This window comes from Homo sapiens, chromosome 13 (genome assembly GCF_000001405.40).
Source record: "Homo sapiens chromosome 13, GRCh38.p14 Primary Assembly".
Classification (NCBI taxonomy): Eukaryota; Metazoa; Chordata; class Mammalia; order Primates; family Hominidae; genus Homo; species Homo sapiens.
This window is the reverse complement of record NC_000013.11, coordinates 41,103,956-42,028,270: the sequence shown is the minus strand read 5'-3', so window position 1 is coordinate 42,028,270 and position 924,315 is coordinate 41,103,956. Positions and strand designations below refer to the sequence as shown.

General features: G+C 39.4%; 6 protein-coding genes, 6 long non-coding RNA genes, 2 other non-coding genes and 13 pseudogenes across 60 annotated transcripts, besides 45 other annotated features; 15 read left to right on the top strand and 12 right to left on the bottom strand.

The window, feature by feature from the left end:
* Nucleotides 1-14,392: 14,392 nt before the first annotated feature.
* LOC105370176 (uncharacterized) lies at nt 14,393-53,432 on the top strand. The gene is made up of 3 exons (XR_941905.3): nt 14,393-14,481; nt 26,537-26,689; nt 53,356-53,432. It is a non-coding gene; the product is annotated as an uncharacterized LOC105370176 (long non-coding RNA).
* Nucleotides 24,635-24,839, bottom strand: RPS28P8 (ribosomal protein S28 pseudogene 8; annotated as a pseudogene).
* Nucleotides 25,958-26,458: an enhancer, noted in NCBI's record as "H3K4me1 hESC enhancer chr13:42575949-42576449 (GRCh37/hg19 assembly coordinates)". NCBI's record gives its function as "activates a minimal SCP1, AML or CMV promoter by ChIP-STARR-seq in naive H9 embryonic stem cells {active_cell/tissue: H9 hESC(naive)}" and the evidence as "EXISTENCE:reporter gene assay evidence [ECO:0000049][PMID:30033119]".
* Nucleotides 26,459-26,959: an enhancer, noted in NCBI's record as "H3K4me1 hESC enhancer chr13:42575448-42575948 (GRCh37/hg19 assembly coordinates)". NCBI's record gives its function as "activates a minimal SCP1, AML or CMV promoter by ChIP-STARR-seq in naive H9 embryonic stem cells {active_cell/tissue: H9 hESC(naive)}" and the evidence as "EXISTENCE:reporter gene assay evidence [ECO:0000049][PMID:30033119]".
* Nucleotides 46,706-67,102, bottom strand: VWA8-AS1 (VWA8 antisense RNA 1). Its single transcript, NR_039974.1, has 4 exons — nt 66,037-67,102; nt 59,799-59,870; nt 51,655-51,822; nt 46,706-47,478 (listed from the first exon to the last, which is right to left on the bottom strand). It is a non-coding gene; the product is annotated as a VWA8 antisense RNA 1 (long non-coding RNA).
* Nucleotides 67,083-67,492: a silencer, noted in NCBI's record as "silent region_5293". NCBI's record gives its function as "represses an Ori minimal core promoter by ATAC-STARR-seq in GM12878 lymphoblastoid cells {active_cell/tissue: GM12878}" and the evidence as "EXISTENCE:reporter gene assay evidence [ECO:0000049][PMID:35858748]".
* On the top strand, nt 67,162-461,436 carry VWA8 (von Willebrand factor A domain containing 8). Of its 2 annotated transcripts, NM_015058.2 has the most exons (45): nt 67,162-67,418; nt 78,258-78,335; nt 116,103-116,233; nt 120,575-120,685; nt 136,684-136,851; nt 140,910-141,074; nt 141,441-141,490; nt 142,243-142,351; nt 144,780-144,884; nt 159,794-159,925; nt 162,235-162,369; nt 162,458-162,535; nt 194,740-194,900; nt 197,629-197,742; nt 208,885-209,053; nt 211,496-211,573; nt 216,931-217,046; nt 240,728-240,834; nt 244,370-244,476; nt 250,215-250,286; nt 267,067-267,143; nt 296,116-296,191; nt 298,594-298,729; nt 300,958-301,077; nt 306,696-306,901; nt 308,529-308,680; nt 324,860-324,968; nt 326,741-326,879; nt 329,001-329,200; nt 335,299-335,409; nt 336,333-336,397; nt 336,826-336,951; nt 337,996-338,105; nt 338,763-338,917; nt 343,029-343,224; nt 352,975-353,056; nt 357,124-357,325; nt 413,187-413,295; nt 416,539-416,695; nt 422,995-423,103; nt 437,506-437,631; nt 440,601-440,759; nt 452,433-452,531; nt 457,565-457,803; nt 459,966-461,436. In NM_015058.2, exons 1-45 carry the CDS (start codon nt 67,256-67,258, stop codon nt 460,072-460,074), a joined length of 5,718 nt encoding a protein of 1,905 aa, NP_055873.1. In that variant the 5' UTR covers nt 67,162-67,255; the 3' UTR covers nt 460,075-461,436. The 2 variants fall into 2 exon arrangements, with proteins under 2 accessions (NP_055873.1, NP_001009814.1); NM_001009814.2 differs by lacking the exons at nt 324,860-324,968; nt 326,741-326,879; nt 329,001-329,200; ... (14 more) ...; nt 457,565-457,803; nt 459,966-461,436 and having other exon boundaries at nt 308,529-308,934.
* Nucleotides 67,693-67,832: an enhancer, noted in NCBI's record as "active region_7636". NCBI's record gives its function as "activates an Ori minimal core promoter by ATAC-STARR-seq in GM12878 lymphoblastoid cells {active_cell/tissue: GM12878}" and the evidence as "EXISTENCE:reporter gene assay evidence [ECO:0000049][PMID:35858748]".
* Nucleotides 67,928-68,428: an enhancer, noted in NCBI's record as "H3K27ac hESC enhancer chr13:42533979-42534479 (GRCh37/hg19 assembly coordinates)". NCBI's record gives its function as "activates a minimal SCP1, AML or CMV promoter by ChIP-STARR-seq in naive H9 embryonic stem cells {active_cell/tissue: H9 hESC(naive)}" and the evidence as "EXISTENCE:reporter gene assay evidence [ECO:0000049][PMID:30033119]".
* Nucleotides 68,429-68,929: an enhancer, noted in NCBI's record as "H3K27ac hESC enhancer chr13:42533478-42533978 (GRCh37/hg19 assembly coordinates)". NCBI's record gives its function as "activates a minimal SCP1, AML or CMV promoter by ChIP-STARR-seq in naive H9 embryonic stem cells {active_cell/tissue: H9 hESC(naive)}" and the evidence as "EXISTENCE:reporter gene assay evidence [ECO:0000049][PMID:30033119]".
* Nucleotides 82,596-83,096: an enhancer, noted in NCBI's record as "H3K4me1 hESC enhancer chr13:42519311-42519811 (GRCh37/hg19 assembly coordinates)". NCBI's record gives its function as "activates a minimal SCP1, AML or CMV promoter by ChIP-STARR-seq in naive H9 embryonic stem cells {active_cell/tissue: H9 hESC(naive)}" and the evidence as "EXISTENCE:reporter gene assay evidence [ECO:0000049][PMID:30033119]".
* Nucleotides 83,097-83,597: an enhancer, noted in NCBI's record as "H3K4me1 hESC enhancer chr13:42518810-42519310 (GRCh37/hg19 assembly coordinates)". NCBI's record gives its function as "activates a minimal SCP1, AML or CMV promoter by ChIP-STARR-seq in naive H9 embryonic stem cells {active_cell/tissue: H9 hESC(naive)}" and the evidence as "EXISTENCE:reporter gene assay evidence [ECO:0000049][PMID:30033119]".
* Nucleotides 100,747-102,699, bottom strand: KARS1P1 (lysyl-tRNA synthetase 1 pseudogene 1; annotated as a pseudogene).
* Nucleotides 110,267-110,386: an enhancer, noted in NCBI's record as "active region_7635". NCBI's record gives its function as "activates an Ori minimal core promoter by ATAC-STARR-seq in GM12878 lymphoblastoid cells {active_cell/tissue: GM12878}" and the evidence as "EXISTENCE:reporter gene assay evidence [ECO:0000049][PMID:35858748]".
* Nucleotides 111,496-111,575: an enhancer, noted in NCBI's record as "active region_7634". NCBI's record gives its function as "activates an Ori minimal core promoter by ATAC-STARR-seq in GM12878 lymphoblastoid cells {active_cell/tissue: GM12878}" and the evidence as "EXISTENCE:reporter gene assay evidence [ECO:0000049][PMID:35858748]".
* Nucleotides 123,048-123,153, bottom strand: RNU6-74P (RNA, U6 small nuclear 74, pseudogene; annotated as a pseudogene).
* Nucleotides 215,310-215,359: an enhancer, noted in NCBI's record as "active region_7633". NCBI's record gives its function as "activates an Ori minimal core promoter by ATAC-STARR-seq in GM12878 lymphoblastoid cells {active_cell/tissue: GM12878}" and the evidence as "EXISTENCE:reporter gene assay evidence [ECO:0000049][PMID:35858748]".
* RN7SL515P (RNA, 7SL, cytoplasmic 515, pseudogene) lies at nt 220,329-220,594 on the bottom strand (annotated as a pseudogene).
* Nucleotides 224,742-225,941: an enhancer, noted in NCBI's record as "MED14-independent group 3 enhancer chr13:42376466-42377665 (GRCh37/hg19 assembly coordinates)". NCBI's record gives its function as "activates an origin of replication core promoter dependent on BRD2, BRD4, P300/CBP and CDK7 cofactors, and independent of MED14, by STARR-seq in HCT116 cells {active_cell/tissue: HCT116}" and the evidence as "EXISTENCE:reporter gene assay evidence [ECO:0000049][PMID:35650434]".
* Nucleotides 331,619-331,698: a silencer, noted in NCBI's record as "silent region_5292". NCBI's record gives its function as "represses an Ori minimal core promoter by ATAC-STARR-seq in GM12878 lymphoblastoid cells {active_cell/tissue: GM12878}" and the evidence as "EXISTENCE:reporter gene assay evidence [ECO:0000049][PMID:35858748]".
* Nucleotides 379,653-379,797: an enhancer, noted in NCBI's record as "145 bp enhancer 169 fragment used in the MPRA reporter construct; PK_construct_1260". NCBI's record gives its function as "activates an SV40 promoter by MPRA in HepG2 cells {active_cell/tissue: HepG2}" and the evidence as "EXISTENCE:reporter gene assay evidence [ECO:0000049][PMID:23512712]".
* Nucleotides 379,720-379,731: a transcriptional cis regulatory region, noted in NCBI's record as "FOXA motif; enhancer activity is reduced when this motif is scrambled". NCBI's record gives its function as "necessary for full MPRA enhancer 169 activity {active_cell/tissue: HepG2}" and the evidence as "EXISTENCE:site-directed mutagenesis evidence [ECO:0005528][PMID:23512712]".
* Nucleotides 412,865-413,857: an enhancer, noted in NCBI's record as "H3K27ac-H3K4me1 hESC enhancer chr13:42188550-42189542 (GRCh37/hg19 assembly coordinates)". NCBI's record gives its function as "activates a minimal SCP1, AML or CMV promoter by ChIP-STARR-seq in primed H9 embryonic stem cells {active_cell/tissue: H9 hESC(primed)}" and the evidence as "EXISTENCE:reporter gene assay evidence [ECO:0000049][PMID:30033119]".
* Nucleotides 424,044-424,338: a silencer, noted in NCBI's record as "tiled region #5362; HepG2 Repressive non-DNase unmatched - State 9:DNaseU". NCBI's record gives its function as "represses a minimal TATA promoter and a strong SV40 promoter by Sharpr-MPRA in HepG2 cells {active_cell/tissue: HepG2}" and the evidence as "EXISTENCE:reporter gene assay evidence [ECO:0000049][PMID:27701403]".
* MIR5006 (microRNA 5006) lies at nt 459,876-459,985 on the top strand. Its single transcript, NR_049803.1, has one exon. It is a non-coding gene; the product is annotated as a microRNA 5006 (primary transcript).
* Nucleotides 461,437-464,179: 2,743 nt separating the features above from the next.
* On the bottom strand, nt 464,180-511,103 carry LOC105370174 (uncharacterized). 3 transcript variants are annotated; one of them, XR_941901.2, is made up of 3 exons: nt 510,980-511,103; nt 469,432-469,579; nt 464,180-464,924 (listed from the first exon to the last, which is right to left on the bottom strand). It is a non-coding gene; the product is annotated as an uncharacterized LOC105370174 (long non-coding RNA). The 3 variants fall into 3 exon arrangements; XR_941902.2 differs by lacking the exon at nt 510,980-511,103 and adding an exon at nt 480,024-480,656; XR_941903.3 differs by lacking the exon at nt 510,980-511,103 and adding an exon at nt 474,001-474,093.
* Nucleotides 474,219-474,410: a silencer, noted in NCBI's record as "fragment chr13:42127997-42128188 (GRCh37/hg19 assembly coordinates)". NCBI's record gives its function as "represses an EF-1alpha promoter that drives an FKBP-Casp9 reporter gene in an ReSE screen in K562 erythroleukemia cells {active_cell/tissue: K562}" and the evidence as "EXISTENCE:reporter gene assay evidence [ECO:0000049][PMID:32094911]".
* LOC105370175 (uncharacterized) lies at nt 476,069-481,385 on the top strand. Its single transcript, XR_941904.3, has 3 exons — nt 476,069-476,158; nt 479,029-479,256; nt 481,111-481,385. It is a non-coding gene; the product is annotated as an uncharacterized LOC105370175 (long non-coding RNA).
* Nucleotides 487,764-488,284: an enhancer, noted in NCBI's record as "NANOG-H3K4me1 hESC enhancer chr13:42114123-42114643 (GRCh37/hg19 assembly coordinates)". NCBI's record gives its function as "activates a minimal SCP1, AML or CMV promoter by ChIP-STARR-seq in naive H9 embryonic stem cells {active_cell/tissue: H9 hESC(naive)}" and the evidence as "EXISTENCE:reporter gene assay evidence [ECO:0000049][PMID:30033119]".
* Nucleotides 507,098-507,267: an enhancer, noted in NCBI's record as "experimental_32874 CRE fragment used in MPRA reporter constructs". NCBI's record gives its function as "activates a minimal promoter by MPRAs in K562 erythroleukemia cells, with activity observed for both the introgressed and non-introgressed 13:42095225 variant alleles {active_cell/tissue: K562}" and the evidence as "EXISTENCE:reporter gene assay evidence [ECO:0000049][PMID:34662402]".
* A 46,296-nt stretch (nt 511,104-557,399) lies between the features above and the next one.
* RGCC (regulator of cell cycle) lies at nt 557,400-570,721 on the bottom strand. 4 transcript variants are annotated; one of them, NM_014059.3, is made up of 5 exons: nt 570,515-570,721; nt 569,801-569,986; nt 561,341-561,448; nt 559,433-559,495; nt 557,400-557,793 (listed from the first exon to the last, which is right to left on the bottom strand). In NM_014059.3, the coding sequence occupies exons 1-5, from the start codon at nt 570,561-570,563 to the stop codon at nt 557,786-557,788; spliced, it is 414 nt and encodes a 137-aa protein (NP_054778.2). In that variant the 5' UTR covers nt 570,564-570,721; the 3' UTR covers nt 557,400-557,785. The 4 variants fall into 4 exon arrangements, 2 of the variants coding, with proteins under 2 accessions (NP_054778.2, XP_047286238.1); XR_941565.2 differs by lacking the exons at nt 557,400-557,793; nt 559,433-559,495 and adding an exon at nt 569,032-569,299 and having other exon boundaries at nt 561,361-561,448; XR_007063677.1 differs by lacking the exons at nt 557,400-557,793; nt 559,433-559,495; nt 561,341-561,448 and adding exons at nt 566,799-567,389; nt 569,032-569,299.
* Nucleotides 562,800-563,059: an enhancer, noted in NCBI's record as "active region_7632". NCBI's record gives its function as "activates an Ori minimal core promoter by ATAC-STARR-seq in GM12878 lymphoblastoid cells {active_cell/tissue: GM12878}" and the evidence as "EXISTENCE:reporter gene assay evidence [ECO:0000049][PMID:35858748]".
* Nucleotides 563,553-563,767: a silencer, noted in NCBI's record as "fragment chr13:42038640-42038854 (GRCh37/hg19 assembly coordinates)". NCBI's record gives its function as "represses an EF-1alpha promoter that drives an FKBP-Casp9 reporter gene in an ReSE screen in HepG2 liver carcinoma cells {active_cell/tissue: HepG2}" and the evidence as "EXISTENCE:reporter gene assay evidence [ECO:0000049][PMID:32094911]".
* Nucleotides 564,839-564,898: an enhancer, noted in NCBI's record as "active region_7631". NCBI's record gives its function as "activates an Ori minimal core promoter by ATAC-STARR-seq in GM12878 lymphoblastoid cells {active_cell/tissue: GM12878}" and the evidence as "EXISTENCE:reporter gene assay evidence [ECO:0000049][PMID:35858748]".
* Nucleotides 566,332-566,431: an enhancer, noted in NCBI's record as "active region_7630". NCBI's record gives its function as "activates an Ori minimal core promoter by ATAC-STARR-seq in GM12878 lymphoblastoid cells {active_cell/tissue: GM12878}" and the evidence as "EXISTENCE:reporter gene assay evidence [ECO:0000049][PMID:35858748]".
* Nucleotides 569,679-569,808: an enhancer, noted in NCBI's record as "active region_7629". NCBI's record gives its function as "activates an Ori minimal core promoter by ATAC-STARR-seq in GM12878 lymphoblastoid cells {active_cell/tissue: GM12878}" and the evidence as "EXISTENCE:reporter gene assay evidence [ECO:0000049][PMID:35858748]".
* Nucleotides 569,858-570,535: an enhancer, noted in NCBI's record as "H3K27ac-H3K4me1 hESC enhancer chr13:42031872-42032549 (GRCh37/hg19 assembly coordinates)". NCBI's record gives its function as "activates a minimal SCP1, AML or CMV promoter by ChIP-STARR-seq in naive H9 embryonic stem cells {active_cell/tissue: H9 hESC(naive)}" and the evidence as "EXISTENCE:reporter gene assay evidence [ECO:0000049][PMID:30033119]".
* Nucleotides 569,858-570,948: a biological region, named in NCBI's record as "H3K27ac-H3K4me1 hESC enhancer GRCh37_chr13:42031872-42032549".
* Nucleotides 570,109-570,948: a silencer, noted in NCBI's record as "silent region_5291". NCBI's record gives its function as "represses an Ori minimal core promoter by ATAC-STARR-seq in GM12878 lymphoblastoid cells {active_cell/tissue: GM12878}" and the evidence as "EXISTENCE:reporter gene assay evidence [ECO:0000049][PMID:35858748]".
* On the bottom strand, nt 584,505-585,707 carry OR7E37P (olfactory receptor family 7 subfamily E member 37 pseudogene; annotated as a pseudogene). The gene has a single exon (NR_002163.3). The product of NR_002163.3 is annotated as an olfactory receptor family 7 subfamily E member 37 pseudogene (transcript).
* OR7E155P (olfactory receptor family 7 subfamily E member 155 pseudogene) lies at nt 587,409-588,434 on the top strand (annotated as a pseudogene).
* Nucleotides 592,870-593,370: an enhancer, noted in NCBI's record as "H3K27ac hESC enhancer chr13:42009037-42009537 (GRCh37/hg19 assembly coordinates)". NCBI's record gives its function as "activates a minimal SCP1, AML or CMV promoter by ChIP-STARR-seq in primed H9 embryonic stem cells {active_cell/tissue: H9 hESC(primed)}" and the evidence as "EXISTENCE:reporter gene assay evidence [ECO:0000049][PMID:30033119]".
* OR7E36P (olfactory receptor family 7 subfamily E member 36 pseudogene) lies at nt 596,013-597,007 on the top strand (annotated as a pseudogene).
* Nucleotides 605,886-606,418: an enhancer, noted in NCBI's record as "H3K27ac hESC enhancer chr13:41995989-41996521 (GRCh37/hg19 assembly coordinates)". NCBI's record gives its function as "activates a minimal SCP1, AML or CMV promoter by ChIP-STARR-seq in naive H9 embryonic stem cells {active_cell/tissue: H9 hESC(naive)}" and the evidence as "EXISTENCE:reporter gene assay evidence [ECO:0000049][PMID:30033119]".
* Nucleotides 606,419-606,953: an enhancer, noted in NCBI's record as "H3K27ac hESC enhancer chr13:41995454-41995988 (GRCh37/hg19 assembly coordinates)". NCBI's record gives its function as "activates a minimal SCP1, AML or CMV promoter by ChIP-STARR-seq in naive H9 embryonic stem cells {active_cell/tissue: H9 hESC(naive)}" and the evidence as "EXISTENCE:reporter gene assay evidence [ECO:0000049][PMID:30033119]".
* Nucleotides 625,364-625,658: an enhancer, noted in NCBI's record as "tiled region #5068; HepG2 Activating non-DNase unmatched - State 4:PromP". NCBI's record gives its function as "activates a minimal TATA promoter and a strong SV40 promoter by Sharpr-MPRA in HepG2 cells {active_cell/tissue: HepG2}" and the evidence as "EXISTENCE:reporter gene assay evidence [ECO:0000049][PMID:27701403]".
* Nucleotides 625,364-625,988: a biological region, named in NCBI's record as "Sharpr-MPRA regulatory region 5068".
* Nucleotides 625,453-625,988: an enhancer, noted in NCBI's record as "H3K27ac-H3K4me1 hESC enhancer chr13:41976419-41976954 (GRCh37/hg19 assembly coordinates)". NCBI's record gives its function as "activates a minimal SCP1, AML or CMV promoter by ChIP-STARR-seq in primed H9 embryonic stem cells {active_cell/tissue: H9 hESC(primed)}" and the evidence as "EXISTENCE:reporter gene assay evidence [ECO:0000049][PMID:30033119]".
* TUBBP2 (tubulin beta pseudogene 2) lies at nt 643,195-644,589 on the top strand (annotated as a pseudogene).
* NAA16 (N-alpha-acetyltransferase 16, NatA auxiliary subunit) lies at nt 651,241-717,004 on the bottom strand. 10 transcript variants are annotated; one of them, NM_024561.5, is made up of 20 exons: nt 716,689-717,004; nt 711,341-711,425; nt 709,361-709,465; nt 707,447-707,604; nt 705,081-705,215; nt 702,420-702,573; nt 699,428-699,547; nt 696,902-696,997; nt 691,515-691,621; nt 673,055-673,127; nt 669,798-669,967; nt 669,309-669,461; nt 666,112-666,240; nt 660,619-660,832; nt 658,988-659,181; nt 655,960-656,068; nt 655,441-655,539; nt 654,491-654,634; nt 653,432-653,529; nt 651,241-652,866 (listed from the first exon to the last, which is right to left on the bottom strand). In NM_024561.5, the coding sequence occupies exons 1-20, from the start codon at nt 716,740-716,742 to the stop codon at nt 652,669-652,671; spliced, it is 2,595 nt and encodes an 864-aa protein (NP_078837.3). In that variant the 5' UTR covers nt 716,743-717,004; the 3' UTR covers nt 651,241-652,668. The 10 variants fall into 10 exon arrangements, with proteins under 10 accessions (NP_078837.3, XP_006719929.1, XP_047286566.1 ...); XM_006719866.4 differs by lacking the exons at nt 673,055-673,127; nt 691,515-691,621; XM_047430610.1 differs by lacking the exons at nt 709,361-709,465; nt 711,341-711,425; nt 716,689-717,004 and adding an exon at nt 708,190-708,418.
* On the top strand, nt 673,612-673,714 carry RNU6-57P (RNA, U6 small nuclear 57, pseudogene; annotated as a pseudogene).
* Nucleotides 685,562-686,062: an enhancer, noted in NCBI's record as "H3K4me1 hESC enhancer chr13:41916345-41916845 (GRCh37/hg19 assembly coordinates)". NCBI's record gives its function as "activates a minimal SCP1, AML or CMV promoter by ChIP-STARR-seq in primed H9 embryonic stem cells {active_cell/tissue: H9 hESC(primed)}" and the evidence as "EXISTENCE:reporter gene assay evidence [ECO:0000049][PMID:30033119]".
* MTRF1 (mitochondrial translation release factor 1) lies at nt 716,233-811,902 on the top strand. 30 transcript variants are annotated; one of them, NM_001354073.1, is made up of 15 exons: nt 716,233-716,563; nt 763,783-763,860; nt 764,590-764,704; nt 764,787-764,998; nt 765,940-766,056; nt 766,446-766,580; nt 767,356-767,778; nt 773,651-773,742; nt 775,241-775,322; nt 775,519-775,626; nt 787,838-788,010; nt 794,264-794,381; nt 801,703-801,839; nt 804,917-805,015; nt 811,043-811,902. In NM_001354073.1, exons 7-15 carry the CDS (start codon nt 767,364-767,366, stop codon nt 811,154-811,156), a joined length of 1,338 nt encoding a protein of 445 aa, NP_001341002.1. In that variant the 5' UTR covers nt 716,233-716,563; nt 763,783-763,860; nt 764,590-764,704; nt 764,787-764,998; nt 765,940-766,056; nt 766,446-766,580; nt 767,356-767,363; the 3' UTR covers nt 811,157-811,902. The 30 variants fall into 30 exon arrangements, with proteins under 30 accessions (NP_001341002.1, XP_047286741.1, NP_001341005.1 ...); XM_047430785.1 differs by lacking the exon at nt 766,446-766,580 and adding an exon at nt 764,301-764,378 and having other exon boundaries at nt 764,590-764,996; NM_001354076.1 differs by lacking the exons at nt 763,783-763,860; nt 764,787-764,998 and having other exon boundaries at nt 764,590-764,786; nt 766,446-766,688.
* On the bottom strand, nt 724,220-732,088 carry LOC105370173 (uncharacterized). 2 transcript variants are annotated; one of them, XR_001749846.2, is made up of 3 exons: nt 732,048-732,088; nt 729,899-730,043; nt 724,220-724,758 (listed from the first exon to the last, which is right to left on the bottom strand). It is a non-coding gene; the product is annotated as an uncharacterized LOC105370173 (long non-coding RNA). The 2 variants fall into 2 exon arrangements; XR_941899.3 differs by lacking the exons at nt 729,899-730,043; nt 732,048-732,088 and adding exons at nt 728,672-728,768; nt 729,368-729,837.
* RAC1P3 (Rac family small GTPase 1 pseudogene 3) lies at nt 739,811-740,765 on the top strand (annotated as a pseudogene).
* Nucleotides 764,400-764,489: a silencer, noted in NCBI's record as "silent region_5290". NCBI's record gives its function as "represses an Ori minimal core promoter by ATAC-STARR-seq in GM12878 lymphoblastoid cells {active_cell/tissue: GM12878}" and the evidence as "EXISTENCE:reporter gene assay evidence [ECO:0000049][PMID:35858748]".
* Nucleotides 764,777-765,277: an enhancer, noted in NCBI's record as "H3K27ac hESC enhancer chr13:41837130-41837630 (GRCh37/hg19 assembly coordinates)". NCBI's record gives its function as "activates a minimal SCP1, AML or CMV promoter by ChIP-STARR-seq in primed H9 embryonic stem cells {active_cell/tissue: H9 hESC(primed)}" and the evidence as "EXISTENCE:reporter gene assay evidence [ECO:0000049][PMID:30033119]".
* KBTBD6-DT (KBTBD6 divergent transcript) lies at nt 791,585-895,343 on the bottom strand. Its single transcript, NR_120423.1, has 4 exons — nt 895,216-895,343; nt 881,764-881,844; nt 865,868-866,008; nt 791,585-793,155 (listed from the first exon to the last, which is right to left on the bottom strand). It is a non-coding gene; the product is annotated as a KBTBD6 divergent transcript (long non-coding RNA).
* Nucleotides 805,872-805,921: a silencer, noted in NCBI's record as "silent region_5289". NCBI's record gives its function as "represses an Ori minimal core promoter by ATAC-STARR-seq in GM12878 lymphoblastoid cells {active_cell/tissue: GM12878}" and the evidence as "EXISTENCE:reporter gene assay evidence [ECO:0000049][PMID:35858748]".
* MORF4L1P4 (mortality factor 4 like 1 pseudogene 4) lies at nt 827,595-828,463 on the top strand (annotated as a pseudogene).
* Nucleotides 833,532-833,621: an enhancer, noted in NCBI's record as "active region_7628". NCBI's record gives its function as "activates an Ori minimal core promoter by ATAC-STARR-seq in GM12878 lymphoblastoid cells {active_cell/tissue: GM12878}" and the evidence as "EXISTENCE:reporter gene assay evidence [ECO:0000049][PMID:35858748]".
* Nucleotides 833,532-834,252: a biological region, named in NCBI's record as "H3K27ac-H3K4me1 hESC enhancer GRCh37_chr13:41768155-41768861".
* Nucleotides 833,546-834,252: an enhancer, noted in NCBI's record as "H3K27ac-H3K4me1 hESC enhancer chr13:41768155-41768861 (GRCh37/hg19 assembly coordinates)". NCBI's record gives its function as "activates a minimal SCP1, AML or CMV promoter by ChIP-STARR-seq in primed H9 embryonic stem cells {active_cell/tissue: H9 hESC(primed)}" and the evidence as "EXISTENCE:reporter gene assay evidence [ECO:0000049][PMID:30033119]".
* On the top strand, nt 833,702-838,437 carry KBTBD7 (kelch repeat and BTB domain containing 7). Its single transcript, NM_032138.7, has one exon. The coding sequence runs from the start codon at nt 834,014-834,016 to the stop codon at nt 836,066-836,068; it is 2,055 nt and encodes a 684-aa protein (NP_115514.2). The 5' UTR covers nt 833,702-834,013; the 3' UTR covers nt 836,069-838,437.
* Nucleotides 833,932-834,201: an enhancer, noted in NCBI's record as "active region_7627". NCBI's record gives its function as "activates an Ori minimal core promoter by ATAC-STARR-seq in GM12878 lymphoblastoid cells {active_cell/tissue: GM12878}" and the evidence as "EXISTENCE:reporter gene assay evidence [ECO:0000049][PMID:35858748]".
* Nucleotides 834,253-834,960: an enhancer, noted in NCBI's record as "H3K27ac-H3K4me1 hESC enhancer chr13:41767447-41768154 (GRCh37/hg19 assembly coordinates)". NCBI's record gives its function as "activates a minimal SCP1, AML or CMV promoter by ChIP-STARR-seq in primed H9 embryonic stem cells {active_cell/tissue: H9 hESC(primed)}" and the evidence as "EXISTENCE:reporter gene assay evidence [ECO:0000049][PMID:30033119]".
* Nucleotides 848,184-848,290, top strand: LOC124903260 (small nucleolar RNA U13). The gene has a single exon (XR_007063959.1). It is a non-coding gene; the product is annotated as a small nucleolar RNA U13 (small nucleolar RNA).
* On the top strand, nt 857,047-857,683 carry CALM2P3 (calmodulin 2 pseudogene 3; annotated as a pseudogene).
* Nucleotides 895,167-895,406: an enhancer, noted in NCBI's record as "active region_7626". NCBI's record gives its function as "activates an Ori minimal core promoter by ATAC-STARR-seq in GM12878 lymphoblastoid cells {active_cell/tissue: GM12878}" and the evidence as "EXISTENCE:reporter gene assay evidence [ECO:0000049][PMID:35858748]".
* Nucleotides 895,469-900,702, top strand: KBTBD6 (kelch repeat and BTB domain containing 6). The gene has a single exon (NM_152903.5). It carries the CDS (start codon nt 895,760-895,762, stop codon nt 897,782-897,784), a length of 2,025 nt encoding a protein of 674 aa, NP_690867.3. The 5' UTR covers nt 895,469-895,759; the 3' UTR covers nt 897,785-900,702.
* Nucleotides 895,767-895,816: an enhancer, noted in NCBI's record as "active region_7625". NCBI's record gives its function as "activates an Ori minimal core promoter by ATAC-STARR-seq in GM12878 lymphoblastoid cells {active_cell/tissue: GM12878}" and the evidence as "EXISTENCE:reporter gene assay evidence [ECO:0000049][PMID:35858748]".
* Nucleotides 906,100-906,386, bottom strand: RN7SL597P (RNA, 7SL, cytoplasmic 597, pseudogene; annotated as a pseudogene).

Here is a 924,315-nt window from a genome sequence, read left to right as displayed (position 1 = left end):
CCAGGTGTACCTGAGCCCAGAATAAACTGCATGCCATTCTGTCTGCCCAGTCCTGCCTGTCCCCTTATGCAGCCCCCAACCTGTGGGTACTCACACAGATCATGCACCCAGTGAGGCTGATGGCAGACTGGGGGGTCCCATTAGTGGCTGCTGGAGAGGGCAGTGAAGAATGTGAGGGCTAGAGGGGTGGGGTTGTTTGGGTTTCATCTTCATGGTAGAAAGTGCACTGCATGTCACAGAGGACACTATAGTGCTGCTAACTTGGATGTGAAAAACCATTTCAGTATACGTATGCTTTTTGTCATCAAGAAAGTACCTCAACATCTTAAAGTTTAATTTCTTTACCAATAAAAAGAATACCTACTCTGTGTAAATCATTAACTTTGACTTGTGCAGAAATCTTATTAAATAGTCCTCATAAGCTTGGTGTCTCTGGTCACAAGACATGGAACTTTTAGAACTTTACAAACTGTCAAACTAAAGTTAAATTTGTTTATTTAATATTTTATTTAATATTCATAAAGTTAATCTAATGTTTTACTTCTTACTGTAATTTGTAAAAATGTGTTAAAGGGAAGTGTGTTTTTAATTTATTATTTACAAAATCATATTATTCAATGTATTCATTCAATAAATATGTATTGAGTAACTACTATACCTGAGGTTTGGTACCAGGGAGACATGTGCACCAGCAGCTGTACTTTTACAACAGGGTGTTATAAGTGCTGTGATGCAGGGAGTACCAGGGCATGGAAGAGGGATGTCTAATCCAACCTTGGATAGTTAGGAAGGTTTCCTGGAGGAAGTGACATCTAAAGTGAGACCTAACTCTCATTCATTAACTAGAACAAGATGCCTAGAGAAAGGAATGGAGGAAGAAAAGTATTCCTAGGGGGGAAAAAAACTAATTCATTATTAAGGCCAAGAAACAAAAGAGAGCTCTCCTGGTTCTTTCAGGTTTTGAAAAGAATTGTGATATAATTGTTAATTACAGTATGACCTGGGGAATAAGAGATGAGACTGAAGAAATGAACAAAGAATGGATCATGAAGGGCTTGATACAGCAGCAAAGACTTTCTGTGTTCACATATTTTAACATAATAATAATAGCAAGCAGTGAGCTCATCATTTGATTGATTAATTAATTAATCCTTCTAACCCCTAGAAGGCAAGAGAGGTTCGATTATAACAACTTATTATCTTCCATCGTTAATACCCTGATATTATGCCTTCAAAACTAGAGAGCACAGGTGCCATTTTAAAAGATCGACTTTTCTCCTCTTTTTTTTTTTTTTTTTCGAAGTGGAGTGGGTAAGCATAAGAGTGATGACTGAATAGAAGGATGAATTTTGAATGAGCTTAGAAATCCTCTGACTAACCAGTTTGGCATCTTAAAAGATCTAGAAATGAACAGTTTCCTCTAGGGTGGAGCAAACAATACAAGCTGGAGCAGGCTTTAGCCTTCAGGACAGGGTGGGGGTGTGGGTTGGAAACCTATTTCAAACACAAGGTTCTTAACCATTTAGTGTTTAAAGCACTGCTTTGGATAGAGAAATCAAAGTGGGCCGGGAGCGGTGGCTCACACCTGCAATCCCAGCACTCTGGGAGGCCGAGGTGGGCAAATCGCTGGAACTCAGGAGTTCAAGACCAGCCTGGGCAACATGGCAAAACTCTGTCTCCACTAAAAATACAAAAATGAGTTGGGCATGGTAGAGTGCACCTGTGGTCCCAGCTACTCAGGAGGCTGAGGTGGGAGGATTGCTTGAGCCCGGGAGGTGGAGACTGCAGTGACCCAAGATCACACCACTGCACTCCAGCCTGGGCAACGAAGCAAGAGCCTGTCTCTCTCTCTCTCTCTCTCTCTCTCTCTCTCTCTCTCTCTCTCTCACACACACACACACACACACAAGAAATCAAAGTGAATAAACAATTTTACAGGTTCAACTGGCCTATTATTAGAATATTATATTCTTGCCTCACAGTCTGAAACACACGCTATCTATGACTAGACATCAGATGAATGTACCTGCAGAGTGAACTTTCCTAAAGAGAAATTTCCTGTTGGAATCAGCCAGCGACTAGATCACAGACTTAGTCATGTTGTTTAATTTGTTTAAGCATATGATTAACAAGATTAAAAGCTTTCCAAAAACTAAGATTGAAGGTAAAGGGTCATTAGCATTAAACACCTATACCAAAAAAAGAAATGAAGTGATTTATGAAATTAATAGTCTAATAGTTTCTTGTCAGTGTTAAAGATAACTATAACTTGATTTTCTTAGTGAATAGAGAGAAAAACAGATTGTGACAAAAAACTTGGATGGTACCCTGCCATGGCCAGCCCTGCCCGAAGGTTCTTCAGAGATAAAGAAAGTGCAAGCAGAAAGAGGCAATGTGAAGGACTCGGAGGAAGCAATAGAAAAAAAAAATACTAAAAAAATGGGTGTTTTGAAACTGCAAACTTCAAGTATGATTCTTATGCAAATATTATTTAAACAAGAACGCTTTTGCTCCTCCCTGCATAAGATTATATGGAAATTAGAATTGTTGATTTATTTCTAGCAATATGATAAAGAATGAATTCACTTAGATTTGATGATCAATCAGTCTTCAAGGAGTGGATTAGCAAATTTTCTGAATAAACCTAAATGTTTAAACTCAAAAAAAAAAAAAGAAGAAGAAGCAGTGTGCCTCTGATGCAGTCCCTTGCTGAGCTGAGCTAGGCTAGAGGCAGGCCTTTCTTACCCATTTTCCCTTGAAAAACAAACTGGCCTTTCCTTGCCTTCTTTCCTTACTACTTACTCTAATGGTGAGGAAAGAGCAGTCCAAAAAATACAGTCACTGACTCCACTTCCCCACTCCCCACCCTCTGCAGGAGTCACTTATAATCCAGCTTCTGTTCCTCCCCCATCATAGAAACCTCTCTGGCCAAGGTCACCAGCATCCTCCATGTTGCCAAATCCAATGGACAATTTTCAGTCCTCATCTAACTTAACCTTTCTACAATAGTTGACCTTTCAACACAGTTGACCATTCCCTACTTTTTGAAATTCTTCCTTCTCTTGGCTTCTGTGTTTACAAAGAGCCATGCTATTACACTCCTTGAGTTTTCTTCCCACCTCATTGACCATGCCTCAGACTCCTTTGCTAGCCTCTCCTCTTCTGCCCAACCTCTGACTGTTGATGTGTCCCAGAGCTCAATTTCAGGGCCTTTTTTCTTCTCCATCTATACTTTCCTCCCAGGTACTCTCAGTCAATTTCATGGATTTCTCTTCCAACTAGATGCTGATGATGAGGTAGGAGGCAGGACCTGACTCCAGAGGCAGGGCTCAGACACTGGATCAGATTGAGAACTAGCCAAAACTGGACAAGGGCAAAAGGAGTTTTCAATCAGACATGCCCATCAGTGTGCTGTGTCAATTTACCATTGCCATGGCAACACCTGAGTGTTACTGCCCCTTTCCATGGCAATGACCCAAAAGTTACTACCCCTTCCCTAGAAATTTCTGCATAAACCACCCCTTAATGTACATGCAATTAAAAGTGAGTATATATATATGACTGCAAAACTTCCCCGAGCTGCTACTTTCTGTCTAGGGGGTATCCCTGTTCTCCAGGAGCAGTCATAGAGCTGTAACATGTCTGAGGTGTAACACTGCTGCTTCAGTAAAGCTGTTTTCTTCTACCTCTGGCTTGCCCTTGAATTCTTTCCTGGGCAAAGCCAAGAATCTTCATGGGCTAAGTTCCATTTTGGGGCTTTCCTGCCCTGCACAATGACATCTGTATTTATATTTCCAAACCTGAATGTTCCTTTACACTCCATTCTCATATATCCACCTGCATACTTGACATCTCCATGTGCCCTCTTAAACTTATCTTAAGCTTAATATATTCTAAATAGATTTTCCCTACAACCTGCTTCTCTCCCTGTTTCCCTATACCAATAAAAATATCAATATTTACACAGAAGCTCAAGTCAAAGACCTAGAATGAGTTCCCTTTTATCCTAAACCCCCATATCCCATCCATTAGCAAAATCAAATCCATACACTTTACATCCAAAGTGTATCTATCCACCTGTAGCTCTCTCTACTTCCACCTTAGTGCAAGTCACCGTGATCTCTTACCTGGACTATTGCATCAATCTCCTAACTGGTCTTCCTGCTTCCACTATTGCCCCTCCTGTACAATCCATGTTCACCATGGCAGACGAAGTGATTTTTGCAAAGCATAAATCAGACCATGTCAGTCGTCTGCTTAACATTTACTAATGGCTTCATATACCACTCAGAGGATATCTGAAATTCTTGCAGACATTCTAAAATTCTTAAGGTCCTTTATGATCTGTCCTCTGCCTACTTCCTTGATCTCATGTCATACCACTCTCCATTCTCTATACTCCAGCCACATTGTCCTTTATGTTCCCAAATATATCGAGTGTCTTCCAGCCTTGGAGACTTTGCACAAGCTGTTCTCTTTGCCTGTGATGCTCTTTCACTGATCTCTGCATGGCTGGCTCCTTTTCACTCAGTGTCATCTCCCCAAAGAGGCTGTCTCTGCACTCAAACTACAGTAGCCCCCCAGTAATTCTCCATCACTTCAACCTGTTTTATACTCTTCATAGCACTTATCACTGTCTCTTATCTTCTCTCTTTACTTGTTCGTTGGTTTACTAATGGCCTTCATGATAGAAGGTAAGCATCATATATGTAGGGACCTGATCTTATTCACTGCTTTATTACCAGGACTTAAGTGCCTGAAACATAGTAGATGCTCAATAAATTATTGTGGCATAAGTACTTTGGCCCAGTGTCTAAAAGCTAACATTTATGTAACATCTACCATAAACCAAAGACTGTTATAAGAACTTTACACATTTTCCTTTATTTAAATCTCAAAGGAACCCTGGAGCTTGGTATTATTGTTTGTGTATTTTACAGATGAGGAAAATGCAGCACTGAGAGGTTACACACCCAGTAAATGGCAGGGTTGGAATTTCAACCCAGGCAGCCTAGCCCTAAAGTCCATGCTTTTCAATACTATACTACACTGCTTAGTTTGAGCTGCCCATCTTTGTCCTTCTTGGGTCAGGAAAGGATCTTCAGGCCTGTCAACCTGAATATCAACGAGAGAAAGAGAATCCCAAGGGGGAGCAGAAAGAGCCTAAGACTGTGTTAAAAAACAACCCATCTGGATTTGGTTAGTTAGACCTATGGCTTTTGCTTGTCTTGGCAGAATGCTCCAACCACTCTAATTGTGCTTTAATAACACATCCTGAGTGTGTGTGAGTGTGTGTGTGTTCATCCCCACCACACCACACCCCCAGGGAGCAGAGGAAGAAAGGAGAACAAAGGCCAGCATTCCTCTGGTTTTTGATTAGCCACCACAATGGTCAATCGGAAGGGAGGAGATCAGTGCAACATAAGAAGACCCCTGCCTATGCTTTCAAGAGGCTGGGGCCTAGCAGTACCTTCAACCCTTGAGGGTCCTTTCAGGACCAATGGCATGGGGGTGCCTTAGTCCATTTGGGTTGCTGTAACAAAATACCATAAACTTGGTGGCTTCTAAACAACAGAAATTTATTTCTCACAGCTGTGGAGGCTGGGAAGTCCAAGACCAAAGTACCAGAAAATTCGGTGTTGGTGAGAGCCCACTTCTTCATACAGCAAAGGAGCAACAGAGCTCCCTCGGGCCTCTTTTATAAGGGCACTAATCTCACTCATGAGAGCTCCACCTTCATGACCTAATCACCTCCCAACAGCCCCATCTCCTTATACTGTCACATTGGTGAATAAATTTAAGCATATGAATTTCAGAGGAACACAAACATTCAGACCATAGCAGGGAGGCTCAATGCTTTGAGGTCCCCACATGATTTTGTTATGTCCCTCTAGCCACAGTGTTCCGGGAATCCTTTTCATCCTTCCCAAGACCGAGGATATGTTGTCAACAGATATTACAGTTTATTATCGGGGCTCTTCCCTCTGCCTCTGTTAACCACGTTGAGTCCAGGCCCTAGCCCTGACTATGGAGCATTAAACCCTCCTGCTATTTCCAGTCCTCATTGTGAAAAGCAATTAGATGTGGATGCACATGGCTCTTTCCTGACCTCTAAGATCTCAAGCCACCATCTCTCTCACTTTCAGCTTCTGTGGTCCAGTCTAAAGCTAAGACTGTTTCCTGGGCAACTGCTGTCTGCATTTGTAATGCCCTGTGTTGCTCTGCTGGCCAACCAGATAACCCCTGTTTCTGTACCAACCTGATAAGCCAAGGCCTTTCTGGTACAGAGTTTTTCTTTAGCAATGTTGTTGATGTTTGGATTTTGGATGATCTAATTTAGTCTTACCTCTGCCCAAGGAGAAATTATGGCAGATCCACCTGTGCCTTTGTATCTGTTCACTGATGGACTTCACTACTCTGGGACTCTGGCATCCCTAGCCACAATCTAGGCTTCTCTAGCATCCATGGGGACCTCTATGAGGCCTGCTGTCAAACCTCACAGACCACTGTGACTAGCCTTTTTGCTTACCTTTCTATCTTCCCTGCTGGCTTATAGACAGCAGAGGTCTGTAACTGGAACCAACCTGGGAGCCCGTGGCAGAGTCCAGAGGGACTGTGAACAAGCCACAGGCATTCTCACAGTGGAATACTACCTTGGATCCATTTTTAATTGTAGATTGGCTCTAAGATGTTGGCAAAGACAGGAAAACAGAAGTATTTTTAAAAATACTTCTGATCGGCTGGGCGCGATGGCTCATGCCTGTAATCCCAGCACTTTGGGAGGCTGAGGTGGGCAGATCACGAGGTCAGGAGATCGAGACCATCCTGGCTAACACGGTGAAACCCCGTCTCTACTAAAAAATACAAAAAAATTAGCCGAGCGTGGTGGCAGGCGCCTGTAGTCCCAGCTACTTGGGAGGCTAAGGCAGGAGAATGGCGTGAACCTGGGAGGCGGAGGTGGCAGTGAGCCGAGACTGCACCACTGCACTCCAGCCTGGGCAATAGAATGAGACTCCATCTCAAAAAAAAAAAGAAAAAAAAAAGTGTGATCTGGGGCAACAAATCTAGAAGAATATGGCACTAAGAATGAAAAAAACAGAATTCACACATGATGATGCTGTTTATCTCAGGATAGCCTACAGTAACTATGTTGTCTTCACCACTGTTTTGTTGTTGTTATTTTTTTATTCACAGTGCTCTTTCCAGCATGATCTTCACCACCATCGCAGATGACCAGCAGTAGGTAAAGTGAAAGTAAGACAGATAAACCTAGATAGAGAAGGAAAAACAATGACTAGAGGATAGAGTTTTAATTTTGTCTATGGAAATACATAGCATTACTTCCCATTCCATCTTCACAGCAGAACGGGTCTAGGTATAAATGTGTACTTCTATGATAGTCTCCTGTTCCTTCAAGAACACACCTCTGCCTACAGAATCAAGTTCAAACTCTTCAACATGGATATCCAAGGTCCTCAATAATTTAACTTCCCTTTTTTATTTTATTTTTTGAGCTGGAGTCTTTCTCTGTGGCCCAGGCTGGAGTGCAGTGGCATGATCTCGGCTTACTGCAACCTCCGCCTCCCGGATTCACGCCATTGTCCTGCCTTAGCCTCCTGAGTAGCTGGGACTACAGGCACCTGCCACCATGCTCGGCTAATTTTTTTGTATTTTTAGTAGAGACGGGATTTCACCATGTTAGCCAGGGTGGTCTCAATCTTCTGACCTCGTGATCCGACTGCCTCAGCCTCCCAAAGTGCTGGGATTACAGGCATGAGCCACCGTGCCTGGCCCATGCTCACTTTTTAGATTATTATTTGAATAAATAATGTGGTTCCCAGACTCAGAGAAACCTATATCAGATGGATGCTGTGGGTGAGGGTTGAAATGGCTTTAGTCTATGAAGAGGAATTTGAGATCACCTCATCCAGTTCTCCTAACTATTCTCTACACGTGCCATCCCTCCTTTTGTCCCATCCTCCTGGGGGTTACAGTTAGGAGCTTGAACTTTATTTATATCTAGTTTAGAGTCTTAAAGGTTTTGTCAACCATAGTGCATAAATCTTTGTCAACCGTGCATAATATGGCATTTTCCAATAAAATTTCAAAGTTTAATTGAGGTATTTACAATTTACTTTGGAAGAGGCTCTGTAAAGATAATAAAACTGTTCTTAATTTGTATGTGAATGCATAAGTGGCTTTACCAGTTGTTGGAAGAAACACAGAAACAATCTGTCTTAACTCCATTTTACTATGTTTTCTATTCTCTGTTTGACTTCTGTATGTCAATTCAATAAATTAACTCAATAGGTACAGTTTGCCAACAGGTGTTATTGATACATAAGTAACTCTAATTTTAAGATTTATTGAAGTGACTTTAAAGGCCATCTTCAACAAATATAACAATTTTATACAACTGATAATTTCATCCCACTAATCCAGGTATGAAGATCCAGAAGATGATTGAATCTGGTTTTGGAATTCCTTCAGAAGAATATTCCAAGAATCAGCTCAATAGATACCCTCAAAAAGCATGTAATAAAGTTCAACACTTATTCTCAATAAAAGCTATGCATAAGCTAGGAAAAGAGAGACAATTTCCCAAGTTGAAAAGGAGTATTAATCAGAACCAGCAGCAAATATCGTCCTTAACATTTGTCCACTAAAACTGAGGAGACAACACAAAGGCCTTCTATTACTGCTACAGATTTTTATAAGAAGCAATAGCAACAAGTTTTACTTTTTAAAAATGCTATTCATAATAGCAACAAAAATATAAAATGCCTTTGTTAAATAGAAATATAAGACCTACATGAAGAAAACTGTAAAACTTTGCTAAAGGACATTCAAAATATATATCTTATTCCTAGATAGAAAGATTTAATATTATACATACATAAAATTTCCCCAAATTAAGCTATCAAATCAATGCAATTCCTAAAACTGCAATGATTACATCCATCCACAGATGTCTCTAATATCTTTAAAAACAAGTTATAGGATAATATGTGCAGTAGGATGCCATATTAAAAACAAACAGTGTGTGTTCATATATATATGCATATAAAAAGGTTTGGAAGGTTACACAGTAAACTATTTGCAAGGTTTGATTAATTGAAGAAAATAATTATAACATCTACATCAATATAATCAATGTAACCACATCTATAAATCTATACATAATCTGTGTAATTATTTATATGATACACTTATATAATTGTCAATATAACCAAATATTGATTCAAAATATCATGTATTCAAATTTATCCAATCATCACTTCATAATATATAGAAAAGTGGAAGCTGCTTAAGAATTTCTTTTATTTTAAAGTTTGTACTTTTCGAATATTTTGAGGATTATTTAGCTAATCTAATACATCATAGGCAAACAAGTAAGTTTTAGGCTACTAATTGGAGAAAAGACCATCACTGTCATGATGATAAAAACAATCAGAACATCATCTTCTTTGTCATCTCCTTTATTATTTTTGTTTTGTTTTGACGTGAAGACAACGAAGAAATGGGACTGAACATAAGTTAGGTCATTTTCTCTGACATAACTGAACATTTATTTTTAAAAATTTTTTCCAGTTTTATTGCAGAATAATTTACAAATAAATATTAAATATATTCAGGGTTTACAAGGGCATAATCTCATGTACATATACATTGTACATGATTAATACAATTAAATTAACACATCCATCACTACACTATTACCATTTTGTTTTTGTTTTCTTTGAGACAGGATTTCTCTCCTGTTGCCCAGGCTGGTGTGCAGTGGTGCCATCTCTGCTCACTACAACCTCCACTTCCTGGGCTCAAGCAATCCTCCTGCTACGGCCTCCCAAGTAGCTAGGACTACAGATGCATGCCACCAACCCCGGCTAATTTTCATATTTTTAGTAGAGACAGGGTTTTACCATGTTGGCCAGGCTGGTCTTGAGTTCCTAACCGCGAGTGATCCACCCACCTCAGCCTCCCAAAGTGCTGGGATTACAGGCGTGAGCCACTGCGCCCAGCCCACAGTTACCGTTTTGTGTGTGTAGTGGGGATGAGGGGTGAAGACACTTAGGATCTACTCTTTTAGCAAATTTCAAGTAAACAATATGATGTTAGCATTATTATTGTTTTTTGAGATGGACTCACTATGTTGCCCAACCTGGTCTGAAATTCCTGAGCTCAAGTGATTCTCCTGCCTCAGTTTCCTGAGTAGCTGGAATTACAGGCATGTGTTGCCATGCCAGGCTTAGTGTTATTAACTATAGTCACCATACTATACATTAGCTCTTCAGAAATTATTCATCTTATAACTGAACATTTATGTCCTTTGACCATCTCCCCATTTCTCCCACCTCCCCAGCCCCTGGCAACAACTTCTCTCTACTCTCTACTTCTGTAAGTTTGACTATTTTAGGTTCCACATATAAGTAATATCATACAGCATTTGTCTTTCTGTGTCTGGCTTATTCATTTATCATATTTTCCTCCTAGTTCATTTATGTTGTCAAAGATGGCAGGATTTATTTGTTTTTTTATGGTTGAACAATATTTTGTGGTCGAATAAGAAATACATTCTTTGAACTAGTGACTAAAGTGACCAATATATGGTGGTGTTTCTCCTACAGCCAGAATACTACCTTCTATTTTAATTTGCTTGTTTGTTTGTTCTATGAGAAAGAAGTTAGGAAAAAGCTGTATATAACATTGAGGTGTGAAAGCAGAAGTCACTCCTCTCACTACTACATGTAAGAACTCACTCACAAATATTTGCTTCTCATCCTACAACTTTAGGCTCCGCTGGTTTAACGACATAGTTCTCAAGGCAGTAATAATTCCTCTGAAGTCTATAACAATGCTTCTTTTATTGACATAAAAGTTGAGACTGTCACCTGGCCATTTGAGCTCCACTGAATTAGCTTTTAAAGAAGAAATAAACAATGTGAGGTGCCTCTTCTATCTTAAGCCCACTGAGAGAGTTGCAAGTATCTTTAAAAGTTCAACAACCATAGAAAATTAAATCCAAGAAAGATGGTTTAAAATTGAAAGGATTTTTCTTTTAAAAATACTCGTATAGACCTAAAATAACAGATCTAATTCTATCTGTGAATTGTGTTGCCAGAGAAAAAGAGAAGAAAAATATACTAGAAAGCACACTGATAGAAATCATTGAAAACAATTTATCTTCAGTTAAGAACAACAAATCTTTCTTGAATACCTAGAGGACTATTCTGAATACCTACTTGTCGAATTCTTGAACTATAAAGACATGGGATATTTAATGGAAATAGATGAAGAGAAGAGAGAGAGTTATCATTCAGAGATTCAATGACTATAAGTTTTTGTTTTTGTTTGTTTGTTTGTTGGTGAGACTGAGTCTCACTCTGTCACCAGACTGGAGTGCAGAGGGCAATCTCTGCTCACTGCAACCTCCATGTCCTGGATTCAAGCAATTCTCCTGCCTCAGCCTCCCAAGTAGCTGGGACTACAGGCGCATGCCACCACGCCCAGCTAATTTTTGTATTTTCAGTAGAGACGAAGTTTCACCATGTTGGCCAGGAGGGTCTCAATCTCTTGACCTCGTGATCTGCCCGCTTCAGCCTCCCAAAGTGCTGGGATTACAGGCGTGAGCCACCGTGCTCGGCCGACTATAAGATTTTTAAATTCATTCAAGAGGGAACAAGGATAAAATTATAATAGAACTTTTAAAAATACTTGATTCTCACTACAAACTCATCATAATGCCACTTCACTGGTTTTTTGTGTAGTACTTGTTTTGTTTTGGTTGTTGTTTGTGTTTAAGGCAGAAGGGTCTTTTGCAAATATAGAACCTAAAAGAATATTTCAACACACTCTACATCTACAAAAAGAACTACAAAAGACTGGGGCTGTAGAGGGAGACAATAAGTTTAAGTGATTTAAACTTATTGATTTAAACTAAGTGATTTAAACTCCACTGAGCTGAGGCTGTGCTGATGGCAATACTCTTGCTCTTCCAAGGTGCAGATCTTCTTGAAGCTCAGGGCATCATGACAAATTGGCATACATAAGTGAGTGGCTCTGTTCCACCTGAGTAATGGTCTGTTAGAGGAATCCCACAGCAAGATTATCTGGTTGGAGAGGTGTTCCAGAGCTTATTAAGGTTCTTCTTTCAGTTCACACAGAGCTTTTTCCCCTCAGTGCACAAACTATCTGTCGTGGTTGCAACTGGTTCATACGGGGGCCACCACATTGTGGCCACAGGCTATTTTTTTTAACTCATCATTGTATCTGACTCCTTTTATGGAGGTCTCTCTGTCAGAGGGTCCATATTCTTCTAGTAATTTATCACGTCTCATCACAACTCCTAGTCTTAAAACGCACCCATACGTCAGTTCTCCATATGTGCATATCTGTGTCTACAACTCGGGAAGTAAGATTTTTTTCCCCCAGGAGGCTCCTGGCTGTCATATATATCAGTGATGTAGGTAGGGGTGGGCAGGGACAGTACCACCTAGCTCCATCTACCCAACAAATTTAAATTTCCTCCATGATCTAGCTGATAGGCCCTGTGTGTTAGTTAGAGTCCAATCCGGAACACAGAAACAACTCTCGTAATTCAGCAGACATAATACAAGATAATATGCATGTGAGACTGCTTGATATCTTCTAAAACACCACACACAATAGAAACCAAAGTCATTAAAATTTCAAATAAACTCCTAAATGCCAACTGCACTGGACACACCTAATTTCTTTGTGATATTTAAAGCCACTGGACATTTGCTTCCTCCTGAAACTGTCCCGGATAAGCTTCTCTGACACTTTTTTATTTCCCTACCTGTCCAAACATACCCTCGTGGGCTCTTTGCAAGCTTTCCTACCTAACTTATCACATGATAAATATTTACTGAATAAACTACATTAGCATTGATTATCAGAAAAATTTGCAATTTGACATAAACTATCATTTTTCTTATTTTTCCCTGATCTGTCACCAAAAAAATTTAGATTATCAACATTTAAGCACTTTATCCCAGAGAGTTCATTCAATATTGTTATTCTATTTTCCTGAAGAGGAAACCCAAGACTGGAAGTGAAGTCATGCATTTAAGCTACCCAGTGAGTTAAAATCAAAGATCCAGTGGCATTTATATAAGCCCAACTCTGAGTCCTGGTTCTGAGAGCTGGTCTGAGACAATAGTGCCTCTTCGAATAACAGGCAAATAAAAATTCCCGAGGAAGTGACAAAATATCAGTAGGCATTGTTTCTTGTCATTTCCTTGTTTCTGTTTTAATTTGCCTGTTTGTTTGTTTGTTCTGTGAGAAAGAAGTTAGGAAAAAGCCATATATAACATGCATATTTCTATTTTGTCCATTTCCGTCCTCCACCCCAATAACATGTTTAGAATTTGAAAAGCAGTTTTCATTTAACTAGAATTAACTTAATGAATTTATAATATGACAAAATTATTAATTGGAATTCTATTGTATTGAATTCTATTTATATAAATTCACTTGAATTATGTTTATAACAAACATATTCATGTGACTTTAGCTTACTAAGTTTATAACTGTTATATGTTATATAATGTATATATAACTATATGTTTTATTACCATATAACATTGAATTATTTTGCTACAAATATATAGCCTATTCTGTATTGGAAAACATTAACTGCCAATTTGATTGACTGCGTAAGTTGCTTAAATGAGTTATTTTGGTGCTATTTGGATTAACTTTTAATATTTAGCCATTTGCAGTACAAAGAAAAAAGGCAATGAAAATGAAGTATGATTTTACTAATTTGCAAGTAGGCCCTGGAGGTCCCACCCCACTCACTTCTCTGGCCTTTTACCCTCTTCTTCCTTTCACTCATGCAGAGATTCTCGCTGGACCTTTACCGTGCCAGGCACGCCCCACCTTGGGACCTTCACACAGGCTGAGGCAGGAGGATCCCTTGAGCCCAGGAGTTCAAGACTGTAGTGCATCATGATCCCATCTGTGAACTGCCACTGCACTCCAGCCTGGACAACATAGCGAGACCCTGTCTGTAAAACAAAACAAAGAACTAATTAAAAATAAAAAACAGAGAATGTCAGCAAAAGAGGAAGGAATACACATTAGGCTCAGGACTCCAATCTTCATTTTCTGCATTTTCAGAGCAGGCATGGTGGCTATGACTTGCTCAGGGTTGTGCACAAGTCACCTTCCAAGAGAACAGCCTGCTGAGTCACTGCTAACACCTAGACTTACTTTCAGCAAGGAGTCCAACACTACTAGCAGAAATCCTCTGCCTCTAACAAGCTCTGCCTCTAACAAGTGTGCTTCGGCTTCCCTCCGCGGAGTGTGCTTCGGCTTCCCTCCGCGGAGTGTGCTTCGGCATCTCTCCGCAATAGCTCCCGTATCTCTCCGCAATAGCTCCCGTCCTTTGGAAGGAAGAAGAGCCAACTGGGGTCATTTGCCTTGGTCTCCTCTCTTCATTAGATCCATATAAAGGTAAAAATATGCCTCACTGGCCTACTTTAAGGAAGAAGTGACTGGGGAAAGAGGAGTGAGAAAAGCCCCTGTCCTGGATAATCCCCAAATTGTTAAGATTATATCGTAGAGCTACATGTAATACTTTTGCCTTAAAAGTACTCCATAGAAAGAATATTCAATAAAAGGTATTTGAAATATTTGGAAAAATATAACATTATATCCCCACCTTATACTTTACACCTGAATAAATTTCAATAAGGTGTGAAATAGAAAAACAAAAAAGCATGATAATAAAATATAAATTAATATTAATTTATTATTTAAATGAGGTAAGTTTTTCCTGGGTGTCTTAGCAAAGGCAGAAAAGAATAGATTTCACATATTTTACTCCATACAACATTTAAACTTTTACACAGAAAAAAGGCATTCATGAAGTTAAAAATAAAGCAAATTAAGAAAAGTAGTCAAAGGTAGAATTTCCTTCACATATGAAGGCCTTTTATAAATCAATAAGAAACACAAATGTTTAGTAGAAAAAAACTGGTCTGAGAAAATGAGTGATCAATTTACATGAAAAAAAACCCCCCAGGCCAGGCGTGGTGGCACACACGTGTAGTCCCAGCTACTTGGGAGGTTGAGGTAGGAAGATGGCTTTGAGCCCAGGAGTTTGAGGCTGCAGTGAACTGAGACTGCATCACTGCACTCCAGCCTGAATGACAGAGCAAGACCCTGTTTCAAAAATAAAATAAAAAATAAGAACCCCAAAAGAACCAAGTACAATTTCTAGCTTGACAAATGTCTAGTGTTGGTAAATGCTGTAGGAAATTGATGTTCTTATATCCTTTTGCTGGGAGTGTAAACTGGTACACATTTTTAGAAATGGTGTGCCAATGTGAACCAAAATGTAAAGTGGATATACTGTGTGATCTGGCAATTCCATTTCTAGCAAACTATACTATGGATATCCCATTATAAATAAGCCAGTATGTGTTTATAAGGATGCACATTGTTGCTTTGTTTGGAAAGCCAAACCTGAAACTACTTAAATTTCCATCAACAGTGGACTGGTTAATAAAAATAGTATATCAAGACAAAGATATATTATGAAAATGTGAAAAGGAATGAGCTAGATATATAAGTAATGATTTGTAAAGATAGCCCGTATATTTTATTAAGTTAAAAAAGCAAACTAGAATAGTAGGTACAGAAGGATTACACTTTTGGGCCAAAAAAAAAAAATCTGTAAATGTGGTGGGAGAATCCTTTGTTTACTGAGTCCTCCTCCCCACCGCCATCACCATCATTGCCATTACCTCTGTACCCCAACACCCACTGCAGGAAGCAATGAGGGCCTTCTGGGCCTCAGGGAAGCAGGGCCACAACTGAACAGAGAATAAAAGAATTAATTCTCAGCTTTTTAATTTCAAAATAGACTTTTGAAACTACTGGCAGAGACAATGGGTTAAACAAATAGCGTTGGAAAGAATGACTGTTGATCCAAGAGCCAGTTTTCCTGCTTTAGAGGAGATAAAAATACTCCAGGAGAGAAGGGAGCAGGGGACAGAGGAGAGCTGGTGGGAGTAACATCGTGCAGAGGACCAGAGCCCCGCCCACCTTGGGCTGGCCGCAGAGAAGGTAGGGGAGCAAGAGAACAAGGACGTTCTCTTTGCTGTCGTGACACAGGAGCATAGAGAGAGAGGTAGAAGGTGTGCCAGGCCGATGGGCCTGGGGCACCTTCACTGGCTGGGGTCCAGGAAGCAGACTCCGGTTTCATGGAAAGAATCCACAGCCAGCTGGAAGCTCTGGGTCGGCATTAGGCAACCCCATTAGCAGATGCAGCTTCAGCCACCTGGTCTATACCTGATGCCACGGTGGAGGGCGAATGGACAGCAGTAGCCCAGAGCCAGATGTGGGCAGTGGGCACCAAAGTAGATGCTAGTGTGTTTAGATCTGACCGATAGCTGGCCACCTCCACAACGCCCCACCCCCAGAATCTAGAACAACAGCAAGAATGACAATAATCCAGGGCGGAAGAACAGAGAGGAAGCTCCTCCAGCGACTGCAAACTCCTGAAATGCCTGAGTTTCCTCTGAGTTGACAAACATAACGTGTTCTGCTTCTTGACAGAACTGGTGCTCAAAATAGAGATTAAAATGTTATTTTTAAAAAGTTACATTTTCCACTCCTGAATGTGAGGTCCTGAAAATAATCACGCCTGCTATGTATAGACACATGCTTGTTTATACATAGGGAAATTCAGGAAGGTATTTCAGAGATTTAACAGGGGACCTTTCTGGAAGTAGAAGTGAAGGATTAGGGGCATGCGGAACTTTCTGCTTGTGAACTGTTTGGATTTTTCAGCATGATTACTAAAGATCCTGTCCTTAAAGAGCTCAGAGGATATGAATTCAGGCAGACAGCTAAAGAAATACTTGCAGTGGAGTGTGATGCATACTGCAATTAAATGTCCAAAGAAGTGCAAATGAGGCAAGACACATGTTCCTCAGAGGCAACTGTGCAAAGCATTCAGGTGAGCCTTTGCGGATCTCAAGACATTTAGCAGGTGCAGCGGCGGCTGACAGCACCCTCCATTAGGATTATTTCAGATGTCCCCTGAGGACTTGATCGGTGAGGAGAGGTTGATTCTGGAATACAAATGACCATTTTTTAGGAAGAAACCACAAAGCTAGGAATTAAATTTTCGACCTAGATGCAGGAAGAAAAGAAATGGACATCAAGCAATACAATTGTATTAATTCACTCACTACTTTATATTAATCTTGCAAATATAAGTTTTTAAAAAAATCTAATTAAAGCTAGCTTTGCAAATGAGTACCACAATATTGGTCAGTATCCTTGACATTACTTTTTAGCATGTGAGTTCCCAGGGTGGTACCTGTGAGACAGTAGAGAACATCTACATCCTCATCTTTGGCACTTACGCTGTTTAAATTGTGCCTCTTCCCAGAGAACTGAGTGGAGAGACCCTTGACAAAAACTGTAAACAAAGGTAGAAAAGACCATGTTTTTATTGCTATTACTACTGTTATTGTCATCAATATTTTTATTATTCGTGGGATTGGGAGAGGCTGAAAAAAGGAAGAATGTCATTTGAGCAAGGTTCTGACAGATAGCTGATGGAAAAGAATTCCAAGCTGAAGGAATAACAGGAGAAAAGGCCACAGTGAGGAAGTCAGCAATGTTTGATGACAGCAGAGCCCAAGTCAGTGGTAGGTGTCAGAGACATCACAGGGAGCCCAGGCATGAAACCCTAACAGGCCATCGTGAGGACTCAGGTTTTACCCTGAGTGAGATGGAAAGCCAAGGGAGTGGGTTGGCGGGGTGGGGGGGGGGGGCCTGTGTGGATATGATTTAGAATTTAAAATCATCCTTGGGCTACTCGGATTTCAGTGGATTGTAGTGGTACAAGGACAGAAACATGGACCCTTGTTAGGAAGCTGGTGCAACACACAGTATATACAAGGCAAAGAGTTTGTGTTCCTCATATGGAGCATCTCTACTGCCTCTGGGTGTCTTTTTCCTTCTTTTAAAAGGCATGCTTTGTTGTTCAGTGTAGTTCAATCTCATCAAATAAAAATAGGATGGTGAAAAGTGGGTGATCAGCCACAGCATGTTCTACCCCTCCAGTGTTCATAAGACTATCTCTTTTTAGTAGGAACTACCGAAAGTTAGAGGCAGAAAAACCAGCAAGATGACAGTTAAGACCACATTGACTAAGAGAATAGGAAGGGAACAGCAAGTCTTGAATCTTGTGATGGAGGCAGAAGAATCTGGGTTTAGCAATTAAGTGTATGTGGACAGTGCAACAGAGTTCGGAGGCACTGCCTGGACATTCAGTCATTTAGGGACATTTGTAATCAACTTATTGATTTTATTTTAAAAACCCTGGGCTTCTTTTTTTTTTTTTTTTTTTTTTTGTAGTGAAGTCTCGATCTGTCACCCAGGTTGGAGCACAGTGGTGCGATCTCAACTCACTGCAACCTCTGCCTCTTGGGTTCAGGAGATTCTCCTGCCTCAGCCTCCTGAATAGCTGGGATTACAGGTGCGTGCCACTGTGCCTGGCTAATTTTTTTTTTTTTTTCAAGTAGAGATGGGGTTTTCGCCATGTTGGCCAGGCTGGTCTCCAACTCCTGACCTCAAGTGATCCACCCACCTCGGCCTCCCAGAATGCTGGGATTACAGGTGTGAGCCACCGTGCCTGGCCAATTTTGAAAGCACTGGGTTTCTATAAAAATCAAAGGACATCTCTGTATGTATTGTGATGTCATTTCAGGCAGTGGAATTACTGTGGGAAATCCTAGTAACTCAGAACAGAAGGAAATGCTTGTGCAAAGGACTGCCCTAAGTGAAATAGTGGGGAGTGGCCCCACTAACTATTCAAGTGAAGGCTGAAACGACTCCGTGGATGGGATGCAGCAGAGAGAATCTAGTTGTATTAGTCTGCTAGGGCTGCCATAATAGAATACTGTAGACTGGGTGGCTTAAACGACAGAAACTGATTTTCTCACAGTTCTGGGGGTTAAGGTGCTAACAGGAGTGGTCTCTGTGGCTGGCAGATGGCCGCCTACTTCCTGTGCCCTCACATGTGCACATGCATCCTTAGTATGTCTCTGTATGTCCAAATATGCTCTTCTTATAAGGACACCAATGATATTGGATTTGGGCCCACCCTAACAGGCTCATTTTAACTTGATCACCTTTTTCAAGGCTCTGTCTCCAAATACAGTAGCATTCTCAGGTACTAGAGGTTAGTGCTTCAACATATGAATTTTGGGACACATAATTCACCCCACAACACAATGATTCTATATGTTTTTAATAACCACAAACACATATAACCAAAAATGTAGTCGTGTGTTAAGGGATAAGTGTAGAGGAAGAATAGAGATGAAATTTAAATGTATTAAAATGCACTAAAAAGGAAAAAAAAATGGAAAAAGCATTTCCCAAAAGAGTTAAACCATTGCCAAATCATTTCAAGCCAGTAGTAAGCTGGGTTAATTGTCAAATGCTTCAGCAAGCTCTAGTGGGGGAGTTAACAGCGGTTGTTATCTTAAAAAGAACACATTTCTTTTAATACTATTATGTTTTAGAAGTGCATAAAAGGTTTCCAAGGAGAGTCCCTTTTGTGTAATGATGCAAATTGTACTGAGTGGTATGCATCATTTCTGGGGTGACATCTGGGGGTCAGAAAAATCTAAAGCCTTAGCAATATGTTAAGGTAAATTTTCTTGAACTGGAAGAATGGAGGTAGCTTCTGAAGATGGAATACACAGAGCTTTGTAAAATAGAGATAATAAGAGGGAAATAACAGGTTTTAGAATCTTGCAGGTTTCCTACTGTTTATAGTTCACAGATCCAAATATAGCTGTGTTTTAAGTTTTTAAAACATCCATTTTGTGTGAAAATCCATCTCTATAGATAGTCTCGGCCTTAGTGAAATAGACTAGGAAAGGAATATCAGTAACTGCACAAGTCTCTTTGAAAGAAAATGATTTGCACCAAGGATTCCTGGCTATCTGGATTTTCTGAATATAAACAAAAGAACTTCTGGGGAAAAACAGCAGAATAAAAAACATTAAAATGGAAGAAAAAAGAAATAAATCAAAAGAGAGATATGAGTCTACTATGACTAATTTTTACTTCTCCTAAGTTACTCTTTTATTTCCTGGCACTAATCTCCTTCTGAGGCCAAGAAGTTTTATCTCACTTACTTATGCTCCATTACAAGTATTTCTCCTGAGGTTGGTATTTGGGTAGTGTGGAACAATCAAACATTTGCAAATGCCTTGGGAATGAATCGTTGTTTCTGTTTTCTTTCTCTCTCTCTCTCTCCTTTCCACCATAAATCCATTAGACATTTACCTTTATTACATTTATGAATGCACCCTGAGTCCAAGAAAGCTCTGGGTGAATCTAGACCATACATCAAATATCTCTAAAGTGTTTAGGTGCTACTGGGATGAGAACTTCATAAATAATTATGTCCTAGATTTTGTTATTATTCACTAGTGAGGCATATTCCTGTCTAAAGTTGTTTCAAAGAACTCACCTGTGAAATTCCAGTAAAAGATGTATCACTTTTTTAATATCCCCCAAGCCCCCATCACTGATACCCAATCTTGCTTCCAAACTTCTTGAGGAAGTTGAAAGTTCAGTGGCGGTGCTTCTGTTGACTCAGTCTTTATTATTGTCTCCATCACAGGTATTTTGTTCTAATGGCATCTCCCAAAGAACCATTGTTCCATTAAATTATCAACCAAATGTTCACACAGAATCTGCGACTATGCATACAATTAAGATGTGATGTAATTTACAAAGTGATGTAACAATGGGATGCGGCTCAGTCTCATAGTCCCCTTATCATGAATGGACAAGCAAAAACCCACCCTGTGCCTGTGTTTTACTTTGAGACGATTTTCCAGTAATATTCTTTATTTGCATGGCATTATTTAAATTTTATACTTTCACAAAGTGAAAAGTACAGCAGTAGGAATAGCCAGCACTAAGCACAAGTGATATTGGCCAAAAGTCTCCTTGTCGGCCAGGTGTGGTGGCTCAGGCCTGTAATCCCAGCACTTTGGGAGGCCAAGGCGGGCAGATCACTTGAGCCCAGGAGTTTGAGACCATCCTGGGCAACATGGCAAAACCCTGTCTCTACTAAAAATACAAAATAAACTAGCTAGGTAGGGTGACACATGTCTGTAGTCCCAGCTACTTGGGAGGCTGAGGTGGGAGGATCACTTGAGCCCTGGAGGCTGAGGCTGCAGTGAGCTCTGATTGTGCCACTGCCTACTCCAGCCTGGGTGACAGAGTGAGACCCCGTCTCAAGAAAAAAAAAAAAAAAAGTCTTTTTCTCTCTCTCTTTCTACCTGCTTTTACATATTTTACGTAATGTCTATTTTAATCCAGGCTCTATATCAAAGCACTGGGTATTAAATATTCAAAGATGAATAAAGTAAAGTAGCAATGATAATTCAATATAATAAATTCTATGCTCATGGTATAAACTAGAGGCTATTAGAGCATATCTTAGTTTGGGTACCCCCACCCATCTAAATTGTAGCCTAAGAAAAATATGATGTATGAGTGTTTACTTAGGTGATCATTCCAAGAATCAGAGGTGAGAGTGTGGAGGGTGAGACAGGGGATAAAAAAAGCTGATAAAGGGTGTCAGTGAGCAACTGTGGGCATCAGGGGCACAACCCCACTGGAGTCCCTCTGAAGAACTGGGTAGAACGAGCCTCAGAATCATCTCCCTGGAGGATCCACTGATTCCAGCCCCTTACTAATTGGCGGTTGCCTCTGGGGTGTATTAGCGTCCCCCACCCTTCTATGTTGCTTCTGTAACCAAGCTGAGCAGCTTCCTATGGATTCAGAGAAAGCCCAGAGGCAGCAAAGCAGAGGGAAGCTTCAGAGAGGACTGGAAGTGGGGAGTGGGCAAAGCACATGAGCCCCTTCCCAGGCAGGCCAAGAAGCTGTGGCACACAGCATCACAAGCATTGGCTACAAAGAGTATTAAGGGGCTCCTAATTTTATTTTGGAGAAGGGAGAGGAGGTTCCCCAGAGTAAACAAGCCCGAAGCTAAACCTCAAAGAGGAGTGGGCAAAGGAGAAAAGGCCTTCTAACATACAGAGGAGCTTGAGCAAAAGAGGGAGCACACTTGGAGAAGTGCGAATATTTAGGTAGGGATAATGTGCAAGAATAGAGAGAAAGAGATGAATCCAAAAGAAATTTAGGAAGTTGACTGACAAGACTTGTGTAAGGCAAATGGTGTTTTAATGGGAGAAAAGGGGAGAAAGAAGTTTCTGGTTATGGCAGTAGAGTAGGTGGATACAGAGGGAAGGATAGAAAACTTGTTTATGGGATGAGGAATATGGCAAGTTCAGCTTTGCTCATTAGATGTCTATGGTGCCTATAGAATGTACAGGTGGTAACGTCTTATAATTAGATGTCTGAAACATGAATCCATTCGATACCTGCCTTTATTCGATTTATAAAAGCACTCTGAACCTATTTAAGCACTGGGTGCATCTGGCCATGCATTAACTGTCTGTGAACTGAGGGGAGAGGTGAGGTCTAGAAACACAGATGTATCTAAACCCATTCCAAGGGGTTATCAAGGATGTAGGTGTAAGTGAGATTATGCAGAATATGTACAATGAGGAAAGAAGAGAGTTGATGACAGAGCCTTGATGTTTAAATGGCAAGTAAAGAAAGAGAACTCCAAGATGGATATTGAGAACCTGTGGTTGAAGGAGTAGAAGGAAAATCATGAGAAAGTAATAAAACGAGAACCAAGGGCAGTAAGAATGCCAGGGAGAGAGGACAACAATGCCAGCCACCATACAGAGGTCAAGGAAATTAAAAGTGAAAAGTATCTTTTGGGTTTAGGGATGGAGAATTGGTTGGGGATCACAGCATAGTGAGAGTTGCTGCTGCGATGCCACACCAGGCCGTGGGCTAGGTGCTTTGTGTCCACTCTTTCATGGAATCCTCAAGCCAGCCCTCTGAGTTGTTGCCACTGTTCTATGCAGAGTGCAACACATGAGGGGTGCAAGACACAGAAAGATTATGTCACTAGTTTAGGAAATGGTAGCGCCAGGGTTGACAGCCAGGCCATCCGATTTCTACATCCAACATTACATTATTGTCTTAGTCCATTTGGGCTACTATAATGAAATACCATAAACTGGGTAGCTTATAAACTACAGGAATTTATTTCTCACAATTCTGGAGTTTGGGAAGTCCAACATCAAGGTGTCAGCAGATTTGGTGTCTGATAAGAGCCTGCTCTCTGGTGGCCAGGCGCAGTGGCTTATGCCTGTAATCCCAGCACTTTGGGAGGCCGAGGCGGGCGGATCACAAGGTCAGGAGATCGAGACCATCCTGGCTAACACGGTGAAACCCCCGTCTCTACTAAAAATAAATACAAAAAAATTAGCCGGGCCTGGTGGCAGGCGCCTGTAGTCCCAGCTACTCAGGAGGCTGAGGCAGGAGAATGGCGTGAACTCGGGAGGCGGAGCTTGCAGTGAGCCGAGATCGTCCCACTGCACTCCAGCCTGGGTGACAGAGCAAGACTCCATCTCAAAAAAAAAAAAATAATAATAAGAGCCTGCTCTCTGGTTTATGTATGGCCACTTTCCACTGTGTCCTCACATGGTGGAAGGGGTGAGAGAAGTCACTAGATCTCTTTAATAAGGACACAGAACCATTTTGTGAGGGCTTCACCGTCATGACCTAATAATCTCCCAAAGGCCCCACCTTCAAAAACCCTCACATTAGGGATTACGTTTCAACACATGAATTCTGGGTACAGTGTTGGAGGGGACTTAAACATTCAGTCTATAGCAACTATAATACCTCATAGATACCACACCAGGAAGAAGAATATCTTTTCCATGGAGACAGGAGGGAAGAAGGTAAGGGACATGTGAAGGCAGATATTGGCTGTGTGGGAGTGGAGGAAATTTGTGCAACTCATGCCAGCCTCTATTTTCTCTGTTAAGACTTTGAGTTCCTTTTCTGTTTGTTTGTTTGTGTTTGTTGGTTTGTTTGTTTGTTTGAGACAAGTGTCACTCACTCTGTTGCCCAGGCTGGAGTGCAGTGGTGCAATTTCAGCTCACTGCAACCTCCACCTCCCAAGTTGAAGTGATTCTCCTCCGTCAGCTTCCTGAGTAGCTGAGATTACAGGCATTTGTTACCACGCCCAGCTAATTTTTGTATTTTTAGTAGAGATGGGATGTCACCATGTTGGCCAGGCTGGTCTCGAACTCCCTGCCTCAAGTGATATGCCCACCTCAGCCTCCCAAAGTGCTGGGATTACAGGCATGAGCCACTGTGCCTGGACTTTGAGTTCCTTTTCTGAGGCAAAGTAGGGCAACGTGAAGTTATGATAGGGAAACTGAGGGCAGAGGTGAAATTTCAGAATAATTGCTGGGGGAAGAAGTGGACATCTCTAAATCTGGGGCCTCAAAGCTTGTCTGCTTTTAAGAACTGTCTCTCCTCCCATGCCATCTACCCAGATGCAGTTGGATCACCCATGTTCCAATTTTCTCCTCATACAATATAAACACTTCATTTAAGAGCAACAGATATTCCATGCAGGCCAAGTGGTCGACCTATCTAAGACCAAGTAGCAGGTTCCATGTAGCCTGCAAGCCTCTAGCTCTGACCCCCAATAGGGTGAGCACATCTCCCTCCCAGCTGTGGCCTTTTATGTTCTTGATTATGGAGTAGCTCAGGAAGTCCATGAATTCCACATGCACCTGTGTGTACTGTCCCTGCTAGTCAGTCCTGCCCAGAACCTTGGTATCACTGGCCAGCTTAATGGGCTGTACATGGCTTGTGTTCATGGTAGTAGCACAGCTGTGGTTGGGCAGAGATGCTGTGTTAGAAATTGACTTACCCTTCTGATCATAGATGTTTGGTTCATCAGTGGGCATCTGATCCAAACTTAGCCAGTCCTATTTTCTTGCCTCCCAAGTCAGGGTTTATTCTGCACTAACTAGAGTCCCTCCCCAGGAAATTTGGAAGTAGAAGTGAAAAGAAAATCATCTCTCTTCTTGTGTAAAAATTGTAAATATAAAGATGGAGGATGTTGGTGACTGGAAGGTCTTAGGAGGATCAATATATAAAACCCCTGCTATATTTATTGATGTATACTAATATATTTCACATTAATATGTATTATAATAACACATTAATATGCATCCAAGCTCAGAACCAACTGAGAGATAGATGCAGGACTCAGACCATTGGAGATCAAAATGTCATATTTAATAAATGTCAAACAAGCCTGGAGATGGTAGGAGAGAATATGATATATTGACCTACTTATGTTCCACCCTTGAATTAAAGAGAATTACTCACCCAGTCATAGGCACAGCTGCACTAGTGCTGGCTCTCCCAGTAGGGGTCTGACTCTTTAAAACTCATTGCATGGGCCGGGCGTGGTGGTTCACGTCTGTAATCCCAGCACTTTGGGAGGCCGAGGCAGGTGGATCACCTGAGGTCAGGAGTTCGAGACCAGCCTGGCTAACATGGTGAAACCTCGTCTCTACTAAAAATACAAAAATTAGCCAGGCATGGTGGTGAGTGCCTGTAATCCCAGCTACTCGGGAGGCTTAGGCAGGAGAATCGCTTGAACCCGAGAGTTGAAGGGTGCAGTGAGCCGAGATCGCACCATTGCACTCCAGCCTGGGCAACAAGAGCAAAACCCTGTCTCAAAAAAAAAAAACAAACAAACAAAAAAAAAAAACCCAGAAAAACAAATACTCATTTCGCAAACAGAGAGAAGAAAGGATGCATCTCAGCCACATATATTCTGTCTCTTTCTCCAAACTCACAAATCAGCTAAATCACTCCTTCCCTGGGGAGAGGTTGAGGTGTAGGGCTGCAGAGAAAGCAGAGGATGTGCCTTGACAGAGGTGCCTGCACTTGGAAATAGGGGGAAAAGGGGGAAGAGTCCCCTCTGCCCAACGCTGATACTTTTTTACCATGTGAACCAGAGAAGCAGATGCAACTGCAGAGACAGGGAAACAGAAAAACAGAAAGACAGAGAGATAAACAAAGCAAATGAGAATTGTAGAGACAGTCCTGATAGCATTTGAGTCTCTGGTTCCAGTTCTTCCTCCTGTCTGTGGATTTTTTCCATTTTACTATGTTTCATGAATATTATAACAAAATCATCAGGCTCAGGTCTTGGCCATGTAACATACGGTGATCATATTTTCAGTGCATTTTTCTCCCAGCCATCACCAAATTGGACCATCATCAGAGCCATAGTATTGTATATTGGGGACTGTCATAGCCTGGGTTCCCCTTAAAGCAGAGCCTGAAACAAATACTGTACTTAACTTGAAGTACTTTACTGAGGAGTGTGATTCAGGAAGGAGGAATGACGGGGGAGAGCTAATACAAAGATGCACTCCTGTTTGCTCACTCCCTCTCACAGGACCGCTGGACTGCCTTGTGAAACTCAAGGCTGCCCAACCAGGGGGAAAGTGGAAAAAGCATTTATCTCATCAAGGGTTTGGCCCTGCCTTTGCAGATTGTTGCAGCCCTCAGTGTCGACAGAGAAGCCCGGGCTGGAGAGCCGGAGACGGCCATGTGCAGAGAGGCCAGGCAATGCCTGATTGTGATTGCAGGAAACTGTTGCCCACACAGAACTGGTTGCTGCAGTAGGAGCTGGAATAAGAGACAGGTGAGGCTGGGAGGATTTCAACGGGTGCCCAAGAAACATCACACACAGAGACCTTCATGATGAAATTGGTTCAACTGACTCGTAAAGAAGTAATACACTTGTCTCCTTTAAAAATATAGTACACATTTCTGTTTGGAAAGTTAATCTAAAAAATCCCAACACTTTCCTCACTCAGTTTTTAAACAAGCTCTTTTCAGAGAGGCTAAAATAAAATCATTTGTAGATTATTGTTGTAAATATCTTGGCTTTAGTTGTCTTTGATAATATACGAGGCTTCCTCTCCATTCTCCCCACCACCTCTGCCCTAACGAGTTAAGCAAAGCCTTAAGTCATTCCACATTTACAAAACAGAAGGAGTGTATCTAATAACAAACAAAAAGCCAAAAGGATTAATATAAGATCCCTGCCCTTGACACAATTGATTAATTCTATAAAATGACTAATAATATAACCAGTAGAATGCCATTTAAGACCTTCCCTCAGCCTAATGGGGGCCCAAAAGAAAGCACATAAACGGGATGTCATGGTTGGAATGTGGAGTATTTAGGATTGATCCTAGACATTCCTCCAGCAGCTTTAGCACCACAGCAATTGTGGATTCTTGCTTAAATAATGTTCCCTTTTGCTCCACTAGATGTTATTGGTTTCCTAACGTTGTTCACCTTTGGGTAGACTTCCCTTCCCTTCCCCCTTTGGATCAGCAACAATTTTTAACCAATTCTTGTATTAAATTCTCTCTGTTTGAAATACTTAGAATGGTTTTTGTTTCCTGGAATGGACACTGATAATACATATACACAGGGGTTTGTGTGTGTGTGAGCACGGGTGTATGTGTTTACAGAAGTGTATCTTGTCCAGGTACTGTGTATCCTTTCCTTTTTGCATTGGTGATATCACACTGTTCATATGATCCTGTCTCTCAATTTTTTTCAATTAATAGTACATTTTGGAAATTTTCCATATCAGTTCATATGAGCTAGCTTCCTCATTGATTCTAAGAGATGCAAAGTATTTCCCTGTTTGGATATCCCATCATTTATGTAACCAGGACTCCACAGGTGAGCATTCAATTGTTTCTAAATGTTTTGCTATTACCAACAACGCTGCAGTGAACAGCTTTGCACGTATATGTTTGCATACTTGTTCAAGTAGATTTCTAGAATGACATGGAGTTTCTGGCTTGCTCCAGTTTTAAAAACTGTTTCCAAGAAGAAGCCCCTGGTTTGTGGCCTCCTTCTAGTAAGTGGGTCACAGATTTGACTTTCCATGTGGGAGTCCTTGCCTTTTGTTTATCAGGACTCCAATCCCCCAAAGAACTGAGACTCGGCTTTGCTCTTGTTAGTTTCTTACCAGAGACTAAAATCCTGTATCTGAACCTCCTTCCAAGTACCCTGCTTCCTACCTTGCCATCTCCTAGCAGACTTCCCTGATGTCTGCTTCCATATTGAAATATTTCTGTACCTAAATTCCAATTTCCATGCTTTGCATATTGGATACCTGTTAATAAATACTGAATCTCATTGATACCATCTATATCAACTTCAATTTGTTGCCTGAATTTCTGGATAGCGCTTTATCTGCTGAATTGGATTGCTTCTATCTGTAGATGAAATTCTTGAAAACAGACAGAATTGCATATTATTCTTCTTTGTAGCCTTAGGGGCTCTGTCTTATGATAGGGGCTTGCTCCTTGCCATGATGTACTTGTGCATCTGGGAATTATCAAAGATTAGGGGAGGTAGTCCTTGTGCATGCAGAATATACTTTAATTAGAAAATGGAATTAAGGATTAGGATAGAAAAAGGAAGTAAAGAGGAGTGCAGAGATAGAGTTTCTGCAATTCTCAAGATCAAGTAGATGAAATTCGTGGTGTTTGCATCCTGCTTTCTAGTACTAGAGCCAGAGGAAAGGGAGAGCTCGAATGATTGGAGGATGGAGTATAGGAGGGTCTGAGGTTTGGTATGAAGTTACCAGGAAGGTTATTATAGCCTCTTGGTACTCTGAGATACTGAGGTTGGCTCCTGTTCCCCAAGCCAATAACTCCAGTTACACAGTCACATGCCTCTGGAACAAAACAGGAGACATTCACAAGCATCTCACTGAAACTTCAGAGGAAGAAAATCCTTAAAAGTATCTATTTAGCAAAAAGTGGTAAATGCAAAAAGCAGACCGCCAATGTTGCCAATGTGATATATAGAACATCATTGTTCCTATCATTACATAGTAAACTGCTTGTATTATTTAAAGGAATATAAAAATATCTATGAGGACTTTCATACATTCATTCCCAATTTCAGTCCTCAACATTTTAGTTTTTCCATAAAATCGTAAAGTTGCTAACTGAAAATTCTCCTGCCTGTAGTTTTTCAGGGCTCTCTAATTCCTATAGGCAGAAGGGACTAATAAACACAGGAAGTCTGCCCAGGGAAGGCAGTGGCGTTTTCTGGTGGCAGTAATGCCTGAGATGTGTCTTGAACATCAAGAGTTGAGAGTTTGTCCATCTGACGTCTGATCAGATAAAAGGGAATACTCCAGGCAAGGAAATGTCGAGAACAAAGCTATGTAAGACCAAGAGAGCAACTAAGTTCAGAAACTGCACATAGATAAGTATTGTTGAAGTATAAAATAGAAGGGGCAGTATATTCATTATCTATATTTGTATAACAAATTACCACATATTTAGTGGCTTAAAACATCACAGTTTCTGTGACTCGGGAGCCTGGCACGTTTTAACTGGGTCCTCCACTGAGGGTCTCATAAGGCTTAAAATCAAGATATTGGCATCCTCTCTTGGAGCCTCAGCTAGGGAGAAATCTTGTTTCCAAGTACCATTGGTTGTTGGCAGTTGTAGGACTTGTGGTTGTAGGACTGAGGTCTGGTTTTCTTGTTGGCTTTCAGCAGGGAACTACTCCCAGCTCAGAGAGGTCGCTCTTGGGTCCTTGCCATGTGGCTCCCTCCGGTTCAGCAATGGAGAAGAGTCCTTTCAGTGGATCCCTCTCTCGATTTGAATCTCTTTGACTTCTGCAACCAGCAGGAGAAAACTCTCTGGTTTTAAGAGGCCCGTGTGACTAGGTTAGGCTAACCTGGGTAATCTTCCTTTCTTACTGTCAACTGATGAGCAAACTTAATTCCACCTGCCATCTTAGAATTCTACCTACCACAGGCAGACTTTTGGGTAATGATGCTGAACAAGGAGCAGTTTTGGATGCCTCGTTTTGAATAGATGTTGACACTTAATGGATATCTACAAGAAAGAAAACTATATGTTAAAGGACTAAAAACTACATAAAATGAAGTCTGTTACTTAAGCAAAACTGAAGTGTTTTCCCTCAAGCAAAGGAGACAAATTCAAATTTTGAAAGTGACAAAGAGGATGGATTTGATTTATCTGTGTAGCAGCTGATGGTGAGCAGAAGTCACAAATGGAGCCAGTACAGTGCTATACAGAGAAGAATTTGAATTTTCCACATTCTTTGTGTTTTTTTTTAAATATTAATTCTTGAACCTCACCCAGATCTGTGGATCCAGAATCTCTGGGAGTAGAGCAGGTGGTCTTTAACATAGAGTCAAAACTGCCTCTTGTCTTCATGCCTCCTCCTGTTTATTATGTAGTCAACCTACCACCACCACTGCCATCACCTCCATTACCACTGCTTTGTTATTATGGGTTTCTCTTAAAGGGGACTCAAATCACAACTCAGGCAAACTTTGTAGAGTCCCTTTGAAGTAAGTTGATATAAAATATTATATGGATATAAAAAGATTAAGTGACTAGGGCTGCTTTTTTGTTTACCCACTGAAACAGGAGATTGTAGACTCATGCTACAACAGGAATGAACCTTGAAGACATTATGCTAAGTGAAATAAGCCCATCAAAAAAGGGCAAATATTGTATGATTCTATTCATATGAAGTACCTAGAGTAGTCAAATTCACAGACACAGAAAGCAGAAATGATGGCTGCCAGGGCCTGGAAGAAGGGAGAAGTGGAGTTGTTGTTTAATGGGTGAAGAGTTACAGTTTTGCAAGATGAAAAGTTCTGGAGGTGGATGTTGGTGATGGTTACACAGTAATATGGATGTACTTAATGGCTTTGACACAATACACTTAAACATGGTTAAGATGGTCAATTTTATGTTAAGTGAATCTTACCACAATTAAAACGATTTTTAAAAGGGAGATTGTATCAATGTAAAGGTATGAGAGTTCCCTAGTAAGTTTCTTTCCTTGGAGAGTCCTACTGTGTCCTCATAGAATTAAAGCACTTTCACAGAAAAAAAATTTCTCAACTCAACGATTTTAAGAACTCAGAGCTTCAGTGATAGGCCACATGCTGGAAATGAGCCTAGCTTTTAGAATACAACATATTTTAATAAATGTGTTTAGTTTATTTTATTTGTTTGGTACAGATTATTAACCACTTGACTAGATTGTGATACAGAAAGAAAACACAATCACCAGGACTTGTTTTCAACAGGCAAGTCTTCACAGAGTGATAATAGGTTATCTATAATAGAACCCTTTCATCCCCTAAAATAAATGTCCAAATAAATTAATATTAATATCAGAATGTCAAATTCCACCTACCTCCATGTTCATGTCTAGGCCCTGGGTTTGCCTTGTTCTACATATAGAATGTGGCAAGAGCTGAATGTCAAACATATTCGGAATCCAAATACTGTTGCACCTACAATGCTGTGATTTTTTCACTTCTAGAAGAGCCTCTATTTTATAGTCTATTTGTAAACTGTAGATTAATCTCTTCTTTTTCTAAACCCTTAATGCTCAAATTCTCATATGTAATATTAGTTTTGAAGATTTTTATCTCCAAAGCAACTTTTAAAATTCATGTGAGCATAGTATTTGAGGTTTCATTCTTCCAGAAGCCATCAAATTACACATATAGAGAGATTCCCTTTACTGTGCTTCCCACATTCATCTTTACAACACTCTGAAAGGTTTTTCAGTCAAGAATCTCATTTCATTGGGTTACATGTGCTCTACAATAACCTCTGTGTTTTTTTATATAACAGTAACAAAATAGCACCAGTATTTTTTTTTCAAATCATGAGCAGATCCGAGAAAGACACAAGTAAAATTTTGCACTCTTCCTTTGGGAATCCAGATCTAAAATATCTACTAAAAGTAAATTAAAAGTTTACATAAGATCCAATACGTATATAAATGATGACACTTGTTTGTTTCTGAGGCAGGCATTTAGAGACATATATTTTCTGATAATTATGTAGGCTCATGTCTAATCCTGCTGTAGCTGTAGAAGCTACTGATTATCCACCCTTAAGTCAGAAAGACTGCCGTCTATGAGTGAAGTATGATATCGTGGTTAATTGCAAAATGCTAACAGCACTACCAGAGGCCCAATTTGTCACCGCCCACGGGTCTACCTTGTGGGTTTCCAGGCCACAGTCTGCACTGCTTCTCCAACATTATCGTGAGGCTGGCCATATTTGGCTGTTATCTCTGCTGGGTGTTTGATCACCATGACTCTGCATGTGTTTGTGTGGACATGATAGAAAATTAGTCCAGGCATGAGGCACTTGAGAATGTTCTGTTCACTGACCACAAATTTTAATGAAGCATATAACCTGAACTTGGGTTCTGTTCAATTATTTGGCTCCTCAGAATTGCTTACCTTTGTGGAAGGTTGTTAGCAGTTACAATTCAGTAGTTTCTTTTTTCTTATTTTTTTCCTCCTTGGTACATGTCTAAGATACTGATTTCATTTTGGTTCTTATTGGTAACCATAATATTATAGTCTAGTTATTTCCTGCCTGATTGTGGAATGCTTTTTTTTTTTTAACAAAATTCTTCTCTTTAATATTTTCTATTTGCTACTAAGTTTAACTTTTTAAATAATATTATTTTTCCTTAGATATGTTTCTAAGAAGCCAAACTGTTACTTATTTCAAAAAACTCTGCCATATATTAAACTAAAACATTATTTTTCTTAATCTATGTGAATAAGAAATTACATTATGATCTTATTAAAGGGAAAGTGTTTCTACTAATAAATTTCAAAGGTAAAAGGAACCATTTGGAAGCATGTTAAACTGCTAGCACGACATCATATGTATTATATTATCAACAGTTCATGCTTGACAACTCAACCTGATAAGCTTGGTTGGATAACACAGCTAGTTTAACGTAAGAAATAGAGTAGGTCAGCCACATGCGGTGGCTCGTGCCTGTAATCCCAGCACTTTGGGAGGCCAAGGTGGGTGGATCATGAGGTCAAGAGTTCAAGACCAGCCTCACCAACATGGTGAAACCCCATATCTACTAAAAATACAAAAATTAGCCTGGCATGGTGGTGCGTGCCTGTAGCCCCAGCTACTCGGAAGGCTGAGGCAGAAGAATTGCTTGAACCCGGGAGGCGGAGGTTGCAGTGAGCCAAGATCTGCACTCCAGCCTGGGCAACAGAGCAAGACTCCATCTCAAAAAAAAAAAAAAAAAGAAAGAAAAACAAATAGAGTAGGTCAACCTTTCCCAAAATATATATGCCATAGAACCCCAGTTCTATAAGATATTCACAGGCATTATGCCTCAAAATGTTCTTGTATTCAAAAAATTTTGGAAGCAGTGAGTTAAAGTAAACAAGCTTATTTACAGTATGACTTTTAAGAATCTTTCAAATGCCAGTGTGCACTGTGGAGCTCTAAGAGTCAGATAATAGCATGCAACATCTCCAACGTCTGTGTGTGTGTTTCAGAAAATCTGATAGGACTGGTATTCTTTAAAACACACTTGGAGAAATACTGAAATACCAGAGGAACTCTTGACCTAGAGAATAGTCTGACATGGTATACATTTGTTGATACAATTTCCTAAAATTTTGTAGTGGCTTTCTAGGGGTCATGCTGAAAAACTCTGTAAAAAGTCTTGAGGTCCTAAACTGTCCATTTAATTAGTTAGCTTCATGTCATTATTTATTTATTTATTAGAGACAGGTCTTGCTCTATTGCCCTGGAGTGCAACAGGCTGGAGTGGAGTGGCATGATCATAGCTCACTGCAACCTCAAACTCCTGGCCTCAAGCAATCCTCCCACCTTGGCCTCCCAAAGCACTAGGATTACAGGTATGAGCCACCATGCCTGGCCTTCATGCCATTATTTAGATAAAGACAGGGTCTGACTCCATTGCCCTGGAGTGCAACAGACTGGAGTGGAGTGACATGATCATAGCTCACTACAACCTCAAACTCCTGGCCTCAAGCAATCCTCCCACCTCGGCCTCCCAAAGCACTAGGATTACAGGTATGAGCCACCACGCCTGGCCTTCATGCCATTATTTAGATAAAGGCAGGTGAGACATGAAGATGTGTAGCCCATTTTGGGGTGGGGACACCCTAAAAGTCTATTAGTCAGACTTCATGTTATTTGCAGCTGGGACGCCTTCCTGACTGTATCAACATTCTGTCTTGCTTGGGAAAGGGCCACTGTGGAAATAATACACCTATGTAGCAGGTAGACTGAAATCAGATGTGTCTAAACATTTTTTTGGCAAAACAGTGGGATGAACTTTCCAGAGGCACATTTTCCTAAGCCCTGAAAAGCCTCTTGGAGAAAACTCATCCTGGAGAAAGCGGATGCTAGACGTTATAAGAGTTGGACTCAGTAAGAAAATGTTGGTAGTTGGAGGAGGAGGGAATCTTATGGAAACAACATTGATATCAATATTAAATGTCAAGTCCTAATATTCAAATTTGTTTCCTGACCCAGACAGAACCCACTGGACTTATATTAGGTAATTGGGAAGAGGGGGTCTGTAAAGGAAATATTAAAGGAGATACTTAACTTTGTATAACTCACAGGACTAGATCGGCTTTCCACCTCCTCTAAGAGTGTTACACATAAGAAGCCCCTGCTTTGTAACAGAACAGTATAAACTTTTGGCACCTCAAAAACTCTGTGCATCAGCTGTCTTGGGAGGTGCTGAAGCCCCAGGAAGCTGGTGGATGCCAAGTGTGAGGTGGTGGTACCCAGTGGAGAAAGGTTTGCAAGGGCATAAAAGACATTCTATGAGGACTCACAGAAGTATCTGAAGGAACCTTTGCAGGGGGACTCATAGGTAGGCTGGTTGGGGCAGAAGTTCATTTATCCAAAGGAGTTGGGTAACTGCCATTAACGTAACCCCATTGATACCTACAGGTCTATGGTAATTTATGATACAGAATGTGCAGAAGTGTTAGCCACACACTCAGCTTTTGCCCTTTCATACTAGCGTCCACTGGGCAGGGATCTTCAGGGCCAAGAGCTAAAACACTTAGCTGGACTTGTGACAGAACTTCAGAAGCATCTTCTACTCTCATGTGCATTCTCTATACTTTCTGTCTTGCAGCATAAGGCACAGGCTGTATGTGCCATCTTAGGCGACATCTTTGATTCTAGAATTTCAAGAGGAAATAGAGTAAGGCCAAAGAGAGTGGGATTTAGATGTTTGCTGTTTAGAGCTGGTCACAGGCTTAGGAAGACATACACTGCTTCTGAAGGTATCTGTGTTCTCCAGTCCAGTGCAACAGGATAGGAAAGCAGATAAAGATGCAAGAAGGAAACTCTAGCAAAGTGTGTGTTTGGCTAGAATAACTCTGTGCATTTTATTTCTTGTAAACCATAGTACAGCAATAAGCAATAGACAGGATTTGGATTTACCTAATCTAAATTATTGGGGAAACAATAATATAAACTCAGAATCTAAAGGGAGAAAAACTGCAATTGATTTCTCCCTCCTTCTGATCCCTCCTCCTACCTGCCCCCAGCCCACACACAGAAGCCATTCCTGAGCATTCATCTGCCCAACTCAGGAGTTGAGCCTCTTTAAAAGGAGGGAGGGGGACAGACTTTGTGGGGAAGATCAAGAGCTATAAAGAGAAGCCCAGGGCCTTGAGACTCTTGGTCCTGCATTTGCTAGCTGCCTAAATGTGGGTAAGTCATCCTGTCTTTAATTCTTAGTTCCCTCATTTGTCAAATGCTGCACTATCTACCTCAGAAGGATATTGTGAGGAACAAATAAGATATATGCACAATAGAGCACTTTGTAAACAGTAAAGTGCTGCATGGATGTTTTGCCTGTATTATACGTGCAGAGTATGGTAGCATCTGAACAGAGTATGTAGAAGAGACCAGAATTTAGAGTACTGCTAGGTGATTCTGGCAGGGATCATGATCAGAAAGACCATGGATGAGGCCAGAGAAATGCTCAGGATTGGAAGGATGAGCTGGATATTGAGACTCAGGAAGGCTACACATTGAGTGAAGGGCAGGGATGTCTTAAGCAGGGTGGAATCAATCATATTTTTATCCTGCAAAGAACGTATTGGTTCAAGAAGAGAACAAATATTGTATGATTTCACATATATGAGCTACCTAGACTAGGCAAATTAATTGAGACAGAAAGTGGCATAGAGGTGACCAGGGGCTGGGGTGAAGGGGAAATGGAAAGTTAATGTTTAATGGATACAGAGTTTCTGCCTGGGACAATGAAAACTCTGGAAATGGATAGTGGTGATGATCATGCAACATTGTGAATGCACTTATGACACTGAATTATACACTTAACAATGGTTAAAATGGTAAATTTTATGTTATGCCTTTTTTTTTTTTTTTTTTTTTTTTTTGGCAGAGTCTCACTCTGTCACCCAGGCTGGAGCGCAGTGGCGCAATCTCTGCTCACTGCAACCTCTGCCTCCCGGGTTCAAGCAATTCTCCTGCCTCAGCCTCTCGAGTAACTGGGACTACAGGCACATACCGCCACACCTGGCTAAGTTTTTTGTATTTTAGTAGAGATGGGGTTTCACCGTGTTGCCCAGGCTGATGGCGAACTCCTGAGCTCAGGCAGTCTGCCTGCCTCAGCCTCCCAAAGTGCTGGGATTACAGGCATGAGCCACTTCACCAAGCCCATATTTTAAGACCCCTCAGAAATACTGGTTCAGAACTCAACATTTCAAAATTTCTAACATGTAAAAGCAATAATAGTATGATAGCTATGAGCCAGGGCTGTAGAAATACACAGAATTGGGTCCAGGGTCTTCCATCATCTAGCTATGTGAAGAACCTTATCAAAGCTACATAGGCTGGGTGTGGTGGCTCACACCTGTAATCCCAGCACTTTGGGAAGCTGAGGTGGGTGGATTGCTTGAGCCCAGGAGTTCAAGAGCAGCCTGGGCAACATGGCAAGACCCTGTCTCTACAAAAAAATACAAAAAATAGCTGGGCATGGTGGCATGAACCTGTAGTCCTAGCTACTTGAGAGGCTGAGCTGGAAGGATCGCTTGAGCCAGGGAAGTTGAAGCTACAGTGAGCTGTGATCACACCACTGCACTCCAGCCTGGATGACAGAGTGAGACACTGTATAAAAATAAAAATTAAAATTAAAAAATCTTAAAAAGCTGCATGTTAGTGTCTGTAAAATGGATATACAAACAGATCCTGGCTCCCAAGTAATTTGAGGGTTAACATAATGTAGCAGAATCCCTACAACATAGTAGGTGCTCAATAAAAATTCACTGGTAGCAACAATGGTAGTGAATAGAAGACCCTGTTCATATTTATGTGCTGTGTGTAGGCAGACAGGGCTCACAAGTCTGAGCTTGCCCCAGATGAAAAGGTAGAGTTGAAAATTTGCAATTGCTCCTGACTAAAGTGAGAGCAGAGGGCATAAGCTCCCCAGGATGCTCTTGGAGAAGGGAATAAATAGAGAAGATGGTTGAGGCCTGCAGCTGGGAGTCAAGGATAATAGAGAGTGGTTTGCTCCTAAGTAGGGGATTCAGGTGGCTAAAAGAAGATAAGGAGGACCTCTTTGTCCTGTTGCTTCCAATATTTCACTTTGGGTGCTTTTAAATGTTTTATGGAAATAAAGAGGAGGGAGGAGGAGAGGGATAGAGGGAAGCTTCCCGTCTTAGTCTATTTGCTGACACACACACAGGACCTTCTTATACATCTGATGACGTTTACCAACTCTACTGGGACGGCAGCTCTGACAGGAGGGTGGGCTTCTCTCTATTTGAATGGAGCTCCCCAGAGAGCACACATAGGACACAAAACCCTTTATTCTGCTTCAGGAGGGTAACTGGAGCTGATGAGGAGAAGTTAGATTGGAAAATGGAAATGAATTTAGTTAAGTATTTAAAAAATGTTTCTGCCCAGAAATAAAATGAAATCTGTGTTTTTCAGTCCACTAAATAATAGCTTTCCTTTTTCCTTTAGCAGATTTCTATGTCTAGAATTCACATATGATCACTGATTTTAAAAGACACATTTTACTTGCCAAATAGAAGTGAGAAGAAGCACCCTTCTCCCAATGCTTTCCTCGGAGCTGCAGCCACTATGTCTTCGCCAGTCAATGGGGTGGCTGTGTTGGACCTTTTGATGAATGGCCAACCTATTTTTCCAAAGTAGTTGTACCATTTTGCATTCTACCAGTGATGTAAGAAAGTTCTAATTTCTCCACATTCTAGCCAAGACTTGTTACTGTCTTTTTTTTTTTTTTTTTTTGATGGAGTTTCACTCTTGTTGCCCAGGCTGGAGTACAGTGGCACGATCTCGGCTCACTGCAACCTCCACCTCCCGGGTCAAGCAATTCTCCTGCCTCAGCCTCCTGAGTAGCTGGGATTAGAGGCGCCTGCCACCACACCCAGCTAATTTTTTGTATTTTTAGTAGGGATGGGGTTTCGCCACGTTGGGCAGGCTGATCTCAAACTCCTGACCTCAGGTGATCCTCCCACCTTGTCCTCCCAAAGTGCTGGGATTACAGGCAGGAGCCACCGCGCCCGGCCTGTCATCTTTTTTATTATAGCCATTCTACTAATATAAAGTGGTATCTCAATATGGCTTTGATTTACATTTCCCTAATGACTAATGATGTTGAGTGTCTTTTCATGTTTATTGACCTTAGGTCTTTTTTTTGTTTCGGAGAAATGTCAATTCAAGTTCTTTGTCCATTTTTAAATTGGATTTTTTTTTAACCTTAAGTTGTAAGAACTCTTCCTATATTCTGGATGCAAGTATCTTAGTGGACATGGGATTTACAAATATATTCTCCCATCATGTTGGTTGTCTTTTCACTTTCTTACACGTATATTTTAAAGCAAGAATTGAGTATAACTTTACACATCACATTTAAGAGTATCATCATTCATGAATTAGGTGAGGTGGAGAAAAAGTTGAAAGCCATAAAAAATGGCTGATGAGAGTGTCAGTGTTTAACCTGGAAAGGAGAAAAATAAGGAGATATGTACCTCAATATTTAAATATAAAGCACTGCCATGCAGAACAGAGAAGGCATGATATGAGTGACTCCAAAAGGGAAAACTGGTACCAAATGGAAGTTCTAGAGCAGATTTGGATTCAAATTAAGTGATTTTCTTAATCTTAGAGTTTTTTTTTTTTTTAATGAAAGTGAGCTTTCATAAGAGCTCTCTACAATAGAAGCATTCAAGCAAAAACTAAATGCAAAAACCAAATTATATATCTCAACAATGTGGCTGGAGAGAATCTGCACTCTATAGGAAGTTAAACTAGACAATCTCCTGATTTTCCTTCTGTCTAAATTCTTTTTTTTTTTTTTCTTGAGATGAGGTCTCCCTCTGTTGCCCAGGCTAGAGTGCAGTGGTATGATCTCTTCTCACTACAACCTCCACCTCCCAGGTTCAAGCAATTCTCCTGCTTCAGCCTCCCGAGTAGCTGGGATTACAGGCACCCGCCACCATGCCTGGCTAATTGTTGTATTTTTAGAGACGGGGTTTTACCCTGTTGGCCAGGCTGGTCTCAAACTCCTGACCTCAAATGATCCACCCGCCTCGCCGCCCAAAGAGCTGGGATTACAGGCATGAGCCACTACGCCTGGCCCTTCTGTCTAAATTCTATGCTTCTATTACATTACACATTTTCAAAAAAGATAGCGTTGGTCAATATACAAAGTTTTTTTTCACTTAATCAAGCTGTTAGAATTTTGAATAGTCATGTTAAGTTATATTAAAAAGTAACTATTTCAAGGGAAAAAATTGGTAGAAACCATTCTAGAAATACTGCTCTAAACTAACAAAGTATAAAGGTTTTAGTATCCCAGTAAAAACAATGTTACATAACTAATAATGAAGCATTTCATAGTACAACTGTTCCTATCATGTGTTAATAAATAACTCAAACAAAAATAAACATGAATCTTGCCCATTTAACTTCAATTTTTCTCTTTCAGCTATAGAGGTTAGATCCAAATATCTTCATAGAGCAATATTACTCCATTCTCCTTCTGTGGTTATGGCAGGTAGAAGGAAATTGCTAAATTGTTCACACAGCATAATAGCCAGAGAATACAATTTCTAGAAAACATTGGTTAAACTATTTCCTGGCCCATGGTACAGAGAATAAAAGAAAAATTCCTTCAGACACAGAGCTTAATGTAAAGAGCTTGAAGCACAAAAAAAGGCCAGTAAAATCATTGTTCATTTCCCTTAGAAAATATACAAAGCCTAGAAATAAAGTCCAAGAGAAAATTGAACATGAAAAAGAAATCCAAGGATAATTATTCTTACTACTATAAAGCTGGCTTAGCAATAACCACTCAGTCACTTGCTCAGGGCAGCTGAGAATTTACACCAGATGAAGGAATAATAAGGAATTTTGGCTGGGCATGGCAGCTCATGTGTGTAATCCCAGCACTTTGGGAGGCCGAGGCAGGTGGATCACCTGAGGTCAGGTGTTTGAGACCAGCCTGGCCAACATGTTGAAACCCCATCTCTACTAAAAATAAAAAAAATTAGCCGGGCTTAGTGGCAGGCACCTGTAATCCCAGCTACTTGGGAGGCTGAGGCAGGAGAATTGCTTGAACTTGGGAGGCAGAGGTTGCGGTGAGCCAAGATCGCACCATTGCACTCCAGCCTGGGTGACAGAGTGAGAGTCTGTCTCAAAAAAAAAATAAATAAAATACAAAGTAAGGATTTCTGACTATTTTATTCTTATGGGAAGCATTGACTGGTTGAAACAAAAGCAAAAATTAGTAAGTGTTTTAAATTTATTTTCATTTTTGCATAAGAAATATCTGGGGACAGGAAAAAATAAAAATTAAGGGACTCAATAAGAAAGAAAAGAAGATCCAAAAACAGAGTGTGAGCTACTACAGATCATTTCCATGGCTTAGAAGGAGATTCACCATGTATGTTAAAATGCACAACAAAAATAGAAATAGTAAGATGAAGTCAGAAAGAAAAGTTGTCATAATCATGCAAAGTAATTAAAAATAACAGACAAATGCAGCAGTACTCATTACAAATTGATCAGAGGGGAAAAAAAAATTTTAAAAAAATACTTACATGTAAGAAAATATTTGTTGTAGGAAATATTGATTTGGAGGAGAAAGCCCAGATAGTAGAAGAAGAGTTACATGAATCAGAAAAGAGCGCAGGCCGGGCGCGGTGGCTCACACCTGTAATCCCAGCACTTTGGGAGGCCAAGGTGGGCGGATCCTCTGGGAGTGACCACTCCTAACCTCTCTCCTTGCCTGCCTCCTTTTGGCAGGGTGTGTCATCAGTTGGGTCCTCAGGGAAGCAGACGTAGGAAGTTGAGAGTGCAAAAGATTTACTGGAGAATAAGACCTCTTATTCCCACCTCTTATCCCACCTCCAGTGGGAATAAAAGGGAAGAGCTGGGATTGGCTAGGAGAGCCATCTTACTGAGATGCAGACCTAACAAAGTCTCTTCTGCCCAGCAGGAACTCCAGATCAAAGCTTGTCTTGAGAGGAGCCCACCTTTGGGCAGAAAGGGCTAGACCCTTGGACCACAGTCTTTCTTAGTCATGGGCTAAGGCTACCTAGAGAAGAGAAGGAAGTGCATGACCTTGACTCAAAAGCTGAGGTGGACCTGCAGAACTGAATAGTTGGAGGTTGTCAGCTAACCATATTCCTCGTAGCTGGGCATGAGTCTTCCTTAGCTGGAGTTCTGAATGCTACACATTCCCATGTCTGCCACACAGTTCAATGCCTCTAGGTATTCACTCCAAATCATCAGACATGCCTCAGCATCACTTTGCCCCACCATTTCAGCCAAACTGACCCCCGACCCAAAAGAAGAAAGTCTGAGGCCTGATTTTTGTATCCTCAAGTCTTCCTCCAATACTGACCTCTCCCTCTCCCCACGATGACTCACCATGAGAATGTCCATGCCATTCAGAGGAAACCCTAATGCCACCCACAGAGGGTGCATGGCCTACAGCCCTCATAAAACAATTACACAAAATTCTAATACTGATATATTCCTCAAACATGAGTTGTTCTGTTTTGAGAAGTACCACATGTGGCATATCAACAGCTAATCCAAAGGGCAGTCTGCCAAACTCAGTAAAGATGCTTATCAGTCTCTTCTTTTCAAAGGGGTCATAACCTAGTTGCATCCAGTGATGCCTTATTAGATGTAAATGGGCTTTGAGAGTCCCTTTCTATGTCAATGCAAGAAATTATCCATATAGTGCCAAATATTTATGGGTGTATGAAAACATTCTTGACTGAATTTCTCACTTTTCTTTTAAATAGAACTATCATGTACTTTCAAATAGTGAGTAATCAGCAGGAACAAGCCAAAGTTTAAAGAAGAGAGCATTTAAAGCACTTCCTGATTTTCTTCTTCATAGTGTATATATTTAATATGGTTAGTACTGGGCTCAAAGACAGATTTTTTTCCCGAAAAGTTAATTGTAAGACATTTGTTTGGAACTCAGTCCATATTCCCATTGAAATAATGACACTTTACTTTTCTGGGTGAAGGTAAAGTTCAAGTACCTGGAACTGTAAGAAGTTACCTTTTCTTCTACTATAAAATATACTTAGAGATATAATGCATAGCAACACATTTTTAAGTAAACGGATTATTCACCTCCCTTCACAATACTATTCAACATGGTTACTTAAAATATAAAAAAGACCCAACAATGGAAACAGAAGCTGTCATAAAGGAGGAGGGGACCAAGGGCTTGGAGGATGGATATGAAAAATAAGGCTGAATAAGTTTCCCCACTTCTCATTTTCAATTTTGATTTTTCTGTTTTTCACCATTTCTTAGTTTCCCCAGTCCCTCTCAATTGCCTTACAAGCACACAACCAGGCTGGCGGACATGGTGGAAAGAGCAGTAATGAAAATTTCCCTGCTTTTTTCTCTTCCTCTTTCCTCGTTTCTTCCAGTTCCATCTCTCCTCTCCATTTTTTCCTCTGTTATTTCCCTCTATCCTCTCTCCCTCTTTTCTCTCAAATGCCTTTTCTATTCTTCCCTGAGCCATATGCCCCATCATTCCTTATGTGATATTGTTTTGGTCTTTAAATTCCTCCCTAGTTTCTTAAATTCCCCCCATCCCATGGCCATTGCCTGGATTCAGGCTCTCACAATCTCTCACCTGCAGCCCAAATGTTTCTCTCTGCCTGTACCCTTATGCCTCCCATCCATTCTCCATGCTATAAGTAAGATAAATCTAATCATGTTACTCTCCTAATTGAGGAACCCAATATTTGGGGGGATTAAATTTAAATTCCCTTTATTTGGCTCCTATCTCCTTTCGAGCCTCATCTCTTTGCCAGCCCTCCATCCATTCCATCTGACTGATTCCTTCCTAGATCTTCAGCCTGGGTTGAGGTCTCCTTCAGCGTTCCCTCAGCATATAGCTTTAACTTAGCATTTTTAGTAACTTTCTTCCATTTCTCTAGACTCTGAGCACCTTGAAAGCAGACATTAAATCTTTTTTCTGTAGCACAATTCTGCAGAATTAGGAAGTCCACTCCCTTACCAGTTTTGGGCACAGTGACAAGTAGAGAGAGTCCCTGCTAGAACGAGGCAGGAACTGACCAGGAGTGATGAGGGGTAAGAAACAAGAGCACATGTGAAAGAGATGTGCCGTTCTGGGTAGCAGAGGCTCTGCATTAGCACAAGGGAGAGGGATCCCAAGTCAGGAGGAAAATTCTTAGCCGATGCAAAAAAGGGACACTTTTACAGCAGCATCATTAGAGCTCAGGCAAGAGAAATGAGCTAAGCTGGGCACAACTAAACCAGGAACTTTCTATACGCTTGTTTAATATATCACAACATAAACAAAAACAAATACTAAAAATCAGTGTCATGGTTCTAATGCTTTAGTTTTGTGAGTGCCATTAGAAATGACTGCTAAATATATAATTTGCTCTAAAAAATCTTGGCAATTCAATTTTTGTGAAGGAAACTTCATCTAATACTTGGCTAATTTAAATATATTTTATATATAATATATACATATGTATATATCATATATGTAATGATATACATATACTATGTATATATTATATATATATGATGTACATTCTGAAACAAATCCTGCCGAATAATGGTTAACAAGCAGTATAAATTAAGAATCCCTTTTACATTGGGAGGGCTGCCTTCAATCTACAAAGCCTTTCCTCCCAGCTAACCCAGCTAACCCAGAAGAACAGGGGTAGAGAAGAGGGAGACCATGCTGTTTTGAACATACCATGTTTGAAAGACCTGTAGAAGAACCAGATAGAGCTGCTAATTCAAGAGTTGGAAATACAAGACTAAGAGCAAAGAACTTGAACTTGGAGGTCTTCCTCTTAGAGATGGCAACTAAAGCTGCAAGAGCAAGAGAAATGAAGTGGTAGGAGAGAAAAGACCAAATCTTGTCCTTAAAAATAACGCTTTTGACAAGAGCAACAAAATTAACCTCAGATCCTTGGTAACACGAATGCTTGCCTAAACATTTTTCTTCATTAGGAGTTGAAGGTGACCATGCATACACTATGTCAGGCCACAGGGAGACACTACTTTACCAATCCTGAAGTGGATATTCTTCTTCTTCTTCTTTTTTTTTTCTATCCCACTGGGGGAAAAAACAGTAACAACAAAATCAATCAAGGCCTACGAAAATATGTAACTTAATATAGGCTTTAAAAAGAGAAAGTGTTCCATTTCATGCTTTAGTACAATAAATATTTAATAAATTCAGCAAACAAAAAAAAAGTTTGTTCTTTCTTTTGGTGACAAGGAAAGCAGAAGATAAGGAAGAATGAGGAAGGATATAGAAAGGGGAATAAAATGAGAAAAAAAGCTCCAGAGATAGATAGCCACAAGGAACTCAATATACAAATGGAAAAACAGAGGAAGACAAAAGCAGAGTCCAGGAAGGTAGAAGGATGAAGCCTTGGCAGTTGGCAGTGAGTTGTGAGAAGAGACAGATGAGAAGAAAAATGCAGATGTTTTGAATCACAGTAAAAGGTGGCGCCACTAACCCGGATAAGGAACACTAACCAAGGAGAACAGGGGTAGAGAAGAGGGAGACCATGCTGTTTTGAACATACCATGTTTGAAAGACCTGTAGAAGAACCAGATAGAGCTGCTAATTCAAGAGTTGGAAATACAAGACTAAGAGCAAAGAACTTGAACTTGGAGGTCTTTAGAGATGGCAACTAAAGCTGCAAGAGCTAGAGAAATGAAGTGGGAGGAGAGAAAAGAAAGAAGAAACTAAAAATGAATATCAAAGAATGACTACATTAAACCACTGCAGTAACTTTTTTAGTGAAAGCAATGAGATCAAATGTGCTGCATTATTTTACGATACTTTGGCTTGACATTTTGTGATACATTGATCTAAGTGTCTATTTCTAATTTGATTTATGACTACACTTTGTTTTAATGGTAAAGTACAAAGACATGCAGAATTAAATGGAAGTGCATCATTGGTGGCACTAAATAACAGTACTCAGGTTTCTATCACATACATTGATTATGCAGAAGTTTTTGTTGAAACCCAGATGGTCAATTTCTGCTTTCCCTGATGTCAATGAGAGGTCCTCGCAAATTAATTGGAAGGCATTGTATTTTACAATTTTTAACAAATGGATCAAAATCCACAGAAACTCTTCATTTGGAAGATTTTAAAATTAGTTAGAAAAAAAGTCTTTTTCCCAAGTTCTTTAGTTATGGAGATATGACGGTTTTAGTATGTGTCATGTTTACATTGATTAGGCAACAAAATCACTTAACAATGGGAGCACTGCCAAATCTCTGTTTTTAAAATGTTCTCTTCATAACTCAGTTTCTTTTGAAGAGTAATTAATCAATTGCTCACTCATTAGCTGACTTCTGTTCAGATCTAATTGGATTATTATTGTTTCTCCTCATAATGTGGCTGATCGCAGAGCTCTTACTAGAAAGTCAGTTCTTACCATTTCATATTCCCTTGGCTTGCATTATTGGTATCGTCTTCAATCAGGAGCTGCTTTGCAGAGATATTTAAAAATCATTTGTTTTTGGTTTGAGGATTAGTTTATTTAAAACTAGACATTATAAGTCATAAATCCCTGTAAACTGCAGTATGTGGCATTATGCTACAAGCAAGTGAATGAATGAGATCACAGAGGTCAACAAGGTCATTATGCAATGCTCAGTCTTCCCCCAGGACATCTTGTGTACCTGACATGACACAGATGGGATGGGGGCAACAATGTCATTCTATATATAAATATGAGTCAAGCCTTCCAAGTGGATTTCCAAATGTTAGGAAAATGTCATTTCTTTCTCATGTTAACATTTTTAAAAATATAAATAGGATTTCAATTATATTCTTCCTGTACCCCAGCGGCTTGTCTTCCAGAACCCTGGAGAAGTGAGTCCTCATTTTGGAGACCACGACTTAAAAGCAGTAGTTCTTAAGCTTTAGGGTTTCTAAGAATCTCTTGGAGGTTATTTATTTATGTGTTTATTTATAGCCAGGTTTACTGAGAAATAACTTCTATGTAGTAAAATTTACCTTTTGGGTTATATAGTTCCATGAGATTGGCCATTGTATGTGTAACCACCATCACAATCAATATTTAAAACATTTTCCTCAAGCCCCCCAAATTACCTTGTGATCTTTTGCATTCCATTCCCTCCTCCTAGCTGCAGCCTCTGGCGATGTAATTTCTGTCCCTCTAGTTTTATTTTTTTAATTGAGATAAATTCAAAAAACATAAAATTGACCATTTTAACTGAAATCATTTCAGTGGTTTTTAATATATTCACAATGTTGTGAAGCCATCACCTCTATCCAATTCCAGAAGATTTTCATCATCTGCAAAAGAAACCCTTTACCAACTAAAGCAGTTGAAAACTTTTACTTTAAAAGCTGGCTAAACATGCAAGCTTTGAAAAACTTGTTAAATAAACATGCAGATTCCCAGAGATTCTGGTTCAGTAAGCATGAGATGGGGCTCTAGAATCTGCAACTTTAACAAATTCTCAGGTGTTCCTGATGCAGGTGGTCCCCAAATCACATTTTGAGAAACTCTCTTCTAAAGATAAAGCTATTTTAATAGAGCACAATAAAGTCTAATTTTAGAAAAGACGGACATGTAGTAATTGGAGTGATCCCTTGTAAATATAACCTAGATCTCCTTGAGACCTCACCATCATCTTGTAGCAAAGGATGTCTCATTAACATTAATAACTACACATTTTTCTCTTAACCCTGCTGCCCATTCAGGACCCTATCTCTTTGGCAAAAACTCTTTAGATATTTCTGACCATCTGTGAGGGATGTATGACACCTCTTTGTTCCTGTCTTCTCATTTCAAAGTCACTTGGAGACTCCTCCTAGTGTCACAACTCATAATGCCAATACCAAGAATGAATATCAAGAACATCAAAGTCCATGGAACGGTTGTGACTTCCAACTATCCCTGTCTTGAATTGGATTCCCTGAAAACAGACTTTGAGTTGGAGAACTGTGTGTAGAAGGTTCTTTGGGGAGTGCTCCCAGGAGACAAACCTGTAAGAAAGGAAGGAAAGAAGACAGACTGAGCACAGAGAGAGAGAGGCCAAGGGCCCAAGTAGTCCTGTGGCCAAATCTTGAGGATGGCCTTCCAGCATTGTCCCCTATTGAGGCAAGCTGGCTGGGCCTTTGTATCCTTGCAGGAGCCAGTCATTGCTGCAGGGTGTTCTCCAGAAGAGGGACAGTTCCCTGTGGTGAAGGGCATTTTCCCATGAGGGACACAGCTCTGAGCCATCAGCAGTTGATATTCCCTGCATCTGAGGTATGGGTGTTTAGGACCTGAAGAGGCTACCTGAGCAGAATACTACAGAATCTACCACAGTCAGCTCTGCACCTGTCATATCCACATGCCTTTTCATAGTAAGTTTACTTCATCTGCAGTATTCTGGTTGGTCTTGTTTCCTGTGGAACTTGTTTTTTTTTTTTTCTTTTTGAGGTGGAGTCTTGCTCTGTCACCCAGGCTGGAGTGCAGTGGCATGATCTCGGCTTGCTGCAACCTCCACCTACCGGGTTCAAGCGATTCTCCTGCCTCAGCCTCTCGAGTAGATGGGATTACAGGCCCCCATCACCACGCATGGCTAATTTTTGTATTTTTAGTAGACAGAGGGTTTCACCTTGTTGCCCAGGCTAGTGTTGAACTCCTGACCTCAGGTGATTCACCCGCCTTGGCCTCCCACAGTGATAGGATCACAGGTGTGAGCCACTGTGCCCAGCCTCCTGTGGAACTTATAAGAGAAGGTAACTGGGAAGAACTCAATTTAGCCCGTACTGCTGCAGTTGATTAGAGGCTGTAACTGATACTCAATATCCACCTCTTCCTTTACCCATTTTTTTCGATTCCCTTTAACCTCAGCTAGGACCTATGCTTGTCTAGTACAATGACCCAGAAGCTCTTTCCTGTAGGGTTGGAGCCCTTGGCTACCATGATCCTGCAGCTTCTGTAGTTGTTGATTTACCATTAAAACTGAGCAACTGAGAAACAAGAGATGCTCCCATGGATTATCCCTGCGCCAAACATATTCTACGCGGCCCCCAACGTGTAGCAGAAACTCTGACTCCTCCTGATGATTAGGGTCAATTACTCATCCACCTAAGGGGAGGATTTTGACAGAAACTCTCATAACATTCCTCAAGCCAATGGAACTTTAAGAGACTGTGCATTGCCTTTAAGGTGTTATAATGTGTAATTTATTACAAAAAAAAATTAATGTAAAAAGGAAATAATTTGGTGAGATATTTCTGAGCTGCCCTGTCATGACACCCCAAGCCTTTTCCATCAAAAGCAAAACGCTTCATTGACCTGAATCCTTGTCTAGCTACTCCCTGCCTCTTTTATTCCACAGCCAAAATCCTCAAAACGTAGTCTCTACCTGCATTTTCCAAAGCATCTGAGGAATAATAGTTCCATGGTATAAAAAAGCAATTTTAAGGTAATTGAATTTGCAAATTTTCGTTATAAATAATAGTTAAGATTTGCTAATGGCTTACTGCAAATCAGTATTATCTTATTTATTTTATTCAGGCATTCACTCATTCAACAAATATTTACTGAGTTCTTACTATGCACCAGTCACTGTGGTCAGTCCTGGGAATGTAGTGTAATACAACTACAAGAATGTAGTCCCTACCCTCATGGAGTTCATACTTTAGACTTTAGTGGAAAGACAGACATTAATCAAATAATCACAAAAACAAATGTGAAATTGATGTGGTGCTTAATGCTATAAAGGAGAAATAGATGCTCCTATAAAATAACTGGGAAATTGACTTAGAAAAGTCATGAACAACTTCCCTAAGGAAAAGAATATTGGGCTGGAATTAGAATAATGAATAGGAGACATGTATATGTATGTATATATTTATATTCACATACCAAAAATTTTCCACATTTGATTTTTTAATAAAACAATCCACAGATCAGGAATTTCAGCAAACTCTAAGCAGAACAAATACAAAGAAAAACATACCTACTAACATTATGGCCAAACTTCTGAAAACCAAAGATAAAGAGAACAATCTTAAAAGCAGCTAAAAGAAAAAAGACATTATCTCTCTTACACACACATACACACACAATTATAAGAATAAATGGATTCCAGAATATAGTAGGATGACACCCTTTAAAGGGCTAAAAGAAAAAAAATTCAACTAGAATTCTCCATTCACTGAAAATGTCCTTCAGAAAGGAAGAAGAGATTAAAACATTTCAGCTATATAAGAATTGAGAGTCATTGCCAGCAGACTTGCACTATCAGAAATGCTAAATGAAGTTCTTCATGCTGAAGGAAAATATTGCCAGATGGAAATTCAGATCTATAGGATGGAATGGTACACACTGAGAATGGTAAACATGTGGGTAAATATAAACAAGTATTTTCATTTCTTAAAAATTTTAAGCAAGGGGATGTATGCTGAATTGTGTCTGGTCAATTTGGGACCCCCACTCCTTTTGGAGGCTACATTTTCTGGAATCCTTTTCCCCTTGGTTCTAAGTTAGAGTTGACCAAAAGAAAACCTTGCCTGAGATCTGGAAAGCAGAAATAAAGCAGAAGCCATTACTCTTGAAAGGCTGTGGTCACACATGCTGTAGTAACTAGCAAGTTTCACTTTGTTCTCATTCTCCTGTTCTGTGTCCAGCTAATCTTCCCGACTGCTGGTCCTACTGACAAGTAATGACCCCAAATCCAGCACCAAGTACTTGACTAGAGGCCCACAGAACATTAAAATGACTCTATTCAAGGCTGCAACCAGCTACCATGTTTTCTGATATGTTGTACTATTTTTAGTTTTCATCTTAGCTGACTTCTGTTTGAGGTGTTTGATGGCTCTGTTTTCCTGAAGATGATCTACTTGACTCTCAGCTTTGTTGACACTGTGATCTCCTGGGTTCTGCATCTCTCACTGCTTTCTAGTCTCCTGAGTTCATCTGCCTATCCTAACATGTGCTCTTCAGGATTCTGTCCTAGGTTCTCTGTTCTCACTCCTACACACTGCAGAGTGATCACACACTGAGGAGGTCAGAGTGTCTCCTTCATTAGTTCAACAAAACGAATTTGGAATTTTGCTAGCTGCTGGGGTAGATGGGGAGGGGGTGTGGTCCAGAGATAAAAGACACTGATCCTGCCCTCAGGGTGCCCATAGTCTACTGAGGGAGACAGAACTTCAAGAGAAGATTGTTGATAGTATAGCAGCGAGTGGTGGGAGAAGGCCGGATCATAAGGGGCTTAGATTAGTAAAGAGTTTTGAATTAATCTTGAGAGTAAAGGAAAATCAGTCAAAGATTTTATATAATGAAGTGACATAGTTAGATTTGCATTTTAGAAAGATCTTCCTGGAAATGATGGGGAGGAGATTAGACGGTGACAATATTGGAGAAAGAAAATTATTAGGAAGTTCCTGCAGCAAACCAACAAGTTATGATTTAGGCCTGAAACAGGGCAATGGCAGAAAGAGCTTGAGATGAGGGAAGGGATTAGATGGATAAGCGGTGGCTCACTCTTGTAATTCCAGTGATGCAGGAGAATCTCTTAAACCCAAGAGTTTGAGGGAGCAGTGAGACTGGGTGGCAGAGTGAGACCCTGTCTCTCCCTCTTTAAAAAAAAAAAAAAAAGAGAGAGAGTGAGACAGAGGTCAATTTATTGGGATTTGGTTCTCATTTGGATATGAGAGAAGTAAAGCTATGAGAAAGTTTAAGGAGGACCTGTGGTTTCTAATTTGGTTAACATTAAAAAGACTTACTATGACTGGGGTAGGGACATAAGAGGAGAAACAAATTTTAAAGGAAAAAAGGATGAGTTCAGTTTTGAGTTTAAGTTATCTGTGAATCATTTAGAGTAGGACTATGCGATTTAGGCACTATTGACATTTTGCGCCAGATCATTCTTTGTTGCAAGGGGTTGTCTTGTGCATTGCAGAATGTTTAGCAGCAGCCCTGGCCTCAGCCCAGTACATGCAGGTAGTACCCTACCCCCAGTTATAAAAATATAAAATGTCTCCCTTCAGACATTGCCAGCTGCTCCCTGGGGGACAAAATCACTTCCAGTTGAGAATCAGTGATTTAGATAGAGGTTGCTCCCATGGTTTCAGCTGCCATGCATATGCTAATGATACTCGTATTTGCATCTCAGCCCACACCTTCTCCTGAGCTCTAGACTCGTGTAATAAACAGCTTACCAGACATTTCCAGATTGGCTGGACAGGATGAGGGCCAATTCAGTTCAGGGTGATATTTACATTCCATCTGTACGAATTCTATTCAGAATCCCATTCAAGGTGCCAGTTCTTTAAATCCATAAGTGGCACAAACTGTTGTCAAATTCCTGTATGTATAGAGAAGTTTCTCTTAAAAAAAAAAAGTGAGAAAAAAAAAGATTTTATTTTTATTTTGGGGATTTCTTTTTTCCTGGGAGTAATGGCTCCATAGTAGCTAAATAGGTACATATTTCAGGACCACAGGGAAATCTATGAATTCAGAAATGGACCGTTCAATTACGTGACATTAGTCAGAAATAGGTTGTTCTAAATTTATGGATTTAAATGTGTCAAGGAGAATTAATTCTCTCTGTGGAGGACTAAGCTAATGTTTTTTCCCTTCATTTTACTTCTCCCAATACTAAGATGAACATATGTTTATAATAGAAATTTTTGAAACATAGAAAGGATAAACGAAAATTTATAATTATTTTTGAATCATTCAAATGTACTCTATAGTTTTGTATATTTACTATATAATTGTTACAAATTAGAATCATGTTGGATATATAGTTTTGTTTCCTAGCCTTTTAAATATTATGTTACAAAGATTTTACAACTGCATAAATTATAATTATAATTTAGTTAGCCATTCTTATTGAATAGTTTTCAATATTTCAGTATTATTAATAATACTGCACAAAACATACTCATACCAAATCTTTGATAACATCTCTGTTTATTTCCTCAAGCTAGAGTCCTAGAGGGGTATAAAATGTTTCTAGTTCCCTGACATGTTGTCATATTGCATCCCAGAATAACTGTACCACTTTACACACCCACAGGAATATATAAGAGGATTCTCCTACTCCATTCTTATTTCTGATTTCTTACTCTCTTACTCCATTCTTATCTTCATTATCAAGGGGTTTTTTTGGTTGTTGTTTTTAAAAAAAACATTGCCTATCTGATATGCATAATTTTTTTTCCACCTTAAGTTGAGCAATAAGGTTTGTGCTATTAGGCATTTTTTTTTTCTTTTTTCCTTTTTTTTTCTTGTTTTTGAGACTGAGCCTCACTCTGTCGCCAGGCTGGAGTGCAGTGGCCTGATCTCGGCTCACTGCAACCTCCGCCTCCTGGGTTCAAGTGATTCTCCTGTCTCAGCCTCCCGAGTAGCTGGGATTGCAGGCACGCGCCACCACACCCAGTTAATTTTTGTATTTTAGTAGAGACAGGGTTTCACCATGTTGGCCAGGATGGTCTCTATCTCCTGACCTCATGATCTGCCTGCCTCGGCCTCCCAAAGTGCTGGGATTACAGGAGTGAGCCACCACGCCCGGCAGCTATTACGCATTTTTAAGGGGTGCACCGTGCATTGTTACAGAGGGAAGGAAAACACTCGGGCCGAATTGCTACTCAGGGAAGCCCAGGCCTGGTCACCTTGGGGAAGGCTATGAAGGGGGCTCCCAGCACCCCCTCCCTTATGCCTGGTTGCCTCCCATAACCACCCTGCCTTGGGGGCCCCAGCTCTTTTATGCTTTTTACTCTCAATCTTATTTTGCTCTCATGAAAGGATTGAATAGATATGGGTAAGGCTAAATTCCTTAACCATCGATGCACATTTAAATTATGTTTTGTTTGTTTTACTTACAAATACAATGATATGTTTCTTCTACCATACAGGGTCCTGCAGATCTTTGAGCGTTAAGACAAAACCTTTGTCCTGAAAGACTTCGTGAGCTGGTCCTGAGAGACTGTGGCCAATGCCAGTGTGTTATCTATTTCTGAAATCCGAACTTCAGAATGAACGGAAGGGAGTCAAAAACCCTGCCTCAGCATGTCAGGCAAACCTGTATATGAGAGCTGCGAGTTTGTTTTGTTGATTAGTTGATTGGGGCTGTGGTTGTGGGCATGGTGGCGTAACACATTCTTTGTTCTCGTCTACCTTTGCTCCCTTCCCTTCCTAAGTTACAGAAATAATACATGCTTGTTTGAACGCGCATTTGTTACAAGCATGTGATTTTTTTGTATCTTAAAGTAATACCAAAGGAAATAAAAGTTTTTCCCTTACCCCATCATTATCCCTCCAAGGTAACCATGTTAACAGACTGGTATGTGACCCTCCACACCTTTCTTCACACTTACACAACACATACCAACAAAAGTACATAGCTGGGGCTGGGTGCGGTGGGTCACGCCTATAATCCCAGCACTTTGGGAGGCCAAGATGGGCAGATCACTAGGTCAGGAGATCTAGACCATGCTGGCTAACATGGTGAAACCCCATCTCTACTAAAACTACAAAAAATTTGTATTTTTTGTATTTTGTATTTGTGGTGGCACACACCTGTAGTCTCAGCTACTTGGGAGGCTAAGGAAGGAGAATCACTTTAACCTGGGAGGCGGAGGTTGCAGTGAGCCGAGATCGCTCTGCACTCCAGCCTGGGCGACAGGGCAAGACTCCGTCTCAAAAAAAAAAAAAAAGTATGTAGCTGGAACTGCGCATTCATTTTCCTTTTACTATTATGCCTATTGTGATTGCTATGATTACTATTATGTTCATTACTCTCCAGCTTGTTTTGCTAACTTAACAATACTTCATGTACATCATTTTAAGTCAATGCACACAAACTAACTTATTCCTCCTCCCTTTTAAAAATAGACAACTCTTAATTGAATAAAGTAATAAATGCACATGATACAAAGTCAAACACTACAAGAGAATACAGTGAAAATATTTGTTTGCCTCCCAACCCAGACTCTCAGTACCCTCCCCAAGGGAACTGACTATGTAGAGTAACAAGACATGAAGAAGGAGTTTTTCCTTTCTCCCTGGAAGTGGAAAATAGGACCCAGTGCTAAGGACAGAGAGGCACAATGACTTTGCATTCTAAAGAGTCCTGCCAATATTCGGGACTGGGCACCTTCCCCAGAGTTTAGTAAATCAGGCAGAATTGCCTTCCTACCACTAGCAGGCACCCCATCTAAAACTCCGTAGTGTATAAGGAAAGGTGCTGGGGAGGCGAGAGAGGAAACGTGCCATTACTTTGATTGTAGGTCTCAAGAGGAGAGAAAAGACATTTTTCTCATGCATGCTGTCCCTCTCATCCCCAAAGCCAAGTCAAGGGGGACGGTCCCAAGGGAAGCACAGGGGTTGGGTCTAGCAGTGGCACAGCCATTTCCCCAAGCTCGGCAAGGTGCTGGAGTTCCCTGTTAGTCAGGGGCATGTTGTGTTGCCTGCAGGCAAACTAGAGTCCTGCAGCTGTTCCCCCCGGAGGGCAACCCCAGCAGCAAAGGCTGTGGGATGTGCCACAGGAGGCAGGAGCAGGGCAGCAAAAAGAGGGCCAGCAAGAACTGGGTGGTCCACTCAGGAAACTGCGCAGAGAAGGGTCTCTGACAAACTTGGGCCTACAGCCCTTGTGGAGCTCACATTTGCACAGTGGCCACACAGAGAGTAGTGAGGACTATAATGTAGCTGTTAGGTTGGTGCAAAAGTAATTGCAGTTTTGTCATTACTTTCAATAAATAGCAAAAACCTCAATTACATTTGTACCAATCTAATAGAAATTGTGACAAGTAACTGGGAAGGGAAAGAATCATATTGTGCCCAGATAAATAAGGAGACTTTTGTTCTTTGCCCCAAACATCCTCTCTGTACCCAGCAAGGAGGCTCTGGGGCAAAAGCTCTCAGGTGGAATAGTACCAGGGGCTAGGGTGAAGTTGGGAAATCTGGTGGTGGGGGGTCTCACAATGACAGGGTGCCATTCCTAGCATTTAATGGTCAGGCACCAGGGATAATAGACAACCTTCAGTGCCTAAGTGAACCCTCATTATAAAACTTGACCAACGCAGTTATTCAGTGTTCTTGTGCACAGTCATGTGAGGGAGAAACCTGCACCTATGTTTTAAATAGAAATATATTTTTATTTTATTTATTTTATAATTTCATTTTAATGTCTATCTGTGTATAAATATTAAATATACATACAAAAATTGTTTGCAATGTTCTAATATGCACTGAATTTTATTCTGCAGTGGTTATGGGTTGTGATTTTCCAGCAACCCTCAACTTTTAGCTAGGGAGTATGAAACACATCATGGCATTTCTGCTGTATTTTTGGGATTTCACTGGATTTGTGAAAGGGTCTTAATAAGTCGTGTAGATTTTGAACAGGCAGGTATAGTTGAGTCTCTATTTTGGGTCACAGATCATATTTTCTTCCTGCTCTAACAGTGCATACTAAGGAGAAGGAAAGGGAGTCGTTGTTTGTGAGGAACGTGAAATATGTTGAAGATGATGCCGGGCAGCTAGCTTGGAATCCTTATGATTGCTAGTTGTCTGAGCTACATGTCGTTATCCACATTTTATTGGCATTAAAACAATAAAACTAAGGAAACAAAGGCTTTCACTAACATCAAGCTAACCTTGCTGGATTATACTTCTTTTCTTACTCCTGCTTTTCCACTCACATTTTAAACTTCAAATGTTTTTGTTTTCTTTTTACGTAAAGTCACCACTTTTTCTCAAAATGGCATCCCTTGTCTTTTGTGGTTACCGATATCTCTAAAATCTGGTTTCCTTTGTCACAATCTTACGTTAGCTTTGGATGTCTTTCTCTTTTGATTTTCACGTGTAATTAGCCACTTGATAATTATTCCAAAATGGCTCTTGAATTTAACCTTCTCTTCACAACAATCAAGTCCCTAGTTACTTTACATGTAAATATGGGGAAGTTATTTATGTCCTGTAAGCCTAGGTGTTCCCATTTGTAAAACAGAAATAACTGCTCTGATACTTAGTAATCACTCAACAAAGGGTACCCAGGAGGCCATTATGGAGAACAGAATTTACAACTAGTATGAAACTTTTTTCCCAATCCCCTCCTTTGCAGCCACTGAAGAAGGGGTTCTATTCTGACATCAGCTGGTATAGTGCATTCCAATTCTGGCACTAACAATCTGGAGTTAGTACAGACCCCACCAGTTAAAGGGCATTGGTCCAAAGCAAAACAGCCCTCACTTCAGACTGTTTACAAATCCAGAGGGGGATGGGTCTCACAATAATTCACTAAAATGTCTCACATAACTCAGGAAAGTGCTATATTTACAATAACAGCTTTATTATAAAGGGTACTAGGCAGGAACAGCCAAATGTAGAGACGCATAGGGTGACATCTTGGAGGGTTCCAAATGTAGAGATTCTACACTCTCTGCCACTCTGCATTCTGGTGTGTTGAGGTGTTCATCAACCAGGAAGTTCCACTGAGCTTTGGCATCCAGAGTTTTTTGGGGTTTTGGCCACATGAGTGAGATCCATTTCCAATCCCCCTCCACTTCCTGACGGTCAGGAGGCTGGGCTGCTATCATATGGTTCAAAGCCTCAACTCTTTAATCACATAGTTGATCTTTCTGGAATGATCAGCATCCATCCTGAAGCTATCTAGGTTCCACCATGAATCACCTCATTAGCACAAACTGAAGAGTGTTCGCAAAGGCTCATGAATAATAAAGAGACTCCTATTTGTGCCAGGAACCCAGGACAAAGACCAGACAAATTATTGATTATATGACAGGCTTCAAACAGAGTTTGAAAACCACTGACCAATAGGGCAAACTCAAACTTCTAAATATAAAACAGACTAAATAGGTCCCAAGTTCCATAGGAAACTGTCTTATTTACTATGGTTTCCCAGTGAATAGTGCAGTACAGGGCATATAGCAGGCACTCAATAATATCGTATGGAACAATTTCCTTAAATTCAATCATATGTTGTCTAGGACCCTTTTCCTAGTTACTGTGAGCACCAATACATGTTTTCCCTTCCCTATATCTAATCTAGGCTCCTGGAGGCCTCTGTATATTCTGACTAAAGATTTGGTAAATGCTCGTAAACAAAGTAATCCTTCTTTATGAATAATCACAATGCATGATGCCCAAAGAATGATTTACTTAACATGTTTCAGTAGTTTGAAAGAAAACAGATATCACACACAATTTGGTCATAACACAAATAGTTCACAATGACGAATTTAGAAAATCATTTACCATTAAATTTTAGGGTCCCTTGTGTAATAGAGAAAAGGCTATAAAGGTTGAGTGTGTGTAGAATCAGTAGTTTAGAAAAAGAGTTAAGGGTCATCTGTGTTCTCAGAGGTAGATTTACATTTTAATACTAGATACATTTGCTAACATTTCTATTTCTCCAGTGATGGTCACTGTGTTTGGCATGAAGTCATATTAGATAATGAGGAACTACACTCTTTGTTTTCCTCCCTCTTGCTTCCCACTCTCAACTAAAAATATAAATGACTTTATTATAACCATTTGGTTCTAAGAAAAAGATCTCTTTGTAGCATACTGCCCACAACCATGACTATTTCCTCTTTGCCACCTATTTTGGCCTGTTTTCCCCAGGCCTACCACTTCCTATTTCTTCTCTAATCTCTATTTACCATATTGTGTTTTGAAAATTACCACTAATTAGTACTAACTAGTTACCTACTGTATCAAGCATCATCCCTAACACCTGGATCTATAGTCATAAAGTAAGTGACAAGCCTAGTACATGACAAAAATGGACAGAAAGTGACAGAAAATGACTAACATTTAAGTGCAAGAGAAACTAATAACCACCTCACATGCATTAGGAAAGTCTGCGATTAAAAAAAAAAACAGAAAATAACAAATGTTGGTGAGGATGTGGAGAAATTAGAACCCTCACACGCTGATGGTAGGAAAGTAAAATGGTGCAGCTGCTATGAAAAACAGTATGGTGTGTTCCTAAAACAATTAAACATAGTATTACCATATGATACAGCAATTCTACTTCTGGGTATGTACCCAAAAGAATTAAAAGCAGAAACTAAAAGAGATACTTGTACACCCATGTTCATAGCAGCATTATTCACAATAGCCAAAATGTTTGTAACCCAAGTGTCCATCAACATATGAATGGATAAACAAATTGCAGTATACACATAAATGAAATATTATTCAGCCTTAAAAAGGAAGGAAATTCTGACATGTGCTACAACATGGAAGAATCTTGAGGACACTATGTTAAGTGAAATAAGCCAGTCACAAAAGGACAAATACTGTATGATTTAATTTATATGATGTTATGGTCAATTTTATGTGTCAAGTTGACTGGGCTACGGGGCACCCAGATATTTGGTCAAATGTTATTCTAGGTATGCCTGTGCGGATGTTTTTGGATGCGATTAACATGTGAATCCGTAGACTGAGTAAAGCAGATGGCCCTTCCTAATGTGGGTGGGCCTCATCCACTCAGCTGAAGGCCTGAATAGAACAGAAAGGCTGACTCTCCCTCCAGTAAGAGGAAGCTTCTCCTGCCTGGCTGCTTCAGCTGGGGCAGCACATTATTCCTGCCTTCAGATTTGAAGGGGTCTGGAACCTGCTGGCTTTCAGACTGGAACTTATACCATTGGCTTTCTTGGGTCTCCAGTTTGTCAAGTGCAGATCTCAGAACTTGTCAGTCTCCATAACTGTGTGAGCCAATACTTTCTAAGTCTCTCTCTCTCTCTGAAATCACATTCTGTTGATTCTGTTTCTCTGGAGAGCCCTGACTCTGGAGAAACCCTGTTTCTCTGGAGAGCCCTAATATATTTGAGTAATCAGAGTAATCAAATTTGTAGAGACAAAGTGTAGAATGGTGGTGGGCAGGGGCTGGGAGTGGGGTGAATGAGGAATTATTATTTAATAGGCACAGAGTTTCTGTTTTGCAAGATGAAAAGAGTTCTCTGGTTGGAGGGTAGTGATGGTAGCACAACAATGTGTCAGCACTTAATGCCACTAAACTGTACATTTGAAAATGGTTAAGGTAGTAATTTTTATATTGTATATATTGTACCATAATTTTTTAAAAATATAAAAACAATTATCTTATATATTAAACATACCAAAGTTAGCTGTGATGACAATAACCAAATGTAACAGCATAACTGTCTTTGTATTATCCATCAACCTCATTATCTATGATTTGTGTTACGAAAGATGGTATTGGTGGGAGTAATGGCGGTCATCACCCCCCTTTGCTATTTCTCAAGATTTTTTAAGAATGTACAAAAAAAGAAATTCATTTAAGAAATACTTAATGAGTACTTACTCTGCCAGGCAGTGTGTGAGGCACTTTGGATATAGTGCTCAGCCAGACCATCCTTCTGAAGCTTAGGCTCCACTGAATGGGAGAGACAATAAAAGATAAACCTGAAGTACTTATAGATTGTGACAAGCGAAATGCTGAGGCATGACACTGAGAAAGAACCAGTTATGGAAGTATTAGGAAAAGCCATTTCAAGCAGAGGGAACAGCAAGGATAATAGTACAATAATCCCTGAACTACTTAAGAAAGTGATACTTACATGAAGTTGTGGACTTTGAAGGGTGCCGAGTGAAGGGAATTTCCTCAAGCTTACAGAGTAATAAAATAGGAGACGCCATGTTTCCATCTATAAAATAAGAGGCTAATATTCTACGATAACCAGATCCTTTTTAACAATTATTTTGAGGATAAATACATGGATCAAGGAAAGTAATTCCTAAAATAAATAGACTGCTTATTGAAAACTTGAACATGAGTTTTTATCAATTAACTATATATACTATGGCTTGACAATTTTAATGGAATCTTATAGATCATTCTTTTTTAACAAAGGAATTTCTAGGCCAGGTGTGGTGGCTCACTCCTGTAATCCCAGCACTTTGGGAGGCCAAGGCAGGCAGATCACCTGAGGTCAGGAGTTTGAGATCAGCCTGGCCAACATAGTGAAGCCCCGTCTCTACTAAGAATACAAAAACTAGCTGGGTGTGGTAGCAGACACCTGTAGTCCCAGCTACTCGGGAGGCTGAGGCAGGAGAATTGCTTGAACCTGGGAGGCAGAGGTTGTAGTGAGCCAAGATTGTGCCACTGCATTCCAGCCTGGGTGACAGAGTAAGACTCCATCTAAAAATAATAATAATAATAAATAAATAAATAAAATAAAATAAAATAATTTCTAAAAAGCCTCTAAATTATCTTCTTGAAAACTCATATGTGGTGAGATAGATCTGTTGTGTCCTCAGACCAAACTCAGTATTAGAACAATTGACATAACAGGCATTATATCAGAATTAAAAGGTGGCTCTGGGAAAATGGGTCCCAGAATGGTGGAGAGCATGAACTAGAGACACTCAGGCCAACTCTGTTCTCCTTTGTTGGCCTTTGCTGATGCAGGAGTGAAGCCAAAGATCCAAAGAGCCTGATATTGTAAATATTTCTTCCTAAATAATAACACAGGCCTTGAAAATTATGTAATTCAAATTATAATGCTATAAGAACTGAGCTTTCCTTGCTAGGTAAGACAGTGCCTTGAGTGGACAGTAGTGCTGGAAGCATGTGTTCCCATTAAGGACTTGGTGAGGAGGCAAGGGAAATATACATATGTGGCCACCTTGCTTCCACCAATATTTTTTCTTGTTTGTTAATAAGTTGGGAACTTGATGTAACTTACAGCTATAATCTACAGCCCACCTTACTTTTACATATATGGAGAGGCATTATGAAGTGATCAATACCAAGGATACCCATATCTCCCAGTAAAGCAACTCCTACCAAGGTTTCAGGGGTAAGAGATGGCATCAGCCAGAATTCTTGGAATTATGAGCAACAGAAAGCTATGACAAACTTACTTGTATACATTAAGTCAGGATTTATTTACTCATGATGTCCAAAGCAATGTTTCAGATTGGGGTGATTCACAGTTCAAAGTATATCACCAGGACATTTTGTTTCCCTTGGTTGCAATCATTTGTTTCACCTTTCTCTTGTCTCAGTCAAGCTCTTCTCGAATTAAAGCCAAGATGGCCCTGACAGTTCTGGAGTTATGTGAGGCTATAAGCATCCATAATCTTAGAAAGAGTCCCTGCACCTATATCCATCTCTGACAAAGCTCTCTGATTGGTGCCGGGTCAAGCACTATGAGGCCAAATCACATGCCGAACCTGTGTGCCTGGTGAGGTGGAGTTAGGTGATGGACAGCCTCACTTGGTATGCAAGATGCAGGTGTAACTTGCATCAGAGAAGCAGAAGGAGTGGTCTGGCAGGCAGATATGACAGAATATCTAGTAAAGAGCGAAACATAGACATTGCTCCTTTGGAGGTAAAGGGATGGAATACCAATGTACCCTTTTATACACTTCTTCATATGTAATGAAAAATACTTATCATAGTAATCAAGGCTTCTAGACACGCCTCAAACACTGAATTTACATTTAATGCCCATTCAAAATATTTTAAATTATGGAGTTGCCTAACTTCTAAAGATTGGTTACTCGAATTGTTAACATTTCCTGAATACCTACTGTGTGCCAGGTGTTTTGCTAGACACTTTACATCTGTTATTGAAGCCTCACAACACTCTATTAAGTACTATCATATCTTTTTTTTTTTTTTTTTTTTTTGAGACAGGGTCTTGGCTCTGTTGCCAGGCTGGAGTGTGGTGGAGCGATCTTGGCTCACTGCAACCTCGACTCCTTGGTTCAAGTGATTATCCTGCCTCAGCCTCCTGAGTAGCTGGGATTACAGGCACGTGCCATCACGCCCAGCTAATTTTTGTATTTTTGGTAAAGACGGGGTTTCACCATGTTGGCCAGGATGGTCTCGATCTCCTGACCTCATGACCACCCGCCTCAGCCTCCCAAAGTGCTGAATTACAGGCGTGAGCCACCAAGTCCAGCCATATCTGTTTTACAGATGAAAATATTGAGGTGCAGAAAAGATAGCAATTTGGCTAATGTCATACAACTAGAAGTGATGAAGTATGATTGAAGCCCAGATTTGCCTGGTTCAAAAGCCCATAGTCTTCTTCGTATTTCTTCCTTACTTAAATCTATTTGCTCACATGGATTTGAGCTGCCTAAGTGTGGTGGAGGGAAAAAGTAATGTAAGTTGGCAACCTACTAGAAAGTGTCAATATTCTTAGTATGCAGAAAGCTCTTAAAATTAGTTAGAAAAATATTTTAAAAATACACAAAGGAGAATTAGATAAATAATAACTAAAAACACAAATTACTTATGAAAAAATGTTTATCCTTACTGGTAATCAAAGGGATAAAAATAAAAATACCCATCTATCTGGTCAGCCCTTTCTCTCTCTCCAAACCAGTCCCCCTAGCCCCTGTCTCCCACCTGTCTTCTCCAGCTCTGCAGCAGGCATACATCAAATGAAAGAGGCTGGGAATGGTGGCTCATGCCTGTAATCCCAGTAGTTTGGGAGGCAGAGGCAGGGAGATCACTTGAGCCCAGGAGTTTAAGACCAGCCTGGGAAACATAGTGAAACCTTGTCACTACAAAAAAACAAATTAGCTAGGCATGGTGGTACATGCCTGTAGTCCCAGCTACTAGGGAGGCTGAGGTGGGAGAATTGCTTGAGCCCAGGAGGTAGTGGCTGCAATGAGCTGTAATCATGCCACTGCACTCCAGCCTGGGTGACAGAGCCAGATCCTGTCTCAAAAAAATGGAAAAAAGAGCAATAAGAGGTCAGTCTTGGAGTACCAAAGAACCAGTGACTTTTGTGTTTTTTTTGTTTTTTTGTTTGTTTTTTGTTTTGAAACAGAGTTTTACTCTTGTTGCCCAAGTTGGAGTGCAATGGCACGATCTCAGGTCACTGCAATCTCTGCCTCCTGAGTTCAAGCGATTCTCCTGCCTCAGCCTCCCGAGTAGCTGGGATTACAGGTGCACATCACCGCACCCAGCTAATTTTTTGTATTTTTAGTAGAAATGGGGTTTCTCCATGTTAGCTAGGCTGGTCTCGAACTCCTGACCTCAGGTGATCCGCCCGCCTCGGCCTCCCAAAGTGTTGGGATTACAGGCGTGAGCCACTGCACCTGGCTGTGATTTTCCTTTTTCCCTCCCTCTCTATAAAGAACAGTTGTACAGCTTCATGACTGAAATGTGTGGCACATGGGTGATCTCCTATAGGTATTACTAAAGATGAATATTCTTGGGCCCTTTCAGACCTATTGACTCAGAATCTCTGGGTGCAGGGAGGAACGAAACCCTATAATCTGCATTTTAATAAGTTCTCCAGGTAATTAGGATGCACACAAAAGTCTGGGAACCAGTGGTATGAACCTTTGATTTCTTAGCTGGGGTAGACAGTAGGGAGGAGTGGAGCACCCACCTTTTTTCAGTCAGACATAGCATGGAAGGATTATTAGTTGCATTTTTCATCAAGTTACATTAATGTGGTATGTAAAAAATATTCCTCCCAAACTCTGGAAAGAGCTTGACAGTCAATACTAGCTTTTGGTAGTGTGATTTTCTTTTTTCTTTTTTTTTTTTTTTTTGAGACAGAGTCTCACTCTGTTGCCCGGGCTGGAATGCACTGGTGCGATCTCAGCTCACTGCAACCTCTGCTTCCCGGGTTCAAGCGATTCTCCTGCCCCTGCCTCCCGAGTAGCTGGGATTACAGGCACCCACCATCACGCCTGGCTAATTTTTGTATTTTTAGTAGAGATGGGGTATTGCCATGTTGGCCAGGCTGGTCTCAACTCCTGACCTCAGGTGATCCACCCATCTCAGCCTCCCAAAGTGCTGGGATTATAGGTTTGAGCCACTGTGCCCGGCTGGTAGCTTGTTTTTTAATAAGCATGTGATCAGATATTTTAGTGAGAGTTTGAGAGACTTTACACAGATTGTGATGAACATCTTTTAAAACAAAACACCTTTGGTTCTTCTTTAAAAACATTGTGAAGGTCCATTCTTTCCCATTCAGTCTCATTGCCATCAGCACTGTTCATCATTTCAAGTAGAGACTATTTTTACTGCCACGTAGCTAGCACTTGATGCTTCCTGTCTTCCTAATTCAATTCATAGTATGTCACCACCTAAAACACGATCAAAAAGTCCAGTAGCTGCCCAGTTTGCTCATCGGATGAAGTCCAACTTCATCCAGCTACTCAAGATTCTTCACTCTGTAACCTTCTCCTCCTGCTCTGCCAACACCTTCTACTACTTTCGAAAGATTAACCTCCTCATCTGGCTGGTCTCATGGCCCCTGTAACTGAACTCTGTCAGGACTCCAAGCCTCTACTTAGGCTCTATACCCCGCTTCTCTGTGTATCCAGTCCTAAATGGCATTCAAAGTTAAGCTCAGGTGCTGCCTTTTCTCAGGCTCAAAGTTTTCCTCCCCATTGTAGCTTTGTCACTCTAAAAAACCTTCACCATTTTTCCATTTCCTGGAGGTTAATGTGCAAACTCCTTCTCTTGGCATACAACATGGCCCCAGATTCTCTTTCTGGTCTTATTCTTACAAACTGTTGTATATACTTGACCTCTAGACACACTGAATCACTCTCTGGTTCTCAATCATGCCCTGCACTTTCAGCTGTTTCTTTCTCTCTCTCTCTGTACATGATCTGTCTGCCAGATTTGACTTGTCTCAGCCTGACAAACTCTTGTATAATATATCCTACATGAATCATTTCAAACACTACCTTCTCTGTGAAGACTCCAGGTGCAGCAATCCACTCCACAGTATGTTGAACCTAAATCTCTTGACACGTGTCTCACTGTATTGCAATTCTTTATTTGCATATTTATCATCAATACCTAATGTGAGCCCATTGATTCACAGTATCTAGCAGGGTACTGTTTATACAGCAGTTACTCAATAAATGTTGTCGTTGGGAGGCTGAGGCAGGAGGATCACTTGAGGCCAGGAGCTTGAGACCAGCCTGGGCAACATAACAAGACTCCACTGCTACGAAAACAAAAACACAAAAATTAGCCAGGCACAGTGGTGCACGCCTGTAGTCTCAGCTACTAGGGAGGCTGAAGCAGGAGGATCACTCGAGCCCAGGAGTTCGAGGTTGCAATGAGCTATAATACTGCCGCTGCACCCCAGCCTGGGCAACAGAGTGAGACTTTGTCTCTAAAAAAAATAAAACTAGGCAAAAAATGTTGTTGAATGCTCTAACTTGTGTTGATCTCTCCATTGTCTTAACTCCAAGAGCTCTTAGTGCTTATATCAACCACTTTGCAAAATTGCCTTAGGTTGTTCTCCCATTCTTTCAGGTGTCTACTGAGTTCCAGCGAGATTAAATGGAGATATCTTGACCAAGGTATTCAATTCTTCTAGCCTCAGTTTCTTCATCTGTAAAACGGAGGATAATAATAGTACCTCAAAGCATTTTTATGTGAAATGGGATAATTCATTAAAATCTTGATACATACAATGTGCTCAAAGTAGGAAAAGCATTTTATAAGCTTACATCCTAAATTTATGTCTTAGGGTTGCTATGAGGATTAAATGAGAAGATACACATGAAACGAAGTCATAATATATTGTGTAACTACTTATTACCTTTATTTTCACTGTCTCCTCATCTAGGTTAGAAGCCTGGTTCAGCCTTCATTCCTCAAGTTCTTCCGCTGGATGCCCAAAGCCTTCCTTACCTAGCCTTGTTTGACTTTTACAGTCTCCACTCTAACACTCTCTTCTCAGCACTCATCACAGGGTCAGGCGCAGGGTAGGTGCTATGTATTTAGACAGTGGCAGCTCTAGAATTAGCAAGGTCTTTAGCTGAAAGTGAGGTCTTCTGCCTTCTTTTTGATGTTTGCTTGTATAACTTGTCTCAAATATTTTGCCTTAGTCAATTCACTGTGACATTTTGGGGATGCAGTCTAATTACATTAGGCTTAGTTTGCTTTGTGGTAGGACCATTTCCGATGTTGGAATGTACAAGAGGGAGGCAGCCTTAGCCAGTGTCCTACTTTTTCCTTTACTAAAGACATAAATCATCTTTATATAACTTTTGTATTACAGCATGACTAGAAAAGTGCTTGATCTGGATCCTTTCTGATATTTAAGCAATTTCCATCTATCACTAAGATGTGAATTTTTTCCTTAGAATTTAGGAAGCGGTAATAAAACACAGAAACAAACAACCACCACCAAAAGGACAAAGGGTAAAGCTTTCACGTACGGTTTGGAAACACTAGTGTGGTTACAATGAATCAAGACAGTTGTGAAAGTTCCCATCATCTTGTGCATGTTTTCTCCATTTCCGAAATCTGAAGCCGAATACAGGGAAAGCTCCCTATACTTACTGGGCCTTTAACTAAGAAACGAAGACTTGGGGCAAGCATCTGAAGAGTCACACCGACAAATGCTCCTAAAACCCTTGGCATTTACTGAACTCCTGAGATTCTGTGGGATCGCAGGGAAACGGCGGGTGAAGGCCTGGTGCATCCAGGTGAACAGACAGTCTCACGGACTGCGAGGCGCTTGCCAGAGCCCAGCGCCGCAGCTCGGAGCACCCCCGCGGTGCGGGCAGTCCCGGGACGGTGCCGGCTCTTTGGGCTGGAGCTCCGCAGGCTCTTTCCGCCCGTCTGGGCCATGCAGGGCCGGGTAGGGCCGGGCTGAGTCTACTGAGCCGGCCGCGCCGCGGGGGAAGGAGTTTCCGGCGGACTCGGCTAGGTGCCGCTTCCTGTCCCCTTCTCCGCGCTGCCTCACGGTGCCTGCACGGGACGCCGCTCGATCCCCGAGCCCCCTCGCCGTCCCCGACAGCCCCCCCGGCGCCATGCAATCCCGGCTTCTACTCCTCGGGGCACCCGGAGGCCACGGCGGCCCGGCCTCGCGGCGCATGCGGCTGCTCCTGCGGCAGGTGGTGCAGCGCAGGCCGGGTGGCGACAGGCAGCGGCCGGAGGTCAGACTGTTGCACGCCGGCTCGGGGGCCGACACAGGTAACTCGGGGTGCGCCCCTGTCCTCCCTGGTGCCCCTGCGCTCCGTGCCGGGTCCCCGCGCGCCCCCGCCCCTCCTCTCTGTTGCTTCGCTGCGCTTGGAAGGACCGTTTGCCGAGCGGGGAGCTGAAAGATTGAGGTTCTAGTCCCGACCTCGGCGCTAACTGCTGTGTAACGTGGGGGCAAGGCGCTCGCCCTCTCTGTGCCTGATTCTGCAACCCGAGGGGTCTGGACTAAGGTTTCTGATGACCTAGAAGAGTGATTTCTCCTTCCCCTGCCGCTGCCTTTACCCCCAGAATTCTGACTTAGGTTATAATACTCGTAGAGGTTAATGCCTCAGCCCTATGGAATTATTGAAAGCTGGATTTGACCTTGCTCTCTGAGCCTCAAGGGCCTGGAAGCCGGTCTGTGTCATGTTCTAGCCAGGGCTTGTGGCGGCTTAGAAGGGAACATTCTTGCCAAAGAACCCATAGTTCACGGTGTTTTAAATGCATCCCCGAGCCTTTCCAAGTTTTACAGGAGTTTTCCTTAAAGTTTCACGTAATTCTTAGAGCTGACAGTTACACCTTAATTTAGTTAAAACACTTGCCTCTACAAATGAGGTAATTGAAACCCAGAAGGGAAAAGTGATTCGCTGGAGAACACACAACTAATTACTATGCTAGAATCACATGCTTTGATTTCTAAGCTCAGTATTTTTTGGCTCTACTTGAGCTGGTTTTAGGAATTCTTTTTCTTGTGTGTTGGTGGAGTTAGAGTTACTGTGATGGTTAAGGAAAGGATATCTGTTGTTGCTACCCTTGAATGGTGAAGTGATTCCAGACAAGATTTTGTCAATGTCAGTGCTGCTTGGAATAACAGGTTTTCACTATGAAATTGTAGGTTTCGTTGTCCTCTTGCATTTTCCCCGCAACCCCCAGTTTTCCTTGCTAAGAAATGAGCATATGGGCCGGGCGCGGTGGCTCACGCCTGTAATCCCAGCACTTTGGGAGGCTGAGGCGGGCGGATCACGGGGTCAGGAGATCGAGACCATCCTGGCTAACACGGTGAAACCCCCGTGTCTACTAAAAAGAAAATACAGAAAAATTAGCCGGGCGTGGTGGCGGGCGCCAGTAATCCCAGCTACTCCGGAGGCTGAGGCAGAAGAATGGCGTGAACCCGGGAGGCGGAGCTTGGAGTGACCGGAGCCACTGCACTCCGGCCTGGGCGACAGAGCAAGACTCCATCTCAAAAAAAAAAAAAAAAAAAGCATATTTAGGTCCCACGTATTTCGTTTTATTCATTGAAGACATACACCACCCCCGTCCCCCACCATAGTGTTGCAATTTCAAATTTTACTTTTTGTTTTTTTTTTTTTTTTTGCTTTTTCTCAATTACTCTCACTTCTGGGCTGTTTATTCATTTGTTTTTTACATTTTTTGTGTGTTCTTTATTTGTTTTTTGCTCCTTTGCCCTAGAAGGCAGAGGTCAAAGGTGGAAGTATAGCATAAACTATAGGTTGGGTTTTGGAGTTAAACAATTTGGGTTGGAATCCACTTATCCACTATCTAACCATGGGTCGTTGAGGGTAGGTTACTTAACTTTGTGTCCTAGTTTTCTTAACTGTAAAAGGATAAGAAGAATATATCTATTATGGTTGTTGTGAGGATTTATTAATTAATATAATCTGTGGCACATATTAATGCTCAATAAAAGTTAGCTTTTTTATTCTTAGTATGTACAGTTTTAGCTATTTGAGAATTATTCTGTTTCCTTGCCTTTAGAAGACATGAAACCAAGTTTGTTTAGATTCAGGACTGTTCAGACTATCTGGGTAGGCAGATTTAGCCGAGTGAATTGACTTGAACTTTTTAAAAAACAATTGTTCTTTGTACATGGATAATACATGTTGATTGTAAAAACACATGTGGGTGTGAGTTTTTAAAGTCTGTATTATATACGTATTGGTAGATAAGTTGTAAATGTCCTCAAATTTTGTTATAGCCAGTAAATCAAAGTATAGGCTTTGCTTCAAATGTGAGAGTCATGGACATATTACAGAGAACATACTATCTTCTTTAAATCAGTCATTTACTCTGGCAGGATCAGACCAAAAAGAGGTATTTTTTGAGGGTGTGAGAACTGTAACTGAATGCAGCTGGGAACCCACCAGAGATCTGGACTTGAGTAAGAGCAGTTGTGAGCCAGGTAAATGGACAGCACACTTTTGGCTACTCTGAGGCCTGAGAGTAAGGCTATCAAGATGGAAGTGTCCCATTTTGAATCAGAGATCATACATGGACAAGTGTAAAACTACAAATAGCAATAGGCCATAATGGATTACATCTTATGTTGGGATGATGCTCTCAGCTGCATTCATACATGTGACCAGTAACTGATTATCTCCTCTCTCTGTAATTGACATTGCTTCCTAATAGTTTGAAAAAAGAACAACAAAGTTCATAAATAATATATTTAAGTTATATACTGCTGTTATTTCTCCTGGAGTATTTGTTTTGTTTATCTATATATTCGTTTGGTGCCTGCCAACACTTTGTACCTAGTAAGCATTCAGTGGCTTATTTTGTGAAAGTTCATACAGAGAAGGAGCAGGAGAGGCTGGAATTGTCGTTTGCTCTCAAGAGAGGACCTTTGTTAAGCCTGATAAGCAGAAGGAAAATAGGTCATTTATGTTAAAAACAAAACAAGCAGATAAACTCAACCCAAACCCACTGCTTTTTATCCTGTGCTGTCAGATAGTATAAGTATCTATAATTGTAAATTCTTTATATCTCTTTATACTTCCATTAAAATTACTGTCTCTTGGTTTTAAGAGCAAAGAGGTTAACAAGGATATCTACTGCAGAGAGTTTTCAATAAAGATTATTGTAGTGTTTTTACAGATGGAGCCAAGCAAGTTGTTTCAGTGGGACTCTGATGTTAAATGGATTCAAATATACTATAGATCAAATGATAAACCTAGAAACATAACTGTATAAATATATCATGACATTTTGGTGCTTTCCTTTAACGCCATTATTATTAAAGGGATTCACAGTTTTTTCTTTATGACTCTTGTATATGAAGTAAATTTGTTTATAGAAATACCCTAAAATACTTTTACACAGCAATCTATGTTTATTATAGAAGAGTGATAAGTACAGATTCCCTAAAACATGATCCTCCCACCCAAATTTATAATTATCAACTTTTTAGCATTAATCCTATCAGATTACATATATATGTATAATTATTTATTTATTTATTTTTGAGATGGAGTCTTGCTGTGGCACCCAGGCTGGAGTGCAGTGGAGCAGTCTTGGCTTACTGCAACCTCCACCTCCTGGGTTCAAGCGATTCTCCTGCTTCAGCCTCCCAAGTAGCTGGGACTACAGGTGTGCACCACTGTATTAATCTGTTCTCACACTGCTATAAGGACATGCCAGAGACTGGGTAATTTATGAAGAAAAAGAGGTTTCATGGACTCAATAGTTTCGCATGGCTGGGTAGGCCTCACAATCATTGTGGAAGGCGAAGGAGGAGAAAAGTCACGTCTTACATAGCGGCAAGTAAGAGAGCTTGTGTACAGAAACTCCCCTTTATAGAACCATCAGACCTCGTGAGACTTTTTCACTACCACGAGAACAGCACAGGAAAAACCTGCCCCCATGATTCAATTACCTCCCACTGGGTCCCTCCCATGACACATGGGGATTATGGGAGCTAGAATTCAAGACAAGATTTGGGTCGGACACAGGCAAACCATATGAGCCACCCCAGCTAATTTTTGTATTTTTGGTAGAGATGGGGTTTCACCATGTTGGCCAGGCTGGTCTCGAACTCCTGACTTAAAGTGATCTGCCCATCTTTGCCTCCCAAAGTGCTGGGATTACAGATTTGAGCCACTGTGCCTGGATGATATGTATATTTATACAGATACATTTTTTTAAAGAAATGGGATCATGTATGTTTTATAATTATTACATCCATTATTGTGAACATATTAACATGGTAATAAATATCATTGTACATGATTGTTTAAAGTAGTTATTAAGTTTATATGTTTGTCCATATAATTTATTTTACTGTCTCATTCTTGCACATTCATGTTGTCTAAAATATATAAACAATGCAATAAACATCCATCTACATGAATTTTTGTTATTTTAAGATTATATCCTTGGGCTACAATAGGATTAGATAGAAATAACTTTGAGGAGGGGAAATATAGAACTGTGGCTTCAACTGAGAAATACAGTGTAAAGAGGAAAGAACTATACTGTGGTTTTGGTCTAAGTTTTGTATTTATCAGGTATTGAACCTTGGGGAAATTATTAACTACTTTAAACCTGCAGCAGGTTATTTTGACCCTGAGGATATTCTGACCCCATTGTGTATTCAAGAATTTAACAGAAAGGCTCAGAACAATGGTAAGCTTATAAATCATTAGGCAGATCTGCATTAGGGGCACATAGACTAGTGTGGGAATTGCTGATATATTTAGTTTTCTCTTGGGTCTAAGTTTAGTATATATAAAAATGATGACACTAACCCAGTAGTTCTCAACCCAAGGTGATTTCTCCCCCTCAGGGGACATTTAGCAATGTCTGGAGATGTTTCTTTTTGGTTATCAGAACCAGGAGGGAGGGGTGCTACTGGCATCTAGCGGGTAGAGGCCAGTGATGCTGCTAAACAGTCCATGACACACAGGACAGCCCCTCACAACAAAAAATTATCTGGCCCAAAATGTTCATAGGGCCGCTGTTGAAAAACCCTCATGAAACCAACTTCTTTGTCAAAGCTACTGTTAGAAACTTTAGACTCACTAAACTTAACAGAATTTAAGCACAGAACAATTTGTGAATTGGGCAGTCCTCAGAACCAGAATAAGCTCAGAGAGCTCCATTCTGAAACGTGAGCAGGCAGCATTTATGGACAGAAAATGGAAGTCAGGTACGGAAACAGCTTACTTGGCTATAACTCAGTGTTTGCCTTACTTGAACACGGTCTCATCAGTTGGCAGCCTGTGGTTGACCCAAGCTCAGCTGCTCAGATTGGCTAAGACTCATCTATTTGTTACCAAAGTATACTCCTAAGTTCCGGTTTCAGTTAATTTACATACAAAGTTATGTTGCAATTCATTACATAAGGACTCCAAGTACGGAGGCATCCTTAGACCAAATTTGGTTGAATTTAACAATTTGCCCCTTTGGTTAGCTTCTCAATTTTGACAGATTCACTGAAACTTTGGGCATTGTTGCCACTCTCTGTCACCAACTTAATGGACTTACTTGGTCTCATTATGGAATTTAAAAGCCATGATGTCATATCAGTTGAATAATTCTTTATGTTCTTGCTGTTCTGGTCAAAGTGAGACCATTGAATGCTCAATGAATGGCTGCATACAAACATTTAAGACTTGAGAGGATATGGTGCACCAGAAGGGCTATCATGAAGAATCTCAGGATAATAATAAAGACTGTAGTGTACTTCTTAACAGGAGCCCCTGTGAACTGAACCAATCAGAAATCCAGCAAGGTTCAGGCACTTTAGACACTTCAATAGTATTTGAGTCTAGTTCAAGTAAACCCACAGTTTACATGAAGAAAGGCATACATTTGCTTCTTTTGCCTAAATTATGTTACCTGTTGTCTTATAAGTATTCTTATTCCCCTTTAGAGAGTAAACTACCTCACTTAAATCATTATAGATGGCTTGACTTATAAGCACATTAGTAGGTGGGATGTTTTCAAAGGAGAAAACATTACAGCTTAAAAACAATACTTAAGAAAAAATTTAAAATTATAATTATTCATTTGTCAAACATTTATTGAATATCTGGTAGGTTTCAGGTATTGGGGATAAAATGATGATTAAAACTTAGGCCTTGCACCAAGAAAAAAAGAGTCCTGTAGACTAAACAGTAGTCTTCAAAAATTTTTCTTATTTATCTGCTAGGAGGATTTTAAAAATATGTATCCCTTTGAACATTTTTAGGTTAATAGCTAAAGTTTTCCTGGTAAGTTTAAATAGTTGCAAACGATGACATTTCCAGTATGTTGTAAATATTGGCATTTAAAAGAAAAAATATTACAAATTCTGAGTGTATCTTTTAAGTGGAAACAGAATATTCTAGTAATTTAGTACAAATTCTGAGTGTATCTTTTAAGTGGAAATAGAATATCCTATCTCTATTTTGGAAGTAGATAAAAAGCTCTTCTTTAATTGTTAGAAAATGTCTCTTATCTCCTTGAATTTGTATTTCCATTACAGAAGCATAAATCAGATCCTGTGCTAGCAGAAAGACTAATGGAGTGATCAATTTGTGCTAGAGGAAAAGTTAGGGAAGGTTCAATGGGGAGATGAAGATATTTCAGTAGTAGTTGTGTAGAGGGCAAGTGGTGTGAGAGAGATGTGGAAGGTCTTCTAGGCTGAGGAGATAAAGTGTTAGTCACTGAGATAGGAATACAAGAGGTGGAGCTGGTTAGAGGTGGTTAGGCGCACACAATGGACAATATAGAATTCTGTTTCTGTGTGTTTGTTGAGTTGTCTCTGGAATATCTAGGTAAAGTCTCCAGTAGGCTACTGGCAGGTATGAAACTCAGGAGAGAGATCTGAGCCAAAATAGACATTTAAAGAATTAGTTGTATATGGTGTTTGAAGAGTACCCTTAACTGAAAAAAAAAAAAAGGTTGTATAGAGGTCAGAGTTGGGACATTGGTATGGATTAAATGACTGAGGAAAGTGTAGTGTAGTAACAGAAGATGGCCAAGAACATCAATGTTTGAGGCAGAGATGGCAGATGCCTGGTCCATATGAATGTCATAACTTTTCCCTTTTGTCTATTGCAGATGTGGCTCATTGATCACCACCCTGTTTCCCAATGAGTCCAATTTCCGTTGTGATTTATTTTTTGGATTTTTTAAGAAGCCTGTTGCTTGATTTCCAAATGTTTGGGGATTTTCCAGTTACCTTTTTGTTACTGATTTCCAGTTTAATTCCACTGTGGTAAGAAAACATAATCTTTATGACTTCCATCCTTTAATTTTCTTTTTTAATTTTTTTTGACACAGAGTTTCACTCTTGTTGCCCAGGCTGGAGTGCAATGGCGCTATCTCGGCTCACTGCAACCTCCGCCTCCCTGGTTCAAGCAATTCTCCTGCTTCAGTCTCCCAAGTAGCTAGGATTACAGGCATGTGCCAGCCACCACGCTCAGCTAATTTTGTATTTTTAGTAGAGATGGGGTTTCACTATGTTGGTCTGGCTGGTCTCAAACTCCTGGCCTCAGGTGATCCACCCACCTCGGCCTCCCAAAGTGCTGGGATTATAGGCACCAGCCATTGTGCCTGGTCTCATCTTTAAATTCCTTGAGACTTGCTTTATGGTCCAGCCTATAATTTATTTTGGTGAATGTTCCATGTGCATTTAAAAAGGATATGCATTCTGATCATGAGGAACCAATTACAATACTAAAAAGTGCTTTATAAAATACAATATTCAGTTGATAGGTTGAGAAAATAAAAACATACTTGCAGTAATACTTAAATAAATAATAAATAGAATATGCATTCTGTTGTTGGGTGTAGTGTTCCATAAATGTCATTTAGGCCAAGTGATTAATAATGTTTTCCAATCTTCTCTTTCTTTACGTCTATACTTGGTCTTTGCCAGAAGGCTGAGAAAAAATTATCCTTATCCTGTATCCTTCTTTATTTTTTCCTACTTCTTCCATTATTTACCAAGAGAGCTACTTAAAGCTATTAATATCTAGATGTGATTGTGCATTTTTCTATTTCCACTTTTAGTTCTGTCCGTTTTTGCTTCATGTTTATTTCCCAGCTCCCTCCCTGCCAGGTCACCATTATGGGTTTGCTGTGTTACCCAGAAGGAGGCTTCCTAACACAGTGACCCTCTCTGCTTGCTCTCTCCCCTTGCCCCTTCAGGCCTAGGGGCGGTAATGACTTTCTGTTATTGCTAGTCCTAGGATACTGCACCATCTTTTTTGGTTTCCGTAAACTCTGCTATACCTTTGTAAATAGTTCCCTTTTTGTACTCTCCTCAGTTACTCAGTTTGAATGTACTGTCTTTCAGAAATGTGAGGTATGAATTTTACTTTTTTTAAAAAAAAAATGGACAGCCAATTGTCAAGTTACCATGAATTTGTATAGTCTGCCCTTTTTCTAGATTATTTATTAGAAGGATGATGTCGGTCAGCTCTAACACTCAGGGAATGTTTGTAATGAGAACCTGTGCCTGAAAACGTTTTTCTTATGTTCAGATTAATTACTCAGTATCATTTTGTCAGGAGGCCAAATAATTACAGTCTTTTCAGGAAGTGAAATAACATTTGTAAAGACATCCTATTTGAAAATACTGTAACTATAATTCTTGAAACTACTCTGTAATAAAAGCCAGTAGATAATATCACTTATATTTGTAAGCAAGCTTATCTTTTAAAAGAAAAGCTACTGTAGAAAGTAGCTAATTTATAGGTTCTTTCCTGCATTAAGGAAAATAGGGCGAGATGACCAGTCAACCAATACCTGGCAGTAACTAAGATTGTACTATATGAGGCACTGCTGACCACCTGTTTTTTGAGGGTGTTAGAACTTAAACGACCAAATGATCTCAAACATGCATTAGAGATCATCTGGAGGGCTCATTGTAACACCGATTGCTGGACCTTAGGGTTTCTAATTCAGTAGGTCTGAGGTGGGGCCTGAAGATTTATATGACTTACAAGTTCCCAGGTGACGTTGATGCTTTGAGAATCTCTGTGATAGATTGCGTGAAGACAAAGAGTTAATTGGACAGGGGAGGAAAAGGGAGCGGTGCACGGGTTATGGAGGAGCTTTGCAGGCTTTTGAATTTTGGTCCTCATCATCTTTTGCCTTGCTTTTTTCTGGCTGCCAGTTTTGGACCTAGCAGGGATTTAGCTTTGTGTGTAGTCCTTATCTTCCTCTCTCAATTTACCACATACCTGTAATAAATTTCTTTATCTGTTAAAAACTCTGTTATGGATTTACAAATTTTCTCATTTGTAAAATTTCTGTCTCATAGGATTATTTTGAGAATGCAAAAAATACTTAGAAGGTAGTAAGCATTCAACAAATGTTGGCTATTGTTATTAGTACCATGATTTAAGGCCTTAGTGTTCAAGGTATCTTGCTAGCTTTAAACTGGCAGTGCTGAAAGATGAGTTTTGCACGACTACTTTTTTGGAGTGTCTCTGAGCCCTTTCCAAATGAAATTCTAGATGCAAATGGTATCACCATGCCTATTTTGCTGTTAGAGAGAGCACAGCGGGGAGAGATTATTCAGTTTAGTCCTCGGCTTTAGAAGATCACTCGGAAATTAAGGTTACATTAAAAAATAGAACTGTATAGAACTTACTGAAAACTTTTGCCTGCTTTTGCTTATTTCATGTAGGAATTCTTGGCTTTTATTTTTTATTTATTTGAGACGGAGTGTCGCACCGTTGCCCAGGCTGGAGTGCAGTGGCGTAATCTTGGCTTGCTGCAACCTCCGCCTCCTGGCTTTAAGCGATTCTCCTGCCTCAGCCTCCCAAGTAGCTGGGATTACAGGTACGTACCACCACGCCCAGCTAATTTTTGTATTTTTAGTAGAGACGGGGTTTTACCATGTTGGTCAGGCTGGTCTCTAACTCCTGACCTCAAGTGATCCGCCTGCCTTGGCCTCCCAAAGTGCTAGGATTACAGGCGTGAGCCACTGCACCTGGCCAGTTCTTGGCATTTATGCCACTGGGGCTTTATTCCTTTTATGCACCTAGAAATGTTGAAGTTTGAGGATATGTTGCTGGATAATTTGAAACTGTATGCAGTAAAAATACGGGTGTACAAAGATATGTAAAAAGGTTGAGGATCTGTGTTAAAGGTAACACTCTATGGGCTGGGTGTGGAGGCTCACACCTGTAATCCCAGCACTTTGGGAGGCCGAGGTGGGCGGATCACTTGAGGTCAGGAGTTCAAGACCAGCCTGGCCAACATGGTGAAACCTCATCTCTACTAAAAATACAAAAATTAGCCAGATGTGGTGGCACATACCTGTAATCCCAGCTACTCAGGAGGCTGAGGCAGGAGAATCACTTGAACCCAGGAGGCGGAAGTTGCGGTGAGCCAAGATCACATCACTGCACTCCAGCCTGGGTGGCAGAATAAGAGTCCGTCTTAAAAAAAAAAAAAAAAAAAGGCTGAGTGTGGTGACTCATGCCTGTAATCCCAGCACTTTGGGAGGCCAAGGCGGGCAGATCACGAGGTCAGGAGATCGAGATCATCCTGGCTAACATGGTGAAACCCCGTCTCTACTAAAAATACAAAAAGCTAGCTGGGCATGGTGGCAGGCGCCTGTAATCCCAGCTACTCTGGAGGCTGAGGCAGGAGAATGGTGTGAACCCGGGAGGCGGAGCTTGCAGTGAGCTGAGCTTGCACCACTGCACTCCAGCCCAGGTGACAGAGTGAGACTCCATCTCAAAAACAAAAAAAAAAAAAGATTTTACTCTATGGATACTTTGAATGATCTTAAACAAAATGCATTCTTCTGTATTGCTTTTGCCTATATTAATGTTGCTATTCATGAAATAAAGCTTGTTGATGTATTTTATCATGTTTTTGTTTGTTTGTTTGCTAACACATTTAAAATGTGAATTGCACTGATGCCTCACTTCTCCTTTATACATATATACTTTGGATAGAAGTTTTAGAGCATAGTGCTTGACTTATAGACAGCTGCGTAGTACATTTCTGTAACATCCCTCTCTGTAGGTCAGGACAAGCATTGTTGCATAGTCTATGGTTTTCTCGTTTGTCTCTTATAATTATTCTGTTTTTAAAATCTCTTTTTAGGTGATACAGTTAATATTGGAGATGTATCCTACAAGTTGAAAATTCCTAAGAATCCAGAACTTGTGCCACAGAACTACAGTAAGAAATATTTATTAATATATGAATGAATAACTTTTAACTTTTCATTATAGGAATTTTCAAAGTTATTTAAAGCTAGAGAGAATAGTATAAACCTAATGATTTTATCATCCAGCTTCAACATTTATCAATATTATGCCAATCTTCTTTTAACTGATTTTTGTTCTGGAGTATTTAAAACCTATCCCAGACATCCTATTACTTCACCCATCAATATTTCAGTAGAAACATTTATTTTTCTCACATCCTACTGTTTCTTTTTTACCTGGAATAAGATTTACATATAATGCACAGAACTTTTTTTTTTTTTAATTATACTTTAAGCCCTGGGACACATGTGCAGTACACGCAGGTTTGTTACATAGGTATACACGTGCCATGGTGGTTTGCTGCACCCATCAACCGGTCATCTACATTAGATACTTCTCCTAATGCTATTCCTCCCCTAGCCCCCTACCCCCTGACAGGCCCCAGTGTGTGTTGTTCCCCTCCCTGTGTCCATGTGTTCTCATTGTTCAACTCCCACTTATGAGTGAGAACATACAGTGTTTGGTTTTCTGTACCTGTGTTAGTTTTCTGAGAATGATGGTTTCCAGTTTCATCCATGTCCCTGCAAAGGACATGAACTCATCATTTTTTATGGCTACATAGTATTCCATGGTGTATAGGTGCCACATTTTCTTTATCCAGTCTATCATTGATGGGCATTTGGGTTGGTTCCAAGTCTTTGCTATCGTGAACAGATGCACAGATCTTAAGTATTTATTTTGGTTGGTTTTGACAATTTTATAAACCTGTATAACCACCAAGATTACATTAATCATCCCAAATGTTCTCTTGTGTTCCTACCCCTTTACCCTGCCCTGGAAATCACTGTTCTTTTTTTTTTTTTTTTTTTTTTTTTATGATGGTAGATTAGTTTTGCTTGTTCTTTAGCTATATATAAATAGAGTCACATGGTATGGTTGTATGTGTGTATGTATTTTTTTTCTCATGAAGAGCATTAATTTGAGATTCATCTATGTTGCTGTACCTATCAGTTTGTTTTTAATTCCTGAATAATGTTCCATTGTATAAACATACCACAGTTTGTTTATCCATTCTCCTATTGATAGACATTTGGATGGCTTTCATTTGAAGCCTGCTGTGAACATTCCTGTACAATTCTTGTAGTTATCAGTTTTTACTTCTGTTGAGTAAAAATCTAGGAGTTGAGTTGATATGTCATACTATAGATGCCTGTTTAACTTTTTAACTCACTGCCAAACAATTCTCCAAAGCAGTTGTACCATTTTACCTTTGACCGACAGTGATGTTCTACATCCTTGTCAGCATAGTCTTTTTAATCTTAGTCTACCAGGTGTGAAAAAGTAACTCATCATGGTTTTTGGTTTATAACAGTTTTATTGAGATATAATTCATATACCATAAAGTTCACCTTTCCATATTGTACAATTCAGTAATTTTAGTTTATTCAGAGTTGTACAACCATACTGTTATCTAACGTTTTCATCACTCCATGAAGAAACTTTATACTCATTAATAGTTATTTCCCATTTTCTTTCTTCTCTCTCCCCCACCACCCTCCCAGCATTTAGCAACTACTAATATACTTTCTGTTTCTATAGATTTGTCTATTTTGGACATTTTATATACATGGGATATGTAGCCATTGTATCTTGCTTATCTTAGCATAATGTTTTCAAGGTTTATTGATGCTGTAGTTCATTGCTTTTTATGGCTAAATTATATTCCATTGTGTGGATATTCCACATTTTGCTTATCCTTTCATCAGTTGATGGACATTTGGATTGTTTCCACTTTCGGACTATTGTGAATATTGCCACTCCAAGCATCCATATGCAAGTTTTTATATGGACATATTTTCAACTTTCTTGGGTTTTACCTAGAAGATAAATTGCTAGGTCACATGGTAACTCTATGTTTAACATTTCAAGGAATTACCAAAATGTTTTGTTTTGTTTTTTTTTTTTTTTTTTTTTTGAGACAGGGTCTCACTTTGTGGCCCAGGCTGGGGTGCAGTGGTGCAATGTCGGCTCACTGCAACCTCCCCCTCCCAGGTTCAACCTCCAGGTCCTCAGCCTCTCCAGCAGCTGGGACTATAGGTGCAGGTTACCATCCCCAGCAATTTTTGTATTTTTTGGTAGAGATGGGGTTTCACCACATTGATCAGGCTGGTCTCAAACTCCTGTCCTCATGTGATCCGCCCACCTCAGCCTCCCAAAGTGCTGGGTTTACTGGCATGAGCCACTGCGCCCGACCACCAATATGGTTTTCAAATCACCTACACCATGTTACATTCTAACTAGCAATGTGTGAGGATTCTAGTTTTTCCACATCCTCACTAACACTTGTTATTGTTTGTCTTTTTTATTACAGCCATAGTCAGACATGTGAAGTGACATCTCATTGTGGTCCTGATTTGTATTTCCCTAATGACTTGCAATCATTATTTGCCCAAAATCATGTCACTTCTTTTCTCAAAATTCTTTAAATGAGTTTTTAGTATTTTGGGAACAAAGGTCCATCCTTAGCTATTAATTTCTTGATCTAATCTTAGTCTCATCTCATGCCACTCTCCTCTCCTATTCTTTGTTCCAGTCATTGGTCATGATATAGAATAGCTTTTTGTTCACTCTTCAGATTCTTCCACTAGACTATGTGCTCTGTTAAAGAAAAAATAAATCAATGATATGTGTTAAAGCCGGGTAAGGAAGACTTTATTCAGGACTGTCACTATGAGTCTTGCAGTGGGGGAGAAAGACTGGGCTCAACCCCCAATGCAGCATGGGCAAGTGGTAGTTTATAGCCAAGGAACAGTGTGGGAGTTGGTGGATAGAAAATTGTTAAGAGGAAATGTCAGGGTTAAGGGAGATTCTGGCTAAGCCAACCTAACAAAATTCTTGCTGACGACAGGCTGGGGTGATCAGACATCACCTGGGGGATTGTAGAAGATGAGGACTCTGATCAGCTATCAAGGGTGATTAGATTATGAGGATGGGCGGGTTCTGGATAAATTGTTTTAATGGCGTTCTTTTGCTACAACTGGATTTTACAAGGAAGTACACAGGTGTGTCTAGGAAAAGGTTTAGAAACCTGACTAAAGTTTGGGCAAGAAGAGAATCTTTGTCAGCTTCTTGAGGGAGAATATGTCACTTTCATCTAACCCAAGGTTCCATTGACTCTACCCCCTAAATGCCTCTGCAATCTGTCCTTTCCACTCTGGCCCACTTTTTCTTTTACTACTCTTTTTTTTTTTTTAATTATTTTGTTAGTGGTCATCCTAGGGATTCTAATTAACACTTTAACCTAAAACAATCTTGTTTAGATTAATGGTAACTTAGTTTCAATAGTATATAAACTACTCCAATGTAGCTCTGTTCCCTTCCAGCTCCTCAGTGCTATTATTGTCATACAAACTATATCTTTATACATTAAAAGTTTATCAGCACAGTTTTATAATTATTGCTTTATGAAGTTTTTAAAATCAGGTAGAAGAAAAGAGTTACAAACAAAAATAGGCTTACGTTGTCATTATTATTTATCTATGTAGTTCCCTTTACTGATAATCTTTATTTCTTCATGTGGATTTGAGTTACTGTCTAGTGTGCTTTCATTTCAGCTTAAAGGAAGGATGCCCTTTAGTAAGTATCTTCTAGATGGCAGGTTTGCTAGTGGTGAATTATCACTTTTTTTTTTTTAAATTTGGAAATGTCTTCATTTCTCCTTTGTATTTTGAAGGATAATTTTACTGGAAATAGAATTCTTGGTTGACAGGTTTTTTTTTTTCAGCACTTTGAATATGTCTTCTTACTGTTTGTGGACTTCCTAGATTTTGAAAAGAAGTCAGTTATCAATCTTAACAAGGATCCTTTTTATATGATAAGTCAGTTTTTCTCTGCTATCAAGATTCTCTCTTCAGCTTTTTGATAGTTTGACTGTGGATGTGTCTAAGTGCAGATTTCTTTGAATTTACCTTGTTTTGAGTTTGTTGAGCTTCTTGGATGGGATGTGGAAATTAATGTTTTTCATCGAAGTTGGCAAAATTTTGGCTATTATTTTTCATTATTATTTATTTATTCTCTTTTTTCTCTCTCCTTCGAGGACTCCCATTATATTTGATAGATTTGATGGTGCCCCACAAGTCTGTGAGACTCAGTTCATTTTTCTTTATAATTTCTTCTTTCTGTTCCTTAGATTGGATCATCTCAACTGACTAATCTTCAAGTTTGCTGATTCTTTCCTCTGCCTGCTCACATCTGTTGTTGAGCCCCTCTGGTTAATTTAATCAGAGTTTTCAAGTTCAGAATTTTTATTTGGATCTTGTTTTATAATTTCTCTTTATTGGTACTCTGTTTCATGAGACGTTGTTGTCATACTTCTTTAGACATGATTTCTTTTAATTCTTTGAATGTATTTGTGGTAGCTGATTTAAAGTGTTTTTCTACTTAGTCAAATGTCTGGTTTACTCAGAGATAGTTTTTATTGACTCCTTTTTTCTGTATGTATGAGCCATACTCTCCTATTTCTTAATTTCTTATAATTTTGTTGTTACTGAAAGTAGACATTTTAAATAGTATAATCTCTCCTTCCCAGGCTTTGTGGTTGCTCCTTGTGTTGCTGTTTTTTTTTTTAGTGATGTTCCTAGTCTATTTCTTTAAAGTCTGTGTTCTTTGTCATGCCTTGTTAGCTTAGTGGTCAGCTAATGTTTGAACGGAGATTTCTTTAATGCCTTGAATCAATAAGTCTCTTGGCTTTTGCTGAGAGTCTGTGTGTGCAAGTTGGACATGACTTCAGTGCTCCATAGGTAGCTTACAGTTGTGTCTCAACCTTTTCTTTCTGCTTGTGTGGACCCTCAAGATTAGCGGAAGGTGAGAGAGAGATTAGGCCCTTCTCAGGATTTTCCTGAATATATGCATGGCCTTCCAGATTCTTAGGCATACACTGAAGCTTTTCAAAGCCTTCTGCAAACATCTCATTTTCAGTTTTTGTTTCTGTCTTTAAAGTTTTTTGGTTGTCCTCTTGTTAGCTCCAACTGGTTTTGCTGCCTCAGGCAGCTGTGATGTTAAACAATTGTTGATTTTTTTTGACAAATGCCCCGAGTTAGTGCTGTTTGCATACAGTAGCTCTGAGTACATCAAATAAAGACAAATTCTAAAAATGGAGCATTTCAGGGAGCTGCCAGACAGGTCAAGTAGGGATAATTTTTTGGGATTGAGGCTTTTGAGGAGCTTCTGTATAGTTCTGTTCACTTCAGTGACTTCCAGGCTGCTGGTTTTCACCATGATTATGGACAGTTTGTTGTAAAACAATTGGGCTCACGCCTGTAATCCTAGCACTTTGGGAGGCTAAGGTGGGATGATCGCTTGAGGCCAGGAGTTTGAGACCAGCTTGGGCAACATAGTGAGACACTAAAACCCTGTTTCTGTAAAAAATAAAATATTGTTTTTTATTGTGGTTGAGGCTGCAGTGAGCCATGATTGTGCAACTGCATGCCTCCTGCTTGAACAACAGAGTGAGACCCTGTCTCAATAAAAGAAAAAAGAAAAGAAAAACAATCACAGAGCTAGGGACATGGGGATGGGGTTAGGGCGAATTAACCCCTTTTCTTACATAAATGCTCATGAGATTGTTGAAAACTTTTTGATTTCCAGAGTTCTAAAGAAGTTGAGTTTGACAATTTATGCCATTATTATTGTTTTTTTAAGAAGGAATGAATTTTCAGAGGTCCTTACTCTATTCCAGTAATGCCTGTCCTCTCACTGTGGTTTATTTATTTATTATTATTATTATTATTATTATTATTTTTTGAGACAGAGTCTTGCTCTGTCGCCCAGGCTGGAGTGCAGTGGCTCAATCTTGGCTCACTGCAGCCTCTGCCTCCCAGGTTCAAGCGATTCTCCTACCTCAGCCTCCCGAGTAGCTGGGATTACAGGCTCACGCCACATTGCCTAGCTAATTTTTGTATTTTTTTAGTAGAGACAGGGTTTTACCCTGTTGGCCCAGGCTGGTCTTGAACTCCTGACCTCAGGTGATCCACCCACCTTGGCCTCCAAAGTGCTGGTATTACGGGCATGAGCCACTGCACCCAGCCTCACTGTGGTGTAAGTTTGCATTTCTCTGATGAACAGTGATGTTCAAGATATTTTTCTGTGCTTATTGGCCCTTTGTATTTCTACTTTTGTGAAGTATATATTAAAGTCAGTTGCCCACTAAAAAAATTGAGTTGTCTGCCTTTTTATTATTGAGTTGCAAAAGTTTTTTATGTATTATGGATCCAAGTACTTTGTCATGTATAAGTATTATGAATACTTTTTCTCAATCTATTTGCTTAGTCATTTTCTCATTGATATCTTTTGGTTGGCAGAAAGTTTGATTACACATAATTTATTGATTATTTATTTTTTAAAGTTAGTGCTCATTGTGTCAGAAATCTTGGCCTACACCAAGACTGTAAAGACATTCTGTGTTTTTTTCCTAAGAATTTTATAATTCTGCTTTGTTTTAAAAGGATAGGTCTATTACATCTCTGCTTCTAAATTCATCAGCACCATTTTTTCATAATATAGCCTTTATTAGTTAAATATCTGAGAATCTGTAGTGATTAGTGATATCTGTAGAATCTATAGTGATAATTCTCTATTTTGTTCTTGATACTGGAAATTTGTATTTGTGTTTTTTCCTTTTCTTTTTAATTAGTCTTACTATGGGTTTATCAGTGCTAATAACTTTTCAAGGAAACAGCTTTTGACTATTGATTTTTTTCTCTTGCTTGTCCATTTGTTATTTCATTGATTTCCAAGCATTAATTTTTATTTATTTTTATTTTAGTTCCTCTTCTAACACCAGCTTCACAAACTGTGGCAAACCTGGGGCCAAAGAGGTCTGTGAAAATCTCTTTGCTGTATAGCTGCCAGATTTTTGGAATGCTGGGGAATTCTCTTTGCTATTCAGTCTTATATTCTGCTTGCTGCAACTCAGCTGTCTCTTGTCTTGTTGTACTGCCCTCAGCCTCCAGAGGCCACTTCAGTGAAGGTGGAGAGTGCTTCTGAGGGATTTATCTCAGCTATCTGGCCCCAGTACCATCCTTAAGGAACTGCTGTCTTGCACTGGATAAAGACCTGGAGTGCCTAGGAGGAATCTCTGTCACCTCTTCTCTCCTACCACTGGCCTTTTAGTGGGATGTTGCCTTGCACTAGGGAAAGGTCCAGCATGCTTCAGGAGGAATATGTCTCAGCTCCTGCCCTGTATTTGGTCTGTAGTGTACATCCCTGTGTACTTGTAAGGACTGTTGGGAAGGAGTAGGTGGGTGGATGCAGGTTTTCTATGTGGCTAGGACTTCTCGGTACATTATGTCTGCCCATGCGTGGCCATCATAAGTTTGCTGAAAGTTCAGTTTGTTTCTCCTGACACATCTATGCAGATTGTTTCTCCTCCTGCCATTCTACCAGGGGTGAAAGTTAGCTGCGGGTCTATTCTTTCCTTGAAAAGGCTCAGTCTTTTCTAGAATTTAGTTCATGTAGGCTTCTTTGTTTTGTTAGCTGTGTGATGAGTTTTAGAAAACTGTGATTTTTATAGATTAGCTGGTTTATTCTGGTTGTTAGTTTGGAAATAAAATTCTCTTGCAACTCATTTCATCCTAACTGGAAGTGGGAGTTGGGAATATTTATTTTTAATATTCATTATTTAATGGTTATGCCTAAGTGTGTTATTTTAATAGGTTTTCTTTTCCAGAGGTAAGACTAATGACATAAATTCTTCACCAAGTTGTTACACTTGTCTGGAGAAAAATTAACAAAATAGATGTATAATAACTTACATGCCATGGGCACATGATAATTGGGGGGAAAAGGGCACTTTTCCTGCTTTCTGGGTCTTCTCTTATTATGAGTGTAGCTAATGTTTTACATTAAACTTGAGAGGCAAGGGATAATATCCAATCTTGACAGACAATAGGAAAACTTTTATGTAATTTGAGTTCTGTAGGAAAATGATTGCTGGGGTGGAAATTAATGTTTAAAATTTTGGCTGTACTACTTTCTAGCAGTGCCAGTTTCTGCAGGTTATTTCACTGCTCTGAGCCTCCTTGACTGTATAGGGGTGATTGTTTCAACTTCACAGATATATTATAATGATTAAATCAAATAGCATATATGAAATGTGTAGGATACTGCCTGGTGCTTAGTGCTCAATAAATGTGGTTTGGTTCTTGTTCCTTTTCGTTTTCCATTATTCTGTGCCTGTGACACTGTTGAGTATGGGGATTACTAGGGGCTGCTATGATTATGCTGAAGAGATATGCTAAAAATATTTTAGTCTTCATTTAGTCTTGTTCTTAATAAATAAATTCTGTATGCATTTCATCTAAATTTGATTTTTAATTTAGGTTGTTTGCAGGATTACAAATGGCCGTAGGCTTTTCAAATAAGCTTCAGTTTCCTTCAGAGATCAAATATACTGTGTTTGCAGTGTAGCAAGAATGTTGGCATTTTCAGTCTCACTTAGACGTGAAGCATTGTCATTGCCTGATAGCGTTCAACAGAGGATAGCATTAGTCATTCCTTCTTTTAGCTTCTAAGGTGCCGTATTATATCTGGGGTCAGCTGAAGTACTTGTCATAGTCACAAATGCTTAATTATATTGGGAATCTTCTTAAGTGAGAGAATTCACTGTATTATCTATATTAGCTTTAAGGATTTAATAGATCGTAGCAATAATACACACTTTAAAAGCATAGGCTTTGAGTGAATGTATTTTAGTATTTTGCAAATGACTGAGGAGCAATACAGTGACTGGCTGAGAGCAAGTCATCAAAAAACCTCCAAAAATCACCACATTTTCTTGTTTACATACTTTTATTATAGTTTTCATTCACCCTCTAGGTAATCAAAACTTTTTGTTTGTTTTTTGTTATTAGTAGCTTGCTCTTTGAAATTTACCTGAAGAGTTAATATTGAAAGCATTTGGATAGCCTGTAGACCCAATTTGCATTTTCTTTTCTTGCTATTCATTCATCATTATTCCTACCATAATCACAATATAAGTATTCCTCATCTATTAACCTTTGTACATCAAGATGATGATGGTACCATATATTTTATCCAGTAGTAAATTGTTGCATTGTTTCTACTAATCTTATGAGCAACTGTGTCCATTTGTAAGAAAAATTCGGCTAAGGAGTTGATGAACTTGAAATAAGAGAAGTGACTGAGCTACATCAACTAAAATCTTTAGCCACATATGCATTATGCAGTTGCTACATATTGATTAGACAGATAAATTGTCTTGCATAATACATGTTTTTGTGCATTCATTTACTGTATTGTTTTCAAATATTGTATTTGTTGAACTTTTTCTTCCTCTCTCAGGGACTGTTTCCAAAATGAGTGAATTATAGTTCTTTGGCTTCACTGTGGCTGTTGCTTGATTGATTAGAGATTATGGCTTTGGATTATGAGAGAATTTTGATGGACTTTTTTTTTTTCTGTTTTGAAGTTTAAAAAGTATTTTAAAGTACTTTGGCAATGGTGTTTTGTTGAAGTTTGATACCCTCTTACTTTTCTTCCTGTATTTATGCTTTGATTTACCTAATTCTAAAAAGATTATTGCTTTTTAGATATTTAATATTTTCAAGTGAAACATAAAATGATAGACTTTCACTTTTCAAGTGAAACATAAAATGATAGACATTGAAGAAAGGGACTTCAGCAATTATTATCCTCTCTGAAACTTTCAGTTCATAGCCAGGAAAGTAGGACCAGAGAAGGAGGTCAGAAGACTGATTAATTAGTAGCAAAGCCCAGATTTCCTGACTTCAGTTTGGTTTTCCTTTTACAGTCTGCTACGATGTCTCTAGCTATTTACTAGCTACTCTTGATTTTCCTGAGAATAAGTCCTGGAATGAGAAGAACAGTGTGTTAGAAAATTCTTTTGGAATTTAAAAGTGTGAAAGATTATTGAAAAATACTGAATTACTTGAGGCATGACAGTGCTATTTTATTTCTATCTTTATCAAATTTATTGTTTAGAGCACGGAGAATCACTATTATCTTACAGTAATGAAGAAATAATAAAAATCACAATGTTGAAATATGAACTGATATTCATATTTAAAATTTAATAGAATGGTAGAAATCCTGCTAAGTGGCTGATGCTTAAGACTAGAAATATTCTTAGCTGGAAATCTAAACTTCAATGCAAAACTACACAAAAGCAGTATTATCTCATCAAAGTAAAATTTCTTAATTCATTGACCACCTGAAATAATAAATATGTATAGTCTACAGGCAGCTGTCAACTTCTCTTTTGAATTGCTTCTGTCTTCACAGCATTGGGCACAGCATTGGGCACAGCAGGACATCTTCCCCAGTGCAGCATCTAGCATCTGGCACATCATAGACATGAGAGTTGGATTACTCTTCAGTTTTTTTTTTTATGATCTAGGTCTTGTTACCTCCTGCCTTGATCATTATAACTTCCATTTATCATCTTAGTCCCAAGTCTCTCACCTGTAAGTGTTGAAGTGGATAAATGCTTTTTTACTTTTCTATGTGAAAACGGAATCTTAAGGCTTAGATGAATTTGGCAGTTTTCAAAAAGGGATTCTTTCATGCTTTTGTGCTTGAAGTTAAACTATAGTGTATCAAAAATGGTATTTCTTCCAGGGTTTGCCTCACGAGGTTGTGCTCCAGCATAGCAAGTTTTCAATAGATAACTTTCAACCTGACCTCAGAGTTATATTTCTGCTTGCTTACATAATCTTGTTGCAGTTGGTAGACCAATTATACATGAGGCCATTTAAGGTTTACTGGACACACTGAACTCTTATCCAAGCAATTAGGGCCCACAAAGATTTCTGTAAGAATTACAACATTGTGCTTTTAAATGGTGAGTTTTGACATAAAATCCACAGGAGGAGAGAATTTTTTCCTTTAGTTTGTAAATAATTTTGAGGTTTGAGAAATTCATCAGTGTCATAAATGATAGCATGGAAAAACTGATTTTTGTGTAAATATAGATAATATAGAACATCATTGCAGCTATTTGTCAATTTTAGTGAATTAGTGACAAAAATTACACAAAACTTCACTGGGAAAGTGTTACCTAAGAGTCCCTTACTTAATAGAGTTAGAGCTTGGGAAAAAATCAAAGATGCAGGGCTGCCACTACTGAAGATCTGCCTTATTTTCAATAGTTGGATTAATTGCCTCTCATTATGAAAGAATTTTCTTTGAGATTTCTTTAGATGTATTTTTTTTTTTTTTGAGACGCAGTCTCACTCTGTCACTCAGGCTGGAGTGCAGTGGCGCAATCTTGGCTCACTGCAACCTCTGCTTCCTGGGTTCAAGCGATCCTCCTGCCTCAGCCTCCTGAGTAGCTGGGACTACAGGCACGTGCCACTACGCCTGGCTAATTTTTGTATTTTTAGTAGAGACGGGGTTTTACCATGTTGGCCAGGCTGGTCTCAAACTCCTGACCTCATGATCTGCCTGCCTTGGCCTCCCAAAGTGTTGGGATTGCAGGCGTGAGCCACTGCACCTGGCCTAGATGTATTTTTAAGAATAGAGTCCTTAAAAGGAAGAGGCTCATCAACGTTTAAAGCCCTTGAACGTGTTCTGAAGTATCCTGTAGAGTCTCTATAGCAATCTTTATCCAGTGTGCCTACTTTTTCTTTTATCTTCTTTTTCCCAGGCACCATATTCAAGAAGGATTCAATATTTTTGATGCATTTTATTACCTTTTTTTTTTTTTTGAAAGAGACCAAGTCTCACCCTGTCACCCAGGCTGGAGTGCAGTGGCGATCTCGGCTCACTGCAACCTCTGCCTCCCAGGTTCAAGTGATTCTCCTGCCTCAGCCTCCCCAGTAGCTGGGATTACAGACGTGTGCCACCATGTCTGGCTAATTTTTGTATTTTTAGTATAGTCAGGGTTTCACCGTGTTGGCCAGGCTGATCTCAAACTCATGACCTCAGGTGATCTGCCCACCTCGTTGTCCCAAAGTGCTGGGATTACAGGTGTGAGCTACCATGGCTGGCTGCATTTTATTACTTTTTATTTTCTGCTTAATTCCTCTTGTTGCTTTCTGCAACTTTCATTGCAGATGTATAATTTTAAAAATTAATTTATTTTTTAATTGACAAAAACTGTATATACAGTTATGTGTTGTTTAATGACAGGGTTGTCTTCTGAGAAATGCATCATTAAGTGATTTCATTGATCCTTGTAACATCACAGTGTGTACTTACACAAACCTACATGGTATAACTGATGGGTCCAGTACTGGTCTGTGGCCTATTAGAAACAAGGCTGCACAACAGGACGTGAGCAGCAGGCAAGCGAGCAAAGCTTCATCTGTATTTACAGCTGCCCCACCTTGCTGGCATTACCACCTGAGATCCGCCTCCTGTCAGATCAGTGGTGACATTAGATTCTTATAGGAGGACAAACCCTACTGGTAACTGTGCATACAATGGATCTAGGTTGTGCGCTCCTTATGAGAACCTAATGCCTGACGATCTCTCACTGTCTCCCATCACCCCCAGATGGGACTGTCTAGTTGCAAGAAAACAAGCTCAGAGCTCCCACTGATTCTACATTATGGTGAGTTGTATAATTATTTAATTATATATTGCAATGTAATAATAAGAGAAATAAAGTGCACAATAAATGTAATGCATTTGAATCATCCTGAAACCATTTCCCTCCCCCCAGTCTGTGGAAAAATTATCTTCCCTGGTATCAAAAAGGTTGGTGACTGCTGGTATAGCCTACTAAACACCTAGGCTATATGGTACAGCCTATTGTTCCTAGGGTACAAACCTATACAGCATGTTACTGTACTGAATACTGTAGACAGTTGTAACACAATTGTTACACAATGGTAAGTGTTTGTGTATTGAAACATTGAAAAGGTAATGCATTAACTACAGTGTTATGACACTATGACATCACTAGGTGATAGGAATGCTTCAATTCCAGTATAATCTTATGGGACCATCATCTAATATGCAATCCATCATTGCCTGGAACGTCATTATGTGGTGCATGACTGTATTTATGGTGTACAAAATGTTTTGATATATGTATATATTATGGAAGGGCTAAATCAAGCTAATTAACATGTCTGTTACCTCACATAGTTATCTTTTTTGTGGTGAGAACATTTAAAATCTATTCTCTTAGCCATTTTCAAGTATGCAATACATTGTTAATAACTATAGTCACTATATTGTACAATAGATCTTCTGAAGTTATTTCTCCTAGCTGAAATTTTGTATCCTTCAACCAACATCTCCCCAATGCCCTCTACTCCCAGATGTACAATTTTCGAGCTATGTAATGTGCTAAATAGGCTTCTGTGGATCCATGTGGCAATTTAGTCACCATTAAAGACATTGTTTAAATGAGAAAATGAATTCAAATAGTAAACCCTTAACTTAAAAATCACATTTTTAATGCCTATATAACACAAATGATAGAGAAATAACTCACTTAATATACAAGTATCTCATGTAAATTGATGAGAAAAACCATGTGATCCAATAGAAAATAAATGAAGGATTTAAACAGGCACAACATAAAAGAGGAAATTCAAATGAACAATAAACATGTGAACGTGTGTTCTAACCCTGCTTAATAGCTAGAGAGATGGAAATTATATAGCAAGATAGCAAACTTTCATACATCACTTGGGCCAAAATTAAAAAATATCGTAATGTCCAATACCTATATAGTTTCAGGGAAATGGCATTTTCATACATTGCTGGGAGAAATATGAGTTCATATGACTTCTTTAGAAAGTAATATTGGAGTAGTGATTAAAATAAAAAGTACATCTTCTGACATTTCTTTTTTATGCTTTATCCATTATGAAAAAATCAGTACCTAAAAAAGGATAAATGTACATATTATGTATTACAGCATTTTGGTGTTTGTGGTAGAGATAGAAAGTAGAAGCAACCTGAGTCTATCAGTGGAGGAGCCGTTGAATAAATTATTGTATACCCACATTATGGAATCTTCTGTGGCTATTAAAAAAGAATAAATTAGACTTACATCTTTGTACCTAGAGAGTGTTATAGTTAAGCAAAATAGTACAGATTTCAGAGTGTCATATAAGATATGATACCACTATTGTTAAAAAAAAAAAAACCTCGAACAATTTGAAGCACCTTTATAGGTCTATTACATGTCTGTCTGTGTTTAGAGAGAAGTGTGGGAGGAGCACTGCAGGCTCTTAACTTTGACTTCCTTGTAGGGCATTGGGTTAGGAGTGGTGCTTGAAAAAGACCATTTATATATTTTTCTTTTTACATTTTTGAATTTTTAAAATTATAGTAAGTATGTACTACATTTGTAATTTTTAAAATAGCTAATAAAAACCTCATGTTTAAATGCAACTTTTATTAACATATACATCTATTATAAGTTCTAACCGCTTTTTCTATGACCTGACCCACAAAAATAAGTTCATGCTTTATGTTTAAGAAATTTGGACTCATTTTATAGGACCTGAAAATTCTTGGTTCTTTTGAGATGTGCTCATAACAAAAGTTCATTCCTTGGTTTTATTTTATGTTTGTGGTTGTCATTGTCATAAATATGACTAGCTATACTAAGCCTAACAAAGGTGCCTTCAGCAAATTATAATTTAGCAATGCCTAATACATAAGCACTTTAGGAAGCTGAGCTGCAAGTTGAACTTTGGATATTAAATTGTGATCTCTTGACCAGCCACACTACCCTGAGGTATGTCACCAATCATATTGCTCCTTTCGTGCATGTCAGTTCTTTGCTTCCAGTATGGCTGTTATTACTTTGCAGTATGGTTTTTCAAAACATAAGAAGTATAAATTTTTGTTCCTATTACAAATATAAAACATAATCAACATAAAAACTTGGAAAACATTGAAAAACACAAAAGATAAAACCAAAATTGTCCATAAGCCTAAATAGACACTATTAATAATATATGTAATTCTAATTTTTAAAAACAGTATTATTAGGTATAACTGACATGCAATACACTGCACATATTTAGAATGTATAATTTGATGTTTTTACATATGTATATAACCAGGAAACATTACTATAATCAAAATACTGATCAAATAAATTTATCTCCCCAAAAAGCTTACTTGTGCCTCTTTGTAATGTTTCCTGGTTCCTCCATTGCCTAGGAATCATTAATCTGCTTTGTAGATTTATTCGGATTTTCTAGAATTTTATATAAATGGAGTCATACAACATATATACTTTTCTGTCTAGCTTTTATCACTCAGCATAATGATTTTGAGTTTTTTTCTTTCTAAGTGGTATTCCATTGTATGGATATATTACAATTTGTTTCTATATCCACATGTTGGTAGACATTTGGGTTGTTATAGGCTCTTAGAAATAAAGCTGCTCTCAACATTGATGTACAAGTCTTTGTATGGACATAGGCTTTCTTTTTTCTTGTGTAAATACCTGCATCATGCGGTAGATGTTTAACTTTTTAAGAAATGCCATTCTGTTTTCCACAGTGGTTGTATCATTTTACATTTCCACCAGCAGTGTATCAGAGTTCCAGTTCCTCCATATTCTTGCCAGCTCTTGGTGTGGTCAGACTTTTGAATTTTAACCATTAAAATAGTTATGTAGTAGTATCTCACAGTGATTTTAAATTGCATTTCCTAGTGACTAAAGATGTTAGGCATCTATTTCTGTGTTTATTTATCATCTTTATATCTTTTGTAAAGTGTCTGGTCAAATCTTTGCCTACATTTTGGGTGGGCTGTTTGTGGTTTTTTTTTTTTTGAGTTGCTTTTTCTTTATATAGTCTGGATATAAGGACTTTATCAGATATAAGATTTGCAAATATGTTATTCTAGTCTATGACTTATCTTTTTATTCTCCTAATAGTGTTCTCTGAAGAGCAGGAGTTTTAAATTTTAATGAAGTCCAACTTACTAAGTTTTTACTTTTATGGATTGTGCTTTTGGTGTCACCTAAGAAATCCTAAAAAATCTTTGTTAACCGAGGGTCACAAAGACTTCTTTTCTCATTTTTTTCTAGATGTAGTTGTACTTGTGCATTTTACATTTGTGTCTGTCATCCTTTTTTGAGTTAATTCTTGTATGTGGCATAGGGTATGGGTCAAAGTTTATTTTTTGCATATGGATATCCAGTTATTTCAGCTCCATTTCCTGACAAGACTATCCTTTCTTCACTGAATTGCCTTTGTAGTTATGTCAGAAGTCTGATGCCTGTGTGTATTGTGAGTCTGTTTTTAGACTCTGTTCTGTTCCATTGATCTATTTTTCTGTCTTGACATCAGTGCCTCACTGTTTTGACTACTGTAGCTTTACAATTAGTCTGGAAATCAGATAATGTTAGTTCTCCATCTTTGTTCTTTTAAAAAGTTGTTTTGGTTATTCTAAGTTCTTTGCATCTATATGTGATTTGTAATCAACTTGTCAATTTATAAAACAACAAAAAAGCCTGCTGGGATTTTTAATGGGGATTGCATTAAATCTGTAGATCATTTTGGAGATAATTGCTATCTTAATATTATTGAAACTTCCAACTCATGAACAAGATATATTTCTCTATTTAGATCTTTAATTTCTCTCAGCAATGTTGTATTGTTTTCAGTGTACAGGTCTTGCATATGTTTTGTCAGCTTTATGCTTTGAGTATTTCATACTTTTTGATGTTATTGTAAATGATATTGTCTTTTTAACTTAAACATAGAAGTACAGTTGATTTTTGTATACTAATCTTGAATCTTGAGGCCGTGCAAAACTCGCTTATTAGTTCTAGAGCTTGTTTTTGTAGATTGCATCACATTTTCTATATAAACAATCATGTCCATAAATAAAGACAGCTCTACTTTTTCCTTTCCAATCTGGATGTTTCTGATTTCTTTTATGTGTTTACCTTATTGTACTTGCTAAAATCTCTTTAATATGTAATTTATTATATAAAACATTAAAATATGTTGAATAGAAGTTATGAGAGAGAACGTCTTATTCCGGATGTTGGGGGAAAGGGTTTTTAGTCTTTCATTTTTAAGTAGGTTAGGTAAAGGTTTAGGATGTTCTTTATCAAGTTAAGGACGTTTTTTTCTATTCATAGTTTGCTTAGAGTTTTTAATCTGGAAGAGATGTTGGATGTCATCAAGTGCTTTTTCCGTGTCTTTTGATATGATCTTGTGTTTTTTTTTCTTTTTCTTTTTTGTTTATTAATGTGGTGAATTACATTGATTGATTTTCAGATGTTAAGCTAACTTTTCAACTTCTCATTCCTGGGATAAGACCCTCTTGGTAACAATGTGTGAGTCTTTTTATATATTATTGGACTCAGTGTGTGAACATTTTGTTTAGGATTTGTACATCTCTATGAAGGATATTGATCTGCAGCTTTCCTTACTTGTCATGTCTTTGTCAGATTTCGATATGAGGGTAATACTGACCTCATAGAATGAATTGGGAATAATTTCCTCCTCTTCAATTTTCTGAATGAATTTGTATAAAATTGATATTTTTTCTTAAATGTTTGGTAGAATTCATCAGTGAAGCCATCTTGGCCCAGGGTTTTCTTTTCGGGAGGTTATTAACTGTAAATTCAGTTTCTTTCATAGATATAGTCATTCAAGTTATCCCTAATTGTGTCAACTAAAAAAGGAGCTGACTCTTTTAAGGACTTTGTTCATTTCTTCTAAGTTGTGGAATACATTAGCATAAGTGTTTTTTTTTTAACAATATCCACTTATTATCCTTTTAATATCTGAAGTATCTGTATTTTCTGTCTGTCTGTCTCTCTGTCATTCATGATGTTGGTGAATTGTGTCTTCTCTCTCTTAATAGTCTGACCAGAGGTTTGTCAATTTTATTGTTAGTCTCAGAGAACAAGCTTTTGGTTTCATTCATTTTTCTTTGTGTTTTTGTTTTCTATTGCATTGATTTTTAAGCTATGATGAATATTATTTTCTTTCTTTGGATCTCATTTTCTCTTCTTTTTCTAGTCTTTTAAGGCAGAAGCTGAAGCCATTAATTGGAAACACTTCAGTTTTCTCAGGATAGGCAATTAGTGCTGTAAAATTTTCCCCAAGTACAGCTTTAGTGGAATGCTAAAATTTTTGATACATTGTTTTCACTTTCATTCAGTTCAAAAAGCTTTGTAATTTCCCTTTTAATTTCTTCTTTGCCCATGTGTTAGTTTTTTTTTTAATTTTTTATATGTAACATATAACATGATGTTATGAGATATATATAGATAGTAAAATGGTTACTATAGTGAAGCAAATTAACATATCCATCATCTCACATAGTTACTCATGTTTTTTTTGGTTTGGCAAAAGCAGCTAAAAACTACTCATTTAGGAGGAATTTCAATACAATTTCACAGTACAGTTTTATTACTTATAGTCCTCATATTGTACATTAGATCTCTAGACTTGGTCATCTTACATATCTGCTATTTAAATACTCTGACCTGTATCTCCCCATTTCCTACCCACCCCTACCCCTGGTAACCAATGTTTTTTTTCTGTATCTCTGTGTTTTTTACTCCCCCTGCACCCCACCGCCCCAACCAGATTCCACATATAAGTGAGCTCATGTAGGGGTTTTTTTTTTTTTTTTTTTTTTTTTAACCCTGGGTCTGGTTTATTTCTCTTAGCATAATGTCCTCCAACTTCATTCATGTTGTGGCAAGTGGTAAGATTTCCTTCTTTTTAAAGGCTGAATAATAAATATTCTTTTTTTTTTTTTTTTTTTCCCCTGAGACGGAGTCTCACTCTGTTGCCCAGGCTGGAGTGCAGTGGCGCAATCTCGGCTCACTGCAACCTTCGTCTCCCGGGTTCAAGCGATTCTCCTGCCTCAGTCTCCTGAGTAGCTGGGACTACAGGCGTGCGCCACCATGCCCATCTAATTTTTGTATTTTTAGTAGAGACGGGGTTTCACCATGTTGGCCAGGATGGTCTCAATCTCTTGACCTCGTGATCCGCCCGCCTCGGCCTCTCAAAGTGCTGGGATTACAGGCGTGAGCCACCGTGCCTGGCCTAAATATTGTGTAGATATACAAGCTGACCATCCCTTATCTGAAATGCTTGGGACCAGAGTTATTTTGCATTTCAGATTTTTAAAAATTTTTGAATATTTGCGACATTGCGGGGATGGGACCCAACTCTAAACATGAAGTCCAGTTGTGTTTAATGTATATCTTATACACGTAGCCTGAAGGTAGTTCTGTTTTTCCCTTGGGGATGCTTAGTAAATTGGGTGTTGAATGCCTGCTTTTTGACTGCGACCTATCACATGCAGTCAAATGTGTGGAATTTTTCACCTGTGGTGTCATGTCGACACTCAGAACATTTCAGATTTTAGAGTATTTTGAATTAATGATTTTGGGATTAGAGCTGCTCAACCTGTATCATGGTTTCTTTATTCATTTATCCATTGACATTTTGGTTGTTTCCGTATCTTTGCTATTGTGAATAGTGCTTCAACGAACATGGAGTACAGATATCTTTATGAGGTGATTTTATTTCCTTTGGGTATATATCCAGAAGAATTGCTGAGTCATATAGTATTTCTAGTTTTAATTTCTTTAGAAATGGCCACATTGTTTTCCATTATGGCTGTACCAATTTACATGTCTACCAACAGTGCGCACTCTTTTCTCCACACCCTTGCCGACATTTATCTTTTGATTTTTTGATAATAGCCGTGCTAACACATGTGAGGTGGTATCTCATTGTGGTTTTGATTTGTATTTCCCTGACTCCTGATTTAATGATGTTGAGCACCTTTTCATATACCTGTTGGCCATTTTTACACCTTCTTTGGAGAATTCAAATCCTTTGCCCATTTTTAAATTGGGTTGTTTTTCTACTATTGAATTATATGAATTCTTTATAAATTTGGATATTAGCCCCTCACCAGATATATGGATTGCAAATGTTTTTTTCCTAATTGATAAGTTACCTTTTCATTTTGTTGATTGTTTTCTATGCTGTGCAAAAGATTTTTAGTTTTATGTAGTCTCACTTATTTGTTTTTGCTTTTGTAGTTTGAGCTTTTGGTTGAGATAATAAAAAAGAAATCATTGCCAAGGCCAATGTCCAGGAGCTTTTTTCCTAGGAATTTTATATTTCAGGTCTTACATTTAGAGTTGATTTTTGTATATGGTATAGGTTAAAGGTCTGATTTCATTCTTTTGCCTGTGGAAATCCAGTTTTCTCAGCACCATTTATTGAAGAGACTATCCTTTCCCCATTGGGTCCTTGATGCCCTTGTCAAAAATTGGTTGACTGTATATGTTTGAATTTATTTCTAGGCTCTTTATGCTGTTATACTGGTCTATGTGTCTGTCTTTTTTTTGCCAGTATCATACCTTTTTAAAAACTGATACATACTAGTTGCACATATTTCTGGGGTAAGTGTGATATTTTGATACACACATAATTTGTAACACAGGGCTGAGTGCTGTGGATCATGCCTGTAATCCCAGTACCTTGGGAGGCCAAGGCAGGAGGATTGCTCTAGCCCAGGAGTTCAAGATCAGCCATGGCAACATAGTGAGGCCCTGTCTCTATAAAAAAATTAATTAGCTGGATGTGGTGGCACACACCTGTAGCCCCAGCTACTTGGGAGACTGAGGTGGGAGGATTGCTTAAGCCTGGGAGGTTGAGACTGCAGTGAGCTATGATTGTGCCACTGCACTCCAGCCTGAGTGACAGAGTGAGACCCTATCTCAAAAAAAAAAAAAAAAAAAAAATTAAAGTCAAGAAGTGTGATGTTTCCAAGTTTGTTTTTCTTTCTCAGAAATGTTGGCTATTTGAGATCTTTTGTATTTTTACACATATATTTTAGGATTGTTTTTTCTATCTGTGAAGAATGCCATTGGGATTTTGAAAGGTATTGCATGGAATCTGTATACTGCTTTGGATAGTATATACATCTTCACAATATTAATGGACATGGGATATTTTCCATTTATTTGTGTCCCTTATGTTCCTTTTTATTCCTGAGGCATCTGTTGTAATGTCTTTACTTTCACTTTTTATTTATTTGAGTCTTCTCTTTTTTTTTTCCCTTAAACAAGCTGAAGGTTTATCAGTTTTATTTTTTCAAAAAACCTCTTAGTTTTGTTGATTCTGTCTATGGTTTTTCTGTTTTCTATTTGATTTATTTCTGTTATGATGTTTATTTCCTTTCTTCTGCTAACTTTGGGTTTATTTCTTTTTTTCGAGTTCTTGAGGCATAACGTTCAACTGTTCAGAATCTTTTTAATGTAGGCATCTATTGCTGTAAACTTTGCTCTTAGAACTGCTTTTGCTACATCCCACAGGTTTTGGCATGCTGTGTTTCCATTGTCATTTGTCTCAAGATATTTTAAAATTTCCCTTTTGGTTTCTTCTTGGCCCACTGGTTGTTCAAGAGCATGTTGTTTCATTTTCACATATTTGTAAATTTTCCAGGATTCTTCCTGTTACTGTTTTCTAGTTTCATATCATTATGATCTGAAATGATACTAGATATGATTTTGGTTTTCTAAATTTGTTAAGGCTTGTTTTCTGGCCTAACATGGACAATTTTGGAGACCATTTCATGTATGCTAGAGATAAATGTGTATACTGCTGATGTTGGATGAAAAATTTCAAATATGTCTGTTAGGCTTATTTGGTCTAAGGTGCAATTCAAACTCAGTATTTCCTTATCAATTTTCTGTCTGGTTGATATATCCTTTGTTGAAAATTGAGAATTGAAGTCCTCTATGATTATTGTATTGCTCTTTATCTCTTCATGTCCATTAATATTTGCTTTAATGTATTTAGGTGCTACAGTGTTGGGTGAATATATATTTATAATTGTTATGTTCCCTTGAAGAATTTACTCCTTTATTATTAAATAATGACCTTCTTTGTCTCTTGTGACAGAATTTGACGTGAAGTCTATTTTATTAGATATTAGTATAGCCATTCATGCTTTCTTTTGGTTACCATTTCCATAGAATATCTTATCTTCTTCCATCCCTTTACATTTGTCCTGTCTGTCCTTAAAGCTAAAGTGGGTCTCTTGTAGGCAGCATATAATTGAATTCCCCCCTTTTTTTAAATCCATGCAGCCACTCTTAGATAATTTATTTACATTCAAGATAATTATTTATAGGTAAGGACTCACTGTTTCCATTGTGTTATTTGTTTTCTGGCTGTTTTGTAGATCCTTTGTTCCTTTCTTTCTCTGTTGTTACCCTCTGTGATTTGATGATTTTCTATAACACTATGCTTTGATTTCTTTCTCTGTATTGTTTTTGTATCTGCTATACTTTTTTGTTTTGCAGGTATGATGAGGCTTACATAAAACATCTTATAGTTTTTTTTTTTTGAGAGGAGACAAATGGTTTATTTGGTAACAAGGAATAAAAAGAAATTCTTAATTCCTTGTCTCTCTTCTGATGGCTGAATGGAACTGTGGTAGTCAAATGGAAAGCAACACACAAGAATTCCCTTGCAGACCTTGATCTTTTGCAGATGTGCAAAGATGCTTGACTTATACAACTTGCAATTATTATTTTCTAGACAGAAGTGCCAGCTGTTGTGCTTTCCAGCATATCAGTGGTTGCTACATTCTCCTTGTCTTTGGGTTTTATAGCAGGAAATAGAAGTACTTCCTTGATGTTGTTGGAATCTTTTGAGAAAAATGGTGACTTGGTCAATGCCCATGCCTGTACGTATTCCAGGGCAGTACAGAAGTTTTCATCTGTGAAATGGCCTCATCATCACCTGTGGCCTTGGCTTTGGCCTGTTGTTCAAAAACCCGCTGCTGCGGCACAGGATTATTCAGCTTAGTTTAGGCATCGCTTATCTCTTTCTTCATGACAAGCAGCTCAAAGTGCTTGGACAGATTCTCTTTAGAGCGGTGCCATTTGCCATAGCGCTCATTATCTGTGGATGATCACAGATTAATGTAGGATTGATGCAAATCATTTCCAGGAACTCCCCTACAAGCTTGTCAAGGAGCCTGGCTGTGGTCCAAGGTAGAGGGCATTCAACAGCTTTTGCCACACAGATATCATTAAGAAGTTTGCAAGTTTCATCAGTTTCAAAGAGGTTAGTTTCTGGCAGCTTTACCCCCCAGGGCTTTCTCAAGTTCTTCTACCATGCTGATTCTCTGGAAGGGTGGGGTGAAGTCAGTATCATAGGCCTGGCCCTATGGGCCATCTGGGTGGTAGCTGACCTTGTAACTGCCTGTAATATGCTTTACCATCCCTGAAACCATCTTCTCTGTGATTTCCAAGAGATTGTGGTAGTCTGCATAGGCCATATAGAACTCGCAGGTGGTGAACTCAGGATTGTGCCTCAAATCAATCCCTTCATTCTGGAACTGGCATCCAGTTTCATAAATCTGCTTGGTGCCACCAACCACTAGCATCTTATGATAGAGTTCCGGAGCAATTCTCATGTCCAGCGCATTGTCATAAGTGATGAAAAGCTTGGCCACAGCTCCCCCGGGATGATGTTCACCATGGGAGTTTCAATCTTTAGGAATCCCAGTTCATCCAAGAAACTTCTTATACATGTGATGATCTTAGAGCAGATGATAAATTTCTGCCTCACAAAATCATTTAGTATCAAGTCCAAGTATTTCTGATGATACCTTGTTTCCTGGTCTTTGAGGCCACAGTGAAGATGAGGTAACATATGCATGTGGGGAGACAGCAGTGTGATCTCATAAGGAATGATGCTCAGCTCACCCTTCTTGGTTTTCCCAGGGTTCCCCTGAACTCCAATTATGTCTCCTTGATGCAGTTTCTTACTAATATGAATAAATTCTTCTGATTTATAATTTCTGGGATTCACCATGACTTGCAACTTGACCCCCTCTCCTTGAAGGTCATAGAAGATGAACTTTCCCTCAGAAGCTCTTTTAGCATGGATCCTACCTGCCACCTTTAAGGTGACATCATTCAGGTGACCCCCAGGCTGCTGGTGACTATATTCTTGGATGAAGTCATTGAATGAGATGTCTGCATGGAACTTGTGTGGGTATGGGTGTTCCCCATTGACATTCAGTTGATAAACTGCCTGACTATGGATCTTGTAGTGTTGATTTGGGTCCAGGCTCTTCTCCTCAGTACCCACACCACTGTCAGTGGTATGGTTGGTGACAGCAGCTGTGGCCTGGTTTAACTTTCTCACTGAGTTCTTCCTGCTTGGCCTCCTTCTCTGCCACTTTCTTCTTGGCTTTCAGGGATCTCTTCAGCTCATTCTTGCTCAGTTTTGGCTTGCTGCCATCCACTTTCACCTCAGCCCCCTGTACCACTGCCACCTTTCCAGAAGGCTCCACCCAAAAGTCCATCTTATAATTGACTATTTTAAGCTGATAACAACTTAACTTCTGCCACATACAAAAACTCTAGACTTTTACGCACTCCTCAGATTTACATCTTTTTATATTATATGTTCCTTAACAACTTATTTTAGCTTTAGTTATTTTTGACTGAATTGACTTTTAACCTTCGTACTAGAGATATGTATGATTTACACACTGTTTACAGTATCGGAGTATTCTGGATTTGATTATGTATTTACCAGTGAGTTTTATACTTCAATATGTACTCATAATATTAATGACCATTCTTTTATTTCCACTTGAAGAACTCCCTGAAGCATTTCTTGTAAGGCAGGTCCAGTGGTGATGAATTCTCTCAGTCTTTGCTTATCTGGGAAATACTTTATTTCTCCTTAATTTCTGAAGGGCAGTTTTTTCTGGGTGTAGTATTTTTGACTGGCAGTTTTTTTCTTTCAGTACTTTGAATATATTATTCCATTCTCTCCTGGCCTGCATGGTTTCTACAGAGAAATCTAATAGTCTAATGGGGATTCCCTTATATGTGACTTGATGCTTTTCTTTTGCTGCTTTTAAAACTCTCTGTCTTTGACTGACAGACTAATTATAATGTACATTGGAGAATAGCTTATTGGATTAAATCTGTTTGGAGACTTTTAAGCTTCATGAATCTGATGTCCATATATCTTCCAATACTTGGGAAATGATGAGTTAATGGGTGCAGCACACCAACATGGCACATGTATACATATGTAACTGACTTGCACGTTGTGCACATGTACCCTAGAACTTAAAGTATAATTAAAAAAAAAAAAAAGAAAGTGCTTCAGAGAAACAGACCTCAGCTTTGTGGGAGAACTGTATCCACTTTTGCCTTGGAAAGTGAACCAACAGCTCAAGTCATAGTGTTTCAGTAATTTTGTAAGACCCCGGGCCTAGGAATTCTGGACCTCAGCATTTATTTCATTAAATAAGCTTTCTGTCCCTGTCTTTGTCTCCTCTCCATCTGAATATCCCATAATGTATTTGTTCACTTAGTAGTGTCCCATAAGTCCCATGGGCTGTCTTCACTCTTTTTCACTCTGTTTTCTTTTTCTTTCTTTTTTCTTTTCCTTTCTTCCTTCCTCCCTTCCCCCCGCTTTTCCTTCCTTCATCTCCTCTCCTCCCCTCCCCTCCCTTCCCCTCCTCTCTTCTCTCCTGTTTCTGTTTCTGTTTCTTTTGACTGGGTAATTTCAGAAGAGCTATCTTCAAGTTCAGATATTTTTGGTTTTGCTTGATCTCATCTATTTTTGAAGCTCTGTCTTGTATTTTTTATTTCATTGACTGCATTCTCCAGTTCCAAGATTTCTATTTGGTTCTTTTTTATGATATCTATCTGCTTGTTGAATCTCTGAGGTTATAAATTGTTTTCCTGTTTTCATTGAATTTTCTATCTGTATTCTCTTATATCTTGCTGAATTTCCTTAAGACTGTTTTTTTGAGTTCCTTTTTAGGCCATTTGTAAATATCCATTTCTTTGGGGTCAGTTACTGGGGAATTATTATGTTCCTTTGGTGGTGTCATGTTTCTTTGCTTTTTCATTTGTGTGTGTTTGTGTGTGTGTTTGTGTTCTGATGCTGATTTCTGTGCATTTGATAGAGCAGTCACCTCTTCCAAACTTTACAGAGTGGCTTTTTTAGGGGAAGACTTTCCCCTGCAGATGGGCCTGAAGATATTGGTTGGGCACGTTGGAGCAGTGGTGTAGTCTCTGTGTAGCTACAGCTTCTTTAGTTATGATCAATTTCAGCAATGACTACAGGTGTCTTGGTGGTCTAGGCTGCAGGAGTTTGTGTCAGTGATGGTGGCAGCATAGGTTATTAGGATCCTCAGTGGCCAAAGCTTCAGGGATCCTCCTGTTCTTGTCTTTCCCACAATGGAGAGTCTTAGATGAGGGTATCTCTCTTGATGTCTAGTCTGACACAGCCCACAGGCAGATGCAGCAGCACGGGGATCTGGGGCACAGGTCCAGAATTCCTAGGCCCGGGGTCTTACAAAATTACTGAAACACTATGACTTGAGGTGTTGGTTCACTTTCCAAGGCAAAAGTGGATACATTTCTCCCACAAAGCTGAGGTCTGTTTCTCTGAAGCACTTTTTTTTTAAATTATACTTTAAGTTCTAGGGTACATGTGCACAACGTGCAGGTTAGTTACATATGTATACATGTGCCATGTTGGTGTGCTGCACTCATTAACTCATCATTTACATTAGATATATCTCCAAATGCTATCCCTCCCCGCTCCCCCCACCCCACGGCAAGCCCCGGTGTGTGATGTTCCCCACCCTGTGTCCAAGTGTTCTCATTGTTAATTTCCCACCTATGAGTGAGAACATGCGGTGTTTGTTTTTCTGTCCTTGTGGTAGTTTGCTCAGAATGATGGTTTCCAGCTTCATCCATGTCCCTACAAAGGACATGAACTCATCCTTTTTTATGGCTGCATAGTATTCCATGGTGTATATGTACCACATTTTCTTAATCCAGTCTATCATTGATGGACATTTGGGTTGGTTCCAAGTCTTTGCTATTGTGAATAATGCCGCAGTAAACATACATGTGCATGTGTCTTTATAGCAGCATGATTTGTAATCCTTTGGGTATATACCCAGTAATGGGATGGCTGGGTCAAATCATATTTCTAGTTCTAGATCCTTGAGGAATCACCACACTGTCTTCCACAATGGTTGAACTAGTTTACAATCCCACTAACAGTGTAAAAGTATTCCTATTTCTCCACATCCTCTCTAGAACCTGTTGTTTCCTAACTTTTTAATGATTGCCATTCTAACTGGTGTGAGATGGTATCTCATTGTGGTTTTGCTTTGCATTTCTCTGATGGCCAGTGATGATGAGCATTTTTTCATGTGTCTTTTGGCTGCATAAATGTCTTCTTTTGAGAAGTGTCTGTTCATATCCTTTGCCCACTTGTTGATCGGGTTGTTTGTTTTTTTCTTGTAATTTTGTTTAAGTTCTTTGTAAATTCTGGATATTAGCCCTTTGTCAGATGGGTAGATTGTAAAAATTTTCTCCCATTCTGTAGGTTGCCTGTTCACTCTGATGGTAGTTTCTTTTGCTGTGCAGAAGGTATTTAGTTTAATTAGATCCCATTTGTCAATTTTGGCTTCCGTTGCCATTGCTTTTGGTGTTTTAGACATGAAGTCCTTGCCCATGCCTATGTCCTGAATGGTATTGCCTAGGTTTTCTTCTAGGGTTTTTATGGTTTTAGGTCTAACATTTAAGCCTTTAATCCATCTTGAATTAATTTTTGTATAGGGTGTAAGGATGGGATCCAGTTTCAGCTTTCTACCTGTGGCTAGCCAGTTTTCCTAGCACCATTTATTAAATAGGGAATCGTTTCCCCATTTCTTGTTTTTGTCAGGTTTGTCAAAGATCAGATGGTTGTAGATGTGTGGTATTATTTCTGAGGGCTCTGTTCTGTTCCATTGATCTATATCTCTGTTTTGGTACCATACCATGCTGTTTTGGTTCCTGTAGCCTTGTAGTATAGTTTGAAGTCAGGTAGTGTGATGCCTCCAGCTTTGTTCTATTGGCTTAGGATTGACTTGGCAATGCAGGCTCTTTTTTGGTTCCGTATGAACTTTAAAGTAGTCTTTTCCAATTCTGTGAAGAAAGTCATTGGTAGCTTGATGGAGATGACATTGAGTCTATAAATTACCTTGGGCAGTGTGGCCATTTTCACGATACTGATTCTTCCTATCCATGAGCATGGAATGTTCTTCCATTTGTTTGTGTCCTCTTTTATTTAGTTGAGGAGTGGTTTGTAGTTCTCCTTGAAGAGGTCCTTCACATCCCTTGTAAGTTGGATTCCTAGGTATTTTATTCTCTTTGAAGCAATTGTGAATGGGAGTTCACTCATGATTTGGTTCTCTGTCTGTTATTGGTGTATCGGAATGCTTGTGATGTTTGCACATTGATTTTGTATCCTGAGACTTTGCTGAAGTTGCTTATCAGCTTAAGGAAATTTTGGGCTGAGACAATGGGGCTTTCTAAATATACAGTCATGTCATCTGCAAACAGGGACAATTTGACTTCCTGTTTTCCTAATCGAATACCCTTAATTTCTTTCTCCTGCCTGATTGCCCTGGCCAGAACTTCCAACACTGTGTTGAATAGGAGTGGTGAGAGAGGGCATCCCTGTCTTGTGCCAGTTTTCAAAGGGAATGCTTCCAGTTTTTGCCCATTCAGTATGATGTTGGCTGTGGGTTTGTCATAAAAAGCTCTTATTATTTTGAGATACATCCCATCAATACCTAATTTATTGAGAGTTTTTAGCATGAAGGGCTGTTGAATTTTGTTGAAGGCCTTTTCTGCATCTATTGAGATAATCATGTGGTTTTTTGTCTTTGGTTGTGTTTATGTGCTGGATTACGTTTATTGATTTGCATATGTTGAACCAGCCTTGCATCCCAGGGATGAAACCAACTTGATCATGGCGGATAAGCTTTTTGATGTGCTGCTGTTTTTGGTTTGCCAGTATTTTATTGAGGATTTTTGCATCGATGTTCATCAGGGATATTGGTCTAAAATTCTCTTTTTTTCTTGTGTTCTCTGCCAGGCTTTGGTATCAGGATGATGCTGGCCTCAAAAAATGAGTTATGGAGGATTCCCTCTTTTTCTATTGTTTGGAATAGTTTCAGAAGGAATGGTATCAACTCCTCTTTGTACTTCTGGTAGAATTTGGCTGTGAATCCATCTGGTCCTGGACTTTTTTTGGTTGGTAGCCTATTATTGCCTCAATTTCAGAGCTTGTTATTGGTCTTTTCAGGGATTCACCTTCTTCCTGGTTTAGTCTTGGGAGGGTGTATGTGTCGAGGAATTTATCCATTTCTTCTAGATTTTCTAGTTTATTTGTGCAGAAGTGTTTATAGTATTCTCTCATGGTAGTTTGTATTTCTGTGGGATCGGTGGTAATATCCCCTTTATCATTTTTTATTTCATCTATTTGATTCTTCTCTCTTTTCTTCTTTATTAGTCTTGCTAGCGGTCTATCAATTTTATTGATCTTTTCAAAAAACCAGCTTCTGGATTCATTGATTTTTTTGAAGGTTTTTTTTGTGTCTCTATCTTCTTCAGTTCTGCTCTGATCTTAGTTATTTCTTCCCTTCTGCTAGCTTTTGAATGTGTTTGCTCTTGCCTCTGAAGCACTTTCTAACAGCTTACACCCAGGGGGCAGGAATATAGCTGTGGCTCTGACCATGGAGGGCAGTGTGCAGAACTGGCATGGCTCCAGGGAAGAAGGGGAGCCTCAAAGGTTCAGGCCCCAGGGAATAGGGCACAGCTGCAATTTGGGACCTAGAATCAACAGGGCACAGTGGCAACTTGAGCCCTGGGAGATGAGATGTCACACACTAATTACTCTTGATGCTGGGATGGTGACACTCAGCAATAGCCCAGGTTCTGTGCAGCCAGGTGCAGCACTGTCAAGAACCCAGAAATGGCAAGGCACAGATACGGCCCAGGGGACAGGGAGCAGTACAGCCTCAGTCTACTGCCTCGGGAGGTGGGGCTCCTCAGCAGCTCAGATTCTGAGTTCCTAGTCCTGTTCTAGGGAGGAAAGGCCCTTTGGCCATTTGACCTGTAGGGCAGAGGCACAGCTCATCCAAGGCTGTGATTCCCTGGAAGTAAGATGCCGTATCAGCTTGGCCCTAAAATATACAGCTACGTGGGTTGGAGGAGGTGCTAGGTCCCTGAGAGGCAGGGTACAGTGTCGGCTATGGCACTGGGTAGGACATCTTCTCTGGTGTGCTGGAGGGTTGGGGCATCCAGGAGGATAGGATGTTGCATGGGTGTGGTGTCTGGGGGTAGTTTGATGCTGTGGGTCCCCAGTGAGAGCATCACTTCAGCTCAGGCCTTGAAGGGCAGGGTACACCAATGTCTGGGATGCAGGGGATGGAGCAGCTTCAGGGTAACTTGGAGCATAGCAGTAGCTAAATTCAGGGATTGGGGGCTACCAGGTAGCTGTGCTGCAGTGATGGCAAAGCCTCCAGGATGGAGGGGTGCAATGACTACCCATCCCTGGAACAGGATGCACTGGAGCAGTGGCTCTGGTTACAACACAGTAGCAGCTCAGGCAGGGGACTGGGGTAAGGCACAGTGTCGGTTTGTTCTCTGGGAGTAGCACAGAATGTGTACTCTGGGGAGCTCCCTCAGCTGGGCTCAGAGCCTGTGAGGACTGCAGGAATCTCTGGTAGCAAAGACTGCAGGTATCCATAGTAGTGATGCGAGCTGGTAGTGTCCTTCTGCTTACCTTTTTCCTGCAGAGAGAAATACCTCCTGGGTCCAAGCTGATCCCCAAATAGGGGCTGAGATCATCCTTGGCAGAGGCAAAGTTTCCTTTCCTTCTCTATGTGGCCATCCTGGGTTTCTGTGCTCTACAGGATTTCTCCTACTCCTTTGCAGTTCTCCAGGGCTCTCCTTTATTTATTTTGGTGGAAATGTCGTTTTTTCATTTGTTTGGCTTGGTTTTTTTATGGGGGAGGAGTGCTAGGAACTTCAAGTCAGCCATCTTACTGATACCACTTAGCAATGATCCCATGTGCTATGTAGAATTATGCTGTTTAGTCTCTAAATATTTGGAGATTTTCCAAAGATCTTTTTATTACTAATTTCTAATTTAATTTAATTTTGGTCGGAGAACACACTTTGTATGGCTTGAATCTTTGTGAAACGTATCTAGTGTTTTAAAAAATGACTATGTATATGTGTATCATTTAAGAAAATAATAGTATGTACTGTATATACTATTTTGTATATACAGAATGTTTTCTTACCTTTTTTTATTTGCAGACCATACTTTTGTATGTACAGACCATTTTCATAAAGCAACATATTGTGGACATTTCCTTATGTAAAATATTTTCTAAAGCATGACTTTAAAAAAATAACTTTTTTGCAGAACTAATATATTTTTGTCATTCAGAAATCAAAACAATATAAAAAGATATACATTGAGAAATTATATATTCACCCCTATTTTCATTCATGTTAATTCTCACAGTATTAGTTTCAGGGGAATCTGTCTTGCATTTTTCTATACAAACACAAGCAAATATACATGTATACTCTTATTTTTGTACCCTTACACAAAAAGTGAACAACATGACACTTAGTCATTGAATATGGATATGTATAATTATTTCATACATATTGATGAATTTTTCCAATTTTAAGAAAAGCTGAATATCTTCTCTGTGCTGAGCACTGTGCTGGCCAGTGCTGTAGATTTAGTTTTGATAACAGCTATATTGGATCATAGAAACATCAGCCCACTTTATAAATGATTGGCTTTATATAAGCTACGTAAGCTGATGTTTTATATATGTATTTTTCTTTTGATGTCTTCAAAGAACCTTATTTTATTCATCTTTGTATTCTTGGTGCTGAGCATATAGTAGGTCCTTAATAAATATAGCTGTGTGAATAAATTAATTTTTTAGTTCAGTTAGTTCGTGTTGTAAATAATGAGGACTTTGGTGCTAAATATTTTCACCCTTCATGTCCATTATATCTAACTACAGAATGTTACATGGTAAATAGGGGAAAGTTTAGCAGATGAGCACGTAGTTGCAGTGAGGAGGTTAGTCATGCTTCCTTTGAAATCTTGTGTTGTGATGTGGTAGAAAAATCAAATTCAGGGGCATGTTATGGGCCTAGATGTAGATTCTTTCTGAGCTATTTTGTGGGGTGATGAAATGGTAATGAAATGTCAAGTGAAAGTACTCTAACATAGGCTTTACCAGTGAGGATGTAGTAAGTACTGGGTTCCTTTCTCCCTTATTCTTCAGATTTGCCTCTAGGCCCAGCAGGTAATTTGAGTGTAAACTCAGGAGCCTATTCATATCCACCAAATCCACACTATACAGCCTGGTGTCCAGGGTACACAGCAGAGATAGGAGTTTGCAGGTGAGGATGAGACTTGAATAATTCTCCCGTACCTGGTTCTCATTGGCTGAGGGACTGGGCATGGTGCTTTACCTATAATCCTCACAAACCATACTCAATAAGTATTATTATCTTTATTTTGAAAATAAGGAAACTACAAATCTGCGTGTTCTGCACATGTATCTCAGAACTTAAAGTATAATTTAAAAAATTTAAAAAAGAAAATAAGGAAACAGACCTGAAAGAGTCAAAATGCTTGTCTAAGGACATGGATAAAAGACAGGATGAAAAATCACAGTAGGTCTGTCTGGCTTCAAAGACTTTTTTTTTTCCTCCATTATATTATGCTGCTTTTTGGGATACTAAGAAAACATCAACAGTTTTGAAGGATTTATTATAATAGAATCTGACCTATGCTTAATTTTCTAGAATTTTAATTTTAACTTTTATATGTATGAAAATTTGAGTTCATGAAGGGAGAAAATTATAATTTAGATAACTATGATAAAATTACTTTAAAGCCTTTGAATATGGCTGGGCAAAAAATAGTACATATTTTTTGAAAACAAATATTGGTTAGGAATTGAATCAGGGATTTAGGCCAGTATGAACTACATGTTTTTATCTTTACATAGAAAAGGAATCTTAGAATATAGGATCAAGCTCTTTGGGATTATTTTGACATCGGTTTATTATTATGTGGACTCCTGGAAGGTAGCATTTTGTGCCTGAAAACATTGAAGTTGGGGATTTCTCTCGTGTACTGTGCTATGTTTATATTAGGTTATGCATGGCAGTTTGGCACTTTGTTTTGCAGATGTTCGTAATGTACAGTCTTGAATCTTGTTTCTATTTCTGGCGTGCTTTTAAGTATGACTCATGTTTTCTTGAGGCCATTCTAAAAATACAGCTAGTTTCAAGCATTAATGTAAAATATACCACAGATACCACATAGCACTGCATGATGCTTTCTTTCAGTAGTTTAGTGCAATTTCCTGACAAATTAAATATAGACATGCTTTTTGGTAAAATACGCTATACTAAAACATGAATAAGTGAAAGTTGGATTTTCTTTGAGAAGTAGATCCTCTGATAACATAATATTCATTACAAAATAACTTTGAAATTTTAATAAAAGGAATAAAACATACCATTGATACCACCAAAAAGAAGTAGAACTAATGGCTGGAACAGCAAGTCTGCTAAATTTGATGTAGCCCTGAGAGGTCCACACTTGTAGGGAAAGTCTTGCACCTGAAGCTGGACACCTGTTGAAAAGCTTTTGGAGGGACTGTAGAACATAATGACTGAAATACAAGTTTTGGACTTAAACAACTTAGGTATAAATCTTGGTTTATGGACTTAGCAGCTATAGACAAATGATACTACATTTCCAATTTTGATTTTCTTATTGTAAAATGGGAGTAATGAGTATTTAACAAACACAGCATTTACTGTTATTAGACACTGTTCTAAGTGCTTAATATAATCCTCATAACAACTTTATAAGTAAGTACAATTGTATCTATTATACAGATGAGGAAACTGAGCAGAGAGGTTAAATAACTTGATTAAGGTTACATAGCTAGTAAATAGTAGAGTTGGAATTTGAACCCAGCCAATCTGTCTTGAATCTGTGTCTTTATACAATAGGTCTGCTGCTTTCTAGAATTGTTATGAGATCCTATGTGAAAAATCGTTTGTATGTTTACCTGGTACCTGATAGGAATGCAATAAATTATAGCCATTATTAGTATTGTTATTGAGGGAGAATAAAAGCAGGGAAAATGTATTTTCTTTGTGAAGGTATGCCATAGACTACAAGGCCAGCCATGGGATTCAGAAGTAGCTTATATGTATTAAGAAACTTATGTAAAATTGGAATGTGATGATGAGAGCCTTAGATATCCTGACAACTCCTACAGACTTACTCTAAAGGTAGAACTTATTCTCTACTGATTTCCTCGCTAAAAGTTTTATCTTTCAGAAGGTAAAGGAAATAGAGAGAAACTCTTTCTCTGGGCTTAATTGTGACAAACTCATTAGTGGTGTGCAGGCAACAGAGGCCTTGAGAAAAAATAATGACTACACAATATTTCTCAACTATGGTGCCATTGACATACTGGGCAGGATGAGACCATCTTGGTCATTGCATTTACCATCACAAAATATCAGTGGTGTACCAAATTATTTCTCATTTCCCAAAGCTTTACAACAACCCAAAGTACTCCCAGACATTTTCCAAATGCCTCCTGGCAGGCCTAGAATGGTAGCAGTATGGTCACCAGTTGAGAACCACTGCTGAGTGCTAAGAATAAAGGAAGGACTGAGACTAGTCAGATGTGCCTTAAGGCAGTGTTTCTCAGTACATGTGCATCATGCTGAAGTGGAAGACACTCCCAGGAGCATAAACATGATTATACATAATTCCCAGGGCTCTAGCTTTAAATAACTCCATGCTTTTCTCTTCTACTTAAGAAAGTACACTGCTGTACAAATGTCTCTATTATGGCTATAACCTCAATTCTGCTCCAGTTTGCTTCAAAAAATGAAAAGATAAGTTATTCCTAAACATCAGCACTTTATTATACAGACAATTTATGAGGGGCAGGCCTCACATTTGATTAGGAACTGCTACCTTAGATTTTAAAAAATCTTGAAAATGATTATGGTTCCAAGGTCAAAACATTCAAAACAAACTGGAAGTATAGAACTAAATTGAGACTCCATAATTATAAACAGTTACCAATAGTCATAAATAATAAAAGGTGGGAGGAAGTTAAAGAAACCAACTTGGCTTGAACTTCTAGAACTTTACAAATTTTGGATTTTAAATTATCAAGTCCAGATAATGGAAGGTCAGGCACATTGCCAAAGTTGAATACAAAGTGACACAAAACTGTGAGAGTACTATAGAGAATGCCTGTGGCCAAATTAAGCTGAGATTTATGAAAATGTAAAGAAAAAACCCAAAGTGTTTTTAAGTTTTTAATTATATGTTTGATATCAGAGTAGGAAGAGGTAATAGATTTACAGCATAGAGAACATTGTGTAGTTTTACTAATAAAGAAGTTAAGGTGTCTTAACTCTTATTTTGTTTCATCCTTAAACAGCAAGGAGGCTGACTTGTCTTGAAGCAAGAAAGAATAGACTGTATATTATAAAGATTGATTTAAGCTTCAAGTAGAAAAGAAAATAGGTAAAAGGGCATGTGATAGTTATAAATAAGATTAACTCTCTAGACTCAGGCCAGTTGCATGCTAGCATCATGAAACTACCTAATAGATTGCTAAAAAGTATAGGTTCTTAGAGCAGTATTTTTCAATCTACTTTTCTTTATTACTCTCCTGCGGATATTTTCTCCCTGTTATTATTCCTTCCTAACCCCAAGAAACTTGAATACCATAGATATGTTATATATCTGCTTATGTACTGTGTCCTTTTAGAGATGGAGTCTCACTTTGTCGCCCAGGCTGGAGTGCAGTGGCGTGATCTTAGCTCACTGCAACCTCTGCCTCCCCTGTTCAAGTGATTCTTCAGCCTCAGCCTCCTGAGTAGCTGGGACTACAGGCTTCGCCATGTGGGCCAGGCTGGTCTTGAACTTCTGACCTCAGGTGATCCACCTGCCTCGGCCTCCCAAAGTGCTGGGATTACAGGCGTGAGCCACCATGCCTGGCCGAGGACCACAAACTATTGTAACATCTAAACATTTTTTTCAAGTCCCCCTTCCAGGAACCAACTTTTATCCCGCTAGGGATGCATGTCTTAGGGATTTTATCCTGCTAGGGATGAATGTCTTAGAGGATTTGTAAAAACAAGAGAGAAACCAAACAGTTCTACTTGAAGTAATGAGTCTCAGACATATGGGCATTTGTTTTGGGGAGATTATAATATGCTTTAGTGTGACTCCAGTGACATGATAAACCAAACAATTTACCCAAAACCTTGTCCTTGATCTTCCTATCAGAATAATGAAAATCAGAAAATTATCTTTTCCAAAGATTAAATGTTTGCTTTCTTTGGGGCAGGGGAGTACAGGAGAGACTATCCTAACAATATTGTGCTGTCAGAGGAGGAGAAGCACTAGAAGCACTAGATATTTAGTCCTAGGCTTTCTTAGTTGGATCTTTGAACTAATCCGTGACCTCAGTGGGGTGATTAAACAAAGTTTAGCACGTGTGGAATATTTGCTACATACAAAAGACATTATGTAATACAGATGTCTGTGTCTGTCTGTATAAAATGCAACATAATAAACACTGTAACCCACATCTAATGTAAAAACTAGAATATTACCAATATCCTTGAAGCTATACATAAGAATCTCTTTGATTCCATGGCCACTCCTTACCCCCAGGTATCCAGTTATCATCAACTTACAATTCCCTTGCTGTTTTGCTTTTTCAAGTACTGTTTTATCACATATATATCTATTTCTAAAGAATTCATTTGCTAGTTTACTGAGATTTATTAAAATGGTATTATACATGATTTATTCTTATTTTTTTTCACTCAATATTATACCTTTAAGGGTTAAGCATATCATTGGAAGTGGGGGTCTTTTATTCTGTTTTTGTTGCTGTATAATATTTCATTCTGTGTATTTATTCATTGTTCTGTCTCCAGTTTTATTTTGGACAGTTCTGCTCTGAGTATTATACATGTCTCTTGATGTACAAGGTTATGAGTTTTTCTTTTATACCCAGGAATGGACTCACTGGGTGATTTACATATGAGCAAAACCAAACTAATTGTATTAATTTAAACATTTTAGAAAATGCTGAGTTAGAAGATGAGCACATTGATGGGGTGATTTAATAGTAGACCTGGAAGGGCGTTGCATGGGGTGGTCTTCTATTCACAAAAGAATTTGGTATAGAAGAATAGACTTAAATAGTTAATTCTAAAGAAGTAGTTTTAAGTCTACATCAAATTTTCTAACCATGATCTTACAACCCATTACCAACTTAAGTTGTAGTATGCTTTTCTCAGATTTTTTAAGACTATGATAATCATTAACTATCTGGGATGATTTGATCATATCTCTCTTTTAGAACAAAAAGATTGGACTATAAAATTGTGATTAATCAAATCAGTTCCTCAAATCATCCTTGAAGATCGCTTTTATTTCGTTAGGAACAGTTATAGGTTATTATTCAAATGTTATGGAAAGCTTTCAAGTAAGGAATATGTAATTCTTTGTGATATTATAAACTTAATCTTGTTTTAGCATCGACAATAATGGTTTTATTGTAAAACTATGTGAAAATTCAGCAGGTGTCTACATGTTTGTCCAGATAAACATATGCATATGTTTATATATATTTATATACATATGTTTATAAATACACAGATAAACACATATTTTATATACGTTATATATATATATAAATATGTCCACATTACTTGGAGATTTATATTATAAGTAATACTTAAATTTGCACTTCATTTTCTCTTTTTTCTTTATAGTTTCAGACTCTCTGGCTCAATCTGTAGTTCAGCATCTAAGATGGATAATGCAGAAGGATCTTTTGGGGCAAGATGTTTTTCTAATAGGACCTCCTGGGCCTCTTCGACGCTCTATTGCTATGCAGTACTTGGTGAGCAGTTAATTCTTGTCAATTTCTAAGGGTCTTAACTTTGTAAGCTATGAAATAAAATAAGATTAAGAATTTATAAAAAATATCAGAATTAGTCATTATTTGAAACAAATGCTGACATCAAAGGGTGATTTGTTTATAAAGTGTTTGGCATAAGTTATTTGGGAGTCAAATGTATAGCTTTAGCAAATTTTCATAGCTGTAGCAAATTTTTACTGTAACTAGAAAGTCCCCCACTTCCAGTAGAAAAGAGATATAAATTCAGGCAATGAGTAGCAGATAGAATCAGCAAGTCTGAAATTACAAAGCAAAACTTGGTATTATACTGCTTAGTGAACATTCCCTTATCTCAGGCTCACATTTTAAAAAGCCAAACAATTCCCTTGACTTTTGGAAGTTATGCAGTCTTTAAAGGAAGCCTAAGGTCTGTAGAGTATCTCTTCTGTGTTATATATCTCCTTGTTTTTTCTTTAAATAGATGAGAAAACAAGTTCACAGAGGTTAAATAACTCACTCAAGCTTTATCCAGCTGGTAAATAATAGAGCTAGAGTTGAAATCCCATGTTTCCCCTTTCTGACATGTTGTCCTCTTAAACATTTGCAGTTCTTTGAGAACTGTTGTTAAGTGAACTGAAGCTCAAATCTCAACCCAAATAAGAAAATTTACAAGTCTTGACCAGGCACAGTGGCTCACACCTGTAATCCCAGCCCTTTGGGAGGCTGAGGTGGGTGGATCACCTGAGGTCAGGAGTTCGAGACCAGCCTGGCCAACATGGTGAAACCTCGGCTCTACTAAAAATACAAAAATTAGCAGGGTATGGTGCTAGGCGCCTGTGATCCCAGCTACTCGGGAGGCTGAGGCAGGAGAATTGCTTGAAGTTGGGAGGTGGAAGTTGCAGTGAGCCAAGATCGTGCCATTGCACTCCAGCCTGGGTGGCAAAGTGAGACTCCGTCTCAAAAAAAAAAAAAAAAAAAGAAAGAAAATGTACAAATGTTTTCCGCTATTTTGTCAGTATTGGTAGGCATTACCCTAATGATTAATGAAAGAATGCCACCAGATGAAGCTGTGTTCTGAAGACATTTTTTAGGATGAAGAGAAAAACCTTATTTAAAGATTCCTTGTATTATTTGCTATGAAATGATTGATTTCAATGCTATTGAAATCTACCTTGTACACTCTTTTATTTCAGTGGCGAATCTTCTTTGGTACTTCAAAAATCATGTGGGGCAGAAATAATAAATACATGAATAAATCAGAGCCTAACTCGCACTAGCTCATTTATCTTTTATTTATCCCTAGAACTAGTTTGTGAGGTAAAACGTGCCACTGTAGAGCCATCCTCACTTTATTAATATGTAAGGTAAAAGTGTCTTATCTAAGAATGCGAAGTCAGCTACTGAGAATTACAGATCTAGAGCCATTTTTGTTGTTGTTTTTTTTTTTTGTTTTTTTTGAGATGGAGTCCCACTTTGTCGCCCAGGCTGGAGTGCAGTGGCTTGATCTTGGCTCACTGCAACCTTTGCCTCCTGGGTTCAAGTGATTCTCCTGCCTCAGCTTCTCATTAGCTGGGACTACTGACGCATGCCACCACACCCGGCTAATTTTTCATGTTTTTAGTAGAAATGGGTTTCACCATATTGGGCAGGCTGGTCTCCAACTCCTGACCTTGTGATCCATCTGCCTCGGCCTCCCAGAGTGCTGGGATTACAGCCACCGTGCCCGGCCAAGCCTTTTTAATTTTAAGATGTGCACTTGCTACCTTGCTTATTTCAAAGACCACAATATCTCACTGAGATTTTGTTTTTGGCAAGGCTTTGAAGCTTATTGAGAATGTGAAATGAGAAGGGCTAAGAGATTATGAGAAGCCTCGTTGGTTCAAAAATGCAACATAGATTTGTAAGTGTGAAACCTGTATCTTTAAAAAAGAAACCAACAACACCCCCAACTTTAAATTGTGGAATGGAGCTGAGGCAACCATAGGCTGTGGATATACATAAGAAAACTTAATACTAGCTTAAGCCTCCTTGCAGTGAGTACTATTGCCCCTAAGAATAACAGCCTATGTATAGTGATAGCCAGAGTGGATGAGATCTTTAAAGGCAGAAAATCTGGGGCAAGCATGGTAAACCATGAGAAAATAAATAGGAATAATTTCATAGTTGTGTTTATTTTATACTTATATAAAAGGACTTTTGTAGTTTGTTCAAAAAAATCATACCACTGCTGCCTCCTCCATCTGCTGCTCCTGGGGCTGTTTGTGAATGTACTCATGCCTCTTTCGTGAATCAGCACCTGGGGAGACTTTGGTGCTTGTCACGGCCAATGAAGAACAAAGGAAGCTGAGGATAATGATCATGTAGCAGTTCAGGGTGTAACTCTGTGCAGTTTAACAATAAGAGGCATATATAACTTTGTCAACTAATGGAAGCCTATTGTAATGACAGGGTTTTTCATTGAGGGAGATCACTTCCAGCCAGTCAATGAAGCAGACATGAAGATACTAGTGATGTGTTCCAGAAGCAAGAAGTAATACCTGCCAACAAGAGAAATTGCCACTTTACTCCAAAATTGTGCTCTCTCAGCCAATTCATTTGTTTTTAGGGAAACATCCTTAGGTATCACCACATCTTTGCCACTAGTCGGTGTTTTCTCTATTTAAAAATTTTTCCTCCTTTTAGACTGGGTGCGGTGGCTCATGCCTATGATCCCAACACTTTGGGAGGCCCAGGTGGGCAGATCACTTGAAGTCAAGAGTTCGAGATCAGTCTGGCCGACATGGTGAAATCCCGTCTGTACTAAAAAATACAAACATTAGCCAGGCATGGTGGCATATGCCTATAGTCCCAGCCACAGCCACTCTGGAGGCTGAGGCACAAGAATTGCTTGAACCTGGGAAGCAGAGGTTGCAGTGAGCTGAGATCGCACCACTGTACAACAGCCTGGGTGACAGAGTGAGACTATCTCAAAAAAAAAAAAAAAAAATTTTTTTCCTCCTTTACGTACATAAAGTTATGTAACATGGGGACAGGCACATTAAAGGAGACCTAAATTACAACAATAATATGTTTTTATCAGTAGCATATGGAGATAGGATGGAGAAAAAATCCCCTTGTATGGCAGTATCCCTTTTTGCCATTAATGGCATGTTCATTCCCATTTTCCATTATACTTAAGTAACTCAGTTTGTTCCTCATGTTTAGTAAAAACTTATTGTGTGCCTTATTTGATTGGAGAATGTCATTGTTTTTACTTCAACATTGTAAAACCAAAGATAATGTTAAAAACTTTTTGTACATGATTATAGGGCAAAAGACTTTTAAGGATGGATAAATTATCTTGAAACAGGTGAATTCTGCATCGTTTCCTCTTCAAATCTCATGATTTTTTTGATTATTTTTTTGTCCTCTTTCTGTTCCTTCTACTCCTCCTCCTTCCTTTTCCTCCTCCTTTTTCATCACCTCCTTCCTCTCCTTTTTAAAATCCTCCTTCTACTTCTCCTACAACTATGCATGTGTATTTATCTTCTGTTTACCTGATTATTGGGTTTGTTTGTTTTTTTTCCCTTGAGATGGAGTCTTGCTTTGTTGCCCAGGCTGGAGTGCAATGGTGTGATCTCGGCTTACTGCAACCTCAACCTCCACCTCCTGGGTTCAAGCAATTCTCCTGCCTCAGCCTCCCGAGTAGCAGGGACTACAGGCATGCGCCACCATACCTGGCTAATTTTTGTATTTTTAATAGAGACAGGGTTTCACCACATTGGCCAGGCTGGTCTCGAACTTCTGACCTCAAGTGATCTGCCCACTTCGGCCTCCCAAAGTGCTGGGATTACAGGTGTGAGCCACAGCGCCCAGCTGATTATTGGGATTTTTACCTTGTTTTCACATTTGGTAAAGTACCTAACATACTGTATACACTTGGCAAACATTGATCCATGGAATAAATTAATCTAAATCACCCCTTTATAAAAGATGAACATTACTTACAGAAATGGCTATAGTTTGTGGGCAAACCAAATAGTAATACTGTCAAATTATTGCTCATTATATTTGGAAATAATTCTACAGGAAAAATTAAGGTTTGTAAAATTGGATTTTGATTATTATTGCTTAAGTAGTAGGATTGAGTGCCATAGAAGAAGAGCTCTGAGGAGATATATAGATATTTTGATTAAAGTTCAATTTATTTCTTTTTTCTCAAACTTAGATTCAACAAGTTTCAACCCAAAATTAGGTTTAACAATGCACTTCTCATGGGCAATGGCATTGTCAGATAACTAGTTCCAAATCATATGCTGGAAATTTGATTTTATTTTTGGAATAATTTCATTCTCTTCTCTACAGGAGCTGACCAAACGGGAGGTCGAATACATTGCCCTGTCAAGGGACACCACTGAAACTGATCTCAAACAGCGACGAGAGATCCGTGCAGGCACAGCCTTTTACATTGATCAGGCAAGTTCTGTCACACTCTAGCCCATGACTGTGTACTCCAGGTCTATACAAGATTGATTTTTAAAGTAGAAAGAGAGTAGCTCATATAACAGTAAAAGGTAGTTGTATTGTGCTCTCTCTAGACAGATTTAATTTAGATTTTTAGTTTCACTGTTCTTGGAAATGTCTTCTTGGTTTTGTACTAAATGAGAAATCCTAGATGAAATTAATGGTTCTAAAACGTTAAAGATCAATGTGCTGATTTCATAATTTTAAATTGTTTCCTACTACTTGCCTATAGAAATTTGATTTATTAAAAAATGAATTAAGGAGATTTGATATAGGAGATTCTCTAGCATATTTATTAAAGTATTTTCAATCTATAGGTCACTTGGGTAAAGGGGTATTAAAGGTAGTGAGAGTATACACTTCCAGAAACTATAGCTTTTTCTCTGGTGGGAGAGTATCTTAGGTACAGATTACCAACTAACATAATGTTTTATGAACATTATAATGAAACTTGTTTTACACTTCTTCAAATACATTGTTTAAAATATTGTTCTTAGGAGTATTTAATAGAAAAAGGATAGAGCCTATAAATAAGCAATTCATAGAGAAAATATTTCAAATATTCAATAATTTCATGAAAAGATGCTTGACTTTCTTATTTACAAAAATAAAAATTAAAAGACTGTCAGCTGCTATTTTTCTTTTACCTCTCAGATTGGCAAAGATTAAAGAATTTGCTAATGTCCAGTATTAATGAGGAAGAAGAGATGAGAAAACAGCATTGCTGTTGATGGCAGCAGAAATTAATGCAATTTAAAAAGAAAGTTTGGCAATATTTATCAAAAGAAAAGAAATTACACATGCATTTGGACTCAACAGTTATGTTTCTAGAAATTTTAGTCAAGTATATTCACATAAAACATGAAAAGTTATATGTACAAGGATGTTTAATGTAACATTGTTTGAAATTGTATAAAACTGTGAATGAACAGAGTGATGTATACTTAAAGAGACTAATGAAATAATGGTAAGTAGAATACTCTTTAGTTATTAAAAAGAATGAGATGAATGTGTACGTACTGATAGGAAAGATGTGCAGGATAAATTAAGTGAAAAAAATAAATTTATAAGACAGTATGTATACTGTGATCCCATTTGTGGTAAAAAGAAGACAAGAAATGCATATATGTTTGTTTATACATTGAAAACTTCCAGAAGGATGCACAAGGAGCAGTTAACAGAGTGTACATAAAGTATGTTACAGAAGTGTGAGTTGGAGTCTGGAGTAGGATAAGGAAGAGACTTTCGTAGTTCTTTACATTTGAAACTTTAGCATGGGCACACTGTTACGTTATAATTAAAAGACTGTAATTGTAAAAAATCACTGAGTGGAAAGTTTTTGAGGAATAGGATATTCACATGGCCTCATGTGTTACTTATTAATTACAAAAGAAAAAAATGCACTTAAAATGGAGAGATTTGGCAGACACTACCTTAAATGATGGCTTTCAAAAAAATTTAGCATCATCTAGTGGGAATGTCTGAGAAGTTCAGATTTCCCATAATCAAAAAGTAATCCTTCACAGACAGAGCACATAAACAAATTTTAAAGGAACCCATTTTGTTTACATAATGCCAAAAGTTCACTTCATAGATTACTTCTGATTACAAATGGGAAAAAATAATGTACCTTTACAATGATGAGATCTGGCATTGGCTCCATTAACCAACTCATACAACAGAATTATCATGATGTGAATGCTGATGTGATTCAATGAGGGTTTACCTCTACAGGGTAAGAGCACTCCAACAGGTTTACTAAGAGTACTACAGCATTACCAATGTAGTACTCTTACTAAAAACGTTTAACATTAACAATCAGACTGATCTAGAATGTGTGATAGTCTGTAAGACAACAACTTGGACTCCTAAAAAATGTTCAATGTCCTAAAAGTCAAAACAGGTAAGGAATGGTTCCAGATTAAAAGGTTGGGGAGGGAAGATGATTTAGTTTCTTTATTGCACTGTAGTATAGATAGCCATTTTTATGTTTGTCTTTTAGATTCAAAGTTCTTACATTAAAATGCAAATTAAAAATTTTAAATAATTTATAGTCAAATTTTAAAACAAAGAATAGAATTATCAGATATAATTTTATAGTATAATTTTACCAGGGAATTTTTAAAGAGCTCTTTGTGCTCATGTACATTACCTATAAATGGTAATAGGTAACAACCATTACTAATAATTTTATATCTAACTGTCCAGTTTTGTAATGAAAAATTCTCTCTTGTAGCCAAGAGGTTCTTGTATTCATCATTTTAAACATTTTTAAGACCCCTGCTGTGTTTTCTTTGTGAAGAAGTCCCTTAAAAAAAAATGGAATGCTTTATGAATTTGCATGTCATCCTTGAGGAGGGGTCATGCTAATCTTCTTTGTATCATTCCAATTTTAGTATATGTGCTGCCGAAGCAAGCACTAAGTGCCTTTTGAAATATGAATTTGAATTTATATTTCTATCTTGTTGACTTCGACTCTCAATTTAATGGTATTTATTCCAAACCTAGTGATTCACATAATATCCACATTATAAAAATATATTTTTATTCAAAAGCTTATATTTATTTTTAGAATGAACAACCTGCATTTTTCACGTGGTAAGAAAGGTAACAGGAAAGTCCTAATTTCTTTTTCCAGTTGGTTATCTTTTAGAAAGGGTAGATATTAATTCACAGGATCATTTCCACTGAACTTCTTTGCAAGCTGTTTGGAATAGTGGATAGAGTTATTTGATTAAGGGTGTTTAATTTTTTAAATTTCATATTGGGTTAATTTTCTAAAATATATGGTCTGGTAATCCCTAAAATTTTAATACATTTAAAACTTATGTGAAGATTTAGGCTACTAAACAGTAAATCTGGAATATTGCAGTTAATACAAATAATAAAATTTAAAATTCAGGATATTTTTTAAGCATACAGCTTTTGATTGCTTACATTTCTGTTCCCATGATAGTTACACATAAAGGTGCTGTAAACCCCACACCACCCCCAATTGACAAGGTTTTAAAAAAATTTGCCTCTTTTCTATACTCAGAGAAGATAAGAGTGAGGGATGGGATTTGAGCTGGAATAGTGAGGAGCTGGGTAAAGGGATTAGAAGCTGGAACAATGACCTAAGTAGAGGTGAGGAGTCAGGAATATATTTAAATAATGGTGAAAGAACTGGCTTTGTTTGGTAGAGTATGGATTTAAAAATATATTTTTAAAATGAATTTTATAATTTGCAAATAGTAAGGAAGAGAAAATGGATTTTTAAATGTGTTTATTATTTTAAGGAGAGCTTAACACTTTAGCTTTTTAGAAATTGTTTTAGGAAACTAAATTTATCGATTATCTAAAGATTTATTTGTTGGACCATTATAGTAAATTATTTAGATGAAACTTTCTGAAGTTATACAGTCCTTTGGTCCTTCTAAAAAGAATATTTTTAGATGATATATATTTTAGTTTATAAAGTTTATAAATATTTTAAGTGTCTTACCTTGGCAGCATTTTACACTCTTATGTTTTGTTGGTGAATCCTGCTCATTCTGATGAGCATCTGTTATTTACTGTGCTCTAATCCCACTGATACCTTCGGAGCCCGTGACTGAGGTGCAGGAATGTTAGTCCTTTCTTTATTGCTTCAGATGACGTTTTGAGGTCTTATCTGATTTTCATATTTTTATTTTATCTTATTTCCTTGCAGTTAGTATTCCTTACTGTGCTGTTCATAATCAGATCCTACCAGTTCCTTGCTGCTTAAAGCCATGCAGTAATGTCCCATTACATCCACCGTCAGATCCAAACCCTGTAATATGGCCTACATCACTCTATAGGATCGAATGTTTGTCTACCACCTTTCCTTTTACTCCTTGCCTTGCAGGCTGCAGCTGCAGTTGCCTTCCTTTGTACTTGGTGTTTCCTCTGCTTGGTGTGAGTTTCTCTTTGTACTTTATATTCTTGCCTCCTTGTAATTCAGGTTATAAATTTCTTAGCTAAAGTAGCCACTGGCCATGCCTACCCCCTTTCCAAATATACCATGCCGCACCAGGCTGTCATCGTACATGATATTATCTCCAGAGCACTTAGCACTCTCTGAACTTACCTATTTCCCTGCTCCCATGTTTGTTGGCTCTCCTCCCCCGCTAGAATATAACTGTCTATCTTGCTCATCTCAGGCACCTAAAAACTGTCTGGAACATAAGTGACACATATATTGATGGTAGATTTCTTCTTTGGGTAATCAACTTTATTACAATTTTAACTAAATTAAGAATAAGTGGGTTCTGGCCTTAATTTATTCATGAAAACACCAGGTGGGGTTTTCTATGGATGTTTGCCTTTTTGACATCTATTTTGAGTCATCACAATGGATAATTTCCATTTGAATTCTAGATAGATGAATTTGCCAGTTGACTACCAGCTAGACGTATATTTGTTACACCGAAAGGCCTTTGCATTTATTTTATTTAAAAATTCCTTTTTATTTATTCAGTGTTCTTAACCATTGAATTTGATGTTTGGGCTGAAGGGACGGGCAGTATTTTTATTCACTGTTAGGTGATCCCTGTAACTTGATGGCCCAATATAGGTGAAAAAGTACCTGTGGCTCTCTGGTGGGTATTGGGAGAAAGTTTGGGATTTTCAGTATCATTCCCATTGTACGCACCTATGACTGGTATCCAGGTTATTACGAATTGACATATCAGCTGGAAACACCCAAATCCTGAGTTGTTGGTCATGGCCATTAAGCTCTTCACTAATTCTCACCTAAAACTAAGGATGATTGATGATAAAGCAAGAGGTTTAAACTCAACTGCTACCTTTGAAGGCGAGAATTAGGTTAATAATAATATGTAATAGGGAATTTATATTGTTTTCAAAGTAAAGTTTATTTTTTCTGATTATGCAAGTCATAAATGCTCATTTGATATAAATGCATATAATATTTGTATTTATTAACAAATATATATTGAATGATTGATATGTGCAAGGCATTATCCAGATGCAGTGAACAAATAAACCAAAAATCTCTGTTGTTATAGAGCTTATGTTTTAGTTGGGGAAACCAAACAGTAAAGAAGGGTAGCATAATTGAGTAAATACTAAAAAGCATACGAAAGAACTGAAAAATTACTTGCTGTATTCTTCTTCAAGACGAGCAGCATGAATATTTTCTGTATTTCTTTCTATGTGCATATGTTTATAATGTATAATGTATAATTTTTACAAAAATGGTATGCCATGTATATAAAGTTTATAGTGTTTTTTAAAAACCTGGCATTTTATCAGGAGCATCTCCTTTTGACATTAGATGTTACTCAAAGATATGATTTTTAGTATCCGTACAATATTTCATCAGATAGGTATGCTGTTATTTATTTAACATTCCTATTTTTTCTACCTTTTTATATTATTGGTTATTCAGGTTCTTTCTCACTTTTCACTAGTACAAATAACCACATCATTATTTAAAAATACATCCTAATTTGCACTTGGACAGTCGGGGAAGATCTCTCTCTGTTTACTGTGGCCTCTGTGTTAGAACTCAAGTGTTTGCTCGTTGTTATGTTGCTATCATACTCAGAAGAACTCCTTTCTATTTGCATATATATGTATGCAAATATATATGTGTGTGTATATATATATATATATATATATATTTTTTTTTTTTTTTTTTTTTTTTTGAGATGGAGTCTTGTTCTGTCACCCAGGCTGGAGTGCAGTGGCATGATCTCGGCTCACTGCAACCTCTGCCTCCTGGGTACAAGCAATTCTCGTGCCTCAGCCTCCCGAGTAACTGGGACTACAGGTGCGCACCATCACATTTGGGTAATTTTTGTATTTTTTCATGGAGACATGGTTTTGCCATGTTGGCCAGGCTGGTTTCGAACTGACCTCAGGTGATCCGCATACCTCGGCCTCCCACCGTGCTGGTATAACAGGCGTGAGCCACTGCGACTGGCCTACTTGTATAATGTTAACTGTTTGACAGATGCATATAATTTGTTTTGAAAGAAAAGAGAGAGATGAAAAGGAAACTTTTATTGGGAGACCTACGTTGTGCTAGGTGCTTCGTATTATTGCATTTAATTCTCAGAACATCCTTAGGAGGAAGATGACTTTTCCATCTTACAGATTAAGTAACAGGGGCTTAGAAGGTGATGGTTGTACAACTGATAAATAGCAGAGGTAAAATTTGAACCAGGCTCTGTCCAATTACAAAGCTCAAGTTCTTTTACCATATTATGCTACTTCTCTAAAAAAGTGATGATGAGCTGAGTGCAGTGGCTCATGCCTGTAATTCCAACCCTTGAGGAGGCCAGGTGGGTGGATCACTTGAGGCCAGGAGTTCAAGGTTACAGTGAGCTATGATTGAGTCATTGCAATCCAGCCTGGGTAACAAAGTGAGACTCTGCTTGTAAAAAAAAAAAAAAAAAAAAATGATGATCATGATGACAGTGACAATGATGATTGTATTCATAACAGTAACAGCAACTAATTGTTTTTTAAGGTTTACTGTGTGCCCAAAGTTATCTGATTTAATCTGCAACACAGTCTATGAGATAAGCACCAAAATGAGCCTAGTTTTAGAGAGAAATGGAGGCTCAGTGAGTAATCTAAGTCACCTATAATAAGTAAATGGTAGAGCAACCAAAAATCAATCCGATTCTATTCTGATGTGTTAAAATGAAGAACTTGAAATGTAATTTAAAAAATTTTTCTTTAGCTTCCTCAGTACTTTTACACCGTAGCTATTTTGAGTAAATTTGAAGCTTTATGGACTCTATTTTTATTAAATAATGACTACATTAATAATAGTTTATATTTTAGTAGGTTCAGTTACTTTAAATTTTTTTTTGCAGTACTGCTTTGACTCTTAAACTGTTACACTGTATAATACCCCTTGAGGATATTCTAATTTTGTAAATGAGGACAAAGACATCCAGATTAATTGTTTGCCTAAGGTCTTATATCAAATCAGAAGCAAATCTAGAACAGGGACTTAGATACTTTTTGATTTTAGGTCACACACCTACTTTTATCTTGAAATCTTTCATGTCCATGTGTTGAGTGGTTAAAGCTGTGATAGGAGATGGCTGGGCCAGAAGGATCCTGCTGCATTTTTTTCTGAATTCTATTTGAGAAAATTAGGTCTCTGGAAGTTCTGTAGCTTGAAGGACAAGAAGAGCTCCTTATAGATGGTCTAATTTCTACTTTGAGGAATGATTACAACTAGTCATTCCACATTAAAAAAATACATATATTGCTCCTTTTTAAGAAAGATTTCAAAAAAATTATACTACAATTATTTTATGTTACAACCTGTATAGAAAAATCTTCCAACTATCTAGCCTAAATCTCTCATGCTGATAAACTTGTTCTATTCTGTTTTCATAACAAGTGTAGGCATAGATAACTATCATCCTTCCTACAAAAATTCTTCCTAACCTTACATAACAGCATCTTTTAACTGAGTGGTTGCATGTTTATTCCATAAATGCTAATAGCCTGCTGTGAGCCAGTTTTGTACCAGTATGCCATAAAAGACAGGGTTCTCATCCTTCGTAGAGCTAAGAATCCACTGGGGAGATGAAACGTAGGTATGAAAGAACAAGAATACTTCGAGATTGTACCCCCACACTTACATGCTATGCAAATGAGGCAAAGTGGGTATTGATGTAAGGAGGTTAAGATGCTTGGGCCTCTATTGGGCAGAAAACTTGTAACATTTACTTTTTTCTCTCCAGTTGAGTCTGAGATATATGGTATGGCACAGTACGTTGTTGCTATATTACTTAATGGACTTGCCATTTGTTCTATTCAGTTGCTTATTTTTAAAATTTATTCTTTACAAATGTAGTCATATTTATAAAGTTTGATAGTACTTTTTGATAGTACTGATTAAGTATTTTAATGATTTTATAGGCTATTTTAAGGAAGAACCAGGAAGCAAAGTGATCCTGAAATAGTAACTAACTAGTATTAGTTCTGAAAATTGAGCGTTTCAGATTTTGTTTCCAAAGAGCATCTTCTCAAGATTTTCTCCTTTTGGCTAGTATTCTTATTTATATTTTTAAAGTTTAGTTTTCATATGTTCTGGGTCTACAACTGTGTAACCAAAGGGCAAATAGGGAGAAAATTTTAAAATCTTGGGCGATTCATTTTTGTCTTTTGTTTTCTAAAAATTATACCAGCCTTACACATTTGCAATCCCCTTATAATATTCTTGCCTCTGGATTCAGTTGCACTATAAAACATCCATTCTTGTTGCCATTTAGATAGTGTGTAAAATTAATAAATAATTTATATTGAATTAATCAGAAAAAAGGTTGGGAAGATTTTTCATTTATTAATTTTCCTTTTTAGTTGACAATAGTCCATTTTCACAGGATATAGAGTGATACTGAGAGGTGACAGGGTGCTGGCAGTCCTCAGAGCCCTCGCTTGCTCTCGGCACCTCCTCTGCCTGGGCTCCCACTTTGGCGGCACTTGAGGAGTCCTTCAGCCCACCGCTGCACTGTGGGAGCCCCTTTCTGGGCTGGCCAAGGCCAGAGCCGGCTCCCTCAGCTTGCAGGGAGGTGTGGAGGAAGAGGCGCGAGCGGGAATCGGGGCTGCGCGCGGCGCTTGCGGGCCAGCTTGGAGTTCCGGGTGGGCGTGGGCTTGGCGGGCCCACACTCGGAGCAGCCGGCCGGCCCTGCAGGCCCCGGGCAATGAGGGACTTAGCACCCGGGCCAGCGGCGTGTGGAGGGTGTACTGGGTCCCCCAGCAGTGCCAGCCCACCGGCGCTGCGCTCGATTTCTCGCCGGGCCTTAGCTGCCTTCCCGCGGGGCAGGCCTCGGGACTGCAGCCCGCCATGCCTGAGCCTTCCCCCGCCTCCGTGGGTTCCTGTGCAGCCCGAGCCTCCCGGACGAATGCCGCCCCCTGCTCCACGGCGCCCAGTCCCATCGACCACCCAAGGGCTGAGGAGTGCCAGCGCATGGCGCAGGACTGGCAGGCAGCTCCACCTGCAGCCCTGGTGCGGGATCCACTGGGTGAAGCCAGCTGGGCTCCTGAGTCTGGTGGGGATGTGGAGAGTCTTTATGTCTAGCTCAGGGATTGTAAACACACCAATCAGCACCGGGTGTCTAGCTCAGGGTTTGTGAGTGCACCAATCGACACTCTGTATCTAGCTGCTCTGGTGGGGCCTTGGAGCACCCTGTGTCTAGCTCAGGGATTGTAAATACACCAATTGGCACTCTGTATCTAGCTCAAGGTTTGTAAACACACCAATCAGCACCCTGTGTCTAGCTCAGGGTTTGTGAGTGCACCAATCGACACTCTGTATCTACCTGCTCTGGTGGGGCCTTGGAGAACCTTTATGTCTAGCTCAGGGATTGTAAATACACCAATCGGCACTCAGTATCTACCTCAAGGTTTGTAAACACACCAATCAGCACCCTGTGTCTAGCTCAGGGTTTGTGAATGCACCAATCGACACTCTGTATCTAGCTATTCTGGTGGGGCCTTGGAGAACCTTTGTGTCAACACTGTATCTAGCTAATCTGGTGGGGATGTGGAGAACCTTTGTGTCTAGCTCAGGGATTGTAAACGCACCAGTCAGCGCCCTGTCAAAACAGACCACTCGGCTCTACCAATCAGCAGGATGTGGGTGGGGGCCAGCTAGCAGAATAAAAGCAGGCTGCCGGAGCCAGCAGTGGCAACCCGCTCGGGTCCCCTTCCACAGTGTGGAAGCTTTGTTTTTTCGCTCTTTGCAATAAATCTTGCTACTGCCCACTATTTGGGTCCACACTGCTTTTATGAGCTGTAACACTCACAGCGAAGGTCTGCAGCTTCACTCCTGAAGCCAGCGAGACCACGAGCCCACCGGGAGGAACAAACAACTCCAGACGCGCAGCCTTAAGAGCTGTAACACACACCGCGAGGGTCTGCGGCTTCATTCTTGAAGTCAGTGAGACCAAGAACCTACCAATTTCGGACACAATACTTTAATACATCTATTCAGTCCATATATTGCTGGATCAGATGATAGCTCCTCTTTTAAACTTTTGAAGAACCTCCATATTGTTTTTTATAATGGCTGTACTAATTTACATTTCCATCAACAGTGTGTAAAACTTCTCTTTTCTCCACATCCTCATCAACATCCATTACTTTTTTCTCTTTTTCACAGTGGCCATTCTAACTGGAGTGAGAGGTCTCATTGTGGTTTTCATTGCATTTCTCTGGTGATTAGTGATGTTGGGCATTTCCTTACTGGCCATCTGTACGTCTTCTTTTGAGAAATGTCTGTTCAGATCCTTTACCCATTTTTAAATCTTATCTTTTTTTTTTGCAATTGATTTGAGTTCCTTGTATGTTCTCAATATTTGTCCTCTTATTCTCTTTCCTTATTCGCTTAGTCCTGGAAAGGGAGTTATAGCTTTTTGAGTAAACAACATATTGTGGGCCTTTTCACAGGTAAAGATGGAGCTATATCATTATTTTTAATATCTGTGTAGAAGTCCATCATATTGAATTACCACAATTTTTTGCCAATCCTTCACAGATTGGCATTTACGGTTTTTGGGTTCATTTGTAATTATAAAACAGTGTTTTGATGACTGGATAATACACATCATTGTACACTTATCATTTCCTTTAGATAAATTTATTGAAGTAGAATTTCTGGGTTAATAACATAGCCATTTACATTTTTATATATCTTTCTAAGTTACTCTCCATAAGCTTATCATTTTGCACTCTGACCAACCATGAATGAGAGTTTTGGTTTCATCTTAATCTTACTGACACTGGATATTATCATTCTTTTTTAATCCTTGCCAATTTGAAAGTCTAAAAATATCATGTTTTACCTTTAGCTCTCTAATAACCAGTGAAGTTGAATATATATTTTTGTGGTGCTAATTTGCATTTTATAGGGGTATTGTTAATTTTCTTAATAATCTATAAAAATTCAATTTATACTAAAGATATTTATGTGGTCTTTATTGTATATGTTACAAACATCTTCCAAGTTTTCAGTCTTTTAGTTTGAGATATTTTTTGCTGTATAGACCAATTTGAATGTAGTCATATCTATTAATCTTTTTCTTAATGGTATCTGCCTTTGAGTTATTGGATTTTTCCCAATTCAAGATTATTTTCAAAAAGTCACATATGATTATCCAGTAATTACATGATTTTACTTGTATCATTAAATTTTTAAATTCATTTGGATTTCTTTTCCAAATTCCTAATTTCTACTAATTTGAAGTGTACTTTTCTTATATTTTAAAATGTTTAATCATTTTTATTAACTAGTTTCCTTACATAGGAAAGGTAATACATGTAATAATAGCAAAAAAAATTTTTTTCCAACAGTGCGAGAGAGTTATATCAAATCTCTCTAACCTCTTTCATTTACAAGAGTTTCTTGTTCATACATTACATTTCTAGAGAGACTAGCATACCTTCTTAAATTCTGTTTTATTGATTTGCCTATCTAGTCATGGTTCTTTGTATTCCTAAATTAAACTCACTCCTAATTGCTCTTCTTTTACAGAATTTTCCTGGCAATTTGTCTAATGGATTATTAAAGGAAAGTTAGAGACATTTAGAAGCCACTGTCAGAAACTGGATCTTTGCCTAATTGGTTTTTTTTACATTAAGATTTTTTGGGAGAAAGAAAGAGCTTTGGTAAATGTTTTTGTAAGAAAAACTAAAAAAAAAAAAAAAAAAGAAAATTTGCAAGTAAAACAAATGAAAAGAGGCTTAAACTGAAGTTTGTTATATCTTGAAAACAATTTAGCAAACAGGACGTATCACAGTTCTTAATTAAGTCACATGAGGATAATAGCACAATTAGTGGGTTAGGTTGATTTAAAAGACTAATGAGCCTTTTCTGTTAACTACCTCTCTTTTCAGATATTTTTAGGCAGGTGGTTAGTTTCATTGCTGAGTTGATGATGATTTGAAAAACAATGTTGATTTGGGGAAATGTAATTGTAGTTATCTGTAGAAGACTTTGAGGCAGATTGCACTGCTGTATGACCATGTATGCTCTATGTTGAACTGAGTATTTTGTGTGTGTAGAGATGTTTTGTGTGTGTTTGGTTTCGTTTCTCTGCATAGGTAACACAGCAAATTCCTATGCCTAGTAAAACCAGACTCTCTGAGATTACTAGTAACCTCTAGATGTGATTATTTAATGACTTTTTTTAGTTCTTACTCTACTCGTTTTCTTTCAATTTAAGGACAGGCTAAAATTTTAGCCATGCAATTTTCAAATTATATAACCTCTCTTCCAGTAAATTGGGTAAAATATTGTGTACCTCAGAGGACTGTCATAGGGTTAAATTAAATAGTATACTTGGAAGCGCCTGATATGTATCAGTTATAAACTTGTAGGCCCTACCATGTTCCCACTCAGTAAACAGACCAAACTATCTCCAACATCTAGTAGCAACTCTTTTAGTTTTATTTCAATAATTATACGTTCTCTTTTCTGTATTCCTCTACTAGCTCCTCTTCATCATTTAAACATGCTCAAGTTTTTGAATCATTAAAAAAAAAGACTGTTATCTCCCACACGGTCCCCAACCAAGTCCCTGCAGCAGCCATCTCCTTTTTCCTCCTCATGGCCAATTATTTTGCAAAATGTTGCTCAATTTAGATTTGTCTGATGTTTCCTTATGATTTGATTGAAATGATGCATTTTTAGCAAGAATAATATAAAAGTGATGTTGTGCCCATCTCAGGGTATCATATTAGAAGTCTGGTATGTGAGATTGATATAGCTCATTACTGGTCACATTGACTTTGATCACTTGGTTAATTAAGGTGGTATCTGCTAGGTTTCTCCAGTGTTGTATTATTTTTCACTTTGTCATTTTAAAATATTTTGTGAGGAGATATTTGAGTATATACAAATACCTGTTTCTCATAATATACTTAGCCACTAATTTTACCATCCATTTTGGATTCTTGACTGCAGCAGTTACTACTGTGGTGTTTGCGAAATTGATCATTTTCTATTTCTATCATTCGTTAGTAGTAGAGATTCTTAAATTGAGGTCTCTGCTCTATACATATACCTGCATGCATTTGACTGTGGAGAAAAGTTGCAGCATTGACCAGATTTTCAAGAGATCATTAAATTGTGTTATCCTTTTTCCATCTATCCCTACTTTTTCAACTTTGTGGTCACAGTACTGCCATTAGAGTAGATGGAAAAAAAACCTTGTGTATTTAGCTTCTGTTTTTGATCTCTCTGCATAGCTTGTTCTGAATTCCTTTGAAGAGATTCAATGCATAGCAGACCACAGTACACCTGAGGTGAATGAAAGTGGAGCTGCAGTGTTTGTTGTTGTCCTATGTTGTCAAGACTTTGCTTTTTGTGGCCCATAGATGGTGAACCATTACATTTTGATCTGTATATTTCTAGTTTTATCTCAAAGAATGTGGGTTTTCATCCCTATGGAGTTTTTAAAAAGTCAAATGCAATATTTAGTCTGTCGTATAAGAAAGATTGCTAAAAGTTTTAGATTTCTTAAAATAATATTACCCTAGATTATGATAACAATTAATTTCTTTTTTGTTCTGAGCTGTGCTTTCTTGAAGTAAATATATTTTTGCGAGCAAAAGCTTAATTGAAACCTTAACTGAAATGTGAATTTTTATAAGAAGTAGTTTGTATTCTTGCTCTGTCGCCCAGGCTGGAGTGTAGGGGTGCGATCTTGGCTCATTGCAACCTCTGCCTCCTGGGTTCAAGTCATTCTCCTGCCTCAGCCTCCCACGTAGCTAGGATTACAGGCGCCCGCCACCACACTTGGCTAATTTTTGTATTTCTAGTAGAGACGGGGTTTCACAATATTGGCCAGGCTGGTCTTGAACTTCTGACCTTGTGATCCACCCTCCTCAGCCTCCCAAAATGCTGAGATTATAGGCATGAGCCACTGAGCCCGGCCAATATTTTGACTTTTAATATCCCAGAATCTATTTCTACGACTTTGTCCTTTATACAGCTAGCAAAAATGAGATTCTTTTTTTTGTTGTTGTTCTTTAGAAACTACTAAGTCACTTCTACCCATGCTTTTTTTTTTTTTTTTAAATAAAGCTTCTAGAACAAGATGGCTACTCTGGTAGAAGAGAATTAAAATATTGCAGTAATGATATATTTGAGGGATTATTCATGAAATGATCTTAAAATGGATGATTCTCTTGAGTCTAATATGGCTTTCATAAAGTTTATCATTTTACAACATTATGTAGACACTTGAAATAAACTAAGCTCTACTATACAGTGCAAAATTCAACAGTGTATTAAAAGAGGATAGTATGCAAGCTTGATTAAGCAATGCCTCTTTTCTACACTTGGAAAATCAGTACATTGCTACTCCAGAAATTTATTTGGATATTAAGTCTTAAAAAAATAGAGATATGTTTTCCCCTCATCAAACATTTAGATCCTTTTTTTGGACAATTACTATAGGGAAAATTAAATTTTAAGTGAGGGGTCAGTATAAGTAAAGACATTTTTCTGGTAAAGCAGTATGGTATGTACATGTGTAGAAGGAGATAACCAGTTTATTGTCACAGAAATACCACATGTGAGGCAACTAATATCAGGAGATGGTGTTGGAGAGGTAGGTAGATGCTGCATTGTGATAGGCTAATATGCCAAATTAAGGAGCTTGGACTATTGGGAGGTGATCTGAGAGGTAAGGAGAGCTTGAACTAGGGAAGGGGTAGAAAGGGATGAGTTCAAGAAACATCAAGGGCTCTGACCTGGGTCAATGGTGCTCACACCCCAGATAGAAAATAAAGAAGAGAAGCAGGTTTGGAGAAAATAGGATATTTTCAGTTTTGTACAAGGGACCTGAGGTGCTCATGGGGTCTGAGGGACCCCATATGAGGTACTAATGAGGGGGAGTTTCAGAACCCCAAGATTCTGGGGGGTCATTAGCATAAAGGTGGTAGTTGGAACTATGTGATTGAATAAGATTTTCAGGGAGGTCCTAGTAGGGTAAGAAGAGCTGTGTGTTAAGGATGTAATTCTGGCCATCATCTACATTTAATGGACAGGCACAGAAGACAAAACAATTTTCCTAGGACAATGCAGTGCCATGGAGACTAATGAAGGCGAGTTTTAAGGGAGGGAATAACAGTATAAATTTAGCACCATTAATCCTCTGTCTGTGGTTGAATGTGCAGAAGAAACATGACAGGTTTTCCTTTTTTAGCAGAACATGAAGGATTTTGACAAAAAGTAGTTTTCTATGTTATTAAGGACCTATAGTTAAAGGAAAATATTTTTTTCATATCTATAGTAATTTTTTTGTATTACAGTTTACTTTATTTCCTAATTTTCTCCATTACTAATTTTCTTAAAATTTATTGGAAGACTTGTAGTACTGGTTAAGTCAGTCTGCTATTGGCCAATGTAAAATCTGATTCTTTTTCTGTTTCTAAGTGTGTAATGTTGTCAGCATCATCACACAAAACCTCAATTTATTTGGATGATGACTTATGTTTACAAATGTTACAGTCTCCAAGCCTTCTCACCTAGCTTTTTTGATCCTTACAAGAAGCTTGTGGGATAGGTAGGGCAGATAACTGTCTTCATTTTTCTTTTCCAGTTGTGGAATCTGTGCCCTTGTTTAATTATGTTCCTTGTTCATAGATAGCTGTTAGTTTTTTATTTCATTGGGTATATAATCTAAAATATCAAGGCTGAAAGGAACTTCAGCGATCCTCTTTTTTCAATCCCTTTATTTTACAAACGAATAAACAGGCCCAAAGAGGTAAAATCACTTTCCTAAGATCATATAGGCAGAAAAAGCAAAACAAGATCTGGAACTCAGCTTTATTGATTTCTGGTCCCTATAACAAGAACTGCAACTTAAATTTGAATTACAAGTAATGTTAGGCCAAGCTCTGCAACTTCAGTATTCTCATTTTGCTTTTACGTTTCTTGGAAATAGTGTGCAGTTCGTGCAGCCACAGAAGGCAGAACTCTCATTTTGGAAGGTTTGGAAAAGGCAGAGAGGAATGTTTTGCCTGTTTTGAACAACTTGCTGGAAAACAGAGAGATGCAGCTTGAAGATGGACGCTTCCTGATGTCTGCTGAGCGTTACGACAAACTTCTCCGAGTAAGAAAAGAAAATCCTGTTGCTTTGTCTTTGCTGTCAAGCTATGGGCAGTGCCATTTTATTGTGTAAGACATGGCTCTGTTGGAATCAGGACAGATGTTCAGATGGCCCTTATCTTGGGTAAATTGCTAGAGTCATGAATTTACAGCTTTACAACACTCTTCTGTTTTAGACTTTGTCAAAACACCTCCCAGATTTTTACTGTCTTTTTTTTTTTTGGTCAGTCTAATAACTATTCTCTTTTCCATTTTTTTTCCTATTTTTTCTTCTTCTCTTTCTTCCTCTTTTCCCATCTCCTTTTTTCCCCCCTTTCTTTCTCTTAACAACTATTTAATAAAAGGCTAATGACTTCTAGATAGTGCTGGTCACCAGGGATACAAAGCTGAAGAAAGTCCAGTTTTTAGCTTCAGGAAGCTAAAGGTCCAGTAGGTATTGACAGAAATGAATAAAATATTTAAAGGATATCCTGTTCTGATGACCCAAGCCACCAGCATCACATGCCGAGGTTGCTGTAGGAACCTCCTAACTGCACTCCCTGCTTCCATCCTTCCTTCCTGACACTGGTCTCAACACAGCAGTCAGTGATCGCCTTAACAGTGCATCCATTTGGGGGCATTCCTATGCTCTAACCCTGATAGCTTCTTGTTCCACTCAGAGTAAAATTCAAAAGTTTTTACAATGCAATACAGTGCCCTTTGTTGTCTGCTTCCCTCTACTAGAATATAAGTTTCACAAGGGCAGGGATTTTTGTAACTGGTATTATCTCAAGTTCCTAGATCAATGGCTGGCACATGGTAGGTGCTTAAAAACTATTTGTTGAATGAATGAATAAGTACCGTGGAATGATTAAATGCTGTGAGAAACATGCATATAAAGAGGGCAACAACTAGGGAATGTGGGGACTCTTCAGAGGCTTGGGAGATGGGTTCATGTAATGTCACAAATGACAAGAAGACATTTAGCCCTTGTTCATCCAGCTCAAGCTGTACCATGCTGGATCTCTCTGTGGCTAACCCAGCCTTCTGTGACTGACTGCTCTGCCTGTACATTCTAGGACCTAGAGTCTCATACCTGTTCTGTAGAGATACATATGTGCTAATCTTACTACCCCAGGTTGGTTGCAAATTGATCACGAGCAAGATCTGTGTCTCATACTTCTTGATCTTGCTCCCAGGGTGCTAATATGAGCCCAGAACACACTAGGCCCTAAATAATGAATGCCAGAGGGTCTGATTGAACTGATGCTGCATGGCCGGCAGGGCCAGAAGCAGTCTGTTTCTTTACTGTTTGTGGGAGTTTCTAGATGATGCTTTACTGTGAAGTACAGTCATTTTCCTCTAGATCTATTCATGGAACATCTTGTTCTGATATAATCAGAAGGAGATAATCAAGGATTTAATCAAGTAGAAAAAGTTAAATTCATTGATTCATGTTGTTAATTTATCAAAATGAAAGCTTTTAACTTTATTTTTTAAAAGGCTATTATGCAGAACGTTTTCTCTTTAGATGCTTTCTAATTACAAAATAACTACTTGCCACTAGAGATTACATTAGTGTTAACCATTTTTAGTAAATAATTTGGAAAAAAAATACTCAGAATATGGAATCATTTTTTTTAAGTATAGGAGTTACTTCACAACAAAAAGTTTGATATATTCTTTATAGTAGAATTCTGTGCAAAGTTATTGAACATATTACTTTGGATAGGAATTCAGGATATGCGAGTCAAAAGAGGTTTAGTGGCTGGGTGCAGTGGCTCACACCTGTAACCCTAGCACTTTGGGAGGCTAAGGCAGGCAGATCACCTGAGGTCAGGAGTTCAAGATCAGCCTGGCCAACATGGTAAAACCTCGTTTCTACTAAAAATACAAAAATTAGCTGGGCGTGGTGGCATGCGCCTGTAATCCCAGCTACTCGGGAGGCTGAGGCAGGAGAATCGCTTGAACCCAGGAGGCTGAGATTGTGGTGAGCCAGGATTGCACCACTGCACTCCAGCCTGGGTGAGGGAGCGAGACTCTGTCGGAAAAAAAAAAAAAATAGGCTTAGTACGCAAAGAATGCTTATTATTAAGTGAGAAGGGTCTACTACATTTTTCTCCCAAAGTAAATATCAGTATAAACACATAAGTTTTTATCGGTAAATGTTATTTCTGTGTTCATAGAATCTGTCTCATGAGAACCTCACAGCATATAGATAAGATCCCTTCACAAAGCACTATCATCTTAAGACAACTTTTATGGTAAAAAGATTCTAACACCATAACTTAAGCCCCATTTATTTCTAGGTAGCTTTGATATTCTAAATTTAATATCTCAAAAATGTTATTGGTTTCATAAAGGTGATTATAGTAGAATTCTGTTACTATGGAAAGAGATACAAAGTTCAGTTTGTATGAACTTTATATTTTATTTAACATTTTTGAGTAAATGAAAAAGAGAAATATTTAGTCAGCTCTCTGAAGATTCTACTTTTGGTTTCTCAGACAGGGCTAGATCCAGATTTTCACTTTCTAGTGTATATGACATAGTTTCAGTGTGTTAATTAGGTGTATGATTTCTGATTTTGATTCATACCAAAATATGATTGAAATAATTATTATTTTTAAAATTAGTTCATGCAATCAGTCAACAGACATTTGTCCTGTTATACACTAGAGGTAATAAGTCCTTTCAAGAGTGTGGAGCTAGCATGAGACAGTCATGTATAGAAGCAAATGCACAAATAAATAATGATAGAAGCTTGCATAAGATAAAGTAAAAGGGTACAAAAATGGTTCTGATGAGGGAAGGGGATCTGAGTTTTATGAAGATATGAAGATGTTTTTTGTGCTGAGCTTTGACTGACCCTTGTGTTTACGGTGTGCGAGTGAAAAGGGTGTTGTTCCAAGAAGATGGAGTAGTGTTGGTGAAGCAGCATCATGTGTTTGGAGAGCTGCAGTTGGGAGATGGATTGGAGCACAGGGTCACGGAAGGAGGGTCAAGGGGACGGGCGTGTACTGGTTGCTGAGACTGAGAGAATCAGGGCTTCTGCCAGGAAAGGCCTTAAGTGCCATCTTAAGAGTTTCTATATTGTCATTTGGGCTGTGAAGAATTGCTGAAAGCCGTGGACGTTTCTCTCAGAGTGTACAAATGTGCATTCACACAAATTTAGTCAATACTGTAGATCCTGCTGCTGAAGAATGTGAAGAGCCATTGATAAGAGTTAGGCAGAGAAGGAAGGAAATGAGATTTAACAGGTGCCTCCTTTGGGCCACTTGTTTGCACATACATTTACACATTTAGTTTTCCTAGCAGTCACAATAATGTAGGTGATATTTTTCCTACTAAGAAGGCTAAGGTTCCAAAGGTATAATACCATGCATACGCTAACATTTAGTAAAAGTGTACATCAAGCAGTTGAGCCAGGATTTGTGACTCTAAAACCCATACTGTTTCCATTCTCTAAGCTCCACTGTATGCTAGTTGCAGGACGATGGGCAAGTTATATAACTCCTTTGAACTTTGATTCATTCATTCATATAAAAAGGAGATAGTCTATATTGGATTCTGGTGAAAGTTAAATGAGAAAAATCCATGGAATGTGCTTACCACATAGTAAGTTTCCAAAACATGTTAGTTATTGCTAGTAATATGCTTTGCTAGGAATAACCATAAACATAATTATCTATTTAAGGTCCACTGGTAATCAATCACAGCTTTGCTGGTGATCTGCCCGTCGGGGACTACCTTTGTTACAACCTCTAGTCATGTATTTTCCTTACCCCCTGACTGTTTTCCTCTGTGTTACTGACTAAGGCTTGGAGATCTGACCCAAGTCTCCTTTATTCCTTGGTGTGTTAACTGCTTTTCCTTTCAAACACCCCAGTCTTCATGTTGTGAGCCTGCCCTGGCATCCTGAACCTGATTTCACTTTGCTGCCTTCCTTGACAGTATGGATTTGAGAGTGTTCTCCAATACAGTTTTCTCAACAGTCAAGTCCTAAGTCCCTGGACTTGGCAGCTCTTACAGTTGTGATTTGTATCATTTATGCTATAGCTTCCGGATCTCTTACTTTTATAGGATCATACCAAAAAAGAGTTGGATTCTTGGAAAATTGTCCGAGTTAGTGAAAATTTCCGAGTGATTGCCTTGGGCTTGCCAGTGCCAAGGTATTCTGGGAATCCATTAGACCCCCCTCTTCGTTCTCGATTTCAAGCCAGGGATATTTATTATTTACCCTTCAAGGTAAGTAAGACCAAGGATAATTTATTTGTTAAACAGTTTTTCTATTTATAACAAGAACTTCAATGCTATAAAAATGTTACTGCAGTTTTGAATGTCTTCCTGAGTAGGTCATGGAAAGATATGAGAATAAAGAGTAAAGAAAAGCTCTGGAAACTAGGAAGAAAAATTATTATGGCATTATTTGAAGGATTTTTTTTAAAAGGCTGGCTTTTCTTTTAGAAAATGAAATGTATCAATAAATGATTTTTTGCTGTTAAATATTTAGTGTCTGCTTAATTAAAAGGTTGGATTGTATCTACAAAACATTTGCATTTAATCTGTTACATTTCTTGTTAATTAATTTAATATGTTTCTGTATTACTTTAGGACCAACTTAAGTTGTTATATTCAATTGGAGCCAATGTTTCTGCTGAGAAGTAAGTATATTTTTATAAATGTCTGGACACTGAATATTGAATTTGTTTTGCCTGTTCATTGATTGATTGATTAATTAATTCAGTCATTCAACAACTAGAATTCTTATAAGAATTTTTCAGTATTAGGATGTTTGGTGATAAAATTAATAAGATATCTTTGGCAGGAAACTCAAGATCTAATAGAGTTGAAAGATATGTGAATAGCTTTGGTTAACATGGTATAGTAAGTGCCATAATTTGAAAATATTTGGGGGCATTAGTTGAGACTTTATAAGGGCTTCATAAAAGCATTGGTGTTTGAAATGGGTCCTAAATAATGAGCAAGTTTTTGCCAGATAGAGAGTGGAATCAAGAAATTCGAACACAACAAGTGTTTTTTTTTTGTTTTGTTTGTTTGTTTGTTTTAAAAGCATGGAATGTGAGAGTTTATGCCTTGTTTTTAGGGCCATAAAAAACTCTTGGAGGCTAGAGTTTAGGTTTGGGATTACGAAATGTGAGAGATGAGGCTGGCAGGGTAGATTTGGACCAGGTGGTGAAAAACCTCAAATATTGTGATGAATTTAGGAATATATTTGCATCTAATCAGCTTCTGAGTTTTAAGTAGGATATTATGATGCGGAACCATTGTTCCTTAAGAATTAATATTAGGGATCTTTTTTAGATTAATTAAATTGGCCCCTGTATTTTATATTTAACAACTTACACATTTTATATTTTAAAACTATTAAAATTTAATATCATTTTTCCCTTAGAGTTTCTCAGCTCTTGTCCTTTGCCACAACTCTGTGTTCCCAAGAATCTTCTACTCTTGGACTTCCAGACTTTCCTTTAGATAGTTTAGCAGCTGCGGTTCAAATCTTGGTAAGTAAAATAAATTAATGACTGGCATACCCAAATATGTTAAAAATTTTGAAAGTTAATCATTAGGGATTAATGACTTCAGTTTGCTTTTGTCATACTCTTCTATAAATATTGTAAGGCCTGAGATTAATTTGTTGTGCAGTGCAGTAAACTGTACAGAGACCAAGGACATGTTCTGAGCCCCTAAAGAGCTTTCAGCTTTGGAGTAGGAGCTAGACATGCAATCTCAGTAAAGTTCTACAGAGGGAAGGAAGGCTTTAGCCTGATCAAGTAAGAGGTGTGCTGCAGTGTGAGTTAGGCCTCAGAGCTGTCCTTACCTGAGTTAGGGGAGCTAGGGCTTTCACACTGTTCTAGCTTCCATCAGTCTCTGTGTCATGGTTGTCTCAGGGGACACAAATTCCCAGACACTAACTGCTCTCCCAGCATGTGTGCAAGGGTGGCTTCAAGAGCCCAAGGATCGTCTTCTTAGAAAGACCTACAGCAATTGCTGTTGGAAGAGAAAGCTAGGAGGCACAAGAGAGAATGCAAACAGATCTGAGGGGATCTGATAGAGTACAGACATTGTCCACTACAGTTTCACAAAGGGCATGGCGGTCATGTCTGGAGTGATAAAAGGCCCAGGAAGTCAAAGCACAGGCAAATGTGTTTAATCACAAAAGGGCCTAGTATCTTTGGAGAATGAGAATAAGTTGTATCCCTAAAGCAAGTGTGTGTGGTAGAGGGAGAAGTCAGACCGCTATTGTGAAATGTTTTGCATGATGAATGAAGTTTCCTGGATTTTATGATATGGAAAAAGTGGCTTATCAGACAATATTAAGTTGGTGGGCTATGAATGTGACCAGACTTATGTTGGAGGAAGACACCTTTGTTGGAAGTGAGGGAATGACTAGGAAGCTTTTGTAACACTCAGTGAGACCCTGTGGAGGAGGGCACCATCCAAGATAGTGGGAATACTATCTTAGGCAAGAGACTTATTTTTAAACTTGTATGTATGTATGTATGTATGTATGTATGTATGTATGTATGTATATATGTATGTTTCATGTGAGTCAGGGAGCCTAGGTATTGTTGACATTGTTCTATACATCCAGAACAGAATTTCTCCTCCTGTTTATCAAATCTTATACTTTTATCAAATCTTTTTGTTTTTGCTTAGAACATTTTATTTTGAAAATTCTTATGAAATCTTTTGTTTTTGCTTAGAACATTTTACTTTGAAAATTCTCAAATGTAAAAAAAAGTTGAAAAACAGTAAAACATTCATAATCCCCTCACCTACAATCACCCATTATTAATATATTGCCACATTTGTTTGCATGTGCTTTTTTCTTTTTTTTTTTCCTGAACCATTTGGAAGTAAATTGCAGTCAGTACTCTTAAATACTTCAGTGTGTGTATCAGTTCGTTCTCCCGCTGCTATGAAGAAATACCTGAGACTGGGTAATTTATAAAGAAAAGAGGTTTAATTGACTCACAGTTCTGCAAGGCTATGGAGGCCTCAGGAAACTTACAATCGTGGTGGAAGAGGAAGCAAACACGTCCTTCACATGGTGGCAGGAGAGAAAAGTGCAGAGTGAAGGAGGGGAAAAGCCCTTTATAAAGCCATCAGATCTCATGAGAACTCACTATCATGAGAACAGCATGGAGGTTAACTGCCTCCATGATTCAGTTGTCTCCCACTGGGTCCCTCCCATGACACGTGGGGATTGTGGGAGCTACAATTCAAGATGAGATTTGGGTGGGGACACAGCCAAACCATATCAGTATGCAACTTCTAAGAATTAGGACATTCTTCTACATAACCAGAACAACATTATCACACTTCATATCATGTTAACAGTAATCCATAGTATCATCTAATAGATAGTTCATATTGAAATTTCACTAATCTTTCTTGTCAACAGACTTTTAAAGTGGGGTGAACAGAATTGACAGTGCAGATAATGTGAGGAAGGATTTGAGGATAATGAATACTTTCTAATTTTGTAGTTATAACTGTGAAGCTAAGTGAATGTGGATGAGATTAACTTAGGAATAAAAAGGGATCAGGTACTTTGGGATGAATAAGGTAGAGACATGTATTCTGTTTCAAATGGGGGTCTATGGGATATTCATATAGTCACATGTAATGAACAATTGAGGGTTCAGGTTTAGAGCTCAAGAAAGAAGTCAAGACCAGACATAGAAGTGTGGGAGCCATCAATACATAGAAGATAAATGAAAGATGGGAATGGGTAAGCTTACCCAGAGAAAGGGCAAGGAATGAGAAGAGAAAATAATGAATATTTGCTTTTGTAGACTTACAGAAAATACCAGACACCTATTGGTTACTTTTATAAGTCAATTTTAATGTCATATGTACATTTCAGATGTTTTCTGTGATTATTTTGAATTTTGCTCATTCCTATGTATTTTTGCTCCTACATAGGATTCCTTTCCTATGATGCCAATCAAACATGCAATCCAGTGGCTTTATCCATATAGTATTTTACTAGGTCATGAAGGGAAGATGGCTGTGGAAGGTGTTTTAAAGGTGAGTGTCTGCTTCCCTTTCTTTCCTTTCTTTTCCCATTTTCCCTTCCCTTGCCTTTTCCCATCTTCCCCTCACTCCTTTCCCCACCTTTCCTATTTTTCTCTCCCCATCCTTATTTCTTTCCTTTCCCTTCCCCTCCATTCTTTACCAGGCATGGAGGTATCAGCATTCCAACAAGAAGACAGCTGTGATAAATAGGGCAGCAAACACACAGGGGCTGGTGTGATTGGGAGATTGGTTATGTTGAGCAAATAAGTAAATAGATTGAGCAAATGAATGAATATATTAAGGATAATAAGAGTTATGCTTCTCACTGTTGGATGAGGGATTTATAACCATGGAAAGGGGGAAGGCAAGAAAAAACTCTAAGGTATTGGATTGGAATTGGTGTTATTATGAATCATGACTTTTTTTAAACAATATATATGAACAAATAGATAGAGATAGTATGTGTATATGTATACATACACATATTTTCTAGCTGTCTCCTAAGGCAGCCTAAAAACTATGATGTTCTCATATTTAGTTAAAAAAATAGGATTGCTCTCCCTCTCCCTCTCCCTCTCCCCACGGTCTCCCTCTCCCTCTCTTTCCACGGTCTCCCTCTGATGCCCAGCCGAAGCTGGACTGTACTGCTGCCATCTCGGCTCACTGCAACCTCCCTGCCTGATTCTCCTGCCTCAGCCTGCCGAGTGCCTGCGATTGCAGGCGCGCGACGCCACGCCTGACTGGTTTTCGTATTTTTTTGGTGGAGACGGGGTTTCGCTGTGTTGGCCGGGCTGGTCTCCAGCTCCTAACCGCGAGTGATCCGCCAGCCTTGGCCTCCCGGGGTGCTGGGATTGCAGACGGAGTCTGGTTCACTCAGTGCTCAATGGTGCCCAGGCTGGAGTGCAGTGGTGTGATCTCGGCTCGCTACAACCTCCACCTCCCAGCTGCCTGCCTTGGCCTCCCAAAGTGCCGAGATTGCAGCCTCTGCCTGGCCGCCACCCCGTCTGGGAAGTGAGGAGCGTCTCTGCCTGGCCGCCCGTCGTCTGGGACGTGAGGAGCCCCTCTGCCTGGCTGCCCAGTCTGGAAAGTGAGGAGCGTCTCTGCCCGGCCGCCATCCCATCTAGGAAGTGACGAGCGCCTCTTCCCGGTCGCCATCCCATCTAGGAAGTGAGGAGCGTCTCTGCCCGGCCGCCCATCGTCTGAGATGTGGGGAGAGCCTCTGCCCTGCCGCCCCGTCTGGGATGTGAGGAGCACCTCCACCCGGCCGCGACCCCGTCTGGGAGGTGAGGAGCGTCTCTGCCCGGCCGCCCCGTCTGAGAAGTGAGGAGACCCTCCGCCTGGCAACCGCCCGTCTGAGAAGTGAGGAGCCCCTCCGCCCGGAAGCCGCCCCATCTGAGAAGTGAGGAGCCCCTCCGTCCCGGCAGTCACCCTGTCTGGGAAGTGAGGAGCGTCTCCGCCCAGCAGCCACCCCGTCCGGGAGGGAGGTGGGGGTCAGCCCCCGCCAGGCCAGCCGCCCCGTCCGGGAGGGAGGTGGGGGGGTCAGCCCCCCGCCCGGCCAGCCGCCCCGTCCGGGAGGTGAGGGGCACCTCTGCCCGGCCGCCCCTACTGGGAAGTGAGGAGCTCCTCTGCCCAGCCAGTCGCCCCGTCCAGGAGGGAGGTGGGGGGGTCAGCCCCCAGCCCGGCCAGCCGCCCCGTCCGGGAGGTGAGGGGCGCCTCTGCCCGGCCGCCCCTACTGGGAAGTGAGGAGCCCTCTGCCCAGCCGCCCCTACTGGGAAGTGAGGAGCCCCTCTGCCTGGCCACCACCCCGTCTGGGAGGTGTACCCAACAGCTCATTGAGAACGGGCCATGATGACAATGGCGGTTTTGTGGAACAGAAGGGGGGAAAGGTGGGGAAAAGATTGAGAAATCGGATGGTTGCCGTGTCTGTGTAGAAAGAGGTAGACATGGGAGACTTTTCATTTTGTTCTGTACTAAGAAAAATTCTTATCCTGTTGATCTGTGACCTTACCCCCCCCCCCCCCCCCCCGGCAAAAAAAAACTATGATGTTCTAGTAGCAGTGATCATACCAAGTACCTGGACATTGGTTTCTAAATACCATGCTCTCTAAAAGGATTAGGTCAGGGAATGCAGAAGATGAGCCTGGACCATCTTTTTGTGCCAGAGAGTAAGGAAATATTCAACAAATGATGTCGATATGTCAAAATGATGGAGTTCCCAGGTTGAAGTGGCTGAAATCTGGGACAATTTGAGCATAAAAATAAATGATGATGGTAATTGGTTTTAACCTGTTACATAAAATAGGAATCCATGAGTCCATACTGATAGAAATGAACAAAAAATATGGAGATGGGAGTTCTCTTTTAAAGTGTAAAATGCCTACTTGTGAATCTAGAAGGAATTACATAAATAGAAAAAACACCATTTGGCAACCATCAGAGTGGCAGTTAATTTAGACAGGAGTCATCAAAGGATGTTAAAGCTGGCAGGTGGAGCCTCTATGAGACACAGGGTATTGACATAATCTCTGAATATCTCCCTCCAAAAGACTCAGTTGACTACAAAACAAGAAAGTGGTATTTTTACAGTAAACTTCAACTTGACCAGGTGGGACAAATTGACATTGTATGCCTCCCAAATTCCCCATTTCTGGGGAATTTTTGCTGAGAGTTCATGATGTATGTTTGGCCATGAGGAAATATTGTAGATTTCTAGGTTGAGGGTCATTGTATAGAACATAGGCCTCTATTCTTTAAAACTGTTCAGACATGAAAGACAGGGAAAAACATAGAAATGTTCCAGGCTAAAGGAGACTGAAGAGATTGGATAGCTAAATGCATCATATGTTCCTGAATTAAATCCTGGACCATTAGAAGCAAGTGACAATATTGGCACTGTTGGTAAAACTTGAGTAGGGTCTGTGGATTGGATAATAGTGTTATATTAAGTGGATTTCCTCATTTGGAGGCTTATGTGGTGATTATACTGGCCACAGTTCTTGTTTTCAGGAAATACCAACTGGAGTGTTTAGGGGTATAGGGGCATCATATCTGCAGCTTACTCTCAAATTGTTCAGATAAAGATAACTGATAAAATAGGCAGGGGGAGTAGGAGGGAGGGGGAAATGTGCTAAAAAAATGTTAACCATTGAGGAAACTGGGTGAAGGTTATTAACTTGAAAAGCAAGTATTTTATATAAAACTATGGAAATTGCTATAGAGCTTTCATTTAAACTAATGAAGGTCTCATTTTTTGTCATAAGTGGTTTATAATACGTGGGGCATGGTTTTCTTTTAAAATATGTGTGGCATAATTTCCTCATTGTATAGTTAACAGTGGTGTTTTCCAAAAGGCCAGTCACACTCTAAAATGTCTTATAACTATATGTTTAAAGTGTTGACCCTTGGCAGAGACTTATTGGCTCACCAAAATTAATTCCTCCATATGAAAGATGGTTTTTGTTTTTCTTACATGGTTTGGCTCAAGGTGTGGATTTCTAAGAAATAGAATGTGACCACTAAGCTGTATGGCTTTCTGTATAGAACCTTCAGTTTCTGGAGGCCAGGATTTGACAACGTTAAGCATATGGAATGGTATTTCTCTCTCCCTTATCTTCAAATCTACCCAGGGTCTTTGGGATACACAACACCCTCTGTGTATCTATTAATAATGAGAAGACCTTAGAAGAGTGGAACATTGGATTCTAATTACTTAAGTGGTATTTTTTTTTTTTCAGAGCAGTTAGCCAAAGAACCCAAAGAAACAGTATTTTCATTGACTGGTTATGTCAATAATAATAATAAGATAAAATTAATATACAGCTGTTCCTAATAGATAATGAGAAGAGAGGTGTAGTTAGAGACGGAATCTATAAGAGAAGCAAAAAGAAGCAAGGGGAAAATAATGGTCAATAAAGAGACAAAGGAGGGAAGAGACAGCAGAGGATGGAAGCAGTGAAATAACCAATGATGAAAGAGAAGAAAGGTGTGTGTGTGTGTGTGTGTGTGTGTGTGTGTGTATGTGTGTATGTATGAGAGAGAGAGGAAGAGTAGGAGGAGAAGGAGGAGGAGGAACAGCAGCAGAAAGAGGAGGAGGGTGGATATTAAGAACCATGTGGAAATGGGGAGATTAATTCATAGGCTCAAGGAGTCAGGAAATTACCATCTTCTGACAATATAGTTCACTTCAAGGTTTATTCCAGGTGCTGGGGAAAAAGAGAACCGGAACTTATCTTTGATTTAATCAACACCTAAGCTAAATTGGCCATTGGTCATCGAAGTAGAGTACCTAGTGTTTAAGATCAAAGGTCGTGACTCCAGATGAACTTTAATGCCCCTCAGCCCAATGTGCAGTGCCTTGGGAACAAGGGCACATCCTCAGGGAGGAAGAAACTCATGAGAAGTTCTGATAAAATGAAGCAATGTAATGTTTTTTGTGAAAAAAACTGAGAGAAGATATTCAGTGTCTAATAAAGTCAGTTATGAACAAAGGTCTTTATCTTTACCAAGAAACCACTTTGATGTATTTTTTGGTCTGTAATTTCAAAACTAGTCATACAAATTTATTATAAAGTTATAGAATATCTTTAAAGAGTTGAATTTTCTTAATAAAGTAGCTAGTGTTGCTTCATTTTTTGGTCTTTATTTTAACCATAATTAAGGGGAACGTAGAAAAATGATTGCGTTTATATTGGAACAGAAATGATTTCAAATTTGAATGTAGAGTGTTTTAAAAAGGAAAAAGGGATTGGTATTAGATAAGAGGAGAAAGTATGGCTGTCTTCTCACCTTAATTATGTGAAGAGCTAGTTAATGGACAGTTGTAACTCAGTAAACTGTCAAGTGGGAGGGCTTAAGTTCATTTGTCTGATCTTAATGAAGTACTTTCTTTTTGTAAGATCATTACACAATGATGTATACAACCAGATTAGCATCTTAAATAGCTTTTCTTAAGAGTGGAAGAGTCAAAAAAAAAAAAGAGTGGAAGAGTATTTATTGATATAATTCTTTATCATCTGTTCTGGGAAGTCTATGTGGTCTGTTTGTTATTGTAAGTTTCTACATTTACCTCAAAGCATTATTTTAAGCTAATATTTATAGGTGGGTGAAATATATGTGCTCAAATAGTTTTGAATTAGAAGAGGTAAAAATTAATAAAATATTGTTGAATTTGGAAAAAAATGTTTACTTAAGAAATAGAAGTATGTATTATAATGGTAAATTAAGAAGGTATGTATATATACACATTAACTTTTCCTTGATAAATGATAATTATTTTTTCTCCTAGATTATCATAGAAATTAATGTATAGTTGCATTCAAATTAGAAATCCATTTAAATTTTAGTGTAATTACTTAATTAGACTATTTTTAAGGAAAAATTATTAGTCACTGAAAATTCAATCAGATAGAATTCACAATACCTTTCTTTTTTCTGAACAAGCTATAAAAGTGGCTGGAATGACTTTCATTCCCCAGATGGTGCTCATCATGTGATGTTCATACTCTAAAAACATGTTTCTGTAGTCATGAAATACTTTCTAGCTTTTAGTTAAGGATGTCTTAAAGAAAACCCTCTCATTCTGAATCTGCTATACTTTGAGAATAGTATGCTTTCTTACAGTTTAGTAACAAATACATCCAGGCTTCTAGTAACGTGTCTTGGCTCTTGGTCTCAGTTAAGACTGCATCATAACAGTGGTTAAATTGGTAAGTTCTCTTGGTGATTTAGAAAGGATATACTGCCACTTATCCATTGATAATGTAATCTGAGCCATAGTTTTTTTCTAAGAAACTTGGATCTTACATTTAGTATTTTTATTTAGTTCAACAAACACTAATTGAGCATTCATTTTTTGGCAAATTATATGCATATAGAAAGGTAGTGATACAGAAATGGATACAATCTGATTTCAGCTCCTGAGGAAGTTACAATATTAATGTCTGAGGAGCATCAGATATTTCAATAAATAACTATTTTAATATGTGTTTTGTTTTTTTTTTAAGCAGTGTAGCATGATGACTAGCTCTGGTCAAAGCAGTAATGACCTGAAGTAGGCCAGTGAAATAAGAATTAAACAAATATGAGAAATGTTTCAGAAGAAGGATGATACATGTTACTAACTGATGAAATATGAGGTGGGTTAAGGGAGATATGAGAGAAAGTGAGAAATCAAAAATGTCCATAAATCCTACCTTGGACACGTGAGTATAGTTGCTGTTAATTAATATGATAAAGTGGGAGAAGGATCACATTTGTGGTGGGGGCTAAATAATTCCATATACTAGAACCCTTTTGAATTTGAGGTTTTTCTGGTGGTTTTATCTAGCAGACTTGAAAATATGGACCTGGTTCTAGAGGTATTTTGATATTAAAGATAAATACTTGGAACCCGTTAATGTGTGGGTGTTAGTTGAATTCATGGGGATGGATGTAACAACTTAAGGAATGCAAGTATAAAGAGAGGAAAAATCTGTCTGCAGATTGAACATTTCAGGATTGGATAAGTAGGGAAAGAACCTTCATATTAGGCAGAGGAAGAGTGGTTAGAGATAGAAGCAGAACTGCGGAGAGTATTCTTAGAGAGCATTGGGAACAACTGTTTGAAGAAGAAAGTAATAGCAACTGTTTCAAATGCTGCAAAGATGCCTTGTTAAATGAAGAGTTATAATATTCACTCAAAAAAGATTATTCATTCCATCCATCCTTCCATCCAATCAATTAGCCAGGCACTATTGTGCTGGAGATGTATGCAAAACAGAAGTTTCTACCTTCGTGGAGCTTATTTTTCAATGAAGGGCGACTGTCAGTCAAGTAAGTAAATAAGTATATAATATATCAATTGAGGAATGGATGCTGTCACTGAGAAGATGACATTTGAATAAATTTCTGAAGGAGAGAAGTCCTGTGGGTAGAAAGTATTTCAGACAGAAGGGATAACCAGTATAAAAACGCTGAGGCAGGAGCACACCTGGGAACTGTAGGAAAAGCAAAGGACAATGTATTGGGGCAGAGTGAGTGAAGGAGAGGTGATTAGGAGAGAAATCAGAAGGTAAAGAAAGATCATGTAGGGCTCTGTAATCCATGGAAAGGACTTCTGCTTTCAGTCTGTGTGAGGTGGAACACCATTAGAGGGTTTTGAGGAATGTGTTGTATGAGTGATCATTTTAACAGGCTCATTCTGGTTGCTGAGTAGTGAATAGACTGTGGAGGGTATGAATGAAAACAGGGAAAAAATAGTTGGTAGACTGTTGTAGTAATCCAGTTGAGACACTATTGTAGCTTTGACCAGCTGTGATGTTGATAAGAAGTAGTTGGATTTGGGTTATGTTTTGAAGGTAGAATCATTTTGATTTGCTGAAGGGTTAGATGTAGGGTTGATACAGAGTTAAGGATGATTTCAAGCTTTTGGACTGAGAAACGTGAATGATGAAGTTGGAGATAGAGAATATGGAGGTGGAGGGAATATCAGACCTGAGTATTGGACATATTTGATTTAAGATGCCTATTAGCCAACTGAAAATGTCAAAGAGGCAGTTGCATATACAAGTCAAGATTTCAGGAGAGAGATCTGTACTGGAGAGAGAAAATCGGGGTCATGATGGTTTGTAAAGTCATGCAAGTGATGAGCTTATTTAAAAAGTGAATGTAGATAGAAAATAAAAAGTTCCACTCCTGAAGTACCTTACTGTGTACTGGTCAAGAAGATGAAGAAGAAACTGCAAAAAAGACTGAGAAGGAAACAGCAAAATAGGAAGAAAACTAATTTATTTAATTTGGTAAATAGGATATTATTGATGGACCTACCAAGATCAGTGTTAGTAGAGTGGTGGGAATGTAAGCCAAAAATCAAGGGGCTTACATTTTAAATTGGAGATGAAGCTGAACCCCCAGTGATTATAATTCATATGTATCAATGAAGTTTGATGGTGAACAAAAGCCAAAAGATGATAGATCACTTAAGGATGAGGTATAATGAAGAAATGACTGTTTCTGGAATGGGGAGACAAACATTTTTATAGGCAGAAGGGACAAAAAATGTGGAGTGCATGGAAAATGTGCCCTAGCTGAGGTGGAAAAGGACATTTTCAGAGCACCCTTGTGTCTTGTTTTGAAATGATGGAAGAACATGCTTTCCACTCAGGAACTGGAATGATGAAGCTGCCATAATATGACATAGTAAGTCTTCTAGGGGTTTCTGTCTACTCATAGTTAAAGCAGAAGTCCTTTCTACTGAAACAGTGGGAACAATAACAAGAATTGATTAAAACATCAATGATTTTGAGGATGAAGGAAAAATAATTTTGTTTGTTCATTTAACAAACCATTGTTGACCATTGACCGTCCCATGTGTGATTCTAGGTTCTGGAAATTTGGAGTGAGCCAAATAGATACATTTAATATTGCCCTAATGGGGCTTACATTCTAGTAAAGTATGGAGGAGTATGTGTCTGAAAGCTCTGTTCTGAGTGGAGGAGGCAGCTAGATTGCCTCTTGAAAGGGTGGTAAATGGGCTCAGATTTACTTCTGAGGAGAGCAGTAATGGTTTGTATTTGTTGCTGAGGGGCTATGAGAAAAGAGCCCAGGAGAGATTGTGGCAACATATTTGTTCAGGCAACATGGTATGCAGAATTTCACTTTCAGTACTTAACAATCTAGAAAAAGGTATGAAGAAAGTAGATGGCCTGATGGGACAGGATTGGGAATTGTAAGGATGAATAGGGAAGCCTGACAGACCAATATCCAATGTGATTTATATTTCATTTTATTTAATTATAATTCACAGTTTAAATAACCTAATTCTAAAGAAAGTGTATTAGAAAATGGGAGTTCACTCATGATTTGGCTCTCTGTTTGTCTGTTATTGGTGTATAAGAATGCTTGTGATTTTTGCACATTGATTTTGTATCCTGAGACTTTGCTGAAGTTGCTTATCAGCTTAAGGAGATTTTGGGCTGAGACAATGGGGTTTTCTAGATATACAGTCATGTCATCTGCAAACAGAGACAATTTGACTTCCTTTTTTCCTAATTGAATACCCTTTATTTCCTTCTCCTGCCTAATTGCCCTGGCCAGAACTTCCAACACTATGTTGAATAGGAGTGGTGAGAGAGGGCATCCCTGTCTTGTGCCAGTTTTCAAAGGGAATGCTTCCAGTTTTTGCCCATTCAGTATGATATTGGCTGTGGGTTTGTCATAGATAGCTCTTATTATTTTGAGATACGTCCCATCAATACCTAATTTATTGAGAGTTTTTAGCATGAAGCGTTGTTGAATTTTGTCAAAGGCCTTTTCTGCATCTATTGAGATAATCATGTGGTTTTTGTCTTTGGCTCTGTTTATATGCTGGATTACATTTATTGATTTGCATATATTGAACCAGCCTTGCATCCCAGGGATGAAGCCCACTTGATCATGGTGAATAAGCTTTTTGATATGCTGCTGGATTTGGTTTGCCAGTATTTTATTGAGGATTTTTGCATCAATGTTCATCAAGGATATTGGTCTAAAATTCTCTTTTTTGGTTGTGTCTCTGCCCGGCTTTGGTATCAGGATGGTGCTGGCCTCATAAAATGAGTTAGGGAGGATTCCCTCTTTTTCTATTGATTGGAATAGTTTCAGAAGGAATGATACCAGTTCCTCCTTGTACCTCTGGTAGAATTTGGCTGTGAATCCATCTGGTCCTGGACTCTTTTTGGTTGGTGAGCTATTGGTTATTGCCACAATTTCAGCTCCTGTTATTGGTCTATTCAGAGATTCAACTTCTTCCTGGTTTAGTCTTGGGAGAGTGTATGTGTCGAGGAATTTATCCATTTCTTCTAGATTTTCTAGTTTATTTGCGTAGAGGTGTTTGTAGCATTCTCTGATGGTAGTTTGTATTTCTGTGGGATTGGTGGTGATATCCCCTTTATCATTTTTTATTGTGTCTATTTGATTCTTCTCTCTTTTTTTCTTTATTAGTCTTGCTAGCGGTCTGTCAATTTTGTTGATCCTTTCAAAAAACCAGCTCCTGGATTCATTAATTTTTTGAAGGATTTTTTTGTGTCTCAATTTCCTTCAGTTCTGCTCTGATTTTAGTTATTTCTTGCCTTCTGCTAGCTTTTGAATATATTTGCTCTTGCTTTTCTAGTTCTTTTAATTGTGATGTTAGGGTGTCAATTTTGGATCTTTCCTGCTTTCTCTTGTGGGCATTTAGTGCTATAAATTTCCCTCTACACACTGCTTTGAATGTGTCCCAGAGATTCTGGTATGTTATGTCTTTGTTCTCGTTGGTTTCAAAGAACATCTTTATTTCTGCCTTCATTTCGTTATGTACCCAGTAGTCATTCACAATTGCTTCAAAGAGAATAAAATACCTAGGAATCCACCTTATAAGGGATGTGAAGGACCTCTTCAAGGAGAACAACAAACCACTGCTCAATGAAATAAAAGAGGATACAAACAAATGGAAGAACATTCCATGCTCATGGGTAGGAAGAATCAATATTGTGAAAATGGCCATACTGCCCAAGGTAATTTATAGATTCAATGCCATCCCCATCAAGCTACCAATGACTTTCTTCACAGAATTGGAAAAAACTACTTTAAAGTTCATATGGAACCAAAAAAGGGCCCACATTGCCAAGTCAATCCTAAGCCAAAAGAACAAAGCTGGAGGCATCACACTACCTGACTTCAAACTATACTACAAGGCTACAGTAACCAAAACAGCATGGTACTGGTACCAAAACAGAGATATAGATCAATGGAACAGAACAGAGCCCTCAGAAATAACGCCATATATCTACAACTGTCTGATCTTTGACAAACCTGAGAAAAACAAGCAATGGGGAAAGGATTCCCTATTTAATAAATGGTGCTGGGAAAACTGGCTAGCCATATGTAGAAAGCTGAAACTGGATCCCTTCCTTACACCTTATACAAAAATCAATTCAAGATGAATTAAAGACTTAAACGTTAGACCTAAAACCATAAAAACCCTAGAAGAAAACGTAGGCATTACCATTCAGGGCATAGGCATGGGCAAGGACTTCATGTCTAAAACACCAAAAGCAATGGCAAGAAAAGCCAAAATTGACAAATGGGATCTAATTAAACTAAAGAGCTTCTGCACAGCAAAAGAAACTACCATCAGAGTGAACAGGCAACCCACAAAATGGGAGAAAATCTTCACAACCTATTCATCTGACAAAGGGCTAATATCCAGAATCTACAAAGAACTCAAACAAATTTACAAGAAAAAAACAAACAACCCCATCAAAAAGTGGGTGAAGGACATGAACAGACACTTCTCAAAAGAAGACATTTATGCAGCCAAAAGACACATGAAAAAATGCTCATCATCACTGGCCATCAGAGAAATGCAGATCAAAACCACAATGAGATACCATCTCACACCAGTTAGAATGGCAATCATTAAAAAGTCAGGAAACAACAGGTGCTGCAGAGGATGTGGAGAAATAGGAACACTTCTACACTGTTGGTGGGACTGTAAACTAGTTCAACCATTGTGGAAGTCAGTGTGGCGATTTCTCAGGGATCTAGAGCTAGAAATACCATTTGACCCAGCCATCCCATTACTGGGTATATACCCAAAGGACTATAAATCATGCTGCTATAAAGACACATGCACATGTATGTTTATTGCGGCACTATTCACAATAGCAAAGACTTGGAACCAACCCAAATGTCCAACAACGATAGACTGGATTAAGAAAATGTGGCACATATACACCATGGAATACTATGCAGCCATAAAAAATGATGAGTTCATGTCCTTTGTAGGGACATGGATGAAATTGGAAATCATCATTCTCAGTAAACTATTGCAAGAACAAAAAACCAAACACCGCATATTCTCACTCATAGGTGGGAATGGAACAATGAGAACACATGGACACAGGAAGGGGAACATCACACTCTGGGGACTGTTGTGGGGTGGAGGGAGTGGGGAGGGATAGCATTGGGAGATATACCTAATGCTAGATGACGAGTTAGTGGGTGCAGCACACCAGCATGGCACATGTATACATATGTAACTAACCTGCACATTGTGCACATGTACCCTAAAACTTAAAGTATAATAATAAATTTAAAAAAATAAAAAAGAAAATGTTAATACTGTTTAATTGAAATTCAAGAATTCATAGGAAATACTCAGAAAGTGGTAAGTTAACAAACTCTTATTTTCTACTTCTTGCTAGGAAGTAACCTGAAATAATTATATGTCTATTGTTCTTCTGACCAGCTGTGATGTTGATAAGAAGTAGTTGCATTTGGGTTATAGTTTGAAGGTAGAATCATTATGATTTGCTGAAGGGTTGGATGCAGGGTTGAGACAGAGGTAAGGGTGATTTCAAGCTTTTGGACTGAGAAACTTAAATGATGGAGTTGGAGATAGAGAATATGGGGGTACCTTTCTGATTAATACCTTTCTGAGTAACAATCCTCTAAATTTTCCATGCCAGAAAATGATAATTCACCTTGCAATTTGAGGTTTTTACTATCTTAGTGTATTCTGGCCTACTATTTTTATTTTACTAAAATATTTTAGCTTTAATTATTTGTGTGGACATAACCAGTGTAGCAAGTGGCTCAGGACATAGTGTTTATTTCTGGAATATGTGTCCTCTGACGTCACTCCTGTATCAAGTTAGATTGACACTACTCTAGCTGTGGGAAAACATACATTTAAGCTCATTTATTTGTTTTCCTAGAATTTAATGAATCTTCGTTCTAAATTTTTTTTCTTTTTTTTTTTTTTTTTGAGACGGAGTCTTGCTCTGTCACCAAGCAGAGTGCAGTGTCACGTCTTGGCTCACTGCAACCTCCTCTTCCTGGGTTCAAGCGATTCTCCTGACCCAGCCTCCCGAGTAGCTGGGATTACAGGCACATGCCACCACGCCCAGCTAATTTTTGTATTTTTAGTAGAGACGGGGTTTCACCATGTTGGCCAGGCTGGTCTTGAACTCCTGACCTCAAGTGATCCACCCATCTCTGCCTCCCAAAGTGCTGGGATTATAGGCATTAGCCTTTGCGCCCAGCCATTTGTTCTACATTCTAATGAATTTAATTACTTGGGTAGGTCTTGCTCCTTTCCTGTTGAGTTCTCCTTAAAATACAGTGGAACTTTTTTTTTTTCATGAAATTAAGGTGTCAATAGTTGTTATTTGTCTACAACATGGAAGCAATTCTTGTCAAATTATGTGATACTGTGGGGATTTGCATATATAAATTGTATGAAATATAGAACTTTTTAATGGCAGTATAAATTCACAGGTTTTTTTTTAGGTTTGGGGAAAGGAGTTAGTGATTGTCTTGAGTACTTATGACATCAAAATGAAGACTTGAACTGGGATGTTAAGTTTAGAATGTTGAGGTTAAACATGATTTTCTTCCTCCCAAATCTATTTTCTGGAGTTCTTTCATTCTGCTGAATACATGATGATCTGTTCTTTCATTGAGTTTCAACTCTTTCACTATAGTAATAATGTTCCAAAACTAGTGTAGGATTTTGGGGGTTAATTTCTGCCTATTTAATAGTAAAAATAAATTCAGTTTTTTATATTGAGCATGCTGTTATAAATAAGGCATAGAACTTAATTTTCAATTTATTTTCATCTTTCACATACTTACCTGTATTCTTTCTGTGTAGTTTTGATATAGCTAGCTGGAATGAAGTGGTGTAGTCAATGTTAGAACGTTGATAATTGGGCCACATCAAGAATCAATGGTTCTAGCCTTTTTTTTTTTTTTTTTTTTTTTTTTTTTGAGACAAAGTTTTCGCTCTGTTGCCCAGGCTGGAGTGCAGTGGCACAATCTCAGTTCACTGCAACCTCTGTCTCTGGGTTCAAGGGATTCTCGTGCCTCAGCCTCCCAAGTAGCTGGGACTACAGGTGCGTGCCACCATGCCCAGCTAATTTTTGTATTTTTAGTAGACAGGGTTTCACCATGTTGGCCAGGCTCGTGTCGAACTCCTGACCTCAGGTGATCCGCTTGCCTTGGCGTCCCAAAGTGCTGGGATTACAGGCATGAGCTACTGTGCCTGGTGGTTCTAGCCTTTTAAATCCAGTTCAACAAATATTGAGACCCCTATAGTGTAGAAAGCACTGTACCATATGCTGTGGAAAATTGTTATAATAATTTTAGTTAAGCTATTCACATAGCTGACAGCAGAATGATGGCCAAGAAGTTCTGTTTTCATGAATTTCAGGTAACACATTAACTTCGATTGATTTAAAGAATAAACCAATATGGGCCTATTTCAGCATATTTTGAAGGGTCTCATCATCTCCTTCTAGGAAGTTGATTGTCAAGAAATGTAAACTATGAACTTCTACCAGGTCAGGAATTCAGTGATTCCATTTCTTGTCATTTAGTAAATTTTAGGGACTATTTTAATATGATCTTTAATAATTATTGTAAGTAGAATGGTATTAGTAGGAATAGAAAAAAATTTTCGTTAACTTTTTTTAACCTCTACTTTTTTTTTTTCCTTTTTTTTTTTTTTTTTTTGAGACGGAGTCTTGCCGTTTTGCCCATGCTGGAGTGCAGTGGCGCGATCTCGGCTCACTGCAAGCTCCACCTCCCGGGTTCACGCCATTCTCTTGCCTCAGCCTCCCGAGTAGCTGGTACTACAGGTGCCCGCCACCACGCCCAGCTAATTTTTTTTCTATTTTTTAGTAGAGACGGGGTTTCACCGTGTTAGCCAGGATGGTCTCGATCTCCTGACCCTCTGATCCGCCCGCCTTGGCCTCCCAAAGTTCTGGGATTAACAGGCCTGAGCCACCGCCCTTGGCCTAACCTCTACTTTTATATAATAATATAAAATGGATTTCACTTGTAATTAAGGTGTAATCTGTCAGATAGCCAATGTTAATGCTAAAATGAAAAGTAAATTGCATGATTTTCTTGTAATTTTACAGCGCTTTGAACTTCAAGATTCAGGAAGCTCTCTACTTCCTAAAGAGATTGTAAAAGTAGAGAAGATGATGGAAAACCATGTGTCCCAAGCTTCTGTGACCATCCGGATTGCAGATAAAGAGGTGACCATTAAGGTAATTAATCACAGGTTTATTCTTTCTATGATATACCTTATTCTGCCTGTTTTTATGACCTAAATTGGGTTTATGATCTCCTTGTAAGTCTTCTCTCTTGATAGTACTGCTTCTGTCGGTATCTATATGTCTATGTCTCCAGAGTCATGTGTGCTTATAAACTGGAAAAGTTCAGGAGAAACATAGGGAAAGCCTTTCATCAAAAATTCAAAGTTGACCTGTGGGAAAATCAAGTCACAGGCTGATTACTGACAGCATTTTGTGCTATGAGTCCTTGGTAAGAAATAGTGTTTTCAAACATTTGAGCTGCTACAGAGACCTATTTTCAAGTAAAATCTTTCTTAGCTATGTGAAACGGTTTAAAAAGGATCTGCTCTGGTTGAATTGTTTTTAGAGAGGGAAATAATATTTGGTCATAGAGCTCCATCTGCATGTATATATGTTATATATATATCAGCTCCTTCTATATATATCTATATGTGTATATATACACACATTTTATGGAGTCTTACTATATTGCCCAGGCTTGTTTTGAATTCCTGAGCTCAAACAATACTCCTGCCTTAGCCTCCTGAGTAGCTGGGACTACAGGCACATGCCACTGTGCCCAGCTCATGATAAACTTTTTTGTTTTAATATTTGATATTATTAATATTAATTCATGTTACTGTACTTATTCATTGAACTGAATATTGATTATATCCACCATGAGCTAGGTTCCATATTATGAGTTTACTGTGTACTATTTACTGTATTTGTCTCTGCATATATTACACGATTTAAATCCCGCAAGATCCATTAAGGTAAGTTTTATTATCTCCATTTTGTAGATTAGAAAACTGAGATGTAAAGAGGTTAATGATTCACCCAGAGACAGCAGCTAGGAGATGGCACAGCTGGGATTTCTAGACAGGGACAGTTCCCCACTATACTCTCTGTTTTGTTCAGATGAATGGTTCATCTAGCTGATAGTTTAGGATAGAGGCAGACGAGTTAAGACTGCATTGGAATGACTGGGGATATGGAGAAGAAAGTAATACTGGGATTCAGGAGACGGAATAGGGAAAGCTTCAGAGAGAAGATGAAGCTTGAGCTAAGCCTGCAAGAATAATATAGGATTTTTCAAGTGGCTCAGGAGTGGATAGAACATTTTTGGCAGTTTAAACAATATGTTCAGAAGCATGAGGTATGAACAAGACTTCATTATTTGCTTCCCTTTGGTAATGGCTTTTTAACCTCATTGCCTCTAGTCTCTTCCAGTTAGCTTTCCATGTTGATACCAGGTTAAATTCTTAAATGCAAATCTGATCCTGTCACTTCCAAACTTAGAATTCTTTGGTTCGTGTGGTATATAACATGATCCAGCCCAGAGTCCTCATCAGAACATGGCTCCTTGGGAACTAATAGTGGAGGATAAATAATAAAAGGGGAAGACAAAAAATAAAATGAGAAGTAGATGTAAAAGATGGGAAGAGAGAATATGTGAACAGATGCCTCTCAGTGGTAAACTAAGATAAACCTGAAAAGGATTTGTGGACTTGACTTTTAGAAATCAGGAGGTCATTGGTGACTTTAGAGATTCCAGTGGACTAACATTAAATTCTGTGCTTACAACTAGAATTTTGGGAAAAAAATTTATTCTCCAGTAGTAATATCTTTACTATAAGTTATAAATAGCATTAAGATGACATGATTTTTATGAATACATCTGATAATGTGGGACTTTAATTTTAGGGAAATAATTGATTTGGAAGATTTGTAATAATGATCATCAGATCTATTAAATGAAAAAATAGTTGCTGCTCTATTGAAATATCAAAAACAGTAAAGAATTAAATTGAGCAAGCTATTAGTTGGAGGCTTTTAAGTGGCAGTTATATACTTTAAGTTACTGATATTTTGAGAAAAACATGCATGTTTTACACACACACACACACATATACACACACACACGCGCACACACACACACATATATATATATATATATTTTTTTTTTTGGGACAGAGTCTCGCTCTGTTGCCCAGGCTGCAGTGCAGTGGCGCAATCTTGGCTCACTGCAACCTCCGCCTCCTGGGTTCAAGCGATTCTCCTACCTCAGCCCCCTGAGTAGTTGGGATCACAGTTGCGCACCACCATGCCCAGCTAATTTTTTTGTATTTTTGTAGAGATGGGGTTTCACCATATTGGCCAGGCTGGTCTCGAACTACTAACCTCAAGTGATCTGCCTGCCTTGGCCTCCCAAAGTGTTGGGATTATAGGCGTGAGCCACCACATCTGGCCATGTTATATTGACCTCTCTTTAATTATAGGTGCCAGCCGGGACCAGGCTATTAAGTCAACCTTGTGCGTCAGACCGTTTCATACAGACTTTGAGCCATAAGCAGCTACAGGCTGAAATGATGCAGTCTCACATGGTTAAAGATATATGTTTAATTGGAGGAAAGGTAAGAATGACAGTCTCACTGCAGACTTTTAGTTTCCTGGCTTTTGGTTATTTTGACTTACCTCTTGAATAATTTTTTCCATTTGTAGGGTTGTGGAAAAACAGTGATCGCTAAGAACTTTGCCGATACCTTAGGATACAACATAGAACCTATTATGCTCTATCAGGTACAGTGTTCATTTTTAGCTGCACTTGGACTATAAGCATATATGCTTAGGCCATCAGCAGAATTTATGGATATCTTCTTGTTATGACCTGTGTTTTTTTATATAGGTAAAGAACCAAAATAGTAATAAAATTATTCAAATTAAAGTGCAATTATAATTCTTTGGAGCTTTTGAAAGTACATTCTAGGATATCTGATGTGCACAACATACCAGGGGCTGTTTTTCAAAGATATTTATTTTCCAGAGGCCTGGAAGGGTAGGGGGAAAGGAGGAGTGAAGAGAGGTTGATTAATAGTTATAAAAATACAGGTAGGTGGGAGAAATAAGACCTACTGTTTGATAAATAAGTAGAATGACTATAGTAGACAATAATCTATTGTATATTTTAAAATAGCTAGTAGTTAATAATTCAAATGTTCCAGCATAAAGAAAAGATAAATGTATAAGGTAATTGACACCTTAATTACCCTAATTTTTAAATTTCACATTATATGAATGTATCAAAATATCACATGTGCTGTGAAAATATGTACATATATTATGTGTCAATTACAAAGTGAGATTCATTTTATGTGCATGTCCCCACACAGAATACATTTACTAGTAATTTGGAAATCTAAACAAAATAGGTTTCAGCTACAGTGGGAGCTAATTATATATTCACTGAATAGATTATTTTTTAAATGGTGACAAAATATATATAACATAAAGTTTACCACATTAGCCTTTTTTTTTTTTTTTTTTTTGAGATGGAGTTTCACTCTTTTGCCCAGGCTGCAATGCAATGGCACAATCTCGGCTCACTGCAACCTCTGCCCACCCCGGGTTCAAGCAATTCTTCTGCCTCAGCCTCCTGAGTAGCTGGGATTACAGGCGCCTGTCACCATGACTAGCTAATTTTTTTGTATTTTAGTAGAGACAGGGTTTCGCCATGTACAATTCACTGGCAATAAGTACATTCACAATGTTGTGTAACCATTACCACTTCCTTTTTCCAGAGCTTTTTCATCATCCTAAACAAAAACTCTGTACTCATTAAACAGTAGCTCTCAGTTTTTCTTTCCCTCTCAGACCCTGGTAAACTCTACTTTCTGTCCCTATAAATTTGCCTATTCTAGGTACCTCATATAAATGGAATCATATAATTTTTGTCCTTCTTGTCTAGTTTATTTTACTTACCATAATGTTTTCAAGATTTATCCATGTTGTTGCATATATCAGAATTTCATTCCTTTTTAGGGCAAAGTCATATTCTGTTGTATGTCTATACCACTCTTTGTTTCTCCATTGGTCTGTTGATGGACCTTGGGGTTGTTTCCTTTAGACTATTGTAACCTTTTGGCTATAGTAAGTAATTCTGCTGTGAACAGTGGTATACAAGTATGTATTTGAGTCCCTGCTTTCAGTTTTTAAGGTATATACCTAGGAATGGAATTATTGGATCATATGGTAATTCTGCGTTTAATTTTTTAAGGAGCCAATAAACTGTTTTCCATAGCAGCTGCACCATTTTCATTCCCACCAACAATGCACAATGGTTCCAATTATTCTACATCCTCCCTAACACTTTTCTTTCTTTTTTTTTTTTTTTTTTATAATCATCATCCTAATGGCTGCGAAGTGGTAATTCACTGTGGTTTTGATTTGCAGTTCCCTAATGACTACTGATGCTAAGCATCTTTTTCATGTACTTACTGGCTATTTGTATATCTTCTTTGGAGAAATACCTATTCGAGACCCTTACCCATGTCTGTCTTATTTATTTTTTCTCTTGATTTTTATTTTAGATTTGTGGGTACATGTGCAGGTCACAATTTACATGGGTAAATTGTATGTCACTGAAGTTTGCTGTATAAATGATTCCGTCACCCAGGCAGTTAAACATAGTATCTGATAGTTTTTCAACCCACAGCCCCCTCTCAAGTAGTCCCTATTGTTTGTTTTTCCCATCTTTATGTCCATGTGTACTCAATGTTTAGCTCCCACTTATGAGAACATGCAGTTTTGACTTTTTGTTCCTGTTAGTTCACATAGGATAATGTCCTCTAGCTACATCCATGTTGCTGCAAAGGACATGATTTTCTTCCTTTTTATGGCTGCATGGTTTTCCATAGTGTATCTATGCCACATTTTCTTCATCTAGTCCACTGTTGGTGGGCACCTAGGTTGATTCCATGTCTTTGCTGTTGTGTGTAGTGTTTGTATTAGTCAGGGTTCCCTAGAGGGACTGAACTAATATATATAGACAGAACTAATATATATAGTGTGTGTGTGTGTGTGAATATATATATATATATATATACACACACACACACACACACACACACACACACACACACAAATAGGAGATACACACACACACATATATATATATAAAGAGGAGTTTATTAAGTACTAACTTACACCATCACAAGGTCCCACAATAGGCTGTCTGCAAGCTTGAGGAGCAAGGAGAGCCACTCCAAGTCTCAAAACTGGAGAATGTGGACTCTGATGTTTGAGGGCAGGAAGCATCCAGCACGCGAGAAAGATGTAGGCTGGGAGGCTAGACCCGTCTTGCCTTTTCATGTTTTTCTGCCTGCTTTATATTGGCTGGCAGCTGATTAGATGATGCCCACCAGATTAAGGGTGGGTCTGCCTTCCCCAGCCCACTGACTCAAGTGTTTATCTCCTTTGGCAACACCCCCACAGACACACCCAGGATCAATACTTTGCATCCTTCAATCTAATCAAGTTGACACTCAGTATTAACCATCACAGTGCTGCAATGAACATATGTGTAGAACAGTTTATTTTCATTTGAGTATATACTTAGTAAGGGGATTGCTAGGTCAAATGGTAGTTCTGTTTTAAGTTGTTTGAGGAGTCTCCAAACTGCTTTCCACAGTGGCTGAACTAATTTACATAGCTGCCAGCATTGTGTAAGTGTTCCCTTTTCTCCACAACCTCATCAATATCTGTTATTTTTTGACTTTTTAATAATAGCCATTCTGACTGGTGTGAGATGGTATTCATTGTGGTTTTGATTTGCATTTCTCTGATGATAGTGTTGATGAGCCTTTTTAAAATATATTCATTGGCTGCATGTATGTCTTTTGAGAAATGTCTATTCATGCCCTTTGCCAATTTTTTAAGTGGGGTTGTTTTTTCTCTGTTGAATTGTTCTTTATGTTATTAGACCCTTGTCATATGCATAGTTTGTGAATATTTTCTCCCATTCTGGAGGTTGTCTGCTTACTTTGCTGATAGCTCCTTTTGCTGTACAGAAGCTTTTTGGTTTAATTAGGTCTCACTTGTCAATTTTTGGTTTTGTTGCAAGTTCTTTTGTGGTCTTAGTCATAAATTCTTTGCCAAGGCCCATATTCAGAACAGTATGTCCTAGGTTTTCTTCTAGGTTTTTATGTTTTAGGTCTTAGATTTAAGTCTCTAACCTATTTTGAAGCAATTTTTGTATATGGTGAAAGGATTGGTTCCAGTTTCAATCCTGTGCCTATGGCTAGCCAGTTATCCCAGCACCACTTATTGAATAGGGAGTCCTTGCCCTGTTGTGTGTTATTGTTGACTCTGTCAAAGATCTGGTGGTTGTAGGTATGTGGCTTTATTTCTGGGTTCCACTTCCCATTCCATTGGTCTAGGTATCTGTTTTTGTACCAGTATCATGCTGCTTTGGTTACTGTGGCTTTGTAGTCTAGTTTGAAGTCAGGTAGCATGATGCCTCAGGTTTTGTTGTTTTTGTTAAGGATTACATTGGCGATTCAGGCTGTTTTTTGAGTCTATATGAATTTTAGGATAGTTTTTTCTAATTCTGTGAAAAATGATGTTGGTAATTTGATAGGAATAGCATTTAATCTGTAAATTGCTTTGGGCAGTATGGCCATTTTAACAATTGTAATTCTTAGGAGCACAGCATGTTTTTTTCACTTGTTTGTCTAATCTCTGATTTCTTTCAGCAGTGTTTTGTAATTCTTGTTGCAGAGAAAAGATCTTTTACTTTCTTGGGTAGCTGCATTCCTAGGTATTTTATTCTTTCTGTGGCTGTTGTAAATGGGATTGTGTTCTTGATTTGGCTTTCAGTTTGGATGTTATTGGTGTATACAAATGCTACTTATTTTTGTACCTTGACTTTGTATCCTGAAACTTTACTGTAGTCACTTGGCACTTTTAGGAGCCTTTTGGTGGAGTCTATAGGGTTTTTTAGGTGTAGAATCATATAATCTGTGAAGAAAGATAGCTTGACTTCCCCTTTTCCTATTTTTATTTTTTGGTCTTGCCTGATTACTCTGGCTAGGACTTCTAGTACTATGTTGAATAGGAATGGTGAGAGTGGACATCCTTGTCTTATTCCAGTTGTTAAAAAGAATGCTTCTAGCATTTTCCTGTTCAGTATGATGTTGGCTATGGTCCTTACCCATGTTTTAATTGAGCTTTTATTTTTTTAATTGACTTTTTGTTGTTGAGTTATAGGAGTCTTTTAATGTATTCTGGGTATAGAATTCATTCTCCACATATATGATTTTCTTTTTTTGAGATGGAGTCTCGCACTGTCACCCGGGCTGTAGTGCAGTGGTGCAGTCTCGGCTCACGGCAACCTCCGCCTCCCAGGTTCACGCGATTCTCCTGCCTCAGCCTCCTGAGTAGTAATATTTCATGTGCCATTGCTTTGAAATCATATGGAGAAGGTCTTGAAGAAAAAAATATTAATTTCCTTTTTGATTCCATCTTCATTTGCTATTATATTATTTATATAATTATATATAACATGAATATTTTCTTCACATTAAAATAAAAACTCTCATTCTAATGAAAACTGGAAATAATTTGTCATCAATTTTTCCAAACAGTACTGTTTCTGTGTCAGGTTTTCATAGTTAGTTTTATACTGTATGTTTGAGCTATGAAATTTATGTTCACTTCATGCTGCTGTTTTTTAAAAGACTAACCAAACAAAAGAGTATGTGTATATCTAATAATTCAGATCTCATAGCTACACTGGAAGGCCTCCCAAAGTATCCTGCCTTTGAGTATGCTATCTTGTTATGTAAAAGAATTAGTTTAAGAGTCTGAGAACAGATTTTCTCCTATATTTCTAGAGAGTGACAATAAACTCACCAAAACATTATTTTATTTTAATGTTTTTCAGTTTCCTGTTCAGTTTATTAATGCATGGATGAATAAGGGTGGGAAGATACTACAGTTAAAGTTAATGGCAGGACTTTCTATTTCCTGATACACTTTTGAGTTACAAACTCAGTGTCTTCTAGTTTCTGTCACAGAATAAGGTCATTTAGTCATGTCTTATCAGTCCTCTCTCTGAAAAATACAGATGATGATAATTGAAAGGCACATAAGTTTCCCGTAAAAACATTTACCCATCCTTTGTACATATCCTGTCAACCTTTTAGATGTCCTGCAAAGATTGGGAAACAGTAGAGATAAGCAAACTAAGCACATTTTCTGAAAACTCCTTTTCTTTTTTCCCATTTTGCTTCTCTGCTCATTAATTTTTAGAGAAAATTTTTAGAGAAAAGAGTTTCCTAGAAGTATAGACTTTGGAAAGGGATAGAGAAATATAATAACTGTAATATGTTTTGGAGGTGAATTTGTTTCTTTTGCTATATAGCTTCTTTCCATGTAAATAATCAGTTGCTTTTTATTATAGAAACCAAGCCCCTGAGATCAAATATAAGACTCCTCTGTGGGACACAGGAATTAATAAACTTAAAGAATGAATTTGGTTTGTATAATAATATAGTGCACATTGATGAAAAAGTTCCAGAGGTTTGATGCAACATAGAGAATTTAGTGGGAAAAAGTAGATACACCATCTGTTTTCCTAGAAGATGTGGAGACTTCCCTGTTATTTGTACATGTATAAAGCTACACTTAATCTGTGGTTTTTGCCTTATTTTTAGACTTGATTATTTTTAGGACTGCATTTCATATGAAGTAAAAGGAAAACAGAGCTTTAACACAGATTTGAGGCAGTACGTAAAGTAAGTTTTATAATAGGCTATAAAAGTCATAAATCATTTGGCTCAAGTGTTAGGTCAGATTCTTTTAACTGATTATTCTTTTTTTAGGGTTGAAACCAGTGATTTCATAGTGTTGAAGAAATACAAGTTATTCTTTTCCTTCACAACCAGATAAGGGCATATTTCCAGATTTCTTTCTACATCATCATAAATACACTAGATCTGAGATCTTTTCCTTCTGATCAATTACTAGTTAGATTAAACACCAAGTCAAATTTAATCTAAAATTCAAGTGCACGTAAGTTTATGGGACTTTTAGTGAAAATAATTGTGGTCTAAAATATGTTGAAATCTTAGTATCATCACTGACCTCTTAGCTAAGTTTTTCTTTCTATAGCTAAACTCAGACCAAATCCTTTCCCCTCTCTTCCATCTAATCTGCAGTCCTCACTTCTTGTTTATGCAAATATAGTGGAAATATTTTTATTCTTTTATTCTCTCTCCTTTGTTTTTATTGGTCTGTGTCTTGGATTCATTGCTGTGCCTCTTATTTTTGCCTTGACTTCGTGCTTTTCTCTTATGAAGATTTCAAGACATTTGTATTCATTTAAGTGTTCTTTATGCAACGTTGGACCTTGGAGGCTTTTTTTTTTTTTGACGCTGACTTTTTAAATTTTTTTTTTTTAAGAGACAGGTTTTTGCTCTGTCCACCAGACTGGAGTGCAGTGGCGCAGGCACAGCTCACTGCAGCTTCAAACGTATGTTCTTGAGTCATCCTCCCACCTCAGCCTCCTAAAGCTCTGAGATTACAAGTGTGAAGCACCCTGCCCAGGCGGGGCTGATTTTTTATATGAGTCTGTAGCTCATCTTGTTTTCTTGCTTTTTTATTTTACTACAGTCTGTCACCCTTCCTGTCTTCTTAGTATTTTTTTTTCCACAAAGAATAGCTCTTACAATGCTATCTAAGAATTTACTTACTTCAGCTCCTACAGATTTCTTTAATTATAAAGTTTATTTTTCAAGAACCATGTATATACTGTTGATCACATCAGAACTTTAAAATGGTTGACTCTAGCAATCCTTTTCAAATCTCAGGCTTACCAAGGCTTCTGTCTCATATCTTCTTTAGTTTCTCTCTCTCTTTTTTTTTTTGAGATGAAGTCTCACTCTCACTCTGTTGCCCAGGCTGAAGTGCAGTGGCATGATATTGGTTAACTGCAACCTCCGCCTCCCGGGTTCAAGTGATTCTCCTGCCTCAGCCTCCCGAGTAGCTGGGATTATAGGCCCACACCACCACACCCGGCTAATTTTTGTATTTTTAGTAGAGACAGGGTTTTGCCATGTTGGCCAGGCTGGTCTCAAACTCCTGACCTCAGGTGATCCCCCCACCTTGGCCTCCTAAAGTGGTGGGATTACAGGCCTGAGCCACTGCTCCTGGCCCAGTTTCTCTTTAATAATGATATTGCTTTGTCGCCTGCCTCTTTTATGTAGAATATTTTAAATTTAAAATACATTCCAACCTATCAGACTATAAACTTTAGTGTCTGTATTAGTTAGGATTTCATAGAGAAACAGAACCTATAGAGATTTATTGTAAGAAATTGATGTGTGAGATTATGGAGGCTGAGAACTCCCATGATCTGCCATCTGCAAGCTGGAGAGCCAGGAAAGAGGTGGTGTGGTGGTGTAGTTCTAAGAGAAGCCTTGAAGGGCTGAGAACCAATAGAGCCAATAGTATAAGTTCCAGTCTGAGTAAGGAAGACTAATATCCCAGCTCAATAACACATAGAGAAAGCAAATACTGCCTTTCTCCTTTTTGTTCTACTCAGGCCTCCAACTGATTAGATGAAGCCCACCCATATTGAGGAAGGCCATCTGCTTTACTCAATCTACCAGTTCAACTGCTAATCTCATCCAGAAATACCTTCACAAACACCCCTAGAATACTATTTAACCAAATATCTGAGCATCCCACAGCCCAGTCAAGTTGACACATAAAATTAACCATCACAGTGCCTAAAGAGTTAGCAGAATGAAATTTCTAATTTGAAGTGACATTTTCATTAAATGTCATTTCAAATTCCTTGCCTATATAGTGGGAGAATGCTATAAGAGGATCATAAGTATTTGTAATATTATTTGCCATAATTTAATAAATTAATGAAATTACAATGAATTTTAGTGTTACTCATACTTGTAAAATTATAAATATTATACATTGTATAGAATAGTTACTTTAGTAAGTTTCATCAGGGTACTAATAAGCAGGTGGCAATTGCTTACACAGGGAATTTTATAAATTAAATTGTAAAATTACAACCCTTATCTTAGTAAGTTACTTCACAAGTGTACTTTATTGGAAAAAATATGATATGGATGCTTCTCTGTAATACATCGCCATTTCTGGAAAATGTAACTCAAATTTATACCTAGCTAATTGTAAGTCATCATTGTAACTGTTGCAGATGCATATGTATATTAACGCTTAACAATTCTTCATTTTTAAAAATAAATAATGAAATAAGTAAAACTAGTATATAATGAAGAAATCTTATCTAGGCAATTAGCTTAATTTCTTCCCTTATCACATTTAAAAAATCTTTTAGCACTTATACTTTATTTTTATGTCAAAGTGCCAGAAACTTTGTTATCCGTATTTTCCAGCTTCAAAAGAGAATTGAAAGCCTCTTGATAATGTCTAGTTGATAATGTCTACCTAATATATACTTCAAGTCTCAAATACACAGTAGTATATAAAGAAGCAGTTTTGCAGATTGTAGCTAATCACTTAAGTAAAACACCTGTCTATTATTCTAACAAAAAAAGATATCCAACAAATATATGATTTAGACAATAGATTGAATTGGGAGATGCTATTATAATGGGAAGGTTTTGTGGAAGTTTCTTTCTTTTTTTTTTTTTTTTAATTTTCATTTTTTTGAGACAAGGCCTGGCTATGTCACCCAGGCTGGAGTGCAACGGCACAATCTTAGCTTGCTGCAACCTCCGCCTTCCAGGCTCAAACCATCCTCCCACCTCAGCCTCCCAAGTAGCTGGGACTACAGGTGCACACCAGCAGGCTTGGCTAATTTTTTTTGTATTTTTGGTAGAGATGGGGTTTTGCCATGTTGCTCAGGCTGATCTCGAACTCCTGGGCTCAAGCAGTCCTCCCGCCTTGGTCTCCCAAAGTGTTCGGATTACAGGCGTTAGCCACTATGCCTAGCCTTGTGAAAGTTTCTAAGAAAAACCATCTATGGCTGTTATTGAGAACTGAATACTCTTTCCATTTGGAAACTTAATTCAGGACATATTTGGAAAACAACTCATTCTGTACCCCAAATAGTTTGAATAGAGAGTTTGTGCACATTCAGTTATTGCCTTTCTAGTCTTCTTGTGAATATTTTGTTTTGTTTTGTTTTGTTTTGTTTTGATCAAAGTCTCGCTCTATCACCCAGACTAGAGTGCGGTGGTGCGATCTCAGCTCACTGTAGTGTCTGCCTCCCGGATTCAAATGATTTTCATATCTTAGCCATCCGAGTAGCTGGGATTACAGATGTGTGCTACCCCCGCTGGCCAATTTTTGTATTTTTAGTAGCGATGGGGTTTTACCATATTGGCCAGGCTGGTCTTAAACTCCTGGCCTCAAGTGATCTGCCCACCTTGGCCTCCCAAAGTGCTGAGACTATAGGCTTGAGCCACTATGCCTGGCCAACAAGTAAGATTTTTGAATGAGAACAGAACAAATTGGTAATATTACCATATATCAGGGTTGACAAACCTTTTCTGTAAAGTGCCAGATAGAAAATATTTTTAAGCTTTGTGGATCATGCAGTCTTTGTTAAAACTTCTCAACTCTGCTATTATAGTAGAAAAGCAGACAAAGGCAGTACATCAATGTATGAGTGTGGCTGTGTTCCATCTTATCACATTTTTGGTGGGGTTTTTAAAGTCACGTTTACTGAGGTATAATTCATACATAGTAAAATTCAGTCCATTTTGACAAACACATTTGGTAGTAGGGCCAGTACCACAATTGAGATATAGGGCATTTCCATCACCTTGAACAATTCCCTTGTTCCCTTGTGTAGTCCACCCAAACCCAGCCCCTGGCAACCACTGCTTTCTATCCCCATTAGTCTTGCCTTTCCAGAATGTCATATTAATGGGATTATACATTATGTGCCTTTTACATCTGGTTTCTTTCACTTATATAATACATTTGAGAGTCATCTATGTTGTTGCATGTATCAGTAGTTTGTTCCTTTTAATTGCTGACTACCTTATCACATTTTAATTTATGTTTATATCAGTATTTCTCTTTCTTCTACAGTAGCTTTATTTCTTTTTTCTTCTACTTCATATATATATTTATATATAAATATATTTTATATAATATTAATATATATTAATATATATTTATATATTATATATTATATATATATAAATAAATATATATATATTTAAACCCGTGGTGGGCCATTGGGTGGGTACCTTGCTGCCGCCAACAGCCAAGCCATGGGCTACAGTAGCTTTATTTCTGGTGCTCAGCCCTTCTCAATGAATTTGTCAACACTAGCTTTCTAAGCTTTCCACTCATTTCCAGCTTGGGATCTGCCCAATCCATCCTTACAATACTGATTTTTGTTCTTTCTAATTTTCCCCCTATTTCACATTTTTTAATCACGACTCACAGTTTGCAAGATAATATTGAAATTATGCTGTTTAGCACACAGTGCTCTTTTTTATCTGGCCCCTGTAAGACCTCAACTGTGCAACTAACATTTACCTTATAACTCCAGCCTTAAGGGATGACTTGCAGTTTCCCCAACATGACTTGCTGCCTACCACTCCATGCTTTCTTGCACTCTTCATGCTGCCTGAACCACCCCTCAGAGCCTGTAGGCCAATTTGCTAACCTTTAAAACTTAGCTCCACTGCCTGCTCTGAATTTCTGTAAATCTTGAATTTAATTTATATGTACTCCCTCTTTGTTTCAGCATCACTTAATGGCCTTTTTCATGGCACTTATCATTCTGTACTGTAATAACTACTGTATTTCATTAGCTCCAAGAGGCACTCAATTGTAAGATGCACCACTAAGAAAGAAAAAGTACTTCAAATTAAATTACGATATAAGACTTTATCACTTAGAATTTTCATATTTGTCTTAAAGAACTCTTCCAGACTTAATTTAGATTATATTCCTCCTGTGCATGCAGAAAAAGGAAAATATGAATATAATAAATAGGAAAATATATATAAAATAAAAATAAATATAATAAATTTATAAATAAATATAACAATAAAAAATATTTTGAAATATTTTTAAAACTTATGCACCATCATAGTCTGACTCTTCTAAAGCACTTTATGATTCAGTTGCAGATGTTCATGTTGTTTCACGTATATTCTCTGTGTGTTCCTTTGGTTGGTCAGGAACAGAATGCTCTTCTATTGTTTCCCCAATTGTCTTCCAAGCTACTGACAGCCATTCTGCTGGTTTTGATACTGATATTTTTAAAATTTTAACCAAAGGTACTGACAGAAATGTTTTTAGGCAACAACTAGAACTCATATTCTTTTCCCAAATGGAAAAGAGTAATTTGTTGACTAAAACATGGATGGATTACAGTTGTTTCTTTAAGCCACAAGCTAACAAACATACTAACAAACAAGCAGAAACAAGTGCACATATATGTACACAATGGTAACTGACTCTTCAGCAACTGTTGTTAAGATTCTATCAATTGAAGCTGCACCCTGATTTCAGAGATATTAAAATATAAAACATGTATATCTTGGAATTGATGAAACAGCAATTTGTCTCTCCTATCGTTTGTAAGCTCCTTGAAGGCATGGACAACACGCTTTTCAACTCTGTTTCCTTCATGGACAATAGATGTCTAGTTGAAAAAATGAAATAGAATAGAAAACAGAAAAACCACAGAAAAGATCCGTGTAACTAAGAGTTGATTTTTTTGAAAAGATAAAATTTACAGACTTGTAGCTAGATGAATAAGTGAAGAGACAAGATTATAAACAAAAGAACAAACATCACAACTGATAGCACAGAAATACAAAGGCTCATGAGACTACTATACATCAACAAACTGAATAACTTAAAAGAAATTGGTAAATTCCTAGAAATATGTAACCTACCAAGACTGAATCATGAAGAAATGAAAAAATGAGAACAAATCAATAATGAGTTAGGAGATTGAATCGGTAATCAAAAACCTGCCACCAGAGAAAATCCTATTATGTGATGGCTTAACCTGTGAATTGTACCAAACATTTAAAGAAGAACTAAAACCAAACCTTTTCAAACTTTTTAAAAAAATAGAAAAAGAGGGAATACTTTCAGACTCGTTTTGTGAAACCATTATTACCCTGATACCAAAGCCAGACAAGCACACTACAAGAAAAGAAAATTACAGACCAATATCCCTGGTGACCACAGATACAAAACATAATAAAGGCCATATATGACAAGGCCACAGCTAACATTATGCTCAATGGTAAAAAGCTGAAAGCTTTTCCTCTAAGATCTGGAACAAGTCAAGGATGCCCACTGTCACCACTCTATTCAATGTACTATTGAAAGTCCTAGCTAAAGCAATTAGGCAAGAAAAAGAAATAAATGTACCCAAATCACAAAAGATGGAGTAAAACTTTTTTCTGTTTCCAAATGACATGATCTTATATATAGAAAACACTAACGATACCACCCAAAGCAATACAGATTCAATGCAATCAATCTCTACCAAAATTCCAATGACATTTTTCACAGAAATGGAAAAAAAATACTAAAATTCATATGGAACCACAGAATACCTCAAATAGCCAAAGCAATCTTGAGAAACAACATTTGAGGCACCACACTACCTGGTTTCAAAATATTCCACAAAGGAATAGTAATAAAAATAGCATGGCATTAAAAACAAACATATGGATGGATGGAACCAGAATAGAGAGCCCAGAAATAATATACTATTAATGGCTAGTTAGTTTTCAACAAAGGAGCCTAGAACACATATTGGGGAAAGGATAGTCTTTTCAATAAATAGTACTGGGAAAATTGTATATCCACATGCAGAACAATGATATTAGACCTTTATCTCATACCGTATACAAAAATCAACTAAGAATGGATTAAATACATAAATGTAAGACTGAAACTATAAAACTACTAGAAGAAAAGAAGGGGGAAAAGCTTGCAGATATTGGTCTGGGTAACAGTATTTTGGAGATGATACCAAAAGCATAGGCAGCCAAAGCAAAAATAGATAAATGAGATAAATGCAGATAAATGAGATAAATGCATCAAACTTAAAAAGCTTCTGCACAGCAAAGCCAACAATCAACAGAGAAGAGTCAGTCTACAAAATGGGAGAAAATATTTGCAAATGACAGCTGACAAAGAGTTAATTTCTAAACTGTAAAAGGAACTCAACTTAGTAGCAATAAAACAACCCAGTTTTAAAATGGGCAAAGAACCTGAATAGACATTTCTCAGGCATTTTAAAATATACTTGTTGGACATACAAATGGCCAACAGGTACATATAAAAAGTGGTCAACATCACTCATCATCAGATAAATGCAAATTAAAACCACAATTAAATATTGCTTTACACCTGTTAGAGTGGCTAATATCGAAAAGATAAAAGGTAACAAATGTTGGTAAGCATGTGGAGAAGAAATGCTTGTACGTTGTTGGTAGAAAGGTAAATTAGTACATACATTATAGAAAATAGTATGGAGGGTCCTCAAAAATTAAAAACAGAACTACCACATGATCCAGCAATCCCACTTCTGGGTGTATATACAAAGGAAATAAAGTCAGTATCTTGAAGGAATATCTGTGCTCCCATGTTTATTGTGGCATATTCATAATAGCCAAGATAGGTAATTAACATGTTTTCATTGACAAATGAATAAAGAAAATATGCAGTATATACAGAATGAATTATTATTCAGCCTTTAAAAAGCAGAAAATCCCGTCTGTATTAATCCATTTTCACACTGCTGATAAAGACACACCCGAGACTGGGAAGAAAAAGGTTTAATTGAACTTATAGTTCCACATGACTAGGGAGGTCTCAGAATCATGGTGGGAGGCAAAAGTCACTTCTTACATCACTGGAGCAAGAGAAAATGAGGAAGAAGTGAAAGTGGAAACCCCTGATAAATCCATCAGATCTTATGAGACTTATTCACTACCACGAGAACAGCACGAGAAAGACCAGGCTCCATGATTCAATTACTTCCCCCTGGGTCCCTCCCACTACATGTGGGAATTCTGGGAGATACAATTCAAGTTGAGATTTGAAGGGCACATAGCCAAACCATATCACTGTCATTTGCAATAATGTAAATAAACCTGGAGGACATTATGCTAAGTGAAATAAGCCAGCCACTGAAAAGCAAATACTACATTATCTCACTTAAATGTGAAATCTAAAAAATCAAACTCATAGAATCTGGTGGGGTCTTTCATTTGGCTTGCTGCTGGAGTCCTTAGGTGGACTGGCCTGGTGCCTGACTCTGCAGAGAATAGGGTGCTGGTTGTCAGGAACTGGGGAATGGGAAAAAGGGGAAAGTGTTAGTCAAAGGGTACAAAGTTTCAGTTAAGCAGAATGAATAAGTTCTCAAGATCTAATGTACATTATAATGATTATAGGTGATAATACCATATTGTATACTTAAAAATTGCGAAGACAGTAGACCTGAAATGTTCTTACCACAAAAAATATGTAACTATGGTTTCTATCTCTTTGTTGAGCTTTTCACTTTGTTTGTATATTGTTTTCCTGATATCATTTAGTAGCCTGTGTTCTCTTTAGCTCACTGTTCCTTTAAGACCATCATTTTGAATACTTTGTCAGGTAGTTCGTAGGTCTCCATTTATTTAGTGTCAGTTCCTGGTGCTTTATTTTGTTCTTCTGGTGGTTTTGGTTCCCTGATTGTTAGTGATCCTCATGGGCTTGCATTGGTGTCTGTGCATTTGAAGAAGTGGACATCCAGTCTTTATAGACTGGCCTTGATAGGGAAAGCTTTTTACCAGCCAACCCAGCCAGACATTCTGGGCAGACCATCTGGTGGGGTCTTTCATTTGGCTTGCTAATGGAGTCCTTAGGTGGACTGGCCTGGTGCCTGACTCTGCAGGTGAGTGGGCCTATCAACTAAGTCTCTGAGGGTGGCTCTGAAGCCTGAGTTCATGGAGAACAGCCTGAACTTGGGTTGATGGGACCTAACATAGTGCTATGGCAGACCTTGAGGCTGAGTCTTCAGAGTCCAGTGTGGCACTATGGTGGTCCTGGAACCAGGGTACATGGGTATGAGCTGGGTCCTGGTCCCTGAGTCTAGGGGGCTGCCTGATACCAGGGCCTGCTGGGCTGGGCCTGGTGACTGGGTCCACAGGGAACTACATTATAGTATGTACTTGGCTCCTTATTTAATTAAAGTGTACTTTTTTAGTAATGGATAACATCTTTTGTGTTAATAAACTTAATTATCATGAGGTATTTATTAGATTTATAAAGACACACTAGGAGGCCTTTGGGCATGTGTATAAAAATAAACATTACAGTAAAGCCAAATCCATTAGTCCAAGAAAGAAAACAAAGGTAAAATGACCAAGGAATCCCACCAAATAAGGAACTCCTGTCTGAAAGGTATTTCTTTTACTATTCTTGATGATCGGTGAAGTTGAAGAGGGAAGAAACTTCAAATTTGGGAACTCTGCATGGAGTAACTCCAGACATAAGGACATTATGTAATGAAGTCATAGTCCTGCTGGTAGCAACACATTGCTGTGTTTGATCATCTCCATTAGGCAGCACTTCTGTTTTCTTTTTCTTTTCTTTTTTTTTTTTGAGACAGAGTCTCACTCTGTCACCCAGGCTGTAGTACAGTGGCGCGATCTTGGCTCACTGCAACCTCTGCCACCCAGGTTCAAGTGATTCTCCTGCCTCAGCCTCCCAAGTAGCTGGGATTACAGGCACCTGCCATCGTGCCCGGCCACTTTTTGTATTTTTAGTAGAGACAGGGTTTCACCATATCGGTCAGGCTGGTCTTGAACTCCTGACCTCATGATCCACCGGCCTCGGCCTCCCAAAGTGCTGGGATTACAGGCACGAGCCACCGTGCCTGACCTATGCACTTCTGTTTTCAATGTACTTTACAGTAATTTTGATTAGGAGTCTTAGGGAAATCTTTTGAGAGTCCTCAGGATTTTATAGTCATTGAAGACCACTGCAAATGTGAGGAGTTTGCCAGAGGTTAGTGACGTTAGTGATGAAGTTACATATCTTATAGATATATCTATATATCCTTATGATCCATCCTTGTGGGAAATATATTGAAAAAGAAAATAATGAAGGGTATAACTTTGATTTGATTTTAAAATTTACAAATATTTGCAAGTAGAATATATTTTGTGAACATATTTTTTCCCCTGGAAATGAAAAGTAAATATATGCTTTTCAGTTTTATGACCTAGATGCCTTTTATGATTCCTAAATGCTTAGTTTTGTATTCTTCCCCTATTAAAGAAAACCCCAGTTTTTCAGGATCCACATCACTTTCTGAATACGTAGAACTTTATTGCTGATTTTAAAGCCAGTCTCATAGTTAGAAACAAGGCTGTTTGAAGTGGAAGCCATTTGGCAGAACCATAGAGATAGAGCCAAAAATAACAGAGAAGGAAAAGGCAATCTTTTACAGAGCTCAACTCATGCCTCCAGGAATGTGGAGTTGAAGTATCTTGGGATTTGAGTTGGTAGAAGCTGCTAAAATCCTGATTTTACACTCTATTGACTGCTGTTAAAAGGTTAACAATTTAAAGAGGAGCCTTAGCCAGCCTAGCACCTCTGATGCTTCATGTTTATTTCTAGTAGCTCCCTTAAGCTCTCCCAGATTTAGGTAGCTGCAGACAGGGAGCCCCTGCAGGAGAGGAATGATAGTCACTATGCTATCACATAGGTGGGAAGGCTGCCCTGTGTATTAGTCTGTTCTGTCAGTGCTATGAAGAAATACCCAAGACTAGTTAATTTTAAAGGAAAGAGGTTTAATTGACTCACAGATCTACATTGCTGGGGAAGCCTCAGAAAACTTACAATCATGGCAGAAGGCAAAGGAGAAGCAGGCACCTTCACTAGGTGGCAGGAGGGAGTTGAGTGCAAGCAGGGGAAATGCCAGATGCTTATAAAACCATCATATCTCATGAGAACTCACTCACTATCACAAGAACAGCATAGGGGAAACCACCCCCATGATCCAGTCATCTCCACCTGGTTCCGCCCATGACACATGGGGATTATGGGGATTATAATTCGAGGTGAGATTTGGGTGGGGACACAGCCAAGCCATATTACCCTGAGAGTTCAACCAGCACATTTCTTTAATCTTAGCAAGCCTTTTTCTATGTTGCTTCAAGTGAGAGGCTCCTCATTTGTTTTTAGTAACTCTCCCTGAATCCATTGGATTCTTTTCTGTTTCCCAGCTAGTGAACAAATGTTTGGCTTCCTGCTGCACAGTGTCTTCCATGGAGTAGCAATTCAGAAAAGGCAGCTTTAGTTTTGTGAGGAAGGTGCCAAAAGGGATGCATTGTCAATCAAAAGAGTTGTCAAGTACTGGAACATGGCACATTTCTTAGCCTTCTCCCCATCACCCTCACCCCTCATAGCCAGTTGTCAATATTCCATCATTTGTTTTTTGCAGGATCTACTGTAACCATGAACATTTCCAAAAATTCTAACCCACTATCCTTGGGCCCATTATTGAGCCTTTGGTGGAAAATGCATTTGGCATATGGAGTTTTACTTTATAGAGTTTTTAAGAACTCATCAGTTTTGTCATTTGAACATTTGTAGATATGTAGTTAGAGTATGTTGCATTCCATATTCTATTCACTAAAGTTGTAGAGTGATCTCTTAAGAATGTAAATCAGATCTTTTCATTTCCCTGATTAGAATCTGTCAATGGCCTCCCATCATACTTAGAATAAAATAAAGACACTTTACCCTGGCATATGAGTCTTCCATTAACGAGGTTACCCATTAGAACCACTCAAGGATCTTTGAAAAACTTCCAGTGTCCAGGCTCTACCACCAGAGAGTCTAAAGTAATTGGTGGGAGGTGGGACCAGTATTTTTCAATTATAACCAGCAGCCAGGGTTGAGAACCACTGCGCTATGTGACCCAATCCATGCCTACCTCTTCAGCCTTCTCCCTTCCTGCTGGACCCTCTACTGATATGTTTCAGTCTCACTGGGTACTTTTAATCCCTTAAATCTGTCTGGCTTCTTTCTGCTATGGGGCATTTTCACAGGCTGTGTCATCAGACTGGAATATTCTTGCCTGATCTTCACGTGGCCTCTTGACTTTGAAATCTCAACTTAAATATCTGTAGAGAAAGCGTTTTTGATGCACTGAGTCATTTGCCATCATACTATCTGATATTTTCTGTGTAGTACCAACTACTATGTGGTATTTTCTTATTTGTGTCCTTCTATTCCTTTCTTCTCCTCCTGTCTCCTTTCCTTTATCTATTTTTGTTCATTCCCACTGGAGTGTAAGATCCATGTTTATTTTTTTCACTACTGAATTCTCAGCACCTGAAACAGTGATTTGCAAGCAGTAGGCTGGTTCTCTCTCTTTCTCTCTTCATATATATATTCAATATATATTTGAATGAATAAATTGTGGAAATTTTAGATTATTTAATTAATTTTTTGAGACATAATCTTGCTGTGTCATCCAGGCTGGAGTGCAGTGGCATGATCTCGGCTCACTGCAACCTCTGCCTGCAGAGTTCAAGCAATTCTGCTTCAGCCTCCCGAGTAGCTGGGATTACAGGTGTGCACCACCACACCTGGCTAATTTTTAGTAGAGATGGGGTTTCACCATGTTGGCCGGGCTGGTCTTGAACTCCTGGCCTCAGGTGATCCGCCTACCTTGGCCTCCCAAAGTGCTGGGATTACAGGCGTGAGCCACCGTGCCTAGCCTGAAAATTTTAGATTATTTTTAAATGACCTCTGTTGTCAGCTTTTCTTTACTATTTTTACCTGCTTTAATATTAACTTTATTTTAAATTCTAAGATAGGAATTTTCTGTCATTTAATTGTGTGCAGCATTGTCATATCACTTCTATTACTGTCCTGAATTGTGAACTGAGACTTATTGTTATATTAAAATTTGAACATATTTATAGTTTGTTTCTTCACTTGATTCAGATTCAGCTGTCATTTATTAAATAACCATTAGGTGCCAGGCATTATCTCATTTAATTCTAAAGATATTTTACTCATTTCACTCATTTATCACATAATAAGGAAGTTGCAGAAGTGGAATTGAATCCCAGCCTTCCTCACTTTGTAGCCATCCTTTCACATGTGTTACCCCTCATGTGGCTGACTAACAGGGATTTGAGTGGTGTTGAGGGTGGTCAAATGCAGTATCTGCTCCAGGTGTCTTTATTGAATACCAAACGGGTAATTCATAATTACACCAATCTTGATTTCATATTTTGTTACTTGCTTTTAGAAACTAATTTATTATAAGCTGAGCACAGTGGCACACACCTGTATTCCCACCTACTTGGGCGGATGGATCACTAGAGCTCAGGAATTCAACACTGTGGTACACTATTAGTGCTTATGAATAGTTAGCCAGGACAATGTAGGGAGACCTGTCTCTTAAAAAAAAAAAAAAGAACTAAAAAGCTTATTATGAGGCAAATATTATTGCAGATATTTAATTTATTTTTAATTCCAACTTTTATTTTAGATTCAGGAAGTACGTGTGCAGGTTTGTTACATGAGTATATTGTGTTATGCTGTTGGTTTGGGGTATGAATGGTCGTATCACCCAGGTAGCATAGTACCCAACAGTTATTTTTCAGCCCTCACCCTTCACTTCTTCCCTCCCACTCAGTAGTCCCCATTGTCTATTGTTCCCATCTCTATGTCAGTGTGTACTCAATGTTTAGATCCCACTTGAGTGGGTGAGAACATGAGTGAGTGAGAACAAGTGGTATCTGGTTTTCTGTTTCTACGTTAGTTTGCTTATAATGTCTTCCAGCTCCATCCATGTTGCTGCAGAGGATGTGATTTCATTCTATTTTATGGCTGCATATTATTTAATGGTGTATATGTATTACATTTTCTTTATCCAATTCACCATTGATGTGCATCTAGTTTGCTTCCATGTCTTTGCTGTTGTGAATAGTACTGCAGTAAACATACATGTGCATGTGTCTTTTTGGTGGAACTATTTATTTTCCTTTGGGCATATACCCAGTAATAGGATTGCTGGGTCGAATGAAGATAGTTCTAAGTTCTTTGAGAAATCTTCAAACTGCTTTCCACAGTGGCTGAACTAACATTCCCACAAACAGTGTGTAAGTGTTCCCTTTTTTCCACAATCTCGCCAGCATTTGTTATTTTTTGACTTTTTCATAATAGCCATTCTAACTGATGTGAGAGGTAATAGGCATTCTAACTGATGTGAGAGGGTATCTCATTGTTTTGATTGGCATTTCTCTAATGATTAGTGATGTTGAGCATTTTTTCGTATGTTTTTTGGCCACTTGTATGTCTTCTGAGAAGTATCTTTTCATGAAGTCATGTAATGTGATGCCTCTGGCTTTGTTCTTTTTGCTTAGGATTGCTGTGGCTATTTGGGCCTTTTTTGGTTCCATATGAATTTTAAAATAATTTTTTCTATTTGTGTGGCAAATGACATTGAGAGTTTGATAGGAATAGCATTGAATCTGTAAATTGCTTTGGGCAGTATGGTCATTTTAACAATATTTATTCTTCTAATCCATGAGCATGCAATGTTTTTCCGTTAGTTTTTGTCATCCGTGATTTTTTTCAGCAGTGTTTTATAGTTCTCCTTGTAGAGATCTTTCACCTCCTTTTTTACATGTATTCCTAGGTATTTTATTTAACTTTTTTTTTTTGGCAGCTATTGTAAATAGGAATGTGTTCCTGACACATTCAGCTTGAATGTATTGGTGTATACATTAGATGTTGAATGTTATCGGTGTATCCATTCAATGTTGAATGTTACTGGTATGTAGGAATGCTACTGATTTTTGTTCATTGGTTTTGTATACTGAAATTTTACTGACATCTGTTCTAGCAGCATTTTGAGGGAGTCTGTGGGGTTTTCTAGGTATAGAATCATATCATGTGGGAAGAGAAATAGTTTGATTTCCTATCTTCCTATTTGGATGCCTTTTATTTCTTTGTCTTGCCTGATTGCTCTGGCTAGGACTTCTAGTACTATGTTGCATAGGAGTTATGAGAGTGGGCATCCTTGTCTTGTTCAGTTGTTAAGGGGAATGCTTCCAGCTTTTGCCCATTCAGTGTGATGTTGCCTGTGGGTTTGTCATAGCTGGCTCTTATTATATTATTTTGATGTATGTTCCTTCAGTGCCTAGGTTGTTGAGGGTTTTTATCTTAAATGGATGTTGGATTTTATCGGAAGCTTTTTCTGTGTCTACTGAGATGATCAAAATGGCTTTTGCTTTTAATTCTGTTTATGTGGTGATCATATTTATTGATTTGCATATGTTGAATCAACTCTGTGTCCCAGGAATAAAGCCTGCCTGACCATGGTGAATTAACTTTTATTTGCTACTGGATATGTTTTGCTAGTATTTTGTTGAGGATTTTTGTGTCCATGTTCCTCAAGGGTATTGGCCTATATTTAACTTTCTTTGTTATGTCTTTGCCAGATTTTGGTATCAGAATGATGCTAGCTTTGTAGAACGAGTTAGAGAGGAGTCCTTATTCCTCAGTTGTGTTGAATAGTTTCAGTAGAATTGGTACCAGCTCTTTTTTGATGTCTGGTAGAATTCAGCTGTGAATCCATCTCGTCCAGGGTTGTGTTTTTTTGGTAAGTTTTTTATTACTGATTCAATTTCAGAACTTGATATTGGTCTGTTTCGGGTTTCAGTTTCTTCCCAATTCAGTCTTGGGAGGTTGTGTGTTTCCAGGAATTTATCCATTTCCTCTAGATTTTCTAGTTGTGTGCAGAGAGGTGTTCATAGTAGGCATTGATTGATGATCTGTATTTCTGTAGGATCGGTTGTAATGTTACCTTTGTCATTTCTGATTGTGCTGATTTGGATCTTCTCCCTTTTTTTATTAATTTCGCTAGTGGTCTATCTTGTTTATCCTTTCAGATAACCAAATTTTGGGTTAGTTGATCCTTTGTATGGATTTTTCAGTCTCAGTTTTATTCAGTTGTGCTCTGATTTTAGTTATTTCTTTTCTTCTGCTAGCTTTGGAGTTAGGTTATTCTTGTTTTTCTAGTTCCTCTAGCCGTGATGTTAGATTAGATTGTTGATTTGAAGTTTTTCTAACTTCTTGATTTAAGTGTTTAGCTTATTGCAGATACTTAAACTAGAATTTATTGCTACTTTCACACCTGTTTTTCTAAGGGAGTCTAACATTTGTGATAAAATGCAACAAAGTTTGTAGTACTATTTGAATAAAATATGATTCTTTAGTTTGTATATGCTGGGGTTTTAGTCTATTGCATCTCTGCTTCTTGCCTTGTGAAACTCTTCTTGTCCTTCTTAATGTACTTAGTTGTCAACATTTTCTTTACAATCTTTAACAAGTTGATTTACTTTTTAAATATCATCATCCTTAAGTTCTGGCTTTCTGGTAAACAATAGTACTCAGTCTCTAAAATGAAAAGATATTATTTACAGAGTGTTAGCTAATTTACAAAATTTCTGGGAGAAACAGGGAATGCAATTTACATTTTACCCAGTAAGGAATGGTAGTACCAGGAGGAATTTAGCCATTGATGCCCTAGAAGAGCAGTTTTCTTTGTGCTGGCTGCTCCCTTACTCCCATTGTTGACTGCCATTTTCCCAGTCTCTTGTACATGAGAATGCTTGGTGGAACCTGGTTCATGAATAGAACTCTAGCTGCACAGACTTTAAGAAATGATGTTTCTAGTTTTCTAGCCTTTGTAGTATAGGAAGGATAAAATGAGGGTATTTGGTTGTGTATCTTGATGGAGTACATAACTGTATTATCTGCACCTATACTGACCTTACATTTATATTTAATTTTGCATCTTTATTAAGATGTCCTTTAGTTGAATCAGTTGTTAGCAACATAGTGGGTTTGACTTCTGGTTATCTTCAATGAGAGAAATTTATTCTGTGTTCATAGTATAAATCTTTAACTAAAGCAGATCATCTTGAAATAGATTCCAGTGCTTACCACACATACAACTGCAAAATCAACTTTTCCCCATTGACAGCAGAGTAACTGAAATCAACATAGTAGGCTTGTAATGTCAACATCGCATCCTGTACATAAAAGGGAGTTAATTTTATGTGCTACAGGTTAAAAATAGTTCTTTAAAAGAGGAACTTGAGGGAGAAGGATGGAAGAGTTTACAAATAATTTTACAATATATGTAAAATGAGAGGCCTTTTTGAGATCAAACATAAATGACACTGAGGAATGTTGGCAGCATGCCTGCGTTCTGTTCACTGAGCATGCTTAGATTCCAGAAATAATGGCTTCATTTCTATTTCAGGACCTAAAAATTATTAACATTGTATGTTTATACAATATTTATGTAGCATTCTGCTGCCACTAATAGGTGTGGGCATAGTTAATACTGTATTACAAAGTCAATGGCTTATTCTTGGTATATTCTTTTATTCACATAATCCCAGATTTTCTTCTTGTTTATACTACTGGTATGGTATTTTCCTGGTATAATAAGTATTGCTTAATAAGTAAAACTCATTTGAGGTAGACCTGGAAAGCCTACAGAAATTCAGCTAGTTTCCTTTGGAAAACAAAATCATTATTAGTGCTTATTTACCCCAATTGAAAAAATATTAAATGTCTACTGTTTTTATATATATATATATATATATATATATATATATATATATTTTTTTTTTTTTTTTTTTTTTTTTTTTTTTTTTTTTGAGACAGAGTCTCGCTCTGTCGCCCAGGGTGGAGTGCAGTGGCGCGATCTCGGCTCACTGCAAGCTCCGCCTCCTTGGTTCACGCCATTCTCCTGCCTCCCCTCCCGAGTAGCTGGGACTACAGGCGCCCGCCACCACACCCGGCTAATTTTTTGTATTTTTAGTAGAGACGGGGTTTCACCGTGTTAGCCAGGATGGTCTCGATCTCCTGACCTCGTGATCCACCTGCCTCGGCCTCCCAAAGTGCTGGGATTACAGGCGTGAGCCACCGCACCCGGCCTACTGTTTATATTTTTAATTCAGAAATGAGAATGAAGAATCATATCTACTTAGAGATGTACTTACTTTTAACTAAAGCATTTTTATTTCAATCTTTTTTATATGTTTTGAAATAAATTTTAAAACAACAATAAAGACTAGCTGTATTTGGGGTCTGTTTGGGGAGTGGTTAGCATCATAGTCACACTTTTTAACTCTTCTCAAAGAAGATGATTGAGACTTATTAGAAGTTAATTTGTGAAGCTAGCCTGAGAGGTGTGTTATTGGTATATTCCTATATTAACTGCAATCTATTCATGGGTTCATTAATCCAATCCAGCTCTTTCCTTATGGGAATTTCTTTTAGTGAAATTTATTGCTGTGTTCATTGTCATAATATACTTGAGGACAATCTGGCTCCTCTGCCTGCTAGCTGTGTGTCCTTGATTGGGTAAACTGTTTGACCTTCTCATACCTCAGTTTTCTTCTCTGTAAAATGAAGAACATAATTGTACATGGCTCTTCAGGTTATAAGGATTACATGAGTTAACATATGCAAAGTACCTGGCACTTGTTAGGCTTTCCATAAGGATTAGCTGTAATAATTATTATTACTTCTATTTTTAACTCTTTAACATGTTGTTCTCTATAGGATGACCTGACCCATGAAACAAATTTTTCTCAATTTTATTATCAAGAATTGTGGTGCTGCTTCTGATTTGGTGTTGATGTTGTGATCATCATGACTTATGTACCTTTTTTTTTTTTTTGAGACGGTCTCACTTTGTCACCCAGGCTAGAGTGCGGTGGTGCAATCTTGGCTCACTGCAGCCTCCACCTCCTGGCCTCAAGTGATCCTTGTGCCTCAGCTCCCCAAGTAGCTGGGACTACAGGTGTGCACCACCATATCTGGCAAATTTTTTGTAGTTTTTGTAGCGATGGGGTTTTGCCTTGTTGCCCAGGCTGGTCTTGAACTCCTGAGCTCAAGCAATCAGCCCACCTTAGCTTCCCAAAGTGCTAGAATTACAAGCATGAGCTACCACCTGTAACTTTTTTTTTTTTAATACTTTAAGTTCTGGGATACATGTGCAGAACGTGCAGGTTTGTTACATAGGTATACATGTACCATGGTGGTTTGCTGCACCCATCAACCAACCCGTCACCTACGTTAGGTATTTTTCCTAATGCTATCCCTCCTCTAGCCCCGCCATCCCCAGACAGGCCCCAGTGTGTGATGTTCTCCTCCCTGTGTCCATGTGGTCTCATTCAACTCCCCCTTGTGACTGAGAACATGCAGTATTTGGGATACAAAGTCAATGTGCAAAAATCACAAGCATTCCAACACACCAATAATAGACAAACAGCCAAAACATGAGTGAACTCCCATTCACAATTGCTACAAAGATAATAAAATACTTAGGAATACAACTTACAAAGGATGTGAAGGACCTCTTCAAGGAGAGCTACAAACCACTGCTCAAGGAAATCAGAGAGGACATAAGCAAATGGGAAAACATTCCATGCTCATGGATAGGAAAAATCAATATCATGAAAATGGCCATACTGCCCAAAGTAATTTATACATTCAATGCTATCCCCATCAAGCTACCATTGTCTTTCTTCACAGAATTAGAAAAAACTACTTTAAATTTCATGTGGAACCAAAAAAGAGCCCGTATAGCCAAGACAATTCTAAGGAAAAAGAACAAAGCTGGAGGCATCATGCTACCTGACTTCAAACTGTACTACAAGTCTACAGTAACCAAAACAGAGATATAGACCAATGGAACAGAACAGATGCCTCAGATGTAACACCACACATGTACAACCATCTGATCTTTGACAAACCTGACAAAAACAAACAATAGGGAAAGGATTCCCTATTTAATAAATGGTGCTAGGAAAACTAGAAACTAAAACCCTAGAAGAAAACCTCAGTAATACCATTCAGGACATAGGCATGGGCAAAGACTTCATGACTAAAACACCAAAAGGAATGGCAACAAAAGCCAAAATTGACAAATGGGATCTAATTAAACTAAAGAGCTTCTGCACAGCAAAAGAAACTATCATCAGAGTGAGCAGCCAACCTACAAAATGGGAGAAAATTTTTGCAATCTATCCATCTGACAAAGATCTAATATCCAGAATCTACAAGGAACTTAAACAAATTTACAAGAAAAAACCCCATCAAACAGTGGGCGAAGGATATGAACAGTCACTTTTCAAAAGAAGACATTTATGCAGCCAACAGACATATGAAAAAAAGCTCATCATCACCGGTCATTACAGAAATGCAAATCAAAACCACAATGAGATACTATCTCATGCCAGTTAGAATGGTGATCATTAAAAAGTCAGGAAACAACAGATGCTGGAGAGGATGTGGAGAAATGGGAATGCTTTAACACTGTTGGTGGGAGTGTAAATTAGTTCAACCATTGTGGAAGACAGTGTGGCAATTCCTCAAGGATCTAGTACCAGAAATACCATTTGACCCAGCAATCCCATTACTCAGTATATAACCAAAGGATTATAAATCATTCTACTATAAAGACACATGCGCACATATATTTATTGCAGCACTATTCACAATAGCAAAGACTTGGAAGCAACCCAAATGCCCATCAATGATAGACTGGATAAAGAAAATTTGTCACAAAAACACCATGGAATACTCTGCAGCCATAAGAAAGGATGAGTTCATGTCCTTTGCAGGGACATGGATGAAGCTGGAAACCATCATTCTCAGCAAACTAATACAGGAACACCTGTAACTTTTTTTTAGTGTCACTCTTTATGTTGGATATTAGATTAGATTCAAATTTTAGACTGTTCAGATATATTTTGCATATTATTTTTTCCTTAGTTTCATCTTTCCTTGTTTAGTTTTCCTTGTCCACTTATGTTTAATTTTATAATACATTATATTAAGCATATTTTTGCAACTCAACTTAAATACTTTCTGAAACTGTTGGGTTTATATATGTGGTAGAAATGCGTATTTTTTAAACCTGGTTGAAGTCATACTCTATATGTACTTTGATATTCTACTTTTGCTACAAGCAATTTAATTTCCTATAAGACAGTTATATGTGCATTATAATGTAAAATTTTACTTTAGTATCAGTAAGAGAGGTAGCTCAAATTTCTTTACACACTAACAATGTACTATAATATTTTCAGATTTTTTTCTGAATGACATTATGCCTTGGAAAAATAATTCTAATGATATTCTAGATACTGTACACACAACCACTTTGTACAGTTATTTTATTGAGTATTGACTGTATCTGGATTTCTCAAGGGAATTCTCAAAAAAATTAGCTTAGATCATTTAAAGGTACTAAAAACATTTAAAGCATATCATTGCTTTAAGGCTCAAATTTATGTTCTCTGATCCATTTCTTGAGTTGTGCTTCTCATTTTAACAGGATGTTTTTATTTTCAGTAGAGTTTCTCAGTTACAAATCAAAAGAACATAATTCCAATTGACATGGAATCGTAAGAGATACATGGATGTTTTCCAGGGATCTGAATGAAAGTGAGGTGTTCAAGGTTAGACAGTGGTAGACCTAAAGGAATTAAATTTCATGTCCTGTTATTTTAAAAATGTTAAGGAAATGCAGAAAGAGGAAGTGGATCAGGCTCTATGATATCATTAGTGCTATTTTTATTCTCTTAAGTTCAAGAGTTTCAGGATAAGAAAAATATATGCAAAAATAAGGATGTTGATTTTTCTTGATTTTTATTAGGGTGTTTCCCAAATGCCCGTATGGAATAAGCACACTTTTAAAAAGAAATTTGCATTTCTGCTTACTAATAGCAATGTGCATGTAGATGGGAAGAATGAGGAAATGATATATATTTTTCACAACTCCATGATGCAGTGTCTGTTAAAGATATTAAAACAATAATTTCATGGTACTACAAACCAAATATTCTATAGACAGAAACCATTGAAAGTGATGTTACTTTGGTTTAAACATTAGCTTATTACCTGAAATTAGTTCATATCACTTCCCCATTCAGCCTATGCTGAAAAGTTTTATTAATTAGATTTGATTAGATTCAGTTGTTCTGTGAAAGTTTAGTTTTGCTTTGGTGTCCTTGCACTTTCACACAATTGAAAATACCTTCTGATAATAACTAATATTGGGGAAAGTAGGGCCAACTATCTCTTTAAGGAAAAGCTGAAATGTTTGTCTTTCAATAGAAGTTGTTAATTATGAAAACCAATAGCTTATATTAAAGGGAGTGCTTTTCTTTCTCTTAGGAAGGTTTTTATTTTGATGCAAAGGTTTATTAGAAATTGGCAGTGGCTCATACCTGTAATCTTGCCACTTTGGGAGGCTGAAGTGTGAGGATTGCTGGAGGCCAGGAGTTCAAGACCAGACTGGACAACAGAGTGAGAACTTGTCTCTACAAAATATTTTTTAAAAATCTCTATCTATCTATCTATCTATCTATCTATCTATCTATCTATCTATCATCTATCTGCACGTGTGTGTTTATTAAAAATGAAGAATGGCTCTTTCTAATATGATGGTATACAGAGTTTAGGTGATAAAATTTAACTGAGCTAGTCTTCTAAGAAATATCAAGTATTTCCCATGTTCTATCCCTCCGAAGATTGAAAAGAGGAAGAACATTTCTGGTCTATAGCTTTGGTTGGCATTTATAGCGGTGAGCTATATTGATCTGCTGCTGCATATTGTGTAGCAAAAAATAATCATTCATTTTACTTTAGCAAATGTAAGCGAGTCTCCAACTACTAGATTGTAAAAGAAGAGCCCTATGTACTAGTTGTCTTTTTCATCATCTCTGTTAGTATAAATGTTTACTTACTTGAATAAGGTAAGTACTGTACACATCCTGTGAATTAATAAGATAAAAAATACTTTGGAATCATAACCAAATGAAATAGTGCTTTTTTATATCATGCACAGAATGGTGATTCAGATATGTTGGTATAAGAATGAGGAATTCTTTCTATTGAAATTAAAAAAAAAATGTTACCAGTTTTTAGCTTCAGCTTTTTAGGAGTCTGAGCCTCTTATGTCTGCTGAAGTCACGACATTCCTCATCTTTTCCTGGGCCCAAGCAAAAGACTCCTAACCTTAATTGGGCCAGGATATCAGCTGTTTTCAGTCTGAAGCTGTGATTTTCAAAATTAACATCCATCAGTTTCTTTGAAAGTATGATATTAGTTGAATGCCTTCATCCTGCCATCTCCTCTCTGAATTCCAATAGGAATGCTTAAAATAGACAAAGCCTACTCTTTTTTTCTCTTATTTTTAACTTTACTTTTAATTTATGTTATTTTGTTGTGCATTTTGTATATCTTTTGCAATCTCACATCATATTAGAACAAGGAAGGGTATAGATAAGTGAATTTTAATTTAATATCTTTTTAAGCAGTGTTTCCCACGTGGGAGGCATATCAGAATCATCTATGTAATGTTTAATAAAAAACAGATGGTAGGCCCCATGTTGGCCCTGATGAATCAGAATCTTCAGGATAGTGGAGCTTAAGTTTATATATGTTTCAAAAGTTCCCCACCTGTTTCTGATAATGTATCTTTAATTTTGAACCACTGCGCTAAACTGTGTTTTCTGTTTCTTTTTTTACTTTTCCAAGGTAATGTGTGATGTAACTCTATGGCAAATATTTTTCTGGAATGATTCATACCAGGAGTTTTCTTTAAATTTATCTGTTTTTATATTTACTTTAAAAAATTCTGTGTGTTTGTATGTATTTGTATACATACATATATATACAGACACATATATATTTATATGCACATGTATATGCATATGTAATATTTGATTTTTTTTCATAGTTTGACTATAAAAATGACCCACAGACACTTATTTTGATTTTGTCCTGTTCTAGAGAGCGATCCCTTTGGTGTTCTGTAGCATAAGCATGAGTGGGAATGAATCTTTTGCTTGGGCCCAGGAAAAATGAGGAATGTCGTGACTGTCTCAGTAAACACGGATGATGGTGATCAATTTAGTCTTGGTTGTTATAACTGTCATTGGCATCAAGAGAGTGATATTGCTCATATAATTTGCATATAATTTAGAATTCATAGTTGAAGAATTAAATAAAGTTATTTAAAAAGAACAAATTTTGACAATGTGTCAAAACCAGCCTTTTAAGTTTATGGGAAGTTGCTGAGTTTGAATGTTACTGTTTTTCAAAGGTCTTTATGATTCAAAATGAGCCTATTCATACTTCCTAAGTCAGTACTTTCTCTTTTTAAAATTTCCAACTTTTATTTTGAGTTCAGAGGTACATGTGCAGGATGTGCAGGTTTGTTACATGGGTAAACGTGTGCCATGGTGGTTTGCTGCATAGATCATCCCATCACCCAGGTATTAAGCCCATCATCCATTAGCTGTTCTTCCTGATGCTATCCCTCCTCCCTCCTCTCACCCTCTGACAGGCCCCAGTGTGTGTTGTTCCCCACCATGTGTGCATGTGTTCTCATCATTCAACTTCCACTTATAAGTGAGAACACGTGGTATTTGGTTTTCTGTTCCTGGGTTAGTTTGCTAAGAATAATGGCCTCTAGCTGCATCCATGTCCCTGCAAAGGACATGATCTAGTTCCTTTTTATGGCTGCATAGTATTCCACGGTGTGTATGTACCACATTTTCTTTATCCAGTCTATCATTGATGGGCATTTAGGTTGATTCCATGTCTTTGCTCTTGTGAACAGTGCTGCAGTGAACATACGCATGTATGTATCTTTATAATAGAATGATTTATATCCCTTGGGGTATATACTCAGTAATGGGATTGCTGGCTTGAATGGTATTTCTGCCTCTAGGTCTTTGAGGAATTGCCACACTGTCTTCCACAATGGTTGAACTAATTTACACTCCCAACAGTGTAAAAATGTTCCTGTTTCTACAGAACCTTGCCAGCATCTGTTATTTTTTTGAATTTTTAGTAATAGCCATTTAGTCAGTACTTTCTTGATAGTGAGAAGATTGAAACAATTAAGACTTAAATTTTAATCTTGGTTTCAATACAGATTCATTGCCATTATGAATATAAAGCAAATTCATTAGTTTTCTATCTGCTGAAAGTTGGGAGTGTGTAGCCAAGAATTTACAGAAGACTTTAAATATTTGGATAAAAATGACTGTAAATGTGTTTAACTTTTCTTTGCTATAAGTCGCACAAAATGTATCTGAAGGTGATAGAAAAGAAACTATCCACATTAGCACATGTAAGAAAAAATTGTTCATATTATATAGCTCCAGTTTTTTACAGTAGATAAACTTTTATATGCCACAACTATTAATAGTTTGCTTAAGTCTGTTACACTATTTTATTGTTAGCACATTGTGTGTGTGCTTTTAAAAATTGCTTTTAAGTGCTATGCTATTGTTTCCCAATTCCTGTACCTCATCTGATGACTGTCCTCTTCAATTTCCTCCATTATCAAGCCTCTTTAAATAAAATGAGTCATTGTGATGGTCCTAGCATAGCTTTTCAGGAAAACTCATCAACTGCTAGAAAATGCACATTATTGATAAACATCTCTGCATGTTGAGTTTGCATGATCTCTCATTTTAAAATTGAGTCAACACATGGATGGTTAGGTCACCATAAAAGTTGGCATATGAAAACACAGGAATAGAGCTGATTGAGTTAAATTCTGTTATTCAGGTGGAAATTACTGCCATTATGTAAACGAACATTTTAAAAGCGGAAGAAAATGCTAAATATAAAGTAGGGAAAAAAACCTCTCACTCTTACTATATTATGTAATGAGTAATGGAAAAAAATCCTAAAATGACCAAAAAAAAGCTTTCTGAAGAGCTTTCGTTTTAGGAATTGGAGAAGATGACTTCTCTGTTACTATATGGAATGTTAAGTTCAGACGGAGGTGACTCTATAAAGCCATGTAAGCTACCTTGCATGTCTTAAAAATTAATTCGTCATGTTCTTTGTTGGGTGGTGGGGATTTGTTTTAGGATATGACAGCGCGTGATCTGCTACAGCAGAGATACACCCTTCCAAATGGAGACACTGCCTGGCGGTCCTCACCCCTTGTGAATGCTGCTCTGGAAGGCAAGCTGGTCCTGCTGGATGGCATTCACCGGGTGAATGCGGGCACGCTTGCTGTATTGCAAAGGTGGGTATGAGTCACAAAAATCACACACAGACACACACCCCACTCTGACTTAAGCAGTAAAGATGGAACTATCTCATTCTTTTTCTTTTTTTTAAACTGGGTTGTGTAGATCCTGAAAAATCATGATTCTATACCAAGTAGAATGGCACTTTTTTATTGTTATAAACACAATGCAGTAAAACTCCAAATAATGAACATTTTGGGAAAAGCCACTCCTGTAGCAGAATTCCGTGTGTAGGCACTGCAAAAAGAAAGTGCTTCAGTAGTAAGTTTGAAAAACTTTATATATACAGGTCTATATATGCAGCATGTCACATTGCTGAAGTTTCTATAATTTGTCAGAGTCACAGCTTCAGTATTTACACACTCCTTATCAATCATAGATCTTAATTATTGGTTGGTCTTGTTGGAATCTTTTTTTTTTGAGAGAGAGAAAAGTAGTTTTGTTTGTAAAATATATAATAGCTTTAAATTATATTTTATATAGACTAAAAAAGCTCACTTTGTTAATTATAAACTTGAACATTTCTATAACTATTGTTTTCTTATTTTGGTTTAGTTGGGAAAAATTTCCACACATTCCTAAAACTTCTCTAGAATTTAATGTTAAGAGAAGGCTCTTCGTGTGTAACTTTTGTAGAAAATATTCCCATCTTGTATCATTTTAGGAGATTAATGATACTGATATTTTCTGTTTATTTTGGTTCTCTAACTTGTAGACATTTGATTTTTAACTGTGACTCATTAGGAAAGGTTAAATAAGTAGAATAAGCCATTATCCAACTAACCACTTAGAGTTTTTTTTTTCTTGATGTGATGCAGATACTGAATGTAATTAAAAATTCTAAATACGTTATGTTAATCCTGATTAGATTTTAGAACATTTAAAAATAGTCACAAACTTTCAGTGATTTACCATAAACGTTCCATAGATTTACAATATTTTTTTCTCCCAGACCACTGCAGACACGGTAATAGTCCCATTTTATTAGCTATCTCTTGCATGTTTGCAAGTAGTAATAATAGAAGCAGCTACTACCATTAATTGAGTACCTACTCTGTGCATTGTGCTAAGCCAGTGCTTCTCAGGTTCTCAACCTTGGAATCACCTTGCAGGGTGGCAATTAAAAAATACTGATGCCGGCCAGGTGTAGTGGCTCACGCCTATCATCCCAGTGCTTTGGGAGGCCGAGGTGGGCAGATCACGAGGTCAAGAGATTGAGATCATCCTGGCTAAGATGGTGAAACCTTTTCTCTACTAAAAATACAAAAATGGACTGGGAGTGGTGGCATGTGCCTGTAGTCCCAGCTACTCAGGAGGCTGAGGCAGGAGAATTGCTTGAACCCGGGAGGTGGAGGTTGCAGTGAGCCGAGATGGCGCCACTGCACTCCAGCCTGGTGACAGAGCGAGACTCTGTCTCAAAAAAAAAGAAAAAAAAAATGCTGATGCGGGCCAGGTGCAGTAGCTCACACCTGTAGTCCCAGCATTTTGGGAGACCGAGGTGGGCGGATCACCTGAGGTCAGAAGTTTGAGACCAGCCTCGTCAACATGGTGAAACCCCGTCTCTATTAAAAGTACAAAAATTATCTGGGCATGGAGGCATGCACCTGTAATCCCAGCTACTCAGGAGGCTAAGGCAGGAGAATAGCTTGAACCCAGGAGGCGGAGGTTGCAGTGAGCCTAGATCGCGCCACTGCACTGCAGCCTGGGTGACGAGAGGGAGACTCTGTCTCAAAAAAAAAAAAAAAAAAAAAAACTCATGCCTGGGCTTCACCATCAGAATTTTCTGATATAATTGGTCTAGGCCAAGGTCTGAACATTGGCATTTTTAAACACTTCCCAGAAGATTCTAACGTACAGTCAAGATTGAGAACAGCTATAAGCATCCATTTTACATTAGCTGTTTAGTTTTCACATTAATATTGTGAAGTTGTGACTGTTGCCTTAACGTTATGGAAGACGAGAGTTTAGAGAGATAGAGTCGTTCTCCCTCTCCCCACTCATTCAGCTAGTAAGGTGCACAGCTGGAGTTGAACCCAGGTCTGATTGGTTCCACCGGCCATGCTCCTATCCCCTGCATTACACAGCATCCCCTCCCTTCAGTGCTTATAGAATGGAGGCTATGTAGGCTAACTCTATTGTGGGCATTAGGAGACTTAGGGGTTGGTGTGAGATATAGAACAGTGCTTTTCAGCCATTGCAACATCTGGAAGACTATGCTATGTGTGATGTGGATGGTTAGGTCACCTTCAGAGTTGCCATATGTAGAGCAATGTAGTTATTTCATTATAAGATTTTTGTATTTTTAAATCTTGTAATTCCAAAGATAGAAATATTTTTATGCCAACCCTTACAGAGTTACTTTAGACCGAAGAGAGTAAGTGCCACCTGCCTTGTTTATTAATATGTACCTTGTGGTTATCTTGAGATACTCATTCAGCTGTTTCTTTTGCTCTCCTTCCTCCTCCTCTTTTCTTTTTTCCTCCTCCTCCCCCTCTTTCATATCCCTATCAAATATTTATGACTACTGCCCTCCAGTACAGAAACCAACAGTTTTGCGAAGTGTAACAGCAGTAGCCAATTTGAAATTTTGAAAGGTCCATCTAACAAAATTATTAGACTCAATTGCCAGCAATAATAGACTGTTGGCTGACTGATTCTGCCTCTGAAAACTTCAGTGTTCAAAACACATTAATTTATTTTCGGGCTTTTTTCTTATCTTGTTAGGTTAATCCATGATCGAGAGCTAAGCCTCTATGATGGTTCTAGGCTGCTGAGAGAAGACAGGTATATGCGTTTAAAGGAGGAGCTGCAACTGTCTGATGAACAGCTACAGAAGAGGTAATTTGGGGTCCATTACTCCCATTGCTAATTTATTGTTAAGTTAAAAATAATACTTTTTATGATTTTTCTAAACCTAGAATAATGCCAAGATAACTTTGAACAATTTAATAATTTGGTGTCCTGGATATGCCACTACTTTGGCATTTCTTAAAACTTGAGGTTGCTCTCCAAGGTGTAATCTGTACTCTCAGCCTTACTTTTTTTTTTTAAAAAAAAAAACCTAATCAACTGTTTTATTTGCTTTTTTGTTGTTAATATGACAGTGATTTTTTTTTTTTTTTTTGAGACAGAGTCTCGCTCTGTCACCCAGGCTGGAGTGCGGTGGCGCAATCTCGGCTCATTGCAAGCTCCGCCTCCCAGGTCCATGCCATTCTCCTGCCTCAGCCTCCCAAGTAGCCAGGAACACAGGCGCCCGCCACTACACCCAGCTAATTTTTTGTATTTTTTAGTAGAGACAGGGTTTCACCTTGTTAGCCAGGATGGTCTCGATCTCCTGACCTCGTGATCCGCCCGCCTTGGCCTCCCAAAGTGCTGGGATTACAGGCGTGAGCCACTGTGCCCGGCCGACAGTGATTTTTTTAAAAAAATTTTTTATTTCAATAGTTTTTGGGGCACAGATGGTTTGTGGTTACAGGGATAAGTTCTTTAGTGGCGATTTCTGAGATTTTGGTATACCTGTCACCTGAGCAGTGTACCTGATATGTAGTCTTTTATCCCTCACCGCCCCCCACAAGCTTCCCTGCCCCTGAGTTCCAAAAGTCCATTATATCATTCTTATGCTTTGTGTCCTCATAGCTTAGCTCCCACTTGTAAGTGATGACATGCAATATTTGGTTTTCCATTCCTGAGTTACTTCACTTAGAATAATGGCCTCCAGCTCCATCCAAGTTGCTGCAAAAGATATTATTTCATTCCTTTTTATGGCTGAGTAGTATTCCATGGTGTGTGTGTGTGTGCATGTGTGTGTGTGTGTGTGTGTGTGTGTGTGTGTGTGTATCACATTTCCTTTATCCACTCGTTGGTTATAGGCACTTAGGTTGGTTCCATATCTTTGCAATTGTGAATTCTGTTGCTATAAACATGAATGTGCATGTATCTTTTTCATATAATGACATCTTTTTTTGGGGGTAGATACCCAGTAGTGGGATTGCTGGATCAAACAGTAGTTCTACTTTTAGTTCTTTAAGGACTCTCCATACTGTTTTCCATAGTGGTTATACTAATTTACATTGCCACCAGCAGTGTAAAAGTGTTACTTTTTCACCACATGCATGCCAACATGTATTATTTTTTGACTTTTTAATTATGGCCATTCTTGCAGGAGTAAGGTGGTATCTCATTGTGGTTTTTCTTTTCAGCCTTACTTTTAAATAAGCATTTAAATGTTTTATAAGAACATTGGTTTTAAGAAGGTAATCTTTCCTCTGTTGCCCTGTCAATTCAGTTTTGATCTCATATTTTGTATTCTCTCAACAAAACTAAAGCTGGGCCCACAATTAACTGGGCTCATCCTCCAAGGAGGTCATCAGTATTGTTGGAGTATGCCATCTGATATCGGATTACCCATTGTAGCTTATTTAAACATTTCTTGTGGAGATGTAACAACCAAATGCAATGGTGAGACTTGACTGAATCCTGGAGGAGGAAACAAAATAAAAACGGCTATAAAAAAATTAGAAAAGTTTAAATATGGACTATGTTATATGATATTATTGAATTACTAATTTCCTTAAGTATGATAATGATATTGTGGTTATGAAGGAGAATATTCCTATTCTTATGAGATGCATGTTGAGATACTTAAGGGATAAAGTAAAAAAAAGTCTACAACTTCCAAATATTTCAGAAAAAAAGACATGTATGTGTGTGTGTATAAACAGACATTTTCTCTCTCTTTCTCAGAGTGAGAACACAAATGTGGTAAAATCTTAACAGTTAGCAATATCTAGGTGAATGATATATGGATATTTGTAGTCTATTTTTGACATTTTCTGTGAGTTAAAAAAATTTCAAAACAAAAAGTTTGAAGGAAAATACTTCTTTCAGCTGCATACTATATAGAATGAAGTTTGACAAATATGTTATTTTCTATCTTGCTACATTTCCATGGATATTTTAACAGAATTAGAGATTGGCATACAGAGGAACTCCTCATCACTTAATCTCTCTGTTTAATTGAAGCTGTATCACCACTCAAAGGGTTTACTGCCCTATTTAAAACATTTAAATCCCGTAAAAGATAATTAAGTGTATTTATTATTGTTTATATTTTAAGAAGAAATTTGTTAAAAAATTTCTTGGAATTTTTTCCAAGAGGGGAAATGTTAAATTCCTTCCTGTCTCTTTACAAGTCACTAAAAAGTCACTTGATTACACAGCTGCTTTTACTTCCGAGGTATACATTATCAAATTCTTTTAGACTGGTAAATGGTTGGTTGAGTGTTTAGGGAGGCAAGTTAGAGATCCTTCGCATATCATAACTTTGGTTAATAGCAGTCGGCTTTGGCACATTATTTGCATGTGAATCACGGGTCATGGAACAGTTTATATTTTCAGAAGGATGAATCAAAGCAATTTTGCAATAGTTCACAGCATGCCTGCCTGGCAGTTTCTCTTAGGACATCAGAAGCATTCTACTTGTCTCCAAATGTCAAGGAAATGACAACCCTTTTCTATGAAAAGTACCCAAGTTCTCTAATGGTCACAGGCAGTTTTACAAATGAAAATACTTTCAGGAATTTGGCTCAGAGTGGTTAATAGTACTTTCTTCTCAAAGTTTTCCACCTTCATCACTATGGATTTATGTCACTCTCATAAATACAAACTAGGCTTAGCTCTATTTCCAGAGGTCACTGGGAGAAAGTGGAGAGAGATCATAGCAATGCTTTCTTTCCTTCACTTACTTTTTAAAAATTTTCATTTGAAATTTTACCACTGTTAAACATGCACGAAACTAGAGCCAGATAGTTTTTCAAAGTATTTTATGAAAAATACCATCCCCTGTCATAGATTGATCAGTTGACAGTCTCCCATTTCCCACATCTTACTCCCCAGAGGCTACTACTTTCAAACTTCAGGTTTTTCTTTTGGTATTTACTTCTATGTCACTAAACAGTATACTTTCATTGATATTTGATTTATTTTTAGTGTTAGGAATAATCTGTTGATTTCTACATGGAAAATTAATGTTTAGCTCTTTCACCACCTCTTGTCTCATTACACATGCACACTTCTATCCCTTATTCTTCCTAAAGAGTTATATAATAATTTTGTTTAGAACTTTATTCAATGCTTACATTATTATGATAACCTAAGAGCTGTACCCACTTAAGCAGTTTACTATACAACACTCATTTTCCTTTCTTGCATATATCTTGTTTTTTCCTCAAGTTAATAATTACTTACATATGAAGAGAGACAGATATGTAAATAAGTAATTACAATGTAATTTTAAATGTTAGACTAAAGGTCTGTATAATACTGTATGGGAGCATTGAGGAGAAAGTGACTGTTTCTATGTATATATTGCCTTATTTTTAATCCCAAACACTTCCCTTACTGTCTAAATCTCCCCTCAGTACATTCAGGCACACATGATATTTATCAATTCCATCTTCTATCAATTTCTTTTTTTCTTTTTTTATCTTTTTTTGAGATAGGGTCTTGTTCTAGCAACCAGACTGGAGTGCAGTGGCACAATCTCGGCTCACTGCAGCCTTGAACTCCTGAGCTCAAACCATCCTCCCGCCTTAGCCTCCCGAGTAGCTGAGACTACAGTTGCGCATCGCCACACCCGTTTTGTTTTGTTTTTCCCATTTTTTTTTGGAGCAGTCTCACTGTGTTGCTGAGGCATGTCTTAAACTGCTGGCCTCAAGGGATCCTCCTGCCTTGGCCTCCCAAAGTGCTGGCAATATAGGTGTGAGCCACCACTCCTGGCCCTTCTGTCAGTTTCATGTTTCTCCCATGGTATATTCTGATGAACTCTAATCTGGGCTTGTGGCTCTTTATTCTTGTAGCTCCTACATCATCTTAGATCTCTCCACTCCCACTTACTCAGTTTCCTCTGGTCTTTTTTCTTGTACCTTTTATTATTTAGATGTATGTTGAGCCTCCTGGGCTGAACTTCTAATTTTATTTTATTTTCTCTATTATGTTCTGTCAGGATCTTGGTCTGTCCTTAACTTTTCAGAGGTGAGATGTCCTAACAATGATTCTTCTTTGTTGTCTGAATATTTCTAACAGTTGAAAGCCTAATCCCTTTCCTTATCTGTAATTTTTCTTTTTACCTGAGAACCACACCATTTTCTTAATTTTGTTGTTAAACACAGTCATGTTACAGAATCTGCTTCACTCTGATAGTATGGATTGTTGGTAAATTTTTTTACCTTTACTTAGCCTTAATTTAATGTTGTAACTTATTTTTGTCTTTCTGAAAATAAATATGTTCTTTTTTAGGGTTATAATAGGTTAGATTCTTCTCTTAAGCTGCTTGGCAGTACTTCTTTCAGGACTGTGTTTATTGAGTAGAAGACTGACAGCTTGACTAAAAAGACACAGCACAGTGTAAAAGCAGCAAATTTGTACTGAATGAGGAAATTACTTTATTTCATGAGTTGTTCTTATAAGTAATATGACCCATTATCTAGCATGTGTTGATCCTATATGCTGGTCATAGCTAATACATCACTTTTGGCAGTAGCATTTGAACTCCACATTAGAAACTTATGACCCACATTGTCTGTCCTTTCATTTCTGTACTTAATCACAGAACTGAATTTTAGCAAAGTGATTATTTCTAATAGTCTTTAAAGAAACTCAGCTTTTATTTTATTTACTTATATTAAGCTTTTTTGTGGAAGATTTTGAGAGAGAGAAAAAGGTCAAAGGTAGAAAGACAGGGAAGGTTTTTGTTTTGCTTTTTTAAGAGGAAGAGTTCTGGAGGCTGGGGATGGTCGATGCTCGGGGGGTATCACTTGCAGCTGCCTAACAGAAAGAACAGCTTCTACAGTCTTGTACAAATAAATAAATCTACCTCCAGGGAATCAGTACTCCTAGGACAACTTCTACTAATTTGTAGAATAATGCCTCCTGAGAGTTGGCTTTAAAGCTCTTGTTCCAACTGTAGCAATTGGATGGTGTTTTTGAACATGAATGTTATAACGGTAATCCATGGAGTCATTCACTCTCTAGGCTCCCAGAATAGTACCCAGATGATCCTATCTATAGACTGATGATTGGAGATAACTGATTTGGCGAGTATAAGTATTTGTTATTGAGTGTTAGCATTACTTCATTCTTTCCTTCAGGTTAAATGTTTATTGAGGGCCAGCTCTAAGATGACACACTTGTTGCCATCTGTGGTGTACCACACATGAAGACAGATATGTAAATAAATAAACACAATGCAGTTTTTTAGTGTTAGACTGCAGGTCTGTATAAAATGCTGTGGGAACACAGAAGATGAATTGACTAGTAACTGTGCCTTGAGAGGTTGGAAAAGGTTTCAGATATTGTTTAAATTGGTAGCTCCCAGGGTTTTCTCCTTGGCCTTTTCTTTTCCTTGGGCAATGTCAGTCACTCTTATATCCTTATCTGTCATTGATATACTGAGCATTCTCAGTATATCCCCTCCCCTCCCCTCCGGTCCCCTTCCCTCCTCTCCCCTTCCCTTCTTTTCTTTTTTTTTTCTTTTTCTGTTTCTTTTTCTTTTCGATAGGGTCTCATCTTTCACCCAGGCTGAGGTGCAGTAGTGCTATCATAGTTCACTGCAACCTCAAACTCCTGGGCTCAAGCTTTCCTTTTGAATAGCTGGAACTACAGGTGCACACCACCACACTAGACTAATTAAAAATTTATTTTTGTAGAGATGGTGGTCTCTCTATGTTGCCCAGGCTGCTCTTGAACTCCTAGCCTCAAGCAGTCCTCCCTCCTCACCCTCCTAAAATGCTGGGATTACAGGCATGAGACACTGCACCCATCCAATATACTGAGCATTCTTTAAAACCACTTTCCAATCTAGTTTTGTCTCCTAAGTGCCATCTGACTACTAGATATCTCTCCTTAGGTGTCTTAGAGAAACTTTGAACTCATTTCTACAAACCTGCTATTCCTCTTAAGTTACCTTAAGTTAGTGAATGAAACCCCTTCCTCTCCGCACACATAGGCTAGAAGTTTAAAGTGTCTAATCTGTAAATTTGATCACATCACTGTTTAAGTCCTTCAGTGGTTTCCATCGCCTACAGTGTTTAGGGCCAGTATCTACACATGCCTGCCTTGCCAGCCTCATCTTTCACCTCTCAGGACCAGCACAGCAAACTTCTGCTATTCCTTCAAAAGTGATGTCCTCTGTGAAACCTTCTCTGACATTCCTCTAGCCCTTTCCAAGACCAAGACAGATTTAAGAGCTTCTTTGCTTCTAGACCCAGTTGGTAAATTTAGATACCTGTCCTGCTTTCAGAGAGGAAACTCAGGTAAGGGTAACTCTATTAATCCAGTTTTAGTTGACCTTCTGAGCTAGCAGTGTTTCCTTATGTGAACCTAGTAATTAGGAATACTTTGATGCCTTTTAATGACAAAGTCTATTAACTGAGGGTCTCATAATTAACAGCTTCTAGCAGTGGGCTACCAACCCTTTCAACTTTATAGTGTGAAACCCGGTTTCTAAACAATTATATTTGGCTTCTTTGCCAACCTTCATTGTATAGTAATTCTTCACCAAGACTATACATCTCGATGATCTCCGGAGTGCTCTACAGGCTTTTATATTCTCTGCAGGTAATCACATGCCTAACATACCCTTAGAAGGGTTGGAGTCTTCTTTTCTCATATTACAAGACACCAGGAATGCTGTGGACGTGGTGGTTAGAAATAGTGTGATGGCCACATACACCAGATACTATGCCTGTATTTCCCTCAGGAAATAGAGACCAAAATAGAACTCCTTCCTTTGATGAGAAAAACTTCTTTAGGGAAAGGGGGAGTATAAATACTATAGGATGCTAAATATGTCTTTTCCTGCTGTTGGCCAGACCATAAATGAGGGAGTTGAGAGTTTCTGTTATTAACAGTTTATATTGCCAAGAAAGGGCTTCTGGTTATCTTGGGGAAACAATAAAGATTAGTGGCCTAGTCTTAGATGTACTTATATATGCTCCAGTGTTTTTGCATTTTTTATTAAATATTTTATTTATATTTGTTGCTATTGAACACTGAAAACAGTTTATAATCTCTCAATCTTAGCGGTGAACATAACTGGACATTTGAGCACAATCCTTGATCGGTTATATTATCTCAACCCTTTAACTCTTACCCGTATTTGAAGACAGGATCCAAGCACTATCTCCTAGCTTCCTAGAAATCTTGGTATTTCTTTGCAAGCAAATCAGACCATATAAATTTTTTAAAAAAATTCTAGATAGATCCAGGATTTTATGCCCAAGTCTTTGTGTTTGATTTTCAAAACAAAAAGCCTTAAGGAAATTCTGATTTTGAAAATAATTTTTTCTGAACATTTTTATGGTCAAGGAACCATTTGAAACCCTTTGCCTTGTCATCCCCGACTCCTGCCCCTTTTACCCTCCTCTCTCATCCCCAGGGTTCTGCTTCTGGTCATTATATAGAGCTCATATTTTCTAGAGTTTTATATAAATGGAATCACATAGTGTGTGCTCTTTTTTGTCTGGTTTCTTTCACATAGCTTAAGTGTTTTGAGATCATCCATGTTGTTATGTACATTGATAGTTTGTTCCCTTTTACTGGTGAGAAGCATCAGAAAGTACTTTATAAGTGATGTAATCATTTATTATTGTATGTTTTGAGTTTGTCTTTTTGATTCAGAGAGTGTACCTCTTCTTACATATTTATTCAGGACCAAGTTTGACTAGCTTTTGGCTGGGACACCATAAGTTCAGTTCTTATTACTTACCTTTGTTTGTCCTTCCCACCAAAGATCTTCAAAAAGTTAATAGCAATGATGGTCATTAACAATAGCCGTATACACTTACTTATTTAGCGTCTGCTTTCTTCCCCAAGTATTACACTAGACCCTGGGTGATAAAAAGATGCATAAGGAATGTGTTCATGCAGTTTGCTACACTGCATAGGAAAAAGGGGAAATATGGTCTGTGTACAGAACTGTATAACTCTGGGTTCTAAATTGGAACATTAGTATTGTAGTATGGAAAACTAATGATGAAATCTGTTCTAGCTCATGATTGATGTATTTATAGAATCCTTCCATATTATTCTTTCAAGTTCCCCAATGTACAAATTCAATGAAAATGTACCATAGGATTCCCTTTAAAAACTGGAGATTTTTGAAGTCTTTTTTTGTTTTATTAAAAGCTCTGTTGAGGTATGATTGACATATAATAAACTATGCATATTTAAAATGCACAGTTTGATAATTTTTAATATTTATAAATACCCATGAAACCATCACCAATATCAAGATAATGAATCTATCTATAATCCTCAAAGTATCCTCAGACCCGTTGACATCCCCAACTCCTGCACCTTTTACCCTCCTCTCTCATCCCCAGGGCTCTGCTTCTGGTCATTATATAGAGCTCATATTTTCTAGAGTTTTATATAAACGGAATCACACAGTGTGTGCTCTTTTTTGTCTGGCTTCTTTCACATAGCTTAAGTGTTTTGAGATCATCCATGTTGTTACGTACATTGATAGTTTGTTCCTTTTTACTGGTGAGAAGCATCAGAAAGTACTTTATAAAAACTCACACTTATGCCCACAGACAAACATAGTGACTTCAATATTTTTATTTTAAAAATTGTTTTAAATGATCTTTTTGCTCTCTAAATCTGTAATCTTTAGGAAATAATATCTTTTTGTCTGAAATTAAGCCGTATCTGTAGTTTCATTTATTTTTTTCTTGTTGCTAAAATTTTAGTAAAATTAAACCTAACCTTAATTTTAAATTTTAATGGCACTTATCTCATAATTTTTTCATTATCTATCACTTCTTTGGTCTTTGTATTACCCACCAGTTTATCAGATCACCTTAAGTACACAGCAGATCCTCTGCTCTCTAACTTTCTGGCTTGTGGAACCTAGCTAGCATCATCAGGAAATGACTTCCCATGTAACCTATTTGTATGTAAGGAAGCCTTTAGGGAGAACCTAGCAAACAAAAAGGCCCTTCTCATCCTGTTATTCAGTAGTTCGGTGACTGTTTTTATAATCATTATACATTTCTCTGCCTAACATATCAGCTGTCTTAGAAACTGCCTTCTTCAAATTTGGCCAGCTTACTTAAGAACGCTGCTGGAGTCAATACTAAAAAGCAAACTATTGACAATATATGGGCCAGTAAATTATCATCACCTTTAAATGTAAACCATTTAGCATGCTCTCATTTTAGTTGTTCTTTTAGTTCTAATTTTACAGCTCCACTGTGGTACCTGGCTTCCTGATCTACTGGTTTAAGGATATAAATTAGACTTCCCCTTTTGGCTTGCCTGTTGTATTTTGACTTTGTTTATTCCCTGATTTGGTATCCTTCACTATCTTAAGTGAGAAACTACATCTGCAGCTTTAATTTTGGGTAGCCAAACCAGGCTCTTTCTCTCCTACCTTTTTTTGTCCTAACTAGGAGAGAAGAGGATCAAGGATACATCCAACATCTGTTGCTGGGCTTTATGGCAGTTTTCTGGATTATAGCAAACCACTTAGCAGAAGTGGAAAATGGAATAACCTCCCTCTTTGGCTTTCCCTCACAGGATTTTCTGTGTCCAGTTTCTGTCACGTGGCTATCTAATTACTAGCAATCTTAAGTAATTGTGCTATCCTCTGGACTTTCAGGCACTGTCCATGTTGTTATCCTTCCCTCTTTTTCCAGAACAACTCTTGGACAGATCACTCCCCCAGGCCCTGCTAAAACACCTGCAAATAAGTCTTTTTCTTTCTACCTAGAGAAATGAAATGACATCTGGTAGTATTTGTGAATTCATTTCATCTAGGCCTTTCATGTGACCAGTTTCTAAAAATTGGTTTCCCCTTGTTTTCAAATGATGATGTGGCCTTTAAAATTACAGATCATGCCGTCAGGGACTTGGTAGACCTGCCTGTTGTATTGATGGCACTTGGTCTTAACTCTTCAGAGTACTCATCTGATTCTTTCCACTTGTGTCCTACCTCCTGGTATTCTAGTTGCTTAGTCACTTAACTTTTGGGTTGTAATATAATGTTATAGTTAATGGTGAAATGGCAGTTATGTACCTATATTTTTGTTTTTCTGAAGCTCTTGGCAAGTGTTTATGTTTTATCTCTCCTTTCTCTTAGCAAGAACTATATTACCCTCAAAAAGCATATTTCTGCTGGGTTTTTTAGTAGAATTGATAAAAATGGACAATATTATCCACATGATTAAGATTCTGATACAGGGTTTCTAGGTTTTCCAAAAATAATTCAAGTCATTTCACAAACCAAAGGAAGTCTTATCTTACTCCTCTGTGTGTACTAGAAAATTTACATGCTTCCTCAGTTTCCCTACCAGAGAGTTTTAAGAGAGATCACTTTAAAATCATAACATTTCCTATAAGAATGACCAAAGAATGCATTCTATAAAGGTTTTATTTTCTCTGCCTTTTTAAGACTTAAGTGTTCTTATTCCCAATCTAAATTTTAAATTCAATCTAACCCTTTATGTTTCTTACATTTTCTGTACTGTAAAGTCTCCTTATCCTGAATTGTGCCTCTTGGTCTTTTTGATTGACATAGAGTGGGTTCCTTGTGAGACAGGAGATTCTGAGGGGTTTTAAATGAATAAAGATGGTCTATATAATGAATGTGAACTGGATGGGATTTTATTTCAAGACATTATGGAGAAAATATGTTGTAGGCATAACAGTATATCAAAAGCAGTGGTTCGTGTCAGGGCTGGAGTTTCATGAGTGGTTATTGTACAGCATTTACTAGCAGTGGTAGTAGGTGATTGTTTGTTTTGATCTTAGGTTCTTAGAATGTCCTGACTTTGTTTTTTTCAAAGCTAATCCTTTGGATGATAACATTGACATTATTAACAGTATGATAGCCCTAACGTTGCCTAGACTTTAGTTACCATGATCTGATTTCTTACATGAAAGATATGTTATTTTTTTTCATTTTTTTTCCTATTTTAGATCCATTTTTCCTATCCATCCCTCCTTCAGAATCATTGCCTTGGCAGAACCCCCTGTTATTGGAAGCACAGCACACCAGTGGCTGGGACCAGAATTCTTAACCATGTTCTTTTTCCATTACATGAAACCACTTGTGAAAAGTGAAGAAATCCAAGTGATTAAGGAAAAGGTAAGAAGAAAGCCAATCTTAGTCTATTTTCTTAAAAAGCTGATCTCTTTTTAAGGCACTCTGATACATGCCAAAGTAGAGTTAGACATTTTTAGTTTTTTCTTCCCATTTACTCCCAAATTTCTTCATACAGTGGTGAAGGTCAGTGGATCTTAAACTTTCACATTTTTCAGCATCATCTGGAGGACTTGGTAAAACAGGTTTCTGGGCTCCATCTCCATAGTTTTTGAGCTAGTAGATCTGGGATGCTATATTAAAATTTGTATTTCTAACAAGTTCTCAGGTGATACTGATGCTGCTGGTCTGGGAACCACACTCTAAGAACCATGAATGTGGCCTGTCTCTCCTCTTTCCTCAGGTGGAGGCCATTTTCGAATCCTTTTTATTTTTCTGTTTAGTGAAAAGTGACTATTTTAAGTTCCTACTATAAAAGGAGGCCAGACACGTAAATAGTAAGTAGTCCTGGTCTCTCAAGACTGTAACATATCCTGTACTTGCCTGATTAGTCCTTTGATGACAACTAGTGTGTGTGATCCATTGTTTTAATGTGTGCCTTAAGCATTGTGGTTAGCACTTTTGGAGTTTTAGAACTGCACGCTTCAATGCAGTAGCACTAGCCATGTTAAATTATTACTATTATTATTATTATTTGTTTGAAACTAAGTCTTGCTCTATTGCCCACGCTGGAGTGGTGTGATCTCGGCTCACTGAAACTTCTGCTTCCTGGGTTCAAGACTCCTGCCTCAGCCTCTCAAGTAGCTGAGACTACAGGTGCGCACCACCACACCTGGCTAATTTTTCTATTTTTAGTAGAGACGGGGTTTCACCATGTTGGCCAGGCTGGTCTTGAACTCCTGGCCTCAATTGATCCACCCCCCCTTGGCCTCCCAAAGTGCTGGGATTACAGGCATGAGCCACCACACCTGACCATGTTAAATTAATTTTTTAAAAATTCGGCCAGGTGCGGTGGCTCATGCCTGTAATCCCAGCACTTTGGGAGGCCAAGGCGGGCAGATCACCTGAGGTCAGGAGTTCGAGACCAGGCTGGCCAACATGGTGAAACCTCGTCTCTATTAAAATACAAAAAACTAGCTGGGCTTATTGGTGCACACCTGTATTCCCAGCTACTCAGGAGGGTGACACAGGAGAACTGCTTGAACCTGGGAGATGGAGGTTGCAGTGAGCCGAGATCACACCACTGCACTCCAGCCTGAGTGACAGAGTGAGACTCCGTCTCGAAAAAAAAAAAAATTCCGCTTCTCAGTCACTTTTCAAGTACTCAGTATCCACATGGGAGCTTTTGGCTACCACATTAAACAGCATATATACAATGCTCATCATCATAGAAGGTTCTATTGGACAGTACTGTTCTAGATCACTAATTATTAACTTTCTATTTAAATACATTTATTCCCTTTGAAACATCTGAATGAACTTATTAATTGTAGGTCTTGTAAGCATGGTTGTAAATAAAGGCATAGGTTTTAGAGTTTAATGACTTGGCTCTCAATGTGAAATCCACTACTTATTAGCTTCCAGATCTTGAGTAAATTACTCAGTCATAGTTTCCTCATCTAAAAATGGGGATAATACTATTTATTACATCATAGGATTGATTTAAAGAATAAATGAAACAAAGTATATGTGGACTAGGACTTAGCATTTAAAAAAATTCTAATTACTTAAATGACCAATGAAACCCTAAGCAGTATTCTTCTAAAATTGTGACACTGTCCTAGTCATTGTTTTAGTATCTTTTTTTGATCTTTTAAAATTAAAACCTTAAATTTGTTATTGCTTAAACAAAAATTGCTTATAGCTTAATTAAGTACTTAATTGAAGTTTGTTATAGTTAAAAGCAATCGATATGTGTTATTTGGGCAATTGCTCTTCCGAGTTCATTGATATGTTGATCATACCCCTCAAATATGTGTTTTACATGTTTTTGGAAAAATGGACACCTTAAGTATCCATTCTGTAAATAAATGTACCTTATGTCACTTAGATATGTATGTAAGATTGCTGCTAAATAAGGGAACTTGGTTTCAGTAAGACAACACCTAATTAGTACTTAAAATGTCATGCTGAAGCTAACAAAATAGGAAATGATGATACATGAAAAGTTCTTTATGGGTACACTATGGGCCAGTTTTAAATTGAGTTAAAGGCTCCCTTCAGTTTTATCGTGGTGATAGAATTGTATATGGAGAAGAGTGTCTTGGTTTAAGTTACCTGATTCTTAAAGAGAAAGCAGGGGTTTCAGTGTTTCCTAAGAGGTTGAATAAGCAACTTTATCCATAAGTTAAACATTTAGCCAACAATGAATGACTTTTCTAAAAATGTAATTCTAATATTATTTGCTAAGTAGTCATAATTTCTGATTGATTGATCAGATATCCCGATTTATTCCTTCTGTTTGTCCTCAACTCTTTCAAAAAATAGGTCCCAAATGTACCTCAGGAAGCTCTGGATAAGTTATTATCATTTACACACAAACTCAGAGAAACACAGGATCCAACGGTAAGTCTAGGCTTTTTCCACAGGATTTTCTATTGTTGACATGCTGCTGGTTTTCTTTTCTTAGAATTCAGTACTTAAAATCTATTTTTTAAGCTGGTATTTTATTTTTTGGAATCCCTTATGCTATGCCTTTGTTCTATGCATATGGTTTACTCCGATTTCAGTGATTTTAACATCTCTTCCAGCTCCTCCTCGCTGATGTTATAGAAAGAAACTTGTAGCTCCAGAGTACTTCATGTTCATGGGGGTTCTGCTCTGTCCCCTCTGTCTCCTATGCTGAGCAGTGTTATCTATTCTTATGGCTTCAAGTACCTATCACAAGTTAATGCCTACATCTTTATGTTCAGCTTCTAACTTCTCATTTCTGATTGACTTGTATTTCCATTCCCAGATGGCATGTTAGAAAGATAGAGGGCTGTCACTGTTTAACTCTGTAAGTCTCAGTGTTCTCATCTGTAAAATGGGAACGGGAACAGTACCATCTACCGCATAAAATGGTCTCAATGATTAAACATAAAAATGTGTGTAAAGAATCTCCTTCTTAGTAACTGCTTACTAAATGTTAATTTCTTTCACTTTCCCCCTGGATACACCGAGATCATTGTAAATTCACATATCTTGTACAACTAAACTGTCTTTCCATTTTAAATCTGTTCCTATTCTTGATTTAATTTCTTGACTTTGTTGATAATCTAGCTGCCAAATTACCTAAATTAGAAACCTAGACATCATTGTTGATTCCTTGCTTTCCTGCTGTCTTTACTTAATCTGAAAACAAATCTCACCAGTTAAGCATCTTGATGTCTCATCTGTTCTCTTATCTATTGTCAGTAACTGTCCTAGTAGTGGATTTCATAATCTTTCTCCTGGAATATTATATCCTCTTGACTGCCTTCTTTACCAATAATTCATTCATCATATGACTCTCTAGTAATTTCCTGTTGCTATTGTAACAAGTTACCATAAATTGATGGCTTAAGATAATAGAAATTTATTTTTTCTTTGTCTGGACAACAAAAGTCTGAAATCAGTATGACTGAGCCAGAATCAAAGTGTCAGCAAGGCTGCACTCCATCGGAGGCTCCAGGGGAGAATCTATTCCTTGCCCCTTCTGGGTTTTGGTGGCTGCCAGCATTCCTTGACTAGTGGACTCACCATATCAATCCTGCCTTCATCTTTACATTACCTTCTCCCCTGTGTTTGTGTCAAATCTCCCTCTTTCTCCCTCCTACAAGGAGGATTACATTTAGGGTCCACACACATAGTGCAACATAATCTCCACATCTCAAAATCCTTATCTTAATCTTATTTGCAAAGTCAATTTTGCCATAGAAAGTAACATTGACAGTTTCCAGAGATTAGGATGTGGATTTTTGGGAGGATAAGGGTGGTCACTTTCTGGCTGTCACAGGTCCCCTCTGGGGCCTCATTCCAAATACTTAATCCCCCTCTGGGGCCTCATTCCAAATACTTTCTCCTTTACCCATTGTTTTTAGCTACAGTGGTGTCTTTGTTTTTCCTTGAACTTACTAGTGCCTGCCTCAGGGCCTTTGCCACTTGGTGTTTTCCTCTACCTAGATTATTCTTCCCTGGATAGCTGCATGTTTACTCACTTTCCTTTTTGGGATTTGCTCAGGTGGTCACCTTTTCTGTGAGGCCTTCCTGAAGCTCTCTAGAGTCAAATTTCTATTCCATTTTATTTCTATCCCTCTTTCTGCTTTAAGATTCTTTATAGGGCTTCTTACTCTTTGACATAATGTATGTTTTACTCACTAATTTTTTGTTGTCTATCTTCCTTCTCTCGGATTTCAGTTCCAGGATTGCAGGGGTTTTTTCTTTGTTCCCTGTAGTCTCCCCAGCATCTGGAACTTTGCACAGTAGCTATTCCTGATTTGCACAGTGTTCCTACTGTGCAAAGTTGCAAATGTTGGCAATACTACAGAGAACAAAGTTAGAGATTAGTAATGTATTCCACAAGTATCTGTTAAATAAATGGATGGATGAATCTTCCATATTGTCCCTGGAATGATCTTTCCCAAATCCATTTCCTAAGTTCTTCCCCTTGTTTAAAACCGTTAAGGGATTGACTCTCTTTGCCTGTAGACTGAAGACAGCCTGCTAAACATGCCTGCTGAGTTCCCTCTGACCCTAAGCTGCTCATCAGGCCTCAGTTTCTACAAACTCTCTTGAAGCATCCTCAGCTCTTCCCACACTTAGCTTCTTGCTATTTTCTAATACCGCTTATACTCAAATGTCTCTGCCTTAGATAATGCCTAGAATGTGCTTTCCCTACATCCAGTTGTCCCTTAGTTTCTCTCTTCTCTTAAGTCTCTCTCAGCCCCCTTAGGCAGCAGTAACTAATATCTCCAATCTGCTTTCATGACACTTGACATATATTTGCAAGTTGTATTATATATTGTTGACCTATTGCAGTTGTATTATAATTTACTTTTATTTCCCCAGTTGCTATTTGAGCTCCTTGAGACTAAGTCCCATTTCCCAGCCTGCGGCCTGGCACATAATAGACACTTAAATCTTTGGTGAATTAATGAATAAATTGATTAATTAAAATTTTATTAACAGATTGTCCCTAGAGTTTTCTCTCCTTTAGAACATGCTACATTTTCATTCTTTTATAAAAATGAAGAATAGAAAAATAATGTTTAATAATTTCTGATGAGAACCTTTATGTTTTTAAGCTGAAGTATTACTAATCATGTTAATATGAACAACCCCTTCGAGGTGTACTCTTAAACTGTATAACCATGGTAACTAGGGGAATGTGCTTCATATCTTCACCGCCCCCCTTTTTTTTTGCAAGATAAAACTGCAGTTAGAAATTTGATATAAATGTTAAATACATTAGGAATTTTTAAAGTATACTCTCAATTTTTAATTGATAATAATGTGAGAGCAGAGATTACCAAACCCTTTATTCAACACTTAAATGGCTCAACACAAAGCTTATCTCTCATTTTCTCAACCCTGGTTATTACTGCAAAGCATTTTGGTGCTTTCAACTAGAAGAACTGGAGAATTGGTGTTCAAATATATGAGCATTCCTTATTGATGACTGGAATGAAATGTGAAGCCTGAATTCAGTGTCATGCTTAGAATGAGATTAGAATGTTATACCCTATGGTTTAACAGGACTCTTATAAGAATCCTCTGGTTAGAGTCATTTGTCAAATATTTTTTATGATTAAAATATGAATTTTTCATGGTCCTAGGTATTAAAAATGGGAATTTCTGAGTTATATTTGACTTTTGATATCAGTCACATTGCCTGAATTTTATCCTCAATACATGTTTCTTTCTCATAGCAAGTCAGTTGCCAAGTTTGTTGTATCCTACCTCTCCATTCTTGTTGCCATAACCTTACTGTAGGACTTTTTCCTTTTATAGGCAGATTATTGAAGTAGCTTTCTGTTTCCTGTCTCAGTTCTCTCTGTCCTTCATCCACTTTCTATGCTGCTGCTGATTTAAATTAGGAAGTAGGCTAGTAATAACCTGATTTGAAAATCATGTTACGACTTTACACATAGCAGAATCCTAGTGCCTTTAAGAATAAAGCCAAACCCGTCAGAGTGTCATTCATAGGTCTTTGTTGTTTGAGAGCAAGCCTTCCAGCAGGACCTTCTAGTAAAGCTGGTCTCATTTCCTCATGTTCTACTTGTGGTTCCATTACTTTTGCTTTCATGCCTTTGATGAGAGGATTTCTCATGCCCATTTGAATATTTTAACTGCCTATAACAGCTGTCTACTGTTCCACTTATTTTAGCATTGAAGTATATACTATTTTGAATTGTAATTTATGATTTATTATATTTGAATATTGTCTCCATATCTGGAATGCAAATTAATTGAAAACAAGAATGGACCAATGTCTGCTTGTAATTGAGTTCTTTGAAACTTAGAATGTGTTTTTTAATAGAAGAAAGGATATGTGGTGGTCATGCTTCCAACCTAATTCCCAAAGGAAATATAATACTAATGTTGTAGCTGAGATAGAATACTAACAGCAAACCAATATCTTATGGAGATGTGAAATACACAAGGAAGGATAAATAAATTATTTTTTTCTTCTTTGGGACATACGGAGATGACCTTAGGTGGAACATTAAAACAAGCAAATGTGCAGTGTGTCTTTGACATTCTCCCCTCATCCATTCTGAACCCTTTGTTAATTTCATAGAGTCCTCTTTTCTAGGCCCTTGAGTTCTCAGGGCCACTTTACTGCCCTTATCACCCTCTGTGACATTTCATACTGACCTGCCTTGCCCTCCCAAAGGTCCAGTTGCTTCAAAAGTGCTTCTGTCCTGTGGTTTTCAGTGATAATCACTGTCTTCTAATGCTGCTGATCTAAGTTAGGAATTAGGCCAGTAATAATCTCATTTACTAAATATATGCTAATATGTAGGTCCCATCACCTTTCTCTGCTGGGTTTTTTGTTTTCATTTTGAAGAGGCTGATTTTTAAATAACAGTTGTTGCCATTCGTTGAGCACCCATATGTGTGTGACATGTGCTAAGCACTTTAGAATCATTTTCTAATTTAACCTTCATAACAACCTTAAAGGTGAGGGCATTACTATTGCCATTTTAAAGTTGAGGGAACTGAGCCTTGGAAAGGTTAAGTAATTTGCCAAGGTAACACAGCTAATAAATAGGATACCGACTTATCTGATTCAAAAGCCTATAAACTTTACCATTATGTTATGCTGCCTGCCAAAAGAATTTCAACAAATATTTATTGAGTACTGACCATGTCCTGAGTTCTGTACTAGCAACTCTATTCGTGGAATTTTGGGAAATGTAATATAGCAAAGTGAAAGTATTCTGACAGCATAGGGGAAGGATTCAAAACAGCAAGCTGCAGCACAAGTGACAAATTGGTTGACACCTCTGTGGCCAACAGCCTAAATTGTTTACAACTCTTTTTGGCTATTTTAGAAACCACCGATTTGCTTAAAGCTTTAAACATTTCCGTGGTATCTTAACACCTTGGCTTTGTGTAAGGAGAAAAAGTGAACAGTCAATCATACAGCCTAAGTCCAGTGTGACCTTTGTTATGTAACATCCTTCCCCCATTGCCCCTCCCATCTCCAACTTAGCACAATTAAAATACATTAATTAAATTTAATTGATAAATACTTTAGATTTTTTAAAAACTATCTTCAAGGATGTTTTAAGTGTAAATTGGTTTCTGTTTATTTTGATTTGTAATTAATTAACAGCACATACTTTAAGTTTGGCCTTACCCCTTCAGTAATAATGAATTCTGCTGTGATATCCATCTAAAGGGACTTTAGCAAGTTGAAACAAGACTCTTAACACAATGTATTTGTCTTTTGATAGGCACAATCATTAGCGGCATCACTTTCTACCAGACAACTGTTGCGAATTTCTCGTCGGCTGTCACAGTATCCTAATGAAAATCTTCACAGTGCTGTTACTAAAGCCTGCCTTTCCAGGTAAACATATTCTTTCTCACTGCGTGTAAGTTTCTGGATCTTCACTAAAACTATAAGATAAGTTTAACTGATGGTGCATATTCCCAATTCTTCAAAATATATTGGTCTGAATGTAGAGCTATTTCAGCCTTGCCTTCACTGATTAGAACTTATTTAATACAACATATTATCTTTTAAAATTAATTTTTGGTCCCAGCATCACCAGAAGCAGATGTTGGTACTATGCTTCCTGTACAGCCTGCAGAACCATGAGCCAAAATAAAACCTCTTTTATTTATTAAAAATAAAATAAAATAAAATAAATTTTTATCCTTAATTTGTATGGGTACATGGTCAGTATATATTTATGGGGTACATGAGATACTTTGATACAGGCATAGAATATGTAATAATCACAACAGGGTGAATGCCATATCTATCACCCTAAGCATTTATCATTTCTTTGCATTATGAACGTTCCAATTATACTTTTAGTTACTTAAAAATGAACAATAAATTGTTGACTATAGTCACCTTGTTATGCTATCAAATACTAGATCTTCATTCTATCTATGTTTTTGTACCCATTAACCATTCCCTTCCCCAATTCTCACTACCCTTCCCACCTCTGGTAACCATCCTTCTAGTCTCTCTTTGTGAATTCTATTGTTTTAATTTTTAGCTTTTAGAAATGAGTGAAAACATGTGAAGTTTGTCTTTCTATGCATGGCTTATTTCAGTTTAAATAATGTGCTGTAGTTCCATCCATGTTGTTGCAAATGACAGAACTTCATTCATTCTTTTTTATGGCTGAACAGTACTCTATTGTGTGTGTGTACAACATTATCCATTTGTCTGTTGATGAACACTTAGGTTGCCTCCGAATCTTAGCTATTGTGAATAGTGCTTCAATAAACATGGTAGCACAGACCTCTCTTCAATATATGGATTTTCTTTCTGTTGGGCATATACCGGGCATATACCTAGCCTATACCTAGGATTGGTGTGTCATATGGTTGTTCTAGTTATTTTTTTTTCTTCTTTTTTTGAGGAACTCCATATAGTTCTCTATAGTGGTTATACTAATTTACATTTCCACCCACAGTGTACAAGGGTTCCCTTTTCTTCACTTACTTGCTGGTATTTGTTATTGCCTATCTTTTGGATAAAAGCCATTTTAATTGGGGTGAGGTGATACCTCATTATAGTTTTGATTTGCATTTCTCTAGTCATCAGTGATGTTGAGTACCTTTTCATATACCTGTGTGCCATTTGTATCTCTTCTTTTGAGAAATTTCTATTCAGATCTTTCATGCATTGTATAATCAGATTATTAGGCTTTTTCCTACTGAGTTGTTTAAATTCATATATTTTATCAATCCCTTGTCAGATGGATGATTTGCAAATATTTTTTCCCATTCTGTGGGTTGTCTCTTCACTTCATTGACAATTTCCTTTGCTGCCCAAGAAGCTTTTTAACTCAATGTGATCCTATTTGTCCCATTTTTGCTTTGGTTGCCTATGCTTGTGGGGAATTACTTAAGAAATATTTGTCCTGACCAATGTCTTGGAGAGTTTTTCCAATGCTTTCTTTTAGTAGTTTCATAGTTTGAGGTCTTAGATTTAATTCTTAATCCATTTTGATTTGATTTTTGTATATGGCAAGAGATAGGGTCTACTTTCATTCTTCTGCTTATGGATATCCAGTTTTCCCAGCACCATTTATTGAAGAAACTCTCCTTTCCCCAATGTATGGTCTTGACACATTTGTCAAGAATGAGTTCACTGTAGGTGTATGGATTTGTTTCTGGGTTCTCTATTCTGTTCCATTGGTCTATGTATCTGTTATGCTAGTACTATGCTGTTTTGGTTACATAGCTCTATAGTATAATTTGAAGTCAGGTAATATGATTGGTTCAGTTTTGTTCTTTTTGCTCAAGATGGCTTTGGCTATTCTGGGTCTTTGTGGTTTCATATAAATTTTAGGATTATTTTTCTATTTCTGTAAAGAATGTCATTAATATTTTGATAGGGATTGCATTTAATCTGTAGATTGTTTGTGGTAGTATGGACATTTTAACAGCATTGATTGTTCCAATCCATAAATATGGAATATCTTTCCATTTTTTAGCATCCTCTTCAATTTCCTCCATCAGTGTTTTATAGTTTTCATTGTAGGGGTCTTTCCCTTCTTTGGTTAAGTTTATTCTTATATATATTATTTTATTTGTAGCTGTTGTAAATTGGATTACTTTTTTTATTTCTTTTTCACATTGTTCACTTTTGACATACAGAAGCGCTACTGATTTTTGTATGTTGATTTTGTGTCCTGCAACTTTAATGAATTTGTTGATCAATTCTAATAGGTTTCTGTTGGAGTCTTTAGGTTTTTTTTTCAAGTATAAGCTCATATCATCTGCAAACAAGGATAATGTAATTTTTTCCTTTCCAGTTTGAGTACTTTTCATTTCTCTCTTGTATCCAGTTGCTCTAGGTAGGTTTTCCACTACTGTGTTGGATAACAGAGGTGAAAGTGTGTATCCTTGCCTTGTTTCAGATCTTAGAGGAAAGGCTTCCAGTTTTTCCGATTCAGTATTGATATGGGTTGGATCTGTGTCCCTGCCCAAATCTTGTGTCTAATTCTAATCCCCAGTGTTGGAGGTGGGGCCTGGTGGGAGATGACTGGATCATGGGGGTGGATTTCCCCTTGGTGATGGTCTCATGACAGTGAGTGAGTTCTCATGAGATCTGGTTGTTTAAAAGTTTGTGGTACCTCCCTGCCTCTCTCTCTTTCTCCTGCTCTGACAATGTGAAGTGCTTGTTCCCCCGTTGCCTTCTGCCATGATTTTAAGTTTCCTAAAGCCTCCCCATAAGACAAGAAAATGCCAGCGTCATGTGTCCTGTACAGCACCATGAGCCAATTAAAGTTCTTTTCTTTATGAATTACTCAGTCTCAGATATTTCTTTATAGTCGTACAAAAACGGACTAACACAAGTATGATACTAGCTGTAGGTCTGTCATATATGGCTTTCATTGTGTTGAGGTATGTTCCTTCTATACTCAGTGTTTTTTTAAAAAAGTTTATTTTTATTTTGTTAGTGATTTTAAATATGGAGTCTCACTTTGTTGCCAGGCTGTATAGTTTTTGTCTTGAAGTCTATTTTGTCTGATATAAGTATAGTGACTCCTGTTTTTTGTTTGTTGGTTTGTTTCATTTGACATGGAATATTTTTTTCTGTCCCTTTATTTTCAGTCTATGTATCATCATATGTGAAGTGTGCTTGTTGTAGACAACGGATCGTAGTGCAGTGGCTATTCACAGGCGCGATCTCCCTGCTGATCGACACAGGAGTTTTGACTGGCTCTTTTTCTGACCTGAGCCAGTTCACTCTTCCTTAGGCAACCTGGTGGTTCCCCGCTCCTGGGAGATTACCATATTGATGCTGAACTTAGTGCAGATACCCAGTCAGTATAGTGCATTACAACCCAGAACGCCTGGGCTCGAGCCATTCTCTTGCCTCAGTGTCCTGAGTAGCTGGGACTACAGGCATGCACCACTGTGCCCAGCTATCCTCATCATTTGGAGGGTTTTCATCATGAAGGGATGTTGAATTTTATAAAATTCTTTTTCAGCATCAATTGAAGTGATCACATGGTTTTTGTTTTACCTTCTGTTGATATGATGCATCACATTGACTGATATGCATGTGTTTAACCATGCTGGCATCCCTGGCATAAATCCCGCTTGGTCATGATGAATGATCTTTATAATGTGTTGTTGAGTTTGGCTTGCTACTATTTTATTGAGGATTTTTGCATCAACATTTGTCAAGGATATTGGCCTGTAGTTTTCTTTTTTTTTGATGTGTCTTCTCTGGTTTTGGTATCAGGGTAATAGTGGCCTTGTAGAACAAGTTTGGAAATATTCCCTCCTCCTCTATTTTTCAGAATGGTTTCAGTAGGATTGGTATTAGTTCTTCTATAAATGTTTGGTCAAATTCAGCAGGCAAGCGATCAGGGCCCAGGCTTTTCTTTGCTGAAGACTTTTTGTTATGGTGTCAATCTCGTTACTTGTTATTGGTTTGTTCACATTTTCTATTTCTTCGTAGTTCAATCTTGAGAGGTTGTGTGTGTTTAAGAATTTCTCCGTTTCTTCTTGGTGTTCCGATGTGTTGGCATATAGTTTCTCATGGTAGCTTCTAATGATCCTTTGTATTTCTGTGGTAACAGTTCTAACGTCTCCTTTTTCATCTCTGATTTTATTTATTTGAATCTTCCTTTTTCTTAGTTGGAGTAAAGGTTTGTCAATTTTATCTTTGCAAAAAACTAACTTTTCATTTCATTAATCTTTTCCTTTTTTTTTTTTTTGAGATGGAGTCTCACTCTGTTGCCAGACTGGAGTGCAGTGGCACGACCTCAGCTCACTGCAATCTCCCCTTCCAGGGATCAAGCAATTCTCCTGCCTCTGCCTCCTGAGTAGCTGGGATTTCAGGCATGTGCCACCACACTCAGCTAATTTTTGTAGTTTTTTTTCTTTTTTTTGAGACAGAGGCTTGCTCTGTTGCCCAGGCTGGAGTGCAGTGGCATGATCTTGGCTCACTGCAACCTCTGCCTCCCAGATTTAAGCTGTTCTTCTGCCTCAGCCTCCCAAGCAGCTGGGACTACAGGCACGTGCCACCATGCCCAGCTAATTTTTTGCATTTTTAGTAGAGATGGGGTTTCACCATATTGGCCAGGATGGTCTCGATCTCCTGACCTTGTGATCCGCTGGCCTCAGCCTCCCAAAGTGCTGGGATTACAGGCGTGAGCCACTGCGCCCAGCCTATCCTTTGCATGTTTAATTTAAATTTTATTTGTTTCTGCTCTGATGTTTATTATCTCTTTTCTTGTACTAATTTTGGGTTTGGTTTGCTCCTGCATTTCTAGTTTTCCAAGATACATTGTTAGGTTATTTGAAGTTTTTCTACTTTTTTGATGTAGGCTTTTATGGCTATAGACTTTTCTTTTATTATACTGTTTTCGCTATATCCTATAGGATTGGTGTGTTTCCATTTTCATTTGTTTCAATAAATTTTTCAGTTTTCTTCTTAATTTCTTCATTGACTCACTGGTCATTCAGGAGCCTATTGTTTAGTTTCCATGTATTTGTGTAGTTTCCAAAATTCCTCCAGTTACTGATTTCTAGTTTTATTCCATTGTGGTCACAGAAGATACTTGACATCATTTCTTTTTTTTTTTTTTTTATTTTTGAATTTTTTAAGACTTGTTTTGTGGCCTAATATATGGTCTCTCCTTGAGAATGATCCATGTGCTGAGAAGAATGTGTATTCTGCAGCCGTTGGATCACATGTTCTGTAAATACCGGCAGGTCAGTTTGGTCTGTAGTGCAGATTAAGTCCAACATTTCTTTTTTTCTTTTTCTTTTTTTTTGAGATGAAGTTTTGCTCTTATTACCTAGGCTGGAGTGCAATGGCGCAATCTTGGCTCACTGCAACCTCCGCCTCCCAGGTTCAAGCGATTCTCCTGCCTCAGCCTCCCAAGTAGTTGGGATTACAGGCGTGCACCACCATGACCAGCTAATTTTTGTATTTTTAGTAGAGATGGGGTTTCTCCATGTTGGTCAGACTAGTTTCAAACTCCCAACCTCAGGTGATCTGCCCATCTCAGCCTCCCAAAGTGCTGGGATTACAGGCATGAGCCACCGCACCCAGCCATGTCCAATATTTCTTCGTTGATTTTCTGTCTGGGTGATCTGTCCAATGTTGAAGTCTCCAGCTATTATTGTATTGGGGTTTATCTCTCTCTTTTGCTCAAAAATATTTGCTTTTATATATTTGGGTGCTCTAGTATTGGGTGCATATATATTTAAAATTGTTATATGCTCTTGCTGAATTGACCCTTTTATCATTGTATAGCAGTCTTCTTAGTCTCTTCTTATAGTTTTTGTCTTGAAGTCTATTTTGTCTGATATAATTATAGTGACTCCTGGTTTTTCTTTTGTTTGTTTGTTTCATTTGGCATGGAATATTTTTTTCTGTCCCTTTATTTTCAGTCTGTGTATCTTCATATGTGAAGTGTGTTTCTTGAAGACAACAGATCATTGAGTCTCATTTTTAAAAATCCATTTTGCTACTCTGTCTTTTGACTGGAAAGTTTAGTCCATTTACATTCCATGTTATTGATGAGTAAGGAATTATTCTTGCCATTTTGTTGTTTGTTTTTAGGTTGCTTTATGGTCTTCTCTTTCTTCTTGCCTTACTTTCTGTCTTCCTTTAGTGAAAGTGATTTTCTCAGGTGGTGTGTTTTAATTTCTTGCTTTTCATTTGCTGTATATTTGGATTTTTTGGTTCGAGGTTACCATGAGGCTTGCATATAATGCCTTATAACTCGTTATTTTAAACTGATGACAACTTAATACTGATTGTGTAAATAAAGAGAAAACTAATAAAAACTCTACACTCTAACTTTGTCCACCCACTTTTTCACTTTTTGTTGTTACTGCTTATATCTTATTGTACTATCTATGTCTTGAGAAGCTGTTGTAGTTATTATTTTTGTTCAGTCATCTTTAATCTTTATACTCAAGTTATAAGTAGTTTACATACTACAAATAAATGTTATGACATTCTGTCTTTTTCTGTATACTTACTATTACCAGTGAATTTTGAGGCTTCAGATATTTCTTACTGCTCATTAATTTTTTTTTAATTTTTAAATTAATTTTTTAATTCCTTTTTTTTTCCCTTGTAGGACAAGTGTGACATTTATTAAATCCGTCCACTTTTGTTTGTCTGGGAAAGTCTATATTTCTCCTTCATGTTTGAAGGATATTTTTGCTGGTTATTCTATTTTAGGATAAAAGCTTTTTCCTTCAGCACTTTAAATGTATCATGCTACTCTCTACTGGCCTGTAAAGTTTCCACTCAGAAGTCAGCTGCCAAACCTAGTGAAGCTCCATTATATGTTGTTTGTTTCTTTTCTCTTCCTGCTTTTAGGTACCTCAGATATCTTGAGGTTGTCTTTTTTGAGTTAAATTTGCCTGGTGTTCTATAACCTTGTTGTACTGGAATATTGATGTCTTTCTCTAGGTTTGGGAAGTTCTCTGTTATTATGCCTTTGAATAAGTCTTCTACCCTGATCTCTCTCTACCTCCTCTTTAAGGCCATTTACTATTAGATTTGCCCTTTTTAGGCCATTTTCTAGATCTTGTAGTCATGTTTTATTCTTTTTGATTGTTTTATTCTTTTGTCTCCTCTGACTGTGTGTTTTCAAATAGCCTGTCTTCAAGCTTACTAATTGTTTCTTTTGCTTGATCAATTTTGCTGTTGACAGACTGATGTATTCTTCAGTATTTCAATTGAATTTTTCAGCTCCAGAATTTTTACTTGATTTTTAAAAATTATTTCAATTTCTTTGTTACATTTATCTGATAGAATTCTGAATTCCTTCTCTGTGTTATCTTGAATTTCATTGAGCTTCCTCAAAATAGCTATTTTCCATTCTTTCTTTAAGGTCACTGATGTGGTTTGGCTGTGTCCCCACCCAAATCTCATCTTGAATTGTAGCTCCCATAATTCCCACAAATTGTGGGAGAGACCTGGTAGGAGATAATTAATCACGGGGGCGGATCTTTCCCATGCAATTCTTGTAATAGTGAATAAGTCTCATGAGAACTGGTGGTTTTATAAAGGGGAGTTTCCCTGCACAAGTTCTCTTCTTTTGTCTGCTGCCATGTGAGACGTGCTTTCACTTTCTGCCATGATTGTGAGGCCTCCCCACCCACATGGAACTGTGAGTCCATTAAACCTCTTTCTTTTGTAAATTTCCCAGTCTCAGGTATGTCTTTATCAACAGTGTGAAAATGGACTAATACAGTCATATATCTCTGTCTCTCTGAGATTGGTCACCGGTGCCTTATTTGATTGTTTGGTAAGGTCATGTTTTCCTGGATGGTCTTGATGCCTGTGGATGTTCATTGTTGTCTGGGCATTGAAGAGTTGAGTATTTATTGTAGTCTTCCTTGCCTGGGCTTGTTTGTACATGTCCTTCTTGGGAAAGATTTCCAAGTATTCAAAGAGAATTGAGTGTGTGATCTAATTCTGGTCACTGCAGCCATACCTGCATTAGGGAACACTCCATGCCCTGTAATGCTGTGATTCTTGCAGACTCATAGAGATACCACATTGGTGGTCTTGGGTAACCAGGAGAATTCCTTGGACTGCTAGACAGAGACTCTTGCTCTCTTCACTTACTTTCCCTCAAACAAATGGAATCTCTCTCTCCATGCTCAGCTGTCTGGAGTTGGGAGAGGGATGGCCATCACCACTGGGATTGTGCTGGGTCAGACTTGAAACCAGCACAATACAGGGTCTTGCCCAAGGCTTGTGGTGAGTATTGTCTGGCTACCACTTATGTTTATTCATGGCCCAACTATTCTTTAGTCAGGTTGTGATTCATCCTGCTAGGCCTGGGAATCTCCCTTCAGGGCAGTGGGTTCCCTTCTGGCCCAGGGTGGGTGTCAAAATGTCATCCAGGAGCTAAGTCCTGGAATTGGGGACTTTAGCAATTTGTTTAGTGCTTTATTTTACTTTGGCTGAGCTGGTACCCAAATTGTAAGACAAAGTCCTCTTTGCTCTCCCCTCTCCTTTCCTTCAGTGGAAGGAATCTCTGCCAGAGCTGCAAGCTGTGCTGCCTGGAGTTGAGGAAGGGACAGTGCAAGCACTGCCTTGGCTGTCCGCACTGGTGTCTGACTGGGTCACATGCACTCCAACTCTACCGACTCAGCATAGCACCAGGACTTGCCCAGGAATTGTATTCCTGTGGCCTAGACAGCCTTTCAAGTTTATTTAGAACACAGAGCACTTTAGCCTGTGGTGGTGGGGCTAGTTAGAATTCAGGTTCTGACCCCTGGGATGAATGATTATTCCCCTCTAGCTAGGGCTGATCAAAATGCTACCCTGTTGCTCTCCACTGTGACAGGGTAGCACTGAATTCCAATGCAAAATACCACAATCAATATGCTCTTTCTCTCCCAAGCACACAGATTCTTTCTCCAAGCTATGTAGCACCACTAGGGGATGGGGAAGAGGTGGTGTAGGCAATTCAAGACTGTCTTTCCTACTCCCTTCAGTGCCTCCTTCCTTCATATGATGTTGAAACCAGGTACTGTGATTGCTCACCTGGTTTTTGGTTCTTATGAAGGTGCTTTCTTATGTGGATAGTTGTTAATTTGGTGTTCCTGTGGAGGGGAGGACAATTACTGGAGGGTTCTATTCAGCCATCTTGGTCTACTTTCATTCCATTAATATATTATCTTATTTAGACATTCAATAATTTTCAGAGGTATTTTATAAATGAGAAAATTGTTTAAGTCACTCAAGTCACATAATTATAAAAAGTGGGTTTGGGATTTGAATACTGGTTCATATGTCTTCTGAGCTAGGGCTCTTTAGCACTATTACACTTATTGCCTCTAAAATTTGCATTGGAACTTTTCATTTTTGACAGCACTGCTCAATATCTAAATTCGACAAAACTAACATTTTTTCAGTCTGTACTAATTGTTTTCATACCAGTTGGTTAGTGATTATAAAACATTGGCTTGTAGAATTTTCTTACAGAATTAAATTTACATGAAGCTATTTTAAAGAATAGTAAGAAAAGATTAAGAACAATTTCCAGTAAGCCCAAAGATTTCGTCTCTTTTCATATGATCTAGTAATTATTTTTATGGTGACTATGCTTGTTGTCCATTCATTTCTTGATAAAAGGAATTAAAGGAGAATCTATTTTCAGTTTAGCAGAATCTTTATTACCCTCTATAACCTCTCAGTTTAGTGGACAGTTTTTCTTGTAGTTAAATTAAGCTCCTTGTGTTGCAACTTGAATTTGTTCTTGTGTGTATCCAGCTAAAATGAAATTCCTCTTTAGTGTCTTCAGAGTAATTATTTGAAGAATGAATAAGTATAGGAAATAAGAATATTGATTCTTTTATTAAATATAAAAATTTTGGACTTTCAAAGCATTCTGCAGACTGTTAGATATGCCCTGGTAGTTGAATCAACTTTTAATTTCCTTTATTAAAAAAATAAATAAAAATAAATTGAAAAACTAAAAATAAATAATAAGAGTTGATCTAAGAAATTAAAAATACCAAAGTTTGGAGAAATATAAAGCATATGAGAATATTGAAAGCTAGCAGTGTTTATTACCAATTCAGTTACAATTTATTACTAATTCAGTCTACAAAGAAAACATGAGAACATTTTTAATAAAGGTCAGAAAAATTAAGGGACGCATTTCTGTCATATATTTTATTATCTCCCTAGGATAGATTTTTAAGACAATATTGACAAGAAATAATTTTTGTGTGATTTTATATTTCCTCTGCTATTTGGAGTGGGAAATTTAATGGATCTCTTCTAAAACACGGTGTTTTTTTTTTTTTTTTTGGAGATGGAGTCTCGCTCTGTCACCCAGACTGGAGTGCAGTGGCGCCATCTCAGCTCACTACAAGCTCTGCCTCCCAGGTTCATGCCATTCTCCTGCCTCAGCCTCCCGAGTAGCTGGGACTACAGGCACCCATCACCACACCCGGCTGATTTTTTTTTTTGTATTTTTAGTAGAGACGGTGTTTCACTGTGTTAGCCAGGATGGTTTCAATCTCCTGACTTCATGATCCTCCTGCCTCAGCCTCCCAAAGTGCTAGAATTACAGGTGTGAGCCAGCATGCCTGGCCACAAATATTTTTTAAATGTGTGAAAATAAAGGCCATAGAAAAGCTAGTGATATACATGAACAAAATAGAATGAGCTAGATGTCCTCCCCATACACTACTCAACCTGGAAATTCTGAATAAAATATAATAAGTAATTGTTAACTCTTATCCAAACTCAAAAGGAAGAGCATATCAGAGGTATCAGAAATGAAACAGGACTAGGGTTACAGTTCCACTCCTAGGAATCTATCCAAGAGAAACAAAAACAGGTCCACACAAAAACTTCTACATGAATGTTCATAGCAATAATATTCATAATAGTGAAAAACTGGAAACAAATGACTATCAACTGCTCAACAGATAAAGTGTGTTTTATCCATACAATGAAATGTTAGCAACAAAAAGAAATGAAGTATTGATACATGTTATAACGTGGATGAACCCTGAAAATATGTTAAGTGAAAGAAGCCAGATACATAGGACCACATATTGTTTGGCTCTATTTACATGAAATATCCAGAATAGAGCAAATCCATAGAGACAGAAAGTAGATTGGTAGTAGCCTGAAGCCAGGTAGACTTGGGGGTAGAAAGGGAGGGTGACTGCTAGTGGGTACGGGGGATCTTTTTTAGGTAAGAAAAATGTTCTAAAATTGCTTGTGGTGATGGTTGCACAGCTCTGTGAATATACTAGAAACCATTGAATTGTATACTTTAAATAGGTGAATTGTGTGATATCTGAATTATATCTCAATAGAGCTAATACTTAAAAAGAAGAAGAAATGAAGTAAAAAGCAATACCAGAATAAGGAGAATAATAATGATATCATGGCTGCCAAAGAGGCTTTCAAATAGGAATAGGGCTAAGTGGTCTAATGCTGGATTTTAATATCTGTTTGGGGACAACGGACGTGGCTGCAGGCATATGTGAGGTGGAGAGGTTTTAATTAAGATTCCTGCATGAAGAATAGAGTCTGGAAGTGCTCCCTGTTCCCATAGACTAAAAAATGTTTGCCCACAAGCCCAGAGAAATGATGAGAAAGCTTACTGTCTCCCTGGAGCTTGGGGTGGGAAAGAAACTGTCACCATGAGGAATCAAATGCCCCACATTGCTCAGGTGCAGGTGTGAGGGTCCATGTTGATGCCGTCTGTAAAGGTAGTAACCAAAAAGTACTAAGTTAACATGAAAAACTTATCCGGGATCATTTAGTTACTTGGAGGCTTAGTAGAAAACACCAACCTTGAAAACCAATCTGTGGCAAATACTTTTACAAGATCAGTACACTAAATATCCTATCTGAATATTTGGTCATTGTAAAAAGTAATAAACCATATCTAGGGGGAAAAAACCATAAGAGATTTGGCAGATACAACATTTAGAAGAAATAGAACTTCAAGAACTAAAAATAATAGAACAATTTGAGACTATCAAATAAGTATGTTTAAGGTTATTAAAACTTACGAGGAATTAAAAACTGGATGACTGTGATAGAGGAGAAAATGAACTGATAGATCTGAAAGAAAAATCAAACAAACAGAACTTTTTCAATTGAAGAATATAGTCATTGAAAGAAAACAAACAAATGGGCAAACCATCAAACAAAATTCAATAAGCACTTAATTAGTAAATTAGACTATTGAAAAGAGAATGAAGTGGAGGGAAAATAGCCTGGGATGCAGCACAGCAAAGTGAAGAGATAGGAAACCTGAAAGGGTTGTTAATAGACATGTAGAATAAGATAAGAAAATCCAACATATGTCTAATAGGAATTTAAGAGGAGAGAATAAAGAGACTGAGGGAGAATAATTGTTCAAAGAGGCAATGGTTAGGAGAATTCCAGAACAGAAAGCAGAAAGACATGAGTCTACAGATTGAAGAAATATATCAGTTCCCAAGTAGGACAAATAAAAACAAATCAACACCTACATACATTGTGATGATACTGCACAGCATTAAAGACAAAGAGAAAAACTTATAACGGAAAAAGATACAAGAGAAAAAATATCAAGCCGACAACTTTACATCAGCAATAGTAGATTCCAGGATTGGATAGTATCCTGAAAGTGTTGAGAGAAAATAACTATCAATGCCAGAAGTCTTTGCCTAGCGGAATACATTTTCAGCTAAAGACTGAGCTTACTACGTTTAGTAGTTTTTTCAGCACTACTTAAAGAACTACTAAAGGATATATTTCAGTAAGCAGGAGACTGAATGCAGAGAAAAAGACTGGCATGCAGGAAACTACGGTGAGAAAGGAAATAGGCAAATATATTGTTAAATTTAAATGTATTGTGAAAAACAAAGCAATAAAAATGAATACCAATATAGGGAAGTATTTAACAACAGGGTGAAGCTAAAAACTTATAGAAACTGGAAAAAGAGATTAATGCATTCTTAGGTTCTGTTGTTTAAGAAGAGAATAGAAGTATTGAATAATTTTAGACTTCATTAGTTCAAGTATGTGTGTGTAAATTTTGAGTAACCACAAATAAAAAAGGAAATAAATCAATAAATCCAGTGGTGGTAGAGATAAGCAAATAGGAATGTTATACCTGTCAGCACAACATAGGTGGAAATGAAAGAAAAAATAAAGAGTAAACATGAAATAATGTTAGAAGTGAGCACAAATATTACACAAGATTAAACTTTCCAGATAACAGTTAGAGATTCTGATTAAGATTTTAAAAGACAAAAACCAATTATATGTTGCTACAAGAGTCACATTTAAAAGATAATATAGAAAGATCAGAGGTGAAGGTGTAAAAAGAAGAACAGGCAAATACTAACCAAAAGGGAAGAAATATATTACTATTAATATACTTCAAGGCCAAAAGCATGATTGGGGATGAAGAAGATGAACAAAAAATTCATTTAGTAGATTTAATACTCCTTAGCCATTTATACCTAAGAAGGAACACTGTATGACAGAAACAATCAGAATTGAAGACAGGAGAAATTGACAAATCAACAGTTATAATGAGAGTTTTCAAAACTCACTTTTTTCAGAAACTGACAGATCATATATTCTAAGAGTTAGTAAAGATAGAGATTTACCAAAACCATTAACAAACTTGATATAATGGACTTTATACCCAGTGGACAATGAATATGCATTCTTTTCAAGCACACATGAGACATTTGTACCATGTATCAAAAACTGACCATAAACTAGATAAAAAATCAGTTTTGTCCAGGTGTGGTGGCTTATGCCTGTAATCCCAGCACTTTGGGAGGCCGAGGTGGGTGGATCATGAGGTCAGAAGTTCAAGACCAGCTTGGCCAAGACGGTGAAACCCTGTGTCTACTAAAAATACCAAAAAAAAAAAAAAAATACTTGGGTGTGGTGGCACGTGCCTGTAATCCCAGCTGCCTGGGAGGCTGATGCAGGAGAATCACTTGAACCCGGGCAGTGGAGGTTGCAGTGAGCCAAGATCACACCATTACACTCTAGCCTGGATGACAGAGCAAGACTCTGTCTCAAAAAAGAAAAAAAGAAAAAAATCGGTTTTTCAGTAAATAGCAAAGAATATTTGTCATGAAGATCACATTCTCCAACCAAGAAGCAACAGAATTCATAGCAATAACAAAAAATACACTTAAAAGCCTATTTAGTTGGAAAATTTAAATCAGACATCAAAAGAAGAAATTAGAATGAAAATTGTGAAATATTAACAACTCTATGACCAAAACTGAATTTCAGTACTTTAATGATACACCTAAGGTAACTTTTTTTTTTTTTTAAGTTTTAAACTCACACACTTGAAAATAATAGAGAAAGAAAATTTGTGAGCCAGGCATTCAACTTAAGTTAGTAAAAAGTTACAGACTAAACCCAAAGAAAGTAGATGGAATGGAATAATGAAGTTAACGGCATAAATTCATGAACTAACAAACAAAATAATCATAGAAAAGATTAGTCCAACCAAAAGGTAGTTCTTTGAAAATATTAATAGATAAAGCCTTGGTAAATTTAATTAGTGTAAAAGAGAGGAAGAACAAATAAGTAATTTAATTTTGGAAAGGAAAAAGCATAACTGAAAATAAAGTCAATATTTATGAAAACTGTACTAAAAAAGACAATTTTCTGGAATCATGTGTATTACCTAAATTGGTCAAGAATGAATAGAAAATTCAAATCGACCCATAACCATTAAAGGAATAAAGTTGGTAGTTAAAAAATTTCATTAAAAAAGACCATTCCTGAGTGGTTTTATTGTCAAATTGTACCAAATTGTCAAGAAATTTAGAATCCCTGCCTTAAATAAACTTCCAAAGAATAGAGAAATGGTGAAAACATAGAAATTCACTTTGAGTCTAGTATAACCTAGACACCTAAAGCAGATAAGAATAATTTATGAAAGGAAAATTATAAATTATGCAATTACAAATGCTCATGGAGTGGATGCAAACATTCTGAGTAAAATATTAACAAATCATGAGCAATTATGAGTAATTTCAAATTATGAACAATTTTATAGTAATCATACCTTTTACTATCAAGGTAACATTATTGTGATCCTAGAATGAATCATTTTTAGATGCATTTTATTTATTTTTTTCTTTATTTTTCTTTCCATCAACTTCTGAGTTCTGAGGTACATGTGCAGGAGGTGCAGGTTTGTTACATAGGTGTGCCATGGTGGTTTGCTGCACAGATCAACCCATCACCTAGGTATTAAGCCCAGGATCTATATTAGCTATTCTTCCTGATGCTCTCCCCCTACCCGCCCACCTCAAGAGGCTCCAGTGTGTGTTATTCCCCATTATGTGTCCATGTGTTCTCAACATTCAGCTCCCATTTATAAGTGAGAACATGTGGTGTTTGGATCTCTGTTCCTGTGTTATTTTGTGGAGGATAACGGCTTCCAGTTCCATCCATGTCCCTGCAAAGGACATTATCTCATTCCTTTATGGCTACATAGTATTCTATGGTGTATATGTACCACATTTTGTTTGTCCAGTTTATCATTGATGGGCATTTGGGTTGATTCCATGTCTTTGCTATTGTGAATAGTGCTGCAATGAACATAAGCATGCATATAACTTTATAACAGAATGATTTATATTCCTTTGGGCATGTACCCAATAATGGGATTGCTGGGTAAAATAGCATTTCTGCCTCTAGATCTTTGAGGAATCATCACATTGTCTTCCACAATGGTTGAACTAATTTACACTCTGACCAACAGTGTAAAAGCATTCCTATTTCTCCACAGCCTAGCCAACATATATTGTTTATTGACTTTTTACTAATTGCTATTTTTCTGGCATGAGATGGTACCTCATTGTGGTTTTGATTTGCATTTCTCTAATGATCAGTGATGTTGAGCTTTTTTTCATGTTCGTTGGCTGCCTAAATGTATTCTTTTGAAAAGTGTCTGTTCATGTCCTTTGCTCACTTTTTAATGGGGTGGGTTTTTTTCTTGTAAGTTTGTTTAAGTTTCTTGTGGATTCTGGATATTAGACTTTTGTCAGATGGATAGATTGCAAAATTTTTTTCCCATTCTGGATGTTATCTGTTCACTCCGATGATAGTTTCTTTTGCTGTGCAGAAGCTCTTTAGTTTAATTAGATCTCTTTTGTTAATTTTTTTCTTTTGATGCAATTGCTTTTGGGTTTTCCTCATGAAATCTTTGCCTGTGCCTATGTCCTGAATGGTATTGCCTAGATTCTCTTCCAGGGTTTCTATGGTTTTGGGTTTTACATTTAAGTTGTTAATCCATCTTTAGTTAATTTTTGTATAAGGCATAAGGATGGGGTCCACAGCCAATATCATACTGAATGGGCAAAATCTGGAAGCATTCCCCTTGAAAACTGGCACAAGACAAGGATGTCCTCTTTCACCACTTTTATTCAACACAGTATTGGAAGTTCTGGCCAGGGCAATCAGGCAAGAGAAAGAAATAAAGCACATCCAAATAGGAAGAGAGGAGGTCAAATTATCTTTGTTTACAGATGACATGATCCTATTTCTAGAAAATCCCATTGTCTCAGCCCAAAAGTTTCTTAAGCTGATAAGCAACTTCAGCAAAGTCTCAGGATACAAAATCAATGTGTAAAATCACTAGCATTTCTATACACCAACAACAGGCATGCAGTGAGCCAAATCATGAATGAACTCCCATTCACAATTGCTGCAAAGAGAACAAAACACCTAGGAATACAGCTAACAAGGGAATTGAAGGACCTCTTCAAGGAGAACTACAAACCACTGCTCATGGAAATTAGAGAGGACACAAACAAATGGAAAAACATTCCATACTCATGGATAAGAAGAATTAGTATGAAAATGACCATACTTCCCAAAGTAATTTATAGATTCAATGTTATTCCCATTAAACTACCATTGACTTTCTTCACAGAATTAGGAAAAACTATGTTAAAATTCATAAAAAACTAAAAAAGAGCCTGTATAGCCAAGACAATCTTAAGAAAAAAAAAAGCTGGAGACAACACACTACCTGACTTCAAACTATATTACAAGGCTACAGTAACCAAAACAACACAGTGCTAGTACAAGAACAGACACGTAGACCAATGGAACAGAATAGAGAACTCAGAAATTCTAAGATCACACATCTACAACCACCTGATCTTTGACAAACCTGACGAAAACAATGGGGAAAGGATTCCCTATTTAATAAATGCTGCTGGGAGAACTGGCTAGCCACATGCAGCAAATATTCTTTTCAATTTATTTATTTATTTTTTTTGAGATGGAGTCTTGCTCTGTCGCCAGGCTGCAGTGCAGTGGCACGATCTCGGCTCACTGCAACCTCCACCTCTCAGGTTCAAGCAAGTCTCCTGCCTCAGCCTTCTGAGTAGCTGGAGCTACAGGCGTGCACCACCAGGCCCAGCTAATTGTTTTTTGTATTTTCGGTACAGATGGGGTTTCACCATGTTGGCCAGGATGGTCTCGATCTCTTGACCTCGTGATCCACCCGCCTTGTCCTCCCAAAGTGCTGGGATTACAAGTGTGAGCCACCGTGCCCGACCTAAATTTGTATTTTTAATTGACAATTTTACTATGGGCAAAAGGATTTCAACCTATGAATCTTAGGGAGGACACATTCAATCAGTCAGAAAAAGGTAATGTTTATTTCTGAGATTTCCTCTTTTCACTTCCATCTATTAAAACATATCTTTCTTATTTATCTCAAATGTAGGTATATTATATTTAAAGGTTCATGAGCAATTTGGAATTACCTCAAGAATGTCAAGGTTTGATATTCTGTTTTTTAATTCATCTTCTTATTAGTTGAGGAAAAATTATTCTACTAAATGGAGAAAAAGTGTTTGATAAAATTCAATAGCCAGCCCTAAAAACAAACCAAAGCAAAAACAAATATAACTTAGTAAATCTGGAATATTCTTAGTAAACTACAAGCAGAAAGGAAATTCTTTAATCTCATAAAGAATATCTACCAGAAATTTACAGCAAATATTCTTAAGGCAAAATACTTGTCACATTTTCTTTAGAGTTAGGACCAAAACAAGAATATCTTTCAGCACTTTTAGCAAGTACATTTGCCCTAGGTTATATGATTAGCTACATTAAAAATACAAGAGAAAATACAAATAAATTATTTAGAACAAATAGAGTTTAGTGAGGTTATTTATACTCCCAAATCAATGACATTTCCTATACTCCAGTAACAATCAATAAGGAAATATAATTTTTAAAAATTTCATTCAAAATAATAGTAGAAAGCTTTGCACAACTAAGAATAATCTAATAAATATCATGTAATGCTTTAATGGAGAAAAGTATACATCTTTATTCAAAGTTATAAAAGAAGACAAATAAATGGAAGATTTAGTATTGTAAAACTGTTTCCCTCCAAGTTGATATTTAGATATAATTAGTCAAAATCCCACAAGATTATAGTGAATTTGACAAGCTGGTCTCAAAATTGGCATGGAAGTATAATAGGCTACTAATAGCCAAGAAATTTTGATAAGATTAATGAGGGTATACTTAACCTATTAGATATCAATATTAATTCTAAATCTGTATTCATTATAATAGTATGTGTTGGTACAGGGAAAAACAAATAGACTATTAGAATAGATACAGAGCACAGAAACAAACCTACATATTTGTGAGAACTTAGTATATAAGATGTAGCATTGTAAATCAATGTTGGCTTGTCAATACATGGTTATAAATAAAGATTTTCCAATTTATCCCACACAAAAGGTAAAATCCAGTTATATGACACTATAAACTACTTTATAAGTTATAACCCACAAACTAGGAAAGATGTTTTGGATGATTTTTGATTAAGAAAGCACTGGCATTCAGGGACTATAAAGTAACTACAAATTAATAAGGAAAAAGAATTAACTCCAAATGGGCAAAGAATGAATAGATATTTATGCAAAGTTTAAATAATTCAAATGACCAATAAACATTTGAAAACATGCTCAGCCTCATTAATAATCAGTGAAATGAAATTTAAAATAATAATCAGCTATCATTTTATACTTTAAATTTTTTACTTGTAGTAACATTTTTTATGAATGGAGAGGAATGTAATTTCATCACTGCTGTTGGGATGGAAGTTTCAACAGTTTTTTTTTGCCTAAATATATTATTACTCTATGATTTGACAATTCCACTTCTCGATATCTGCTTTAAAGATAGACTTACATGTGTATATAAGGAGGTATATACAGGAATGTTCACTGTATCATTGTAATAATGAAGAATTGGAAACAGCCCATCTGTCCATCAGTAGGAAATGAATATATAAATTGATATATTTGTATGATAAAATAATTTACAACAGTCAAAATGAAGTAAGTTGCATGCATTTACAGTTATCTATCATAACACCTTAATATTGAGTAAAAAAGTTGCAAAAGGAGATTCAGTATATGATGTGATTTGTACAAAATGTTAAATGTGATAAACAGTACAATATATTTTTTATTCATACACACTTACGTAGCAAAATATAAAAATATGGACAACAAATACACACCAGTTTCAAGGTTAGAGTTCTCTCTAGAGATGGAGAGAGATGAATAGAATGTTTAATAGTCTTCATAATTTTCTATAATCTCTTTAATTTTCTGAAATACTGAAATATTTCATAATTAAAAAAACTGAAAAACAAAAATTGGTTACTTTTCATTCTCATACATATTCACTGAATCAAATAGTTGACTAATTTTTCCAGTGTTATCAACTGACCACAAAAAATTCTTATTTTGTAATCACTCCATGACCCTTTCAACTAGAAATGAATAGAAAACAGCTATTTTGTTTATGCATCATCTGTTGAGTTTAGCAAGGCTGCAGACTCAAAAGCCTTCTTACTAACCTTCTCTTTAGAATAACACAGTGGCAGGAAGGAACCCAAAATTATTGATTCATAAAGTATTTTATTGTTTTTTTAAAAAAAAAACTCATTTTATATTGAATCAGTGAAAAGGAATTGGATTTTGTGGAAAATTTTAAAACAAACATTGATATAACTTATTTTCACAAAGAACTTTATGAAGCAGACAAAAATCAAGATAAATTATCTAACCTAAATTTATTAAACATTGAGTTTATAAATATTAGTTGGGCTTTTTTTTGTTAATGTAATTTTTAAAATATCACTCATATATTTATGCCAATGGCATTAAGATTGCAACAATTTTTATCTGATGAATTCCCTAAGTACCTCATCCTCATACCCTATAAAGTGAACATCAATTCAGAGCTTGATGCATAATTCATTTTCTAGACATTTGTAAACCTGAGGAACTACAGGGAAGAATTTAGAAGATTAGGAAATTCTCAAGTAATTTGCATTCCAAAAATACTTTTATTGTAGAAAAATTAATTAGAGGTCTCTGTAATAAGAGTTCTACTTCACTCAAGTGTTTGGTATTTCATTAATTTATTTACTTCTGGAAAATTTTGAGGTGATCCTCAAAATTCAATTCTATGCTGATCCTTTAGCACAGAAATTTTAGACACAGTTGTAAGAGTTTAATCAGAAATGAAGATTAACTGTTTCTGATATTGAAGTAATGAGGAAATTATTCTATTTGTCAAAAACTCAATTTGCATGCAGTTGTCAGAAATTCCCTTTGGATATAAAATATTTGGGATCAACACCTATGGATAAATAAATAAATAAGCAAAGTGAGTAACATCTATATAAAATTTTCACTGTTTAAGCTGTTAGTAATTAATTTTAAAAATCACAAGTCTGATCGAACTAATCATACACAGTGTTAAAACTAGAAGATTATTGTTGGTGTGAATTTTTTGTTGTCTGGAAGAATCGTTTTGCTTGCAGGAAAGACTATTTGGGGATTTATTTTTGGTTTTAGAAGCTGGCATTCAGTTTTATGGTGTTATAATTTAAAAAATTGAGACCTTCTTTAGGCTTTTCTGTTCATTCATTCAGTTAACTATGTAAGTCTAGCAGATATTAACCATCACTTTGAAAAGCCTTTGAAAAATGTCTGGTTCCATTTATAAAACTCGGCTAAATAAAATACCTTCAAACATTTGAAATGGTTAATAAATTTTATATATTGTTTCCTTTTACATACTTTGGATGTCTCAATGAACAAACAAAACCTTCCTGAGTAATTAAGGCACAAATATAGTCAATTAAATTTATAAATAGGCTGTACCATAAATTATCTTAAATATTCCAATACTATTTGGAAATTTAAGATTTAAAATCACAAGTACAAATTAATTAATCAATTACATTCTGAATAGAAGTCAAAGACTGCCTAGTATCCACAGAACCCCTCAGTCTTTTTCTTTCACTCTTGCAAGTAACACCCCTCCTTCCTAGCGCTGGTGATGTGAGAATACCCCGACCCTTAACAGACTTCTTTGCTACCATCCTGAGAAGTCCTATCTTATTCCTTAATCTAAAGATCCTATCCCACTCCTGTGACAAAGACAGTTATTTGCGTTAGCTTAGTGTAACTACTATACTTCTCTTTTTGACTTTCCCAGAGTGTAGCTGAATCTTTCTTTAGTTTTTCTTATAACCAAAACCTAATGAGACTAGAGCTTTTCCAATTTTTTTTTGTTGGTAAAATGAATAAATATGATAAATGTAATAATTACTTTTAAAAGACACCAGGCTGTTCATAATAGTTATAAGTACACTTGGAAAATTTGCAACAGGGTATGTGCTTGCTTTGGTTTTGGGAAGCTAGGATAGTAAAGAGTAATATTTCATTCATTCATTTATTTGCTTATTTTACCAAGGCCAAGGGAGGAGAGGGAAAAAATAAGTAAAAAATATCAGTGAGCAATGGGAAAGGAAACAGTTAACAAATCCCTTAAAATCCAGGAAAAAAATTAGGATTGGCCTTACACCGCCTGATATGTTCCATTTTCCTCATTTGTTGGATGGGCCAGTATCTTAGAATGTTCTAGATGTAAATATATTTCAACTTCCTTGGTACCTTGATTGATATTGCTGTCTGGGTGCTAGATTGAGAATAATGGTGAAGTGTGTTCAGTCTCAGAAGGAAAGAATGCCCTATTAGCAAGCAATGCCTGCCAATATTGGTGAAGGGAAGGCATCCGTGCCATATTTGCTATTCTCTGCAGGCTTTGGAGTGTAATCTAGAAATGTTTCCACACAGGGCCAACATTAAGATGTGTTGACACGCAGACTATATACGTGTTGGGGAAGCCTGGGAATAGCCAACAAGTCTAAGCCTGAAAATAGTCAATGCCAGTCAGGGTGTTCTGACAGGAAGTAATAGGGATGCAGCTGCAGGGCCTAATGTTACCAAGCCAGCCTCTGGTTTGTGGGATAGTGGTAAGAGGAAGGTTAAGCAGGGTGCCAAGACAAGGGCTCAGGAAACAGGACAAAAGCCAGCTATTGGACTGGGAGATAAGGTGAGGGCTTGGTTTTTGAACGAGGCAGTGATCTAAGAACTATGACGAAAGTTCAGAGATGAGCAGCAAAGTCTGACTTCATGCTGAACTGAGGAGTTACTAGCATAGAGCTATGTAATTTCCTCTATCATAGCCTAGGCCCAAAATGAGGCAGGAGGTAAGAGATAATAATGTCAGATATATGGACTGGAATTTTACAGGGACAGGAAATCTGACAGTTCTTTACATGCTTGTCTATTTGCTGCCTCATGCTCTCCAATCTTTCCACTATTAGAGATTATACTCAAGACTGTAGGAATCACCACCAAAGATTTAGAGCTGTGAAAAACCCAAATTGTTTAAAAGTGGTATGTTCTTAGTATGTTTATTTGGAACGTTATATCACATAGTGGTTAATTTAAAGTGGTATAGTTAAACCATGGGTACCATGGATTAAAAGTCATATCCGTTGGCTCACTTGGGACCATAAATTCTAGCTATAGCTTTATTTGTGTAGGTGGGAAACTATGTTTCATGCCTCAGGCACATGATGCTCATAATCCGTTTGTTTGAAGAATAACTGTCACTCACTAGATGGTTGTTTTGACAACATACACATAGAATAGATAAGCAGATATATTTTTTAATAGGAAGAACGAAGCTAGATAATGTTAAATTCATTCAGAAGCTTATGTTAGAAACTAAAGAAAATCTCATTAATCCATCTCCACTGGTTTGAATTTATGATTGCCAACCTAGAACAGCCAAGTGTTGTTGTTTAATCTACTTAAGAAAATTTGATAAGCCAGTATACTAATTGTACTTAAGAAAGCAAATTTTAAATTTTATTTTGCAAAGTGTTGTACATAAATCAGTACTGCTAATTACAAATAAGTTTTACTTATTAAAGGAGATTCCACAAACATATAATTCACACGTACATTAAGTTTATATTTATTCTAAAATTTTGTTTGATTTAGATTTTACAGATCCAGACTGATCTTCCTTAATTAGTTGTAATTAGTAAGGAGTGTGTGTGTGTGTGTGTGTGTGTGTGTGTATTTAAGAATCGCAGAAAGCTTTGACTTAAGCCATTTCCCCCTTCCTCCCTCTTCATCCTCCAGGTTTTTACCCAGTCTTGCTAGGTCAGCATTAGAAAAAAATCTGGCAGATGCTACAATAGAAATAAATACTGATGACAATTTGGAGCCAGAACTGAAGGATTACAAATGTAAGTATTTGATTTGGCTCTTTTTTTTAAGTGAAATAATAATTAACAAACATTTGATGCTGTTTATTTTAATTCCAGTTAAAATAAACAGTTAAACAGTTTTTGGTTTTCATCTACTTTGTTTTATATATTAGTTTGAAGAAATGAATCTGATTTTTTTAAGTTTGAAAAACACAAGTAAAATCTTAGAATATTTACTTCATTTCAGTACATACTAGATACAATTCCCCTCACCCTTAAGACTCACAATTGATACTAATTGATACTCTGAGAATTCCTGCTGTAAATCAACTTGTCTAATTTTGAGAAATGTACTTTTTCCAAATGTATTTCACCAGTGAATCTAGAATGCTGTTTTCTTTGCATGTTTACATTTTGAGGGTCAGCGATGTCCTATAAGATATGTTGGAGAAACTTTCCTAGGTTGATACAAACTAAAATAATAATCAGAATATGCATGCCCTCTTATTCATTCCATTTCCACCTGTATTGTCTTTTGTGGTACTTTTCTTCTGGATAGCCATAAATATAATTTTCAGTTTCGGGGAGATTTAGTTCTTCATTTAAAAGCTTTCTATTCTTCAATTAGAACACAATGAAAGATTTTCAATTTTTTAAAAATGTAAATACCTATTTTATTGAAGCAGCCAATGTGTGACTACTCTTTAAAAGGGACTGTTGTGGCTTTCTTTGTAGCAGATGCTTTTAATCATTAGGGCTGCACTGAGACAAGAATTTGGTATTGAGGAAATAAGATTTTTTTTAGAGTCAAATTATAAACTCAGCATACTGAGGGATCTGAATACAGATACGCAGAGTCAACTCAAAGAGAAGGAATAATATTGTATTCTCAATATTATTTGAGTGAGTCTATTAAATATCCAAAGAACGACTGTCATTCAGACTGCCGATTGTTTGGTCTTGGTTACTGGCTAGTGTTAGCAGTGCCCATCTAAGCCTCATGTAGGGGATAAGGAGCCTAAGTGAAGAGACTTTTTACTTGTCTGGTTCCATTCATCTTTAAGGCCATCTCTCTTATGAAGAATTCATTTAATTAACTCTCCGTGTTCACACAACAATCTTCTGATGAGGTACTGGCTTTCCATGCAGGTTCCCTTCAATTAATATGCTGGTTATGGCAACCAGTATATCATAGTCCATGTGAAAGTTACAGTTGTCATATAATATTTTGCAATTCTGATTTTACATCATTATATATATAGAGAAACCAGAATATGTATCTTTAATATTCTCCTGAAAGTTAGATTTGCCCTTAGTTGTGATGACAAAATCAGGTTTACAGCCTACTAGGCTGAGAAACTTGACAAATGTACCAAAATAATGCCATTCTGTGGGTTTCTTAGAAGATAGCTAGCCAACTTTCTCCCACAGAAGTGCTAGCATCACCATTCTCTGAGTGCATTTCCCTTTTTGAGGTTGACATTTTAACAATAAACATTGGATGAGTGAATAAACTTGTCCTTAAGCCGTAAATCTGCTGAGTGGATGTATTCCGTAAACTAAACCATAGATAGCATCAGATGCTGTTTGAATCTGAAATTATGTGTGTCATCTCAACATGCAACTAGATAGTAGATTCACTGCCATATCCCTGCTCTTTCTTTCCCTTTACAGTTTTATACTGGGTCTATTTCAGAGACCTAATGGTGGTAAATAAATAGTAAACTCTCAGTGTTACAGCTCATGGTTTTCCTTCCCTGTAGAACTTGTAAACAAAAGGAAAATGGCAAGGATCTATTGAAGGGCGAAGTTACTGTTAAGATCTACTGTGCTGTGTCAAATGTGTAGCACTCCACAGTGATTAAACAGGATGACAATTATTTTTAGCTCAGATTTGTTCACAGCACTCCATAGAAGCAAAAGTTGCTTTTCTCCATTGTCTTCCAAAACGCTTAGCACAAAAGTCGCATTCTAGTGGAGAAACAAACTGTAATTTTCTTACTTGAAGTAGAAAAAAAAAAAGATGGGTGAATTGTTTAAGGCGTTGTATATTTGCTTGCTAAGGTATTTCCACAGGTTGCAATGTTATTTGGAGTCAAAATATTAAATATATCCCATATGGTAGAAAGAATGTCAGACTAGACTAAATTGTTTTAAGCTCTACTCATATTAGCTGGGTGATTTTGAGCAAATTACATAGTGTATGTTCTTAGTATTCTCATTATTCTTTCCTCTTTGAATTGCATGAAGTCATATGAGAAAAAAATGAGGTGAAGCTTTAGCTTGGGATCTGGCACATAGAAGGTCCTTAATAAATGATAGCTTCTATCATTGTAATCATTAGTATTACTAAAATACCTACTACTATTAATGTTATTAATATTATTGAACTTGGAACATGTCAGTGAACATGTCATGCATATCTGGTTACTGTAGGGAATACATAGCAGATATGTTCCCTGATTTCAAGAGCTTTATTACTTAGTTTTCTGGCTTCCAGGAACTAATAATGTATTCTAGGTCAACCTATTTAAAGCAAATAAGGAACAATATAATAATTATTATTACAAAATAATTGCATAAGACAGTTTCCCAATCTGGCTGGGTATGAAAATCACCTGGGTGATTATTTGAAAATATAGGCCTCCTGGACCAACCTCGAAAATAGTAATTTTAAAATATTTATTTTGTTATGTTTTAGTGTGTGTGTGTGTATATATATATATATATATATATATGTGTGTGTATATATATATATATATATATATATATATATATGTATATGTATATGTATAAAGAGAGAGAGAGAGAGAGAGACAAGGTTGCACTCTGTTACCCAGGCTGGAGTACAGTGGTGCAATCATGGCTCACTGTAGCCTCAACCTCCAGGCTCAAGCAATCCTCCTGCCTCAGCCTCCTGAATAGCTGGGACTACAGGCGTATGCCATCAGGCCTGGATAATTTTTAAAATTTTTTGTAGAGACAGGGTCTCTCTGTGTTACCCAGGCTGGTCTTGAACCCCTAGGCTCAAGTGATCCTTCTGCCTTGGCCTCCTGAAATGCTGGTGACAGGCATGTGCCACTGCACTTGGCTGAAAATAGTAATTTAAGAGTTCTGTGGTAGGTTAGTTCATCTGTATTTTTGACTAGAGCTATAGGAGATTATCTTAAGGGGTTTCTAAATTGGTGCACACTAAAAGATAATATTCAAGGTACTTTGGAGCTTTTGAATTTAGGTGTATTTAACTTATGTATGTGTTATAGTTTCTGACCAAACAAGCTTGTGAAGGTGGCTTGACTGTATTCTGGTTTTTTGTTTTGTTTTTTTTTTTAGTTTCTCACAATTATATATATACTGTTTTCTATCTACATTGTTTTAAAGAAAATTTGTTACCTTTTGAAGCATTTTGTATCTAGAGCTGTGGTGTTTTATTACTACTCTCCAGCTTATTTCTTTAGATGTTAAATTAAAATCCACAGATATTACTGAAGCTGTATTGCATTCTGTGTTGGGTGGCTTGGCATCTCTGAGGACAGTGCTATGAATAATTATCCGTCCTGTGTGAAATGTTTAGGTGAAGTAACATCTGGAACTCTGAGGATTGGTGCTGTTAGTGCACCGATCTATAATGCACATGAGAAAATGAAAGTGCCTGATGTTCTTTTCTATGACAACATTCAGGTAAGAGTATTGCTTTGTGTTCTTGGATAAATCACTTAAATTGTGGTAGTACACTCCAATTCAAGTGAAATTGACATGTAATTATTTTTGTGATTTCCTAAATTTAATTTAGATGATGCAAAATGAAGTGTTGAACATCTTTTTTTTTTTTTTTTCTGTGATGCAGTCTCACTTTGTCACTCAGGCTGGAGTGCAGTAGCACGATCTCGGCTCACTGCAACCTCCACCTCCCAGGTTCAAGCGATTCTTCTACCTCAGCCTCCCGAGTAGCTGAGACTAGAGGCATGTGCCACCATGCCTGGCTAATTTTTGTATTTTCAGTAGAGACAGGGTTTCACCATATTGGCCAGGCTGGCCTCAAACTCCTGACCTCGTGATCCACCTGCTTCAGCCTCCCAAAGTGCTAGTATTACAGGCGTGAGCCACCATGTCTGGCCGAACAACTTTTATTAAGACATAAGACAGAAAACAGAAAATTTTTTCCAAAGGTACTTAAAAATTGGAGGAATGGTTGCTATGATTAGGGTAATAAATTTTATATATATTAAGTATATATATAAGTACATATATTAAGTATATTAAGTATATATATAAGTACATATATATAAAATATATACACATACACACATATAATTATATATGTAATTTTATATGCAATTTTTAAATTAAACATTTTAAAAACAAAGCAGAGCTATCATCCTCTTTTACTTGCTTGTTAAAGATTTCAGTAGTTCAGAGGGATATGTCCTATGCATCCTTTTTCTCATACTCTTCTTTTTCCTGCAAGTTTCTAGTATTTTTCTTTTCTTTCCTTTTCCTTTCTTTTTTAAAGGAGGAGGGTAGAGAATTCTCTCCTTGTAAACTAGCCAATAATTATGGACCTTCCACTAAGACATATAAGTTTGTATCTAGAAAGCTTTATTGTAGATGTTTACTTTAATAAGAATTTTTTTAGAGAAAATTACCTATAATATAAAAATGTTTTCTCTTCCAACTTTTCTGTCAAGTGGCTGTGTATTACTTTTATAGTAAAACAACTACTTAAAATTTTCTATAATATATTTTAAGTTATATTAACTTTATAGGTATCTAGACATATTATTCTTAATAAAAATCTTGGTTAAAAATTCTGAAATCTGTCAAAACTATATTTTTTATGTCGTAGAAAAGAGCATAACCTTGATTTGATTTTTATTCATTTTATAGCCAATTAACTAATGTTTTATTTTTCTTCTGGAGCATTAATGCTCTTGCACAATCAGTAAACAAATGAACAGAAAATAAAGCTACTTATAAGACACAAAAGTAGAAAGAAAACTTGCCTGTCAAAGGCAAAAACATGATTATGAGGAAAACATACTATTTCCAAGCACTGATAGTATTACACTCTATTCATATAGTGGAAAGGAACAAAGAGACAAAGAACAAAGAGACAAAGAGACAAAGAACAAAAGACAATTTGAAAAACTCCATGGTGGCAAAGATTGAAAAGACTTCACAGGATATAAGAATGTAGGAAATACAGTAGCAGCAAAGACCATTGTGCCCTTGAACACAATGTCTGTTGCCATGGTGTTTGTGACATGGACATTTAGGACTCAGGGCTGCCATGAACTTTACACAGTGGCCCTGAGGGACTTTTCTTAAGCTGTCTCCAAACGTACCTTCTCTTCTTAAAGCATTATGAATTAGCCATTAATGAAAACTTTTTAGCTGTACCAATTGTACGGACAGTAGCTTGATTAAATTTGCTTCCATTGTGTATATTATTACTTCCTTTTATGCTGTACTTCATCTTTGAAGCCGTAGTCAGTGCCTCTTGCAGATTTAGGTGCTTCTGTATCATCTTGTTGTCCTATGCCCTGTTGTGTCCTTACCACATTGTGTTGAAATGGACTTTTAAAACGTGTTTTCCATATCACTAAGGCACAGCCCTATGTTTTCTTTATTTAATATTTCCAGCAAATAGTAAAGTGCCTGGCACATAGTAACTGCCAAGTAAATATGTGTTTAGTGGATTAATAAAAGAATGAGTAAGATTTTGAATGTTCTTGATAAAGAGTATTACTTCATTAAGCCTTCCATTAAGGAATATTACATTTGCAGCAGTAAGGAGGAGAAGTTGGAGGAAAGAGAAATAATAGCCTCTTAATAAGCCTAAGGAGTTTTAGATGGGTAAGAATTTAAAAATACCCATTATGAGTCTGGCCTTGTCCTAAGGTATTGGGATACAGAGATTAAAATACACACACAAGTATACGCAGCTCTAGGGCTCAAGTTGTTCTTAATCTGCAAGTAAGTACACATAGTTACTACACAGTGTGGTGGAAGTATGTGCAGTTTACTTATGGTGGCATTGATGAGGTCGATTGACCCAGATTGGAATGATCATAGAAAATTGGTCAACCAGACCCAATTAGAAGAGTCTCTCAGGCAACGAGACTAGCATTAGCAGAGACTTAGTTATATGAGACAATAGCTCATTTAGGGAGCTATATATAAATTGTTGTCACTGGTATGAAGCTGAGGTTGCAAGTGGAAGAGTGCCAAGAGAAGAGGCTGGTGAATTAGGAAAGAGTGAGATCTTTTCAGTCTTGGTAGTTAAGGAATTTGGATTCTGTTCAGAAGAATGAGGAAGTTATTGAAAGATTTTAAGCACATTTGTACTTTGGCTAACTTAGCTTTTACTCTTTAGTATTGTCTAGGAGTTAGAACTAAGGCAAAGAGAAACTAGTTAGGTGGTTATTGCGGTAGTCCAGATGAAATTTATGAAGGATCTGAACTAAAGAGGTGACAGTGGGGACAGAGTGGAGAGGACACATTCCAGGGCTATTAAGGAGATCAAGTCAGTGGAACTTTGTGTTAGATGAACAGCAGAGATTCTTTCTCAGGGAGCACAATGTCTGGTGAAAAAGTAAACAGAAGAGTAAACAGAACATTATTCTAAATCGTGCCCATGGTTGGAAACACAGTATAAAAGGAGAGTGGTAGGAGATGAGGCTGAGACTAGATCAAGAATGTAAGCAATGACCTTTGTTCCTAAAGTATTAGGAGTCATTTAAGGAATTTTGAGAAATGAGGTGACAAGATTTTGAACAAAGAAGTGTCAGTACTGTAAGAACACATTGGCTCAAGGAGAGACTGAAGTTAGAGAAGCTAATTAGCTGATACAAATCTAGGCTAGAGATGATAAAAACCTTGAAACTGTGGGGATGGAAAAGAAAGGGTAGATGCAGTTGATTTTTGGTGGCTTAACAATTCAGGTGCTGTTTAGTTGGATGTTGATAAGAGAGGAATAAGGAGGGCAGGGTGATGATAATAGGAGTTTGGTCAGCTGGTAGAAAATGGTGCCATTAACTGGAGAAAAAGATACAGGATAAAGAATGAAGTTCAGGAGAAAGTAATAAGTTGAGTTTTAGATGTGTTGAATTTAGGTGACTGGGGAATAACAAAGTGGTTTGATCACTCAGAAATAGAGGGCTGTAGTTGAGGAGGAGTTTTGCTGTTGAAGATTGGTGTAGAGCTGGTCATTGAAGCCATGAGATAGATGAGAGGATTTAAGGAGAGCAGGGTCAGAAGTGGGTCTTTGAATGCTGACATGTGGGTATCCAACTCTGCACACAGCCCTCCCTCAACCCTCAGGTGGGTGCCTGGGTACAGATAGTCACAACCTGCCCCATACCATGAATACAAGGGGAAGCATGTAAGAAGGTAGAAGGAAGGAATTGCTACAGGAAGATCCAGCTCAGAAAACTATGGGAGAAATTGTTAGGGAGGTAGGAAGGAATCAGGGGAAATGGGTAACTGGGAGAGGAGACTTTTAAGAAATTGTCTGCAGTACTAAGTGGTCAAGAGGCTAAGAAGAGAATTGTATTGGCGGTGACTTTAGCCTTAGCTAAGGTTTGTTGACTTGAATAATCTAGTTAGATATAATGAGGGCATGAAGTAGAAGGACATGAGAATTGTAAAGAAGAACACAGATATAGTTTGGATTATTTTTCGATATTTACATTGCTTTTTTCTTTGGCTATTCAGGTACTTACTCCAACTTTTCAACGTAGATTAGCCCATTTATTACTGGAAGAGCTTAGTGTTTTCTGGAATTGGCACTGACTTTTCATCTTAGTGAAAAGGAAGAGGTCTCCATGCTATATTCCCACCAGAACTCAGCTTAAAATGATGTATATCTTGGTTTGCTTAACATAGTTTCTGCTTATACTTGTTGTCCCAGCATAATTATTAATAGTGTCTCTTTTTATTCTTAAAAGCATACACCTTATATCCATTTAAAAGTATTCAAGAATAGACAATTATATACTCACCTCACTTCAAGCCTTATTAAAACTCTAGCTCCATGGCATATCTGAAAGCATTTTTGAAAATAAAAACGACCAAGATAAACATAGGGAATACTCATTTGTTCCTGAAGGAGATAAAACACTTTCTCAGTTTTTCTTCTAAGGAAGAAACTGAAAGAAAATACTATTAAATTTGACAAGTAAAAAGAAAAATTTCTGTGAGTATGTATATGTATATTTTAATATTTATATCATATATATTTATATATTTTTATATCTATATATTATATATAATTTATATGTATATTATACAATATAGATATAAAGCACCATAAACGAAATTGAAAAAAGAAAGCAGCCAGGTGCGGTGGCTCACGCCTGTAATCCCAGCACTTTGGGAGGCCGAGGCAGGCAGATCACGAGGTCAGGAGATCAAGACCATCCTGGCTAACACGGTGAAACCCTGTCTCTACCAAAAATGCAAAAAATTAGCCGGGCGTGGTGGCAGGCACCTGTAGTCCCAGCTACTCGGGAGGCTGAGGCAAGAGAATGGCGTTAACCCAGGAGGCGGAGCTTGCAGTGAGCCGAGATCGCGCCACTGCACTCCAGCCTGGGCGATAGAGTAAGACTCCGCCTCAAAAAAAAAAAAAAAAAAAAAAAAAAAGTGACGTACTGGAAAAATATCTGCAGCATGTGTTGGATGCAAAAGGTTAATTTGCCTTTTTACAAATAGGGAACGTCAATAACTTTAGTACTTATTTAGCTGCTATTTGATACAGAAAACCAAGAGAAAGTAATAGGAATATTAATTGTGCTGGAGTGTAGATCTCTTCCCAGCCCTAAAGAACCCGCATGACCTACTTACAGGTGTCTTATTTTTCAAGATACAAAAGAGCAATGTAATTTCCTCTGTGGCTATTGTGAACAACCTTAATCTTGTTCTGTTATTATATTGTGTCATAATTCAAATTAAAAAGTGTGGAAGGTAAATAATATATTTTTAATTCTGAAGCTATCCATAGCTTTAAAGGTAATGGTTAAGAACAAGTCAATGTAAAATGTTCCCTAGAAGTGTACAGTTATTTTAGGAAGCCTTTGTATATTTACATTAGCAAGTATCAATTTAAATATTAAATTATAAGCCAACTCTACATAGTATAATAGGTAAAAAAATATTTGAGTTGAATTATTAAAAACTCTGAAATGTTGGTCAGTTGCTTAGTTTTGCTCAGGTGGACTATTTCAAGTTTTCAGTATCAGTGACCTAAATGGTTATATAATTTACTTATAACCACAGATTTAATTTTGGGTTATATCAAATCGATTGATAATTGTTTATTATAATAGATATTTATATTCTATAAAGATATCTTTATAGTTAACTTTCTTATTTAACCTTGATTGTACAAAACAGTTAACCCCTAGTTCCTTTTTCTCTAGCATGTGATAGTGATGGAAGATATGCTGAAAGACTTTCTCCTTGGAGAACACTTATTATTGGTTGGCAACCAGGTGAGTTATGGCTAAAATCTAGGTACCAATGAAAAAATGATAGTAACAATTTAAAAGCAGTAAGTTTCTTCTTGTTGGAATCAGTTATTTTTTCCCCTATTAAATGACTGGTTTAATTAAAGGATGAGACTCTGCTACCTTCTAAACTTCAAAATTACCTCAAGGTTTAAATCATGCTCCATTCTGTCCCTCATCAAGTTATGTACATTCTGTCTTATAAGTATCTACTCTTCTTGTCCACATCTGTCACTCTAGCCCCAGTGATCTTCACCTGTCACCTGGATTGCAGCAGTAGTTTCCTATGATAGCTCCATCCCCACCTTATGCCCATTCTTATCTACTCTCCATTCTGTAGTATCTGTTGTCAGATTGATACTTGTAAAACTAAAATCTGATTGAGCCTCTCTTTTTTGCTGAAATTGGCTCCCCATTTCTGTTAGGTATAGTCTGAGTCTTCAGTACAGTGTACAGGATTCACTCTCTGCCCACCCCTCTATTCCTAAGCCATGGCCCCTTCTTTCTCTCACTGTGTTGGCTTGAGGCACTCTGCAGTTCCTTATCTATTCAGTTACTTATCTCTGCTCTGGTCCTCAGTACATGCTCTTCCTTCTGCAGGGAGAACTTCCTGTCCCCTTCCCATATACCCTCCCTTTAACTCATGGAAGAGAGACCTTCCCTTGTCCCTGGCTGAATAGGTTTTTCCTGCTTCTACTCCCTTTTATCTCCCTTTTGTCATACTAGTCATACCATATGACTGTCTTTGCAACTTGTCTATATGTCCCTTGAGAGCAGGGACTGTGTTTTTCTTATTTATCTCTGTTCTCAGCTCCTAGCATGGTACCTGTTACATAGTAGACACTCAATGTATGTTTATGGAGGAACGTATGAAAATTTTAGGTTTACAGGGTCCTGATAATTTTCCTCTATTGAATTTTCAGGCTCACAGTGAACAGCACTTTTGGTTTTTTAAATTGGTCTTAAATTAAGGGTAACAAAGCTTCTAAAGTTTGGTTTCTATTTTTTCTTCTTTTTTGTATTTATAAAAATAATACATATTCTTTATATATTTAGCCTCTCAAACTTATCATTTTGAAGTACTGATTTAAAAATAAAAGTAAAAATGGGCCAGTTGTGTGCTTTATTGATTTGAGTGCATAGGCTTAGAAATTAGATAACTAGAGGCTCAACAGCAACTCTTCCACATATGGTTGTGTGACTTTGGGCAAATTGCTTATCTTACTAAGGCTCAGTTTCTTGATGTCTAACCTGGGAATAAAAATAGTATGGTCCCTTTGGGCTAACGTAAGGATGTCATGAGATAATGCGTGGGAAGTGCTTCACACAGTGCTCAGTTCTGTCAGCTAAATACCTCTGTATCACTGTATAGTTTAAAAGTAATATTCTCTTGTTTCATTTTTTAAAACAAGAATTAAAACTAGAACAATAAATTATTTATGACCCTTTAATTCCCACTATTTGAAAAGTCCTACCTATTTTTCTTCACTGAACAGTAAAAGATGAACCTATATACCAGAGTGGGAAGATGAAGATCAGTTAACAGTCAGAATTTGGCTCTTGATATTGAAACCCAGGAAGTCACATTCTCATCACACTTTGAAAAACAATGGCTCTGTGGACATTCAGGTTGTATATAGCCCAAAGTACTTTGTAAATTTTTTATAAGAGTTTCACAAACTCTTTATAAGTTAAACCTTGGTGCACTCAGTGTGTCCTTTTCAGAACTTCTGCCATCACCTGAATGGCCAGAGACACAGAGGCTTTTGGCATCCCAGCAGCGGCAGACCAGCATGGAGAAGAGAATAGACCAAGACTATACAGAACTGGGGCTTGAGGAATAATTTTTCTAAGGTGCAGGTTTTTAAAAGGAAGATCCCTAGAGGTCAAGGTATGGAGTCCAAGTGGTTTTGAAATCTCTGTCATGGTATTGCTATCCTGAGGGTTTGGTGGGTTAGATGCAGTTGGTTTCTTGGCAAAGGTAGCACTTGCAATTGAGCAGGTAATAGATTAGAGTTTCAGGAGGGTCTTCTAGTTTAAAAGGTTGAAGTTAATGCCTAGCCAGTAACCAGAGAGACAGGAAGAATGTTTTAACCTCTGGAGGATTGGGGAGAGCTATTCAGAGTGAAGGGTGAAGTAGAACAGAGGTTTGCCTCTGCTTTATGATGAATGAAGCAGAGACTGTGAAAGTGTTTTGGAATTGTCCTAGGGTGCTATACAAACCTTGGCATAAAATCTAATATGCTATCTCTCTTTTGTTTCCAGTCCTAAAGAAAGGAACAAGGCATTAGAGCAAAGAGCTAGGCAGCGGGGTGGAGGGAAGGGCAGCTACAGCTCCATAGGTAGATGGTTGGACTCCAGCATCTGATAAGGATGGTCAAGCCCACTGATTTTCAAGCCTGTCTAGGACTGGTTCAGGATTCAGCTAGATAGAGCCTTCAAGTTGAAGATCCCCACGAAGAGCAAGGCAGGAGCCACGGGTTGGCACAAACTTTCATTTATCAGTTATTTTGCAAAAGCCATCTGTGGTCAGCAGATCACACTGTCTTGCCATCTTGTACTCTTATCCTGCCACTCTCCACTTTGGAGAAAGAAGAAATTACAAAGGGAGATTGTATTCAGTATAATTTGCTATGTTTAGCTGACCCTTTTCATATCAAAAGAGTTTTCTGTTCTTTGATTATAAACCTCTAAGACCATCAGTGTTATATTATAATACCAATGTTGAAGGAATGTTTTTTTGGAAGTAAATTCTGCTACCTATGTTCATTATATTATATAGTGAAAAAGTCTAACTCTCTTAGACTGTCATTTGATGTCCTCCATGATCTAATCCTGCTCTGCTTTCAGCCTGGTGTCTGGTTTCTCCCTGTAAATGCTTTTTTTCCTCAGACAAATTAAATACTCTGTTTCCCAAACATACCTTCTTATCAGTGTTATATTTCAACCTCTAATCTTTGCCAGCATGCTCTCTTCTTTCTCTTACCTTTGCCCATTCACATTCTCTTAACCTCAGAGTGGCAATGTGGCATCATGGAAAAGTAATAAGCTGGGTACCCAAAGACCTTCCTTCCTTTTCAGATTTTTTAACTCTCTGTGATAGTTGAGTAAATTGTTAGTGAGTAAATTGATATGTGTGATATCAACTGATATGTGATACTGAGTAAATAGTTATTCCTTCTAATTAGGGCCTTTTCTTTTTTCTTATCTATAAAATTATAGGCTTGGCATGGATATTTTCTAGGGTCTTTCTGGCTGTAATATTCTAGAATATGCTTCTTTAATAAAGTGCTTGTGAATGCTATGGCTTGAAGGCTTGACTGCACTCTCTGAAGTGTGATAGGTCACTTACAGATTTCTTTTGGGATTTAGTTAGATTTATGTATTTACCCACCATCTCTATGAAAAAGAGATAAAGAGTCTTCATTATTTTTGTGTCTCCCTGATGCCTTGCATACCGTAGACATTCAACAAATACTTGCTGAGTTAATTAGTAGATTTTAAAGGACTATCTGAAATAAATTCCTGGCTGGGTGCAGTGGCTCATGCCTGTAATCCCAGCACTTTGGGAGGCCAAGGTGAGTGGATCAGTTGAGGCCAGGAGTTTGAGACCAGCCTGGCCAACATGGCAAAACCCTGTCTCTACTTTAAAAAATACAAAAATTAGCCAGGTGAAGTGGCATGCGCTTGCAGTCCCATCTACTTCGGAGGCTGAGACAGGAGAATCGCTTGAACCTGGGAGACGGAGGCTGCAGTGAGCTGAGATCGTGCCACTGCACTCCAGCCTGGGAGATAGAGCGAGACTCCATATCAAAAAAATAATAATAAATAAATAAATAAATAAATTCCTAATGAGTAGCCAAAATGATTTAGAAGTAATATGAATTTAAAATTTAGGCTTAGTTGGATTGTTTTCAGGGGGCTATAAGACAAATTGAAATGTCTTTTTCTCTGAGCTTGCAGCTGTTTAAGTGAAGGAGACTAATGAATTAGATAAAATCTAGGGACTACCTACTCAAGAGAGTAAATAGTTAAGTAGCCCATTCAACTGGATATAGTTCTATAATGACAGGATCAGAGACTGGCAGCATTATCACTAAGACAGAATAATGAAATGCTAATTATTTTTAAATTTCTAATAATAAAGTGCTGATTAGTATTTAGCTAATTAAATCATACATAACTTTGCCTGTGCTTGCATTTACCAGGTCAAGGGGTGGAAATTGGACCAAGGCAGCTGGTTAAAATCTAAATAGAACTGTTTGAATCCTTTAGCCAACTTCAATTCCTTTCTAATGTGTTTTCATAAGGTAACATCTGTGCTAAGATCTGGGCAAGATTCTATGGTTAGACTCTTAGCTGCTTCTGTTTGGTGGGTACGAGGGAGTACAGAGCCACCTGTAGTATTCCTTGACTAATGCAGTACCCCACAGAACTGTGCTTTGCTAAGGACTGGCATAGAGTTTGTGTTCTCTTTCTCTGTGCTGTTCTGAGTGCTGATCATCTAGGAGAGTTATATATTTGGGAATGTATATTTTTGCAGTGATAGTAACTCAGGTCCTTCTTCAGTAGTTTTAAAAAATGCCTTGTTTCATTGGTCAATGGTATTTCATGCTTTTCTTCATATTTGATGCACCTGCTCACCTTCACCCTTATTTCCATCTTCTGAAACAAGACAATCAAAGAAGATCAAGACAGGCAAATAAAGGTGCAGATAATAGGTGGAGGACAATTGACTCTCAGCTCTCCTGGGGTAGTGTCACTGGTGTTTTCAGTCAAATGCAAAGTGACAGTCCCCTGTGAAAATGCCTATTTTAATCACATAACTTATTTTTAAAGTAAATGAATCATGTGTAGCAATTGTTCAGTCTCCTTTCTTTCTCCTTCTAAAGCATTGTCTACAGATATATGCAGTCTACACAGCCTTCTGTTTGCAAACCAGAAACTGGCTGAACTCTATGAAAGAAATGTTTCAACACTTGAAATTATATCTAGAGATGTTTTACAAGACTGCTCTGTTACCAGTGGCAACTTTTACAATGAGGAAATTAAAGAAAATGGGTGCTGATTTTGAGGTATCTGAAGGTTTAACATCTTTACTAAACCCAATTTCACCTTTTTCTTGCAGATACTATCTTTTCTAAGAATCTATGATACTAGAAAAGATTTTACATCTGTTGGGAAGCTAAATACAAGCACCACTTGTCATAGTAAAATAAAGTAGCCTGCCCCTTATTTATAATAAAATTGATTTTTAAAAATCCTATTTTCTGTGTGAGATTTTATGACACAGCACATAGTCTTTCCAGTAAGTGCAGCAGAACTGCTGCCTTTCTGCCAAGTGGGATAGAGTACCATGAAAATACACATGTTTGAGGGTCACTTAGGGTATAATGCTGAATATTATAGAACCACTTTAGCATGCATTACTTTCTACCTACTGTAATTATAACATTATATGTACCTTTCATTACTATTAGGAGCTTCATGCTGATTTTTTTTTTGTTTGTTTGTTTTGTTTTGTTTTTTTGTCACAGTATGACTTTCCAATTAACAAAAAGAGAGATGGCTATTTATTTTCTAACCAGTGATATTTTTTCTATGCCAGCTGTAGCTCAAGAATAAGTTTCCTGCCTTCCCCACCTTCCCAGACCTGGTTTTCTTTTGATGTATAGTGTCATATTCAATTTGATATACAAAATATTTATTGTGAAAATTGGGGGCTATAGAATCAGCCATAAGTGCCATATTTCTTTTTGTTTAAAAAAGTCCCTGCCGGAGGCCGGGCGCAGTGGCTCACGCCTGTAATCCCAGCACTTTGGGAGGCCGAGGCGGGCGGATCACCTGAGGTAGGGAGTCCGAGACCAGCCTGACCAACATGGAGAAACCCTGTCTCTACCAAAAATACAAAATTAGCCAGGCGTGGTGGTTCATGCCTGTAATCCCAGCTACTCAGGAGGCTGAGGCGGGAGAATCGCTTGAGCCCAGGAGGCAGAGGTTGCGGTGAGCTGAGATTGCGCCATTGCACTCCACCCTGGGCCAGGAAAGTGAAACTCCATCTCAAAAAAAAAAAAAAAAAAAAAGTCCCTGCTGGGTGCAGTGGCTCATGCCTATAATCCCAGCATTTTGGGAGGCCAAGGTGGGCGGATTGCTTGAGTCCAAGAGTTTGAGACCAGCACGGGCAATATGGCAAAACCCCATCTCCACAAAAAATACAAAAAAAATTAGCCAGGCATGGTGGCATGCACCTGTAGTCCCAGCTACTCAGGGTGCTTAGGCAGAAGGATTGCTTGAGTATGGGAGGCAGAAGTTGCAGTGAACTGAGATTGTTCCATTTCACTCCAGCCTGGGTGACAGAGCAAGACCCTGTCTCAAAAATAAAAATAATAATAAAAAAAAGTCCCTAAGAGTGAGTCTCTGTTTTTGTGTAAGAATACATGTGTTTTGAGAGACAGTTGCTCTTTATCAGATATTTGAAGGCAAAACATATTTTAGGAATGTTGTGTTCTGAAATGTTCAAGTATCCTTACATAAGAATTATTTTTTAGGCTGGGCGAGGTGGCTCACGCCTGTAATCCCAGCCCTTTGGGAGGCCAAGGTGGGCGGATCACCTGAGGTCAGGAGTTTGAGACCAGCCTGGCCAACATGGTGAAACTCTGTCTCTACTAAAAATACAAAAATTAGCTGGATGTGGTGGTACTTGTCTGTAATCCCAGCTACTTAGGAAGCTGAGACAGGAGGAATGTTTGAACCTGGGAGGGGGAGGTTGCAGTGAGCCGAGATCACAGCACTGCACTCTAGCCTGGGCGATAGAGTGAGACTCCATCTCAAAAAAAGAAAGGAATTATTTTTTAAATATTCAGTGTTTTGTTTTTAGAAATAAAAATTTGATCTACATATCATAACATCACTTGGTTTCTGATATTAGACAAAATTTCAAAGTAAGTCATCAAAAGTTAATTTATATTTAATGAGGCATAATTAATAATTCACAATCATTTCTACATGACTATTGTCTAATAAAATCACTTCCCAGGGTTTGTCAGCTTTTTTTTTTTTTTTTTTTTTGTCATTTTAAGCCAGCTTTTTATATCACTTTACAAAATAACAGTCTGGTAAAATTTTTATACTGAAACTTTTCTTGTATTCCCATCCATATTTTTTGCCCTTACTAAAACTCCAATATATTATATATTTCTTATAAAATAAAAAGCCAATTCTGGCTGATTTTCATACAGGATGCCTTCTCTATCCCTGATTTTCATTTTCTTCATGTTTTTACATTACTGAGTCTGTAGGTACTCATTTCAATTCTATGACACCTTCTGATCTATCAGCAGTGAGGGATATCCTAGAAAGAATCTCTTAATGTTATTTATTCTAAAAGGTGAAAGTGGCTCTATCTTGTCTACCAGATAAAATCCCCTTCATAGAGAGACACTCAGAACCACCCACAATCTGGCTCCAAACTCCTTTTATAGTTCTAGTTCTTTCAAACTACAGTTTCTTTTCTTTTTTTTTTTTTTTTTGAAACGGAGTCTCGCTCTGTCGCCCAGGCTGTAGTGCAGTGGCGCGATCTCGGCTCACTGCAAGCTCTGCCTCCCGGGTTCACGCCATTCTCCTGCCTAAGCCTCCCGAGTAGCTGGGACTACAGGCGCCCGCCACCGCGCCTGGCTAATTTTTTTGTATTTTTAGTAATCTGGGGTTTCATCGTGTTAGCCAGGATGGTCTCCTGACCTCATGATCCACACGTCTCGGCCTCCCAAAGTACTGGGATTACAGGCGTGAGCCACCGCGCCCGGCCTCAAACTACAATTTCTTACACTTCCTGAGTGCAATATCCCCTTCCCCATTTTTCATGTTGTTTGCCTCATATGGTGCCTCTTACTCTCATCTTCGCCTGTGAAAATTCTGCCGACTTTCAAGAGTTCAGATGTTTTTCTTCTATGAGGCTTTCTTTGTCTCTCCCAAAAAAGAAGTAATCTTATTTTCTTCTGAACTTTATAGTATTTTCTCACTATGTTGATTCAATCGTCTTTTAAAATTGTTGTGATCCGTGTTTGATTTCATCCATAATTGGTTAAAAGTTTCTTATGAACTAAGATTAAAAATAGTAATATTTGTATGTCTTAGAATTTTCAATGTACTTTTATATAATTTCATTTAGTTCTACATCAACCTTTTGAGGTAAAAATTTTTATTTTCCACCTTTCACGAATAAGCAGACCAGTTCAAAAAGGTAAAAATATTTGCTCAAAATTACATAGCTAGTTAATGTCAGAGTTAGGTATTAGATCTCCAAAGCTCATGCTTTTTTGCATCATAGCACACGAATTCCTGTACTAGGCAGAACAACAACAACAACAATAATATAATAACTAACTTTTGTTAAGTGCTTATAATAGGCCAGAGACTATACTTTACATACTAAGTAAAGGACATTTAAAATGTTTCTGTTATGGGAAATTTTTTATATATTCCACACAACGTAGAGTACGTAATGAACCCCCTTGTATTCATCACCCAGCCTCAATGATTAATAAGCATTTTGTCTATCTTGCTTTATCTATTCTCCCAACACTTTTTTGTATGTCATCTTTTAATATATTGTTCTTTTGCATATCATTTTTCTTATAGATATTTCACCATTTAGCTCTAATGTGACCACAATTTTATTATTACACCTAACAAATTAACAATAATCCCTTCATATGATCTGATGCTGTTTTCAGCTTTCCCCAGTTATCTCCAAAGTGTTACTTTGACTGAGTACAATGGCTCACACCTGTAATCCCAGCACTTCGGGAGTCCGAGGTAGGCGGATGCCTTGATCCCAGAAGCTGCAGACCAGCCTGGGCAATATAGTAAAATACTGTCTCTACGGAAAATACCAAAATTAATTATCTGGGCATGGTGGCATGCACCTGTAGTCCCAGCTACTCAGGAGGCTGAGGTTGGAGGATCACCTGACCGCAGGAGGTGCAGGTTGCGGTGAGCCAAGATTAGGTCACTAACTCCAGCGTGGGCAGTAGAGCAAGATTCTGTCTCAAAAAAAAAAAAAAAAAAGGCATTGTTTTATAGTTGATTTATTCTAGTCAGCATCAAAACAAAGCCTGGTCATTGAATTTAGTTGATGTGCCTCCTAAGTCTCTTTGAAAGAGGAAAGATGTACCCTCCTGTCATCTTTATCCTAAGAAGTATAGACCCATATTTTTGAATATAAACCTTTTATTCAGAATTATACCAATATTGATGAACTTCCATTGAGGAAATATTATAAAAGTAACTTTCACTGGGCCAATTTAATTTCTTGATTAATTTATACAATGAAATTATGCCATTTCAATTTTTTCCAGGCTAGAAATGATTCATTCTTCTCTGCGTTTCATAGCATTTGATTTTTTAACTCTTTTATACAGTCTGAAAATCAATAAACATATGTTTAATGCCAACTAAGCAAGACTCTATGAACATTTTAACTAATTCTTTGTATCTCATTCTATTAATTACAAACTTAATGTGATTAGAGATTCTATTTTTCTCCTGATAGAGGTTTAGTAAATGTTGAATTATTTAATATTGAGACACCATGAATATTTTATTGCTAAAATTAAAGAATGTATGAATTTTGCTAATTAATAATTTGAACTAAGCCCTGGCAGATTGCTACTGTGCACCCTCAGAAATATACCATGTTGCTATGACAGCATAATTGTTTAATATCTGTAGAAGCACTGAACAGTTTGTCCAGAAATTGTCTTGCCTGTGTCCCCCAGCTGGTAGTGGCAGCAGGGAATTTGATAACTTAGTGTCTAATAGCTCCAGCAGCCTGGGGATCCCAAGGCTATGAAATACTTGTTTCATCAAATACAGTGGCACTCATTTTTATTTTAAATTATTTTTTGTTCCTTCTCAAACCCCTTAGTTAATGAAGTTGCCTGAGTTTACAATGTGGAAATTCTTTGGCATTCTGCCACATTCTTTCTGCCAATTTAGTTTGTCTATCCATTGTTTCTTAGTGAATATTTTTTCTTGAATTTATTTTGAATCTGTATTTTGTTCCTGCAGACACATTGATTTTTGCCCCCTGCAATATTTGTCGTGACTGCTTTGGTTATACCTAATAGCTGACCACACTACCCAAAAGTGGATTTTTGCCATTTATAGCAACACAGTATTTCAAAGGGAAAATGCAGGGAGGTAGATATTATTATTTTCATGTGAAAAGGAGGTTATGATTTTGATAGGGAGGTTTATAAGGGTTGTGTTTTAGAGTCATGCAAACTAGTAATGTAATTGAAATGTGTGTTTTCTAATCTGACTTCTGACTACTGTTTGTTGACCGTTACAACGAACCCATTTGTATGACTGTTTAGGATTATTTACTATTCAGTTTTAATAATTTTTTTTCTGATTACAAAAGTAATGTATATGTATTGAGAGAATTTGGAAAATAAGAAATTTCCAGTGATCATTAGCAGTGATCTCTTATTTTGTTATAAGACCAAAGAATATCATTGTAAAATAGTATTTAGAGATTAGCTTGTCTAAGGCCTCTCTATTCAAATGAGCAAATCTAAGCTCAGATGGTGGTAAAAATTCCCACCTGAGAGGGATAGTATAGTGTATTTTTAGGCATTTAAGCAAAGAATTAGAAGGTTCAGCATTAGATGGGATTTTTTTAAAGCAATTGGAATTTATTTCTCTGGATTTACCATAATATTGGTTTATTTTGTTATTTTTTATTGTAATTGGTATTTGTTAATGACATTAATGTGGGGAGTTTTCTAACAAAGAAATTAGCGGCCTATGGAAAGAACATCTCTATTATACAAACTGAACTAACTTTATGAAAATTATTAAAGAATTGGAGGCAACTAAAGGCAGGCCCACAGTAAACAAGTTTCAGAGAACATGCAAGAAAGCTGAATGCTGGCAGTGGCAAATACTCACCTAGAGTCCATTTTTTAAAATTGCTGAAGAAAAGATCTGGATTTGCTTCCTCACTGTTCTCCCTTCTGAACCTTAGATAACATGCAGGGAGCTCCCAGACGTGTTTTATGTGATTTTACAACCTTAAACTGACTGATCTTTGACTCCATGACATTAAGAGACCCGAATAGGGCATGATCCTGGCCTCAAGGAGCAAGCCTGTCTACCTGCCAAGGACCTGGCACATTGCTAGAGTATACTGGTGAGAGAGAGTGGTTTAGGAACCCAAAGGAGGAAATCATTCTGGTGCTGAGAGTTAAAGGAGAGAAAACAACGGGACAGATAGGCAAAGCTTCAGAGAAGTTGGAACATTTTATCAGAAGGCTAGGTGGGGGAGTGGAAGATGACAGACAGATGGGCAAGGATGAGCTATTGTAGTCAAAAGAAACCACATAAGCAAAGATATGGATATGGAAAGGTAATTTTTAGGAGACAGTGGCTGAAAGGAACTTGTTTGAGTGAGAGTCACAGAGGGCTGATGAGCATGCTTGCAAATTTATCTGCTGTTGCAGGGATCCCTCAAGGTCTGTTACAAATCCTTCAGCATTCAAGTCCCAACATTTAGTCCAAATCCCATTCCTAGACTAATTTTCTCTTTGCCTGTTTTCCATTCCCTTTTAGCTTTTTTCTCCTACTCTATTTCTTTCTTTCTCTCCTCCTTTGATGGAACATGGATAGAGTTTTGTACGTTCTGTATTTTTTTCTTGTCCAGGAAGAAAAGCCCCAAAGTCCTTTTGCTGTAAAGAATTTTACTGCTAATCTCTCTGAGGAAACAGGGTAACTAAAATAATAAACCTGAGGAAGTTATAAGAGTCCCAGAAATCCCTCAGAATTCTTAAAGTCATGGTCCCTGAGCTTTTCTCTCAGAAATTAGAAGCATGTTTACTTCCTCTCCTTGGTTTGACTCCTGTCTGTGGGGCTTCACATAATTCCTGCTTCTCCTAACCCGGTAGTGAAAGGGCCGCCCTACTCCTGCTTCTGCGAAAATCCTTCTGGCCAGTACGTCATCATGAAGAGCACAGTCCAGCAGAACAGTAATGATAAATGTTAGCGTCATTCTCATGAGATTATTTTTATTTTTTAGGAGCTCTCATTCCACAAGTTTCTTCTCCTATATCAAATTTCCACTTACTAAATATTATTCTCAATAAGAGTTAATGATATAAAAATTTATCAATTTCATGTTGATTTTTACTAAAGGATACAAATTACATATAAATGGAATTTTTAGTAAGTAAAGATAAATATGTATAGGAACAAAATTAAAATGTTAGCAGATTTTTTAAGCAACTGGACATTGGGTGATTATTGTTTTCTAAGTTTCCCAGTGGGAAAAATAAGCATGTGTAACTTTATAATGGAAAAATAAGACACTATTTATATATTTATTCAATTAAAATAATCCTGAGGATTCTCTATTCTAGGCAAAAACTGTGATTAGAAGGAACAAGTCATTATAACTGTTTCATTTTGCTCAGGATATTTACAGAAATTCTTTCCTAGATGAAGCTTTCAGCATTTCCTCAAAGGAATTATCAGAGCTTCTTAAAATGAAGTAGTAAGCAACTTGATGAGATCTCTATTTTAGAAAAATAACTAAACAAATTGAGGATAGTCTTGTAAATCTGGAGGTGGGAAACCAAACCAAATTAGGCCCTTTCCAGTAGTCTGGGGAGGGGATGAGCTACCCTTGAGTTGAGACAGTGAATTGGAGAGGAAGGAGCAGATATGGGAAGCAGACACTTCAAAGTAAACATATCCAAAATTAAACTGCCTTTTATAACTAGACTTCCCTCCCCCACCCAGCTAATTCAGTTCTCCTCCCCTGTTTCTTCTGTGACCTGCCACTCGATTGCCCAAGACAGAAACTTTGACTTCTTCATCTCCTCATCCTTAACTCCAGGCCCTCATTAAGTCCTGTTGGTTCCTTTTCCTAAATATCTCTTAAATATATTCATTTCTCTCTATCCCGTAGTTTAGACCACCATCATCTCCTGCTTGAATTTTAAAGGAATTTCAAACTGCTTTCCTTTGCTTTCTCTTCTGCTCTCTACCAGACTCCACCGTACCATTCCATCAGAGCAATTTTCTAAAACTGAAAATCTGATCGTATTATTCCTTTACTTCAGTGGCTTCTTGGTGCTTTGAGGAAACAGTTCTAACTCTTTTAAGTGGTTTCCAGGGCTTAGCCAGACTTAAACCCCACCTACCTTTCTAGCCTGGTTTCTTACCACTCCCTTTCTCACTTTTCTCTAGCTTCTGACTTCTTGCATACCTGTCCAGCTCTCCAACTGACTGTTACCCAAGAGTCTTGACACATACTGTTCTACCTGTATCACTCCCCTTTCTCATCTTTCCCTATACCTCTTTAGTTCCTTGATATCTCGATCTAAACATAACTGTGCAGTCGGCCTTCCTGAGCCCTTAGGTTAAATCTTCAAGCATCTTGGATTGTCATATGAGGACACTATCTATTATATGTGTTGTCTGTGTTCCCTACTAGACTATAAGCTGTGAATATGGTGAGAGGCTGTAGCTGTTTCCTTTACCATTATATCCAGCTCAACTAGTACAGTGCTGTAATATTAGGTGCTCAAATAATTGATGAGTTAGGCAAGGAAGTGAGAGAGGGAGAAACGAAGGGAGGGAGGGAGAAAATGTTGGAAGGGAAAGAGGAATGAAGGAGACAAGGAATGGAAGGAAAGAATAAAACTAAAAGTTTTGCAGGTAGGGACTGCAAAGATCCTAATGACGTTTTGCAGAAGGGAAAAAATGAAGCCATCAAAAATCTTCTAGCATTCTTTTATTGAGCAGCTGAGTACTTGGCTGTGCTGTTATATGGGGGTTGAAAAGAGAAAAAAGTAGGTTTGGGTGGAAGGATGATAAGCATCTGTTTCAGAAGTTCAGTTGACGGTTAAGAATAGGGGATATCGAATGAAGCTTAGAAAAGAAGTGTGAGCTGTCTGTGATGACTGAGGTCATGGGAGAGAGAGCATATGGAACAAGACAGCCAAGGTTGGGGTTCTGGAGACTCCAGCATTTAAAGAGACACAGCAAAAGAGCTCCTTAGTGGCAGCTGGGACTCCACATCTCAAACTACATTTATGGGACTTGTGACTCCTAAATCGTGCCTTGCTCAGGAGGAATTTAAATAGGCATGGCTATTTAATAACTTTAGAGGTGGGAAGGGAGGAGGAACTCCCTGATAGCACATTTTCATGACATTTCTTCCAGGAAATCCTTTGTATTTCTGACATTGTAATGCATTTGTGATGTCTGCTTTTCCTAGGATTGCTGAATTTAACAGAACTAATATATTAACACAGACATTTTACTCATCTGAATTTGTCTATTTAAAAATTTATATTTATGGTCACATGCCATTTAAAGTTTACATACCAGTTGTAATTTACATACAGATGTGCAAATGTTATTTTCCTCCTCTGTGCTTCTGTGCTAGGCTTGAAACTATTTTGGGTGAAATCCAATTAGGTACTGAAAAGATTCCTAGAAGATGAAATGATCCATTGTTCTAACTTAAGTGAATTTGTCAATTTGACATTCAGCTCCGATAACCTTAAATCTTTTGTAGGCGAAATAAATCACTTTTAAAATTTATCCCACTTTATCTATCTATCTATCTATCTATCTATCTATCTATCTATCTATTTATTTATTTATTTATTTTTACAGGTGGAGTCTTGCTCCATCACCAGGCTGTAATGTAGTGGTGTGATCATAGCTCACTGCAGCCTCAAATTCCTAGGTTCAAGAGATCCTTCCACCTCAGCCTCCCAAGTAGCTAGGACTACAGGCATGTGCCACCATGCCTGGCTAATTTTTTGTTTGTTTGTTTGTTTGTTTTTTGTTTTTATAGAGATGAGGCCTCACTGTGTTGCCCAGGCTGATCTGGAACTCCTGGGCTCAAGTGATCCTCCCACTTAAGCCACCCAAATCTCTGGGATTACTGGTGTGAGTCATGCGCCTGGCCCGTTCTTCTTTTATAAGTCCATAATTTCAGCATCCTTATTAACATGGTCATCATTTATATTTTACCAGAATCCTCACTCCTTTTCCAGTACTTTCCAAACGCCCTATATTCGTTTATTCACTTGACAAATATTTATTGAACGCACTCTCAGGCACTGTGCTGAGCTCTGGGGATATAGTGATAAGCAAAACAGATGTGGTTTCTACCCCCTGTGGCGCTCAATAAATACCATTTCAATTGATTTGAATTTCTATCCTTGATGCTTGTAGAATGCTTTTCTTCACAAGATGTTTGCGTATGTAGTAAAAATACCAGTAAAAATACCTGCTTCCCTATTGGGCTTCTGCTATTGTTGCTGTATACCATGCATTGCCCCAGTCTACCTAATTATTTCTTTAGGATGGACCTAGAAGTGAGAAAGGAGATAACTTAAGGCCCAGATTACCAAAATCAATTTCAAACTGAAAGAAAGATATTCCATAATGCAGGGACTATAATTATGAGCATCAGAATCATATAGACCTGGATGTGAGTCCTGGTTTCACTAGAATTACCTGGATGTGAGTCCTCGTTTCACTAGAATTACCTGTATGTGACTGTGTGCACAATGCTTACCTCTGAGCCTTGGTTTCTTGATTTGTGAGGTTGAAATAATTTTAATGCCTACCTCATGGGACTGTTGTGATGATGAAATGAAATAACCCATGAAAATACTTACCCTACAGCCTGGCACAGTATGGGTTAAGTGTCCCTTATCTGAAATGCTTGGGACCAGAAGCATTTCACATTTTAGAATATTTGTGTATACATACCAGTTGAGCATCCCTAATCTAAAAATCCAAAATCTGAAGTGCTCCAATGAGCATTTCTGTTGAGCATGACCTTTGCACATCTTGTTGGTGCTCAAAAAGTTTCAGAATTTGCAGCATTTTGGGTTTCAGATTTTTGGATTAGGGATGCTCAACCCATATAAGAATCAGTAAGAGTTATTTTTGCTAGCATGTATGATATGAAGTCAGCTTTTAAACTATAACTCTTTCCACACAACCTGCTTGTTAAAAGATTTACACCCCATTAATTATATTTCACTTCTAAGTGAAAACTTTGAAATAGGGAAATAGCTTGGGGGTGGATTCCATTTTTAACAATCTGTCTTCTACAAAAGGATAGCAACTCTCAGCAGCAGTAAGTGGTAAGGAAATGAGGGCATTTCTAGGAAGAGCACATATAGTTGAGTTTTATTAATACACCTTGGTTTTAAGTTTAGGTTTCCAAGGTTTTAAAGGACTGGAAAATGGGATAAAAGGAGAAGAAATGAGTGTTTGATTCAAATAGAAAAAATACAGTATTATATTTACCTTTCTGTAACTGAAAATCATAATTCTGAAGAACTGATTAGAAAAACCATTGTTTTATACTTACTTGATCACCTTTGATGACATTCTTCAAATCTGAAATAGTTAATACTATAGGCATCTGCTGTGATGCCTAGACTTCAGTGTAAATTTACAGAACAGAAAAGTCAATATGTAGGAGGCTAATTTATGGATTTCCTTTCAAATAAGAATGGCTTAGAACTAGTACGTTTAGAAATAAATTTTTTAAACCCTTATGTCATAGGAGATATTCCATATATGTTTGCCAGTTTGGTTTTCATGAACAATAAACTAAAACAGTAACAAGGTGAGAAAGCAGGTTTTGGTAAAAGATTCTTCTGATTTGGCATAAGCTTATCTCCAGAAAATAGCCTCTTTTTGTTTAATGTTTTCTGTGTAATTACAGGGTGTAGGAAAAAACAAGATTGTTGACAGATTCCTTCACCTGCTCAACAGACCCCGAGAATATATTCAGCTACACAGGTAAGACTATTAGACCCACAACCTCTTAAAAATCTCATTTAATCATTTGTTTCCCTCCTGGTACAATTTAAAAATACTTTCTTAGAGGCCCATTTTATAAACCAGTTTTATTTCTGTTCTTCTTGCTCTTATCTCTTCTCTCCTTTAAAGGTAATAAAACCATGCAAAATTTATTTTTAAAGTGGCTAATGCTTTATAAACATGAATTAATAGATATTCTGTGGACAGAGAGTGATGAACATTACATTCTAGGAACAGATCTCATCAACATAAAGGCTCTTAAGTTAGAAGAAAAACATGTAGGATCTAAGCCTATTCTCTCACAAGCAGCTAAAATAGCTCACAAGGAGAAATAATAAACTATATGAATCTCAGGTATGAGATAAGGAACCCAGAAATCTGGTAGAAGCATGTTATTATTTGTCTCCTTGCCTTCCTTAAAGTTACTTTTTAGATAATTTTGTATGGTTAGAATGCTGGTTCAGCTTTTAATCAAATAGTTTTTCTCAATATGGGTCATTTTTAGCTTTATGAGTGAACCCGTTCTAATTTTTAGAAAATAAAATATAAATGATAGATCCACCAAAAACAAAATAGATAAGTCAAGAAATATATCAAGTAATGAACAACTTAAAGCTAACTTAGATTGTTATTGTTTTAATCCTAGGAAGTAAAAAATATATAGTATAATAGAGCATTGAATTGAGTTATAAGAGTTAGTTTCTGGTCTGGGTCTTTTCACTAAGTGATCAGTTCTTGAGAGAGAATTATAAGAGAATAAAGGGCAGAGTTAGTGGGTCAAAGGAGAAAGAGGAAAGGACTCAGGGAAAGCTGAGATATGGTGAAAAACTGCCTTTTGGGATTTATACCTCTGCCCATGACAGGGTAGTGGTACCAGATTAGCCCTACCACAATAAAAACTATAAAACTGAACAAAATTCACAAACACTAGGAAAAGAAAAACTACTAGGGATCTTTGAGCTGAACAACTACCAGAGTTCCTTCATTAAATAACCCTGGTATTCAGAAGGGTATTTATCTTATAAAGTCTATGTTTAGAAGTAGGACTAATCTATCCCTAAAGTAAGAGTTACTCCATACCTATCTTTACAAATTTTAAAACTAAGCCCTGATAAAGAAGGATGCTTGCTATTTAATATTATTTTGGAAGTTTTGTCTCATACAAAATGGCTTTAAAAATAAAAATAATGGGTATTTGGGGAGGGAGGGAGGAATACCTTGAAAAAATCAGGTGATTCAACAGTAAATTGACTTCATACCTGAACAAAACTTAACACTCAACCAAGAAGACCGCAAAATCCAAACACTCAGCAACATAGCATTCATTGAGTCAAGCATTCAATAGGAAATGACTAGACATACAAAAAAAGCAGGAAAATTGGTCAATAGAAATAGACTAAAAATGACAGGATAATGGAATTAGCAGACAAGGACTATAAAACAGTTGCCATAAATAGATTCAAACATTTAAAGGGAGAAAAATGAACATAATGACGGAATAATTGGAAATTCTTAGTGTAAAAATGACAACCCTAAAAAAGCAGCTTCACATACACACAATTGTAGTCTCAAAAGAGAGGAGAAAAAAATGGGACAGAAAAATATTTTGAAGAGATAATGGTAGGAAAATTCTCAAATTTGATAAAAAAGATAACATCACCAATTCAGGAAGCTCAATGAACTTCAAGCAGAATAAACAAAAAAAACACTACATAGCATATAATCAAATTGCTAAAAACCAAGAGAAAAATCTTTAAAATTACCAGAGGAAAAAAGACGTATTACCTATAGGGGAACAATGATAAAAGTGACTGCTGACTTCTCCTGAGAAATAAATATGAACCACAATTCAATTGAAGTGCTGAAAGAAAAAAAATATCAGTATAGATTAGTATATTTGGCAAAAATATTCTTCAGAAGGCAAAATAATGACATTTTCAGACAAAAACTGAGTTTTTTTATCAGCAGACCTGTGTAATGCAAAAAAATAAAATTACAATTCAGAATTTCCTATGAACATAGATGCAAAAATTTTTAACAAATGTTAACAAATCAAATTCAACAATATATAAAAAGAATAATATGTCATAACCAAGGAGGTTTTATCTCAGGAATGCAAGGCTAGCTTAACATTTAAAAATCAAATTATATAACACATTTACAGAATAAATAAAAAACCATATGATCCTCTAATTGCCACCAGAAAAATCATTTGAGAAAATTCAATATCCATTCCTGATAAAATATCACATAAATTACAAATATCAGGAAACTTCCTCAATCAAGAGGCATCTATAAAAAGCCTATAGCTAAACTTCATATTTAAAAATGAAAGACTAAACATTTTTCTCATGATTAGGAGAAAAGACAAGAATATTAACTACTCATATTATGCTGGAGGTGCCAGCTAGCACAATAAAGCAAGAAAACTTAATAAATGGCATGCATGTTATAGATGACACAATTGCATGAATGTGTATATAAAAAACCTTAAGAAACATATAAAAAAAGCATTAGAACTAATAAGTTAAACAAGGTCATAAGATACAAGGAAAATGTACAAAAATCAATTGTATTCCATATATATATATTCCATATATTCCATATATATGGAATATATATACTGGCATATATATATTCCATATATTCCATATATATGGAATATATATACTAGCGTATATATATATATATATATATATATATATATACTAGCGTATATATATATATATATATATATGCTAGTATCTATAGCAATGGGAAAAAATTTAAAAATACTATTTACAGTAGTATAAAGAATATATTTAGGAATAAATTAATTTAACAGAATATATGCAAATTTTAAATTTGCTATTGTTAATAGTGTGTAACAAGGTCAATAGACACCATTATTTCTTCAAATACTTCTAACTTGCTGATGGCTGTTTGAAATGGAACTGAAGGTTATCTGTTTCATACTTGTGAGATGATGAGCTTCCGTCGTAGTAAATTCTTCCCCTTATCTTCATCTACCTCAACATCCCCCTCAGTATCCTCAGTATCTCTGCTATATAGTGTTCATTCTACATTATCTGGAAATAGAAGGTATTCTTTGTTGTTTACAATACATTTTTAATCCTGATTTTCTGCTACCGTCATTTCTGCCAATATTAGAGAATTGTAATTACAAAGCTAGATCCATGAATTGGCGAAGCTAAATATAATTCTTCTCAATATGTTAGGCATTAAATGTTAAGAATTTGTTCCGTAGAAAGCCCTCTTCTCATTGTCATATTACTTGTCCCCCACATTCCCACTCCCAACTTTCCATGTTTCTTTCTTCTATCACCCATCATTTCATTTCCTAAATTTTATATAGGTCAACCACATATTTCAGAAAATTTCTAGCCTTTTCTAGTGCTTTAAGAACATAGGATCTTACATGTTCTCTCTTATAAGTGGGAGCTAAACATTGAGTATCCATGGACATAAAGATGGCAACAATAGATAGTGGGGACTGCTAAAGGGCAGAGAGAAGGAGGGGAGCAAGGATTGAAAACTAACAATTGGTTACTATGTTTACTGTGTAGATGGCAGGATCAGTCATACCCTAAATCTCAGGATCACACAATATAGCCATGTAACAAACCTGCACATGTACCCCCTAAATCTAAAATAAAGGTTGTAATTATTTTTTGAAAAGAAGACTAATACTGGTTCTTTTACTCCAGCTTCATCCAAATTTTTACCACACTATTTTTATATCTTCTCATGGTTCTTTGTATGAACGATGTATTATATAAACCTAGGACTTTCAACTCAAAAAATTTTTAAGTATTTGTCATATTAAAACTACGAGGCTGTGTATTATAGGAGATATAGGAAGAAATAAGAAACATAATCCTACAGGAGCTGTAATACTGTTCTTACTTGTAATTATTTCAATCTTCTATGTTCCCCTGAATCTGAAACACTCTCTTTTTTTTTCCTCTCCTTTAAGCTATTCAATTAGTTTTTCCTCTCACATGGATAAAGTTGGAAATATAATGAAAGAATCAGAATTTTCAACTAGTTTGCTAGTTCTCACTTGAATAATTTATATTTGTAACATATCATAATTCCAACTTTTGAGTTACAGGGCACATAGCAAGACCAATATTTTATATTTAAGGATGATAAGTGAGAATTGCAGTTCATTCTTAGCAGAGTTTGTGCTGTTTTGATTGCATAGTGTTTACCTCCTGCTGTAGAGTGAGGGTTCCTTTAAAAATATTTTATTACTTGACAGTTTTAATGTATATACAGATGCTGCTTAAGTGTATAGTATCAATTTAGAGCAAAACAAATGAATTTAAATTTAATATTTTAAAATAAGGAAAAAACTTTTTTTCTTAAAGATGGCTTCAAAAGTTGAAAATGTCATTGAAATTTATACTCCAGAAAAGAGGAAGTCACTTTTTATGAGAATCACTTCACCATGGAGATGTATATACAGATGCCATATAAGTATATACTATCAACTTAAAGTGAAAACAAGTGAATTTAAATTTAATATTTAAAAATAAGCCAAAAACCAATTTTTTCCTTAAGGATGGCTTTGGAAATTAAAATCAGCTCTCAAGATAATACCCTAGGAAAAAGAAAGTCATTTTACATGAGAGTTTCTTCATATCATGAGGGCAGTTTCTCCATTCCTTTATTTTGAACAACAAAATATATTTTTAGAAAGATATATTAGGCTGAACTGCCTCAGTCAATTCTAATTTTAGATTATGGTCATAACCAGCGAAAAAGGAGACAATGAAATATAACAAGTATTAGTAATTATTTCTAGGTGTATGTTACCACCATTATCTTTATAAGCAGGCTTTTTAGTCATGGATTCATTATGTTTATTAGCCATGAGAAGCTTTGATAAATGTTGTTTTAGGATCTGTTCCCTCTAATTATTGGCGTAAAGTTATTTAGAATATCATCTTATGATATTTTAATGTCCTTAGTAATGATATTCCCATTTTTATGCCTGGTATTTGCTGTTTGCCTTCTCAATCAGTTTTGTCAGGGGTTTATTAATATTATTGGTCAAAGAACCAACTTTTGGCATTGTTGAAACTCTCTTTTGTATGTTTTGTTTCTATTTCAATAATTTCTGATTTTAATCTTTATTATACCCTTCCTTTTGTTTTCGTTCGATTTCACGTGTTGTTCTTTTAAAAAACTTTTTGATGTGAATGCCTAAATTATTGATTTTCAATCTTTATAGTATGCTCATTTGAAGCTATATATTTTTGAGTCTTTCTTTGGGTCTCAGTTCTTTCATCTCTAAGAGGAGCAGTTGGGGTCATTTATATAATAATATCTTTCTTAGCTCTGTATTTGAATATCTTTCATTGGGCAAAAAGAAGATGGTATTCATGATGCTTTTAAAAGTTTAAAGGATTAGAGATACCATGCCTTACTTTCTGCCTAGGATGTCTTTAATACTAACCATTTGTTACAAAATAACAAATGATCCATAAATTGTAAAGAGTTGCATGCTGCTGATTTATATTCTATAGTAATTCTGAAAGTGGCTAGATAAAAGTATAGATATGTTATCTATGAAAAAAATTACTAAACTGAAAATATAATAAAAATTTCAAAGCTAAATATTTATATTTTATAGTACCCATTACTATATTATTGATTGATAATAGTATTACAAATAAAATATCTATTCATTTTAACAAGGGCCCTAAGTATCTCCAACAATATTGGTTATTTACTATGTAAAGTTGGAAGTGAAAAGTCTCGATTTCTGTTTAAAATATATATATTACCCAGTTAAAATGGCTTGTATCCAAAAGTCAGTCAATAGCAAATGCTGATGAAGATGTGGAGAAAAGGGAACCCTTGTATGCTGTTAGTGGGAATGTAAATTAGTACAACCACTATGGAGAACAGTTTGGAGGTTCCTCAAAAAACTGAAAATTGAGCTACCATAGGATCCAGCAATCCCACTGCTGGGTATATACCCACAAGAAAGAAAATCGGTATATTGAAGGGACATCTGCACTCTTATGTTTATTGCAGCATTATTTACAATAGCCAAGATTTGGAAGAAGCAACCTAAGGGTCCATCAACAGATGAATGGAAAAAGAAAATGTGATATATATACACAATAGAGTACTATTCGGCCATAAAAAAAAGAATGAGATCCTGTCATTTGCAAAAACATGGGTGCAACTGGAGGTCATTATGTTAAGCGACATAAGCCAGGCACAGAAAGACAAACTTGACATGTTTTCACTTATTTGTAAGAGCTAAAAATTAAAACAATTGAACTCGTGGAGATAAGAGAGCAGAAGCGTGGTCACCAGAGGCTAGGAAGAATAGTGGGGTGTTGCGGAAGTAAGTATGGTTAATGAGTACAAAAATATAGTTATATAGAATACATATGATGTAGTATTTGCCCACACAACAGGGTGATTATAGCCAAAAATAATTTAATTGTACATTTAAAAATAACTAGAAGAGTATAATTGGATAGTTTGTAACACAAAGGATAAATGCTTGAGGTAATGGATACCCCATCTACCCTGATGTGATTATTATGCATTGCATGCTTGTATCAAAATATCTCGTGTACACCATAAATATACACACCTACTAATGTACCTGTATTAGTCTGTTTTCATGCTGCTGATAAAGACATACCCAAGACTGGGCAATTTACAGGTTTATTGGACTTACAGTTCCATGTGGCTGGAGAGGCCTCACAATCATGGCAGAAGGCAAACAGCATGTCTCACATGGTGGCAGACAAGAGAAGAGAGCTTGTGCAGGGAAACTCCCCTTTTTAAAACCATCAGATCTCTTGAGACTTACTATCACGAGAATAGCACAGGAAAGACCTGCCACCATGATTCAATTAGCTCCCACTGGGTCCCTCCCGCAACATGTGGGAGTTCAAGATGAGATTTGGATGGGTTCACAGCCAAACAGTATCGGTACCTACAAAAATTCAAAATAAAAAAAAATACATACACTGAAGATTTTTTACTGACTAGACTGACACTCCTACTAATTTCAGTGTGGGGAATTTTTTATTTATTATATACAGTTTTAGGGCTACATTTGCCATAACATTTTACATACAGCTTTAGGGCTACATTTGCTATAACATTTTAGCTCATAAAATTGCCTTAAGAGAAACATATGTCTAAAAGACCTAAAAAAGGCAGTCTATAAAGAATGTTTAAGACTTCTCTAATCTATGGATAATCCACTTAAGATCTTTACTTTGTTTATTTTAGATTCCTTTCAATGGATTTGTGATGTTACCATCTAAATAATCAGTCACACTTAGTTTATGAATGTCATTTGAACAAATTAGTTATAAGGGCCATTCAAAACATAGTATTGATAAGTAAAACTGTCAGCAAACATACACAAAACACAACCAGTGTACTTTTAAATATGGCCATGTTATGTTTTGATGATCAGATTTCATAATGCCAGCAAGCTGGGCAATTCATGGATTTAGTTAAAATCAAGATGTCTGGAGAGAATGATATATGTAATTTAAAAGATTAATGAAAGTAATTACTTTTGAAAGTATACATTTAAAACAGAAGAGAATATATGGCTCCCATTTGTGAAGTGAATCTATTTACTTGTTTTTCTATGATGTTATGTTAATTTGACATTAAGAGGACACTTGAATATGTTAACTTCTGTAGCTGTATTTCCTCCTTGGTTAAAAATACATGTCTAAAATTAAAATTTTAGACAAGATTAAAGTCAGACTTATTTTAGGGCTCTGAAATACTTATACTGCCAGAGTTTTTTTTCATTTGCTATCCTTCATAATTGAAGAGGACAGCACAGGTCCAATCATTAACATGACCTATGCTCTTGGTTATTTTTCTAATAGTGGTGTTTAGATTGGGAGTTCCCAGGTCTCCCAGGGTAGCCCCAACTTTCTCTTTCAGTGAGATTTTCTGCAGATATTCTCAATTTACTCCAGACTATTCAGTGTCCTACTCACAAGTTTTGAATTTGTATGCATGCCTTCTTTATTCCTCCATCTAAAATGTAGCTCCTTTCTCCCCCAACCCTTCAAGGTTTGGTCCACTGTTACTTCTACATAAAACCTTTTGTGATTTTTCTTCATTCTGGGTGTAACTGTTCCCTCCTCTGACACTCCACAGAATTGAATTTGTACCATTGTGATAGAAAGGGCGTGGGTTTTAGAGATCAAATCCAGTCTTCACTAACCTTTCTGAGCCCTGAACTCCTTGAGTCTTAATTTCCCTGCCTATCAAATTGAAATAATAATAGCTTGCAGGGTTGTTGTGAGGAATAAATGAGAGAATGTGTGCAATGGGCCAACCACAGTGTCTGGCACCTTTAGATACCTAAACATTTAGGCAACATAATAAGTGTTAGCTTCTTGCCGTATACCCTACTTTCTTATCAAACATTGGTTTGCACTGTAGTAGTTTCTATGTCTTATTTCCATCCCCTCCTCTTTGCCCAGTCATGCCTCTCCAACTAAATAGGGAACTTTTTGAGGGCAAGAACCTGGTTTATTCACTGTATGTTAATTCATTCGCCTAATATCTATTCATTTTGTTTGGCAGTGTCTGTTTTAGGCACTGGATGACGTATAGATGATGATATCCATCTTGACCTAGTACAGCTTGCTTGTCAGTGGTGAAAATGCATCAACATTTATGGTACAGTTATTGTATATAAGCTATGATAGAGCATGTGCAGGTGTCGTGGGAGCCTTGAGGAGGGACACTGAACTCTCAGAATACATGTCTGTGATATGGTAGAAGGTGATGTGGAGAAGGTAGCACTCAAACTGAGTCTTAAGGGGTAAGTAGGAGTTTTCTAAGTGGAGCACAGAGAAAGCAGCATTATGGTTATTGAAAACAGGCAGGACTTGAATCACAGAAAACACTAGGAGGTGATCCAGATCATACTGTTGGTGCTGAGCAAACATATTGACAATGAGAGTGGAAAGAAGGAACATATTGAAATAGGTTTACAGGGCTAATTTTAGCCTTTATAACTATGTGGAGGGTGGGGGGAAAAGAGAAGTTAACAGTAACTCCTGTGTGTGATCTACCAATCATGAGGCAGGTACTTGGTGTGGTTCTTAATTCACAGTGGATGTCCAGTAAGTATTTGTTTAAATGACTTGATATGTGCTAATTTCATCTGAAACTTCCAGGTCAAGCTCCCCTGTGGTCAGTCATGCTTACCGAGGAGCACTGACGCTTGTTTTAGAATTAAGGTTAATTCTATGTATATAATAGATCTTTAACTGTTATGTAAGTGTTCTAACCAACTGAGGTCATTAAAATATTGCATTTTGGATGGTTATTGTTAAAACACTTACTTTTCCTCTGTCATAGTTTCTTTATGAAACCAAATGAAGTAAACCGTTTAGCAAATTCTGCCCTCTTAAATCAAATATCCTGGAGTGAATGATGACATGCTTTACAAAGCACAACATAATTCAATATATGAGGCTCTCCTCAAGCTGAAGAAAACTGAATGTGACAGTATAAATTTTGAAATTCACAGAGTCCCAGAGAGCACATAGAAATACTGGCAGAAAATAGAAAACGTAAAAGCTTTTCTGAAGTCTCCTGGAAAAAATTATTATTGAGTCATCACAGCATTCTTAGCACTGATAAGAGCACTAGAGAACTGGAGCCCTGTCCAATGTCAGCCGCTGCACAGAACAGCCAGGCTGCTCCCTCTTTCTCATCTTCCCCATTATAAATTTGAAAAGGCTGTTTTGGAAACATTTTTATTAGCAATTGGGCAGTAGTTTCCATATTAATAATGCCTTCTACTGCCCCCCCTTTTTAATTTTTTAAAAAATGAATTATGGCAGTTCCTCTACTTTTCCATGTAGATCTTTAGGTTTGTAATAATTTTTGACTCCTCTAGATGATCTCCAAATTGATTTAAATTTTTGTATTTTTTTTTTATTTAACATTTGCATAGCAGCTACTGTGTGCCAGGCACTGTTCTAAGCTGTTTTCAAACTGTAACTTCTTACTGCTCACTACAGCTCTATGAGATCAATACCATTACTGTCTCTGTCTTGCAATTGAGGCTGCTGAGACACAGAGAGGTTAAACAATTTGGCCAAGGTCACACAGCTAGCTTCATACATTCTGGCTTCAGCCCTGTGTTCTAACCACTGTACTGTACTGTGCTTGAGTTTTTTTTTTTTTTTATCAAATATGTTTATGTAACATTCTACATACTTTGTTGTCATTTCAACAGTGTTCATAAGATTTTCACCTAGAGTGGATTCCATCTCAAGAAACCACTTTCTTTGTTTATTCACAATAAGCAATTCCTCATCTGATGAAGTCTTAGCAATAAGCAGTTCCTCATCTGATGAAGTCTTAGCACAAGGTTGCAGCAATTCACCTGCATCTTCAGGCTTGGTTTCTAATTCTAGTTCTCTTGCTATTTCCAGCATATCTGCAGTGAGCTCTTATACTAAAGTCTTGAACATTTGAAAATATTTTGTGAGAGTTGATTTCAATTTCTCTTAACCGTCTGTTAATGTTGATAATTTGGCCTCCTGTGAATCAAATGTTTTCCTTCCTTCCTTCCTTCCTTTCTTTTTTTCCTTTTTTTTTTGTTTTTGTTTTGTTGTTGTTGTTGTTGTTGTTGTTGTTTTAGATGGAGTCTCGCTCTGTCACCAGGATGGAGTCCAGTGGCATGATCTCGGCTCACTGCATCTTCCACCTCCCGGGTTCAAGCAATTCTTCTGCCTCAGCCTCCCGAGTAGCTGGAACTACAGGCACGCACCACTGTGCCCAGCTAATTTTTGTATTTTTAGTAGAGACAGGGTTTCACCATGTTGGCCAGGATGGTCTCGATCTCTTGACCTTGTGATCTGCCCGCCTCAGCCTCCCAAAGTGCTGGGATTATAGGTGTGAGCCACCATGCCAAGCCAAATGTTCTTAATGGGATCTGGAATGGTGAACCTTTTCCAGAAGATTTTCAATAGACTTTGCCCAGATCCGTAAGAGGAATCAGTATCTATGGCAACCATGGCCTTATAAAATATATTTCTTTTTTTTTAATATACTTTAAGTTTTAGGGTACATGTGCACAACGCGCAGGTTTGTTACATATGTATACATGTGCCATGTTGGTGTGCTGCACCCACTAACTCATCATTTACATTAGGTATATCTCCTAATGCTATCCCTCCTCCCTCCCCCGACCCCACAACAGGCCCCGGAGTGTGATGTTCCCCTTCCTGTGTCCAAGTGTTCTCATTACTCAATTCCCACCACATTGTTCATTTCCCACCTATGAGTGAGAACATGGGGTGTTTGGTTTTTTGTCCTTGCGATAGTTTGCTGAGAATGATGGTTTCGAGCTTCATCCATGTCCCTACGAAGGACATGAACTCATCATTTTTTATGGCTGCATAGTATTCCATGGTGTATATGTGCCACATTTTCTTAATCTAGTCTATCATTGTTGGACATTTGGGTTGGTTCCAAGTCTTTGCTATTGTGAGTGGTGCCGCAGTAAACATACGTGTGCATGTGTCTTTATAACAGCATGATTTATACTACTTTGGGTATATACCCAGTAATGGGATGGCTGGGTCAAAAGGTATTTCTAGTTCTAGATCCCTGAGGAATTGCCACACCGACTTCCACAATGGTTGAACTAGTTTACAGTCCCACCAACAGTGTAAAGTGTTCCTATTTCTCCACATCCTCTCCAGCCCCTATTGTTTCCTGACTTTTTAATGATCACCATTCTAACTGCTGTGAGATGGTATCTCATTGTGGTTTTTGCTTTGCATTTCTCTGATGGCCAGTGATGATGAGCACTTTTTCATGTGTCTTTTGGCTGCATAAATGTCTTCTTTTGAGAAGTGTCTGTTCATATCCTTTGCCCATTTTTTGATGGGGTTGTTTGTTTTTTTCTTGTAAATTTGAGTTCTTTGTAGATTCTGGATATTAGCCCTTTGTCAGATGAGTAGATTGCAAAAATTTTCTTCTATTCTGTAGGTTGCCTGTTCACTCTGATGGTAGTTTCTTTTGCTGTGCAGAAGCTCTTTAGTTTAATTAGATCCCATTTATCAATTCTGGCTTTTGTTGCAGTTGCTTTTGGTGTTTAGACATGAAGTCCTTCCCCATGCCTATGTCCTGAATGATACTGCCTAGATTTTCTTCTAGGGTTTTTATGGTTTTAGGTCTAACATTTAAGTCTTTAATCCATCTTGAATTAATTTTTGTATATGGTGTAAGGAAGGGATCCAGTTTCAGCTTTCTACATATGGCTAGCCAGTTTTCCCAGCACGATTTATTAAATAGGGAATCCTTTCCCCATTTCTTGTTTCTGTCAGGTTTGTCAAAGATCAGATAGTTGTAGATGTGTGGCATTATTTCTGAGGGCTCTGTTCTGTTCCATTGGTCTATATCTCTGTTTTGGTACCAGTACCATCAGAAGGCAAGAAATAACTAAGATCAGAGCAGAACTGAAGGAGATAGAGACACAAAAAAACCCTTCAAAAAATCAGTGGATCTAGGAGCTAGTTTTTTGAAAAGATCAACAAAATTGATAGACCGCTAGCAAGACTAATAAAGAAGAAAAGAGAGAAGAATCAAATAGACGCAATAAAAAATGATAAAGGGGATATCGCCACCAATCCCACAGAAATGCAAACTACCATCAGAGAATACTATAAACACCTCTACGCAAATAAACTAGAAAATCTAGAAGAAATGGATAAATTCCTCGACACATACACCCTCCCAAGACTAAGCCAGGAAAAAGTTGAATCTCTGAATAGACCAATAACAGGATCTGAAATTGAGGCAATAATTAATAGCTTACCAACCAAAAAAAGTTCAGGACCAGATGGATTCACAGCCAAATTCTACCAGAGGTACAAGGAGGAGCTGGTACCATTCCTTCTGAAATGATTCCAATCAATAGAAAAAGAGGGAATCCTCCCTAATTCATTTTATGAGGCCAGCATCATCCTGATACCAAAGCCTGGCAGAGACACAACAAAAACAGAGAATTTTAGACCAATATCCCTGATGAACATTGATGCAAAAATCCTCAATAAAATACTGGCAAACCGAATCCAGCAGCACATCAAAAAGCTTATCCACCATGATCAAGTGGGCTTCACCCCTGGAATGCAAGGCTGGTTCAACATACACAAATCAATAAACGTAATCCAGCATATAAACAGAACCAAAAACAAAAATCACATGATTATCTCAATAGATGCAGAAAAGGCCTTTGACAAAATTCAACAACCCTTCATGCTAAAAACTCTCAATAAATTAGGTATTGATGGGACGTATCTCAAAATAATGAGAGCTATTTATGACAAACCCGCAGCCAATATCATACTGAATGGGTGAAAACTGGAAGCATTCCCTTTGAAAATGGCACAAGACAGGGATGCCCTCTCTCACCACTCCTATTCAACATAGTGTTGGAAGTTCTGGCCAGGGCAATCAGGCAGGAGAAGGAAATAAAGGGTATTCGATTAGGAAAAGAAGAAGTCAAATTGTCCCTGTTTGCAGGTGACATGATTGTATATCTAGAAAACCCCATTGTCTCAGCCCAAAATCTCCTTAAGCTGATGGACAACTTCAGCAAAGTCTCAGGATACAAAATCAATGTGCAAAAATCACAAGCATTCTTATGCACCAATAACAGATAAACACAGAGCCAAATCATGAGAGAACTCCCATTCACAGTTGCTTCAAAGAGAATAAAATACCTAGGAATCCAACTTACAAGGGATGTGAAGGACCTCTTCAAGGAGAACGACAAACCACTGCTCAATGAAATAAAAGAGGATACAAACAAATGGAAGAACATTCCATGCTCATGGATAGGAAGAATCAATATTGTGAAAATGGCCATACTGCCCAAGGTAATTTATAGATCCAATGTCATCCCCATCAAGCTACCAATGACTTTCTTCACAGAACTGGAAAAAACTGCTTTAAAGTTCATATGGAACCAAAAAAGAGCCCGCATTGCCAAGTCAATCCTAAGCCAAAAGAACAAAGCTGGAGGCATCATGCTACCTGACTTCAAACTATATTACAAGGCTACAGTAACCAAAACTGCTGCTTGAGTTTATTGTGCTGAATCCATGGTATTTTAGTGAGGGTAGTACTGCAGTAAGTATGTCACTAAAGTATTATCCATATGATAGGACTATGGGTCAAACCAATTGTTACAATCTACACTTCAGCCTATATATACTATAATACTTGATTTTTAAAATTCTAGCATCATATTCCTAATCCTTGCTCAGCTTGATCCCAAAGTATTTTTCCACATTTTTCAGCCAGTTATTCCATATTAATTCCATTTTTGTCAATAGTGATATCCTTATTAAATTTCACTTCGCTGGAATATTACACTTACTTTGATGCTCAATCACACCTCCTTTGAGGAGTGTCATCAGTAAATTTAATAGCCTTGTTTTCTGTTCCGTCACCTGGACAGTTCATAAAAACGTTTACCAAATTAATTCCTGTGGTCCTTTAGATGATGTTCCTCCCCAGCTGGGTACCTCAGTAATATCCTTTCTTTCAGTGTACCCACCAAGTGGTTACATTATCCTGTCATCTAATTTGTGGGTTATGGATTTGATGAGTCAGAGCTACAGACTCCTGAAACTGGAGATGCCAGCAAGTGGTGTGGTCAGGGCTGTTTTGGAAAAGAATACTGGAGACAAGAGTCTATGGGTTTCTTCATCTTTATTTTCTAGATCACAAGCTTAAGGAGCTTGAGAACCACTGAGATGCAGTGTGTATTTTCTACTTAGTTTTGTTATGTCCCTTGCCACTAGAGAACAGCTACATTCCTTTCAAGTGTTATTTACTTTTTTAGTTTGAGAAAAACGTTAAAAATCCAAAAAATGTAAATACAAATATATAACACATATCCAAATTTATCACCCAGATTTAACAACTGTTCATATTTTTCCAAATTTGATTCTACTCTTCCTTTTGCAGAAATAAAACACTATAATTATAGCTGAGGTCTCCTTTAACCACCACTTCCAATCTGGTCTCCTCTTCCTCAAGTCGATCACTATTATAAATTTAGGTTATAACTTTTTAATCCTTTTTTTTTCACTTGTAAAGCAAAATTTTATTAAGAAAATCATTATTTCTATGATGAAATCAGTGATATTCTGATGGAAGAGGGATTTTTTAAAAATTTAGTCCTTATTTGTAATACAAATAAAAACAACTCTGGGTCAAATGGTATTTCTAGTTCTAGATCCTTGAGGGATTGACACACAGTCTTCCACAATGGTTGAACTAGTTTACACTCCCACCAACAGTGTAAAAGTGTTCCTATTTCTCCACATGCTCTCCAGCACCTGTTGTTTACTGACTTTTTAGTGATCGTCATTCTAACTGGTGAGAGATGGCATCTCATTGTGGTTTTGCTTTGCATTTCTCTGATGATCAGTGATGATAAGCATTTTTTCATGTGTCTGTTGGCCGCATAAATGTCGTCTTTTGAGAAGTGTCTGTTCATATCCTTTGCCCACTTTTTGATAGGGTTGTTTGATTTTTTCTTGTAAATTTGTTTAAGTTCTTTGTAGATTCTGGATATTAGCCCTTTGTCAGATGGGTAAATTGCAAAAATTTTCTCCCATTCTGTACGTGAGCAATGTATCACAAGGACAGAAAACCAAACACCACATGTTCTCACTCATAGGTGGGAATTGAACAATGAAAACGCTTGGACACAGAGCCGGGAACATCACACACTGGGGCCTGTCATGGGGTGGGGGGATGCGGGAGGGATAGCATTAGGAGAAATACCTAATGTAAATGACAAGTTAATGGGTGCAGCACACCAACATGGCACATGTGTACATATGTAACAAACCTGCACATTGTGCACATGTACCCTAGAACTTAAAGTATAATTAAAAAAAAAAATAGGCCAGGTGCAGTGGCTCATGCCTGTAATCCCAGTACTTTGGGAAGCCAAGGCGGGTGGATAATGAGGTCAGGAGATGAGACCATCCTGGCTAACATGGTGAAACCCGTCTCTACTAAAAAAATACCAAAGAAATTAGCCGGTCGTGGTGGTGGGTACCTGTACTCCCAGCTACTCGGGAGGCTGAGGCAGGAGAATGGCGTGAACCCAGGAGGTGGAGCTTGCAGTATGCCGAGATTGCGCCACTGCACTCCAGCCTGGGTGACAGAGCAAGACTCCATCTCAAAAAATAAATAAATAAATAAATAAAAATAAATAAATTAAACAAGTCAGTATTAGAACTGTTTCAATCATATATTATCTTAACATGTTTAACATCATGTCCTAACCACTTAAACCTGCTCTCCTCTCTTTGGACCTTTCTAGTCAGCACCAGCTGCAGGTTTCTTACAGAGTTGTTAGGTAAGCAGACAGAGTGACGAAGATACCTCCCAACTTTCTCCTTATTCAATTAGATTTAAAATGGTGTTTTGTTTTGTTTTGTTTTGTTTTAGTTTTATAAAATGCCATTCCTTATTGCTTTAGCCAGAATCTTCAGATGATGGCAACAGTGACAAATGAGCAGAAAGGGATGGGATGAGGGGCTTAAATTAGTAGTAAGTAGATTTATTTATTTATGGGTTGTTCAGTTCACAACTTCCTTAGCTAATTTCCGTTAACTGAGGTGTATCTATAATGTTTTATGCAGGAAGAATTAAAAGTATTGCTAGAAGATCTAAGAATTATTTATACATTTATCTTCATTCATTCGAACAGTCAACAGATATCTTAGGTTGGGTTCCCTAGCAGCAGAACCAGAGATGGAAATGTTTGTGGAAATGATTTAGAGGGACAGCTTTTAGGTGAAATCTGTAAGGAAGTGAAGGACTCAGGATAAGGCCAGTGAAAAGAGGTGGTTTAGCTGAAGGCTGGCCTCAGCCTCTTCACAGGGAGTTCTGGAGCGTGAATGTTACTACTCAGTTACCCCACCTGGAAGCAAGAGTGCCAGCCTTTTTCACCCTCATATCTCTAAGTCATTGATTAAGGGCTGCCCTGAGGGAGAAAGGGAAGCAGGCACCTGTGACCTCCCAAGCATTTCTGGGTGAGGTAACTCCCATTAGTGGAAGAAAATTCTCTAGAGAAAGGTTTAACTTTGAGCTTTCAGAAGTCACTGCTGCAGTAGCTGGGGTATAGTTGCATTTGGTGGTAAAGGAGATCTATTGCAACAAACTTTTATTGAGTTCCTCTTATGTCCATAGTACTGTTCTTGAGAATACAACAATGAACAGAATGACAGACAAGGTCACTGCTATCATGAAGCTTTCTTTCTAGTGGTGAGAAGATAGGCAATGAACAAATAATTTAATAAACAGGAAAATATTGATGCTATTAATAAAGTGAAAATGATATAAATATTTTTAAAGGGTAATGTGATAAGGAATAAATGGGAGACTACTTGAGGAGAACTCAAACGCTGATATGTTTGGCAGCAATTATTAATTTCATAATTGTAGTTTATTTGTGGTGAGACATTCTGGCATTTCAGCAACTTTGTCTATTCTGGAGAGTTGGTGGATGAATTGACCCAATGCAGATTTGATCTGTAAGCGAAGTAATAGCCAACCTTTCACATTACAGCAATTAGAGGGTTGTAAGAATTTGGTCAAGTGACAGTTTGGAATAGGACTACAGCCAACAGCTAATGGGACCAAGCCAAGTTAAGGTCTCTCACTAGGGGAATAGAATCATTCGTGACAGCATGCTTGTAGCAGTGAGAACCAGTCCATTGCTCATCTTTTCTTGCCTGAACTATTGCAGTAGCCTCCTGGTTAAGAACTCAGCCTCTGATCTCTCCTTTCCATGCCTTACATGTTTCTACTAATAAAGTTGATTACTTGCTCTTCTGCTCAGAACCCTGCAATGACTCCCGTTGCCACTATCTGTTTCACTTGTCTTCCACCAACCTTTCTCTCCCACGTATGCTTAAGCCATATGAGCTGCCTGTGGTTCCCAGGTATCACATACCATATCTATTACTCCCCAACTTGTTCTGTGCAGCTCTTGCTGCCTGGAATTCCCTGTCAAGTCTACCTGGAAAACTCATACTTTATCTTCAAAATGAAAATCAAAGTGTTTTCCTCTAAGAAAATATCTTAGATCCTTTCCTCTTCTTCTCCACAAGCAGATGTTGATTCCTTTCTTTGTGCCACCATAAGCATAAAGTGGGGTGCAAAAGAGCCTTTCTATGTTTGATAAATGAGATTGAAAAATGCATGTTGAACTACAGGGAATGCAGTCAGTATTGCACTTCTTCCATTTGGATCTCATGTGTTTGTGAGTTCTTTTTCAGAGATGCTAGGCATTGAAATAAAGTAGCAAAGTAAACTGAATTTAGGAGGAGACCTTTAAATCACACAAATAATAAAGTGTATCGATTACATTGCTCTTCCCAAAATATCCTTCTTTAATTTTTAATGAGAACAAAAAGGGTTTTGCATTATTAACCAATAAAATCCAAGAGTGTTTTTAAGGTACTGTTTTTCACCTTTAGCTCATTGTTTTTTGTTTCTATTTTTGTATGTTTTAGAATGTGTCTTCTTAAAAACTTTTGTTGATGGTTAAGTTTAGAGCCACTGACCTAGAACAGGCTCTGGTATTGTACCTGTCATTTTTTATCACAATTACATATTCCCATCTCTGTCTCCTTTGCTAAACAGAGAGATCTTCAGGGCAGGGATATATCTTTGAACTTCCTACTTCCAGCATGATGCCTGGAGTATGGTGGATGTTTGATAAACATTTGTTAAACAAATGAATGAATGTGATGTCTCTTCCCTTCCATCCATCTTTGGAACATCCATTTAGAGAATCTTCTCCAATCCTGTCTCTGAAATGGATAGATGATTGGTTCTCCGATGGTTTCATATTTTCCATGAAATGAAAGTCAGACTCCAAAATGGCAACGAGGACTGTACACTCTGGACTTAGCCTGCCTATCTAGCTCTACATCCTTCCATGTGACTATATCCTAGACATGCTGGATAACTAAGTGTAGCCTTAAACTTCTCTTGCATCCCCCAACTTCTATGTGCTTATTCCTCTGCCTAGACATACTTTCTACTCATTCCTGCCAGTTAAAATCAAATTCCATAATCAGGACTCTGTTCTTTTCCATCAGGATTAATTGCCTTCTCTTCTGTGTCCCCACTGCACTTTGTTTTGATTTCTGTTACAGCCCTTGTCATCTTTTGACATGAATTTAATTTAATTGCCTTATATCTATCTCCCTGTGTGTCATGTGAGCTTCCCAGGATTAGGGTCTGTGAACTATTCATTTTATAAACCTTCATGCCTAATAATCTGCTTTGCACATTGGAAATGTATAAATATAATTCGTTTTATAATTAGTATTTAATACATTCATGTGTTTATTCTTTGGCTAACCATTTTTTGCATGCCTACAATGTTGAAGGCATAATGATAGACACTAGGTGTACATAAAAAAATGTTATACCCTTGTCTATAGACAGTATGCCTTGTCAAGGAGATACTCATGTGAACAACTGAAAAGTTTCTTAACTGTAAAGTGCTTTCTATAGAACAATAGTTCAGCTGGGAGGATAACAGTGAGAAATAAGGAATGCTTCTAAGAGGAGGTGAGATTTGAGCTGAGTGTTTAAGGAATGGGCCATAACCATTTATCATAAAAAGTGGCGGAAAGGGAAGAGAAAACTTTGCAGAAAGGAGAAAAGGTGCACACAAATAAACCCGGTGTGTAAGGAATTTATAATAGCTCAGTATGGCCTCATCGTATGTGATTGAAGTATCTGAAATGCGTCCATCTCAGCAAGCATTGAGAACTCCTACTACGTGCTGGTTACTTTTCTAAGTGTGAGTGATAACATCAGTGAACAAGTGCTAAAAAGGCCAGTCTTCATGTTTATCTATAGTTGCTGGTGAGAGGGAGAATGAGATCGTTAAAATACGTAATAAGTATTTTACATAGTGTTAAGTACGTAAAATAGTGATAAGTGTTATGTGGGAAAATAAAGCAGGGAAGGGGGCCAGAGCAGAGATTACAGTTTTAATAGGTTGATCAGGCAGAGCCTCGCTGAGAAGGTTGACATTTGAGTAGCACTGGACAGTAGCCTATTTCCAGTGTTTTGCCTCTGTAAACATGCCTGTTTTTTTCTAATTTGACCCATATATTAAGTATTTTGTTTTGGTGTAGTTTTGAAGATGTTTTGGGTAATCTTAAATAAATTGCAGTGATACCTAAACTCAGATGAGAAAACGGGACAAATGAACCACATCCTCGTGTTCATCCTGAAGTGGTAGATTTCCCAGGAGATGAGAGAACTTTTTGGTCCCACATGACCTAAGCTGTGTGATATCTCTAAAAGGTGCCATTGCTGAAATGCCTACCAGCAGGAGTCAGAAAATGCTGCACATACCTCCTTCTTGGCATCATTCTGGAGGCTCTGGATGGTGATCACTCTGGCACAGTTCATAAAGTAAAAAAACCGATTGCATTTATACCAAGATATAATGAGGTCCAAGATTATAATGTGATTGATACTAGAACAGAAAAATGCATGCGGATGCTGAACTTGCTCTGCAGCGATAGCCGTCTTCAGTTCAACCCAGTTTCCTGAAAGTGTTGGCTCAGGACAACAGCTCCTTGCTGCTATTTTCCTAATGACGGATTAAATATTTTTGTATTGAAAGAAACTAGGTATATTATGGAATAGCTTTCAAAATCTATATCACTATGACATAGGGCTAGAGAGTAAAAGAAGTTTTAAATTTTAAAAAAATCTACATCAAATTTTAAGATAAAACATAAGATGACAAGAAAATATGTTTAGAGAGCTGCTTCAGTCTTCTGTCCTCTGATTCCTCAGAGGTATCTGTTCCTTTTCCTCTGCCATTAAAATGACACTGGGGACTGGGTGTGGTGGCTCACTCCTGTAATCCCAGCATTTTGGGAGGCCGAGGTGGGCAGATCACGAGGTCAGGAGATTGACACCATCCTGGCTAACACAGTGAAACCCCGTCTCTACTAAAAAACACAAAAAATTAGCCGGGCATGGTGGCAGGTGCCTGTAGTCCCAGCAACTCGGGAGGCTGAGGCAGGAGAATGACATGAACCTGGGAGGCGGAGCTTGCAGTGAGCTGAGATTGTGCCACTGCACTCCAGCCTGGGCGACAGAGCAAGACTCTGTCTCAAAAAAAAAAAAAAACAAAAAAAACAAAAAAAACAAAAAAAAAAACAAAAAAACAATGATACTGGAAGATAGGCTGGGGTTGAAATGAATTGTTTAACTCCTGTTGCTAAAAATGCAGAATATATTGTTTTTCCTATGATGCAATTGTGTCTTCCTTTACGAATATCTATCATAAAGACTCAATAAAATAGGTAAATGGTAGAAAACTTAAACACTGATTTTCTTTAAGGTAAGAGTTTTCCAAACATAGTGCTTATTTGTATACTATTTTTTGTTTGACCTGGGTGGTTAAAGTCTGATAAACATAAAGCTAGAGCATTGGGAATTTTTTCTGTTTGATGAACAACCAAAATGAGAATAAAATAATTCATGGATTAGAGTATATCAAATAATATTATGCTATATACAAAATGCAACTTATATAGTAAGTTTTAGATAACATGTATTATGTGAAGATGTATTTTGGGTTATTAACCAAAAGAGACATACCTAACCAACTTCCTAGAGAGCGTGACTCCCCTGGTAGGTTTAAACTGCACCAGACTAGTTTGTTATTTCTCTTGATGATGAAAAATATTCATTTTAACTTTATTTCTTTGAATTGCCTGTGACAAAATGTCTTTTGATATTTAATCTCATGCAAAATTGAGTACTGTACTAAAGATGGTACATTATTAGTATGGTAAGATAAGTTCCCTTAAGTATAGTATGAATTTGAAGTCTTCAAGAAAAGGAATTTTTACCTGTTTTGTTCACAGATACTCCTCCAATCTCTAAAGCAGTACCATTGGTATTCAATAAATATTTGTTGAATAAAAGACCATAGAAAGTCCTAACATGAAAAAGTGGTCACTCACTAATTTTGTCTCTTTATCACACTTTTGTGTTGTTACTCAATTGATAAAGTCTTTTTAAAAAGGTCATATATACCATATTTACTGCTAAAGATTTATGCAGTGGATACAGTGTTCATCAGCCACACATGCTGGTTGCATCTGTGTGTGCATCTTTGTATACTCATTCAACTTTGTATTTTTATCCTTATTTCATTCTTCCATTTTTTTTCAAAAAAATGATTAGAAAATGTGTTTTTCTGTTCAAATAAGGGACCTGCACACTGTCTTTCTTTTTATTCAGGAAAAAGGAAAATGATGTTACTGCAAAGAAATTAGGTCATGTTGAATGCCTAAAATTTACCAAGCTGGAAAGCTAGTTTTCAGAGTGCAGATAAAAGATCCAATTTTCTATATACTATTTTAGTAGATTTGTTTTTATTTATAAACAGTGGACAACTTAGAAAATTTTTAGGTAGTTAAAAGACTTGATTATCAGCATGGCTTTGACTTTTGAAGAATTTCTTTTTAAATAGTATTAACATAGTAGTAGGAGACGTGGTAGAGGTAAGTAGATTTTGTAAACTAAACACATTTTGAAATGTTTAGTTTCCATCAGGTGACTGTTTTGCTGTGGCTTTTTGCTACCAGCAGTTCCCAGCAAGACCCTACCTCTGAAGAGCAAAGTGTTTCATCACAGATGATATTCTATGAATATTATCCCCCTAATGTTTTCCTTCCTTTTATAGTTAGGATTTTTTGCATCTGAGCATGTTAGTGATGAGTGATTGACTACTAAATAAACAGTCCAACAAAATAACTATTTTAAGATATAGAGTCTTTTCAGCAGCTTTGGCAGAAATATTTTACTTATCATACTAAAAGGACTTTTCCCTCAAAGCGTTCAAAATATTCAAAACACTGTATAATAATATTCCTTCTGTCTCTCATTCTTGCTCTTTTGTCTTCCTTACTTTTTACACTATCGTATTTCTTCAGTGTTCTATGTTAATTCCTTCTGTAGAGATGAGTAATGTTGGGCTTCAGGAGGTTAGGAGATTGACCAAACTGGGAAAAGGCCTCAGATTTAGTCTGGTGCTGCTTTTCAACACTGCAGTAGTCATAGCTCATTTTGTCTTCTTTTTTCTTTTTTTTAATTTTACATTGACAGTTTATAACTGTATAAATTTATGGGTTCTGTGAAGAGGGAGTTGTGTGGGGAAAAAAAATGTATAGTCCAAAATGATGTTATACCTTACGAATACAATGCAAAATAATTAAATCAAGCTAATTAACATACCCATCATGTCAAATAGTTAGCATTACTTGTGATGAGAACATTTGAAATTTACTTAGCAATTTTGAAATAGGCAACACTATTATTAACTAGAAATATTCAACATGTTGTACAATAGAAATCAAAAAGAAGAAGAAAACATGTTCTTCCTGTTCAAAATTCTATACCCTCCTATTGTTGTATCGGATAGCAACACTGCTTTTAACAGTGACTGTTTTTGTTTGAGGGGCTAAGGAAGTTTCTTGCCTAATATGGCAAAGTGAATTTGTCTTTTATAGATAGGGCTAGGGTATGGGATGCCACTATTCTGCAGACAGCTCAGACTGTAAACATCAAGTGATTCTTAAACTTGTTTACATCACCTTTTTCTAAGTACCACTCTATTTTATTAGTGATAATTCTTTTTAGTCCTCTTTATCTTTATTTCATTACTCATTTTAAAATAGGTCTTGTGAAAGTTATGTTCTTGATACCAAGAACTCATCTTCACTTGAAAAATATCTTTTGACAGCATTTACTTCTCTCAGTCAATGATGTTAGGCTTATGTCTTACTGGTAAAAATTGCCATTTAATTCTCTTTTCATAATTAAACTTCTGTTTGAAATGTTGAGCAGCTGGGCATGGTGGCTCACGCCTTTAATCCCAGCATTTTGGGAGGCTGAGGTGGGTGGATCACCTGAGGTCGGGAGTTCAAGACCAGCCTGGCCTGGTAGAGATGGTGAATACAAAAATCAGCCAAGTGTGGTGGTGCATGCCTCTAATCCCACCTCTTCTGGAGGCTGAGGCAGGAGAATCACTTGAACCTGGGAAGCGGAGGTTGCAGCGAGCCAAGATCATGCCATTGCGCTCCAGCATAGGTGACAAAGCGAGACTCTGTCAAAAAAAAAAAAAAAAAAAGAAAAGAAAAAATATCGAGCAAACATTTTTTCAGTGCTGTCTTTGTTCCATATTCTGTCTTTCCTTTCTCATGTTTGGCTCGTATTATTGCGTGGACCATTCCTATAGGCATTTCTGTTTTAATGAACTATAAAGACAGAGAAGATTTTCATCAGCTCTTATGAAACTCTTATGTGTCTTCTTTCTTCCTTTACTCTTATGTTTAACTATTATTGTTTTTCTTAAAAAATCTAACTATAAATCAGTTAAGATACAACTTATTAAAATATCATCCTTAAAGTAAACATCGCTATTTTGAGATCTTCTGCTCCTCAATAAATTAGAAGATACTAACTTAATGTACCTTTATAAGCAATATTTCAGAACAGATTGTGCTTGCTCTCTAGAGGCCAGTTTTCTTTCCTTATTTTGATAAAAACTTGGTCTTTACACAATTTAATTGCTTTTATTACATGTGGAATAATTTTAAATTACTATTGAAATATAACTCTAATTTTTAAAAAGACTTTAAAGTGCCAAAGTTAAGAATAGAGTTTAGTACAATATTTCTTTGAGCAGCGCCTTTATTGACACAGGCTTTAGTTGATAGATGCTGTAGTCTGTAAGATAGTAAAAAGTGAGAACAGTGATAACATAAATGTCAACACTTAGCTGAACATTCTAATTAATTCATCAAGTATTACTGATAAATGTCTTGTACTGGAAAGACATCTCTTTTTTAAGCTTTAGGCTAAGAACATGTAACTAAAATGTGTTTTAAGTTTTCTTCTCCCTAGTATTGCTGTGACACTAAATTTTCATTAGCTTACATTTCAAAGGTGTTTTTGAGAGGAACAATTCACAAGAGGATTGAAGTTGCAAGAAATAAAATATTCTCTTAGGGTCATTGTTTATTTGTGTGGAGAATTAATCTTCTTATCCAAGTTGCTCATAAATGCAGAGCAATTATTTTAATCAAGCACCCTCTGAAAAAGAAATACTATATTGTCTTTAAGAGTCAGTTTATGCTACCTGTAACAACAGTAGTCACCTTATTACTTAATAATTTAAAGTTTGTAATTTTATAGTATATCTTGGAAATCAAGCGTTTTTTCTTATTGTATTAAGTCTTATGCAGACAATAGTGGATTATTTCCCACTTACATAATGAGGGTAACTTACTGAAACATAAACCTACTAATTTCTTAAGTTAAATATTATTTTACATATTTTACTAGCCTTTGCTTTTTTTATGTACTAGATGAAGGGGCTAATTATAAGAGCAGAACAAAACCACATTTATCCTATGAATTTCTCTTTCTCACATACTACTCCACTAAAAGCCACGTTTCCCATTTGCATTTATTCTCATTTTAGTCTCCTTTGGAAATCATCTGATTTGTGCTTGTTTTCTCAAACCTGTGATTTTTATTTCTGGCACAGAAGTCTTTTGAGAAATCTAATTTGACAAGTTGTATGCTATCAGAATTCGAGTGTTACAGAGCAACTTCATTTTCTTTTTAAAATTAGAATTCAGGTTTAATTTACTTTTCTTAATCTGCTATGAAGCACAATAATTATTAAGGTAACAACTGAATTTCCTTTCTACTAATAATGATGGAAGAGTTCCTTTTTCTTTTTGGTGCTGGAAGATGACATGTTATTGCCCATTAAATATGTGAAAGCTGAGATGAGAAATTCATTATATTACTATAACAATCTGTGTGAACACATCTATTTCCCTTCCTCATCCACCCCCTTCTCTATTGCTAGAATATTAACAATTAATATAAGTAAGTTTAATTAAACTTTGTTCTTGATTTGTTTAAAACTTTAACAATTAATTTGTTAGCAAAAAAATAACATATGCCCTGCAGTAAGTTTATAAAACCCGTAAATACAGAAAATAGATATATGACAATCCATGTGTTATATAGGGATCGTTTTATTCATACTAAAAGTTTATAATCACCAATAACTTGCCACAATGTATTTTTCACTTTCCCTATCATCCCACAGGGCTTTATCTTTAGACACAATTTAATTTGTTTTTTAGAGAAGATAAACAAAATTAGATTCTTTGTAAAGTGTAGTGCTAGGGCCATAAGAAGCAGTAGATTATGGGGGCAGGTGCCCGGCCCAGGAGAGCCAGGATTATGGTGATGGGAGTTGGTTAGGAATCAGGAACAGCAATAGGTCAGAATCCCAGAGAATTAACTGAAGAAACTGTTTGCTCAAGTTAGAAGGAGAAGCTTTCCAAGTTGGAGGCAAATAAGGCAAATAGTCTACAAATTGTAAATGTCAATAATTGTATTGCCAGCGTACCTGTTCAAGCTCCGTAAATGAGGACTCTGATGGGGAAGGTACGTACTGCAACCATAAGTTCCAATTCAACTCCATCTTGGACATAAACCATCAACTCCTCAGTCCCTTGACTAGTCAACCCCATGCATACCTTCTCAACATGACTGTACTTTCTAATACAGACCTACAGATGCATTCCTTAGAATGCACCATTTGTTTTTTTTTAGACGGAGTCTCGCTCTGTCACCCAGGCTGGACTGCCGTGGTGCTATCTCAGCTCACTGCAACCCCCGCCTCCCAGGTTCAAGTGATTCTCCTGTCTCAGCCTCCTGAGTAGCTGGGATTACAGGCACGTGCCACCACTCCTGGCTAATTTTTGTATTTTTAGTAGAGCTGGAGTTTCACCACGTTGGTCAAGCTGGTCTCGAACTTCTGACCTCGTGATCTGCCTGCCTCAGCCTCACAAAGTGCCGGGATTACAGGCTTCAGCCACTGCACCCGGCCATAATGTACCATTTCTTACCCGTAAGAGAATTAGACTTACTCTGACCCAACATTTACTAGAGTAGGTTCCAGATTCTCTGTTTAAAAACAAAATCCAATGATCTGATAAATTTGAAAGTCCATGTGTTTTATCCTGCACTATAAACTACATCGTTGACTTTTACTTTTTCATATATTTTGTTTATTTCATTCATTCAACAAATATTTATAGAATTCCTCCAGTGAGCCAGACATGTTCTAGGTGGGGGACAGAATGAGGGACAGTGTGGACATGTTCTGTACTCTTAGATCTTACAGTCTGTGTGGGAAGATAGTAAAATAAGTACTTGCAGTATAGTGTGTTAAGGGCCGAATTGGGGGATATATGGGTCACAAGGGGAACACATAGCAGGGGCACCTAAGCTGCTCTACAAAAGGTCAGGGAAGGGATCTTTCAAGAAGCACCATCTCTGCTAAAAAACTGAAGATCAAGTGAAAGGTAGGCAGGCAAGGAACTTTCAGTCACAGCAACAACAATAGTGACAACAAATATCTAAAGCTGGTATGTAATTACACCCCTGCTATCTGCCAGATACGGCGTTATACACTTTCCAAGTGTTCTATCAGCAATCCTTTTGGGTGGGTTTTATTACTTACCCACAATCACATGGCCAATAAGGGGCAAAAACAAGAATTTGAATCCTGATTGATATGACTCCAAGGTCTTCTTTGCACTACTCCACAGCTGCCTCTCAAAGCAATTAGCTGATTTTTATTATATTTCTTCTACTAAAAGCAAAACAGTTATTTGATGACGTTAAGTTTATCTTGTATTTTATTGTCAAGTGCTATTTATTCCTTTTTAAAAAACAGATACACATTTTACAATTTTAATAGATTGTAGTAAAGTTTGGCATTTGGTGTACATTTCACAAGTATAACGTCCAGGTCTGAATATCACTGTCCAGTAGTGTCTTATACATAGTAGATAGTCAAAACAACACAATTGCAACTTTGTGCTTTACTTTGAGTAAGAAGTAGGGTAGTTTGAAAAAATAGCTGAACTCTTCAAAGACGCTACTTATATTTTTAAAGTAGTTCTAATTCTCTATGGGAAATAATCTTAGATAGAAGGCAAAGATACAAAATTGATCCCCTTAAAAATATCTGACCCTACATATCACCTGCAACTTTCTTACACACATTTTGGCAAGAATATCCACACTTGATGTGAATGTTACATCTCATCATGTAAGGAGGTTCTTAACATCAGGATAGCCAACTGTTAATATTTTTGAAGATCCTGATCTAAAGGAGGGTCAAGTAAATAGTAAAAAGTAGATTTAAGAAATATAATGGATTGCCTTAATGCCAGCAGAAATGTTCAAAATCCCATAAAGTAATTCTTGAGTATTCTTGGCAAGCGGTGTGATAGTCTGGCTTTGGCACCTAGTGATGGCAGTTTGGGCCTGAATGTGTAATTACTAGATTTGCTTTAATTGTCCATGTCAGCATGCCAATCATTACCAAACTTGCCATCAAAATTATATTTAAACAACATAAATATTATATAATACATATATATATATATATTTTTTAGTTTCTCGTCTTCACCCTCAGGTGGTAATTTTGAGGTGTGAAGTGGTTACAAGACATATTACCAGAAAGAAAAACAGAAGTAAAGAATCTGGATAATCTATAAGTCTGGATTAATTCTCAAATTCTTTGTAATTTATACTGTATTAAGTCTACAAAGTATTGTTACTCAAATAAATTTCACTTGCTGTTTTTTTTTGGTGGGGGAAGGGGAAGCAGGATGATGAACAAAAATCTTTTAAAAAATGCACCTGTGCTGTATTTTTATCATGATCAATCATCAGCTTATTTCCTTCCTAACTATAAAATGTGTTGGTTTTACTTTAGGGATACCACAGTACAAACTCTTACGCTTCAGCCTTCGGTTAAAGACGGACTTATTGTATATGAAGACTCACCTTTGGTTAGTAACCTAATCATAGAAATATTTTCAAGTGTATTTTTGTATCATAGTTGTATTTCAGTTTTTGGAGGATGGAACTCTCATGGATTACGTATTAGTCTGTTTTCATGCTGCTTATAAAGACATACCTGAGACGGGGTAATTTATAAAGAAAAAGGTTTAATGGACTCACAGTTCTACGTGGCTCTGGAGGCCTCACCATCACGGTGGAAGGTGAGAGGCATGTCTCACATGGCAGCAGGCAAGAGAGAATGAGAACCAAGCAATGGGGTTTCCCCTCGTAAAACCATCAGATCTTGTGAGACTTATTCATTACCACAAGAACAGTATGGGGGAAACTGCCCCCATGATTCAGTTATCTCCCACCGGGTCCCTCCCACTGGGTCCCTCTTTTGAATTATGGGAGCTACAATTCAAGATGAGATTTGGGTGGGGACACAGCCAAACCGTATCAGATTCTAATACGTTTCAGCCTAACTGGAAAGCATTCATTCATGTTCATTTTAGGAGAGGATATATGCAAATTATTGGGAGGATAACATGTTTTCCTATTTTGTTCTTCTCTCTTCAGAGTGAGAGATTTAGAGAATGACAGCAATCCTCTATTGATTTCTATTCCAGATTTTTTTTTAAAGTTTACTATCATTTTCAAATGTATAGAGTTTGAAAATAGGTAAGGTTTCTAGAAAAGTTTTTTTAAATGGTTCTAATTAATAAAATATTAGCCAAGTGTTTTAGACAGCTGGGAAGATCCAGTCCTCAACTTCCTACACAAGACCTAAAGAAATCTCAGCCTGCCAGGCATGTCCCTCTGCGCACATGACACCTTTGCAGTAATGGCACAAATAAGTCATCATGTGAACCTCTGTGGTCCAGACCCCAGGGAGTGGAGTCTTTAGGATCTCCTGCTTGAGTTCTCCCAGGTTGGGCCTGTCTTTCCCTGAACAAAGACAGGGTTGAGGATAGAAGCTACATGTTTTCTTTTTTTAAATTCAGTTTTTTTAATCCTAAAATTTATTTATTTTATTTTATTTTTTTATTTTTTATTTTTTTATGTTTTTATTATTATTATACTTTAAGTTTTAGGGTATATGTGCACAATGTGCAGGTTAGTTTACATATGTATACATGTGCCATGCTGGTGTGCTGTACCCATTAACTCATCATTTAGCATTAGGTATATCTTAAAAAAGAAATTTCTTATAAGTTTTTTAAAAATATGGTTTAAAATAATTGTGGTAGAAGGAATGCCCATTTCTTAATCTGTGTTTTCTTAAAATATACCATCCTATGAGAAAAATTAGGATATGGTCCACTTTACATTATATTTCTTACTATTTTTTTAAAAATCTTGAGATTTTCACTTAAATTCATTGGATATCTTCTTTTATCCACCCCTCAAAAATGTTTTTAAGAGTTTTCTCTAGCTTTCATCTTTCTTTTCATGATGTCACCATCAACCCAGTCACCTTAAACCTAAGACTTATTTTTCCTTTTTCCTCTTCCCACCTAAGCAGTTGCCAAGACTATAGATTCTGTCCCTACAAAACCTTCAAATCAATCTAATGCCTTTTATTTCCATTTTTTCATACCTCCCTCAAATCAGATTCCCAAACCACTTTTTGGCCAAACTATTCCGCATATTGTCACCAGATTAAATGTCCTGAAGTGTAGCTCCAAGCTCCACTTCTGTCATGTGTGAACTCATAACCATTAAATTGCATCCCATTACTTAATGAGGCAGTACCTATTTCTTGGTCTGACAGTTAAACCCTTAGTGGTAGACACCCAGTCTACCCTTCCAGTCACTTTTCTCACATTTAACTTCTAATTCAGCCAGCATAGACTGTTCATAGTCACTCATTTCTAGATATGCCCCAGGATTTCTTGAGTTTGACCATTGATTCTCTTTGTCTTGAGTAACTACCTTTTCTCCACTATCCATTTGGGTCTATTAAAATTGTATACTCTTTTAAGAGCTTTAACAAATTCAGTGTTCTAATATCCACAGTGATTGTGATGTCTCACTCCTCATAACTCCCATGGCACTTTCTCTATTTGTTATGCTTGTTTTACATCTCTCCTACTCTTGGGTGTGAGATGTTGTTGGGTATCACTACCATGGGAATAATTTTAATACTAAAATGAAATAAAAAGATAACTGTAGAGTTGGCAGTTTAGCTACATGAAGCTTTTGGTAGAAATCCCAAAATTTTGTTTCCAGCTCTGCTATAGATGTGTGTGTGTGTGTGTGTGTGTGTGTGTGTGTGTGTGTGTGTGTCTACGTGTATACTTGTAACTTAAATAAAGCCAGCTGTTATAAGTCCAAAGCAGTAAGTAATGAAGTTTTAATAATGGCTGTCTTCATTTAATTGTTTATGATAAATTTTCTGTCGTCAAAGGTTAAAGCAGTAAAGTTGGGTCATATTCTGGTAGTAGATGAGGCTGACAAAGCTCCAACAAATGTCACGTGTATTTTAAAAACTCTAGTAGAAAATGGAGAAATGATTCTAGCAGATGGAAGACGCATTGTTGCAAGTGAGTATTTTAGAAAGCAATGTTTCCTTTAATAAATACAATGTTTATATCTCTGTATCAAATCACAAACTTAGCTGCCTACTTATTTACAATAATAAGCATAAGTTCAATATGACTTAAGTTGCCTGTATTGACAATCATTTATAAAAATTAATACATCTGAATCTAGCTTTGTCAGTTTTACTTTTACCCACCAAGCATCTTTGAAATTTTTAGTAGTAGTATTAGGACAAATCAACTTTGTATTTTTCTACTCTGACATACCAACGTATAACCCTTGTACTCATCTCCCAATTATTTGTGTATGATTTTTTTTTCAATTTGCTCATTATAATAAAAAAAGCTGGACTTTTTATTTTATATGTACACATATATGTGGTGAATACGTGTGTATATATAAAGACATGTATATTACACACACACTCCTACCTTAGGAAGAAGTTATCCTCTGTTTTTTATTGTCTCCTGCCCCCCTCCCACACACACCCTTTTTGTTGTTATTGTTAGGAAAAAAATGAAGATAGATTAATCTTGTCAGTGTATTTAAACTACAAGGAACAATTAAGTTTGATGCAATGTAAGAACATTTTCTAATTTCACATTTAAAATGTTTGTGTCCTGAAAGGACTTGAAAATCTATAACTAGCCATTGAAAATATATAGCCAACCAGAGTAACCAAACAAGTTGAGACTAATAACTAAAATCTTCAATATTCAAAGAGAGTATGTAAGGAGAACCCCATTAAAAAGGTACAAGTGCATCACCACAGAGATGTTCTGCAACAGCATCATTGCAAGATTGCCATTTCTGAGTATGAGCTTAGCACTAATAAAAGCATTCTAATATTTCAGTTTCACAATGAATTTATGTGAAAAATTAGAATTTGAGTTACCCTGAATACTTTCTCTTAAAAAAAAAAAAAGATCATTCAGACCCTCAGAATTCTGCCTGCCCTTATGAGGCATTATGAGGACAGTGAAATGGAAAAGAAGAAAGAATTGCTGAAACACAGTTGTAGTTAAGAAATAATTATCTCCTGGCAACCCTCTACATTCTCTGATATGTTTTTGAGGAATAGTCATTATAATTTTACACTCAAATATGATTGTAGCTGACATTTTGAACAAGAGCACTTGCAGCTCTTTTGAATGTAGTTTCATGAACCATCACTTGTAGGGTTATATTTTTCATTTTCTTTACTTTTTAAATTTTTCATTTTTTATTGTCATTTTTGTTTTGATTAATTGATTAAATTTTGCCTGTAGCCACATACCCTTGTTATTTTCCACTACTAAGATTAATGGGGATCACAGTTAAAACTATTGGTTGTATTGGTGTACATGAATATGTACATGCTGAAAGATTACTTTTTGGTATCATAAAAAAATGAGAGTAGGCTCTTCCAAACTCATCTCAAATAAAGCTGTAGGTACTTCACAACTATCATTTTTTAAAGATGGGCAACTTAAGGGTGGGGTTTAAATAAATTCAGATAGCAAGTGGTTCTTCCTGAAATAACCATAATAAAACTTGTACTATCTTAAATTATTTTCTGGACTTGCAATTCTATCTGAAATGTACACTAGCCAGTAGAAATACCTTTCACATTTACACAAAGAAGCCCCAGTCAACTTAAGATCACTTATTTTAAGAACTATGGTACAATCCCATGACTGGAAATAAATCAACATTGTACTAATGAGTTGACTAGGTTTTTAAGACCTTTATTCTATTAATATGTATTTAGTTTTCAGGGTGCGTGATCTAAACAGGAATAACTCCTTAGCTGCATAATGGCAGGCTCTATGCAAAAGGATGAGGTTACTGATTTGATAAAAACTAAAGAACTTATCCTTTAGCTATTCCTTGGATTCTCCCTTATTATGGATTTCTATTTTTAATTTTTTTAAGGACTAAAAACATCTCAAGCCAGGCTTAAGTACTGTAAGTCTACATTTGGACAAGGTTGCTTTTTTTTAGATGTACTCTGAAGGTATATAAGAGTGCAAGTCCCTGTACAATTTAGTATATGCTTTATCAGTGTTTGGTTCTTGAGCAAATTTTTTCAAGAAAGTTTTTGTTTCTGCAACCAAGTTATCACAGCCAAATATCTTAGAGCTTTTTACAATTGAACAGTATAACTATTTATGTTATCTAAAAGATTGTTGCTTGATATTTTTAAGAATTATTAAATATTGATAAAGAATAAACAAATTTTGTTTTTCAGATTCTGCTAATGTGAATGGAAGAGAAAATGTTGTAGTGATTCATCCTGATTTTAGGATGATTGTTCTGGCAAATAGACCTGGATTTCCTTTCCTAGGCAATGATTTCTTCGGTACCTTAGGTAAAAACAGTAATGATAATAACAATACCAATAGCAGTAATAATAATATTAGTAACACTGCTGTAATGGCTGTCATTGAATGCTTATCATGTGCTGTGCCACCATCATAATCACCTTGTGAGAATATTTATTATCCCCCTTTTAGTGAAGAAAAATATCTGATATTCAGAGAGGTTTTTGTTTTGTTTTGTTTTTTTCCGAGATGGAGTCTCGCTCTGTCACCCAGACTGGAGTGCAGTGGCATGATCTCGGCCCACTACAACTTCCGCCACCCGGGTTCAAGCGATTCTTCTGCTTCAGCCTCCCCAGTAGTAGGGATTACAGGCATGTACCACTGAGCCTGGTTAATTTTTGTATTTTTAGTAGAGATGGGGTTTCACCATGTTGGCCAGGCTGGTCTCGAACTCCTGACCTCATGTGATCCACCTGCCTCGGCTTCCCAAAGTGCTGAGATTGCAGATGTGAGCCACCATGCCCGGCCCAGAGAGATTATTTTTTGATAGTGTCTGGGATAATGAGTGGTGGACTTGGGCTTCATATCTAAGTCTATCTGATCCCAGAGTCTTTTTTCTTAAACCATTACACTATACTTTGTTGTTTAGGACCTCTTGGAATAAAACACAGAATAAAAAATGGTTTTACTTTTGTCACATCCCCCTAACCATGAAAAAGATTGAGGTCAGCTCTGAGGAGACTGATTCACATTGATTGGAGAGGCCCTGGGATAAACTTACTCATCAAAAGTCTTTAAGAAGGACTTCTCTTCTCTATAGCAAGTATATAATTCTGGACTCTCACACTCAATGTGAAGCAGACCCAGTCTCTCAGTGGGATCTTTGATCTAGCAATTACCCAAAAAGGAATTTATCCAAGGAATTTACCTATACAATGTTTAAGTACAAGGATAGGCACTATAGCATTGTTTATAGTAGAAAGAATGGAAACAACCCTAATATCCATCTAAATGGGACTGGATAAAGAAATTTTTTTGTATCCACACAATAGAATGCTATGCAGTTGTTTAAAAAAAGAGAATAAGTTTACTGATGCTGATAGAAAAAAAAAATCAATACTCAAAATAGTAATTGAAACAATAAGTAAGTAAAGTGGGTATAGTAGTTTACCCGTTCATATGTTTTGGAAAAGGCAGGAGGGATGTGTACATGCATATGCTTGTATATGCATAGAATTTCTTCAGAAAGGTCCACAAGAATCTGATAAGGCATTGTTTGCAATGGAAGTTAGGGATGGGAATATAAAATACTCAGTTATACTATTTTTGTAGTTTTTATTATGTGCAGATAATACCTTAAAAGTTACTAACAATTCATAGATTACTGATGCACTTAGAGATGTAATAATGTAAACACACCAAAGAAAAGTTGTTTCTAATTGTAAAGAGGTTTGAGTTCTTTTTATGTTTGTAGGTCACCCCTTATACCCCAAGCCACTCCTTATCACATTTATTTTAATGCCTGTAAGAATACTCACTCCCTGTTCTGTCTCCATCTTCCATCCACCTCCAAATCCTAAAACATATGTGCCATCTGCTCTTGTTTTGTCATCTACCCCTATTCATCCTTGTCACTTCTTATTGATCTTTAGCCCTTTACTCGCTTTCATTCTCTCCAACCCTACTCTTCTTTTGGAGTGATTGCAGTATACACATATGTGACCCTTCCCACTCTCTGGCCTCTTGGCTCCTTGGATATTTTTATTCCAGCAGTCTTATCTTATACCATATCTTAGACATTCATGGCTAGTTTCTACGACTGACACTTCTGTAATTTCCGTTTCATATTCTGTCCTCAATTGTCCTTGGGATTTTTATCTCATCTATGCATTCACCACCTCCAGTCTTTCCAGTTACTCCCTCTACTACACCAAATCCAATAACTCTTCAAATGTATGAGAAGCTTCAATCCATTGATCCTACCACCTTTTCACCTACCCACCTTGATATATTTTCTTCTCCTTTACCCAGCCTTTTTTTTTCTTACCCAGCTTCAATTCCATGATCTTTCACATTTATGACTCCCTTACATATATTATTCTTCAGCTTCCCTTTTCCTCTCTTAGCTTGTCCTATGCACTTGGAACCCCTCTGCCCTTGAGAGGGAGAGAGTTGGTTACTGCCAACTCTCTAACAACATTGAACCTACACATGTGCAGCTGAATGTGGTTAGAAAAAGCCCAAAACTGACCAATCTCATTTCAGATTCTTAACAATGGGCCTCAAGTGTCCCTAAATGCAGTCACACCGTGCTTCGGTAGACCTTTCACTTTCCTGTTCTCCTAGGGTAATTCATATCTTCTCTCTCCTCGCAGCTCCAACACTGCTGCATGAATTTCTTTTTGTTTTAAAATTATACAATACTTGAACATTCACTTACTGCAAGAGATTGAAATATAGAAGGGCTTATGGAGGGGAAAGGGAAATTCTCTTTCATTTTCCCACCAGTCTCATTCCTTCCCCATTGCTAACCAGGATTCAGTTTACTGACTTTCTTTTAGATTTCTGTTATTTTCTCCTGTCTTCCTACTGCACTGAGAAAAACGAAAGCAATTAAAAACAAATGTCCACAGACTCCTACAACCAAGTCTTCCACCTATGATGCCCTGCTTTCCCACTTGTTGCAGGTAAACTGTTCACATTCCCATCTAGAGGGAGTCCCTCCAGATGAGCACCAGATCCCGCCTTTTGAAGGTTGCTGCTCTAGCTGTTCTGCCCTCCCTCTCCTGTATCAGCAGCTTCCCTCTCCTTACATTATTCCCATCTGCAATCAGGCTATTTCCTTCATCTTCAAAACACACACACACACAAACCTCTTAATCTTACTCTTTTTGCGATCTATTGCTACTTTTTTCTTCTCCTTTGTAACAAAATTCCTCACAGTCATTTGTACTCAAAAGAGTTGTCTACACTTGCTATCTCCGTTTCTTCTGTACCATCCTCACTTAATTCCATTCTAATCAGATTTTTGCTCCCATTACTCCACAGAAACTGTTCTTATCTAGGTCATTAGTGACTTTTCTATTGCTAAATCCAGTGGTTGATTCTTAGTCCTCATCGTACTGAATCTACCAGCAGTATTTAATATAGTATATAGTTGATACAGTTAGTCACTCTCTTCTCCTTGATGCATTTTCCTTCACTTGACTTACAATACTTCTTCAAGTATGTTCTTGGTTTCTTACCTTAATAACTATTCCTGCTCAGCCTTATTTGTTGGAGCTTGTTAGAATGTCCCAAGGCTCAGGCCCTGGTTCTCTTACCTATCTATACTCATTCCTTTAATAAAATCAGAATGTGTCATGTTTTAGACTACCAATTATATGCCTGTTATTGCCAAATATTCATCTCCAACCCAGACCTTCCTCCTGAACTTCACACTCATATCCAGCTTCCAGTTCAATAGCTCCTGTATCTCGAATTTAACATGTCCATGATGAACTTTTTTTTCTTAAACCTGATTAATTTATAGTCTTTTGTAAATCTCTGTTAATGACAACTCCAAATTCATTTTTTGTTTCTCTCTTTCTCTTATGCTCTTTTCCAAATATCCTGCAATCTTATTGGCTATACCCTCGAAATATATTCAGAATTATCTTACTTTCCCCATCACTTCCATTTGCCACCATTATGATCTGAGCCACCATCGTCTCTTACCTGGATTACTTCAAATAGTCCCCTAATGGGTCGCCCTGCTTCCAGCCTTATTCTTTGTTATGAACTGTGAAAGATCTAAGAGTTTACTCTACTTTTAAGCTAACAAGTTAGCCTGCCACAGAAGGCTTTCATGGCAGAAGACACTAGACTCCTGAGTCACAGACAAAAGAGGAATGATTATTCAGCAAAAGCAGTAGTCAAAGTACCAGCATTTGTGTTGGTTCCTCAAGCCCCACTTCCCACAGGGCAACAGAAAGAGGGCCAAATGATACCTGCACTTATAGTGAGATGCCTTATAGAAGAGGAACCCAGAGCTTAGGTAACCCAAATTACCTTCTTACAAAGAAAGAAAGAGAGAGAGACAGAGAGAGAGAATATGTTTTCCAAGGCTGCACTGTTTGCTCTTCAGATATTCTTGGAAATACAGTCAATGTGGTCAGTGCCTCTGCTCACAAGATATTTATCTTCCTACACCCTTTTGTGGTGTGTTCACAGCACAGTAGTCCACGCCTCTGCTAAAATCCTCCATGGCTTCCCATTGTATTCTGAGTAGAGGTACAAGTATTTACAACAGTTTGCAGTGTCCTACACAGTATGTCTCCCACATCCTCCTATGTCTGTAACCTCGTGTCCTGTACTGCTTGGTGCTGCTCTATCCACTTCCTCTATTCCATCCACTCTGCTCTCCTGCCTCTTCCTTCCATATGCCAGGTATGCCTGCCTTAAGTTCTTTGGATTAGCTGTACCAGCTGCCTGGAATGCTCTTCCCCCAGGTATCAACATTTGCTCAGATATTACCTTCTCATGAGGTTTACCTGACTGACCTCCCCCAGCATCACCATTTCTACTGTCCTAATTAATCATTATTTGATGAGTAAATGAATGAGGGGTCAATTGTCTTTTTATGTTAGTGATAGGTTTTATTTTCAGCAAAAAAGGCAAAAGCCATTCTTCACCTTTGTATTTGAAAAGCTTTAGTATATGAGATAAAATTTTGAAGATATCATGGCTTTCATTTTATTCAATTGCTTTTAAATACACACATACAAAATAACTGTTCAAATGGTTCCTAAATCAAAGTAAGATCTTATTGCTACCTTACTAGATATCCTCATTTTCTAAAATGAACATATTAAATAATGTAAGTCTATTTACTTTTACTTCATTTGATCCCTGGTCTCTTAGATTATGAATCAATAGAATTATTTTTCTAGTACATTCTCATTTCCCTAAATTACAGATGAAATATTATTATGTTTCTACATTCCTTTTCTTGATTTTAATTCAGACAATGTCTCTACAGGTTTACTCTACCAAAACTAACCTCTAAAGTATATTCTATCAATCTGCACAAGATACAAATTTTTTAGAGAGTGATGCTACTAATTCTCCCTTTTTTAGTACATAAAGAAGCATTTATATGAGATAGATGTATATAATTTTTGAAGATACTCAACATTTGTTGAAGTTAAAAAGGCCGTCTCAGAACCATTTGAAATATATATTCCCATTAATAGAAAAGGAATAAATTATCTAAACTCTGTTTGCATGTATGCATTTTTTTAAAAAAAGTGCTAATACAGGTCTGGAAAAATAAATGCGCTAAACATTAAGACTCAGTGCTTTTTGGGGAGGGAGTGGCATTGGCATAGACTTAAAGGAGAATTTTTTTTCCTCTTTGTATTGGAATATCTCCCGGTGAGCATGTATTCAAGTATTATGTAAGTTTTTTAACAAAAATAAATTCGTGGAGATAAACCATCCATCACCCAGTTTTCTTTTCTTTTGCTTCAGTCTTTTGCTTTCTTCTCTGTACCATCCTATTGTTGGATGGGCTTTCTATGCTTTGATGAGCAACCAGTGGCTCTTTAAACAACCATTCCATTTTTTCCTGTGACATCGTAATGGATTTGTTGCATACTGAATGTGAATCTTTTCTCTCCTTTAGGTGATATTTTTAGCTGCCATGCAGTTGATAACCCCAAACCCCACTCGGAGCTCGAGATGCTCAGACAGTATGGACCAAATGTGCCTGAGCCCATCCTTCAGAAGCTTGTGGCTGCCTTTGGAGAGCTGAGGAGTTTGGCTGACCAAGGGATTATTAACTATCCTTATTCTACCAGAGAAGTTGTCAACATAGTCAAACATTTACAGGTAGGTATGGCACACACCTGTACCTAAGAGCCATCACTCTCTTTTTTATTTTTTCAGACTGTACAGTTTGTACCAGAGTTTTTAATTTCCATAAATACAATAATGAGTCAGATTACATGATTTGAAATGTGTATAATCTAAGTTATAAATATGGTAGGCCAATGAACATTATTATCTGTTCAGCTTTTGAATTAACTTTGGCAAAGTCTGTAATCATTACCAAGGAGTTAGGAAATTTGGTGGGAGGCTGTTAGAGGGCAGGTGAAGCAAGAGAGTGAGTCAGTGGGGAAACCTTCCTGTTCTGTTCTTTGGCTTTTTACAACAAGCATGTGGTATGCAGGTAAAAAATATTTTCATTTTGAAGCAAATCACATGGAGACAACAGTAAACAGAGTAGGAACTAACCGTACTGATTAAATACCTGTAAATACCGCAAGGAAGTTTCACAAGATAGAGTAGGCAGGAGAATGAAATTTCCTGCGACCATGTACAATGTGTACTCCACCTTAGTAAAGAAAACAAACAAATAAAAAATAATATAAATCTTACTTACAGAACAAATAAGGGTCTCCAAGCTAACAGTCACAACCCAACAACTCTTGACCTCTGCCTTATCCCCAACCCTCCAAGAAAACCCTAGAAAGAAAAGTAGAAAGGTGGGGCAGGGAGAATACACACAGGGGAAGATGTTGATCCAAGGATACAAAGTTCCAGTTAGACAGGAGAAATAAGTTTTTGAGATCTATTGCACAGCCTGGTAACTATAGTTAATATCAATGTAATGTATATTTTGAAATTGCTGAGAAAGTAGATTTTAAGTAATGGTTGTACCATAAATAAAGGTGTGTTAAATGATAGATATATTAATTAGTGTGATTTAACCATTCTGTAAGGCATACATACATTGGAATATCACATTGTACCCCATAAATATATACAGTTATTATTTGTCAATTAAAAATATATGGAAAGAAATCAAGATTAAAAATAACAGCTTTGTTCTGCCTATAAAACCGTAAGTCCAATTCAGCCAGCTCAGAACCCATCACCTAAAGAAAATCAAAGCAGACCCAGGAAAGGACTCAGAGGACATGAGCAGTGTAAATTCAGTTGTAGTCATACTTGTTTTCTTGCCCTCTACTGCTCCCTGTTTCTCTGTTGTTTGCACTTTTTATGTTCTTTCCTTCTTTTCTTGTTGCTTTATCTTTTCTTCTTCATTTATTCATAGACTGACTTTTCTGAAAACTTCAGTATAGATATTTAACACGCTCCTTTACATAACTAGCATTTTTAAACTGTTCGATCTGGTACTCATATTAAAGGCAGGAGATTTCAGAAAGCAGTGGCAATCACTGACACCAGGATCTAGGCACTGCTCTAACATTTGAGAGGAGGAACTCTTTCCCCTCAAATTCTGGCATTTATTTAAAAAGGAAAATATTGTTAAGTCATCTGAGCAAACACTGAAAGGGAAAAATGTCTACATTCCTACTACCTGCTTATTTGACAAGGCCAGTAAATTTCTGCTGTAGTTCATTTGATCATTATTGTCCTATCCATTTCATAAATCTTTATAATGTTGTATATTTTATCACATGCATAATAAGGGAATTTTTTTTTAATACAGAAATTTCCGACTGAAGGTCTCTCCAGTGTAGTTCGAAATGTGTTTGACTTTGATTCCTACAACAATGACATGAGGGAGATATTGATTAACACTTTACACAAATACGGGATACCTATCGGAGCAAAGCCTACCAGTGTGCAGCTGGCAAAGGAGTAAGGCAAATTCAGTACTCTTCTGATTCTTAAATGCTGATAGTTCTTGATTTATCATTCCATTCTACAAAACTGAGTTGCTATGGAAATTACTTTCCATGAGTAAGCTTTTCAAATACATGTATATGTTGCTGTTTGCTGGCTGCTTTTCAGTTAAATAGCATTATTTATAGGCCTGTAAATTGAAAATTTTGATTATTATGTATGTCCCATGAGTAGATGTAATAAATAAAGGGAAATATTTGTTTCTTTAACAGTCTCAGTCCTTTTGTTGAATTACTATGCGTATTACTATTTCGTATAATCCAGTGCACATCATTGTACGAGCATGAAAATCACATAGAGATAATGTACATTTAGTTGATATGTTCTTATTTCTGTTACTATATAGTTTTCTTTATGATAATTTTCTAAATTTATGATCATGTTAACTAGAGAGATTTTTGGTTACTTATGTCAGCTTCATAGATGAAAGAGGTAGTAAGAACTAGTGGGTTTATTTCATGTGAGCTAGTTGCCTACCCTTTATTTTATAATCATAGGCTACTACTTAATGTTAGTTAAGAATCTTGCACATATGGTGTTGATCAGAAAAGTAATTGACAGAGTTTTTTAGTAGAGTAATTAAGTCAGCACAAATTCACTAGAAAATAGTTTTCAATATGCCTAACTTATTGATAATGCATCTAATACCATCTTTGTCTATAAAAATAGTTAATTATAAATTCATAGGGGATAATAATCACTTTTAAATTACTGTTCAATTTTAGCCCCAAAAGGAGACACTATCTTTCTGTAGAAAAAAATGTGTTAAATATAAATATAAATCACTGATTATATATTAAATATAAATCAGTGATTAGCAAAAAAAGTTGCATATATATATATATATAATCTCCAAAGTGTATACTCATCCATATTTATTGATTCTTTGAAGTCATTATAAAAACTTGTCAGGATATATGCCAATAGAAATAAATTATTAAAGTATCAGGAATTTCTAAAAGAGAAACAAATATTTCCCTTCTGTGTTAAAAGAATAAGATGGACTTATCTTAGAAATTATATTATCCGTGCATTGGTTTATATTATTAATGAATAAGTAAATTATTTTCCAGAAGAATGACTGGGTGGCAGTTGCAAATGCACACTTTTTTTTGGCACAATGCTATTTTACTGATGGATTAGCAGTCCTTATGGGCATTTGAAACTAGGTCAGTAATTTAATGGGTATAACAAATTGTCTGTATAAGAGAGTTCAAGAGATCCTCTTTAATATGCAAACTTTCTATTATAAATTTTCTTTAATATGCAAACTTAAGTTATTTACTTCGTTTTTGTAAACTCCCTTTATTTTTAGCTGGAAATAAGATGGCTTTTATTACCATTAACAAATTTATATAATTAGAGTACTGGCTTTATGGAAACTAAGCTCATGATTTTAAAACAATTTCTTTTTCTACTCTTGCATGACTATAAATAAAAATTAAAATACATATTAATTGGTAAGGTTAATCATGATAAAATTTTTACTTATAAAGCAATTTTAGTTTCTAAGGAAGAAACTAAAAATGGTTTAACTTATTCATTGTCATCCTCAGTTCTAAACAGAAAAATTATTGCTATGGCAAGTTAATTCTAACTCTAGTACTTTTGAGTAGAAGCAGAAGTACTTTGAGCCTGGAAACAAGTTGGTCACACTCTTGCATTACAAGGGGATAGAAACAACTAGTTGTCCCCCAACCGCATATAGCTAGAAATAGACTTAAGCAGATGTGAAGGAAGAGTGAATTTTCCTTTTAGAAGGAGATCAGAGTAGGCTATAATTTCCACAGTCATTCAGAGCAATTTTTTCCTCATCTGTTAATTGCAATAACTTAGGCTGCTCAAAAGTAGTGTTGTTTTATTGCCCTTCTTGAAATTCACAGGTTCCGTAGCAATTTCTATCAAATTATCAGCCTTGTACTTAGAGAGAGTAGGATGACAAAGTGTAGCAATTTCTATCAAATTATCAGCCTTGTACTTAGAGAGAGTAGGATGACAAAGTGAACAAAGTAATGGCCTGGGAATTTAGCAGTTAGTCATATGTTCACCTGTCTACCTGGATCAGCCATGGAGAAACAGATGACAAGACAGAATCCTGCCCTCAAAGAGCTCACCATTCCATTTTGGTCATTTGAATTTAGAGAAGTTACTTAACTAATTCTCTATTGGTACAGAGGGCCTTTTCTTATACATAGCATATCTATTTGATTTTTAAAAATATTTTAAAATATTTGAATATTTAAATATTCAAATATTTAAAAATATTAAGGAAGTACACTGGGAGAAATTATTTTTAAAAATATTTGATTTACCATCTAAATCAGGACATTTTTGAGAAAGGCAGGGGGAGCTATTGACAATAATTCTGTAAAAAGAGTGTAAAATAAGACTGCCCTGGCCAGGCCAGAATATGCAATTATCTTCATTGTGGATCATCAGTAAGGTTCCTTTCTATTCTAACATCCTTTGAATTTTAATATAATCTTAATGTTTATCTCATCTGCAAAAACAAACATAAAAATATGTGATACTAACACTTTTCATTCCCCCTTTCCACCCCTGCCCCCCAAGTAGTGTACTGTTGATGGTAATCACATAGACCGCCAAAAAGTTAGTCTTCCCCATGCAGTCTTTGATTTCACTTTGACTTTTCTAGACCTTTTGCTAAACCAGTTCTTGTAGGCTGCTTCTACCCAGCTCTGCAGCTACTGTTAGTGGGGAAGATACACATTGGATTTCAGTTCCTAAGGAAGAAGGATAAAATGGTTTAATACTATTAGTATCTTTTTGCCCTGAATGAACAGTTCTTGCTACAACTTAATTTTCATGTTCTCTAATCCAACCGCAGTGCTTATTGATGGGAGTAAAGTTACACTGAAACTAGAACAAGATGATCATACCCACACTCAGGATGGGGATGGAAAGATAATTGGCCACCCACTACATATAGCTAAAAAGAGATATAAGTCAGATGTTTTAGAAGGGGGAATTTTTTTACAAGGGCCAAGATAATGCTAAACCACTATTTGTGTAGCTATCTACAGCACCTTCTTCCTCAACTGAAATCAGAATATACTTGTCTGTTCAGTAGCGGTGATGTTATTTTTGTGTTCTTTGGCAAAATTCCCAAAAGAGAGATGCTGTCACTTTCCCTTTTGTTCTCCTAAAGAGTGCAGTGATGTTATCTATCTCACAGGTTTCTGCACATTTTTTAAAGGCCCAATGTGATGAGGTGAATTTAACTTGTCTTCTTTAATAAACTTTTGCTAAACCTGGTATTTTTAGACTGAGTCTTATTGGGTGGTTATTTTATTTTACTTGATCCTGCCATAATGGAGCTCTTCTTCCTTATCTGCAAATATATTCCCAGACCTTAGTACCAGGATCAGAATTGGCTACCTAGACCCCACCCACCCACTGCATTTGCCCCTTTCCACTAGTACTTCCTGAGATTTGTTATTGCTCCTCTTTTAAGTTTCTAATACATGGGACAGGACATGCCAAGAGAAGGCAAACATAACCAAATAAGGAAGTATACGGGAGAAAGTATTTTTAAAAATATGAATACTATGCTTTATATGGGGGTTGAATTTAATTCTGTGACATTTGTCCTATAGAGAAACAACTGTATGTCATCTATGAATCAAGAAAAGATGATCATCCCCACACTCAAGATGGGGATTTGGCCTATAGAGAAACAAGACAATTGATGCTATATGTGTGTGTTGCATGTACTAATGTCATTTTGTCAGTATTGTAGGGAGAGATAGGAGGATTTATGTTAAAATTGAAACTCTTGAATTTTAAATGTTGTTATTGGAAATATCTTTGTAACATATATATTTTAAGAGAATTAGGTCCAAACATCCAACCAAAGGCATAGATTATCTGCTATACTTCAGTATAGACAACTATAAATATAAACTTTAAAGCAAAGTTTGCCTGTTTTTTCCTCAAGTGAACTTTTATGTCTGAACTTTCTTTTATTTGGGAATAAACATACTGCTAGCACATTAGCACTTCCAAATTAAAAAGTGTGTTTCAGAATAATTTATGAAATCTGCTATACTGGGAAAACATTTGTTTTAAAGAAAGAAAAAAATGCTATCTTTTTCATGAGATTTCCATTTTAAGAAACTTATACACTATTTTATCTTAAATTTATATGTCGCTCTAACTTTCCAGTTCTTAAGATGAGAAAATTGTCATTTCATAGATCAACAATGAAATGTAAATACTTCTAAATATAATTATAACAACAACAATGTTATGATTATATTTCATAATAATGGTAATAATGATGGTAGTACAATAATATTGATGATGGTAATAGAAACATTTATAGATAACTACGTACCAGACATATTTCCAAGCACTTTCTTTACATAAATGTATATAATTCTCCCAACGGACCTATGGCATATATATAATATTATTGCATCTTGTAGATGAGGAATTTGAGGCACAGAGAAGTTATGTAACTTGCTGGAGGTTAGAAAGCAGGGGTACAGCTGGGCTATATGTAATATTAATTCCAATTCTAAGGATGATATAAACAGATTGATATGTAGATTGCAGGGAATTTCTAGATCAGAGTAGTTATTTAGATACTGAAAATTATCAATAGTTTTGGCTTAAAAGGACCTTGGGATTTTAAGTAACCAACTTGGAACTCATCATTGACCGTGATGTCATGTACATACAATATACAAATTCTTATTCTTCAAGGAATTATAACAGATTCAGATGCTTGGATTTTAGCCATAGTTCAAAGTGAAGAGTAACCACGAAGCAGATAAATAGAGACTTTTGGCACAACAGAGATCATTTTGGAGACCTCTTCATTCTCATTTAAGTTTCCTTTTCTTGTGACATATGGAGGATCAAAAAATAAAACACAAGGTGATTCACTTAGAAAAATAAAAACCTTAGAAAACTTTGTATGACTACCTTATATAAGAAGTATACTAGCCATCATTTCTTCTTGATTTGGAACACAAAAGAAATTTATAGACTTCTCAAAGATTGTGGTAATTTTTTAAATAAGCATACAGAGAAATTGTCTCTATCCTCTGAAGTTACCTTCATGTGTTTTTCTCTCCCTGCCTTCTCTAGGAGACACACATTCTATAAAATACTTAAATGTTCATTCTCTCTGCTCCAAGTTCTTTGCCCTTAATTCTGTTGATTTCTTTTTTAATGCTACTTACTTGATGTTAAACTACTTACTTCATATTAAGCTACTTTTCCTCCCAGAGCATTCAATGCCTATTTGTCACTAGCAAACTAGCTATTATTTAACAAACATCCATTTCTATCAGTCAAATAGAAAAAAAAACTAAGGAAATTAAAAAGTTTTTTAGATGTTGGCTTTCTTTATGATGATATTTACTAAATGAAGAATGGCATCCCATTTATTTTTAAAATTAATCAGCAAAAAGAAAATAAAAACTCCTGTAATGTTACCATCCAGAAATAGCCATTGATGATCCTTCTAGACTTTTTCCTGTGACTGTATGTGTTATTTCATGCACTGAAAAATATTTCTTTCTAATTATTTTTATTTTCTTGAGTCTTTCTTTTTGACATAATAGAAGAGATATTCCAGGAGTTCTTCTTAAGACACTTCATTCACAAGCTAATTTGTTGGAAAGAAAGTTATCAAAAATAAATTTATTTAATTATGTCTAACACTTCTTTCCCATCTCTACTTTTTCTCCATTTCCCTCATTCCTTGAAATTGTAAACTTATTTTTTCTAAACATAATGAACAAGATTCATAAAGTATATGAGATGTTCTCATCAGGATTAAAAACATTAGTATCAGTGCTTTGTGTCTTTATGCATAGGTTTAAATGTCATCATCCTTTTCAGACATATAAAAATGCTCTTGCCAGATAAACTGCACATCTAAAAATAACTGTGATATGAGACTGTACTTTAAAAGTGTCCTGTAGCTGGAAAGGATGCCCTAATGAAGTCTTGTAGTTACTCCTCAGATTTCCTGTTGTTATGCATTTTCTTCCTGCCTTCTAATGCTTTAATTAAAATTTTTTACATTTTGTGTTTCAGGCAAAATAAGGTAACTTTGAATTAACACGTTCTAAGACCATAATAGCCAATATTTTTATTAAATATAATAGGTTCACTTTTTAAACTATTTCAGAACACAGGGATAGCTGTTTGTAGTGGTTGTTTTTGAGAGAGGCCCTAGAAAGAGAAAAGGATGCATCACATTTAGTAATATTTTAATTTTCTAACACATGTATTATTTTCTACATTTTATTTGTAAAATGTCTATTGACTCTCCGGACACTGGAATTTTTCATTTTGTCCTCTTATTTAAATGAAAATTTTAAAGGCCTGTGCTGAAATTGCTGTTTCTTAGAACCTTTGCCTCCAGTACAGCAAAGCTTATACCACACAGCAGTGCCTACTCTAATGGCAGAACATTGGCACTTTTGCCAACGGCAAGTGAAAAATCAAGTTAACTAGGCATTTCTATGGCATTTTAACCAGAAGTTAAACCTACCAATGCATAAGTAAGTTTATGCATTGGTAGGTGTCAACATAAACATATCAAGTGAGGGTAGACAACACATTTTTAAAGCAGCAAAAATAAAAATAGTTGACATTTATCAAGTCTTTATTAAGTGCTCTAAGCACTTTACAAATGTTAGCTCATCTAATCTACATTACAATATTGTTTTTTCTATTAAGTAATTTTTTTCTATTATCTATTAGGTTTTGGGGTATGTACATTTGTGTGTTTGAATCTGTTTTACAGATTAAAAAACGGAAATTCAAGAGACCTTAAATAAATTCTACAACCAATAAGTGATAGAACGGGGCATTCAACCACAGATCTCTCTGATTCCAAACATCATCTTTATGTTTAGTCAACTGTTTTCATGGGAAAAGCCATGCAATACAACATTAGATATGGAGATTTCAAAGATAATGGAAGCTTTAGAGTTGTCTTTCAAATTCTATTTTCTACCATTTGGAAACATGGATCAGATATTTGCATTGAGGACTAGGCCTATTCTTTTAATTACAGTTTTCCTCATATTAATGTTATTTGTCATTGATTCCAGGAATTAATAAACACATCCCTTCTATAAAATCTGAGCAGATTATCTTAAATCTTTTTTTATTGATACATAATATTTTACATATTTATGGAGCACATGTGAGTATTTGTTACATGCATGAAATGTATAATGATCAAGTCAGGGTATTTGGGGTATCCATGTCCTTGAATATTTCTCATTTCTATGTGTTGGTGTCATTTCAAGTACTGTTTTCTAGTTACTTTGAAATATACAAAATGTTATTGCTAAGTATAGTCACTCTAGTCTGCTATCAATCATTAGAACATATCTCTTCTACCTAACTGTATTTTAGTACCCATCAACCAACCTCTCTTCATAAGCCCCTCCCACCCACTCAACCTTCCCAACCTCTGGTATCTATCATTCCATTCTCTATGTCCATGAGGTAAGTTTTTTAGCTCCCACATATGAGTGAGAACATGTAGTATTTGTATCCTAAATCTTTTCTCCTGCAATAAGGATTTGCTTTTGCTTTAAAAAAAAAAAAAGTGTTTGCATTAACAAATTCTTCAAAATGAATAGAACAATTCTTTTTAAAATTTCTTTTTTTTTTGTTTGAGACAGAGTCTCGCTCTGTCGCCCAGGCTGGAGTGCAGTGGCATGATCTCGGCTCACTGTAAGCTCCGCCTCCCAGGTTCACACCATTCTCCTGCCTCAGCCTCCCAAGTAGCTGGGACTATAGGCACCCGCCACCACGCCCCGCTAATTTTTTGTATTTTTAGTAGAGACGGGGTTTCACCGTGTTAGCTAGGATGGTCTCGATCTCCTGACCTCGTGATCTGCCCGCCTTGGCCTCCCAAAGTGCTGGGATTACAGGCATGAGCCACCATGCCCGGCCTGAAATTTCTTTTATAAAAATCCTTTACTTAGTACTATGATCTTCAAAATTACGATCATTAATATAATCACTTTAACAGATTAATCATAAATCCCTGTGCATTACCTGTGTACCTGTAAGTTGCTATTAAGTCATTACAACTTAGAGTAGGCTTCCTTTGGGGGGCTAATAGCTCCTATATTCATTCAAAGAAGGAATAGACTACTGAGGACAAAGAGAAGGTGTACTTTCTGTAGATTGGGTTCAAACAGATCTGGACAAACCTTTTTGGGGAGGCACTTGAGAGGATTCAGACTTAGAACAATGAATTAAATAGTCCTTAACGTCCTTCCAACTCATAGCTTCTGTCATCTACTGTCCCTAATTGAATAGGGAAGCCAAATAAGTAGTAACTTCCTTCCCTTATATCAGAGATGTAACCCTTACTTTTGATGCATCAACATATTTTAGTATTACCCCTGATGAAAGTAGCTGAGATTGTGTTTTCATTTGTGTGTACTGCAGTGTGTGTTACAGGATTGTACTTAGTATTTATCTTTTCAGAGCAGTGCCAGATGTGCATATTTGCAGACAGAAAGCTTCATCTCTTTTGAATTTGCCCTTGAAAGGACATCTGCCTAGAATCGGTTTTCTGCTTTAAAAATTTACATAGTTGTGCCATCAATAGCAGCTGCTACTTCTCTAACAAAGAACAACTATGGAGTCTTCAAAGTATCAGAGGCATCAAAAAGAACATCCCCCTGCCAGGGCCTCTCTTTGGAATACGTTTATTAGATTCTCTTTGAAAGTCAGAATGATTATCAGTTTACTGTTTATCCAACTAACATAAAATATTCTTTGTTTAAAGTTTTGTGCCTTTCTTTCATTTTCCCGAATTATTATATGTCATAATTTTCTTTTTGTAGTCATAGTTTTTTCAAATAAGTTCATGGTGTTGATCGTGGAGTTCTAAGGTGTACAATTCCACTCTGAATGACTATTTAATTTCATTTCAGAAAAGAGCTGTTTGTTTCAAAAATGATAAAGTCTACTTAATGACATCTCAAAAGTGCCATAAGCAGAAGAGTGGTGATGAGTTTTATATTGTCATAGTCTTTGCCTTATATTCTCTTGGCATATTATGAAGTAGCTTCACAGCCATTCCATTTGCTTTTAGCTCATTTATGGGGATACAAAACGAATCTACATAGAAATTTTCAAGATCTATGAATCTTCTCTCATGCATGCAGTAGCACAGAATGATTCTGGATCCCTTAAGCATTTAAAAGTGATGTTTTATGAAAGCCTGTCTCCCAGCTGAATAGAAATCACCAATCCCCACCTGTAGCTATCGTTTCTAAATATACCTGCAAAGTAGAGTGCATCATTTGTTGAGTCTTGTAAGTGAAGGAAATGGTTGACATGTAATCAGAATGCAAAGGGAAAATTTACCATAGTAGTTTGCAAATTGCCGTTGAGATGAGAAACAAGTAGGTCAAAATGTTGGCAGTTATAATATAACCAAGCATTCTTTCATTTACCAGACGCTTACTTAGTGGTAAACAACATATAGGGAGTATGAATTATAAAGGTGACGAAGACTCATTATCTGCCTTTGAAGCGATCACAATTAATTGGGAAAGCTGTCAAGTGAAAGACTGACTTGTAGCCAGGAGTGGTGGTGCATGTTTGTAGTCCCAGCTACTCAGGAGGCTGAGGCAGGAGGATTCCTTGAGCCCATAAGTTCAAGGCTGTGGAGCACAATGATTGCACCTGTGAATAGCCATTGCACTCCAGCTGGGCAACATAGCTAGACCCTGTTTCTTAAAAAAAAAAAAAAAAGAGAGAGAGACAGAGAGACAGAGTGACTCATGTGAAGTTAGAGCCACACAAGAGGGAACCAAGACTCAGGATTGCAGCCATCTGCCCTGGGGAAGAGTCAGTGAAGATAGAGAGGCTGAATCATTAAATTATTCTCCAGGCAAATAAAGAAGGGAAGAACACTGGAGACATTTTAAGAAAATATGGTGCATTTTGGAAATTAGAGGCCCTTTGGCAACTAACTCAGGGTTAAATGAGAGCATGCTGAGTGGTGAGGCTGAAAGGAAGAGATCAGAGTTTCAATCAGAGAACAACATGGTTACCTTTCTAATTTAAAAAGACTCCTTTTTGGTTTTCTAAAGGTAATAAACTGAAAGGCGGTGAACCTAAAGGCAGGAAGACCTGTTGCAAAGCAGTTGCAGTAACCCAGGTGATGAAGAATGAGGCCCACATTGTGGCCGTGGCAATGAAAAAGAGGTACAACAGCGAGAGAGGATTAGGTGGCAGAACTGATGGATTCTGAATACTAGAGATCCAAATGAGTAATATGTAAGGCTTACTCTCGATGCATTAACACTCTAGTAAGGAAAACATGTAAAACTACCAACCTTATTATGCAATGTTATATTCAAAGTGCTATATTCATAGTAGAGTTTTCATTCCGTGAGTCCTTGTGAGAAATACAGGAAATTTTTCTCTGGGAAAGTTTTCAACAACTGGGAGAGTTTCAGTCCCAGTTATTCTTGTCGTGGACGATTAGAAAAGGAAAGAACATAAGATTAGAAAATACTAAGATGCAACTGATAAAGCAGATGGCAGAAAGAGAGAAGACTTTTTTTCAGTGAAATGTGAAGAAAGATGAAGGAAAGGAAACCCTGGCCCCAGAACTAGTCTGGCAACTTCTGTGAGGAGGAAGAGAGCCAGAGATGTGTGGAGCAAGCTGACAACATCTGCTTTGGCTCTGAGTGACGCTGGGCAACAGCACTAAACTACAGTGTCATTCTGGGTATCGGGGAGTATATTTGAGAAGTGCCTGCCAAGAATAGCAAATTTCCCAAAATCTTCCATCTCATACATCTAGATTACTCTGCATTTCTGTGATCTCTGCAGGACCTAGGTGGGAGAGGTATACAAGTCTAAGTTATGAAGTGGAAGCCATAATAGCTAAATGCAGAACCAAGCACAGAAAGAGAAAATATGTACAAATACTCAGGTATACATCATTTGCAGCAAAGCCAAATTAATTTACCAACATCCTGTGAGATGGTAGGGAAGCGACATTCTGAAGTTTCTAGCAAATAAAGGAAGATATTACTGGGAATTAATAATGGTATCCATTGTTACTAATTTCAAGTATGTAAAGGGGCATTTGTATTATCTCTCTTTAATGTGCTGGCTTTTTCTTTTAGTACATACAAATTTTTTTTTTTTAAGACCAAATTTCGCTCTTGTTTCCCAGGCTGGAGTGCAGTGGCGCGATCTTGGCTCACTGCAACCTCTGCCTCCCGGGTTCAAGCAATTCTCCTGCCTCAGCCTCCCAAGTAGCTGAGATTACAGGCATGCGCCACCACGCCTGGCTAATTTTTTTTGCATTTGTGGTAGAGACGGGGTTTTTCCATGTTGGTCAGGCTGGTCTCGAACTCCCGACCTCAGGTGATCCGCCCGCCTCGGCCTCCCAAAGTGCTGGGATTACAGACGTGAGCCACTGCACCCGGCCCCATGTAAAAATATTTTAAGGGATTTCTTGGTTTACTTCTGACCTGCTCTCTCTAAAATTTTTTCTCTCTCAGGTCTTTAATGTGAAAATTACAGATTCTATAGAAATTTATTCTAAGAGTTTCTAGGAGTTTTGTATGTATAAATTTATGTGGAAACCCAGAAGTGTAAGGAATTCATTTTTCCCAGAAAGGAATATAGGGGAGTGGGGAGTAATGCAAGGGGGAGTGACATTTGAATTGGCACTTGGGAATAAGAAGGATTTCACCAAGGAGGCCAGAGCAGAAAGGAATTCTAGGCAGAGGTAATGGCCTCCTGGAAGCATGAAAATGCATAGCATATTCAGGAATAGCAACTAATAGTTTGAGGTGGCTGAGACTGAAAGGAAGGGATAAGCACAAAGCCAGAATTATTAGTCAGGGCTATTCCATGAAAGGCTCCAGTGAACTTTGTTGGACAACTCAACTTAATTTTTGCCAGAAATTAGATTTAAAACATCAGGAATGAGTGAGGCCTGCTAAAATTGGAGTTGTTATTTTTCTTCTCAAAGATGGTAGTAATTGTTGAATTTTTGAGAGTTGTTGGAACAGCCCTGAAGGGTTCCATTATTCCCATGAAAATTAGTAGTTCTTGTGGTAAGGAAATGTTTTCGGAATTGTTGATAATAGGTATGTCAACAACTTCCAATTGCATAATGCCCCTAGAAAGATCCAAATCTTTTGCATGTGTTTTCTTTCATATTCCAAAAATAGTATTGGCAAATGTTCAGAGAAGGCAGAAATTTGCCAGAACATACTCTTTAAAACCCAGCTCACCTCTTTATGGAAGCAATCTTAGACAAATCTGTTGCATGTCATTCAGACTATATAGTACTTGGCTTTGGTGTCCATATGCATCATGTTATGAATTGTATGTGTGTTTTTTAAAAAAAGAAAACCTTTTTTGTTCTTTCTGTAACTTGCTCAAATACTATAATTTGACCTGAGTCATAATTATGATACTCACCTTTCTTTTAGTCCAAACTTTTACTTCCAGATCCTTATTATCATTTCCACAAGGGATTAAGAAATGACAAACATAGGAACTGAAATATTTCACTGTTTTAAAAAAACATAAATTCATGAATGACATTGCAGATAAAAAGTAGTGCTATTTATGGGCCTTAAGTTCCTTCTCCTTCCCCATGAAATCAAATCCACACATCTTTCCAGCTAGGACTTTAACAAAGTTAAACAATACAAGTGACAAAGTCTTAAAGCCATGGAAAATGCCATTATTGTTTTAATCAAATCAGATATTAAAACTTAAGTCTGGTCAGAGTTGGATGACATAGTTCACTAAGGGAATAGAGGGCCTTTTGCTAGCTGGTTATTTAGAGTTTCCCCTAAATTAATGTTGATTATGTTTCAAATTCCAAAGCTTGCTCATTTACCGAAATATAATACAATGCTTCCCCTTTCCCCTGACTACTAACTTACCAAGGGAGAGAAAGTTAGTAATGGTCAAATTTTCCCACAGCTTATTCAGAGGTCTTAGTAGTGGAAAATAAATGAGGGTCTTGGGTTTACCTCAGTTTGGCCAGCCTAGAGCCTACAGTAAAAGTCCGGAAACAATAATACCCCATGTTACCAAGGGACAGGATGGAGTCAGTTTGATTGTGTAACTCCAGGACACCCTGTGTTATGTGTCTTTCAGTTTAGTTATTACTGCCAAATAGCATCATGTTATGTGGTTCTGAAATAGATTCTGTATAGGGTACCTGGAGGTCCTTCCCATACCCTGCCAACCAAACAGCCAGTGCTATTTTTATATAGAGCCAGACAACATATAATTTCCATGACTTACTTAGAATGAGTTGGCAAGTTCAAACCAGATTTTATGAACATGCCTGGCATTGTCAGTAAAATCTGAAAGTTGAGCAAAGTTACTTTTTCTCAAATGGATGAAGGTTTTTTATTTTTTTAAAGCATTTATATGATTGTTTGGTACGGTTTATGAAAGAATATATTAGATCAATTTTTTAGGCTAGGTATCAACCAAAGATTGTTTTAATTAATGATCTCCCCTGAATTAAATTAAATTTCAAGATGTGAAACTGTTTCTGTTGTCTTCAAAGAACCAATTTGGGATGTATTCAGAGCTTGTTTTTATATGCTTTAATAAAGCATGTGTATCTATCAGGGGATCTGTTCTGTTGGTAACTATAGATATTTTCATTCTGATTATTTATTTTCACTTCAGAGTATCAAGACAATGCAAGACTATAAAACTTACCAGTGACACTTCTCTCTACTCTCTTCCTTGATCCTCACAGACTCCCCAAGCTGTAAGGAACTTTACAGATCATTCCCTTCATTTCACAAATGAAGAAATTAATATCAAGCAAAGTCAAAAAGACAAAAAAAGAAAAAAAATTAATACTTAGAGAAAACAATGGACTTTCCCCTTCCCGAGTTTATATAGCAGGTTAATAAAAGAACTAGAACTAAAACCCAAATCTCTTGCAGTCTGTTACATTATGTCTTCTATGCTGGCAGAATATTAAGTGTATCTCCTTCTGTTATTTTTCTGTTTCTACATTTGGAGCCCCAATTCTCCTTTGGTGAACTGCTGAAAGCAAATGTAAAATATAGTTTATTCCCTAAACCAAGAGAGAGATCCCAGTCTATGTTTTCAAGATCTGGCCTATTAACACAGAAATGTATTTTTATTACATTCAAAAGAGAGAACACAGTAATTGTAAAACCCTTTATTCCCCTAATTCAGTACCCTCCCCCGACCCCCTGCACACACACATTCTTTCCTGGTAAAAAGATGGAAGTAAGTGGGTCCCCGATTGAGATAATTGTACAGATACTTAAAATATATTTTAGATGATAGATTCAAAAGTGTGTGTGTGCTTTTGAGAGGTTTATGTCATATGACTTAGAAGAATTTCAATGTAAATTTCTTTTTAATTTCGTTCCTCTTGTGATAAACATTAGCATTCAAAAGGGACGAAAAGCATATTCTACTAGAATGTTTGCTTCCATTATTTTATGCAAAAAATATCTTAGCCTTACATGATCTTATTAAGCATATGGAAATATTATGTCAGACTACTTTTTACTTTAAATAAAATAATTTCTAAATATAAACGTGTTCTTTTAATGATCATCAAACTCATTCCAAGGATACATTTCAATTTGTAGCCATGTGCATATTATTTTTAAAGAGCTTTTAACTCTGAATCACTAATTTTCTAATGCATTAAATGACAAATCAATGGTTCCTATTTTAAAGACTCAAATAAAAGATAGTATGATTAAAAAGTGAAGACTTGGCTTACACTTGTAATCCCAGCACTTTCGGAGGCTGAAGCAGGAGGATCACTTCAGTCCAGGAGTTTGAGACCAGCCTGGGCAACACAGCAAGACCCTGCTTCTACTAAAAATAAAAAATAAAAAAATTAGCCAGGCATAGTTTTGCATGCCTGTAGTCCCTGCTACTTAGGAGGATGAGGTGGGAGGATCATGAGTCCAGGAGTTCAAGGATGCAGTGAGCTGTGATTGCCCTACTGCCCTCCAGCCTGGGTGACAGAGTGAGACCCTGTCTCAAAGAAAAAAAAAAAAAAGTGAAGACTTAAAAAAAATTATCTGCTGTTTTATACTTTAGTATTGCCATGTTGGTTTTGGCAAATCACCTTATTTGAAAGTCATTTTAAATAAAAGGGAATCTAAATACAGAATGATTCCATCAGAAATCAGCATTTAGCTCCCTTGGTGGATTAGTGCTGAAAGTGGCCCCACAGGTGCTTCTGGATGCCAGTAATGCTCTACCTCTTTGGGTACTTGTTACACATGTGTGCAGAGCTGACATTTATGTGGACATTTTAGTATGTATTTTATATTTTAATTCAAAGTGAAAAAAATTAAGATGCCAAAATAAAGTCTATGAAACTTGCCCTATACAACATACAAATGTGGGACTAGTAGTATGGTGTACTCTTCATTATTTGATTCCAAATTTAAAAGAATTGTCTGGGCACGGTGGCTCATGCCTGTAATCCCAGCACTTTGGGAGGCCAAGGCGGGCAGATCACCTGAGGTCGAGACCAACCTGAGAAACCCCGTCTCTACTAAAAATACAAAATTAGCCGGGTGTGGTGGCGCATGCCTGTAATCCCAGCTACTCAGGAAGGCTAAAACAAAAGAATTGCTTGAACCCAGGAGGCAGAGGTTGTGGTGAGCCGATATCACACAACTGCACTCCAGTCTGGGCAACAAGAGTGAAACTTCGTCTCAAAAAAAAAAAAAAAAATAGACTGAAAAAATTGATAGATTGCTCCAATTTTAAAGAAAAGTTTTCCTATACTCTACCAGAAATTTAGATGTTCAATTACTGCAATTCAAAGGAGTATGTATGTAAATCAATTGTATTTGTCATTAAGGTAAAAACAGGACCTTGCCTTACCTTCTTAGTTTCTGAAATGCGAGATCTTTTTTGTCTTAAAGTATATTTTAAACATGATTTTATACACTGTCGTTTAATAAAATGATGTATAACTCACTTCTAAGTAAAGCACTCTTCAAATTTATTTGTGTGGTTGATAATAGATGCCGTGTTATTTTTTTCTATGACTTGGGTACAATAAGAAATATTTACTTTGCAAATCATCCTTAACAGGTTGACTCTGCCAGAACAAACGTTCATGGGCTACTGGACAATTGGTCAGGCAAGAAGTGGGATGCAAAAACTCTTGTGTCCAGTGGAAACTCATCATATAGACATAAAGGTTGATATCATCATTATTCTCTCTTAAAATATTGAACCTTATAAATTTTGCTGTATCTTCCCTGGAGATAATTCAAACAATCTCAGAAATGATTTGTTCGGATGTTATTTTAGCTTCTGCTCTAACTTTCAAATCAGGCTGGCCTCTCAGTTGATAATTCCTAAAGGCTAAATAGAATTTCTAAAGAGCTAATTGGATGATGAGAGTCAGGTATGTTACATATTTTCCTAGGAAAGTTGCTCTGTGGTATTTGTCTTGTGCTGATAGGATTAAAACTTTGTGCATTTTGATTTTTGGCCTCTTTTTAGCCACACATTGTTGCCAGGTTCAGTCTTCATGTGAAAGTAAAGTAAAGAACTGTCCGTTACTAGTTGTAATAGAAGTCCCTCTAGGTATTTCAAGCAGAAAGGAATTTACTGTGAGAAAGTAGATGCTTGTAAAATCATTAGAAAGGGCAGCAGGAACAGAAGTTGAGGGGCAACACTGGACTTGTAATTTCAAGATCAGTATTTCTGCTTCTGCTGTCATCCCTGCTGCTGAGGGCAGCACAGTAGAGCAGTGTCAGCAAACATTTTCTCTAAAGGACCACAGAGTCAATATTTTAGGCTTTGTGGCCCTACAGATTCTGTTGCAACCACTCAACTCTGCCGTATAGTGCAAAATCAGCCATGGCAGTACGTAAACAAATGGAAGTGGCTGTGTTTCACCAAAATTTTATTTACAAAAAAAACAGGCTGTGGATCAGACCTGGCCTGGAGGCCATAGTTTGTCAACCCTTACAGTAGGACAAAGTGAAACACACCCAGACATGTGGTAATCCAACTGTTCATTTTTGTCAGAGCCTCCTTGTCTGCTATCACTGCAGGAAGATGGCCACTACCTCTTTTCTGCCTTCCAAATCTCATTCAAGTGCATTTAATTGGCAAAACCTAAATCATTTCCAGAACCCTTTTTAAAGAGAGTATGAGAAATGCAGTTTCTTACTCCCTAGCCCTCAAGATATAGACTAGATAGAAGAGGGGTGGTGGGCGGGGGACATGGATGCCAATATCTAGTCCAAACATTTTTGATTAATTAAGGACTGTAGGGCATGCAAATCACTGGTTTTTGCTTACATTTATAGCATTCTTTCAAGAAGTCATATCTAAGTACCCAGAACTAATATTCTTAACATTATTAAATTAGCTCCTCTGCTTATATTTATATTGAATAATTATCACCATGTGTGAAATACTCTATCCTTCATAAGTCACCACTAGTGGTTATCAGTAAGTTTGGTTTTTTAAAAAATTTCAAATGCCACATGTTTTGCATTTAATTTAAAATACCCAGGTTTAACCATTACATTTCTGTGTAATGACATAAAAATCCTTCTTCACAATGGAAATGCATCAGGCTCTGGCTCATTCATTTGCGAATTATTCTCCTGGTTTGGACAGCTCTGCGTCCTGATACTTGGAGTTCAAAACTGGCTCTCGCCTTAGGAAGGAATGAAGAAATGAGAAATGCTATAGGATTTTACATCTGGTATATTTTGTGAGTAAAAAGAAAAAATGAGAAATTAAATAAGATAGCACATGTGAAAGCATTTATAAGTGCAAGTGTGTGATACTATTACTGTTATGAGTACTAAGCCTGTCAATAAATTGAAAAAAGGTATAGCAGGATATTAAATACTTGAATGTTAAAGTTTATATTTTGGAAGAACTTTAGCTTTTCTACATTTTGGTGACAACCAAAATATCTTAACTGAGATAACTGCTTTATTATAGGGTCCAGCACTTATAAATATACAGGAGTATCCAATAGAAAGACATGAAGAAAGATCCCTAAACTTTACTGAAGAATGTGCCTCATGGAGAATACCATTGGATGAAATTAATATAATCTGTGACATTGCTACATCACATGGTATGTCTGCTTATTCTTTTGATCTTTCCTTCCTGCACATGTTTTTTTAAAAGATGGATTAAAATAATCTCTAGACATCAAAAAGTTTATGATAGACTTGGTGTCTGTCATTCTTGGATTGGATAGCAATTATATGTAATTTAGAACTAATTTCCTCTAACAACCTAAAAAAATGCTATTGTGGAATCCACATAAGCACTCCTGAGTTTGTATGCATATGTCTGTTTCTCATTACAATTGTAGCACAAAGTTAAACACACCCAGGCATGTGCTAAAAATAGAAGGGAAAAATAAAAAGGAGAAACATTGGGTTTTTTGGCTGGGATTCCAGTTTGGTGATTACATGAACCATGAAAGTAGGGCTGGAGTGATTTGCAGTCATTAAACTTCTAATTGTAAAGGATGGCAAATAAAGAATGTGAATTTTTGGCATCCACACTTCTGGACTGTTGCCATTACCTACTGATTCATGCAGTGGACCCTGGGTACATTTTGGCAGAAGTTCCTCAACTGCTGTCAGTTACTAAGGTGATAAAAACAGAAGTGGTGGCTGGGGGAAGGGAGAGAGTCTCTAACTTGATAAGATGAGAATTGTTGAGACAAAAATTGGTATCTTGTCTTTATGCCTATAAGTTCTATTGATGTAGTTTATTCCACAAATCTGCTATTTTAAATAAAAATATGTGCTTTTAAAAATTTACAGTTTTTCTTAAATTGGTAAAAGATAAATATAAATCTTGTATCTGTATGTTTAAGACAAAGACTGAACTGCATTTAATGCCTGCAAAAAGAGAAAACAGTTAAAGAGTTTATTAAGTACATTTCTGTTAACACTTTTACTGTATTCCCAGTGCCCTATATTATGCCATAAATGTTGAATAGAACTTATTTGTGTTGATAATGGAAGCATTATGAAAGATCCATAAATTATAAATTCTGTGGTTCTATCTGATAATTGAAACTAACATCTACAGTTTGCATTGTCTCCTAAAAAAATAGGTCTTTTTCAGTCCTTCTGTTGACTTGTGTTTCTTATCAGTTCACTTATTTATTTAAATTTACTGTATCTTTATATATAATATGTGTGATATGTATAATATATCATTATATATAATAAATAGATATGATGCATACACACACAGACACACATAGTGTTCCAGATTTTCCAGGGTAGTCCCAAATTTAAATGACGTATCTTATTGTCATATCTCATGTCTTAATTTGGGGTTTGGAAAATATGACTGTTGTAAAATAGATACCTGGGTGATAGGTGATGCTGATACCATTCATTATGCAAAAGTAGCTTAATCCCTTGCTTCAGCGGTGCCCACATAAGAGATTATGAGAAACTTAGTCCAGAGCCTGGCTACTCAAAAGGGAGGATCTCAAACCAGCAGCATTAGCCTCTCCTGGGAGTTTGCTGGAAAGGCAGAATCTGAAACCCCACCCCAAACCTCCTGAAGCAGAGTCTGCAGTTTTATTAGATCCCCAGGTGATTCATAGGCACTTGAAATTTGAAGAAGCACTGACTTCTTCAAATGGAAGGAAATGGACTTAGGTACCCAGATTGAAAAGACAGAGATTTTATAGTAAGAAATACTCAAATATGAACAAAAATTTGGAAAATAAGATCCATAGAGCTAAGATTTTTTAAATGGAATTACTTATTTACAGCAAGAAGATCTTAAAGAGCTAGTAACTATCTGGAAAATGCAAGATTAGCAGATAGAAGACATTGACCAACTGGTGTCCATCTGAACCAACAAGAGAACAGACCTTCACTGTAGCACTAAGCACGTTACTGTCATACAAGGAAGAATTTCCTGACATTGAGGATTGTTTAATATTTAATGGTTTTATCACAAGATATTATGACATTCTTTGGGGAACAAATAGATAACCAATTTTTTCAAGTAGGTAGGTGTGACCTTATCTACATTTAGGGTCAAAACTAAGTTGTTTCTCATGGTCTTTTCAGCCTAATCAAGCCATGATACAAATCATCTGCTGAGTTCCAACTCTGTTCCAGCTGTGTATTCATGATTCAGTTTTCACTAGACCTCTTGGCCAATTAGAGAATTGGTTGCCAGCCACAAAATTAACACCTTTTTGTCATTTCAGAAAATGAGCAAAATACTCTCTATGTAGTTACATGCAATCCCGCTTCCCTGTACTTTATGAATATGACTGGGAAAAGTGGCTTCTTTGTGGACTTTTTTGATATCTTCCCAAGAACAGCCAATGGCGTTTGGCACCCTTTTGTGACAGTGGCACCGCTGGGAAGTCCTCTCAAAGGTCAAGTGGTTCTCCATGAGCAGCAGGTAATGCACACCAGGCTACAATTATGTGAGGAATGACTTACATGAAAGGCAAGAGTGATTAGAAACCTATAACTGAAAAGATGTGCTTTCATGATGATCAAGGAGAGGAGCTGGAGGGATGGGTCAGGAGTTGCATTTTATCAGTACTACAAAGGCAGGCTAATATCTTCTTTTCTCTAGAGACTTCAACATGACCTATACCTCTAGAAACAGGTAAGTCAGGGTTTTTCAACCTCGACACTATTGACATCTGAGGTCAGATGATTCTTTGTTATGAAGCTTACACTCATTTTGGGGAGATAGACAAGTAAACCAACAAATGAACATGCCAGTTTCAGGTAATGATAATTGTTACATATAGAAACAGAGTAATGTCCAAGGGAGTGATGTAGATGGGGTAGGAGGAATTGAGGTGAATGGTATTAAAAAGAGTGCTGAGATATTTCCTTTTAGGAGACGACATTTTATCTGAGACCCGAATGACGTTTTTTGGTAGAGACAGTCATGTAAATACACCAAAGGGAATACAGTGAGATCCATCAGTATCTAATGATGCTCAAGTTCTATCCGTCATTTACTATGGATTAGTACACTAAGATTGTACTAGTGACAAGCACAGATGCCCGGAGTCAGGCTAAAAATAATTCCAAACAAAACACATATATCAGAAGACAGATTGTGCTTCAATTAGTGATCATTCTAAAGGTCTAAGTTAATCTATACAATACCAATAGAAAGGAGCCTAATGTTTTTGTATACCTATTATCTATCTAGTATATACCAAGTACTACACTAAGCATATTATTCATTCAACAAATATATATCATGTGCCTCCTATTGGGGATACTGCAGTGACCAAAAATACCCACAAATTCTTGTTCTCAAAAGCTTACATTCTGATCCAGGAAGATAGACAATAAGCAAAATAAATAATTATATCTTAAATTAGAAGGTGAGAAACAAGAGGGAATAAGACTGCAATTTAAAATAAGGCAGGCAGGGATTGTCTAATTGAAAGGGGGATATTTAAACAAAGATTTTAGAGAGGTGAAGAGGAGAACAGGTACCTGGAAGAAGAGAGTTCTAGACAAAAGGAATAGTAGGTTTAAAGGCCCAGAGTCTAGAAACATGCCTCTTCATCTTTAAAGAAGCGTAGTGGGGAAGATTGAATAAGAGGGAAGTAGGAGGAGGTGAGATAAAGAGGTTACACTGTGGGTTGGAGTAGGGGCAAAGTGAAGGGGGTGGTGAGAAGCAGGTTGTGCAGAGCAGGGGTCCCCAACTCCCAGGCCGCAGACCAGTATTGGCTCCTGGCCTGTTAGGAACTGGGCCGCACGGCAGGAGGTAAGTGGTGGGCAAGTAAGCATTGCTGCCTGAGCTCCACCTCCTGTCAGATCAGCCACAGCATTACATTTTCATAGGAGTGTGAACCCTATTGTGAACTGCGCATGCAAGGGATCTAGGTTGTGCGCTCCTTGTAAGAATCTAATGCCTGATGATCTTAGATAGAATAATTTCATCCTGAAACCATCTCACACCCCCACACAGCCCCCACCCCACCTCCCCAGTCAGTGGGAAAATTGTCTTCCACAAAACTGGTCCCTGGTGCCAAAAAGGTTGGGGGCCACTGGTGTAGAGTCTTGTAGGCCGTTGAAGTTTCTGGGTCCTGACTATGAGTAAAAGGGGAAGACATTAGGAGGTTTTGAGCAGGGAGCTAGCATGATTAAAGGATTTCTCTGGGTGCTCTGTGTGAATAGTCTGTAGGTGCTAAGGCACAATGAGGGAAACTAGTTAAGAAATAATGGTGGTTTGGAGGAGGATGGGGCTCATAAGCAATGACAGATTCTAGATATATTTTGAAGGTAGAACCAACAGGATTTCCAAACAATTCCAATATTTGGGGTGAGAGAGAAAGTAAAGGACAACCGTAAAATTTAGGGACTGAGCAACTTGAAGTTGCCAGTGACTAAGATGGGGAAGCAATCAGTTTGGGAGGGAAGCTCAGATGATATTAGATTCAGTTTGAGATGTCTATTAAATATCCACGTAGATGATAAGACTGGAGTTCAATGGAGAGCTCCTACCAGGAAATACAAGCTTGGGATTCATTAACAAATGTTCTTTAAAGCCATGAGACTGAAAGAACTCACCAAGGGAGTGAATGTAAATAGAGAACAGAAGTTCAAACACTAAGCCTTGGGGCAGTAAAATATTAAGAAATCAGGGAGATGAGGAAGAATCAATGATTTGAAAATGAGTTTGAAAGTGAGTGACCAATAGAGTAGATAGATAAGCTGAGGAGTGTGTTATCCAGGAATGCAAGTGATGAATGTCTCAAAGATAAGGATCAATTGTTAAATGCTGATGACATAACATGTAAGAGATTGCTTACATTACTCATGTTATTCTTCCAGCTGCCCAGTGAGGGTAGCTCTCAGCCACATTTACATATGAGAGGACTGAGGCTCAGACTTCAAGTAACTTGTCTGGCAAGTACATAGCAGAACTGAGATTCATAGCATATTGGATTGACCCTACCAGAATTAAACATCACCTACTCTCTCACTCACTACAGATTTGGGGAAAAAGATTAGTTTGAAAATTAAAAAGTACTCATAATAGGAAAATATTTTTTAAATGCAGTGTTGTTACTTATGAATATTTAAAGAGCAAAGTGCTACCAAGAAATAATACTTTCACTAATCAAGAGAAAAGTATTGCATAATATATCAGTAGTTCATTGAGGAAATAAGTCAACTTTAACTTTAGTCCTTGCCACCAGAAATTATCACAAATTCTGAGTTATAAGTATTTTTCTGATTTTGTTTTCACTTTTTTATTTTTACTTTTACTTTCTCCTAGGAGCAGAATTTATAAACATCCAGATATTGTTTATAAAACTTTATCTCCTGAAAATTGGAATGAGGGTTTTACTTTAAAGATTTTCAACAAAGTATTGATGCCATTGAATTTAACTCTATAACCAAAACAATGTGTCATAAAAGGTACATGATATCTTGGTGGTTTGTAATTTAGTAAATCAGTCAAAATTGGATGAGACTACATTTGGAATATTTATTTTAACAGTCCTGCCACATTTTCAGCTGTCAAATTAACTGTCAAATTTACATACACAAATTCTTTAATAAAAGTGCCAGATTTGTAGGTTCTCAGCAAGAGTTTTATTTCCTCAAAAGATCCAATTATTTGGTAACATTGCTGATTAATACCTTATTTAATTTCAATTACTTTCATGAAAGAAAATCTGATTTTCATTGTGAAGCTGTGCTTGACTTCCATAGCCAGCATCTTGCCTCCTCATATACTGCCTTACTTACCCCTTTGGCCACAGTTTCAAGTTTTCCAGGAAACTGCTTCGGAACCCTGAGCAGACCTGCACACCTTATCTGTATACTTCCTCTCTACCTGTCCTCTAAACTGCCTTCTCTTTTCCCGGAGAGAGTATCTTATTTTACAATATACCTCTGTCAAGATGTCAGACCTGTAAAATTCCATGTGAACAGCACACAGCTGTGAAATTTAACAACTGATAAATAATTCTAGTGGAATGAAAAATAAGTAGACTGCCATCAATTCCTTCTTCTTCATTCTACCCTAACTGAAAATGAAGCAAAATATTATAGAGAAGTACTTCCATGAATTCGGCTATTCCTTGCCTTTTTAACATAAAGCTTTGCTCAGATGCATGTCCCTGGTTAGTTTAAGAAGTTGTTCAAAAATTCCTTGCTAAAATAAAATCTTAAGTAAGGAAAGGGAAACTTTGCCATGCCTAAAAATAAAGACCCTCCCCTTCCCCCACTCCCCATGAGATTATTTATTACATCTGTACAAAGTTTAGAATTTCAGATTTAGGGACATTGAGGTCATCCAGAGGTTACTTTTCTCCCAGTTAAATACAAACATAATAAAATTGCTCACTCGCGTCTCCTCCCTGCCCCCCTTAAAGGAGTGCCAAAGCCACAGTTACATGTACTCATGTGTGACGCAAAATTCTATTTTTAAACCCAGACAGAATCTATCATTAGTCATTTACAGAAGGAAACCATTAACATCTAAAAGGATGGAGCAACAGAACTCCTTCATGTTGCCAATTGCTTATAAACTAATTCTAAATACAGCAGTGGCTGGAAATACATGTTTTCTGTCACTTAGAAAGATACAGTTTTTCAGTTCACTTATGCCATGTTATGAATATGTAAGTATTAGACCCTAAAAAGGTAGGAAAATGGAAGACGATACTAACTTCTTTTTCTGCTTGATCATATTTGTTTAATCAACTGCTTATTCTTATGCTTACTCATTTTTGGGCATGAAACATTTTTAGGACTTCCTTTGCTTACAAAGGCTAATATTATCCCAAATTGCTTAAGTGCTAAGAATTCATTTTAACGTTGTACATATTTATTATACAAGAAATATTTTTTCCATCAAAAAGTACTCATTCAAAAAATATTTAATCTAGAATAGAGATTATAAATTTTTAACTTAATTTTATTTTTTTCTTAAGGAAAACTCTAAGATATCATTACCATTTTCAAAACTGTCAAGTAGTGGTGAATGACACTTCTTATATGTTAATTTTTAAAAGAATATTTCTAACACACATTCTTAATGGAGAATTATATCTTATACAGAATGATACATTCTAAGGGTGATGTTTATGAAAGAAATTTAAGCTTGGTTAACATGCTTAGTAAAATTTTTTAATACAAATAAAATTCAGAGTATATGGTGTGAAGTGAGTTATATGGTGCAAATACTATTTTAATTCTTGAACACTTCCACAAAATTAGCTTGTAAAATAAAATTAAACCCACACTGAGATGCTAGATTTGCAGATGAATCATTCATTTTTTTACATTTCTTTTTATTTCTCTAACTAAATTATATGACAGAAGGCAAGGGTCATGATTAATTCATTGTTGTATTCTTTATATATTAAATATAAGCTCCTCAATAAATATTATGGAAAAAATGAACAAACACTTCACATTTTATTGTTTTCTATATTTTTCAAGGTTTTTATTAATTCTTCATGTGCTTTGTGACTTTATTTTCTCCAAAAGAAATTCTTCTTGAAATGAAAAGTTCACAAGAGTTAGGATAACTGGAGGAGCCCCACATTTAAAATAAAATAAAACAAAGAAAGAAAAGACACCCGCATAACAATGAGGTCTGACAAATAACTTGCAGGTACCTTTCTGCAAACCTGTTAGTCTAATCTTCAAAATTCTTTATATTTTAACTAAAAAGCCAACTTCTTTGCATCCCTTTAAAATATTTAATTTTTTCTGGCTTTCTCAATGTTAAGTTTTTATTTCATGTATTTCAGTTCATTTATTTCAACACATAAGGTTTATTTATTTTCTTAAAAAAACGTATCCTAATTACTGAAAGATTACATCATTGCATAGCTGTGATTAATAATGCTGCAGAAATCTGTTGTTTGTACTTTATTACAGCACCAGTTATGAAGGTTCTTCAAGCTTGGTGAATTTCTAAATGAAGGAACATTCATTACTAGCTAGTTTCTTGGAGTCCTTCATATTTCTTGCTTAGTCCTCTTTATATCTATTTTATACCTATTTTCTAAATTGAACCTGGATTTGTGAAAAAGATAAATGAGATTTAATTATGCACAATATAAGAGAGCTTTCAACTGAGCATTCTCTAAGTATAATTTTGTTACAGGTAGATGAATTTCTTAAAATCATCAATCCTTGTAATTTCCTTATAACTAGATAATAAAACAGAATCATGGTTCAACTAGCTTATATTTAAAAGGGAATGGTTTTTACATAAAAATATTTAAAGAGAATACCTTCTGCATCACATATTTAGAAACGTCTTCATAAAACCACCAAAAATTTTAAATTCTTAAATTAAGAAGCACTTAATTCTTTGTGATTCTTAAGAAAAATCACTTAATGTCTTTGTGATATTTCTTAAGTATTACAATATTGTCTTTGTTTTGATTTATCACTATAACCTTCACTGTCAGGTTGCCAAGAGGTTGCTGCTTTAAAAAAAAAAAAAAAAAGAACAAATCTTGAGCTTTTCACTGTTTTTATCATTTGCAGAGTAATGTTATCCTGTTGTTAGATACTACTGGCCGGGCCCTTCATCGTCTCATCCTCCCTTCCGAGAAGTTTACATCTAAGAAACCTTTCTGGTGGAACAAAGAAGAAGCTGTAAGAAACACCACATTTGTCCCACAAATTGCCAAGGATTTCTATAGCTTTCTAACCAGAAAGATGCATGCATGCCCATCCCTTTAAGTGCCTTTTTTGTTGTAATGCACAAGAGAATTTCCTGTTATGCACGTATAGATTTTAACATGATATATATAACCATAGATATGTGTATAATTAAATATCAATAAATTCTTTTTATGACATTATACTTGCATGAAGATTTGCCAGGACTGGACTAACAATAAGAGAAAATTAAAAACTATTTGAATATCGTATTTTTAACAAATTTCTGATCATGGAGTCAATTTAACCTGTTTTCCAGTTATGTAGTTATGTTTTGGATTTATATGATGAAACTGTGAGTATGATACCTAATTTCCTCCATTAGACAAATAAGTGTTTTAGTTTATTAACTAAATTAAACTAGTAAGTAAATAGTTTAGGCCAACACAAGAGAATTTATTCTGCCATTCAGAAAAAAATAATGGATTTAAAATAAGGTTTACCCTCTGCCCTGCAAGTCAACATACTTAGGTCTTAAAAGACTATGAAAAGAGTGATTTTTTTTAATGTCATAAATGTATCCTAATATAAGAAACAAAGTGTTTCCCATGTGTTTATTTTATGGTGTAAATTCCATGGTTAATCATCAGATAGCCTGTTATTTCTTAACAATGTTTGGTGTTGTTTTTAAAAATTTATTCTGAAGAGGCTTTAGTACAAAGTTCACAGTAAATTTTGATATATAGTTTAATCCATTTTACCATAAGAGTCTTAGAGCAGATAAATAGATAGCTTGTTTGAGAATTACATGTTTTACTAGTTGAAGAACTTTATTTTATTTAAGGGGAAGTAGCTAAAGAGGGACATGACTGTATCTGACACATTTAATATGAATATCTTGTTTTGTTTGTCTTTAGGAAACTTATAAAATGTGTAAAGAATTTTCACACAAAAACTGGCTGGTGTTCTACAAAGAAAAAGGGTGAGCTCTTTATTATAGAGGATTTAAACTGGAGTTCTTATTTGGCCCATTCTATTTCCTATTTTGATTATACTTGTTTACTATAAAGTGAATGTAACCAAATTATGAATGTTTTAATATAAAGTAACTTGCCCACATTGCAGAATATTGAGAAACAGATATAAGAAAAGCTAGTGCTCACAATTCCATGACATAGCCACTACTAACATGGCAATGGTTACTACTTTCCATTATTTTTACTTATACACACCCTGACATAGTTTAGAATTTTGCATATCTGTTTTTTTAATTAACATTTTTCTATATTATTACTTAATCTTAAAACATTCTTTTTATGGGTTGCATAATGTATCATGAAATGATTATGCCAGATTACTCAACCATTATCCTCACCATTTCCTTTCAGATACAGTTTTCTTCTTTTCCAGGAACAGCCTGACTGTGCTGGATGTTCTAGAAGGGCGAACTCACACCATCTCACTTCCCATCAACCTCAAGACAGTTTTCCTTGTAGCAGAGGACAAATGGCTTCTGGTGGAGAGCAAAACAAATCAGTGAGTGGCTTTATATAGTGTATCATGGAGTATGTTGTAGCTCAATCTTATTTATGAATTATCCAACATCTTTACTGTTCTGTCTTTCCTGTGTCTGTCCTTTAACAATTTCTGTGTTTGGCAGCATCTCTATATATGAGACTTATAAGAATTGAGGAGGGGAGAAAAAATAAATGTCACTTCTCAGAAAATGACATTGAAATTAACAGTTAAAAAATCATGACTTTTTCATATGATCCATATTTATTTGGGCTTTTTCCTATTTGTACATTGAGAATTCACTGTATTCTTGCTAAACTGGAGACACTTCAAAGTAGATTTTCCCTTCAAAGAGCCACAGTCTCTATCCTAGAGCTGTTGCCTCTTTGTAAATTCACAGAGTTCACACCTTAGAAGTGTCTTTCTCTTTTTATCTTGTGTATTCTGGTTTGGATGTGGTTATGTTTATGTTTATGTTATCTGACCCATTGGACTGTGCAGTTCTTGATGAAAGGCGGTGTCGACTTTGAGCACCTTCCCTCATGCACAACTCCACTAGCTAAGTGCAGACTCTTTCTGCCCCTCTGCTGACAAGCAGAAGTATCTCATTGCAGAGGATTTCTGCCTATATATACATCCATATTTTAGAAATGTTAAAAATAAGTAGATCAAGGAGACTACAGTTGTGAGGGCATCTATCTCCTAGCTGATCACAAATCAGAAGTCATACTCCCCCTTCCTGGCTGATCAAAGAGTTTTATCAAGAGAGGGTTACATGATAATAAGAGTGCACCCCATTAGAGTTGCTTCCCCTCCCCACAACCCTTTCTCTTATAGGAAGCATTGGATTTTTGCCTCACATTCATTACTGTATTGCTGTTGTGCACTGCTCTTTAACACAGTGTTGAGAAGTTATTTGTTAATTCATGATGAAACTCTAAAACTGCAAATTATACTGGAACTATAAAAAAGAGACTGAGGAGAATCTAATTTTTCTTAGTCTGGCCTTATTACTATTAGAAAAAGAAAAATTTCACTTAAGCTAGATGTTTTGTTTGTTTGCAGGAAATATCTTTTAACTAAGCCTGCACACATCGAATCTGAGGGTAGTGGGGTTTGCCAGTTGTATGTGCTGAAAGAGGAGCCGCCCAGCACAGGGTTTGGAGTTACACAAGGTAAATACTATGTCATCTGTGTTTATGGCTGTGTGAGTGCATGCTTGTACATATACTGTCTTCTAGAATCATTTAAGAACAAAACACCAGCCTATGTTAAGTTTACACCAAAAGAAAAAACTTAGTCACTACACCAGAAATAGTAAATAAGAATCTAGTATCTCAAATTGTCATAAGGAAGTTCACTGTTGTAAGCTCTGTCCTTGAATTTTTTTAACTGACAGATCAGTATTTTTATATACATTTAGGTTGCAAGTCTAATTTAGGATAACATCTTTTTTCTGCAGACTATTGGGATTTCTATTTAATTTATCACAGTTTTGGGGGATGAATAGTACTTACGAAAAAAATCTAAAACATACCATTGCCAACCCTTGGTTGGGTCAGTTTTTACATCTTTTCTACAGGGAGCTATTAATTATAATATTTATTCCTAATAAAATTTTGAATTCTGTAAATACTTGAAATCACTTTGGGAAGATGCCTTGATTATAAAAACAGCATTTTTTCAAACAAAAGCCCATGAATGTAATTTAAAATGTTTTCTCTTTTTTAACTTGTTCTTTTCCATTTGACTTGTTGAGAATAAAATCTTGCAAAAAATTAATTCCTGGAGCATTTCAGGAGCATATGGTGTCTAATGTTTGTACTTTTCAGAAACAGAGTTCAGCATACCTCATAAAATTTCCAGTGATCAACTATCATCTGAACATCTAAGTTCAGCTGTGGAACAAAAGATTGCCTCTCCCAACAGAATTCTCTCAGATGAGAAAAATTATGCTACAATAGTTGTTGGTTTTCCAGATCTCATGGTAAGCACCCATTTTTTAAATTATCGGATAAATGTTTCTTTCCCTTAGTTTGACCTATAATCTGTAAGCCTGTTTGAGGGGTAATTAAAAACATAATTTCCTGGTAAACATGTTGGATCAAGTCTTCCTTCCAAATCAGTCAGTAGAAAATATGTTATACCTAAATAGTTTCATTACACTTCAAAAATTAACATTGAAAGCGTAATGCAATGATAGAATTTAGTAGGGGGAAATGAGTATTCTCCATATGTGGGGGTTCATGTAATACAGTTTAAATGCTTAACCTTCTGATGGTAATTTTCTGTCATGTCTTCTATAATTTTTTAAAGTTAATTATTTTTCCATCTACACATTCTATATATTTATTTATTAACTTTTATTTTAGGTTCAAGTGTACGTGTGCAGGTTTGTTATATAGGTAAATTGCATGTCACAGGAGTTTGTTGTACAGATGGTTTGGTCATCCAGATAATAAGCATAGTACCTGATAGGTAGTTTTTTGATCCTCACCCTCCTCCCACTCTCCACCCTCAAGTAGGTGTCAGTATCTGTTGTTCCCTTCTTTGTGTCCGTATGTCCTCGATGTTTCGCTCCCACTTGTGAGAACATGTGATATTTGGTTTTTTGTTCCTGTGTAAAGTTAAATTTGTTGGATTGTCATTATTGTAGATTAAAATTTTCAACAGTCATGAAGATAGATTTATTTTCCATTGAGTTTTGCTCTGATTTATCATATCTTTGCAGCATCCAGGTTATAGTATAATGGCTAATTGTCTCAATTGATTTTCCTCTTAGATGGGCCCTTCTGTTATCTCCTATTACCTATAAAGGAGAAGCTATTTGAATTGACTGTAGGTGAAACTGGGCGACATCTTCCTCTGATGGAAATGTGGGGAAATTAATTATAAAAGTTATTTCAGTCCAAGTTGCCATCTAACAACCTTAGATGTAGCTCCATGTGTTCTGACTAAACATTTAATTTTTATAATTTCCTTTGTAGCTTTTAGATGGGATGATAGAATTATTTAAAGATAAAAATATGGGCTCTGCTTGACGGTACTCCAATTTTGTATGCCTCAACATTTTAATATAGTTAATGAATGCTGGGTACTTCAGGATATAAGATTTGAAATCTAAAACTCAATGGATAATGTGGCTTAGGACTCTGATGTATGTTTTCCTAATTATCAAGTTAAAAGCATCTGCTATCATGTAATTCAAAATGAAACGTTATTGAAATACAGTGTTTATAGCAGCCTTGATATGAAAGAGATGTGTTTTATATGCTTTCTACAATGTTTGCTGCTGTAAAAAAAAAATTGGGACTTTTTCTGGAGATAAAACTATTTTAAAAATTGATCTTCTAATTACCTTCTTCTGATTGAAGAAATCAATATAGAAGTATAATGTTATTATAAAAAGTTAGAAAATAAAAGCTAAGTTAAGGCACTGTTTCTATTAACCTTGTAGAAATTCTTATAGCCTGTAACACTAGTGACCTTGTTAAATTAAAAGCTATATCCCTGCTACTTAGTGTGGTACCTACCACATAGGAGGTATTTAATGAGTATTTGTTAAATAGAAGATTAGAGTCAGCTAGGCAGCCTTTAAGATGACAGTAATACTTTTAGGCCACAACAGAATAGGCAGTGTGCTGCTCTAAGCCCTTTCATACATGATAGTTAATTTTTACAACAATTCTATGAGGTTTTACAAATGAAAAAAATAGAAACAGACAGAGCTTATATCCCCTAGGCCACAAAGATTATAAGCAATGGAATTTGAGCTCAAGTGTGACTAGCCAGCCCTCTAACACACATCCTTTTACCACACCACACTGCCTTCTTGCTTTATGTGAACTTCTTTGGATTATGTATGAAACTATTGACAAATGAGTATGCTACCTCTTATTAACTTTTTCATAGAGTTATCAGTGGCATCTAAATTATTACTTGTATAACTTTTAAAATCTAATACCAAATAGCTATAAGAATCTGTAGCAAATATCATCCTCAATGGTGAAACATCAAAAGTATTTCTTTTCTTTTCTCATTAGAAATAAAACAAGGTTGCCCACTGTTACCATTCTATTAAACATGGTAATAGTGTCTTAGACATGATATATAAAGAGAAAATTGATAAATTGTGCTGCATCAAAATTTAAAATTTGAGCTCTGTTAAAAGACACTGTTAAGAGAATGAAAAGACAATCTACAGGCTGGGAAAAAATATTTGCAAACCACATTTCCAACAAAAACTGGTATCTAGAGTCTATAAAGATTCTTAAAACTTAACAGTCAGAAGGCAAATAGCCTAATTTTACAAATGAGCAAATAGTAGGCCAGTGTGAGTTATCAAAGATCAGAGCCCAAGCAAGGTAAGGACATCTATGGTGGGGAGAGGTAACCACTAGTGATGGACGTTAAGCCCAAACAGGATGAAGATGGCATTCCTGTGAAGGGGCAGCCTGGAATGGGATGTAGGAGCCCAAGTAAGGTGAAGTATGTGTCCCTGTGTGAGTGCAGCCCCTATGGGCTGTCAGAACCCAAGCAGGTAGAGTGGAGCATCTGCCCAGGGAGTAAGGTTAGTGGTGGAGATGGGAGATGGGTCACATACAGTGGACTTGAGCAAGAAAGTAAATATATGAAGGGTAACAAAATACATTAAGGATAATGAAAACAAATTTTTAACTGTTGGAGAGGGGAATTACAGATACTGAAAGGAAGAAAACTAGAATGAACCATGTAGTTATTAGATTGGAATTGGATATATTTTTGTGAACTCATAGATTTCAATGTATTTAGGTAGATATAGAAGTAAAATTAAAGGTAAATGTGAAAAAAAAAATGAGCAAAAGACTTGAACAAACACTTAACCAAAGAGGATAGAGGGATGGCAAATAAGTACATGAAAAGTTATTGGACATCATTAGTCATTAGAGAAATGCAAATTAAAACCATGATGAGATACTAGTACCTACCCGTTAGAATGGCTAAAATAAAAAAAACACTGACAATACCAAGTACTGATAAGGACGCAGAGAGCTAATGCAACTCATTATTGCAAGGGCAAACAATAACCAGAACATCTCTGAAGAAGGACCAGACAGAAGTACTCTTCCTATTAAATTTCAAGGATAATTATAAAACTTCAGTAACTAAGACCATGTATTGGCCTGGGAATAGAAAAATGCACCATAGAACAAAATGCAGTGCCCAGAAACAGATACCTGCATATAAACTGTGTTTTATGATACTGTTGCTATGGGCAAAAGTTAGTGGTATTTGGACAATAAACTATACATGTGAGAAAAGGATGAATGCAGATCCCCACTTCATACCATTCACAAAAATTAATTCCTGATAGGCTAAGGACTTCACTATGAAAGATAAAGCCTTAAAACTTTTAGAAAAAGCATAAGAAATTATCTTTATGATCTTAGGAAGGATAAATACATACGTGGTAAAAATTTAAAGTAAAGCAAGGGAAAAATAACACAAAATTCCAGAAGAGTTAAATCTAGGGGAGAGAGAGAATGACTGGGAAGGGGCCCAATCACTTTTGAAGCCCTCCCAGGGCTTTAAAAATGCTAGTTATGTTCTATTATGTATAGATGTTTACTTTATTTTTTAACTAATTCCTATATTTCTTCTGTTTAGTTGTAATTGATTTCAAGGTAAAAAATTTAACTTGTATATTTTACACTTGTCTGAAAATTATGATTATTGACAAAGCAGCTACCTCCTTCCTGTACCACATCCAAATGACTTTATTTATTTTTTGTTTGTTTAAGACAAGATCTCCTCAGTAGCTGGGAATACAGACATGTGCCACGATGTCTGGCTGATTTTTGTATTTTTTATAGGGACGGGGTTTCACTATGTTGCCCAGGCCAGTCTCAAACTCCTGAACTCAAGTGATCCACCAACCTTGGCCTCCCAAAGTACTGGGATTACAGGCATGAGCCACTGTACCCAGCCAATAATTTGATTTTCTTATACCTGTGAAACATTAGTTTCCCACTAGTATCTGCTTAAAGGGCTGCGTTGTTAAGGTTGTGGTGAATGTAGTATATGGTACTTCAGTACTTTAATCTCTTTCTTTTTTTCAGTCACCCAGTGAAGTTTATTCTTGGAAGAGACCATCATCTTTGCATAAACGAAGTGGCACTGATACATCATTCTATAGAGGAAAGAAGAAAAGGGGGACTCCAAAACAAAGCAATTGTGTGACTCTTTTAGATACGAATCAGGTAGTGAGGATTTTACCCCCAGGAGAAGTCCCTCTAAAAGATATCTACCCAAAAGGTAAGAAGGAACTCACCAATTCCTAATTTACAAAGGTGGTTTAAAGTAGCTTCCTTTTGGTAGAGGATATTTAATTTATCTTTATCATTTCATACTTATAAAAATTGATCATTCCGACAAGTTTAGAAGTAACTAAAAAGACCTCTCCGTATTCAGAAAGTTCTTACTCATTTTCACAGTGTGTGGTTGTGGCCACTGCTGTTAGAGCTCATCTTCATTTATATTATAATATATGCAGTAACTTTACCTAAAAGATGTTTTCACAGAGCCTTTTAAAAAGTCTTAGTATATTAGGCATAGAAACTGAGGCCTGCCTTTTGTCTTAAACTCCTAAGACTGAAAGTCAGGGGCTTATCGTGCAGACTGATTCACTTAACAGCACTCTGAAAGTCAACTTATATTTATTACTGCATAAAATATCCAATTCCTGGGATGATCTCCTTTCCTTGTATAAATTCACTTACTCCTTAAAACCCCATCCTATTGTTAGCATGCTCTCTAATTTATACATGAAGATATTCTGACACAGAACTAAAATAACTGGCCCAGGATCACCCCACCAGTGGACAACAGTGCCCAGATTTGCACCACAATCTTCTAATCCCAAGTTTAGATCTATTCTTATTGAACCACACTGGCATTCATCATAACAGATAACTATGAAAAAGTTTGATCATTGATTAATTGACTTTTTTTTTTTATGTCACAGTGGTAGTGATATATTATCTTGTGTCTATATGCATTGTATTAGTGTGGACTTCACAAATATAATGCTAAATGTATTATAATAATCTGTAACAGGGTTTGAAAAGTTCTGATTATATGATAACATTTGGAATTAGTTTCTTCCCAGCTGAAACTCATGGAAAATAAATCACCATTTCCTTAAAATTTTTTTTGTGGTAGAAGAGGCAGATGAATAAACTGACAATTCTAGTACAGTATAATAAGATAGGAATATTCACAAGGTGATATATAAACACAAAGTAGAAGTTTACAATCCATTCTGGAGACTATGAGTTGACTCTTGAAAGATGAGAGTTAATCAGTTGAAGGATTTGGTCCAGGAAAGGGGTACTCCATGTGAAAGATGCAAGGACTTGGCAGAGCATTCCAGGAATTACAAGAAGTTATGTACCAGAGTTTAGTGCACCTGCATTCACCCAGAAATCTGGGACTCACCTTGATACCTCTTCTCCCTCATCCTCCACATTTCATCCATCATCAATCACCATGTCCTGATATACAGCCTTGCAAATATATCTTGTATCCACCCACTAGTCTCCAATTCTGTTACCAATATCCCATCCAAAGCACCACCATCGTACACTGAAATGTTGCCATAGCCTTCTGATATTGTTACCTCTTCCACTCTTTTCCCCTCCTACTCTTTTACACACATCAGACAGGGTGATGTTTTTAAAGTACAGCATACATTGGTTCTTAAGCTCGGTTTATATACAGTAAAATTCACCATTTCTAGCATATAGTTCTGTGAGTTTGGCAGACACAAACAGTTGGGTAACCACTACCACACTTGATATAGAAGAGTTTCATCACCCCAAAAACTTCCCCCATTCCATTTTGTGTCAGTGCCTGCACTTACCTACAACTTATCACTGACCTGATTTCTTTTCTTATAGATTTGCCTTTACCAGAATATTATATAAATGGAATCATACAGTATGTGGTCTTTTAAGCCTGGCATCTTTCAATTAATACAGTGCATTTGAGAATCATTTATTTATTTATTTTTTATGTTATGTGTGTATCATTAGTTTTTTTTTTTTAATTGCCAAGTGGTTGCCTATTATATAGATGTACCACAGTTTGTTTATCCATTCACAAGGTGACATATTTATTGGTTTTTTCCAGTTTTGGGCAATAAAGAGTAAGGCCACTATGAACATTTGTGGGCAGGTTTTTAAGTGAACATAAGGTTTTGCTTCTTTTGAGTAAATGCCTAGGAATGGCATTTTTGCATCATATGATGAAACTGCCAAACTATTTCCCAAAGTGGAAATACCATTTTGCATTTCTATCAGCAATGAATGGAGGTTTCAGTTGCACTGCATCCCTGTCAGCACTTGGTATTGTCAGTTTCTCACCATTCTAGTGAGTGTAGTGATTTCTCATTATGATTTTAATTTGCGTTTTCCCTAGCACCTAATGATGTTGAGTATTTTGTTTTATGTGTATCTTCTTTAATAAAATATGTTTCAGATCTTTTGCCCATTTTTAAATCGGGTTATTTATTTTCTTATTAATGAGTTTCGAGCATTCCTTTTGTTTGTTTGTTTTGAGACAAGGTCTTGCTCTGTTGCCCAAGCTGGAGTGTGGTGATGCGATTTCAGCTCACTGTAGCCTCTGCCTCCCAGGCTCAAGCAGCACCCAACTCAGGCTACTGAGTAGCTGAGACTACAGGCACATGCCACCACATCTGGCTAATTTTTGTATTTTTTTGTAGAGACAGGGTTTTGCCATGTTGCCCAGGCTGGTCTCAAACTCCTGAACTCTTGAGTGTTCTTTAGTGTAGATACAAGTTCAGTGTCAGAGATGTACTTTGCAAACATTTTCTCTTATTTTGATGAAGGGCAAATCTTCTATGTTTTCTTCTAGAAGTTTTATAGTTCTATATTTTACATTAGATTTATGATCCATTTTGAGTTAATTTTTTACATGGTGTAAGGTATGGACTGAGGCTCTTTATTTTAATTGCATGGGGATATTCAATTGTTCCAGCACCAGCACCATTTGCTGAAAAGACTGTCCTGTCGTTTCTCTTTTGCACTGCCTTTAGACCTCTGCTGAAAATCAGCTGCCCACATGAGTGGGTCTATTTCTGGATTCTCTATTGTGTTCCATTGGTCTATGTGTCTATCCCTTTACTAATACCGTACTCTCTTGATTGCTTTATAGCTTTATATTTTATAGTGAGTCTTGGTTGACCCAGGTAGTATAGATTCTTCCACTTTGTTCTTCATTTTCAAAACTGTTTTAGTCAGAAAGTAATATTTTAAAACACAACTCAGGTCACATTGTCCTTAGGATAAAGTTTAGAAATTTTAACTTGGCTTAAAAGATGCAGCGTGGTTTGTCCATTACATAACTCTCCGACTTCTTTCAGTTAATTTGAATTTACAAAATTCTTCCCAACTTTCTGCTGCACCCCTTCCCCCCAACCCCCAAACTCATTCTCATCTGTCAGTTCTCAGTTTAAATGTCACTTCCTCAGAAGGTCTTGTTCAAATCTATATTAGGTGCCCTTGTCATACTCTCTCATAACACTTCCTATTTGGGGACGGGAAGAGTGTGTTTATGTTTCCATGTGTATTTTAATTTTTCACAAAATATCTCAGGCCTACAAAAGTTTAAAGAAAAATACAAAGAACATCTTTGCACCCACCACCCATATTGGTAAGTCATTACCAGTATGGTCAGAGACCCCTGTGTTCTCATCTCCTTCACTTTTTGACAAACTAGAGGTAATCTCTATTCTGAATGTGAGTTCAGTACTTATCATTCACAAAATAACATATAGCTTTTTTTATGTTTTTAAACTTTGTGTAAATAGTATCATATTGTATTTATTCTTCTGCAACTTGGTCTGTTTTTTTCACCATCATGTTTGTGAGATTTGTTGCTAAAGAAAAAAATCATTCATGACATTTGTTAGAAAATGGGAAGGTAGGCTTTATGCAGGGCCATCTTGATAGGTCTAGGGATGACTGCAAAGAAGTTTTGTAGTAAGGGAAAGAGATGGGGCTCAACTCTGAATATAACAAGGAAAAGTGGAAATAAGTGAAGGAGTAGGGTGGGGGTCAGTGGATGGAAAATTACTGAGAGAAAACATCTAGGATAAGAGGGAATTCTGGCTGAACAAACCTAACAGGATCCCTGCTGAGAGCAGCCGAGAGTGATCTGACATCACCTGGGGGATGGTGGAGAATGGGGAACCCAATCAGATATCAAGGGTTAGGGATTCTGTTTAAACTGACTTAGCAGGATTCTTGTTAGCATTGAACAATGCAGAGATGAACACAGAGGCCCCGGAGTTGGGAACTAGTTGGGAAGAAGATTCAGAAGAGCCTGACTACAGTTCAGTCAAAGAGAGACCTTTGTCATCATCCATACTGATAGTTCTACTTTTATTTTCACTGCTTCACATACAACAATTTATTCATCTGTTATTTGTCAGTGCAAATTTAGGTTCTTTCCAGGTTTTTGCTATTACAAATAATGGTGCTATGAATAGCCTTGCACCAGTCTGCTTGTGTATATGTTGAGTCTGTAGGGAACATATTTAGGAGCAGAATTACCAAAGGTGTTCCAGTAGCATAAAGGGGATCCTGGTCCATCCCATCCTAATCTACTCTTGTAAGGGTCAAACCTTTTATTGTGGTTTCACATTACCTTTTTCTGACTTTTAGTACATTTGAGCATCCTTTCATATGTTGCCATTTGCTCTTCCAAGAACTGCCTATTTAGCCATTTTTCTCTTAGGTTCTAGGAGTTTTATTTCCCTTCTTTTGTTTAAGTAGTGTTACTAAAATATTCCAAACATATATAAAGTGCTTAGGACAATGTCTGGCATGGGGGAAGAATTTTATAAATGTGGGCTGTAAAAAAAGAGAGAAAGAATGAAAATCCCTATGAGCATGGTGAAGGAAGATCCCAGGGTAACAGCCATGCACAGGCCTAAGATTAGAACAGATGACATTTCAGGAGAGATGTCTCTTAGAAATTGAAATTGATAAACCCAATATATATGAACATATTTAGAGATTTTAACAATTAGGGAACCTTGGGAATAAATTTGTACTAAATAAAACTAAACAAACAAAACATGATGCTTATTAGCTCCAATGAAAGCAAAAAGTTATACAGGAAAAAGTAATGATAATATAAGACATAGCAAAGCTGTGATTAGCATTTAGATAATTATAATAATATAAGCACTGGATGTTAATCCAAGCAAAATTATATGAATGTTTGGGGGGATGGGAAAATCGGGAGTGGGGGATTGGGGAATGAAAAAGAGTTAAACTCTCTTCTTGCTTGGGAGGAAGGCAAGAGATAATACCTGAAGCTGAAACATCAAGAGGGCACCATAATGATGAAGGTGAATACCACAGAAATAGCTTAAAAAGTTGAAAGTGTCTCTAGGGGGCAGGAAATGGTGGGGCGGCCGGGGGCGGGTAGGGGGTAAAGCAGGGCTGTTTGTTCTTTAAGCCTTTTTGATACTTAATTCTATGTGCATGTAGATCTCTGATGAAAATTCAAGCTAGAATAATTTTGTAAAGTAAACCAAATCCAACCATCTAATTAGTCTGGAACTAATGTATATCAGCCTTTTATAAAGAAATCAACTGTAAAGACTACTCTCCTGGTGGCTTTCACAATAATGAGGTAGCTTTTATTTAATGCAGATGGGGAGAAATTTATTGCTTTCTTCCAACTGTTTTTCTTCTAGCTAAATGCTAGCTTCTTTTAAACCACAGGTCTGAGCTCTTTAAACACAAAATAATGATTCTTGATTGAAAGCAGTACAATGTTTTTTTGAACTTTGGGTAAAATCAAAAATTTGGTATCAGCACAGTTTGGGGGCACACATCACTCTTTTTATCTGTGAACACAGAAGTGTGTTAAACCCAGTGATTAATAGGTGTACATCAAATTACAGTTCTAGAAGGAGTGACTTTTTAAATAGCATTTCACCTTCCCTCTGAAAATTGTCTTGGTTGTTTTGCCTGACAGTTTTTAATACCTCCTTCTAACCTTGGCACTGTGCATGTAAACTGTCCCCACTATTCATGGGAGCTATGTGATAAACACTGCTGCAATGACTTCCCTTTAATGGTTAGTGAACTAATCCCTAAATACAACTTATACCTATCTTTGAAATCCACCTGGATTATAAATGTAATGGAAATTTACTGAGCCTCCATCCTCACTCCAGTGTTAAAACGTTTAAAATGGATGGATGAGGACTTGGCTAAGTTTGGAGGGAAACCTGGCCACAGTTTTCACTTCCTTAATTCAGTCAAGTATTCTGTTCAAGAATCTTTTTGTAAATATTCTTTTCTTCTGAGCTGACTTATTTTCAAATCAGTAAACATCAATTTTTATTATTTTTAAAGTGCTTACTGCTACTACCACCACTACCACCACCTTTACTATATTTCCCTGAAGTGATCTGTAGCCACAATTACCCTTCTCTGATATATGAAAATAGTTCTTAATACCAGGAGTAAAATTCTTGCTTTCTACTTCTTGAAATAGTAGACACTGTCATTATTGCATTTTCTCACCAAGGAATTAATTAGCAAAGTAAAAGAAAAGAAAGATATGGGAAAAAAAAGATATTTTAAAATAAGTTGGCTTACTTTGCTTTCACAGGCAATCTAAAAGTGCTGATGGCAGTAGCTCAACTTAATACTATTCCTTATTTGTAAAAGTGCCTCTAAGTGGCAAGCCAAAATATGAGTAAGTTAGTTAGCGAGGCAGCTCCACTCATCTCTATAGCTTCAGTAACTGGTCACTCTTGGCAGAGAACCCTGAGCTATAAATAATTCAACCTACTTCAGCTAGGTTCGAGCAGCAGGAATTGTTAAAAATGATATATGATACAAAACTTTATCCAAGATTGACCTTATATCACAGGCAGAATTTCCAATGCAGACTGTGTGTGGCTTACGATAAGCATATTCATTTTGTGCAAATGGCCACTTGAAGACAGCTAATCCAGCTGGGTGGTCAAATTACTATAGTAACTCTATTTTCTTACCCATTCCTCTCCTTGGACATTACCTTTTCTTCCTGCTGAGCTATTTGTCTCTTGGGACAACCCATGCCTAGCTCTGCAGCTCATACCTGGCCTCAGGACTGTGATTCCAACTCTAGAATCCTTTCCAAGTCCCCAGAGGCCCACAATGGTTTAATAAAAAGGAACTTTCCTCATTTTACTGTGAATGCCTCAAAGTCAGAGACCACATCTCTTTTCTGTATCCTCGCTGTTTCATATGATGTCTGGCGCAAAATATGCTCAAACACATTTGTTAAATAAATAGGAGATATGTCGAGTTTTTCAGCTGGCCTATTTAAAAACCTTCAACTACATGCATGAAATAAAAATGTCAAGTTTCTTGTTTTTTGTAAACTACATTTGATAAATTCAAATTTGAATTTATCCAGGACATCCTGGATACTTCATTCCAACCAGAAATTGTAATAAAAGATGGATGGATGGATGGATGGATGGATGGATGAATAGATAAATATATAATTCTAATCAGAAATTGTCATCAAAGATTAGATAGAGAAACAGACAAAAATCTTAAAAAGCTTGGGTTTTGTGTTGGGGAGTTTTTTTTAAGAGAACTTGGTGGCCAAGATTTTATAAAATGGGATATTTTACAAATAGCTATTTCACTAGGGCCAACTCACATAGAAGTTGTGTGGAGTGGTGGCCAGAGCATAGATTTTAGTGCTAAAGAGGCCTGGGTTTGAAGCCATCTCCATCACTCTCCAGCTGTATCACCCCAAATAAGTCATATTGTTACATTACCTCTATAAGCCTCAGTTTCTTCATCTCTCAGACAAGAATTATTAGTCTTTGTTGTTGTCAGTATCAGAAGCACTCTCTGTGAAGACTAAGCAGTGTTTCTGACACACCATGGTGGCAGCTAATGATTTTGAGGATGATGGTTACTCAGGGCTGTGGAATAGAAATCAGTGTAGCACAGGAATTTGCTGGAAAACCAACACTGAGGTATACTAATGACATCACATGAGTATAACAATTATAGAATTAGTTGAGGGCTCTGGACCCCTTATCTCTTTATCTTCCCCCAACTTTTCATATTCTTTACTATCCAGGATCCTGAGAGCTGATCATAATCCCAAAAAACACAATCCCCATGCCATAACCCCAAATGTTGAAATCCCAAAAGAAAGATAAATATTCCTAAAGTCTAAAATTCTGGCACAATCCCAAAAGATGAAAATCTTGAAAATATAATTCTGGAAAAAATAATTTTAAAATTATTTAAAAGATATTTATGTACATTTTTGAAAGAAGATTTTTTTTTGAGAAACATAAAAACAGCAGAACAGGCTGGGGGTGGTGGCTCACACCTGTAATCCCTGCACTTTGGGAGACCGAGGCAGGCAGATCACTTGGGGTCAGGAGTTCAAGACCAGCCTGGCCAACATGGTGAAACCCCGTCTCTACTAAAAATACAAAAATTAGCTGGGTTTGGTGGCGGGTGCCTATAATCCCAGCTACTTGGGAGGCTGAGGCACGAGAACCACTTGAACAGAGGAGGCGGAGGTTGCAGTGAGCCAAGATCGCACCACTGCACTCCAGCCTGGGCAACAAGAGTGAGACTCTGTCTCCAAAAAACAAACAAACAAACAAAAACAGCAGAACACTTCACAAACCACCTTGCACAATAAAATAGGCAATAATAACATACACTTTTTGCAAGCATAAACACTCAGGTACACTAATGACATCACATGAGTATAACAGTTATGAACACATGAGCCATATTCATAAAGCAATTGGTCAAAAGGGAAATGTCATACATGCATATCAGTATGTTTGGCGGTTGAAGAAAAGACTGTTCCAGCTCTCAGAGACCAATTCACCTTCTGTATTTGTCCCCTCTAGGCTCTTGGCTGGTGGGATGATGTCCACCAATATTGAGGGCAGGTCTTCACCACCTGGTTCCCTCAGACTCACATACTAATCTCTTTTCCAGATTACAGATACAACCAAAATAATGCTTTACCAGGTTTCTAGGTATTCCATAATCGGTCCAACTGACACCTAAAATTAAGTCCACAAATACACCCTTTGTCAGCTTGGCACCTATATGCATCTCCTTAAACCATACTTAAATTTCCAAACAAAGACAGTAACAAAGTAATAGCTCCGTATAACATGATGCAATTATACTGTGATTGTGATTTTCAGGATTTTAAACTTTAGGGACTTTTATCTATCTTTTGGGATTTCAACAATCAGAATAATGGCATTCAGGATTGTCTTTTGGGATTATGATCCAAACTCCAGAGTCCTCACCCCACTGCCCCATCCTCACCTCACCTTCCCCTGTCTTGCAGGGCCCTAATAATGACAGATACTGTGTGATGAGCAACCCCTGTCGGTGCTTTGCATTTACTAATTTCATCTAATCCTCAGGATAATGCTTATGATGCTCAGATGCTGTGGTCATCTGAGGTTGTTATCCCCATTTTACAGTGGGGTTGTTATCCCCATTTTACAAATGAAGAAAGCAGGCCTCAGAGAGGTCAATAACTTGACCAACCTAACACAGCTCGGACAGGAGCAGGACTTCCTACCAGGTCAGTCTAATTAGAGAGTGTGCCGATTCCACCACATTTTACTGCATTGTTGTTGCTTCCTAAGAAGGAAAAACAGTTCAGATGATGAAATATTTTTTAAAAAAACTGTAAATGCAAAAACATTGACTCATCTTGGGAAGCTATCAAAGACAATGAAAATAACTTAGGTTGTTTTCTGACAGTAAAGAATCACAGCCCAATATGCTTCCCTGAGGGAAGCATATTTCTCAGAGTCTAGCCATGAGGGTTGACCCAGTACCTTGTCAAGTAGATCCCAGCGTTCTACCCTAGGCTACAGATAACTTGATTCCACTTTTAGCACCATTTTGGTATCTTGCAGTAATTTAATACTTGGCTCATGTCATGACTTGTTTGTAGATGTTACTCCTCCACAAACATCTGGTTATATAGAAGTCACTGATCTTCAATCAAAGAAACTCCGATATATCCCTATTCCCAGGTAATCCATTTCACCTTTGTTCTTAGCTTAGTATGTCATAAAAAATGAGTAAATTCTTGCTAAGTACTCTGAATAAATGAGTACTTTTTTGCTTCTTTAAATAGCAAGCTCTTTTTTTTTCCAGTTACAGTTGGTTTCTATCTTGCTGTTCTTCTGAATGTTTTCCTGGCATTTTTATTTTCATTTTGTAAAAATATTCCAGTGTTACATAGGTATAAGTCAAACAGCCTGCAAGTCTTTGTTCTCTTTTGTTTGATCTGTTCTAATAAGTTTTTCTGTATCTGAATAGCATTTTTAGTATTACAAAAATTATAATACTTATTAACTTTGTGTATGTATTTTCTGAAGTAAATGTGTTCAAAATATCAAAACAATTTAAATAGATTTCTTTAATATTGTTTTGATATATGTTATTATGCATCTGCAGTCAGGGAGGTTGTACAATAGCCAAAGGATCCCAAAGCTTTAGAATAGGACTTATTACTGTTCACCTCCTTCATTATTGTCCCACTATGGAAGCAAAGCATTTAAACTAGGTAAACTGAGGATTTAAAAACAGAAACAATAAAGCTTGATCTGTCCCTTGAAGAACACAGGCATCATCACCTGGAGCCCGTCCCTTTCTGGGTGCATCCATGCCTTATTTCCCTCTTCCAACCTAAGCTTGCACCTGCTTTGGCCTACTTATCCTAGGTTCCTCTTTTTCCCTTTCTTTGCCCTCCATGCCAAAGCCTTCTTCCTCTAATCTTTCTACTCTATTTTGACCTATATTGCAATCACATCTGCTCCTCTCATGTACTCCCTCACATTGCCACTGAGCCCTCACAACACAGCGGTTGAAGTCTTGGCTAGAAGCTCTAGCAGAGTAGCCTGGAGGGCCTGCAGAGGAAGACCAGGGACAACAGAATCTGTCAGTCACCCAAAATGTCACCAGGCTTCCTTTCTTCCCCCTTCTCCAACCCCTAGAAGAAGATAGCTCGGCATGATAGCACAAATAACTCAGAAACACAGCTTCATTTCTTAGGACCCTTTAATCAGATTAAAAAAATATGAAAACAAAATCATTCAAAGAAATAAATATACTTCTTCCAACATATATAAGTATGACTTCTTGGAACATCCTAATGTGTTGGTTTAATGGAAAATGGCTTTTAATCATTTGAGGAAATTGCATATTCCATCTTAATTATATGCTCATTAAAATATACTAATTCAAGTAACAAAAGCAAATAACATCTTTTTTAACATATCTAAAACATTGATAATTTTTTCCAGTATTTATAGTCATTTCTCTCACTAGTTTTTTATTTCAGCGTTTTTCTCTTTTAACTTTCCGTATGAATCACATGTTATACCTGCCATGGAAAGAACATCTGGAAGAGCAGCTGTGTGCACAGCCCAGAGCCAGCTGGCCACCATAATTCATTCAGTTAGGGCTGCACTGTCCAATGGAAATATAATGAAAGCCATATATGTAATTATATATTTCTTGGTAGACACACTAAAATATTGTTTTAAGGTGAAATTAATTTTAATATATTTTATTTAACCCAATGTATCAAAAATATTATTATTTTGACATGTAGTCAATATGAAATTTTTAATGAAATATTTTACATTCCTTTTTTTCCCTAAGTCTCTGAAATTCAGTATGTATTTTACACTTAAAGCACATCTCCATTTGGACTTGCCACATTTCAAGTGTCAAGAGTCTGTTTCATTGTCAGTATGAATTTAGAGTCTGTTTCATTGTCAGTATGTCCTGAGTTTCTCTTAACTACTGCTTTTTTTGACATATGTATAAAATCCAAGGGAACAACCCATCTGGACTTCAGTTTTTTGCTAGTAGCTTAGATTTAGCATTCTGCTAGATATCAGGAATTTTCCATTTGATAGCTAATTTCAAATAATAGAAAATACAATAAAACTGTATGTAGCTTCAGGGCCAAAATGAATACATCACTTTTGCTCTCACATAATTTTCTTCAAAGTTTTATATTATCTGCATTTGTAAAGTAGTACTGCCAAGCTTTCATATGTGGCTGTGTATAAATTTAGGCTTCACTCTACTATAATTCTATGTGTTCATTTAAAACTTTGTTATTATTTATAAGGAAAACATTCTTTAAGTGAAGAAAAGATTTTAGACCTAGTGTGCAAATTGTAGTAAATATGTAATTTCTTCAGTAATTTTTTTTAAATAAATTAAAGAAATTGCCTGTAAATGTAAAGTTTTGCTATGAAGAGTTAAGTAGTGACAATTAGTAGGTACAGTGGTCAATAGAATCATACAGCTTGGGTGTTCTTGGCAGAATTTCAAACAACATAGTTACAAATGGATAAATTTCATTATTCTTGAATAGCCCCTTACTCCATCATCTGTAACTACTAAGTTTTTTCCTGCAGCAAATATTTATTGATAGAGTACCATGTATTGTATCAAATGTTACCTTCTTTGAGCCCTTCTGGGAGTCCTGTAAAGTAGCTCAGAACATATGGTCCCATCCCACTGTTGTTCTCATATGAACATTTTCTAAGTCTTCTGTGTCCAAGAGTGGCCGCCCTTGTCACTCTGTGTTTAGTATCAACTAAGGCAGACTGAAAAAAGGTCAAATTAGTCTTGATTTATCTTTTAGAATATTATAAGAATTTACCTAATATATAATGGTTTTGTGTTTTTCCAAAATCTACAATGATAGCTTGTTATGTTTTTCTTATCAGACCATCTCTTTAGACTATTTATTTCATATAGAAAATATCAGATGCATTTTGCAAGCCAACACTGACAATAGGAATTTATAATCTGTATCACTTTTGTATAATAAGAGCTATACTCAGATAAAGGAGATATGCAGTTGACTCTTACAGACAAATTTGCTTTCCTAGAAATTACTATACATACATATATATATACACACATATACAGATGTCAGAAATATATAATGAAATATGTGTGAAATATGTAAGAAATCTATACATTCCTTGTTATAGAGTCACGTAACTTTCTAAGTCAGAAAAGGCAAAATATCACATACAAATGCAGTCGAAATGCATAAACAAGAAATTGGTTTCAGCACTGACATTAGGCCTCTAAGGAGTGAGTCCAGTACTCACTCATTAGCGTGTGAGGTATGAACTGGTATAGGGTTCCTTTCTTCCTGACAGTGGAAGCTAGTGTCGTCCACTGTCAGGAAATACAGGAAAATGCAGAGAACCAGTAAATTACAGTGTATTTTTGCTTCTTACAGATGGTTCTGTTGATATCTTGTCTTTTAATGTGCTCATTATTAGAGTTCTGTCTTAGATCAGGCTGTTACAGCAGAATACTATAGAGTGGGTAGCTTAAGTGACAAATATTTATTTTCAGTCTGGAGGCTGGGAAAGCCAAAATAAAGGGGCCAGCCAATTCAGTTCCTAGTGAAGGCTGTCTTACAGAGGGCTAACTTCTTGCTGTATCCTAACATGAATGGGGGGGAAGGGAAACAGGCAGAGACCACATGCAAGTGCAAGCTTTCTGGTCTCTTCTCATAAGGGCCCTAATCCCATTCTATAAAAGAGGCTCTACCCTCACAACTTCATCTAAGCCTAACTACCTCCAAAAGTACCCACCTCCTAATACTATCATATTGGGGGTTAGGGCTTCAACATATGAATTTGGCGGGCGGGGGGATGCGGATACAAGCATTTAGTCCATAGCAAATTCTTTATAGCAAGTTTAGAGAACCTAATCAGTTTAAACCAGCTTTGTTTCCTGGCCTACCAATTAGTTATATACTGTGATCACTTATAAAAACATCTTTCTTAAAATAGTCTTTCTGGTTTTTTTTTATATTCATGATTGTCCTGCCTCATGTTTGCTTACGAACCCTGGGCATGTTTGTTTAAGAACTTTTGCTCATAGCGTATCCTCATAACCTGCCTATGTGGTGACAGAGGTAAGAGCAGGTATAAAATAATGAGTAGTGTGAGCATACTTTTTCAACAGTAAAGAACATTACAATGTGCAGTGTCATCCCTCCTGCTTTATTTTTGTGGTCTCTTAGCTTCACTTGGATTCCTTTTTCCAGATCAGAATCTCTCTCGCCGTATACCACATGGCTGTCGACCATTTCAGACACAGATGCACTGCTGGCTGAGTGGGACAAAAGCGGTGTTGTTACTGTTGATATGGGAGGTCACATCAGGCTTTGGGAAACTGGACTTGAACGTCTGCAGCGATCACTCATGGAATGGAGAAACATGATTGGACAAGATGACAGAAATATGCAGGTACCATTTGAATTCACCTTATCTCTTAGAGGTGCACATTCAAGTATAAATTTAGTTCCAGATGCCACAGTCATGAAAATTTCTGGGCCAGTGACTCAAAAATAGTTGCTTAAAGAACTAAAAGAATTTTTAGATACAAAATAAAAAGACAAAAACAAATTCTCCATCTAAATGATGAAAAAGTAAAAATGTGCCTTTTTTTCTGTCAGTGCTTAAATGTGCAGGTTACTGACATCACACCATATGAATACAATCAGCAGCTTTTAGTTTTTTAACCTTAAGCTCTAACCAGTTTCCAGTAGCACCTTTGCATCTGTTCTCACTTTTACCATCTTCAGTGTCAGCATCTCTACATGCTACCTAGGAAACAGAAACATTTAGGAACTAGAATACAGCAGATTATTACAAGGCCAGGACCTCTAAACTAGAGAAGGTGAGCAAAAATATGCATCCAATAGAACGTTTTTTATCAACTTCCTTATTTCCAAGTAATGCAAATTTAGTAGTCAACAATAAGTAGACCCAACCCTGCACTGGAGAAAAATATGGGAACAGGCCACCAAAGTGAAAAGAAACCTGATAACTCCAGAAATGACTCAGTCATCATCTAATCAATCTAGTTGCTGTCTGGAACTAATTTGAAGAATGAGGAAGGCTATATGCCCATATATACTAAAGCATATAATAAAGGGATTTATTTGCTATTCATTTATTTTAATCTTTGGAACAAAACTTCTCCTGTTCACGTTACTTTCTTATCCAACAAAAAGAAAAGTAGGTTCCTCCCAGCCAGGTTGTTCTGCAAAGAGCCGATTAGCAAAATAAGAAATTTCTACAAACTATTTCGTCAATACCTGATTAATAATTCCTATTTTATGTGATTATTTTTGTGATTTTCTTTAAACAGAAATAGATATATTCATGAATGAATAATAATTCTCTTAGATCCTTAAAAGCTTGTAGGAACATTTTGAAAACCTCAAACTCAAATCTTTTTGAAGGGGTATAAATATATTAATTTAATTAAGCTAAAACAAATGTGTGACTCTAAAATAAACATGTGATTAAGTAAGTGCCATGGACTGATTACAGCAACAGACTGAATGTTGGTTACTACTCATAACAATATTTAGAAAGCCAATTAATTATGGTCTGTTTCATTTATTATTCTAAACATTAGTTTCTTCTCTTTTTGAATTAAGCTCTTGTTCTCATTACAGTCATTGGTGCCTAATAGTAAATACTATTGTGTTTGAATTTCTATATTTTATATGTGGTAGAGATCAAAGGTCATGTTTTCCATCTGGTCAAGATTAAATTTATTTTTCACGATAGAACTTTACAAAGGACTTTTACTAATCATTTAATAATTGTGCTTGACTGCTACAAAAATGAATTTGTATTTGTTTTTTAATCATGTAGGCCTTCTCTTCCAGTTACTTCTCTGGCTATATATACATCTTTGTACTCCTAGCTTGTAGCACAATGATTGGTGCAATAAGCAATTAATATGTTTGTTTGTGCTCACACTCCTATATACTAAAATGTACTGGTAATTGAAACTATTTGATAACAAATGGAATTTTTCTTTTAAACTGTCACAAATTATTTGTTTAGATGTAACTGAATAAATATTTATTGAATGAGGATATATAGTTATTAAGTTAGAAATGAACAGAATTATGGATCTAACATCTCAAGAATAATCAAAATATTCAGCTACATTACACAGTGAAATATCTGAACTTTCCCTAAACCAAACATTTTCCAGGACATGTGTAACTTTATGTCTCCAGTTTAAAGTTCAGCTATAAGCTGGGCATGGTGGCACATGCCTGTAATCCCAGCTACTTGGGAGGCTGAGGCACAAGAATTGCTTGAACCTGGGAGGTGGAGGTTGCAGGAGCTGAGATCGAGCCACTGCCCCCCAGCCTGGGCAACAAAACAAGACCCTGTCTCTAAAAAAAAATAAAATAAAGCTCAGCTATTACAGAAATGAGACATATTTAGTAATAAAGTTGTATAATTCAGAATTGAATGATAGTTTCATTTGGAAAATTAGAATAGATGTTATCTGACATTCTCCTTTGATCCCTAAGTTCCCTTGATCCATTTTGGTTGATATTAAAAATGCATACTTATATACATACTCAAACATGAGTCTGTATTCTTATGTTCAAACAGACAAGACTAATTGTCTTAATAATCTATCATTGTTTTAATTTTTTGTCATATCTCTCTTCTTCCCTGCTTGGTAAATAATGAGACAGCTTATTTAATTGTTCTTATTTAGACCAGCTCATCTTATTAATTACAAGTGGTTTATACAACCAAACCTAAATAGAAGTCATTCCAGGGGCAACAGTAATAACAAGCAAATGTTTGTCTTTTACAGTTCCCTTTCTGTTTGATCTTTCAAGCTATTCTTCATTTATATACTCTTTATTCAGCACAGATCTGCTCCTAACTTCAGAGCTTGGAAAATGCCTTTCATAGAAGTATTGAAAAAAGAGAATAGGTTCTCCATACCCTGCTTACTTAACACTTGCTGGCTGCAAGCAGCTTCCCCATCACTGACAGAGTAACCTGATCTCCATCTAGTGGCCAGATGGACTTACTTTTTACATCATGGAAATTAACAGGCCTGCTGGCAATGAAAGGCTTATACACTCTTGTCTTGTATGGTTCCTGTTGAGCAAGATAGGCGCCTTTAGGTCAGCAGTGAGGGCTGGGCAAATAACCTGCCATGCCATCCACCACAAAAGATCCCCATGCCTCCTGATTCCTCTGCATCATAGCAAAGGAACTGTCCATATTGAGATAAACAGTATATTAATAATTAAATGTTTTATCACTACTCTGTTTGTCTTTGCTACATTTCAGCCTTCTGGAGTTATTAGCTTTGCCATTGTTGATTTGAGTTTTTGTTTTTGTTTAATGAATTTGTTGGTATTTTTATTTAATGAGTACAGCTTACAAGAGAGTATTTTTTGAGCTCTACATATAAAATGTGTTCATTAATTTTACATGCTTTGATAGAAACATGTGTTTTTCCTATAATAAATAACCATAACAACAAACTGAAAGGATTAATATAAATGTAGTTTTAAGAGACCATTATTAAGAATGCATATTTATTACTTGTAGATTTCATATTTTCAGAAACATGGGTTAATTATAAGTCAAAATTCTTCTGGCTATATTTAAAGTATATTATTCATACTTAGTTACATTTGTCTTCCTTCCAAGAAAGCTGTTAAAGCTATACCACAGATTTCCTCAGAAATCAGATCATCTTCTCTTGGTGATTATTTTTGTGGGAGCAAAAAGGCTTAAAAGGTTATAGCTTTCAAATGTTATTTTCTAATTAAAAGAAATCACAAAGTAAATCTTCTGTATATTGCTGGTAGGATCTCTCTGCAGCCTTTGAATAGTACTTAAGGAAGTAGTATATTCTTTAACAATGGTTGCAATCTTCTGAAATACAGTGTGAGACTGGAACTTTTTCATCATTATAGTGAAGACAGTGTCTGGTACACAATAAGCACACAACCAGCATTTGAAAATAAAAAGGAGTGAGGCATAGAAAGAAATACATGGAAAAGATAACTAATTTATGTTTAGCACTATTAGTCTATTCCCCCTTTTAAAGAGAATTTTCTAGGACTATGAATAAATGCAGTTTGATGTACTTAGGTAAGTAAGCTTGGCCTTTTCTATAATCTCTAGTCTAGCAGTTTTGATTTTTGAAGATCTCAGTTGGATATTAAGTTCTATTTTCAGTTTTAGAAACCACTGGGTTATTTAACTGGCTGACTATTAGTAAATTTACATGCTAGGTAATCTTCAGATCCTCTATGGGATTATGAAATTCTTTGTTCTTTTTAAGGAGCATAGTTTACTCTTATACATCATTCTTTACTTTGATCAATAACTCTGAAAAAATAGTCTGATTCAGTGGATCATTGTTACAGAACAATCCATATTTTGTAGGATTGTTATATGTACATGTGTCTTTGGGAATCTTTCTTGGCCCAGAAAGGCAATGCTTTTCTGAACTTTTATAATTTCTCACCATCCATGTCTCCTCGCCACGTGTCAGTAGAGCTGGGTTTCAGCAAGATGATCCAGCTGTTTCCCTATATGGTAACACTTGGGCATTGCCTGTAATTATTTTTTTATTGTTTATTCCTATTAGAGAAGTCCCAGCCATGAAAATTCATTTTGAATCTTTAAGATTTTCAGGAGTACTGAGTGAAAATGCAAGATCCCGGTGGCGTGCTAGTAAACTAGTTCTCATGGAGACTGGGGGGTTGTTAAGTTTGCCAGTTTCCATTTTGCAAACACCCCCACCATGATTTCAAGCTACCAAAGGTTAACAATCAGCTTGAAAAATTCCTAAGTATTTAGCAGTTATCTCTCATAGGCTGATATAGTTTAGCTCTATCATGCCACTTGCTTATTTATGGCTTTATCATCTAACTCCCCAAAGAGAATTATGGCAGTTACCTAACAGCAAGGCTTTCAGAAATGAGGCAGTAAGATGGTGATAGGGACAGAAGCAATGAGAGAAAAGGGAGAAAGGTACAGAGAACACAGATAAGATAGTATCATGTTAGCTCAGGAAATGTGGAAGCCTGCAGTTATCCCAGTAACCAATTGGCCATACTCTTCTTGAACCAGAAATTTGGTTTGAGTAAAGAATTGAAGAAAAATCTGCCCTGAAGTAAGATAGCACTCCTGGGTTCATGCATATGGGCCTCCTTTCTTATATAGATTGTGTTTCAGAGAGAAATTGCAAGTTGATTTTTACATTCCTCTAAAAGAAAAGCTTCCATTGGATCACAACATTATCAGTAATTGCTAAATACAATTAAAATTAAATCAGCAGTCACCTCCCTAAGGCAAGCAAATAAACAAGTTTATGATTTTAGGGAGGCTGTGAGGTTTCATTAACTTTTTATGCATATCCAATAAGAATGATACCCCTATAAATTATGAAAATTATAGAATGTTAAACTAATATTTAAAATAGAAATATTATCTTACTTTCACTCTTTAGAAAAGGTCTAACCTCAAAAAATTCCTTTTCAAATCATCAGCAGGACTATTTCAATCTCCTCTCAAGACAGGCCGTAGGATAATTGTGTTACCATATCACTAGTGCATATTGTTCAACAATATGATCAGCAAGTAAAGAGGTAATTTTAACAATATTAAAGTATAAAGAAAACAAATTAATTCTGCAATATACTGGCTATAAACCTGAATGTGAAATGCAATTAATAGGTTGACAGTCAATGACTCTAGAACTGTTACGGTTCTGAGCTCGTTAGGTATACACTTACATTTAAGTACTTACATTAAGTACTTACTTAATGTACTTAATTACTTACATTAAGTACTTACTTAAATGTAAATGTATACCTTACAATCACAATGGCTATAGAAATAAAAGCTTCTTGCTATTATATTTATGATTTTATTCATAAGCAGTACAACTTATTATTTAAGAGCATGAAATTTATAGTGTTCAAACCTAGATTAAAATCCTGGTTCAACTTTGTAGGTGATCTCTGGCAAATTACTTATTCTTTCAAAGCCTCACTTTCTAATCATAATATAAAAATAATTGAACCTTAACAAAGTTGTAAGAATGAAATACAGTAATGCCTGGTACAGAGTAAGTACTCAGTAAACAATAAAAAATAGAAACTTAGAATTTAAGTTAATATTGGGCTACGGAATTCTTCAATGCTTTATGGAGACAAAGCCAAATTTAAATGAAACAGTATTACTCAAATACCTAATATTAACTTATGATCCAATGAGTTACATAATTCATCATCTATACTAGTGTTAAAATGTAAGCTTTGTTTATAATCCTGTTTGGAAAAAATTTTGTCAGATCCAAAAAAGGAATTGTAAAAATGGTCTTTGCCTAAACCTGTCAGCTTGAAGAAAAGCAGGAAATCAATGATAGGACAATTGTCAGCAGAGGATTATAGTGTTTAGCCTTATTTAAAAGACAAATTAGAACAAGACCAAAAAACATGCAGCAAAGTATACATCATTTACTCTGAGTCCTGAGAACAGTAGAAAACAGGAAAACAACAACAACAGCAACAAAAACACAGGGCAAATTGGAATCCTGTCTTTCTAAGCTTTTCATAGCTTTTTCCTCCTCCTATTTTAAGCTTTTGTTAGCAACAGGACTTGAAGATACTGTGTAGTTCTGAAGGTTGTAATGTGGGGTGGCACTGAAATTTGGAAGATTAGTCGAAAGTCTGTCCAGGCCGTTGAGACATCCAGATTTTCTCCTCTATCCTATGCTTCTAGGCAGCTGGCTCTCCTCTGCCCTTACAAAAGGCACCAATTAGGACAGGAGGGAAACCATACAACAAGAAGATAAAGTGAAAGTCTGCTTTTTTTACTTAGACTCAAGGAAGGTAGTAGCATCTATATTTAAGAATTTCACTGAACTAAAGAACCAGATATACAGTATAACAAATGGAACACACACACACACACACACACACACACACACACACACACATCAAAGCATGTCCACTTGAAATTTTAGAACCCCATGGATAAAGAAATAAAGCCGATAACTTCTAATTTTGAGAGAAGTAGGGAACAGGTCATATAAAAGTGGTAGAAATCCTAATGGCACTGGGTTTCTCCAAAGCAGCATTGGAAACTAAAGAGAAAATCAAAGAGGGAAAAGGATTTCCGGCTAGAATTTATATCCAGCCAAGCTATTAATCAAGTAGACTAAAACCATTATTAAATGTGCAAATCTCAAAAACATTACATTATTTCTCAAGAAGCTACTGCATGATGTGCTGTCGCTAAAAAAAGGGAGTAAACCAAGAAAGAGGAAGACATAGGTGGAAAGAGTGGCAAAGGTAATTCCCAGTTGGGCAAAATTATCTAACATAAAAGCCTATTTGATAATAAAGTGCTGAATACCTCATGTAACTTACTGAATACATTATGTCTAGACTGTGACATAATATATTCAGTAAGTTACATGAGCTATTCAGCACTTTATTATCATTACTATACAGACAGTCCCCGACTTAACGACGGTTCAATTTAACAATTTTTCTACATCGTAAAGTAGAAAAATTGTTAAATTGAACCACGATGTAGAAAAATTGTTAAATTGAATCATCGTAAGTCGGGGACTGTATAGTAATGATAAGGTAAACAATATTGATTTGTTTATGATAGCACTTTATTAGGGGGAATGAGGGGAGAAAAAAATGAGTGATGTGTGTTTGAGGTGGGAGAGGAAAAATAATCCTTACCTTTCATAATAGGAAGTCAATAGACAATGTCTGAAATTGAAAAATAAGGAGACATAAGAATATTACTTAGAAATATGGAGGTAAATAGTAAAAGATGTAGTAAGCAGAGTTGAAGTAGTTACCTTTAACCTCTTAATTGCTTGAGGGGGAGACTGTGTCACAAGGGTGCTATTTTAAATTGTTATACATCTTGTAGTACTATTTGACTTATTAAACCGTGTATGCTTATTACTTTGATAAGAATTAAAAATTACTTCAAAATAATAACAAGTCAAAATAATAACAAGTAGGAATTTACCAGATGGAAAAGAGGAATGAGGGTGGGCATGAAACAATTCCTCAGAAGTAGAGATTAAATTTAACTCATCTTTGGATCCTTGAAACTTAAAACAGTACTTTTTTTTTATGTAACTGAATAAGCTGGTTAATTTTCTTTCTTTGACTTTAAAATGACTCAAGGATTCCAGTTCTGAATACAGTGGAACAAGCACTCACCTTGTCTCTCCCACTGAATGCAGCTATAAAACCTGGACAGAATGCATGAGCTACTATTCAAAGTCCCTGAAAAATAAATGATAGCATATGGATTGAGGAAGAAGACCAGAATTTGAACTACCTAAATGGTAATCAGCTATGAGTTTCTCATTTTTCCTCCAGAGTCTTCTGGTTTTGATTCAAGGCAGCTTGGAAATTGAAGTGGTACTCTCAGGAAACTAGGAATAGAAGGAAATTTTCTCAACCCGATAAAGGGCATCTGTAAAATCACCACAGCTGGCACCATATTTTAATGATAAGAGACTGAACGCTTTCCCTGTAATGCTGGGAATAAGGCAATGACCATGCTCACCATTCCTATTCAACATCACATGTATACCTATGTAACAAACCTGCACGTTGTGCACATGTACCCTAAAACTTAAAGTATAATCATAATAAAATAAAAAAATTTAAAAAAGAAAAGGAGCAATAAGAAAAGAAAAATAAATAAAAGATATCCAGATTAGGAAGGAAGAAATAAAACTGTCCCTATTTGCAAACAACATAATTGCCTACCTAGAAAATCCCACAGAATCTATTAAAAAAAAAAAAGACAAAACAAACAAGCAAAAGAAACTACTCTTAGAACTAATAAATGAGTTTATCGAAGCCAAAAATCAATTATATTTCTATATACTAACAATTGATAACTAACAATTAAAATTTAAAAATACATCTACCATTTACAAACAACTTTCTCTAAAAATGAAATTTTTTATTTAGGTATAAATCAATAAGACTTGTGCAGGATGTGTATGCTGAATACTGTAAAACATTAATGAAAGAAATCAAAGACCTAAATAAATGGAGAGATATACTGAGTTCATGGATTAGAAAACTCAACCTAATAATGATGTCAGTTCTCTCCAAATTGGCCTACAGATTTAACACAATTCCAATTCAATCTCTGCAGGATTTTGTTTATAGCTATAAACAAGCCAACTCTAAAATTTATATGGGAAGATAAATGAACTAAATGAACCAAAATAATTTTTAAAAGAAGAATAAAGTTGGAGAAATCATGCTACCTAATTTTAAGATTTACTATAAAACTACAATAATCAAGACAGTGCAATGTTCGCAAAAAAATTAAATCAATGAAACAGAATAGACTGTCCAAAATTAGACCCACAGACATATTGCCAACAGTTTTCAACAAAGATGCCACAACAGTTTAATGGAGAAAGGATAGTCAACAAATGGTGCTTTGACAATTGGACATCCATATGCAAAACAAGCACATGTTTAAAACCTTGTTGATTTTTCAATATGCAAATAAAATTACACAATAGTTACAAGCCCAGGAATAATAATAGGATACAATAGTAATAATAGTATACAATGCCATGTATACAATAATAATAGTATCCAATCCCATGTCATCATTCATTGTTGTAATTACATAGAGACTGTGAAGCTAATTCTTAAAAATAATTTTAAATGAATACTTTAAAACTTCTAAGGTCAAGAAAGCTAATTTGGTCAGAGTGTTAAAGAAAAAAAAAGTCTCAATCTATGGTATCATTTTTGGAGTAAGAAAATGTTCCAGGTATGTTATTTGCAGATGGAGAAACTAAGGCCCAGAGAGGTTACATAACTTGCCCAAGATCACACATCTGGTAAGTGGCAGAGTTAGTAGTTCTACAATGTGTGCTCTTTATCCACCATGCCCTACAGCCCAGGCAGCATTACCAACTTTCACTACCTAGTCAGATATCCAGAGTTTCCAGAATGCCTCCCCCTGCCAAAATCTGAAAATGCCAGTGGAGTTAAAAGCTTGGCATTTGTCTCTATATAACTCCATCAAATTATGTTGGTTCCCATAGAAGTCAGTGTTTCTGAGCAGCCAAATAATTTTCAGCTTCGTGGCAAGCAGTAAGAAAGATCCTTTTAGATGCTCTTTAATTGATAACAGAAAACTGAATTCTTGGCCAGGTGCAGTGGCTCACACTTGTAATCCCAGCACTTTGGGAAGCTGAGGTGGGCGGATCACAAGATCAAGAGATTGAGACCATCCTGGCCAACATGGTGAAACCCCGTCTCTACTAAAAATTCAAAAATTAGCTGGGTGTGGTGGCATGCGCCTGTAGTCCCAGCTACTTGGGAGGCTGAAGCAGGAGAATCGCTTGAACCCGGGATGCAGAGGTTTCAGTGAGCCGAAATCGTGCCAACCTGGCAATAGAGCGAGACTCCGTCTCAAAAAAAAAAAAAAAGAAACCCAATTCTCAGAGATTCTCATGCCATTTCTTAATCCCTAATACTCTTTCCTTTGATGAATAGATAAAATAAGTTAAAGTGTTGCAAAATTTCTATGTTGTTCAAGTGAGCAAGGCAGCAGGATCTGAAGTTGGTTTCCAGAAGAGTGAGTCTGCTGTCAGGAAAGGGGTAAAAACAAGCACAGTTGCAGCAGCGTGATTCAGTGCACAGAAGTGAGTTGATTAGGTATCCCATCACCACCCCTAAACAACGTTAAGGCTGTGTAGTAATAAGCTCATCAGTCTTTCCTTCCCCAGGATGAATGGGACTCTTGGGAGTCCTCAATCTCTCTTTAAGAAATGAGGCATTGAAAGACAGGACCCACACAGGGATACTGCTTCTCCTCAAGAATGTAGTGAAATCACTGTGGAGTGTTTAGAGGAAAGCCAATGCCTCTGGGATTTAAGAAGGGTGATCATCTGGCCAGGCACGGTGGCTCATGCCTGTAATCCCAACACTTTGGGAGGGTGAGGCAGGTGGATCACTTGAGGTCAACAGTTCAAGACCATCCTGGGCAACATGGAGAAACCCCATCTCTACTAAAAATACAAAAACTAGCCAGGCATGGTGGCATGCACCTGTAATTCCAGCTACTCAGGAGGCTGAGGCACAAAGTTCACTTGAACCTGGGAGGCAGAGATTGCAGTGAACCAAGATCATGCCACTGTACTCCAGCCTGGGTGATAGAGTGAGACTCTGTCTCAGAAAAAAAGAAAAAAAAAAGAGTGATCATCAGTTCCATTCACCAGTGGAAATGTAGCAGTGTGATGATTATGGGAAGGCTAGAGCCCAAACTTTTTCCTATATCAATATCATTTTTTAAAGTATTTATGATAAAGCAAAAGAACATGAAAACAGACATCAAGGTGGCATGGAGAAAAGTAGAGAAACCTCATTATTCCTTTTTGACAAATAGCATATGTTAAATCTGTGGTCATTTCATATGCTTGCTTAACCAAAACTAGTCATCAGTTTTCTGAACTGCCTTGGTTCAGTAGGTTGTCCCTTATCTCTATAGGACACGTAACAGTTTCTGATGTATTCTCTTATGAAAGTGTTTCCAGAAGTCACCAATTTGAACATATTTTTGAATTCTAATAAAAAGCTTTGTTGTTGTTGTCTACTTAAGTATTTCTGTATTTATGTTGAGATCAGAATTATGTAACAGCTGGATAGAGACATCAGTAAGATACTCTATTTGAATAGACCTAGGAGCACAGGTCCTGGGAGTAGATAAACAAGAAAGACTAACACCCTGGGAGTTACTCCAGTTGTGAACACTGTTTTCACTAATACTATTCTAATAGCAGTTTTAAAAGAAGGAAGAATAATCCCTAAAATGGTAGTAATAGTAGTAATAGCCAATACTTACATGTGCTAATCATATACCAATGCTGTTCTCAGTGTACAGAGACAAATGGCAGGCTTTTAATTCATTTAATTATTATAAAAACACTATATGAAAGGTACTGTTATTACTGCAATTTACAGATGAGGAAACCGAAGCACAGAGCTGTTAAGACACCAATGCACAGGGAGGTTAAATAACTTTCTTTGTACTGAAGCAATCTGCTTTTAAATGTATCATAACTTACCCATAGCCACGTTCTTACATACTTCTGACTGGAGAGGTAGGAAAAGAACTGCATTTCTGAGCTCCACTGATACAAGGTCATGATGGGTGATGTTGTTACTGATCAGCTTTCTCAGAAATTGTTTCAAACCTTGCTCCTGTCCAGTGATCTTTACCCTCAGTTTAAGGAATATGGATTTTAAAAATAATATAAAAGTTTTCCTTCTTGTTCATCCATTGACATAATTAAACTTTAATTGAACTTTCATACAAATACTTAAGGAGACACAGGCCTAACAGGGTTAAAATGATTTTCTGGAATGAGTTTCATTTAAAGCTCTGCAGGATTTGCTGGTAGGAAGATACAGGTATAAGAATAGGCCTTCTCCCATGTAATATTACTGCTCACTTTCCAGGCAGAGCATAGCCCATGTATTTCCTCCACGACCTATAGCCCAAGAACTGAACCACCAATGCTCTCTGCTTCCACTCAAAAACTGCTAAAAGCATTGGCTGTGTTTAGAAGGGTGGACATGGGAGTGATGTGGTCTGGGAAGGAAGTCCGAGTGAAGCTGGGCAACTGTGAGGCTGAGGTAATGACCAGGTGTGAGTTGTTGGAGACTGGCTGACTATGGGACGTGGAGGCAGACATTACGGATGTTTCTAGTTTGGATGTCTGGCAAAAAGGCAGATCACTGAAGGAACCAGGAAAGTTGGAGAGAAGATAGGGTTCAGGCATTGTAAATATGCTGTGTGAGGTAATCGTGACTGTGTTCAGTCAGAAATTGAAACGGGACAAGAGCTTCAAGCTAGTGAGAGAGATATTTATATAATGATCCTGAGCATGAAGGTTTTAGATGAAACCATAAAAATGGCAAGCTGCCAAGGAAAATGGAGCAATCAAGGAAAATGCTCAGGACAAATAAACTATGTTTTTAGAAACATGCATAGTCAAATGTTTCCTTTTTTTCAGACTGGAATCTCACCATTTTGCCTAGGCTGGCCTCAAACTCCTGAGCGCCATCTATCCTCTCACGTCAGCCTTCCAAGTAGATGGAACTACAGGTGCAAGTGACTGTGCCCAGCTAAACGTTTCTGAAAGTTTGTTCTCTGAACCCTTTTTTCATGAAAATACCATGTTCTAGCTGTTAGGAAACACTGTATAGCTTAGTAGCCTCTTAGAGATGAAATTACAATTGGTAAATATCTGGCTTTGAGAAGTCTCTCTGTAAAGAAACCTCTTTAACTTTGTTTAACCCAATAGACCCCAAATCTATTTTAACCTTTAAAAGATGCGTTAGCAAGTTACCAGTGTCTGTGTTCCTGGTTTTCTTTACTCCAGTAGACGTCTTAGGACAAGACCTTTATGCTCATTCTAATCCTGACTCATGACATTGCCAGGTTGCATGTCATTTATGACCTCAGAAAATAAATCTGCTGTGCTAGGGTTAAGCTGCCACTTAAAAGAATAACTTGGCCGGGCGCGGTGGCTCACGCCTGTAATCCCAGCACTTTGGGAGGCCGAGGCGGGTAGATCATGAGGTCAGGAGATCGAGACCATCCTGGCTAACAAGGTGAAACCCCGTCTCTACTAAAAATACAAAAAATTAGCCGGGCGCGGTGGCGGGCGCCTGTAGTCCCAGCTACTCGGGAGGCTGAGGCGGGAGAATGGCGTGAACCCGGGAAGCGGAGCTTGCAGTGAGCCGAGATTGTGCCACTGCAGTCCGCAGTCCGGCCTGGGCGACAGAGTGAGACTCCGTTTCAAAAAAAAAAAAAAAAAAGAATAACTTTTCTCTGTACCTTTAAAGAGAGGACTTATTATTTATGTGATTCCAGATTTATTATGGAATCAAAAAGTATGTAAAATGATGTTTATTAGGAACATAGAATATGACAAAAATTCAGCTCACAGTAACTTAAACTACAAAAGGAAATTTATTGGCTCAGAAACCTAGAAGTCTCAGGGCCTGGCGCTCAACACATGGCACAGGACCCAGCCTCTCTCCTCTTGGCTCTGCTTTTCTCGGGGGTGGCTTCATTCTCACACAGTCGTTCTCCATCAGGTGGCAAAGATGGTCCTGGTAGCACTGGGTAATACATATGGTTCTTCCAGCTGGCAACCTCAGCCAAAGGGGCATGTCTCTCCGTGTAATTTCAGCAGAAGTCCTCAGGAGTGCTTAAATAGGCTGGTGAGGTCACATGCCCTGAACCCATCACTGTGGCCAAAGGGATGGCATACTTTGATTGGTCAGACCTGGGCCATGTCTCCACCCCTAGAGTTTGGAATGAGAAGGGACTGAATCAGTCACACCTGAAACATGAAGTTAGGAAATAAGGATGGGAGGGGAGCACCCCAGAAGAAATGCTGGATGAACAACACGCATGACCATGTGATTTTTATTTTTATTTTTATTTTTTAGTGGTTTTGACAGCAAGAGCCAGCTCCTTCCAAGTGATAGCTAATGATCTTTCCTCTAAGTTAGGACTTCTTGGAGTCCGGGACTTCAGATTTACTTGAATTGTCAGATTTATTGTTTTGCACTCAACAAGACAATCATGAAGCATGATCCTTACCTAATATATGGTAATTAGGCCAATGGTGATATAGTATCCATTAATTTTATCTTCCATTTAATTCCTTGGATGAATAGCTCAGAAATATATACTTGGTTTTCTAATTATACAGAGAGCAGAAATAAATACTCTCTAGTCCAGTCTAATTCATATGAGACTTTCCAGTTGCTGGGGTTCTGAATGAAATTCGTCAAGTCTTCCTTGACAGTGTTCTGGTAGCATAACAGTGGGAATCCCCTTACCCCCCAAGAAAAAGAGCTCACTCATATTGGATAATTTTTATTATTTTTTTCTTCGGGATGTTTGTTTTAAGAGGGGAATACAAAGCTGTTGAAGGGCCTACATTTCACGTTGCTGGTGAGGGCTGAATAATCCTTTCCATAAAGAACATCTGTAGAACCCTCGTAGGAAAATCTGAAACTTAAATAGGTTTTGCACAAGCCAAAGAGGAAAGTGCTGCATTTGATTGTAAGTCATCATTCCCTCAACTGCTCTGCCTTCATATTTACATATAAGTCATTACTCAGAAAGAGAAAAATCTGACACAATATCGGAAACAAGTTCATGTGTTCCAGTCTGCTTCGGGTTACTCTCAACAATCTGTAAGGACTATTTCACAGCAGTAAATAGTCGCCATTATTGTAATTATGACTCCCTTAGTCTTAAAATAACAATGTTTCTTCTTTTGTAGCCCATAATTATTTCGAAGTTTAAAAATCAGATGTACATCTCTTTTGTGCCTCTGGTTTGATGGTAGGGAAGGCCTCTGACTGCTTTCAAGATAAAACAGGAACATACTTTAAGATTCTGAATATAGCTCCTTCTCACCTAAGCCCAGCTCAAGAAATATTTAGATAGATAGATAGACTATACAAATGTATTTTCAATACTTATTTATATAATATGGCTTCTCTAAAATTGCAATAGCATTTCCTTTACAGGACAGGTCTTGATTCTTCAACCTCTGAGGAAGATATCACTAATATCTTCTAATCTTTGGCGAGTTTAAAAGGAGCATATGTTCACCAAGGGCACTTGCTGATAAAAATAATAGGAAAAAAAACTCATTCCATCACCAGAGTCTTAAATCCAAACTCTATAATTTCTGTCCCCAGATATAATGTAACCATTTTTTCATAAAATATAATTACATTGTTAAAACCTTTTACTTTCTCTCTCTCTCTCTCTCTCTCTCTCTCTGTCTCTCTGTATGTGTGGATATATATTATATATCTACATTATTTTTCGTGAACCACTTAAATGTGAGTTGTAGACATGATGCCCCATTACCTCTAAATACTGGCTGGGCGTGGTGGCTCACGCCTGTAATTCCAGCACTTTGGGAGGCTGAAGTGGGCGGATCAACTGACGTCAGGAGTTTGAGACCAGCCTGGCCAACATGGCGAAACCCCATCTCTCCTAAAATATAAAAATTAGCTGAGCATGGTAGCACATGCCTGTAATCCCAGCTACTAGAGAGGCTGAGGCAGGAGAATTGCTTGAACCCAGGGGGCGGAGGTTGCAGTGAGCCAAGAGCATGCCGCTGCACTCCATCTTGGGCCACGAGCGAGACTCTGTCTCAAAAAAAAAAAAAAAAAATTTCAGTTTTTCCTCACAAGAGCATTCTCCTAACGTAACCAACAACACAGACCTCAAAATCAGGAAGTTAACATTGATATAGCATTAATGTGTAACCCACAGACCTTATTCAAATTTCAGATGTCTCAATAACATCCTTTATAGAAAAAGGAAGCAATTGCAGATCATGTATTACATTTACTTTACATGTCTCTTTGGTGTCTTTCAATCTGAACAGTTCCTCATCTTTCCTTGACTTTCATGACCTTGACATTTTTGAAGACTTATAGGCCAGTGATTTTGTAGAACATCCCTCAGTCTGGGTTCATCTGATGTTTTCTGTTTTTAGATCCAGCTTACGCATCATTGGCAGGAACATCACAATAATGCTGTGTTCTCAATGTGTCCTGTTAGATCAGGAGTCCCCAGTGCCCCAGGCCCACACAGCAAGAAGTGAGGAGCTGGCAGGTGATCATCATCACCAGAGTGCTGTCTCCTGTCAGACCAGCAGCTCGCCAGCAGCAGTAGATTCTCACAGGAGCGTGAACCCTCTTGTGTGAACTGTGCATGCGAGGAATGTAAATTGTGTCCTCCTTATGAGAATCTAATGCCTGATGATCTGACGTGGAACAGTTTTATCCTGAAACCATTCCCTCTACCCTGTCCCTGGAAAAATTGTTCCACGAAACCAGGTCCTGGGGCCAAAAATGTTGGGGACTGCTCTACTAGGTGACACATGATGTCAATTTGTCCCATTGCTGGTGATGTTAACTTTGAACATTTGGTTAGGGTGATGTCTCCACTGTGACATTACTATTTTTTCCTTTATAATGTGTTTTGTGGGCATATATTTGAAGATGATGTGAATCTTGTTTCATCAAACTTTCATCCATTAATTTTATCATCTGTTCATGATTCTTGCTTGAATCAGTTATTATCACTATAGTTGCAAAGTGGTGATTTTTCTGATTCCAGTATTCCTTTGACATTTATTAGTTGGCATTCTAAGGTAACAGAGTGTGTTCTCTTCTCCCTTTGTGTGTGTGTTTGTTTTTATGAGTCAATTTTTGTTTTTGTTGCAATTGCTTTTGGGGACCTAGTCATAAATTCTTTGCCAAGGCTGATGTCCAGAATGGTATTTCCTAGTTTTCTTCTAGGTTGTTATAGTTTTAGGTCTTAGATTTAAGTCTTTAATCCATTTTGAGTTTATTTCTGTATGTAGTAAAAGGAAGAGGTCCAGTTTCAATCTTCTGCATACGGCCAGCTACTTATCCCAGCACCACTTATTGAGTAGAGTTCTTTCCCCATTGCTTGTTTTTGTTGACTTTGTCGAGAATCATATGGCTATAGGTGGGCAACTTTGTTTCTGGGTTCTCTATTCTGTTCCATTGGTCTATGTGTCTGTTTTTGTACCAGTATGGTGCTGTTTTGGTTACTGTAGCCTTGTAGTATAGTTTGAAGTTGGATAATTTGATGCCTCCAGCTTTGTTCTTTTTACTTAGGATTGCTTTGGCTATTCAGGCTCTTTTTTTGGTTCCATATGAATTGTAAAATAGTTTTTTCTAATTCTATGAAGAATGCCAATGGTAGTTTGATAGGAATAGTATTGAATCTATAAATTGCTTTGGGCAGTGTGGCCATTTTAACAATACTGATTCTTCCTATCCATGAGCATAGAATGTTTTTCTATTTGTCTGCGTTATCTCTGATTTCTTTCAGCAGTATTTTGTAGTTCTGTAATTTGTAGAAATCTTTTATCTCGCTGATTAGCTGTATTCTTAGGTATTTTATTCTGTTTGTGGCTATTGTGAATGGGATTGTGTTCTTGATTTGGCCTTCAGCTTGGACGTTACTGGTATATAGAAATACTACTGATTTTTTTACATTAATTTATAACAGGCAGTTTTATTGTGAACAAGCCCTAAGGAAAACATCCATTATAATCTATCAATCTCATTAAAGATTTGGTCAGAGATAGACAAGTAATCTTTGCTCTGTGCAATGGCTAGGACCTAAAATAATGTAATTATAGTGAATTTGTATTATGTTATTTGACATCTATCTATCTTGTTACATTTAACCATTAACTTTAAATAGCTCCAGATTTTTCTTGTTTGTTTGACTGGAATTATTATTTCCACTGACCACAGGAGGGTGTCGGTGAGCTTAGAACAGGAGTATTTCAAATAAATACTGGAACTTCAACAACTAATGACAAATTCTTGTCATTTCACTATATTTGGAAGTTGTAATATAAAAGCATCGTCACTAGGCTAGCCAGAAATCTTGAGTCAATGTCCTTTCTATCAGAAGATCTTTTGGCTATCAAATGAAAGGCTTTTATGAAAGAATTCAGAAATTTTAGTGAGGTATTGTAGCACAGAGAAATTTCCTCTGACTAAAAATTAAGAAACCCAAATCCTCTTTCTGGTTCCATCACTAGTTGGTTTTAAGTAGTCATTTCACCTCTCTGGGCCTTAATTTCTTTTTTTTTATAAAATAAGGTAGATTGTAAGCTCATCCTTCAGGTCCTTCCACAAAAGGCAACAATGAATACAGGGTCTAAAACTAAAAGATACACATCAAAGAACTTCTCCATTGTAGTGATTCTTCTTTTAATTAACTGCTGAGTATGTGCTAGCTGCTTCTGATACATTCTCTCACATGATCATTACAACCACCATTTCAGGTGTATATATTATTGCTCCCATTCTGAGGTTGGGAGTAAGTAATTTGTCCAGGCTCACTCTGCTAACAAAGAACAAAGCTGAGATTTCAGCCTAGGTTTATCTAACTCAGAAGCCCGTGTTTGTATGCCTCTTCCCCATGTGGCTTCCCTAGGACCAAAAGATTAGTTTTAATGGAAGTTGTGCCCTTAGAGAAGAAAACAGATGTCTCTGCTTAGTAGAATTTAGACTAAATGCTTATAGGTGCCAGACAGGCAATGTGGATGGGGACACAGGCCAGGAGGGTCTCAGGTGAACAGGAAGTTGTGCCCCATATAGGAAGGCAGTCACTACCTAGCTGTTGCCATGTGAGAATCTGGCCCCAATTTGGCCTTATCCTCCCATTTTCAAGAGAAGACCAAAATCTAGATTTTTAAGTGAAATCTCATTAATTTGAAATTTTAGCAGCAAATTCAGAATGTTTCACACTGGGAGTAATGACAGTACACACATTTGTGGGATGGCAGGACCTGCTGATATCTCTTTTCTCACACCAGGGTGGAGCAGGATTGAGAAATGAAGCCCCATTCTCTTCCAGGCTTTCCTGTGTTGCTAAATTTGCTTACAAGCTCTAGAAGAGTCCCTTAGGTTCCCTAAGCAATTAAAACAGGGACTGGCAAATTGCACCACCTTTTTCTGTAGGCCCACAAACTAAGATTTTTTTGGAAAAAAAACTTTAACAGTTGGAAAAAATCAGTTGATAAAAATAATTATATTTCATGGCATATGAAAATTTTATGAAATTCAAATTTTGGTGTCCATAAAGTTTTATTGAAACACAGCTACACTCATTCATTTATGTATTGTCTGTGTCTGCTTTTGCACTACAAAGGCACAGTTGAGTAGTTGCAACAAAGACCATATGGCCTGTAAAGCCTAAAATATTTACTACGTGGCTTTTTATAGAAAAGTTTGCCAACTCCTGGTTTGGAATACAAAAGCCAAAAAGATGGGCAGTCTACCTCTGCTTTCTACACTATTATATTCTCACTCTAAGATAATTTTTTTAAATGGAATCTCCTGAAATCAGAGGGAAGGAAAGGGGGAAAATAAAGGAGATACTGTCCAAAGCAATTTACAGATACAATGCTATTCCTGTCAAACTACCAATGTCATTTTTCACAAAATTAGGAAAAGCTATTTTACAATTTGTATGGAACCAAAAGAGAGCCTCAATAGTCAAAGCAATCCTCAATCCTTTCCCCATTGCTTTTTTTTTTGTTGGCTTTGTCAAAGATCAGATGGCTGTAGGTGTGTGGCTTTGTTTCTGGCTTCTCTCACATGTTCCATTGGTCTATGTATCTGTTTTTGTACCAGTACCATGTTGTTTTGGTTTCTGTTTATATTTATTACGCATTTTATGAGTGACAAAGCAAAATCCTCTGGTTGTAAGAATGAGAAGAATGAAGCTAAAGCAGTGTCCACACACCCCTTAAATATGCCTTATCAGACCCCACACCTTCACTCACATTGGCCCCTGCCTGGAATGCCCATACACACTCCTGTGTCTCTTCCTTTAAGGCTGCATGCCAATGTCTCCCTAAGCCCTCCTTGGATGCAGCCTGTCTACCCTCAGCAAAACACATCCCTCCCTCCTCGGCATCCCTATGCCTTGATCATGCTGTGATCTCTGACTTTGACATGTGTCAGAAGGGCAAGTTCCCCCAGAGCAGAGTGTATGTCCCACTTAGGCTGGCACCCCCAGCACCCACCTAGGAGCCTGACACCTGGTCAGATTTCAATAAATTCTTGATGAATCAGTAAATCAGTAAATGGATGTACAATTAATTTGGCTATTTAAAGCTTTTACGAGGTCCCTCAGAGGGATGATAAAACTGGAGAATCCTTTGGAGTTTTCCAGGCTGAGCCTTTTGTATCTGTAAATGAGCTCACTCTTCACTAGTGACTATTGCCTAGGTTGGCAAAGAATCAAATAGGGATCAATCCCACCCTGGTTCATGTTTCTACGCTTGTTAGTTTGTGGCTATGGAATAAACACCTCTGAGCCAGGTAGCCAAAACCAAGTTTGATTCCAAGTTCTATCCAGTGATCTTAGGCTATCATTTAACCTCTCTGAAGCTCCATTTCCCCATCTGTAAAATAGAACTGACTATAGCAGCTACCTCACAGGATTGTTGTAAAACCCAAATGAGATAACATGTTCAAGCATTTTGTGAACTGTAAAGTAGTATATAAGTATACAATATTATTATTTATGATAATAAATCTGTACAATAATAGAAAGATTATAGATTTCTCCTATTATCTATTATAGATTAAAGATTATATGGTGAACTAATTTTAAAATTTATAAAGAGCTACCGAATTAACTTTAAAATTTAGAAAACTTGTTGAGTATGTATAATGACCCTTTGAAGGGGAGGGGCTAATACTAGGTTCATAACTTAACGTAAATTACAATGAACAATCCAAGGAATTAGATTATTTCCCGTCCCAGCCAGCTTTGTAAAGGCACAACACGTGTTGCAGTGATCACTTAAATTTGTACCTAACTTGTGCAAGCTACCCCTGGTGGTGGAATGCTGCCCTTCTCAGAGTGAGGCTGAATGTGGGCCTAAAGTATCCAGCATATTTTCTTCCAACTCTGAAATTCTGTGGCTTAGGTCTTGTTACTAGAAGTGAATTCTGTTTCACCATTACCAGATATTATAAAGTTAGAGGTGCATTTCAGTAGAAAAAAATAACATTCTCCCCTCACCCCCCAGCAATAAACCTTTGGAAATGAAAAAACAATCAACTTGTGATGAATACTAACAGTACTAAACAAAAATGATCAATACTCAAAATACTAATGGAAAAATCTACTCTAATCAAAATGATTCACAAAGAAACACGAAGTAAAACTACCTCACCAGAAATACAGATAATATTATTATCTGCCTGACTATAATTCATATATTATTCATCTAATACAGCAAATAAACCTATTTATTCCTTTGCATTTTACTATAGGACATATTCTTGTCATTAAATAATTACTAGTGTTCATTTTACAATTATTAAAACTAGGAGGTTTGTAAAGAGTAAAACTTTAAAGTAGGAAAAGTTAAATATTTATTTTAGCTAACTGATATCTCATAATTCCTTTTGGTTTAAAATATTAATATTCCTTTTTTGTAATCATAATGAAATCTGTTTAAAGAAATCTACTGCCCTATGTTTTTGTTGTTGTTATTGTTGTTGAGACAGAGTGTCCCCCATCACCCAGGCTGGACTGCAGTGGCGCAATCTCAGCTCACTGCAACTCCGCCTCCCGGGTTCAAGTGATTCTCGTGCCTCAGCCTCCCAAGTAGCTGGGATTACAGGCACCCCCCCACCACGCCCAGCTACTTTTTGGATTTTTAGTAGAGACGAGGTTTCACCATGTTGGCCAAGCTGGTATCGAACTCCTGGCCTCATGTGATCCACCCGCCTTGGCCTCCCAAAATGCTGGGATTACAGGCATGAGCCACCGTACTCAGCCCCTATAAGTTTTAAATTCTTAGGCTAAATGGAAACCATTAGCCTAATATTTTAAACTATCTCTTAAAGCATTTCTTTATTCCTGAAGACTCTAAGCATAAATGATGCTGCTTATAATTTATGACATTAATTGCCTTTAGCAGTACCGTGCTTCTATGTGTTATTGTTGCTATTATGAAGGTAATTATAATTGTATGTCTCCTGAGAAGATGAAAAAGTTTTTGTAGGTCTGTATGTAAAGTATTTGAAGAAAAGATTATTTTACGGCCCCGTCAAAAGTAGCTTCAAGCAAGAGCTATTGTTCAGGACCTTTTATAGACATAGATGAAATTCCTTTTGCCATTTGAACAGTGTTTACATTCGGGAAAGTTCACAGTTAAGTCTTTGACATACTGTGAAAGGATCTTTTGTTCTCTACAAAAACATACTTCCTCATCCTTTGAGTCACCTTGTTTTTATTCCCTTGTTTACTTTTCTGGGGAAATAATGCCCACCTCCCAAGTAATGTCAAGGGAAGAACTATTTCAGAAATCTAAGTTGTTCTGTATGAGGAAAGAGGGCTTGGATTTTGGCAGAAAAAAATCAGAAATATTTTTAAAACCTGAACCAGATAAATAATGTAATCTCAAGCTTCCAAAAATTATTTGGGTAGGGTTTTTTCCAATGCTAAAAAAAGGAAATCTTTTTTTATCATCATTATTACCAGTGATCAGATTCAGGAAGTGTGAGACACTTTACTGAGGGGACTACCGACACCGTCCAAAGGCATTTTTCTATTGTGTTAGGAAAGCTCTCCTCTGCTAACTACGTTGATTCTCCAAGACATGCATCATTTAATATTTTCTCCTAGGTGGTGGGTTTTATGATGAGCTTAGGCTTTAGTCAGTCAGACTTGAATTCTTTTTTTTTTTCCTGAGACAAAGTCTCGCTCCTTCGCCCAGGCTAGAGTGCAGTGGTGCGATCTTGGCTCACTGCAACCTCTGCCTCCCGGGTTTAGGCGATTCTCCTGCTTCAGCCTCCTGAGTAGCTGGGATTACAGGCATGCGTCATGATACCAGCTAATTTTTGTATTTTTAGTAGAGAAAGGGTTTCACCATATTGGCCAATCTGGTCTCAAACTCCTGACCTCAAGTGATCCACCCACCTCGGCCTCCCAAAGTGCTAGGATTACAGGCATGAGCCACTGCACCTGGCCCAGACTTGAATTCTTTTAGCGATGTATATTTATCAGTAAATAATGTGACTGATTCTACTCATGGTTTCAAAGCTGATTTTGAAGGGAAAAAACCATTGCTGTTTTGTGTATCAGCATATGCCCAATGCTAGCACAGTGCCCTGAACTTACTGGACACTCAGTAAGCATTTGTCAAATGAATGAAATAAATATATATGCATTCAGAGTGACAATGTCAAATAACAACCTTTTAAAATTCTTTTTATTTTTTTCAAATAAGTCTTTTAAATGAACACATTCTAATGTATTTAAGAAAATCTTATTTGTTTGTAGATATGCTCTGTGTGTTAATGTAACTGTTCATTTATCCTTACCTAATATGCATAAGTGGAAGATTACTTGTAGTTTAGGGATTATATTCAAACCCTTCTTTAGTCACGCTAAACCTGACACATCCAGAAAATGTCTCCCAAAAGCTTCTGATCCTCATTTATATCCTAAGTTTTACCACAGGCAGGCCATCAAAGTCAGTGATCTTCATGTTCTGGGGCATTTCCATTGGAGCTCTTTTTTTCTGTGTAAATGATAAACAGAGATGTACTTTACTGCTACTGTTAGTAAAGCTGTGTGTGTAATATGTGAGGAAAAGGTAAGGTACTGAAGCCTGCCCATCACTGTTAAGTATTCTACATGTATCTCTCCATTTTCTCTTTGTAGCTTCCTATGTGATAGAATGATGATAGTCCCATTTTATAGATGAAGAAACAGATTTTCAAACAGATTACATAGTACACCCAATGTCCTGTGGCCAGTAAGTGACATTTTCAGACGTGAGCCACTAGGGCAAGCATTGAGTCTGCAGATCATGTTCAGGATTGTCTGGTATGATGCAGTTCAGACCATACATAAATACAGTATTTTACTAACCTTCTGAAAGATATGCTAGCCCTTTAATCTAATGTCTTATTTACTGATGTATACAGTGCTTTCTATAAATCTGATATATATTAAAAAGGAAAAATGCTTGCCTTTCAGGCATATTTCTTGCTTTCCTAAACCATGATATGCTTTATAAAACATTGAATTTTGTACTATCAAGAATACATTCATTGTTTATAGCCAGTGTAATGTAGTAAAAAAAAAATCTGATAAACCTGGGTTTTAGAAGGAGATGGACTGAGATTTCAATCCTGGCTCCTCCAATTAATAACTATGTGATAATGAGTATGTTGCTATACATCTCTAAGCCTTAGTTTCCTGTCCTGCAAAGTAGAAATAATACCTAATATGGAGAATTATGAATATCAGAAGTAGTATATTTAAAATGCCTAGACTGTAAACATCAGGGCACCGGCACGTGGTCGTCACTCATCATCATTACTCACTGAATGAATCCATGAATGAATTAATGATTCAGATTAGGTTCCATTGTTCAACCCTACACATAAAAATCAGGAAAATTTGGCCGGGCGTGGTGGCTCACACCTGTAATCCCAGCACTTTGGTAGGCAGAAGTGGGCAGTTCACTTGAGGTCAGGAGTTCTAGACCAGCCTGACCAACATGGGGAAACCCCTTCTCTACTAAAAATACAAAATTAGCTGGGCGTGGTGGCACATGCCTGCAATCCCAGCTACTCGGGAGGCCGAGGCAGAAGAATCGCTTGAACCCAGGAGGTGGAGGTTGTGGTAAGCCTAGATTGTGCCATTGCACTCCAGCCTGGGCAACAAGAGCAAAACTCCGTCTCAAAAAAAAAAAAAAAAAATCAGGAAAATTTGATAAGAATCTTAAGTGAGAAGAAAAATCATATACATTCTCTTCTTTGCCCTCCTGGAAATACCTTTCTTCTTTCAGATGCACTTAGAAAAATAAAAGTAAGTGAAGAAGTCACATCTGATATTATGTGATTTAAAAAAAAAGATTTTTAATTTCACAAGTGAGCAAGTATAGATTGAAGTGCAAATCCTAAATTGGAGCTAGTAGAGAGAGAACTGCCTTTTCCTTGGCACTTCAGCACATTTATTCTCGTTTTTTTAAGGTATCCATTTCTCTCAAGTCTTTCATGGAACAGTCATGATACTGGAAATGTTTTGAGTCGCTCTCATGCCACCTCTTTTGCAACTGACAGCAAACATGTTTTCAGGAGTTCAGAAGTAATCAAGTCCTAATATCAGCTGCCAGAGCCATAAAAAGGGGCCTGCCGCAATCTGGGCAGAACACTGAGTGAGTTAGGAAACATCAGTTTGGTATTTGTAATATTTGTAGCAAAACTGAACTTCCTGAGTGAGGTCATGAATGAACAGCAGATCATGAGTGTTATTATAAGAATTGGACAGAGTGTAGAATTCTCATACAACCCAAACTTCAGAAAATATCCTTGATGAAAATCCGGAGTTATTTTTTCCCAATGCTAATATTAACATGATACATACCTGGCATATCTCTACTGAAAAATGAATGTTTTGTACTAAGCAGTACCTTTTTCACTCTCCTAAAATAATAGTAATGATAGATAATGCATATTGCATTTAGTATGGCCAGGCACTATCTTAAGTAATAATGTGAATTTAACATTTTTAACCCCCACAATGACCCTATGAGGTAGGTGCCATTACTATCCTTGTTTTACAGATGAAGTGCCTTACACGGTTAATAAGTGTCAAAGACAGAGTTTGAATTCAAGGAAACTGGTTCCAATGTCTGTGCTTTTAACCATGTTTAGAGGAAATTTTTGAGTAGCAGTAATACAGTGAGTCCTCACTTAACATAGTCAACAGGTTCTTGGAAACTATACTATTCTTGGAAACTTTAAATGAAACAATAAATAATGAAACCAGTTTTACCATAGGCTAATTGGGATAAACAAGAGTTAAGTTCCTACAGCATATTTCTGGTTACAAAAACATCACCTAACTTCTAAATAGAGACCCAAAACACTCCTTATAGTAAACACTGAAATCAGTGTAAGCTATATATACATTTAAGAAAGATTAATGAAAACAAGTAAGATAACTGTTTACCAAATTACTCCAGTTCAGGGCTGCAGTTAGCCAGAGCCTATCCTGGTGGCTCAGGGGAACCCACCTTGCACAGGAGGCCATCCCCCGCCTCGTGGGGCACACTAACACACCTGCACTCACTCACACTGGGACCATGTAGACACACCAGTTAACCTAAAGTGCACAGCTTTGGGATGTGGGAGGAAACCAGAGTAGCTAGAGAAAACACACACAGGCATGGGGAAAACGTGCAGACCCCACACAGACAGTGGCCCTGGCCGGGAATCTGTGTTTTTTCTCATTGACTTTATAATGAAATGTCCTTGAACAAAATGTTATTCAAGGACCTGCTCTACATGTATCTGCTAAGACTAGACAAAATATATATTTAATTATCCTAGAGAAGTGCATATGGGCAAGGCAAACTACCTCTCTACACTCTGGTTTTTTTTTTTGGCGGGGGTGGTACAAGATGCCTAGGTCTCACAGGTAGATTAGAGGCTCGTAAGAGGAAAGCCTCTGAAAGAGCCAAGGGTTCTTCCAAGCTAAGAGGGTTCACCTTGCTTCCCTGGGAAAAATTGCTTTAATATAATGGCACAATTAAAAAAAAATCTGGGTAGTCAGCTACCATGCTAAAATTGTTGCCCTTAAATTTCAATGAAGTCTGTCTGTATGAACTTAACAGGAGAAAGATACTGGGTTTTACCTATAATAAGAAAAAAGGAGATAATAGATTCACTCCTTCACAGATGCTTGCTCCTTAAGAGATACACTTGCCAAAAACTCACTTACTATGTTTCCTTGTGGTAATGTTAGCCCTGCTAGGGCCTCTTCCAACACAAATGAGCTACTGTATGAAATTAGAAAAAGGCTCTCCCACCGAGAGGATGGATTGCAAAGTGGGACCTCTCTGGGCAAACCGGTTAGAAAACAGAAAGAGCTGCTTTCTTTTGGCTACCTTCTTTAGAGCCTGGTGTTGGTGATGTGAGCATTGTGTGACTTTCAGCTCCACTCACACTGCCTCAGCTGAGACCTACCCTGTACAGCCCTAGGCAGCTGCCCCATAAGGGACATACCAAGCAACTACACTGGCGTTCATTAAGCTCTGTGGCTGTATTAACTCACCCAAGACTAACATATGCAAACAACGTTAGCTCCCTAAGCCCTGTTAATAGTGGAAAGTGGCAGGGTAGAAGTGGCACTTGGAAGCAAACCAGCTCCAGTCAATGAGAAGGAAGCTTCAGTTCTCATTCATTATTGATTCCTTTGACAACTATTTATTGAGGATCTACTATGCACTAGGCATTGTACTAAGTGACAGCTATTCAGAGATGAAAAGTCCTTGATAGCAAAATGGAGAGTGAGGAGTGTGATGACTGGCAATGGCTGGGAGTCCAGATCGGAAAAGTTCAGGATCACACAAACAGGCCCCTAAATAGAGAAAGGAAAAAGCAAGGAACCAAAATATAGGTTCATGCAGTAGGGAACCAAATTGGGACCCAGTTACTAGAAGGGAAATGCAAGGTGGAGGGCTTATTCCCAAGAGAAAATGCAGTTTAGACAATAAGTGTATGAGAAGACAGTGGACCAACAGCAGAATTAACTTGAGGCTGAGCAGCATTTGGGGCTAAGTGGTCCTAGCTGTCAGGATCACCTTTGCCTAGAGTCTATAGAAGGACCTTAAAAAGCTGAAAATTGTGTGTCATGTGCTAACTTTTAATAAAGAATCACTGTGAAAGCAGATCCAGAAAATTTATCTGTTACTTTTCAAGACAAAATTCAAAAGTTTGGACTTTTTTTTTTGAGTCAGAGTGTTGCTCCATTGCCCAGGCTGGAGTGCAGTGGTGTGATCTCAGCTCACTGCAACCTCCGCCTCCTGGGTTCAAGCATTTCTCCTATCTCAGCCTCCCGAGTAGCTGGGACCACAGGTGCCTGTCACCACGCCTGGCTAATCTTCTTATTTTTAGTAGAGATGGGGTTTCACCTTGTTGGTCAGGCTGGTCTCAAACTCTTGACCTCAGGTGATCCACCCACCTCAGCCTCCCAAAGTGCTGGGATTACGGGTGTGAGCCACCACGCCTGGTCAAAAGTTTGGACTTTTTGTTTCAAAATTCAAAAGATTCTGCATTTTCTTTTTAATTTTTCTTTTTTTCTTTTTTTTTTTTTTTTGTTTGAGACGGAATCCCGCACTGTCACCCAGGCTGGAGTGCAATGGCGCCATCTCGGCTCACTGTAGTCTCCGCCTCCCAGGTTCAAGCGATTCTCTTGCCTCAGCCTCCCGAGTAGCTGGGATTATAGGGGCCTGCCACCATGCCTGGCTAATTTTTTGTGTTTTTAGTAGAGACAGGGTTTCACTATGATGGCCAGGCTGGTCTCGAACTCCTGACCTCGTGATCTGCCTGCCTCAGCATTCCAAAGTGCTGGGACTACAGGCATGAGCCACCGCACCTGGCCTGCATTTTCAAAAGTGCTGTTACCATGGTCTTAAACATTTTATAGGCAAGCATGTATGCTTCTTTCTATCAAATGGTGAGATGTGTGTAACCCACTGTTGCCCTTGGTGATTGCTGCCAAGAAACAGTTTAATTCAATACCTAAATGGTATAATTAACTCCTCCAAGAGGCTGGGTTATGTCTACATGTCCAGTTATTATAGGGTGATCATATAATTCTGCTGATGAGACTGAAAAGAATCATTTTAATAATTATGCTGAGACAACAGGCATTAACCAGAACTATTGTAGGCACAGCAAGACATATGACCGACTGGTTATTCATTTGATTTCCGTTTGTCTTATTTTATTTAGAAGATAGATTTGTAGAATCTCTCTGGTGTTTTAGAAATATAAATGCAGAATATTTTGTCATATAAAACACGTGCATACCAAGGAAAGGTTTTCCACTTCTCCCACATACTGTTTTTTTTTTCCCATAAAAATCTTCTTTGCATTATAAACTTATAATGCATTCAAGAACACCATGCAGTATGAATACAAATGAGCACAGCTGCCTCCCTACCTAAGATCCTCTGGTTGTCAGGGGAGACATCATTCCCATGGTGTCTCTTAATAGATAAGAGCAGAACAGCCGTCTTAAAACTAATAATGAGCACCTCAGCAGTACTGGCCCCTCACCAGTAGTAGACATTATAATAACTCTTTGCCAAAAAGCTGAGCCAGTACACATATGGAGAGTCAGAATTCCAAAGAACTCCAGACATACTATGTATGACCCTAGGCAAGTTACCCATGCATTAAATTTCTGAAGAGATTTCAAAGTGAAATAATCTACCTGACTGGGACTAGCATTGCAATTTTCTGAAAAACCATCAACTCTCTAAATATTTTGGAAACTAATTAGTTGTCATAAAATTAATATTTTAGTTTTAATTGCTTTTGTTTTATTTTTAAGATTTCCTTTTTGCTCTAAGCACCGCAATTCTCGCTCTAGTTGTTTACCCCAGGACATCCTTTCTCCCAGAAAACACTCCCAGCCATGCTATCCATATCTAACACTCCAGCCCTGCTAGCCATATCTTGCCCACAGACAACATAACTATCCTGCCAGTCCTCCTCATTCTTTGTCTTCATTCAGGGTGCGTGCTTGAAGATTTTAAAAGGAGAAGCAAAACAAGGGTAATTTAGAATAGAATGTGTGCTTCACAGTCTTAGCAAGTTCTCATAAGCCCAGTGGTTATCGGAAATCAGGACAGAATAGGAGGACTTCTCAGACTGATTCCACAATCTTCTACCAGTTTTTTTTTTATCTCATCCTCTTCGTTTTTGTGTTATTCTTTTAAAATCAAACAAAACAATGGTCTGGGTACTTTGCTTTAATAAATTGGAAATACCACTTTCCAAAAAAGCCTCTAAGATTTTATTACGATCAGGATGAACAACTGGATTGACTTATTATCTGATAAAGTGCTTTTTTTGTTGTTAATTGCCATCAAACAACAGATGAATCTGTAAAAAATTTCAGACTTTGAAATGTATTGTATGTTCTGTTTTGAACATAAACAAGTCAGAGATTGGATAGAAGCCCCAGTTTTAGCATTAAGCAACTAAATCACTAGGTAAAACTTTTTAGTGTGTTTTAAAATGGGTAAAAAGCTAGAAATGGGCATTTTAACTAGCAAGTACATGATTTTTAAATCACTGAATTTGATCTCTTGTATGTTTCAGCTAATCTACCAACACTCTGAATGATTGCTTTTTCTTGCTAGACTGATTTATTTCCTCTCTTAGTCTTAGTCTAGCCATCTTTGAGGCTTAAAACATTCAGGTTTATTAAGCAAGGAGAATATCCTTAAAAATTTCATTGCATCTTGGTTTATGTAAGTCTACCAGCAGGAGAATTTTATCACTCCCAGGAGGTGCCTATGAGCTATTTGGGTCTGGCTGCCTGTTAAACTGTTTCTTTTTATTTATGGTCTATGTAATGTGAGGGAGAGCAGAAGTTGGCTCCTGTGGGCATTCCCTAAGCCTGGACATTGCTTTGCTCCTGCTAAAAACACTGACGTGAATAGACTGTCACAGACTCAAAGGTCACTTTTCCATTTTGTTCATATTGAGAAATACTCTAGATAATTATCTGTCTTTTGTATCTAAGAAGAATAGGAGCGGGGGAGGGAGTTGTTTCATTTCCTTGAATATACTTGGCTACATAGGGCTCTCTTGAAATCGTAGAGTAGTGATGTGACCCACATAAAGAGCACTTTGCTTCCAAGCGTGGCCCACCCATTTGCTATGCTGATGTTTCTGGAAACACTTTGTTCTTTTTTTTCCCCCTCCAACTTTTATTTTAGGTTCCAGGAGTACATGTGCAGGTGAGTTACATGGGTAAATTGCATGTCACTGGGGTTTGGTGTACATATTATTTTCTCATTATTTTCTCACCCAGGCAGTGAGCATAGTACCCAATAGGTAGTTTTTTGATCCTCACCCTCCTCCCACCGCCGACTCTCAAGTAGGCTCCATCGTCTATCGTTCCCTTCTTTGTGTCCATGGGTACTCAATGAAACCCTTTGTTCTTACAAACATGCCTCACTTTATGCCGTGAGAGTCTTCCTCAGTGTGTATAAAGCCAATTTGTATAAATCAGATAACATTTCTTCTTTGACATAAGATTTATGTAACCATTTCAAAGGTAGCATTTCTTGAAAGACACACTATGTAATTCAGCTATGGACTGTGGCCTTTAGCCTTTAAGGTGCCTACAGGTTAGCAGGTGGAGAAAGCATATGTGGATTGTTAGGACTGATGCAGCACAAAGGACAATATGGAAAGGACGGAGAGCTCTGAGCACCCAGACAAATGAACGCATCTTTTGTTTGGGAAATTCAGGAACAACTTCTGGGAGGTGGTATGTGCAGAATGGCTTTCCTTGTGTTCAAATATTTGCAGTTTGTCCAAAATGTGGCTTTAGGTTTCACTGATTTAGCCTCCTTACTTTTTTTTCACATCTATCTAGCACTTAATAATTTCCAAATAGATGGTTATGCTCCTCAAAACTTTCATTTAAAGGAATGTGTTTAGAAATTTAAAAATTCTTCTGAGCCAAAAAAAAAAAAGTCTTTTAAGCCCAATCTCCATAATGACTTTTTTTGTGCAGTCTTCATTTTCTTCAAACCTCAAACTACTGTCACCTACATTCTCAGACAATATTCCAGTCTTGTGCTTCTCAAAGAAAATGGAAGATACCAGAAGCGAGCTCCTTTGACTTCCCAAGCTCAGTTCTGCAAGCCCATCTGCAGCTGTACCAGCCTCTCCTGTCTCTTGTCAAAGGCCTGTCTTTCCTCCCTCCTGCTCAGGCACTGGCTCCATCCTTTGACACCTTTTTCTCTGGGATCACATTCTCTCTCTCTCACTTATGGATTCCTCCCATCAGCATTTAAACATGCTCTAATATTTTTCTGAACCCCACAGATCTCACCTCCTATCATTCTAATTCATGTAATTCTAATCTTTTATAATAAAGCCTCATAAAGGGATTATCTACATGCACTGACTACTTTCGGACCTCCATTCACTCACCTCTTATTCCAACAGGGCCCTGCCTCCTCCATCTGCAAAATTGTTCCTGCTGAAGTCACAAGTAACTTCCATGTTCTAAATTCAGAGGGCCCTTTCACTCATCATCTTATTTAGCCCTGAGTTGCATTAACTCAGCATGTTCCCTCTTCATTGAAACCCAGTCTTCTCATGGCTTCCATGATAATCCCGATCTCCTCCCAGCTTCCCTCTTGTCTGCTTCTTCTCAGTCTCCTTCACTGATTCATTTCTCCCCTGAGCCCTCTTCACTTTAAATTCTCATTTCAGGCAACTTCATTCACTTCCGTGGTTTCAGGTGGTTGGTAGTTGTAAAGTACATTAACAAATAAAACAGTCATAGATATGGTAGGAGTTTACAAAAATTTATAGTAGAAAAATAGAATGAGTTCTCCATTTCTTCTGTTTTATTTAAAGTAATTCTTTAATGCATCATATGTTTGAATGCTAGTTTACATTTTTTCAAACCGTCTTTACGTAGATATAAACAGGTTTCAAGCTGGAAATGTCATAAGGGGTTATGTCTGCATGCAACTCCCTTCATTCTGTAGATGCAGAAACTGAAATCCAAAGAGATTAAGGATTTTTTTAGAGTCACACACTGGTTTGTTTCTTCTTTGAACCTCACCACTCCATGGGGGCGAATGTACCTATTACCATTTAAGAGAATAGAACACCAAGATTTTGAGTGTTTGAATCTTGTGTGAGGTTTCATAGATCATAAGTGGTAGAACTAGAACTAAAACTCAAGTCACCTGGTTTCCAGCCTGCTGCCATGCATGATACTGCTTCTTTGCAATTTTAGGATTGTTGCAGTTAAATTATTTTTAAAACTGAGATTGTCTTTAAAAAGAGAGAGACAAACACAACAATAACAACAGCTGCATCATGTACTGTTACAACATGGCATGATTGTGGGGGAAGAAGACAGGGAGGAAGAGTTTTACATAATAAAAATTCTAGTCATACTTAAAGATTGAGTTGGATTGTTAATTTGTTTTTTATAAATGTACATACCAATTACTGGTGAATCGGTAACACAATGCTAAACACATTTTAAACACATTTCTTCCTGATGTTCTTTTTTTATTATTTATTTTTTTTTATTTCTTTTTTTTATTATACTTTAAGTTCTAGGGTACATGTGCACAACGTGCAGGTTTGTTACGTATGTATACATGTGCCACGTTGGTGTGCTGCACCCATTAACTCGTCATTTAGCATTAGGTATATCTCCTAATGCTATCCCTCCCCCCTCCCCCCACCCCACAACAGGCCCCAGAGTGTGATGTTCCCCTTCCTGTGTCCACGTGTTCTCATTGTTCAGTTCCCACCTATGAGTGAGAACATGCGGTGTTTGGTTTTTTGTCCTTGCGATGGTTTGCTGAGAATGATGGTTTCCAGCTTCATCCATGTCCCTACAAAGGACATGAACTCATCATTTTTTATGGCTGCATAGTATTCCATGGTATATATGTGCCACATTTTCTTAATCCAGTCTATCGTTGTTGGACATTTGGGTTGGTTCCAAGTCTGCTATTGTGAATAGTGCCGCAATAAACATACCTGTGCATGTGTCTTTATAGCAGCATGATTTATAGTCCTTTGGGTATATACCCAGTAATGGGATGGCTGGGTCAAATGGTATTTCTAGTTCTAGATCCCTGAGGAATCACCACACTGACTTCCACAATGGTTGAACTAGTTTACAGTCCCACCAACAGTGTAAAAGTGTTCCTATTTCTCCACATCCTCTCCAGCACCTGTTGTTTCCTGACTTTTTAATGATTGCCATTCTAACTGGTGTGAGATGGTATCTCATTGTGGTTTTGATTTGCATTTCTCTGATGGCCAGTGATGATGAACATTTTTTCATGTGTCTTTTGGCTGCATAAATGTCTTCTTCTGAAAAGTGTCTGTTCATATCCTTCACCCACTTGTTGATGGGGTTGTTTTTTTCTTGTAAATTTGTTTGAGTTCATTGTAGATTCTGGATATTAGCCCTTTGTCAGATGAGTAGATTGCAAAAATTTTCTCCCATTCTATAGGTTGCCTATAGGTAGTTTCTTTTGCTGTACAGAAGCTTTTTAGTTTAGTTAGATCCCATATGTCAATTTTGGCTTTTGTTGCCATTGCTTTTGGTGTTTTAGACATGAAGTCCTTGCGCATGCCTATGTCCTGAATGGTATTGCCTAGGTTTTCTTCTAGGGTTTTTATGGTTTTAGGTCTAACATTTAAGTCTTTAATCCATCTTGAATTAATTTTTGTACAAGGTGTAAGGAAGGGATCCAGTTTCAGCTTTCTACATATGGCTAGCCAGTTTTCCCACCACCATTTATTAAATAGGGAATCCTTTCCCCATTTCTTGTTTTTGTCAGGTTTGTCAAAGATCAGATAGTTGTAGATATGCAGCATTATTTCTGAGGCCTCTGTTCTGTTCCATTGGTCTATATCTCTGTTTTGGTAGCAGTTTTTGGTTACTGTAGCCTTGTAGTGTAGTTTGAAGTCAGGTAGCATGATGCCTCCAGCTTTGTTCTCCCTGATGTTCTTAATAAGGAAGAATACATTTAGCAGTGATAAGTTCTAACTTCTCTGGTTATTGGAATTTTTCACATAAATCTTTGTGTGCTCTGATTGGTTTATTCGGCTTTGATTTAAGATGAGGTATTTTATGATCATAAACCTCAATGAATATGTATCAGGCACGAAGGTTATTCTGGGTGCTGTAACAAGAACTGTAAGATCACAGACAAGGGGCTCTTTGTGGATTAATAAGCTATCACTTAATCACTTCTAACTCAGCACCCCCCTGCTGTTCCTTCTGCCTGAAATCTCCACCCTCCTGCGCTGTCTAATTCTTACTCGTTCTTCAAGATTCCTCTTGAACATTACTTCTTCCAGGAAAATTTCTCTGACTCTTCTCCTGACCCCTAGCCTCTGGGGTAGGAGCTCTTCTGGTTTGCTCCACTACCATATTGTGCTGACCCCTGGCTGAGGATCCCACCTGCTCTCTGCACTAATTATTGAGTACAGATCCCCTCCCAGTTCTGGCTGAAAACTCCATGAAGTGCAGAACCAGGTCTCATTGGGCTTTGTATCCTCAGCATCTAGCAGAGTGCCTGATTCATAGCCAGGGCTTGTTAAATAAACTACAGGCAGGTGTGCAGACTAACCGGCAAGGAAGAAAGGGAGTCACTTAATGCTTTATCTTAATTACGTATGGACATAGTTTTTAAAATTAAATGTATAAGACTTCTTATGAAAAATAGCTCAGATGCAAACACTTTCAACTCTTTTTGCTGATTTATTTTTTGCCCCCATATCTCTAAATAGCATACTCATGTTTCTTCTATCCATTTTAGGCATTATTTTTTACTTCAACCATAGACATTCAGGATTGAGCACTCTTTCACTTTCCCATCCCTACATATGATACACACTTAATATCTCCCTATTCCTATTCCCTATCCCAATGTCAGATATGCACTTACCCCAGTAAATTCATAGTAGAATTTTAGTTAGAATAGTGTTCAGATTTCACATTATAATAACTAAATAAAATATTATCAATCAGCAGAACCACACAGTGTACTTGAATTGCATTTCTGCCAACTGTCCCCCTCATTTTTTTAGGTGAAGAAAACTAAGAGAAGATAAGTCATTTTGGCCAAAACTACTTCACCAGTTAGTGCCAGAATGAGGATCAAAAGTCAGTCTTCTAATTCCTGATAAAATGTTTCTTCCATGACATCAAGCTGCCTTTCAAAAAAATTTTCTTAACTTCAAAATCTTAGTGAACCAATTTGAAGAAAAGCTAAACTTTAATAAAATCGTATAAAAATATTATTTAAACCTAACTTTCCATTTTATTCAAATTGATCCCTGGCAACTTGTAAACTAAAACTGAAGTAAATTATATAAGAGCCAAAGGAAAAAAATTAGAGCTAGAAATAATTTAGTCTGTTTTTTTTTTCACTTTGAAGATGAAGAAACGAATGTGCAGAAAGCTGAAATGACTTGTCTGGCATCACACAGAGAGTTATAGGCCATGCTAGGCTGAAAAGCAGGCTTCAACTTTCATCCCAGTGCTGTCTCTGCTGTAAACTCCCACACACTCAAACACTGCTGATTCCTCTCAGGCTCTTTCCTTCATTTAAAACGTTTCTCTTACAGATTCCTAACCTCAAACTCTATCTATATTAAACTTCTTCATCCCAAAAAATAATGCTAAGACATGTCAGAATACGTCAAAAATTGGGTATAAAGTGTGTTTCTGAAAACCAGGGTTCTGTTAAGCTACCTCACATGACTACACAACTAGAACATTGCACTGTGTTAGGTCTTGGGGTGCAATCATAAAGTAGAGGGAGACAGACATGAAAAAATTCCTAAGTGTCATGAAGAATTATAATAATGCAATAGAGGATAGTACAGGCTCTGGAGGACACCAAGGAAAGTCTGGTGCCACCCTACTCACCCTAGCTCAGCCCAAGACCCTGGGTTAATCTACAGTCTCTTCACGTAGTGTTCTCTCCTCTCCCCTCTGTATGATTCTCAGCATTGCCTGCTGACCAAGCCACGGCACCCATGGCCAAACATACACAACTTCATGTCTCAAAGTTTGTGCTGCCTAAAGCCCTCAACCTCCCAAGACAGGCACTGCTAAGGGAATTCTCAGATGGGGCACAAAGGGAGATAAGTGGGAGGGGTATAGGGAGAAAGAGGGAGCCACAGGAAGCAGAGGCAGGGGAACTTGTTGGAATGGCATCCAGGACTCTAGTCTTTTTAGGAGTAAGAATTTCAAGGTATAAGTGGGAAACAAACAGATTTACATGGTTAAAGAAAATGGAGAACTAACACAAAGGAGGAAATGACCAACCCGCCTATGTTCGATTGTAGAAACCCCTGATTAATTACAGTCATTATGTGAATTGTTTGTGTGTTTCTGATTACCATGCAGCTCAGTATCAGTGATATATAATGTAAATATATATCAGATCAGCTGTGCCCTAAATTTAATTAGAAAGCTTTACCAACCGATATTTAGTATTCTTAATTTGTCGCTCACATCGTAAGAGCCTTCACAACCTAAAATTAAAAGAATGTTTCAAAAAGTGAATTCCAATGGTATTCTTTTCTCCTACCCCAAAGTTCCTGCTTTCTTTCTAACTTGCCCCCATAAGTTCCAGGAGAGCAGTTATCAGGCTTCCCTATGTTATTGGTGGCTTATATACCACTGCGGTCATTCTGTGGCTTTGACACAGCCGCAGTGGCAATGGCCATGCAGTCATTCATTTAGTCACTAGATATTTCCTGAGCTTCTGTGATGTACCAAGACTGTGCCTGGTGCTGAAGATGTTAGGAAGAATAAGATTCAGTCCCTTCCCTCCAGATGTTTACACCTAGAATCCATACCAGCTTATATATCTAGCCACATCTTCCTACATACCCCATACCACTGATTCATTGCAATGCTATTTATCCCTGAAATATTTCTTCAAAAAATGTATATGTGTGGATGTATATATACATATGCACATACATAAATGTACTATCATAAAAGAGTACATTACGATTACTTCATGTGTCAAGTTTTCCCATGCTCCAAGTGCTGTTTCATACTCTGTATCGGAGCCAGCGCAGCAACCTGGAAGGTTCCCTCACACAGTAAGCCTCAAAGCCCAAAACCACAAATGCCCTTAGCTACGGAGTGATGTGTTACCCGCTCCTGAGTTGTGTGTGTGCAGTGCAGATTGCTTATTTCTCTGTGGCCTTTCCTTATGTTATTATTTTGTATTCTTACAAATAGTTTTGAACCATAGTGACTGTCAAAAAGTATGTAAGTGATAGTGCCCGGCCTGCTGGAAGCAAAGGAAGATTGTTATTATTGGGTGTTCCAACATATGTTTCACAGGAACTCCAGGTGCCTTGAGGAAATGGTTGGAAAAACTCAGGGTAAACATCAGTAGGCAGTGGATTCATAAGCATTATTGTGGCCTAAGATGGTAAACCAACAGTTGTAGGAAGCATCCTGGAAGAAATGATAGGTAACAGTATAATGTGACTTGTAGTAACAAAGAAAATGGAAAAAGCAGCAGCCAAGATTTGATGCTAGAAATACCTCTCCAGAGGGACTATAGCATTGTAACCTGTCCATCACTAATTCAGCTAGCATCCCTGTCTTCAGAAAAGAATTCCTCATGCTAAATTCTTTTGCATGTAGGTGCTTCCAAGAATCTTTAGGATCTGGGTCATATTAAATCCCCCTTTTGCTTCTACCTACAGTCATGGTAATAATGGCTTGTCTACCTACCCTCCCTTTTCCCGGTACCCTTAACACCTCAGAGAATTCTGTTGGGATGGAAAACAGAATAGCTTTTAAAAATGCCAAACAGATTTGATATTTTGAGAAAAGCACAGTGCTTCAGTATGAGATTGAAGTCACCAGGCCAAGAAATGCCATGAGAGATCATTGAGCTTTAATAATGAAGTACGTGGCATTAAATGTCTTTTGCCAGGACCACCTTTTATATACCAAAACCAAAGCATCTGCATACTATTTGCTGTAGTCAAGGTTGTTATGCTTTGCTAACTTCTTCCTTGGCTATGGAGGTCTGATGGCTGGGCTTTAATTTACCATAGTATTGAATGTTAACCTTTTGAAGGCTCTTAAAAGAGGCAAAAATAGAAAGGGTAGACTCTGTGAAGACCTGACAGCTTGCCCTACCCATGCTGTCTCTCAATCTAATTAGCGGTTGTTCTTGTGTGAGTGTTAATACTGAGTGTGAGTCTGTGAGGAGGCAGCAGGAAGGGTGCATTTCCATGCAGTAAACCAGTGCTGTGCCAATTGTTTGCAATTTTTCAACATTTGTTTTTGACACTCACCTACACACAATGATAACATTTGGTTTCCCTTAAAGGTTTGTTTATAAGTATAGCATCTTAATCCGTGAATCATCCTCTTGACTTCATCATTCTGCATTCCATATTCCCAGATTTTCCAAAAATCTTCTTCATCTTTCATTCCTACTTGAATTTAAATAGAAGAGAATGAATAAATAAGGTACTCTAAGTAAAATGAGCAGTTGCTTTGGATGAGTTCTACGAGCCTATAATTTTATTTTGGACAGCCTTTCAAACAACTCTGTTTGGACCAGGAAGTAAGAAGAGAGGTCATCACCTATAGACTCAGAGGCTATGACAGGGAGTCCATGTAAGGCCCAGTGAGGAGCTCGGCCTGAAACTAACTGAGCTGAGACCTTGGTAGGGGTCAAAGTCAAGCTGAGGGTGAAGCAGGATCAGGATTTAAGAATAACCCGGAGCTAACAGGGTTTCCTGCCCCTGTTAGAAGATGGCTCTCTAAGCCAGGCACAGTGACTCATGCCTGTAAGCACAGCACTCTGGGAGGCTTAGGTGGGAGGATCGCTTGAGCCCAAAGGTTCAAGACCAGCCTGGCCAACACGGTGAAACCCCAGCTCTACAAAAAATACAAAAATTAGCTAGGTGTGGTAGCGTGTGCCTGTAATCCCAGCTACTTGGGAAACTGAGGTGGGAGGATCACCTGAGCCTGGGAAGTTGACGCTGCAGTGAGCCATGATCGCACCACTGCACTCCAGCCTGAGTGACAGAGTGAGACTCTGTCTCAAAAAATAAAGAAGAAGATGGCTCTCTGCTGACCAGTGGCCCCACTGTGTGCCAATTATGGGCTGGCAGGCAGAGCTGGAAAGAGTCCCATCAGGCACTCAGATGACACTTTACTGTGGAAAAGATTGTATGCAGATTAAATTCTTAGTTTCCTGTTACTGAGCAGACTCCCATGCTTGCATTCAATACATATTTATTTAGCACCTCTTATGTACAAGGCTATATGTATATGCCACTGTTAACAACTACTACATCAGTTAATAAAAGGTAAAGTAAAATATTAATAAACTTTTTTTTCTCCTTTTATCCCAAGTCTGTAAAATATATAAAGTTTTGCTCATTTTCACTAGACTGGGTGTTTTTGTTGCACGATAATAGCACTTACGGAAGAAGGTCATTCCAGTGAGAAAGTTCTTTGTCAGAGATTTTGTAAACTCAGAAAAATAATAAAGATGCCTATAGGGATGTGTTTCAGAACATCTAGATAGAAGGGGAGGGGGAGTGGCTTTGGTTATAGTTTCAAATGTTTTTAAATGTTTATCAAGCATATCACTTGTGCTAGAAATCAAAATATTCTTAAGCCTCTACGAGTGTTCAAGCAGAAAGAAGAAGGAGGGTGAGACTGATTTGGGTTGGTATAGAGAGATGGAGGGTGAGACTGAGTTGGGTTGGTGTGGAGAGGTGGAGGGTGAGACTGAGTTGGGTTGGTATAGGGAGGTTGGCAAAAGGGTCCAGCTCACAGTCAACAAGGAGGGGCTGATGGTTGATTTGAAAAGGAAAGAAACCCTTTCTATGCCAGAAGACAGGACTTCTGCAAGACAAACCATGGACCATTCATTCTCCTTCTCACCTGTATTATCACAAGTCGCCCTAATAGGCATTTGTCTTTAGGACCAGGGAATAGGCCTCATATGCTCCCAACCCACTACCTCTGCCTCCTTACTGATTCTCAAACTTTCTAACAAAGAAAACAAGGCTTTATTTTTCAGTTACTTATAAAGGCACTTAAAATAGAAATGCCCACTGAGGTTAATTATTTAGTATGAATGAATATCAGCTACAGTATAATTTGTAGCTATGAGTGACCAAAAGTCAGATGCTTTTCTGCTTTTTAAGGGTGTTGAGGGATTAAAGAGGGCAGAGGGTCATTGAGTATTTGAAGGCAAATATTACCACCAAGCCAAGGAAGAACTGAAGATAAATTGCATACTTAATGGCTTTGCCAGAGGTTGAAGTTGAAACACATAGAAGCTACCTGTGCAATAAAGGTATTTTTGTCATGTGTTATCATTGTAGAACATACTGGTTATTAATGAAAACTGGGTGGTGGTCAGCCCTTTTTGTTGTTGTTATTTAGCCAGCTGACTTCATGTGAAAAAACATCATTCCTAGGGAAATATTATGTGACTTTCATTGTATATATCTATGAAAGAAATTTCTTTTTTCAGGCTGCTGTACACTTTTATTACAGTATTGAGAACATAATTATGATTTATTAATGTTAGCATACCAGGTTAGGGCAGTTGTTTTCTTGGCATGTTTAGAACTAGAAAATCAGGAAATAATTTTTATTGATCTCATAACAAGCATAAGAATATAAAGCTGAAAAACTGGCCACTTGTAATTAAGCTGCTCTGTTCCCTCTAATTTTTAGAGCACAATACAATGTTATAGCTCTTTACTTTTTTTTCCTTCCATATTTTATTTTAGGTTCAGAGGGTACATGTGCAGGTTTGTTACATGGGTAAGTTGTATGTCACTGGGATTTGGTGTACAAATGATTTTGTCACCAAGGTAGTGAGCATAGTAGAGATCTTTCACCTCCCTGGTTAATGATATTCCTAGGTATTTTACTCTTTTTGTGGCTATTGTGAATGGGATTGCATAGTAGGTAGTTTTTCAGTCTTCATCTCCTAACCTCCACCCTCAGTTGGCCCTGGTGTTTGTTGTCCCCCCGTTTTTTTGTTTGTTTGTTTGCTTGTTTTTGTTTTTTGTTTTGAGATGGAGTCTCGCTCTGTCGCCAGACTGGAGTGCAGTGGTGCGATCATGGCTCATTGCAACCTCCACCTCCTGGGTTCAAGTGATTCTCCTCCCTCAGCCTCCCGAGTAGCTGGGACTACAGGCGCACACCACCACACCCAGCTAATTTTTGTATTTTTAGTAGAAATGGGATTTCACCATGTTGGCGAGGATGGTCTCGATCTCTTGACCTCATGATCTGCCCACCTTGGCCTCCCAAAGTGCTGGGATTACAGGCGTGAGCCACTGTGCCCGGCCTGTTGTCCCCTTTTTTATGCCCATGTGTATTTAATGTTTAGATCCCACTTATAAGTGAGAACATGCACTATTTGACTTTCTGTTCCTGCATTAATTTGCTTAGGATAATGGCCTCTAGCTGCATTCATGTTGCTGCAAAAAACATGATTTTATTTTTTTTATGGCTGCATAGTATTCCAGGGTGTACAGGTACCACATTTTCTTTATCCAGTCCACTGTTGATGGGAGCCTAGGTTAATTTAATGTCTTTGCCATTGTGGGAAGTGCTACAATAAGCATACATGCACATTTTAAATGTGTATGAATTTATGTGCATAATTTATATGCACTTTATAAATGTGAATATATATACATTGTTCACATAAATGAACAATTTATATTCTTTTGGGTATATACCCAATAATGGGGTTGCTGGATTGAATGGTAGGTAGTTCTGTCTTAAGATCTTTGAGAAATCTCCAAACTGCTTTCCATGGTGGCTGAACTAATTTACCTTCCCATCAGCAGTGTATTAGTGTTCCCTTTTCTCTGCTACCTCTCTGGCATCTGTTATTTTTTTACTTTTTTTGTTTTGTTTTGTTTTTTGGAGGGAATGAAGGGTTTTATTGAAAATGAAAGGACACTCCACAGCATGGGCCTGAGCATAGGAGCTCAAAGGCCCTGTTACAGAGATTTTGTGAGTTTAAATACCTCTACTTGGGGTACACCCTATGTAAATCAAGTGGATGAAGAAAAGTTACAAAGTCATTTACTCGGTGTATGCCCTATGGAGAGGATATTTCCTGTTATAGCTAAAGTGTGAATCGGCCTATGTTCCCTGCTTCCAGACTCTATTTTCCTGCATCATCTCCCCACTTAGAGATGTGATCCTCATAAATCTTTATGGGAAGGAGAGGGACCGATGGTCTTTTTTTCTGTAACTGCTTCATGCTGACCTGGGGCGTAGTCTTTACCTATTGGGGATCACGGAACTCTCACTCTGCTCTATCTAGTGGAGGCAGGGTAGTTTCTTGATGGCCAGTGGTGGTGTCTTCACCTGGAACTGACTGGAGCCTTTGTTGCATGATCATCTGAAGCTTGATGGTCTCTCATGGTTCCAGTGGGTGCACTGTTCCAGTGTGGAGGGGCCCTTCTCAGTTGCAACACCATGAACCCAAAGTTCAAGCTCCCGAAGTTTTGTTGTAGTGTGGATGGCAAGGACAGTCTTTCTCTGATGTTTCCAGAAGATTCAAACCATAAAAAGCTTTTTTTACCCTTTTGCCAGCATGCCAGGCTTCTAGGTTCTCTCTCCCTGAGCGGCCCTAGCGAACCTGCTTGACTCTTCCTCCTGGCTGGTTCACCAAAATATGTTAACGGTGGAGGGTGTCCAAGTTATTGGTGTCTTGAACAAAGAATTGGACAAAACACACAAACAAAGCAAGGAAAGAATTGGGGTTTTATTGAAAATGAAAGTACACATTACAGTCTGGGAGCGGGCCTGAGCATAGGGTCTCAAAGGCCACTTTTTGACTTTTTAATAATGGCCATTCTGACTGGTGTGAGATGTTATCTCATTGTGGTTGTGATTTGCATTTCTCTAATAATTAGTGACATAGAACATTTTTTCATATGCTTTTTGGCCACGTGTACATCTTCTTTTGAGAAGTGTCTCTTTGCCCATTTTTTAATGGGTTGTTTGTTTTTTTTGCTTGTTGATTCATTTAAGTTCCTTATAGATTCTGAATATTAGATCTTTGTTGGATGCATAGTTTGCAAATATTTTCTCCCACTCCATAGGTTGTCTCTTTACCCTGTTGATAGTTTCTTTTGCTGTGCAGAAACTCTTTAGTTTAAGTAGGTTCCACTTACCAATTTTTGTTTTTGCTGCAATTGCTTTTGGAGTCCTTGTCATGAAATCTTTGCCAAGGCCTATGTCCAGAGTGGTATTTCCTAGGTTTTTGTCTAGGGTTTTTTTAGTTTTAGGTTTTATGTTTAAGCCTTTAATCTATCTTGAATTGATTTTTGTATGTGGTGAAAGGTAGGGATCCAGTTTCAATCTTCCACATATGGCTAGCCAGTTATTCCAGCACCATTTATTCAATAGGGAATCCTTTCCCCATTTCTTGTTATAGTTGGCTTTGTCAAATATCAGATGGTTGTAGGTGTGCAGCTTTACTTTGGGGTTCGTTAACCTGCTCCATTAATGTATGTGTCTGTTTTTATACCAACACCATGCTGTTTTGGTTACTATAACCTTGTACTATAGTTTGGAGTCAGGTAGTGTGATGCCTATGGGTTTGTTCTTTTTGCTTAGGATTGTTTTGGCTGTTTGGCTCTTTTTTGGTTCCTTATGAATTTTAAAAGAGCCTTTTCTAATTCTGTGAAAAAATGATATTGGTAGTTTGATAGGAATAGCATTGAATCTGCAAATTACTTTGGGCAGCATAGCCATTTTAACAATGTTGAGTCTTCCTATCCATTAGCATGGAATGTTTTTCCATTTGTTTGTGTCATCTCTGATTTATGAGTGTTTTCTTTTTAATTTTATTATTATACTTTAAGTTTTAGGGTACATGCGCACAATGTGCAGGTTTGTTACATATGTATACATGTGCCATGTTGGTGTGCTGCACCCATTAACTCGTCATTTAGCATTAGGTATATCTCCTAATGCTATCCCTCCCCCCTCCCCCCACCCCACAACAGTCCCCAGAGTGTGATGTTCCCCTTCCTGTGTCCATGTGTTCTCATTGTTCAATTCCCACCTATGAGTGAGAACATGCGGTGTTTGGTTTTTTGTCCTTGCGATAGTTTGCTGAGAATGATGGTTTCCAGCTTCATCCACGTCCCTACAAAGGACATGAAATCATCATTTTTTATGGCTGCATAGTATTCCATGGTGTATATGTGCCACATTTTCTTAATCCAGTCTATCATTGTTGGACATTTGGGTTGGTTCCAAATCTTTGCTATTGTGAATAGTGCCGCAATAAACATACGTGTTCATGTGTCTTTATAGCAGCATGATTTATAATCCTTTGGGCATATACCCAGTAATGGGATGGCTGGGTCAAATGGTATTTCTAGTTCTAGATCCCTGAGGAATCGCCACACTGTCTTCCACAATGGTTGAACTAGTTTACAGTCCCACCAACAGTGTAAAAGTGTTCCTATTTCTCCACATCCTCTCCCGCACCTGTTGTTTCCTGACTTTTTAATGATTGCCATTCTAACTGGTGTGAGATGGTATCTCATTGTGGTTTTGATTTGCGTTTCTCTGACGGCCAGTGATGATGAGCATTTTTTCATATGTTTTTTCGCTGCATAAATGTCTTCTTCTGAGAAGTGTCTGTTCATATCCTTTGCCCACTTTTTGATGGGGTTGTTTGTTTTTTTCTTGTAAATTTGTTTGAGTTCATTGTAGATTCTGGATATTAGCCCTTTGTCAGATGAGTAGGTTGCGAAAATTTTCTCCCATTTTGTAGGTTGCCTGTTCACTCTGATGGTAGTTTCTCTTGCTGTGCAGAAGCTCTTTAGTTTAGTTAGATCCCATATGTCAATTTTGGCTTTTGTTGCCATTACTTTAATTTATGAGTGTTTGATTTGTGTGTGTTTGTGTCATCTTTCAGCAGTGTTTGTAATTCTCATTGTAGAGATCTTTCACCTCCCTGGTTAATGATATTCCTAGGTATTTTACTCTTTTTGTGGCTATTGTGAATGGGATTGCATTCTTGATTTGGCCGTCAGCTTGGACGTTATTGATGTATAGAAATGTTACTGATGTTTGTACATCGATTTTGTATCCTGAAACTTTACTGAAGTTGTTTATCAGTTCTAGGAGCCTTTGGGCAGAGACTACAGGGTTTTATAGGTATAGAATCATATCATTGGAGAAGAGAGATGTTTGCTTTCTGTCTTTCTATTTGGATGCCTTTTACTTCTTCATCTTGTCTGATTGCTCTGGCTAGGACTTCCAGTGCCGCGTGGAATGGGAGTAATGAGAGGGCATCCTTGTCTTGTTTCGATTCTCAAAGAGAATGCTTTCAGCCTTTGCCCATTCAGTATGATGTTGGCTGTGGGTTTGTCATAGATGGCTCTTATTATTTTGAAGTGTGTTTCTTTAATGCCTAGTTTGTTAAGGGTTTTAACATAAAGGGATGTTGAATTTTATTGAAGGCCTTTCCTGCATCTATTGAGATGATCATGTGGTTTTCGTTTTTAGTTCTGTTTATGTGATTAATCATCTTTATTGATTTGTATATGTTGAACCAGCCTTGCATCCCAATATTAAAGCCTACTTGATTGTGATAGATTTGCTTTTTGATGTGCTGCTTGATTTGATTTGCTAGTATTTTGTTGAGGATTTTTGCAGCTATGTTCATCAGGGATATTGGCCTGGAGTTTTCTTTTTTCATTGTGTCTCTACCAGGTTTTGATATCAGAATGATGCTAGCTGCATAGATTGAGTTAGGGAGAAGTTCCTCCTCCTAGATTTTTTGAGAATCATTTCAGTAGGATTAGTTCCAGCTCTTCTTTACACATTTGGCAGAATTCAGCTGTGAATCCATCTGGTCCAGGAATTTTTCTGGTTGGTAGGTTTTTTTATTACTGATTCAATTTCTGAACATGTTATTGGTCTGTTCAGGTATTCAATTTCTTCCTGGTTCAATCTTGTGAGGTTGTATGTTTCTAAGAATTTATCCATTTCTTCTAGATTTTCTAGTTTGTGTGCAGAGAGGTGTTCATAATAGTCTCTGAGGGGTTTTTTTGTATTTCTCTGGAGTTGGTGGTAATGTCACCTTTGTCATTTCTAATTGTGTTTATTTGGATCTTCTCTCTTATTTCTTTATTAATCTAGCTAGCCATCTATCAATCTTATTTTATGCCTATGAAAGAAATTTCTAACCTATGGGTACAATAACCTCAGACAATATTTTGTTTTAGGCAGGTATATTCAGAACCTTATCATAGCCTGTATCATCTTGTGCTGTGACTTTGTTCCCTTTTACACAATATCCTCCTAGAAGTAAAGATCCTGTGTGAGAAATCTCTGTATCCCACGTGAGTACTAGATGCACCACACACATACATAGGAATGTTTGCACAAGAGTATGAGTGAATGAATACATTCAGTTGCCTGTTAATCAATCAAGAAGATAGTGGGCAACTGTAATAATTAGGATTTCTGTGCTGATGCTGTTATGGTAATTTTTAATGTCAGAAAATTCAAAGCATGTCTCGTTAGAAGTAGGACATCCTCAGGAAGATCAAGACAGTAGCTTCTGCCCTGCTGCCTCTCATTCATCCCTTAATACATGAATCAGTTAGTTTGCATGCAGTTGACTCCAAGTAGCAGAAAACCCAAATAACAATGGCTTAACTATAAGGACATGTATTATTTACTTACATAGGAGATTAGAGACAAGTGACTTCAGGGCTGGTTCAGCAGCTCAACAATGTCATTGGGGCATAGACTCTTCCAGCCTTCTAATCTGCCATCCTCTTGTTAACACATGGTCACCATGTGGATGCTACAGCTCTATGCATCATATTCTCACTCAACTGTGTCCCAAGGCAGGAAGTGGGTGTATGTGTATGTGTGTGTGTTGGAGGGGACAAGAGAGCAGTGCATCCAGGACAGTGAGAAGCTCTTCTCACAACCATCTCTTCTTTTACCTGGGAAGGCTTCCTAGAAGCATCCTGACAGACTTTCCCTCACGTCTCAGACCACGTGGCTTCCCCTAGACCAGTCACTGACAAAGGAGAATGGGATTATTGTGCTTAATTCCAGCCAAGCATGATATATCCGACTTCTGTTTAAAAGGAAAAAAGAGGAAATGAACGTGAGGTAGGCTCACATGAGAAATGTCTGCTTTGCCACACTAGTCTCCAGCTGTGTTGTCCAGTCATACCTCCAAAAGCTCACTTTTCTTCCAGGATTATAATCTGGCTATTTATATCATTTTATTGATGGCTTTTAAAAGTCATGAACTCAAGGAGGAGCCTAAAATATATGGGCCTTGCCCAGAATTACAGGGCTTCAGTGAGTCATGTCCCTTCCCTGTGCTGGCTTTACTCTGGAACATTTTTATGAGTTGTAATTTACAAGATCCATGTTTTTTCCATTTTAATTCACATGTAAGGGGATAATGATTCTTACGATTATAGCACACTTACCTAAAAGAAAGCAGATTGTGTCAGCTGTGAGAAATACATCAAGGGGCTCAGCATCGGGTTGCATCAAAAGTTATAAGGGGCCATAATATTTTCTTTTTTGGGGAAATTTTTGATCCCTTTAAGTGAATTCAGTAGTGTTTATGTCAGTAATTGGAATTACTTACTTGAGCTTTTTCTAGATGAAACCAGCTCTCAAAGGAAGTACATTCCAAATGCTTTTCAACACGCACATGAAAGCAAACAGCAGCTTATCAACTTTCTGAATGGCTACTGGCTGTCTACCACATGGCTGTCCCAGGAAACAAAATTCCTCAAATGATAAGCCTCCCTGAGTATGTTCCAGTTTCTTTCTGTCCTGGGTTGGACTGTCCTAGAATTCCTGACTTGCATCTTTTATGAATCATTGTCAATTGATGTAAGAGGTGTCCTAAAATGGCTTTGAAAACTTCTTGACATATGTACTCCTCCCATCCACCTAAAGAACTATATTCCTGTGAGTGAGTGAGTGGCATTCATAAAATGACACAAAATTAGATAAGCTAAGTGCCTTCCTTCTAATTAAACATCCCTGGAATTGTCCCTGGAACATAACAGGTTTTGGCTGATGTTTTTGTCAAGAATTTGTCGATTTTGAAACATCTCTGGGCTCCTATTTGGGGTTGGTGTGAAACTGCCTTGTGTTGGCAATGTGAACAGCCCGATTTCCCAGCAGACGGCCTGGCAAGACACACAGGTGGCAAAGAACATGCCAATTCCTTTCTGCCCAGAAATTTTGTCACCTGTCTTCTGCCTCCCTCATGGCCATTATAGGTTTCTTTGCAACTTCAACAGCGTAATTTTGAAGGTAACTGAGGGAGGCTATTTGAGGGGCCTTTTCTTTTACTTTGTGCCTTCATTTGTAGTACTTATTCTTAAAAGACTGTTCTCTTACAGCAGAATAACTGGATTGTGTGAAATGTCTTAGGGAGATAATATTTGATGAAAGTAAAGTTAGTAGACACATAGGAATTTGCCTTTCATACCTCTTCTGGTTTTTTAAAATTTATTTTTAAATAGTGTACCAGAATACACACACATGCCCCACAAAGTGAGGAATGGTGTTCAGAATGGTTCTTCCAATTGTTTAGACTATTTTTGGAACTTCTCTTTTAGAATTGGCCTACAGAAGAGTCTTAACGCATATAAGCAAACTACAAATGCTCCTTGACTTACAACGGGCTTACATCCCAATAAACCCATCGTAAGTTAGAAATATGGTAAGCTGAAAATGTGTTTAATACACCAGATCTACCAAACTTCATTGCTTAGCCTAGCCTATCTTAAACATGCTCAGAGCACTTACATTAGCCCACAGTTGAACAAAATCATATAACATGAAGCCTATTTTATAATAAAGTGTTGAATATCTCATATAACTTATTAAATATTATACTAAAAGTGAAAAGCAAAATAGTTGTATGGGTAATTGAAGTATGATTTCTATTGAATGTGTGTATTGCTTTCATCCCATTGTAAAGTTGAAAAGTTATGTCAAACCATTGTAAATGAGAAGCTGTCAGTTGTCTCATTATTATATAATTGTACCTGGTTTTAATGAAAACCCTACTTTGATCACCTTATTTACCAGATTTGAAATCATTGAATCAGTCACAGCACATCAAAGCTGGGTGTAATGGTAGAAATAATTCAGTTTAACCTCCTTAGTTTCTGATGTGAAAATGAAGGTCCGGAGAACTTACTTGACTTGCCAAAGTTTACCAGCAAGTTAGCAAATAGCTTCCACCAGAATTCAACTCTAAGTGTCATTTGACTATTTATTAAAAATCAAATCTGTTTTTAAAGAATACATAAATGTCACCATGAAAGATATTAAAAACCAGCCATAGATTCTGAAGATGCTTCTGAAAGCAGCCCAGAAGTCCTTGGGGCTGTGGCAGGACTATTGTAAAAATTGTGTCTTTCATTTAAAGCAGTGTGTAGAGGGAAATTTATAGCACTAAATGCCCACAAGAGAAAGCAGGAAAGATCTAAAATCAACACCCTAAAAACACAATTAAAAGAACTAGAGAAGCAAGAGCAAACAAATTCAAAAGCTAGCAGAAGGCAACAAATAACTAAGATTAGAGGAGAACTGAAGGAGATAGAGACACAAAAAATCCTTCAAAAAATCAATGAATCCAGGAGCTGGTTTTTTGAAAAGATCAACAGAATAGATAGACCGCTGGCAAGACTGATAAAGAAGAAAAGAGAGAAGAATCAAATAAATGCAATAAAAAATGATAAAGGGGATATCACCACCGATCCCACAGAAATACAAACTACCATCAGAGCATACTGTAAACACCTCTGTGCAAATAAACTAGAAAATCTAAAAGAAATGGATAAATTCCTAGATATATACACCCTCCCAAGACTAAACCAGGAAGACGTTGAATCCCTGAATAGACCAATAACAGGCCCTGAAATTGAGGAAATAATTAATAGCCTACCAACCAAAAAAAGTCCAGGACCAGACGGATTCACAGCAAATTCTACTAGAGGTACAAAGAGGACCTGGTACCATTCCTTCTGAAATTATTCCAATCAATAGAAAAAGAGGGAATCCTCCCTAACTCATTTTATGAGGCCAGCATCATCCTGATACCAAAGCCTGGCAGAGACACAACAAAAACAGAGAATTTTAGACCAATATCCCTGATGAACATCGATGCAAAAATCCTCAATAAAATACTGGCAAACTGAATCCAGCAGCATGTCAAAAAGCTTATCCACCAAGATCAAGTTGGCTTCATCCCTGGGATGCAAGGCTGGTTCAACATACGCAAATCAATAAACATAATCCATCACATAAACAGAACCAAAGACAAAAATCACATGATTATCTCAATAGATGCAGAAAAGGCCTTCGACAAAATTCAACACTCCTTCATGCTAAAAACTCTCAATAAACTAGATATTGATGGAACGTATCTCAAAATAATAAGAGCTATGTATGACAAACCCACAGCCAATATCATACTGAATGGGCAAAAACTGGAAGCATTCCCTTTGAAAACTGGCACAAGACAGGGATGCCCTCTCTCACCACTCCTATTCAACATAGTGTTGGAAGTTCTGGCCAGTGCAGTCAGACAAGAGAAGGAAATAAAGGGTATTCAATCAGGAAAAGAGGAAGTCAAATTGTCCCTGTTTGCAGATGACATGATTGTACATTTAGAAAACCCCATTGTCTCAGCCCAAAATCTCCTTAAGCTGATAAACAACTTCAGCAAAGTCTCAGGTTACAAAATCAATGTGCAAAAATCACAAGCATTCCTATACACCAATAGCAGACAAACAGAGAGCCAAATCACGAGTGAACTCCCATTCACAATTACTACAAAGAGAATAAAATACCTGGGAATCCAGCTTACAAGGGATGTGAAGGACCTCTTCAAGGAGAACTACAAACCACTGTTCAATGAAATAGGACACAAACAAATGGAAGAACATTCCATGCTCATGGATAGGAAGAATCAATATTGTGAAAATGGCCATACTGCCCAAGGCAATTTACAGATTCAATGCCATCCCCATCAAGCGACCAATGACTTTCTTCACAGAATTGGAAAAAACTACTTTAAAGTTCATATGGAAACAAAAAAGAGCCCACATTGCCAAGACAATGCTAAGCAAAAAGAACAAAGCTGGAGGCATCACGCTACCTTACTTCAAACTATACTACAAGGCTACAGTAATCAAAACAGCATGGTACTGGTACCAAAACAGAGATATAGACCAATGGAACAGAACAGAGGCCTCAGAAATAACACCACACATCTACAACCATCTGATCTTTGACAAACCTGACAAAAACAAGAAATGGGGAAAGGATTCCCTATTTAATAATGGTGCTGGGAAAACTGGCTAGCCATATGTAGAAAGCTGAAACTGGATCCCTTTCTTACACCTTATACAAAAATTAATTCAAGATGGATTAAAGACTTAAATGTTAGACCTAAAACCATAAAAACCCTAGAAGAAAACCTAGGCAATACCATTCAGGACATAGGCATGAGCAAGGACTCCATGACGAAAACACCGAAAGCAATGGCAACAAAAGCCAAAATAGACAAATGGGATCTAAATAAACTAAAGAGCTTCTGCACAGCAAAAGAAACTACCATCAGAGTGAACAGGCAACCTACAGAATGGGAGAAAATTTTTACAATCTACCCATCTGACAAAGGGCTAATATCCAGAATCTACAATGAACTTAAATTTACAAGAAAAAGTCAAACAACCCCATCAAAAAGTGGGCAAAGGATATGAACAGACGCTTTTCAAAAGAAGACATTTATGCAGCCAAAAGACACATGAAAAAATGCTTATCATCACTGATCATCAGAGAAATGCAAATCAAAACCACAATGGTATACCATCTCACACCAGTTAGAATGGCAATCATTAAAAAGTCAGGAAACAACAGGTGCTGGAGAGGATGTGGAGAAATAGGAACGCTTTTACACTGTTGGTGGGACTGTAAACTAGTTCAACCATTGTGGAAGACAGTGTGGCAGTTCCTCAAGGATCTAGAACTAGAAATACCATTTGACCCAGCCATCCCATTACTGGGTATATACCCAAAGGATTATAAATCATGCTACTATAAAGACACATGCACACGTATGTTTATTGCGGCACTATTCACAATAGCAAAGACTTGGAACCAACCCATAATAGACGGGATAAAGAAAATGTGGCACATATACACCATGGAATACTATGCAGCCATAAAAAATGATGAGTTCATGTCCTTTGTAGGGACATGGATGAAGCTGGAAACCATCATTCTGAGCAAACTGTCATAAAGACAGAAAACCAAACACTGCATGTTCTCACTCATAGGTAGGAATTGAACAATGAGAACACTTGGACACAGGGCGAGGAACATCACACACCAGGGCCTGTCACAGGGCGGGGGGCTGGGGGAGGGATAGTATTAGGAGAAATACCTAATGTAAATGACGAATTAATGACTGCAGCAAACCAACATGGCATGTGTATACTATATGTAACAAACCTGCACGTTGTGCACATGTACCCTAAAACTTAAAGTATAATTAAAAATAAAATAAAAAGTAAAAATAAATTGTGTCTTTATGATTAAAAAATAAAGTATCTTCTTATTATTTAAAAAAAAATGTATCTTGGCACAGTGGCTCATGCCTGTAATCCCAGCACTTTGGGAGGCCAAGGCGGGTGGATCACTTGAGGTCAGGAGTTCAAGACCAGCCTGGCCAACATGGTGAAACCCTGTTTCTACTAAAAATAAAAAAATTAGCTGGGCGTGGTGGCAGGTGCCTGTAATCCCAGCTACTTGGGAGGCTGAGGCCGGAGAATTGTTTGAACCTGGAAGGTGGAGGTTGCGGTGAGCCAAGATTGCACCACTGCACTCCAGCCTGTGTGACAGAGCAAGACTTCATCTCAAAAAGAAAAAAAAAAAATAGTATCTCCATATGTAAGTTCCATTCTGTTTGTTTTAAAAAAATTTAGACTGTAATCATACCTTTCATATAGTTTTTTTGTTTTGTTTTGTTTTTCGCAGTGCTGGGATTGCAGGTGTGAGCCACTGCGCCCAGACTCATATAGATTTATTAAATTAGCAACAGAATAAAACTGTACCAGTTTTGAAATGTTCTTTGTCCTTCTCATTTCTCATGGAGTACATCTAGAGGGTGCTGCAAAGATCTCTAAACAGGATCTCCAGGTCTGAGGCAAGCTTGTGCCTGAGCTGCGCTGTCTGATGAGATGGCCAGTGGCACACATGGCTATTTAAATTTAAATTTTAGTTAGCTAAATAAAATTTAAAATTCAGGTCCTCAGTCGCACAAGCCATATTTCACATGCTCACAGCCATATTGAGCTAATGGCTAGTGACTACCATATTGGTCACCTCAAATATAAACATTTTCATCAACACAGAAAATTTTATTGATTAGTGCTCTTCTGGAATTCTTGTAGCCAGTATATGTATTTTAATTTACTGCTTATCTCTTACATTATTTATAAACGAGTTGAAAAATGGTGGCAAGTTTTTGGGAAAGTATTTTAAATGTTTTTTTTTTCTCTAAATGTTCCTAGCTATCTTGCTTGTTTAAGAAAACAGGAGGAAAAATTATTTTCACCCATTTTTAGAGCATGATTATGTGTGTGGAATTTATATCAATTGTCATGTCTGGCTGCTAAATTTTCTTGGAGTATGCTGAAGTTTTGGCAAAAACTTTGTTGATCCTGCCGAAGCTATTTGCAGAAAAGTCCAGCTAATTAAAATCCCTACGATGTCATAACACTTGAAATGAACCAACTTGGACGTAAGACAGTAGAAGTTGTCTTGATTTTATTCTGAATGGCCATTTTATTTGCAAAGACCTCAAATTACCTACCTAACTGCATTAATCCCAACATCAAGAATGAAAATCCCATATACCAACATGGAATGGTTAACTCTAAAGACTGACTTCAGGCCCATTTATTTGTAAGCTCTCTTGTTCCACTGTAAGCAGTTTGAGGGCAGGAACCAATCGTCAATGGCTTTGTAGGCCCCATGGTACCTCACAGAATGTTCCATCAGTACATTTTCTTTAAGTCTTATTTGAACAAATGAATGAGAATTTGATCTTGTCTTCTGGGAAATCATTGCATCTGAGAGCAGGCTCATGGTGTGCATAAAATGTGAATGCTTTGATTTATTGTGGAGTAGTATCTACTGAACTGACTACTAGGATTGAAATTTCTGTGTGGTTGTCACTCCTTTTGGTGACACTGTACTGAATGAAATAGGAAGCAATGAACTTCAGGCTCTCACAGAGGAAGGCTAAAGTACTTCTTATTCTATTTGAATTGCAGGAATCATAAATCTAGTTTTACAATAAAGATGAATTAGGAAAGCTACAAAATACCATAATAAAAATTGAAGTGGGTCAAAAAAATAAATAAGCAGTTTTTAGTATATAACATAAATCTATCACTAAGGCATACATACATAACTTTTTGTTTTTCTTTTCCATATATTATATGTAAAATGGCATCTCTCAGAGTAATGGGATTTCTTTGAAAACAGAATGGGTAAGTGTGTATATAATGACTCAGCTGGATCAGCTAGGTGGTGATCCTTTTAAACCACTGGCAAAATACCCCTCTCCAGTGAGATCCATTTTCCCTGCATCTGGTAAGTCTCATGCCATGTGTAAATGCTCACAGCTTGGTTTGCACCAGAAAAATTCTGTAGCTATAATGCAGTCCAGCTCCTTTACTTTTCTTTAAGAGTTTTTTAAAAAATTAGTTCTTCTTCCCAACTAGATGGATGTTGGAATCCATCTGATGGAATTTTTGCCAAATACTCACAGCATTTATCAAGTCCAGTGGCCTGAGGTTATGTGATACCTTAAGGACTTAGGAGAAAATAATTTTTTTTTCTGTCATGCAGTCCCTGGTGTTTGTCACAGGATAGTAAAAATGTCTCAATTGTTCATTTTTAGATAACAATCAACAGAGACAGTGGTGAAGATGTAAGCTCCCCCAAACACGGGAAGGAGGACCCAGACAACATGCCTCACGTGGGCGGCAACACTTGGGCTGGCGGAACAGGTTGGTAGCACAGGCATTCTCCTGAGTCAGCCTTCCCCAGGTTTCCCAAGCCCATTAGGCCAGCACATCGCCCCTGAGAAGACTCAGAGACGGGCTTTCCTTCTCAGCCTCCCTCATTACTCAGTTGGATTGTTGTCTTGCCCTCTGCCCCAGCGTGACATCAAGGCATGTGAAGAGCCTGGCATTTGGAGTCCCACAGGCTCTGCCACCCTGTGACCTAAGAACATGCTGACCCTCCTGGAGTTGCTTCATCAGTCAAAGGGGGATAGTGTGAACTACCTTAAATTGTGGTGAGGATTAAATGAGATTACGATTGTTAAGCACTGAGCACAGTGCCTGGCATGAAGAATATTTTCACTAAAGTGTTAATCCCTTCTTTTAAATTCCATGACCTTGGGATCATGCCAGAAATCCACAGTAAATTCTTTCTTCAGCAACTGACTGAAAAGAAATGGTCCTTGTCTTCCACATCTTCGAAGTACGTTGAGGATGCAAGATTTCGAGATAAGGCTGGTTGCAGTCTAAACCGATGGCCGACTCCTTCCTCTTGGCTGCCCAACTAGGGCATTGTTCCCAGGACTGCCGTCTTCCTTTTTCCTCTGCGGCAGCTGGAGCAGACACATCTGCGAGTCCACAGGAATAGGGCCAGACTGTGTGCGCACTGTCTGAGCTTATCTCACCATGAGGAGTGCTGGCAGGAGCTCTGTACTTCACCTTCCTTAGGATGGTCTGTGCCTCTTGGCCTTGACAGCCTCGGGAGGAAATGGGTTTCTCTGCTTAGACAATGTGCTATCAAATAGGCCTGTGGACTTCTTGCCTACTCTGTTTATTCATCAAGCATCAGCTTTAAAGTAAGGCTATTTTTAGAAATGTCCTTTGATCTGGAAGTTAGCGTCAAGCCAACAAGATTTAATCCATATGGAATGCATTGTGGGACGAGCTGGCCAGATGTGGTTTCCCAGCAGTGGACTACTCTGGGGGAGAAATTCCTATTTGTTACCAAACTTGAATTTACTAGCTCACGTATCTGTCCAGATTGAGGCTACATTTGTTTCACCTGGCTTTTAGTTTTCAATTGATCAAGGCTCCTTGGCTTCAATTTCTCTTTTTCTCTCTGCCATTCTTTTCCCTCAGAATTCTTTACTTTGAACTGAGCTCTGGCCCAACAAGTCATTTGATTCCCCTTTCTTCATCAATGCTCCTCCCTTGCCCACCCTCCCCATTATCTTCTGAAGTGGTTTGGAATGTCCAGGCTTATGCCCTGCAGTCTTAGAACCTCTGGTAAGCACTTTCATTTAAATAGTACAAATTAAAGGCTCTGGGAAGTGGAGATCATGAAGAGCACCTCCTGCTCCACCCCAGTGTGACTTTGCCTGGGGCCCTGCGACTCAGGTGGCCAGTCACTCACACCAGCTTCTGATGGTTCCACCACTTTCTCCCTTTCACCAGAATGATAACATCTCAGCACCTAGGAAGCTTTCAGCTCAAATTCATGATCCACCCATACTCAGGATACCCTCCTGTAGGAAAGGAGTTAGATCCCAGAAACACCTTTTCCTCCTATAGCTCATTGTCACTGTCCAGTTACTGTACCCCTCTGCCTATTGGCTGGCCATGAGTAAGAAATGGGAGTCACACACATCCCAGAAGGAATTTTCCACCACCCATTTCTAAATAAAAGTGAAATATGTTCCAATCAAAAGATTAAAGTAGTGTAATTAATAGGCAGTTCTCATGGTATTTCCCAAAAGGAAATGACCTACCTGGACTTTCATAAGGAAAGCAGTTCATATTGAGTTCTTGGTTTTAGTTTTGTTAGACCAGTTAAAGCTCAGTGGTAAGGTGGAGGTGGGGGTGGTGATGGTGAAAGAAAAATGTAACATAATTTACCCAAAGTCTAAAAGCCTTCAAATTTTCCACTTTATAAAACTAGAAATTGCCTAATTCTGTGTAACTAGGCTTTGTTTAATAATAATAGTAAAAGCAGTCCATTATATGGCTTTTATTATGTGCCAGATACTGCTCTAAGCATTTTAGCTTCATGACAATCCCATGAAGTAAATAATATTAGTATCCCCACTTTATAAAGAGGAGCCTGAGACACAGAGAAGTTAAGTAGTTCCCCAAAGATAAATGGCTGGTGGGTTGGAGCCAGGATTCAAACCCAGGCAGTCTGGTTTAACTATATCATAATATACTCTACAATAGCAGTGTATTATACTATACTGCCCCTCCAATATTGGATTCCCTTCTAAGTTCTCAAGTTATACGTGAATGAACAAAAGAAACAGGTTACTAGTATTCTAATCTACCCCTAAATAGGGGTAACAATCTTATAGCCCAAAGGCCAAATCTAGCCAACAGATGTGTTTTTTTCTCTGGTCCATGTAGTGTTTTAAAATAATTTCAATTTTCATGTATTTAGACAAGGTAAATCCTAAGTTAGCCAATGTCCCCACCACTTTTTATCATATGACCTACCTGGCCTTACAGGCATTTACAATATGAACAGTTCATACAATGTTATGTTATAAAACGTAATATGTATATGTAATATGTATTATGTAAACTTGAGTTTCTATTGAAAGACTGTTCTAAAGCTGATGGTGTTTATGTTATATATTGTTCAAACCAGAAGTCAAAGTTGGTGTAATAATTGGCTTCTAATCTTGGCTAAGCCAGTGATACGAGGTCCTGAATATGTCATTTAGCCTCTCTGTGCATTATTTTTATAATTTGCAGAACAGAAAAAAACAGTATTTATAGCTTAACTGTCTAGGTTTTTTAAGGAAAACTAAGGTAATATGTGAGGGAGGGAAACAGTTGTTCATTTAATTAGCAAATATATACTAAGTATCTATGATATTCAAACCACTCTTATAGGTGCGGTAGTGCAAAAGTAAATAAAATATCTCATCCATCATATAGTTGGTGAGAAAAATAAATATGAAAGGATAACAAATAGTACACAAGAGTATGGATCCTTATGAGGTAGCAGCATTAGCTAAGGTGTCATAGAAGCTGGAGTAAGCCTTGATATATAGGTAGTATTTTAATGGATGGGAAAAAGGAAAAGCATCCTAAACAAGAGAATACATCTTTTTCCAGAAGGTAATTTGACTGTTTAATTACTAGTTAAGTACAATTAATATCCTCCACAAGGCTGTCCTAAAACCATGACCCAACTTTTGTTCTGTGGTCAAGTTCAGATTTATCATCTGAATTTCCACGTTTTCCTTCCAGGGGGAAGAGACACGGCAGGCCTGGGTGGCAAAGGAGGCCCTTACCGGCTGGATGCAGGCCATACGGTGTACCAGGTCTCTCAGGCTGAGAAAGATGCAGTTCCCGAAGAGGTCAAGAGAGCTGCTAGAGAGATGGGCCAGAGAGCATTCCAGCAGAGGTCAGTGCTCCCATCACATTTAGACCAGCACTACTGCTATGGTGAAATGTCATGATGGACTGTGGGGAAACCTAGATTTGTGTGTGTTTCCACCTCCACCTCATGCAGCAACTCGGACCTCAAACTGAAATCCACAGCCATCCCCGTCCCTAACGGAAACAGCCAAATAAACAAAATCACCTGTTCTTTCTACTCAGGCTCCTTAAAATCTAAAGCTCAAATCGCCCCATCCATGTCTATCTGTTCCTAGGCAACATAGGGAATTCAGGTAAGTCTACACAATGGTCCCTTCCTGCCCTCAGAAATCTTGCAGATTAGTGCGGAGACAGGACAAGGGAACATACATACACACATGCACAGAGTTAAGTGCTAAAGTCATAGGGTGCGGAGGCTGTCCCCTCCAGCAGTGCAGAGAAAGGCAAGTTTAGTGGGCTGATGTGAGGTGGGGCCAGAGCTCAGCTAGGATTTAGAGATGGGAAGAGAAGAGCTAGGATATTTCAGAAAGGGAAAACTAAATGAGCAGAGGCACCAGGGCAGGATGAGCATAGTGTCTATGGAAGAGAGAGGCAGCTAGCCCACTCAGGATAATGGGTACCAGCTCGGGAGGAGGGACAGTGAGTTTGGATAGGGAGGCCTCATCAGTGAGTAGAGGCCTTAATCTAGGCCAGTGAGCCTGTGGCCCTCGGACATTCCCCAGCTGTTCTGGGCCACTACAATAGGAGCCATTTAAAAAATAAGAAGAATCCACATGATGTTACCCTAGACATCCACATGTGTGCTTCAACTAAAAGTGAAAAATACCAAAGAACCACCAGTATTTCCTTTTAGATTCCAGGACCTGGTAGTAGTTTGGGAAACAGATTTACATTTTTGTGCTGCATGAAAGGAGATGGGCGCAGTTAGAAAAAAGCATGCTAAAATGTATGAGTTATGAAATTCCTCCCACGTAGAACATCTGGTATTACATTACATGCTGTGCTTCCACATCCTGCAAGTAAACAGTACAGGACAATAGAGACAAGAATGCAGGCCCTGCCGCCACACCCTCAGGAAAGCCTGCCAGCTCAGACCCTCGAGGGTTCAGCAGGTAAATAACACACTTGATGCTAGAGGCAAGAGTGTTGCTCTCAGCCCTTCTGCTGGCTTCCCTGGTGACTGTTGACAGTTTATCTGTCCTCTTTGTGCCTGAATTTGCTCTTCTGGAAATAAAATTCACTCTCCCTTTCTCCCAGGGAGGTTATGAGAACAGGTAACTATGTTAGGAATGAAAGTGTTTATGCCTCTCAAAAAAGGGTAGAGAATAGTGTAGTGAACAGTCTTGTTAGAATGAAAGTTCTCTGCATTTCTTATGAATTATAAAGTACCCATTTAGAAAAAGAACTAAACAATTGGAAATGTGTCATTCTCCCCTCCGCAATTAATGAGTTCTGTTGTTGCCACCCTTAAAACCTGCCAAGTAATTGTTCAGTCTAATTTTTTGCCCAAGTGGACAGGTAGATAAGAGTGTTCTGGCACACACATAGTTCACAGGGAGGCAGAAAGGTAACAGTGCCTGGCCACAAGTATGTACGCCCTTCTCCTGTTGCCATAATAGGAGTAAGGAGTGTGGTTCTCTTCAGGACAATTGCCCTACAGGGGAAGAAGTAAGGGGCATCTGTGCCCTTAACGCAAATGAATTTAGCGGATGTAAGAGAGGAAAGAGAGGACATGGGGAAGGGATGAGGAAAATGTACACCTCTAGTAAATGCTGCAGAGAAGAGTCTCAGTTGAAGTAAAAGAGAATACCGTAAGGTGGTTGAAAGACAGAGGAGTTGGCCAAGCGTGTGAGAAAGGAGAGAAAGAAATAGAAACACATGGAGATCCTGAGAAAGATGGGGCACAGCAAAACACCAAGAGAAAGATGTTGCTTTCTACTTTCATGTAGAAATGGGACTTTCATCCCATTTGGTGAATATTTCATTTAATGCTGCTGAAAATTTTTCAACCTTTTACTAGGAACTTTTCAAACATAAAAGTTGAGAGGAACATATAATGAATGCGATGGACCCGACCCCCCAACTTCAAGAGGAAAACTCTGGCTCTACTCCTAGTCTTCTCTGCTGGCTTGTTTTGAAGCTAATCCAAGACTTCTATCATTTCATTGTCAATATTTCCAAGTGTATCTGCATAATATAAAAACAAAAAAATACAAACTCACAATACTATTATTAAGTCTTTAAAAAGTAATAATTCCTCGCTATCATCAAATAATAGGTTTTAAAACGGTTTTGCCACTTAGGCATATGCAGAATGAGGTCGGTTCCCACCATTGATGCTTTTATGGCATCCTGTACCTTTTCTCCACAACTCTTATCACTCTTTCCCGTTATGTGATTTGTGTGAATAATTGGTTGTCTCTCCTCTGACTGTAAGTTCCTGGGGGGCAGGCATCCATCTGTTTTGTGCTCTAGTATAACCCCAGGACCTACACCAAGAACCTGGTATGTAGCAAACCTTCATATGTATTTGTGGAATGAATGACACACACGTGCATACAAGTAATGGAATCATCCTTTAGTACTTAATTCAGAGACTGGCTGAAACTAGGCAGTCCTAGCTGTGAGCCAGAAAGTTTGTGTAGTGCCTTGGAGAGCCTAATGCTGCTAAGTGGGTTCCTGACATCATCAACACAGCATTTTGATAGCATCTGTTTATATCTGGTTTTAAGCTAGATACCAGCCCTTACATATCAAGAATGTATTAACTCAGGCAGACTAACAGAGAGAGACAAGCATAAAACATGAATAAAATAGAACAGAAACATTATACCAGTGAAAAGCAAATGAAATAGACAATGAGGTACATGTACACACTTAGAAAAGCGTCTAGGGTAGGCACCAGCTGTGGAGATTGCATCCACTACCATTTGCAAAACTAATCAGCCTCACACAGTGGATCTAAGCTTATGTTTGTTTTCCTTATAATTGATTCAAAATTATAGTATTTAAGTGTGACCTATAAGAAAAAGTAAAATGAGAACTAAAATTCCCAGACTCTTACGTAACAATAAATATAACCTTTAAAAATATACTGTGCCAACAAAATGCAGTTAGTCCACAAAGATTACTAGGATGTGAAGCAGCTGTGCCCTGCAGTTTTGATCAGGGTTAAAGAAGCAGAAAGATATGTTTCCAGCTAGTTTTGTGGGCCTGAGAGTATTAGCAATGGGTACCTCATTTGATCCAGAGGCTAAAATTTCTTTTCTTTCTACATCCCTTGCTTCAGTCATCATCTTTCAAAATTTATCAGCTTTGATTGCCTTGTAGGTGATCTTTCTGAAAACCGACACAATCTGGAATATGGTTTCCAGATTTCTTCATAATTAAAACAGCATGTGGTGTGTTTTGGGTGCAACATGATCGCACCAGTGGTAGGCCTATAACTGAAGCTAATTCTGATCACTCTGCAAAGATCAGTCTGCTCGAGGTGGCTTACCAAATGGCTAGCTCCTTCCTTGATATGTTTGTGTGTATGTATGTACATATGTGTTTTTATGTGTGTATATAGGTTTGTATTTGTGTATACACCTACAACCCATACCTCCAACATTGCATGTGTGTGTGCGTGCACACACACACACACACAGTAGTTTAGAAGATTGTGTTGTGGTTAGGCTTTTGAGACGTATGTTCATTATTCCCTGTCCTAATATCAGTACCTTTTATATTTATAGAAGTATATGGCATATTACCTAACATATAATGGATGCTGAAAATGAATTGAATGGCTGAAATAAAAATACAACTCAGGATTATTTAAAATGCAGCATCTTAAACTAACTGTAAGTAGAAAGTTCATTTGCTGGGTGACCTCTCTTGGGTTTTACAGAGTCGTATCCATAATGCGCTAATTTAATCACATATTTCTATATATTCTCTCCTCCATCCCCTCCCCACCCCACAGACAGCTGTGTCTACATTTGTTTCTAATCAGTGCTAATCTCACTTATTTGAGAAGAAGCATATTGACATATAAACACACACCGGTTTAGGTATGAAGGGGTAGGTGGCATGTCCTGCATTGTTCATTGTGCCCAGCTTCTGTCAGCCTTGATACTTGAGACATAACTTAATCTAATAAAAAGTCATAGAGAGATTTCAGAGACTGCCAGAAACTAAATACAAGAGGTATTGTCAGGAGGTCAAGTTCTATACACATATTTCTTTTTATTCTTCAGGACTGAGAGTTAATTAGATTTAGAAAGGCACCTTGGCATGTCACCTCAAGATACAACCATTCAGATATTATAGTGGCCTTGTCTGTATTTACCTTTTAATAGTCACTGTTTTCAAAGTGCCATCCAGCAGCACTTATTGAGTGCCACTGTGTGCCAGGCAGGTATTGTGGTAGGTACTGGAAGTTCAGTGGAAAAATAGAACATGGTCCTTCTCCCTGAGGAATAGAATAGAAAACATCAGAGTACATCCCATGTAATAAAAGTATTTTTCATTAAATTTTTGGTTCAGTTATCCTATATACATACATGCATTTGTGTATACAAGATCTCAATGTAAAACATTTCCTACTATGGAAAGAAAAATTTGAAAACACCATAACAGAGGGCAACAGGCCTATCTATTAAAGCAATAAAGTATGCGAGTTTCATGGTAGATGTCTGTATAGGGCACATGAAAAGGGAATGGCCAGCTTTATGCAAGGGCTCAAGCAAGACTTCAAAGGATGTGGACTTTGAGCTAGATCTTGAAACCTAAGTGGGTATTATCCAGTGGGGTGATAGGGCAGGAATGTCAGTCTGCCCCATGGTAGTCTAGGCCTAGCATTACATAATTGTAATAAGCCTCTGGCGCTCTCCCCCATGGTGAATGGATTTTTCCCAGTGCTCAACCTGACAGGGAGGAATACAGAACATTTATTCTCATTCAGTATTTGAGGTTTCTGTTTTAGCTCAAGGTGATAAAAAATACACATTAGATAAGAGTTTCAGCAATACACCTAGGATTCATATCTCCAACATTGCATGCATATACATAACACACTAGTTTAGAAGATTATGCTATGCTTGGGCTTTTGAGATATGCACTTATTATTCCTTGTCCTAATATCAGTACCTTTTATATTTATAGTAATTTATAGAAATGTATTATTAAGTTAATGTATTATGGATACAACACTGTAAAACCCAAGGGAGTTCACTCTGAACTTTCTACTGACGGTTTAAGATGCTGCATTTTAAGTAATGCTGAGTTGTATTTTTATTTCAGTCATTCATTTCTACTTATTTTGAGCACCCATTATATGTTAGGTTCCATGCTAGGCACTGTAAAGATAAAGATGAGAAAGACTCAGCCCTTACCTAAAGGAGTATAGAGCCTAGTTGGGGAGACAGGAGGCAGATAGTTACAGCATGGAGAGCAAATTCTCTGAGGGAGGAATGAAGTGAGATAAGAGCACAGAAGAAAGACCCGGGGATCAGAGCAGACTTCCTGGAGGAGGCAATCATTGACTTGAGTCTTGAAGAGTAAGTGGGAGTTATTAGGCAAAGTCAGGGGAGGGACACTCCAAGTGGGAGAGAAGCACTTGCAGGGCATGTGATGTGTACGGGGAGCTTCTAGTGTGCTGGTGGGGCTTCAGTGAAGCAAATGATAAAAACTGATAAAAAGGAGCAGCATACTGGGAAGATAGAATTTCAAAGCCACAATAATATTAAAATACAATTGTCCTGTTTAAATTACACTGTCAGCAATTTTAGAAAACTCTCACATAGGGATACATAGCAGCACATTAACTTACATTCTTTAGGCTTGAACTGTTATCTTGGTCAACCAAATACATGATCTCGATCTTAAAAAGCAACCCATGGGAACCCTCTTAGGAATCTGCCACATGAACTGATCGGCTGCAAACATCACAATATGGCTTTGGGATATAGCAATGGTGTGTACCACAAAGCCAATTCATACTGGCTCATGAGAGTCAATTGTGCACATTTTTTTCCAACTCACTGTTCATAGCTTGTAACTGATCATGGTGGCAATGTTTACATCATGGAAATCAGCAAACACTACAAATCTAGGACTTTTTTCTTGTCCTAGTTTGTTAACCATTTACTAGCACACTACTGGATGTTACCTCCTTTGAATCTGGAAGCACAGCTGGAGACATCACTTCTTGCCTTTTCTCCTCAACATGAATCTGAGTTTCCAAGGAGTTTGCTAAAGTTCCAGCAGGAGGCGAATGGAAGTAAAAACCCACATATACGTGATTTAAGCTGTTAACTTTTTATACTCTTCTGATTTCAGGCTAAAGGAGATCCAAATGAGTGAATACGATGCTGCAACCTATGAAAGGTTTTCAGGTGCTGTTCGGCGACAGGTGCACTCCCTCCGAATCATCCTGGATAATTTACAGGTAATCTTCTACTTATGGACCAAGAAAATAACCTGGGCCCAAACCTGGACACATTCCTAAAGTCTTGGAGAAAATTATCTGAACCCTAATTAGCCAGTCCGAAAAAATGTCTCAGTGTGAAAATGTCTGCATAAAACTGGACTATCCCATGGCTTTCTTTTTGATCATCCAGTGTATGTATTCTGTATGTCCCCTGTCTCCTCCTCTTTCTGCCCTCCCCTTGCTTTCACATTGCCTGCCCTTTTGCAGTTTCACAAAGCTCTCAATGCTGAGGAACAAGTTGGTACTGCTACTCCTCCTGAAAATATTAAGACACTTCAGTATTTCCTAAGCATGACTATTGTTTGGAGATTTCAAATTAGAAATTGTGCTCTGTGGTCAGTTTGCACAAATAATTTAGGAGGGGCTGAGTGTTCCTTAAAATCAGAAACAAAATCAGATTTTTTGTCTAAAGAGAAAGCAAAGCCTCATTTCAGGACAAAGGAAGAAGGTTGGGAGCCAAGCTGTGCCCTGTTTCTCCATTCTACTCTGGAATCTTGTGTTTCTTTTCCATGAAGTATTTCAAGGTGATTGCCTTTCCCTTTTTGGTTCTTATTTGTAATTGTCCTTCTGGGGGAAGTTTTATTATTTTTGCTAAGTATTGGGGATTAGAACTTCTGTGATGCCGTTTTTAATCCACCATTTTAACCCAAAACTCTGGAAAAGCCTTATTTTTTCAAAAGATCTAATCCGTATCCAGAGATTAATAAAAGTTCTGTCATTTCCAGGAGGAAAGATCTTTATAATAATTAAACAGATGTCTAATTTCAAAATCCAAGAAATGTAAAAATTAAACCATGTACTTTAAAAAAAATCTATATGCAGTTATTTAGGATAAAACAGCATAAGATTTTATATAAACTATATGTGAACAACATGATATTGAATGATTGGATCTTCTTACATAGTCACTCATTTGACAAGTGTTCCTTTCCCTGGACATTGAGAGCACCAGGACACTGCCAGGTTGGCTCTGAGCTTCAGGGTAAGGCAATAGTTGGCTAAGGGCCAAAATGGATGATTCAGAGGAGGTGAGAGTAATGGGAGATGGTGCCTATCCTAAGACTTGAGAATGAGTATGGTTCAGTGATTCACTCACTTCTTAAGTTCTCGATGCACACCAGGCATTAGAGATAGAAAACTAAGATACATCTTCTGCCTTCAAAGAAGGGACTCAAAGTCAACTAAATTTCCTGAGTTCTGTAGAGAATTTTGCACACAATGCTATGAGACGAAATGAGGAAAGGCTTCATGGAGAATGTAATGTTTGAATTTACTCTTGAAAGATGCTAAGGAATTTCCCATGTGCTTAAGGAGTCAGGGCATGTCCAACAGAGGAAGCAGTATGCACAAGTGCACAGAGGTATAGGAGAGCACAGTGAGTTCAGAGAAGGACAGAGTATTTGGTATGGCTGAGAAAAGCACACCCTGGTGGGAGACAGTGGCAAGAGAAGAGGCTGCCAGAGTCGTAGGCACCAGATCCTGAATAGCCCTGGATGCCACAAGAACAGGTAGACAACATTGAGTCCTACCCTGTGGGCAGAAAGAGACCCTTAGAGGATTCACAGTGCTACAAAGGGATATAAGAATACATTTTTAATTGAAGGTATCAGATTCCTCATCTGGTATTAGTTGATGTCTTAATTGGTATTTGTTGAGGACTATGCTATAGTTGCTTTTACAAGCACTATCACATTTAATCCTCAGATCAGTGCTTTAGATAAATGGTATCATGTTTATACAATCAGCCAAAAGATGAAAAGTCAGGTCCACTGCTCTGACTTCTCACAATCACACACAAATGAAGCCTTGGTTAGAATTAGAGTTAGCATCAAGGAATGGCTCTTCCACTAATCACCACAACAGTGAGACCAGTATCGGAAAACAGTGTCCAGTTTTGCTTTCAGCTTTCAAAGAGGAATGAATGAAAACTCTGAAGGTCTCAGGTAAAAGCAACAAGTAAGATTAAATGCATGGAAAACAAAGTAGCACCCATTTTTTAAAAATCCTTAAGGGGGTTGGAGTCAATAACTTACTAAATATCCTCAATGAGAGTAATTATTTCAGGGGAGTTTTTATTATCTTCCTCTGTGGAGATCTAAAAAGAGAAAATAGGCTTAACTAATACCAAGAAAGAGTTTTAAGATATAGGAAAGAAGATAAAAGCAATTTAATCCTTGAATAAGTAGCTAAAATAGATGTAGAACTTCCGTCTTTAGAAATCTTTACAAACAATACCAGCATTATAATAATAGCAAGCATTTACTGAGAATTTACCATGCACCAGGCATTCTACTAGGTGCTTTACATCGTCATTGTCACCAAGATCACCTCCATCATTATTGTCATTCTCTGCAGCCAGACAGCCTGGGTTCTGTAAAATGGGAATGACAGATACCAGTATGTTAGTGAAGAACTCAGATGATATGCTTAAACAATGCCTAGCATGCAGCATTCTCTATAGAAGGATTCACTTCATTGTTACCTTCATTGTACTTGCTAAGATTTATCAGCCTGGATTACAGGCCAGGTACCCAGTCAGGTACTTTACATTCATTGTGCTATTTAACCTCTACAGAAACCAGTATGTATAATTTTCTACATTTGATAGATGAGGAAACATACATTGTGTCAATTCTCATAATCCTGTGAAATATTGGTTCCATTTTTGCCATCTTTTGCCCCCGCTTTATAAATGAGAGACCAGAAGATTAGAAAGATGGTGTAACCTGTCCTGGGCTGTATGGCTAGCGAGGCAGGTGCGGCCCAAAGCTCAGTTCATTATTGTTTGTTAGGGTCTCTTTTCTCTTTTTCCAACTCAACAATTCCATAAAAAGCATATGCTTACATATACTCATAAAACATTTTGCATCATTATCCAAATGCCAACACAGCATTTTTCAAGTGTTTTCCTTATTGAATCTATTTTTAATCCATAGGGGAGTTATTCTCAGGTGGGCCTTCTAGTCCTCCATTTAGGAAGATAGGGCTAGTTTAAAACCTAGCTACTCACCAAGCATGGACACGGCCTTGTGTAGAATATGGAACTTTAGATTGAAAACAAAGCAAGGAACCTTTGATTTGGTCCCATTTTGCCATCTTCTGCCAGTCCTGTGTGGCTCCAGTTGACTAATATCTTCCAGCTGTTTTGAGGTTGCTATGTAATCCAAGTAACCATGGGTGTTTCCTTGGTGAACGGCACAAAGTTTGGCCAGGAACTAGCAAATCATCACTTGAGATGACTTTCCAAAGCACAGCCTCAGGCCCACTCATTGATTCCAGGTGGGATTTGAGGAGCAGGAAATGCTGTTGCCACCCATGTTAATGTCTGCTTTAACATGTGCCTATGTTGCAGTACATGTCTTTCCTCTCGATTAAGATAGCTATCACCGGTGACTTTCCTTGGCTTCTTTGAGTTATTGAACCTTTTCCCTTTTGTGAATCGATTGCATGAATCTTCTCATCAGTCCATAAATACTTCAATTATACTTGGTTCAGAATCTCAATCTCTTATTGCACCATGCATGCTCTAACAAAAGAAAACATCCATTCTTACAAAAAACCACTTGATTTTAATCATATCTTCTCTCCAATGTTTTTCTGATCTATAATCATAATTTCATTCTCAGGCTAAACTAAATTAACCTTTCTCTGATTGCTTTGGCTAGCATGGTATCTCCATGAACAAACAATTATGTTCCTTTTTTCCCCTGTGGTGTTTCAAAATAAGCTTTTGTTCAGATAAATAGTGCTTTGAACACTGATTGTGTAGCACACACTGTGTTTGGCACTGAGGGCACAGAGATTGATAAGATAGTGTCCCTGTACTAAGAAAATTCTGGGCTTGAGGGGCAGAGAAGGCAGACACCTAAAGATCTCATTCCATTTAATATGGTAAGTACCTAGGTAGAGGGAAGCTTAGAATGTGGTGGAGCTCAGAAGAAAAGGATTCAAGGATAGATTTTGAAGGTAAGGGTACATGAGCTGAGTCTTGAGGGACACACAAGTATTAACCAGACAGAGAAGGGTGGAAACAACGCCCCAGAAGAGGGCACAGCACAGACAGATGCATGACACTGTGTGGTCTCAGGCATGAGCTGAGAGCTGGTTCTATCTTCTTTAGGAAGTTTTGTAGCCATGGAGGAGAAAGTTTCAGAGACAAGAGAGGTGGAAGCCAGGAGATTAAATCATGAAACAGTATCAGTTATTCGGGTGAGAAGTGATAGGCACCTGAGCCAGCGTAATTGAAATGAAAATGGAAAGAATGAGACAAATTCAAGAAGCAATTTGGAGGTAGGACAAAAAGACAAGTGACACTGAATGCGAGGGAAGGGAAATGGGAGGTTTTCAAGCCCTGGAGGACAGAAAGAGACACAGGAAGAGGACAGACTTGTGAAGAAAGCAGATGTTTGCTTTGGATGTTATAGTATGTTTTCTCACTATTGGGACACCTATGTAAAAATATCAAGCACGATGTTTAAAGTTTTCAAAACCTGAATTTGGAGTTCAGGAGCAAGGTGAGGACTAGATAGGGTTTCATGTTTATATGGCTATCTGTATATGTATTTTTGTGGTCATCTGAATAGAGGGACAGCCCAAGCCAAAGGAAGATGTGTCAACTAAGGCAAGAGTGCAGAGCAAAGAGAGGGGAAGGGTGAGAACAGCCGAGTCAAGGAACGTCTACATGTCACAGGAGAGCAGCAAAGTGCCAGTTACTCTTTCTTAGCACATCATGAATGGCTCATCACTCAAGACATGGTGTCAGTGTCCAAGAGAGGACAACTTCATCCAGGTGCAGCCTAGAAATATAGTCCTGACTTCTGGGCTGCATGACTATGGGCATCTCTAACTCAGTCTTTGCCAGGTGACCATTAAAATTATTTAAGTAGTCAAAACCTTTACATATTGAAAACCCCACGTCAGGAGAAATTAATGAAGAGCGCTAGTGACACGCAAACAGCTTTGAAGAATTTTTGCTAAATATACTTTGTTGGGACGCCTCTCAAAGACAACTTGAAAACCTTCCTGAGAAATAGCATTATTCATGAGTAACTGCATGAGAGCTAACAGAATGTCACTAACATCCCTTGATTAGAAAGGCAGGAAAAGAAGAAAGAGCCCTAGAACTGGTGAGAAGCAGATCACTTGACCTCCATTTTGTTACTGCCATGCAAAAGCGTTTGAAAGCAGCAGCGCTAGGGAGGCATGGTTGTGGGGGAGGTCTAGGTTTCATGCAGTGGCTACAAGCAGGAAGCTGAAAGGGGAATAGCCCTGGAAAAAGGCCAGACCAGCCCCAACTTATACTTGGCTTGAAGACTAAATCACAAAGGAGCCAAATGCCCAAAGTTGGCCCCATTGCAATGGCTTTTCCAAACAAAATAAGAAATGATGTGGTGATGAAGTTCTCATGCTGGGACTGTCCGCAGTTTCAATTCCTTCCCTGCTGGCATTGTAGATTTAGTTCAACCAGTTTAAAACCTCTCAAGAAGAATTCTAGTAGAAACTAAGTGGAAAGTGAATGCAACCAAGGAGCATCTGTCCAATCTGTTCCTCAACAGTTTTGTATCTCATCATTCGAGAATAAGGACACAGAAAACATAAAATAACATGGGATATATGAAAAGGTTGTGTACTGAGGTGGAATAACAAGCATTTAAGATATAGAAGATGCTGCTGGGATAGAATATTCTTCAGAAAACAAAATTTTTAGAAAACATCTGCTTTGTGTTCTCACAATTCAAAGAAATTTGAAGTATGTGAAATAAGACATAAATTGAAAAGTATCTGGCTAAGAAGCAAGCAGAAATAATAAGGGAATTGAATGCAATAAGGAAAGATAAGAAAACTAAAACTGCACTACCAAAACTCAAATCTACATGAAAAGTAGAAAGAACAGACTCCATCCAGTCTTAAGTCTAAGTAGTAATGTGAACAAAAAAGTTGAAGTTATTCCAGAGGAAATAAAGGGGTAAAAACCATAAGAAAGCTAATTAGTAAAAACAAAGTAGAGAGCTGACATACAGAGCCCTGAGTCGTCCCAACAAATAGAACAGTACATGAAACATGGTAAGTGCTTAGTAAACATATGCTGAATGAACAAATCATATCCCTGTAGAGGAGGCCACTGAAAAATATTCATAAACAATAACCAAAGTAGTAACAAAACCGTACCCAGCTGAAGAAAGGCCTAAGTCTATGGATCAAAAGGACTTTACTAAGTACCATGCAAAATTAACAAAGAGAGAAGCACTCAACACAGCTTCATGGAATTTTAACATTTCAAAAATTAAAAAAAAAAAAATCCTAAAAGCAGAGAAGCAGTTGAAAAACAAGCTATTGTCAGAGAAAGAAAAATTAATTTTACATTAGTTGTCCCTGAAACCTTGAATGCCACAGGATAGTGGAACAAGGTCTGCAGGATTTTGAAGAGACAATTCTTGTGACCCAAGAATTCTGTGCACAGCCAAAGTACAAAGGTGACAGATATTTGCAGATATTCAGAGGCTTAAAATGTCTCTTAAGCACCCTTTTAAAAGATAACTTTGAAATAAATATATATATTTGTATAAATACTCTAGTCAATTAAGAGAGGAATCAAAATTCCTTAAGAATGGGAACCTTGTGATATAAAAGGACCAGCAATGAGCATTAGAAGCAGTTCAACACAAAATCAGGTCTAAATAATTGTGGTAAATATATTTTTTAAAAACTCAAATATCAAGAATCATTCTTTTTAAAGGTATACAATATTAAAAATTATGAATTTAATAAACAGGGCCTAAATTCTCATATTAGTTTTAAAATTAAACAAAAATCAAGATTTTTGATTCTGTTGGTTTTTGGTTAGTTAAATTGGTATAGAGAAGGAATAGAAGAAAGTAAAAGTGTAACAATTTATGTTACATATGGGAGAGGCAAATAGCCTCATTCCTGAAAATCATAAGGGAAATATAAGTTCAATCATGCTTTTTAAAGACTTAAAGTTAACCGTGCTCGTTCTTTCTAATATAGTTCTTACAAATGACAATATATTTTATAAAAATTCCTCTGATTGCTATGTGAAGAAGGAACTGTACAGGAAAAACCTCTTTGGAAAACTGTTTAAAACTGAAGGAAGGAGACCATTTAGGAGGCTGCTGCAGTGCTCTAGGGGAGAGAAAATGAGGACAGGACTAAGGCTAGGCATGGAGATGGTAAGAGATGGTCAAATACTGCTGGGAGTTGAGAGGATTTGCCCTTGGATTGGGTGTGGATGTAAGGGAGTCAAAGATGACTCCTCAGTGTGGGGCCTGAACAACTGGAAGAGTGGGGTTGCCTCTTGCCCTTCACTGAGATGGGGGAGGACTTAGAGAGAACAGGTTTTCTAGGGTGGAATCCAGGGTTGAGTTTTAAACTTGTGAAGTATAAGATGCCTGTTATGTTTGCACACCGAGATGTTCCCAGCTCCTTTTAATTACAAAATATTTAATTCTTGAAGGAAAGACCTGAAATAATTTTAGTTCATAAAAAGTGACTATAGATAGTATAGTGTTACTCAACATAATGATTTAGTTCCACATCACCATCCAAGAATATAAACTCTTCTAATGAGAATCACCATAGATGATTCACCGTTTTCCTTTGCAATGAGATATTACTTCAAGAAACATGAATCCCTTAGAATAAGGTACATATCTCCTCTTTTCTTTCACTATTGAGAGCACCTAGGAACCTAAGCAGATATTTAGTAAAATATTTTTAATGGCTGTACCAATATGTTGAGAACCACAAAATAAAATTTTGTGTTTCCACTGATTAATAGTTTATCTTATAAATTCAATATGAAAGTTTTCCTTAATCCAATAATTATTTGTTTGAGTCATACACATTTGTAGCATAAAAATATATGTTGGTTGAGCATGAAGAGATGTTAAAATAATGGGAGCTAATGTTTAATAAGAGAATCGCTGTTCACAGGTACCCTCTAACATCATTTACAGTTATTCATTCACCCAACAAATATTTCTTGATGATCCTGTAGGCTTTATTCTGTAGAATGTATAAACTCTCTATAACAATTGCTACTTAAGTCTTTTTATTCTCTTCATTAAACAAATTCTGAAGGACTAATATAAAATTGGCTTGATTATAGAGTTTGTAGGTAAAAAAAAAGTCTTGATTAATCATAACCCAAATAAGCAAAGATATAAGATTAATCAGAATGATTTCAGTGCTGAAATCATAAGACAAAGTGTCACAAACCACAAGATGATTGGTTTTTGTCAAGTTTATTTATTCTGTCTTTAGTGCTACAGATGTGTGTGTGTGTGTGTGTGTGTGTGTGTGTGTGTGTGTGTGTGTACTTTCTGGTTAAGCAAGTATTTCCTGGAAAATGAATTAACCAGAATACATCATTCTCTGAGTATTTCAGTGAGTCTAAGTATTCTTTGTGTGAAAGTAATAAAATTATATTTCTTTTTCAGAAAGTCTGTAACATAGACTTTTTACTAATGCAACCTCACTTTATATATAATGAACTCTCATTAGTGTGAATTTATGTATAATACAAAACAGATGGACATATTTACAGGGATACTTTACTTCATGCAATAGGAATATATAACAAAGAACATGTTTGGCCTTTTATTATAAACAAAAGCATATATTTAAATGCAGTAGGAGCTGTTTCAAGAAGTATTTCACTAAGTCTCATAAAATACAGAAGGCTTTATATACACAGTCCAAAACAGTAAATATTTTTATTCAGCCTTCAGTAACTTTCTAAAGAGCTCCCCCTCCAGCCCATTGCCCCCAAGAGCATTCATTCTGACACCTCTTCCTGTTTTAAGTTTCCAAGTATTTGTGGGCTGGCTAGAGGATAGAAAATCAGATTTCTACCCATATTTATCTGCAAGTTACATACTTGAAAACTAATGAACAGTGCTACTATTATAAAAATGTCTTTGTGCCTAATAGTTTTGACTCAAAAGGCTGATACATATGTTTAGTTCTCAAGAACAAAAACTACTGGTTCATGTTCCTAAAAATATCAATGACAAGCAGTACCAAAAGTAATTAATTTATCTGCAAATAAAAATAAAAATGAAGGAGTATACTGTACACCAAAAGAATGGCTAAAAAAATTATTTTAAGCTGTCAATATCAAGTGTTGGTGAGGACAGAAACAAATGAAACCCTTATACTCCGCTCACAGGAATGTAAATTGGGAAAACCACTTTGGAAAACTGTTCATCAGTATACGCTAAAGCTGAACATATCCATACTCTGTGACCCAGCATTTCCACACAACGAAATATGCACATACCTGCTCCAAAAGACATGTTCAGTTATGGTGGCATTATTTTTAATAGCCCCAAACTGAAATCAGCAGAATTGTAGAATGGGTAAATTGTGACAAAGTCATACAATGGAATACCGTTGCAGCACAAAAGAGAATAAAGTTCTGCCACACACAACATGGGTAACTCACAGAGATAATGTTGAGCCACACAAGCCAGAAACAAAAGAGTATATATTGTATGATTTCATATTTATAAAGTTCAGAAACAGGCAAACTTAATTTATAGTAACAGAGGTCAGTATAGGAGTTACCTTTGGCAGGGAGAAGGTAATGTCCAGAACAGGGCACTGGGAGGCTTAGGCGGTGTGGATGATTAAGATTGTGTGTTTACTTTGTAAAAGTACATTCTTAAGATTTGTATACTTTATTACAAGTACTTAAACTTGAAAAGTTAACCCCCAAAAAGAAAGAAAAAGGCAGCAGATTTATTGGAAAAAGTGTTTCCCTCTCCCTTACTCTCACTGCAAATTTTACCAAGTCCTTTTCTTTTATTGGCATATGTAATGGAAACAGTCTTCAAGCTAGAGAGTACCTTAAGGGCAGATAATCATTATGGGAAAAGAAGCAATATCAGCACAAGAAAATTAAGACCTAAAATCCCTGGATTCTTGCATGATGGTGAACAAAACTGAGAGTTACATGTTTTGCTTAATTGCATTACATATCACAGAAAATGTAACAGCTTTCCTTGAATTTTTTGACAGGGCCTAATAGTCCTTCATGGTACTTGAATCAGTCTTCTCAACTTCGTCTAGTTTTAAGCATTCTGTGATCTATTTCATGAAATGTAGCGGTTTCTCCCTCTTTAATTGCATGGCCTGGGACATGCAGTCCTCTAGGAATTTGTCTTCCCAACAAATTTAAACCCAAATTCTTCCCCTTGGGGGAATCTTGCCTTTGTAAATCTTATTGGAAGTGTAGTCATTTCTGCAGCAAAGAATCTTGCTTCGCTTATAGTGTATTTGCATCCTAATGCTCCATTTCTTTGCTCATTATTCTAATTTTCTATATAGTGTAATGTTTTTGAATTGTTTAAGATAATAGTTAGGAATTTTAACCAAAGTTAAAAACAAACCTCAGTTATCAATGGAAATAATTCCGTGAGCTGATGCCTGCTATGCTCCGCCAACATCAGCTGTGTGTCCTCCAGCTACAGCAACCAGGTCACAATTAGTCCCTCTACCCGTCATCTTGACAACTTTTTTTTGCCATCAACTATAAGATATATTCTGGTTTTAGAAACACCAAAATAAAGAGGACAGTAGAATTATTAGTTAGAATTTTAACATTTTTTATTTTCTCTGTGGTAAGATGGTGGGGTTTAAATTTATTTTTACTACAGTTGTGACCTGCATTAGAAATCACAAAAATTAGCTCACACCCATAGTCCCAGCACTTTGGGAGGCTGAGGTGGGAGGATCACCTGAGGCCAGGAGTTTGAGACCAACCTGGGCAATATAGCAAGATCCCCAACTCCACAAAAATTTAAAAATAAAAAATTAACCAGGTGTAGTGGTACATGCCTGTAGTCTCAGCTACTTAGGAGGCTGAGGTGGTAAGATCACTAGAGCCCAGGAGTTCAAAGTTCAAGGGTGCAGTGAGCTATGATCGTACCACTGCACTCCAGCCTGGGTGTCAGAGACCTTGTGTCAAAAAAAAAAAAACAAAAATTACAAAAATGACAATCTATAGCCATTACAGTGGCTCTTTACATGGTAAAAGCATCACTGGTTAATAAAACCATGTAGCAGCTAATGGGATTGGGTAGGGAGTCCTTGGGGTCATTGCCTTCTCAATGTATTTATGAAAACTTGGAAAATCAATGCTTCATGATGACAGTGCCATGGCCAATAAGTAACATGTTATATACAATTTCATTCCAGTTCTAATCCCACATTTCTCTTAAACCCGGCCCAAGAATCCAAGTTCCATGCCACTTTAATGGCTGCTAACCACTGCCACCCTGTTCTCTTTTACTTTCTTCAGTGCTGGTTTTCCCAGTCTAGACTAGTCTGTGAGAGTCTGTCCTCATCTATGAAAGCCATTAGAATCCAGTGCTCTGCAGCTTGGTACCTCCAAGAGTTGTACAATGTGAAGACTGAAGGTACATAAATGGTCATCCACAATAGCATTTCCCAGGATAAATTATCCAGGAAGCCTGAGGATTATCCACACTAGAGAACAGAAATGTTAGGAAAGAAGAGATAAGAGCTAAGTCCCAATCACTGGTGCAGGGAGGGGGCCTGAAAAGGACTGTGCTGTGTGGTCAAGGTTGTCTGTCTGATTCACAGATAGATCAGTAGGAAGAGATTCTAGTAGACTGTGCACATTCCTTCCTCTTGCCACCCGTAGCTGGGTATCTGATCAAGTTTTACATGATAGCTATGCTCCAGAGTGACCCATTTTCCTGAGAGATCATGGGATTCTTGCCAAGAACATAATCTGGAAAGAACATTCTCCCAAGGGTCACATACATGGTAGTTCTTAGAATTAACTGCCCACCAAAATTAATAATCTATATGCTGGTGATGTTTGCATTAATCTATTGGTATTCCAAAATGGTAATTTTGCCCCTGTTTCCAGCAAGGGTATCAGGAACAAGAAAACAATACATACTGTAATACCCAGAATTATATTGTGTGGTGCTTCTTTGTGTAATGGCTGACCTGGCCCTAAAACAGACACCAGCTGCCTGAGGCTTAGTGGCTTTGTATTTCCAACGACAGTGCTATCACATAGCCACCTCCCATGAAACACTGATGGAAGCATGCTTAACTTAAAGTGGACTAAGTTGTCCATATGTGTTTTATCCACTGCAATAAATAATAGTACCAGCTAACACGGCTCACCAGGCTCTTTCTTAGCTGATGCCAAGTAAGATTTTATTAATTTTACAATAGCTTACTAAAGTAGAGACTAGTGTTATCTTCATTTTAGAGATGAAGAAACAAAGATGCCGACAGGTTAAGTAATTTGCTTCAGATCAGATATTGAACAGTGGTGAAAGAACAGTTAGAACCAGGCTGATGCTGGAACACATAATCTTTTTTTTTTTTTTTTTGGAATTAACAGAGAAGGGCTTTTAATAACACTATTATAAATATTTTCAAGGATTTTAGGGAAAATATGAACATAATGAAAAGAGAAATGGAAACTATTGAAAAGAAAAACAAATAGAACTTCCAGAGCTGAAAGCTATAACGTCTTTTTTTTTTTTTCAAAACAAATAAGAGTAAAGATCTTTACTAAATTTATTCATTCCTTGGTGTCAATGCTTCCTGAATTTTTCTTTTTATTTTATTTTATTTTATTTTTTTTATTATTATACTTTAAGTTTTAGGGTACATGTGCACATTGTGCAGGTTAGTTACATATGTATACATGTGCCATGCTGGTGCGCTGCACCCACTAACTCGTCATCTAGCATTAGGTATATCTCCCAAAGCTATCCCCTCCCCCCTCCCCCCACCCCACAACAGTCCCCAGAGTGTGATGTTCCCCTTCCTGTGTCCATGTGATCTCATTGTTCAATTCCCACCTATGAGTGAGAATATGCGGTGTTTGGTTTTTTGTTCTTGCGATAGTTTACTGAGAATGATGATTTCCAATTTCATCCATGTCCCTACAAAGGACATGAACTCATCATTTTTTATGGCTGCATAGTATTCCATGGTGTATATGTGCCACATTTTCTTAATCCAGTCTATCGTTGCTGGACATTTGGGTTGGTTCCAAGACTTTGCTATTGTGAATAGTGCCGCAATAAACATACGTGTGCATGTGTCTTTATAGCAGCATGATTTATAATCCTTTGGGTATATACCCAGTAATGGGATGGCTGGGTCAAATGGTATTTCTAGTTCTAGATCCCTGAGGAATCGCCACACTGACTTCCACAATGGTTGAACTAGTTTACAGTCCCACCAACAGTGTAAAAGTGTTCCTATTTCTCCGCATCCTCTCCAGCACCTGTTGTTTCCTGACTTTTTAATGATTGCCATTCTAACTGGTGTGAGATGGTATCTCATTGTGGTTTTGATTTGCATTTCTCTGATGGCCAGTGATGATGAGCATTTTTTCATGTGTTTTTTGGCTGCATAAATGTCTTCTTTTGAGAAGTGTCTGTTCATGTCCTTTGCCCACTTTTTGATGGGGTTGTTTGTTTTTTTCTTGTAAATTTGTTTAAGTTCATTGTAGATTCTGGATATTAGCCCTTTGTCAGATGAGTAGGTTGCGAAAATTTTCTCCCATTTTGTAGGTTGCCTGGAACACATAATCTTAACTACTACTTTAGTTTGCATGCATAAAAACATCTTAGCTATTCTTCCCACTCATTAATGTAAATATAGTAGTTGGCTGTAATAAGCATATGCCTTGATTGGGATACTATAATTCTTTATCATTTTACTGCCGTAAAATTAGTCTATCTGGCATAATTGTAAGTTATTGTAGCAAAGTATTATGTGAAAAAACTTTTAGAAAAGTAATCCAGAAGATTTCTGAAAATAGATAACCAGAAAGACTTGTGGGGTACAAAATGTTCACATACTATTGTTTTCAGCTATTTCCATTTGCACTCTAAGTCCCAGAGAACTTGAGTAACAAACTCTTTACCAAAAGGTAGAATTCTAAAGGTCACATTTTCTCTGGGCTTACAGACAATGTTAACAAATTCAAGCTGATTATTTTAACTAATAAACTTTTGAGAAGCACCGTGACAGAAAATCTGTAAGAAATGCGCCCCCATTATTATATTTCCAGATACTGGACATCTCTCCAGGGACTCATTTGCATACCATCTTTCATTCATTTTATTGTTCCATATGTTGAAAGAATTAAAACGGACAAAGGGCATTTATTTGTCAGCAGAGCAGAAACCACTTCATTTATATGACTGTGTTCATGCAGAACCATCACTTACTGAAAAGATCCCAGGTGTGTTTCCTGTTATTCATGCACAAAGTATGTCAGAGACTCTGCATAACTAATTAAGGCTTTGTGTGTGTATGTGTGTCTTTTGTAGGCTAAAGGTAAAGAAAGACAATGGCTAAGACATCAAGCTACTGGAGAATTAGATGATGCCAAGATCATTGATGGGCTGACTGGAGAAAAAGCCATCTACAAACGTCGGGGTGAGCTGGAGCCACAAGTAAGTCATGGTGAACTGCTAGCCTCAGCTCTGCATAGTCTAGCCCTCTTTACAGAAACTTGCTTTCGTGAGTTGTGTCAAAATATCACAAATCCTGAATATGGTAACCAAGGAAAGCATTATGTTAAAAAAAAAAAAAAAGAAGAAGAAGAAGAAAAACTCCATAAATATTATACTATTTATTATTCAACTCAAGGTCCCAGCAAGAAACATAAGGCATGCTCAAATTAGGTAATTTAAGAAACAGTCAGTACAAAGACTATTTACAAAAATAAGGGTGGGGTTTAGGAAAATCAAAAATAAACAGTGCAGTAACCCAGGGATAGCAACAGCAGGGATCTAACTCACTCTGAGGCCTAAAAGGGCAGAATGAGACAGCAGTTCCTGGAACCTGGAGAAGGTGGTTGATGGAGTGGTGGCCTTCAGCAGAAGGGGAGCCAACCCATGGGCAACAGCAGAGAGGGGGCCAAGGGAATAAATACTCCACCCTCACCCCCTGACCTCCACCAGTGCCTCCCATGAGCAGAACCCACTGGGAGCCAGCAGCCAAGAGGCCAGCTGATGTGATTGTAGGGGCCAAGGGAAAACTTCCCCTTCGCCCTCTGAAGGTTCTCTGAAAATCACCTCACAAAAGGCACATTAATAGGAGAAGAGGCATACAAATGTATTAATGTGCACCGGGGTGAAACCAAGGGTGAGTCCCCCTCCACACAGTGAAGTACAGATGCTTATGTACCCTTCTTCTTAAGGGAAAAGGAGATGGAGAAGTGTAGATGATTTTACGGGGGTAGTAAATGGTTTTAGGGCAATTCAGTGGACTTGAAGAGCACACAGTGGCCTGGGACAGAGTCTGTTGGGCCCACAAAGCAATGGTTTGTGACCGAAGTCTGTCCAGGTGTGTTGACAGACTTCAGCCTTTCTTCCTGTGATATGAGTTCAGTTGATGAAAACTCAGGGAAGGGCCCAGAGTAATGGTTTTCTTCTTTGGAGCTCTGAACTTTAGACAGTTGAAGAAACTTCAGAGAACAAATTATCCAGTGCTTTGTGGGGAGAGGGAGGAAGGTCAGTGAGACCTTGATGCTGCTTCTTCAGTTCAGCATGTCCAAGCACCATATTTAGAGGGTATCGATTTCTGAGCTCCAACACGGATTGTCCACACAGATCAACTCCCAGGACACAGAGCAGGTGCCCTGGAGGGGAAACTGAAGACACCTGGTGTGTCTATTAAGCCTAGAGAAACCTTCAAGTGAAAACAATAAAACAACCTTAGTGATTTTCTACTGTTCTCTTACTTTAAAGATCAGTGTCCATCATATAACTGAAAAAAAATATAGAAAATAAGAACGTCTCCCTTAAGTAACTATAATTGTAGTATGTAAAGTTTTAGACAGCCATAAATTTAAAATATTTGCAATGTAATAGCAAAACAAAATGATGACAGGATGAAATATTGAGTCTCTTGGTGAGCTCTGTGATCTCCTGTATTCCTGGGTAACCAGAATTGCTGAGTCGCCACTGAGAGCTGGGGGTGCAGTGACTGGTAGGGGGAAGGGAGAGTCACTCCTTTTAAATATTTATTTAGAGAGGATCTGGTGATTTGGGGAGTTCTTATTTCTGTGTCATTGGTATGAGTCAACAACTGCTTTCTTTACTGAATCATTGTGGTCAACAAATGTGTTTGGATACATCTGAAATTGTGAGTAGTCATGGAAGCATATGTATAAGTGTTCTTAATTTGGGCAGACTCAACAAGTTTTTAAGAAATATGTTGAATTTGCCTCAAACCATTACACTCTCAATACCCACCGTGTTTTCTTGAAATTACTAACTCTGCTCATTATTTTTTATATTTAATAACAGCAAATATTTAATAACAGAATAATCTGGAATTTTTCTTCTTCCTTTTTTTTTTTTTTTCTAGAGACAGGGTCTTGCTTGTTGCCCAGGCTTTAGTGCAGTGGCACAATCATAGCTCACTACAGCCTCAAACTATTGGGCTCAAGTGACCCTTTCAGCTTACCCAGCTGAGTAGCTGGGAATATAGGCACATAGCACCACCCTAGCTGATTTGTGTATTTTTTTGTAGAGATGAGTTCTTGCTGTGTTGCCCAGGCTGGTATTGAACCCTTGGCCTCAAGCAGTTCTCCCACCTTGGCCTCCCAAAGCACTGGGATTACAGGCATGAGCCCCTGCACGCAGCCTTCTTCTTTTTTATCGTCAGCAAAACTAACAAACTTTTTCTTAAAATCTGCAAATTGGCAGTCGTGGGTCTAAAATCAAACTTAATCTTGTAATCTTAATTGACAGTTGTTTCTAGAACAATTTGATGTCACTTTTATGCTTTCAAACTGCCAAGAAAAGAAAAGCACTAATTCAGTAATGTGGAAGGAAGAGAAGATGTGCAGCTTAGTAAACACAAAAGTCGTTTTTAAAATCTTTTCTTTAATTTCTTTGCCAGACCCCCATCACATAACTTTGTTTTAGGAATCTGACATTACCTGTGGCCTGTGTGGAGAATAATTTTCAGGTCACTACCCAATACGTACAAGTAAAATTGACATGGGCTTCCCTCCAAAATAACACAAACTCTTGCTAGAGTTACTGACTCTGAGGCATGAAGTGAAAATGACATGTCATTCCAGATTATTATTTTTAAGTCATCATATTATTTTTAAGGCATCAACCTCGGTAAGTCAACTTTACTAGAGTGAGCTTTAAAAGGACTATATTCCAAAGGAAAATATTTTCCATGTGGCCCCAACCATTAGCACAAGTCTGAAATTCTGTTTACTGCAGTACAACCCATAGATGCCTTGCTACCTGCTAGGACAGCCTTGTGCAGGGCTGAGCCTATGGCTGGTCTGCCCATCTCGGGGCTGGCACGCTGGAGCTTCTGTGAGATCCCCAAGACAGCCACCAGGGGAAGTTTGCCAGTTCACAAACGGCTTTTCTGTTATTCCTTCCCTCAGCTTGGCAGCCCACAACAGAAACCCAAGCGTCTGCGCCTGGTGGTAGATGTGTCTGGTAGCATGTACCGTTTCAACAGGATGGATGGCCGGCTTGAGCGCACAATGGAGGCTGTGTGTATGGTCATGGAAGCCTTCGAGAACTATGAGGAGAAGTTCCAGGTAATGACATGAACTAAGAATAATGAGAGGCATCATTGACCATGATGATGGATAGGTGGATTCAAACTCCATCCAGAGTGAATGAAAATCTTCATCCTCTCACCAGCTCATTCATCAGTGCAGAGAAAGTGAAGCTTTTGTTTTATCTGAAGTAGTAATTGTAAAATAACTCCATAATTTAAAAGTCTGATTACTACAGAAGAAATGCTGCAGCCATGATGTTAGAAAAAAATGAGCTGCTTAGAAGCAAAAGTCTGTTCCCAGACTCCTCAGAGCCTCCTGGCCTTATCCCAGTTCCCCATACCCACCCACTCTTGCCCCATCACTAGCCAAGCAGCCTTCCAAAGTTTGAGTCCACCCTGAAAGCTTCAGTATCACGTTCCATTTCCACATGGGCAGGGGTTATACAGTCATTGGTGTCTCCCCAGCTAACAATGATGATGATTATCCCAGGAGAAAAGCAGGTTTCCATTTCAACTGTTTCCATTTTGGTATTCTTAGTTTGCTGCACACCCTCCATTTTAGAAGTCTAGCATGGTGAAGGGACCCCCAATGCTGCTGTGTTACTGCTTGATATGAGCCTATTAATCCTCTCTTAATCAGCCACAGAGAGCACCTGCACTTCTGGCCCTTACCAGAGCAAACAACCTTGAATTCAGTCACATGCCATGTAATTATTATCAAAAGTTCAATCATGAGAAATGCTGTATGCACGTGCAGATATGCATGAAGGACACACAGTCCATAGACAGACTAGATTTTATTACGGATCAAACATGTCCTACAGAAATCAGTGATCTTAGATTGCTATTAGGCTTGACATCCCACATGCACCCCAGGATTGCTTCCCTGAGTTGTGTCTCTGTGTTATGAGGTAGGCAACAAGAAACAGATTGATGAAACCCATCACTTCAGGTACTTTAGGCCTATTATTAAGGATACTGCCCCCCCTGAATTTCCCAGAGCCCCTTGTGTGAAGCTCTACGTGAGGAATTCCTTTTAGAATTAAGTGGAAGAAGAAGGGCAGCTTCAGCTAATGAATGCTATGGGTTGCCGGGCTCTGTCCAAGTACAGGATACAAATACAAATAAGACATGGACTTTCACCGTGGGGAGTAGCTTTGTTTCCCTTGAAGAACTGAAATGTGTTTCCCCTTGTGATTAGTGAAAGCCATGGAGCTGCTTAAGATTCCCTCTTGGTTTTAGTTGCCAGGAAGCTCAGAGCTAAAATCAAAGACCAGCTATGACAACTTTGTTATGTCTCATGGCTTGCAGACCAGTGTTCGACTTTTTCCTTTTCTTCACCCTTGCTCCCTTCAGGTATAAGTTTTCCTTGATTTTTTTTTTTTTATGCTTTATGGGTTTATAGAAAATGTTTATTTTAAAATATTTTAGGTCCTTTCTAGTATGAGATAGATTATAGTTCTTAAATCACTTGGACCATTGATGACTAAAGAATTTTTAGACATCTATTGTATCAGCATAAATACCCATATCCTACCTAATGTATTAAAACCTTTGAGAGTTGCCAATATTTGGATCAGTCCCTTCTCCTGTTTTATGGATCTTGAATTTCAGTGTTCCTCGGCTCTCTTTGAGCTATATGGAGGTTTTTTTTTTCTTTTTCTTTTTCTTTTTTTTTTTTTTTTAAGACGGTGTCTCACTCTGTCGCCCAGGCTGGAGTGCAGTGGTGTGATCTCGGCTCACTGCAACCTCTGCCTCCTGGGTTCAAGCGATTCTCCTGCTTCAGCCTCCTGAGTAGCTGGGATTACAGGTGCCCGCCACCACGCCTGGCTAATTTTTGTATTTTTAGTAGAGATGGGGTTTCACCATGTTGGTCAGGCTGGTCTCGAACTCCTGACCTCGTGATCTGCCCATCTCAGCCTCCCAAAGTGCTGGGATTACAGGCGCAAGCCACCGCACCTGGCCCTATAGGGAGATTTTAACCCAATGTAGACCATAGCAAATGTACTACCATTAAAATTGGCAGATTCATAGTTAGCTTGAATAAAATCTCCTGTTAGAAATAGGATTTCTACGTTTTTGAGGGCAGAGCTGCTCTGACATGTGAAATACTCCCAAGTTTTTAGAAAGAAAATTCATTAGGAATTAACCAACAAATTGGTTGACACAGCTCCCTCCCCAGGACTGGGTAAAGGATGAGACAGGGAAGAAGGTGGCAAAGTTACTAGTGTTCAGGGTGCCATTCCGATGCCTCCAGGGAGGTGGTATGATTGTCACGCAGCAGGCTGAGTATTTCATTGCATCTCACGCAGCCGAGTGTATAGAAAGATCTCCATTTATTCAGTTCTCACTTATAAAAGTCTATAATATGGAAGAACTATTAATGAAACTAGACCTGTCACACACAAAAAAGGAACAATATCAAGGAAATGAGCATTTCACAAGATGTTTCATTTTTTTTTTTTTATTGACAGTTACAAACCAAACTGTTACCATATGACCTGCTTGCTGGATGTCAGTTAAATTCCGCGAAATTACAAACATTACCTGAGCACTTCCTAAGAGTAGAGCACTCTGCTGGGTAGCCCAGTGAGGGAGATGATGAAAACTACTCATTCTGATAGAAGGTTCGGTGAGCAATGTGTGAGCAGAGCTGCTTCTTCACACGTGCCTCTGTGGGTATCATCCCTAAAACAGTATTTTGCTAATACTCTCTTCAGTTGCCACAGTAGTATAAAGAATTTCCTCAGTCTTTATCAGCACAACCACAGATATATTGAGAAGACAACCATAGTTAACATCTGACTGAAAAATCCAAGTGAAATTGTAGCAAGACACCAAGATAAAATAAATTTTTCAGGCCTTGAAGACATTTTTTATGCCATTAAATTCTTAACAAGAAGCACGTTAATGGTTTTAGTCCCATCATATTCACTACAGTTACATTAGAGCTTTATTTAAGACCATAGAAAGTCTTAAGACCCCAGTGTATTAAAATCTTTCCAACCAAAGGAAGAGACCTTAAAACATCACAAAACAAGCTCTTTGAGCCTCTTTCAGAAAAATTGATACCTGGGTGAGTGTCTGGAGGGACAAGGTGGACCCAGCAAGGCATATGAGTCCTGTTCCTGCAAACTCCTCATCGTGTCCACAGACTTTAGAACTGGGGTCACCTCGGAGGCCATTTACTCCACCATCCTCATTCCACAGACAGAAAGCCCAGGCCCAGACACAGGTGGATTTTCCCCAAAGTTGGAAGACTAGTAGGAGATAGTAGCATAGAGCCCAGGACTCTTATTTGTTTTCCCTTTTTTTTGTTTGGTTTCATTTTTAAACTTTCTCCTTTATTTCCCAACTTTTTAATTTGAAAAATTTTAAACCTACAAAAAAAGTTGAAAGAAAAGTAAAACCCATGTGCCCTCACTTAGGTTCACTAATTGTTACCGTTTTGCCTCACTTGCTTTGTTTCTCTCCAAATATTTACAGTACTCTCTCTACCCCCGCCCCCAAATCATTTGAAAGTAAATTATAAGCAGCATAATGCTTTACCTCTAAATACTTCATTATATGTCTCCTAAGAGTAAGGACATTCTCTAAAAAACTTCAATACCATTATCATGCCTAAGAAAATTATCAGTAATCCCATACTGTCTTATAATATCCAACTCAAATTCAATTTTATCAGTTGTCCCAAAAATATCTTTTATAATTGTCCCCTCTCCCTGCTGTCCACCTAGGATCCAAAGTTCACACCTTACTTTGCCTCTTTTAGTCTGGAACAGCCACCTCCCCTACCACTGCATTTTTTTGCTTTTCATGACAGTCACTCTTATGACCCTCTCATGAGGGTCCAGGCCAGTTGTCTTATAGATTCTTTTTTTGTTTGTTTTTTTTTTTTTTTTTTTTGAGATGGAGTCTTGCTCGGTCACCCAGGCTGGAGTGCAGTGGCGTGATCTCGGCTCACTGCAGCCTCCGCCTCCCAGGTTCAAGCGATTCTTCTGTCTCAGCCTCCCGAGTACCTAGGACTACAGGCATGTGCCACCACGCCCGGCTAATTTTTGTATTTTTAGTAGAGACAGTGGTTTCACCATATTGGCCAGGCTGGTCTCAAACTCCTGACCTCATGTTCTGCCCGCTTTGGCCCCCCAAAGTGCTGGGATTACAGGCGTGAGCCACCGCACCTGGCCCTAGGCTGTTTGTTATACTGGATTTTCTGGTTGCTTTCTCATGGTGCCATTTAACTTGTCCCAATATCCCCTGTATTTCCAAAACTCCTAACAGGCCTTCTCTCCATATGGGACTTTGTATCATCTTCCTACCGCCCCTGGCAATGTGTCTGAGATTTAAGTACCCACAAGCCACCCAGTCTCTGCTAGGGCTCCCCAGGCCAATGCGCAGGGCAGGAAGGAGGTAAGATGGAGCTCCTTACATTCTGTAAGAGTTATTTCTACTTATAATTACAGTTGTCCCTTGGTATCTATGAGGGATTGGATCCAGGATCCCTCTCAGATACTAAAACCTGTGGATGCTGAAATCTTCCAGCTGGCCTTCCTCTCCATGGGTTCCACATCTGCATATGCAAAGGGCTGACTATAAATGTTTGGGGGTATATAGGTGATTGGTGCACGCAGCAGAAAGTGTAACAGGTATAAAAGGAGGAAGAGTGAAGAGTAAGCCACTGCCCGCCCCCTCTCAGCTCCCAGCTCCTCTCTCCAGTACAACCACTATTAGTGGAATTATCAGTCTCTTCTCAGAGATATTTGATGCACATACATTCAGTGGCTGTGTACCATGCATTCTGTTCTGTATCATTATGTTATATGATCATATTCAACTGAATACTTTCATTTTCTCATTTGTGAAAGGCATAAAGGGAATAGGAATAACTAACAAAAGGATTTAATTTACTCAGAAAAAAAAATTATGCATGAACAGAAGACAGTTTGAGGAGCTCCTAGAGAAAAATATATATTCCATAGCCCAGAATGGCATCACACATGGGGTCATTAGGAATTCAACAGTGTGATCTGAGACTCCCCAGCCCCAGTTCCAGACAGTTCTTAATGTTGTCTTCCTGCAGTTATCCCTCAGTTGTAAAGGTGTCTGGTCTGTATTTGCTTTGAAACCTTCAGAAGCCGCTGGCCTGGTCTGTGCTCTGGACTCTCCCCATCTCTCTTGGCGTCTGCTTTGTGTTTTGCTTGGCTTGAGTGCAGCTCCTGAGCCGTGGGTCATTACAGTCTAGGTCCCGGAGGCTCATTTGGAGTCAGCCTCTATTTTTTATTCCACATTATCATGACCTGTGCTAAACCACAGGGACCCTAGAGCAAGAATTACTGAGAAGGAAAGGTAATTCAGTGGCAAGACACATCTCTAAGCCATTTGGAGTGTTTAAAGTTTCTCATAATTGCTCCACCAACTGAATTCAGCTATTCCCGGGAATAGCATTCACAGTAGGTCACTGAAGACTAGCGCAACATCATTTGCTTATAATCAGCATAAGCTCCTCTACTCTTGTAGTCAGCATCATTCTTAGTGTTCATGTAGTGCTTCAAATTAAAGTGAAAAGTAGAATAGTACTGTTTTTGTGAACCGTTGTCTTTTCATCAAGAAGCATTTTTTTCCTTAACCTTCATTCCAATTTGTTCCTCATGCTTTCTCCAAGCTCCTGGGAATGTTTTCACTGTAATCTTGAAATACACCTCCTTTTCAAAGGCTCTTAATGGCTTAATTTTTTTTCAAAGTACTCAATAATACCAAAGTTAGGTAACTATTTCTCCACTAAGCACTCAAATAGTGGGACCAGAAAAGAGATTTATTTCATTATTCAGAAGTTGCACTTGGAAAAAAAAAAAGAAACTTAAACGTATTGTTTCTGTGAAGGCATATAAACCATATCCTAGGGCAGTGGTTTTCTAACAGTGTAACAAGAACCTTTGAAGGATGTTTGGCAGTGGAGGGGGGCAGTGAGTAGGCAGCACTTTGTGCCCCATTGCCCTCCATCCCCAATTCAACTACAACAATTTCACATGTATAGATAATGCAGGATGTTTCATAAGCTGGGCTTTTGTGCAGTATTTCATTTGAAGGAAGGGTTCCACTGCTAACAAATTTTTAAAGGAAAGGAAGAATTAGAAAGCCATTGTGTTAGGGATTATGTAATGTACTGGATTATTATTTCTCACAGGCTCTGAGGGCTTTCTTTCTGGAAAAGGTGCCATTGACCCTCTGATTTAGATGACTCACTCTCGGCCGGGCGCGGTGGCTCACGCCTGTAATCCCAGCACTTTGGGAGGCCGAGGCGGGCGGATCACGAGGTCAGGAGATCGAGACCATCCTGGGTAACACGGTGAAACCCCGTCTCTACTAAAAAAATACAAAAAATTAGCCGGGCGAGGTGGCGGGCGCCTGTAGTCCCAGCTACTCCGGAGGCTGAGGCAGGAGAATGGCGTGAACTCCAGGGGGCGGAGCCTGCAGTGAGCCGAGATTGCGCCACTGCACTCCAGCCTGGACGACAGCGAGACTCCGTCTCAAAAAAAAATAAAATAAAATAAAATAAAATAAAATAAAATAGATGACTCACTCTCCCTTGACAGAAGAAAACAAGGCATTAGGTGTTCCTAAAACTAAGAGAAGCAGGCTTTCTCATTACAATTCTTAAACATACCATTAAGTTTATATAGAATTTGGGGGGTAGGAATGGCCTTGGAAATTATTTTCACCAACCTTTTTGTTTTACAGAAGAGAAAACAAAGATTCAAAGAGGTTCAATGCTTTGCCCAAGGTCACACCGTTACAGTGCAAAGCCAGCACTTCTGACTTCCACTTCAGGGCTCTTAGTTGATGTTTCATCCCTGTTTCTTATAGCTGTTTTATCTCTGTTCAATTTGATTTTTTTAAACTGTAATTCAGGAGCAAGTGTATCATTTATGTAAGGTACTCTGTCTTCTCCTACCCTTGGCACCTCACCATCCAAGGGAGGTATAATAGACAAACTTTTCTCAAAGATACCTTGATCAGAAAGGCTGAGTTAACTCCCAGGAGAAAGTGGAAACATATGACTCACAAATCAGCACCTGCCAGGGAAATTTCTTCTATCAAGAAGTTAATTCAGTATCTGCAATTAATCTCTTTCCAGTACCTCAAGAATGTTTCACAGGTTTAGAAATGGAGATCAGTCATCCTATCAGTTTAGGCTGTGAATAAATTCTTATTGCTACATGGAGATTGGACCAAAGGAGGTCGTACATACTTTTCTGAGTCCCTTCAAACAAGAATTCAGAATTGATTCAATTGTGGATGTAGAAATATTGGCCAACCCAACCATTCAAAAACAAGTAGAGATGGGAGGGGAGCGTAGCTGGGGAAGTAGTTATTTCTCTGTAGTAAAAACACTGGGCCGGGCACAGTGGTTCATGCCTATAATTCCAGCACTTTGGGAGGCCAGGGCGGGTTTATTGCTTGAGCCCAGGAGTTCAAAACCAGCATGTGCAATGTAGCAAGACCCTGTCTCTACAAAAAAAAAAAAAATACAAAAATTAGCCAGGTGTGGCGGCGCATGCCTGTGGTCCCAGCTACTCAGGAGGCTGAAATGAGAGGATTACTTGAGCCCAGGAGGTTGAGGCTGCAGTGAGCTGTGATCGTACCAGTGCATTCCAGTCTGGCCAATGAGCAAGACCCTGTCTCAAAAGAAAATCAAAAAATAAAAACAACCAAAATGGATTTAGTGTCAGAAAACCTGGGGTTTAACCAACACCCTTAAGGAAGTCTGTTAGTCTCTCTAAGAATCAATTTCTGCATTTGTGACATAAGGATAACACCCCAAAACTTGTAGAGAAAATCAAAATGAGATGAGATATATGGAAGCCCTTTGTAAACTGTAACAAACTATAAAGTCAGTAAGTGTATTGTCCTATCCTTTCAATGACCCTGGGAGGTGGTAAGACAGATATTACCCCATGTTGTCAGAGAGGTTAAGTGATTAACAAGCATACAGTGTTAGAGACTTTCTAAGCCATCATTGTTTACAAGGTAGAAACAAGGTTTAGAGAGGTTAAGTGATTTTTCTCTAAGTCAAAAAGCTTGTTAACGTCAGAGCCTAGAATCCTTGACCTTTCAGTACATTATTCTTTTCACGTTGACTTACATGATCTGAAGAAAGGTTAGCCAGCTAATGCTATAGGTTATTACGTAACTAACACTAGGGTTCCGCTGGCATTTCTCTTGACTTTTTAAATCACATATTTATCTTCTGATCCTGTGTAGCCCGTAGTTAGTGGCACACAGGAGAATGAGAATGGTGTATTTATATTTCTAGAAGGACATGAGAATTTTACACCTAGTAGTTTTAATAAATAGCCTTAGATGATTGTCTCGTACCTACTTACAATGTGGCCGCATAATAAAGCATAGCATCTCCTAAAGCCAGCAAATGGTTGTCCGTCCTAATAGAAATTTACACATAAATCTTATTCATAAAATTGCTAATAGCACTTTGTCCTATGCATTCTAAACATTATAAATCATTCTTATTTGATGATAAACCACATCTTTGACCAAAATTTCAGCATTTGTTTTTGTTTGTTATACTTTTCTCTAAATGAACAACACTTCCAAAAGAAAATATAGCAAAAGGGCATTTAAACAGATTTCTAAAGCAAAAAAGTATTTAAATTGGTCCTCTGCAGTTGAGGCTTTTCTTTACTACTGTGGCTTAATATTTATGTTAAATGCTAAATGTGAGACTGCACAGGGTTTTCAGGAATGCTCTGAAAAGTGCAGAAATCATGATCATAAAAATTTTGAGCTCAGAAAAAATTCTGATCTAAATGTTAGGCGGTTTGATAATGACAGTGAGGATCTTGTTTATTGACTCCTGTAGCTCCTCCATGGAAGCATGCTCGAGGCCCTGTCAAGTTGGATTTCACGATCATCGTAGAAACCAGATCAGGTGAATGGCAGATTTAGGAGTTAGCAAATGGAAATGAATGAGAGTATGCATCTTTTCCATTAACCCACACAATTTTCAGGATTAGCAAATCACTGTTGGTAAACCATGTTGGAATCCTTGGATAGCAGATACTAGATAATTTTGATGGAGGAGTATTGCTGGTAATGGAAGCTTAATATAATCTGCAGTAACGCCAGGGAATGGTCCACATTTGGATGTACTTTAGATTCCTCCCAAGCGTTTTATTGGCTTTGGTCACAGAATAATCCTCAAACCCATCTGGAAGATGAGAAACCAGGGCCTGCAAACTATTTTATAAGCTCCATCCTGTCACTTAGGTGTCTTTGCAAGCCTTTGCAGTACTCACCAGGCACAGACAAAGGCTGGTCTTTCCTTACCCAAATAAGAGATGAGAAAGAAAAAGGAAGGGAAAAAAAGAAGAAAGAAAGGGAAGAGGGAAGAAGGAAGAAAAAGAAGCATACAGTCCACCTTTCTTTGTCTCATTTGCCTAGAAAAGTATAGTATGTTTTTTTTCTCCTAGGCATATATTTAAATGGTAGATAGATATATCAGTCACACAATCAAATGATAGATGGATGGTTGCTAAAGTATTTCTGAAGGTTTTAATCAGCCAGTATCTTGTTTTACTAAAGACCAGCTAAAAACTGTATTTGTTGACTGCTCTTTGACCAGTTACATTGACCCTGTGACAGACCATATGATCAAAGATTTCTATAGTTTCATTCACTATCATCTAATTAGAAAGAACTCTAGCCATCAGTTAAAAGGGAGGGAAAAGTCAAACACATTCATAGCCCTCTTACCTCAGCCCAATATAAGAAACCTAGTTCCGTGTCAGGGAACTGATCTTATTCCCTCATGTGTAAGATCCTGTTTAGCAGATTACTTCACCAGCCCATAATGAAAGCAACCTGCCTGGCACTTTCTCAGGAGAACTTTCCCCTCTTGACTACAAACAGTTCCTGCCATGACCGTTGTCAAATCAGTCGGGGCCTCCCTGGAGTGTGCTTCCATGGAAGGATTATGCAAGCTCTCTCCACATCTGTGCCAATCCTACCACTGAACCCATGGATGACTTTAGTCAAGCCTATGCCGAAGCCAGAAATTTCCTATCCTGAGCAATTTCTAACAGCTGAGCTCAGCTGCTTTTAGTTTCAGTTTTTATTTGGTACCTTTTCACTCTATTGATAGCAAACTATACTAAGAATAATTTTTTTTTCTTATATGGAATGTGTTACATCATTGGAAATCATTTACTGTCAACCTTTTTAATGCATTGATAAATTTCCTTCGCTATTCTTTTATATTTAAACCAGGCACAGAATAATCTCCCACCATCTCACCCCCACCCATGGCCCCACTCTGGCCCTCCTCTGACCATGACCCTCCCATGAGGTGAGGTGTCTATGGGGCCAAAGGGCCTTTAAAGCCTGTTTTTAGATCATGCTCCTGGTACCTGGGATCCCCAACTATTCTCATCAAATGACCCCAAGCCTGCTTCCAAATCCTGCGTGGGCCTCTTTCCTAAGTCCATCTTCCTAGGACAGACTGGCCAATTGTGTGAGCACCCCAAGGTGCTCAGAGGGTGGGCAGAGGGTAACTGTTGTTTATGATGGAGCGATGGAGTGTGGATGTCAGCACTGGGTGTCCACACACATGCATTTGAGGTACCTCATGGGGTGGGCCAGAGCCAACTATGAAAAGAGAAGGGTATGGGCTATGGGCCAGGGGCCATTACTGTCCATGTGACCATGTTCTAGCACAGAACTTCCAGGAACCCAAGTATTTGAAATTTGGCCCTGGCTTTCCAGGTTATTATAACGTATATTTTATCAAAGTGGGAGGACAGAACATGTTTTATTTAACAGTTGGTAGCCTGATGTATATCTTTTACATATTTAGACATAATATATGGGCCTCCATTTATTCCCTCCTGGGGATAACTGTTAGGTCTTCACCCCTAGCCACATCTCTCCCCCAGGACACAAGTTCAGCATATCTATAATGGGACTCATCTTCCCTAGGAAACCCTTCTTCTCACTTCCTATTTTTGCATAACAATTTCAACCAAATTTTTTCTGTTTCTTTCCATTTAAAACACAGCAGTTTCAGTTATGTTATGGATTGTTGTTTGTCAGCTAGCATGGACTAACCACCATTTATCCCATGATTGTTGAGGGGGAAAAATGCATTCCAGCTTCAAACAGCTTATTTGTAGGAGAATGTAGCCCACATGCAAGGGAAAAGCTTCTTATTGCCCCAACTTGATTGCAAACTCTCTTACAGCATTTGTGCAATAAACATGCTAGGCACTCTCTTAGATTCTAGAAATTCAAAGAGAAATAAGCTGTGGCCTCACCTTCAAATAACTCACCATTTTAAAAGGAACATACATGAAAAGAAATAACTGCATTGCTCTACAACACAAGAGTATGTGTAACTCAAAGTTGGAGGGAACTACCTCACCCCAATTATAGTTTACCTCAGACCCCAGACTTTTTTTCCAGACTCTGTGAAAAGGTTGCACTTGACTCCCAGCTCTAGCCTTTCTCAGTAGACAAGAGTTTCTCATGTACATAGTGAGATTAGAGAATTAAACACACTTCTGTCTCACTGCATTTCTTTATGGCCATATGTTGAGCAACTTTGGACAATAATGGTCCAAAGAGTTGAACATTAAAGATCTAATGACTGTTCTTTTGTGGAGAAAAGTTTATAACTTTCTGGTTCTCTTGCATGTAGTATGACATCGTTGGACACTCTGGAGATGGCTACAACATTGGTCTGGTTCCAATGAACAAAATCCCCAAGGACAATAAGCAAAGACTAGAAATTCTGAAGGTAAATATATTTTATTACCTCTGTATTATGAAAGCTTCTATCAGGTTAGGTAAAGACTAAAAGGATTCATTGAAGCAGCAGCAGATACACAGGAAAGAAAAAGACTGTTTCACACACATTCAAGTATTGAACTGAGAAAACACCCATCATGCCTAAAATCCTTTTCTCCACCATATAAAATTTAAAATTTGTCCCCTACATATTTTTAGGACACTTGGATTTAGATTGGGATTCTACAACCTGGGCCCCCTTGTATGTCCTATATGGCTCTTCTCAGCCCCTACATGTGCAATAGAAGGAAAAGAATGACCCCTTTTAAAATTTTTTTATTTCAATAGTTTTTGGGGTACGAGTGGTTTTTGGTTATATGGATGAGTTCTTTAGTGGTGAATTTTGAGATAGTGTACCCATCACCCGAGCAGTATACGCTGTACCCAGTATGTAGTCTTTTATCCCTCACCCCCCTGAGAACCTTCCCCACCTTAGTCCCCAAAGTCCATTATATCACTCTTATGTCTTTGTGTCCTCATAGCTTAGCTCCCACCTATAAGTGAGAACATACAGTATTTGGTTTTCGATTCCTGAGTTTCTTCCCTTAGAATAATGGCCTCCAGCTCCATCCAAGTTGCAGCAAATGCCATTATTTTATTCAGTTTTATGGCTGAGTAGTATTCCATGGTGTATATATACATTTTCTTTATCACTCATTGGTTGATGATGGACACTTAGGTTGGTTCCATATCATTGCAATTGCTAATTGTGCTTCTATAAACGTGTGTGCATGTTGTCTTTTTCATATTAATATAATGACTTCTTTTCCTTTGGGTAGATACCTATTAATGGGATTACTGGACTGAATGGTAGACCTACTTTAGTTCTTTAAGGACTTTCCATACTGTTTTCCATAGTGGTTGTACTAATTTACATTCCCACCAGCAGTGTAAATGTTCCCTTTTCACCACATCCACATATTTGGCTTTATTTCTGGGTTCTCTATTCTGTCTCATTGGTCTACGTGCCTATTTTTATACCAGTACCATGCTGTTTTGGTAACTATAGCCTTAGTATAATTTAAAGCCCTGTAATGTGATGCCTTCAGATTTGCTGCTTTTGCTTAGTATTGCTTTGGCTATCTGGGCTCTTTTTTGGTTCCACGTGAATTTTAGGATTGTTTTTTCTAGTTCTTTGAAAAATAATGATGGTATTTTGATGGGAATTACACTGAACCTGTTGATTGCTTTGGGCAGTATGGTCATTTTCACAATATTGATTCTCCTCATCTATGAGCATTGGATGTGTTTCCATTTGTTTGTGTCATCTATGATTTCTTTCATCAGTGTTTTGTAGTTTTCCTTGTAGAGCTCTTTCACCTCCTTGGTTAAGTATATTCCTAGGGTTTTGTGTGTGTGCAGCTATTGTAAAAGAGATTGAGTTCTTGATTTGATTCTCAGCTTGGTCATTGTTGGCATATAGCAGTGTTACTGATTTGAGTATATTGATTTTGTAACCTGAGACTTTACTGAATTCATTTATCAGACTTTAGGGTTTTCTTTTTTTTTTTTTTTACAGAAAACTTTTCTTTAATGTTGATTTTTGTTTTGTTTTTATGTTTTCAAGTTTATTTTTAATTTTTGCAGGTGCATAGTAAGTTTATATGCTTGTGGGGCACATAAGATGTTTGATACGGGCATGCAATGCATAATATTCACAGCAGGGTTAAAGGGAAATCCATCACCTCAAGCATTTATCTTTTGTGTTACAAACAATCCAGTTGAACTCTTTTAGTTATTTTAAATGTACAATTAAATTATTTTTTACGGCCAGGCACGGTGGCGCACGCCTGCAATCCCAGCACCCCGGGAGGCCGAGGCGGGCAGACCACCTGAGGCCAGGAGCTCGATACCAGCCCGGCCAACCTGGCGAAATCCCATCTCTACCAAAAATACAAAAAAAAATTAGCTGGGCATGGTGGCGGGCACCCGCAATCCCAGCCACCCGGGAGGCTGAGGCAGGAGAACCGCCCGAACCCGGGAGGCAGAGGCTGCAGCGAACCAAGATCACGCCACTGAGGTCTCCAGCCTGGGCGACAGAGCAACACTCTGTCTCACACACACACACACCATATATATGCGTATATATAGAGGTGTATATATATTTTATATATATACATATATATACGTGTATATATTTTATATATACGTATATATATATACACGTATATATAGAGAGAGGTATATATATATATATATATATTTTTTTTTTTTTAAACTATAGCCACCCTGTTGTGCTAGCTAACACTAGGTCTTATTCTTTGTTTGTTTTGAGATGGAGTCTTGCTCCGTTGCTCAGGCTAGAGTGCAGTGGCACAATCTCGGCCCGCTACGACCTCCTCCTCCCGGGTTCAAGCCAGTCTCCTGCCTCAGCCTCCCAAGTAGCTGGTACCACAGGCACGCACCACCATGCCCGGCCAATTTTTGTTTTGTTTTGTATCTTTAGTAGAGATGGGGCTTCATTATGTTGGCCAGGCTGGTCTTGAGCTCCCAATCTCAGGTGATCTGCCCACCTCAAAGTGCTGGGTCTACAGGCGTCAGCCACCGTGCCTGGCTTGTTTCTTTTTTTTTTTTTTTTTTTGAAACGGTGTCTTGCTCTGTCGCCCAGGCTGGAGTGCAGTGGTACATTCTCAGCTCACTACAACCTGCGCCTCCCACACCCAAGCGACTCTCCTGTCCCAGCCCTCCGAGCAGCTGAGATCACAGGCGCATGTCACCATACCCAGCTAATTTTTTGTATTTTTAGTAGAGACAGGGTTCCACCATGCCGGCCAGGCCGGTCTCGAACTCCCGACCTTGTGATCTGCCAGCCTCGGCCTCCCAAAGTGCTGGGACCACAGACGTGAGCCACCGCGCCCGGCCTGTTTCTTTTTTTTTTTTTTTTTTTTTTTTAGTATTTATTGATCATTCTTGGGTGTTTCTCGGAGAGGGGGATTTGGCAGGGTCATAGGACAATAGTGGAGGGAAGGTCAGCAGATAAACATGTGAACAAGGGTCTCTGGTTTTCCTAGACAGAGGACCCTGCGGCCTTCCTCAGTGTTTGTGTCCCTGGGTACTTGAGATTAGGGAGTGGTGATGACTCTTAAGGAGCATGCTGCCTTCAAGCATCTGTTTAACAAAGCACATCTTGCACCGCCCTTAATCCATTTAACCCTGGGTGGACACAGCACATGTTTCAGAGATCATGGGGTTGGGGGTAAGGTTATAGATTAACAGCATCCCAAGGCAGAAGAATTTTTCTTAATACAGAACAAAATGGAGTCTCCCATGTCTACTTCTTTCTACACCAACACAGTAACAATCTGATCTCTTTTCCCCACATTTCCCCCTTTTCTATTCGACAAAGCCGCCATCGTCATCATGGCCCATTCTCAATGAGCTGTTGGGTACACCTCCCAGACGGGGTGGCAGCCTGGCAGAGGGGCTCCTCACTTCCCAGACGGGGCAGCCGGGCAGAGGCGCCCCCCACCTCCCTCCCAGACGGGGCGGCTGGCGGGGCGGGGGCTGACCCCCCACCTCCCTCCCGGACGGGGCGGCTGCCAGGCGGAGGGGCTCCTCACTTCGCAGACGGGCAGCTGCCGGGCGGAGGGGCTCCTCACTGCTCAGACGGGGCAGCCGATCAGAGACACTCCTCACCTCCCAGATGGGGTGGTGGTCGGGCAGAGACACTCCTCAATTCCCAGACGGGGTCGCCACCGGGCAGAGGCATTCCTCACATCCCAGACTGGGCGGCCGGTCAGAGGGGCTCCTCACATCTCAGACGATGGGCGGCCGGGCAGAGACACTCCTCACTTCCTAGACAGGATGGCGGCCGGGAAGAGGCGCCCCTCACTTCCCAGACTGGGCGGCCAGTCGGAGGGGCTCCTCACATCCCAGACGATGGGCGGCCAGGCAGAGACGCTCCTCACTTCCCAGACGGGGTGGCGGCCGGGTAGAGGCTGCAATCTCGGCACTTTGGGAGGCCAAGGCAGGCGGCTGGGAGGTGGAGGTTGCAGCGAGCCGAGATCACGCCACTGCACTCCAGCCTGGGCAATGTTGAGCACTGAGTGAGCGAGACTCCGTCTGCAATCCCGGCACCTCGGGAGGCGGAGGCAGGTAGATCACTCGCAGTCAGGAGCTGGAGACCAGCCCGGCCAACACGGCGAAACCCCGTCTCCACCAAAAAATGCAAAAACCAGTCAGGTGTGGCGGCGGGCACCTGCAATCCCAGGCACTCTGCAGGCTGAGGCAGGAGAATCAGGCAGGGAGGTTGCAGTGAGCCGAGATGGCGGCAGTACAGTCCAGCCTCGGCTTTGACAACTTTGGTGGCATCAGAGGGAGACCGGGGAGAGGGAGAGGGAGACGGGAGAGGGAGAGGGAGACGGGAGAGGGAGAGGGAGGAGGGAGAGGGAGACGGGAGAGGGAGACGGGAGAGGGACAGGGTTTTCTAGATATACAATCATATCATTGGTAAGCAGAATGACCGCTTTTAGAGTGCTCCCTGTCCCCAATTTTATGTGTAATTCATTTCACACACTTAAGCCTGCAACAGAAAAATGCACATCACAATTTTAAGTCACTTTCCTCCATCGTTATTGACGTGAGTACAATGTTTTTAGTATTATACCTTTGTTTATTGGAAACTCAACTCATTCCTTATTTTCCTCCTGTGTCATCTGCATCCTCCAATGTGATACCAAGTTTTATATTTTCTTATATTTTCTCACTTTAAGTGGAAGTGCAAGCTTCCACTTAAAACTAAGTGCCCACTGTGATAATTTTGGAATGATATCCTATATCTAATGAAATTCTATGCCAGATAACAAATATCACTGTATACTGTTGTCACTCAAATATGCAAATTAAATAGAACTAACTTAGAATGTACTACTCATGGGTAATAATTGGTATGTATGCATGCTCATGGTCAATAGAAAAATAATCGTATTTGTTAAAAAAGAAGTTTCTCAGCCATGGCTTTTGTGCAACTTCTTTTACCTCCAGACAATGCATGCCCACTCTCAGTTCTGCATGAGTGGGGACCACACGTTAGAAGGGACAGAACATGCCATCAAGGAAATTGTCAAAGAAGAAGCTGATGAGTACTTTGTCATAGTCTTGAGTGATGCAAATCTGTCACGATATGGAATACATCCTGCTAAGTTTGCTCAAATCCTCACAAGAGACCCTCAAGTAAATGCTTTTGCCATTTTTATTGGCTCTTTAGGTGATCAAGCAACCAGGTAAGTGTCATCTGAGCATACAGAAAAGGGCAGGTACAGAGATACTGAGTAGCTAACACATGCTGTTTTATAGGCTTAGCACCATGAGGGACAGTGAGGCAGATGGAGGAAAAACAGAAACTAAAGTTACTAGCCTCAAGGGGTTTATAATCTAGTTGAGGGGATATGTTCTAGCTTTTGTTTAGATGAACAATAATAATTTTAAATTAATTATTTTTTAGTTTATATTTAAGCCACTAATAAATCATTGACAAATTGATTTGTCACTAATAAACCGGGTAGTATTTTATACATTTGGCACTTTATGTCAAGCTCCTAAGCTCAGGCTAATCATTTTGTGTTCAAATCATATTAAAAATCGTGAACATCTACTATTTTCCTAGCATAGGAGATAGTGTGTGTGTATGAATGTCTGTACATATTAGACATATATATACACACATATGTATTATATCCCCATAGAGACATCACCTACATATATGCATGCCTGTATATATATATAGACACACTCACATGTATCCCTTCTTATTGCTGGAGAGACAAGGCAGGTGAAACACTTGGCGACAACATAAGATAATATACATATAGTTAGATACTACACTGAATATACTAAATATTCAATAGAGAATCTTATGATCAGACAATAAATACCAGTGGGTATGATCTGAAAGGAGAGATCTGGAAACACTTTCATAACTTGAACACAATAACATTTATCTTTTTGAATTACAAACAGAAAGAGCTCATGGTTTTTCTGTGTTTAAAATACCTGTAAGAAACATAAAACACCAGTGAAAGTAATCTTAAAAAAAAAAAAAAAAATCCCTGCCTAAAGCACAAAGGGCCTACGTTTTTGTTATTCCACCCCTTTTACTTTTCATACTCTGTGACTGGAAATGTTTTAATATCCAAAATGCTAGCAGCTTTTTCTCTTTCTATTCCCTTTGCCTTGCTGTAAGGTTGCAGAGCGAGGTTGAGAACAGACTTAATATCATGTAGTTACAGTCATTTTATGACATGACTTTTCATTCTTCTTAGTTTTTACAAGTTAGCACTTTGCATCTTTTAGAACCTCCACATCCTCAAACACAAACTATGCCTTTTCCACCCAGGTTTTCCTCAGCATCAGCCCAGTATTAGGCAGACAACAAGCTCAACAAATACTAGTTGAGATGAAATGGCTATTTTGTCTTTCTAGTGAACAGATCCTGTTTGAATACTTAAGAAAGCACAATAATACCCTTGTGGTTTCCTAGGGAAATGGTCCAACATCCACTGGCAAAAGATATGTTGCAGAATTAGCTGGCTTACCAGGCATGCCAAATATACGATACTACACAGGATGGTTGAATTTTATTAAATGTCATTCCAAAGCCAGACTTCACTGGCACAGTGAAAGGAGGCGTTCTTTTGAAGAGAACTGTGTCTTACAGTTTTGTTGCCTTCAAAATGGCCTTTTGTTCCAAATTATAAATTAGTATTTAAAAAAGTATCGTAACTTCAATGACATGTTATTTTTAAGGATAATTCAAATCAAAACCCATTATAAGTTTTTTAAAATTCACTTAAAAATGAGTTGGAAAAAATTTCATAAGCCTGTATAACCTCAGTGTCATTGAAGCAGTAATTGGACAATCCAGATCGCATTTCACATTGTGTGATGTGGACCAAAAAAAAGAGAGAGAGGCAAAGAAAGAGAGAAAGAACCACTCAGGGTTTGGCTGCGCAGCGTTTTTAGAGGCCTGTTTTCTAAGGAAGGAAAAGCACTTCGAAATACAGTGTAAGGTCAACATATTTGCTAGACCCGGGAGGTGAGCTGATTCCATATGAATCCCTATGGCTCTGTTATACCAAAAGAATATGAAATACCAAGAAATGGCAGTAAAGAAAGGAAGAAAATTTTTTCTTTTCAAATTCACTGACTTTCTCACTGAAAAGACCTTTCTTTCAGTTCCCTGCTTTTGCTGTGTCTTTCCTTGTTGCTCTTCCAAGCCTTTCATTGTTTAATGACGACTAATTCAATGGTAGGCAGAGAGCAAGGTATTAGAAAGTAAAAACTTCCTTTCCTAAGAAACCATTAGGGGGCTGTGGTTTGCCAGGGCAGGAGGTGGAAGGGAGCCCCATTTACAGTGGTAACTTCCTTTCCCTTTCCATCCTGGCAGGCTTCAGAGAACTTTACCAGCTGGTCGGTCTTTCGTTGCCATGGATACCAAGGATATCCCTCAGATTTTACAACAGATCTTCACCTCCACCATGTTGTCGAGTGTCTAAGAAGTGCCCTTCATCACCCTGATGACACCAGGATTTGAAATAAGACAGGAATAAAGAGTATTCTGAAAAAAAGAAGATATGGATGAAGTGAACCCATGCAGTGACTGGATGATTCCGGCATTCCTGGGTCTTCCTACACTTGCTCCGTAATGAGAATTCAGAGAAGCAGCCAGAAGGAGACTTAAACATGGAAAGATACTCCACTGATGAGTTTAGAAGTGATTAGGGCAAGCTAGTTGACCTGCACTTTATCAAAGGTTGGGGTTAAAGGAAGGTGGTTTTGAGAACTATGTGTTTGGTCTATTTCCAAAAACCTGAGGGGGAGAAAATACTTTGCTTTTGCCTTAACACATCATCTGGTCACGTTAGAAAAGTGACCCCATCAAACTGAGCCTTTGATGTCACATTCTGACACAAGATGCAAGTCTGTGCAAAACCCACCAAAATGCTCCTATCCAACAATTATTTTTATTTTCTCCCTGCTCTGTATTGACCAGAAAACAATGATTTTATAATATTTAACCCACCAAAAAGTCCCTCCAACAGCAATATCTTATGAAAGTCTGGCTGTTCTCAATAATTTCATTTTCTTGGCCAAAGCCAAAAGGAATCAAAAAATCCTTGGAGTGCTTGCCTTTCCACGTGACTTTTAAAAGGCTCTTAAAGAGCAAATGTCCTCTTCTCCTTGCTGCTAGAGTGGGAGGAGAAAGATGTCTTGCCTTAAAAGTTTACTGTTTCTTCTGTTCTTCTAGCATCTCTCAAAAAATTCACAGTACTCCATTTTGGGGTCCAAACTGTAATGCTCAAAATAATAAATGCTTACACGAAAATTATTTATTGAGAATATTCATATAAAAATTACCTAAAGCAAAGTAAAAAAAGTAAAATCAAGGTGGTATATTTGAAGTGAATGGTGATTGGAAATTTTTAGCTGTAACAAAAAGAAAGAAAACAACTTTTTTTAAAGCCTCATTCTCTTTTCTTTCAAAATGTACCTTATTCCCACACACTCTTGGGCTGACCTTTATTTTATCAATAAGCTCAATATTACTTTGTTTAAAATAAGATGCTTCAGCAAAAGTCATTCTCTCTTTAACCATATAATTTAAAAACTCCTCTTCACGATTGATAGCAAAATCAGAAACGTTAGGGCACCAGTGAGTTGAAAAAACTGGTCTTAAGTTGGAAAAACTATTATTAATAATATTATCCTATCCATCCATATCTATTGAAATTGTACAGGTCCATAATTTCATTTTAATTAATTATAGGAAAGAAGAAAAGATAATACCCATTTGTTCTATCACCCCTCTCCCTATCATTAACTATCAAATAAATAAATAAAAGCAATCTGATTTCCAACGTGGTACTACCTGGTGAGTTTGCATGGCTTTCTTGTTCCTCTAGTGAGACACCTGCTCCATGTATTGAACCATTCAATGATGCAAACAATTTCAATCCAACATGTATCTTTAAAAATGTAATTGCATTCCAACGGTCGCCACAACAGCAGCTAGCATTTACTGATGATTTACTGTGAACCAGGTATATGCTAAGTGATTGCATACATTATTTCATTCATCCTTACAACAATGCATGTAACAGGGGTATTTTTTACCTTATTTTGCAGATGATAAAGAAAGTGAGGCTCAGAGAATTTAAGTCACTTTCCCAAGATTCCTGTTACTAGACCTTTCACTAACTATTCATGGTACCATTAACATCCTCATTTTACAAGTAAAGAAACTGAGGCTTAGAGAAGTTCAAGAAAATAGGCCACACTCACAGCCAGGCAGGGGCAAAGCTGGGCCTCCAGCCTCCAGGCCCCTTAATGCCTTTGCGTCCCTCGCAGTCCCACGCCCCTTGCTGCATCTCACAAATGTACATGTCACACTCCTGCTGCCTTTTTCTCTTCCTTCCAGTGTGACTTCTCTTCTTGTACCCTGTCCACATTCACAGGGCTCTCTTCCTCTCCCTTTCCTCAGAAAGTCTATCTATCTGCCCATATTCGAGCACTCAGAGGTGTGGGGACCGAGGACATGGGACACTGTCGGGGGAACACTTCTAACTGCTGCTTCCTTGCTAGGCACAGCAGCAATCTGAGGAAGTGCCCTTCCAAGTGGCAGCTTAACCCCAAGGGATGCCCCTTAGCTAGCGGGTCACTGCCCCTGAAAGCCTTTGGAAGTGGAATCCAAGGGAGATTAAAGGAACAGCCAACCTTTAGCAAATCCTCCCCATGCGTAACTACCTGAGGAGGCAGAAGCCATTTTTTTTGACATGGAAAGAATGTTCTCAAGTAATTTAATTTACCTTTCTCGACCAGCCAGACATCCTCTGCAATTGCTATTTTTAAAAAAGCACAGTACTCCTGGCTTTTCTGATTTGTGAAGGGGAAGGATGATGGGGAAAGGGAATTGAGACTGAGAAGACGAAGAGCTTATTTTCACTTCTTGCAATACCTAAGAAGTATGTGCATTTATTATTAAATGTACTTAATTATAGACCACTCCAAGCTGTTCCCAGGCCCTTCTTAGGGCCAAGACATTATAATAAATGCATTGTGTGCCTCGGGGGGTTCCACTGAAAGGCATCTAACCCCTGTCTCCTTAGTAAGCACATGTAATGCTGAGAAGGTTCATTGTTACCCATGAGCAGCCAGGAGGAATGAATGCCGTGAATAGCTGCAGTATATGATGCATATTCCCCCTAGAATCCTCTGTGTGCCCGACAAAATGACCTCATCACAGATGGGGAGGCTCAGCACAGCCATAAGAAGTGGATCAGAGGGGGAGTACTTGAAGGGAACCCATCAGATGTTTGGAATGAATCACTTAATTCTTTATACTACACTCTTTCCTGTGAACTGTCAGAGGAGAAGAAATCCATCAATGCCAGCAAGATTTTCTCTAAACAAACTCCTGGGCTTTGAAAGCCGTTTGGAAGTGGTTTTCAGTAGACAGCATTGTCATTGTTCCTGAAAGACCAACCTTGGAGGCTTCCAGCCTCCCTCCACCTGGCTCCTTCTTGTGCCTGTCAGATCAGGCAAAATTAAGTTTCTAAGTGAATAAAGCTGGGAGAAACAGACAAGGGGAACAACAGGAATAGTGGCTTATTTGCTGCATTTCGATTTGTTTCCAATGACCACAATTGTAAGATACTCCACAAATTCTAAGCCAGCCTCTCCTGCCTGGACAACTTGTTTCTGGAATTGCATCTAAGGAATAATCAAATGTCGACTTATATTTAATACATCGTACATAGCTTTTTAATCTTATTAAGAAACAAAATGTCCACTTTTATCATTTTTTTCCAACCAGTAACATAAATGGCTTTGAAAAATACTTAAGTCCAATTTCTGGTCAGGATTATATCATAAGGTTCTTTTTCCTTTTTCTTTTTTTTTTTTTTTTTTTGAGATAGGGCCTTGCTCTGTCACTCAGGCTGGAATGCAGTGGCACAATCATAGCTCACTGAAGCCTCAACCTCGTGGGGTCAAGAGATCTTCCTGCCTTAACCTCCTGAGTAGGTGGAACTACTGGTTCATGCCACCATGCCCAGCTAATTTTTTTTTTTTTTTTTTTTGGTAGGGACGGGGTTTCACCATGTTGCTGAGGCTGGTCTCAAACTCCTAGCCTCAAGCAATCCTCCTACCTTGACCTCCCAAAGTGCTGGGATTACAAGTATGAGCCCCTGCACCCAGCCATGAAAACCTATTGCCTTTTCTTTACTCTTGTTCTAAGACTTACTATGGCAAAAGTACTACAGGTAATGGAAAGGAATTCCAATTCTCCAGCTTATCATGGGGAGTAATTGCAAACTTTAGGTAGAATTTGTCTGTGACCCTGCTCAGCTATTAAGTGCCTGTGTAAACTTGGGCTAATCACTTCTGGGTCTCAACTGAATTAAACCTACGATTTAAAGGGATTGGATGTGAAAATCCACTGCTCCATTATCTCAAACAGGAAATTGAGATAATTTACAAGAGCCACACACTTCAGTGCAACTTTTGTCTCCAAAACCCCACACATGCAAAAGATAACCTATCTCCTCAGTACACAGAGGATTTTGGCACCTATATCAACTGCCTTAAAATAATGTTACTGACTGAATATGCATACTAAAATTTATATAAACATCATTAAAATGGAACAAAGGAGGCTTTCCCTCGTCAGCTGAAAGGATTATTTCTGTTTGATAGTTATTTACAAGATTTCTGCCTATTGTCTCATGCTTTGCACTTGGCTGTCTTAAGATAAAATTACATGTCTGCTGATGGGCACATTGAAAATCAAAAAGGATCAGGAATTGGAAAACTACTGCGTGCCAAGAGCTGACCTTTGTTCTGCAGCTGAACAATGAGTAATTGTGTGTGTGTGTGTGTGTGTGTGTGTGTGTGTTTGTGTGTGTAACTGTTAAATCCTGTAAACAAAATTTCCTCCAGAGAGTAAAAAATGCTTGCCAAGCAAACATCTCAAGTTGAGGATGACATGACAACTCTTTTTTGAGACTTAAGCACTGCCTGGGGCTTTTGCCTTCAGAGACCGCATCTGTTCTTGCATGGTGGTGCACGTTGGCTTTGGAATACCAAGACTACATAATTTTAAAATCAAGTGGTGTTTGTGGTATTTGGCCACGCAGAGCAAAGTATAACATTCTTTTAAAGTGGTTTGCATCCTGGGGGTGGGAAGAACGTCATGTTCTGCTGTAAGAAATCTCACCAAGGGGACATGTAAACTCGGAGCGTCAGCTACTTCTCAAGATTCCCCTCTTCTGCAGGTGCCAGAGACTTGGAGTCTTCCCTCTTTTCCAAAGGCTTCAGTGGAAGTACTTTGGGGCTGCTAGCTCCTTCCCTGAAGGAACAACCAGAGTGTGTGAATAAATTCAGACTCCAAAGATGGTGAGTGTGACCACAGAGGAGTTTCAGAATATAAGAATGTATTAATATGAAATGCAGCTCTGAAGCATTAAGTCATGGTAGCTGGGGTTTGACCTGGAAATGGAAGAGAACAGTGTCTCTCTGAACATCCTAAAGCAAGTTTGCTCCTTACGCAGGCCAGAATACGGCAAGAAAATCATGAGCCTGTCAAGAGTACTCTGTGTAATTGGTCTCATGACATCATGGCTGTACATGAAGCCTTACTGATTGAAACTTGAAGAAAAATAAGTATATTTACTCAGAGGGGACATTAAAGTTGGATTTTTCAAGTGCAATGTGTTTATATTAATAAATACTGCTGCTAATTTAACGAGACTGACCGTTTGTTTACTCCAGCACTAATTAAGTCTTTCATCATCAGGACTCCAGAAATAGAGTGAGTCTCGACAAAGCTAGCTGATCCATTTCCTTTTACAAAAGATTTTATGGCCCATATGAAATTCAGGCCTAAAAATGGCCTAGAAAGGAACACTTGCAGCCCCAACAGAAATCAAATAGCAAAGCTGGGGAAGCAGCCTGATTGACTTGCCTCCTAGGGGTGGCTCCTACAGAGCCTGAGGCTGCTGGGGAATCCAAGGGCCTCTGCAACAAGCGGATGCTCAGATCAAGGGTGTTACACACAAAAGAAGAGCAGATGACAGGGGCTACTGGGGAAGGCCAGGGTTGAGTTAATGGATCCATGGGTTGAATAATAAAATTGTCTATTTGGCAGTTGGCAAAGAGAGAATATTTAACTGAAAAGTTTCCTTCAGGGCTCCAGTGTTGGAACAGCTATTTTCAAGGCTGATAGAATATGCATGTCCATCCATTGCAGGCTCAAGTACAAAGATTTGATATTAAATATGTAGTGCCAGAACTGAAGAATCTCTTTTTGCATGACCTTTCGTGGTGACTGGAAGAAACGGGTATACTCTGCAGAGGTGGAAGATTGTAGCAGCTCCACAAAACCGCATGAAAGCAGATATTCAGTCACTTGGCTGGAATGCAGCTCCACACAGCTGGCCTGGCGCCGTGCCCCGCAGCATCTGAAGTCTATCTGTACAGTGGTGTTTCCCTGCAAAAGGGGCTTCTCTTTTCAACTACAAGTTGCCCTGACGGGCTACCATCATGCACCCCTTGGTCCAAATTCTTTCATTCCCATGCTTTCCTCCTAACCCCCACTGGTAGGAAGGTCCTTAGACAGAGGGCCTGTGATGGGTTGAGGAGATAGAATTGGCTGGGGGCATTTGCAGCTTGGAGCATTACTCAAGCAGAGAACCCAGACCTGGGACACAACGTGAGGGCAGGAGATATGGGAACCTTGGGTGACATTCTTGCCTTGGGCATATATTCTGCTGTCAGGCCTCCTGAGAGCACTCACTGAAGGCGGTGTTGGGTTTGGATGGCAGTGCCTTGGTTCTCCTTAGTCTTGTTTTTGCAGAGACACCCAGTTTTCCATTTGTATTTTTGCCTCCATCTTATAGAAGTGCTCTGCCTTTCTGACCTCTGGGTTATGGAGGCAGGCGCAGCATGCATGTTAGGGAGGTAATTTCCTAGCTGTGATGAAAGGCCTCTGGCCCAGAGGAAGGGCAAGGCCTTTGAAATTGGACATCTACTCCACAGCCTCTGGGCCATTATTTGATGATGTGAACAAATCAGCTTTTTTTTTTTTTTATTTCTAATTTGGGTTGCCAAGAAAACTCTTGCCCTGTACTGTGGGCCTTTAGGAAAACAATTTATACCAAGAGGCCACTACAGTTCTTGGGAGCCACTTCTCTTTCCTTGCAGAAACAGGGCCTGGGTCATGCCCCACTGTTCGGCACGACAAGACATGAGGAAGTTCTTGTGGAAAGCGCACTGGAATTCCTGAGCTCCAGCTGGGTAAGGACTTAAATGAGATCAGTGTGTGCCTGTCAAACTCAAAATCGAAATATATCCCTCCTGTTGAGTGTAAGTATTGAGTACATATCAGTGGAGCCTCCTCCACTAAGAAGTTTTCTAAAGTGCCTGTGATTCAGCCTTTAAGAAGAAGCTGTTGTGTAACAGTTTTTAAAAATCCTTGAGTATTATTTCCTTAGCACTAAAAAGACCAAGTGCCTCTGAAAAAATGAACGTGGCCTTCTAAAAACAAAAAATAAAAACAGCTCTTTTTTCTCTTTAAGATGGTTCTCTTCGGGTACAGTGGCTCATGCCTGTAATCCCAACAATTTGGGAGGCCGAGGCGTGAGGAACACTTGAGCCCAGGAGTTCAAGGCCAGCCTGAGCAACACTGGGAGATCCCATCTCAACGAAAAATTTTTAAAAATTAGCTGGGCATGCTGGCCTGTTCCCTCTCCCCAAACCCAGGGAGAACCCTGACTCAGTTAGGCACTCAGCTCCCAAAAGAACTGGTCCCTTTAGTCAGTTCCTTCTCGGGGGAGTCTTAGAGGCTAAGCCTAGGCAGCCATGTTTTGGCATATGCAAGGAGAATAATTAAAAATATTACTATTATTACATAAAATAATAGCAATAGCTAACTCTTACCTAGCACTTCCCATGCGCCAGGCACTTCCTGAACACTTTACATGGATAAACTCATTATATCCTCACAGCTCCTTCAGACAGGGACTGTTCTTATTCCCATTGTATTTGAAAAGCAAAGAAAACCAGTCTACCCAAAAAGAAAAAAGAAAAAGTCAACTTGCTGACTGAAGGAGAGAGAAGTAAATACGGCACCCTGGAACTCTAAGAATGTGACTATGGGTCCTAACTTTCCAACGTCTGGTTGCGGTTCCTTTGGGGGCTTGGATGGACCCCCTTCCTAGATAGAGACCCATAAGATGCCTTGGTGTCCTCCCAGCCACCCCCTTTTCACTTAAGCTAGCTTGGGAACTATGGCAGAGTCATTTACTGCTCACACATCTCCCATATTTCTCTGGGCCCTTGCAGTTAGGTCAGGACGGTGAGACTGGTTCTGGCCACTGGGCTGTGAGCAGAAGTGATGTGTCAATAGTGGGCTAAAGCCTTTAAGAGCTAGTAGGCAACCCTCCAGCTCTCTTTCACAGAATCGGGGTGACGGAGAAAACTATGTGTTTTAGATGGTGTAGCTCTACCTAAGATAGCAAAGCTTCAATGAACCTGGGATCCTGGGTGTTATGGACTGAATATTTATGTTCCCCCAAAATTCCCGTGTTAAATCCTAAATGCTGCTGTGATGGTATCAGGAGGTGGGGACTTTGGTAGGTGATTAAATCATGAGGTGAAGGCCTCATTAATGGGATTGGTGCATTTAAAAGAAGAGACACAAGAGCTCTGTCCCACTCTCCACCATGTGAGGATATAATGGGAAGATTGCTGTCTGTAAAGCAGGAAGCCAGCTCCTACCAGACACTGGACCTGCTGGCACCTTGATCTTGGACTTCCCAGTCTCCAGAACTGTGAGAAATAAATGCTTGTGGTTTAATCCACCCAGTCACCCACAGTAATATGTTATAGCAGCCCAAGCTGACTAAGACACTGGGTGATGGTATGGATCAGAGACCCCCACCAATTTGCACAGCAGCCTAACAAATATAGGAGGTTAGTTAGGTTTGTTGTTTTTCTCATAACCTAATGCTCCCAGATTGAAATAAAGACCAAGAAATCCAGTAAAATTTGGATTGAAGGAAACAGTTCCTTGCTGCTGGACAGCTATTTCATTACTTGGGTCACCACCATGCAAGGCACTCAGAAAATGAGAGAAGACATTTAAGACCCTTCCCTCTAGGTGTTTTCAATCAACTGGGAAAACAGGATGCATCACCAAAAGAGTGTGGAGAAATAACTCAACAGCATTTGACACCAGCTTCTGTGGTCCTGAGGCAGTAAGAATGGCCCTAGGTGCTCACCACACTCTCTCATCATTCTTTCCATATCGGCCTTCCCTATTGTGGGAGGAACAAGAGCAGGGATCAAGTCTTGTTTATCTTTGGCCTGGCCCTGAAAAGTGGTTAATAAATTTTTGCTGAACAAATAGCTGTGGGATGGGGAGGCACCATGGGCCTGGGAGGCAGAACAAGTTCTGGCTCTGAAAAGCAGGCAAGACCCACATGAGCCAAGAAGAGTCAAGGAGCCCCAAAAGAAAGGGAGGGTAAGTGTAGTTCAAGCAAAAGCCTGGATTTGGAATGTCCCAGGGTAGCTGAGCTGGCAGGCCTCAGAGGACTCTTCTCCTCCTCCTCAGCTACCACCATCCAGCCAAGCAGCTCTAGGCAAGGCCAGACCCTGAAAAGCAGCCTTATCCTCACAGCCACTGTGGTGGCCTCTGGGCTGCCCAGCTGTTGACCCCAACCTTGACTGGCCAGGGATAAGGTGGGAGGTTGGCCGGGCAGCCCAGGCCTGCCTGGAGCCCAGGGTAATGATAGGTCAACAGAGCAGGCCTCATTATGTGGAGCAACTTCGTGATGTGGCTGTTTTGTTTTACTTACATTTTTTTTTTCTTCTTGAAAATGAGCTGAGAACCTTCTTTACCCAAGATTACAAGTTGGGTTGGTGATGAAAGGTCTGTCCTGTGCAGAAGGAGCCCTAAGGCAGGAATTTGCAAGTCCTTTTGTTGAAAATGGCTTGTTCTATGGCCTAAACAAAAACAAGAAAAAAGGGAAATCAACAGGGAGCATCAGAATCATCTCAGCCTTTGTGAGGCTGCCTGGGATTCTCCGGCAGATCATCATGGCTGCCAAACATTCCTACCTGCACACAACCCAATAAGACACCTAGATTAATAAATCCCTAGAAGACTTTAGAGAAAATCACTTGGCCCATGTTCCCCAACCCAGGCAAAACTGTGCTTCAGTCAGTCACTTTGCAAAGAGCCCTGAACAACATGGATTAGTCAAATGGAATGAATGCACAATGGACAGACAGAGGGACGGACGGATGGATGAATGCATGGTTGGATGGATGGATGGATGGATGGACAGATAAATGAGTGGGTGGGTGGTGGGTGTATGGATAGGTCAAAGATGAGAAAGTCTACCCTATTTAAAATATCTTAGGGAAAAGAAATTCCCAGGGCTCCTGTTAGTACCCATGATAATAGGGCAGCAGAGGAGGCATCTCAGCTTTAGCCCAAGCAGGAATTTTGCCATATCTGCTAGAGTGGTAGCTTGGCCACCCCTAATCCATCCACATGAGAGATGAGAAAACAACTGGAAACAATTCCAACTCAACGGAAGAGCAAATCAGACACACAAGCTTGACCCTGTAACAAAATCTTAGTAGTGGCAGGGACAAGGATGGCTGTGTGACATTGAACATGAATTTGTGTCTAGATCAGTCCCTGGTGACAAGCAGATACCCAGGAAGCTGTGCCCAGATAGTGGCACATAGTGACACCCAACAGAAACCATTTTTCTCTGGGTACCTGAGACAGTTCCAAGTGACCACATGCTGCCTAGCAAGCCCCAGAGGTATTGGCGCAGATGACCTTAAGTGCATGGACATTGGATTCAAATCATGACCCCATACTAACTAGTTTTCTGTCCTAAAAAATAAAACATTTTTTTATATTTTGTACTGAAAAATACACATAATAAAACTCACCCTTTTAAAGTGTACAATTCAGCGTTTTGGAGTAGATTCACGAAGTTGTGCAAACATCAGCAGTCCCTAATTCTACACCCCATACTTGCTAGTAGTTACTTTGCATCACTCCTCCTGTCTCCTGGCACCACTAGTTTACTTTCTGTCTCTATGCATTTGCCTGTTCTGAACATTTCACACAAATGGATTTATACATTGTGGGACTTTTTTTTGCTTCCTTCACTTACCATAATGTTTTCAAGGGTCATCCATGTTATATCATGAATCACTATTTCATTTTTTTTTACAACCAAATAATATTCAATTACATCAATATACTCTACGTTTTGTTTATCCATTCATCAGCCAATGGATCTTTTGGTGAATATGAATAATGCTGCTATGAACATTCGTGTTCAAGTTTTCGTGCAGACGTCTGTTTTCAGTTCTCTTGAGTATTTAACTAGGAGTGGAATTCCTGGGTTGTAAGATAACTCTACGTTTAATTTTTTGAGGAATTGCCTGATTGTTTTCCAAAGTAGCTATACCATTTTACATTCCCACCAGCAATAAAAGGGTTCCAATTTTTCCACATCCTTGCCAACACTTATTCTCTGTCTTTTTGACCATCGCTGTCCTAGTGGATGGGAAGTAGTAACTTGTGATTTGAATTTGCATTTTTCTAACGACTAATGATATTGAGCAACTTTTTTTTTTTTTAATGGAATCTTGCTCTGTCACCCAGGCTGGAGTGCAGTGGTATGATCTCGGCTCACTGCAACCTCCCCCTCCCAGGCTCAAGCAATTCTCCTGCCTTATCCTCCTGAGTAGCTGGGATTACAGGCGTGTGCCACCACACCCAGCTAATTTTTGTATTTTTTGTAGAGATGGGGTTTTGCCATGTTGCCCAGGCTGGTCTCAAACTCCTGGACTCAAGCAATCTGCCCACCTCAGCATCCCAAAGTGTAGGGATTACAGGGGTGAGCCACCATGCCCAGCCCAATATTGGGCACTTCTGTATGTGTTTATTGGTCATTTGTATATCTTCTTTGGAGAAATGTCTATTCAAATCCTTTGCCCATTTTTAATTGGTTATTGGTCTATTTATTGTTCAGTTGTAAGAATCCTTTATGTATTCCAAATACTAGACCATTATAAGATATATGATTTGCAAATACTTCCCCCATTTTGTGGGTTGTCTTTTCACTTTCTTGATAGTGTCCTTTGAAGCATAAAAGTTTTTAATTTTGATGAAGTTCAATTTATCTATTTGTTTTTGTTTGCTTGCATTTTTGGTGTCATAGCTAAGAAACCATGGCCTAATCCAAGGTCATGAAGGTTTACATGTATGTTTTTTCTTTTAATAATTTTACAGTTTAGCCATTTAGGTCTTTGATCCATTTTGAGTTAATTTTAGTTTATAGTGTGAAGTAGGGGTCCAACTTCATTCTTTTATATGTGAATATCCAATTTTCCCAGCACTACTTGTTGAAAAGACAATTATTTCCCAATTGAATTGTTTTAGTATCCTTGTCCAAACATAATTGACCCACAAATAAATGTATGGGCTTATTTCTGGACTCTCAATTCTATTCCAGTGATTTATGTGTCTATCCTTATGCCACTACTATACAGTCCTGGTTATTGTAGCTTTGTAGTAAGTTTTGAAATTGGAAAGTATAAGTCCTCAAACTTCGTTCTTCTTCTCCAAGGTTATTTTGGCTGTCATGGGTCCCTAGAACTTCCATATAAACTTTAGGATTTGTTTGTCATTTCTGCAAAAAAGCCAGCTGGGATTTTGGTAAAGATTCCGTTGATCTGTAGATCGATTTGGGGAGTCTTGCCATCTAACAATATTAAGTAACTCAATCCATGAACACAGGATGTCTTTCCATTTATTTAGCTCTTCTTTAATTTCTTTCACCAATGTTTTGGAGTTTTCAGTGTATAAGACTTACACTTCTTTTCAAAATTTATTCCTAAGTATTGTATTCTTTTTAATGCTATTGTATATGAAATTATTTTCTTAATTTCATTTTCAGGTTATTCCTTGCTCATGTAAAAAAATACAATTGACTTTTATGTATCGATCTTATGCCCGGAACTTGTTTATTATTTCTAATGGAGCAAGTTAGAACATCACAATGCTTACTGCTCTTACTAAGATTCAGCCATTTTTCTTAAGTAAATGCTACCCAGATTGCTGTAAGTGTTTACTAAATTTCCAGAGTTTCGGAAAAGTTGAATTCTGACCATTTTTGCCAGGATTCATATTGCCTTTATGGAGAAGAGTGTTTTTTGAGGTCCTTATTCCACCATTTTCACTGACATCACCCAGCTTAAGGAAGTTTTCTATGCCTCCATTTCCCCAACTGCACAATGAATTTCTTATCTTTCCATAATTTTTTGGAGATGATTAACCAGGTAATGTGGTAAAGTACCTGACATTACCTGGCACTAATAGGTACACAGGCAACTTGTTGTCACCAGACACAGGAAGGAGCTGGTGATGGATGTTCAGTAGCTGCCTGGCCGTGTTTGTGAGCACACAGCCGTGCAATCCTCGCAAGACTGAGTTTGTACCCAAACAGCCTCCTGGCTGGGCCCCAGCCTGGGTTATAGTCAGTTCCTCAGACTCAAAACCTACCTTTCCCTCCCTGTCTCCCACAGTGCACCACCTCAGTGTCCGCTCCCTACCCCGAACGTGTTACCACTCCTGGAGGGGCTGAATGCAATTATGCTCACAAGGCCAAGTGAGGTCCACAAAGCCCAAAGGCAACAAAAGCCATCTCAGGCCTCAGCCAGGTTGGGGGAGGCAGAAAAATCCATCCCTTTAAACCACACCAGCTCCACTCACCTCCAGAGGTCAGCCCTGGTTAGTAGGACCTTCATGAGTGGTTCTGAGAAACTAAACCTGGAGGCTATGTGGTCTGTGGTATCAAACTGAGAGAGCAATTGAGTCATGCAGTTAACCTGGACGCCCATGCAGTGCCTTCTCCTGGCTGCACAGGGCTCCCAAGCACATCAGCTCAGCCTCAGTAGCTCTGAGGGGGGTTCATGAGCTGGGCGCGCACAGCTCCATCCAGATGCTCCACTCACACCCACACTCCCACCGCTGGCCTGAGCTCCTGACCAACTTGACAGCTGTTTATCCCCTTTTCTGGAAAAGCCTCTCGCTCCACCCCTACATGCTCACCCTCAGTCTTTTAAGGTCTGGTTCACATGACCTCCCAAAAGACCCACCCTGGAATCTTCTTTGCAACTGCTTTTCCTCATACATGTACTCATGCATTCAGCAAATATTTGCTGAGCACTTGCTGTGTTTCAGACACTATCCTGGGTGCTGGAGGCACCACAGTGAACTTGCTCTTAGGGAACACACATTCTAGGGGAAAGAGCCTGCAAGTAAACAAGTAAATGTATAATATGTGGGTGGTGACAGATTCTGAGAATGAAAGGAAAAAGGTGGCTCATACCTGTAATCTCAGCACTTTGGGAGGCTGAGTTGAGAGGATCACTTGAGCCCAGGAGATTGAGACCAGCCCAGGTAAGACAGTGAGACCCCGACTCTACAAAAAAATACAAAAATTAGGCAAGTGTGGTGGTGCATGCCTGTAGTCCCAGCTACTTGGGAGGCTGAGGTGGAAGGATTGCTTGAGCCCAGGAGGTCAGGGCTGCAGTGAGCTGTGATCAGGCTACTGCACTCCAGCCTGGGCAACAGAGTGAGACCTTGCCTCCAAAAAAAATTAAAAAAAAAAAAAAAGCGTTAGAATTCGGTTAGGGGACACTATTTTAAGTAAGGTACACAGGGAGGCCTCTCTGATAAGATAATAACTGAAGACAAACCTGAAGGAAGGAAGGCAGTGAGCTGTGCAAATATCAAGAAGGGTGTTCTACTCAGAGGGAACAGCAAGTGCAAAGGCCTTGCAGTGGGACCGTGGGAATCTTAGAGAACAGCAAGGAGGCTGGGGTGGCCAGATTGGCATAAATGAGGAGGAGAGCAGCAGAAAATGAGCCCAGGAGACAGCAGGCACCAGACCTGGCCAGTCTTAGAGATTACAGTAAAAATTTGGGATGTCCCACGATGTAAGTTTAGAATCCAGTGAAGGTTCTGAACAGAAGGGTGACATACTCCGAATTGCATTTTGAAAGGACTGCTCTGGGTGCCACGATGAGAATAGACTGTGACGGGCCAGGGATGGACTCAGAGGGACCAGTTAGGAGGTGGTTGCGGTAATTCAGACCTGACAAGATGCTAGCAGAGGTGGTGAGCAGCCGTCAGAGTCCGGATATATTTGGAATGTGGAGCCAACAAGATTTGCTGATGGATTAGATGTGAAATGTGAGAGAAAGAGGAATCAAAGATGACCATAAGTCCACTGGCTTGCAATACTGAAAACATGAAGCTGCCATTTATGGAGATGGGGAAGCCAAGCACATGGAGTAGAATGGGTGAGCCTTGACCTTGACCTTCTGCCTCCAAGGTCATGCTCCTCCCTCACAGATGCAGTCCCAGTTATGGCATGACATGACTTTAGCGGTGTCTTCCCGAGCCATTGGCAGCCATCTGCAAGTTTTATCTTTTGATTTGAGGCACCTTGGACTCTCCAACTGAGATCCTCTTTCCTCCGGTCCCGTTGTCCGAATGTACTGGGAAGCAGCAGGGCTTGTCCAGGTCATGGTGGTGACAAGAGGCAGCTGGCTGGACACCCCTGTGAGCACACCCGAGCTGAGGCAAAGTCAGGCTCAATCCAGCAGGGCTGGTAGGAGCGGAGGAGCAGGCATCGGGGCAGGAGGCCTCACCTCGCCTGCACAGTAGAATCACAGGGGAGTTTCTGTCGGGTCCTACTCCAGGCCAATTGCCAGAATGTGGGGGTGGGAGCCAGGCATCCATGATTTTTAAAGTTTCCTAGTATTCGGCCAAGGTCGAGAGCAATTACCTTCGATCAGCAAGTGCATCTTCAGTGCTTCTTGATGTTTGCTGATTCCAACTGTGCTTAGCAAAGGTCTAGGCACTGTGGGGGGGAAGAAACACCCCTGTCCTTACAAATTAAGGTGAAACAGAGAGGGGCTGCAGGACATTCTCCTCCTACTCAGCACTGAAATCAAATCAGACTCTCCAAGAAAACATTGAATCCTCCTGGTCACGCTTTATGCCTCTCCATCTCTAGCCTGGCTTTGAAGGTGAAGCATATTTGAAAGATTATTTTTAAATGCAATCTGGTAAAGCCTTGCCCAGAAAGTCTCCCAAAAGGGCCCACGGTGTGTAGAATGTGGCAGAGAGGTGACAGAGTGTGGGCTGAGCCAGCGATGTCCTGGGTGTTCCTTTCCCAGCCATGGGCACTGGGACAGGCTGGAGTGGTAGCCAGGACCCAGAGGAGAGTGAGAGAATGGCAGTTCCCCCAGGGCACACTGACCTGCAAACAGGTCCAATTTCAATTCCAGATGCAGGAAGCTGAGAGGCAGGCTCCCGCTCCCCACATTCATGCCCATCAGCAAGCCACGCCACATCCAGCAGCCAGCCAGCCATTCACTGCACAGAGGCCCCCACCAGGCCAGCAGCAGCTGTCACCCTTCTTCAGTCATCTGTTCCTCAGACACTTTTGTGGATAGGGCCCAAGTAACTTGATTAAGGTAAGATGAAATGAGAAATGTTTGCTCCTTGAAAATTGCTAACATCTGTCCTGGCTAGCAGAGCCAGCACTCTTTGTAACTGAGGAAAGAGAATCCCTGAGGAGTCTGGGTGTGGGGACGATGGCACTCCCTGTGCACCCATCTCCCACCTGCCTGCCCCTGGGAGCCTGCAGGGAAGACAAGGCATTGCTGTATGAGGACCTGGACTCGAGTCTTGACTCCACCAGGACTCTGTGTGCCCTTGAGGCAGGTTTGCTGGGAGGAGGAGCTAGAGGATGTGAGCAGGTGCAGCAGACATGAGGTGGTGCTCCATTTGCCCCTGCAAAGACCTCCTTCCTTCCTGTGAGCCCAGAAGGGAGTGAAATGACCCAGCACATGGCCACAACCTGACCTTACGGAGGTGGCCTCAGTGGGTGGGGACGGGTCTGGCTTCAGCGTCTGGTCAGGTGAATGAATGACTTCCAAGAACTGTGCACAGGGAGGTGGTTGGCAGGTGGACCCAGGGCTGGCCCCAGAGAGATATCACTGTGATGCCACTTTATAGCTGATGACATGAAGCCAAGAGGCATCTGAAGATGTTACAATGACCCATTGCTTGTTCAAGTCAGCGAGGACACAGAGAAGGAGCCAGGGATAGCGGTTCTGGCATCTCCCGCGTCTACAAGACGGCATCACCTAACACGGCCGCAGCTTCCCCACTTCTGTGCAGGCTCCAGACTGGGTCCCTATGGTGGATTAATGATGGCCACAATTCCTTGTCATTCTCCCATCAAGAATTTACTTCCCTACCCTGGACCTGAGCTGGCCACAACAGCTCAACCAAAGGAAGGAGGAAGAAGTGACACTGGGCCAGCTTCTGGCTAAGTGTTAAGAAGGCTTCTGGTTCTGCACTTTGAGGAGCCCCGAGCCTCCATGTGAGAAGCCCCCAGCTCCCTTCACCAGAAAGTCTGCATGGAGACACTGCATAGAAAGGCCATATAGGGAGCGAAGGCCTTGAGACCACGTAGACAGGCAGCTGTTCTGGGACCCTGGGAGAGCGACCAGAGGACTCCAGCCCAGGCGCATTCTGCCTGCAACCTCCCAAGAGACCCCAAGTGAGACCAGCCAAGAACTGCCCAGCTGAGCCTAGTCAACCTGCGGAAACATGGCAGGGAATATATGCTTGCTGTTACAAGCCATTAAGTTCGGGGTGGTTTATTACACAGCAGTGGATCACTAAAGACCTCTCCATTGCTGTCTTTAGGTAACTTTCTGCTGCCTTCATCTAAAAGCCAGGCCCCAGAAATCGGAAATGCCCCCCACATCAGAGTCCCTGTAGGGCGTCTCCACAGCATCCCTTGTGGTGCACGTGTCTTCAGGTCACTTCCGACTTTCATATGTCACACAATGTGCAAGTGCAGAGGATGCAGGAGGCACCAGACGGACCTCGAATTGTGAAATCCCAGGAGCCCATCTCCTGGTTCTTGTGGACAGGCTTAAAGCACAAACAAGCCCTCCTGATTCCTTTCATCCTCTTCCCTCTCCTGGGACTGACTCTGATTCAGCCCCTCAGAAGTGCCGTCAGCTCTGGCCGCTCAGTGCCCTTCAGGCCTGGCTTGTGCTCAGGCTTTCAGCCTGGGGCCCATCCCCGGCATCAGGGCAGCTTGGTTCTTGCAACCTCTTGAGTGCAGACTCGGCCTCCTCAAACCCCTGCAAGGCCTCCTGCTTCAGGGCAGCTCTGAGGGGATGGCCCGAGCCGCGTCCTCACCAGCACATCCTGATGGACCCAGCCAGCCTCCAGCCTCCCCTAACCACTGGCACTGGGTCCCCTACCCACCCGTGACAGGAGCCCCACTCTTCCAGATCAACAGGGAGATATTAAAAACTCTCATTCCAAACCAAGTAATTCTCTCCAAAAGAGAACCGGGGCCTCTTCACTCACCTTGGCCCCTATACCATGCCTTGGCCTTGGAGGGACAAGTATGGTTTAACAGATATTTTTATGAACAATTTCAAATGCATGCGAAAGCAGAGACAGATGTAGATCAGACCCCCATGGGCCATCCCCAAGGCTCATGGCCATTCTCGTTTCCCATCGCCTAGCCTCTGTCTCTGCACTCCAGGTTACTCTGAAGTAAATCCCGGCTATCACATCATTTCATTGTAAATATTCAGGCGTGGAGCTCTAGAAGCGAGGACTCCCCTCTTCAACTACAGTGCCATCGTCCACACATTCTGAGAATCTCGTCTGTGCTGGGCCCTGCCCCGAATGCCTCCCAAGTAAGGCCCACTGTGGTATACGCCAGAAATGAGAGTGCAGGGCTGGCCCTGAGGTGTCAGCTCCCCAGTTTTGGATGCTCCATAGAACATGGTAGGTCCAGAAGCCAGAGGAGAGTGAGAGAATCACAAACAGACACGCAGGACAAGATTCCAAAACCCGACTGGACTTGGACGCAGCCACGGTGCCGCTCTGTGCACCGACGCCCCCCCTCTCATCACCTTCCCCACTAGAGCTTCCTGGCCTGGTTTTGGTGTCCTTGGGTGGCCTCAGAGCTGCAGACCCCCTGAAGGTAAAATGGCTTAGTCATTCACTGTCACCCCAAGAATAGTGCACATTCCAGTGAACAGCTGAGCCCAGCAAGGGCCATCTGCCCGTGGCCCATGCACCAATGTCCCTGTACTGCCCTTCTTGGCGCTACCCAGAATGCCTCACTCAGAAGCATCGCGGGACTCCTGGCTTTCCCATACATCTCAAACAGGGACCAGAGCAAGGGAAATAAATACGAGAAATTAAAGTCTGTTTTCATTATGTAGCATTTTGAAAACAAGTTAGCTTGCAAATTCCTAAAACGCAGTAATTATGCCTTTATGCCGTTTTGTGTCTCTCATAGTTTCTATACCAGCATTTCTAACCTTGACACTATGGAATTTCAAGCCAGACAATTCTTTGTTGTGGGAGGCCATTCTGAGCATTGTAGACTTCCTAGTCTGTACCGCCGAATGCTAGCGGCAGCCTTTCTTCTCCAAGCTGCGACAATCAAAAATGTCTGCAGACATTGCCAAATGGCCCCTGGGAGGCAAAGCTACCCTTTGGTTGACAGCTGCTGATCTATACAACAGTAAGTATTGAATTCATTTGTATCTTGATTTATTTCTAATTGTCTTCAGTTCCCTCTGAAAGACATGTTTACTGACTGTGCTAGATAAATTAGAAATGAGGGGGCGACTGAGGATTTTCTCTTTAAGAGCCTCACGTTTGCCTGTCTTAAGGGTTTTGATAAAACTTGCCAGCAGTTTTGTGATCACAATGGCTATTAAGACTTCAAATATATATATTATATTTAAACCAGAAGCAGCTCAACAAAATGAAAACTAAGCAAGTAATTGTGGTATACTGAATAATAAGACTAACTCTTCTTGTTTTACAAAATTTTTTTTTTTTACACGAGATGGTCTCTAGGGTTGGAGACAGAAATAAGTCGACCCACTGTGATGTGTTTCCCATAGACTCTGAGAACTAAGATCATAGTTTTACAGGACTTGACCAAAGATTTTTATCCATTTTTTGGATTTTTTTCTCATTCCATTATTTTTCCTTTTTTATTGCACCCCTAAAAGAGGCAAAACACCCTTCACAATGTCCACATTGCAGCAAAAGCTGTGCGATGATTTACATCTAGCTAAAAAGTTAGAAGTTTCTGGAGCGACCAGTCCTGCATTCCCCTCACTTTTGCTGATGATTTCAGTAGATGGTTTGGCCCTGCCCTGCTATCAAGAAGTTCAGATGTCTTCCTTGAGCTCACAGATGCTGGTGCTGGGGGAAAGGTCCCAGGTTATTGATCACCAGGCCAAGGCAGGCTGGCTGAGTAGCTACAGAGATACTCACCATGGGCCTCAGGGCCGAGGCTCCAGGAACTCAGATCTCAGGCCAGTGCTGTGTGGCCACAGTGCCTGCTGAGGGTGCAGCCTCGCGAATCCTCAGCTACAGTGCAAGGGCTTCCTTATAGACGAATTGTCACTTTAGTAAGCAGAGAGCAGGGCCATGAGGTAATGGACTGAGAACAGGTAGGGCTGGTGAAGAAATAGAGCAAGGAACGGGTATCTGCGGCCCCTTGGAAGAGGCAGCAGAGAGCTCCATGGGAGTGGGAGGCCGGAACAGGGAGGCTGATCTGCCTCCCAAAACTGTGCCTGAGACTGAACCTCTCTCCAGCCCGAAAATAGGCCAGGAGGGCTGGGCTGCCTGTCCCCGCAGCCTCTTTAGGGTGGGGGTGGCAAGAATGTTTCTCTCCAGCGACACATCCAAGCCTCTCCCACGCCACGTTGTCAGCTACTCTGCTTTGAGGCTTAGTTCCAACCCCTCCCAGGAAGGAGGAAGAAAAGACTCATGCCTGAGACCAAGTCCCAGCAGGCATCTCCTTAGGACGGAAGATGGAAATGTTAACCTTTTCTGCTTGCTGAGCAGGCAGTGAAAGGAAGGCTGTTGTGAAGAATAGGACCCTGAGCACACTCTGTGCTTGGGGACATGATGTGCCCTTGACCACAGTGCACAGGGCAGAGGGTTGGAAAGCACTGACCCTTCTGCACAGGGGAGGCATTCAGGGCCCTGGGTTCCCACAGGGCTGGCTGGTCAGTGCCTCACGGGTGCCTAGCTGGGCTGGGAGCGGCCCCCTCTCCCACGGTCGTAAACAAGGCTGGCCTCGGGAGGGGCTGCCCAGGCAGCCGGTACACCCAGCAGGCCGGGCCCAGCTCATTCCACTGCAGCCGTGGGGGCCCTGGGGACTTAAACAGAAGCCCGTGTCTGCTAACAGAGGGAACATTGTTTTCTGGAGTGGGCTGCACTTTTTTCTCCTCTCCCTTCAGAGAGGACAGGGCCATGGAGGCGTGTTTATGTTACTGTTATTTTCAGCTTGGCAAAAATGTAAATGTGAGAGTTCACACTGACAGAAAATCGACAACATTTTCCCTGTGGACAGGTGCGGCTGTCACCCACTGCTCAGGTCCAGGAGGGCAGCTCTCCCAGGGAGGCCAAGGGTCTGGGAAGGTGAGTACACACAGAAGTCGGAAGTAAAGAGCCACCAGCAAAGGTGACCCACCTGGACACCTTCACCACAGCAGCACTGGGCTCTCCCGCGCTGTGCTGTGATGCTGCAACCCAGGCCTCATGTGTCTCCCTGGGCCTGCCTCAATGCGGGCTGCCTGTGGCCTGTCCCCTTGCCTTCTCCAGATAAAAAGTCATTCTGTTCCTGGAGCTTTTGTGGCGTCTCATTTAATCTCCATAACAATAAATTCATTCATTCATTCATTCATTTATTCAACCATCTATCCAGCCATATGTATTGACACTGGGTTCTGGGGTCAGAGAAGCGGACGGCACAGATATGGAGAGAGGAGCTTCTGGGGAAGACAGAAAGTAAACTAACAATTGCAAGAGGGATGGATGAATGGCAGCAACAACAGTACTAACCACTAATTCCCAAGACCTTGTGATGCGCTGGGCATATAGAAGCTCACTGGATCTTCCCCATGCTGATTCAAAGGACTCATTCCATCCCTGCTTTACAGAGAGAGCTGAGTCACTCAACCACAGCCACACGGTTGTTAAGTGGCAGAGCGGAGGGACAGCCCCAGGAATGCCCAAAGCCTGCTCCCCCAGAGGCAGCCCTCGGTTTTCTGAGGCCTGTGGGAGTTTGGGGGCAGATACACACTGAACATCCATCTTGGGGTCGGGGCTGTTTGCAGAACCCCAGCCTGCTGTGCAGGGTCAAAGGCTGGTCCTCTCCAAGTGTAAGCCAGGCCTTAGGGAGAGGCAAACACCACTAACTTGTTCCTGCCCTCCCAATGCTTCGGTCACGCTGGGCCCTCTAACCCCATCCTGCTGGGGAAGAGTCCTAAGGTCCAGGTAGACAGGAAGGACCAGTCTAACCCAGTGCTTCAAGAAGTGACTTAGGCAGCATCACCCATGTGTGGCCAGCTAGTGCCCCAGATCTTTGCCTAAGAGGAGAGGAGGAAAGAGCTTGGCCTGGGAGTTAAACAGCCTTCCCCTGGATCCTCCACCAATAAAGCTGATGAAGCTACTTGCTGCCACTGGCTCAATGGTGCAGGGAGCCGAGGGGGAAGCCAAGGCCTCCAGCCTGGAGTGTGGAGCCTGGCGAACAGAGGCAGGGAACACTGGCAGTCAGGGAGCGTGTGGTCAGAGGAAGTGGGGTCAGTGATTCGGGCTGGAGCTCCCCACGTGGGAGGGAAACTGCATGTCAGAGGGGCAGAGTGTGCATTGAATAGACGTCCCATTTGAACCCAGAAGGAGAAGGTCTTTGTTTGGATCTTCTTGTTAGACAAGTGAGATTAAGAGACTGACCCCACATCTCAAAAAACCAACCATCCAGGGGCACAACCAAAAAAACATAGTCCAACACATCAATCATGGTCAACAGCTGAAAAAAGATGGACGTGTGAAGGGACCAGAAAGGGAGCATGGGGGTTGCTGCTGCGGCCACTGATCCCCAGCCCTCCTGACACTCACCTGGGAAGAGCACGAGGCACTGCTTGGTCCCCATGGCTTGCAGGGCCACCCCCTCCTCCATGTGAAGATGAGATGCAGAGAGGGGCCTTGGCCCAGTGTCCTTTGGAGACTTTGGTGAGAACTTTTTCCTGTGTGTCACTATCTCCACCTTTACCTGACAGACAAAACTAAACCATAAACCACGGCTTTCTCCATTATTAGGCGCCACATGAATCATTCCCACAAACCACATTGGAATCCAAGTGCTGGGAGGATGGGCCCCTGGGCAGGAAAGTACTCAATAATGAGAGAGTCTAGTGGGAAAATATCCTCAGAATCAGGGCTCCTGTTGAACAACTGCTCTAAGAAAGTCATGTGGCGAGGCAGGCAGGGGCACACTGCCCTGTATCCCTGGCATACCAGTACATGTGGCCCAGGGGAGGTTGCAGATGTAGGTATGAGCCTTCAGCCCTCCTCACCTTGCCAGCCTGCTGCTTCTCTCGCATGTTCCTCTCCCATCCCCTTCTGCCGCAGCAGCTGCCCTTGGCCCCACTGGATCTAGGGTGCACACACCAACAATGAGGAGTTCCCTTCAGGACAAGCCCAGGAGAGAAGCCCATGCAAGCTCTGGAAGCAGGCTCAGGGCCCCCCCGAGCACAGTGTTTCAGGACCCCAATGCCCAGAATGTGGCCTAGCAGGGCAAGCATGGTTTCCTATGAGTGCATCTCCTTGGCCCTTCAGCTTCCTCATAATGTGGTTTAGGGCACAGTCAAAGGAGAGACGGAGCACCTTTCTCAAAAAGGGAACCCAGGCAAGGGTCCTATTGCCTGACTTTAATGGTGATGCCATCTGTGTGGACAGGTGTGTGTGTGTGTGTGTGTGTGTGTGTGTGTGTGTGTGTGTGTCTAGTTCTCTCCGTCTCTCATGCATACATGCATAGTCTGAGACCCAGTTAAGAACCAAGAAGCAAACAAGTCTTCATTCAACAGAACTTTGCTTAAGCAAAAACTATACCATGGCAGGATAGGTTATTCCATCCTCACTCAAGTTTTGCTTTTTATATCTCACCTCTGGTGGGAAAGGGGACTTTTTATCATTATTATTATTATGTGACATCAAAGTTATGCCAAGAATGATTCACATTTGTGAGAATCTGTTTGCTGCCACATCTCCACTATGGTGACATAACCACCATCACCTTCCCAGGAAGCGGGAGGATCAAGTTGCCCAGCACAGGACACAAATCATGAATGGGTCACTCATCAACCTGGGGCTGGAGAAAGAGAAAAGGACACCCAAGGGGAACAGGTATGAGCCCGAGGCAAACAGCGAAGATGTTTTCAGCCTCCCTGCTCTGTCCTTTCAAGCAATGGTCAGGTCAGGTACAGCCACAAGAGGAGATGCAAGAGAGGCGCAGGACAATGAAGTCCATTACACTCACAGGCTCCAGAAAGGGGGTCACCACATACCAAGCAGGACCACAGGGGAAGCACCAGTGTTGGTCAGGAGGCAGAACGCAGGGGTGCAGGATGAGCTTGGACCACGGCCTTTGTTGGAGTCTCCTTGGGATAGCCAGGGTGGGGTGAGCAGCTTAAGATGGGCTAGAGTAGATAATTTTGAAGGGTTTTGGGCTGTCAGGGCGGTCTCCAGCTGCCTGGCACCTGGCCCTGGGGTGATTAGGCAGAGGAACATAGCCTCCTGGGGTATGCGGGCCAGATGGATGAGGTATGCCCTGGGTTGGGTAGTTTGCATATCAAAGGCATGCCCTCTTGCTGTCTCTAAGGATTGACTAGCTCCAAAGAGCCAGTGTCTCCCCAGCCAGAAAGGGTTTTTTAAGATGTCAAAATATAATAAACTGTGTGCGATGGTGCGTGCCTGGAATCCCAGGTATTCAGAAGGATAAGGCAAGAGGATTGTTTGAGCCTAGGAGTTCCAGGTTGTAGTGCACTATGTTTGTGCCTGCAAATAACCACTGCACTCCAGTCTGACCAATAAAGCAAGATCCCATCTCTAAATAACAAAATCAGTTCCCTTGACTCCAAGCATCTTTGCGATCAGCTCCAAAAAAGCAGTCTCTTTCTGGAACTGGACAGCTCCTGAGGCTCCTCCCGGTGGCATGGAACTGTGGCAGGGTTAACAACCTCAGGCCGACCCTCCTGAAATTGTGTCCAGAGTTGGTTCCTTCTGGTGGGTTCGTGGTCTCGCTGACTTCAGGAATGAAGCCGCGGACCCTTGCAGTGAGTGTTACAGCTCTTAAAGGTGGCTTGTCCAGAGTTTGTACTTTCTGGTGGGTTCATGATTCTTGCTGACTTCAGGAATGAAGCTGCAGACCCTCATGATGAGTGTTACAGCTCATAAAGGTAGTGCAGACCCAAAGAGTGAGCAGCTGCAAGATTTATTATGACGTGTGAAAGAACAAAGCTTCCACACCATGAAAGAGGACCCCAGTGGGTTGCTGCTGCTGGCTCAGGTGGCCAGCTTTTATTCCCTTATTTGGCCCCTCCCATGTCCTGCTGATTGGTCCATTTTACAGAGTGCTGATTGGTCCATTCTACAGAGTGCTGATTGGTCCATTTTTACAGAATGCTGATTGGTGCATTTACAATCCTCTAGCTAGACACAGAGCACTGATTGGTGCGTTTTTACAGAGTGCTGATTGGTGCATTTACAATCCTTTAGCTAGACACAGAGCGCTGATTGGTGTGTTTTTACAGAGTGCTGATTGGTGCATTTACAATCCTCTAACTAGACGGAAAAGTTCTCCAAGTCCCCACTGGACCCAAGAAGTCCAGCTGGCTTCACCTCTCAAAATCACTGGCAGAACTCAGAACTGAACCAACACTAAACACAGGCACCTGATGCCCTCCTTCCCACTTGCTCTTCAAGTTGAGGTGCTTACGCCAAGTGAGCCTGACGTTATGACTCCAGACAGTGTCAAAACCATGTCAGCAGTTTTGTGGGACAGAAAAAGATGGTTGCTCTCTCTTTGCCTGTGGCCCAGCGAGTCCTCAGAGACTGTAACAAAGACAACAACACCACGAGGCTCAAGGGGCACCGCATCTCCTGCATCTGCCAGGCCGAGAGCAGCTGGAGGAAGCCTTTTCCCAGCCTGTCACCGGCCACCATGGAGAGAGACCACAGTGACGCATCTCGCTGGTGGACCAGGGGAGGGGAGCCAGCCCCACCTGCCTACCAGCAGCAGGAAAGAACACATCCGACAAGGAGGGGCAGCAGGGCTGCTTGCAGAAGACACTCTTGTGTATTCAGTGGGTTGTCCCCCAAGGCCAAGTAGGCACCGTCAACACGGATCTGGAGGCATTGCTCAGGACAACCCCAGGAGAGTTGACCTGCATTGAATGGAAGTCGAATGATGAGAAACCAGCCAGTCCTGCTGGCCATCCCTTCTTCACAACCATACCTGCCACCTGCTCTTCCAGCTTGCATGTGACAAGGCCCTGTGGTGAAGACTGGGAAACACACCTGCTGTGGCACAACTGTTGTATTAGTTTCAAGCAGATTACCTTCAACATCCCCACATACAATGAAATCATCTTCGGTCATAATGAAATGAAATGAATACTAATGGCCAGAGAAATTAGTAGCAGGATTGAACTTTGTATATATAATTTTGCCTGTAAAAACTTTTTAATAAAAGCAAAATAAATATTACAATACAAAAATTAAAAAGTCATGGATTAATCATTACCCTAATGTGTTTTTTTTTAAGTGGGGGCATGCACGAAGAAACACTTCCAAAAGAGTGAACTCCAAAGCTTTAGAGACTGGCTCGCACCCAGACAGACAGAACTGAAGTGAATCCAGTTCACCGAGCTAGCCTCATTCATTTCCACCCTACTCATTCAACACAGGAATACGGCGTAGATCCGGAGTACAAGGAACCAACTGCCCCAGAAGTGAGCGCCAACAATTCTGAATTGTCACCCTTGCAAACTGACTCTTGGAACCAGCCTGCAACTGACTCTGCTTATATCCTGTGTAATTGGAGGTGTTCCAAATTAACTTCCATGTAGAAGGCAATTAAACATACTTATTAAAACATAAGTAATAAAATGTGCACTCTTTAAGCCTGGACATATATCACTAAAAGACAACACTAATAGCAGCAACTGTTTAGGACTTAGACTAATAAATGGTTTGGGGGGAAGGAGTAAGTACTTCATCACGGACATTGCTTAGAATAACCAGCATATAGTGATAATAAAAAGCTGACCAACGTGTAGTCAGTTTTATTACTGTTTTTAATGATGCTACACACAAGGCACTCCTTTATTGCCTGCATGCAGGGTAGGCTGTTCCCACCACCTACCCTTGGTATGCCACTGTGTCCTTGCCCCCAAATTTCATCAAATCAGATGAAGTGCATTGACACTTACTGTTAGGAACTATATCATTATTGTTGCCTGACTTGCAGAGAAGTCAGTCATTTTCAGAAAGAGTCTACTGCAAGAAGCTCTTTCCTCTGGAATGGCCCTACAAAAGGAATAGGGGAAATATGTTTAAAAGGAAATAGCAACAGGTTTCATGATCACTTAAGAACTGGAGGTTTCTGCAAGACAAAATACAGCAACAACCAAATTTTAACTCAGGCAAGTTAGGAAAATTATTTTCCATATATATGACAGGCCAAGTGTACTTGTATTGAATGCACTCATGCCAAGTGACCAACAACAGCAAAATCCATTGATGTCCCAATAGGTGTATGACAAAGGACATGGACAGAAAATTCACAGATGAGAACATGTGTGCAAGATGGCCGAATAGGAACAGCTCGAGTCTACGGCTCCCAGCGTGAGCGATGCAGAAGACGGGTGATTTCTGCATTTCCAACTGAGGTACCAGGCCATCTTACTGGGGTGTGCCAGACAGTGGGTGCAGCGCACCGTGCGTGAGCCAAAGCAGGGTGAGGCATCGCCTCACCCTGGAAGTGAAAGGGGTCAGGGAATTCCCTCTCCTAGTCAAAGAAAGGGGTGACAGATGGCACCTAGAAAATCGGGTCACTCCCACCCTAATACTGCGCTTTCCCAATGGGCTTAAAAAACGGCACACGAGGAGATTATATCCCGCACATGGCTCAGAGGGTCCTACGCCCACGGAGCCTCGCTCATTGCTAGCACGGCAGTCTGAGATCAAACTGCAAGGTGGCAGCAAGGCTGGGGGAGGGGCGCCCGCCGTTGCCCAGACTTGATTAGGTAAACAAAGCAGCTGGGAAGCTCGAACAGGGTGGAGTGCACCACAGCTCAAGGAGGCCTGCCTGCCTCTGTAGGCTCCACCTCTGGGGGCAGGGCACAGACAAACAAAAAGACAGCAGTAACCTCTGCAGACTTAAATGTCCCTGTCTGACAGCTTTGAAGAGAGCAGTGGTTCTCCCAGCATGCAGCTTCAGATCTGAGAACGGGCAGACTGCCTCCTCAAGTGGGTCCCTGACCCCCGAGTAGCCTAACTGGGAGGCACCCCCTAGTAGGAGCAGACTGACACCTCACATGGCCGGGTACTCCTCTGAGACAAAACTTCCAGAGGAACAATCAGGCAGCAGCATTTGCAGTTCACCAATATCCGTTGTTCTGCAGCCACTGCTCCGGATACCCAGGCAAACAGGGTCTGGAGTGGACCTCTAGCAAACTCCAACAGACCTGCAGCTGAGGGTCCTGTCTGTTAGAAGGAAAACTAACAAACAGGAAGGACATCCACGCCAAAAACCCATCTGTACGTCACCATCATCAAAGACCAAAGGTAGATAAAACCACAAAGATGGGGAAAAAACAGAGCAGAAAAACTGGAAACTCTAAAAATCAGAGCACCTCTCCTCCTCCAAAGGAATGCAGCTCCTCACCAGCAACGGATCAGAGCTGGACAGAGAATAGCTTTGACGAGTTGAGAGAAGAAGGCTTCAGATGATCAAACTACTCCGAGCTACAGGAGGAGATTCGAACCAATGGCAAAGAAGTTAAAAACTTTGAAAAAAAATTAGACAAATGGATAACTAGAATAACCAATGCAGAGAAGTCCTTAAAGGACCTGATGGAACTGAAAACCAAGGCACGAGAACTATGTGATGAATGCAGAAGCCTCAGTAGCCGATGCGATCAACTGGAAGAAAGGGTATCAGTGATGGAAGATGAAATGCATGAAATGAAGCAAGAAGAGAAGTTTAGAGAAAAAAGAATAAAAAGAAACGAACAAAGCCTCCAAGAAATATGGGACTATGTGAAAAGACCAAATCTACGTCTGATTGGTGTACCTGAAAGTGACGGGGAGAATGGAACCAAATTAGAAAATACTCTGCAGGATATCATCCAGGAGAACTTCCCCAATCTAGCAAGGCAGGCCAACATTCAAATTCAGGAAATACAGAGAATGCCACAAAGGTACTCCTCGAGAAGAGCAACTCCAAGACACATAATTGTCAGATTCACCAAAGTTGAAATGAAGGAAAAAATGTTAAGGGCAGCCAGAGAGAAAGGTCGGGTTACCCACAAAGGGAAGCCCATCAGACTAACAGTGGATCTTTCAGCAGAAACTCTACAAGCCAGAGGAGAGTGGGGGCCAATATTCAACATTCTTAAAGAAAAGAATTTTCAACCCAGAATTTCATATCCAGCCAGGCTAAGCTTAGTAAGTGAAGGAGAAATAAAATACTTTACAGACAAGCAAATGCTGAGAGATTTTGTCGCCACCAGGCCTGCCCTAAAAGAGCTCCTGAAGGAAGCACTAAACATGGAAAGGAACAATGGGTACCAGCCACTGCAAAAACATGCCAAATTGTAAAGACCTTTAAGGCTAGGAAGAAACTGCATCAACTAACGAGCAAAATAGCCAGCTGACATCATAATGACAGGATCAAATTCACACATAACGATATTAACTTTGAATGTAAATGGGCTAAATGCTCCAATTAAAAGACACAGACTGGCAAATTGGATAAAGAGTCAAGACCTATCAGTGTGCTGTATTCAGGAAACCCATCTCATGTGCAGAGACACACATAGGCTCAAAATAAAGGGATGGAGGAAGATCTACCAAGCAAATGGAAAACAGAAAAAGGCAGGGGTTGCAATCCTAGTCTCTGATAAAACAGACTTTAAACCAACAATGATCAAAAGAGACAAAGAAGGCCATTACATAATGGTAAAGGGATCAATTCAACAAGAGCTAACTATCCTAAATATATATGCACCCAATACAGGAGCACCCAGATTCATAAAACAAGTCCTTAGAGACCTACAAAGAGACTTAGACTCCCACACAATAATAATGGGAGACTTTAACACCCCACTCTCAACATTAGACAGATCAACGAGACAGAAAGTTAACAAGGATACCCAGGAATTGAACTCAGCTCTGCACCAAGCAGACCTAATAGACATCTACAGAACTCTCCACCCCAAATCAACAGAATATACATTCTTTTCAGCACCACGCCTCACCTATTCCCAAATTGACCACATAGTTGGAAGTAAAGCACTCCTCAGCAAATGTAAAAGAACAGAAATTATAACAAACTGTCTCTCAGACCACAGTGCAATCAAACTAGAACTCAGGATTAACAAACTCACTCAAAACCACCCAACTACATGGAAACTGAACAACCTGCTTCTGAATGATTACTGGGTACATAAAGAAATGAAGGCAGAAATAAAGATGTTCTTTGAAACCAATGAGAACAAAGACACAACATACCAGAATCTCTGGGACACATTCAAAGCAGTGTGTAGAGGGAAATTTATAGCACTAAATGCTCACAAGAGAAAGCAGGAAAGATCTAAAATTGACACCCTAACATCACAATTAAAAGAACTAGAAAACCAAGAGCAAACACATTCAAAAGCTAGCAGAAGGTAAGAAATAACTAAGATCAGAGCAGAACTGAAGGAAATAGAGACACAAAAAACCTTTCAAAAAATTAATGAATCCAGGAGCTGGTTTTTTGAAAAGATCAACAAAATTGATAGACCTCTAGCAAGACTAATGAAGAAAAGAGAGAAGAATCAAATAAATGCAATAAAAAAATGATAAAGGGGATACACCACCGATCCCACAGAAATACAAACTACCATCAGAGAATACTATAAACACCTCTACGCAAATAAACTAGAAAATCTAGAAGAAATGGATAAATTCCTTGACACATACATCCTCCCAAGACTAAACCAGGAAGAAGTTGAATCTCTGAATAGACCAATAACAGGCTCTGAAATTGAGGCAATAATCAATAGCTTACCCACCAAAAAAAGTCCAGGACCAGATGGATTCACAGCCGAATTCTACCAGAGGTACAAGGAGGAGCTGGTACCATTCCTTCTGAAACTATTCCAATCAATAGAAAAAGAGGGAATCCTCCCTAACTCATTTTATGAGGCCAGCATCATCCTGATACCAAAGCCTGGCAGAGACACAACAAAAACAGAGAATTTTAGACCAATATCCTTGAGGAACATCAATGCAAAAATCCTCAATAAAATACTGGCAAACTGAATCCAGCAGCACATCAAAAAGCTTATCCACCATGATCAAGTGAGCTTCATCCCTGGGATGCAAGGCTGGTTCAACATACGCAAATCAATAAATGTAATCCAGCATATAAACAGAACCAAAGACAAAAGCCACATGATTATCTCAATAGATGCAGAAAAGGCCTTTGACAAAATTCAACAACCCTTCATGCTAAAAACTCTCAATAAATTAGGTATTGATGGGACGTATCTCAAAATAATAAGAGCTATCTATGACAAACCTACAGCCAATATCATACTGAATGGGCAAAAACTGGAAGCATTCCCTTTGAAAACTGGCACAAAACAGGGATGCCCTCTCTCACCACTCCTATTCAACATAGTGTTGGAAGTTCCGGCCAGAGCAATTAGGCAGGAGAAGGAAATAAAGGGTATTCAATTAGGAAAAGAGGAAGTCAAATTGTCCCTGTTTGCAGACGACATGATTGTATATCTAGAAAACCCCATTGTCTCAGCCCAAAATCTCCTTAAGCTGATAAGCAACTTCAGCAAAGTCTCAGGATACAAAATCAATGTACAAAAATCACAAGCATTCTTATACACCAACAACAGACAGAGAGCCAAATCATGAGTGAACTCCCATTCACAATTGCTTCAAAGAGAATAAAATACCTAGGAATCCACCTTACAAGGGATGTGAAGGACCTCTTCAAGGAGAACTACAAACCACTGCTCAATGAAATAAAAAAGGATACAAACAAATGGAAGAACATTCCATGCTCATGGGTAGGAAGAATCAATATCGTGAAAATGGCCATACTACCCAAGGTAATTTATAGATTCAATGCCATCCCCATCAAGCTACCAATGACTTTCTTCACGGAATTGGAAAAAACTACTTCAAAGTCCCTATGGAACCAAAAAAGAGCCTGCATCGCCAAGTCAATCCTAAGCCGAAAGAACAAAGCTGGAGGCATCACGCTACCTGACTTCAAACTATACTACAAGGCTACAGTAACCAAAACAGCATAGTACTGGTACCAAAACAGAGATATAGACCAATGGAACAGAACAGAGCCCTCAGAAATAATGCCGCATATCTACAACTATCTGATCTTTGACAAACCTGACAAAAACAAGAAATGGGGAAAGGATTCCCTATTTAATAAATGGTGGTGGGAAAACTGGCTAGCCATAGATGTAGAAAGCTGAAACTGGATCCCTTCCTTACACCTTATACAAAAATTAATTCAAGATGGATTAAAGACTTAAATGTTAGACCTAAAACCATAAAAACCTTAGAATAAAACCTAGGCAATACCATTCAGGACATAGGCATGGGCAAGGACTTCATGTCTAAAACACCAAAAGCAATGGCAACAAAAGCCAAAATTGACAAATGGGATCTAACTAAACTAAAGAGCTTCTGCACAGCAAAAGAAACTACCATCAGAGTGAACAGGCAACCTACAGAATGGGAGAAAATTTTTGCAGTCTACTCATCTGACAAAGGGCTAATATCCAGAATCTACGATGAACTCAAACAAATTTACAAGAAAAAAACAAACAACCCCATCAAAAAGTGGGCAAAGGATATGAACAGACACTTCTCAGAAGAAGACATTTATGCAGCCAAAAAACACATGAAAAAATGCTCATCATCACTGATCATCAGAGAAATGCAAATCAAAACCGCAATGAGATATCATCTCACACCAGTTAGAAGGGCGATCATTAAAAAGTCAGGAAACAACAGGTGCTAGAGAGGATGTGGAGAAATAGGAACGCTTTTACACTGTTGGTGGGACTGTAAACTAGTTCAACCATTGTGGAAGTCAGTGTGGCGATTCCTCAGGGATCTAGAACTAGAAATACCATTTGACCCAGCCATCCCATTACTGGGTATATATCCAAAGGATTATAAATCATGCTGCTATAAAGACACATGCACACGTATGTTTATTGCAGCACTATTCACAATAGCAAAGACTTGGAACCAACCCAAATGTCCAACAACGATACACTGGATTAAGAAAATGTGGCACATATACACCATGGAATACTATGCAGCCATAAAAAATGATGAGTTCATGTCCTTTGTAGGGACATGGATGAAACTGGAAACCATCATTCTCAGCAAACTATCGCAAGGACAAAAAACCAAACACTGCATGTTCTCACTCATAGGTGGGAACTGAACAATGAGAACACATGGACACAGGAAGGGTAACATCACACACCGGGGCCTGTTGTGGGGTGGGGGGAGGGGGGAGGGATAGCATTAGGAGATATACCTAATGTAAATGACGAGTTAATGGGTGCAGCACACCAACATGGCACATGTATACATATGTAACAAACCTGCACGTTGTGCACATGTACCCTAAAACTTAAACTATAATAATAATAAAATTAAAAAAAAGAAAAGAAAATTCACAGATGACAGAAAATTCATGATTTATAAAGGAACAATCATTTCCTCATAGCCAGACTGTGAAACAAACACAAAACAAAAAGGAACAATCATAAGGAAAAAATGTTTTCTTCTCAGGCACTCAACCAATGGCACTTAAAAGTAGGATATCAGTCAGGCACGGTGGCTCACACCTGTAATCCCAGCACATGAGGAGACCGAAACAGGCAGATCATGAGGTCAGGAGTTAGAGACCAGCCGGGCCAACATGGTGAAACCCGTCTCTCCTAAGAATACAAAAATTAGCCTAGTGTGGTGATGGGCACCTGTAATCCCAGCTACTCGGGAGGCTGAGGCAGGAGAATTGCTTGAACCCAGGAGGCGGAGGTTGCAGTGAGCCGAGATCACGCCACTGCACTGCAGCCTGGGTGATAGAGCAAGACTTTGTGTCGAAAAAAAGCGGAATGTCATTTTTTATGTCTTGTAGTTCCAGTAATACGAGAGTGTAGTGAGATGAGCCCCTCACACTCCGTTGCCAGAAGAATAAATATCGGAATAATATTCATCCTCCATCAGTTATATCTAGTTTGCTCTTTCACGTTTGATGTTGTTTATAGCATTGGGCCACTGCATTCTGAGGATTTAGACATCTTCTCCAAAGGAAATTGAGCCCCCTCCCTGAAGCTGCAACAAGAGCATCCTGAGCTCCAGCCTGAGCAGGGCTGAGAGTGTTTGTATGGGTTTGAGATAGAAGGATCTTCCAGAACAAGCCTTTCCTGTGTTCCGCCAACCATTGGCAAGAGAGCTCTGTCCCGTGGGGTGTGGATAACGTGCATATCAGAAGCATCCTCGCCTGATTCCAAGTCTTCTGGTAGCTCCGTTTTGCCAGACAGGCAGGGCGTTTTCTTGGAAACTTGTAAGTGTCACATTTTGTGTAAACAGGGAGTTCCACTAGAGTCTTTCATCATCACAACACATAAAAGATACATTAAGAAATTCCTGAAATTGCAGCCTTAAGACAGAGGACCCAGCTCTATGCCACAGGCTCACACATTCTTCGGGTGGTCGATTGCATCTTACATTTTAAAATCTCTCAGCAGTGATGATAGAGTAGGTAAAGAAAGTACCTTGGAAAATCCTACAAAACCATCAGGTGTTTTGGTCTACAAGAAGGAGTAGGGAAGTAAGAAACACTATTGTGAGGGTTCAGGGCCCCACGATGGGCAGCACAGCTCACTTCTGTTCAAAGTAGTTTCATTTTACCTGCTCCCGGATACACAGAAACCTCACTACAAGATTCCAAAGGAGCAGACTGGGGAGGATTATCACCTTCCAAACCCAGAGCTGACCTCCCTCTCACTGCGGCTTCAGCAATTCTTTCTGCAGGTGGGACATCGGCTAAAGGGCCTCTATTCCCACAGAACCCAGCCAAACGTAGGTGGGCAAGAGGAACACGGTAGGACCAGAGGCTCCTGAAAATTGCCGGTGGCTGCATCTTTTGGGAGAAACCATTTGCAATATGAATTGAAAGTCTCTGCTCTCTCAGAGCTTTTAAGATTTTTTCTACATGTCATTGTCATTATAAAATTGTAAGAGGATATATTTAGATTTGAATCTTTTTTTTTTCATTGTTCATGCTCAACACTCAACAGACTCTTTTATTCTAAAGATGTATTGGCTTTCTTCAGTTTGGGAATATTTTTTCTATTATTTTTTAGGTAAGAGACTGGGAGTGGTGGCTCATGCCTGTCATCCCAGCACTTTGGGAGGCTGAAGTGGGAGGATCAGTTGAGGGCAACAGTTCCAGACCAGCTTGGTCAACACAGTGAGACCCCATCTCTATAAAAAAAATTTTTAAAGATTAGTGTCAAATTATGACAATAATTAACAGTAAAAATAAATTCCTTTACATTAGGTAAATGACGAGTTAATGGGTGCAGCACACCAACATGGCACATGCATACATATGTAACAAACCTACACATTGTGCACACATACCCTAGAACTTAAAGTATAATAAAAAAATAAATTCCTTAAATAATAATTTTTAAAGCCCTTTACATGTAAAGCTAAAGCCCACCATTCCCAATCCCTCTCCATGCCCAACCTTACCTAAAGGAACCACTATTATGAGTTTGAAATATAAATGCACAGTGTACGCACGCACACACACACAAACACATTTAAGAGATATATATATTACTTTGAAGAGTTTTCATCCTTTCTTTTCTTTCGTCCTTCTTTCCTTCTTCTTTTTTTTAGGAATGGGTTCTTGCCATGTTGTCCAGGATGGACTCAAACTCCTGGGTTCAAGAGATCCTCCTGCCTCAGCCTCAGAATAGCTAGGACTTCAGGTGCCACCTCACCCAGCTTTTTGTGGGGTGGGAAGGGAGGGCTTTTTCTGTCTTTTAAGGACTTCCCTACCCCAAAGTCAAAACGACATATTTCTTCTATGTTTCTTTAAAATATTTTGTGGTTTTGTTTTGGACATTTAGGCCTTTAAACAAGTGGGAATTTACATTCGTGCATAATGCAAGGTGGGGATTCAACACCTTTTTCTTCTCTATGAATAACCAATTAGACCAACTGTGCTTACTGACCCATCTATCCCCACATACTGGAGTGCCATTTTGTCACACACCAAATGCCCATGTGTATATTGGTCTGTTCCATGGTCTGAGTGTTGATGTCCCCCAGAATTCATACATTGAAACATAATCCCCAATGTCATGGTATTAGAAGGCACGGTGCTTGGGAGGTGACTAGGCCGTGAGAGTGGAGCCCTTAAGAATGGAATAAGTGCCCTTATAAAAGGGACTCCAGAGAGCTCCCTTTTCTCTTCTGCCATGTGAGGACACAGTGAGAAGGCACCATCTATGAATCAGGGAATGTGAGCCCTCAGCCAGCACTGAACCTGCTGACGCCTCAGTCTTGGACTTCCTGGCCTCTAGAACTGTGAGAAACAATTCTTATAAACAGTTCTTCTAAACTGTTATTTATATGCCACCCAGGCTATGGTATTTTGTTATAGCAGCCCAAACAGACTAACACAGTCTAGTTCTTGAGTTTATTCTGTCCTACTAATCTACTTGCCTATTCTATAGCAATGTCACAATTTCCATTTCTATAACTTTAAAATATATCCTATTAGGTTGAGAAAAAAGCCCCTCTTCTGATTCTTTTGGCTATTTCTTTTTTAAAAGATGGGTAATACATGCCTAGAGTACAAAATTCACAAAGCATGGTATAAAGTCACCCTCTTTCTTTCACTGCTGTTCCCCAGCTATACAGTTTTCCTCCCCAGAGGAAATCTCTTCCATTTTTTTCCAGGAATATCCTAGGCATATATCAGCATACAATTATGGAAGTATTCAGTATGTATTTTGTAAATCCTTCCTATCAGTATATATAAAACTGTCTCATTCTTCTACATTCCACTGTATGAAAACCATGTTATTTATCCAGCCTCCCATTGCAGACAGTAAGCTTGCTTCTGAGATTTTACTTTTCAAAATAATGTTTCAGGAAGTATGCATGCATATACATTCTACACATGTGAACATATCTGTCCAATAAATCCTTAGACGTGTGACTATAGTCAAAGAGCACTGACACGTGTTTTTAATTCTGATAACAATGCTAGAGGTTCCATCTGTTTATATTCTTATCTTAGATATGTTGACATACTTCCCTGCACATCCCCGCCAACACAACATGCTATCAAACTTTTGGGTTTGATACCAGATAGATGAAAAATGGCATCTCATTGTCCATATTTGCATTTACTTTATTATGAGTGGGTCAGTCATCTTCTCATATGTTTAAGAACCATTCGTACTTCCTTTTCTTGTTCTTTGCTCTTTTTCTTTGATGGTGGTTCTTTTTCTTATTGACTTGAGAGAGCACATTGTTATATTAAATAACTTAATTTCTGTGGCAAATATTGTCCCCATCGTTTCCCCATCAAAACATCATTTCTCTTTTGACTCTGTTTATAGTGGGATTTTTGTCTGATTGCCATGCAGAATTATTTTATTTGTATTATTAAATTTGTTAATCTTTTCTATGGCTTCTGAGTTTTGTGCAACACTTAAAAAGACCTCTCTTAGTTATTTTTAAATTGTCTTAAATTTTATGCTTTCCTAATTTCATTTTATAAAGTTAAATCTTGGATCCAATTGCCATTTGTTCATATAAGAAGTGAAGCAGGGGTCCAGTTTTCTGTCTTGATCAGCTTGGGCTGCTGTAACAGAATACCATAGAGTGAGTGGCTTAAACAATAACCATTTATTTCTCACGGGGCTGGAGTCTGGGCAGGCCAAGACCAAGGTGCCCGCAGATTCTATGTCTGGAAAAGGTCCTCTTTCTGGCTTGCAGATTACCATCTTCTTACTGTATTCTCACAGGGAGAAAAGAGCAAAGGGAGAGAGGGGGAGGAAGCAGACTCTCTCCTGTCTCTTCTTATAAGGACACTAACTCCATCTGTGAGGGCCCTACCCTCATGACCTAATCACCTCCCAAGGGTCTCACCTCTAATTGCACATTGGGGGATTAAGATTTCAACATGTGAATTTGGGGAGGACAGACGCAAACATTCAGTCCATAGCACTTTCCCAGATGGCTCTCTGGAGTATAAACATTATTTTTAACAGCCTACCTTCCTTCATTAATATGCAATGCTATCTTATCATATATTTGTATATGTGTTTGTGTCTATTTCTGGAGTCTCCATTCTGATCCATTGATTTGTAGGTTTCTTCATACCCAGTACAATATTGCTTCAATTGCTGTGGCTTTAAAGATGGGTTTCAGTTCTGGTAGAGCTATTCCCTAAGGCCCCACCCCACTCCCCAGCCCCATCAGGTGGCTCCATCTTTTTCAGAAAACTCCTGGCTGTGTTTGCATGTCTACTTTTCTGTAGACTTTTAGTCACAAACATTTCTTATTGATATATTTTATTAGGGTTTTATTAGATTTATGGATTCACTTATGGAGAATTGCCATCTTCATGATATTTAATCATCCCTAGACAGAAATAGACTATGTATTTACATGTTTTCCAAGCCTTTTTTTTGGTTTACCTCAGCATTTTAAAGTCCTCTTCATTTAGATCTTGTGTGTCTTGTCATTTACTCTTGAGTATTTTGTCACTGTGTCATAAACAGGATATTTTCTTCCATTATAACTGGTTACTATTCGTATATAGAAAGGCAAGTTATTTTGCATATTGATTTTGTATTCACCAACTTTATGAATTTCCTTTGTCATTAGAAATTACTCTTCAGCTTATTTTCTTGGGTTTTCCAGATATAAAATCATATAACAATAATTATAAATGTCTCTCTCTCTTTACAGTTTATTCTTTTGTCTACATGCATGATTTGATACTTCCAGAATAACATAAAACAATAGAAACTTCCTCCTATTTCTGACTGTAAGAAAATTTCTCATTTTCTCCTACTTTGAGCATAATGGCAACTTTGAAATACGTATATTTCTTTTATTTACCATGTTTAAAATTATTTACCTATTCCTAGTTTATAAAACATTTTTGGTCAAATATGTATATTAGATTTTGCCAAATGCCTTATCAGCAACTATGAAGGTAATCGTGAAAATCTATGCTCATCATTTTCTAATATTGAAATATCCTTCCATTGTTGGCATAAAGTCCTCCTGACCATAGTGATTTATTTTTCCAACATATTGTTGGACCCCATTAGCTAATAATTGAAACTTTGCACCAATATTAATAAGTAAAATTACAATTTTATCTCTTTTTTTGCTCCTTTTATGATATTTTAGCATCAGTGTTTTTGTTGAATTGGATGTGTTTTCTTCTTTTTCTATGGACACTGCATATATCTTCCTTCAAAGTTTTGATAGAATTCTGCTGTGAAGCCATCTTTGGTCAGGTGTCTTGTTGGGGTGGAGGGGGTATGGTGGGAAGGTGAGAGGTTGGGAGTAGAAAGGACAGAAACAAGAAATATGTTGTTTTCTCCCCACTCAAAAGAGGTTGGCAACTACAGGGGTTCTTATCATTCAGTCCCTGTCTTCCATCTGCCTCATCCTCAGAATGTCTCCTGCAGAGATAGTTTACCTAAGATTCTGTCTTTCAGCACAGCCTCTCCTAGAGGAAATAGGTCTAGGGAAGTTATTGCCCTTGGTCCTGGTACCCTGTTCTCATGGTTTCAATGCAGGGTAGGTTCTTGGCTTCACCCAGGGAGGAATTCAAGAGCTACCCGGTGGTATAGGGCAGTTTTATCAAGGCAAGCAGGGTTACAGCTCCATGAGTGCTCCTTCAGAGCAGGGAGGCAGTGTGCTGAGAGTAGCAGCCAGGGCAGCAGTTAGACCCACTTTCATAATATGCTAATTAAGGGGCAGGCTATTCAGAATTAGCTAGAAAATGGGTGGTAAGTTCCAAGTGTTGACAGTGGCAAGGGGTGGTAATTTCTGGGTGTCGCCATGGCGATGGTAAACTGGCATGGCACTGGTGGGTGTGTCTTAAAGACCCATGCTTTTGGCACCTTTTCCCAGCTTTGTCCAGTCTTCAACCTGGGTCGGGGTCCTGCCTCCCTCCTACCTCAGTTTCAGGTAAGTTCTTGCTGGTTTGGGACCCAGTGAACCTCTCACTTTGCAGAAGCACTCTCTGCTGAATGGAGCAGATTGCTGCAGCCACAGCATCTTCAGCATCCTCACTCCACATTGTTGACCTTCTCTTCACTGGGCAGCCCTTCCTCAAATGTGGTGCTGGGCCTCAGATGTTTCCTAGTTTAATCAAAGATTGAGTTTACATTTCTGTTTCTTATTCTCCTTGTTGTCTGGGGGCTCATACTGAGAAGAAAGTTTCAACAGAACCTCTACTCTGACATCTGAGAACTGGAAACTAGCCTCCCTTTGACTTCAAATATTCTTATACACTCTCTTTTCCTTAGGAAGTCAAGGGTCTGTTTTACAAATAGCATGAAAAAATTCTGTTGGTGTCAGGATATATATTGGATCTCCTATGGGTATAGAAAGTTCTAAATCTGTCAAACAGATCCCTCAACTATATATTTTATTTTTCCTTTTGCCTCTCCTTCTGGGAAACCTCTTTTACTCAAACTTGAGAGAGCTTTAAAAACTGATGTTGTCTGGACCCACCCCCAGAAAGTCTGATTAATTTATATAGTATGCAACCTAGACACTGGGAGCTTTAAAATCTCCCCAGGTGATTCCAATATGCAACAAAATTTGAAAAGCACTCCTCCAGCCCACTAATTCAATCTTCAGCTCTGTCCATTTAGCTCATTAACGTTTTTAACAAAATTGAATTCCAGAAGAGAACTTGCTTACAAATTAGTTGAGGGTCTGAGGGAAAGGGAGGACTCAGGGATGACACCCAGGTCTCTGGCTTGAGCCACTGGGTGGATGATGATGACTTCCCAGGATGGGAAAGACTAAGGTCAGGAGGGAGATTAGTTTGGGGTGGGAAATCAAGAGTTCTGCTCTGGACAGGTTAGGTTTGAATTGTCCGTGAGACAGCCAAGAGAAGACGAAAATGCAATCTCAGCACCTAATAAGTACAGTACAAAGTTACTAACCATTAAAGGAGAAAGTCATGAGCCCATACTGATAATCAATAGATGAGAAAGTACATGGGTAGGGAAAAGGAAGGTCTTACTTCCAGCACAATCCAGAGGGTTGACAGGTCAGTGTTGGGGGAGTGATGGTTGGAGTCGGAAAAGCACCATGTTCCAACCATCCTAGTAAAGGTTGGGTCAGGGACAAATCATCAGTAGATGCTAAATTTAGAGGTAAATTTTGATGAGGAACAGGATATTTGTCTGGTCTTAAAGTGTCTCCCCACAGACCATATGTTATTTACAAGGAAGAGAGAGGGAAGAACCAGTGATTATACAGGGGAGAAATCAAACAGCACTTTGACAAGGTGATCAAAATTACCATCGCCAATGAGGCATGGGCGGATGCTGTGTGCCTCCAGCTGTGATGGCCTGAGAAGCACACACCTAACCAAGTCCTATTCCAGCAGGGCACAAACAACCTGAACCTAATCTTGAGAAAACATCAGGCAAAACCAAAATGAAGTCCTATTTTAAATTTTTTTTAAATGAGAGGGAACTGTATTTTTCAAAAATGTTAATGTACAGTGTAATATACAGTAAAAACATTAGTAAGGGTATTTTTGTGTTATGAAGGTACTGAAAGTAAGCAGCTCTAAGATAGTCAAGTTGATGGGTATAGATTCCAACAGCACAGGTTTGAATCCTAGCTCTGAACTTTACTAATTGTGATGTCAGGCAAGTTTCTTACTCTCTGTATGTTTCAGTTTCCCTGCATGTACAATGAGAATAATAATAGTTCTGACCTCATGGGGTGGGGGCAGGGACTATAAGGATTCAATAAAATTGTGCTCAGTTTTTTAAAAGATGTCAATGTCATAAATGACAAAGAAAGGCTGTGGAAGTGCTCCAGATTAGAGGCCAAAGAGACATCACAATTAAATGCAATATCTGACTCTAGTCTAGATCCTGTACTATAGTTTTTTAAATAAGCCATAAAGGATATTTTTGGGTTAACTGACAAAAATTGCAATGTGAATGGTAGACAAGATAAAGCATGGCTCAGAAACCACCGCTGAAGAATGCATCCATGTAACCAAACACCACCTGTTCCCCGAACACCTACGGAAATAAAAAATTAAAATTATAAAAATTTAAAATTAAAAAAATTAAAAGTTCAACCAAAAAAAGATAAAGCATGGTAGCAATGTTAAATTTTCGGAAGTTGATAACTGCACTGTGGTTAGGTAAGAGAAAACCTTTTATCCCTAAGAAAACTGAAGTGTTTAGAAGTAAAGGGCTATGCCTTCAAATGGTTCCAGGAAAAAAAATACACACATACACACACACACATATGCATAACATTACATATTATATATGTGTGTGTTATAGATATACATACACATAGAGGAACACACAGTAAGAAAAAAATAAGGCAAATGGAGTGAATGTTAATTTTGGGTAAATCTGGGTAAAGCGTATGCAGGTGTTTTTTGTGCTATTTTTATTTTTGTAAGCTTTGTATAAGTTTGAAAAAAAAAATATTTTAAAAAAGGTTGTTGTTGTTTTTGTTTTTGTTTTCTGAGACAGTGTTTTACTATGTTGCCCAGGCTGGTCTTGAACTCCTGGGCTTAATCAGTCCTCCTGCCTTGGCCTCCTGAGTAGCTGGGACCACAGACATGGGCCACTACATCCAGCTCAAAAGTTTTGTTGTTGTTTTGCTTTTAATGCAGTTGAGTATACAAGTCTAGAGCTCCAAGGAGAGAACTAGACTAGAGACAGAACTGCAGGAGCCATCGAGACATAGTGTTGAAAGCTGTGAGAATGGAGGAGCTCATCAAGAATATTGAAGATGATGAAAAAGGGGCCAGGACCAGGGAACAGGGATGTTCAGAGATCAGCCAGAGAGAGCAAAGCCAGCCAAGAAGACAGCAGGAGCCACCACTGAGGTGGAAGGAAACCAGAGGGCTGAGGTGTCATGGAAATGAAGAAAAGACAAGGTTTCGAGAAGTGGAAAACTATCACAAATATTGCTAACAGGTTGCCTAAGATACTGACAGTGATATGACCTCCGGATGCTGGACTTAGCAAGGGGGAGGTCATGAGACACTTTCATAAGAACGGTTTCAATGGAATCATGGTAGAAAAAGCCAGATTGTAGTGGTTCCCAGAGTCAACACAGGGCGAAGAAGTACAAATCTGAATAACCCACAAGAAATATGGCGATGAAAGGAAATGAGAAACAGAGTCCACTTTCTATACCACTCCAGTACCATCCTCAATCCATCCTTCAGTAACTTCCTCAATTCTGGGGTCTGATGTTCTTCCAGCAGTTATGACTTTTTTTTTTTTTTTTTTTTTTTAATAAAACAAGGTCTTGCTCTGTTGACCAGGTTTGTCTCAAATTTCTAGGCTGAAGTACTCCTCACACCTTAGCTTCCTGAGTGGCTGGGACCACAGAAATGTGCCACCATGCCTGGTAAATTATGGATTTATTGTTGTTATTATTTAATTTATAAAGAAAAGAGGTTTAATTGACTCAGTTCCGCATGGCTGGGCAGACCTCAGGAAACCTACAATCATGGCAGAAGGCATCTCTTCACAGGGCAGCAGGAGAGAGAATGAGTGCCTTATTATTTTTTTAACAGCTTGTCTGTAATTTCTGTGGCATCCTGGGCGGAAGGAGAAGTAAACAAGTGTCTTCAGTCTACATCTTGAACCACAAATCTACATGACTTTATGTCCACTATTGTCATTTAATCCTCACCACAATCTTTTGTTTTCAGTTAAATCAAAAAGTGACATTCTTTTTGTATCAAGCCTTCTTAAACATTGAAATGCATTCATTTTTATGCTCATGTTCTTTGGAATATTATTTCTTCCATTTTGCCCCTCATTTCCTAAATTGTTTTAATGGGTTCATCTCTAACATGAAGATTGTTTTATTTTCTTAATGCTACCTACCTTTTATCATCCCAATATTAAGGCCAACCTAGATTTTTTTTTTTGTCTTTTACGTGTGAAATGGATGTCAAAAATGGAGAATTCACCAGCGCATTTTAAGATAACATGAAAGCAAGCATTTCAAAGCAATAACATGCCATTACATTTTTGAAAAATAAGTATCATTGGTACTTAAAAGCAGTACTGAATTCCAGAAGCATATTCTTATATTGGATATTATTCATAATGGCAAATAAAGTTCATTTCCACAGTAATGATTTCCAATAAGCAGTTTTCTTTTTTTTTTTTTTTGAGGGTTCATTTTGACTGTTTCAGACTTAAATCTTGAATATCAGTGACTCAATCTTTAACATAACAATCAACAGTAGACTTGAAAATTGAATTGTTTCAAAAGGCAATGATAGCAAGAAAAAGCTCTTGGCATTTGAAGAGAAGTACATATACATAGAAAGAAAGTCAATCAAAATACTTAACTTTATACATGTTAGAAATATCCAGTATGCCACCAACACAATCGCCCTGAAAGAAAAAAAAAAAAAAAAAGCCCTCACCACAATCTTCTGGTGAAAACGTTATCATCCGTGTCTGAAAGCTGAGAAGCCTGAGGTCGGGAAGGGTCCAGTGGCCAACACACAGCTAATCACTGATAGCTTTAGGTTTCACACTCACATTTGTTTGCTTTCAATGCTCACACCCTTTCATCCCACCATCCTAGACAGATTATGGAACACAATGTGCTAAATGGGATGGGTAAGCAATAGAAATGTAAGGTTAAAAAAAAACTATGCCTCATACTCTTGAGTAATTTTATTATCTCCTATTTTTTCGATTTCTCTTACTTTGGTAAAGTTTCTCTTGAATACTTCAGCTTTGTTCAGCTATACTCAGAAAACAAGAAACTGGATTTATCTTGGAAAGATTATGGAGTCAAACAAACCTGGGTTTGAGTCCCAGCTCTAGTGGGGCCCTGAGAAAGACCCTGGTATTTCCACCTGTAAAGTGGAGTTAAGGTTACTCTGGGCATTAGTGCTAATATGTGGAAAGCCCTTGGCATTTGGGAGATACTCTTCAAATCAAGACCTTCCCCACAAAACATCTTCCTGATTAACATCCCCATTGCAGGATGCCACTTGGTTTTTAATATCCAAATTTCAGGGAACATACGTATCTCTCTCAATGCCATTTTTTGGCCAGAATTTATCTAAGGTAAATGTAAATTTATATCCCTAAAACATAACACCCTACATTTTAAACAAATATATCTATAAAGTCTTGAGAAACATTACAATTACACTTAACAGAATGCCAGAACTGCATGTAGAAGGTTGTATAAAGCATGGTGAACCTCAGCAAAGGGGATGAGGTTTTCCCAAGTTGTTGGCACTGACAGGCATCACGGTGTCACTTCTTACAAAGTAGGCCTTAACAACTATAGTGTTTTAAGCTATGTTTTAAGTATTTTACATCCCCTTTTTTTTTTTTTTTTTGACAGAGTCTCACTCTATCGCCCAGGCTGGAGTGCAGTGGCTCAATCTTGGCTCACTGCAACCTCTGTCTCCTGGGTTCAAGCGATTCTCCTGCCTCAGCCTCCCAAGTAGCTGGGAGACAGGCGTGCACCACCACGCCTGGCTAATTTTTGTATTTTTGGTAGTGATGGGATTTCACCATGTTGGCCAGGCTGGTCTCGAACTCCTGACCTCAAGTGACCTGCCTGCCTCAACCTCCCAAAGTGCTGGAATTATAGGCATGAGCTAAGCTGCCCAGCCTAGTATTTTACATCCTAATGTGGTAGTTTATTACCTATATAGATGTTTCAACACATCTAATCACATTTGGGAAGTTGATTGGTGGATGTGTGCCTTATAACCTTTTCCATTTATAATAACAGGAAACTATACTAACAGGAACATCAGATCCCAATGCACAGCAAGTATTATTAACTATAGAGTTAATAATACAAAACACCAGTATTATTAACTCTATAGTTAATAATACTGTAATTCTTTACTTGAAATTTGCTGAGTAGACCTTAAATGTTTTCACCACACACACACACACACACACACACACACACACACACAGAGTAACTAAGGTGATGAATGAGTTAACTGATTTGATTGTGGCTATCATTTCACAATGTATATGTACATCAAATCATCACATTGTACACCCTGAATTTTATTGTATAGATTCAATTTTTTATATTGAATCTATAATCTAAACAATTATACTTCGATAAAGCTGAAAAAATAAAACTTAAATGCAGGAATTGTTTACTGGTTGGCATTTTTACACAGAACATCTGATATTCAGGAACAGATGACTGAGCTTAAGTGTCCACCACCCTCAGCAGAGGTGAGGCTGGTACACTAGCATCAAAAGAAGGCCATTTCCAAGGAGGAGCAGAGTCAGATGCCCTGTAGTCAGTTCCTATAACCTAATGCCTTGTAGGGGACAACTGTCATCTGTTTAGTCACCAAAAACCTGTATTGCCTTCTATGTTTGTGCCCCCACAGTGAGACCCACCCATCACTATAGAAATCAAAAGTGCCAGACACTGGCTTCTCCAGCCCCTGTGGCAGGTAGACAAGGTAAGTGGCGTGGCTCTGTCCCTTACAAGAAGCAGCAGGTCTCCCTGCACAACTTGTGTTCTGGTGATGGGCAGTGATGATCTTGGTGGCAGAACATCCAGTTTCTAGGTACAGGGGCTCTGTTCCAGCCAGCACCCAGGGTTGGGGCGTTGACAGTGGGCCCTGTAGCAAAGCAAATATGTCTTTCCCAGATGGGTTCAGTGGCAGAAGTTAGGGTGCTCTACCTGGCTGTGCGACTTCCAATCCACGTGCCCCAGGGCTCAAGGGACACTATGAGCTGCCCACTGTTGTTAATAAAATGTCTCTGCTTCACCAGCCAGGGGCAGTTGCTTTTGCTTGCAGCTATAAACCCTGACTGATAAAAGGATCTTGCATTTTCTTGGCTAACGAGGGGATTCCTTTATGCCATCTTACCCCCAATGTCTGCTTCTCTTGGCTATATCAAGTACCCAGTAGCCCTGGCCAATGGCCAGTGTGGGCAGAATGGCCTCCCAGTAGTCACACTCTGAACCCTGATACCTTTCAGATCTCAAGAAATTGGCCACCTTTCTAGCTAGTAACTGGAACATCCCCATGAGGATGTGCGTGCCTGCTCCCCACTGTATCCTGGCTCCGTAGAAAACCATCTCTGCCTCACCACCACCCCGCTTCCCCAGGGACTGCTTGGAGCCTGTGGGCTGCCTTGCTGCTGAGTATGGGAAAGGAGACAAAGAGCTTAGGAGGAGCACATGCTGAGAAGTTCCCCAAAGCCATCTAGGAGAGGCTTGTCTCTCGTTAACACTGGTTTGCAATTCTCTGCCCCAAATCGGACCAATCTGTCATCGCCCTGGGCTGACACAGGATGAATCAGACCCCGCAGATCTGGGGACTCCTCGATGGGCCCCCCAGCCACCCTTGGCACAGACACCCAAAACCGCTGAGCAGACAAGCCCAGGAGGGATTTCTAACCACGACCCTGACAAATGCCCAAACCCAATGCCAAGAGCCTCCTCCTCCATCCCCTGGGCCTCCAGATTGTGGGTCTTTTCCTTCACGTATGGCTATGTCTGAGAAGCCTGGTGCCTTCCCAGAAGCCTCCCTATGCTAATTACACATGTGGTCTGCTGAGGAGACTCATGCTGACTTTGGAGGTCAGAGGCAGCAAGAGCTACACAGCAATAGACTGCTTCACCTACTCCTGTGAGCACTGGGTTCTCAGATCCGCCATCTTTTCCAAGGAGCCCTCTAGTCCGGCGTCTTATCCCATGGATGTAACACAACTTCCTTCAGGTAAGTACATAGGTTTTGTAATCTCCCTAGGAAAAGTGAGGCCAAGCGAGGGCAAGAGGGACTCCCAATGTGGCAGAAGAATTCACATGAAGCCAGATTGTGCCAACTCAGGGCTGCTGGTGCCAGTGCTGGTGACACGTCCACATTGGCCGTTGATGTCATCATCCACACTGCTTACTCTTTAGAGGACAAAGGCCCCCATTTCCTCCTTTCAGTTCTTCCTCTTTCAACCCATTAAACAAAGCATTCTTTGGAAGTTTACAGTTCTCTAAGGACTCATCAAGGGGAAGAGTGAGAAGTTATCATCCCTAGAATCTAGACAACAAAAGGATGTCTTAGCTCTGCTTTCTAAGGAGTGGCTTACTCTCCAAACAAGATTTGTGTTGCTCTGTTTATCATCTCTTGCATCACGGATTGGCTTCTCCTGATGGGGCTGGCCTGCTCCAAAGCTAGGACGTCTTCCCACCCATGGGAACAGATGGCAGGGGTGATGGGGTGGGAGCAAGTTGGAGCCATCATGAGGTGCTCTGATGCCTCAGAGGCCAGAACAACACATCCTAGGCCAGGCTGTGGGAGATGGTCACCCAAAGCCAACTCAGTCCACTATCTCCACCACAACCCTTTCTGGAGTTGGGGATGATGATGAAAGCCCCAAGAATGCTCTGTCCTCATTGTTTTTGACACCAAAAATTTCTCTTCAATGTCCCATACACAAGCTGTAATGTTGGAGAGCTGCAGGGCTTTAGAGCCTGGCCCCAACCCCTCCTTCTACAGTCAAGGTGACCCTACTTCACATCCAATGCAAAGGCAGAACGCGGAAGGTCACACAGAGATGCGGTCTGTGGTGTGCAGAATGCATCCAGGTTCCATATATGGGCCTCTTTGGCCCAGCCTGAAGCCCAGCATGTGGCATAAAGGAGAAAAGTGGCTGGAAAGCTCCCAAAAGCTGACCCTGCAACTCTGAATTCTACCCACACAAATCTAGCCAATGTCCAGAATGGAGGAGAGACAGATCAGTGGCCTATTGGTTTTCAAGTCCAACTCTGATCCTCATATGCCCTGATAGATGCACCCAGATCTAGTCAGAGTTGCAGGGACTCTGATGTTGAGGAGGATCCCCAAAGCAGTGAGTACATAAGGACACACTGAACTTCACTGAAACCATCTGGTAGACCTCTGACATCTTTTTCAGCTTCGCTGCTATTGAGAAAACACAAGGCCACTATTTCTCTCCACTTTGAAGTAGCTACAGTTCATTCTGTATCCACAGTCTCTCTCTCTCTCTCTCTCCCCCCCTTTCCCCAGGCTCTCCTCTCCCACGAGGAATAGACACTAGGCCCAAGCAGAGCCTCCATAGTTGATTGGTGGGAAACACTAGGTGGGCTGTCAGGCTGGGGTCCATGCAAGTGGTGCCATGGAGAGGAAGCCACAGGAACCACCAGCCTCCAAAGAACCAGGAGAGGGACACATGGATCACTTTGGGTGAGGGAGGCTGTTAGGCTGAATAATTCCCTCCCTCAGATATCCATACCCTAATCCCTAGAACCTGTGAATATGCTGCCTTACACGGTAAAGGGGACTTTGCAGATGGGATTGTGTTACGGATCTTGAGATAAGAAGATGATCCTAGATGATCTAGGTGAGCCCAGTGGAATCACAAGGGTCCTTACAAGAGGGGAAAAGAATGGTGGGGGGCTCTAGAAGCTGGAATAGACAAGAAACAGGATTCTCCAGAAGACTTCAGAAGGAACGTGGCCTTGCCAACACCTTGATTTTAAACTTCTGACCTCCAGAATGGTAAAAGAATAAATTTGCATTGGTTTAAACCACTAAATTATTGGCAGATTAACAGGGAACTAATCCAGAGATCTCAGGCATGAATTCACAGGACCAAGAGGGAGAACTGGGACAGCCTCATGGGGTGCAGTCCCTCAGGTCACAGATCTGGTAGTGGGTGATTCCATGATCTCAAGTTACAAGAAAAGCCTACATCAACTGGCTTACACACAACAAGAAGTCCAAAGGCAGCAGGCTCCAAGCTTGGTTTTTTTGGGTGACTCAGTGACATGGAGAGGACCTTGGTTCTTCCCATCATTCCCTTCTGCTCATCTCACTGCTCTCTCAGTCACAAGATGGCTACCAACGTTCCAGGTGTCACATCTGGGCATACCATTGCCAAGACTCAGGAAAAGGAGCCATTTCATCTTTGTGTCGCTTGTTGAGAGTGAGGAAACCTTTCTCAGAACACCTATCCCTCTCTCCTGCCCCCTACACACTAGGGGACTTCCCCTCACATCTGGCTTGTTGGCCAGAATTATACACATGTCCATGCTTAAAGCAACTACTGGCAGGCAGTATCAGAGCTCTTTGATGAGTTTGCACACCAACTGGCACTTGCCCCTCAAAGCCAGCCTTCCTGAAGCATTTGGCTGTTGGGCAAAGGGTAGAGACCAGAACTAAATCAGGGCTGTGCTGGCAAAGAAGGGGATAAATCCATGGTGGGTAGGTGCGAAATTGTCTGCTCCACTGGTGCATGGAGTGGGCTTCAGAGAGACCCAGGAGTGTCTCTTCCTGGTACTGCAGATAGTCCCGGAGCTTACACAGCCTGCCCTTCATGTAGGGAGAGCTAGGATTGACTGGCTTGTTTCCATCACCATGGGGCACCTCTGAGCAGCAGTCTTGCCAAGCCACCCTGGTGCCTGAGTGCCCCCTCACCTGGCCCATTGCCTTGACCCACATTGTGACGCCTGATGGAACCATCTGGGTCTCAGGTAGCAGGGCTGGGTTCTGCTAACATGCTAAGGTACTGACACTAACAAACCCCACCTGCACCTGTGATTGAGATGGCGAACAATTGGGGCTACTTTCCTCAGAAAGCAGCTGTAGACATGGCAGGCCCCTCAAGCTTCATGGATTTCTCCACCAGCCCATTTAGTTACCCACCAGATGCAGAGTCTGCTCTCTCAGCCAGTTGGCCTGTAGCCTCCTCAGCCTGCTCATGACTGGTGATGGTGTCCCGAACTCCCTCTCCATCTGGCCACAATGCGGGCTTCTCCCTGCAGCCACCACTCACCTCATAGAAGGCATCACGGTGTCTGTCCTGGTGCAGAGGATTCCTGTGCTCACCTCACCGTCCCCCTCACCTTGCTCTCCAGGCCTCAGACACGAAGTACGAGAGGAGGAAGCTAAAACAACAACAACCAAACAGACTGAGGGTAAAAGGAATACGGAAGGAAAAAGAAAAGCAAGCTAACTGCAATGTGATATCCTGGATTTGTTCCTGGAACAGAAAAAGGACAGAGTGGAAAAACTGAATAAAGCACACTCTGAATAAAGTCTGTGGAGAGTTAACCATACTGGGCCAGTGTTAATTTCTTAGCTTTGACAAATGCGCTCTGGTTGTGTGAGACGTTAACATTAGGGGGAGCTGGATGAAGGTACAGAGAACTCTCTGGGCTATCTCCACAACTTCCCCATAAATTAATGACTATTCCAAAATCAAAAGTTTATTCTCTTAAAAAAGAAAAATAAAATAGCATGAGGCCCGGCCAGGTTCCTATGCTATGTTCCTTCATCAATCCCTGTGGCTGGGGAGAATCCTCTGCCACAGCCCCCACCCTAAGACCAATCCCAAAGAGAGAAAGAAGGACTTCTGAGAGATTTGAAACCCAAACGTTTCTAGCGTATATAGTTCCCAGGTATTTGGAAAAGGGGGAAAGGTCGGTATGAGAATCACTGGGATTAAAGAGGTGTCTTAACAGCAGGAGTTCTCAAAACTACTAATACGGTCGATGCTTTCTAACTCTCCAAGAAGGGGCTATGTCATGAGGCATTTCTCAACATTCATTTTGCTTCTCACTTAAGCACCTTGCAGAACCATCTCCACCCACCCCTGGGGGACCCCTGCGCCAGCCTGACTCTCAGGTCCTCTGCGACAGCTTCTGCTGCCTTTTCAGCCCCACCTTGAGGCCTAGTTCTGACCTTAGAACTTTCCAGATGCAAGCCACGCCCAGCATCTTAGTCTGAGAACTGGGTCTTCATCATATTATATTGAGTTGGCAACCTGCCTGGAGCCCAGGCCCTTGAGATTCTCATCACCTCATCCACATCATAAGCCCAAGCATGTGGGGAAGGACAGGGCCATCCTTTTTGACAGACAAGGAAACTGAGGCCCAAGGAGATTAAGTCCTTTGCCCAAGGTCACCCAGCAGACTGCTGCCTAGGCTGTGCCTTAGCCACCTAGCCCACTTTCCCCACTACTGGCCAGCCCCTCACCTGCTCCCAGAGGAAGTCCCCATGGGTGTCCCTGCCTGGGCATTTGTACACATTACCTGACCCACCGTGGCATTCCTGCCAGCCCCCGCCCCATCCACCTGGCCAGGACTTGCTGCCACTTCGTGGTTTGGCTGACTACTGCTGCTCCCTGCCTTTGTCCTTTCTGTTCCCACACCAGACCTGTTCTACCCTAGCGTCCCCAGCTCCTCCTGGCTGGGTACCCTGGCTGCAGTTATCCTGCCCTCCCCGCACTGTTGGCCATCGCCAGAGTTACGGCAAAAGGAAGGAGGGGAGGCTCGGAAAGAACACACCTGCGACAGGCCCAGGGGAGAGTGAAAGCATGACTAGGAACCCGTGTCCACCTGGCATCCCAGGGTGCAGTGCACTGACCCCTCCACCCCGTCACTGGGGCCTGGCACAGGCAGGTGGTCACCGCACTTGGCCACTGAAACTTCCTTACTTCCTGCTCCCCTTCAAGGGACCCAGCTGCTAACCGTGAGTTATGTCAGAACCAACCTTGTCCCGTAGACTTTTAAGCTCTTAGGGCTTGTGGGTGGGGTCCAGGGGTGACACTCCACAATCGAATAGGTCAGTCTAGGAGCCAGCGGCACTGGTCTCATAAAACTCCTGAAGTGCTGGCTGGGCACGGTGGCTCACGCCTGTAATCCCAGCACTGTGGGAGGCCTAAGTGGGCGGATCACCAGAGGTCAGGAGTTGAACTCAAGCTCCAATTTATAGCCCATTTGTCAAAAGGTCACCACCTGGGACTAGTAATTGGCATCTGAAGTGGGGGCAGTCCGTGGGACTGAGTCTTCAAGCTGCAGGATCTGACACCATCTCCAGAATTGAATTATAGGACACCCCCCAGCTGTGTCCACTGGAGAATCAGGTGCCGATCACCTGAGGTCCGGCCTGGCCAATCTGGTAAAACCCAGTCTCTACTGAAAATACAAAAAACAGCTGGGCTTGGTGGTGGGCACCTGTAGTCTCAGTTGCTTGGGAGGCTGAGTCAGGAGAATCGCTTGAACCTGGGAAGTGGAGGTTGCAGTGAGCCGTGATTGCGCCACTGCACTCTAGCCTGGGCAACAGAGCCAGACTCTGTCTCAAACAAAAAAAAAGAAAAGAAACCTCCCAAAGTGCTTTTATGCTCCACTTGTTTACTTTGAAAAGAGAGGTCTCATGCGAAGGCACTGACCTTTCTCTGATGTTACTTTGAATTGCATTCAAATTGTGACATTTTCCCTTTCCATTCACAGTCCATTCCAGAAAGATGTTTATCCTCAGTCAAAATCAGCACAGGGAAGTTTGTAATGCAAACGCTGTGAGTCTTTGTTCCTAAGGGATCTCTTTTCAGGTGTAAGTAGTAACACGTTTAATATTAAATGCAAAATGAAGAGCCAAACTAAAAACCTGGTATCACTGGACAAATAGGGAAAATTTTTAAAATAATGCTCCTTTATTTATTAAACATTAAACTCTAGGACTGCCTTAATTTTGGGGTGGCTGCTCCATCTCTAAGAAATAAAAACTGGGTGGATGATGACTTCTGGCGTGCTGACCTCACAGCATCTACCGAGACAAGGAAACAGTCCTTGAGATGCAATCTTTCTGCATGGCCCACGCTTAGGTCCTGTCAATTCATTCTCTTCCTGCGACCTCCAAGCCACTTAAATTCATTCCAATTCTCCTTGTTACTCTCTGTCACATTTCTGTTTTAATTTTTCCATACCACTTGTTGCTCTCTGAAATTATTTTTTAACTATCTTTTTTTTTTTTAACCTGTCTCTCCACTAGAACATAAGCCCATGAAAGCAGGGCCTTTGCTGGTCTTGTTCACTGGTGAATCTCAGGAACCCAGAACAATACCTGGCCTGAGTAGGACCTGGAGCACAATCAATGCTGCACAGGTTAATGCCATCATCAGCTTCCACCCTCATGGAGAGGTAGAATAGTATCAGACAACTTACTTTCAAATCCCAGCTCTACTGCTACGTAGCTTTGTGCTAGGTAAGTTACTTGACCTTTCTGGGCCTCAGTTTTTCCCATGAGTTAATATATGTGAAGCTGTTAGGATTGATTGTAGCGCAATCAATAAGCACTCGTTATTATTATCTAGTCAGAGCCAGCCCCAGGCAAACCCTTGCTCAGCTTCATGGTCGCTGGCCTGGTCTCTTTCCAGGGCCATGCACCCAGAGCTTCCGGTTCCAACGCCCTCTCATTGTCCGTCCACGTAAACGTCTCCATCCCATTGCCCGGTGGCTAACAAATCTGATCAGACAAATTGCACCAAAGTATGTGAACAAACCTGCTGTCTCCCTGGACTAAATCTGGATCGCCAGGGTCAGCAGTGGAGTGAGAAGCTCACCATGCGTGGTTGGCTGAAGGCCCAGCCCCATGTGCTTAAGAACTTTTCCCTCTGGGCATCTCCCCATAATGACCGCAGCCTCACTCATGACCTCAAACAGGTTGGCTGAAGTGCAGGCACAGGAGTGCTCCTCACTGCCCCCACAAGACAGCTGAGGACAGGTTGGAACAGTTACCAACTTTCCTGAGGCTCAGAGATGACAAGCGTCTTGGTTACCAGGTGCCGTCCTCATGCTGTGTCCTCAGCTGGAATACTCTCCCCTCTGCCTTCTCCTGGCTACATGTGCTCATCCATTAAATCTCTGTGGACATGCCACTTCCTCCAGGAAGCCCTTCCTGACCCTACCAGTCTGGGTGAGTTCCCTCTCTGTGCCTCTGAGCAGGCCCCTATTCACATAGAGTCACTTGAGTCCCAGAGAGCAGGGCCACTTCAGTCTTACCTAAGTCACTATCCCCAACACCTAGCACAGGGCCTGGCACGGAGTGGGCCTCCAGTCACTGTTTATGACCCCCAGAATTTATATGTTGAAGTCCTTGCCATCAATAGGATAGTAGTAGGAAATGGGGACTCTGAGGGGTGATTAGGTCATGAGGGTGGAGCCCTCATGAATGGGATTAGTGCCTTATAAAAGGGACCTCAGACAGGATTCCAGTCTGCAACCTGCAAAGGGGCCTTCCCCAGGAGCCGATCCTGCAGGCACCTTGATCTCAGACTTTCGGCCCCCAGAACGGTGAGAAGTACATTTCTATTGTTGTAAGCCACCCAGCACTGTGTTATGTCTAGGGTAGTGGGTTACAGCAGCTCAAAAGGACTAGGAGAGATACTATTTGTTGAACTGCTAACCTAAAATTTATTTTAATTTCAACTTTCAGATGATGGGTTTCCTTGCTTCTGGTTGGAAATTCAGCTACTGCTATATTATTGGAAAACAGATTTCTGTAAAAGATGATAAAGTGAAGCGCTTACGGGAAAAACAAGATTTCCCCCTGTCATGCCACCAGGGGCTCCCAGGCAGCGCCCCCACCTCTCCTCCACAGCCAGTAGCTGCCCTGAGAAACTTCTAGGAGGTGAAACTAACACGCAGCGGGAGGGGCTGACCTGTTCCGGATGGGGTAGGCTGGAACCACCTCGTGCTGTGGAAGGCTGAGGTTTGGTGGCCATTTCCTAGCCTTAGGTTAAATCCTGTCTTAGATTAGGGTATGGTGAAGACTCCCCTCAGAGGAATTCCTCTCACTCTCATGCCAACACACCCAGCATATGGTGATACCAACCGGACCGTGAGCAGTGTGGGGTTCCGTGCGCTGCGCTCCGTGCTCAGCAGATTCTTGCTCTTGCCTGGTCCTCTCCCTCCTTTCCCACTGGGAAAGCCATCGAAATTCACCCAAGGGAGCCCAAGAAAGGGCAAAAGAGCCTCTTAAGCTGCAGCCGTGAGGACACTGAGGAATCAGAACATGTCTGGATTAAAGGTGCTCTTTCTGAGAACAGACAAAAGAAAGGTTATGTATCTTTTCAATGGAAATGAATTTATTTTTATGCACACTATAAAAAAATTAAACAGTACAACAGGAATCTAGGGAGAACAAGTCCTTTCCCAGCTGGGATCCTGTAAGACTCCAGTCCTCTCCTGTTCCAAACTTTTTCAAATATGGAATCTTAGCTAATTTTAAATTTTATTTTTAATGGACTGTTTAATTACATTTTAATTTTAATTAAATGTTAATTAAACAAATAAAATAGTCATTCTTATTTAGTGTTAAAAATATTCTTAATATTCTTGAAAAATATTAAAACACGATAAAGATGTTTAAAATAAAACTGACAAAGACTGAAATAAAATGGAAAAGCAACAAAATGTTAACAGTCAGTGATGGGGCTATCTGTGATTTTTTATCTCTATATACCTTTCTATTTAAAAACATTTATATCATAAATATGTATTATTGTTACATTATTAAGAAATCACTCTTTAAAGCTGATATATTGAGATATAGTTGACATACAATAAACTGCACTTAGGTGTATAATTTGCTAAGTTTTAGTATGTATGTACACCAGTGTATCACCATAATCAAGACAAAGAACATATCTCCACAACTTCACACCATATACAAAAATTAACTTAAAATAGAGCTGGAACTATAAAACTCACAGAGAAAACACAGATGCAAATCTTCATGACTTTGGATTAGGTAATGATTTCTTAGATGTGACACCAAAGGTGCAAAAAAACAAAAGAAAAAAGGTAAACTGGGCTTCATCAAAATTTAAAACTTTTGCACTTCAAAGGACATCATCAAGAAAATGAAAAGACGACAGACAGAATGGGAGAAAATATTTGCAAATCATATATCTTATAAGGAGTTTGTATCCAGAATATATGAAGAACATTTACATCTCAACAATAGGACAAGCCAGTTGAAAAATGGGCAAAGGATTTGAGAAGACATTTCTCCAAAGAAGATTTACAAATGGCCAATAAGCACATGAAAATATGTTCCACACAATTAGCGATCAGGGAAATGATACTACTTTATACACACTAGGATGGCTAAAACAAAAAGACAGACAATAACGCTTGTTGACAAGGATGAGGGAAAGAAGACATTGACTTGCAGCCAGGTTTTTACCATTGCAAATAAAGCTATGAGTATTTTTGTGTACAAATCTCTCCTAGCTATCTCTTTCAAATGCAGAAGTTTTTAATTTTGATGAAGGCCAATTTATCCATTTTTTCTTTTAAAGATCTTGCTTGCAGTGTTTTATCTGAGAAATCTTTGCCTGACTGAAGATCATAAAGATCCTGTGTTTTCTTCTAGATGTTTTGCAGTTTTACATTCAGGTCTATCTTTGTACCCATGGATACCAATTGTTCCAGCACCATTTGTTGGAAAGACTCTCCCTCTAGTCCTTCAGGTGGGTCTTTCCCCATCCTTGGCTTAGTTTCCTCACATATATTCTTCAGTGCTCACCATAATGCTCACGAGACCCCTCTGCAGACTTCCAGAGTTCTTTCTCTGGGCAACTTTGTCTCCTCTTGGGCTCCCCTAGATAGCTCCAGGGTGGAGGATGGTCACCAGAAAGGCCAAGCAGGATTAGAGGGTTGGAGCTTTCATCCCCACCCCCTCCCCCAACCTCCAGGGAGAAGAGAGGGGCTGAAGGTCAAGTTGATCACCAAGGGCCAATGATATCATCAATCATGTATATGTAATAAGGCCTCCATAAAAACACAAAATGCCAAGGGTGCAGATGAGCTTCCAGATGGCCGAACACCTGGAGGTTCCCAGAGGGTGGCGCATCCAGAGAGGGTATGGAAGCTCCGTGCCCCTTCCCATACCTAGCCCTGTGCATCTCCTCCCTCTGGCTGTCCATCTGTATCCTTGGTAATGTCCTTTATAATAAATGGCTAAACAGAAGTAAAGTGTTTTCCTGAGTTCTGAGGGCCACTCTGGCAAACTAATCAAACCCAAGGAGGCGGTCATGGGAACTCCAATTTATAGCCCATTGGTCAAAAGTTCAGGTCACCACCTGGGACTTGGCATCTGAAGTGGGGGTGGTCCGGTGGGACTGAGTCTTCAACCTGCAGGATCTGACAGCATCTCCAGAATTGAATTATAGGACACCTCCCAGCTGTGTCCACTGGAGAATCTGGTGTCAGGGGAGTCATGTTGAGTGTGTGTCAGAGCAGGCAAAACCGTTTGGTTTTTCTTACCCTGTAAGACAGGCCCACAGGAGGGTAATTCCTGCCTCTCTTAGTCTACTTTGGCAAGAAGTGGAAGTTCAAATGAGTTGTTTAATTGACTAGTGGATTTTGAGAACAAATAAAAGGCGGCCAAATTCTTCTGAAAGCTCAATTTCCTAATTAAGTTCCAAGTCTTTAATTTTGGAGGGGAATAGTCACCCCAGCCATTGAAGGCCATGTCATCTCTACTGTCCAGAAACACAAAGCAGAGATGTTTCACACTGTATGTCTAATGAATGTTGTAAAATTGCCTTCTTGGCGGTCCTAAAACCTTCCAGTGATCGCTTTTCTTTTCAAAATCCTCTCAAAGTCCAAGGAAAGGGGCCTTTCTTAAACTTGTAGATGTCAAGCGGACTAACCATCACCTACCCAAACCTTAGCCTAACACCTGCCATGTTTCCCACGGAAATAATGCACACACATAGAATAAAACTCATTAAGATGTTCATTTTAAGTGGTGTGCCCTAAGCCAATAGTCATGGCATTTTGTCTAATTTCACATCAGAGACAACTTTTGTGTCTGGTTTCTCAGCTCTTGTTCTGTTTCCTCATTTGTCTCTCCCTTGCTTTCTTCTTGGTTCTTCCTTCTCTCCTGCCTGGTCCTCAGAGGACCCTGAGTTCATTCATAGGAATTATTTTACCCCAGCTAGGGGTTGCTAGACAGCTTTTGACTCCACCTTAGAAGCCAAAATAAAAAGCAAAGAACATTAAAACTCACCTTTATCTGGATTCCTGATGTTTTTACTTTTAATACAGTAGTACATTTGGCTGCTTATTTTGGATCAGATGGAAAATCAACCCTTAGCAGAGACAAAGGTAAACGGCCTTTGTGGATGGATTATTATGTGCTGATCTTTTACAAATAATAGATACGTAGAATGAGCAATCCTCGTGGAGCAAAATCATAAACGAACCTCCCCTTATAACCGTCCTGTTGGGCTAGTTCTTCAACCTGAGGTCAGGTTGACCTCAGGATTTTCCTGTCCACTGGCTTGACCTCAGATCATGGTCTAGAATACCAAGTAGCCTCGACATATGGCCCAAGCTGGTCTCGAACTCCTGCCTCAGCCTCCCAAAGTGGTGGGATTACAGGCGTGAGCCTCCACACTCAGCCAAAATGAATATTCTTAAGACTCAGGGTATAATTTCTGAAGCAAATTGTGCCAATTTATACTCTTACCAGCTATGTGTGAGGGTTTCTGTTTTAGTTCTCCTTGGTATTCTTTGAGGATACTTTAAAAATCTTTGCTGTAAGTCCAATTAAACCTTTTTCTTTTGTAAATTGTCCAGTCTTGGGTATGTCTTTATCAGCAGCGTGAAAACGAACTAATACAGTAAATTGGTACCAGCAGAGTGGGGCGTTGTTGAAAAGACACCCAAAAATGTGGAAGCGACTTTGGAATTGGGTAATAGGCAGAAGTTGGAGCCATTTGGAGGGCTCAGAAGAGGACAAAAAAATGTGGGAAACTCCAACTTTCTAGAGACTTGAATGGCTTTGACAAAAGTGCTGCTAGTGATACGGACAATAAGGTCCAGGCTGAGGTGGTCTCAGATGGAGATGAGGAACTTGTTGGGAACTGGGGAAAAGATGACTCTTGCTATGTTTTAGCAAAGAGAGTGGCGGCATTTTGCCCTGCCCTAGAGATTTGTGGAACTTTGAACTTGAGAGAGATGATTTAGGGTATCTGGCAGAAATTTCTAAGCAGCAAAGCATTCAAGAGGTGCTATTAAAGGTGCTGTTAAAGGCATTCAGTTTCCTGGGCCAGGCTCAGGGCTCCCGTGCTCTGTGCAGCCTAGAAACTTGGTGCCCTGGGTCCCAGCCACTCCAGCTGTGGCTGAAAGGGGCCAATGTAGAACTCAGGCCGTGGCTTCAGAGGGTGCAAGGCCCAAGCCTTGGCAGCTTCCATGTGGTGTTGAGCCTGCGAGTGCACAAAAGTCAAGAACTGGGGTTTGGGAACCTCCACCTAGATTTCAGAAGATGTATGGAAACACCTGGATATCCAGGCAGAGCTTTGCTTCAGGGGTGGGTGCTCATGGAGAACCTCTGCTAGGGCAGTGCAGAAGGGAAATGTGGGGTCAGAGCCCCCACACAGAGTCCCTATGGGGGCACTGCCTAGTGGAGTTGTGAGAAGAGGGCCACTGTCTTCCAGACCCCAGAGTGGTAGATCCACCAACAGCTTGCACCATGCACCTGGAAAAGACGCAGACACTCAATTCCAGCCTGTGAAGGCAGCCAGGATGGGGGCTGTACCCTGCAAAGCCACAGGGGTGGAGCTGCCCAAGACCATGGGAATCCACCTCTTGCATCAGCATGACCTGGATGTGAGACATGGAGTCAAAGGAGATCATTTTGGAGCTTTATTTGACTGCCCTGCTGGATTTCAGACTTGCATGGGGCCTGTGGCCTTTTCGTTTTGGCCAATTTCCCCCATTTGGAATGGCTGTATTTATCCAATGCCTGTACTCCTATTGTACCCATGGAGGAAACTAACTTACATTCGATTTGACATGCTTATAGGTAGAAGGGACTTGCCTTGTCTCAGATGACACTTTGGACTGTGGACTTTTGAGTTAATGCTGAAATGAGTTGAGACTTTGGGGGACTGTTGGGAAGGCATGATTGGTTTTGAAATGTGAAGATATGAGACTTGGGAGGAGCCAGGGGCAGAATGATATGGTTTGGCTCTGTGTCCCCACCCAAATCTCATCCTGTGGCTCCCATAATTCCCATGTGTTGTGAGAGGGACCTGGTGGGATATGATTGAACCATGGGGGCGGGTCTTTCCCATGCTGTTCTCATGAGAGTGAATGGGTCTCATGAGATCTGATGGTTTTAAAAATGGGAATTTCTCTGCACAAGCTCTCTCTTTGCTTGCTGCCATCCACATAATATGTGACTTGCTCCTCCTTGCCTTCTGCCATGATTGTGAGGCCTCCCCAGCCATGTGAAACTGTAAGTCCAATAAACCTCTTTCTTTTGTAAATTGCCCAGTCTCCCAGTCTTGGGTATGTTTTTATCAGAAGCATGAAAACAGACTAACACACACATATATATGTGTGTGTGTGTGTGTGTGTGTGTGTGTGTGTGTTCCTTTTATACATTTAGTAATCTGTTCTAAGATAACAATAAAAACTAACAGGCCAGGGCCAGGTGCAGTGGCTCAAACCTCGAATCCCAGCACATTGGGAGCTAAGATGGGAGGAGCTTGAGCTCGGGAGTTTGAGACCAGCTTGGGCAACATAGTGAGACCTCATCTTTACTAAAAATAGATATAAAAAATTAGCCAAGCTTGGTGGTGCAGACTTGTAGTCCCAGCTACTAGGAAGGCTGAGGTGGAAGGATCACTTGAGCCTGGGAGGTCAAGGATACAGTGAGCTGTGATTGCACCACTGCACTCCAGCCTGGGTGACAGAACAAGAACTTGTCTTAAAAATAAATAAGTAACAAAAATGTGTGTAAAAATGCTTATTTAAGCATTATTTACCCTTGTGAAAAATTGAAAATAACTAAATTCCTAACATTAGGGAATTGGTAACACAAATAACAGGAAAACCATCTCCGAAATAGTATCATTCCTTGAAACTAATGTTTACAAAGAGTCTTTAACAACATGAAAGAATTCTTCAGATATAATGCTATGCATTTTTTAAAAGGCAGGATAAAAGGCATTTTTTTGTAAACTCAGAAAATTTCAAATGCCAATCGTAATCATCTTTGGGTAGTAGAATTGTAGATTGTTTTCATTTTCTTTATTATTTTCTGTACTTTCCAAAATGTGTATGTATTTTTGTCATAGTCAGAACAAAAATACTATGTGTAAAAATACAGTCCTTCCTGGAAGCAGGAGAATGGGCATCATTCTTTCTAGTCTCGTGGTTCACATAGAGCCTCCATGGTCTTCATTTCAGATTGCACAAATTCCAGGCAGATCCAAAAATTCTCTCCCAAGCAGCCTCAGTTTATCTCATCAGAGCTGAACATTCTACAGTTTTGACCTAAAGATAAAATGGAAGCATTCATTTTACAACAAACTTTTCAAAGCGTAAGAACAGATTCTTATTCCAGGTTGATTAGCATTTCCTAAATCCTCTTTCTTTCTTTCTAGACTTGCTGCAGCCCTCCCCAGGATTTGGAGATGGCCTCCTGGACTTAGGAGCATCTAGATTCCAGCAGATACCCTAACCAAAGTTTGGGAAATACTTTTACTTATAAATTCAGCAAAGAGAACATTGGAGTGCGTCAAAAGGAACTTTAACTAATTTATCAGTCAGCCATAGCAACATAACATACAACCACAAAATCTCAGTGACACATCCTAACAAGCATGCATTTTGCTCATGCATCTGTTTATTGGCTGGAGGGCCATCTGATACAGGCTGAGCTTGGCTGAATAGCTCTAAGCTGCAAATTGAGATCAGATCTTATCCACACATCCCTTATTCTCCTTGGACCAGTGGGCAAGCTTGGCATGTTTTTCTCATGATGGTGGCAAAGGCCTGAAAAAATAAGCCTAACCATGCAAACACATATTAAGTCCTGCTCACATATCTGTTAACAGCCCATTGACCAAGCCAGTCACAGGGTGAGCCCAAAGCTGAGGAACAAGTAAGATCTGCCTCTAGTGGGTGGAACTGCCAAGTCACATGGGTAGAGGTGTGAACACGGGAAAGAGTGAAGAATCAGGGCCAATAAATCAATCTATCACAACCAATAAGGAAGGAAAAACAAATCAAAATGCAAACATGGAAGGTGAAAGTTAATTTACCAAGAGCAGATTCCTCAGCCAAAATCTTTTTTTTTTTTTTTAATTTCCATAGGTTATTGGGGAACAGGTAGTTTTTGGTTACACGAGTGAGTTCTTTAGTGGTGATTTGTGAGATTTTATGCATCCATCTCCCAATGCAGTATACACTGCACCTTATTTGTAGTCTTTTATCCCTCATTCCCCTTCCCATCCTTTTCCCCTGAGTCCCCAAAGTCCCATGTGTCATTCTTATGCCTTTGTATTCTCATAGCTTATCTCACACTTATGAGTGAGAACATTTTTCCATTCCTGAGTGGCTTCACTTAGAATAATAGTCTCCAATCCCATCCAGGTCACTGCAAATGCCATTAACTCATTCCTTTTTATGGCTGAGTAGTATTCCATTGTATATATATACCACAGGTTCTTTATCCACTTGTTGATTGATGGGCATTTGGGTTGGTTCCATGTTTTTGCAATTATGAATTGTGCTGCTATAAACATGTGTGCAAGTATCTTTTTCATATAATGACTTCTTTTCTTCTGGGTAGATACCCAGTAGTAAGATTGTTGGATCAAATTGTAGTTCTACTTTTAGTTCTTTAAGAAATGTCCACACTGTTTTCCATAGTGGTTCAACCAAAATCTAATGGACAGCTCCTGTTCCTAGTTACCTTCTCAACAGCTCTGTTGCAACCCAGCCCCCAGATCCCCAGAACTTCAAGCATTTCTTCTACCCATCTCCTCCAGAGGAGAGACTGCAGCCGGAGATCACCTTGATAGGTTATCAGATAATGGACATCATCCTAGGGAGAAGATGGAATCCTTGGCTTTACTCTACAGAGGAACACCAGAGGCTGGCACCTCTCCCAGCCTTCTAACCCAGTCCAGAAAGGGCCTTGATATGATTTGGCTGTGTCCCCACCCAAATCTCATCTTGAATTGTAGCTCCCATAATCCCCACGTGTCATGGGAGGGATCTGGTGGGAAGTAATTGAATCATGGGGGAGGGTTTTTCCCATGCTGTTCTCATGATAGTGAATAAGTCTCACGAGAGCTGATGGTTTTTTAAAAGGCAATTTCCCTACACATGCTCTCTTGCCTGCCACTATGTAAGGTGTGCCTTTGCTCCTCCTTTGCCTTCCGCCATGATTGTGAGGCCTCCTTAGCCATGTGAAACTGTGAGCCCATTAAACCTCTTTTTCTTTATAAATTACCTAGTCTCAGGTATTTCTTCACAGCAGTATGAAAATGGACTAATACAGGCCTCAAGGCCATCGGTCTGCCTGCACCCCTAAGCCCATTTGTAGTGATAAGGAAACAGGTCTGGAGGGTCATCTCTCCAATCTTTCCTGGAGGCAGAAGCCTCAACTACATGTTGTTAGGTTCCTTCTAAATGGGAGACTGGTGGATTCTATCATCACTGAAGGGGCCACCATTCATCTGAAACACAAAAAAGAGCATTCACTAATTGCCTTAGAATATGCTAAATACAGCCTAAAAGCAACTTACTTCTCCTCCTCTTCCTCCCCTTCCTCTTCATCCTCCTTTTCAAGCCATCTGCGAAGCAGACCTGAACCTTCAACAAAGGCCCTGAACCAAACCAGCCATACTGCTGGGGGCCCAGGGATGCACCAGAGTAATGATTTGCATTCCAACTTTATACTTGTGTCACTCATAAAAGTCAGGTGTTCCACCTGCTGAGAAACACGGGGGTTCAGAGTGCAGATCTTTGGAGTCTGATAGACCTGGAAGCCTGTCTTCCAATTTTTACTTACCAAGTGACCTTAGACAAATGGATTAACTCCTCAGGTTCCTCCTTGGTAAAATAGGGACAACAATAGTAGCTACCTCCTAGGACAGTTGCGTGGATATTGTGAGATAAAATCTCAAAGTGCTTAGGACAGTGCCTGCCACATCGTAATGCTCAATAAAGTTTGGCTATAATGATGAGGGGCCGTGGCAGGAGGATTGCTTGAGTCCAAGAGTTCGAGGCTGCAATGAGTTATGATTGCACCACTGCAATCCAGCCTGGGTGACACAGCGAGACCCTGTCTCTAAAAAAAAATGATAAAAGAATAATAATAGTAACGACAACTTGATGGGAAAACTATTATCTCCAAGCTGGAAGATACCCAATCCTTGTGAACTCTAAGGAGCAGGCACCCTGCATCACACGTCTCATGTCTACAGAATTTAAAACGCTTAAAAGACTGGACTCACCTTGAAGATGGAAGGACGGTGTTTGGGTCAGTTTGGAGTTATCCACTCCAGGGTACTCAAACGTTATAATAAAGATTTTTGTGGTCTGAGCAGGAATATGCAAAATCGCAGGTGTTGGTGGCCCGTGAACTTAAATGCGAAACCACAATCACCTAGCGATAAGCCAGGAACACCTGTTGGTATCTGTTAGATGCCACCACGTGGTGCAAAGCAGCTCTTTCCTTCTGCATCCTTGGTTGAATCAACTTAAAATCTTTCATGCAACTGAATAAGATGCTAGTTGCCATCACAACTCCACCTTAAATTGTGCCTTCTTTTGGTACATTCAATGTGTTTCCAATATATTTCCAAAGCCCCTTGGTTGCATTTGATAAGGATGTGTTGACTGTTTATACTGTGGCAGATGTTTTGGGCATGTAAAAGACAGAAAGAAAGAATGAAAATAGGCATTTTTTGAGTTCCTGCTAGGATAAACAACCTTATGGTTATTTATAACGCCCTTGCTCTACTTTGTTTAAGGGTGGATTCAGAGAAAGTTAATTTGTGTAACTAGGATTAAGGGGGTAAAATGGAAATACTGATGCTTTGTATATGAAAAAAGGAGGGAGAGACCCAAAAGAGGGGGTCCCACACTGGGCAGAGGCAACTTCCTGAAGAGGCATGAGGCCGAGATGAACAGGTGGGACCAGGGAAGGGGAGGGGAGGAGGGAATAAAGAGGAGGCAAAGAGGCTGTGAGGAGAGAATTTGAGCAGAGCAGAGCCAATTAAGGTGAGAGTGGGGACGCTGTGCTCTCGAGTGAGATGTAACCCCCTCCCGTGTCTCCACCTGGGATCTTCTTTTCCTGCTCAGCAAGTTGAACATGCGCAATGTGCAGAGATGAGCTTCAAGGAGAGAACAGCAGGCCTGGGGCACAGGCCATGTTTTCATTTACCTAGAGCTCTGCTATCACAGGGTTTGAGAGCTCATTTCCAAAACTCTGGTGTAGAAAATATGTCTCGGCCTGCAGACAGTTACATGAGTAAATTGTATATGTTTAGGTGAGGAGACTTGGGAACTGGTGGGAGGGGGTCATTACTATAAAAGGCAGAAACCCCATTTCTCTCCCCTTCCCAAAAATCCATGCTTCCTCTCGTTTGACTGGATCTGCTGAGGGTACCTTGAGAATTTTTTTTTTGAGACAGGGTGTCACTGTGTTGCCCAGGCTGGAGTACAGTGATGCCATCATGGCTCACTGCAGCCTCGACCTCCTGAGTTCAAGGAATTCTCTCATCTCAGCCTTCCCAGTAGCTGGGCTACAGATGTGCACTACCACATCTGGCTAATGTTTGTATTTTTGTATTTTCTGGTAGAGACAGGGTTTTGCCATGTTGCTCAGGCCAGTCTTGAACTCCTGAGCTCAAGCAATCTGCCAGCCTCGACCTCCCAAAGTGCTGGGATTAGAGACGTGAGCCACCGCACCGGGCTTGGGAATATTTTTGACAGGTGGAAAATTTTTCAGGGTTGACTTAGCAGACCCTCACACAAAAGGCACCAAAGCAGGAAGCAAGTAAAAGTTCACATCCTCTTTTCTGCTCCAGAAAAGATGAACTATGTCTGACTACCTGATGGAAAAATCCTTTCATTTTTAATTGTATGAGGGAAACACTAACTGCCTTCAGAAAGGAACTCAACACTTCAGTGGCCCAAGACAATAGGAGTTGGATCCTCATCCTCCATCAGCCTGATGTGGTGCTCCTGGTGAGCATATGGGTGGCTTCCATGTGGTGATTCAGGCACTCAGGCTCCTGCCATCCTGCAGACCTGCCATTCCTAGTGCCTCAAAGTCCCCTGCACCCAAACTGCAGAATAGAAGAGAGAGTATGGCAAAAACCCACCCACTTCTTAAAAGCCCAATCCCAGAAGTGACACACATCTCTCTACTTCCATCCCACTAACAAGAATTCATGACGTGGTCACATCCAGATAGAAAGAAGGCTGGAAAATAGAAACCTTATTCCTGTTGGGATAGCAACAATTCCACACTGTGGAAAGGGAAGCTTAAATTTTTGGTAAACAGTTGGGTGCATAACATGTATGCCTGTTAATACATACTTTTATTTCTTTTTACCTATTTCACTTCTCTCCAACAAGAGTTCCACAAGAGCAGGGATTTTGTTTTGTTCACTGGAGAATTCCCTGTTAGTGGTGATGCCTGAACTGAGCTTTGAAGGAGTTATCCAGGTGCAGAGGCTGGAGAGAGGCAGGCCATGCAGAGGGGGTGGATGGCAGGAAGTGTCGGGTGTGGTATGTTCTGAGTGTTGCAGTCATCTGCTCTGGCAAGACAGGAGTGGAGTCTGGGCCAGGGCGTGGCAGGCTCTGAATGGGCAGGGCCCTGGCCTCACAGTAAGGCGTTGAAATGGATCCTTAAACACCATAAGATACCCAGAAACTCCACTCCTAGTTAGTTACACAAAACAAACGAAAACGTAGGCCCCCACAAAAACCTGTACACAAGTGTTCATGGCAGAACTATTCATAATCACCAAAAAGCAGAAACAACCAAAATGTTCATCAGCTGATGAATGGATAAACAAAATGTGGCATAGCAACACCATCAAATGCCAATTAGCCATGAAAAGGAATAAAATACGGATACATGTTATAGCCCAGACCAGCCTTGAAAACATTGTGCTAAATGAAAGAAACCAGACACAAAAGACTGCATATTGTGTGATTCCACTAATATAAAATATGCAGAATAAGCAAACCCGTAGAGGGAGAAGTAGATTCGTGGTTGTCTGGGGCTGGGGGGAAGGCAGATTGGGGAGTGAGTGCTAATGGATGAAGGGTTTCTTTTTTGACGTGGTGAAAACGTGGAGTTAGCTAGTGATGACGATTATACAACCAAGTGACTACACTAAAGACAACAGAATTGTATACTTTTCTTTTTGAGACAGGGTCTCTCTCTCTCTGTCACCCAGGCTGGAGTACAGTGGTGTGATCTCAGCTTACAATGGCCTAGACTCCCAAGTTCATGCCATCCTCCCACCTCAGCCACCTGAGTAGCTGGGACTACATGCGTGCATGACCACGCCCGGCTAACTTTTGTATTTTTTGTAGAGACGGGGTTTCCCCATGTTGCCAAGGCTGGTCTCGAATTCCTGGACTCACGCAATCCACCCACCTAGGCTTCCCAAAGTGCTGGGATTACAGGCGTGAGCCACCATACCCGGCCTGAATTGTACTTTTCAAGAGTGGACTCTGTGATATTTGAATTATATATTAATGAAGATATTCAGTGAAGCTGTTGTTTTAAAATCTATCTTTAAGCCCATGGGAAAGCATGGAATGGTTTTAAGCAGGTGATGGTGAGGCCATCAGGTGTCACACTGGTGGTGATGTCATCAGCGGATTCAGCAGTGAGAAGAACAGAGACTGGTGACCCAGGTGAGACTTAACCCGGAGCTGAGCTAAGGCAGGGGTGGCTGGGATGGAGAGAACACGTGGACTTGAGACAGGACAGGAAGGTGGAAGCAAGGGGAGATGGTGATGGACTTGGTGACAGCTCCACATTTTTACCAATGGGGCTGAGCTGGGCTAGTGAGTAGCTGGGGGAGGGGAAATCTCCTAGAGTTAATGCTGGGTCAAAGGTGGAAAAAACAGAGAAGGCACAGAACCAGCTTGGCCGCTCTCCCTGTAAAACCCCATCTACCAAGCTGGCCAAGCAAAACCTGCATAGGACATAAGAAGTGCCAGGCCTGCTTCCTGTCCAATTGTGTGCAGCTGAGGAGTCGCTGGGTCAGTCATGCTGCTGGCTCAGGGATCCACCTCCTGGGTGTTTGTCTTTTCAGCAACAGAACATGAAGACAGTTTTCAAGGTTCTTGCCTCAACTGTCCCAGCAGCAGTGCCACTCCTAGCAACCTGGGTTGTGCAATGTTGGCTGCTGGCTTTGGGGCTCCTTGACATTTTGTCATTTAAAAAAATTAATAAATAATTGCACACATTTAAAAGCTATTTTTGTATCCTTGGGATGTCTCCCACTGAAGGAGAGGGTGATATTTTGCAAGTTAGTTTCCCCAGTTGCAAGAACCTTGGAAACTTTCTCCATGTTTTGGTGCTGAAAAGGCAAACTCCCTAGAGGTTAATTCTTTTTTATTTCATTTCTTTATAGAAATGGAGTGTTGTTATGTTGCCCAGGCTAGTCGTGAACTCCTGGCCTCAAGTGTTGCTCCCACCTCAGTCTCCCAAATTATTGGGATTACAGGCACGAGCCACTGAGCTCAGCTAAGAAGGTGAATTCGTTACCTGATTAGTGATTTGGGTAATGAATTTGGTACCTGCCAAATTTGATATCCTGTCCTATACCAAACTCTACAACTCAGGTGGGTTACGCAAACACCTGCTCTGCGGCAGGGATCAAGGAATGTAGAATGGATAGAACATGATCCATGTCCTCAGGAAGCTCACAGGCTGGTGGGAGAGAATGACTCTGAGGCAGATGGGTGTGAAGTTATGGAAATGTGGTAACAGAGGCCTGTGAGGTACATCCAGCCTGAGAGGCGGGGAGTGGCTTCCAGCCTTGGGCTCCTCCACGGTCTGTGGGCCCTGAGGCTGGCCTCGTGGCCATCATCTCACGGTGTAACCTCTCTTGAGTGGGAGAACCCAGGGGGCATTGCAGAACTGGAAGGCAGGGGAGGAGGAGCTGGGATGTTGGGGAAACCCCAAACAAAGAGGTTTCAGGTAAAATCCCAAATGCAAGAACAGGAAAGTCAAATCTAGGGTTACTTTTGGGGGATATTGACTATGAAGGGCCCCAAAATGAGCCTCTGATGGTACTAATATTCTATATTTTGATTTAGGTAGTTACAGGTGTGTGTGTGTGTGTGTGTGTGTGTGTGTGTGTGTGTGTGTGTGTGTCTTGAGGGCTATGTCATAAAATGAGACAAAACAAAACTCTAGAACTGCTAAGACAACTGGATTATTCATTATATTTTTTCCACAACACAAAAAATTATTCACCTTGTATTTCCCGTTTACAAGTGTTTTCATCTTTGTGATCTCATTCATTTCTCTTAAAACTCAGATTAACTAGGACTCATATTTGATGCCAGAAACTCAAGTTGAAATAGGTTAGATAACTTGCCCAAATCTTAGAAAGTAGCAAACCCAGGATTTGAGGGAGTTGTGCTAGGTCCTACTCCAGCTTTATTCTCATTATTCCAAGCTAGTTTAAAAACCTGGAGTCATTAATTTCATATTCTAACCACAGGAATTTAAGATCAAAGTTTGTGCAAAGAGGGAAGAAGCACCTCTTACCTGCTTCTAACACAAACTCCTTTCAACTCAGTTCATCCAAGCCTCTATCTACCACGTGTTCCTGGCAACATGGTGTGGGCACACCAGCCACACCTTTCAACACCTCATGGTCTAACGGAGGAGACAGGTTGTGTGCTAGTCTGGGCGTGGTGGAAGCAGGGTATGACACAGGTGCTATGTAGGAGATACGAGGGGCGATGTGAAGACAAATGAGGCAGCCATGGCTTCAGCTGGCATTAATCTTATTCCCAGGATACTCAACTATCTAGAGGACCAAGCTGGGTGGCTGCCACACCAGCTATCCCTGTGGCTCAGCTCCTGAGGAAACTGGTTCTATGCATTTCCCGTGGCCCAGCCTGGGAAACTGAGGGAGCCCTGGTGCTTTACCCAGCTCCTTTTTTGGAAGGCATGTGTTAACTGTGGTGACGTTGACCCTGGTTCCTTCTGAGGTTGTCGGGCATTGGCTAGAAGATGAAGGAAAACACTGGATTTCATTGACAAAGTACAAGGCTCTGAGACTTCTGCCTGATCATAGTCCCAAAGAGGCCAACCTTTGAGCCTGAATGGCAGGAGATCAGCTGACCCAGATCTTTCCATGGGGGCTGCTAGTATGAAAGAAAGAGCATGTGCATAACTGCAGTGAAACTAGGTGCAGGCTGGCTCTGCCATTCACCACCACTGTGACCCAAGTCTTCCTCTCCTCATCTGTTGCCTGGGGATAATAATGCCTGCCTCACAGGGCTCCTCTGAGAATGAAATGAGAGCTCCCACGTGAAATACCTCGTGCATGGTGCTGTTACCCATTGGTATTGCATTCCCACCATGAGGAGATGGTCAGAGCTTCTCTAAAAGCTGGAGTGGATTCCTTTGGCATCACATTCACATAAACATCCCTCTTTAGGCCGCCCTCTTTGAAAATGACCTCATGCTCCTTAAATGCTAGACTTGTCTATTTAAATCCCAGGACAGGATGTCTTTGCCCTCAGAAACTTGTGTGAGCTCTGAGGTGATCTTGCTGCCCAGAAAAGGGTACATTTCACTGACAGTCACCTTGTTCCACTGCATTGATGAGATGGAGCTGAAACGGCAACGTTAGGTGATCCCAGGCCACATTCTCTTTTTAGCCTGCCCTGCAGCCTCTGGGCATAGAGGCGCCAGCTCACGCAGTTCCACCGTGGAAGTGGCATTTGGTTCCTTAAAGTAGAAGAGCTCAAGAGGGGGGCAGTGAAGAACAGAGACCTGGAGGGAGCAGCCACGGGACAGGAAAAGCTTACAGGCTCCAGGCCCACCCTCTGCCTTCAGAAAGGGACTTCCCTACACCCATTAGAGCAAATGATAATCTATCCTTTTGAAATGAAAAAGCCACAGGAGAAAGCAAACCCCAACACTCCCACACACTCCCCACCAGATAAGTGTGTCCAACTTAAATGTCCTGTGCTGTCCCTTAACCCTGGGGTCCCTTGCTTGGTATGAAAAGCAGGTGACCTTATTTTTTTTATTGAGATGGGGAGCCCGTTGCCCAGGTTGGAGTGCAGTGACACCACCATGGCTCATTGTAGCCTCGAACTCCTGGGCTGAAGCAATCCTCCTGCCTCAGCCTCCTGAGTAGCTGGGGCTACAGGTGCACACCACCACACCTAGCTAATTTTTTAATTTTTTTTGTAGGGACGGGTTCTCACTTTGTTTCCCAGACTACCCTCAAACTCCTGGTCTCAAGCAATCCTGTCACCTCAGCCCCCTCAAAGTGCCAGGATTACAGACATGAGCCACTGCACCCTGCCAGGTGACCTTTTTTGAGTAGCATTAAATTGCCATTCAGTCTTTTGTTCTCCAGCCTGCAAAACCCCAGTCCTCTTTGAAATAAGAGGTCTTATTACCCAACCCCTCTATCTCCACATTTTCCATGTCTCTCTTGGATTGTGCAGCCAGTAAGAGACTCAGAAAACAAGTGTCTAATCTCCGAGGGAAGAAACATAAGCCAGGTGTCTATCATCTTAGGAGAAATAAGGTAGTGATTGTCTAGTGCGGAATCTTAATTATCAGGAGAAAATGCTAATCTGGCCTTTCAGATCATGTTAATGCATCTATCTCTTTTTTTTTTCCAGGAGAAAAAAACAGTTTGCCTTTAAAAACAGGATTTAATACAGCAGGAGCTGAATTCTGGACCTAAAGATGAGGTGGGATTAAAAAAGGAAAATTCACATGCAGGAAAATTAACTAATTTGGTATCTCAGGATCACAAATTACTAACAATTGTGTGCAGTCTGGCTCAGCTTGAAAAACCTCCAGTGAGCAGCCTGCCAGAGAGGAGCAATCTCTTCACTTTCTCAATCCAGATTTTAAAGTGTTTAAAGGTTCCAGATTTTGTTTTCCCGTGTGCCTTAGGGCCCACAGGGCCGTGACCCTGATTTGTTTTGTAACCTCTGTGAGGGCCAGCTCTAATCTTAGCACAATGGGCTTCCTCGGATCAAGGTGACCTCCCTGCACTAATGTTTTTCTTGTCTGCATGCTCCTGGCTCCCTGGCCTCCCATCTTATATAACCTCTCTTATCTGTGCACACGTGCTTGGTAAGGGAACAGCCTTCTGGACACAACTAATCTCTCAATCGGTCCTAGGTCCCCTTGAGATTATGGTGGCAGATTATATTTTGGGTTTGTGGAGCTATTTTCCCCATGGCACATTCACATCTCTGATTTCACCTTCCTGAAACGTTTTTGTTTGAGAGATGCAATGTTTCATCACTTAATCCTTTGGCCCCAGCCTCAGTTTTCTTGTCTCTGAAATGAGGCAGCTTAACTAGAGTGAGCTTTTTTGGATCAGCCCATTGGAGGCAGCATTGGTATCAGACACCAACAGCTCTCATCTTTGGAAGATGTGCTGCCAACTTACCTTCCAGGATCCTGAACTCCATTCTGCTTTAAGTTTGCTTTCCTTCAAGTCTACTTACCTCCCAGAAAACTCCCAAAAAACCCATCCTGTTTCCCAAATTCCTCTCTACTGCCCAAGTTATCCCAGGAACTTACTCTACACTCGTGCTTTCCTAAGAAGCAGGAGGCCCTCCCTCAGAATCCCCTCTGACAGTGGGTAATTCTGCTGCGCCCTTCCCCACCTAGGGCTCTCAGGGCCTCCTTCCTGTAGCTCCAGGCCTCACCTTCAAGATACCCTCAAGGGAAGGGTCACATTCTGGTCCTGCCCCTCCCAGACCTGATCTTGGCTGGGTGGGGGCTTCCTTTGGCTCCGAAGCCACAGCCAAGCCCTGACTCTTCTGGTTCCAGAACAGGCTTTGGCTCTGGGCCTAAGACAGCAGGTCACACACCTCCCAGGAGCCCAAGGGAATGGGCCCTTCCCATGTGCTGCATGAAACCCCAGTTAGGAACATAATCCTGTTCTGTAATGTCGACAAGCAAGGGCGAGCTTCCAGAGGCCGTCGTGCTGTTGCCAGCAGGACAGTCTGGTGAGTTGTTCAACACGAGATCATCTGGGGGCCCTGCCTTCTCCTATAGGTCTGCCAATCAAGACCAATGTCTTTGTCTTCTGTTCCCTCTAATTCATCACACACACACACACACAGGCACACGTGTGCACACACAGACACACACACACATGCATGTGCCCACAGTGTGCTAGCACAATGCCCTCAATGCGGCTTGGAAGACGGGGCTGACTTAGAGTCTTTGAGTTCCAAGAAAAGGTATTGATACAGTGTTAAGATCAGGGTTAGCCTTTTCCTCTACTGCCATTTGGGGTACCTGAAGTTCCACCATTAGATACTCATTCCTTTTGGCCTCAAAGTTCTCGCAGTCTTCAGAGGCCCCTGCTCCCCAAGTTAGTTATAAGTAGCTGCGGAAGGGGCTGTCATGGGCCTCCGGCACCAGTGTTGGCTCTGGATTAATTTATCAGATGCTTTGGTAGAGTGGAAACAAAGTCCTGGAGAATGGAAAGCAAAAAAGGCCTGCATGACGAGGCTGACCAGGCGAGGGGACAAGGCCAAGATGTATCCCACAGACACTGTGTCGTGGCCAGCCTACCTGGGCTGTGGAAGGGGTGGGAGTTTTCTCATTCATTCAATGGACATGGACTGAGTGCTTACTATGTACCAGGCACCATGCTCGCTGCCAGAGATGTGGTGGCAAGCCACAAGGCTCCTGTCTTTGTGGGGCTTATGGTCCAGTTACAGGAGGGTAGGGAGACATTAACCAAAACATCACACTACTGAACATGCCATTGCAAACCAAGATGAGTGCACTGAAGGAAGGTTCTACAAGAACACAGCACCAACAAACAATCTAGACGGATCTGGAAGACTCTGAGAAAGTGATGCTTGAGCTGATCCTAAAGAAGTAGAATTAACTAGAAAAACCGAGCAGAGTGGACATTCCAGGCAGAGGGAACTGAGTGTGCAAAGGCCCTGCAATGGAGCCACCTAACGCTGCCATTGTGGATAGTCATACTCCTTAACCTTCAGTAGACCCTGAACTTGAAGGAAAATGTTCCCTTCTAAAAATGTGTTTCCCTTTCCCTTTCCCTTCCATTCACCCCAGCACTTGATACCAAGCCATGAAGAGAAGGTGAGTTGTGCAGGAGAAAGCCTTAAAAAAAAACAAAACTTGCAGACAGCAGCTATGACAGCCGTTTCCTGTTTGGTGTCTGTCACTGCAAACCTTCTTAGTCAAATAAATTAACACAGGAAGGCATTTTGGAGAAGTACGTGCTTCTTGCACATACTGAAAATTCAAGAAAAATTCCATCTATTTTTCAGAGAAGAGCTGGCAGTCTGAGGATAAGGCCAGAGCCCACCAACTGTATGAACTGAACAGACCCCAGGCCATTTAGTCCGATTAACTTGGAGGAATCTGAGGCCCAGAGAGGGGAAGGGATCCAGTTCACAGCAGGACTGGGGCTTTCACCCTCTCTCCTGCCCCTTTGCCCAGTGTTTTTTCTCTGCCTTCCTCGCTGTGATTGCATTAGGCCAGATTTGCCACTTTCTTCTATCAGACAAGGAATAATGGGGCTAGAACTGCCCTCTGCAGCCACTGTAGGCAAAGCTTAATTTTACCTTGGGTACAGGAGCCCAATGTCCTTGTGGTATGAAAAGGAGGAGGAGGAGTGCCAGACACTTTTTCTTTTCTATATTTGATCATTGCAATGACCCTAGGAGACAGTGACTCACACCTACACTTTACAAATGAGGAAACAGAGCCTCTGAGAGGTTAAAGAGCTTGCTCAAGGTCACCCAGCTACTACAAGGCAGAGCTGGGATTTGAACCCTGTCTAGCCTGAAAGCTCATACTTTCTCCTCCTTTCCTCAGCCCAGACCCAGGGGGATGTTCCCATGGAGAAGCCTCCTCAGGATTCCCAACCTTGACTAATTGCCAATGGCCGCCCTTCTACTGCTCCTCATTTCAGACATGCCTCTCACATGTGGAACATGCAATGTAGCCTACCTCTGTCATGATCCCCCAGGGAAAAGGTATTCATTGGTTCTTCTGTCCCATTCTGGAGGCTGGCTGGTGTATAAATATTTGGGCTGGCACTAGAGCCTCTTACTCTTGGGTGTGTGCAGTATTTGTCATTTTGTTTTGCTCTAACTGTTCCTCCCTGAAATTAGAACAGAGAATTTCCAAACTCAAAAACATACCAGCTTTGCATGCACAATATTCTACCAGCTTCCCATATACAATATCCAGTCTCGTTCTGTTCCAGAAAAGCCCACTAGCTGACACTCTCCAAATAATAATCAGGCAGTTTGCAAGGCCATGGTCTCAGCACTCAGATCTTGGAGGAAGGGGAGTGCAATAGACCCCGCTGACTTGAGGTTACCTATAAAAGCATTTCCCAAGGCATGTTCCAAGGAACACTAATGACTCTGGATTATTGGTAGCTTTTTCATCAACAAACAAAACAAAAACCAAAAACAGACCAAATCTCTTAGCTGCAGGATTTCTCAAAGCCTTCAATATGCTGTGGCAGAGATAACTAGTTGTTCTCCAATAGTCATTCTCTTCCTCTTTCTTTAATAATAAAACTCTTAAATTTTAGCTGAACACATATATGCCAGCTAGATGCTTTTTCCTGGCCTCCCTTTCAGCTGGGAATGAGGATGTAAGATCTGAATAAGGGGATGTGAGCAGAAGTGAGGTGTCTCTTCTAGTCATGTTGTTTAAAGAAATAAGCCTATGTTTGACTTGCCATTTCTCCTTTCTGCTGGCTGGGATGTAAATGTGATGACAAGAGCAGGAGCAGCCACTTTGGACCAGAAAGCCACCTACTCAGCCTTGTACTAATCATCTCTGGATTGTTAGAAAGAAACTTCCATCTTGTTTGAGCCACTGTATCTTGGGGTCTTTGATCCAGAACTTAGACTGGCCCCTAAGTAATATAAGCACTAATATGCATAATGAATCTCCAAGTGGAGCCTATAGCATGCAGCATTTCTCAAGCACATATGACCTTAACAGCAATTTTTGCAAAACGAGTTAGGACTGTTCTCCTTGAAACATATCTTGGGAAACTCTGAAAATACTTTTTTCAACATTCCCAGAACTCCAAACTGTGACTGAGTCCACAGCCCATTTGCCCTTAAGTCATTATCCAAAAGAAGCTTATGGAGTACAAACTACCCGCGCCCCCTCCCCCACTCCACACACACACACACACACACACACACACACACACACACACACTCTCTCTCTCTCTCTCTCTCTCTCACACACACACACTTATGTAAAGAGATCCATTTCTTTTCCCAAAACCACTGACTTTCTCTTCACAACAAGCCACAAAGCTTCACACCTTACACTTCTGACTTGGGGAGTCCAGATCCCAGGAGCTCGTGAAGAAACAGCAGCCAAACACAGTTAGATCTTCCATTCCAGAAGAGACTAATAATAAAAGTTACAGTGAAAATGAACAGCTGCTGGTGCCATGATGAAAAAAAAATTGCCCAAAGCAGATACAGGTTCCCAAGCATGAATAAGAACCAGATCCAGGTAATGGAAAAATTAAGTTTTGAAAACAAGTCAAGAGCTTATTTGGCTAACAAAGAAAATATTCCCACAACTAACATATTTGATGGTGAAAGTCTGAAAGTTTTTCCTCTAAGATCAGGAACAGAATGAGGATGTGTCACCTCACCACTTCTTTTTAATACTGTACTGGAAGTTCTAACTAGGTTAAGAAGGGAAGAGGAAGAAATAAAAGGCATTCAGACTGTAAAAGAAGAAGTAAAATTATTCCTATTCACAAATAATATGATGTGTATAGAATCCACACATCCACCCTCGCAAAAAAAAAACTTATTAGAATTAATATCGAATTAATAAATATGTACAGCAAGGGTACAGAATACAACATCAGTATACAAAAATAAATGGTATTTCTATGCTAGCAATGAAAAATCTGAAAATAAAGTTAAGAAAACTCTTCCATTTAAAATAGCATCAAAAAAGGAATGAATTTAACCAAAAGTATGCAAAAATTATACTGTGAAAACTACAAAACATAGTTGAAAAAAATTAAAGACCAAAATTAATTTAAAGACCTAAATAAATTTCTTGCTCATGAATTGCAAGGAAGACTTAATATTGTTAAGATGGCAATACTCACAAAACTGATCTATAAATTCAATGCAATCTCTGTGAAAAATCCTATCTACCTTTTTTGCATAAATTAATAAACTGATACTGAAATTAATATGGAGGCCAGGTGTGGCAGCTCATGCCTTTAATCCCAACACTTCGGGAGGCCAAGGTGGGAGGCTCGCTCAAGGCCAGGAGTTTGAGACCAGCCTGGGCAACAAAGCAAGACCCCCATCTCTACGAAAATCAAATAAAATAAATAAGTTAAGTAAAATGTATATGGAAATGCAGGGACCCAGAACAGTCAAAATAATCTGGCAAAAGAAGAATAAAGTTGAAAGACTCACACTTCCAATTTCAACCTTGCTATAAAACTATGGAAATCAAGACTGTGGTATTGGAATAAGGATAGACATGTGGATCAATAGAATAGAATTAAGAATCCATAAATAAACCTATGAATAGTCTATTGATTTTCAACAAAGGTACCAATACAGTTCAGTGGGGAAAATTGTCTTTTTAACAAATAGTTCTATGATAACTGGATATTCACACGCAAAAGAACCAAGTTAGACCTCATCTCACACCATATATAAAAATTAACACAAAGTGCATCAATGACCTAATATAAAAGCTAAAACTATAAAACTCATAAAATATAGGAGTGGCCAGGCGCGGTGGCTCACGCCTGTAATCCCAGCACTTTGGGAGGCCGAGGCGGGTGGATCACAAGGTCAGGAGATCGAGACCATCCTGGCTAACGTGGTGAAACCCCATCTCTACTAAAAATACAAAAATTAGCTGGGCGTTGTGGCAGGCGCCTGTAGTACCAGCTACTTGGGAGGCTGAGACCGGAGACTGGCGTGAACCCGGGAGGCGGAGCTTGCAGTGAGCCGAGTTTGTGCCACTGCACTCCAGCCTGGGCGACAGAGGGAGACTCTGTCTCAAAAAAAAAAAAAAACATAGAAGTAACTCTTTGTGACCTTGGATCAGGTAATGGTTTCTTAGGTATGATACCAAAAGCACAAGCAACAAAATAAAAAATAAATTAGTCTTCATCAAAATTTAAAACTTTTATCTTTCAAAGAACAAAAAAGTGATGAAAACCAACAAAATACAAGAAAATATTTGCAAATTCTATATCTGGTAAGGAACTTGTATCCAGAATACATTGTAAACTCCTACGACTTAGCCAGGAACAGTGGCTCATGCCTGTAATACTAGCACTTTGGGAGGCTGAGGCAAGTGGATTGCTTGCATCCAGGAGTTAGAGACCAGCCTGGGCAACACGGCAAAATTTCATCTCTACAAAAAAATACAAAAATTAGGCGGGTGTGGTGGCATGCACCTGTAATTCCAGCTACTCATTAGGCTGAGGTGGGAGGATCACTTGAGCCTAGGAGTTTGAGGCTGCAGTGAGCCGTGATGGCACTACTGCACTCCAACCTGGGTGACAGAGTGACACCATCTCAAAAGAAAAAAAGAAAAGAAAGCTCCTACAACTAAACAGAAAGAAGACAACCTAGGGAGAGGTGGAGCAAGATGGAATAGAAAGCTCCACAGATCATCACCTCCCACAAGGACACCAATTTAACAACAATTAAACAATTTAAAAGCACCTTTCCTTTGCTTTAAAAGCAACTATTAACAATTTAAAAGCACCTTTGTAAGACCCAAAAATCAAGTGAATTCTCACAGTACCTGGTTTTAACTTCATATCTCTGAGAGAGGCACTGAAACCAGCAATTGTGAGGCATTGAATTCAGTGCTACCCTTGTTATAAGAGAAAGCAAAACCAGACCAAACTAAGCTGACACATGCCCACAGAGGAAACATTTAAACCCTAGACAGAGGGGAATCTCTGATCCCAGCAGTACGAACTTCAGTTCCCGCAAGCCTCATCACCTTGGACTAAAGTACTCTGGAGCCCCAGATACACTTGAAAGGCAGTCTAGGCCACAAGGATTGTAACACCTAGGCAATTCCTGGGATGAACTGGGCCCAGAAACAGTGGACTAGGGGAAGCACGTGACCTACTGAGACACCAGTTGGGGTGTCTAAGGGAGTGCTGGCATCACCCCCCACCCACCCCGGGTTGCATAGCTCATGGCTCCAAAAGTGACCCCTTCCTTTTGCTTCAGGAGAGGAGATGGAAGAGTTAGGAGGACTTTGTCTTTCATCTTGGATACCAGCTCAGCCACAGCAGGATAGGGCACTGGTGAGAGTCATGGGGCCCCCATTCCAGGCCCTAGCCCCTGGACATTTCTAGCCACACCTTGGCCCAGAAGAGAATCTGCAGCCTTGAAGGAAAAGACCCAGTCCTAGCAAGATTCATCACCTGCTAACTAAAGAGCCCTTAGGTCCTGAATACCAGCAGCAATACCCAGGTACTAGGTTGAGGGTCTTGGGTGAGACACTGAGTCTTGCTGGATTCAGGTGAGACTCAGCACTTTCCCAGCTCTGGTGGCTATGGGGCAAGACTCCTGCTTGAGACAGTGGAGCAAAAAGTAAAGGGAACTTTGTCTTGCAACTTAGATATCAGCTCAGCCACAGTGGGGTAGAGAACCAAGTATTCTCTTGGGGTTCCCTATTCCAGGACTTGGCTGTTGGATGGCATTTCTAGACCTGTGTAGAGGGTCCACTCCTCTGAAAGGTGAGTCCCAGGCCAGGCAGCATTCACCACGAGCTGACTCAGGTGGCCTTGAACCTTAAGGGAACATCAGTGGTAGTCTGGCAGTACTCCATGTGGGCCTGAGGTGACAGTGGTCATGGAGTGAGGCTCCTCTACCTCTGGAATGGAGAGGGAAGAGTGGGAAGGACTGTGTCTTATGGTGTGAGCGCCAGCTGAGTGACAGGAAAATAGAACACCAGGCAGACTTCTAAGGTTTTTGCCTCTAGTCTCTGACTCCAAGAAGGTACCTCTGGACCCACCCAATGCCTGGGGGAATTTGCTGCCCTGAAGGGAAGGACACAGGCCTGGCTGGCTTTGCCACCTGCTGATTGTAAAACCCCCAGGCTTTGAACTAACATAGGCAGTAGAAAGGGAGTGGTTACAGCAGGCCTCAGACAAGACCCAGTGCTGTGCTAGCTTCAGGTCTGACCCAGAGCAGTCCTAGGGTTGGTGGCCACAAGGGTGCTTGTGTCACTCCACTCCTAGCTCCAGGTGGCTCAGAACAAAGAGAGAGAGAGAGAGAGAGAGCACCCATTTGTTTGGGAAACAATAAGAGAAGAGAACAAGAGTCTCTGCCTGGAAACCCAGATAATTCTTCCAGATCTTGTCCGAGACTATCAAGGTGGTACTTCTATGAGTCTGGAAGAACCACCACATTACTGGGCTTGGGGTCTTCCCTAAAGCAGATACAGCTTAGATTATAACACTCAAGTCCTTTTGAATATCTGGAAAACCTTGCCAAAAAGGATAGGTACAAACAGGCCCAGACCATAAAGACTACAATAAATACCTACCTCTTCAATGCCCAGAAACAGACGAACTTCTACAACTATTAATACAATCTAGGAAAACATGACCTCACCAAATGAACCAAATAAGGCACTGGGGACCAATCCTGGAGAAACAGAGATATGTGACCTTTCAGACAGAGAATTCATAATAGCTGTTTTGAGCAAACTCAAAGAAATTCAAGATGACACAGAGAAGGAATTCAGAACTCTATCAGATAAATTTAACAAGAGATTGAAATAATTAAAAAGAATCAAGCAGAAATTCTGGAGTTGAAAAATGCAACTGGCATACTGAATAATGCATCAGAGTCTTTTAGTAGCAGAACTGATCAAGCAGAAAAAAGAGCTAGTGAACTTGAAGACAGGCTATTTGAAAATGTACAGTCAGAGGAGACAGAATAAAAAAGAATGAAACAAGCTATTTGAAAATGCAGTCAGAGGAGACAAAATAAAAAAGAATGAAAAAGAATGAAGCATGCCTACAGGATCTAGAAAATAGCCTCTAAAGAGCAAATCTAAGAGGTATTGGCCTTAAAGAGGAGATAGAAAGAGGAGAAGAAAGTCTATTCAAAATGATAATAACAGAGAATTTCCAACACCTAGAGAAAGATATCAATATCCAAGTACAAGAAGGTTATAGAGCACCAAACAGATATAACCCAAAGAAGACTATCTCAAGGCATTTAACAATCAAACTCCCAAAGGTCAAGGATAAAGAAAGGATGCCAAAAGCAGCAAAAGAAAAGAAAAAAATAACACACAATGGAGTTCCAACATGTCTGGCAGCAGATTTTTCAGTGGAAACTTTATAGACCAGGAGAGAGTGCAATGATGTATTTAAAATGCTGAAGGAAAAAACTTTTACCCTAGAATAGTATATCCAGCAAAATTATCCTTCAAACCTGAAAGGGAAATAAAAGACTTTCCCAGACAAACAAAAGCTGAGGGATTTCATCAACCCCAGAAATGTCCTACAAGAAATGCTAAAGGGAGGACTTCAATCAGAAATAAAAGGACATTAATGAGCAATAAGGAATCATCCGAAGGTACAAAACTCACTGGTAATAGTAAGTACACAGAAAAACACAGATTATTATAACACTGTAACTATGATGTGTAAGCTACTCTTAAGTAGAAAGACTAAACAATGAACCAATCAAAAATAATAATTACGACAACTTTTCAAGACATAGATAATACAATAAGATATAAACAGCAACAACGAAGTTTAAAAGTGGAGGGACAAATTTAAGGCATAGCATCTTTGTTAGTTTTCTTTTTGCTTGCTTGTTTGCTTATGCAAACAGTTTTAAGTTGTTATCCACTTAAAATAATGGGTTATAAGATAGTGTTTGCAAGCCTCAAGGTAACCTCAAACTAAAATCCATACAACATAAGCACAAAATATAAAAAGCAAGAAACTAAATCACATCACCAGAGAAAATTACCTTCACTAAAATGAAGACAGGTAGGAAAGAAAGGACAGAGAGGAAGGCCACAGAACAATCAGAAAACAACTGACAAAATGGCAGAAGTCCTCACTTATCAGTAGTAACACTGATTGTTGGCCAGGTGTGGTGGCTCACACCTGTAATCCCAGCATTTTGGGAGGCCAAGGCGGGTGGATCACCTGAGATCAGGAGTTCGAGACCAGCCTGGCTAACATGGTGAAAACCCATCTCTACTAAAAATAGAAAAAAAAGTAGCCAGCTGTGGTAGTGGGTGCCTGTAATCCCAGCTACTTAGGAGGCTGAGGCTGGAGAATCACTTGAACACAGGAGGTGGAGGTTGCAGTGAGCCAAGATCACACCATTGCATTCCAGCCTGGGTGACAAGAGCAAAACTCTGCCTCAAAAAAAAAACAAAATAGTAACCTTGATTGTAAATGAACTAAACTCTCCAATCAAAAGACATAGACTGGTTGAATGGATGAAAAACCAAGAGCCATTTATCTGTTGCCTGCAAGAAACACACTTCACATATAAAGACACACATAGACTGAAAATAAAGGGATGGAAAAAGATATTCCATGCCCATGGAAACCAAAACAAAAAAAAACCAGAAGGAGTAGCTATACTAATATCAGTCAAATTGATTTCAAGACAAAAACTATAAAAAGAGACAAAGAATGCCACAATATAATGATAAAGGGGTCAATTCAGCAAGAAGATATACCAATTTTAAATATATATGCACCCAACACTGGAGCACCCAGATATATAAGGCAAAAATTATTAAAGCTGAAGAGAGAGATAGACTTCAATACAATAATAGCTGGAGACTTCAACACCCCCACTTTCAGCATTGGACAGATCTTGCAGATAGAAAATTAATAAAGAAACATTGGACTTAATCTGCACTATACAAGAAATGGATCTAATAGATAGTTACAGAACATTTCATCCAATGGCTACAGAATACACATTCTTTTCCTCAGCACATGGATCATTCTCAAGGACAGGCCATATGTTAGGTCACAAAACAAGTCTTAAAACATTTAAAAAATTGAAATAACATCAACCATCTTCTCTGACCACAATAGAATAAAACTAGAAATCAATAACAAGAGAATTTTGAAAACTACACAAATACATGGAAATTAAACAATATGTCCTGAATGACCAGTGGGTTAATGAAGAAATTAAGAAGGAAATTGAAAATTTTCTTGAAACAAATGATAATGGAAACATAACATACCAAAACCTATGGGATACAGCAAAAGCAGTACTAAGAAGGAATTTTATAGCTGTAAGTGCCTACATCGAAAAAGAGGAAAAACCAAAAAAGTAATCTAACAATGCATCTTTTTTTCTTTTTTTTTTTTTTTGAGACGGAGTTTTGCTCTTGTTGCCCAGGCTGGAGTGCAATGGCACGATCTCAGCTCACTGCAACCTCCGCCTCCCGGGTTCAAGCGTTTCTCCTGCCTCAGCCTCCCAAGTAGCTGGGATTACAGGCACCCTCCACCACACCCTGCTAATTTTTTGTATTTTTAGTAGAGATAGAGTGTCGCCATGTTGGACAGGCTGGTCTCCAACTCCTGACTTCAGGTGATCCACCCACCTCGGCCTCCCAAAGTGCTGGGATTACAGGTGTGAGCCACCGCACCCATCCACAGTGCATCTTAAAGAACAAAAAAAGCAAGAACAACCCAAACCCAAAATTAGTAGAAGAAAAGAAATAATAAAGACCAGAGGAGAAATAAATAAAATTGAAATGAAGAAAGCAATACAAAAGATCAATGAAATGAAAAGTTGGTTTTTTGAAAAGTTAAACAAAATACACCTTCAGCTAGAGTAACTAATTAAAAAAGAGAGAAGATCCAAATAAATAAAATCAGAGAATGAAAAAGGAGACATTACAACTGATATTGCAGAAATTCAAAGGATCATTAGTGGCTACTATGAGCAAATACATACCAATAAATTGGAAAATATAGAAGAAATGGACAAATTCCTAGACATATACAGCCTACAAAGATTGAACCATGAAGAAATCCAAAATGCAAACAGACCAATAACAAGTAACCATATCAAAGCTATAATAAAAAAGTCTCTCAGTAAAGAAAAGACCAGGACCCAATGGCTTCACTGCTGAACTCTACCAACCATTTTAAGAAGATCTAATACCAATCCTACTCAAACTATTCTGAAAAATAGAGGAGGAGGGAACTCTTCCAAACTCATTCTATGAGGCCAGTATGACCCTGATGCCAAAACCAGACAAAGACACATAAACAAAAAAGAAAACTACCAATATCTCTGATGAAAATTGATGCAAAAACCCTCAACAAAATACTAGCAAACTGAATTCAACAATACATTAGAAAGATCATTTATCACATCTCTTGTAAGTTGTATTCCTAGGTATTTTATTCTCTTTGTAGCAATTGTGAATGGGAGTTCATTCCTGATTTGGCTCTCTGTTTGTCTATTATTGGTGGATAGGATGGCTTGTGATTTTTGCACATTGATTTTGTATCCTGAGACTTTGCTGAAGTTGCTTATCAGCTTAAGGAGATTTTGGGCTGAGATGATGGGGTTTTCTAAATATATAATCATGTCATCTGCAAACAGAGACAATTTGACTTCCTCTCTTCCTATTTGAATACGCTTTATTTCTTTCCCTTGCCTGATTGCCCCGGCCAGAACTTCCAATACTATGTTCAATAGGAGTGGTGAGAGACGGCGTCCTTGTCTTGTGCTGGTTTTCAAAGGGAATGTTTCCAGCTTTTGCCCATTCAGTATGATATTGACTGTGGGTTTGTCATAAATAGCTCTTATTATTTTGAGATACATTTCATCAATACCTAGTTTATTGAGAGTTTTTAGCATGAAGGGGTGATGAATTTTATCGAAGGCCTTTTCTGCAACTATTGAGATAATCATGTGGTTTTTGACATTGGTTCTGTTTATGTAATGGATTACATTTATTGATTTGCATATGTTGAACCAGCCTTGCATTCCAGGTATGAAGCCAACTTGACCATGGTGGATAAGCTTATTGATGTGCTGCTGGATTCAGTTTGATTATAAATCATTCTACTATAAAGACACAAGCACACGTATATTTACTGCAGCACTGTTCACAATAGCAAAGACTTGGTACCAACCCAAATGTCCATCAATAATAGACTGGATAAAGAAAACGTGGCACATATACTCTCTGGAATACTATGCAGCCATAAAAAAGGATGAGTTCATGTCCTTTGCAGGGACATGGATGAAGCTGGAAACCATCATTCTCAGCAACCTAACACAAGAACAGAAAATCAAACACTGCATGTTCTCACTCATAAGTGGGAGTTGAAAAATGAGAAGATATGGACACAGGGAGGGGGACGTCACACACTGGGGCCTGTTGGGGTTGGGGGTTAGAGGAGGGATAACATTAGGAGAAATACCTAATGTAGATGAGGGTTGATGGGCGCAGCAAACCACCATGGCATGCATATATCTATGTAACAAATCTGCACATTCTGCACATGTACCCCAGAACTTGAAGTATAATAATAATTTAAAAAAGAAAGATCATTCATCATAACCAAATGGATTTATCCCAGGGATGCAAGAATGGTTCAATATACATAAATCAATCAATGTAGTACATTATATCACAGATCAAAGGACAAAAACCATAAGATCATTTCATTTGATGTTGAAAAGTCATTTGATAAAATCAACAGCCCTTCATGATAAAAACCCTCAAAAACCTGGGTATAAAAGGTACATACCTCAACATAATAAAAGCCATATATGACAGACCCACAGCTAATATCATACTAACTGAGGAAAAACTGAAAGCCTTTCCCCTAAGATCTGGAACATGACAAAAATGCCCACTTTCACCAGTGTTATTCATCATAGTACTGGAAGTTCTAGCTAGAGCAACAAGAGAAAGACAGAAACAGCATCCAATTGGAAAGGAAGAAGTCAAGTTATCCTTGTTTGCAGATGATATCTTATATTTGAAAAACCTAAAGACTCCACCAAAAAACTATTATAACTGATAAACAAATTCAGTAAAGTTGCAGGATACAAAATCAACATATAAAAATCAGTAGCATTTCTATATGCCAATAGGGAACAATCTGAAAAAGAAATAAAAAAGTAATCCTGTTTGTAATAGCCACAAATAAAATTAAATACCCAGGGATTAACCAAAGTGAAAGAACTGTATAACAAAAACTATAATCACCAATGAAAGAAATTGAAGAGGACACCAAAAAAATGGAAAAATATTCCATGTTCATAGATTGAAAGAATCAATATTGTTAAAATGTCTGTACTACCCAAAGCAATCTACAGATTCAATGCAATCGCTATCAAAATACCAATGATACTCTTTACAGAAATAGAAAAATAATCTTAAAATTTCTTTGGAACCACCAAAGACCCAGAACAGTCAAAGCTATCCTGAGCAAAATGAACAAAACTGGGAATAGCGCTGGCAAGATGACCGAATAGGAACAGCTCCGGTCTGCAGCTCCCAGCGAGATCGATGCAGGCGGGTGAATTCTGCATTTCCAACTGAGGTACCCGGTTCATCTCATTGGTACTGGTTGGACAGTGGGTGCAGCCCACAGAGAGCGAGCTGAAGCAGGGTGGGGCGTCATCACACCCAGGAAGTGCAAGGGGTTGGGGAATTTTCTCCCCCACCCAAGGGAAGCCGTGAGGGACTGAGTCTGCTCCTGCTTGTCCCACGGTTTTCACAACCCACAGACCAGGAGATTCCCTCCGGTGCCTACCCCACCAGGACCCTGGGTTTCAAGCACAAAACTGGGCAGCCATTTGGTCAGACACCAAACTAGCTGCAGGAGTTCTTGTTTTCCATACCCCAATGGTGCCTGGAATGCCAGCGAGACAGAACCGTTCACTCCCCTGGAAAGGGGTGCTGAAGCCAGGGAGCCAAGGGGTCTGGCTCGGTGGGTCCCACCCCCATAGAGCCCAGCAAACTAAGATCCACTGGCTTGAAATTCTCACTGCCAGCACAGCAGCAGTCTGAGATGGACCCAGGATGCTCGAGCTTGGAGTGGGGAGGGACATCCACCATTGCTGAGGCTTGAGTAGGTGGTTTTACACTCACAGTGTAAACAAAGCCACTGGGAAATTCGAACTGGGCAGAGCCCACTGCAGCTCAGCAAGGCTGCTGAGGCCAGACTGCCAGATTTCCCTTCTCTGGGCAGGACATCACTGAAAAAAAGGCAGCAGCCCCAGTCAGGCACTTATAAATAAAACCCCCATCTTCCTAGGACAGAGCACCTGGGGAAAGGGGCAGCTTTGGGCACAGCTTCAGCAGACTTAAATGTCCCTGCCTGATGTCTCTGAAGAGAGCAGTGGACCACCCAGCACAGTGATCGGGCTCTGCTAAGGGTCAGACTGCCTCCTCAAGCAGATCCCTGACCCCATGTATCCTGACTGAGAGACACCTCCCAGTAGGGGCCAACAGACACCTCATACAGGAGAGCTCTGGCTGGCATCTGGCAGGTGCCCCTCTGGGATGAAGCTTCCAGAGGAAATATCAGAAAGCAATCTTTGCTGTTCTGCAACCTCTGCTGGTGATACCCAGACAAATAGGGTCGCAAGTGGACCTCCAGCAAACTCCAGCAGACCAGCAGCAGAGGGGCCTGACTGTCAGAAGGAAAACTAACAGAAAGGAATAGCACATCCACTCAAAGACCCCATCCGAAGGTCACCAGCATCAAAGACCAAAGGTAGATAAATCCACAAAGATGGGGAGAAACCAGTGCAAAAAGGCTGAAAATTCCAAAAACCAGAATGCCTCTTCTCTTCCAAAGGATCACAACTCCTCACCAGCAAGGGAACAAAACTGGACAGAGAATGAGTTTGACTAATTGACAGAAGTAAGCTTCAGAAGGTGGGTAATAATAAACTCCTCTGACCTAAAGGAGCATGTTCTAACCCAATGCAAGGAAGCTAAGAACCTTGAAAACAGGTTAGATGAATTGCTAACTAGAATAACTAGTGTAGAGAAGAATATAAATGACCTGATGGAGCTGAACAATACAGCACGAAAACTTCGTGAAGGATACACAAGTATCCATAGCCAAATCGATCAAGCAGAAGAAAGGGTATCAGTGATTGAAGATCAGCTTAAGGAAATAAAGAGAGAAAACAAGATTAGAGAAAAAAGAGTGAAAAGGAATGAACAAATCCTTCAAGAAATATGGGACTATGTGAAAAGACCAAATCTATGTTTGATTGGTGTACCTGAAAGTGCCGAGGAGAACGGAACCAAGTTAGAAAACACTCTTCAGGATATTATCCAGGAGAACTTCCCCCACCTAGGAAGACAGGCCAACATTCAAATTCAGGAAACACAAAGAACATCACAAAGATACTCCTCGAGAAGAGCAACCCCAAGACACATAATCATCAGCTTCACCAAGGTTGAAATGAAGGAAAAAATGTTAAGGGCAGCCACAAAGAAAGGTCGGGTTACCCACAAAGGGAAGCCCATCAGACTAACAGTAGATCTCTCTGCAGAAACCCTACAAGCCAGAAGAGAATGGGGCCAATATTCAACATTCTTAAAGAAAAGAATTTTCAACCCAGAATTTCATATCCAGCCAAACTAAGCTTCATAAGTGAAGGAGAAATAAAATCCTATACAGTTAAGCAAATGCTAAGAGATTTTGTCACCACCAGGCCTGCCTTACAAAAGCTCCTGAAGGAAGCACTAAACATGGAAAGGAACAACTGGTACCAACCACTGCAAAAACATACCAAATTGTAAAGAACATCAACACTATGAAGAAACTGCACCAACTAATGGGCAAAACAACCAGCCAGCATCATAATGACAGGATCAAATTCACACATAACAATAGTAACCTTAAATGTAAATGGGCTAAATGCCCAATTAAAAGACCCAGACTGGCAAATTGGGTGTGCTGTATTCAGGAGACCCATCTCACATGCAAAGACACACATAGGCTCAAAATAAAGGATGGAAGAATATTTACCAAGCAAATGGAAGGCAAAAAAAAGCAGGAGTTGCAATCCTAATCTCGGATAAAACAAACTGTAAACCAACAAATATCAAAAGAGACAACAAAGGGTATTACATAATGGTAAGGGGATCAATGCAGCAAGAAGAGCTAACTATCCTAAATATATATGCACCCAATACAAGAGCACTCAGATTCATAAAGCAAGTTCTTAGAGACCTACAAAGAGACTTAAGACTCCCAGACTTTGACTCCCACACATAATAGTGGGAGACTTTAACATCCCACTGTCAATATTAGGCAGATCAACGAGACAGAAAATTAACAAGAATATTCCAGGCTTTAACTCAGCTCTGGAATAAGCAGACCTAACAGACATCTACAGAACTCTTCACCCCAAATCAACAGAATATACATTCTTCTCAGCAGCTCATCGCACTTATTCTAAAATTGACCACATAATTGGAAGTAAAACACTCCTCAGCAAATGCAAAAGAATGGAAATCATAACAAACAGTCTCTCGGACCACAGTACAATCAAACTAGAACTCAGGTTTAAGAAACTCACTCAAAACTGCACAACTACATGGAAACTGAATGACCTACTCCTAAATGACTACTGGGCAAATAACAAAATGAAAGCAGAAATAAAGATGTTCTTTGAAACCAATAAGAACGAAGACACAATGTATGAGAATCTCTGGGACACATTTAAAGCAGTGTGTAGAGGGAAATTTCTAGCACTAAATGCCCACACGAGAAAGCAGGAAAGATCTAAAATTGACACCCTAACATCAAAATTAAAAGAACTAGAGAGGCAACAGCAAACAAATTCAAAATCTAGCAGAAGACTAAGATCAGAGCAGAACTGAAGGGGGTAGAGACACAAAAAGCCCTTCAAAAAAATCAATGAATCCAGGAGCTGTTTTTTTAAAAAAGATCAGCAAAATGGACCACTAGCCAGACTAATAAAGAAGCAAAGAGAGAAGAATCAAATAGACGCAATAAAAAATTATACAGGGGATATCGCCACCGATCCCACAGAAATACAAACTACCATGAGAGAATACTATAAACACCTCTATACAAATAAACTAGAAAATCTAGAAGAAATGGATAAATTCCTGGACACATACACCCTTCCCAAGTCTAAATCAGGAAGAAGTCTAATGTCTGAATAAACTAATAACAAGTTCTGAAATTGAGGCAGTAATTAATAGCCTATCAACCAAAAAAAGTCCAGGACCAGATGGATTCACATCCTAACTCTACCAAAGGTACAAAGAGGAGCTGGTACCATTCCTTCTGAAACTATTTCAAACAATAGAAAAAGAGGGAATCCTCCCTAACTCATTTTATGAGGCCAGCATCATCCTGATACCAAAACCTGGCAGAGACACGACAAAAAAATAAAATTTCAGGCCAATATCCCTGATGAACATCGATATGAAAATCCTCAAAAAGATACTGGCAAATCAAATCCAGCAGCACATCAAAAAGCATATCCGCCACGATCAAGTCAGCTTCATACCTGGGATGCAAGGCTGGTTCAACATATGCAAAACGATAAACAGAATCCATCACATAAACAGAACCAATGACAAAAACCACATGATTATCTCAATAGATGCAGAAAAGACCTTCGACAAAATTCAACACCCCTTCATGCTAAAAACTCTCAATAAACTGGGTATCGATGGAACATATCTCAAAATAGTCAGAGCTATTTACGGCAAACCCACAGTCAATATCATACTGAATGGGCAAAAGCTGGAAACATTCCCTTTGAAAACCAGCACAAGACAAGGACGCCCTCTCGCACCACTCTTATTCAACATAGTATTGGAAGTTCTGGCTGGGGCAATCAGCCAAGAGAAAGAAATAAAGCGTATTCAAATAGGAAGAGAGGAAGTCAAATTGTCTCTGTTTGCAGATGACATGATTGTCTATTTAGAAAACCCCATCATCTCAGCCCAAAATCTCCTTAAGCTGATAAGCAACTTCAGCAAAGTCTCAGGATACAAAATCAATGTGCAAAAATCACAAGCCATCCTATCCACCAATAATAGACAAACAGAGCCAAATCATGAGTGAACTCCCATTCACAATTGCTACAAAGAGAATAAAATACTTAGGAATACAACTTACAAGGGATGTGAAGGACCTCTTCAAGGAGAACTACAAACCACTGCTCAAGGAAATAAGAGAGGACACAAACAAATGGAAAAACGTTCCATGCTCATGGATAGGAAGAATCAATATCATGAAAATGGCCATACTGCCCAAAGTAATTTATAGATTTAATGCTATCCCCATCAAGCTACCACTGACTTTCTTCACAGAATTGGAAAAAACTACTTTAAACTTCGTATGGAACCAAAAAAGGGCCTGCATAGACAAGACAATCCTTGGCAAGAAGAACAAAGCTGGAGGCATCATGCTACCTGGCTTCAAACTATACTACAAGGCTACAGTAACCAAAGCAGCATGGTACTGGTACCAAAACAGATATATAGACCAATGGAACAGAACAGAGTCCTCAGAAATAACACCACACATCTACAACCATCTGATCTTTGACAAACTTGACACAAAAAAGCAATTTGGAAAATGTTCCTATTTAATAAATGTTGTTGGGAAAACTGGCTAGCCATATTCTGAAAACTGGAACTGGACTCTTTCCTTACCCCTTATACAAAAATCAAGATGGATCAAAGACTTAAACATAAGACCTAGGACTATAAAAATCCTAGAAGAAAACCTAGACAATACCATTCAGGACACAAGCATGGGCAAAGACTTCATGTCTAAAACACCAAAAGCAATGGCAACAAAAGCCAAAATAGACAAATGGGATCTAATTAAACTAAAGGGCTTCTGCACAGCAAAAGAAACTATCATCAGAGTGAACAGGCAACCTATAGAATGGGAAAAAAGTTTTGCAATCTATCCATCTGACAAAGGGCTAATATCCAGAATCTACAAAGAACTTAAACAAATTTACAAGAAAAAAACAACCCCATCAAAAATTGGGCAAAGGATATAAACAGACACTTCTCAAAAGAAGACATTTATGTAGCCAACAGACATGAAAAAATGCTCATCATCACTGGTCATGATAGAAATGCAATCAAAACCACAATGAGATACCATCTCTCACCAGTTAGAATGGCAATCATTAAAAAGTCAGTAAACAACAGGTGCTGGAGAGCATGTGGAGAAATAGGAACACTTTTACACTGTTGGTGGGTGTGTAAATTAGTTCAACCATTGTGGAAGACAGTGTGGCAATTCCTCAAGGATCTAGAACTAGAAATATCATTTGACCCAGCAATCCCATTACTGGGTATATACCCAAAGGATTATAAATCATTCTACTATAAAGACACAAGCACACGTATGTTTATTGCAGCTTTATTCACAATAGCAAAGACTTGGAACCAACCCAAATGTCCATCAATAATAGACTGGATAAAGAAAATGTGGCACATATACACCATGGAATACTATGCAGCCATAAAAAAGGATGAGTTCATGTCCTTTGCAGGGACATGGATGAAGCTGGAAACCATCATTCTCAGCAAACTATCACAAGAACAGAAAACCGAGCACCGCGTGTTCTCACTCATAAATGGGAGTTGAACAATGAGAACACATGGACATAGGGAGGGGAACATCACACACCGGGGCCTATTGGGGGTTGGGGGAGGGTAGGGGAAGGATAACATTAGGAGAAATACATAATGTAGGTGACGAGTTGATGGGTGCAGCAAACCACCGTGGCACATGTATACCTATGTAACAAAACTTCGTGTTCTGCACATGTACCCCAGAATTTAAAGTATAATAAAAAAAAATTTTAAAAAGGACAAAACTGGAGGAATCACATTACCTGACTTCAAATTATACTACAGAGCTATAATAACCAAAACAGCATGGTCCTGGCATAACAACAGACACATAGACCAATGGAACAGAACAGAGAACCTAGAAACAAATCCACATGCCTACAGTAAACTCATTTTTAACAAAGGTGGCAAGAACATACACTGGGGAAAGGACAGTCTCTTCAATAAATGATGCTGGGAAAACTGGATATCCATATGCAAAGAAAGAAACTAGACCTCCTTCTCTCACTATATACAAAAATCAAATCAAAATGGATTTAACACTTAAATCTAAGACCTCAAACTATGAAACTACAAAAAGAAAACATTGGAGAAGCTCTCCAAGACATCAGTCTGGGCAAAGATTTCTTGAGTAATACCCCACAAGCACAGGAAACTAAAGCAAAAATGGACTAGATGGGGTAACATCAAGTTAAAAAGCTTCTGCACAGCAAATGAAACAATCAATAAAGTGAAGAGACAACCCACAGAATGGGAGAAAATATTTGCAAATTACCCATCTGACAATGGATTAATAGTCAGAATATATAAAGAGCTAAAACAACTCTATAGGAAAAAAAATCTAATAATCTGATTTAAAAATGGGCAAAAGATTGGAATAGACATTTCTCAAAAGAACACAAACAGATGGCAGACATATGAAAAGGTGCTCTACGTTATTGATTAGAGAAATGCAAATCAAAACTACAATGAGATATCATCCCACCCCAGTTAAAATGGCTTTTATCCAAAAGACAGGCAATGACAGATGTTGGCAAGGATGTAGAGAAAAGGGAATCCTTGTACACTGTTGGTGGGAATGTAAATTACTACAGCCACTATGAAGAGCAGTTTGGAGATTCCACAGAAAACTAAAAATAGAGCCTACCATATGATCCAGCAATCCCACTGCTGGGTATATGTCCCCCAAAAAAGGAAATCAGTATATCAAAGAGATATCTGCACTCCCATATTTGTTGCAGCTCTATTCACAATAGCCAAGATTTGGAAGCAACCTAAGTGTCCATCAACAGATGCATGGATGAAGAAAACATGGTACTTACGCAAACTGGAGTACTATTTAGTCGTAAGAATGAGATTTAGTCATTTGCAACAACATGGATTGAACTGGAGGTCATTATGTTAAGTGAAATAAGCCTGGCACAGAAAGACAAACATCGCATGTTCTCACTTATTTGTGGGATCCAAAAGTCAACAGTTAAACCCATGGAATTATAGAGTAGAAGGTTGGTTACCAGAGGCTGGGAAGGGTAGGCATGGTTAATGGGCACAAAGTATAGTTGGAATGAATGAATAAGGCCTAGTATTTGATAGCATGACAGGGTGACTATAGTCAATAATAATTTAACTGTACATTCAAAAATAACTAAAATGGTATAATTGGATTGTGACACAGGATAAATGCTTGAGGGAGTGGACACCCCATTTTCCATGATGTGATTATCACACATTACATGCCCATATCAAAACAATTTATGTGCCCCATAAATACATACACCTACTATGTACCCACAAAAACTAAAATTAAAAAAAGTTAAAAAGACAACCTAATTTTAAAATGGGCCAAGGATTTGAATAGACATTTCTCCAAAGAAGATATACAAATGGCCAGTAAGCACATGAAAAGACATCATTAGTCACAGAGAAATGCAAAATAGGCCGGGCGTGGTGGCTCACACCTGTAATCTCAGCATTTTGGGAGGCCGAGGAGGGCCGCTCACGAGGCCAGGAGATTGAGACCATCCTGGCTAACATGGTGAAACTCTGTCTCTACTAAAAATACAAAAAATTAGCCGGGCGTGGTGGCGGGCGCCTGTAGTCCAGCTACTCGGGAGGCTGAAGCAGGAGAATGGCGTGAACCCGGGAGGCAGAGCTTGCAGTGAGCCGAGATCCCGCCACTAGCACCCATCCTGGGCGACAGAGCAAGATTCCATCTCAAAAAAAAAAAAAAAAAAGAAATGTAAAATAAAACCACAATGTGATACCACTTCCCACCTGCTAGAATGACAAGGCAGACAATAACAAGTTGGCAAGGATTTAGAGAAACTGGAATCCTCATACATTGCTAGTGGGAATGTAAAATGGTTTTTCCAAACTGCTTTGGAAAAGTTTGACAGTTTCTCAAAAAGTTAAACAGAATTAACATACGACCCAGGAATTCCACTCCTAGTTATACACCCAAGAGAAATGAAAACATATGTCCACACAAAAACTAATACATGGGTATTCATAACAATATTATTTGTTAGCTAAAAAGTGGAAACAACCCAAATCTTCACCAACCAATGAACAGATAAACAACTGTGGCATATCCACACAGTGGATTATGATTTGGCCGTGAAAAGAAATGAAGTACTGATTCATGCTACTCATGGATGAACTTTGAAAATACTATGCTAAGTGAAAGAAGCCAGACACAAAAGATTACATATTCGTTATATGAAAGATCCAGAATAGACACGTTCGTGGAGACAGAGAAGTAGATAGACAGTGGTGATGGCTGCAGTACCTGTGGATATGCTAAAAACCGCTGAACTGGGTGCTGTAGTATGTGAATTAGATCTCAATTTTTAAAAAAGAAATAAAGAAAATATTTGAGTTCAACCCAAAAGTTTTCCTGGAAGCTGAGGAAAAGAAAAAAGTTAAAGAAAAGCAATTTAGTTTCCCGATTCCCTAAAAAACACATCAAATATAGTAGTTAGCTTTTGAAGATACAAGTAAAATTATAAGTAGTTATGTTTTGGATTTATGTCCTTTAGGAATATAGGGATTCAAGTTTTAAAATAACTTTATTCTGATTATGAAAGTAATGCCTGGTTATTTTAGAGGAGGTTTTAAAGACAGAAAAGCATAGATACGAAAATTATGAGCTTTCTTATTTTTATGCCTCTCTCCAGCCCCCACAAAGGCAAGTGGGAGAAGTGGTCAGTGGCTTCTATGTGCAAAGCCCACCCGTCAAACTCTTCACACCAGAGGTTTGCTGGACATTCCATGAAAACCAGCACCATCAATCTTCCTCCACACAGATCTTAGAAAAGCACCATCATTTTCAAGTCTTCCAGCTATCTCAACTTTCCCTCGTATTTAAGTCCTGGATTGTAAGAACTGGTACTTCCCTTAATTCAAAGAAAGAGTCCATGCCACCTGCAATGGTGCCAAGATATGAGAAGGAGGGCAGAGACAGAATAGAAACCTAACTTCCAATGAAATCACAATCCTGAAATTAAAATTTCCCAGCAGCCGTCTGCCAGCATTTCCTTCCAGAGCACTGAATGAGCTAAAGGAACACTTTAAGTTTACTGTCCTCTTGTCTAGTGCAATCAGACAGCACCCAGGGGCCTTGCTAAGGAAACAAGAGGCATGTTACTCCCACTAGAATATTATTTGAATGGAAATATATTTTAAAAAATAAAGAAAAAGAAAAGGAAGCAGACTTCAGTTCAAATTTTATTTGTATACAAAAATATATTATAATGGGAAAGCTTACTGCTATTTCCAACTATATATAATTAATTACAAATATTTTCATAAAAGCACTTTAAATTACAGGAAAGCTATGTTTTAAGAGAAAATACAATATTAGCATGGATCGTCTGTTCTAATATGCTGCAAGCAGGTAAACAAAGTCAGTTTCACTGTCTAAATTGCCCAGAAATGGGATCAAGGGCTGATTTTAAGGTGAGCCTGAGAGTGGCCTGGTAGAAGGTTGAGTGCACGTCTTTGTCCCCTCTGGCAGCAGATTCTAGTAGCTGATTTTAGCAGGTCCTCGGAACTTTCTGAAGCTTCTCCCTTATGATGAAAGGACCCAGAACTTCTTGTTTCACATACCTGTAAATGAGAGATAGGTAAGGTTATCCACTCAGAGGCTCACAATTCCTATGCTTAACCACATCACACTGTCTCAGACGTGCATCAAAGCACCAAACTCAATGCTGGGCTTCCCACACGATGAGTGTCTGATTAACTGGAATGACTGGGCAACCCACTGCAATTTCCATGAAGTAGACAGGCTTGTTACATGGGTCTAATACAAATTATGCTGCAATTATAATAATCCCTGTCAAAACAAGCCCTGGTCTTCTGATGTAAGATGGTGCAGTACATAAGAAAAGAGGCAATAAAATCTTCAATTTTCAAATAGAAATGATACAAGGACTTTCTATCTGATATTTAGGTTTGTCTGCAAGAGTGTTAAGAACATAGTTATTTTTAAATAACCAGCTTTGGATTTAATTTTTCAGAGTTTACCCGGCTCTTTAGCAAAGAATAGCATTAAATACTTCTCACAGAAAATCAACCCTTACCCTGGAAAATTAAGGGGCTGGGACAAAATTTTCCTAGCCCACTCTGTGACTAAACAGGACCCCCCGTAGTAGAGTTGCTGAACCTTCCATCCCAGAAGCTGGAGTTGGTCCTCCTGGCTCTTGCAATCTTATCCTTTGGAAATAGAGTGTGTAGATAGATTGTGAGGGTCCCTTCTTCTGGGCCCCTATACTGCAGTTATAATTTGATGTCTTCAGTTCTCAACATTTTTGGTCACACAAAACAGGTAACCATTAGTGTAATTCCCAAATAAGAGGCTTGCAAGTATGCATACCTAATCCAGGTCATTCAGTCACTGGCATGGGTCTCTGGTGAAAGGCCCCACAAGCCAATTCTCTCTTTTGGCACCCACATCTTAAAGTTAAATTTCACCCAAACCCTGGATCTAACCTGGGAAAATTACCCTGGCCCATGGGATGGAAGACTTTTGGCTTGTTGGAATAATGCACTTGTGGTTAATCAGTTCATTTCTTCTCTGAAAAGCCTGACAGGCCATCATGATGGTAATGCTCCAGTCTTGCTCGCTCTCCATTTCTCAAACAAAATGCCATTGTTTGCTAGTGACCTGTTCTCACTGTTTGGAAACGCACATGGTCTACTTTAACACAAGCTTATCCCAGAATTTCATTCCTAGCCACTAGAGTCCTGTTTCTTCTTCTTCTTCTTCTTCTTCTTCTTCTTCTTCTTATTATTATTATTATTATTATTATTATTATTACTATTTTGACGGAGTCTTGCTCTGTCACCAGGCTGGAGTACAGTGGCGCAATCTCGGCTCACTGCAACCTCTGCCTCCCGGGTTCAAGTGATTCTCCTACCTCAGCCTCCCAAGAAGCTGGGACTACAGGTGTGCGCCACCATGCCCAGCTAATTTTTGTATTTTTTAGTAGAGATTGGGTTTCACCATGTTGGCCAGGCTGGACTTGAATTCCTGACCTCAGGTAATCCACCCACCTCAGCCTTCCAAAGTGCTGGGATTACAGGCGTGAGCCACTGCCCCGGCCTAGGGTCCTGTTTCTAAACCTATAGAAGGCTTAGGATGAAACTTTCTGCCCCAGGGCAAGCTGGTTAACATTACAACACTTTATCAGAAGTGTCTGTTAGTTTTTTGTTTTTTTGTTTTTAATATCAGACATGTACTTACTTGCTAAAGTTTTGTCAAGATCAGCAATGAAGGCTTCTAGCTCTTTTGTGTCTCCTAATTTAGCTGTGAAACAGGAGAGGGAGAGAGAGAGAGAGAGAGAGTTCAGTTTCCATAACAAAGACAGCTGATGACTCCATATTGAGTTTTCCAGGAAGTTGGAACTTCCAGAGTTATAGAATGGATTATTTCTATTTTACATCTACCTCCTTATCTTCAGAGACTTTTATTGAAGAGTGTCCTGGGCCAACCCTAAGTGTGTGCTCCAGTGTTTTGATACAGTAAACTCAGAAACTGATTCTGAAGACTAGCCTAAGTGTTTCTTTATTTTTTAGTTCATCACCACCCTCTCCAAACATCCCACCCCACTTCTCCCTCACCTAGAAGAGGAATCTTCCTTCACTGTCTTAAATGTTTGCAGGAGAGTGAGGAGCAGGAAGGGAAGATAAAAGGAGTCTGGTTTTTGTATTGTGTAGAATATGAGTTATTAGTCAAAAAATTCAGTAAGCATAGCACTGTGCAGAGCAGACACCTAGATTGTGTCATTCCTGCGGCACTAGCCTTCTGATGCATTCTTGCTTGTGCTGTCCCCCCAGGGCAACGCTGCAGCCCTCAGAGTTCCTCCAATATGAAATGAATGAAGAGTTCACTGTTTCTTATCAAAATGGTACAGGGAAGGTGCCATGAGTCTTCTGGGCCCAGGACAGCCTCATCCCCTCCAGGTGCCCACACAAGGAAACGAGTCCTCATTCTGATTTGGTTCTCTCTAGAGCCTGAGATGTAGAGATTTTTTTCATATAGCTGACTTTATTTTTGTAGAGTTCATCACATCATTCATGCCTTCCCTGAAATGCAGTACTGGACAGTTTTATTAATTAACACCTGCTGGCTACAAATGGCTAATTGTTCTTAGCCTTTTAAGTCAATTTGCCACTAGGGGCTTTTTTTCCCTCTTTAATTCCTACCTCTTGAGGATCAGGTAACAAATCTGAGCACGTTTTAAGCCACTTTTTAGACTGCTCTGTCTCTGAATTCAACTGATTCATTACAGACTGAGGGCTGGATAGTGGCAGAATTCCCAGTGGGTGCTAACGTTGCTATGTTGAGAAGGGAACTTTCAAATGCCTCTTCTGAAAAAAGAGTGAAGTCCTGTCTTATTGCCAAAGTGAAAAGAGTGATGGAATTGTCATTTCTTTTTAACTATGTTCCATTTTTATTGCATTCTGCAACTATTTTCAGCAAGTATAACTTTTCTTAAGAAAAAAAGCTCCTTTTGTTTTCAAAAAGGCACTTGTCCAATGTAACAGAACATTCAACTCTCTAGCTGGAGACATTTTACCAGTTCCAAAAAATAAGAAACTGCTCATGCATCTTTAAAGACATTTTAGGTCTATTAATACCACAGTAGAGACAGGCTGGAGCTGCTATTTTAAATCATGTTAGATCATAGCTTATCTAATAATGACAACCCCATTTAATTGCTAAATTGGTCATCTGAAAGCATTGGTTAAATAATTAATGCAATAAAAAGAATCCCACTATCTGCAAAGGCAAACTGCTGAGTTTTAAATTCTAGAACCAACAAGTCTGGGAGGAGACTCCTAAGAAACACTGTCATTTGCACAGTCTTGATTACATCACATGAGAGAGAACAGTCTAGTCTCCAAATTTTCTTTCTCCCTGTGACTTCAGGTTTTCTGCCCCAAATTATCTGATTTCATGTTCACACTGATTAAAATCCTGAGAAATAAAAAATTCCACTGTATACTCTACAGTATTAAGACATTAGTCTTACCTATTTGTTTTGTACATTTGAGAAAGATTGTTTAGGGATAAAAGGGACAGAGAAGGGATTGAGAAGGAGAGAGGAATAAAAAAGCAAAAAACTCAAATTCCAACTAATGACCTTACCTTTCTGAGGAGTGACAGTGGCAGAGAGAAGAGCTGGGGTAGAGTCTGTTGGAGAATTCAGTTTTTCATCACTGAAGCTGAAGCTGTTCCTATAAAGTGAATCTGCACCTTTCAGGAAGGAAAATATACTCATTAGAAATAGTACTCATGAGATTATAGACTTAGCACTTTATAGTCTATTGATAACCAACAATTTGTCTTCAAAATAAGCCAAAGCTGCAACTCTATAGTAAAGAAAACAGCCAGGCATGGGGTGGCTCACGGCTGTAATCTCAGCACTTTGGGAAGCTGAAGCAGGTGGATCACCAGAGATGAGGAGTTCAAGACCAGCCTGGCCAACATGGTGAAACCCCATCTCTACTAAAAATACAAAAATTAGCCAGGCATAGTGGTGTGTGTCTGTAGCCCCAGCTACTTGGGAGGCTGAGGCAGGAGACTCGCTTGAATCTGGGAGGTGGAGTTTGCAGTGAGCCAAGATCACACCACTGCACTCCAGCCTGGGTGACAGAGTGAGACTCTGTCTCAAAAAAAAAGATTAGAAAACAGGTTGATTTCCAGGTTTTATGTTTATGCCCCCAAAATGATTCGAGACAGGGGAGAGAGGGAGTGTGTGTGTGTGAGAGAGAAAGTGTGTGTGTGTGTTTGTGTGAAAGTGTGTGTGTGTGCATGAGTGTGTGAGTGTGGGTGTGTGTGAGAATATGTGTGTGTGAGAAAGTGTGTGAGTGTATGAGTGTGTGTGAGTGTGTGTGTGAGAAAGTGTGTGAGAGTGTGTGCGTGTGTGAGTGTGGAGTGTGTGTGAGAAAATGAGAGTGTGTGTGTGAGAGCATGTGAGTGTGAGAGTGTGAGTGAGAAGTGAGAGAGTGTGTGTGTGTCAAATCAAGTATACCAAAGGCCCTTGCTTCCCCAATACAGGAAGGGGGTGATAGGATCATCATGACCAGTGCTTGGTTGATGGTGGGAGTGTGGGGGTAAGGATTTTAGGCAAAAGGAATCATCTCAAGTGAAATATGTCCCTTCTGCCCTCTGAGCCTCCTAAAATACAAACATCCAGTATCCCATGACTTAAGCCTCTTTCCCTGCTCAAGAGAGATCTTTGCTCTCTTGCTGTCCTATAATTTAATAATCCTCTCTTTTACTTAAGAGAGGTTTTCCTAAGAGTCTGTACTCTTCAGATAAGCCAGAAGGTCAAAGATAAAGACATCTTCTCCTGGAAGTTCATCTATTAGACACTTGGAGTGACATCATGGCTCCCTCTATTCTCATACCTCCAAAGACTTGAACCACAGCAAGATGAGGCCCCAGAAGTTCAAGGCTGAACTGGGAGTCAAGGGGACCATCCAGTCAACTACTAAGTACTAGGGTGCCTTTGAGCTAGTACATCTCTGGGCCTAGCTTACTTATCAATAGAATGGGAAGGCGGACTAAATAATCCTTAAAGGCACTTCTAGCTCTAAAGTTCTGAGATTCTCTAAGTCCTGCTAAGGGGAAGGAAACCAACGCACGGTTGGCCCAGCTGTGTGGCTGTGACTCAGAAAGGGGCTGCTGGCTGAGCAGCACTGACTCAAAGGGTGCAAAGGCAAGGCAGGCAGCAGAAGCAGGATGTGGCCCCTGAGGTCACGGGGAACAGCCTTCCTGGTTAAAACAAAACACAAAGCCAGCCACAGTTGGAGCAGAGAAGTGGCTCTTCAGGTGTGAGAGGGCAGCTGAATGATGGGGGCCTTACCAGGTCCCCGCCTCCTCGGGATTCTTCCACTTTAAGCCAACTACCTCCAGCTTAGGGGGAGGCAAAAACATCTCTCTTTGGTCCCATTAACTGAAAAGGAATTTGCCTAAGTGACAAGAGATAGGCCCAGTACAAAAAGTATCAGAGTTTTCGGAAGAAGAGGTTTCTAGTCTCAGGGAAATTCAGCTTTGTCCCTAAGAGGCTGCCACAACTTCTCAGGTGCCTCACCTGGCTCCCTTTCCCCCCACCCTCTCCTGCCCAGGGGCCCACCTGCCCCCTGCTCTTTTTCGCTGACACCGCCATCTTGTCCACTTTTCCAAACATGCCCAGAAGACCCTTGAGAGCAACCCTCACAATCTTTGCTTCCTTCAGAGGTCCAGCCCAGCTCACCTGAAATGACCACCATCACTGGGCTTTGAGGATGAACATGGACTGAGATCCAAAATCCTGGACCTGATACCTACACTTCCCCAAAAATACATTCCTCAGAGTGCTGGTCCTCCGAGGGCTGTGTGATCAGGTACACCTGAGAAACACCAAACAGCCTTGCTCATTCCCATGGGTATGCCCACTTCCAACATCCTGAAAAGACTTGCGGTTAAACAAAACCAGCCCCATTTCCCCAGTGTACCTGACCACGGGACACTTCTTTGTGGTGCTCCTGCTACTACTTCTCAGGACCCTTGGACTCCGTGGAACCTTACTTGGGAAGCCCTCCTGCTGGCTCCCTCAACCGAGCCCACCTCCAAAGGTGGGCTCTCCAATTCTCCCAAGGGAAGCCCTTTCCCCTACACACAGGAAGCTGGCCACACCCACTGCAGACCTGCAAGGAAGCCTTACTGTTGTCACCATGCAGTCACCAGGAGAATCGCCACAAATACAGCCTGAGAAACTCATGGGGAGAAGATAAGGCAAAATTTAGGGGCAAGAAAACCACAGAGGGTCCTGAGGAGGCAGGCCTCATGCCTAGACTCTGAGCCAGAAAATACCAGGCCCTTGGCACATTATCCGTGGCTATGAAGGATACCTGAGAGCTTCGCCCCCATCCCTGGGCCCAGAGGCTGGCTGGCCCAGATCGCAGGGACCACACCTCCGCTCTCTATCTCCCACAAGCAGCTGGCCTGGGAGAGCAACTTTCCACACCACTGCTCACTCCACCCACCCGGCATGCACCACAGGCCCTACCCTGACTTTGAACTTCAGCTCTCTTCTGCCCCTACTCTCCAGCAAGTTTCCATCCACGTACACTCCTCTGCAGGGGAGAAAGACACCACAATTTGTTCACCTCACAGGCAAGGAGGCCAAACGCTATTGAATGTTGGAAGAAGGAACAATCTAGATATGGAAAGGCCATTACAAAAGAGGATGTTAGCAGGGGAAAAAAGGAATCCAGCAAAGATTCAGGAAAGACTCAGCATAACTCATGGGGCCTGGAGAGAATCTGTAGAGAATGAGCCGTAGATCCAGAATATTGCCAGGACTGTCCTCTGATCCTTTAGGTTCACAGGCTAAATGCCTTCTTGATGTGAGAATTTTTCCCAAACTGAGAAAATATACAGACAAACTGACAGCCACTCCCACAGTGAGGGAGGAAGAGGAGGAAAAATACTAGTTACAATATCTATTTATATAGAAACACACGCAAACAGAGGCATGGCAGCACAGCTACACTCACTTCCTCCTGCCCGCCCCCGCCCTGCCCACCACACACACACACACACACACACACACACACACAGATACACATTAGCTCACGCCCCAGCTCGTTGCCACACCATGACTTCACTCCCTTTCCGTGAGGTGTACAATCTGGGACAGACCCAACTCCAAGTTTTGAACTGTTCAACCTTCGACCACCAAGAAGAAGCCGACCGCCAGCATCCTTGAGCCAAACCTGCTGCAGCTGAGGCGCACCCTGTGATGATATCTACACATCGTGTATGGCACAGATGAAAAGAGAGCCCTCAAGGCCCCAAAGCTACACCACTGGCGAGTGGGCATCTAGCATCTATGCCACTGTCGAGTGGGTGTCTAGAGGCCACGTGAAAACTGCATGACCCTGTAGAGTCACTCTGTTTCTTCCTTGTTAGAAGAAGAACAATAACCTAGGTGCTCTGTGTATAATGCCTGTGGTTTTAATGATTTAACTCTAAAGTTCCTAGCAAAGTGCAGAATAGCACTCCTGAGAGAGAAAAGGTAATCACAGAGAATAAACAGAATCAAGATCCTCCCTCTTCTTGAGAGAGAGCAGCAACATTCTTAAGAGAACTTTCTCTTCAGTGGCATCCTAGAACAAACCTCCCAAGAACAAACTCTCAACATAGAGGTACCCCAAGCTCTAGACCTCTCTTTACCCTTAACCAATAAAATTTCTTTCCATAGAGTTTTATTAAGAACATACAATGGGCAAAATCTCACGCAAGACAGATTTCAAGGTAGGCAAAGCCGGACATCCTGTTCTTTTCCCTCCCCTGGAACTCTATTCCTTGCAAAAGTAATAGCCAGTTAGTCTGATTAAATGACAGCAATGTGTTGCTGGCTGATCACATATTCATGTATTATTGCCCCGCGTGGGTATCAGGTGCTGCTATTAATAGGGGCTCGAAGGACCTAGAACAGTGATAATTTGGGGAACCCTGGCAGGTGGTAAGGCTGGATATTTGAGGGCCTTACAATATCGGCTTCAATCAGCTCTAAAGCACCATCTCACATGTATCTCAAATTCCCATTAGAAACATCCCTGGCAAGTCTAGTTAGTGTACTGAAGTCAGGAACCTCAAATTCTGGGACCGTGTTTTCTAAGGCACCATCAAAAGAAAGAAAAGCATATGAAATATACAACTAACAGAGTCTGAGAAACACTGCTGCAAAATAGAGGCTTGTTTAAAAGGTAGGTGTGTTTTTTTAGCTAGGGGGGTTGGGAGAAAGGTAATTTAGGGTTAGCGCATGTCAACGTGCTGCTCCAGGGGGAAGTAAAACCACAGACAGTAAACCTTACCCAAGGCTCCTGTAAATATAGAACGATCCCACACGTTTAAAGCAAGCAAACTATAGTAATTAACCAAGAAAAAGAAAGCTTTGGACCTACCTCCCTTTTGCCACAGGGAATGGCTGGGGGTGTGGGTTGACTTCTCCTCCTGAAAATCTAAATTCTGATAGCCTCGCCAAAGGGGGGCAAAATAAGAAAGAGCATCTTTCCTCAACTTCTCCACTGTTGTCCCAGCTCCCTTTCTGGGATCGCACTGTCCCTCTATATGCCTTGCCAAGCATCACAAGATCCATTACCCATGCAGAATTGCTAACACAGTACCAGGGAACCCTGAAGGCTCCTCATTGGCCTTATTCTCTCATGGCTTGAACAAGTTCAGGTTCTACCTCAGTGGCTTCTAAGCCACATAAGCCATCTGTCATGCTGGTTCTCCAGGGCCCACAAGGTCCCCTCTCCCAGGGCCAGGCCAGAATAGCCTAAGCAAAGATATGCAGGTGTTCTAAGTCTTGCTGATGCTAAAGAAGCCAGTTCCTCATTTCCTAAATGGTCCTACAATATCATAATAACCCTAGCATACACAGTAGACTTCAGACCTTTTCTGTTGAGCAGCAAAACACTCCCCCGTCAAAGGAAAAATTATGTGAAACCCCAATACCTTAAAGGTATAAGTGCATACCACCTTTTAAAGTTTAAGTTAATATTATAAACTTCTTATAAAGTCAACACACTGGTTAAAACTTGAAACATAATGAGTTAAAATTCCATTTAACACATTTGAGAAAACATGGTTTACCTTTTACAGTTTTAAAAATACTGAAAAGAAGATATATTTCTAAAAATAAATTCAAACCAAAGGTAGTCAATTTCTAAAGCACCTCTGAGGATGAAGTTTGAGAAACACTACCCTAACTCTTAATTGCATTGCCCTTTCACTACTGAAGTTAAAATCACTCCCACTAAAGTGCCTGATTTTTTTACATGTTGGAATCAAGTCTAAACGAAAGTAACAACACTATTTTGATCAACCACATTTGAACTCCACACCCCCCACCCCACCATGTGAAGTTATACTGCAATTGTTATTTTGGTCCTCTTCATGTCTTAAGAGGCCTCCCTGAAAGTGGGAACAGGAAGGAATATTTCCTTATTAAATATCTGTTCTTCTTTCCTATCTGAGTAACTTGTTTCTTTCAGTACGAGGAATGGCTATTTTTTGCCTTTGGGTGCAAGCAACCTAAATTTTTTTTAATGATAATAAAGAAGTATTCTTCAAAGAACAGGCTTGCTGTTTGATCTTCCTTGTAAGGTTGGTGCACCTTCAGACAGAGCTGTAAAAACTAGAGCAAAAAACAAAGGTAACATTGGTTTACATATTCATCCAAAATATTTTCATGCGAGACACTGGCTCCAATGTATCTATATGGTATAGCACAGCATGTACATTGTAATGATATTTTGAAAGTATTCAACAGAGCAAATATTTTCTCCCTAATAGCACTATTAAATAGCATCCTTTCAATTTCACAGCTAGAGAAACTAAATCCCACTCATCACCCAGGGCCTTGACAAGGCTCAATCTAAGCTCTACTGACCCTGCCAGATGACCACCACCTCAAAGAGACACCTTCATAAACAGCCATCATTGACAAACAGGCATGTGATCTGGGCTCAAAAGGACTTCAGTCTATTCGTGAAGACATGGTTCCCATTCCAGCTAATAAATCATCATCATCATCATAACAAGCGTTTGCTAAAAGTGAGCTGCTGTTATTATCCTTATCCTGGTGTGTCTCCCTCTTGATGAGCTAAATTTCAGTAGTATCTACCTCTCTTAAGCATTCTCTCCCATAGAAAAGCATTAAACAGACAAACGAGGATAACAAATGTCTGTACTCAATTCTTGGCAGCAATTAAGATATACATATTATGCTTCCTTAAGAAATTACTATTTAGATACACACAGCTTCTGCCAACAATATTTCTGACTAGCCTTGTGAGAGAAAAACTACACATTTAAAGCAAAGACAAATGTCATCTGAGCTTTCTTTATGTTCTTCCCATCACTTCTCTAACCACCAAACTAAGGGTTAGTCCGTTAACAACAAAAGCAGAAAACAGACACATATAACCTAAGCAAAACTACAAACTATCCCAACTATCTCCCCTGAAACTGTTAAGAATGTGTTTCTATGTCTTCTCTTTAAGGCATCTGAAAACAGATTCTAGATCTGAAATCCCACCCAGTGGAAGTTGCAATCAGCCATGAATGGGCGCGCTCAGACCTATTCTAGTAGAGTGAGGCTGTTGCTTAGAAAGGAGCTGTTCTTTGCCACAGAGCAGCAGCGACACACTATCCTAGCTTTCTTTTCCATGCGAGAATCTGTATTTGATGAATAACTTGCTCCATGCCCCAGTAGGAGGAGACATATTTAAGTTTGGCCTTTAGAATTGAGACAAATTTCAAAAATGTTAACACTTTGCTTTGAAATTGAAAATGAACCTATTCATTAAGAACAAAGTCCAAAAATTCTAAGTGGAAAAGTAACAGTACTTTCTTCCATCCCCTTTCACCTCAAAAGCTGCAGCTTGGTCTAACTCTTTGGCAGTGCTGCCAAGGAAACAAGCTGGAACTCAGCTTCCTGAGTCAAACCCTGACCAGGGTGGTGAGCGCATTTATCCCTTTGCAGAAGGGCAGCTCATGTTCATGTCTAGCCCCGAATCTTAGCCCAGGAACAAGGAAGAGCTCCAGGTTTCAAAATAAGAGAATCACACGGAAAGGCCATTACTTTCACGTCCTGAGTCAAGGGCAGCAAAAGGAGTGACATTCATGCCTGTAACCCATCTAAGGATTAAAGGCTGAAGAATAACACAGAAGAGTTTAAAATTGACTTTGCCCTTTGAAAAACAATAAGCAATTCTGGATTTGAAACCAACAATCATGTAATATTAAAAAGGCACCTAATTTGCTGTTTGAGGTACCTGTAATCCTCCCAGGACATGTGAGTTCCTGGAAAAAGCTGTCTCTTTTGTTGTTTTTGTTGTTGTTGCTGTTGTTGACAAAGTTGTTCAGGACAAAGAGACCCTGGGGTAGTCTCCATTGTGAGAAAGATCACCAGGAACCACCTTCATGCCCATGTGCTCTCTGGCTCCCCCTCCAGCCTGGTGGAGGACCTGGCTGAAAAATACTTGAACTCAGCAGTGCCAAAGATTTTCATAACTGCATGCAATGGAGCAACAAGTCTGAGAGCTAAGGGCCAGAAGACAATGCAAGCAGTTATTTCATAAATCCCAAGAACAGCAGTTTGGGCTTATGAAACCTTTCCTGGTTTCATGAATATTTCCGTTCTGCGCCCTCCCATGTCCCCACTGTGCCCCCTCATTCCACTGGCACTTGTTCCACATCTGCAAAGTTACAGCTGAGAGGGGAGAGGCACGGAAAGGAGAAGAGGAGGGAAACTGCGGAAAGGCCTGGTGCAGGTCCAGGGAGTCCTGTCTGGCTGAGTCGGGACAAGCTGCTTAAACTCGCCTGCCTGGTGACACACCCGTGGGCGGCAAGTGAACCAACCTGCCCTCCAGCGACCTTTCCCGTGATTATCGTCAGGGGCCCCGCCACCACTCGGCCTACTGCGTTGAGCTTCAGGAAACCATTCCTCAGTTTACTGATAAGAAAACTGAGGCCGCAGCCTTCGCGGGGCAGGTCCTGGGAGCTGGGAGATCCCGGCGCCATCCTAGCGGGGGCCGCACTTACTCTCCGAGTCGCTGAAGCCGCTGCTGTCGCTGACACTGGCGCTGCTGCGCCGCTTCATGCGCTCCAGGTGCTCCTCGTAGTGGAAGTGGCGCTCGTGGAAGGGCGACGCGAAGTCGGCCAGCACCGCGTCAAACTCGCACAGCGCGTCCGACAGGTCCTCCGCGGCCGCCGAGTCCAGGGCCGGGGCTGCGGGCAGGGCCAGGGGCTCAGTGCACGGAAGTCAGGGGGGCAGCGGGACCACCTCCCAGGGCCAGGAGGGGCCGCCACGGTTCCCGAAGATAACTGACACTTGGCGCCTCTGCCAAGTGACAGCCACGCAGTCGCTGTTACCTTGTAATCTTCTCCACCACCCCCGAAGTGCGTTCTATTACCAAGTCCGTTTTACAGACAAGAAAACTGAGCCTTCGCCAGGCCCAGGGTCACCCAGCGACTTGGCGCGGCCAGATTCCTCCCCAGGCGCTGCCGGTTACCTGTCCCCGCCGCTCCCCCCAACCCCGGGCGCGCGCGGAGCTGGTGGTGGAGGGAAGGTGGGACATGGGGGCCAGCCCGGGCCGGAAAGGAGGCTGCAGCCGCCCGCGCGGGAAGACCGGGGACAGGTTCCCGCCGGGGAGGATGGAAGGGTGGGGGGTGTGAAGGGACGACACGGGGCCCCTCCTTTCTCACCCGCCATCTGCAGAGCCGAGACTTTAAGGGGACCCCGGACCCCGCACTCACCTGCGGCCGCGGCGGCCGCGGGGCTGCCCTGCGCCGCGGGCGGCTTCATGAGGCGGCTCAGCTGGGCCCGGCGCGCGTGGCCTTGGGTCCTGCGAGGTGGCAGCCGGGGCTATTCGGGGGCTTGCTGTCCCGCACACTTCAGCCCTGCCAGTCCCTTCGGCGCTGCGCTCCAGCCGCGCCGCTCCCAGCACGGTCCGCGCCCGCCCTACCACCGGCTCGGGTTCCTAGATCTTATAGCCTTCGGCGGCCGGAGCGGAGGCGGGGCCGGGGCGGGGCTGCGGAGCCGGGGCGACGGGTCTGTCCCCGCCGCCCTCCGAGGAGGCCCCTGCCCCCAGGCACCGCCCTCGCCACGCGCCCGCCCTGGAACCGCGGTGACGAGGAGTCGCCGAAGCCCCGGTTACAGCCCCAAATATTTACCCGCCTCTCGCCCCCGCGCCCTGACAACCCGGCCCACGCGGTGTCCTCGGCGTCACCAGAGCTGACTGCTGGGCGCGAGCTCTGCTGCTTCCCGCCGCGTGCCAGGCACCTCCGCGAGCCGCAGCTTCCTCGGCTGTGAAGTGGACGTGGGCATGCAGAGCCTCCCTGGCTGGCGGTGAGGGACGAAGGAGCCCGCGGCCGTGTCCCAGTCGGGTGTCGGGGACGCGGAGGTCCCCTACGCATTGTCCCAAGGGGACTTCCGAGATGGTGGGCGGGCGGAGTGGAGAGGGTCGGGGCGAGAGGGGCAGGAGTTGGGGGAGTCCTGAACTGTTCCCACCGCGGAGCGCGGGGGCCTGAACTACGGTCCAGGGCGCTCCCGCCAGCCTGACTTTATCTAGAAGGGGTTTATTATGGGAAGAAACTACTGCGTCGACGCAGCGCGAACAGGGCGCCTTGCAGTGTCCACGGAGTAACGAGCCACCCTGCCCCGCGGCCTGCGGGGGCGAACGCCCTGGACTGTGCGCTGAGCTAGGCGCTAGCCTCTCGCCTCTCACCACAGACGGCTAATTAAATGTAGAGCAATTAACATGTAACGGAGTGAAACATTCAGCCTCCACTCCCAGCTAGTTTTTGTATTTTTAGCAGAGACGGGGTTTGTCCATGTTGGCCAGGCTGGTCTCGAACTCCCGACCTCAGGTGATCTGCCCACCTCAGCCTCCCAAAGTGCTGGGATTACAGGCGTGAGCCACCGCACCCAGCCAGGATTTGTTTTCAGAATATAGAAAGACCCATCTACAAAGTAATCACAAATAGACAACCTGGTAAAAATTAAAAATGAGCAAAACATTGAAACATACACCTCACAAAGGAGTATATGTTAATGACCACTAATCATATGAATAGTCCTCCTCTCTTGTCTACTCTGGGTGGCCTAGGGATATGCTTGTCTTGTGGAGGCACAAGCACTGTGGGCTCAAGAGTGGGGAGCCTCTTTCCCTGTTAAGGGGAGGACACCACTGGGATCTCTGGTGCCATCTCCTGCAATGGATCCTCTGATGTGGGGTCGAACAGAACTTCAGGAGTTGATTTCCCTGGGTGAGTGGAGCGGGATCCTTCCTTAGCTATCTGTCCCTTTGCTACTAGTATTGCTGCTGCATGCCCTCAGCCACTGTGGGGGTTCTAGCACCAGCTGTCACCAAGTGTCTATGTATGGGAACTGGTCTAGGTATCTTTACCAGTTACCTTGTGCCACGCCTTAGAAACAAGGGACCTGTCCAGGCTTCCTTCTGATGGCCAACCCACTTCTAATGGTGCGCAATCTATTTCCCACAAGGTTCTAAGTTCCCCTGGTGGTCTAGTGCTTAGGATTCGGTGCTCTCACCGCTGCTGCCTGCGTTCGATTCCCGGTCAGGGAACAAAGAAATGGAGCATGGATGAGCAGCGGACAAAACCCCTCAGACAGCGGATTAAAGAAGGAAGAGTTTTTTTTATTCCGCTGGGAGCTTCGGCAGACTCGCGTCTTAAGAGCCGAGCTCCCGGAAGGAAGACAGAGTTCCTGGCCCGTTTAAGGGCTTACAGCTTTAAGGGGTTCCACGTGAAAGGGTCTTGATGGATTGAGAGCACATGTACTTAGAGTCACGGGGGTTGATTGTTTCACCTCAGGCCGGCTCCTCATTGCCACCGGCTGGTCTTGACACTGACTTCATTCCTGTTGTTTTCCAACTTTTACTTCCTCCTCCTCTTCAGAGACAGGAGACAGTAGCGAAATGGCTTCTCTCCTCAGGGCGACAGGATGATATTACTCCCAATATCACAGGGGGTGTACACACCCCTATGAAACTCTTCCTACTATCCAGAGGGAGAGAGGATGATATTACTCCCAATAGCGCAGGGGGTGTACACAGCCCTGTAATACTCTTCCTAAAATCCACAGGGAGAGAGAATGATATTACTCCCAATATCGCAGGGGGAGTACACAACCCTGTGATATTGTTCCTAATATCCAGAGCGAAAGAGGATGATATGACTCTCAGTATTGCAGGGGGTGTACACCCTCCTGTAATATTTTTCTTAATACCCTGGGAGGGAGAGGATAAGATTACATTGAATATCACAGGGAATGTACACTCTCCCCCCTCTGATACCCTTCCTAATATCCAGGGGAAGAGAGGATAATTTTCCTCCCAATATCGCCGAGGCAGTACACCCCCTCCCCATGATATTGTTCCTAATATCTAAGGGAGGAGAGGATGATGCTTCTCCCAATAAAGCAGTGGGTGTACATTACCCCTGTGTTATTGTCTGTAATATCCGGGGCGCGGGGGGTGCAGGGGAGAGGATAAGATTCCCTCAAATTTGGCAGGTGGTTTGACACCCCATGTGGTATTGTTTTTAATATCCAGTGGGGAAGACAATAATACTACTCTCAATATCACAAGAAATGTACATCCCCCTGTGATATTGCTACTAATATCCAGGGATAGAGAGAATGATGTTACTCCCAATATCGTCAAAGTGTCCACCCCCCCCTTTGATATTGTTCTTAATATATGGAAGGCAAGTATGATATGACTCCCAATAAGAAAGGGGGAATACACGCCCCTGTGATATTGTTCCCAGTATGCTGTGGAGGAGAGAATGATATTACCCCCAATATCGCAGGATGTGTACACCCCCCTGTGATCTTGTTCATAAGGTTCAATAGAAAAGATAATCTTACTGGAAATATCGTAAATACACTGTGTGTCCACAGTGGCTGCTAACATGCAGGGAGGGACGGAGGTTGATATTACTCTGCGCATCAGCGGGGGCTGTCCACACGCCTTCGATGTGGCTCCTAATATCCATGGGGAAGGGGGGGTAGATATTACTCCCCGCATCACTGGGGGTGTCCATCCCCTGCCATGTGGCTTGTAATGTCAGGAGGGGCTGATATTTCTCCCCGCGTCGCGAGCGTCGCCCGCCCCCCTGCGATGTGTATCGTAATAGCCAGGGAAGGAGAGGGGCGTGATATTACTCCCCGCATCGTGGCGGAGTCTATCACCGGTCGGGATACTATACACCCCCTGGGATATTGGGAGTACACCCCCTATGATATTGGGAGTAATATCATACTCTTACCCCCGAGTATTAGGAACAATATCATGGAGGGAGTGTTCACCCCCTGCCATACTGTGAGTTATGTCATTTTCTCTACCCGTGGACATTAGAAACAATATCACAGGGGTGGTGTCCAACCCCTGCGAAATTGGGTGATATATCTTCCTCTCCACCTTTGGATATTAGGGACAATATCACAGGGGAGGTCTACACCTTCTGGATTATTGGGATTAATACCATCCTCTCCCAGCCTGGATATTAGCAACAAGATCACAGAAGGAATGTACACCCAGTGCGATATTTGGAGTAATGCCATCGTCTACCCCTGACTATTCGGAACAACATCACAGAGGGGTGTACATTTTCTGCGATATTGTGAGGAATGTCGCAATATTACTTATCGCAATTAATAACATCAATTATTGATTGATATTAATAACATCAATTATTGATTGATATTAAAACATCAATTATTGATTGATATTAATAATATCAATATTAATAACTGATATTTTTAAATCAATACCGATAATCATAATTTCTATTACATAGTTCTACCAATGATAAAAATAAATTATTAATATTAATTATTAATAACACCTGATATTAATAACTGATACTGATCTTATTCATTAGAAAACAGTAATATTAGCTCCTAATAATATTAATATTAATAATCTGAAAACTTTTTATTAGCAATTATTTCTTAATATTAATATTGGTAATTCATATTCATGTTAATAATCAAGGTGTAATAATTCATACTAATATTACTCCTAATACCGCAGTGGGTGTACACCCACCTGTGATACTGTTCCTAATGTCCACGGAAAGGAGAGAGCATGATATTACTTTCAATATCACAGTAGGTGTACACCCACCCGGTTATATTGATCCGAATATAACATCCAGGGGGTGGAGTATGACGTTACTCCCAATATAGCAGTGGGTGTACATCCACCCGGTGATATTGCTCCTAATATTCACGGAAGAAGAGAATGCTATTACTCGCAGTATCGCAGGAAATATACAACCCTTCTGTGATATTGTTCCTAATATCCGGAGGGGGAGAGGGTGATATGAGTCCCAATATCGCAGGCTGTGGACACCCACCCTGTGATATTGTTCCTAATTGCCAGGATGGGGGAGGACGATATGACTCCCCATACAGCAGGAGGTGTACACCCACCCTGGGATATTATTCCCAATATCCATGGAGATGAGAGGCTGATATGACTCCCAATATCTGAGTGGGTGTACATCCATTCTGTGATATTGTTCTTCATAGTCAAAGGCGGAGATGTTGATATTACTCCCAATATCACAGAAAGTGTACAAACCCATGTGATACTGTTCCTACTATCCAGAAGATGAAAAGATGATATTACCTCCCATATCGCAGGAGTTGTACACCTACTCTGTGACATTTTTCCTAATATGCAGGGCAGGACAGGATAATATTCTTCTTAATAGCACAGGGTGTGTACAGCCACCCTGTGATATTGCCCTTAAGACTGCAAGTCAGAGAGGATGATATTACTCACAAAACCGCAGAAAGTGTACACCACCCCAGTAATATTTTTTCCATGATCCAGGACAGAAGAGGATGACATTACTTTCAATATCACATGGGGTGGACAAGCCCCCAGTGATGTTGTTCCTAATTTCAAAGTGGGAGAGGATGATACTACACCCAATGGCGCTGGGGGTAGAAACACTCCTGTGATTTTGTTCTTCCTATCCAGGGGGAAGAGGATGTTATTACTACCAATAGTGCAGAAGATGTACACCCTTCTGAGATATGGTTGGTAATTTCCAGAGGCGGAGGAGATATTACTCACAATAAAGTAAAGAGGCTGTGTGACCACCGTAGCTCGTAATATCCAGGGGGGGAGAGGGGGGTGATATTACTCCCCGCATCGCGGGGGGCGCCCGCCCCCCTGCGATGTGGCTCCTAATATCCGGGGGGGAGAGGGGGGTGATATTACTGCCTGCATGTGCACACCTCCTGTGTCATTAAAAGTAGAATTGCCCTAAGATATTACGAAATATAACACAGGGAGTACACCCCGTGTGACATTATAAGATATTAGTTACTCCTAGGATATTTTCTCTCCTGGCACACTTGGTTATCACCGTGGGACATTATTTTTGATATTCTAGGATCATGCCACTACTAAAGTCACATGGGGGGTGTGCACCCAGCGATATAATTCGTAATATTGTAGGGGAATGTTAATGCTGATGTCACAGGACTCTACACACTGTGATATTATTCACTATAATATAGCGGGACATTAATAATAATGTCACAATATTTGTACACCTTCTTAATCTCCTAAGGGGAGGTTACTTTTGTGGTCACACGGGGTGTATTCCCTTTGATATTATTTGTAACATCCTAGAGGGATGTCACTCCTTATGTCACAGGGTTTGTACGCCTTATCAAATTACTCGTATTATCCTCATAAGATGTCAGTCCTCATATCAAGAGGGTGTACGCTCTGTGATATTATCGTCATATTATAGGGAAATGTTACTTTTAATGTCACAGAGGGTGTACACCTTGTGAAATTATTCATTATAGGTTTGTGGGATGTTACTCCTAATGTCACCCGGGGTGTACACACCGTGATATTACGTGTAATATTCTATAGAAATGTTACTCGTGAATCACAGGTCCTGTACACCCTTTAATATTCTCCGTAATATTCTAGGAAAACGTTACTACTAATGTCACCGGTCCTGTAGACCGGTGTCATAAAATTCGTAATATCCTAGCGGGAGTTCACTACTCATTTCATAATACGTGTACACCCTTTGACATTATTCGTATTATCCTGAAGAGATGTTACTGCTGATGTCCCAATGCGGGTACATTCTCTGATATTCTTCGTTATATCCTTGGGGGATGTTACTTCTGATGTCACACGGGGTGTACTTCCTGTGTTCTATTTCGTAGTGTCCTAGGGCAATTTTACTTTTAATGACACGGGGTGTACACATTGTGATATTATTCGCGATATTTTAGAAAGACGTTACTCCTAATGTCACAAGGGTGTACACCCTGTGATAGTATTCATAATTTCCCAGGGGTCTATACTCCTGATGTCACAGAAGATAACACCCAGTGACATTATTCATAATATTCTAGCAAGATGATGCTCCTAATGTCACAGGAGGTGTACACCCTGTGATATTATTCTTCCTATTCTAGGGGGATGTGACTCTTAATGTCACAGGTGTGTTCCTTCTGTGATATTATTGAAAATATGCTAGCAGGATATTACTGCTAATGTCACAATGCGTGTACACCTTGTGATATTATTAGTAATATTCTGGGGGGATGTTACTCCTAACGTTACAGGGGTCTACACCGTGTGATATTGTTCTCAATATTGTAGGGGGATGTTACTCCTAATGTCACAGGGGGTGTACACCCTTCGATATTATTTGTAATCTTATAGAGAGATATTACTTTAAATACCACAGTGGGTGTACACACATGGGGTACACCCACTGGGATATTATTGGTAATATCTTAGAGAGATATAACTCCTAATATCATAGTGGGTGTACCCCATGTGTGTACACCCTGTGATATTATTTGTAATATCCATGGTAAACATTACTTCTAGTATCCCACAGTGGGTACACCCTGTGGTATTTTTCATAATATTATAGAGAGATATTGCTTCTAATAACACAGTGGGTGTACACCATGTGTGTACACTCTGTGATATGATAGCTTATATCCTAGGGAGATATTCCTTCTAATATCACAGTGAGTGTACACCCTGTGATATCATTCGTAATATCCTAGAAAGATGTTGCTGCTAATATCACAGAGGGTGTGCCCCCAGTGACATTATTCATAATATCCTAGGGAGACGTTACTCCTAATGTTACAGGGGGTGTACACCCTGTTATATTATTCGTAATATTCTAGGGGGGTGTTACTTTTAAAATCACAGGGGTGTACACTCTGTGATGTTATTTGTAATATCCTAGGAAGAGGTTACTCCTAATATCACACTCCTAATATCACACCCTGTGATAGCATTCGGAATATCCAAAAGGGACATTACTTTTAATGTCACATGGGGTGCACACCCTTTGATATTATTCATAAGATCCCAGGGACATATGACTTCAGATATCACATTGGGTGTACACACACGGTGTACACATTATGTGTGAACACCTACTGTGATATTATTCATAATATCCTAGGAAAATGGGACTCCTAATATCACAGTGAGTGCACACACTGTGATATTATTTGTAATATCCTAGGGCAATATGACTCCTAAACCAAAGGCGTGAGTACCCCTATGATATTATTCGTAATACTCTAGGGAGATGTTACTCCTAATGTAATATCACAGGCGTGTACACCCTGTGATATTATTCACAGTATATGCGAGGGATATTAGCACTGAAGTCACAATGTGTGTACACCTTGTGATATTATTTATAATATCCTACGGGGATGTTACTCCTATTGTCACAAGGGGTGTGTTCACTGTGATAGTATTCGCAGTCTCCTAGACGAAGGTTACACCTAATATCACAGTGTGTGTACATCTTGTTATATTATTCGTGATATCCTAAAAAGACATTACTCCTCATGTCACAGGGTCTGTATACCCTGTGATATTATTCGTAATATCCTAGCGAGATGTTACTTTTAATGTCACAGAGGGTGTACACCTTTTGAAATTATTCGTCACAGTTTCGTGGGATGTTACTCCTAATGTCACACGGGGTGCACACCGAATATTACTTGTAATATTCTATAGAAATGTTACTCATAAATCACAGGTGTTCTATACCATGTCATGTTATTGGTCATATTCTAGGGGAATGTTACAGAAATTAATGTCACCCGGGGTGTACCCCTTCTGGTATTGTTCATAATATCCTAGGGAGATGTTACTACTTATGTCACAATACGTGTACACCCTCTGATATTATTCATTATATCCTCACGGGTTATTACTCCTATGTCACACGGGGTGTACTCCCTGTGATATTATTCGGAATATCTTAGGGGGATTTTACTTTTAATGTCACAGGGGGTGTACACATTGTGATATTACTTGTGATGTTCTAGAAAGATGTTACTCCTAATGTCACAGGGGCTGTACACCCTGTGATATTACACAGGCTAACCCCCTGTGACATTATTCGTAATATTTTAGCGGGATGATACTCCTAAAGTCACAGGAGGTGTACACTCTGTGATATTATGTGGAATATTCCAGGGGGATGTTACTCCTAATGTCACAGGTGTGTATACCCTGTGATATTATTCACAATATACTAGTGGGATATTACTACTAATGTCAACATGTGTGTACACCTTCTGATATTATTCGTAATATCCTGGAAGGATGTTACTCCTAATGTCGCAGGGGTGTACACCCTGTGTTATTATTAGTAATATTCTAGAGGGATTTTACTTTTAAAATCACAGGGGATGTCAACCCTGGGATCTTATTCGTAATATCCTCGGAAGATGTTACTTGTAATGTCACATGGGGTGTACACCCTGGGATATTATTTCGAATATCCTAAAGGGGTGTTATCTTAATGTCATAGGGTGTGTACACCCCTTGATATTATTCGTAATATCCTAAGGAGATATTACTTTAAAAATCACAATAGGTGTGCACACGTGGTGTACACCCTGTGATATTATTCACAATATCTGAGGGAGGTATAACTTTTCATATCACAGTGGGTGTACACACTGTGATATTATTCATCATATCCTAGAAGTATATTATTCCTATTGTCACAGGGGTTTAACATCCTGTGAAATTATTTGTAGTTATCCACGGGGATGATTATCCTAAAGTCGCAGGATGTGTACACCCTGTGATATTATTCGTAATATTCTAGGGAGATGTTACTCCTAATATCGCAAATGTGTACACGCTGTGATATTATTCACAATATACTATCTGGATATTGTTACTAATGTCACAATGCTTGTACAGCTTGTGATATTATTCATAATATCCTAAGGGGATGTGACTCCTATTGTCACGGGGGTGTGCTTTCTGTGCTATGATTCGTAGTATCCCAGGGGGATGTTACTCCCACCATACACATTGTGTCCACTTTGTTATATTATTCATAATATCCTAGAGTGATGTTACTCCTCATGTCACGGGGGTGTACATCCTGTGATGTTATTCTTCACATTCTAGGAAGATGTTGACTCCTAATATCACAGAGGGTGTACAATCTGTGAAGTTATTCATAATAGTTTGGGGGGATGTTACTCCTAATGTCACACGTGGTGTACAAACAGTGATATTATTTGTACAGTTTTTTGGATATGTTACTCCTAATATCACAGGGGCTGTACACCCTGTCATATTATTCGTAATATCCTAAAGAAATGTTACCACTAATGTCACAGGCGGTGTACATCGTGTGGTATTATTCCCAATATTATAGGGTGATGTTACTCCTAATGTCACAGAAGGTGTTCACGCTCTGAAAATATTCGTAAAAATCAGTAGTAAGGGATGTTACTACTGATGTCACAATGCAGGTACACAGTCTGATATTATTTCTTATAGCCTAGGGTGATGTTACTTCTAATGTCACAGGGGGTGTACATTTTGCGATTTGATTCGTAATATTTTAGAAAGATGTTACTCCTAATGTCACAGAGGGTGTACACCCTGTGAAGTTATTCATAATAGTTTTGGGGGCTGTTACTCCTAATGTCACCCGTGGTGTGCAAACAGTGATATTATTCGTAATATTTTATGGAAATGTTACTCCTATTATCCCAGGGGCTGTACACCTTGTAATATTATTCATAATATCCTAACAAAATGTTACATCTAATGTCACAGGGGGTGTACACCGTATGATATGGTTCCCAATATTGTAGGGGAATGTTACTCCTAATATCACAGGGGGTGTTCACACTGTGATAATATTCGTAATATCCTAAATGGATGTTACTGCTAATGTCACGACACGTGTACATCCTCTGTATTTGTTCGTTATATCCTCGGGGGAGGTTACTCCTACTGTCACACGGGGTGTACTCCCTGTGATATTATTCCTAATATCCTAGGTGGATGTTACTCCTCGTGTCACAGGGGCTGTGCGTTTTGTGATATTATTCACAATATCCTAGAAAGATGTTACTCCTCAGGTCACAGGGGATGTACACCCTGTGATATTATTCGTACTATCCTAGGGGACTTTACTCCAAATGTCACAGAAGGTGCACTCTCTCTGATATTACTCGTAATGTGTCAGGGAAATGTACTCCTAATGTCACAGGGCTTGTGCACCATGTGTGCACAACCCCTGTGATGTTATTTGTAATATTCTCGAGGGATGTTAATCCTAATATTCCATATGCTGTTAACCATGTGTGAACACCTTTGTGATATTATTCCTAACATACTAGAAAGATGTAACTCCTAACATCACATGGGGTATCCGCCATGTGTGTACACATTCTGTGATATTATTCATAACATCGTAGGGAGATGCTACTCCTAATTTTACAAGGTGCGTACATTATGTGTGTACACCCCCTCTGAGGTTATTCGTAATATTCTAGGGGAATGTTGCTGCTAATGTCACAGGGAGAGTACACCATGTGTATGCAACCCTGGTAATATTATTTCTAATATCTTGGGGGGATGTTGCTCCTAATGTCACCTGGAGTGTACACCATGTGTGTACACCTTCTGTGATATTATTCGTAAATCACAGAAAAAGATTATGCCTAATGTAACAGGATGTGTATACCATGTGCGTCAACTGCCTTTGATATTATTCATAATATACTAGGGGGATGTGACTTTTAATGTCACAAAGTGTGTACAAAATGTCACAAGGTGTGTATGCCTTATGGTATTATTCCTGATATCCAGAAGGGTGTTACTCCTAAGGTTACAGGGGGTGTACACCCTTTGATAATATTTGTAGTCTTATAGGGAGATATTGCTGTAAATCTCACAGTGGGTGTACACACATAGTGTACACCCACTGTGATATTATTTGTAATATCTTAGAGATATTACAGAGTCATAGCTCTCTGTGTAATATTAGAGAGTTATATCTCTCTAAGACAGTACAAATAATACCACAGTGGGCGTACCTCATGTGTGTACACCCTGTGATATTATTTGTAATATCCATGGTAAACATTACATCTAATATCACAGAGAGTGTACTCCGTTTGATATTTCTCATACTATCATAGGGAGATATTGCTTCTAATATCACAGTGGGTGTACACCATGTGTGTATATTCTGTGATATGATACCTTATATCCCATTGAGTTATCTCTCCGAATATCACAGTGTGTGTACACCTTGTGATATTATTCATAATACCCTAGAAAGATGTTACTCCTAATATGACAGAGGGTGTACACCCAGTGATATTCTTCATAATATCCTAGGGAAATGTTACTCCTAATGTCACATGGGGTGTACACCCATGATGTTATTCATAATATTCTAGGGGGATGATACTTTTAAAGTCACAGGGGTCGTACACCCTGTGATGTTGTTCATAATATCCTAAGAAGATGTTACTCTTAATGTCACACAGGGTGTACACCCTGTGATATTACTCAGTATATCTTATGGGGATGCTACTCCTAATGTCACAGGCTGTGTACACCCTGTGATATTATTCGGAATATCCACAGAGATGTTACTTTTGATGTCACAGACGGGGTCCACCCTTTGATATTTTTTCTCATATCTTAGGGAGATATTACTTCAAATATCACAGTGGGTGTACCCTCACTGTGATGTTATTCACAATACCCTAGGGAGATATAACTTTTAATATCACAGTAGGTGTACAAACTATTTGTGTACACCTACTGTGATATTACTCCTAATATCGTAAAAATAAATAGGACTCCTAATATCACAGTTGGTGTACACACTGTGATATTATTCATAATATTCCAGCGGAATGTTACTCCTCAGGTCCCAGGGGATTAATAACCTGGGACAGTATTCCTCATATTCCAGGGCGGTGATAATCCTGAAGTCACAGGGTGTGTACCCCCTGTGATATTATTTGTTATATTCTAGGGGGATGTTACTCCTAGTGTCACAGGGATGTACACCCTGTGATATTATTCATAGTATACGAGAGGGATATTAGTATTAATGTCACAATGCATGTACACTTTGTGATATTATTCATAATATCCTAATGACACAGGGGGTGTGTTCCGTGTGATATTATTCCTAATATCCTGGACGGATTTTGCTCCTAACATCACAGGGTGTGTATACCTTGTCATACCATTCATAATATCCTAAAACTAGGTTATTCCTCATGTCGCAGGGGGAGTTCACCCTGTGATATTATTTGTAATAGTTTTGTGGGATGTTACTCCTAATGTCCCATGGGATGTACACAGAGTCACACAGTGATATGAGTTGTAATATTCTATAGACATGTTACTCGTAAATCACAGGGGCTGTACCTCCTGTGATATGATTCGTAATATTCTAGGGGAATGTTGCTACTATTGTCACAGGGGTGTACACCCTGTGATATGACTCGTCATAACCCAGCGGGATGTTACTCCTAATGTCACAATGCGTGTACACCCTGTGATATTATTTGTAATATCCTAAAGAGATGTTACTACTAAGGTCACAATGCATGTACACCCTCTGATATTATCCGTTATATCCTCAGGGGATGTTACTCCTAATGTCACAGAGGGTGTACTCCCTGTCATATTATTCATAATATCCTAGGGGGATGTTACTTTTAATATCACCGGGGGTGTATATCATGCATATTCAACACCTGTGATACTATTCCTAATATCCTAGGGGCATGTTCCTCCTAATGTCACATGGGGTGTACACCATGTGTGTACACCTGCTGTGATATTATTCATAATATCCTAGGGGAATGGTACTCCTGATGGCACAGGCAGTGTACACCATGTGTGTAAGCCGCCTGTGTCATTATTCGTAATATCCTAAGGGGATGTTTCTTTTAATGTCACAAACGGTGTACAAAATGTCACAGAAGATGTATACCTTGTGACGTCATCTGTAATACCCTAGAAGGACGTTACTCCTAATATGTCACTGGGGTGTATACCCTTTGATAATCTTTGTAATCTCATAAAGAGATATTACTTCAAATATCACAGTGGATGTACACACATAGTGTATACCCTGTGATATTATTTGTAATATCCTAGGGAGATACAACTCCTGATATCACAGTGTGTGTACCCCGTGTGTGTACACCCTTGATATTAGTCATAATATCCAGGGTAAATATTACTCCTCATATCACACAGTATGCACACCCTGTGATATTTTTCCTCATACTTTAGGGAGATATTGCTTCTACTATCACAGTGGGTGTACCCCATGTGTGTATACTCCGTCACGGTATTTTTTATATCCCAGGGAGGTATTACTCCTAATATCACAGTGGGTGTTCACCTGTGATATCATTCTTATTTGACCTTTCTGCCTTTTTTAACCCACACTACAAAAGGAATGGAACAGATAAGAAGATATTGAGATTAGACTGTGCTGCCGTGCGGCCGCCGCAGGACACTTTTAATATCCCTGTTTCTCAGGCTGTAGATGAAGGGGTTCGGCATGGGGGTGACCACCGTGTACATCACTGAGGCCACTGCACCATTTCTGGGGGAAGATGACACATCATCTGAACTGAGGTAACCTCCAACGCCTGTTCCATAAACTCAGCAAACAACTGACAGGTGAGACCCACAGGTGGAGAAGGCTTTATACTTCCCACCTGATGATGAAACCCTCAGAATGGAGGAAACAATTTTAGAGTAAGAGAAAAGGGTCCCTGAGATGGGAAGAAAACCAAATATGGCAGCAGGGAAATACATGATTATCTTATTGGTGAAGGTGTCACAACATGCAAGATGGGGGAGTTGAGAAGGGTCACAGAAGAAATTAGGAATTTCCACATCCTTGAAGCAGGTCACTTGTAAGGCAATCAAGTTGTGCAGCTGGGAGTCTAAAAGACTGAGGACAGAAAAAAAAAGACAACAAAACTAGGAAGCCACAGAAACACGGGTTCATGATGGCTGAATGATATAGAGGGTGACAGATGGCTACAAACCGGTCATAGGCCATCACACTCAGGAGCATGTCTCTCTTCCATGCCTCCAAAAATGGCAAAGAGAGACATCTGAGTCAGGCAGCCTGCATAGGAGATGACTCTGCTGTGAGACTGGATGTCCACAATCATCTTGGGGACCGTGGTGGAGGTGAAACCGATGTCAGGCAAGGACAGGTTGGAGAGGAAGAAGTACATGGGGATGTGGAGGTGGGAGTCAGGGCTGATGGCCAGGATGATGAGCAGGTTCCCCAGCACCATGACCAGGCACATGGACAGGAACAGCCCAGTGAGGACCGGCTGCCGTTCTGGATCCTCTGTAGTTCTAGGAGGAGGAATACAGAGACATCTGTTAGATTCTGTGGGTCTGTAGAGATTGGACACCTTTTGCCTAGAAAAGAGGTTGAGAAATCGGAAACAAGTAAACCAACACCCAGCATTGTGTCTGCATTTTGGATATAAGCAATTCACAAGGCATGTTTTCAGATTTCAGAGCAATCCACACTCAGCAATAATTTGCAGTTCTGACAATACAATATTGTAACTGATGTTATTGGTAATATCCCAGGGAGATATTACCCTTAATGTCACCGTGGGTGTACACCATGTGTGTATGAACTGAGATGTTACTCGTGACATCCTAGGGAGAAATTACATGGGTGATGTTATTGGTAATATCCCAGTGTACACCCACTGTGATACTGGGAGCAATATCTCTCTAGGATAGTACAAGTAATATCACAGAGTGTACACACACTGTGATATCAGGAGAAATATCTCTCTGGGATATCACGAATGATATCACAGAGTGTACACACGTGGTGTACATCCACTTTGATATTAGGAGTAATATCTTCCCAGGACATTACAAATAACCTCACAGAGTGTACACCCACCGTAATAGTAGGAATCGTATCACCCTAGGGGATCACCAATAATATCACAGGGTGTACACCCACTGTGATATTAGGAGTAATATCTTCCTAGGGTATTATGAATAATTTCACAGTCTGTACACACATGGTGTACACTCACTGTGATATTAGGATTAATATCTACCTAGTAGATAACAAATAACATCACAGGGTGTACACCCACTTTGATATTAGCTGTAATATTTTTCTAAGTTGTTACAAATAAGATCACAGGGTGTGCAAACATGGTGTACACTCACTGTGATATCAGGAGTCATATCTCCGTAATATATTATGAATAATACCATAGGGTGTACACCCACTGTATTATTAGGAGTAATATCTCTGTAGGATATTACAATTAATATCACAGGACAGGGTGTACAGCCACTGTGATATTAGGAGCAATATCTTTCTAGGATATTACAAATAATATCACAGGGTGTACGCCCACTCTGCTGTCAGGAGCAATATCTCCCTAGGATATCAAAAATCCTATCACAGGGTGTCCAATGTCTGCCTTCCAGGTTCTAAGGGATTCTCCTGCTTCAGCCTCCCGAGTAGCTAGGGTTACCCGCCACCATGCCCGGCTAATTTCTTTTTATTTTCACTGGAGAAGCGGTTTCACCACGTTGGCCAAGCTGGTCTGGAACTCCTGACCTCAGGTGATCCATCAGCCTCGGCCGCCCAAAGTGCTGGGATTACAGGTGTGTGCCATGGCGCTCGGCCAGGAGTTATATATTCAATTCATTTGGAAACACAGCTCCCATATTTGAGTGTGCATGTACTTTTATGAAGAAATGATGTCAGGAAACCTAAGGATGATAATAAATATGAAAAGTAACTGGCATGTGAAAAGGTCTTCCAATGAAGAACTCTTAAGTTTCGAGTTCATTTTTAGATAATGCGGTCCTAGCTCTTGTATCATCCTTCTACATATTCCACATCAAAGGAATTTGTAGCACGGTGTCAGAATAAAATAGAGTGTATTTCACGGCTTCTTAATTTCTTCCAATTAGACTGAGATCTTTTTCTTCAAGAGAAGAACATTTTCATTGCATTCTATTTTTTCTGAAAAGAGTGGGCCGTATTTTACTGAGATCACGGATTTGTTATATATGATGTTTTGGTCTTCTAACCTTCTTCAGTGGATTTTCTCTAAAGTAGTATGTACAGAAAGAGTTGAATAGCAAAAAAGTAAAACATGTAACAATTCTGAGATTTTTGGATTTGTCACAACTGAGAAACATTGCTGGCGGTGTATGGTCTGCAAGTGTGAAAATGTTCCTTGTGAATTGCTTGCATTCAGCATGAAGGGCTGCTTTTTGTCTTTTATTTTTCCAATCTTCTTTCCTTCTCAAGGTGTCCAAGTCACACAGAGCCACGGAGTCTCACAGGTGTCTGAGAATTCCTCCTCCTGGGACTCTCAGGGGATCCAGAACTGCAGCCGGTCCTTGCTTTGCTGTCCCTGTCCCTGTCCATGTATCTGGTCACGGTGCTGAGGAACCTGCTCATCATCCTGGCTGTCAACCCTGACTCCCACCTCCACACCCCCATGTACTTCTTCCTCTCCAACCTGTGCTGGGCTAACCTCAGTTTCACCTCGGCCACGGTTCCCAAGATGACTGTGGACATGCAGTTGCATAGCAGAGTCATCTCTCATGCGGGCTGCCTGACACAGATGTCTTTCTTGGTCCTTTTTGCATGTATAGAAGACATGCTCCTGACCATGATGGCCTATGACTGCTTTGTAGCCATCTGTCGCCCTCTGCACTACCCAGTCATTGTGAATCCTCACCCTCTGTGTCTTCTTCATTTGGTGTCCTTTTTCCTTAGCCTGTTGGATTCCCAGCTGCACAGTTGGATTGTGTTACAATTCACCATCTTCAAGAATGTGGAAATCTCTACTTTTGTCTGTGAGCCATCTCAACTTCTCAACCTTGCCTGTTCTGACAGTGTCATCAATAGAATATTCATGTATTTCGATAGTACTATGTTTGGTTTTCTTCCCATTTCAGGGTTCCTTTTGTCTTTCTATAAAATTGTCCCCTCCATTCTAAGGATGTCATCATCAGATGGGAAGTATAAAGCCCTTGCCACCTGTGGCTCTCACCTGGCAGTTGTTTGCTTATTTTATGGAACAGGCATTGGCGTGCACCTGACTTCAGCTGTGGCACCACCCCCCAGGAATGGTGTGGTGGCGTCAGTGATGTACGCTGTGGTCACCCCCATGCTGAACCCTTTCATCTACAGCCTGAGAAACAGGGACATTCAAAGTGCCCTGCAGAGGCTGCGCAGCACAACAGTCGAATCTCATGATCTGTTCCATCCTTTTTCTTGTGTGGGTGAGAAAGGGCAACCACATTAAATCTCTAAGTCTGCAAATCCTACCCCTTAGTCACATTCTTTTTGTGACTTGATGGCTTTTATTCCTTTCTGCATTTCCTTTGTGAACATTGCTTTCTTCGTTATGCCTTTAACTGGAATGGGTGAGTATTCTGGGATCCTTTGTTTAGCAGAAACCTCATGACAGAATCCTCTGTGCCTAGGCAGCCTCCTTTAGTTTCTGAGCAATGACCTTGTCATCCAGGTGGAATCACAACCATCTTTTTATAAACACGAAGTCCTCACTTCATTTTGGAATTCCCTGAAAATTGACTTTATGGAAACAATGTACAGCAGGTCCTCCAACACCATTGGTGTGTTCAAAGTTGTGTAGTTATACTGTGGATTAGGAATAAGTGGTTTCACTGTACATCATTTTGCTTCGAGGTGAAGTTTCCAAGAGACTTTCAAAGATGTTAAGTGAGGACATACTGTACATCAAATTCATATCCTCTTCCGGAATTCATGTGGAATTTCTTTATGAACTGCTTCTAGAGAATCTATTTAGGCAGGTTATGTGTAGAGATCCATGTCACCGTTCCTCAGTCTTGGCTTTGAGTCCCATCCCCTGGGGAGCTTACAAATGATGAGGCCTGGGTCTCAATACCTGAGATTCTGATTTACTTGCACCTGTGTGAGTATGCGGATTTTTTTTTTTTCTTTTACAGCACCAGAGGTGGTTCCAATGACGAAGTTTTTTGTTTTTTTTTTTTTTTTTGAGGCAGAGTCTCGCTCTGCCGACCAGGCTGGAGTGCAGTGGCGCCATCTTGGCTCACTGCAAGCTCCGCCTCCCAGGTTCACGCCATTCTCCTGCCTCAGCCTCCCGAGTAGCTGGGACTACAGGCGCCCGCCACCACGCCCGGCTAATTTTTTTGTATTTTTTAGTAGAGGCGGGGTTTCACCGTGTTAGCCAGGATGGTCTCAATCTCCTGACCTTGTGATCCGCCCGCCTCGGCCTCCCAAAGTGCTGGGATTACAGGCGTGAGCCACCGCGCCCGGCCTCCAATGACGAAGTTTTTAGAGGCATCAAGCTCCAATGAGTAAGAAGAGAAATTAATCGTAATATGATTTCTTCAAATATTATCTTCAAATGCATTGTCCATCAACACCATAAAAATGTCTATTAGGCTGTTTTTTCTTACCATTTCACATTTTCTATTTCTTTCTTTTCCTTTTTTTTTTTTTTTTTTTTTGAGGCAGAGTTTCACTCTTGTTGCCCAGGCTGGAGTTCAATGGCACGATCTCGGCTCACTGCAACCTCTGCCTCCCGTATTCAAGCGATTCTCCTGTCTCAGCCTTCCAAGTAGTTGGGATTACAGGCATGCGCTACCATGCCCGGCTAATTTTTTTTTTTTTTTTTTTTTTGTATTTTTATTAGAGACAGTGTTTCTCCATTTTGGTCAGGCTGGTCTTGAGCTCCCGACCTCAGGTGATCTGCCCGATTCCGCCTCCCAAAGTGCTGGGATTACAGGCCTGAGCGACCCCGCCCAGCCACCACTTAGCATTTACATGTTACGTTTGTTGAAGTTATAGATTTATGCACACGTTGATTGCTGCTTTGTTATACACTTGCATATACATAAGATGGGAAATAGAAAAGAATAAAATGGGCACAGTATCCCTGAAGTTTCACATTCCGAGACATTTTAAAAATATTTGCTCTTTAGAAATTTGTTTCAATTAAGAAACTGTGGTATACACACCCAATGAAGTATTATTCAGCCTAACAAGGAAGAAAATCCTCTCCGCTGCAGACAAAATGGATGAGATTGCAGGTCTGTATATTAAATGAAATAAGCCAGGCACAGAATGACAAATATTTCATGTCCTCACTTCTATGTAGGAAAAACGGAAACCTTGGCCAGGTGTGGTGGCTCAGGCCTGTGATCCCAGCACTTTGGGAGGCCGAGTCACACGGATCACTTGAGTCCAGGAGTTGGAGACCCGCCTGGCCAACATGCTTTTTCTTTTGTTTTGTTTTTCAGATGGAGTCTCGCTCTGTTGCCCAGGCTGGAGTGCAGTGGTGCGATCTCGGCTCACTGCAAGCTCTGCCTCCTGGGTTCATGCCATTCTCCTGCCTCAGCCTCCCAAGTAGCTGGGACTACAGGCACCCACCACCACACCTGGCTAATTTTTTGTATTTTAGGTAGAGACGGGGTTTCATCGTCTTAGCCAGGATGGTCTCGATCTCCTGACCTCGTGATCCACCCGCCTCGGCCTCTCAAAGTGCTGGGATTACAGGAGTGAGCCACCGCACCCGGCCCATGCTGTATCCTTATCTGTTGTCTCTTGTTGTTTGTTTGTTTTTGAGCCCAGAAATAACTTCTCACCTATATGTTCAAATGATTTTTCACATGAGTGCTAAGAAAGCTCATTGGTGGAAAAGCAGCCTTTTCAAGAAATGGTGTCAGAGGAACTTGATTTCCACATGCAGAAGAATGAAGGTGGACCCTATGTCACACCAGGTGCAAAAATTAACACAAACTGGATCAAAGACCTAACCCCAAGTGCTAAAAGTATCATAGGCCTAAAAGAAAACATTGGCCACACTTTCATGACATTGGATTGGGCAATGCTTTCTGGGATACGACCCCAAAAGCATAGGCAACGAAAGAAAATTAGATTCCTTGGATTACATCTAAATGACAGACACTTCTGTGCAGCAAAAAACACTGTGACCTGAGTGAAAAGATAACCCATGGATTAGGAAAAATATTTGCAAATCATCTATCTGAAAAGAGGCTAATATCCATCATACATCAAGAACAGCTAGAACTAAACAACAAGAAACCCAAAGCATCCCATTAACAATGGTCAGGAGACTCGAGTAGACGTGTCCCTAAACAAGATATAGCAATGGCCAATAAGCATCTAAGATGATGTTCAAAATCACTCATCATAGGGAAGCGCAAATCACCCAAGAATGTGATACCACACGTTAGGATGGATATGATAAACAAACAAGCATTGGTGAGACTAGAGGGAAGTAGGAATGCTCGAATATGATTGGAGGGAATGTAAAACCGTGAAGGAACAGGGAAAATACTATGGCATGTACTGAAAAAATTAGAAACAGAATGATCAGATGTTCCCGCAGTTGCATTTGTGGGTACCTACCAAAAAGAATTAGAAGGCAGGAGTGGAAGAGAGATTTGTGCACCCATATTCATAGCAGCATTATTCACAACAGCCAAAATGTGGAAGCAACCCGAGGGTTCGTGGACAGATGAACGAAAAAGCACACTGCAGTGCATTCATACAATGGAAGACTATTCAGCCTTCAAAAGGCAGGCACTTCTGGCCGGTGCGGTGGCTCATGCCTGTAATCCCAGCATCTTGGAAGATCGAGGTGGGCGGATCACCTGAGGTCAGGAGTTCAAGACCAGCCTGGACATCTTGGTGAAACCCTGTCTCTACTGAAAATGCAAAAAATTAGCCGAGCGTGGTGGCGCTTGCCTATAGTCCCGGCTACTCGGGAGGCTGAGGCACAAGAATCGCTTGAACCCGGGAGGCGGAGGTTGCAGTGAACCCAGATTGCGCCACTGCACTCCAGCCTGTGTGACAGAGTGAGACTCCATGTAAACACAAAACAAAACAAAATGAAACAAAAACAAACAAAACAAAAAACCAGACAGGCACTTCTGACACAGGCTGCAACATGGATGAAACTTGAAGACATTATCGTCAGTGAAATAAATAAATCCCAAAAGGATAAACACGACCAGGCTCAGTGGCTCGCACCTGTAACCCCAGCACTTTGGGAGGCTGAGGCAGGCAGATCACTTAAGGTTAGGAGTTCAAGAGCAGCCTGGCCAATATGGTGAAAGCTCTTCTCTATTAAAAATACAAAAACTAGCTGGGCGTGGTGGCGCACGCCTGTAACCCCAGCTACTCGGGAGACTGAGACAAAAGAATCGCTTGAACCCACGAGGTGGAGGTCGCAGTGAGCCGAGATCACGCCACTGCACTCCAGCCTGGGCGACAGAGAACAACTCTGTCTCAAAAAAAAAAAAAAAAAAAAAAAAAAAAATTCACCACGGTATGATTCCACTTCTATCAAGTGTCTAGAGTAGTTAAACTCATAGAGTTGCAAATTAGAATGGTGGCCCCCGGGGTGGGCGAGAGAGAGGAATGGAGAGTTTGGTGAATGGGTGCAATTTCCATTTTGAAAGATAAAACTGCTCTGGAGATGATGGCGGTGATGGTTGCTAAACAATGTGAATGTACTTAATGTCATTCAACTGTCAACTGAAAAATAGTGGAAATTGTCAATGTTTATACTGGCCATTCTAGATGAAATCATATAGATTTATAACTTTTAGTATTGATACGTGGTCTATTTTCCCATAGTAAAAGATGAAAATGAAAGCAGTTGGATCTTTAAAAAGAAAAGAAAGAGGGGAATAATACACACAAGCTTCCTCCTGATGACAGGAAGAGCCCCAAAGCTTCTATGGACACTCCCTTTTCTCTTCTTCTTCCTGCATTCTTATGAGGAAATCTGTAGAGATTGGGGAACTTGGGTGACTTTGGCTAATGAGGAGCTCTGTGCCTTGAGCACCCCAGGCCATAGAATAGTCAATACTCAGTCTGTGCCTCCAGCCCTGCAGTGTGAGGTTCCAGTCCTGTGGGCTCCACACCCGTCACCTGTATCAGGAGGCTCATGTCTCACCCTGTCTTCTTGCCAGCCTTGAGGGCAGAGTCTGAGCCTCCGTCATGCAACACGCAGAGAGGAGGGAGGACAGTGGACCTGTTCTCCGTGGTCATGGCCCAGCAGAGGGGAAGGGCAGTTCAGTGAGTCCTGAGGGACAGACAGAGGCTTGCTTTGTTTCCTCATCCTCAGGACAAACAGGACAGTACGGTGGGGAGATGGGAGGAGACCAAGGTGCAAACTGTCAGCTCAGCAGACTGTGGAGATTCTGTTCTTGCTTGTGGTGGGGGGTCTCAGAAATCTTATTCAAAATTTTGCCTTCCTCTCCCACTGGTTGTCCTTTTCATAGACACCTCACCCATCATAGCAGGGAATGAGTCCCTCTAAACTATTCCCTGAGAACAACAAAAAGATGGTGAAGGTGATGATGAGGATAAAGAGGATGATGACAGACACCAGGGCATCATGAACCCTTACTGAGGTCTTCCTAAAGGCCAGGCTCTGAGCTCTGTGGTCTATGCTGCTTGCTTCATTTCATCTGCGTAGTCACCCAGTTATTAGTGCACATTTCATGATGATTTTACAGACTAGAAAAGGAGCAACGCATTTTCATATAACTTGTACCAGATCATGAAGTCAAAAAGGGTGAAGCCCAATTTGAACCAGGCAGTCTAAGTCCGGACACATGGCATTTGGCCAGTCCCCTCCCTGCATCCAACCTGCCCTCTCCAATCCTTGTCCCTCAGGCCGATGCCCCTGCTCACTGTGCCCTTCCCTTTGGGGGTTCCTTGTAGACCACAGCTAGACCAGTGGGTGCCACAATCACTGTGTCAAGTATGGAAATGGCATCTGAGATCACATCAAAGATTCCAGAAAGAATTGGCACAGGATCATTTGGGATGCATCTCTCCCTTGCCCCTGTTCCTGGCTTTCCTTACAGCTCTCGACTTCCTCCAAGGAGTCATCAGTTCGGGGTTTGGCTTCCATTCCTATTGAGGAAGCTGGAAACCATTTCAAAAATGCTCCTCAGATGTGCCTGTGGTTAAGACCTCTGAGCTCTGTTGAAAACTTTTGGAAGCTGGGCGCGGTGGCTCACGCCTGTAATCCCAGCACTTTGGGAGGCTGAGGCAGGCAAATCACAAGGTCAGGTGTTCGAGACCAGCCTGGCCAACATGGTGAAACCCCGTCTCTCCTAAAAAGAGAAAAAAAAAATGAGCCGGGCATAGTGGCGGGCGCCTGTAATCTCAGCTACTCAGCAGGCTGAGGCAAGAGAATAGCTTGAACCTGGGATGCGGAGGTTGCAGTGAGCCGAGATCACTCCAGTGCACTCCAGCCTGGGCAACAGAATGAGACTCCATCTCAAAACAAAAACAAAAAAGAACCCACAACATTTTGAGGGTTGGGAGACCATCAGGTATAGTGCCCGGGACTTAGAGTCTGGCCATTAATTTTCAATACCACCCTTTCTACTTATCTGTATGGCAAGGGGTGAGACGTCCATCCTCTGACACTCAGCACTCTCATCTGAGTTGATTTCTAGTTGACCCAATGGAAGTGAGCAATGATGAAACCGATCGTGGGTGCCCGCTGCGGGATCTCTATGTGATGGATGCGTAAAGTCAAGGCAAAGTGAATTTTAGATACATTTGTTAATATTATAAGCTTAAACTCCATACGGTTCAACGGAAATATCCCTGACCTGAAGTTCTGGTTTCCTTGCATTCCAGACAGGACATTTTCTTTTGTCCTTATCTCTGTAAGTACTGAGTATTGTGAGAGGAACAAGTGAGTCTCTGTTGTTTCTGATTCCCCAGAGCCTATATCTTGCTTGGCACATAGGAGAAAGCAAAAGTAAACATCTATGTGAATTATTGAATTGACACTTCCTTGGTTCACAAAAATTGGCTGTCATCAGTGTGACGTCAGTGTGACAGAGCGTGTGTTTTTGGTTTTTTGTTTTTTGAGACGGAGTTTTGCTCTTGTTGCCCAGGCTGGAGTGCAGTGGTGTGATCTCGGCTCACTGTAGCCTCTGCCTCCCAGATTCAAGCCATTCTCCTGCCTCAGCCTCCCGAGTAGCTGGGACTACAGGAGCGCGCCGCCATACTGGGCGAAGTTTTTGTATTTTCAGTAGAGGCGGGGTTTCACCATGTTGGCCGGGATGGTCTTGATCTCCTGACCTCATGATACGCCCTCCTCGGCCTCCCAAAGTGCTGGGATCACAGGCGTGAGCCACCGCATCCGGCCAAATGTTTTGATGAAAAGTCTAAGTCCACCGAAGCTAAGGACGGGAGTTATAGCTTACATGAATTTTAAAACAAGACCCACCGATTTGAGTAAGTAATTGCTCTCTTGAGAAGGAGAAAAGTCAGAAAACATAATGATGAAATCACTAGGACCCAACTGGCCTGTGGAACTATTTTCTGCTTATGAACTATCAACTTTAATTTCATTTCCAGATGGCATGGTCTCAGCAGTTATACAGTGTTTACAGATGTTCTAAATCAAGGGAATTTGTATCAATCTATTGGAATAAAATAAAATATTTGAGTTCTTAATTTCCTTTAATTAGGATAACCTTTTTCTTAAAGTGAAGAGAATGGTTTTATTACATAGTTTCCTTCAGTAAAGATAGGCTGTATTTTCTAGCAATTACGAATTTGTTATATATGATGATCTGGTTCTTGGAACATTCTTGAATCTAGTTTCTCTGAGACAGGTGTGTACAACAAGAAGTGAATAACACAGAAATCAATGATGAAAGCATTAGAAGACAATTGAGTTTGTCAGAACTGCAAAATATTGCTGAGTGTGGATTGCTCTGAAACCTGAAAACATTACTTGTGAATTGCTTCTATCCAAAATGCAGACACGATGCTGGGTGTTGGTTTACTTGTTTCCGATTTCTCAACCTCTTTTCTAGGCAAAAGGTGTTCAATCTCTACAGACCCACAGAATCTAACAGATGTCTCTGTATTCCTCCTCCTAGAACTACAGAGGATCCAGAACGGCAGCCGGTCCTCACTGGGCTGTTCCTGTCCATGTGCCTGGTCACGGTGCTGGGGAACCTGCTCATCATCCTGGCCATCAGCCCTGACTCCCACCTCCACATCCCCATGTACTTCTTCCTCTCCAACCTGTCCTTGCCTGACATCGGTTTCACCTCCACCACGGTCCCCAAGATGATTGTGGACATCCAGTCTCACAGCAGAGTCATCTCCTATGCAGGCTGCCTGACTCAGATGTCTCTCTTTGCCATTTTTGGAGGCATGGAAGAGAGACATGCTCCTGAGTGTGATGGCCTATGACCGGTTTGTAGCCATCTGTCACCCTCTATATCATTCAGCCATCATGAACCCGTGTTTCTGTGGCTTCCTAGTTTTGTTGTCTTTTTTTTTTCTGTCCTCAGTCTTTTAGACTCCCAGCTGCACAACTTGATTGCCTTACAAGTGACCTGCTTCAAGGATGTGGAAATTCCTAATTTCTTCTGTGACCCTTCTCAACTCCCCCATCTTGCATGTTGTGACACCTTCACCAATAAGATAATCATGTATTTCCCTGCTGCCATATTTGGTTTTCTTCCCATCTCAGGGACCCTTTTCTCTTACTCTAAAATTGTTTCCTCCATTCTGAGGGTTTCATCATCAGGTGGGAAGTATAAAGCCTTCTCCACCTGTGGGTCTCACCTGTCAGTTGTTTGCTGAGTTTATGGAACAGGCGTTGGAGGTTACCTCAGTTCAGATGATGTGTCATCTTCCCCCAGAAAGGGTGCAGTGGCCTCAGTGATGTACACGGTGGTCACCCCCATGCTGAACCCCTTCATCTACAGCCTGAGAAACAGGGATATTAAAGGTGTCCTGCGGCGGCCGCACGGCAGCACAGTCTAATCTCAATATCTTATCTGTTCCATTCCTTTGTAGTGTGGGTTAAAAAAGGCAGCAAAGTCAAATAAGAGTGATAACACAGGGCGAACACCCACTGTGATATTAGGAGTAATACCTCCCTGGGATATAAAAAATACCGTGACGGAGTATACACACATGGGGTACACCCACTGTGATATTAGAAGCAATATCTCCCTAAAGTAGGATGAAAAATATCACAGGGTGTGCATACTGTGTGATATGAGGAGTAATATTTACCCTGGATAGTATGACTAATATCAAGGGTGTACACACACGGGCTACACGCACTGTGATATCAGGAGTTGTATCTCCCTAGGATATTATGAATGCTATCACAGGGTATACACTATGTGTGTACATCCACTGTGATATTTGAAGTAATATCTCTCTATGAGATGATAAATAACATCAAAGCGTGTACACTCCTGTGACATATTAGGAGTAACGTCCTTCTAGGGTATTACAGATAACGTCACAACATGTACACCTCCTGTGAGGTTTTGTACTCTCTTTGTGACATTAAAAGAAACATCCCCCTAGGATATTATGAATAATAACACAGGCGGCCATGTGTGTACCCCTCCATAATATCCTAGGGGAATGTTACGCCTGATGACACAGGTGGTGTACACCATGTGTGTACCCCTCCTGTGTTACACGGTGTACACCCCATGTGTACATTCGGAAGAGCATGCCCCTAGGATATTAGCAATAGTATCACAGGCGTTGAATACGCATTTTTAATGCGTAATGTCACCCCCGGTGACATTAAAAATAACATCCCCCTTGGATATTACGAATAATATGACAGGGAGTACACCCCGTGTGACATTAGGAGTAACATCCCCCGAGGATATAACGAATACTATCAGAGGGTCTACATGCATTGTGGCCTTAGTACTAACATCTCTTTAGGATATTACGAATAATATCACAGGGTGTACAGGCATTGTGACATTAGTAGTAACATCCCGCTGGGATATGACGAGTCATATCACAGGGTGTACACCCCCGTGACAATAGTAGCAACATTCCCCTAGAATATTAGGAATCATATCACAGGAGGTACAGCCCCTGTGATTTATGAGTAACATGTCTATAGAATATTACAAGTCATATCACTGTGTGACTCTGTGTACACCCCGTGTGACTTTAGGAGTAACATCCCACAAAACTATGATGAAAAATATCACAGGGTGAACACCCCCTGTGACCTGAGGAATAACGTAGTTTCAGGATATTGTGAATGATGTGACAAGGTGTACACACCCTGTGACGTTAGGAGCAATATCCGTCGGGGATGTTAGGAAGAATATCACACGGAACACACCCCCTGTGACATTAGGATATGACAAATAATATCACAAGGTGTACATGCATCGTGACATTAGTGCTAATATTCCTCTGGTACACTATGAATAATATCACAGGGTGTACATCCCTGTGACATTAGGAGTAACATCCCCCTAGAATAGTAAGAATAATAACACGGGGTGTACACCCCCTGTGACATGAGGAGTATCATCTCGCTAGAATATTACAAATAATGTCACAGGGTGTTATCGTCTCTGCCAATAGGAGTAGAGACCCCTGGGAAATTGTGAATACTATCACAGGGTGCACAGCCCTGTGACATTAGGAGTAACATCTTTCTAGAATATCACAAATAATATCACAATGTGTACACCCCCTGTGTCATTAAAAGTAAAATTGCCCTAGGATATTAGGAAATAGAACACAGGGAGTACACCCCGTGTGACATTAGAAGTAACATCCCCCCAGGATATAGCGAATAACATCAGAGAATGTACCTGCGTTGGGACATGAGTAGTAACATCTCTTCAGGAAAATACGAATAATATCAAAGGGTGTACACGCTTTGTGAAATGAGCAGTAAACTCCTGCTACAATATTAGGAATTTTATGACAGGGTCTACACGCCCTGTGACATTAGCAGTAACGTTTTCCTAGAAGATTACAAAGAATATTAAAGGGTGTACATGACCTGTGAATTACGAGCAACATTTCCATAGCATGTTGCACGTAACATCACTGTGTGTACACGCCGTGTGACATTAGGGGTAACACCCCACAAAATTATAACGAATAATTTCACAAGGTGTGCACCCTCTGTGACATTAAAAGTAACATTTCCCTGGAATATGACGACAATATCACAAAGTGTACACCCTCTGTGTTATGAGGAGTGACATCTTATGAGCATAATACGAATAATTTGACAAGGTGTACAAACCCTGTGACATAAGGGGTGACATCCCTCTAGGACATTATGAATACTATGAAAAGGAACATACCCCGTGTCACAATAAAAGCAACCTCCACTTAGGAGAATAAGAATAACACCACAAGGTGTACACACAATGTGACATTATTATTAAGGTGAAGCTAGGATATTGGGAATAACTTCACAGGGTACAGAGTCCTGTGACGTCAGGTTTAACATTCCCCTACAAAATTACGAACAATATTGAAGGGTGTGTACCCCAGCGACTGTAGCAGCCGCATCTTGCTACAAGATGGAAGATAATGTCCCAGGGTGTGAACCGAGGATGGCAGTACAGAAAGAATCCTAGGACAAATCGGGGAGTAATATCACCCCCCTCTCACCCCCTGGATATTACGATCTACATCGCAGGGGGTCGGGAGCTCCCCTCGATGCGGGCAGGAATATCACCCCCCTCTTCCCCCTGGAAACGAGGATCCACACGGTATGGGGGCGGGAGCCTCCACGATTCGGGGAGTAATATCACCCCCCACTAACCCCATCGATATGACGATCCACATGGGAGGGGGGCTGGCGCTCCCCCGTATTCGGGGAGTAATATCACCCCCACACCCCCCGGACACGACGATCCACATCGCAGGGCGGAGGGCGACCCCACCAGGCGGGTAGTAATAGCACACTATCTCCCACCCTAGATACGACGGTCCTCATTGCAAGGGGGCGGGTGCCCCCCGCGACGCGGGGAGTAATACCACACCCGTCTCTCACCCTGGATATGACGATCCAAATTGGAGGGGAAGGGGCGCCCCCCGCGACGCGGGGAGTCATATCACCCCCCTCTCGAACACTGGATATAGCGATCCACATCGCACCGGGGGGCGAGGCGCCCCCCGCGATGCGGGGAGTAAGAGCCAGCCCCTCTTGCCCCCCTGGCTCTTTTAGGACCCCCATCGCAGGGGGGCGAGGCGCCCCCCGCGATGCGGGGAGTAAGAGCCAGCCCCTCTTGCCCCCCTGGCTCTTAGGATCCGCGGTGGACTCACAGCCTCTTTACCAGATTATGAGTAATATCATCTCCCCCTCTGGAGATTGTGAACTGTTTCCCAGACGGGTGGACACCCTCGGTGTACCGAGGGTGTCCACCCGTGTGTATTGGGGGTAATATCATCCTCTTCCTCCGTGGATATTAAGAACAGTATCACACAGGGGTTTCTACTCCCTGGGATATCGCGTGTCAGAACCTCCTCTCCCACGTGGCAGTTAGAAACAATATCAGTGAGGGCGTGTCCACCTTCTGTGATATTGAAAGTAATATCATCTTCTTCCCTCCAGGATCATGGGAACAATATCCCTGGGGTGTGTCCACTTTCTGCCATATATGTAGTCCTATCACCCCCTCCGCCTTGGAATATTATTAAGGACCATCTCACACGGTGGTGTACACTTCCTGCGATATTGGCAGTAATATCAACCTCTCGGCCTCTGAATATTAGGAAGAATATCACAGGGTGGGTGTGCACCTCCTGCTCTATTATGGAGAGTCATATCTATCTATTATGGGGAGTAATATCATCCTCTCCCTTTCAGGATATTAATAACAATTTCAAAGGCTGGGTGAACACAGCCTGCGATGCTGGAATTATTATCATCCTCTCCCCTCGGGATACCAGGGGCAATATCACAGAAGAGGTGTGCACTCCCTGCGATATTGGGAGTAATATCATACGCTTCTTCCGTGAATATTAGGAGCGATATCACCGAGTGGCTGTACCTTGATTGCTATGTTGGCAGTCATGTCATACTCTACCCACTTGGTATTAGGATCGGTGTCACAGGGTGAGTGTACACCTACTGCGATATGAAAACTAATATCATGCTCTCCATCCCTGGATATTAGGAACACTATCACAGGTAGGTGTACACCCCCTGCTGTATTAGCAGTAATAATACTATGAATTATTAAACATCAGTCTTCTTAATAATTATCAATAGTAATATTAATTAATAGTATAACGTTATTAATCGTTAATGATTATTTTCAAGACATGATTATGCATGATTAAAATTAATTATTAATATTAATGTCACTCTTAATATTAGTTATTAATCTTAATATTAATTATTGTTTTATTACCAACATCACTTATGATTGATTGAAGTAACATTAATTACTGATATCATTATTTTATTATTAATAGTGATATTGCTATTAATTATTAATAGTAACCGTTAATATTTTTCATCCCTACTAAGTTTTACTGTCTCTACTGTAATTATCGATGATTACTATTAATTGTTATTATATTTATTAATATTAATAATTAATATAACTTTTCCCGATATCCCTGGGGGAGAGGTTATTACTCCCAATATCGCAGAAAGTGTACACCCCTCTATGATGTTACTCCTAATAGCCAGGGGGTAGAGGATGACATTATTGAAAATAGGGCAGTGGGTATACATCCCTTCGGTCATCTTGTTCCTAATACCCTGGGTGGGAGCCGATGATATGACTCCCAATATCGCAGGGGGCGGAGACCTCCCCCGTGATACTGTCCCTAACATCCAAAGGTGGAGAGGATGATATAACACACCTCCTGCGATACGGGGAGTAAGAGCCAGCCCTTCTCCCCTCCTGGCTCTTAGGAGCCCCATCGCAGGCGGGTGAGGCCCCCTACCGCGGTACGGGGAGTAAGAGCCAGCCCCTACCCTCCCCTGGCTCTTAGGACCCCCATCGCAAGGGGGTGAGGTCCCCGCGATGCGGGGAGCCATATCACCCCCCTCTCCCCCCCTGGATATGAGGATTCACATCGCAGGGGGGCGGGCGCCACCGGCGTTGCGGGGAGTCATATCACCCCCCCTCCCCCCCTGGATACGACGATCCACGATGGTCACACAGCGTGTTCACGTTATTGCCAGTAATATCTTCTCTGCCTCTGGAAATTACCAACTATGTCACAGACGGGCACACATCCTCTGCACTCTTTGGAGTAATAGCATCCTCTTTCCCCTTGATATTAAGAACAATATCACAGGAGTGTTTTTACCCCTGGGGGCATTCCGTGTAGTATCATCCTCTCCCACGTTGAAATTAGGAACAATATCACTGGGGGCGTGTCCACCCCTTGCGATATTGAAAGTAACATCATCCTCTTCTCTCCAGGATTATGGGAACCATATCACTGGGGTGGTGTACACTTTCTGCGGTATTGGGAGTAAGATCATCCTCTCCGCCTTGGAATATTAAGGACCATATCACAGTGGGGCTGTACACACCCTGTGCTATTAAGAAGAATATTATCCTCCCTTGCCCTGCACATTGGAAAAAATATCACAGAGTGGGTGTACACGTCCTGCGATGGGGGGATGATATCATCTTCTCTTCTTCGGGATAATAGCAACAATAGTACACGGGTTTGTACACTTTCTGTGATATTGGGAGTAATATCAACCTCTCCGCCTTTGAATATTAAGAACAATATCACAGACTGGATGTACACCCCCTGCCATATTGGGAGTATTATCAGCCTCTCCTCTCCGTGGATATTAGGAATAATATCCCAGGATGGGTGTACACCTCCTGCTGTGTGGGGAGTCATATCGTCCTCTCCCTTCCTGGCTGCTAGGAACAATATCAGAGGGTGGGTGTACACAGCCTGCGATATTGCGAGTAATATCACCCTCTCCCCCTCCGGATATTAGGAACAATGTCACAGAAGGGGTGTACACTTCCTGAGATACTGCGAGTAATAGCATTCTCTTCTTCCGTGAATATTAGGAGCAAAATCACCGGGTGGATGCACACCCAGTGCTATATTGGGAGTAACGTCGTACTCCACCCCCTGGAGATTATATTCGGATCAATATCACCGGCCGGGTGTACACCTACTGCGATATTGAACGTAATATCATGCTGTCTCCCTCCCTGGACATTAGGAGCAATATCACAGGTGGGTGTACACCCACTGAGGTATTAGGCGTAATAGTAGTATGAATTATTCCTCATTTATTATTAACATGAATATGAATGACCGATATTAACATTAATATTAAGAAATATTAAAGGCTAATAAATATTAAGGCTAATAAAGTTTTCAGATTATTAATATTAATGTTAATTATTAGGAGCTAATATGACTGTTTTCTAATGAATAAGATCAATATCAGTTATTAATATCGGGCGTCATTAATCATTAATATTAATCATTTATTGTTGTGAGTGTAACTATTTAATATTAATTATCGTTATTATCGGTATTGATTTTAAAAATTATATGATCAGTTATTAATATTGATAATTATTAGTGTCAATTAATAATTGAGATGATTAATTGTGGTAAGTCACATTGCGCCACTCCACCCCTCCCTCGGCAGCTCGTTTACGACCCAAAACGGGGATCCAAATGCCCCTGAGAGAGCAGCGGTATACTGGGATAGATGAGGATGGTCACGTGGTGGAGAGGCGTGTTTTTGGGTACCAGCCCTTCACCTCCGTCCACCTTCTCAACTGGAAAAACAATACACCGCCCTATACCGAAGAGCCACAAGCCCTAATTGATTTGCTCCAAACTGTTATCCAGACCCACAACCACACCTGGGCTGATTGGCACCGGTTGCTCATGTTCCTCTTTAACAGCGAAGAAAGGCGGAGAGCGCTCCAAGCAGCAACTAAGTGGCTAGAGGAACATGCACCAGCTGATTATCAAAACCCCCAAGAGTATGGAAGGACCCAGTTGCCAGGAACCAACCCCCAGTTGGACCCACATGAAAGAGAGGATATGCAAAGGCTAAACCGAGACACAGAAGCTCTCTTGGAAGGATTAATGAGGGGAGCTCAGAAGGCCACAAATGTTAACAAGGTCTCTGAGGTCATTCAGGGAAAAGAGGAAAGTCCAGCACAATTCTAGGAGAGACTGTGTGAGGCCTATCGTATGTATACTCCCTTTGATCCCGATAGCCCTGAAATCAGCGCGTGATTAACATGGCTTTAGTCCGTCAAAGCGCAGAAGACATGAGAAGAAAACTGCAGAAACAGGCTGGGCTTGCAGGGATGAATACATCACAATTACTAGCAATAGCTAGCCAGGTGTTTGTAAACAGGGATGCAGTAAGCCGTAAGGAAAACGGTAAAGAGGATGGAGGTCAGGCCCGGTGAAAAGCTGACCTGTTTGTTAGCTGCAGCAATCAGAGGGGCCCCCCCAAAGAGGCAAGGGAAGGGGGGCCCTGGGAAAGAAACTCAGCTTGGCTGTCAGAGTTTGCAGCGTAACCAGTGTGCTTATTGTAATGAAATAGGACAGTGGAAGAACAAATGCTCTCAGCTCAAAAGAAAACAAGGTGACTCGCTCAACCTGGTGGAGGGGTTATTGCACTGATGGAGACCGGGCTCAATCATCCCCAAAGAGCCTCTGGTCAGATTGACAGTCGGGGGGTAGAGACATTGACTTTCTTGTAGATAGTGGTGCTGAACATTCGCTGGTAACCGCCCCGGTCGCCCTCTTATCCAAAAAGACTATTGACGTCATCGGAGCCACGGGGGCTTCAGCAAAGCAAGCTTTCTGCTTGCCTCGGACTTGTACTGTAGGAGGACATAAAGTCATTCATCAGTTTTGGTACATGCCTGACTGTCCCTTGCCCTTTTCGGGAAGGGACTTGCTCAGCAAGCTGAGAGCCACTATCTCTTTGACAGAGCATGGCTCTTTGCTGCTAAAGTTACCCGGAACGGGAGTCATTATGACCCTTATGGTCCCCCGAGAGGAGGAACGCAGACTTTTCTGAACTGAGCCAGGCCAAGAGAGAAGACCAGCTCTGGCTAAGCGGTGGCCAAGAGTACGGGCAGGAGACAAGCCTCCGGGATTGGCCGGTTAAGACTGGGGCCCAGCCGGTTAGGCAAAAACAGGACCCGGTCCCCAGAGAAGCTCTTCAAGGTATCCAGGTCCGTCTCAAGCACCTAAGAACTTTTGGAATTATTGTTCCTTGCCAGTCTCCATGGAACACTCCCCTCCTGCCTGTTCCCAAGCCACGGACCAAGGACTACAGGCTGGTACCGGATTTGCGCTTGCTTAATCAAGCTACCTTGACTTTCCATCCAACAGTACCTAACCCGTCCACATTGTTGGGGTTGCTGCCAGCTGAGGACAGCTGGTTCACCTGCTTGGACCTGAAAGACGCTTTCTTTCCTATCAGATTAGCCCCTGAGAGGCAGAAGCTGTTTGCCTTTCAGTGGGAAGATCCGGAGTCAGGTGTCACTACTCAATACACTTGGACCGGGCTTCCCCAAGGGTTCAAGAACTCCCCCCACCATCTTCGGGGAGGCGTTGGCTCGAGACCTCCAGAAGTTTCCCACCAGAGACCTAGGCTGCGTGTTGCTCCAGTAGGTTGATGACCTTCTGCTGGGACACCCCAAGGCAGTCAGGTGTGCCAAGGGAACAGATGCCCTACACCGGCACCTGGAGGACTGTGGGTATAAGGTGTCCAAGAAGAAAGCTCAGATCTGCCGACAGCAGCTACGTTACTTGGGATTTACTATCCGACAGGGTTGGAACGCAGCCCGGGATCAGAAAGAAAGCAGGTCATTTGCAATCTAGCGGAGCCTAAGAGCAGAAGGCAAGTGAGGGAATTCTTAGGAGCTGTGGGGTTTTGTAGACTGTGGATCCCAAACTTTGCAGTATTAGCCAAGCCTTTCTATGAGGCCACAAAGGGGGTGGGGACCGCGAACCTTTGGAATGCGGATCCCAACAACAGCAAGTCTTTCACGAGTTAAAGGAAAAACTTCTGGCAGCACCAGCCCTGGGGCTACCCGATCTGACAAAGCCTTTTCCATTGTATGCATCAGAGAGAGAAAAGATGGCAGCTGGACTTTGAACCCAAACTGTGGGGCCCTGGCCAAGGCCGGTGGCCTACCTTTCTAAACAACTAGACGGGGTTTCTAAAGGATGGCCCCCCCTGTTTGAGGGCCTTGGCAGCAACTGCCCTGCTAGTACAAGAAGCAAATAAGCTGACTCTTGGGCAAAACCTGAACATAAAGGCCTCCCATGCTGTGGTGACTTTAATGGATACCAAAGGACATCATTGGCTAACGAATGCCAGACTCACCAAGTACCAAACTTTGCTCTGTGAAAATCCCTGTATAACCATTGAAGTTTGTAACACCCTACACCCTGCCACCTTGCTCCCGGTATCAGAGAGCCCTGTCGAGCCTGATTGTGTAGAAGTGTTGGACTCAGTTGACTCTAGCAGACCTGACCTCCGGGACCAGCCTTGGGCATCGGTAGACTGGGAACTATCCGTGGATGGGAGCAGCTTCTTCAACCCCCAAGGAGAGAGAGGTGCAGGGTATGCAGTGGTAACCCTGGACACTGTTGTTGAAGCCAGATCGTTGCCCCAGGCCACTTCAGCCCAGAAAGCTGAACTCATTGCTTTCATTCAGGCCTTGGAACTCAGTGAGGGTGAGACCGTAAACATTTACACTGATTCTCGGTATGTCTTTTTAACCCTTCAAGTGCATGGAGCGTGATAGAAAGAAAAGGGCCTATTGAACTCTGGGGGAAAAGACAGAAAATATCAACAAGAAATCTTGCAATTATTAGAAACAGTATGGAAACTCCTAATGTCACAGGGGGTGTACACCCTTCGATATTATTTGTAATCTTATGGAGAGATATTGCTTTAAATACCACAGTGGGTGTACACACATGGGGTACATCCACTGGGATATTATTTGTAATATCTTCGAAAGATACAGCTCCTAGTATCACAGTGGGTGTACCCCATGTGTGTACACCCTGTGATATTATTTGTAATATCCATGGTAAACATTACTTCTAGTAACCCACAGAGAGTACACCCTGTGATATTTTTCATAATATCATAGGGAGATATTGCTGCTAATAACACAGTGGGTGTACACCATGTGTGTACACTCTGCGATATGATAGCTTATATCCTAGGGAGATATTCCTTCTAATATCACAGTGAGTGTACACCCTGTGATATCATTCATAATATCCTAGAAAGATGTTGCTGCTAATATCACAGAGGGTGTGCCCCCAGTGACATTATTCGTAATATCCTAGAGAGATGTTACTCCTAATGTCACAGGGGGTGTACACTCTGTTATATTATTCATAATATTCTAGGGATGTGTTAGTTTTAAAGCTCTGAGTTCCTGCAAGGTGGATAGCTGGGAAGCCAGGAGGAGGAGGAAATAAAGCAGAGAACCCAGGTCCTGGAAGCAACACGGCAAGTCATCTGCAGCTTTCATTTTGTCTTTTCCTTCCCTTCTTCTTTATCGCCTTTTACATTCTTTTTTTCTCTCTCTCCATCCCTCATTCTCTTCGACCTGTCGCTGGCACCCACTGGTGATGCCCTGAGCTAACAGACCAGCAGCCAATCTGGGAGCTGAAGCCATGAGGCTACCTTCAAATGCAGCTCTCCCTCTGGCCAGAGCTGGGGTGCAGGGAAGTAGATATCCAACCCAGCTCTTGCATGATGGCTCAGGGTCCCTGTCAGCTAAACAATCAGTCGAGCTGATCTTCAGAGGAGCCTACAAAACAGTCCCATCTTTAACAACCGCTATAATTTACCAAACAAATGAAGAAGCTCTTTACCCAGGAGAGATTGGTTGGCTGCTGTCAGCTGCACCCCACTGTAAGGGAACCTGCCCACACACTGGGGAGATGGCTGGGCAAGGGGCCCGGACTCAAATGGAGTGTCACCAGCTCTAGGATGAGTGTCACTTTGATTCCAAAGGACTAGTACCCTCTCTCTTTCCTAATTATAAATATATTTTAATATATAGGAAAACGTAGAGATTGAGTAATATTGTGTGTACCCACCACCAAGAATTAACATATGTTAACAATTTGTCATGCTTGCTTCCGATATTTTTGAGACCTAACTTAAACATACAATAAAGTACACAAATCCTGAGTGTAGAGTTTAATAAATGTTTACTTGTGTAGACACCTGTGTAGTTACCATTCAGATGAAGATGTAATAGATCATCATCACCTCAGAAGGGTCTCTATGCTATTTTCTAATCAGTAGCACCCCATAATGAACCCTTATTCTGAATCCTGTCACTAGGAATTAGTTTTGCCTATTGTAGAGCTCCTTAAAACAAAGTTACATTGCATGTAATCATTTATGCCTGGCTTCTTCTGCTTAACATAATGTCTATAAGATTCATCTGTGTTATTGCAGTATTAATGCATCCTCCTGAGGGTGGACATTTGAGTTGTTATTTTGATGTTGTTGTTGTTGCTGCTGTTGTAAATAGTGTTGCAATGAATCTTCTTGCACCTGTGTTCTTGGGTACATGATTAAGACTATCTAACATCTACATCTAGAAGTAGAATAACCAAATTGGTTTGATTAGTCACTGGCTAATATAAATAAAGCTGCAATGAACATCCTTGTACATTTATTTTGGTGCACATGTGTACTCACTTCTCTTGGGTATCTATCTAGGGGCAGAATTTCAGAATCACGGGATAGGCATATGTTTCACTTTCATAGATACTGCCAAACCATTTTCCAAAGTGCTTGAATGAATATACACTCCCACCAAAGTCTAAGAGTTCCAGCTGCTCCATATTTGTGCCAACATATGATGTGTTAGACTCATTAATATTAGCCATTCTGGTGAGTGTGTACTGGTATCTTACTAGGATTTTTCTTCTCTTCCTCCTTCTCCTCCTTCCCCTCCTCCTTACTGTGGCTTTAATTTACATTTCCCTAATAAGTAACAAATTAGCCACCTTTTCACATGCTTTGAATATTTTTGAATAAGAGAAAAGAGCAGTACAGATAAAGTTGAAACCCCCTGATCACCCTTCCCAGTCCAAGTCACCTTCCTCCCCAAAGACAGCCACTACCATGAATTTGGTAAATACTCTCCCATCCATATTTTTATACCTAAACTATATTTATGTTTCCATAAAAAACCTACAGAATTTCTTTCTGTGGTTTTTCTAGTTTACGTAACTGCTTTCATGCTGCAACATGCTTTATTTTCATTCAATATTGCTTTTGCACATATTGAGATACACACAGATCTAGTTTATTCATTATCTGCCAAATAGAAGTCTATTGAATGCCTACAGCATGATTTATTCATCTACTCTCCAGTTGATAGGCACTTGGGTTATTTCCAGTGTTTCTCTCTCACAGATAATGCTACAGTTACCATCCTTGTACATATCTCCTGTGCAAGCGAGTCCCCTTCTGTATGCATCTTGATTCCTTCCCTAGAAGCAGATAAAAGGCAAAGCTTAAACTCAGCCCCTTTTCTGTCCCAGGGCCTCCTCTGGTCCTCAGCCACCTGACCATAGTGACAGAGATGATGAGTGACCATCTCATCCCTCACTGAGAAGGGACATGGAGCTGTGTCTTTCATCAGCCCTCAGCCTAAATCTTTTATTAATTTTTATTTATAATTAACATAATAATTGTATATATGTATGGGTTACAGTGTGATGTTTCAATATATCTTTACATTGTATAATGATCAAATCAGGATAGTTATCATAGCCATCACTTTAAACATTTATCATTTCTTTGTTGTGACATTCAAAACCTTCTCTTCTAGGTTCTTGAAATGTGTACTGCGTTGTTATTTACTATAGTCACCCAGCTGTGTGATAAAACACCAGAACTCACTCTTCCTGTCTAACTGTAACTTTGTACCCGTTGACCAGCCTCTCCCTGTTCTCCCCTCCTCCCTACCCTCCCAGCCTCTGGTAACCACTATTCCACTCTACTTCTATGAAATCAGCTTTTTTAGATTCCACATATGAGTGAGACCATGTGGTGTTTGTCTTTCTGTGTCTGGCCCTAGGCCCAAATTAACCGTCACATCCTTATAGTGGGATTTACACACATTCCAAGTTCCAGAAGGTCATTCGGTCACACAGATCTCCTTCCAGAAAAAGACGAGTTAGCCTTTGATTTGAAACAGGACAACCACAGCTTCTTGTGTTTTTAAAGACCGGTTCTTTTTCTTAATTGGCATCTGTCTTAGTCCACTTGTGCTGCTATAACAAAATACTGCAAACTGGGTAATTTATAAAGAACACAAATGTCCCTGGGTGTGGTGGCTGATGCCTGTAATCCCCACACTTTGAGAGGCAGAGGCAGGAGGATCATTTGAGGCCAGGAGTTCGAGATTAGCCTGGACAATATAGCAAGATGCCATCTCTACCAAAAATTTTTTTAAGAAAATAAATTTAAAAAAAGAAATGTATTTCTCACAGTTCTGGAGGCTGGGAAATCCAAGAGCAAGGCACCAGCATCCAGTGTCTGGTGAGGGCCTTCTTGCTTTGTTCTCACATGGTAGAACGGACAGAAGGGAATGAACCCTCCCCCTAAGGCTATTACACTGGCAATTAAGTTTCAGCATAAGAATTTTGGAGGACAGTGGAGACAATAGCAGCATCTCTTCCCCCGCACACTCCTGACTACTCTCTCCTTGAAACCTGTCCTAAGTATCCAGCTCCTGGCCTTATCATTCTTCTCGGGCCCCTGCTGAGTCCTCCTTCTTTGAGTGATCATTAATGTCAGTGGTTCCCTACTTGACCTTTTCTTCCCACTCTACACTCTCTTCAGGCCATCTCCTCCCCTCTCAAAATCTTACCTAACATGGGAGAGCTTTGAAATCTTTATTTCCAGAACTGACTTTTTTTTAACTCTCAAGTCTCTTATACCCAATCACCTGATGTTCCTCCACAGACACTCTGTGGAAAAACTTCTAGTTGTTTCCTAATATCAGGTCTCCCCATCCTGTTTAGTAATGAATAGGTGGACCCATGAATTCCTGAAATAAAGACTATATTCCCAGCCTGTTTTGCAGTTAGGTGTGGTAATGTGACTAAATTTTGGACAACAGGCTGTAAGCAGAAGTATCCTGTGAAACCTCTGGAATGCCTCCTTACGGGAAGGGGACAGGCACCCTCATCCTTGCTTCTTCTTGTTCCATGAAAGACAGACCTGAAGCTAGATTTCACATCATGGGATGGAAGCTGCTTATTGAGGATGGCAACAAAACGTGAGAGAATATTGGATCCCTGATGCCATGAAGCTGCTGTACCCACTGTCCCTGGATTACCAACAAGAGAAAGGTAAAATAAAATGTCCACCTTGTGGGCTGGGCACGGTGGCTCACACCTATAATCCCAGCACTTTGGGAGGCTGAGGCAGGCAGATCACCTGAAGTCAGGAGTTCGAGACCAGCCTGGCCAACATGGTGAAACCGTGTTGCTACTAAAAATACAAAAAATTAGCCAGGCATGGTGGGGTGTGCCTGTAATCCCAGCTACTTGGGAGGCTGAGGCGGGAGAATTGCTTGAATCCTGGAGGCGGAGATTGCAGTGAGCCGAGATCATGCCATTGCACTCCAGCTTGGGCAACAAGAGTGAAACTCTGTCTTAAAAAAAAAAGTCCATCTTGTGTAAGCCACTATTTAGGGGATTTCTGATCTTTACAACTGAATCTAACCCTGATACCAAATGCCTCAAACAAATCCCATCTGGAATCTCTCAACCCTGGAATTGTGAGTTTAATAGACAGTCATTTCCTTATGGCTTAAGCAAGGATGAGTCCTGTTTCAGTGACTGTATTCTTTTGCTAGGGCTGCCATAGCAAAGAGTCACAAACTGGGTAGCTTAAAACAATAGAAAGGTTTTCTGTTACCAACTTTTGAAGGTTAGAAGTTCAAAATCTAGGTGTTGGCAGGGTTGGTTCCCACTGAAATCTCTAAGGGAGAATCTGTTCCAGGCCTCTCTGATATGGTTTGGCTGTGTCCCCACCCAAATCTCATCTTGAATCGTAGCTCCCATAATTCCCACATGTTGTGGGAGGGACCCACTGGGAGATAACTGAATCATGGGGGCAGTTTCCCCCATACCATTCTCGTGGTAGTGAGTAAGTCTCATGAGATCTGATGGTTTTATAAGGGGAAACTCCTTTCACTTGGCTCTCATTCTCTCTCTTTTCTGCTGCCATGTAAGACAGGCTTTTGCCTTCCACCATGATTTGAGGCCTCCCCAGCCACATGGAACTGTGAGTCCATTAAACCTCTTTTTCTTTATAAATTACCCAGTCTCGGGTATGTCTTTATCAGCAGCATGAGAACAGACTAACACACTTTCCTAGCTCCTGGTGGTCTGCTGGCAATCTTTGGCATTCCTTGGCTTGCAGATGCATCACTGCCATCTCTGCCTCCAGCTTCACATGGTGTTCCCCATGTGTCTTTAGCTGTGTCTTTTCTCCTTATTTTAGGAGGACGCCAATCATATTATATTAGGCCCACCCTAATTCAGTATGACCTCATCCTAACTTGATTACATCTGAAAAGACACTATTTCCAAGTAAGGTCACATTCACAAGTACAGGGGTTAGGATTTGAACATATCTTGTGGAGTGGAACACAATTTATTCACAAAAGTGAAATAAACCCCAAATTGGCCTATAGTAACTAAAATCATATTAAAGAAGGATAAAGTTACCCTATGTGGTTTCACGACATACTATAAATTTACAATAATTAAAACAGTGTGGTATTTGCCAAGGACTGGCAAATGGACCATTGGAACAGAATAAAGTCCAAAAATAGTTATATACATATTTGATTAATTGATAAATAAAACTGTCCATGAAATTCAATGAAGAAAGAAAAGTGTTTTTAAAAAGTGGTGCTGGAATAACTGGCCATCTGTACAGAAAACATTTTACTGTAACATCTACTATATACCCCCCACAAAAATTAATTTAAAATAGATCATAGACCTAAATGTGAAAGCTAAAACTATAAAACTTTCAAAATAAAACAGAAGAATATCTTCATGACCTTGATGTAGTAAAAGATTTTTTTAGACAGGTTACAAAAAGCACTAATTATTTTTTAAAATTTGAGAAACTAGACCTTATCAATATTAAAAACTTTCATTGATCCAAGACGCCATTAGAAAAAGAAAAGCCACAGACTGGAAGAAAATATTGTAATACACATATCTGACAAATTATTCATTTATTTATTTGTTTTGAGACAGAGTCTCACTCTGTTGCCCAGGTTAGAGTGTAGTGACACGATCTTGGCTCACTGCAACCTCTACCTCCCAGGTTCAAGTGATTCTTATGCCTCAGCCATCCAAGTAGCTGGGATTACAGGCATGAGCCACCACTCCCAGTTAGTTTTTGTATTTTTAGCAGAGACGGGGTTTCTCCATGTTGACCAGGCTGGTCTCGAACTCCCGACCTCAGGTGATCTGCCCACCTCAGCCTCCCAAAGTGCTGGGATTACAGGCGTGAGCCACCACACCCAGCCAGGATTTGTTTTCAGAATTTAGAAAGACCCATCTACAAAGTAATCACAAATAGACAAACTGGTAAAAATTAAAAATGGCAAAACATTGAAACATACAACTCACAAAAGAGTATATGTTAATGACCAAGAATCATATGAATAGTCAAATATACAATTACCCTATAAGCTAGCAATTCTCCTACATATTTATCCTAAAAGAAATGAAAAACAATGTAAAAAGGAATATTTATTCATAATAGCCAAAAGCTGGTAACAACACAAATGTTCATCAAAGGAAGAATGAACTCACAACTGTGGTATATTCATGCAATGGAATACTGCTCGGCAATAGAACGAACTACTAACACACACATGGATAAATCTTAGAAACAGTATGTTTGCAAGAGTGCTGCAGTAGGTGGAATAATGACCCCTCAAAGATGACCATCCTAATCGCTGCAATCAGTATGTTACCTTACCTGGCAAAAGAGACTTCATATGATGAAGATTAAGGATCTTGAAATAGGACGATATGCCTGGGTTATCCACGTGGGCCCAGTCTAATCACATGAGTTCTTAGAAGTAGAAAACCTTTCCTGGCTGTGGTCGGAGAGAGAGATGGCTACAGAGGAATTGTAGAGATGCAACATTGCTGGCTTTAAAGACAGAGGAAGGGGCCATAGGCCAAGAAATGCAGGTGGCCTCTAAAAGCTTGAAAAGACAAGAAAATAAATTCTCCCCTAGAGCCTCCAGAAAAGGACATAGATCGGCAGATACCTTGACTGTGGTCCAGCAAAGTCCAACTCTGTTGGACTTCTAATATAAAAAAACTTTATTGTTTATTAAATAATATGTATTTAAATTTGTGTTATTTTAAGCCACTAAATTAGTGCTAATTTGTTACAGCAACAACTAGAAAACTAACAGAAGTACATACTATATAGTTCCACTTATATGGATCCTAAGTCCAGATCTGTAAAACTGATCTGTGGAGCTATGTGTCAGATCAACGGCTGCTTCCAGGGAGAGGTGCTCCCCAGTGGAAAGGTTCACAAGGGAAATTTCAGAAGCCCCACCTTGATTTGGGTGATCGTTACATGGCGGTGTGCCTTTGTCAGGACCCATTGAACTGTACACTTAAGATTTATTATGCACTTAACTGTAGATAAATATACCTCAGTAATACTTTTTTTTTAAAGAGGGGCAGCTATGCAGTTTGCCTTCCCTGATTATCAGGATTTTGTACCCATAAGCTCTATTCTGTTTCCCCTTTCAAAAGCAAGCGCATGTGCTTCTTTGCATCCAGACCCATGAAATCACCATCTTTAAGCCAAAATGCCACTGCTCCAACCATCCTAAAAAGTCCCAGAAAAGCCTAAGATTTCTCTGGCAAATGGGTGTCCCTGGCACAGTCTGTAGGAAGGAGAAGCCACCCTGGCACCGGACACATATCAGACCCTTCACATTCACCCTCTGTCCTCCTGATGAACCCATGATGTCAGTATTAGGATCTCCACTTTACAGGGAAGAAAATTGAGTTATATTTCAAAAATAGCTAGAAGAGAGGACTTAAAATGTTCCCAACACATAGAAACAAATACACAAGGTGACAGATACCCTGAATCCCCTGACTTGATCATTACACATCCTATGCACGTAACAAAATATCACATGTACCCATAAATCTGTATAACTACTATGTATCAATTAAAACTTTTTCAATTACAAAAAAATGAAGAAAACTGAGGTTCAAACAGCAAAGAACCCACCTGACATGACCCAGCTAATGGGATACCATGCTTTGCACCCCATCTGTCTGACTCCTTAGTTGACCTCTTTCCATGACCCCAAGTGACCTTCCTCCCACACTGCCTCCCTAACTCCTGCTAACTGCCTGCTTCCTAGCAGGGACCACCAGTGATTTATAATAAATGAGGGACAAATGTAAGCAGAATGTTCCAGAGGTAAGAGCCCTCCTTAAAGAAAGCCTAACATGGCTGAGAAGATGGGACTTTTTAGAGAATGAAAAATATCTGTAATTTTTTTTATAGATTTCTGTGAATATAACTGACTACAACAAACATAATTGGGTACATTCACAAGGTAGTGAACATAACCAACTCCCCACTCTAATCCCTTCTCACTCTTTCCTTTCCCCTCCCCATTCCCAGGCAACCGATGAGCCATTCTCTGTCACTATGGATTGATTTGCAATTTTTAGAATTTTATATAAATGGAATCATGCAGTATGTACTCTTTCTATAATTAGTGTTTGAGATTTCTCCATGTTGCTGTATATATCAACAGTTCACTCCTTTTTTATTGCAGAATAATATTCCATTGAATGAATATATCACAATTTGTTTATCTACTCACCTGCTGATGGACATTTGGGCTGTTTCGACTTTGAGCTATTACAAATACAAGGACAGGCAGATGCTATTGTTTGCTCCTGGGTAAATACTTAAGAGTGGAAAGGCTGGTCGACTTCTTAACGCTTAGAGAAATAAAAGCACTTTATTATTATTTTTTTTAGATGGAGTCTCACTCTATCGCACCCAGGCTGAAGTGCAGTGGTGTGATCTCGGCTCACTGCAACCTCTGCCTCCGGGGTTCAAGCGATTCTTCTGCCTCAGCCTCCCAAGTAGCTGGGACTACAGGCATGTGCCACCATGCCCAGCTAATTTTTTTGTATTTTTAGTAGAGATGGGGTTTCACCATGTTCACCAGACTTGTCTCAAACTCCTGACCTCAGGTAACTCAGGTATCTCAAACTCCTGACCTCGGCTTCCCAAAGTGCTGGGATTATAGGCGTGAGCCACCACGCCCAGCCTAAGAAAAGCACTTTAATGTGATTTTAAGCCAAAACAACCACAGCACTTCTTGAACAGCCTCAAAACAGGAGTTTCCCCACAGCTGGGTTTTACAATTCTCTGCTGCCACCATCTGGGAATCAAAAAGACAAGTGGTGTCCTCAGGATCCACTCCCCGGGCCCAAGGTCTACCCTGCCCTCTCTGCTCTGTCCAGCAATGCTGCCCCCACCCCACCACACCACACCCACAGCCTGCAACCCATTCAAAGACCATTGAACTCACTTGGTTACCGGTGATGAATTTCTGAGTGGTTCAGCCACACCCATAATCAATGGGAAGAAGGAGAATAGGACTTAAACCTTTTTAGTCCTAATGTGACAGAGGAAAAAAAAAAGTATTTCAAATGTTAGAAATAAGCTAGCACTCCCTTTGCAACCCAAACCAGTTTGGCAAATTGTGATCTGTGTCACTGGTGTTTTTGTACCCTGGTGCCTGCCACTTGGTAAGTATTTAATTTACATTTGTTGAACGGATGAATGAGTGAATGATCACCACACACATTTCTCTAATTAGCAACAGTAAAGGTGCAGTTGGTTCCTAGTAAGAGCACTCTGAACTAAGGGTCAGAAGACCTGGACTCTGATATTTGCCCGGCCCATAAACTAGCTGTGTGCCAGGATGGGCAACCTTTCTGAGCCTCGGCTTCCTCACGTATAAAATTAGAAAACAACCTGGTGACTTTAGCTTTGGGGAACATTTAAATAAGAGCCACATGCAAAAATCCTTTATTAACTATCAGTGTGTCACAAATGTACAATATCAACGTTTACAAATGTATTTACAAATGTATTCACAAATAAAAATAACTATACAATATGCCTTTTTACATCGTCTTCCAAAAACACAAATCTGTCTCATACATTTAGGGCTGTGTTGTTCATGAGTTAAGGAAGAGCAAATTTATGCCACCCCTAGTAAACCAAGACACGGATGCAGAGAGGTTAATTGAGTCTCTGAAGATCACCCAGGGAATCATTTTTTGGGCAAATTTGACTCTGTCTCTCCCTTCTGAAGTTACACATTCCTCTTTCTCTCCACATTTCCAGTAGCATTTCTCTGTACTAATGTCTCTGACACTCCTAAATGTGGAGATAGACTTTGTAAGACTAAGTGGAAAGCAAATGCGAATTTCTTCCTCGCACCAATGAGGATGGTTCATTTGTGTGCTTGGTTATTTTATAAATGGTGTTAATTAAACTTTCTCAGATAAAGACCACCTAGCTCCAATGCATAGTCCAACACTATTAGAATACAATAAAGCTAACAGACTGTCAGGCCTCTGAGCCCAAGCTAAACCATCATATCCCCAGTGACCTGCAAGTATACATGCACATGACCTGAAGCAACTGAAGACCCACAAAAGAAGTGAAAATAGCCTTAACTGATGACATTCCACCATTGTGATTTGTTTCTGCCCCACCCTAACTGATCAGTGTACTTTGTAATCTCCCCCACCCATCTCCACTACCCTTAAGAAGGTTCTTTGTGATTCTCTCCACCCTTGAGAATGTACTTTGTGAGATCCACCCCCTGCCCCCAAAACATTGCTCTTAACTCCACCGCCTATTCCAAAACCTGTAAGAACTAATGAGAATCCCACCACCCTTTGCTGACTCTCTTTTTGGACTCAGCCTGACTACACCCAGGTGAAATAAGCAGCCATGTTGCTCACACAAAGCCTGTTTGGTGGTCTCTTCACACGGACATGTGAGACACAGACTATTAATGCAAGAGATTATTTTCACCACTGTCAGGAAAAAAAAAATTATATACAGAAATCTGAAATTCTTCAGAATGGGCCAAATTCTCACCTGGCCCTTATTTGTCCTCGTCTGCTCCCACCTCCACACTGCCCATCTGCTCTACCCACAGCTTATTTTAGATGAACATCTGCTTTGGTTTGGAGTTGAGGCTGGGAATGGAGCAGTAAATCATGACTTTGTAAGGACCAGGCAGTGGAGTCTCCATCTTCTACTATCCCACAGCCCTGTTTTGTACATTCCAGTGTGATTACTTTACTCTTCCCTGTGTTCTAACACAGGTGCTCATGGGGTAGAAATGATTAAATGAACACACACATAAACTAGGCTGACACACTGCCAGCATCGTGTGAGTGGGGAGAAGTAGAAGAATGCAATATTCCTTGCTAGGTAGCATCTTTTTCCAGATTCTTCTGGTAGAGAAAACTTCAAGATGATCACACTAATTACAATGAAATATGAATAGCGTAATGATCATGTTTTCAATAAGAAACAGACCAGCTACAGGGGGTCCCAGGGCTGTGGAAGCAGCACTCCTCATGACCCCATCCTGTCACGCTTAGAGTGGGGGAGAGGAACCCACTCATTCTACAGCTAGCCTCATGGCTTCCTGAATGAGCTGTTTATCCTCTTGATTTGCTCTTCAGAAAGATGACTTTTTGAGAAGGAAACATAGTTAACTTACTAACTTCTTAAACGTTTAGAGTTTGGGTAACTTTGCATGAAAAAGAAACAATGAAATATTAAGCTCTATGTTGTCAAGGTAGTAGAAAATCTTAGCATTCAATAAAATCTACCATAAGTAAAGTTGAATATGGTAACTTATGTTAAATGCAGGGGGGAGGTCCGTGTGAGTACAGAACCTTTAAGCTCTCATTAAATGTGGCCCAACATCAGCAGCTGTTCTTTGGATCATCCCTAATACATGTGAGCATCACTAGCACCAGGAATTTGTTCTCTAATTTCACTAAAAGGAAAAAAGACTCCTTGGAGAGTAGCAGCTGATTGAATGTCTTAGAGAAGGAAAAAAGATTATTTTGAAACTGGAATATCCTATTGTTTCCAGAAAGCAAAGATGTTTTTTGAAAATGTCTGGAGTACAGCAACTTGGGGTAGGCTCCATCTGCCATGTAATGACAATTTAAGTATCATCATCTTTATATGCAGTGGAAATCAGTGATTCTCAAACCTGAGAGAGTGTCAGAATCCCCTGGAGGGGTTAAAACATACACATGGCTGGGTCCACTACCGGTTTCTGATTCTGTGGGTCTGGAGTGGGGCCCAGGAATCTGCATTTCTAACATGTTCCCAGGTGAAGCTGCAGCTGCTGATCCAGGGTCCACATTTTGAGAACTGGTATCCTAATGGAATTGAATGAGTATAAAGTATCCTAATTGAACTGAATGAGTTTGTGAGCACCTGTAAGTTCATTATGATACTCAAAAGAGAAGAGTCTATATAAAAGTTACAGAAAGGTAGTTATAAAAACATTATTACATATGTTAATATATTTGGAGGTTTGTGTCTCCTCTTAAGTACATGTTGGCTTATAAAGCATAGTTCTTCTGGAATCTGTGTAAGCAATAAGTGAACACACACACACACATATAAATCCACAAGTTAATGAAACAATTCCAGGAAAAGCAGAAACTGTACCAAAAACAGAGAAATCTAATCAGCACCAGCTGTACACTCATAACAAGGTAGAAAGGGATCCAGTTGTCAATCAACACATATTGCATAATAACCAATCAAAATCTTTGTATTCCAAAATGATTAACCAGCCAAATGGCCCAAAGAAGAGAGTTAACTTGGTTCCTCTTCTCCTGGAAAAGAAAACCTCCAAATGATTCATTGTAATGAGATACTCATAAGGCAGTAATGTGTTTTCAATTAAAACATCAAACAAGGTGAATATATCATAATGGCAGAACAATGAGTTTGTCAAAGTCAGCCATTTGAAACCTAAACCAATATAATTTCTGAGAAATATACCAAATTTCAACAAACCAAAATCTGTGAGAAAGTCGACTTAAAATTCCCATTGATTAAATTTTAAATTTTAAATAAAAGTCCCATTGATTAAATTTTAAGGTGCAACTTACGTGTAAAAGGCACTTGGCTAATGACTCAGGTTTTGCCTTACACTGGACTATGAAATCAAATTGAGGTCTCAACCAAGAACCTCACAGATCTTGAAACTGCAGAAGATCTAATTTTTGTTTTGTTTTATTTTTACCTTTATAATCTGATAAGATTATTGCAACTTTAGGGGGAAAAACAGAAATAAAATTGGATCAAATTGCTGTAATTTCAAATATGTAACTGAGAAGGCATAAGGATAAGAATAAGAACAGAGTAAGAATAAAAGCCTGTATATCTGCACAAAGCTAGCTAGCACATGAATGCCGACAGTCGCTATTTATAATAACCAAAAATTGGAAACTACCCAAATATTCAACAAGTGAATGAATAAGAAACTTGTGGTATATCTATAGCATGGAATACCAATGAGCAATAAAAAGGAATGAAGTGTTGATACATGCAGAAACACAGATGAATCACAAAAATATAATAAGCAAAAGAAGCTAGACATAAAAGAGTATTGTAAGATCTTTGTGCTATTTAGTATCTGGTTAAGTCGCTTTTTAGGTGTTTAAAACATTTATGAGAAGTTTGTCTACTGGACTGATGACTTAATCAAATATTTAGAAACATTTATAAGATGACTTTTAGTCAATATTGATAAGTATGAGGGATTATAATTGGTAAAAATTCAAACATTTTTATTTATTATTGTGGAAGTCCTATACACATATGTAAGGGAGTATACACTTTAATGAATAGAGGAATGCTAATTGTTTAAAATGTTTATAGGAATATGCATTGTTACATTAAATAAGGCATAATAGAAGAGAGTGGTCCTCGCTTGCACAAAAGCCTCTTACACATTCAATAATGCATCGACATACATCAGTACAATTCACCCCCCATCTTTGTCAGTATAGGCACATGAATATGGCAGGGCTGTAATCAGTGTTTATAGACCATCTGTGGTGTGTTGTGTCCACTTAATGATTTTTCACATATGTAATTTGACCTGTAGCAATAGCCCGCAGCATTGTCAATTTTTGAGATATTGATAAAGCATGCCTAGTATACCACAGTTTGACAGGTTTTTTTCTCCATCGTGGGCCTTAAGTTCAAAAGCATGGAAGATTTTTGTTACCAACCGTTTCTTTTCTTGCATCGTACACTAGTGATAGCCAGATCCAGCTCAGAATCCCAGCTTCACCCTGTCATAGCCATGTGACCTTGCCCACCTGGCCTTTCCCAGCTTCACTTATCCTACGGTTATGGAGAGGATTACAGAGGCGCTGCAGCGCCGGGCACATAGTAGCCAGATGTGTTGAACCCTAGACCTAACACATAGTTTTCAGATGTTCTTCACTCTCACTAAATATGCTCTTAAGGGCAGCCAAGCCTTTCAATTTGAGTGTGATATTAACAGAGCTTCTGCATAGGTTGCTTTTTATATTCTAGACGTAATCTGCTTTTCTTCTTTGAGAGTTCATTCAAGCTTACATTTTTCATTCCTCAAACCAGTATTCTCCCCACTTTTTTGTTTTTGTTTTTGTTTCTTCACTCCTATGCTTGCCATCTCTGCTACTCCTTCCTGTGGACCTTCTAATCATTTGTGCTGTCTTTTCTATTGGGTACATATATTTTCAATGTTTTCTTTAGGCATAGATTGGTGCATGTATTTTAAACAGAGTTGTATTTTATATACTGTTTATAACCTGTAACCATATGATCAGTTTCCATGTCTTTAAATATTATTTCTCATCATTTTAATAGGTATGTGGATAAACTGCAATTTAATCAGCTCCCCACTTTTTAACATTTAGATTTTTACTTTTTCACTATCGTAGATACACTCTGATAAATATTCTAAGAGCTATATTTTTAGACTCATCTATGATTGTTTCCTTAGAATAAATTTATAGATATTAAATTGCTGGGTCAGAGAAATATATGAAATTCTAAGTCTTTGAGTGTGTATTTTCACATTACCTACAGAAAGATTATACCAAATTATGTTATAGCTGTCTGCAGAAAACATAAGGCAATCTTACCATGTTGATGAATTTTGTGTGGACGCTTTTGTACTGATCAATCTTTAGAAATATTAATATTTTCAGTAAAATATTAACATTATTTCCTGAATATAAATAAAATGCTGAGCTCACATTTTACCAATCTGATACAAAAAGAAGTGAATACTCTCTGAAATGTCACCTTTATTAAACCAGTGCTCTGTAAGGGCACCTTACAATGTGGTACCTGGTGTTTGTTTTTTTAACTTTTTTAATTGATACATAATATTTGCACATATTTATGGGGAGACTTGTTTCATAAAAGCTCATTCAGTTTATTCGGAGATCAGTGTGTGCAGTGACCTGGGGGCATTCCTATCCCCTTGTTGCTCTGATTTGCCTGAGCAATGCCGACTAAGCACTTTGTTTCAACCACAAGGGTCTGGGCTCTGCATAGCTATACCATGCCTTTTAGATTAAATCTGATTTCTTCCTCCAAGTGAATGCTTTACTCTTATAGCCAACAGGGCACAGAGTTCAGAGAAAGAAGATCATGTTCTATAGTGTATTAACACCTTAAAAGCATGTACCCATCTGTTTCCAGTTTGAAAGAAATCAAAGTTAGGCTTATAGAAAATCAGGCACTGTGAATCAATCAATTAATTATTGTTGAGTGTTGACAATGTGCAATAACAAAATTCTTGTTATTACATAAACAAAATCAGAGAGTAAACTTAAAATACATTGGTAAATATTCTACTTTCTTTTAGGTTTAGTTACTTTTTCTGGAATATTGGATGAATGCTGGTTGAATTTTTTTTCCTAGATGCTTATTTTCCCTTAACCTGGAATAAGAAGACCATAAAATATCCTGTTTTTCCTCAAAAGATGCTTTTTAAAATGATGAAATTAAGTGTCTCATCATATAAGTATTGGCCTTATGTGTTTATTCTGTGAAATACCAATTTATGTATTTTGTGTATTTTCCTGTTGAGTTGTGTTCTCTTCTTATTGATTTATAGGAGTTCTTAGAATTATTTTGATATAGAATTTTTGTTAAATGTGATACATCCTCTCTGTTTGTAGCTTATCTTTTGACCTTATTTAACACGTTGTTGATGAACACAAGTTTTTAATTGTTATGTAATGAAATTCATCACACTTCCATTCTATAGTGGGCTTTTTTTGTGTCCAATGTTTAAGAAAGCCTTCCCTACCCTCAAGATCTAAAGATATTCACCACTTTTTCCTTCTGAAAGTTTTAATTGCTTTTGATATTTGAATGGTTAATCCATCCAGAGTTGATTTGCATGTCTGATGTAAGATAGAAATCTAATTTACTCTTCATATGGATAGTAAGTTTCTCCAGTGCCATTTATTGAAGTCCTCATAAATAACTCTGGAAATGCAAATCAAGACCATAAAAAGACACCAATTTACATCCATTTGATTGGCAAAAATTAAGTCTGGCAACACCAAATACTAAAGTGGATAGATGAATAAGATAGCTTAAACATTGCTGGCAAGAGTATAAATTGCTACAACCGCTTTGGAAAACAGTCTGGCATTATCTTGTGAAGTTGACATTCACACACCCTACTACTAACCCAGCATTTCATTCTTTGGTAGAAACCAAGGAAGACGCCGGCATGTGTGCACAAGGAGAGAGAGCCCCTTATGAGAATGTTCACTACAGTGATGTTGATTACAGCAACACATGGTAAAGCCTACACTCTGGAGTCAAGAAGGCCAGATTAATAAATTATGGCATATTCACACTGTGGAATACTATGTAGCAGTGAAGATGAATGAATCACAGCTAACCACAACAATATGAATGACACTTCGTAATAAAAAAAAAAATAAGTGGGGAAAAAGTCCCAGAAGATTATATATGGCATGATATCTGCAATGGACTAAATTTTTGTGCTTCCCCCGCTGCACCAAGAATTCATATGTTGAAACCCTAATCCCAATGTGGGCCTGTGGGAGATAATCAGGTCATGAAGGTAGAGCCCTCTTGGATGGGATTAGTGCCCTTATAAGAAGAGGCCTGAGAGCCAGATAGTGCTCCTTTCACCTTTTGAGGATACAACAGGAAGATGGCAATCTGCAACTCAGAAGAGGGTCCTCCCCAGGGCCCCACCAGGCTGGCACTCTGATCTTGGGCTTCCAGCCTCCAGAACTGTAAGAAATAAATTTCTATTGTTTATAAGCCACTCAGTCTACAGTACTTTGTTATATCAGCCCACACTGACTTTAAAAAAATCTTTTTTATAAAAGTCAAAAGCAATTAAAATTAATCATTATGTTATTGACATGCCTATATGTGTGCTAGAAATATATTTTAAATCAGCAAGGAATAAAACCACAAAACTCAGAATACACTATGTCAGGTGGGCAGAGGTGGAAGGAGCCCAGAACTTGGGGCTCCCAAGCAAGGGCTGTGACGTGCTATAACACTCTCTTTGGGGCTCTGCAAGCTTTCAGGCACCACTGCTTTCCACCTTGCCCAGACACTAGTCTGGATACAAGCAGAAGCCGCTTGTAGTATGTCTGGTCCAGCCGTAGCCTCGCACAAAGGCACTGCCTGTGCCAGTGCCTGGAGCTGCCCACCCTGCTGCAGCTGGCACACCTGGCTGTGCACAGTGGCCAGACCCTGTGATTGCTCATTCACACACTCCCTGCCTCTCTGTGCCTGGCTTGACTTTGGCAGGAGTGGGATCCAGGCTGGTAGCACAAGCCAAGTGCAGCCTGACGGGCCGAGTCGGCAGAACAAACCCAGTGGGTGCAAGCAAAACTCAAGCAGAGGTGCCACTGGCCACAGAGGTTTCCGGCTGGTGAAGCGACATCCTAAGGATCCTGTGACAATCCCAGGAGGCACCAGAGGGGAGCCGGAAGTGACTGTGAAGAGAAGGAAGCTGGTACAGAGTGCCTTACTGAGCACATTACCACTGTGAGAGGCTGGGCCTGAGCTCAGGTAGGAGACTCTGGGAGCTGCTGTGGAGCACTCAAGGCTATCCCACCTGACAGGCTGGGAAGCTGGGGTGTTTATTCTCCAGATCTCCTTTGTCATCCACCTAGGGCTGGTCCCAGGGCATTACCTCCCTGCCCCTCGTCTCCCTCACACTCAGGCAAAGGGGAAGCTCTCCCGGGGACAGACATGTGTATTTACAGTCAGACACCCAACAGCATGTCCTGATATGAGCACTGCCGATAGGAGGTGGGTGGGACACTGAAGCCTCGGCTACCAGGCAAGTCAGGACACGTCCACTTCATTGCTTCTGTCAAAATTGAAGAAGGCGCTACTCAAGTTGTCCACAGATAGACTTTTTAATAAAAGGCGTTTGATGGACATCACTCCATAATTTTTGGCATAAAATTGAGAAAAGTTTTAAATTATTGAATGATATTGATATACAAATTACTTCTAATCTTCTCTGCCTTTTTATTGATTGATTTTTAATATATACTTAAAAATTGTTTTACTGCAGATATTTAAGGTTGACAACATGGGATGTTTTAATATAATGAAGTGGTTACCACAGTCAAGTAAATTAACATAGTCATCATCTCATGTAGTTACCTTTTTTGCATATTTATTGGAATTAAGTTAATTAATATGTATTGATTACAGCTATATCTCTGTAAAAATAGGGATAATAGGAATAAGTGATAGTCATCAGTATGTAATATTTAATCATTGGATACATGAACTAAAAGTTTAAAAGGCCAATAAAATTTTACTTTTACGTTGAATATTTATGAAAATATGTAGTATATTTAACTTGTTTTTAACATGCTTAGAGTCTTATGGCCACTGAAAAAATTTAAATTTCTAATTTCAGTTTACATGAGAATTTTCATTCTGGAGAACCATGTAATTGTGATCAATTAAACAAACGGAGAATTTGGAGTGGAACTATAGGTTTAAGGAGAAAAAATAATGTGACATGTCCTATTGTAATTCAAAAAAACTGAAATCATACCAACCACATTCTCAGATCACAGCACAGTAAAAATAGAAATCAATACTAAGAAAATAACTCAAAACCATACAATTACATGTGTGTAACCAAGCTGTTAATAAAGTGCTTGGTTTTTTTTTTTTTTTAAGGATGATGAATGGGTGGATTTAATGGATGAATTGAGACTCCACTGGATATGGATAAAGAGTGATGTAATTATTTTATTTTAAAATGTAAGTATATGTGGAACCCAGGAAATCACCTCTTTTGCTATTAATCCTATATGCTTAAAATGAAGAAGTTTAAAAGTCACCCCAAAAATATTTTAGGGAATCCACTACTTTAATTCCCAGTCCCAAATTCCTGGAAAGAGGATCTGATTGGCCTAATGTGGACTAGAGAGCTCCCCCTGGTGCAATCAGTTGCGGCCAGGGAGGTGGTGTCACCAGGCTTGCTGCCCATCATAATGAGTCGAGAGTGCATGATCCAAACAGTGCCCAAAGACGAGGCAGGTAGTCCCAGGCAGGCACCCCAAGAAGGCTTCCTACTTAATATGCTAGCGTTTCTTATACATACAACTCCAGTGTACTGATTTTTGTGCTGAAACCATTCTTTTAATATATATAATATATTTTATATATTATATATTTATATATATTTTATATTTATTATTACATTATATATAATATATAATATAATATAATATAATATATATTTATTATTATATATTAAAATATCTATTATATAAATATATTTATATATCAATATAAATATATTTATATATCAATATAAATATATATATAAATATAAATTTATATACAAATATAAATATATATAAATATAAATATATATTAATATAAATATATTTAAGTATATATATAAATATAAATATATATTTATATAAATAAATATATTTATATAAATATATATTTATATATATTTATATAAAAATATATTTATATATATAGATATATATAAATATATTTATATAAATATAAATATATATTTATATATATAAATATATTTATATATAAATATGTATATATATATAAATAATATTAAATATATTTATATATAAGTATGTATATATATAAATAATATTAAATATATTTATATATAAATATAAATATATAAATATAAAAATATAAATATATAAATATATGTATATATGTACATATATAAATATATGTATATATAAATATGTTATATATAAATATGAATATATTTATATAAATATAAATATATTTATATATAAATATGTATACATATAAATAATATTAAATATATTTATATATAAATATAAATATATATAAATATAAATATATAAATATATGTATATATAAATATATTCATATATAAAAATATATTCATATATATAAATATAATCATATATAAATATAAATATATTCATATATAAATATAAATATATTTATATAAATATAGAAATATATATAAATATATATATTTAAATATATAATATTATATATTATAATATATATATTATAAGTATACAATATTTTATATTATAAATATATATATTATACATATTATATATTATATATATTATAAATATATAATATATATTATATATTATAAAAATATAATATTATATAAATATTATATATTATATATATTATGAATATAATAGTATATATTATATATATATTATAAATATATTCATATATAAATATATTCATATATAAAAATATATTCATATATATAAATATAATCATATATAAATATAAATATATTCATATATAAATATAAATATATTTATATAAATATAGAAATATATATAAATATATATATTTAAATATATAATATTATATATTATAATATATATATTATAAGTATACAATATTTTATATTATAAATATATATATTATACATATTATATATTATATATATTATAAATATATAATATATATTATATATTATAAAAATATAATATTATATAAATATTATATATTATATATATTATGAATATAATAGTATATATTATATATATATTATAAATATATAATATTATATATTATAAATATATAATATTATGTATTATAAATATATAATATTATGTATTATAAATATATAATATTATGTATTATAAATATATAATATGTATTATAAATATATGTTATAAATATATATTACGTATTATAAATATATATTATAAATATAAATAAATATGATATATTTATATTATAAATATAATATATTATATATTATATAATATATTAAATATATAGTATATATTATATAATATATTAAATATATATTATATTATAAATATAATATAATAAATATAATATATTATATTATGTTATATTAATATATAATATAATATATTATATTATGTTATATTAATATATAATATAATTATATATTATAAATATATATAATAAATATATATTATATATTATAAATATAATATATATTTTATATATTATATATTATATACTTTATATATTAATATTATATTTTATATATTAATATTATATATAATATTATATATTAATATTATATATAATATTGAATATCATATATTACATTATATATTATTATAGATGTTATATTATATATTATATATCTATTAATATATAATATATGATAATATATTATGTATAACATATTATATATAAATATATAATATTGAATATAATATATAATATTAAATATAACATAATATATATTATATATAATATATAATTACATGTAATATATATTATATATAATATAGTCACAAGCCTGATCAACATGGTGAAACCCAGTCTCTACTAAAAATACAAAAATTAGCCCGCCGTGGTGGAGTGCACCTGTAATCCCAGCTACTCAGGAGGCTGAGACAGGAAAATTGCTTGAACCTGGGAGGTGGAGGCTGCAGTGAGCCGAGTTCATGCCACTGCACTCTAGCCTGGACAACAGAGTGAGACTTCCTCTCAAGAAAAATAAAAAACAACTCTCTTAGGCACATTGATTTGCAGAGATACTTGAGGGTGCCAGCCATGAGGCCAGCCCCTACTGCTTCTGTTTTTCTCTGCACACAGTGAGAAGCAGATCGGGCTCTGTATTTACAGATGGGAACACTCGGAGCGTGAAGTGGCACATGAACCTCTCTCATGACATAAATTTCCTCCTTCCATTCAGGCACTGGCCCAGCGTGTATTTTAGATTCCTTCTTTTGCATCCATCAGCACCTCTACCACTCATTTCATAAGCCAACCTATATTTTGCTCTTATATTTTTAATCTGATTGAGTAATACAGCTACCAGTCTAGGCCAAAATTGGATTGATTTACTTGTGACTATGAGTAACACAACAGAGAATAGAAAGGAAACACATACAGACAGTTTGTCTCCAGAGAGGTACACGAGATGCCCTGAGGAATGTCACGCTCCAATTCAGAGTTTCCCAGCATTTTGGGCACTGCTGTACTCTCTTTATGAGCTTCCTTATATCTGCTTAGTACTTTTATTTTAACAGCTGTATTAAGATAGAACTCACTCATTTAAAGTGCACAATTCAAGGTTTTTTAGCATATTCACAGAGTTCTGCAACCATCACCATAATCTAGTTTTATTTTATTTTATTTTATTTATTTTTGAGACAGGGTATTGCTCTGTCACCTAGCCTGGAGTACAGTGGCACCGTCACAACTTACTACAGCCTTGACCTCCCGGGCTCAAACGATTCTTCCACCTCAGCCTCCTGAGTAGCTGGGACTACAGGCGTGCACCATCATGCCAGGCTGATATTTATATTTTTTGTAGAAACAGGGTTTTGCCACATTGCCCAAGCTGGTCTTGAACTCCTGGACTCAAGCAATCCACCCGACTCGGCCTCCCAAAGTGCTGGGATTACAGGGGTGAACCACCTTGCCCAGCCCATAATCTAATTTTAGAACATTTTTATTCCCCACAGAAGAAAGTTCGGATCTCTTAGCAGCTGCTCCCGATTCTTCACACCCGGTTCTATACACACACCCCTCAACTCTGAGGAGTGATTAATCCACTTTTGTCTCCACAGATTTGCCTATTGCAGATATTTCATACAAATGATTCATATGATTTGTAACAGGCTTCTTTCACTTAAATAATGTTCTCAAGGTTCATCCATATTTTAGCATGTATCAGTACTTCAATCCTATTTATTGCCAAATAATATTCTATTATATGGATATATCACATTTTATTTATCTATCCATCAGGTGTTGGAAACTTGTGTTATTTCCACTATGCAGTTATTATGAATAATGCTGCTATAAACATTTGTGTTCAAGTTTTTGTGTGGACGTTATGTTTCATTTCACTAGGAGTGCATTTACTAGGTTAAATGATCACTCTTTGACTAACATTTTGTGGAACTGCCAAACTGTTTGTCAAAGTGGCTGCACCATTTTACATTCCCACCGGCAATGTATAAGGGTTCCAGTTCCTCCACAGCTTTGCCAATACTTATTATTTGTCTTTTCTATTATAGCCATCCCAGTTGTTGTGAGGTGGCATCTCATTTTGGTTTTCATTTATTTCCCTGAAGATTGGTGACATCAAGCATCTTTTAATATGATTATTAATTAGCCTTTTGTATATCTATCTTCTTTGGAGAAACATCTATTCAGATCCTTTGTCCATTTGGTTTTTTTGTTGTTGTTGTTGCTGTTGTTTGTTTGTTTGTCTGTCTGTTTTTTGAGATGGAGTCTCGCTCCGTCACCCAGGCTGGAGTGCAATGGCGCTATCTTGGCTCACTGCAACCTCCGCTTCCCGGGTTCAAGCGATTCTCCTGCCTCAACCTCCCGAGTAGCTGGGATTACCGGTGCACGCCACCATGCCCAGCTAATTTTTTGTATTTTTAGTGGAGACGGGGTTTCACCATGTCGGCCAGGCTGGTTTCGAACTCCTGACCACGTGATCCACCCACCTCGGCCTCCCAAAGTGCTGGGATTACAGGCATGAGCCACCGTGCCTGGCCTTTGCCCATTTGTTAATTGAGTTATTTTTCTTTTTATGATTGAGTTGTAAGAATTATTTATATATTTGGAGTACAGGTCCCATATTAGATACATAGCTTGCAAATATTTTATCCCATCTTATGGGTTGTCTTTTCATTTTCTTGATGGCATCTGATAAGGTTTGCCTCTGTGTCTCCACCCAAATCTCATCTTAATTTGTAATCCCCATGTGTCAGGAGAGGGACCTGGTGGGAAGTGATTGGATCATGGTAGTGGTTTCCCCCATGCTGTTCTCATGATAATGAATGGGTTCTCGCAAGATCTGATGGTTTAAAAGTGTATGGCAGTTCCCTCCTTGCTTTCTCTCTTTCTCTCTCTCTCCTGTTGCCACGTAAGATGTGCCTTGCTTCTCCTTTGCCTTCCATTATGATTGTAAGTTTCCTGAGGCCTCCCCAGCTCTGCGGAACTGTGAGTCAATTAAACTGATTTTCCTATATAAATTACCCAGTCTCAGGTAGTTCTTTATAGCAGTATAAGAATGGACTAAAACAGGATCATTTGCACCACAAAAGTCTTACTTTTATTTATTTATTTATTTATTTATTTATTTATTTATTTATTTATTTTGAAACAGAGTCTCGCTCTGCTGCCCAGGCTGGAGTGCAGTGGTGCGATCTCCGCTCACTGCAAGCTCCGCCTTCCGAGTTCATGCCATTCTCCTGTCTCAGCCTCCCAAGTAGCCGGGACTACAGGTGCCTGCCACCACGCCTGGCTAATTTTTTGTATTTTTAGTAGAGACGGGGTTTCACTGTGTTAGCCAGGATGGAAAAGTCTTACTTTTGATGAAATCCAATGTATACATTTTTGTTGCTTGTGCTTCATATATAAGAAACTGTTGCCTAACCCAAGGTCTCAAAATTTACTCCTATGTTTTCTTCTATGAGTCCTAATAGTTTTAGCTCATATATTTGGATCTAATTTTGAGTTAATTTTTATTTGTGATACGAGGAAAGAATCTAACTTCATTCCTTTACATGTGGTTGTCTAGTTAACCCAGTACTATTGGTTGAACTTATACTTTTATTTACCTAATTTTTCCTTAATTCAACTAATCTTTTTCATGTAAAAAATATTTTGAAGAAAACTTTATAGCACTACTATGAATGTAAAATGAATATAATATGCCATAAAAAGAAGAGAATATAAATACTAAAAAACAACACTGTGGCCGGGGGTGGTGGTTCATGCCTGTAATCCCAGCACTTTGGGAGGCCAAGGTGGGCAGATAACTTGAGCCCAGGAGTTCAAGACCAGCCTGGGCAACATGGCAAAACCCTGTCTCTACCAACGAAATACAAAAATTAGCCAGGCGTCATGGCGTGTGCCTGTGGTCCCAGCTACTTGGGAGGTCGAAATGGGAGGATTGCTTGAGCCTGGGAGGTGCAGGTTGCAGTGAGAAGAACAAAAAAAACCACTGTAAGATTTTAGTTAGAGCTGCAAATGACTATGGAAGGCATTAGGGATGCCTAATCCCTAACAGTTAGGGAGGCATTAGGGATACACTATCACCAAACTATTTCCAGTGAGAAGGATTGAAAGCGGGAATTAGAAAGGATGCTTGTCTCACTAAATGATTTCATGTGAATTAGGGCCAGGTCCCCACGGCACTAAGCATGGGTCCCTCCTTTTGGGAAACAATTCTCTGTAACACTGGCATGTGCACTAAAGGAAAGAGCCTGGGCTGGAGAGGCGGCCCAGCATGGGTTTGAATCTCAGGCTCGCCACTTATTGTCTGAATCTGGGCAAGTTTCTCAGCCTCATTGAACCTTGTTTGCTCAGCAGAGACAATCTTTTCCTAATGGGTGGTTTGAGGATTCTGTGCTACAGTAGACAGAAGGCAGGCCAACATGGGGTAAGCATATGGAAAAGTCAGTGTCCTCTGGGTGCTCTTGCTACTTCAAGAGAATCTGATGCACAAGCAGTGCTCCCCAGAATATGGATGGAGGCCTGAGCCACATAAGAATACCCTGGGGGAGATATCCCCCATCCAATTTGGTGACTGCGCTGCACACAGTTTGGCAACCACTCCCATACACCTGCTGTGGGTCTCAATGGCTGTCCTGACAGATCAGCCTTGGCAAATTTTCCCAGCAGAATCTGAATCCATTCCACTCCTGAAGACACAACCTCTGACAACCACTTCCAAGTTTCTCTCAAAGCTTGGAGAATTTGGTTTTATCCATAATAGGAGAAAAAACCTAAAAGCACAGAGAATCCAAACCAAAAAGCTGAAAGCATGGAAATCCAAACACATCACCAAATGATCAGCCTTCCCAGAGGCAGTATGGTGGCTTCAGCCTGTCCCACTGTCTTCCCCTCCCCAGCCTCTACTGGTAGATACTTTCTGCAACCAAGGCCATCCTGGGCTGCAGAAAGGAGGGAATGGAAAACCCTCACCAAGAGTAATCTCCCTGAAAAACCACAAGCCCACTCATGCCATGAAGAACTACTGAGTCCCTCCCATGGCCACAGTGAGGATGTTGAGGGGTATAGATGCATGAGGGGATCTAAGAACCTGCATCTAGAACCTCACTGCCTGGCAAGGGAGAGGAAGCACACATCAAGCTAAGCATTTCGTAAGAGAGGCTTCCTGAGGCATGACATCTGATATGGTTTGACTCTGTGTCCCCACCCAAATCTCATCTTCAATTGTACTCACATAATTTACATGTGTTGTAGGAGGAGCCCAGTGGGAGATAATTTGAATCATGTGGGTGGTTTCCTCCATACTGTTCTTGTGGTAGTGAGCAAATCTCATGAGATCTTATGGTATTGTAAGGGGTTTCTTCTTTTGTATCTTCCTCATTTTTCTCTTGCTGCTACCATGAAAGAAGTGCCCTTCACCTTCCATCATGATTCTGAGGCCTCCCCGGCCATGTGGAACTGTAAATCCAATTAAACATCTTTTTCTTCCCAGTTGTTATATATAAAGTTTCAGTGCCCCAAAGAAATAGCACTCGAGTATAAAATTTTCTTTTAATTCTCAGCAAGGCAAGGTACTTCTATAGAAGAATGCGCCCTTACAGATGGAGCAATGGTGAGTACACACCTGGACAAGGGAGGGAAAGGGGTTCTTATCCCTGAGGCACATGGGCCCTGCTGCCGTGCCGTTCCTCTATCGGCCAGGGTTAGACCGCACAGGCTAAACTAATTCCAATTGGCTAATTTAAAGAGAATGACGGGGTGAGTGCTTTGGCGGGAGTCAGGGCAGAGCAGGTAGCAACTGGAATGAGTTAGGGTGGAGCAGGTGATCGGAATGAGTTAGGGTGGGACAGGTGATCAGAATGAGTTAGGTTGGAGCAGTTAATCAAAAAAGATTGTTTTACGAGGAAGTAGAGATGGTAAAACCCCATCTCTACTAAAAATACAAAAATTAGCTTGTAGTCCCAGCTACTCGGGAGGCTGAGGCACAAGAATTGCTTGAACCTGGGAGGCGGAGGTTGCAGGGAGCTGAGCTCGCACCACTGCACTCCAGCCTGGGTGACAGAGTGAGACTGTCTCAAAAAAAAAAAAAAAAAAAAAAAAAAAAAAAAAGACAGGAATGGCTCCATAGCCCATCACCAAAGTCCCCAACCCTCTAGTTTCAAATATCTCAAATGTGGGTGTTCACATTATAAGTATTCTGTACTGTTCCTTCCCACCCTGACCCCTTTTCCTTTGGGAAATTAAGAGATCTCTCATGCGTTCAGCCAAGAGTCAACATACCCATTTGTTGCTGGCAGCTGGAAATTGGCCGGATGTGCAGTATTTTTAGCACAAAACCAGCAAATTCTCCCTAGCAGGGCTTTCTCCCCTCCTATCCCCTACACACCCCCAGAGTCAGTTATTAAACATTTACCAGGTCGGGCATGGTGGCTCATGCCTGTAATCCCAACACTTTAGGAGGCTGGGGCAGGAGGATTGCTTGAGCCCAGGAGTTTGAGATAAGCCTGGACAACATAGCAAGACCCCATCTCTACAAAAAAAAATTTTTTTAATTAGCTGAGAGTGGTGGTATGCACCTGTAGTCTCAGCTACTCTGTAGGCTGAGGCAGGAAGATCGCTTGAGTCCAGGAGGTTGAGGCTGCAGTGAGCTAGGATCACGCCACTGTGCTCCAGCCTGGGTGACAGAGCAAGACAGTGTCACAAAAAAAAATTAAAAATTACCAGCGTGTGAAACTAGATCCCTTCCTTACACCTTATACAAAAATTAATTCAGGATGGATTAAAGACTTAAATGTTAGACCAAAAACCATAAAAACCCTAGAAGAAAACCTAGGCAATACCATTCAGGACATAGGCATGGGCAAGGACTTCATGACTAAAACACCAAAAGCAATGGCAACAAAAGCGAAAATTGACAAATGGGATCGAATTAAACTAAAGAGCTTCTGCATGGCAAAAAGAAACTAACATCAGAGTGAACAGGCAACCTACAGAATGGGAGAAAATTTTTGCAACCTACCCATCTGACAAAGGGCTAACATCCAGAATCTATGAAGAACTTAAACAAATTTACAAGAAAAAAACAAACAACCCCATCAAAAAATGGGCAAAGGATATGAACAGACACTTTTCAAAAGAAGACATTTATGCAGCCAAAAGACACATGAAAAAATGCTCATCATCACTGGTCATCAGAGAAATGCAAATCAAAACCACGATGAGATACCATCTCACACCAGTTAGAATGGCGATCATTAAAAAGTCAGGAAACAACAGATGCTGGAGAGGATGTGGAGTAATAGGAATGCTTTTACACTGTTGGTGGGAGTGTAAATTAGTTCAATCATTGTGGAAGACAGTGTGGCGATTCCTCAAGGATCTAGAATGAGAAATACCATTTGACCCAGTGATCCCATTACTGGGTGTATACCCAAAGGATTATAAATCAGGCTACACTAAAGACACATGCACACGTATGTTTGTTGCGGCACTATTCACAATAGCAAAGACTTGGAACCAACACAAATGTCCATCAATGATAGACTGGATTAAGAAAATGTGGCACATGTATACCATGGAATACTATGCAGTCATAAGAAAGGATGAGTTCATGTCCTTTACAGGGACATGGATGCAGCTGGAAACCATCATTCTGAGCAAATTATCACAAGGACAGAAAACCAAACACCGCATGTTCTCACTCATAAGTGGGAACTGAACAACGAGAACACTTGGACACAGAATGGGGAACATCACACACAGGGGCTGTTGGGGGGTGGGGGCCTGGGGGAGGGATAGCATTAGGAGAAATACCTAATGTGGGTGACGGGTTGAGGGGTGCGGCAAACCAACATGGCACATGTATACCTATGTAACAAACCTGCACATTGTGCACATGTACCCTAGAACTTAAAGTATAATAATAAAAAAAATTACCAGCATATATTTCTTCTTGTATATACTTCTCTACGTTTTTTCTCTACGCTGCCCTTTACCATGAACATTTTACTCATGAGAAATGCCAAGCAAAAGACACTAAGTGATTATACAAGACTGAGTGTAAGTCACAGCCTCACTCTTGTGACTTCTTTCCTCTACACCACATGCCCTGACTTAAGCCACCTCCTCCCACCCACACCCCCAGGTGTGATCGACACTCCTACACTACTTCTCACCTTTTCCCTTCACCTCTTCCAACTAGATTATTTTACTCTTTTAAAAAAAAATTTAATTTTTAATTATTATGAGTACATAATAGTTGTATGTACTTATGGGGTACATGTGATGTTTTGATACAGGCATACAATGTGTAACTAGATTTTAAGGGCAAGAAAGCATGGCACAAGAGATGAGGTAGGTACAGCTACCTACAGCTACAGCTGGCTACCTCATCTTTTGTGCCATGCTTTCTTGCCCTTAAAATCTAGTTAGACATTGTATGCCTGTATCACTGCAGCAGTGGAAGTGGAGCTAGCTACACCATTTTAAAAATATTCTTTTTAAAAAGTAGAGAGCAAAAGTAGCCTATCCCCTGCGTAGCCATACTTGTAATGGTCCCCATTATGAATCAGGACCCTCCAAGCTCATTTTGAGGATTTCATAGTATGTACTGAACAGGGTGAATTTGGAGAGTGGTAATGACAACTCTGAAGACCAGTAGGAAATGAGGAATGAGCCTGAGCGCAGTGGCTCCTGCCTGTAATCCCAGCACTTTGGGAGGCCAAGGCGGGTGGATCCCTTGAGCCCAGCCTGGGCAACACAGCAAAACCCCGTCTCTGCAAAAAATGAGCCAAGCATGGTGGCGTGCACCTGTGGTCTCAGCTCCTTGAGAGGCTGAGGCAGAAGGACTGCTTCAGTCCGGGAGGTCGAGGCTATAGTGAGCTGTGATTGTGCCACTGCACTGCAGCCTGGGTGGCAGAAGGAGACCCTGTCTCAAATAAATAAATAAATAAATAAATGAGAAAGGAAAGAAGTATTATAATAGCAATAGATCATTTATATTTCATATTTCAAACAATAGAGACTATAGGTATGAGAGAGCAACAGACTAGATTTTTACCTATTTCCCCATATCTCTGAATCTGATTTCTTTTTTTTTATTTTCTGAGCACCTAAGTGCTATGAGAAATCTAAAGATACAAAAGCTTAGAATGCCTGGCTTGAAGTTTCCAGACTGGCTCTAGTTTTAGATGATCAAATTTTGTATCAAAATATGAAATATGCACATCTTTGCATTAAAATAAAATTATGGTCAGGCGCAGTGGCTCACACCTGTAATCTCAGCACTTTGGGGGGCTGAGGTGGGTGGATCACTTGAGACCATGAGTTTGAGACCAGCCTGGGCAACATAGTGAAACCTCATCTCTACTAAAAATACAAAAAATTAGCTGGGTGTGGTGGTGCGTGTCTGTAGTCCCAGCTACTCCGGAGGCTGAGACAGGAGGATCACCTGAGCCCGGGAAGTTGAGGCTGCAGTGAGCCGCGATCGTGCCGCTGCACTCTGGCCTGGGCTACAGGAGTGAGATCCTGTCTAAAAAAGAAAGAAAGAAAGAAAAATTATGAAATGTTACCTAAAGCCATTGAATTTTTATCTTTATCTTTTTATATACACATTCACAATTTTTTTTTAGAGATGGAGGTCTTGCTATGTTGCCCATGCTGGCCTTGAACTCTTGAGATCAAGGCTTCCTCCCACCTCAGTTTCCTGAATAGCTGGGACTACAGGTACACACCACCGCACCCAGCTTAAACATTCATGATTTTTCATATGCTTTTTGAGGTTTAGTCTGGCTCTTTGGTCTTTGGTTCAGGAAACACTGTCAGGGGCCTTTGGGGCTGTGGGAGGACCCATCTGGAGCCTCTGATTGCAACATCCAGCCCATAAACAAATTGCTTTTAAGATGCAATTGCCTCCTTGGGCTCAGAAGGTTCTAACCAGCTACCTTTCAAATAAATAAATAAATAAAAATTTTAAAAAAGAGGCTCAAATCCTTACTAAACTAAGGATAACAGCTCCTAAGTACAGAATGCTGCCAGATGGACTACAATCAGACCAAATTCTAACTGCATCACCCAGGAGACACAGTGGATAAATGACTTGCCCAAAGTTATCCAACTTGAAGGGCAGCACCAAACCCATCTTACTCCAAAACCTGTGTTCTTTCCTCCATGCCCTAGTCTCAGATCATGTGCTGGGAAGAGATTCAAGAACTAGGAAGATGCTGCTTTCAAATACAGCAGTGAATGGTCTCCCTTGATCCTCCTGCTACTAACCCCCAACCCAACACAGCCTCTTCACCCTCTGCAAGCTCTTCATCTCCTATCTTGTCACCTCCCAGAGAAGAGAGTCTCAGTCCCAGCTGCACATTAGAACCCCGGAGGAGCTTTTAAAAACAAACTACACCCAGGTCCCACCCTGGTCAGATCAATTGAATCAGAATATCTGGAGGGAGAGTCCTGAGCATGATGTATATTTTTTAACTCACTTCAAGAGATTAGAATGTGCAGCCAGCATGGAGAATCACTGTCCCAGAGCCAAACACTGGTTCTCTGCCAGGGCCACACTGGTTTTTAAAAGAAATGTCATTGCCCAGCTTCTATCCCAGGCCAAGTAAATCCAAACCTCTGATCATCATCTTTTAGAGTATTTCTCTCTACAGTTTAATGTAGGGTGTTGGTAGAATTGCTAGACTTTGTAAACCTGTTTTCTTTAGTTGGCTTATGGAATATAGTTAGACCATTACTACACACTGATAATTAAGAAAAAAAATAATCTCTGTGAAGGGCCCGGTTATGGGTTTCTTAAACTCCCGGAGATGTTCTCACAGCGTTCAGTTTCCTTCTGGGTATTAGAGCACTAGAGGCCTCAGAGGTCCCAGGAGAGGGGCTAGCCACAGAGTTCCTATTGTCTAAAAAAATAATAATAACTCAAGGCACAATGGAAATCCACCTTGATCTGTAGAATCCATTAGGATCCCAAGTCCTTGTAGGATGCCAGAGCCCTGGCAAGGTGAGGTGGAGATACAAAAAGAATAATAACAATGATGATGGCAATTGAAGTGCTTTACATACGTTTAGTCCTCACTGCAGTCCTATGAAGAAGGTATACCAGTGCCCTATTTTGTAGATAAGGAAACTGAGGCATAGAGATGTTAGAGGCGTTTGAACCAGAGTGACTCTATCTTGAGCAGGGGCTGGGTAAAATAAAGCTGAGACCTGCTGGGCTGCATTCCCAGCCAGTTTGGCATTCTGAGTGACAGGATGAGATTGGAGGTTGGCACAAGGTACAAGTCATAAAGACCTTGCTGATAAAACAGGTTGCAGTAAAGAAACCAGCTAAGACCCACCAAAACTAAGATGGTGACGAGACTGACCTCTGGTCATCCTCACTGCTACACTCCCACCAGCACCATGACAATTTACAAATGCCATGGCAACATCAGGAAGTTACCCTATATAGTCTGAAAAGGGGAGGCATGAATAATTCACCCCTTGTTTAGCATATAATCAAGAAATAACTATAAAAATGGGCAACCAGGAGCTCTCAGGGCTGCTCTATCTATGGAGTAGCCATTCCCTATTTCTTTACTTTCTTAATAAACTTGCTTTCACTTTACTCTGTGGACTTTCCTCAAATTCTTTCTTGTGGAAGATCCAAGAACCCTCTCTTGGGGTCTGGATCCGGAACCCTTTCCAGTAACAGAGAGATTCACTAACATGCCAAAGATAACACCTCTGTTAAGTGGCAGAAAAGGAATCCAAAGCCAGGCAGTGTCGCTCACCCTGGCTCAAGGAGCTTACAGTCCAGTCACAGTGATAAGACATGAATCCAGATAACGCCCCAGCAAGTTAGTGTGCCAGAAATGAGGTATATAAGTGCTGTAAGGTAGCTCAACACATATGTGAAGCAGATTAACTCCATCAGAGGCAGCAGACCAGCCTTAAAGGTTTAATGCAGTGGTCCTCAATCTCTGCTCCTGGAGGGTCTGGGAAGGTTTTCAGCTAGATACAAACGTTTGCCAATGAAATGGAATAATGGCAGCCTTACTCTATTGGTGGGAAATAAGCAACTAATGATGTTTTTTTCCATTTCAACTTTTTCTGCCGCAAAATATTCCTGAAGCTTTTATTCCTGCTACAATGTATGTGCTCATAAATGAGGGGAGAAAAAAGTACAAATTAATATTACTGGAAGTCACCAACAGACAATCTTGCTTAGTTCTCTTATTTTGTTTGTTGTCAATGGTTGCCATTTCACATTATGTAGATAAGGTAGTTATCATTTTTTCTTTTTTAAAAAAATTCTTTTTTATTTCCCTGTTTGGAAAATACAGTTATCATTTCTGCTAACAAAATGACTCCTCTTGTAAGTAGAGATAAACAGATCAGAATCTTATGATGCTCTCAAAGTATACTCTGACTCCAGGTGCCTCTCCCCAACTCAGGTGAGACCCTCACCAAAGTGGTACAACATGCTCCTAATTAAACCTCTCCCCCAGCTGTGATGATGGAGGAAGATAAGAGTGGCTAAGAACTCACCGAATGAGTTACTCAGCTATCCTGGCAAACTGGCGGATGATCATCACTTTTGGGAGAGGCTGGGTCAGGTTCACATGACTCTCAGATCCCCCAGCGACTGAAGCTGAGGATGGGCAGTTGTGCTGAGACACATTCCTCAGAACCTGCAGACAGATAGATGCCTTGCAGCAAAGCCAAGAGGTAGACCTGGGGATGCAAGGGGGAACTCAGAACCCCCATGTGCAGGATAACTGTTGGAAGCTAAATTCGCATGTACAGGGTTGCCATATTCTTCTATGTGGAACAAGTCACACTGCTGCATTAAAAAGCTTGGTTCACTTTTGTCCCATATTCAAAACTCCCATTGTCTAAACACAGCAGCCCAGGATGAGGGCTGAGTTGACTAAACGGTGCACAGAACCATGATTGGTCATCCTACTCCTTCAATTAGGAGATGGCTGCTCAGGCATAACTCTTGGAGATTGTGATTTTGTGAAATATAAATAGTCGTTCTTTGTTCCGTTTCCTGGCACACAGTTCCCAAAACTCTTGAAATCTCTAAAGTGTTGTGTCAATGTCTTCTTTATGCTAATGAGACATCTGGTGGGCGGGGAACGCTGGTTACCAGCCACATGATTAGAGGGGTGGAACTTTCAGCCAGCCTCCACCTCCAGGGATCTGGGAGGACTGAAGGTTGAGTTAATCACTAATGCCAAGGATGTGATCAATCATGCCTAGTAAAGAAGCCTCCATAAAAACCTAAAATGACAGGGTTTGGAGAGCTCTCAGGTTGCTGAACACTTGGAAGTGTTGAGCGAGGCACCCGGAGATGACAGGGAAACTCATGCCCCTTCCCACACAATTCACTCTGTGCATCTCTTCATCTGTGTCTTTTGTAATATCCTTTATGATAAATGGGAAATATAACTATTTCCCTGAGTTCTGTAAGCCATTCAAGCAAATGATGGAACCCAAAGAAGGAGTCATGGGAAGCCGTGATTTATAGCTGGTCGGTCAGAAGGAGCAGAGGCCTGGACTTGCGATCTGCATCTGAAGAGGGGATGGTCTTGTGGGACTGAGCCCTTCACCTGCGGGGTCGGATGCTGACTTCAGGTAAACAGTGTCAGGATTCAGTTGAATTGTAGGACACTCAGCTGGTGTTGGAGAATTGGTTCATGTGTGGAAAAGAGCTGCACATCTGGTCACAGGATTGTTCTGTCTTGAGGGCTCAGTGAACTGTGGCAGGGTGGGGACTTGTGGGGTAATCAAAATGGGTCTGACACAGTCTTTGACTCTCAGAGCCTTCTGGTTTGTGGGCCCAGAATCATGGGATGCTGTTACCTAGATAACCCTCCTCACGCTACAGGCGAGGAATAAGGGGCCAGGGAGGGTGTGACTTGCCTGCGACCAGTCCCCATTCTTTCCGCTCTTGTATCAGGGCCCTCTCCCACACAAAACTGCACTCAGACACATTGGCCAGGTCATGGGCTTTACACATAGCAAAGGCTGTATCTGGGATTTTTAACCTCTGCAGAAGGCAATGATCAGGATGTATTGGATCAGAAATCTATATATTATACAAGGAGGAAATACAGACACTTCCAACACACAGCAACAATCTCATTTCCCTGAGACAATTAAAACAACAACTCTGGTCAACATACGGTCCTTCTTTTCATTCTCAAGGAATCAGAAAAGTAAAATTTGAGTTGGAAAGCTTGCCCTCCAGTGGAGAAATAATGAACTAACCACGCACTTCAAAGTTTCAGAAAAACAATTACCATATGCTAACCAAGTGTTAACTGGAAAATAAAAAAAGTATAAATAAAAGCCTAGGAAAGAATATGAGTACCTGCTGTGAGCTTAGCCTGGACCCTGCCTTTAGAGAACCTCTTTTTGAGAACATGATGGCTGCCTGTGACCCCCGCCACGGCCGATACCTCACCGTGGCTGCTGTCTTCCATGGTCGGATATCCATGAAGGAGGTCGATGAGCAGATGCTTAACGTGCAGAACAAGAACAGCAGCTACTTTGTGGAATGGATCCCCAACAACGTCAAGACAGCTGTCTGTGACATCCCACCTCGTGGCCTCAAGATGGCAGTCACCTTCATTGGCAATAGCTCGGCCATCCAGGAGCTCTTCAAGCGCATCTTGGAGCAGTTCACTGCCATGTTCGGCAGGAAGGCCTTCCTCCACTGGTACACAGGCGAGGGCATGGACTAGATGGAGTTCACCGAGGCTGAGAGCAACGTGAACGACCTCGTCTCTGAGTATCAGAGTACCAGGATGCCACCGCAGAAGAGGAGGAGGATTTTGTTGAGGAGGCCGAAGACGAGGCCTATGACAGAGCCCCCATCACCTCAGGCTTTTCAGTTCCCTTAGCCATCTTACTCAACTGCCCCTTTCCTCTCCCTCAGAATTTGTGTTTGCTGCCTCTATCTTGTTTTTTGTTTTTTCTTCTGGGGAGGTCTAGAACAGTGCCTGGCACATAGTAGGCACTCAATAAATACTTGTTTGTTGAATGTCTCCTCTCTCTTTCCACTCTGGGAAACCTAGGTTTCTGCCATTCTGGGTGACCCTGTATTTCCTTCTGGTGCCCATTCCTTCCATCTGTCCAGTTAATATTTCTCTCTTAAAAATCTCCAAGAAGCTGGGTCTCATCCAGATGCCATTTAGAACCAACCAGGTGCTGAAAACCCATGTAGATAATGGCCACCATCCTAAGCCCAAAGTAGAAGATGGTAGAAGGCAGTGGGTAGAAGTCACTATATAAGGAAGGGGATGGGATTTTCCATTCTAAAAGTTTTGGAGAGGGAAATCCAGGCTATTAAAGTCACTAATTTCTAAGTATGTCCATTTCCCATCTCAGCTTCAAGAGAGGTGTCAGCAGTATTATCTCCACTTTCAATCTCCCTCTAAGCTCTACTCTTTGGAGGTGTCTGTCCCACTCTGTCAAGTGGAATCCTTTCCTTTCCAACTCTACCTCCCTCACTCGAGCTCCTTTCCCCTGATCAGAGAAAGGGATCAAGGAGTGGGGGAAAGAGTCCAGCCTTGGTCCCTAAGCCTCCAGAAATGTCCTCTTAATCCCCACTTTTTCTTACCCCCTAAAAAGAAGGAACATCCCTGACTGTGGAATGGTGTATACTGCCACATCAGTGTTTGAGTCAATCCTCAGAGGAGAGGGGAACCCTCCTCCATCTTTTTCACAACATCTCATTTCTTCCTTTTGCTGTTGCTTCCCCCCCCCCACACACTTGGTTTTGTTCTATCCTACATTTGAGATTTCTATTTTGTGTTGAACTTGCTGCTTTTTTTCATACTGAAAAGATGACATCGCCCCAAGAGCCAAAAATAAATGGGAATTGAAAAAAAAAAAAAAGAGAACCTCTTGTCGAGGAAACAAGACTTTAAACACACACAAGGCCAGGAAAATGAGTAAGACACGGCATGATTACTGAGCATCTGACAGAGAGGAAGGAACACTCAATTCAAAATTAGAAGGAGTGGGTTTGGATCCTGCTTTGTACTAAGAAACTGTGGCCCTGAGAGAAGCTTACATCCTATCAGCTGACTGTCATGGAAAATGGGGATGATAATATGACCTCTTTCACAGGGCAGTGGTGAAGGCAAATCAGAGATCAGAGAAAATACTTAGTGACTGTGAGTGTTCATCAATGACATTTATGAATATTTATTTTGCGCTGAGCTCTGTGATTTATACTCAAGACAGACATGGTTGGAGACCTTACAGAACTTACAATCAAGCTAAATAAGTGGTCATCACAGGGCACCCAAATAGCAGGCAACTGCTAGCCCACATATGTCCTTGCAAGATTTGAAAACAAACTGCAAAACGATGCCCTTTCTGAACATGCTTAAAATGCTCATGGAAAGAAACCAGTAGAGAGGCAGAGACAAATGGTACAGGATGTGATCAAGCCAAGTAAGTACCCTAAGACCTGAGGGAAAGAAATTCAGAACACAGGGAAAATTACCCTTTTGGGGAAGAAAAATGTGACAAGATGAAAGGAGGAAAAAATTCTGCAATCAGAAATAAGTTTATAGATTTAGTACAGGGAAGATTAAGAATTTGTATCTGATGGCTTCTATTTTTTGTTTAAATGGGAAGTGAGGTTATAATTTCCTTATCAATTACCCAGTCTGTGGTATTCCATTACAGCAACAGAAAACAGACTAAAACAGATGGAGATGAAAAGTATTGATACCAGGGAGATCAAGAAACTGAGAGGCCAGAGTGTTGAGTGGGTGCACCAAATAGATGCTGAAACCACCTGGAATTTCAGCACGATTGGAGAGAAGGGAAAGTCTGTGAGTCAGAGAAGTGTATAAATGACAGCAACAAAGAGATGTCAAGAGTACAGCCCAATAGCATTATCCTCAAAGGAGCATGGATTTGTTTGTACAATGTTGGAAGAGTGATGGGCTAGAAATGGTGGAGAGTGAAATGCTCTGAATGCTCTTTCCAGGGAGATGGTGAGAGAATAAACAGTCTCCACTTGAAAGGGCTGCATAATGGATAGAGATCCGTTACGATTTTCAGTTAAAATTAAAAGATAAGCGGAAATGGTGAAGGCAGAGAAAGAAGATGTATGGAACTGTGAAAACGTAGATTTAGTACAAGGAAGATTAAGAATTTGCATCTGGCAAAGCCATGCAGTTGAATATTTTTAGAGGGTAAATTGCAAAGAACACAAGGAAAGAGTATAGAGAGGGGCTGACCTAAGGAAGAGAAAACAACAGATGGGGATGAGAGGATGGGAGAGGAAAGAGAACCAGAGAGCGCTTACGCCTTGAGTGGAACTCAGAGATGGTCACAGGTCTGCCAGAAGTATGAGTCCCTACAGATCCCTGGTGGATTAGGAGTAGGGGGTGGAGGATAAGGGATAGGGGAGTAGTCCTGAATAAGCTACAGGGTAGGTTGATCATATGGCCGTAGGTTCACAGGCTCCCAGAGGCTGGGATTGAGCCGAAGCCAATATATGATCCCGTTCAGGGGCTATGAAGCCACTTTAGCTACTTTAAGATAAAGAACTTTCACTTATCACAATGGCTATCCTAAAGATGTAAAGTCACAAAGTGCTGCTAAAATATTAACAGACACCTGTGTTCTAGAACTAACATCTACACATTCTGGGAAAGAAGAAAGGGCTAGTCGGCTTTTCCTACCATCAGGGATTAAAGTAATTTTCTTTAACAAGCTGTTAACCAAATCTATTAATGAGACTATCCTCAATAGAAAAACTCAGATCTCATGACTATCCTCTCAGAGAACAGGAGCCAGGAGGCACTGAAATCCGTTGTAATTCTTATACTAAGCTTCTTAGTTACTTAAATTTACTGTCCAAATGTTTTCATTCTACTGCCTATTAAGGAACTTAAAAAGACACACTGCAGGCCGGGCGTGGTGGCTCATGCCTGTAAGCCCAGCACTTTGGGAGGCCCAGGAGGGAGGATCATGAGGTCAGGAGATCGAGACCATCCTGGCTAACACGGTGAAACCCCATCTCTGCTAAAAAATACAAAAAAATTAGCCAGGCGTGGTGGTGGGTGCCTGTAGTCCCAGCTACTCGGGAGGCTGAGGCAGGAGAATGGCGTGAACCTTGGAGGTGGAGCTTGCAGTGAGCTGAGATCGTGCCACTGCACTCCAGCCTGGGCGACAGAGCAAGACTCCATCACAGAAAAAAAAGACACACTGCGATAGTAGATATGGAAACAACCCAAGTGTGCATCAACAGATAAATGAAGAATATGTGGCATATATATCAATGGAATATCAGCCTTAAAAGAGTGAAATCCTGCCATTTATGCCAACATGGATGAATATGGAGGACATTATTCTAAGTGAAATAAGCCAGTCACAGGACAAATTCTACATAATTCCACTTACATGATGTTATCTGTAATAGTCAAGCTCATAGAAGCAGAGAATACAATGGTTGCCAGGGGTTGGGAGTGGGGGAAGTGGGGAGTTGTTCAATGGGTTAAAGTTTCATTTATGCTATAGACGAATAAATTTGAGAGATCTGCTGAACAACATAGTGCCTACAGTGAACAATATTATATTATGCACTTCAAATTTTTTAAGTGTTAAGAACACTTCATGTTGTGTTGTTACCACAACAAAAAGGACACGAGGGAACTTTGGGAGGTGCTGCATGTGTCTATTTCTTTGATTGTGGTGATGGCATCACAGTGTTTGCAAATGTCCAAACTTAACAAATTGCATACATTTAATATGTGCAGTTATTTGAATATGAATTATACCTCAATAAAGCTGTAAAAAAAAGTGACACATTGCCACCAGGTCACCTATTCTCACCTCAAGACCTTTGCCCCTCCTAGTCCTTCTGGAACACTCTTCCCCTAAATATCTGATCTGCAAAGCTGGCTTCATTTAGGTATCTGTTCAAATTTCATTTCATTAGACAGGCCTTCTTGGACCATCCTACTGAAAAACAGTAAATTATTTTAATCACTCTATTTTGTGTAGAGGTTTTATTATTTTATTATTTTTATTTTTAGTTATGATTAAACAGATGGGGTCTTGTTAGATTTGAACTGTTGGGGCTCAAGCGATCCTCCCCCATCAGCCTCCTGAGTAGCTGGGACTCCAGGTGCGTGTGCCCACATCCAGCTTGTGTAGACTTCTGTATAAATACTAGCTCAAGCTAATTGTACTGTTTTCAGTAACTCTCCTCTCTGCTTTGTTGTTGTCTGCTTTATCTTCCAGTTGAGAGGGAAAGGGGCGTATTAAGATCCTCAACTACATTGTTGGCATTTCTATTTTTGTTTCAGCTGTCTGTTTTTGCTTGATATACTTAACTTTGTGAAACATGGTCTCATTCTGTCACCCAGGTTGGAGTGCAGTGGCACGATCACAATTCACTGCAATTTCAACCTTGTGAGCTCAAGTGATCCTCCAATCTCAGTCTCCCAAGTAGCTGGGATTACAGGCATGAGCTACCATGCTCAGCTAATTTTTATTTTTTGTAGAGACAAGATCTTAGTATGTTGCCAAGGCTGGTGCTTGATATACTTTGAGGCTGCAAGTGCATGTAAGTTAATGATGGTTTGTATCTTTTCGTTTTTGTTGTATTTTTTAAAACCAATGTATAATGTGTCATATTTTGCATTAAATTCTATTTGGACTATTACCTCAGCTTTATTCTAGTTCATAACGGCCTTGTGTTGCCACCCTTTTATTTCAATTTTTGCTTTCAAGTATGCATCTTGTAAAGAATTTTTAATACAGCTTGAGAATCTGAGTCTTAATTGGCTAATGTCTAATTAACATTTATTGTAACTAGTGCTACATCAGAATTTTTGCCATCTTATTTTCTAATTGTTGTATTTAACATTGTTCCAAAAGTATTTTCGATGAAGATCTTGGTTATGTCAAATCTTCTAAGACTTACCTGCATAAGAGTATTTTTAATGTGCTCACAGTCTAAAGCTAATTTAATTGGATTTAAATCTTAAACTCAGTTATTTTTCTTCAATGCTTTTTAAAAACCTTCCATTTTCTTTTTTTTTTTTTTTTTTTTTTTTTTTTTTTTGAGATATATTTTCACTCTTGTTGCCCAGGCCGAGTGCAGTAGTGCAATCTCGGCTCACTGCAACCTCCGCCTTCCGGGTTCAAGCGATTTTCCTGCCTCAGCCTCCCGAGTAGCTGGAATTACAGGCATGTGCCACCATGCCTGGCTAATTTTTTGTATTTTCAGTAGAAATGGGGTTTCTCCATGTTGGTCAGGCTGGTCTCGAACTCCCAACCTCAGGTGATCTGCTGGCCTCAGCCTCCCAAAGTGCTGGGATTACAAGTGTGAGCCACCGCTCCCAGCCTGAAACCTTCCATTTCCTTACGTTCAATGCTTTAGATAAATCTGATGTCACTGATTCTCTTAGAGAGTAATCTTCTGTTACATTTTAGATGGTTGATATTCTTGAATTTCACTATAACCACATTACTATCTATACTCATACTCTGCTTATCTTCACAGAAATGATTACTGCTTGATATTATATATTTGTTTCCCTCTCACCCAACTGGAATATAAACCCCAGGAGAATAAGGGCCTAATTTTGTTCATTACTGTATCTGTCATACCTAGAACAATGTCTGAAATATAAGTACTCAACAAATACAGACTGAGTGAATGATTCTTTCCTTATCACAATTTAATAGAATGTGAGCAATTCCAGTGATTTTGTCTAATTTTTCACTGTTATCCTCGACATATAGGAAACCGCCTGGCATGTAAAAGGCACTCAGCGAAACAACTGTAATCCTTATCATACAGAAACGTACCTGGCACATGAAAGACACTTTGTTAGGATGAACATACTGAATAAAAGGAGAGTTCTATAACCTAGCAAAAGTGTCAAGATGCTTGGATTAAAATATATACATAAAATTCATCCTGGCTTTAGGCAGGAAAAAAATGGAACTCACAGGTTATTTCTAGTATTTCACTTTGCACAAACTTTTGTAGCTTTAGGGCCCACAAACTACAGCCTAGCCTGAAAGTCAAATCTGGCCCATACCTTATGTTTCTAAATGAAATTTTATTGGTAAACAGTCATACCCATTAGTTCTGGCTAGGCTGCTTTTACAACAGCAGAGTTGAATTGTGACAGAGACCAGTATGAGAACTTCAAAGCCTACATATTTACTGCCTGGTCCCTTACTCAAAGTCTGCTGGCCCCTGTTCTAGCTAACAACTCAATCCAAGATCTACTATGGTTCTTGGCTCTGTAGACTCTTACCCATTAAATTCATTCAGTTCCTCAAGAAACAAATCACAGGAAACCTGAAGCCAAATTCTTAAATTATCACCCTATGCCTGGAATCTTTGTGCCTTCTCCTATCTGTTCTGGTAAACTTGACTGGATCACCTGGAACAAACTTTTGTTTTTCTCGTGAGACTAAAGACTTCTCCAAGTGTCTGGCTTTCAGATGCTTCTCCTTTGGGGCTGGCCTATTCTCCTTTAACTTTCTGGAGACTAAAAAGGCCTCTCCCAAGGTTGGGGGAATGGTAAAGGTACAGGGTGGAGAGACACGACACACCCTGCCTTCCTTTTCCTAACGAAGATTCCTGCCCACGTCCCAGGTCTATGATGTTTATTTTATACTCGAAGTGGAACGCAGACAGGAAGGAGAATGGAACCAGTATATACTGACCAATACACTACTGTTTTCACTAATTTCAGTGTCCCTTTACCTTGCCTCCCATACATGTACCTCAAATTTTACTACTCACATCTCAACTGCATCTGCCCCAGAACTCTCAAACTCTAAATGACTCCAATAAAATACTTTTTAAAAGGCTGTTGCTGAAAGCACAATTTCCACATTATGAGTGGCATATTTTATGCAAACGTCATTTTGCTGAAAGTAACATGAATTATGTATGTGTCCGGATACTTCATGACAAAGATGAACGACAGATGTTCCTCGACTTATGCTAGGGTTATGTCTCAATAAACCTTTTGTGAGTTGACAATTTCATAAATCAAAAATGCATTTAATATACCTAACCTGCTGAACATCATAGCTTAGCCTCGCCTACCTTAAATGTGATTAGAACACTTACATTAGCCTACAATTGGGCAAAATCATCTAACACAAAGCCTATTTTATAATAAAATATTGAGTATCTTATGTAAAAGTACTGTATTGTACATCATAGCCCAGGAAAAGACCAAAATTCAAAACTCGAAGTACAGTTTCTACTGAAGCATATCACTTTCACACCATGGTAGAGTTGAAAAATCTTAGCTCAAACCATCCTAAGCCAGTGATCATCTGTAGTTACAAAATTATTAAAATACTAAAAGACAAGCTACTGCAGCACAAAAATATACTTTGTAGATGGTTACTGAGAATTACATTTTTTTATAAAACTTGAAAAGATTAAGGTGATTAAGTTTTTACTTCCTCAAAGAACATTTTGCAGAAAATACTGGTAGTGTAAAAGAATAACAAAACACAAACATAAATAAGCAACTGTGTACAAAATAATTTATTATAGCATTATCTAGGTTGGCATTATTTTACAGCGAGTTTTTCCCGTCTCAATAAGTATGAATCTAAATAGATTAGGGTGAAAAGAAAATGTGTGTCTAAATAAAATCTCCCTTTTTGAATGTATATTTGTCTTAATAAAGGGAAGCATTAATATTACAGACATATTTACAAGGTTCTGAACATGAGTGATTCCATTACTGTTTTCTGTACAAGATAGAACAAAAAGCTATCCACCCGCCCCCAAAAAATACTGTTTAACAACACTATGTTTTAAGAGTTAAACTAATGAGTTTCAAATCTCATTTTGCCGAGATATTAAAATGCATTTAATGGTCAATGCATGGCTATAACAACAACATTTCATTTTAATTTGTTTTCTGCCCTATAATGCTCCCTTGAAGCACACCTCAGTATAAGCTACTTGTTAATACTCAAAGTAACTTAGTTAAGAAAGCATTAATTCTTGCCTGTGGGCTTTTAAGACTGGGAGAGAGAAATATTCAACAATTTTACCAGTGAATTTCCATGACTGACAGGCAAACCAGCCTTCACATTCTGAAATCATCTACATAAAACTAGAGTACCCTTATTCAACCAGAAAATACCATTTTCATGAATACTAAAAGGAAATAGTAAACCATGAAATATTACAATGAAAAAAGGACGAATTAAATTTTCAAATAAACTTCAATATCTGCCAAGAGGAATTCCTTTTTTTCGAGATGGAGTCTTGCTCTGTTGCCCAGGCTGGAGTGCAGTGGCATGATCTCGGCTCACTGCAACCTCCACCTCCCAGGTTCAAGCGATTCTCCGGCCTCAGCTCCTGGGCAGCTTGGATTACAGGTATGTGCCATCACGTCTGGCTAATTTTTGTATTTTCAGTAGAGAAGGGGTTTCACCATGTTGGCCAGGCTGATCTCGATCTCCTGACCTCAGGTGATCCGCCAGTCTGGGCCTCCCAAAGTGCTGGGATTACAGGTGTGAGCCACCACGCCCAGCCTCCATATTGTTAACATATAGTTAACACTTTAAAACTGATGTGCTTTAATTAAAAAGCAAGCAAATATACGATAAAACAGACAAGGAATCAAAGCACAGATCCTGAAATCAGAATCTAAAGAAAATAATACAGTGGGGTTGTATACAACTTAGCTTAGTAAGAAATTATAATTATACAGAAGCGATCGGAGCTACCACAAAACTGTGTAAGAATAAACAGGTAATTTTAACAGATGGTTATGTAAATTGGCAGGTCGGGTAAAGAACAAAATAAGCTTACAGAATATGCCATTTAAAAATCCTAACCAAATATTTCATTTCATACGTATATTAAAATGCACCCTGGAAAAGAAACCCTGATCTCAATTCAGCTTTGAGTCTATAGGAGTCTACTTTCTAGAAGATTTCAAATTTCATTTGCCAAGACATCATAATTAGCTGTATGGTTCAGTGCCACATTAGGATTGTCGACTTCATTCACAGCAGGCAAGAAGGCAGATGTAAAAGGAAGCAGGTTATGACAGGCCATCCTATATTCTTCATATTGGGAACTACAGTTCCCAAAGCTGCCATCAAGCAGTGCTTCAGAAACCTTTATTAATGTCTAGTGAAACAAAAGGAAAACACAAATTATTTAAAAATAATAAGCTCGCAGTTAATAACCACTTTAATCAAAAGATGCAATGTGTTAAATTGAGAAAGCTGCCTCAGTCTAAAATAATGCCTTACAATCTACACAGTAAGCAATCACCTCAAAAAAGGCACATTAAAAATTCAACCCCGAAAAAGGCAGTAAAATTCTAATAACTGCAAAAGAGAACATTTTAAAACTGTGATCACTAAAAATCAAAGTGTCCTTTACTAACAAAAATAGCCCACATTTACTGAGTACTTAACAACGTGCCAGGCACTAAGGACTTCACGTTTTATTATTTCAGTTAACTCTCACATGGATTCTGTGACAGCACTAGTATTTTCACCCTCATCTTAAAAATGAGGAAAAAGAAGCTAAGAGACATAACCTGCCTAAAGTTACGCATCTCATAATTGATAGAGCTGGGATTAACATCCAGGCATAATTCTGAAGGCCTACTCAAGAATTATGCTGTAAAGACACGTTTTGTTAGATCACTGTGTAAGCATAAATCAGCCAAAGAAAAAAAACTTACCTTTACATCTTTATCTTTTATAGTTTCATCTAGTCTAGTGGCTATAGCAATTGCTTTCTCCTGCCTTGACTTGTCCAGAAAATACATCATTTTAGCACCTGAAATACCAAGGCATTTCAAAATGAATAAACACCTATACTTTACATTTTATGTGATATCAACTGGCCAGTGACTTCAAATATGGTTTTAAGTGTTTAATCAGTGGTAAGCTGGAGCTGGCTCCTACCAGCTCAAGAGAGCCAAGTGTGACATTTCTTCCCTACCTCCTATTCAGTAGCATCCCATTGATAGGCCATGATCAGAGTATTTATATCATGAAAATACACTACAAATCAGAGCTTCTTCCTTCACAAAATGATGGTTATTAAACATTTATCAGATGGACAGTGACTCAACAACTTCCTCCCCTTAGAAATAAAATTGAGAATGTAAATATGGACTGCCCTGTGGCATCAATCAGTATTTCAGCCAAAACTATGAAAAAAGATATTCTAAAATAAAACATCTAAGGAATAAATTACTGTCACAGAGGAGGAGAGTAGGGGCGGGGAAAACAGGAAAATGTTTGCATATTCAAAAAGAAAGTAAAATTTTAAAAAATGAAACACAGTTTATATTTCTCCTATAAATTAGAAGAAAAAACATACTCCAGCCTGGGCGACAGAGTGAGGCTCCATTTCAAAGAAAAAAAAAAAAAAGAAAAATAATTTATAACCACACACCCCAAATCAACATTAAAGCTTTCGTAGACACTTCCTTTCAGCCTTTTTCCCATGCATAGTTGAGATTATATTGTATGTTCAATCCCGCACATTTATTATAAAAGTATTTGCCCGTTATCACAAACCCTTTGAATAAACATCACTTTAAATCTGGTATTACATCCTGTGAATCCATCCCTGTTTCCCCTATTATTGAACATAACTTAAATTTGTCCACATTTCTCTCCCCATACTTACACACAGTACTGTTCATTTGCTTTACATTTTGGGGGTGTCAAAGCTTTCTCTTTGTTCGCTTTTTCCATAAGTATTTTAACCCTGGGGGCTACAAACAAACCTGAAAGTAGATGCTGAAGAGAGGTAGCGTTACGTTTCAGAAAATCCTCATTAAAACTTTCCAAATCCTTTTTGACAAATATTTTCTGCATTTCTTGAGATAGAACTTTGCTCACAATGTCTGGAAGATTACTATGATTAGACACTATAAAAACAAAAACATTTGGATTTTTTGTTTTTGATCTGTCCTTTGAAAAAAAAAAAACCTACTGAAAACCCTTTATGGCTGGGCGCGGTGGCTCACGCCTGTAATCCCAGCACTTTGGGAGGCTGAGGCAGGCAGATCACTTGAGGTCAGGAGTTTGAGACCAGCCTGGCCAACATGGTGAAACCCCGTCTCTACTAAAAATACAAAAATTAGCCGGGCATGGTGGTACACAACTGTAGTCCCAGCTACTCAAGAGGCTGAGTCAGGAGAATCACTTGAACCCGGGAGGTGGAGGTTGCAGTGAGCCAAGATCGTGCTACTGCACTCCAGCCTAGACAACAGAGCAAGACTGTCTCAAAAAAAAAAACAAAAAACACAACAACAACAAAAAACCTTTATTATTAAACTTGATTTTACATAGTATAATTATTATTCTTCCTTTGGAATATAAATACATCCTAGCCTAAAAATGCACTAATTTCTACCATCTCTTGGCTAACAGGTTTATTTTATAGACACGTTCATTTAACTATGTAAATTATTATTATTTTGCTTTACGTTATTGCAAATCTCTTTAATGTCCACCAGCTTAATGTAAGACAACTTATATTTGCTTCTCTCAGTGGCATCCCACTGACAGCTTGGGCCATGATCAGAGGATTTGTATCATGAAAATACAAATCAGGGCTTTTTACTTCACAAAGAGAGGGTTATTAAATATTTATCAGATCAACAGAGATTTAACAACCTCCTCCCCTTAGAAATAATTCACAAATGTAAATATGGTCCTTTTTTATACTTACCAGATTTAGAAAATCTAATTAAACATTCATGTAACCATGGGTTATTACTGTTAATGGCAAAAGCTCGTTTGACAGACTGCAGCATTAACAGAAACTTTCCTGTGTCAGAAAAAATACAAAAGTAATAGCATTAATACTTACACAGTATTTTCCTCACTTTATTTCAGTCTCACTTAAGTTCAACAACAAAATGCTACCTTTTTTATAACACTCGTAAGCAAAATTAAAGTTGACTCTGGCTATCAAAGTCAACTATGGCTTTCTAAAGAAAAGCTTGAAAAATCATAAAAATTGCTTCAGGTAGACAATTTGTATGGTTGTTCAAACTATTCTTACACTGGATTTGATAGTACTATTCTAATTTATTACCCACCTAAGTTTCGAGTAGCCAAGGAAAAGAGCCTTTGTAGAAGGCTAAAATGAAAATCTAAGAAACAAAAATAGATCTGACAAAGATTACACTGAATATGGTCACAAATATAATTAAAGATTAAAAACTGAACTCAAACTATTTATTACCTTTTCTAAAATATATTTCAAATGCTAACAGATGAGTGTCAATGTTATCAGCAACAAGGTTCTTAAGAGGTATAAGGAACTTAACGGCTTCCTCTAATGGATTTTCTACCTATTTTGAAACAGAAAGGAAAATTATTTAAAAAACATCAGAACAAGTCAAATTTCCCCTAAAATTTTATATTAACATATGTCTAAAGTAATTTAGACAGCTTTCTTTATAAAACCAAATAACAAGAAAACATTTAAAAATCATCTGTAAATAAATTCAAAGTACACAATCAATACTTTTCAAAACAGAAATAGCTTTTTTTCTGGTTACAAAATCAAGATCATTTTATTAAAAACAAAAAAATACATAAAGTTATTCCACAGACTTAAAGAGATGGTACATCATGTAATGACAATCCCCTATCTGCTATAAACATTTAAAGTAAGGAGACAAAAAAAATGGCATCAAATAGTAAGGAGATGGTAATAAAATTTAAAATGCTTATAATACAGTTGACCCATGAACAACATGAGCATTAGGGGAGCTGACCCACCCCCAGTGCAGTTGAAAATCTATGTGTAACTTCTGACTCTCCCAACTTCACTACTAATAGCCTACTGTTGACTGGAAGCCTTACCAATAACATGAACAGCTGATTAACACATATTGTGTATGTTACATGTATTGTATACTGTATTCTTATAATAAAGTAAGCTATAGAAAATAAAATACTAAGAAAGTCATAAGGAAGAGAAAATATATTTGCTACTCATTAAGTGGAAGTGGATCATCATCCTTATCTTCATGTTGGGTAGGCTGAAGGGTGAAGGGCTAGTTTTGCTACCTCAAGGATGGCAGGGGTGAAGGAGGTGGAAAGGGAGGCAGAAGAGGCAGGCACATTCCATCTAACTTTATGTAAGTACAATTTTTTTGCTTTTTCATTTATTTAAAAATGTTTCTGTCCAGTACCAATCTTTCCACTGTTTGCTTTGGTTTCAATGCCTGTATCATAGAAGGGTCCATGTCATAAAAGTCAAAAAACAGTCTTGAATAATCAGAACCCTTCTGCCAGAATGTCTAATGTCCATCTGTTTTCTGGCACTACTGCTTCTATGTCTTCTTCCTCATCATCTGGCAATGGTTTGGAAGCACTCATCTCCATCAAGTTGCCTTCTATTAATTCCTCTGGTGTGGCATCTATTAGCTCTTGAATTTCTCCAGGTTCCCTAATCTTGAAGCCCTTTACCGCCATTCTCCACTTTTTGTTTGCCATATCCACAATCTCTTTTATGATTTCCTTGATTGGCTCTGTCATAAATCCTGTGAAGTTGTACACAACATCTGGACACCAGCAGGGATTTATTGTTTCAGGCTTGATGGCTTTCAAGGCTTTTTCTGTTAACAATGATGGCATCCTTGATGATGTAATCCTTCCAGACTTTCATAATGTTCTACTGGGGTTCTCTTCCACAGCGTTGAAAATCCTTTCCATAGAGTACCAGGCATAATGAGCCTTAAAGGTCCTTATGACCCCTGATCTAATCTAGTGGTTGAATTAAAGACATGTTTGGGGTCAGGTAGGCCACTTCTACACTTTTGGAGTTGAACTCATGAGGTTCCGGATGGCCAGGGGTTCTGTCCAGTATCAAAAGAACTTTAAAAGGCAGTCCCTTACTGGCAAGGTACTTCCTCACTTCAGAGACAAAGCATGGATGGAACCAATCCAGAAAAAGGTTTCTCACTGTCCAAGCCTTCTTGTTGTAAAACCGAAAGACTGGCAGCTGTTATTTTTTCCCTTCAAGGCTCAGGGGTTAGTAGCTTTATAGATAAAAGGCAGCCATGGTCATAATCCCAACTGCATTTGCACAAAATGGTACAGTTAGCCTATCCCTTCCTGCCTTAAATCCTGGTGTTCGCTTATTTTCCTTACTAATAGATGTCCTTTGTGGCTTTTATTTTTTCCTGTGATAGAGCACTTTTTTTCTACATTAAAAACCTGTTCAGGCAGATACCTCTTCTCCTCAATGATTTTCTCAATGGCATCTGGAACTTCTCTGCCAGCTCTTGGTGAGAAGTTAATTCTTCTGTTATCTGGACATTTTTTAACCCAAACATCTTTCTAAAATTATCAAACCATCCTTTGCTGGACCCTCAAAATTCAAACCTATGTTGTTCAAAGGCCAACTGTACTAGACTTACAGTGAATAAACCAGAAAACTAAATATTTCCTTAAATCTGATCCCAAAACAACTATTAACACTTGAGAAAATCCTGGAGGTGCTATCTCTTTGTAGCTACAACATTTCTAGTAAGACATATAAGGTAAAATGATTCCATATGTAATGGACAATTGTATTGCTGCTGTAACAAATTACCAAATATTTATTGACTTAAAACAACACACTTATTATGTTATAGTTCTTATAGGTTAAAAGCCCAACACAGTCTCACTGGGCTTACAATCAAGGTGTCAGCAGGACTGCATTTCCTTTGGAGATTCGAAGGGGGAATCCGTTCAATGCCTTTTTCAGCCTCTCTAGACTGCCCACACTCCTTAGCTTGGGGCACCCTCCTTCCATCTTCAAAGCCAGCAACAGCAGGTTGAGTCCTCCTCACATTGCATCATTCTGACCTCTGCTGCTGGCATCCTCAACTTTTAAGGCCCCTTTTGACGATATTAGGACCACATGGACAATCCAGGCTAATCTATCTTGAGGTCAATTCATTACAACCATAAATTCCATCTCCCACCTTAATTCTCCCTTGCCATGTAAGGTTACATATTCACAGGCTGGGGGGACCAGAACACAGACACCTTTGCAGGGCCATTACTCTGCCTACCACAATTGCAATTCTATGTATAACTTGCATTAGCCAAAATTTGTATACTGTCACTCAAAGATAATTGACGGCTATTATAAAAACCTTGAAATATTTCAAATGGCTTCTTACAGATTTAAATAAATCATGTTAACTGTCAGAACGGAACCAAATAGCATAAATTTTACCAAATAACAAAGATAGTAAAACCCATCTCACCCTTTCTAATTTTTCAGGTATAAGTTCTTCCTTAAGGCCACTGGCTTCTTCTTCTTCTTCATCTCTTTTTTTCTTTTGATTTTTCTGTTGACGTTCTCTTTCTGCATGCTTTCTTTCTTCTTCTAGTTTAGCCTTTTTCTGAGCTCTTCTCTGCTTGCTAAGCATTTTCTTCAATTCTTTGGCTGACAAGTTTTCTATAAATATCCAAATGAACAAAATTCTGAGCCAATGTTTGCATTTTCTTCATATTCTTCTGTAATACATACTGTTAGTATGGTTGTCCCTTGGTATCAGTGGGGGATTGGTTCATGACCCCCACCCCCACAAAGTCCACTGATACTCAAGCCTGTGATATAAAATGACACAGTATTTCCATACAACCTATGTACATCCTCCTGTATACTTTTAATTAGATCAGCTTTAAATCTTTCACCTTCCTTTTGCTTTAAGTTGCATATAATGACTTCACTTTTTCATAAATTATATTATGGTCTATAGGTATGCCTAAAATAATGTAAATGCTATGTAAATAGTTGTTACACTGCATTGTTCAGGAAATACTAATAATGACAAGAAAAAAAGTCTGGACATGTTCAGTACAGATGCAATTTAAAAAAACATATTTATGATTTGTTCCACCCATGTGGAACCCACAAAAATGGAGGGCCAGCTGTATACTTTTTTTTTCTGTTTTTTGTCTGGGCAAGGAGGGATGCAGAGGCAACCCATATAAAAGCTTTTAGAAAGTGTATCCCCAGTGACTAGAACAAAATTGGGCACACAAAGGACAGCCAGTAAATGTTGCATTAACTAAAATTGACCAATAGTAGCCCAGTTCTGCCTCCTACACAATATATGACTCCAGGCAAATCACTTTGTCCTTCTCAGTATCAAGTCTTTCAAGAATAAGTGAGATAATACATATAAACACCTGTGATCTCTAAATACTATATAAATATTAGAAATGAACAGCTACCTAGGAATATCTGAGATAGTTACCTAGGCTCATTTCATGCTAACTATTTCTCAAATATTCCTAGATATTAACATTCTAGTGAATAAAAAACTGTACAGATATTCTCACTGATATTCTTATTTTTAATAAAGTAGGAACTAGAAATTTTAAGATTATATATTTTTTCCTAAGGAGCTCAAAGCTATTTTCAGTTACAATTTTTTAAAAAAGAAAGAAAAAAACTAGTCCACAGACATTTCTATGTTTCCTAAACTCGTCTTTTTAAAATTTTTGTAGCGACAGGGGTCATGCTATGTTGCCCAGACTGGTCTTGAACTCCTGGCCTCAAATGATCTGCCTGCCTTGGCCTCCCAAAATGCTGTGATTACAGGCGTGAACCACCATACCCAGTTCTTAAATTGGTCTTTCTGAAGACAAAAATAAAAAAAATTCTAAGTTGTTCCATTAAAGTAATTTAGAACCATCAGCTACAGAATATCATCCCACTTTTTTTAACTCTCTCTGCAACATTTTTGTTTTTTGGCATATGAGTTATCTAATGTTTGTCTTCAACTCCAACAGACAATATATTAATATTTTTCTAGGTATTGTTTACGCTAATGGCATTCTGAAATTTAGTGTCCTTTTAAAATCTTTTAAGTTCCTATTCAGTTACCTGAGTTTATTTCTTGTTGTTTGCTTTCATTGGTTAAGGGATTATCATACAATTTCAAGTATATTTCAATCGCTGATCTAGCAGCCTTGAAATAAAAGGCATGTCTTCTGAGTATATCTTCTAATCTCAAAAGGTCAACATAGGCACGAAGGGTCATCTTTCTCATGCAGTATGTATGGAAGTCGAATTGGTCATCAGTTATCTCAAAAAAATGCTTAAAAACAAAAATCACAAAATTAACCTTTACATTTATGTCAATAATGTCTACCTTTAGAAAAAAAAAATTGTAAAAAGCCCAAAAAACAATTTAAACAGTCACAATTTTCACTTAGCTGCCCTCTCCAATGTTTTACACTATAAAGGATATGAATTATTTTTGGCATTCAACTTGAACTTTCTCTTCCTACAAACCATGCCCATTCCCTACAAATCATGTTTTGTGATGATACTCAACTTCTATATAAGTCAAAAGATCAGGTTATTTTTTAAACCTGAAAGTTAGTATATATTAATATTTTAGTTTTAATGAAATACTCTTCCTCCATATTCCCTAAAAACCAGCATGGCACAGTTAAACAGAGCTCTGAATGAAGACTAAATATGTGTAGGTTCACACTAAATATTTACAAATCTGACTGCTCTACTCAACTCTACCATTTTCAAGGGCAATCCTTACCCACCGCCTGCCACAGGGCCTAATACATAGCAGACATTCAGTAAGCACAGTATTTGCCCACTCAAGAGATAAGCTTCTTATTAGGGATGCGACCCTGAATAAGCCTTTTAATTTCCTAGACAATTATTTAATCTAAGTTAAGAATAAAGAAATCCATACAGCCAATTTCTTAAGGTTGTTAAAGGATCAAATAATGTATTTTAAAGTTCATTTTCAACAGTAAACTGTTATATAAATACAGAACTTTATTGTTTTCTCTTACTCTACCTACATTCCATTTTAGCAGAAGTTCTGAAACTGGAGTCTATGTATAAACAAGCATAAAAACTTCTTCCTAAGGAGAGAGCTCAAAGCTTTCATCCAATTTTCAATGGATCCATGGCCAAAAGAGGTTAAGAACTAATCCCTTCCATGAAAGGTGAACACTAACCCTCTGCCCCTCCCCCAACAAAACAATCTTATACTTATACTGTTCCCCTGCATGCATTTCCATCTCCAACTTCTTTTTTCATACGTTAGTTTTTCTAAAATCATATAGAAAAATGAGTGATTCAATACACCAATATAGATCAAGCTTTCCTACTAGTTCATGTTCCCTCTGTCCTGGGGATAGTTAAGTCACTCCGCAGAGGACATATTAGTAATTGTCCATAATCATCTGATAATTGCTTGGTAATTAGAAACACACTATATACAGAATTATATTAAGTACCTGAGACTTTAAGACAAAAATTATAATAAAAGTACATAGTATGGAGGGTAAGAAACAGGAAAAGTGAACATTTCACATTAGTTTATGACTAAAAAGCCATGCTTTAATGATGTTGTAATTGAAAACTGCATCTTTCCCACCAATAAAATCAAATCGTAAATATTAACATGAACTTTTTTTTTAAATCAAAGGATTACATATTTCATAAAGTTGTTAGTGGTTTCTCTTAATGTAAATCAAGTTATAACTAGCACAAGAATATTTTAAAAATTCAATACAGTTAACTAAGGAAAAATGGTGGCGCTAAAAGTCCTGGAACACATAATCAGATGAAAACATCTAAGAGATTACAGGACATTCTTTTAGGTTGAGAAACATCTGAAAAAAGGCAGATGACAAACTTCAAGAGATATTCCTAGCAGCATTAATAGACAGAGATTTTAAGTCAAGTCTTGGAGGGGGCCATATGTAACCACAAATATTTAAGCCACCTCTTTATCAGTAACAGCCCATAGGCTGCCTCTCTCCAGTTAATGTCTTCCATAAATTGGGTGACCAACTTATCCTAGTTTGCCAGAGGCTCTCTCAGTTTTTCCACTGAAAGCACTGTGTCTTGCGAACCCACTCAGCCTCAAGCAAACCTGGCTTGTTAATCACTCCATAATAAACTAATGGTGATAGACAGAATATGGCTAAATTAAAAACAAGTGGGATACTGCAGCTACAGCTGATTGTAATATTTGCTTTTGGAAAAAACAGTGTATTGCAGAATACTATATAGAAACAACTAAATAATCTCGGGTTGAATTTTTTTTTAACTTTTTGTTTTGGGTTATAGATACAGAGGAAGTAGCAAAGGTCCTGTATACCCTTCCCTCAGTTTCCCCCGAAGGTTACAGCCTACATAACTACAATACAGTATCAAAACCAAGAAACTGACATTGGTACAATGTGTATATAGTTCTATGTGATTTATCATTTGTAGATTCATGTAACCACTACCCTAAGAAACACAGAACTACTCCATCACCAAGAAGCTCCCCCTTGGGTTGATTTTTTAGTCTCTAAATTTGTAAAACACAAAAATATGCTACACAACACCAACAGATAAAGTTAGTTTCCCTGTACCTTTTGGCCAAACATGAAGAGCATGACAAAAATCACTTAGCTCACTGCAGAAAAGTACGTATTCAAATCTTAACATACAGCTCATGCCCTTAACTCTCTCCCCCTAAGCAAGAATTAAGAAAAGCCGTTCACAGCTTTAGAGTGTAGTGTTTTTATTTTTTTAAGGAACTCCTTATTAGGCCCTCTCTTCTAGACCAGATTCTCCTTCCCACTACCTCTCAGAGTTCCCGGATGTGACTAGTAAGAGCTTATACAGAGAAAGGCAACAAAAACCTCTGGATTTAAAAAATAATAACTAGGTCAACTAGGAAAATTAGCAACTCAATTTACTTAATAGAGAATCTGTTGTTATAAAGCATGTTATCAATTTGATAAAGATTAAGATACAATAGAAGATAAAGTTATGATCTTCCTATAGTTTGTATCTATCAGAAGTCCTAGGTCTTATCAAAGAGTTAGAAATATATGTATCGTTGCCCTGTTTCATATCTAAGTCAGTATTCTAAAATAATGATAATCCAATCACCAGCAGTCTAATAGTAAAAGAAAAAAATGGAAAGAAAGAAAACTCAATTCTTGAAAGATAAAATAGATTAAAATGTTATTCTGAACACAAGTTTAAATCTAATATTTTGAAGAAGGTTGTTCTGTTTGTTTTAATAAAAGTCAAGTTTCAAACATCAGATTGGGTTGGACTACAAAACCTTAAAATATAAACCCTAAAATCTTATGGGGGGGGGATGAAAACAGAAAAGATACTACACTAGCTTATTCTAGAATTCTAATTTTTCAAATCCAATTACTAAGAGCTCAAAGCAGTATGTATCCTGACTGAAACTGCCTTCAACAAAAGAACTCTTGAATGACTTCTTCAAAGCAGAATAAAGACCTAACCCTTATTTGAACTTATTTCGCAATTCACTAACCTTCTATTTAGAAGGTAAACTGCAAAGTTTTATTTCTGAGAGGTGTCCGTGTCCTTATTAAAATATTTAAGACACAGGCATAAGGTAACTCATGTAGATACCTATTATAATAAATCTGAAGCTTGTAATTACTCCTAAATCCTTCCAATGATATCATTAAGAATTTTAGATTAGAAAATTTAGATATTAAAAATTAAGAAGCATTAATCATTCCATCAACCTAGTCACCCTATTTATACGAAACACATTTCTACATATAACCACACATGTAGAATATACATAATAACTATAAAAGAGTTGTCTTATTTGCTTTTAGTATAGATATATTCACTGAAGACTAGCTTACAACTGGTATAAGAGTAGGTTCTTTTCTTGTTTATGTTTCTACTTCTTTCTAATCTCAAATGTTAATAGTAAACCCTAAAGTTTCTAGCGATAATAATTATGTAACATGACCAGAGGGTGATGATTTCTGCCATTTTAATCTGTGACAACCAATGATTTTCCTGTAGTTTCTTTCTTCAAAAATGCTTTTTACCAATTAATTTCTTGAACTATGTCAGTAGATTTTCTGACATTACAGAATTTTTTTCCATGCAACTCAGCCAAAATCACTAAAAATTTAAGGGAAAGTATAATCTAAATGAAACTCAGTAATGGAAGATCCACTTATCATATTCTAAAAATTCTCAAAATTTTAAAAAACAAAGCAATATAGTCATCAATGTTAGAAGAAATGGAATTTAAGTTCAAGAAGTTCAGAACTATAATGATCCTTAGGATATTCAAATTTCATTTAAACAGAAAATTTGGTAAGTTTCTAGTTATGGTCTTGCTGAAATTACTAATTCGTAAGTGCCTAGCAGCCTCTTCATAAGGGAAACAATTTACCTCTCACTGAGAATGTCCTAGTTAATAAAAATGTATCTTTCCTTAATAACAAGCAGAATGCTCTTAAAATAATGGTCCTCTAGGGAGTGTAACAAGCTAGTGATCTGTGGTTTTATGAAGGAAACAAGAGCCTGATTTAAACTAGAATGCTTGGGTATTTCACCTATCATCCCAAGGGCTTTATATTTTTCAAGGAGAAGATGAGGAGGATTTTCCCCAGAGATACAGCCATCAAGCCCAGGCTTAAAAGGGCATGAAAAACAAACAAACAAAAAACAAAAACAGAGCAAAAATTAGGTTATTTCTAAAAATGCTTGGGTATAATTCTAGTTCCAGTCCCCATCAAAAGCCACCCCCTAAAATTTAGCCTTCCTTGTGGGTAATCTCAGAAATTTCACGTGGGAAAAAGGCCAAAGTGACTGCCACGGTGCAGACATCAGGCTCACCTGACTACGATGCCTGTGGTTCTATACTGCGTCAGGATGGGAACAGTGGTGCCGATTGCCCCCACAACTGAGGGCTGCTGAGGACTGCCTCAGGGGTGCATTTGCGGCTCTTTTCCTCCTGTGGTCCATGTGGAAGGAGAGTGCTTCAGAGATGACAAAGAACAGGAAAACAAAAATTCACACAAAGGAAAAGAAAAGTCCCCTCACTAAGGCACATCACACAAATAATCCTAAAAGCAAGCAATAAAATAAGCCTGCAAACTGGCCATAGATTGTTATACAGAATACTGAATGTGAGAGCAAATATCCTGGGAAGACAAACTGGAGAGAGGCTGACTGCGGACCAGATCCTGATGTTTTAAAGGGGAAAGAGGTTGCCATCAGCTGTGTGTCCTCTTAGGGTGGTGATGAATATCAAAATAATGGCCTAATTAGGGAACATAAATTTTGAATTTATGTTAATAGCAATAATTGTTTACTAACAATCTTTTTCCTTCAGACAAAAATATATAGACATGTCAAAAGCATAATCACTTGAGGATCAGTAAAGCAATCCATTGTTTACAACTTCTGAATGTAAAGGTTAAAGATCAAGAATTTTTTTCACAATGAAGCTCCCAGAGAAGTTAGAAGAGGCAGATGATCCTGTGTAGAAATCTACCTGCTTTTTATCACCTTACAGTGAAAACTGAAGTCGAAATTCTAACAACTTACCCTTTCTACTTCATGACATTTTTTCAAGGCATCCCCGTATCTCCCCAGACGCTGATAAGCTGAAATGCATTCTGTCTGAAACCACATACACTGCATTTCATTTAGATTTTCCATGGCAGATGTTCCTTCCTGAAATGGAAGCATTCAAAACTATAGAGAGCAAACAATGAAAGAGATCCTAAAAATCATTTCCTCTTTACAACTAGGGCTACAGTACTATTATGACAATAGCAGCAATTAGCAAATATATCAGTATGTTTCCAAACATGGTTTTATACTACAATAGTCTCTCCTTATCCAAGGTTTCACCTTCCATGGTTTCAGTTACCCACAGTCGACCATGGTCTAAAGATATTAAAGGGAAAATTGCAGAAATAAACAATTCATACGTTTTCAACTGCATGCCATTCTGAATACTGTGATAAAATCTTGCACCATCCCACTCTATCCCACCCGGAACGTGAATCATCCCTTTGTCTAGTACATCCACACTGTCTGCTACCTAACTGTCACTTAGGAGCCATCTCAGTTATCAGATGGAAAACCCACATATACATAACGTCTTATTTACCCAGCTCTGCTGGGGTAGTCAACACTCTTCATAAAAAAGACTCCAAATTACTAAATCTTAGTTTTTAAACACCAAAGTTTTTATTTCAACTATTTAAGAAAGCAGTCATATGAAGTACTGCCTATCTTCTGCCTTTCAAGCAAAAGCTATTTCAGCCTTCCTTGCTGACTCGGGGTCACTGTTACGTATATTCAGCATTTATCAAATCTGTTAGTAATAGCTGCAGGCCTGTTTTTTGGTTTCCCAGTGTCCCTCCTCCATTGTCACTTTCTTTGTGCCCATGTGTCTGCTTCTATCAGCATCACCTGTTTCATGACAACTCTTCTACTTTAATATTTCTCCTTTGCAGTGGGCTGACAAAACCAAATAACTGAATTTGTTAATTCAGGCTCAATAAAAATTCTGAGGGGAGTGTGAGACATAAATTAACGAATTTTAAGTGCAAGGATACTCAAGTTTTGTCACAGTTTAGAAGAGACATTTAAAATATATTTTATATGACCCCAGGAAAGGATGCAAAGATACACTTATATAAATGATTTCAGTCTACAGTTTTTCCTCACATTTTGTGTATCAGTTCAATTTTCAGAACACATTAAACGTCTAAAAACTAGTTATCTCTGGGTGAACAGAATTATTGATGTATTTTCTGTCTTCATTATGGTTGTGTTATATTTTCCATTTTGTTAATGGTCACATATTTTTATAAGAGGAAATCTATATTACTTTTCATTTCAAAAAGTTTATCAACTAGAACTATCCAACATGTATCAGCAACTTTGTACAAAAGTTCTAAACTGAAAAATCTGCGAGAAGGAAATATGCGCCCTTCACTCATTTATTAGTAAGCAGATATATCCTGATTATTCAGGGTCATTTGCAGTTTTCTTCCCCTGCCTCATTATGTTGTTCACCACATATTATGGATTTGCCTGGCCAACAAACTAGTGTGCATAAAGTGAACAAGCTTGCCATACAGCATGGCAACTTGTCAAAAGTGGATGATCAGAGGCAGTTATGATGAGCAAGCTGAGCCACAGATTTTGGTGACTATTCTCCTTAAATAACCAACTCCTCTCACCTTCTTTCTCATTCTCCTGTGCCTTTAAAGACGCATCCCAGTGTCACTGGGCTTTCTGTTTCTTAAAAATCACTGAACTTCTTTAAGTTTTGCATAGATTTAGTATCGCTTATCAGAATTGTCTGGAACCAGAAATGTTGCAAACCTTCTCAATTTTGGAATATTTGCATTATACTTAGTGGTTGAGCGATCCCAAACCCAAAAATCCAAAATCCAAAATGCTCCAATGAGCATTTCCTTTGACCATCATACCAGTGCTCAAAAAGTTTCAAGTTTTGGAGCATTTTGGAATTTGAATTTTAGATTTGGGATGCTCAACCTGTATACTTCATATTTAATTGCATTTTACTTCCTATCGCTACCTTGGCCTTCCATGTGGTACTTTTCTCTGAAAACATAATTGGTTTTATGTTTATTCCTTGTACTCTCTTCTTAATTTCAAACCTGTGATATAGTGGAAAGGGCATTGAAGACTTTGAACCTAGTGCTATTTACTATGTGGTAGCTGGGACTATAGGCACATGCCACCATGCCCACCTCAGTTTTTCTTTTATGCTTTATGCTTTTGGTGTCAAGAAATGCTTCCTACCTCAAGCATAAAGAATGCTTCTTTATCCTGAAGATAAACTCCTATATATTTTCTTCTATAAGTGTAAGGTTTGCTTTCCATATTTGATCTTTAATCCACTTGGAACTGATTCGTGTACAGTGAAATTTTCTATTATATTAGATTATATTATAATTAGTTTATCCTAAGCTCCTTTATATTTTCTTGTATAAGTGTGAAAGGTTTGCTTTCCATATCTGATCTTTAATCCACCTGGAACTGATTCGTGTACAGTGACAGAGAGGGATATTGGAGGCTTTTTCCCCAACAGGAGTAACTAATTGTCCCAGCAATATATTTTCATCTCTGATTTTTACAGTATCTCTGGGTATATCCCATTTTCCAAATATGTGTGAAATCTGTTTCTGAGCTTTCTACCCTGTTCCATTAGTCTACTTATATTTTTAACCATAAACATGTATTATAACAGAAAGTTTATGTGGAAAAGGATATAAAGGGATGGTGAAGGAGGGAAAAGGGATGGATGTGTAGCCCATCTCAGGAAACTTAAATTCTTGAATGTCACAGAGACTAGTTCAGAGCAATTAGTTCTACAAAGAAAGAACTCTATGAGCAAGTTAAAAGTAAGACAGAATTAAAAAGCAGTCACAAATTACTAGGGGGACAAAGGATTTGAGATATAAATCAAATTTTACACGTAAGTGCTAAAGTATAGCATACTCTTTATATATGTACCAAGATATTTTGCTCTTGCTATTGTTTTTTAACCATCCCCTGCCAGAAACATATACACAGATACACAACCACAGTAAGAAACCATTCTTAGGATATGGGTTAAATGGGATTTTAAAAAACAATAATAAAAATGAATTTTTATGAACTTCCACTGAAGTTCTTCACAAACTGTCTTAATTTAGACAAACTTCACAAACTGTCTTAATTTAGACAATTACATGCTCATGCATGCTATTTCCTACCCTTGTGAACTTGGAGCACATTTCCTCTGCTTCTTTTATCATATTTGCTCGAAGCATGTATTTTGCACATTTGGAATTGATGAATCTATCAGCTGTGTCCAAAGACTGTGCTTCATCCATCCACTTTGCAGCTTCTTTGAGATTACCTATATGCTATAAAAGATAATTAAAGGAACCACAATTTATAATCAAGAGAATATGAGTACAATAAAATGGAAAATAATTTACACAGACAAAAAAGAAATCTGTCACCATTTCTGTCAAATTTATTTAGAAATCAAAATTACAGTTCACATTTACTAAGAGCTCAAATGATTACACATCTAATTACACATTGATTATACAATTAATATAACATGAAACTACACAGGATTATTAGAAAAAGATTATCAGGGTGCCCTAGAACTTGTTTCCACAAAGAAAAAACTCCAAGGATTCTTAAAGTAGCTGAATTCTTCAACTACTCAAAAAACAGGATTCAGATTTTACCTTGTAAATTTTTGCTTTCATATAGAATAATTCTATTAGAGTTGGAGTACTAGCAATTGCAGCATTAATATAATCCAAAGCCAAAGAATACTGTCCAAGTTTATCAAAGTGCTGTGCCAGGAAATACTGAACCCAGAGTAGTGTTGTCGGGGGTTCCTTCTCCCCATTCTCTGCAATCAAACAAATATTAAATTATTATAGAAAGAATGTAAAGCAAATCACATATTTTCTCTCTCCTAATTCATAATGAAATGACTATTGCAATAATAATAAGCAAGAAAGACTCAGCAAAAACTACTAATTTCAAAAGAAAGAGGTATGACTTCATAAAGTTCAAAAAGTGGCAGCCATGTAGAGAAATAAGATTGTACTTTGACAGGCTTCTAACCCCAATCTCACTCCAAAGAAACAATGCTGGGGAAAAGATATACGTCAAACTAATTCTGTGAACTCTCAGCCTGAAAGCAAAAGGGCAGCAAGACCAGGAAAAGTCAAGGAAAAAAACTTGGCAAAGAGATTTCCTAACTACCACTGCAAGATTTCAGCAGAGGCAAGAACTGCCAAACTGCCATGGCTTACCATTTTCCAGGCCTCAATACTAAATCAGGGATACCCAAAGTTGAAGACTATGACCTATAGGAAGAAGATACACCTGACAAAGTAGAAACAACCCTACCATCTGACAAAAACCTAAGTAGAAAAAACACAGCCCAGTCCTCTTAAAAAAGCAGTCACATATATACACTTACCTGAGTTCTATCCTGTTCCCCATCCTGTACCCTCTAACTACAGAGGAGCAGAAAAGAAATATCAAGCTCTCAAAATGGATTTCAGAAGGGAAGACATACTTGTGTAAAAATGAGGAGGAAAGAGTGAATATACCCACACTACATCAAAACAAACAGGTTTCCTAGCATAGCTGATCAAATGACATGCAAACATACTATAGCACACATTAAAACACAAATAATAAAATAAAGGCAATGAGTTAAGCTTCTACTCTGTTCCTCTTATATAAACTATATTTCAAGGGAACCAAGTATTTGATGAAGGAAAGTTCTTTATAAGAAAAATTCCAGCTAACGAATGCAGAAATTATTAGAATCAACAAGGGATCTAGGCAATGATCTTCAATTGCTGAGAGGCCAATGAGGAATTTTTGTCTTGTTCTATCACCAACACTGGAGTGCAGTGGCATGATCATAACTAACTGTAGCCTGGAACTCCTAGGCTCCAGTGATCCTCATGCCTCAGCTTCACAAGTAGCTGGGACTACAGGTGAGAACCACCGAACGTGGCTAATATTTTAATTTTTTGTAGGGACAGGGTCTCACTTTGTTGCCCAGGCTGGCCTCCAAATCCTGGCTTCAAGAGATCTTTCTGCCTCAGCATCCCCAAAAGTGTTGGGATCACAGGTGTGGAGCCACCGTGCCCCCACGCCGTCATGGACCTTTTTAATGAGTATAACAGGCTGACAACATCTGAATCTTTATCAATCTTAACATCAAAAAAGAGAGAAAACCAGAATGTCTCAAGCTTCCTGACATGACACAACAGGAAGCACAAAGCACCACCCGTATTTAAACAGAACCTGAATCTAATCCAGCAAGTAAACCTAACTATAACTTACAAGTATGAATGACAGTGAAATACAGCAAATGATACCATGAGAAAGGCAATCAACCAAATCTAGAATATGGGATATGTAAGACAAATGACCTTTCAACAAATGACTGTTTTTTTGAAAGGGAGGGGAGAGTTATTGTTCTAGATTAAAATAATGAGACATAACCATCAACTTATGGAGATATAACAACCAATTATTTGGTGTGAACCTTAACTGGATCTATACTCAAATAAACCAAACACAAAGACTTCTTTTGGATAATGGGGGAAATGTGAATGCGGACTGGGTATCAGATATTATGTTATGAGGTTTTGTGTGACATGGCACTGCGATGACTTCTTCTGTTTACGTGTTTTAAATAGAGATGCACACTAAGATTGGGTATCAGATATTATGTTATGAGGTTTTGTGTGACATGGCACTGCGATGACTTCTTCTGTTTACGTGTTTTAAATAGAGATGCACACTAAGATATTTACAGATGAAACAGTAAGTCTGGAATGTGCCTTAAAAAAACTCATAGAGGGTGTGGCAGCTCACACCTGTAATCCCAGCACTTTCGGAGGCTGAGACAGGCAGATTGCTAGAGCTCAGGAGTTCAAGATCAGCCTGGACAACATGGCAAAATCCCACCTCTAGAAACCTCCCCCAAACCCCCGCGTGTGCGCGCGTATGCACACACACACACACGCACACAAAATCAGCTAGGCATGGTGGCACACGCCTGTAGTCCTTGCCACTCAGCAGGCTGAGGTGGGAGGATCACTTGAGCCCAGAAGTTCAGCTTGCGCAACACAGTGAGATCCCCTCTCTTAAAAAACATCAGAAAAATACTCAGAGTAATGACATGTAAGAGACACATAAGGAACCCGGAAGTTACTTTGTGCATGACTGAAAACATTCTAGTGTTTTCTAAAGTAACTTGCCTTGATTTATATATGCTCCTACAAATATAGAAACAAAGGACCAAACTAAAGAGGATTAAAAGTAATAAGAGGGTAGAAAAAGCAGAGAATTTAGGGATTCAGGAAAAACAGGTTCCAATATAAACTAACTACATGGTCTTAGGCAAGCCATTCAACCTCTCAAGTATGTTTCCTCATGTTAAAACAAGGTTAAGCCCAGGTGTGGTGGCTCACGCCTGTAATCCCAGCACTTTGGGAGGCTGAGGCGGGTGGATCACGAGGTCAGGTATTCGAGACCAGCCTGGCCAACATGGTGAAACCCCATCTCTACTAAAAATACAACACTTAGGCAGGAGTGGTGGCAGGCGCCTGTAATCCCAGCTACTCAGAAGGCTAAGGCAGGAGCATCAGTTGAACCCAGGAGGCGGAGGTTGCAGTGAGCCAAGACTGTGCCATTGTACTCCAGCCTGGGTGACAGGATGAGACTCCGTCTCAAAAAACAAACAAACAAACAAAAAAACCGCACAAGGTTAACTCCCATCTCATAGGATTATGGAAAATTTAAATTAAGTAAGATTGAAAGTGCTCTCATTTCATTCACCAATTTGAAAGCCATTTATTAAGTAGCCATTAGGTAGCACACACATAATATACATAAAAGAGCATTACTGTGATTAAAAATGAAATGAGTAATCAAATTCCAATTCAATCTAATTTAAACTTACCATATGGGCTAAAAAAGTCACACGTTTTAAGAGAGGCTTCATAATTAGTAACAAGTTCCTGGATTATAGAAACCTGTTAAAGAAACATATTTTTAAAATTTAAAAATATCTTCTTGAAGGTATTTTTACCTATTATGGTTTAAATTACATTTGGAAAATATACAGCTTATTTCAGAACTATAAATTAATTAAAAGACTAGGGTATCTGCTTTGTCCCCATTCCTAACATGAGTATTTCCCCGCTTTGGAGAAGGGGTGGAAAAAAACACAAAATAATGGACATTGCTATATATATGGACCACTCACAAGACAAAAAAAAAAAAAAAAAAATGGACCACTCCTATAAGGGACACATTATATAAATATTCAGATTTTCTAAAATGTCATGCATTGCAAAAAAGTGAAATGATTCAAGGTTTGAAAATAAGTGAAATTAAAAATGACTCTTTTGCTTATTATTGTTAGCAATCCTACAATATAATAATTGTATTGTACTTACTATAATTACGGGGTTTCTTAACCAATTTACTTATCTACCTACTACAAAATAAGGTCTGGTGCTCACTTCAGCAGCACGTATACCAAAATTGGAACAGTAAGAGATTGGCATGGCGCCTGTGAAAGGATGACACACACATTCATGAAGCGTTCTATATTTTAAAAGGAATATTTCTTCATTGTTTTGTGAAAACTGGGGCTTTGACATCTTTATTTTCAGAAAAACAATTATATTTCTCTTATTTCCCTACGCCTCTTTACAAACTAACCAAAATTCACTATGGTTCCCCTCACACTGAAGTGGTCATGTGTCACAAACTCAACAGATTTTTGCATATATGGCTACAAAAGAAACCTCTTCACGCATACCATTTAATATAAGAAGGTATAATTTAATTAGCTTTATTTTGAATCCGGATTACTCCTCATGCCACAAAGACACAGGACAGTGTCCATGAAACCACTGATCATCCTAGACACTAGTCAAAACACAAGGCCAAACTGTAACACTTTTCAGGCCTACATGATAGCTTTCTCACATGATGCTGCAGTATACGGCAGGATCTCTAGTAAAGTTCAATGGACAATGTGGAAATAAGGTAGGACTATACATTAACAGTAAGGAACATGTGTAAATAAGAGAAAAAGCAGAATGTGAAAAAAATTTACACATACTATGACTTCACTAAAACATGTATGTACAGACACCACATACTCAATGAAAATATGACCAGACATTAGGGTAGTAGAAAATGGGTACATTCTTTGTGTTTTCTTTTTTAAAAAACAAAGATTGTTTAATTTAAAAACAATGGTTCTGAAAGTGTTATCTTCAGATCATTAATAATACTGTTAAACATTAGTGTCACCATCATGTGGCAATTTGTTAGAAATATTCTGTACAATCTGTTTTGGGGTGTGTGTGTGTGTGTGTGTGTGTGTGTGTGTGTAAGAGACAGGGTCGCCCTCTGTCACCTAGGCTGGAGTGCAGTGGTGTGATAGTCGCTCACTGTAGCCTTGAACTCCTGTGCTCAAGCAATTGTCCCACCTCAGCCTCCCAAGCAACTAAGACTACAGGCATGTATTACCATGCCCTGATAATTTTTTTTTTTTTTTTTAAGAGACAAAGTCTCACTACATTGCCTAGGCTTGTCTGGAACTCCTGGGCTCAAGCAATCCTCCCGCCTCCACCTACCAAAGTGCTGGGATTACAGGTGTGAGCCACCATGCCTGGCCTGTACAGTCTGTTTTTAACAAGCCGTCTGTAAATTCTGATACACAATTAAGAGTTTGAGAACCACTGATAAAAAAAAAAATTGCAAAGACTTTTTTTTAAGCAAAATTAAAGTTAACAGACATTTTTAATCCACCATAACCTCTCCACCAATCTCACCTAGAATATCTGTAACTTAAAAACCTTTTTTACAAACTTAGAAATTTAGTACTCAAGTTGTTAAACTTATAAAGGCAAATAATTTTTTTTCAGGAACTTGCGCCATCTACTGGTAGTTGCTAAAACTGCAACCAGAGGTGGCTTTTAAAAGGGCGGACGTTTATGCATCTCTAGGGTGAAACCTATGTTTTGTTTTGTTTTGTTTTGTTTTGAGATGGAGTCTCGCTCTGTCACCAGGCTGGAATGCAGTGGCGCGATCTCTGCTCACCGCAACCTCCGCCTCTTGGGTTCAAGCAATTCTCTGCCTTAGCCTCCTGAGCAGCTGGGATTACAGGCACCCGCCACCACACCCGGCTAATTTTTCTATTTTTAGTAGAGATGAAGGGGTGAAACCTATTTTTAAAGAAGTCAGTTTTAACAATAAAGGGTACCACAAAACATACACTGAAGTTACATATAATCCTTCATAAAAGAATATAAATACTTCTGAATAAAACAGATCTCCAGATTCAGAACTTCAAAACAAGATCTGATTACGGGGGAAAAAAGGTAATGGAAAATTCATAGGATATCTCCTACATTTAAAAAAACAACAAAGGGGACTGACCGTTGCGGTTCATTAGGCATACTTCTTGAATATATTTTATATATACATAAATTTTTGTTTTTTTGAGACCAAGTCTCACTCTGTTGCCTAGGCTGGAGTACAGTGGTGTGATCTCAGCTCACTGCAACCTCTGCCTCCCAGGTTCAAGCAATTCTCCTGCCTCAGCCTCCTGAGTAGCTGGAACTAAAGGTGTGCACCACCATGCCTGGCTAATTTTTGTATTTTTAGTAGGGAGGGGGTTTCGTCATGTTGGCCAGGCTGGTCTCCAACTCCTGACCTCAGGTGACCCGCCCACCTAGGCCTCCCAAAGTGCTGAGATTACAGGCATGAGCCACTGTGCCAAGCCAAAATTTATAGTTACTTTATTTTTATTTTTTGAGACGGGGTCTCACTCTCTCACCCAAGCTGGAGTGCAGTGGTGTGAACTCGGCTGCCTGCAACCTCCACCTCCCAGGCTCAAGCCATCCTCCTGCCTCAGCCTCCTGAGTAGCTGGGACTACAGGCATGCACCACCACACCTGGCTAATTTTTGTATTTTTTGTAGAGACGGGGTTTTGCCCTGTTGCCCGGGCTGGTCTCAAACTCCTGAGCGCAAGCGATCTGCCCACCTTAGCCTCCTAAAGTGCTAGGATTACACGCATGAGCCACCAGCCCTGGCCTTATGGTTACTTCTCATTCAGTAATTAAGTGAACAATTTTCTAAATTTTCTATGAAAGTTAATCTAAGAAGTTTTACTCAAGTATAAGACTTATTTCGCTCAAGTTTACTTACCATTTATATTTAATTAGGTAGTGTGTAATATGACAAATTAATATGTAATAGCTATTCTTCTTTAAAATGGTGTTTTGCCTCCATTATTTTAAAGTCAAGAAAGCCAATCCACTTAAGTATCTGAGATCGCAACAAAAACATAAATGGCCACCTTAAATTTTATGGCCCCACATTTTTCTTACAATGTGAAAAATTTTCCAAGTTCAGCCACCTTCTCCTGGTTTACTTTCTTCTAACAGCTACATTAGATCAAGATGGAAGAAGCTTTTTATCTTTGTTAATAAAATCTAACCTAAGATAATACCATAACTGTTATAATTTCCTAAAGTATGTCCTTGGTGACCAGCTTTTCTTATGTAAGAGTTAAAAGAACTCTTCATTAACCTTAAAGACAAAGTCCCACAACATCATAACCGATACACATTTTTTTCGCAATGAAGAGACAAATCACAGGTTTAAAATGTCACTGCAATATGAAAGTTACTAAATTAAGTACACTACTTTACCAGCAAGGACCAAAATTGCTGAATTAGGTTCTGATATAAGCACAATTACTAGTGATAATTTTGGTGCTGAAGGGGCTAGTTACAGAGGTAAACTGTCCAAGAACAATGACAATAAAATAAAAGTAACTACAGAGATGAGGTGTGAGAAGGGTGGGACTTACCATCTAATTTAGAGAGTAAGGGAAAATTACCATTTCTTGAACATATTCAAACCAAGTACTTTACAAACTTTATTATTTAATTAAAACACACACCAATGCTTTACGTATTATTTTCCCCAACTTTATGAAAATACAAATATTCATATTCAAAGCACACGAGCACTGATGTCCAACTTCAATGGAATCAAAGTGTACCAGCCTAGGCAAACCTGGATGTTGACTCATTGAACGTCTTCACTTAAGAGCCTGACACTCACAAACTAATGGCTAAAAAACAAGTACTTTCTAACAGTGAATATGGAAGTCCCAAATCAATGTACACCTCTTCTTAGAGCCTTCAAACATTTTGGGGCTGGGTGCAGTGGCTCATGCCTATAATAATCCCACAGCACTTTCGGGGGCTGAGGCAGGCAGATCACTTAAGCCCAGGAGCCCAAGACCAGCCTGGGCAACATGGTAAAACCCCATCTCTACAAAAAAATACAACAAAAGTTAGCTGGGTGTAGTGGCCCGTGCCTGGAGTCCCAGCTACTTGGGAGGCTAAGGCAGGAGAATCGCTTGAGCCCAGGAGGTGGAGATTGCAGTGAACCAAGATTGCGCCATTGTGCTCCAGCCTGGGCAACGGGAGTGAAACTCTTATCTTAAAAAAAACAAACAAACAAAAAAAAAAAACAAAAAAAAACTGGCAGGGCGCGGTGGCTCAAGCCTGTAATCCCAGCACTTTGGGAGGCCGAGGCGGGTGGATCATGAGGTCAGGAGATCGAGACCATCCTGGCTAACACGGTGAAACCCCATCTCTACTAAAAAATACAAAAAAACTTAGCCAGGTATGGTGGCGGGCGCCTGTAGTCCCAGCTACTCCGGAGGCTGAAGCAGGAGAATGGCGTGAACCCGGGAGGTGGAGCTTGCAGTGAGCCGAGATCACACCACTGCACTCCAGCCTGGGGGACAGAGCGAGACTCCGTCTCAAAAAAAAAAAAAACAAAACTGATTTCCTTTTTTGGCCAGGGAAGTGGGGAGACAGGGTCTCGCTGTGTTACCCAGGCTGGAGTGCAGTGATGCAGTCTAAGTTCACTGCAGCCTTCAACCTTCCAGGCTCAAGTGGTTCTCCCACCTCAGCCTTCCAAGTATCTAGAATGCGCCACTGTACTTGGCTGATTTTTGTATTTTTTTGTAGAGACACTGCCTCACTACATTGCCCAGGCTGAGCTCAAGCAATCCTCCTGCCTTGGACTCCCAAAGTGCTGGGATAAAAGACGTGAGCCACCACGGTGGCCTGGCACATTTTGGTTTCATGTTTGACTTTTTTTTTTTTTTTTGAGACGGAGTCTCGCTCTGTCACCCAGGCTGGAATGCAATGGTGCGATCTCAGCTCACTGCAACTGCCCCCTCCCGGGTTCAAGCGATTCTCCTGCCTCAGCCTCCCAAGTAGCTGGGATTATTCCACCACGCCCAGCTAACTTTTTTTTGTATTTTTAGTAGATTTAGGGTTTCACCATGTTGGTCAGGCTGGTCATGAACTCCTGACCTCAGGTAATCTACCCACCTCGGCCTCCCCAAGGGTTGGTATTACAGGCGTGAGCCACCACACCCGGCCACGTATGACATTTTAAAAAGTATACAGACTGTTACCTTTAGTTGAACAAAAATTAAACCAAATTAAACTAATTTTACTAATTATCTTTTGGAATAAATACAGATTTTTATCCTTCAAGAAAACCTGTTTTTCCTCACTAAATCAGCAAAATAAAAGACAAACATATGTAACACATAGCACACATAAGAAAAAAAAAGAAAGGACCAGGCACAGTGGCTCGTGCCCATAATCCCAGCACTTTGGGATGCCTAAGTGAGAGGATCACTTAGGCCATGAGTTTGAGACCAGCCTGGGCAACACAGCAAGATCCATCTTTACAAAATAAACAACTTAGCCAGGCATGGTGGTACATGCCTGTAGTCCCAGCTACTTGGGAGGCTGAGGTAGTAGGATCACTTGAGCCCAAGGGTTTGATGCTACAATGAGTTACAATCTCACCACTACACTCCAGCCTGGGTGATAGAGCAAGACCCAGTCTCTAAACAAAGATTTAAAAAAGAAAAAGAAAAAAAAATTAGAAAAAAGACCAAATTAAACCTAAAACAAGCAAAAGGACACAATAAAGTGAAAATTAATGAAATAGAGGAGGAAAGTCAACAAACCCAAAACCTGGCTCTTTAGATCAAGAAAATTGGCAAACCTTTAGCTAGACTGACAAAGTAAAAAATAGAGAACACTCAAAATATTAAAACCAAAAACAGTAAGAGGGGATATTACCACTGACTTTATAGAAATAACAGACTATGACACGCATATGCCAATGCTGTATAACATAGACGAAATAGACAAATATCTAAAACCATGAATTTCCAAAAGCCAGTCAAGAAGAAATAGAAAATCTGAATAAACCAGTAATGAAGAGTTTGAATACATAATAAAAAACTACCCACAAAGAAAAGTCCAGGCCCATATGACTTCACTGGTAAATGGTAAGTTCTACCACACATTTAAAGAAATAATAATACCAATTCTTCACAAACTCTTCCCGCCCCCCCAAAAAAAGAGGAGAGAACATTTCCCAATTCATTATGAGGCCAGTATCACCCTGATAGCAAAATCTGATAAAGACATGAAAAGAAAACTAGACCTTTATCTCTTAGGAATATAAATGCAATATCCTAAACAAAACACTAGCAAATCGAACCCATCAATATGGAAAAAGAATTACCCACCATGACCAAGTAGGCTTTCACCCAGCAATGCAAGACTGGTTTAACATCAGCCAGGAGTGGTGGCTCACACCTGTAATCCCAGCACTTTGAAAGGTGGGTGCATCACCTGAGGTCAGGAGTTCAAGACCAGCCTGTGCAACATAGTGAAATCCCGTTTCTACTAAAAAATAGAAGAACTGGCTGGGTATGGTGGTGCACGCCGGTAGTCCCAGCTACTTGGGAGACCGAGGCAGGAGAATAGCTTGAACCCGCGAGGTGGAGGTTGCAGTGAGCCGAGATTGTGCCACTGCACTCCAGCCCGGGTGACAGAGTGAGATTGCATCTTGAAAAAAAAAATAAAAATTGGTTTAACATCTGAAATCAATTAATGTAAATATACCATATATCAATAGATTTTTTTTAAAAAAAAACCTACATAATCATCTTAACACAGAAAAAGCATGTGACAGAACTCAGTAACAGACTTTCGTGATAAAAATGCACAATAAACTAGGAGTTGAAGGGAACTTCCTTGACATTACAAAGGACATATATGAAAAACCCACAGCTAACACAGTACTTAATGGTGAAAAATCTAGATGCTTTTCCTCTAAGAGCAGGAACAAGACAAAGAACTCTCACCACTTCCAGTCAATATTGTACTGAAGGTACCCAGGGCAATTAGTCAAGAAAATGAAATAAAAAGGGTATGGATTGGAAAGAAAGAAGTAAAACGATCTATTTGCAGATGACATGATGTTGCACATAGAAAATCCTAAGGAATCTATTAAAACATCTATAGCAACGAATAAACAAGTTCAGCAAGGTTTCAGAAGACAAAATCAACATACAAAAATCAACTGTATTTCCATATACTAGCAAAGAATAATCCAAAAATGAAATTATAAAAACAATTTCATCTAGACTACCATCAAAAAGAATGGCATGCTTAGGAACAAATTTAACATAAGATGCACAAGACTTGTACAATAATTACAAAACATTGGTTGAAAGAAATCAAAGACCTAAATACAAAGAAAGACATCCCATGTTCGAAGATTGACTTAATATTGTTAAGTTGAGGATACTTCCAAAATGATCTGCAGATTCAACAAAATCCCTATCAAAATCCCAGATGGCTGCTTTGCAGAAATAGAAAAGCCAATCCTAAAATTCAAATGGAAATAAAAGGAACCCTGAATAACCAAAATAGTCTTGAAAAACAAACATAATAAAAAAATAGTCTTGAAGAACAAAGTAGGAGGAGTCACACTTCCTGATTTCTTTTTTTGTTTTTGTTTTTGTTTTTTTTTTTTTGAGACGGAGTCTCGCTCTGTCGCCACGCTGGAGTGTAGTGGCTCAATCTCGGCTCACTGCAAACTCCGCCTCCTGGGTTCAAGTGATTCTCCTGCCTCAGCCTCCCGAGCAGCTGGGAGTGTAGATGCCTGCCACCACGCCAGCTAATTTTTGTATTTTTAGTAGAGATGGGGTTTCACCATGTTGGCCAGGATGGTCTTGATCTCTTGACCTCGTGATCCACCCACCTCAGCCTCCCAAAGTGCTGGGATTACAGGCGTGAGCCACCGCGCCCGGCTCACACTTCCTAATTTCAAAACTTACCACACTGCTACAGTAAGCAAGACAGTATGGCACTGGCACAGATGGACTTTTAGCTTTTCTTGTATACTGATGTTTAACATGTTAAAGAACCTTTCTAGCTATTTGAGAAACTGTCCCTCCAAGGTCTAGCCAATTCTTAAAGATAACAAAGGGCCCAGCTAGGAGTATGTCTTTAATATGCAAGCTATTCAAAATCCAGAGCCATATCTCCTCTATCTGGCCCTTATACCCCAAGAGGCACTACTCCTCTACCTAATCATCCCAGAGCCAGGTGCCAGGCAACGAGACCACCCCGCCAGTCTAAAGTATGCCAAAATTATTCAAACTAAACTGTTCGCCCTGCCCTACCCTAAGGAAACCTCGATGAAGGCAGTAGCCTAATCCTTCCCCTCCCTCCTAACCACCCTAGCGTCTTCCCCAAGTGGCCCAGCATGGCATGGCACAGCATGCCTCGTCTCTAGGACCTGTGTGATAAACTGTGTTTTTTCCTGAGCCTCTCCAGTGTCTCCTATTGTGGCTGCACCTGAATAACAATCTCATAAAAGAATAATAGAAAACAATAAAGACAGTCATACACATCAGTGGAACAGACTTGAGAGTCCAGAGGTGAACCCTCGCATTTATGGTTAATCTTTTTTAGACAAGGCTGCCAAGATCGTTCAACAGGGAAAGAAGAGTCTCTTCAACGAATGGTGCTGGAAAACTGGATAGTCACACACAAAAGAATGAATCTGGACTCCTACCACACCATATACAAAATGAACTCAGAGTGAATGCCTCAATGCAAACTCTTACAAGTAAACATGTTTATAAATCTTCATGACGTTGGACTTGGAAATGGTTTTTAGATAAGACCAGAAAGCATGAGTAACAAAAGGAAAAAAAAGATAAGCTGGACTTCATCCAAATTAAAAATTTTTAGTGCATCAAATGACACCATTAAGAAAATGAAAAGACAACCCGTAGCAGAACAGAAAATATTTTCACATAATGTATCTGATGAGAGACTTGTATCTAGAATATATTTTTAAAACTTCTGGCCCGGCGTGCTGGCTCACGCCTGTAATCCCAACACTTTGGAAGGGTGAGGCGAACAGATTGCTTGAGTCCAGGAATTTAAGACCAGCCTGGGCAAATGGTGAAACCCTGTCTCTATAAAAAATGAGCCAGGCACGGTAGCGCATGCCTGTAGTCCCAGATACTCAGGAAGTGGAGGTGGGAGGATCACCTGAGCCCAGGAGGTCAAGGTTGCAGTGAGGTGAGATCGCACCACTGTACTCCAGCCTGGGTGACAAGAGTGAGACCTTGCCTCAAAAACACAAACAACGAAAAAACCTAAAAAAACCCCACAAAAACAAAACTTCCTTAAACTGAACAATAAAAAGAGAAATAACCCAATCTAAAAATGGGCAAAGAAAATTAATGACATTTCCCCAAAGAACATATACAAAGGCCAATAAGCACATAAAAGATAATACCAACGGTAATCAGGAAATGCAAAGCAAAACCTCAAGAAATTACCATTTCACACCCACTATGATGGCTATCATCAATAATAACAAGTGTTAATGAGGATGTGCAGAAATCAGAACCCTCATATACTGCTTGTGAGAATGTAAAATGGTGGAGGAACTTTGGAAAAAGAGTCTGACAGTTCCTTAAAAGTTTAAACATAGAGTTACCATTTGACTCAGCAATTCCATTCCCAGATACACACCTAAGAGAAATGGAAGCATGTCTACACAAAAACTTGTACACCAAAGTTCACAGCAGCATTATTCAAAATAACCAAAAGGTAGAAACAATCAATGTGGTATATCCATAAAATGGAATGTTACATGGTCATAAAAGGGAATGAAGTACTGATTCATGCTACAATTGCGGATAAAAATATTAAGTAAAAGAAGCCAGACCCAAAAAGACTATATATTAGATAAGTCCATTTATATAAAAGGTCCAGACTGGGAAATCCATAGACAGAAAGTAGGCTAATGGTTGCCTATAGCTGAGAGGGACGTGAAGGTTGTGAGAGAATTACAGCTAAAGGATATGGAGTCTCTTTGGGGGATGACAAAACATTACATTGCAGTGATGATTGCACAACTCTGTGAATATACATTGAACTGTATACTTTTAATAGGTAAATTTTATGATATATTAATTATATCTCAATAAAGCTGTTACCAAAACAAAAATAGGTGGGGAAGCTACTGACATCTCGATGGTAGAGGCCAGGGAGTTTGCTAAACATCCTACAATGCATAGGACAGCCCTACATTACAAAGAATTATCTAGCCCAACACGTCAACAGTAGAATCCTTTGTTAGGAAGGCTGTCCTGTACCTTGTGGAATGTTTAGCAGCATCCCTGGCCTCCACACACTGGATGCCAGTAGCACACCTCACCTCACTGCAGCGACAATCAAAAACCTCTCCAGACATCGTAAAATGTCCCAAGGGGAAAAAATCCACTCCCCAACACCCTCATTAAGAAGTACTGCTCTAAAGAGGACTTTCCAAGATGGTTTTAAAACAACAGATGAACTTCCACAACAGAAATAAAAATCACCAAATCTGGTTCCACTAAATTTTTAACATTTCCATGTGAAAACAAAAACAGAAAAACAAACACAAGACAGGAAATATTTCAGGCACACTGCTAGTGGCAATACAAATTGATGTTTACAACCTTGTGAAAAACGAATTTATCTGTGTTTATCAAGAACCACAAAAATGTTCATATCCTTTACCCACTGAATGACTCTGAGAGAAGAAAATATGAGAAGAAAATAATCCTAAGCAAAGCTAGTATAAAGATATTTAATAATAACTTGAAAAACCAAACAATGGAGGGATGGTTCTAAAAGGTTATGTAATAACTAAAAAGGATAATGAAGATTATATAACAACACAGTAAAAGCTTATGAAACTGCTGGGGCAGGGAGGTGGGTGTAGGTTCACACCTACAATCTCAGCACTTTGGGAGGCCAAGGCAGGCAAATCTCTCGAGTCCAAGATTTTGAGACCAGCCTGGGCAACAGTGAGACCCCACCTCTATAAAAAAAATTTCTAGGCCGGGTGCAGTGGCTCACGCCTGTAATCCTAGCACTTTGGGAGGCCAAGGCGGGCAGACTGCCTGAGCTCAGGAGTTCGAGACCAGCCTGGGCAACATGGTAAAACCCCGTCTCTACTAAAATACAAAAAAATAAAATAAAATTAGCCGGGTGTGGCGGTGTGCGCCTGTAGTCCCAGCTACTCGGGAGGCTGAGGCAGGAGAATCACTTGAACCCAGAGGTGGAGGCTGCAGTGAGCCGAGATGGTGCCACTGCACTCCAGCCTGGTGACAGAGCGAGACTCCAAACAAAAAAACCAAAAACAAAAACAAATTTTTAAAAAGAAACTGCTAGGGGGAAAACAAAGAACAAAATTTATGGTCAAAATGACTACAGCTGCATAGATACATCACAATTAAATTCACAGTAAAAAAAAACTGTGAAAGGAATTACATTTAAAATGCTCTTAGAGCTAGGCGTGGTGGCTCACACCTGTAATCGCAGTGCACTGGGATTCTAAGGCAGGAGAATCACTTGAGCCCAGAAGTTTGAGATCAGCGTGAACAATACAGCAAGACCCCATCTCTACAAATTAAAAAATTAACTAGGCATCGTGGCACGCGTCTACTCAAGAGGCTGAGACGGAAGGATCACTTGAACCCAGGAAGTCAAGGCTACAGTGAGCTACGATTGGGCCATTCATTGCTCTCCAGCCTGAGAGACAGATCAAGATGCTATTTCACTTATTTATAAAATAAATAAATAAATGTGTAAATGCTCTTAAATTGTATAGTCATGTGGCAGTTTATAATTGGATTTTGTTTGGGCTTCCCTCCCATTTTTTAAGATCTTTCCTCTGTTTTCCAAATTTTCTATATTGTAATTATAGCACTTTTTTGATGAAAAATTACTTCTAAACTTTTGTGCCAAGTTACTCAGCACTTTTACTATTTGAGAACACGGAAACTGATGGAAGAGTGCTACAAACTTACACAAATGCCAACAGAAAAGTGAGGAGATAAGATTCCTTATAAATATCATCAATGTGAAATGGTAATACACAACACACATTAGTTGTGTACCATATGAAATGGCTGGTCAAACATCTCACTCACTGTCCCACTGGACAACTTATCTATGGGCGTTACAGAAATAATTTGTTGGCATTATGACTCAGACCACCAGCAGACTATGGTACATATAAAATCTTCTCATTAAGCTGCTACAGATGTTGTGAATACTATGTTAGTTGTTTGTTTCTAGTTTTGATTTTTTATTATTGCTGTTATGCCAACTCGGGAACAGAAGGATTGAGACCCAATCAAAAAGATTACTAGGCAAGGTTCTTTATTCACACTTAGAAGAAATGGACACTATTTTATAGAGCCAGTAAGCAATTATTCATAATAAAAGTTTGGTCTGGGCCAGGCGCGATGGTTCACGTCTGTAACCCTGGAACTTTGGGAGGCCAAGGATGGCGGATTGCTTGCGCTCAGGAGTTCGAGACCAGCCTGGGCAACACGAGGAAACCCTGTCTCTACTAAACTACAAAAAATTAGCCAGGCATGGCAGTGTGCGCCTGTAGTCCCAGCTACTCGGGAGGCTGAGGCAGGAGGCTCGCTTGAACCTGGGAGGCGGAAGTTGCAGTGAGCCGAGAGCGTGCCACTGCACTCCAGCCTGGGCGGCAGAGCAAGACTCTGTCTCAAAAAAAAAAAAGAGAGAGAGAGAGGCCCGGTGCGGTGGCTCACGCCTGTAATCCCTGCACTTTGGGAGGCCGAGGCGGGCGGATCACGAGGTCAGGAGATCGAGACCATCCTGGCGAACACAGTGAAACCCCGTCTCTACTAAAAGTACAAAAAAATTAGCCGGGCATGGTAGCGGGCGCCTGTAGTCCCAGCTACTCGGGAGGCTGAGGCAGGAGAATGGCGCGAACCCAGGAGGTGGAGCTTGCAGTGAGCAGAGATTGCGCCACTGCACTCCAGCCTGGGCGACAGAGTGAGACTCCGTCTCAAAAAAAAAAAAAGGTTTGGTCTGATATAATATGTGAAAGACTACAATACAAAGTGACAGATGAAAACATCTGTGCACTTCAAGTACTTAACAGTTATTCTCTAAAAGTAGGAGATGTTCTTATTTTTTTCTTAGATAGGGTCTCAAGTCTGTGGCACAGGCTGGAGTGCAGTGGCCTGATCACAGGTCACTGCAACCTTGACCTCCAAAGCTCAAGAGATCCTCCCACCTCAGCCTTCCAAGTAGCTGGGAGTGCAGGTACATGCCACTATGACCAACTAATTGTCTTCATTTTTTGTAGAGACGGAGTCCTGTTATGTTGCCAGGCTTGTCTTGAACTCCTGATCTCAAGCGATCCTCCCACCTCAGCCTCCCAAAGTGCTGGATTACAGGCATGAGCCACCACGGCTGGCAAGTTGTCCCCTTTTTCTTGTAATCACTTGTAAGAAGAAAACAGTACATATTACCAGAACATTTAAAGTTGGTTATTACCTATAAATACACAACTGATATTTTCAATGAGATGATATCCACAAAAAATTAAGTTAGAAATATTCTTATCATTATCTTCAGTAAAAATGATACTATTTCAGTAAAGCATGAAAGATACTGAAATCTCTATGCTATATACAGCAACCTAAATATCCAGGACTTGAACTCATCGCTGTACCAAGCAGACCTAATAGACATCTACAGAACTCCCCACCCCAAATCAACAGAATATACACTCTTCTCAGCACCACATCGCACTTATTCTAAAATTGACCGCATAACTGGAAGTAAAGCACTCTTCAGCATTTCGTAAAAGAAAACATATCACAACAAACTGTCTCTCAGACCACAGTGCAATCAAATTAGAACTCAGGATTAAGAAACTCACTCAAGCTGGGCGCGGTGGCTCACGCCTGTAATCCCAGCACTTTGGGAGGCCGAGGCGGGTGTATCACGAGGTCAGGAGATCGAGACCACGGTGAAACCCCATCTCTACTAAAAAATACAAAAAAAATTAGCCGGGCACGGTGGCAGGCGCCTGCAGTCCCGGCTGATCTGGAGACTGAGGCAGGAGAATGGCGTGAACCCGGGAGGCGGAGCTTGCAGTGAGCCGAGATCGCACCACTGCACTCCAGCCTGGGCGCAATGAGAGAGACTCCGTCTCGGAAAAAAAAAAAAAAAAAAAAAAAAAAAAAAAAAAAAAAAAAAAACTCACTCAAAACCGCACAACTATATGGAAACTGAACAACCTGCTCCTGAATGACTACTGGGTAAATAACAAAATGAAGGCAGAAATAAAGATGTTCTTTGAAACCAACGAGAACAAAGACAAAACATACCACGATCTCTGGGACACATTTAAAGCAGTGTGTAGAGGGAAATTTATAGCACTAAATACCCACAAGAAAAGCAGGAAAGATCTAAAATCGACACCTTAACATCGCAATTAAAAGAACTAGAGAAGCAAGGGCAAACAAATTCAAAAGCTAGCAGAAGGCAATAACTAACTAAGATCAGAGGAGAACTGAAGGAAATACAGACACAAAAAACCCTTCAAAAAAATCAATGAATCCAAGAGCTGGTTTTTTGAAAAGATCAACAAAATGGAGAGACCCCAAAGCCTCACTCAAAGACTGGCAATTTTTTTTAAGTACTTTTCAAAACAAGTAAGCAAATGTATATCATCTCAGCAAGTTATCTGTTATGGACAGGACACCTATATAATGGATAATAAGAAACAAAACAATATTAACTTTAACAAAATCTAACTTAAAAGGGATATAAATATATTTTTAGTAATATTTTATTCTTATTTATAAAAGACAAGAACACCTTGATATCAGAGTTTATAGAAGATTCTATTTCAACATTAAAGAAAGCTGGGAAAATGAGAATTTCTCCTTTTCTTCACCAAAGATTTCTCCAAAACCTCACTGACAAAAGTAAAATGAGTGCCATTTCAAATACCTACCTATGTTTTTAAAAACCTTATGCAACTTAGTCGGGCACAGTGGCTCACACCTGTAATCCCAGCACTTTAGGAGGCCAAAGTGGGTGAATCACTTAAGGCCAGAGTTTGAGACCACCCTGGTCAACATCATGAAACCCTGTCTCTACTAAAAATACAAAAAATTAGCTGGGCATGGTGACAGGCACCTGTATTCCCAAGCTACTTGGGAGACTGAGGCAGGAGAATCGTTTGAACCCGGAAGGCGGAGGTTGCAGTGAGCCGAGATTGCACCACTGCACTCTAGCCTGGGCGACAGAGTGGGACTCCATCTCAAAAAAACAAAAACAAAACAAACAAACAAAAAAAAGTTATGGAATTTGTCTGACAACCACTCATTGCCTTCCACTCTACCCAAACTCTAGTTTGCCAAAAAAATTTAAATGCTGGAGACATTTAAGAAATACATTTCGGCCAGGCGCGGTGGCTCACGCCTGTAATCCCAGCACTTTGGGAGGCCGAGGTGGGCAGATCACCTGAGGTCAGGAGTTCAAGACCAACCTGACCAACGTGGAGAAACCTCGTCTTTACTAAAAATACAAAATTAGCCGGGCGTGGTGGCACATGCCTGTAATCCCAGCTACTCGGGAGGCTGAGGCAGGAGATTTGCTTGAATTGGGAGGCAGAGGTTTCGGTGAGGCGAGATTATGCCATTGCACTCCAGCCTGGGCAACAAGAGCGAAACTCTGACTCAAAAACAAACAAACAAACAAACAAACAACAACAACAAAAACAAGAAATACATTTCTTGCAACTGTACTACATTCTAAACTAACTTCAAAAGACAATTTCATTTTCATGATACCAACATGAATTACTCTTTAATATTTGGAAACTTACAAACAATAGCTGTTTGTCATACTTCACCTCCTTGAAATCCTTCCTCGAAAGTTAAAAATCCAGCTAACTACTAAAAACAGGTCTTACTGCTGCTTAGAAATGTGCAGTTTTTAAAATGGCTTCCTGGGGTGCAGTGCACACTGCTCAGGCGATGGGTGTACCAAAAATCTCAGAAATCACCACTAAAGAACTTATCTGTGTAACCAAACACCACCTACTCCCCAAAATCTATTGAAATAATTTTTTTGAAACTACAAAAAAAGTCAAACACAAAACTTACAAAATTTAATTGAAAAATAAATATTAAAAAATAAAATAAATAAAATGGTCTCATGAGTAAATCACAGATACATGTGGCCAAAATTATTTGAGAAACAGTTCTTAGACTTGCAAATTTTTTCTCACTATACTAAATTCAGATAACTGGAGCTCAATTTTCTGCAGTTTAATTCATTTTGCAAACACACTTGGTGTTCTGGCATTTCTAATAATATAGCATTCCTGTTGCTTGCTTTAAAATTAACACTAAAGAGATGGTTCCTGTATGAATTAGTGTATTCTCAGTGCCTTATTCAAAAACATAATTTTCATGCTTTATATAAAATACCAAAAAAAAAGTTTAGCATTTTTGTAATGGCAACTTTGGATCAATATTAGAAGAATTTTTAAAAAGTAAAAAGCCTATGCCTATGAACAACACCCTGTGAAAGCCCCGTGATAGCTTAAGAGAAACAAATCCTTTAATGTCCACTGTAGTCAGTAGCTGCTGCAATACTGTTATAAAAGAAGTACTCTAATTCACATACATAAGATTTCTTTTTATTTCTGGCATTTCATCTAACCTTTCTTCTCTGTCACCCTCACCAAAAAGAACAAAAGAATTTTACCCAATGTTAAATAATCTAGAGAAATTATTGGCAGGCACCGGGTACATGTTTACACAGAAATCAATCACTATCTCTCAAAAAACTGACAACAGAAACACTGCAGTCAAATAGACCATACAACAGACATTAAGGAATTGTAAGGGTTTTTTGGGTTTTTTTGTTTTTTTTAACATAAATGATGTTTTTTTCTAACTGGGTACTAGATATCATCAGTTGTTTCTTTTGTTTATGAAACCTGCTGCCACAGGTAGGAAAATGCCAATCAGCTATATCTATAACTGATGTTTCCAACATTGTATTATTCACAATTACTGCAAATTTACAAATTATTATGAATCAAAGCTAAATAAATATGACAGAAGCTTAACTAAAATTTTTTTGGCATTTCTAATAAAATCTTTTCCTTATCCAGTAGTAACTTTAAAAAACTGACTATAGAAAAGACAACAAGATTTTAGACTTTAATAAGAAGCAACACTTGGAAATAAAAGTATAACTTGCTTTCTATTAACTTTTAATTATCTTTCTAATTTAAGACCAAGATTTAAGTGCCTATTTTCGAAATTTTTTTTTTTTTTTTTGAGACGGAGTCTCGCTCTGTCACTCAGGCTGGAGTGCAGTGGCGCGATCTCGGCTCACTTCAAGCTCTGCCTCCCAGGTTCACACCATTCTCCTGCCTCAAGCTTCCGGGTAGCTGGGACTACAGGCGCCCACCACCACGCCCGGCTAATTTTTTGTATTCTTACTAGAGATGGGGTTTCACCGTGTTCGCCAGGATAGTCTCAATTTCCTGACCTCGCGATCTGCCTACCTCAGCCTCCCAAAGTGCTAGGATTACAGGCATGAGCCACCACACCTGGCCTATTTTCTAATTTTAAAAAGCAGAAAGACAATTCTTTATTCAAGAACTAGCTAAACCTGTATTTATTAAAATGTAGCCTACTGATTAAACCTAGTAATTTGTACCAGTAATTTGACCAAATTGCATTTTACTGTTGCACTAACTCAATTATCCAAGCTCTAACTTTAAAAGCATGCATAACTAATTTAAAAATCCATAACTGTACCATAAAATAATAATCACAAAATAAATATATACCTTTGGTAACAATGTCAAATTTAAAATCCTACTAAAAAAAAGTATACCTATTAAAAATAAACAACCTTTATAATCTTAGTGCTTTCATAAACCCTTTACTTTGATATTACTTATACTACAGGCATGTAATTTCAGTACATGACTGAAAGTAAGGTAACATTACTGAAACAAAGAAAATGATTAAGTAATAGCACATTATTTACATGGACATCTTTCTACAGTTTAGTAAAAAAGACTATAGCAAATCTGAATAAATACCAAATTTTACCTTTTCTGTATTGTAATATAAAGATTTCAAAGTAGTAAACAAGGGTGGGCAGCCTTTACTGAAGTTAACCCTCAGGAACTTATCCATTAGTTCTCTAAATCTTTCACCTAGAAACAAAAGCGTACTTTGTTATTCTTTGGTTCACGCAAACAATTCTTAAAATGATTTTCTAAATAAAAATAAAGCTCCCTCAGAAGCAATTATGCTCCTATCCAATTTATAAACCCAAAAAGTCATAGTTTTAAGTAAAAGTTATCAACTATCCATTCTGAATTTAGCACAATATCAAATATCTTTCCTAATCTCTCACTGACTAGCACACTCAGTCTACAGCTCAAAACCCTGCAGATATGCATAAAGCACTCTGCAGCAGACTACCAGCACTATATTCAAGTGATAGCCAAAAGATCTTTTTAAACACTAAGCTGGTGTTTACAAATGTTTTCCCAAATCAACTTGTCATTTACTTCAACACTCATTCATTCATTCATTCATTCCACAATAATGTGTCAAGCACTTACTACATGCCAGGTACTGTTCTAGGTATTGAGGATATAGCAGTGATTAAAATTTAAAAAAAAAAAATTTTTTTTTAAATAGAACTTAACATCTCAGTGAGTGAGACCAACAATAAAAGTAAAGTAAATTTATGTTAGACATTAGACTGAGCCATGGGCATTCTAACATTACAACTAAATAAATACCCTATTTGCAACATCAAGTCAATAATTCTTTCATTGCTAAACCCCAGAAATGATTTTTGTCATCACCTTTTGAAAGCAGAGAATATTCAAAGAATTTTAATTTTAAATACAAAGATACAAGAATTTTTTGACAGTATGGACTAATACATAAGGACATGGATTTACCTAATCATTTGGGGGAAAAAAAAAAAAACACATGTATGTCATGAATGATTTAGCCTCAAGTAAGATGACTGAAATGACCTCCTATGGTTTCTTAATGAATCACAACACTGCACAACAAAATCTAACAACCCAAAATGGTTATTTTTATTTGTTGTGACTATGTTGAACAAAACATGCATGCATACTCAATATAATTAGATGTCATAAAAAAATTTAACTCCATTAACTATAAAGATTGTATTCAGATAATCTCTAATCTCTTATTAGATCATACACAAAATACTGGTCTTTTGAAAAATCACAGATTACGAAGACAACATAAAACTTCATCCTGGGTTAAATTATACACCACTGCTTCTTTAAAAATCAAAAATAGTTTCAGAGACCGAACCTTTCCAGTAATTCCTCTGGTATACAACGAAATTAACAATATTGTGGTAGACAATAAGAGACGCTGTTTCTTAGAGGAATGCAGACTTCTCCACGTATTTGTGTGCAACCTTGGGCAAATAACTTGTCCATTAAAAACCTTAGTTTTATCACTGTAAAATGAAGGCAATACCATCACTGACCTCAAGAGTACATTTGTATGGCTCAAACGAGATAAGAATATAACAGTAAACAATGTCTTGCACGTAGTAATCACTCAATAAATGTCTCTTCTCTGATATCTGACAGTTTTTATATTTTCGAGTTAATATTTTGTTTTCTATTCTTGCAATCACCCGCTGAGGAAACAAGCCTTTTATCTTCATGGCAGAAGCCACTCTGAACTCCTCCTTGGTCAACTTTCTCAGTCTATTCAGATCATATTGACAAATTTGATTAGATTGTGCAGGTATGAAAAAGAATGGGGAAGCTCTTGAAGTGCTGATCCAGGACTAATCTCCAAATACGAGGTTAAGTGAAAAGAAAACCCAGGTGCGCAGCAATCCATCAATCCATGTTACTGCACTTTTGCAAAAAGCACAGTGGGGGGGGTGACCTTAAACAAATCTCCCACACATATTTTGGCTCACACATGCACAATGTATTTGTAGAAGAATACACCATCAGCTGATCACAATGGATGTCTTCAGGAAAGTAAACTTAGTTGCCAGGGGACAGACAAGAAAAAGACTTCACTTATAAACTCTTTTTACCTAATTTGCAACTGTGTGAATACATCACCTAAACAAGAAGCCTACACAGCTACCCAACTGCTCAGTCACATACCATATCCCCAGATTACTTATTATTTATCCATCTCATTTTTTCCATCAATTATTATGTGCCTGTTTAGTATTACTGCTCACAAAACAGGTTACCTGAATAATTCTCATCTAGATACATTAGCATGATGTCCCCAAAACATGATGTCCATATTTACATGAATTCCTAAAATAATCAGTGTAAACAGCAAGAATAGACTGTTTCTTATTCACTGGAAATCCGTTCTAAATAATGGAGCAAAATATAATTAGTATTCTATGTTTAATACTCTGGATTATTTCCTTCCCTCTCTCTACCCTTCAGCCAGTGCATAATGGAACATGATGAACTGATTATTTTGAAAAGCAGCTTTATCCCTTCATTATTTTTAGAGTGCTTAATATTTTCAGGTGTTAGAAAATTTCCTTATTGTTCTGTAGGTATGAAGCCCTTTTACCTAAAAAGTGGAAAGGCTTTTTCAAAACTTTCACCTTGCATTCTCAAGATGCATCATGTTTCTTGAGGAAGATCTTACTGCTTTTGATAATGCCAAGACGGCTTTCTAATTGCACATAAAAGCACTTCTAGACAGGCAAAAAAATCATGAAATATTCGGCTTTGCACAGAGAAAATTAAGTATTTGCATAATTTTATATATATTCACTGGAGCTTTGTAAATACACATTTGTCAGAACCTCAAAGCGATGATGACCTTGAAAGCCTATGCCATCAGACCCCTCCACTGAGACCTGTTTTGTAAAAAGATTTTTATGGCATTTCAAAGACAGCATGTCCTAGAGAGTCTAGGATGGTTCCACTTTAACCTAAATCACACTTTACAATAAAAAAAAAAACTCTAAGCTCTTCCAGTAAAAATATATTTCCTACCCTATACTGCCACATATTGAGGGCTTTTAGTAAACTTATATTGTCTATGGAAATAAATTTAGGCAGTATAAACCTGAAGCCCCATGTTCCAAATGAGAAAAAGAGAACAAAGAAGTCTTGTTCGTAATCTTAAAGCTAAGCGAGGTTTCTTTCTTTCCTAAGAAGCATATGAATGTATTTTAAAGCTCCTAAGGAAATATCCCCCCCACACACAATATATTGTGAAACACAAAATATACCTTGAGACCAATAAAAGGAGGAGAAGTCAGAAACTAAAGACCACATATGGTATGATTCCATTTATTTCAAATGTCCAAAAACAGACAAATCCATAGGTACAGAAAGTAGATTTGTGGTTGCCAGGTGCTGTGGTTGAGGGGTGACAGGGAGTGAAATAGGTATGGGGTTTCTTTTTGGGGTCATGAAAAATTTCTGAAAGCAGACAGAGATGATGGTTGCACAACATGATTAATATACTAAAACACTGAATTGCACACACTTTTTAAAAGTGAGTTTTACGGTATATGGATTATATTTCAAAAAGCTATTATTTTTTAAAACAAAGAGGAGAAGGAAGAAATACAGAAATGTAAGCCTAAGCATCTTCCACAAGACACTTTTATTAGGGAAAATACTCCTCACTACGCATATACTCCCATCTTTGAAATTCACAAAGTGTATATTAAAAGCTCTGAGAAGTCCTATAGAAACCTGATAGCTGTGTCTAACCCAGTTTCCCAAACTTACTTGGCTGAAGAACAGCAAAAGCACACTAACACCCTCCCCACCAAGCCTATTAATATCCACTTGGACTTAATGTTCCCTGGAAAACATTAGAGAAATCTGCTCTCTGTATTCTACAAAAACAAAACCAAAAAAATGGAGGATCAGAAGAACACTACTCTTCATATGTGGAATTGAAATGCAATAGTATAAAATGAATTTTTAAAATCAATTTCTATCTACTGTCTAATCAAATACATTTCTAAAAGGTATTTCACAAGTCAGTCAACTAAAAATTTTTAATTTTCATCAATATTTTGGTAAAAATAAACTTATAACCCAAGTATTTAAACAAATATTTGCCACTATGAGAATAGAAAATAAACTCCTCGCCTCTCCAGAATACTTTTAAGTTGTATTAGCTTTCTAGACTCTGACTTGTGTCAAAAGAAATACCAGAAGTCCCAATATACAATTCATAATCTATAGCACTTACAACTAAAAATAAAGACTTCAACAAAAACACATAATTTTTTAAAAACTCAACAAAGATATTAGCTACCTGAAGAGCTAATATACTGTCTACGTCCTATGTAGCTCAAAAGTAAATGAGTTCAGCTACATACAATAACTCGACTCAAGGTCATGAATATACTATTGTACAATAAAAGCAAATCACAGAATATATACCGGAGTACTCCTATTTATATAAAGTACAAAAGCTGTTTTTGTTTTCAGGAATACAAAATACATGGAGCTCTAAAAATAAAAGTAATGGCAAAAGAAAAAGCAAAACTCGGGAAAGTGGTTAACTCTGAGGGAATGATGATGTTCTGTTCTTAAAACACCATAGTGGGTGCAAACAGCTCACAACTATTTCTTTGAATTTATGCTCAAAAAAGAAGACAAAAACTTCAAAACTATAGCTTGAGCCCAGGGGTTTGAGGCTACAGTGATTGCGCCACTGCACTCCAGCTCCAGCCTGGTAACAGAGCAAGATCTTGTCTCGGAAACAAAAACAAAAACACAAAAACTTCAAAACTTTTACCACTCAAATCATGATACCACATATAATTTGTCACTAATTATAGGGAATTTACCTTCTAAATACGGTGCTTTTTAAAAAGTCACATTAAGAAAAGCAGTTTTTCTACCAATACATATTATTTATATATATTTAGGCAGTACATGATATTTTGTTACATACAGAGAACGTGTAACGATCAAGTCAGGGTATTTAGGGTACCTATCGCCTCGATTACTTATCATTTCTATGTGCTGCGAACATTTCAAGTCCTCTCTTTTGCTATCCTGAAATATACAGTATATTGTTGTTAACTACAGTCCCCTTACTCTGCAAACACTGAAACTTATTCCTTCTATCTAACTGTATGTTTGTACCCATTAACCAACCTCTCTTCATCTCTCCCCCACACTCCCCTTGCCAGCTCTGATATCTATCATTCTTTCTACCTCTATGAGATCAACTTAAGAAAAGCAGTTTTATATTTATATAGATAACTTCAAATATTAAAATCAACATTTAACTACACATTGAAGTATCACACTCTTAACATATAAACTCATAACTGTTCACTCCCAACTCCAAGACTGCTGTAAACATAAACTCTATACCAGAAACACGTTTCTAAAATATAAATAACATTGAGTAATTCTGACAAATAATTAATATTATAAAAGACATCTTAATATTACCTGGGACAAGAGTCAAAGGTAATCTTCTGGGTGTAATTGCTTTGGGGTGCTGCTTACTAATTTCTTCATAAATTTGAAGCCTCTCTTCTAAAGTGCCTATTATCAGTAAATATGGGTGAGATTCATAGCATCAAAACTTTTATCTATGGTAAAATGCTAACAAACTTCTAAAATTTTGTTATAAATAAAACTGCATTAACAATATTAAAGCTGCTTTCAATTTTGGTAAAAATGACATTTAAAACTCTGTGGTGGCAAAATACTATAATCAGTTAAGTCACTGTTTTAAACTCATCTCCAGAAAAATCCAAAACTTCTCTCATTGCAAGATTCTAAATACAACCCAAATCACATATACAAGCCATCACAGACTCAAGATATGCTGCACTTCTCTATATTCCTTTAGCATACAACTCATGGAAAAGAAAATCTTTTTATAACGTAGGTCTAATAACATAACCTACGTAAACACGCTGAATCAAAGAAACCTACATATATCCCCATAAAAGCCTCAAAGGAGCAACAGTTTTAGGATTACGATTGCAAATGTTTAAAATATAAGAAGATAAACTAAACTTCCATGTTAACTTTAACACTTAAAATCTTCAATGAAACTCCATTATCCTTCCAAAAGATATAAATTACACTTCTAACAGAAAGTTGTATCTTCCCACCCAAGAGACACCTAATTTTATAGTACCACATAAAGGATGTATCTATACATAAACTACATGTTACTCTGAAACAACAATAAGCAAGCAAATAGGATCTGGGTATAGTTTATCTTTCTAAAATAATATCCTGCATAATTCACAAAGAGATTTATAAGCAATAAGATAATTTATAGTGGAATTTTAAGAAAAAGCAAACAAACCTGTTTTTGAACTATAAAGTTTTAAGTAGATTTTAATCCAAATTCTGTGGTCTAAACCACAGAAAAATAACTATCCTAAGAATAACCCTGGGTGCTAGCAGACAAGGTATCTCTGTAGTAAATGTAGTTTATAAGTATTGATATTCAAGATTAATATCAAGCATCAAGATTGTAAACACCACATTTGAAGAGGTGTGATCTCGTTTAGACGCATTCCTTCCCCCAGTAATATGTTTTGGAGCTCCAATGTGGTTGGATTTTAAGACCAAGGATATGTGTGGGGGGTAAAAAAACAAAAACAAAAAAACAAAAAAAAACCTCGCTCTCTGTTAATGATTTGGAGACTTCACAAAATATTAAAGACCCTTATACTAACACATAAATGAACTGCATATAAGTATTTTAAAAATACTCTCATGTTCGTGCCTAATCGTAGAGAACAACAAGCGCCAAGTATGAAAAAAAAAAATTATCCACTACCCTAGATATAACAAGCCGTATAAATCCTACTTAAAGTCACAAGTTGGAGCTCCAGAACTTACCACGGGGAAGGAAAGGTCATAAGTTACCTAAAACAATAGTGTAATTAGTTTTGTAATCAATACATTTTATAGTAACCAAGAATCCTGACATATGGAACATATTATTCATTTTAGTAAAACATGAAAATATTTTTATAAATCGTAATGTTACTAGTTTAAAGAAAAATCGTAGTTAACCCATGTTTTCAGCCTTCACACATATGAGCTTTGCTGTTTTCTTCAGATTATTACTTTAATCAATATTGTGATTTTAATCATTTTCTTAAACTAAATTTTTAACAATTTGTAGTGTTAAATTTTAAACATAAAAAGAACACCAGAATTAATACCAGTGAGGATACAACAATTAAACTTTTCTTGTAGCTTATACTACTATAAATGAATGTGGGTAGCTACCTATTTACCAAACTTTTTAAATTTAAAAATTCTAAAAAAAAAAAAAAAAAATTCTGCTGTTTCAACATCTTTGAGCCAACTTCATAATTATTTCAGGAATATATTTATTCATGAGTAAATATGATTTTAGGAATATTAACAGTTCCTGCCAACACTTAATTATGAAAATATTACAAAAATCTTGGACTGACACTAGAGTTCTGAAAAGGGTCAAAGTTACCAAATTTCAAAGGAAGATATGTAACATTTTGCTCTACACAAATTAGCCTAGTTTGAAATCAAAGCAAATATCCTCAACAATAATTATTTGGCCCAATTCTTATATTTAGAGGTTGAGGGTAATGAATCTCTAATGATTTTAAAATATTAAATAGTTACAACACTTCCCAGAAAGGGAATGCTCATTTTCTTTCCCATGTCCCTACTCTAAATTGGTATGGTTTTTTTTGTTTTGGTTTGGCTTTGTTTTATTTTTGCCTCACCTTCCAATACTATCACAGGTAAGGGTCAAGGAACCTAACATATCTGCAATCACTTACACTTAAGTGTAACTATTTGAATTCATTTTTACTCCCATGTTTAACCTATAATTTTACTAAATGGAAAAATGAGTACTAATGCTAAAATTATTTGTTCCCAAGTATTATTACAACTTTACATTTTATTATACTTCAATCAGTAGTTATGAGAAAGAGGAGAAAAATCATTACATACTAATTTGTAGAGCTTTTTCCAAGCCTTCATAATAACACCAATTTTCTGCATTTCGATCAATCAAGTTTTTGAACACTTCACTGGCTTCTTTTAATCTTCCCAATTTCAACAGTATTTCCCCTGAAATTAAGTTTAAAGACATATTCATTTTAAACATTAAATATCTATCTGACCCCAGGGACTTCACTAAACATTATCAGTGAACAGATGGTTAAAAAGACAGAACTCTGTATGCTTCCCCTTTGGGCATGTTGCAGTTCATGTAACTAAGCATAGCTTGCCTTCAGAAGTGAACCTTCATTTGTACCTTTATTTTTGGCTCCCTCTTACACTCCAAACAAATACATAGGACATTAATTTGTTAGTAAAAAAACTTTTGCATTACACACATCTTATACTCTTTGAAATAAGTAAAGACACACACAAACACATCAAAATTAGATTGGCAAATAATGCTAGTGAAACATTCCTATCTTCCTACTACAAGATTTAAATATATCTTTCCTATCAGTTCATATATTAATTCTCCACTCAATTCTCATTGTTTCAAGGTCACTAAAACTGGAGAAGTTTAACTCAGTGAAATTATAACACTAAACACCACTTTGTAACAGGAAACCACACAAGCCATGTTCATGTACAGGTCAGCTCAGCGGGTTGGTAAAAGGTCAAATCCTTTTACTAAGCCACACAAATTAAGAGGTGGTGTGGAAAATGAGGTCCCAGACCTCTCAAATACGATGGAAACACACCTAATCCAAGATAAAGGGGAGATTCTCAAAAAAGAACATACCTCAGCTTCCTGCCCTCAAGATTACCCATTCCCCAAACAATCTATTTCAAATAACCCTTTAAAATGTCTTCAAGTCATACTATTTCTGCTTTCATCATGTTGGAGGAGGCAGTATATTATAGCAGGTCTTATGTACTATTTTTTTTACTATTTTTATATCATATATCACTCAAACTCTAGAATAAGACTGAACTAGGAATAATTACCAACTCCACCACTAACTAGTTTTGTGACGTGGAGAAAGTGCCTTTGTGACAGCACACTGCCTGTCACAAAATGAATACATATAAATGTCTGCTACTTAAAACTTTAAACATGCCCCATTCCTCCATGATTATCTTCTGGCCAATTTTTACCCTGCTTATCCCAGATATAATAGACAACAGCGTATTTTTCATTTCAAAAAACATCTGTTATCTGCTACTACCATGAAGCAAAGGTTATTACTAGAGGAATGCATTCACGGTGTATACTAACTTGAATTAATTTCACTGTACCATATTTACTTTTCAAAAACTGCATTCCCTATTTGCTTTTATTTTGAAGATTAAATAATCTAACCTAACTGCATTCCCTATTTGTTTTTTTTTTTAAGATTAAATAATCTCACATATGGATTATATTGAATGCATTTCCTATTGATGCTACAGGACAAATACCAAAAAAGAGAAACAGCAACCTGAGTTAAGATTTAATCAGGAAATGACAATAATATTTCAGAAAGGAAAATAATTGCCTTTTTTCCTCTTTGCTACCATCAATAAGTAACAGAACAAGATAGAAACCAGAATATTTAATTATTTACCCATATTTTATCAATAACTTTTAAAAGTGTCATTAATATGAATTACAATAAAAACTAAATCACTCATGTACTATACATTAACCAGAAAGAGTATAGTAGTTAAAAGTAAGACGCTCATGAAAAGGTATGGGAAAAAAAACATACACTACTAAGTGAAAAAAGCCAATCTTTCTCAGGCAAGAGATGATTTGGCAAAAATAAAGCCAATCTGAAAAGGCTACATACCGTATGATTCCAACTATATGATATTTTGGAAATGGCAAAACTATGTAGAGGGTAAAAAGATCAGTGGTTGCCAGGGGTTTGCAGGAGTGAGGGATGGAAAGGTGAAACAAAGGATGTTTAGGGCAGTGAAACTACTTTGTATAATACTACAGTGGTGAATACATGTCATTATACATTTGTCAAAACCCATAGAGCATGACAGTGGGAAAGGCTGTGGGTATACAGGGATATATGGGAACTCTCTGCACCTTTTTCTAGATTTTACTGTGAACCTAAAACTGTCCTGAAAATGTCTATTTTTTAGAAAAAAGTAAGGGCTCTGAAGTCAGGGAATGTGTTGATGTGCTTGGAAACTATAACTCTACCACTTAAAAAGCTGGATGACTTTGGGCAAGTCCTTAACCTCTCTAAGCCTCAGTCTCTTCCACTATAAAATGGGGTTAATAAATAGCATCCATCTTAAAAGTGCTAAAAAATTAAATGAAATAAAGCAATTTAAGCAATTACCATACTCAAATAGAAGAAGAGTTTTAAAATCTATATTAGCTATTATTTTTATTAAGAGCTTCAGACTTCAGAGGTTCTACAATTGTATGGAACTTTAGTTCTAAACTATTATTTTAGCTGGACATTCAATTTAATACATTATTGCTCAGGGAAAGGGAATTAATGAGCAAAGCTCTGTGAAAATTTTTGTTTGACCCCTTGTTGATGAATGCTGTTAAAACTATAGGGATCCTGTCTTCATAATTAGCCCATAATGAAAATAAATGACCTTTGTGTTCATGATGATCCCAGTATCATCAGTTATGGTTCTCACTGTATTTAATTAACTATATATGGATATACAGAGATACATATTCAATATGAAGGCAGTGTAATATACTGCTTAAGGGAATGAAATCTGGATTCAAATCCAGCACTCTCCAGTTTACTAAACTGTATGATTTGGGGCTACTCAATCTCTCAGTTCCCCCATCTCCAAAATAGATATAATAACTACAACATAGGGTTGTTATGAGGATTAAACTAGTTAATAATGGCTTAATAATCGTGTTTGGAACCTTGCCAGATACATAACAACTGTTACGTAAGACTTAGGAGAGAATAAAATATATAGTTTTTTTGTTTTCTGTTTGAGGCTATTAAAAAAAGGCAAGCCAACTTACCTTTAATTTCTTCCACCAAAAGTTTATCACATATTTGTTTCTCATACATTTCTATATGTTCCAAAGATTCCTGCAACAGATCTGCCTCTCTCATCACTTGATTCTGGTATAATATCAATTCACTATATTCATAATCTATTTTGTTTGGAGGAACCTGAAAAAAAATGACCAAATTACTTTATTTGTATAATTATATAAAGCAGTTACAGACCTTTAATTAAACTGCCTTCTCAGGAGAGTCATTCACATAAACAAGAAAGCAACCCACAAGCAGATACAAACAGAAGAGTGATTAATAACACAAAAAATGAATGCATTATTTAAAACAAATAATAGGGTGGGACTTCTGTCTATTCCCAAGTGACACAGGTCAAGAAATCCTACATACAAATATAAAAATGGTTGAAATACTATAGAATCTACAAAAAAAAAACTACTAGAGTTAATAAAAGTGTTTACCAAAGTCACAGAATAAAATATCAATGAAGACAAATCAATTACAGGTATACCTTGGAGATATTGTGGGTTTGGTTCCAGACCACCACAATAAAGTGAGTGACACAATTTTATGGTTTCCCAGTGCATGTAAGTTCCGTTGGCCAGGCACGGTGGCGCACATCTGTAACCCCAGGTCTTTGGGAGGCTGAGGTGGGTGGATTACCTGAGGTCAGGAATTCAAAACAACCTGTCCAACATGGTGAAACCCCGTCTCTACTAAAATACAAAATTAGCCTGGCGTGGTGGCACATGCCTGTAATCCCAGCTACTCAGGAAGCTGAGGCAGAAGAATCGCTTAAGCCCGGAAGTGGAGGTTGCAGTGAGCTAAGATTGCGCCACTGCACTCCAGCCTGAGCAACAAGAGTGAAACTCAGTCTCAAAAAAAAAAAAAAAAAACTAAACTAAAAAAGTTATATTAACACTACACTATAGTCTATTAACCATGCAGCAGCATTATGTCTTAAAAAAAAAAAACACAACATTGTCAGGCACAGTGGTATACCTGTAGTCCCAGCTAGCCTCCTGCCTCAGTCTCTGGAGCAGTCCTAGCTAGGAGTTCAAGTCCTAGTCGTAGCCTAAGAGTTCAAGACTGTAGTGCATAGCCACAGCACTTCTGCCTGGGCAACACAGTCAGATCCTGTCTCTAGAAAAAAAGTAAAGGAAAAAAAAAAACAGAAATTGGCCGGGCACGGTGGCTCACACCTGTAATCCCAGCACTTTGGGAGGCAGAGGCACGTGGATCACAAGGTCAGGAGTTTGAGACCAGCCTGGCCAACATGATGAAACCCCGTCTCTACTAAAAATACAAAACTTAGCCAGACCCAGTGGTGGGGGCCTGTAATCCCAGCTACTCGGGAAGCTGAGGCAGGGTAATTGCTTGAACCTGGTAGGCGGAGGTTGCAGTGAGCCGAGATTGCACCACTGAACTCTAGCCTGGGCGACAGATCAAGACTCTGTCTCAAAAAAAAAAAAAAAAAAAAAAAAAAAAAAGAAAGAAAGAAATTGCAAACACCTAAATCTAACCATCAAAATGTCATAATTTTGTGTTCAAAGGAAAGTTTTTTATCAAGTCCACCAAATGTGATACAGTACTATCTTTTGGTCAGAACTTGATTCTTGGATAAAAACAAAGAACCAGTCTAATCAATTCTCTGGTGTGACGTAAAAAGCTAAAAACCTAAGTAAAGACGGTGGCCTTACTACAAAGTTTATTTCCTCCCTTAAGAGAGTAAAAATAGCAGATTAAAAAATATAAAAACCCATAAATAGAAGATACTATTTAAGATTTCAACAAATTTCTAGAAAACAGAATGCAAAGGAGGAGTAAGTGAAATAGGATGGAAGAAGCTCAAGTCTAGAGTATCCATAAAGAGGAAATTACTACAGAGAATGCCTATCTGTCCTGGAAAACTCCAGACAGGGTCAAGATTATGAAATGACAGATAAACAGAGGAGTGGAAAAGAGACTCAAGGTTGGTGGATTAACTCTAAGTGAAGTGACTCAATCCACACCATCTCCATCAACTTGCAGCTGAATCCACATGTAGAATATTCTCCATTGAAACGTGGAGGCAGGCGTGGTGGCTCATGCCTGTAATCCCAGCACTTTAGGAAGACGAGGCAGGATGATCATTTGAGCCCAGGAGTTCGAGACCAGCCTGGACAACATCGCAAGACCCCGTCTCTTAAAAAAAAAAAAAATGGCCGGGCGCGGTGGCTCACGCCTGTAATCCCAGCACTTTGGGAGGCCGAGGTGGGCGGATCACGAGGTCGGAAGATCGAGACCATCCTGGCTAACACGGTGAAACCCTGTCTCTACTTAAAAAATAGAAAAAATTAGCCGGGCGTGGTGGCGAGTGCCTGTAGTCCCAGCTACTCTGGAGGCTGAGGCAGGAGAATGGCTTGAACCCGGGAGGCAGAGCTTGCAGCAAGCCGAGATCGTGCCACTGCACTCCAGCCTGGGGGACAGAGCGAGACTCCGTCTCGGAAAAAAAAAAAAAGAGAGAGAAAAATAATCCTACATTTTAACTGTTTCCAATTACGTCAAAAAGTTTTCCCGTTTTCCATAGGTTTCAAATACTTTAATTCACATTTGAGAGCAGGGACAATTTAGAAGTCAACTACTCCATTTATGAAGGTAGAAGGAAACATTAAAATTCTTACTTGCTGAGTTTGTCTAAATTCTTCCAACAGTTTTAGGGCCATATCATAATCTTTCAGCAAATGGTATGCAATAGCATATCCAATCCAGGAGGCACGCTGTGTGGGGCGCAACTGAAGAAGCTGGTATCTTGTCTCCTAAAAAAAAAGTTTTAACTTGCTAAATATTCTCTAAAACATTATTTCATCAGTTTTAAGAAAACAATCTAACCTTTAACACATTTCTAATGAACTATATCAACAAAGATCAGTTTCAGAATAAAATAGAAGTACTTTTTATGTTTCCTACCTAAAATACTAAAGTTCTACAATACCCTGTAATACTCACTGTGAGGCTGTCATTGAAACATCTTTGGGGCCCATGCCTTTGGACTGCCTTATTAAATTACATTTAAATAATGAGAATTTTTTTTTTTTGGTAACTAAATATTCTGTAAGAAGACTAAGATGGTTTTTTATTAAACTACATTTTGCTACTTATAAAACTATTATATGAATTACATGTATTTACAGTGTAAATACATTGTAATAATTGGCCAGACACAGGACAGACACAGCCAGGCGAAACACCCAAACATCTAATTATCCCTTATTTTTACTGTTGCTTCTCTGTCATTCCCAAATCCTTTATTAAAGTCTAGGTCAGTATTATTTTCTCTGCCAACTCTTGGCGTTACCCTGGGCAAATGCAACACTAACGTGTATCACCCATCCCACAACCTATCCTCTAAATCCCAAGATTTTCTAATCTTTAATGATTTTCTCCTCCACCCCATTCAGAGGCCCACTCCCACAGCCACACCCTAGAAGTTACTGCCACCCAGAAATCATAAATTTAGGTATCTCACTCTCTACCCACAGCTCCCATGCTGCCAACACTATCATTTGATGACACTCCTACCCTTGTTCTTTGACCACCAGTGTCTGTACTTCCTGGGTCCTTCACACTTTCACCACCAGCTCTCCTTTTTTTCTTTAGAGACAGAGTCTCCCTATGTTGCCCAGGCTGGACTAAACTCCTGGGCTCAAGCAATCCTTCTACATCAGCCTCTCAAGTAGCCAGGACTAAGACACGTAATACCAAGCCTAGCTCTCTTTTAACTTAATTTACTTCACAATCCACTTTAGCAGCCATTGTTTTGCCAATATTCTTAATTTCTATGCCTCATTCCTAAAGATAACTGATTTTAACTCCAACCACATCTAAGCTGCTAAACACAGCTGAAGAAAAAAATACACGCTTTGAAGAGTGGTGCCATTATTATTATAGTAAGTTCAGCAGAGCCCTTAAAGTGGCTGCAAAAATCTAGGCATGGGGTATGAGGGCTTATATGGCAGTAGAGGGCAAAAGTAAGAAGTATATAAATAATGTATTTAAAGAAAACTGTTAGAACCTAGTGGCCTCCTTCTCATAAGTAAGTAAGAGAATTCCATGTTGGACATACTGATTCTAGGATACGAAGTGGACTAAGCACATGGAGATGTCCAGGAGAGAGTTGAAGATGCAAATCTGAAGAGGTCTCAACTACAGAAAGACTGATTTATGGCAACCCTTCTCACGTTTTTAAAATATTTACTAACCAATAATTTTTAAAAGCTACTTTTATGTTTAGGTTTCCATTATAAAAGCCTTATTAGTTTATCAAATTTGTAAATATCAAACCCACAAATAATCTAGTACAGCAGCTGCACATAGATATTCCAGTTAAACAGTTATGGCCAGGCGTAGTGGCTCATGCCTGTAATCCCAGAACTTTGGGAGGGTGAGGTGGGAAGATCACTGGAGCCTAGGAGTTCAAGACTAGCCTTGGTAACATAGCAAGACCTTGTCTCTAATTTTTAAATAATTAATGAATTAAGAATGTTTTAAAAACCAGTTTTTTTTGTTTTGTTTTTTGAGAAAAAGTCTTGCTCTCTTGCCCAGGCTGGAGTGCAGTAGCATAATCATGGCTCACTGCAGCCTCAACTCTTAGGTTCAAGGGATCCTCCTGCCTCAACATCCTGGATAGCTGGGACTGCAGGTGTAAACTACCATACCGGGCTAATTTTCTTATTTGTAGAGACGGAGTCTGGCCTATGTTGCCCAGGCTGGTTTCTAACTCCCAGCCTCAAGCGATCCTCCCATCTCAACCTCCCAAACTGCTGGGATTACAGGCGTGGGCCACCACACCCCACCAGTTATTCTTTTTGAATACTCAAGTACAAAGTGCCACAACTATGACTGAGAAGGAAGGTCCCAAGCGACATACACCTTCTAATGAACAATCAAATCTACTTGATTTTGGCTTATGCTCACCTCATTCTGAAATGACACGCTCTTAAATTTTGTCTACTGTAAAATCATGTACATTTAAGAATGAAGTACTTACTCGGTAACCTTCAAGGTCTCTCATTTGGATCTGCAACAGTGAGAGATCCCTCAAAATTTGCAGGTTATCTTTATCTAATTTGAGGGCATTTCGGTAACATTTTATAGCTTCATCATATTTTTTATCAGAACGCTGCAAGAGTCCATATACATGCCAACCTATTAAGTTAAGGAAACAAAGACATACACAGACACTAGAATATTCTATGATACATATCTAATATAAAAGTTACATTAAGGAAATGGTATTTTGCCTGGGATTTGTTCAGAATGATCTGGAGTCTGGGGGAGGGGAATGGTGAGGGGAAGTTAAAGACGAAACCAGAGCAGGCTGGGTTGATAATTGTCAAATTGCTGAACCTGGGTAATGGCCACATGGGAAAGGGGTCATTATTCTGTTCTCTCTACTTGTGTACATGTTTGAAATTTTCTGTAATATTTTAAGTAACCTTAAAGAATTCTTAGCAAAAATTCTTCACATTTTCTACCCTCTATCCCATCACTTTCCTACCCCAGCAACTTCAACATTCACCTATTCTTCATCATGATGTCTTGAAACAGAATATATACAAAAACTGCAACTACTTTTTGAAACAAATTTAGTCAACCAATTCTAAAGTAATGTGTAACTATCACCTACTTCCCTAGTTATATTAAAGGCCACAAAAAATAAGTTGTATTTCTTATAAATTAAAGTATTAGCATATCTTGGAGCCAAAAGCCCCACAAAACTATCATACTTACATGCCCTTCTCTTCACTCTGGGGTAAGCACTGGGATAAAGAAATAAGTATTTAGTAATTTGAGAAAACTCTAAGCTAAATATGTGAAAACACTACTAAGATTATTCGTGTTCAATACCAGTACGTGGCTAAGTGAATTACATGTTAACAAACTAAAATGCAAGGGCAATATGTGAAAAAAAATGCAGATAAACATACAGATAAGCAAAAAAAAAAAAATGAAAATCAATTTCAATGCTCCACCCTTTAAAAAAAAATTTTTTTTTGGCCAGGCATGGTGGCTCACACCTGTAATCCCAGCACTTTGGGAGGCCGAGGAGGGTGGATCACCTGAGGTCAGGAGTTCGAGATCAGCCTGACCAACATGGCGAAACTCCATCTCTACTGAAAGTACAAAAAGTAGCCAGGCATGGTGGCACACACCTGTAGTCCCAGCTACCTGGGAGGCTGAGGTGGGAGAATCGCTTAAACCCAAGAGGTGGAGGTTGCAGTAAGCCTAGATCATGCCACTGCACTCTAGCCTGGGTGACAGAGTGAGACTCCCTCCCCCCAAAAAACAAAAAAAAATTTTTTTTTACACACTGGGATATTACCCAAAGAAAAACACAATTATAAAGATCAAATTAAGTAACAGCTATGTCTCTGTGTTAACAGAAACCAAGCTCAAGAACCAATATCATACTTATATATTAAGTAAAATCTGTTTTAAAATAAGTTTAAGTTTTTCTTCTCAAATGTCTAAAAGAAAGTTTAAGACACACAAATTTTAACATATGATTAACTAAAAGTCAGTATTTGGAATAACAGGAAAGTATTACCCAGTTAATTATGTTTAAGAAAAAAATGGGTTTCAAGTCACAATTACCAAAGTAACTTTTCTCCAACACTAAGCACAACAGAAGTAAGCACATTTTATAGAGATTTCCTTTAAAATATTCCAATAAATAAACACGGGGTAGGGAACAAATGAAACTAATATAGGAGGAGGGGCACAAGCAAAAAAGAAACTAGTATTACAAAATGTTGATAATGATTATAGTTGAGTAATGGATACACAGAGTTCATTAAATTCTCTCTTCTACGTAGGTTTGGAATTTTCATAGTACAAATTTAATTTGAATTAGGAAAAAACTAGCTAAAACATAAACTATTTAACTACTGCAAAAGGATACAGACATGACTCTTGACATCATTACGAAGTCCTTTACGAACAAACTCATAAGCTTCTTCTTTTTTTCCTAAACAGTTCAGTGTTAATCCTTTCATAGCCAAAGTCTCTGAAAAATAATTTTTAAACTCTATTTACAAATGACACAAAATTATTCTCTTATTCTCTTAATAGTACTTTAATAGTTGAGATCTGAAGGATTACTATGGCTCCAATTCATCTTTTTAATCTCACAGTTTGAACTTCTCTCCAAGTAGAAAAAGTAAAACTACATTTAAATATTTACTTAAAGCTTAGCAGCCCAAGTCCTTTTCTGAAATTCCTTAGTTTCAGAGTTGCTAAAATGGTTTCTGCCCTTCACAAGACTCTGTAAAAGTGGTTGATATTATTCTGCTGAAAAAATTAACAAAGCAGGCCAGGTGCAATGGCTCACGCCTGTAATCCCAGCACTCAGGGAGGCTGAGGCGGGTGGATCATCTGAGGTCAAGAGTTCGAGACCAGCCTGGCCAACACAGCAAAACCCCGTCTCTACTAAACAAAAATTAGCTAGGCATGGTGGCATGTGCCTGTAATCCCAGCTACTTGGAAGGCTGAGGCAGGAGCACTGCTTGAACCCAGGAGGCAGAGGTTGCAGTGAGCCAAGATTGTGCCACTGTACTCCAGCCTGGGCAACAAGAGCGAGACTCTGTCTTAAAAAAAAAAAAAAAAATTACAAAGCAGACATGAGTCTTAATGGAATTAAATCTACCATAGCAGTTCCACAGCTCTTACCTAAGGTCAATTCTAATCAATCATCAATCTGATTTACAACCACACAAAAACACTCAATCTACCTTAATAAAGACAAATACATAATTTAAAAATCACTAATCACTTTATTCAATATTGGAACAGACTTCATTTTTGATAGCAAGTTTATTCCAACAAATTATACTTAGGCTAATTAACATCAGTTCACATTTCAACAGCACAACACTGGATGATGGTAGTGGCAACAAAAAACATGTAAGGAAGTTAATAAAAGATGGTTTAGGATGAAATAATTCTCTGAATTATCCACAAGAAGGGAATTACACAAGAAGAATGATTTTCAAACTCTATGGTATTCAGAACATGGTGATCCTGTGGCCCAAACCCCGCTCCAACACCTTTTATCTGTTTTACATATTGAACTTTCCCACAGGCACCATTTGGATAAAGCTTCCACAGCTAAAAAGCTTGAAAACAAGCTTTAAAATTAATTCTATGAAATGAAGATTTCTTTCCATTTCCTTCAAAGAATCTTTTAAATGTTGTTGGAAAAGTGAGCAAGGTCAGCCTATTTTCCCAATAAGATGATCTCAACCATTATCCAAGTCTGATACTGAGTAATCTCAACCAGCTTTGCTATGCTACAGGATCATTATTTTCATGTCTATCCTGATCCACCCTTCTAACACTGGCTGTTACTGAAAAAGGACACAACCAGAAAATACAAACTTTATTAACACCAGTGTTAGAAAACAACTCAAAATATACAATCTAATGGTAAATTAGTAATATCATATGTAAACGTCAGCACATACTAAAAAAAAACAAAACAAAACACATCTACCAAAGAATAAAGTGCAGGTGACCATATCTTCATACTTCTATATTGCAAATTTTGTCCTAATTTTACACACAGGAAACCAAGGTATAAACTTTAAATTCTATTCAAAGTAATAAAGGAAATCAGGTCCATAAAAATACTGATACATACTTTCTCCAATTTTTTCCCCAATAGATAAACGAACCATCCTAATCTTATCCTTAAGTATACATACTTAAGGATAATACAGGTAATCTAGAAGACTCATATAAAGCATTAAAAAAATGCTGAACATTTATGCACTCTAATAGAGAACTGCAAGGCCCTGGAATCGGGGAAATACTCTTCTTTCACTGTTAATGCCTGGTTTTAGAATTTGATTTCCCTAAAGCAATCTCTCACATGAGACAATACCTCCATGTTCAGCAAATTTTGGGTTCGACAGAATCATCTTGCAAAACTTGAGGCCATTTTTGTACTGCTTCTGTTCATAACATTTCTGTAAAGAAATATGAACAAAAGTTATTTTATCAAATGAATACATAATGGAGCAACTTCTCACAGCATCATATATTCTAAACTCAAGATCCAAAATTAGGTCTAAAATGTGATAGAAAGGATATCACTTACAAACATGCAGTGTACTTTTGTTACCTATTCTTGTCAAATTGTTCTAAAATCTACATATTTTCATTTTTATAAAAGACCATGAAAAAAGACATTTAAAAAACAGGAAATGTGGCTCAGCAAGGTGGCTCACGCTTGTAATTCCAGCACTTTGGGAGGCAAAGGTGGGCGGATCGCTTGAGCTCAGGAGTTCGAGACCAACCTGGCCAACATGGTGAAACCGTCTCTACTAAAAATACAAAAATTAGCTGGGTGTGGTGGTGCGTGCCTGTAATCCCAGCTACTCAGGAGGCTTAGGCAGGAGAATCGCTTGAACGCAGGAGGCAGAGGTTGCAGTGAGCAGAGATCACACCACTGCACTCCAGCCTGGGAAACAGAGCGAGACTCTGTCTCAAAAAAAAAAAAAAAAAAATTACAAAAATTAGCCAGACGTGGTGGCGCATGCCTGTAATCCCAGCTACTTGGGTGGCTGAGGCAGGAGAATCACCTGAACCCAGGAGCTGGAAGCTGCAGTGAGCCGAGATCATGCCACTGCACTCCAGCCTGGGCGACTGAATGAGACCCTGTCTCAAAACAAACAAACAGAAAAAAATGACAATTCACCAATCAATACTGCCACAGAATTTTTTATTTTGTTTCCCTTTCCTAGTACACAGAATTTTTTAATTCAAAATAATTCCAATGCTTTGGGAGGCCAAGGCGAGAGGACTGCTTGAGCCCAGAAGTTCAAGACCAGCCTGGGGAATAAAGCAAGATCTCATCTCTACAAAAAAATTAAAAATTCCTCAGGCGTGGTGGTGCACATCTGTGGTCCTAACTGCTTGGGAGGCTGAGGTGGGAGGATCACTTGAGCCCACGAGGCTGAGGCTGCAGTAAGGCATGACTGTGCCACTGCACTCAGCCTGGGCAGTAGAGCAAGACACCATCTCAAAAAAAAAATTTAAGCAAAAACATATGTGGCAACAGAAAAATACCAGAAACTGCACTAAAAGCCTTTGCTACCGCAAGAATGAAACCAAAGTGCATGGGTGTGTGCACGCATACACACACACACACAAATACTACCACTTATTGAGCAGCTATGATATGTCTGTAAAAAATTTGTAATCTCTTACTTAATACCAATTCTTTAATGTAGGTGTCATTACTTCCACTTCAGAGATGTGGAAACTGAAACTCCAGAGGTTCAAAAACTTGTTTATAAGCTGCTCAGCTTAGCTGCAAACTCTGATCTTACTCCAAAGACCATCATTAGTCCAATGCAAGGATAAGCAACATCTTTATTTCCGAATGCCACCAGCCAGGGTACACAATTAACATCTCTCCCTGGCAGCCACTGATGCGAAGAACACCCCATTGCTTTCCACTCTTCCCTGGCTTACATTGTTCAGTCACACTGGGTGTTAAATTACTCAACATGCCAAGCTTATCCCCACCTCAGGCCTCCTACACTTGTGTTCCTTCTGCCTGAATTGCTTTCCTAGATCTTCCCATGGATGGTTCCTCATTATCCAAGTCTCACATGTCCCCTACTTGCCCACTTTATCAAATACTCCCATCCTCCTTCCTTCCCCAACATATTCTCTACCATGTTACTCTATTTTCCACACAGTGCTATCATTTCCTGAAATCTTATTTATGCTATTATTTAGTGTCTGTCTTCCCCACCATCATATAATGGATCCTTAGAACAATGATCTCACCTATCTTTCTTATTTATTTTTTAGAGACAGTCTCACTCTGTTGCCCAAGCTGGTGTGCAGTGACACAATCACCATAACCTCAAACTGCTGAGCTCAAGTGATCTTCCCACCTTAGCCTCCTGAGTGGATAGGAAGGACTACAGGTGTGTGCCATCATGCCTGGCTAAATTTTTTTTTATTTTTTTATTTTTGGTAGAGATGAAGTCTCACTATGTTGGTCTTTTGCTCCTGGGCTCAAGTGATCCTAGCTCCCACCTCAGCCTCCCAAAGTGCTGGGATTACAGGCATGAGCCACTGCGCCGGCCTTAGCCTATTTTACATACTGCTGCATTGCCATGGCTAAACAAATAAGAAACTGCTCCATAAATACAGCCTACTAAGTTCAAAGCAAAATGCCACTAGCAATGGATGAGACCATCTTTAAGCCTTGCAGCAGGGGCTGGATGTGGAAGGAATTAGAAAAGTCTTCATGGAAAAAAAGTTTATATTGAGGCCTCTTGACAGCCTCTGGGGAAGGGAACTAGGTGATTCTGCGATAAGGATAGGAGAGAAACCTAAATTTTGAACCATGTGAATATACTGCCTATTCCAAAAATATTTTAAAATAAAAAATGACAATCTGAGTTTGACTACAAGTCTGTCTCACAAATGACAAGAAAAAAACAAGAGAAAGGAACTACTGAGAAAGACAAATAGAAATACTAGTTTTTCTGACTTACCAGGTTATCTGAAAATAATAATAATCATACTGCCAATAACAGTAATAATAGTTAACACCTATTGGAAGCATTTACTATACGTCCAGACACTGTTATTTTTTTCCTTCATCCCATGACAGCTTATTTACTCTTTATTTAAATCCCAGGAAAGCCTATGAGATGCATGATATCCCCATTTAGATAGAGAAACTGAGGCATAGTTATAGAGTTTATATAACTATTAAGTGCCAGAGCCACAACTCTTAACCAGGTAGTCTGTCCCCAGAGTCCAAGTACTCGGGTAAAGACAAGTCAACCTGTAATCTCAGCTACTCAGGAGGCTGAGGCACGAGAATCGCTTGAATCTGGGAGGCAGAGGTTGCAGTGAGATCTTGCCACTGCACTCCAGCCTGGGCGACAAAGCGATACACTCTCGCAAAAAAAAAAAAAAGACAAATCTACATTCACTCAGGAACCATTATATACTAAGCAGAAATGATAGATTCTAGTCTCAACTTTGCTACTAACCAGACAGAGAACCTTAGCCACTTGGTCATTTACCATCTTTAGGTTTGTCTCTTTCTAAAAGAGGGCATGGAATACCTCCAAAATTCAACAAACTGTAATGCTAATTAATATCCAGTCTGGGGAATAAGACATGCAGATACAAGCCACGTGGAACACGTAAAAAACCAGCTGGTCAGTTTGTGTGGATGTGTTTGAATTTTTTCAATAGAAAAAATTTTACTGTTGGTGGCAAAGCACTTTAATCCACTAAACTTTAAAGATAATTTTATTACAGAGACTTCTGTTTGCTATGGAATTTGTTGTAGCCAAATTTTACCCACATTTATTGCAATTGTGAAATGATAAAATCATTCGTTTATGCAGAATCCTCCTAAATTCACGCAACCTTGTCAGAAACATTACATACCTAGATTTAAAAATGTTTAGCTTGGCTGAGCACAGTAGCTCACATCTGTAATCCCAGCAATTTGGGAGGCTGAGGTGGGAAGATCGCTTCAAGCCAGGAATTCGACAGTAGCCTGGCCAACAAACCGAGACTTCCATCTCAAAATAATTGATTTTTTTTTAGTGGTTACCATTTCCCAATTTATTTGGGGATAAACCCTACCTTTTTTGTAATTTAAGAATAATAATGTAACTTTTTCCTTATGACACTGATCCATGATTTGAACTACAAAAAACTCGTATAAAGAGAAAAGAAGTGCTGTCATCTTTAAAGTATGATGCCAAATGTCCTGAAATCCAACTAGCGATTTATAAATGATATTATCATTAATGTTTCAGATTCCCAGGGCAAAAAAAAATTAAAAATAAAAATAAATAAATTACTTCTCCAATTCCATGCTGTGTAAAATAAAAGGGCATGAGAAGTAAAATAAAAAAATACAAAGCCCAATGAAGCAACCTGCCACGTGCTTTAATTATTCGTATTTTTAATGTTCTCACATTTGTATCTTATTATTGGTTCAAAACTAAGCACCACATAATATTTAAAATTTTTATCCCATCTACTATGTATCCTAATCTGAAGACTAAGTGTGAAGTTTCTATCGTCTTGAAACAGAACAGCTACTATGAATTATCTGCCGCTGTTCATACTTAAAATTACTCTAAAATTAGTATTTTATTTATAGTAAAGTTAAGCAACAACTAACAGCCATATAGCCAACCCAGCTTTCAATAAATTCACCTTTAAACCTAAATGCATGTTTAGCAAATAAAAGCTTTTTTTCAGGTGAAAAGATAAACTAGAAAAGACAGTTACCTACTAACAATATTAGTTTAAAACCTAGGGTAGCCAGAGGATACTGAGGAAAGCAAAGGAATGCTGCCTCTTCTCCTTGGAAGAACAGAACCTGGAAAGCTACCAGGGACGCTGGCACACAGCCCACAGAAAACTGCCCACCCGGCTCCGCAGCGGTCATCACTACGGGGCCATTATTCAGGCTTCTGCTCCGCGATAAAGTAAAAATGCTCCCCTCAAATGCAAAACCAGCCAGTCCACGCGGCTTTAATTACTCAAGCAAGGCCTGTGCGACTAAAAAGCAAACAGCTGTTTTGAAGTTGGTGACAACTCAGAAACGCACTTCAAGTCAAATATTCACTTCCAAAGAGGTAAATAAGGTACATTACAAACAGGCAAACTTTTTCCCAAAGGGAGGTGGTGCCAGGCCTGGCTTCCTAAAGTTGCCGGTTTTATTTCCTCGTAACCAGGAAAAATTCCACCATCGCATCGATCCCGCTTTAATAGGTATGCGGGTGTGCTGTGCAATCTAACTAAACGCAAAGCAGAGAATGCAGAACGCAAAACACCTAGCCGAGGAGAGACTGGCAAAATAAACCACCGGGGGAGGATCCCTGAGGGGCTGCTGCGAGCCCGGCGCGGCAGAGAGCACGGCAGCCACTACCGGCCGAGGCGGCTGTGCCCGGGCACTGCGGAGAGCGGCGTGAAGTTTCTGGAAAGAGCGCGGCGGGGGTGAGGCGAGCCGCAGAAGACCGCGGAAAGGAAGCGCACGGAGGAGCGGCTCGGCAGCCCCCGTGGGCCGGCCGGAGCGGGAAAGTGGGGTCCCGCGACCTCCGAGGTAAACAAAGAGCGGTGGGCAGCGGAGGCCAAGCCTGGCCCGCGCCGGCCGCCGCCAGACCGCTTGCCCTTAAGGCCCGAGGACCCGGGGACCGGGGGGCGGCAGCGCGGCCTACGGCCACTCACCAAGATGCGTTTGAAGAGGTTGCTCTCCTTGGGCGGCAGCAGCACGTTCGGCATCGTGGCCGGCAGGGAGGCTAGGTGGCCGGCAGGGAGGCTAGGTGCCCGGGCGCTCCGCTTCGCGGGGGTGGGCACCGGGACGAACCGCTGCTGAGAGTCGGGCTGCGGGCGATGGATTAGTTCATTGGTCTACAGTTGCAATTGGGCAGCCTGGCTGTTCGGCACGGGTGGCAATGGAGAAGGAAGGCGGTCTGAGCAGGACACGCTTCCCCTGGGCTCCGCTTTTTGGCCAGCGGCGGCGGCGGCGGTTCCCGCGCACTGCAAGATGGCAGCCAGGGTCCGCCTCCCGAGCCGGATCCTGTGCGCATGCGCGGAGCGCCCTTTGGCGAGGGGCTGCGGGTGACTACGGGGGCGTAGCGGGGACCAACCGCGTGGATTTGCCTTGTGCTGCGGCTCTCCTCGCCGCAATCTCGGCACCCCCTGGGGCTCAGGCGAGCTGTCACCAAAACCTTGGAGTCCCATGGGGTGGTGAGTCACCACCCTCATTCACCATTGCTCCTATGCATCAGAACGCCTCATAAGACTCCTACTTATTGTCTGCTTCTCCTTGCAATAAAGTAATAAATAAAAACGAGAATTTTCTTTTAAGTAGAAAAGAGAAGACACTGACTTGTATTGCACTCTTGATAAGCTTGTGGCGCAAGATAATGTTAGTTATGACTCTGAAGAGTCAGAGTTTTTTGCATTTCTCCCCATTTAGGAATTTAAGTGTCCGATGCAAAGTAGACTTTTGATGAAAGATGAACTTGTTTTCTTTCCTTTTCCTCCTTGATTCAGACTCTAAGTAGAAGCCTTCTCTTTCCAGGGCAAACCAAACAAACATTTACAATCTTTGTTTTTGTTTGGTTGGTTGGTTTTGAGATGGAGTATCGCTCTTGTCGCCCAGGCTGCAGTGCAGTGGCGCTATCTGGGCTCACTGCAACCTCCGCCTCCTGAGTTCAAAGGATTCTCCTGCCTCAGCCTCCCGAGTGGCTGGGATTACAGGCATGCGCCACCACACCCGGCTAATTTTGTATTTTTAGTAGAGACAGGCTTTCACCATGTTGGCCAGGATGGTCTTGATCTCTTGACCTCGTGATCCGCCCCCGCGTCAACCTCCGAAAGTGCTGGGATTACAGGCGTGAGCCACCACACCTGGCCGGAATTACGGTTTTATAAGGCCACTGGTCTTCTGAGTCTACCTACCCTTTCTCTTCAGATGGTTCCCCTTCCTGAAAGCCATATAATAATGGGAGAAACAGGCTTCAAATTCAGGATCTTCCAACTCTGGGATACTCTCTACAACAAATAAAAGGCAGCATATTGATGGTAATGTGTGAGTCTAGAAAGATACAACAGTGGCAAGAATAAACCATACATTCAGTGTAGGGTTAGTAGTAAGGTGTGTGTAAACATTAGGTACATAAGTTTATTTATACATGTGCTGAATCTTAATGGGTGCATATTTCTGAGACTATAAAGTAATTGATGAGTAACTGCATTTAGTCGGCTGTAATCAGAACTGGGCTGCCCTTTTTTATTTTCCTTTTTTTGAGACGATGTTTTGTTCTTGTTGCCGAGGCTGGAATGCAATGGCGCTATCTCAGCTCCCTGTAACCTCCGCCTCCCAGGTTCAAGCGATTCTCCTGCCTCAGCCTCCCAAGTAGCAGGGATGACAGGCATGCACCACCACACCTGGCTAATTTAGTATTTTTAGTAGAGACGGGGTTTCTCCATGTTGGTCAGGCTGGTCTCAAACTCCCGACCTCAGGTGATCTGCCCACCTCGGCCTTCCAAAGTGCTGGGATTACAGGTGTGAGCCACAGTGCCTGCCTATTTGATTTTCCTTCTTTCTAGCCTAAGTTGGTTGGACATGAAAGAATCATAGGAGTCTTTTTTTTTCTTTCAATCTCCTACGTTTCACACATGATTTTAAAGCATCATAGGAGTCCTTTAAAATAGGGAAAGTACTGTCATTAAAATTGGGGGTCCACAGCAATCCCATTGCTGGGTATATACCCAAAAGAATATAAATTGTTCTACCGTAAAGACACATGCACAGCCAGGTGCAGTGACTCACGCCTGTAATCCCAGCACTTTGGGCGGCTGAGGCAGGCGGATCACCCTGAGCTCAGGAGTTGGAGACCAGCCGGGGCAACATGGCAAACACACACACACACACACACACACACACACACACACACACACTAGCTGGGCATAGTGGCGAGTGCCTGTAGTCCCAGCTACTTGGGATGCTGAGGTGCGAGGATCAATTGAGCCTGGGAGACAGGTTGCAGTGAGCCAAGATCATGCCACTGCACTCCAGCCTGGGCAACAAACTGCCTCAAAAAAAAAAAGGACACATGCACGTGTATGTTCATCGCAGCACTATTCACAATAAAAAGACATGGAAGTAACCTAGATGCCCATCGGTGGACTGGATAAAGAAAATGTGGTACACCATGGAATACTACACAGCCACAAAAAAGAATGAGACCATGTCCTTTGCAGCAACACAGGTAGAGCTGGAGGCCATTATCCAAAATGAATTAATGCAGGAACAGAAAATCAAATACCACATGTTTTCACTTACAGGTGGAATTATAAACACTGAGTACCCATGGACACAAATAAGGGAACAGTAGACACTGAGGCCTACTTGAGGGTGGAGAGTAGGAGGAGGGTGAAGATTAAAAAACTACCTATAGGGTATTATGCTGATTACCTGGGTGACAAGACTGTCTGTACACCAAACCCCCACAACATGCAATTTACCTGTGTAATAAACCTGAACATTTACCCCTTGAGTCTAAAATAAAAAATGGAAAGAAAAAAATAAAAGTGGGGGTTCAAGGGCCTATGTGTACTCTGCAGAGCTCCCAAGCTGCCCAAGCTGTTAGGAAGTAGGCAAGTATAGATGCTTTAGGAGCTTGCCTTAGTCGCACCTGTACTAGTGGCAGTCCCCCACCCGGAGAACTGAGCAAGCACACAGAAGTGCCTCCTCTCAGCACCCTCATACTCAACCACTGCCATAATTGCTAGCCACAGTTTGCTTACCACGGCATTACTAATTCCTGAAAACCTTTGGCTCCCAATTTATCTACATTGTCATTTATCTACATCATCAGAAGTGAAGGGTTACTCACGAAAAGAGCCAAACCTTCAGTGCGTCAGTCAAGCCCTCACTTGACCCTCATAGGACATGGACTTTTCTAGACCTATTTCAAAATGACAAATTAGATTTTTAAAAGAAATATACAAGAGAAGGGAAGAAAAGCATAGTACCAACTGTAAATATTTTGAAGACAAGGAACGATTATCTTTTATGAAAGTTTCCTGTGGGCCTCTTCCAGCCTTATTTACTACAAATCATTAACTATCTTCACTCTCTGTGGTAGCAGCTAAATCATCACCCTCATTCACCATTGCTCTCCCCAACCCCTAAATCAGCAGCCCAGGAAGGTTCTTCACGTGCACTCTGCAGCCTCCGACCCACTGCCAACTTCCACTTCCCAGGACACACAGTTCCGTGCCAGCATCTCCCAGGGAAGCGCAGTCACGCAAAGAAAATCTGCAATCCCAAATACTAGAAAGCAGCACTAGTTTGCTACTAGTTATAAACTATAGTTATATATAGTTATAAATACTCATATTTAATATCTTCTTCATCTGTCTTTCACACACCATACACACATACCTTTTGTATTAGTCTGTTCTCACATTGCTATAAAAAATTACCTGAGACTGGGTAATTTATAAAGAAAAGAAGTTTAATTGGCTCACAGTTCCACAGGCTATACAGGAAGCATGGCTGGGGAGGCCTCAGGAAACTTACAATCATGGTGGAAGGCAAACGGGAAGCAGGCACATCCTACATGGCTGGAGCAGGAGGAATAGAGTGAAAGAGGAGGTGCTACACACTTTTTTTTTTTTTGAGATGGAGCCTCATCTGCCACCCAGGCTGGAGTGCACTGGCATGATCTCAGTCACTGCAACCTCCTGGGTTCAAGCAATCCTCCTGCCTCAGCCTCCTGAGTAGCTGGGACCACAGGCATGCACCGCCATGCCCAGCTAATTTTTGTATTTTTAGTAGAGATGGGGTTTCACCATGTTGGCCAGGCTGGTTTTGAACTCTTGACCTTGTGATCCACCCGCCTCAGCCTCCCAAAGTGCTGGGATTACAGGCATGAGCCACAATGCCCAGCGGTGCTACACACTTTTAAACAACTAGATCGTGAGAACTCACTCACTATCATGAGAACAGCAAGGGGAAAATCTGTCCCCATGATCCAGTCACCTCCTACCAGGCCCCTCCTCCAACACTGGGGGTTACGATTCAAGATGAGATTGGGGTGGGGGGGGCACAAATCCAAACCATATCACCTTGGTTGTCTACACTAGTGTGGGGGTGAGGGGAGAGGGAGGGAATAGAAAAGAACACCAATCACGGTGCTGGTAGTTGTCATCCTGAACCTTATGTGTATAAAAGATGTAATGTATGCACAATCAGAAAGCCTAGATTAACCAGTAACTATAATCTTATTACTGACTTCCTGTTTAGTCTGGAACAGATCTTATTTCTACCTTTCAACAGAAAATGGGGTTATAATAACATGATAATGTGTTTCACAGCAGGGTTATGTGAATTTAATGCTTAGTCATTTCAAAGCCTGTGATAAAAAACAAATACTGTGTAAATCTGAACTCACTGTTTCTCAGGAAAAATGCTGAAGTCCTTTTGGGGCCATCATGGACATCCACCCAGATGCTCCTTCCTGGCACTTCAGACGGTGCATACCTCCTTTAGAATCATGCATAAAGTAAAATAACAGTAACCACATCTGTAAAGACCTTTGCAATTCCCAAAGCCCTTTTTACATATGTAATATGGGCCACTGATTCTTCTCGTTCAGCCTAGTAAAGACAAGGAGAGAAGAATCTGGAAAAGGATTTTCTCCACCCCATATACGTGCATGTCTTCCAGAGCCAGCTGGCAACCTAAAATCAAATAGTTTGCTGCTATTCCCACAGCCAATTTAACTATGTAATTAAAAGCTGATGGGAAAATAACTTATCAGGTTATACAACGTGTTCCACCCCAGACTCCCTGATGTTTCTGCTCTCTTCCATGTTCTTGGCTCTTCTTTCTTTCCTTTTTTTTTTTTTGAGACGGAGTCTCACTCCGTGTCCCAGGCTGGAGTGCAGTGGCGCGATCTCGGCTCATTGCAAGCTCCGCCTCCCGGGTTCACGCCGTTCTCCTGTCTCAGCCTCCGGAGTAGCTGGGACTACAGGCGCCCGCCACCACGCCCGGCTAATTTTTTTTGTATTTTTAGTAGAGACGGGGTTTCACCGTGTTAGCCAGGATGGTCTCGATCTCCTGACCTCGTAATCTGCCCACCTCGGCCTCCCAAAGTGCTGGGATTACAGGCGTGAGCCACCGCGCCCAGCCGGCTCTTTTTTCCGAGAAAGAAAGGTACTCTTATTCCTCCCTTTGAGTTCTTCATCTCATCCCTTTTTGCTTTTCCTCAAATTTTATTCATCAGTTACTCTCCTCCCAGTTTGCATGTTCTCTCTCTTTACATAGTTTATATCCTAGTGGGAGGAGACAGATTATAAACACATAAACAAATAGATAAGGTAATTCCAAACTGTATGAAGTCCTATGAGGGACTTAAAGCAAGTCCTATGAGGGACACAAAGCAAGGTCATTTGAGAGCAATGGGGGCTGAGGGAAGGACTACTTTAAACCAAGTACACAGGAATGAGAACCCTTTGGGGAGGTGATAATGACAATTGAACAGAAACCTGAGGATGAGAAGCAAGTTTGGCTGGGAGATCCTGGTGGGGGACCACATGTCGTGGGATGGCATATTCTAAACAAAGGGAACCACAGGCAAATGCCCTAATGCAGGAAGAAGATTGGTATGACGAAGGAATAGAAGGGAAAGGTGAGAACTTGTCTCTCCTCTCTGGTTAAAGGACGTGGCTGGAGTGTAGCGCAGGAGAAGTAAAGTGGTATGCAGTACAGTTGAAAATATAGACCAGGCTGTGCAGAGTTCACGGTCTCAGGCAGTGTGGGTTTTTTTGTTTGTCTGTTTGTTTGTTTAATCTTAAATTCAATGGGAATCCACTGAAACATTTTCAGAAGGCAAGTTACATGATCTGATGATTTAATTTTTTAAAAGTCATTCTGGCCAGGCACAATGGCTAACACCCATAATCCCAACTCTTTGGGAGGCCAAGGCAGGAGGATCACTTGAGCTTGGGAGTTCAAAACCAACCTGGACAACATAGTGAGACCCCGTCTCTACAAAAAATTTTAAAAATTAGCCAGACATAGTGGCATATGCCTGTAGTCCCAGCTACCTAAGAGGCTGAGGTGGGATAATAGCTTGAGCCTGGGAGGTCGACGCTGCAGTGAGCCATTATCACACAACTGCATTAAATCACTCTGACTACATGGGGAAAACAGATGAGAAATAGCTGGATATTTTTTAGGAAAGTGGCAACTCTATTGAATACTTAAGATTTGGCTTCTGTGCCCAACAGTTTTCTGAAAGTGTTTTCTGAAATATCACCAGTTCATTTGTTCTGCGTTGTGAAACCTGAAAAAGCCAGTCCTTCAAGATAAATCCTTAGTGTCTAACTGGGCCTGAATTGAAAATAGAGCCAATGGGCCATTTGCTGATTAGAGATCACACATGTACTCTGAGTTCCTTACAGGCTTTTCCTTAACTTTGCAACTTTCATAGCTGCCTGTTCCTGTTTAGGCACCTGAACCAACCAATAAGCTGTAACCTATGTCAACCAATCAAAACTCAGCAAACATCAGGCAATCAGATCTAAGCAAGTTTGCATCCTTCATCTACATAAATGGAGGAGCATGGGAACCTGGGTAGGTACTTTCTATATAAAAACAATCCCTCCCTTTGTTCTCTGGCATGTACCTTCCTTTTGTACCAAAGGCTGTGTCTCCCCTATTTGCAAACTGTTCATTGGAATAGTTTCTTTCTTCTAAATTCCTTTTCAGAGAATTTTTGTTCACAGTATTTATTGTTGAGTACCTACGATGTTATAGGCAGTCTTCTAACAGTCAAAAATATCTGCTCTCAGCGGAAGCCCAGGCACACGTCTGTAGTTCCAGCTACTTGTGAGGCTGAGACAAGAGCATCACTTGAGCCTAGGGATTTGAGGCTGCAGTGCACTGTGATTGTGCCTGTGAATAGCCACTGCCCTCCAATCTGGGCAATAAGTAAGATCCTGCCTCTGAAAAAACATCTGCCCTCATGGAGCTTGTATTTTGAAGAATTGGCCAATTCCAAAAAGTTTCTCAGTCCACAAGGTCCTTAATCTCTCATTGGCATTTCACACAGTAGACCACCCTCTCCTTCATGAATTTCTCTTTCTTTTCTTATGTTACCAGAAAGAGCTCCTGATCCAGACCCCAAGAGAGGGTTCTTGGATCTCACCGAAGAAAGAATTTGGGGCAAGTCCACAGTGCAAAGCAAAAGCAAATTTATTAAGGAAGTAAAGTGGTGAAGGAATAGCTACTCTATAGACAGAGTAGGGCGTTCCTGAAAGTAAGAGGAGGAACGCGCCTACCCCTAGGTACAATGCTTATTTATATATAGGATAACAAAAAAATGGGGAGATTTGCTCTACTACAAAGGTTTGTGATTTAAACAATTAGTTTTCTTAATTACTATATTTTGCAAGGATCGATATTTATCTTTAAAGCAAAATTAGGAGTGCTTTTGTTTTTAAGACATCAGGATATCAGGACATTCCTGAGTCTGGGTCTGTTAGTAAACGTTATTAATCTGTTCCGTTAACCTAGAGGCTAGGAATACTTACCCTCCTGGGAATGCAGCCCAGCAAGTCCCAGCCTCAGTTTTCTTAGCCCTCACTCAAGATGGAGTAGCTCTGGTTCAAATGGCTCTGACACTTGCATCGCCAAGACCCTGCAGAATTCTGGGTTTTCTCCTGTACCTCTTCTTGGTCATCCTTTGGGTCCTCAATCAAGTCTTCATTCTTCTCCTAAATGTAGATTATCTAGATAATTCTGTTTTCTTTTTAAACAACAACAATAAAACATGTTCATTGAACACCTGCTATGTGCAAGACCAGCACGTACAGAATACACTAGCAATACAAAATTAATAAATTCTCTTGCTCCCATAGCATCATTATTAACACCAAGTAGATTATTTCAAATCTCTCTCCAGTTTCAAGTCCCCTTTGGATCTCCTGGCCTTCATTCTCATTGTTTAATATCTCCATCTGGATGTCTTATAAGCATTTCCTACTTTAACAGTTGAAATAAAATGTATTATCTTCCATCAAAGTAGTCCAAAAAAATAGAGAAAACTACTTATCTGTTTTTGTTATTGACACCACTCTTGCAGTTAGCATCAAATATATATACATATAAAATAAAAATAAATCAAAAATAAATAAATAAATAAATAAGAAAGGCTCTTTCTGGAATTTCTTATCTGGAATGTATGTATTCCAGCCTCTTGAGTAGCTAGAATGTATGTATTCCAGCCTCTTGAGTAGCTGGAATTACAGGTTCCACCTACTCAAGGTGCTCTCTTGAATAGCTGGAATTACAGTTTCCGACTACTCAGGTGCCACCACACCCAGCTTGCCTCAAAATTTTATAATCAACTTTGACTGCTCTTTCTTATTCTCAAGTTGCCAAGTGCTTTAGATTCTAGATCTAGGCCAGGCGCAGTGGCTCACGCCTGTAATCCCAAAACTTTGGAGGCCAAAGCAGGAGGAACACTTGAGCCCAGGAGTTTGAGACCAGCATGGGCAACATAAGGAGGCCCCATCTCTACAAAAAGTAGTTTAGCCAGGCGTGGTGGTGCACACCTGTGGTCTCAGCTACTTGGGAGGCTGAAGTGGGAGGATCACTTGAGCCCAGGAGGTCAAGGTTGCAGTGAGCCATGATTGTGTCACTGCACTCCAGCCTGGGTGACAAAGCAAGACCCCATCTCAAAAAAAAAAATTTAAAAAAAAATCCAGATCTAGTGTGTTTCTCCCTTTTCTTCCCTGTATTGGGGCACAGAAATGATTCCCCAAATATAGCCACGCTGAGTGCTTTTGAAAATCCTCAAAAATAAGCCTGAGAACAAAGGTCTCTCTCTCTCTGCCACTTCTCCCACCTTCCTGTCTCTCTGATCCTGTTTCCAGAAGCACCCTAAGAAAGATTCTTGGCCAGGCACGGTGGCTCGCACCTGTAATCCCAGCACTTTGGAAGGCCGAGGCGGGTGGCTCACCTGAGATCAGGAGTTCGAGACCAGCCTGGCTAATATGGTGAAACCCTGTCTCTACTAAAAATACCAAAATTAGCCAGACATGGTGGTGGTGGGTACCTGTAATCCCAGCTACTCGGGAGTCTGAGGCAGGAGAATCGCTTGAACCCAGGAGAGGGAGATTGCAATGAGCCAAGATCGTGCCACTGCACTCCAGCCTAGGCAACAGAGGGAGACTCCATCTCAAAAATAAATAAATAAATAAATAAGAAAGACTCCTTCTGGAATTTCTTATCTGAAGAAGAAAGTTTAAATACAATTGTCTTAAGACTCCCTCCCTAGGAATCTCATCAAATAGCCAGGAAAGATCAACCACCAGAGAAGAGAAGAGACTGGGAGTCATCCCCACACCCAGACAGACTTTTCATCTGTTCATCTGAGAGCAGCACTGAGAGATTTTATCTACATAAAATCTTTATCTACATAATAAGACAGACTTTGTTTCTGTGCAGCTCTGGTCCTTGCCTTTCTTTTTTTTTTTTGAGACGGAGTCTCACTCTGTTGCCCAGGCTGGAGTGCAGTGGTGAGATCTGGGCTCACTGCAACCTCCACCTCCTGGGTTCAAGTGATTCTCTTGCCTCAGCCTCCCAAGTAGCTGGGATTATAGATGCCCACCACCACATCCGGCTAATTCTTGCATTTTTAGTAGAGTCAGGGTTTTACCCTGTTGGCCAGGTGGATCTCAAACTCCTGACTTCAGGTGATCCGTCCACCTCAGCCTCCCGAAGTGCTGACATTACAGGTATGAGCCACCGCACCCAACCTGTCCTTTGCCTTTCTATATCATCTGCCTCCCACCTCCCAAGTCAATACATCTCTCCCCTCTGAAAACAGGTACATAAGCTTCTGTATAATAGTGCGTTGTTGGGTCACCATTCTGCGATTCCCCCAGGCTAGCCACGTGAAAATAAAATTGTGTATGCCTTTTCTCCTATTAATCTGCCTTTTGTCAGTTTTCAGAGAACCTTCAAAGGGTGAAGGGAAAAGTTTCCTATCCCCTGGTGAATGCAGAGTTAATTCCACTACCTGCGCTTAGGAGGGATACATCTTTGCCTTCTTAGGGAACTTTACTCCTCTCTCCTATCTCTCCTTTCTCTTCTCAATTACTGTAATCATTTCATCATAACTGTTATTGAACACTTACTCTGTACTAGACACTATATGCAATTTGCTATTTCTTATTTAATCTTTATGAAAACCCTATGAGAAAAATACTATTATCCATGAGAAAAAGAGAAATAGCTCAGAGCAATCTGATCTACGTGAGGTATGCAAAATATATCAGGCCCAGAGAGACATGAATATGGAGCTTCAGTCATGCCCCCTGCACCCAGGCAATTGTTTAAAGGCATTTTGTTCTTGACTAGCTGCCTCGCCCATTATCTTCATGTTCCTGAAATTTGTGATACAAAGAACAATGTGTAGCCAATCAATAACTTATGTCATTTTAATGTAAAATCTTGGTAAACAATTTAGGAATTGCCTCTTTTTTATTTTTTTGCTTTAAAAACCACTGGTAAGGCCAGGTGCAGTGGCTCATGCCTACAATCCCAACACTCAGGGAAGCTGAGGCAGGAGGATTGCTTGAGGCCAGGAGTTCAGGCCCAGCAAGACCCTGTCTCTAATTTTTTTTTTTTTTTTTTTGAGACGGAGTCTTGCTGTGTCGCCCAGGCTGGAGTGCAGTGGCCGGATCTCAGCTCACTGCAAGCTCCGCCTCCTGGGTTTAGGCCATTCTCCTGCCTCAGCCTCCCGAGTAGCTGGGACTACAGGCGCCCACCACCATGCCTGGCTAATTTTTTGTATTTTTAGTAGAGACGGGGTTTCACCATGTTGGCCAGGATGGTCTCGATTTCCTGACCTTGTGATCCGCCCGCCTCGGCCTCCCAAAGTGCTGGGATTACTAGCGTGAGCCACGGCTCCCAGCCTCTAATTATTTTTTAGAAATGTTTAAACCACTTGTAATTACAGCAAACAGAAGTGTGTATTCAGGGAAACTCAAATCTATGCTTTTGGGTGGCCATCTTCAATCTTTGAGCTCAAATAAACTCTATGCTTAATCATATTTTCTGCATCTCATTCTTAAGGTTGACATTTTGGTGACCCAAACGGGACCTAAAGCAGACCTCCAGTGATCACTGTCACTTCACTGACAACTAGAGAACTGGTGCCAGTAGTTTATCCAACCTTGCTGGAGTCAACAACGATCTCTGGAAAGGCTCCTCTCAAGTCTGAATCTTTCTGGCTTTCTTGAGGATTGAGACATTATTTGAGCTACACACATTCCTAAATTGAAAGGGCTGAAATTGAAACTCTACTGTTCGGTAGGAGTTTCATTTGTTATTCTTTAGTGATTTTTCTGACCACAGATTTGTAAGTTTCACTTTTTCTCTGATATTAAGGTCTTATTTGAATTATGCCTTAGAGCTTTTCAAACATTTCTCTCATTCAGAAGTTTGGTCAGGGAGATATCAGTTTATCACTGAAAAAAAAAAAAAGTCTTTAAAACTGGCCAGATTGTGAAGCTCAGTTCAATTGACAAATTTAAACTTTTCTTCTTGAGTGATCGAAATTCTTCCTGCTAGGTCTTTTTGGCCATTCAAAAGGAAAGTCTTAATTATGGGCAATCTTACTTCTATAACTGAGTCTTCCTCCTTAAGTAGAGATCCACCACTAGAAACACCAGCTGGATTCCTGTTTAGTATTCACAGCACCTCCTCATGCAAATATCTAGAAAAAAATTGATCTCATATTACTCAAGATGACCCCAAGTTACAATGGCCAAAATGAGGTAACTTTGAAATACCTAAGCTAGTTTATCTGCCTGATCCATTAGTAAAAGCCGGCTCTAAAAGAAAAGAAAATAACTGGGAGCTATTTTCAATGGTACTTAGCCTCTAAAAGAGGTTGTGATAAAGCCAATTCTCTGCAAGAGTAGGACAAAAGTACAAAACAATTTCTGAATTTAAAAAATACTACCAAAATTTCTCCCCCTTCTTCAGCTCCTCTTTCTCTCTCTCTCTCTTTTTTTTTTCTTTTTTAGATAGAGTCTCACTCTGTCACCCAGGCTGGAGTGCAGTGGCATGATCTCGGCTCACTACAACCTGCACACACACACACACACACACCCAGGTTGAAGTGATTCACCTGCCTCAGCCTCCTGAGTAGCTGGATTTACAGGCGTGCGTCACGCCCAGCTAATTTTTGTATTTTTTAGTAGAAACGGGGTTTTGCCATGTTGGCCAGGCTGGTCTCAAACTCCTGACCTCAAGTGATCCGCCTGCTTTGGCCTCCCAAAGTGCTGGGATTACAGGTGTGAGCCTCCTCACCTGGCCTCCTCCTTCTCTTTTGACAGAACTTCTTGTCCAGATTTACCTCCCTTTCCTCCTCTTCCTCCTTCTTCCGCTGTTCTGGCTCCATTTTGGAAATACCTTGTGTTCATTAGAGGAGAACCTGACTTGATATATCAACCATGGTTCAAAAGTAGAACTTAAAGACATAATTTAAAAATTCCCAGATCCTCTTCAGGACCCCATTGAATTTGCTAGAAAATGTGATTCAAATGTTTGAGCTTATAATCCCAGATTCTCTGGTTTATACCAAGTGATTCGCATATTAGTGTCAGAAAGTAAAGCCAAAGATTAGATAGCAAAGGCAAATTGGAGAAATTGTTTAAAGGACTTCCAATTCTGAAGCAGATCATGAATGGGCCTACAATACTGCCAAAGCTTTGCTAAATCCTATCCCCTTCGTTTTCGAAAAGTAGTTAATTGGAACAAAATATAACAATGCAAACAAAATCTTGATAAGCCTGTAATGTTACACTATGAGAGTGTAACTTCGTAATAGTGCTAACTTACCAAAATGATGCTCTCCTTAACTAAAACTTCGTAAATGGATAAGACGAAGAACTGGCATGTGTAACAAAGGGACAGTGCCCCAGTTGGACTGCCTTTCAAACTCATGAGCTAGTTAATTTTGCTGATCAAATATCCCATACCCTACCTAAGGAAGAAAAAGAAAAGAAAGCCAAACAGAGGGGAAAAGCAAAAAAGATCATGAGTTTGCAACTAAAGCAATTGTCTAACCTAATAAGTTCCAAAACCAATCTAATCCTCTGCTTTGCAATTACTGCAAAAATCCTGGACATTACAAAAAGGATTGTAGATTATATAATATTCACAGCTCCTTCTCTCAAAAAAAAAGGGAAAATGTATTTAGAATTAAAAGATAAGATTGAATTATTAGGTTCAAGAATGTTTTTGAAATCCGATTCTATTAATTTATAAATTGCAGTTTATATTGTCATAGAGGAAATCAAATTGTTAAATAGTGAACAGTTTTAAGAGGAATTAAAGACCTGGCATGGTGGCTCACACCTGTAATCCCAGCACTTTGGGAAGTTGAGGCGGGCACATCACTGGAGGTAAGGGGTTTAAGACAGCCTGGCCAACATGGTGAAACCCCATCTCTACTAAAAATAAAAAAAATTAGCTGGGTGTAGTGGCATACACCTGTAATCCCAGCCACTCGGGACGCTGAGGCAGGAGAACCACTTGAACCCGGAAGGCAGAGGTTGTGGTGAGCCAAGATAGTGCCACTGCACTCCAGCCTAGGTAAAAAAGCAAGACCCGGTCTCAGAAAAAAAAAAAAAAGCAATTAAAAGTAGTACCTGATCTCTTTGGCTTTTGGAGTACCAGGGATTACTTTGTATTGTGGGAGAGAACCTGACTTTTGTATGTGTAATGGCAAGTTACTGGCAAAATCTACAGTTACTGGCAAAAGCTGCAGTTTTGGAAGTGGCAGCCAGTGGTTGCAGTGAGTGGTTGTTACTTCAGGGGGCTTAGATAAAAAGGAAGTTTTGAAACCTTGGAGATTGTAAGAACACTCAACACCAAAAGATAGAACTATGGTGGGCTAATCAGAGTGGGCTGATTGGCATTGGGTCGCCCACTAGCCTTGGGGAATGTCTTTGTAGGGAGATGTACTGTGGAAGTGTTGACTTTGGAAAACAAAATACAAAAAGAATCAGCAGTATTTCAAACAAGAATTTATGTAATCATTTTAGTGCTCCATCAGTTCAGTCCCTTGTAATTCTTTTTCTGCTTGATGTTGACTTAACGATCCTCATGAATGAGTCAGTCTTTTATTAGAATTCTGGGAGTTTTTATTTAGTCCATTTATCTTAAAGTTATCAGAAATCAGTGTTTAAGAGTACTTGTTAGTCTTTTCCATGAAAAGCAATTTTGGACTAAAGCTGATTGCAAATGTGTTTAGAGAAGAATTCAAAACAACAGCTGTGGATGATAAAAACTTAGAATAGCCATGATTAAAATCTGATGAAAGTTCCAATTGACCAGGAAATTTAGTTATTGCTATTACGTGCAGCATTTAAAATATCTAGTAGATGCAACCAGAATTATGACTGATAATGTCACATCAGGACCATCAGAATTTTATAACTTTTATATAATTTTTAGAATATTTAAATTAATAACATATTCATACAAATATAACTTTAACATAGCAATCAAAAATCATAATAAAATTATGACTGACAAAATATTATATTTTTATTAATTTGTATGATTTTGGAAACACATATCAATAACATACCCATAAATGTAACTGAGAGAAGATCTAATATTATTGTTATTTGACAATGCCTACCGTACAATTTACCAAATAATTTAATATCTCTACAAAATGAGAGATACATTCTTTGATGTTTCCAGGGGCCCAACTAGAATATCCCAAAGTTAATTTTAAGCCAACAAAAAGTAATTTAGAATTTTGATCTTAGTGAAATCTGCCAAAGATGTCAAAAGGTTTGAAACATTTGATCAAAAGAGAATCATGGGCTGGGTACAGTGGCTCAGGACAGCAATCCCAGTGCTTTGGGAGGCTGAGGTGGGAGGATTGCTTGAGGCCGGGAGTTTAAGACCAGCCTGGGCTACATTAGCAAGATCTCATCTTCATGAAAAGTTTTTACAGCATGGTGGCTCATACCTTTAGTCCCAGCACATTGAGAGGTCAAGGCAGAATGATTGCTTGAGGCCAGAAGTTCAAGGCCAGATTGGGCAACATAGGGAGACCTGGTATCTACAAATAAAAATGAAAAATTAACTGGGCATGGTGACACACTACTGTAGTCCTAGCTACTCAGGAGACCAAGGATTGCTTGAGCCCCAGAGTTCAAAATTACAGCAAGTTGTGATTGTACCACTTGACTCCAGTTTGGGCAACAGAGCAAGACCTTATCTCTAAAACAAAAAATGAAAAAAAAATTTAATTAGCTGGATGTTCTGGCATGCATCAGTAGTCCCAGCTATTCAGGAGGCTGAGGTGGGAGGATCACTTGAGCCTAGTTTTATAGTGAACTACGATCACACAACTGTACTCCAGCCTGGGCAGCAAAGCAAGATCCTATCTCAAAACAAAAACAAAAATGAAAACAAAAATCCGAAAAACAAAACAGAATCACAGGTCACTGTTAAATAATAGTTATTCATTTAACCAGAGTGATAATCATAAAACTTCAAAAGCTATATAGAAGTTACATGGTTGTGGAAACCTTAACCCATTTAAAACTCAGTTTTCCTAAGTAACCAAAATCCTAATAAAGACAACACAAGGATTATCTCGATAAAATGTAAAATCTTTTTTTTTTCAGACCTGTTACCAAAAAGGAAAAGAAAAACCTTCTGTAGTGTAATTGCTTTTCCTCATGAGAAGCCCATTTAGTTAACCTGGAAGTCAAACCTGATGAAAAAGGTACTTGAATTTAAGCAGACAGAGGAAGAGTTTGTCCAGGATTATGATGTACAATTTATTATGGAGAAATGTAAACAAGAAAACTAGTACCTTGTGTAGGGACACAAAGTAGGGACTCTTAGTAACAACATGGATGTTTCCTGGTTATACTGAACAATGCAGACCTATAAAGAAAACCCAAGAGTACAGAATCAAGTTATACTGAAGGAAAACATTGCTTTTCTACACCTTCAAGATAAAACATTTCAGTGTCAGGCCACAACATCAGTGTTAGAACCAGAACAAAAGTTACAGGAATTGATAAAAACATTGAAGGACAGAGTTACCATCCCAGCCAAGCAAAAAGATGTACCTTTCCCAGGGATTAAAAAACAGAAGGCAATCACATGTGACCTGCAAATCACATGCAGCAAGGTACAGTAAAAGTTGAACTTCCGAGATATAAGTCTGAGAAGTTTTAAAAGATACAGATTTCAGAATTAAAAATTCAGAACCTCTGAATTTTACTAAAAGCAAATTGATAGTTGATGAAAAACTTGCTTTATTCTAACATAGGGAACCAAAATTTTAGTTTTGTATTAGTATAATTTAATATCAAAGCTCAATCTTTAGAAAGACTTATAAGTAATTTCCTTTAATTATAGCCAACCTGATCACATGCAAATTTCCTTTCATAAATTTTCTTTTCACAAACCTTATCACAACGTACTCTGACAATATGTACCATAGACAATATGCTTGAAATTTCTGCTTTATCCTATACTTTTGCTCTCTTAAATTTTACCTTAGGACACAAATTTACCATATAAAGTTTTTTCTCATATAACATTATTATCTTTTCTTTTTAACCTTTCTTACCAAAAATACGTTTTCATATCTATACTTTCTTCACATATCACTCTCCTACTTACCGGTTCTTTCCTATCTGTTCTATATTTTGAAACAATGTTTAATTAACCTCCAAAATAGACAAAAAATTTTTTTCATAATAAAGAACACAACTTTATCCGTTTCTTTCTTTCTTTCTTTTTTTTTTTTTTTTGAGATGGAGTCTCACTCTGTTGCCAGGCTGGAGGGCAGTGGCACAATCTTGGCTTACTGCAACCTCTGCCTCCTGGGTTCAAGCAATTCTCCTGCCTCAGCCTCCCTAGTAGCTGGAATTACAGGCACGTACCACCACGCCCAGCTAATTTTTGTATTTTTAGTAGAGACGGGGTTTCACCATGTTGGCCAGGATGGTCTCAATCTCTTGACCTCGTGATCTGCCTGCCTTGGCCTCCCAAAGTGCTGGGATTACAGGTATAAGCCACAGTGCCCAGCCACTTTGTGACTTTCTTATAATTTTTTTCTATCAAAAATACATTTTGTGTATATATATGTACTCTTTATATACAGAATTCTATATATTGATTACAATTTTTAACTCTTAAATTTAATGAAACCTAGGAAGCAAGATCTTGAATTGTCTGTCACATATCAGTATTTTACTTTTAATTTGTTTTCTTTTTTTACCTACCTGGTTCATTTTCAATATATCAATATTTATCATGAGAATCATTTTGTAATTTTTAGAAACATGTTTCCCTATAACACAATTTTAAAATTTTATTTGATAATGACCCAGATTTAATTAGTATCTATTAATTTAACACAACTTTAAGATATCAAATTACATTAAAAGTTCATTTATGGAAATTTATTTAATTTACCTAATTTATTTATTTTAGCAGATAACCTAGATTATTTCTGAAAACTGAGGTATTAGACAAAGTTAGTCATGGTATCAAATTATTTCCTTGTTATCCATTTTTATAGCCTGTGACTATCAGGTGTTCACTTAAATAAGAGCCTTAAAGTGAAGTATATTGGTATTTTGCTGATAAGCCAGAAGATACGGCTGTAACATTAAATTAGTCTTATCACAAAATTACTCAAAGATCATTCTGTTTTAGGCTGAGTTTATACTTTTATAACCTTTGTGTTAAACCATGACAGCTTCAGATATCTAGCAGAGAAAGATATAAAACTGTCTGACCAGTAAACCCAGGCAAAGTGTATGCTGACAATTCTGAAGACATTTCTATTTTTGTTTTACCAATAATTTTAAAATCATCTTATTTATTAATGCTTTACTCATTTAACAAAAACTAAAAGCCATTAGGATTAATTACTATATATTTTATATGAGCACTAATTTATCCTTAAGAGATTTCTGGTCAACTATGCCAGATTTTACCATGTAGACACAGCATATAATACATGTATATATGTATAAATACATCTAAACACACACACACACACACACAAAGATTTCACAGCTTTCATTTTAGAATTTTAGTCATGAGATAGTAATAAAAACTCACTGGTTCATAAAAGACAATTGGATCCAAATTATATTTCTGACTAAATTGGAATGTGTTCACATGGCTAAAATTTAATTGCCCTTACAGATAATCTAATGAAGACTGTGGACCAAAATTTCAGGCAAATAAGTTTTTGTGGCAGTTTGATTTTAGTTTTTTGGTGATAGTGTCTCACTCTGGCACCCAGACTGGAGTGCTGTGGCATAATCATAGTTCACTGCAGCCCTGAACTACTTGGCTCAACCAGTCCTCCCACCTCAGCCTCCTCCCAAGTACCTAGGGCTACAGGTGCATGCCACCACCTAGCTAATTTATTTTTATTTTTATTTTTATTTTCATTGAGATGAGGGTCTCACTATTGTTACCCTGACTTGTCTTGAACTCCCTGCCTCAAATGATCCTCATGCCTTTGCTTCACAAAGTGCTAGAGCAGTTTGATTTTTGTAAAATCAATTTTACCCTTCTTTTCAGTTTCAAATGAGTTTGTTTAAATTTTTTTTTTTTTTTTTTTTTTTGAGACAGAATCTCCCTCTGTCGCCCAGGCTGGAGTGCAGTGGCGTGATCTCTGCTCACTGCAAGCTCCGCCTCCCAGGTTCATGCCATTCTCCTGCCTCAGCCTCCCAAGTAGCTGGGATTACAGGCACCCACCACGCCCAGCTAATTTTTTGTATTTTTAGTAGAGACGGGGTTTCACCGTATTAGCCAGGATGGTCTCGATCTCCTGACCTCATGATCCTCTCACCTTGGTCTCCCAAAGTGCTGGGATTACAAGCGTGAGCCACCATGCCCAGCCAAGGTCAAATTTTTAATGTTTACATTTTGGCTAGGACTGGCTGAATTGAATAAGAAAAATAAAATCCCCAATTATCCTTGAATTAGTAACAAATCTATCTTTTGTTTACCAGTCTGGTTTGCTTGATTAACAAATGTGGACAGGAAAGATTAGAGCAGTTTCTCTCTCGCTCTCTCTCTCTTCTTTCAGCTTTTTGTTTTTGTTTGTTTTTTGTTTTTGTTTTTGTTTTTGTTTTGTTGGTCTCTGCATAGCAGAAAAAGTAAAACTTTTGTATTGAACAGAGATTCCTTATATTATTGCTCCAAGCTCAAGATTTTGATCTGTTTGATCTAAGAGCCTAACTTTTATAAACACTTATATAGTTCTTTCTCTTTTAGATTTCTAATTTTTCAATTAAGTGTTCCATTTTAATGGGGGCAGCTGAATATATTTTACCAATGACAGTGGAAGACTAAGATCACAAAAGGTCCAGGAATGCTTGCAGTAAATCATAAGTGGCATTTATCAGTCCCAGTTTAGAAAAAATTTGTTGGATCTGTATTTTAACAATCTCAGTAGTTTTATTCTTGTTCTGTAGCTGTTCTGTTTGCTTATCTGTTCTACATTTAAATACCTTTCCCTCTTTTGAGAGAAAGAAATGTATGCATTGTGAAATTCCAAAAGTCTCTACCTAGGAGATATATGAGAGCTAGAGGTACAAGCAGAAAGGAATGAGTTCAAATAAGGGAGTAGGGGTGGGGAAGGAGCCAGAAGGATAGGGAGAAGCAGTTGGAGGTGAAAGGGAGAAAGTCGCTAAATCTTTTTCAATTTAGAAATAGTTTCAGGCTGACCAGGTGCGGCAGCTCACCTGTAATCCCAGCACTTTAGGAGGCTGTGGCGGGTAGATCGCTTGAGCCTGGGAGTTCAAGATATCCCTAGGCAACGTGGCAAAACCCCGTCTCTTCTAAAAATACAAAAATTAGCCAGGAGTGGTGGGGTGTGCCTATAGTCCCAGCTACTCGGGAGGCTGAGGTGGGAAGATCACTTGGGCCTGGGAGGGCAAGATGACAGTGAGCTGTAATCATGACATTGCACTCCAGCCTGGACAACAGAGCAAGACCCTATCTCAAAGAAAAGGAAAAGAAAAATAGTTTCTGGTATCCTTTTATTTACCTGTTGAATAGAGGCAACTTTTTTCAAAATTTCTTTTTTCTGTTTTTTTTTTTTGAGACGGAGTTTTGCTCTTGTTGCCCAGGCTGGAGTGCAATGGCGTGATCTCGGCTCACTGCAACCTCCGCCTCCCACGTTCAAACAATTCTCCTGCCTCAGCCTCCCGAGTAGCTGGGATTACAGGCATGCACCATCACGCCTGGCTAATTTTTTTTGTATTTTTAGTAGAGACGGGGTTTCTCCATGTTGGTCAGGCTGGTCTCGAACTCCTGACCTCAGGTGATCCACCCACCTCGGCCTCCCAAAGTGCTGGGATTACAGGCATGAGCCACTGCGTCCAGCCTCTACAAAATTTCTTTTATAGGTTGGTGCAAAAGTAATTGCAGTTTTAGAGGGTGAATTTTAAATCATTATAACTAGATTCAAATATATCTTTATTAATCAAAATAAGAACCATTACAGGCCAAGCACAGTGGCTCACAGCTGTAATCCCAGCACTTTGGGAGGCCGAGGTGGGCGGATCATGAGGTCAGGAGTTCGAGACCAGCCTGGCCAACATGGTGAAACCCCATCTCTACTAAAAATACAAAAATTAGCTGGGCACTGGGGCATAGGCCTGTAGTCCCAGCTACTTGGGAGGCTGAGGCAGGAGAATCGCTTAGGACCCAGGAAGCAGAGGTTGCAGTGAGCCGAGATTGTGCCACTGCACTCCAGCCTGGGTGACAGAGCAAAACTCCGTATCAGAAAAAAAAAAAGGCTGGGTGTGGTGGCTCACGCCTGTAATCCCAGCACTTTGGGAGGCCAAGGCAGGCAGATCACGAGGTCAGGAGTTCAAGACCATCCTGGCTAACATGGTGAAACCCCGTCTCTACTAAAAATACAAAAAAATTAGCCGGACGTAGGTGGTGCACGCCTGTAGTCCCACCTACTCGGGAGGCTGAGGCAGGAGAATGGCGTAAAACCCGGGAGGCGGAGGTTGCAGTGAGCCGAGATTGCACCACTGCACTCCAGCCTGGGAGACAGAGCGAGACTCCATCTCAAAAAAAAAAAAAAAAAAAAAAAAAGAACTATTACAATCAACACATTTTTGCCAATGAGAAATAAGTTTGTTTCTTCCTGTAGCATAAAAGTCCGTGCTTCGGGATTCAACAAACTCTTGGAAAGCATTTTCTGCATCCTGCTAGTTGTGGAAGCGTTTTCCCTGCAAAAAGTTGTTGAGATACTTGAAGAAGAGATAGTCAGTTGGCGGGAGGTCAGGTGAATATGTTGGATGAGGCAAAAATTCATAGCCCAATTTGTTCAACTTTTGAAGCGTTGGTTGTGCAATGTGTGGTTGGGTGTTGTCATGGAGAAGAATTGGGCCCTATTTGTTGACCAATGCCGGCTGCAGGCTTTGCGGTTTTCAGTGGATCTCTTTGATTTGCTGAGCATACTTGTCAGATGTGATAGTTTTGCAGGGATTCAGAAAGCTGTCGTGGATCAGATCGGCAGCAGACCATCAAACAGTGACCATGACCTTTGTCTGGTGCAAGTTTGACTTTGAGAAGTGCTTTGGAGCTTGTTCTCGGTCCAACCACTGAGCTGACTGTCACCAGTTGTCATATAAAATCCACTTTTCGGCTGGGCACGGCGGCTCACGCCTGTAATCCTAGCACTTTGAGAGGCCAAGGTGGGTGGATCCCCTGAGCAGGAGTTCGAGACCAGCCTGGCCAATATGGCAAAACCCCATCTCTACTAAAAATACAAAAATTAGCCAGGCATTGTGGCACATACCTATAACCCCAGCTACCTGGGAGGCTGAGGCAGGAGAATCACTTGAACCCAGGAGGCAGAGGGTGCAGTGAGCTGAGATTGCACCACCACTGCACTCCAGCCTGGGTGACAGAGCGAGACTCCATCTCAGAAAAAAAAAAAAAAAAAATTTAAATCCACTTTTCACTGCACAAATCCAATCAAGAAATAGTTCGTTGTTGTTGCGTAGAATAAGAGAAGACAACACTTCAAAAAAATTATTTTTTTTTAAATTTTTGCTTAACTCATGAGGCACTCACTCATCGAGCTTTTTCACCTTTCCAATTTGCTTCAAATGCCAAATGACCATAGAATGGTCAACGTTGAGTTCTTTAGCAACGTCTTGTGTAGTTGTAAGAGGGTCAGCTTTGATGATTGCTATCAATTGGTCATTGTCAACTTCTGATGGCTGGCCACTATGCTCCCTATCTTCAAGGCTCTTGTCTCCTTTTCAAAACTTCTTGAACCATCACTGCACCGTATGTTCATTAGCAGTTCCTGAACCAAATGCATTATTGACACTGCGAGTTGTCTCCGCTGCTTTACGACCCATTTTGAACTCGAATAACAAAATTGCATGAATTTGCTTTTTGTCTAACATCATTTCCATAGTCTAAAATAAACAAAAAAAATCGAGTAATGTCATTACAAAAGAAATAAAGTGAAAAATACTCACTAAAATGATGTATATCATAACCACATTATTTAAGAGTGTATTCCAATACCAAATGGCAAATTCCAACAATGCAAAAACTGCAATTACTTTTGCACTCACCTAAATAGAAGCTTCTAAGTGCTGGTGACAGTAAGCCTCCCACTCAGTTTGTCTAATCCCATCTTTTTCCAATTGTCCATGTGAATTAATTATTTTAGCATTTTCAAAAGATTCCCATTTTGGGCTAAGGGTGAGGTGGCATGGACAACGACCTTGGCACCCCATCCCCTGCCACCTGCAGCCATGCACCTGCCTACCATGCTTCTATCCCACCACTTCTTGCCTTAGTGCCTAACCACCACTGCCAGGGCCCAGCGAGTGACCCAGGTGCAAGCCATCAAGTGTGTGGTGGTTGGAGATGGAGCTACAAGTAAAACTTGCCTACTAATCAGTGTTACACCCAATGCATTTCCCAATGCATTATCACTATTGTCTTTGACAATTATTCTGCTGCCAATGTTAAGGTAGATGGAAAGCCAGTGAATCTGGGCTTATGGGATACATCTGGACAAGAAGATTATGACAGATTATGCCCCCATTCTATCTGTAAACAGACATATTTTTAATATGCTTCTCCCTTGTGAGTCTTGCATCATTTGAAAATGTCTGTGCAGAGTGGCATCCTGAAATGCAGCACCATTTTCCCAACACTCCCATCATTCTTGTGGGAAGTAAACTTGATCTTAATGTTGTTAAAGACACGATTGAGAAACTGAAGGAGAAGAAGCTGACTCCCATCACCTATCTGCAGTTTTTAGCCAGGAATAAGGAGATTGGCGCTTTAAAATACCTGAAGTGCTTGGCTCTCACATAGCGAGGGTTCAAAACGGTGTTTGACAAAGCTATCTGAGCAGTTCTCTGCCCACCTCCTGTGAAGAAGAGGAAGAGAAAATGCCTGCTGTTGTAAATGTCTGAGCCTCTCATTCTTAGCCCTGCCCTTTAAAACTGTTGTACATTTTGCTTAAAAAATGGTAGCGCCTTCTCACTCAATGCCAAATTTTAGTTACAGATTAATTTTCCATAAAACCGTTTTGAACCACTCAGTCACTTTAAGATTTTGTTTGTTCTATAGATAAAAGTTGAGACTCACATTCTTTAAAATTTAGCTCTAAAATGACAAGACTTCTTAAAGCCTTATTTTTTTAGATCCCCTTAATATCGTTTGATATGTGTCCCCTCCAAATCTTATGTTGAAATGTAGTCTCCAGTGTGGATCATGGGGGCAGATCCCTCATGAATGGCTTGGCACCATCCCCTTAGTGATAAGTGAGCTCTCGCTCTGAGTTCACACGAGATCTGGTTGTTTAAAAGTGTGTTGCACCTACTCCATCCTCCTTACTCCTGCTCTGGCCATGTGAGGTGCCTGCTCTGTCTTTACCTTCCGCCATGAATGAAAGCTCCCTGAGGCCTCCCCAGAAGCCACACAGTTGCTGGAGCCATGCTTGCACACTGCAAAACCGTGAGCCAATTAAACCTCTTTTCTTTATAAATAACTGAGCCACGTGGTTGTTCTTTATAGCAATGCAAGAATGGCCTAACACACCCCTATTCTTACTTAGATTAAGAGTTGACAAAATACCTTCTGAACTAAGTTGCATTGTTATGTTAAGAACACTAAGCATTAAACTATTTAAAGACCTTTGTCTTTGGGAAAACTGTAGTTTCTAAAATAGGAAATGCAGACATTTTCTAAGTAATTTTCCGATAGGTAAAGCAGAACAGCCTCCTTAATGAAACATTGCCATTTAACGCACCAATAATTTATCAACCCATGTTCATTACATAACATCGTACTGTATATCATAATGAAATGAGTATAACAAACTCAGCTCTTTGGATCAGTCTGTTTTATTTTATACTGAATTTTTGTTAAAAAAAATTGACCAGCTTTGGCTAAGATTTCGAACAGAACTCTGATTCACATGTTTCCTGTAATGAAGTATTCTGCTCTTAGTTGTGGGTGTACTGGAGTGGAGTGTGTGAAACACTCGATGTGATCAAAGGATGAAGATCGTATTTTGATAAGATATGAAGTAGAGATTAATTTACACTCATTTCACAAGGAATAATCAAACTGAATAAAAATGTCATGGGTAAAACAATTGTTTTTAAATCCCCATTTTGCCAATGCTGCTTATGACTATCCTGGGTTAGCAGGTTCACTTATCTAAGCACTTGCAAGTAGAAGAACCGTAAGTATTATACATAAAATCATCCGGTGTTGACAGAGATGGTGCACCTTCAGTCTTAGAAGACCTATTTTCTATCTTGGTTTTGAGCAAGACAAACTATGTAGTGGATCAAGTGTTCTGGCTAGAATCTTTCTTCCTATATATTTCACCCAACAGGCTGAAAAGATCCTTTTATGTATCTTGGATTCCCAAATCACTTCCAAAGAAGTGGCAGGATGCTCACTGGCAAGAGATGATCAGTCTTTAGAAAGCCTGTCAACTAAGCAAAAAGTTGTGTGAGGATTCTCCTATAAGATTGCTACATATTTTGGGTAGTATGTCTGACACCTCTGCTAGTTTCAGTTTTCCCTTTTTTTTTTTTTTTTTTGTTGTTGTTGTTGTTTGTTTTTTTTGAGACAGAGTCTTGCTCTGTCACCCAGGCTGGAGTGCAGTGGCTCGATCTCGGCTCACTGCAACATCCGCCTCCTGGGTTCAAGTGATTCTCCTGCCTCAGCCTCCCAAGTAGCTGGGATTACAGGCTCATGCCACCACTCCTGGCTAATTTTTGTATTTTTAGTAGAGACGGGGTTTCACCATGTTGGCCAGGCTGTTCTCAAACTCTTGACCTCAGGCAATCTGCAGGGTTGGGATTACAGGCATGAGCCACCACGCCCGGCCCAGTTTTCCCATTGGGCTGGAGGCAGTGAGTGTCTCAACTTCATGCAATCAAAAAGGAGAAAGGAAAAGGTTGTCTCTCCCCAAAATTCCAGAATAACAATTCACAGATCTCCTATTTTACCCTGCCCTAGAATTCTACCCTTACCTTGAACTCATAGCAGTAACTCTCTGTCTGAAAGAGTCTTTGTACCTCCTAGCCAAGGAGGATACCAGCTTCAATAAACCAGAACTTTGATCAAGATGGGAAGTTTATTGATTCTGAAGGAACTCGTCTGTAGCATCCAGCAGGGCCATCAAGTTCAGTAATGCAATGGGTTTGTTGCCAGTACCTGCAGAGGGTCAGAAGCCATGCTGGGTGATCCAGGGAAATCACTCTGAATTCCTGCCAGCTACACCAAAAATGTCAGCCAAAATTAAGGCTGTTGGGACAGAAATAATTTGATAAAAGTTTACTGGAAGACAAATGTGAAGATCAACCCAGGAAGACACGCCAACCAAGTTGGGAGTTTTCCAGAGTCTGTTACAAGTTGGAAGGCTTTTATAGGAGAGTTTAGAAGAAGGGAAGAGGACTCCTCATACCAGAGTTGTCCTTTTTCATTAGAGGATACCATCATTGACTACAGATTGCAACATATAAGCTAAAATGTCCACATGCCAGACAATAAGTAAAACTTCATGATTCAGAAATAAATCAGCATCCTTTTCATTTCAGTATCAGTAGATCATACGTTAATCAGTAAGTCAACAATTCGAGGAACTCACAATAAGATTATTTACTCAGGGAGATGATGTTGCCATGAATCATAATACCTCCTCAAGGGGAGTAAACTTAAAAGCCTGTTGACAGGCCGGGCACAGTGGCTCATGCCTGTAATCCTAGCACTTAGGGAGGCAAAGTTGGTTGGTCACCCGAGGTCAGGAGTTCAAGACCAGCCGGGCCAACATGGTGAAATCCCGTCTCTACTAAAAATACAAAAGTTAGCCAGTTGTGGTGGCGGGTGCCAGCAATCCCAGCTACTCGGGAGGCTGAGGCACAAGAATCACTTGAACTTGGGAGGCAGAGGTTGCAGTGAGTTGATATCACGCCACTGCACTCCAGCGTCGATATCACGCCACTGCACTCCAGCCTGGTGATAGAGGGAGACTTTGTCTCAAAATTAATTAATTAATTTAGAGCCTGTTGACTATTAAAGTAAACTGCCAAATGTATCCTGTAGATTATCAGAGAAATTTTTTTTCCTTTTTTTTTTTTTTTGAGACACGGTCTCACTGTGTCACCCAGGCTGGAGTGCAGTGGCCTAATCACTAATTTCTTTTTTTTTTTGAGACAGAGTGTCATTCTGTCACCCAAGCTAGAGTGCAATCTCTGCTTACTGCAGCCTCTGCTTCCCAGGTTCAAGTGATTCTCCTGCCTGAGCCTCCCGAGTAGCTGGGATTACAGGCCTGGCTAATTTTTGCATTTTTTTTTTTTTTTCAGTAGAGATGGAGTTTTGCCATGTTGGCCAGGCTGGTCTCAAACTCCTGACCTCAGGTGATCCTCCCACCTCAGCCTCCCAAAGTGCTGGGATTACAGTCATGAGCCACCGTGCTAGGCCTAATCAGCTAACTTTTAATTTTTTTGTAGAGATGGTGTCTCCCCATGTTGCCCAGGCTGGTCTTGAACTCATGGGCTGTAAAGTTCTAATGGAGGCTACAGATAGGAAAGTGTTGATAGAATTAAGGTAAAGGTTTATAGAAAAGTTAGTGTGTTTGAACACAATGTAATGTGGTTGCGTCTTACCTGATTGTGTTATGGGGATGGACATTGTACCCAACTGGGGAATGTTTCCCCCACCTAGTGCTGTAAAACAGGAGGCATGTCAATCTGCCCTTTAAGCAATATTATTTGAACATGCTAAACGGGAACAAATAAGATTGTCAGAGGCCGGGCGCGGTGGCTCACGCCTGTAATCCCAGCACTTTGGGAGGCCGAGGCGGGTGGATCACGAGGTCAGGAGATCGAGACCAAGGTGAAACCCCGTCTCTACTAAAAATACAAAAAGTTAGCCGGGCGTAGTGGCGGGCGCCTGTGGTCCCAGCTACTCGGGAGGCTGAGGCAGGAGAATGGCGTGAACCCGGGAGGCGGAGCTTGCAGTGAGCCGAGATCGCGCCACTGCACTCCAGCCTGGGTGACAGAGCGAGACTCCGTCTCAAAAAAAAAAAAAAAAAAAAAAGATTGTCAGAGCTCACACAGAATGTAGAGTAGAAGCTGGAGTCCTGGTATGAACAAATTCTCTATTTGTTAGCCCTATGTGGAATGTAAACTGGAGCTTAAGGTAAAAGTCTGTGAGCACCTCTCAGTGACAATTAACTGGAACATTGGACTAAAGAATTTCCAATGAAGGGGCATTTGCTACCTTGATATGGGACATTAATTGAAGCTACCCCCATGACTGAAGGACACAAATGATCTTGAAACTTGATGTCTTGGTCGGTGTCAGAGAGACACTCTAATGGGGACAGCAGCGCCCAGAGGAGTTCCATGATAAAATGGAAATGGTTTATACAGGATCAACCACCTGAGGAATACAAGGAAGGGATAAACAGAGAAAACTTTTCCCCCTAAGATTAAGTCTGGAACTGTGTGAAGAGCTGCTAGATTCTATCATCGCATGGATAGTGCCCAATGAACAGCTCTCAAATGACTGACAAAGATCTGCTTAGCTTGTGAATGGCAGTTTCAAGGTGAATGGACATCATCCTATTTGGGAGGATACCACCCCAATCAAAGAAAGTAAAAACAAATCAGCTTGGTGGGCAGAATTGTGTGCTATTTTCCTAGCAGTGATGGAAGAATTGAACAGTGGTAAAAAAGTCCTTATGTTTGGGTTTTTACTGACCCAAGGGCAGTCGCCAATGACCTGGCCACACAGTCAGGCAGGAGGGCAATGGAATCCAATTAAAGGGAAGCCCATATGGGGCATAGCCCTATCAAAATTTGAGGCATTCATTAAGTAGGACATGGCAATGCCCATCAAAAGATACCCCTTCCAGATTTGGCAGGTGATAAGAATTATCAAACAAATATCCCCATATGCTCTCTTGAGATTGTAACTAAACTCAGGTCCAGCCACTCATTGCTTGAAAGCCAAAAACTTAAGGAACAAGTTTTGGTGAAAGGGAAGTTAACTTTATTCAAGAAGCTAGCAACGTAGGGAAGGTAGTCAACTAGCATTCAAAGACTACCTTTCCAAGTTGGGCTTCCAGATCTGGGGCTTTTAAGGGAAATTAGGGAAATGATGATCAAAACATTCTTGTGAAATGTGCACAGTTTCAGACAGGCAGTTAATTATTACTTCTCTTTTTCTGAGACAGGGTTCTGCTCTGTCGCCCAGGCTAGAATGCAGTGGTGCCATCTCACTGCAGCCTCAATCTACCAGGCTCAAGCAATCCTCCTGCCTCGGCTTCACAAGTAGCTGGAAGTATAGGCACATGCCACCATGCCCAGATTATTTCATTGATTTTCAGAAGAGATAAGGTCTTGTTCCGTTGCCCAGGCTGAATCATTGCTTTCTTGTCAATGTTTTGTGACCTTCTGCAATCGCCATTAGCCTATTCTTACCAGCTGGTCAGCCTATTCCCAGAGCTGTTAGTCAGAGTATTTTCTTTTTTTTTTTTTTTTGAGACGGAGTCTTGCTCTGTCGCCCAGGCTGGAGTGCAGTGACACAGTCTCAGCTCACTGCAAGCTCCGCCTCCCGGGTTCAAGTGATTCTCCTGCCTCAGCCTCCTGAGTAGCTGGGATTACAGGTGCCCGCCACCACGCCTGGCTAATTTTTTTTGTATTTTTAGTAGAGACGGGGTTTCACCATGTTAGCCAGGATGGTCTCGATCTCCTGACCTCGTGATCTGCCCACCTCGGCCTCCCAAAGTGCTGGGATTACAGGCATGAGCCACCGTGCCCGGCCTGGGCAGAGTATTTTCTTTTACCTTCGTTGAAGATCCTGTTTTCCTGAGGCTGTTTTTAGTAAATAATCTACAAATTCAAGCAAAGCAATAATTCCATTCTAGCAAACAAGCTTTTCTCTAACATGGAGTCAGTACTGTTACAAAGTGGCCACCTGGGTCCATGGAATGGGCGGATATGGGGATACTGCAACAATGCAGAGATGGGCTAAATCTAAACACGTTCTTTTTCACCCTCTCAGGCACATAATGCCAGTAAAAACTGTTGTGTCTATCAGCATAAGATATAGATACTGCCAGTGACTATGGGCAGATTCCCTGGTGGCAAGGCCCTGAACATGGTTGGCAAGTGAGTCTGATACTGGTAGCACTCGGGACTACAAATGGGCCTTCACAGGAATAGACATTGACTCTGGACCTGGCTTTGCTTACCCAGTGGAAAATACAAATTCTCAAAGTGCTATTTAAAAAAAAAAACAAAAACTAACAAACAAACAAACAAAACAAACCAGAAGATATTGCATGGATTTGGATGGCTGACCACAATTTCCTCAGACCAAGGAACACACTGTACAGCCCATAATGTCTAACAGTGAGCGGGAAAATCTCCTCCTCAGAGTAATAGTTTGATAGAGGAGTGAAACTGGCAATTAAAACATTGGTTGTCTAAAACAGAGAAAGATAAATGCATGAAGGGCTGGCTTACACGCCTTCCTGAGTGTGTGCTCACACTCGACATGAGGGGTATCCACACTGGATTCTCCTGTTACTCTGGTTGGTCTGGGAAAGAGGAGGTGGGGACAATGCTGGTATGATATACAATTCTTACCAAGGGAGGTGTATACTGCTATAATGATTGTAGTTTCTTTTCTTTCTTCCCCACGTCACCTCAACTTTTTCTCCGCTACCTGATGCAAGAGTCCTAGGATCAGGGATGCAAATACAAATGCTAGAAGCAAGAATGATTCCTAAGCAAGAAACTGCCACAATGTGTTTAAACCTTATGCCAGGATTCCTAGGGACCTGATGGAGATGGGTTGTACCTTCACCCCATCTGGCAAAATTGAGGTGTCAATAAAAAGAGTCAAGCTCTGTAAAATATTTGAAGAGATTTATTCTGAGGCAAATATGAGTGACCAGTGGCGTGTAACACAGCCCTCAGGAGATCCTAAGAACATATGCCCAGGGTGGTCAGGGTACAGCTTGGTTTTACACATTTTAGGGAGACATAAGACATCAATCAATACATGTAAGATATACATTGGTCCAGAAAGGTGTGGCAATGAAAAGAGTCAAAATCTGTAAAATATTTTAAGAGATTTATTCTGAGCCAAATATTAGTGACCACAGCCCGTGACACAGCCCTCAGGAGGTCCTGAGAACCTGTGCCCAAAGTGGTTGGGGTGCAGCTTGGTTTTATATATTTTTAGGGAGGCATGAGACATCAATCAAATACATTTAAGAAATACACTGGTTTGGTTCAGAAAGGCAGGACAACTCTAAGCCGGGGGGCTTCCAAGCTATAGATAAATTTAAACATTTTCTGGTTGACAATTGGCTGAGTTTATCTGAAGACCTGGGATCAATGGAAAGGAAAGTTTAGGTTAAGATAAAGGATTGTGGGCCGGGCGCGGTGGCTCACGCCTGTAATCCCAGCACTTTGGGAAGCCAGGGTGGGCGGATCACAAGGTCAGGAGTTCAAGACCAGCCTGGCCAACACAGTGAACCCCATCTCTACAAAAAATACAAAAATTAGACAAGCATGGTGTCACACGCCTGTAGTCCCTGCTACTTGGGAGGCTGAGGCAGGGGAATCACTTGAACCTGGGAGACGGAGGTTGTGGTGAGCTGAGATCGGGCCACTGTCCTCCAGCCTGGGCAACAGAGCAAAACTCTGTCTCAAAATAAAATAAAATAAAGGATTGTGGAGACCAAATTTTACTTTGCAGAGAAATCTCTCAGATACCAGTCCTCAGAGAGAGAGCAGATTGTAAAATGTTTCTTATCAGACCTAAAAGGGTGCCTCTTAGTTGATTATATCCTAGATCTGGAAGAAAGGAAGGAAAACAAAGGGGAAAGGGGATTTTCTATAGAATGTGGATTTTTCCCATGAGAGACCTTGCAGGGCAATTTCAAGGTATGGCAAGGAAATATATATTTTGGGGTTAAATATTTTTTTCCGTGTCTCATAATATTATGCCAGAGTCAGGTTGAAAAGTAAGTCATGATATATAGGGTCAAATAAAACCCATCTGATGAGAATTTATGGTTTGTAGGGCATGACTCCCTACACCCCTTAGGTAATAATTTGGGCAAGATAAAAAATCAGAGCTTAGTCCTCAGGAACTAGAAGGGAGGCTTCCAGGTTATAGGCAGATTCAAATATTTTCTGATTGGCAATTGGTTGAAAGAGTTATTATCTAAGGACCTGGAATCAACAGAAAGGAACGTTTGGGTTACGGTTAAGAGGCTGTGGGGGCCAAGGTTTTATCATGCAGATGATGCCTCCAGGTAGCAGGCTTCAAAGACAGAATCATTGTAAATGTTTCTTCCAAGACTTAAGAGTTGGCTGGGCACAGTGGCTCATGCCTGCAATCCCAGTACTTTGGGAGGCTGAGGCAGGTGAATCACCTGAGGTCAAGAGTTCAAGACCAGCCTGGCCAACATAGTGAAACCCCATCTCTACTAAAAATACAAAAAATTAGCTGGGCATGGTGGCAGGTGCCTGTAATCCCAGCTACTCAGGAGGCTGAGGCAGGAGAATTGCTTAAACCCGGGAGAAAGAGGTTGCAGTGAGCTGAGATTGTGCCACTGCACTTCAGCCTGGGCAGCAAGAACAAAACTTCATCTCAAAAAAAATAAAAAATAAAATAAAATAAAAAATAGTTTGTTTTATCAGTAATTCCGAAAAGGAGGAAGGGAAGGAGGGTATAACAAGGCATGTTCAGCTCCCCCTTCCCATCATGGCCTGAAACTAGTCTTTCAGGCTAACTCTGGAATGCTCTTGGCAGAGGAGGGGTCCATTCAGATGGCTGGAAGGCCTTAGAATTTTATTTTTTATTTACAGGGACTAAGAGTCAATGTAGCTATATTGCCTGTTGGTAAAGATGGCTTATTAGTTCTTCATCTATGTTCTTATCCTATCTGAATGAGAATGGACTGAGGGGAAGTAACTTGCTAGACTTGCCTGCAATCTAGACCAATGCAGTGGCTGATACTAATGTCTCTTGCAAAGGTGGAAAAGTTTGGATATTAGTGGAGAGAAGAAGGAATAGTGAGGCAGGGTTTGGAGGCAGGGAACATAAGGCCAATTCACACTTCAGCTATAACAGGAAATAACCTCTGCATAGAGCATAGGCCGTAAATGACTTTGTAACTTTACTTCATCCTCTCCGTTTACATAGGGCATATCCCAAGTAACCAATGGAATCCTAGGGGGTATTTAAACTCACAAAAACTCTGTAACAGGGCCTTTGAGCCCCTATGCTTGGGCCCACTCCCACACTGTGAAGTGTACTTTCATTTTTAATAAAACCCTATATTCCTCCCTTGCTTTGTTTGTGCATTTTGTCCATTTCTTTGTTCGAGACGCCAAGAACCTGGACACCCTCCACCATTAACAATAGTAGAGAAGGAGATTAAAGGAATGAATAAATGAGTTATACCTTGAGGGAAATCTAAAATTGCATTAACACCTTGAAAGAGGCTTGGAGCATCTCAGGAACCTGACAAGATGGAATGGAAGCTTGCAGACCTGAGTGGCCTCACTCTGGCAGATATTCACCAATATAATGAACTGGACTGATTATTAATGATTAAATGGGATCCTAGTAATATAGCAGTATCTTTTGAGTTGTATATCCCTTTGACGTAAGAGATTTGTGAGTGGACTGTAGTACAGTGAAATATACATTTGGTCTTTGACCCAGTGTCCTGTCATATAACTCCTAAAATCCCCAAAGTGATATCTGTTGTATGCTAAGGAGTTGACTGATGGCTGGCAGCCCCTAGGTAACTTTAGGATGGCAGCTGGTCACCAGAAAGACCAAGGTAGGATTAGAGGGTTGGGACTTTTAGCCCCGCTCCCTAACATTCAGGGAGGGGAGAGGGGCTGAAGGCTAATTTGGTCACCAATGGCCAAAAGTTAAATCAGTCATGCCTATGTAATGAAGCCTCCATAAAACCCCAAAAGGACAGAGTTTGGATAGATTTTGAAGAGCTAAGCATGTGGAGGTTTCTGGAGGGTGGTGCTCCTGAAGAGGACATAAAAGCTTCACACATCTTCCCCATACCTTGCCCTATGCATCTCCTCTTCTATATCCTTTGTAATATCCTTTATAATAAACTGGAAATGTAACCACCTGATGGGTTCTTCCTGCCTGCTGCACGAATAAAGACCATGGCATTGCAGTAAAGAAAGAGTTTGGCAGGACATGGTGACTCATGCCTGTAATCCCAGCACTTTTGGAGGCTCAGGTAGGCGGATCATCTGAGCTCAGGAGTTCGAGACCAGTCTGGGCAACATGGTGAAACTCCATCTCTACTAAAAATAAAAAAAATAGCTGGGTGTGGTGGCATGCACCTGTAGTCCCAACTACTCAGGAGGCTGAGGTGGGAGGATCGCTTGAGCCTGGGGGCAGAGGCCACAGTGAGCCAAAAATTGCACCACTGCACTCCAGCCTGGGTGACAGATAGAAGGAGACCCTGTCTCAAAAAAAAAAAAAAAAGTTTAATTGATGTGAGGCCAGCCACAACACCTGAGAGACAGAGTTATTACTCAAATCAATCTCATCAAAGGCTCATAGGTTAAGGGTTTTTCAAAGTTAGTTAGAGGGAAGGGATGGGGGTGGTTATGCAATAAGTGCTTGCTGCTGATTGGTTGGGGCAGAGATGAAATCATAGGGAGTTGAAGCTGTCCTCTTGCACTGAGTAGCTTCTGGGTGGGTCCAGGTGGAGCTATGGGTGTCAGATATGCAAAAAGCCTGAAAAGATATCTCAAAAGGACAATAGGTTCTACAATAGTGATGTTATCTGTAGGACCTTTGGAATAATGGCTGGCAATCATTTATGTCTACTCCTTAGCAGAATTCAGGCTCCTCTCCTCCCCCAGCCTGGAGGTCTCTCATTGCTTTACAAAGGCAGTTGAGTTTGGGGGAAGGCTCATTATCATTTAAACTATAAACTAAATGTCTTCCAAAGCTAGCTTGAAAGCTAAAGGCAAGAGAGGGGTTGGCTAGATCAGATCACCTCCACTGCCATAATTTTCTCACTGTTATAATTTTTGGAAAGGTGATTTCAGTAAGTATAAAAAAAAATAACTAAAAGATGACCCCAGCACTTAGCAGAGTGCTTGGCACATGGTAGGTATTTAATAAGAGCTGATTTGGCCAGGTGTGGTGGCTCATGCCTCTAATCCCAGCACTTTAGGAGGCCAAGGCAGGCGGATCACTTGAGGTCAGGAGTTCAAGACCAGCCTGGCCAACATGGTGAACCCTCATCTCTACTAAAAGTACAAAAATTAGCCAGGTGTGGTGGCACATACCTGTAATCCCAGCTACTCGGGAGACTGAGGCACAAGAATCACTTGAACCCAAGAGATGGAGGTTGCAGTGAGCCGAGATCAATGCCATTGCACTCCAGCCTGAGCAACAGAGTGAAACACTGTCTAAAAAAAAAAAAGGAACTGATTAGATGAAGAGAATTTTAGTGACTTGCAATCTAGGCAGAGGAATTAGTAATGTGAAAATTGTTAAAGACTTTGAAATGGGTGAAAGATTATGGGGTGTCCTGTTATGTAAACTGCCTTTAAGCCATTTTACAACTCCTATAAGTTGTAGAAAACTGATAATAATGCAAATGATTATTGTCCCTAGAAATGCAAATTGCGTACAATGGAGGGGCAAGTGATTATGGCCTTGCAGTTGTTCATCTTTTAACCCTTTTCCCATTTAGGAAAAAAAAAGTGCAATTAACGCTTGCTTAATTTGACATAAATATGCTCTTTGAGCCTGGAGCAAATCTGACTGATTTTCAATGTGAAAATAAAATATAAAAACTGTTCTTAGGCTGGGCACAGTGGTTCACGCCTGTAATCCCAGCACTTTGGGAGGCTGAGGTTAGCAGATCACCTGAGGTCAGGAGTTCAAGACCAGCCTGGCCAACATGGTGAAACCCTGTCTCTACTAAAAATACAAAAATTAGCCAGGCATGGTGATGCATACCTGTAATCCCAGCTACTCAGGAGGCTGAGGATGGAGGATCATTTGAACCCGGGAGACAGAGGTTGCAGTGAGCCAAGATCACGCTGCTGCACTCCAGCCTGGGCAACAGAGCAAAAACTCTGTCTCAAAAAAAAAAAGCCGGGCACGGTGGCACATGCCTGTAATCCCAGCACTTTGGGAGGCCGAGGCGGGCAGATCACGAGGTCAGGGGATGGAGGCCATCCTGGCTAACATGGTGAAACCCCATCTCTACTAAAAATACAACAAATTAGCCGGGCATGGTGGCGGGTGCATGTAGTCCCAGCTACTTGGGAGACTGAGGCAAAAGAATGGCATGAACCCGGGAGGCGGAGCTTGCAGCGAGCTGAGATCGCGCCACAGCACTCCAGCCTGGGCAACAGAGCGAGACTCTGTTTAAAAAAAAAAAAAAGTTATTGGAGTTATTTCTAAACAGAACTAACATCAGAATTGTCTGAATCATCAGAATCAACTAAATTTGGAAAAACCTGATTCATCAAATGAATCTTCAGCCAACAACTGTTCGAGAACGATGTTAACATCATGCATAGGAATGCTAGGTTTTCTAGGATTTGACATTTTCAGTAATCAAGAATTACTATGTTTTGTAAATGGAAGTACCGCAACTAAAAACAGAATGCTATAATAAAATGATGTCTTTCGTTTCTAAAGTCGGTACACTAGAGTGATATGAAAATAATAATAGGCCGGGCACGGAGGCTCATGTCTGTAATCCCAGCACTTTGGGAGGCCAAGGGGGGTGAATCACTTGAGGTCAAAATGGTGAAACCCTGTCTCTACTAATAATACAAAAATTAGCCGGGTGTGGTGGAGCGTGCCTGTAATCCCAGCTACTTGGGAGGGTGAGGCACAAGAATCACTTGAAAACAGGCAGCAGAGTGAAACTGTGTCTCAAAAAATAATATTATTATTATTATTATTATATATTTATTATTGATAATAAAATCAAGATATTTCATGTCAAAGTTATCGTGGAGTAAACATTCCAGCCGCAAGCACTGCCAGCAAGTATTCTAGGGCAAACAGGAAAGGGGTTCAACAAATTTGTTTCAGCATTCCTTATGGTGTACTTATATGTCTGGGCATTTTCTTTAACCAGTTATAACATCTACCGGTTTTCTGATTTATTAATAAATTAATCATTTTGGCACATGTTCAACTTCATATTTGTACAAGGGTCATAACTTTACCTTTTAAAAATATGCTTTAGCAGTATGAACAAAAAAATAAGTTTGAAAGTGTGTTTTCAGGAAATAAGTCATCCTCGAGCTGAAACATGAGGATCTTGGAGGATGTCATTAAAGTCACCTCACAGTGCTAACAAGAATTCTGGACAGAAATATAGTTATAATTAATCATTAATCCAGTAGCACCTTAGCCTACTTCCTTGTAACCAAAAGTCACATAGCACCAGATAGAGAAGGTTTGTGTGTATTCCCATTGTTCCTGTGAAAGTAAAATAAATCTTGGGGCCCCCAAATCACTAAGCTAAAGGGAAAAGTCAAGCTGGGAACTACTTAGGGCAAAACCTGCCTCCCATTCTATTCAAAGTCACCCCTGGTCTCACTAAGACTAATGGATATCTGATTGCCTCCTTTGCAGAGGCTAATCAGAAACTGAAGGAATGCAATCATTTGTCTTTTATCTACCTATGACCTGAAAGCTCCTTCCCAGCTTGGAGTTGTCCCACCTTTGCTTTGAGTCGCCCCACCTTACCAGACCAAATCAGTGTTCAGCTTACATTTTTTTTGTTGTTGTTGAGACGGAGTTTCACTCTTATTGCCCAGGCTGGAGTGCAATGGTGCGATCTTGGCTCACTGCAACCTCCGCCTCCCAGGTTCAAGCGATTCTCCTGCCTCAGCCTCCCGAGTAGCTGGGATTGCAGGTGTGCACCACCACGCTCAGCTAATTTTGTATTTTTAGTAGAGACGGGGTTTCTCCATGTTGATCATGCTGGTCTCAAACTCCTGACCTCAGGTGATCCACCTGCCTCAGCCTCCCAAAGTGCTGGGATTACACCCAGCTCATCTTACATAAGTTGATTGATGTCTCATGTCTCCCTAAAACATGTAAAACCAAACTATGCTCTGATCACCTTGGGCACTTGTTGTCAGGACCTCCTGAGGCTGTGTCACAGGTGCGTGTCCTCAATCTTGGCAAAATAAGCTTTCTAAATTAACCGAGACCTGTCTCAGATATTTGGGGTTCACATTTTGGTAACCATGGAGGGCTTCCAAGTGAAGATGCCTCTAAACTTTTTTTTTTTTTTTTGAGACGGAGTCTCGCTCTGTAGCCCAGGCTGGAGTGCAGTGGCGCGATCTCGGCTCACTGCAACCTCCGCCACCCGGGTTCATGCCATTCTCCTGCCTCGGGCTCCCGAGCAACTGGGACTACAGGCGCCCACCACCACGCCCAGCTAATTTTTTGTATTTTTAGTAGAGACGGGGTTTCACTGTGTTAGCTAGGATGGTCTCGATCTCCTGACCTCGTGATCCACCCGCCTCGGCCTCCCAAAGTCCTGGGATTACAGACGTGAGCCACCATGCCCAGCCATAGATGCTTCTAACCTTTGACAAATTTCCTGTTGGTGCTTGGTAACAGCATGAGCTAATTTTATGGCTCAAATCCATGGGACAATTTGCTGAGGTCTGGGAGCACCCCTCCAGAAAATCCCTGATCTCCCAAAATTTGGTCAAGATCTAAAGTTTATTTTGCTGTGCAACTACCCACCCCCTGCCCCCGCCTGCCTTTTTTTGGCATTTTACTTGCTTCCAACAAAGAAGGCAAAATTTTCTGCTTCCATGACGATGGAAGGTAAGTAAATCCTTTATGTAGTTTGAACTCGCACCCAGCAGGGAAGATGAGTTCAAGTGTTTTTCTTGCTTCTAGGATGGTAGAAGGCAGTCTTTAGCCTGAGACCCATCGCTAGGTAAGTTGCTGAATTGGGATTTTGTCTTGACTGGTTTAACAATAAGCTGGTCTTAATTTCTCCTTACCATTAGAGTGCTCAGTGATGTGATCATATTGTTGGGTTTCGTTGTTGTTGTTACAGTCTTTCTCTCATCAGATTTGACCAACTCTACCTCAGTTGGTCTAATCTGAGTGAGAATTCCAAGATATGGGTAATAAAGCCTCTCTAATTTGGCTAAAATTCCTCACAGCTGCAAAAGAGGAAAAACAAAAACCAAAAAATCATGCACTTGGTTTCTATGTTTGCTTCCCATCTTTAAAACAAACAAACAACAAACAATGTTCTTTCATTTACTTTTCTTCCACCCTATACCTCCTTCCCCTTTGCCATCTGCGGTACCAAAAAATCTAAAGAAGGCTTTTAATGACTTGAATCCCTGTAAAGAATTCAGAACAAAGGCACCACTGACACTTTTTGTGGTGTTCTGTTTTCTTTGTAAAGTTTCAAGAGTCATGAGCAGATTGTTCTTAGGTCTCAAGCTCTGTTTTTCAAGGTCTGTTTTACATGACCTGATCTCTTTGGTTTTGGGGGTACCAGAGATTACTTTGTACTGTGAGAGGATTTGACTGTGGCATGTGTAATGGCAGATGAGAGCTACAAAGTTAGGGGTGGCTGAGCACAGTTTACAGGAAGTGGTCTTGGCTGTGTTTTTTGTTTTTTTCTCCTAGGAAGTTGTTGTTTAAGGATCCTGATTCTAGTTCAGAGCTGCTTTCTAAAGGGTCTTCTCTATTCCTTTTTCTCCTCAAGTTGATCTCAATTCAGCTTGTCTGTGTGCATTTGCATGAGGAAATGAACGGTTGTTTTCACAGGTTAACAGGAGACTGAGTTTTCTCAGTTCCAAAGAAAAAGGGCTTTTGCTCCTCCCAGCAGAATGGCACCCCTGGGTGACCAGGGGCCTTGTGAGAGTGTCTTGTGGGTTGACCCCTGTGATGTGCAGCGGCCCTACTGGAAAATCCCAAACAAAAATTAATTTTTAAACAGGCTCATCCAGGAAATGCACATAAGGGCTGATCACCAGGTGTTTTAAGCCCTCTCGGAGATCTTAGACCTCTGGAGAGAGAAACTAAAACATGAAAGACGATGGAAACGACTCAATGGTGGCACACTGTGTTGTCATGCCCACAAGCAGCACACATCGATCCACTACACAAAAACCCTAGGCCACAGCTCAGTTCCTCCTTTTAAGAAAAAAAGTGGGAAACAAATACTCTAAGAATGAGGAGAAAGCAAGGAGAATGACCCCCTTTTGAGCATTCTGTAGGTTTCATGGCTTCTATACTTGCCAGAGTTTATGTAAAATGGAAGTAGTATGGTCTTTGTGCACATTTACATTAAGGGAAAAGAGCCCTAAGGTCAACCTGCAAACTCTAGAGTTCCTAAGTTCTCTTTTCTATTTTCTTTTCTGCCTGCTTTGAATCTGCTGTTATTTGTCTATTAAAATAAAAACCACTGTTTGGATCCAACAGGTTTTTTGCAAGCCAGTGAATTTGTATTTATCTCATATCTAAAGCTTTGAAGTAAAAGCTATATGGGGTGTGTGTGTGTGTGTGTGTGTGTGTGTGTGTGTGTGTATTTAAAAGGCCTTTGGGCTGGCAGCAGTGGCTCACACCTAGAATCCCAGCACTTTGGGAGGCCAAAGCGGGTGGATGACCTGAGGTCAGGAGTTCGAGACCAGCCTGGCCGACATGGTGAAACCCCATCTCTACTAAAAATCCAAAAAATTAGCCGGGCATGGTGGCGCATGCCTGTAATCCCAGCTACTTGAGAGGCTGAGGCAGAATAGCTTGAACCAGGGAGGCAGAGGTTACAGTGAGCTGAGATCACACCATTGCACTCCAACCTGGGCAACGAGAGTGAAATTTCGTCTCAAAAAAAAATTAAATTAAAAAATAAAAAATAATAAAAAGCCTTTATAATTTATATAGTTTTATGTTTAATTAGCAATTACATTCATTTTAATTTTTCTCTAGCATGTCAGACTTTTTCTCTCTGTACCTTATCATGTAAATTTTGCTGTTTGATTTTCACCTAAGTTGTTTCCTTCAATATGCAAATTTAAAGCTATTTAGCTAACAACTGCCTAGGGTAGTGAGACAGGTTATCAAGAATTTGAAAGTATAAGAGAAAAAAAGCTGTTCATGAATCTGTAAGATGTACTTCTATCAGCATCCCTAATATGTCTATGTATTTATGTGTTATGTACACAATGTTTCACTACTGAAAATGTCTAAAAGAGCTCTAATTAATTAACTGAAGAAAATAAAAATATGTGAATCAAATATTTTAATCAGGAAAAAAGACTAGTTAAATGCTTTTTCAAGTTTACATAACTTAAGTAAAATCTTTAATAAATAAGCTAGTTTTAAAATTATTGGTAATGTTAGAAATGTCATAAAAATTGCCAACATAAATTTTTGTTTGCATTTATTAATCAAGAAATTTCATAATTATCCTAACCAAATACTATAAAGTTTCAAAATTTTGCATAGGGGTTACAAAACTATAAACCCAGCCCAAGATAGAATAAACTTTGCTTATGTAATTTTTAATAAACAAGACATTGATATTGGTTTAATGGAAATAGCTACATCTTAAATTTAGTAAGATTACTATAATTTCTAATCTTGTGGCTTTAGGCAGTCTAGTCCACAGGCAGTAAAGTTTGTTTTGGGAAAGGACTGTTATCTTTGTTTCAAAGCTAAACTATAAACTAAGTTCCTCCCAAAGTTAGTTTGGCCTACGCTCAGGAATGAACAAGGACAGCCTGGAGGTTAGAAGCAAGATGGAGTCAGTTAGGTCAGATCTTTTTCACTGTCCCAGTTATAATTTTGCAATGGCAGTTTCATAACTTTAAATCATGACTATCATAGTTTTCATAACTAAAATAGGTAAATGATTAAAATAAAATAATTAGGTAAATGTAATGGGATAAATGTAGAAAAACTCATAATTTAGAATATAAAATTATATTAAATTAAATAATAGATATTTTGTTATTTGGGTATTTTCTAACAAAAATATATTGTAGGAAAACATTCTAATAATAAAGTGTGTCCTTTTTAAAAAAGTGAACAATTTTTGTCTAATTGAAAGCTTATTTAAAGGTTTTGTACAAAATAAGGTAAAAGGGCTGGGCGTGGTTGCTCATTCCTGTAATCCCAGTACTTTGGGAAGCCAAGGCAGGCAGATCACATGGTCAGGAATTCAAGACCAGCCTGGCCAACATGGTGAAACCCTGTCTCTACTAAAAATACAAAAATTACCTGGGTGTGGTGGCGCACACCTGTAATCCCAGCTACTTGGGAAGCTGAGGCAGGAAAATTGCTTGAACTCGAGAGGCAGAGGTTGCAGTGAGCCGAGATCAAGCCATTGCACTCCAGTCTAGGTGAAAAGAGTAAAACTCCATCTCAAAAAAAAAAAAAAAAACCAAAAAAAAAAAACAAGGTAAAAGGAACCAGGAAATAAGAGAGATGTAAAGGAAGTTATAAAAATAAAGAGGTTTTGTTTTTGGTAAGAAAGCTTAAAGAGAAATAATTTTATATAAGAAACAATCTTGTATGGTAAATTTAGTTCTAGACTAAAATGACTGGTTTTAAAAAAAAAAAAAAAGGGATGGTCACGTCAAACCAGAAAGTCCAAGCATGTCATGAATGGTCTGTGTAAGTCACAAGAATAGGATTTATAAGAAAAAAACTGAAAACTTTTATATGATCAAGTTATCTAAAATTAATGAGAAATTATAATGGTCTCTCCAGGGATTGGGCTTGATGTAAAAAAAGAAAACACTTATACACTAAATAATTAGAACAATAATATTAATTTTCTTAAGGGATTGATTTACTCAATAAATTACAGGAGATTATAGTTTTCTTAACAGAAAGTTCAACTTTTATTGCATCTTGTTTTTGGTTTTCTCTCCCCTTTTAAAGGACGTGAAATAGGAACACTCTTCTTCAATTCATTTTCAGCTCATATAAGTTTTGTTTCCCCTTGAGTTCTGTTTGTTGTAGCCTGATGCTAAAATGTTTTCTTAAAGGTCTAAAGGAAATGTTTTCTTTTTCTTTTCTTTCATTTTTTTTTGAGACAGAGTCTTGCTCTGTCACCCAGGCTAGAGTGCAGTGACGTGATCTCAGCTTGCTGCAATCTTCACCTCCCAGGTTCAAGTAATTCTCCTTCCTCAGCCTCCCGAGAATGACTTACGATGATCTGTGATATCAAATGTTTTTAAACCTTCGATATTTGACAAACTTTCTAAAATCAAATTATAAATTAAGTCTTTTTTTGATCTAATTAATCCTTTAAGATATTGGTTTCCCTAAAGTCCAAAAATGACATAATTTGGCTTATTTGGTATAAAAATTACACAGGAAGCATTGTCAAATATGAAATGGTGTGTGGTTACTCCCATACCATTACTATCTGCCTAAGTGATTTCTTCTTAATTCCTGAATCAATAGCATTTCTGATGTTAGAATTATAAGGCTTTTGTTTAAGGATTAATTTACATCCCCATTGCTCTTATAGATAGGATCTCTGATGTTAGAATAATAAGAAATTTGTTTAAGAATTGCTTAATATGGTTTTCAGAGCCTGAATTTCAGTGGAATAGCTGATGCCAACCGGTTTGAAGATGCTGGGCAACATGATGAAACCCCTTCTTTACAAAAATACAAATAATAATAATAAGATTAAAATAAAAATTAGAAATCCTAGAAATTGTTCAGAAAGCAAGCTTTTTAATTTGATCGCCATTTTTTTTTTTCAACAGTTTCTCACTCTGTCACCCAGGCTGGAATGCAGTGGTGAATCACAGCTCAGTACAACCTTGACCTCCCAGGCTGAAGTGGTCTTCCCATTTCAGCCTCCAAAGTAGCTGGGACCAGAGGCACACAGAACCACACCTGGCTAATTTTTTTATTTGTAGAGGTGAGGTCTTGCCATGTTGCCTAGGCTGGTCTCAAACTCCTGAGTTCAAGCAATCTTCCCACCTTGGCTCCCTAAAGTGCTGGGATTACAGGTGTGAGCCACAGCGCCTGGCTTTTTATCACTTTTTTACTTTAGAAAAGTTTTTATTTTTCCTTTTAAAAATGACAAAGCAAAGACAATCAATAGCTGAGAGGTTCTAGCTAATCAATGAAGAATGAGTAATAAAATATCACCATTTTGCCACACCTAGTGAAAAAATGGATCTAGGCAATGAAGAGCTTCTAATATTTTAAAAGACATAACTTTTAAGAGACTCCCATAAGCAAAGTACACATAACCACAGAGCATAACCACAGCTATGAAGTAGTTTTGCCAAAAACAATTTAAACCTGAATTTGATCAAGTTTCTAGACCAGTTTACAGGAGATACAGGGAACAAAGGACACATTATATACCACAAGTCTAGAAAAATCTTAACTGTGTGAAACTCCTCAGGGCTAAGGATCCAGTTTCTTCAACAAATACATTGCAAGGAAAAAAAAAGAAGAAAAGGAGAATCTAAAGATTAAAATAAACCAACAATATAACAACCAATTGCAATCTATGTACTTTATTTGAATCCTGATATTAACAAACAAAATGCCACAAAAAAGAGAAAAAAAATCTGACACAGGGAAATTTGTTTTTTTTTTTTTTTTTTTTTGAGACAGAGTCTCGCTCTGTTGGCCAGGCTGGAGTGCAGTGGCCCCTGATCTCAGCTCACTGCAAACTCTGCCTCCCAGGTTCACACCATTCTCCTGCCTCAGCCTCCCAAGTAGCTGGGACTACAGGCGCCTGCCACCACGCCCGGCTAATTTTTTTGTATTTTTTTAGAAGAGATGGGGTTTCACCGTGTTAGCCAGGATGGTCTCGATCTCCTGACCTCGTGATCCACCCACCTCGGCTCCCAAAGTGATGGGATTACAGGCGTGAGCCACTGCGCCCGGCATCACAGGGAAATTTGAACACTGACTGGACATTAGATAATATTAAAAAGCTGTAATTTTCTTAAGAGATAAAGTCTCACTGTTTTTTGTTTTGTTTTTGTTTTTGAGATAGCATGTTGCTCTGTCACCCAGGCTGGGGTGAGGTGGCACCATAGCTCACTGCAGCCTCTACTTCCCAGGTTCAAGTGAGTCTCATGTCTCAGCCTCCTGAGTAGCTGGGATTACAGGTGCGTGCCACTGTGCTTGGCTAATTTTTGCATTTTTAGCAGAGATAGGGTTTCACCGTGTTGACTAGGGTGGTCTCAAACTCCTGGCCTCAAGTGATCCACCCGCCTTGGCCTCCCAAGGTGCTGGGGTTACAGGCGTGAGCCACCACGCCCAGCCCGAGTTCTAAATGTCTAAGTTGTTCTGCATAGTCAGAATAACTTGGCTGCCATAACAAAAAACCATAGACTGGGCCAGGTGCAGTAGCTCACACCTGTAATCCCAGGATTTTAGGAGGCTGGGAGTTTGAGACCAGCCTAGTCAACATAGTGAGACCCCCATCTCTATTTAAAAAAAAATAAAAGCCAGGTGTGGTGGCTCATGCCTGTAATCCCAGGACTTTGGGAGGCTGAGGTGGGCAGATCACAAGGTCAAGAGATTGAGACCATCTGGCCAACATGGTGAAACCCCATCTCTACTAAAAATACAAAAATTAGCTGGGCGTGGTGGTGTGCACCTGTAGTCCCAGCTACTTGGGAGGATGAGGCAGGAGAATTGCTTGAATCCGGGAGACAGAAGTTGCAGTGAGCCAAGATCAGGCCACTGCACTCCAGCCTGGTGACAGAGCGAGACTCCACCTCAAAAAACAAAAAAACAAAAAAACAAAAAACCACCAGCTGGGTGGCCTAAACAACAGAAATTTGTTTCTTAGCCTCTTGCGAGATTGGGAAGTCTAACATCAAGGTGGCAGCAATGTAGGTTTCAGTCTGATACCTCTTCTCTTGGCTTGTAGGTGGCCACCATCTCACAGTGTACTCACGTAACCTCTTCTTTGTTTGGGCAGGGACAGTGAGCAAGATCTCTGGTGCCTTTTTAGAAAGGCACTAATCCTATTATGTCAGGGCTCTACTCTTACGACCTCATCTGACCTTAATCACCTTAAAGGCCCTATCTCCAATACAGACACATGTATTGGAGGGGTTAGGGCTTCAATATATGAATTTTAAAAATAAATATTAGTAATATGCACATGATTATGAATATAAACAATTCAGTCCATAGCAGTAAGACTACTTTTTTTTTTTTTTGAGACGGAGTTTCACTCTTGTTGCCCAGGCTGGAGTGCAATGGTGCAATCTTGGCTCACTGCCACCTCTGTCTCCTGGGTTCAAGCGATTCTCCTGCCTCAGCCTCCGAGTAGCTAGGATTACAAGCATGAGCCACCACGCCCAGCTAATTTTGTATTTTTAGTAGAGATGGGGTTTCTCCATGTTGGTCAGGCTGGTTTCGAACTCCTGACCTCAGGTGATCCACCTGGCTCGGCCTCCCAAAGTGCTAGGATTACAGGCGTGAACCACCACGCCCGACTAAGACTAATTTTTTAAGGAGAATAAAGCTTTATATATAATACTCAAGTTATATAGCTGAAAGCACAAATCAGAATAAATAATTAAAGAACTTTTTGGATAACTTAGGAGAATGACTTTATGTAGACCCTTTGAAACTTTTCCCCTACTGGAACATAAGCTCCATGTGGGCAAAGGTTTTTGTCTTTTCTGTTCATTGCTAAATCCTCATGACTAGAATAGTGAATAGCACATAACTGGTGTTCACTATTTATTGAATACATGATTGAAGGTTTTTTCTTTTTTGGAGCAGGGTGGCCCTATATCAGAGCTTAGGAGCCACAGATCATTAAAGCCATTGCCTTAATTGAGTCTTGGCTCTATCACTTACTGTTTTTTACCTTGGAGTAGTTACTTTAGCTCTGTGTGCCTTAATTTTCTCCTCTGCAAAATAAGTATTTTAAGGTTGTAAAAATTAAATGAATTAATAGGGTAAAACCATTTAGAACAGTATTTAGTACATAGTACATAGAAGTAGGTACCTTGAAGTTGGCTATAAACGTTAGATATTATTTTGCATATATAGCTAATTCTCCTATCTATGTATGTGATTATAATCTAAGAAAATACTCTGTAAAGTCAGTAATATGGTACATTTTTTGCCTTTTCTTTCAGGAAGAAAAATTGAGGCATGGAGATAGAAAGACTGTAAATTGCGATAGCCAAGGGCTGGATCCCACTGGATTAGTCAAAGTAGGACAATATGCTTGCATTTTCCTGCAATTGTTTATTAACTGGAGTTTTCATTCTTCACTTAATCAGTGGTTCATAAGCTATGAATCTAGGTTGAGCCCCTACATTCCCATGTGCAAAGAACATTATAAAATCACTAACATGTGGAAATACACGGTCTCCTAACTTTTGGGGCTGTTACTACTTTTAAAATATAAATTTATTTGTATTATCCTTTAGTCATTAGGTATTTTCTGAAGCAATGGAAGCTGAAAGTATAGAAATTACACGCAGAATCTTCTACATTTGTGGATGATGTAAAAGGAGTCTTTATTTTTTTTAAATATTGGAAAACAGTGCTTTACGGGCTTCTAATACATAAGGAAATTATTGTAATTTCACATGCAATGTGTTCTAAATCTTGATCTCTTAATCAGAATCGTAAAGAATCTCTCTTCTAGGTTTGCAGTTAACGGTGAAAACCAAAAACTCCACATTTGGCTGGATAGTGAGTGGAGGGGGTTGGAGGCTGCCGCAAGGTAAACTACAACTCCCAGGATTCTTTGGTGGGCGCTCTGGGAGTTGTAGTTTAGTCCCACCTTGGCCCCTCCCTCCCTCCCTCCCTCCCACCATCTCCATCCCCGCTCTGGGCTCACGCTCTGGATAAGGACGGCGCGGGGGCGGTTGTCTGATGACAATTTCATTCTCGTTTTGTCATTTTTCTCATTTAGCTCATTTTTGTCATTTTAGTCCATTGTTAGGCATGCTCGAGGACAACTCCTCCGGAGAGCGGTAGTGGCGGAGGAGGGGCCGGGAGCGTGCGTTAACCCGGAAGAAGTGAACCAGGAAGTGAACGTGATCTCGGGTTTGTCGGGCTGAAATGTGGCGGGTCTCGGAAGGTTCCGACCTCAGTAAAGAGAGCTAACGTGTATTCTTCTTTTTCTTAGGTACTCACAGTTCTTTCCTGATCTTCCCCGCCGCCTCCTGTATTGCCTCTTTATGGAATCACTCCATATACTGAGTTACACAGCATGGTTTGCCCGTGCTGCTGCCCCGCGGGCTGTCGCTTCTGACCTGCCTACACTCAGAACTTTCCCCAAAGCATCAGAGTAATACTGTTACTGTGATGGGTAATGGAGAAGTCGTGCTGTTCTCAGGTGTAGTTAACCTTGGAGAGTAAACATCTTGTTTTGTTTTGTTTTCCTTAATGTTGAGATTCATGACCTTGAAAATTATGCATTCTACTACTGTTCCTAAAATGGAAATTTTAGCAATAAGTATTCGTACAAACATATATTTGTCATCCTTTTATTCTGTCTGTTAGCAAATGGATACACTTTCTCTAACGTGCTTGAAATACGGGGGTGGTGGAGTGTAACGTTTGTGACAGCTGGCCATTGGTGCTTTCTTCAACAGTTCTTTTAATAATGTGATGCAGTATCCTAAAATCTATCAGTAGAACTCTGGAAACTGAATATTTTAAAGACCATTCTGACTATTTTATTTCCTAGGTGATAATGCTAAGTTAACAGACTTATAGTGAACAAATGAGCTAATATATCAATGCACCTCCTAGCATAGTAGGATCACTGGAGACAGTAAAGTTTGATTTTGATAAATGTTGATCCTTCTTTTTTTGAGTTGAGTCTCACTGTGTTGCCCAGGCTGGCCTTGAACTCCTTGGCTCAAGTGATCCTCCTGCCTCAGTCTCCTGGGTAGCTGGGACAATAGGTGCATGCTACTGTGCGTGGCTTGACCCTTATTTCAACTTTGAACCTTAGAGTTTTCTTAGAACACTTTATATTCTCCCTTTCTTACTCAGTAAGACCATTGTGTACTTTTGTTAGCTCTTGATTATCTCTGTTGGAGGGGAGGAGAACAGAAAATTATTGTACACAGCCAATTTCACCTAACCTGTAATTTTTTAAACTAATCTTTTTTTATGATTAGGAAAGTATTCCATGCTACATGTGCAAGAAACTTGGAAAACACTGAAAAGTAGAAAAAATAGCAAGCAAAAGGTATTCATAATCTCACAACTAGAGATCATTTTATTAACATTTTGGTATGTTTCTTTTTTTTTTTTTTTTTTTGAGACAGCGTGTTGCTTTGTCGCCCACGCTGGTTGCAGTGGTGCGATCTCAGTTCACTGCAACCTTCGCCTCCCAGGTTCAAGCGATTATCCTGCCTCAGCTTCCCGAGCAGCTAGGACTACAGGTGTGTGCCATCACGCTCAGCTAATTTTTTTGGTATTTTTAGTAGAGATGGGGTTTTCCCATGTTGGCCAGGCTGGTCTCGAACTCCTGACCTCAGATGATCTGCCCGCCTCGGCCTCCCAAAGTGGTAGGATTACAGGCGTGAGCCACTGTGCTCGGCACATTTTGGTATGTTTCTTATTTAACTTTCTTTTTAAAAAATACTCTATGTGCTTTTTTTTTTTTACATGTATACCTTATATTGTAGAATATTTTTTAAATGTAATTGAGATTCTATTTTGTTCCTTGCCTTTCTTGCTTAATATAATTGTCACCATTTAATATAACTGTAGAGCTTTTCACCAGCCCTACTTTCTTGGTCTATTAATACTTGAACTTTTCTTCCTTTAGGATCTCAGCTAAACGGGAAGCATTTTTGAAAAGTGATTGCACAATTGAGAGTGAAAATTACTGAGTCCTGAACAGGCAACTTACATTCTAATACCAGCTCTGTCTCCATCCAGCCGACTGAATAGTCGTGATTAAGTTACTTGACTTCCTTGGATATCTAGATCCTTAAAGTTAAAGAATTATACAAGATAATAATATTTTCTTCAAACTTTAGAAAATGACTTTATGAACCGCCTTAAGTTTGTATGTTTTCATAGCTTTCAAGAGCTTGTTTACACACTCAATTCTAGATTCTAGATACTTTCTAGAAAATAACTGACTTAACTCATTCAATTGATATATTTGTTAGTTGTACTCCTACTCATATGCTTCAGTTAATTATATATGTTGAACAGGTAGGAAGCAGTGCTGTTTTTATTTATTTTAATATGTTATTCATACATTTGAAGAATTATGTTCTTTCTGTAGGCAGCTGAATTTTTTTTTTTTTTGAGACGAAGTCTTGGTATTGTCCCCCTTGCTGGAGTGCAATGGCATGATCTCGGCTCACTGCAACCTCTGCCTCCTGGGTTCAGGCAATTCTCCTGCCTCAGACTCCTGAGTAGCTGGGATTACAGGCGCCTGCCACCACGCCCGGATAATTTTTGTATTTTTAGTAGAGACAGTGTTTCACTATGTTGGCTGGGCTGGTCTCGAACTCCTGCCCTCAGGTGATCCGCCTGCCTCAGCCTCCCAAAGTGCTGGGATTACTGGCGTGAGCCACTGCTGCCAGCCGGCAGTTGAATTTTAAGACTGTGGAGCTGGCTGAGGCAGTAGATGAAACAAGATTTCTTGATGTTCCTTCCAGGTTTATTATGCATGTATCTTTAGAGATGATTTTTTTTTAAAGACTGTGTTTATTGTATTTCAGATGCTGAGATGAATCGTCACCTGTGTGTTTGGCTTTTTAGACATCCATCTCTTAATGGTTACCTCCAGTGTCACATCCAGCTCCATTCTCATCAATTTAGACAGATACATCTTGATACAAGGCTGCAAGTTTTTAGACAAAACAGGAATTGCATTCTTCATCTGTTAAGTAAGAATTGGTCCAGGAGATATTGCCATCAAGACACCAAGATGCTCTGGAAGCATAAAGCACTACAGAAATATATGGAGAACCTGAGTAAGGAGTACCAAACACTTGAGCAATGTCTGCAGCATATCCCTGTGAATGAGGAAAACCGAAGGTCCTTGAACAGAAGGCATGCTGAGTTGGCACCTCTTGCAGCCATTTACCAAGAAATTCAGGAGACTGAACAAGCAATTGAAGAATTAGAATCAATGTGTAAAAGTAGGTAAAAGATACTTATGTGTCCTGCATAAGGGCTATGAAAAAAAAAACCACACACTTATATGCGTGTGTGTAAGTACAGATTTGATTTTCTAAGTTAAAGCTTTATTGAACTTAGTCTTTGTTTTTTTTTTCCCACAGAAGCAGGTTCTCACTTGTTGCCCAGGCAGGAGTGCAGTGACTCAATCGTAGCTCACTGTAACCTGTAAGTCCTGGCCCCCCACTTCAGCATCCTGAGTAGCTAGGACTATTGTGCCAGGGCTTTCCAAAGCGATATGATTATAGCCACCGAGCCACTGAGGCTGGCCTGAACTCAGTCTTTTAAAAAAACCTACAAGTAATAAGCTCAACACTTGGAAAGAACAGGACTCTGTACCCAGAGTATTTGACACACTTTAGCTACTAAAGATCAATGTACTAAGTAAACAGGCTCCTCGTGGTACTTCCCGTGGTCTCAAGGTCTGGGAGACAAAATGTTGGTCTTTTCAGAAGCTTTATTTTATTGAGCAGACCTTTATTGAACACTGTACCTACATACTAGGGCTACACATACAGTTCCTACCCCATCAGTGGGCTTCTATGGTCCAGTGAGAGAAACTTATTTAAGTATTGTTTATAATGTGAGACCTGCTCTACTAGAGGGAGGCACAGTTTCATGGGAGCAAAGAGGAGAGGGCACTCAAACCAGCCTGGATTGATTGGGTAAATCTTCCTGGAGGGGACTGCGCATTAGTGGAACCAGGAAGGAAGCTTTTATTTTTTATTTTTATGTTTTTTTTTTTTTTTTTTTTGAGACGGAGTCTCGCTCTGTCGCCCAGGCTGGAGTGCAGTGGCGGGATCTCGGCTCACTGCAAGCTCCGCCTCCCGGGTTCACGCCATTCTCCTGCCTCAGCCTCCCAAGTAGCTGGGACTACAGGCCCCTGCCACCATGCCCAGCTAATTTTTTTTGTATTTCAGTAGAGACGGGGTTTCACCATGTTGGCCAGGCTGGTCTCAAACTCCTGATCTCAAGTGATCCACCCACCTTGGCCTCCCAATGTGCTGGGATTACAGGCATGAGCCACCATGCCCAGCCAGTACTTTATTTCTTTTCATTACTGAATTATATTCCATTGTATGGATATACCACATTTTATTTATCCATTCATCAGTTGATGAACATTGAGTTGTTTCCACTTTTTGGTTATTATAAATAACGATACTGTGAACTTTTGTGTACAAGTTGTTTTGTGGACATAGATTGCTGGTTCATGTGGTAACTCTATGTTTAACCTTTTGAGGAAGTGCTAGACTGTTTTCCAAAGTGACTATAACGATTTTACAGCTCTACACACAGTGTATGAGGGTTCATATTTCTCCACGTACTTGCCAACACTTATTATCCGCCCTTTCAATTATTGCCATCCTATGAATGTGAAGTGGTGTGTTATTGTGGTTTTGATTTGCATTTTCCTGAAGATTAATGATGTTGAGCATCTTTTCTGGTGCTTATTTGGCCATTTGTGTATCATCTTGGGAGAAATCACTGTTCAGATCCTTTGCCAGTTTTTAAATTTAATTGTCTTTTCATTATTGAGTTGTGAGTGGTCTTTATCTTCTAGGTAAAAGTCCATGATCAGATATATGATTTGCAAAAATTTCCCATTCTGTGGTTTTCTCTTCACTTTTTTGATACTGTCTTTTGAAGCATGATATTTTTAAATTTTGATGATGTCCAATTTATCTTTTTTTCTCTTGTTGCTTGAGTTTTGGGAGTCGTATCTAAGAAAATTGCCTAATCTAAGGGCACAAAGGTTTACATCTGTGTTTTCTTACAAGACTGACGTATTTTTTATTTTTATCCCATGCATTTAGGTCTTTGATCTATTTTAGTTATTTTTGTATATGGTGTATTTATTTTTTATGTTTTTTTTTTTTGTTTTTTTTTTTAAGAGATGGTCCCTCACTCAAACTCCGGGGCTCAAACAATCCTCCTGCCTCAGCCTTCTGAGTAGCTGGGACTACCGGCTATTTTTTATCTTAGTTTTTTATTTTAGTATTTCTCAATACTGCTATTGCCTCTACATTTTTTCTCTTATGAAAATTTTCGAAAATTTTTATACAGAAGTTGAGAGAAAAGTTTAATGAACTAACCTATGATTCAACATTTATCCAGATTTGGCTATTAACTTTTAGTTTCTAGATTTTCTTCTGTGCTTCATTTTGTTTCATTTAGCCTTAGCAGTATTATGTGATACACAGGCCAGTCACTGTTATACCTGTAAAGTCCTGGATTTTTGAAGCCTTCCATTTTTCTGCCTTCTATTGATGGTACCACAAGTCTCTTACGTACGTTTAATGGAGATATTTTTTACTCTTTTGCATAATGCCACACAGATTTGTAGTTAATTAGTTTTGAGAAGGTTGCTTGTGTATAGTAGAAGTTTATGAAATGCATTCTAATTAAATTGGCATAACTTCTTTCAGCCTTGGTTGTATCATGTATAATATTAGATTGGATTACATCATTTCTAAAGGCTCTACTACCTCTACAATTTTTCTATAATAATAGTAATAATAGCTACATTTACAAAGTCCTCTTATGTGCTAGGCACTAAGCTCAGTGCTTTACAAATATTATCTCATTTGAATGCTCAGGTAACCTTATGAGGTAGGATATATGATTATTCCCCCTCCCCCTTTTTGTTTCTTTTAAGAGACAGAGTCTTGCTCTGTGGCCCAGGCTGGAATGCAGTAGTGTAATCATAGCTCACTTTAACCTTGAACTCCTGGACTCAAGCAATCCTCCAACCTCAGCCTCCCAAGTAGCTGGGACTACAGGTGTGTGCAACCATTCCCAGCTATTTTTTTTATTTTTAGTAAAGATGAGGTCTCACTGTGTTGCCCAGCCTGTGTTTTCCCTCATTTTATACATTTTATAGATGAGGACATTGAAAGGTTAAATTTGCAAAGATCACTCAGCCAGCGAGGGGAGAAGCAAGGATTTGAACCCAAGCAATGAGATTCCAAAGCCTCTGCTCTTATCCACTGCTTGATGGATGATTCAAAGTCCAGCAGGGTCTACCTTTGTGATGTAGCTTGCATGAGTCCTGTTCTATTCCTTCCACTAATTTATATCTTCATTACATCTCTGACTTAGCTGATTGCAATCAATTCCTAACTTGTAGCCCTACCTCTAGGCGTTCTAGTTCAAGTACAATCTTATTCATGTTACTCACCTGTTCCCATTGTCTATAAGTAGAGATTTCTTGGTTTGGTATTTAAAAGCCCCTGCAGATTAACCCCAGCCTCTCCATGTACTATGTTAATTCTCTTTGCATATTCTGCCTTCCAACCAAAATAGACAACTTGCCATTCTCTGGATATATTCGTGCTGTCCCATGTCTGTATCTTTGCCCACGTTGTTAACATGCCTGGTTCACCTTGTTAAAAGCCAGTCCTCTTACAAAGCTTGGCTGAGATGTCATACTTTGGCTTCAGTACCCTTTGCAAAACAAGTGTGGTTACCTTTCTCTGTTTTGTATTATAATCCTTTATGTAACTGTCTTAACCTCAGCCCCTAACCCCATTGTCTGTTCTTCAAGGTCAGGTCCTGTGTCTTACTCATTTTTCTATCTTCTGCAGCATGAAACATGGGACATAATAGGTTCTCAAATCTTTGTTGATATAATAAAATTGAATTAGACGGATTCTACAGGTTTACAGCAAATAATAAGAGAACACAAAAATAATTTTATATGATTGCAAATCAGAAGGTTTTTCTGATACCTTTGAATCAGCAGATCTCTATTAAGTAATGTCAGCCTGGTTTCCATTTGTGGCATATGTGCACAATGTGGTACTAGTGGTGACATTAAAATTCTACAACAGGCCGGGTGCGGTGGCTCATGCCTGTAATCCCAGTACTTTGGGAGGCCGGGGCGGGTGGATCAGGAGGTCAGGAGATGAAGACCAGCCTGCCAACATGGTGAAACCCCGTCTCTACTAAAAATACAAAAATTAGCTGGGTGTGGTGGTGCGCGCCTGTAATCTCAACTACTCGGGAGGCTGAGGCAGGAGAATTGCTTGAACCCAGGAGGCGGAGGTTGCAATGAGTCGAGATCACACCACTGCACTCCAGCCTGGGCAACAGAGCAAGACTCCATCTCAAAAAAAAAAAAAAAATTCTACAACAGATGGTCTGTAATTAGAATTAGTTCTGATGACACCTTAGCCAGGAAGCTCTCATTAACTGCTAAAGTCTGGTTTAGTCCCCTTCATTTATGCCCCTATGGCACACTGGCACTCCCCCATCTCATATTGTAATCATGTGTATGTGTTTGCCACCAGACTGGGCCACTTGAGGCCTGAAGCCATGTTTTTTTCTTCGTTGTCTCCCCAGCAACTAGCAGAGTGTCTAGCAAAATGTTAAATGTTGAAAGCTTGAATGAGGCACAGAATCCCACCAGAGCTTAATGACTTCCATGACTAGAGAATAATTTAAAAGAGTCTTCTCTTCTTTATAATTGTGATTCTTCATTTCTATTTTCTTTATTATTAAGGGTCGGAATTTTTTACCTCAATTTGCAGCAATGGCCACTGACAAATAAAGTCTCCAAGCCTCTAAAGCAGTGGAGTCAAAGGTCATGAGGTCTACCATCCTTGGTCAATAACTAGATCATTGTTATCTTGTTTTGCTAGAGTTCCATGATTTAACTTTCTCCTTTGGAAATAACAGAAAAAGGCCCATTTTCTCCATACAGGACAGGTTACAAAAATGTATGTTTTGTCTGACACACGTGATATGTATTTTATTTTTTTAAAGACAGAGTCTTTCTCTGTCACCCAGGCTGGAGTGCAGTGGCATGACCTTGGCTCACCGCAACCTCTACCTCCTGGGTTCAAGCAATTCTCCTGCCTCAGCCTCCCGAGTAGCTAGGGGTACACGCGTGCACCACCATGCCTGTATAATTTTTGCATTTTTAGTAGAGATGGGATTTCACCACTTTGGCCAGGCTGGTCTCGAACTTCTGACCTCAAGTGATCCGCCTGCCTTGGCCTCCCAAAGTGCTGGGATTACAGGCATTAGTCACCGCACCTGGCCATGATATGTATTTTAAAGTACCGTACTAAGCCAGGCACAGTGGCACGCACCTGTAATCTCAGCTACCTGGGAGGCTGAAGCAGGAAGATCGCTTGAGTCCAGGAGTTTGAGGCTGTAGTGTACCATGATCACATCTGAGAATAGCTACTCCAGCCTGGGCAACATAGTGAGTCCTCATCTCTCTTAAAAAAAAAACAATGTGAACTGAGTATGAATGTATCAAGAGATTTTAAGAATTCTTATTTCTGACTTCTCTTGGATAATATGGAAGTTGTAGCTGTGCTGGACCATGTCACAGTATGCTGAGTTACAGCTGCTACCTTTGGACAGGAAATGCTCACTCCAGTTTGCTCCAAATCTTATCTTATTTGGGTTTATATTTAATTAGCTAGTAGCTTTTTAAACCTGTTTGATTAATCACCAATTTATATAATTATAGACATTCAAATAACGAGCTTTGTAAATGTGGGTTTCTATATTAAGCATATTTTTGTTACTACTGTTAATAGATTGATTAGAGATGAAATGTTTTAAGCTATTTTACCTTTAAAAAAAAAAACACAAGGTTTTGGGAAGCACGATTATATTGCTTTTCACATTGAGTTTTTTGGAAATGCTTAGCAAATACTTGTTAATTGACATTCTCCAAATATTCTAAATGTTCCTTTGTATAATCCCTTGCCTTTGCAACTGAAATAAAACTTAGTAGCCAAAGAGGAACATGGCTACTTAGGAGTTTCTCTGTAAGTATTTAAAAACTTTATCATTATTTCTGTTTCTGGCTTTTAGGCCTAAATAAACAAGATGAAAAGCAGTTACAAGAACTTGCACTGGAAGAAAGGCAAACCATTGATCAAAAAATCAACATGTTGTACAATGAGGTAGGTTTTCAGAGGTCGACTAGTTTCAATAGTGCTGTATAAAGGAATGCTGTTTTTGCTAGACTCTGCTTCGGTGCTCATAGTGGTTTCCAAACACTGTTTTAAGTGTTCTCTTATGATAAGTGATCAAGCTGGTCTCCTGTAATTTGCTGCAGAATGAGAATGAAGAAATTACGATGTCAAATAATAAAGACTCCCAGGGTAAAAAAAAAAAAATTCAAAGTTGAGTCTGTTAACTTGTTAAGCAAGAGAATACGTGCTGGTAAAGAAATTTAGTTCACCACAGGGAAGAGTCAGAGGATTTTAAGAGTGAGAAGAGGAGGAGGAGTTCATGGTGGCTGTTAATTAAGGATTGGAAATTTGCACTCTGGATAGAATGGAATGAATCCAAAGGTGTAAAAATAGTTGGTTAACACACATCTTTAGTTAGGTCTAGTAAGGGTGTGGCATACTGGAGCTTCTCAGGGTTGATGATACTGTATCAGCATCAGCTGATATCTCCTAGACATGGAAATGGAAGATTTCCCTTCCATAGTGGTCTCTTTTCATTCTTGCTTAATGGATGGTTTGTCTACAAAGACAATGAAGAACACACTACTGTATACCATGTTTCCCTCTGTCACGTTTGCCGTCCTCCTACCTTCAGTGTTTCTTACTCTGGGAATCCAATAGAGGGGCTTTTTGAAAAGTTAAGGGGGAGGTTACATGGGATATCAGTTATTTTTATTACAAATTGAACCAGTTAATCAAAGGCAGAAGATGTCTGACTCTCAGTCTGTCTCATATTCTCTCCCATAGACTATATCATTTCTAGCAGAGATGGAGTATTTCAGAAATTGGCAGTAGGGACAGTCATGACACATAGGTACTTTTACTTTGATTTGAAAAACCTTTTAGTAATAATGAAATTACTTCCCTTTTCTTCCTAAGAGGAATGTCGGTTACTTTCTTTATTAGGAAGCCCTTTTTCTTTCTGGTCACAGCTGAGAAACTCATTTTGAGCCTTATCTTGGGAGCCCTCAACATAGTCTTTAATTAGAGCGTCTCTGCTGAGAAGGCACAGCATGGCTGGTGTCTGCTGTCAGTTATAGCAGAAGATAATATGAAATCATTTCTCAAAGTGAAGACTTTCAAAGCCTTGCTTCATTCATTAGATGAAAGAAGCTACTGTTCAGAACTAATTATAAGCGCCAAAATCTGAAGAAAATTGAATGGAACACCCTGGACTTTGATCTGAACTTCTGCATTCTAGAAAATTAAGATAATCTGATAACAGTGCAGAAAATATACTGACAAGTAACTCCATTGTTAACATGAATTGATCACCTATTTTAGGTCTAATTAGTTCTACTTATTATAGCATTTTTGGAATACCCTGTTTGGGATACTATATGATTTTGCCAATTATTGATTTTTTTCAATGTTTTTCGGGCCTTTATTTAATTCAGTAATAGTGTACCGGGGAAAATATACACACAAATGCTGATTTTTATTCCAGCTTTTCCAGAGCCTTGTGCCAAAGGAGAAATATGACAAAAATGATGTTATTTTAGAGGTGACAGCTGGAAGGACTACTGGAGGTCAGTAAACTTACTTTATTATTTAAATGATCTAAAAAGTCCTTGAATTTTACCTTATTTGATAACACTAACTTTAAAAGTCCATTAAATGTATTTAAATTTGGAAATAGTTATTCTTTATTTCCTAAAGGACTTAGTCTTAAGGGTGGCTTTCCGAAATTTGTCCTGACTAAATATTTTTCGTATTTTGTTTTAGGTGACATCTGCCAACAATTTACCCGAGAAATATTTGACATGTACCAGAATTATTCGTGCTATAAACACTGGCAATTTGAACTTCTGAATTATACACCAGCAGATTATGGTAGGCATATTGAGGAATTTGCCTGTAGGAGATACTGAAAATTATTTTACCTCTGATCTTGATTAGAACCATATTGTCCCATTTTTTTTTGAAACTTTTGGTGTATATCTACTAAACACTGTGGCATAGGCTCATCAATCACAGTGGCTTACTATTATAGCAGAGTTGTTAGCTAGGAGAAGACAGTAGAAAGGAGGGAAGCATTTGCTTAGGGAGAAATATGTGAATTAGAGAAAATTCCCCTGAGGAACTTAGATACGTATCTTGCCTCAAAATCATTTTTCTCTATTATTGAAAGCAAAGGTATATTAAGGTTTTTACTTTAAATAACTTTATAAAATAATATAAGTATTACTAATTAGACTAAGTGGCTAATGTGTTTGATTTTTATGAGAATGCGGAAAAAGTTAATCATTTGTCTTTATTTTCAAGAAACTTCTCTTTTGGCTGATAAAAATTTATAATGGCTGGGCACTATGGTTCACGCCTGTAATCCCAGCACTCTGGGAGGCCAAGATGGGTGGATCACCTGAGGTCAGGAGTTTGAGACCAGCCTGGCCAACATGGCAAAACCCTGACTGTACTAAAAATACAAAAATTAACTGGGCATGGTGGCACGTGCCTGTAGTCCCAAATACTCGAGAGGCTGAGGCAGGAGAATCGCTTGAACCCGGGATGGGGAGGTTGCAGTGAGCCAAGATCACACCAGTACACTCCAGCCTGGGCAACAAAGTGAGACTGTCTCAAAAAAAAAAAATGATACAACATAGACAAACAGTGCAGTTCTTTACCTTTAAATACTCAAGTATATTGATTGAAAACATGATAATAATTCTCTCATTTGTCTCATTCTTTTAATCCATCTGAAAGTTTTCCTCTGCTTGGTTACACAGTGATACATTGTAGTAGACAGAGGAGTCATCAGTAATAAACCACAAACTATCAAAGTGGGGAGAGAGGATTCATGTAAGTTGAGCAGTAAAGGGAAATAAGAACCAGCCTACAGCATAAGGAAGTTGTACCTGGTACAGATTTCAGATACAACCAGTGGTCAGGAAAGGGGATTATCCATGAGAGCAGAGAGAAGAAACAACCTGAGCAGCAGCATGCTGGTGGGAGAGGTCTTGGTGTGTGGGGAAGGGAGTGGTGGGGAGGCCAGTTTACCCATAGCTTGTCAGGGAAGTAATCGCTGAAGTAGGTTTGAGTGGATAGATTTTGAACAGCTTTGATTGATGGGCAATAGGAAGCTGTTGAAAATTGCATTAATAAGAATATGATTTGATAAGATATATATTTTAAGGAGATTATTTTGACAATAGTGATGGATGGATGGATGGATGGATGGAAAGGCTAGATTTAGTGCAGACTGCAAAGAGGTTATTAGAGTAATCCAGATATGACTAAGAGTTAGAATGGGGAGTAGAATTATCTGTCAGAGACCTGCAAAGGATGAATAGGCATAATTTGCTAAGTAACTAGATGTGAGAGGGGCTGTTGTTTATCCAGTATGTCTTGTGTGCACAACTTCACACCCTTGTGAAATAGATATTACTAATCTCATTTTACAGATGAGGATCTAGGCTCAGAGAGTAAGTAACTAATCCAAGACCACACAATAAGTAATGGCAATCCTGGGATTACATTTTAGTCTGTTTGATCCAGAGCTGCACTATATCCCATTATTCTATTCTGACACAAAGGAGATGAGCCACAGGGAGTCTAATCTTTCTAGCTGAGAAGACTGTGATACTCATTCATGCCATTGAATGGAATAGAAGTTGGAAGGCAGAAACCATTTGGAAAGAATAATGATGAATGGTTTTTGAATCATTAAGTTTGAGGTTATAGTGAGCATCCACTTAGAAATAGTCAGTAAATAGGCTGGGCACAGTGGCTCACGCCTATAATCCCAGCACTTCGGGAGACAGTTCGAGACCAGCCTGACCAACATGGTAAAACCCCGTCTGTACTAACAATACAAAAATTAGCTGGGTGTGGTGGTGCACACCTGTAATCTCAGCTACTCGGGAGGCTGAGGCACGAGAATCATTTGAACCCAGGAGGCACGGGTTGCAGTGAGTCGAGATCACACCACTGCACTCAGCCTGGGCGATAGAGTAAGACTCAGTCTCAAAAAAAAAAAAAAATTTGGAGTAAATATTGAAATTGAGTAACCAGATCTTTGGTGAGACAACAGAACTCAGGCAAGCTATTTGATACCTGTCAGCTCAGAGATAATGTCTGATACTGAGAGAATAAGTGAGGGAGAGTCTATAGAGAGAGAGCATTCAGGGCAACAAGCTTTGGAGAATGGCCATGTTTAGAAGGATAGACCAGTTAGCAAAATAAAAAGAGGATTCAAGATAATCAGAAAAAGGATGAGGACAGTAAAATATTATGGAAGCAAAAGAGGAGAGAGTTTCAAGGAGAATGTAAGAAGAAACAGCAGCATTATGAAAAGGAGAGTAGTAGAAAATATCCTGAGTGAACTCTGATAGGTGTATTTCGAATGAGACTTTCAAGAATAAAAGGGAGATAACCTCAATAACAGGAAGAGAGATTCTGTTCCAGGTTTGTATAGCAGCCTAAACAATGATTGGGAAACCTTTCCTTTAGACACACTAAGTCACTGGCAAAATAAAATAAAAATATTTTGAAAAGCTAAAAGCCCTCTTTAAAAAAAAAACATTACAAATATTTTACTCATATATCTTTAAAGTTAAAGACTAAGGGCTGGGTGTGGTGGCTCATGCCTGTAATCTCAGCACTCTGGGAGACCAAGGCGGGTGGATCATTTGAGGCCAGGAGTTTGAGGCCAGCCTGGCCACCATGTCTACTACAAATACAAAAATTGGCCAGGCGTGGCAGTGCGTACTTGTAATCCCAGCTTCTTGGGAGGCTGAGGCATGGGAATCACTTGAACCCAGGAGGCAGAGGTTGCAGTGGGCCAAGATCATGCCACTGCACTCCAGCCTGGGCGACAGAATGACTCCCATCTCCAAAAAAAAAAAAAAAAAAAAAAAAAGAAAAAAAAATCAAAGACTAAGAATAAACCTTTATTCATTGAAATTATAATTTCTAAAAAATTGATTTCTTTCTTTTTTGAGGCAGAGTTTCACTCTGTCACCTAGGCTGGAGTGCAGTGGCGTGATATCAGCTCACTGCAAGCTCCGCCTCCCAGGTTCACACCATTCTCCTGCCTCAGCCTCCTGAGTAGCTGGGACTACAGGCACCCGCCACTACGCCCGGCTAATTTTTTGTATTTTTAGTAGAGACGGGGTTTCACTGTGTTAGCCAGGATGGTCTCCATCTCCTGATCTTGTGATCCACCCACCTCGGCCTCCCAAAGTACTGGGATTACAGGCGTGAGCCACCGCGCCCGGCCTAAAAAATTGATTTCTTTATTAGAAGCAGTTAGGAGAAGAAAAGGGTGTGGATAAAGAAAGGGCAAAAAGCACCTACCTTATAATATATACATGTTAAATTACATATATGTGCACACAAATTTTTTTTTAATGTTTAATTGAAATGGAGAGGAACTCATAGATAAGCACAGAGATTCACATAGCACTAAAAGCTAAAGTTGAAAAGAAACAGTTTCATGTACAAATTCATACATTAAGTGACTTTCAAAGTCATGTCATTTTGTGGCAATAGGTACAGATAGAGACAATATTTAACCATTTCAGAAATAGTTCAAACTAAATGATAACAAGATAGTCTATGGAAGCAGTGGAGGGTAATGGCTCTAGATATGTAGTGTAAGTCTGACACTATTGATCTGTAAACCTGGTATCAAATGAATTGAAATATTTTCCACATTAAAGGGATTCTATGAAATATATTGCATTATCTCCCCAGCCCTCGACTGATGAATGTTTATAATTATGTTTTGTTATTCTCTACTCACGAGTTAATTTGGGGTGGGGTGACTTACGGTAATGTAATTGTGAATTTTATGTGTCCACATGACTCACCTTTCACCACAACTGCGAGAAACATATTTGTCGGGAAGCCCCAGCATCCTTCAAGAGCTCTGTGATCACTCTTCTCTGTAGGTCAGACCATACAGTGGGAACTTTGGTCACTGAATTGGGAAACCTAAATGTAGTAGGAGTAATTCGATCCCAGGGTGGCAGGGGCCAACTGGTGGTACCCCACTGCCAAACACCAAGTAGTAGGCAGAGTTACCATCAGACAGCAGAGTCAAAATAGAAAGCAGAGGCTGGGCGTAGTGGCTTACGCCTGTAATCACAGCACTTTGGGAGACTGAGGCAGGTGGATCACCTGAGGTCAGGAGGTCGAGACCATCTTGGCCAACATGGCAAAACCCCGTTTCTACTAAAAATACAAAAATTAGCTGAGTGTGGTGGTGCGTGGCTGTAACCTCAGTTACTCAGGAGGCTGAGATAGGAGAATCACTTGAACCCGGGAGGTGGAGGTTGCAGTGAGTCAACATCGCACCAGTTTCCAGACTTGAGCCAATTTCCAGACCCACAGTACCTCGAGTGAAGGGGAGTGTGTAGGTCCCCTTGAGGAGACACCCCAGGATACCGCCAGAACTTTCCCCCAGCCTCCGCAAAGGGACTTACAGCCTTTTAATACGGTAACTATGCTTTGGAGAAAAGAAAATAATCAGAACTTTTGAGGACTTCTAGTCACTGTCTGTAAGCCAACACTAATTCTAGGACATTCAAAAATGTCACTGTGATCTACTAGTCAGGATAGGGGCTTGTGTGGAGGTCAGATGATCAATGAGTTTTAGCTCATGCCCATCTCACAGTGGGCCCAATGTGAAAATAACCAATTCTGTGGTTATTTTGTGGTTTTTTCCCCAGTTCCAGAATGCAAAATTGGAGTAGACATACTCAGCAGCTGGTAGAATCCCCACACTGGTTCCCTGACCTATGGAGCAAAGGCTATTATGGTGGGAAAGACCAAGCGGAAGCCACCAGAACTGCCTCTAGGAAAAATAGCAAACTGAAAGCAATACTGCAGTTCTGGAGGGATTGTGGAGATTAGTGCTACCACCAAGGACCTGAAAAATGCAGGAGTGGTGATTCCCGCCACATCCCCATTTAGCTCTCCTATTTCGCCTGTACAGAAGACAGGTGGATCCTGGAGAAATGATGGATTATCGAAAGCTTAACCAGGCAGTGAATCCAATTGCAGCTGCTATACCAGATGTGGTTTCATCAGTTGAGCAAATTAACATAATCCCTGGTACCTGGTATACAGCTGTTGATGTGGCAAATGCCTTTTTCTCCATCCCTGTCAATGAAAGCCAGCAGAAGCAGTTTGCTTTCATCCAGCAAGGCCACAATACACCTTCATTGTCCTCCGTTAGGGTATATCAGCTCTCTAGCCCTTTGTCACAGTTTAGCTCATAGGGAGCTTGACAGCCTTTGTCTTCCACAAGATTTCACACCGATCCAGGAAAGCCAATGGCATAGTTCCAGTTACTACTGATACCTCTCGACAGCTGCATGTCAACACTGTACGAAATGTTCTGCATGTATTTATCTCAGTTATTCCTCACAAAAACCCTTGGAGAGTAGATTGAATTTCAAGGCTGTGTTGTATGCCTGCATATGCCTTGAGGCACTACTCATATACTCTTCAGTGTGAATGTTTCTCCCTTCAGGTGTGCGGTGCTGTAGCCCTAGTTATATACTATTATTATTTACACATAAGGAAACCAAAGCGTGGAACTAACTTGCCTGTGGACAGACAGCTAGGAAGAAGAGAAGCTTGAAATTTGAACTCAGATAGCCTAAGACTGGCTGTTTTAATCTATGCCAAATAAGTCACAGTCTTCTCTTATAATATTCAAGTATTTGCACATGACATGAAGTAAAGGGGATGGAGGGGTAATTTTGAAGTACAGTGTGAGTATGAGATGGGGAATTTAAATTTGTGGCATCACTCTGTTTTAGTTCCTGAATAATCTTTCATAGTATGTCCGTCCTACCACACTGAGTATGAATGTTAAACCATTTGATTTTTCATATCATCTGTGCCCTAAATGCATGTCAGCTTCTTTATTTGGTATGAAGATTATTATCCAGTAATATGTTTTATTGCTGGAGGAAGATCAGCTATGTTGGACTTATTAAGAGACAGTATGCCAGTCTCTCATAAGACACCTTCCTAAGGCATTTTCAAGGGTAATCTAAAACTATACTCAATTTTTGTCTAACATGCTGACTTTAGAAACCAAATGGTTATATCTTCATTAGAAATGCATTAGGAAGATGGCAGCTGCAGTAGCAGCATAGTTTTCAGTCTCTCTGAATCCCCATGCAAAAACACATATAGCAACTAGATATCAAAACCAAAAACCCATGGATAGCATTGACAGCATTCAGTTGCAGGGTATACCCACAAAACCCCAAAACAAACCACCAATTGCCATAGAACCTGCATGGTCTAAGCATCTGTGCAGGAGGAAGAAGGAAGCAATGGGGTGGCATCTGCCGGATCTGAAAACTGGAGAACCCTCTCATAACTCATGGTTATTCTCTGGAATTTGGGAGCCAGTTATGAACATGAGCTGGAGCTGGGAGGAGGTTTACGCTCTCCAATAATGAGTAAAGTGTTCGGGCTGTAGGTAAGGAGATTTAAAGAGGCCAGAGCAGTCTAGCCTGCATGACCTCTCAAAACAGATCCACTAGGGCGCCCTTCCAAAACAGGCCCCCACACTGAGGAAGGACTGCTGGGAGGAGAATCAAAGTTGAGCAGGACAGGGATAAAGAGGGAGGAAGGGAAAAGAAGATCTAATCCAAAGCCAGGGAGAACAGCCAGGAAGTCCCAGAAAGCAGGTTGCTATTTATTTGAACATTACACAAAGCCACAGAAAAGAGAACTCTGTGAAGTTAGAAAAGCCTTCCTGGACTCATTCTAAAATATATGGAAAAGTAATCTCACAGAAAAATAAACCATAGAAAAGTATTAAGGTTAAATTCCATACAAAGTTTTATGAGACACAAGAGAGTAAAGAGTAGAATAAGATCCCTACAGACAATGAAAGCACATTAGAAAGATATGACTACAAAATAGGTCAAAACTATCATCTGCTATTTCAAAATAAGTAATTAAGAGGCTGAGCATGGTGGCTCACACCTATATTCCCCAGCACTTTGGGAGGCCAAAGTGGGAGGATCGCTTGAGCCCAGGAGTTTGAGACCAGCCTGGGTCCCACATGGTGAGATCTTGTCTCTACAAAAAATTTTAAAAATTAGCTGAGCATGGTGGCACACGTCTGTAGTCCCAGCTGCTCCAGTGGCTGAGGTGGGATGGCTTGAGCCCAGGAGGTCAAGGCTGAAGTGAGCCAAGATTGTGACACTGCACTCCAGCCTAGAGGACAGAGTGAGACCATGTCTTCAAAAAAAAAAAGCAATATGAAGTGTCAAAGAATCTGATAAATCAGGATTAGAAATGAAATGACAGACTCAGGAAATAATTAGAAAGCAAAGAAAAATCATTTTAGAAATGAATAAATCAGAAGGAACATATGAGCAGATAAACAGAACATTTAATGCCTTAAGAAAGTAGTAGTTAAAAAGGAAAATTTTTTTGAAATCAAGAAGAAATGAAGAAAGATAATAAAGGAGTGAAGAAAATGACAAATATTGTTGATAGGCAAAAAGATTGATTAGATGATAAAAGTCAGAGCAGATACTATATTTGTTATTTATTGCTGTGTAACAAATTACCCAAAGCTTAGCAATTTTAAAGAACAAACATTTTTTATCTCACAATTTATGAGGGTCAGGAATCAGCTGCTTTTTTGAGTGGCACAGGGTGTCTCATGAGGTTGCAGTTAAGCTGTTGGGTGGGGTTGTTGTCATCTCAACACATGACTGGGGTGTCAGGGCCTGCTTGCAAGCTCACTCATGTAGTTGTAAGCAGATACCAGCTTTTCACCACGAGGGCCTCTCCACAGGGCTATTCCCAACATAGCGACCTGTTTCTCCCAAGTAAGTGATGCAAGATGGAGGCCATGGTTCTTTATAATCTAACCTCGGAAGGTGACATAGTATCACCTCTGTCATACCATATGCTATTGATCATACAGACCAGCTGGGAGGGAACTGTAAGGGTATGAATACCAGCAGGCAGGGATCCTGGGGGGCCACCCTTGAGGCTGCCTGTGACAAATACTAACATCTATATTTCCAGAGAACTCTTCTGAAATAGAAATAAAAGATTTGAAACCATGTGCACATCTGAAAATACCCAGCTAGAACGACCAACACTAAGACATAGGCTAATAAAATGTTTGGACTTACAAAAAAGGGAAAAGACCCATTAGGCACGTAGAAACAAAGACCTTGAGACTTATAAGGCAAGGATTAGATTTCCTTCAGACTTTTCAGTAACAACACTTTGTGCCAGAGAGAGAGTTCACTGAAAGAAAGAAAGTTGAGTTAAGGATTTTATAATAAGCAAAACTGACTTATAAATGTGAAGGGAACAATTTGTTATCATTATGCAAGAATTCAAGAAATACTCTTCCCATGATCCCTTTCTGAGGAATCTACTAGAAAACAAGCTTCAGACAACTGAAATGAGAGATAGCAAAATAAGGAGTAGGGGTGAACATTAAATATGCAGTTACCTGAAGAACTGGGACTAATTGAGGGCTAAGGGGAATAAATTTGTTACATAAGGACTGTATGATCTGACAGTATAGATATAGTACAATCATTTGAAAAATGGGAGGCAAATGGCAAGAGCATATGCAAAAAAGTTTTAATGTTTTTAGTAATTGTATTGGTAGAACTAGTATTAGTATTCTGAGACTGTTAGGTGTGTAGTGTAATATAAAAACAGATAAGTAATTTTGGGATATTTTAATTCTAATGCCCTCTCTTTGAGAACCAAGATTCTTGGTATGGGAAGAAATACAATAAAAGTGTGGTAGAAAAGAGGTTGAAGTTGAATTTAAATTGGAAGTGTCAGTTGTAAAAACTCTGAAAGGTCTGAGATTTTACCCTACTTGCAAGCTAACAAGTTAGCCTGCTGCTGTTTCATGGGTCAGCAGTGAAGGACAGTTTATTACTCAGGGTTATAGCAGTAGCCAGAGTATTAGCATTTTTGTGCCAGTTCCCTGAGCCCAGAGTCCCACAGGGCAACAACTAAGAAGACCAGATGATACCTGCCCACACAGTAGGTTGCATTATAGGAGAAGAGCACTGAACTTAAGGAAATTGAGTCTTTTTTTTTTTTTTTTTTTTTGAGACAGGGTCTCACTCTGTCTCCCAGGCTGGAGGGCAATGGCACCATCACAGCTCGCTGCAGCCTCAACTGGGCTCAAGCCATCTTCTCATGTCAGCCTCCCAAGTAGCTGGGACTACAGACACGTGCCACCACACCTGGCTAATTTTTTTATTTTTATTTTTTTTAATTTTATTTATTTATTTTGAGATGGAGTCTTGCTCTGTCATCCAGGCTGGAGTGCAGTGGCACGATCTTGGCTCACTGCGACCTCCGCCTCTCAGGTTCAAGCGATTCTTCTGCCTCAGCATCCTAAGTAGCTGGGATGACAGGTGCGCGCCACCACGCCCAGCTAATTATTGTATTTTTAGTAGAGACATGGTTTCATCATATTGGTCAGGCTGGTCTCGAACTCCTGACCTTGTGATCTGCCCGCCTCGGCCTCCCAAAGTGCTGGGACTACAGGTGTGAGCCACAGCGCCTGACCATAATTTTTGTATTTTTTGTAGAGATGGAGTTTGACTGTGTTGCCCAGGATGGTCTTGAACTCCTGGGCTCCCGCTGTCTGCCCCCCTCAGCTTTGCACAGTGCCAGGATTACAGGCATGAACCACTGCGCCCAGCCATTTTTTTTAATGCGCAGTAAGCATGCTGCACATTGCTCTAGAAAGAGACACTATCTCTGTCTTCCAAGGCTGTGGAAACTTGTCCTTTGCTCTGGAGGGACACATTATTTCCAAGGCTGTTCACTACACAAACCGCCTTTAAAAGATATTTTAGAGCGAAATAGCCAGCAATGCTTCATTTGTAAGATGTGCAGGAACACAGGAGACCCATGGAAAATTGGGTCTCAACATCATATGAACTCATGAGGTATTTCCTATTTCTGGCCACTGAAAAGGCTTAGAAATTATAACCAAATCCAGTAGTAGTGGACAACCCTAGCCCCCAAATTGTGATTTTCAAATACTATTTTTCTCTTGAACCAGGGCTTTTTGGAGACATGGCTGATTCCAGGTCTAGGGTAAAAAATGTTCAAGATAATCCTGGAATATCTTGTTATGCCATACAAATGGGGCATGTCCCATACAAATGGGGCATGTCAGAAGAATTCAGAAGTCAATTTGAAGAGGCTCTATGGGCCAACGATGGGACTAGTTGAGCTTTAATAATAATTGTGCTTGATTTAAACGTGCTAGATGTGTTTCAATCCTTGAGTTCATAATGATAATTTAAACTTTTAATTGGTCATCTTCAGAGGATTAAAATGAACCAGTTCAGTATATTACAAAAAAAAAACGTTGGTATCTTGGTAGAACTGATAAAAGGGACAGAATCAAACATTTATCTTGCTTTTCCTATGTAATTGTATCACCATGTAATCAAATGGTAGACAAGGGGAAGTGTCTCTTTATTAGTGTATTTTAACTAATAAGTGAGAAAGGAATGATAGAATTAGACTTATCACCATTTTGTAACCCCAGTGATGCATTCAGTGTCAAAGCCTGTCAAGACTGTAAAAAGAGAGACATCCAGACACCGTATACCTCCTGTCGTCTTGCCAAAGGGCTCGAGCTGGTGTCTGATCCAGTGTCTGCATCCAGCTGCCTAATTGCTGCCGATACAGAGGGCAGCAGAACAGGGTGACTTGCACCAAGAATATGCAGTCTGCAAAAACAGACTGTTGGAAATTCTACAGGTCAGCAGCCCAAGTTCTTCACCAGATCATTTGTAGGAAATGAAAGCAATGGATGATGAGCATGTGGACTAATAGACTAAAAAGATACATCAAACATTTTTAAATGGGCAGGACTAAACTGTAGCGCCTAGGGCTACACGTTTAGGTAATGAAGTTATGATAAAGAAAGGAATAAAAGTCAGGATAATGATTACTCATAGGGAAGAGAGAGGATTATGTCTGGAAATGGCATTTGGGAGGGCTTATGAAGTGACTAGCACCGTTCTTTTTCTTGACCTGAGTGGTGGACTCTAAACCACATATTTGATTTGTGTGTTTTTCTGTCTTTCATATATTATTGTATCATAAAAAAGATTTTTAAAAAAACATTAGATAAGAACAAGTGGCCGGGCATGGTGGCTCACGCTTGTAATCCCAGCACTTTGGGACCCCAACGCAGGCAGATCATGAGGTCAGGAGTTCGAGGCCATCCTGGCCAACATAGTGAAACCCCGCCTCTACTAAAAATACAAAAAATTAGCCGGACGTGGTGGTGGGTGCCTGTAATCCTAGCCACTCAAGAGAACGAGGCAGGAGAATCACTTGAACCCAGGAGGCAGAGGTTGTAGCGAGCCGAGATTGCACCACTGCACACCAGCCCCAGTGACAGTGCAAGACTCTGTCTCAACAACAACAAAAAAAGAACAAGCTAGCCTAGGTGTTAAGATTCTTTGTGATACTCTTCCCACTCCATAGATAAGCAAGAGCTGACTTTCAATAAATTCTTGAAAATTTGGGAGGATCTGTAGAGTTATTCAACAGTATGAAATTATTCTCCTATTGAGCATTCTTTTATATATGATACCCTATTAGCCTAAGACTACACAGGGTAGTTCAATACAGAAAACATCCCAGTATTATTTTTTTGTTCTAATAGTAGTTTTCCCTTATTATAAAAATAAAACTTGTTCATTATAGAAAATTTGGAAATAAAAAAAGTATTATTCTATTCCCCAGACATAACGAAATAATATTTTGGTATGTTTCCTATTGTTGCATCACTAGCTCCTATAATTAATTACATTTTGGTATGTTTCCTTTTGTATTTTAATACATTTACATTGGAAAACTGTAGTTTTGTGCATACTTTATGTCCTCTTTTCTTCTTCTTCTTCAGAGGCCCTCGTTCTCCCATGCTTTATGTTCTCATCTTAGGCTCTGTACTCAACATTCAGGCCTTAGATTAAGGACATTTAGGATCCTGATCTGTTTCAAAGGATAATTCATTACTATTTCTGGATTGTTGTTCCCCTAGGTGGACTACATCATGCAGCCGCCCGAATTTCCGGTGACGGTGTCTATAAGCATTTGAAGTATGAGGGTGGGATTCACCGAGTTCAGCGCATCCCCGAGGTGGGCCTGTCCTCAAGGATGCAGCGCATTCACACAGGAACGATGTCGGTTATTGTCCTTCCTCAGCCAGATGAGGTAACCTCAGGAGGAGGCAAGGGAAACTCACTCCATGTCAACGGGTATTGTGCTGGAAGCCTTAGCTTCTAGGAAAATCTGTCCTTTTTTTTTTTTTTGAGACAGAGTCTCGCTCTGTCGCCCAGGTTGGAGTACAGTGGCGCGATCTCTGCTCACTGCAACCTCCACCTCCCTGGTTCAAACAATTCTCCTGCCTCAGCCTGCTGAGTAGCTGCAATTACAGGTACACGCCACCATGCCTGGCTAATTTTTTTGTATTTTTAGTAGAGACAGGTTTTCACCATGTTGGCCAGACTGGTCTCGAACTCCTGACCTCGGGCAGTCCGCCTGTCTCGCCCTTCCAAAGTGGTGGGATTACAGGTGTGAGCCACCGCACCCAGCCGAAATCTGTTCTTTTCATGGCTACAGATTGGACTTTATAGTCTCTAATGGGAAATGTTTAACTCTCCCCTAGGCAAAGTTGCCCCTCTTATCATTGACCAAGATGTTTTGTTTGCTTTTAAATAGAAGTCACTTATTTTCAAAAAAAAGTTCATTTAATGTTGCTGCCTAAATTTTATCTTAAGAAAGAAAATGAATTCCAGAGATAATATTTCAAGGTCAGTTGTATAATATCAGTATGGGGACCATGTATCTATCTTTTTAGTTGAATACAGCCATCTGCTCTATATTTTTCTTTTCCCTAACCTTTTTTTTTTAAACATACAGAAAATTTAAAGGATACCACAATGAAAATTTTATAACCTTCACCTGAGGTCAGTTGTTTACATTTTCTCACATTTGCTTGATTCCTATATATATGTGTATACATTTATTTAAATGAACTATAAAGGATACAGCAGACACCATGAGACCTTACCTTCCAAATCTTTCACATAGATCTCTTAGGGCATTCTCCGATGTAAGCACACTACCATTACCTATGAAAACTAAACATAATTGTATAATATCTAATATCTAGTACATTTAACAGTTTCCCTAATCAGCCCCCAATTTTTTAATAGCTATTTATTTATCTACTTTTGGAGGCAAGGTCTCGCTGTGTTGCTCAGGCTGAACTTGAACTCCTGGGCTCAAGGTGATCCTCCTGCCTTAACCTCCTGAGTAGCTAGGACTACAGGCATGCCACTATACCTGGGTATAGTGATTTTTTTTTTTTATCCAGGATCCTGTCAAGTTTCACACATTACAATTAGTTGCTATGTTTCTTTAAGTTTAGAACAGTCTCCCAACTTTTTTTTTTAGTGATAATGACTTCTTGAAAAGTCTAGACCATTTGTCTTGAAGAATGTCCCACATTCTGGATTCCTCTGACTGTTCCTTGTGGTACTCTTTAACTTGTTCCTTTATCCTCTGTATTATGTTGAAAGTTATATCTACATGTTCCATTCTGTGCAGGTTACACATTTTGAGCGAGAATACTTCATAGGTGCAGTTATAGTCATGTTGCATCTTATCAGAAGACACATAATGCTAGATTGTCTCACTTTTAGTGTACCTTAGTTTTAGTAGTTAGTGAAGATGGTGACCACAGAAATATCTCCATTGTAAAAGTATATTTCTCCCTTTGCAATTACTAAGTAATTTCTAGGGTACATATATCCTGTTCCTAATTACCTTTCATCCATAGTTTTAACATCCATTGGTGATCCTTGCCTGAATCAGTTCTTTACTTTGGAGTTGCAAGATGGTGATTTTCTAATTCCGCCATTCCTTCCACATTTATTAACTGGCATTCTTCTGTAAAGAACTTTCCTCCCTACTACCTTCTCACCTCCTACCCCACACTTGCATTCTTTTTCTAGTATATGATTTCATTATAAACTCATGTATCAAGTTTCACGTATTAACCTCATTATAGACTCATGGATTCATGTTTTAATTCACTTATTTATAGTTACTATTCTTCTTTACCTTCAAATAGTCCCAGATTTGGTCTATAGTAGCCTTTTAGGGTACCTCTTTTGTCCTTTTGAAATGATACCATCATTTGAGTGCATCTATGCTTTCTGACACAGTTAGATTCCCAGGCCCATTTTGTACTATCCTGCCTCAGACTTAGAGTCAGCCTGGTTCATTTTAGTGGGGAATGTATCCAGAAATCAAGATCTAGATAGTAGGTCTGTTCATTATCATTAGTGTCGTTACTTCTAGACTCTTTCAGTGGCTATAGCCAGGAAATACATGTTTTGAAATCAAAGTTTCATATTATTACTACCAATTCAAATTTAACATTACAGAAATTTTTGTCACCCCTCAACTTCTTGCATTTTGTGTTTACATCTCTCCGTTAATATAAAAAATCTTGTTTCATAATCACTTTAATATGTTTATTTGGTTTATTATATACTATATATAAAATAGTTTCAAAATTATAATATCGACATTACTAACAGTAAACTACTGAGTAATGTTTAAGATTTTTCCCCTTAGAATATATTCTACCAAGAATGTATAGTCAGGCTGGGTGTGGTGGCTCACGCCTGTAATCCCAGCACTTTGGGAGGCCAAAGCAGACGGGATCATTTGAGGTCAGGAGTTCAAGACCAGCCTGGCCAACATGGTGAAACCCTGTCTCTACTAAAAATACGAAAAAATTAGCCAGGTGTGGTGGCGCGTGCCTGTAGTCCCAGCTACTCAGGAGGCTGAGGCAGGAGAATTGCTTGAGCCCATGAGGCGGAGGTTGCAGTGAGCTGAGATCATGCCATTGTATTCCAGCCTGGGCGACAGAGTGAGACTCTGTTTCAAAAAAAAAAGAATGCATAGTGTGAGCACTATGCTCAGAGATCATCTGAAATGATTTTTTTCTGTGTGGTTATGTTATTATGATAAATATTTTGGTTCATTTATTTCTGTTTTTATTTCATTTTAGGATTTGATTTTTCTTTTCTCTTTTACTTAATTATATTTTTATATATTAAACATTTACATGGTTAAAAAAGCAAAACCATAGAGTTATCTTGCTTCAATCCTTATTTCTTCTACCCCATTCCCACTTACCCTGTTTTTATTGTCATATTCTTTTTTTTTTTTTTTTTTTTTGAGACAGATTCTCACTCTGTCACCCAGGCTAGAGTGCAGTGGCCCCATCTTGGCTTACTGCAACCTCTGCCTCCCAGGCTCAAGTGATTCTCCCACCTCAACCTTTTGAATAGCTGGGACTACAGGTGTGTGCCACAATGCCTGGCTAATTTTTATATTTTTTGTAGCGACGAGGTTTCGCCATGTTGCTCAGGCTGGTCTTGAACCTCCTGAGCTCAAGTGATCTGCCTGCCTTGGCCACCCGAAGTGCTGAGATTACAGGCGTGAGCCACAGTGCCGGGCCTGTTTTTATATTCTTGAAAATTAAACTCATTCAGTGGCATTTCACTATTCTAAAAGTACAAGGTTATGTTCTCTTAACTGACATTTAAAATGCTTTATCTGCCCTAAGTCACCATTTCTGTATCCAGAGTTCCCCAAAAGTCATTAGATCATTTCTGTAACATTTGGGAGAATGTGACATATGATATCCACACATTTTCTATGTAACTACTTAATATACTATAGCCACATGAAATGGTAAGTCACTCTTATCTCTTCAGTATTTATTGATGTCTTAAGGCAGCCAACTCTAACATATATTAACAAAAGCTGTATAATCATTTTCTTCACTGTGTTGCAGTCATTTGAGAGGAAACATACAAAAGAACAATCAGCTAAACAGTGTATTAGATTCCAGCCTTGACCCAGTTACTAGTTACTTTTCAAAGAGAAAAGTCACATCTGCTTTCTGTCATTCACACTAATAAATGATGAATGTGGAACAAAATGTTAGCTCTCCCCTAAAAAATAGCATATTTGTTGTAGGCCGGGCACAGTGGCTCATGCCTGTAATCCAGCACTTTGGGAGGCCAAGGTGGATGGATCACAAGATCAGGAGTTCGAGACCAGCCTGGCCAACACGGTGAAACTCCATCTCTACTAAAAATACAAAAAGTAGCTGGTAGTGATGGCACACACCTATAATCCCAGCTACCCGGGAGTCTGAGGCAGGAGAATCTCTTGAACCTGGGAGTCAGAGGTTGCAGTGAATTCTGAGGTCACGCCACTGCACTCCAGCCTGAGCAATAAAGCAAGACTCTTGTCTCCAAAAAAAAACCAAAAAAAACAAAAACAAAACAAAACAAAAATATTTGTTAACTGTGTGTGTGTGTGCGTGTGTCTGTGTGTGTGTGTCTGTCTGTCTGTGTCTGTGTATAAGTTTCCAAACTCTTGAACCTGGGAGTCAGAGGTTGCAGTGAATTCTGAGATCACGCCACTGCATTCCAGCCTGGGCAACAAAGCAAGACTCTGTCTCAAAAAAAAAAACAAAAAACAAACAAAATAAAAACATATTCGTTAACTATTTGTGTGTGTGTGTTTCTGTGTGTGTGTGTGTCTGTGTCTGTGTATAAGTTTCCAAAGGCTGCTGTAACAAATTACCACAAACTTAGTGGCTTCAAATAGCAGTAACTTATTATTTCACAGTTCTAGCAGCCAGAAGTCCAAAATCAAGGTGTCAGCAGAGTTGTGCCTCTCTGAAGGCTCTGGGGAGAATCCTCCCTTGCATCTTCCAGCTTCTGGTTGCTCCAGGTGTTCCTCGGCTTGAAACGATAACACTCTTCAAATTCACATGGTCTTCTCCTTTACTGTCTTTAGTTGTTTGTTATAAGGACACTTGTCATTGGATTTAGGGCCTATCCTGATAATCCAGGATAATTTCATCTTAATTACATCTGCAAAGAACCTTTTTCCGAATAAGGTTCCATGAATTAGAATATGAACATATCTTTTTGGGAGCCACCTTTCAATCACTAATAAACACACACATGCACGAATGAAGTTGATTTTCATTATTCCCAGTAGTTATGTTCTGTAAAGTTGCAGCAAACACTAATTTAGTAGATTCTGAACCACTTGGCAGTAATGGTTCAGTATTTGTTAAATCAGTGTTAGGAACAATGGTTCAATATTAGCTAAATCCAGCTGAGCGTGGTGGCACACACCTGTGGTCCCAGCTACTCAGGAGGTTGAGGCAGGAAGATTGCTTAAGTCCAGGAGTTCAAGGTGGCAGTGAGCTATGATTGCACCATTGCACTCCAGCCTGGGGAACAGAGTGAGACCCTGTCTCAAAAAAAAAAAAAAAATTAGCTAAATTCATACACACACACAAACACACACTGAGCTCACATAGATTATAATCTTAAATTCTAAAAATAACCCATCCTGGTAGATTCTCTATACTTTACAAAAGAGAAAACGAGGCTCAGGAGTGTCAGGTGACTTGCCTGATGCTGCTCCACTAAAAGGTGCTAGAGTTCAGATTCAAACCCAGTCCAAATTGGCCCCAGAACCAGAGCACTGCTCTGCTCTGCCCCCTACACCTCCATTCTCTGGTCATCTCTGTAGGAGAGCTGCCACAAGAAGGCAGAGTGTTACCTTGTCCTACTTCAGCTGGCAATGGGCAAATGTGGAGCAACTCATATTTTTCACTGCCCTATGCATGTCTGCAAATGACTGTGGAAGTGCCTCGGGTGTTGATTTGTGGATACAAATAAATTTTAGTGAGTAGGCAAATTTGCAAATAGACATTCTGACAATAATGAGAATCAACAATATATAGTATATATGTGTGTATTTTATATATTTTTGGGGTTTTCTTACATGTAACTTTGGGATGATGAATGATGAAACTTTTGAAAGATTGAAAACTCAGTGATCTCATAACATCCTAAATCAGTGCTTAAAAATGGAATCCCAGGGCCAGGTGTGGTGGCTCATGTCTGTAATCTCAGCATTCAGGAAGTCCAAGGTGGGAGGATCGCTTGAGGCCAGGAGTTCAAGACCAGCCTGGGCAAAATAGCAAGACCCCATCTGTACAAGAAATTTTTAAAATTAACATGGCACGGTAGTGCGCACCAGTAGTCCTAGCTACTCAGCAGGCTGAGGCAGGAGGATCACTTAAGCCCAGGAGTTTGAGGTTACAGTGAGCTATGATTGTGCCACTATACTCCAGCCTAGGCAACAGAGGGAGACCCTGTCTCAAACAAACAAAAAATAGCATCCCATTGGAATGGGGAGTTTATTGCTCTTTCTTTGGTATAAGTTACTTCTCTTAGTCTAAAGGCTATAATTTATCTTAAAACAATACAGTTTATTTGAAAAATCTTGGAATCGATTTTATATTAAAGTATTCACGGAGTGTAGAATTATGCCATGCCTTCTGTTCTAGGTGGATGTGAAATTGGACCCCAAGGATTTGCGAATAGATACATTTCGAGCCAAAGGAGCAGGAGGGCAGCATGTTAATAAAACTGATAGTGCCGTCAGACTTGTCCACATCCCCACAGGTAAGCAAGCCCCTTGGCTTTGTACTTTTAACCCTTTTTCCATCTTACTCAGCATTTGGAAGGAAATAGTCCTATATGAGTGTCTGGTTCCTTGCACAGCTCTTTAAAAATGTCACTGGGGTTGTGGATCAGGATGGCTATTGTGTTCATATTTCCCTTCTGTTTGGAAAGATTCCTTTCTGAAAAGATGCAGACGGTGAGCAGACCTATTCAGGGAAGCTTCCCAGGTATGCTGGATGGGAGTGAGCAAACAGAGGTGCCCCAGCCTAAATACAGATGAAACACAGAAGCAGCCTTGCACAGGCCACCACCGTGGATATTCTGTCACCTTGTAGCATGACAGCTAACTCCATTAGGCTTTGCTGCACTAATGCTTTTATTTTGAATATTGGTAATTTTGGTATACTCTGAGGTAGTTTTGCTGTCCGTAATGTGATTTTAAATATTCCTACCGTTTTTCAAATTAAAATTTTATTTAACTCCTTAATTTTTTTAAATTAATTTTTACATTTCATGTATATGGTTTTAAAAGTCTAATGGCAAAGTCCTATAACAAAAAAACCAACAGCTCTCTGGACTTGTTCCCACCCTCTTCCTACTTCCTCTACTCTCAGTTCCCATTTCCTAAAGACAACCACTTTAAATTCTTTTTACTCACTTCTCTAGCTGCAAAAAACAAACAAATGAACCTCTTTTAGCTATTTCTTCTGGTAATTACCTCAGTATTTCTAAATAATAGGCAAATATTGCTCTTCTGACCAACTATAAAGATTATATATTTACATCTTAATGTGGTAGATGAGAATTTTGCCCTTCTTATATACCTTTTCTTCTTCCAAATATTTATCTTTTGGCAAAATTAATTTTCACTGTGTTCATATAATGAACAGATAGTGTTAGACGCTGAGCCCATTAGTATACAGTCCTGTGATTTCATTTCCTAGAGTTAATAATTACCTCATTGATTTTTCATTTGCCTACTTTTCTTTGACTCTGAGTCTGCTTACATCTTCCAAAAGTTGTGTAAAATGAAGTCACTCCAGTGCTCTCTGGAGACTCCATGACAGAGCACTCCATCATCTTGCTTCAGTGTGGACCAGCTGCTCCCCAGGACATTGCACAGGGGTTGTCCTGGTCATCAGCAGTTGGGGAGTTCCTTTCATCTCTGTTCTGTGTTGGATCCTCCCGTTTCTTGGGTTCTATATCATCTTTTCTCTTTGCTACTCTGTCATTTTAACAAAGCTCATCTTTAAGTGGCTTCCTGAGAAAAGATTTGTGACATGTAAATATTTCAAGGCTTTGTAGATCTGAAAATAGCTTTATTCTAACTTCACACTTCATCGATCATTTCATGGAAATAATTTCCCCTTAGAACATTGAAAGTCTTTTTCATTCCTTGTATTTGTTGCTTTCAGTTTAGAGACTCATGCCTTTCAGCTCTGAAATACTTTCTTCAATACTTTCTTGCATAACATTTTATTTATTCTTCCTGGGATTTCTATTAGTTAGATATTAGACCTCTTGAATTTGTTTTTTCCTCATATTGTCTGTCACTTTGTTTTTTAGTTCTTTTTCCTACCCTTTTTTCTGATTGTAAAAAAATTATTTTTTTAACTTTTGAGAGCTCTTTCTTGTTCTCAGAATTGTTTTCTCATAGCATCCTTTTCTTATTTTGTTGATACTTATTTCTTTTTTTTATTACTGAAGGATATTAATTTTAGTTTCCCTGAAGTTCTCTTCTGCTTTCTGCAGTGTCTCTGTTTCTTCTGAGTTTATTTTTGTTTCATTCTTGCTTTACTTTTCTTTTTTTTCTTTTTGAGACAAGGCCTTGGCCTGTTGCCCAGGCTGGAGTACAGTGGTGTGATCACAGCTCACTGCAGCTGTGACTTTCCCAGGCTCAGGTGACCCTCCCACCTCAGCACCACTCCCCCGTCCCAGCTTCCTGGTAGCTGGAACTATAGGCGCTTGCCACCATGCCTGGCTAATTTTTGCTTTTTTTTTTTTTTTTTTTGGTAGACACCAGGTTTCTCCACATTGCCCAAGCTGGTCTCCAACTCCTCGGCTCAAGTGATCTGCCTGCCTCAGCATCCCAAAGTGTTGGGATAACAGACATGAGCCACTACACTCAGCCCATTCTTACTTTCATGTTGGAAATTTCTAGGAATTCTTGGCTGTCTGTACATATTTAAGAGCCAGATTCTGAAGCTCTGAGTGCACTTATCCACATACCCATTAGTGAGTTCCACTGTGGAGCAGTTAGAGGATTAATCAGCTTTTTTATTAGGGACCCCCAGATGTCTATATCTGTAGACCTTTTCTCTTGTGAGTTTGTTTTCTCCTGAGAAGGATCTTCCAGGATACAGCTGAGAGTAAAGTCAAGGTCTCACCTTTCAATAGCAGTTGTTTACTTAATCCTCTTGTCTTCCCGCCCATACTCCATACTTGCCCTCCCTTATAACTAGTCCCAGGTCTGGAATTTTCCTGATTTAATTATCCAGAAATATACCTCCTGCCTTCTGCAGATTGAGGAAGGAGACTTGAGGATCTATTTGTTATTATAGGCTTTCTGTATTTAGCCCTAGCTCCTCAAGCCTGACTTCTGAAATACCTGGTGTCTCTATTTCTGAGCCTTTCTGGCACTTAGCAGGGCAAAGTGGCCAGTTTCTGGTCAGCATCTCCCTCTACAGGGAATTAAGTCTCACCTTCCTTCCAGCTGCTAAGTCATTTACCATTCTTCCATCCACTTTCTGTCTTTAATAGATCATGTTTGGGGATTATATATATCACCTAGTTTTATTTCAGATGGAGTTTGTGTTTCTGTTCTTTGTTCTTGTTGTAGTGTGATTTAAAAAAAGCGGGGTGGGGGCCAGGTGCAGTGGCTCACGCCTGTAATCCCAGCACTTTGGGAGGCTGATGCAGGCAGATCACCTGAGGGTCAGGAGTTTGAGACTAGCCTGGCCAAAATGGTGAAACCCTGTCTCTACTAAAAATACAAAAAAATTAGCTGGGTGTAGTAGTGTATGCCTGTAGTCCCAGCTACTGGGGAGGCTGAGGCAGGAGAATCAGTTGAACCCAGGAAGCAGAGGTTGCAGTGAGCCGAGATCATGCCATTGCACTTCAGCCTGGGCAACAAGAGCAAAACTCAGTCTCAAAAAAAAAAAAAGGGAAACCATCTTGAAGTCAGACATGATTATGATTGCTTGTATTGTTTGTTGTATGAAAAGTTAAAACAACCTAAATATCCAAAATAGGATAATTTCATACTTTCTCTTGTTTCCTTTATTGATTTTTATTCCATAGGAAACTGTTAAAAAAAAAAAAAAAAAGGCCCGGTGCAGTGGCTCACGCCTGTAATCCCAGCACTTTGGGAGGCCAAGGCAGACAGATCACCTGAGGTCGGGAGTTCAAGACCAGCCTGACCAACATGGAGAAACCCCAGCTCTACTAAAAATACAAAATTAGCTGGGCCTGGTGGCGCATGCATGTAATCCCAGCTCCTCGGGAGGCTGAGGCAGGAGAATTGCTTGAACCTGGGAGGCAGAGGTTGCAGTGAACTGAGATCACGCCATTGCACTCCAGCCTGGGCAACAAGAGTGAAACTCCGTCTCAAAAAAAAAAAAGAAAAGAATATATGCATGAGCAAAAGAACATAAAACATCCGTAATAATAACCCAGTAACCATTGTTGGCATATATCTTTGGTATACATCCTTTCAAATTCTTTTCTGTACATATAAAAATATGCCATTTTTTCCCCAAAAATGAAGTTATACTTTTTTTTTTTTCTTAGATGGAGTCTAGCTCTGTCACTCAGGCTGGCATGCAGTGGCCAGTGAACCTTGGTTCACTGCAACCTCTGCCTCCAGTGTTCAAGCTATTCTCCTGCATCAGCCTCCCAGGTAGCTGGGACTATGGGTGTGCACCACCACACCTGGCTAATTTTTGTATTTTTAGTAGAGACGTAGTTTCACCATGTTGGCCAGGCTGGTCTCGAACTCCTGACCTAGAGTGATCTGCCCACCTCGGCCTCCCAAAGTGCTGGGATTACAGGCATGAGCCACCATGCCCGTCCTGAGGTTATACTTTTTGTAACTTGCCATAATTTATTTCAACAGTCCATAAATTGTTGAATACTTAATGTGTTTCACCTAAACCCTGTATTGTTGGATATCATTCTATATTATACACAGTCCAGAACAGTAATAATTAGCTTAAGATGAATTAAAAATTAAAATGGGTAAAAAATTGGGTAAAAGGTGATCAAAACTCTGACAAACCAGAATACTTTAAAACTTACAAGTTGTAAAACCACCCTATGTAGCCATAAATTGCTGACTTTACAAAAAGTGACTTACAGAGAGTAGAACTGTGGTTATTAGAGACTAGGAAGGGTAAGGGGGAGAGGAGGATAGAGAGAGGTTGGGTAAAGGATACAGAATTACAGCTGGATAGGAGGAATTAGTCCTGGTGTTCTGTAGCACTATAGCATGAATATGGTTAATATAGATTTATTTATTGCATATTTTCAGAAAGCTAGAAGAGAAGATTTTGAATGTTCACAACACAAATAAATGATAAATAAATTTTGAGGTGATGGATGTGCTAATTACCCTGATTTGATCATTCCACATTGTATCGAAATACCACTCTATATCCCATAAATATGTACAATTATTACATGTCAACTAACAATAAAGGGAAAAGAAAGTGACTTATCATTGTGCTGCCAGACTTACCTTGGGCCAATTATTTTTTAGCCACTTAGATCTGAGTCTTTGGTTTCAAAGAGGCCTGAAGGCCTACCCTCAAACCTTCCCTTTAGGCAAGCAAGGCATGTCAAGACCTAACCCTTATGAAGCCATGCAGTTATGACCAAGTGATTTCTTCAGCCTACTTCTTCCATATTTTGAGGATTGCCATGGTTTCAGCATCTGCTTCAAGGAAAACTCAGCCTTTCTTCCATTTCTCCCATTCTTTCTTCCATACTAAGACCTTAGACTAGGAACCGTCCCTGCTAGAATTCAAAGTGAGAACTATATAGCTCATTCTTCTATTTTCTCCATGTCATGGAAGAATCGTATTTTTTTTCTAACCACTGCTTCTAGATAATTTCATTTTCCACCATTGGAAGAGTTATTCATAGGGGTATGGTTAAATGTTTATACAGGGGAATATTACCTTTCTTGGGAAAATTTATCCCAAGATAAGGATGAAGACAAATGAATATTTTGTGCATTAAAGTGGGCTTTTTTTAGTTTATTACCAGTTGGTGAGTAAAAGATGGCCTCTGTAATTCTTTGTTTTTCTTTCTTTCTTTCTTTTGAGACTGGGTCTTGCTCTGTTGTCCAGGCTAGAGTGCAGTGGCATGATCATAGCTCACTGACTGTAACCTCGAACTCTTGGCTCAAGTCATCCTCCTACCTCAGCCCCCTGAGTAGCTGGGACTATAGGTGCAGCTACCACGCTGGCTAGTTTTTGTATTTTTAGTAGAGACGAAATCTTGCTGTGTTGTCCAGGCTGGTCTCAGAACTTCTGGCCTCAAATAATCCACCCGCCTTTGCCTCCCAAAGTGCTGGGGTTGCCGGTGTGAGCCATCGTGCCCAGCCCCCTTCTATTATTCAGTACACCTTCCCTCCCTCTACATCTTCTATTCTTAAGGGAGTACTCATTATTAAATACTCCTCTATAGAAAGTACATTATAATAAAATACATAATAAAGTGATTCCCTTAGGAATTACTGAGCTGGAAAGTAATAGTTTTGATCTAAAAGTTCTAACCTGAGTGAGTAGATAGGAATAATACAGGTGCTTAGGCAAAAATCAGTACAGATCAGCTGACAAGAAGAGGAATGTGGAGGAGAGCTCATGAAAGCCTGGCCGTCTTAAAATGGAAATGTTCATATTCTTTTGGGTAGTACAAAAAGGATACGAGAGTCAAGAAAACTCCAGACAAATACCTGGAAGATGGGGGCCAGCCAGTGCCCCCAGTCCAACCAGATGGCTGCAGTAAAGCAGTCAGGAAGTGATTAAACTAGTAGAGGTGAAACCTCAGTGCCCTACTAAAAGTATTAGCAGGTAGTGACTGTAGCTTATTTAGACAGGGAGAAAACATAGTTCAGAGAATAGAACTTTATAGAAATTCTTTACATCTCCAGCAAAATATTTACCACTGTATCGGTGCAGATAGGCTAAGCTAATGGGGCTTTTGGTTTTTAGTTTCTGTGATTCAGAAAGAAAATCCCTTTCTCCTCTAATGTACTGAGGAGCAGGATTTGACACGGACCTCAGAGTGGTAGCTGCAAAGTTAAGAACAACACAGCCTCAAGAAGTGATCGTTTCAGAGCTGGATTTGGACCAGGAACTGGACTACACAGTGGGCCAAACCCACCCAAATGCAGAAGCTGGCTAGCCAAAACTTGTGTGAGGTTAGATGTATTGATTAGCTGGACCCCAGCTAACTTAGACTACGCAGAACAACTTAGAAATTTAGAACTCAGAAAACTCAGAAACATTCACTATAAATTCTTCTTTTTAAAGACTCTGAGTAGCGTCTTTTCATTGGCTTTTTTCTATAAAGTTTTTTTTTTTTTGGTTTTTGTTGTTGTGTTTGTTTTTGTTTTTAACGGAGTCTCGCTCTGTCACCAGGCATAATCTCGGCTGACTGCAACCTCCGCCTCCCAGGTTCAAGCGATTCTCCTGCCTCAGCCTCCCAAGTAGCTGGGACTACAGGCACATGCCACCACGCCTGGCTAATTTTTTGTATTTTTAGAGATGGGGTTTCACTGTGTTATCCAGTATGGTCGTGATCTCCTGACCTTGTGATCCACCCGCCTTGCCTTCCCAAAATCCTCGGATTACAGGTGTGAGCCACTGCGCCCAGCCATTATAAAGGTATTTTTAAAACCTCAGCTCTGTGTATATTTGTGACTGAAAGGGGAAAAGGCAAGTTCTTCTTGAGTTGGACAGAGAATGGAGCAGCGCAGTATAGGGAGTAGCAGTAGTTTGCTGTTTGTTGAGCTGCAGAAATGCCCGGATGAGCTAGGAGGAAGAGGCCAAGCTCGGGGACTGAAAGGACAGGTAATCATCTGTGGATGCTGCTGCTTTCTGGGTGCTCATACGGAGTTCTCATTTACATATCAGAATCTAAAGAGCCAACTACAGCTATAATCATAACCCAGCTAGTTTCTGAAGTGTGCTAAACCTAAAATGTTTGTATCTTTTGTGATCTTTTCCTGATTAACCTGTCTCATTTAACTGTTCCTTGGTTCTATCTTAATTTGGTGGAAGCTACAGTTTACCTTCTGATCCCTGTTATTTTTCAGGGCTAGTAGTAGAATGCCAACAAGAAAGATCACAGATAAAAAATAAAGAAATAGCCTTTCGTGTGTTGAGAGCTAGACTCTACCAGCAGATTATTGAGAAAGACAAGCGTCAGCAACAAAGTGCTAGAAAACTGCAGGTAAGATTTACTTGGTATAATAATTTAGTGACTGTTTAAAGAAAAGTCATTTTCTGTAGAGAATGCAGTGTTTGTTCTTGCTTAAATGGGAATGTTTTAGAGCATAGAGAAATGTGCTCCTTTGTAAATAAGCAGTAACTCAGTACAAATGAACTGATGGGTTATGGCTAAACTTGGGCATACCAGTTTGCAAGTTAGTAAATGTAAGATGTATAAACTAAAAATTATTTCCTAGTTGTTTCCCTCTTGTGTTTATATCATTACTGTCTTAAGAAGAAAACGGTTTAAAAGACAAATAATTCTTTGAGAATTAAGAACGTTTTTTATTTCTAAAAATTAAAACCTATGCTTGTACTATAACTCTATGTGAGATCAAATACAAATGGCACTGCAAAAAACTGGGAACAGTGAATACTACTGATGGAGACTAGGGACAAGGGGTAGAAAGGAAATTTATTTTTCATTATGTACCATTTGGTACTTTTTGAATTTTGTACAATATATATGATATAGTGTTACTTTTTCAAATAGATAAATAGATGAATTCTAAGCAAAATGAATAAATGTCATTATTTTAAGTAAACCTAATATATAATTTAAATTCTTTTTTTTTTTTTTTTTTTAATGACAGAGTCTCGCTCTGTCACCAGGCTGGAGTGCAGTGGCGTAATCTTGGCTCACTGCAGCCTCTACCTCCCTGGTTCAAGCGATTCTCCTGCCTCAGCCTCCTGAGTAGCTGGGATTACAGGCACGTGCCACTACACCTGGCTATGCTACAGTAATTTAAATTTGGAAGATTTTGTGGCCTTTTAGGATAATGAATTGTCTAAACCTAAGCATTAGTTATACTTTTCATCTAGATGTATCCTAGCTTTTTCACACTTTCACGTTTCTAGCTTTCTTTACCTACACGCTAACTTGCAGGTAATAAAAGTGACAGGATAAATAATATTAACACTATTAGTGGTAATCCCAGATTGTAGTGCATCATCAGTGTATACACTTGCAGATAGGAATGCTCATTTACAAACCATAACTTATTTTTGCTTTTAACAAGCAAACAATATACCCTGGGTACACACCATCACTTCTTGGCAAATAAGTGATAACCACAGACACTATGAACTCTGCCACATTTGAATTTTAAAAAGACATTTGGATTTACTTGCCGTTTAACATTTTGGCACCAGGCGTTGCACAAAGTTTTTTTTTTTTTTTTTTTGAGACAGATTCTCTCTGTCACCCAGGCTAGAGTGCAGTGGCACGATCTTGGCTCACTGCAACCTCTGCCTCCCGGGTTCAAGCGATTCTTGTGCCTCAGCTTCCCGAGTGGCTGGGATTACAGACATGCACCACCATGCCTGGCTCATTTTTGTATTTTTTACAGAGATGGGTTTTTGTCATGTTGGCCAGGCTGGTGTCGAACTCCTGGCCTCATGTGATCTGCCCGCCTGAGCCTCCTAAAGTGCTGGGATTACAGGTGTGAGCCACTGCACCCAGCCCACAAAGTAATTTTTAAAATAGGTATTCAAGATTGGCTTTATGCAAATTGTTCATGTGTCTTCTTCAGTAGTCTGATTGACAAGCCAAAAAAGACGTCACTGCCTCTTGAATAACTTATCCACCTACCTGAAATGTTTTAATAGGGATTTCTAAGGCTTAGAAGTTTTTTTCTTCAACCAAGATATACACTTGGCTTTTATACAGAAGGCATTATGCCACATTCCCAATCCTGGTTCCACTGATCACCTAACAAGCTTTCGTAGATGCCCAGGCCCCACCCCAGAGATTCTGATGTAACTGATCTGGAGTGAGGTCCTGGCCATTAATATGGTGCTTTGGGACAGTGGTTTCCAAACTTGGCTGATTGTCAGAAGAGATGATCTGGGATGTTCTCAAAATACATAATTCTGATCCATTATATCTGAGGTTGGGCTTAGGAATCCATAATTTAAAAAAATTCTTCTAATGGTCAGGAGTTTAGTTTCATATCACTTGCCTTAGGGTTTAAGACAATAAGTTATAGAAATATCTTATTTTAAAAAGTGACAGCAATTGACACAGGGTGCTGTGTATATCGGGTGTTGGGGAGGTGGAGGAGATGAGCAGACTAAGAAGAATGCAAATAACTGTAGCATGAGACAAACTGTGGTGTGCCATGAAGAACATTCCAAGTACAGTGGATTTCAGGGAAGAAGAGAATGTATTTCAATTGCTGGGGCCAGAAAGGCAGAAATGGTAGGAGAGTATTAGAGAAGGGCATCCCTTGAGATGATGTTTTATAGCAGAGATAACCGACACACACATAATAATGACATAGTATTATTAGTGGCATTATGGAGATTAACGTAATTTTCAGAAATAACACTGGGAAGATTGGCCACGTTACAAAGTACCTTGAATGCTGAGTTGAGTTGTGTCTGCTCAGTAGACAAGAAGGAACCAAAGAAAATTTATCAGAAAACTGTACTGTAGGAAGAGTAAGCAGGGCAGCACAATGTGAGCAAAAAAATTGGAGATTAATCAGGAGATTTTTGCAGAATTGTAGGTGAAAGTAATGAGTCCATGAGTGAGAGGAGAAATGGAAAGGGCAGGATATAATAAGAGACCCATGAAACCAATTGGAAATGGGCAGTTGGAGAATGGGATGAACTGAAGATGGTCTCTCCCGCCGTGTGCATCTTTGTCAAAGCCTGGCATAGTAAACTCAGACCCACAAAATGTTTGATAAATTGCAGAATGTCAGAATTTTCTACTTGGATAAAAGAGAATACATGGTACTGTCATTTATAGAAACCAGGAGGGGGAACTGATTGGAGTGGAAAGATGATTAATTTGATTTTAAGGATTTGGAGTTTGAAATATCAAAGAAACATTCCTTCTTATTCTATAACCGAGCTCTACAAACCTGTAGTATTAAACATTAAGTTCTGCCCATTCTTTTTCTTTGTCATTTTGTATATATGTCTTTTAGAAAGTATCTAAATTGTTGAAATGGTCATTTGCCAAGTGCTTTTTCCATTGTAATGAAGACATTTATAAAGGTAAAATATAAATTGCTTTTTGTTATGGCACAGGTGGGAACAAGAGCCCAGTCAGAGCGAATTCGGACATATAATTTCACCCAGGATAGAGTCAGTGACCACAGGATAGCATATGAAGTTCGTGATATTAAGGTAATACTACTGAGTATGCTTTGCCTACCTTTGATTTCAGAAGAAAATATAGTCAAATTCTAGAACATATATGTAGATATTACCAAGTATATCTAAAATATTACCAAGTAATTTAAATCATTAAGCCACCCTAAAATTTACAAACACTTTTATTAGTTTGCTGGTTAAAAAAATAATGATCTTTATGCCATTTTGAAACAATGGTCTTTTCTAAATTCCAAATTCTTCGTTATGCAATCACAATGCATGAACGTATATTCAGTCTGCATATATACATGGGTATTGGTTTTCTATTGACAGGTAACAAATTACCACGAATATAGCAACTTAAAGCAGTACCCATGATTAAAGTATTATCTCATGATTTCTGTAGGTCAGAAATCTAGGGACAACTGAGCTTAGTTATCTTCTCAGGATCTCACAAGGCTGAAATCAAGGCATGGCCAGGCTCCATACTCTTCTGGAGCTTGGGGTCCTCTTCCAAGTTTATGTGGTTGCCAGCAGAATGCCATTGCCTTCGATTGTAGGACTGAAGCCCCCATTCCCTTGCTGACAGTCAGCTGGAGGCTGCTTTTCAGCGCGTAAATACTGTTGGAAGTTGTTTCCCAGTGGCTACCTCCAGAGACTCTCTCCCACTTTGAATCTCTTCTTGCAGGAATGACTCGGGCCTTTTTAAGGGCTCACCTGTTTAGGTCAAGCTCACCTGGATAATGTTCCTTTTGATTAACTCAAAGTCAGCTGCTTAGTCACCTAGGCACTAGAATGATACTCCATCATTTTCACAGGTCCTGTCTGCACTGAGAGGGAGTTATTCACAGTGTGTACACCAGGGGGCATCTTAGAATTCTCCCTACCACAATGTGTCTTCATTAGATTGAGGTGTTACAGTTAGGCTGTTGGGGAAAAGACTCGGTCAAGATTGTTTGAACATTAACCTATCTAAATCGCATCCAGCAAAGACCACTGACATAAATATATAAATATATTAATGATGAAGCACAGAAAAATGTCTTTTTTGTTGCCACTGAAGGAGAAAGTGAACTGGTCCCATAAAGGACTATGTGGAAAAGGCAGCAGACAGAAATCTTTGATGTTTTTCCTTGGTGCCATGTGATACCTAAGGCTTCTTTCACTTGACTCTGTCCCATCCTATTCTCAAAATTAAAGTCCTAGTTTTACAAGGGAAATATACCTTGTAAAAAAGTCCTAGTTATACAAGGTTAATATGTTTGTCAATTTCTGTATGTCTTATGCCACATCCTCTGTCTCCTCAGCAGGATAAGGCTATCTTGCTTAGGAACATAGCCATGTTGAAAAGGAGGAAAATATTTGCTAATTTCCCTTTCCTCCGGAAACACACAGTATTAACGAAACGTGTTTGGCCATATTGTTCTAATTACACTATGTTCTTTCAGTTGTTTTTCTAGTAGTGACAATTTTTTCGGAGACAGCCACATTCTTATGACCAGTAATATCTTTTAGATGGGACCATAGGTGCATAGTATAGTATTCGGTTGTGAAACAAAGGGAAGGTAACTAACTGGCTTCTGTAGTTATAAAATATCTGACTTTGGCCTAAATAATAATATATCACTAACCAAACTAGCATGCCAGACTCAGAAGTAATAAGGAAAATAACACTGGTAAGCTCTAATAATCACTAACTAGTCTACTGGAAGAAGACATTCCATAGTAGTGAAAGGAACAAAGTTTGAAAACAGCATGAAAAAAGGTAGCTGTAGTAAAACATTAAAATCTGTGTGAAGGACAGTAAAGAGACTAGTAAGAGTGAATAATTGGCTGGGCACGGTGGCTCACGCCTGTAATCCCCGCACTTTGGGAGGCCGAGGTGGGCAGATCACGAGGTCAGGAATCGAGACCATCCTGGCTAACACGGTGAAACCCCATCTCTACTAAAAATACAAAAAAAAATTAGCCGGGCATGGTGGTGGGCACCTGTAGTCCCAGCTACTGGGGAGGTTGAGGCAGGAGAATGGCATGAACCCGGGAGGTGGAACTTGTAGTGAGCCAAGATCGCACCACCGCACTCCAGCCTGGGCGACAGAGCAAGACTCTGTCTCAGAAAAAAAAAAAAAAAAGAGTGAATAACTTAGGAACCAAATCATAGATGAAGCTGGAAAAGTGATAAGGATCTTAACCCCAGGGCAACAGCTGTTGGACAAATGGAAGGGGTAGATAGGAAAGAATGTGAGCGTTTTTGGAACTTTTTGCCTAGCTTTCCTCCCTTATTCTAGAACTTGCCCTTCGTACCACATCCACAGTTTCTGACAGAGCTGCTGCATTCTTACATGATCGTGATCCTGACCCAGGACAAAAGTGGATTTGTTTGGAGTGGACACCCAAATAAGTCCTAGCCAGTGAGTTTCTTCCCAGGATTTTAAGATCAGAGATGGAGAGGATTATTCTCTCTCTTGGTGGCTGAAACTGCAATATATAAAGCATGTAAGAGGTTAGAGGCCACATTTTCAGCCACCAAGAGAAAGCATCTTCAGTGAGAAGAGAATGAAATTGATACACAGAGAAAAGCAAAAATGAGAAATAGACAGAAAGAACCCTGATGATATGAGTCCCTACATTTATTTATTCCCAAGGCTCAGTCTCATTCCACGGGTGGTAGTCGTGACCCTGCACATTCCACATTCCTATCCTTGGATTCTGTGAGATCACCTGGTATTCTCATTATGACTTCTTCTGTTAGGTAACTTTCTTACTTTTATTTATCGAGCTAATAAGCACAGACTACCATATAATGTATTGTTTCACATTTTTATTGTTTCTCAATGTCCTTGTGCAGATTTCTTGACATCAGCCTTATCTCCTGCTCTATATTCCAGTTACACTGGAAATTTCCCCTGGCCTTAGAGATTTAAATGTACTTTGTTTTCCTGTTTTTTTTTTTTTTTTTTTTTTCCGAGACAGATTCTCACTCTGTTGCCCAGACTGGAGTGCAGTGGTGGAATCTCTGCAGCCTCTGCTTCCTGGGTTCAAGTGATTCTCCTGCCTCAGCCTCCTGAGTAGCTGGGATTACAGGTGTGTACCACCATGCCTGGCTAATTTTTCTGTGTTTTTAATAGAGAAGGAGTTTCACCATGTTGGCCAGGCTAGTCTCGAACTCCTGGCCTCAAGTGATCCACCCACCTTGGCCTCCCAAAGTGCTGGGTTTATAGCCTGAGCCACCGCGCCCCCAGCAGTTTTCCTGTCCTAATACTCATTCTTTTTTTTTTTTTTTTTTTTTTGAGACAGAGGTTTGCTCTTGTTGCCCAGGCTGGAGTGCAATGGTGTGATCTCAGCTCGCTACAACCTCCACCTGCTGGGTTCAAGCGATTCTCCTGCCTCAGCCTCTGGAATAGCTGGGATTACAGGCATGCACCACCATGCCCAGCTAATTTTGTATTTTTAGTAGAAACGGGGTTTCCCCATGTTGGTCAGGCTGTTCTTGAATTCCCGACCTCAAGTGATCTGCCTGTCTTGGCCTCCCAAAGTGCTGAGATTAGAGGCGTGAGCCACCACACCCAGCCTCTAATACTCCTTCTTTTGATGGAAATGCCCAGCTCATTTCTATTCGGGAAAATACTATTCTCTTTGTAAAACCAAATTCAAAACTTTCTGGCTTCCTGAATCTTTCCCTGATGCCACCTTTCTTCAAAATTCATGGTTCCTTACAATCCTTCCTTTCTTCTCCTTCATTTTTTAATTTATTATATTGTTTTGTGATGCTTATGTATTTGTCTAGCTGTTCTACTTAGACTGTTAGCCTCTGAAAGTTAGGAACTATGACTCATTCATCTTTGACCTTTGTATCTCCTGCACTCTGGTTAATCCAGTTGAATCTAATGTGTTTGACTCCCAGTAGAGGGATAATCCTTTTACATCAATTCCAAAGATGATTACCTTGGCAATACTATAATAATTTGAGTACCAGGTACATTTTTTTTTTTTTTTTTGAGACAGAGTCTTGCTCTGTTGCCCAGGCTGGAGTGCAGCGGCGCAATCTCGGCTCACTGCAACCTCTGCCTCCCGGGTTCAAGCAATTCTCCAGCCTCAGCCTCCTGAGTAGCTGGGACTACAGGCACACACCACCACGCCTGGCTAATTTTTGTATTTTTAGTAGAGACGGGGTTTCACCATGTTGGCCAGGCTGGTCTCAATCTCCTGACCTCAGGTGATCTGCCCGCGTCAGCCTTGCGAAATGCTGGGATTACAGGCATGAGCCACTGCTCCTGGCCTAGTCACACTGATTTTAAAAGCAATTTCATATTTTGCTCAAAGTGATATAAACCTTAATTTTAAAGTTATATCATAGTGTTTTTGCTTTCTGTTTAATTTCAGAGTTTGAGGTTTTACTATATGCTGGTACTTTGGGGAATACAGAAATAGTAAGATATATCCTTTACCTTAATTTGAGAGATGTGTGTGTACACTTCCTAAAGTTCAACTTTAAGACCATTCAAGAAAGACTTAACTATAAGATTAGTTCATAACTATATCAAAACTAAATGTTTTGTGTTCCAGATGCCAACATTAAAGTATTTTCATTAAGCCAGTGTCTAAATTTCAAGCATTTCTAAAATGGCAATGTACAAATTCATTAATCCCAACAACTTTACTACACAGAATTTCTGTTATACAGGAAAAGTTCTTGAAGTCATTAATTTAGTCATTTTTCAGAGAACTGTAGACGAGACTTCAGGGAAGTCAACTCAAAACAGTTTTCACCCAGTGGAGTTATTTAGTGGTAAACATGAAAATTTTTTTTCTCAACTTTTTATTTCAAACTTTTTCAAGTTTACATAATGTTTAAAGATTGGGTCAGCTGGGCACAGTGGCTCACACCTGTAATCCCAGCACTTTGAGAGGCAGAGGTGGGAGGATCGCTTGAGCTCAGGAGACCATCCTGGGCAGCATGGCAAAATCCTATCTCTACAAAAAAAAAAAAAAAAAAAAAAAAAAAAATTAGCTGGGTGTGTAGCATGTGCCTGTAGTCCCAGCTACTCGGGAAGCTAAGGTGGGAGGATTGCTTGAGCCCAGGAGGCAGAGGTTGCAGTGAGCCGAGATCACACCACTATACTCCAGCCTGGGCGACAGAGCAAGAGCCAGTCTCAAAAAAAAAGATTAGTCAATCAGCACAATATAGACTATACCTAGATTCAACAGTTGTTAATATTTTACTGTATTTTCCTTCTCTTTCCCCCCACCATTTCCTCTGTCTCTCTATAAACCTGTGTTGCTCTTGAACCATTTGAAAGCAAATTGCAGACCTCAAAGACACTTCACCCCTAAATATTTCAACAAAAATATTTTTCAGTTACACAGGACTTCTAGATCATCATGTTTTCGGTTTAAAAATAAAAAACTATCATAAACCACTTACAGATGAAATAATCTAAACTTTGAGGATTAGCAGAAGGGTGAGCTTGAATGGTCGGGGGAGGCTTCCTCTCAGTCAGATCCAGAGGAGTTGGCAAGGAGCAGTATGTGCATTAATGCACAAAATGCTTGTGGAACAAATTGCTTGTGGAATTGAGACCTTTCAGTCTTTTTCCTCTGGGAAATAACATAATGTGAGTGAAAAGGGTAGAATTTTCAGGACAAGAATAAAAGCATTTTTTTTTTAGGGTACAATAAGAGAAAATCCAGCAAACCCGTTCTCCTAAAGATGGTTTGAGAGCCTAGAATGGTGTTGTCATAAAAGCCAATCAGTGGAATTTTAAAGGGAGGGAGGTGGTCAGTTTCAAAAGTCCATCTAGATCTCTTTGTTTTGTTGTCTCTGGAGTTGTTAGGAAAATCCAAATCTCAGAAGATTTATTTTAAAATAAAATGCTAACTGAATTCTTCTACAGAGTGGGGATCTTCCCAAGTTAGCGATTGTGTTCATTGTATTACAGAACATTAGTAATCCTTTATTGTTATTAAATAATGACTGCAAAGAAATTAAATAAATAAACACTAAAGTCTTTGCTTATATTTCTAATCATTAGGTTTCATAATAGCTCTCTCTTTTACCAGGAATTTTTATGTGGTGGGAAGGGCCTGGATCAGCTAATTCAGAGACTGCTTCAATCAGCAGATGAAGAAGCCATTGCTGAACTTTTGGATGAACACCTTAAATCAGCAAAATAAATACTAACTTATTATTATTTATGATTATATAAATGAAATGGACCTATATCAAGAGGCAGACTGAAGCTTGGAAATCATTATGAATATTTGTAAATTACAGCTTTAAGAACACATTACACATAAATATATGTTTTGTAATTAATCGAAGTCACATTTCCTGACCTAAGAATTTATTTTAGGTTTCCTGTAAAGTACAATCCAACTCATCAAGTAGAAAATAAGCATGCATCATTGAAAAGAGAAAGTATTGAGAATTGATTGTGTCATTTAGGACAAGTCACTTGTTCTCTTTATATGCCTTTTTTCCCCAGCCATCTATGAATTAATTTAAATATATTTTTAATCTACTACTTCAGGAAAATATGGTAAAATTTAGTAAAATATGAATTTTAGACTTCCTTATAAACCTTTTATTTAAATACAAAGTACCTTGGCCTATAGTGGATGCTTATGCCTGTAATCCCAGTGCTTTGAAGGGCCAAAGGGGGAAGATCTCTTGAGGTAAGAATTTGAGACCAGCCTGGGCAAAATAGACCCCATGTCTACAAAAAAACTCAAAACATAAAGAAAAACCATAATACTGTTAATCATGTTAAAGTTAAGACTTAGACTGCAACTTTTAAATAAAAATTATGAAGAATATGAGTCATTCAATAACAATGAGCATCTGGGTACAGACAGTAAAGCCCTTTGATTGCTGTATGAATTCCACACTATATAAACAATAAGCTGATATTTTAAATAGACTCTTTGTTTGACTTCTATTTCTTTTTTTTTTTTTTTTTTTTTTACTCCTGGCAAGCTGGAGTAAAAAAGTTATTGTTTGCTGGCTTAACTTAATGAGCATCAATAGATGTGTAATATGAGTAATACACTGAGATCAGTTTTGTGCAGCATTATATAAAACCCAGTCCTTACCTTAAAGAGCTTGCAGTTGACTGAAGGATTTAAACATGTAAATCACCAAGTAATACAGAGTGGCATGATGTATTTAGTAATTGTTCCGAAGACGTTTCAAGTTAAAAAGAGAGGAATGGCTGGGCACAATGGCTCATGCCTGTAATCCCAGCACTTTGGGAGGCCGAGGCGGGCAGATCACTGAGGTCAGGAGTTCAAGACCAGCCTGGTCAACATGGTGAAGCCCCATCTCTACGAAAATACAAAAACTAGCCGGGCATGATGGTGGATGCCTGCAATCCCAGCTACTCAGGAGGCTGAAGCAGGAGAATCGCTTGAACCCAGGAGGCGGAGGTTACAGTGAGCTGAAATCGCGCCACTGCCCTCCAGCCTGGGTGACAGACCAAGACTCCATCTCAAAAAATTAAAAAAAAAAAAAAAAAAAGAAAGGATTATTATTTTAGTTACTCCTCAGAGAAGAGTTTATGTGCCAAGAAAGACTAGTTAAGAGTTTTAAGGCCAATGGAATTGTTTGTATGTAAACATTAAAGAGGAATGTTTTCCCTAATTTTTATTTTGAAAATATTCAAGCATAATGAAAAAGTCTAAAATAAATTATTTATTTATTTATTTTTGAGATAGAGTCTCGCTCTGTCACCCAGGCTGGAGGGCAGTGGCGTGATCTCGGCTCACTGCAACCTCTGCCTCCTGGGTTTAAGAAATTCTCTGCCTCAGCCTCCCAAATAGCTGGGATTACAGGTGTGTGCCACCACGCCCAGTTAATTTTCTTGTATTTTTAGTAGAGATGAGGTTTCACCATCTTGGCCAGGCTGGTCTTGAACTCTTGACCTCATGATCCACCCACCTCAGCCTCCCAAAGTGCTGGGATTACAGGTGTGAGCCACTGCGCCCAGCCAAATTATTTTTTTAGAGACAAGGTGTCACTCTTGCCCAGGCTGGAGTGCAGTGGCATGATCATAGCTCACTGTAACCTTGAACTCCTGAGCTCAAGCAATCCTCCCACCTTAGCCTCCCAAGTAGCTGGGACTACAGGCATGCATCACCATACCCAGATAATTTTTTTATTGTTGTAGAGATGGGGTCTTGCTATGTTACGCAGGCTGGTCTTGAACTCCTGGCCTTAAGTGATCATCCTGCCTCAGCCTTTCAAAGTGCTGGGATTACACATGTGAGCCTTTGTGCCCAGCCACAATAATTTTTAAGAAATAGTTCAATCAGGAGAGGTCTGAGCAAGATGGCTGAATGTAGAAACCTTTACCAATTGTCCCCCAATGCAGCAACACTGATTTAACAACTATTTACACATACAAAAAGCACCTTCATGAGAACCAAAAATCAGGTTAGCAATCACAGTACCTGATTTTAACTTCATATCACTGCAAGAAGGTAGGAAAGATAGTTTTGAATTGGTAACGCTGCTCCTTCCCCGTTCCCCTAGCAGCAGCAGGTGCTGTGCCCTTGAGAGAGGGAAAGCACAGCAATTTTGGGACCCTGTGTTGAACTCAGTGCTGCCTGGTCACAGCAGAAAGCAAAACTGAGTTAAACTCAGCAGATGCCCATCCACAGAGGGAGCATCTAGACCAGCCCTAGCCAGAGGGGAATTGCCCATCCCAGCGGTCAGAACCTGAGTTTCAGCAAGCCTCAACACTGTGGGCTAAAGTGTTCTAAGGTCCTAAATAAACTTGAAAGGCAGTCTAGGCCACAAGGACTGTAGTTGCTAGGTAAATCCTTGTTCTGTGCTGAGTGCAGAGCCAGTGGACATGGGACACCAGTTGGGTGGCTAAGGAAGGGCTTGTGCCACCCCTCCCCCAACCCCAGGCAGTGCAGCTCACAGCAATAAAAGTGACTCCCTTCTGCTTGAGGAGAGGAGAGGGAAGAGTAAGGACTTTGTCTTGCATCTTGGATACCAGCTCAACCACAATAGGACAGGGCACCTGACAGAATTGTGAGGCCCCCATCCTAGGCCCTAGCTCCCAGACAACATTTCTAGACACACCCTGGGCCAGAAGGGAACCCTCTGCCTTGAAGGGAAGTACTCAGTCTTGCAGGTTTCATCACCTGCTGACTAAAGAGCCCATGGGCCCTGAGTAACCAACAGCGATGCACAGGCAGTATGCTGTGGACCTTGAGTGAGACTCGGACATGCCAGCCTCAGGTATCAGCTTGGCCATGGTGTAGAGCACCAACGGGCTCTTGGGGTCCCCAGGTCCAGGCTCTTGGATAGCATTTCTGGACCTGCACTGTGCCAGAGGGGATTTCACTACCCTGAGGGGTGAGTTCCAGGCCTGGCAACATTTGTCACAGCTGACTGAAGAGCCCTTGGGCCTTAAGTGAACACTAGTGGTGGTCTGACAGAATTCGCCATGGGTCAGTGGTGGCAGAGGCCATAGGGAGAGGCCCCTCTGCTTGTGGAAAGGGGAGGGAAGAGTGTGAAGGATTTTGTCTTGTGGTTTGGGTGCCAGCCTAGTCACAGTAGAATAAGACACAAGGTAGACTTCTTGTAAGGTTTTTACTGCAATCCCTGGCTCCCAGACAGCATCTCTGGACCTGCCTGGGGCCTGGGAGAACTCACCATCCTGAAGAGACGGACACAAGCTTGGCTGGCTTCACCACCTGCTTATTGTAGAGCCTTACGGCCTGTGCAAACATAGGCAGTAGCCAGGTGGTGGTTACAATGGGCTTTGGGCAAGACCCAGTACTATGCTGGTTTCAGGTCTGCCTCAGGGCAATTACACTGGTGGTGGCCACATGGGTGTTTGCATCACCTCACCCCCAGTTCCAGGCGGCTCAGCACAGAGAGACTCTGTTTGGGAGAAAATAAGGAAGAAAACAAGAGTTTCTGCCTGGTAATCCAGAGAATTCTTCATAATCTTATCCAAGACCACCAAGGTGGGACTTCTATGAGTCTGCAAGAACCATAGCATTACTGAGCTTGGGGCCCTAGTCCCTCTGTATACCAGGAAAGCCTTCTCAAGAAGGGCAGGCACAGATTGCAAAGCCCAGATTGCAAAGACTATAATAAATTCCTAACTCTTTATTGCCCAGACAAACATCTACAAGCATCAGCACCAGCCAGGAAAACATGATCTCACCAAATGAACTAAATAAGGCACCAAGGACCAATCCCAAAGAAAAAGAGATGTGACCTTTGAGACAGAGAATTCAAAATAGCTGTTTTGAGGAAACTCAAAGAAATTTGAGATGACACAGAGAAGGATTTCAGAATTCCATGAGGTAAACTTAACAAAGAGATTGAAATAATTAAAAAGAATCAAGCAGAAATTCTAGAGTCAAAAATGCAACTGACATACTGAAGAATGCATCAGAGTCCAGTCCCTTAATAGCAGAATTGAACAAACAGACGAATTAGTGAGATTGATAACAGTCTATTTGAAAATACACAGAGGAGGCAGGGCACTGTAGCCCATGCCTGTAATCCCAGCACTTTGGGAGGCCGAGGTGGGTGGGTCACATGCAGTCAGGAGTTCAAGACCAGACTGACCAACTTAGTGAAACCCTGTCTCTCCTAAAAATACAAAAATTAGCTGAGTGTAGTGGCGCATGCCTGTAATCCCAGCTACTTGGGAGGCTGAGGCAGGAGAATCACTTGAACCCGGAAGGCGGAGTTTGCAGTGAGCCAAGATCACACCACTGCACTCCAGCCTGGGCAACAAGAGCGAAACTCTGTCACACACACACACACATACACACACAATACACAGAGGAGAGGAAAAAAGAATCAGAAAGAGTGAAGCACAACTACAAGATCCAGAAAATAGCCTGAAAATGGCAAATCTAAGAGTGGCCTTAAGGAGGAGGTAGAGAAAGAGATGGAGGTACAAAGTTTCTTGAAAGCGAAAATATCACAGAACTTCCCAAACCTAGAGGAAGATACTGATATTCAATACAAAAAGGCTATAGAACACCACGCCAATCTAACCCAAAGATGACTACCTCAAAGCATTTAATAACCAAACTTCCAAAGCTCAAAGATAAAGAAAGGATCTTAAAAGCAGCAAGAGAAAAGAAACAACATACAGTGGAGCTCCAGTATGTCTGGCAGCAAACTTTTCAGTGGAAACTTTACAGACCAGAGAGAGAGTGGCATGACATATATAAAGTGCTGAAGGAAAAAACTTTTATTCTAGAATAGTATATCCAGCAAAAATATCCTTCAAGCATGAAGGAAAAATAAAGACAGAAAAACAAAAGCCAAGAGATTTCATCAACACCAGACCTGTCCTAAAAAAAAAAGCTAAAGGGAGTCCTTCAATCTGAAATAAAAGGAGGTTAATGAGCAACAAGAAATCATCTGGGGCTGGGCACGGTGGCTCATACCTATAATCCCAGCACTTTGGGAGGCCAAGATGGGCAGATCACCTGAGGTCAGGAGTTCAAGACCAGCCTGATCAACATGGAGAAACCCTGAATCTACTAAAAATAATACAAAATTAGGCATGGTAGCCCATGCCTATAATCCCAGCTATTTGGGAGGCTGAGGCAGGGGAATCACTTGAACCCAGGAGGCAGAGGTTGTGGTGAGCCAAGATTATGCCATTGCACTACCGCCTGGGCAACAAGAATGAAATGTCGTCTCAAAAAAAAAAAAAAATCTGCAGGTATAAATCTCACTGGCAATAGTAAACACATCAGAAAACACAGAATATTATAATACTGTATTTGTGGGGTGTAAATTACTCTTCAGTAGAAAGACTAAATGATGAAGCAGTCAAAAATAATAACTACAACAACATTTCAAGACATAGTGCAATAAGACATAAAGAGAAACAAAAAAAAGTTAAAAAGTGAAAGAAGATAGGAAGGAAGGAAAGAAAGAAGGGAAGACCACAAAACACCAGAAAACAAATCACAAAATAGCAGAAGTCAGTCCTTACTTATTAATAATAACATTAAATGTAAATGGCCTAAACTCTCCAACAAAAAGACGTAGAGTGGCTAAATGTATGAAAAAATAAGACTCAATCATCTGTTGCCTACAAGAAGCACTTTTCACCTATAAAGATACATATAAACTGAAAATAAATGGATGGAAAAAGATATTTCATACCAATTGAAACAAAAAAGAACATGAATAGGCCAGGCGCAGTGGCTCATGCCTGTAATCCCAGCACTTTGGGAGGCTGAGGCAGGCAGATCACAAGGCCAGGAGATTGAGACCATCTTGGCTAACATGGTGAAACCCCATCTACTAAAAATACAAAAAATTAGCCAGGCATGATGGCAGGTGCCTGTAGTCCCAGCTACTCAGGAGGCTAAGTCAGGAGAATGGTGTGAACCCAGGAGGCGGAGCTTGCAGTGAGCCGAGATCGTGCCACTGCACTCCAGCCTGGGCGACAGAGTGAGACTCTGTCTCAAAAAAAAAAAAAAAAAAAAAAAAAAAAAAAAAACAGCATGAATAGTTATATCAGACAAAATAGATTTCAAGAAAAAAACTATAAGAAGAGACAAAGAAGGTTATATAATGATAAAGAAAGGGGTCAATTCAGCAAGAGGACATGATGATTGTAAATCTATATGCATCCAACACTGGAGCACCCAGACATATAAAGCAAATATTATTGGAGCTAAAACAAGAGATAGGGGCTGGACATGGTGGCTCACACCTGTAATCCTAGCACTTTGGGAGACCAAGGCAGGAGGATCACTTGAGCCCAGGATTTCAAGAACAGCCTGGGCAATATAGCAAGACCCTGTCTCTACAAAGAAAAAAAAATTTTAAGAGAGATAGACATCAATACAATAATAGCTGGGGACTTTAACACCCCACTTTAAGCATTAGACAAATCTTCCACACAGAAAACCAACAAACATTAGACATAATGCTTCAGTATGTCAGTTGCATTTTTCAACTCTAGAATTTCTTCTTGATTCATTTAGAAATAAATGGAACTAATAGATATTTACAGAGCCTTTCATATAATGGCTGAAGAATAGACATTCTTTTCCTCAGCACATGGATCATTCTCAAGGATAGACTGTGTATGTTAGGTCACAAAACAAGTCCTAAAACATTCAAAAAAAGAAGTGAAATAAAATCAAGCATCTTACCTCAATGGAATAAAACTGGAAATCAATAATGAGGAATTTTGGAAACTATACAAATGCATGGAAATTAATATACTCCTGAATGACCAATGAGTCAATGAAGAAATTAAGAAAGTAATTGAAAAATATCTTGAAACAGATGATAATGGAAACATAGCATACCAAATTCTATGGGATACAGTGAAAACAGTACTAAGAGGGAAAGTTATAGCTACAAGTACCTACACCATAAAAAAAGAAAAACTTCAAATAAATAACCTAGCGGGGCATCTTAAAGAACTAGAAAAGCAAGAGCAAACCAAACCCAAAATTAGTAGAAGAAAAGAAATAATAAAAATTAGAGCACAAATAAATGAAATTGAAATGAAGAAAATGATACAAAAGATCAATGAAATGAAACGGTGGTTTCTTGAAAAGATAAAATTGGACAAACCTTTAGCCAGACTAACTAAGACAAAAGAGAGAAGACCCAGGTAAATAAAATCAGAGATTAAAACGGTCACATTACAACTGATACTGCAGAAATTCAAAGGTTCATTACTGGCTACTATAAGCAACTATATGCCAGTAAGTTGGAAAATTTAGAGGAAATGGATAAATTCTTAAACACATACAACCTACCAAGATTGAACTATGAAGAAATCCAAAACCTGAACAGACCAATAACAAGTAACAAGATCAAAGCTGTAAAAAAAAAAAGAGAAAAAAAAAAGTCTCCCAGTAAAGAAAAGCCTGGGGCCTGATGGCTTCACTGCTGAATTCTACGAAACATTTAAAGAATGGACACCAATCCTATTCAAACAATTCTGAAAAACAGAGGAGGTGGGAATACTTCCAAACTCATTCTCTGGGGCCAGTATTACCCTGATAACAAAATCAGACAAAGACACATTAAAAAAAAAAAAAAAAACACACAGGCCAATATCCCTGATGAATATTGATGCAAGCATCCTCAACAAAATACTAACAAACTGGATTCAGCAACACATTTTAAAACATCATTCATCATGACCAAGTGAGACTTGTCCCAAGGATTCAAGGATAGTTCAACATATGCAAATCAATCAATATGATACATCATATTAACAGAATGGAGGACAAAAATCATATGATCATTTCAATTAGTGCTGAAAAAGCATGAATAAAATTAATAAAATTCAACATCCCTTCATGTTAAAAAAAAAAACCTCAGAAAACTGGGTACAGAAGGAATATATCTCAACATAATAAAAGCCATGTATGACAGACCCATAGCTAGTATCATACTCAATGGGGAAAAACTGAAAGTCTTTCCTCTAAGATCTGGAGCACAACAAGGATGTCCACTGTCACCACTGTTATTCAACATAGTACTGGAAGTCCTGGCTAGAGCGGTCAGACAAGAGAAAGAAATAAAAGGCATCCAAATTAGAAAGGGAGAAGTCAAATTATCCTTGTTTGCAGATATGATTTTATATATGGAAAAATGTAAAGACTTCACCAAAAAACTATTAGAACTGATAAAAAAAAATTCCGTAAAGTTGCAGGATACAAAATCAGTAGCATTTGTTTTTTCTGTTTCTGTGAAGAATACCACAAGTGAACAATCTGAAAAAGAAATCAAGAAAGTAATCCAATTTATAATGTCTACAGATAAAATATCTTGGAATTAACCAAAGCAGTAAAAGATCTCTATAATGAGAACTATAAAACACTGATGAAAGAAATTGAAGAGGACACCAAAAAAATGGAAACATATTCCATGTTCATAGATTGAAAGAATGAATATTGTTAAAATGGCCATACTACCCAAAGCAATCTACGTATTCAATGCAATCCCTATCACAATACCAGTGACATTCTTCACAGAAATAGAGAAAGCAATTCTAAACATTATATAGAACTACAAAAGCCCATAATAGCCAAAGCTATCCTGAGCCAAATGAACAAGACTGGAGGAATCATATTACCTGGCTTCAAATTATATTATAGAGCTATAGTAACCAAAACAGCATGGTACTGGCATAAAAGCAGACACATAGACCAATGGAACAGAATAGAGAACCCAGAAACAAATCCATACATCTATAGTGAACTTATTTTTGGCAATGGTGCCAAGAACATGCACTGGGGAAAAGACAGTCTCTTCGATAAACAGTGCTGGGAAAATTGGATATCCATGTGCAGAAGAATGAAACTAGACTCCTACCTCTCATCATGTACAAAAATCAGATCAAAATGGATTAAAGGCTTAAACCTAAGACCTCAAGCTATGAAACTAGAAAAAGAAAACTTTGGGGAAACTCTCCAGGACATAGGAGTGGGCAAAGATTTATTGAGTAATACCCCATAAGCACAGGCAACCAAATCAAAAACTGATAAATGGGATTATATCAAGTTAAAAAGCTTCTGCAAAGCAAAGGAAACAATCAACAAAGTGAAGAGACAACCCACAGAGTGGGAGAAAATATTTGCAAAATACCCATCTGACAAGGGATTAATAACCAGAATATATAAGGAGCTCACACAACTCTATACAAAAAAAATGAATAGTCTAATTTAAAAATGGGCAAAAGATCTGAATAGACTTTTCTCAAAAGAAGACCTATAAGTGGCAAACAGGTATATGACAAAGCGCTCAACATCATTGATCATCAGATAAATACAAAACAAAACCACAGTGAAATATCTCACCCCAGTTAAAATGGCTTTTATTCAAAAGACAGGCAATAACAAATGCTGGTGAGAGTATGGAGAAAAGGGAACCCTTGTACACTGTTGGTGGGAATGTAAATTAGTACAACCACTATGGAGAACAGTGTCCAAAGTGTCCATCAACAGCTGAATGGACGAAGAAAATGTGGTACATATACACAATGGTGTATTCACCCATAAAAAAGAATGAGATTCAGTCACTTGCAACGACATGGATGGAACTGGAGATCATTATTTTAAGTGAAATAAGCCAGGCACAGAGGTAAACTTATGTTCTCACTTACTTATGGGAGTTAAAAATTAAAACAATTGAACTCATGGAGATAGAAGAAGGATAATTACCTGGGAAGGGTAGTGGGGGTTAGGTGAGGGGAGTGGGGATGGTTAATGGGTACAAAAAATAGAGAGAATGAATAAGAAAAAGTATTTGATAGCAAAACAGAGTGACTATAGTCAATAATAACTGTAAATTTAAAAATAACTACAATAGTATAATTGGATTGTAACATGAAGGATAAGTGCTTGAGGCGATGGATATCCCATTTACCCTGATGTGATTATTATCCATTGCCTGTGTGTATCAAAATGTCATGTGCCCCATAAATATATATACCTACTATGTACCCACAAAAATTAAAAATTAATATTTCAATCAACACTGTGTACTCTAGATTCAACTACTATTCCCATTTTGCTGCATTTGGCTTTTTTCTGTCTGCACACACACACACTTCTGTGGTGGTGGTTGGATGATTGAAGAGTTAATTGCAGACCTCAGCAAAATATTTCAGAATGCATCTCCTAAGAATAAGGACATTCTCCTACAAAACCAACACCATTATCACACCTAATAAAATTAACAATCATATAACAGACCTAATAGCTCTTATATATTAAAATTTCTTCAGTTTTTCCCCAATATGTCTTTTTTAGCTGTTTTTGTTTTGTCTAATTCAGGATCCAACTAAGATTCACACATTGCATTTGAATGTCTGTTTAGATTCTAGATTAATACCCTTAGTCTGTTTTCTATTACTATAACAGACTATCTGAGAATGAGTAATTTATGAAAACACATTATTTGTTATAGTTCTGCAGGCTGGAAAGTTGAAGGGACTGGCACTGGCATCTGGTGAGGGCCTTCCTGCTGTGTCACAACATGGTGGAAGGCATCACATAGAGAACAAGAGCGTATAGCTCAGGTCTCTCTTCCTCTTCATATAAAGCCACCAGTCCCATCATGGGGATCCCAACCTGATAACCTTATCTAATCCCAATTACCCCTCAAACACCCTACCTCCAAATGCAATCAACAGATGAATTTGGGAATTAGGTTTCCAACACATGAAATTTGGGGGACACATTCGAAGCATAACATCCCCGTACCTTTTTTTCCCACATGACATTGACTTTTTCGAGTCCAACAAAGTTGTTTTGTAGAATGACCTATATTCTGGATTTGTCTGGCTATTTCCTTATGATATTGGTAACTTTCATCCATCCACTTAATTTAATGTATTTGGTTAAATCAATATACTTGTATTAGGCTGTTTTTGCATTGCTATAAGGAAATGCCTGAGGCTGAGTAATTTATAAAGAAAAGATGTTTAACTAGCTCACAGATCTGCAGGCTATAAAAGGATGCCACTGGCATCTGCTTTTCTTCTTGGGAGGCCTCAGGGAGCTTTTTACTCATGGCAGAGGTGAAGCAGAAACAGGGACATCTGAAGAGCAAGAAGCAGGGGAAGGGGTGCCACATAGTTTTAAACAACTAGATCTCCTGAGAACTCACTGTCGCAAAGACAGCACCAAGTTGGCTGGGTGTGGTAGCTCACACCTGTAATCCCAGCACTTTGAGAGGCCGAGGCGGGCGGATCATTACTGAGGTCAGGTGTTCGAGACCAGCCTGACCAACATGGAGAAACCCCATCTCTACTAAAAATACAAAATTAGCCGGGTGTGGTGGCTCATGCCTGTAATCCCAGCTACTCAGGAGGCTGAGGCAGGAGAACCGCTTGAACCCGGGAGGCGGAAGTTGTGGTGAGCCGAGATTATGCCATTGCATTCCAGCCTGGGCAACAAGAGCAAAACTCCATCTCAAAAAAAAAAAAAAAAAAAAAAAGCACCAAGCCATGCAGGATTTGCCTCCATGACCCAAGCACCTCCCACCAGGCTCCACCTTTAACACTGGGGATTACATTTCAACATGAGATTTGTGGGGACAAATATCCAAACTACATCAGTCCTATAAAGTAAAATTAAGTTTAAAACTAATGAAATTCAGATTAAACACACCTGGCAAGACTATCTTTTAGGTGATGTGATATTCAAATTGCATCACATGAAGAGGTTCCACTATTAGTAATACTAAGTTTTGAGAACTGCAGAACTCTTGGTACATGACAACTGCATACAAACCTCTGCACTAAGAGACTTGACCAAACTCTAGCACGGAACCTAGCAGCATGAGGCTGTGTCCCTAGGATGACCCCCAGCCCCCTCGTAAAATGCCTGCCTGAGAAAGCTCAACGTTGCCAGGAAAATGTACTATTTGTTCTAGCCAACACACATTTGACAATAGGCCCATGACCTCCATTTCTTAGAGGATTTGTTATAAAGGGTTTGCAATTGTTATTGTGTATCTCTTGCAACTCAGAAGCATCTCTCTCAAGGACCTGAAAGTTAGTCCTTTGAAATACAATCACCAGGAAGGATAGGCCCTCTATCTCCCCGTCTCTGGGAATCCTATCTTAGATAACTAGCAGCTAGTAGACTCAGCTGGCCTAAGCACATCACATTGACCAACCCTTTGTACTATTTCACTTCTCTGACTCTGCTGAGTCCCTGCACTCTCCGCTCTCTCATCCTCCCTTTAAAACACCCAAATCACTGCTGTAAAAATCAGAAAGGAGCTACGCTCTTTCTGCTACTGTCAGATCACTAAATAAAATCTGTTTTCACCACTTTAACTAATGGTCCAGCTGTGTTTATCTTTGACAGTATGGTCACTAATATAATGATACTAGTACATGTTCTCCTTAATAATTAGTATGAAATCTGTAGGGTAATACTTTGGCATCATATAAACATTGGTTCCTCATTGGGCTAGGCAGCTTCTGAGAGGACCCCAGTGATGCCCACTGCTGGCATTCATCTGCTGCTGTAATCTCCCCTTGAATGTGGACCAGATCTATCAACTCTTCTAACAAGTAGAATACAACAGAAGTGGTGGGATTGTCACTTCCAATATTAGGTTATAAAAATACTGTTGTTTCTGGCTCGGCCTGTGTTTCTCCTTCTCACACTTGTGCTGGTGGAAGCAAGATTGATGTACCTCTATGGAGCGGTCTACATAGTGTAGCAAATCTGAGGCCCTTAGTCCAAAAGCCCTCAGAGAACTGAGGCCTGCCAAGAAGCACAAGTGAACTTGGAAGCAAATCACTCCGCTCCAGTCATGTTTTGCAGCGACTTTGGCCCCGGCCAACAGTTTAACTATAATTTCATGGGGAGAGACCTTGAGCCAGCAGTAATTCCCTAAGCTGCTCCACGATAACCTGGACCCTTGGAAACTATGAGTTGATTAATGTTTGTTGTTTCCAGTTGCTAAATAGTTAGGCCACAATACATAACTGTTGCACTTAATGAACTTTTATATCATGGATTTAACATCAATTAATGATTCTTGCTTTGCCTGAGTCAGCTGTTGTATTGGGAGTTACAAAATGGTGATGTTCTTGGCTGGGTGTGGTGGCTCATGCCAATAATCCCAACACTTTGGGAGGCCAAGGTGGGCGAATCACCTGAGATCAGGAGTTTGAGGCCAGTCTGGGCAACATAGTGAGACTCCATCTCCACAAAAAAATTTAAAAACCAGCTGGGTGTGGTGGTGTGTCCCAGCTACTTGAGAGGCTGAGGTGGGAAGACCACTTGAGCCCAGAAGGTTGAGGCTGCAGTGAGCTATGATGGCACCACTGCACTCCAGCTTGAGTGACAAAGCGAGACTCTATAAAAAAAAAAAAAAGGGATGGGCACGGTGGCTCATGCCTGTAATCCGAACACTTTGGGAGGCTGAGGCAGGTGGATCACGAGGTCAGGAGTTCAAGACCAGCCTGGCCAACATGATGAAACCCCATCTCTACTAAAAATACAAAAATTAGCCAGATGTGGTGGCACACGCCTGTAATCCTAGCTACTCAGGAGGCTGAGGCAGGAGACTCGCTCAAACCCGGGAGGCGGAGGTTGCAGTGAGCTGAGATCATGCCATTGCAGCACTCCAGTCTGGGTGACAGAGCGAGACTTTGTCTCAAAAAAACAAAAAAAGAAAGAAGCAGAAAGAGAAAGAGATCTGGGGCCTGGCTGGGGCCTGTGATTCTGCATTTCTAACAAGTGGAAACTGCTGACCCACAAACAACACTTGGAGTAGCAAGAATCCAGGACATCTATTACTCAATTAGTAAGTATTTTAATTGTTCTACACATGATTTTCATACAGTGAAATTTAATTAAACTCGTAATCCTGCTTCACTAAGATAACCTATTAGTCTCCCAAAGTATGGAAATCAACTTGACATCTTTTAACTGTTAATAGAAAAATGTTAGGAAATGAAGATAGAAGCCAAAACTATGTCAGGATTCTTGTTAAAAATCTGAAAAGCCAAAATTTATTGTCTCATATGCATAACATCTTTAGAATATCAAGGAATAACAAACTTTATATCAAAGTATACTTTAGATATATTTTAAATTGAATATGAAATTGAGTCAAGCAACTTAGGATCAACAAACTACTACTGACAGTCAAAAAATAAAAGAAATTATTTTTTAAAGTGTGACTCATTTTGTGATGCACAATGGCAATTAGGGGCACTTGGGCTGGAGTTGGGGAAGTGGAGCCTCTGGGATGCTGATAATGTTCTATTTCTGACCTGAGTGGAGGTTACACAGGTGTATTTATTTTGTGATAATTCATTGCATTTACAATTTTTATTTGTCCCATTTTCTGTATATGTATGTATGCTATACTTCACCTTTTTTTTTTTTTTCCTGAGACAGGGTCTTGCTTTGTTGCCCAGGCTGAAGTGCAGTGGCATGATCCCAACTCACTGCAACCTCCATCTCTCAGGCTCAAGCAATCCTCCCACCTCAGCCTCCTGAGTAGCTGAGACTAGAGGCCTGTGCCACCATGTCCAGATAGTGTATGCTATACTTCAATACAAGTTTTTAAATAATAAAATTAAAAGTTAAGAGGCTGAGGTGGGATAATCACTTGAGTTCAGGAATTTGAGACCAGCCTGGGGAACATAATAAGACCCTATCTCTTAAAAAAGAAAAAAAAAAGATAGGCTGGGTGCAGTGGCTTACTCCCATAATCCCAGCACTTTGGGAGGCTGAGGTGGGCAGATCACGAGGTCAGGAGATGGAGACCATCCTGGCTAACACGGTGAAACGCTGTCTCTACTAAAAATACAAAAAAAAAAGAGAAAAAACTAGCTGGGCGTGGCGACAGGCACCTGTGGTCCCAGCTACTTGGGAGGCTGAGGCAGGAGAATGGCGTGAACCCGGGAGGCGGAGCTTGCACTGCACTACAGCCTGGGTGACAGAGCGAGACTCTGTCTCAAAAAAACAAACAAACAAACAAAAATGGTGTATAACAGGTCTGAAACAAGTTAGCTGCTATGAAATAAATGTGGAACGGAAGTCACGCCCCAAGGCAGCCCCCTCACTAGGTACCCTCCAACTGAGGTAGGGGAGGGTGGACCCATAAAAACTCTCCTGGCAGCCAATGACTAAAGGCAGTGGAGTTGTATTAGTCCATTTTGTGTTGCACATACCAGAATACCTGTAACTGGGTAACTTATAAAGAAAAGGAATTTGGCCAGGCGCGGTGGCTCACGCCTGTAATCCCAGTACTTTGGGAGGCCGAGACGGGCAGATCACTTGAGGCCAGGAGTTCGAGACCAGCCTGGTCAATATTGCCACATCTCTACTAAAAATACAAAAAATTAGCCGGGTGTGGTGGTGCACCCCTGTAATCCCAGCTACTCAGGAGGCTGAGACAGGACAATCACTTGAACCCTCAAGGTGGAGGTTGCAGTGAGCCAAGATCACACCACTACACTCCAGCCTGGGCGACAGAGCAAGGCTGTCTCAAAACAACAACAACAAGAAAAGGAATTTATTTCTTACCGTTCTGTAAGCTGAGAAATCAAGGTCAAGGGGTCATGTTTGGTGAGGGCCTTCTTGCTAGTGGGTAATTTGCAAAGTCCCGAGGCAGTACAAGGTATCACATGAGAGGGAGAGTTGAGCCTGCTAGCTCAGGTCTCTCCTCTTATAAAGCCACCAGTTCCTTTCCCCTGATAACTCATTAATCCATTAACCCATTATTCCATTAATCCATTAACCTGATAACCCATTAATCCATGGGTGGATTAATCTATTCATGAGGGCAGAGCCCTGTGATTCAATCACCCACTAAAGGACCCACCTCTCAATACTGCCACATTGGGGATTATGTTTCAACATCAGTTTTGGAGGGGACAATCCATAGCAGAAATCATTTTGAATACAGAAATAAAGGCGTTAACAGTTTGTAGACTCTACTTAAAAATCAAAGTAAAAACAATACTGAGGGGCCCAGGCTGTACAGCTGGCAGTGCCTGACAGCCTACCTGACGCTGAATTGGATGGGATACAGCATAGGGAGCAGTAGCTGGGTGAGGTAGGAGAAGGGAGTCGGGGTTATCACTTACAAATGGTACTGAAGCCTAAACTCTGAAGTGAGTAGGTGCTGTGCTTTTATGGGCCTCTTTATGAAGCAAATTATGTAAAAGTTGCCATCGAGGACAAACAAGTGAAATACTTTACACATTACGGTGGATTGGATGAAAATTGGAATGAATGGGCTCCAAAAAGTAGAGTACTCAGGTACATGAACACCAATCTGTAGAAACCGGGAGAACTTCGAGAAGCAAATCAGGAACAAAATTCATGGGGGAAGAGGAGAGAGGCTGCCCCAGCAAAGAAGACATCTGGTCTGCAAGGGAAAAATGTTGAAATCATGTGGAAATGGAAATGGAGCAGTACCAATGAGATACCTCAGCCTCCTCAGAAGAGCCCCAGTAGATGCCGCTGTTGAAAACATTCATGAAGAGAGTTGAAGTTAAAGATTTCTGAAGAATTAAAACCATGTTTTGTTGATGAGTGAGACATAATGACCAAACAAAAACAGCTTTATCTTCGTGCCAGGAAAAATGTGGATTCTATTGTAGAGAATTATGTAAATTACAAGAAAACTTGAGGGACCACAGATAATAAGGAGTATGTTTTTAATATGGTTGTGGCAAAAATGGAAAATATTTGAATATAATGTTAGGCACTCAGATACTTTACAAATCTGAAAGACTCCAGCATGCTGAAATCCTTGAAGATTACCCAGAGGCACTCAAGTTCCAGGGGTATGGAAGACCACATCTGTTGATATAATTTGTATGAATTGGACCAATGTTGACCCAAACACCTCTAGAGGAGAAGAACCTTGCTTTATGACTGAACTATCTTCATAATGACTTCCTGGTAAAGAATTCTGCAATTTTATTTAAAGCCAACAATTATGAAGTGGCTGTTCCTGAGAGGATAATTACAGTACGCAAAATGCACAGATGTGAAGAGTACAGTTTATTGAGTTTAGCAATTGCATTCACCCATGTAACCACCAGCCCGGTCTAGAAGAAAACATTTGCATCAGCCCTAGACATTTCCTCATGTTCCTTTCTAGTCAGTCTAGCAATTTGCCACCTCCCCACTACCCCTTACACAAGAGAGGAAGCCTCTATTATGATTTTTATTCATCAAAGCTTATTTTCAGTGTTCTGGAACTTCACACAAATGGTCATACAGTGTCTACTCTTGTGTATCTGGCTTCTTTTGCTCAACATAAAATTTTTGAGAACCATTCACATTATTATATATCAGAGGTTGTTTCTTTCTTACTTCTGAGTACTTTTACACTGTAGGAATATGCTGATGTGGTTTGGCTGTGTCCTCACCCAAATCTCATCTTGAATTGTAGCTCCCATAATTCCCACGTGTTATAGGAGGTACCCGGTGGGAGATAATTGAATCATGGGGCAGTTTCCTCCATACTATTCTTGTGGTAGTGAAAAAGTTTCACGAGATCTGATGGTTTTATAAGGGGTTTTCCCTTTTTGCTTGGCCCAATATTTCTTCTCATTCTCTCTTGCCGGCTGCCACGTAAGATATGCCTTTCAACTTCTGCCATGATTGTGAGGCCTCCCTAGCCACATTTAACTGCAGGTCCATTAAACCTCTTTTTCTCTATAAATTATCCAGTCTTGGGTATGTCTTTATCAGCCGCATGAAAACGAACTAATACATATACTACAATTTTTTTCATTCTCCTGTTGATGTATATTTGGATTGTTTCTACTTCTGGATACTATGGATAAAGCTACTGTTACGCAGCATAATGCTTAGTGACCTAAGTGAATTTCTACTCTACCTTAACTCTGCTTATGCCTGAGATCAGAAGTTCCCCATTGTGACCAAACTGGCAGAGACTGGTGGACAAAATATCAGCTCACTTGACCTCTGAAGAACTTCTAACTTCATTATGATCTAATCTCTATGTTAAATGACACTCCTGCCAGCTGCATGACAGTTGACAATCACCATGACAATGATCAGAAGAAACCATAAAAGGACAAAAAGTAATGTGGCACTCTGGTTTCCGAGTTCTTCACACATGCCAAGAAAACACACGAATATTCCTCCGTTTGCTTTTTCTTTTTTGAGAAGGAGTCTTGCTCTGTTGCCCAGGCTGGAGTCCAGTGGTGTGATCTGGGCTCACTGCAACCTCTGCCTCCCAGATTCAAGTGATTCTCCTGCCTCAGCCTCCTGAGTAGCTGGGATTACAGGTGTCCGTCACCACATCCAGCTAATTTTTGTATTTTAGTAGAGACGGGGTTTCACCATGTTCCCCAGGCTGATCTGGAACTCCTGGGCTCAAGTGATCTGCCCGCCTTGGCCTCCCAAAGTGCTGGAATTACAGGTGTGAGCCACTGTGCCCAGCCCCACCCCTTGCTTTTAATACCCATCCCCTTCATTAAAGATGCCCTATATCTATGACTTCCCGGCTCTCAGAAGCTGAGAAATTGATTTGTGAGCCATGCTCCTGCTTCTCAAATCCATGGCCATGGAATAAAACCTGCACTGCTTGATGCTCACTTTCAGTTTCGCATCTTGGCTTCATGACATAGAACAGGGAAAAATCTCATCTTCACAGGACCAGCTTTGTCATTAACACTATTATGAAGATACTTATACAAGTGTTTTTGTGGATATATGTTTTCATTTCCCTGAGGCAACTGCCTGGGAGTGAAATTACACGGCGTTTAACATTAAAAGAAACTACAAAAGAATTTTCTAATGTGGTTATACCAATTTATATTCCTATTATTAGCATATGAGAGTTCCAACGGCTCCATATCTCCACTAATATATAGTATCATTGATGTTTTTAAGTTAAGGCATTCTAGTGGGTATTCAGTGTTTTCTTATTGTGAATTTAATGTGCATTGGCCACCGGGTATACATGTTACCAATATTTTTTCCCAGTCTGTGGTTTATCTTTTGTTGTTTTCACTGCCTTTCCATAGGCAGCAGCTTGTAATTTTGTTGAAATTCACTTTTGAAATTCACTTTGTCTTTTTTTTATGATCTGTGTTTTTGGTGTCCCAAGAAAACTTTGCCAACCGCAAAGCTATAGTCTTCTATGTTTTCTTTTCTTTTCTTTTTTTTTTTTTTCTGAGACGGAGTCTCGCTCTGTCGCCCAGGCTGGAGTGCAGTGGCGCAATCTTGGCTCACTGCAAGTTACGCCTCCTGGATTCATGCCATTCTCCTGCCTCAGTCTCCTGAGTAGCTGGGCCTACAGGTGTCTGCCACCATGCCCAGCTAATTTTTTGTATTTTTAGTAGAGACAGGGTTTCACCGTGTTAGCCAGGATGGTCTCAATCTCCTGACCTCATGATCCGCCTGCCTCAGCCTCCCAAAGTGCTGGGATTACAGGTGTGAGCCACTGCACCCGGCCCTATGTTTTCTTTTTGAAGCTTTATAGTTTCCACTTTTCCATTTAGTATTAGGAGAAATTTTGAATTAATTTTTTGCTTATGGTGTAAGGTAGGGGCAAGGGCAACTTTCTGTCTTACATTCTTGATCCAGTTGTTCCAATAACATTTGTTGAAAAGAATTTTCTTTCTTCATTGAATTGCATTGGTATCATGCTGTATTTCTAAAATTTTAAATTTAATTCCTCAGTTGCACTAGCCACATTTCACGTACCCAAGAGCTACATGTGGCTTCTGGCTACTGTATCAGCCAGCACAAATATAAAATATTCCCAAGTTTTATGGGACAGCACATAGCTCTAGATCTTAGGGAATAGTGCCTAATAGATATCTTCAATTGTGTGACAGGTAACCTAAACCAAATAACACAGTAAGAGCAGATATAAGGAAGGTAAAAATCAGTCACTGCCTATATGAGGTACCTAGAGTAGTCAAAAGTCATAGAGACAAAGAGTAGAATGGCAGTTGCCAGAAGTGGGGGCTAGAGAGTTATTGTTTAAATGGGTACAGAGCTTCAGTTTTGTGATAGTGGCAAAACCGTGTGAATATATTTAATGCTAAAGAACTATACACTGAAAATGTTTAAATGGTAAATTTAGTGTTATGTATATTTTACCAATATTTTAAGAAGTTTTTTAAAATGGCCATTCCTGCGCTGGGCATGTGGCTCATGCCTGTAATTGCAGCAACTCAGAGGCTCAGGCAGGAAGAGTGCTTGACACCAAGATTTCCAGACCAGGCTGGCAACACAGTGAGACCCTGTCTATAATTTTTTTTTAATTAACTGGGTGTGGTGGTATGCATCTATAGCTCTAGTTACTTGGGAGGCTGAGGGCAAAGTATTGCTTGAGCACTGGAGTTTGAGGCAGCAGTGAGCTATTATGGTGCCACTGCACTCCAACCTGGGTGACAGGGCAAGACCCCATCTCAAAAAAAAAAAAAAAAAAGAAAAAAAAAAGGCTTTTTTCCCCAGCTGGTATTCACTGCAAGTCAGGAAACAATCATTGTTACTGATAATGACTGACTTGATTCTCTCTGGTGTATCTGAGGGATATCTAACATCTCTTTTTATTTACAGAGGAGTTATTAGAGCCCAGAGGCTGACTTAATTTAATGTGTCTACCCTAGAGTATTTCCAGTGGACTTCAGCTGATAAGTTGAAGTTATCTTCAGCTGATAAGAGAAAAACAATTTGAAAGTTATTCTCTTGTAATGTGTTATCCATACATGCATGTAACACTGATGATTTTCTTTATTAGGTTATGGTAACATAACAAACTAGCAGCAGGAGCAGTCATGGTTTTGTAATAAAAGTTATCTGAAAAAGTCTGTTACTGGTGGAGGGTGTCCAGGTTCTTGGCGTTTTGGACAAAAAATTGGACAAAACACATAAACAAAGCAAGGAAACAATGAAACAACAAAAGCAGAGATTTACTGAAAATGAAAGTACACTCCACAGTGGGGAGCGGGCCTGAGCATAGGGGCTCAAGGGCCCTGTTACAGAATTTCTGAAGGTTTAAATACCCTCTAGAGGATTCCACTGGTTACTTGGTGTACACCCTATGTAAATGAAGAGAATGAAGTAAAGTTACAAACTCATTTACTCAGCATACACCCTATGGAGAGGATCTTTCCTGTTATAGCTAAAGTGTGAATCAGCCTTATGTTCCCTGCCTCCAGACCCTATTTTCCTGCCTCAAATCTCTAATACTTGATTTTGATGATTTAACTGTTGATCCCAATGCAAATATAAAAGACTTTGTAAAGCATAGACTATACTATATATTAATTCAAGGAATGTCAGGGCATGTACTGATGTTGAATTCTGAGAATCATGTGCTTTTGTACAGAACAAAGTCTGTTTGTTGAAATATTTTGAGTTAAAATACTCCCTAAAACTCCTTAATAAAGGGAATTACATAATCTGTTAATTGATTTGTGGAACGGCAGTGAAAGAGGCTGTATTAGACGACTTGAAAACACTCATATTTGGAGCTTAACGAAAATACTCCTGCTCTCCAGAGATGAAATGTTAGTGAGAGCAGCAAATAATTTATTTTTATATGCTGGATTTGCGTATTTGAGACCATCTATTAATACTGTTCTTTAGGACCTCAACCTAGTCGTCTAAGACATCCTTATTAAACGAGACCAATAGATATCATTTAATATTGAAAATATTGTTAATGCCCTTCAAAATCTTTCGAAGGAATAAACATTAAAAACTAGAAATTCTTTGTAAAATTTTGCGGTTTAAAATAATACTCGGTTTCAAATTAGTGGGTGCCTCATTTATCATAAATTATAAAAGAGAATCTAACAGTTATTGGCTACATTCTAGGCACGGGGTAACGCTTTACTATTCTTCTAACCAAAAACATACATGTATCTAAGTATCCCATGTAAGGTATCATTGAACCACACAAAACCCTATGAAATACTGGCAGGGGGCGGTGGCTCACGCCTGTAATCCCAGCACATTGAGAGGCCGAGGCAGGAGGATAATTTGAGCCCTCAGGAGTTCAAGACCAGCCTGGGCAACAGTCTCTTCACCATCAAATCCAGGAGAATTAATTTCTACTGTTAGAGCAGTCAACTAAAGGACAGCTCGCGATATTACACAAACTACTACTCCCAACATGCAAAGCGGTTTCTTTCCCTCTGTCCCCGCCCGGCCGTCCGAGAGCCCCAGCAGGCCTCGGGGCGCGAAAGGCAACCTGGGAGCAGTAGTTCTCCCGGGCGCCTAGCGGGATCGCCAGCGCGGCAGTGGGGGCTTCCGCGGCTGCAAGCCAGCGGGTCCTGTGAGGGCGAGCGGAGGCGGAGAAAGGGCGCGGGAGTGAGAGAGGGTGAGTCAGCCACTGTCTATGCAATAAAGGGAGGCCTCACCGCGGGATAGGGCTGAATTCAGAAGTGCGGCCCGTGCCGCAGTCTGTTCCAGGACGCGGCTTGTCTTAGCGTCAGCGAGGGAAGGTTGAGGAGGAGCCAGAGCCTGGTCCTGCAGCCTTTCTCGCCGTCAGCGCCCGTCGCCATCTCCACCATGCAGTCCCGGGAAGACGTCCCGCGCTCTCGCCGCCTCGCCAGTCCCCGTGGTGGGAGGCGGCCCAAGAGGATTTCCAAGCCCTCGGTTTCGGCCTTTTTCACGGGTCCAGAGGAGTTAAAGGACACGGCCCATTCTGCAGCCCTGCTGGCACAGCTCAAGTCCTTCTACGACGCGCGGCTGCTGTGTGATGTGACCATCGAGGTGGTGACGCCTGGCAGCGGGCCTGGCACGGGTCGCCTCTTTTCCTGCAATCGCAACGTGCTAGCAGCTGCGTGTCCCTACTTCAAGAGCATGTTCACAGGTGGCATGTACGAGAGCCAGCAGGCCAGCGTGACCATGCACGATGTGGACGCCGAGTCCTTCGAGGTGTTGGTCGACTACTGCTACACGGGTCGTGTGTCTCTCAGTGAGGCCAATGTGCAGCGCCTGTACGCGGCCTCCGACATGCTACAGCTGGAATATGTGCGGGAAGCCTGTGCCTCCTTCTTAGCCCGACGTCTTGACCTGACCAACTGCACCGCCATCCTCAAGTTTGCAGACGCCTTCGACCATCACAAGCTTCGATCTCAGGCCCAGTCCTACATAGCTCACAACTTCAAGCAGCTCAGCCGAATGGGTTCAATTCGGGAGGAGACTCTAGCAGATCTAACCCTGGCCCAGCTGCTGGCTGTCCTACGCCTGGATAGTCTGGACATAGAGAGTGAGCGGACTGTATGCCATGTAGCTGTGCAGTGGCTGGAGGCTGCTGCCAAAGAGCGGGGTCCCAGTGCTGCAGAAGTCTTCAAGTGCGTGCGCTGGATGCACTTCACTGAAGAAGATCAGGACTACTTAGAAGGGCTGCTGACCAAGCCCATCGTGAAGAAGTACTGCCTGGACGTTATTGAAGGGGCCCTGCAGATGCGCTATGGTGACCTGTTGTACAAGTCTCTGGTGCCAGTGCCAAACAGCAGCAGCAGCAGTAGCAGCAGCAACTCTCTTGTATCTGCAGCAGAAAATCCACCCCAGAGACTGGGTATGTGTGCCAAGGAGATGGTGATCTTCTTTGGACATCCTAGAGATCCCTTTCTCTGCTATGACCCTTACTCGGGGGACATTTACACAATGCCATCCCCTTTGACCAGCTTTGCTCACACTAAGACTGTCACCTCCTCAGCTGTCTGTGTGTCCCCAGACCATGACATCTATCTAGCTGCTCAGCCCAGGAAAGACCTCTGGGTGTATAAACCAGCTCAGAATAGTTGGCAGCAACTTGCAGATCGCTTGCTGTGTCGTGAGGGCATGGATGTGGCATATCTCAATGGCTACATCTACATTTTGGGGGGACGAGACCCTATTACTGGAGTTAAGTTGAAGGAAGTGGAATGCTACAGTGTTCAGAGAAACCAGTGGGCATTGGTGGCTCCTGTCCCTCATTCCTTCTATTCCTTTGAACTCATAGTGGTTCAGAACTATCTTTATGCTGTCAACAGTAAGCGCATGCTTTGCTATGATCCTAGCCACAATATGTGGCTGAACTGTGCTTCTCTTAAACGTAGTGACTTTCAGGAAGCATGTGTCTTCAATGATGAAATCTATTGTATCTGTGACATCCCAGTCATGAAGGTCTACAACCCAGCTAGGGGAGAATGGAGGCGGATTAGTAATATTCCTTTGGATTCAGAGACCCACAACTACCAGATTGTCAATCATGACCAAAAGTTGCTTCTCATCACTTCTACAACCCCACAATGGAAAAAGAACCGAGTGACAGTGTATGAGTATGATACTAGGGAAGATCAGTGGATTAATATAGGTACCATGTTAGGCCTTTTGCAGTTTGACTCTGGCTTTATTTGCCTTTGTGCTCGTGTTTATCCTTCCTGCCTTGAACCTGGTCAGAGTTTTATTACTGAGGAAGATGATGCACGGAGTGAGTCTAGTACTGAATGGGACTTAGATGGATTCAGTGAGCTGGACTCTGAGTCAGGAAGTTCAAGTTCTTTTTCAGATGATGAAGTCTGGGTGCAAGTAGCACCTCAGCGAAATGCACAGGATCAGCAGGGTTCTTTGTAAATAGTATTTTGAGACACTAAGATGTTTCTACTGCTACGGAATGTATTTTAAACACATATCGTTTCTTTTTCTTGGAAAAAAAGTTGATTAGGACCACAGATTTGGTTTAGAAAGGGTAATATTTTGAAATACTACAAGGTTTAGACAGTCCATGAAATCGACCTGTTTAATAATTTACCATCCTGAAAGTCCAGAATTAAAATATGGAAGCAAGAACTATATAATTGATTAGGATGCTTGGTAGGTTTTTTTCATTGTTCAAATATTCATTGCACAGTGGATTGTTTTGATTAGTTAGTATGCTTTTTTTTTAATTAATTCAGTCTTCTGTTAATTTTTAAGTTTTGGTTAGTGCCACAAGGAATTTAACTTTTTGATTTGTATAATAGAAAACTGAACTAGGAATTGTTAGCGGGGTTTTGAAGGATGTGTACTTTCCTTCAAAATAAAGTGGTAGATTTTCAAAATTTTACACTAGTCAGTTCTTTATATTCTAAGTTAAATGTAGTTTGTAAAATTATTTTGGTTTTCTTCTACAAAGGAAAAAATTGGATTTATATATATAAGGTTACTGCATAATGATTTCATTTTGATAATGTGCAGAATGGCCTCATAAGCTCACAGAAAGTAAAAAAAAAAAAAAAAAAAAAGAAAAAATCAGGATTCCACTGTTTTAAAAGAAATCTCAGTTTTTATTTTGGAATATAAAATGTGTATTTGGTATATGTGACCAATTTTCTATCCCAAAAAACACCCATTCTTAGTAATGTCATGAATTAAACACCCTTCTAAACCAAAAAAAAAAAAAAAAACGGTAACTTGCTTTTTATGTTTGTGTTTTTAATTTATGCCCAATACATGCTTTACTGACTCAGAGGAACAATTCCTGGACATATAATTGGGTAATGCAAATTTTTATCCACTGGTCATGATTTGTCTTAAAATGTTTACTTGCCTCCCTAAAATATTTTGGCTGTGTAGGTTTGGTGTTTGTCCTAGAGGATTCTTCAACAGAAAGTGATTTATTCTTTACTGTTTTGTGAGGTAATATGGTTTAGAACATATGTATAAGCTAAAAACAGTATTTTACTCAGATCAGTAGTTATCGTGTCTATCAGCTATAAAAAAAATCAACTGCCAGCCAAGAACTTTAAAACTTTAAGCTGTGTATTATAGAACCGTTTTGTGTAGCATTGGAATATTGTCCATTTTGTAAGTCATTGTGAATGTTCTTAATTATCAGCTTGAAGGTATTTTTGTATTAAAAGTTGACATTGAAGAACCTAAGTGGATGATGGGATTTGGGGCCAGTAGTGAAAGTATGTTTCCTCTAAAATATTTCCCTAAACAGTGGTATACATGGTTATTTTATTATGAGATTTGTATATGTTCTGTGTTTCTCTGTGAACAATGTTTCAGTCTCTCTGTCACCATATGTAAGGGGAAGTCCACAAATATAGACTACATTGCACAAAACTAAAATTGTTAATTACAAGAAAATATAGGTGCTTACCTTTTGAAGGTTTATTAATACATATGGTTGTCACAATACGTATATATGATAAATGGTGTACATATACAGATGTTTATGGTGTATAAATTTTTCTATACCCAATTAGAATTATCTTCCTGATTCTTTATTCAATAACATGCTAATTCCTCTTCTATGTTCTATAGTGACAGAATGCTAACTTTTCTTATACCCTGGCAGAGGACAGAGGAGTCTGGTCTAGGATGGGGAACTGAATTTTTGAACGAAAAGGAAAGAGAAAGGATGAAAAAACAAACAAACAAAAAAACACACGATAATGTTTCTTAGTCATTTTGATTGGCCATTTGAACAGTCTACAAGTTTAACGTTATTTCCAGTGAAGTAGGATGGCTGACCTAGCAATACATGTTTCTTCAAAAGGGTAAACATGCTTTAGTGACCTAAAGCTAAATTTTGTACATTTGACATCAGGGATGTTATAAGTACTGCACTTAATACAAAGCTATTTCTCAATTGTGTTATTTTTGAGACAAATTTTTCTTCACCATTAACTTCTTGTTGGTAGCTTTTTGTTTTGTAAAAATTGAGAGATGGCAATGCTTATCTCAACCAGATTATCCATCTGCAGAATTAAGGTATGCAACTGGTAAATAAAAGACAAATGCTCCAGTTTGTCTTTCTCAACCTTTGAGTTCTTAACCTTTGAGTTAAAACCTAGTCTAAATAGTGGGAATGTCTTGGTTTACAGTAAGGTTTTCTTGGGAAGGATCTTGGTTTTGTGATCTATTTGTGAATTAAGGAGTAGATGTTAACCATTATTTTATAGATAAGTGATTTGTACATGGTTAGTTATAAATAAAACTGGTACTAGAACCCAGGTTTCCTGACTTTCTAATTCAATGGTTCTGCTAAATGTACAAAATTCTTGCTGTGCAGTGAACTAGCAGTGTTGAAATATCTTCATGACAAGAACCCTTTTCTAAGTTTTCCAATTAATCAGCACATCGTTTAGCAAATGCTTTCTATAATGTCATTTGTAGGACTGCCATTGGTAAGATTTAGTTTTATTTCATGTTTTTAAATTCAACAGTAAGTAATACTGGTGTTTTCAAAAAGGTAAAATAGAAGACTAATTTAGCAAATAACTTGTTTAAATTTAGTTTTAGGATTAAGTTATAATAGCCCCTCATATCTCCTCTAGTTGAGCAGTGTTGTTCTGTTTTGGTGCCTGGATCTTAATAGAGAATATGATGAAAACTTTTGACCCATTCTTCAGGAAAATTCATATGTTCATAATTTCATAATTTTAAGGGTATAATGACATTTCTGAAGTTCATCCACACACCCAGGGTAAAAACTCTTGTGACAAGGTCTCAAGAACATATCTACAAAAAGAAATTTGCATTTTTCACAAGACACATAGCTCAAATGTTTGTAGGGTGAAAGAGTAATTCCCAAAATAGGGCGAAAGAAATAATATACGTCCAGGCGTGGTGGCTCACGCCTGTAATCCCAGCACTTTGGGAGGCCAAGGTGGGCAGATCACGAGGTCAAGAGATCAAGACCATCCTGGCCAACATGGTGAAACCCCGTCTCTACTAAAAATACAAAAATTAGCAGGGCATGGTGGCGTGCGCCCATAGTCCCAGCTACTCGGGAGGCTAAGGCAGGAGAATCGCTTGAACCCGGGAGGCAGAGGTTGCAGTGAGCCGAGATCGTGCCACTGCACTCCAGCCTGGCGACAGAGCGAGACTCCATCTCCAAAAAAAAAAACAAAAAAAACACAAATAAAAAAAGAAATAATATACATTCACCATCAGAAAGAAATGTGAAAAATTAGTACCTCAGAATGAAGGCAAAGTTGACATTTCTGAAATTCTAATTTCCTCATGATGAGTAATGCAAGAATGAGTAACGAAATGTAAACTATTCAAAGGATAAAGTGCACTAGTGTATATGAAAGCTTTGAAACTTACGTGTTATACAAATGTAAGTGATAACGATTATTGTCCAAGAAGGCTATGTATATATTAGGATTTAAAGCAAAATACGTGGTTCAGATGTTTCAAACTACTGGCACCATGGCTCATTACTAGAAATATATCTTAGTAGCAAAAGTTCATTGTCTCTTCATAAATAGGAAAACAAATGGTTGGAAAAGTGCATCTACCTGAAAGGGATCTATAGTAAATGTAGTCAAAAAATATAATCAATTTTTTAAACCCTGCTCATTAAACCAGGAACCAGTGCTTTGCCTGATGTTATTTTTACCAATTTGTGCTGAAGTGAAAAACTATAAAACACAATGAATGAGCTGTAAGATAAAAATTATTCTATTTGTTTTATTGTTCATAAATTGGAAATGTAAAAATGTTTCAGCCTTATATCAGTCCCCTAAACACTAAAAGAAAATTGACTGGTCTTTGAAATCCAAAAATCTGATCACCAGAATGTAAATATCCTTTCATCAAATCTCTACTTCCCATATCTATTTGAAACTTCAACACTGTTTCATCTTTACAACTAATTTTAAAAGAATATTTGTTACAGCAAATATAATAAAGCAGAAAGTATTAGGAGGCAAAATTATAGAAAAGGTGACTAGCAATCCCAAGAGAATTAATTGATAATCTATTTGAGAACCATAGAGTTGATTAGATACAAGACAGTTTTTAAATGAAAAATAACAACAAAAAGGTACCATTCAGAGAAGTTGCCAAATTTTAGAGGAGTACCTTATAGGCAATAGGTTTTATGCCCTTTTCTTAACTCTGGGCTATTTTGTCACCTAGACCTTTGCCAACAGCTTCTGTTTCTCACTTTACCCTTGTGGATTCAACATGGTCCAAGGCACAGGGCAGGCAGGGAACAGATATTGTTGCATATTATTCCTCCATATCTGAGACATTTTCTCCTACTCTGTGGGGAGTCTCTCCAATGGAGAGATGGGGTTTCACCGTGTTAGCCAGGCTGGTCTCGAACTCCTAACCTCGTAATCCATCCACCTTGGCCTCCCAAAGTGCTGGGATTACAGGTGTGAGCCACCGCACCCAGCCAGACCCACCATATTTTAAGAATATTCTTTTAGGGACAAATTATTCGTTAATTTTGGGGAACCTAGCAAATAGCAATGGTTCTCACCTCAAGGCACAGCCTGATCCAGAGTGTCAATGTCTTCAAGGCTTTATTAGTACAGAGAATATGTCATAGGATGAGGTTTTCTCTCACTTTATACATTAGTTAGCACATAAGTTGGTTGTATGCAAGAGAGACCTTATAGATCTTTAAAAGGATTTCTCATATAACAGTCCAATCTTTTATGTGGATCCTGAGCTACAAAGTTATCTGAGACCCAGGCTTGTTGTCTTCCTGTTCTACTGCCCTTGGGGTGTTACCCTGTTTCACATGGTCCAAGGTGGTTCACCCTCATGTCCATATTCCAGCCATCAGGATGGGATGTTGGAAGGGCATGACCCTGTTCTGTAAGGGAAATTGTACATATCACTTCTGGTCACATGACATTGGCCAAATCTTAACTACATGGCCACACCTAGCTGCAAGGAAAAGGTAGTCTTTATTCTGTCAACATGTATCCAGTTAAAATTCAGTGGTTCCTTCTTGAAGAACGCTGAGAAAGAACATTGGGATACAAACAGCAATCTCTACTACATCATCTGTCAGGCTAGATTTTTATCACCTGACAGCTAAAATGACTGCCAGGAGTCCCAAGAACTGCAGTGTACCAACTTAGAAACCCCATTGGTATGCTTCTCTCTTTATATTAGTAATTTAGATAGTAATAACTTTTTTAAAAATCCAGTGGAAAGTGGCAATATTTTATGTATTCTCTGGCAGAAAATTCCCTGTGGGTTCTAGGACTCTGATCGCTTGTAAGAGATAAAGTTGGGAAATGTTGAGGAAAACCAATAGGTAAGCAAATAACCTCAATAAAGGTTATAGTTCCTATTGTGGCAGATTCTACAGAGACTGCAGAGTTGCAAAGGTGGGAATGTTCAGAGTACAGCATGTATTTTGATGTAACCTGATCCTAGGATGGAAGGGGAAGCTTGGCATAAGAACAAGCTGGAAAAGTTGGTAGGCATCAGCTCTTGAAGGTCTTATATGCCGTCAAGGAGTTTGGACTTTTTGATTTTTTTTGCATACAATGTGAATTCATTGAGAATTTTAAAATAGGGATTTGACAAAATCGGATTTGTTTTATTGAGACCCTTCTGGATGTACTGACAGTGCAAGATTGTGGCAGCAAGAAGAACATTTAAAGGGATGTGTTGTTGTAGTCCAGACAGTGACATAATGTGGTTCTCAACAGGGGGAGTAGTTATGGAATTGATGAGGAAGGAACAGATAAGTCAGTTAAATTGATCTGGACCTAAAATTGTATGTTTGGAGATGAGGGAGCTGTAGGGAGTATGACTAAAGTGATTTCCCGTTTCTTGCTTGGATGTTGTGTTAGAGTACAGGCCAAACTTCCATATCAAAGAGGCCCTGGAATGTAAGGTAGAAACCATTTTGTATATACATTCAGTCCAGAAGTGAACAGCCAGGCATTGCAGACTAGTTCTGCCCCATGGGGTTGTTCACAGGCCCAGGTTCTTTTATCGTTTATCCTCCCAACCCCCAGTGAGTTGTCTGTCCTCATGAGCAAAGCACATTCACCAGAATTGTATCTGTGTTTTCAGCCTGTGAAAAAGGGGAAAGAGGAAATGGAAGGCAAAAAATCTTTTCATTTTAAAGGACGTTTACATCACTTTTGCCATTTTTTTTATTGGGGAGAACTTAATCATATCACCATGCCCAGTTGCAAGATGAACTGGGAAATATTGTCACTAAATGGATGTGCCTTGCTAAAACTCACGGAGCTCTATTAATAAATAGTGTTAATAAATGAATATATTTTAATATAAACATGTTCGGTTTTCTGTATTCAGATTCAGGTGGTTCACAATGTCATGCAGGCATTATTGTTATCATGGTCATTTCAGATATCCCTACAATTATCCTTCCACAATAAATTCACAGCCAAAAGTTAAATTTCATATCATGCTGAATAATGATTTTTTAATAAACAAATGGGCCCCTGCATACCTTTAACACAGAGAGACACAAACTTGCCTCATATTTTTGCTATTAGGTCTAGTATTCCTAGGAGTGGCAGAAATTAAGCCTCCAAGGTGCCCAGGGTTCTCTCCCTTAATCCCTAAACTTTTTCCAATCCCCTTGCCTTCTCCTCTGGGAACTTACTGGCTTAGCCTTCTCACTTATCCCATATCCCAAAAGCTCTATTACTAAAAGGAAGGAGAATGGATGAGGGCACAATTAGCAATCTCCATCACAGTTGACTAAATGGATGGTGCTGCTGTTTAATGGATTTGGGAACACGGGAGTCTTGATTTGGAGACATTAGTAGATGTATTTGGTGTCCCATATCACAGGCCTTTGGCCCACCTCTGATTAAGCTACAGCTATGGCAGAAGGGAAAGGTTGATATAGATGGAGATGAATTTCTGGGTATGGCTTTGGACATCAGGTAGCTTATACCTCTAATGTTTTCTTTCTTTGAATTAGAATGCAAGAATTTCTGCTGAAAGGGGACCCCCATGGGCAAGGGTGCTTGAAGAGAGGGTGAACCTACTAACTGGTAAGCTTCCTGAGATCAGGGGATAAGGTTTATTTCATCTTTATAGCCCTCATAACACTAATCAAAGAGCCTTGAACACAGTTGAAAAAACATTTAATATTGGAAGTGTTACTGTAAAATAGAACCGCTCATATTCTAGATCTTAACAATGTAAGATATATATAATATAAATTTATGTTTTTACATAATCCTTTAGTGGCCTGAATTTCTGTATATTGTTCTTCATCATAAGTTGATTCTTAATTTTTTGTCAGTTAGAATCATGAATATTAGAGCCCAATTTTCTTTTTTTATTTTTTAATTGAGACAGGGTCTCACTCTGTTGCCCAGGCTGGTGTCTAGTGGTGTGATCACAGCTCACTGAAGCCTCAACCTCCCTGGTAGAGCCCAGTTTTCTTATATAAACCCAAGGAACTTTAAATAATTTACCAAGGCTTGTACTGCTAGTTATTCATAAAACTGGAATTAGAACTGTGTTTCCTATCTCTTAAAGCACTTTCTAGTACACACTCTTGCCTGCTGAATAGCACTACCTCAAACAGGACTCAGAAAGTAAAATCACTATTGTTCTTTTTTTTTTTTTGTATTTTTTGTAGAGACAGGATTTTACCATGTTGCTCAGGCTGGTCTTGAACTCCTAAGCTCAAGGGATCAGCCTGCCTTGGCCTCCCAAAGTGCTGGGATTACAGGTGTGAGCCACCACACCTGGACTATTGCTCTGCTTGAGATTTATTTGGTCCTCCAGTCTAGTCCTGATGCACCTTAGGGCACGTGGTCTGGAATTTCTGACTCTTTACTCAGAACTCTGAATCAAGAGACGGCCCAACTAAAAGTCATCTTAGAACAATGGAGAAGGAGTGTGAAAAATTGGCTTTAACTGAAAACAAAACCCAATCAAACCCTTCAGTGATGATAAGTTTTAAAGTATTAAAACACAGTATTATTTTTAGTGTTATATTATGCTTATATTTTAGTATTCTATTTAGTATTTATATTTTTTTGTATTTTATTTTGACCATGTCAGTTCAGATAATCTCAATGAGAGCATTTAGCTAATTTAATAAATATTAAATTATTTTTATATTTAAATTCACAGTTATGATATAATTATATCAAGGTAATAATAAGATGTACCTTCCCAAATACTACCTATGTTCTGTGTATTCCCTGAATAAGAATTGAATGAATGCTTAAGGAGCAATAAAATCATTTCTAAATCTAAACAATTTGCACAGTATTACAGTAAAAATTTAAAGATATCACATCATATTTATTTCAAAATGCAATCTAAACTTTTCAAAAGCCTTTGTGCGTTTACTATCATGAGATATTTAATTATACCTGGAATCAACCTTAAAGTTACCATGCTGATAATAATGCTTGAGATATCTGAAATACCAAGGACTCTTAATAGCTGTGTATCCAGTTCACAATGTTCTAAGAACTTTGTGTCTTTTTCTCATGTCAGCTCTGTTTGTTAATGTTAAAGAAGGGAGAAATGTTGGGAGGCCAAGGTGGGTGGATTGCCTGGGGTCAGGAGTTCGAGACCAGCCTGGGCAACACAATGAAACCCCATCTCCACTAAAATACAAAAAATTAGCCGGGTGTGGTGGTGTGCGCCTGTAGTCCTTGCTACTCGGGAGGCTGAGACAGGAGAATTGCTTGAACCGGGGAGGAGGAGGTTGCAGTGAGCCAAGATCACGCCACTGCACTCCAGCCTGGGCGATAGAGTGAGACTCCATCTCCAAAAAAAAAAAAGAAGGGAGAAATGACAGAAAACTAGAATCAGCCAACTGTACAACTTGTCAGGAAACCTAGAAGATTTGGAGAAAGGGGAGGCATACCCTAGTGTTTAAAATGAGATCTGTGGAGGTGGGGCTTTAACGGATTTCACATCTTTTTGATGAAGACATACTAATAATATATCTAAAACAAGAATTCCTCTAAATATGTAAAGTCCTCAAATCTTACCATATATAAAACATTTTATCAACATAGAAGGGTTCCATTTTGCCTTGAAAGTAAATATGACAAAATTAAGTTGAAGTCTTTGGAATAATAGGATGCTGGGGACACATTTTATGAGTGGTACCTTGAAATTTCTTCAGATTAGATATTAGACACCAGAATATGCCATTTTTAGGCTGAGCATGGTGGCTTATGCCTGTAATCCCAGCACTTTGGGAGGCCTAGGCAGGATTGCTTGAGGCCAGGCATTCACGATAAGCCTCAGCAACATAGTGAGACCCTGCCTCTACAAAATAAAAATTAAAAAAAAAAAATTAGGTGTGGTTGTGCATGCCTGTTGTCCTAGCTACTTGGGAGGCTGAGGAGAGATGATCACTTGAGCCCATGAGTTTGAGGCTGCAATGAGCTATGATCACGCCATTGCATTCCCGCCTGAGTGACAGAGTGAGACCCTGTCTCTAAAAAATATATATATATGTATATATACATATATATATTTATGAATGTTTTTTAGTTATATGAGGGATAAGAAATATACCATATTCAGTTTTAACTCAGTTCTAGCATGTTCCAAGCATCTTGGTGGAGCTTTGTCTTGTTTAGCTTATTACAGAATCATTCATGCCTATACTTGTTGAAACACCTATGATTCTGCAATTCTATTTTAAATGAATCACATATATGAATGTTTTAGGAAGGGGTACCTCACAAAAGTTAGGCTACAGAGCATTTTCTGTGCCTGAATCATTTTTGCAGTGGTATATGGAGTAATGTACTTATCTGCCCTTCTATTGAAGCCCACCTCATTAGCCATAATCATCTATTCAGAACTTAGTTGCTCACTCAGTTCTTGTGCTATCTTAATCAGGGAATCCTAGTATTAATATATTCAATATATATTTACAGTATCATTTTGTGTTTATAAAAACCTCAAAACAGCTGCCAGAGAATATTTTGAATTGCTTCTCTCAATTATGTAATATAATTTTCCTTATATAATTTCTATTATGAGCTATGATACTCCTTTTTGTTTTACAAACAAAAATTTGAGATTATTGTAAATTCACATGCAGTTGTGAGAAATAATACAGAGAGATCCTGTATATCCTTCACTTGTTTTTCCCAATGGTAACACTTTGCACAACTATAGTAAAATATCACAACCAAGAAAATGACATTGATACAAATCATTAAAATTCACATTTTACCACTTTTACATGCATGCGTTTGGTGTGTGTATATTTAAATCTATGAAGTTTATTAACATGTAGATTCATGAGAACATCAACACAGTCAAGATATAAAATAGTTCTATTACAAATATCCTTTGTGCCATGCTTTTTTTTTTTTTTTTTTTTTTTTTTTTAAGACAGAGTTTTGCTCTTGTTGCCCAGGCTGGAGTGCAATGGGGCGATCTCGGCTCACCACAACCTCCACCTCCCAGGTTCAAGTGATTCTCCTTGCCTCAGCCTCCCAAGTAGCTGGGATCACAGGCATGCTCCACCACGCCCAGCTAATTTTGTATTTTCAGTAGAGACAGAGTTTCTCCGTGTTGGTCAGGCTGGTCTCGAACTTCCGACCTCAGGTGATCCGCCCACCTTGGCCTCCCAAAGTGCTGGGATTATAGGCGTGAGCCACTGTGCCCAGCCAGTGCCTTGCTTTTATAGCCACAGGCTTTTCCCTCCTCATCTCCCTAGTCAACCCCTAATCTGTAATTCATCTCTGTAATTTTGTCATTTTAAATTTGTTATATAGGGTGGGCATGGTGACTTATGCCTGTAATCCCAGTGCTTTGGAAGGTTGAGGCAGCAGGATCATGTGTGGTCAGGAGTTTCAAACCAGCCTGGGCAACATAGCAAGACCACATCTCTACAAAAAAATTTTTTAATTAGCCAGGTGTGGTGGCTGTAATTCTAGCTACTCGGGAGGTCGAGACAGAAGGATCACTTGAGCCCAGGAGTTTGAGGTTACAGTGAGCTATGACTGTGCTGCTGCACTGCAGCCTGGGCGACAGAGCAAGACCCTATCTCAAAGAAAAAAAAGTTATATAAATGGAATCATACTGTATTTAATCTTTTGAGATCATGTTTTCACTCAGCATAATTCTCTTGAGATTTATCCAAGTTATCGTGTATATCAGTAGACATTCCAAATGGTACAGTAATGTCACACCGAGAATCTGCTCCTCCATAAAAGCAATGAGGACATTAGCAAAAGCTGTTGACATAAACTTATTAGAATTGTGGAAATTAACAAAAGCTTGCCACATTCCAAGGAATGTTTACCTAAGAAAAACAGCTGAATCTCAGTAAGAACGGAAAGCCTATAGTGTTTTAACTTGCTCTAATCCTATACACCTCTCCCCAGTTCCATGGAAGCCTTGAAACTCAATAGCTTCACATTTATAGTAGTTGTGGAAAGTAGAGCTTAGCAGCCACTGGAGAGAAAAGAACAGATTTGAAGCCCAAAAAGGCTCATTCCCAGAGAATTAACCACGAGTTGACCTAACAGCTCACTGAAAATCTCCATAATCAGGACTTCTTTTAATTCGACCTATTTCAGAGTACACTCTGTATACAGCTTGATGTACAGGGCATTTATTTCTTAAAAAACAATCAGTAGTTCAACAAAAGAAATTAGACTTAACCAAAATGAAACTTTTGTGCTTCAAATCATAACATCAACATACATAATGTGAGTGAAAAAAAAGTAAAAAAACAACTCACACACCGGGAGAAAATATTTGCAAATCATATATCTGATAAGGGACATGTGTCTAGAATATGTAAAGAACTGATACAATTCAACAATAAAAAGACAAATAACCCAACTGAAAAATTGAGAAAAGATTTGAACAGACATTGCTTCAAACAAGATAGACAAATGACCAACAAGCACATGAAAAGATACTCAACACATTAGGGAAATACAAATGAAACCACAAGGAAATACCACTTTACACCTACTTGGATGGCTATAATAAAAAGCAAAAGCAGATCCTTTTGTAGTTTATAAGCGTGATGACTGGGGTTTCACGTGCATGTGTGAAATGTGCCTTCCCCAAGCCTTGTTATGACCTCATTGGAACATTACCCCTTTGACATGAAAATTCAAAAAAAGACAAAAGCAAGGATGGCAAGGATGTGGAAAAACTGAAATCCTCATACCTGCTGGTAGGAGTGTAAAATGGTACAATGGCTTTGGAAAACAGTTTTCTGTTCCTCAGAAAGTTAACAGAGATACCATATGACTCAGCAATTCCACTCCTAGGTACATAACCAAGAGAACTGGAAACATATGTACAGAAAAAACTGGTACACTAATGTTCATAGCAGCATTATTCATAACCGACAAAAAGGAGGAAAAACCCGAATGCTCATCAACTGACAAATAGATGAGCAAAAGGTCAATATCAGTGCAATGGAATCTTATTTATCCATAAAAAAATAGAGTTCTGATGCATGCTATAACAGAGATGACTCTTGAGCATATTAAGCTAAAGAAGCCAGAAACAGAAGGAAACATATTGTGTGATTCCATTTATATGAGAGATTCAGAATCAGCAAATCCATAGAGACAGAGAATAGATTAAGGATTGCTTAGGTCTGGGGCGTGAACATATGGACAATAAGGTGGAAATGGGGAGTAATGCTAATAGATATGGTAATGCTAATAGATATGGAGATTCTTTTGGGAGTAATGACAGTGTTTTGGAATTACTGGTGATTTTTGCACAATTATCTAAGTAGTGTTTGTATTGTCAGTGTTCTAAAAACAACTGAACTTTAAACTTTAAAAAGATGAACTTTATGGTATGTGAATTATATCTCAATAAAGCTTTTATTCTTAAAAAAAAGTTCATTTCCTTTTTATTGCCAGAGTATTCCATGGTATGTATATAACACAGTTTGTTTAATCATTCATCCACTGAAGGACATTTGGTTTTATTTGCTTGTTTCCAGTTTTTGGCTATTATGAGTAAAGCTGAAATAAAACAATACTTTTTTTTTTTTCTGTCACCCAGGCTGGAGTGCAGTGACGCAATCTCGGCTCACTGCAACCTCTGCCTCCTGGGTTAAAGCGATTGCCCCGCCTCAGCCCCCCGAGTAGCTGGGACTACAGTCATGTGCCACCACGCTCGACTAATTTTTGTATTTTTAGTAGAGATGGGGTTTCACCATGTTGGCCAGGCTGGTCTCGGACTCTTGACCTCAGGTGATCCACTTGCCTTGGCCTCCCGGCCTCCCAAAGTGTTGGGATTATAGGTGTGAGCCACCGCGCCTGGCCCAAAACAATACTGTTTTAAAACACACAAATAACTCTTATTTTAATGTTGAATCCTCCTAATTCAAGAATTCTGGGAATTTACGTGTTAAACCCTTCTAGTAAAAAATGATCATGCTTCAGTTAGCAGTTTCTTCCCTTAAATTATTTTTACTAATAAAGACTGTAAGACTCCATTCTTTTTTTCCTTCACTTTACTAGAGCTCATATAGCCTTAAAGGCAAGATTTATGATATGACCAGGTGCTTCTCCATGTCCCATACTGGAGCAACCCTTCTCTGCTTGTCCAGTATCAGAGAACAATGCTTTCTCTACCAAAGGGCCTTAAACATGCTGAAATTATTCCATTTATCTTTTTTTTTAAACTGTTTATTATCGGTCTTCTCCATTAGATTGTTCACTCCATCACAGGAGGGACCACGTCTATTTCACCAGTTCCTAGCATAGTGCCAGGCATGGAGTCAGTGCTCATGAAAGAAATAAATGAATGTATTTGGTTCTTGTTTGAATTCATATGACAAACGCTTGCATCTGTAGCTCTCGTCATTTAGTGAGTTCTCCAGCTTTCAGGGAGAGGTGTTATTACACCATTGTTTTTCTGGTTGTTATAGCAACCCACTGGCCTCTAAAACTACAAGTTAATTCTGATGCGCTCATTTTCCCAGACAACGAAACAATACTTTCAATTATGAAATAATGTTATTATAAATCATGTTTCTCACACTATAGAGGGACGCTGAGAGGTTTTCTTATCTTTTATGAAGATAGCAGAGAGTCAGCAAAGCAACAAATCTATTTGAACCAATAAATGCTAGGAAACAAAACCGAAGCAGTAAGACACACATATTCACTCCCAACTCTTTTTTATTTCTTTCAAATTCTCTAACCTTTCCACAAGCATCTGTAAATTCGACTGGGTTTGTCTGTCCAAGTTGTTAGGGAAGTTTTGAAAGGTGATTGTTGCAAAACAAAGAACTCTGAAGAGCTCTGTTACAGTCTAAGTATTTCCTCATTGCTGGTTGCTTAAATTTCATGTCAAATTAGCAAATGATAATAGTACAAAAATTGAGAGTTCTACAGAAAAGGTCCAGTATAAGGTACTTTCCAAACTTTTCCCACCTCCCATCCCCTCACATTGTAGGTACAGAAACAGAGAAGAGTTTTATCCAACTGGATTAGTCATTCTAAGGGTTACTTCTATATTACACTGCATTTTCTCTTCTGTAGGTTTTGGTCACAAGCACTACTAAGAGTCACGTTCCTGGCCAGGCGTGGTGGGTCACACCTGTAATCCCAACACTTTGGGAGGCTGAGGCGGGTGGATCACGAGGTCAGGAGTTCAAGACCAGCCTGGCCAAGATGGTGGAACCCTGTCTCTACTAAAAATACAAAAATTAGCCAGGCATGGTGGCAGGTGCCTGTAATCCCAGCTACTCTGTAGGCTGAGGCAGAAAAGTGCTTGAACCCGGGAGGTGGAAGTTGCAGTGAGCCGAGATCATGCCACTCCATTCCAGCCTGGGTGACAGGGCAAGACTCCATCTCAAAAAAAAGAGTCATATTCCATGGCCTATCTTGGAATATGCCAGCTCCAAGATATATCCTATAATAAATATTTCACTACACCTTCCCCTATGCAGTTCTGAATGCTTTTCTCATAAACAGGGTTGTGATACCCACCAGTTAACAGTCCCATAACCTTATGGTTATGGCTTTGACATTATAATGGCTTTGACGTTATAAAAGCAGTATCTACTTCAATACATTCAGCCATCTTCACAAATATACAGTGGGGATACTGTCAAGAGAACAATAAGGAAGGGCATTATAGAGTGCAGTGTCAATACTGCAGATTTTCAGATGGGCATGGTGGTGTGCATCCATAATTCCAGCTACTCAAGAGGCTGAGGTGGGAGGATCACATGAGCCCAGAAGTTCAAGTCCAGTCTGGGCAACATAGCGAGACCCTGTCTCTAAAAATAAGACTGAAGATTTTGCTGTCATAACTCCTGCTGCATTTTGATTTAAGTATTTGTAAGAACTTCATTTTAATCTTATAAAAGTCTCCAAGCTTATTTATGTATGTATGTATTTTTGCTTATTGTGAACCTGTCTTTGGACTTTTCTATTCTTTTAAATAAACACTGAATAATATACAACCCTAAGTCATATATCAAACCTTTGAGACAGTTAAACTTAGATATCTGCCTACTGTTAAAAATTGAAAATGAAAAAAATATTGATGATGACCGAATGAAATAGAAGATTTGCCAGGGGAGAATCAGGTGTCCAGCCACACAGGTCTGGTAACAATTTCTTGGTAGAGTGACCATGTTCCAGGTTTATTTCTCTGCTTTAGAAGTTTAGATATTCAGGTATTGCTACCCTTGATGTGATGGGGTTTGGGTACGGAATCAGGTTAACCTGTTGCGGGAAGTCAGGGACCCCGAATGGAGGGACAGGCTGAAGCCATGGCAGAAGAACATAAATTGTGAAGATTTCATGGACATTTATTAGTTCCCCAAATTAATACTTTTATAATTTCTTATGCCTGTCTTTACTGCAATATCTGAACATAAATTGTGAAGATTTCATAGACATTTATCACTTCCCTAATCAATACTCTTATGATTTCCTATGCCTGTCTTTTATCTCTTAATCCTGTCATTTTTGTAAGCTGAGGATGTATGTCGCCTCAGGACCCTGTGATGATTGCGTTAACTGCACAAATTGTTCGTAAAGCATGTGTGTTTAAACAATATGAAATCTGGGCACCTTGAAAAAAGAACAGGATAACAGTGATGTTCAGGGAACAAGGGAGATAACCATTAGGTCTGACGGCCTGAGAGCTGGGTGGAACAGAGCCATATTTCTCTTCTTACAAAAGCAAATAGGAGAAATATCGCTGAATTCTTTTTCTCAGCAAGGAACAGCCCTGAGAAAGAGAATGCATTCCCAGGGGTAGGTCTCTAAAATGGCCACTCTGGGAGTGTCTGTCTTAGACGGTTGCAGATAAGGGATGAAATAAGCCCCGGTCTCCCGTAGCACTCCCAGGCCTATTAGGATGAGGAAATTCCTGCCTAGTAAATTTTAGTCAGACCGGTTTTCTGCTCTCAAACCCTGTCTCCTGGTAAGATGTTATCAATGACAATGCGTGCTCAAAACTTCATTAGCAATTTTAATTTTGCCCTGGTCCTGTGATCTCGCTCTGCCCCCATTTGCCTTGTGATATTTTATTGCCTTGTGAAGCATGTGATCTCTGTGACCCATACACTCCCTCCCCTTTGAAAATCACTAATAAAAACTTGCTGGTTTTGTGGCTTGAGGGGCATCACGGAACCTGCTGACATATGATGTCTCCCCCGGACACCCAGCTTTAAAATTTCTCTCTTTCGTACTCTTTCCCTTTATTTCTCAATCTGGCCAACACCTAGGGAAAACAGAAAAGAACTTACATTGAATTATCAGGGGCTGGTTCCCCCGATATTAACCAAATCAATAAGAATCAAATATACAAAAAATATGATACTGATATATTAATTTACAATTATAAAATATAACTTTCATATCAATTAGCTAGATACTGGTGATCCCTGATTAGCACATATTCTTGTGGCCTAATTTTCATGAGAGATGAATTACTGTCAGAAGCTTGCTTGGTGGACATGGACATAGAATTCACAGAGCAATTTGGATGATCTTAATGACCACTGTCAAGGTGGTGTGAGAAGCTGGTTCATTTGTCTTCACTGTAGGGGGAGACCCGAATGGACAGTTTTTCTGGACAGAGCCAGATCTAAAGGTCCATAATTGCATGGCCAAGTCTTTCCTAGGCTTCTGTGCTGGAGCTCCTCCTACCCTCCTCTGGTTGCTACATACTTTCTTGTACCCTTTTCTCCTTTGCATTATTTCTGTGGTTATATCATTTCTTCAATCAGATTAATATAAAGTGGAACCCATTTTTCCTTTTCAAGATTACATATCTCAGCTAGGCACAGTGGCTCATGCCTGCAATCCCAGCATTTTAGGAGCCCAAGGCAGGAGGATCACATGAGGGTAGGAGTGCAAGACCAGCCTAGGCAATACAGCAAGACCCCATGTCTATAACAAAACTTAAAATTAGCCGGGCATGGTGGTGCATGCCTGTAGTCCCAACTAGTCTGGAGGCTGAGGTGGAAGGATCTCTTGATCCCAGGAGGTAGAGATTACACTGAGCTATGATTCCATCACTGCATTCCAGTTTGGGCAACAGAGCAAGACCCTGTCTCTAGAAGAAAAAAAAAGATTACATATCTGCTCTGATTTGTATTTATTTTCTTTGGAAATGAATTTTTTAAAGGCTGTCATACATATTCCAATGTTTAATTTTGTGTGTATTTGGTGGGGATCTGCATGTGCCTCTGGCCTCCATGTACTACTGTGTCTTTATTTATTTATTTATTTTGAGACAGAGTTTCACTCTTGTTGCCCAGGCTGGTGTGCAGTGGCATGATCTCAGCTCACCGCAACGTCTGCCTCCTGGGTTCAAGCGATTCTCCTGCCTGAGCCTCCCGAGTAGCTGGGATTATAGGCATGCACCACCATGCCCGGCTAATTTTGTATTTTTAGTAGAGACAGGTTTTCTCCATGTTGGTCAGGCTGATCTCGAACTCCCGACCTCAGGTGATCCTCTCACCTTGGCCTCCCAAAGTGCTGGGATTATAGGCGTGAGCCACCATGCCCAGCCCTACTGTGTCTTTAAACTGTCAGCATATCATTAACTATGTATCACTGGTGTGGACGTCTAAGTATTGTTCATTTTTATGAAATGACAATGTGCAGAGAGCACAGAAAAGACATTTATGATGTGTTTATGATGAATTTCATAGATTTGAGGATGATCAACTATGTTATTTTTATTATAAATGTAATGAAATATTGAACATAATTTCTACTATAATATCATATATTACTTTCCAAATTTCATTTTGCTCAGTATTTCTCAAAGGCTCTTAAGTTTCACATGAGGATATTTTATTCAAAAAAGAACTCAAGGAAAACAGATATGTGAGCCATTGCACCAAGTCGAACAATTCAGTAATGGATTCTGTCCTATACTTCTCATGCTTGGAACATGTAATTATTGAATGATTAACTAATATGCTCAGTTCTATATTAAATGGAAATCCTAAAACACACTGTTGGTAGAAAAGTGTAAACCAAAAATTATTATTTTTGTAGAAATGCAGTAATTGTGCAAATCTCAGCAAAATATATTTTCAGAGATCTTAGTTTCATTAAAATAATGTAAGATAGCACATAATACAATGTTTAGCATAAACTAGATGATCAAAAAATATTACTGTCTCCTAATATTACAAAGAAAATGTCCAACATATAATATAAAGTATCAGTCATACCAAGAACCAAGAAAGTCACAACTTGAATGAGAAAAAGGCAATCAACTGATACCAATACAGATGAATCAGGTATTGGAATTATTTGGCAAGCACTTCAAAACAGCCTTCATAAAAATGCTTTAATAGCCTATTAAAAATTCTCTAAAAACGATGGGAAAAAAAGCGAAAAATCTCAGCAAATAAATTGAAATAATAAAAAAGAACTAAGTGGAACCTATAACGCTGAAAAATAGAGCTGGGTGTGGTGGCATGCACCTGTGTCCTAGCTATTCAGGAGGCTGATGCAGGAGGATCATTTTAACCCAGGAGTTTGAAGCTGTAGTGTACTATAATCATGCCTGTGAATAGCCACTACACTCCAGCCTGGGCAACATAGTGAGACCTCATCTCTAAAACAAAACCAAAACCAAAAGATAAACTAACAGAAATAAAACAGCAATAGTAGAATGGACAAAACAGAGGATAGCATCAGAGTCTTTCAGGACAATCAGTGGAATTCACTCAAATTGAACAACAGAGAGAAAAACAGGAAAAAATGAACAGAGGCTCAGAGACTTGTAGGATAATAACAAAATAGCCAACATTTGCATCACCAAAGTTCCATGAGAGTGGTGGTGGAAGAGAGTGAAACTGAAGGAGTACTTGAAAAAATAATTGCTGAAACTTCCCAAATTTGTTGAAAAACAGAAAACTACAGATTCAAGAATCTGAGCAAATCCCAACAGGTTAAGCCCAAAGAAATCCATTCCAAGACACATCAAAATTAACTTCTTTGCCAGGAGCAGTGGCTCACGCCTGTAATCCCAACACTTTGGGAGGCCAAGGCGGGCAGATCACGAGGTCAGGAGATCAAGACCATCCTGGCTAACATGGTGAAACCCCGTCTCTACTAAAAATACAAAAAATTAGCCGGGCATGGGTGGCGGGCACCTGTAGTCCCAGCTACTTGGGAGGCTGAGGCAGGAGAATGGTATGAACCCAGGAGGCGGAGCTTGCAGTGGAGCCGAGATCCCGCCACCACATTCCAGCCTTGGTGACAGAGCAAGACTCCATCTCAAAAAAAAAAAAAAAAAAAAAAAAAATTACTTCTTAAAAACTAAGTGCAAATTTAATCAGTTAAACTTCTTAAAGAAAAGATCTTAAAAACCAAAGAAAAATGACACATTATCTATAGGGTAATATCTATTTGAATGACAATTTCTCATCTGAAACCATGGAGACCAGAAGGAAGTGGCACAGCTATTTTTTTTTTTTAAACAAAGTGGGTCTCACCCTGTCACCCAGGCTGGAGTGAAGTGGCTCAATCATGCCTCACTGCAGCCTCCAACTTCTGGGCTCAAGTGATCCTCCCACCTCAGCTTCCTGAGTAGCTGGGACTACAGGTGAGCACCACCATGCCCAACTAAGTTTCCCTCTCCCCCTCCCTGAGACGGGATCTTGCTATGTTGCACAGGCTGGCCTCAAACTCCTGGCCTTAAATGATTTTCCCACCTTGGACTGTGGAGTCACTGGGATTACAGGCCTGAGCCACCTCGTCCAGCTGGTACAGCATTTTTTAATTGCTAAAAGAAAATAACTTTCTACTGAAAAGTTCACATTTACCAAAATTATTCTCTAGGAATGAATTCTCAGATGAATGAAAAATAAAAGAATTTGTTGCTTGCAGACTTATCCTTAAAGATTGGCTACAGAAAGTTCTTTAAATAGAAAATAAATGATCAAATATCTCAGAGGATTAGGAAGGAAAAAGGAACAACAGAAAGAGCAGAAATACAAACATATACAAAAGCATGTTTTATAAATCATACAATGGTATGTTTCATAAACCATGAATTTTATAAATCATATTTGATTATTGAAACAAAAATTATAGGCCAGGCACGGTGGCTCACGCCTATAATCCCAGCACTTTGGGAGGCTGAGGCAGGTGGATTACCTGAGGTCAGGGTTCGAGACCAACTTGACCAACCTGGTGAAACCCCATCTCTACTAAAAAAATACAAAATTAGCCTGGCATGATGGCACATGCCTGTAATCCCAGCTACTTGGGGAGGCTGAAGCAGGAGAATTGCTTGAACCTGAGAGGCAGAGATTGCAGTGAGCTGAGATTGCACCACTGCACTCCAGCCTGTGCAACAAGAGCAAAACTCCGACTCAAAAAAAATAATGTATAGGAATTAGTCCGAGTGGAGCGAGCGAGTGAGCAAGCTGAGTGGCTGCGTGGTCACATCTCAGAAACTGGTAGCGCTTGCAGCATGGCTGACCAACTGACTGAAAGGCAGACTGCAGAATTCAAAGAAGCTTTTTCACTATTTAACAAAGATGGTGATGGAACTATAACAACAAGGAATCAGGAACTGTAATGAGGTCTCTTGGGCAGAATCCCACAGAAGCAGAGTTACAGGACATGATTAATGAAGTAGATGCTGATGGTAATGGCACAGTTGACTTCCCTGAATTTCTAACAATGATGGCAAGAAAAATGAAAGACACAGACAGTGAAGAAGAAATTAGAGATGCATTCTGTGTGTTTGATAAGGATGGCAATGGCTATATTAGTGCAACAGAACTTCACCATGTGATGACAAACCTTGGAGAGAATTTAACAGATGACGAGGTTGATGAAATGATCAGGTAACCACATATTGATGGTGATGGTCAAATGATCTATGAAGAGTTTGTACAAATGATGACAGCAAAGTGAACAACTTGTACAGAATGTGTTAAATTTCTTGTACAAAATTGTTTATTTGCCTTTTCTTTGTTTGTAACTTATCTGTAAAAGGTTTCTCCCTACTGTCTAAAAAATATGCATGGGGTGGGGCTCGGTGGCTCACGCCTGTAATCCCAGCACTTTGGGAGGCTGAGGTGGGCGGATCACGAGGTCAGGAGTTCGAGACCAGCCTGGCCAATATGGTGAAAGCCCATCTCTACTAAAAATACAAAAACTAGCCGGGCATGGTAGTGGGCACCTGTAGTCCCAGCTACTCAGGAGGCTGAGACAGGAGAATCGCTTGAACCCAGGAGGCGGAGGTTGCAATGAGCCGAGATCACACCACTGCACTCCAGCCTAGGAAACAGAGCAAGACTCCATCTCAAAAAAAAATTTAAAAATAGATAAATAAATAAATAAAAGCAAAAAAAAAAAACCTACTAGGGTAGAGATGACAGAGAGAGATAATACATGTTAATGAAAAATTCAATTGACAAGGAAAACTTAATGATCTCAAATGTGTATAAACCAAAAAACAGTCTTAAAATACATGAAGCAAAACTGATAGACTTAAAAGGAAAAACAGACAACTCCACAATTATTATTGGAAAATGCAACATGATCTTTCAGCAAGTGACAAAGCTACTGACAGTAAATTAGCGAGAATATAGAAGATCTGACTAATATAATCAACCAATCATGGAGTGACACATCACTCCACCCAATAAGCAGAGTACACTTTTTTTTCAATTGTTCATGGAAGATTCATCAAGATAGACCATGTCCTGAGCCATACAACAACTTCAACAAATGCAAAATAAATGAAAGTATACGTAGCATGTTTCCTGACAATATTGGAATCAAACAGATAATCAATAACGAAGACAACAGGAAACTCTCTAAACACAGAGAAATTGAACAACATAAATTTTAAATCATTGCTGGGACAAAGAGGAAAATCTCAAGTTAAAAATGAAACTTAAGGAATATGAAAATACAACATACCAAAACATGTTGGATACAGCTAAAGGATTTTTGAGAGCAAAACTGTAGCATTAAATGTTTACATTAAACATGAGAAAAGGACTCAAGTCAATCTAAGCTCCTACCATAAGGCACTAGAGAAAGCAGAGGAAAATAAACCCAAAGCAATCAAGAAGAAGGAGGTCAGGCTTGGTGGCTCACACCTATTATCCCAGCACTTAGGAAAGCCAAGGCAGGGAGGATCACTTGAGCCAGGATTTCAAGACCAGCTTGGGCAGCATAGCGAGACCTCATTTCTACAAAACATTTTAAAAATTAGGCATGGTGGTGTGTCCTGTAGTCCCAGCTACTCTGAGATAGGAGAACTGCTTGAGCCCAGGAGTTCAAGACTGCAGTGAGCTATGATCGCACCACTGCACTCCGGCCTGGGTGACAGAGTGAGAGTCTCTCTTTCTTAAAAAAAAGGAAGGAAATAATATAGAGATCAGAACAATAATTAATAAAATTAGAAATAAGAAATAGCAGAGAAGAAAATTTAATGAAGTAAAAGACGATTTCTTTCTTTTTTTTCTTTTCTTTTTTTTTTTTGAGACGGAGTCTCACTGTGTCGCCCAGACTGGAATGGAGTGGCACGATCTTGGCTCACTGCAAGCTCCGCCTCCCAGGGTCACACCATTCTCCTGCCTCAGCCTCCCGAGTAGCTGGGACTACAGGCGCCCGCCACCATGCCTGGCTAATTTTTTGTATTTTTAGTAGAGACGGGGTTTCACCGTGTTAGCCAGGATGGTCTTGATCTCCTGACCTCGTTATCTGCCTGCCTCGGCCTCCCAAAGTGCTGGAATTACAGGCATGAGCCACCGCACCCGGCCTGTTTCTTTTTTAAATCAATAAAATGTACAAACTTCTTTCAAGAGTCACAAAAATTAAGAGAAAACAGATATCACCAATATGAGGAATAAAACAGGGGATGTCACTTCATATCCTGTAGCCACTAAGATAATAAGAAAATATTACACAAAGTTTTATACTCTAAAACAGTTTTTTTACTGAAAACTTAGAAGTAATGAAGCCTTTTGAGGAACCACAAACTACCAAACACAACCAAGATGAAATAGATAATTTAGGTAGCCCTATATTAACCATTAAAGAAACTGAATTTATTTTAAAAAATCTCCTAAAAAATCCCAGGCCCAGATGGTTTCACTGCAGAATTCTACAAAACATTCAAAGAGATAACAATGCATTTTCACAATCTTTTCCAGAAAGAAAGAACAGTCCCCAACTCACTGTGAGGCTAGTATCACCCAAATATCAAAACCAGTACAAAAAAATAAAAACAACAACAAAAAAACAAAAAACTACATACCAATAGCTTTCATGAACATAGATTCAAAGGTCCTCCACAAAATATTAGCAAACTGAATAAAATAACAAAACATTACGCACTGTGACTATCTTAATTCAGGCTGCTGTACAAGAATATCAAATGTTGGGTGGCATAAAGAACAAACATTTATTTCTCATAGTTCTGGAGGTTGGGAAATTCAAGATCAAAGTGTTAGAAGTTCCAGTGTCTGGGGAGGGCACTCTTCTGGGTTTACAGATCACCCTCTTCTCACTGTATCCTCTCATGGCTGAAAGAGATATAAACTCTCTCATGTTTTGTCTTATAAGGGCACTATTCCCATTCATGAGGGCTCCACCCTCATGACCTCCCAAAGGTCCTACCTCCTAACACCGGGGAGTTAGAGTTTCGCATATAAATTTTGAGGGGACACAAACATGCAGTTCATAGCCTTGACCAATAGGGATTTATTCCAGGCATCCAAGGCTAGTTCAACATTTGAGAAATCTATGTAATCCACCAGATCAACAAGCTAAAAAGTCATATGATCATATCAATTGACACAGATAAAGCATGTAACAAATTCCAACACACATTCATGGTTTTTAAAAAAGGGCGGGGTGCTGGCTGGGTGCAGTGGCTCACGCCTGTAATCCCAGAACTTTGGGAGGCCGAGGCGGGTGGATCACTTGAGGTCAGGAGTTTGAGACCAGCCTGGCCAACATGGTAAAACCCCATCTCTACTAAAAATACAAAAATTAGCTGGGTGTGGTGGTGTATGCCTGTAGTCCCAGCTACTCGGGAGGTTGAGGCAGAAGAATCGCTTGAACCCAGGAGGCAGAGGTTGCAGTCAGCCGAGATCACACCACTGCACTCCAGCCTGGGAAACAGAGCAAGACTTTGTCAAAAAAAAAAAAAAAAGAAAGAAAGAAAGAAAGAAAGAAAAGGGTGTGGTGGGGGGTGGGCATGGTGGCTCATGCCTGCAGTGGCCCAATCTCGGCTCTCTGCAGCCTCTGACCGCCAGGTTTCAGCAATTCTCCTGCCTCGGCCTCCCGAGTAGCTGGGATTACAGGCACGTGCCACCACACCCATCTAATTTTTTTATTTTTAGTAGAGATGGGGTTTCACCATGTTGGCCAGGCTGGTCTCAAACTCCTGACCTCATGATCTGCCCGCCTCGGCCTCTCAAAGTGCTGGGATTACAGGCGTGAGCCACTGAGTCCGGCCTCCTATATCTTTATTTTCTAATTTCTTCTTTTTTTTTTAGACAGGTTCTCAATCTGTCAGCCAGGCCAGAGTGCAGTAGCACAATCACAGCTCACTGCAGCCTCAAACCCCTGGGCTCAAGTGATCCTCTGACCTCAGCCTCCCAAGTAGCTGGGACTACAGGTACACACAACCATGTTCTGCTAATTTTTTTTTTTTTTTGTAGAAATGGGGGTGTTGCTATGTTGCCCAGGCTGGACTTGAACTCCTGGCCTCAAGTGATCCTCCTGCTTTGGCCTCCCAAATTACTGGGATTGCAGTTGTGAGCCCAGTCTGTACCCTATTGCTTCCTATGTTCTTTGAGAGACAAATGTAGAAAACAGTAATTATAAAGTATGCTAATGGGTACACAATGTATAAAAGATGCAATTTGTGACAATAACAAAGCTGTATAGGAATAGATTTTGTGTATGCTACTAAAACTTAGTTGATACCAACTCAAACTGTATTTTTATATATTTAGGGTGTTTTTTGTAATCACCAGAGTACTCACAAAAAAATAATTAAAATATATACAGAAAAGACACTGAGGAAGGAATCAGAATGGTACACTTTAAAAAACACGAAAGACACAAACACAAAAGACAGTATTTGGGGAGCAAAAAGTATATGAAACTTGTAGAAAACAATAGCAAATGATAGAAATAATTGCTTTCTTATCAGTCATCACTTTAAATGTTAAAAAATTAAACTCACCATTAAAAGGCAGAGATTGGCAGAATGGATTCAAAAAATACATTTTGAGTTCAAAGAGACAAATATGTTGAAAGTAAAATATATTGAAATAAAATATATTGAAAGTAAAATAATGGAAAAAGATATTCCATACAAATGGTAACAAAAGGAGAACTGGGGTGGCTATGCTAATATCAGTCCAAATAGACTTTAAAATGAGGGATATTATTATATATTCATAAAAGGGTCAATTCACTACCAAGATGTAACAATTATAAATATATATTCACCAAACAGCAGAGCCCCATAATATGTGAAGAAAACGTTAACAGAAATAAAGGAGAACTAGTTCTACAATAATTATTGGAGATTTTAATAACCCACTTTCAATAATAGATAGAACAAAACAAAAAAAAGAGAAAAATAAAAATAACAGAACATCTAAATAGCACATGAATAAGTAAGTAGAGGACTTGAACACTGTAAATCAACTAGACCTACTAGACACATATAGAACACTCTACCAGCAGAGCAGAGTCCTCACTGTTCTCATACATGGAACATTCTACAGAATAGATCATACTTTAGGCCACAAAATAACGATAAATACATTTAAAATACTTAAATCATAGAAAGTATCTTCTCTGACCACGATGAAGGGAAGCTAGAAATCAATAACCAAAGGAAAATGGAAAATTCACAAATGTATGGAAATTAAACAACACACTCTTAAACAACCAATGGATCAAAGAAAAAAATCAACAAGGGAAATATGAAAGTACTATATAAATTAAATGCAAAACACAACCTACCAAAACTTACAGGATGCAGCAAAAGTAGTGCTCATAGGGAAATCATAGTTGCAACTGCCTACATTAAAAAAGAAGAAAGAGCACAAATCAATAACCTAACCCTATTCCTTAAAGAACAGGGGAAAAAGAAGAGTAAACTAAGGACAAAACTGGTAGAAAGAACAGTCTCTTCAATAAAAGGTACAGGACAACTGGATATGCACATGCAAAAGAATGGAATTAGACCCCCATCTCATACCATATACAAAAATTAAGTTGCAATGATTGGCCAATGACCTAAATATAAGAACTAAAACTATAAACTCTCAGAAGAGTTAGGGGTAAATCTTCATAACTTTGAATTTGGCCATGGAGTCTTAGATGTGACACTGAAAACACAAGCAACAAAATAAAAAATAAACTGGACTTTCTCAAAATTAAAAACTTCTGTTTGTCAAAGGATATTCTCAAGAAAGTAAAAAGACAACAACAGAATGGAAGAACATATTTGCAAATTATATATCTCATAAGGGTCTAACATCCAGAATATGTAAAGAATTCTTACAACTCAACAACAAAAAGACAACCCAACTTAAAAATGGGCAAAGGACTTAGACATTTTTCCAAAGATGATAAACAAATGGACAACAAGTACATGAAAAGATGCTCAAGATCATTAGTCATTGGGGAAATGCAAATCAAAACCACAATGAAATACAGCTTCATACCCACTAGAAATGGGTATAATTATACAACTATGGCTACTAAAAAGGATGAGATGGGGAAATAGCAAGTGTTGGTGAAGATGTCGAGAAATTCAAACCTTTGTACATTCCTGGTGGGAACGTAAAATGGTTCAGCCTCTAAGGAAAACAATTTGTTAATTCCTCAGTAAATTACATATAGAATTACCATATAACCCAGCAATGTCACTTCTAAGTATATATCCCAAAGAATTGGCAACAGGTATTTTAACAAATACTTGTACACGAATTAATGTTCATAGCAGCCCTATTTGCAATAGCCAAAAGGAGGTGGAAACATCCCAAGTGTCCATCAATTGATGAGTGAAAAAAACCAAAATGTGGCATATTTATTCAATAGAATATTATTCAGCCATAAAAAGGAATGAAGTACTGATACACTCTACAACAAGGATTAACCTCAAAGGCAAATAAAATGTTCACTTCAAAATTGTTAATTTTACATTATGTGAAATTCACCTCAATCACCAATTCCACACAGTGGAATTTCACAGTGAGCAAGCCTATGCAAACCAACCACTAAATTCCAAGGAAGCGGAGAATTCAAAGAAAGAGGCTTACATATCCAGTTTCTCAGGAAGAAACTTTCCTTCCTTCCTTCCTTCCTCCCTTCCTTCCTTTTCTTTTTCTCCTTCTCCTTCTCCTTCTTCTCTCTCTCTCTCTCTTTCTTGTTTTTTGAGACAGAGTCTCACTCTGTCACCAGGCTGGAGTGCAGTGGCATGATCTCAGCTCACTGCAACCTCCAATTCCCTAGTTCAAGCAATTCTCCTGCCTCAGCCTCCTGAGTAGCTGGGATTACAGGCATGCGCCACCACGCCCCGCTAATTTTTGTATTTTTTGTAGAGACAGGGTTGCACCATGTTGGCCAGGATGGTCTCGATCTCCTGACCTCGTGATCCGCCCGCCTCGGCCTCCCAAAGTGCTGGGATTACAGGCGTGAGCCACCATGCTCGGCCTCTTCTCTTGTCTTGTCTTCTCTTCTCTCTCTCTTTCTCTCTCTCTTTCCCTCTTTCTTTCCCTCCCTCCCTCCCTTCCTTCCCTCCTTCCTTCCCTCCTTCCTTCCTCTCTCTCTTTCCTTTCTCTCTCTCTTTCCTTCCAGACAGGCTCTCACTGTGTCACCTAGGCTGAAGTGCAGTGGCATGATCACAGCTCACTGCACCCTTGAACTCCTGGCTCAAGCAATCCTCATGCCTCAGCCTCTGTAGCTAGGACTAGAGACATGTGTCTCCATGCCCAGCTAACTTTTTTGTGTTTTGTAAAGGGAGGAGGGGGGTCTCACTATGTTGCTCAGGCTGGTCTTGAACTCTTGGCCTCAAGTGTTCCTCCTACTTTGCCTCCCAAAGTGCTGGGATTATAGGTGTGAGCCACTGCACCTGACAGAAACATTTAATAGTGACTTATGAATAGAAACCATGTCTGTGTCTCAGGTAGTGTGGAGACAGGTTGGTGGATCCCCACGCCATTACACCCAGAACCAAGGCCTATATACCATGGGGAAAGGGTATATGTGATACAGAAGTGATGTGTAGGAAAATTATTCAAGGGCAGGACTTAAGGTAAGTACATGATCTTACACAAGGAACAGTAAGCAAAATAAATAATTAAAAAAAAACCTTAGAGGCCTTTTTGGAAATGGGGTTAATCAGAACTCAATATGGCAGATCAACATCCAAGATGGAGTTGCTTTAGCCCCCACACTCCATCCCTCTTAATCTCACACACCCTCCTCTTCTGGGCCTTTAGGGAAAGTGCTTGACATTGCACAACTTTAGCAGCAGTGGGTTGGCAGGGAAAACAGATCAGACCCAGTAGCATTCCAAATTAGGGAGATTCACAGGCTTTGGTTTGTCATCTCTAGTCATTGGAATACCGTGACTTTGGTTTTCTTGGAAGAAGTAAAAGTAGAGATATATAACATTAATAATTTGAATAGTAGAAATATAATGCACACAAGGATTATAATAAAAAAGGGCATGAAGACAATTAAATCTCGGTTTTTCTTTAGAAATTTGTAGCCAGGAAATAATTCAGGATTCAGTTTGAATTATAGGCAAATAATAAAACTCAGAAACAATCATTAAGGCTACAGTCTAATAATGAGCATACTATAGTTTTCTTCTGAAACATAGTTTTTCTCAACAGTTTTCCCATTTCTACTAAGGATAAATCAAAGTAGGGCCAATTTACTTGTGAAATAAATTTAGTCTCATTAACTTGACCTGACTATTTGCATAAAGTGCAGGGATTGGCCATATTGGCTCCTTTTAAGATGGCTTCACTGGGACACTTTTCATAAGGAATCTCAGATTAGACTTCTATAAGCCCTGAGGCTAACCAAGTCAAGGATTCGCTATCCGATTGTGCCTGTCATACCTGTATGAATGGGTGTATTCCTCTCTTCTTGAGGCCCAAAAATAACTTGAGGTTCCTGGGCCTGCCAGAAAGTGACATTTTTTACTTACCAGAGGTAGGCTGGCCTTTCTGTGGGGGTTTTATCAGCTCTGCAACATCAGCCTCATTTCCTCAAAGCAATGTGGTCATATCTGAAAATATGCCATTCCAGTCAAGGCCTTGATAGAAGAACCTGTGTCTCCAATTGTGTCCTGTTACAAAAGAAAACAGATTCTTACTGAACTTATGCAAATAACTGTATTCCCATGTCATACGAATATATGAATAGTTTCCAGTTTTGGAGATATCAGGTAGAGAGACAGGTAAATTTTGTTCACAATAGTATACTTTACAATTAGAGTAGCAGCCTTCCAAACAGGATATTGTCCTTTCACCTTGGAACTGCCATCCACAAACCAAGCAGCTCTTTGTCAGTCAGGTGAGAGCTGTTTATTGGGCACTGTAGAATCCAGCAGCCCCTCACACAGTTTCAGAGTGACTCCTAGGGAAAAAGAGACTCCCTGCTCCTATCTCCTCCTTGCATCCTTCAAATAGCAGGATACTACACAAATCATTCCCATTTTATTGGTGGGACCCTTTTGGGTGCTGCTATCCTCATTAGAGTGTTTCTCTGACATTCAGACATTACTATTTCAGGTGTCAAGGCCATTTTATGCCCTTCAATCATAGCAGTAGCTTCAGCTAACATCCAATTACAAGGCAGCAAATACCCCCAAATGAAAATTCTCTAGTGAAGGTGCTCATAGACTTTTGCCATAAGCCCCAATAAAAATTCTACAAGGAGCTATCCAGTGGATAATTTGTTCCCTACCAGCACTTCAGCTTCTACTCTATACTTTGTGGGCTTGGTCAGTCTTACTGGTTCCCACTGAGCATGTCCAATTAGTATTGCTCAAAGGGAAGATTTACATGCTTTCTAGTTCACAGTACTAGGAAGGGGAATCATCCTCCAGTCATATACAATGTCCATTCCCAGAAAACATTTAGGTAAAGGAGACACAGCTACTTTACATAAAGCCTGTTCAAACATTTTAACTCTTAAAATCCTATTGACCCTTACATTTTATGTTGTAGTCCCAGGAAACTTTTTCTCCACCCTAGACCATTTTACCCTTTCTTGTGAAAAAGGATCTGAGTTCCCAACAGGGAGCTGAGCCAAGGCACTTGGGCTCATTGGTCAATCCTTATCTTGATTAACTGCCTCAACATTGCCCCAATTTTTGGTCAGCTTTCTCACTGTAATCTTTACCTTCTGATTTTTTTTCTTAAATTTCACAAATCTGGGGCAAATACAGAAAACTGATTTGGGCTCTATAATGTTTGTAGACAGGCAGGGCTCCCTCTTTGATAGTGTTGTATTAAGACCTTTGTTTTAACCCCATCAATTTGTTTTATTTATCCCATTTTTAATAACTATTTAAACATGTTTACCCTGCTGGGATGAGTCCCATGACTCTCCCCTTTCTTTTTCCTTTTAGTTTCACCCTTATCAATGCTCTCTGTATTCTTTTTTTTTTTTTTTTTTCTGACATGGAGTCTTGCTCTTGTCACCCAGGCTGGAGTGCAATGACGTGATCTTGGCTCGCTGCAACCTCCACCGCCCGGGTTCAAGCGATTCTCCTGCCTCAGCCTCCTGAGTAGCTGGGATTACAGGCGCCTGTCACCACGCCCAGCTAATTTTTGTATTTTTGTAGAGACATGGTTTCGCCATGTTGGCCAGGCTGGTCTCTAACTCCTGACCTCGTGATCCACCTGCCTCAGCCTCCCAAAGTGCTGGGATTACAGGCGTGAGCCACTGTGCCCAGACTATTCATCTTATTTCTTAATAAACATTTAAAAATTTACACCCTTCTGGGAGGAGTCTTTTGACTCTCTGCTCTAACCTTCACCATGTTCTTGTTAATTAACCTAACTTTTAAAATTAATACCTGTAAGACCCATCAAGGAAAGCTGAGACAACAAGTTTGATAAGGCTTCTAGGACTCTTGTTCCATTTTTCAGGAGTGATGTCATTACATGTGGTACCTTTCATGCGTGTCCGTGTGAAGAGACCACCAAACAGGCTTTGTGTGAGCAACATGGCTGTTTATTTCACCTGGGTGCAGGCGGGCTGAGTCCGAAAAGAGAGTCATCGAAGGGAGATAAGGGTGGGGCCGTTTTATAGGATTTGGGTAGGTAAAGGAAAATTACAGTCAAAGGGGGTTTGTTGTCTGGCGGGTAGGAGTGGGGTTCGCAAGGTGCTCAGTGGGCAGGAGTGGGGGTCGCAAGGTGCTCAGTGGGGGTGCTTTTTGAGCCAGGATGAGCCAGGAAAAGGACTTTCACAAGGTAATGTCATCAGTTAAGGCAAGGACCGGCCATTTACACTTCTTTTGTGGTGGAATGTCATCAGTTAAGGTGGGGCAAGGCATATTCACTTCTTTTGTGATTCTTCAGTTACTTCAGGCCATCTGGGCGTATACATGCAAGTCACAGGGGATGCGATGGCTTGGCTTGGGCTCAGAGGCCTGACAGTACCCGTGTAGAAGGGGTCCCCTTAACCACAGCATTTACCATAACCTGGGTAACAGGCATATTCAGTGGGTGAATATACTGGTCCTCATAAAGCCAATCCCACATGGCTTGCACATGCTTCATCTGAATTACCCAACTTGGTATTTACAGGGGGAGTTGAACAGACCCCCTTTTCGGGGTAAAAAGATCTTACAGTGGCTTTTATCCAGTCCACCAGCCCAGTTCTTCTCTCAGGAATAACCTATGTGTCTGGATCATATATATGAATCTGCAATTGTTCTATAGTGACCTGTGGGTCCTGCATCACCCAAACATGTTTTTCCACTGTGCAGCATTTCAAACCAAAGCCACTGCTTCCAAATTAGTTACTCTCATAATCCATTTTGGTAAAAGTTCCTCAGGGAGCTGCTGATACTGTTGTACAAAATGGAATGATTCCTTCATACTATACCCTATGGTTTCAACTGTTGCTTGCTTTTGCCCTTCTGCCACATTGACTACCCACAAGTATCAAAGGTACTTTCTGTTGTGCTGGCATACTTTTTCTCCCTTGTGGGTAGATTTGAGGCTAAGAATCTGAGCTCAGACAGACCCATATCTGAGGTTGGTCCAGGCTCAAGCCCCAACCAGGCACTCTCTTTTACTTTCATTTTAGCTTTTATAGATAACAATAACTAAAAGGAAAATAAAATCTTAAGTCCCCCAAATCACAATGCCAAAGGTAAACATAAAGCTTGGGAACAGATTCATGCAAAAATGGCCTTCCTTTTGTTCCTAAACAGAAAGCTGCAATGATAGAAGGCCACATCTCTCTCCAGGTAGCCTCCCTCACAAATTTCTCTCAAGGAAATTCCTTGTGGGCCCCCAAATCTGTCAGAATAAATATCCCTTCAATAACCCTAAAACCCTCAATGCCACACGAAGCACCTAAAAAAAAAGTATCAAGTATCATAGGATAGAACATGGGCCTAGAACCCCTATATGCTCACTGTTCAAGCTGGCCCTGCAGACTGGTCAGTTCTGCAGTTCGGACTATACCAAGTACCTGTTAAGACAAATTTTGCTGTGGGCCCCTGAAATAAAATTGGATGAGGTTTCCTTCTCATTTTGTTTTATGTCCTTGAAAGCTTGACTTTCTTACCAAGTGGGAGTACTCTCTTAGTCTCCACTATCTGGAGGGCAGGAATTTTCAGGTTCACATCAGGAAGCCAGTCTGCAAAGACTGGGAATCCAAGACATCTAATATTTTAAGCAGTACACTTTTTGTTCCAAATGTGTCAACTTCTTAGGGAAGTTTTTTCTTAAAAGATCTCATCCCTATGGGGTTTTTGTCATCTTTTGCTATCTTAAATCTATTTCTAAGAGTGAATTTTTAGGGATCATGGGGACTGCCTCCCTTCTGCCCTCTCCAGGAATGTAAAAACTTTTTCTAAACCTAGAAAATTATGACCTGGGCTTTACAGAGAGATTTTTGGATTGAGTTGCTAGGGAAAACCAAATTTTAAAAAGGACACATAATAGTGTAATGGCTAGTCTTGAGAATTCGGTTGAGCAAAATCTAACATAAAAAAAGCTTAAAATCTTTGAAAGCTCAAAATTGCTTTAGATTCCCTCTAGGAAAAACAATGGACACCACCCCATGATGTAGTTCAGTAGCTAAGGTTCTTCCCTTTTCACCTTGGTGACCTGGGTTTGTTTTCCGGCCAGAGAATGAGTCCTTTCTGGTTTGATATTTGTATGACTTTTCAAATACCAGCTGTTTGTTATGGCAAAAATCTGGTGATAAGAGTTTCAAAGTTGTGTTTTTTTGTTTGTTTGTTTTTTGTTTTTTTAAAAAGAGCTCAATAGTCAAAAGTAGACTTAACTAAAACTGATATCTAGGGTATATATGTATACACACACACACACACACACACACACACACACACACACACACTAGTTTTAAGCCTCTGTTCTCTCTTTGTAAAAACTTTTTGTCAGCTAAATTGTTTCTCCGTTTACTTCTGCCTGTCCCTCCTTTCTCTTGCCACCCTCAATGCCATACGAAGCACCTAAAAAAAAAAAAAAAAAAGAAGAAAAAAAGGAATTTCTGACAGCCTGGGATCCACTGGGGAGACAGAAAAGGCACCAAAGACTTCTCTGTTTGAAAGAAATCTGTTTTTCTTCATGTCATCCCAGGAGTTGTAAGCAGACCAATTAACTCATATCTAATAAAACTCTATTCTCTTTTGCATTGTGTTACCTGATTTTGTTTTACTTTTGGGGGGACTTAAATTACTTTGCATCATGAGAAAATAACTTTGGTGTATACAATAGGTAGATAAGAAATACACTTTTAGAAATGGCTGATGGCAGAGGCTTACAGTGAGTAGTTATGACCACATTGTTTTACTCATTTCCTTGTGCATGTGTATGAGAAAAGTGAGCTTTGGGGCATGTAGAAGCTATGGAAACATCCCCACTCCTGACTGAGAGACAAGTCTCCTGTGGGGGATGAGATGATCACAGAATCGGCTGATTGGCATTGGGTCGCCCACCATCCTTGGGAGAACAGAATATCCTTGCAGCGAGGAACACTGTAAAAGCTTTGAACTATCTTGTCTCATGGTGTTCCCCTCTCTTTGGGAACCACAGATGGAGTGTAAAAATGTTATCCTTGGTTTTGGAGGATCTGTTCTGCCTTCCAGCTATGCTTGCTTCACACGTATGTAAATATCAGGCCATAAAAACTGCTTATTTTCCTTCTCATATTCATTAAAGGGCTCCACCCTAAAGCCAATAATCTAATTGAGAACAAGTTAAGTTTAAAAAGCCAAAATACAACTTTCAGGCATGTAGGTGGCTATCTGAAAACTCTTTCATAAAGTAAATTTACATCTTCAAGGAAATTTGTATTTGTAATGGTATCTCCCTATGTACATTAGAAACTCTTCCCATTGCTTTAAATTCACAAGTCATACCTTTGTTTAAAGTACTTTTCCTGGCCATCTTAACTAAAATTTACTTACACCATTGTTTTTCCCTTGGCTTGAGCAAATGATGGTACAATATTTAGGCCTACTGTGTTAGCTCTGTGCTTTGAAAATGCAAATTGTCTATTTTGCTTCGCCTAAGAGTTGTCTGTTTAGAAATGCAAATTTTGAGCTGTCCAGCTGACAATTGCCCAGGGCAATGAAACAGATTATCAAGAGAATTGATAATCTAACGTGGGGGAGAGATATTTTGAAAGCTGACAAATGAACAATCATATAAATCTATAAGATCTGCTTCTGTCTATGCCTGCATGTCTATGTGTTTACACAAGTCATGTGTATGTGATGTTTCACTACCAAAATATATAACCGAGCTCTAATTAATTGGCCTAAAGAAAAAAGTAAGTGCTTAAATAAAATTTTTCATCAGAAAAATAGAAACTTTAACTCAAATGCCTTTTAGTTCATGTAACTTTAGCAATATTTGGTAAATAAAACTAGTTTTTAAGTTATTGATAAAAACATCTCCAGAATTTAATTTAGACTTTCGATCTAAACTAGTTAGGCAGGTTAAACACTGTGCTAAATGCTTAAAGACATAAAACTTTGCTTCTACTTGTCTATAAACTTATGAACCTCCTAGGTTTTTCACCAAAAATAAGAGTTACTAAGAGGTAACATTATAATTAATGTATTTAATTAAAACTACTAGATACATACAAAGTGTATTTTAAAAGCAGAATGTGTTTCAGTTAAAAATATGGTTTATAAGAAGGCATGGGAATGTGGATTTTTTTAAGGGAACATAATTTCTGTCTAGAAGTTCTAAGGAGGAATTTGTTTATAAGATTTTATTAAAAGTAGCTTTTGCATTAATAATATCGAATGCAAAGGTAAAATTTGGTTTTCTCTTTTGAATAAGATTTTCATGTAATATTAAGATATAATGGGCTGGGAGCAGTGGCTTACACCTGTAATCCCAGCACTTTGGAAGGCCGGCACAGGCGGATCACCTGAGGTCGGGAGTTCGAGACCAGCCTGACCAACGTGAAGAAACCCCGTCTCTACTAAAAATACAAAGTTAGCCGGATGTGGTGGCACATGCCTGTAATCCCAGCTACTCGGGAGCTGAGGCAGGAGAATAGTTTGAACCTAGGAGGTGGAGGTTGCGGTGAGCCGAGATCATGCCATTGTACTCCAGCCTGGGCAACAAGAGCAAAACTCCGTCTCAAAAAAAAGAAAAAAAAAAAAGATACAGTAAAATATTTTTGTTTGCCTTTTGAATTAACTGCAAAAGAAAAAAGAGAGGGAGAGGAGAGCTAGATTCAGTTGGCCTTATGCTGACTTTACTAGGTCTTATTGTTTGAGAAACTGAGTCTCCTCTCTATCAAAGAGTAAAGGTTTTTGCTTTTTAAAAATCTTTGAATTATCATTTTGGCTAAATGAATGACTTATTTTATAGTAACCTGACAACCGGATTTGTGACATCATGTGTTTTTTTTGTTTTTTTTGGTTTTTTTGAGATGGAGTCTTGCTCTGTCACCCAGGCTGCAGTGCAGTGGCACGATCTCGGCTTACTGCAACCTCCACCTCCGAGATTCAAGCAATTCTCCTGCCTCAGCCTCCTGAGTAGCTGGGATTACAGGCATGTGCCACCACGCCTGGCTAATTTTTTTGTATTTTTAGTAGAGATGGGGTTTCACCATATTGGCCAGGCTGGTCTCGAACTCCTGACCTTGTGATCCACCTGCCTCGACCTCCCAAAGTGCTGGGATTACAGGCGTGAGCCACCACACCCAGCCCTGACATTATGTGTTTTAAACCTTTGATATTTGACAAACTTTCCAAAATCAAGTTTCAAATTCAGTCATTAAACCTCATTATCTTTTTAGACATTAGGTCCCCTGCAGTCCAAAAGAGACATATCTGGCTTATTTGATATGCTCAATCATACAAGAACCATTGTCAAATATAAAGTGGTGTTTAATTTTCTTTGGGTTATGTTTATATAAATGTGTTATTAGTAAATGTTCCAAAAGTGTATGAGATTCCTATAATTCTGATATGTTTTAGTACATATTATCAATAATAATAATAATCATTATGTGTAATTGTTTTATGCCACAGAACTAACCAAATATCTTGGTCAGTTGTATCTTTAACCATGGCTGTTCTAAGACTTTTGTCATCCACAATTATTTGTTTTACCTTGATTCTTCTCAAAAAGTGGTTTCTAAAAAGCAACAATCTAAAATTTGCTTCTTGGCCTGGTGTAGTGACTCATGCCTATAATCCTAGCACTTTGGGAGGCCAAGGCAGGTGGATCACTTGAGGCCAGGAGTTAGAGACCAGCCTGGCAAACACGGCAAACCCTGTCTCTACTGAAAATACAAAAATTAGGCACAGCGGCGTGCACCTGTAGTCCCAGACACTCGGGAGGCTGAGGCACCAGAATCATTTGAACCCAAGTGACAGAAGTTGCCATGAGTCAAGATTGTGCCACTGCACTCCAGCCTGGGTGACACAGCGAGACTCTGTTTTAGGGAAAAAAAAAAAAAAAAAAAAGGTCATAAAACTTGCTTCTTTAAGGGAATTCATGGAAAGGACTCTGATGGGTGCTCTTAAATGGAGGTTTCAGATAACCTTGGAGACTGTGTCATTGTACTAAAGAATAAAAAACTTCCAGGACTCTCATTAAAAAGAGCTAATATGTTCACAAGGATTGCTGACTCAGTACCAAGCAGGACAGGGGTTAACTGCATGGACTGAACTAATGGAAGGCTGAAATAATTTTTCAATGATTTTTTTGTTTGAAACATTGCTGATTTTTTTTTTATCAGAATCAAGAAAACTTTTTTTCTTTTGAGCTATTTACAGCTTTTAACAATTGAGTAAAGTACAGTCTTATAAGCAAAATTTGAAGCATATTTCTTTCTCTCTCCCTGATTTCTAAAAAAATTTGGAAGCTACCTGTGAATATTCTTAATTTGTGGCAGTGCAGTTATTTGCATAAATTCAATGAGAATCTGTTTTCTCTTGTAACAGGACACAAACCACTCACCTTGTTCACCCTTCCCCACTTTTCCCCTCCTTCCTCTGCTGCTTGCTCTTTTTCCTTTAAATATTGAAGTGCTCAAGACTTTGGAAAAAGCACAGGCCACAGATCCTACTGTGACTTGTGTCTTTTTTTTCCCTTGTGTGTCCTCAACATTTGCAAAATAAAGTTCTAAATTGATTGAGGTCTTTCTCAGACACTTTTTGGTTTACAATAACCAAGGGATTTAATATTTCACATTTTGGTTATTAGTGTGCATTTCCTTATGTATCCATTGGCCCAACTCTCTAGGAGTTGAATTCATCTGTAAATTCCACTGGTAACTTTTACATTTAGTAACTGAATGCAGTGCAGCAGCTCTATGCCGTGGGTGATCACATGGGCACCCGGGAATCAAAGGTTCCTCATTCCTCACCTGTTTATCCTTTTCCTTTTTATGCATTAACTTTTATCTACATCATTTATTTCCTTCATTTTGAAACATTTAACCTCTAGACAAAATTAGTTCTCCTTTACCAAAACTGTATCTTCACGTCTTTTTAAAATAAACTTCCTGACCAAAACCACATATTTTTTATACACTCTGTATATAGAATTATTTTTCTTGGATCTAGTAGTTTTATTATTTTTTATTTTCATTTATATTTTTAAAACAGGGTCTCACTCTGTCACCCAGACTGGAGTGCAGTGGTGCAATCATGGCTCACTGCAACCTCAATCTCCCAGACTTAAGCAATCCTTCCACCTCAGCCTCTTGAGTAGCTGGAACTACAGGCATAAGCCACCATACCCAGCTAATAGTAGTTTTTAATATTACATATATTAACAACTATTCTAACTCTTAGTAACCCTAATTTCAGTGAAAAACCTAGGATTACTTAATTTAACATAATATGACTTCAAGATTTTAAATTACTGAAGAGAATTTTGAAATTGAAACCACTTTTATGAAATTTTAAAAGGTCACAAGATTAAAATTATGGTAGGGGGATGAATTTTCTTAAGATATTTATCTTTCTCTCAGATCTCTTCCTCCTCCATGCATGATTGCTTGCATATAGTCACTTCAATAGACACTAATAATTTATTACCTCCTTGTCTTACCCCAGGCAGGCTGCCCACAAGATTAATGAAGTTTTTTCTTTAAAGACTAATGATCCTTAGATTATGCAGATCCTCCCTATGGCTTCCAGAAGTTGGACTGACCAGAGAGAAGGCTGAGCAGCTTTGACCACCAGGGATTTCACCTCATGCAAACTTTTCTACTAAGCTATAGTCATGGTTATATAATAACCCACCATTGTTTCCCAGCTTGCTTTTCCATAGTAACCAGCAGTCACAAACACTATTGTGAAACCTAAGACTGGTCTTTGAGATATTTTTCAGACTTTGCCTCTAACAGCCTGGACCAACTGATGCCAACTGTACCTGTGGCCCATGAGGGTAACTAAGGAACTGACTTGACTTGTATTATGACTTCTCCATGGCCCAATAACTGATTTAGCACATGAAGACAGCTCTGACACCCCTATGGTTTCATCCCAGACCAAATTAGCAACACCCATCCCTTAACCTTCTTCCCACCAAATTATCCTTAAAACCCTAGCCTCTGAATTCTCAGGGAGGCAGCTTTGAGAAATCTCCCATTCTCCTTCCGCAGTTCCCTTGTGATAATTAAAGTCTTTCTTTACTACCACACCTGCTGTCTCAGTGTTTGGCTCTATCTGGGCAGTGGATAAGAACCTGGTTAAATGGTAACAAAACTAGTTTTATTTATCAATGATTACTAAAGTCATGTGAACTAAAAGTCATTTGAGTCTAGTGGCCAACGCCATTTGGCCCTTTGGAGGTTCATCGAAAAATCACTGACATGAGGTATATGAATGGGAGAAAAGGCATATACATTTATTTAACATGTATACACAGGATCCTTCAGAATGAAGGCCCAACTCCCCAGTGAGTTTTACAAGCTTACATACCATCCTGGCAAAAACAAGTTATGGAAGGGGAGAGAAAACAAATGCTGTTGAGAGGATTACTAGGGAGAATGATTTACTTGTAAATAGTTCTTTTTGACAGTGGAAAGATCTGTTCAGGTGTGGTTGCATTCTTTGTCTTACAGGGAGGGATGAAAAAAAATTTTTTTTACCATCATGCTTTATGTCCATGTAAAGAAAAAACAATTTTTTTCTCTGCTGGGTCTGGACTTTAGGCAGATAAAGGAACTTCAGCTTCTTTGAGAGAGACCTTGGGTGGTGGGGAGGTCAGAGAGGCCTTGATCAAGGCTTCTTCAGTTCAGCATGGCAATGCACCATATTTTGGGTATTTGTTTCTGAGCCCCAACATGAGCTGGCTTTTATTTTTCTGACAAAGTATTTTATTTAAGCACTTACTTTTCTATAAGCCAATTGATTAAAGCACTTTCATATATTTTGGTAGTGTAATATCTCATACAAGTGATACATACATATAGACATAAAGACACACACAGGCAGATCTTATAGATTTATAAGATTCTTCACTCATCAATTTTCAAATCGTTTCTTTCCCACTTTTAGACTATCAGTCATTCTTGAAGACATGACTCAGGTGAAACAAGGTAGAAAATTTACATATCAAAGACCCAGAACTTAGACTTAAACACCATTATCTGAAGACAAGATTTTGAGGGAAAGTGTCTTTTCAACTTAGCTTGTTTCTTAACTAGATTACTGACTTGAGGTTGGAGCCCTTTAATGAATAGGGCAAAGAAAGCATGCAGTTTTTAGGGCCTAAACCTTGCTTTTCTCAAATGCCCAAAGAAATGAGTAGGCCCCTGTAGTAATAACCAGTTACTATAAGGAACTGTCTCTCAGCTACCTCTAACGCTGTAACTCTCACCTGTGACTCACCAGTCATTACACTTGGCAAGATCAAGTCCTCAAACTTACAAAGTAATTTCTTGTATCCTCAAAATCCAAAGAGATCAAGTAATGCAATACAAAAGAGAACAGGGTTTTATACCTGAGAGGAATCTGTCTGCTTACAATTCTCGGGGTTCCATAAGAAAAAAACAGAGGTTCAACCCCAAAAAGAAGTCTTTGATACCTTTTCTGTTTTCCTTAAGTGATCCCAGATTGTTAGAAATCCTTTTAAGATCTACTCATGTGGCATAAAGGATGGCAAGAAGGAGGGACAGACCGAAGTAAATGGACAAACACCGAGAAATCAGTCAACTGAGTTGTTTTACAAAGTGAGAGCAGAAGCCTTAAAACAATACATATGCATACACACATTGCCCAAATATCAGGTTTAACCAATTTGACTATAGAGTCTTTGACTTTTGACTATAGAGGTCTTTTAAAAAATATATCTCTCCTAATGGTAATTCCTCCTCAAGCTGTTTTATTTTGCTTCTGCTGCTGAGAGAGGAGGAAGGAAGAAACTGGTCAGGCAGACAGTTAGGGTGGCTCCTTGGTAAAACTCCTTCAAAGAACAGCCTGAAAATCACTGCAGGCCCCACATCCTTGAATGGAAATGTCTACTCTGAAACAAGATGAACAAATTCCACTCGTTTTTTGGCTCTGACTTTTCACCTACTTTACATATGCCTACCTTTCTGTGATTGGCCACAGGCCAAGTCTTCATTTACATATGGTGAATCATCACTTCAGCCCCTGATTGGTCCTGGGCCAAGCCTTCACCTCTACCTCCAACTGGTTCTCCAAGACAGCCTACAGATCAGTCAGCACATTCCTCCCCTTCCAGTCCATAAAAACCTGGGACTCAGTCTCATAGCTGGCAACCCTCTCAGGTCCCGCTCTCCACTGTGGAGAGCTTTCTTCTTTGGCTTTTTAAACTTCTGCTCCAACCTCATCATTGGTGTCCACACTCCTTAATTTTATTGGTCATGAGACAAAGAACTCCGGGTAGTACCTCAGACGAAATGACTGCAACACTGCTAGGTGGGCTCCCATCACCAAACAGGCAGCCTGTAGAAGCAGACATCTTACTACAGTGGCTACTCACCACCCTTCCTTACAGCAGTATGGTAGATGGTTATCAGTTAACAATTGCTCTAAACCCACCAGCATTTTCAGGGCATCCTCATTCTCATGCAGTGGTCCACAAATGTCTAAAAGGTGATCCACACCACTCCACATGGAATGGATGGCCATGCTGGGAGTTCCCCCATGGATGCTACATACCCTTTTCCCATTTATTGATCTCTCAGCTTCTGGCCTGGCTCACCACATGTTCCATGGTGGGCAGGTCTGTATAAACCTGCCCCCAATAGTCTAAGGACACTGAGAGGCTGAAGAAAAAGGCTAAGATATCAATTTTCTCAGAAAGAAACATTTAATAGGAACTTAGGAAAAGAAGTCATGTCTGTGCCTCAGGCAGCAGAAAAACAAGATGGTGGGGCCCTGAACCATTACCCCCCATACTGCTAGGTTATATATCATAGGCAAAGGGTATATGTGATTCAAAAGGGATGTGTAGGACAATTGCTTAAGGGCAGGACTTATGGTAAGTACAATAATATCAAGATTCTTTTGATCTAATGGCAGGATTTATGATAAATACATGCTGTTACACAAGGAGTAGTAGACAAAATAGAAATCTTGGCAGCATTCCAGGGAGTGGGTTTAATTAGAAGTCAACAAGGCAGATTAAGCATCCAAGATGAAGTGGCTTTTCCCTCCACACTCAATTTTTTTAATGCAAAAGAAAAAGAAGAAAATGTTTAGCAAACTAGGATTAGAAGGGAATTATCTCAACTAGATGAATTTGATAAAGAGCATCTACAACAAAATCCTACAGCTAACATTAGACTCAATGACAAAAGACCAAATGCTTTTCCTCTATGATCCTGAACAAGGCAGGGATGTTCTCTTTACTATCTTTCATCTTTTTTCTTTTTGAGATGGGGTCTCACTCTATTACCCAGGCTGGAGTGCAGTGGTGAAAACACCACACACTGTAGCCTTGACTGTTGTGGGAATCAGGAGACTGGAGAGACCGATAGGTGGAACAGGAGGATTTTTTTTAGTGCACTCAGACCCAGTGGATTTACATCCAAAATTCGGGCCCAGAACAAAGACAGCACTTGACTTTTACACACACTTCTAAAAGAGGGTGGGCTAGCTTGAAACAAGCTTACAGTGGCATGAAGCATAGTGGCATGAAAGCAAGGATACAGAGGCAGAACAAAGGCAGTTAATCAAATTGTGACAGGTGCATAACTCAGGATTACATGCAACTCTTGCTACGTGGCCCAGATGGCTGTTATCTAGGCTTGCTCTAGTGCCTTGCATGGGCTTATCTCATAACTCTCACTATGGTGCCTAGATGGCTGCAGCCCAGGCCTGCTGAGGCATGTCTTATAACCTTCAATGTGCTGCTCAGATAAAAACAGAACACTTGAAGTTATTAGTTACAGAAAACAGGAATCTATAACATTATAAAACTTGCAGAGCAAGGTACAATCACATGGAGGGGGTTAGGATTCAAGGGGGAAGTTTCCTTATACTAAATGAGAGAGGAAAATGTATTTTCCTTATCCTTATGTTGAGAGAGTGCTGAGAGAGTCTCCAGATCACATTCTTTTGAGCTCTGGCTTCTTAGATAATGTTATTGAGACTTCACCTGGGTCCAGGCTTTGCCTGTTACTGCCTTTAGGATGAGTCAGCCTAATATAGAAAGCTTGTTTTTCTCTTTTTAATTTTATTTTTCTTTCTTTAATTTCCTGCCTCATGACCTCCTGGGCTCAAGCAAACCTTCTGTCTCAGCCTCTCAAGTAGCTGAGACCACAGGGGTGCATCAAAACACCTGGCTAGTTTTTTTAATTTTTATTTTTTGTAGAGATGGGGTCTCGCCTCAACACAGTACTGGAAGTTCTAACTACTGTAACAAATCAAGAAAAATAAATAAGGCATAAAGTTTGAAGTGCAGAAAATAAAACTATTTCCAGATGACATAATTATCTACATACAAAATCTCTAGGAATCTTTAAAAATTTCCTAGAAGTAATAAATGAATTTAGCAAAGTCACACACAAAAATCAATCACATTTCTATCTACTAACAATGGACAGGCAGAATCAAAATAAAAAACACAAAACTGTTATCCTAATAGGTATATTGCAAGATGCACACAGCAAGTCAATACACAAAGACACCGGGTGGCTTCTGAGAAAGAGGTTTAATCCTAGGGCTGCCAAATGAGAAGATGAGAGGAAATCTCAAATCCGTCTCTCTGGGGCATATGGGGATAGGGTTCCTAAGGGTTTTGGAGTGGGATAAAGTGTAGAGATTGAAGAGTGCAGGGTGATGTCATGGGACAGAGAGATGAAGAAACTGTGTTTTCATGCTGATTAGTTTCCTTTCTGGGGGTCTTCAAACTGGTTGGCATCAGCTGTTTTGCTGGAGTTTAGAATGTGAAAAACATCTTAAGCAACCCTTAAACAAAAGCTTTATGATTCTAGGGTCAGAAATCCTATCTATAGGAACAATGGGGATGCAAATGGTCAGTGTCTAGTGACTTTCAGTTACAAGGAAGTGGGTCAAAGTGCAGAGTGATTAATGCTTAATTATAACTATATTTCTGTCCAGAATTCTTGGTAATCCTGGACAGGCGCAGTGGTTCACGCCTGTAATCCCAGCACTTTTGGAGGCTGAGGTGGGCGGATCACAAGGTCAGAAGTTTGAGACCAGCCTGGGCAACATGGTGAAACCCCGTCTCTACTAAAAATACAAAAATTAGCCGGGCGTGGTGGTGCACGCCTGTAACCTCAGCTACTCAGGAGGCTGAGGCAGGAGAATAGCTTGAACCCAGAAGGCGGAGGTTGCAGTGAGCCGAGATGGCACCACTGCACTCCAGCCTGGGTGACAGTACAAGACTCCATTTCAAAAAAAAAAAAGAATTCTTGGTAATCCTGTGAAGATGGCTTCAAAGCCATTTACAATCGCTCCAAACAAAATAAAATACTTAAGTATAAGCTTAATAAAATATTTTAACTATGCTGAAAAGTACAAAATGGTAATGAAATGAATTAAAGAAGACCAAAATTAAATGGAAGGACATGCTGTGCTCATAGATTGGAAGACAATGTATTAAAGATTTTAATTCTCCCCAAGTTAATCTATAGTTTTAATGCAATGCCTATCAAAATGTGAGCAAGATTTTTTGCAGACATAAACAACCTTTATTCTAAAATTTGTATGGAAAGTCACATGCACTAAAATAGCTAAAACAATCTTGACAATGAAGAATAAAGTGGGAAGAATTACTCTGTTTGATTTTAAGGTTTATTTCATTGCTATGGTAGTCAACCCAGTGTAGTACTGGCAAAGGAACAGACACATAGATCAATGGAACGGAAGAGAGATCCACAGAATAGAAACACATCCACACCAATATACTCAACTGGTTTTTGACAAAGCTTCAAATGCAACTGAGTAGAAGAATGATGGTCTTTTCACCAGTTGGTGCTGGAGCAATTGGATACCTATCAGGAGAAAAAAAAAATGGATCTCAATCTAATCTTCACATCTTATGCAAGGATTAATTTGAAAATAATCAAAGACTTAAATGTAAAATGTAAAACTGTAATGATTTTAGCAAAAATAGGTAAAAACCTTTAGCATCTAGGGCTAGTGGTATAATTCTTAGCCCTAACATGGAAAACACATGTCAAAAATGCAAAAATTGATAAATTTGACCTTATCAAAATTTAAAACTTTACTCTGTGAAAGCTCATGTGAAGAGAATTAAAAGACAAGTTATAGATGGGGGAAATATTTTAAAATCACATATCTGACAAAGGACTAATATCTAAAATATATAAAGAACTCTCAAGACTCAACGAGTCAAACAATCCAACTGATGCAGAATTTTTGTTCCTTAGTTCAGCTAAAACTGTGTTCTTGTCATATGACAGGAAAGATTAAGCACATGGACACACTGAAAGGTGAGGGGAGCAGAAAGTATTGGGCGAAAAGGAAAAAAGAAAAAAAAATACTCAGCAAAGTGAGAGGAAGTCTTGTCAATAGGCTCCCACCTCACAGATTGGATACCAGGCCACCTCACAGACTGGATACCAGGCCACCTCACAGATTGGATACCAGGCCACCACATATGAGCTCAAGAGGCCAGGTTCCTCCTCACTGCACAGGGCACAAACTTCCTATGGCTCCACCCCATCTTCCCAGTGCACAGGCGAGTACAGACCATTGCAGGCATGCCCAGACAAAACGCTAGTCAGGTTCTCTCATCTGCACAAAAGCATCTGGTGTAAACACTTGTGGGGCAAGTGGGAGGGTCTCCCAGGACCTCCCTTATCTGTCTCCTGCATCTATGACAATTAGAAATGGGCAAAACATATGAAGAGACATTTCACCAGAGGTGATATACAGATGAAAATATCTTCAACATCATTAGCCAGCAGGGGAATGCAAATAGATATCACTATACATCTATCTGAATGGCTAAAATTTCAAAAGTGACAACATCAAATTTTGGCAAAGACGTGCAGAAACTGCATTACTTATACGATGCTGGTGGAATGTAAAATGATGTAGCCACTCTGAAAAAATGTTTGGAATTTTATTACAAAACTAAACATGTAATTACCATATAACCCAGCAGATGTACTACTCTTGGTTATTTATCCCAGAGAAATAAAAACTTAAGTTCACATTAAAAATTTGTACATGAATGTTATTTCATAACAACTTTTTGAGACAGAGTCAGGCTGGAATGCAGTGGTGTGATCTCAGCTCACTGCAACCTCCACCTCCTGGGTTCAAGCAATTCTTGTGCCTCAGCCTCCCAAGTAGCTGGGACTACAGACATGTGCCACCACACACAGCTAATTTTTGTATTTTCAGTAGAGATGGGTGTCACCATGTTGTCCAGGCTGGTCTTGAACTCCTGGACTCAAGTGATCCACAGGTCTTGGCCTCCCAAAGGATTACAGGTGTGAGCCACTGCACCCAGCCTGCAATTTTAAAATAATAGCTGAAAACTGGAACTAACTAGCCCAGATACCTTCAACAGCTGCTACTCATTCTCTGTTGGTCTCTGGTCTCTGTAGATAGATAAAACTAGTTTTTTAAAAAAGCATTTCTCAATTCATTGCGCATGACCTGTGCACTGGATTACAACCAGCTGTCCATCAAACTCCATTGCCTCACCAAACGAAAATGAAGCTAGATCCACTTGTGAAAAAGGTACCAGGCAGGAGTAACTTTGGCAGAGAAGAGTGTTTTGTTGGACAAGTTCTTAGAGACAGACTGCAATTTTTCAACCACATAGAAATGATCCAGTCCTCCTCTAGTGTTCTGTTGACACCAAGCAATAGATGAAGGTCTCTTTTATGTAAAGTCATGATCCCAGGGAGGTTATCTGTACTCTGTGTGTGCTACTCCTGGAAGACACAAAAAGCTGGGGTGATACTACCAGTAAAAGTACTGGCCAGGTGTGATGGCTCACACCTGTAATCCCAGCACTTTGGGAGGCTGAGGTGGGCAGATCACCTGAGATCAGGAGTTCAAGACCAGCCTGGCCAACATGGTGAAACCCCATCTTTACTAAAAATACAAAAATGTGCTGGGCATGGTGGCTCGCACCTGTAATCCCCAGCTACTTGGGAGGCTGAGGCAGAAGAATCACTTGAACCCGGGAGGCAGAGGTTACAGTGAGCCAAGATTGTGCCACTGCACTCCAGCCTGGGCAACAAGAGCAAATCTCCGCCTCAAAAAAAAAAAAAGTCAAGTGTCGGCATAAACAATATACTGACTATATATGTAATTATATATAATAATAAATATATAGTACATCAATATAGCAATACATTGTATATCAATGTTTTTATATCATTCTATTCTATTTATATTATATATTATATAATACATATAATTATATAAATTTATGATTTATATTATATTGTATAATACTATATAATATTCTATTGCACAATATTATTTATTATATATACAATGTATTCATATGATAGATTGGTCACACTATAATTAAATACATAATACTGAGTGATATATGAAGGATCTGGTATTAATAGTTGGGAGGTTTACTGTTTAGTCAGGTTTTTTGAGCCCCTCCTGTGTACTGTGTATTATAGGAACTATCATTTCTGCTTTGGGTTTATAGTCAAGTTGGAATTCCACCAGGTTTGGGTAATCAAACTACAAAAAACTGATTTAAAAAACAGACTGCTAATTTAAACAATTTAAGAAAGGGTATGATTTCATTTGTTGTTTTTGACCTTTTTATTTTGTATAAAGAGGCTCTACAAACAGAGAATCCTTCCCAAATTATCAGTTGTGTTCATTATATTAAAAACCCACATTATTATTAATCCTTTGTGGCTATTAAGTAGTAGCAGTTAAACAAATGAAATAAATATACACTTGTTTTTTTAATAGCTCTTTTGTCAGGAATTTTTTTTTTGTGGTGAGAAGCCACAAGGATCTGCTAGTTCAGAGACTTCTTCAATCAGCAGACAGAAGCAGCCATCAGTGAACTTCTAAATGACAGCCTTAAATCCATGAAACAAAGCAAAGGAAATGGGCCTATACTAAGACTGAGGCATGGCAATCCTTACGAATTTCGATAAAGTGCAGCTAAAGGTAATAGGACTAGCAAGTATATTTTTTTGATGAATCAAACCACATTTCTTGACCTGAACAGTTTATATTAGGTTTCCTGTAAAGGATAGTTCAACTCTCCAAACAGAAAATAAGCACATCCCATTGGAAAGAGAAATACAGTACTGACGATTGAGTTAGGACTGGTCACTTGATCCTTCTATGAGCCTTTTTAAAAAACCATACACAAATTAAGTTAAACACTTTTTTTTTTGGCCAGGCGCGGTGGCTCACGCCTGTAATGCCAGCACTTTGGGAGCCTGAGACAGGCAGATCACCTGAGGTCAGGAGTTCAAGACCAGCCTGGCCAACATGGTGAAACCCCATCTCTACTAAAAATACAAAAATTTGCCGGGCATGGTGGCAGGCGCCTGTAATCCCAGCTGCTTGGGAGGCTGAGGCAGGAGAATAGCTTGAATCCGGGAAACAGAGGTTGCAGTGAGCCAAGATTGCACCATTGCACTCCAACCTGGGGGACAAGAGCGAGACTTCGTCTCAAAAAAAAAAAAAAAAAAAGTTAAACATTTTTTTCATCTACTACTTCAGAAAAATTGTAGTAAAATTGAGTGATGTAAGACTTATAAATGACTTTAATATCCCTTGTTTAAAAACAAAGTATTATTAACCATGTGAAAGTTAGGACTGTGGGTGCTTTTATTTTTAAGCAAATGTGAATATTAAACTTTGTGCAAAACAGCGAAAAATGAAGACAGTCTATTTCTCATAGTATGTCAAGAATAAGAACATATGTCATTGAAACAATTTTACCTTTCAAAAAGAAAGGTAGATCAAAAATCTCAAACAGTGAGACAGTTTTTCTCAAACTTTAGTATACATAGGAATCACCAGGAGCTCTTTTTAAAATGCAGATTTTGACTCAGTATTTCTGGGGCCATTTCTTTTAACTAGCTCCTAGGCAATGCCAGATGCTGCTGGTCCAGAGACCACACTTAAGTAGCAAGAATCTCAGACATCTATTATTCAACTAATTAAGTGATTTCATATGTTATACTCTTTGATACAGTGAGATTCAATGAAACCACATCATTCAGCTAGACCTATTAGTCTCCCAAAGTACAAAGATAAATTTTACAGCTTTTAAATGTTAATGGAAAAATGTTAAGAAATGGACATATAAACTGAAAATATTTCAGGGTTTTTATAAAACTTCTGGAAAACCCAAGTTTATTACCTCATATACACAAAATCTTTAGAATAACAATGAAGAAAAAACTTTATTTCAAAAATATAATTTAGATTTAAAAAATTAAATTGAAATTGAGAGCACTATAGGATCAATAAAGTACTAACAGTCAAAAACAATTAAAAGGAATTATGAAAATAAATTATTTTCAAAACTCTATGACAGGTTTTAAACAGGTGAGCTGCCACTAAATAATATGGAAAAGATGTCATTCAGCAGGCAGGCTCACTCACTAGGCACTCCAGCTGAGGGACAGAGGACCCATAAAAACTCTTGTGGTAGCCAATAAGTAAAGTGCAGACTATGGTGGGGATACTCACTTTGGCTATAGAGAAAGAGGACTGTCCAGTTTCAAGACCTGATTTAAAAATCAGATTATTGTAATCAAGACATCTTTCATATTTTGAAAGCTTCAGATGCTCATACTTACATGAGGTGTTTAGTATACTCAGTGAGATAGTCTGGATGTTTGTCCCTCCAAATCTCATGTTGAAATGTGATTCCCAATGCTGAAGGTGGGGCCTGGTGGGATGTGATTGGATCATGGGAGTGGATCCCTCATGAATGGCTTAGCACCATCTCCTTGGTGATGAGTGAGTTCTTGCTCAGTTAGCCCACAGGAGAGATGGTTGTTTAAAAGAGTCGGGCCCTCCCCATCATTCTCTTGCTCCCACTCTAGCCATGTGACATGCTGGCTCCCCTTCATGTTCCACCATAATTGTAAGCTTCCTGAGCCCCTCACCAGGAGCCAAGCAGATGTTGGCACAATGCTTCTCATACAGCCTGCAGAACTGTGCGCCAATTAAAACTCTTTTCTTTATAAATTACCCAGCCTCAGGTCTTCCTTTATAGTGATGCAAAAATGGCCTAATATGCATGTGTTCATGTCTCTAGTTTACATGTTGTTTGCTCCAAACCAATGGTCTCACATATATCCATTAGTGTACTACCAATGAATAAAGTTTTATCATCAATGTAGAATTTTGTAAATTGGCATTTTTCATTTTTTCAGATATGTTCTTAACATATAAAATCATATTTTTAATTATCTATGTTATCTAAAATAGAACACTGAAATGAGAAAAACTTTACTATACATTATGTATGGTTGTTATCACCATACTGTGGATATCCATGTCTACAGAAACAATGACACAAATGAATTCATCTAACCCTCTTTAAAAATATATAGTTTTCCATTTTAATACCACTAACTGTGGTACAGGATTTAGTTTACAGTGTTTGTAGGTCTGGGGAGGTATTAGGACTCCACACTCAGATAATCAAACAGACTATTCAATTTAGATGGGACTTTGTATACCATCTCTAGATTATATACAGCCCTTGCTCTAAAACATATTAGGACAGAATGACATGCTTATTTCTATTCCTAGACCAGAGTTTCATTTTTAAATGCAGAAAAGAAGAGGGAATTCAGAGTTTAAAAATTTGAGAGGTAGAGGGTAAGATCTAAACCAAAGTACTCGAATACCTTAGGCAGCAGATCAGTCAATAAGGCTTCTTGGGTGCACTTGTTTATTTCAGAGAAAATAGAACAGGTAGTATATATAGTTAATTTTGACCATATGTGTAATCATAAAGGAAATAATTTACTAAAAACTTATTGTATGCCAGGCACTACTCTAAATAATTTCTATTTATTTCATTTAACCCTTTAATCATCCTGTGCACTAGGAATTGCTGTCATTTGCTATATGAAGAACAATGTTGGCTTTAAATTCCTAATCACCCTAACAATATATATATTATAAACTATTAAGAAAAATAATAAAATTTACACTAAGAACAATTTTTGCAAATTGATGTTGTATTCTTTTGAGGTATAATCTACAGTAAATAAAATGCATAGATATGAAGAATACATTTCAGTTGGTTTGGCAATTGTATACACTATGTAACTGCCAGCCCAATTAAGAAAAGAACATTCCCATCACTTCTGAAAGTTTCCTCATGTTCCCTTCCGGTCGATCCAGCAATCCATCCCCCTACTTGCTGCCCCAATAGTGACAGACTCTATTATTATTTTTATTTACCGTACCTTATTTTCCCTGTTCTGAAATTTCACATACATAGAGTAAGTACTCTTGTATATCTGGCTTCTTTTGCTTTGCATAAAATGTTTGAAGCTCATTTACATTTCGTGTGAGTCGAAAGTTCTTTCATTTTCTTTCTTAATAGTATTGTACTGCATGAATATACCACAATTTATTTATTCATTCTTCTGTTTATGGGTATTTAATAGTTTCCAGTTTCTGGCTATCATGAATAAAGCTACTGTGAACATTCTTGTATGAGTCATTTTATGGACATATATTTTTATTTTCTTTGGGCAAATCCTAAGGTTGAAATTGTTGACTAATTAACTGTAAAAGAACTGCCAGGACATTTTCTATTGTGAACATGCCAATTATACTCTGACTATTAATGTACAAGAATTCCCGTTGCTTCACATAATCAAGTATTATTCACATAATCAAGTAGTATTGTTAGTCTTTAAAATTTTCCCCATTCTAGTGAGAGTGAAATGGTATTTCATTGTGATTTGAATTAGCTTTCCCCTGATGACTAACAATGTTGAGACCTTTTCATGTTTTTTAGCAGTGCATATATCTTCTTTGAGGAAATGTCTTTTCAAGTCTTTTGCCCATTTCACATGACAAATGGCTATTTGGAATACATATTTTAAAGTATATTTAAAATATATATTATATTCTTTGAGGTAAAATATTTCAAAATATATATTCCAGATAGTCATTTGTCATGTGCATATATAGAGTAAAAATTTTTCCCAGTCTGTCATTTATGTTCTCCTTTTGTATCAGTGTCTTTTGATAGAAGACTTTACTTCTGATGAAATTCAGTTTATCAAATTTTTTTCTCTTATGATTAGTGGTTTGTTGGTTTGTTTCCTACAGAATCTCTGCTTACCCTGAAGTCACTGAAATAGTTTTCTGTGTTATCTTTTAGAAGCTTCACAGTTTTAGCTTTTCTGTTCAGTAGTTCTTTTGGGAAAACCCTCAAACCATGTTTTTCCTCTGCTCACATACCACAACGACAATCATCAACACAGAAGAAAACATCTGTGACCAAATGTGTGGAGGTTTTCCCCCACACACCAAGCAGCACACACCAGCTGGGTGTCCTCCAATTCAATTCTGACACTGTCTACCTGGAGATAGTGTCACATCCCACAGGTTGAGGATCAGTCCTCAAGAATGCCCACTGCCAGCCCCTGCGACCTTCACTCCTGCCGCAAGTTCAGGCCTCTGGAACTTCTTTTTAATTAATTTATTTTTTTGAGACAGAGTCTCGCTCTGTCACCCAGGCTGGAGTGCAGTGGCGTGATCTTGGCTCACTGCAACCCTCACCTCCCAGGTTCCAGTGATTCTCATGCCTCAGCCTGGGATTACTCAGTAGCTGGGATTACTGACATGCACTACCACGCCCCGCTAATTTTTTGTTTTTTTTAGTAGAGATGGGGTTTCGCTATGTTGGCCAGGCTGGTCTCAAACTCCTGGCCTCAAGTGACCTGCCCGCTTCGGCCTCCCAAAGTGCTGGGATTACAGGCGTGAGCCACTGTACCCGGCCTGGAACAGATCAGCTTCAAGTTGGGGTTCCCACAACTCTCTCTTTGGGTTCGGTTAATTTGCTGGAGCAGTTCACAAAACTCAGATAAACACATTTACTGGTTCATTATAAATGATATTACAAAGGATACAGATGAAGAGACATGCAGAGCAAGGTACAAGGGAAGGGGCGCGGAGCTTCCATGCCCTCTCTAGGCAGGACACCCTCTAGGAAATTCCATGAGTTCAGCTATCTGGAAGCTCTCTGAACCCAGTCCTCTTGGGTTTTTATGGAAGCCTCATGACATCAGCATTTCTTCCCCCAGAGTACAAGGCAGGATTCTCTCTGGAATGAAGGTCTTATGACTCACAATCAGAAAGTTGAGGGAAAATTAGAGTCCTGCCTTGGGGCAGGTGAAAGGAAAGTTAGAGAAAGTCAGAGAGATTCTGTCTCCTGAGGCCTGCCCCTGAGGCCTAACACACTCAAGATTATAACAAAATCTGTAACAAGGGCTATAGAAGTTATGAACCAGGACCATGGATGAAAACATATATATGTATAATAACACCACAGTACTGATATTCACCTTGAATTAATTTTTGCATATGGTATAAAGTTTGCATATGGTATAAAGTTTTGGCATTATCAACCAAACAAGCAAATAAATTGATTTTATTCAGGCTATTGCAATAGGGAGAGCACCCCACATTCAAAGATTAGAGTGCTTGGCAAGATGCTTTGACCTTATAGTTTATAGGGAGGAGTAGACTTGTTTTAAATTGAATGATTTCTAGTTGGGATTGTTTTTGTAAACAGGGGACATCTCAGTCAGCTGCACAGAAAATGTTTATCTCTCTGTGTAGCTAGTTTGGGGTTGAGGGGGGCATGTGGTGGACTAATAGCTCTAACTTCAGCTAATGATTCATGATATAAATGACAGGAAGTGGGAGACTCGTGTCTGGTCTTGCCAGCAGGTTCAGGCAAAAATGAAAAGGCTGTGTTTGGCCTTTTCACAGGTAAACAAGGTAGGGAGGTCATCAGTGAGTCTTATGGTAGGCATGAGAAAAAGTAGACAGAAAGTCATCTACGTCATACAGGAAGGATGGTTCACTGTGTAAGCCATTTCCCAGAGCACAAAAGAGTTGGGAGATTTAGGAAAACAAAACTTTGTGGAATTTCTTAATTCCATGATCTTGATCTCCACGGGTAAAATTGTCAGTTCAGATTGAAATTCTGTCTGGGAAGTCAGTTGGAAGCAGAGTCACCCTTTGGTCTACCAGATCATGATACATTGTTGAATAATAATTTGTGAAGACAAATAGCTGTGTAGTAGTATTTAAGACTAGGCATGATGTACTGCCCAACTGCAAGGTATAAGACTACAAACAGGAAAATAATTAGTGTATTAGGCCATTCTTTCATTGCTATAAAGAAATACCCGAGACTGGGTAATTTATAAAGAAAAGAGGTTTAATTGGCTCACGGTTCTGCAGGCTTTACAGGAAGCATGGTACTGGTACCTGCTCAGTTTCTAGGGAAGCCTCAGGAAGCTTACAATCATGGTGGAAGGTGAAGAGGAAGCAGGCATGTCACATGGTGAAAGCGGAAGCAAGAGAGGGAAGAAGAGAGAGAGAGAGAGAGAGAGAGAATGGGTGGAGGAGGTACCACATATTTTTAAACGATCAGATCTTGCGGGAACTCAAAGCGGGAGCTCACTTATCACCAAGTGGACAGACAGCACAAGTCATTCATGAGGGATCCGCCCCCGTGATCCAAACACCTCCCACCAGGCCCCACCTCCAACACTGGGGATCACACTTCAACATGAGATTTGAGCGAGGACAAATATCCAAACTATGTCAATTAGTAATGTTTGTAATACAGCTCAAAACCGGGTCTTCTATTTCTAAATCTTGCCCAGGGGAACATGCCTCAGGCTATTTGAATTTACCTTAGAAAGCCAACTAGCCTTTTCCTTGAGTTTAGTAACTAAGCATTCACTTGTCCTGTTGTGTTTATTCAAGTGCAAAAAGAGATTTTGGCTATGGCACAGATATCTCCTTGTCTAGCTAGAAGGAAGTTGAAAGTTGTAGGATTGGCCATAACAATTTGGACCTGTGCGTTTAAACTTATTTTCTGTACTTCTAGGGCCAAAGTGGTATAATTTTCTTCTACAAAGGTTAAGGAGAGGCTTGAACTACCTTTTCTTTTTTTTTTGAACTATCCTTTTTAACTGTATTAATGCCATAGTGGGTGTCAAGGGCCCTCATGGTGCATATGAAAAGAGAATCATTGATATCCCTGGGAGGTTTTCCCCAATTCCCTGTAGTTGCCTCAATTTGGAGGTAATTCCAGAAGGACACACCATTGACAGGTGGGATAGCAGCTTTAAATATTTTGAAGTCCCAGACAATCAGTCCAAATGCCCTTGGGGAAGGCATGAAAAGTGGTATCCTATGGGGAAACAGGTGGGGTCTGAGGTATAGTAATTATTAACAATTACTGGGATTAACAACTGGGTAGATCCCTCAGAAGAGCAGAGTCTTTGTGTGGAACTGAACGCAGTTTGTAAGGCTGGTTGGGAAGTGGTGGAAGAGAAAATGGTTATTATTAGGGATAAAAGTGCTCCTACATTTTTTCCTACACTTGATCCTGAAAAAGTGGAGTCATTGAGTTTGGAGATTTCAAGAGACTCATTAATCATGTTAAGAATTAAGTTTCATTTAGTACATGCTGAGAAATTGGGGATAATAGAAGAGTCAAGGGCCATTAGGCATGAGACTCTGGGCAGGTTGAGTTCCTTAAAGAGTTTGGCTAGTTTGAATATAACGGTACCACTGGCCTGCTTGTTTCATTTTCCAGAGGACTGGTAAGGAGACTGCAGTTTTTGTAACATTGGAAGTACTTGTTGAAGATCCTGAATAACCTTACTACTGAAGTGAGTTCCTCCACTGTTATTAAAAAAAACAGAGATCCCTAGGAGGGGAAAATTCTTTCTGGTATCAGGTTAACTTCAGTGGTGATAGTAGCTTGTTTACAGAGAAAAGCTTTTAACCATGCTGAAAACATGCCAACTATGGTTAAAACATATTTGTACCCATAAGACTTTGAGAGTTGATATATTTTCCAATGAAAACAAGGACTAGAGAGAGTTGACTCTCATGCTTGTCCCACTTTACATGTTGACTAGGATTGTGTTTCTGGCAGATGGGGCAAGTTGAAGTTAACTGCTCAGTATTAGGGCATCCCCAACAATATTTGCGGAGAAAGATTTTCTTTGCCATAATGTGTAATCTCATGGAGGCTGCAGAATAAATTTTGGGTGAGGGACCAAGAGAAATCAATGATGTCTAGGTGTCTCCAAAGCCCATCTGAGTAGAAAAAACATCCAGCTTGTTGCTTTTTTGCTTTTTCAGCCTCAGGTGCTAGCAGCTGTTATATCTTAAGTTTCTTAAGAGTTTCTGTCTTTAGAGTAGGTTGAGCAAGGAGAAGTATACACGTGATTCAGGAGGTGTTTTCTTGGGAAGCAGCAACCTTAGCATATTTTCAGCCAGTTAAGTTTCCTTTAGCTTTGTTAGTCCAGCCACTAGTGTGAGCTTTGATTTTTGAGAATGGCTAATTTCTGGATAGCTGTAAGGACTTAAACAGGGGGGCTGGGCGCGGTGGCTCACGCTTGTAATCCCAGCACTTTGGGAGGCCGAGGCGGGTGGATTACCTGAGGTCAGGATTTTGAGACCAGCCTGGCCAACGTGGCGAAACCCCATCTCAACTAAAAGTAAAAAAAAAAAAAAAAAAATTAGCCGGTCATGGTGGTGGGTGTCTGTAATCCTAGCTACTCAGGAGGCTGAGGCAGGAGAATCGCTTGAACCCGGGAGGCGGAGGTTGCAGTGAGCCAAGACCGCGCCACTGCAACTCCAGCCTGGGTGACAAGAGCGAGACTCCATCTCAAAAAAAAAAAAAAAAGACTTAAATAAGTTAGTGAGTTGGGTTCTGAGTGGTACTCCTCAGTTGTCATAAACCTCTTTCTTTCCATAGCATACCAAAATAACGTGCAATTCCAAAAGTAAACTGGCTGTCTCTATAAATGTTAGTTCCCTTATCTTGTGCTAACATGCAAGTTTGGGTGAGTGCTTAAGAATTCAATGATTTGGGCCATGTTAACTTAAGTGGAGATTTCAACTTAATAGGCTGTTGAAAATCTGCAATAGTGTATCCTGCTTAAAATTCCCCATTTGTACTCCTGAGGTAAGAACCATCTACAAAGGTGATATCAAGGTCTCTGAGAGGAGTTCTGGTGATGTCAGAGTGAGGAAATGTGAATGACTGTGTGACGGTGATTCAGTCACAAGGTTGTCCTTCAGAGGGAATGGGAAGAAGAGTGGCTTGATTGTTTTGACTACGGTGGACAGTGATGAGAGAGGAAGACAGTGGCAGGGTTTCACAGGAGGTGAGTCCGAAGCGGAAACGTGTTAGGTGTTCTCAGTGACTTCTAATGTCTGAACTGCACGGGGTAAGTAAAGGTTGAGTGAATGACTAGAAATAAAGTCAGCTCTGATGGAGAGGCAACTTCATACAAGCAAGGGGAGAAATGCTTGAGCCACTGGGTCTAAAAGGATGCTAAATTACCAACCAGGCCTCTGGCTTCCATTGTGTTTTGGGGTGAGGACCCCCTAAAGCATGTCTCTTCTTTTGTGTAAAAAAGGGAAAGGGGTACTGAATATTGGAGAGACCAAGTGGGAGAAGTGGCTACAGAGGACTTCAGGTTTTGAAATGCAGATATGGAAGGAAAGTCTCAAAGTCAGGTGACTGGAGGTGGTCTCCTTTTAGTCATGGCAAATAAGGACAGGCAATTGTGAAAAAGCCAGGGATCTAATTCCAGCGATAGCCAACCAATCCTACAAACCCTGAGTTATCTTTTGGTACCAGGGAGAGGCATAGTGAGTAAAAAAAAAAAAAAAAAAAAAATCACTTCTAATGGATACATACACTAATACAAGATGTTAATAATAAGGGAACTGTGAAGTGGGGAGAGATATATGGAAGTTCCCTGTCCCTGCTGCTCAATTTTTCCGTAAACCTAAAAATAAAATCTAATTTACACACACACACACACACGCCCCTAAAAAGGGATCTCTGCTGGAACTTGCAAGGTTTTCTGTTTTGGGGGGTTTTTTGTTTTCCTACAGGCTCATAATTTCAAATTAGTGGTGCTTCCTTTTTTTTTTTTTAATAAAGGCTGGAAGAAAACTTATCGAACCTTTATAATTCTAAGAACTGAGTAATTATTCTACAAACCAACAAATATTTATTAACAGCGTCCTATAACCAACTCATGTAATCTTCACACAATCCTATGAAATACTACTGTTCACGTCTTACAAAAGAAGAAACAGTTCAAAGAGACAAGTCAAACAATACATACTAGAACGAGGCGACTACTCTGGATTCCAAAACCACAGTTCCAAACCACAAAATCGAATCTAGGAAAATTGGCGCTCTCGAGTGTCGTCAGCTAAAACAAGGAACACCAGAGAAGGATCGCGATATTACACAAACTACTACTCCCGACATGCAAAGCGGATTCTTTCCCTCGGTCTCGGCCCGGGAGTCCGAGAGTCCCAGCAGCCCTCGGGGCGCGAAAGGCAACCTGGGAGCGGTAGTTCTCCTGGGCGCCTAGCATTGTCGCCCACGCTGCAGTAGCGGCTTCTGCGGCTCCAAGCCAGCGGGTCCTGTGAAGGCGAGCAGACGCGGAGAAAGGACGCGGGAGTGAGAGAGGGTGAGTCAGCCACTGTCTAAACGATAACGGGAGGCGGTTCTGCGGGGTAGGGTTGAATTCAGTAAATGGGCTCGTGCTGCTGTCTCTTCGGAGACGCTGCTATCTTAGCGTCAGCGAGGGAAGGTTGAGGAGGAGCCAGAGCCGGGTCCTGCAGCGTTTCTCGCCATCAGCGCCCGTCGCCATCTCCACCATGCAGTCCCGGGAAGACGCCCCGCGCTCTCGCCGCCTAGCCAGTCCCCGTGGTGGGAAGCGGCCCAAGAAGATTCACAAACCCACAGTTTCGGCCTTTTTCACGGGTCCAGAGGAATTAAAGGACACGGCCCATTCTGCAGCCCTGCTGGCACAGCTCAAGTCCTTCTACGATGCGCGGCTGCTGTGTGATGTGACCATCGAGGTGGTGACGCCTGGCAGCGGGCCTGGCACGGGTCGCCTGTTCCCCTGCAACCGCAATGTGCTGGCCGCGGCATGTCCCTACTTCAAGAGCATGTTCACAGGTGGCATGTACGAGAGCCAGCAGGCCAGCGTGACCATGCACGATGTGGACGCCGAGTCCTTCGAGGTGTTGGTCGACTACTGCTACACGGGTCGTGTGTCTCTCAGTGAGGCCAACGTGGAGCGCCTGTACGCGGCCTCCGACATGCTACAGCTGGAATATGTGCGGGAAGCCTGTGCCTCCTTCTTAGCCCGACGTCTTGACCTGACCAACTGCACCGCCATCCTCAAGTTTGCAGATGCCTTTGGCCATCGCAAGCTGCGATCCCAGGCCCAGTCCTATATAGCTCAGAACTTCAAGCAACTCAGCCACATGGGTTCAATTCGGGAGGAGACTCTAGCAGATCTGACCCTGGCCCAGCTGCTGGCTGTCCTGCGCTTGGATAGTCTGGACGTGGAGAGTGAGCAGACAGTGTGCCATGTGGCAGTGCAGTGGCTGGAGGCTGCTCCCAAAGAGCGGGGTCCCAGTGCTGCAGAAGTCTTCAAGTGCGTGCGCTGGATGCACTTCACTGAAGAAGATCAGGACTACTTAGAAGGGCTGCTGACCAAGCCCATCGTGAAGAAGTACTGCCTGGACGTTATTGAAGGGGCCCTGCAGATGCGCTATGGTGACCTGTTGTACAAGTCTCTGGTGCCAGTGCCAAACAGCAGCAGCAGCAGTAGCAGCAGCAACTCTCTTGTATCTGCAGCAGAAAATCCACCCCAGAGACTGGGTATGTGTGCCAAGGAGATGGTGATCTTCTTTGGACACCCCAGAGATCCCTTTCTCTGCTGTGATCCATACTCGGGGGACCTTTACAAAGTGCCGTCACCTTTGACCTGTCTGGCTCACACTAGGACTGTCACCACTTTAGCTGTCTGTATCTCTCCTGACCATGACATCTATCTAGCTGCTCAGCCCAGGACAGACCTCTGGGTGTATAAACCAGCTCAGAATAGTTGGCAGCAACTTGCAGATCGCTTGCTGTGTCGTGAGGGCATGGATGTGGCATATCTCAATGGCTATATCTACATTTTGGGGGGGCGAGACCCTATTACTGGAGTTAAGTTGAAGGAAGTGGAATGCTACAATGTTAAGAGAAACCAGTGGGCATTGGTGGCTCCACTGCCCCATTCTTTTTTATCCTTTGACCTAATGGTAATTCGAGACTATCTCTATGCTCTCAACAGTAAGCGCATGTTCTGTTATGATCCTAGCCACAATATGTGGCTGAAGTGCGTTTCTCTGAAGCGCAATGACTTTCAGGAAGCCTGCGTCTTCAATGAGGAGATCTATTGTATCTGTGATATCCCAGTCATGAAGGTCTACAACCCAGTTAGGGCAGAATGGAGGCAAATGAATAATATTCCCTTGGTCTCAGAGACCAACAACTACAGAATTATCAAGCATGGCCAAAAATTGTTGCTCATCACCTCTCGCACCCCACAGTGGAAAAAGAACCGGGTGACTGTGTATGAATATGATATTAGGGGAGACCAATGGATTAATATAGGTACCACATTAGGCCTCTTGCAGTTTGATTCTAACTTTTTTTGCCTCTCTGCTCGTGTTTATCCTTCCTGCCTTGAACCTGGTCAGAGTTTCCTCACTGAAGAAGAAGAAATACCAAGTGAGTCTAGCACTGAATGGGACTTAGGTGGATTCAGTGAGCCAGACTCTGAGTCAGGAAGTTCAAGTTCTCTTTCTGATGATGATTTTTGGGTGCGTGTAGCGCCTCAGTGAAATGCACAGGATCAACAGGGTTTGTTGTAACTAGATTGAAACACTAAGTTGTTTTTACTGTTTTGGAAAATATCTTAAATATCCTTTTTGTTCCTAAAGGAGAGGAAAAGTTGATTAACTTCTGGTTTGGTTTAGAAAAAGTAATGTTTGAAATACGAAGGTAATTTAATGTTACAAATTTTAACACTCAAATCAACCTTTTAATAATTTTCTGTGCTAAGGGTCCAGTATTTATTTGATTATTTAGTATGTTTATGTTTCATGACACTAATTTAGTCTTTTGATACATTTTACATTCTGTTTACTGCCACAAGCACTGTGGCAATAACTTTTGAATTTTAATTTTTATAATAGAAAAATGATTAGGAATTGCTAGATAGTGTTTTGAAAGCATATCTTTTTCTTCAGAACAATGTAGACTTCCAAAATGGTTAACCTAAGGGGTCTTTACAAAATGTGTTATAAGTTAAACATAATTTGGGAAGTTTTACTTTTGTTTTCTTCTATGAAGAAAAAAATGCAGGCTGGGCGCGGTGGCTCACGCCTGTAATCCTAGCACTTTGGGAGGCCGAGGCAGGTGGATCACCTGAGGTCAGTTCAAGACCAGCCTGGCCAACATGGTGAAACCCCGTCTCTACTAAAAATACAAAAATTAGCTGGGCGTGGTGGCATGCGCCTGTAATCCCAGCTACCCAGGAGGCTGAGGCAGGAGAATTGCTGAAACCCGGGAGTCAGAGGCTGCAGAGAGCCGAGACTGGGCCACTGCACTCCAGCCTGGATGACAGAGTGAGACTCCGTCTCAAAAAAAAAAAAAAAAAAAAAAGGAAAAAAAAAAAAGAAAAAAAACCATATGTGTATTAGGGTGACTGAGTGGTGACTTCATTTATAATAATACAGAGAATAGCTATAAGCTCATTGACAGTAAAAACAACAAACCAGGATTCTACTGTTTGAAAAGAAGTTTCGTTTTAATTTTGGAATTTAGAATGTGTATTTGCAAAGTCACCAATTTTCATCTAAAAGGTTATATTCTAGTTGTGTCACCAAATCATCAAAAAACCTTAAAAAAGAAGTAACTTGCTTTGTAGGTTTGTATTGTTGATCTAAACCTGATACATGCTTCATTTAATCAGGAATAATCCTTTTTTTTCTGCTGGACATGTATAAATTTCACTGGATTGTATAAATTTTTATCTATTGCCTTAAACATTTACATGATTCTCAATATGTTTTAGCTGTACAGTTTTGGTGTTCATCTTAGAGGATTCTTCAGCAGAAGTGATATTTCTTTACTGTTTTGTGAGGTAATACTGATTTTGAAAATATATATAAGCTAAAAACAGTATTTCGTTGATATCAGTAGTCATTGTGTTAACTATAAAGTCAAGTGCCAGCAAAGAACTTTAAAACTGTAAAGCTGTGTATAGAACTGTTTTGTGTAGCATGGAAATATTCTGTCAGCTTTTTAAAGTCACTAAATGTTCTTGATTATCAGCTTGAAGGTATTTTTGTATTACAAGTTGACAGTTGCTGGGTGTAGTGGCTCATGCCTGTAATCCTAGCAACTCGGGGCTGAGGTGGGAGGATTGCTTCAGCCCAGGAGTTTGAGACCAGCCTGGGCAACATAGCAAAACCCCATCTCTACAAAAATAAAAAATATGTCTGGGCATGGTGGCCCAAGTCTGAGTCCCAGTTACTTGGGAGGATCACTTGAATGTAGGATCACTTGAGTCTAGGAGTTCGGGGCTGCAGCTATCATCTGCAGCTATAATCATAGCTCACTGCAGCTATGATCATGTCTCAGCACTCCAGCTTTGGCAACAGAACGAGATCCCATCTCTTAGAAAAACAAAGTTGATAGTTAAAGAACATAAGTGGATGATGGCATTTGAGGCCACTAGTGAAAGTATGTTTTCTCTAAAATATTTCTCTAATAGTGATATAAATGGCTATTTTATTATGATGTTTGTATGTGTTTTGTATTTCTCTGTAAACCATGCTCCAGTCTTTGTTTTTCTGTTACCATAATGTAAGAGAAGGTCCTGGAACAGAGACTAAATCCCACGAAACTGACATTGTTAAACACACTAAAACAGAAGTACTTACCTCTTGAAGATTTAATATATAATGGTTGACATGATACATGTACATGATGAATGACCAGATGCTTATGGTCTACATTTTCCTTTATCCTGTTAGTATTACCTTCCTTAATCTTTGTTCATTAACATGCTAATTCCTCTTCAGTGTTTATTTTCTAGTGACAGAATGCTAACATTTCTTACACCCTGGCAGAAGGGAGAGAAATGTGTTTTGGGGTGGGTAACTAAATTTTTGAGTGAAATATCATAAGATGAGAATGGAAAGAGGGAGACACAAAGAGTTATAACAAAAAAACAATGGTTTTTTTAGCCATTTGACTGGCTCTTTAAATAGTCTACAAGACATTCACGTTTAACATCACTTTTAGTGAAATAAAATGTGCCATACTAGTATGTGCTTCAAAAGGGCAAATGTGCTTTAGTGCCCTAAGGCTAAATTTTGGTCATTTGACATCAGAGATGTTGTAAGTATTGCACTTAATACGCACCTATTTCTCAATAGTGTTATTTTTTGGCTAGCATTTTCTTTACCACTATCTTGTTGATAGCTTTTTGTTCTCTAAGGTTGAAACATGACAGTGCTTATCTCAAACAGATTACCCATCTGCAGAACTAAGGAAAGCAATTTATGTATGAAAGAAATTCTTGAATTCGTCATTCTCAACCTTTGAATTAAAGCTTAGACTAAATAGTAATATATCGTGGGAAGGATTTTGGTTTTGTGATATTTCTGTGAATTAAGGAATAGATGTTAACCATTATTTTGTAGAAAAGTGATTTGTATGTGGTTAATTATAAATAAAACTGGTACCAGAACTTATGCTTCCTGACTTTTTACTTCAGTGATTCCACTAAATGTATAAAACTTTTGCGTGTGCAGTTAATCAGGAGTCCCCAGCCCCCAGGCTGCAGACCTGTACCAGTCTGTGGCCTGTTTGGAACTGGGCTCACACAGTGAGCTGCAGGCAAGCAAGCATTAGCTCTGCCTCCTATTAGATCAGCAGTGGCACTAGGTTCTCATAGGAGTGTAAACTCTATTGTGAACTGCGTGTGCAAGGGATCTATGTTACATGTTCCTAATGAGAATCTAATTAATGCTTGATGATCTGAGGTGGGACAGTTTCATCCTGAAACTATCCCCTTACCCCTAGTCGTGGAAACTGGTCCCTGGTGCCAAAAAGGTTGGGGATCACTGCAGTGAATGATACAACTAGCAGTGCTGAAATCTCTTCACGACAAGAAAATGTAACTGTCTAATTTTCCAATTAAGCCACACATATTTTAGCAAATGCTTAATATAATGTCATTTGTCGGACTACCATCTGTAAGATTTAGAATGACATTAATTATCTTTTGTATTTTTGTCCCTGTAGTCTGAAAAGCTGAGAACCCAAATTATTGCAAATTCTTTTAAATGCAAACGATAGGTAGTATTAGAGTTTTCAAAAGGATAAAATAGAAACAAATTTAGCCACTAACTTGTCTAAATATGGATTAAAGATTGAAATTAAGTTGTAATAGCTCTTTTTCATCATTTTTAATTGAGCAGGGATTTATTTTTCAATTTTTATATCTTGTTGAGAATCTGAGGAAAGCTTTTGATCCATTCCCAAGCAAAAGGCACATAATTTATAATATCAAGGATGTTTCACATTTCTGAAGCTCATCAGACCCAAGGTAAGAGCACTTGTAATAGGATCTCTTTTGCCATACCTGCTTAAAAATTTCAACACCCCTTTTATTATTCTAAATAACCTGATTTGTTTTGTTTTTAAATAGAGATAGGGTCTGTATTAGTCTGTTTTCATGCTGCTAATAAAGACATACCAGAGACTGGGTAATTTATAAGGAAAAGGAGGTTTAATGGACTCACAGTTCACGTGGCTGGGGAGGCCTCACAATCATGGTGGAAGGCAAAGGAGGAGCAAAGTCACGTCTTACAGGCCAAGCAAGGTGGCTCACACCTGTAATCCCAGCACTCTGGGAGGCCAAGGTGGGCAGGATCACATGAGAGCAGTTCAAGACCAGCCTGGCCAACATGCAAAACCCTGTCTCTACTTAAAAAATACAAAAATTAGCTGGGCGTGATGACAGGCACCTATAGTCCCAACTACTGTGGAGGCTGAGGCAGGAGAATTACTTGAACCCAGGAGGCAGAGGTTGCAATGAGCTGAGATCATGCCACTGCACTCCAGCCTGGGCAACAGAGTGAGACTCCATTTCAGAAAAAAAAAAAAAAAAAGGGGTCACACCTTACATGGCGGCAAGCAAGAGAGCAAGTGCAGGGGAGCTTGCTTTATAAAACCATCAGATTTCATGAGACTTATTCACTATCAGGAGAACAACACAGAAAAGACTCACCCTCGTGATTCAATTACCTCCCACCGGGTCCCTCCCATGATGTGGGAATTATGGGAGCTACAATTCGAGATTGGGTGGGGACACAGACAAACCATATTAGAGTCGTATTATTTTGCCTAGGCTGGAGTGCAGTGGCACAATCATAGCTCACTGTAAACTTGAACTCCTGGACTCAAGCCATCCTCCCACCTTAGCCTCCTGAGTAGCTAGGACTACAGGCACACACCACCATTACCAGCTAATTTTTTAAATTTTTTGTTGAAATAATAAACTCCTGGCCTCAAATTTTATCCTCCAGCCTCATCCTCCCAGAGTGCTGGGATTACACATATAAGCCACGATGTCCAGCCTTATTTATTTTTATTTTTATTTTTATTTTTATTGAGACAGAGTCTTGGTCTGTCTCCCAGGCTGGAATGCAGTGGTGCAATCTCAGCTCACTGCACCCTTCCCATCCCGGGTTCAAGCAATTCTCCTGCTTCAGCCTCCTGAGTAGCTGGGATTATAGGCACCTGCCACTACACCCAGCTAATTTTTGTATTTTTAGTAGAGACGGTGTTTCACCATGTCGGCCAGGCTGGTCTCTTTTAACCATGTAAGGTCTTCCACAGCTGCATCCCAAGTCTGCATTAAGATTTCAGATGCCCAGGTTGGTCTCAAAATCCTGGGCTCAAGCCATTCACCCGCCTCTGCCTCCCAAACTGCTGGGATTACAGACATGAGCCACTGCGCCCAGGACCTTTAAGTTTATCGGAGATAAGTAGAAATGAAATATAGAATGGAGTCACGTACTTGACAGAAGTAGTTATCCAAAATGTTTTCTGAAAGCTGTTTTGAAGTTTTCACAAACCAAAAAAAAATGACACCATATGTATATATTGACTAAAGCACAATTTACCTGAAATTAGTACAAGAAATGGGCAAGAAACTAAGTTCTGAATAAACTATTGTGGCTAATGGTTTGAACTTCAACAAAGGGGGAAATAAGTAGATTACATTCACACAGCACTGCAAAGATGATTCAGGCACAGAAAATGCTGTAATGTTGCTAGATAGCCTAGTTAGCTCTAAGAAATTTCCAGTTTTTGGCCGGGTGCGGTGGCTCACGCCTGTAATTCCAGCACTTTGGGAGGCCAAGGCAGGCAGATTATGAGGTCAGGAGTTCAAGACCAGCCTGGCTAACAGTGAAACCCCATCTCTACTAAAAATACAAGAATTAGCCGAGCATGGTGGCATGCACCTGTAGTCCCAGCTGCTCGGGAGGCTGAGGCAGGAGAATCACTTGAACCCAGGAGGTGGAGGTTGTGGTGAGCCGAGATTGCACCACTGCACTCCAGCCTGGGCAACAGAGTGAGACTCCATCTCAAAAAAATAAAAGATAAAAATAAATAATAATAAAAATGGCCTTTCTCCCCTATCCTACAAGGAGCAATGGCTAAATTCTAACTAGATACATGTTGATCCAGAATAGAGACTACCTCTCCCAGGCATCCCTGCAGCTAGATGTGGCCATGTAGTTAAGATCTGGCCAATTTCATGCGACCCGAAGCAATATGCCCAACTTCTCTTACAGGGACAGTAGTGCCCTCCCCTTCCCTTTCTTTCTCGATGGCTGGGATGTGGGTGGACATGAGGATGAACCACCTTGGACCATGTTGGTCAGGGCAACACCCTAAGTAAGGATAGCAGAACAGGAAGACAGAAATGCCTGGGTCTCAGATGACTTTGTAGATTAGGATCCACATAACAGAGTGGACTTTTATATAAGGAACTTATTTAAAGAACTAGGGAGTCTCAGCCTGGGCAACATAGTGAGACCTTATCTCTACTCAAAAGAAAAAAAAAAAAGGCTAGGCACGGTGGCTCACGCCTGTAATCCTGGCACTTTGGGAGGCTGAGGCAGGCGGATCACCTGAGGTCAGGAGTTCGAGACCAGCCTGACCAACATGGTGAAACCCTGTCTCAACTAAAAATACAAAAATACAAAAAGTAGGTGTGTGGTGCGCACCTGTAGTCCCAGTTCAGTTTAGTTTAAACTTAAAAGTTTTAATTTACACTTAAAAGTTTTTAACTTAAAAGTAAAAACTTAAAAACAATTATTTTTTTTGAGATGGAGTTCTGCTGTTGTCGCCTAGACTGGAATACAGTGTCGCGACCTCAGCTCACTGCAACCTCCGCCTCCCGGGTTCAAGCGATTCTCCTGCCTCAGCCTTCCAAGTTGCTGGGATTACAGATGCCCGCCACCACGCCGGCAAATTTTTGTATTTTTAGTAGAGATGGTGTTTCCCATCATGGCCAGGCTGGTCTCCAACTCCTGACCTCAGGTGGTCCACTTGCCTCTACCTCCCAAAGTGCTGGGATTACAGGTGTGAGTCACGGTGAAGACAAGATTTTTCATATATGCTATGACTGGAGTCTTCTCCATATTTTACACTAGTTAGTACTTGTTTGGTATCATGATCGCATTGCTTGCTTTATGGTAGGGCTCTTCTCATGCTGCAAGCATTCAGTTTATCGATCTGTTCATTCTTTATTATGTGTCTCCTCCATTAGAATATATATGAGGCTGGGTGCAGTGGCTTATGCCTGTAAATCCCAGCACTTTGGGAGGCCAAGGCATTGGATGGCTTGAGTCCAGGAGTTCGAGACCAGCCTGGACAACATGGCAAAACCCTGTATCTACTAAAAATCCAAAAATTAGCCAGGCATGTGGTGTGCACCTGTTGTCACCAAAAAAGAAGAATGTATATGCCGTCATGGCATGGACCATATTTATCTTTTTCGAAGTTCCTAGCAATAGGACCAGGTGCGGCATTGGCACTCAATGAATATTTGTTGAAGAAATAAATGTGTTTGGTACTTGTTCACATTTATATGACAAACACCTGCATTTATAGCTCTCATCTTTTTGTCAGTTTTCCAGCTTTGCGGTAGAGCTGTTATTAAACTGTTTTGTCTGGTTGTTATAGCAACCCAGAGGCTTCCAGAACTACAGGTTGTTTCTGATGTGCATATTCTACCAGACAACCAAACACACACAGTGTTTTTAATCATGAAATAAAGATGTTACTATAAATCACATTTCTCTCACACTATATGTTTTTCTCTTTTATGAACATGGTGGAGAATTAGAATGGAAACCCAAATCTGTTTAAACCAATAAAAGCTAGGGGGAAAAACAAAGCAATGTGACACACACCTCCACTCCCAACACATTGTTCCCGCTAGTTTCTCCACCTTTCCACGAGCACGCATGAATTTAGTCAGGTTTTCTGTCCAAGTTGTTAAAGGAGTTTTGAAAGGTAATTGCTGCAGAACAAACTCTGAAAAGCTCTGTTACAGCCTAAACATTTCCTCTTTTTCTCTTAGTTGCCTATTGCTTAAATGTCATGTTAAATTAGCAAAATGGTAATAGTTTTCTAAAATTGAGACTTGCTCTGAAAAAGACCCCAAATCACGTACTTGCCCACCCCCATCCCTCCACTCACATTTTAGGGGCAGGAACTAAGAAGAATTTTTTAGAAATTTTTTTAAATTAATTAAAAAAATTTTTTTAGAGACAGAATCTCACTCTGTTGCCCAGGCTGTAGTGCAGTAGCACAATCGTAGCTCACTGCAGGCTTGAACTCCTGGACTCAGGGGATCCTCTCACCTCAGCCTCCCAAATAACTGGATCTACAGGTGCAGCCCACCATAGTCAGCTAACTTTGTTGGTTTTTTTTTTTGGTAGAGACAGGGTCTCACTATGTTGCCCAGGCTGGTCTCAAACTACTGTCTCAGCTTCCCAAAGTACTGGGATCACATGTATGAGCTATCACGCTGAGCCTAATTGTTTTAAATTATTTTTTTTTAAGAGACAGGGTCTCGTGTTGCCTAGGCTGGAGTGCAGTGGCTATTCACAGGTGTGATTCCACTACTGATCAGCATGGGAGGTTTGACTTGCTCCATTTCCGTGCTGGGCCAGTTCACTCCTCCTTAGGCAACCTGGTGGTCTCCTGCTCTTGCAAGATCACCATATTGATGCCTAACTTAGTGCAGACACCCAATCAGCATAGTGCACTACAGCCCAGAACTCCTGGACTCAAGCGATCCTCCTGCCTCAACCTCCCAAGTAGCTGGGACTACAGGTGCATGTCACCATGCTTAGCCAGAAGGGTTTATTAAACTAGGTTAGGTTATCATAGAACACTCATCATTAGTTCAATTAACAAGATTTATCTGAGCCAGTGCATCAACCATGTATATAGTTTTTAAAAGTCAGAGTTTATTTTGTAATGGTAGATACCCTACAGGGAGTTTATGGAGTTTACATGAATTTTCTTTTCTGTAGGTTTGGGTCATACATACTAAAGAAAGTTAGGCAGGCTGGGCGCGGTGGCTCACACCTGTAATCCCAGCACTTTGGGAGGCTGAGGCAGGCGGATCACAAGGTCAGCAGATCAAGACCAGCCTGGCCAATATGGTGAAACCCCGTCTCTACTAAAAATACAAAAATTAGCCGGGCGTGGTGGCGGGTGCCTGTAGTCCCAGCTACACAGGAGGCTGAGGCAAGAGAATAGCTTAAACCCGGGAGGCAGAGGTTGCAGTAAGCTGAGATTGTGCCACTGCACTCCAACCTGGGTGACAGAGCGAGACTCCGTCTCAAAAAAAAGAAAGTCAGGCACAACCCAGATTCAATACTCACCAGTGAACAGTCCCATAACCTTATCTAAAAGAAGTTATATTGCAATTAGCTTACTTGCTGGACAGTTTTGGCATTATAAAACTAGTATCCACTTCAATACATCCAACCATCTTCAATAATACACTGGGGGCACTCTCAAGAGGACAAAGTGAAAGATAAGAAGGGGCAATATAAAGAGTGGTATCAAGATTTCAGATTTCAATGTCAGAACCCCTGGCTATTTTGAGTTGTATATGTGTAAGAACTTCATTTTAGTCTTCTGGAAAACTCCATGCCTTTTTATTCTTTTAAATAAGCACTGAATGCTACACAACACTAGGTCAGAAATCAAACTTTTGAGACAGCTAAATCTAGATATCTGCTCACTGTTAGAGATTGAAAGTGGTCCAGGGAAATGGAAGGTTTGCCAGAGGAAGATCAGGTGTCTAGCCCATAGATCTTGGAAAGATTACCTGTCAGAGAGCCACTGTATCTCAGGTCTAGTTCTCTTCTTTAGAAGTTTGGATATCCAATTGCTACTACACCTTGATGTGGTTGGGTTCAAGTACCGAATCATATAAACCAAACCATCAAGAATCAAAAATATAAAAGCCATAATACTGATATATTAATTTACAGTTACAAAATACAACTTTTGGCCAGGCGGTGGCTCATGTCTGTAATCCCAGCACTTTGGGAGGCCGAGGTGGGTGGATCACTTCAGAGCAGGAGTCGAGACCAACCTGGCCAACATGGTGAAATCTGTCTCTACTAAAAATACAAAAATTACTAGGGCATGGTGGCGCATGCTGTAATCCCAGCTACTTGGGAGGCTGAGGCACAAGAATCATTTGAACCCAAGAGGCAGAGGTTGCAGTGAGCCAAGATCACACCACTGCACTCTAGCCCCAGGAGTAAATAAAATAAAACTTTTCTTTTCTTTTTTTTTGAGACGGAGTCTCGCTCTGTCGTCCAGGCTGGAGTGCAGTGACGCGGTCTCAGCTTACTGCAACCTCCGACTCCCAGGTTCAAGCAATTCTCCTGCCTCAAACTCTTGAGTATCTGGGATTACAGGCACACGCCACCACGCCCGGCTAATTTTTTTTTTTTTTTTTGTATTTTTAGTAGAGACAGTGTTTCACAGCGTTCGTCAGGCTGGTCTCGAACTCTTGACCTCATGATCCGCCCACCTCAGCCTCCCAAAGTGCTGGGATTACAGGCCTGAGCCACTGTGCCCAGCCAAAATAAAACTTTCAAACAGACTAAATACATGCTGGTTTTCCCTGATCATCACATATTCTTGTTGCCCAGTCTTCATGAAAGACAAAATCTCACATTTCCTGATATTAAAACTTATTACAAAACTATAGTAATCCAGATATTGTAGTACTAGCATAACCTCTTACTGTCATAAGAGGTTTCATGTAGACCAATAAACTAGAACTGTTAGTCCAGAAATAAACCCATAGATTTGTGGCCAGTTGATTTTGGTAAGAGCACCAGGGCATTCAATGGGGAAAAAATAGTCTCTTCAGCAGATGGTGCTGGGATAACTGCACGTTCACATGCAAAAGAATGCAGGTGGGCCAGGCACGGTGGCTTATGCTTGTAATCTCAGCTTTGGGAGGCCGAGGCAGGTGGATCACCTGAGGTCAGGAGTTCAAGACCAGCCTGACCAACATGGTGAAAACCCATCTCTACTAAATACAAAAAATTAGCTAGGGGTGGTGGCACTTTCCTGTAATCCCAGCTACTTGGGAGGCTGAGGCAGGAGAGTCGCTTGAATCCAGGAGATGGAGGTTGCAGTGAGCCGAGATCAAGCCACTGCACTCCAGCCTGGGCAACAAGAGTGAAACCCCATCTCAAAAAAGAAAAGAAAAGAAAAAAAAGAGAATAAAGGTGGAGGCCGGGCACAGTGGCTCATGCCTGTAATCCCAACAGTTTAGGAAGCTGAGGCAGGTGGATCACTTGAGGTCAGGAGTTTGAGACCAGCCTGGCCAACATGGTGAAACCCTGTTTCTACTAAAAATACAAAAAAATTAGCTGGGCATGGTGGTACGCACCTGTAATCCCAGCTATTCAGGAGGCTGAAGCAGGAGAATCGCTTGAACCCTGGAGGCAGAGGTTGAGGTGAGCCGAGATCATGACACTGAATTCCATTCTGGGCGATAGAGCGAGACTCCATCTCAAAAAAAAAAAAAAAAAAAAAGAATGAAGGTGGAAACAATAACACTGGACACTGATTTAATAGTCTGTTTCTCCAAAGAAGATAAACAAATGGCCAAGAAACACATGAAAAGATGCCCAACTCATCATTAGTCATTAGGGAAATGCAAATCAAAACCACAGTGAAATACCACTTTGTACCTACTAAGATCGCAGTAATAATAATAATAATAAAAGGAAAAGAGCATGTGTTGGTGAGGAATTAGAACCCTCATACGTTGTTGGGGGGAATGTAAAACAGTGCAGCTGCAGTGGCAAACAGTTTGGCAGATTGTATAAAAGCTAAACGTAATATTACCATATGTTAATATGGCAACTCCACTTCTAAGTATATGCCCAAAATAATTGAAAACAGGGACTCAGATACTAGTACTCCAATGCCCATTTCAGCAAATCACAATAGCCAAAAGATGGAAACTACCCCGTGTCCATCAAATGGTGAACAGCTAAAGAAAATGTGGTGCAGTAATCCCAGCACTCTGGGAAGCCGAGGCAGGCGGATCACATGACGTCAGGAGTTTGAGACCAGCCTGCCCGACATGGTGAAACCTTGTCTCTACCAAAAAATACAAAAATTAGCAGGGCATGGTAGCACATGCCTGTAGTCCCAGCTACTCAGGAGGCTGAGGTGGGAAGATCGCTTGAACGCAGGAGGTGGAAGGTGCAGTGAGCCAAGATCGCGCCACTCACTGCACTCCAGCCTGGGTGACAGAGTAAGACTCTGTCTCAAAAAAAAATAAAAATAAAAATAAATAAATAAATAAAAATAAAGAAAACATGGTATATGTTCACAATGGACTATTATTCAGCTATAAAAAGAAATGAGGTACTGATACATGCTAAAACATGGGTGAACTTTTTTGTGAGGGCTAAAGCAACTCCATCTTGAATGCTAATCCACCACGCGGACTTTTGATTAAACCCAATTCCTGCAGTGCCTCTAAGATTTCTATTTTATCTACTGTTCCTTGTGTTAACAGCATGTACTTACCATAAATCCTGCTGTTAGGCCGACAACCTTGATGTTATTATACTTACTATAAATTCTGCCCACAGGCAATTTTCTTACACATCCCTTCTGAGTCACCTATACCCTTTCCCTACCATAAGCCCTGGGTCTGGCGAGTAATGGCTCAGGGATCCACCATCTTGTCTTGCTGCCCTTAGAGACTATGGCTTCTGTTTTTAAGTCCCTATTAAATGTTTCTTTCTGAGGAGCTGGTTATATCAGCCTCCTTGGCCTCTCAGCTTTCTCAGACTTTGGGGGTAGGTTTGCTTAGCCCTGCCCACTGCAGAACACTTGTAATCATCATGCTGGGTGAAATAAGCCAGACACAAAACGATAAATACTGTATGATTCCACTTGTATGAAATGGAGTCATATGACTATTGTTATGAATTATATGAATATCTAGAATAGGCAAATTCATAAAGACAAAGTAGATTAGAGGTTTTCAGGGGCTGGGGATAGGGAGGAATGGAAAGTTACTCCTCAAATGGTTACAGATCTTCTGTTTGCGGTAACAAAGATGTTTTGGAAATAGTAGTGATTGTTGTATAACACTGTAAATATAATTAATGCCACTAAATTTTAGGGTATATGCCCTTAAAATTATTAAAATGGTCAATTTTATTGTTGGGTGCAGTGTGGTCCCAGCTACTCATGAGGCTGAGGTGAGAGGATTGCTTGAGCCTGGGAGTTCGAGTTCAGTCTAGGCAACATAGCAAGACCCCCATTTCTAAGACAAATAAATAAATGAATAAATACAAATTTTATTAAAAATGGTAAATTTTATGTTATTTATATTTTACCACAATAAAAATAAATAATTTGTCAAGTGGTAATTTTTAAATGAAGACTTTTTGTGTTTTTTAAAAGTCAGAGATGAAATAAGATAAAATAGCTTCTTGGAATCAGTAATAGAGTGCAATTTTTTGTTTTTTTAATTGAGACAGAGTCTCACTCTGTCATGTCACTGGAGTACAGCGAGGCGATCTCAGCTCACTTCAGCTTCCACCTCCTGAGCTCAAGTGTTCCTTCCACCTCAGCCTCCTGAGAACCTGGGACCACAGGTGCACACCACCACGCCCGGCTAATTTTTTTGTATTTTTGGTGGAGATGGGGTTTCGCCATGTTGCCCAGGCTGGTCTCCAACTCCCTAGCTCAAGTAATCTGCCCTCCTCAGCCTTCCAAAGTGCTGGAATTACAGGCATGAGCCACCGCGCCTGGCCTATTTTTAAATTTTAGTTTTAAGCTTGTTAAGTATAACAGCACACATTATAAAAGTGCACATCATATGATCCCAAAGCACAGTATGTTACAAACTACGTGTATAAAACAACTGTATAATTTTGTAGGTGAGCCCTGCATCTGTCTGGTGCTAGGAATCAACTCTCCTGGCTTTCCTCCTTCTTCTCTGATTCTGCTCCATCTCCAACATCTATTCTGCCTTCTAGTCAATCTTCTCTTCCCTTGAACGTTTCTGACCCTCTAGCTCCTGCTTTGGCCATCTTCTTTCTCTATATTTCTCCTTCTCTCTGTGCCACTGCATTCAAGCGTGGTTAATGTTGATGTCTCCCAAATCCGTATCTCTAGTTCATCTTTTCTTCTGAGCTCCAGAACCATATATTCAGTTATCTTGTTCCACAGCTCTGCCTGTAATAAGCATATTCCAAACAGATCTCTTTTTCTTCACCTAGTCTCACTTCCCAGAAGCTGCTTCTCTTTCCATGCTTCCTGTTTTGATGGAAGTCCACTCAGATACATGGCAGGAGCCCAGACATCATCTTTCCCTCCATCTGCCTCACCATCCACATCCATTCAATCACTAAACTCTACTTACTTGGCTCCCAAAATACAGCTACATGCTCCCCACTTTTCCCTATCCCCGCTGTCTTCACACTAGCCCACATATATGCTGGCTTGGGCTTCTATAATAACCTTCTATCTGGTTTCTTCTTTAATTCAGGGTTTATTACATGGAGTGTGAAGACCCCCCCCCCCCACACCAAAGTATGTAGGTAGAATTCAGAGGGCTCATGAACTTTGTTGAGAAAAAATATATATTTATTTTCACTAATCTATAACTAAAACTTAGTATTTCCTTTTTATGAATGTAAGCAATAAGCCACAATAATATTAGCACTACCTGTAACTTTACTAACAATAGAAATTATAAATATTTCAAGTCTGGGCACAGTGGCTCACACCTGTAATCCCAGCACTGTGGGAGGCCGAGGCAGGCGGATCACTTGAGGTCAGGAGTTCAAGACAAGCCTGGCCAACATGGTGAAACCACATCTCCACTAAAAATACAAAAATTAGCTGGGTGTGGTGGCAGGTGCCTGTAGCACCCCACCCTACTTGGGGAGCTGAGGCAGGATAATTGTTTGAATCTGGGAGGTGGAGGCAGAGGCTGTAGTGAGCCAAGATCAAGCCACTGCACTCCAGCCTGGGTGAGAGTACGACTCCATCTCAAAAAAAAGAAAGAAATTGTAAATATTTTATATCATGTTGCAGTTGTTGCAAATATCTCAAATTATCATTTATATTCATTGGTTCTCTGAAATATGGTAGTTATTGATAAGACCTACTGCTAGATCTAGATCTTCTTATGTATAAAGAAGCACATATAATATTATCTTTTTTTTTTTTTTTGGGACAGAGTTTCGCTCTTGTTGCCCAGGCTGGAGTGCAATGACGCGATCTTGGCTCATTGCAACCTCCACCTCCCAGGTTCAAGCGATTCTCCTGGCTCAGCCTCCCTAGTAGCTGGGATTACAAGCGCCCACCACAACGTCCAGCTAATATTTTGTATTTTTAGTACAGATGGGGTTTCACCACGTTGGCCAGGCTGGTCTCGAACTCCTGACCTCAGGTGATCCACCCGCCTCAGCCTCCCAAAGTGCTGGGATTACAGGCATGTAATCCCATGAGCCACCACGCCTGGCTCAATACTATCTTATGCTTTTAAAATATTTTAGGCTTGGCGCAGTGGCTCATGTCTATAATCCCAGCACTTTGGGAGGCTGAGGTGGGCAGATCAACTGAGGTCAGGAGTTCGAGACCAGCTTGGCCAACATGGTGAAACCCCATCTCTACTAAAAAAAAAATATTAAAAAAATTAGCCAGGCCTGGTGGCTGGCACCTATAATCCCAGCTACTCGGGAGGCTGAGGCAGGAGAATTGCTTGGAGGCAGAGGTTGCAGTGAGCCCAGATCGCGCCATTGCACTCCAGCCAGGGCAACAGAGTGAGACTCCATCTCAAAAAAAAAACTTCTTTTTTGAAAACTGTATTTTAAAATAATTGGATTTGTTTGTAATCCTATGTATTTTTAATAGCTTTATTGAGATACAATTGACATATCATGGCTGGACGCGGTGGCTCATGCCTGTAATCCCAGCACTTTGGGAGGCCGAGGCGGGCAGATCACGAGGTCAGGAGATCAAGACCATCCTGGCTAACACAGTGAAACCTCGTCTCTACTAAAAATACAAAAAAATTAGCTGTGCGTGGTGGCGTGCCTCTGTAGTCCCAGCTACTTGGGAGGCTGAGGCAGGACAATGGCGTGAACCCGGGAGGCAGAACTTGCAGTGAGCCAAGATCGCACCACTGCACTCCAGCCTGGGCGACAGAGCGAGACTCCGTCTCAAAAAAAAAAAAAAAAAAAAAATTGACTTATCATATAATTCCCTATTTAAAGTATATAGTTTAATGTTTCGTATATTCACAGAGTTGTACAATCATTATGACAATTAAACATTATTTTTCATCACTCCCAAAGAAACCCTGTATGCATTAGCAGTCACCTCCCATTTCTTCTCAGCTTCACCCCCTCCCTCAGACTGAGGCAACCACTAATCTACTCTGTCTCTATAGATATTTTATATAAACTGAATTATAGAATATGATACAATATATGATCTTTCGTATCTGGCTTCTTTTACTTAGCATAATATTTTCAAGGTTCATCTATGCTTTGGCATGTATCAATATTTCATTCCTTTGTATGGTCTAATATTCCATTGCATGGATATACCATATTTAACTTACACATCTTCGTTTGGTGGAAATGAAGGAAACCCTAACCCCAGTACAAATGTGACTGTATTAGGAGATACTTTTAAGGAGGTAATTAAGTTAAAATGAAGCCAGTAGGGTGTCTTTATAAGAAGAGGAGGCCCGGTCATGGTGGCTCACGCCTGTAATCCCAGCACTTTGGGAGGAGTTCAAGACCAACTGGCCAACATGGTGAAACCCCATCTCTACTAAAAACACAAAAATTAGCTGGGTGTGTTGGTGGGCGCCTGTAATCCCAGCTACTCAGGAAGCTGAGGCAGAATTGCTTGAACTGGCGGAGCAGCGGTTGCAGTGAGCAGTGCGCCGCTTCACTCCAGCCTGGGCGAAAGAGGGAGACCCCGTTTCAAAAAAAAAAAAAGAAAAAAAGTAGAGGAGATTAGGACACACAAGAAACACCAGGAATGCACTGGCACAGAGGAAAGGCCATGTGAGGACACAGAGAGAAGGTGGCCATCTGCAAGCCAAGGAGAAAGGCCTCAGAGGAAAACACACCTGCTGGTACCTTGGTCTTGGTATTCCAGCTTCCAGAACTGTGAGGAAATAACTTTCTGTTATTTAGGCCATCCAGTCTGTGACGTTTTGTTATGGCAGGTCCAGCTGACTAATACACCGTGCATTTTTACTTTCTTTATTGTGTTCTTTGAAGCACAAACGTTTTTTATTTTGATGAAGTCCAATATATTTTGCTTTCATTGTTTGTGCTTTTGGTGTCATGCCTCTCCTTTTTAAATTTTAATTTTTTTTCTTTTTTATGAGACAATGTCTTGCTCTGCCACCCAGGCTAGAGTGCAGTGGCACAATCATAGATCACTGTAACTCCAGACTCCTGGGCTACTGTGATCCTCCTGCCTCAGCCTCCCAAGTAGCTAGGTCTACAGTCATGCACCACCACACAAGGCTAATTAAAAAAAAAATTTGTAGACACAAGCTCACCATGTAGCTAAAGCTAGTCTCAAACTCCTGGCATCAAGCAATCATCCTGCTTTGGCCTCCCAATGCACTGGGATTACAGGCAGGAGATACAACACACAGCCCATTGTCATGTCTTTCCCTAACATAGGTCATGGACATTTTCTCCTACAACTTCTCTGTGTGTTCTAGTTTTACCTCTTACATTTAGGTCTATGATTCATTTTGAGTTAATTTCTGTGTATGGTGTTATGAAGGAGTCAAACTTCATTTCTTTTGCATGTGGATATCTACTTGTTCCAGGACCATTTGTTGAAAAGACTATTCTTTCCCCCGTTGAATGGTCTTGGCACCCTTGTTAAAATTCAATTGACCATAAAAAGAAAAGTTTATTTCTGGAGTCTCAGTTCTATTCCATTAATTTATGTGTCTACTCTTATCCCAAGCACCACAATGTCTTGATTACTGTAACTTTGTAAAAGTTTGAAATCAGGAACTTCTCTAAATTTGTGCTTCTATTTCAGGATTATTGTGACTTATTCTTCATCCCTTGCATTTCTACATGAATTTTAGGATCAAGTAGGATTTTGATCATGATTGTTTTGAATGTAGATCGATTTGGGGAATATTTCCATTTTAACAACATTGTCTTCCAATCCATGAACATGGTCTATTCTTCATTAATTTAGGTATTCCTTAATTTCTTTCAACAATAATTTGTAATTTTCAGGGTACTAATTTTATTTTATTTATTTATTTGAGACAAGGTCTCACTCTGTCACCTAGGCTGGAGTGCAGTGGCACGATCTTGGCTCACTGCAGCATTAACCTCCTGGGCTTAGGCAATCCTCCTGCCTCAGCCTCCTGAGTAGCTGGGACTACAGGTGCACACCACTATACCTGACTAATTTTTTTGTTTGTTTTTTTGGTAGAGACAAGGTCCCGCTATGTTGCCCAGGCTGGCCTCAAGCACCTGGGCTCAATCGGTCCTCCCAGTTGGCCTCCCAAATTGCTGGGATTACAGGCATGAACAACCATGTCCAGCCAAGAGTATGAATTTTATACTTCTTTTATTCCCAAGTATTTTCTTCTTTTTGAGGCTATTGTGAATGAAATTATTTTGCTAATTTCATTTTTTGTGTGTATTCCTACACATTTTATTTTAGGCATTTAAATAATTATTCAAGATGGGATCTGTAGGCTTTACCAGACCACCAACTATGTCCAAAGAACAAAAATAAAAATATTTTAGACCCTGCTTTATGTTGCAGCCAGAGTGATCTTGATAAAATACAAATCTGATCATGTCTCTTCACTGATTAAAATCTTTAATTGGCTGGCCATAGCAATCAGGTACAAGTCCAATTTACTTAAAATAGCTTATAAATTTCTTTATACATTTTCACTGCTTGCCTTTCTGGCTCATCTTTATACCTCTGACTCATCCTCACAATTTTTTTTTTTTTAACAGGATCCCAGCTCTGTTGCCGAGGCTGGAGTGCAGTGGCGCAATCTCGGCTCGCTGCGACCTCCCCATTTCAGGCTCAAGCAATCCTCCCGGCTCAGCTCCCTGAGTATCTGGGACTACAGGTGTGTGCCTCCATGCCCAGCTAATTCTTTTTTTTTTTGAGACAGAGTCTTGTTCTGTCACCCAGGCTGGAGTGAAGTGGCATGGTCTCGGCTCACTGCAACCTCTGTCTCCCGGTTTCAAGTGATTCTCCTGCCTCAGCCTCCTGAGTAGCTGGGATTACAGGCACGTGCTACTGCGCCCAGCTAATTTTTGTATTTTTAGTAGAGATGGGGTTTCACCATGTTGGCCAAGCTGGTCTCGAACTTCTGACCTCAGGCAATCCACCCACCTTGGCCTTCCAAAGTGCTGGGATTACAGGCATGAGCCACCATGCCCGGCTGCCCAGCTAATTCTTTATGTATTTATTGTAGAGATGGGGTTTCAACATGTTGCTCAGGCTGGTCTCAAATTCCTGGACTCAGGGGATCCACCTGCCTCAGCCTTCATCCTCACACTTGATATATTAATATAGAACATGCTGTAAGATCAGAAGCAGTTTATATAGTATGCTGTCATTTTGTAAAAATAAATAAATAAATAAATAAATAAATAAAAACAGAAGAAGGAGAAAGACATGCATACTTCAGTCATAGCAAATTACTTTCAGATTCTGGAAAATACATTGTCTCTTCTTCCCTGTCAGACCTTTTCTCATTGCACCTTGTGGCCTCACTAATGCCCACTCTGCAGGTTCCAGATTAGCTATCACTTTCTCCAGGAAGCCTTCCCTTATACTGACATCTGGTTGGTGCTCCTTGGATGGGCTCCCATGGTTCCCAGAGCTTCCACTGACAATGTGTGTGCTATAATTGCCTGTCTACTTGTTTGTATCCTCACTAGATTATAATCTTGATGAGAGCAGGGTCTCTGTCTTGTTTTCTCGGGTTTCTCTGCAGGCAGGAAAAGAACTTGGTCTGAAAGACATTTTTGTTTTTTTACTTACAGCTGTGTTGCTCAGGCTGTAGTGCAGTGGCACAATCATAATTCACTACAGCCTTGAAATCCTGGATTCAAGCAATCCTCCCCCCACAGCCTCCTGAGTAGCTAGGACTACAGGTGCGTTCCACCACACCTGGCTAATTTTTAAATTTTTTGTAGAGATGGACTCTCACTGTGTTGCCCAGGCTGGTCTTTTTTTTTTTTTTGAGACAGAGTCTCGCTCTGTCACCCAGGCTGGAGTGCAATGGAGTGATCTCGGCTCACTGCAACCTCTGCCTCCCAGGTTCAAGTGATTCTCCTGCCTCAGCCTCCTGAGTAGCTGGGATTACAGGCACGTGCCACCATGCCCGGCTAATTTTTGTATTTTTAGTAGAGACGGGGTTTCACCATGTTGGTCATGCTGGTCTTGAACTCCTGACCTCGTGATCTGCCCACCTCGGCCTCCCAAAGTGCTGGGATTACAGGCGTGAGCCACCGCGCCCGGCCCACCCAGGCTAGTCTTAAACTCCCGGCCTCAAGCAATTCTTCCACCTTGGCCTTCCAAACCCCTGAGATTCGAGGGGTGAGCTACCATGCTTGGCCCATTGTATTAGTCCATTTTCACACTGTTATAAAGAATATCTGAGACTGGAAAATTTATAAAGAAAAGAGATTTGACTCACAGTTCTGAATGGCTGGGGAGTCCTCAGGAAACGTAAAATCATGGTGGAAGGTCAAGGGGAAGCAGGGCATACATTACATGGCGGTGGTGGTGGAGGAACTGCCAAACACTTTTAAACCATCAGATCTCGTGAGAACTCGCTACTGTGAGAACAGTGGAAACTGTGAGAACATGGGGGGAAAACACCCCCATGATCTAATCACTTCCCGCCAGGTCCCTCCCTCAATACATGGGGATTACAATTTGAGATGAGATTTCGGTGGGGACACAAAACCAAAGCATATCACCCATGGAAAGACATTTCTAACTCTGATGTGTTTTAGGTCTGCTTCAGGGTCCAGATTATTCTCTAGTTTTTGGGATTTCCTCGTTTTAATATATAGCCATGCACCACATGTTTCAGTTAACAATGGACTGCATATATGATAGTGTTCAGAGCAACGGGCTATACAGTATAGCCTAGGGGTGTAGTAGGCTGTACTATATAGATTTGTGTAAGTAAAATCTATGATGTTCACACAATGATGAAATAACCTAATGATGCATTTCTCAAAATGTATTTCTGTCAATAAGTGACATGTGGTTGTATAACACCAAGCTTACTCCACACTTTAGTCTAAAAAATTGAGATTTTTTTTTTTTTTTTAAATTTTGAAACAGGGTCTCACTCTGTCGCCCAGGCTGGAGTATAGTGATGCGATCTTGGCTCACTGCAAACCTCCACCTCCTGGGTTCAAGTGATTCTCCTGCCTCAGCCTCCTGAGTAGCTGGGACTACAGGCGCATGCTACCACGCTTGGCTAATTTTTGTATTTTTAGTAGAAACGGGGTTTCACCATGTTGGCCAGGCTGGTCTTGAACTCCTGACGTCAGGTGATCCGCCCGCCTCAGCCCCCCAAAGTGTTGGGATTACAGGCGTGAGCCACTGCACCTGGCAAAAATTAGGATTTTCATGTTTATTTTACTTTATCACTTAGTTGCAGTTAGTCGTCAAGGTAAATTGAATTTTTTTCCATATTTTATTTCAAGTTATTGTCTGGCTCTACTTGTCGACACCCAGAATGACAGAATTGGAAATTACCTAAAAATCAAACAACCAGTTTTGCCAGTTACACGGCATTTTTGACAAATGGCCATTCATATTCTGCTTGAATAAAGAATCGAGTTCTTTATTTTACGCTTCCAAATTTGCTGCATATTGCTCAGATTAGAAAGGGAAAAATGATTTTTTAAGTTGAACAAGGAGGTCTCAAAAAAAAAAAGAAAGAAAAAGGAGATGGAGTCTAGGATTTAGGATACCACTGTTATGGGATCTCTGGGTTATCAACTTTTTTGGCTGGAAACCTCTGTGGCCATGGCGCCTTTGCCTGAGTTCTTGTCCTGTATCCAGGAAGAATGAGGTATGCAGACAAGTGAAAGGTAAAGAAGAGTTTTGTTTTTTGTTGTTGTTTTTTTTGAGATGGAGTCTAGCACTGTTGCCCAGGCTGGACTGCAGTGGCGCGATCTCGGCTCACTGCAACATCCGCCTCCCGGACTCAAGTGATTCTCCTGTCTCAGCCTCCAAAGTAGCTGGGATTACAGGCAGGTGCCACCACGCCTGACTAATTTTTGTATTTTTAGCAAAGATGGCGTTTCCCTATGTGGGTCAGGCTGGTCTTGAACTCCTCACCTCGTGATCCACCCGCCTTGTCCTCCCAAAGTGCTGGGATTACAGGCATGAGCCACTGTGCCTGGTCAAAGAAGAAGAGTTATATTTAGTGTTAGAACAGGTCAGAGGAGTGGGTAGCTCCTCTCTGTAGGCAGGTTGTCCTGTGGAGTGTTCAGCTCTCAGCAGAGAGGAGGCCCTGGAGAGGGTGCCTCCTCTCTGCAGGCAAGTAATTTGGACGTCTCCGCAGGTCTCTGAAGCTCTTAGCAGAGAGGGTAGCTCCTCTCTGCCGGCAGGTCGTCTCTGCAGCTCTCAATGGAGAAGGTAGTACTCTTTGCAGCTAGTTGCTCCCTCTCTGCATCCTCTATGTCACCTGGCCATCGTCTGCCCTGCTCTTGCTGAGCCCAGGGCTTTTATGGACCTCAGTGGGGAGGAGGTGCATGCTGATTGGTCCATGGGCAGCCATGGGCGGGCCTAGAAGAGTCACCACGAATTCCCACTCCCGCCAGAGAAAATGGCAGCACAGCCCCCAGCCTTCAGGTGCTCCCTGGCCTGAGGGCGAGGCCTTACTGGGGACCCTGCCCCCTTCCGCCCAGGACTCTATCTTCCTCCTGCTGCCATTCATGGTCCTGGGGCTTGGTTCCAACCCTGCTCCGAGATCAGAGTGGGTGTGGGGAGTGGAGAGAGGCCAGGCAGTGAGAGCAGACACCCCTGAGCCTGCAGGGACAGGTGGTGGGGGTTGGTGGGGGGTAGGGATGTGTCGGGTGGGGCTCCCGCTTGTCCCTGGCTCCTGCCTGTTCCTGGAGCCGGAGGCCCAGACCTGCAGCTGCGGGTGCTGCAGCTGCAGCTACACCTGGAAGGGCAGATCCTACTTGTTCCCAGCTCTCCCAAGAGTACAGGGAGGCTCGGATCCATTGCTGCATTTTGGGCGGCTGCAGCCCTGCCCAGGAGGGTGGGGCTTCTGCCTGCTCGGTGGAGTAGAGCAGGAGGCCTGGATCTGCAGGTGCGTTTTCGGCAGCTGCAGCTGCACAGGGAGCTCCCATCCCAACTTAGAAGGGGCCGGGCTCCCCCTTGCTCCATGGAGTGTGCAACCCCAGCTGCACTTCCCTGCTGCAGCCGGCGTGATGGTAGCAGCCCCTGCCATCACCACCGTACACATGAGGTCATTGACCCGTCTGGATTTAGGTTTACCATCTGTTACTTGCGGAATTTCAGACTATGCTCCAATCCACCTACCTTTTCATTATTTGTTTTACACAAGGGATACTGTTGATGTCCTCTACTAGAAAATATGCAGATATGAGCCACACCATCTATTGGAAAAATCAGGTTAGCAAAGATTTCATGAAACAGTTGCATTTGATATTGCTTTTTCAATTTTAAGACTTCCTTTGTTTGTATTTTAAACAGTAGAACAATGATAAGCCTTAACGTAAATAAAAACACGATAATACTGATAGGCTATTTGTGATAATTCAGCATTCAGGTTAGGCCCAGGTCTAGCACAGGAGGCAATAAAGTAGTAAAAATATTGTGCTTTGCAATAAAACAAATATTGTTGCATCAGAACAAGTTAGAATAATTAAGAATTTTATATAACAGTTCGTTTATTTGTTTTTGTTTTTGTTTTTTTGGATGGAGTCTTGCTCTGTCACCCAGGCTGGAGTTCAGTGGCAGGATCTCAGCTCACTGCAAGCTCCACCTCCCGGGTTCATGCCATTCTCCTGCCTCAGCCTCCCGAGTAGCTGGGATTACAGGCGCCCACCACCATGCCCGGCTAATTTTTGTATTTTCTTTAGTAGAGATGGGGTTTCACCCTGTCAGCCAGGATGGTCTGGATCTCCTGACCTCGTGATCCGGCTGCCTCGGCCTCCCAAAGTGCTGGGATTACAGGCGTGAGCCACCGCACCCAGCCTGTTTTGTTTTGTTTTTTTTTGAAATGGAGTTTCGCTCTTGTTGCCCAGGCTCGAGTGCAATGGCATAGTCTTGGCTCACTGCAACCTCCGCCTCCTGAGTTCAAGCAATTCTCCTGCCTCAGCCTCCCAAGTAGCTGGGATTACAGGCATGTGCCACCACACCCAGCTAATTTTGTTTTTTTAGTAGAGACGGGGTTTCTCCATGTTGGTCAGGCTGGTCTCAAACTCCCAACCTCAGGTGATCCACCTGCCACCCAAAGTTTTGGGATTACAGGCATAAGCCACCGCACCCGGCCTATATAACAGTTTTCAACTTATTTTTTAATGCTGTACTTGAGGGAAAGATGGGTTTAATTTCAAGAGAATGAAAAGGTCTTGTAATTTAGAAATATATAAATTCTTCTTGGAGTAACAAGTTATAATATACTTTTAAATTTTAGCCATGGTTAGGATTTTTTTATTTTGTTTTATTTATTTATTTATTTTGAGACGGACTCTCATCTGTCAAGTCACCCAGGCTGGAGTGCAGTGGCGTGATCTCTGCTCACTGCAACCTCTGCCTCCAAGGTTTAAGCGATTCTCCTGCCTCAGGCTCCCAAGTAGCTGGGATTATAGGTGCTCGCCACTACGCCAACCTAATTTTTTGTATTTTTTTTTTTTTAGTAGAGAGGGGGTTTCACCATGTTGGCCAGGCTGGTCTTGAACCCCTAACCTCATGATTCACCCACCTCAGCCTCCCAAAGTGCTGGGATTACAGGCGTGAGCCACTGCCCCTGGCCGATTAGGATTATTTTTATGTATAGTAGGAAAATACTCAAAGACAATAAAGCTTTATCTCTCAAAGCAAAATGTTCTTTCATATAAACAAATATCTAGTAAACAAACATTTATACTACAGAATCTTATGCTGCCATTAAAAAGAATGAGATGGATCTGTGTGTATTTATATAAAAAGATGTTCCCACAGAATTTGTTGTTATATGGATTGTGTGGCATCTGAAATCCCTTTGTATGCTTGGACAACCTTGTATTGGGCGTGTCTCCTTGTGACCAGGGATTATCTGCAGAAGGAAAAGCAGGCACTCCTGGCAGAGAGGCTGTGGAAATGAGTTGTGAACACGTGTGGTCTTTTCCAGGATTTTGAATCTCAACAAGTGACACAAAGAAGCAAGGTATTTAGAATTCATTCTGGTGGTGGCAGCAGTAGTAACATCCATGTTCTGGAGCTGCATTAGAAGTGTATTAACAAATTAACAATAATTTTTTTTTTTTTTTTTTTTTGGAGACAGAGTCTCACTCTGTTGCCCAGGCTATAGTGCAGTGGCACAATCTCAGCTCACTACAACCTACACCTCCCAGGTTCAAGCGATTCTCCTGCCTCAGCGCCCCTAGTAGCTGAGATTACAGGCATGTGCCACCACACCCAACTAGATTTTGTATTTTTAGTATAGATGGGGTTTCACCATGTTGGCCAGGCTGGTCTCGAACCACTGACCTCAAGTGATCATCCACACACCTTGGCCTCCCAAAGTGCTGGGATTATAGGCGTGAACCACCATGCCTGGCCAATTAACAAGAATCTTTAATGTGACTTTTTACTGATGTTTCAAATTGGTATTAAAGTTGGTTCAAAATCCAAAGCATATAAAGAATATACAGTAAAAGGTCTCTCCTGTCCATCTTATCCCTGTTTTTCCTTTTTTTTTTTAGACGGAGTCTCACTCTGTTGTCCAGGCTGGAGTACAGTGGCGTGATCTCAGCTCACTGCAACCTCTACCTCCCTGGTTCAAGCGACTCTTCTGCCTCAGCCTCCTGAGTAGCTGGGACTACAGGCACACACCATCACACCCAGCTACTTTTTCTATTTTTAGTAGAGATGGGGTTTCTGGCCAGGCTGGTCTCAAACTCCTGACCTCGTGATCCACCTGCCTCGGCCTCCCAAAGTGCTGGGATTACAGGTGTGAGCCACCGTGCCTGGTCCCCCGTTTCTTAAACACCTTATGATAGTTAATATTACGCATCAGCTTAATTGAATTAAGGAATACCTAGAGTACTGGTAAAGCATTATTTCTGGGTGTTTCCAGAGGAGATTGGCAGCTAAATCTGATTGAATTGGAAGATCTCCCCTCAATGTGGGCAGACACAGTCCAATTAGCCAGATGGGAAAAAAAGGCAGAAGAAGGGCAATTTCCGCTCTCTGCTAAAGCTGAGATGCTCTGCTCTGGTCCTTGGACATCAGAACTCCAGGCTCTTTGGACTCCAGGACTGATGCAGGCAGTCCCCTGCCTTCTCAGGCTGAGAGTTGAGTTACACCATCAGTTCCCCTGGTTTGAGACATTTAGACTTGGACTGAGCCACATGACCAGGATCCCAGACTTTCCAGCTGCAGTGGGACTTCACAGCCTCCATAATCTCATGAGCCAGTTCCCCTAATAAGGGGAGTTCCCTAATAAGCCAGT

What these genes read in the sequence shown, in the direction of transcription:
- MTRF1 (XM_047430785.1), top strand. Translation starts at nt 764,966, where the DNA reads ATGGGTAATGGAGAAGTCGTGCTGTTCTCAG. An exon ending in TCAACATGTTGTACAATGAG is followed by an intron (nt 773,743 to 775,240) that starts GTAGGTTTTCAG and finishes TTTTTATTCCAG; the next exon opens with CTTTTCCAGAGCCTTGTGCC. An exon ending in ATGAAGTTCGTGATATTAAG is followed by an intron (nt 805,016 to 811,042) that starts GTAATACTACTG and finishes CTCTTTTACCAG; the next exon opens with GAATTTTTATGTGGTGGGAA.
- RGCC (NM_014059.3), bottom strand. Translation starts at nt 570,563, where the DNA reads ATGAAGCCGCCCGCGGCGCAGGGCAGCCCCGCGGCCGCCGCGGCCGCA. An exon ending in CGCGGCCGCCGCGGCCGCAG is followed by an intron (nt 569,987 to 570,514) that starts GTGAGTGCGGGG and finishes CCCTGCCCGCAG; the next exon opens with CCCCGGCCCTGGACTCGGCG. An exon ending in CGGCTTCAGCGACTCGGAGA is followed by an intron (nt 561,449 to 569,800) that starts GTAAGTGCGGCC and finishes CCTTCCTGAAAG; the next exon opens with GTGCAGATTCACTTTATAGG.
- KBTBD7 (NM_032138.7), top strand. Translation starts at nt 834,014, where the DNA reads ATGCAGTCCCGGGAAGACGTCCCGCGCTCTCGCCGCCTCGCCAGTCCC.
- KBTBD6 (NM_152903.5), top strand. Translation starts at nt 895,760, where the DNA reads ATGCAGTCCCGGGAAGACGCCCCGCGCTCTCGCCGCCTAGCCAGTCCC.
- VWA8 (NM_015058.2), top strand. Translation starts at nt 67,256, where the DNA reads ATGCAATCCCGGCTTCTACTCCTCGGGGCACCCGGAGGCCACGGCGGC. An exon ending in GGTGGAACAAAGAAGAAGCT is followed by an intron (nt 335,410 to 336,332) that starts GTAAGAAACACC and finishes GTTTGTCTTTAG; the next exon opens with GAAACTTATAAAATGTGTAA. An exon ending in AAAAGATATCTACCCAAAAG is followed by an intron (nt 343,225 to 352,974) that starts GTAAGAAGGAAC and finishes ACTTGTTTGTAG; the next exon opens with ATGTTACTCCTCCACAAACA.
- NAA16 (NM_024561.5), bottom strand. Translation starts at nt 716,742, where the DNA reads ATGCCGAACGTGCTGCTGCCGCCCAAGGAGAGCAACCTCTTCAAACGC. An exon ending in AATGTCATGAAGTAGAAAGG is followed by an intron (nt 660,833 to 666,111) that starts GTAAGTTGTTAG and finishes TTTGTTTTTAAG; the next exon opens with CATTTTTTTGAGATAACTGA. An exon ending in AATTAGATTTTCTAAATCTG is followed by an intron (nt 654,635 to 655,440) that starts GTAAGTATAAAA and finishes TTGTTTTTATAG; the next exon opens with TGTCTAATCATAGTAATCTT.